The sequence below is a fragment of the Chelonia mydas genome, chromosome 6, assembly GCF_015237465.2.
Source record: "Chelonia mydas isolate rCheMyd1 chromosome 6, rCheMyd1.pri.v2, whole genome shotgun sequence".
Classification (NCBI taxonomy): Eukaryota; Metazoa; Chordata; order Testudines; family Cheloniidae; genus Chelonia; species Chelonia mydas.
Genome location: NC_051246.2, coordinates 23233237 through 24233795, shown reverse-complemented (window position 1 = coordinate 24233795; position 1000559 = coordinate 23233237). Strand labels below are relative to the sequence as shown.

The 1000559-nt window shown below is 46.0% G+C and overlaps 13 protein-coding genes, 4 long non-coding RNA genes and 1 other non-coding gene across 71 annotated transcripts; 10 read left to right on the top strand and 8 right to left on the bottom strand.

The window, feature by feature from the left end:
- Positions 1 to 9027: 9027 nt before the first annotated feature.
- On the bottom strand, positions 9028 to 38069 carry DRD4 (dopamine receptor D4). Of its 3 annotated transcripts, XM_043549727.1 has the most exons (6): positions 37954 to 38052; positions 37811 to 37911; positions 37427 to 37779; positions 16759 to 16871; positions 13603 to 14150; positions 9028 to 9359 (listed from the first exon to the last, which is right to left on the bottom strand). In XM_043549727.1, exons 3-6 carry the CDS (start codon positions 37736 to 37738, stop codon positions 9157 to 9159), a joined length of 1176 nt encoding a protein of 391 aa, XP_043405662.1. In that variant the 5' UTR covers positions 37739 to 37779; positions 37811 to 37911; positions 37954 to 38052; the 3' UTR covers positions 9028 to 9156. The 3 variants fall into 3 exon arrangements, with proteins under 3 accessions (XP_043405662.1, XP_037755498.1, XP_043405661.1); XM_043549726.1 differs by lacking the exon at positions 9028 to 9359 and adding an exon at positions 11878 to 12028 and having other exon boundaries at positions 37811 to 38069; XM_037899570.2 differs by having other exon boundaries at positions 37427 to 38057.
- Positions 38070 to 71086: 33017 nt separating this feature from the next.
- Positions 71087 to 98338, top strand: SCT (secretin). 2 transcript variants are annotated; one of them, XM_007060911.3, is made up of 7 exons: positions 71087 to 71206; positions 85753 to 85857; positions 88571 to 88667; positions 90242 to 90346; positions 92875 to 92979; positions 95370 to 95489; positions 97939 to 98338. In XM_007060911.3, exons 3-7 carry the CDS (start codon positions 88579 to 88581, stop codon positions 98048 to 98050), a joined length of 531 nt encoding a protein of 176 aa, XP_007060973.1. In that variant the 5' UTR covers positions 71087 to 71206; positions 85753 to 85857; positions 88571 to 88578; the 3' UTR covers positions 98051 to 98338. The 2 variants fall into 2 exon arrangements, with proteins under 2 accessions (XP_007060973.1, XP_043405004.1); XM_043549069.1 differs by having other exon boundaries at positions 92842 to 92979; positions 97939 to 98300.
- Positions 98339 to 106332: 7994 nt separating this feature from the next.
- CDHR5 (cadherin related family member 5) lies at positions 106333 to 132562 on the top strand. 3 transcript variants are annotated; one of them, XM_037899568.2, is made up of 15 exons: positions 106333 to 106469; positions 106720 to 106895; positions 109279 to 109329; positions 109710 to 109802; positions 111087 to 111185; positions 112421 to 112531; positions 112825 to 112998; positions 114436 to 114526; positions 115933 to 116030; positions 117003 to 117209; positions 118482 to 118598; positions 120740 to 120812; positions 122287 to 122505; positions 128360 to 128526; positions 130357 to 132562. In XM_037899568.2, the coding sequence occupies exons 1-15, from the start codon at positions 106388 to 106390 to the stop codon at positions 130906 to 130908; spliced, it is 2310 nt and encodes a 769-aa protein (XP_037755496.1). In that variant the 5' UTR covers positions 106333 to 106387; the 3' UTR covers positions 130909 to 132562. The 3 variants fall into 3 exon arrangements, with proteins under 3 accessions (XP_037755496.1, XP_027679114.2, XP_037755497.1); XM_027823313.3 differs by having other exon boundaries at positions 122287 to 122802; XM_037899569.2 differs by lacking the exon at positions 122287 to 122505.
- A 58348-nt stretch (positions 132563 to 190910) lies between these two features.
- On the bottom strand, positions 190911 to 195050 carry LOC119566393. Its single transcript, XR_005225416.2, has 2 exons — positions 194888 to 195050; positions 190911 to 194395 (listed from the first exon to the last, which is right to left on the bottom strand). It is a non-coding gene; the product is annotated as an uncharacterized LOC119566393 (long non-coding RNA).
- On the top strand, positions 191664 to 214705 carry IRF7 (interferon regulatory factor 7). 2 transcript variants are annotated; one of them, XM_027823311.3, is made up of 12 exons: positions 191664 to 192102; positions 193836 to 193972; positions 195873 to 196035; positions 198914 to 199121; positions 200075 to 200163; positions 201572 to 201620; positions 202603 to 202800; positions 204655 to 204909; positions 205900 to 206148; positions 206761 to 207144; positions 207522 to 207640; positions 208654 to 214705. In XM_027823311.3, exons 2-12 carry the CDS (start codon positions 193950 to 193952, stop codon positions 208801 to 208803), a joined length of 1887 nt encoding a protein of 628 aa, XP_027679112.2. In that variant the 5' UTR covers positions 191664 to 192102; positions 193836 to 193949; the 3' UTR covers positions 208804 to 214705. The 2 variants fall into 2 exon arrangements, with proteins under 2 accessions (XP_027679112.2, XP_037755495.1); XM_037899567.2 differs by lacking the exon at positions 207522 to 207640 and having other exon boundaries at positions 191908 to 192102.
- A 1-nt stretch (position 214706) lies between these two features.
- LOC102933335 (malignant fibrous histiocytoma-amplified sequence 1 homolog) lies at positions 214707 to 233017 on the bottom strand. Of its 2 annotated transcripts, none has more exons than XM_037899565.2 (12): positions 232891 to 233017; positions 232672 to 232807; positions 230095 to 230974; positions 229188 to 229479; positions 227997 to 228183; positions 226498 to 226688; positions 224683 to 225164; positions 221326 to 221483; positions 219386 to 219545; positions 218151 to 218221; positions 216949 to 217055; positions 214707 to 214896 (listed from the first exon to the last, which is right to left on the bottom strand). In XM_037899565.2, exons 2-12 carry the CDS (start codon positions 232688 to 232690, stop codon positions 214879 to 214881), a joined length of 2565 nt encoding a protein of 854 aa, XP_037755493.1. In that variant the 5' UTR covers positions 232691 to 232807; positions 232891 to 233017; the 3' UTR covers positions 214707 to 214878. The 2 variants fall into 2 exon arrangements, with proteins under 2 accessions (XP_037755493.1, XP_027679104.2); XM_027823303.3 differs by lacking the exon at positions 232891 to 233017 and having other exon boundaries at positions 224683 to 224780; positions 224898 to 225164; positions 232672 to 232834.
- PHRF1 (PHD and ring finger domains 1) lies at positions 232914 to 285852 on the bottom strand. 5 transcript variants are annotated; one of them, XM_037899562.2, is made up of 19 exons: positions 285595 to 285819; positions 276790 to 276898; positions 276269 to 276388; positions 273487 to 273731; positions 272233 to 272316; positions 270950 to 271074; positions 268398 to 268498; positions 267728 to 267900; positions 263690 to 263819; positions 263196 to 263320; positions 258511 to 258698; positions 257039 to 257158; positions 253834 to 253988; positions 249336 to 252146; positions 247921 to 247997; positions 247018 to 247278; positions 245153 to 245281; positions 240920 to 241058; positions 232914 to 233052 (listed from the first exon to the last, which is right to left on the bottom strand). In XM_037899562.2, exons 2-18 carry the CDS (start codon positions 276872 to 276874, stop codon positions 240921 to 240923), a joined length of 5067 nt encoding a protein of 1688 aa, XP_037755490.1. In that variant the 5' UTR covers positions 276875 to 276898; positions 285595 to 285819; the 3' UTR covers positions 232914 to 233052; position 240920. The 5 variants fall into 5 exon arrangements, with proteins under 5 accessions (XP_037755490.1, XP_037755491.1, XP_043404975.1 ...); XM_037899563.2 differs by lacking the exon at positions 232914 to 233052 and having other exon boundaries at positions 240077 to 241058; positions 285595 to 285852; XM_043549040.1 differs by lacking the exon at positions 232914 to 233052 and having other exon boundaries at positions 240077 to 241058; positions 273487 to 273722; positions 285595 to 285846.
- A 14314-nt stretch (positions 285853 to 300166) lies between these two features.
- On the top strand, positions 300167 to 305536 carry LOC119566392. Its single transcript, XR_005225415.2, has 2 exons — positions 300167 to 300373; positions 301623 to 305536. It is a non-coding gene; the product is annotated as an uncharacterized LOC119566392 (long non-coding RNA).
- Positions 305537 to 319086: 13550 nt separating this feature from the next.
- Positions 319087 to 442507, bottom strand: RASSF7 (Ras association domain family member 7). 8 transcript variants are annotated; one of them, XM_043549032.1, is made up of 7 exons: positions 442365 to 442507; positions 441996 to 442068; positions 339919 to 340073; positions 332572 to 333467; positions 326760 to 326928; positions 324106 to 324213; positions 319087 to 321908 (listed from the first exon to the last, which is right to left on the bottom strand). In XM_043549032.1, exons 3-7 carry the CDS (start codon positions 340019 to 340021, stop codon positions 321877 to 321879), a joined length of 1308 nt encoding a protein of 435 aa, XP_043404967.1. In that variant the 5' UTR covers positions 340022 to 340073; positions 441996 to 442068; positions 442365 to 442507; the 3' UTR covers positions 319087 to 321876. The 8 variants fall into 8 exon arrangements, with proteins under 8 accessions (XP_043404967.1, XP_043404965.1, XP_043404968.1 ...); XM_043549030.1 differs by lacking the exons at positions 441996 to 442068; positions 442365 to 442507 and adding exons at positions 367647 to 367761; positions 393158 to 393468; XM_043549033.1 differs by lacking the exons at positions 441996 to 442068; positions 442365 to 442507 and adding an exon at positions 401400 to 401541.
- LMNTD2 (lamin tail domain containing 2) lies at positions 400509 to 505005 on the top strand. Its single transcript, XM_043548491.1, has 16 exons — positions 400509 to 400564; positions 402122 to 402637; positions 457420 to 457671; positions 463600 to 463791; positions 468548 to 468641; positions 470217 to 470396; positions 481926 to 482024; positions 482450 to 482565; positions 486580 to 486797; positions 488910 to 489036; positions 490008 to 490203; positions 492643 to 492762; positions 498182 to 498390; positions 499303 to 499451; positions 501114 to 501220; positions 503641 to 505005. Exons 1-16 carry the CDS (start codon positions 400509 to 400511, stop codon positions 503785 to 503787), a joined length of 2778 nt encoding a protein of 925 aa, XP_043404426.1. The 3' UTR covers positions 503788 to 505005.
- A 66-nt stretch (positions 505006 to 505071) lies between these two features.
- LRRC56 (leucine rich repeat containing 56) lies at positions 505072 to 639231 on the bottom strand. Of its 17 annotated transcripts, none has more exons than XM_043549895.1 (17): positions 605672 to 605897; positions 603175 to 603333; positions 602457 to 602589; positions 599809 to 599881; positions 593379 to 593496; positions 587134 to 587300; positions 558357 to 558444; positions 554371 to 554431; positions 527327 to 527423; positions 526680 to 526877; positions 517533 to 517710; positions 515326 to 515541; positions 513619 to 513683; positions 511979 to 512109; positions 510546 to 510736; positions 507762 to 508149; positions 505072 to 506628 (listed from the first exon to the last, which is right to left on the bottom strand). In XM_043549895.1, the coding sequence occupies exons 5-17, from the start codon at positions 593440 to 593442 to the stop codon at positions 506436 to 506438; spliced, it is 2037 nt and encodes a 678-aa protein (XP_043405830.1). In that variant the 5' UTR covers positions 593443 to 593496; positions 599809 to 599881; positions 602457 to 602589; positions 603175 to 603333; positions 605672 to 605897; the 3' UTR covers positions 505072 to 506435. The 17 variants fall into 17 exon arrangements, with proteins under 17 accessions (XP_043405830.1, XP_043405832.1, XP_043405831.1 ...); XM_043549897.1 differs by having other exon boundaries at positions 602477 to 602589; XM_043549896.1 differs by lacking the exon at positions 602457 to 602589.
- Positions 639232 to 639325: 94 nt separating this feature from the next.
- On the top strand, positions 639326 to 713982 carry HRAS (HRas proto-oncogene, GTPase). Of its 8 annotated transcripts, none has more exons than XM_037899554.2 (8): positions 639326 to 639806; positions 676711 to 676780; positions 687287 to 687434; positions 696311 to 696467; positions 704083 to 704261; positions 707424 to 707583; positions 710599 to 710723; positions 713706 to 713982. In XM_037899554.2, the coding sequence occupies exons 4-7, from the start codon at positions 696357 to 696359 to the stop codon at positions 710716 to 710718; spliced, it is 570 nt and encodes a 189-aa protein (XP_037755482.1). In that variant the 5' UTR covers positions 639326 to 639806; positions 676711 to 676780; positions 687287 to 687434; positions 696311 to 696356; the 3' UTR covers positions 710719 to 710723; positions 713706 to 713982. The 8 variants fall into 8 exon arrangements, with proteins under 8 accessions (XP_037755482.1, XP_043405841.1, XP_043405842.1 ...); XM_043549906.1 differs by having other exon boundaries at positions 639364 to 639806; positions 711936 to 713982; XM_043549907.1 differs by lacking the exon at positions 713706 to 713982 and adding an exon at positions 711818 to 713699 and having other exon boundaries at positions 639364 to 639806.
- Positions 713983 to 726844: 12862 nt separating this feature from the next.
- Positions 726845 to 904580, bottom strand: LOC102946223 (USP6 N-terminal-like protein). Of its 5 annotated transcripts, XM_043549892.1 has the most exons (16): positions 813553 to 813660; positions 807737 to 808043; positions 793911 to 794050; positions 782067 to 782140; positions 781197 to 781282; positions 780157 to 780196; positions 778213 to 778293; positions 757767 to 757874; positions 750437 to 750546; positions 749167 to 749215; positions 746543 to 746663; positions 745124 to 745218; positions 742339 to 742404; positions 739006 to 739105; positions 736507 to 736659; positions 726845 to 733461 (listed from the first exon to the last, which is right to left on the bottom strand). In XM_043549892.1, the coding sequence occupies exons 4-16, from the start codon at positions 782130 to 782132 to the stop codon at positions 731957 to 731959; spliced, it is 2580 nt and encodes an 859-aa protein (XP_043405827.1). In that variant the 5' UTR covers positions 782133 to 782140; positions 793911 to 794050; positions 807737 to 808043; positions 813553 to 813660; the 3' UTR covers positions 726845 to 731956. The 5 variants fall into 5 exon arrangements, with proteins under 5 accessions (XP_043405827.1, XP_043405826.1, XP_043405825.1 ...); XM_043549891.1 differs by lacking the exons at positions 793911 to 794050; positions 813553 to 813660 and adding an exon at positions 827475 to 827574; XM_043549890.1 differs by lacking the exon at positions 793911 to 794050.
- LOC122466426 lies at positions 817596 to 819228 on the top strand. Its single transcript, XR_006291886.1, has 3 exons — positions 817596 to 817836; positions 817941 to 817946; positions 819219 to 819228. It is a non-coding gene; the product is annotated as an uncharacterized LOC122466426 (long non-coding RNA).
- Positions 904581 to 904809: 229 nt separating the features above from the next.
- TRNAA-AGC lies at positions 904810 to 904882 on the top strand. Its single transcript has one exon. It is a non-coding gene; the product is annotated as a tRNA-Ala (tRNA).
- Positions 904883 to 905540: 658 nt separating this feature from the next.
- On the top strand, positions 905541 to 944874 carry RNH1 (ribonuclease/angiogenin inhibitor 1). Of its 9 annotated transcripts, none has more exons than XM_037899536.2 (10): positions 905541 to 909506; positions 929699 to 929804; positions 931729 to 931899; positions 933892 to 934062; positions 935390 to 935560; positions 936508 to 936678; positions 937243 to 937413; positions 939325 to 939495; positions 941714 to 941884; positions 944055 to 944874. In XM_037899536.2, the coding sequence occupies exons 1-10, from the start codon at positions 909440 to 909442 to the stop codon at positions 944140 to 944142; spliced, it is 1458 nt and encodes a 485-aa protein (XP_037755464.1). In that variant the 5' UTR covers positions 905541 to 909439; the 3' UTR covers positions 944143 to 944874. The 9 variants fall into 9 exon arrangements, with proteins under 9 accessions (XP_037755464.1, XP_043404673.1, XP_043404677.1 ...); XM_043548738.1 differs by having other exon boundaries at positions 929666 to 929804; XM_043548742.1 differs by lacking the exon at positions 905541 to 909506 and adding an exon at positions 910083 to 910105.
- On the bottom strand, positions 913545 to 916134 carry LOC122466210. The gene is made up of 3 exons (XR_006291562.1): positions 916021 to 916134; positions 915175 to 915524; positions 913545 to 915047 (listed from the first exon to the last, which is right to left on the bottom strand). It is a non-coding gene; the product is annotated as an uncharacterized LOC122466210 (long non-coding RNA).
- A 13375-nt stretch (positions 944875 to 958249) lies between the features above and the next one.
- LOC102931824 (synaptotagmin-A-like) lies at positions 958250 to 983827 on the top strand. The gene is made up of 8 exons (XM_043548490.1): positions 958250 to 958328; positions 959143 to 959261; positions 961837 to 962014; positions 964234 to 964349; positions 967157 to 967549; positions 970541 to 970660; positions 976480 to 976591; positions 978383 to 983827. The coding sequence occupies exons 1-8, from the start codon at positions 958250 to 958252 to the stop codon at positions 978694 to 978696; spliced, it is 1431 nt and encodes a 476-aa protein (XP_043404425.1). The 3' UTR covers positions 978697 to 983827.
- The last annotated feature ends 16732 nt before the right edge of the window (positions 983828 to 1000559 follow it).

Genomic DNA, 1000559 nt, shown 5'->3' with positions numbered 1-1000559 from the left:
TTTGGCAGCCACCTGCTTTGTCCACTGCTGGCAGGCAGAGCAGCCCGTTGCAGCTAGTGGTGGGGGCTTGGAACCAGGGTGGGCTGGCAGCCCCCCTATCAGCTCCCCGCTCCCATAAGTTCCCTGTGCGGCAGCCACCCAGCAGGCCATCAATTGCCTGCAGTTTAGCTGTCCCTCCCCCCGCTGCCATGTGCTGCTCCTGCCTTCTCCCCCCACACAGCAAGCAGCTCCAAGGCAGAAGAGGGGGGCTAATGTCAGGGTGTCCCCCTCCCCCTGCTCCTGCCCCCTGCTTACCCCATCACCATAGAGTGGGGGGGACATGACAGGGCTCAGGACGGAGGGAGCTTGCTGGCAGCAGCTGCTGTCTCAACATGCTGATCTACTTAAAAAGGCAATGTACTTAGAGTGGGGCAGCGTACTTAAAGGGGCAATGCGCATCTCTCTCTCTCTCTCTCTCCCCCACACACAGGGTGTGCATCTCTGTCAGCCATGCTGTCTCCCCTCCCTCTATGTGGGCTGCCTTGTAGAGTGTGGGGCTACATTAACAACAACGTGTTAACCCTTGAGGGCTCAGGGGAGTGCTAGATCATCATCTAGCAGTAAGACATTCCCTGGGAAATATCCCACCCTCTTCCACCCTCTGACTCCACCACCTCAACCAAGCTTCACAATCATCATTGCTGTGTACAGTATTAAATTGTTTGTTTAAAACTTATACTGTGTGTGGGTGTGTATATATATGTCTTTTGTCTGGTGAAAAAAGTTTCCCTGGAACCTAACCACCTCTATTTACATTAATTCTTATGGGGAAATTGGATTCACTTAATATCGTTTCGCGTAAAGTTGCATTTTTCAGGAGCATAAGTACAATGTTAAGCGAGGAGTTACTGTAATACACTGACCTGAGGCTTGCCATCAACCTGTGAAAAATTCTTCCTCAGTGCTTTTTTTGATACAGGCCTGGAACCTTCTACTGATGTGCCTTAGCCATTGTTTCTGTTCATTGAACATGAACTAGTGTCACTCATCATAGAGCTGATGTCCTGGCTTAAAATTTAAGCACAGTCCCAGTCAGTAGACTGACACATGGGCAGAAGTGAGGGGACTGATGCAAGAACTGTTTGGTAAAACTCCATGACCTGTTATGCAGGAGGTCAGACGAGATGATCATAATGGTCCCTTCTGGTCTTATAATCTAGGGACCCTAAAGTTATTGTAATAGTAAACCAGTATTTATTTTAACAAGGTGGAAACTGGTTTGTAGTCTCTCATGTTGGGCTCCTGTACTTCTGGTATCACATATGGTCTCTCTTGAGTAAGATTGCTTCTACCAATAACAGTCTCTTGTCTGGAGCTCCAGCTGCTACCAAGAAGAACTGGATGGTTTGGAAGATAGTTGTGATGGAACATGAAGCCCTTTTCCATAGGAGGATGATTGAAATCCAACACAGGTTAGTGGTAATGATTATCAGTCGCTATCTGATGGCTGTCTGGCAGTCTGTGTGAATAGTCATTGATCTCAATCCAGAACATATTGGGGAAAAGGAAATATTCTGTGACTTCTCATAGGTAATTGGAGCATATTCAGGGTGGCTTGGCTTGTTCCTTTTCATGACCTAAACTATGCTTGGTTTCTTGGGTTGGTCCCCCATCTGCTTAATAAATGCTAGAAAGCAAAACTTTCTTGAGATACTTCTGAGTTCATCAGAAGCAAAGTTGTGGCTTCAAGTTCGTGTAAAGCTCTTGACAAAGACATTATCTTATTTTGGCAGAATAAACAAAGTGCAACTGTGCCTTGCCACAGCATCTCACACCAGAACACAGAAGAGAGGCCTTAGGTAATAGGAAGATTAGTTTGAAAATAGCACCTTTGAGTGTTAATATTGCAGACTTTACAGGCTCTTCGCTTTTAGACTTGAAATAACTATTTTCATGGCTTTTTTTTTTTTTTCTCCCCCCGGCCAACCCCCCCTTCCCCTCGTTTTTACCACTGTCAGGTTCATTATATTGTAAGGGACTTTATGCGCCACGAGAGAGAGAGAGAAAAATAGTTTCATATTGCTACTGTTGGAGGGCGAACCATTTCCCACAGCAAGCCTCTGAGTACAACCCCCCTAATAAATTAAAAACACTTTAATCTATTTATAAATGCTGGAGGCAAGCAGGGGTTGGGGTGGATGTTGACAGCTCACCACGTGCCCCTCTCCCCCCATGTAATAACCTTGTGACCCCCTGAGGGGTCCTGACCCCCAGTTTGAGAACCCCTGTCCTAGTTTATAGATGGGGAAACCGAGGCACAGAATGAGAGACTTGCCCAAGCTAACATTGTGTATTAGTGGTGAAGCCATAAATAGAATCCAGTGGTGAAATGGAGGCCCTGCTGCAGTCAATGACAAAACTCCCATTGACTTCAGTGGGGCCAGGATTTCACCCTTGCTGTTTTCACTCACCCCCATTCCCCTGCTCTAACCTCTTGACCCCACTGTCTCCTCTCTCTTTTTATTATTAAAATATTTTCATATCTCCTGATTCCAACCCCCAGTTTCCTGTTTTCCCCTGCCAGACTTCCCACAGCCCCGAGTTTCTTATTTGCAAAATCATTTGAATCAAAAGGCCGGAAACCCCAGTCAAACATCTCCTCTAAACTCAGCGGGAAATAACGCACAGGCGCTGCGAAGCATTTTCTGGAACACTTGTGTCACGGCATGAAGTCCCTCCTGCTGGGATGCTGTAGGGCTGCACTCTCGGATTATGTCAACTGCTGGAATTAGCTGCACATAAAGGCACCTGCCATGTTGGGGGAAACTGACAGGCCCACAATTGTATTGCTCAAATTGCAGAAGGAAAATCTTACTGCCACCCCCGGCATGCCCGGCTTCAGGCGGCGAGGGAATTAATTCTGAGGCCGGTAGCGGGAGAAGTTAATAGAATCAGAGAATAGCAGGGTTGGAAGGGACCTCAGGAGGTCATCTCGTCCAACCTCCTGCTCAAAGCAGGACCAATCCCCAATTTTTGCCCCAGATCCCTAAATGGCTCCCTCAAGGATTGAACTCACAACCCTGGGTTTAGCAGGCCAATGCTCAAACCACTGAGCTATCCCTCCCCCCCAGGGATGGATTTGGCCCACTGTGGCTCAGGAAGCAAGTGTTCTTGTGGTACAGTGAAAGTCTGCAGCCAAAGAGCTGACATGGCCCTTCAGGCCACAGTCGAAGGACTTCGGGGCCCTGCCTGGGGAGCCCTGTGTTGGGAATGTGGATCCATCTTCCTGTTCCCAGCACGAGGGCTAAGATGGGGAGCAGGGGGGAAGAATGTCCTGGGATTCTGTCAGCAGTGAGGGGCTTGGGGGACAAGGGAGGGAGTCCGGACAGACTCTGGGACACAGTGGGGGAGGTAGCAGAAAAACATGTCACAGCCCACTCAGAGCTGGCTCTGCTCAGTGAAGCATTCAGCTCTCCCAGTGCAAATGCAATAGCTGCTACAAAGGCCTCCAGCTGCTCAATGTGCATTTGGGGGTGCACCATGCTCTCCCCCTCTGCCGCCCCCCCCCCCCGCCTCCTCCGTTGGCCATGCTGGCTGCTTCAGCTGTGTGAAAGGAGAAGGAGAACTGAGGCCAAGCTGGTACAGGGAGAGGGCCTGGAGCTCTCTCCCCCCACCCAATGGCCAAAGGAGAGCTGCTTCCCTCTCCCAAGAGCTAGGTGAGAGCACCTCCGTTCCTTGTTCACGTTCCAGACCTGCCCCACAGGGGACCCACTCACAGGACAACCACCTGCCAGTGCTATGGTGAGGAAGAGGCGCTGTCTCAGGGAGGTGCAGGCATGGGGGAAGCACCTTTGTCAAGGGAAGGGATGGAAGAGTTGCGGGGTATGGGGGGAGAGGGAGGATTTGATGGATAGGGATGGAATTTTGGAGTGGAGAGGATCTTACCCAGGGAAGATCATGTGTATCCCTGGCTGAGGGGGCAAATTGTTAGTATCTAGCCATAACCTCACTACGGAAGGTGATGGCGGTAGTATCTTCAAACCCAGCAAAGACAAAGTCCCCATTCCCAGAGCTATTTTTCCATTAGCACCAGCCAGGGAAGCACAGGCCATGGGAGGGACAGGAAGGAGCTGATTTCCAGCTCTGTCTTACATTGCAAATTTGATGTTTTTCAGTCTGCCTCTCTGGATTGTTCACAGCTTGCGTCATTTTAAGCACTGTTCTGCTCACTTTTAAAAGTGAGTTGCAAAAATAAAACGGGGCCTTGTGCCCCTTTCTTGTGTGCTGCTTTCGGAGGGCTAAGCAAGCCTGAAAGAGTTCAATGAGGAAAAAGAAAAGTGCTTGCTTTGCACAGTAGAAAACGATTCCCCCGTGGCCGAGGGGACATCTCCAACTTTCCCACTAACGGGAATTTCATGCTACCGCTGCGTCAGCTGAACCAGTGCTAGCATTGGTGAAAGTGCGAGACCAGACAAGGCTTTCTGCCTAGTGAATTGCACTTGGGGAGCTCATGAATTCATGGCAGCTTGATGGGGTAGCCTTTGAGAGGGGCTGCTGCTTTTAGTGAGACTTAAAACTTTAATGTCCATTTAACTCCAATGCCTAATTAACACTAGTCTGCATTAAGTGTTCAGTGCTCCTAGCCCCTTCCCTTATGGTGTGAATGTTCCCAAAGACACTCCAGCAAAGGCAGAGGAGACCAGATGTGACAGTCCTGATACGTATATGGCGTAAAAACAAACTTTCCAGGGACTGACCATGTTGGGAGTAAGCCTAGGGTAATCTGTTATAAAAATGAGAGCATTGGTTTATTGCTGAGCCTGGCTCTCCTTGCAAAGCCGCTAGCTAATCAGAAAGGAGCTTCAGCTAGCCTGCAAATTGGCTTTCTTCCACTACTTACCACCCCTGTGTGTTTGTCAGGAAGCAGCAGGGTCCCTCTCATCAGAGTTTGCTTAGTATTTCAGGAGCTCATTAGAAAGAATGGAACAGTTGAAACTCCAGCTGTGAGAGTTCAGGGGGAAATGAACATCTGGATTCTAATGAAAGTCAAAGCATTTAACAGCTTCATATGCAACAGTCTGATGGCTGTGGTACTCTCAGAATGAAATCCTCTCTCTGTGGCAGGGCAATTCCCGTGTCTCACAGAAGCAGAGCACTTGTATTTTGTTTGTTTGCCCTTTTATGTCATTTTCAGTGCCCAGATCCTAACACTCAGCATTTATAATCTTCACGCGCGCACACTCTCTCCTCTCCCCCCGCCTCCAGTGAGGTAATAAGGATTCTCCCCCTTTCACAGCTAGGGAAGTCAAGGTATAGAGAGGTAACTGTGGTCCAATTTTCAGTGGTGTTGAACACCTGAAGCTCCCATCGAGTTCAAAGGAGAACTTGGGCTGCTCAACACCTCTGACAAATCAGGCCACCATAAGGGGTGTGTCAGTGTAAATCAGTGACAGAGCTGGGATTAGAATTGACCTGTTCCTGGCTCCTAACCTTGAATCAGTGACAGAGCTGGGATTAGAATTGACCTGTTCCTGGCTCCTAACCTTGAGCTCTGTTCGCTAGGTCACAGCTCCCTGCACTAAGTGGGCTGTGTTGAATCTGACCTTGCTCTTTTTCATATGTTTTAAATACATCCTTGTCTGAAACCTTGAGTGATGCTGGAAGACCAGGTGCCAGCTCTTGCCAAGGCTTTAGGCCTCAGCTGAGCATTGATGAATGCATTGCTGGAAACTTGTCTGTTTCACCTCTGTGTTGTATGGTTAAGATGGGGATTGGATTTGTGACAGTGTGTTTAGACTTTGATATTCTTGTAAATTGCTGCATACATTAATCTCACTCTTTATCACATGCTATAACGTAATATTTAAGTTTTTGCTTTGTAACCGTGAACCCAGTCAGGCACAATCGTCTCCTGCCCATCAAAACTAAATGGGCCATTTTGGGACATCACACTCATGAAGAGCGAGGTGCAAAAGGGCTCATCCCATCAGCTTGAATTCTGGAAGAAGGCAATACAAATAACTGACCAGAAAAATTTTCCTCTCTCTTTTTGCTGTTTGGACCCTCACAGAACTGGAGCTACAAAAGAGAAGCAGAGATCCCCACAGTCAACCTGGGTTAGCCCTAAAAGACATGCAAGGCTGACAGATGACAGAGTTGTAGTAACCTTTTGGAACCATAGACTAACTCATTTGTGTATATATTAGGGTTGTCGATTAATCACAGTTTTGATTGCACTGTTAAACAATAGAATACCAATTGAAATTTATTAAATATTTATGTATTTCTACATTTTCAAATATTGATTTCAATTACAGCACAATACAAAGTGTACAGTGCTCACTTAATATAATTTTTATTTCAAATATTTGAACTGTAAAAATAACAAAAGAAATAGTATTTTTCAATTCACCTCATACAAGTACTGTAGTGATATCTCTTTATCATGAAAGTGCAACTTACAAATGTAGATTTTTTTGTTGTTGTTACATAACTGCATTCAAAAATAAAATATAAAACTTTAGAGCCTACAAATCCACTCAGTCCTACTTCTTGTTCAGACAATCGATAAGAGAAACAAGTTTGTTTACATTTACAGGAGATAACGCTGCCTGTATCTTATTTACAATGTCACCTGAAAGCGAGAACAGGCATTCGCATGGCACTTTTGTAGCCGGCTTTACAAGGAAGGTATTTACGTGCCAGATACGCTAAACATTCATATGCCCCTTCATGCTTTGGCCACCATTCCAGAGGACGTATCCATGCTGATGATGCTTGTTTAAAAAAAAAAAAAAAAATGCATTCATTAATTTTGTGACTGAACTCCTTGGAGGAGAATTGTATGTCTCTTGCTCCATGGTTTTACCCGCTTTCTATTATATATTTTGTGTTACGGAAGTCTCGGATGATGACCCAATATATGTTGTTTAAAAACACTTCCACTACAGATTTGACAACACAAAGATGGTTCCAATAGCAGATTGCTAAAAATAGCTACAGCACTCAACCTGAGGTTTAAAAATCTGAAGGGGACAAGGTGTGGAGCATGCTTTCAAAGAGCAACATTCTGATGCAGAAATTACAGAACCTGAAACACCAAAAATAAAAAAAAAAAAATCAACCTTCTGTTGGTGGCATCTGACTCAAATATTGAAAATGAACATGCATCGGTCCGCACTGCTTTGGATCATTATGGAGCAGAATCCGTCATCAGCATAGACGCATGTCCGCTAGACTGGTGGTTGAAGCGACATATGAATCTTTAGCGCATCTGGCACATAAATAGCTTGCGATGCCGGCTACAACAGTGCCATGCGAACGCTTGTTCTCACTTTCAGGTGACATTGTAAACAAGAAGCAGGCAGCATTATCTCCTGCAAATGTAAAAATAACCTGTTCGGGCAATTGACTGAATAAGAGGTAGGACTGAGTGGACTTGTAGGCAGTAAAGTTTTACACTGTTTTATTTTTGAATGCAGTTATTTTTTGTACATAATTCTACATTTGTAAGTTCAACTTTCATGATAAAGAGATTGCACTACAGTACTTGTATGAGGTGAATTGAAAAATACTATTGCTTTTGTTTTTTACAATGCAAATATTTGTAATCAAAAATAAATGTGAGCACTGTACACTTGTATGTGTTGTAATTGAAATCAAAATACTTGAAAATGTATAAAACATCCAAAAATAGTTAAATAAATGGTATTCTATTATTTAATCATGATTAATTTTTGTAATTGCTTGACAGCCCTACTATATATGTTTGCCTGCTTTAACCTTGTAATAACTATCATTTATTTTGTTAGTTTATTTACAGGACTGGCTACAGGCATTGTCTTTGGTTGGAGTACAATTGAGCTGGGGTTAAGTGATTGGCACTGGGAATAACCTGACTATTTTGGTGTCTAGCAACCATCTATTACTAAGGCCAGCTTGCCTGGGTAGCAAAATAGACTGGAAAGCACAAGGGGACTGTCTGTGATGCCATAGTAGGACTGTTAAAGTGCTTTAGGAGTTCACACTTGTATCGGGGTTGGTGAAATGTAATTCTAGAACATACAACTAGTTTAGGGTCTTTGCCCTGCTTCTTGGCAGTCTGCCCTGAAATAGGCATGAGACTCTGTGATTGCATGGATAGATGCTGGCTGCAACAAAGCAGATAATGTGGCTAAGAATCTGCCTTGGAGGCCTGTCACAGTGGGGCTGGAGGGCCCCAATGTAGCAGCGAGCCAGAGGGGGCCAGGATTTCTCTAGGGGAGCAGTAGCTCCCTCTTGAGGGAGGGTAGCATGTGCCCTGCTCTGCACTTGGCCATCTTCATGCCTGGCACAGCAGGGGCACTAACTACACTCCCCAGGGAAAGCCTTGACTAGCCCAGGCCAGGGGAGCAAGGACTGCTCAGCCAGAATGGGTCCATCATCAGGGTTTAAAATATTTTCTCCTGTGCTCTTCACTTAACACATGAACCTGCGCTTTCAAATATTCTCTACTATTTCCCTGATCAGTACATATTAATCCCCACTGAGTCACACTGCAGCAGTGCCAATAGGGGGCACCCATCTGTTAGTAGTTAAACTCACACCTCCTTTCCTGTACAGTAGGTCATCTGGTCAGTTTACAGTGAGCGCCATGGGACCAGTGCCCTTTAACATCTATCCAACAGGATGCTGGAGTAGCCCTCAAAGTAAAGGGGGAGTAGGACTAAATTAGACTCCTCTCAATTGTCTTTCCACAAGGGTATGGAGAGGCACCATGTGACAGTCTCACACCTTCCTCTGAAGTATCGGGCATTGGCTAATGGAAGAACCAGAACAACAGACCATAGGTCACTTTGGCTGTTACAGTCTCTCTCTCTTTTGGCACCTTCCAGATCTTAACACTGCAAACTGATCAGAGGTCCAATTTTTATTCCTGCATATTAAGAAGTGCCTCAGGCCATGGGGTACTATACTCCATGGACAATTCCTCCCAGGATTGGGGCAGGCTGTTGTGCTTTCAACATGAGAACCTTTCCCCATGCATGGAAAAAGTGTAAAACACAGGAATGTAGCAAGAAATCAAACTTTAATGAGCTATACAAAAAAAAACAAACAAAAAAACCTAACACAGTGTCATCTTTACTGCTTGCTGTGCCTTGTGCTTTAGTTCCTCCCTGACTCCAGCAGGCACCAACCTTAGCAGAAGACGTGCAAAGCTTTGCGGAAGAATTTCCTGAACTCTGTGTTGAAGATGGTGTAGATGATGGGGTTAAGGGCACTGTTGATGTAGCCCAGCCACGTGACAATGCTAATGACCTGACTGGGGATCGTGCAGGATTTGCACAGGGCTCTTGTTATGTGTACTACAAAGAAGGGTGTCCAGCAGAAGAGGAAAGCGCCTGTGAAAGAGAACAGACAGCAAAGTCAAACACTGCACACAAGTACAATTGGGGGGGGGGGGGGAGAAATGCTACAGGTAGATTGTGGGTTGACAGGTGAGGCTGTGTAACCCAGTGGGGCAAGTCACTTCTTTTCTCTGTGAAATACCCTCCTGCTATTTGTGTCTTGAGAGGAACTGTCTCTTACAACATGTCTGTACAATGTGGTCTAGGCATTACTGTCCAATACATATTACAGACTGTACCCTCTAGTCTAGGTATATGCAAAAAGAAAAGGAGTACTTGTGGCACCTTAGAAACTAACCAATTTATTTGAGCATAAGCTTTCGTGAGTTACAGCTCACTTCATACCTTTTCTTTTTGCGAATACAGACTAACACGGCTGTTACTCTGAAGTCTAGGTATAGTATCAATACAGACAACAGAGCAGGTGAGCCAACAGCCAAAGAGCCTGAGACTGTATTGTGATATTAGAGAATTGCCATGCAACTGTCTGGCTTAGTGGGCTAAAGAAGGGGTTACAGCGATGGACAGAGATATATACACAGAGACACAAAGGGAGGAAGTGGGAACCAGGACAGGCATTAAGCAACCTCTCTAGCAGTCTCTTCCTGCATCATTACAGACACAGACCAAGTGTGGTGCGAGCATCAAACTGCACATCAAAAGGAGGGGATACCAATCAATCACCTAGAACAGGGGTTCTCAATCTTTTCCATTGCAGGATGGTCAAGACCCACTGACCTTTTCATGATCCCAAATTGAGAACCCATGGCCTAGAGAAAAACAAGTATCAGGGTATTAGGTTAAACCTTGTTGATATAGGGTGGGTATAACTGTTGCCTTTCATTCAGGATGTATGTGATTGAAATACTCTCCAAGCCCAAACCACAGGCAGATGCACCAGAGCAGAAGCCCCTTCTCCAGACACACACACCCCGCTTGTCCCATCTGTTCTCAGTCACTCTAGGCTCTCTGTGGTACCATCCATTGGAGGTAGGGTAGTTTAAATTCATAACCGTGTGGCAGATGGTCAGATCCTACAGAGGCCACAAAAGCACTTAGGTCGGTTGCCCCTAGCAAAGGTCATGTGAAGTGCCAGCTTCCAAGTTTCCTACACTAAAAATCCTCATCTGACCTGCTGACCCACTGGCTTGGTTTGGATTGCAGCCATCCATGCTCTACCCCTTCCTCAAGTTGTAGATTAAGACCCATTAGCCCATCCAGCTGGCCCTCCTTCAGCTCAGGTTTTGCATAGTTGAGAAACAAAAAACTACCCTGAGTCATGCTTTGCTAATCAAAGAGCCTGTAATGTCAGGTTCGTTACAGTTAACTGGAGTCTTAAGCTGGTTTCCTTATCACGGTAAAACATTTCAGGATCCGAGACACACAATCTGGCTCGGCTTGGGGCTCTGGCAGTTCTCAGGGGCCTGGCTTTGTTCCCTAGCTTTGCTGCTTGGAAGGCCTAAAAAGTCAACACTCTCTCCTAGTGCTCTTGGACCAGTGAGAGATTAACAACAGTGACTTCTTGAGCATGCAGAACAGAAGGGGGGTGGGGGCAACCCCACGGTCTGTGCGGCCCTTTGACACACCCATAATGAGGGTCTCAGTGCTGTTGTACATGGATCAATTATAAGAACAGCTGGCCTTCCTGGAAAACTACTTCAGGAACAAACTGACCCCCCACCCTCTAGACCAGGGGTGGGCAAACTGTGGGCCACATCCGGCCCATCAGCCCATTTAATCTGGCCCTCAGGTCCAGCCGGGGAGCGGGGTCAGAAGCTTGTCCCACTCCGTGCAGCTCCCAGGAAGCAGCCAGCATGACCCCCCTAGTACGTGGAGGTGTGGCCAGGTGGCTCTGTGCGCTGTCCCGTCCACAGGCACCGCCCCCGCAGCTCCCATTGGCCATGGTTCCTGGCCAATGGCAGCTGCAGAGGTGGAACCTGCAGACGGGGCAGTGTGCAGAGCCGCCTGGCCTCGCCTTGGAGCTGGACGGGGGACATCCTTCCAGGAGCTGCTTGCGGTAAGCGCCGCCCAAAGCCTGCACCCTGAGCCCCACCCCTTGCACCCCAATCCCCTGCCACAGCCCTGATCCTCCCTCCAGCCCTCCAAACCCCTTGATCCCAGCCCAGAGTCCCCTCTTGTACCCCAAGCCCCTCATCCCCAGCCCCCCCCAAAAACCACACCCCCAGCCAGAGCCCTCACCCCTCAGTGCCCCAGCAACCTGCCCCATCCCTGATCTCCCTCCCACCCTCTGAACCCATTGGTCCCAGCCTGGAGCCCCCTCATCCCCAGCCCCACCCCACATTCCTGCAGCCGATTTCACAACTATGGAGGTCAATCAGAGCGCAGTAATGGATGGACTGAACAGAGACACTGGTTTATGGCTTATTACAACAATCTGTAACCCACTAACCCCCTCTTTTTGTCCTCTGACTGCAAAGATGTTAATGGGCCACTCTACCCTGAATGGGCCCTTACAATATGTGCCAACTACTTATGCTAAACAATTTGTCCCACCTTGTGTTTTGCTGTGATGCTGGGAGTTCCCCTTTCTCAGACCTGAAGAAGAGCTCTGGGTAAGCTCAAAAACTTGTCTCTCTCACCAACAGAAGCTGGTCCAATAAAATATAGTGTTTCTCTATGCCTTCAGCTATCAGATTAAAGAGCTGTAAAGGTTTTAGGATAAGCATCATCATTAGCCATAACAAGAGAGGACAGCATGGATTGCCATATGGGAGCATGAGTATTTTCAGACAGGGGAGATGAGACAGGATTACCCCTGGTCAGAGCAGCTTTGCTTCCCTCACTTAGTGCATTGCAGGTCACAGCAGATGAGCCAGGATGGCTAGAGAATCATTTCTAGTTCTAGGTGCTCAATTAGTCATGATGATCCATCAAACCTGCGAAACTGCAGGGCTAAATCATAGCTCTTCCCTGCATCCCACACAGGGGGCAGCACAAGAAGCTGACTTGGCCTCTTTCACCCTCACTTTGGTGGGGGTGGGGGGAGGAGGAGTGCCCTGCACCTGGCAAAGCATACCTTCCCCTGGCATGTGCATGGGGGGGGTGGTGGTAATGGAGCCCTTGGCTCCACCTATTCCTCACCCAGCCCTGCCCACTCCCCCCACCCCCACCTGCACAGGAGAGGATGTAGCAGCTCCGTAGAGACTACCTCTGTCCTGCAGTGCAGGTAGCTGCGGTGGGAAAGCAAGGGGTCACCTTACACCCCTGGACCATCTGCCCACGCCAACCTAGGACCTGGTCCTCAGTTGCACTTCTAAGTGCAGATACTTAGCAAAACTAAATTATCCAAACCTCTAGGCCTTTTCCTGAGGCTTTCAGTACTGCTCACTTCCAGACAGGCTAGAAATACCTCACAGACAGTCCATCCTTCCAAGGCCAACGAGTCATCATGCATTAGAGCCTCACCAGCTGCTTCTGCCCATTGAAGCCTGCGTGCTTATTTAAATGCAAGCTCACTTTCTGGAGCCCAGTGCTGCAGCCAGGCTTGGGCATCGCAGGGACCCTGTCCTATCCGTAGCCAGCTGCCTGGGATGGACAATCACCTACCATGTGCTGATGATCATGGGATCCTTGCACTAAACAAAAGGATTCAAATACTCCCATCTTTGCTGCTTAGGGAAGCATTTCTGTCCATCACCCATGAGCAAACAGATCTCAGCCTAGCCCTTTGGGCATGAGATCAGAGAACTGGTGACATGTTTCTTCCTCCCAGTACAGCATCCAGGATTCTCACCAGGCTGGGAGTGCTGCATTAAGGGTATATGGGGACCATGTCTCCCTTGCCAGTCTTGCACCCGAGGAGAACACTGCAGAGCTGGAAGGGAAGAGTCTGGAGGCATCCCCACTGGTATGAATCACGCTGAAGTATTAAGCATGACGGCAAGACTGAAACACCAGGCGAGATCTTAGTCCAGGGGTTCCTGAGGCAGTCAAATGCTAATCCTGGCTAGGGGGTGGGTGGGAAGAAGGCTAGCGGTGCCCTGTTATAATACAAGAGCCCACCTGGGGCCAGATTTTCGACTGCACTCAGGACCAGATTTACAGGGGCTTAAAAAAGCCCACAGATTTTCAAGACAGCACCTGAATTAGAGGCCAATTTTTAAACACAGACAGTTCCCAATGGACCAAGCCTTTCCGAAAATCCCAGCCCCAGTGTAACCCCCCCACCCCGCACTCCACTGCTCTAGCATCCACATAATGAGGACCATCCACTCACCGACCACAACCGGGAGCACCTTCATAGCCTTCCTCTCCCGGCCATTGATCTTGGCCTGTTTGTGTCCCGGGTGGGAGTACTTGAGGTGAGGGTAGGAGACAGTCTGGATGCCACTGTTCATCATGTACCCCCTGGGGAAAGAGCACTCGGAGCGGTCACACAGACTGCGCTCCTGCAGCTTGATCTCAGCCTGCTTCCTCTCCATGACGGGAGGTGGGCCGCACAGCTTCCTGCCGCCCACATACACGCTGCTCTTCAGCTTGGCCCTCCTGGCCTCCTCCCAGCGCTTGAGTCCCTGGAACATGGCACAGTAGAGGACCAGCATGACCGGACAGGGGATGAAGAAGGAGCAGATGGAGGAGTAGACAATGTAGTTGTTGTCCTCCAGCTGACACACGGTGGGGTCCCTGCCTGGGACGTCGTTGAGGCCGAAGATGACCGGGGTTGCCACGGCGAAAGCAAAGATCCAAGTGGTGGAGATGAGGATCAGCTGCCGCAGGTCGACCTGCTGCCGGCTGTAGTTCAGCGGGATGGAAACGGCGATGAACCTGTGACACAGAGAAAACAGGGTCAAGGCTGGTAGCATGGAGCTGCCCTGATCTGGGAGCGTGGTGCCAGCAGAGCGTGTCCTCTTCTCTCACCGATCACTGAGTGAGTTACCTGGGCAATGACTCTGACAGTAAATGGAGCCGTCAGTGCTCTCTCACACCTAACCCTGGATCAGGCTGAGATCCTGCTGCTGGCTGGGACCCTTTCTTCCCCTGCAGGATTAGGAGAGCGCCATCGGACCATTAGGCCACATCTACCATGAGGCCATTCCCAGCAGTAACGCTACACTGATGTACCCAAATCCTCACCACCCACACGGCACCGGCACAAAGTGGAACAGCAGCGCAGAGCCAGCTGCACCAGCGTTAGCCCCCCCATGGCACCTGCGTTGTGTGGCACAATAGGGGTTTGTGCCACTGTCTCTATATCCATGGTGTAACACTGGTGTGAATTCCCTTAACATAAGCAGAACTTTAGCTTCTCTTCAGGACAGGACAAATCTCATCTCATCCCTGGGTGAGATTCTATGACTTGTGCCATGCAGGAGCTCAGGCTGGTTGGTCACCCAATGGTCCCTTCTGGCCTTAACATCTATTACTCCTGCCATGTTTGGGGGCCATGTTTGGTGGCCAAAGGATGGGAGGGAAGGCGAAGTCCAGCCATTTGTTTGGGTGACATTCACTGCTTTGTTCTAGGGTAGCTGCTCCCTTGGTTCTTCTCTGACCCCGCTTCGACACCCGTCTCCTTCACCACCCCCATTCTCCATCTAGGGATGCTCAGTTCCTTCCCAGGCTGTCACTCCCTCTAGCAGACTGGCCGCTGAAGCCCTATGTGGTGGCACTGCCTCTCCCCTCATCTTTCCCAAGAATATGGTGCATCATACCCACAAGTGCACTCAGTGCATGAGCTCCTGATCTCACTGCCACCTCCCACCCCCCACATGGTATTTATTTGCCACCCGGCATGGCAGAAGGAAGAGAACAGCACGGTTCCCTGACAATAGGAAAGAGGCACTTTCTCAGCTGCCTTCCCCCTCACCCTAATCATTACTAACAGTTCCCACACATTGCCGCTTACTCCCCTAGAGAGAGGGTGGCCATATCATTCCCAGGTTGGGTTTTCCATATAGCAGTGTACTACACGCCCACCCACACCATCGGCTTTCTACAGAACGTCTTGCCTGTGTGCCCCACCACCACCTGGGATTTTGGCATTCACCTCGCCAAGACTCACCTCCCTCAATATAAAGCCTCTGCAGCAGGGAGGGGATAGTGCATTTTACTGTAGGTCACCGAGCATGTGCCAGATGGCAGCGGCCGGGTTATTAATGTGGATCAGTCAGTTCTGAGCCAGCAAAGCTTCTCCTTTCCTCACCTCGGGTTCCAGACAGCTGCTGTCACTTGATTTCAGGAGGCAGGTGATGTATGTGCAATAACCCATGGTGTTTAAGACACTGACCATGGATTAATAGCCACAGCTTGCAATGGCGATGTAGCGAATGTACCATCTGACAGAGTTATTAATCCTCCGTAAATAGGTTCTCAACCCTTATTTTGCTGACATGCCATAGCCGGCCTATTGAAATGTAAATGAAATGAGCGCCTGGGGCTGTAATTAAATCTTTTAGGGAGCTATTCTTGTTACAGGAGCGCTCCCAGGAGGAGGTCAGGCTGGTGTTTGGCGCACTGGGACCACAGAGAAAAGAGGGAGCTGAGCTCTGCAAAGGGTGCCCTATGACCAAGCGATCACTTCCCAGCTGTTTCTTACTCATCCCTCCACTGGCCCAGCTAACGTATTTCTGTTCAGGAATCCACCGCCACCTCCGAATCCCCGGGAAGAACAGCCTCCCTGAACAATAAACAGCCTTTTGTGATGCCGTTGCCACCCAAATCATCCCGACCTGCTATGCTGGGTTCTGCTCTGCTTATTTCAAAGTGATAGGAAGACCACCACTATGGAGGCTTGCCACCAAGGAACAGGTGACCTCTGCACGTGGTGTGGGGCATAGCAGCTCTCCCAGCCTCAGAAACAAAGAAGACATTCAACAGCTGTGTGAAGCGTGTTTGGTCTGAATCCAGCTTCTGATTGGACTGGTGTCTACACCACACCCACTGGCCATTCAAGCAGAGAGGCCAGGACTGAATGGGTCCTGAGACTTAACGCTCCGCTTGCCTCAGCTTGGTCCTCTGAGCTGGGAATTAGGGCAGAACTCTGGAATCCAAGGGGCCAAAGGCTTATTCTAGACATAATTCACTCTCTCAAGTCAAACCCAACAAGGGACAGCTCTCAGCAGCCCAGTTTCTGCCTTTGGCATCACTATTAACTGCTCCCAGGCTGCTTGGAAAGATGAGGGAGCAAAACTCCACCAAAACTGGGGCTGGAGATGGAGGAAATCGATTCAGTCCAAGAGGGATTTCCCTAGGGGGAACAGGGCTAGGGATTCCCTGCATGGGAATGAGGAAAGCCCCAGCCCATCTGACCTCAGCACCGCTTCAATGAGGAAGGCAGGTGGGGAAACATCCCTTTAGTGATTTCCCAGGGGAAGGGCTGTAAAGCCCAGACAACAGACAAGCTCGGATGGGCTAAGTAGCCGGGGGGGGTGCTTACCGATCCACGCTGATAGCACAGAGGTTGAAGATAGAGGCGGTGCACAGCATCACATCCATGGTCATCAGTGCATCACACAGACCTGTGCTCAAGGCCCACACTCCTCCCTGGAACTGAAGGCAAAGAGAGAGGGGGAGTCAGTGCATGTCAGACCCTGACGCTGCACAGGGCTTTGCAGGTCATTACGGGTAGACAGACTCGCACTCCTCACTAAAAACAGCTGTGCAGATATTGCAACGCGGGCAGCAGCGTGAGCTGGCCACCCCAGCTCAGATTCAGGGGGCCGGATTGGCTCAGGCTTGTGTGATTAGTAGAGAATCTGTGCACCCTGGAACTGTAAGGATCACTTCAATGTGTTTTAATAGGGGATCCTAGACACATTCACAAGGTCTGGCATTGTCCTAGGGGGAAAGAAAAAAAAAAAAGGCTTAAAATCTGGTAATCCCTGCTCCAGCCTAGCTATAATCCCCCACTGAGATGAAGTCCATGCAGGTGTCTTATTCACACGTTGTCCATCACAGCTTTGTTATCCCTTAATTTTTAGCCTGGCTGGAGGTTCAGGCTCGGGTAAGGTTAATGTTTCCACCCAAAGCACCACCCAGCAGAACTGGGATACAACAGAACCACTGCTGACTGGAGTGGGGGGAAATCCACCCAAAAGTCATTTTTCCATCAGGGTCCATAACCACCACCCCTGAGCCCTCAGAACAAACAGGTAACTGATTAATCCGAGATGGGTTCCCTAGTTAATTCACAGATCCTGAACCCCCAAAAGTTATTCCTCTTTCACTTGGTCTAAGTATGAATGCCCCATTTGCAAATAACTATGCAGATAATTTACTGCTCGTTACTACACAATTATTTTACCCTGCCACACTAGGTAACAAGCAAACCCTCTGGGAGTATGCTAAAGCGGTTCCAGTTTTACATGATATCTCTTGGTGTGATCACAGCCACCAGGCCTAGAGCAGGGCAGGGGAAAAGTGCCAGCAGCAATTTTCGTTCCAGAACTTCACCACATTTGTTTAGCACAGACTGGCTGGAGTATAAACTTTGCAGACTATATACCCCACAATGGACCTTCCCCAGTAGTTGAATTGATCAGGTTGTGGAAAGCATTTATGGAAAATGAGCCCATTCTGAACCCTGCAGAAAGGGGAAAAAAACATTTTGAATTTCTTTATGAAATAATTTTCCTGGTTTTCAACCAGCTTTAAGGAGCCAGCTGACAATCACCTACATGGATGGGTGGGCTTGATAGAAAGGAGACATTCAAGGAACTTCGGCCCAGGCTTGAGCTAATAAAGATGCTTGTGTGGACATGAGCAGTGCAGAAGGGACTTGGCTCTGTAATGGACTGATGAAGGTGGAGTTTCAGGGTTACAATGGGTAACACATTACTAGGAATAATACCCTTCCTTTGCAATGCAAATTCTCTAGTCTCAGAGTTGGTCTACGCTAGCAACTTACAAGGGTATAACTATTTCATATCCATAACTATGTTATACCGACCTAACTCCCCACATAAACAGCGCTATGGTAATGGGAGGGCTTCTCCCATAACATAGCTACCACCTCTCGGGGGGTGGAGTACCTGCACGGATGGGAGCCCCATCGGTGTAGGCAGCATCTTCACTGAAGTGCTGTGCAGCTGTTTAAGTGTAGACAAGCCCTCAGCTTTTGGTAAAGTTAACAGTCAGCTAACAGAAGCAATGTCCCATCACATACAAAACACTAAGAAGGTTAGCAAACAACATTTGTGATGTCAAATAGTATGGATCATAATATGGTTTTAAATTGAGAGGTTCTGTCATTTACGAGGCTCTTTTGACCTTTCTGCAATAAAAGTATTGAGTGAGTTCTCTTTCTGTTTAAACAATAGCTTTAAATCTAATCTCAGCATCAGCGTCACTTGGCAATTCAGTCTTGTATTTCTTATCTTATCACAGGCTGTATGTTTTGCAGCGGGGAGTGGTTAAATCTTCTGAAGCCATATAAAACAGATGGCATTTTGGATGGATTTGGAAACCCCCCCACAAAGGTGACATGGCATGCTAGCATTGCGCCCTAGAATAAACCAGATGTTTGAGGCACACACACATCTTCACATTGCATCTGCTCCTCTCTCTCAGGGGGCCAGGTTATTTTGACCAGTGATCCCTCACTTAGTTTTGCCTGGAGATATGGGGCCTGATTCTGATCTCACTGACCAGTATAAGGGTCTGATCCAATGCCACTGAAATATATCGAAAAGACTCCCATTGTTTTCAAGGGGTTTTGGATGAAGCACTAAATCAGGAGTAACTCCACGAAGGTTGACGGCATTACACCCATCTAAGACCAGAATCAGGACTGCAATCTCCAGAAGTTCCCTGCTCTCCATGATTGTTATTTGCTTCCAGTAGTGCACCCATGTGTGCTAGGTGCTGTACAAACCTAAAGCAAAGCACAGTCCCTGCTCAATTTTCATCCTCACCTGGGGACATTTATGCTTTCAGATGCAGTCAAAATCTGCAAGCTAGTCCCCACAGGCACTGAGCCTGAGTGCCGACTGAAGTCTGGAAGTCCATATTGACTGCATGGCTAACATCAGTACAGAGGCTGAATATTTGGTCCCCAATTATCTCCCCATACAACACCTAATTACCCACTCAGTAACATTTGAGTGTCCTAGTTGCACTTCCCATTGCAGGTGAGCCAATAGCATTTTGAGACCCGAGTGCAGCTGAAGAAGTGGATGATGTGAGCTGAAAACAGCACAGAGCTACACAGATCTCACAGAGCGTTGTTAATTATGACATTTGCTAGGGCACTACTGCTCGTCCGCTTATTGTACTGCGGAAACATCCCATCACCGAGCTGAAGAGTCACAGTCACTCTCTTATACAGCCCTGGCGCAGTGGCTGCCCGAATATCTCATTCAGTTACTGCATTAGCAGGAAGATATTGATGGAACTAGAGGGAGTTGAGAAAATAGCAACAAAAATGATCGTGGGCGCTGAAGAGATAGAGATAGTGATAGTGTCTGGGGGAAGATAAAGAGAGCTAAATATTTTTAAGGAAAGAGCTAAACATTTAGAGTCTGGCTAAGAGGCAACACCGTTGAGACATGCTATGAATCTGTATGTGCCTGGGAGATGAAGAGGAGTTATTTAGCAGGATACACAAGGGTAGAACTAGGGGCAATGGAATGATGCTCAGAAAGGAAGTAATTTAAACTGAATATCAGGAACAGCTTCCTGGCACCGAGATATTTTAGCCTGCGGGACGGTTTCCCAAGGCAAGTGGCAGAACTCCATTGCTTGGGATAGGTGAACAAAATATGCAGCATCGGGAACTACGGCATAGCACCATCCTGGGGACAGTGCAGGTATCTCAAGGGAGGGAGGCTAGAGAGTGACTTGCATCAGGTTAGGCCAGGGGTGGGCAAAGTACGGCCTGTGGGCCGGATCTGGCCCATCGGGGCTTTGGATCTGGCCTGCGGGATTGCCACCCCTGCACTGCCCCGGGCCCGGCGCCGTTCCCAGAAGCGGCCGGCACCACATCCCTGTGGCCACTGGGGGAGGGGGAGCAGAGGGCCCCGCGCGCTGCCCTTGCCTGCAGGCACTGCCCCCGCAGCTCCCATTGGCCGGGAACGGCAAACTGCGGCCAATGGGAGCTTTGGGGGAGGTATCCACAGGCCGCAGGGATGTGGTGCTGGCCGCTTCTGGGGGCAGCGTGGGGTCAGGGCAGGCAGGGAGCCTGCCTGAGGTCCACTGCGCACTGCTGCCACCCTGGAGCCGCTCCAGGTAAGCGGCGCCAGGCCAGAGCCCGCACCCCAAACCCCTCCTGCATCCCAACCCCCTGCTCTGAGCCCCCTGCCGCACCCCAACCCCCTGCCCTGAGCCCCCTCCCACACTCCTCCCTGCACCCCTGCCCTGAGCCTGCTCCTGCACTCCGTACCCCCTCCTGCACCCCAACCCCCTGCTCTGAGCCCCCTGCTGCACCTCTCACCCCTCCTGCACCCCAACCCCCGCCGCACCCCAACCCCCTGCCCTGAGCCCCCTGCTGCACCCCACACCCCTCCTACACCCCAGCCCCCTGCCGCACCCCAACCGCCTGCCCTGAGCCCCCTCCCACACTCCTCCCTGCACCCCTGCCCTGAGCCCGCTCCTGCACTCCGTACCCCCTCCTGCACCCCAACCCCCTTCCCTGAGCCCCCTCGTATACCTCACACCGCTCCTCTGCTCCAACCCCTTGCCCTGAGCCCCTTCCTGCACACCGTACCCCCTCCCATGCCCCAGTCCTACATGTAATTTCTCCATCCAGATGTGGCCCTCAGGCCAAAAAGTTTGCCCACCCCTGGGTTAGATGCTCTCTCAGTAAGACCAGGCCTCATCCCTTATGTCGTTGGCGGGGTTGTTAAAGAAAACCATTTCACTGAAACCTGAGGCTCCCAGGTTCCTCGGGAATATCACAGGAACAATCTGGCAGAGAGACAGGTTGGGTGAGCCAATAGGCCTCTTTCAGCTCTAGCTTCAATTATTGTGACTGAGCTCTGCACGGCTGTGCAAGGAAGTAAGGGGGCATAAGGTTCCTCCTGCTGTGTGATTGTGCAGGGCTTCCCCAGATCAGGGGCCCTGGGGCAGGCAGGCGGAGCAGCTGCTTCATGTCCGACACACCTTTCAGGTGAGGATGTGGGGAGCGCGGGAGGTGGAGAAGACTGGATGCAAAGTGGCAAGCAGGCTGCGGCTGGGTTGGGCCAATGCACAAGCTGGACGGTCAAAAGGAACTGAGCCTTGGAATCGTTTTGGCTTTCTGGGGTGGCAGAACTTCATGCCTTCCCTTGCTCAGGGCTGAAAGTACACTCTGAGGGTATGTCTACACAACCCGCCAGATCAGTGGCCAGCGAACGATCCAGCGGGGATCTATTTATCGCATCTAGTCCAGGCATGATAAATCGACCCCCGAGCGCTCTCCTGTCGACTCCTATACTCCACCGGGGCGAGGGGCGTAGGCGGAGTCGATGGGGGAGTGGCAGCCGTCGACTCACCGCAGTGATGACACCATGGTAAGTTGATCTAAGTATATCGACTTCAGCTACGTTATTCACGTAGTTGAAGTTGCGTAACTTAGATCGATCCACCCCCCACCATCCCCGTGTAGACCAGGGCTCAGTCTTGCCCGTTGTTTGCTATAGAGGGGGACTTTCGCACCAGGGAATCCTTCCCAGCACAGTAATAGGGGGCTGTCTTGGAGCCAGACTGACACACATGCCAACTGCTGTACATACTCTGTATATCTGAACAAGACTCTGCTCCTTCCCAACCCCTCTTCCCCTCTCTGTGTCCATCCGTCAGTGAAATCTCAAGGTTGATTCTGCAACATTGCAGGTCATTTACAAGATGTGTGTCCCAGACCATGGACAGGGGCTAGAAGGAGATGTTTTCTGGTAAAGCACAAACATCTTCAGTCATGGAGGGGGCAGGCAAAGGGCCATCCAAGTAAATACTTTTTGTAAAAATGTCCTTTAAAAATATATATATATAAAATATAAATATAGATAAAATACATAATCTCTAATGAACCAATGCACATTGCACACTGGCCTCCACTGCACACGACAGAAGCTTGAGGGGAATTACAATTATATAATGAAAATCCTGCTCCAGAGTGAGCATCTCCCCCCTCCCCCCGCGAGTCAGATTTTGCCACTTTTACTGATGCTTAGACGTCCCTCTTTCTGGGCTCAAAGTGTGGTTTAACCACAAGCCCTTTATAACTGGCAGCACAACCAGAAACCAAATTATGATTTGAGACAGGAATGCTCTGGTTCCCCCATTCTCCAGACAGATGCCCCTGATCTTGGTGAGGGCTTCAGTGCCATTATAAATACACACAACAATGGGAACTAAACTTTGAATCCCTTCATCTCTGAGTGAGTAGAGCTTTGATGTGTGAAAGTCTAAACCCTATGCTCATGCATCATCCTTTTCAACAGAAGCAACAACATTAATACCATATCCCTTTGAGTCCCCAGAACAGGAAGGGACGAAGTTTAAAAGAGAGGCAGGGAAATCCCCAGTTGGAAGCTGCTCGCTGTCATTGGACAAGTCTCATTCAGGCAACCCCGTAAGTCTCAGACCAATTAAATATGATATTGTCATTTCTCAGGTCTTCCTGCAAAGTTAAAGAGATGCTGATGCCCCATGGAAACCATCAACAAACACCTGCTGTAGAATTTCTATTTTATTAACTCAGTTTAAGGAATTGTTTAATCCAAAATGCCTCCATCCCAAGTTCTGACAACTTTCCTTCCCTTGCTCCAGTTAGACGGATGGTCTATGAAGTTAGGTCTAAGATTTTGCACACGTAAGAACTCTGCTCTCTTTAGAAGTGATAGGTTTCAAAGTCTAGTTCCCATCAGAGCTTTGATTTTATTAACATTGTAGGTGTCCACTGAGTTCTTTGTGAACTCAAGGTTCTACTGTATTCAGAATCCTTCCCAAACACATACTTTACAAGGGAAGGGAGCTGCATGAGGATTAATAGCACCCAGTTGTGATGTCAGAGCAAGGTTGTGATTTCTCCTGAGGAGTAGGACCAGGTGGACTCCAGGGCAATGGTTATTTTTGGGCAAACACCCTGACCAGAACCTTGGAGCCAGATCAAGGTTCAGATCAGATTTAGTGTTTTGAACCTCTCTCTAGAATTGGCCAAATACAAACACCTTGAGCTTTGGGAAGGCGTTTTGATTCAGTTCTCAACATCAAACCCTCAAGTCTTGCCACATTCAGATCCTGGGGGGTGGGTCCGACCATTAGAAAGATAGTAAGTTTAGATCTGAGGGCCAAAATTTTCAAAAGTCCCTGTGAGTTTTGGGCACCGCATTTTTGGGATGCCCAGCTTTAAAGGGATCTGATTCTCAAAGGGCAGGTGCTCAGCACTTTCTGAAAATCAGGCCCCTTTAAAGTGCCTCAAGTTGGGGACCCAAAATCGATTGTCACTTCTGAAAGGTCTCAGCCTGGGGTTTTAGTTCCTCTCTAGTCTCCAACAGAGAAGGAGAGAGAAAATATAAAGGAGAATCACTTCTAAATAGAAAAAGTCTGTTTTCCATGTGGTATTAGCAGCATTTAACGATGACTTGTTGCCATGCACCTAACTCTCTTTGATACTTGACAGACTTGGAATTAATAGAGACAGAACTGGCTTCACTAGGTCATATAATGAATTGTTACCTAATTACAGTAGGTTGCAGGAGATTAGCCTGTCAAGGTACATAGTGTAAAGCTTTAAAGATTTTATATGGCTTAGGCTTCCTTAAATAGTGCTCAAAGGCAACTTAGTTTCCACCCACTCGTATTTTCTGCTTTTTAACGGGGAAAAGTGCTCTGTTTTTTCCCATGGGAAAGAAACATAGGCAGCATTTCTGCCAAAACTGGGTATCTATCTAGTGAACATTCTCTTCACACAGAGCAGATAATGGAACTCAATGTAGAAGTGGGTTCCCCCAGCTGCCACCCCTCCCACCCCCACAAAAAATCCCATATACTAGGTCTTACAAAATTCTCTAGGTGTGGTTTGCACAGCTCTTGCAAGAGTTGCATCAATAACCAGCCTGCTGAAGGCTCATGCAAGGCCAGGCTAATTAACTAGTCTATTAAACTAGTCCCTATTCAAAGAGCTTTAGTTGTCTTAACATCACTTCTTAGAAGATGGACAGCCATAGGTCTGTGTTTGGCAGAGGTGACGCACACTGCCTTTAGCGGGATTCACTTTGACACACAGTCTGGTGTATTGGAAGGCACATAAAGCTAGATGCTTCAGGGCATAAGTCAATCTCTAGTTGACTTGGGTTAGGAAGAAGCTTTCTTTATGGGCAGGGTCTTCCATAATTATCCAGTATGGGGTTTCTTGCCCCTTTTTTCAGAGTGGTTTTGAGGCCTGTGCTATAAAGGAGATCAGACTAGATGACCACAGTGGTCCCTTCTGGCCTTAGCTCATGGGGAGCGTTCATGGCTGTGAATCCAACATGGAGGGATATGATCCCCTTCAGCCTGGACTTAGGCACCTAACTCCCTTGGCGAGGAGGGGCATAGGCCACATGCCTCTCCATGGCATTTCCTCCTAGCTAGCTTAGGTGGCTCCCCGCTCAGCATGCGAGTTTTTGTGACTCCCATTCTTAGGCGCGTAACACGTAGGCAGCCTGGGTGCTTAGTTCAGGGCTATGGATTTGCCAGGTGGCAGGGCACCGAAATGTCAGGCATAGCAATGCTGAGTCTAAGTCCCCTTCATGGAGCTAACCCAAGATGTCCTGCACCACGTAAGAGTGGCCCTTCTGGAGGAATAAGGAGCAACACTGATGGATTCTGAAAGGAGCTGCCTCTAGTCCTCTTTGACTAGCACTATGGTGACTTCAGGAAGTGGTGCTGAGAGAGAGAGAGAGAGAGACTGACATTCTCACAGCCTAAAGGACCATTGCTAAAGTTACACCAGTAAAATGATTTTTACACGATTCTTGTGAAGGTGTAATTTACAGGATCTGAGATTCTAAGAATTTCCGGTTTACATGCCAGATGCACTGGGAGAAGCCACTGCTGGAGCTCTCTCGTTGACTAACCCAAACAAATTGTTCACTCTAGAAGACAGATATTTTGCACTGCACATCAGAAAACATCCTCTTTCCTCAGGAAAGTGTCAACCTCCTCTTACAGAACCAGCCTCTTACAGGACTGAAGGAAGAGCAAATTGGCTGGAAGAAACAAGGACCACCAGCAATTTGCCCAAAGTCCTTTCTCGTGTCTAATCTTTGCAGCCAAGGTTTTTTTTGTGGGTTTTTTTTTTTTTTTTAAGTGACTAGTAATTTTTGGCTGTCCAGCTTGAGACACCTTGAAGGGGTTTGACTTTCAGAAGGTCAGTGCTCAGCACTTTCTGAATAATCAGGCCCCTTTAAGTTGTCTCAGGTTAGGGACTCAAACTGAGGCACCCAAATATAGTCACTTTTCAAAATCTAGGCTTTGGACTGTAATCACAAGTCTTCACCACTACCTCAAAACCATTCTGGCACCAGATTATAAATATCCTTATAATTCTAGGGATGAATGAATTTGTGTGCCCTATTAAGACTGCATTATTCCAATAGAATCTTTGAGTGTTATCAGTGAAAGAATACAGGTCTCCAAAAAGCCATGGGAAATACTGGAGGGAAGTGTTCTCATTCTTCATCTAGGACTTCAGTAGAAAAGTTCTCTAAATAGGTGAACAAACTCACATGACACACATACCAAGCAAGATGCTCTTTTATACTATACAGAAACCCAGAGTATCTAACCCCAGTCTAAAGGAATAGGTAATAAATGGTTGAGAAGTACTTTGTCCCAAGTATCTGTTTGGGGCAAATAACCAGCCCAGAGACCCAGAAATGCCTTGGCTCCAACACTGATGACCTGTAATCGGAGCATGTTAAGTTTAGCAGATGCACTGAAAATCTTCTCCTTTCCTCCTTAATCAATTATAAAGAGCTAAGAAACAAAGTAGTTTACGTAACCAAGCCACACAAATCTGCTTGCCGGTAGAACTTCCTGGTTCAGTTCTGTCTCAAAGTGTGGTCACTCAGCGTGGATTAAGAAAAACGCTGATAGGGTGCACGATACTTTACACTGGTACAGCATGCATCCAGTCCTGCTCCTGCCCTAGGCGCTGGGTAAAACTCCCATTCCTTTCAGCTGAAGCATGGGCAGGCCCGAGATGTCGCATCCCCCTTTCCCTCAGAGGAAATGCAGAAGCCCTTCCACTTCTGCTTTGGGGAGTCAGGTTTTTAAGAGATCAAAGCCGGGCAGGGTGCAGATGGAGCAGGGATACAAGAGATTCTTTGCGGCCTCAACCAGACTTTATTGGGTAAGGCACTCTGAGCCTATCAATATTATGGGGAGCCCCTCATCCTTCCCCCAAAGCTTTGCGGGTCTGGGCTCTTAACTGCTACTCTGCCTCCAGAGGAACAGTGTCCCACACTGACTGTGCCACCAGCCCTCCAGAGGTGCACTCACACCTACACCTTGCCCCCACCACCATCAGCAGCGTGGCTCCATCTGAAGTATCTTTGGGATCTCTGGGGACACTCCACACTCTCCCCATGGCCTTCCTTCCAGTCAGCTGCTTGGAGGTTGTCACACCAGCAAGACAAGGTTCTTTCTCCAGGATCTCACCCCCAGCCTTTACTGAGGTGCAACTCCTGGTGAAGCCATGGGAAAATGGATCTGGGTGGGGACGGCAGGTTTTGGGCCCTAGGCACACTTGCAAGGAAAGTCATTTGAAAGGCAAAGCAACCTCTTCCATGTATAAAATGACAGGTTTCAGAGTAACAGCCGTGTTAGTCTGTATTCGTAAAAAGAAAAGGAGTACTTGTGGCACCTTAGACTGGTTAGTCTCTAAGGTGCCACAAGTACTCCTTTTCTTTTTATGTATAAAATGGTCCCTCATAGGTTGACCATAACCAGCTAACTTGCTTTTAAACATCTCTTCCTTTGCCTACACCAGGAGCTAAGTGGGGTTTAAAAATGTGTTCACTGAAGCGTGTTCGTGACCATATTTTGCCACAAAACCCCCAGAGCAGGTAAGTCCCGGGTGTGTGTACACATGTGCAAGATGTATGCATGTACAGTACACATATGTAACATACAGTTTCCATGTATTAGATAGTGATATACGTATGATCAACTACATTTGTCCTGCACACCTCTGACAGTTGTCCAGCACTCTGCCCGCTAATCCACCTCTGCCTGACAGAATTAACCTGACATAGAAATGAGTCCCTCCCACCCCTAAGTTTACTGGTCTGAGGTGTCAGACGGACAGGCAATAATCTAAGACCTGCTATCTCATGAGCCACTATGGTGAGAAATGGATGCTTTGTCCCACTGGGGAGCTGGCATTTCCCGCTCCTGTCCATCCAGATAAGGCTTCTAGCCCTGGTCAGTTGCAAGATATCAAACCTTATGTCACAACATTAGGATTGATAGAGAACTTATTCTAGAAGCTTCTCCACTCAGTTACAGAGTGCTGTTCTCTCTTGTAAAGCCCTCAAGAGTTGACTCATACTGCAAGGGCAGGTAAATCCAACAGGAAAAGTAGAGTATGTGGGGTGGGGATTGAAACAGCTTAAAAACAACCCCCCTCTACCCCCCTCCAATGTTTAAACTAATTCTTTTCTGAAACAATGTGAGACAGATACAAGCGGTGGAATGAGGGTTTTATTGGCAGAGCTTTACAACAACTTGCAGAACTCTTACAAGGAGGACGACGGTTGTGCGGTTAAGAGACTGGACTGAGCCTATGGGATCTGGGTCCAATTGGCCCCTCCGCCAGTGGGAGCTGCGGGGGCCAGTGCCTGCAGGCGAAGGCAGAGCGCGGAGACCTTCCCCTCCCAGGAGCCGCTGCTGGACATGCCAGCCACTTCCGGGAGCGGCGCAGGGCCAGGGCCTGCCTTAGTCCTGCTGCATCACCGGACTGTTAGTGGCCGATCTCCCGGTTTGGCTGCAGGAGGGTTGGCAACCCCATGATCGACTGGTCGACGGTGGAGCCTCTGACAGTGGACCTTAGTCTCAGTGATCTACCGGTTGGTGACCACTGCCTTACATGCTATGCTACTGTGGCTCACAGCCCTGACACCAACAGCCAGCTTTACAAGCATGCAGGTCACACCCTGGCTTCCACTGTCCAGTTACTTTTTACAGGGTGACCCCAATACCCTCCCAGTTCTCAGCCTCCCTCAAATCATCTGCCCTCTAGTGTGCAGCCCTCTCCTGGAACACTCACAGAAAGAACCTTCTTCATTGCTCCTTTAAAGAGACAATCCACTGCAGCTCATTACTTTAACTGGAGCTGGACCAAACACAACACTATATTGTTTTATAATAGAAGGAAAATAAGTTTATTAAACAAAAAGCCATAGGCTTAAGTGATACCAAGTATAAGACAGAACTACTCAAGATAGTTAAGTCCAAAGCAGACTACAAAGAGCTACAAAGAGATCTCACAAAACTGGCTGACTGGGCAACAAAATGGCAGATGAAATTCAATGTTGATAAATGCAAAGTAATGCACATTGGAAAACATAATCCCAACTACACATATAAAATGATGGGGTCTAAATTAGCTGTTATCACTCAAGAAAGATCTTGGAGTCATTGTGGATAGTTCTCTGAAAACATCCCCTCAATGTGCAGCGGCAATCAAAAAAGCTAACAGAATGTTGGGAACCATTAAGAAAGGGATAGATAATAAGACAGAAAAAATCATATTGCCTTTATATAAATCCATGGTACGCCCACATCTTGAATACTGCACATGTGGTTGCCCCATGTCAAAAAAGATGTACTGGAAAAGATTCAGAAAAGGACAACAAAAATGATTAGGGGTATGGAACAGCTTCCATGGTGAGGAGAGATTAATAAGAATGGGACTTTTCAACTTGGAAAAGAGATGACTAAGGGGGGAATAGGACAGCAGTCTATAAAATCATGACTGGTGTGGAGAAAGTAAATAAGGAAGTGTTATTTACTCCTTCTCATAACACAAGAACTAGGGGGTCACACCAAATGAAATTAATAGGCAGAACGTTTAAAAACAAACAAAAGGAAGTATTTCTTCACACAACACACAGTCAACCTGTGGAACTCCTCGCCAGAGGATGTTGAGAAAGCCAAGTCTATAATAGGGTTCAAAAAAGAACTAGATAAATTTGTGGAGGATAGGTCCATCAATGGCTATTAGCCAGGATGGGCAGGGATGGTGTCCCTAGCCTCTTTGCCAGAAGCTGGGAATGGGCTACAGGGAATGGATCACTTGATGATTACTTGTTCTGTTCGTTCCCTCTGGGGCACCTGGTATTGGCCACTGTTGGAAGACAGGATACTGGGCTAGATGGACCTTTGGTCTGACCCAGTATGGCTGTTCTTAAGGAATAAAGATAGAAAGGGTTACAAGAAACAAAAGTAAAGATATACCTTCTAAGACTAAAACTTAATTTCAGCAAGTTAAAATCTTTGCCTAAGCTGGTTTCTCACCTAAACTCAGTTCTTAGAGACGTCAACCCCCTTGGTTGAAGGACACAACATTCTGTGATTTCAAGAGCTCTGGCCACTTGAGTCCCCCAAGTGATGGGCAGCTATGAAGTTCTCATCCCTACCCCTTTTTTTAATAGTTCGGTAAATCTTTGAAATCATGTATCTTTTGTCTGGAGAAACCTATTTATCAACTCCCCCTGATGTGCACGGTTTTAAAGTCGTGTATTTCCAGCATACATCTATAAAGTCCTTTATGGCTTTACCATACATACATCATGCAAGAATATTAATAATCAGTGAGTTTGTAGTTTTCCAACGATATATTACATGCCACTTTTTGGGTAAATATCATGACAACAGTGTGATAGGTGTAGTGAGTATGTCAGGCCTCACAAGAGTTACTGACACAGAATAGTGAACCACCAATGGGCCTCTGTGTCACATGGTCTCTCAACATTACTCAAAAAACAACACATTTCACCAACCATGAATAATGCAGTCATCCCAAACTCCTGGCCATAAAACCCTTACAGCTCACCACTGTTACATCAATCTTTTCTTTTCTCAGTTATTATAAACAGCACAGGTATGAAAGCTAGACACTCTTAACATTATAAGATCCCATTTTTCAGTGTTTCTAACTCTGCTAGACAAAACTATTTGAGCTGATTTTATATATATATATATATATTTTATAGTTTCTGTTAAAATGGTTAAGCTATTTCTCAGAACAAGGTTATTTTCCCTAAACTTGTTCTGAGGAACAGCTTAACTGTAACTGTAGACCTAGGTATTGTTTTTGTTTTTTTTTTAAATTCAGCCTAAGGCAGAGGGCTGCACACTTCATTGCTTCTGTAGGCTGAGCTCTATGGGTTAGCCAACTTTAGGTGCAAATGGCTTTTCAGGTTTTCTGAAAAACAAAAACAGTCTATGCATAGAATCTATGTATAACCTCTAGCAATTTTAAAGAATGCTCAACTAAACCTCAATTTGATTGTGAAGTTGTCTAAGATAATCCTTTATTTTAGCATGATGCTTTTGGTCACCTCGCAGACTCCGAGTTCCAATATCGTGTAGTTTCCATAGCATGGGCAATTGCACGGCACTCACTGGCAGCTCACTAAGGAGGAGTTTCACATCAATGGCATTTGGATTGTCACTTAGTCTTAAAAGATATCAATTTTGTTTGTGGTATGATATAGGTAGCAAAGTGTAAAATTCAAGTAATGATGAAATACACCTATGTAGGGACTTACTTTAAACTCACAAAGTAGTATTTTCCATTCTTTTTACACACACACACACACACCCACCCACCCCGGGGTCATGGATCAGCATTCCCATCAGTACTCCGCCTGTGCCAAGGAAGCTAATGATCCAATCAGCAGATCAAACACAGTGATGAATCCTGGTCACATGCCACCTGAGGCACGCTGCGCATACGCTAAGTAGTATACACACCCTCACTTATGTCAGGGGCTCCATATGTCATCCCCCCCATTTTCTGCTCCCCCATACTAGGGTTCCCCATTCAACACCTACCCCATGCCAGATATGTCTCTCTCCTTTTTCTCCCCCTTCCAAAGTACCTTTCTACCCACCCCCAGATTAAAAGGGAAGACGGACAGCTGGTGCCCTCTCTCTTCCTGAGTTCGCTCAGTCACATAGCTGCAACTGGCCCAGCCACTCCCACAATCCCCTGGGCAGACTCTTACCCATGGAATGGTCTCCCCAAGCAGCACACACTGACGCTGCTCCCTCTGAGCAGCTGGGTCTCAACAAAATCCTCCACCTCACCAAGCCAACAGGCTAAGACTTGGGGATGCCCTGCCTTGTTTCTCCGGGGACTCTGCCCAAGGCCACACCCACGTGACCTCATCCCTGTGATTTCTACTAGAAATGCTTCATGATGTGGTTCCCATGGCAATGGCCGGTGTGGTCTGTGACGCAGTATGGAGAGGGGTGAATTGTCCGGGGAATGTCGTCTAGTTTTACTGGGACTGTCTGCATTGGGGATGGGATAGTAGGGGATGAGCCTGTAACCTGAGCCAGGAAGGGGGTGGGGCCAGGTGACATCTTTGCCGGGAAACTGGACAAAGGCTGGAGGAGAGAGCCTGCTGCACGGGCTTTTGGTTTCAGTTTTGTGCTGGGTGGTGGAATGTAGGGAACCCCAAGGCTGGTGTCTAAGATCCCTGCCCCCCAGAAGGACTTGACTGAGGGGTCCTGGTTGTACCTACAAGCTTTCTGTTTTAGACTGTGTTCCTATTGTCCAATAAACCTTCCATTTTACTGGCTGGCTGAGAGTCACGGTGAATCCCAGGAAGAGGGGTGCAGGGCACTGACTCCCCCACGCTCCGTGACAGGGTCATCAAAGCAACTGGTGCAATTATGCTGCCAAGCCTGGCCACACCCCAGTGCAGTCCTGCTAAAAAATAAGTGAAAATGGCTTTTCCAGTTCTCATCAAAATCAACAGGATTCTACGCAGGAATGCCTAGAGCATTCCCTGAAATTTTGGAATTGATCAGGTGTGGTTTTCAAAAGTTATTGTGTTAAAGACAAACAGAGAAAGGCCATCATATTGAGTATAGGGCCTAACTTTGCTCAGTCAATAATGTGCAACATCCTTAATCCTCTCTTGAGGACTAGAGTTTTAGCTGTAATAAAGAAAGTTGTGTTTGAGATACAGAAACACAGCCCACGTCAACAACCTCAACTAGCTCTTTTGATTTTTTATTATTATTATTATTATTATTGTTGTTGTTGTTGTTGTTGTTGTTACAGCCAGATGCCTCAGCTGAGTTCAGGGCTTCATTGTGCTAGGCACTAAACAGCCACATTGCACGACAACTCCTGCTTTGAATATATCACTGACAAAAAGGTGGGAGAAAGCAAGCATTACAGCAGTCACAGGTGAAACCCACTGAAGACAACGGCAAAACTCCCATTGACTTAATGGAACCATGATTTCACCCCCAATTGTGTCTAAATCTTTCAGTCAGCTCTGTAAACCTCAATCACATTATCCATAGAACCACTAATGCCTCTAAAAATCTGAAGTAAGAGATTCCTGCATTTCAACAAGAAATCGCAAGCTGCTCAGGCCTGTCCTGTTGAGGGGGGAATCCGCACTCACCTCTCTGACCTGCAGCAGTGTCTGCTCACCTTTCCTTCCCTAAGTGACAGGTGAGACAAAGAAAGACCATGAGGGAATTAGTTTCTACGGCAAGTGATGTATCTGAGCTGAAAGATTCAGATCCAATTTTTGATCTCCACTCCAAAGTTTGGGATTCTTAGATCCGATGTTCTCCTCACTACACAAAACCTACTCAGCCCAAACTTGAACTGTTACACTGGTGTAAATCCAGGAGTAACACCACTGATTTCAATGGGTTTCTGCCATGATTTACTCCAGCATATAACTAAGCATAACTTGGCCCACTTTAGTGGGGCAGTTTGAATTGACCTGGACTGAAACAGAGAAAAAAAAAATAAAAAAATCAAGCACTGAAAATGAAGCATCCCATATTCATTCTCACACTCTCCCCCATGTAAACTGTATCCCAGCAAGATATAATCAGAAACAAACCTCTAGATGCACTGATGTCTGGCTGTGATAATATAATATAGACTAGCCCTATTAAATTGACCCAGCTTAATGAAAGTTGTCTTTTTAAACTGGTGCAAACTTGCATGTAGACAAGGTCATATTCTGAATGAGAGACAGCATGATCACTAATTTATAGCAAGAGGACTTGTGGCACCTTAGAGACTAACCAGTTTATTTGAGCATAAGCTTTCGTGAGCTACAGCTCACTTCATCCGATGAGGTTCATCTCTAAGGTGCCACAAGTCCTCCTTTTCTTTTTGCGAATACAGACTAACACGGCTGTTACTCTGAAACCTGTAATTTAAAGCAGGGGAGGCAGAAGACTTGGGGTCACCTCTTGAACAAGTAGTAGTGGGGACTTTTCAAAAGCCCCTTTTGAGCACTCAGACAACAAAGTAAACTTTCAAAACAGAATGTGGGTGAAGTTTTTCTTGGAAAACCTGCTCCCACTTCTGTGTGCCCCAGCTGTCCAAGTACTTCCATCCTAGCCAAAGGGATTTTAAAAGCCTTGCTGTTCTATGATGCTATGCTCTTTCAGTACTGTTGCTGTTCTCCCTATATCTAGATGTTAAGTGACTTTTTGGGATGAGTGTGTAACATACTTCAGCAATGAGACACCTGTAGCAGGCTGGAACAGTCTGGTGTTTGCCCCAGCACCTGAATTGCTAGAAAAGCCTCTGAAATTAGACTGGACTTGTGGGATAGGAAAAGGGTGGTTACTGATTTTTAAAAGTAATATGAAAACAAACAGTTTTCCCATGCTGCTTTCAAATGCTGTAGGAATGTAGCACGAGGCAGATAGGGGACACTTCTGACAAACTCCAGCCTGATTTTCAATGGTGACACTGGTTTGTGGATGTTCAGCACCCCTGAAGCATCAACGTTTTCAAAAGCTTATGGAAACAGAAATAGTTACTGGGATCCCCATCGAGGGGCTAACATGGGAGTTGGGCAGCTTGGGGATTTTCAAAACTGGTATTTGGCTGCACTCAGGTTGTCTGAGTATCCAGCACTTATGGGATTTTCAAGTGCATCCAACCCAAGGAAATTCCCCAGGTACTCAGGACTGAATGGAAATGCCTTCTAGATTCACAGACATATGTAAACTAGCACATTGTACATGCTAATGAGGCCTAGATCTACAGTGTAAGAGCCAAGCTATTTTCAGACAACATTGGTGGGGGCTCAGTGCACTGCATTTGGAGCTGGCACAGGTGATCGGGAAGATGGCAGAGAGGACGAGGGAACAAGAGAAATCCCAGCTTCAGAAATTGAGACCATAATTACAGAAGTGACACACATGCCCCCTGAGAATGAGCTGGTAGGTGCTCACAGACCCTCTTCACCAACATGAAGCTCGGGGTTCAGGCTGTAAATTGAGTGAACAGAGGAGGCAATGGCAGAACATACAAGTAAAGGCATGATCCTGGGTATCCAGCCATCCAAGCTTTCAACACCTGGTTGGCATCACATACAGCCATGCTATTCAAGGAATAGGTGTATTTCCAGAGGCTGCATTGTGTCAGTTGTCCTTGTGCGCCCACCCTCCCACCCCAAACACACACATTGCACTTCACTGTGCCATCTACAATGCCCAGTACAGAGGAGAAGCTCTCTACGGCATACAATTCTCGCTGTATTTGGTGCTGGGCACTGCCAGTCCACAGAGGAACTTGTGCTCATGCAACCCTGTGGGTTATAGTCATTAGGAAGTCATCTATGCACTTGCACACACAAGCGGCAAACGTAGGTGCAAGCAGTATCTCTAACGGTCCTTTGCAAAGACCCTGGGACGAGATGGTGGAGTGCTACATGCCCAAATTTTCAGATGTATTTAGGAGCTGCTCCAATCAGCATTGCAAGATCTAACCTAGACAACCAAGTCCCATTTTCAAAAGTGACTTAAGCACTTAGGAACCTAAATCTCATTGAAAGTCAATGGAACTTAGGCGCCTAAATCAGTTTTGAAATGGCACTTAAAAGGCTAAGTCACTTAGACACAGATTTTTAAAGGTATTTAGTCATTGCTGTGCTCAGCATTACAACATATAACTGATTTAGGAGTCTAAATCCTATCAGCTGTCATCAGAATTTAGGCTCCTAAGTGCCTAAATTCCTTTTGAAGATTAGATGTAGGCTCCTAAATCAGTTAGGCATTGCAACAATGAGTGCAGCAATGCCTAGGTATCTTTAACAATCTGTCCTGTAGTGAGGCCGTCTGGGAAGCAGAGCATGGGGCTCTTCTAGGTGAGTGTCACGAGCGCTCACAGATGCTGGATGGCTTTACAGCTGAGCTTACGCTTCTGTACGACCCTTGCCTCAGGAAGATCACGGAAAGCGCTCAGCAGTCCATGGACGCTGCAAGGAAGGTAAGGGCACCCCAAACCTCGCCCTCCCTGGCCTGCTGCCTCCTTTCCCTGATTTTCCTCATGATATACAACAGATCCAACATGGTCAGGTGCTGGATGGCAGTCTCTCCTCAGAGCTGACCTCCTCGCCTACAATCTCCAGTTTCCCCAACACCCTCAATGTCTGCCCCAATCCTGTCCAGCTCTCCTAACCTGCACTTTCACCCTTCTCCTCCAGCCCCATGCTAATCCTATAATCCCTCAGTAAAGCCTCTGTGTCTCTCACTCATGTCTGTGTGCGCATGCGTGAGCACAAAAGTGTTCTCACTCCGTGTGCTGTGTCCTCAGGGATTTCAGACAATTAGGGGGAGGACACTGCTGCTTGATCACTTTAACCTGGGCTTCCTGGCTTTACTAATGTCTCCAAGCCCTGCTGGGCCTTAGAATCGTAGAATATCAGGGTTGGAAGGGACCTCAGGAGGTCATCTAGTCCAACCCCCTGCTCAGAACCAATCCCCAACTAAATTCCAGGAATTCTCTCTGGTCTGCCCTCCCCCACAATGTGCACCTTTGGAGCAAAAAACTGCTGCCTCTCAAACGATTTGGGCACATCCAAACACTAGCTTGAGTGCCCAAGCATTGTCTTTTATGGGCCGTGGGGGTCTTTCCATTCACTTTGCTTAGCTTTACTGCAGGATAACTATTTCTATTCACACCTGCAAGGCAAAAGCATCCCAGCTTTATAGCTTCTCCCTCTTGCATACGCTACAACTAAGCTTCGGAAAATAAGCGCTCTTTTTGATCATAACAGTTCTGCTGAGATAACGTAGTAGGATCAGGCATGTGCTGTATCAGAGTTTCTAATTAACACAGGCCTGACATTCAGTCTGTTCCACATTTGCTACCTCTCGCTCCCCAGCCCCACGCAGAGCAGAAAAGTTACTCTCACAAAGCATTTTTGCCTGGGTTACCACTAGGAGATTTCTCCTACAGACCCGGATGGCAGATGTTCCGCAAAACTGGCCACCACTCATGCAACCAACATAATAACTGTCCATCCAAATATCTACAGCCAGATCCTCACTCCAATTGCTGAGATGTTTCACATCCATGTGCCTGACCTTGCATTTCAGCTAGGCAGAGTGGACACATCTTGAAAGAAGCTTAGGAAACTGCCTTTTACTTTTAATTTGGAACCCGTTTGACAGGCCCCTAAAGAAAAAAACACAACCCTAGGAGTAAAACAATCCCTCGCCCCAGCCTGGTGGAACTAGCCCCAGAGGCTACGTCTACACGGCACACCAAGCCTGGGTTCGGACTCAGGTTTGAGACCAAACCCCTCCACCCCGTCCCCCCACGCAAATCAATCTGACAGGGGGCAGCAAGCACTCAGGCCCCAGCTTCTGGGGGGCTCAGAGCCGCATTCCCACCGTGACTAGAGTCCAAGCCCTGTCCTTTGGCCGTGTGGCTGCGGCTCAAGCCGCAGAGCTGAGTCAGAAGAGCTGCCAGGCGCCGTCTGGCCGCACTTGCAGGGCTGGCAGAGGGGGACGCAGCAGTGACAACCCAGGTACCCAGCGGGGCTCAAGGCGGCTGGGAAGCACCCAGGGGGCACCCGCCGGGGTGCCCGGGGCTCCGGGCCGCCTGCTGGAGGAGGCAGGGTCTGACTCACCTCGGAGTAGACGTAGAGGGGCAGCACGAGCAGGGCCAGCAGCAGGTCGGCCACGGCCAGGCTGACGATGAAGTAGTTGGTGGCGGTCTGGAGGGCGCGCTCGGAGCAGACGCTCAGGCAGACCAGCAGGTTCCCGCCCACGACGCAGAGGATGAGCGAGACGCCGAAGACCAAGGCGGCGAAGTTGTAGCCGGGCGCCGCTCCCCGGGGCGCGGTGGCGTTGCCCAGCTCCCCGCTGCCCGGCATGACGGCCCGCCCGTCCCGGGGCACCCCGCCGGGGCCGAGGGGCAGCTCCGGCCGGGGGCGGCTCATGGGCTTCCCCTCCAACCCGGCAGGTGCTGCGTGCGGGGCTCACGGCGCCCGGCTGCTGGCGGGGCGGGGCTCCGCGCCGGGGCTGCCCCCCCGGCCCATCCCGCTGGCGGTGGGAGCGAGCCGGCAAATGAGCCCGGCTCCTTCCGCCGACCCCCGGGCTAAGGAGGAGGCGGTAGCAGCAGCAGCAGCAGCCCGGCGGCGCGGCCCCGCTTCCCCGCGCCCGGAGAAGTCCCTGTCCCGCAGACGCAACTTTTCCCGCCCGCCCGCTCGCTCGCTGGCTGCAGGCAGCGGCCCCGGCTGCACCGGAGTGAGCCGCGAAGGCGGGTCCCGCCCCGGCCGCTGATCCCGGGGGTGGGGCGCGGCCGCCGGCTCCCAGCCGGGCGGGGCTGGGCCGGCTCCTGGCGCCCGTCCTCGCTTGGGCGCGGCACCCCGCGACCCCAGCCGGTGCCCCCCGGGAGCCGCGGAGGGACCCGCTCCAGGAGCCGCTGAGCGCTGCTGGCTTGTGGAAAGGGCTGGGGCGGCAGCTCCGGCGGGAGCAGCGGGGGGTGGCCCCCAGCCACGTGGGCGGATGGGCGGACGAGCCCTCGGGAGGAGAGGGGGCGTTGTAGAGCCTCATCCCACAGTAAATCCCGCTTCCCCTGCAGCCAACTCGCGGCGACCTCCCCGGTGTCAGTGCCAGGAGCCCCGCCCCCCCCCCCCCCGCCCTGTGCCACGACCCGGGGACTCGTCCCTTTCCCCATGCGGGAGCCAGAGGTGCCTCGGGGGGCAGCAGCTCCGCGGCGAGAGAGTCTCCCCCTCCCGACAAGTGTCCCCAACGGTGCCTGTGACAAAGCTCCAGCTCTTTCCGAGATCATAATCCCTGCTCTACGGCATCCTATCCCGACATCTCCTTAGGCAGTAACGGGGTTAGCGCGAGGAGACTTGGGGCCGGGGTTACCCACCACATTCACACACACGCAGCGAAACACTGATCACTCATTCGATTTAGTGAAAATCCATTTATATTTTCTCAATCCTACTCCGGGGCAATACTCCTCCTGCAGCCAAAGGGAGCCGTATGTAGAAAAGTGGCCTGAGAATTAACCTACTGCTAATTTCTACCTAAATTGCCTTTTTTCCTAGCCTTCCATCTGTCCTAAAAAAACAACAAGGAGTCCGGTGGCACCTTGAAGACTAATATTTATTTGGGCATAAGCTTTCATGGGTAAAAAACTCCTTGTTGTTTTTGTGGATACAGACTAACATGCCCACCCCCTGATACTTGACATCTATCCTAAGGTATTTATATAGCTCCAGTTCCCATAAAATCAGGACTCATTACACTTTTTAACCACGCAGACAAAATATCATGCCAGCGTTTTACTTCGACACTGCTGTTGTTTTTTATTGTTATTATGTTGTTACTTGGATTAGCTGTACTTTTCTGTGTATTGCTGGGGACTTGGGGTTTAGCGCCATTGAAATGAAGGGAGCTGAACCTATTTACACCAGCTGAGGATCAGGCCCTTTATAATCAGGGAATTCTCTACACTGTGGCGTGGTCTACAGGTTCTCTTGGCAGGAGTCTGAAAGAACCGCATTATGCAGGAGTGGCTAAACCTCAAGAGAAGCCACCCTGAACAAGACAACCTCAGCCGCCCACTGTGCCATCAAGCGTATTGCATATGCAGGTGGCCCTAGACGCTCCATGACATGAGGAACCCCCTGGCTCCATCCCTGTGTGCGCCCCGGCCCTTTGTAGTGGTGGGAGGGGGCCCTCCCCTCCCAGAGAGGCGGGGCAATGGAATGGGGCCTGGTTTCCCCTCAGCAGCAGTAGGGATCTCCTTTCTCTTAGAAAGTGGCACTGATGGTCACAGAGGCACTCCAGTACTCACCCCACCAGTTCTGCTTTAGTGAGTGGGCTAGGCCTGCTGCTCTCTCCTCCAGCATCCTCCTCTGTGAGACTGGTGTTTGCCAGGGCCCCAGATGCGCCACTGAGATGCATGGGACAGTTTGCGCTTTTCAGAGCTATTGGTTTGGGCTGTCAGCAGACTCAGGCAGATGTCACTGCACCAGTTACACCTGAGTCACTTTTCAAGCTTTTCTTCAGAGTCATGTCATAAATATAAAGGGAAGGGTAACCACCTTTCTCTATACAGTGCTATAAAATCCCTCCTGGTCAGAGGCAAAACCCTTCACCTGTAAAGGGTTAAGAAGCTAAGGTATCCTCACTGGTACCTGACCCAAAATGACCAATGAGGGGACAAGATACTTTCAAATCTGGAGGGGAGGGGGGACAAGGGGTTCTGTCTGTCTGTGTGATACTTTTGCCGGGAACAGATCAGAAATGCAAGCCTTCCAACTCCTCTTAAGTTAGTAAGTAATCTATCTAGAAAATGCATTAGATTTTCTTTTGTTTAATGGCTGGTAAAATAAGCTGTGCTGGAGGGAGGGAATGTATATTCCTGTTTTTGTGTCTTTTTGTAACTTAAGGTTTTGCCTAGAGGGACAATCTGATTACCCTGTAAGGGATTGACCATCCTGATTTTACAGAGGTGATTCTTTTACCTTTTCTTTAATTAAAATTCTTCTTTTAAGGACCTGATTGATTTTTCATTGTTCTTAAGATCCAAGGGTTTGGGTCTGTGTTCACCTGTACCAATTGGTGAGGATTATTATCAAGCCTTCCCCAGGAAAGGGGGTGTAAGGGCTTTCAGGCAGGTCCCCACATCTGTACCCTAGAGTTCAGAGTGGGGAAGGAACCTTGACAGTCATGTTTAAAAAAAAAAAGCAAGCTGAGATTCTGACATAATCCCATGACTCTGGGAGCCTAGAGGGCCATAGTGCCGCTGGCTGGCTGGCTGGCTGGCTGTATGTCCCTCAGATTTTACCCAAAAAAATCTGACACCTCCTGTGGAATGCAGCATTTTCAATTGGTACAAGTTTTTCATATTTTTCTGCTTCTGCAGCCAGGCAACATAGGACCATGAGGCCAACTAGGCAGGCGTTGGAGGGAGAGAGCAATGATCACCAAAAATATCGTTCGAACTTGATAGAGATTCTCTGTAAATCCGGATTTTAAAGCCTGGTATCTCACAGCTGCTATTTCTAGCCATGATGGTTCAGGAGATATTGGACTTGAAGGGCTCAATCCACAGTCCTTTGAAATCAGTGGGAGCCTTTTCCATTCACTTCCATGGACCTTGGCTCAGAACCTGAATCTGTCACTGGTCCAGGTCTGAATGATGGCCATCCCATAGTTCAGACAAGTGACATCTAGGGGAATGATGGCATGTGAGAATTCTACATGAGAGGGAGAAGAAAAACACATTAGTGGCAGTTTTTTGAGGCGGTGGCGGGATGTATGTGTGTTAAATAATGGCTTCTCAATGCTGCTCACAGATTCTGTATTAAATATTTATGTTGCTGGATGTGAGACTGGTGGAATAGAAATTCTTGTTAAAAGAAACACTGCAAAGTGCGTAGCATGAAAAAGCGAAATTATGCAGTTATCCTCCATATTAAATCCATCAACAGTCAGTGTTTTAAGGTGAGATATTCTGAAATTCTCTTTCATCAAGTTGTCCAGGCCTTGACACTTTCTGAACACGGGGGGTTTCAAAGATGGGGTTATTTCTGTTGAATGCTCGGCTACTGGCTGCTCAGATGTTCCAGTAATGAAACTTGACTTGTTTCGTAACCTTTCCGGCCAGAAGGGACTGTTAGATCTACTCTGACCTCTAGTCTGCCATAAGCTATTACTGTACCTTTAACCCAGCTACCCCTATTGTGAGCCCAATGACTTTAGTTAGATTAATGCATTTCAATCCTGAGGAGACTAAATGTATCATTTTTAAATCTTGTCTGAAGGTTTCTTTGATGATGATGATTGTTACTGTGTATTTAGGAGCTGCTGAATGAAAATCCACACCAAAGTTCTGTCATAATCTTGGTTGGTATTTTACTCTTTTTGAGTATAGGATGGATGGGGAAGCTATGTGAGTGTTCTTCATCCACCCATCCATCCTATTCTTTACCTACCCTTAGAAAGTGCTCCGTGGATGAAAGACACTGTGTAAATGCAAAGTAATTACCCTATTGCACTGGGTACACACTTCTTCCATCAACTGACTTTGAATAAGAACAGTCCTGTCTTCCCTAACATTTGAGCTGCACATGGCTAATGTAAGCCTTAAAATTTACCTCTTTTGTGATGTCTACAAAGCCATTTACAATGAATAGGTAGCTGATGTGCTCTGACCAGTTTATTACATTGATCAGTCAACACCTTGTTAATGTGTCCTCCCCCTTCCCTCCTGTCTGTTTGCTTTATGCACCTGTTGTCTCTTGACAAACACTTACGGCTTGCTTGTGCTTCCCATTGGCCAGACGTTACGTAAGTATTTCCATTGACTTTAATGGGACTGTTGTGTGAGTGACTGCTCACCAAGATGACTAATGGGTTCATAAGCTGGCCCTTCAATTGTAGGTACTGTGGGGCAGGAACCAGCTGTTCATTCTGTGTGCATACAGTACCTAGCCCCATGGGGCCTCTAGGCACTTCTACAATACAAGGACATAATAGCAACAACAGTGAAATGCATAACCTTGTCATGCTTCTGTGAGTTATATATAAAAAGATGACAACCATCTGACCCTCTTCAATATCTGGTGCTCAACATGCGTTAAGAGGCTCTCCAGAGGAAGAAGCATTTGTCTTCTTGTCTTAAAATATGAAAGAACTTTCTTCCGCTCAGTAACAGGCTGAATTCCTTTGACATTTACAGTGGCTGCCCTAAAATAATGACAAGCTATTAGTATTCCAATGTCCAAACTACTAGATGCTGACCTTTGTCCTAAGGACTGTCCCCCACAGGGACTCAGAATGGTCCCTATTTGAATGATGGAATCTGGGGCCCTGTCATCTGTTGTGTTTTTTTCTTCAAGGAAGCCGAGGAATGTTCTGTACTGGGACAGTTTGAGGGGATCAGGAAGTTTAAGTGATGATATTGCATGTTTACAAGCTCACAGGGGAAGTGTCCTGAAGCAGGCAGAGGTTTTGAACACACCTTTCTGCTTTGATACGCCTCTTGCAAAAGGATTTAAGTTTCCATTAGGCTGTGACCTGGCAGGATGGCTCAGGGCACATGTCACTGTTTCTCTTAACAGGAGCAATGTTCATACCTGATCTGCTATTGTTGATGGCGACATGTACTGTACAGCAGAGTCTCCCCAAGCCTGGAATCAGACCCTACCGCTACCTCAGTTTCCCCATTCTTGTGTAAGGAAGCAGGCCAACTCCCCAGCCAGCTGCATCAATGAAGCTTCCACCAGTAACGATATTTCCTCCCCATTTACCAGGGATATGTGTGTGGTTCAAAAAACAGACACATCATTATCAGCCAAAACAGGGAAACCAGGCCTGGTCCCTCCTAAGGTCTCTGGCGCTCCCTACACAGCAGATATCCTGAGCCAGGCGTTTCCATTAGCACGCATGGCAAGGCCCTTTCCCCAATCCAGGGTCTCCTGCAGGCTATTCCCTGCAACTCTCCTTTCACCTGAGCTGTTGCTTGGCCATTTTTCTCACCCACAGGAGGCTGGCTAGTCAAGGCCATGCCCTACTATCTTAAAGGGATTGCCCCCCTCCCCCTCCCCCTCCCCCCAACGATAGGCTCGGTCGGGGCCTATCTATACTCCCCTTTTCTCCATTATCACATTTCAGGAGGTCACAGTGTGTCCTAGGGACCCAGAGGCCAGGATGTCTGTGTGTGTGCCAGGGCAGGTCTCCCCTCGTTGAAACCATCCATTTTTCTTCCTTGTTCACGTGGCTGAGGTTAGAACTTCAAGCCAGTGGAAATCAGCACAGTTCTACTGAACGCAATAGAACTTTATTGAGTTCCACCAGCTGAGGATTTGACCCCAAGCCCATACAGACAGACGCAAACCCACCCAGAAAATCAATTTACCACGTAATGAAACCCTGAAGGCCCAAAAGACACAGGCGTCTTCCTGAGCAAGGAGAAGACTAGTTTAGGTTCAAGTGGGGAAGGAGACTAAAGATCCACAATGTATATGATTGTGATTAGTGTGATGTGGATGTCTGTCCACAAAAGCATAATTGAAATTATCACAATTCATTCCCTTAGGCCACCAAACAGCCAACAGATAACTTTCTGTCTCTTCCCACCTGTGCTCAATTCAAATCAGTAACCTCATTGTGAGAAGGCTCTATACGCCCATTAATATCACGTCCTATCTTTGACATCATTAATGATTAGAGCAGGAGCACAGAGACCTTACCTGGTAGATTCATCATTACAGACTCCTAAGGGCTAGGGTAGTCAATAGGCAGACTGTGGGCCAAATCCAGACAAACAGACTCTTTTGAACAGCCCTTGAAATCTTTTTATTGAATTATTATTATTGTTATTTTATTTTTATTATTTTCTCTGGAGTCTGGATCTTGACTATATCTTGACCAAGAAATTTGGACCTTGACAAAAAGTAATTGACTACCCCTGCCTAAGGGAAACAGCTGGGAGTGCAAAAAGTGTAACAGACTCTTAAAAGTCAACATTGTCAAATAGGATGAAATTTACTTCTGTGCACTGGGCCAGCACAAGACCTGTGCCTTCAACATAAATCTTAAGAAGGGCATAAGTGGTGCATATGTCTTCTGCTAGCCCTCTGCACAGGGATGAATTTCATCTAAGGCACTAGGGGACAAAAAATAAAGGGAGGTGGGTTCCAGGATGGATACATTTAAATCAAAGTGATTTAAATCACTGATTTTAATTAGCTTCAGTGTAAACACTACCTGCACCAATGAGAGAGGTTCTCTTGAGCTGTCAGTGCTGGGCGGGGCGGGGGGGGGGCTGTGAGCCCCATGTGGGGCTGAGGCTGTCAGCCCCAGGGCTGCCAGGCTTCAGCTCTCAGTGCTCCAAAATGCCCCGCTTCAGTCGGTGGAAGCACTCCTGGTGAGGACGTGCACCGCTGACAGAAGGAGCAAGTGTAGACGTGAACCACCACTTTCGTTACTGCGGTGGCTATTCATTGACTTAAATCAACAACTTTTAAGTGTAGACAATCCCTCAGGTGCAAACCCTCACTTGGAGTTAGGGACCTACACTGTTTTAGCAGGAAGCTCAGGGTGGGGAAACCTCTGTCATAATGCCCAGTGGTTAGGGTACTCATCTGGGATGTGGGAGACTGCTGGTTCAAGTCCCCGCTCCAGCTGAGGGGAGGGAGGATTTGAACAGGGGATCTCTCCCAGCTCTCAGGTAAGTGCTTTAACCACTGGGCTCTTTGGGATATTCTGACATGGAGCGCCCTCAGTCTCTCCTGTTGAAGTTGTTTCACTGTGAATAAATAATGAAAGAATCATTGGGGGGGGTGGGGGAAGCGAGAGAGAGAGAGAGAGAGCAATGCATGTATGAGAACAACTTTGTAGCCAGGTGGGTAGAGCACTTACTTTGGAGGTGGATGGAACCAGGATCCAGTCCCCCTGCTCCAATGACTTTTTAAAATTATTTGTCCACAAAAGTGGCAGTTAGGCCCCTAAATCCCTTTGTGACTCTATCCCATATGCTAGTTTTTAATCATAGACTGGAAGAGGAAAACAAGTTTTCCTACTTTTTCAACTCCCAATTGAGTTCTTAACTTTGAATGAATGAGTCATTGTACTGAACTGTCAAATAAACTGAAATGAAGAAAATATTCTCTCTGTACCTGCAGAAGGGGTTCCTGCTGTCAAAAGCTGGCGTAGCACTTCAACAATCGCTGGCTCCAGGTGCTTAGCCAGTGACTTCCACCAGTTCAGTGGGGTGACTTTCTTTAAAACTTGGCAGCAAATATGTACTGCTTAATATTATTTTTTCTTTAAATGATTTTAATAGATTGTTATCAATGTAGGCCTTAACGTAGGTTGTCAATTTCAAATTTAATTTTAAATAGGGTTTTCTAAAAAATCAACCTGTATATAATTTAAATAAAAAATCAGCTTTTTAAAAAAAAAAAAAAAAACCACCAACTTTTATCCCCCCCAATGGGTCCAGATTCTCTAATTTCAGATTCTCTAAATTAGACAATGTGGAAGTAGAGTGTGTTGAGAGAGTGTAGATATATAGAGGTCTAGCCTGCTACTTTTATAACCAGCAATGCAGGGTTCCATGATGTTGTGGCATGATTATTAATTATTAAGTATTATTATTAAATATTTGTATTGGATGAATGGATTCTCCCGTTGCTTCGACAGATGAATGTTCAACTAGTATTGGCTTGAGTTTTGGGTTTATTTGTTTTTATGGCTTCGCACATGAGATACGAATCCAATCCTTGATTTGCAAGTGCGGTTGCATGTCTTGTAAGTGTAGTTGCTGTTGGCAGGAGGGTTTGAGGTATTGACCTTACGACGTGCTCTTTTCTCTTGCTGAGACCTCACATACCACTCCACATGGCCTCATGGCACCGACCTCTCCATCTGAGTCTATGCAGTGCAACAAATTCCCGGGTTTTAATACCTATCTTGCATGCACTGAGGTTGGCCTTCAAGGTGTCTTTATATCTGAGGATGGGTCGACCCTTAGAGCGGGTTCCCATGCTCAGCTGGCTGCAGCGCAGTGCTTTCAGTATGCGGGACACCTCCATGTGGACCACATGTCTCCCAGCAAAGTTGAGCCTGATGAGCATGCTCTCTATGCTAGGGATTTGGCACCTCTCCAGGAGTTCCGTGTTGGGGATCCTGTCCTGCCACTTGATGTCGCAGATGGACCTTAGGCAGAGAAGGTGGAAGCTCTCCAGCTGTTTGATATGGCATTGGTAGAGCGTCCATGTCTCGCAGCTGTAGAGGAGTGAGGTGAGCGCAACAGGTAGATATGTATCTTGGTTCTGAGGCAGACTCCATGCTCCCTCCAGAGCTGCTGTGGGTGAGGCTGGCCTTTGCCAGGCACTGAATGATCTCATCCTCCTACATGGCGGCGCTGGAAAGTAGGCTACGCAGGTAGCAGAATTTCCTGATGGTGTTGAGGTGTGTGTTGCCAGCTGTGATGATGGGATCATGGTGCTCATGATTCTGGTGGCTTGGTGTTGGCTGGTGCACGACCTCTGTCTTTTTCAGGCTGATTGTGAAACCAAAGCATTTTGATCCCATAGGCAAAGCGGTCCAGGATAAGCCGAACTGTATGACAGTAACACAAAGGCTTCAAGCCAGGATTGGGGCCCCCATTATGCTAGACACTGTATAAACACAGAAGAGAAGACTGGTCTTGCTCCAAAGAGTTTACAAGACAGACAAATAACTATATACAATGAGCTATTGCTTTACTAGGCACATCCCATCATAAGGGGAGGACTGAGCTAACCCGCACTGCATTAGCACCTCACATCAGTGGATCTCAAAGCCAGTCAGTTACCACTGTCTGTTCCGCTAAGCTTCACAACACTCCTGTGAGGGACAAATTATTTCCTCTGTTTTACAGATGGACACACTGAGGCACAATACAGTTAACATGGATTGCTCAACCTCACACAGTAAGTCAGGACTGGATCCCACATCTCCTTACAGTAAGCATTGTGCTGTGACCACCATCTGATGCTTCCTCTCATGGACCCATGCGCTGGAGATTATGCAAACCCCTTCTCTCCCAGGGGGAGCATATGCTTGGATGGATATGGCACTCCTCCCATTAGGGGCTCTCTCCATTTCTATGGTGAAGATAAATAGGAAAGAATTAGGGCTAAAGATTCACAAACCCACATGGGAGCACTGAACTGGGAAGGGGCATTGGCTAAATCAAGTCAGTGGAGGAGCCGGGACTCAGAGGCCCATCAAATGCATGGAGAAGCCATTGATAATGTGCTCTCCACTCCCCACTACAGAGAAGCATTATGCAGGTGGTCTGGAATAGAGAAGGGGGCTGGTGCTTGCAGGGTGTGGATTCCCTGCCCGGCCCTCAGCTATCAGCATTGCAAATAGAGCTGGTCCAATTTTTTTCCCCCATTGAAATTTTCAATGAAAAAAAAATTTTTCATCAACATTCTCCCTGGGAAAATTTGAGTTTTCAGCAAAAACTCGAAACTAAAAGATTTTGGCCAAAAACAAAGTTTTCCATTGGAAATGGCAGTTATAGTTTGCTCCTTATGTCCCCATTCTCCTCTATGGGCTAGGGCCCCCAGCTAGACTGTATCTCATATAATGCACCCCAGTCTCCCCTTTCGGTGAGGGAAGCTGCGAGTCATGGAATCCCTGGGCATGGCTCATAGCAGGAGACATAGCCCAGCTGTGGATCCCACCTATAGAAGAGAATGGGTCCATGAGGCGCAAACTACAAGTCCAATGAGGCACTACAACTACCATTTTTGGCCAAAATGTTCCAGATTTTGGCCGAAAACTTTCAGGTTTTGGCAGAAAAATTTTTATGAGAAAAACAAAAAGGTTTTCATGGAAAGAGATACTTTATGAACAATTTCAGTTTATCATGAACCAAATATTTCCTTGATAAAGTTTTGATGGAAAATTTTCAACCAGCCCCAGTTGCATGGTTGCTTCTTCTGCCCTGGCAAGTCTAGGCAGAAGAACTGTTTTGTGATTGGGCAGGGCAACTTCAGCAGCAGAAGAGCCAGCTGATTCTTCTTCACCCACTAGGCTTCTGCTGGGTCCTAATGACAACAGGGCTTGGTAGTTCTCAACTAGTGGTGTGACATTGGTGGAGAAATGGTGCTGACATTTAACTTGACCACTGAAACAGATAGTCTTTTTCCAATGTGGGTGGGTTGTTTTTTTAGCGCCATTATGTCTTTGCATGGCTGAATGGTTTTCCTAACAAAAGGTTCAGTCGTGCTCATCAATACCATTCCCAGGCAAAACTCCAGTTTGCCTCGTGTACACTAGGAAAGGGGAAAGCCTAGGTTCTAGGAGAGATAGAAAGCAGAATCCTTACAATTAGCAATATGGGCATAAAACTCTTATGTAAGGCCAAAGGAGGTGTCAAGAACAGCAGGGCCAGTCAACAAACATCCATCGCAAGCAGACGGCATCCCAGGGACGGGGATCACAATGGAGATTGATGGCCCTGTGCTAGCACAATAGCGTGGGGAAGCTGCTGGAGAACAGGCAGCATGGAGAAGATGCTCATAAATCATGGGCACCTGGAGGAGTACGTTTGACTGGTTGACTCTGCCCCAACAAAGCCGTGGGTGATGTACTTTCTGACAGAAGCAGCTCAGGATCAAAGCATGGGGTTGGGAAGGGAGGGGTGGTCTCAGGAACACAGCTTCTGCTGGCACCAAAGCTTTTCAAAGACAATGATGCCAACAGAGCAGCAGTGGCAGCCAGCATATTGAAAAGCAGGCTCCCCGGGGCAGGAATGAAGGAGGAGGAAGTTAAACAGGGCTGTTGCCAGCCAAGTCCCCTCCTAATGGAAGAGTTCTCCTTGGAAAAGCTGCATTTTAAATGAACTCCCCATCTGCGGTGTGTTTTTAAATAGAACACGGCTGGGGGCCTCAGAGGCAGCCGTGGAGTGTGAAGCCAGCGATGCCGAAGGATGGGAGATGACTGATTGTGGGTTGAAAAATGAGCAGTGTGCATGGTTGTAATTTTCAGTAAATTGCAGGAATCAGACACCCGCTAAATGCTACACCCGCCCAGGTTCTTTAACGATGGGGGCTTGTTTTACTCATTCCACATTCAGGCTGGCGTCCTGGAAAAACTCCATTCACTTCCTTCCGTTTCTGTGTGTGTCCAAAATCTTTATTTTTTAAAATGGCTGGTGAAGGATGCCAGGCTATTTGACCTCAGCTGAAGATATCAAGGCACTTGACAGAAATCCTCTCCCTCTATCCTCCCCCAAAAAGACACCAATTGCCTATTCATCAGTCAGCTTGGAGGAGCCAAAAAAAGAAACCAAGGTTAACTGAGGGAGCATGCCCAGAGAAAATGGAATGGACAAAGCAGGGTGTGAGGGGAAGTGGCTTGACAGCCCTGAAGACTGAGTCTTCTACCACAACTCACTCCAGGTGTGTCCTGAGAACACAGATGTATATACAGCTCTGCAGCTCCAATACACCCTGAGAGACTTCTCCTGTCCTGCCTGAGAAATTAGACCTGCTGTTGGCTGCTCAGAGGAAGTCTGGTGACTTCCATGACACCAGAATGGCCAAGTCGCTGCCAAGAAGTTGGCATCTGACAACATGCCAAAGTGCTGAAAGAAGGCGTGTGCAGGGTAGTTGTAGCCCTGTCGTTCCCAGACCTGAAGAAGAGCTCTGTGTAAGCCTGTCAGCTTGTCTCTCTCACCAACATAAGTTCGTCCAATAAAAGAAAGTAGGCCTGGCAGGCTCACTTGAGACAAGTAATGGAGGATTTGATCACGAGCCAGTTTGAAGGAGCAGCAAGAATGCAAAGAGAGAGGTCTGTCAGGGCTTACAGGAAAACAGAGAACTCCTTATTTATCTCGTTATTTATTCATTGCATTTAAGGTATTGAATGTTGGGAGACAGAGAGAGGAAAGAAAAAAAGGGAGACCCTCCTTCCCCCTCCCAATTTTCAATAAAACTGTGCAAATGCCTTAAGTGGGATGGTGAATGGTATTCTTACATCTGGGCAAAAGGATTGTGCTAGCTTAATCATATAGAACAATGAAAAGAGGATGGTGCGCTCTTAAGGTCAAGCCTATGTCTTTTATCTGATACATTTAGCTAGAGAAATCCAACATCATCTCTTTGGGAAAATATCATCTGTAAAATTGCTCCTGTTTTGCAATCTGCCTACAGTTCCTTTCCATGCAAATCTACAATAAGCAGGACAGTGCATTTCAGGCTAGTCTTTGTTAGGGTTGCCAGCTCCTTGCTACCTCTTTGAAAATAAAATGCATGGACTCTTTGCTGTTTCAAGAACATCTGACTCATCCCGCAATGGAACTGCAGGGTTTTCAATGTACTCTGAACAGGTCTTTCAACTTTTACAACCCTGCTAAATCATGACAAATTTAAATTAGACAGAAGGCACAAAATTAACAGTGAGAGTGATTCACCACTGGAACAAACTACCCAAAGAAGTGGTGCATTCTCCATCTCTTGATTCCTTCAAACAAAGACCAGATGCCTTTCTGCAACATCTGCCTTAGTCAAACAGAAGTAACTTGGCTCTGTACAGGAGTAACTGCATGACATTCTATGGCATGTGCAATACAGGAGGTCAGACAAGATCTACTTGTTCCATCTGGCATTAAACCTTCAAAAGCTATGACTGTCCTGGGTTCACCCACTTACAAAATCTCCTGTGGCGAGAAGGAGCCAATCAAAATTTGCTAAATTTCAGGGAACATTTTTGAACTTAGATTAAAAATAATGGGGAATGACTTTTGATGAAATGTTCATAATTCCCCCTCCCCTCCCCCCTTGTTTTGTTGACATCGGTTGAGCTTGTCAAAATTTTCTGACTTTTGAAATTTAGGCAAAACTTTGAATTTGAACATAAAAACAGGACAAGATTTTTGAAAAAAATGTTGATGTTTCATTCCTTGTTTTTTGACCAGCCTTATGCACCAGAGATCCTAATGTCTTACCAACAGTCTTCAATCCAGTATGCAGGACCCACTGACTATATGCAATACACTGGCTTAGGAAGTGAGACTGTCTCCCTCTAGAGGCTGGTGTCAGTCACTACACAGTCTACTACTATCTCACAGCCAGAAGAGCTCTCCTTTAGCTGTTTTTTTTTTTAATGCCAAGCACTTGCCCTCTGAAAATCAGGCCCCTTTATGGTGTCACAAGTTAGGAAGCCAAAATCACTAGTCACTTAGGTAAATCCTGGCTATCAGGGTTTGCATATTGATTATTGGAACAGTTGCTTAGACTTTAAGGCCTTTGGGGCAGGGACTGTCTTTTTGTCTTGTGTTGATACAGAGTCTAGCACAATGGGGTCCTGGTCAACGACTGGGTCTGGTAGGCACTGCCACAATACAAATAAACAACAACAATTAGGCGTGGTCACTAAGGTGACTTTAAACTGAAAATTGCAAGCTTAAATATAGAGCCACTAGCAGACCTCAGCAACAATAGAGACCTGTACCCAGTAAGCACATAAAGGGAAGCAGCTGGAGACTGGAAATGCAGCTGAATTTAATGGGCTGCAGACTTTGCAAACACACAGATTGAGCATCTAACTATGCCTCTTTCTGCATGAAGCAATCATTTTTGCAAAGCCAATCCCTTCACTGCCAGATATTTATCTCTCTTGAGGTCACGAACGCACTTTAGACAGGGATGCAGTCATAATAAACCAATAGCAGATAGCAGCTATTTGTAGCCATTTTGGTTTTTGCTGGCGTGGCACACCTGGAACAGCTGGGGCAGGATTTCCCATCAGCCAGAAAGCAGAGCGTATCCTGTTTATAATGAGAATTAAGTCTCCAAAGTGATTTCTCCCATGCAGCAAACAGCTGGAGGATGATATTACAGATGCTTACACCCTCCTGCAGGGTTAGACCAGTGGGAAGCATTAATGCACAGCTCTGCCATGCAGAAACCAGAAGAGACATTACATATATGAGCTCCTATGTTATTTGTATCAGAGAGGTAGCTGTGTTAATCTGTAGCCACAAAAACAACGAGGAGTCCGGTGGCACCTTAAAGACTAACAGATTTATTTGGGCATTAGCTTTCGTAAGTAAAAAACCCACTTCTTCAGATGCATGGAGACCTCATTGCTCATGCCATGCATCTGAAGTAGTGGGTTTTTCACCCACAAAGGCTTATGCCCGAATAAATGTTAGTCTTTAAGGTGCCACCAGAGTCCTCATTGTTTTTATGTTATTTGTATTGCACCAGGAAGGTACTAGGCACCGTACAGATGTGTAAAGAGAGACAGTCCCTGCTGTCAAGTTCTTACAGCCTAGGAGTACATCCAAATGCAAGGACAGGAAGCAGCAAATAGGACCAACAGTGACATATGTACCGATTCTGGTTAGTGCTAAGATTTGTCCCCATGGGAATGGAAGATATCCCCTCCCTCCCATGCTCCTTATTCCAACCTCCACTGACTCTGCCCCAGGGTCTGACTGTTGTCCCCACTGCATTTGAGTCAGGCAGCTCTCTGCTCCACACTGCCTGGGTGTCAGCAAGAGGAACACTTAGAGCATAGGTTAGATAGTCTCCCTCTCTCAATACCTGTGCCTCTGGTGGACAGGAGAAGCCATTTCAGGGAAAGACTTGCTCAGCCCTGGCAGCCCCAGGCTAGAACATCCTCAGTGCAGACAGAACCTTCTGTACATTTAGCAGCCAAACTCTAACAAGTAGCTACTGAGCATGTGCAAACTGAAATTTTTATAGCTTGGCCATATTTGGGTAAATTTTCATGGAAACAGCAAAGGCATGACAGCAGGACGACCCCATTACCAAATTTCAAAACATGGAGATGCTAGAGCTTCTTAGCAAAACAACTGTATGAATTTTTTTGAACATGGGCAATGCATATTTTTCCCTCGCCCTATTTTTTAAAAAATGTCTGGACCATTTTTGCTGAAACTGTCTCAAAATATTCAGCTTGAGGCAAACACCAGCATGGAAAACTTCAACCTGAACAGTTAATGTTTGGGAAAGTTATGAGCAACTGAAAATAGGGTGTTAGACTGGGAAGTATCAGGACAACTTAACTCGAGGCAGCACAACCTGCCCTACCTATAATAAAAGCATTTCACCAAAAATCTAACACTCTGTTTCCTTGATACTACAGAGTGAATAGTTGTTCTTTCAAGAATCCAAACCTTTGCCCTTTCATTGCAGCGAAGAAGCACTTTTCCCTGTTATTCACCAGTTAACATTTTTTGTTGTTGATTTAAAAATAAATCAACCTGAATCCATGGACATAAAGAAGGCAAATGTACCAGTGGAGAATCAGGATTGTGCTACATACACATCAAATATGAGCTTCCCTTTAATACTTCCTGTCAAGGTTCCTCCCCCACTCTGAACTCTAGGGTACAGATGTGGGGACCTGCATGAAAAACCTCCTAAGCTTATCTTTACCAGCTTAGGTCAAAACTTCCCCAAGGTACAAAATATTCCACCCTTTGTCCTTGGATTGGCCGCTACCACCACCAAACAAATACTGGTTACTGGGGAAGAGCTGTTTGGACACATCTTTCCCCCCAAAATACTTCCCAAAACCTTGCACCCCACTTCCTGGACAAGGTTTGGTAAAAAGCCTCACCAATTTGCCTAGGTGACTACAGACCCAGACCCTTGGATCTTAAGAACAATGAACAATCCTCCCAACACTTGCACCCCCCCTTTCCAGGGAAATGTTGGATAAAAAGCCTCACCAATTTGCATAGGTGACCACAGACCCAAACCCTTGGATCTGAGAACAATGAAAAAAGCATTCAGTTTTCTTACAAAAAGACTTTTAATAGAAATAGAAGTAAATAGAAATAAAAAAAAAAAATCCCCCCTGTAAAATCAGGATGGTAGATACCTTACAGGGTAATTAGATTCAAAACATAGAGAACCCCTCTAGGCAAAAACCTTAAGTTACAAAAAAGATACACAGACAGAAATAGTTATTCTATTCAGCACAATTCTTTTCTCAGCCATTTAAAGAAATCATAATCTAACACGTACCTAGCTAGATTACTTACTAAAAGTTCTAAGGCTTCATTCCTGGTCTATCCCTGGCAAAGACAGAATATAGGCAAAAAGAAAAGGAGTACTTGTGGCACCTTAGAGACTAACCAGTTTATTTGAGCATGAGCTTTCATGAGCTACAGCTCACTTCATCGGATGCATACCATATCGTGGAAACTGCAGAAGACATTATATACACACAGAGACCATGAAACAAAACTTCCTCCCACCTCACTCCCCCGCTGGCAACAGCTTATCTAAAGTGATCCTCAAGTAGAGCCATTTCCAGCACAAATCCAGGTTTTCTCACCCTTTCCCCCCACCCCCCCCCCCCAACACACACATACAAATTCACTCTCCTGCTGGCAACAGCCCATCCCCCTTTGAAACCCCTCTTTATAATGCGCATGATAATCAAGGTGGGTCATTTCCAGCACTAATCCAGGTTTTCTCACCCCCCCCATACCCCTCCCTTTTCCAAAAACCACACACACAAACTCATTCTCCTGCTGGCAACAGCTCATCTTACAATGTGCACAGCAATAATCCAAGTTTAACCAGAGCGTCTTGGGGGGGGGTTTTGCAGGAAAAAAAACAAGGGGAGACAGGCTACCTTGCATAATGACTTAGCCACTCCCAGTCTCTATTCAAGCCCAAATTAATAGTATCCAATTTGCAAATGAATTCCAATTCAGCAGTTTCTCGCTGGAGTCTGGATTTGAAGTTTTTTTGCTTTAAGATAGCGACCCTCATGTCTGTGATTGCGTGACCAGAGAGATTGAAGTGTTCTCCGACTGGTTTATGAATGTTATAATTCTTGACATCTGATTTGTGTCCATTTATTCTTTTACGTAGAGACTGTCCAGTTTGACCAATGTACATGGCAGAGGGGCATTGCTGGCACATGATGGCATATATCACATTGGTGGATGTGCAGGTGAACGAGCCTCTGATAGTGTGGCTGATGTTGTTAGGCCCTGTGATGGTGTCCCCTGAATAGATATGTGGGCACAGTTGGCAACGGGCTTTGTTGCAAGGATAGGTTCCTGGGCTAGTGGTTCTGTTGTGTGGTATGTGGTTGTTGGTGAGTATTCGCTTCAGGTTGGGGGGCTGTCTGTAGGCAAGGACTGGCCTTTCTCCCAAGATTTGTGAGAGTGTTGGGTCATCCTTCAGGATAGGTTGTAGATCCTTAATAATGCGTTGGAGGGGTTTTAGTTGGGGGCTGAAGGTGACGGCTAGTGGCGTTCTGTTATTTTCTTTGTTAGGCCTGTCCTGTAGTAGCTGACTTCTGGGTACTCTTCTGGCTCTGTCAATCTGTTTCTTCACTTCAGCAGGTGGGTATTGTAGTTGTAAGAATGCTTGATAGAGATCTTGTAGGTGTTTGTCTCTGTCTGAGGGGTTGGAGCAAATGTGGTTGTATCGCAGAGCTTGGCTGTAGACGATGGATCGTGTGGTGTGGTCAGGGTGAAAGCTGGAGGCATGTAGGTAGGAATAGCGGTCAGTAGGTTTCCGGCATAGGGTGGTGTTGATGTGACCATCGTTTATTAGCACTGTAGTGTCCAGGAAGTGGATCTCTTGTGTGGACTGGACCAGGCTGAGGTTGATGGTGGGATGGAAATTGTTGAAATCATGGTGGAATTCCTCAAGGGCTTCTTTTCCATGGGTCCAGATGATGAAGATGTCATCAATATAGCGCAAGTAAAGTAGGGGCGTTAGGGGACAAGAGCTGAGGAAGCGTTGTTCTAAATCAGCCATAAAAATGTTGGCATACTGTGGGGCCATGCGGGTACCCATAGCAGTGCCGCTGATCTGAAGGTATACATTGTCCCCAAATGTAAAATAGTTATGGGTAAGGACAAAGTCACAAAGTTCAGCCACCAGGTTAGCCGTGACATTATCGGGGATAGTGTTCTTGATGGCTTGTAGTCCATCTTTGTGTGGAATGTTGGTGTAGAGGGCTTCTACATCCATAGTGGCCAGGATGGTGTTATCAGGAAGATCACCAATGGATTGTAGTTTCCTCAGGAAGTCAGTGGTGTCTCGAAGGTAGCTGGGAGTGCTGGTAGCGTAGGGCCTGAGGAGTGAGTCTACATAGCCGGACAATCCTGCTGTCAGGGTGCCAATGCCTGAGATGATGGGGCGCCCAGGATTTCCAGGTTTATGGATCTTGGGTAGTAGATAGAATATCCCAGGTCAGGGTTCCAGGGGTGTGTCTGTGCGGATTTGATCTTGTGCTTTTTCAGGAAGTTTCTTGAGCAAATGCTGTAGATGCTTTTGGTAACTCTCAGTGGGATCAGAGGGTTATGGCTTGTAGAAAGTGGTGTTGGAGAGCTGCCGAGCAGCCTCTTGTTCATATTCCGACCTATTCATGATGACAACAGCACCTCCTTTGTCAGCCTTTTTGATTATGATGTCAGAGTTGTTTCTGAGGCTGTGGATGGCATTGTGTTCTGCACGGCTGAGGTTATGGGGCAAGTGATGCTGCTTTTCCACAATTTCAGCCCGTGCACGTCGGCGGAAGCACTCTATGTAGAAGTCCAGTCTGCTGTTTCGACCTTCAGGAGGAGTCCACCTAGAATCCTTCTTTTTGTAATGTTGGTAGGCAGGCCTCTGTGGATCATTATGTTGTTCAGAGGTATTTTGGAAATATTCCTTGAGTCGGAGACGTTGAAAATAGGATTCTAGGTCACCACAGAACTGTATCATGTTCGAGGGGGTGGAGGGGCAGAAGGAGAGGCCCCGAGATAGCCCAGCAGAAGAATCTGTCCTAAGAGTATAGTTGGATAGATTAACAATATTGCTGGGTGGGTTGAGGGAACCATTGCTGTGGCCCCTTGTAGCCTGTTTAGAAAGTTTAGTGTCCTTTTTCTTTTGTAGAGAAGTAAAGTGTGCGTTGTAAATGGCTTGTCTAGTTTTAGTAAAACCCAGCCACGAGGAAGTTTGTGTGGAAGGTTGGTTTTTTATGAGAGTATCCATTTTTGAGAGCTCATTCTTAATCTTCCCCTGTTTGCTGTAGAGGATGTTGATCAGGTGATTCCGCAGTTTCTTTGAGAGCGTGTGGCACAAGCTGTCAGCATAGTCTGTGTGGTATGTAGATTGTAATGGATTTTTTACCTTCAGTCCTTTTGGTACGATGTCCATCTGTTTGCATTTGGAAAGGAAGATGATGTCTGTCTGTATCTGTACAAGTTTTTTCATGCAGTTGATAGATTTCCACTCCATGCGGCTAAATGCAGTGCCTTGCATAATGACAGGTTTCAGAGTAACAGCCGTGTTAGTCTGTATTCGTAAAAAGAAAAGGAGTACTTGTGGCACCTTAGAGACTAACCAGTTTATTTGAGCATGAGCTTTCGTGAGCTACAGCTCACTTCATCGGATGCATAGCATATCGTGGAAACTGCAGAAGACATTATATACACACAGAGACCATGAAACAAAACTTCCTCCCACCTCACTCCCCCGCTGGCAACAGCTTATCTAAAGTGATCCTCAAGTAGAGCCATTTCCAGCACAAATCCAGGTTTTCTCACCCTTCCCCCCCCCCCCCCCCCAACACACACATACAAATTCACTCTCCTGCTGGCAACAGCCCATCCCCCTTTGAAACCCCTCTTTATAATGCGCATGATAATCAAGGTGGGTCATTTCCAGCACTAATCCAGGTTTTCTCACCCCCCCCCATACCCCTCCCTTTTCCAAAAACCACACACACAAACTCATTCTCCTGCTGGCAACAGCTCATCTTACAATGTGCACAGCAATAATCCAAGTTTAACCAGAGCGTCTTGGGGGGGGTTTTGCAGGAAAAAAAACAAGGGGAGACAGGCTACCTTGCATAATGACTTAGCCACTCCCAGTCTCTATTCAAGCCCAAATTAATAGTATCCAATTTGCAAATGAATTCCAATTCAGCAGTTTCTCGCTGGAGTCAAATATAGGCAGACACGCATACCCCTTTTGTTTCTCTCCCTCCTCCCAGCTTTTGAAAGTATCTTGTCTCCTCATTGGTCATTTTGGTCAGGTGCCAGCGAGGTTACCTTTAGCTTCTTAACCCTTTACAGGTGAGAGGAGATTTCCTCTGGCCAGGAGGGATTTTAAAGGGGTTTACCCTTCCCTTTATATTTATGACACGCCCCCCAAATCTCAGCTAGGGTGAAACACTGGCTGGGATTTCTTCCTGGAGCTCTAGGAAAAACAGAGTTAATAAGACACATGCATCTCTAAATATACTACCAAGTACATAAAGATAACAATATTTTCTACATCTCAAGGACGATTTTAACCAGTTGATTCTCGGAAACTTTCACGGGAGAGTGCATCAGCCACTTTGTTAGAAGCTCCTGAGATGTGTTGGATGTCGAAATCAAAATCTTGGAGAGCTAAACTCCACCGAAGAAGTTTTTTGTTAGTTTCTTTGACGGTGTGAAGCCACTTCAGTGCAGCATGGTCGGTTTGCAGGTGGAAACGCCGTCCCCAAACATATGGGCGTAGCTTTTCCAGAGCGTAGACAATGGCGTAACATTCTTTTTCAGTGACTGACCAGTTGCTTTCCCGCTCAGACAGTTTTTTGCTGAGGAACACTACAGGGTGGAATTCTTGATCAGGTCCTTTCTGCATTAAAACTGCTCCCACACCACGCTCGGACGCATCTGTGGTTACTAGGAACGGTTTGTCAAAGTCTGGGGCCCTTAGTACAGGGTCAGACATGAGTGTCGCTTTAAGCTTGTTAAAGGCCTTCTGACACTTTTCGGTCCACTGAACAGCATTTGGCTGTTTCTTTTTGGTTAGGTCTGTCAGTGGGGCGGCGATTTGGCTGTAGTGCGGTACAAATCGTCTGTAATAACCGGCCAAGCCTAAGAAGGATTGAACCTGTTTCTTTGACTTTGGGACAGGCCACTTTTGGCTAGCATCCACTTTGGCCTGTAGGGGGCTGATAGTTCCTTGACCCACCTGGTGTCCAAGGTAAGTCACTCTGTCTAGGCCTATTTGACACTTCTTAGCCTTAACAGTTAGTCCTGCCTCCCTTATGCGCTCAAGGACTTTTTGTAGATGTTCCAGGTGGTCTGCCCAGGAATCCGAAAATATGGCCACATCGTCAAGGTAGGCGACTGCATATTCTCCTAATCCCGCTAGGAGACCATCTACAAGTCTTTGGAAGGTGGCGGGTGCATTTCGCAGCCCGAAAGGGAGTACATTAAATTCATACAGCCCGAGATGTGTGGTGAAGGCTGACCTTTCCTTGGCAGATTCATCTAGCGGTACCTGCCAGTACCCCTTGGTTAAGTCCAAGGTAGAGATGAACTGGGCCCGTCCCAGTTTCTCTAATAGTTCATCTGTGCGTGGCATTGGATAGTTGTCTGGGCGAGTTACAGCATTTAGCTTACGGTAGTCCACGCAAAAACGTATTTCCCCATCTGGTTTGGGAACTAGAACCACTGGAGATGCCCATGCACTTTCAGAGGGGCGGATTACACCCATCTGTAACATACCCCGGATCTCCCGTTCTATAGCAGTTTTAGCTTGAGGAGACACCCGGTAAGGTTGGACTCTAATTGGGCGAGCATTACCTGTGTCAATGGAGTGGTATGCCCGTTCAGTCAGTCCTGGGGTGGCTGAGAACGTTGGCGCGTAGCTAGTGCACAGCTCCTGGATCTGCTGTCGCTGCATACGCCCAAGGGTCATGGAGAGGTTCACCTCTTCCACACCACCAGCACATTTCCCTTCGTAGTAGACACCTTCAGGCCACTCAGCGTCGTCTCCTCCCTGGGCTGTAAACTGACAAATCTTTAATTCTCTGGAATAAAAGGGCTTTAGAGAATTAATATGGTACACCTTAGGCTTTCGGTTGGAGGTGGGGAATGCTATGAGATAATTAACAGCTCCCAGGCGCTCCTGGACCGTGAATGGCCCTTCCCACGATGCTTCCATTTTATGGGCCTGGAGCGCCTTTAAGACCATGACCTGGTCCCCTACTTTGAAGGAACGCTCTCTGGCATGTTTATCATACCAGGCTTTTTGCTCTTTTTGAGCATCCTGTAAGTTTTCTTTAGCAAGGGCTAAAGAGGTTCAGAGGGTGTTTTGTAGGTTGGTTACAAAGTCCAGAATGTTAGTTCCTGGAGAAGGTGTAAATCCCTCCCATTGCTGCTTCACCAACTGCAATGGCCCCTTAACCTCACGGCCATATACAAGTTCAAACGGGGAAAACCCTAAACTGGGGTGTGGTACAGCTCTGTAGGCAAAGAGCAACTGCTGCAACACTAGGTCCCAATCATTGGAGTGCTCATTTACGAATTTACGTATCATGGCCCCCAAAGTTCCATTAAACTTCTCCACCATGCCATTTGTTTGATGGTGGTAAGGAGTGGCAACCAAGTGATTTACCCCATGAGCTTCCCAAAGGTTTTTCATAGTTCCTGCCAGGAAATTAGTCCCTGCATCTGTGAGGATGTCAGAGGGCCAACCTACCCTGGCAAAAATGTCTGCTAGTGCCTGGCACACACTTTTAGCCCTGGTGTTGCTTAGAGCTACTGCTTCCGGCCATCGGGTGGCAAAATCCATGAAAGTCAGTATGTACTGCTTTCCTCTGGGTGTCTTTTTCGGAAAAGGACCCAGAATATCCACAGCTACTCGCTGAAATGGAACTTCAATGATGGGGAGTGGCTGGAGAGGGGCTTTGACCTGGTCTTGGGGCTTTCCCACTCTTTGGCACACCTCACAAGACTGGACATAGGTAGAAACATCCTTGCCCATTCCCTCCCAGTGGAATGACCCCCCCAAACGGTCTTTGGTCCTGTTCACCCCAGCATGGCCACTAGGGTGATTATGGGCTAAGCTCAAGAGCTTGGCCTGGTATTTAGTTGGAACTGCCAACTGTCTCTGAGGATGCCAGTCTTCCTGGTGTCCACCAGAAAGAATTTCCTTGTATAAACGTCCTCTTTCTACAACAAACCTGGATCGATTAGAAGAGCTGAGAGGCGGTGGGTTGCTCCGTGCCGCCGTCCAAGCTCTCTGGAGGCTTTCATCTGCTTCCTGTTCGGTCTGGAACTGTTCCCTTGATGCTGGAGACATCAGTTCCTCATTGGATTGTGGACCTAGGCTTGGTCCCTCTGGAAGCGATATAGAGGATGGAGCTGTTTCTGTTGACTGTGAACCGCTCTCCGCTGGTGCACTATGTTGGGATTCAGGCTCCGGCTGAGCCTCTTGTGTCGGGTTATCGGCTGCTGCCGGTTCAGGGTCGGTGGAGCCCTCTGGTGTTGAGGTTGCAAGTACTGGATTCAGGGCTGACAATGGGTCTGGTGTTGGTTGTTCGGCTGGTTCCGGTTCTGGGACTGGTTCCGTCTGGGTCTCTGGGACTGGATCCACTACTGCTGTTGCAGACATTGGCCTGGGGTCCGGGTCCATCACCTCTGACCGGGTCCTGATAGAAGTTTTCGGAACAGAGCTAGGCCTCACGGCTTGTTTAGCCTGGCTGCGGGTGACCGTTCTCACCCTCTTGGCCTGCTTCACATGATTGGCCAAGTTTTCCCCCAACAGCATGGGGATGGGATAATCATCATAGACTGCAAAAGTCCACAGTCCTGACCAGCCCTTGTACTGGACAGGCAACTTGGCTGTAGGCAAATCGAAAGAGTTGGACTTGAAGGGTTGAATCGTCACTTGGATCTCTGGGTTGATTAAATTGGGGTTCACTAAGGAAGCATGGATAGCTGACACTTGTGCTCCGGTGTCCCTCCACGCGGTGACCTTCTTCCCGCCCACACTCACAGTTTCCCTCCGCTCCAAGGGTATCTGGGAGGTATCTGGGCCTGTGGACCTCTGGTGCGATTCCGGTGCAATGAACTGTAATCTGTTGGGGTTCTTGGGGCAGTTGGCCTTTACATGCCCCAGCTCGTTACATTTAAAACATCGTCCAGCTGACTGGTCACTGGGGCGAGGAGGGTTGCTGGAGAACGGGGTGGTGGGACGATAAGGGGTCTGGAGGGTTCTTTGGGAGGTAGGTGGGGCTTTGGGCGGCCCCCGGTAATAGGGTGTGGTCTGGGGTTGTCCCTTCTGGTCTCCGCTCCAACTGCGACCAGTTTTCTTCTTCTCTGCCACCTCCACCCATCTGGCTCCAATCTCTCCTGCCTCGATTACAGTTTTGGGCTTCCCATCTAGGATGTATCTTTCTATTTCCTCAGGAATACCCTCTAAGAATTGTTCCATTTGCATTAGGAAGGGCAAATTTACTGGAGATTCAACACTTGCTCCGGATATCCAGGCATCCCAATGCTTCACAATGTGGTAGGCATGTCGGGTAAATGACACATCTGGTTTCCACCTTAGAGCTCTGAACCTCCGACGAGACTGCTCGGGTGTTATCCCCATTCTGACTCTTGCCTTGGATTTAAACAGTTCATACTTGTTCATGTGTTCTTTAGGCATTTCAGCTGCCACCTCAGCTAAGGGTCCACTGAGCTGCGGCCTCAGCTCTACCATGTATTGGTCAGTAGAGATGTTGTACCCAAGGCAGGCCCTTTCGAAGTTTTCTAAGAAGGCCTCAGTATCATCACCTGCCTTGTAGGTGGGGAACTTTCTGGGATGGGGAGTGGTACCTGGAGAAGGATTGCTAGGGTTTGTTGGTATATTCTGCTGAGCCTTTACCTTCTCCATCTCCAGTGCATGCTTCCTCTCTTTTTCCTTCTCCTCCTCCACATGCTTCCTCTCTTTTTCCTTCTCCTCCTCCTCCACATGCTTCCTTGCCTCCATTTCCCTCCTGTGGGCAGCCTCCTGTACCTCCTTCTCCAGCCGCATGAGTTCTATCTGTCTTTCATGTTCCTTTTGTTTTTCCTCAGCCTGAAATCTGGCTAATTCCATCTTTTGTTGTGCCGTGGATTCTGTCATCCTAACCTCTCTGTTTTTAACTAACTTTACACCCGAGGTTTAGAAATAAACAAACAAAACTTGGCTGTAAAATTTTGCTGTGCTGGAATAGAATACCTATTCTCTGATAGTGATTGTCAGCCTACAAAAAAAAAGACAATTCCCTTGTCTCTGCTCTGGGCCCAAATCAAAGCAAAAACTTCCAACTACTTTGAAACCTGTTTACCCAGCCCAAAGAAAAACCAAGTTTCCTTTTTAAACTTGTGCTCCTTGTAAAAAATCAAAATCCAAAAAAAAAAAAAAAAAAAAAACCCTGCCACTTTTGTCTCCAGGCAAATGGGTAGAACACCCCCCCTTCTATTTACTTTTAGGGAAACAAAAAACTCTGGGTTGGAAGACTGTGAATTTCCCTGCAGGAGTTAAGTACCCTGCCTCCAGGCAAAGAAAACCTGCAATTCACAAAGATAATCCCCTTTTGTCTCTGCTTGGGCACAAAGCAGAGAAAAACAAGCTGCTTTCTGGACTTCCTTTCCAAAGGAAAAAAAAATTTCTTTTTAAAATCTGTATTTCTAGTTCAAAAAAATCTCAACTGGATCTCAAAATGATTTCAGGTTAATCCCACCACGCTGCCACCATGTCAAGGTTCCTCCCCCACTCTGAACTCTAGGGTACAGATGTGGGGACCTGCATGAAAAACCTCCTAAGCTTATCTTTACCAGCTTAGGTCAAAACTTCCCCAAGGTACAAAATATTCCACCCTTTGTCCTTGGATTGGCCGCTACCACCACCAAACAAATACTGGTTACTGGGGAAGAGCTGTTTGGACACGTCTTTCCCCCCAAAATACTTCCCAAAACCTTGCACCCCACTTCCTGGACAAGGTTTGGTAAAAAGCCTCACCAATTTGCCTAGGTGACTACAGACCCAGATCCTTGGATCTTAAGAACAATGAACAATCCTCCCAACACTTGCACCCCCCCTTTCCAGGGAAATGTTGGATAAAGAGCCTCACCAATTTGCATAGGTGACCACAGACCCAAACCCTTGGATCTGAGAACAATGAAAAAAGCATTCAGTCTTCTTACAAAAAGACTTTTAATAGAAATAGAAGTAAATAGAAATAAAAAAAAAAATCCCCCCTGTAAAATCAGGATGGTAGATACCTTACAGGGTAATTAGATTCAAAACATAGAGAACCCCTCTAGGCAAAAACCTTAAGTTACAAAAAAGATACACAGACAGAAATAGTTATTCTATTCAGCACAATTCTTTTCTCAGCCATTTAAAGAAATCATAATCTAACACGTACCTAGCTAGATTACTTACTAAAAGTTCTAAGGCTTCATTCCTGGTCTATACCCGGCAAAGACAGAATATAGGCAGACACACATACCCCTTTTGTTTCTCTCCCTCCTCCCAGCTTTTGAAAGTATCTTGTCTCCTCATTGGTCATTTTGGTCAGGTGCCAGCGAGGTTACCTTTAGCTTCTTAACCCTTTACAGGTGAGAGGAGATTTCCTCTGGCCAGGAGGGATTTTAAAGGGGTTTACCCTTCCCTTTATATTTATGACACTTCCCGTGTCTAAAGACCTTGACCAAGGGGAAACCAAGGGGAAATACCACAGAGCTAAAGAGGCAGAAAAAGAAAGGAAGCTGAGCAAATCTAAGAACAGCTCAGAAGCCGAGCACAACCAAAAATCCCTAAACAAACCAGGAGTACAAAAGCCCACATTCAAACAGCCATGTTGCAACAAAGTATCACTTCCAAAAGGAAAAATAAAAGCATTATCCCGTTACGGCAACAGAAGTCAAAAGCACAACACTTCAATGGCAGAGGGAATCCAGCCTTATTGCTTCAAAATCAGGATCCATGGAGCTACCGAATCAATAATTCCCCTCTACATCTTCAGAAAAACACCCTTCTAATGTTCCCCACCTGGTGTCATCTTTTAAATGGAAATAAGACCAAAGCTGGTTAAGCCCATTTTTAAACAATTCAGGTCACATCTGCAGTGAAAAGGGGCTGGACAGGACATCTGGGGGTTCCTCTCTTTGTGCCTCCCATATTCAGAACCCTGCTGGGGGGGTCTGCTCTCCCCCCACAACAACTTAATGCTGTCTCCATGCTTGTAACTGCCCCTTAGAAGCTGTTGCACCAGCTGGGATTAGCTGGTGTGCAGTGTGGTCTGGCCATGCCCAAACCTTTCTATTCACTGGCACCCTGCCCTATACCGGGGGCTGCAAAAAGAGGTGGTATAAAGCAGACATAACAATTCCATGCCATCCCAGATGTGCTCCCCTGACCTTGCACTGGGGTAATCCTGGGGGGCAGGTTCCATTACCTTCACAGCCCCCCTAATGCCATGGGAGCAGCGCAAAGAGGCCGGAGCGGAAGACAGAATGGCCAGCAGGCAAAGACATGAAAGTGCTGACACCAACAGTAGCACTGATTTCATTAAAGAAGCGGTAAGAGAGGGATGAATGCTCCCCGCCTATGTGTTTCCTACGTGTCTGGTGAGACAGAGAGCCCATTCCTCCGGCTTTAATACACTCCATCCATGACGGAACAGACCAATTTGGGCAAAGCTGCCTTTCGCACAACGGTGCTTTTGACACCAGCTTTGGAGCAGTCACCAGAGTTCCACTCACCTCCTCGGAGTCAAAACACCACCCTTCCCTCCAGCCCTACTTCCACATGGCTGTTATTCTTCATAACAAAGCCCTTCTAACTCTGCCTGCTGCCTGCACATCCTGATTGCTTTCACCATCTGTCTTTTTAAGTACATGTCACTGAGTTATACATGTGCCATCACACAGTTAGCTCCGTTTGTTACAGTAGATTGCATTCACATCCTCGCCTTTCCTTAGCCATTCAGAATTGCCATGGAAAACAACACGGCACCATCTGTTGTAATTGCACTCTGGGCACCCGGATGGATTACCAAACCCCACTTAAGCAGTTTCGGCAGAGTAGCTCTCAGGTGATGACACTACCCCTAAATATCAAAGGCTAAATTCCCGAGCTGGTGCAAAGCAGCTTTTGTGTGAAGGACCCTGAAGCCTTCTGCAATTTGTGGTCTAGGCCTGGTCTATGCTAGAAAATTATGTTGGCTTAACTGTCGCTCAGGGGTGTGAAAAATCTGCACCACTGAGCAATGTAGTTAAGCCAACCTAACCTCCAGTGCTAGGCCAACAGAAGCATTCTTCCATCGACTGCCTTTCCGGTGGAATACCTATGCAAAGGGAGAACTCTGAAGTGCTCCCGTTGTGCAGCTGTGCCACGGTAGCATTTGAAATGTACACAAGCCCATAGCTGTGGCACTGCGAGCTACCAAGGGGGTCCATGATCTGCGCGTAAACTTGGCCATTTTCTCATGGGCTGGCAGTGACCCTGCTGGTCACGCTGGGAACAGCACCCATCCTTCTTCAGCCAGAGGGAGGGTCACTGAAGTAGGGGAAGGGCTTCCAAGGCTGAGGAGAAGAACAAGAGAAGGTCTGAGAGGCCCTGGGACAGTCATGTGGATGAAGTTCCTGTTGTGTGACTTGCAAGCGGGGGGTTGCAACCCACCACACTTCTGCACTGAGAGCCCTGTCCTCCAGCAGGGGTTGGTTCAAGTCACAGGCCCATACACTGACAGGACTCAGGAGTGCAGCGACCGGGGGATTGCAGGCCTGGCAGGAATTGCATTCACAGAGCTGTGTAGGGGCCCAGGATGGGAGCAGTAGGCGGGTGCTGCCAAATAGTAATGGGGCACAATGGCAGAGCTGTGAGGGGGCCACAAAAGGAAGGGCAAGAGGGATTAAGACTGAGGCGCATTGGCAGAGCTGTGCTGGGGCTCAGGACCGGGACTCAAGATTCAAGATCCAGAGTCGAGTGTGGGAACTTTGCACGGCTCCTACCCACAGCATGCCTGGCTCTAGCTAGCGGGATCAGGCTTCTCTGCACCAAAAGAAGCCCCAAAGGCTGCAAAAACATTACAGGGAGGAACTTGGTGCAAGAAACGAGGATTCAGTCTTCCTCCCCTCCTGACCCACAGTGCTAAACAGACACATTAGGGAGGTACCAGCAGGAGGGCCTAGCCTCCAGCGTGACGCCTGCAATTTTAAACTGCACAGGGTAGGAGGCAGTGCAGCCTCTTCAGCGCTAAGACAACCAAAAGACCCTAACGTGCATCTGATGCTACTGGTGATGGGGAGAAAGGGAGGGAAATGCCCCCTAACCTGCTGGAATTCAAATCCTTTGGAGGAAGAAGTTTCCAGCAGAGCTCACAGCTGGGACATGGCACATTGCAATAATCCCCCTGGAGACCCAGCAGCACGGAGGGAAGGAAGCCCTTCAAGACACTATTTCCCAGGGCATCCATCCCTAACTCAGTCCTTACGAACAGAAAAGCGGCCATACTGGCTCAGACCAGTGGTCCATCTAGCCCAGCATCCTGTCTTCTGACAGTGGTCAGTGCCAGCTGCTTCAGAGGGAATGACCGGAACAGGGCAATTATCAAGTGATCCATCCCCTGTTGTCCAGTCCCAGCTTCTGGCAGTTACAGGTTTAGGGACACCCAGAGCACTGGGTTGAATCCTGGACCGTCTTGGCTAGTAGCCATTAATGGACCTATCCTCCAGGAACTTATCTAGTTCTTTTTTGAACCCAGTTTTACTTTTAGCCTTCACAACATCCCCAGCAACGAGGTCTACAGGTTGACTGTGCGTTGTGTGAAGAAATTCTTCCTTATGTTAGTTTTAAACCTGCTGCCTATTAATTTCATTGGGGGACCCTTGGTTCTTGTGTTATGTGAAGGGGAAAATAATACTTCCCTATTGGCTTTCTTCACACCATTCACGATTTTATAGACCTCTATCATATCCCCCCTTGGTCATCCCTTTTTTAAGCTAAACGGTTCCAGTCTTTTTAATCTCTTCTTGTTTGGAAGCTGTTCCATACCCGTAATCATTTTTATTGCCCTTCTCTTTTTCACATCTTCTTCAGATCTAATATATCTTGTTTGGAGATGGGGTGACCTGACCAGACCTGCACACAGTATTCAAGGTGTGGGCATACCATGGATTTATATAGAGGCATTATGCTATTTTCTGTCGTCTTATCAATCCCTTTCCTAATGGTTCCTAACATTCTGTTCTCTTTTTTGACTGCCGCTGCACATTGAGCAGATGTTTTCAGAGAACTATCCATGGTGATTCCAAGATCTCTTTCTTGATTGGTAACAGCTAATTTAGACCCCATCATTTTATATGTATAGTTGGGATTGTTTTCCAATTAGCATTACTTTGAACTTAAAATTGAATTTCAGCTGCCATGTTGTTGCTCAGGCACCCAATTTAGTGAGATCCCTTCTCCCCTGGAGTCTGGTCTGCCCTGTATGTATCCTCCCTGCAGACCTTTGGTGTTACAAGAGGACAGACCAGTGGCAAGGGCTATTGGAAATTATCCTTCTACATCCCTGAAGTTTTCTCTGTTCACTCTCCCATCCCTCTTCCCGCCTCCCGCCCACTACTGCAGCTGAACCCAGAAATCAAGTGTTAAGGATTAATGCCACTCCTGAAACCATCCCGTGCAATACAGGCGCTTTTGAAAAGCTAAATCCTCCAATCCCCTTATTCCAATTAGGGTCCTTTCTTATGAGGCTGCTGGAGTTTTTCTGAAAATGAGTGCAATCTGCTCCCGGACAAGAGCACAGTCATGGGCAGGTTCCTGCAGGGCTTTTTGTAAAATAAAGTTCTTCTCCTCTCCCCACTTCTCTTAAGCTGATTAAAGGGTATTTTACTTTTACATAGAAAGGATTTAGCCAGGCAGTCCCTAGTACCATCTGACCTCAATAGGCTGGCCTGGCATTTGGTGGGCACAATGCTAGGCTGGGGGTCATGACCTTGTTATGGAGTATTTGCATTGCGGTAGTGCCGAGGTCCCAGTCGGGGATTGGGGCCCCATTGTGCTAGGAGATGTACACGCAGAGAATGAAAACAGAGTCCCTACCTCAAACAGCTGATCATCTAAGTAACAAGAGACACACCAGTTGGATTTGGCAAACAGATGGCAGGAGCACAAGGACCAGACCATATCTGTCTAGGATAAGGTACTTCTATGGTCCCCACAAGTGTCATATCAGAGCACCTCAGGCAGAGAAGAACTGTTCTTTCCGTTGTACAGATGGGGAACTGAGGCACTCACAGGGAGACTAAGTGACTTGCCTGAGGTCACGCAAGAAGACTGGGGCAGAGCAAGGAACTGAAAGCAGCTCTCTCAAGTCCCAGACTAGCATGCAAACCACCAGACCATCCATCCTCCCTTTTGGTTTCTGTTGAAAAACCAGTGAAACTTTCCCTAGAAATCATGACGAAGTACAACCCAAATGCTCCGATTAGGCAGACGCACACCCTTCAAGCCAAGCAGAGTAGTGCAGGGTGATGCCAAATGCTGGGATAGACTCCACAGCAAAGTATTATTGTGGCTCCTGGTTAGCAAGACACTTCCCCACACAGCTGCGCTGCTACCACAAAGACCAGCATGGTACCAATGGCCCCGACTTCCGCAGTAACATGACTGGAATGTGGAGGCTGTCGAACTGGTAGACATTTCAGCAGAATACTGTATTATAAGGGAATGGAGGGAGAGCATGAGGAACGATGATGGCTGGCAGTGACTGAGCACAAGTTAAAACTCAGAGCGCTACATCCAGATCTCAGTTACAAAAGTGTAAAGCCAGAGTAATTTTACTCCAGTGGAGTTACCCCAGATTTACAATGGCCCAGTGCCTTGGGTGTTACCTCTCAACCTGCCAAAGTCCAAACACAGGGCGCAATGTGGAACAAAGACCCAAAAGAAGGAACACAAACGTTATCCAGGTAGGAAGCTTAAAATACTGTGGGGGATCCCTTCCTTTAGTGCAGATAGCTCTACCTACCCCTAGTTGTGTGATGATTTCTGCGGCAAATATTTGTTCAGCAATAAAAGTGAGGGTTGTATGAAATTTGCCTGGTAACTTTGGGACTAAAATGAATGAGAGTCCTTGAAATAATGGATATTTGAGAGGCACAGTCTGGGGTCTGCAGTATTGCCAACCCCGAATGAGTCAGGCTCACCAAAAATCATGAGATTGGCATTAAAATCACGAGATTATGTAAAGATAACAGATGGGACGATCCTTTTCTTTGCCTTTGGCTTGTTGAGCCTTTCGGGGGCACTGGGGTCACATTTTGAAGCTTTCTCCACAGCCACAATGTCTAGAAACTTACTTTTTCCTTAAGAATGAAGGCTGAAATCATCACCTAGCCACTTGACTCCAGGAACTGGAGCTTTAAGGAAAACAATAGTTATCATGGGATGCATAACAAAATCATGAGAGCTGGCAACCCTGTAATCAGAATAATCACAGCAAAGATTTATAACCCAGGACTTGAAAAGGGGCTGCGCCGCCATTCTGAACTCAAACTGCAGCTTGTCCAATTGGTATGATCTCACAGCTGATAAGTCTAAGGATTGCCAGCTGGGCGAGTATTGCCAATAACTCACAGCTGATAAGTCTAAGCATTGCCAGCTGGGCGAGTATTGCCAATTCTTTGATGTTCTATTGAAGGGGATCGGTGTGAGACAACCTGATAGATGACAAACAATTACTATAAAAATACGTCAGCAGGACAAGAAAGCGGCTCGCTCATAGAGGAACAGGCCAACATTTTCAAAAGCAACGAATGGTTTTAGGTGTCCAGCATGAGATACTTTGAAGAGGCTGGATTTGCTCAGTGCTTTCTGGAAAAATGAAAGACAGCGGCACTGCAAGTCACCACCATGTGGCTGTGCATCACGCGGCTCCATTTTCCACTTGCATCTAATCACATTGATTAGGTCTCTGAAAGTTCATTTAACCTTGATAAAATCAGAGGCACAAACTAGCAGCATCAGGGCAGCCGCAACACAGGAACACCATGGGCTGAGGGCAGGTCTGCACGATCTGCTGTCCTGTGTTCCAGCTGGCTGGAATCGCCGGAGAACTTTAAGGTGATACATTTATGGCAGGGGGGCCAATCTGTGGCTCCGGAGCCACGTGCAGCTCTTCAGAAGTTAATATGCGACTCCTTGTATAGGCACCGACTCTGGGGCTGGAGCTACAGGTGCCAACTTTCCAATGTGCCGGGGGGGTGCTCGCTGCTTAACCCCTGGTTCTGCCACAGGCCCTGCCCCCCTCCACCCATTCCCACCCCCTCCCCTGAGCCTACCGTGCCCTTGCTCCTTCCCCCGCCCCCCGAGAGCCTCCTGCACCACGAAACAGCTGATCGGGAGGTGCAGTGAGGGAGGGGAAGGCGCTGACTGGTGGGGCTGCCGGTGGGTGGGAGGTGCTGGGAGTGAGGGGAGCTGATGGGGGGCTGCTGATGTATTACTGTGGCTCTTTGGCAATGTACATTGGTAAATTCCGGCTCCTTCTCAGGCTCAGGTTGACCACCCCTGCTTTGGAGAGACACTATAAAGGTTTTGAGTTCTGCACAGAGTCCATTCTGAAGCCCGGATTTGTGCCTTCGGTGTCCGTATAGATTCATGCACTGTGCCTGTCGGCCCAATTCTGATCTTGCATGCATCTGTCTTATGTGGCCATTGGGGCTGATTGATGTTTGCACTAAGGCCTCTTTATACCAGTTAACGCCCCCTTAACACTGCCAGAATAGTGCTGTGTCTATCGTCCATGTAGATTGCTTGGTTTTGGGGTGTGTGTGTTTAAAGCCATGTTTCTTAAGCATAGGTGCTGGAACTGTCATATATACAGGGTTTGCAGTTTGGTTCAATGGCTCTCAGCACACGCACGATACAAATTGTTCCAGCACCCCTGTTCTTAAGTGCTTTGCACAGCATTGTAGGAGTCTGTAACACCTTCAGCAGGTGCTGTCACTCAGGCAGTATTATTGGCAACTAACCTTTGTGGATATTACTAAAGGAGATAACTGCTTCGCATCCTGATCCACAGCTTCACACTAACACAAATTGTCTAACAGATGCTGTCACTTCCTCTATAAATAAACCAGCCTGGTGGCTGGGTTTTTTTAAACAGATAATTGAAAAGCAGTTTTTTAAAACAAGAAAATCTTGAACTCTAACTTTCTTTAGACTGTCAGCTCTTTGTGTTTGTACAGCACCTGGCACAGTGCGGTCGTGATCCACAACTAGGGTGCCTGGGGGCTACTAAATACAAATCATAAATAAATAATAGTTGGCAGTTGAGGGAGGAGGAAGACGTTGACATGTGGAGCGGGAAAGAGGGTCAGTTGGGGGACGTCTCCTAGAAGCTGCGTGCCAGAGAAAGCGCAGGTTGTACCTGCTCGTCTCTGGGGGTTGTGGGAGAGTTTGGCAGCTGGGATTGGTCCTGGCCGCCCAAGAGACGTCTCTCCCTCTGTGGCCAGGACCTCCTACAACTGCTACATGCAGATGGAATGATGTCTCTGTCGAGCAGTGGGGGAGGCGTGCGACTGTCGGAGACAGAGTCGTCACGGGAGCCGGACCAAGGATATGGAAGTCTCTGCCAGACGAAGTGAGGATGGCCACTGCCCTCACTGCATTCAGGGCAAATGCCAGATATGGAAGGGAGGGGGTCTCACATTTGGCTCTAAACAAGACCCCCTAAGCCTTCTTCCTGGTGGCAGGGAAGAAAGAGACAGAACTGTCATCTTTTAAGTAGCAGAAGGTGCTCAGGTGCTAAGGTAACGAGGGCCATATTTTTCTGTCTGTCTTGAGGATTTATGCTACCACCCATCACCATGGCATCTGGGCGCCTTGCATGTTAAATCTATTAGCAATAGCCAAGTCTCTAGCGGAATCTCCATGGAGTCTCTAGCTCTTCTCCCCTTTCACAGTAAAACCCTGCTTGGAGGAGGCTTTTTGTTTTACATTTTTTCCATTAATGCACTTTGAAGGCTGATTTGTTTCGGACGTGTTGGTTTGGGGTCGGTTGTGGTTTAGGGGTTAAACAGCCCCTTAGCCCGGGCCTGCCAGCTGCAGGTGTCTAATTCTGACATACCCTCAGCCTCTCTAAGCCAACAGCAGCCTGGAAGGAAATACTGATGAGGACTGTGCTTTCGCCACTCTGCTGGCAGCGGTGTGCTGTTGACTAGGTGGCCCGGTGGTCCATTTCACCAAGCAGCCCAGAGGTGAAGAAAAGCCTCTGTGCAGGGGCAGAGGCTGAGTCCACATCATGCTGCCGCCAGAAAACAAAAAGCTGCAGCATTAATTTGCCAGCTGGTTTGCTGCTCATGAAATAGACGGGGCATCCACAGTGCTGCCAGTTCCTGTGATTTTGTTACAAGTCTCATGACAGTCAGAGGTGAAAGCAAGCCGGTACGCCCCGGTACGGTGTACCGGCAAGAGCTGGTGCACCGTACTGGGGCAGCCCGGCTTCCCCAGGGGGCAATTTAAAGGGCCTGGCGCTCCCAGCAGTGTCTGGAGCCCCAGGCCCTTTAAATAGCCTCCAGACCCCCGCTGCTGGAGCCCTGGGGTAGCGGCTGCAGGGCTCCGGCAGCTATTTAAAGGGCCTGGGGCTCCCCTGCTTCCACCACCCTTTAAATAGCCGCTGGAGCCCCGCCGCCGCTACTCCAGGGCTCCAGCAGCTATTTAAAGGACCGGGGTGGTGGAAGCAGGGGAGCAGCGGGCCCTTTAAATAGCTCCCGGAGCCCTGGGGTAGTGGGGGCTCCAGAGACTATTTAAAGGGCCGGGGCTCCAGCTGCCTCTGCTGCCCTGGTCCTTTAAATAGCCGCTGGAGCCCCGCCGCTTCCCCAGGGCTCCGGCGGCTATTTAAAGGGCCAGGGCGGTAGAAGAGGGGAGCCCCGGGCCCTTTAAATAGCCCCCGGAGCCCCGGGCTGCTGCTGCTACCCCGGTGTAGGGAGCACTTGCCTTACAGGGTGGGCTGGGGCTGGCTCTGATCCCCTCAACCCTGCCCTTCCGCCCTAGGCCCCGCCCCTTCCGGGGGCCAAAGCTGGCCCCAGAGTACCGGTAAGTCACCGACTTACTTTCACCCCTGATGACAGTTGGTGTTTTTCTCATCACCCCACTCCAATGGTTGTGGAGAATCTCAGCTTTCATTTAAAAGCAAAGTTTCTAGCCTGAAAACATGACCCAAGTGCACCCTAAAGACTCAGAACCAGAAGGAAAAGAAAAAGAACCCAACACTCGTTATTTTGTAAAAGTCACATGATTGTTAAGCTAATTTCCTGAATTTTTTAGGTCAGACTCTTTAATTGTGAATGCTTGGGTCTGGCAACACTGCATCTCTCACTACATTCTGACCTTTAATTTGAAGTCAGAGGATGGTATCAGAGTAATTATCAAATACACCCTCTATTTGGGGACTGCATCCTAATCTTGCAGGAAGATGGACTCAATAATCTAATAGGTCTTTTCCATCTCTAGCTGTGATGATCTCTCTGTCATGAAAGAAGCACAGCTGTATGTAATAGGACAAGTGGCATGACAGCCAGTTTCAGTGGGATTGCACTGGGTGATGCTAGACAGTCACATTTGGGTAACCCTTGTTTATGACAGTGTGTACCCCATTCACAGCTGTCATGTTCATTATGATCTTAGAGGCTCGCACCAAGAGCGGGGCCTGCATTGCGCAAACGCATAGAGATAGTCCCTGCCCAGAAGACTATCGAATCTAAATAGACAAGACTGAGAAAGGAAGTATTGTTATCCCCATACTACAGACAGGGAACTGAGGCAAAGACACACGAAATGGCTAGGCCAAGGTCATCCAGAAGCCTGGGGCAGAGCCAGCTTTCCCCAGGTCCCAATCCAGTGCACTCAGCACAGAGCCACCCTTCCTTTTGGAATAGACTCATAGACTTTAAGGTCAGAAGGGACTATTATGATCCTCTAGTCTGACCTCCTGCACAACGCAGGCCAAGGAATCTCACCCACCCACTCCTGTAACAAATCCCTAACCTATGTCTGTGCTATTGAAGTCCTCAACTCGTGGTTTAAAGACTTCAAGGAGCAGAGAATCCTCCAGCGAGTGACCCGTGCCCCACGTTGCAGAGGAAGGTAAAAATGCACATTCTCTGCTCTGGGCTCGGCACTCCCAGCAGACACTATTCCAGTGTGAGACCAACTAACTGAGTCAATGTCAAGGTTTGCAAGGGGACTCCCCAGCATGGAATTTCCTCTCAGCCAGCAGCGTGCTGTGCCCAATACGCTATATAATTTGGTCATTGCATCCTACAAAAAAGCTTCTATTGCTCGAGTCAGGACTGGCAGCATGCCCGCTTTTGAGGCTGCAAACCCAGCCTGCTGCCGCACTTGTTCTTTAGTTTCCCTTTCAGAGCCCACTCCTGTTCCCTCCTGCCTCAAGAGAAGCTCAGTGGCAGCAGCGTCAAGGCCTTTGGGATGCTCCCGCAGGTTGTGAGGCACCTTGCTACCACCTGCCCTTAGCATGAGGAGGTCCTGTCTGAGCCTGCTGTGGGTCAGGTCCCTGAAACCCCCAGCCTCTGGCAACACAAGCAATAGCTTCCAGGCCTCAATAGGCCTTGCTCTCTCTGCACAGGTTAGCAAGGGGCACCCACCAACCCCCAAGTCCTCCAAACGTCCACCTGGAGTGCCCAGCCCCGGTTCCACTGAGCACTCACAGAGCTCTCAGGTTCGCTCCTCCCAAAGGAACAGCACACACCAGCTTACAGGTTTTAACTCGGGATGACCACTCCGCTTAACACACAGCGCTTAGCAATATTTATAGTGAAAATGAGAATAAGTTTATTATGAAAGAACAGAGAGATTCAAATGACAGTAAACAGGATCACTGGAAACAGACAGTTACATATACAACAAAATCATAACACGCTTTCTACAGCCTCAACTTAACTCCTGTCTCCTACAGGAGAGCTTACTCCAAGTCCTTTTCCCAGCATCACCCTTTCATAAGATCGAGACCACCGGCAGCTTGTTGTCACAGACTGAAGAATGCCAGAGTGTCTCTGTGCACCCACAGATACACCAGACTGGACCACTGACCTTCACTTCAAAACAGCCTCCCTCCCCACGACTTTTTAGCTCTTCCTGATCTTTTCCTTTTAAATTCACCCCAAGCTCTTCAGCAGCATTTGGCTCAGTATGCGGATAGATTTCTATTGTGAGACGCACAATACACTGTGGTCCAGCAGGGAGATAAGTGTTTCCCACCTCCCTTCCGGAGAAGTTTGTCACAGGGTTCATACCTTTGAGTGACCTCCCTTTAACTTACTACTAGGCCTAGAGCACCTAACTTTCCAACATATATCCATAACTCCTCACATATTCCCCATACAGTCATCTCGCAGTGAATGTGATGATCGGTGTGACACAGGCTTTTATAACGGACCTTACACAATATCCTTTTGGTGAACCCAGGGGATCCCTATACCCCTATGACTCCTGGGGTCTCTGCCAATTGGCATCAAGATTTCCCTGGGTCACACAGCCTTAAACATCTTGACTGATGGCTGTGCTGCCCCTCACGCCAAGGCCAGGAATGGTGCACACAAGCGAGGGCTGGCAGGACTGGCGCCGAGTCCTGAGGTGAGCAGCAGATGCAGCCTAACACATAAAGCTGCTCTCCTGGATGTACAGTCCTGCACGTGAATCAGGACGGGATATTACCCTCCATTCTGTGTCAGGGTGTGGGCTTTTCAGAGGGCAGGCTATCTTCAGGACTGAACATCCCATTGAAGCCACTGCTCCTCATTTGACAGCCTACCATGAGCATGATCCAGCGTCCACTGAAGCCAGTGGGGGTCTTTCCACAGACGTCCATGGAAGCTGAATCAGGCTCCTTGCCGGGGCTACCGTACCTTTTTTTATTAATTAGTTTTGACCCTCTTCTCTCTTTGGCTTCTTTGCTCCACGAATGACATTTCTCTCCCCCTCTTCTAACCCTCCTGGCGTAGCTGCCTAAATATTTAGCTCCTTCCTGCACTCAGTTTCTTCAGTCTTGTCTACACTAGGTTCTTGCAGCTGGATCCATTTTAACATATCAGGTTTCATTGACATAGTGATAAAAATCCTGGGAGCTACCAGAGCCATGTCCACACTAGGGCCCGCACTGGTGTTTGCTCAGTAAATTTCCCGAGTGTAGCCCTGGCCTGAATGCTTGATCCCCTTATAGCTGGGCTAATGACCTTAGCCTGCCCCCTGCACGCTGACACTGCAGGGCAGTGCTGGCCTGGGGGCGGTAGTGGGTAGTGAACTGTGGGCATGCCATTCTTCTGAGGGGACATTAAATAGTCTCTGGTGGAAGATGCTCCCTGTGGAACTTAAAATCCCAAGAAGACTAATCATTATCATCATCAACTCCATTTTTATAGATGGTAAAACTGAGGCACAGAGGCAAAGTGACTTGCCCAAGGTCACACAACGAGCCAGTGTCAGAGCTGCAAATAGAACCCAGCTCTCCAGACCCCCCAGCCCCATGTCTCTGATCACTAGACAGGCTCCTTCTCTGCTGAGAGCACCCTCTCTTTGCTGTTCATTACAGAAATACAGAGCAATGTTTTTCTCTCTGGTCAGCCTGACCCACCCTCCCATTCCACTCCACTGCCTCTTCCCCACGCAAACAAAGATGGTCCTTGGCTCAGCTGTAGGGCCCCATTTCTCTGGCTGAGTGGGAAGCCAGCTTCACACTCCAAACATTTGCAACCATATTAGCTCCCCACTCACGTTAATTGGATTTAAGTAATGAAGATTACGGCAGGTCTCTCCATGCTTTCGGCACATGTGCTCAAACTGTCAGCGATCCAAGCAAGGGCAGGATGCCGGAGGAGACTGTGCAAAGCTATCAGCTGCTCTACAGATGGTAACTTCCCTTGTAGCCAACACAGGACAACTCACCCTTCACTTAATGCCTGATGCAAAGCCCACTGAAATCAAGAGGGTTTTCCCATTGACTTCAAGGAGCTCTTTATTATTGGCCTGCTGCTGCACAGTGCCGCCCAGTGCCACAAAAGCCCATCATCAAGTTAATTTTCTTTCTGGGGATGGCACAATAATCATATTGTGTCACCTGCACCTTCACGTCCCCATGCTGCTGTGTGCAATGATTTCACTGCGTCATGATGCTTTGTCCCAACAGCCAGATTAAATACAGGGCTCTAATTATCTAACAAGACTGCAGGCTCCAGCCAGTCTGGTTGAGAGTCAGGGAGGGTAGCAATATGACATGTATGATAGTAGCACCTGGGGGCCCCAAATGGGATCAAAGCTTCATCGTGCTAGGTGTTGTACAGACCCACAGCAAGAGACCGTCCCTGACCCAAAGAGCTTGCAGTCCAAGTGGACAGGTATTATCATACTCCATTTACAGATGGGGAAGTGAGAAACAGACTGAGCCTGATTATTCTCTCAGTTATGCTGGTTTTACACGAGTATAACTCTGTTGACTGCAATGAAATCACTCCAGTGTAAATGAGAGGGGGTTTAGGCACCAAGGCTCACATTTTCAAAAGTGCCTAAGTGAGTTAGGCACTGCCTAAGGCTCACTGAAAGTAACAAACTGCTGACCTAAGGTCACCCAGGGCCAGGAATTTAACCCACGGTTGTAGTCACTCCAAGCCAAGGAGTCTGACAGAGCCGTGCTTCATTCAATGCAATAAAAGACCCACAGCACCACTGCAGCTGGCCGGGGTCAGGTGTCTCAGGCTCGCAGGTCTTGGGCTGTGGGGCTAAAATTGCAGTGTACACATTTGAGCTTGGGCTGGAGCCAGACTCTGGGATCCAGTGAGGTGGGAGGGTCTCAGAGCTCAGGCTGCAGTCTGAGCCCGAACATCTACACTGTAATTTTTAGACTCAGATCCCAAGCCCCACAAGCCTGAGTCAGATGCCCCGGTGCTGCAGTTTTTTCTCTCAGCCTAGACATATTGTGAGTTCTCACTGATCAGCACCATGTAACATGAGCCTCTGCATAACATCAAACTAAAGAGATCTTTTTTAGATGAGATTACAAATTTGGTTGATAAAGGTAACAGTGTCAATGTAATACACTGAGACTTCTGAGAGGCATATGACTTGGTACGGCATGACATTTTGATTAAAAAACTAGAACGACATAAAATTAACATGACACACATTAAATGGATTAAAAACTGGCTAACTAATAAGTCTCAAAATGTAAGTGTAAACAGGGAATCATCATCAAACTGGTAGGTTTCTAGTGGGATCCTGCAGGGATCAGTTCTTGGCCATACACTATTTAACATTTTTAATAATGACCTGGAAGAAAACATAAAATCATCACTGGTAAAGTTTGCAGATGACACAAAAATTGTGGGAGTGGTAAACTGAGTAAATAATGAAGTGAAGAGGACAGGTCACTGACACAGAGTATGATCTGGATCTCTTGGTAAACTGGATGCAAGCAAACAATATGGTTTTAATATTGCTAAATGGAAACAATTATATCTAGGAACAAAGAATGTAGGTCATACTTAGAAGATGGAGGACTCTATTCTGAGAAGCAATGACTCTAAAAATGATTTTGGGGTCATGGTGGATCATCAGCTGAACACAAGCTTCCAATGTGATGCTGTGGTCAAAATGGTCAATGCAGTCCTGGGATGCATAAACAGGGGAATCATGAGTGGGAGTAGAAAGGCTATTTCACCTTTGTATTTGGTACTGGTGTGACTGCTGCTGGAGTACTGTGTCCAGTTATGGTGTCCACAATTCAAGAAGGATGTTGATAAATTGGATAAAAGGCCGCAGCGAAGAGCCATGAGAATGATTAAAGGATTAGAAAACCTGCCTTTATAGTGATAAATTCAAGGAGCTCAATCCATGTAGCTTAACAAAGATAAGGTTATGTGGTGACTTGATTACAGTCTATAAGTATCTACATAGGGAATAAAAATTTAATAATGGGCTCTTCAGTCTAGCAGAGAAAGGTATCGCACAAACCAATGAGTGGAAGTTGAAGATAGAATTCTGGCAAAATTCAGACTGGAAATCAGGCATAAATTTTTAACAATGAAAGTAACTATTGGAACAACTTATCAAGGATCATGGTGGAGTCTCCTTATCTGCCCATTTTTAAATCTAGATTGAATGTTTGTCTAAAAGACATGCCCTAGGAATCATTTTGGGGAAGTTCTCTGGCCTGTGCTATGCAGGAGGTCACACTAGATGATCTCAATGGTCCCTTCTGGCCTGGGAATCTATAAATCTACTAATCGCAATGGGTTCCAAAGGGCTCTTGCCAGAACCTCTTAAAGGTACAGTTCCCCATATCTCCCTTCCCCAGACAAATGTAACAATCAACATTAACATAATACAGAATGTCAAATAGTTATAGCCTGCCTACTGACTAAACTAAGTAGCAATGCTCAATAGTCTCTGAGGTGCGCTGTGCCATTGCATAGACCTGTTGGGCTCCCCTGAGACGTCAGCCCCATTGCTGTCCGGCAGCAGTGAGTCCATGAATTCTGGTTGTGCCATTTCCTGGGGTTAGCCATCTCAACCTGCTGTGGTTGTCATCTGTCTGAGACTTTCTCAGGCAAGTTGGCCAACTCAGTGCCACTTATCTCCCTCCCTTTGGAGAAGATGTCATCTATTGTACTGCAGTAGGTACTCGTCTGGGGTGCCAACCTCATATGATCCTGGGGCTGCCTCATGTGATACCACTGGTGTCTGTAACCATTTCCTGCTATAGATATGCACAAGTGTCATTTTCACTAAGTGGTGGCAGCTCCCAGGACATAAAACCATATTGCTGTTGTTTAGCCGTATCCACGTATATGTCTTCAAGTCCCCAGTGCTCTGTCATCAGTTTCTAACAGTGCAGGCATTTTTGTTTTCAGTTTTCTGTTGAACACATCAGCAGGTGCCAACCCATCCTTCACTGGGTCCGTTCGGTCATTTAACAGGGCTAAATATGGGTCAGAATCTGACTCCACAGCCTTTTCCAGTAGGTGCTTTGTTATTATGGCACCATTTTCCACCAACCTGTTGATATGGAAATAATGGGGACTAGAGATTACACATTGAAACCCATACTTCACTTTAAACTCATGCCCACTAAACTGCGGGCCATTGTCAGCCATTACTACGTCAGGTATGCCATGTCTCGCAGAAACAGATTTGACACGTATAATCACCTGTTTAACTGTAGTATCGTCCAGTGAAGCTATCTCAGGGAAGTGAGAATAATACTCTAGGACAAGCACATATTTTTCTTTCCAGCCAATGTAAACAAATCTATGCCTACTTTGCTCCACGGTGGGCAATTTTTCCTGTGCCACTAATATGGGCTCTCTTGCTTGATTTGGCCTGTATTTTTGGCATATACGACAAGCCTTGACAGCTTCTTCAACGTTGCTGTTCATTTGAGGCCAGTATAAAATGTCTTTGGACCTTCTCTTCAATCCCTAAATTACCTTAATCGATCCCTTTAAACATTTTTTGTAACATCATCCTAGTGAGTTTAAAAAATAACCCATTTAGTACTGAGAGCTCCACCGTAAAGTGATAATAGGGACCGGGAATATACTTCCCTGGACACGCTGTAATAGCCTGAATTATTTTCTCCGGGGTCTCAGTGTGAGATGTAGGCCTAGCAATCACAGTCTACATTTCATCTGAGACCGGACGGGTTTTGTTGAATCAGATTAACATGTACTATACCTAGCTCCAGACTTCGCTCCACTGCCCTTCTGTCAAATTCTTTAGCATGTGTCTGCGACCACCAAATCTCCCCCATGTTTGTGTTCAATTTGCAAACCAGACATTTGTAGCTGAAAAAATAATCTCTATATTCTTGGGAGGGGGGGGGAGGCATGTTTGACAGGTCCTTTCTGGCAACAGCAATCAGTGGTTTATGGTCAGTTTCCACTAGCACCAGCCTCCCCTAAAAAAAGACATGAACCTTTTTGACCCTATTCTTTGTAAAAGATAAGAAAAGCCATCCCATGTGAAATCTCCAAGCAAAGCATTTTCATCCTTTTCCCAGACAGAAGCTTACTTGGGGCAGACATGAGGCTGGTTGGACCCTGATAAATGGACTGTAGATATGCATGACAGTCATCAAGAAAGTATAAATTCAGCCCTAGCCACAGATTGCAGATTTCATGCTTCTTAGTGTGCATGATGGGTATTTGAAGAGCAGGAATCAATCAGGGGCTATAATTTTCATTTCCTTGTCATTCTTTAAAGTAAATGAGTGGAAGCTTTTCACTGTAATGATGCCTATACAGTGATTTTGGGTTAGATTATGGTGATTACAGCCAAGAATTAATCAAACTCCATGTGCTTCACTGGGAATCTCCACCCCAAGTTCGAATGCTTACTCAAAAGAGGAGAGGAAGATATGGGGCCAGATCTGCAGCTGGGGTAAATCAGCAATGTCCCATTGACTACATCATTTTACATCGGCTAAGGATCTGGCCATGGCTTAGATTGGTACATTCTCCCATCTTTAAATCCCTGCTCTGTGGAAGTATAGTCCTGTTAGTGTTCCCTCTGAAGTCAGTGGGAGTTATATCATTGATTTCAGTGTGAGCAGGATTGGGCATTAATTTTGGAGTAGGAAGTCATTTCTTTTCTTGTCAGTAAGCATTTGATTTTGGGATCTGTTTTACTCATGTATCCATTTCACTTTGCACAAGTCCTTGTGTCTAATGGCATCCTACAGCCATTCAAATAGCCACATGTACTTTTTTTGCTGCATAAATCTTTGTACCACATACTCATGAGAGGAAGGAGGGTCTTTCGGTTACAGCACAGGACTGGTGTTCAGGAGATGTGGGTTTCAATTACCGCCTCTGCCACATTCCATGTGTCTCCTTGGGCAAGTCACTTAATCTCTCTGTGCCTCAGTTCCCCTCTGTAAAATGAGAATAATGATCCTCCCTTTGTCTTGTCTATTCCGATTGTAAACTCTTTGGACAGGGAGAGTGTCTTATTATATGTTCGTATAGCACCTTGCATAATGGGGCCCTGATCTAGTTTGGGGCCTCGAGGTGCTACAGAAATCCCACTAATTATTACAGTCTAATGGAGCCAGAGCTCTTACCTCAACTTGGAACGCTGCAAGTTGGGAGTGGCACTTCCATATTAAAAATGAGGGTGGTGGTCACAGGTGGCATTTCAGTTCTCCATGGGTTTGGCACATCTTCTAGGATGCCCTTTGGGGACTACTCTTACCCAGAGAGGAGGCCATTTCAGAAAAGCTAGGGGATTTTGTGCCATAAAGAGAGCTTACTACAACAGTGGGACTTTTAAAGGAGAGAAAACCCCTCTATTTAAAGACTTCCTTCGAATCCAGAGATGCTGAAAGAACGCTCTGCATTCTCCAGCTCTCCACAGCCCTTTCATTCTGTGCTGGTGAGAAGGGAAAATGTATTTTTAGTAGGAAGGTAGGTGAGTCCAGTTACTCCAGTTTTCAGAGACCGTCACTCTTCAAGCATCCAAAAGCTCTCTCCTATTACTCACCCTCTGCTGCCATCATGGGGCCATCTAATTAATCATCATGATGAATCTTTTCCTTGTGCCTTTCATCTGAGTGCTTCAAAGGGCTTTGCAAAACACTGATCGAACTCCATCAAAGGTGGCGTGAAATTCAGGACTATTAACAGATCCCTGGAAAAGGAGAAAATTGCTTGGGTCCTTTTTAGCTACCTATGATGTTAAAAGAAGCCTGAAAGCTTTTTTCTTCTTAGTTTGTACATCCATGATTCAGCTCCCATGCCTAAGAAGGGTGTCTGAGTCAAAATGCCTCTGGGGGCTCCTCCTAAGGTGGTGAAATTTACACACCATTCCTTGTTTAAGGCTGTCCCTTATAGTCACATTCTGGCCCTCCGTCACATTATTTATAACTCTGTTACCTGTTTGTTTTTGTTAACTCTCGTTTAACTCTAATGTATGCCAAACAGTCAGGATAAAAGATCTCTTTGTGAAAATTCAGGTCCCTTCCATCTCTTTAACTGAGAGCTGAGAAAGCTCCAATCCTCTACTCCTCCAAAGAATCCTCCAGAAAAAAACAGGGAAGACAAGACTTAATATTCCTCAAACTTCTATGGTAGAGGACAAGGAGATTCATTTTTTTAATGAAAAATACTTTCAAGCTACCTTATATGTCATGAAGATGCAAGGAAAGGGCATAATTCTATTTTCTCTCTTTCCAGCCCTTTAAGAACATTGACTGAACCTAGCCTGATCCAAAGTCCACAGAAGTCAACGGGAGTCTTTCCACTGCTGTCAGTGTATTTTGATTAGGCCCAGCCCATTCCCCACACAATTCTAAGTAGGCAGCCCACTGCTGAGCTGCAGCAAACTCTGCTGTTCCAGAAAATGACTCTTTCCTGGTCTGTCCAGGCAACTCCAGTCTCAGCAGCATCAGCCTTGTTTTTCCAAAGCCAGGGTTATTCCTACCTAAGACCAGTCAAGGTTTGCCCTAAAATGAGTCAGAGTTTAAGACCAGAAGAGACCACCAGATCATCTAGTCCGACCTCCCCTGTGTATCACAGGTTGTCGACACCAGCCAGCAGCTGCACACTAAACCCAGCAACTGAAATTAGACCAAAGTATTACAGGCCACCGGAGATTAGACTACAATGTGATAAAGGCAGAGAATAGGAAGGATCGAGGTGCACCAGTGCCCAAGGCCCCTACAATGGTAGGACAATGAGCAAATGAGATATACCCAGACAATGCTGACAAGTGAGCCACCCACGTGGTGCAGAGAAGGATGAAAAAAACCTCACCGTCACTGCCAAGCTGATCTGGAGGCTCCTTCCCAGCCCCACCTATGGCCATCAGTTAGATCCTGCACATGTGAGCAGGGACAAGCCAGCCCAGCGCCTCAGTGCCACCCCAGAGCTCCGGCTATCCCCATCCAATATACCACTTCCAGCTGTGGCCATCCCTGATGCTTCAGAGGAAGGACATAAAAATCCCTCACAGAAAACATTTGGGGGGTAAGGAAGGGGGAGAATCTCTTCCTGACCCCTGCTGGTAGCCGGTTGAAACTTTGAAGCATGAGCTTTAGGAGTCCCAGCCTGGCCCCCACTGTCACAAGCAACTCCATCAGACAACTGCACTCATAAATTTTTCAAGCTCTCAGTTAGGTTGTTTGCCTCCACAGCTCCTACTGGGAGGGTGTTCCAGAACCTCACCCACTGTGCAGATACTGAATCTCGACAATTACTGCTTGCAAATTATTGTAATATACATCCAAATATCAAGAGCGTTCCTTGTATGGATACACACACTCTCTCTCTCTCTCAGCTATTTGAAAACAAAACCCTAACAAAAATGGGGGAAATGTGTTAAAATCCCATCAAGCAGATAGTTAAAGCTAGGAGAGGTCATGCTGGTGACATTCAAAACCAATTAGTCATTACTGATATCATCAGTATCAGTCCAGGGATGTTTGTCTGACAAATTAGTTTTATTACATCCCCGAAACAGGAACCAACAAACATTGGCAAAATGGTCAGTCAAATGGCTGTACCTACCTGCTTGGGTTTACAGTGCAATTAAAAATACATTTCAGCCAGGATATCAGTGCCATTAATAAATGTTACTCTCATTTCCATCTTTACCTAATTTAGTGTACCTGATAAGGGATGAATATTTATAGGGGGTGCAGGCAAGGATGGATTAGCGGCACATCGCGGGTGTGAGAGAGTGAAGAAGCCCTGCGTGAACATAGCACAGTAAGTACTGAAAATCTATGCTGACATTTGTTAATGGTGCTGAATGGGAGGTGAATTAGACAGAGGGGCACATTTCTATTGAATCACTGTGTTTTCTCTTTCTTTGCAATGTAGAATATGGTTATCCAGTGGCCCTAGCTCGTGGCTTTTATTCCCCCTGGTTATAGTAAGAGAATAATGGGTCAGCTGTTAAAAATGAATGTTAGGTAAATGAAAATTCTTCACATGGTAGGGTCAGAGCAAGGCAGTGAGTCAAATGCCAAAAATCAGGGTTTTAGAGAGGGCTGAATAATTTTCTGACCAATAGCAAGATTTGTATGCATGGGAAGAGGCAAAGGGGCTAATGACATCTGATCCTTGTTTGTCAGCTTCTCACCAGTCACCTCTGTGCCTTCTTCCATGGGGCTCCCTGTGCAGAGTACAACCTCCCAGAACTCATCTGCAAGGACCCTCCCCTCCTGTTCCCTTTGCTTCTCTCTCCTTCTCTCTCCTTGGATAATAAACTCAGAATACGTAGTTCTGTCGAAATTGAAAACGAGGCTGATTTTGCTGGAATTTTGTTTCAGAAGAAAAATGGGGGGGAAAGTTCCAACAATGTCCCATTTCGAGATTTTCAGAACAATACATTTTGATTTTTTGTTCTGAAGGGACTTTTTGTTTTGAATTTTTAAAATTTTGTATTATCAGTTTCCTTCGGAAACTATTTCAAATATGTTTGGCTTTCATTCTGATTCAGAACAAAGTCAAATTTAAGAATCTCAAAATCCTTTGTGAAACAGAACTTCTGTCCCCCTCACAGCTCTCCTAACAAACTGGATGTTACCTTAAGTAATCTCTCTCCTACTGTCTGCTCAGATTCTCATTTGAGCATCCAAGCATGAGGACCCTGAATTCTGTAGAAGTATTCCGCTGTTAGCTCTCACATGCACAGATATGCACTGAGGGTTTTGAACCAAGACATTTGGGAGAAAATTGTGTCTGTTATTTTGAAATTTAGGATCTATTTCTTTGCAAGCAGAAAACCATGATATCTTTGATCTGGATAGTGGTTTAATTTATCTATCCAAAGGACTTATATGGCACCACAGTACCTGAGCACATCACAAGCTTTATTTTTTCTCAGCACACCTCTGTGAGGTAGAGAAGTACTGTTTGCATTTTACAGATGAGAACGGCGGCACAGAGAGGCGAAGTAATCTGCCCAGGTTCACAACAGGAAATCAGTGGTGGAGCAGGGACTTGACTCCAGGTTTCCCAAGCCCTAACCCCTTGACCACCCTTCCTTTCTAATCACCATTGATAAGCAATGTAAAGTCTAGATTAGTGCACATGTCTGCTTTCTTTTTTGTAACCTCTTATACCAAGCTGCAGAAAGAGACTGGGGAGCGTTTCATGGGTTCTATGCGAAAGACCCACATAATGGTGAGATATGTGTATAGTTAATAGAAAGGGTGCCATCTACCGGCACATAAGAACATGTGGCACCATTCATAAATGTGTAAGTTCAATGAGGTTGTGAAATCACCTGCAGTGCATAACAAGTACAGCTCAGGACGGGGACAGCCGGAGAAGCAGGCTACAGAAAATAAGCATGCACAAGGGGAATGGGCCACTGCTCATACATGAGAGTCACATTCCCATCCATGAGATGTGCAGTAGGCTAAAATAATTTGTGCTGATGGCATGGGCTTTGGAACGGAGCTGTTTGGGTGTCTGCTGGTTCAGGGGTGATCCTTCAAACTGGAATTTAGTGAAGTTTAGGTATTCTTTCTTTGGGATTTTGGGGAACAGGGAGGCCAGTACATATCTAGCCAGCCTAGACAGAGCTCACTGAAAGGAACCTCTCATGTAGCAAGCATTCTCTGCAGGCTGCCACTGTCCTCTTCCTCCTTCTCCATTCCATCAGCCTGGAGTAGAACATGCTTCTCTTCCCACTGCTTTCCTATGATCTTGCCCTATCTGGGGGATTTGTCCTTATTTATGCTATGGCTACACCCCAATGTCCATAAAACATCTCATGCTCCAACTGCAGGTGATAATCTTTCAGGGTTTTTTAAAAAAATACACATATAAACATCTGCCTGAAGATTTTCCTTGAAGGTGCAGATATTGAGACTGGCTACTCACCCCTTTCCAGTGTCAAATGGATGCTTGCACATGGCTATAAGCACTGGCAAGCCCGCAGCTTGTCCGGATGAAAAATAGTGTTGCATATACTTTTTTGCCTGACAGTTTGAAATATTAGACTTGGATTTCCTATAGGTATTTTGACAGCTGAATGTGTTCAGTGGTGGTGGTGAGGTTTTTTTAATCCTCCCAGTTCTAAATATATGGCCAAATTTATCCATGGAGTTTTGACTTATATTGAGTTGCAACAGAGTGGGATTTGCTCCATTGTGTTTTGCCCCAGATGTATTATCAGTCTATTCATTCTATATTGCGCTGAATACCAACATTAAAACATCAAAACCGTGGTTTCACTGGGGCATATAGAGTACAAACAGCTTGTAATTTACTGGCTGGGCAAATTATTTGGGTCTGCTCATCTTTTACGTTTCACAGAATGCTCTCTCTGTTGGCAAGAACTGCCTTATTTAATTACAATGGTGTTAGTAACATAGCAATATCTGGTGCTGTGCAACCGGTAAATTGTTCCAAACAAATTACAGCGTCATTCATTTTACTGCTCACAAAACCTAGTGCTTCATTTCAGGAGACATCATGGCCTCCCTGCTGACTGCACTCTGGCAGCTAGTTATTTCTGTGGTTGTCCTGTCTCAGCTCTCAGCAACGCTTCCTCCTCTAGAGAGGTAAGAGTCTTTTGGGGACTCCATCCCCCTTCTTCTTTCCATGACTTTCTGTTCTAAGGCTCCAGCAGCTAGAAAACTAAGGTCTAGTCTATATACAGAAGTTGCAACTGTTTGTTTGGTTTTTAAACTGATTTGGCTAAACCAATGCAAGTTTTTGTGTAGACACTCTTATTTTGGCAGTCAGAACAGAATAAGCTAAACTGAAATGACCCACTCACTCTTCAACCATTTTAAGTGTCTACACACAAGTTTGCAAGAGTGTAACTAAATTAGGGCTTGTCTACATAGCGAGTTCATGGGGAAATTAGTACAAAATAGCTAGGGTATTAATTTAAAGCACAATAGCTATTCTGCACTAGCTCCCTGTGTGCATATTCTTATTTCACACTAAGAGTTCCTTTGTATAGATTAGTTTAGTCCAACCAACCGGTGACAAAACATGGGTACTGCCAAGCCCTCAGCCAGGGTAAATCAGTGTTGACTCCACTGAAGTAGAGCCCCTGAGGGTCTGACCTTATGGGCTCTGAGGAGTGATATTATGTAGACCCTGGACATTTCTTTTCAGTGAAACATCCATTTAAGTGAGGTGTCTTTTTTGTTTTGAAGAAGTTCTTTGCTACACCAAGTATCATTACCTGATCTACACAATGCCAAAGCATGCTAGGTGCTTTATTAGACCTGTAGGCATAGAGATCCTTGCACCAAAGAGACACTCTAGTGGCCCAGTCTTGCTAATCCCATCTCTCTCAGGCATAGGTGCTGGAACTAGGCGTGCAGGGGGATGCTGCAGCACCCGCTGATTTGAAGAGGTTTCCATTATATACAGGGCTTACAGTTTGGTTCAATGGCTCTCAGCACCCCCACTATAAAAACTGTTCCAGCACCCCTGCTCTCAGGTACTTTTATGTCCCCTATTATTCTACCACCTCAGAGACTTTGTTGTATTTCTCCTCACAGCACCCCTGTGGAGATAGGACAGTACCTTCCGCATTTTACAGATGGGAAACTACAGCACAGAAGGGCGAAGTGGCTCGCCCAACATCACACAGGAAGCCTTGGGGTGTTTGTCCCTCCTTTTTATAATTTCAGGGGAATCTTATAACTTCACATACAATGTCGCCACACACGTTTTACCAGGACAATACTGACCCACAAATTATGGGTTTTCAAACAATATGTTACAAGGCATACTTTGTAAAAAGACTAGTACACTCGTGTGTAGGGTGTGAACACAGGGGTGTATTCCATCATATATGATCGGCAGGCTCTTCTAAATCTAGCAAGAAAGGAAAATAAGACATTTTTACTTTCTGGTTAGTTTAAAATATATTTAAACCTTTAAATATTTGCTCCTTCTATGCTTTGAACCTTTGCCTTTTTACCCTCTTCCCCCGCCCCTACTTGGAAAGCTCCCGTTTCCCATTTTGGGTCAAGGTCATTATGATTTCTATTAATGGCTAGCTATGATCCTGCCTCCCAGGTTCCCCCCCTCTCCCAAAGGGATGGTTTTAAACACCCACCCCATATAAAGCATGGCATTGCAGCCATTTTGGTTTTCTGTTCTAAACTCCCAGGGCTCGGAGACATGCCGACGGGGTATTTAACAGTGAACTCAGCAAGATGAATGAAAATGCCTATGTGCAGAAGTTAGTCAAATCTCTTGTGGGCCTCAATCAAAGGTAAAAAATACTGTTCTTCCCTGCTTGGTGCTGTTGTGACCTCTGAACTCCAAAGTATAAAAAGATCATGATGAGCCTCAAAAAAAAGAGACTATAGACTGGGTTTAGAGATCAAGCCAGTCATACTAGCAAGCAAACTGCCTGGCCTTCTCTGGAGCCTGATCCCAAATCTGGAGCCAGATCCTCAGGTGCACCTTGAGCTTCTGAACCGTCCATCCTGACAGTACCCAGAAGCCAGATCAGCTGCTGCAAAAGCTAAAGCCATCTCAGGGCTGCTCTAACTGGCACACACTGTAATGCCCCTCCTTCCCCCCCGGGGATGTTCCAATGGCTCATTACTTCCAACAAGAGGGGGGCTAGGAGTGAGTGGCATAAAGCCAGCTAAGCCACAGGTGATTACCTTCCACACAGGAATCCATAACTGCTGCTTCAAGACAGCTTCAAATTCTCTAGGTGAAATCTTTGGTAGCCAGAGCAGCCCAAAAGGGGAGCCAGCATGGGGCAGAATCCAGTCCTAGTGCTTCAGGAACATACCCTGCCTTGCATGCAACCAGGTCTGACTCTAGAGAGCTCATTCATCAGCCCTGCAGAGCTCACTCAGGCGTAGCTCCCTCTGAACGCACTGGAAGGGAGTTTTGCCTGAGGAAGGCTGGAATAAGGACTTCCCCTTTCCCCTGGGGTGTCCATGCCAATGGAGGTGTGGTGTGTCGCTGTACACTCACAATTCCAAGCCTGAGGTAACAAGTGAAAAAACAGAGAGTCTGCTGCCTTCTCCTCTTCTTTGCATGTCAGACTAAGAGGCTAAATCATCACTCACCCTACGTGCCTGCACACCTGGGGGGAAAAGGTTATCGCTTAGAAGGTTTTCTTACCCTGTATGTTCCTTGGGGCAGGGACCATTTTTTTTGTTGCTCTGTCTGGGCAGTGCCTCGCACAATGGAGTCTCGGTCCATGACTAGGGCTCCTAGCCACCACTGCAATACAAATAATACAGTACAGTGCTCCCTTACTCCCCTGCATGGGACACCCACATTTCAGGTCGCAGCACCGGTGGGAGAGCAGCTTCTGCAGGGCCAGTTCTCCCCTTCCTGAGCAGTGTAGGGTGGGAAGGAGCAGGGACTGGGTGCAGCCATGGGCTGAGCTGAGCTGGTGTGAAGTGGGAAGGGAACTGCTCTAATGGTGTAGTCTGGTAGCAGGTGGCTTCCCCCCTCGAGCAAGTCTGAGAGTCGCAATTCCCTCCCTGGTGTGCTCCTGGGCCAGCACAGCTGCGCAGGGCCACTTACCCAGGGCAGGTGGTAAAGTGACAATCTAGCCAGAGGTAGGCAAACTGTGGCCCACGGGCCACATCCGGCCCACAGGATCCTCCTGCCTGGCCCCTGAGCTCCTGGCCCAGGAGGCTAGCCCGCGGCCCCGCCCCTGCTGTTCCCCCTCCCCCGCAGCCTCAGCTCACTGTGCCGCCGGTGCAATGCTCTGGGCGGCGGGGCTGCGAGCTCCTGGGGCAGTGCAGCTACAGAGCCGTGGCCTGACCCGGTGCTCTGTGCTGCACGGTGCGTGGCTGTAGAGCTGCCAGCCACCGGTGGTCCAGGCAGCGCGGTAAGGGGGCAGGGAACAGGGGAGGTTGGATAGAGGGCAGGAGAGTTCGAGGGGGTAGTCAGGGGCCAGGGGTGTGGATAGGGGTCGGGGCGGTCAGAGGGTGGGAAACAGGGCGTTTGAATAGGGGCAGGGGTCCTGGGAGGGCAGTCAGGAAGGAAAGGGGGGGTTGGATGGGGTGGTGGGGGGCAGTCAGGAATGGAGGGTCCAGGGGTGGTCAGGGGACAGGGAGAAGGGGTGGTTGGATGGGGCAGGAGTCCGGGGGCGGCTGTCAGGGGACAGGGAACAGGGGGGACTGGATGGGGTAGGAGTCCTGGGGGGGCCATCAGGGAGCGAGAAGCAGGGAGGGGCGGGGGCCAGGCCACGCCTGGCTGTTTGGGGAGGCACAGCCTCCCCTAACCGGCCCTCCATACAATTTTGGAAACCCGATGTGGCCCTCAGGCCAAAAAGTTTGCCCGCCCCGATCTAGCCCAAGGTTTGTAACTTTATACAGATGCCAACATTTCAAAGCTATCGTTAAGGAACAGGGGGAAGCGACACACCATTTAACTCCCTTGAAATTCATGCAACTAGATGATGTTTTTGCCGGGAGGTGGGGGGAGAACAGCACGGTTATATAAAAAAAATTGATCATCCTTTCTAAATATGAACAGCTGGCTTGATCGTATGTTGTCTAGAGTAAGCCATATGCCCATCTAGAACTGTTCCTTTTCAGTTACCTACGCCAGGGCATAATTCATACACACAGGAGAGGCAGCTTGTCTCCCCTTTAAGTTCTGATCCTGTGGGACAATCCCATACACAGTGCTGGGAGCAGGAGCCTACCTGAGCAGGAAAGGCCCCGCTGTGCGGCAATTACAGGTTAATCGAAGTCCCTCAGAACAGAGAGAGCAGCCTCAGGGCAGGTCCATTCCTTTCCTCTCTTTCCCGAAGCGCAGGTACCAGAGGCACTCTGACGGCACGTTCACCAGCGAACTCAGCAAGATGAGAGGAAACGCTCAGGTTCAGAAACTAATCAAGTCTCTGGTGGGCTACAAGCGCAGGTAACAAATACATCCACTGGGAAAGGAAAGTGACTTATTGGCCATTCAACCTGTCACAGGTGTCAGCTTACAGCTAGAAAACAGGCACCCAGAATGCAGAGTGACAGGTCCCCATCCTCCAGGGAGAGAGAGCAGTGTGTACTTCCCGGACTTCTGAAAGCCTCAGACACCAGAGCTAGCTCTGTACTGTTCCCCGCCCACTCACTACGTCTGCTCAGCCTTCCTTGACTGCCTGTGTCTGATGTACAGTCGCAAGCATGTAAACACCCCTCTGCAACATGACCCCGCCCACTTGTGTAGCATCACCTATTAAGGTTTCCCCACACATCTCATAATATGACACGTGTGCATTCACAGATAGTAAGAGAGAGAGTTTGTCCTGAAGGGCTTACAATCTAAATAAACCAGGCAGACACAGGGTGGGTGGTGGGCAAACAGAGGTGAGATGACTTGCCCAAGGTCACATAGCAGGTCTGTAGCAGAGCTAGGAACAGAACAGAGGTCTCCCAAGTACCCGTCCAATGCCCTTTCTATTGCCCCACCTGTCAAGTCTTGCCTTTTATATCAATTGGCAGCGACAGGGGCAGGGACTGTCCTTTTCTATCAGCCAAGGTGTTGAGCTACCAAGCTCCCCCTGAAGTCAGTCAGGTCATGTGTGTCCATGCAATACCTAGTGCAATGGGCCCCAATCTAAGTCAGGCCTCTAGGCACTTAGTGCAATACATTCCACCCCCATCCCACCCCTGGGCTCTAGCAAATAACTAGAGCACAACGATCAATGGAAGCATTAAGGCCTAATTCAGTCCTGGCCCTTTCCTGGTCAAGAGACGGGAAAGGAAAGGAACTCCCACTGGCAGTGCTACTGAGGGGCATAGCAAGCCATCTCTTGGTGTTCTTTTCTCTGGGCATCACTATTTCCCCATCTTTTCTCCCCTTCTCATCCCAATTTGTGACCATTGACCCATATAGTAACTCTAGCCATGTAAGGATACTGTGCATCTTTCTCCAGAGCTAACATCTACAATGGACTAGAAGGTCAGTTTATAGAGAGATGTTGCAAGATTGAGGCCACTGTTTCCCTGCCTTATCATTCCTCTTGTGTCAGATGAGGTTATGATAATCCTGAATTTCACTTCCATGTCTCGAATTTCATATTTACATAAATGTTTCCTGTATATTAGGGGACAGATAAGTCACCCAAAACCAACTCTAACAGCCTCTCTCTGCTGCCACTTCTGTTCCCCAGCTGAGGTGTAGCTAGAGACACTGTCTGGTTCATTGACCCCTACAGTGCACCTATACGTACCCGAAGTAGACGTGATATTTTGTACATTACAATCATTAGCATAGCAGGATTCAGCTATATAACTATAGCCTGTCCTCTGCTAGTATGCAAGGGGAAGATGGTCATAGAAGGAAAAATCATTCCTCTTGCTTCAATACCACAAACGAGGCAGAATCCTTCCACACTACACAAGAATGCACTGGGAGGAATGCCGGCTTAATTGCTGAGCATATCCAGCCCCCTACTCCAGCTGGCTAGTACATATACTGCCATCAGCAGCCAGGAAGGAGATCAGAGCACAATTTGCCCCTATTCAGAGGATCAACAAAGTGGATTTCTGTTGGAGAGGAAGCATCTACCGGCATTTCTGTTTATCTTTGTTGTATTAGCTTCCTCTCCCTAGAACAGAAGTGAGCTCCCAGAATAGCAGCAGTGAATTAATTAAAGGCCCAAAATTTTTTGCCCCAGAAAATTAATATGATTTTCAATGGCACATGTGCCTTCACCTATGTCACAACCGCAATAAGCCTTCACACCCAGCTGTAGCACGTCCCATCAATAATCAGGCAGGGAAGTATGTGGGCGGTCAGTATGATATGTCATCAGAAGTCACTGCTTCTACATGTCACAACTGCAGCCTAGCAGGAGGTGGCAAGGCAACCTGTGTCAGTCTGTGAACATGATGGAGATAGGCCCTGTAACGCCATGCTTACTTGCAGTATATTATTCAGCCACTAAATGTCTCTGTGTGCTACATAGCGTTCCAGGCAGCATGCAGTCCTTGCTAAATAAGGGAGCCAAAACTGAGACTCAAGCTGTACGGGAACTTGTTTTGTTTGTATCAGTTGTTGTAGCTGTTTTCTTTACTAAACTTCTTTGGTTTAAGAAACACTAGAGTGCCTTTGGAAACACAGAAGGAAACAGGCTGTCACTGTATATTAAGATACAGGGGAATCAGTGTAACCTTCAGGAACGGGCTTTACTCAAGGTGTCAGATCACAACATCTTGTTCACAGTAGCTCAGCTTTTGCTTGGAAGAACATTCCCCAAAAGCAGGTGGCATGGGTGACATTAACCGTATTCTTCCCCCTCTCCTCCAAATCAGTGATGAGGTGGATGGCTCTGAAGGATTAATCCATACAGATATACCAAGGACACATCAGACCGGCAGCTCTTACGATGACTTTTGCTTCATGTGGTTATACCAGAGCTTTCTGAATGATAGGTATGTACAGTATGTTTCTACTCGATCAGCAAGAATAACCTGGACTGATTGTGGTACTTCTATGGCTTTCATTATCATAGCATCTGAGTGGCTAAAGTATTTACTTGAACAGGGACTTGAACCCTGCCAAAGGCTGATGTTCTGTCAATGGGCTAGCCAGGCTCACATGTCTAATTTTATTACACTTCTCTTTTCCTTCCATTGGCTTCAGTGGAACACTTCACATGAGCAAAGCTGTCCATGTGTTTAGCATGTGATTTAGGAGCACAAATCCTATTGACTACATGACACAGGACCACATTTACAAAGTTCTTTTGGGCATTTAAAGATGCAGATAGGTGCCCAGGCACCTCAGTCATTCTCAAAGCATCTTAGATGCCTAAGGCCTGTTGATTTCAGTTATGAGTTAGGCTTAGCCACTTTTCAAAATCCCACTGGGAGCCTCTCTGCATCTTTAGGCACCTAAATACCTTTGAAATCTGGCTCTAAGTCACTTTGGAAAATCCTACCCTTACGGGCTTTGCAGAACTAGGTCTTTAGCTCATAGCTTCAACACAAGGGGAAAAATGCACAGCTGAGATGACAAGTTCTATGCCAACGGACTCAAGGGATGGTAATTAAGGTTTGTAGTGTTTTGAAATAATGGGGGTTAATTATAATGCAACTGATGCCAATTCCTTAGGTCTAATGTTATAAATGTGATACTCCGATAGGATCTCTATTAAATTCTCATAAAGGTAATGGTTAGCCTCAAAAGACAATGTATGACAGAGGGAAATGAACTGGATTCTGTACATGCTAGATGGTGACATCTCATGACTGGGTACTATAGGTCACTCATTTTAGACTCAAAGTTGTGGCTTGATCCTGCAAATACTTATCAAGGGTTCTGCTCACATGAATCCCAATGGGACTATTCCCACAAGCAAGAATTCACAGGATCACAGCCTTAACTTTACATAGAACCTTGGTGTACCTCACTATTATCATCACAGACATTTAACACTAAAGCTACCGGGACAGAGTCTCAGCTGTGTGAATCAATATAGCTCAGTTGACCTCCGTGGACTTACAGCAGCTGATCCAGAGAAAGTTTTAAACACATTTTTAACTAAATCAAACCTGCATCATTCCTCATCCCTTCCTGAAGCGTTTTATTGTTGCTTATTTGTCTCTTATTTTAGGTCTGTCACAAATTTTTACATCCAGTGTCATCCTGCCAAGGCCTGCATGTATGAGAGGTTGTTTGCATAGGGATCAGGGACAATTCCATAGCTGAAACACAAGTTAGCATGTAGCTATCATCATAGAAATGCATTTAAATTCTATGCAATTCTTCAGGATAATTTTGATGTTATGCTTATGGAGATCTAAGCGCATACGACACTCAGTTTCACCTTCTGACACTTACCTGTCTTTGAGATCGATGGCTAAAAAACCCCTTGTATGAGGTAGTTATTAAAACTAAGTAACATGGGGGAAAATAAAATATTTCTCTGATTGTAGAGAGGCTGGATCTAACATTCTGGACCAAGCCATCTTCCACTTCTTGTCGAAAAGTCTAACTATTCTAACTCATTTTCTATACCATCTTTATTTAGTTTTTCTGAATTTGAAATATTCTGAGCCAGGTCATTAGTTAATTTTTAAAGTTACTGACAGTGCCACAAAGGTGGTCTCACTATTTTTTCTTATTGGCATTTAATCAACCATCCTGGTCCCCTTAGGAGAGGGATGGATGGTCTTGTGGATAAGGAACTGGACAGGGACTCAGGAGATCTGCACTCAGTTTCTGGCACTGCCACAGATTTCTTGTGTGATCCTGGACAAGTCATGTAGCCCAGTCTACACTCAAAACTCAGGTCGCCATGGTGATGGATCTCAGGGGTCTGAAAAATCCACAGCCACGGAGTGCCGAACCTATGCCAACCTAACCCCCAGTGTGGCCGAAGCTATGTTAATGGAAGAATGCTTCCAGTTGGTCCAGCTACTGTCATTCAGGGATGTGGTATTCCTACAGTAGTGGAAAAGCCTCTTGTGTCTCAGTAGGATGTGTCTATACTGCAGGGTTTTCACAGCATAGCTATGATGCTGTAGCTAGGCCGCTGTAGTCCCTGCAGTGTAGACATGGCCTTAATCTCTCTGTGCCTTAGCTCCTCCATCTGTAAGATGGGGATAATACTTGCCTTCTCCCTACTTGTCCCTGTAGGTTGTAAATATTTTGGGACAGCAACTGCCTCTTACTTTGTGTTTGTACTGTGCCTAGTACAACGAGACCTGCTCTGGCTGTAGTCTACCACCATCAGGTGGATGGTGATAATTTAGGGCAACTGGCAGGTGTTTCGTTTTACTTTTTTCCTTCACTTTGTAACTCAGTCTCATCGCTACCCTCTAGTCCACTTCCCCTGTGGAATCCTGGACTACTTCCCTGTTGTTTGTCCTACTACAGCCTGTCAGAGAGTGATGCAAGAGAAGCCACTCAGATGACCGGCCAATACATTTGCCCAGCCTCCAAACCACTGACTGAAGAGATGAAAGAAGACATGTCTGTTCTGGACTAGAAATGAAGGGGACAACAGCAGCCAAACCTCTCCATAAACTACAGCCTGGTGGGGTGGGTTCCGTGTGCAGCCTACAAATAAATAAGGAAGCTACTGAATCAGGTTCAAGTGTAAATGATGGGATCAGAAACTGCCAAAATAACAGTAAAGCATGTAATCAAGGGCACTGTGTATATTAGTGTAAAATAGAGGGTGGGGTTAGTAGATGGTGCATGAATGATGGAAGCAGCTTACACAATACTTTGTTCCAGGCCTGTCTGTTTCTAAACTTTAATAAAAGTTCTTCAGCAGTTATTGTGCTTTGGCTTGTGTTTTGGTTCCTCTGGTCAAGCACCAGAAAGCAGTTGAGGATACAGGAGCAAGGCTGCTATGCATAGCACTGTGGGGATTGCTAGGTCAGGGCAAGAAATGTCCTTCCCTCTCTCTCCCATATGTATGTATGTATGTGTGTACGTACGTACGTGCGCGCGCACACACCCGCACACCCCCTCAGCTGGCATCACACAGCATAGCTCTAGTGAAGTCAGTGGATTTAGCCCAGCTGAAGATCTGGTCCTCTTTGTTCAGCGAGAGTCTCACCACTACTCTGGTACCCCGATGTTAGAAAGACAGAGCAGGAGACATCACACAGACAAAGAGATCAGTGCTTTTGTTTAAGCAGAAAACGTCAGATGGGCGGTGGGTTTTGTGACAAAGATCTCCGTGAGAACTATACTACACTGATGGCAGCTACATATGGATCAATTTCCAATAGATTCTGCCCTTCTGTTTACAGGACTGGTTTTCTAGCAGTTAGAGACAGGCACTGTAGCCAACCAAAAAGCAGAAATTCATTCTTAATACTCAAGTTTGTACATGCTACTCACACTGCATGGTTTTGATTATCTTTCCTGAAAAGATCAGGGGGTCTACTTCTAATGCAGAAGTAATAGATTCAGCTATCATCTCTAAACATAAGGCAGCTAAAGAACAATGTAGAGATCATTCCATGTTGCCTGTAAGACTGTTTATGATGTAGCTCATCAGAAAACTACCATTCATTTTTCTTTCAGAGACATCTACAAAGCACTTAGTCTTACACAAACATATGTCTTTCCCCTAATGTAGCACTTAAAGAACCATTTCCACATCTCACAGGCCAGCTTCCATTTATTGCAGCATGTGGGAAACCATGCTGTTGTAACTTTCTATTACAAAAACATTAGAAAAATCTCAAAGGAGTATTTGGAAGAATTTTTATGTGATTAAACCACTAAAAGCAGCATGGCTAAAATTTTCAAACCTGGCTTTGACAGCACCTTGATTGGGATTTTCAGAGCAGTTTAAGTGAATTAGGTGCCCAAATCCCATTGAAATTCAGCCCTACATGTTTAATTAAGTGCCTAAAACATGGAATTGGACTCTTCAAATCTTGCCTATATTCAAACATAGCCTCAATTCAGCCAGAGTCCAGCAATTGTTCTAGTGTTAACCCCTAAGAATTTGTTTTCACTAGGAAATGTAATCATGTTTAAACATGCTTTAACAATTGAGTTAGCTGGCACAATGCTAACCTTGCCCTTGTCTGCAGTGATCAGTCAGTTAAGTCACATTCTGCTTTGTGCCAGCCAGACATGATGCTGAATGGGACTTGCACTGCCCTAAACTGGACACTCAGCACTGTGCCAGCTAACTCAACGGCTAAAAAGCAAAGTTAAGATATGATTACATGCCTGGTGAGGAAGGTGCCTCAGTGTAGCTGGGGTTTGGACCTGCTGCGCTTATTGGAGTTTACCCTGATTACAAGAATTATCCTGATTAGATCTACACTTAGGGGTCAGCACTAGTGCTAGCTACTGATGTACGAATCAGGGTTATCCCCAAGTGTAGACAAGGCCTAACTTTAGGTCCCCAGGTTTGAACATTTTTGGCCCAGCTGAACAGCAGTGAATACAAGGCATTGTTATTCTGCACCCATTTCAAAGGGAACAAAGTTACATTCCTCTTTATATGACTCTGTCTCCCACCAGAAGACAAGCTGAGTTTTGGATGATGCAGGCACCTAAGAGACGGAGGAAAAGAAAGAAAAATGATGTAAAAAATGGTATGCTGTTATATTGCCAAGCAGCAGAACAAGGACTAAGATGGTAGAAGCAAATAACAGCTTCAGAATTGTTGTTAGATTGGAAATCACTAGTAGCAGCATGTAAAGGAGCAGAGCACTCCATGCAAAACACAAAGCAAAAAAGCATGTGTTATTCAGCCTTGCCCCCTGAAAATAATCCTCAAAACAGAAGAATGCCTATAAGGTTTGCCAAGTGGGGTGAATATCGAGAGGAGCTTTTCAGATTAGATTTCTTACACTCCCTTCTGTATTTAAAACCCCATTATGAGAAATTGCTTTCCAACTCCACAGCAGAAATAAGAAGTGACACAATCATTGCTGGTAAAAGACATGGTAAAATGTAATCTCACAAAGCCAAGAGCAAAACCAAACCAAACCAAACCAAATCAAAAGGGGGGGCGGGGAGAGAAGTCTGCAGAGATCCTGGTCTTTTCAGCAAGAAGAAAGTCCACTGCTTGTGAAAGTGATTGGATTTTGTTCAGATTGGCTAAACTGATTGTGAGGTGAACCCAGGTTTGACTAAGGAGAGTATACACTGTACTAAAACAGACTACTTGTATGACCTTGGGGAGGTCACTTAAGGGTCTGTTTTTGCTACCCAGGCTTAAGCAGCCCCACTGCAAACCCCTACCCAAGCTACCGTGCCCGGACTGGTGCTGTACCCACCCACGTGTCACTATGGTTTCTGGGGACACATCCCATAGTTCTCTGCGCTGCAGTAAACTGATCCACTCTGATTCTTCCCAGTGAATTGTAGGAGAGAGTTCGTCCTTTGGGGACACGGTGGGGAGAAATTGTGGGAAGGCACCGGAGGACTATCAGCACTCAGGGATTTAGCCTGCGGATTATCCTCACTGCAGTGTGGGCAGTGTTACCAGCCAGAGGTAAAGCAGCACTCAGGTTTTAGCCTAAAGCCTTAGGCAAGTCAGCCAGTCTGGGCTGAAAGCACCACTAAACTCCAGTGTGCGCTGTGTGTGTGGAAGGGAGACAGGTTAAGGGTGACACCCAAGTAGGAGGCCTGGTTAACTCTCTGTGAAGACAGACCCTTAGAAGTCATCGGAAAATGAGTTCCCACCCCCTGGAAGACTGATGAAAACAAGAAGTTTTTGTTCAAATTTTAGCTGAAAGTTTCAAAATTTCCATAAAACCACAAAAGTGCTGAAAACATTTTTTTTTTTTTTGGCTTTTTATCAAAAAATCAAATTTGGAGACAGCAGCCACTTTCTAAAGGTTTTGTTTAATCAAAATCCCCGTTTTCCATGGAAAAAGTGTATTGAGACAAAGATTTTCAACCAGCCCCCAAACCTCATCTCTGCACCTTATTTCCCCAGGTTTAATAGGGGAAGATAACCCTCCCTTTCTCCCACTTTGTTTAGAACATGAACTCTTCAGGTCTGAGTATCCAGTACTGGGTTTACAATGGTGCCAGGCCCACACTCAGACAGGGCCCAGGCACCCAGATTGTGACCCCACCTCCTGCTCTGCCCCAGGGCCCTGCCCCTGCCTCTTCCCCCCAAGGCCACACCCACTGCTCACTCCTTTCCGCCCCCTCCCACCCTGCAAGTGCTGGGCGGGGCCTTAGGGGAAGAGGCCGAATGGGGATGGGGCCTCAGGGCAGAACGCAGGTGGAGTGTGGGGGCGGGGCCCCAGTCCAGGTGCCGGGGTCCACAAAAGGTTAATCTGGCCCTGAGAGTACGTCATTGTGTGTGTATGCACATTGCCCAGCACAATGGGACACTGATTGCAGAGAACGATTATTATGTCCCTAGTCACAGATATCATCCTAAAATACAAATTGCAAAGAGTCAGGAAAGTAACAAGCTTCAAATTATCCATCAATCATTTCACAGCCAGCTCTCAAGTTCCTTGCTTTGTAAGGTACTTAGTTACCTCACCATTCTGTTACGGAGATTAAACCTATTTTCACACTCATCTAGTCTCATTCTCAGTAAATTTTTTTCTATTAATGATTCTCATAAGTGAATCATACCCTACTAACAAAAGCCACCATATTCTCTGCAGCCCTCAAGACTTCTATCCTGAAAGTGGCAGCCTTGTCTCGTTAAGTAATGACCTTGCATCCCACAAAGAATCCAGTCTGCTTCGTGGCTGGCTCACTACAGCAATCAAACCTTTTAAACATCTGTAGCCAACGTGTGCCACGCAAAGAAACATCAAAATGAATTAAAGCTTGAGGACAATGGCTTGTCATGAGAGTGCAAGATACTGGGTATAATAAGAACATAAGAATGGCCATACGGGGTCAGACCAAAGGTCCATCAAACCCAGTATCCTGTCCTCTGATGGTGACCAATGGCAGGTGCCCCAAAGGGAATGAAAAGACAGGTTATCATCAAGTGATAATAAAAATCTTTGCTTATCTTCAAGGCCAAGCCACAAAACACTGCTGTAAAATTCCTCTTAGGAAAGCTTTGCCATGTGCAGTGTGACGGTCTGTAACCGCAATTACAAGACTATGGTGAATTTTGTACGAAGTATGCCTGGTGAGGTATCATTTGAAAACAGAGAAGTAACTGGTCATTATTGCCCTGGTAAAATAAGTGTGGCAACATTGTATGTAAAGTTATAAAAAATTCTACCGTATGACATTACTGAGACATATTCCAAATCTGGGGAAGCAGACACAAACCAGTTCCTCAGAGAAAAAGGCAAACTGATGCCTCAGCCAGGAATCAACAAAATCAAATGGACCATCACCTGGTTAAGTGGCCATTCTTTGGCAGGAAAAACGGTGTGAGTGAGAAATTTACACTTTGTCTCCTAAACCCCAGCTGGAGATGATTCTCAAAGAAGGGAATAAGAATGGGGAACAGGTGCCCCCAAAATATTCCTCCCTTTCTCTCCATCCTCAGCAACCACAACACCTAGGGAACAGAGTAACAGCTTTGGACTGAGGGAGGGATCCTGTCTGAAATGAATTCAGCCAGTAAGACAGCTGAAGCATGTGCTGAGAGACCTTTTGCTTTGAATTCACTTAGCTTGTTAAGTTAGGTATTACCTTTAATTTCTTTGTATTCTGACTTATATGTATTCTGTATACCAATTCTGACTTATATGCCTCATTACTTGTAACCACTTAAAATCTGCCTGTAGTAAATAAACTTGCTTTATTATTTTATCTAAACTAGTGTGTTTGGACTGAAGTGTTTGGGGAAATTCCATTTGAGAACAGAATTTGTGCATATCATTTTCTATTAATGAAATGATAGATTTATATGAGCGTGTGTTGTCCGGGAGAGGGCTGGGCTGTACAAAATGCACATTTCTGGGAGAACGTCTGGGGCTGGGAATTTTCTGGTGTTGCTTGAGTGTAATTCATGAATAGCTGGCCATAGCGCTCATACAGAATAGCTGGGCTTAATTTACATGCTGGAGGCTGTGTTTGAGCTGACCAGCAGTGTTTGCTCTCACAGCAAAGCACTGTAAAAGGCATCCCAGCCTGGAGAATTGAGTCCAGATTGTACCCTGGTAATGTCACAAGCAGTCAGATGAAAATCCAAAGGAAAGGCAGAGAAGGCAAGTTAGAAGTTGTTTTATTTGTATTATGGTAGTACTTCAAGATTTCACCTGAGGGCTTGTACTTGAAATGCTGCAGCTGGACTGCTGTAGCACTTCAATGTAGATACTACCTACGCTGACAGGAGAGCTTCTCTCATTGGCATAGGTAATCCGCCTCCGCGAGAAGTTGACAGAAGATTGTCTACACCCGGGGTTAGGTTGGCTTAACTACGTCACTCAGGAGTGTGGATTTTTCACACCTGAGTGATGTAGCTTGGTCAACCTAACTTTTTAGTGTAGACCAGGCCTGCAATGAGGGCCTCAATGTGCTAGGTGCTGTACATACACATAGTAAGAGACAGTCCCTACCCTCAGGAGCTTACAATTTAAATAGACATGACAAAGAAAGGTTTATTATCCCCATTTTATAGATGGAGAACTGAGGCACAGACAGTTTAAGTGACTCGCTCAGGATCATCCAGGGACTCTGATAGAGCCGGGAGTTAAACCCTGATTTCCTGAGTGCCAGTCCAGGGCCTTAAAACAGAGAGCCATCCTCTCTCATTTTCCCAGTTCAATGCTTTCGCCACAAGACCAGTCCTCCTCTTCAAGCGCAGTAAAATCAGTGGCTCTCAACCTTTCCAGACTAACGTACCCCTTTCAGGAGTCTGATTTGTCTTGTGAACCCCCAAGTTACATCTCACTTAAAAACTACTTGCTTACAAAATCAGACACAAAAATACAAAAGTGTCACAGCACACTATTACTGAAAAATTGCTGACTTTCTCATTTTTACAATATAATTATAAAATAAATTATTTAGAATATACATATTGTACGTACATTTCAGTGTATAGTACATAGAGCAGTATAAACAAGTCACTGTCAGTATGAAATTTTAGTTTGTACTGACATTGCTAGTGCTTTTTATGTAGCCTGTTGTAAAACTGGGCAAATATCTAGATGAGTTGATGTGCCCTCTGGAAAACCTCTGCATTCCGCCAGGGGTACATATACCCCTGGTTGAGAACCACTGCAGTAAATCAATAGTCCATGCATTCTTCTGTTACAGCCTCCAGTCATTCACCCTTTCACTTCAATGATCCTTTTAATAAGATTTTTTTGAAACCTATTTAGAAAGTTTTAGGTTTACAAATCTTTGCCAAGTAAATATAAGAGACAAAACAATAATGATTACAACAGTGAGTTTTTGTTCAGAGAAACATCATACAGTAATATCAGGTCTCTATTTAACAGGGTGTTACCATAATGCAGAGCGAGCCTCTTTACACAAATGACATTTTAAAGCACATATGCCTCTATTGTGCAATCTTCTCACTAACTAGCATCTTTGTTAGTAACTCCATCACTTGTTAGGCTCTGACATGGTGCATGATCATATGGGAATCGCCTGACCTCTTCATGCGCCAGTAGTTTAATAGAGAGACAAAGGGAAACGTTCTCTCATAGAATTCGAATACTCTGACTGCTCCAGTGCCTTTCAGCCCAGGATGGCAAAATACTTTGCAGATACGGCAGCCTGCAGCATTTGCAAAAGTGATCGGCAATTCTGGGCACCCAGCTTGAAACAGTTTAAAGAGCGTGGATTTTCAAAAAGTGCTAAGCACAGGCCCTCTGAAAATCAGCCTCCCTCAAAGGTGTCTCAGGTCGGGCAGCCAAAAAATACTTGTCACTTTTGAAAATTTAGGCCTTCTAACATCCCTCTGAGGTAGAGAAGTTTTAACAACATTTTACAAATGTGTGGGGGGGACAGAGGACCTGATTTGCTCCAGGCCACCAAAGAAAGAAGCAGTAAAGCTAGTAGGAGAACAGAGGCTTCCTTCTGGTCCAAACAAAGCAGGAGTTCTAGCTCCCAGTCCATTGCACTACCAAGATCTTTCACTGTAGTTAAACATCCCAGAGAGCTATACAACACATTGTAACAAGAAGCAGGAGGAGAGCATAGAGAATGTGTTGGAGAACACAGCTTGCTATGGAGCTGAGCATAGACCTGATGTGGGCTGCATAGGACAGCACTGGCCAGTAGCGAGTTGAGATCTGACACGGAAGGTTTGCTTAAGCCCATATTATTTCTACTATGAAACATCCCCATGAAGTAGGGTGACCAGATAGCAACTGGGAAAAAACAGGATGGGGGTGAGGGCTAATAGGCACCTATGTAAGAAAAAGTCCCCAAAAAAGGGACTGTCCCTTTAAAAAAACAGGTCATCTGGTGACCCTACCATGAAGTAGAGAGTCTCTATGGTACATCTGAAGTGCAGCCTTGCTCCAAATCATTGGCTCAGTAAAACACTCTAGCATGCACTCTGTGATTACAATCGCACCTGCCACTGAGGAGCACTGGAGGAGACAGACAACGTAACAGGTGCCAACGTCCACCCCCCCTCCACTATATTTATTTGGGGGTATTCAACACCAAATCCTAAAATCCAGAGATCCAAAGCCAAGAAGAATGAGGAATTCACAGCTTATCGCATTCTGAAAACAGGAACCAGTAAATGAGTCATAAATAAGTTAAACAATAAAGCGGGGAGGCAAAGGTTGAAGTGCCAAAGGTGGGAGTCTGCTCCAGACATGCAGTGTTCTTTTCTTCCTAGGACAGCGAATGGGTGAGCGCGCTTCAGTGACAATACGGAGAAAAAAAGTGGTGGATTAGATTTGTCCAAAGACGTGGGCTTCCTTCTGCTTCCTGCATGGCGGTTTCTAATCAGTTCCCTGCTGTTGCACTCCTTCTGCTGCTGCCCTTAACACAAGTTCTTGCACAGAGCACCACAGGTAAGTCCGCATCTGTTGAGTCCTACGAGCACAGAGGAAATTTTCCCCATGAGCAGATTATTCCATAACAGCCTATTGCAGGGTGTCTCGCACCTTCCTCTGAAGCAGCTGGTGCTAGCCACCGCCAGCAACAGGGTACTGACCTAGCTGGACCATGGGTCTGATTCAGTCTGACTGTTCCAATATCCAAAGAGAACTGGCTGACAATTTTGTGCCAACACTGATACAAATGATTGTGTGCTTTTTCCAGAATGTTCTGTAGAAAATGAGAACCCAACAATAGATGAGAATAATCAGCTGGGGGCTATTGTTACCACCATTACAATGCAGCCTGGTGTCACAGTAACAATTGAGAACTCACCCGACTCTGGATCGTTTACCATTATTGGCACAGAATTGAGTCTAACCAAGTCCTTGGATTATGAGGTAAGTTTTTATTTGGAAAAAAAGAGACAATTAGCAGATGAGTTAATACTGTAAAACACTCTTCATAGAGTACAGGTCACGTGAAAGGGACATGATCTAATACCTCTGACAGTCACAGCACAGCTGGCTTGTAAAATGGCGTCACCTTTTCCATTTTACTGACGTTCGGTATCCTGAACAGGGAACTTGTACGCGTAAATTCAACCTTTTCTGCCCCCACCAACTCTCTCTTTTTCAAGGGAACGCTGGGGGAAAGCCGACAGGTGCAGAGATAATAAGACAGAAAATATCATAATGCCACTGTATAAATCCATGGCACACCGACACCTTGAATACTGCATTCAGTTCTGTTCACCCACCCCATCTCAAAAAGATATATTAGAGTTGTAAAAAGTACAGAGAAGGGCAACAAAAGTGATTAGGGGGATGGAACAGCTTCAGTATGAGGAGCCATTAAATAGACTGGAACTGTTCAGTTTAGAAAAGAGACGACTAAGGGGGGATATGATAGAGGTCTATAAAATCGTGACTGGTGTGGAGAAAAAAAAGTGTTATTTACTCCTTCACATAACACAAGAACCAGGAGTCACCTAATGAAATTAATTGGCATCAGGTTTTAAACAAAGAAGTACTTCTTCATACAATGCACAATCAGCTTTTGGAACTCCTTGCCAGAGGATTTTGCGAAGGCCAAATGTACAAATGGGTTCAAAAAAGAATTAAATATGTTCATGGAGGATAGGTCCATCAATGTCCATTAGCCAAGATGGTCAAGGAAGCAACCTCATGCTCTGGGTGTCCCTAAACCTGTAACTTCCAGAAGCTGGGACTGAATAACTGCCCTTTCTGTTCATTCCCTCTGAAGCATATGACACCAGTCATTGTCAGAAGACAGGCTACTCATCTAGATGGACCACTGGTCTGGCCAGTATGCCTGTTCTTAAGTTCCCTACCCACGAAGTCTATTCCAGGGGTCCATAAGGTGTGTTGGAGAATATGGTGCAGGTTTTAAAGCAGAGACTTGTAACTGCATTTCAGTGGAGTTTGGATACTCCCCACGGCTGGTTTAATATCGTACGCATACATACACAAAATGACAACAGTCTAGAGCTGCAAGATGATTCTGTTCACCTTAGTGGAGTTCTAATTTGGAAATTGAATAGCAATTTAAATGGCAGAGTTGTTAACTATTTCACCGCCGATTATTTTAATAGCCAGCAAATGTGCCAATCCTAAACTGTCCCCAGCAACAAAAGCCTCCAGCTCCTTGCCACCCTCTCAATAGTTTCTGCAATGCAGTCCTGCTTTTCCCAATGTACAAATCTGCAGCATATCGAACAATGAAAGATTTCCTGTAAAAACAGACTCTGTGGGGGACATTGTACTCACTGTTCAATATTAACCTCTGTTTAATTTACCTGGATCTGCTGCAGATTTTCCAGCCAGACTCACTGTAATGCGGAAGCAATGAAGGGGCACTATAGCAGGGTGGATGTTAATTCTGCAGTCAGATAGACAGGGTTTTGGCTATGGAAACAGATGTAGCCATGAAGAAAGGAGCTGGACTGATTGGTATCTGTATAAACAGAAACCTCGCTGAGCATCAGCGTCAAAGAACTCTCTCTCACTGCCCCACTTTTGGCCTGATCTAAACTGGGAGGGGGAGGGGGAGGGGGAAAATCGATCTAAGTTATGCCACTTCAGCCTCATGAATAACGGAGCTGAAGCTGACATACTTAGATCTATTTACTGCGGTGTCTTCACTGCAGTGAGTCGACGGCTGACGCTCTTCCGTCAACTCCGCCTGCGCCTCTCACCCTGGTAGAGTACCAGAATTAACGGGAGAGCGCTCAGCGGTCGATTTATCGCATCTAGACTAGACCCAATAAATCGACCCCCGCTGGATCGATCACTGCCCGCCGATCCGGCGGGTAGTGTAGACAAGCCCTAGCATCATGCATGGGGGGGCAAGTGTCCAATCCTATCTGCAGCTATGTAAATCTAGAGTAACTTCACTGAAATCAATGGAATGATTTCACACTGACACCAGTGTAACGGAGATCAGAAGCTAATTGAAGGCCTGTAAAAGGAAGAAAGAAAAATATCTTAAAAAAAAAAAAGTATAAACACAGTTGAAGCAAAGCACTTATTCACTAGCTTTATTTTAAGCATATACTTAAATTCCATTGAATTCAAATGAGATTTGTCCCTAAATCCCAACTGAAGTAAAAGGGATTTAAGCTCGTGCTTAAAATGCACAAAAGCATGTGCTCAATTACTTTGTTGCATTAGGACCGGAGTGAGCCACACCTGAGAAGAATGTTGGTGCCACAATGGATGTTTTTAAAATGACAGACTTTTTGTTTCTGTTTTTAAAACACAGGCAGAAAATGTATTACTAGTAACCCTGCTTTGCTGGAAAGGGGGTGTCGAGGTGAGTATAATTTCTAATATGCTGCCATATTGCTAGATAGAAACTAGAAACAGGACACCATTCTTGGCTCGGATGTTAACTATTCACAACACATACCCCTTGTGAGAAACTGCTCATTCTCATGGTTAAATTGTTGTCTTCTCCTGGAAAGAGCAAAAAAAAAAAAAAAAAAAAAACCCCACTGTCCATGAGATTTCAGTGCCATCATATCCAAATTCAAACCCAGGCCTTCATTCAGCCTACAGCCCAAATGCACATGTAGTCCAGTTCCAATTCTGATTCTCACACGGTCTTCTCAGCTCATGCCTACCAGTCAGTGCCGCTCCGAACGGTCTGACTTTATTTGTGATTTTTCTCCCCCTTTCCTACCTCCCGACCAGGTCAATTCTGTGAATGTTGTAGTAGAAGTTGGCAATTTGAATGATAACAGCCCGACATTCAAGGAAACAAATATCACTGCAAAGATTCCTGAGGTAAGGGTTTTATTAAAGTGTTGTCATAATAAAGGGAAGATTACAGATCGGATAATTCCAATTCATATGGGACTCTAATTTGGCAAGAGGAAAATGATTTATAAGCATGTATGCAACCTGTTCTCGTCCATGAAAATTAGAAGACCATGCTTCCTTGACATTTCAGGTTAGAATTACTGCCCGTGCAGTCAAAGTCATTTAAAACCTGACTGTCAGAAGTGCTGAATCTTTGCTGCTTCTGTTGACTTCAGCTGTTTTGTTGTAGGGGCTCAGTACTTCTGAAATCAGTCCTTAACCTATTTAGCCAAAATCAAAGCACACAGAGGAAAGCAAACTGAAGTCAAGAGTGGCACCTCTTAATGTGCAGCTCTCCAGGGGCTTTGTCTATGGAACCCACTTCTCAGTACACGTTACAGGTCCCCCTCTGTGCTGACTGTCACATTTCCTAAGGTAACTGCACCTCTGACCTCTTATGGGCAGCCTTGAGGGATTCCACCCAAGTTTCGGGCCTCTGGTGGTCGACTTTCTTGGGGCAGGATCTCACTATCCTCTCCCTTCAGACTTCGGCTGCAGATTTCTGCAATTCACTGTGATCACCTCAGCAGAACTGACTTGAGTTCAGCACCTGCAGTCCTGCTCTCTCAGAGGCAAGGACAAGGTTCATCAGCGACCAGCCAGCTTTCATAAAGCAAAGTACTATTTAGTCAGAACAAAAGCTCTGCACAGAGAAGACGCATCTTAAAAAAACCAGGCAGTTTATATTCAGGCTTAGCTACCAGGTGTCACCCATCTTCCACACAGAGAGCCTGGCAGGTTTCAAAACACTTCAGGTCCTCTTGTGAGGCCTGCCCTTCTTGGTCACACTGATCAGAGGATAGGAACCTGTTGCAGCCACAGCTTGGGAAAACTTGGCTCTATAGCTCAAGCTACAGCAGCTCCTGCTTTTAGCTCTGGTTAAGTCCCTGGTGTGTCAGCCAAGATGGCAGCTGTCACATCTACACCAGGGAATTTTAGAATACACACTTCTGCTGGCACCATCTCAGTTCAGCAACAGCAGTTCCGATAAGGGCCCTAGTGTAGACAATTCTCTGGGGGCATCCAGCATTTTTACCACCATGTCAGTTAAACTTGGTCAGAGGTGGCAGTGGGAGGATTCTCTCTAATTCAAGAGCACTGACCCATATAGCACAAGGGGACTAGGAAGGATTTACCAGTGAGGACACTATATCCAGCATGTGACCATTTGCCAAAATGGAAAAAATAATCATGTATATTTGTTTTGAGGATACAAAAGTGAATACGATCATTATACCCGAGAAGAGCGTAACTGCTAGCGACCTTGATCTGGACAACATACAATATGAACTTACAGCAATCACCCCGGTGAGTACGTTCATTGCAAAAGCATAGAACTCTTTGTTAGTGATTTACACTGGCACCAACTTTGAGACAGGTGACAAGTGGGACATTCAACAAGAGTTGGTTATTTCACCTGCTGGAGTACATGTGAGATTTCCAGAAAGATAAAGCAAGGACAGAGCAAGGAGGGCGCTAGTGAAACAGAGAAATCCATGTTTTAGATAATGAATTCTTCAAAAATTCACACTTAAAAAATATATATTACCAGAGCACCTGTTCAACATTAACATTACAGTAGTGCCTAGAAGCCAACACAAGGTTGGGGAAGAACTGTACTAGGCTGTACTACAAACATAGTAAGAAAGAGACCCTGTCCTGAAGAGCTTAGACTCTCAATAGGTCAGCAGACAGAGTGGGAAAGGAAGTACGATTACCCCAGTTTTACAGACAGGAAATTGAGCCACAGAGAGATTAAGGGATTTTCCCCAGGTCACACAGGAAGTCTGGAGCAAAGCCAGAAACTGAATCCAGATCCCCTGAGCCCCAGTCCAGGGCCTTAGCCACAAGATCAGCCTTCATCTTTAAGGATTTTGTTGAAAGACCAATGGATAATTTACATTCAGTTAAACTGATGCCAATCTGCAGTATAAAGGATGGTGTTTTGTCATTTTGTTTGTTTTAAGTTTTAATTAACAAAGGAATGGATAAAAACTTTTTTTCAAACAAAAAAAGAAGAGAATCATGTCAAGGGCAGATGGGGGTCAAAGTTCTGCATCAATTACACTTGTGAAACCTCACTGATTTTAATGGAGTTGAACAGGTGTAAATGAGTTCAGAATTTTACCCATCAGGCCAGAATCTGGCCTCAAAATGGTATAAATCAGGAAGAATGCTATGAAAGGTGCTGGTGTAAGTGAGAGCGAAGCCAAGCCTGTTATTTCCGACTACAGTAGAAGGCGATGTGCCAAGTTTTGCTCTCTGTTCCACTAATTTAAATCTGAATTCAGCCCTATGATCATTTTGAGAGAAGAATGTTCAAAATTCCACTAATGATCCATACTGAAATGCCAGAGATGATTCCATTTTACTAGCAAGAGACCAAAAAGAGTTCAAAGCATCAACAGATGAACTATGCATGTATTTCTCCTATAAATACCCAGCCTTGGATGTTATATATGTTAAGCAGCTAACAGTATTTCAGAGTGTGTGTCTGTGATGGAGACAGCTATCATCCTTCCCCGCCCCCTCTTGTTTTTCAGGAAGCAACTGACTACTTTAACATACAAGGAATTAATAACCCAAGCATTTACTTGCACAAAACCCTGGACTATGAAAAATATAAATTTATGCAGTTAATCTTGTATGCAAGGGTGAGTTTTATATGTGAGCAAAACATCTCATTATTCACAGCTGCTGTGTCCTGGCGTGTATTCTATCCACCAACATAGCTGTAATTGTCATACTAACAATAGTTGCAGGGCTAGATTCTCAGCGTGTATAAGCTGGCATAGCTCCATTGGAAAAAAACAAATCAATGAAGATACACTGATTTACATCAGTTAAGGATCCAGCCCATTAGATTTTGCAGGGGCTTCAGGGAAGGGGGTTCTAAGGTTGGAAATATGCCTTGCATCTAACAGGAATGTTCTGATTTTCTGTATAGGACAGGGCACCTGGCAGCGCAGATGGTAATACAGCCACTGCAACAATAAACATAGACATCCAACAAGCCGACACCAAACCGCCCTGGTTCCAACCGTGCACTTTCCTTAATGCGGATAAGAAAGTTTGCATCAGCAGCGGCTACATTGGAAGGGTCAACATCTCAGAGAAAATGGTAGGCAGCCCACACAGGAGCTTATGCTTTCAGTCTGTATCCCAGGACAGGTCTTTAGCATCACAGATATGGTCCAGGCCCGATCGGAGCAGAGGCCTAAGGCCCTGGTTCCTGGATTCACGTGATGTTGGAACCTCAGCTTTAAATTACTATATTCCTAGCTCCCATCATGGTGCAGAAAAGCTTGAAAACATGAGGCAGGCATAAGTCAAGGCAGTGACTTCTCCCTGAGTCTGCAGCACAGTCATCAGGCAGGAAGCCAACTGGTCCTGCAACCACCATCAGCGAGCAGACCAGGCCCACTCCTTGGGGAAGGAGCTTGCCATATTGGGCAGGCATCCTGCCACCCTGCCTTTCATTGCTGGAAGCATGGAGGGGACCACCCCTCTAGTTCACCCCTCTACTGGGGTGTAGGCCATGGGAACAGCCCCAGTGTCGGGGTGTGCCTAGGGCTTCAATCCAGCCCTCAATACGGTGCCCTTTCTTTGAAAAAGTTGTTTGTCTGCTTAGGAGAGATGCCTTCTGCTGCACCCATGTGATGCAGCCCGTATCTATGCCATCACCATACTCCACCAGACGTGCTTGTTGCTTGAGTTTACAGCTCGGTATTACCATCCTAAGAGAGATGAGAGCATTGGCATAGAGTCAGTGTGGATGTGCTTAGCAAAACAGTTGCTCAAAAAGCCCTTTGGGAAATGAAGGCTTTGTAATGCGAGCTCCGGTAGCTCCCTCTCAATAGCGAGGGACGATAATAACGACGCTAGAACGTCAACTCTGAACCCCTGTCTAGAATTGATCAGCTCAGTTCATGAGGCGTTTAGAAAATCTGTTCTGAATCAGATACTGGTACACATTGGTCTCTCTCTTGCCCGAGGACGGGCTGCAGGACTGGACCCTTTGTGGGGTTTGCTCAGCTTTGTTCCATGAGACAGCTCTTTGCATGTCTTCACACCACACACGGAAGAAGGTTACAGTCAAACATGGTTTGTTTTCCCCAGCAACTATTTGAGACTATGGTCAGCAGAATAATGCATGTTGGGGAGGCTGGGACAAGACTGTTTACACTGAACAATAAATCACCCTCTCCCCCAAGGATCATGCCCAGTACCAGCTGTATCACTTAGTCATGAGCAGGCTTTTGACGCCAGTCATAAATGAGGACAAGTCAGTGCAGTGGCAAGTCTGAGTCAACCACTGAGACTGAAAATTCCCAACAGCAGGGGGTTCATTGCTTTTGATGCATACCCTAGAGCAAGGAAGGAGCTACACAACCCCAAATCCTATTCTCTGTCGTCTCTGTTCTGCAATAGTCAACCCCTGGCAATAAGCATTGTGTTTTCCAGTAACAGAGTGCACGTGAGCTAAGTATCACTTGGATTGGAAAGTTCTGCAGGCATCTAGTGTCTTGTTTTTAAGAGTCTCGCCTTGTTGTTGCAGACTGAACCACTGATCCTAAAACCTGGGCCCCTCTATGCCATCGACCCTGACTACACTTTGAATGAAAAAATAGTGTATAGCATTGTTGATGGTGAGTAAAGTTCCTGTCTTCCCAGACATTCATTTCCCATTGGTAATATTGTCAAGTTTCCCCCACCAGTGGGGGGAATCCTCAGAATTAATATTTAGTCACAGCAATATAGCTCTAGATCAGAAAAATAATTAGTACAATTAATTGCCTGTGTTCCTGTCGTGTCTAGAGGCCCCAACAGGATAGAATTAGGACCTCCATTGTGCTAGATGCTGTATAGACACATAATGGGAACCTCATAGGTTTCTTGTCTCTTTAGACTGTAGAGACGGGGAGAAAAGGAGCAGCACATCATTACAACCAGAGCTCAGCGCAGTGTGTTTGTTTGGGGGGGGAGGGAAGGGGGGGAAGCTCTTTTCTGTCAACTGAAACAGATCTTTATCCTAATGGCTGGGGCTGACTTTCTCCATTCCAGTCACACTGATTCCAGCTAGTCTTCAACCTGCCTGAACCAAAAATTCCTGAAACCTTCTGCGTTTTCATTTTTAGTTGAGAATTTTGTATTCGCACCACTGGACATTGCGAAAAGCTCTGACTGGGATTCCATGCGTTAGTCTTGATTTCAAAAGATAAAGGCTGGACTATAATCAGCTGATTTCTCCATGGTCAAATAGGACATTATTTCAGTCAACGTTTTTTTTGTTTTGTTTTGTTTTGTTTTAAAAAAAGAGGTCAGTTGATTGACAAATACAATTCATCCATATCAGACAGATCGTTAGTTCTCTGATCTTTTTAATTTGTTCTGTAAGGCGTGGCCTAGCTGCATACCCATACGGCAATGCAGAACTGAGTAGGGAACATGATGCTGACAGTGAGCAACATGTCCCACTGTGTTGTAAAAAAATCTCTTCATTCCTTCCCAAGGCTTGTGTTGTCACTAAGGCACTGGAGTGGGACCCAGGAGACCTAGATTCAATTCCTGGCTCAGCTCCACAAACTTCCTGGGTGACCCTAGCCATGTCACTTAGTCTCTCTGTGCTTCAGTTCCCCCGCATCGGTAAAATGAGGGGAGCACCTCCTTTGTCCTTTTAGATTGTAAGCTCTCTGAGGTAGGGACTGGCTCTTACTATGTATGTACTAGCACAGTCGGGCTCATACATCAGCTGGAGCCACTTAAGTGCAACTTAAATAAGAAGTGTTGCTCTCCTACCTCCTATCAGGCTTGCATGTGTCTTCCTGTTGTTCTCATCAGGCTGAATCCACGCTTTGAGGTAACACTGTGTCCATGTTACGTGTCCCCAGTCCTAAAGCCTGGCAAGGCTGATAAGGAGATGATGTCATGGGTTGCAATATCCGAGGTGCAAAACACATAAGCCACAGCGAAATCTCTTAAAGCTCTAGATACGTTTACTAAAGTATCTCTTATGGTCAACACTAGTCCTAATTAACCTTCCCATTGTCTTTAGGAAACAAGGACGATGTATTCTTATTGAATAGTGATACAGGGAATATAACTATGAACAAAGCAGGAAATACTACAGACACGTTCATTTTGCATGTCATGGTAAGTCTGTTGACATTCCAGAACCCCAGGTCTCAGCTCCAGAGCTTCTGGCCAGGAGGACAGTGACTTTACATGTGCTAGGAGTCAAGGAAACCACAGCGCTTCGGCTTGTGATGAAGAGTAATTAAACACAGGATTTCTTCTTGAAGCATCCAGTGTGCGACAGGTGTCTGGAAACGGGTGTTATCCTGCCTCGTTCCTACAAGCAAAATTCCTGCTGGGATTTCTTAGTGGGAATTTTGACCTGCGTAAAGATGACTGGATTGTGCCCTCAAATCAGGACGTAGGAAGCAACCTTAACTGAAGAGCCATCCATTTGGGTTAAAAGTATCATAACTTAACAGAAAGGACTAGTGCTGGGGACTTGGGCATGATCTGTGTGGGCACAAAAGCAGTTATTTAATCTGCCCATATGAATAAGCTCATTTTCCAACTAGAATATAATCAAAGGAAAGTTAAGAGTTTTAAACCATTTTTGGGAAAAAAATATGTGCCAAGCTCTAGATTATCAGGCTGTAAACACAGCTGCTGGTGGAACCTCTTGATGTTATGCAGCATAGCCGTGTCTGCTGGCTTGGATCATCCTATCCTAGTAATATTTTGCACTTCTGTAGCCCTTGGCATTGAAGAATTGAAGGCACTTTACATATATAAATTAAGCCTCAAGCACTTCCCATGTGATAGGTGGGAAAATTTTAGGCACAGGAAGGTTAAGAGACTTGTTCAAGGTCACAGAGAAAGCCAGTGGCAGAGACTGGGCTAGAACACAGCAGTTCTAACCATCAGTCCCCTGCTCTAAATGTTAACTTAGTCCTATCCCAGCCTCCCATCATAGGCCTCATCCAAAGCCCATTTGATCAACAGAAAAAAATCCCTTTGACTTTAATGGGCTTTGGATCTGGCCCCACCTCCTCTTGTGTCTCACCAACCACGGGAATAGTTGTGTGTCTGTATTGTCTCCTTTCTCTATAGGCCACCCAGGCCAACAATGCACTGAGATACTCCTTCACCACAGTAGAGATCAAGGTCATCGCTAAAAATAGCCACGCACCATACTTTGAAAACTCTAGGTACACAGGGACGGTGTCTGCCGGGCTGGCCACTCTCAGTCTGGTCATGGACTCTAAAGCACCTTCAATACCCCTGAAGATCTTTGCAGCTGATGACGACTTCCCTAATGTAAGGAACTGGAAGGGTCTGGTCTGTTACTCTACATACTTCATGCGTGGATCTGGATTGGGGGTGGGGGATAGGAGGGAAGGGTTTGCCACTGACTTGAGAGGCAACCAGATCAAGCCCATCGAAAGCTGCTGATGGCATCCACTGTGACAGGGAAGCCCAGAAATCCCAAGTCTGGATCTCATAGCCTTTCAGTCTCACTGCAAGGCCCATCATTTCCTCAGACATTGAAGGAGGGCTCAGCTTGATGGGGACATTACTGATAGGAGCAAGCGAGGATAGGTATTTATCTGTCTGCAACGGAGTGATTGATACTGGGTAAAGAGAGGAGACTGACAGTTTTAATTGGTGTAAGGGCAGCCAGGAACACAGTATGGGTACCTGTTACGGTGCACCCTCACCTCAGGGGCACTCCCTCAGGCTTGGATGCAGCATTGCACAGGGTGGGCTTTGTCTCTCTTGCACCCTTTGTTGACCATTTTTTCAGGCCTGTGATGGCCTGTCTCTCTCCAAGTCTTCCGTGGCCTGGCCCTCCAGTCAGGTCTCCTCTTAAGTTCAGCCCCCTTCCTCTGCAACTCCAAATAAATACCCACTCGGGTTCCACTGACGTTCACTGCTTCTTGGCCCTTTCCCTCAGCCCCTCCACAAAGTTTCTCCTATGCTGCTTCCTTCTAGCAGGTCCCCTGCTCAGGGATCTCCCTGCTCTTTGCAGGCCCCATCTTAGGCTCCCCCATAGGAACCTACCCTAATCCCTGTGGGCCTTCCAGCCTGACTCCTCCAGGCCCTTCCCAGAGAGGGAACTCCCCTTATTCTGGTCTCCTCTCCAGGCTGAGTTCACAGCTCCTTTTAAATCATCCTCATTCTGGGGTCTATCACTGTAATTAAGCTCCATCACACCCAGCTGGGATCACTAATTCACTGCATCACCAGTGAAGCTGAGGGATAGCTCAGCTGCTCGGCCTAGCTTGCTCTAAAGGGCCAGCCAGCCTGTGACAGGAACAGGACATATATAGATGGAACAACATATAGAGATACAGCAACAATTACCCCAGTCCAGAAGCCCAGCAAGAGGCTTATGCAACGTTTTTGTCCCATTTAAACCTTCCCAACAGGATTCACTTGTGCTCGTTCTTTGCATGGGAGTGAATTTCGCCCTGAGGGAACCATTTTTATAGGAGTAAGGATTCCGCTCATTGTTATGGGCAACAATTTCTGGGAAAACACAGACAGCCAATGCAGATGCTTAACTCACTTTCTTATCTAATTTTTCAGAAACTCAACCCTCAGATCACGTACAGCATTCAAAACAGCAGCGATTTCACTGTAACAAGAGACGGACTTGTCCTGACAAACATAATGCTGCAGTCAGCCGCAACTATAACAGTATTGGTATGTCATCTTTCCTGATAGGCAGAGGATAGTTATCTGTATTACAGTAGCTCCCAGAGTATCTGGGGTCCCTGATCAGAGCTAGACACATCATAAAAATGGCAGCCCCCACCCTAGAGACCTTACAATAGAAAGAGATGATGAGACAACAGCTGGGGCGATAGGGAGCTCAAGGTAATAGTGATCATAGAGCAGAGGTGGGCAAACTACGGCTCATGGGCCACAGCTGGCCCACAGGACCGTCCTGCCCGGCCCTTGAGCTCCCAGCCGGTGAGGCTAACCCCCGGCCCCTTCCCCGCTGTTCCCCCTCCCCCGCAGCCTCAGCTTGCCGTGTAGCCAGCGCTCTGTGCAGCGGGGCTGCAAGCTCCTGCCGGGCAGTGCAGCAACATGGCTGGCTCCAGCCGAGCGGCGCAGCTGCCAGACATGCTGCTCTGAGCAGCATGGTAAGGGGGCAGGGAGCGGGGGGGTTGGATAAGGGGCAGGGGGTCCCAGGGAGCAGTCAGGGGACAGGGAGTAGGGGGCGGTTGGATAGGCATAGGAGTCCCGAGGGGCCTGTCAGGGGACAGGGAGGGTTGGATAGGGGGTGAGGTCCTGGGGGGGCAGTCAGGGGACAAGGAGCAGGGAGGGTTGGATGGGTGGGGGGTTTTTAGGGGTGCAGTCAGGGGGCGGAAAGTACGAGGGGGCGGATAGGGGATGGGAGCCAGGCTGTTTGGAGAGGCACAGCTTTCCCTATCTGGCCCTCCATACAGTTTTGGAACCCCGATGTGGCCCTCAGGCCAAAAAATTTGCCCACCCCTGTCATAGAGCTAACATGCCTGAGAAGCCTGCAAAATACAGGACTGTCTGCCAGAGCCAGTCGAGAAATGGGTTTTCCCTCTCACCCATGGAAAATTTCAACGAACACACACACACACACACACACACACACACAAAAGTTTTCCAGAGTTTTCGGTAGAAAATTTCAACTTTTCATTTAAAACAAAACAAAATTTTCAGTTTTCCAATGAAAAGTTAACAAGTTTCAAAGAAATCAGACATTTTTCACAAAATTTTTTGTTTAGTCAAAAATCCAGTTTTCCACAGGAAAAAAACTGACAGAAAGATTTCAATGAGCTCCGCTGTCTACTAATCATTGCAAACCTGGTGTTACATATGCACAGAATTTAACGAAAAGAAAACAAAATTTGTCTTCTTGGAAGACTTTAGGACCCAGCTAAAAGGTTGACTGTGCAATTAACACCGTTCGTATCTACCAGGTTCCCATTTAGGATACAGACCAGCTCTTGTTGGGAAGATGAAATACTAAGGGACTCATCCTTGGCGGATGTAAATCAGCATCAGTGGAGCTGTGCCATGTTCCAACAGCTGAGGTTCTGGCACTTAATATTTTAAGTTATTTGCGATTGTCGTAACAATGTTAAGAGCTCTCTTTTGTGTAGGATTTTTCCTCTGAGCTGGCTTTTTCCGAACCATCATGCACACAGAAGGGTTTACACAAAGAGGGGCAATGTTTCTTAAAATTAAGAATCTGCCTTCCGTAGACACACAAAGTCACCAATGACTTTACTGGGAGCTATGTCCAAAAGGGACTGATGAGAGATAAAGACTTTTGGTGATTTGGTATATGCATCAGCTGTAGGGACTCTGAAATCCTCTGATAAAGCCTTTTGTTTTTTTTCCCCCTCTGAGCAAGAAAGGGGGCTTATGCCTTTGGGTTTTCTTGAAGGATAGATCTTTTTTGTCACATTGTGTATCCTTCTGCCAGTGCCAGATTGTTCCCTGCTGCATTTCTGGAGGAAATATGGTCTAGTGTTGAAAGCACAGGACTGGAACTCAGGAGATCTGAGTTCTGATTCCAGATCTGTCAGGCTTCCTGAGTGAATTTGGGCAAGTCAGTTTACCCCTTCATGCTTCAGAGTCCCCATCTGTAAAGCAGCAAAGAAAATGCTTCCCCATTTCATAGTTGCAAAGGATGCTGCAAGGATTATTATAGAACGTGTATAAAGCTCTGAGTGCCTCAAGCGGGAGGTGCTGTGGGAGTGTACACAGTACTATTACTTCAGGGGATGTTCGGAGAATGAATGAATGGATGAATGAATGAAGCAAGCAGCCAATGTCATCTCCTTCTCATGTCTGCATAGGCCACTGCTACCGATGAGGAGAGTCTGCAGGAGGCAAACACTGTGATCACGGTGGAGGTCACACCTTCCACAGGTACGCTGGGCATCCCATTGTTTTATGGTTCTCAAAGAGTTATTTTACATTGCCCCAGGCAATCTAGAGAACACAGATCACACATTAGAGACTATGGTCCCAATTCAAAGCCTATTCATATCCCATAGGAGGCTCTATTCTATGCTCCAGCTAGAGCACTCCAAGTGTATCCTTAAAACACTCACAACAGCCATTGTGCACTCTCAACCTCCCCCCACCCAAAGTGCCAGGGATTTAGCCTTTGACAGCTCACTTTCCTTTTCCCATGTTTTTTATACATGTGACTAGAGCTAGGATCATGTAATGCTTCATTTTATTGGTCAGAATGAAGAGGGGTGCTGAGTGTTGGCAAAAGTGAGCGTCACAAGGGTACCTTGCTAACGGGTTTTTCCTAGTTTGCTTAAAAAGGAGCAGATGGCAGCTGCTCTTATCTTTAAAAAAGAGAAGTGAAGCCAAGAGGTCCCAGCATACTGTGCTTCATTTTGATCCCAGCAGCCTCCTACTCAGGTCAAGATGGAACATTTAACTTCTGGGATCTTTAGCTCTTACTAATATGGAGCTGTGACTCATGCAGAATAGGGTAGCCACAGGGCAATGCATGGAACTCTTCACGTGGCCCCCTGGCCATCACGGAACCTCTTTGGAACAAGGTAGTTTGTGCCTTCCAGACTCATTAGCAATTGCTGTTGGATAGAATTTACACTCAATCAGATTTGAAAGCTTGGTGAGCACCTTGCAGTCTGCGTGAAGGCAGACCAATATTGCATTGCACATTAAATACAGGGAGTGGGTCAGAAACCCCAGGCCACCTTGCCAAATATCCTTCTTGGTTTATATCCTACTACACCTTACAGAATGTTGCAGTTGATATCCTGCATTACCTCACCACTATAACAATGTTTGGATAACACCAGCAAAATGGTGCTTAGACGTGCACAGAAAGATACAATAGGCCAAGTGGCAAAAAGTTTTCCTGAAACATGTCCATTATACTTGAGGACACACCCATTTGTGTGGGCAAACACCTGCAGCTTCACATGCAGACAAGAATTTGCATGTGCAAAAACAGGAGGAGTCCCCTTATGAATGCAGATTTGCCCGCACTCACAAATATTGCTGGTGCATTTTGGAGGCCCTTTTAAAATATGGCTCCACAAGTCTTCTGCTGATTGTTAAGATTCATGCCAGTCCTGGACTTGAGTAGGTTTTAAAATTCTGCCTGCCCATTAACATAATTCCACTTTTAAAGAGTTGCAAGGAGGGAGAAGTTTTAGCTCCTTCTCCTCCAGCCAGTAGAACACACACCTTTCTTGGTTATTTATATTGAAACTTTATGGCTTGTTGTATCAATCGTCACCTGCTTTACTTTTGCTCTGTTCTGATGAATAAAATGTTTTGCCATTGTCAAAAATAAAGTAACATGAAATTGTAGCTAAAAGTTAAACACCACCTCGGGTACCTGTTGGGTCTCCAGGGACAACAACTCTTCCTACCTCTACCACCACCACCACCTCCGCTGCTGCTGGGACAGGAACCACCACTCCAAAACCTTCTGGTTCATCATCAGCTTCACCACCGGGAGTAACTAACACGGCCTCTACATCCAATTCAGGACCCATAAAATCCACTTCTTCAGTGAACATGACAACCAACAATGCTGGCACATCTGGGCCCACTGGAAAGCCTGTGACAGGTACTCCCTCAGGCTCACTTATCCCTCCTCTTGTAACCACAACAAAGCCTGCTACCACAAAGTCTTCTACCAGCGCAGTATCCAGCATGCATCCAGTGGGGTCTTCAGAATCCGGAATCACCAAATTCCCCATAACAGGAACAAACCCAGGTGGAACTGTTCAATCCACTGCTCTGCCATCTTCCCCATCTGGTGGGCCCAGCCCTCATCTTACATCAACTCCAGTAGCAAGCAGATCTCCGAGGCCATCAGACCCTGTGTCTTCTCAAACATCCTTCACAAACAGTCATCAGACAGGTAGATAGATGTGTGTGCTACTCAGAATCAAGGCGTTCCCCCCCGCCCCCGCAATAGCTCTGCGCTCAGCAAATTCAGTTTAATTCTCGCTGTCTGTTTCTGATTTGTCCTCCTTACGAATGGGAGAGGTTTCCAAGGAAGTCTCAAGAACTGCTGCAGTATTGATGACTCAGTAGGATGTACTCACCCTTTGGGATCAATATTCCTCAGCATGGCAGTATGCTATTGGGGAACACTACACTACTGGAGATAGCCCTTTTTTGTGGTGCACAGCAAGGCTCTGACCACTTGGTGTCATCAAGGTCCCATGGCACCTTTTGCAAGAGGAGGGGGGGCTAAACCCCCATGTCCTGGGGAAAGCCCAATCTGGATAATTACTTTTTAGTGCCTAACTAAAATCCCAGTGCAGCTTTTACTGGATACAGCATTCTTCTTCACTTCCTGTTCTCAAATGTTGCATGGTATTGCCCTATGCTGTTAAACTGCTGTATTCCGAAGGCGGCTGCCTTTCAGTGCTGGGGAAAGGGACTCCTGTGCCTATTTAGTTTGTAAATTGCTTTGGAATTCTTTCAGATGAAACATGCTAAATAGATTGTGACTTTAGGAACAGCCCTTTGAAGGCGGTTAAGTGTAAGGTGCTCCACCCCAGATGCAGCCGTGAAGGGCACTGTGGCTCAGAGACCGCTCTCCAACTCAATTCTACCAGTACTCAGGAGGGTAGCACTTCATTGCTGCTGACCAGAGCTGGTCAGAGAAACTTTGATGGAACCATATTCTGTCAAAAATCAAAAAACACTGCAAAATCAGATACATTTTGCCAGTTTTCTGAAAAATTTCAGTTTCTCATTTTTTGGTTTTCCGTGTTTTAGAGTGAAGAACTAATAGGGATTTTAAATATATATATATATGTGTATGTATATATATATATGTATATGTATATTATATAGTGCCACAGTACAGAATCTGTCAGAATCCATTCTAAACATCACAAAGTGTGAAGACTTTTGCCCTGGATAAGTCAGGCAGCAGGTCCTCAACCGGATAATGACTTATTTTCAATGCTCTGTTAACTGGTTCTGGATCACTGCAAATCCTCAGTTTACCTGGAGATTCTCTCACCACTACTAGGCTGCTGATCCACTTTGAGCTAGTTTCAACTGGTGTAACGATGCCTCTGAGCAGTCTTGCTTCTTTTCAGACTTGCCAGTTGCTCTGTCAGTGGATTCATCAGGCTAAAACTCTGTCTAAGAGAAAAGGAGGACTTGTGGCACCTTAGAGACTAACCAATTTATTTGAGCATAAGCTTTTGTGAGCTACAGCTCACTTCATCGGATGCATACTGTGGAAAGTGTAGAAGATCTTTTATACACACAAAGCATGAAAAAATACCTCCCCTCACCCCACTCTCCTGCTGGTAATAGCTTATCTAAAGTGATCACTCTCCTTACAATGTGTATGATAATCAAGTTGGGCCATTTCCAGCACAAATCCAGGTTTTCTCACCCCCCCCCCCCCACACACAAACCTTTGTGCTGGAAATGGCCCAACTTGATTATCATACACATTGTAAGGAGAGTGATCACTTTAGATAAGCTATTACCAGCAGGAGAGTGGGGTGGGGGGAGGTATTTTTTCATGCTTTGTGTGTATAAAAGATCTTCTACACTGTCCACAGTATGCATCCGATGAAGTGAGCTGTAGCTCACGAAAGCTCATGCTCAAATAAATTGGTTAGTCTCTAAGGGGCCACAAGTACTCCTTTTCTTTTTGCGAATACAGACTAACACAGCTGTTACTCTGAAATCTGTTTAAGAGATCTCACAGGCAGCATGTGGGGATGGTTTTCTAACTTCAGCTTGCCCTTTAGGTGCCCATCTTCAAATATGGCCTTATATTCTGTTAAAATGCTGGGCAGGGCCCTTACTGACTGTTCTTCCTCCTCTCTCATGCGGAGGATATTCTAGCGTTACACTACAATCCAATCCACAGCTTGCACTGCCCTGCTACCTAGCAGCAGCTGGTGCTACTGTGTATCAACTAGTATAGACTCCAAGCGATAGCCACGAAACAGGAGACGTTTTCTTATCAACAGCCTGCTGTTCTCAGAATGACCAAGTCCTGGTGGTGTACAATGAAACCACATTTCTCCTGTCTCATATTGCTATGTCACTGTTGCTGGGATTACATTTGCTGCTGGCCCCACAATCCAGCCGGAATCAAATTGGTCATTGAGCTAATAGCTGAATGGCTGACCGCCTTCTTTGGCAGTGCACACAGATAGCCTTCGGATTTGCTGAAGTCACACTGCAGACATACTTTTCTTCATTGGAAGCCTCTACATCCACAAATCGTTGCATGTCCTGCTGCTTTTCTTTCTTTCCAGGGTCACTGCAGCTCGGGGACAAAGTGGTTGTGTTTCCCACTCTCCTTGCAACACTGCCCATTGGCTGGGCAATTTCTTTTTTCCTTGTTATGTTGCTTTGCGCAGTACATACGCTGGACAATGATGCCTACGTTCTCAATCTGTCTGTCTCTGTCCTGCTTCCTGAGTCTGTGTATTTGTTCTGCACTAATGGCTATCATGGTTTTGATCTTTTCCCTGCACAGTTCAGCTGTTCTTGCTATTTGGAAGCCTTTCTCTAAGGTTAGACTGTTTTCCCTTCACAATCTTTCCTGTAAGTTGGAATCAGGTGTGCCGCAAATGACTCTGTCTCTAAATCATGGCTACAAAGTTACATGTGGATGCCAGAGTTCTCAGCTCTGTAGTGTATGCGTCTATTCTCTTTTCGGCTTCGTGGTTTGGGGTAAAAAAACCGATCACCTATCTCTACAATCTCATTCTGCTTGAGACCCCAGCACAGAAACACTTTCATCGGCTGTTCCAGTGTCTCGCTCATGTCTCATCCCCAAAGAGGTAGTAAAAAAAGCTTTATCTTCTTTTTCTCATAGTTATTTTCCATGGTCAGCTGTGTATATGACTCAGTTCTTGCTTCCACTGCTTCCCTGCTCATGCAAAGATTTGTGTGTGGAAATCCAGCTTTCCCAGTCCCTCCATGCTACCTGATTGCTCGATTTCTAGGTGCTGCTTAGTTTGCGTGTTAATCATACTCTCTTCTTTGCTGTGGGTCTCACTAGACTGACTGCTGTCACCGTGGTTTCACGTACTGCATTCTGGGTAACAACATATGAGGAGTTCATGTTTCTAAAACTAAACTGGCTCTTTAGTAAGAGAACTATTTGCAGAGGTGCTGTAGCTAGCATTCTAGCCATGTGCACCCAAATGGGGTTCTTGGTGCCTTCTCCAAATTTTTCCCTCCTCCAGCCTGTGCTTTTCTCCAAGATCCAGGCTAGAATGGGTACCTCCATTTCTGGATGCCCAGGCTTAGACTGATGGGGCCTTATTTTCAGGAATGCTGAGCACCTCCAGCTCCCAATGACTTCAGAGGGAGCTGCAGGTGCTTCAGCCTCTCTGAGGGAAAAAGAAAAACACCACCCCACCCCCTCGCAAGTTATTAAGTGCCAAAATTAGGCCAACATTTTCAAGTCTTGGTACCTAAAGTATCTGAGACTGAAACCCCAGAAACTGAGGTACCCAAACATAGATGTGACTTTAAAAATTTGGCCCTTTGGGTCTATTTATCAAACAAACAACATACTGGTAACTAGGCAAGGAAATGGTTTCACTGCTGTACTAAAAATATGTTGGCTTGGGGTACTTAAAGTGACAGAACTATTGCCCTATTTTCCTGTATACACAGTATATTTCAGAGGGCCAAGTCAGCACTATCAAAGGCAAGGAGGAATGAGCCAAAAGGGCTGTTCTGGGTCTAAATGCTGACTCCTATCCTCAAGGCTGTTCTTTGGTGTCAAGGGATTTGTATGCCAAGGACTGGAGTGTACTTTAAGGGTGTGAGCCAAAGCGCATTGAAGAAGTCAGTGGGAAAGTTATAGTACATTTTAATAATACTCAACTTATGGGAGGTTGATGCTGAAGTACACTTTAATTTCTAGGACATGTGCACCAAAGGGATAACTTCACACACACTGACGTCAGAAAGAGTGAAGTCTTGCATCAGTTCTACAGACTGCATTTCCCATCACTAATCATGGTATCAAACACAATTAAGTAGTAAAATTTCATACAAGTGCCAGTCCTTCACTGTCACGTTAATAATAAACAGTTGGCACTATCACCGGCCCAGGTAATATTCAAAGTCCACAATTAAAACATGCCAGCAAAAGGGCAAAACACGCTATTAATTATTGTGAAACTTGAAAGAAATTGGTTTACTATTCAAAATGAGGATGGAATAAGAAACAAATATTCCTAGAGGTAAGCTAAATAGATGAATCCTCTGGAAGTATAGTACTGTATCTCAGTTTTGATGCTGATTCTGGTAAGGTCTTCTTGTACCTGCTAAGTGCTGAAAGTGTAACCCAAACTTACAGCCAGGAAAAGCTGGCAATTTGCCATAGGCATGGAATATAAGAATCAGAGTGAGATGCTGTCATCGACGAAGGATTAAAGACACTTTAAAATAGTGCAACTTAATGCAACTCCCAAGTCAGTCACTTTCCTCTGCACTTTACTGCAGCATAGCAACAAGCACAATGGCCAGTATCGTAGCTTTTATCAGCATGACAGCTGTAATATGGCACAATAAGTCCACCTGTTAATAGACAAGACGGTAGAAGGTGCTTCTCAAATCCCACTGACATCAGTGCAAATTGCAGCCATGTAACAGAGATCGGAATGCTATTCTGGTCAAGTTTTTATTCCCTGTTTTTACTTGGCCCCAAATCTCTGGGCTAGAACGCTGCACAAAGGATGCCTCATTTTTCCACTAGAAAACAAAAAAAAAATGTTTTCTTTTGCTGGTGGAAATTTGTGAAGCAAAAATTGTCACAAAGGTCTGCTCTAGGAAACACCACTGTTTATTTGCTCATTCAGTTACACAGTCTAGGCAGTAATAAGCAGGTACAGGGATGAGAATGGATCCTACTTGCCTTTTAATCATTTGAAACTTAAAGTAATAGAATCCAGCCACAATCTGCCTTCCCACAATGGGTGTAAACTTTTGTCTGGCACTGTACAGAATGTGCCACAGACATGTTTGCTAAGCCACAGGTACTGATCCCCACAGCACTGGGCACCTCAGCTCCCACCTCATTCAAGGTCCAGGATGAGGAGCTGTGATTAAGGAAAGGACGCTCTGGGGGTTAAATGTGGTAAGCCAAATGTCAACACAACACTCCTGTCCCAGTCCAGCAATTCTTTCTCAGGAAAAATTCCCCATTTGCTTAAATGGGAAATTCACCTTTGTAAGTCCCAGCCTCTCCATTCGGTGTCCTTCCAAAAGCCGACACCTCAAGCACGCCAGTGCAGTACACCCTGTCAGATTAAATGGGTCCATTTCCCCACTTGCACTCTACAGGAGAGTTTTCCCCTTGATCTTAGAAAAGCGATTTTGTCTTCTCCTCCTCCAATCAAGTCTTGCATTAAAGGCCACCTATAAGTGATTCTGAGAAGTGTAACATCCATTTGTTTTCCTCGTAGGTACAAAAGGCACAAGAGCTAACCTGCAATACACTGCACAGGACATGGCTGCTTTAGGCGCCACATTGGCGGTACTTCTGGTAATCGCCTTACTGTTGCTTGGATTGATTGTCAGCAAGCATTATGCAAACACAATTAAGCATCTGGTTGGAAAAGAGAGCGACAAAGTAAGTGGTTAATTTGTAACTATTTCGTTTCAGGGTTGCCTTAGAGCTCGGAAATGATGCCTTGGCATAAGGGCCAACTTTTCCTTTTCCCGGGGGATGCTCCACCCCCCATTCTGCCCCGTTCTTGCTCTGCCTCTTCCTGTCCCCTCCTCGAGGACCCCTGCCCGCCCACTGCTCTCCCCCCTCCTCCCCCATCTGCTGATTGGTGCCACCGTTGCCAACCTCCTTCCCCCCCCAACATCAGCTGTGGCTGGTGGGTGCTGAGCATCCACTATTCTCCTCCATGGATTCTCCACCCATGGAGTCAGCACCTATGTGTCTTGGGGTTAAAGAAAGAACCAGGGTGCTGGGATATCCACGTTCTATGTCCTGCTGTGTGACGGTGACAGGTCGCATGGACCAAAGTTTAAGCGTCGCACTGAGTATGCAGGCCTCCATTTTTTGGTGAGCCAAACGTCACACACTGTCACAGTCATTATGATTTGTATCGCCATAGCACGTCGAGGCTCCAGCCCCTGTGCTATGCACTGTACAGATATAACAGCAGGATGACCCAGGCCCCAGAGAATTCAAAGAATAAGAGGCCAGACAATAGGTGGATTCAAAGAGATAGGGGTAGGAACTCAGTGGGAGCTGCAGGTGTTCAGAACTTGAGAAGTCAGGCACCCAGAAATGGAGGACCCTAAAAATCAGTGGCCTCTTTTGAAAATGTTGGCTTTAACGTCTTTGGGCTTCCATTGTCTCCATCTGCAAAATGGCACTAATACTTCTGTTACAGGAGTGTCAGGAGGGGAGATTCACTAACGTTTGTAAAGCGAGACCCTTAGATGGAAGGTGCCTTAGAAGTGCAAAGTATTAGATACACTTCTTATGGGTGTCCTGCGACTGCAGCGGTGGTACTCAGAGATGCATCAAGTGCCTGCATCTCAGGCGATTGCTGCAAGCCTCTGAGATGAGACATGTTGACCCAAGTCAGGGCTTCCATAGGAACAAATGGGCCCCAGCAAATGCTAATAACACCTAAACGGAGTAATGGTGCTACTGGACAATCACTCTGCCAGGAATAAACGTCCCAATAATTCACCAGGCTACCTGGGGTTAGGAGCAGCTTAAAAAAAAAAAAAAAACACTCTCCCTCAAGTTCTGATGGAAGAGAGGAGGAGTCATGGAGGTGAGGCTGCTGTTGATTAGTTCACTGGACTGTCTTGCATCCCGCCCACCCATCCTTAAACAAATCGAGCTGTTCTGAACTTGTCCTTTCCCATATGTCCTTGTCCCAGGGATGGCCAAACTGTGGCTCACAAGCCACATGAGGCTCTTTTACTATTAAAGCGCAGCTCACAGAGCCCCCCACATCCCCCTCCCATTCTCCACCTACCAGACTGGGGTGGGGGAAGCTTGGGACTTCTGCCTTGCAGCGGGGTGGTGGAGGTCTCAGGGCTTCTGCCCAGTGGGATGCACCTGCCAGGGCTCTGGGCTTCAGCAGGAGCTGGGCTGAAGCCCTGAGCCCCTGCAGGCACCCCCTGGCTCTTGGGCTTTTGAAGATCGTCATATGCGGCTCGGAGGGTCAGTAGGTTTTGGCAGTCATGCCATAGACTGTTTGATTCAACTTTTCTGATGGTAGAAAGGAAGGGAGGGGAAATTACATCTCAAAAGTTACCACTAGGGTCTCGCATGCCTCCTGTCTGGGCCCCCTCGACAGCCTGATCCTCAGCTGGCAGCGGGGGTGCAATTCCACTGATGTCCACAGAGCGGTGCCCAAGCATTTCATTCCCCCCTCCCCCCCCGCGCCCCAATCATGAGACATTTCCTCTCTTGCCATTCCCCCAGGATCCCCCTGAGGATTTAAGTAACCAAAGCTACCAAGATGATGAAAATCCTGTTTGGAGCACGAAAGACAATGAATCGCTCAGAAGCGACACTTTGGAGAACGGTACCCCTGTCGGGCAGCAGCCGTCAGACGGCTTCCTTCCTCTGGAGCCCAGGGTGGAGAGCAGCATTGCAACAGCTTCCGCTGCCACGAAGGGTGGGGAGGAGGACAAAGAGGGAAAGGACACAGACAGCAATAAAGAAGTGAAATCTATCCTCACAAAGGACAGGAAGACAGTGGACGATGGATACAAAGCTGTGTGGTTTAAGGATGATATTGATCCAGACACAAAGGATGATGTTGTAGTGATTGAAGACCAGGTTGAAGAAGAAGATGATAGTGATGGGGACGGGGATAGGAATGAGGAGGATGAGGATGAGGATGATGAGCAGGGCAGTCAGCACGGTGACCCAGTGGTGTCCTTCATTCTAGAGAGAGCTCAGCTCCAAGCAACGAATGGGAACCTCAAACCTGACCAGGATGCAGACACAGAAGACGACATTTTGTTATAGGCTCAGCAAAGTGAGTTTTGCCAATCTGGAAACTGTGGGTAATTTGAAGCCACTTTTCTAAGGGTCCCAGTTTCTTTGTGCTGTGAGAGAGACAGGCCTGCTAGCAAACAGGTGGCTGGCAGATTTCACGAACATACTCTCCATGATCCCCTTCTGCCTTCTAGTGTAAACAGATTTTAAGGCCAGGTAGGACCATTGTGATTATTTAGTCTGACCTTCCTAGCACAGGCCATAAAACTTCACTCAATGATGCCTGCACTGGGCCCAATAACTTGGGGTTAAGCTAGACCATCTCCTTCAGAGCTGATATTGATTTAAATCAAGTATCCTCCTACTCCAGAGGAGAGTCCAATCCACAGTTCCTAGCTTCAAAGGCCAGTGCCTTAGCCATTAGGCCACCGGCACTATGCCCAGGTCTTACTTCAGCCAGGGGGCTCCAAAAATACTTCTGTCCCCTCTTTCCAGTTTTTCTGAGGGGCAATCAGGAGAACTCTTTGGCAGTAATCTAGATACCCTTAAGCCTCCCTTGAAATGGCTGAATAGATGTGAATTTCCTATGGCTTTCTCTACAGATGAACCCCTCCCAAGTTAATTAGCGGGGAAGTTCCCAGGGACAACTTCAGGTTTTGCTTTAAAATGCTGCAGAGAGTCCGTTTTAATTGGTTTTGACATGAAACAGGCAATTGCCACAGCGGTTTGCTTTGAGGCTCATTTAAATCCCAGTGCTAGTTACACCACCGAGGCACCACCATTTAGTGGCACAAAATTAAGGAAAGTACAGAGTTTCCCACTGAGACTGAATGAGCCTCATTCACCCCCCAGGTAAAATTAACAGCCTCCCGCTTCACTACAAGCTCATTCTGCCCACAGAAGCTAGAGAGCATAGAAACAAGCGTAGTGGGAAATACCATTACATTTCCTGTTATTAGCATAGCTTAGTCATCTCCTCCCTACGTCAGGAATGTTCATTTGCACAAACTGGTAACACTTTAATGGAGTATTTTATTCTTTATTGTTTTTAATTTAAGACTTGATTCTTCTTGCGGGGACACCGCTGTGATATCAAGGCCATTACTCCCGATTTCCACTGGTGTAATTTAGAATAGGAATGTGACCCACTGTGGCTTAGCGAGTCCAAACCAGGCCCCAGTCCTGCAGACGTTTAGGCACATGCTTACATTTATGCGTGGGAATAGTCCCAATGAAATCAACAGGGCAAAGCTGGGCCTCATCCAGCATTTTCCTAACCATGAAGACCACAACGAAGGATTAAACCTATTAATTTACCGAGGATTTCAGCATGCGCTGCCGCTGCCCGCAACTACTGTAAAGTAGCCCTCTGCTTTGGTAACCGTATTGTACTTGGTTTGTTCATTGATCTGATCTACTGGTGGGGCAGAAGAGGGTAAACTCTCCTTCACAGAGCCCTTTCCCAAATCCACAGGGACACTGGTATACAAATCTCTTCAGGGGGAGTCACACCTGGGGCCAATGCGAGGAGACCTGGGCCACGAGTTAGTAGAAGACTCCTTGTTTCATATTTAGATGATGATCAAGGTGGGTTTTTTTATGGCTCTCTGATCGCTGTCATGCTAAGCCGAATGGACCACACGTGTCTCTGGAATAAAGCTGTGGCATCCAGGAGTGCAGATAAGATTGTCATTTTTATTTCTTGGCTCATCACGAGGCATAGGTATTGGCCTTTTGTAACCCTATCCCATGGCAGGGGTTGGTCCCCACTGGCTCCAGCAGCTACATTTAAACCCACAATAAAGCAATAGTGATCTCTTGCCCCAGCAGGTTCTCTCTGCCCCTTAGAGGAGGAGAGCAGAATAATCTAACATCATTATCAGAACCAAACCGAACTGGCCTAGTACAGTAGCCAGCCTGAAAGCAGATCAGATCCTCCCAGAGGGGCAGGGAACCAGCTGCCATGGGATATGTTAAAAACCTGCAGACTTCCTGCTGTGTTCTATGATTTGGCTTCACAGAAGCTTGGTTTTTCCTTCTCCTTATTGTCCTCCTCTAGTACCCCCTTTATGCTGCCATGAACCTTTCTTCGCTGTGGAGGGGTGATGACACCATTGCTTCCTTTACGGCCCATCACTGCCTGTCCTTGTGTCAGCCATTGGCAATCCCTAACTAACAAGGTGCTTCCAGACTGTGGAAGCAGAGAGTCTTGAGTAAAGGGATCGACTCTTTGGGCCAGATTCTCAACTGGTGTAACCCCACTCCCAGGGCAGCACAGTGCTTCTTATGAGGACCGTAGAGGGGGCTTAATAGTCGACTCGGAGCAGGTCCGAGGGAGGCTTAGCAGTCGTCCCCCCTGGGCAGTCAAGGGGGGGAGGCTTAGTAGTCGTCCCCCGGGAGATCTGGAGGGAGGCTTAGCCGTCGTCTCCTGGGCAGTCCAGGGGGATGCCTAGTAGTCATCCCTCGGAGAGTCGGGGGTAGTGGCGGTCAGCGTCAGGCTTTATCATCAGCCTCCGGAGGGTGAGCGTCCTCGGACACGAGGCAGCCACCGCTGAGAGGCAGACTCCAAGGCTGGGAACGGAGCGCCAAGTCTGGGGGGAGGAGAAGGAGGAGCAGCTGTGGAGGGGAGGGGAGGGGGTCCCAGGTCACCACCTGTCAGAAGCTCGTATCCCAAGCTGAGAAGGGAGCGCCCAGGTCAGGCGGAGAGGATCAGCGGGACTGCCATCCCCCGGTTCTCGTGGGATCGAAAGGCTCCCTCCGGCGGCTCGGTCCGGGGCCCCCGCGGAGGAAGCCAGGGAGGGGTAGGGGAGCTGCAGCCCGACTCCCCAGCCCTGGGCGCCCGTGAGGCTCGGGCTAGGGGCAAGTGGCCGGGGCCCCGACGGTCGGCCTAAGTCAGGCCGAGAATCAGGTCGAGACCCCCGGGGAAAAAGGGCCGAAAAATTTTAAAAGTCCCCACTGGGACACCAGGTCGACCCCTGGGAAGTGGCCAGACGTTTTTGTAAGTCCCCTCTGGGACAGCAGGTCAACCCCAGGGTGACACCTGGCCCAGAAAGCAAACTGGCCAATACATGCAATGGGTTGACCTGGTGGCCAGAAAGTTATGCATCACGGGCAAGGCCTTAGCAGAGTAGGATTTCTGGTTTATTCCACTTGTTCAGCTTCCTATGGTATCAGGGTTTCATCAAGATAAGTCTGTTTTTCTAGAGTCCTGACAGCAATACACAACCACACCCATTCCTGAACTATAAACTTGGGGCAAATTCTACTTTCACTGACACTACGGGCTTCAGTGGGGCTACTCCAATTGACACCAGTGTAGCTGAAAGCACAACTCCGTTTTAAGATGCTCATCGTCATCAAAAGGCAGAACAGAATCTTACATGTATTGATAAGCTGGGGTGCAAATTTGGGGCAAAATCCAACTTATTTACATCCATGCAACCCCACTGAAGTCACGCAGACCAGTTGTCTTCTGGACTTTGTTTTCATCTATCTCCTCTGGTCTCTATTAATATCCCTTGATGCTACTGTACTTTGGCTGCTGAATCTTTGTGTTTGAATGACCACACCTGGGTTTCCATGGAGCAGCTGTCTTGCAGAGGGTGGGAGTTTTACAAGGAAGTCTCTGTGGCTTAGAATACATACACAGTTTATCAGATAATGGAGGAAGCCAAGCATTAGTTCCATCTGCATAGAAGGATCTCAGGCTGTAAAAGCATAAAGCTTCCATTGACATCACAAAAATTTCTCAATAGCAAATTGCTGAGCCTGTCACCTTGAATCAACATTATATATGAGGGTATGGAATGGGCAGCTCTCTCAACTGCAGTACCATCCCAGACGAGGACTGTTTACTGCTGAAGTTGCCCCAGTGTTCCCCTTCACCTCATCCTGGGCCTCTGCTCTGACTCACTCCTGGTCCTAGTCTTCTTGACCTTGTGCTGCTACTGGCCAGAATAACCCTGGGCCAGGGAAAAGTGGATGCAATAGTTACCATTCTGATTTAGCAGCATTTGAAACCCACCTTTGCACAGGGGGAGGGGGAGGACAATTGACAACACAAGGTGCAGGGTACGGGAGAATTTCTCTTCCATGTCCCCTAAAAAAACACCCCAACGAGGAATCCTTGTGGAACCTTAGAGACTAACAAATGTATTTGGGCATAAGCTTTTGTGGGCTAGAACCCACTTCATCAGATGCATGGAGTGGAATATACAGTAGGCAGGTATAAATACACAGCACATGAAAAGATACATCCCCTAGTGCACCAACCTCTCCACCATCACTGGACTTCTGGCTCTGCCACAGCCTCCTAGGAGCAGACCCTCAGCTAGTGTAAGTCAGCCTAGCTTCTGCGCAGAAGTCAGTGGAGCTAACCTGGTTTACAACTGTGCTTTGAGATGGAGAAGGCCCTGCTAGATCATCTAGTCCAGGGCCAGACTGGGCTCGGTCTAGTTCATATTCTTCAGCGCTTTGCCCAGACTAGCTTCACTCAAACAAGGGGACTTCTCCCACATCCCATGGGAAAATAGAGAGCGGATTACAATAAGCATACTCAGTGCTGATGCTATCTAGAGCATGTTCCCAGCACAGCCCTGATAGGCTGGTGGTGGCGACAGGGAAGACGAGGAGGAGTCATTAGCAGTGCCAGGCAAACAGTATTTTTTGTAAGTTGTGTGTATGGAGTGACAGGCAGGAAGGTGAGCGGGTGGTACAAGGGAGCATGGAAAGGAACAAGGAAAATACTTGCCCTGGGGAGGGAAAAGAAGAGAGGTGGGGGTAGGAAAGGCCCAGGACTTTCACCATACTGTTTTCTCTTTGTGGTGCTACTCAGCCTACATCAGAACCCTGCTAATTTTAGGCACAGATCAGTCATGCTGGCTGCAATGAGCTACTTCTCCCTTAGCTGATCTATAAAGAGCTTTGAGCTGCTTTCATGTGGCATAATGACTTGAAAAGTTTCTGACTGACAACAGGTGGCAAAGAACCCAACTGAAAGATTCCTGGTCCCTTTTATTAACCAGGAAATAACAGATCAGAGAGACAAGTTTATCAAGAAGGTAGAGTTCCAATACAGGCAGGAGTCCATCCCAGTGCATTCAAATGTTCACACTGATGATGCCAAGAATCACATGTTGCCCTTGCACGAAGGTACATTGACTTCAGTGGAAGCTCACAGAATTTGATCCCAAGTGTATTACACACACTTCAAACAACATTATATGAAAATGAATTATTAACAGTTTAATCCTCCAAACACTTATGCAGTTGAGAAACTCTACTTGCACAAATAATCCCCATTTAAATCAATGGGACTCCTCCCATGGGTGAATTTACTCACATGCATGTAGGATTTTCAGGATCAGGGCCTAAGTCAGCAGGTATCCTCCGTGAGCATTAAAAAAGCAATATTGTTTTAAATTCATCATGGCTGCTAGGACCGCATGCCTGAGCTTTAGCAGCAGATGAACGTGGAGCATCCATTCATTCTAAAATGTATCAGGTAAATCAGATCACACTGGAAGAGATTTCCCCCCTCAGATATGCTCAGTGGAACAATCCCCTTTTCAAATGTTGTTTTCTCTTTAAAATCTTTTCCTACCAAGATCCACATGCAGGCAGCTACTATTTCTCTCCCCATCTTCCCCCCAACACAGATACCATTTTTTTGCCTCTGGAATATTCAAATGGAGAGGCCCTTATGATCTCCAATTATAAAAGAGTGTTTCCCCATAGACTATTTCCATTCTCAAATCCCCTTCCTTGCTCCCTTGTTGTCCCCCATCTCTCACCCGCCAGTACGCTGGGGTGTGACATACACTGGGGTGCAATCCAGACCAGCAAGGGCCTGTGTCACTCCTGCCCTGCAACCTTGGGTGCCCTACAATGCCCTTGCTGAAGTAGCTCCCACCTGGGTCACTCACAAACAGCCTTCCGCAAGCCACACCCTGTGTGTGTGTGTGTGTGTGTGTAAGTGTGTGTAACTGCAACTGCCAGTCACACTTGGATTACACTCTGGCTTTTACCAACCTGGGTTACTTCTGTCTGGAGACCCCAACACACATGCAGTCTTGTATTTCTCCTCACCCACCCCCCAAATGTATGTTCTGTACTGTCCAGTCCTTTCCTGGACAGACCAGAGATATTAGGCATGTTGTCCCTTTAGGGGAACAATACACAACAACTTGCCGCCTTAAATGGAGTTATCCAGCCCAGACAATTTAACTTAAACATACTGGATTAGTTTCAATTAAAGATTAACACAAATTTAACCATAATGAGATAGATTTTAAGTGAGTACAAGTAATGATGCACAAAAGTTAGAAGTGGTTACAAGAAAAATAAATATAAGACTTCCTAGTGCCTAGCTTAACAAACTATACATGATTCAAAGTAAAGTTCTTACCATAACCTTCTAACAGCATTACTGACCAAACCTTCAGGTCAGGAGCCCACCCCCAAAGTCCAGCAGCTGTTTCTTTTGTCTTCTTGGGTACAAAGAGGCAGAGATACACCTTGAGGGTGTTTGCCCCCTCACAAAATTCTATTTACCTATTGAAGTCCTAAGAAGTTGAGCTGGCGCAAGCTAAAATTCTATTTAGCTGAGCAGAAGGAGACATGGAGTCTGGTGGGGAGGCGGGGGTTGCTAAGTGGTTTGCTAAGATGCAGATCTGTTTGTTCCTGCTCCCTTTCCTTGCCAAAGAATTTCCATTTAATAGGTGATGGCCCATCACCGCTGATGACACCTGGCCAGGCATCAGCTTGTCCTTAGTCTTTGAGAAACAGGGTTTTTTTACCCTCTTCCCAGACCCATCTGGAAAACACACTTCAGTCATGATTTCAGCTTATGTTCATAACTGTACATATAATATTGTCACATACACTATGATATCATTGACCAGTGAAAAGAAAAGGAGTACTTGAGGCACCTTAGAGACTAACCAATTTATCTGAGCATAAGCTTTCGTGAGCTACAGCTCACTTCATCGGATGCATTCAGTGGAAAATACAGTGGGGAGATTTATATACACAGAGAACATGAAACAATGGGTGTTACCATACACACTGTAACGAGAGTGATCACTTAAGGTGAGCTATGACCAGCAGCAGAGCGGTGCTGGGGGGGAGAGAACTTTTTGTAGTGATAATCAAGGTGGGCCATTTCCAGCAGTTGACAAGAACGTCTGAGGAACAGTGGGGGGGATGGGGGGTGGGGGGGGGGAATAAACTTGGGGAAATAGTTTCACTTTGTGTAATGACCCATCCACTCCCAGTCTTTATTCAAGCCTAAGTTAATTGTATCCAGTTTGCAAATTAATTCCAATTCAGCAGTCTCTCGTTGGAGTCTGTTTTTGAAGTTTTTTTTTTTTGAAGAATTGCCACTTTTAGGTCTGTAATCAAGTGACCAAAGAGATTGAAGTGTTCTCCGACTGGTTTTTGAATGTTATAATTCTTGACGTCTGATTTGTGTCCATTTATTCTTTACGTAGAGACTGTCCAGTTTGGCCAATGTGCCTGGCAGAGGGGCATTGCTGGCACATGATGGCATATATCACATTGGTAGATGTGCAGATGAACGAGCCTCTGATAGCGTGGCTGATGTGATTAGGCCCTATGATGGTGTCCCCTGAATAGATATGTGGACACAGTTGGCAACGGGCTTTGTTGCAAGGATAGGTTCCTGGGTTAGTGGTTCTGCTGTGTGGTGTGTGGTTGCTGGGGAGTATTTGCTTCAGGTTGGGGGGCTGTCTGTAAGCAAGGACTGGCCTGTCTCCCAAGATCTGTGAGAGTGATGGGTCGTCCTTCAGGATAGGTTGTAGATCCTTGATGATGCGTTGGAGAGGTTTTAGTTGGGGGCTGAAGGTGACGGCTAGTGGCGTTCTGTTATTTTCTTTGTTGGGCCTGTCCTGTAGTAGCTGACTTCTGGGTACTCTTCTGGCTCTGTCAATCTGTTTCTTCACTTCAGCAGGTGGGTATTGTAGTTGTAAGAATGCTTGATAGAGATCTTGTAGGTGTTTGTCTCTGTCTGAGGGGTTGAAGCAAATGCGGCTGTATCGTAGAGCTTGGCTGTAGACAATGGATCGTGTGGTGTGGTCTGGATGAAAGCTGGAGGCATGTAGGTAGGAATAGCAGTTAGTAGGTTTCTGGTATAGGGTGGTGTTTATGTGACCATCGCTTATTAGCACCGTAGTGTCCAGGAAGTGGATCTCTTGTGTGGACTGGTCCAGGCTGAGGTTGATGGTGGGATGGAAATTGTTGAAATCATGGTGGAATTCCTCAAGGGCTTCTTTTCCATGGGTCCGGATGATGAAGATGTCATCAATGTAGCGTAAGTAGAGTAGGGGCATTAGGGGACAAGAGCTGAGGAAGCATTGTTCTAAGTCAGCCATAAAAATGTTGGCATACTGTGGGGCCATGCGGGTACCCATAGCTGTGCCGCTGATTTGAAGGTATACATTGTCCCCAAATGTGAAATAGTTATGGGTGAGGACAAAGTCACAAAATTCAGCCACCAGGTTTGCCGTGACATTATCGGGGATACTGTTCCTGACGGCTTGTAGTCCATCTTTGTGTGGAATGTTGGTGTAGAGGGCTTCTACATCCATAGTGGCCAGGATGGTGTTTTCAGGAAGATCACCGATGGATTGTAGTTTCCTCAGGAAGTCAGTGGTGTCTCGAAGATAGCTGGGAGTGCTGGTAGTGTAGGGCCTGAGGAGGGAGTCTACATAGCCAGACAATCCTGCTGTCAGGGTGCCAATGCCTGAGATTATGGGGCATCCAGGATTTCCAGGTTTATGGATCTTGGGTAGCAAATAGAAAACCCCAGGTCAGGGTTCCCGGGGTGTGTCTGTGCGGATTTGTTCTCGTGCTTTTTCAGGGAGTTTCTTGAGCAAATGGTGTAGTTTCTTTTGGTAACCCTCAGTGGGATCAGAGGGTAATGGCTTGTAGAAAGTGGTGTTGGAGAGCTGCCTAGCAGCCTCTTCTTCATATTCCGACCTATTCATGATGACAGCACTCCATTGTCAGTCTTTTTGATTATGATGTCAGAGTTGTTTCTGAGGCTGTGGATGGCATTATGTTCTGCACGGCTGAGGTTTTGGGGCAAGTGATGCTGCTTTTCCACAATTTCAGCCCGTGCACGTCGGCGGAAGCACTCTATGTAGAAATCCAGTCTGTTGTTTCGACCTTCAGGAGGAGTCCACCCAGAATCCTCCTTTTTGTAGTCTTGGTAAGAAGGTCTCTGTGGGTTAGTATGTTGTTCAGAGGTGTATTGGAAATATTCCTTGAGTCGGAGACGTCGAAAATAGGATTCTAGGTCACCACAGAACTGTATCATGTTCGTGGGGGTGGAGGGGCAGAAGGAGAGGCCGCGAGATAGCCCAGCAGAAGAATCTGTCCTAAGAGTATAGTTGGATAGATTAACAATATTGCTGGGTGGGTTAAGGGAACCACTGGTGTGGCGCCTTGTGACATGTAGTAGTTTAGTGTCCTTTTTCTTTTGTAGAGAAGCAAAGTGTGTGTTGTAAATGGCTTGTCTAGTTTTTGTAAAGTCCAGCCACGAGGAAGTGTGTGTGTAAGGTTGGTTTTTTATGAGAGTATCCAGTTTTGAGAGCTCATTGTTGACCAGTGAGTTATTAGTTTGTAAATGATCTCACAAGGAATATTTTGTACAAAGATTATTACAGTAGTGTGTAAGGTGTGTATACAGAGGAATATTCTGTCACAGGGTGAAATTTCTCAATAGTATATTTGGGGAATTTTCTAGCCGTATTTAAATGGAAATACAGCTGGATTTCCCCACCACCACCACTCTAAGAATGCCATAAGTTCCTTAAAGCAATAGTTACAGTATTTTAGACAGAAGTAGCAAAGCAAAAAAGAGGAGGTTTACCACTATAGGAGGTTTTGGTGTTCAGTCCACAATGCCCATAACTAAAACCTAAATATTTGTGGAAAGGGTTGAGGTATTTGGAGGCTCAAATAAAGAAAAAGGAGAGTGGAATGGAAACTGAAAGAAGGAATTTGCTTCCTGTGTTCACTTTCAGGAAGTTCTCTTGCTGTTCCCATGATTACTTGTGTGCTAAAGAAGTTTCACTGAATATTTGGTATTTGTGTAAGTAAATACTGAATGCAAATGTGAGTTCTCACCAGAGACCTGATTTTAAGAGTTACACTCAGCCAGCCAGAGAACAGAAACAATACCATATGACTTATGTCCAATCAACACCAGCCCATGTGCTCAAATATCAAACACAGGCCAGGAATTTAAAAGATGCATGCCTAAAGTCAGGCTTCCAACACTGTTTATAGGCACCTAAATAAACTGATCAATATTCAAAAGCATTGAGCAGCCAGCAGCTCCCATTCTACTTAGGTGACTAAATATGGATTTAGGAGCCTAACTTTAGGCAGCTTTAAAAATACATATCGATGAACAATCTGTGAACTTACAAACTAAACATTTCCCTGCAACAGGTATTTGCATTTCAGAAAAATCATAGGGCTGCTCCTGGAGGATTTGTGAACAGAAAAGAGACCAGATAAATTTGCTATGAATTATTTGCCTATGTCTATCCAAAACAATTGTGCACACACCTACTGCCCCCTTATGGTTACAGGGATACTGGTCACTGCCATAACAGCATTGTGTTGCAGATGATCAGCTCATTCTTTCCAATGAAAGACACTTTGCTCACAACTATGAGGAGAGAAGCAGGAACTTCCCCAGGAAAGACAAAATCTGCACACAGGAAAAATGTGATTGATTAAAACCAATGATACACAATAGAAAATAGCCCATGATATTGTCTCGTAAATCACTTGGATCCACAGAGTGATCCTGAGCCACACTGTGACATTAAATGCCTATCTGATGGCTTTGAGAGCTATACGCATTGATTAGAAGCAGCATATACCCCCTGATATTCATACATGTGAACGCACAAACCTGATCACAATACTAAAGCATCTGGAAACACCCAAACAGAAAATTAAAACATGGTTAGAAAAAATGGTTTGACTGTTTGGTAAGAGGTAAAAAGAGCTGGAAAGCAAAACATGGAAAACACTAAGTCAGATTTGCAGTGCAAATGGTCACATACATTTTTGCCTGCATATGAGATTTGCATGTGCAATTAGCACAACTGTAAACCTCAAGTCAGCATGCATGGTCTTTAACTGAGCAGGTAAATTTGGCACGTGGTTCTGCACCTGCAGCTCTAAAAATGTGGCTCAGATCAGGAGTGTCACCTACTGGTTATAGCTGGGACTCACAGGAGTCAGGATGCCTGGATTTTTATTTGGGGGAGGTGGCTCTATACAGTTATTAGGGACTGTGAACCAGGAGTTCACATTTTATTCCCAAACTATCACTTGTCTTGCTGTGGACTCTGGATTATTTTATCCAGTAGGAAAAGTGAGTTAATACTTATCTACCTCCTACTTGTATTTGTGAAGTTAAGTTCACTCAGTGCTTTGAGATTCCTGGATGAAAGTGGCTACTGGTGTATGTAAAGTTTCAATACTTAACATGAGACAGCAAACCAAGAGACAGTTTTCATACCAAAAAGAAAAAAACAACTTCAAAATACAATGGTCAAAGCACAAAGACCCTCACCCACTATTCTATTAATGTGCTATAAAATGAATAAACTCTTTTCCAAGCCAATGTCTCTCACTCATTCACAAGAGCAGATATCTTCCATCCTCTCAGTGGTTTTTATACCCTATCCTACTCCAGTTGGAGAACTGGAATTCTTCAGCACCCGAATAGAATTTTCAATCCACTCCAACATGATAGTTACACGACAGTACATCCAACATCATGTTGCACCAATAATCTTATATATTAAAGCAATAATGCGCTGATTAGGCTAATGTACAGCCAATATCAGTAATTCAATTGTCACACATAGTCACTTTATATATTAGGGTCCCTAAGTATGCAGTAACATGGGATATTTACATGCTTTGGGTATGTTGTGGTAAGTTCAGCAAAACACACCTTCAGCTATCCTTCAAATCACACAAAAAACTCAGGTCTTAAACTCAGGTCATCAGAGCACACAGCACTATTAATAAGGGCAGGACTGCAGCATCCCAGCTAAATTCAAACCTCTGTGATTGTATTCTGCATCCCTGAATGCCACTAGACATTTCAGCTGGATACAGCATTCATCTCCTCCTGACCCAAACTGCATTCTGTACACTGTTAAACAGCCACCACATTCCACAACAGAGGAGGCTGCATCTTAGTGGTGAGCAATGCAATACCTATGTACCCCTTATGTGCCTTACTTAAGGTTAGCAGAACATGCTGAAACCCTGGGTAAAAGGCGGTGCTATATGTGGGTATTGTCATTTTGATGAGTATTCAGCCACCCTCTTCCCCCCACCCCAAAAAAAATATCATTTACATCTCCCAGCACAGCGACACGCTCTTCTTGCAAGTGAGTTATTGCTTTTATGAAGTGTTTTTGTAACATCCTCAAACTGGTAATGCACAGCAAATCCAATAGATGGTGCCGGTGAATCAGCTTCGTGCAGAGATTCTGAAAGGGATGAAGTACTATGATGATACCCAATTCCTGGACTCAGGACAAATTGAAGAAGGACTCATTCCAGTTACTGTAATCTCATCCATCTGAATGTTCAGCACCTCCCATCCTGAGATCTTCTCTGTTCCTTCCCCGCAGTTCTATGTCGTTGGGGTCATTTATTCCTCCTGTGCTGCCCAATTTACCCAAAACTCCCAATCACTCCCACTTTAGCCTAGGATCGACATTAAATCAGATGCATTAATCACATTGGTAGCACCTCACACCAAGAGGACTTCCCCTCTCTCTCTTCAGTGGGACTCTCTGCTGAGGAGTCAACATGAGGAAGGGTGTCATAATTTGGCCCTTATTTATGAGCATCTTTATGGCCCTCAGCTCTGTGGTCTGAGTGCCTCGCAAATCTTAATGAATGTAATGATCCTGCACCATGGAAATCAACGGGAGTTTTGCCGTTGGGTTCAGTGGGAGCAGGAGAAGGCCCTTACTGCTCCCACGCCCCTGTGAATTTGGGAAGGGGTGGGGAGATGGAGCCACCCCTACCTAACAGGGAAACCAAGTCACAGAAGTGAAATGACAGGTCACAGGAAACTTCTGGTAGAGCCAGCAATAGAGCCAGCTGCCTTCCTGTCCCATATTTTAAACCTGAAGGCTGTCGTCTCATCCCTTTCTAATTCCTGCCTCCACTGTCCACAGCATTCATCCCCAGTCCACACAACGTCCTCAGCCAACGCAGAGGGGAGCACACAGGCACTAGAGTGACCCAGCGATTACTCCAGCTTTCCATTGCACATTCCAGCTCTTTGCAGACATGAGCAAGCAACACTTCCCCGCACCCCTACAGGGGACAGGAAGTATTGTCCCCAGTTTACAGATGAGGAACTGAGAGAGAGAGAAAGTGATTTGCCTGGGCTCACACAGAAGTCAGAACCAGGAATTGAACCCATATCTCCTGACTCCTAATCTTGGGTCTCTGGACCATCATTGAGGGCAAGACCATGCAGGGGAAGGTCAGGCCAGTCTGACAGCAAAATCTTTGTTCTCCCTCCCATTGCAAAGTAGCATCATCTTCAACAGGTTCTCACTGAGACCCTTGCCAGCAAAGCACTTAAGCTTTGCTTAAGTTTAAGCATTCCTGAAAACTGATTGATGTCACTGGGACAACCCAGGCCCTTAAAATGAAACCTGAGCTTAAGTGCTTTGCTGGATCAGGGCTTGAAAGAGGTGGACATTTTCAAGAAAGTTGTCCAGACTACACACATCAGCTCCAAGAGTCTTGGGTATCCTTTATGGCAGGAATAAGGCTAGACAAAGGAGGCTGTAACCTGGATTTCTCTAGGGACACGAGGCCCTATCGTACATTAGGAAATTCCACAGATAAGCCTGGACCACCACACCACTGAACTTCGGATCCACATTGGGATTTTGCAACTCAGACCCATGTCTATTTGAACAACCAGACATTTCAGCTACTGGTGTATTCCTATTGGTTCGCATTACAGGAAGCGCGTACATCAGCATTAAAAGAAGTCCCTTCTCGCTGTGAAGAATTTATTAAGAGACCCATCTTTTTAATGAATGAACTGATACACAAAGTCATTTCATTGCCAGATCCAAGCAGGCAGCTTGCAAAAACAGAACTCCTTGCAAAAGCAGAACGCCCCCGCCCTAGCTTTTGGGTGTGTTTATACTGCAACTGGAAAAGAGTCTCCCAGTGCAGGTAGACAGACTCGTGCTAGCGGGGGCTCAATTCAGGGCTGGAGCACCCACGGAAAAAAATTAGTGGGTGCTTAGTACCCACCAGCACCCCCGCTCCCCTCCAGCGCCTCCCAAGCACCGGTGGCCCCGCCGATCAACACCTCCCCCTCCCTCCCAGCACCTCCCACCCACCACTATCAGCTGTTCCACAGCATGCAAGAGGCGCTGGGAGGGGGAGTAGCCGATATGGGGTGCGCTCAGGGAAGAGGGTAGAACTGGGTCGGAAGAGGTGGGGCAGGAAGAGCAGGGGTGAGGTCATAGCAGGGGCAGGAAGAGGAGGGGCGGGGGCATGGGTCTGAGCAGCCCCAGGGAAAGGAAGAAGTCAACGCCTGTGTGATTCAGTGTGCTAAAATTAACAGTGTGGACGTTCTAGCTCAGGCTCTCAAGGTCACTTGACCCCCCTCGGCTTCAGAGCCTGAGATGTCCACACTGCTACTTTTTAGCACAGTATTTCAAGCCCTGCTAGCGGGAGTCTGTCTACCCGGGCTGAGAAGCTCATGCTAGGCTGAAGTGTAGACATACTCTTCTTTGGAGGCCAGCCAGCCAGGTCGGATGAGTTTCACTTTCTCCGTTTATACGTAGTGAGAATTGTGTCTGGCCACAAGATCCTGCAGATGGCTTAGTTCAGCAATTCCTGAGACCCAAGTTCATGCTAGAAGCAAAAACGAAGAGCCTGTTATTTCAAATAAATACAGCAGAGGGTGCTGGTTTTGTTGTCCAGAGTGCTTGTTATCTATACAAGTAGGATACAGGGTAGTAAGAGCTAATGAAGGACCTGATGGCTGGGCTGTACATGAAAGACCCCTCTGTTGGGCAAAGTCAGTCATTTGGAAGCTCTAGGCTGAACGGTAATGCTGCAGAGCTGCTTAATTTTGCATTAGCCACATTTGCTTATTTTTGCACCCTGGGTGATTTGCTGCCAGAATGCAGACGCTCTGGAGGGAACAAAGCGCAGTTGAGAAGAGTCAGCAGAAGCTCCTACAGCAGGTCTTTAAGTCAGCCCCACTGAGTCTCTATAAAAGTGCTAACTGAAGAGGACTTTCGTGGCTCAAACACCTAGCATGGAAGTCATGCAGACAGTAGATGCCGTTCCTCGCCGCAGCATATCACAACACAGAGGGATATTGCAGCAAGCCTCGAAAGCAGAATGAGCCCTCGCTGTGGCCCAGGTGACAGCCAGACTTACGTTGGAGGGGAACTATGTACACGCTCGCAGGATAGGAAAGGAGGGTGGTATGTCAGAGGGGCACCAGTGGCAGTGGAAGAAAAAAGGCAGAAGTCTCCCAACACTGAAATGCAATGTCAGAGGGGGACCCCAAAACAGAAGCCTGGCATCAGCATGTAACCACCACCTCATAGCTTCTTTTACGTCTGCTGTACAGGCCTGTTTCCCCAGTATCTAAATTGGCCAGTTAATAAAACAAACACCTCAGGCTGTACAAGCCGAGGTTGCCGGAGTTTCAGTGTCCAGTTACAATAGCACAGACAGCAAACACCTGGGCCAAGAGACTATTCAGACACCTGGGACTGATTCAGGAGGTGCAAACCCCTGCAACTGCAAGGGATGCTGCAACTCAGGGTGGAGGATGGAAATGGGAAGGGGATATTTGCACTCATCTTGCTCACCTTTAGGAGCTGTCAGGGGTGGGAAGGGGGAGAGAGAAAGAGGGGAACTGGAAAACCTCGGTAAGTCATTTCCAGCTCCAAGGTCTTCTGAGTCAGATTCTAATTACCTTATTTACACTGAGCAGACCCTTACTCTAGGAGTACCCCAAATGAAGCCAGCTGGGCGTGAGTAAAATCAAGCACAATTTACTAAGACAAAATAATATGGCCCCATGATTCTACTCTGTGTTCAACCAGCAGTTACTCTCTCCCATAGCACCCCCTTTACCAGGTGTGGGCCTAATTCTCATTTACCAGAAGGCCTCCCTCACACTGCTCTGGCAGCATGAGTTCACAGCCACTTTATGATCCCTTTCCACTGCCAGAGCATTATGAAGGGGTCCTCCTAAGGCAGTGGCTCTCAAACTTTTTTATTGGTGACCCCTTTCACATAGCAAGCCTCTGAGTGCGATCCCCTTTATAAATTAAACAAACACACTTTTTTAATATTTTCAGCACCATTATAAATGCTGGAGGCAAAGCAGGGTTTGGGGTGGAGGTCGACAGCTCGTGATCCCCTATGTAATAACCTCGCGACCCCCAGTCTGAGAACCCCTGTCCTAGGGTATGTCCACACAGCAGCTGTGAGGTAGTTCCCAGCTCAGGTACACACACAACCTCTGCTTGAGCAAGCACCTAAAAACAGTAGAGTGGCTGCAGCCGCAGGGCCTAGCTGCCCAAGTACCAGGGCCATCCCTAGCCATTTTGGTGTCCTACGCAGCCGCCCCCCCCCCGGGGGGTGGGGTGGCCCCAGGCTTTTGCAGGCTGGACCCAGGCCTCTGGGGGGGGCAGGAGCAAGCTTGGGGGGGGAACGGCCCCCCCAGTACTCACTTCCTGCCGCCCCGTGAGTGCAGAGCAGGACCAACCCCGCACTCACGGGGCAGCAGGAAGTGAAGCGACCTGGCCCCAGCCCACTCCGCTCCCCTGGCTCCCAGCCTTGGGCAGCAGGGGGAACTGCCCCCCAGCACTCACCGGCGGCGCGGCTGGGAGCCGGCGGCATGGAGCGGGCTGGGGCCAGATCACTCCACTTACCGCCACCCGGTGCAGGGCGCCTGACCCCTGCTGCAGGAAATTTGGTGCCCTATGCAAGTGTGTACTTTGCGTAGGGGTAAGGACGGCCCTTCCAAGTACATACCCCAGGATTATATTCAGGCAGCCAGCCCATGCCACTGCAGCCACATTGCTATTCTCAGGCCCAAATTCAAGACGAGCTGGTACATTTAGCCAAGCTGTGACCTCACCCCACAGCTGCTGCATAGCTGTACGCTTAGTGTGAACGAGAATGCTCTCTGGTGGAGATGCGGTTTTGAGATATCTTCCTGGGAGGTTTGTACTGATGGAAGCCATGATACAGTGGAGAAAGTCGTTAGGTTGGGAGCTAAAAGTCCAATGAGAAACTGCCACCCTTTGCCTGGAGCAGGAGAACTCCGCACTTCTGCAAAGCTATGACAGAGTAACACAGGAATGAGCCCAGCCGCTGCCAAACAGGGTCACTCTGACCCACACACTAAGGGTATGTCTACACTACGAAATTAGGTCGAATTTATAGAAGTCGGTTTTGTAGAAAGCAGTTTTATACAGTTGATTGTGTGTCTCCCCACACAAGTGCTCTAAGTGCATGTAGTCGGCAGAGTGTGTCCACAGTACCGAGGCAACCGTCGACTTCCGGAGTGTCGCACTGTGGGTGGCTATCCCACAGTTCCCGCAGTCTCTGCCGCCCATTTGAATTCTGGGTAGAAATCCCAGTGCCTGATGGGGCTAAAACATTGTTGCGGGTGGTTCTGGGTACATATCGTCAGGCCCCCCTTCCCTCCGTGAAAGCAAAGGCAGACAATCGTTTCACATAGCCAGACACCAGGGCGGTTAGAAGAGGACAGGAGGGTGCAGTGCGCATCAGAGAAGCTTTGAAAACCAGTTCCATGACTGGCCAGGCTATGGTGTGAAAGTTTGTTTCTTCATGATGAAACCCACCACCCCTTGGTTCACTCTACTTCCCTGTAAGCTAACCACCCTCCCCTCCTCCCTTCGATCACCACTTGCAGAGGCAATAAAGTCATTGTTGCTTCACATTCATGCATTCTTTATTCATTCATCACACAAATAGGGGGATAACTACCAAAGTAGCCCAGGAGGGGTAGTGGAGGAGAGAAGCACCAGGACGGGTGGTGGAGGAGGGAAGGACAAGGCCACACAGCACTTTAAAAGTTTAAAACTTTAAAACTTATTGAATGCCAGCCTTCTGTTGCTTGGGCAATCCTCTGGGGTGGAGTGGCCGGGTAGCCAGAGGCCCCCCCCACCACGTTCTTGGGCGTCTGGGTGAGAAGACTATGGAACTTGGGGAGGTTGGTTACACAGGGGCTGTAGCGGCGGTCTGTGCTCCTGCTGCCTTTCCTGCAGCTCAACCATACGCTGGAGCATATCTGTTTGATCCTCCAGCAGCTCAGCATTGAATCCTGCCTCCTCTCATCAAGCTGCCGCCACATTTGAGCTTCAGCCCTCTCTTCAGCCCGCCACCTCTCCTCCCGGTCATATTGTGCTTTCCTGCACTCTGACATTGTCTGCCTCCACGCATTCGTCTGTGCTATGTCAGTGTGGGAGGACGACACCATGAGCTCAGAGAACATTTCATCACGAGTGCGTTTTTTTCACCTTCTAATCTTCACTAGCCTCTGGGAAGGAGAAGATCCTGTGATCATTGAAACACATGCAGCTGGTGGAGAAAAAAAAAAAAAAAAAAAAACAGAGGCAGTGGTATTTTAAAAGACATTTTCTAGAACAATGGCTACACTCTTTCACGGTAAACCTTGCTGTTAACATTACATACACAGCACATGTGCTTTCGTTCCAAGGTCGCATTTTGCCTCCCCCCACCACGTGGCTAGCCCCTCACCCCCCACCCCCACCCCCCAGCTAACAGCGGGGAACATTTCTGTTCAGCCACAGGCAAACAGCCCAGCAGGAACGGACACCACTGCATGTCCCCTTAAGAAAAGCATCCTATTTCAACCAGGTGACCATGAATGATATCACTCTCCTGAGGAGAGCACAGAAAGATAAAGAACGGATGTTGTTTGAATGCCAGCAAACATACACTGCAAAGCTTTGTTCTACAATGATTCCCGAGTATGTGCTACTGGCCTGGTGTGGTAAAGTGTCCTACCATGGTGGGTGGAATAAGGCTGCCCTCCCCAGAAACCTTTTGCAAAGGCTTTGGGAGTACATCCAGGAGAGCCGCAAATGCCAGGGCAAATCAATCATTAAACATGCTTGCTTTTAAAGCATGTATAGTATTTTAAAAAGTACACTCACCAGAGGTTCCTTCTCCACCTGGCGGGTCCGGGAGACAGCCTTGGGTGGGTCTGCGGGGGGGACTGCCTCCAGGTCCAGGGTGAGAAACAGTTCCTGGCTGTGGGGAAAACCGGTTTCTCCACTTGCTTGCTGTGAGCTATCATCTTCCTCGTCCCCAAAACCTGTTTCTGTGTTGCCTCCATCTCCATTGAAGGAGTCAAACAACACGGTTGGGGTAGTGGTCACTGAACCCCCTAAAATGGCATGCAGCTCATCATAGAAGCAGCATGTTTGGGGCTCTGACCCGGAGCGGCCGTTTCCCTCTCTGGTTTTCTGGTAGGCTTGCCTCAGCTCCTTAAGTTTCATGTGGCATTGCTTCGGGTACCTGTTATGGCCTCTGTCCTTCATGCCCTGGGAGATTTTGACAAATGTTTTGGCATTTCGAAAACTGGAACGGAGTTCTGATAGCACAGATTCCTCTCCCCATACAGCGATCAGATCCCGTACCTCCCATTCGGTCCATGCTGGAGCTCTTTTGCAATTCTGGGACTCCATCATGGTCACCTCTGCTGATGAGCTCTGGCCAGCGTGGCAAGCTGCAGGTGACCATGCAAACAGGAAATTGAAATTCAAAAGTTTGCGGGCCTTTTCCTGTCTACCTGGCCAGTGCATCTGAGTTGAGAGCGCTGTCCAGAGTGGTCACAACAGAGCACTCTGGGATAGCTCCCGGAGGCCAATATCGTCTAATTGCATCCACAGTACCCCAAATTCAACCCAGCAAGGCCGATTTAAGCGTTAATCCACTTGTCAGAGGTGGATTAAGGAAATCAATTTTAAGAGCCCTTTAAGTCGAAAAAAAAAAGGGCTTCATTGTGTGGACGGGTGCAGGTTTACATCGATTTAACGCTTCTAAATTCAACCTAAACTCCTAGTGTAGACCAGGGCTAAGTTTTAATGACAGGTTTCAGAGTAGCAGCCGTGTTAGTCTGTATTCGCAAAAAGAAAAAGGAAGACTTGTGGCACCTTAGAGACTAACCAATTTGTTTGAGCATAAGCTTTCGTGAGCTAAAGCTCACTCCATCGGATGCATTCAGTGGAAAATACAGTGGGGAGATTTATATACAGAGCGAACATGAAACAATGGGTGTTACCATAGACACTGTAACGAGAGTGATCACTTAAGTTGAGCTATGACCAGCAGGACAGCGGGGGTGGAGGGGAACCTTTTGTAGTGATAATCAAGGTGGGCCATTTCCAGCAGTTGACAAGAACATCTGAGAAACAGTGGGGGGTTCCTCATTGCTCTGCTATTTTTTTCCTGTAAATCTTTGCATCATTCATTTGGTTCCAGTGAAGCCATTCTATACCAGTCTGCCTCAGAGTAGCTGTGGAGCCCCACTCCTGCCAGGGGGTAAGCAGTTACTATCTCCCATAGCACCCCCTGGCATCAGGGCATGGCACTGCAGAGGTCTGCACCCCTAGAACCCCTGTTGATTTTCACTGGGACTTTGAGATGGCCTGAGTCTGTCCACAACTCAGCTCCTTGGCTAAGTCCCACCTGATCTAGGCCCCTTCCCAGGTGACAAAGGTACAAATGAAAGTCCCAAAACAAGAGGCTGGGGCTACTCCTCAGCTTCTCCTTCACATTCCATCCTCAGCCCCACCCTGAACACACAATAGCCCTTACATCAGACTTGCATGCCCCTTCCTCGGAGCTGGTAGGAGAATAGGCCCAATCTCAGCTCCAGGCCAGGGACCTTGTATTAAGCAGTTAGGCCTACTCATTCAGATACACAGCTGTTTCCCTGGGCCACTTTCTGCCCCTAAGCCCCTTTGTGCTGCTTCCTCAGAGCCTGAACTTAACAGAGCCTCTCCCCTAACTCCTCCCACCATCTCTGGAATATCAGCCCCCCTGGAGCACCCCCTCTCTGTCTTTCCAGCTCTCACCACAGGGTACAACTCCATCCTGGTGACCTTCTTCAGCCAGTAAAATCTCCCTACAACCTCACCACATTCTCCCTCTTCATGTAGTCTGTCCTGACCCTTTCACAGCTGGGATCACTAATTATAATTAAGCTGCCAAATCAGAACCAGCTGGGGGATAGCTGCTAGGCCACAGGCCAAGGTGAATCTGACTCCCTTTAAAGGGACAAGGTGGGTAAGGACATATCTTTGATTGGACCCACTTCTGTTGGTGAGAGAGACAAGCTTTCAAGCCACATAGAGCTCTTCTTGTTTCTCTCACGAGCAGAAGTGGGTCCAATCAAAGATATGACCTCACCTACTTTGTTGCTCTAATACCTGGGACTGACATGGCTACACCAACACTCCCCTTAAAAGAGTCAGCCAGCATGGTAAAAGAGGGCAGAAAGGACAGTTCTGGGGAACCCCTGTTCATTGTAGGCCCAATCCAAAGCCCACTGAAATCTATGGAAAGATTCCCATGGCAGTGTTGCCTGCTCTTATGATTTTATCACAAGTCTCATGATGTTTTTTGTTTTTCCTTAAAGCCCCAGCTTCTGGAGTCATATGATTATGGGAGAATGCCAGCTTTAATTTTTTTTTTAAAAAAAGGTAAATTTCTAGCCTTCATGGTTGCAGAGGAAAGCTTGGAAATCTGACCAAAGTGCACCCTAAACACGAAACAAACCCCCCCAATTTTTTTTTTAAAGTCAAGATTGGGCAGGGGATTGACTCATGGTTTTTTTAAGGCGAGGGGTTGGTAACACTGCACTGACTTCAACAGACTTCAGCTCCTTAAAATACTGGCTCCATCTGCCAAGGCATTTTAAGCAGTATCACAAAATGAAGCCCTCCTATGAAAAAAACAAGGGTGTCTCAGAAGACTGAGGCAGCTGTACAAAATTACTCTTCTGAGAGAGGCAAAGAAAACCTCATTCATTTCCCATCCTCATCTTGGTAAAGGAAAGGCAGATTGATTCTGTGCCTGGACTGGTAAATTCTGGACAATTATACAGGACTGGGCTAAGGGAATTCCAAATACGTGATACTCTCCTTTCACAAGAGTGTGTCAAAGCAGGAAGGGGGATAGAGCTCAGGGTTTATAGATTTTCAGGGCCATTGGGGACATTCTCGAAAGGTGCCTAGAGAGATGTAGGGGCACAAGTCAGATTGCCTTTCAGTGAGACTGGTGTTCCTAAATCTCTTAGGCACTTTGGAAAAGTCCACTCCATATCCGCCCCCTTTCCCCCCTGCCAGTGCACCTGAAGAGGCGTGGGGCAGAGGTGGCTTTCCACTGTCCTCTGGCACCATCCAAGGCCCTGATTCTAGGGGTAGCCAGGGGCCTGGTTCTCAGTGTTGCTCTAACTAAGGCCATCTGGAAGGGCTCTTTCCCCTGGTATTGCCATAGACCAATGTGCTTTAGCCACACCTGCTCCAGCCCCAGCAAACCCCCTCTGTTGCAGTGGGACTGGAGGGGGAGTCAGGATCAGATAGCACAGAACTAATTAATCTGGTCTCAGAGCATTCAGGGATTCCCCTAGGCACTGGGAATTCCGGTTGCCTGGTTAGGGCAGTTCCCAAAGTGCAAAAACATCAGATTTGAGGGCTTGGGATCTGGTCCTAAGCATTTTGCAGGGAGAATATCTCTGCCAAAACAATTTTCCAGGAGTTTGGTCCCTTCATCCTGTACCTCTCTTTGCAATGGTCATTTCTCTGGCTTAGGTTTTATTGCCAAATAAGATCTCCTCTGCCAGGAGAGTGCAAACAAGAAGACTCAGAAGGATTGGTTGAGGGTCCATGACATTAGGAGCATGGAGTATCGTAACAGGAAGCTAGCAGTGTCGTAGAGCCACAGGCAGAGTTTAAGGCCAGAAGGGCCCACCAGATCGCCCACTCTGACCTCCTGTATATCAGTCACCTAGCACCTGCACACTAAACCCAGCAACCGGAATTAGCCAATGTTACCAACACTCCCAATGGCCAGGAAGCAATTTTAGCTCCTGCTTGAACAAAGTGTGGCAAGACACTCTCCTACTGGTTGCCTTCCCCACTTCCCTGCCTCCTGGGGAAGAGCAGTCAGTCAGAATTGCTGCGGGGGGCAGGCAGTACTCCCCCCATATATCTCCTTCCCAAAAAACTCCATCCTCTGAAGTGATGAGGAGCAGCAGCCAGTACTACTTTCACATGATGTGGGGGACGGGGAGGGGTGGGGGAAGCAGACAGATCCCCACAGCTCAGAGTGGCTCTGCTCCCCCCTCCCCTCCTGTGAAGTGAGTCATCTCCTCTGCTCTTCCACCCTCCCCTCGCCATCCCTGCAACACCTGGGTGGTGGGGAAGTAAAGGACCTGGGTGGGGGGAAGTGAAGGACTCCTGAGGGGCTCTCCCAGGTCTGGGAATGGGGCAGGGGGAATGTAAGAGGAGCAGAGATGCTCTGCGGGTAGAACTGATGTGAGGGTTTGGGGGGCATAATTAATTGCTGGGATGGATAGATGTGGGGCACAGGCGTAATCAGAATTTGGGGGTTTGGGAAGAAGCTGGAAGCACCACAGTATTTCACACAGACGTGTATTTTGGTCTCAGCTGGGTCTCCCAGCAAGAGCTCCTGCAGTACGGCCAAAGTCCCGAATTCATAGAGTACAGTGAGCGTTGGCAACACTCAGACACACGGGTGGAAGGGAGTTCAAAACTCAGAAGACAGACTCCCCAAAAAACACAAAAATCTGATGGATTTTGGGGCTGACTTGTGATTTTTGAACTTTTGGAGTTGGCAATACCGAAACAGTCACATTGACTATGCAGAGATGGTCGTCTCTCCCCGATGAGGCAATTCAGAAGTGCAAGGGATTCCCCTTGTTATGGCCTTAACCTAAACACAGATAAAGAAACCGTGGAAGTGGTTTCTACCAGGGCCAGAGTCTGAACAGAGAGAAGCACTTCACAGGAGACTAAATTTTAAATATAAAAATACCTCACTCCATCCATTTCAGGAGTTCTGATGGTTTAACCAAAACAACAACCTGAGCAACGGTCTCTGTAAAGCAGGAGGAAAGAATGCAGTGGCCAGTCAGTAAACTTCCAAACCAGCCAACAAACTGCCAGTTGAATTGACCAAGAAGCAAAGTGCCAGCACCTTGTCCATGCTATTGCTCCCAGAAGGACTAGCACTGATACTGCTGAACTCCAGATAGCCCTGACGGGAATTTTCTTTCTAAAATTCCTTGGTGTAAACAAGGTGAGAGGTGTAGGCAGGGCTGTAGCAATGTTTGCTGAGCGGGGTTTGCACAGTGAAAAAAAATAACCATGTGTGAGCGGGGGAATTTGTGTGTGTGGTAAATGACTGCATGGAGTCCTGCCTCCCTGCTATGTCTGAATGACAGAGGATGCCTTCAGCATTTCAGAGACTCTCCATGCGCCCTGGATCTTGCATCATGAGGCAGTCCGGGCTGTGTGTGATGCAAACCCCCGGGCACAGAGAGAACAGCTGAACTGCTTCTGCTGCCATTCAGACAAGCTATTGGAGGGGATTGATTCTATTTATTTGCTGCCAGGGAACAGAGCTGCAGACAAAACAGGTCCACATTCTAACTGGGAGGTTTTCTGTGATCTGTTTTTGGAAGTCTACTTATAAGCTTCAGAGTAACAGCCGTGTTAGTCTGTATTCGTAAAAAGAAAAGGAGTACTTGTGGCACCTTAGAGACTAACCAGTTTATTTGAGCATGAGCTTTCGTGAGCTACAGCTCACTTCATCGGATGCATAGCATATCGTGGAAACTGCAGAAGACATTATATACACACAGAGACCATGAAACAAAACTTCCTCCCACCCCACTCTCCTGCTGGTAACAGCTTATCTAAAGTGATCATCAAGTAGAGCCATTTCCAGCACAAATCCAGGTTTTCTCACCCCCCCCCCCCCAACACACACACACATACAAACTCACTCTCCTGCTGGTAATAGCCCATCCCTCTTTGAAACCTCTCTTTATAATGCGCATGATAATCAAGGTGGGTCATTTCCAGCACTAATCCAGGTTTTCTCACCCCCCCCCCCCCACCACACACACCCCCCTCCAAATACCACACACACAAACTCACTCTCCTGCTGGCAATAGCTCATCTTACAATGTGCACAGCAACAATCCAAGTTTAACCAGAACGTCTTGGGGGGGATTTGTAGGAAAAAAACAAGGGGAGATTGGCTACCTTGCATAATGACTTAGCCACTCCCAGTCTCTATTAGTCTCTATCAAGCCTATCTCCCCTTGTTTTTTTCCTACAAATCCCCCCCAAGACGTTCTGGTTAAACTTGGATTGTTGCTGTGCACATTGTAAGATGAGCTATTACCAGCAGGAGAGTGAGTTTGTATGTGTGTGTGTGTTGGGGGGGGGGGGGGGGGGGAAGGGTGAGAAAACCTGGATTTGTGCTGGAAATGGCTCTACTTGATGATCACTTTAGATAAGCTGTTACCAGCAGGAGAGTGGGGTGGGAGGAAGTTTTGTTTCATGGTCTCTGTGTGTATATAATGTCTTCTGCAGTTTCCACGATATGCTATGCATCCGATGAAGTGAGCTGTAGCTCACGAAAGCTCATGCTCAAATAAACTGGTTAGTCTCTAAGGTGCCACAAGTACTCCTTTTCTTTTTACTTATAAGCTCACTTCACTGAAGCTGGGGCAAGGAGGTATAAGTTACACCAGCTGGGCCACCTAGGTTCCATGTGGAGGGTGGACACCATTTGTTGACAGGGGTGTCACTCCACCTGTCCCACACTGGCGTTTCCACTAGGTAGGGGCACCGTTAATATTGGCTCCATAGCAGCCACAGCTGATTGGGCTACACTGAATCAGTGCTTACCCTGGCTGCAGCCCTCCTCAGCGAGCACTGCTGCCTCTTTGGGCTACACAGGTCTCATAGGCTCCCCTGGTAGAGACGATACAGCCACTTACTACCACTGCAGTCTCCCTTCTGACAGACCTTCCATCTCAGGGACCCAGTTAATGCCAGCTTTCCGGAGAGCACACCGGCCCTTTAAAATACAGAGGGATGTATTGCTGCCAAGACATTCTCGGTCTCATTTGCTTGCACCTGTTGGAGTCAGGTGTACTTGGCACAGTCTCTCCTGAGTTTCAGGCAGCATTTCAGAGACAGTGAGCTAGCCAACACTTCAGTGCCCATCCGCAGCCAGGGGGAATGGAGTGTAGCTCAGAGGGTGACCCCCCCCCCCCCAAGCATGGCATTAGACTGGTAAGTACCCATGGAAACTGAAACACAATGCCGTAGTTATATCTGTGCCTCAGAGGAAGCTTGAAACTGAAAAGGGGGAAGCCCCAAAACAGGAGAGTGAGAACTCAGAGAGTTACTTTTAAAACTGAAGCATAGTGCAGAACAGCGGGTGCTCCCCGCCCCCGACGTACCAGTGCCATGTTGGTACGGGTTCCTGGGCAGAAAGAACTCTGCCACACTCTCATGATAAGAATAGCTACACAAGGTCACAGCCCTGATCATCTCTCCCAAAGGTTCTGGCTTTGCTCTAAGAGCTAATTCCTCACATGGCACAAGACAGCATAGCTCCTCTGGACCTAGCCCCCTGGGCAAGCAGAGATGGGCCCAAACCACAACATTCAGATTTGGATGCAAATCCTCCAGGCTGTGGGGCTGTTTGGATCTGAGACGGTGGGTTGTGTTGGCCCCGTTTCTAGTGCATATTTTGTTGTCATGACGAAGAAGTGGTGAGAGACACTCTCCTAAAGGAGAAGCTATTTCCTCCAACTATTGGAAGCTGTAAGAGAAACATCCCTATCCCTAGGGAGAAGAAGAGTACAGGTGGCAAAAGTGGTCTTGTTCCCCCATTGCAATACTATTGAAGTTGACGGGAATCGCTCATATCCTGCTGCAGAAGAATCAGGACCAGAGCTGGGCAGGCATTTTGACAATTTTTTTTTTTTTTTTTGGTGATGATGGGAGGGGTGTGTGGAAGATGACAATTTGTCAAAAACAAAACTTTTCATGGGAACATCTCCATTTTGGTGAAGCTTTCTCAGAACCAGGGTGGAATTTTAGGAGCGAGGAACTCCAGAATAACCAACAGCCTGCCAATTAGGGCACTCACCAGGGACGTGAGAGACCCAGCTTCAAGTCCCTGCTCCAAATCAGGCACAAAATGGAGTTCTTTTTTTCCACCCAGCCATAATTGGGACCCAGAAATGGAGAGCAATACAAAAGTCAACAGTGCATTTCACTTCATTACCACCACAAAACTGGGAAATAGCTACTTGGAGCCAGATCGTCATCAGGCATGAATGGGCGTAGCTCCAGTCACTTCACCGGAGCTGCATGTATTTACACAAGATGAGGATTGAGTGTCTCTTCAGAGTAGAGCAGTCAAGCAGGAGGGCAAGCTAGACTAGGACTCAGAAGACCTGGACTCTGTTCTTGGCTCTACCATGAGAGGTAGATGTTATCATCATCAGGCCCTCCAGGTACTGACTTTACTAGTACCTAAGCACCTTGCCATATCAATAAAGTGACTCAAGTTTAAACCTATGCACCTTATTACTGAGACGACACCCAGCACTCATTTAATTTCCTCTCCCCTTCCTGTCACTCCTTATGGTTTACTCTTGTGAGCAGCATTAACATGGAGGGGTAATTGAAACTAGCCTGGTCAGAGATAAAATGCAGAAGTAAATATTCTTAAGCAACAGCAGATAAAGAAGAATCAAGTCAGGATAAGAGGTTATTGCAGATCAGAAACACTAAAAAGCACAGAGAAGCGGAGTGTCAGCCTGAAGTCTCACACAGCAGATCAGCAGAAGAGTCAGGCATCAAGCCTAGTCCTCATGAGGCCTGGGCCAGCGCCCTGAACCACTGGGCTACATTACCGCTATAGCCCACCACAAAAGGACTCAAAACCCTCAATCTTCTGATCAAAAGCGTGGTGTATTGAAAACGGTACTAAAATTGTGATCAGTCACTTGAAATTTCAGGGGTTTTCCTGGTCCCGCTTGTAGCCTAGGGGGCTCTGTAGGGAAGCGTGCAATCTAGGCCCAACAGCAGGGAGTCTGCATACAGACAGCCTCGAGTCAGGTGGGGTGAGGTGTGCCTCTTTTAGGGAGCAGCCTGTTTTCTCTGTTTTAGGGTTCTTGTGTGTCATCATTCTGATTCTCAGAAAAAGTATGGTTACATTGCAACTTTCCAGCAAGATTATTTTTATCTAACTTCTTTTGTGTGCCATGAACATAACAAATCCAAGTGAGTTATGCAGTAGGTTATGTTGTCATTTCATGTATTTCTCTCTCCTCACAAGCCCCATCCTCTTCCAAAGTCCCTGCTGCTACAACTTTGGCCATGCAGCCCCAAAGGAAGAAGCCTAGCAAACATCTGTTCTCCAAATCAGGAAAAACTTGCCCTAGAAGAGCTGTGTCTGAAGGCTTGCCTATCTTGTGACCACATCAACTGGACCTGCTGAAACGTCTACCATTTTGCAACACGTTAAAGATTTTAAATAAATAGCAAGTCAAAAGCGGTCAACGTTTTCATTTCCAGTTTATTTTGGGAGTTTCATATGCTCCCTTGTACAGTTTTGGGGATGGAAGAAGGGGTCTAGAGGCATTTCCTGAAGGTAGAACAGCATTTAAAGTGCTTTTGCCTTATCACAAGCCATACCACCTTGGAATGAGCTCTCACTGCCAGATCCCATGATATCTGCTGATCCTCCAGCCCTCACGAGTAGTTTAATGGGAAACCTCTAAGGAAAATCCAGTGTGCTGCAGCAAGTGGCCTTAGCGGAGTCAGCAGTGAGCAGGTGCTGGGCTGCTGGAGCTGCCATCTTTCAGATGAGATATATTGACCCTTCGCTCAGATGGAGCCAGCAGCAACCAGGGCTGGGTTCAGTATCTCAGGGTTCCTTTTTAACAATGCAACACAGAACCGGCTTGAGCCCCCACCCAATAACCTGGGAAAATTACACATCGCCCCTGGGCGCCTCTGAGAGGCAATACTTCCCCACTCGCAAGCACAGAGTCTGAGTGTAGAAAAGAAACTTTTAATGAAAGGAGGGAAGTCGATTAATTAGGAAAAATGCCACAAGCAGGATTCCTAATCATAAAACTGAATAGGACACCCACCCCAGAGCGCGTGGGGCAGTGCCTTCTGCCTCATGTTCTTGAGTTCTACAACCAAAATTTCCTTTTTTGTGCCCCTCTCTGCTCACTCACCATACGCCATTCGGAGGGGTTGCCCTTGGTCGGCGAGGACCCAGGGTTCAGAGGTGGACCTGTGGGAGTTCACCTCCCACCTGGGGAAGAAGACACCTTGCTTGCTCTGCCATCTGAACACTTCCTCCGCTGGCCGCCCTGCCAGCTGCTCATTCTGCTCCTCTGGTCACTTTCTGCCACCTGCCTTTCTGCTGTGACCTCTGCAGCTCAGTCTCTTGAGGGTCCACCCACCCAGCTCTTAGTGATTTTCAGCTCTGAGGCTGGGCAGAGAAGCTGTCCCATCACAAGTGTCTGTCAGCTCTTTTAAGCATTTAAAATAACAAAAGGCTCCTAATGGAGCAGATTTAGCTCTATCTTTGAACAGTGGGGAGAATCCTGGCTGGGACACCTGTCCCCATCCCTCTCTGCTTTCACAGGGGTCTGGCATGAAGTCCTTTCAGCTGAGGGTGACCCCCTCATTTGGGCAGGGAAGCACAGTTCTGCTCCCCTTTACTCAGACAAAGACAACAACAACGAGAACAACATTTCACTACACCTGCATTCAGATATTAAGATGATGTTTAAAAAAAGTGAACGGTACAGAGTTTAAGTGTAGAAGTTTCTGGTTATCAGGGAGTAACGTACAGATTATCAAGGGGTGCGAAGTTTGGTTTAAGATCAGATGGCATAAGGAATACATAATCTGCAATATCCCCGATGGGGGGTAAAAGGTTAACAGGTCAAAGTACAGACATTGAGATATGAGGGTATGTTGTTCATATGATGGCTATGTTCAAGTGTGGAGTATAATGAGTGGATATGATGAGGAGGATGGATTGACCCTCATTTGGGGAGATTTAACATTCAGTGAGTTTATGATTCCAGTTCATGTGGTCCAATGTAAAAAGTCTCTCAGTCCCTTTCTCAGAGTCGATGCACGATGTCGCTCCGGCTCACTCCTCCTCAACACAAAAAGCAAATACAGTACAGTGCTGTGTTAAATGTAAACTACTAAATATAGATAGATAGATAGATAGATAAGATCAAGGGAAAGCAGCATTTTTCTTCTGCACAGTCAAGTTTCAAAGCTGTATTAAGTCAATGTTCAGTTATAAGATTTTGAAAGAACCATCATCATGTTTTGTTCAGAGTTACGAACATTTCAGAGTTCTAAACAACCTCTATTCCCGAGATGTGCGTAACTCTTCAGGTTCTATTGTACATACAAACTGAATAGGAAACAGTGGGGACTGCCTGGTCCAGTAGGGGCCTCGGCCTCATGAATTGCTGCAGATGCCAGGATAGTTGGTGGACATGACTAACAAATCCTATGGAAGGGGTATCAGCAATGCAGGAAGTTTGTAAATCCTCACACCAGATGGAAGTTAACCCACTCCACCTGGAAGGTCATTGTTTGAAATGGTTCTCATAGGAATTAATCAGATTCAGGTTACAGGAGAATGAGGCAATTCTTTCATGGCCAATTAAACTTTGCTTTGGCATTTTGTCAGCCTGCCTTCATGTACATTCCATACAATAGGCCCTAGCTAAGAAGCAAGTGTACACAACCTCCCTGCCTCAAAGGTGCCAGTGGGGATGTTGTCATGGCAATATGCCCTCAAATCTAGTGCTTTAGAAATAGCAATGAGCAACCCTACAAAAGGCGTTCAAACTTCAGATCATAAAAATAAATGGCACTTATTTAGCCTTTGTATTACAGCAGCATCTAGAAACCACAAAACAGATCAGGGCCCTGTTGCCCTAGGTGCTCTAAATGTGCAATAAGGAGACAATCTCTTCTCTGAAGAGTTTACATTCTACATAGACCAGACAAAGGCAGTATTATCCCCATTTTATGGGCAGGGAACGTCAACATCTTTCAACCACAAAGCACTTTACAAACACTAATAATTTAACCTCAAAACATCTATTTGAGGTAACTAAGTATTTATGATCCACATTTTACAGGAGAAACCAGCGTACAGAGACCTTAAGTGACTTGCCCATGGTCTCAAATAGTCTGTAGCAGAACAAAGAAAATCACCCAGATCTCTTAACTCCCAGGTCTGCGGTATTAACTTCTAGACTGTTCTTTCTTTCAGGCTAACTTCTTTGCTCTAGTAATATCAGACTGCAAAGCTCAGCGGACGAGGCTTTCTAATGAGATATCCAGTGCTTTCTAGTTCTGGCCAAAATATCACAAGGACAGAGTCTTACTTCCGCTGCCCACTGTAAACCAGAAAGTGTAGGGAAGAGCTGAAGTAAAAAAAAAAAAAAAACCACAGGTTCTAAGACTCCAAAAGTGTTTGGTTTTGATTTGCGTTTTAGGCGATGGCTGAGGGTCAGTTCTTATTTATACGATGATTCCTCCAGCCCTCATTCTGACGTTCTAGGCAACACAAACAACATTCAGCACAACCTAATGCTCTGGTTCCAATCCAGAGTCCCCTCTACCATGATTCTCAGTGTGTTGAGCCTTAGTGTAAGAGACTTCATTTCTACACGGACAAGTTGCTTAGGAGTTAGGTTACAGGGATAGGTCTAAGGTTTGAAAGGCCATATGTGACGGAGCCCATGCACAGGTCAACACAGCTACACAGCTCCCTCCTTGCCTGTGACCCATTTTCCCCCCACCAGCAGGTACTCCTGATCAATAAACACAGTCACCGCCTTCCCGCACCCATCAGGCAGCTACATCTTGCTCCCCACCCTGTTTGGGTGGCACGGTCAGCTCGGGTGAGCTTTCATCCTCTCTGGCAGTAGTTGGAGCTGAGGTAGTATTTGCCAAACTGGAATGTGCAGTTTGGGTATTCAGTCTATACCACTACTGGCCCTCAGGAGGAGGCGCTGGGATGTTAGAACTAGGTATTGGGTGTTAGGAGGGAAATGAGGGGAGCTGAGCCCATCTACCCCACACTCCCCCACTACAGTGGCCAGCACAGAGGGTGGCACTATTACTGCCAGCATTTTCCTAAGGAATGCAGGAGAGTGAAAGAATGTGGTGATTTAATAGTTTATAATGCAGGCAAGACTGAATGGAATTTCATGGGACAAAGAAGAGGCACCTCTCTAGCCTCAGGGTGTGTGTCCTGAGGAGTTTCAATTGCTGTGTAGCGGGGCGGTTACTCCGCTCCTGAATTACTAAGTTTTATATCTTTTCCAAAACACTATTTTAGTCATCATGATTACTGTACAAAAGCATCCAAACCCTTTTTTGAATATGCTAAACTCTTGGACTCACTGATGTCTTGTGGCAATGAGTTCTGCAAGCTAATTCCGTTTCCCAAGCAGTTGTTTCTTTTCAACAAATTAATTTTTTGGCTTTGAAAACATTCTTTATTGCATTAAATAAAAGATACTGTAGTCCAGAAAAGCAACAGGCACTGCAAGTCAGTGCATCATACGTAGCAAACACAGATGCCTACTAACATTGGAACAACTGTACTTCACTCCCATGCAGGGCACCAAACATTACTGGTGGCTTTCAGCATCTAATTGCTCCCTCAAGGCATCCCTAATCCTTATAGCCCCATGCTGGGCCCCTCTAATAGCCCTGCTCTCTGGCTGTTCAAATTCAGCCTCCAGGTGTTGGACCTCCATGATCCATGCCTGAGTAAAGCTTTCACCCTTCCCCTCCCAAATGTTATGGAGGGTACAGCACGCGGCTATAACCAGGTCCAGCTTCCCATACAGACAGCGCCACCGGCCCTTTAAATGGCCAAAAGCACACTCAGTCATTCTGCACCAACTCAGCCTGTTGTTGAACCACTCCTTGCTGCTGTCAAGGCTCCCTGTGTAGGGTTTCATGAGCCACGGCATTAAAGGGTAAGCGGGGTCTCCATGGATCACAATGGGCATTTCAACTTCCCCTACGGTGATCTTCTGGTCTGGGAAGAAAGTCCCGGCTTGCAGCTTCCTGAACAGGCCTGTGTTCTGAAAGATGCATGCATCATGCACCTTTCCGGACCAGCCTGCATTAATGTCCATGAAATGCCCACAGTGATCCACAAGTGGCTGGAGAACCATAGAGAAATACCCCTTCCAATTTATGTACTAGGTGGTCTGGTGCCAGAATTAGAACATGCGTCCCATCTATTGCCCCTCCGCAGTTAGGGAAACCCATTTGTGCAAAGCCAGCCACAATGTCATGCACGTTGCCCAGAGTCATGGTTCTTCTGAGCAGGATGCGATTAATGGCCCTGTAAATTTGCATCAACACAATTCCAGCGGTCGACTTTCCCACTCCAAACTGATTAGCGACCAATCAGTAGCTGTCTGGAGTAGCCAGGTTCCAGACTGCAATAGCCACCCACTTCTCCACCGGCAGGGCAGCTCTCAATCTCGTGTCATTGCGCCGCAGGGTGGGGGCGAGCTCCTCACACAGTCCCATGAAAGTGGCTTTCCTCATCCGAAAGTTCTGCAGCCACTGCTCGTCATCCCAGACTAGCATGACGATGTGATCGCACCACTCAGTGCTGGTTTCCCGAGCCCAAAAGCGGCGTTCCATGGTGGTGAGCATGTCTGTGAATGCCACAAGCAATCTCGTGTCGTATGCGTTACGTGAGTTGACATCATCGTCAGACTCGTCACTGTCACTTTGTAGCTTAAGGAGTAACTCGACTGCCATTCATGACGTGCTGGCGCGACCCATCAGAATATTCCTCACAAGTTCAGGATCCATTCCCGCAGACCAAAAGAGAAGACAGTAATTAACAGTACCAAAACCGTTGAAAGATGGCGCCAAATGTGGACAGAAGCACAGGGGTTGCTGGGAGGCGAAGTGATGCATCACGGGGCATTGGGACAGGACCCAGAATGCCCTGCACCCCACCCCACCCCCTTCCCACAAGCCACAGCACCAGAATGGGAAGAGGTGCTCTGTGGGATAGCTGCCCATAATGCACCGCTCCCAATGCCGCTGCAAGTGCTGCAAATGTGGCCACGCCACGGCGCTTGCAGCTGACAGTGTGAACACACTGCAGCGCTTTCCCTGCTGCGGTCTCCGGGGGCTGGTTTAACTCACAGCGCTCTACATCTGCAAGTGTAGCCAGCTTTAGATTCAAAAAGTGATCTTGGGCATAAAAAGGTTGGAGACCACTGTCTTATGTTATCCAGAGTCCATTGTCTCAAGAGTCAGGAAGACTTCCTGAGGGTGCAGACTCGGCCCCCCGCTATGCTCACTAAGCTGTTTCCTCCGCCACTTGTTAGCTTGATTGCTTTGTTTACTTTAGATGTAACTGTACTTCCAATGTCTCTGGCCTCATCTTGCTCAATTTACTGGAGACACGGGCAAACAGCTGAAACAACTTTCCTTTGTCTACGACAAGCTTGTTTATCCGCTCTCCTCAGATCGCTTGGTCTGAATGTATTTTAGGAATATATTTTCGGCAAACATACATCATTCTTTCCACACTAACCACACATACATCGCACAATAATATTAATAACTAGGGCCGGTGTTTTCTGGAAGTTGCTGCTATTGTCGCGGGTTTTTTTTCCTGAAATCACCTTTCATTTCTGGAATCGCCAATCAGAGGCAATGCATGGTGGGGGCACACAGGGTCAAGAGACAGCCACCCCCCAGATTTCTGCCAGGAAACATCCGCCTCCTCCCAACAGTGCAGGGCAGAGGCTTGGGGCTGACTGGTGCTGAGACTCGCCGCCAACTTCCCTTCTCACACAGGCCTGGGCTCAACAAAACTGCCACAGAACTTCCCCTGGGCGAGCAGGGCACTTGGCAGGGGGGCGCTGGACTCCCTTGGCCACGCTGCCGAGCAGACGGTGCTTGCACCTGCTCTTGGCAACATCCACAGCACCTCTGACCCGCTCACCTACCCTGCACACAGCTGGCTCCTGTCCCCTCCCCCAGCACACAGCTGGCCTGGCTCTAGCCCTTAGTGACCAGAATCTGTCCCCTGCACAGCTGGCTCCTGCCCGCTCCCCCAGCACACAGCTGGCTCTAGCCCTCAGTGCCCAGCATCTGTCCCCTGCTCACAGCAGGCTCCTGCCCCCTCCCCCAGCACACAGCTGGACCTTGTGTGTAGGCACCCTGCTCACATCTCGCTCCTGCACACAGCTGGACCTTGCCCCAGCTGCCTGCAGGCTCAGTATTGTTCCCGCACAGCTAGAGCTCCTCCCTGACCCTCCTGCAGGCCGATTCCTTCTGATTTTCCACCTTGTGCTTTGGCCTGTCAAAGCTGTTTACTACCAATGCCTAAAACGGTTAAGGCTTAGGCTAGAGTTAAAGAATTCGGCGAACATGTGCTCCATGTGGGTGGAGGGAAGTTATATGGTACAATCTGCAGCAAAGTTCTTGGCCGTGTTCAAAAGGACTGTGTAGTCGGCGACATGGAAGGCCCACGTCATTTTGCAGCAATGGAAAAAAGAAAACAAAGGGCAGAGAGCAGCGATGTGACAGCAGCAAAGCAACGGCTCACAATTACTGGTGTGCTTGCACAACAACATGAAAATCGGAAATACAGGGGAAAAACAGTACATGTATATATTGTATTAATATAATGCCTATCTGACATAGACAGCTTTAAAATCTGAAATTACTCTGTTTTCATTGCCAGAAAAGACTGTCCCTATTAATGACCAGTATGTCAACAGTTTTTATATGATACCTTACAAGACACCTTCTGGATACATTTTAGGACAACAGTGTGTTAGGGGTGGCGAGTGTGTCAGGCCTCACATGAGAGAGGTATAGTGGGCCCCCTGCCAGTTGGCACTGAGGGGCTCTGCGGGTTGCAGTGAGCAAGAGAGACTCAGAGCACTTAGTCGCAGGGAAATCTAAACAGATCGCAGCCTGAGGCTGTTTACCTGCAAATCACTGACCATTGAGAACTACAGAATGTAGCCGACTTCCACCTGCACCTGTAGCTGCTGTGATCACATCTGATGTCATAAGCTAAACAGGGACACGTCTATCCAATATTTGACTATGAAAGTGCAAAGAAAAGCCCAAGATGCTGCAAGTGGTGCACTGGTGCTGTATTGGGTGAGTTACACCTTGTGAGTCTACGCACTGACTCAGACATTTTCCTGGAGCATTTGGCATTTCCATATTTTAAAATAAATAAAAACCATAAACATTCCTTATGCAGGCTTTCCCCTCAACTCATTCAACAAAAAGTTATTTTTGTAAACAGCTACCAGCCAGGACAGCTATTACACCTCTTTAGAGGAATGCCACAAAAAACGCACCAAGCTGATCATGGTATATAGGAATGTACCATATATATCAATCAAGTTGAGCCTTTTTGCACTTTCTTACATCTAACAATGAGGTTGTCACTAGATCACGAAAGATCCAACACTTTTCATAGCAGCCCTGGCAGTTTCCCCAAATTCCAGTTGCCTAGACGAGATTCCCCACTAGTTTCAATTGGATACAGTATTTACTTCCTATCTTGAATTGTTGTGCGGTTTAGCTAGGAGCTGTGGAAAGTATGAACCCACTTTAGGTCTAGCCAGCCTCTGCAAAGTCTCATCCTTGATGACTCTTGGAATGGACACTGGCCTCTTTTATTGTTGTGCTCCAGTCTCTTTACACTAGCTAGGGTGATTCAAAGGGGATGCACACTATGAAGGTCCCTCAGGGAGCTGCAGAACCAGGGTTCTCTAGAGTGGGCCCAGGGCAGGGGCCACAGGAGGAGGAAAGAGCCAGTGCTGCACCCTGGCTATTCTGCACCCCCGGGAAGCCCACAGGGGCCACTGAAGCAGGGTTGCGCCGGTGCTGGGGGGGGTGCTCGACCCCTGGCTCTGCCCCTAGATTTAAGTGTAGACCAGTCTAAGCCAGACCAGCCAGAGGCACGCTGGAGAACCAAGAGAGAATTACCGTAAACCAGCTGCAGTCTGTAGGGCTTGTAGAGCTTCCTCTTTCTAGTACACTCATTCCCTCTGCCTATCATGGGGGAAATTACCAATATCTCTGCACATTTTGATTGGTCTTTGAATGGAAGGAAACCCTGGTCAGCAAGTTGTTTTATTTTTTGCCATACCCTTGACTGAACATATTGTCATTTGTGGTCAGCACCACAGGCCAGATTTCCCTTCCTGGCTTCGAAAGAGCTTCCTGTCCTTGTGCCTCATCACGGCTATCAGATCCACGCTCGCTGGGGGTGGGACACCTGCTTGAATCATCTCTGCCAAGTATCAGCCAAAACCCTCAGGCAAGAAACTTGGGTCCGCAGAGCTTTCAGGCACAATGTAGCTGCACCATACACGTTGCTTTCACAAAATTAGGCAGCAGTTTCCTTCTGAATGAGATTCCACCCTCTTCCCCTACTCAGAATTTCCAACGATTAAAAAAAAAAAAAAAAAAAAGCACCTCTCTCATGGAAGGAAAACCCCACTTCCTTACCTCTCAATATAGAGAGAGGACATAAATTGACTGACCAAGTACATTAGGCCATAACATCTCCTCCATCCTCTACTGAGGACAGCATCTAGCACAGTGACCGTCTTCTGTGGCTGGCAGCATGTCACACATTGACAGTTCTACGGGCCGATCCAACTCATCTATAAATGAGAGTCTAAGATTTTCGCGGGAGTTGGATCCAGTCCTACATGCATAGCACGTATAATCTTTCCAGGTCTGTTTTCATTATTTTGGAGAGGTGGGAGATCAGTTAAGTCTCAGCATAAGAAAAGCCCAAAGACAGGATCCCATTACACAGGTTCCCCCATCTCTCTTTCCATTGCCCCAGTAAAGACGCATACCATGTCTGGGGCTCAGTCAATGTGATCGGTAGGAATAAAGTGGGGGCTGCGTTTTAGTGCAATCATTCCTGCTGGCTGCCTGCTTTATCAGCACTGTCCCCTTAATCTTTGTTCACTAGCTACCTGCCCAGAGAGAAAGGCCTAACCAAAGCGGTGTTCCAGGGCTGTATCTAGACATCATTAGCTCTGGGGTGTCTGTTGCCAGGGTTTTGTTCAGTCCTTAGAGATGTGGGCCATCTGGGGCACGCAGAACCAGATGTCATTAGAGTTCAGAATATTTGGGTCAAGGATTTTGATTTAGACCAACCTCTAGATTGGATAGTCATTTCCCTCCCCCATCCTTCAAGAGTTAGGTCAGAATTCAATTTGCAGAGGGCAGTGCAGAGAAATGCCCAGCTCTAAGCTCAGCTGTTGGCCATTCACATAGGGCTAGTTGCCAAATCTACGGAAAAACTAGCTGTAGCACTTAAAACCCTGGAAAGTTCAGTAGCAAGAGTTGGCCTGAAAGTTAATTGGGAGAAAAACCAAAAATCTTCTGGTTGTCCATTTTGAACACGCTGCAGGCTGTGTCATCTTAGTGACAGTCACCCAGTCGAGAGTGTCTGTGATTTCACCTACCTTGGCCCTTCTGTTGAAAAGATGGCCAAGTTTAAGAAAGAACTTGAAGTTGGACACCATTCCAATGAAGCATCTCCGAATGATCAAAAACAAATGGTATGAATTCAAGTTGAACAGAGAGATCCATTTTCAAACTACACAGGTCCACCCCTCTAAGGTAATATTGGTATCTGCTCCAAATGCCTACCAGCACTCCTGAGAAAATCATCTTCGACTTTGACCTTATGAATGCAGCATGGAAGAGACCCTCCCGGAAAACCTAAAACACGATGACTGGATGGCATCAGACTTCTTTCCCGTACAGGCCTCATACCCTGTAACACGTTCGATTGGGCACAGGACAGGACATCATGGAGGTCCACAACACATTCAGTGATCCCTATGCTGTCCAAGTGACAGCATGAAAACTAACCTAACCTAACCAGCGAATAGCTCATTTACAATCACACTGCAGCCAGTTACCCACAGTTCCATCACAGGGCCATTTCAGACAATGCTGCTATGTCTGTAGCCACAGGGCCACACCACCTTCTTCTCCCAGGTCATCTCTACTTTACCACAGACCTGGATGGGGTACGAAGAGCTCCTCCCTCAGCCCACTCGTGTTTAAGAGGCAGCCTCCATACAGTGTTCCCTCGCCTCCCTCCACAAACACCATTTGGAACATATTTCCTCCTGCCTCATGGGACTAACCCCACCTAACAGGCTTGGCAGAGGGGTTTGGGAGAAGAGTGTGGTTTTTGGGGGGTGGAAGGCAGAATTTACATAGTGTATCTAGTGCCCATGAGGGAAAGGCTTTTAAGGCAGTAGCCTGTGGTGGGAAGGGGCAGGGTTTCAGATTTACCTGAACCCATTCTGATCACTCAAGCCTGCTTGCATGACACATCACTAGGCTCTGAAGCAAACACTGGCCATGATGGTCTGTGGAGTGTGCTCCGCAAACATGGACAGACAGTCCTGAGACAGGAGACCTTTGCTCCCCAGTCATGCAAATAGGCCTTCCATTGAGAAGTCCTGTGGAGGACATTTGTTCTGAAGTCTAGGGAAGAGGGAAGTCGTTGGGTTCATGCTAAGCGAAAAGCATCCTATGCTGCAGGTGCTCTAGGACTGGATCGTCAAAGGTGCCCAGCCTTGGCCTATTCCGGCTCCAGTTAAAGTCAAAGTCAATAGCAGCAGATGTAGGCCAAGAGGAGCGTTTGAATAGATACTGTTTTGGATGCAGAGGTACTGGCAGTGAGTGTCTGGAGCATCCCTGGATAGGTACAGAGTACCAGGGGCACTAGTGCCACTTGAAGCATGGAAAGTTAGTTGTCAGCAGCATGGTGCATGTATACTCCTAACAGTCTGAAAGAGAGCCTGGCCTGAAGCTGATGCTTTGTAACACCATAGCAGTCTGAGGTGATGGTGAGTTGCTCCCTCAGCCTGAGGCTCAGTATCTCTTCTTCTTGGAAGGTTATCAGGCGTGGGAATTTTCTGTTCCTTGGAGCACACACTGAAACAAAGTTACAGATGTGGGGTTTGATCCAAAAGTCACTCAACAGGAATTTTTCAATCGGTTATGGATCACGTCCTTCGCATAGCCTTTACACGTGATCTGATTTCCCCCTAGAATTTTTCCATGAAGCTCAGTTTACCACAAGACCAGCGAATTGCGCTTTGATGCAGATGTCTAAGCAATTTGTTGCTGTCTATGCTGGATCAGCAGAAATAGAGAATTTAACTTCAGCAATTTCAGGATCAGTTTGCTTTTGATATCAAAAGTCCTTTATGACCCTAACAGAAGGCATTTATAATAAGGCACTCAGTAAGCCTCAGCCTGAGCTACTGCTTTAAGTTAGGATACCTGCCTACCTAATACAAAGCAGAGACACATAGGGTTGCCAACCCTCCAGGATTGGCCTGGAGTCTCCAGGAATTAAGATTAATCTTTAATTAAAGATCATATCACGTGATGAAATCTCCAAGAATACATCCAACAAATATTGGCAACTCTCGAGACACATGCACAAATATATATAAAAAGATGAGATTTTCAAAACCACTTTGGGAAGTAGTCCCCAAACGTTTTTGGTCTTGCTGCCCCAGGGAGCTGGAAGCCTTGGCCAGGGGTGGGGGGCCAGGGGCTGGAGCTGGGTTGTGCTCCCTCCCTGCCCCCTTTGGGGGCAGGCCCAGGCTGCGCTCCCCCCACCCCGTATTGTTCCACTGTGTCCCCCTATGGGGGCACACCCCACAGTTTGGGGACCACCGACGTAGTGGATTCAGCCATGAAATTCCTATTTTAAGGGGAGTTGTATGGTTAAATCTCCTGGCAGTTGGCTTTGAAAATCTCAAGCAACACATACAAAATGCAGCAGAACAATTTTACTGGCGCTCGTTCAGGAAGTTCATTCATGGCTTTGCCACTCATGACTAATCCAGGCATCCCACACTAAAGTTGCAAGAACCTTGGCACACAATGAAGACTGAGAAAGCTAGAAAAGCACCTTGACAAAATGGCCAGTGTTTTCCAGGTGGGAGAAGCAGTGATGTGAAATAACAGAAAACTGGTGCGCTTCAGTTTAGACTAGGGAATATAATCCAAGTATTTTAAATCCTTGAAATTCAAGGGTTGCAGCATCAGATCCAGAGACAGCCAGCTCTCAAGAATGCATACATCTCTGTCCAGGTGATTTAGGGGACATGGACTCCTGTCCGCTAGATGCTGAAATGAGACCATTCAACTCACTTCATATAAAATAGTTATCACCCTGTAGCCATCTGGTCACAACAGCTCTCAGCCTTACCAGCCTGTACTAGATGGGAGTCAAATTTCAATAGTGTAGCAGTAGCCTATCTTCCTGACTTTCAGATCACCAGCACTGTCGCATTTAATCCTTCAGGACTGTGTCGCATTTATCCATAGATTACATGGAGGACAGGTGTGAGAAGGTAAATTTAAACCCGCAATGGGAGACAGTATGAAAGTAAGAAGTCTAATGATTGGAGAATGGGATTCAAGAGATGTAGGTTCTATTTCAAAATGCCACTGATTTCCTGTGCGGTACTCAAGTCACACAGCCTCTATGTGCCTCAGTTTCCTCATCTATAGCACACAACGAATATCTCCAACTTTTGTGAAGTGCCTTAAGATCCTCTGATGATGACTCCTCCGTCGGCGCAGAGTGCTATAAGAAGCATGGACTATATAAATAACTGATCATTAAAATAGACTGCTGTCCCCAAATTCCTCTAACCCCATTTCAGCACATCAGATGATGTGACCACTGACCACAAAAAATAGCAGAGGAAGCAGACTTAAAAACTGGTAACCCCCTGTAGGAAATAGCTGCAAGTCATTTCAAACAGTATGAAAGCCAGCCATGCCCTAAGGGAATTGGGTAACTTCACTACAGTTTCACTGTATTCTTACTCATGTCTGAAGCAGTGGAAGGGGAAAGTGGCTGAAGGGCAAACTGAGTGAATGCGGCAACCAAGGTCCCATAGACCGGCTACTGAATGAGAAGCAGGAGCAGAGACAGGATGCTAAGCTGGCTACATGCACCATAACAAATGCACAAGAGCCGTGGTCCCCTCACTTAAAGGGGGAGATCATCACTGATGCTCAGAGGGACAGATTCACGCCTGGGCTAGAACTATTCAGGGAGAGAGACAAGGGCCGTATGCCTCCCCTACCCAGGATCTCTTGGGGCTGGCTCAGCCCCTGGCACAGGGTAGGGCAGGTGTAAGTTGTACTCCTCTTGCCCCTGTTGCCATGACAGGGGAGAAGAATCTCCAAGGCATAGGAACAGCCCAGCCAGGCTGCTCTCCTGTTCTGGTCCACCCTCCTCAGAGTTGCGGGCAGACGCAGCTTAGATTCCTTTGTGCCAGCTAAGATGGTGCTAAGGAACCATATGGCAACAATCAATCAAGCCCAGAAACACGTTACTCCACAACAGCAAAAAGAAGATAAATAAATAAAAATAAAGTTTCAGAACTTAGCAGAGGAAGATTGACATATAAAGCAGATTTTAAAAGTGGTATCGACACAATCAGAAAGATGTAGCTAGAAGCTGGCAGGTTTGGGGATTTTTTTAGCTATGTAAACATAGAAATTAGAGAAAGGACTGATCTAGTAGATCAATTAGTCCATTCCTCAGGGCCAGGGCAGATTACTCCCTATGGTATGTTCTAAAGAGCTTTGTCCTGTAAGGGCCATTCCTTGAGGTCTCTATACAACACTTTCCTTGGGAGACCAGTCACCAGCCTGGACCAGGGGGACGATGGTGCTGAGGCACCAGGGAGACTCCATGCTGTACTAGATTAATTCAAAATAAATCATAAGAGGGGTTCTGAGCTTATCATACCTGGGACTGATGCCCATGTGTTTTTAGAAGTGGAAAAATAAGATCCCAGCAAGCCATCTGGCAAACAGATACAGCCATGCCAGAAATCCAGGAGTTCAGGAAAACGCCCTTAAGTGTATACACAAACAAGTGTATACACATGTTCAAATCCCCATCTCTTAAGGGCAACTGGCGAGGGGGTTTTGCTTTTAATTGGGTTTATGCTCCATTTTTCTTTATGAAGTAAAGAAATCACCTGTAAGCTTTAAGTAGCAGAAAGAACAGGTGGGTTCCAGCTTTCATTTTACATTAGAAATATCAAGAATGTCAAGTCTCATCTTGTTTTGCCAGAGGATTTCTTGGGGTGGGGGTCTCAGGTGATGTTTGCTGTGAGCTGTTACACCTCAACTAAAAGCAAGGGGGAAATGAATCTTTAGGAAAAGGCTACCTTTCCCTCAAGCGATCATTATGTGTTGCTCTTAAACAGGTGCTAATAAAAAACACAGTTTCAAACAGTCCAATTAAACATTACTTCTCATTAGTTTAGCTTTCGCTCTCATCTCTTGTGATGTCACAGCTACACTGTCTCCCTGGCAGAAAAGACCAGATTTCCACTTTATCAAACAAGCAGAAACTTCCCCAACTTTCTCCCCTCCCCCACCCACCCTTTTAGACGGAAGGTATTAAAATCTTTATAAGAAAAAAACCCAAAACAAGTGAATTCCTACCATACACCTTGGAGGTCACCTTTAGTTTAAAAAAGGTGATTATTCATGGGCATGCAGTTATAAAACACAACTGTATATACAAAGAAGCGTACAGGCCAGCAACCCTGAAGAAGTCTGCAGAACTAATGGCTCTGCTTTGTCCAACTCAGTTCATCATCCAGACGTGCTGGAGAAGAAATGGCAGTACCCAGAGACTAAAGTATTTCTTGGGATCCTTTAGAGCTGGGACTGCACATCTGCATTATTTGAGTCTCTTCTCTGTTCCTAGAAACTAGCCCAAGAAATCAGTCGTTATTAACACTGATTAACAAGGTCCACATTTTGTGATTCCCCCTCCACCGGAGCGGTTCTCTGCCACCTAAGCCTCCTGTTGACAGCTACTTCCCATTAAAATCTTCTAGATCAGCGGCTCTCAAACTTCATTGCATCGTGACCCCTTTCTGACAACAAAAATTACTACACAACCCCAGGAGGGGGGACTGATGACCAAGCCCGCCTGAGCCCCACTGCCCTGGGGGGTGGGGGGGCAAAGCTGAAGACCAAGGGCTTCTGCCCTGGGGGGTGGGGGGGCATGTAACCTTAGCCCTGGGCGGTAAGGCTTGGGCTTCAGACTTGCTGGGGCCTAGGGCCAACACCAGCCTTGGCAACCCCATTAAAATGGGGTCCCGACCCACTTTGGGGTCCCAACCCACAGTGTGAGAACCCCTGTTCTAGATCTTTTGCCAATGTGTGTGATGAATAGACTAACCTCAGATGCAGGCTTCCACCTGAATTAATCTGCAAGGGAAATCATGCGTGTCTTTTTGAAAAGGAGACCATACCCTGCACTGTTCTCCCCGCTAGGCTCTTCATTTAGTAGCCCCTTACTATGAAGAAATCTTGGAAATATCCCCTGGTCAAAAACCCTACAATGGGTGGGATTTTCAAGAATGCCTAAGCAACTTAAAAGCACAAATCCATTGAAACTCAACAGGACTTGTGCCAAGTCACTTGGGTGTCTGAAAATCTCAGCCAGTCATTTTGCTGCATCTCCTGCATCAAATCATATGTGAGTACTTGACATGATGTCAGAGGACCACGACATCGGTTCAGAAACTCTGAACAATGCTGTTTTCCCATTGTGTGTGAGGGGTGGGGGGAGTATGGTTAAATGTCAATCATGAGAGTAAATCACGAGCATCACCCACCTGTTTCCTTCTGTCACAGCAGTGCCAGGCATTTGGTTGACTATGTTCCTACATGACAAGAGAGCCTTTTGCATTGGCACATGGATTCCAGAAGCCTAGAGGGATAGGAGACCAGCCAGAGCCCGTTCAGAGGGAAGAGATTGATCTACAGTAAGGGCTCCAGCAAAGCATATGCTTACCTTATGCACATGAGTAATCGCATTCAAATCAATTGGACTACTCCCATGTTTAAAGTTAAGCATGTGCTTGAGTGCTTTGCTGACCAGGGCCAGAGTCCTCAGCACCTTGCAGGATTGAGCCAGACATGAGAAATCCTGCTGTCTACTAAAGTTCAGCACCACGCTGATCTAAACAACCAGGTCCAAATTCTGATCTCTTAACAGGGATTATTTGCAGTCTGTCTGGGCCAAATTAAATTGATGTCTTTAGCTATAGTGTGGAAAGTACGTCTCGCCCATTCGCCTCCTTCCCCAGGCATAGCTATTGTAATCTCCTCCATAGGAGGCACAACTGGTTAGTAGAACATTATCCCCAGATTGTTTTCAGTGTCTCCCCTTCTAAACACAGACTCCAGAAACTAGACTCTTGATAGCAGAATCCTTGAATCCCAGGAATAACTTCTCTGGTGAATTCCCCTCCTCCCGCATACAGCTGCAACAGTCTTCAAGGCCTATCCCTGTCTTGTTCAGAGAGTCTGCTCATCTCTTTCATTGGCGCTACTTTTAACCCTTCCATCTTAATTGCTACAGAACTAAATGGGCCCCTCAGGGAAGTGTCCTTTTCTAACGGAGCAACCAGAAGCGTGGTTCCAAAGGCCACCAGCTGCTCTGGAGACAAGCACAGCAAGCCAGGCTGACTTAGGTTCTTCTAACCACCCACATCACAGTTGTAACCGAGCACCTCAGATTAGCTGTGAAGGGATTCAGTTGGTCAGGAATTAAGGGATTTGTCGTCTTCATAGTAACATTGGTGCACTGAGGAAGGGGCAGTCCTTTACTGGACTCCCAGAATTGTCACCTATTTGCAGGTACCAAGCACTTGCCCCAGCTTGCTGGGGTATCGGCAAGATTTCTTTTGCTTGGAACCCTGTATAATGAGGTGTGACCACACCACTTCCCAATCAACCCACAGCGTTTAGTTACAGCGGTGGAGAGGTGAAGTCAGAGCAAGGCTTGGTATATACAGAAGAATGAAGCACCTAAAGCATTGTCTGCACAGAGGCTTGCTGTGGAATTAGGGGAAACACATTCCTGCCATTGGTACAACAGAGTATGTGGCTAACATGAATCCTCCCAGAGCAAGAGGCAACAATCCAGCACTGAGAAATAAGAGTTAATGGACTCGAATTTAACAGGTGGTGCCCGATTCTCTGCTGGTGTAGACCATTTCAGCTCCATTAACCTCACAGGAGCTGCATCAATCTATATCAGCAGGGTATTTAGCCACAGTGGGTTTCAACTGAATGCATCGTCAAAACTACCGGCATTTACAAGTCTCCCCAGCAACACAACTCTCACTACAAATGTGATCAAGGAAGTCACTTCTAAGGCAGCTTGGCCTAGAAAGCGAAAGCCATAGAAATATATCCATAAGTCACCAATTAGAGTTCTGTGTACTACCCTGGCTACAAATAAGGGGCAATCCGCTTACCCCTTGAGGTACTGAGGCACATCAGAATAAGAGTCTAAGGACAAAAAAGAGCTGATGAAATCCAGGAGGATCCCATTTATATCCATTCCATGATCTACCACATAATCCTAAACCATGGACTCAGTGGGCAGCAAAACCCCATCTACAACCTTCAAAATAAGATGTTGCCATTTTAAGTGTCTGGCCCCATCTTCACTGCGAGACCTCTCCAGTCCCCTTCTTTACTCACCAGAGCAAAGCAAAAAAAGGGAACTCTTTGCACAAAGATCCTGTTATCAACAGCCTAGCAATTCATTGCAGCACTCAACCCTGCCACATTGAGGGGAATGTGTATGTGTGTCTGAACTGAAGCCTCAACTCCACGCCTGTAAATACTCAAAAAGAAAAGGAGTACTTGTGGCACCTTAGAGACTAACCAATTTATTTGAGCATGAGCTTTCGTGAGCTACAGCTCACTTCATCGGATGCATACTGTGGATGAAGTGAGCTGTAGCTCACGAAAGCTTATGCTCAAATAAATTGGTTAGTCTCTAAGGTGCCACAAGTCCTCCTTTTCTTTTTGCGAATACAGACTAACACGGCTGTTACTCTGAAACCTGTAAATACTCAGAGCTCCTGGGGAGAGCAGCAGCCTATCCTCACCGGTCACTGCGGGCAGCAGCAGAACAGAAGGGCACCTGAGGGAGGAGGTCCTGCTCTCCTAGGCCATAGGACCCCTTATAAACATACATCAACCATTTAGAAAGAGATTGCTGCTTATCAGGCTGCAGATGGCTCTTGCCATTCTCAATTTGGGTGTTATTTTATTTACTCATCATCACCTTCAGCTCCTCCTCCAGCCAGGTTACTCACACAATTGCACACTGATCAGGTGAGCAGATCTTGTCTGCTCACACCCTGCTGCACCCACTCAGGCATGGCAGTGGATAAGCCATTACACATCATGGGTAGTCAAAGCCCCTCTAACCCTCTGGTCTGCAGTGCTAGTGTTGGGTGGGAAAGGGAGTGGTTTAAAGTCATCTTTCTCGGGGCGGAGATGTAAGCAAGAGAGTCTCTAATTAGCACCTCTTTCACAAGCTCTTTATTATATTTCCCTGATGGTTGGTCAAAGCTACAGCACCCTGGTTCTTAGAGTACTTGCAGAAGCTACATAGTTTTCCCATTATCATGCAAGGGCATGTCATTACGTGGTACGTGGTAGCTGTCAAATTAACCAAGAGCGGTTGCCAGGGAAGGAGAGAGCTCTTACCTAACATCTGAGCTCTGGAACATTCTACGGTAACACAGGTTTCAGAGTAGCAGCCATGTTAGTCTGTATTCGCAAAAAGAAAAGGAGGACTTGTGGCACCTTAGAGACTAACCAATTTATTTGAGCATAAGCTTTCGTGAGCTACAGCTTGCTTGCAGGTATCTGATGCAGACAATGACCCCATGGCCATAAGGTTTGGAGGGGGTTTCATCCTCACTTCCCAATGAACAGTCACGGCGTCTTACGAAGCGGTACAGGACTGCCGCCTCCCTACGTGCAGCCAGCCTGTCTGCCAGCCCAAGGATCAGCCCCCGCTTCCCTGCCTGGAGCAAGGATTGCACCTGTCCTTCTTGCGCTCTTTGCTCAGCATTGCACTCACATAGCAAGGGAGGACACAGCAGGCCAAATGAGAGGGTGGGTAAAGAACCATGGGGGGGAGGGAAGAGAAAAGGTGAGTGTGGACTCGCATGTCTTTCTTTGCCTAGGGCACTGAGAAGCCCAGGCTGGCCCTGCTCTTAAGGGCTCTAGTGAGAATTCCTCTTGTATGTCTGAGCAGCAAATGGGTAACTACCTTCACTTAGCAGAACAACTGACCAGTAATGCTACCAACTAACAGACAAAACCAGGGGTTCATGCTTTATGGGACAGGCAACACAAGCCTGCTCTTATCCCCTCCCTCATGTCTGAAAGGAAATACCAGTGCTAGGAACATAGCATGGCATGGTAACTGGTACCCATTGCGCCTCACAACACTTACCACTCTAGGAGATTCCCCTGGTGAAGTTCTCAGCCACATGCTGGCAGCCGTTTTGAGTGGCCTGGAGCATCCTACTATGGGGGTGGGGCCTGTTTTAAAGGGGAAGGGTGAGACGAGTGAACTCCCCCCCCCACTAGCAAGGATTGGGGGTCTGAGAGCTTGGTACTCCTCCCTGATAATTACGTATATGGGGTGACATCAGGCTGACTGAAAGATTGACCTCTGGCTTCTTGACCAACGCTATGGGCAAATGGGCCAATTAGCACCAGTTGCGAAGGCTGGTCCACTAGGAGTTAGAAGGAGACAACTGAACAACCGTCCAATGGAAACTGCTGGCCTGCCCGGGACAAGACTGGAGCTTGTGGCAATGAAAGACTGAGTCCCATTACCAGTCTCCCAAGTCCTGCAGATCCTCCCATGTTGACGTTATTGCGAGAAGTGTATTTGAATACTGAGCATTTCTTACGCTGCTTGTCAACTGCCAATAGGCTTGACAGTGTTCACTGCCCTGTGCTTCATTGGCACGGACAAATTATGCTTTCAAGAAAATGAAAGCACGCCAAACACTTGGGTTAGCTGCACCCCCCCACACACACACACACACAGCAGAAGAGAAGCACTGTATTACAGCAGTGTCACGCTGTGCTTTAGTACACATGTAACATATTAATTGGACTAGGACTGGCGTCTCTCTAACTAGTGATCTATACTGTGCCCATCACGGATGTACTTGAATACATTTTACCTGGAGTCGCACTAGGCTATGAGGGAGATCCATGGACTAGTGTTCTGAGCACAGGACTGGGAGCTAGGAATGTCTATGCCCCGCTCTGACACTCACTTCCGCTGGGGCCCTGACCAAATCATTTCAACTTTCCTTCTCAGTTTACCCATCTGTAAAACAGAAATAATACCGCCAACCCGGCTCACAAAGCTGCTGTGTGGAGTGATGTGTGTTTTCAAGGGTTTTAAGGATTGTAAATGTACAGACTTACCGTTTTGGCTTGCACCAAAATAACACTTGGGTAGTACTGACTATCAGGATACATGGGAGACCTTTACTGTGTCCGTATTCCAGGCTACAGTTTTGTTGTGGCTCATGCCCTTGGAAAGTGCAACTTCCCTGTCCATCCACTTACCCAATGTCACACAAAACCCTCTTCCTGTAAACCACCTCTGAGCACCATTGGTAGCTGTGTGTGGTGCAGCGCTGAATGGGTTAATGTCATGCGTGTATCTGCTTGCATAAGTGCAGGCCAGGATCCAGGGGCATTTGTGTCACAGCGAAGCCAGGGATCACTTCCCTCTCATTATGTCTGGGCTACCATTGTTCCCCTTTCATCAGGTTGTCTCTTGCCTCCAAGTTTATAGTTTCGATTTCTTTGTACTGGGTCACAGGGAACTAGTGCCAATTTCCCCAGCTGTACCTCCTGCAGTGGAGAGTGGGAGAGCTTAGCACTGTCTGTGTGGGTGGCAGCATTCTTCTAATATAAACGCTATTGTTGAACAACAGGAAGGGGAAGCCCTGACAAACCTCTCTTGGGCTGTTCTCTTCTTCAGCCTACCTGCCACGCTTTCCCGTGGCATAGAGGACACTCAGTTTTTCCCTCTCCCCTGCTTGGGGACTTCAGCGTCTCAGCCTCTCTTACGCCAAGAGAGGTAGTATGCATGGGTAAGTGTAAGAGGCCAAGGCAGGCTAAGCCTCTCTAAACAGCCAGCCTGCTGCTGAAAGGGTGCCCGGGCCATGGCCCCGCCCGCACTCCGCCCCAAGGCCCCGCTCCCGCTTGTTCTCCCCCCCCAGAGCCCTGCCCTTTCCCGTCCCTGCTCTGCCCTCATGGGGGCCTCAGGGGCAGGGGTGAAGAGGCACATGCAGGTGAGGGGCTGGCCGGCCAGTCAGCAGGCAGGTAGGGCGGGGGCCTCAGGGGAAGAGGCGGGTGGAGGGGGGAGACCTCAGGGGAAGGGGCAGGCAAGGGGGAGCCAGGCGGGGCCACAGCCTCCCCAAATGGAGGAGTCCTGTGCCACCCATGGTAGTATGGTTAGAGAAAGGGGCAGGGAGACAGCTGCTGGGTTCCATTCCCAACTCCACCACTGACTTGCGATGTGACCATGGGCAAGTCATTTAGGGACCAGTTTCCCCAGCCCCTGCACAGAATGGGCAGGAGAGTGCAAGGAGGCTTCTCCCGTGGAACCCACCATGCAGGGCCATGGCCCTGTCCCCCTTCGCACCAGTCCATGGAGTGGGGCAGGCTGCATTCTTAAGGGATGGTGCAGTGCACGTGTCCTCCCTGCATGCCAGGGAGCTCAGGAATGGATTGTACCTCCCTGAGCTCTCCCTGGGGACTGGTGGTTCAGCACCGCCTCCAGCACAGGGCAGTGGATAAATGGCACCATCTGGCCCTTTCCTTTGCTGTAAAATGGGGATGATAGTAGTGACCTGCCCTACGGGGTGCTGTGAGGCTCACTCACTGTTTGTTTGGTGCTCTGAGAGCCCCAGGTGATATGTGGTGCAGGGGAGTTGTTATTACTGCTCTCACTTTCCCGCAGTGCTAACACTTGCCGTGACCCTTCCTGCCGCATTATGTGAGTGCCCCCCCCCCCGCGCACAGACACAGTGAGGTTGGTGCTGGTAACAGACCTTTTGTGGAGAGATTAGATCTAGAACTCAAAACCCCAGTGTGGAGGCTTTTGGAGCAAAGTCCAAGCCACAAGCATCCATGGAATGCCAAGGTGGTACAGGAAATAGCACCTGTACAGAATCTGTGATGTGTTTTTGTGCCCCTGTCTGCACCTTATCCCTGGATCACACCTGCCATTTCTACAGTGGTCTGATTTTAATGAAGCAGAGGCTCAAATACCTTATTTCGGAACGAGGGATCAAATGAGGGGAGTCACCACAGTGACTAAATTTAACATTTTTTCCTGGTAGGACAAAATAATTCTACTGAGGTCCATAGGCAATGCTCAACAGCATGCTGAGCACCTCAAATTTTGACCACCCTAGCAGGTCTGGAATCCATGAATTTTGGCATCATAAGACAACACTGGCAGCACCAAGCCATGAAGCTGCAGCATCCTTACGCCCCGAAACAACATCAGGGTGCAAACATCCAGGATCAAGTAATCTGGGGACCTGTCACCTGTCCTGCAAGCCATGTATGACTGCTGTGCGACAATCAGGTCCAGCAGCAATCCACAAGGGAAGCAAGGATTGTGTGTGTGTGTCGTTAGAGCAGAAGTTGAGGAGCCTGCTTTACCCCTGGAGCCACAGCTATGGGTCCTCGGCTGCAGAAAGTCCATAAGTAAGGATGCAGAGAAGCAAGGATGCACCCTTACTCTGCTGAGAGGTCTGAAGTCAGCCACATGTCTATAAGAGGCTAACCCCAGAGCTGGCCCCAGAGCAACTAAGGCCAGGCCAGATGGAGGGAACATGTACTGTTCCACTATCTCACCTGGGCTCCCATCGGGTGAATCCCACCTGTCACCCCCCCCCCCCCCACTGCAGCAGCTGCAAGGGAGTCACACTTGCTCCCCCAGGGTGAATCTGAATCTGGCCTCCGAGTTCTAGTCCCAGCTCTGCCACTGACTTGCCACGTAAGCTTGGGCAAGTGATAGTGATCTGTGCCTCAGTTTCCCCATCTGTAAATCAGGGGTAATGACCCTCACGTCCCTTTCAGGAGCCTTAGTTAGTTAATTGCCAGTGTAATGCAGCTGTCAGAGTGCTCTGCCATCCAGGGGTGAAAAGAGCTGTACAGAAGTGGGAAGGCAGACAGACGGGTTCCCCCCCAGCTCCCCATTATAAAGACATTTCATCTCCTGTGGCAGGATAAGTGGATGCAGATGAAATACTTGAGCCATGACAGGCAGGGGGAGGAGGAATGCACCAATAGCCTGCAAAGGAGTTAATGCTAGGGAAGAATTCTCCTTTTGGGTCACCACAAAGGGAAGCAGCAGCAGCCACAGCTGCAGCCCTGGGAAAGATTCTTGGTACGAGAGCAGGAGTTCTGGGGATGTGTTGAGAAGAGAGAATAGAAACCAGAGGGCCCTCGCTTCTCAGTTAACCTGAGGCCCTTTTAAGCTACTATGGCAGCATAAAGGGAGCTTAACGTATGTGGAAGCCAGCCCTTGAGAATACCCCCTGAACAGCTGGCTCCCCAGCCCATGTAGAACTCGTGTAAAGGCTCTGCATCAGCTCTGCTGCCAGGCCCCAGTGTGGAGGGTGAATCAGGCAGGCATATAGCCAGAGAGTACTGTCCCAGGGCTGGTCTCTGCTTCCCAGGGCCCCGAGACAGCAGAGCTTAAGTTTAGAGCAGCTTCATAAGAATAACTTACTTGATCTTATTATTAAGAATTATTAAGAATCCTGGGAAACTACATTAGATTCAAAAAAGGAAAATCTCATGGGAATTTTTAGCTACCAGAAAAATCCCTGCATGCCCCGCCTGGATTGAAAGAGTTTGCCGCCTCAAAGAGCGAATGGTGGCTGGGCGGGGTGAAAAGCTGCATAGCAATGGGAAATCCCCAACCTAAGGAAAATCCAAAACCATTGCTAGAGCAGGACAGGCTCTGAGATCAACTGCAGAAGCGTCCTGCAGCTCCAGCATTCTTTGTAATAAATGAGGGGGGGGTCTGCCCCTCCACTCACAGATGGTTAAACCAGCCCTGCAGCCCTCTGGGTTGTGCAGACTGGCAATGAACATACAACCCAGACACTTTTTTAAGTATTAACATTCTTTCCTGTTCCTGGATCCTGCGCCGGGGCAGAGGATGAGGGGGGCAGGGCGGGGGCAATGCGGACGGGAAGTGAGAGGGCGTGATGATGGGACAATGGGTTTGCCATGAGCCGGATGGCCACAGCGGGAGGCCGTTCCGCAGAGATGCCTGTGGGAGGAGCATGGAAGAGAGGGCAGCTAGTGTGAATGTGATGACACAGCTCCATTGACTGCAACTGGGGCTGTGACAACTGACAGCAGCTGAGGATTGGCCCCAGGGAGCGAAAGGCCTTCTAGTAGGAGGCGACAGTAGCACCAGCGTATGGTCAATTCCATTTACATCCCAAATAGGCCTGTTTTATGATTGACAAGCTGAGAGATTCTCTGGACAGGGTTCATCAAGGACTTCGCTAGTATCACAGAACTGCCTTCAGCAATGGGTGAAAGGATGCATTCATACACTGACGCTCTCATACCCTGTGGACACATAATATAAAGCAAACATGTCAAGTTTATTCACCTTTGCCCAGGGCAAATTTTTTTCCCCCTGACTGGCAGGTAAAACACCTTTCCCCTCCTATTACAGTCACCTGTGCTGCAAATGTGATTATTATGTGTATTGTCCAAGAAGAGCCCAGAGGCCTCAGCCAGAATCAGGCCTCCATGGTGCATAAACACAGCAAAGAGCGAGCTCCTGGCCTGAAGAGCTTACAGTTTAAATAGACAGGACAGACAAAAAGTGGGAGAAAGGAACCATCCCCATTAGTACACATCAGGGAAACTGAGGCGCAGCGCGATCAGGTGATTTACCCAAGCTCACACCGGAAATCTGTAGCAAAGCCAGGATTGAACCCAAATCTCAGGGCTTTTACACCAAGTCCAGCCTCTCAATTTTGGGCCTGGTCTGGTCCATTTTCATACCAATTTTGCAAAGCGGCTCTACAGCAGGGCCAGCACAGCGGCAGCTGAATGGGTTTTTAATGCACAACCTTCTGATGCAGTACAGGCCCCCAGAGACATGCCTGCCTTTGCTCCAGGAACTTAAATCAGCAGCGTACATCTAAAAACCACCACAGGGAGCGCGGGGATCTTCAGCGACATCATAAGGGCCAAAGCATCATATCACTGCCACAACTTGCCAGCTGGGTCCACCATTATCACGCAGCACGGAGGGCGGGGGGATTAAGGGATGCTGAGCTGTGAACGTGGCTACAGTGCGAGTTAACCTTCTATGTCGGGCAGAGCACTTACTTACCTCCCCCTGGGAAAGCTGGACAGGTATCCAGCCTCGCCGACTCCAGTCTGCCCATGAACACATTTCATTGCCTAGGTACTGAGGTGAGAGGTGGCGAAGCTGCCTCCTCTGGTGTCTGTGAGCACGGCAAGAAATCTCACCCAGGAAGAGGATTTTTGAAAGCTCTGCAAGGGGATGCAGCAATAAAGAGCAAAATACTATTGCCCAGTTAGGGGCCAGATTCCCACCTGTAGACATGAGGGGTGTGTCTGCAGGGGTAGTTGTGCTGGAGTGGGAAGATTTACCCCTGCAGGAAGGGCAGCTGTGAAATCCAGGCAGAGGCTACGTGTGAGAAGCACTGAATTATTATTATTACGACTATTTACAATATGGATGCAGCTCAGGACCCCTATTGTGCAAATTACTCTGCAAACAGACCAAGATGCAGCCCCTGCCCTGAACAGCTTACAGTTGAATCTGTAAAAAGAAAAGGAGTACTTGTGGCACCTTAGAGACTAACCAATTTATTTGAGCATAAGCTTTTGTGAGCTACAGCTCACTTCATCAGATGCTCACGAAAGCTTATGCTCAAATAAATTGGTTAGTTGAATCTGTGTCTCTCCTGTCTTGCCCCTGGTTGGCTCCATCCATTTTTAGGGCTGCTGCTCCAGCAGCTAGTTTTGATTACTTGGTGCAGGGGGGCCAAGGGGTTGCAACCCCTGCTCCATGTGAGCTTACTGTAACCAGGGGCTACGATCTGGGAGTGAAGCCGATCCCTAAATTAATGGAGCTTGCAGAGGGCCGAGTGAATGATTCGCATTATGGAATTCGCTAGGCTAATGTAACATCTTTTCTCTGCTCATGCTCAGATTGCGATTTATTCTGCTCTATTAATGAATCGTCTTCAAGTTCTTGCCTTAATCATGAGTACTCAGTGTTCACGCTTGTGCTGCTTGGTAGGGATTGGTCACAAAAGCCACACGGTATTCCGTGTCCTGAATGGGTGAGCAGCCGAGCACTTCCAGCATGAATTCTTGCGGCTGCAAATGAAACACTCCGTTTCCTTGAATCCTCATATGCACGACCCTAATAGTCGCTTTCCACAAATATTCATGCCAGCAAAACTCGATGGCATGAATATTTGCAGAAAGCTAATGTAACAGCCACCTGGTCTGTCACTGGGAGTTGACAACACCACTTCCAGCGCTAAAGAATGAGCCTCTGCAGCTGAGGCTAAAGGACAGCCCCCTTTGTTGGGAGCGGTAGCTGACTCATGGCTCCTGTGGATGCACAAAGCGGGGGGGGGGGGGGGGGGGGCACATAACACAGATGGAGCAGCAGGAGACACAAACCCCAAAAGGGCGTAAGTAAGGCTGAAGTGAATTGGTTAAGAAATTCAAACCCATATTTTTGGGGAGTGGTTTGCATCATTCACCCAGCTCTGCTCCTGCATGGTTGCCGTTGGCTGCACTGGGGTGCCTGGGATGTGCTGTGAAGCAAGGACATTTTCCAAACAGAGCTTCACTGACCCTTTTTCAGAATGCACACAGGCTGTATAACTGCGGCCGGCTGGGCTGGGCGGGCAGTCTAATGAACTATTGCCATCCCATGAGCAAATAGAGCGTGTCCTGAAATAGCAGGCTGTATGCTGCTCCTTAGCGACCCCTTCTGGTAGAGGCACGTCTGATGTAGGTAGGCTCTAGAAGCAATGGTCCTCACTTTCTGCTGCTAGAGGAAGGTGTGGCATGTGGTGAGGAGACTGCATATAAGAGGGGGAAGCCCTCCGCTCTAAGGACACCACCTGGGCAGGGGAAAGCCTTGACTGACTGACACAAAATTATATTTGAAAGCAAACCATCCTCAAAGTACACATGCATCTCTTGCCAGCTCTGCCAGCCTGCTCCAACTAATTCCTCCACCATTCAGTACAGCTACCTAGAAGGCCGTGAATGCAGCTGGAGCGTACGCAGATAAATGCTGGAATTCACATTTGGAATGCAACACAAACAATGGCACAGTCTCTTATGTGACAAAGCTCTGTCCTTGCCTCCGTGGGTCCCACGTTTCCTGGCGGATTTCACTAGCCTCAGAGGCTCATTGTGACCCTCCACGTAACCCTTCTCTCTCTAGAGACAAGGGTCACAGTCTACTGAGCCATTTTCATCATAAGCCAGCAAGGGAGGTGAGGAGAAGTTATCCTTCCTTGCACAGTCTCTGTTGTCTCCCAGTCTCAGTGATTAATCAGGGGGCAAAAGGGGGGGGGGCAGCCCAGGCCCACCCTCTACGCCGGGCTCCAGCCCAGGGACCCTAATAGTATCAGCTATGGTAGCTGACCTTTTAGAAACATGACATGTACAATTCCCTGGGCTCCTTCCCCCACAGCAGCCCTCACTTCCTCAAGCTCCACTTCACCCTTACCTCAGGGCTTCCTTCCTTGTGGCTGATATGGTGTGTACTACTCAGCCTCTCCAACAGCGCAACTTCCTTCCACAGCTCCTGACATCCACACCCACCTGACTGCCTGGGAGGCTTTTAACTAGTTTCAGCCAGCCCCTGACTGGCTTCAGGTGTCCCAATCAACCTAGCGTTCTCCCTGCCTTCTGGAAAGTTCTTAATTGGCCCCAGGTGTCTTAATTGACCTGGAGCAGCTGCCATTTCACTTATCCTGGTACCAGCAATTTGTTTAGCCTGGAGCTAATATATCTATCTCCCACTACTTTTCTATAGCCATCTGGCCTTGCCCCGTCACATATCCCCCCCCGCTCAACACCATAGAGTTGGGCAACATGGGACACCAGGCAGTATGCTCGTGACAGACCATCTGCGTTGCCATAGTGGCATCCAACCCTGTGCCATATGTGGAACTGGAATGGTTGGAGGGATAAGAACCACCTGGTGACCCTTGCATTCTTTTCCTTATTCCGCTGCATCCACTGGAGGGGTGCATGGTCTGTCACAAGAGTAAATCGCCGGCCTAAGAGGTAATAACGCAGTGTCTCCATAGTCCATTTGACAGCAAGGCATTCTCTCTCGACTACTGCATATTTCTGTTCTCTTGGGAGAAGCTTTCTGCTTAGGTAGAGGATCAGGTGTTCCTCTTCTCCCACCATTTGCGACAGAACTGCCCCCAACCCCACCTCGGAAGTGTCTGTTTGTAAAATAAATTCCCTGTCAAAGTCTGGGGCTGTGAGTACAGAGCGCCCTCCGAAGGTCTGTGAATGCCCCCTCTGCTGCGTCTGTCCACTTTACCGTGTCTGGACCTCGGGCCTTCACCAGGTCCGTTAGGGGACTTGCCCTAGTGGCGCAGTGGGGAATAAAATGTTGGTAGTAGCCTACCACGCCTAGGAACGCACGGACCTGCTTCTTTCGGGTTGGCCAGGGCCAGTTTTGAATTGCCTCTAGCTTATTCATTTGGGTCTTCACTATGCCCCTTCCCACAATATATCCCAGGTACCTAGCCTCTATTAGCCCTATGGTGCATTTAGCGGGATTAATACTGAGGCCAGCCCACCTTAAGGTGCGCAGTACTGCCTCAACTTTCTCCAAGTGGGTTCCCCAGTCTGGCGTATGGATGATGACATCATCTAGGTATGCAGCTACATAACTAGTATGGGGGCGCAGCAACTTATCCATGAGGCGCTGGAACGTGGCTGAGGCCCCATGTAGCCCAAAAGGGAGGACAGTGTACTGGAATAGCCCATCCGGGGTGGAAAATGCTGTCTTTTCTTTAGCTTCTTTGGTCAGAGGAATCTGCCAGTACCCTTTTGTCAGATCCAGCGTAGTCAAGAATCGGGCACTACCCAGTCGTCAACCAGTTCGTCGATGCGTGGTATGGGGTATGCATCAAACTGGGATATTTCATTCAGTCGGCGAAAGTCATTACAGAATCTCATGGTACTGTCAGGTTTAGGCACTAGAAGAATTAGACTGGACCACTGACTGTAAGATTCTTCAATAACCCCTAATTTTAACATTTTCTTTACTTCGGCCTCGATTTCTTCTCTTTTAGCTGCTGGGATTCGGTAGGGTCTCAATGTTACCTTGGCTCCTGGGATCCTGCGGATATGGTGATAGGTTTCAGTTGTCTGCCCTGGTTTTGTAGAGAACACATCTCCGTTGCAATTAATCATAGAATCTCAGGGTTGGAAGGGACCTCAGGAGGTCATCTAGTCCAACCCCCTGCTCAAAGCAGGACCAATCCCCAATTTTGACCCAGATCCCTAAATGGCCCCCTCAAGGATTGAACTCACAACCCTGGGTTTAGCAGGCCAGTGCTCAAACCACTGAACTATCCCTCCCCCATTTTAATCAACGGTAGATAAGCAGTAGATATACATGTTACATATGAATTCCTTCCAGTGAAACATATTCCTATTTAGGATTTTACATGCTGCTCCTACAGCTATAATTGTGGTTACAGAAACATTCTCCTTAATCAGAACGCTGATCTGGGTGCTGTTCCATCTCACCATCTTTCTTCATGACCACAAGCATAGGCATGAAAAAATATTTTGATTTCATGGGTATTAAAATAAATTTGTTGAGTTAAAGATGCTTAGCGCTGACATGCTTTAGCACTGACATGCTGATTTTTATCTCAGACCCTAAGGTTACCATGCTTAAGAACCAATCTCCAATTATTCTGGTCCCTTTTCCATTTTTAAAAGTTATTTTTACAAAATACACTAACTTTTGTAGCCCTCCTGCTAGGAGATAAGGACATGAGTTGTCTTTAAAGGGATTCAAGTATTTGAATCTTCAGAGTCACATAAATTTTGCCAATGTGTAAGGAAGAATATCCCAGGCTTAATGTCTGAACAACTGTTTAAAAACAGTGTATGAAGAGTGTAAACATCAAGGAGAAAAATTGATTATGGTGGTCTGAGGAGCTATTCCAAAATGTAGGTGATGCCTATAATAGATAGGAGTAATAAGGCAAAATTAAGAACTTCAGTTTAACAATAGGAAACATTCCTAATGGTAAGATCACCATTCCCAAGAGAAGTAATGGAAACCTACCAAACACAAGACAAAGTAAAAAGAAATAAAGCAAAAGGTAGCCTTGTAAATTGAAATAAAATTTACCAGCCAACCTAGAATATCATCTGTCCTTTCCCACAAGAATGAAAATAATAATGAACAAAAAAGTGACTCATATTTCTCTCACCTTCGTTGGACAAGTAGAATTTAGCAAGGCTGCTATAGGGAACAATCCTGAACCGCCAAGGTGGAAGGTGGACAAGATACAGTAATCTAATTTGGCTTTTCCATCTCTAATTTTTATAATTCTTTTAAAACTGATCTGAACAGATGAATGAATGTATTTGTCTTTGTCCACTTTGTTAATATTGAATTTAGCCTGAAGGGAAATCCTGTGAAGGACATTATATGTTACTCAAGTATCACCTGTTGGGATGTTAGAGACAATAGCAAAACTCATAACAGATTTTATTTGGACTGGAAAAATGCTAAACAAGGCAAGTGCTTGCTCATGGAAATAGACCAAGGTGATTTCCAACATGTGAACATAAAATTATATACAGTAGTAATTTAAGGCAAATAAATTGCATTGCAGGAAAATGCTTATCTATTACTCCATATTCAGATACTGTATTTACCCCAAATTTAATTTATATACAAAAGGTATATAAAAAGAATGAACTAGTAATTAAGTATTGACTTAATAGTTTCTTGAAAACAGATCTCATTTTGCAGCAGGGCACAAATGACTATGAGGAGTCAGAGGCTATCATTTACCTGGTAGACAGGTTTAATAATTGCTGTGTGAAGTTGAGGCTTTTACATAAAATGTATTGTGTTATTAGCCAATGGCTAGGTTTAGATTCCCGCTTTGAATGCTGTGGACAGACTTCTGCAATTATTACAGCAGAACAGGGTAAATAAAGCAAGAACCAATTACTTCAAAATCTCCATTCCTTCACATGTTTTCCAGGATTTCTGATTAAAGTTTCTGTTCTGGGATTGCAGAACAAGACACATGGACACGTTGTATAAATGATATATATAAAGCTTCCCATTTTCAGTTTTATTTAATCTTATATGAAGAAAGAAAGAAAATTTCAGTGCCCAGTAATGAAGTTGGGAGGAGCTGCTGTTGCTGCAGAAACAGCTTTGGAGAAGTCCCTGACACCCTGAGACTGCTGATTGTAACATTTGCATTTGCAAACATAGCCCAGCAGATTGGCTGGGCCCTTCCACCTCTGGAGAGCCTTGTTGCTTTTTGCGAATACAGACTCACAGGGCTGTTACTCTGAAACTTGTTGCTTAATAGAAATGAAACTTTTACTTTCAAGAAGATCATGTGATTTCCAGGAAAGGAAGTGCTATATTTGGGCAGGACCAATAGAAACCACTTGCATCATCACAGCTATACTAGAAATATGCTGTGAAGAAGTTTCATGTTGTTGTTTTATTAACCACCCTCTCGGTACAGGGTCCACTCCGATTGGCTACAGCCTGTGATCCCACGGACATTGTTGCCAATGCGCTGGGCTGACGACATAGTCCAGAAGAGTATAAAAGGGAGACTCGTTGCTGGAAATACTTTGATATTTCAACTATTCACAAAATCCCTGCTAACATCCTCTGGTAACAGCAAAGGTAACTGATCTGTTTTTTACTGGTGCTATTAACTGATTAGAGCTGGGGAGTAGTGGGAGGAGGGAATTGCAAATAAGAGATTTGGCAGCTTCTGTGGAAAAAGCAAGCAGAATTCATCACAATCCCATAAAGCTGCCTTCAGTAGCTTCTCTTGAAACAACAGTGCAGTTTTGAATGGGTGCCAGGAGATACAAACGTTGGCTGGATTTCTTGGTAATTGGTGCACCGGGGTGAGAGTGTGCATGCACTGGGGTGTGTGAGTGCAGTAGGGTGTGTGTGTGTGAGAGACAGAGATTTTATGCAAGTGCTGCAAATTGTGCTGGAGGATGGAAGCTAGAGAAATTCTTTTTCTACACTTTGATTCCTGACGGTGCATGAACTGTAGCTTTGCAGATCCCTCTCCTCCTCCTCCTCTCTGTTTTCTTGTGGTTTGCAGAGGTGCTCTGAGGCATGTTCGCCTATATCTGCAAAGGCCTTTGAGCGCCTCAGATGAAAGGCATGCAGAAGTATATCTCCAAATGCTAAATATATTCTAACTAGACGAGACTCATGCCTCAGCCTGCAGCTGTGGCTTCCCCCTTCCTCCGTCTATGAATGTCACCAATACATTACTCAGCTGATTTGCACCATGTTTGCAATTCAGGGGAAGAAGGAATAATACAGACTTCTGGTGTTTCAGTGCTTAGATTGAAATACCTATTATTTCCCATCTGCATAATGCCAAACAGCAGGCTAACTTTTACACTGGTTCCTCAGCAGTTATAGTTATCGCTTAGCACTTGCATTGCAATTTGCATTTGCAAAAGCACTTTAGAATATCCCCGCTGGATCTCTGCAGCATCCATGTGCCATAGGTTGGAATCATTATTCCCACTACACAGATGGGAAACTAAGGTATAGAAAGGTGGGGGCGGGAGAACTAAGGCATATGGAGGTATTTGTAGCTTGCACACGATCATGCTGCAAATCAGAGATCGGGTCAGGATTAGAATTTAGCATCTCCTGACCCAAATACCTTATAGCTTCACCTTGTGAATCACTTCAGCTCTCAGTAAGGGGAATTTGATATTGCATGGATGAGACAGGCTGCCATGGGATTGGGCTGACTCAAGAGCCAGACATTAGATGCTCCTGAGATAGCTTAGCCGTCTCCTCTATTGAAGATGGGTACCAGCTGAGTGAAGGGGGACTGATCTTGTGTAACATTGGAATACAGTGGAGAGTAAGGTGTTGCATGAATTGCAGAAGATTTTTCTTAAACTCAAGGAGGGCTGAGGGCTCAGCATGTCTGCGAATCCCCTTCCCTCCCTTGTGGTTTGTAGCAGGAAGCTCGAGAGGAGCATTATAAGAAACACCCCAGCAAGTCAGGTTAAGTATTGGTTCCTCAGCAGCAGTATTGTTCGTTAGTCTGTAAGCTCTTAGACGGAGGGACTGCGGGACTGCATCTGGGTTGCAGATGCAGTACAAAGAGGAATGGCTCCATCTGCCAGCAAAGCCTGCCAGCTGCATGTGTCCCTCCCTTTCCCTGAGACTGGCACCTCCTGGGGGTTTCTGCTGGGCAGCCGAGCTCCACGCCGTCCACCCTGCCCTGGCTCGGGGCTCAAAGCCACAAGTCGCGTTGCTCGAGTGGTTGTCGGCACACCCCAGAGAGGGCTCCGGTGCTGACACAGGAGTTGATTTGGGGTTCCGTCATGGCGGCGAATGTGAATGACTCTCCCTGCGTCTGCCTCCAGTTCATACAGGTCCTGCTTGGAGGTTTCCAATTCATCCGCAAGAATTCCGTTTGGTACCAAAGGAGCGAACTCCCCAACCCTTCCTCCTGCAATTAACCCGAGACTGGCTGCCTGATGGCTGCATCCGAGAGCGAGGGGTAAGTGGCTTTGGGGGAGCCGGACGCGGGTGCGGTCAGTGCAGCCTGGGTGACGTACACAAGCCGGTGGGAGTAGTGCAAGCTGCACTGTCTGGCTGTAACCACTGCCGGCAGGCCGGAAAGGACACACCCCTGAGCAACTGGATCCCACGGCAACAGCTTTTGTGCTTATCTCCCGCGGACAGCAAAGGCAGCCATGCCTGGCTGATGTCTGCCAAGGAACTGCTGGAGACTGTCCCTCCGGGCTGTAAGGGTCGCTGTCGTTCACCTAAGCGGCTGTCTACTGTGGCACATGGCTGCCCGGTGACTAGCTGCTCTGCTAAAGGGAAGGCGCAACTGCCAAATTGGACGTGAGACTGCCGTGCAAAAGTACTGTCATGATTACAGGTTTGCTGAAGTGTGAAATATGACCGCTTCTGTCTGCTGCAGGAAACAGGAATGGGAACATCTCAGTGAAGTATTTTAAGTTAAGGAGTGCCTACCCTTTCTTTATCATTTGTATTCCCTTAGTGCCCACGGCCCAGAGCTGCAAAAGTAACTAGGCTTCTAACTCTTATTGAAATCAACAGGAGCTAGGTGCCTAAATACCGTTGAGGATCTGAGCCTAGAGGGCCCAAGTGAGATGGGAACTCAGTGGTGCGAGGTGCTTTGCCAGGGCTCACCACACTGGCGCCTCCTGCTGGTCGTCTTGGGGATTAGCTCTGCGGGTCAGTACACCTACTCCCAGTGGTGCTTCACCCAGTGTCCCTTCTGCTCCCAGACCCTCATCACTCCAAGGACTGCGGCATTCTCGTCACGACCCAGCCCTCTGGATGTGTCATGATCTGCGTTTCCCCCTTCCAGGGGCAAATGTTGCAGTCTAACCATCCCACCACTTCCCCAGTGGCAACTACAGCCACTTGTCCGGCCACTTACCCGTGGTCCCAGCACCCTCTTCGCCCTTCCCTCAGGACTTCAGCCTGCAAATCCCAGCAGCCAGCCAGGAGCTTTTCTCTGGTCCCTGCTAGCCACACTGCTCAGTCCAGGCTGCAGGCTTCCTTCTGCCTGCCAGATACCCAGTCCTCCCTTCTTGCACTCTAGGGAGTAACTAACCCGGCTCTTCTTATAAGGGCCTGCTGGGCCTTGATTGGCTGTTCCTCACAGCCACTCTCCTATTGGCTGCTTCTTGAGCAGCCTTCCTTGGGCCCTGTTAACCCCTTGCATGCCAGTGTGGGGCAGACGCCCCATCACAGTGCTGTAGAAACACATCAATTCATAGATTCCAAGACCAGAAGAGACAATTGTGATCATCTGATCTGCCCATGTGCCACATAACACAGTCCATGTGACTTCCCCACAATAATTCCCGTTCGAATATGGAAAGAGATGTACTCAATAGACCAGGTACACAAAACAAAAATTGTGGGGAGGGAAAGGAACCATTGTCATCCCCATTTTATAGATGGGGAAACGGAGGCCCAGGGAGATAGAGAGAGAGAGATTTGCCCCAAGTCACCCAGGGAGTTTGCAACACTGAGGCACCTAATTTTCATATTAATTATTGACTAACAATCCATTTATAGCATTTCTGTGAAAGTGTTTCTTCAGAATAACTGCACACATCCACCTTGTGTGTGCGCTTTTATCTCTTCTGATAGATGCCTAGCAGCTGTTGCTTGTTTGCGCTCACCAGCAACAGAAACCTGCAGCTGATCAACTCTGTCCTCCCCATTCATTCCCAGGGAGAAGGCAGCATTTTCTTGGGCTGCATTTTCTCCTTCAGCAGCACACACTTAGCTGGAACAGCAGATCTCTTCCCTGGCGGCTCTGGTATTACTCGATTGCTGTTATTTGCAGGGGTTAGTCTTTGATCTGCCATTGGCCAATAGGCCTGGCATAACCTCTCTCTCTGTCTTTACAGGGGTTCTCAAAAATTACGGTTTGCCTGGTGGCTGATTAAGCAGATCAACAGTGAAAACTACGAGGGGCTCTGCTGGGTAGACAAGGACCGCACTCAGTTTCGCATCCCCTGGAAACACACTTCCAGGAAGGATATCAACCCTAATGACTACAAGATTTTCAAGGTAGGATCCCAAATGATTCTCTTTTTCCCCATCCCCACCAACCCCCATCTCCTGCAGAAGCCAGTCCCAGTCCAGGGTAACTAATTAAGAAGAACTGACAAAACAATCAGTGTTGAAGCTCTGACGTTGCTCTGTGACATTTGCCTTATAATGGTGTGTCACTGCGTGATGCTCTTGCATTGGGGGGAGGGATAGCTCAGTGGTTTGAGCATTGGCCTGTTAAACCCAGGGTTGTGAGTTCAGTCCTTCAGGGGGCCATTTAGGGATCTGGGGCAAAAATTGGGGATTGGCCCTGCTTTGAGCAGGGGGTTGGACTAGATGACCTCCCGAGGTCTCTTCCAACCCTGATATTCTATGATTCTGTGATTGTAAGGATGCATCATTGTCACAGTGTGGCACCAGGCAGTAATTGGCTAGTGCCCTTTCATTCCCTGGAGTATCCATGCACCAGGGTAACAGAGCACAGAAGGGTTCCTTGGCAGAATGCACACCAGGCCTCAGAATAATGACCAGCTTCAATTCCCATGGCTGTGGGAGGACCCCAATGACCCTGGTGGGGTTTGTAACATGTTCCCTTGCAGTACATCATCCAGTCACTTGCTGGCCCCATGTGCTGAATATATTTCTAAGTAGAGGGTGGTTTCCGGTAAACAAAAGGCAAAGCTGGAACTCAGGCAGTGTGGAAGCTTGTTTCTGTCTGTCATTTCAGTTATTTTCTTTAATAAATACCTCCTATTTAAAAGACTAAAGAAAAGGAGTACTTGTGGTACCTTAGAGACTAACCAGTTTATTTGGGCATAAGCTTTCATGAGCTACAGCTCACTTCATCGGCTGCATACTGTGGAAAGTGTAGAAGATCTTTTTATATACACACAAAGCATGAAAAAATACCTCCTCCCACCCCACTCTCCTGCTGGTAATAGCTTATCTAAAGTGATCACTCTCCTTACAATGTGTATGATAATCAAGTTGAGCCATTTCCAGCACAAATCCAGGGTTTAACAAGAACGTCTGCGGGGAAGGGGTAGGAAAAAACAAGGGGAAATAGGTTACCTTGCATAATGACTTAGCCACTCCCAGTCTCTCTTTTTTTCATACTTTGTGTGTATATAAAAAGATCTTCTACACTTTCCACAGTATGCATCCAATGAAGTGAGCTGTAGCTCACGAAAGCTTATGCTCAAATAAACTGGTTAGTCTCTAAGGTGCCACAAGTACTCCTTTTCTTTTTACGAATACAGACTAACACGGCTGTTACTCTGAAACCTATTTAAAAGACTGTTTCTATACATCATAATAGGGCTTCTGCCCCTTCTGGAATTTCCTGGACTTTCCACATTTTAATGGGATCTTCCCTGCAGACTGCAGCTTACAGGCAATTGAAAGGTTCCTAGATAAATTCTGAGCATTATGAGAGGACAATGTTGTGTTGAGATGTGACATGAAATGTCTCAGCTCAAGCAGGTTAGAAATTTTCAGGTGGAACATTTTTCTGTTAGAAAATGCTGATTTGTCAAAATGGAAACATTTTGCCGGAATGTGTCAACTTCAGTGAAATGTTGATGGAAATCAGGCAGGTTCCTAATCACACCCTGCCTGCCAGGGGGAGTTCCATAGAGCCCCCGCTTCCAGGTTCCCCAACCTGCCTTGCTCCCTGCCTGGTGGGTGGCTGGGATTCTGAGCAGCTCAGGGAGCTAGGGAAAGGTTTCCAAAAGATTGGAATGACGTTTTGGAATGTCACTTTTCTGAAACGAAATTTCAGAATTCTCCTTCCCTGGGAAATTTCAAACTTGCATTTTTTGTTCCGTTCCAGAATGATTCCCCCCCCCCCCCCCTGAAATTGCATAATTTCCTGCAGAATGGGAATTCCAGTTTCAGCCAGCACTAGGCACGGCTAAGAGTAGGATTAGACCCTCCCAAAGACTGAGCTGGCAACAGCCCTCAGAAATCCTGAAGCTGGGCTGTCTGACCACACTGAGAATTACAATAGTTGCAGTGTCACGGCTGGTAAAAGCCAAAACAATCTCCCAGTTGATTCTGCTTAACTTTTGTTTGTGATCTTTCCCGTGGCAGAAAATTAACAGGCATGTGCCTTGGAAAACAAAAATAGTCACCCAGGAGACAGATCTCACTTTCAGGCTTGTTACAAAGAGTTGGACAGAGCCGTGTTAACAGATCGTAGGCAATTCAGGGCAGGGCCTATCACTATAGTTGTATGGTGCATAGCACCATGGGGCCCCAGACGCTACCATTATATAATAAATAATAATATAGAGCAGTTGGGAAGTAGCCTGTTGTAATGAATGAACTCAGAACAACAGTAATCGAGGGGGTACCTTATAAGAAAAAGGGAAGGGGGAAAATGGGATCCACTGATGATTTTGCCTAGTATTTCTCCATTGTATGCTGCATGTCTGTATTTGGACCCATGGTATTGGGTCCAACATGCTCAGATGCTGTGATGATGGGAGACTGTATATGTACCTAGGCAGAGCACATGTCTGAAATCATGCCAAAATCAGCACCAGAATCCTCGGCATCCTAGGAGGAGGCTGGGTCAAGTTCTAAGCCCTTGGGTGTTTGAGTCCTGGACCACAATAGCAAAAAGGGAAAGATTACTCCACCACAGTGGTCTGAGTGGAGGCTGGGGAGGGAAAGGAGGTTTACACTTACAGCAAAGCGCTTGACGGGATCCTTTTTAAAAAAAACCAGCGGTGCTAATAGAGAGCTTGGAAGGAATTGTACAGAGATCTTCATGCCTTGCTGCCCGTGGGGCTAAGATCAACATGGCTTTCTGCTTGACGGCACTGACAGACTGCTCCTTCTCTAATGCCTTCCTGCCTGTCTTCTCTCCCCCAATCCCTCTCTTTATGGAAAGGCCTGGGCCATAACCAGCGGAAAGTACAACGAAAAGCTGAAAGATCCGGCCAAGTGGAAAGCCAACTTCCGCTGCGCCCTGAGAAGCACAAACATGTTCCTGATGATGCAGGACAACTCAAAAACCTCCGAGGACCCTCACAAAGTGTATAAAATCATCAGCTCAAGCCCCGATGTTGTGGCAGCCGCTAAAGCCGCGACTACTAAAAGTAAGGATGCTGGCAATACAGGTTGAAGACAGGCGCAGACAGACATGGTTCTGATTTGTGCAAGGAGCTAATTTCTTTTACTCTCTGCCTGGCACCACTCCAGATCCAGTCTGAATAGAATGCGACGTCATGTGGGAGAGATGGGATTTTAGGTAACTGCCTTTAAAAGTGACCAGGGCAGGGGAGGGCAATATTTCAAAAATACTTGTCCCCCAGCAGCTCCTAGCGTTCTCAGTGAATGGGAGCTGCTGAATACTCTTGAAAATTAGGGCCTGTGGCCTGAACTGTGGGTGACATAGTTGGCGTGAGATCATGGTGCTTAGGGCTGCTCCCTGCTGGTAGGGCAGAAGTGCTAACAGTACCGGATGTTTTCCGAGGGCAATCTCACTGCCCTTCTCCTGCAGATTTCTGCTTTGAGGAAACCCCGTGAGCCAAATTCTAACTTAGTTACACACGCGTTACCCTGTAAAGTCAATGGAGCTGTGAAGGCTATGGTGACGCAAGTATAACTGAGGGCAGCTTTCAAGGCTTCCCAACAAAGTGTGCAGAAGGTCATGAAGAACTGGATAAACTGGTGGCATTAAGGGCAACATTTTCAGAAGTGCCCACTAATTTTTTGGGTGCACAACTCGACACCATAAAGGGACCTGACATTGAGAAAGGGGTCTGCATCTGCCCTCCGAAAACTAGACCTCTTCAAAGTGTCTCAAGTTGGGCACCCAAATTCACCAGTCACCTTTGAGAAGTTAGGCCCTTGGTGTCTCCAGTTGGGCTCCTAAACTTGAGGGAACTCCAAATTAGTGAAGAGTTTTCAACATATGGGCCTTAAGCCCTGAGCAAATCCCACTTCTTGGAACTATGGATCATGCTTAACTTCCTGTGTCAGAAATTCCATTTGCTAAACCACTGGTTTTTTCCTCCCCATCCCTGTGTAATTTGCTGTTGTCTTTTAGACAATAACCTGCATGACACTAAAGAAGACATCATCCCCCCTTCTGAAGAAGCCCCTAATCTGCACCACCATATGCCACGGCAACTGCAGGTACCAGAACTGGGGATGGGAGAAGCTGGGGAAGTGCTAAGCTTGAAGGAGCCCTGGAATCATCAGAACCTGATAACGTTTCACTAAACTTACGTGGCTCATGGGAAATTAACACTGATAAACTCCCCACCCCCACCCCCACGCTGCAGAGTTCTGACTCAATCAGCGTCACTGCTAGAGCCCTCCATGTGAATGTGTCTCTAGACAATGTCCCTGGGGGTTGCTTATACCCTGCAGGGACAGAATCTGGCCCCAGGAAAACAGCTAGGCGAATGATCATGCATCTCTTTTTGCAAGAAGTCATGTTTGCAACACCAGATCTAAATACACACACAGCTAGCTGCTGAGCTGCAATCACAGAAGATGACCCAGCTCAGTCTTCTCACTGTGTGAAAAAAGTTTTCCACAACGGAATGAAAGAGTTTTTGCCTGAGGGAAAACTGCTTTCGTCTGCTACCATGTAACCTTTTCATCCACACAGTGGATTCAGGTGAGGAGGGAATAAAAATTACCTGTTCTGATTTGGCATGAAAACGTCCACACATTCAGGACACCCTCTCTCCCCTCCAGCTCTTCCAGGAACCGTGTGTCTGTCAAAGGCCTTGTCTACAGGAAAAAGTCTAAAATTTAACTAAGGGTGTGATTCAAAATCAGTTAAGCTAAACCAGGGCAAATTCTTGTGCAGACACTTCTGGTTTGGTTTAAATCAGTCTTGGTTTGGTTTAGCTTAAGTCAGTTGGGAATCAGTTTAAAGCTAAACTAGAATAAGCTCCTCTTAAACTGCAGTAAGTTCCATCCAGTTGTTAGTAGCGGTTTAGCTCAAATCAGTTTTAAGTTAACCTGGTGCAGCTTTCTCATGTAGGCCTAAGACCCTGGGAGGATTCTATTGACCGCTGTGGAACTCTCAGCTGGTGTGAATTAGAGTAATCTGGCCCCTGGATCACACTGGGGGGAATTGTCTCCATTCCAGCCACCAGTGGCCATATGTCAGCATAGCTGCAAACCCTCATGTCCATAAAGAAAGCCACCATTTGCATCAGGGGTGCTTATCCCTGTGTCAAGAAAGCTCCCAGGTTCTCAGCCCCTCCCTCTTGGATGCCTCTTCAAGTCAAGAACGCAAAGCGTATTTGGCTTGCCTGCATCGGAGTAGCCACCCTCCTTGGCTCAGGCTGGCCCTTAGCTGGGACTCGCATGTTTCTGCTGGGCCACTGGGAAGCAGCAAGACTAGCAACAGAGTGAGGCCATGGCTGAATCCACTTCGCTGGTCAAAGCCTCTCTGTGAATGGGTGCAGAAATGCCCAGCTAATTGTAGGGGTGTTGCTTCACTGATGCACTTTGTCTCTCACATATCTCTGTGATGAATCCAATAAAACAAAAAGAAAATGGTCTCGGGTGCTTTGTTTTGCAGCCGCAGATAGAATTAAATTTGGAGATGTCGCTGGAAAACCCTCCCCAAGGTAAGTTACTTGCTGATTTTTTTTTTTTTTTTTTTAAAGTGTAAATGATTGAATTCCGGAAGATAAAACCCAGAATAGAAACCGTGGTGCTGCATATGGCCCTGTGCTCCTCCATTGTTTGTTCATTGAATTGGATCTCTTTACTGAAGGCTTGGGCACTCGACTGAGAGTTGGGAGCCCGGGATTCTCTTTCCTGCTCTGCCACTGATCTATTCAGCACCTTGGTTGAGTCTTTCAGCATTTCCACATGCCCTGGGGCAGGAAGCAGGATGAACTAGCCAGGAAATTATCCTGAGGCATACAGACTTTGAATCAAAGTCGTTGCTTCCTAGTGCAATAGCCCTGCAGCTTTTCCACCTTGTCTGGAATTCTGGTGGAAGGTCGGTGTTGCATTTAATTCTAATCAAATAGAACAGGAATGAATAAACATAATACATGCTTGGGAACGCTAGAGGGAAGGAGATAAGAGAGAATAACAATATGGCGGAGCTGATAAACCTTTGCTTAAATAAGCAGTCAAGTTTAATCCTTGTTCAGTTCAGATTCAGTGCCCAGCAGTTGGACTGTGGTCTGATTGCCTTTAAAACCAGCCTATTCAAGATCAATTTCTAACCCAGCTATCAAAGACACTACCCCATAGTCGGTGGGTCTGTGGCAACAAGTCTGCCAAAGAACCCTTGCATGATGCCATCAGGGGCAACAGCCCCGGGCAGGTTCAACCGTGGTGCTAAGGTCATTGGGGAGACAGATTTGGCCAACAGTGTCACACCCCCAACAGCTCGCTTTGGCCCAGCATGGTGAGGCCCTAGCCAAACCCCATGGGCAGGAGCAGGGCTATTGCAGGCTTCCACCGTGCAAAGCGAACTCCTGAGGAAAACCAGCTTCTAGTGGGACAGGTGGAGAGGTGCATGAGAAAAAACTTGTGACAGGCATAGAGACGTGCGTGTGACTGAGACCGTCCTCGGCTCTTGTTGCTCCACAGAGATGAACAGCGTGCAGAACGAAAGGCCAGCCTACAACCCTGGCAGGAATCCGTCCCAGGGCTACACCACCAATAATTTGGCGCCAAACGGCTACCAGTGCAGCCCCGACACGCTCCAGTGGATTCTGCAACAGTGCAGCTTAACCCAGAGTGGCTGCAGCCCGCAGCAGCTGCCGTGGACTCTGGATGGAGGTTCAGGTAGGCTGAGACCCCAAAGAGCAGAGCTGTACCCAGAGGCACCTATGTTTCATAATACAGCTGGCTCTCACTGGACCTCCCAGTGACTTCCTAGGCCTGTGTTAGAAATGTTGGGTGTGGAGCGTCAGGACAGTCCCGTTGCATTCCAGGGGTGAGGGAATCCTGCCCTGCCTTCTGATGTGCTCGTCGAGCGCTGTGGTTCTTCACCGTCCCATGCCAGCAGAGCCTCCTCCCGCAGCGCGGGCAGTTCCAGACAGGAAGCCGATGGGCTGCAGGGAGGTGCCTAGGAGGTATCCCTCTCAACAGCTGCTCCAGGCCATGTACTCAGCTCAGAAACCAAGTGGCAGGTTATTGTACGGCATCCAAGCAAAAACAATGAAGAGGATCTAAAGCAGGGGTGTTGCCCGCCCCCACCCCGTGGCCCTTGAGGCTCTTAATTGTGCGCCAAGGGCGACTGCGTAGAAGAAAATGCATACTTGGTTCTCAACGAACGTGTGTCCCTGAGCGGCACCATGTGACTTTGCAATGCGGTGTTTGTGTCAGCCCGGTTGCTGCAGCAAGGTGCTGGGAATGCTGCTGCCCAGCCAACGCCCACTGCATCTCCCTCCGCAGTTCTGGTGTGAGCCAGAAGCACGGGGAGCGGCTACTCTCCCTTCCCTCCTGCAGCTGCTCCGCAGCACCCCTGCTGGCTGCCTGCTGCGTTACAGGCGAGAGAGGTTGCTCTCTTCCCTGTGGGGCTATGGGAGCTGTAGGGAAAGCAGGACAGGAGTTTGACTAGCACAGTGTGGGTCCTGGAGGAAAGCCTGGCAAAGGACTTACTCCCCTTCCCCACACAGTCATCCAGGGCAGCCCAAGAGAAAGGAAAGCCAAGAGCCATTCTGATTCTCTGCCCCATAGGCTAGAGCTCCAGCTGTGACCCCTTCCTCCTGCATGCCCGCTGCTGGCAGGACATCTAGGAGCCAGCTGTGCTCACTCTGGCTCCTGCTGGGGACTCCCCCACATAAGGGAACAGTGTTGCCCACTCTCAGGATTTTAAGCATTGAATCCTGGGCTATTTGATATCTTATTGTAGAGCCCCAGCTCCTGGAGTCATGTGATGACACAAAATTCCCACCTTTCATTTAAAAAATTAGAAATAAGTTTCTGGTTGCAGAGAAAAGCTTGAAACCGTGAACTTGAGAGGCTCAAACCCAGAAGGCAAATAAAAAGAGCCCCAAATTGGGGGCAGGAGGGTGGTTATGTTTGGGGACTTGCATGATGATTTGAGAGCAAGATGGGCTGGTGACACCATGGGAGTCCTGCTGGGTAGGTTCCATGCCTGCCTCAGCAGTGGAAAGCAAGCCAAATTTTGGATTGGGATCCCCCCTGCCCTTTCTGAGACGTCTGACCTTCAGGCTGGGAAGCTCTGGGACCATTTCTCTAAAACTAAAACAAACGGCAAGGGTCATTCACCCTGCCCACCCCGAGACCAGACCTGTGCTAGCTGCGGGCAGCAAGGGCCCTGCACTGAGCCACTCACCCACATCGGGTGTGTTGCATTTGGGTGGATCAACCCCCGAGGTCAGGGTCAGTCAATAGTAATGAAATCCATCTCCCTTCTCTGTTTGGATTCCCAAAAGTGAGGTTCGGGGTAGGGTTGGGAAGCATGGGGAGTGGTGGATACTGCAAAGGGCATTGCGATGGTAAAGCTTTATCCAATAGGAAGATCTTGCAGCATTTCCAAAAGGAGAGAGCGAGCACGCTCAGCAGCTATTGAATTGTCTAATGTAATGGCCAGCACGCTGCAGTGCCTTACCCAACTCTGGTAATTAACACTGGGTTTCTTTCCCCCTTCCCCCCCGCCCCCCCCATCAGGGGAAGTACCATATGAAGACAGCCAAGGCTATCCAAACCAACATATGGGCCAAAATGGCTACCCACCGCAGGGGAGCGGAGCGGCAAATGGACCAGTGGAGAACTATCACCAACCCGTTGGCCAGTGGGTGACCCAACCCATGGCAGAGACCCAACCCATGCAAAATGCTTATGACCCTTCTGCGGCCTCAATTCTACAGCAGCCCCTCCCATCCAGCACAGTTCCTGGCATAAGTCAGCTTCTTAATAGTGCAGGTCAGTATATCCCCATTATCTGAGAGCTGGCCGGTGTAAGCAGGCACTTGAGACAGAAAAGACTTGTTGGATCATTGGAAGGTTATGCTCCCCCAATAGCAAATGAAGCAGATACGGAACTAGGCTTCGGCGGGTTAGATTTTTATCGGTAAATGTCAGTAATCGTCGATTTCACTCTACACACAAACCGAGGAATAAATATTCCATCGATAAAAATAGAAATGTGCAGAGAAGCAGCAGTTTTCTTCCTCTGCTGAACAATTCACGAGAGTTTGGTTTAGGGCGATGGGCTGTGCACAGTTTGACCGGTGAGGTCGACAATTCGGGTTCTAACAGTTACAAAGCTTTAGCTTTTTGAAATCAAGGTCGGTCATTAAAGAATTACTGCCTGGCCTGCCCTGCTGTCTGACCCCCTCCCATCACTTCCCACAACTGTGAACATTTAAATGGGGGGTGGGAGGGGGGAAATGCTTAAAAATAAACAATCGCCATTATCCTCCAGTTCTCAGAAATAAACACCGAGCTCTGCCAAGCCTACTCAGAGCTGATCCCGCACGTGAAGCCAGTTTGCCAGAAGAGCTCAGCTCCCGTTCAGCACCAAAATGAAGCTGTTTGCTAGATCTGAAACTTCCCCCATTCCCTTGCAATTACTCATCCCGCACCAGTAGGACGTGAGGTGCATTCGGGAGACAAAGTCTCTATCCCAAAGAGCTTCCAGTCTAAATGCGGAGGATGGGAGGCAGCAAAAGCAAAACAAGCGAGCAGTGACGCTGTGCGTGCGTCTGGGCAGTACTGCCGTTTGTGCAGAATTATGATATTGTTTCCTTCTCTTTAAAAACTGCCTCTTTTGGACAGACAGTTTAGGGCTCAAAGCAGGGGGTTTTCAGGAGGGACTGTAGAAGAGAGTGGGTGAAAAGAACGGAGCTAAGCAGAAACTAACGGGTTCGTTACTGCCTACCAGTCTCACAAGCCTATTGTTCTCCATCCTAGCGGAAGTCCTGTTTGCAGGGAGACCTCACTACAATAACCACGCGGGCGTCCAGAGCACTTTCCCGAGCGAAGCGCCTGCAGGAAACGCAGTGATCTATCAAACGCTGAATGGCCCGGGAGAGAACGGTTATCACCAGCCAGCGAATCAGTGGGCAGCCCCAGAGCAGAACAGGTTGACCCTGCTGGCTGCCCCTCTCCCAGAGCAGCATCCTCCTCCGCCCAACACAGTGCCATCGCAGAACAATACAGGTCAGTGACGCCACCCCAGCTGCCTGCCCCAGGGAAGGAGACCTGCCCCAAGCACAGAGTACATCCGTCACCCACCCCTGCCTCTTCCCTCTGAAGGTGAACAAGGACTGGGGCAGACTTGTCAAAGCTTTAGGAAAACACAGCTATTGGAACTGAATGGCACCGACCTTTCCCTCCCCACCCCTAGATTAGAGGGCCCTCTTCACTTCTCTTGGAGGTTTAGACATCTCAGCTTCAGGTTTGAAATAGACACCCCGCCCCACCCAAATCTCAGCAGCCCCATCTCTGCTTGCAGAGGGGGATCCAGGAAGTTCCATGGGGTTCACAGACGTGGCTCTCGTGTGGAAAGCGGGGGACTAACTGCAGGGATGGACAGGTACCATAACGCTCAGGCAGTGCTCTGCTGGGACTCCCAACAAGGGTGCCAGTGGCAGCCGGGCGTGGGGACGATGGGCTCAGCATGTCAGGGGCTAATCCAGCATCCACTGAGGTCAGTGGAAGTGTCTTCACTGACTTCAGTGAGCATTACATCGGGCCCTTGGCGAGCGGAACCAGAGCGCACCTGTTCCTGCCAGGCCCTATATAGTCCAAGCGTTCCCTCGTCTCTTGCAGAAACCATTCCTCCCACTATGGACGTCACCATCTATTACCGAGGGAGGCCGCTCCACGAGGTGCAGGTGGCCACCAGCAGCTGCCTCTTCGCGTACAATAACGGGGACCCCACCTTTGCTCCGAGCTGCACGCAGGTGGTCCAGTTCCCAAGCCCAGATGAGCTGTCTGACCAGAAGCAGGCCCAGTTCACCAGGCAGCTGCTCGTGAACGCAGGGCTGCTGCTGGAGCAGAAGCACAAGAAGATCTATGCCAAGCGCCTGAATAAGTGCAAGGTTTTCTGGGCCCTCTCCAGGCACCTGGTGAACATGGCTCAGAGCCCTGAGCCCAAGCTGCTGCCACGCGACGCCGAGATGGAGATCTTCGACTATGAGGTGTTCTCAAAGGGTGAGTCTGCGTCCGGGTGTGGCTTACTCTGTGGGGCCAGATTTACGGGTAGCAGTTAGATTAGCCGAGAGAAACTCCAAGAGACGTTACTTACCATACGTTTGCCCCATGGGGCTCCAGTGTGGTCGAGGCGCGTAGGCTGACCAAGGGCCGGAGCCCAGCCTGCATAAGCACTGGCCTCCAGGTTTTGTCTGGGCTCTTCGGAGAGAAGAGAGAATGGCCAGGAGCAAGGGTGAGGGAGCCCCAGAATCTCCTAATCAGAAAGCTCCTCTCGTGGCCACCGTCCCCTGACCATCCCAGGGCAGTTTATTTAATCCAGCCACCCCAATGCCTGCCTTGTCCTTGTGCTACTAAAACCATCCTGGTTCCTTCTGCAGAGCTGAAGGATTTTAAGGAACATGAAAGGGCTGCATCTCCCGACTTCACCATCTACCTTGGCTTTGGGCAGTGCTTCTCCAAATCCAAGCCCAAGGAGGCCATGTTAATCCTAGTGAAGGTGAGCCAAGAAGCATCATTCTCCCTTAGCTATGGAGGGAAGTGCTGGCTAAATGCCAAGCGTCCTTTGTCTCTGGCGGGATGGTTCAGGGGTTAGTGTTTGTTCACTGATGGCCAGCTCCATTGACTTCAGTGTTGACGTGCAGCCGCTAAGAGGCTGCACCCCTCTTCTGCGTGGAGTGGCCGTGGGTCCATGTAGCTGGTGAGGAGCTAGTGCTTGAGTGGAGATCCCTGGATAACCAGCGGGGAGAGATTTACCCCCCCACCCACTTAACTTCACAGCCACATGGCAAGAAGTGGAGAATCCTCCTCTGCCTCTAAAGCTTTACAGTCCTGGGAGGGTAACTAAGCATCTCTTTCTAGCTTAATTATTAGTCTTCTTTGACTACCCAAATTCCCCTCCAGTGAGCCCTGCCAATGCACGGACCAGTCCTGGCTCGCCGCTGTTTGGGAGGGGTGGGAACGCATACCGTTCAGCGCTCTGACACTACCATGACGGGTACCAAGATAAGAACCTAGACCGATCTGATGGGGCTGCAGCGTAGGCATAAGGGTCTTCTAGGGAATAGCCCCAGTGCAGAAACCCCTTCGGTCCAGTCACAGAGCCAGCCCTAGGCTGCTTTCACGGCAGCCCTCGCTGCAGAGTGTAAGTTAAAGGAAGGAAGAGATGGATCAGGCACAGAAAACTGTGGCCAAGACCGACCTGTACCCTGGCTATTCTGCATGCCTGCAAAGCCCACAGCAGGCTGTTGCAGCCAGCACAGGGCTGAATCTGGGGTTGCCAGACATAGGTGAGAGATGCACTTGCCACACTTTTGAACCGCGAGCCCTCACTTCCTTGTCTCTGGGCGTTGCTGACAGAGCATGTCTCCCCCAGCAGTCACCCCCTGGGGCAGGGGAACAGATGGAGGCTCTGACGGGGCCATTCACGTGGCTCATTCAAAAGAGGCAATGCATAGCAATGTGGCGGCACAGGTGAACGCCTCCTGAGGGGTGTTTGTTTCTCTCTTGCAGCTGGTGCCTAAGTTCTGTGAGTATGTCCACGACTTGGCCCTGCGGGAGGGAGCCTCGTCCCTGAACAGCGGGAACGTGAGCCTCCAGGTGTCAAGCTGCTTCAACAGCTTGTATGACCTCATTGAGCAGTACAACATGCAGATTGACTGAACCTCCTCCCCTCCCTAGGATCTGATCTGCACGTGGGAGAGCAGCATTGGCCCGTCCTTGCCTAGGTCTCTGCCTGACTGGCCTGCCTTTGAAAACACTTCCGCCTTTCCCCTGCCCACTTGCATCAGTTTGCCCCCATCAGGAAATGTGTGCGTGAGATGATGGGTGGCCTTGTGGCTTAGCCACTTCACTGGACTCAGTAACGCTGGGTTCAGTCCCTGCTGTGCCACCTCCTTAGTGACCTTGGGCAAGTCACTGCAGCTGGGGGCCTCACTTCCCCAGCTGTAAAATGGGAACAATTCCTTACCTCATAGGGTTGTTGTGAGGATAAATGCATGTGAGGTGCTCAGATATTACAGCAATAGACAGATCAGCCTTCCCTACTCAGGGCCACCAATTGAAAATAGAGATTTTTTTCCCCCAGCTGAAATAAACAGGGTACCAGACACTGTGCTCTGAAGGTAGAAGCAAGAGAATCTTCCTCTCTGCTTCAGGAGGTCAGCAAGAAAGTCGGGGTGTGCGGGGGGAGGGGAACGACGGGGGGGCGGGGCATACTCATCTACAGCACTGCAATGTAATGATCTTGTGTCTCTGTCTGGGCTGAGCTGGCTGGATTTTAAGCTGAGTGAAGGGTGTTGACAGGGAAAAAATCCTTATCACCACCTCTTGCTGACGTAAGTGAAGCAGGAATCCTGGGGGTGGGTCGTACAATAGCCCTGGCCAGCTCTCCTGGGGTCACAGGGTTGGTACAAGGTGAACTAATCCGTCAGATGGTGACTTAGGCACAGCTCCTAACTTCCATTGATTTGAATGGAAGTTCGGAGCCTAAATACCTGAGGATCTGGGCTTTAATCAGCTGATAGACTATGAGATGGAAAAATCTCATAGAAGACACAGTCTCCACTTTCTCCTCATGCTATGTCCCTTTCAAGCGCTCGTCTGTCAGAGGTCTGTGAAATGGAAGCACCCATGGTCCAGTAGATCTGCTAGACACGTCAGCTGTGTGCAAGTAGCATACAGACGGCTGAAGTAAGCGAGCTCGAGGAGGGCTGCTTTAAACAGCTGGGCCGTGCCTCAGGCCGTCCCCTGACCCCAAGGAGATGAGAAGAGAACGAGTAACACCCTGAACAGTGTAGCGGAGGGGAGGCCCGGAAGCCACAACAGAGGCTGGTCCTGCTCCCAGTGGAATTTTGCCATTGACTTTCCTGGGAGCAGGATCAGTCCTATTCCAAAGTAGCTTGCTCCCCCAAATGTGCCCGGCTAATAAATTAAAGTTTAGCGCCGAACACTGTATTCTAACCTCTCCACACTCTGCCTGAGTTCAGTCTGCAGGCCCAGCCGCGCTCGGCCTTGCGCATGTTGTATGAGCCCATTCGCCCTACAACTCCTTGTCATCCTTGAGCAGGGGGCGGTCACTGCCTGAACCAAGTCACACCGACAACACTCCACTTCATTCTTTGCCAGCTTCTTGCCCCACAAAGCACATTCACACAAGAGGAAAAACATGCCATGTTCGTGTAGTCCACCATACCGCCGCCCTACCCCTTTGTCTGTCCCGCTTCCCTTGGACACGCACGGGCTGGCCTGCTGTCATCTGAGGAACACACAGCATACATAGGCACAGATCCATAAAGCTGGCACTTTCCTAACCATACATGCTCAAGGTAACCTGTTGTTTTAATGGGCATAGGCCAGCAGTTCTTAAACTATGGTTCACTGGCTGACTACACCATGCTCCTTATTTCCTGCTCCTTCTTTTTTTGGTAATTTATTTATTTAGTACAGTTTCAGAATGCTTGTCAAGGGCACCCAGAGTGTAGGCTGGGTGCTTTTTTTATTTTTTTTTAACTGCAGTGTAGCTAAAATCTCAACACCTTACTTGCCTTTCAAACAGCCGCCCGGGCCCCAAGTGCCACTGGTGCTCTTCCCGTGCGAACAGTTGCACTAGTGGCCACAGTGATGACGTGCAAGCAGAGCAACGCCGCTTGTGCGGCGGGATGGGTCATAGGACACGGGGTCGTGACCAACACTGGACCAGTATGGGAAGGCCGACTGCTGTGGACTACTGTCACGCAAGCAGGCTGGGCTCTGACAGGAGACCTGTATGAAACTGACATTGCACACTGGATGTTGTTTTCCTCCAGAAGCAACTACAGATGTTAGCTTTAGGCCCCTTCCCTGGCCTAGCTTAGGGGTGTGCTGTTGCTAAGACCCCTGAGTATCAGCGTGGTATCTGAGCACTGAGCATCTGTGGAAAGCAGCAAGAGGGAGATGACGAGTGTATCTTCCTCTTTTTGCCTGCCCACAATTCTGAGCTGTATATATTTATTGTGTTAATACGATTCTGGGTAGTTTCAATGATATGTCATTTGAAATTTCTTGCATTCCATGAGTTTAGTAACTGAGGGTGAGTGAGGCCGTAAACGAGTGGCAATCCACTTGGTCATCGCAATGTGTGCGTGTATCACACACACACACGGAGGTTGGCCTCCTCACCCGCAGCTCTAATTGCTTCCTCCTTTTCCTTTTAAGGCTGCTTGGATCTTTATACATGTCATCCTGACTGAGCTGTGAGTCTCAAAAATGCAAGTGTCTCAAGGACTGACAGCTGAAAGTTTGATTTAAATAGAAAAATTAATGGACTCCAGGAAGTCTCATCCTCTGCCCTTCCTTTGACCAGCCAAGGGCATTTTAAGAAAAAAAAGAAGGGGTGGAGGGGGGGTATAGAAATCCTAGAAATCAGGGAAGCAGGTCTTCCCAAACCTATGCACTGATGAAGCCCAACATACCTTACGAAGGGTGAGTGAAACCCTGGCCCTGCTGAATTCAATGGGCGTCCTGCCATTGACATCACAGGGGCCCGGATTTCACCTGGTGTGTCTGGCAGAATGTTAAGCACTAATATTAAAGTATAATTTATAGAACACCTGCCCCACTGTGGTACTTTCCCTAGGTTTTCTTTATTGTTTAGGTAAATTGGGCATATTTATGTTTTAGCTTCCTTTTATTAGCACAGGGCTCTGTGTTTCATCCAAATGGACTTTGGCCTAAGTTTTCAAAAGTGATTTTGGGGGCCCGCTGGGACACTTTTTAAAAGGGCCTGATTGTCAGAACGTGTAGAGCACCTGCTCTCTCAAAGTCGGGCCTTTTAAGGTGTCAAGCCAGCACCCACAAACTGAGCCCCTTTGCCCCCCGCAAATCACTAGTAAATGTAGGTGATTGCAGGTCTGTGCACAACTCCCTGCTCCTGGATGGAATGTCACCTGTGTGAGCGGTTCCAATCCGGGGCTGACCTAGAGGACCAGCACTTGAGCAGCTAGCGAGGCCTTTGGCTTTGCAGCTGAACTGTGACTTCCAAATAGAGGCAAATCCCTTTACATGGGCTAGGGTGTAATTCAGTTGGTGTGGCAGTCCAGCCCTCTCCCAGCCAGCCTGAGAGTGGAGAGGGGCTCTTCTCCTGACATCTTGTACTGGAGTTCAGTTTTACACCACAAGTGGGTTGGTCTTTGCTGCTGCTGGCCTCACAGAAGTCGTTCCAGCACTAGCAGAAAGGCTTTAGGAGTCTAATCTGGCTCCAGCTGAATTCAGTGGCCAAAGTAAATGATTCCAGGGGGAGGTGAATCAGCCTCATGGGGCTGCTTGCCTATAGCATGAGGAGGAGATAGACAAGGGCAAGAGGAGGGAGACATGAAAGCAGCAGGTCAAGGTGTGCAGGGTTGAAAACAGCCCCACACGCAACTGGCAAGATGTGCCAAGGCCCTTCTCCCTCTTCTCTATGGAGCAGCAGCAGGTCTGGTGCCTTCTAGCTCAGGTGTTGAAGGCTTTAAGTAGCATTTGACTTTAGTAATATGCCTTTTTCTAATGTCATGTCTCATGCAGCCAGAGGGTTTTTGCACTCTCTGTAGAGCAGGCATTGCATTCACTGGGAGAGGATTGCACAGCCCGAGAACACTCCGTGGTTAATGAGACTGCAGCCTGACAGGGCGTAACTTGTCTCGCAGTGTTAGTGCAGTGTGTGGGAGGGATGGATGAGTCACAAGCCAGTCCCTCAGAAGCAGGGTCATGGATTTTATGGAACATCTCTAGACCTTGCAAGGGAGTCAGAGGCTCGCTCATGTCAGCATGCGTGGCTCCAGCAAAGTCATTGCAGCTGCAGAGCCGGCCCATGGAATTTAATTTAGGCAGAGTGTGAAACATCTAGAGCAGGGGTTCTCAAACAGGGGGTCACAAGATTATTTTGGGGGGCGGGGGCAGTTGCGAGCTGTCAGCCCCGCACATGTCAGGGCTCCAGCTGTCAACCCCCAGGTGTACCAGGGCTCCGGCGGTCAGCCCAAGCCCTTCACAGCTGGGTGGATGGAGAGCAGGGGCTTCTGACCAGGCATCCAGCTCTGAAGGCAGCACCGCCCCCAGCAGCAGTGCAGAAGTAAGGGTGGCATAGTATGGGGGTGGGGGGTCATCACAGCCTGAAATATTTTCAAAGAGGGTCCCAGCAAGAAAAGTTTGAGAACCCCTGATCCTGAGAATGTCTCTTCAGGGAACTGAGCAAGAGACCCAGCCACCCCCCCCATCTACAGTGCAGCTCCTGTCCAAGCACAACTGTGTGTCGGTGTTAGTCTGTCAACACCTGCCATGCTGCACAGCCGTGTTTGTATCCGTACGTTATGGACAGCTATCCCACTCTGCCGCAGCTGCTGGGGGGACGGGGCAGGGCAGAAGATTGTGGGTGTTTAATAAGGCACAATGAGCTTTAGGGCAGGCTGTCCTCCCACACACATAGCGAGGAGGCAGGAGAACAGGCTGTCAATGCCCACACAGTTACATGGGTATCTGCTGTAACGAGGAAGGACCATTTAGAACCTAGTTACAGCCTGATAATGATGCTCATGAGAAAAATCAAAGCACAGTGTATCCAACATGATTACGTTACCAACAGCGTGTGTGGACACAAACTGGGTAGGGAGGCAGCCTCAGTACAAGCTGTACAGTAGAAGGGCCTCTCACTATTGCCATGAAATGCCAAGCTGATCTGAGTTGGGTGCTACGGACTATTTTGCCTTTTTAATAAAATGACCCTTGTGATTTGATTTAAAAATTGCCTAACTCACGTCACAGATACGGGGGGGATTGATTGTGTTCTCCCACACCTCAGTTGTGATCATGGGAGTTCCACACAAAGCAACACATTAAAGCCCTTCATTTTCCTTCTCTCTACAACTTGGACTGCAGAAGGAGGTAGGAAATAAAAGGACACTAATGACCAGCTGCTTCATACTAAGCCAGAAAATCAAATTTCATGGATCAGCCTCTGCACTGCACCTTTGGGAGGCAATCAGTGAGAGTGAGTTAATTAAATATGGATTTTTGTAGTGTACTTTTTGATACTTGGTTAATTACTGCTCCTTCCCATATGATGGAATAAATAGGCTGCTTCCCCAGAGGTTGTAAACTGGCATAGCTCCTGACACAAATCATGCTTTCAGCAAATCAGAAGACCCGGAAGTTCTGGTTCTTCATTAACAGGCATAAGGTGAATATTGTTTCTTAGTGAAGAAACGGGGCCTTGATCCAAAGCTTAACAGGAGCCTTTCCAAAGGGGTTCAGTGGGCTTTGGCTCCAGCTGCTAATGTTGAAGGGATCTCAAAATCTGAAAGCTTCTTTCTGTCTTCATTAAGAAATGTTTCTTAGAACTGTAATTGAGGCCAACTGTAATTCTGTTCTAACACCAGGTCAGTTTTCATACATTGTGCCCGTTTCTTGTGTGTATTCTAAGTAGTGCAAACCTTTCAGCTACTGATGTGAGCGAAGCTCTCTGTTCACATTGCTCATCTATGCATCAGCACGGGCAGGAAAAGTGCCCTTTTCCCCTCTTGTGTCTGTGTAAATAAACTGACATTCCACTGTCCTCCAGTGGGTAGAAATTGTTTATTGCACAAAACCGCCAGTACACACATTGCAAACAGTGAAATGGAGCTTGCTGTACAGAGCGCTTAAGAGATTGCTTAGCGTGGTGCTCAACACGCTAAGAGTCTTGGCTAAAAGGACGTCCTTCTCAATGGACCTCTTGGGCAGGCCGAGTCATTTGTCCAAGATACTCTGAAATAAGAAAGACAGTGAGTAACTGCAGAGTTGCAGCTTCTGTTGCAAGAAAGCAAAGAAACTTGAAGTTTAAGTAGCCCAAAGTTTGGGAGTATTTGGCTCTGGAGTTCCAGTTCAGAACCTCACTTAAATAGGAAAAAAAAACAAAAAACCCAACAATATCAAGTTGTCAGACCACCAACCCCAGAGCCGCCTAGGGCGTGCAAGAAGTACATAGTGCCTGTCCCTGGAGCACTGCCTCGTTCAGAAAGAAGGGAAAACAGAATTTGAGTAAAATCAAATAAACCAAACCTCAGCCTGGCTCTGTGGTGCTGTTCACAGCACAGCATTTCCATCTTCCAAGGGAAAAATCCAGGGGGGGTTGCTGCTTCCATGTGCCAGACTGTGCAGCACACATTGTACTGGGGGGTTTCCAAAGCCTGAAGCAAGACCTGAGCCTCTTCACTGACCAACTCAACAGCCACAGTGAGAAGATTTGGAAAAGTGCCTTTCGCGAGTGCATGTGCAGCTAAGGATGTGCCCAGGTGCATCCAGCTCCCAAGACAGCGGGGTTCCCCTTGGTTGGTAATGCAACCAGTGCAGTTCCACTGGGCAAGAGGGGAGAAGTACACAAGGGGTAGACACCCCACGTGAGATGGCCAAGCTCTGCAGGGGCTCCCTGCACTGGGCAGTGGTGGGATCGCTGCCATCTGGGCTGAAGTAGCCTCTAGACATGGGGTTCCAAATCATGCCAAGGGCTTGGGGATGAAAGGACGCTTCCTTCATTCTCCCCCTTGCCCACAACCAAGTTTCCCTAGTGCCCAGCCCAACTATGCAGGCTGGGAACTGGGAAAAATTATTGGCTGCCCTGGAACAATGACCAAGGGCTGCCACGCCACAATGCTTTTACCAAGGCCAGGGTGGGAGTTCGACCATCCACAAGGCCATTGGCAGAGTGACGCTGCAAGGGTTTAACTTTCATTTCTGTTTGCTCCTTACGTAACCCCCATTAACTGAGGCCCTTCACAGGGTCATTGGGTGACAATTCCATGGGAATCTCCATGGGGAGGTAATGCCTTGGAGAACCGAAGCCTTAGATTATAAACGCCTTGGGACATAATTTCCCTGTCACCCCATATACGCCAACAGCACTATGATCTAAATAGTGCTTAGTACCGCAAGGACGGTCTCAGATTACACACCAATTACACATTTAAAGGAATTGACTTCCATGGATTTAGAATCTAACATGCCATCGCCCAAGTGATTTTTATATACATCAAGGATGGGGCTTTCAAAGTCCACCTGGGGATTTAGATGCCCAAAATTCCCATCCATTTTAGAAAATCTCAGCCTAAACATACAGCGTCTCCAGTCATTTAGGAACAACACTGATAGACGCAGAAAGACTGATCAGGAAGAGGGGCAGACACAGAAAGGCATCCTTCAAGCTAGCTGTATTCCTTAATAAAGAAGGATTGCTACATCAGGACGAATGATTCCAGTGTCAGTCATCCTGTCTCGGCACAGGGTGAGGTTCTATGGACTGTGTTATGCAGCTGGTCTGACGAGACCACCACATCGCTCTATTCTGGGCTTGAAATAGACGGCTCTATGAAGTCTATCTGACCAGTGTTCCAGAGTGGGTATTTTCAGTTTGGCTCCCTCGTTGTTCTAGGGCCCGCTCTAATTCCCATTAAAATCAATGGGAAAATTCCATCTATCTATCCCTCCCTATGGCCTGATCATCACTGTATCTGAGTGTATCATAATAGATCACTTCCCCACCTAAGAAGTAGGGACGGGCTATTATTTCCATATTACAGATGGGAAACTGAGGCACAGAGAGGCTAAGTGACTTGTCCAAGGTCGCCAGGAATCCACAGCAGAGCAGGGAATTGAACTTGGGTCTTCCAAATACCAAGTCGGTGCTTTAAACCACTGGGCCGTTCTTCTCATTGACCACGATGGGAGCTGGCGTTAGCACAAGCCCAGCTCCCCACAACAGGGAAAGAACAGAAGCCAAAAGCCAAGAACAAAACATGAAGAGCAAAGCTACAGCCAAGTTACCTGGCGATTGACGTGGATGCTGCTGGGGCCGAAAGATGTAGTCCCATAGCTAGTGACATAATAGTGAGCAGGGGGCGGGGGCTGCGGCACCTCCAGGTCACTTGGAACTGAAAGGAAAGAGAAGGAGACGTCAGCCTGCCATGCCACAGCCATGGAGTGAATCCCCAAAACCCCGCACCCCACCAACAGTGTGAAGTGCTTGACACATGAACTCATCCCTCCTGGCAGTGGGGGCAGACCCTCAGCCGGTGCCAGCTGGCTTAGCTCCAGTGACTTCAGTGTAGCTAGGGCGATTTATACCAGCTACGCATCTGCGCCAGAACGTGAGAGGCAGATAAGCAGGGACACACAGAAGTCTGTTGTAAGGGAACAGCCAAGGGGCCAGCAGGAGCTGGCTGCCAAGTCACAGTGGTCTTTAAATGAAAGAGTGGGGAAAATGGCTCAGAGAAACTTGGGAGTTTATTAGAAGCAGTTCTTAATACCGGGGAGCTGCCTGTCAGAGATGGATTGTAGGACACTGCATTGTTGGGCCTTTTACAGATGGGGAAACCAAGGAAAAATGGTTATGCGGGTCAGGGCAGAGCTGGGATTAGAACCCAAGTGTCCCAATTCCCAGGCCTTGTGTTGCTGTAAGCCCTGGACCATGCTTATGGTCATGCTTATCTGATTACAGTCGTGTACTTAGAAGACTCAACTGAGATCAGGGTGCCATTGTGCTAGGTGCTGTGCAAACACGGCGAATGACAGGCCCTGCCCCAAACAATTTATGATCTACATAGACCAGAGACAGAGGAAGTATTAGCACCCCCAGTGTACAGATGGAGAAGCACAGCAAAGAAAGACGACGACTCAGGGTATGTCTACACAGGGATTAAAAAAAAAACAAAACAGCAGCCGACCCCAGGCTCCAGGGCTGAAAAATTGGTGTATAGACCTTCAGGCTCAGGCTGGAGCCCAAATGTTGGGACTCTGCGAGGGGGGAGGGTCCCAGAGTTCCAGCTCAAGCCCGAATGTCTACACAGCAATTTGTAGCCCTGCAGCCCGAGCCCAACAAGACTGAGCCAGCCGTGGGGCTTTTATCCCTGTGCAGACATAAACTCAGTGACTCCTTGTACAAAGACACACAGGAAATCCTTCTGCCTTCATCTTGTGGCAGAAACTGGCCCCTATGCTATAGCAGGATTCTAACCCCCTGCCCGTACCTTTGGGTAAAAGCAGCTCAGTTCGAAACCGATGGCCACATGTTCCACAAGTTTTAATTTCTTCCTTCGTCCTTAAAATAAAAAGAAAGGAAAAGAAAAAAAACTAAATTAAAGTGCCACTAAACACCTTTACAGCCATGGAAGACTCTTTGGGATTCAAAACAAGTCATTTCTAAACAACTGCTCTTTCTAAAATGTTATGGACAAAAAAGAGAGAGAAAATGTTGCCCGTGGTCTAAAGGGAGGATTTTGTAGTTGAGGTACTAGACTGGGAGCGTGGGGTTTATTCCCAGCTCTGCCATGGGCTTCCTAAGAGACCTTTGCCAAGCCACTTAAAATGAAGATTACATAGCAGCAAATGGAGTTCTTTGAGATGAACCCCTGCATATTCCTGCTTGTAGGACCAAGACACCCGGGCCACAAGCCGGTGGCAATAGGGGAGTGGGAATATGCAGAGGTCACTCAAAGAAGGACCACAATTTTCAAAGCTAGGTGTTTAAATACAGATGTAGGGTCCCATTTCCAAAAGGGCTCAGAGTTGTTCCCATTGAAGTCACTGCCAACTTCAAAAGGAGCAGAGTTAGACCAGGCTCAGTGCTTTTGAAAAATCCCACCCATAATCCCTATTTACACACCACAATCAAAGTGGATCAATTTTCAGAAGCACTCAACTCCCAGTGGAAACAATGGGACTTCAGAGGCACTCCGCCCCTTTGAAAGCCAGTCTGCTTTGGTTTGGATGCCTAAATACGGATTTAAGGCCTGATTCAGCAACGATTAGGTGCTGAATTACTTAGCTGTCTGGGTCAGGGACTGTCTGTTCTATGTTTGTACAGCACCTACCACAATGCGGCCCATGACCAGGGCTTCTAGGAGCTACTGCAATACAAATAACAAATAATAATAGAAGTCAAGCACACACTTTAGTGCTTTGCTGCATAGCTATTCAAGTGCCCAATGTTGGACACCCAAGTTTGAAAATTGTGTCCTTAACCTCTTGGCGCTTCTGTTTCCTGTTCCGTAGAATGGGGTTAGTAGTTATTTGCTTCACTGGCATGTAGTGAGGATTCAGACCGTTGTAATGTGACTTGCACTGCTCTGATGGAAGGTATTATAGACATGCAAAGAATGGGTCTGTTTTTAGAACTGATCACCATTTGTACTGTGGTAGCAGGTGCTCACACCCCCACTGCGGGTATTTCCTCTAGGAAAAACAGGTTACAGGACATACATACACTGTGTTCTTGTCATCCACATCTGGCCAGAAAAATTCTGCAGGACATTCTGCCGTTCGACAAGGTGCCTTAATGCACATGTGGAGACCAGGCCACTCCTCTGAGAGCTTCCGGATGATGAAGATGATCGCCATGAAAAAATCCCATGTGAACTGGAATTCTATAGATGAATAAGGGAAAGAACCGGCTGCTGTTAATCACAGTTACCTGGACTGAGTTAGCCCATTTAGAGCACAAATGGTAACGGGCAGGCAAGAGTTGCTTGTAGGCTGAGTTATAGGCGAACAGTTGCACCAGGTGGGTTCTTTCCAGTTCACCCAGACTAGACACCCTTGAGGAGCAATTTAAAGTGTGGGGGAAAGTATTGTTGGCCTGACCCCATCCCACTCTGTGACAAGATCTATGCACTATATGCAGCATAGGCAAGAGTGGTAACGCAAGAGGCCTACAGGCCGGCATCCTGTAAGACTTCGCTTAAGCTAAGAGCATTTGCATATGCTGGGCCGTGGTATTTTGACCCAGATAACCAACTAGGCCAACCTCTAGGCAAGCTCAGGTCCGTAGCTGCCCATTATATGCAACCCCCCCCCTCAAACCTGCAAAAGCCCCTAGACAAAACACTGCCACAAGCAAACTGCAGATCTTGATAACGACAAAGTGTGTCGGCACAGTGCTAATTATGATACTGTTTACTTTGGCTCCTTATAAGGCTTTATGAACAATGCTTGAGTGATAAAAATTAAGGAAATGTATCATTTGACTTGAATGATAAAAAACTATAGAAGACTGATATTCTAGGGGCAGGGCAGAGAGAGACCAGGGGGGCACCTGTTTGTGACCATCTCTGTCTTCCTCTCCCTGCGTGCTTGTATTCAAATAAAAAGGACCTTAGCCTGTTTGAACCAAACAGATGAGGTGACTCGTTTTCCACAACAGAAGGTAAACCAAAAAACAGTCCCCAAAAGCCACGTTGTGCCCTTCTTTGCTTATTATTTGTCTTGCCATAACACCGAGCAGCCCCAGGCATAGACCAGAACCCCAAGGCGCTAAGCACTGTATAAACCGAACAAAAACAGAGTTCTTGCCCAACAGAGTTTATGGCCTCAAACTTTTATTTAAAAGTATTTTTTCTGCTTTTATTCCCATTATGGTAGTGAGGCCCTTCTTTCTGCTAGAGCACCAGAAAACGGTGACACTAAGACACTGAGCAGTTGGAGGGGAGGGAATGTTTAAAACTCTTTTAGGAGGGGATGGTTGTGCTAATCAATGTCTGTGTAACTCAAACATCAAGAAGAAGAGTTCCCTTTGTGAAAGCTTCAGTCTCGCTCTCCCCTTTGAAGGCTGAGAAAATTCTGTCTCCAGCCCGCCAGCAAGAACAGGGAAGATGCGGTCTGAGGATATTGCTCCTCGTGCCAAGGTAAAACATAAAACTTAATGAAAGGGAGGAAAAAAAAGTTTACTTTGAAAAATCTCAACCTGATCTTAAATGTGGAATCGGTCTCCTGTCATCCCAGGCAGTTTATTTTGAGAGAGACACTGTGGGACCCCGATTTCATTAAGATCTTGGGAACAACCAAATCTTTAAGAAGTTGGAAGTTCTATTAATCGGGGTTTCCCCAGGTTAGAGAGAGATGCTCCAATGGGACAGGCCAGGGGAAGTCACATGGTTCTCTGTAGGCTAGGGAGCTTCAGAGAGTTCAACTCTTGGAGACACAACCCAGCTGTGGCTAACCAAGAGTCAGTAAGTGGGGAGCATGCTGTACATGCACTGGCCCAGCATGCAACACAAGTGCCAGTTTGTTTAGGGGAGTTTGGGTGCAGTACACGAAAGCAGATGCGAAAACTACCCTCCACTGTCCGAAAGCGGACAACTACCCTCCACTCCCAGGCCAGGGAAGCGAAAGAGAACATAGTAGAGAAATCAGTGCCTTCGCTCTCACCTGTCCTTTGCGCTGGCTTTCTGCTCCGGAGTTCAATATAACTATAGCCCTTCTGGTTGTTCTCTTTGATCAGCAAGGGTTTGCCACTGCATATGAGCAGGCAAGTGACCTTCGCAATCCAGTGGGCCGAGTAGAAGGAGCAAGCTTTTACCATGAGCCTGCAATGAGATTGGAGAGACATCAGCCAAAAGATTGAGACAGTTCTGCCCTCCAGCATCATGGAAACTATTTTCAGCCCCACCTGCTGCCAGAATATATGTAGCCAACCCCAGTTGGGACAACAATGGGGATTGAACCAGGGACCTCTCATACTGTATTAAAAACATGAGCATCTACCGCTGGAGCGAAAGGACTGAGACCCATTGCTAGCAGCTGGAGCAGACCCATTAAGAGAGCTGGTTGGGAATTTTTCTACTCAACACGCAGATTCATTGGAACCAAAACTTTTTGCGAAAATGTTCCAGATTCAAGAAAAAACTTTCATCAGCAAAGGTCTTCGGATCCAGGATGGAATTTCTGGTCAAAAAAATCAGACCGAGTGCCCAGAATAGTGCAGAACTCAGGGGCGAGGCAAGTCCCTGCTCTGACTGATTCAGAGTAGTGTCTTGAACCTGGGTCTCCATATCCCAGGTCTGTGCCTTAATCACCATTGGCTAGTCTGGGGTGGGAGGAGCCTCTGTCTCTCTTTGCATAACAAATTTAGAAAGGTGTCGGTTTCGTTCCACATCGGAACAAAAAACTCCAAAGCCTCTGCATTTTTTGCAACAATTGAAATGTTTTCTGGGCTGTCCTACTCGTTAACCCAGTGATACTCGGACTGAAGCTTGCAAGCCACAAGGACCTCCTGTGTCTCTCTGCAGCACAGGATATTAAAACACTGTGATTTAATTATTTACCAGTCTAAGTTATTAACCAATCAGGATGTTTTTACTATTTTATTAACCAATTGTAGTTGATAAAATGTTAATACTTGGTCAGTCATTTTGCTGAGAGAGAGAGAGAGAGAGAGAGAGAGAGAGAGAGAACACACACCTACAGTATGTATTATATAGTATATAATATTTAGTGTATAATATACACACTAGATATTTCCCCGTCATACTTTTAAATATGAAGATATTGTACTGTGGTAAATGAAACAATGAATTCATGCTCCTTTGGCTCTTTTGATCCCTTATTTGACTCCTGAATCACTGAGGTCTGAGTATCACTGCACTAACCTCTTCTGAGGCTCAGCCACTAGAGGCTAACAAAGACTCACATTCTCCTAGTGCATCTCTCACACACACACAAACTCACTCACTCATTTGTTTCTCTTTCTTGCTGGCTTTTCCTTCCCTTCTAGCCCTAGAAAGGCCAGCAGTCAAAAGCTTCTTCCTAAAGTAAATAGCTGCCCCATACATCAGACAGCCAGAGTGCTTGGTACATGTTGGGTAGCTAACAATTCCACAGGCAAACCACAATATTATTAGTATGGATGGATGGATTCATAGACGCATCTCGGAGAGTGCCTCTTCCTGCTTCTCTCACTCTTGATGCAGCAAGATGACACTGATTTGAACAAGCTACCTTGCCAACATGGATCCATTGGGTACAAATCACTTCTTTATGCAGAGATAAGAAACATTAGAATGGATTGTTGAGTCTGCCATTCATTTTCTGGAAGGGAAGAAATGCCCTGGGCTCTAGTGTGTCATTCAGCAAAGAGGCCCAGCTTCCCCACCAGCTGTTAACAAAACCCCTCAATGCTCTAAAAGCTGCATGAACTGAAGCTTGGTGGCCAATTGAAAAGAAAAAAATTACCACCAAAACAAGACGCTCCACTACACATACTTCTCCCTTAGGGGAGAGGATGAGAGAACAAGTGACAGATGCGTAGTCAGGTTGCTTAATGCACTACTGGAAGGCACTCAGATACTACAGTGATGAGTGCACCATAAAAACCTATACAGTGAGAACAGAATTAGATGTTCCTTTGAATATTGGGGAACCCCAGATCCTGACTGGATGGTATGATATGGCTGATAATTAACTCAAGAGGTGATGAATCCAGATCATGACACATTGTGTCCAAACTCATCCCCATGACTGGGTGAAGAGTGTTTGTGAAGGTTCAGAGACGGGCTATCCTACAGGGTATAAGATCAATTGAACTGCAGGAGGAGGGAAACCTCACAACTTCTTCGTGTTACAATGCCTCTGACTCTCAGCCTTGCCCTGGCTGTAAGCAGAGATCAGCCAGAAAGGTAAACTATCCTAGCTGGATTTGTTTTTTTGCTGTGCTAACTCAAAAGTCACAGACAGCCAGACTCACAGGGGAAGGCAATGACCCAGCAAGTCACCCAGGACTGTCTGAGCTCATGAGATGAAGTAAAAGATGCACTCCTTCACCATGGCATCCAGAGTCTGGTTTTTGCCCCACCAAAGGGATGATTCCAAGGAGCACAAGCTAGGTCTGTGGAAGTAGTTTGGGTGTGCTAGACCATATCTCCCTCTTCCCCATGAGTCCTTGCACAGTATATATGCCTCTTCTAGAGCAGGGCTCTCTAAGAGATGAAGCTCAGCCATTGCTGGCTCTTTGTGAAAGAGAATATGGCTCAGCAAATGGGATTATGAAAGTGTCCTCCCCGTTTTCCTGTTCTCCCCTCCATAATGCTCCCTGCAGTTACTTTGTTCAGCTCTTCTAGATACTAATAGATGGCTTAGCAGATCCATAAAGGCTGGAGACCAACGCTCCAGAGAACCCACCTCCCAGCACAAATCTCCACATGCATGTGGTTTGCCAACTCCTGGCCCTTCAGAATTACTGGCACACCCGCTTGGATAGAAATAAAGCCATAGAGAGGCATGTGACCAAAACAATATGCAATGACTTACACATGCAGCACCAATCAACACAAATGAGAACCATGCGTTATGAATTCCTGGGCAGTACACTGCTAACATGTCCTATTATTAATAATTTATATGACAGTAGCACCTGCAGGCTTCAGCTGAGTTCATAACTTCATTGGGCCAGGTGCAGTACCCACCCAAAGAGATTTCCACTCTAGGCAGACAGAGGGAGAATCATTCTTCCCATTTCACAGATGGAGAACCGAGGCTCTGAGAGAGGATGAAGTGACTTGCCCAAGGTCACGCAGAGTCTGTGGCAGAGCTAGGAATTGAACCCAGATCTCTTGAGGCACAGTCCAAGGCCTTAACCACTAGGCCAACCTTCCTTTTGAGCGCTATGTATTAATGTGTTTCTTTATACTCGTACCAACTACATGCTTCCCAGACAGACAAGAAGGAATGACCCCTGCGTTGACAGGCTCCCCAACTGCACTAACCAAGGCAAGTGGGCTGGCTTGTTACCTTTGGAAGAAGCCCTCTGGGATCTCAGGTGAGAAGTAGGCCCGGATGTGGAGATCCTCCAGATGATCTCCTCCCCACCTCTCAGAAACCTCCTCGCTCTGGTTGAGATACGTGGGAAACAAGTAATAGGCCTCGCGGCAGTTCTGCATTGTTTCCCACGGCTTCCCCGGCACAAACTCCCTGGCCCCGGGGTTGAGGTCCTTGGAATGCCTCACCTCCAGGCAGATCTCAAAGTGTTCCAGAAGGCTGAACAGCTTCCCCTTCTGGGCCTTGTGCCCCACCATCTCCTCAAAGACGTCCTTCATCCCTTCCGAGTAGAGCTGGTGCTTGACCAAGGCTCGCATGGCCCGCTGGCACAGCATGGCCTTCGACTTGAATGTCCACACCCAGTTGGACTGGTCTCTGATGGTAGCGTGTTCTCCCACCAGCAGGTCCACGGAGATGCTTTCCAGCTGCTGCACCAGGCGATATCTAACAAGGATCTGAACGGGAAGCAACAAAAGCTCAGCGAGCCAGGTTAGATTTCAGTAATGGATGCAGTTTGGCTTAGGTACTTACAACACCCACATCACCATTATATCTGAGTGCCTACCAGTCTTTATTGTATCTATCCTCACAACACCCATGAGGAGGGAGGGAAGTGTTCTAATCCCCATTTTATGCATGGGCAACTGAAGCACCGAGATTAAGCAGCTTGTCGAAGGTCACATAGAGAAAGTCTGTAGAGAAGCAGGGAATTGAACCTGGTTCTCCCAAGTCCTCGACTAGCACCCTATCCTTCCTCCTAGCCTCATCTCCCTGCAACACAGCAGGCACAAGGCTCCTCCAGCAATCACAGGGAATGGGACCAGGTTCCTTCTACACGGCGCACACCAGTACGAGGAAAACAGAGGCCATAGTTGCATCCGATGAAGTGAGCTGTAGCTCACGAAAGCTTATGCTCAAATAAATTGGTTAGTCTCTAAGGTGCCACAAGTCCTCCTTTTCTTTTTGCATAGCTGAACTGAGGCCGAAAAGGACTATTTTTAAAAAGGGGGCGGGGGGAGGAGAATCCGAATCAGAGGCATTCATTCGCTCTTCAGGATAAATTCAAATGCTATTGGATGGCTTCAAGAGACTGGGGAGAGGATCATCTAAGCCAGGTTGGTAAGAGCAGGGTCTAACTGTATTGTTAAATTTATTCACCAAAATCTGGATTACTGCAGATAATGCACTATAAGCATCTTATGACTTTTAAACCAAACTTTGTATTTGTGGATAAGCACTATACCGAGATGTGCACACACTCGTTCCTTAACCTGTGTATTATATAATTTTAACATTAGCTTTAATAAAATGTTTAAATCTGCTGGCTGTGAAGATGAATTAGAGGCCTCAGTCCAGTTCCTAGAAGACAGTGTCCACATCACAGTGGTTAGATCAGGAGACTGGAATTAGGGACTCGTCGGTTCTATTCCTGTCCATGATTTGCAGCATGACCTTAGGTATTTTGCTTCCATTTACCTATAATGCTGACTCTTTCACACAACTTTGTTAGGCGTCATTGATTGCTTGCAAAGTCCTTTGAGAAACGCAGCGGACAGGCCTTTGTAAGTGTAAGATCATCTCCGAGACTTGCCCCAGAAACTGAGGCATGGCTGGAGAGCAAAATGCCTTTCTTTAAGGCTTGTTCTTTCCAAACCACCCATCACTCTTGTGCCTGGACAACGGTGTGCAGGGTGGCATGAAACAGAACACGCAAGGAGGCAGGACACTGCTTCCCAGAGAAATAACCTGGTCATGGAGGGAGGGTTCTACAGGGGCCCATACGCTCACCTTGAACATGGTTATTAGAAAGGCTGGCCGGAGAAAGACTGTGCTTTCCAGCTGCTTGATTTCTTCATACCATATAATCAGCCCGATGCGGTGGAGGTATCTCAGGATGTCCCGGAAAAGCTCTGTGCCCAGATGGCTCAGGTGCTCTTGGCGGGTGATTTCACTAAGTAAGTGGTTGAGGTCCATTATGCCTAGAGAGAGAACAGGATCAGATGGAAACTACTAACACAGGGTTTCAAACAGCAGCTGAAATGCCAGTGTGTGGGGGCTTGCCCGAGGCTGAGTCCTAAAAGGGCCAACATACATCAGTGCTAACACCCAGGTCTTGGCAAATCCCACTCCAGGTCAAAGGCGACTTCTGGCAGAACTGGACTCAGGAATCCTGAAGCACCGGGGGGTGGGGGGTGGGGGGTGGGGAGAAGAGAAGCTGAGTGCCTTTGTTTGCATGACAGTACCCAGGGTGCTTGTCCAACTCTCAGCTATTTCACTGCAGGGCTGTGGTAGGAGTATTCAGAACAAGCCAGAGGTAATTAGATATGCACACGTATACAGATATGTACCAGGCTCTTTGAAAAGGTTACTGAAATACACAGCTCTCCCCGTTATGGACCTAGTCCAACAGTCCTTACTCAGATTAGTAGCTCCACTGAAGTCTAACCATTTACATGAGGAAGTGTTTGCAGGATCAGGTCTTTGGCTGTGCGCTGCCAATATGTTCCTCTAAGGAACTTAATGCAGCTCACTCTAGCCCAATTTAAACAAGAATGGACTTATTTACTCCCAATGAGCCCAGAGTGGAGACTGATCATTGGGGCTGCTACACTTCCCCTTACTCCGCACAGCACAGGAAGAGAAAATCCACACAAGAGGAACAGAGCCTGGAGCACCGAGACGACATTTCAGCCTAACTTCTGTGTCTGACATCCCCCTGGCTCTTGTAGGTTGAGCCAATAGACGCAGGCACAGGAAAGATCTACACTGCAGCCAGGAGATCCTGCTGCCTCCCCAGTCTCTGGTTCTCAGATACACTTTGCTCATTATCTCTAGAACCTCTCTAGGTCTAGGCTAATCCAAGGTGGGCTATTTTAGAACATAACTAGGCTGGCCATGTGCAGGGATAGTGCTGCTATGTCACTGGCTGGAAACAGCAGAGCTCCTTGGTTACTAGACATACAGTGAAATCGCAGCCCCCATCGTGCTGACGCGGGAATAAACGGAAGACAGAATTGACTAAAATATGGTTCAATGCTCTGCCCTGCAAGAGAACGGGGTTTGCTTCCCAATCTCTCACCCTCCTAGATTGGAGACGGTGTTGAATCTCTGAACTGCCACCGTGTCTCCAGTGGAATAGGGAGCAGTGAGTTTATTGGGCATCAAAGGGAGTCCTTGGCCAGCCCTCCTTAGCCAAAAAGACGGTGGCTGTGGCGTAGGTCCCCTAACGCGGTGAACTCTCAGTGGGAAAGGGTTGTGGGGAGAAGAGATGATCTATTGACACGTACCGTGTTCTGCTGTCCCCTCACTCTGCTCAATATCTACGATTGCCGCTTCCACTTCCTTATAGACAGGGGGCAGCACTCGGATAACATTAGGAAATATTTCTTCATTCCTGACGTGCTCCACAATAGTAGTCTCAAGTTTTTTAATATCCCAGTAATTAGTGCAATTGACGGGAACAAGGTTTAAAATCTGGAAGGAAAGCACTCAGTTACTATGGAACACTCAGGGCGCCATATGCCATATTCTGTCTAGCTCGAGCCCTGATGCTCAAGCAAGTACTAATACATAACGGGTACCAAGGTCCTCTTCAGTTGGTGACCAAAGCCAAATGCTGACAGTTTTTGGTGGGTTGTGGGGAGTTTTGTCTGTCATTTATAAAGGTGTTAAGCAGCTAGTAATCATGGGCTGAGAAGGAGGATTGCCCAATGGTTAGTGTGCTGGTCTAGAACTTGGAAGACATAGATTCAATTCCCAGCTCTTCCACAGACTTCCTCTGTGATCTTGGGCAAGTCATGTCATTCCTGTGTGTCTCAGTTCCCCATCTGTAAAATGGGGATAATAGTACTTCCCTACCGCCCAGGAGCGTTGCAAGGATTAAAATATTAGAGATTGCTCCTACTACTCGGGGCCCATATAGGTGCCTTAGATAGAGAGCAGTGTCCCAGAGGGGTCTAATTTCATGGGAAGAATAAGCAGCAGGCACAGAGACACAGGAGCGCTTCGAAATTCTGTTTTCATTAAGATGTCCCCAAGAACAAGAGATGGGGTGAGAGGGAAGAAAAGAGAAACACAGAAAGTATCAGGGGAAAAAACAAAATGAAACTGTTTTCTTAATACTAAGGCAGGTTGGACAGAATATTCTAAACTCTGAACTTGACAAAAAATTATGAATTTTGATGAAAAAGTGCGGGAGGAGTCAAAATTTGTTGCTAAATATTTCCCCCATCTTGTTTTTAAATAAAGCAGCTCTACTAATACAGATTTCCACAAAATTCACCATATAACCGTTCTTTATAGCCTGGAGGTACCCCAGTGATGGACTCATGATCCAGAGATTAAATTAAAAGCAGAGATTTAGTTAACCTCCCTGGGGCTGAGCACTAGAAGCTCCTTGGAAAAGAGACAGTCTCCCATTGGCCTGTACAGCATTGTGTACACCTATAGTCTGTGTAATAGTCAATCAATAGCCCTACAGTCAAGGTGCAGCTCTCCATCTCCTTCAGTCGGTCCCACTGGTCCACGTAGAACTCAGACTCCTCACTGCTTTCCAGGTTGTTGATGAAGTGGGTGAGGTTTGCCCTCCTTTCCTCCAGCATGGCCTGGATCTTGCTCATGATGTCCCGCTTCTTTTCTTCCACTTCCTCCTCAGTGCAGCAGTCTGTGTGGGTTCCCACGGGCAGGACCACGGAGTTTGGGACTCGCATGAAGAGGTTATTGATCCAGAAGCCAACCAGCTCCTGGAAGTTGTCATTATTGAGCTGGTACCTGAAAAAATCAATCAAACCAACACTCAGCCAGTTACTGTCAGTGCAGGGTGTGACAATGTGCTCTGGGTCATCCCGATGATTGAACACAGCGCTGCCACAGTAAAGAGCATGTGTCTCTACAGCTTGAGCTAAAGGACTGTGTCTCCTAACTGGGGTCTGTAGCAGACTCGTTTTCCTCTATGGATGAGGCAGAGAAGAGGACAACATACACTGAACAGTGGCTTATCTCAACACCTTCCTCTAAAATAGCAGGTGTTGGATACATGAGACTGGATGATCATTCTATAGGCACTGCCCAACTGGTGTAGACTTATACATTCCACGGTCAGCACTAGATACAGCAGCTGTTCAGTGGCTTCTTTAAAAGGAGTTTGATCTCCATCCAAGGGGCTAGCAGTCACATTGCAGAGAGGGCAGGCAGTATGCCTAGTGGACAGGGCACGGGACCGCACCTTGGGAGCCCTGGATTCTATCCCCAGCACTGCTGCGGGACCTTGGCCATGTCACTTCCCTGCTCGGTGCCTGTGTTTCCCACACACACGCACACACCCTGTGCCTGTCTGAGCTAGTTAGATTGCGAGCTCTTCAAACAAACCCATTGCATAACACTTACTTCTGGAAGTTAATGACCAGGATGACGAGGGCCTGTGGGGTGATGAACACATGGTGGGTCACGTAGTACTCCAGCTGCCCAGCAAAGTCCCAGAAGAGAAACGTGAAGTCCTGGATGTGGAATTCGCTGATCTCAATCCCCACTGTCCGCTCCTCCTCAGACACCAGAACCACTTGCCTCTGCTTCAGGCTCTTACAGATAGTGGATTTTCCTGCCAGTGAGGCCCCCAAGAACATGGTCTTCACCCTCCTGTCTTCCTCCACATGGCAGTTCTGCAGCTGGCTGAAGTAGCTCAGGATCTGCTGGATGCCCCCAGCACAGACTTCATTGGGAGGCTCCCGCAGCGGGTTCCCATTTGCCTTGAACATCTTCAGTGGCCTCCCTTCGAACAGCTCTCTGGGGAGCTGGCGCAATGTGTTATTCTGCACATAGAGCTCCTGTAAACTCACCAGCTCCAGGACAGCTTGGGGGATGGCTCGGAACAAGTTGTTGGACAGGTTGAGGTACTGGAGGCTGCTGCTGCAGGTGGCCAAGTCCTTGGGCAGAGCACTGAGGCGGTTGTTGCTCAGCCGCAAGTGTTTGAGCCTGGGAAGACAGGAGAAGATCCCCTCCGGGATCACCCGGATTTGGTTCTGATTCAGTTCCAACTTCTCCAGGTGGACCAGGCTCTGTATTTCCTCGGGGAAGTCCGCGATCTCATTCTTGGACAAGATCAGCTTTCTCAAGTTGCCGAGCTTTGAGATCCCAGCGACGTGTTTCAGCTTGTTCCGGTCCAGGTTCAGGCTCTCCACTCTGGGGTCCTGCAGGACCGTAGGAGGCAGGACTCTGAGCCTCATCGTGGAGAGAGTCACTTTACTCGCGCGGTCATCTGGCTCCTGACCTAACGGACGGAACAAATCATTACAGCGCGTGAGCCTGATTTCCACGAGCACTCCCACTGCTCTCGCCTGGAAATCTGGCTGCTCATTTAGGGGTCTGAAAGGAACATGTTGGTGGCTGAGCACCTTTAGCCCCACGTTAATGTAGCACTTTTCCTCCCTAAGGGGCTCAGAGCACATCACGAACTCTAAAGGGTCATTTACAGACCAACGACAAGCTGCGCCTGCTGCTGCAGTGAAGCATGAGAGCGGTTTCAGCAGCACCACAGACAGTACCTGCACTGCACCCCTTACACAGCCCAAGACAACAGGCTGGAAGAGGACAGGAATATTGTGTCTGGTTGAAGCTGCAGGGGGAAGCTGAGGAGACAGGACAACTGCAGGGATCACGAGAGGACATCTAGTCCAGCCCCGTGAGGCAGGGCCACATCAACCCAGACCATCCCTGACAGGTATTTGTCCAACCTGCTCTTACAAACCTCCAACGACGGAGATTCCACAACCTCCCTTGGAGGCTTATTCCAGAGCTTAACTACCCCGATCATTAGAACGTGTTTCCTAATAGCTACACTAAATCTCCCTTGCTGCAGATTAAGCCCATTGCTTCTTATCCAACCTTCAGTGGACATGGAGAACAATCGATCACCAACCTCATCACAGCAGCCCTTAAATTACCTGACTTGAAATTTGACTAGGAGACAAGTTTAAAGAAGCCGTACTCTCTCCCAAAGTGCCAAGGGATCTTTCATGCCAACGGCTCAGGGCCCCTGGGCAATCGGCTCAGGGCTGACTCAGCTAGAAATGCTACCTGCTGAATGCTCACTAATGGGTTTCCCCTCAGGAACCTACTGAGCCGACCCACGCTATTTGCTGGCAACAGTCAGGGTCACAGCGTGAGGCACACCACTGCAGCTGTAGCCAGCTACATGTATTCATGGCTCAGTGGTCAGGAGCTGAGTTCAGGACCTTCCCTCAGGCCCTCACCGCCCTTGAAGTCTAGGGACCCCCCAGGCAGATATATTGGGATGCCCGGGGCCGGGGGGGAAGGGGGTGGGTACTTTAGTTACAGACACAAGGAATAGCAGCTTGGGAACTGCTGGCAGCCAGGGCGTCAGAGGGACTGGTGTTGTAAGCAGAGGGGTCTGGGTGGGAGGAGCAGCTGGGTGAAGAACCACCCCTAGGGCCTCAGAGGGACTAAACCCCTCAAGCAGAAGCCTAGCTGGCCATCCCCAGCCCAAATAGGAAGGGTACCTACAGCAGAGGGGTAAATGCTGGGGGGGCGAGGTCTCTCCATGGGCAGAGGGGGCTGTTCTAAGCTAAAGTAAATGAGACCAACTTCTCCATTCTGCTTCCTGTCTGGGCCTACGGCTGTGGTGCATCCTCAAACACAGCTCGGAGCTCAGGAGCTGAACTCAAATGACTCTCCCCACAGTACAGATCCTTGCGAGGTCTCACCCCTCATTGAGAAAGAGTTAACACCCCTCCTCTCCCCCTCCCCCCACATCCTCCCCTCTCCATCCCCACATAGGGCAGAGAAAATACATCTGCCTCTCCCCATTCCCCCTCCCCTCCCCCGCTGGGGCAGTGAGTGAAACAGCAAAGGCAAATCTATCTCACTTCCTCCCTCCCTTCCCCCCCCACCACGAGGAGTTTGGGGCTGGGCAGAAGAAATAGGGAAAGGGGGTTGTTTGCTACTCACAGGCTCTGTGCTGGGCCATGCTGTCCTTTCCTGCCTGCAGCAGCTGCAACAGCTGGATCCTTTCTGAAGCTCAAACGTCCCTTCTGCAGTTCCCACCTCCTGTGGAAATGTTCTTTTGAGCCCTCCCTCCTCCACCCTAGAAGATGATTTCAAAATATCTGTATCACCCTTCTTACATAAGGCACAGTGAGAAGGAACTGGGTATTCATTAGTACACACAGTAAGAAGGAGAGATTCCCTTGGGATCCCAGCTGTCCACTTCCAGCAGCCTCCAGTTAGCAGGGACAGCAGGTAAAGGTGTTGGTAAGTTTGCTTCTCGCTCCTCAAAGGGGGTGCTGTCCTTTCCTAACGAACTGCCTTTTGAAAGGCAGGACAGGGTGGCTGCGTGATAGAAAAGCAGTAAACATATTAAGACAGATGGCTTGGTTATCCCCACACCCCAGCCAACTTCAGGGGCAATTGACATCAATGTATATCACATTCTCAGGGACAGATGACCATTCTTAGGAATCTTATCACAGTAGTGTCTAGGGACCAACCAGGAATGAAGATTGCGCTAAATACTGTACAAACCATAGCAGACAGACAGTTTCTACCCCAAAGAGCTCAGGGTCTACATGCCAGTTGTAAGATCATGCCCAAGCCATGCTGTCCAGACCAGCCACAAGCCTTCTCGACACTATGGTTAAAAGGATACATGGTTCAGCACATGTGGATGTCAGGCAGAGGTGCCAAGAATGCAACTGACATCCGACAAGCATTTCCAAGACCATGTAAAATAGACACAGATTTTCTTCCCGGAGGCCCCCTCAGCAGGGACAGCATTTTAAAGCCAAAGCACTGTCTGGACCTGCCCTCAACTTCACAATGGCCACCCACTCATCAGCCACGGTCAGCAGGGGCCGAAACATCTAAACAAGAGCCAGCAAGGCATCAAATGAGATTAAACTAGCTAGGGATAGAAAAGTGCAATAAGAAAACATTTACAAATACATTAGAAGCAAGAGGAAGACCAAGGACAGGACAGGCCTGTTACTCAATGGAGGAGGAGAAGACAACAGAAAATGAAGCAATAGGTGAAGTGTGAAATGCTTTTTTAAAACAACAAGGAGTCCGGTGGCACCTTAAAGACTAACATTTATTTGGGCACAAGCTTTCATGGGTAAAAAAATACTTCTTCAGATGTTTATGCCCAAATAAATCTGTTAAGTCTTTAAAGTGCCACCGGACTCCTCGTTGTTTTTGTGGATACAGACTAACATGGCTACCCATCTGATACTTGACAAAATGCATTTTTGTTTCAGTTTTTACCAACAAGGTTAACAGTGATTGGATGACTAACAAAATGGGGTAGGATCTGAGGCTAAAATAGAGAAAGAACAAGTTAAGTTAGCTATCCAAGTCAGCAGGGCCTGACAAAAATACATCCTAGAACACTTAAAGGAACTGGCTGAAAAGGTCTCAGCCATTAGCAATTATCTTTGAGAACCCATGGAGGATGGGAGAGATCCCAGAGGGCAAATATAGTACCTACTTATCTATAAAAACGGGAATGAGGACAACTCAGGGAATTCTAGATCAGGCAGCTTAATTTCAGTACTGGGAAAGATAATGGAGTAAAATAATCAATTTGTAAGCACCTAGAAGATAAGGTGATAAGTAACAGTCAACATGGATTTGCCAAGAACAAATAACATCAAACCAGCCTAATATCCTTCTCTGACAGGGTTGCAAGCCTTGTGTGTAGAGGGGGAGCAGTAGATGTGATATATCTTGACCTTAGTAAGGCTTGACAATGCTTATGAGAATATCATGTGAGACGAACTAGGGAAATACAGCCTTGAAGAACCTACTATAAGATAGGTGCACAGCTGGTTGGAAAATTGTACTCAGAGAGTAGTTATCAGTGGTTCAAGCCGTAAAGTCAACTGTAAAGGCATATCAAGAGGGATCTGTCCTGTGTCCAGTTCTGTTCAATATCTTCATAAATGATTTGCAAGATGACATAGAGAGTACATTTATAAAGTTTGCAGCTGATACCAAGATGGGAACGTATCACAATTCTGGGTGCAACCCAGACTAGTCAGGGGTTGTGTCACCACCTGCCCTGCAACCTTGGGTGTCTCACAATGCTTTACTATTTTAACTCCCAACTTGGGTCACTCACAATCAGCCTGACAGTGACACCCTGAGGTCTGTGTACAGCAACAGCCCTGGCCCAGCAAATCTGACCCCAGCAGCCTGTTAGCCACACTTTGGCTTCCAGCAGCCTTGGTTCCTACCTGCAGGTTGACCCCACCACACTCCTAGTTCTGAATTTTCCCTAAAAACATGTGCTCGGCACTGTCCAGCCCTCTCCTTGACAGTTCAAATATTATAGGTTCATTACCCCTGTAAGGGGTTAACATACAACTCACTATTTCAATTGGATTTACCAGACAATTCAGTTTAACACACAACACTGGATGAATTTGATTAAAGAATAAAACAAGTTTAACTCCAAAGAGATAGATTTCAAGTGAGTACAAGGCGTTAAAGTCACAAATGGTTACAAGAGAAAAAGATAAAATGCTCTCTGGTAACTAAAACTTAAACTAGACTTAGTTCAAGGTGAAATGCTTACCATGTGTTCCCAGCAACACGGTTGACCAGATTGTCAGGTCAGAATCCCTCCCAAAGGAGTGTGTATGTACGGGTGTTTTTGCCCCTCACTTTTAAAGTCCAGTTACCTTTTGAAATGCATTTTCCTGAAGGTCACCCCTAGATAAAGTTCCTTCCCACCATGAGGACGGAGACATGGAGTCTCATGGTGAAAGAGGTTCCATGTTGTTTGTTAAAATGCAGATCAACCTTTCCTGCTCCCCTCTGTTGCCATCTGGTTTCTAGAATTCCTTCTCCCAAAAAGCCTCTATACACGTGACGTGCTGAAGGCAGTCAAGAAGTTCCAGTACCAGGAAGGACAGTGGTGGCTCATTAAAAATAGCATTTGCCTTTAACAGCATTGTGTTATACACCTTCATTCACTTAGTGCAGTGGTTCTTAAAACTTTTTTTTTTTTGCGGACCACTTGAAAATTGCTGAGGGTCTCAGCGGACCACTTAATGATCTTTCCAAGCGTTGTTTGTACCGTTAGCTAACTATTCTACAGCGCTTTGGATAAAAGTGCTATATAAAAAAAAAAACCCTTAATAATAAAGTTTTTTTGTTCTACAAATAAAAGCACACAACTCATATTTTAATATCAGCAGTCTTACCTTTCTAAGGCAATAGATGTGCCTTGTCTCCCCTGCCACAGCACCCACAGAGCTGAGGCTGGGGAGGAGGGCCGTTTCTCCCTGGCAGCCGCAGCCCTGGAGCTGGGGAAAGTCGTCTCTTTCTCTGGCGGCCGCAGCCCTGCACATCCCAAATTCCCCCCACCCCCTCTTCTCACTCCACTGCTCCCTCCCACCTATCCCCTTTCCCCCAAGGCCACCACCTCACCTTACATGTGCATCTTCTCCACGGTCCAAGCACCTAATTAGTGGAGTCACGCCTGCACGGGGCCACTAATTAGGGAAAATGCATTTCAAAAGGTAACTGGACTTTAAAAGTGAGGGGCAAAAACACACGTACGTACACACCCCTTTGGGAGGGATTCTGACCTTCATTCTCATGGGCAGCCACCCAGGAGTGTACCTTAGAGGGAACTATCCATGGACCACTGGGTGGTCCATGGACCACAGTTTGAGAACCTCTGAGTTAGTGGTTCTTTAGACAGTGTTCCTTTTAAAACTGGACAGATGTAAGGGAAAGGGTTGTTCTAAGCCACATAATGAGATATCCAAGTACCATTGAACTAAATTACCCAATCTATGAAGTATTCAGTTGAGACAGTTCTGAGCTCATGTCAAAGAGCATGCAACAACGTAAACACAGATGTAGTTAAATAAATAAGATTTCCTGGTTTGTTAAATATAGCAAGAAGGACAAATTCACACACTTTATGTACTTTTATACATCTTTTTCATGCGGTTGATCTCAACAAGTGTTTATTCCAAACAATGGCAGAGCAGTTCTAGTCTATATCTGTGTACCTGTGATCTTGTAACCTGAGAGCATGGCAAATGCAGACTGCATGCCTTGATGTGTTTTCCTTCTACCCTGTAATCCTACCACAGGTGATATCACATATAAATTGGGCCCTACCAGATTCACGGTCCATTTTGATCAATTTCACTGTCATAGGAATTTAAAAGTAGTAAATTTCATGATTTCAGCTATTTAAATCTGAAATTTCACGGTGTTGTAACTGTAGGAGTCCTGACTCAAAAAGAAGTTGTGGGGGGGGCATCACAAGGTTATTGTAGGGGGGGTTGCGGTACTGCTACCCTTACTTCTGCGCTGCTGCCACCCGCGGCACTGCCTTCAGTGCTGAGCAGCTGGAGAGCGGCGGCTGCTGGCTGGGAGTCCAGCTCCGAAGGTAGAGCTGCTGCCAGGAGCAGCACAGAAGTAAGGATGGCCTGGCATGGTATTGACACCCTTACTTCTGCGCTGCTGCCTGCAGAGCGGGGCCCTCAGTCACCAGCCGCCACGCTCCGAAGGCAGCAGTGCAGGAGTAAGGGTGGCATGGCATGGGATTGCCAGCCTTACTTCTGCCCTGCTGCTGGCAGGGCGGTGCCTTCAGAGCTGGGCACCCGGCCAACAGCCGCTGCTCTCTGGCTGCTCAGCTCTGAAGGCAGCGCAGAAGTAAGGGTGGCAATACTACGAGCCTCTAAAATAACCTTGCAACCCCCCTGCAACTCCCTTTTGGGTCAGGATCCCCAATTTGAGAAATGCTGGTCTCCCCCATTAAATATGTATAGTACAGGAGCACACAAAATACCAGATTTCACAGTCCGTGATGCGTTTTTCATGGCCATGAATTTGGTACGGCCCTACATAAAGGGGTGATGAATTTCAAACCTATTATTGTAATAAATACATCTGGTAATATGTTTTCTTAACATATAGCACCACCACATTTGCCTCTGAACAATTCTTGACAAGTTCAAGACTGATGCTGCAAGAAAATACAAATTAGGAAACAGTCAAAAGTTGTTTTAAAAGTCCACATTTTTTTTATGAAAGTCTGGCAGCAATATTTACATCTCAGCACCCCCAGTGTTAACATTTTAGTGGTCAATTCATCAGAAAAGTAGTTATACAGAGTACACACGCACCCAACATAATGACTGACTCTACAAGCTCCAGTTCAGAACAAGAGCTCACTTCAACATCTTGTCCAGACGTTCTTTTGCTTCCATATGGCCCTGAACGATAGGACCAAAATAAAGGCTTTGCAGCAAGGGGAATAAAAATGTGCCCAACGAGCTGTGGGTTTGGGGATTTTTTTTTTTTTAAATAATGGGTCAATATCCGATTCAAATAAGTAGAATGTTCACTCTTTCATGTGGAGCTGAAACAAATAAAAGGGAGACCAGATCTGAGAGCTGTGCACGAGCCCTGCAGCTGTGCTGTAGGGATCATCTACAAGCTAGCGAATGCTGCTATTTTTTGGGCGGTGGGCAGGAGGACAGAAGACCACTTCTCCCGCTTTTCCCCCACCCTGGTGGCGGTGCCTGTGAACTTAAAAAACATGGGCTGAGATTTTTTCAGAGCCAACTAGGGTGTTCAGCCACACAATTTGCATTCAAATTATTGGAAGTAGTATGGCTAGATGCCTTGGGGAGCTTTGAAAATTACAACTATTTAATTGGTCTACTATTGCACTCAACCAAAATCAGCTTCCAGTTACATACACATACCAATTACCAAGGCTAATGAAGGCGTAAGAGGGTAGCGTACTGCACGGGCTCTCAACCTTTTCTTTCTGAGGCCCCCCCAACATGCCATAAAAGTTCCATGGCCCACCTTTGCCACAACGGTTTTGCTGCACATACAGTAGATTAAAAGCCAGGCCCAGCATTAGGGGGTAGCAAGCAGGGGAACGGCCTGGGGCCTGACACAACAGGCAGCCCTGTGAAGCTAAGTTGCTCAGGCTTCCGCTTCAGCCCTGGGTGGCAGGGATTGGGCTTCAGCTTTCTGCCCTGGGCCCCAACAAGTCCAACGCCTGCCCTGCTCTTTGGTTTATTTTGGTGGACCCCCTGAAACCTGCTCAGGGTCCCTTCAGGGGGCCCTGGACCCTTGGTTGAGAACCGCTGGCGTATTGTACTCCAAGCAATTATGCACACAAATCCAGGCTATTTACACACACTGTAAAGCCCTGTGTTACCTGGAGTGTCTCATTTTTTAAAATCAAATAGTAACGTAGCAACTCAGAATCATGACCCAACCACAGAGCTCAGAGGGAAAAGAAAGCCAAGGTAAATACTAGAAAGATAAGATAGTTGAAGATATTCAGAAAGGCAATATAAGAGCAGCTAAGGAAGTTCTGTCACATGTGAAGCTTTAGTTAAACCCCTTGGCCAAAAACAAAAACAAAACACGCACTCAGATTTATCTATTTATTTAATTAAAAATAATGAGATCACCTAGAGGGCACCTTGTTCTTGGCAGATGAACCCACCATCAGTAGGGCACAGTGTATCCAAATGTGCTCCAAGAGGTTAGGTAAGCATTCATCTTCTAAATTTTACTACACCTACCTTCCACAGCTTCCTACAGTCATGTATATTATATTCTAATTCTTATGAGAGAGCCCTTTTCTGATCTATAGCCTAATCGTTTCCGCCTTAATTTCCTTACATATAATTCCCTCCCCTTCCCAAACAATAACATGGACACTGATCAGTTCAGCATATTAAACCCACCAAAAAACAACCTAAACCATTCGTCAGCCATTACTTTCTAGGCATCTGTCTTGGAAAAGATTTGTGTCAGCCTGATTCTGCAGTACCTGGGGACAAACATTGCTATTATGAAGAAATCTGAGGTGTTCAGAACTCATTACATGTGCTGTACCTCAATAATGTGAGCACCAGAAATCCTAAAAACAGGTAACACGTTAATTCAAGAAATTACACACCCGACACTAGAGGTACGTTTACACTACAGCGGAACAGCTATAGCAGTGTAGCTGTGCTGCTGTAGCGTAGATCCTTCCTATATCGAAGGAAGGGATCTTCCCATCAATATAGGTATTCCACCTCTCCAAGAGGTGGTCGCTAGGTCAACAGAAGAATTCTTCCGTCAAACTATCCATAGCCACACAAAGGGTTAGGCAAACCTAACTACTTTGCAGATGGTATGAAATGTTTCACAGCCCTGAGTGATGTAGTTGGGTCAATCTAATATTTAGATGTAGGCCAGGCCTTAAAAGGATACCCCAGGCTCTATTTAAGACCCAAGAGTGGAGATTTATACAGAATAGCTACTGAAAGAGTAAGATGCAAGGATAAGGACAAATAAATGACACTTTCTGCATGGCTAAAACCATTCAAAATAACTTTATAAATTCTTTCACATTTCTGCTTTGTACATCGTTCCCTCTCACTCCTCAAGCTTGTTACTGAAAATTCACAACCTTTGCTCTTTGTTTTCTCTGAAAGGCAGCTCAGTAAAACGCAAAAACAACCATCGGCACGTTATTTACAAAATTGCAACATAATCTGCCCCCCCCCCTCAAAAAAAATTTAAGATTCTCATTAACAAGATACTCAACAAAATGTAAATAAATGCCACATCTTGAGCAGTGGTTTCTGAAGACAATTTATAAAGGTTAGCTCACTTTTGCAACTCCTGTACGACTGAGAGCGAGTCAAAGTTTCACTCACCATCGACCAGGCTAAAAATACCACATTTCAAGTATTAAATCAACGTATGAGAAGTTTTTAAAGACAATCCATAGTTTGATAAATAACACAATGGAAACAGTCTCTCTCTTTATGTTCTGAATATAAAAATGGTGTCCAGTTTTAAACTGTTAGCAAGACAGGTGCACAGACCAAAAATGTGATCAAAGTAAACCCTAAAAACTGTAGCAACTTGAGAGCCCCCAAAGTTTTAATATTTTCTAAGTCTCCACTGAACTATGCTGCTGGTTTGGGAGCATTTGATTTCTGTCATTTGGATCTACAACGGGAGTTCATTCAAGACAAGAAATTCTATTCCCACGTGGAAAACAATTCAAGCTTCTTTCGGCAGATAAATCCTATTATACCCAGCTTCTTTATGTCTTCTTTCCAATGAGATGCAACTGCAGACTATTTATTCCCTCCAGAATAATGTCCTTGGCCAGAATAACCCCAATTTGCCTCATGATGGGTCTTACTTCAATTCTCCATTTCATGCAGATCTTCTTCAGTGTCTGTCTTCTTGTGTTTCCTCATATGTTTGTATTTCTCAACATATGCCTTTACCAGATTGGCCACCTTCATGGGATTGATTTCTCCACTTTTGCTATGACAAATCTACAGGGCAAAAAACAGGTCATTCAGTTAATAAATATTGTTACAAGTGTCCAGAAGGGTGAGAAACAGATGTCAAACTACCATTTGTACCTCAGACCTGCTTTCCCAATTATGCATTCGTTGTGTAATATGAAAGACTAGCTGATAAAAAGCATAAAAAATTAACACGTGAGCAGACAGCATATAGCACTGTATGAACTCCAAGTCTATTCTTTAGTTCAGGGGTGGGCAAACTATGGCCCATGGGCCGGATCCGGCCCCTCAGGGCTTTGGATCCAGCCCGCGGGATTGCCCCCCGTAGCGCCGCAGGCCCAGTGCCGCTCTCAGAAGCGGCCTGCACCATGTCCCTGTGGCAGCGGCGGCAGCAGGGGGGGCTGAGGGCTCTGTGCATTGCCCTTGCCTCCAGGCACCGCCCCCCGCAGCTCCCATTGGCAGGGAACAGGGGACCGTGACCAATGGGAGCTTTGGGGGAGGTCCCTGGAGGCGTGGCAAGGGCAGCACATGGAGCCCTGTGGTCCCCCCCAGAGCCTGCCCTGGCCCTGGCACACACCGCTGCCGCCCCGGAGCTGCTTTAGATAAGCGGCACCAGGCTGGAGCCCGAACCCCTCCTGCACGCCCGCCCCCCAACTCCCTGCCCTAAGCCCCGCCTGCACCTTGCACCCCTCCTGCACCCCAACTCCCTGCCCTGAGCCCCCGTCGCACCCCACACACCCCCTGCACCCCAACTCCCTGCCCTGAGCCCCCGCCACACCCTGCACCCCTCCTGCACCTCAACCCCCTGCCCTGAGCTCTCTCCCGCACCCCTCCTGCACCCCTGCCCTGAGCCCTCTCCTGCACTCCGCACCGCAACCCCCTTCCCTGAGCCCCATCCTACACCCCGCACCCCTCCTCTGCCCCAATCCCTTACCCTGAGCCCGTTCCTGCATACCGCACCCCCCCCACACCCCGCACCCCAACCCCCTGCCCCAGCCCTGCATACAATTTCCCTACCCAGATGTGGCCCTCGGCCCAAAAAGCTTGCCCACCTCTGCTTTAGCTGGCTTTATTGGTAACTCAAACGTAACAGAACACAGATGTCAGTCTAAGCTTGCGCCACAGAAAGGGCTCCTCTGAGGTTTTCCCTGGAGGATTTCTGTTACTGGAGCATGATTCTCATCATTTCAGAAAGACTGACTCCTCTTATGTACCTACAATGAAGCTTATTGGACATAACGTCCAAGTGGCTTGGCAAAAATCTCTGCATGTCTATGCAGAATTCAAAATCCTGAGACAGAATGACCCAAAATAATAACACAAAAAGCTACATTTAAAAGAATGTTTTACAGTTGCAAAGTCAAACGCTCAAAAGTTAGGAAATGCCAGAATTCGGGTTGCCTGTGCAATCTTAATTCAGCCCCCTTGTGTTTATGCATTTGATATGGTCTTAAACACATGATCCACATATTATATGTTCCATAGGCCTCCTGCCTCATTCAGGGAACAGGATGGATCTGCTCTAGTGATGAATCAGGGTTGTGTAGTGAAGCAGCCTGTTGTCTATAGGACCCCAGCCTAAATTGTTGCAGAAGCTGGAATGTGTGCAATGGAGGAGTCAGGAGATTGCAGGAAGAGGAAGGGCAATCTCATGGTTAAGGCAGTTGAATGCTACCTTAGAGAATTGGATTCTATCCCTGCCTCTGCCACAGAGTTTCTATGTAATGCTGGGCAAGTCACCTAAACGAAACTTTTCACAGGTGGTCAATAATTACGTGTTCCTTAATTTCTGAGTGGCTGACTTGCAGAAGTGCTGAGCATGAAGTCACCAGGAGCTATGCTTTGAATGTATGAAGTGCTCTATAAGGCTAAGAACTCTGAAAAATCAGCTCTAGGTGTCTCAAATTGGGCACTCAAAATAGTGAATTTCTTTAGGCAACTGTGGCACGAGAGGCCAATTTGCAAAATGGGGATAATGCCACTCACCACCACCACAGAAGTATTATGAAGATAATATTTGTGAAGCACTTGGATACTATTGTGATGAATGCCATAGAAAAGCCCATGAGGAAAATAATAATTGTGTCTTTGAAGAATTTGATTAGCGAGCAACAAAAAAGGCCTAAAGCCCCACACAGAACAGTGAGCATAAAACAAAATATTAAAAGCTGCTCAAGAACTGAGCACTGTACTGCATGATCATGTAATTAAAGACTGCATCATAATGAATACACACAAGAGGGCTGAATTCAAGTTGCACAAACAACCTGAATTCTGGCATTTCCTAACTGAGTACTTGACTCTCCAACCTTAAATGTTTTTTTAAAATGTAGTCTGTGTAATTTCCTAGGTTTTTCAACAAAGCAAATTGAAAGTATAGAAATTCAATTACATGGCATCATGTACACACCCCTATGGGTCAGCAGCAGGATTAAAACCTTTACATCAACTGCACAGATCTAATAGACTACCTGACAGTAGTAAGTTGTCACCCTCTATAGGGACCAGCATTTAGAATAGGATGAGACACATGCTGTGCAAATAGGAGTCATGGATATTTGCTGACAGCAGAGGAATGGCGAGACTCAAGAATCTCTAATTCTATTCCAGAATCAGGAGGTGAGTATCATCTAGTAGGCACAGAATATTTCGCCCGTTTCCCAAGCTTGATCCCTTCTGCCCTGTCTCCATCCCTGTCCCAGTTCTGTTTCTTCCATACCCTTGGCTCCTTATCCCAGTACCATTCGCCTTGTTTCCCCAATTTCCAGTTCCACTCCTCAGTCCCCAGTCTGCTTGCCCCATTGGTTCTAATAACCCCCTCCAGGCTCCCTAAATCCCAACCTCTCCCAGTCTCTCCCTCTCCCAGTTCCTCGTCCACTCTCTCCCGCTTCCTCCTCACTGATTCCTACTCACAGTCATTCTCCTCGTTCAATTTCAGCCTCCCTTTGCCTACCCCATCCCTGGCTCCTTGCCCAGTCAGCCAGCCCAGTCTCCTCATCCAGTATCAATGTTCCACCCCCAGCTCTTGTTCGCCACCCCTCCATTTCCTTCATTAGCTCCTAATTCTAGTCTCTCCCCCTCTGGTTTTGAATCTGTCTCCTTGCCCAACCAGTCTCAGCCTATCCTCCCTTGCAGCTCCCAATCACAGTCTCTTCCCAGCCCGTGCCAGTTTTTCTCCCCTACCCATTCCCTCCCACTCTCAGACTCTAAGCCTGAATCCAACCTTGCTCTCCCCCAGTCCAGTTTTTATTCCCTTCTGCATTTGAATCAAATGCTTCCTCCAAGTTACATGGATGCCAGCAGGGAGAGGTCAGGGAGAGTGCAGGAGAGAGAGACTCCCTGCTCTCACTGCCAATGCCCAGCCCACCCCAGAGCAGTTGGGATCAACCATTTCAAGGAAAGTCTGGCTTTTCCCCTGGAGTTCTGAGCTGGAGGGAACATGCTCAGCTGATCTGTGGGGATGGTGCATGCGCAGCCTGGTCAGCACTAAGAGAAGCTCAAATGAGCTCAATGAAGTGAGAATCTTCTTCAATTTTAGAAGCTAAAACTAAAGAAGCCCAAGTATGCGTGAACCGTGATTTTTCAAAGTCTTACAACTTGGGCAGATTTTCAGGGGGATGGCAAAAGGCACATCCTTGACGAAAAGGCCACCTCCTGCCAAATGTCAAGTCCCTGCTCCAAAGCTTGGGGACATGAGCTGTTCCAACAAAAGGTCACAGAATTTAGCAGGAGAAAAAACAACATATACTTCCCTAGCTCAGTCTTGGAAATGAGACTGTTTTGGCTGAAATTTTCCAAAGAAAATTCAGCCTGAGGCAGACCCCCAACATGGAAAATATGAGCCCAACCAGTTAAAGCTTGGCAAAGTTTTTAGCAACCGAAAAACAGGGTATTAAAACGGGAAGTGTCAGAGAACTTTAATAATAGGTGATGCTATCAGCCCTGCCTAAAACACCTAGTTCTTATGTCAAAGCTCTAGAACTCTACATGGGATCTTGCAGAATCTGCCACTCTGTTACAGCATGTAACTACAAGAGCTTATAAATGTAATCCAAGCTTTGGCACCTAACTGTCCGTGCAGTTCCCCTTCTGTTTTAAAAGTAAACATTTCTTTTTTTTACCTTTTGTACTGCTTTTCGGAGAATATCTTTGTATTCCTCCTTGGTAATCTCTCTCTTCTGGTAAAAGGGCTTAATGGCAAGTTTCACTTCTTCCACAGCCCTCTCTTGCATGTGGAGTTTCTTCATATACTACAAAGCAAAAAGGAAGAATGAGTAACCCAAGATTATCTGTAAGCAGCCTCCCAAGTCCAGCCCTATTAAAAAAGTCAGCTGACAAAGTGAAGATTTATTTCAAGACTTAAAGAGTTACAAGTGCAGTGAAACCCACTTATAGTGAACTAGAATGAAAGTCACACATTGTGCAAACTACAATTCCTATTCCAGTGAAACCCTGCTCAGTGCCAAGTTACTCTGAAAAAAAATGAGGGTTCTACTATATTTTGACAGTCATTCCTCAATTCACTTGTTTATTAATTTTTTGAACTAACCTCCCTAATCCAGCAGCCTGGAATGCGAAGCATCCATCCATTGATAAAGAGAGTACCTAAAAGGCTCTGAGACTGTTTATGAAGGCAAATCACAGCTGGGAAGATAACACTTCAACTTCAAATAGCCCTAACATTACACAGAAAACATAGGTAGTAGAGAGGTCTCCAAGATAAAGTATTACAAATCACATCAAAAGCAGCTTACAATTCTTCTGTTGCAACTGAATTCACACTACATAAAAATTGCTGCTCAGTCATGGATTATCAGTGTTAGTAAGCGTTTTTTTATGGACCCAGCAGTAGATATAATAAACGTGATTTTTAGGACTTGCGCATAGGTGTTAACTATTACAGGCCCAAAAATAGTGAATCCAATCAAGAAACCCAGCTCAGCATCAAGGCACTGGCAGTGGATGTAATGCAGGTAGGACAAGAAGTAATGAACTTAATATGTAGCAAAAGAAACTAGGTTAGGTTAGATAGCAGGAAAAAATTTCTAATTATAAGGATAATTAAGTACTAGAATAAGTTACTAAGGGAGGCGGTGGAATTTCTATCACTGGAGATTTTTAAGAACAGGTCAGACAAAATACCTGTCAGGGATGGTCTAGGTATATTTTGTCCTGTCTCAGCAAAGGGGGATGGACTAGATAACCTCCTGAAGCCCACTCCAGCCCTACATTTCTATGATTCTCTAACTAAAGTATCTAGACTTCTGCTGTACCCAAATTATGTCCATTTCAAAACAGAAAAGAATTAATTCAGGTATTTATGCAAGTTTGAACATTTTGGCTTTCAGGAATTTACCATTTGGCATTTGACAGTAGGTCAAGCATCCCAAATGTTTTAAATTGCACTCAAACTCCCCTGCAGAGAAATTTCACACTTGTGGTGGTTTGATGCCAACAAATAGAAGCAAGAAACTGATGCAGTCCTAGTCAGTTTCATTGTGATGGGCAGGAGAGAGGGGTAGGTGGCTATGCAGAAAAGAGCCTCACCTCCTCTTTCTAAGAGCACTCAGCTACAGCAGAGGTCTGCTCCTGTGGTCTAGCAGAAGCTGCAGAGTGAAACTAACTAGGGTAGAGACCTAGGAAGGGGTGTGACACACAAAAGAGTTGTCACACAGAGAAAGACCCAGATAAACCAAAGACAAGGTTGGTCCAGTGTTCCACTGGCAGCACAGTGATCCAAAGCAAAGCAAAGTTAGTCACTCTGTGGCATTAGGGACAGTGAAGTCACACGGCAAGAAATAATATTTGTGACCCTAAAACAAGTTAAACAAAACAGAACATCTCATTCATCTCTCATTTCTGATTATAGTGACAAGCCACGGAAGTGTTGCTCATGATTTATGACAACACACAAATGCCTCAGTGGGATTGGCACAGCCTGAGCACATAACTCTAGACATATGTTAACATCAGGGCTTTCACTCACTTCTTCATTTTTTGTTTTATCCAGTGGAGGTTTAGGTGCTTTGATTTTCTCTTCCACATCTCCAACCGAAGCAGCCTGATTTCCTGGTTCAGAAGCCGTAGCCAGGCTGTCTGGCTCTGGAGTCAAACTCTGTCCTGCCACACAGCCAAGCAGAGGAAGACTCCCCTGCATTATGAACTGAACTGTGGGCTGACTGACTGGTGCATAGGGTGGCAGGCTTGAGGGCAGAGGTGGTGTCAAAGGTATGTTTTGACTGTATACCTGCAAAATAGAGACACTTTGGCAAATGCTTCTTGATATTACAGTGCAAAAAAGCAGAGTTTAGGGAATTTAAAAGCAGCTTTTACCCACTGAAACAGAGAAGTGACTTACTGCTAAACATTTCTTTAAGTCAAAGGGGCTGAGGTTTCCATGCCACAGCAAGACTTCTGTGCTCCAGCAGCCAGCACTACTCCTACTCAACTTCTCACTGGTGGGCAGCACAGATGGACAAGCATGTATAGTATGAACCACGGCCAAAAAGCTGGGTTTTACAGCAAGACAATTTGTTCCCCAAAAGCAAGATTTTGGGGGGCAAATAAATGCTGGAAAACGGAAGCTATAAGTATATTGTGAAGTAAAGTAATGAACTTTGATTTTTAATCTAAGTGTGAGCACGGTTTGAAGGAATAAGCAGTTAGCGGATTGCTGAAGTGCATGGGCTATATGGAATGTACTATACGCAGAGGAAGGAGCAGAATTCCGTAATGGAAGGGGCAGGGCACAACGAGGTTACGGATGAGGTGGAATGGCCTTCCATGACACTTCGCTTTTGGAGTCGGAACCAACCTGAGAGGAATCTAGATCAGGAAACATAGGCTCAGGAATCATATAATTGGTTGGAGGAGGCTCATTTAACTGCACCTGATTTAATGTTTGGCTCAAGTCCTCTGCTTTCCAGGCCCCTTCCTTTGCTCTCTGAAGTTTGTAAAACGGCACCCCTAAAATTCCCAAGAAAAAAAGCATTTAACAACAGTGATAAACCCAATGCATCACAAGTACAAAGCAAGCCGTAAGAAAAGCAAAAATCTAGCAATGTGACTGGCTAAGAAAGAATTCTGTGCAGTGACTAAGTTTATATTTCACAACTTCTGCTAAGTGAGGATTTTCAGCTGCAAAAAGAAAATCTGATTATACACACTAGCCCACATTTTCAAAACTAACTAGTGATTTTGGGTGACCAGCTTGAAACATCTGAATTTTAGAGGCTGCTCATCACTTTTTGAAAATCATGCCCCAGTAAGATGTTTGTGATGCAGTTCTACTCTGAAAGAGGTTTAACAGCCTTGCAGGGACAGACCTATGTTCATATTGTCTCAATGATTTCCATATCACATGTGCTAAGTAAAAAGATGATTTTTCTCCCAGTCTTGCAAACTCAACCTGGGATCTGAGTCCAGCTGGATTCTTTCCATTACAATCACACACAGCACTGAGGCTCCGCAGGACAAAGAAGGTCTGTGGCTACACCTGAACAATCTCACTGCCTTTCAATTACGAGCCAAGAGACACCTGTGTAAGCCTATTGTTTTTATTGGGTTTGCACAAGTATATCTGATTGGAACTTGTCAAACAATTCAGTTGATGCACAAGAAGGAACAAACTCCCTCTTAGCTGTGTTGGCTCTGCAGGGCTAACAAGAGTGAAGAGCAGTTATCTATGCCACTGGTCACTTTAGACAATGAGAGACCTGGTCAGCACCTAAAAATTAGATTGAGCCAGCTCCATCGCACAGGGCTGTGAAAAATTTCATACCCTCGGTGATGTAATTAAGCCAACCTAACCCTCCCTCCCCCCACAGATGCAGCCAGGCTGATGGAAGAATTCTTCCGACTACCTAGCTATTGCCTCTCAAGAGGGTGGATTTACTACAGGAATTGAAAAACCCCTTCCATAGCTGTAGCAACTATCTATGCAGTGTAGTTGCAGCTGTGCTGCTTGTAGGGTAGACATACACAGTTATGACAATGACTTTTCTTCAGAGTTTCGCTACACAAGTGTGAGACAGCTTTCTATTTCACCAACACGGTCCCTTACAGACAACATACTCAATGCATTATGATTATGGATATGATTTTGTCACAGTAAAATTAGGCAAAATTCACAGAGAAGTCATAGCAAAAATGTACAGAATCATGGCATGGTCATGGTGGGGCTGAAGCCCAAGCCAAAATAGTCAAGGAGATCTGTTAAAGTCATGGAAGCTGTGACCAAATCATATCCTTAGTTATGACTTTTTTTTTTTTGGCAAAACACACACACACACCCCACAAACTTACTTGGTGTTTTTTCAGCAGTCAATGCATCACTTTCTTCCTCCTGTAAATTCCATGTAACCCTTTTCACAAGTGCTTTAGCTTTCAACACAGGACCCTGAGATACTGCCTCCAGCTCAGGCTTATTTACATCATTGGCTTTTTTATCTAACACGGGGCACTCATCGTTAGCATCTTTCACACACTCCACAACTTTATTTTCAGATAAGCTTTGGGTTGGTGTTGCGTCACTTTCATCCTGCACAATAATGTCCTTCTCTCGAGGTGATTCTATTAGAGATGGACACACTTGAATATCTTCTATTTTAGTTGTAGTCTCCTCCAGGTTCACACTGTTGTGGCTACTAACCACAGCTGAATCAGTCCCATCTATTAATTCCCTCTCAAGGGAAGCATCTATATTGTCGTGTGAAGCAAGAAAATTTGTGTTCTCTGGCAGCGGGGGTGCAGCTTCATTTGTAAATTCCTCAGAGATTTGCTCCATCTCTGCACTCTCTTGGGCATTTTCCTGTCGTACAGCAGTGTCTCTTGGAGTCTCCTTTTCGGGTATGATGGCTGACTGGAGGTTTAAGGAAACATCTTCTGGTGTTGGCTCTTCCAGCTCTTGTTTCAAAGAATGACAATGTACAAAAACACTAGATACATTGTCATCTGAAGACCTCTGATCCTTCTCTGGAGTAGAAAGCGATGACACCTCTTTTGGCTTGTGCTTTCTTTCCTTGGAGCGTGATCTAGATCGTGGCCTTTTCCCCCTAGATTTAGTGCTTTTGTGCTCCCTTGACCTCGATACAGAGGGTGACCTAGATCTCCATTTTCTCCTCTCCCGTGACCTGGATCTTGATCTCTTTCTCTCCCTTGGCCTTGAGCTATCATCTTTTTTATCATATCTCTCATAGCTTTTGTCTCTCCTGTGCTTCCGCCTTTTAGTTCTCTCAATGCTATTTGATCGGGAACGCTCTCTTCCTCTTGATCGAGAGCCAGATTGCCTTTTCTTTTTTCGGCTTTCATAAAACTCAAAAGAGGAGCTGTCAGGACTCCCTGAGCGTGACCTGGATTTCTTTCTGTCCCTGGACCAGGAACCTTTTGCTTTTTTGTCTTTCGTTTTATCCTTTGCTTTCTTTTTTTTTGATCGTTCATGACTACTGGAACGATCACTAGAAGACCTCCTGTTCTTGGATTTCAATTTGTGCGTTTTACTGTAGTCCTCTTCAGCTGACCAAGAGGCGGACCTGGAGCTTCTTTCCTTCGAGCGTGTTCTTGACCTGGACCTTGATGGGATTCTCTTATGTTCTTTGAGGAGTGCCTTTTTTCTTTTCAATTTTTTCCGGCTTCGGGAGCTGGAGTTTGACCGGGATCGGGAACGTGACTCTCTCTCCACTTGTTCTCTTTTATGGATTTTTTGCTGCCCATCATTACTAGAGTGGCTATCTGGCTCCAGCTTCATATTAGCTCTAGCTAGGTCTTCTGCATCAAAGAACACACGAGGACTTTCTCTGCTTTCTTCTTTTAAATACTCCAGATTAGAAGTTCGTTTGACTGCAGAGGAAGTACAGGGACTGCTTTGAGATTCTTCCTCATCCATTTTTTCTTGTTCAGTATCGGAGATCTGTTCCACAATCCTACCCTCTATTGTCACATCATCATGAGACTCTGTGTTACTTGATGGAACATCAGATGATTCAGCACCCGACCCAAAGATATTTTCTACCGTGTAAGGGGTAAAACGACGTACAGTTTGAAATGTTTGAACTCTGGGACTTTCAATCGAAATGGTTCTGGTGATATTTGTTAGCGGCACCCCTGAGACAAGCCTTTCAGGACTGCTGTTTGTTGAACTTGAATCTGAGCCTGTTGGATCAAAGGGATCGTATAATATTTCACTTTTGATCTGCTTTGGTTTTTTAATTGAGAAGAGAGGGGAAGGATTCTCTTTCCGTTGCACTTTGTTGTCTACAGGGCGGAAGGTATTACAAAACCCAGGATTAGACAGTCTGCTGGAATGCCCTGCGTTTCCAGGGATATTAATCTTAAAGCTCTCAAAAGAAGAGCTTACACCTTTACTCCTGGATGACCCCAGCAGCGTTGTACTCCCATAGACACCTGTATTTGTGGAAAAAGAGCCTCCACTTGTGTGTGTCTGTTGTTGAGATTCCTTGGTATTTGACTTGTTGCTTTCCATCTTGCTACCTTTTCCTGACTGATTAGTGCTCCCTTTGCCAGTCAGCTGGGTTATACAGGAACTGGGGATGTCACAGTTTTGGTTCCCTGAAGGTTCTGATTCTGAATGCCTGCTGACGACTTCCTTTTTAATCTTTGGTATCCTGGGAAGCTCAGAGATATCAATCCTCTTGGGAGCTGCTGGTTTTAGCAGCTGTCTCACAGCTACACTTTTTGAACTCAAATTAGAGTTACTGTTGAAGGGTTTCGAAGATGTGGAGCAAGAGGGCACTGCATGTTTAGAATCCCCATTAAATCTAGGCATTTCATCTGATTTTAGACCAGGTCTGCTCGGATTTGCCACACTGAGAGTCTGAACAGATCTAGGAGTCATTGAATATTCTAATCTAACAGCTGCTCTTCCCGCTGTTGTCTGTGCCGGGTTCACTGCCTTCTTGAACCTGCTTAATGAGGATGATGTTGAAAATAAGCTTGATGAGGTGGGTCTGGTGTGAGGATTCAGCCCCAATGAAACTGAAGGTTCTGCACTGGAGCTGCTTGCTGTGGTCCCTGAGTGCAATGTACTTGGTTGAAGATTTTCTCCTGATCCACCTTCCACTCTTAAGTCACTAAGTGAGTTTCTCTGCAGTGACGGAACTAAAACATACAAAAGAAAAAGTTAATCTTTTCAACATTTACTTCTTTTATTCCAAAATGAAAGTAACATTAACTCTGAACAAGTCTTAATCTTCCACTTTTGCCTGTGGAAGCATTCTTGGCAACAGCAAGCCACCACACCCACTACCATTTTAGTCAAATGCTCAAGGCTTATGTTGGACAATGGTGTCTTTGTGGCAATCAAATATCACTAGTAGAGTAGCAAGTGCACCTGGAAACACCAAAGGCCATATAATGAGATGGTTTCTAATCTTTTAGCCATAGACCGATTAACATATGTGGACAGTGATATGTGGGGAACTAAAGAACAATTAGCTTTAAGAATTATGTTTAAGTTTTCAATATGAACAGATATTTTCCAAGATAAGAATGATTAAGTCAGGAGAGTGCATGTACCTGAATATATGAACACAGCACCTACTCTACCAAGTATTTAATTTTCTTGCCCAGCTCCTCATCGCTGTACTTTGAGCTATCTGTTCATACCATTTACAGTGTATTTCACAAATAAGAAGCCAGTAAACATGTGAAATTCCAGGAAAAATGAGTTTTAATTCCCTTTGCTTAATCCAGTTCACTGAGAGTTGTGATAAATGACAAAACAGCTACAGTGCAGTATTTATATATAGGGCCCTACCAAATTCGTGGCCATGAAAAACGTGTCACGGATCGTGAAACCTGGTCTCCCCCCATGAAATCTGGTCTTTTGTGTGCTTTTACCCCATACTATACAGATTTCACAGGGCGAGACCAGTGTTTCTCAAATTGGGAGTCCTGACCCAAAAGGGAGTTGTAGGAGGCAAGGGGGTTGCAAGGTTATTTTAGAGGAGTCACAGTATTGCCACTCTTACTTCTGCGCTGCCTTCAGAGCTGGGCGGCCAGAGAGCAGCAGCTATTGGACGTGGGCCCTGCTCTGAAGGCACCGCCCTGCCAGCAGCAGCGCAGAAGTAAAGGTGGCAATACCATGCCATGCCACCCGTAGTCCTGTGCTGCTGCCCTCAGACTGGACAGCCAGAGAGTGGCGGCTGCTGACTGAGGACCCAGCTCTGAAGGCAGCAGTGCAGAAGTAAGGGTGGCAATACCATACCATGCCATCCTTACTTCTGTGCTGCTGCTGGCAGCGGCTCTGCCTTCAGAGCTGGGCTCCCGGCCAGCAGCCACGGCTCTCCAGCTGCCCAGCTCTGAAAGTAGCACCGCCACCAACAGCAGCGCAGACGTATGGGTAGCAGTACCACAACACCCCCTACAACCTCCTTACGACCTCACCCACAATTCCTTTTCGGGTCAGGACCCCTACAATTACAACACCGTGAAATTTCAGATTTAAATAGCTGACATCATGACATTTACGCGTATTAAATTCCTATGACCGTGAAATCGAACAAAATGGACTGTGAATTTGGTAGGGCCCTACTTATACAGGTGACAACCACCACCTCCCATTAAACCAGTTCTTCCAATGACCTTGTCACTATGCAATTAAAACAGAAGCATGGGTGTACATGTCAAAAACTTACTATTTTGACTCTAGTTAGTACCTACCACCCTGATCCCATAAACATTTATGTATATGCTCAAAGTTAAGCACATATGTAGTGTTTATAGGATAGAGACCTATGTGACTAAATACGAAACAGTTAATTAAGAACTGAAGCCAAACCCTCACCTGCCCTCTTTGCTGTTAGTGAACCATCTCTGTTGATGACCACATCAGACCCACTCATCATGAGGAGGCTCTGTCCAGACAGGATGCTTCCCAACAGGTCAGGCGCAGGGGGAGCTTCTGTTTCTTGATCAGGAATCAAGACAGGCACACTTCTCCTGCATGTTACAGAAGGGTTACATTTTCCTTACTTTTACATTGCTCTCAGACTGTACAAATGGATTATATTACAATGAAACTAAGATCAGCTATTGGGGGCTTGCAAAAGAACTGTGTGCTCAGCCAGTACAGTTCCCTTTATAGGAGCTGGCTTCACAAAAGGCATTCAGCTTCTGCTGCCCTCTGCTGAGAGGTGGTCAAAATACCTACTCTCTGGACTGGTGCCATACAATGGCAAAGTGAGTGGTTATATCAGATACCTGCATGTCTTCGGTATGCTCTGCAGCATGAAATCAGAATTAAAGCCAAATGCCTTCAGCCACTACAGTGGCCATCTGAAATTAACACTACTTGGAAGTGTCACTCAATTGCTCGAAAAACAAATACTTTTTTATCAAGACCTTATTAATTTTTTTAATAACCATAATGTGTCATTCAGAAGTTTATCATAAGCATATCTCCCATCACAGCTGTCTGGTCTATCTCAACCTTTCCTCCCCATTCCCCAGTTTACTTTTCAGCAGACCTATATTACTATCTCATAGAATTTACTTAAGTTAACTTAGTGGTTTATGGGCACCTATTGTAAAAGAACCGGAGTGCATGACAAATTAAATCCAAGAGCTAGATTAATGGGCTCAACTATAGACAACACAAAGCCCTCTCCCTGTATTACCTAACCATTAGGGAAATGACTTACCTATACTTTGTCTCCTCTGGAGACATCATTTTACTGGATGCCTACTCTTGGATCTTTTTTCTAGAACTTCCATAACTCTCAAATATTATTGGCCCACTGAGGCACCAGTAGGCACAGCTGAAGGGCAGACTAAGTGCCAGTGCCTCAGTGCCGTTTGGGGCATTCCACTTCAGTTCATGATGAGCACAACGCAAATAGCAGTCCAACCTTTAAAGTATTATTTATGCCAGAAGTATATGCCTACATGACAGAACTACCACATAGTGTAAAAATGTTTGCCTTCTAGCTCTGATGGGAAGATGAGCAGTAATTCAGTCAAGTGATGTCTTCAGAGCTGCTGAATTACAGGTAAGTAATTCTGCCTTCTGAACAAGAAGCTACCCCCAAAGCCATCCCACAGGATCACTGAGACTTCCCAAAACCTCTTCCTCCAAATGAGAGGTGGGGAAGTGGAGAAAAATATCAAATAGCCAAGAGGCATGACCACATTATTCCTGAGATTATCTTGCTTGCAAACTAAAGACAGGCAGCCACTTTAACGCATCATACCATCGGGGCAGTGAGATGACAACCTGGAGCTCCCTTATTTTTCCAGTGGGTGGGTGTTTCCAGTCTTCTCTCCCGCACACTCACTTTCTCCTTGCTCTAGTGGTTTTTTTACTCTCCTTTTTCCTTTCACTCATACCCTAATCTGTCCCGCTGCCTCCCCTCATTCGCTCAGCTCTGTCCCATCTCCGCCAGCCACCAACACACTGGAATCCCAAAGCTCTCACTGCACTTCCTTCAGCCAACTCCTCCAGTCAACTGCAACTGAACGTCCCAGTTCCACCATTCCATTCCTGTTTATTAAAGGGATACTGTCCCAAATATTCTGCTGCTTATTTGAACAGAGGAAAGCTGAATCACTGACTGCCCAGTACATATAACCAGAGGTTAAAAGTGAACACTCTTTCCTCAGTCTCCTTCTAAACTCTATCAAATGGCAGAGGAAACAGATTAGTCACCCAAATCATCCGCTAGTTTACTGATCTCCTTCTCAGATTATATGCAGCTTCTTGCACCGCATTGTGTAGAACCAGTTATATGCCCACTCTTCTGAAGTGCAATATGAGGACCCTTTTTTGTGGTGCACACCACTTCTCAGACACAATTTTTAACAGAGAGACTGCAGGTTGCTCAGTGCTCCCAGACAAATGTTGCATTTTAAACATATAAGGTAACAAATGGACCGACCACGTCAGAACAAGAAGGGATAACTTCCAAATCTGAAATTTCAATATGTTAGTTAGATCTACTGAATGAGGAACAAGCAAGGAGGATGTAAAAATGGGATACAGTGAATCACGAGGAAAGACAGCCAAAGAAAGCATGACAGAGTTTAAAGCACAAGGCTAAGTGCTTTAAAAAAAAAATCTCCCAACTGCGGGTGTCTCAATGTGACTAATTGAACTGTTACTAGTGTAAAATGTATTATAGTTAAGGCTATGTTCTAGTCACAGGTATTTTTAGTAAAAGTCATGGGCAGGTCACGGGCAATAAACAAAAATTCTCAGCCTGTGACCTGTCCATGACTTTTATTATATACCTCTGACTAAAACTGGGGGTGGGGAGGGTGGCTCAGGAGGGCGGCCCTGGGGGCGTGGTGGGTGCTGGGGGGCATGCCAGGTACTCGGGGGGTTGTGGCATGGGGGGGGGGTGTGCCACGGTTGTTTGGGGAGTGGGGGGAATTGCAGTCCGAGGGGTGCCGCGGGTGCTGGGGGGGGGTGGTTCAGAAGGGTTGGTGGGGCTTGATCAGGCTCCCTGCCCAGCTCCTGGGAAGCAGCAACCCCAGCTCCTAGCTGCATGTGCTGCCTCTGCTCCACCCCAAGCCCCAGGTCTGCAGCTCCCATTGGCTGGGAACCGTGGCCAATGGGAGCTGCGGGGGCAGGGCCTACAGGCAGAGGCAGCATGTGGAGCTAGGAGCTCAGGGAGGGGAGTTCCTGTCACCCTTCCGGGGAGCCCCCCCACCCCGAGCTAAGCACTGCCTCGCACCCCAACCCCTAGCTCCCCGACACCCAAACTCCTGCTGCTGGGGGGCAGGGGAGGGCCCAAGATTGCCTCAGCAGTGGCCGGTGCACCTGGCTTGGGGGCTGCCCAAGCTGCTCAGGCAGCCCCCAGACCAGGCGCATCCATGACTTCCGTGACAAACACAAAGCCTTAGTTGTAGTTCCTTAGCAACTGCCCAAGAAGGGCCAAAATGTGCTCTGATTCTGGATACCTAGAGTCAAAAAGCTCATTCAGTCTTATGACCCAGATTCCTTCGGTCTGTTTTTATACAATTAAAAAATAATAATAATTTGGCTGCCTTACCCAGAAAGTCCCACAGAAACGGGTCTAGCCACAGGCCGATGAGATCTTAATGCTGACTGGGAAAGAATTCTCCTTTTGGCGCTCACAGGTGAAGCTGGGTTGGCTGGAATCTCTTCATTACTGCAGACACAAACACACGCAAAGGGAAACTGTCAACTTAAAAACCCTTGTTTAAACAATTATCTACTATTGACACCACAGCGAAGGCTACTAGACCTGAAAGAACATAGGAAAAAAGTTTCCTCCCTTTATTTTAGTTAACTTTTTGCGTACAATAGTTCTTTATAGTGGTTTGTATGGGTATCTCAAACTGCAGCAGGAAGGAAGTTTTTTTTGTTTCTTTTTTTTTAACATATGGGTAAACACAACTATAAAATCACAAAAGTTAGGGGGATATTCAAGGGAAGGTGTCTTATCAGAAACAATCTTTAAATCTTTTCTAAAATATATTAGACTTCAAATGGGCAGTATCCCTTTAATGACAATGGTCAAATATGCTTTTTCAATTTAAGATTAAGCTTTAAAAAGAGGTTTCAGACTTATTCATGAGATAAGTGACTCAGAAGTGGCATTTTGACATGATCTGGCAGGATTTCTTCTGATTCAAGATTCTAAAATTGAAGGGGAATGGGAGAGAAGAGACCCATATAACCCCACAGATTCATTGTACTTTTAGAGTTAAGGCACTGCATCATTATAACCCCCAAAATTTGCTAAACTACTTCTTAATAAAGAATATCACATTCAGTCACTAGTTAGTTAACAAGAATCAGATTCTAAAGACACTTAAGTAGCTTCACACACAGATGACAAAAGTGACTAATGATTTTTGTATGCCCAACATGAGACTTCTTAAAATGGCTTGATTTTCAGAGGGTGGATATACTCAGCAATTTCTGAACATCAGGCCCCTCTAAAAAGTCTGAAGTTGGGCACAACCACTAGTCATCTTTTGGTCTGTAGTTTTATATTACTGGTAAATATTATGACTAAGGCTAAGATTTTGTCATCGTTATTTTTAGTAAAAGTCAGGGACAGGTCACAGGCTTCCATGAATTTTTGTTAATCGTCCATGACCTGTCCCTGACTTTTACTAAAAATTACGGTGACAAAAATGGGACTGAAGGGGTGATGCAAGCCCAAGCCTGAGCCCTGCTGTGGCGGTGGGGGCGGTCCAACACCCACCCCCTGCAGCAGCTCAGAGGTGTGGGGGCCCCCTGCCACCTGAAAGCTCCAGCTCCGCTGCTCCGGGGCTGAAGCAGAAAATGTCACAGAGATCTCTGGAAGTCATGGAATCTGTGACCTCTGTGACATAATCTTAGTCTTAATTATGACCCCGCCTCCAAAAATACATATATATTTGAAATATTTAATTTTGAAGGCATCCAGGTATTTAGTATTAAAATATTTTAACAGCATTAAAACACATCTGAGATATTATCAGATCTGTGGTCTTAATCCCAAGACCTTACCTGTCATATGGGTCCAGTTCATAGGGATCTCCAAACACAGACAGTGAAGCTGCACCAATATCCGCTCTCATAAGGCCAAGTGAGGGTTCTATCGCTTTATACACAGAAGGGAATGAAGCTCCATGTACAGGTTTACCAAGGCCAAGAGTTCTTGCAATACGGGAGCGAGCAGTAACCTCATTTTTCACCTGGACAGGGTGAGGAAAAAAAAGTTGTTAACTACTATGCATTATAAGATCGGCTTCTATCAACATCCAAATTAGCTACAAGTGTAAGGAGGGAAGAGCGGGTGATACCTGGCACTAAAAGCATGTGGCAGTTTGCAAAAAATTGTTTTACTCTGATTTGGGTTGAAGTTTGCAGAGCAAGCAGGTTAAGAATGCGTGAGGCCTGCAGGTGTTGGGCACGAGTGTGCTCTGTGTTCGAGGCCCTAACTTCTCTCACTAGTGTCCAGCTGATATGGTGAGGACTGCAACGTTTACTATTTTTATTTAGTGTACTGTAGTCAGTATAATGGAACTTGCATAGGTTGATGAGGGTAATTTTACATTTCTGTGTAAAAACATTTTTACTGAACCTGTACGTCATGCTTCTAGTATATACACTCAATAAGTTGCACATATTACATTGAAATGACCACTCAAGTTAATTTCTGAAATACGATACCTTAACACAAGGCTCTGTCGTTCAAAAGGGATGCTATCAAACTCCACGTGATCTTAACTACTCTAAAGACTGTGGAAAGGGAAAATTGTAACTGTAGGGAATAACCACCACTTAAAGCAGAGTATGGCAAGCTGCAGCACTGCAGTTGTGCCACTGTACTGCTTGCAGTGTAGACATACCCTTAAGTTTGACATGGATGTAAAAATTCCATAGTTTATCAGTGGGCTTAGAAACAGAGGGTGATGGAGACTCACATTTCAAGTGAGCGTGGATTGCTGTCAAACAAAAGTGGCAGTTCATGTGCAAGAGCACAGTGTGAAATCTGCAGGGTTCAGTTTATACATTGAACCATATGTTTAATTCCAGGGTTTGGCAGCAAGCCATGCAAATATGCTTAGATGTTAGTTCAAGTAGACTAACTTCCCATTCTCCCATACTGCAGAAGGAGTGAAGAAACTCCTGTTTCCGAGGGATTTCAGTGGAAGAGTTAGGGGAAGAATGCTCAATCCCTAGCATTACTGGTCCAAATGAGAAACATGAAGAAGCTCTTTTCATACAGTGCTACAGTAGGAACACTGAGAGTTACCAAAAGAAACTACACCATTTGCTCAAGAAACTCCCTGAAAACGCACAAGAACAAATCCGCACAGACACACCCCTAGAACCCCAACCTGGGGTTTTCTATCTGCTACCCAAGATCCATAAACCTGGGAATCCTGGACGCCCCATCATCTCAGGCATTGGCACCCTGACAGCAGGATTGTCTAACTATGTAGACTCCCTCCTCAGACCCTACACTACCAGCACTCCCAGCTATCTTTGAGACACCACTGACTTCCTGAGGAAACTACAATCCATCAGTGATCTTTCTGAAAACACCATCCTGGCCACTATGGATGTAGAAGCCCTCTACACCAACATTCCACACAAAGATGGACTACAAGCCATCAGGAACAGTATCCCCGATAATGTCACGGCAAACCTGGTAGCTGAACTTTGTGACTTTGTCCTCACCCATAACTATTTCACATTTGGGGACAATGTATACCTTCAAATCAGCAGCACTGCTATGGGTACCCGCATGGCCCCACAGTATGCCAACATTTTTATGGCTTACTTAGAACAACGCTTCCTCAGCTCTCGTCCCCTAATGCCCCTACTCTACTTGCGCTACATTGATGACATCTTCATCATCTGGACCCATGGAAAAGAAGCCCTTGAGAAATTCCACCATGATTTCAACAATTTCCATCCCACTATCAACCTCAGCCTGGACCAGTCCACACAAGAGATCCACTTCCTGGACACTACGGTGCTAATAAGCAATGGTCACATAACCACCACCCTATATCGGAAACCTACTGACCGCTATTCCTACCTACATGCCTCCAGCTTTCACCCAGACCACACCACACGGTCCATTGTCTACAGCCAAGCTCTACGATACAACTGCATTTGCTCCAACCCCTCAGACAAACACCTACAAGATCTCTATCAAGCATTCTTACAACTACAATACCCACCTGCTGAAGAGAAGAAACAGATTGACAGAGCCAGAAGAGTACCCAGAAGTCAGCTACTACAGGACAGGCCTAACAAAGAAAATAACAGAACGCCACTAGCCATCACCTTCTGCACCAGCTCTCCAACGCATCATCAAGGATCTACAACCTATCCTGAAGAACGATCCATCACTCTCACAGATCTTGGGAGACAAGCCAGTCCTTGCTTACAGACAGTCCCCAAACCTGAAGCAAATACTCACCAGCAACCACACACCATACAACAAAAACACTAACCCAGGAACCTATCCTTGCAACAAAGCCCGTTGCCAACTGTGTCCACATATCAATTCAGGGGACACCATCATAAGGCCTAATCACATCAGCCACACTATCAGAGGCTCGTTCACCTGCACATCTACCAATGTGATATATGCCATCATGTGCCAGCAATGCCCCTCTGCCATGTACATTGGTCAAACTGGACAGTCTCTACGTAAAAGAATAAATGGACACAAATCAGACGTCAAGAATTATAACATTCAAAAACCAGTCGGAGAACACTTCAATTTCTCTGGTCACGCGATTACAGACCTAAAAGTCGTAACTCTTCAACAAAAAAACTTCAAAAACAGACTCCAGTGAGAGACTGCTGAATTGGAATTAATTTGCAAACTGGACACCATTACATTAGGCTTGAATAAAGACTGGGAGTGGATGCGTCATTACACAAAATAAAACTATTTTCCCGTGTTTATTTCCCCCCCGTACTGTTCCTCACGCATTCTTGCCAACTGCTGGAAATGGCCCACCTTGATCACCACTACAAAAGTTTATTTTTCTCTCCTGCTGACAATAGCGCACCCTACCCGATCACACTCGTTACTGTGTGTATGGTAACACCCATTGTTTCATGTTCTCTGTGTATATAAAATCTCTTCATTGTATTTTCCACTGAATGCATCCGATGAAGTGAGCTGTAGCTCACGAAAGCTTATGCCCAAATAAATTTGTTAGTCTCTAAGGTGCCACAAGTACTCCTTTTCTTTTAGTAGGAACACTAGCACTCTCAACATTAAGCAGTCATGGGATAAGATGAAAGGTGCTCTCATGGATTGGTAACTGGTTAAGAGATAGGAAACAAAGGGTAGGAATAAGTTTTCAGAATGGAGAGAGGTAAATAGTGGTGTCCCCAAGGGTCTGTACTAGGACCAGTCCTATTCGACATACTCATAAATGATCTGGAAAAAGGGGTAAACAGTGAGGTGGCAAAATTTGCAGATGACACAAAACTACTCAAGATAGTTAAGTCCCAGGCAGACTGTGAAGAGCTACAAAAGGATCTCTCAAAACTGGGTGACTGGGAGACAAAATGGCAGATGAAATTCAATGCTGATAAATGCAAAGTAATGCACATTGGAAAACATAATCCCAACTATACAGATAAAATGATGGGGTCTAAATTAGCTGTTACCACTCAAGAACGAGATCTTGGAGTCACTGTGGATAATTCTCTGAAAACATCCACTCAATGTGCAGCAGCGGTCAAAAAAGCGAACAGAATGTTGGGAATCATTAAGAAAGGGATAGATAAAGACGACAGAAAATATCGTATTTTCTCTATATAAATCCATGGTACGCCCACGTCTTGAATACTGCATGCAGGTCTGGTCACCCCCTCTCAAAAAAAGATATACTGGAATTGGAAAAGGTTCAGAAAAGGGCAACAAAAATTATAAGGGGCATGGAATGGCTTCCATATGAGGAGCAATTAATCAGACTGGGACTTTTCAGCTTGGAAAAGAGATGACTAAGGAGGGATATGATTGAACTCTATAAAATCATGACTGGTGTGGAGAAAAATAAATAAGGAAATGTTATTTACTCCTCCTCACAACACAAGAACTGGGGGTCACCAAATGAAATTAATAGGTAGCAGGCTTAAAACAAACAAAAGGAAGTATTTTTTCACACAACACACAGTCAACCTGTGGAATGCCTTGCCAGAGGATGTTGTGAAGGCCAAGACTATAACAGGGTTCAAAAAAGAAATAGATAAATTCATGGAGGATAGGTCCATCAATGGCTATTAGCCAGGATTGGCAGGGATGGTGTCCCCAGCCTCTGTTTGTTAGAAGCTGGGAATAGGCTACAGGGAATGGATCACTTGAGGATTACCTGTTCTGTTCATTCTCTCTGGGGCACCTGGCATTGGCCATTGTCGGAAGACAGGATACTGGGCTAGATGGACCTTTGGCCTGACCCAGTATGGCCGCTCTTACGCTCTAAATTTACTGAAGACAGTACTGATGAAAATAGATGAAAAAAGCTCCTCTGTTAAGTATCGTTCTCATAGGACTATATTATATACATTGTACATAATTCACCTGTATTCAAGTCATGCTTGCTGCCATTAAAACAATGTATTTAGTGTGTGATGGCTTAGTGTTACACCAGAGAAATTAAAATAATGGCAGAGACTTTTTTATACCAGCATAAACTGATATCTGAACTTACTCGTATCTTCTTCCCCTTTCTCCTCTTTACTCGACGCTTACGTCTCTTGATCCACGTCCCTGAACTCTTTTTTCCAACGGAAGACTTTGTCTGAGTTCTTTTTTTGCCTGCTTTCTTCTTTCTACCTGAAGAGACAAGCATAGCAAAGTATTTGACTGACGAGCAGAACTGCGTACACACACACACGTAAAGTTTCCCTACAGACCACAAACAAGTTTACAAAAGAAAAAGCTGTGATGTGCTGCAAAGGATCCCAAACTAGAATTAAATAGTACAGTTGGAAGGGTAGGGGTATAAAAGCTCGGTTTAAATGCGTCACTGGTTTTTAACTGAATACAAGTTCTCTTTAAAAGCATTGGAGTGATGTAATCATGCAGTACCATGGAGGTAAGCAGACATATCTGCTGTATTGTTTTCAGTTTGTCTCATGCTTTGTTCACTGAAACCTTTTACTTTGTAGACTAGGAATCCTGGAAGGGTTCTGATCCCCTTACCTGTTTTTCTTTTCTGCCTAGTTGGAGCCCGTGGTTGCAGAGGTCGCTGGTATACCGCTGTGCTTAGCCCTGCTGCAACTGCATCAATTGTTTCATCAAGAAGAGAAGACATCAGATACCTCGGCACATGCTGCATTTCAGAACAAGAAATCACATAAGTTATACATATTGTAAATGGGCAACAAAAGTTTGAGATTGCTTTTTAAACAAGTGCAACAAAACTATTTGTGATCCAGCACCAAAGTTCGCTTTTCCCCGACCATCATGAATCAGGCTGTCAACAAGAAATGGTTCACCTTTAAAATTAAGTCACTTGTATCACCAGCACATGCTGCATCTCAAGTGAAAACTGACATGGCTTTTTAAATCTGCCTCAATGTTTAAAGCCAGGGACATTTTTACTCCAATGCTTTATTCTGGTGGGAGAATATCATATCCACTGTCACTGTGAAACCTCCCCAACCCCACACAACTGTCCACTGGCTTCTCCCAAAGCAGGACTAATCCATACTGACCAAAAATGAAAGCAAAGTCGAGGTAGCGTGGGGCCCAAGATATTAGCTTCCTCACTTTTCAGGCTACATTTTCCCCTTAAAACCCCACAGACACACCAAAGGCGGCAAATCTCAACACCAACATCCTGGAGCTGAGCTTAAGGATAAGAGAGAGACTCCTCTTCAGTGTCACTTCCTCACAATAAGCAGGAACTACTATTTCATGGCTCAAGTCCCTTTTCCCTTGCACAAGAGGTGTCCACCCACCTCCAAGATCCAGCTCCTGAAGGTCCTGAGTTTGAAGTGCGAAACTCAGGACGTGAAGGGTATGTCTACACAGCATTTTGAAGCAGGCTGCCAACCTGGGTTGACAGGCGTAGGCTAGTGGGGCTTGCACTAGTGCTCTAAAAATAGCTGTACAGACAGCACTCTGAAGATGTGGCTCAGGCTGAAGCTCAGGCTCTGAAACCCAGGAAGGGGGGTGGGTTGTATAGACCTAACCAAACTCTGATCATCCCGAGGAGATTAGAGAGCTCCCTTGATTGTCCAGTGGTAGCACAGCTTTTAGTAAAAAGGTAAAAAAACAACGTACTCTAACCCAGTAGTTCTCATACAGGGCCATTGGGGGTACTCAGAGGTGTTCCAGGGGTATATCAACTTGTCTAGATCAGTGTTTCTCAACATGGGGGTGCACGGGATGCATTTAGGGGAGTTGCAAAGTGCAGGGCTGGTGTTAGGGGGTGGCAACCACACCACAGGGAGCTCCATGAAGCTAAGTTACATGCTTCAGCCCCAGGTGGCGGGGCTTTGGCTTCAGGGATACACTAGTTTGGAAAGGTTGAGAACTACTGCTCTAACCTAACCAGCTTGGTTAAGTGCTAAGGTTTTGTGAAAGCCACATCTACACCACATATTACATTGAGAGTTCAAGGGGAAAAGCAATTTCAAACCACCATAAATTCAGAGATATTATTGCACTACTTTAGAATAACTCATGCTGATACAATGCTTGCAGTATACCAGCCTATTACATTTGTATATGTTTACATAAAATATGTAAACAAACTTACAAAAAATGACTTTTACATATAAACTCCTATACATGGCATATACAGGACAGAAAAACTGCTCTAGAAGTGTTTTATGGTTGCAGGGTAAACAAAATGGGAAATTAATATAAACTATAGCTGACAGAAGAAATTTCATCTCAATGTGGTGTTAGCATTGAAGACTAATGAACATACTTTAAAATGTCAAACACACCCTACAAAACTTTTTCTTCAAAAGGTATTCATTAGGGCAGAACTGCATTTTAAGCTCTGTGGATGCCAACATGTGCCACACACGAACATTTTCTGTTAGGGGGTGGGAGGCGAGAGGAGTAGAGGGTACCTAAACACTGAAGATTTTAACTATACCAGGTACATCTGGAATAATGCATGAATTACACAATGAAGTTTCTCTTTCCCCAAATACTAGAGGTAATTGAGGATATGAAATCAACACCTTTCTGTATGTGCCATGGGGCACAGCAGAAGAGCTTCTCTTAGCTATTGGATTTTTACTTGAGCTCTCGGGTCAAATCTAAGTATCAGCTAGAGTAAGAGAGGTGTGCTTTTTTTAAAAATGAAGTGAGCAATAATACCTTTCTAGGGAAAGTTTGTAATCATCTCTGCAGATTGGAGAAGTGGAGCTCGGAATGATTTCTTGAACAGGAAGTACTTGGCACCCAGTCTCGCACTACTATGCAACGATTAAGTCCCCGTGCACCACCTCTCTCATCTGCAGGGAGACAGCTACACACTGTATTTATAAAACAACAGGTAGGGAGAGAGTAATAAAGCACTAGCAGTTACCCTGCAAAACCTTTGATTTCAAAACACTTTTCAGTGTGACTGTATTAAGCAGTTACCATCTAGGGTGAGAAAGGGAACATCATCGACCAACGACTTTCATTTATATTTTTCAAAAGTGCGTCCAACATTTTGTGGGATTTTTACTGTGTTATTGATCCTTTTTTAATTTGGGGGGCTGAATATTGGGAGTGAGGAGTTGTGTCAACATACCATCTGGCATGACCTACCTCCAGAAAAGAGACTAACAAATTTAAGGCCTATTAAGGCTCTTTGGGGAAAGTCCTAAGATCATTTAACCTAAACCATGTTAAGGAGGACCCAGTGCATGCTGGAACCTTGTTTGCACTTTGTTTTGATGACTGGACTTTTTGCTACATTTCAGATTGCTTTGAGTTTGTTCAAGATCTGTTTTTAAATAGCATTTTTTGAATTAGATGCACTACTAGAAAACTCTGAAAGGAAAGCAATTACTTCTCAGCCCATGGGAAACCGAGACAAGGTATCTTAGACTGAGTAACTTAGAAGGGAAAGTCCTGGTCTTTTGTTCTGCTTTTGTCATTTTTGTTGCTTCTTTATGTCTCTACTTTGTTTTTCTTTATTTTTTGTTCCTAGTTATAGGTATCAAGGCTATTGAGCATCAGGCCATGGTTTTTCTCAGGTTTCATCTAGATTTTGTTTTACTGTCTTGTCTGATTGCCAGCTTTAACACTAGGGGGATGGGAGGGAGGGAAGAGAAGCATCATCTCACCTCTGATCCAGCTTTCTTCCAAACCAGACCTCAGGATGATTAGACACTTTGCGCACCACCCACTCACCCTCCACTGGACTATGAAAAGAAACCTATTTTTTCTTCTTCTCCCTTCTACTGTCTTCTCTCTTATCTATGTTTGACTATCTCTGTAGAATTTGACTTGACAAAGCTTGCAGCTTTGCAAGTATGTAGAGAACGTTTTGGTTGCAACTTCGATATTTTCAACAACTGAAACACAGATGGTTTTGCAACTTGCCAGTTTTCCTGTACTTCCAGCAAACGAAAGGGAAGGGATAACCTCATATAGCGTTACTGAAAAATTAAAGTGTCTGAGACCATTAAAAAGAACCCCAAGATATACTGCCAGTCATGGGTACAGAAATAACCTCTAAACAGTCTATAAGCCATGACAGGTTGGGGCGTGAATTAAGAATTTTCAGGTTTATACAAGTGAAGCCCTAACGGCATTGGCTAAAGCCTATACAAGAGCTTCCTGAGTTTTCAATGCACTTCAGTAGTTCTCATCTGGAGGACCCTAGTTATTCCAATCATGACCATGGAAGAAAAAAAACCTAACTGTGGGAGGACTTTGCACTGTGGATTAATATTCTCTGGGGTTTCAGAAGGATAAATTCAATTCCACTTGTGACTCAAGTATTAAAATGCAGGTCTCCAGAGCGGTCTGCAAATTAGTGGACTTCTCAAATCAATTTTGCATCTATATGATTTGCTCACACACTGCACAACTGGTACTGCAATTAGTCTCAATTAACCAGAATGCAATTATTTAATCCTGGACAATCAGAATTCAATTGCTACCAAACCTGCTGAGCTAGTAATGAGCGGGCTTGTTTTAACTCTCTTAAGAGAGCCTTTCAGAGACTTGATTTTAAATTTTAAATTCATATTTCTAGGCTAACTGGATGCTTCCCAATACCTGAATTTGCTGTGCAGTTGTTATTCGGTTTCTGTTCACTGTTGCCCTAACTCGTTCGCTCTGCCGAGTCCTGGCTATTGCTCGAGTTCGGACGTTAAGACGTAGCCTACTGGTGGTAGGGGTGACATCAGCTATGAGGGCAGCAACCTCTTCTTCACTCACATGATCTGTATCTGAAAAGGAAAAGCCCTCTGGGTCACTTGTCAGTATACATTCCTTCAAGAGTTGAAAGTTTTACTATAGAATCTAAATCAAGATACTCATTCTGTTTTCTGCACACACACACACACACACACACCCCCATCACAGCAAACTGACCCTTTGGCAAGGAAGGCAGCACAAATATACCCAGAGCCAGATAACGTCACTCCTTCAGCCAGCTAGATGATTTGCTGGGCATTGAGAAGAGTTGCTTCTACCCTGTCATTCCCAGCCAGGCTAGGGCTGGTAACAGACCCACTTCCAAGTCACCACACTGTAGCTTACAATCTCTGAATCAAATCTTAATATACAACACTGCTTTCCCAGTCAATGAGCCCAAAAGCGGCTGCCCACCAAAACAAAGGTGTCAAATCTGGGACCTAAACAACTCGACAGCATCTCTTCAAAGAACAGCTGTTTTCCACGATCAGAATCAGAGTAAAAAGTGTGATTTGATCAAAATACTTACCAGCAGCAGCAACAGCAGCATTAGCTGGTGCACATGCTGGACAGAACCATTCATCTACAGGTATCTCACTCAGAGGTGGATTAAGGCATTCCATGTGGTATCTAATACAAGAGCAACACACAATGAGAGTCTTATCAACGCTGCAAGAAAAAAAGCTTTTTTTTTTTTTATTTCCATCCAAGGGCCATATAAGGTAGTCATCTGATATGCAAACAGACACCTAATAATTCTGAGAACCACTGCCCTAAACTGTGGTCTATGGAGCTGCTTCTATTAGTTTCGAAAGCAATAATGCTTCCTGATAGTTATACCAGTGTCACGGATTCTTGCAGGATTTCCAGAAGTTCCTTTAACCACTTAAAGCTCCAATCCTCAGAAAATTCTGCACCCCTGATGGTTGCTTCGTGTTTTGTTGGGTATTTGTTGTGACTGGGATCAAATTCACAGAAAGAGATAGCAAATACAGAGCAGGAAAAACACTTCAAGGTGCTTTGGAGAAATTAAAAGCAGTGGAAAGGGTAATACAGACATCAACTTGAAATAATGCTGGTTTCCAAGGATTAAAATAAGTGGTACTGTTGGAATCTTTACTTTGCCACACATCACAGACTGGATCTGCCTCTTAAATCATGTAGTTTTGAATACCCGCCCCATATCAAACATAATCCAGGCATTACTCAGAGACGACTAACGTCTGCTGAAGTTTTCCACAATATCACAACCTTGTATAACTGCACAGGCTAGGAGCTTCACACGCTCTCAAGGTTCACTCATATAGAGCTGTCTACACAACTGGGGTCCAAGTTTGCAGTCCTCCACATAACATTTTACAGAGGTGCATATGTCCAGTTCAATTTTTAAGACAAAAAATGGGATAATGCTCATTCCATAATAAATATTTTAAAATGTTATTTGCCTAGCGATTTGAATTACTAGATTAAATTGTCTCATCAACTGTAGTCAACAGAAGCTGTATCACTGAGCTTTTTAAGATTATGCAACTCTGTTCCTTTTATTGATTCTATTCCATTTTCACCACCGTTAATACAAGACAGCATAGCATTAGCTGAAGTCAGGATTGTCAGTGAAGCGTTTAAATCTTTTGATGCAGCTTCTACTCAAACTACATGGCTACAAGACAACCAGTTTTAAATGGATTTTCTCCAGTGAATTACTCAACCTAAAAAGCTAAATGCTTGGACTGAGTTACATGCCTGAGGTTATACATTGTATTAGTGGCTCTCTCCAGCACAGATTTAAGACAATATCAACTATCAGATTAGTATGTTTCTATAATTGATGCTTTTTGCCACAAAGGAAAGCCCTCATGCAATTCCTACACATACAGAAAATCTGGACCTGTTTTCCTGGAGCATGTGACACTTTCTCCATTAAAAGAGAAGGATGACCCTATATATGTGGTTACAAGCTATAAAGGGTGAACAGTGAACAAAAATGGGAAATATAATTATTGTTCCTGTTTCAGATCACTGAGACACAGGTAATCTTAGAAGTTAGGAGACTTAAAATTTGAAGAAAATAATTCTAGGTTTCTTTAGGACTTATCCTAGCCACAGCGTCCTACGAGAGAAAGCTAGAAGAGATGAAAAGCACTTTCTGAGAACAAAGCACTGAAAAAGTTGTAGTTCTGCAAAGAACAGATCTTTCTAAGAGTGAAACTTATTTTGAGAAAAACAAAATTAGCTGAGATACAAAGTCGATGAGGTATTATCTTCTATTGGACCAATTTCCATTAGTGAGTTGTCTCTCTAATACCCTAGGACCAACATGGCCACAACAACACTGCATGCTAAATTATCTGAGATGGTCACTTAAAAAAAAAATAAAATAAAATCAGAACACAAAAAGTGAGGACAGACTTACTTGCACAAGTAAGAACTTGAGTTAAGTTAAGAGTTCTACTTATCAAATCTTATTTTGTTAGGAGTTCTTTAGTTATAAATATTTACTATATTTGTTCTATTACTATAAATTGGTTAGTCTCTAAGGTGCCACAAGTACTCCTTTTATATTTGTTCAGTGTTTCAGCAATATGCCTGACTTTACAGTTTCTACCTCCCAATCCCAACCATGAATGAATGTTTAAGTTCCCTGGGGACTATAGACTGTGAAGGCACGAACAAAGCTATACTTACTGATATCCATTCAATTTATTAAATTTCAATGGACACTTTTGCAAGGTTGATACAAGTGGTGTAACAGCTTTAAATCCTTGCATGAGACTTTAGCCGCAAGCTGTATTTGAGTACCTTGATGCATCTGTATTCAAATATTTAAAATAAGAGTATTTTTTAAATTGCCTTAAAGATACTACCTTTTGCTTATTCTAAGTAAGGAAAAACAAGAAGAGAGCGAGGAGAAAGGTAAATAGACCCCTTTTCCTCTCCCACTATAATAATCTCCTTGTTATGAATGGTAGCCCACAAATATTCAGTACTGAAAAACAGCTGTGAATTATAACCACTTCACTCCCTCAGAGGGAGCTCTTTGTGACCTCAAAGGAACTAACTCAGGCCTTTAACTCTTCTTACCCTGCATCACAGCCATCACACAGCAGCAGGCGGTCTTCTCTGTCACTTCTGCCACACACCTCACAAAAGGTTGGATCATCCTCCCCGCTATCACCATCCTGAGCTTTTGTATTCTCAACAGGAATCTAAACAAGAGAGTTTCACATTTTAAAGTAGAAGCTTCTGTTCTTTTTATCCACCCTGTTACATCAGCAACAATAGTAGTTCACTGCTACAGTGACTGCCTATTCTACCCTAATAGAACCTCCATTTTATTCAAAGTATCTAGAACATGATCATTTATGAGGTAAGTGCTACAACTTCCACCATCCATCTTCCTTATTTATGGGAGGTTTGACTGGATATCATCAGCAATAGAAAACTGCCATTTAAATCAATACATTAGGTCACAATTCTGAATAAGACTGAGATGAGAAAAGGCCCAAGAGGTGTATAACTAAAAACTTCAGGTTTAGATGCTTCTGACTTCCTTGACATTAGTGGGATGCCACAAAGAAACACCCCTGGTGGTTATGAAAGTAGCACTATGAGTTGATTATTTTAAATGAACTTAACATAAACTGGTATGATTAAAATAAATGGGAAATATGGTAGTAACACAGTAGAAATACATAAACTATCTTATGATAAGATGCCACCAGATCCCTAGAATTCTGAGAGAGGTTCTGTCTTCAAGACAGACAGTATGATGACTGACATGTTAAAGAAAAATGGGCAATGCTAACTCATCAAGACCACAGATTATTAAAAGTTATCAATACATTGAACCTCTGGTGCCAGGAATTGAGACTCCATTATCTGATCTGTCATCTCCTCTTGCACATCTATTTACCAGTACAAAACAGTGCTAATGGGAAGAGTTCCATCGCCTTATCTCTCCAATACATTTAACCAGGGTTTATTCCTATTTGTATTGCAGCAGCATGCACACAGTTCTAGGCACTTTCTACTTAGTCAAAGATGGTCTCTGCCCAGAAGAGTTTACAATCTAATTCCTTTTTTGCAAAATAGGTAGTTATGAAAGTTAAACATACCATATTCCCATTCCTTGTGACTTAAATAAGGCACCACACTTTGTGATGTACCATAACTAGTATAGTTAGATAAAAGGTTTTAAAAAGCTAAAAAACAAACTTTCCCAAAGAAGTGATCAAATTAGTATGGAGGCAATCAGTATAACAACTGAATATTAAATAAATTGTATGAGAGAAACATAAAATCTCCGAATAACTATTTTCTGGTTACATGGACTTTAGTTTTTTGAAGGTTAGTAGATGGCCTACCTTTTTTAAGATTTCACCACCGAAGCGCACCCGAATGCAAATATATTTAAAGAGGATTCGATCCACTGGACAGGAATTGGCATTCTAGAAGGAAAAAAACCAAAATTTAGTACCTGTCCCATCAGCTAGGATCATATGCAGAGTTCTCAACTCAAATCAGTTTTAAAAGGGCTGTTTCCAATTACTTGTGTGGTATGTACCATCGTAGTTAAAGGACTAAACATCTACATTTTAAGTTTTCTTTCCTGGGTTTATTCCTTGACTGCTGCAACTTACACCAGACTTGCCAGACTAGAATCTTATTTTGCAGAAAAGAACATACTAAATTGTCTAAGTTAGCTCTAGGTCATTTAAATGTCTACACAAAATTGCCAAAGTGGTATAACCATTTTGTCAAACATTGCCTTGGAAAAAAAGAAAAAAAAAAAAAACCCTGCTTGTTTTAACACATGCAGACAAGCTTTTTTGAGGTTGGGGGTGGGGCAGAGTTAATGAGATGATGACAGCTGAAGCAGCCAATCAACAATTTTAAAATGTTGAAAAATGTTACTGAGTGCAAACACTATGTTTTTGTTTATTTGTTTAATTCTGGATTAAGACCAAGTAAGTTTCAGAGCAAACCATCTAGTCCGCCTTCTTGTTGCCCTTCCCTATGCTCAAATATGTAACAGATATTTAGCCTGATTCTGCAATAAGCATGCAGAAATTCCGCTGAAGTCAGTAAAAATTCCATACAGAGCAGCTATGAAACTAGGCTCGTAACATGCATGCCTGCTTTTTAAACATGCAAGAAGTCACCCACTCACTCAGTAGTGACCTGCTCTATTATGCAAGAGACCTAAGATCAAGACTCTGAGCCCAGTTTCTTACTTCCTAAAACAGAAGCCCAAGAGACAGTGGAGCAGAAGCACTTTGTCATCTTGCCATCATTGCTCTTGATTAAATCTCACCCCTCTTTGGCCTTAGCTGTGAGAAGGGAACAAAAAGGGATGCAGGGAGACTGAATGGCTAGGAAGGGAAATAGGTTAACCCTCCACAAAATGTGATTGCTGCCAAATAAAGCAGTATCCACGTTTTTGAAAATGTTTAATTAAGAAAGTGGATTTGAATATTCCAGCTACTTGCTGATATATCCTTACCGTAACTCAATAGATCTTTACCAAGATATTACTGCAGGCTGATCAGAAGACAGACAGGTGTGAAAGCTTAACATGCTATCTTGGATAAAAGAACAAGAAAAGAAAAAGGACTTACTTTAGACCACTCCACTATACAGTCCAAGCAGAAGTAATGGGCACAGCTCTCAGGAGTTCCAACAGCCTGATTCCTAAAGGTGTTGAGGCAGATGGGGCAGTTTTCAGCATCATCATCAGAAGAAATGTCCCCTCCATTTGCCTGTGGCGTTGTTTTCAGAGAAACGGTTGTTTCCCCAACAGCACTTTCCATTTCTTCCTCTTCAGCATAGTCATCTTCTTCCTCATCTTCAGAATCTTGAATATCTTTAAAAAAAAAAAAGCTTAAATGTACTGCAGGGTTCCAGCATAGGAAGACACTAGTCCAGAAAGAATCCTGAGTGAGGAGATGCTTTTGGTAGGGAAGGGTAAGTACAATCCTTTTATCACAAGCTAGATTGATTTTTCTCCCCTCCACTTTATTAAAACACTAGATATTCCTTAAAAAAAAAAAAAAAGATGCTATTAAAGTCTCTCAGTAATCAGAGTTGTGATTAGTCTTGCAGAAGATTAAAAGGAGAGACAGCAAAATAAGAAGTATATCGCTGGTGGTGGTGAAAGAGTATAAATCAGGTTGGTACCATTTCTCCATCACAATATTCAAAAAGAGTAGTCATTCACCTTTTCACAGGAACTCTAAAGGGGTATAGAGCACAGCCAGACATTCCCAATCATTCCAGAATAGAACAAGATTTTTTGGAAGCGACTAGCGATTTTGGGTGTCCCACCAGAAACATTAAAGTCTCGTTAAAGTGCAGAGCACTCACCCTCCAAAAAAATCAAGCCTATTAAGGTGTCTTCAGTGGTGCACCCAAAATTTGAGATCCAAAAATCACTAATCACTCACTAACTAGTATTAATTCTCATTCTAGGCAAATACCAGGGCATTTCTCCATCCACAATTTTTAGAGAAAGGTTAAGTGTCCAACAAACACATAATTCATCTTCAGAAAGGTTCCTAATGCAGTTATCAGATAACACCAAAATACTATGTAATACTTTCCTCATAAAACAGGAATAGCATATATTGTATCATATATTTCACAGTCAAGGCTCAGGAATGACTATTTTAGAGAACTGATAAATATCTTTTTGGCACGCAGTGCTCAAATCAAATCTGTGCTCAAACAATCTAAACAGAGTGACTTGGAAAACTCTGATCCATTCCCCACAACCTGCAAGATGTGCTGAAGAAATAATTAAAATCCTAAAATATTTGTTTCTCCTGGTTGAACTTCAGTTTCAGTAAAGTACTACTCTACATAAGCAGACAATAATCACATAATAATTGTGAAATTCTATTAATTTCTCTCTGCTTCAGTCTGTTTGGTTTTTTTAAGTGAACATTATTAAGGCCAAACACACCTTGAAAAACCTGAAGAGTCACAGCACTTTATTCCCAAGGGTTATGCTCAGAATTTTAGCTTTGTGACCTCATACTTATAAAAATCAAGTGTTTTTTGTAATAAGCTGTAGAATGCATTGCTGGCAATCTTACAGCATTTCCATATGCAACTTAGGGCACAAGTACGCCTCTAATACTTTGTTACAGTGCCACTTGGGCAAGCCGGTATTATTGCACTATACAAGATTCTGGTTCTTTAACGAACCCAGGCAATACTGCTTTTGTCAATTTTAACATATTACTTGGCAAGATTGGCCCAGCAGCAGCAGAGAACTGAGCACATTCCACAACAGCTGCAAGCTTTTTATTTTTTAAAACCACATGGCATTGTTCCTTTTAAGTTTTCTTAAATGCCTATTTAGATTGTGGTTGCACCGAAAACATGTTATGCACTTCCTAGACACAAAGGAAGACAATCCCTGCCCTAGAGAGAATACAAGCTATAAGGAGACAGACAGGTGGGGAAAAGGTATATAACATACAACCAAGGAGATTAGGACGATGCTGAAAGAAATTAAATATGTGCACTACAAGTGTAATAGTTGTTCACTGCATTTCTTTAACAAATTTCCCTAAAAAGCACTTAGCACAGATTCAGCACTTTCAGGACTTCAGTTAGAGTAGCTTGAGCACAGTCCATTTCACCAATACTTTCAGAATGACAGACAAAAATATAACCAGTCACTTAATACCTGCATGGATAGCTGAGTAATAAATGCAAAACCAACAGACATACACCCCATTTTACCACTGCCTGTAAAAGAAACTGAAGTTACAAAATCCTACTTTAGTTTGAGCGTACAACAATTTCCACTGCTAGACTCTGAGACACTCCTCTGCACCACTTATTACCTAAAATTGGTGGATTATTTTCCATGGTTAAGTTAGAGGTGTGTTTTGGTTCGTTTGTAGTTTATAAGCAGGGGGTCCCCTTCACCCTCCATAACATCATTTTGCCAACGAGGAAGTTACATTTGAATAGAAATTAAAAATGAATTGGGAAAAAACACAAGACTTTTGAATAATTAGCAGGTGCTAAGAGTACATTATTATTAACATACTATGGTGATAAGTGTCACAGAATATTTAAAAAAAAATCCATTTATATGGCATGTGTAAGAGTGGCTCAAGGCCATTTCTTACCAAGATGCAGTTGGAGAAAGGGAAACAGTCACTAAATTCTACTTTATTAGCTTAAATACTAGCATTTTAGCCAAACACAAGAGCCAAAAATGCTTAGACTCCTCTTTTAATGAATCATGAAAATGGTTATAAAAACATTGGATTTACATTTTGTTGCTACTTTTTGGAAGGAAAACCATAGCCCCAGTTTCTCTCTTCCAGCCATCAAAAGCATTTGAGGTAAACAAACATACAAAAGCATGTTTAACAGACTCACCCTCTAAATCTTCATCTTCACCTTCTTCCTCATCCTCCTCACCCCCATCTTCATCAGTGCCATCTTCTTCCTCACTTCCTGTATCGTCTTCTGAATCCCCACTATTTCCATCATTGCTTTCTTTTAAAATGACAAAAGGGAAAACACTAATTGCATCTACTTTGCACATGACCACTCAATAAGCATATACTGCAAATAAAAAGTACGGGGGATAGTCAAGTATGTATCAGAAATCCTGCTGTGGACAAATTCAAATAGAAACTGAAACGACAGCTGTCCAAGGTGCTTTTTGCAGCACATCATTTATTATCAAGCTGTGACGACACCATTCAGTGTTTAATTGGCTAGTAGTGTAAAAAAGCCAACAGCTGGAGGCACAGAACCTATGAGATGGCATAAAGATTTAAGTTTTTCTCCCCCGGAACAGATATTTATCTATAAATACTACTTATTTTGGATAGGCAAATACTATTTCTAACCAAAATGGAAAGTATACAAGTACAGAGAGTGGTTTGAGTTACCTGCTTCACTCAGGAGCACTAGATTTGGTTTTTTGCCTAGTGCAGCATTCTTGTTTATCAGTTCGTCCTGACTGTCATCATCCATTGCAGGGCATTGGGAATCAGCTCCCTGAAAAAAAGACGACTCAAGTAAAACACACGTTCTAAAAAGTTTGACAGCTCACTGTTTCAATAAGCATAATAATTTTCTGCTCAGCACACGATGAGAAACAGTGGCTCTGGAGAGGTATATACATTGTAGAGGATGTTTGTAAAATGCGTATCATGCTTTAAGTGAAAAAGCCAAAATGCAAATCCCTCAAATGTGTAACTTGTTCCAGTTTTCAGAGATACACATTATGGGTCAGAAGAATGTACAATTTGTTCCCAAATTTGTAGTTACGTTTTTCAGTCCTGCACCTACTGACATCCCTCTTGCTGAAAAGTGGCATTTCTGACAGCAGCATAAGATCCCAAGATAAGACTACTAATATTAAAGCAGAATGTTAAACACTTCAATTGTTACTCCTTAAAAACAATTTTTCTTTGATTACTTATCACTTATGTAAGCTGGAAAAAGAAAAGGGGTACTTGTGGCACCTTAGAGACTAACAAATTTATTGGAGCATAAGCTTTCGTGAGCTACAGCTCACTTCAGCTGGAAACTGGCTTTACACTGGGCTCCCGAACTAGTCACTTACTGAAAGTGGCCACGCCCACTACACTTAAGATACAAAATGTAACTAGAAACTTTGTTTTCCAATTCATTTCACCCACGATCCCCAGAGAACCATATTTTGTCAAGTAAAGTTTTAGAATGTTGTGATGAGCTAAATAGAGGCAGCTTTTTCTCAAGTTTGGTTTACACTTACAATTCAAAATTTCTTCGTTTGGGCCAGTGAGAACAAAAACAGGGAAAAGAGTATCCCATGTTATATCCAAGAGCCACAACTGTAAGGGGTTTTTTGCTTCCCTGCTTGTTAAAAGTTTAGAGTGGCAAGAAGTCAATTTGCAAATGTCAAGGGCACTGGGTGGACCATTTATAGAGGAAGTTACAGATATCAGAGTCTACAGCTCACTGTATCCTTTGAAGGGAACCCAATCCTTGTACATGAGTACATAAATTCCAGTTCTCAACAGAATTCAAGGACTAATTGAAAAGAATTTATTGAAGTACCAAAGCACAATCTCAGTATTTTTTCCAGGACAAAAAACCAGGCAAAAGAACACGGTGTTTCAGACAGTCTAAATAAGTCTTTTCCTTGCACAGCTCCATAATGAGGTGTAACAAAAAACCCCCACAGATCCCATGACCAATCTTTCAAAGAAACAAGGAGACATGGTTTAGTGCACACTAATGCAACTAAAATTAATTGTTGTGGGTCAGTACAGGCTGGTAATAAACTGACAAACACTGAGTGATGTGCCAGGATACAAATCCATAATTAATGACAATCAAGCCATTGCTTTTACTCCACATGCTACGAATACAAACTAAGAAACAAAGATTACTATACAATTAAATATATTAATCTCTGGCTTGCTTACAGAAATCTTGTTTAAAAATACATGTGTTATGTCAGGATTCCTAGAGGCTCTTCAGAAAAGGGATATAGAAATTCTCCTATGAATGTGATGAGGTTCTAATTAGTTGCCTTGTTCTCCCTCCCACTGCGAATAATAGATTCTAAAATAAGCTCTGAAACATCTCAGCGCTGTATGTTTCATTGAGATGCTCATGACGTGCCCTGAATTACACATCTTCACTCAGTCATTTCCTTTTGAAGCCATGTAGCATCACCCTGCACTAAATTAACAGCCTTAAAAATGCAGGTTTCACTAACCCATAAGACTAAACTATAAAAGCACTCTTTAATGTTAAGTGAAAAAAACAAAAAAAGTGTATCCTTAGTCAAAAGTTCCATTGACTTCAATGGGAATCTATCCTGAGTACAGGGTTAAGCTTCTAGCTGATTTAATAACAGGGGTGTTTAAAAAACATTTACATTTGATCAAGACTGAATCTCTTTCAGCCAAAGTCAATCAAAGTGATGTAACTGAAAGGATAAGAAGCACCTTAAAACTGCTAGTTTCCATTATCAGTTTTTCAAGTTTCAGCAGTGCATATTTATGTATTTAAAATGAGTCTCAAAGCCATCATATAAAATATAATTAAATACTACACTAGTTGCATTAACTATACAACCATAATATTGTGGTAAAGTTGGGAAATTCCAAAGCTAAGATTCCTAGAGCAACTTTAGTCAGGCTACATTGCTGAGGTGGTTAAGTTTCTAGAAATTCTTGTTAAATTTATAGAGTACAACTTGGAATTTAGTTAATATTTCTATTAATGTTACATGTATCATCACAAAATACACAGGACAAGCAATGTGGCCAAGTTCACATCACTGTAAGAACCTTAATATTTGTACTTCCTGACCTTTTATTTTAATTTTCCATCTTAATGTTACACCCAATCTAGGTTGATGCATTTCCTCTTTATCTTTTGACTATTATCCACACTCATCCTTTTACACAATTTCCAAACTATCAAAGGTCCAAAATTTTAAAGAAAATGTGAAAGTTACGGAATCCATAGCTAAAATTCAGCTTTACTATAAAGTTCACCTTCTCTCCTTTCCCCACTCTCTTTACAGCATGAACTTCCATCTTTTCTCTCTGTCCTATGGCTTACAAACGAACTTGAATATCCCTATGAAGCTTATTACAACAACAACAAAATCAGACAAGAAGTGAACTGGAAGAGTAAGAATCAGACTTTTAATGATAGTTCTAAGGAATGGTCAAGTACACGTCTTCATGATTTCAAATGTACACGTATTCATTCATTCTGTTGCTTTGGAATGACATAGCCACTAGTACTATCTTAATTTGTACAATATTTTCATTCTGCTTCTCCAATGAAAGGTATCCATGAAATACAGATGCAGCACAAATTAGCCACTGTTACTCCAAAAACCTACCCGATATAACTGATGACACAGTTATGACCAAGGCCCCATTCTGCATTTGCAATGTACTCAAAACACTCAGTTAAGTTAATGGGAATTTTGGATTAATAAAGAACACAGAATCAAGCCCCAAAAAAGAAAGTTTCACATAGGCATTTGCTCCATGAGAAATTTGGGATAGAGAAGGGGGAAGACACAGCCTATGCAAATAGAAGGTGACAAACTGAAGCTAAAACAGATTCTAGTTTCTAAAGAGAGCAAACAATGGAGTTCACAAAAACCAAAATCATACTCGACAGCTGCCCTTTAAAAGAAAAACTGACGACGACTCAATGCATTTAAGGAGCAGTATTTTCTCAATGGCTCAGGTCCATTGTTTCTGGAATTCAATCCCACTGAGCCTGAGCCTAGCCACTTTTAGAGCAAGAGGATCTTTTTTTAAGTCACCAGATCTGGAGTATATCATTTGTGCATTTACATACGTTAACCTTTCACAACTGGAGACGCGGGTGCAAATTTGGTTTGGGCCACAAGTGAAGATAATTTAAACCCTGTCCAGACCCTCACAATTAAACATGCTGTCAGAAATAACAGTCTATTCTGGAAAGCAGCAGTACTGGAATACCACACTCGCAGATCACAACGGAGACACACTAGCAGACTTTGTGGAGTAAGACGGAAGCTGGGGAAGCTTACACAGTGATAGTACTGTGTAAGTCAGAGCCCTCAGCATCCATCCACCACACCACTAAACCCAAAGAGACCTTCACAGCCTTCTGATGTTCACCTAACTCTGAAACTTGCACTCTGGATGTTTTCTGCTTGGATGTGTCTTGCCATTAAGTGTTGGTCCACTTGCATCCTGTCAACATCCCATTACTCAATCTCACGACACCTGTTCATTGTGCCTTATCATTCTCCCCCTATTAGTCCCCTCCCTCTTTACATATTCCCATCATACTCTCCCAACCCCTTCCCACCATTCTTCCCCCTTACCTTCAATCCCAACAAATGTCTCAAAAAAAATTAAAGCTAAGAGGGGGAAGGTTGTTACTATTTACTTCAAATTCATAAAAAATGCTGAAGTGCACCTCTGTGCATATAGTTTACGCACCCTTCACACAACTTGAATACACATCTTATGCACAGCAATTTAAAATAAGCCCTAGAAATAATCACTCCACACACACACACACACACCAACAAAAAAAATTCAAGTGGCTGTAAAAAAATTTAAAAGATGAGCTCTGCAACATCTTAATAAAACATCTATATATAAAACAATAAGTAAATGTCAGCTGCCCAGATCACTGCTTGTATGCTGATCCTTTCCCTCACTCTTCTTCTGTCTTCATCTTTATAGACTGTCTTCTGTGGGCGTGTGTGCACAGCACAGTGTGAGGTCTACCATAACATACATCATACCCCATACTTTCCTGTGAACGTTATTTATTAGTCTCAACATGGAAACAGAGTTTTAAATCATTTACATTTAATTATGAAATAGTTAAAAAGCAATTTTCAAACTTGTACTTGCAAGAGGTTCTCTGAAGGAACAAAAGATTAAATGCTGAATGAACTTGTTTTGGCGGGAAAGGGGTACAATAGGTCATTTAAAAGTTACCCAGGACCCTGACATTTTTATAAATCAACATTTTAATCCAACTGCACTGTCATCTTCTTATGTTGGGTTCTTCGAGCAGCCTTTAGGTCTACCATTCATTTTAAAAAAAAAAGAAAAATTTCTTTTAGTCTACTTGCAGAAGCATTCTGGATTACAGAGACTCACGAGCCAAGAAAGCAGAAGTCAGTTAGATTTTCTCATATCTTTGAGGTTTTCAATTCCATTATTTTGGTCAATTATTTTGTTTTGATGACAGTAATTGGGAAGATACACACCAGAGAATACCTACAAGTAAACTTAAATCTCATAAAGACTCGGCATGTAACTTTCAGACTGCACTAACCAGGAAATGTCTATTTTATTTGGGTTTCATAGTACTGAAATTGTGCAGTTCCCACTTAATGTCTGACATCAGAAAATCACTGGATGTGATTCCGGTTTCAGAAGCTGCAGTAACTAAAAACGCACATAAAAGTTATAAAGATCAAAACCTCATGAGGCTGAGAAAAAGGCTGGAGATACACAGGTTGACAACCACCATGATATGCTGAATGTAAAGCAACAAGAAGTTAAATTGACTCGAAAAAAAAACAATAGACTTAGACACATTAGATAAGTTTTGGGTTAGCAATAATTCCTCTACAGTTTACTGCTGTATATTTCAACTACATTATACATAATGTTGGAATTTGCAAGAAAACTTTAGAACTAGCACAATAAGTCTAAATCTTTATTCCAGGCAGATTACAATCAGACTTATGCCTACATATTAGGAACTAGAACCACACAACCAAAGCCCTTACTATATTTTAAATAACTGTAAGGAATGATGCAAAACAACATAATCAACTTCCTAGAGTCCCAGAACCCATAACTGCAAAAAATGTGACACCTCCTCCCCCAAAATGAGGAATCTGAGACTATTTCAGATCTCTCTGTAAGCATCCGATTTGGGTTTTAATATCTGGCCTAAAGAGGCTTCCAGTGACAGAAGCCATATGACAAGCTTTCAGCATGAGAAAAGGCAATCAGTGCATGTACAGTATTACAAGACTTGAATCTTGACTAAAGATTGCAGTCTCAGTATTAATGGTTTAGTGTGAGATCTTTAAGGGCTCCCATTCTTCTGATTATATACACACAAAAAGCATGAAAAAAAACTCCTCCCACCCCACTTTTACAAGTTTTTTCATGCAGTTGATAGATTTCCACTCCATACGGCTAAATGCAGTGCCTTGCACAACCTGTCCTTATGCAAGGCACTGCATTTAGCCGTATGGAGTGGAAATCTATCAACTGCATGAAAAAACTTGTAAAAGTGGGGTGGGAGGAGTTTTTTTTCATGCTTTTTGTGTGTCTATAATAAGATCTTCTACACTTTCCACAGTATGCATCCAATGAAGTGAGCTGTAGCTCACAAAAGCTTATGCTCAAATAAATTGGTTAGTCTCTAAGGTGCCACAAGTACTCCTTTTCTTTTTGCGAATACAGACTAACATGGCTGTTACTCTGAAACCTGTCATTCTTCTGATGAGTATTAGATGCTCTAATAAATAGGCCAAAGCAGCTAAATCAGAGTAGTCATAATAAACGGATCTCAAACTATTACAGGAACTCAGAGAACCAGAAAGCCGCAGTTAAACTTAACTTGCATGTGGTTAGATAGCATGGGAGGCAGGAGAGGAGGTTTGCAACTTCCTAATTATCCACTCCCTGGCCTACAGTGGCTTGCACCAGATAACCCACTGACACTTCTGAGGTGAAAGACCAGCATGTTATAGCACTGGCTGAGTGTCCCCTTGTGGGCCAACATCAGACTGCTGTACTGGACCCAATCTTTTGTTCCCATGTGCTTTTAGACACACTGGGTCCAAGCTGTGTCCAAACATTGTCTCTTAGTCTGACCCTTTCAGGCCCACTGTCAGGATAGACTCCACCCCTTCTTGGATGTGGGACCCCATAGTCCAGCTGCCCTGAGCCCCAGAACCAGTGCTAGCCCCTCAAATTTGCCCAGTATCTTATGCATGCATGGGTACTGTTTAGCCTTTCAGGGACCTCATGAGAATTGAAGTAAGTAACACATAGACTTTACAAAACATCTTTAAACCTTGCACACTTCACTCAAAAAAAGCAAAAAAGATATACACAGATATATGGAAAAATACCCCCCTGCAAGCAAGACTCTTCCCCAGTTTCCTCAACCTCCTGAGAGACCTGTGTCTTAGGGTCCTCCAGCATCCTTTTGTGTATACACACACTCCTCTTTTGGTTCTGATCTCTCTTTGCTACAGTCGCCTTTTACCAACAGCTTTTCCACTATCATTCCCCTGAGGCTTTTCCATTCTCCCATCCTCTATGGACAGGGACAAAAACAGATCAGTTGTGTCCCCCTTGGACGGGGGCACAACAAAACAATACAGGGGTCAAGACCTGGTAAGTATCACTGATTGGGTTATCCACAGCCATTGTCTGCCTTCCTGCAGATGTCTGAAAACACCCAGGACTACCTTAACGCTTTGCATCCATGTAGCAAACATCATGCTATAATACTCATAAAAATAATAGCTACGTAACACTATTTGATTCTCTCTCATATCAGATCAGAGATAACATTTAGCAACTTAAGTTGCAAGAATCATACTACAGTCAAAGAACTGAAGGCACTGAAAGCAAGGCACCAGTGCTATCTGCACAATGTTAAAATGAAATTAGATAACACAAGGTAATCTACATTTGGGGAAAATACACTCAAGTATTAGCACCACAGGGTCAAATTTTAAAAGTCTCCTTCCAAATCTACACACAATTTAAATGCTGTGAAAAGTTCATACATGTAGACATGTATACATGAAGGTTCCATGCAAGCCTCACCTATGCAGATAGCTGAGATGCCAACCAGCTGGACTAATTCTAAATATTACAAAATAGTTTAAAACATGCGAAAAACTAAAGCTTTTTCCCATTGGCTGTTGATATCACACACACACACACACAATCCAATAAATGATGTGTAATCATATCAAGAAAACTAGCTAGTTTTCTTATCTTTCTGTATGTGTCATATGACCAGTAAGAGGCACTGCAAACAGGGCAATTACTACACCCAACACCCCTGAGGCAAACTACATTCACCTCAAAGTGTCTTTCACATCCAGTTTTATTGCTAAATTGTACTTCAGAGGACATTCGAAACACTGAGATCAAGCCACACAGTGCCCATATCAATGAAGTAAGCAGTTTTGTGATGGTCCGTACTTTACTAATGTTAACATTCTCTGCCTAAAGGCTTGATACTGCATTTACTACAATAAAATAGCTTTTTAAATAATATTTTAACGGTTTAGTAAGAGACACCCAGAAGTTACAGCTCTGAGCTTTTAAAACCCTAGCCCATCTTGCTGGGTGGGTTTGACAGCAACCAGATCGCCAGCCTTTGATTTGACAGAACTGCAGTCCTGCCCCCTAAGTCACACGGAGAAAACGGCCCCTGCCACACATTCGTTTAGTAGAAAACCCACTTCAGAGGGATTAGCCGTGTTAGTCTGCATCAGCAAAAACAACGAGGAGTCCTTGTGGCACCTTAGAGACTAACACACTTATGTGCCACATGCACCCCTCGCTCTTGTTGTTTTGTTTTTGTTGTTGTTGTTTTTTAAAGAAAAACAGCGTTTCTGAAATGTAACCTCCAGCACCTCGGTCGTGTGCGCAAAGGCCAGTGGCTACCGGTTGTGTGAGCGGAGCTGGGGCTCCGCCACCCTGAACTAGAGCGACGGCGGCGGGGGAGCGGGGCGGGGGGACGCTGCGGAGCTGCCCGACGGTGGAGTCCCCTGCCCGCGCGGAGGCCGGCTGGCGGCTGCGGGGAAGCGATGTGGTCTGCGGCCAAGTACGACGAGCGGCCAGGACAAGCCCCCGCAGCCAGCGCGCGCCGGGCTCCCCCCCCCGCCCCGCAGCCTGCGCGCGCCGGGCTCCCCCCCCCGCCCCGCAGCCTGCGCGCGCCGGAGTCTCCCTCCCGAGCCCCGCGCGCGCTCCACCCTCCAGCAAGCCTCTCAGGGCGCGCTGCCCACCCGCGGGGCTCCCTGAAGGCGGGGCTCTGCCCGCGGGGAGGGGTGGGGGGAGGGGACGCTCCGAGCGCTAAGCCGGCGGGGCTCTGCCCGCGGAGGGGGGGGGACGGGGACGCAGCGAGCGCTAAGCCAGCGGGGCCCGCCGCTCCCAGGCTCCGTGACTCACCCCCGGAGAAGACCCAGCGCCGCCGTCGCGGCCTCGCTCAGCAAACGCGCCGCCGCCGCCGCTGCGCTGCCCGGCTGACAAGGAACCGGGGGGGAGCAGAGAGGGGGGCAGACTAGGCCAGGACACTGGGGGGGGGACGCAACGGCGCTGGGATCCCCACCCGGAACCAGGCTCGTAGCACTTCCGGGTCACGCCGCGAGCACCGCTTCCCCCACAGGGCGGGGACACAAGCTGCCGGGTTGAACCATCGAGTCTACGGCGGGGATGAGGGGTGGGAAGTAGCGGACCGAACCATTGGGGTGGAGGAGGGAGTGCAGGCTGTCGGGCTGAACCATTGGGAGGCTGTAAGGAGGGGGAGGGTGTATCTCCGCCCTGCCTGGGCTGTGCTCAGCGGGGTTAGGGTGTAGTTTGCCTGTACACATTTAGGGCAGCTCAGTAGCTGCTGAGGAGCATTCCCCCCTGCTAGGGGGAAGGGCTGGTTTCCCCGTCGCGCTGGCTGCCATGTGGGGGGCACACGCACCAATCACCGGGCCCTGGCACCAGCCCCAGCAAATACTAGTGGGCAGGGGAGCCTCTCACCCAGGTTTTGCTTGTCCCACTAGGAGCCAGACACCAACACCTCGAGGGCGCTGCCCCCATCCTCCGTACACCGCCCCTGGAGACCGCCCTGGGCATGCCGTGTGCCTTGCTGCCAGCATCGGGGTGGCGCATGCCAGGCAGGGATCTGCCATGGCCACAGGCCACATGAGCTGCAGCCTAGGGCATGCTGGGCCCATTGTCCACACCGTCATGGGTTCCAAGGCCAAATGGGACCAGTGTGACCTTGTCTACGCTACAAAATTAAGTCAACCTAAGTTAGGTCAATATACAACCACCACAACAATTATTGCAGTTTTTCGTGTCCACACTACCCTCCTCACCAGGAGAACTTGCACTGATTGGGGGCGGAGGGGGGCCCTCACAGCTGGATCCCCCCCACCCTGCCTGCACAGGGCTGACAACTTGGCCCACCAGCCTTGAGGCAGAGGGGCTCCACCTATGAGCCCACGCAGGGCTGACAGCCAACAGGTGAAGTAAGTAACATGTACATTGTGATCCTAACTACATCGACCCAAGCACTACGCTTCTCACGGAGGTGGAGCAGGTCGGTGCAGTGGGTGACTTACATCAGCGGTAGCAATGTTTTTGCTTAGATGCTTGCAGAGTTAGGTTGGTGTAAGCTGCCTTACGTCGACCTAACTCTGTCGTGTAGTAGACCAGGCCTGTGATCATCTCATCTGACCTCCTGTGTAACAGGCCATAGCACTTCCACAACATTATTCTGAGAGCATATCTTTTAGAAAAACATCCAATCTTGATTTTAAATTGGTCAGTGATGGAGAATCCACCACAACCTTTAGTAAATTGTTCCAATGGTTAATTACTCTCACCACTGAAAATTTACACCCTATGTCCAGTCTGAATTTGTCTCACTTCAACTTCCAGCCATTGGATCATGTTATACCTTTCTCTGCTAGATGGAAGAGCCCATTATTAAATATTTGTTCCCCATGTAGATACTTACAAATATTTTGCCCTCCCTTGCTCTAGGATGCTTCCTTCTAGTTGGATATTTCTCCCGTTTACCTTTTCTTTCTTTACTCAGGGATATATTTACAGGCTACAGGCCTGGGACACCAGCAATTAAAGGGCAACACCCACCAACCAAAAAGAATTTACCCATATTATTAAAAAAAATCACCTTAACTTGACTTCTGTATAACTATTGTTCATAGATTTTAAGACCAGAAGGGGCCATTAAATCTAGTCTGATCTCCCATATTACACAGGCCATAGAATTTCACCCAGTTACCCCAGTTTTGAGCCCGGTCACTTGTTTTTGATTAAAGCATATTTTCCAGAAGGGTATTCAGTCTTTATCCAGGGATGAAGAATCCATCCTTCCCTTGGTAGTTTGTTCCAATGCCTAATCACTCTCACTCAAGAAAAAATGTGCCTTATTTCTCATTTGAATTTCTTTGGCTTCCCCTGCCAGCCACTGGTTCTTGTTATGCTTTTTTATTATTTATTACTATTATTATTTTTGTTGCTAGATTAAAGAGTCCTTTTTTTTTTAATTCCCTATGAAGGTACTTATGCACTGTACACTCAACTCACCTGTCGATCTTCTTTTCAGTAAAAGACTGAGCTCTTTAAGACTCTTACTATGTCATTTTGTCCAGCCCTCAATCAGTTTTGTAGCTCTTTTCTGTATCCTCTCCAATTTTTCAACATCTTTTTTAAAATATGGACACCAAAACTTTATGCCACATTGCTATATTAGTCTCACCAATACTGTATACAGAGATAAAGTCACCTCTCTACTCTTACTCACCCTTTTATACATCCAAGGATCACATTCGCCCTTTTTGCCACAGCTTCAAGCTGGGAGCTCACATTAAGTTGCTTCAGAGTAGCAGCCGTGTTAGTCTGTATTCACAAAAAGAAAAGGAGGACTTGTGGCAATTTAGAGACTAACCAATTTATTTAAGCATAAGCTTTTGTGAGCTACAGCTCACTTCATCGGATGCATTAGCTCACGAAAGCTTATGCTCAAATAAATTGGTTAGTCTCTAAGGTTCCACTAGTACTCCTTTTCTTTTTATTAAGTTGCTTGTCCATTATGACCCATAAAACCTTTTCAGAGTTACTGCTTTCCAGGATACAGTCCCCCATTCTGAAGGTATGGCCTGCTTTCCTTGTTCCTAGACTATGACCTTTTATTTGGCTGTATTAAAACACATTTTGTTTGAATGGGCCCAGGTTATCCAGCGATCCAAATCACGCTGTATGACTGCTGTGTCCTCATCACTGTTTACCACTCTGCCAATCTCTGTGTCAACCACACATTTTTTCAGCAGTGATTTTATATTTATTTTCAGATTGTTGATAAAAATATTGAACAACATCAGGACTAGAACCAACCCCTGAAATCCCTAGTCAAGTTAAAGAGACTGAGGCAGCCTTCGGTTATCTTGACCTCCTACCTCAGTTGAAACCTACAAATTGCCCTATCACTAGGATTTTGCCTCCAGCGACATAAACTCAGGATAAGAACAAGCCTTTTTTCCTGGTAAAGACAAGGCCACAGAGGTTGGTGGAGTTCAGATACTTGAGTTATTGGAGATAAGAAAAAACGTACATATTTTAGCTATTTATCTATTTATTCACTGTCCTGTAATTCAGATAGGTCAAGAGATTTTTCCTCAACCTGTCAAAATCATCGTCGTCAGACTCTGGGCTACCCCAAGCATGGAAAGTTTGAACTCCAACCTTTTTCAGAATGTTATGAGCATGTGAAAATGGGAGGAAGGCTTTAAAATTAACATCGTGACATAACTACAGAGATTGCAAACTAGGAGGCATCTAAGATGAAATCCTGGCTCTGTTGGAGTCAATGGCAAAACATGCATTATCTTCTTATTGCCAGGATTTCAGCCCCTGGAATTTTTTTTACCGAAGGAAGAGGATTGTAGAGTTGCCTAATTTTGTGATTTTATCACAATTCTTGTGATACGTGGTATTTTTCTAAAAGCCCAGCTGCTGGAATCTATAGAGCCTGAGAAAATCTTAAGAGATTAATTGAATGCACTCTAAATGCTCAGAAACCAGAAGGCAAAAAAACCCCAAACCCCGCTCAAAATTAAAAAAAAAAAAAAAAAAAACTCTTGTGATTGTTTAGCCAATTTCATGATTTTTTGGGACATGACTAATGATTTTTGAATGCCTGGGATTGGCAGTACTGGGAATGACAGAGGGACTATGGTGAAAAAGCAAGTTAGGATGGTGAAAAAAACAAGAATGAGAAGCAGACTGCTGCTTATAAATGTTTAGGTCCTGGTTTTATAGGGGTACTACTGAGCACCCACAACTCCTACTGAAGTCAACTGAAGATGCAAGGACTCAGCACTTGTGAAGTTTTTCAAAGGGCTCAGCGGACAGCTGTTCCCGTAGTGACATTATGGCCAGATTTTCAAAACAGTGGCACATCCAACGTTCTGAGCTCATGCAAGTCTAGCCCTGATTATGGCGGGTGCTGAGATCGTTTGAAAACTCTGGCCTTAGCACGTTCTAAAAATTCACGGTTGAGGGTACGATAAAGGAAACAATAAACTAGCTCCACCACTAGAGGTTGCTCCTATACTCATTAAGAACAGCACACCCTCCTATCTGACTAGCCCGCTGACGATGTGTGTTATCTGCAGTGTAGCTGTAGCTCTGGCGGTCCCAGGATATTAGAGACAAGCGGGGCGAGGTAATATCTTTTATTGGACCAACTTCTGCCGGTGGGAGAGAGACACGCTTTCACGTCACACAGAGCTCTTCCTCAGGTCTGGGAAAGGTCTCCCAGCCTCACAGGACAGGGCATTTTGTTCCATGGGCGCTGGGTATAATAGACCAGGGAAGGCTTAGCGCTGCCGCTGCCATGGTGGTCCCTCCCCTTCCCCGAGGCCCCCACCACCTGCTGCTACTGCCTGCCATGTCTCCTCCAGTCCACACTCCACCCCGCTGCTTGCCGCGTCCCTCCTCCTCGGGGACAGGGGAGTGAGGAGGGACGCGGAAAGCCAGCGGCGGGCGGGGGGAGTGAGGCGGCTCGGCTGGGCGCTGGGGCCAGCGGCTGGGCCAGTGGCTTGGCTGGGGGGGGAGGGGCCTTCAGGGGCAACTGGGCCCAGTGCTCAGGGGGCTGGCCTGGTGCTCGGGGGGCCAGCGGCTCGGCCAGGGGAGGGCCTTCAGGGGCGGGGGAACTGCCGGTGCTGGGTCTGGCCCGGCACTCACAGGGGCGGCGGGGCGGCAGCTCTGCCCAGTGTGGCTGGGATAGGTGGGCCAGGGCTCCTCCGGTCCCGGGGAGGCCCCTCAGGGCTTCTCCTGTTACGGCTGGTGGTGGGAAAAGCAGGGCCGACGAGCTAGCCTTCCCAAAGCAGGGGTTGACCTGCCGCCCATGTTTTGTTCCACCTTGCCTTTTGCTGCGACACCAGGAGTACCTTTCCCAGACCCGAAGAAGAGCTCTGTGTGGCTCGAAAGCTTGTCTCTCTCACCCACCGAAGTTGGTCCAGTAAAAGATATTACCTCACCCACCTTGTCTCTCGTATCACAGTTAATAGAAGGGAGAAGCCTTGTGCTATTAATGCTCAGAGCCAGAGGAGAGAACGCAGCTGTTTCCATGCAGCCAGAGACTAGGAACTAGGCAGGATGAAAAGATTTGCTGATGACCACTCACCTGCTGGCTGCATGCACGTCTGAGAGAACCTAGGCAGTGCTCAGCTGACCTGTGCTTCGCTGCACTTACGCATCCCTGAGACCTTCAACTCCAGAGCAGCAATGAAGGACATAAAAGGATGCTGCAAAAATATGGTTTTAACAACACACTGGAAACCTGTGACCAATATACAGTGGGAGTTCATCCCCACCTGATGGGAGTTCACCTGAATAATAGAAAAGAGCAAAACTCAAAGGCTGGTAAGCAGTCTGTCTGCTGACACAGATACCTCAAGGTGCTTACTTTAATGGGGGTTGCCACACTAGTCCTGATTCTGCTTTATCAGGGTTTCCCCCGACCCTGCGAGCTGGGGAATGGGGGCACAGAAAAAGATAATACAACAAGGCAACCTTGCATTCCTCCAATCCCCCAGCTACCTCCCACCTGGTCGCTTCTTCATAGTACTCCAGCACCCACCTATCATGCCACTAATGGTACATTCTCCAGGGTCCCCACTGCATTAACTGGTGGAGGGAAGAACTCTACTGGGATTTATGGAGGGATAGCTTCCCTCCTGAACTGGGCTAGTTCAGCTACAAACAAGAGCAATCCTCTTCCCCCTCTAAAAACATGGGAGGGAATGCAAAGAAAATACAATGATAACACAGACTAAATAGTAATATCATAGGTGCTGACTCTGTGGGTGCTCCCAGTGCCTCCCACCTGCCGTCGGCCTCATTGGTCAGTGCCGCCCCCCAGCACCTCCCGCCCGCCACGGATCAGCTGTTTAGCAGCTTGCAGGAGGTGCTGGGGGGGAGGGGGAAGAGCGAGGGTGGGGTGCACTCAAGGGAGGGGGCAGAATGGGGCAGGAAGAGGCAGGGCAGGAGCTTGGGGGAAAGGGTGGAGTGGAGCAGGGGTTGAGCACTCTTTGGGAAAGGACAAAGTCAGCACCTGTGAGTAATATCACACTTCTTGCCTCCTCCAGGCCCAGATTCAATGCAGGCAGTGACTCAGGGAAAGGCTGGTAACCCTTTACCATGACATCTGCTTTGATGGTGTGAGTGTCTGGCCTCTGCCTCACATGATGCATAGTTCAGAGCCCCATGTAGGACAGAACATTTCAAAGCAGTTATTGGAGCAACTAAACAAATATATAGCAGATGCAAACATACATTTGATACTTATCATAAACATTAGGCATTGTGGGATAAGAGCTACAGTTGCAGTGTGATTCTCTAGTGTAGATGGGGCTTGCATGGGGCTGCAGACCCTTTGCCTAAGGTCGAGATTCACAAAGGTATTTAGGATCCTAACTTGCATTGAAATCAATGGAAGTTAAGAGCCTGCATACCTCTGTGGAGCTGGGCCTAAGATCCCAAGATGGCTGTTGCACTGTCAATGTACTAACAGTTGACCATAGAAGGGAGAAGAATTGGCAACAGGATATAGAGCTTCTGGGTCACCAGCTTAACTCCAGGCTGGAAGTTTTTACCATCTGATGGTTGATGCGCAGGATGTGAAAGGAGTTTGGTGGTGTCAATTCTTGCCCCAAGCCTTGATTCAAAGCCCACTGAAAAGACTCCACTGGCTTTGGAGAATTTTAGATCAGGCCCCCAGCTGGTTCATCAGGCCTGCAAGGTGTCAATACTGCAAAATCCTCTCTTGTGTAGAGCCAGCCTTTTCAGCAGTTGCACCAGGAAGGCCAAACAGAATTTCCCTCTGATTCCCTAGAAGTGATCCTCTCCCACCTCAACTAGGACTCTCATGGTTTGTTCAGTGGATAAACAGAGGACTTCATCTTTCTCTAACCCCATAAAGATATGTAACCTCCATCCTGCACACCAAAAAAACCTGACTATGGTTTGGTGAATCTCATTTTGAAAGGAAAATGCTGGTATTTCTATGTATAGATGAAAGACTTGGAAGGAACTCCTTGTGCCATCTAGTCAGACCCCTGGCAACAAGGAGTTCACCATCAGCCTATCAGATCTCACTCAGAACACCTCTGAATTTACTGTAACTCCCTTGTCAGACATCCTGTTTCTCTCTCTACTTGGGATTTGAGTTGATCTCCCACACCCCCGCTATTATCTCTCATTTACTAATGAAAGTGGCCAGTAGCAGCATTCCTATTTTCTAGCAGATGCACAGAGACACAAAACCAGCAGGGTAGCAGCTTTGCTTAATTTGTGTTTGTACTGTAGGCTGTGTTATCAGATGCCGTTTTAAACAGCAGGCTCTTTCTTTATTTACAGGATTGACGCCCACTATCTACAGAACTAAGTAAATGAAACAAGAGTGAATCACATCACAGGGGTGTGGATCTATATTGGTTTCTTTATAGTTTTATCACTTTATCTATACCCTACCCTCTTTCTCATTCTCCCTTGATTTTCCTGTCCCAGGAGCTGAGGTGTTTGAGTCAATTGCTAACCATGCTCCTTCCACCATCAGATTGTTTTGCTAGAGAGTTTTTTTAACCTAGTTAGCTAGAATGGGCAGGTGAGGATTATGCACTGTAACATGTCAGCCAAAAACATTTGCTGAGGTTATCCTGATAAAAATTGTACAAAAAGTCATAGGAGTTGGGGGTTCTGGCTTCATTGTAATGGGTCTCCGGAGACATGTTACAGAAGGGAAAGCTGAAATTAACATAAAATAACTCACTGGAAATAAAATTAATAAATACACAATATAATATATTAGAATATTTAAAGATTTTTATATATCTTTTTTAAGCAATCAGGTTAGTTCCTGGTTGAAAATTTGAGATTTCCCTCTCAAATCTGCTCAGCTGATCTCAACCTCAAATGTTTGGATCACCTGCTGGGGAAATCACACAAGTAGGGAGAAAATAATTTTTCCTGTATTATTTCATCCTCTACAGTCTTCTATAGGTCTTTAAATCTTGACAGTCCATTGGAAAGGGGAACTGAACCCACATTACTCATGAGTCAGTCAAGAAAACTGCCCTATCTATTTATGAAAAAAGGAAGCAAAATAAAGCATTGAATCTGTGAAATCTGTAGAGCAATTACATACAGGTGCACGCATACAACCAAGAAACAGGCATGTTCCAGGGCCAGCACCGGGCTGGCACCTTGTCAGAAGTTGAAGAAAGAGAGAAACAGAATTCCCTTCCCTCATGATACAAAGGTAGCTAAGTGAATGTGTCAGTGTATTCTGTTATTTTCTCACTGGTCTGAGAGAGAGATGAAGAGAGAGTGGGGTAGAGGGCTGCCTTAAAGCAACAGCCACTAACCACTGTACATTTTAAAGAAAAACAAGCCCTTCATTTTGAAAATATTAGTTAAACACTGTTAGGATACAATATGGAATTGCACAGTTTTGATACAATACAGCATTTGTGGCCCGCTGAGAGAATCATTCTTATTACAGGAAACAGGAAAAGTCCAATCCTGGTCTCTTTTCACTAACAGAGCAAACAAAATAATTTTGTTCCTCTTTGTTTATGCCAGTTCTGGTACCAGTTTCACCTCGGCAATGACCCTAGCAAGGAGAGAGGCCATGCTGATTCCTATCCTACAGTATACCAGAGGAGGACATCTTCCATCATCCCAAAATGTGATCATCTTTAAAAATAAATTTCATCTTTTGCAAATTCTTAGTTTCAATGTGTTTTGAAACTGAGCTGGAGACAAAGGGCCAAATTCTCCATTTGGGTTAGCAAGTACTACTCCATTGAAGTGCAGGGAGGTACTCCCATGAATGTCCCAGAGACTAAGAGCTAGATCCATCTCCTCTTGAAGTCAGTGGGGGTCTTTCAGTTTACCTCAGTGGATACAGAACTGGACCTTAAAAATCACACCTCTTCCATTTTCCAATATAGCAGATAGAGCTGTTTGCTCATTGAGACACTGCTTCTTTCCATATTGCTGTGTGGTGTCTTGGTTTCAGCCCCTGCTTTACACTGTATGTTTTCAATATGAGGCACAGAGATTTAGCTATGTGCAACACTTACTGTATTAACAGTGGGAATCATGCAGCTAAGCCACCCAGAGCTGCTTTGAAAACACACTCTAGATCTCCTTTGCTTTTCACCTAAGGCTTGCATCCAGATTTAATAGGATTTCATTAGCACAAGGGGGCCTCCATCCCTGATTTGGGCCCAGGGGCACTGCTGCAGTATAAAGCAATAAATAAATAAATAATAACAACAGTTTGTAAGGATAACGTTTTACATGAGAAAACTTTAGATCTCTCATAGCACAAAGGGAACGAAGTGTGTCTTGGAAGTTAAACTAACATCGGTGTCAGATTTCAGTGTAGCAGCCGTGTTAGTCTGTATCCGCAAAAAGAAAAGGAGGACTTGTGGCACCTTCGAGATTAACAAATTTATTTGAGCAAAAGCTTTCGTGAGCTACAGCTCACTTCATCGGATGCATCTACTAGTCCACCTTGACTCACAGGAAAGGTTGAAGCACTTGTGAAATGTAGCCGGTGGATGAAAAGTATTGCAGAAAGAGGGAAGGGTCTAGTAACTCCAACACCGAAGTTGTTAACCATAGTCAGAACTTAAGTCATGAGTAGGGAACACAGCAGAGGAATTGATCAAGTTGGCTTTCACATGATTCTCCTCAGTTCCTCTTCTACTGTGTTTACAAGATCACCCAGGCTAGACAAATCATTGCTTTTGCCTTCATTTCTGAATGCATATATGGATCAGGATTAGATTCTCCAGTCTGGTTCACAGCAGCACAAAGTGGCCTTAAAGCCACTTTGAGAAAGGGCCAATGGAGAATTGTCCCTGCCCAAGGGAGCTCTGCCCATGGAAAGCTGTAGGACTGTCCCAGGTTCAAGGTGTGGGGCACAGAGAGGGTAGGGAGAAGGGCTCTTACACTGGGGCTGCGCAGCTGTGGATCAGGAAACAGCAGCCAGCTTTCTAGGTTCCCTTTCCACTGTGCTCAAGCAGAACTCAGGCAGGATGGAGAATCAACAAACTCAATGTACAAAAACAGGGCCAAAGGTAACCCTGGTGCAAGCAAGTGGCACTCCCATTAACTTCTAAGGAGATTGCACCTGCTTATATAAGTTGAATTTATCCCCCTTTGTTAAGCATCCAAAAAGAATCTTAGGTCAACCAGTCACCATGGAATCATGTGATGCAACTTCCAAAATGATGCCAAAAGCAAATGGCCAGAAAGAGCCAAGTTTGTGTCCTGCAAAGTAACTGCGTAGGGCACCATATCAGTCCCTGCTTTGTGGGTCCACTCTATGGCCTCCCAAGTCAGAGCCTGCACACCAAAGGGCCACCAGTGAGCACATGTTCTTCAGCCATCTCTGTTCCTTTAAAGTGCTATTAATCCTGCAGATTCCCTTATAGTGTGCTGCACTCCGTGGCATTCATCCCCATGGTCAGGCATAGGCCAGGTTAATAGTATCAGCTGTGTTTTCAGCATAATGCTGCAGAGAGGAGGACAAATGGACAGGTGCCAGTCCCCCATAAGATGCTGCTAAATGAAGCTGAGGAGGGAAACTGAGTTCCCCAATCACCCCACAGTGTCTTGCTTTAGCTGTCAAAGCCCTCCTGATCCTCCTGATGACGAGTGCCTTCCTTGACCCCAGTATTCCATATTCCATTCTGACTAGATTGATGTATTTGTAAGATGGGCAGAGCCTCGGGCAGACGCCTCAGATCCATACAGCTGACTGCTCCCAAGGCCCAGAGATTGCCATTATCTGCATTGTCACACAGAAGTACACACCCCTCATCCTACCCCCCAAACTGCCCACACAGTGGAGAGTCATGGCATAGATGTCACTGCTGTTAATAAAATCACTAGAAATGACATAGGTGGTGTCATGATGCTTACGTACTCCGTAATATGGTAACACCCTGTCAAATCGAAAGCTCTGATGACAGTATTTCTGTATAATATCTCTGTAAACAAAAGCTAACTCTTGTACGGATTGTTTCAGTTCTGATGTTTGCATGGCAGGGATTTGTAAACTTGTTGAAGCCTCCAAAATAAATAAAGAGTTAAAAAAAAAGAAAATGTCTTTGCTGGTTGGAGTGCTGGGTGGGCACCACCTCTTTCAGAGGTACATGCAGTGGCTAGCACCAGTTCTCTGTATTACAGCACGTGATATCTTTAGTGTTACAGAGTGAGTAGCAGCCGTGTTAGTCTATAGCCGCAAAAAGAAAAGGAGGACTTGTGGCACCTTAGAGACTAACAAATTTATTTGAGCATAAGCTTTCGTGAGCTAAGCTCACTTCACCGGAGCTGTAGCTCACGAAAGCTTATGCTCAAATAAATTGGTTAGTCTCTAAGGTGCCACAAGTCCTCCTTTTCTTTTTGCAGAGTGAGAAAGTGGACTTTGGCTTCTGACTAAAAACCACCTATTGTCTTCACCCTGTGGATTTGAACCTACTCCAAGCTCTGCTCTCCACTGTGTGTCACGCACAGCTAGGCACTGTGATAATTAGAACGGCAGCTACGTTCTCCTCAGAAACCCCATCCTGGCGAGTTCACATCGTGGCTGTAACATTTATCTCTGGAGCAAAAATTAGCAAAGACAACCTAGTTGGGATGGTGTAGTGAGCTAAATGTCCAAGTTTGAAATCCTGAGAGTCCCTGGTTCACCTCTCAGCAGTGTTGTCTCAGCCCTTCATCTTTCCAATGAAAATAAACTTGGATCTGTGCAGATTCCTGTGTAAAAGCTTTTAACCTGCAACCTAACCACATGCCGGTCTATAAAGATCCATGGCATTCTTCGTAAGAAAAAGAGCTTGTCCGAGGACACTTAAACCACCTGTCTCTTCCCCTTACTGTTGTGTTGTGTGCTGATTAGTGGAGGATAGTTTGATCATAATCTGTGTATTGCTGTGAATGTTCTTGACACTCCCTGGCAACCTGTGTGAGCTGATCCCCTGTAGTGATTGATTTACTAGATGATACCTGCTTGCCAGCAGCTAATGGAGTTCCTCAAGAGGTAGAAGATGCTGAAGCTTTTGTTTTCAAATCTTGTTGATGACCTCTGCGGGGGGATCTTTACATTTTCCGCAAAATTCTCAGTGAAGTCAATGGACCTGATTCTGATCTCACAGTGCTTTTACACCCATATAACTTTGTTGACTTACATGGCATTACTCTGGATATACGCCAGTGTAAATGAGAGCTGAATCAGGGCCCAAGGGAATTTTGCTTGAGTAAGGAATGCTGAATAGGACACCACATATAAAATATAACCATGGAAATTTTAAAAAAAAATTAAAAAATGCTATAGCTGATTCTAAGCCAGGCAAGGGTGATAATATATATAGACATTTATGAGACTTAATCATGTTTTTATAATTCAAAAACTTCTCTGAAGTTTGGGTGGGTGGCCATTTTCCTACATTTAATTAATTTCTCACCAGCTTCGGCAGGGATTGCCCAAACTTTGCCCAGCTGAGGGCAGCACTGGCAACTTTACAAGACTCTAATGGTCAAACTGAATTTGCATAAAATGGAACAGAGCCTCCCTCATTAGTACTACAGAAAGGTGGTCTGCAGAGTGCAAGACCCAGCATGCCATGCTTCATCTTGATCCTGAAGACCACCACTTAGCTTTGCCAGCTATCCCAAAAACTCCAGGTTCAGGTTGGTTGTTGTGATTGCACCTCTGACAGAATGCTGAAGCTGCCTGCCAGAGTCTACCACTGACTCATTCTGTAACCTCAACTAAGGTACTATTTGGGGCTTAGTTCATCTATCCATAAAAATAACCCTGGTATAATATAATTTATTTCATAAGGGTGTTGTTAGGCTTACGTAACTCTTGTAAAGCACTCTTGAGATTCTCAAGTGAAAGATACTATGGAAGTGAAAAGTGCTACAATTGCTGAGAGAACAGCATCAAAACCCCATTACAGAGAATGTATCTGACCCTTCCAAACCTTCAAAGGATTGTCTTATAATTTGCCCATCCTATTTTGGGGGAAAATGCTAACTTCTTTGGCCACACTAAAACCTTGAAAATCACCCCAACCCCCTGCAATGTGTCATTTGTGCTCTTCAATAGAATCATACAGACACAATTATATGTACTGTACAATTTCCCCATCACGCTTTGTTGAGCATCACCAATATGCTTAGTGGTAGGAGCACAGATATTGTACTGCAAACACCAGCCATGCAGGCTCCAAGGATTTTTACAATCTCGTGGACAGTCCATATAGCATAGTCACAAAAATTTATCAGATGACCAGGGACTTGAAACTCCCCTCATCAAGTGTTGTTGTTATAGGATTACTTTGAAAGATTATTGTATTGCATATTATCAGTACTGTACAAATTCTTCATGCCCTCTTCATATATCATCTGCACCAGTTCTCCCCCCACCCCCATGTCTGCCCTAGTTCTGCAAAGCCCATTGTGTGCAATGGAGTATTGGTACAATGCATACAATGAGCTCGGGGGCGCAATGCAAATAATCTACACCGTACCGATTCTCCGTGCAGATTACTATGCATTGCACTTTAAATACGATTCCATACGATGTGCTTTGCGAAGGACTGGTACTGTGGAAATCGGATGCACTATCTTGCACTGTAAAAATCTCTCCCTTCCCCGCCTCCTCTCCAGAGGACAGGTGGCGGAGGTGATTGCACGTTACTTTTAATCATTAGCGCTCAACAGCCCCCAGGCACAGGCAGACACGCACTCTGCGCAGACAGGGGCAGAAGGCTACAGGCCGGCAATGGGATGTGCAGCTCAGGGCGAGCGCTTCGCCTAGCGACGCTGCAGCCAGCAAGGAAACTTGCACGCGCAGCGGCAGGAGTGACTCCTAGTGGCGCGCGGCGGGGCAGCCACAGCCAGCACCGCGCGCTACCGGGGTCTTGTCCTGCTGCTGCTTCTGCGCTTGCTACGTGCACATTGACACTGTCCTCATGGCAAAGCCCAAACGGACCGTACCACCGCGCATCCCCTGCGAAGGGGGGGTGTTGGGATGGGAGCAACCACCACATCAATGGGTGCCGTCCTTCTCCCCCTACTGGGCGCTTTCCTGGTAGCCAGCCCCTGGCTGGGGACGTCTATTACGGGCAGCTCGGGGTCGGATGCGGGCGGGGACGTGAGAGACGGTTCCACAGGTACAAATGGTTCCGCCCTAAAATAAGGACGTGCAGAACCGAACGCGCCCGCACCCCGCGCTGTAACTGGCAGGGGAGGGGAAAGGAGGACGGGCCGAGCCCGTTGTACAGCGGGGACGCCCGCTGATTGGAGGGCGCGGCGGGGGGCGGGGCCCCCGGGCTTCCGGGCGCACTCCCCATTGGCAGGCGGGGGCAGCGCGTCACAATGGGTGATTTGCATGAAGCGGGTTGAGCGGGGGAAAGAGGGAGAAGGCGGGTTGCACGGCAGCGGCATGGGCAGGGCGAGGGAGAGAAGTTGCAGGCGGCTCCTGCCGGGGCTGGCTGGGCAGGACGCGGGGTGCCCGAGGCCAGGGGGCGCCGAGCGGGGCAGCGTCCCGGGGCAGCGCCGCGGACGGGACGAGCCCCGGGGGGAGGCAGAGACAGGAGCTGCCAGCGCCTCCGAAGTTGAGGTGAGCGAGGGGCTGGGAAATGGGGGTACGGACAGGGCTGGGGTGCGGGGTTATTTGGGGGTGCACCCATTTCCCCCCTCCCCCAGAGGTGTAACCAGAGGCGGTAACTCCTGGCTTCCCTCCCAGCGGGAAACGTGCCCTGCCGGAGAAGGGAGCAAAGAGCTAGAAATCCGGGCTTCTCTGACAAACCCAGCCCCCTCCTCCTGCCCGGCTGTGCAGGACTCTTCCCCAGTGCCAGCTCTCCCCTTCCTCCACCCGGGCACCGGCCATGGGTCTCATCATGGCTTTGCAATCCCCTGTCCCAAACCATGGACCGTGTGTGCAAAGTCCCCCCTCCGCCCCCCCCCGTACTGTGTCTCTCTCCAAATTCCCCGGGCAGAGTCAGATGCGCTTTCAGTTTTGCAATGGGAATGTTAGGGGTGAGGCTCTTCGAAACCTAATGTCAAGCGTCGAAGTGCCAGTGTCATTGCGGCTCAAATAAGCGGCACCTTACACTCCCTTCTTCCCTCCCCCCCCCCCCCCCATCCATTCCAAAAGAAAATCATCAATTTAAACAAAATGCCAAACTTGGCTTTCAAAAAGAAAAAAGTTCATAATTTAGTGAGACCTGGCAAATAATCAGCAAAAGTGTATCTGAGCCGTTGGTGTTTTTAAAGGTTTTTTAAAAAAAAAAAATGCATAGGAAACCTTGGAGATTAAAGTGTTCAATTTAGACAAGGGGGTGCTTAAGGTGGATTTTGCTGTGATAACTGCTGACAGCATTGTGTCATCCTCTGAAGACTTGTACTGTCCCCTGTTGACAACAGGATACTACTCTGGGTGGACCTGATATAGTAGGGTATTTTACATCATTTAAATTTTTTTTATTGGCTTGTAAACTCTGGGGCAAGGACCACAGCTTGGTATGTGTCATACAGTGGGGGTCCTGATTGGCACTGGAGCTTCGAGCTGAAGTTACAAGATACGTGTTAAATAGCTAGAGAGAGAAAGGAACCAGTTCAGAGTTAACCTGACAGGGAACTGTGAGCTGTTACTGACACACTCAAAAGGAAATTAATCAAACCACCAGCCCTATTGCAAGTTGTGACTGACTCAAGCACTGCATGAAAGCTTTCTAAGGACTGACTAGATTGCATGTCTTATACCTAGGCTAGGGAAGGTCATAAATAAAGTACTCTCACGTCTCAATGCATAAGGGTAGCTTGTCTCTTCCTGGCTGTTGATCTGATTTGTTTCTTCTGTGTTTCAGGTCAGTGTGCTGGGGTGGGAGGTTGTTGCTGGCTTCTTGGAAGCATGCATCCGTCTGCATTGGGTTAATCCTCCAGAAGCTGGTGAGCCACTGACTAACGCACATTGTGCTGTTAAAGACTCCACTGTGCGTGTGACAGCGGCTAACCTGCTTTTCGGACATCACTGTATACACGCCATCATCCTGCCCCATGAAGAGGCATTACTTGATCCTGGGGACTGCACCTAGCTTCCATCAACATGGTAGGAGAGAGCTGTTCACATCCCAGCAGCAGCCCCTGACAAATTCACCGACCTGAACTATTGTGAAATCTTCAGAAAAGTTTGCTTGCAATTTGTTTCTTTCCTTTAAAACTCAAGCTGAGAGGGAGCACAGTACCTTTTCTTAAAATAAGTTCATTGATTGTACTATGTTTAATGAGTTCCCCTTGATACGTGTGCCTTTCAGACACTGTGTGTTTTTGTTAGTTTGTTTTTTTTAAATTAGCAACCTCTCAGTGGCAGAGCATTGAAAGACTTAATGCTTCTGGGCCATTCTGCTACAAGGACCCAGTGAAGTGTATACATTATGACGTGAGCTAGGGCTTCTGTGACAGGAAACAGCTATAAAGTCTTCCTGGGAAGACTGCAAATGCAATAGCACATCTTTGAAAATGAGACCCTGCTTCCCTCCACCTCACCCATTCCTTCCAAAAAGCTAGTGACTTGGGGTTTTGTTTAAATCATGTTAGTTGGAGAAACTCTTCAGCCAGCCAGTGACATCTTGGTACCCAGTCAATGACTAATTGAACTCCTGCTGCCAAGGGTGTGTTAACAGAATAAACTATGCTTGGTATTGCCCTGGTGAGTCATTTTAAAGACTCTCTTAAATCTGTTTAGAAGTAAAGCATAAACCAGTTTCACCTTCCAGTTTTTCTTAGCACCTTTGCAGTTTCTTGCAGCTGGCTGTGTTTTAAATGAAGGCTCTGCTCCTTTCCAAGCCAGTTTTCTCTCCTGATTTGATCCTGCAGTGAAGTCTTACTGATAAAAACTCAAGTGACTCCATTCATTTCTCTAGCAACAGAATGTGATGTCACAAATGCAGAATCAGCACTTCATTGCTTGCGTCATGCGGAAAGCAAAGGCAATGAGAGGGAAGTTTCAGATATTTGTGGTTGCATTAAACAGCAACAGTAAAGAGGACAGAGGAAGTGACCAAGCAAATTGTGTTTGGTATAAAGTTCTTTCAGTTTTGCTCCATTATGGAAACTCACTAGCTACAGAGTTTGCTCTTAGGGTGAGGTGTGGGGCTGTTTTACTTCTAGATGACTTCATGACTCCAAGCCAGGTTAGTAGCAACCAGATACTGTTTACCGATAGCTGTTTAGTGGCCTCTATGAAATGATTTGGTGCTCTCCATTTCATTCCAGCCATACCTTGGGGGAAACCTAGCATTTCATCCCATTGAAAAAAAAAAGAGATGTTCTTTTAGTGGCCAAAAAGGCTCAGGTTTGTTTGTACGTAATTAGTAACACAAGAAAGTTTGAAGTCAGGTCTTTCTCATACAGCTACAAATCAGATAAAGCAAGAAACTGCTTTAAAAGAGAAAGTGTAAGTCTGTACCTTCCTGAGCAGCATATTCTTGCTAAGCATTTTCCCCTCACATCCTGAAGTGGGCATGTTTGCTCTCCTGAGAGGAAGTCAACTCTTCTGTCCTCTGATCAGGGTAACTAAGTCCAGCTGGCTGGGTCAGAAACACAGCTGTGTCCTCTTAGCCCAAATAACCTGGAAGGGAGGAGAGCAGCTTTGGCAGCTGCTGGTGGCTGCATCTACACAATAGCTGCCTGGCTCTCTTGTGATGTTAAAAATAGGATCAGGGTGTTTGTGGTTTCCCCTACCCCCAAATACCCTATCAAGAATCTGCAAATGCTCATAACCTCCCTCCCAAAGCTGGCTTGCTCAATAGAGAGGCTGAGAACTGACTGGGCCACAGAGAATTAACTACCTTCTCCTAGGGCAGTTAAGAGGCTGGTCAGTGGAAGGATAGAGCAGGGGACTCTTGTATTGTAGATATCTGTGATGCAACAATTCTGCAGACAAACAGAGGATGTCAGTTTCTGAGGCCATCTACTCTGATCGCTATTTATATTACCACCAGTCAGTGGCTTAGCTACACAAGTGATTCTACTCTCAGAGCTGCACTGGTGGGACGCAGCAGTAGGGAAACTTGAAAACCACTAGTGTAGACCAGGCCTGGTGCTTTTGCACCTTTCTCAGTTCAAACTAGGACAAAACTTGGCTATGGTATGGAAGCCCCCAGGGCTGGCTCCAGGCACCAGCGTTCCAAGCAGGTGCTTGGGGAGTCAATCTGCAAGGGGCAGCCGTCCATGCGCCGTTAGGGCGTTTCCACGGCGGTGGCGGGAATTCGGCACGCTGCTCAGGACAGCAAAAAACAGTAGAGCCAGCCCTGGAAGCCTCCACTTAATAAGTCTGCACTGAAACTTACAGCTATACAATGGGACAGTTCCTTATTTCATGTGTGTACATAGTCTATAACATGCATTCTGCTGAAAAGGAGACCCTTGGACTGGCCATGAGGAGGCTTTATAATGTCAAAATGTGGACTCCCTAGGCTGATACTTGCTGGGTATGAGATCATCTTTGCAGACATGTTGATTTCAAATTCCTCTTAGGTGGTAGCTGCATTTCTACCTATGATACCGAAGTGTGACAATACCATACCTGAGAACCATATTTCCCCCCAAATTTACAATATTCTTGTACTGGTATCACATCCTGTGCAGCTCCAATAAGATAAGTGGGGAGTTTGAAGCAACAAACTCCTCCCCCCCCGCCCCCCCTTGTCTATTCACCATGGAGAATGGTGTGTTGCTGGTTTTTAAAAAAAAAAAAAAAAAAAAATGCTTCTATGGTAAGAGTCTAGTGCTGTGATCAGACTAGCCTGTTGTCACCTACAGTTCTCAATAAATACTACAATATCACTGTGTATACATTCATTATTACATTCATGACCCTGGGATGATGAAAGCTTAAGTAGATCCAGCTGTGAGACATGATAGGCTGGCCCAACAACTGAAAATGAAAATCCCTTCCTTTCAGTATCTCTGCTACATAATATTAAAGCCTCTGGGTTTTTTGCCTCTGCTTTCACTGCCCCGGCAGTAGTGGACTGTCCATTGGCTTGAGTAGGAAAGTGGAGTGGACTAGCTGTGCTGAAGAAGTATGGTGTTCGGAGGTGTCTGTCTGTACTAGAACAAGCTGAAATGTTCACCTTACTGTCCTCTTCCAATAGCTCTGAGAAGAACCTCTCAGCTTTGAAGCATAAAAACCTTTGATGTAGGTGGGTTATAGTCACTCTGAAAGACAATTCTGCTGAGAAAATACAGCCCCCAGTTAAATGGTGTGTGCTTGTGTGTCATTTGCCTGGGGCGGGCAGGGGTTTGTAGAATATAAAAACTTAGCAATTGTTAAGAAACAGATACTATAACCTGGAATTCACATTTACAACAGGAACGTTCAGGGCTAAATTAAAGCAAGGGCTTAAAAGCCGTTGGTGTACAGACGGAGAAGTGAGTGTCTTGTAGTAGTAGTGGAGGGTGCTGAAATGAAGCCTGTTTAGCAGAAAGATCCTTCAGATATTTTATATTTATTCTGCTTTGATTTCAAAGCCTTGCAAAGGAGGCTGGTAGACCAATAGAGTTTACCCATTAGTGCTAGGAAATGCAAGCACCCTTGTGTGTTTGTAATGCACACGCCACTTGCAAATCACATGGTGTGTATTAGGTGCGTTTAGACCTGAATATCAATGAAGAGAGAAGCTAGTGTGTTAGGAATAAAAGAATATCAAAAAGTTAAAAGAGGGTCTGTTACTTTTACATAAGTGCAAGTAGGAGCTTATATAATACTTTTTAAAAAGCGCTGCTGTAAGGGGATTCCATTGGGAGAGAAACTTGCTCATCCATAAACCACTAAGAAAATCTCCCAGAGCCCTCCAGGACAGAGCAAGAACCAGTGGGGAAAAAATCATAAAGCAAGGTAGAATCTGTTTTGTCTCTGTTTACCATGGTAGGCAATTATCTACTTTCATCATAAGGAGGAAAATTATGACTGTGCTTTCCTTATCTTCACTCTGATCTTCATTAATCAAGTGATCTTCACTCCATGGCTTAAACAAATCACCCCTTCTGTGGTTTGTACACCCAGGAGCAATAAATGGATCATTTGTAACTCACCTGGAGAGACCGTGGGGCCAGCAGGTGCATTTTCCGGTAGTCTCCTCCACCTTGCAGTATATAACATGCTGAATCCTGAAGAAATGCACTCTGTAGAAGCTACTTGCAAGAATTAGGAACCTAAAAATGGCCATAGTGGGTCAGACCAGGGGCTGGAAGCTAAACTGCAGCTTCATAACTGCAGTTTGCATGAAACGAACAGTCATAGAAAATGTGTGTGTTTTGTTGCTGTTCGTTTCACCTAATAGAAACCAGAAAGCCTAGAGTAAATTGCTTGTAAGAGCTCATTAACAATCTCAGTGAAGTGCTTTAGGGTAACAAGCAGAATGCTTGCCATAAGAACTGGGAATAAGATAGGCAGATGACTTTAGAAGTGTTTGATGCATGTATTTTTGGTACCTTGTGCCATGTTGAAGGTTGGGTGGGCATGTAAGACAAGATACTACAAATTTCTGATCTTTAATTTCATTGTGGGAAGAGTGGACAGATGCCCAAATATGACTGGCTATTATAGTAAAAAGACAGAACCCACTGTACGCTAGCCTAGTTTAGGGTGGGACGAGGAGTAAAGGGGTGTAACTACTACTCCCTGTAGCCTCTTTCTATGTTCTTTGCATCCTGTCTCTTACATCCATGTTCTCTCTTCCCAGTCACCTCTCTTCCTCCTTTATGATCTGCAATTTTAAACCTGTTTTTCCCCCTTTCTGGCTGCCACTAGTGCATGGAGAGTTGCCAAGTACAACTGTCTGCATCTAGTAAGGGTGGCACTTATTCCAGTGTAGTGCGTGGCATGCAGGCTCACTGACCTTTGAAGAAAAATCATGTACTTGATGCAAGATGACTAAAATTCTGCCCGTGGTTGTGATCATTTCCACCCAGGAGCTTTCCAGCTGGATGTAGTCCGTAGGTGCATTATGGGGATCTTACTCATCCACTTTAGAGAAGAGAGGCTGGATTAGGTGGACCATTGGCCAGTTAAAATAAGACCATATAAATCGATATATCCTAGCTGGTTAAAAATCAAATGCCTCCACTGTGGTGAGCAGAGTAAATCCAATACAGCACATTGCTCGTGGCCAGCTGGGCTTGGGGGAAAATCAGTGTAGTCCTGGACTGATGGGCAGGGCAAGGCCCTTTCTGACAGTCTGCTTGTCTGAATATGGTACTTGCTCTCTAAGGCTGTCCCTGGAAGTCTATGAATTTAGTTCTTTTGCAGTGGGAGCTGAAAGCATTTGTAATAGACTTTTTAGTATAGCTAGGAGTCAAAGTCAACAGACTGAAACAATTCATTGGCATAATGGCTGCTACTGGTACTATCTACATCAGCTGATGGGGGCATTTTGGCTTTTAGAGAATGACGTGACTGCTCTGCCTATATAGTATCTGCGTTTCAAATATAAATGTGTAGCGGTTAAGTTGTTTTTAAATACAAAGGCTGGGGGTGCATGGCAATGCCACAGGGAAGACCGCACAGACTCTTGGAGCCCCAGGCCAGCAGCCCGCTCCATCCCTAGCTGGGAAAGGGAAGGACTCAGCCAGAGGGTGGCACTGTTGAGTGATCAAGCAGCAGCTATGCCAGGAATTCCCATCCGTTTCTCTCTGGCCAGGAAGATTAATGGATACAACATGAGGTCTTGGGGCAGTGGTTAAATGGGCAGATGAGGAGGGGGGCCTTGGGGTTCTGTTGGGGATGCAGAGTTCTTCCTTCCACTGGGGCAATGGAAATGGCAAAGCCCTGAGTTGCACAAAAGGAAGAAGCAGCTGAGGGATCTGACTTTTAAGTGCAGATAGGAGTATGCAGTTGCGGGCTCCAGGGAGTTACCTCTATTAATGACATGGGAGGAAGTTGCAAAAGCAACCTAGATTATAAAACAACTAAAGCAAACAGGAGTCCTTGCTGGACTCATCATCGTTTTCTGCCCCCTCATAATGCAACTAAAGATGCCCGTTGCCTGTGTTTGTGGCCAGGGGCTAGGCCTCTTTAGTCAAACTGGCTCTGTAAGATGTATCAGGCAGCAGTTTTATATTCTGTGGGAGCTGGTGCAGGAGCAATCTTGGGGCTGTAGCTTGCCGATTGTCTAGAGTAAGCATGGGGATGCAGTGTACACCAGGTTCAGGCGTGGGCAAAAGTTGCTTGCTATTCAAATGCATCCAGCCAACCAGTTCCAAATCACTCTGGCATCCCCCATAAGGCCCCCGTGTTGTCCAGAGGAAACGCATGGTGAATGTTGCAGATGAACTGGCTTTGCAGGGAGGCGGGGCACAGCTGTTGAGGGACACCTTACAGGGTGAAGGGGACAAGAGGAAAACAGTTGACATGCAGCGTAGTTCCCCCTTTTTGGGATAATCCTCAGAACAAATCGGAGCTTGGTCCACATGTTTATTACAGTCCATTATTTTTTTGGCTTCCTGGAATAGCTTGATACCAGGGATATACTGTTTTTATAACTGGCATAGCCTGACTCCTGGGGCAGAGGGGAGAAAGAGCTGCTTTCAATATGAGGACATAGAGAGCCTACATCAATGGCAAGCTCACCTTGGATGAGGGCATCAAAGGTTGCAGGAGTTGTTACCTTTCCTTCCACTTGTGAGACAAGGAAACGGCTGGTGTTGTATTTGGGTGTCCATTTCTTCTTGTTTAATCCCCTTTTTCTCCTTTATGCAGCCCAGGGAACATCAGACTAATTTCAGTATTGTTGCCACTTCTAATTTAGCAGAGCGTGTTCACGGCCATTCTGAAGCCATCGGTGATGAGGCTTATAGCTGAGAATTGCACATGCCACGCTCATATATCCTGCACTACACCACGGGAAAGCATGAGCATTACCCCTTAGCACACAGCATTGAGAGACCTTGGCCCTCTGGCCTTCTTTGGACAGTTAAGATGTAACTGACCCTGTCGTTGGTAAACAACCTAGGGGGATCAACACTTCTATCCTCACAAACAGGATTCAAGACAGGGTTCGGCCTGCACAATAATACAGTATACCATCACATGAGACAGGCTTTTATCTGCATTTTAAATACAAGGGATTTCTCTCTCTCTCTCTCTCCCTTCGCTCCTTGCTACCTTTTAGACTCCCAGTTTCTAGTAAAGTCACCCACCAGCCACCCGGAAATAATTACTATGACACCTAATCACTCTGCAAGGAAAAAGACATCTTGTTTTTATTTGTCCATGTCAAGAGGGAATTTTTGTCTTTTAGCTGACATTTGTTCGTTCTTTTCCTGTTAAGTTTGAAGGAGAATTCAAGCCCTTCCTCATGTTGGGAAGAAGAGGGACTGCAGCTGCACATAGGGTTACAGTCAAGTGCTGCTCTGGGCCACCTGCCAACACAGCCCAGCTGTTCTAGAAGCCATACCCAGAGAGCTGTGCTCTTCCTTACTGTGCCAACCAGCTGCAGTAGCCCTGTAGCTGTCAGGAACTGGTGGGAAAACGGCCACGCTGCCATCAGCTTTCTAGAATTAATGAGGGAGGAGAGGGGTTGGATTTTGTCTAACCAAAGGACCAATAGCACTGACTTTACCTTGGCATACAGGGGGGAGGTATGCGGCAAGATTTACTCCTTCCACCCCACCCTGAAACAGCACTGGGCAGCTCCTGCTTGTCTTACCAATAACTAGCAAGAGCCTTCACGTGCAGAGACTGGCAAACTCGCTTCACTTGTAACTGGCAGACTTGATCATATGCAAGCAGCGATGACATGCTAGTGTCCTAACCCATGGGTGTCTGGTTCTTCAGGTTTTTTTAAAATCCTCTCTCCCACTGCTTTACAAATACATCTGCTGTCATCAGTTTATTTCCCTTACTATTTACATGTTACTAAAGAAGTGGTCCTGGGGGCTCATCCCTGACCTACTAGTAGACATCTTGCCTTTTGCTGAAGAGATTAATTCTAACACAAAAAATAGCAGGTGTGGGAGAAGCTGGTTTAGAGGCATGGACAGAGCAGCGTGGAAACTCCATCAGAAAGATTTTTAAAAATGGTATAGGTCACCAATTTCACTGACAGGCTTTTCAATGGAGCTTTAACAACACAGTACCTGAATGCCTCACAACTAGAAATCCGTTAATGCTTCCTACCACCCCAGTGGGAGGAAAGAGGTCATTTCCCCAGCTGGAGAAACGGAGGCACACCCATCTAGTTGCCCATGGTCATAGTACATCTGGCAGAGCGAGGAACAGATCCCCGCTTAGCACATACACCCAGTCCAGCATCTTAACTGCATGAGCAGCCCTCCTCCTCGATCCCCAGTACACACACTGCGCTTTATTTAAAATATATTTTTAAATATTGTAGCACAGGATAATTCCTTCCTGCTGCTCTGTCGTGGCCTAGAAAAGGACAGCATCATCTACACTGTAGCACAATGGGTTTTCCCAGGGCATAAAATTTTAATTAGGAACAATCAGGCTGCCTTGAAATGGGAATTGCAAGCAGCAAAAGTCAAATCATCAATAAAATATTCAATGGCGAAATGTATTATTGACACAGCCTTAGAGCACTGTAAGAGCTAAAAGGCAGAGAGCTTTGGCTAGTTAACCTAAGAGCTCTAGATGCTGTTCAGTCTTGTTAGGTTAAATGCAGAAGGCATTGACTGGAAGCAAACGCTCACTTCAGGGAACATTGGTGTGGAGCGGGGTTGTGCAGCAGTGCTCCTCCAGCTATTACAGCAGAGGGGACGTTGGGCAGGGAAGCCCAGCTACTGAGAACTCCATAGACAACACGCTTCAGGAGGGATTCTGGCACTTCAGCTCACTTATTGGAATGGTATGGGGTGGGGGTGGGGTGTGTGCGCACAGGATAGTGGAGAGACTGCCTGGATTACTCCTTCAGTCCAAGCCTCTATGCTCTACAGCACAAAGGCACCAGGGTTAAACGGGAGATATTCGGCCAGAGCCGAGACTAGAGAATTCCGTTTGATCAGAACAAAGCTCAGAAACCTTCGCCCGGAACTCGGCGTGCATGCCCTCCACACAAACAGGTGCCAGGCCTGGGTAATGTATCCCCAGGGGAGGATTTCAGCAGTGCTAGCTACAAAAGGGTCAGGCTGAACTGCTCTGCGTTCCCTCTTTCACACAGAGAACAGGCCAGTCGGAGCTGAGCGAGGAGGAGTGGATTGGCCGTTGGCTGCACAATTCTCCTGAACGGTGATGGTGTGAATTTGTGACCAGAGGCCTTCACCTGAGAACAGCTAATGAGACTAGATTCTGTCTACATCAAATCAGAGTGTTTGGCTCCCTGTTACACATTTCAGTAACAGCTGATGTTCAGATAGGGCTCGAGGAAGCCCGAACTGTGGTAGAGAAAATGCTATAAACAGCTTCCCTAAATCATAGAAGTGTCATGACATGATTGATATAGGTCATCACAGAGCCCTCTTGCACTGCAGGACCAGCCAGTCCATCCTAGTTGTACTACAGCCCTGGGTGGACTCCAGGGCTCCGCACTCGTATATGATTCAGTCCCTCACTTACATTCACTCCAGGTGCTAATTATGTCAGGGCCCTGCTTTCTGTACTGTAGCTGGTGAAGGTGTAACTCGCAGCCAGCAAAGCATTACTCCCAAGTGAACCCCGGTCAAAGTGCTTTGGGAGATGAATTTAATAGGCATGGTTGCAATCAACACAACCTTGGTAAAGGAAGGAGGGGGCACAAAGTAATCTAAAAATCTTTGATTCACAAAAGTGGCAGAGGAAAGCATGTCCATGTCTCTTTACTGTTGTCCAAACAGTGGGAACTGTGATACTGAAATCTGTATATAAGTTTGTCTAACGGTGGAGATGCTATTCAAGAATGAACTTGCAAACTACCACCATCAATAGAATCCTCCAAGGACATTAGCACAGTCTCACTCAGGGAGGGGAAGTTGGCGGGCATGTTTTCTATTCCACTTGGCCTTACTCCTCTCTTTGTAATGGCAGATGACATTGTAAGACACAAGGAGGGTCATTCACCAAAGGCATTTATTACCTTGTTAAACTCAACTGCCTTTGCAGCGGCTGGACCACGGTTTATACGAGGCCCAGAAAATCCCACTAGCAGCACCGCCGGAATCTAACACGATGTAGCTGGTAGCAGTGAAAATGTCACTTTAGCCTTCAAACTGCCTCTCTCCCCCTCTCCTCTCCACACCTACACTTACTCTGAGAGGACAATTCCAAGCATCTCACTTATGGGAGTAAGCAAAAGAGCACCTAATCAAGTGTTTCCATCATCCGAACTTGGACCCATCTTGCCCAGGAATGAAATAATCAGGCCTTTGACAGCCACATGCCCGCTGTAAGAGCGAAACACAGGAGCTGGGTAGTTCAACCAGCAATTAAATGGTTAATAATGTTTAAGAGATGACTCCACCGGCAGAGTTAGAAATGCTCTGATTCAGGGCAATGCAGCAGACTCTAGAGTCTTGGAGAATGCTGAGTTTCCATGCTGGTGGGGTTTTCTTAAAACCATCCCTATAAGTGACAGAGTTTTTTGCGAATACAGACTAACACGGCTGTTACTCTGAAAAGAGTTTCTTTTGCTAATCTGAATTGAAATACACTTGCCCCCTTTATGCAGTCCATGCACAGCCTGGCCAAGCAGGAGCCTTCGGACAGAGCACTACAAGTGAGCTGTTGAATGGAGGGTGAGAAAAAGAGGACTTGTTTTTGCATATTGCAAAAACATGACTATGCACCAGGGTCACTCACATTCAAGCAGGAGTCACAAGGGCTCTAACTTTCCTGAGGACAAAAGGCACATAACTGAGAAATAGCTCATTTATAAAAGAAGAAAGCTGAGTTGAGAAAACACTGGTTTGAAGCAGGGGTTGTGGGAAACCAGAGCGAAAGCAGCGCACTGCAGCCAGGCAGCTCATTTTTACTCTGGAAGAAAGCTAAATGTTAAGCCAAGCCCACCCCTTTTGGAGGGGATTCCCCCTCCCATACAGAATGGGTGTAGCCCATTGCTCAGATCAGCCTTGCGCGGGAGGCTCACTTATTCTCAAACACCCTCCTCTCCTTCATAAATGGGAAGAGTTCAGCTTCTGCCATGCAAAGCAGTGTGCTGGGCTGAGAACTTAAACCCATCTTGGATTTTATTTACGCTGCAGGCCCTGGGGCTTCTGTCTCTGTGTTTCATATCTCCCCGCTTGCCCCTCCTTTTCTGGCACATACTGCAGATCAGATGCCATGCTCCAGCAGTTTGCTTTCCAGCAGCATCTGTCTCCTTGGCTGATTACTCAATGGGTGGTGAGCTTCAGCTCTGTCCCACTCTTGGCCTGCTGCACCCTTTCAACAAATTGCAATCATTAAGTTCCTTGGCTTACACAGCCATCCTCCAGTCCCTGACCTATGCCACCCTACCTATTCATTCATAGGGATTTTGTGCAAGTGGCCTGGAGCAACTACTCAATCTGAAAATAGTACTGGCTCGAGAAGAACCTGGACACAAGCAGCACGTCACTAGGAGAGAGCCAGCCTGTTTGCCATAGTAATCTGCATTTGGAAGGAAAGGGCCAAATTCCACCCTTAGAGCTGGCATGCATGCAAAACCTTCCACAAAAGTCAATGGGAGTTATGTGTGCATAGCAGAGGGCATGCTCCGGCAGCCCACACGTGCAGAAACTCAGCATCTAAATACACAAACCCAGTAAGTCTCGGGTACTGTGAAATAAAAAGTTTCTTTCCAATGCAGCCTGAGTGCTTCGAACACTGAATCTGCCTTAGCAGTTTCAGAGCATGTTGAACCTAAACTGAGAGGGTGGTCAGAAGAGAGCATGGGTAAAAATGACAACTCTCTACTCAATAGATCTGCTCCCAGTGTGGATTCAGTCACATCTGCTCAATTGACTGACTAATGTGATTTTGCTTATCACCATCAGCCCTGCAGAGTCACTACAGCTTCGGAGAGCTCATGGGTCAAAGGGAGAGGTCCATTCATTCCAGCTGCTGGCCCCAAAATTTGCCCCCTTCTAGGTCTGTGCAGGGACATGGAAGAGGAGCATAGAAACACACGAAGACAAGATGAGCACAGTTTGGCCAACAGCATGCTTTTAGGGGGGTAAGGACAGACGAGACAGAGCCTACACCACCTTTCAGACCCCAACCTAGTTTCCCAACAGGCAACAGCAAGCATGTGGTAAAGCAACATAAAGAAGGGCAGGGGATCTGCTATAAGTTTAACAGTAGCTATGTAACTAATGGATGGGATACAGACAGAACCAGCGGGAGCACGAGGGTCTGATGCTTTGCAATAAGCTGCAAGTATTGTAATGAACATCCAGTAGAGTTGATGGGGTTTGGTAGTTGGAAATTGAGACTACCTGGGTTCTAACTCCACAGGCACATACATCCCTAAGCATCTGTGCCTCAGGATTCCCACCTACAACACTTATCTCCCTCTCAGGGGCAGTGGTAACTTCTAAATTAAGCACTTGCAGAGCCTTGAGAGGAGGACCAGCTAAAGGGCTAAACGTTCTCATCAATTTGTATGGGGCTGGGTTCAGCTAAAAGCAAGAAAGGGGCTGTTCCTGAACCAAAGAGCAATTTTCAAACGTGCCTTAGGGATTTAGGAGCACAAACCCCATTGACAGGCCCAGGGAATTGTGCTTTGGAAGATTCCCCTCCACTTTCCCAGGTTAGAGATCTGATCTCCACAGCTGTAAGGCAGCATACCAGAGGAATTCCCCTCCCACGTCAATTGCAATCATCAAGCTAAAGGGAGCTTGTTTACTACAGTACAGCAGAGGCCTGTTTAGAATGGCAGCTGGAGCCCAGGGTTTATTAGCTAACCCTGACCACAGTTAGTCAGCCTGCCTTGGAGGAGGAAGTGAAGAGTGGTTAAAAGCAGCAAATGGCTCAGGACCCAGCCTGAACCATGGCTCCTTTTCCCCTTGGGGGCTCCATATAATGCTGCTTTTGTACCTGCCTGGCTGTTTGGCCCCAGGTGTTCAGTCACTAACTGATCACATCTGGATTTGAGCCACCGCAGTCTGAAGACACCCTCTAATCGGAGCTGTCCTGTGCTGCTTCTTTGCCTGTGCTGCCTGGAAGGATGGTGGGTATTTTGACACTAGCAGGACTCCATCTCTTGGGAGCAGAGAGCATGGCAGGGTACTTAGCTGTCACCGATACCTGCTGCAAGAGGAAAGGGAGGCGGTAGGGAAAGAAAGCAGCATGACAGATATAATTTAATGTGTTCCAATTAGAAATTCCAGTGAGGGAAAGGGTGTGGTGTCCTTGCACATAAGCCAACATTAGTCCAAGTCATGACAACACTAGTAAGCCCTTCCCCCTCCGAAAACACCCAGTTCCTTATGTGACCTCTTCCGTCAGGATTTCTCCAGCAATGGTCTATCACCATTGCAGCTCTACCAGTGGGAGCACTGGTGTACACCAGGCACAGGTATTTCCATTGCATTGGCTAGACCCAATAACACAAACAGCCGCCCCTGGCCTATAGTAATACTCCTCCCCCGCACTACTCCACTGAGAGCTCAGCCATGGGAGATCTGAAAACGGTCAGTGCAGATGCAGCCATGGAGGAGTTGCTCCAGCTGGTGCTAGCCCACCACGCCACTCTTGGCTTAGGGAGTTAGGGTTGTTTTCACACTTGAGCTATTGGCAGCTTGGTTAAACCCGTGCTGGAGGAGGTCAGACTAGGTGAACACAATGGTCTCTGCTGGCCTCAAATTCTATCAGTCTATGAAAAGGGGTTTAAAAAGTCAGAGGAAAGACACCTACAGCAAGCAGCCAACCCTAATCTACAGAAGGCAACGCGGGAAGCTACAATGTTTTGTTGTTACTAGAAAGCTTTTCTGCCATTACTACTTCCAGAAATCGTCCCTGCTTAGCATGAGGTGAGGGGACGATTTCCTGTGAAACAGGATGTTTTCCAGGTGGCAGCAGCTTGCTCCCAACACAGCAGTGAAGAGGGCACAGCTCCTGAGGAAGGGAAACAAAAAGTTCAAGTGACCCCATACTAGGCAGGTGGCCCAAAAAATACATTATAAAAATATTTTTAAAAAATTTCCAGGAAAAACTGTGAAAAGTTACAGAAAGCAATGGCAAAAGTTTCTCCAACTTTTTCCCTTATTTTTTGACCTGCTTTAGAAGATGAATGACCTTGATTCATTTCTCTGCTTGTCTGTTTTGCAAAAAACATGGTAAGATAGCGCATTAAAAAAAACAAAACCAAATATTTTTAAAATCTCACAGTAATCAGTTCCAGACCATGTTAAAAGTGGCAATGAGACTTCACCCTAAAACTCTGAAAATATAAGGAATTTTTTTTTTGCCGGTGTGCGGGGGGGTGTGCGCACGCACGTTAAAGGTGGGATTTCAGTGTTTTTCTAGCAGCACCATGTCTGCAACCATGTGTACAAAGAGGTTTCCAGTCCCTATAACAAACTCCATCCACTTGCAGAGCCAAGGCCAGAATGGATTCCAGGGGCGATAGCTCAGTGGTTTGAGCATTGGCCTGCTAAACCCAGGGTTGTGAGTTCGATCCTTGAGGGGGCCATTTAGGGATCTGGGGCCAAAATTGGGGATTGGTCCTGCTTTGAGCAGCGGGTTAGACTAGATGACCTCCTGAGGTCCCTTCCAACCCTGAGATTCTATGAACTCCTACACCCATCCCCCTCCATAGGCCCCTCCCCCACATTCTCACTGAACTTGTGGCAGAAGACTCCCATTGAAATCACAGAGCCATGATTAAGCCCAAAGCTCTCACCAGAAGTTAACAACATTGCTTAATTACAACTTTTTGTTTTGTTGTTTTTATATAGCCAGTGGATGGATGAGTTGTTGGAGAGCTGCAGTTCAAAGGAATGTTTGAGGGGGTTAAATAACATGCAGGTGTTGAACTAAAGGAAGGAAAACATTACACTTAAGTCAAAATTTCAAATCCGTTACATTTTTTTTAAATAGCCTGCAACTCAAACAGGTTTGACGCTTCTTCAAATTTAGGGGAAATGTTCTCTCTCCTCTGCCTCAAGATAAAAGTTCCAGGGCAAACAGATTTTTAATCTCTGGTTCAGACAGTGCTAAAATAGGGCTTTATAATAGAAGTCTGTTTGCAATATACACCATAGTCTGTCTCTTCCTCTGCTTTTCTCCCTGCTGCTGCTTAAACTGGGATTTAATAGCAAATGGGAATCTAAATGGGCTTGGTTCCCTGGAAAAATCCACACTTTGACCTGCAGATACGCATTTCAGTAGTCCATTAAATAGCAGTCAGTAATATAGTAAGCAATCAAGGTGTCTGCTGTGTTTTCTTTTGCTATACACATGACAATGTTTATTCTTCTAGTATATTTTGTCTGCAAATTTACACTTCGGTTCCTTTAAAGTATAAACAAACCTATTTCTCTCCTACCTTGTGAAACAGGATGGCAGATGCATCTAACTGCCTCCAGCTTCAAACAAGCAGGATCTGATGGCAGGGCATCTGCAGTGAAAAGATCCTTTATTATAGACCTCACACTCCACTTTGGCCCAAGAGAGAGTTCAGATCTGCTGACTATTAATTCTTGCTCCAAGGCTTTGGTTCTCAGGCTTTCTGGATGGAGGATGAGCAGGCTCAGATCAGTATTAGCGGTCAGTTTGCAGGTCTGTGGATATTTAATGTGTGCATGAGTGTGTGATTTTTTTTATTTTTTTTTAAAGAATCAAACCTAGGGTAGCCAATTACATGTTTCCACTTTGCCTGATCACATTATGCCTAACCCACCCTGCATTTGTCATCTAATACAGTACTCTTCACTTCCTGTCCTAAAGTGTTATGCAGTATTAAAAAGCTGCCATGTTTCATCCCAGAGATGGCTGCTATTTCAGTGACGATTATCTTCGTCTCTTGTTTGTAAAGTACTTTAGGGGTTTTTAGAAAAGGCATCATGAGTGTAAAAATCATTTGCTCATAAAATACTTAAAGCTCTAATTCACTGCACATGTGAATGGCAAGAGGGGGATTATAAGGAAAAATGCTTACTTACCACGAAGATATCACTCCAATGTATATACATTGTCTTGGGGTTACAATTCTGGGCCTTGGCACTTCCAGTCAAATGGGGATTTGTCCCTTCATGGGTTCAGAGCAAGGGAAGATAAAGAACTCCCTGCCACTCTCAACACTTCTTCCTTCTACACAAGGCCTTACCTGCTACCCTGGTCAGCTCCATTATATTACATGCCCAGTGAGGCTGCCAGCTGCCTCACTAGGTCGGATGCATTGAGGCTGATGGGAAGAGTTAAGAGAGAACCACTGGGGTTGTGGAGGGGGAAGAACAAAACACTCCTCCAGGTTAGGGTAATCTCACTGGAGATGCAGAGCACACCGGAAACCAGAGCCTAAAGGGCAGGGCAGGTCCGCAGCTCAGCTTCCCTCAATAGCAGACAATTAGGGAGCTAGGTGCATGGAAAGGCCAGAGTTTCAGATGAGTAGAGCACCATAATAGAATTCAATAACGTTAATCAAACAAGGGGGGGTTGGTATACAGAGTAGCTGGTATTCTCCAGCTCAACAGGAGGAACAGTAAGGTCATACTGGAGTACATGTGCACTAATATCAAACACAGCTGCTTTAAATCTTTCTATGGCCCAATTCCTGGCAGCCAGCCATTGGGCGTTCAGGAGTTAGAGAAATGTTATAGTGGGTGTGTATTTATTCATACACAGAAGGATAAAGCATTGGACTGGGACTCAAGACATCTGAATTCAGTTCCCAGCTGTGCCACAGACTCTGGGACCTTTGGCAAGTCACTTAATCTCTGAGCCTCAGTTCCCCATCTGTAAAATGGGGGTATTTTTCCTGCCTCGTTTGTTCTGTGTGGGATTTTCAGAAGCTCCTGAGTTAGAAGCACAAGCCCCATTGGAAGTCAGTGGGATTTATGCGCCTGTCTCTGAAGTGCTTTTGAAAATCCTTCCCTTAGAATGTAAACTGTTCAGGGCAGGGCTGGTCTTTCACTAAGAGTATGTCCAACACCTAGCACTGTGGGGCCTAGATCTTGGCTGCAGACGCTAGGAACTTGTAACAAATAGTGTGTGTGTGCGCGCGCGCTTCAGAATTCTCCAGTACGCTTCTTCTGCGGGGAAGATGGAAAGCAAGTGGGATAATTTTGTGAAGGGGGATAGGTTTCTTGTTCAGAAACTTGTGAAGGAAACATACATTTGTGGGAGAGCAAGAGAGGCCCCCACTAAGTGTCTGAAGTCACACACACACATACATTATGGAAATCACTTGACACAAATCCTTTCTGTACGTTTATTTAAACCGGACAATGTTTGAGAACACAGGATACATTCATACATAGAAAGTGTTTTTACAAAGAACACAGCATCCAGGTCACATTTTTGTAGATAGGACTTTTGTAAAACAAAAATCAGGACTTTGGGGCCCTCTAGGTACGTCCAGTCCCATTCCCTAGACTTGTCCATTTCCAATTCACAATTAAAATACGGAAAAAACTGTTAGGACAGAGCGTTTCTTTTTAAAAAGAATTTTTTTTTACTGGCCATCAAGTAAAAACATTCATCATGAAATGTTGGACAGCGTGTCCACCATTCCCCATTTCACACAACCCAATAACGTGCACTTGTTAAAGAGCTTGTTCTGATGGAGGCTTTGAGAACACTTTAACAAACAGGATTATGGTGAGAAAAGTAACTCCCAAGATGTGCTCACCTGTTCCCAGTCTCTTGCAGTTCAAGCCTGTTTCGTGTAGACAAACGTCACGTTTTTGCCTGTCAGCCCTATCCAATTTGTACATTGAGTAAGATTTGAGAAAGCGGCTTGATTTTTAGAACTGGGAGGAACTGTCAATGAATCTCAGAGTGAATATTAATCCCAATGTCCTGTTTACAGTCTCTTTTCTGACCATCCCTGCTCCTCCTCCCCCCACATTGGAGAGTTTCAAGTTGAATGGTATCCATTCACACCTAGTAAAACAGGTCAGGGAAAGCTAAGCAGTTACTCAGCCCTGGAAAGCAGAGGTTTATAAAAACTGATGAATGAGCACTACAGAATGTTTGGAGTCAACTGCTCTCTCTACTCCTGAAAGTCTCTGGCCAGCAACACAGCCTGCTGCTCACCCTGAGAGGAGAAACATAACACAATGGTCATCTTTAGTTTGGGACGCATCTAGATCAAAAATGTTCCTAATGCAGTATGCATTAGAATGTATTTGTTTTTTTAAAAGGAGGAAGGACTATTTGGGTTCCATCCTTTGGAACTGTAAAGAGAACCCACAATGAAAGACCAGGCAGCAAGCTTCTAGGGGTAGGAACTGTGTCATCTTACACCTGGTGCAGCACCTAGGGACCCTGATCTCAATTGGGGCCTATAGATGCTACCATAATAAGTGCAGAATAGCAGCAAGAGGCTGTTTCCCATCTACTCCTCCCCTTTTAGCTCATGTCTATTGTATGACAGGAACAGCAGCCTGGTTCTGAACCAGAGCCTTTTCAAGGAGGAACATTTGGATTCTCTGCTGTGTATTTTAGGCCAATTAGGGCAGTGACAGCCACAGCGGAAAACCCATGGGATGCTCAAGTGAGAGTAAGCCACCATCTGAATAAACTTGTTTGCCAGTGTAAGCAGTGAGCAGGCACAAGACAGCTGTCTTGACAAATGAGAGCGGCAAATACCTGACTAATGAACTACTCTTTTCAGTACTTCCATTAGGAAAAGGGTGAATGGCTGGAAATACTGGTTAATGGCAATAATACACATCACATTTTAGTATTGGGGACAACGGCCAAGACACTCCCCACAGAGCAAGTGTTCAACTTTCCTTTTCCCAGACCACAGCTCTCTCTGGATACAATCCAATCCTGGCTCAGTTAGATGTACAACTGGGCTTCTGCAATATGGAACCAGGTGTAGACAGACCTTCTGCAGAGTTACAGGGCATGGTAGGTAGACATGCAACCTATTGAGCTGGCTATAAGAGAGAGGCAGACATCTCTGGAGGAGTTATATGGGCGGAGGTTGAAGGACAATGAATCCCAAGTCAGGGTGAAACTACCTGTAGCAAAGATAGCCCTACTGGAAGCTTCATGCATATGCCAGTTTGCCATTCAATCATCAACATTTTTACCTCCGTTTTTTCAATGACCTGAATGTGTTTTAGAAAGCAGGAGGGGTCCAGCATGTAAATACAAATATGAGAGTTGCGGTTCATTAGGAACTAGACGTCACTCCAGCTATTCCATCTCAACTCCTCTCTACTTTGCAAATGACGCTGTTGGAAGATGATGCACTTGGCACAAGACATCATCATCAGACCCTCAGTCCCATTATACCACATCTGGAAAGTCTTTGCTGACTCTGTTCAGCATCAGGCAGATGCTCCTAGTCATGCTTCTGCCTGGTCCAAAGAGCAACAGGTTGTACAATTTCTCCCCCAGATCGTACAAACCTGGCTTCCGCAGGACCACCAACCAAGTTCCCCATCTCCCAGGCAGCTGGATAGTTCCTTATGTTTCCCAATAAACATCCATTTTCCTCACATGTTGGGTATTAACACGAGCGACCACAGGAGCGTCACAGTGCCTTATATGGGACACAGTCCTGGCTTCCACGGCTCCTTCATTGTACAGCAGTAGCACATAATATCCCCTGGGAAGTGAACATCAGAGCATGGCACAGAAGACCCACTATATGCTTTGAGTTTGTTTAGCCCAGACAAGTCTTGTATCCCTCATCAAAGGCAGTCCTTTGCTTTATCGACGAGGGTCTTTCGTCGTTTGAGGCATCTTATGAGGGCTACATGGATTCCCAGAAATATTAGCATCTTCATTTTTTGTTTTTAAAATAGAGAAAGCATTTAAAAAAATACAACAGGTCTTTTTCATCCAAATGGGGTGGAATTGTTTTTGTTGTTATTTAAAACACATCAGTCTGTAAAAATACTTCGTATGGCCATCAACATCCATTCATGATACAAAGGAGTAAAAAAAATATATATATATGGAACATGGTTTTACTTATATACAGTTACACTTGCAAGGCAAATCACTCCTCCAGTGGCTGGGCCTTTCTACCTCCAGATGCTCTGCCTTGTTGATACGACTGCAAGACATACAAAAATAAACTAAGTGACCCCATTTTGGTGGGTTAGTGTTTTTAAGAAGAAAAGAAAAAAGGAAGATGTATGCTGCAACCATACATTTGCAATATAAAAGTATATCCTTCAATCTAAAGGGAGTGGAGATGAACCTACAGGCACCAAGATGATTCCCTCTAGTGAAATGAGCAGATACAATATTCCAGGTCTGGTGTTTATGCTCTTAAAATGCTACAAGGGAGAATTACAGGCGGATCTTTGCTGTACCACTGGAGACAGGACTACGTGGAGAAATGCTCGTGTTATGCAGCATCTGTAAGTACTCAAGACAGTGTACACTGCTGTGTGTTCTGATATTGACCCAATGTTATGGTCACTGTCTCTTAGGATGTTAAAAAGGGCAAATGTTTAGCAAAGAGGGGAAAGGGCCAAAGAAAAGATCAGCACAATTCACTTGCTTTTGCTAAAGAGAGCAGGCACCAAGAAGAAGGGTGCAGGTTAAATTAGCATAATTAACTGGACGGTTCCCAAGCTGGTTCTGGGGGAGGGGCAGAGATGCCATGGCCTGGTATAGAAAAGCGCTGTTATGAAGAAGATCTGTGCAAAGTCATTCCTCTCCAGTGCCATAGACTGGGTGGGAAGAAAGGGTCACCAGGTTTGGCATGCCCTGTGCAGCTCTTTGAAAGTGCTCCAGGGTTTCCTGGAGTTGACTGGGTAGGGTTAGATGCCAAGTTCCAAAGGGGGCTGCTGGGAAGAACATGAAGCTCTCCCTCGTCCAAGGTACAAATTTCTACCTCCCAATAACTAACTGGGCAATGCCTCTTCGTGCCCTCTCCCACCCCCTGCCGCTCCAGCATGAACCAGCTGGAACGAGGAAGAAACACCACCCAGTGAAAATTCAGGCAACAGACACATCCCTATAGGGTTTTGTTCAAAGCCCACTGAGGTCAATGGAAAGCCTCCCGTTGACTTCGATGAGCTTTGGTCCAGGACCTAAATCCTCTCCTTTGCAGGTCTCCATTCCCCTCCGCCAGGACCAGCAAGAGCAGCAGAAGGATGAAAAATCACAGCCAGTGGTGAAGAAAAGAGAGTGACTCAGAAGCAACCGCTTGGTCTGAGAAGGAAGGTGCTTTATTTGAAATGGATGGCATGGGGCGGTGGCACCTCTACCCCCTTGGCTAAGTGCCCTGAAAAGGTCTCAGATGGATGGGTGGAGTTTGTAGCAGTCCTTTGGCCTGCGAGAGGGGACAGCGCATTATGGGGAGGTGGGGGCAGCTGTGGCTCTTTCCCCGTTGGTCGGGGCAGGATGCTGCACCAGGCCAACTGATCCGGCACAGCAATAACTTGATTCTCTGCAGAGAATCCAAAAAAACCAAGAGACACTCTCCAGGTGGGAGCTGTAACTGCTCTATGTTGGGATCTCCCACGGGACGTCTCCTCCAACTACCAGCCCAGGGGCAGGGGATTTGCGAGTCCTTTTGGAAGTGCAATACATTATGGGAGTCTGGGTGCAGGCAAATGGGCTCCTGCATGTGCAGAGCAATGCCTGTCGCTTGCTGGTGAGGAAGCTCCTAGTACTCAGCACACAACGTCCCAACCCAGTGAGTTTTTAACAGGCTTGAACTAGCAGAGACGACCCTTTAGCTGAACAGCAAAGACACTGGCTTCGGGAGCAAAGTCAACTGCAGCGCTTGCTCTGGCAGCGAGCTTCTCCCTAGTGGTGGGACGCAGAGAAGGGGACGCTGCCAGGTATAAGCATCATGGTCACACTGGCACCTATTCGTAGCGCAGACATCACGCAGCAGGATGCTTTTAATGCATTATTTCACGCCACGCCACCATGGCCCCACAGCCCATCGTTTCAAGCAGTATGGCTGCCAGACCCCATCCCAGCCCTCACGCTCTGGTTGCCGCTTGCTAACTATTATTTAAGGGCCCTAACGCACAAGGATTTACGGTAGGCACTGCAGGACAACCAAGCCTTTGCTGTTTTAGAGCAGCTATTCGTTTTGCAATCAAATACCAGAGAAAGGAGGAGAGAGCAGGAGAGAAACACCGAGCGGTCTGAGAGTTGGGTCACAGCCTCCTCTGCGCAGGCGATAGCTGCCACCGTCGCAAGGAGACTAGACCTTTTGCAGGGCTGCTTGGCAAGATAGGGCATTAGGAGCACAACCGGGCTTAGGCCAGTTCAAACATACACACCCTCGGGGTTCAGGCTGGACACCAGTGGGTTCTGAAGGTTCCGTGGATGGCCGAGGAACTGCTTGGCGCTTGGTCGAGGAGGAGAGTCTGTGCTGGGATGGAGAAGGCCTAGGGAGGAGAAACAAGTTCACGGTTCAGTGTCAAGCTGGATTTGTTTTGCTAGCACCCTTGGAACAGGTCAGTCCAGAGCTCCCCAGCAGGGACGCTCATGCAAAACGTGTCCAGGGCCTGTGCCTGGACTCTTCCCAGTAATAAAGGGGGATCAGAAGGGGCTTCCCCTCTTCTAGATTACTGTGGAGAAAAGCCTACCCTGACTCCAGTCTTGGGGATCCTCTTTCTGAGCCACTCATACGGCTCAGAGCAGCCTTTAAAGGCTATGCTAAAGCAGCTTCTTTATGGCCTAGCAAGGAGGAGTGCTACTGGAAGAAGTGGCCAAACCTTTGGTTCCATGTCCTTCCTCCACCACCCTCAACTCAGATCCCTGTGAATAATCCCCGTCTCAAACACGTCTCTGTAGCCTTCCACACCCCACACACCAAGCGTTCTTTATAGCGCTGTGCCCGCTGCACAGGATCACGTCCGTCATACAGTGGGAGTTCTCAGCTTTGTGCTGCAGTCAAGGCAGGTTTTCCAGTCTAGATCTGGATCATCAGTACACACAAATCTCATCTACTCCAGCATCCACAGTGCCAGTGGTGAGCGAACGCCTCCTCGGCTAAGATCTGGCAAGTTGTAGTGGAAGTTGCACGAATATAACACTCACAATGGACAGACTTTACACCAGCTCTTCCTGAACTGAATAGCATCGAATCCCCATGGGGCTGTGCTTCTCGCTTTGTTACAAACCATGTGTAATACTTGGAAAACTAGCTAGCATTTACGCTTCCTTCCCATCAGCAAAAGGGCTTTTCACACTGTCGCACTCATGTCTCTGCACTCAGCCTAGGAATCAAGAGCTCTTCTGATGTCACCTTCCCGTGTAAAGAGGCTGAACTGCTTTTAGGGAGGAACGCAGCCACAACTCAGCCAAGATCACTGCAGGAAAGGACTCCCCATCCCCCTTCCAAAGTTGCACGTGGCTGTGTGAAGAACCCATCTTTGGCTTGCAGTCCCAGCTCGGCCAGACCAGAGACGAGTTCCGTCTCTGCGCAGTAGGAGACACCAGACTGGTCTCTGGAATCGCAGGATGTTGAAAAGATACAGGGCCAGACCCTCAACTGGTGCCAACAGGCACAACTCTACTGCTGTCAGTGGAGCTGTACGGATTGACACCAGGGGAGGACTGGCCCCGCAGGACATACAGAGCCGTAACTGACCGGAAGCAGATTCCCAGCTAACTGTCACTGCTTCGTGTTCCTCTCCCCCTCCTGCCAGCTACCACAGCATTTGGAATTATCGGTCGGTTCAGTTTCTCAGCCACCTGCTTCTCCACCCAGACACGTACATTTAGTGAGGTCACACAGTCGCCCAGAGGCTGGAATGCAGAGCGGCCAATTCAGACACGTGGGCTCCTGACCCAGAGCAGAGCTGCCAATGGCAACAGAGCCGTGTGAGGCCAGGGCCTCTCCCCACTTCAGCTCTTTCTTGCCTCCTGGCTGGGCAGAAACAGCCTCTGCAGCACCACAGCGAGGAGAGGGCTCAAGTGTACCGTGTGCCTCTCCAGGGCTGGTCACTTCTGCCCAAAGGGGGTGGGAAGCCCCGGGACAATCACCTCAGGAGATGGGAACACCCCTCCTCCCCAGACCCACGGGAAGGTGGAACAGTCTCCTCTAGTCTCTGCTGCTAGAAGCCAGGAATTGGGTCTCTCTCTCACTCACCCTGTCCACCACACACATAATGGTGGATGCAGTGTGGGAGGCCCAGCCGCGGTCCTATCACCCACATTTGCTGACAACTCCCACCGAGACACTACTGACAACATTTTCAATGCCCGTACCTACAGCACAGGCTCCTACAGCCCTACTTAGGCCCCTAAGTAGAAGCAACCTGTCTTTCAGGGGGCAGAATAATCCCAGCACCCACTGAAGCCACTTCTGTTTTAAAGCACCATGGTTTGAAAGTGTTGACCTATGGACTGTCCCACAATCGCTCCCTCTAGGAAAGGAGTAGAAGGGGCGGGTACACCGGTAGCAAGCCAAACCCCCAAATCCAGGTTCTAACACGGCTCAAGGTCGTGAGTTACAGCAGCGCAGATCTGTTAGATCACACCAGATCTCTCGTCCTCTAGCCCCGATATCCTGCCGCTAGCAGGGCCTCATGCCATATGCTCTAAAGGAAGATAAAAAACCCCACAATGCACTGAGCCATGGCGAGGACAATCTGTTCCCAGCCCACATGGCGGATGGACTGACACTGAAGCAGGAGTCCTGGTGACCCTAATCTCAACACATGTAACAACAGAAGTATTTTGGTCACGTCCATCCAGCTTTGATATTTTAACTACGTCCAAGCGGTGAAGGAACCAGACAGGAGGTAGTGGCGGGTAACAGAAGGAGAAAGCTATAGACACCTTGACAAGGAAATCTCAGGGAGATGACAACAGTTAGAATGGAGTTAGGAGGTTTTAAAAGCAGCATTTCAGCCCAGCATAGTGGCAGGTCTTAAAGCAAGCGCCCCTCTCCTTAAATAAATGAGTCTCCAAACTGCGTTCTGACCTCCGTTTCTCTGGCAGGCTGGCAGTTCGTGGTTAGTTTGATCCAGCTGGGGTTCATCCTCAGGTCTGGACTGCAAAACAGTCACTGTGGCTCCCGTCTGCTGAATAAACTGCTGCAAATTACATTGCCTCAGCTCCTTATTTAACTCCTCCAGCTCTTGATTCTGGGCCTGCAAAATACAGGGTGAACAGGATGAGCTCCACAGCCGTGCCTCATCTGCCGAGCAGAAAGGGTATCAATACAGTGGGACCTCCAGAGATGAAGCTGCCAGCAAGGCTCCTGATCCCCCTCCCCTTGCTCACCTTTCATCCTACTACCTCCTCCAAGTCCCTAAATTAAGAGACAGCAGGGCCACCAAGAGGGCAAACAACATCACTCCTCTCAATACCAAACACGCCAGCTTTGCTGAGTGGCCACCATGTCTGTGCACTTCACACGCCCTCTTTTGGGCTGCACTGACACAATACTTCCAAAGCCCACAACGGAACCTGCCATCCTCCACCTGGGAGGTCAGACCTGACAACGACACAGAGAACCAGCATGGCCCGAGCTGATTAAGCCAGTTCTCGGAAGGCAACATTGCCGACTTTGCCTGCTGTTCATTTTTAAATGTAAATTAAAACTCAGATAGGGCACCCATGCCAGAAAAAAACCAGCGAGTGCCACAGGGGCCGACGCACCAGCCGGCCACTTCTCCCATTGGGGCTCTTATCCAGCCGGGATAAAAGAGAGTCTATTCTGAGTCACCTCATCAGACTCACTGGAATGGGCCTTCTGCTACTTCCCCTACCTAGCAGGGCGTGTAATTCCAGCAACATCCTTCCCACAAACTCCTTTTAGCCTCTTGCCACACTACCTACCCCACGGCACTCAAACTCAACTAGGCACCCCGTCACACTCGCCCTCCTTTCTCTCGCAAAGGGCAGACCCAGATAAAGACAGAGCATGCTTCCCAGCTGGCCAAGCATAGGCAGGCAGGGTTATTGCTCAAGGCTTCCTAGCAGGGTTCTGGTGGAGACGCCTGTCTGCAAAGAGATACAAACGCACGCTTTGAATTCACTGGGTGCCACATATTTGGAGCTCTGACTACACCCACCTCTACTTCCTCCTCCTCCTTCCAAATCATCTTTGCGAAACCCAGGAAGTATAGCAAAGCAGGTGTCCTTGAGAGACCTCTCCTTTGGCTGCATCATAGTATCCAGATGACACCGAGGTACTATTCCTGAGAAGACGATGGAGCAGAGCTGGACCAAAAGAGACAGGATTTCCACCCCCGGGCAGAAGGAGCCACAGGAAACCAAGCTGGGTCCTGTCTACATTAGGGTTTGAAGAGCTTTGGTTACAAACCATGCTATGCACTACCAGAGCATAGTCTATAGCACTATCCTCATTAATACGCAGCTCTTACATAGCACTTTTCCTCAGTCGATCTCAAAGCGCTTTACAAAGGAGGTCGGTATCCTTGTGGCTACAGCTAGCACTCTGTGCACCAAGAACAGGGAAACCACACTACAGGAGCTTCAGCATGGAGTTGCAGCTGGCACAGTGTCAGCTGCAACGCGAACGAGGTTTCAAGAGGCATGAGAATGGAATACGGGTCATCTCAGGACAAGACTGGCACATTCAAACCTACTGACTCCATCTGCAGCCTGAATCAGTCACTCCACTTTCACACAGCCCGGCGGGAGAACAGAGTCGCCGGGAGGTAGTCTTAGGATTTCCTCTGAGATGAGGCAGCGCGGGGGGAAGGGGAAGGGGAAGGAGAATCAAACAGGATCCTCTCTCCGGTTACCCCACCGGCTGCTGGGCCCAAGTTAGAGAAACACCGGAGTGCAAAACTGCTTCAGTCACGGATGGTCAGTCACACACACATAATCACAAGTCAGTATTTAATCAGCGGGAATGCCAAGACAACATTCCCATAGGAGGATATGGACTGAGGCTATGTCTACACTCGGAGCACTTTACTGGTATCCCGCACTGGCAAAGTGCTCCGAAACGTGGACGGAGCTACACCAGCAAAGCGGCACTTTGCACTGGGATAATCAAACCAACCTTAAAGCAGGAATTTTAAGAATGGTCAGTTCTCCGTATGTCCACAAGGTGGCACCAGTGTCTACTAAACAGAAAAGGAAGGAAAACTAAAGCCATGTGCTTAGCGCTTCTATTTAAGTAAAGTATAAGCACAATTACAAAACAGGCTTTGCAGCTACCCGCTCGGAGCCACCCACGAACAAGCAAGATGCTCCGATGGCTGCAAACGTAAGCTTCCCTAGCGAGGGAATGCTGCTCTGTCCCGGGGGAGGCTGGGGAAGAAGTGTTTACGTTAAATCAGGCAGGGGTTAGGTGAACACAAGAGACTGGGAAATGGGGGCAACGTCACCTGTAACAGGCATCATACTAGAGCTGCCCTGCTTTTCTAGGGAGTTCAGGAGGGGCGAGAGCCTTTTTACACCAACAGGAACAAAGACATCACCCCCCAGCCCACCTATTCACTCAGACCCCAGAATCCACCCAGCCCAGCGCCCTTGCGCCACCAGCAAGCCAGAGGGGCTGCCGAGTTGTTCCAAGCCAAGCATACGGCCAGCTCCCATGCTGCTCTCCTAGCCCAGCATCACCGTTCACACCCTGCTCCCTCCCTCCCTGTTGCATGGAGTGACTGCTGTCCTGCTCCCGCTCCAGGCTTTGGGCCAGAAGGAGTCTGTTAGGGCACTGCGTTTCCAATGAGAAATGCGGGCTGGTTGCCATCCAGATCTCCCACTGGAGGTAGCATGGCCCAGGACGGCTGGGTTCTGCCACTGACCTTGGGTAAGTCACTTCCCCTCTCTGCGCCTGGTTCCTGTTCCATAGAGGGTGTCATCTTAGAGGTGGGGATTGTCCCTCTCTCTCTCTCTCCTAGTCCCCGCTCTGAGCTGGGGCCTCCAGGGGTGTCTACACTGCGGTAAGACTCCCAGGGCTGGCCCGTGTCAGCTGTCTTGGGCTTGAAGGGCTGTACAATTGTAGTGTAACATTTGGGCTCAGGCTGGAGCCCACACATCTACCCTGCAGTTTTCTAGCCCTGCAGCCTGAGCCCCACCAGCAGACCGGGGCCAGGCACACGTGTTTTATTGCAGTGTAGACACAGCCGAAGTGGTGCTGTCCTACAGCTAACAGCAACTTCCATTTTACTGGCAAACGAGTGGCAAGTGGCTGGGCAGGGGCTTGGGACGTTTCAGATGTAGCCTCCTCTGGTTAGTGTGCACAGGTCCTCGTCAATTCCACCCCCAGCACCTTATGCCACAAGCAGAGCGCAAGAGCAGCACCAGTCAGAGGAGAGTTCCTGGGGACGCTGGATGCCAGCAGCACCTGCTACCTTGGCTTATTCCTTCCTAAAGCCAGAAGAGCAGAAGCCTTTACACCACTGGGTGGCTGTGAGGAGAGGCTGGGTGCATTGCTGTTAGCGAGGCAGCACATTTGGCTTCTGGCTCTTTTCACAGGCAACGAAGACAAAAGAGGGCAAGATCTGGTCTACACAGGGTCTCATCTCCAATTTAAATAGCACGAGGAAGCCAGATCAAGAGCATGTCTACACTACAGTGCCACGGCCGTGCTGCTGTGGCACCAGACTGTGGACGCCTCCTACATCAGTGGAAGTGGTTTTTCCGTCAGTGTAGGCGATTCACCTCTGTGAGAGGTGGTATCTAGGTCAATGGGAGAATCCTTCCGCCAACCTCACTGCGCCTGCAATTGGGGGGAGGGGGGGGGTCGACCTAAACATCACGCTCTGTGAAACAGTTTTCACAGCCTGGAGCAACACAGCTAGGTCGCTCCATTTTTAGGTGCAGACCAGGCCTTCGTGCTAAGCGACTCCCTCTGGGTGTGAGAAACTGTCCACAAACACTAGGCCCAGGTGCACCCCCACGACAGCTGCCTGGGTAGCTTTCAGTCAGTCCCACAGGTTTTCCAGACACACGAGGAGAAAGATGCCATTTCTTGTACCTGCTATTTTAAAAGGGGCTGGTGGGCAAGGCAATTCTCTGATCTCTGCTCTTCTGCATTTTCTCCCTCCCACCCCACAGTCCTTGAAGAAGATTACACAATGAGCGAATTAACCTGAAGCTCTAGCTCACTGTAGCAACTGCTGTCCATACGGGACTCAGGTGTAGTGAGTTTTCCTTCACGACTTGTGATCCTCACTTGGGGTGGGGGCAGGGAGAGCAGGCTGAAGAGAAGGAAAAAGGGCCCCTTGCTTTGCCCTGAGCTTCATAAAATCTTCCTGGGTTTAAAGTTTTTAAGAGGAATGATGTTTCCCTCCCGTCTTCCCTGTTGCATTGCTGCAGCCGTTGAAAAGCCCGCAGCACCCTAGGACCGGCTGCATAAGTGCTCCCTGGAGGGATGTCCCGGGTACCACAGTCTGGGGAAGGACAAGTGCACCCCTCAAGCACCAAGATGTGTGGCTGGAAAGCACCATAGAGTGTTCCCTGCGCAGATCCCACTCCTAGCCTGAGCAGGCACGACCCAGCACCATGAAGCCAATGCTGCTCCAAAGAGCCACACTCGATGAGCGCTCTCCAGCGTGGACATAGATTCATAGATATTTAGGTCAGAAGGGACCATTATGATCATCTAGTCTGACCTCCTGCACAACGCAGGCCACAGAATTTCACCCACCCACTCCTGCAAAGAACCTCTCACCTATGTCTGTGCTATTGAAGTCCTCAAATCGTGGTTTAAAGACTTCAAGGTGCAGAGAATCCTCCAGCAAGTGACCCGTGCCCAATGCTACAGAGGAAGGCAAAAAACCTCCAGGGCCTCTTCTAATCTACCCTGGAGGAAAATGCCTTCCCCACCCCAAATATGGCGATCAGCTAAACCCTGAGCATATGGGCAAGATTCATCAGCCAGATACTACAGAAAATTCTTTCCTGGGTAACTCAGATCCCACCCCATCTAATATCCCATCATACCATCTCCTCCATAAACTTATCGAGTTTAATCTTAAAGCCAGATAGATCTTTTGCCCCCACTGCTTCCCTTGGAAGGCTGTTCCAAAACTTCACTCCTCTGATGGTTAGAAACCTTCGTCTAATTTCTAGTCTAAATTTGCTGGTGGCCAGTTTATATCCATTTGTTCTTGTGTCAACATTGGTACTGAGCTTAAATAATTCCTCTCTCTCTCCGGTATTTATCCCTCTGATATATTTATAGAGAGCAATCATATCTCCCCTCAGCCTTCTTTTAGTTAGGCTAAACAAGCCAAGCTCCTTGAGTCTTCATGTCCACAAGCGTTCCAGCTACATCAGGAGGAGCTGTGTTTCACGAGAGTCAGTCCCTCTCCCCACACCCTGCACTGTAAGGTTTGCTAAGCAGGAGCCCACATGGCACTGAGCAGCAAAGCAGGGACCCACAGGAGTGGTACCACTGAACTCAGTGGGATTACTTGGGCACGTAAGGGCTTTGATGAATCAGGGCGAGCGTGCTCAGCACCTTGCATGATCAAGCCTCGGTCTGTTAATTCTCCCAGCCATACTGCACTTCTAGTGGCTTTCTATCCACCCAAGCAGTATTGAATCCTAACTGTTGGGGTTGTAACATTGCCCAGACCACTCCCACTATCCATCGATGGCAACCCGACCAGAGCCGCAAAGAGCTCTCTATTGGTCTGAACAGTCAGGAGGGTTCTGGGGTTTCAGGCCAGGTTCAGCAGCTGGTCCCTGGGCAGCTCCCTTAACAGTTTTGTTTAGGCCCCGCTCGGGAGGAAGGCCCGAGTGTGAGCGGAACGCGGCTGCATTCCACTGCTGACCCCCAGGGGCACGCGTTACTAAGACTGTACCTGTAAATTCCTTTCGGCTTCTTCCAAGGCCTTCCCCACGCTCTCCAGGCTGCTCTCCAGCTGGGCGCTCTGTTTGGTCTTGGCTTCCAGATCCCTTTTCATTTTGGCAGCCATGTCCTCCAGATCTGCAGGAGCCTCCTTTGCCCGCCTGGCCCTCTCTGTGATCTCTAACTGGATCTCCTTCTCCAGGGCCTCCGTCTTGGTGGTCAGCTCGTGGATTTTCTGGGTGTACTCCTCCATGGTGGCCCGCAGGCTCCTCACCTTCTCCTGCCGCTCCCTCTCGCACTCCTTCTCCAGGTGGAGCTCACTCTGCCAGAACTCCTCTTCGCCCAGCTCCATCTCGTTCCGCCTGATCAGGTGCTCCAGATAAAGGATCTGGTCTTCCTGGCTGGAGCCCCTGTCCTGCTCCCAGTGCCTGAGGTCCGTTTCCAGGGAATCCCCATGCACCTCCAAGGAGTGCAGCTGCTCCTGCTGGTGCAGCACAGTCTTAAACAGCTCCTCCTTGGATGGATGGCTGCGACTGGTGCTGTCCTTCGAGTCTACACTGTCCCTCTTGTGCAGTCTCAGCTTGCTCTTGGCAAGCCGATCGCTGGAGCCCATAGGGCCCAAGTTAAAGGTCATAGACTTTTTAGGTTCCCGGGACCTAGGCACCTCTGTGCTGACCAGCCTGGGTTTGATGGGAAGGCTGGCCCGGATGAATGTCCTCTCGGGAGCCTGGGGGGCACTGTCAGAGGAAGGGCGCTCGGCCAGGCTAGGGCCCGTCCGCTGCAATATGAACTGCACGTCATTGGCATACTGTCCACACTTGGCCAGCGACTCCAGAGGGCATTCATGAGGTAGAAGCTGCCTCTCCTTCTCTCGCAGCTTCTGGATGAGAATGTACCTTCCTGTCTGGCCTGAGAAGAGAACAGATGAGTCACTAGGAGCTCAGAAAGAAATGGGGAATATCACACTTGGCAACATTTCATCACACTCAGCCGCTCCACTCCCCCGGCCTGTACCCGAGAGCCCATCTGCATTAGAAACACGTAGAGCCTCTGGCAGCACATCTCACAGCCGTTACCTGAATGCAGCTCTTCCCCACCACACTAGGAGACAACTTACCTGTAACTGGAGGTTCTTCAAGATGTGCGGCCCCTCCCTGTATTCCACTGATGCAGTGAACTACAATAGGGACCATCACTTGAAGAAGAACCAGGAACCTGGGGAGGATTGGGGGGGTGGGGGGGGAACACTTCCGCTTCCACCAAAGACCACCAATGTCAGTGGCTGCAGCCAGGCAGCATGTGTTCTTCCCAAACAATGCTGTGTCAATGCACCTCCATCCAGCCCTATGGCTCCCCCGGTCCTTTCTGGCCCTAGGTCACCTATCTGGCTTCACTCCAAGCAGGGGCATCAATCTTCCCCCCACCCTGACTTTTCATAGGCCTACGTACTCCACCCCCACCCCCCAACCAACTTTGCAGGCTATAATATAATCACATAACGTTCTATATACTGACAACTTTGCCCCCCATTTCCCTGAATTCTTCTGAAATGACACCGCTGGGTTCCAAGTCCTAGGCATTGAAGACTCCCCACTGAGTAGCAGTGTTTTCAGCACTAGGAGAATCAAGTCCTGTAATTACCCATTGCACACTGCTGGGGCTCCGGGGCTCACACCACCAGTTTGTCTGCTTTCAGGATTAGACAACACAGTGGTGACGATTCTCAAGCCCTAGCTATACTACTGTCTCCACCCTTGCAGCCACCAGTGGGGAATTACAAGTTTTAAAATGTTCCTAGTGTAGATGAGTCTAAAAGACCACATTTTATGTGTGACCTCAGGCAGGATTAGAACCTGGGTCTCCAGAGGGCCTGTCTAACATCTTATCTCACTGTACCACTGCAGCCTCCGCTTGCTGGATGGAAGGGATATTAGTCATTAAAAGATCATGAGCCAGCAGGTTTTCTGAGAGCACAAACATCATAACTCAGCTTCAAACACTTTCTGATGCTTCTGAGACGGAGTCAGGAGATTTCGAGCACACAAGGTTTTGGCCCTGAGCATGGGGGTGCTTCTCTACTTGCACGTCCAATTAATGATGCTGCAGGTGGAGATCCGATTTGCAGCATCAGATCGGAGGCATTTGTAACCTGGTGGAGGGCAGGAGCACATGTTGATGGAAACTTCAGCTGCAATTTTAGTGAATTTCCAAATCCCTAGACAGGATTGCCACTCACCATTACCCACAGGATATTCAGACAGCGCAATCAGCACTAACATGCACAGCTCAAGTTCAAGGAAACTGCAAGCACAGGCTGGGTGACTCATAGGGTATCTCACGCTCCCAGGCCATGGCCTGGCTTCTGCCTGCAGAAGAGCACATGGCCACTGACTGTTTGTGTCCGCGGAACACCGGAACCTGGGGCTTTCCTGCATTGCTCAGCGTGCTGACGGGAGGAACACATCTGCCCAGCCTCGCCTGCTGTGTGGCTCACTCTCCAGTACAGTGTTATGGAGTTCACAAGCCAGGAGGGCTTCTCCTCTCCCTCAGTGCAGGCTGGCAAGGCAGGCAGGACGCTTGTGGTTAAGGTACTGGCCTGGGACTCTGGAGATCCAAGTTCGGCTCCCACACCTGCCATGGCTTCTCACTTAGGAAGGCCCCTGGGGTACGTCTACACTGCAATTAAAAACCCCATGGTTGGCCCGTGCCAGGTGGCTGGAGATCGCAGGGCTCGGGCTAAGGGCTGTTTCATTGCTGTTTAGACACTGGGGCTCGGGCTGGAGCGTAGGCTCTGGGACCCTGCGAGGTACTCAGATACTAACATGATGACACTCATCCAAACACCCATCTAGATAGAGCTGCAGGGAGCTCCAGGGCCAGACTCAGCCGCCCAGCTACAAACATGACCAAGGAAAGGTGCCGTTCTCGACTGGAAACGCCATGAGAGAGGAGGTCTAAGAACCACAGTACAGTATTTAGTGCTATGGAAACCAGACTGGACCTAGCCATGTGTAATGGTGCCGCAGCCACCACTTCATGCTACAGACAGTTCAGCGAGCTGAGAGATTGAGCCCTGGCTCACATGGGACCCTTGTCCCTTTGAACCCAGATCTGTGCATGAAGAGTCCTCCAGTTCCCGCCCCAGGAGGATAAAAGATCTTTTATTCCATTCCGAGTCATGAGGGAAGATCCGCAAAGGAGAGATTCTGAAATGGAAACTGCGATCTGGAGATAGGAATCTTTTCAACATCACAACCACAGTGTATCTGTCAGGCAAGGAGCAGTCCATGGTAGGACGGCTGTCCCCTGCTGGGATTAGAAGCCAAACACCAATTTCAGCCCTTCTGGAGGAAGGAAGAAAAAAGAAAAACCTGAGCTGTGCATCTAATCAAAGCCAGGGCAGCGGGGTTGTTTATAAAGGTGGCGTTGTTAAAGATGGGGGGTTGTCACAGCTGGAAGCCCAAGGAACAGGTGTCAAATCAGAACATTAACAGAGCCTCTCTCTACTCCATGCTTAACTGCAGTTTTCAAAGACAGGGTTTTATTATCCTCCTTGCTGCCTAACCTGCTTCTTCCCTCTGGGAGCCCAATGGCTGTGGCATTACTGTAGCTCCCATGGCCAGATGGGTGGGTACCTACGCCCATCTGACCGGCTAAGGGTAGAAGGGATTTATGCAGAGAGATGCCAGACTCTTCTTCCTTCTCCTTTCTAGTAATTACTGCATTACCCATGCAATCCCTTACTTCAATTCAGGCCCCACCCCCAGTACACCTGTAACCCAGCACGGAACCTTCAGTGCAAACAAGGAGTTAGCCACAAACACGGGGGCAGAGATGGGTAACAACTGAGCAGAGATTTCACCACAATTCCAAAGACATCCTGCCAGGTGGGCTGTTATAGCTCACATTTAATGTGACATTAACGACTCTCTGATGCAATAGGTTATTTTATGACTACATCTGGAAAGACAATATACCGCAGTGGAATAGAGGGAAAGTTAGGAGTGTATCTGAATTCTACTGGGAGGGGACGGGGAGAAAAAAAGGAGTGAGTTAATTGGACAGTCCCCAGGGGAAGCGGAAGGGAGGTTATAAAGATAGTCCCAAGGCATTCTTGCCAACTTTTAAAACCTCACAACAAAGCAGACGCTAGTCTGTCTCCTCCACAGCTGCTATAACCTTGGGCAGACATTGCCCAGTCAGCTGCATTCTCTCCTGGTAAAGTTCACAGCCTTCATGGGAGAATAAACATGCTTAATTCAAACAGAGGAACCTGGCTCAAACCTGAAGCTGCCACCATCACCCGGAAGGTCCCAGCGAGTCGGCAGTTTGATGTGGTGTGATGCCTCCATCATACGGAGACAATGTTCTAAAGGTGGTACATTTATAACCACAGTGGAGGGCGTGCTACGGTACAGGCTCCAAGAGCCACCCCGAGTTTCTCCAGCAGGCACAGCCCTATGGCAGGCACCAGGCGACTTATTTAGCACCATAACAGCGTTTGCTGAGCTTCCATATGAATAGGGATTGAAATAAAAAGGTGATGTCCTAAAAGCAGAAGCCAGACAAGAGTCCCTGTGCCTGAGTGTATGTCTATCCTGCAATCACAGGGTGTGACTGCAGCTCCCAGAGACATACTCAAGCTAGCTTTCATCTCCCTAGCTTGGGTCCTGGAGCCGCGAAGCCACGGCAGCACATGCGTCAGTATGGGTTAGTACCGCGAGTCATTACCCAGGGCTCCAGGAGGACTTGCACAGCCCAGGCTGAAGTGGGCACTGCCTGCAGCTTCACTGCTCCAGGGCCTGAGCTAGCGAGATTAAAACAACCTCGGGAATACAGGATGCAGTCACACCCCATGACTGCAATACAGACATACCCTGAAGACCTTCACGAGCCAGAGGCAAACTCAGGCAAAACTACCCCAGTAAATTGATCTTAGCGACGCTACTTCAGTTACATGAATAATGTAACTGAAGTTGATGTAGCTAGATCCACTTACTGCAGCGTCTACACCGTGCAGTGTTGACGGGAGACGCTCTCCCACCGATTTAGTGCGTCTTCACCAGACCCGCTAAATTCTCGCTCGCAGCAGCGTCGAGTTAGCTCCTTAGCGAAGATGTGCCTTCAGAGAGCGTGTGTGTGGAGCTGGGTCTTTTCACAAGCCAACTCAGGCTGGGGCTCCTGGGGCAGGGCTCGGTATTTATGGACAGTGGGTTACTGGAGAGAGGCTGACATTGGCCCATGTTCTCTACTAGTGCAAAATGGAGCAGCTCGACCGACGCCGAGTCTGCACCAGCACCGCATTCGGGCCAGCACCTTGCAAATGTTACGCCAGGGAGTGCTGCTGGCTACTGCCCTAGGGAAGAAGAGGAGAGGCCCATAGCCTGAGCAGCAAAACAGCACCTGACACCTATTGGCTACGCTAACAAAGCTTTGATACTCTGCTCACCCACTGACTTTCCACCGCAGCCAGCTCTGCTTCCCCACCACCGCAGCCAGCTCCCCAATAGCTCCTGGAGCACAACCAGGCCAGAGTCCTGCCTCACTCACAGTGGTGCTGAGACTTCGTTAGTGCTTGTGAAGCGCTCCTGGATCCTCCGACGGGAGGGGACGGTGAAGGACGGGCTATTAGTACGATTAGAGGGATTTCTCTTAGAACATGGAGATTAAAGGGGATCTCAAAGCTTGCCTGTGCTTTAATTAGGCACGTGCTCCAAGGCCTTCTCCCAGTGTCTAAGGCCACATCGAGGTACAGCCCTGCAGGCCATGCCTCAATTTCCATTCTACTGCATAAAGTGAGTATGTAATAGCGGCAACTCCTTATTTCACAGATCCGCGGTGTGCAGTCTTAGATCCGCCAACTCCAGTGACAAAACAACATTTCTGTGGCTGGTTCCTGTGGTTAGCCCTGCAGAGCCAACATAGCTAAGTGGGAGGGAGACAGCTGGGTTCTAGTCTTTCTTGTGCCTCAGAACAGAACCGTTTACTACAGTAAATCACCCTCAGCCATGCCTAAGCAAATCCAGCAAAAACAACAGTGTGGCTGAAGGCCCAATTACTCCTGGTGGTTCTGTGCAAGATGGAAGAACCCAGCTGGAGCCTCAGAGCCCAGGCTGACTTTCCAGAGCTGGGAGATAATTTTCATTCTTATCTGTAAGAGTGTATGGAAAATCACAGAGATCCTGATTCATCGAAGCACTGAAGCCTGGGCTTCACTTCAAGAATGTGTTTAAGACCCACTGAAATCAATGGGATGTAAGCATGCATTTAAAGGCTGTTGTGAATCTAGGCCTGAGACAATTAAATAGAACCACATTTTGGAGCCCATGTCTGCATCATTTCCTGATGCCAATGACTGACCTCACTGCCTATTTCTAATGCACAGTCTGGGAGGAAAAGGAGAAATAGCTGCAGACACCCTGCCTGTATCCGTGCTCTTCTGGGTCCTGTGGGACAGTCTACTATAGTACATGGACAGGTACTGGCCCAAGGAGGTTTCTTCTCTCCTATGAAGGAAGGCAATTTCCCTAACAGAAACACTTAGCTGTGTAAGAAAACACATACACCTGTAGGTGCAGCCACCTCAGCCAAAGACCCTTGCACATCCACTGTTGAACTGAGGGTCAATTGTTTGACGTAGTTCTCTGTGGTACGCTCCCTTTCTCCAGCAATCCCACCCCATCCTGGCGTGAGCTGCTTAGATCCCAAGTGAGGCAGTGCTGAAAGACACAGCTGTACCAATGCAATTAAACACACTTGTGATCCCACAGACCATCGTTTGCATCATGCTGTTTATGTGGCAAAGATCTAGAGAGTTTAGCTGTGCCCTCCCTGTGGCAAAGACAGTCTCATGCTCCCTGGAGGTCTCCCGCTACCTCAACCGGAGATTGCTGTGCAGATGTGGACATGAATTTAATTATAAAGAGACTGGTGGGTTCTGAGGGAGGGGGAGGGGCAGAAGCAGGACTATTTTAATTATCTTAAATTTTTAAAAGGTTGAAAGTTAAAACCTGTCATCAAAGAAGAACTGGCCTGGGTCAAGCCTTTTGTGTTAGAAGTGTAAGAGTTCTAGAACTAATCCACCAGGAGGCAGCGTTGGCTGCTGGTGAGAACAGGGGACTGGAGTGAGGATTCTGGGTTCTAGTCCCATTTCTGCCACTCACTGGGAGACTCCCTTGGACAAGTTACTTCATCTGTATGTCTCAGTTTCATCCAGCTCCAAAGTGGATAATAATCCTTGACCACATCGCAGGAAAGACTTGAGAATGTATAGAAGCACTTTCTCAGGTATTGCAATTAAAATTGATGTAGGTCATTAACGAAACATCACCAGACCATGGTGATTCAACACCTTACTTACCAATGGCCCGTGCCAATGCTATGACAACCTCCTGGCATGTGGTCTGATCTGAGACGCCACACACAACCCGCTGGATACCATCGACCCAGACCTTCAGCTCCATCACCAAAGCTGCAGAGGAATTAGACTCTCTGGACCATCGCAAGGTGGCTTCCCTGTAGGGATAGAGAAACAAGTGCTTGATTTCATGTGTGCTGTCTGATCTACTGTGCCAGCCCCTAAACACTTCAGAACAATCAAATTAATAGGCATGCAAGATTCCCCTACAGAATACCCATTTGTCAAAATGGCCAAGAGGCAGTTTGTTAATGACAAGAATGGGAGTTAGCCAATGGAGCCATGTTTCGGGGGGCCTAAGACCAGCTACCATTTGATGCAGCCGATTTCAAAGAGCTTTAGAAGAATACAAGACATCTTAAAGGCAGAGGGAACATACCTATAATGCCAACATCTCTGTGCGATCATCCCACAGCAGCAAGCGGTATCCCACACTTGACTGGACCTAAAACCAGCTGCCTGAAACCACTCTCAGCTCAGCTCTTTGCCCCTTGCCCTGTTCCCTGGCTTCTTGTAAAGACCGCCAGAAATTAGTTTGTCTAAAAAGATGTCTCGAGTTCAGGACTGGGCCTAGAGGTCAAGAAGAATTTGTTCATCCCATTGTACACCCAGTAACATTGAGAGATCTCAGAGAACAGTTCTAGCATCTGACAGATATCACTAGCTTGCACTTTTCACCTGACAGTCTCAGGTTAATCCTGGCTGGAATCTCTTGCTCATAGCTGGTTGTGGCTGCCAGCACTGCCACACGCTACACTCAGGTTTTAAATTCTACTAGACAAAAGTCTTTCTCTTGCCGGTTTCACAGGCCGCCATCCACCCTGAACAAAAAATGGGGATAAGATGTGCAAGTCACAATGACTCCATAATCCTCCACGCACAGACAACTTCATGAGAAAGTACTTAATGTATCAGCTAACAGTTACCTTGCCTAGGGATTTTAAACTACATGAGGATTTTAAACCATGGGAGAACTACATTTCAACTTCTGTGCCCTATTTTAGAAAAACTCATGACCACTCAGACACCACAGGAATGAATAGGGTACAATTGCCAGATGTGGCCAGCCAGCGTGACAGAGCTGGACTGAGATCAGAAACCGTGTTGAACAGTTTATAATTCAACACTGACTAGGCTCTGGGTGTATCTAGCCACCACAAATAGTGCTGCAGATAAAACCTGCAGCTCTGTTTTAGTTGCTGTTTGCCAACAATCAAATGGGCAAGGCTTTGTTCACACCCACCCTGCAGGTTAAAGGAAACTTGTGATCGCAGAGTCATCCAATCAGAATGCAGAAACCATTTCATGCAACTTGGGTGACCAATCACAGAGTTTGAAAACACAGAATCATAGCAATGTAGGGCTGGAAGAGACCTTGAGAAGTTATCAAGTCCAGTCCCCTGAGCTGTGGCATGGTCAAGTTAACCTAGACCATCCCTGACAGGTGTTTGTCCAACTTGTTTTTAAAAGCTTCCGATGATGGGGACTCCCCGACCTCCTTTGGAAAACTATTCCAGAGCTTAACTACCCTTGTCGTGAGAAAGTTTTTCTAAATCTCCCTTGCTGCATTTTAAGTCCATTGCTTCTTGTCCTACCTTCAGTGGACATGGAGAATAATTGCTCACCATCCTCTTTATAACAGCCCTTGATATTGGAAAACTTATCAGGTCCCCCACCTCAGTCTTCTTTTCTCAAGACTACACCTGCCCAGGTTTTCCTAAGCTTTTCTCACAGGCCAGGTTTTCTAAGCCTTTTGTCATTTTTGTTGCTCTCCTCTGGACTTTTTCCAGTTTGTCCACATCCTTCCTAAATTATCACTACGTATTTTCAACAGCCCGCAGGCTAAAATTTGTTCCCATAAAGTGACTGAACAATTAACAGACTCACCAATAAAACTCACTGTTCACAGGAAATTTGGAAGCAGAATAAAGGGGTTAGAGTTGAATAAGTTGTTCACTGCAAACATTTTAGCTAGTGCAGGCATGATTTGGCTCTGTCTACATTGGCCAGACAAAATGCCTTTTGCCTCATTGTTTCCTTGTGCTCCCGTCTGTCTGTCTCCACCTGTTGTTGCTTGTCTTATATCTAGATTACAATCTCCTCAAGACAGTGACTGTTTTTCTTCTGTGTTTGTAGAGTGCCTGGTATACCAGGGCCTACTCTACACTTGGGCTCCCTCAGTGGTACAGCAAAACAAAGACATAATGGGTCTGCACCTTGTTTTGGTTTATTTATAGAGTATTTAAAAGATCTGAGGTGTTTTCCAGCTTGTGCTTTTAGCTTTAGAAATATGAAAAGTGTCAGGTTGCTTCTCCCTTGTCCTTGCTGGGTGAAGCAAGGCAGGAAGCACGCCAGATACCAGAAACCGATCGACAAAGATTACGTGAGCCACATCTCCAACAACAACAACATTCATATGGTGTGAATCAGCTTCCTATCAAAACTATGAAAAGAATCCCGAGTGAGGACACCTGGCGCTGCTACTCACACACCGGAATCCTAACTAGAAAGCCACTTTGCTGGCCACAATACCACACCTTGGTATGTTCCCTGCTGTCAGCCAAAGCAAGCAAACTCCAGAAATAGGACTTCACCCAGAAGAGAACACAACGCTCGGAGATGCCTAGAAAGTTGGGGGAGGAGGGTTCAACTCAACTAGCTAAATGCTTTGAATTCCTCTCTCTCTCCACCTAGGAACCCACTGCACTATCTGTATGTGACTAACTCTGACATCGTAACTATTCACCGCTGTTGCCAGAAGACTGGGAGAAGGTCGGTGTAACGAGAAGCACGAGTGTTTAAGAGAACGCACTGCATACGTATCTTCTAGCCATGGATGAACTCCAGATTGTCTGGAGACTTCGCCAAAGTCTATCTGAACCACAGGCACCAACTTTCCAATGTGCTCGGGCGTGCTCGACTCCCGGCTCTGCCCCAGGCCCTGCTCCCACTCCACCCCTTCCCCCAAGGTCCCACCCCGCATCGTCCTGCCCCTGCTCCACCCCGCATCTTCCTGCCCGTTCTGCCCCCTCCCCTGGAGCGCACCGCATCGTTGCTCCTCCCCACTCCCTCACAGCCTCCTGCACGCCGCAAAACAACTGATCGCAGCGGGCGGGAACTGTTCGGGGGGCGGGGGAGGGTGCTGATTGGTGGGGTCTGCTGATGGGCGGGGAAGCACTGGGGGGAGCTGCCGGTGGGTGCTCAGCACCCACCTTCCCCCGCCCCGCCCCGTGGGTGCTTCAGCCCCGGAGCACCCACGGAGTTGGCGCCTCTGATCTGAACTCTCAGCTCTACATAAGGGCGATTGCAGCCTGGCTGAACGAGGAAGATTCCACAGCCACCTGCTCTAGTAGGCTGGGCAGGACCACCCCAGGAACAGCTCTTCCCTACAGGATTTCAATACTTCCCCAAGCCAGCAAGGGCTGAAGTATATGATCATGGAATTTAAAAAAAACAAAACCCAACTTGAAAAATACTTGGTTTGAGTTTTGGGCAAGGATGGGATGACGGAAGGAAGGGACATTTTAAAGCTATTAATTTGTATTACAGTAACCCTTAGGAACCCAAAGAAGAATATAAGAATGGCCATAGAGGGTCAGAATGCCAGATGCCCTAGAGGTAATGAGCAGAACAGGTAATCATCAAGTGATCCATCCCCTGTCACCCATTCCCAGCTTCTGGCAAACAGAGGCTAGGGACACCATCCTGGCCCATCCTGGCTAATAGCCTTGATGGACCTATCGTCCATGAACTTATCTAGTTCATTCTTTAACCCTGTTATAGTCTTGGCCTTCACAACATCCTGTGGCAAAGAGTTTCACAGGATCAATACCCCATTGGGCTAAGAATCATACAGACATAACTATGTTAGCCAAAGCAACTAGAGAAACTAACTCATGGAGACAGTCACATTGTACACAACAGCGAAGTAGTTCTGTTCCAGGCCCCCTTGTCTCCCCAAAAATTTATACCTGACTGGGAACAGCTGGTTTAAAAACACTCCATGATGAATTCCAGCTGTTCTAACATGGTGTGAGTGACCAGCATGGATGGGGCTGGGTTAGAGATGGGCACAAGTGGCTGATTTCAGACCAAGATAGAACCTTTTGGCAAGACTGGACATGGGTTTCACAGTTTGGACTCATCTCTAGCCTAGAAGAGTCTCTGATCTCCATTTAACCCCCTTCCACAGCAGCCAGAGTACAGACCAAGTTACTACTGGAAACTGGTTCAGGCTATTTAAAAGGGGTTCAGGTTTCCCAGCCCAGCATATACAGAACCCAGAACAAGATGGCATCTCAGTGTCTGGCTGGGTAGTGGCTGCTGAATTTTTTCTGGCAATTAGATTTCCAGCCAGAAATGTTTTCTCCCATGAGGCTGGCTCAGTGCAGCGAAAGTGCCCAAGTATTTCTGCTGAGAGCATGGGTTCTTGTGGGTTAGCTGGATTTATTTCTTCTTTTTATTTCAATTACTCCAATGAGTTGGCAACAACTCACTGGGGATTTTCCAGGCAATAACTGAAGCAGAAAAAGCAGCTCTCAGTCATTCTCCCCGCCCCAGCTGTGGGGTATAAGGGTGATGGCGTAGGTATTTTCAAAAATGTTTTGTTTACTCCCAGTTATCTTTATCTGGGAGGAAATAAAAGACCTTTACAAAACAGCATAAGCCATTAAAAGGTTTCCAAGATGTACCAGAGGAGTGTGCTGAAGAAAACCTCAGAGCTCAGCTTGCCTTTGACAAACTCATCATTGTAGAGGGTCTTTGTCAGAGTCCCCCACCAAGTTTATCAGCGTCCGAGTGAAACTCGCTACTTAATGCTTTACAGTGAGACACTGGGAGGCCATTTCTATAGTTGGAAAAACGTATCAAGTTAGAACAACAACCTTTCCAGTACCCTGACCCCAGGTTAGAAGACAAGGGTACTGGAACTCCTGCGCCCATAAGTTGCAAGATCTCCCCATCCTTACCATCTAGCCACAAAGAACGGAGTACAGTCACAACCTCCTGAAAGCTGTTGCGAAGGCCAGGCTGAGAACCCGTGTGTTAATGCACATGTTCTACTTAGCACGAGGTTGCCCTTAAAGACAACTGTCCTTGTCCACTGTAAGGGCATATTAGTTGGTCCTGGTTAACACTAGAGTCTGATTTGACAGGATCCAATTAGCAATAGCAAGTTCGCATCTTTATGTATCTTTATGTATATCACAAGGAAGGGTTGGAAATGCACAGTTTAAATACTGGGGATCACCCAGCGACCATGAAGACCTGAACAGAACAGTTAGCCACAGACACGGCATACAGTCTGTTCCTCACTTTAAGTGAGGTCTCTCTTTCACACACTCATTTAGTCTGAGGTGGGAGGCGTCTCCATTTCAGTTTCACCTTAGACATGTTCTAGAGTTGGCCTACTTGGGTTTGAAGTCTCTCTCATGGACTCTAGTTTGTGTGAGATCATTGGTTCTTTATGCGGTAAGCTCGGTCTTGGTTTTGCACATTCTGCAGTAGTGCCATGGTCCGCTACCATGAAGACGACTGTGGGGACTGATAGCTACCTAGCTTGCTGTCGTTTTTCACCTTCTTTCTAGTAGGCAGAATACGTCACGCTCACTAATTTTTGATAAATTGGCTATTGTAGATCCCCGCAGCCAAGCGCCTGGAACCATCCTAAGACTTAAAATGACCTGCCAAGGATTTTAAATATTTGGGCTTGTGCCCTTTATTATGTACAAAGGCAGGCCTGAAAGCTGAGTCTTTTAAAGCTTCCTTCACCCGCTTTTGCTTTTTTAAAACCCTAGAAAGTCAGCTCTGGTCTTCCCTGGATTTGCTGAGAGGGCCTATAAGTTGCCTTTGAGAATGCCTGGGGTGAGCTCTCCTGCCTTAACCCAGCAGGCTCTCAGACTGGGGTCTATGGAGAACTGGCTGCTCATATGATGCTAGCGCCTTCTCCGTTCCAGCTCTACAAAAGGCAGCTAAAAATAGTTTCTTAACATGGCTTTTTCACGTGAGCCATCGCTTTAGTTGCCACAGGCCTATTATTCAATCAGCAGGAGGGCACGGTGTCCTGACGTGCTGCACACGACGAGCAAGTGCATGAGAGGAGGGCTGCATGAGGGAACTAGATGCGACAGACACTCAGCTTTGGTTAAAAATGCATTTCTAGCCCTTCTTCCATGCAAAAAGCCTTACAAACAATCCCGACACAAACAGACTATTAGGCCTCAACGGAACAAGCAGCTGAGCCCAATTTAAGCAGCATACCTGGGATGATAATTTGTTGCATTCCTGCAGTGCCTAGCAGCCCCAACTAAGATCAAGGTCCTACTGTGCCAGGTGCTGTATATACACTAGTAAGGGATAGTCCCTGCTCCAAAGAGCTTACAGTCTAAATAGACAAGGCATTGTCCGGTGCAAGGGGAAATAGAGGCACAGAGAGGGTAAGTGACTTGCCCAAGGTGATACAGCACGTCAGTGGCATAGCAGGGAATAGAATCCAGTCTCTCAAATCCCAGTACACTGTCCTATCCACTGGACCTCCACTGCTTCGGAGAGGATTCCTTCCACCCCACAGTTTTTGGGTCAAATGAGTTTCAAATGAGAATCATCATGCCAACCGTCCCCAAAGTCAGGTTTTTACAGTGATGCAATCAATGGCAAATAGGAAGTCAGAAAAAAATGGGTCTGCAGGCTGGCCCAGAAGGGTGGCTCTCTTGATGATGCTAAAGAAATGCAAGTATGTATGCGAGAGAACATTTTAAACAAGCAAGCCACAACATACATATTTCCATTAGCTAGCGAAAGCCATGTAGCCATGTTTATTGATCCATAATTCTCAGATCTATCAGAAGGTTCCTTATTTGCACTCCTCACAAGTATGCCTGCAGAGCACAACTCCTTATAGAAAGGAGCCCTTTGGAAACATGGCAGGGCTGGTCAAATTCTAAGGCTTTCGCCAGTTTTTCTCCACAGGTTTCTATGGGACCATGGTCCTAAATTAGGCAATGGATGCTCAACGCCAACAGTTTCATATGGAAATAAACACACCATGTCTAAGAGGAGGCAAGTTGCAGATAAATACGATGCTGTAGATGGCCAGGGGTATTGAAAATTGAAACGCTTACTGCTACGCAATACTTCTAAGACACCCAATAGTGACAAGCTATTTTCCCAACACTTAGGGCCTTAGTCAAAGTTCATTGCAATTGGTGGATGCTCTTTTCATTTATTTCAATGGCCTTTGGATCTGGCCTTTATTCAAGTGGACAGTTCATGTGCATCACTCTGGTTTCCTGCAAACTCAGCTGTGCCAATGCTGCTCTCCACGATGTGTTTTCTCCCATAAGGCCCAATCCTGAAGGTGCCAAGTACCTCCTGAAGGAGGCCAAGGACCTGTTGCTCGCCACTCTCAGCTCCCATTGGCTTCCTCTCTCCGGAGATGGTCCGTGTACAGCCACCACACTATTTTTGTGCTTAGTCTATGGCATCTGAGAGCAACCACTCTGACCCGATTGCAGCCTCCGTGCTGAGCCATTGCCCTCAATGCAGAGCACAGCATTCAGCCAGTCACCCCAAGGAAAGTCAGACTCATAACAACTAAGGACTTGTTTCAGTTTGTACCATTTCCCATCCTCGTTACCAAGAAACTAGGTTCTTGCTGGGCCATTCTCCCTAGTAACAATCCAGTGGCACAAGAACAAGAAATATGTATTTCCGCTGCTGGGAGAGTCTGCAAGAGAATAAGGTTTATGCTAGTTTTTATTCTTACCAATCCCCTATGTTGACTGGCCCTGGTTATGTCACCTCATTCTCACAGGTTTCCGAGACTGTAATAGTAGCTGGAGTCAATCTTTTGGGCCAGAAGCACTTTTCTCATTTCTTGCTTCCCCCTTCATGCTTTGTTAGAATAAAGGAGACATCCTGTTAGTCCGGATGCAGCGCTAAGCCTGCACTTGTATCCTCCTTGTTCGTCCCCTTTCTTTCGAGCCCAGCCTTGCAGGAACAAGGCTCTAAAAGAGTCACCTGCCCCAGCTGCAGTCCAGAGCGTCTTCCATAACTGCGCCCACATGCACAAGTGTAACCAGAGCACAGGAAGAGCCACGCTACGCCAATGGGTCCCATCTGCTTCCAAGCCCACCACAAAGCCCTTTTGACAGAGTGGGTTAGTCACATTGAGAGCAGAACCCAAGAATGTTTTTCAGGAGACACTGACTCATGGGTGACTCAGGACCCACCTGTACCAATCATCCCTGCAATGACGTCGCCACACACATAGCCTCAGAGTTGGCTCCCCACCTGGGCTCACTACCAAAGCCGCTACTTGTCAATACCGCCCAAGGCACCATCAGCCTGTGCCAGGCTTTCCACCCCCCCAGCCCCACTCTGCATGACTCAGGCAGAGGAGGAAGTGGAGTGGCAGGGATGCCAAATAAACAGACCTGGCAACATAGGAGTCAAATGATCAGGAGGGAGGAAGAGTACAGGTGAGAGAAGGGAAGCAGAGCAAGAGAGTAAGCCAATAGGGGACGGAAGGTGAGGGTAGACACGGAACGGGGTAAGAGAAGACACACCAGACAGAGAACCCCAAGCTAAATATTAAAGTTGTCAGCTCCATGGGAGGAACAGGACTTGGGAGGAAAGGAGGAGGAGAAGGATCAATATTTGCCCCACAGAAACCTCAGCGACTACCGATTTCCCTCACACATAAGGCAATATCATCAGCTAGACTGCAAATATGGTCTTCTGCTAGGACTTCTATCCCATCGTGTTATTTCTCGGATGGACGGTGGTGACAGGCTCCCTCCAAACCCACAACGTTGCTTGCACCGTGGCTACACGCCTCATAATCAGCCTACTGATATCACTTCAGAAGGTGACGGAGAGCAAGGTCCACAAAATTACAAGTTTATGTCATTACAGAGAGAACTGGCTTAGTCCCCCCCACCCCAAGGAGGTCTGCTGTCTTAAAGGGACAGCATTAATTTACGCCACATTGCTTTTTTTATCCTACTATTGATATAACACACAAAACTATAATGGAAAGATTAGAGGAAAAAATACTTCCTTGAATCTTCTGCACTTGGCAATACATCAAACAGCCCATTTCACAGTTTACTGTTGGTGCAAATCTGAGTCAGTGACAGAGGAGAGAAAAACATTTAAATAAATAGGACATTAACCCCTCCTTCCCCCAAAAAGGCACAGGGATTTGGGGCAGGTGTAGTACATCAAGCTACATTTCACTCATTTTTTAAATTGACTGTATTTCAAGTGGACAGTGTTCCTTTAATCCATTGGTAATCCTTCCCTTGCCTGCGTGTCACATTTTCTAAATGGACTGTTCTGTAGCAATGTCAGGTTCGAGGCATCAGAATTTCTTGGAAAGCATTTAACAACTGAATAGACCATCTGGTTGTTACACTCCCTCTCGCTGTCAGGTGGAGGAGGGCGATTAGCTCATACATTTGGTCTTCACGGCAAAAACTGGTTCCTTGTTACGTGGCAGTGCCTATCTGACTGGACAATCCAGGTTGAGTCAAGGCACCGGCAGTCTGTATCTTGATGTGGCTAGGTGAGGTCAGCCCTATACCCCTCATCTGCAGTTGACCTTGTCTAGCTACACTGCCTTACAAACTACCTGTGCCTCGTCTCCACTAGGATTTTATAGTCTGACAGGTATTGTTGGAAACACATACTCTGTTTCGCAAAGTAGACTTAGCTATCGAAAAAACACAAAAATCAGACTCACTTGCCGTTCTTCGATAGGCGACGAGGAAAAGCTGGACGGCACAGCGTTGTGTGTGTACCAATCTACTTCCAGACACACGCAGCTGTTTTCATGCCCTGGTAGCAAAGTTTACTTTGTGCACGTCAGAAAAAAACGTTTATCCCTACTGCCATTTGCTATAGTCCTAGCCAGCTGATTACTTCTGGCAATCATTAACCCACATTCCTCCAGCAGTCTCCCTCCCAGGGCACAAAGGTGGGCGGGGGAGGAACCAGCTGAACTGGAGCTAATCAAAAAGCAGGGTTGTTTTTTAAAGTCACTTAAAATACCTACAGTGACTAACAATTCTCTTCTGTTTATGGCTAACATAAGACTCCTTCCCTCACCTCAGGTAAGATATTCCTGCCCAGTGATTCTCTGCCCTGGCCTATTTCGGTGAGGAAGCAATACCAGCAGGCAGCATGGACAGCAAATAGAACAAACCGACCGCCCTGAGTCTCCCTAACAAGAGAGGCTTGTCTTCTAACTGGAAGTTAAACCTTTGGGGGTTGTGTTGTCTGTGTTGTCTGAAAAAACAAATACATCATCTCTTCTGCCTTCTACACCAGCCATGGACATCTCCTTGAAGCCCCTCTCTGTTCTCTTCCTGATTCTCTTCTCCACTGGTGCCCTCTACAATCGTCCTCAGGTGACCTCATCCACTGCCCTGGTTTTGTACTTGTGCACCAAAAGCTCAAACCTACCTGCCCACCCCTGCCCTCTGCCCAAGCTGAGGGCAGATCCTCATGGAGATCCTGCCACTTCCTTGTACAAAACATGGCAAAAACTAAACTCATGGTTCCTCCAACACCCTCTTCCCCATCCCTGTTGCCGTCTCCTCTAAAACAGCGTTTTTCAAAGTGCGGGTCGCAACCAAGTACTGGGTCGTGGCATGTCAGGCACTGGGTCGCTCTGGTCAGCACCGCCGACCAGGATGTTAAAAATCCCATTGGCAGTGCTGCCCAGCTACCTGTTCCAACACCTCATTGTGCCCCAGAAGTGGCCAGCAGCGGGTTCGGCTTCTAGACAGGGGGCCACAGGGCTCTGTGCGCTGCCCCTGCCCCGAGCACTGGCTCTGCACTCCCATTGGCCGGAGCTGGGGGGAGGCAGTGCCTGTGGGCGAGAGCCGCGCAGAGCCGCTTGAGTACCTCCGCATAGGAGCTGGACCTGCTGCTGGCCGCTTCAGGCGTAGCGCAGTCCGCGGTGCCGGGACAGGCGGGAAGTCTGCTTCTGCACCCCGCCTGCGCCACTGACTGGGAGCCGCCAGAGGTACGTCCGCGCCCCAACGCCGCACTCCAATCCCCTGCCCCAGCCCTGCGTGTCCCCCCCAACCCGGAACCCCTTCCTGCACCCCAAACCCCTCATCCCGGCTCCACCCCAGAGCCTGCACCCACAGCCCAGACCCCTTCCTGCACCCCAACCCCCTGCCCCAGCCCTGAGCCCCTCCTGCACCCCAAATCCCTCATCCCCAGCATCAACAATTTTCTTCAACTGGATCCCCAGAAAAAAAGTCTGCAAGCCACTGCTCTAAAACCTCTCATTGGTCAGCCTCCTAATGCTCGGGTTGCCTTTGCCTCCTCCTCATCTCACCCCCAAACGCTCACTGGTTCTTTTTGTTGCTTCTCCCTCTAAAGGCCTTTCTAAAATTCATCCCTTCATTCCTCACCTCCCAGTCCCAAGATGAGGCTCTCTCCTTCCTCTCCTGTTGCCTCCGTGACTCCCCTCTCCTCAACCTAGCCAACATCCAGCACCTAACACAAACACTTTCCCTCCCTCCTGCCCTGACCAAAGCACCTCTCTCCTCAAGGCCCTTCATGGGTGGCCTAGGTGTAAACTCCTCCTGGGCTACATTTTCTGAGGAAAAGGGGCTGTTATTTTTTAATATTAACTACAACCACTATGTAAAGGGGAAGTAGGTGCAAGTGTAATGTTCTTAACTTCTATCATGCACTTCAGAAGTAACATTTGATTTTAGTTCTGCCTCAATTGTAGATAAGCTTTTTTTTTTTTAAACTTGTGGCCTCCATCTGTCTATGATCCAATAGAAGTTCTTAAATGTTCCCCAGTAAGAGGGCTTGAAGAAAATCCAGCACTGAAGTCATATAGCAATCTCTCCCAAATAAGTACCGTCATCTTCAAATGTTAAACTCTCATTTTAACATACTATATTAAGTTTCTAGGCTTGTGAAGGTGACCTTCCAAATGCAGTTCCAGTACCTCTGCTGGTATTCATAGCTTTGCCAAGCTGTAAAACCCAGATCAGAACTCCCTCAATTTTCAGGGATGCTATTCAGAATTCTATAGGCAGCTCTGAAACTGACAAGAACTGGGTCAATTTCTCGTTGTTGCTTTAGAAAGCCACAAGCAGCAGCACTGGCAGGCAGTGGACCTACCCCCTATGGACTCCCCCAAATCAGAGATTAAGGGAAGGATAGAGTGCAAAAGACATTCCCACAGTACAGCAACAAACAAGAGACCAACCTGCTTGACACTGAAACATTAGATTTTCCTAGCTACATCGCTCAGAGCTGTGAAAAATTTCACGCCTTGAGTACCATCATGAGGTCAACCTAATCCCCGGTGTAGGTGCAGCTAGGTTGATGGAAGAATTCTTCTGTCAATCTAGCTACTGCCTCTTGGAGAAGTGGGCTTAATAATTTGATTAAGATGATGTTGAAGTAAAAAGAAAACGGTACAGAGTTTAAGCACAGACGTTTCTGGTTATCCGGGAATAAGGTACAGATTATCAAGGGGTGCGAAATTCGGTTTAGGAACGGGTGGCGTAAGGAATACATAATCTGCAATCTCCCCGATTGGGAGTAAAAGTTTAATGGGTCAAAGTACAGACGTTGAGATATGAGGGTATGTTGTTCATATGATGGCTATGTTCAGGTGTGGAGTATAATGAGTGGATACGATGAGGACGACGGATTGACCCTCATTTGGTGGGATTTAATGTTCAGTGAGTTTATGGTTCCCGTTCATATGGTCCAATGGAAAAGTCTCTCAGTCCCTTTCCCATAGTTGATGCACGACATCGTACACTGGAAACCCCCCTTCTGCCCACGTAGGAAGCGTCTACACAGCTGCATCACTGTGGCTGTACCACCCCAGCGACGGTAGTGTAGACATACCCCAGGTGGCAGAGCAGCAGAGACCGTTCTCAGCAGCAAGAGGTTTAGAACAGGAGACAGAGAAGCAAGGAGAAAAAAAGAATGTGAGGGAGGTTTTTTGCTTGTTTGTTTTTAAAAGCTTGAGACATTTATTGTTAATGGAAGTTTGTTTCAGTCACAGGTAGGGCCAGATGGTCATTCCACTCCCTCGGCTTCCACAGTAACACCCTGTGCAGAGGACGGAGCTCAAGGGATATCAGAAATACAAGCACTTGTCACTGGCCCAGCAATTCCTGAGGCCCTTGAATTTGTCTAACACTCACCAGCCAAAGGCTAAACACTACAGATGAAACTCCCAAGCGGCGTCTAAGGAGAGGACCCTGGAAGGAATCTCAGCAGCTCCGAGGGTATTTGTTTTGCATTAGGACACTGGGATCCCCGTCTTTCCCACCAGTCTGTGTGCTAACAGGTTTAGTCTGCTGTCAACGTTCATGCCCACTGGTGAGGATTTTTGGGGGGGGGACAGGGAAAGAAGTGGGAGAAAGATAAATAGGGACGGACACATGCTTTCTGCCTGAGTTAAGTTTATTCAATTCCTACAGCTGACGTCTTTCATGCAGTAATTGCGCAAACTTCTCCAAAGCTACTAAGCATGTGTGTTCACCTCCTACAAGTAGGAGGGGAAAGAGGGCAGGTGGGGCCACTTCATTCTGCTCCAATCTACTTTTGCCGATTTTCTTATAATCCACGATCTATTTCCATCAGACATGGGCATGCTCTCTTACCACGTACGGAACATTTAAATTCTTCAGACTGCTTCAAACATATCTACCAAAAATCCCAAGACACCCTTCCCCAGGCACAAAACCTGCTGACAGAACAGGACCTGCCCACCAAACTGCCTTTTCAGCATAGCCTCGGCTTTTAACAAGATGGGCCTCAATCCTTTTGTGTCTAGCCCTCCCTCTCCTTAATCCACCCCTGCCCAATTCTTCCCTGTGCAACCAACTGTGTGCAAGGCAAGCCCTTGTTTTAGGACTTAAGCAGGGGAGGTGGGGTTGGGAGGCTCAGCATACAAGAGGCCTGGTTTAAGGGGCAGGGGTTCCCCCCACCTGCACTCAGCCAACCTATCAAGAATGTCATTGGGACAGCTGCTGCCCACACAGCTCCTTCAGGTGAGCAGTTTACAGCGGTCAGGGGTACCCAAAAAATGGGACAAATACACTGGAAAGAGTGACCAGGGTGTCCCAGGGACACACGATCATCAAATTCACACTACTTCCTAAACACCCCCACCCTTCCGTTCCTATGGGCCAGGCATCTTCTCCCCATCTTTCAAATCCCTCCTCAAAACCCACTCCTTTGGCTTGGCTTTCCACTCCTCCCATCTCAACCTGCCTCAGCCTCAAGAGGCCAGATAGAACCGATGTGATTCACCCGCTGTTTAATAGGATTTAATCCTCCTCCCTCCATGGTCTCTCGTGTTCTGCCTTCGTCCAAATTGGGCCCCACTCCTGAAATTCATGCACATAGCCCCACTGACCTCAATGGGGATCCCTGCACCCGGACTGAGGCCCATTAAAATCACTGGGGGTCTGAGCTGATGCAGGAATCTGCTTGCAGAGAACTCACTGCAGGGCTGGGTCCTTAGACCAACGTCTTCAGGGTATGTCTCCCCTCTTCCTCAAATATCTGTGAAGCACCACAGTGCTTTACAGACCTACACAAATAGCTGGTGTTTGTCTTACTTGTTTTGGGGTGGGGGGGAGGCGGGGAGAAGCAACCACCGCTCCAGGCCTGCTGAGCCCTTAGCCCTGTTCAGAACACTGGCTGGAAGGCATGGGAAGAGACGCTGGTACTTCACTGGTATCACCTTTCAGGGAATTCCAATCTGATCTGTTTTGCAAGGTGCACTGGGAGAAGTTTGACAGAGGTTTTAGCGGAATTTATACCCCGGACTCTGCAGGAAATCAAATGCCAGCATCTCCCATCTGCAAAGCCCTCCCAGATCTTCGCAGCCCCCCAGTAACCCCTCTTTTATAATACAAAGCAGCTCAGAGCCTTAATGTGGCCTTTCAGGGAAACGCTTCTGGCTTTTGTTCCGTGGTGATGGAGGCACAAAGGGGGGGCTATTCTCAAGAGGTTAGACAGGCTATTTCCATGCAAACGTTTTGTTTTGTGAACAGAATGAGTTTCCCCCACATAATACCCAAGGCTCAGGCATTCATTGGGAGCCTCTTTCTCCCCCCCACCCCGCCCAGGGTAATTGGACATACCTCTTTATTGTGCATCCCAGGAGGGCTGGGAAGGAGGAACTGATGGGCTGATGCATAACAGGCATGCATCAGAAACCAAACTCACTCACCAAAGCACCTGGGCTTTGCTTGGATACAGCTATTTAGCCGGGCAGATGACTTGGGAAGAACTTTATTCAAGAACGCTCCTTCCCCAGTATTTTCAGGTCTCTGTGTGTGGGGTAATTTTAACTAACAGCTTTATCCCCCTCTCAGCCCAGTTTCTCCTTCTGCCTTGACCAATGAAGTCTTAACCATATTTTTATGACACTAGTTTGTTGTTTATCTAAAAGGTATTTATATGGCCCGGACCCCTTACCATAGTATCTGAATGCCTCACCCTCTTTACACAAACACCCCCGGCAGTGCTATTACCCCATTTTACAGATGGCGAACTGAGGAACAGAGAAGCTTAGTGACTTGCCCAAGACAACACAAGGCAGCTATAGCAGAGAAGAGAATTCACCCTAAGTGTCCAAGTTCCAGGCCAGCACCCAAAGCACTAAATCATTTGTTGCCTGAGGTGTCAAATTCAGAATCAGGTAAGAAAGGAGGCAACTCTCACTGGAAGACAGCGCTGGTGTCAGAAAGATGAATTTCAGTTCTTGCATGTTATTTGAAAGTGATTCAAAGTATGTAAATCCTTTTAAAGGGATACTTTTACAAGGGAACTCTTATTTTAGAAAAAAAACTCTCTATCCTTTAGGTCACCAACATGGTAATGTGGAGGACAACTTCAACTGTGAGCTCTTTGGGGCAGGACGGTCTTTTTGTCCTATGTTTGTACAGCACCTAGCACAATGGGGTCCTAATCCAGGAGGCGCCAAGGTGCTGTGGCAATGCAAACAATTTCTGTTCAAGAAGGAACCATGGAAGTTGCCACACTGATCTCTGGGACAATATTATCTCTGCTCTCCTGACTCCACAGTCCCCCCCTTTTAATTTCTCTGCCTCCATCTGCACTTTTCAAAACCCTGTTAATGCACTTTGAAAATACACCAATAAACGAAACCCCCTCATCCCACCACTCACCCACCTCCCACTCCTTTGGTAAAATTCAGAGAATATCGTGATATAGGAAGATGTGAAGAAACTGTGTCAAGTGAATGCAACTGTAAAACAAAGTTGTATCAAGACATATGTTTAAAAACATTAGCTTCCCCCCTCTTCCTATCATCCTCCCTGTAAAATGAGCCAGTAAAGAATCACAATGGACAACTTGCAGACACAGATTTTAAAGCCAGATGGAACCACTAGAATCATCTAGTCTGGGGGTTCCCAAACTTTTTATTAAGGTGGCTCACCAACTGCATTGTGTCCTTTTGTGCAAATCACCATTTCAGATTTGCACCCTCCACCCTGGCACCACAATCCTCATTGACAATCGGTGCAGAGGGGAGTGGTTGGAGCGTGAGCAAGCCCTACACTCACCCAGCAGGGCTGGGCCTGGCTCCCCTCTCTGGGCATTGCAACCTGGCACATGGGGTCGCAGTCCCCTGGGATTGGAGCCACCACTGAGTGGGAAGCATGGGGTGGGAGCTTGCTCTCCTGTGTGCATCAGGCTGGGTGAACTGTATGTTTTCTTAGGCCAGGGCTCAGTGATGGGTTAATCTGGCCCTGGACATGGTAACCCAGCTAGACCCTTGTTGACACCTAGCCTTTGGGAAACTCTGATCTAGTCTGACCTCCCGCAGAGCACAGGCCAGAGAACGCCCCGCCCCCATTCCCATTTCTCTCTCTTCCTCCCTAGTAACCCAACAGTGGAACAATTGGGCTACAAAGGTCCAGTAATCCTTTCACAAACATGTAAGGGGCTTATCTCAAATGTTTTATCACTGGGGTTTAATTGAAAGATTTCCAAAAGTTAGGAAGAGCTGTGCCAGGTTCCCCACGTGTATGTCGTGTGTGAGTGTGAGTGAGAGAAAAAACCAAAAAACAAGGTCTCACACAGATAAAAGCCCACAGCCTCTCCTCCTGCCCCCCCCAATCCCAAGTAACAGGTATTACCAGTTGCTGGGAAACATCAAACCAGTTCAAATAGACCTAGCTTTCTAAAGCCACCAGATCTCAGACAAAGCAAACCTCTTTATCTTGCCCAGCTATACTGCTTTCTTTGCAGTTAATCCTCCCAGACACTCACTCATTACACACATCCTTTTTCAAAAGATGCATCCCGGGAGAAATAATTGGGATTACTCAATTGCCTTCCCAGAAAGATACGTTCACCCTTCCCTTCCCCTCCCCCCAGCTTTGCTCTTCACTCCCAGTTAACAGCTACATGGGTCTTTAGAATTTACCCCCTGGGCCCAGGAAGACCAGAGCACTCAGATACTGCAGCACAAAAAACTACAGGACGTGCCTCCAGAAGTGCTCACAACACACAAGTGAGCATGGCATCTGTGACACCTGAGTGTGGTTTGGAGTGTGGCCGCTCACGCCTATACCAGGCTAACCTAGGTGCCACTCGCCTGAGTTAACTGCAGCGAAGACAAACCCTCAGAGCATACTGCTGTGGCCACTTTGGCCTCCTCTACAAGTTGGATGCAGAAACCACCCCTGGTGCAGCTTTACAGTGGCAGCAGCAACAGTGTTAGGCCATGTCTACACTAGTGCCGCTGTAAGCTTGCAACTGTATCGATGCAGCTGCGCTGCTGTAAGATCGCTCATGTAGCCACTCTGTGCCGACGGGAGAGAGCTCAGCTGCTGACAGAGCGCTGTGCACACGACTGCTATGCAGGCATAATTTATGTCTGGGGGGTGGTTTTTTCCCCACATCCCTGAGCAATATAAGTTTTGCCAACATAAGCAGTGGTGTAGACATGGCCTTAATGTAGACAGAGCTCCGCTGTTTTGTCATGGTGTCATCTAACTCTACTCAAAATGGGTCTAACTGGCATGAGTCTGAAAACACCAGGGGCCCACTCACACTAGGGCTCCCAGCTTTGCTAAAGTTGGTGGAGCCAAACTGGTGTCAACATCTGGAAATTTTTGTAAGCGCTTCCTTGTGTGGACCAGGCATCAGGATATAGTGCTGTTTGTGGGCAAGGCAGCGTTTCTATCACTAGCCAAAAGGGTGGATACAAATCCATCATTTTTATTTAATAAAAAGATTTTTTTAAATTAATTTTTATAATCTGAATCATACTGTGGTTCTTTCTTCCCATATTAGAGTCTTAGATTGCTTATGTGGCTGTTCTATACTAGCTTCTTTCATTCATTTCCTAATTGACAGCCAGGAAAAAAGCTCTATATAAAATCTGAAATTGTACTAAAGTTTCAAACTTCAAATGCTCCTCTTCATTGATCAAGAAAAGTCCAGGGCTCAATTAACACCACATGCTCAAATGCACAAATCAATAAGCAAACAGCCCATGTGCTATTTTCAGCCTCTATCACCTTTCTACAGATAATGAACTTCCACAAGTCAAAAAAGCAGAACTGCTCTGAAAAGGCTACAGCTCTCCATCAAGGTTTGCAGTTTGAAGTCAGTGTGCTCTTAAGTAACTTAACTGCCTTGGAAAATCCCACTCTGACCTATCTACGGATGAGGAGAGAAGCCTAATTTAAAGCTCTTAATTTCTGAAAATTTTGATCTGTTATGTATAAAGTGTTCTCAATATAACATACCAAAAGTCTAAATAGATTTTAATTATTAACACTGAAGCACTTTTTAAAACAATTTTTAAATTAAAAGATTTTATGCCACCAAAAGAAAAGAAAGAAAAATACAGTGTTAGCCCCAGATGCCGCAAACAATTATGCAACACGCTTAACTTAAGCATGGAGTAGTCCCACTCACTCCAATGGCACTGTTCATGTGACTAAGAGTTACGTACCTGCTCCAGGCGTTTGCAGAGTCAGAAGCTTACTTTTCAAGGCTTTTAGGGTAAAATTCAAAGATAAATTAGCAGCAGTGGCATTAAAAGTTTTAAAGTAGCAAAGGCACAAATTTGCATGTTAGTTTTTGGTTTGTTGTTTTTCTGTTTTTGTTTTTTTAAATAAAAGCCTCAACATGATAGAGATCTAGCTATTTGCTAGCCAAGGGATTTTACCTCATGATGGCGTTTCAGTTTCAACCACTCACATGGAAAAAAAGTTAAGCCTAAACTAGCATAAGATGCTGGAAGACTCCTGATGCAGGCTTCCATTAGATGTAAAGTTTTAAAACACTGCAAGAGAGATGCTTTAGTCAAGCCATAACTAGGCTTGACGTGGAAATTACTGGATGAAATTCTATGGCTGGTGTTCTAAAGGTGGTCAGACTATATGGTCATAATGGCCTTTTAAAAAAACAACTATGAAACTAAAACACGTATTTGTCCTTCACTTCGAAAAGGCGCTGTTTTCCAAAGTTAGAACAAGACACTATAAAAATGAACACGTGTTTATTCACTCTCCAGCAGTCTCCAACTGCCAGGGTCATTAGTTGCATACACAAGAAGTTGTGCTGGTGTCCTACATGATGGTGTGACCTGCAATAGAAGGCAACTAGACTAGATGACGTGGAGGAGGGTCCCTTCCAGTCCTCCGCTCCATGTCCTATTGTAACGAAGCATCCCTGACCAGGTTTCCCGCACAGACAAGAGCAGCATTTATAAATGAAACATCCAATTAGAGATGCCTTTGGGCATTAGCAATGGTTTGGTATCCTCATAGAATCTGAAATAATAGCTAGACCAGCCAAGGCAGGCAGCCTTGTACGCAAAACACAGAAAAGCTTGTGGATAATCAGGCTTTTATTGGGGTGCTCGTTAGGCAATGGAATTCATGCTCCAATCTACAGACAGGCCACTGGACTGCCAACATCCCCCTCTATGGCTGCTGCCTTGGTGCACTTCTTGCACAGGCTTGGTACACACACACACACACACACACACACGACTAGCTGACATAAATTGTTTTTAGATCAGAGTGACCAATAACATTTTAGTTCATACAATTATAAGGAGGCTGGACTTAGTTAAGTAACCAACTCAAATTGATGAGTCAGACAGTGAAATCTCTGCATTTAGACAAGCCCTGTGAACAGCAGCAACTCCTTGCGCTTGTATAATAAGCTCTTTCATCTGAGAACCGCAAAATGGGCACGATGGCCATGTTACAGAGGAATGCCTGGAGCACACAAGGCAGAAGTGACAGTGAGAAGCCCTGAGCATCACCTGTTTTTTGGTATATTCGCAGAAGCAATGCAGGCTGAGATTTTTAATAGGAATCGATCGTCTAAATTGCCAAGGCAGCTTTGAACATCACCGCTGTAGTTATGTGGGTATTTTATTCCCCAGAACTAACATACTTCCATGCTTCTTTATAAAGAGTCCATATTGATCAGCAGACCAGCACTGCAAGGCAGTCTTACAAAACGCAGCTTGTGTTCAGCACAGTGGAGGAAGGATAATGTTTGGTTAGGAAACATTACGATTTTACACTCGAGAGAAAGAGAGAGAAAAAGTTCTTCAGTGGATGGTTTCCTTTCAATAGAAATGTGCGCTCTGAGCAGGCAACATTTGGCCTTTGAAAATTTAGACTAGTATCAGGTCTAAACTGCAGAGTAGCAGCCGTGTTAGTCTGTATCCGCAAAAAGAAAAGGAGGACTTGTGGCACCTTAGAGACTAACCAATTTATTTGAGCAATCCGATGAAGTGAGCTGTAGCTCATGAAAGCTTATGTTCAGATAAATTGGTTAGTCTCTAAGGTGCCACAAGTCCTCCTTTTCTTTTTGAGCTCTAAACTTAACACTCTACATCGGTGCAGCTGCTACAATGCAGCTGGGCCTCTGTAGCACATTAATGAAGACGCTCTATGCCGACAGTAATCCACCTCCACGAGAGGTGGTAGCTATGTCGGCAGGAGAAGCTCTCCTGCCGACATAGTGCTGTCTTCTACACTGGCGCTTAGGTCAGTGTAACTACATCACTCAGGGGTGTGGGTTTTTCACACCCCTGAGCGACGTAGTTATACCAAAGTAATTGTGTTGTGCAGACCTGCCCTACATCTGCTCCTAGGGGAGAGTCATGGGGTTGTTTCTACTGTTTATATTGAAAGGTGCCAAACCTGCTTCCTTCCACCACAAACTTCTGCCTCCCCCCCTGAAAAAATTCCCCCAAACCAAGCCTCGGTATATCCTGGCTCAAAGACATCCCTTAAGTACCAGGGAGAAGGAAGAGGAGGCTACACTGTCAGTTTTGAACAAGACGCAAAGTGAAATTCAGAGACAGCTAGGATACGTCTACACTGCAATTAGACACCCATCGCGTCCTGTGCCAGCTGACTCGGGCTAGTGGGAGCTCAGTCTAAGGGGCTGTGGGACCGTCCTACCTCATGGGGTCTCAGAGCTCAGGCTGCAGCCAGAGCCCTAATGTCTACACCACAATTTAACAGCTCCTTAGTCCAAGTCAGGTGGCAAAGGCCAGCCCGGGGTGTCTAATTGCAGGGTAGACACCTCCACCTTTCCTAGGATGGAAAACAGTAAGATTAACACCCTTAATAACAACATGTTAACTGTGTCTACACTAGGTAAAGATAATGTCTGGAATGTGTTGGTTTTCAGACATGACTTTCTTTTGTTTACAAAGGGACTTTACCTTCCTATAAGCTTTCTTTATCCACCAGAAAACCTAGTAGCCATCTCCTCGCTTCTTGTTTTAAAAATGCAGAAAACAGTGTTTTTTCTTGGCTAGTTACAGTACCTGAGCCCTCTCTTGGCTAACTATGGTATCTGAACCTGACAGACTGTAAGCTCTTCAGGGTGAGGTCTCTACGTTCCAATGTGTCCATACAGCACCCAGGACCAAAGTGCCTCAGCCAGAGTCTTTGGGCGCCAGAGCAATATAAAAGAAGTCAATCATCCTCCACAGAATGGGCAGGTCACTCAAAATCCAGAGCACCGGGTGGAACGGGCTGAACTTTGGCTCAGCCTCCTACACGAGAAGCATTCCAAACTGCTTGATGCGGGAGAACGGCTGCTGACTCTTGTTCTGCCAGAGACCAGTGCCCGGCAGTAGTGGGGAAACTCAACAACGGCAACAGCTTTGCAGCAAGCAAATCTCATTAAACTTCAAAAGGGCCAAAGAAGAGAGTTTTCCTTTCACGCTGTTTATGTCTGGGGTTGGGTTGTGGAGGGGCCCAGGGGGTGACTGCTACTTAGAAAAGAGGGTTTGTTTTCGAAAGTAGGGTATTGATAGCCATGCCCCCACTCGGGCAGATAATGAGCCTTTATGTTGTTACACGCCCTTGCTTTCAGCTGGGGGTGCATGACTCACATCATGCTCCATTGTCCGCTGGCAGAGACCACGACGACAGGGACTATTGATTCAATATCGCAGCAGGTGCCGGTGCTCCAGCGACCCGGGCAAATATCATCTGATGAAACTGGATACGGGGGAGGGGCAGTTAACTAAAACTACCCTCTTCCCCCCCTTCCCCTTTGGGAGAGCCTCAACTTACTTTGATCTGACAGATCAGACAAAATAACAGGGCTGGCGGGGGGTGGGAGGAGAGGAAATCACATCCCTGTTTGACACAAGGTCTGTTGGTAAATTATTGCAGAGCAAGCCAGAAAACCAACCACGCCCTGGAATAAACTATTCCTCATTTGCACCTTCACTCACCAAACAACAAACTTCTGTGTATTGGAACTAAGCATGCAACTAGGTTTTAAGGCTGTCCTGTGCTGGCTGTCGTGTTTGTTACATGCAGATTAAATCCCTGGGTAGCAGTTTGCCACTTTTTCCGGTTGTAAAAGTTAACCTCTTCACTGCTGCGACAGACATGCCTTCCTGACGCAGTTAGGCTTTGTCCTCGCTACTCACCTTTTGGCGACCCAGCTGTGCGGCTACAGCCGTGTTGCTAACAGGTGCTCAGCGTAGCTGCTGTTTGCTGGCAGGAGACAGCTCTCCCGCCGAGAAAGCGCTGTTCACACTGGCGCTTTTTGTTGCTAAAACTTGTGTCATTCGGGGTGCATGTTTTTTTAACACCCTTGAACAACAAAAGTTTTGTCAACGAAGTTCCAGTGTAGACAAAGCCTCAGATACCTTGCCTCTCTACGCACAGGTGCTGACTCCGTAGGTGCTCCAGGGCTCGAGCACCTACCGGGGGGGGGGGGGGGGGAATGGTGGGTGCTGAGCACCCACTGGCAGCTCCTCTATCAGCTTCCCCCTATACCCTCCCAATGCCTCCCACCTGCCAGCGGGCCCCGCCAATCAGCACCTCCCGCCAGCCACCATCAGCTCTTTCAGTGTGCAGGAGGCTGGGGGGAGGGGGAGGACAAGGCACACTCAGGGGAGGGGGTGGAACTGGGCGGGAAGAGGCGGGGCAGGGGTGGAGAGGGGGCAGGAAGAGGCAGGGTGCGGGTGGGGCCTTCCCCCCAAAGGGTGGGCTGGGGGCAGGGCCTGGGGCAGAGCACTCCACACTTTGGAAAGTCGGCGCCTGTGTCTCTAAGTACTTTCATGCCCTTCCATCACCATAGCACTCAAGCTCCTTTTCCACTTTGCATCCAGGTATTTACCCATTAAGCCCTCTTTGCATAGAAAACAGTCACACTACAGTCTTCCAGAAGGCGTCGGATTCTATCCTGGGGCTAGATCAAATAAAGAGATCTAGCATAAGGAAATTGAAACACACACAGCACCCATCCATTCAAACCACACCCCACCCGCCATATAATTCACTGTACTGTAAGCACCATGGCTATCGCAAAATATTCTCCTACCCTATCCTTCCTAGCCTTCCCCTCTGCACACACCCAGACTTCCTACCCACCTTCCCCTCCAACACCATCTTCCCTCCCATCTAGCTCCTCTCCAACATGCCCCCAAGCAATTTGCTCCCCTCCACACACATACACAGCAAAGCAGCATTCAAAAGCAACACAGTCGTGTTTTTGAATGGTGGAAGAACCCATGTATATTCTGGGGGTCTGGCCACAGGGGCCTTGTCAACATTAAGGGTCAGTTTAGATAAAGGCAAGAGGTCAAGGTAGGTCAGGGTCAACTAACACATGCTACAGTGTTTGGAAATGGAAGGCAATGCTTCCAGGTCTACTCCGGCCATCTTTAATTTTGTTCCGCTGTCCAAATGGACCCACTGACAAAACCTCTCTAGCATGGAAATCGCTGGGCTCCCCAGAGCATTCTGTTCCATGCAGTGCATTTAAAAAACAGGTCACATCCCACCAGTGCACCCACGTAACTGACCTATTGAAAGCCTAGTACTTTAACTGAACCATGACACCTCACACGTGGCCTTCTTAACATAAATGGCAGCATCCCTGTGCTCAGGGCAAAAATAAAGCCCAGGAAGTATTTGGCAGTTTGGTTCAGCGTGGCCTTGTGGGGCGGGAGGGGGCATGGTTCCGGACCTTCTTCGAGGTGTGCCCCTATGTTGCCACAGGTCTAACCACAGAGCACAACTCCACTGAAATGTGCTTGCAACCCTTCTGATGGGGGGTCACGACCTCCAGGTTAAAAGAAAAGGAGGACTTGTGGCACCTTAGAGACTAACAAATTTATTTGAGCATAAGCTTTCGTGAGCTACAGCTCACTTCATGGGATCCACTGCACGCATCCGATGATCTAGCAGTGGTCTGGAAACGGGACCTCTGAAATTCTTTGTCTAGCTCTAAGACTAGCTGGATGCGCCTCACTTTCGCCACCTGTAAAGGAGGGGTTACGCCCAACCTCCCGCACAGGGCTGTCGTGAGGATTAGGGGTTGTCATTTCAAAGCACAAAGCAGAGAACAGGAGTGCCACGAAGTTCTCGCTAGGACTGGGGCCAGAGGCAGCAAGAGGGAGAGGTGGATGCGGTCACCTTGGGGAAAGGGGGGCAGCGGGGGAAGGAAAAGCGACACCCTGGCCACCAGATAATAGCAGGCAGGCAGTCTCTTAGCCATTTCGTCTTGGTTTTTAATCTGCACTTCCCACCACTTGCCCCGCCACGCAAGCCAGGCTCATTTGTGTTCAGCGCTGTCTGTCATGATACCTTGGAGCTAAAAAAGACTGTCTTTATTTTCTACCCTAATTAGACCTGACAATTCAAAATCAGCGGCTTCTGATTGACAGAGTCCAATACTTTTTTTACTTGAAGGCAATAATGCTTTCATCAGTGCACAGATCCCCCACCCCCGCCCCCACGTGGACTTGGGGGTGGAAAGGTACTTCCCCACTTACGGGTGGCTATAATCGCAGCTGCAGCACGGCCTTTCCATAGAGGTTTTGCATTTTATACTATTCTAAACAGCAGAGAACACGGGAGGGATCTGAAGAGCCGGTGGCAAGAGAATCCTTTCAGAAGTTTTTTTTAAAAAAAAAAAATCTAATGGGAAGAGACTCAAATCGTTTTGGGATAAGAAGTTAGACTGTTTCCAATGCACCCTTATGATGTCCTAGGCCTTGTCTATAATCAGGTATTTTACTAGATTGCAGGGGTAGCTACAACAGTGCAACACCTCTAGCAATAAACAAGGTAAAGTGCAACAGGCCGGCTGCAGCTCACCTCTACTTCAAGGGAGTGATTTCCACCAGTGTAAAGAGTGGCTTTGCCTGTCTGCACTAGGAGTTTGCAGCTGTGCATCTACGCTGATGGCAGATCCCCAGTGTAGATAGAATCTCCATTTTCTGACAAATGTCAGCCAGCAGTACCCGCACCTACTACACGAGAGCAGCTCGCTCAGCGCTGGCACAGGAGGGAACGCTGCACAACATCTGGATGTCAGCACATTCCTCTTCTAAGGCACAAAGCCCCCTGTCACCACACTGCACTTCCCCGGTAAATAGCTACTTAGGCTGGAGGTTTTTCTACCTGGCCCATCACCACCCCATACAATGGCTTCCTCTGTGAACACAAAGGGCCCTTCAGAAGCAAATCCTAGGCAAGTTCAAAGATGGGATCGTCTTGTTGCATCAATGGCTTCCACGGGGCTTTGACCGAAGGTACCTTTCATCTCCTCTCAGCTCATAAACACACAGTGGGTTTCTCCCTCTCCCTCCCCCACAAAGATAGCCAGCGGCTAGATATCTGCTCTGGTCGATAGGTGTGCTGCCATCCTGGGTATGGCTGAGCTGGTGGTAGCAACCCTGGGAAGCTTTATGTAACATCACCATAGTGTGGACCAGGCAGTTGAGGGCCCACGGTCCTGGCCATGACACTACTCCAGAAGATGTCAGTATGGATCTGCAATTCACCCTCTCGGTTAGTGGGTGATGAGGGAGGGTGCAGCAGGGACAAATCTCAACACTCTTCGGCAAGCTGAGGGCGCGCTGGCAGAGATGCCGGGTGCTGTTTTTGGTGGAGGAAGCCTGCGTAACAGCAGGAGGAATGGAGACGATTGGGATTTAATCCGCACTAATGACCAGATGCCACTAGAAGCGCCATGTATTCAGATGGCAGGAAAATTATAAATACCAGCCAAAGCCGAGTGCGGACAGATCTGAACACAAGAGGAGCCATGTGCCAATGTCACGTATGTACGCTGGCAGGCACTATGAGTCAGAGCTCAATCAGCTGCTTGCAATGACACATCATAAAGTTATTTAATGCTTCCACAGGCCCCTCCCTGTACGAAAGGTAGCATCCTGCATAGCCAGTACACTAGCAGGGAGACAGATTACTTGTAAATATAAGAAAATAAACTAGCACAATTGGCGATCAAACAATCCTGTGGCAGAACCACAAGACGCTCTGTAATTTAAAGGGTGCTGCACCCTGCCAAACTCCGTGCTGCACAGGACATAGAAGAAGGCCATCCCTGCCCCAAGAAATGTCCAATCCCTTGAGGGCAACCATTTTTAGAAAATGTACATCTGATTGTGGATTGAAAGGGGACTCCTTGTGCCATGCCCCACAACTTCTAAAACTGCAGCGGTTGAGCCAGCCCCATTGCTATGAGAGGAAACAGGGGCACTGCCGACCTCCCCACCTGCCCTGCAGCCCCCAGAACAGCTCGGGTTTGAGCTGGGAGAACTCTGCAGCAGCTCTCCCTGCCTCACAGGCAGCCTGCTGCCTTACAGAGGAGAGAGGAGTGGCTGGCTCTCAGGTTGCTCCCTTGCCAGCTTCCCTCCTGAGTTGTGGGAACTACAGGGAGAGCAGGACAAGCTCAGGCAGAGGCCAGGAAAATAGTTACAAGTATTGATTGTGTCCCTTTGACCTTCCTGAAATAGCGCTTCACCTCCAGGCTGCAAAGGTCACACACTGCTGCTTTAACGAGCAGTTTGAGCACGGCGCGCCCTGGGCGATGGGGAGGACGGCTCTTCACCCAGCCAGCCTCGTTCCTCGCTCAGCTTTGGAGCCAGATGTGAACGGAGAGAGGCTGGTTGTGTAACAGGCATGGGAAAGTGCTCCCGAAGTTAGGGGTGACGGGGGGTGGGGGGGTGGGAGGAGCATAAAGGTAAGCATAAACAGAAGGCACGTTTAAGGACTGTCCTCATGAGGGAAAACCCAGACCCCAAATCCACCTGCTCTCCCCACCAGCAGCCATCCTTCTGCCCAGGAGTTTGCTAGTGACAAACTCACCTAAGATCCCTACGTGGTCGTGCATTGTGCTGCCGTGAGCTCAGCCCGCATTTCCACATACATTTGGAGGCACGGGTGATGGGAAATAATCCCCTGGCAAGGTGCCAATTAATCCCTAAAAGGAAGTGAATTAAAAAAATTAAAAAAAAAAAGGTCAAGTAGTGTCTGGGAATGCAGGTGTATCCTTTTAACTCTTTTACAAGCCCTCTAGTGTCCCTCTCGGTCTTCCATGCTCCAGAAACCAGCAGAACCCTGCCCAGCAGCCTGTATATGAAGCTAATACTTGCATGGCGTCTGCAGCTATTAAACAGGGCTACCTGGACTCCACCAAACCCATCGGTTGCATAAAAGAGCAAGAGACAACAGTACCTTGGGGTCATTCACATTGGGTAGGTCATTGTCTTCAGCCAGTCAGAAAGCACCACTCAACTACAGAGGCTTCTCCCCACCCCTCTAATATTATTCCAAAGCATGACCCCATTATACACTGTATACAAGCATTCCCATGCTAGTTATTTCTAATGACAAGAGCCAGCGTTGAGCAACACCAACACCCAGGAGCCAGTCAGGAGCCTAGTTTGTTAAAAATGAGGGACTGAATGCTTGGTTTCCTTTTGACCCACTCTCCCCATATTTCCTGGCAGCAGTTTCCCAAGTCTCTCTCTTAGCTTAAGGGTTTTGTACCGCCACCCACCACCAGAGTATCTAAGCACCTTCCACATTCATTAGACTGACATTAGCAAGTTTAGGGAACTTCACAGAATCTGTCTCTTCCTCCTTTGCAAGTTCCAGAAAGCTTTCTTCAGTGTGGGGGGGAAATTGTGAATGTCAATCTGTCCCAAGCCACATGCCTTCCTTGCTCTTTTAAACTGAGGTAGCAATCAGCTTTCATTGGGATGGGGGGGGGGGGGGGGGAGGAGATCCAGAGATGTGTGTGTATTGCAATTACATCATTTGCATTCAGGTTTAAGAATTTGAATGTCTTCATATTTGCGTTTGTTTTTCCTTTTTGCTTCTGGGAGCCTTTGTGGGACCAACACCTCCACAGGAAGGTCACAACTTGTGGCATTTCCATTGTCCAGGAATTCAAATGCCATGAGAAAAAGAGATCGTTGTGGGACCTACCGCGCTATCTGAAGTATTAAAAAACAGGTGGTGGGGAGGAGGAATAAAATCAAATACCAGAACTGCAGCACACCCATAAGAATGATCTCCCTGCTTCCTGTGGGACTGAAAGGAATAGTACACAAAGGTCATTTCATCTGTCCCTCCCAGGAACAAAGGGTCAGATCCAAGCTGCTTGATCAAGCAAACTTTGGTTTACTTCACTGGGAGTTTGCCTGAACAAGAACAAAGTAAGGATCTCAGGATTTCCTTTGAGGGGCTGCACCATTCTTTCAGAGATCCTGTCGTATTCCTAGAGAGACAGGATTATGGGAAGGAGAGGCCCAACGCCTACTTATATAGGGAATTAATGGGAGGCTCAGAGTGAGCCTGGTTGGAAAACAATTCTGTCAGCTTGTGTTGTTACCATTTCTCTTCTCCTGCATGATAACAAGTCTCTCGATACAAATCTCAGATTGGACTATTCTGTTACATGAGACATTGCAAACCATTTGCATCATAGGCTGCAATTCCCACTGTCTCTCGCAGACAAAGGGATGCCAACAAAACTTGGTAACACAGCAAAGCATCAGTCAGGATGCTCACAGAGGAAGGATGGTTTTGTAATTAAGGCATTAGGCTGGGACTCAGGAGAAAGCGGTTCAATTCTCAGCTCTGTCAGACTTCCTTTGAGCAAATGACTCAGTCACTCTGGGCCTCAGCTCCCCATCTGCAAAATGGGGATGATACTTTTTTGTCTGCCTTATCTATTTAGACTAACACTGTGGGGCAGCGTCTGGATTACTATGTGTTTCTGTACAGCACCTTGCACAAGGGAGCCTTGATCTCAGTTGGAGCCTCTAAGGCAGTGGTTTTCAAGCTGTGGGCCGCGGACCCCTGGGGGGGGTCCACAGACTGAGTAAGATTTCCAAAGGGGTCCGCACCTCCATCCGCAAATGAAAAAAGGTTGAAAACCACTGCTCTAAGGGTATGTCTACACTGGAAAAAAAGACTCACAGCTGGCCCTCATCAGCTGACACAGGCTCGGGGAGGGCGAGGGGGGCGCTAAAAATTGCAGTGTAGATGTTTGAGCTCAGGCTGGAGCTCTGGTTCTGGATCCCTCCCACCTCGCAGGGTCCAGAGCTCGGGTTCCAGCCCAAGCATATACACAGCAACTTTATAGCCCTGTAGCCCAAGCCCCACGGGCCCAACTTAGCTGACCCGGGCCAGATGCAGGTGATTCACTGCTGTAGAGACATACCCATAGGCATTACTGTAATACATGAGAAGTTTCTTCACTAAAAGTGTTCTCTTTAGAGCAGAAATCTGGATGGTTCCTTCCTATTACCGCCCTGAAATAGCTCTAAATGGCCTTGTTTAAAAATTAGCAGGGAAAAAAAAAAAAAAAAATACACACACACAAAAATCAGCGAACAAAACAAAAAACCGTCCAGAATGCAGCCAGTGCCTCGGCAGAATTCAGACAAGACTCTGTAATTCAGTGCAATCTGCATGGTCTAAGAATTTCATCATAAGGCTGCAAACAGGCTTTAAGTTTGTAGGGCTTCTGTCACCTGTAGCATTAGTTTATAGAGGTAGCATGTGACTGCATCAACACTGTCGCGTTCAGGGAAGCAAAATGAAGCCAGACAGAATGAGTCTGTCCGTGTGCATCTCTATACATCTGTACAGGACTAATGAATGCAGCAGTTCTAGGGGTTACAACGACCTAGACAGAGAGAGCCAGGTAAATAATGGATTAGCTATTTCTTGCCTGGTTGAAGATGTTAAGAGCTGTGTTAGGATTTCAGTAATTAAGGATATCAACATTTGAGGCACCTGCATGCCTCACGTGGCGAGGAAATAATGCTGCTGCAGATAAACTGGGTCACCTTTGGAGAGAAAGTAGAAGGTAATTGCTGATTCGGACCTTCCAGAGTAGATAGAGGGGCATATTCCGCCATGGTTCAACAACCCACCCCCACTTACCCACCCACCTGGAAAAAAAAAGCCACACTACATCGCCAGCACTAACACAAGAATTTCCTTACCAGCACCCACAGCCACAGCTGTTCTATTAAAATGCAAGGTATTTTATTCACTGTAACTAAATTAAGTGTGATATACAAATTAAGAGTCCATAACTTTGATAGTTTTATTATTTCTAAGCTGGTAACTCCCATGAGATACAGCAGAAAATTCACACTGATGCTCTAGTGATTAATTAGGGAGGCCTGTTTTCCTTGCATCTGCACATCTCATAACTGCAGTTGCCAGTGACATCCCAATACGACAACCTGCTGGATCACTAGAAACTGATTTGAAAAATCCTGTTTCAATGATTGTCTTACTCAAGGACAGAAACTTGGGCTAGTGCAACTGTCCTACTACAAAAATAGAGAAAGTGATTTCAAACATTAAATATTTGAAGACAAATAGGCCAAGGATGATTAAAGGGTGGTCCATGGTTATTCTTTAATAAGGAGGCTACTTACCTAGGGCTCAGATACTAGAGTGATGAGGGCTACATAAGCATCTAGATAGGTAGTGCTTGAAAAATCGACTTGTCCTGGCTAAGTGACATGCTGTGTGAGGGGCCTACACTATCACCACCTGCAGAATCCAGGTTCTCTGTTTTTAAAGGCTTGTCTACACAGTAGGGTGTGGTGTGTGCTGTTTCGAAAACACACTTACTCGTTGTCTATTAATTGGTCGATGTAGGCCCTGCTGGTGCACTTTAAGTGTCATTTGAAACAGTACTATGTTAAAGCACACTAGGGAATGTTTAGTTGCGCCAGCAGTGTCTACGTGAACTAATTAATGTGCAACAAAGTAGTGTGCTTCAGAAATCACACCTCCCCTTAGAATGCATTACCTCACTGTGTAGACAAGCCCTAAGTTTCTAACCCTTTTGATTGCAAAGATAGACTTCCACATGATTCTCAGATGGGAGGTTATGAAGTACTGTCTTCCTGAGTGTGCAGACAGCCAGTGCCTCTGCTGCAATGCATAGCTTTTGCCAAGCAGCAATGTGAAATTAACAAGTCTCTGTTCAGTTTCACTGCTTCTGTTCAGAATCTTGTAGGCAGATGTGAAATTACATATGTCTAATCAGCTTTCTACTGCTATTGGGAAAACCTACCAAGGCAAGCACTGCAGTTCTTTGCTTTTTATTTGTATTATCATAGTGCTTAGGAGTCCTAGTCATGGGACTACACGCCCTAGTCCTAGGCTACATGCTGTACGTTTACAAAGTAAATATAAGACAAGAGACAACAGATGGATACAGACAGTGGAGTACAAGGACACATTGGTTTTCTGCCTGCCGCCCCCATTCACACTTTTCCATGCTCCCTAAGAAGGGCCAGATACCTCTTCTCCTGCCTCTCCATCTGCAGCAACCAGGAGGGAAGAATGATACCTGTAGCTCCTCTGCTCTTTTGGTCATGGGAGCAAAGCTACCAACTCACTAGACACCTATTAACCAGAGGGAGATATAAGAGATGACCCCCAAACAGGATCCTGGGACAGCACGATGGCGAACTCCTGACACTCTCCCTTTTCCCAGTAACACAGAATAGAGCATGGGGGATTTTCACCACCGCTTTGCTCCTGAACCCAACCTCTAGAGCTCCTCTGCCTTTCCTATGTATAGCTAGACAGAGAAGAAGGCGGCTGCAATCTGCTTCATGTTATGCACAAGAGGTACAACTCCACGAAACGACTTGCCATTCCATCCCTCAGCTAGACAATGTTAGAGCTGCTCCAACCTAGGACACTATAATTTTGAAAGCCAATGACCTTTTTAAAAAAAAAAAAGGTTGTGTTTTACACTGCTTAATGCTGGATAACTTTAAAAGGTTGCCCAACTGCATTTACAGCGAGTGAGAGCATGTCTACACACACACACACACACTCACTCAGCCTGAAAGGTGGGAAGAGGAGGAGGTCTATTTGCTGCTTTGTGTAAATCCCATTTAGCATTAATGGAAGCTATCCTGTGGGGAGAACAGATCACAGAAGTGACAATTATGAAATTGGCCATAAAGATCAAGATTTACGAGGGGATTTGCTGGCAGACCCTTAACTATTGCTGTAATCATTGTGATCAGCTCTAGCCAAATTGACTAAAATTTGACTTCAGGACACCATGGCAGTCCTGCCCACCCCCCCCACATGCAGCAGAGTTAGCAACATGACCAGAAAAAAGGAAGCCAGGGAAATGAATGAGGTATGGTTCTATGGCGTGAGTCAGACCCTTAACTCTACAGTTTAACTTCTGCACTGATTTCCTCTAGGGCAACTGCACCTTCCCAGATAGTTAAGCACTTGGTGATTACTTGCCTAGGTAGCAATTCTAGAAGAAATGGCAATGGTGTGTCTGCTATCCACCAGTATACGCGTATGCACACACGTTTCTGTCCGATGGTGCTCTTGCCAGCAGGGCTTCCGAGTTTAAAAAAAAAAGGGGGGGGGGGTATAAGTATTAGAGGGGTTTGGAAAAAGTCCAATTTTTCTAGAAATATTCCCCCAATACGTGCTCTCCCCACAGCTCTCCTGGCATTGCTACTCGCTCAGAAGGCGGCCCACCCAGGAGCTCCCAAAGCAGAAGTGGCGTGATGTGTGCAATCATATACAAAGGAGATAAAATAGGGGCAATCCCTTCCTCGCTAGAGATTTCCCAGTAAACATGGACTTTGAGGTCTAAATGCAGAGCGGAAGTGAGCAGCAATTTTAGATGCCTGTCACTAGCTGACTGGTCCCTTTAGGAGGGAACGAGGTCCAGTGCACTTGGGACTGCCCAATAGGACTTGGGGAAGGACACCCGAGCCTTATAAAGGGGGAGACAGCTGCAGATTGCAGGCAGATGCTTGCATACACTGTGGGAAGTAAGGCGGCTCCTGCGGGGCCCTGAGTCAGCAGGGGGAAGACACCAGCAGGAAAGGCCTGTGGAGAGAGGCAAAATACAGGCAAGAGGTGCTGGGAGAGCAGAAAGACAGACCCTTACAGAGGGGGCTTTGCCCAACCAGAACAGAAGAGTGTTGGAACTCTGAAGGGAAGAGACAGATCCTCAGGGCTCAGCTGAAACTGGGATGAAGACTTGGTAAGGCTGCGTTCTCTTTTGAGATACTTTGTGCAGGACTTAATAAACTGGACCCCAGAAGGGGGAAAGTTTTGAATCTCTGGCCTGTGTGGACTTAAGGGAGTCAGAGTTAAGAGGAAACTGAGGCAGGCCTCAGCAGAACCACAACTGACCAGAAGAGGTTGCTGTAAGGCAGGCACGCCCTGACAGTACCCAACCTGACAAACCTTGAAGAGGCTGGTTTTTCAGAAAGCGTTCAGCACCCACCTTTTCAACCATCAGGCCCCTTTAAGATGTGTCATAGTGGACTCCCCAAAATCGAGCCATCCAAACTAACTAGCTGCCTGAAAAATGTGTTACATACACCAGAAAGGTTAGTTCTACTCGCGTTCCCAACAGCAAACCGGAGAGACAAATGAAAACCGGACACGGCTCACCAACGTTCCCTTGTAATCATTACATAGGGACTGTTCTCTGTCAAGAGAGTAGCTTATCTCTGCCACCTTGCAGAATATAGAGAGACGGTCTCCAAACTTTTTTGATCGCGCACCCCCATCATTAAAAAATTTTTGAGCACGCACCCCCAGTATATGTATATTTATTTATGTATAAATTATATACATGTACTACTGTACTAATATATTATGTAAATTATAAAACATACACAAAAAATAGAAATTAAAAAGCGATGAGATAAAGATGAAACAATATTTTTTAAATAATTTTTTTTATTTTATTTATTAATGGTACAAAAAACCTTTTTGCTCTCACAAAAAATTAATATTTTTAGTTAGAGCAACGTGATTGAATATGCTTTATTATTTTTGAAAATCTTGATTTAACACTTTGTGATACAGCGGGCACTCAGGGTGGGGAGCGGGGTCTGGGAGGGAGTTAGGGTGCGGGAGGAGGCTCAGGGCTGGGGCAGGCAGGAGGTGCAGAGCACTTACCTGAGGCAGCTCCTGTTTGGTGCAGGAGGTGTGCAGGTGGCTCTGCGCAGCGCAGCACCACCCCCATGGCCACGATTCTGGGAGCTGTCCCCCCCTCCCCCCCCCGAAGGCAGGGCCACCCGGAACGCAGGGGCTTTAGGGCCCTGGGCTAAGGGGGCCCCGGCCTGAAGCTCTAAAGCCCCTTTTGGAATGTGGCCCTGCGAGCACTCAGGGCCAGAGGACTCAGGAGGAGCAGGGCAGCTGCGCAGCCAGCGGCTGGAGAAAACCGGCGCTTCTCCCTTCAAAGTGGTGCTTCTCTCCAGCCGGCTTTGAAGGGAAAAGTGCAGCTTCTTTCCGGCCGCTGGCTGTGCAGCTGCCTCGCTCCTCCACGGGCCGGAGGACTCAGGCCCCCCCCCCATTTCTTCCCCCCCTCCGGCAGTGCTCCTCCTGCTGTGCCCCCCAATCGATCGTCTTGCGCACCCCCTGGGGTGTGCACACCCCACTTTGGAGGCCACTGGTGTAGCGGACCAGACTCCCCAGCACACTCATCCCACCACTCTTGTCTATCTCAGCTGTACTGTGTGAACGGACTTCTCTCAGTACAGGAGCAGGACAGAATCAAATCGGACACTAGGGCAGGCCCAGTGCCCAAGGTGGCAGAAGTAGGGGTGAAAAACCACCTCTGGAACTCATAAGGCTTGTTGCTTAATGCTGACCAGCACGGAGTTTGTACCAGCAAGATGCTGCACACCCTCAATTCCCTTTTCCCCTCAGTGGAAGCTGAAGACATGCAGCAGCTCACCAGATCAGGCATGCTGGTGGTAGGGCTCCCCCTCCCCTGCCAACCACCAATGGGAAAACTAAGGGTGCTGATGATGCTGTGTCTTGAGGATGTTTATTTTAAACCCATCCCATTGAGGGCTATGGGAAAAGCTATTCAAACTGGTTATTTTGCAGGCCTGTCACCTACAGACCAGACATGCTCCCCTCCCCAGTCATTAAATCACATCTCTTAGCGTTGTTTGTGCATTAGGCAACCAAATTCTTCCAAGATCCTGCTCTGGAAACAAACTTGCACAAATTCCGAGTCCCTCTCTCCCGGAAAGATCTGTCCATTATTTGAGGCAGGCACTCGTGCCATGTGAAGGAGGAGAGAGTCTAGCAAGCACTGTGACAGCAGGTATTGTAGGTGAAACTCATTTCAGAGGCAGGCAACCCATGTGGGGAAACCTATTAGAAGAGACCAGCCATTTAGCCAGAGAGCAGACCAGGGGGTTTCAATGTCTTAGATGGACAAACATTCAAAGCACAGTAAGCAAGAGTTAAGCCTTGTACTGCCTCCAGTCTGGCAAGGCTTACTTAAACTAAGTTATATTAAGGATTGCTGGGGTAGAATCTAGCTACCCATCAAAGTTGTATACTTTGTCTAGTGAAAGTCCAATATGGCAGGTCACGAACAGTTGTACCTGATTTAACGGGAGCCCACAGTGTGCTTGGTGCTGTACAGATAATACCAACTAGCTCTTGGGGTAAGTAACTTCATTTTACAGATAAGGAAACAGCGGCATAGAGAAGTGAAGTGACTTGCCCAAAGGGGCTCAGAAGCAGAGTCAGAAACAGAACCAGGTCTCCCCAGTTGCAGCCAGTTCAGTGCCCTATCCAGAAACAGTCTTTGGGCAGTGATCATCTGTGCTGGTCAGCGAAAATATCCATTCTGTCCTATTCAGATTAGGTAGTGGGCTGTATTTTGTTTTTAAGTTGCCAGTCCTTCCCTTACAGCCAACTGGAGCCCTGTGAGCAGGCAGCGTGTGTGTGTGTGTGTGTGTGTGTGTGTGTGTGTGTTCAGTGCAAGCAACTCATGGCCCTCAGACACTAAGTAAGGGCTCTTGAGACCACAGAGTGGCTGAACTGGGGGAGCTAAAGGGAGATACAAAGATGAGACTTTCCGGGACACAGTAGAACAGTCCCACCTCCAGACCGACAGCCTCTGTGGTAATAAGGATGAAAGGAAGGAGAACATCAAGCTGGAACAGAGGGAAATGATCCCAGAACGGGGACCCTCCTTCCAGATGATGTCATGGTATCCTCTCACACTGTGGCTACCTCTCCAGGGCAGGGGACCCCTGTTATTAGGAAGAGACAGGTAACAGTAATAGGGGGAATTCTATTATTAGAAATGTACAGTTGGGTTTGCAATGACCAGGGAAACCGCATGGGGAATTGCCTGCTAGGTGCAAACATCTGAAGACATCTATGTAGACTTAAGTGCAGTTCCGAGAAGGAGATATTGGTTGTGGTATATATAGGTACAGGAAAGGTAGGAGACAGGTCCTGGAGACCAAATTTAGACTGCGAGGTAAGAGATTAAAGTCTAAGGCCTCCATGGTAGCATTCTCTGAAATGCTTCCATTTAGACAGGCAGAATTGCAGGGTCTCAATCCGTGGATGGCACAATGGAGAGGGAGGAGGGATTTAGATTTATTAGGCATTGAGGAACCTTTTTGGAAAGGAGGAGCCTATACAGGAAGGTTGGGCTCCACCTAAACCAAAGCAGAACCAAATTGCTGGCATGTAAAATTAAGACTTTGTAGGGGAGGTTTTTAAATTAAGGGCTGAGGAAAAGCCAACAGGTGCAGAGGAGCAAACAGGTCAGACAGAGGCATCCCTTAGGGCAGGAGTTCTCAAACTTTTTCTTTCTGAGACCCCCCTCAACAGGCTATAAAAACTCCAAGGCCCAAGGGGGGTGGGGGAGGGGACTCAGGGCTCCAGGCCAAGGGGTGGCCCCTTGGGCACAGGCATAGTTTGACTTCTATTTGGGGAGGGGCAGCTCCGCACAGCGGGGTCCAGGGAGGGAGCGCCACCTGCACCCCCGATTCACCTCAGCAGCCCACCCGGCCTGTATGGCTGTGGGGGGTATGCAACCAAAAAAATATAACTCAAAGGGGGGGGGACTCAGCTCAAAAAGTTTCAAAAAAACTGCTCAGGGTGCAGGCAGGGGGGTAGCTCAGGTTGCAGGGAGAAGGATAGTTAGGGGCTGTGTGCCAGGAGGGCTCCCCTCACAGTGGCTGCTCCCCGAGGGCTCTGCCGGCCCTGGAGCCGGGTCCCCCTGCCTGGGCGGCTCTTACCGACTGCGTGAGCAGTCAAAGAGGGCTGGGAGCCGAGGAGCAGCTGCAATCCCAGGCACCAGCAGCAGGTGGGGGAATGCCACAGCTGCCCACTCCATGGAACCACAGCTAGAGGAGCAGCTGCCCTGCACTGCCTGGCTCTGGCTTCTTAACCTACAACCTGGCCAGAGGCCTGGGCCTGAGGGAGAGCAGGAAGTGGGGGAGGATGGAGCTGTCCCCGGACTGCCCCACTCTGGGTAAGGCACTGCAATTTGGGGGGGAAATACCATTGTGCCCCCACAACTCTGCCCATGGGCTCGGGGCTTCTGCCCGCGCAGAGCGCTGGGGTTAGGGGATTCAGACCCATGCTGCTCCCAGATTCAGTGTGGGGGGGGGGGGGGGGGGGGGGGGCAGTGTTTGGGGCTCTTAGCTTTGGCAGAAGGGTGGCCACCAGCTTCAGCCCTGTGCTGCTCCTGGCTTCAGACGGGGCTGGGGGAGGGGGGAGGAGCTTCAGCCCTGCACCCGCTCCTGGCTTCAGACCCGGGGGAGTGGGGGGGGGGGGGGGCATATCGGCTTCAGCCCTGTGCCCACTCCTGGCTTCAGAACAAGGGGAGGGAGGGGGATGCTGGCTTCAGCCCTGCGGGGGTGTTTGGGGCTCAGAGCACTGGGTTTCAGACAGACCCCCGGTTGAGAACCGCTGCCTTAGGGGAAGATTTTATAAAAGGGATTCTTTATATCCTAGATAAGGAGAGGAGAGGATAGAAGTAGATAATGTAGAAACTGAAGAGAAATAGTCGAACAAAAATGAGCCCCATTCAGTTACATCACATGAAAGCAAACAAATTTTATAAGCGCTTGTATGCAAATGCTAGCAGTCTAAATACTAAGATGAGTGAATCTGAGTGCCTGGTATTAAGTGAGGGTATTGATATAGTAGGCATCCAGAAACTTGGTGGAGCTATGGTAATCAATGGGACAACAGGTACAAAATATATAAGGATAACAGAGTAGGTCATGCTGGTGGGGGAGTGGCACTATATGTGAAAGAAAGCAAAAAGTCAAATACAGTAAAAATCTTAAATGAATCAAATTATATCACAGAATCTCTACGGACAGAAATTCCATGCCTGAACAACAAGAGGAGCAGTAGGAATATACTACCGACCACCTGACTGGATGGTGACAGTGACTGTGAAATGATCAGCAAGATGAGAAAAGCTACAAAAACAGAAAACTCCAAGTATCCTTATAATGATTGGGTACAAATCACCTCTGAATGGGAAACAGAGATAAAATGTCTAGAGACCATTAATGACTCCTTCTTGGAGCAGCTAGTCCTGGAACCAACACAGGACATGGCAATCCTTGATTTAGTCCTAAGTGGTGCATAGGATCTGGTCCACGGAGATGAATATAGCTGAACCGCTCAGTAATAGTGACCATAAGGTAATACATTAACATCCTTGTAGGGGAGAAAATACCAAAGAAACCAACCACAGTAATATTTAACTTTAAAAAGAGGACTACACAACAATGAGGAAGCTATTTAAAATGGAAATTAAGAGGAACAGTCCCAAGAGCAAAATGCCTGGAAGCTGCATGGAAATTACATTTATACCACAAATAAAAAGCAAAATAGTAAGGGGACCAAAAAAATACCACCATGGCTAACCAAAGTAAAAGAGGCAATGAGAGACCAAAAGGCATCCTTTAAAAAACTGATGGTCAAATCCCACTCAGGAAAAGAGAAAGGAGGATAAACTGTGGCAAGTCAACTGTAAAAGTACATTTAGGCAGGCTAAAAAAGAATTTGAAGAAAAACTTGCAAAAGGCATAAAAACCTAACAGCAAAACAAAAATTTTAGTACACCAGCAGCAGGAAGCCTGCCACACAATCAATGGGGCCTCTGGACAATCTAGGTGCTAAAGGAGCACTCAAGGAAGACAGGGCCATTGTGGAGAAGCTAAACTAATTCTTTGCATTAGTCTTCACTGCAGAGGATGTGAGGGTGATTCCCACACCTGAGCCATTCTTTTTAGGTGACAAATTTGAGGAACTGTCCCAGATTGAGGTGTCAATAAAGGAGGTATTGGAAAAAATTGATATATTAAACAATAATAAGGCATCAGGACCATATAGTATTCACCAAAGAGTTCTGAAAGAATTCAAATATGAAATTGCAGAACTACTAACTGGTCTGTCACCTATCACTTAAATCAGTGTGTGTACCAGATGACTGGAGAATAGCTAATGTAAAAACCAGTGTGACTGGTACTACCAGAGAATTTGTTTACCCAATTTGTAGTTATTGTGTAATTTAATTTATTTACCAATTTGTTTTTTTCCTTGCCTTCATGTGGTTTGCTGTCGTTTGTTGATTTTTACCTGTGTGTTGGTTAAACAGTTTAGCAATGTTATGCACATTGTAAATGATGTTCAGCAATGATGCAGTAGCCAAGTTTAACTTAACAGTGGTTTCTAGCTCATTGCCAACTTAATTGTTCAAATAATTGGTAGATTGAGATTTATTTGAACAGTGGTTTTCTGTCATGTTAGATCGCAATTTCTACAGAGGACAGCTCGCTTACTTACCAGATCAGCGGTCATGGGTCACCAGTGTGGTTAGATGCTGATAGATGTTTGGCTGCGTGTGTTTTCCCTGTGTGCGCTGCCCCAGCACTGCGCAGACAGCTGGTCATGGCAGACCTCAAGCTAGCCACCCAATGACCACAAGATCCGTTAAGGGACGAAGGCACCCAGCCAGGTTTATTGTCAAGGAAGCACGGTATTAGTATCCCACAGACTTTACCAGACCACTAATACATGTATCCCTGTAACAATGGACCCCCTCAGTGAACTGCGGGACTTTCTGTTCCTCCTTAAACCAGACAAAGATACTCCCTCTGAAATACATCTTTATACCCTGATACAAACAAATTAGTACTGTCCCCCTGACATAGTTAGTTACTGTCCCCTGACGTGAGTATTATTACTCATTACCTTGAACATGGTTCAAACAGAACATCTTTATTACGTACTATTATCTTGACCTTATCTTTTAGGAGGGGTCAGTGTGTTCCTGTTATCCTTGAGGAATGTTTTTGTACCATCCTTGACACTGGGATGTTTTGGTACCACTTGGTATCAGGATGTGTTTGCGTGAGTACTTTGTGACTTGCACTTTTTAGGAATGTGTATTTCTGCAATATCAGCCCTGTTCTTGCCAGATTCTGTGAGCAGGTCCTGCCTCATATCAGGCCTCTGATACCAGGGCTTATGTCTTAGGGTCTCTTTCTACTACAGCATCTGGCACCAGCCATCATCTGAAGACAGGCTAGATGGACAATTGGTCTGACGCAGTATGGCCATTCTTATGAGTGAAGCATGTTATCCATTCTGCATGCTGATGCTACAGAAAGCCAAGAGGGACTTAATCAGCTGTTAGGGTACCCACACCTCTTGCCACCAAGGGAGCAGATCTCCTTGATGGAGTAAGGGCCCAAAGAACACCCTCCTACCCAGCAAGAATAGCTAGAAGGACTACAAGCTAAAGAATTTTTTTTTTAAAAAATTGATTTCCTTGTTCTCTCCCCCTCCCCCCACAAGCAGGGATTACATAAGTCACCGAGATGAGCAGGAATCTACAATCATATAAAATATTAACTGGATTGAAGGCAGCAGCAGAGAAATGAGTATTTTACCCAAGAATTGGTGCAATCTTGATTATTTTGTATTTCCAGAACAGTTCACAATTTTCTTTATAAAGCAGCTAGGTACTGAATAGTTATCTGTGTCTCATGAGAAACTCTGTTGAATTACTCAATAAATATGCAGACACACACCTTCATGAATATTTATTTACACCTTTCTGGATTAAAAAGGCCTTTAAAATGACTGTTTGCCAAGAGTTGCAATTACCCCTCTGCCATACACACAATCAAGTAAACAAGAGACCTAGGATTAATCCAGGTTGAAACCTTTGATAAAAGACACTTGGGTACTTTTGAAGTCTCTGCTTTCAGAGTATCTCACATGTGATTAATTAGCCAAAGGTAGCATAAATCTTAACCAGAACACACACGTACATAATGGGCTCTTTAAAACAGCTAAAACCCCACCACATCTGCAGTGAGGCAATTCAATCCCTTATCTTTCACAAAAATGCCTGGTGCTAACTCACCCTCCACAACAGCATTTGAGTTTCAGTTAACAGCCCTGTAAAAATAAACTGTTAAAAGGGGGCTGCAGTACAAAAGAAAGAGCTTCCAATCAGTGAATACAAATCACAGTCTCACAGTAAGGTGGTGTTTTGAAGTTGAATGGAAGCAACAAAGATTGTGTTTGTTGCAGCTTCATTGATTTATCTGCACTTTTTAACGTTGCATTTGTAATCTTAGAATCTGTTTTGCTAAAACAGAGAATCCTCACGTTTATGGCTGCAAGACTGACCCATCTGAATGCTAGCTTAGCTATACACAGACCTGTTTCTCCAGAACCGGACAAACCAGTCCTTCTCAGTATGTAGGTGTTGCATTTTAAGTTCTCAGGGCCAGAACCTCAGCTGGCACAAGTCGGCACTGAGCCATTAAAACACCTGTGGAACTAAATCAGATGCGAGCTTACAAAGTTTCCAGGTAATATGCACCATACTAGAACAGTTTAGAGCGTGGTACTTCACAGTTCCTCTCCATAGCATGAATTGGGGATATATAGAAATCTAGAGTAACATTTTCAGAGGCAAATGACTTAGGAACCCAAGTCTTGTTTTCAAAAGTGACAGGCATTTGGGACTTTAAGTCTCAGAAGCTTTTGAAAATATGTTATCCCCAATTTATTTATTTATTTTTAAACTGTTTCTCTCTCTAGGTTGATATTAAATACCCAATAAAGGGACGTCAACTTAAGTCATACATATTATATTTGTAAACTAAGATTGTGTTTAAACATCTAAAATTACTGTAATGGGAAGTGATGAGAGAAAAAATATTTCTCAGTTTACTTTGTGCATTTGACAGCACACTGTAGCCGGTCAATTTCACAGTTTCCCCTGTTCATTGCGGGTCTTTCACACAGTATGAAGGGAGAGAAAAGCCACTTTAAAATACAGGAAAATATGTTTGCAAATCCAAAAGACTGTCAGGATGCCTAAGGGGCAGGTGTTCTTCTTGAAACAGACTAGATTTCAAGTATAGTTAAAAGCAGTTTCATAATATAGTTTTGTCCCCCTTAGACCAAAACCAAACAGGTAATGGTAGAGTCAGTTCTGGGGAAAGATACGGGAGCCATGCTGCCACAGGAATTTTGGCCACAGTGTAGCTACCCTGGGGCAAACCATCAGTGCAGGTAGAATCTAGCACTGCGGCAGATATTCCTGATGAGGGACAGTACGGTAGCGCGTCTGCCAACCGGGAACACAGTGTCCCTGCCCAAGGAGTTACAACCTAACTACAAGACAAGAGACAAAGGGTGGATACAACAAACAGTCAAAGCAAGTGATCTGGCTTCAGGTCACAAGAGCAAGGCCTTGATCTAGATTTATACAAGTCCAAAGGAGGGGGACACAGGTACAAGAAAAAGAAACCTGGAACGAATAAAAAAAAAAAAAGTAAACATTAAGTTAATTACTGTAAGCAACAAACACTCAAAGGCACTCAAGAGCCCTATGACTATATAAAAAAGTCAAACATAAGTATTATAGCAACAATTATCACATAAATGAATACAGCTAAGAGTGGGGAAGGAGCTAAACCTTTCAGATAACTTTAGCTGTCCCTGTTGTAGAATCTGGATGAAATGCAACATGAACATGTACAGATGTATAGCACCATAGTCTGGTGGGTAAGAGACATGGGGCTGGAACTCTGGAGACTTGGGTTCTGGTCCCAGCTCTGCAACTAACCAGCTGTGTGACCTTGGGCAAGTCACTTTGCCTCTGTCCTGCACCCTTTGTCTTGTCTCTTTGGGGAAGGGACTCTTACCATGTGTTTGCTCAGTGCCAGCACAACGGATCCCGCATCTTAGCTGGGATTTCTAGGCCTGACTGTAATACAAACCAAAAAGTGATGGCAGACACCACGGAGCTAAACTAAACTGTGTATTCTTTGAGATGGCAGATGTATTTTATCCAGCTCCCCACTTGAAATAGTCAATGTGATACAAACAGCCACAAGCAAAGACAAAACACTTCCCATTGTGCCCCTTGCTACCCCCAGGGACCTGTTGGTGAAAACAATTCCCTATAGTAATAATTAGACTAACAAGAACACTGGAAGCATTCTTAGAAGACCTTCCTTGACATACTGATTCTGGGTAACTAGAAGTACAAGCTGGAGGCTTGTCTGGTTCTCCCACCTGTAGGCATTTGCTCTACCCAGACAGGCTAAAACAGAGTAAATATACATACTTTTCTCCTCCCACTACTATGCTGTAGCAGAACGGTCAGATAGATTCAAGTCAGGAAGTAGCCAGTGGAGCAGAGAGCAGACTGCGCTATGCAGAAGTCTCCATAGCTGAAGCAGATTCCCCACCAGCATTTCACTTCAATAGGTGGAGACAATACTCCCCTTAATAGCATGCAAATAGATTTTACTTCACCCCCACCTTCAACTCAAAACCAGAATGGTCAAAGACAGGTAAATACACTGGGCTTGATCAATGAAGTATTCCCATTAACGTCAATGGTTGCTTGAGCAGGCCCACTGAGTATCTAACTCCTTCAGCACCTGCCTACGGAGAACCACGTGGAGTGTTTCATAGAATATCAGGGTTGGAAGGGACCTCAGGCGGTCATCTAGTCCAACCCCTGCTCAAAGCAGAACCAATCCCCAATTTTTGCCCCAGATCCCTAAATGGCCCCCTCAAGGATTGAACTCACAATCCTGGGTTTAGCAGGCCAACGCTCAAACCACTGAGCTATCCCTCCCCCCCAGCCTGTCCCCAGCAGCTGGGCTCGCTTAGCCATCTTGCTGACTGGGGGCTCCCCCGCCAAACCCAGGATTCCCCTGCTCCACTTCCCCCAAACTTGGGGTTCCCCCATCCCACCCACCCCAATTCCCCTTACAACGTTGCTTTGTACAGCAAGTGTAAGAACATCAACTTGTCTTAGGAAGAAGGCAAGTCTGGTAAAATATAAGCCTACACTGCAAGGCCAGGACTTGGGAAAACTATTTTCCAGTCCATGGTCTAGGCTGGGATTAGGAAGCTTGGGAAAGAGACTCTTTCCATGCATATAACTCGTGGTGACACACTAACTTAACTTCCACTCAGCACAAGATAGAGAATATTTCTGGCTGGCTGTTGCTTTAACCATTACCACCTTGCACAGGTTACCCTGATCCAATCATGTTCTTCTGAACCTTTTTTTAAGTTAACCTAGCTGTAAGATACTGAATGAAGAAAATGGATCTTTTGTAAGATTACTGTCTCTAATTTCTCCCCTTTGCCCCGCAATTTCTCAGTGATCTAACAGTGACTAAATCAGAACGAACACTATAAAACAGACACACGCAAACACACACTCCCCAGCATATAAATGCATAGCTGCTCTCAGAAAGGCAAGACTCACAAGGCGTGCCTGTGTATTGTACATTGTGCATATCAAGCCCGATCTGTTCAATTGTTATTTCAAGGAAACTCAATCGCCCATCTATCTCCAGTTATTGTAGGCTGTGCCTACTTAAGTATCTGAAACGTGTCACCAGCTTGGAACTTGTACATCATTACCACGTGACTCAGGTGTTGTAGCATGAAGAAGCCAAGTTCAGAGCCACATACTAGGCAGTGGGGTGATTGTCATCATCCTAGCAAAGCTAACATTAAGTAATGTGAGAGGCTATTATGTCACCACGAGCAGGTGCCTTTCCCAGCTTGTTCTAAAGAGAAGTCTACACACTGCCTAGGGTCAAACACTCACCCCCCACCACCTTCTTGAGTGTTTGACCTCATGGTGTCAATTATTTTAAACAAAGCTCAGCTCCAGATTTCTCTCCAAGCTTGGTTGCACCTATTTTGGGTGCCTAGTCTGAGGTTCTTGAAAGGGACCTGATTTTCAGCACTTTCTGAAATCCAGGTCCTTTTAGTGGGGAACCTAAAATTTGAGGCACCCAAAAACCACTAGTCGTTTAAGAATCTTGAGTTAGTTTTTCCTCTCCCTCAAGAAGCCACTGCCACCTCCCTTCTATCAAGATGGGGGAGTGAGCCACCTACCTCAGTGACTCAGCAGAACCCAGCACAATCAATACCCGCTAAGAGGGTGGGGTGTTTCAAGCAAACACGGTCAGCCTGCTACAATCACCCATTGTGGAACTAACTACTCCCAAGAACATTTGGAACCAGGGCCAACAGGTTCCTGTAGGGCTAATCTTCACACACAAGTTTCAGGGAACCAGCAGAGACCCTTGTGTAGACACTGTTAAAAGGGTTTAGCTGCACCTGTAAGGTGATCCTGTCTACACACAAGCTTGCAGCGTATGGACACACTTGTATTGGCTTAGTTTGCCCTCATGATTTATAGAAGCAAGTTCAAGCAATATAAGCCAAGTTTAAACACAGATTGGAGGGTTCACAAAGTTGCATTCTTTTTAAAAAAAACCCAAAAAACCAAAAGATAATTATACAGGTACAGCCCCTAGCGTGCCCACAGTTCTACCAGTACATAATAGATGGTTTACATCATTAAAGCCTATTTTGTTTTCTGAACCAGCATAAGATATCCTTGTATAAATACTTTTATACTGGTAGAATTGCCTCTATGCTAGGGAAGGATTTCCACTAACTATGCTGCTATAGTTATGATGCAAAACTTCCTAGTGTAGACAAGCCCAGAGGCAATGGGGAAAATCAGAACAACAATGCAGAATAAAAATACCAAGAACAGCAGAAAAATGGAACTTAACGCTAAAAAGTGAACTCAGTCTGCTATCTGGTCATCTAAGGCCTTTGCATGTCACATCCGAGACTCTGAAGTTCATTGTGCTAAACCAAAAGGAGGCAGAACAGCATAATAACTGAAAGAGCACTGGGCACTGCATCCTCAGATCATTCAATCAAATACTGTGCTGGATCCATTGTGCCAGGTAGCCAGAGCCAATTGCCAGAAGATTTGGACACAACCAGCAAGTTCTGCAGTAGATTTTTCATATTGCAAGTTTTTTTACCCAAGCCATCTGCAGATATTTAGGAACATATACATTTCTTAGGACTTAGGAAGAGCTGTGGGTTGCTATTTGTCTGGAGATCTGGATTTAAATCTTCAGTCTGAACATACATGAACATTGTGTGTCCGTTCTGAACAACCACTCACTCCTCTTCCCCAGGCACAAGACATACAAGGGAAGCACAGGGCAGGACTGAAGTGTATTTACAGTTGGTAAGGAAGCCTCAATTCTCTCAGCCATGTTAAGCATGGGCTCAAGGCATCCAATTAGTAAGTAGGGCTAGTTTCACATAAATTTGTTAATAAGGGAGGAAAAAAGATTTTAGTAAAACCTACACTTACCCAAAAAAAAAAAAAAAAAAAAAAAAAAAAAAAAGGCAGCTGAAAGGTCAACAAGATATCATGCTCAGAGATAAGATAGGGGTTATTTTAAAGACATCCCAGAGGAGCCCATGATATCTGTGACAGAGAGAGCAGCACTGCAAAGCACAGTGAAGGATTCCTGGAATTCCAGCAGGCAAAAGGTCTTCAAATAAGTGAAATCTGAGGCCTCCCACCATGTCTTACAAAATTGCCCTGCACACTCCTGCCCTCTGGGAGTCATGCCTTTTCATTAATGGGATGAGAAACACTGCTACATAACCAGGGCAAGTGGGTTTGAGAGAGAACCTTCTACCCTCCATACCCTTCCAATAAAGCTTTCAAGATACACGCACACACAATTTCCATCCAGCCCCCATTTTCCTTGTACAAGTGACTGTGTGTAGCCTTCTTTAGGGACATCCCCAGTACCCCACTGAGGATTCCAAGTACAGTGACTTGAATTTTCCTGGAACAAGGAGGAAACATGAATGGAAGTGTGCACAACCCAGTGTTCCTCTGCTGACAGCTCAAGGTGTCAAGCCACTGCAAGTTATGACTGCACAAACAATTTTCTTCAGAGGTTACCACACTAGGACCACCAAAGTTCTCTTATCCCAGAGCTTACTGGCATCACAGAATCCTGTAGCATTCGTGCTAGGAGTCTGCTGTGTTATCAGAGGGAGTGGTGAAAGTTACATCTTGTCAGAGATGCCTCTTTGGATCATTTCCATGAACACATCAAAACCTTCAGTACATCCTTTCTCCCTCCCCAACTGTATCCATGCAGACTCATTTCTGATAAGTCCTTCCCACCCTTTTGGGACACGCTATCAATCACTCTCCTTCCCACCTCACTCCAAACAACACACTATAAGCTTGATTCTCGGAAGTGCCAGCACCCAAAATTCAAATGGCAGTTAAGGGAAGTGGAGTTCTCAGTGCCTTTGAGGATCAGATGCTCTAAGCAGGTCTACATTTCATCGACACCACTGTAGGGCTTTAATGAAGATGCTCTATGCCAACAGAAGAGAGCTCTCCGGTCAGTACAGTTAATCCACCTCCGCAAGAGGTGGTAGCTCTATCAGTGGGAGAAGCTCTTCTGGCGACAGAGTGCTGTCTACACCAGCGCTTAGATCAGTATAACTTTGTCACTTCGGAGAGTGGATCTTTTACCCCCCAAGCGACCTAGTTATACTGATTTAATTCTGTACTGTAGAACTGCCCTGTCTCTAACACTATTGTATGGACAATGAACCAGAGTTAAAACCAGCTACCCCTGCTCCCCAAACTGACCAGAGCAAGGATACTGGTGGTTACTTCTAGCAGGTGATAACTGAGCTTGTTTATACTGCTAAACACACTTACTTTGTTCCAATGAAGTGCTCAAGGCTAAGTGGCCTCCTCTATGTCCCTATAACAGTATCCTATCAAAGGGCAGCTCCTTCCCCCACCAGCCTACCGCTGTTTTTTGTAACTATAAGCAACAGTCACAAGGCAAGGGAAATTAAAAGGCAAGTTTATTCCTATTGAAACATGTTATGGACTAAGGATGAAAAAACATGATGAGCGTAATCATACTCTGCAGAAGGAAAGAATCGGAATGATGCAAACACGGACACTGGCCAATTTCTATTAAACTTCGCCCCCACTCAAGACTCTCTCTGGTCCCAAGAGCTCCTCCTAGGCAATGTGTACTTGAGAGATTTGGAGAAACCTCAATGCTTACACCTTTCCTTGAACCGGCAGTAACAGGAAAAGGATCATACAGAAGACACCAGCCTTTTTCTAGGGCTACTCCGGCCATGCCAGCTTCAGTTCATCCACCCACCCCGCCGAACATGCCTTCCACCAGCCAGCAAGCTCACCCTCTGCTCAACTCAGGGCGGCCCCCACAACAGCCCAGCCCGGCACCCAGCTCAAACAGGGAATTTTTCATCTGTTACTGTAGAGATGGAGATGCTGTACAGAGATCATTCCAGCACCCAGCTGGAACCCTCCTACATCAGAACTGACTCCACTCTGGTGCTCCAACTAAAGCCTCCAAGACAGACAAAAATACAGTGCTTCCACTTGAACTCATGTGCAATGTTTAAAGGATTTATCATTTATAATAGAATATCATCACTCAAGATGACACAGACAAACCTAAAATGATTTTTTATTCATCCCACATGCCTTTGCTGCTCCAATTCAAGTCCAGCTGCACCGGGGGCGGGGGGGTGGGGGGGGAGCCTAAGCTGGCTCATAACATTAAACAGCAGAAGGACAAGCACAAAGTAGCTTTTAGAGTAGCAGCCGTGTTGGTCTGTATCCGCAAAAAGAAAAGGAGGACTTGTGGCACCTTAGAGACTAACCAATTTATTTGAGCATAAGCTTTCGTGAGCTACAGTTCACTTCATCACTGCATTTTTGAGAGTAGCTTTTGCCACTGCTGTACAGATGGTAAATGGGCTTAGAACCTTGCCAATGCCAGGAGGGTCATGGCTAGGACAGTTTGCACAGCTCACCAAGTCGTTTTATCCTGAGCTGTCATTAAAAGATTTCAATTTTTATGGAAGCTGCATTACTGCGCCTGAAGCTGACAAACAAATCACGGGATCTCAGGATTTGGATCATTTCTTCCCTCTCCCCCCACCCCCCCCCTTTTTTTTTTTTTAAATAACACCAGTGAAGCTGGCCTCGCTAAGAGGTTATTTCACTTCAAAGGAAAAAAATAATGGCATTTGCGCATTTATACTCTGCCCACTTGAATTTTCAAATAAAATGAAAACTACCATTTCTCTGGAGGGACTGACTGCTCCCAGTTTATTTCTCAAGTGCCCAAGGCTAATCCCAGCAGGTGCCACCTATTTCTTATTTTCAGGGAAGTGCAATGCAGCGGGGACACAGAAACTAACTCACCTACTTCACATTCCTAAATTAAATTACAATGCAAGCTTTTTGGAGAGGACAGTGTTTTACTGCATGTTTGTACAGCACCTAGCACATCCTTATTGTTGCCACTGGGAACTACCACAGAATATTACACCTGCTTATCTACCAGTAAAGATTTATGATCAGTTTGAGTTTGTTTATTTATTTAAGACGAAAGACTGAAGGAAACATATAAAGATATTAATTTCATAAAGCAAAAGTATTTCTACTAGGATCTACACACATTAGTGACTATTATTAGGACCCTGCAGACTTACGTGCTTAGCTTTACAGAACGACTCAAGGTAGTACAGTTAAACACAGACGTAACCGTTTTCCAGGATCAGGGTTTTTGTGTTACGATAGTAATTAACCCCATTGTTCTACCTGCTGTACATAGTAAAAGACTGTCCCTGCCCCAAAGAATTTACAATCTAAATAGATCAGCCAGACAAAAAGAATGGAGAAAAGCAGCATTATTAGTCTGATTTTACATACGGTGGATCTGAGGCATAGACAGATTAAGCGTCTTGCTCAATGTCATACAGGGCATCTGTGGCAGAGCCAGCAATTAACCCAGATCTGCTGAGTCCCAATCTAGTACCATAACCACAAAGCTATTCTTCCTCCCCAAAAGCTTTTATAAGTGCCTAGCAGACCAACCACTTTAATACTCACTTTTGGACACCTGACATGTCAGGTCTTCATCTTAAGCATAAGGTATACCCATTAAATTGGCAATGGAAAGGCTTTAAAAAACACCCTCAATTATATCATAAACCACACCAAAATATGAACTTTTTCAAAACTGGGACAGATCTACTGAAACGTAGGTTATTTTTCAGACTAAGATCAGACAGTGTGATCATGGGTGTGGATAAAGGGTCTGGAGAGCCCATAGTCAGATGGATGATGAACAAAGCTTTTACATTTCTATAGCACCTTTCATCTGGGAAAATCAAGAGCACTTTACAAACGTTAATTAGAATCTAATTAGCAACCTGGGAAATAGCTCAGTATTATGCCCATTTGACAGACAAAGATTGAGGCAAAGAAGGTAGGACTATGGAAGTTCTTGTTCATATAAGTGACTTAAAAGTCTAAGCTCTTGTTATCAGGGATATCTTGTGGCACATTTACAGGGCAAGGAGTACCATTGGTTTCTATATTAAAATAATAATATTTGCAATTTTATTTTCTAGTCCATTTCTTCTGCAGTCTGACATTGTTTGATTTTTTTACTGCAACTGCATGCTAAACAGAAGTTCTCATTGAGTTGTCCACACTGACACCCTGGTTCTTCTCCTGAGGGGTTACAATTAATTTAGAATACAAGGTGCAGGAGTAATTCAGATTAGTCCTTCCACTGTGCTTTACTGTGTATTTGCCCACATACGTCAAAGGATTTGTCAACAGTCATAGAGCGAGTCAGCGTCAGAACTGGGAACAGAACCCAGGGGACTGCCTGGGACAATAAGGAGTAGAATAGAAGGGAATCAGGACAAGCCCCATAGCAGCAGCAAGGAAGACAGACTTGTAGAACAGGTACAATGGCATGCTGTAGTGTGGCTTAATGGAAAGAGCCATTAAAGAAGGTAAATGGATACAGCTTCAGGGGGCCATTTCACCTCTCACTGCAGATTTTACAGTACCTGTATTAGGCTGCACTGGTCTCACCTTCTCCCCAATATTTCTGCTATTACTGCTCTGTCTGGCATTGGAGTGAAATAGTAGTGGAAGGAAAAGAGATCTGTCGTTCACCAAAAACCACCAGAGGTCCACTTAAGGCACATAAGAAGTGTTTAAAGCCTCCATGCAGAAGTTATGTCATAAAACGGTATTGGTTTTAACTTAACAACTAGCTGTGAGACAACTGAAAATCCTGTTGCCCAAGAGAGGGTAAATACAATTACCTACACAACAAAAGCTAAACCTGCGGCAACCGGTGCCACTTGTACCCATTCCGGGGTGGCACAAAATCTCCTGAATGTCAGAGATAGTGACAATTGGCTGTCTTGGGGCACAGAGCCAGCTCATACAATGGAATTATTCATTTGTTAGGTCTGCCAATGGTACAATCTTCTATTCACGCATCAACCCTGAGTGATTGGCGGGAGGGGGGAGGGCGGGGGGAGCACACAGCTGGCTAGACAGCAAGTAAAAGGTTAAATATATGTGAGCCAAACACAAGGTGTAGCATGCATGTCTCTGAGCCGCAGCTGATTATGCCACATGCAAATCGCTTCAGACAGACAATCCACTGCATTAAATGTGGGTGGGTGGTTGTTGATGATGTCTTAATTCCCACCCTGGGCTTTAATTTCAACACTGATTGTATTTAAAAACTCTTCCTAGGCTAGGCTGAGAACTTTTTAGTACTTATAGAAGAATAAATGAATTTCCTCCTCCTCCACCCCACCCCCAAGCCGTGTCCCTCTCTCCTCTGCCTTAAGAAGAATAAACCAGAAACTCCAGATAATCTGATTTCACAGCAGGCTGCACTTCCATCTAAAAACAGCCCAGGAGATGAAAGGGGACTTAGACCTCAAAGACTGGCATGTGGGGAGCGGAATGAGCCGCACACAAGAAGGCAGGCCAGGTGAAAAGCCCACAGAGAAATTTTTTTTTTAAATACATAAAGTATTTTAAAGAAAGAGCTAAAGGAGGTTTCCTCCGGGGAGGAGAAAATAATGGAGCAGGTTGCCAGGGGGCCACAGGAGAAAGCAGAGGGGCAGTCATTGCACGAAGAGGCCGGGGGCAAAGGAGGGACGCTGGGTGGATGCGCCCTGGCGGGGGGGACAGGACAGGAAAGCAGGGAGGCGAGCGGGGGCACCGATCGCCGAGCAGCAGCTGCACCTACCTGGCTGAATTTCCTCTCCCAGAAGCCGGGACAGACGCAGCAAAGCAAATCCTCTTGGCAGAGCACCTCACCCAGCCCGCAGGAGCAGCGCCTCCTCCCCGCGCGCACACACACAGCTCAGGCGGCTGCGGCTGCTCCCGCTCCCCTTTGCAAACTTGTTTGCGGGGAGCTCGGGCCCGATCCTCTGCCGGCGCCTCCAAGCCGCGGTGGCGGGGGGCAGCGGCCCGACCCTCTCCCGACGCGCGTCAGCAGCGATCGCCGGAGCTCAGGCGGCGGCGGCGGCGGCGTCTCCAGCAACAACTCCCCACTGCCAAGGTCTGAGCAACCTGCAGCCTCCCTCTGCACGGCCCGGCCCCGCCCCCCGGCCCGGCCCGGCCCCGCCCCCTGCCCTGCCAGGGCTCGCAGGTGTGGGCAGGGATCTGTGTAAAGCCAGGGGCTTATGCTGCTGGCCCACGCTCCTCAGCCAGCCCCTCAGCTGAGCACCCCCCCCCCACACTCGCTGGGTCAAATTCCCACCCCACTCCAATTTTGGCCACATGCCCCTATCTTTAAAAGCCCCCTCCCACTCCCCAAAAAGCCACAGATCCAAGCCCTGGGGTGTTCCAAATCCAGATCCTGTTCCTTATCCTGTGGCTTAGTCCCCTCACTAAAAAAAGCCTGGGATTTTAAGGTCCCCTCCTGCACTTTTCAAATGTCTTACTTTTTTACACTCAAATCTGGGCGGGGGGGGCCTGATCTGCATTCCCCTCAAGTCAAGGGGTGCCTTCCATTGAGAAAGTCTCTTTCCCACCATTACCATTGTCACCCATGGCAAAATTTGCGGATGATACAAAATTACTCAAAATAGCTAAATCCAAAGCAAATTGCCAAGCGTTACAAAGGGATCTCACAAAACTGGGTGGCTGAGCAACAAAATGGCAGATGAAATTCAATGCTCGTAAGTGCATGTTGGAAAACATAATCCTAACTATACATACAAAATCATGGGGGTCTAAATCAACTGTTACCACTCAAGAAATAGATCTTGGAGGCACTGTGTGGACAGTTCTCTGCAAACATCTGCTACATGTGCCGTGACAGTCAAAAACCTCACAAGGTTAGGGACCATTAGAAAAATGATATATAATAAACAGTGTATCATGATGCCTCTATAATAATCCATGGGACAGCCACATATGAATCCTGAGTGCAGTTCTGGTTGTCCCATCTTGAATTGAATACAGAGAAGGGCAGCAAAAATTATTAGGGGGATGGAACATCTCCCATATGAGGAGAGATTTCCAAGTTGAAAATTCCCAATCTTTTAAAAGAGATGACTAAGGGGAGAGATGATAAAGGTCTTAAAAAATATGAATGGTGTAGAGAAAAAGTGTTATTTACTCCTTCTCATAACACAAGAACCATGGGTCACACAATAAAACGAATAAGCAGCAGGTTTAAAACAAAGATAAGGAAGTATTTCTTCACATAATATGCAGAGTCAACCTGTAAAACTCGTCGCCAGGGGATGTTGTGAAGGCCAAAAGTATAGCTGGGTTCAAAAAAGAACTAGATAAGTTCATGGAGGACTGGCCCAACAAAGGTTATTAGACAAAATGGTCAGGGACGCAACGCCATGCTCTGGGTGTCCCTAGCCTCTGACTGCTGAGCTAGATAGGTGGACCACTGGTCTGACCCACTGTGGCCATTTGTATGTTCTTATCAGAAATTCTGACCTGTCCCCTCCTCTCTGCCCACTTCCTTCTCTCCACATCTCGATCCCCCTCCTCTGAATTTTGCTTCTATTCTTTTGTTATCTTAATAATTTTTCTTTATAAACAAACTGTAAATTGTGTAATACAAATAACTGATTCATATCAAACTGGTCAAAATGATCTGGACAAACTGGAGAAACAGTGTGAAGTAAATAGGATGAAATTCAATAAGGACAAATACAAAGTCCTCCACTTAGGAAGGAACAATCCATTGCATACAGAAAAAATGGGAAATGACTACCTAGGAAAGAGTACTGTGGAAAGGGATCTGGGGGGCATAGTGGACCACAAGCTAAGTATGAGTCAATAGTGTGACTGTTGCTACAAAAAGCAAACATCCTTCTGGGATGTATGAGCAGGAGTGTTATAAGCAAGACATGAGAAGTAATTCTTCCACTCTACTCCACGCTGATTAGGCCTCAACAGTAGTAGTATGTCCAGTTCTGGGTGCCACATTTCAGGAAAGATGTGGGCAAATTGGAGAAAGTCCAGAGAAGAGCAACAGAAATGATTAAAGGTCTAGAAAACATGACCTCCAAGGGAAGATTGAAAAAATTGGGTTTGTTTAGTCTGGAGAAGAGAAGACTGAGAGGGGACATCATAAAAGTTTTCAAGTACATAAAAGCTTGTTACAAGGAGGATGGAGAAAAATTGTTCTCCTTAAACTCTGAAGATAGGACAAGAAGCAATGGGCTTAAATTGCAGCAAGAGCTGTCTAGGTTGGACATTAGGAAAAACTTCCTGTCCTGGAATAAATTTAGGGAGGTTGTGGAATCTCCATCATTGGAGATTTTTAAGAGCAGTCTAGACAAGGATGTCAAGGATGGTCTAAATCAGGGGTTGGTAACCTTTCAGAAGTGGTGTGCCAACTCTTCATTTATTCACTCTAATTTAAGGTTTCGTGTGCCAGTAATACATTTTAATGTTTTTAGAAGGTCTCTTTCTATAAGTCTATAATATATAACTAAACTATTTTTGTATGTAAAGTAAATAAGGTTTTTAAAATGTTTAAGAATGCAGAGCCCCCAGATTGGTGGCCAGGACCTGGGCAGTGTGAGTGCCACTGCAAATCAGCTTGCTTACCCCTGGTCTAAATAATACTTAGCCCTGCCGTGAGTGCAGGGGACTGGACTAGATGACCTCTCGAGGTCCCTTCAAGTCCTACACTAATATGATTTTAGCCATTCATATTATATATGTACTGAAATGTTTAATGTATAGCTAAGGTTAGCTAGCACATGGTTAATACATTATGAGAAGTTTATATACCATTTATAATGTTTGTTTTTCTGTGTATTTTAAAGTTTAATAAAAAGTTAATAGAAAAAATACTGACCTGTCATGGAAAGCGTTATTTATCCTACATATCTTCAATCACCTCCTGTTATTTGTTCATTGTAGGGCCTTTGTTCCACCTCATCTCCCACCTCAGGGGATGGGGGGGAGGGTTGAGAAGAGCTATGTGGAACCATAAAGAAATCCCAGACCAGCCCACATTCCCCTACTTCTGGGTTTCACTCCAAAACTGAAAATTCAGACTATGTTTGTGAACCACAGCAAACCTGGGCCACTTTACGGTTTCCAAGTACAAACTGACCATTCCAGTTTCCTGTCGCAGACAAAGCAGTTTGCCGTTGCACTACCAACTGCATCGTGAAGGCTTAAGAGAGCTCCATGTAAGCTCAAAAGCTTGTCTCTCTCACCAGAAGAAGTTGGTCCAATAAAAGATATTACCTCACCTACCTTGTCTCTCTAATATCTGGGACTGACAAGGCTACAACACTGCTTAAAACTTCCTCAGCTTCCAGGGCTGTAAAGCTAGCACCTTTTATGAGCACACCACATTTCAATTTAAAAAACAAATCCCTTTCTAGTCAAAGTTAACTGGCACACCAGCTCCTCCGTTAAAACAATACATAAAGAGCAATGTGAATACAATGCTGTTGTTCATTACAAAGTGCTGAAGGTTTATTTCACTTTTCAAAGTTAGTATTATAGACCAGTTGTTTTGGAACTAAAACCCAGCACCCACTTACAGCTAAGCATTATAGTTAAGTACAGAAATCAATTATGAGGCCACCTTCTTCTCCTCCAATGCTAAATCTATGCAGTGCTAGTATCAAGGGCCCAGTCCTGCAGTGTAACCATAAATCTCCTCGGTTAGCATTTCAAAGTCAAGAAATATTCTCTGATGTTTTACTCCTGGTGAATCTTCCTCTGCTTTCTATGTCACAGTATTGCTGGCCATCCACTTTCATTGACTAATAATAGTAACTTTTTAAAAGCCTAAAGAAATCCCACGGTTCAGATCCTTCAAGGCCATAAAAGGTTAATGGTTCTTTAAACAAAGCAGCTCTAGGACAATGGCAGAGATAATACACACACAGAGAACTCAAGCTCAGGGCCTCATTGGCAACCAGGTGACACAGTAATTGAAGCTGATATGACCACACAAGGGGGGAGTGCTCTGCTGTAATCCAAGCTGCACCTGTAAGAAAACAACCTGTTACACCATTTGAGCTGCTGCCAGCTAATCAGCTGGTACTTTCACCAAGTGCACCTGGAGTCCTTATGGGTCCAGTGCTGCTTACTTTTAAGTTAGTTGGAAGACTTCCAATATGAGCACAGGAATTGCCGTACAGGATTTGAATGACTCTATCTAGCCAAGTATTCTGTCTCTGCCAGTGGCCTGTACCAGCTGCTTCAGAGGAAAGTGTAAGAAACTCTCCAGTAGGTGGTTATAGCATAATCTGTCTTCAAACAAAGTTTTCTCCTAAACTCCATAGTTGAGGGGCTGGCTTGTGCCCATAAACTGACTGATTTATATCCCTCCCAAACTCTCTTTTTCAGCCTTGCTACTACAACTCTGGATGTTCTTTTTATCCATAAAAATATCCAATCCTTTTTGAAATCCTGTTACGCTCTTGGGAGCAATGAGATCTTATGACAATGAGTTCCACAGGCTATTTGCGTGGACAAAGCATTTCTTTGTCGATTTTAAAATTGCATTGACTTCAGTAGTGCAGAACCAGGCCATATATTTTTATTCAACTTCTTCCTTCATCCTCCCCTCCCTGTATCAAAGCAGTTTGTACTCAAAGATTGCAGGACTGGGCCCATGATCAGCTGAGAATTATCTCAATGTGAGAGTGAGCTAGTTTTAGATTGTTCAGACTCCACATGGCTCATGTAGACATATGGGAAAGTTTTCTATCAGCACTGTTCAGAGAAGCAGCTCAAATGTTCCATAAACCAGGGTTACAAAACGTCAGTCTGATCATATCACAGAGGCTTATAAGATTCCAGATTCCTTAATTACAGACTTTAGTCTGTGAATTTTAAGGGAAATCCCTACAGCATGTTGATTTGGATTATTACTGAGTAAAAAAGCCAACAGGGAGTTACTATCAAGCACAGCAAGATAAACTTGCTTCATAAAAATAATTAAAAGCCTGTGTTTTTCCAACGATAGGGCTGTGCCATAAAACTGTCACCTTTCTTCGCAGAGATCTACATGGGGTTTGAGAAAATAATCTCTGTTTAGAGAGGAACTGCCTGGAATGAAATGTGCCTACTTGATGTTTTCTAAACTCCAATCATCTGCCAAAGCCGTTAAGGATTAGAGCTTTAAAAGATCTGAGACCTGACTAAAGGACTGTGGGGCAGGCCCTTCATTTCAGGTATTTTGCAGTCTACCCACTACAAACTTAACAAACATGATACGAGGAGAAAAGGAGGTTTGGGAACATACAGGTGCCTCCCAGCATGGTGAAGGGCTATAGTAGTGTTTAGAAGGTCCCTGGTGCTGTGGGTGTTATAGTTTCTCCTCACCATTTTCTCACTCAGAAGACCCATTTCTTCCATGAGGCCCACAACATAAATATCAGTATCTACATAGAATATCTACCTACAATCTAAATATCTTCTCTGTGGGCCAGATTCTGAACTGCTTACTCCTGGGGATTCATACCTGATTCCACAAATCAATGGAGCTACTTGAGAGTAAGGTACTACTCAATGGGTGCAAGTGTATCAGACTCTGATCCTCTATGTATCTGTTAGGCCCTGATCCTGCCAAGGCTTATGTGCACATGCTTAGTATTAAGCATCTGAATCATCTCATCAAAGTCAGTGGTTTTGATGAGATTACTGTCACATGTTTAACATGAAGCATGACTAAGTCTTTGCAGCTTTGGGATCCAAGATTGTTAACTCTCCAGGAAAGGTACAGTGCCAAATTCATCATCTGATTTTAGCAAACAATAGATTACAAAAAATAATCCAAAACTCATCTCCCCCCACCCCGCGCCAAAGATACTTTGCATTTGATTCGCCACTAAATTACTTTATTTTGGTACAACTGCAATGGAATAACACCAGTATGACATTAGAGAAATGCAGGGATGGACCAGGCCCTTTGTTACTAAACAGCATGGGCTGGATTCTCTATTGTGGGCCAACAATTTGCTGCTGGGGAAGCGTCGGAGTTAATTGCCAGCACTCTGATTCTGTGCCACCATGCCAGCATTTGTTAGAGCAGCGAGCGGAGGACCAGCATAGCATTATGAAGCATCTCTGACACATCCTTCCCCTTCCCCATCCCTTGCTGGACAGTGGGGGGCAGCTACCTCAGGAGCTTTACAGCAGCAGGGGGAATTCCACAAGGGGAATTCTCCACTGGCTATTTACAACTGACAGAGGTTCCATCTGTGACACCTGAGAAGTGCAAAGGGCGTGGAGTTCAACAGAGAATCTGGGGTCGTGTGTCATTAACTGGAACATATACACTTTCTATGTGTTTTTCTATTCCCCAAAAGGTTTTTGTGGTGCGTTTCTATTTTGAGATTACTGGCGAAAGGATAGTATTCACGCTGAATCCTAGTTATTGTGGCGGTTGTTCTGTGACGGGTTACAGGACTGTTGGGCTGCATTACATTATTATACTTACATATGTATTACTTTATACTTGGCTAGAATAGATTGTATCCTGTTGGGTGAGCTGTGTCAGACTTACAGTGTCCCTTGGGGTTTGTAAGTGATGCAATAGGTTAGTATATTCCTGTCACCCAGCAGCTTTAATTGATTTTTTAAATTAATTTTGTTGTTGTTTTGGATTACTATTTATTATTATTCATTATTTGTTAAGAGCAGATAACGCATCTGTCACAGTATAAGACAGTCCACTGCCCTGGAGAGTTTACAATCTAGAAGAAACAGAAGTGTATCCGCCTCATCCGCCTCCCCCCGCACACAAAAAAGACTATTTTGATAAGATTTATATCTTGGTTTTTGTTTGGACTCACTTGGACGATTTTGATCAGAACTAAACTAAATGGTCTGAGGTATGGTAGACTTCTTCAATTAAAAAACAAAACAAAACAAACAAGAACCAAAAGAGATTTAAAATCTAAAGGAGGTCAGTGTGATACCTTATAGGATCCATAAAATAAAAACATACCAGTTTCAGGATCAAAATGGTCCTTTAGTCCCCAATCCTATGAACATTTATGCACATGAGTACCTCTACGCATATGAGCGATTCCACTGAACTTGGAAGCTGATGTGTTATTGAGACTATCCACTGAGATGGGTTTCAAATGTTAACTGTATTTACCACTGTCTTTATGTTCAACAAGTATTTTGGAGAGACAAGGTGGGTGAGGTCATATCTTTAATTGGACCAACTTCTGTTGGTGAGACAAGCTTTTGAGATAAGCAGAGCTCTTCCACAGGCCTGGGAAAGGTACTCAGGGCTTGTCCTCATGTACAGTGCTACAGTGGTGCAGCTGCACTGGTGCAACTGGTGAAACTCTCCCCTTGACATAGCGCTGTCTACCCAGGGGGCTAGGTTGGCATAACTACATCGCTCAGGGATGTGAATCTTTCACACCCCTGAGCTACGTAGTTATACCAACAGAGGTCTGTAGACATGGCCAGACTATATCTCCCATAATGCACCATGGCTAGGGACTCCCACGATGGACTGCCTCCCTTCTCCAACTGTGGAGACCACAGTGCATCATGGGAGATGTAGTCCAACAATGCGGGATCCCTGTCTATAAAGGAGAATGGGAGCTGGAGGCACCCGAACTACAGTCTCCATGAGTCACCACACCAGCATTTCCAAAGCAAATATTTTGGAATTTGAATTTCTGCCAAAATTGAAGTTTTCCATGGGGAAAAAAAACACTTCTCACCCAACTCTACAATTAAGCACTGTGGGTCCGATTTTCAGGATGTGCTAAGCAGCTTCAGCACCCTCTGATCGCAAGTGGTGCAGTGTATGCTCAGTACTTGTGAAAAATCAGGCTCTCTGCAGTGCCCGAAGTTTATCACTAAATGTGTCTATTGCCTCTTGACCAACCAACCAGTGCAGCCTGGTGAAGGAGCTGGAGCTTATATTTCAGTTTTGAGTAGGGTGCCCTGTTTATATAATGCACACTGCACTATACGTTCCTTGTTTCCTCTTATAGAGGATTTTTCCTTACCTTGGGAGTATACCTCTTGACCTGCTGATGCTCCTGGAGTTTCTGAGTCACAGTTCTTTCCTGACTCAGCAGCTATATTTCATGTACTGCAGAGAAATTACACAGCACACTGGCTTCCTGGCTCAGCACATGAAAGGGCATGTTCTCAAGAGGAGGTTTTCCCGCCCTAGAAAAGATAGGAAATACCAGAATCCAAGTGTTCCCAAAGAAGCATTTGCATCAACAGACAAAAAGAATCACTTTCTCAGCCTAAGAGGTCATGTGCTATGTTGGGGTGAAATTTTTCCATGAAGAGAAGCCCACCTAAGAGCTGTAACCTGACACCAGAAGTGAGGACGGGCGACCTTGGGTCTTGCAATAAATAAACCATACCATGTAAGTGTGTGACAGGCTGCCTTAAAGGCAGACAAGTGCAATCTGGGAAGTATAACCCAGGTAACCACAATGTTACACAGCTGCTCGGTACCCTCGAGGACGGATCCGTTTTGTTTCACTGTGGGCCATGCTGTGAATCCATGGTTAATGTCTTTATTTATAGGCTTTTCGGAGTCATTTGAGCATCACAGTATCTGAGGAATTGGCGCCTGACCTACTGAAGTCTCACCGTAAGCTCTGCCCAGTTTAAAAGTTTCAGTTCTGCTGACTTTGCTGGCGATCAGGGCCCTGATTGGCATCACTGGACAAGAAGTGGCAGGAATAACACACGCTGTTTTGTTTTTCAGAAAGTACTTTCTGATTGATAGACAACGCATCGTGCAGAATATTTCAGTAGTGCCATCATTCAATATCGGTAGCGCTCATCACCTACTGAGAGCCAGACTCACATTCACTGTGAAGGTGGAGAAAAAGGCGCTGTGTATGGTGAACAGAAGGCACCAACTGGTAGCTTTCAACGAGGCAATCCTGAAGGAAAACATTTCTAGGGAAGATTGGAGCCTCCTGGACGACTGCGATGACGATTATGAGAACTTCAGTAAGAGACTGAAACGTTGTGTGAAATCAGCTGAGCGTGAAAGACCAAGAAGAGCCAGCGGAAGAATCTTGGAGAATACAAAGACTTTATTGGAGAAGAGGAGGAAAATGAAAAGAAATGGCAGCGACAGGCTCGAGTACTCCCTTCTCTGCAAGCTCATACGAATGAAGTTGAAGGAAGACTTCGAGAAATTTCGAACCGAAAAGCTCCTAAAGGCTGCTGAAGATCGTAAAAGTCTCAAAAAATTCAAACAGGAACTCGCATTGTACAGGTCATCATTATCAGCTTTGGAGAACAGGGACGGAAAATCAATAACTGATCGAACAGAGATGGAGACAATCTGCAGGGATTTCTACACCCAGCTGTTTGCATCCCGTATAGATGTCCCAATGCCATCACTTCAACAAACCAATGAACACATACTCCCGGTTCTCATCAGCAAAGTCCGTCACGCAGTCCATCAAATGAAAGAGGGGAAGGCTCCAGGCCAGGACGGTCTGACAGCAGAAGTGCTTAAGGAGGGAGGTCAGAAAGTTTGGAAAGCTCTCGCCCAAAGGTTCAGCCAGAAGATACCGTCCAGTTGGAAAGAGTCCAATACCATCTTGCTGCATAAGAAAGGCGATCGAGAAAATCTAAAGAACTAGCGCCCGATCTGCCTGCTTTCGCATATCTATAAGTTGTTCACTAAAATAATAACAAATCAACTGTCGCGAAACCTGGATGAACAGCAACCTAGAGAGCAGGCCGGCTTTCGAAGGAATTACAGCAGAAGAGACCACATCTTCACTCTAAACCAACTACTAGAGCGTTCAAGGGAATACCAGTTCCCTTTGTGCATTGCCTTCGTGAATTATGAGAAGGCGTTCGACAGCGTAGAGGCTAACACTGTTCTTGAAGCTCTTTCAGAACAGGGCATCAGCGCAAAATATATCACATTACTAAAGGAAGCAAACTCTGGCTGCAGCACAGACATATTGCTGTTCGATACTCCCCTCCGAATCCCCATCGAGAAAGGTGTGAAACGAGGAGATACACTTTCACCAAAACTATTCACAGCCTGTCTTGAATTGGTTTTTCGACACGCAAACTTGAAAGGTGGGATTAATATCAACGGCGAGCAGCTAAACCATCTCAGGTTTGCAGATGATATTGTGCTGATAGCCAAAAATACAGCCCAGCTTGAGAGAATGCTTAAACAACTGAACGCGAAAAGTAGTCAAGTCGGATTAAAAATGAACCGGTCAAAAACAAAATACATGAGATCAGATGTTCTGCCAAGAACCCAAATAACTCTTGGAGGAGAGCAGATCCAAGAGGTTGATAAATACATTTATTTGGGCCAGGAAGTCAATATGCGCCACGATCAGAAAGGCAAATTGTCACGCAGAAAAAAAGCTGGATGGTGCGCATTCAATGACATCAAGGACATCCTCCAAGGAAAGATCAGCAAAACAACTTGTGCAAATCTTTTTAACTCGACCGTGCTTCCAGCAATGTTATATGGCAGCGAAACATGGTCGCTGACAAAGATTGAAGAACATCAACTGTTTGTCACACAGAGGGCGATGGAACGAATATTTTTGGGCATTTCGCTCCGCAATCACATCCCCAATGAAATAATTAGGCAGCAGTCTGGAGTGCGAGACGTTGTTGTTGAAAGCAGGCTCAGCAAAATGCGGTGGGTGGGACATGTGGCCCGACTCCGGGACAACAGATGGACCGCAGCTATATCCGAGTGGTATCTGCGAGAACAGAAACGGCCATGCCGTCGGCCTCCAAAAAGGTGGGATGACTTCCTAACAAGGAGATATGGACAAGCATGGTGAAGGATGGCCAGAGCGAGAGAAGATTGGAAGACGTGTTGTGATCGGCTCAGTCTCAACTGATGAAAGACCGACAGTCTAAGCAGTTTTGTTTTTCATTAGGACAGATGGGCTCTTACATTTTCCCAATTATTCCCCACACTGAAAGGCCATGCAGTGAGCTGACTCGTCTTTCTATATGAGGAGAACTGGATATGCCTTCTTCTGTAACACAACCCTGCTACCCCTGGGTTCTTTGTCAGCAGTGTCAGACACCTCCTACTGCTCTCAGTGGAGGCTGAGCATCCTGCCACCACACCGCGCACAGCCCGTGGCATGAAGGATTGACCACATGGCCCAAATTCTGATTCACGCACCACCCAGCTAGCGACCAGGTCAGAAACAGAGTGGCTTTTCTGTTTAAACCTGTACATTAATCAAACAAGCTCCTAGTCATCTGTAAAGTGCCGCTCTACTATAATTTTCCCCACATTGATCTGAATTACGTTATTTCCACAGAGAAGCTACACCAGTTAGGATGTTAATCGTGCAGTTTAAAAACCAGTGCTCTACAGATGTGCAATAAAGGTCTTGTAATTTTGATTGACTTAACTGAGGATCCAGTGACCACAAAAAAGTCATATTTCTGCACAAGACAAAACCTGGTGCCACTGACGTCATTCTCATTATTATTAGCATTGCAGTATCACCTAGAGAGGCTCCAACCAAGATCAGGGCCCCATTGTACGAGGTGCTATACTTTCATAAAGCAAGACAGTCCCTGCTCCAAAGAGTTTACAACCTAAATAGGCTAGACAGATATTATCATCCCCACTTTACATACGATGTACAGCGAGATTAAATGGCACGCTTAAGGTTATACAAGAAATCTGTGGCAGAGCCAGGAACTTAAACCTGAACTCCCAAGAACCACTCCAGTTCCTCAGCCATCCTTCCTAAGTCCTTAACAAAACTCCCATTGCCTTCAACGAAACAAGGATTTGGCTTCCTTTCCTCCTTCAAACCAATTTGTTTCACCTGCCTTCCAATACTAACCTCCTTCACCTTGCCCTATAATTGGATAGAGAGGACTCATTGAGGACTTAGGCTTCATGGAATTGTTAGAACTTTTGGAAAGTTTGAAGTCTGGTGACATTTTTCATGTTTCTCAAAACCAGCTCTCCCCCTAAATGAAAACTGTTCTCCCCTCCCCGAAGAGAAATTTAATTTAAAACCATTATGTTTTGTTTAACTAAGCAGCAGCGTGTGCTGTGAAAGATGCCACCTTGAAAGTAAGTGATCTTGTTTAAAAGTATTTCTTGCTCAGTTTCCAGGACAACCAGAGGAATGAAAAATAAAAAGTAATACAACATCAAAGCAGCTGGGAAGCTGTAATTTGTCAGAGCCAAACAGAGGTCAGGTCTCAGAGTCAAAGATTTTAAGACCAGAAGGGACCAGAATGATCAGCTAATCTGATCTCCTGAACAACACAGACCAGAGAATTTCACCCTGTGACCCTTGTATTGAGCCCAATAACTTGTGTTTGGCAGAAGCCCATCTTCCAGAGAATCATCCAGTCTTGATATGAAGACTTCAACAGATGGAGAATTCACCACATCTCCAGGTCATTTGTTCCAATGGTCAATCACCTTCCCTATTAAAAACTTTGTGCATTATTTCTAACTTGAATTTGCCTGGCCTTAACTCCCAGCCTTTGGTTCTAGTTTTGCCTTTCTCCACCAGGTTATGTTCTTGTCTAAGGACAGAATTTCAAGATTCTAAAGCTGTGTGAGTTCTCCCATCCCTCGGGGGTACTTCAGGGCAGCCTGAGCATTTCATGTGACTTGAATGTGAACTGAGGGAGCTCAGCAGCACCTTGTAGGATCAGATCTTTACAGTGTAAGAGGCCTCTGATATTGAGACCCTGATCTTCTTATGTGTTTGTACAGCATCTTGTACCTATGGAGCTGTATCAATAATAACAACAGCTGACATTGCCATATGTAGCTGTCTTCCCCCTCCACTCCTATCATGTTGTTAATATTTATTGCATTACACCACTACCTGGGGCCCCAGCCAAGGATCATTGGCTCAATTGCACCAAGTGCTTTACAAACAGTCCCTGACACACAGAGCTCAAAATCAAGACCCAGTAGATAAATGAAACAGAGTAAAGGGAACTGGAGAAGAGGGAACAGTATGACCCCATTTTTGTGTAATAAGTAGCACTCTGAGATTGCCACTGGTTTAATCATCTACTAATCCATTGCATCAACTATTTACCTGAAATACCAGTAAGGGGACGGACCTGAGCGGCCAAATCCTAAACATATTGTGAATAAACACCTCAGAAGTTTGGATCAGCTTTGGTTCATCCCATTACAAGGAAAGGAGACAGCAAATACTAATAATAATATTTAATAAAAAATTAGATCTAGGTTTCAGGACTTCCCACCTGCAAAGTTTGCAGGTGAGGCGGTTATTTGGATTTAGAGTTTTGATTCAGGCTCTTGTCTATCTTTATTAGAACTCCCCACTGATGTCCCAGTCCCACCACCAGCAGTGAACTGAGCTGTGCGACATAGGGCAGAGTAGAGGTAGAAGAGGGCAAAAGGAGAGATAGTGGAAAAGGAGGTGAGATGAAGAAGCGAAGGTGAAGGGAAAGAAAAAAAGGAAGGAGCAGAGAAGGGGATATCAGACGAAACTCCAAATACCACCAATGTTTATTTTTCACATGTATTGGCTACTATTTTATATATACAGTATATAATCGTCCCAGGAAGTAGCACCATTACTTATGTCGCTGGGTATGGGAATGCAAACAGTTATCGGTGTCTCTGCTTATAGGGAAGCCTGTGACCTGAGCCATCTGGATTTCTCAAGCATTTAGCAAATGCAGTCACGCTAATTTAGTTAAGGTTTTCAAAGGATTCCAGGAAAAAGTTCTCTCCTTCCCAGGGGCACTGAAGCAGTGACCTCCTGACCCATCCTTTACTGTTAGGTTTAAAAGCAGCACTGCAGCTGTTAAAGTTTTTCTTACCACCTCAGTGATTCTGTGATGGGGACTAAAGCTACTGGGACCACGTACTGTTTATCTAGACCTGACCTTTCTCCTTTGAACATGGAGAAGCCTCTTCACTGCAGCACCACACAAGCCCAACCTTAGATACAGTCACTGACTGGCGCTCACTCCTTCCAAGTGTGTAAATATACCAGTGGCGTTGCTAATCTGTCCCCCACTGGGGGTCGGGCTTCCCAAGGGTGATCTGGTTTGTCTATCTTTCTGCAGAAGTAAAGGCATTTAACCTGCCATGGCTTGTCTATGAAACCTAACCCTCTATTCTCCTACTTTGATCTGGGGCTTCACTCAGCCTCCAGAAACAAACCTTTCACTTTTGAAAATATAACAGGCTAACAGGTTATCATCATCAGTCCCCCAACACAGGGTCCTTATGCCATGTAAATGTCCCGTCCCCCAGCCTCCAGCTTTTTAGCAATTTTAACTTTAGAGGAGGTGGGCTGAGTGTGGTTAGTGCACATCATTGCCTGGCAATCGCTGGTGGAGGCAATTTGAGATACCTCTCCTCATGGACCGAGGCCCCAATCCAGCAAAAGCACCTAAGCTTGTGTGTAACTTTAAGACTTAACTCCCATGTTGTGCCATGGCGGGACGACTTACACTTACGTGCTTAAAGTTAGATATGTGCTTGAGGCCTGAGTGTGGGAACTAATATATTCCTTGATTCTCCAAGGATGTAATTTTTGTATTTATTTACAGTGCAAAGTGCTACCAGTCAGAATTCTCCATCACACTAGGGGTTGTTTCACACACACTTCACACAAGTATGAAGGACAACCCACAGTGGAGAGTGGGGCCTGGGTGCCCAGAAAGAACCCCCATGGAGTGGAAAGAAGGGAAAAGGTAGGATAGATGTGTCCAGGTGTGAACTCCCATTGCTAGGTGGTATGATTAGGATCAGCCACCAGTACTGACAAAGGAGAGTTTAATGAAACACAACTGCAGGTTGGGTCGTTAAAGTACTTTATAATAAAGGAAGAATTCAGGCCTGGAGAATGGCTGGTGCTCCACAGTGGTACCTGGGCTGGGAAACACCAGGTAGATTCCCAGCCCTTAGCTTCCCAACTGTGCTGGCATGGGGGAGTAGCATGCTCAGGTCTTGAGGGAGAGCCTTGCGCTCATTCAGGATAATTGAAGAGTGCCACTGACAGGCTCTGAAGATCATCCTTAAAGGGGATAGCTGTATCTGGCAGGGCAACCAACTGCAAGGCAAAGCTAACCCCTTAGGCCTGCACATAGTATCTGTCACATTTTGAATACCATAGCCAAGTATTCAGGGGTGGGGTGATAAACATGGAAAGGCTTTTGTGATGGGAATGTGTGGGACCCCAGGGTGTGGGAGGGGGAGAGAAACAGCAGGAATCTGAGTGGCCAATTAAATGTAGATCTGGGAGTAACTGTACACCTTGATGCATTGTTTCCCTATGATTAATTAGCTTTACCTATGTTTACACTTTATCATTGTTCAAGGTTACATTTCACACATTTCTATAGCACAATCTCATTGTGGAAGACTTGGAGCAACACGCCCCTGGCAGTATTTTATTGCACTGGCAAACTTCTCCAGTAATGCTTACCCTTTTCACAGTGCTTTTACACCTTCATGATCTCAAACAGCTTCTACAAAGGAAGGGCAGTCTTATCCCCATTTTTACTGAGGGGGAACTGAAGGCACATAAAGGTAACAGAGCAAGTCTCTGGCAGAATTGGGGATAGAACCCAGGCCTCCCAAGCCTGAAATCTAGCCACTGGACCACACTGCCCTCTCCTGCAAGACTCCATTCTATGCTTTAGGTCAAACACAGGTTTACTCCACACACTAGGAGAATGAGGAACCTACTACTGAAAAGAGACATTTCTTTTGTATTTTGCATGAACAACTCCAATTATCTATTTTAAAACATTACATTTTCCCCCTTATATGACATCAGTAGGCATGCCCCAGCGAGCCACATTAATGAGCCCCCTCCCCTGTTCTTTATACTTTAGAAGTGTGGGTACTCTAGAAGTTGGAGCAGGGATCTGGCTGTCAGAACTACTGTGTTCGCTTTCCCTACTCTGCCACCATCTGACATGGTGAGCTTCGTTTTCCCATCAGCAAGGGGTGGGTAGGGAGAATTAATTAACATTTGTAATGATGTTTAAGCTCCTTGAATGAAAGGGCAACGTAAGAATCAGGGATTTATGATTTAAGGGCAGAGGGTTACTATTAAAGAGCAAATGATTATTAACAACCTAGCAGGTAGAGTAGTCTGAGTCCGGAGCCATCTGATTGCTACATCTCTTGTTAGTTTTCCTTCCCTTCTTCCCCTCAAGTGGAAAGCTTTCCCACGCCAGCTGCTACACCCACTTGCCGGCAAAAGTCCAACTGGAATCTTTCAGCCGTGGGAGCTTGATGCCTTGTCCTTTACACAGACAACACTGGTTTGTCAACAGCATCAGCCAGCAAGGGAAGGAGCCAGGCAGGAAAACAATATAAAGGGAGTATCAGGGGGTAGCCATGTTAGTCTTTATCTGAAGAAGTGGGTTTTTTACTCACAAAAGCTCATGCCCAAATAAATCTGTTAGTCTTTAAGGTGCCACCAGACTCCTGTTGTTTTAATATAAAGGGGGGAGGACGCATATGGCCTTTCCACAACTTATGGGCAGGGATGAAGGAGAGGATTTTGTAGTCAGTGTCAGGCTTCAGACTTGCTCCATGAGAGGAAACAGATCTCTGAACACATCAGGGCAGATTCACCCCTCCCAAGCTCTGCAGGGAAAGCGGAGCAACAGATAGTTGCGGCTTCTTGATCTCGAACTGCCAGGCCCTGGTGTAAATTAAAGTTGCAGAGGAGAAGCTCTAACTTATGCCACCAACTTAAAGCCGTTGGTGGCTCATAGTCATCCTGTGATCAACCACTACACCAGGTCTTTCTCCTCCTCTGTCACTTCCCACTGATACGTCCCCAGTTTATAGCAAAAATTCTTGTTGTTTGTCCCTAAATGTATGACTGTGTATTTTGCACTATTTAATTTCATCCCATTTCTATTACTCCAGTTTACAAGGTTGCCCAGATCTTCTTGTAGGATATTCCTATCCTCCTCTGTACTGGTAATATCGCCCAACTTTGTGCCATCTGCAAATCTGATTAGCACACTCCCACTTTTTGTGCCAAGATCAGTAATAAAAATGTTAAATAAGGTTAGTCCCAAGATCGATCCAGGAATGCCACTAATAACCTCCCTCCAGCCTAACAATTCACCTTTCAGTATGACCCATTGTAGTCTCCTCTTTAACCAGTTCCTTAATTCTCTCATATTAATCCACATCTTCTCCATTTTAACTAACAATTTCCCATGTGGAACTGAATCAAATGCCTTACTGACATCCAGGTAGATTACATCTACTGCATGTCCTTTGTCTAAAAAATCAGTTATCTTCTCAAACAAGGAGATCAGGTTGGTCTGGCACAATCTACCTTTTTAGAACCATGTTTTTTTTATCCCGATTACCATTAATCTCTATGTCCTTAACTACTTTCTCTTTCAAAGTTTGTTCCAAAACCTGACATACAACTGAGGTTGAACTAACAGGCCTGTATTTCCCTGGATCACTTCCCCCCGCCCCCCACCTTTTTTTAAAAAACAAGAACTATATTAGCAATTCTCCAATCACAGGGTACAACCCCCAAGTTTACAGATTCATTAAAAATCCTTGCTACTGAGTTTGCAATTTCATGTGCTAATTCCTTTAACATTCTTGGATGGAGATTATCTGCTATGCCCCCTCCCACCCCATTTTTTGAGTCCCATTAAACTGTCTGAGTTTGACTTCCACCTCGGATGTGGTAATTTATACCTCCTCCTTCCTATTATCCACCCTGCCACTACTCCAAGCTCTTCCTTAGTCTCATTAACAACTGAGGCAAAGTATTTGTTTAGGTTTTGGGTCATGCCTAGATTACCTTTAAACTCCACCCCATTCTCAGTGTTTAGTGGTCTGTATCTCATACTGCAGGGTAATATTTGAGCAGTTGTATTGTTAGCCTCTATGTCTGGCTAAGTCACCAAGCAGGAGAGAGACAAATTAGTGTGAAGGGTTGATCTTCACCAGAAGGTGTTACACACCCATCCCAAAAAGAAAGATCCACCCATACCAGAGGGACAATTGTGGGAAATTGCAACTGGAATTTTCTTACTTACTATCAATAAGAGGACAAATGACTTTCCTTGTTATTCTTTCCCCCCCCCCGCCCCCCTCGAAAGATGAGTCATGCAGTGGGTTCCTTATCAACTGAGCTTTGCAGTCAAAAGCATGTGGGAAGAAAAGAATAAAATCCCTACCAAGAAGGAACGGATTATCTCTACGCTACTCGGCCTCTGGAGGGGCAAGATGTTTCTTGGCATAAGCAAGAGATCCTCAACTACTTAGCCTGGGCTAGCTTTGTAGGACACAAAGAGCTTGCTGATTATAGAAGTGTATCACCTTTTGAAATTTAAGATTGTAACTCATTTGTTTATCTACTTTAACCTTGTAAGTAACTCTAGTTTCCGTTGCCTAATAAATCTTTATATAGTTTGCTATAGGATTGGCTACACGCATTGTCTTTAGTGTGAGAGGTAAGGTGCAATTGACCTGAGATACCTTTGGGACTTGGAGTAACTTGGATGGTGCCACATATCAGGGGGTAGCCGTGTTAGTCTGTATCCACAAAAACAACGAGGAGTCCAGTGGCACCTTAAAGACTAACAGATTTATTTGGGCATATGCTTTTGTGGGTAAAAAACCCACTTCTTCAGATGTTGCCATGATTCTTGGTATAAGGGACCATCTATCAGAAAGATACACACACTTGAGACAGACAGTCCCCTTGGGCACTCTGCTCTATGACTCCATGTTTAGGTTGGTGTAGTGCCTGAGGAGTTTACACTTGATAATTGGTTGGTGAAATCTAAGTGTAGAACTCAAAACCCATTTGGGGTTGTGCCCTGGTTCTTAATCAAATGATAGATAGCTTCACTGGGCCTAAAATGACTACACAATCCAATGCGAAAACCAGTGGTGAGGAAAGGCTGCTGGGACTTTACTTCAGCATTGCTATGGCTGGTGTTGAAGTTTGTTCTCATGAAAGTTGAGCTGCAGCTGGAATTAGCAAACCGTGAGCAGGGGGTACTGAATGCCCCCTCTAGTCCGAGTCAGGTTAATAAGCAGCACTGACTACCTTAATGGCAATTCCCCTTTATTTGGGCTCTTGCCAGCCAACCCCCTGGCAGCCTCCTGCTCCAATGGGATGCTCTAGCACTCACTGTCTGTGATAACTCAGCTATCATGGATCCTCAGTAGAACATGCTTCAGGGTGAGGTAGGATGGGGCTTTTGGCTACGGCACTGGGATAGAACTCCTGAGAAGATCTGGGTACAATTTCCAGCTGTGCCACAGACTGCCTGTATGACCTCAGGCAAGTTGCTTACATCAGTCCCCCATCTATGCAGTGGGGATAATATTACTGCCTTTCTCCCAACCTTTGTCTATTTAGACAAAGTTTTACAGAGCCGAGTTTGTCTCTTGGTAGATATATTTACAGGGCCTAGAACAATGATACTACAGTTGGGGGCCCTCCATGCTACTGGAACAGAGAATAACTATTATAGACACGCTATAGAGGAGCAGGGATTTATTTTCTGTTTTGCAATTTCTTTTATTATAACAACATCACTGCCCTCAGGGGTTTTAAATCAACAGCAAATAGGTCAAAACATTAATGTGTCTTATTTACTTTCCCTGTCAGGAATGCAGTGCTAGGTTAGGCCACAGGACCATGTCTCAGGCAACTGGAACAGTTGGAAATGCAATGATATATTAAAAATGTGTTACCTAGAGAGAAAACAGTTTAGTCTAAGATCTACCCTGTAAGGTTGTATTCTTAATTAAGGGTTCTCTAGTGACTACAGAAATCATAAAACCCAAATATGGTTTCATTTGTACATGACACAAACACTGCGGAGATAGAAATACTGCCTCCATGCACACTCAGGCATGTACTTCATTTTTGGTTGTAATGCTTAGGCAAAAAATAAAAAATAAAAAAGCAGTTACCTCTAAATACATCAAGTACTTAAAGCCCTCATACACATAGTACCTGAGTGCCTCACAACCTTTAATGTATTCACCCTCACAACACCCCAGTGAGATACCATTTCCCTATTATCCCCATTTTACAGATGGGGAACGGAGCCAGACAGTCTAAGGCTACGTCTATACTAGAGCTGACCAGGGCGCCACTGTAAGATCTCAAGTCTACAGGAGACAGCTCTCCCATCGACATAATGAATCCACCCCAACGAGAGGCGGTAGCGCTGTCCACACTGGCACGTCTGTCAGTGTAACTGATGTCACTCAGGGGGTGTTTTATTCATACCCCTGAGCGACATTAGTTATACAGACATAAGTGGTGGGGTAGACATAGCCCAAGTGACTTGCCCACAGTGTCCAACAGAGCATAAAACTGAACCTGTGTAATTGACTAGTGATTCTTGAGACAACTTAGAGGGCCCTGATTTTCAAAGGGCAAGTGCTCAGAATTTAAGATGAGCCCAGAAAATGGAGGTACCCAAAAATCCCTAGGCACTTTTCAGAAGTTAGGCCATTTGTTTTTTAAGTAGCAAAATAAAGACTTTCAAGGACCAATGGGGAGAACCTTCCACTTTAGGACGGCAGCAGTTGGGAGCAGGTACTTAGAATTGATTAAAAGTTACCCTCAGGCCAACTTACAGCAGTGGGTAAAGATCATGTTTTATCTGCCTATCCTGAAGGTCTTCCATTGCTGCTCCCCCTCCCCTCCCCCGCAACCACAATTGTCTAAGTAATGTTGCCATACCCAAAACACACATTCCAACAACATGACTGGAAATTATCCCCATTCCCAGCTGATCAGGAGGAGGAGGAGAGGAATCCAAGGAAGGAGGTGTTTCTAGAGCAGGGGTGGGCAAAATACAGCCTGCAGGCCAGATCTGGCCCATCTAACATTTCTGTGCGACCCGCCAGGCTCATTGGCTGCCCCAGGCTGCTAAAAGTCCCATGTCACAGCAGAGTGCTCAGGCAGGCTGCCTGCCTGCTGCAGCCCCACGCTGCTCCTGGAAGCGGCCAGCTGCTGCTGGAATGTCTCTGCGCGCCTCTGGTGTGGGGGAGAGGCAGCTCCATGCACTGCCCCGACCCCCCGCACTGTCCTCACAGCTCCCATTGGCTGGCCGGGGTGGTGCTTGCGGGCGCAGGCAGCACACAGAGACCTGCTGCTCCCCTCCCCACAAGGGGCGCGCGGAGATGTGCCATGGTGCCAGGAGCTGGCCGATTCCAGGAGCGGCATGGGGCCACGGCATGCAGGCAGCCTGCCTGAGCGCCCCACTGCGCTGCCAGACAGGAGCCACCTGTGGTAAGTGCCTCCCGGGCAGAGCCTGCACCTCACACTCCCTCCCACATCCCAACCCTCTGCCCCAGGTCAGAACCCCCTCCTGAACCCAAACTCCCTCCCAGACCCTGCACCCCAATTCTCTGCCCCAGCCCAGAGCCTCCTCCTGTACCAAACTCCCTCCCAGACCCCACACCCGTCACTCTCTCCTGCACCCCAACACTGTGCACCAGGCCAGAGCTCCCTCCTGCACCCCAACTCCCTCCCAGACCCCGCACCCACTCCATTAAATATAGTAGAAATGTGGGGCCAGAGACAAATTACCAAAATTTGTGGAGTGGGCCCCTGTGAAAATTATCGCCCACCCCTCTTCTAGAGGATAGTCACCCTCACACTTTTAAAGCCCTTAAGGAATATAGCTGTGCCATGGTAGCATAGCAGGCACCAGTGGTGATTCCACAGTGACTGGCACAGCGCACTGCCCCAGGGAAAGCCCAGAGGAAACTGATTCCTGCACCTGCATCAGTGCAATCTCTTCTTTAGTAATACAAGGCCTGTTCCAAACCCCACTGAAGATTTCAGTGGGGTTTGGATCAGGCCCATAGAGGGAAGCAGAGAGATGGCAGTAAATAAACTCATTTCACTTACCTCTCTCCTTTACTCCCACTGTATATGGAGTATTGGTCCATCAGTACTATGGGCCACTGCTTAGGAGGAAGTAAATTCCTAGCTGTCTATGGACCTGCAAATAGCTGAACAAGAGATAAAACTGCAAGGAAAGTTGCTTGAAATCACATCAAAGCTAAAACAGAGGGGCCCAGCTGGGAATCCATTTTAAACAGCTTCTTAATCCAAAAGCTGATACATCAGTTGCTGATTTAAACATCTGCCTGACAGGCAGGGTGGGCAGGGCCAATGATCTTCCAGCCTGTTGCACATAGATCATGGGAGAAAGCATGTGGTAAACACACTAACTCATGAGGCTCCCCAGGGAAGAGCAGGCTCTTGTGCCTGTTCTGAACTGGTACCACTCACTCTGCTGAGTTAGAGGCAGGGGGAACCACCAGACGGCACAATTATTCCCCTTCTCCTGCCCCAATCAACTCACAATTTTTTTGGTGTTTTTCTTAAAGCCCTAGCTCCAGGTGGCATGTTATTACATAGGAATCTTACCTTTCACTGGAAAAAAAAAAAAGGCTTTTAACATGCATAGTAATGGAGAAAGGTCTTGTTGTCTTGACCTGAGTGTATTCCAAAGGCTCAAAAAAAAAAAAAAAACGCAACTAGAGGGCAAATAAGAAAAACCCATATTTTTAAAAACACAGCATGATTTTGGGAGGCTGGACTCATTATTTCTAAAGGTTTCAGAGTAACAGCCGTGTTAGTCTGTATTCGCAAAAAGAAAAGGAGGACTTGTGGCACCTTAGAGACTAACCAATTTATTTGAGCATAAGCTTTCGTGAGCTACAGCTCACTTCATCGGATGCATACGATGAAGTGAGCTGTAGCTCACGAAAGCTCATGCTCAAATAAATTGGTTAGTCTCTAAGGTGCCACAAGTACTCCTTTTCTTATTTCTAAAGGCTTGGGGGTTGGTGATCCTGCTTCCTTTTATTCTATATTATTTTGAGAGTAAATGTCTTGTGAATATCTACATAGCTGACAACCAGGTTGGGGACTTGTCCACATGACCTTCAGGAGACAGGCCTGGGAACGTAAATTCAAAACTCTGCTAGAAACTAAAAATCATGTTCTCACCTACTAACCCTCTTTTGTCCTCCGACTGCAGTGGTGTTAAGTGCCCACTTCATTTAAGTGGTTTTTTTTACAACATGTGTTAATCCTTTATGTTTAACAATCTGTCCCACCTTGTATTTAGATTGGACACCCAGGGCTTGGCTACACTTAGAGTTGCAGCAGTGCATGCAGATGCACTGCTGCACTATAGCTCTTCAGTGAAGATGCTCACTATTTATGCTGACCGGAGAGCTTCTCCCATGATGTAGGTACTCCACCCACCTCCCTAAGAGGCAATAAGTAGGTCGACAGGAGAATCCTCCCATTCACCTAATGCTGTCTACACCAGGTGTTAGGTTGGTTTAACTGGGTTGTTTGGGGGAGGAGGGAGTGGATTTTTCAAACCCCTGAATGACAGAGTTATACTGACTTAATTTCCTAGTGTAGAGCAGGCCTCAGAGGAGTAAGTTTCCCAGACCTGAAGAAGAGCTTCTTCCACCAACAGAAGCTGGTCCAAAATGAAAAATATTACCTCACCCACCTTGTCTCTCATATGCACACCGCACGTCTCTGTCAAGACTGTGAGAATGGGTGCCCCTGGGCTGGGCAGTAACAAATGACACTGGGTCAGAACTGAGGTGCATTATGCGTGCTATGGGCTCAGGACTAGAGTAGCAGGAGGTGATGTAGGTCCAGATGGAGATGCATTGGCAGAGCTGGTGGGGAACCCGGCACAAGAACAGCAAGGCATGCCACAGATCCGGATTGAGGTGCATTGGAAAAAGGACCCGACACTGCACCTTCCTGCATATACACGGTTCACCTCCTGTAAGCCTGCCTTCCAGGTCCTGCAATATTCAGGACAAGTAGCAACTTTTAGTCTGGGTCTCCCATTTGTCTATATGGCAATCTCACCCGAGAGCGTTTGTCCCTGGGGCCACCCGCTCAGGTCTGTTTTGATGCCAGCTGAGGGGGACGTACCAGGAAGAATCTCTGCATCTTGACAGCTTCATCACAGCAGGGAACTATTCATGCCAGACTGACCCACTTGCAACGCTGCCTGGGACCAGGGAAAGCTTCTGGGTTTGCCCTATGTGTTGAGGGGCATAAAGTTTAGGATACCGAGAGGACAGTTGAGTCTAAATTTATTTCAGGCCAGATCCAAGTGCAAGCACCCACTGGAGTCCTCTGAAAAGCTATTTCCTACTAAATATGTTGCTTCAGTTCATTTGGCTGACGAGCTTTTCTCCAGCTACCTCTGCCAGTTTGTTACAATGTCATTCACTACACATCCAGGAGGATACAGCGCACTGAAGGGATAATTGAGACAATCTCTTAATTAAGGGATAGATGCAACACCCCTGGTTAAAGCAGCCTCTTTGCTCCGTTAGTCATAGTCTGTGAGATACACAGACTAACACGGCTGTTACTCTGAAAACAGCTAAGTTTGTTTGTACCATATATGTTACTTACCATATGTCTACTGCTTTTCATCTTCAAAGCAGTCTGAAACATTTAACTAACTTATTTTCTACCCTCCTGTCATGCGGGAATTAGTATCCCCACATTACACCTGGGGGGGAAATGAGGAATAGAAAAGTTAAATGACTTGCCTGATGCCAGAGAGGGAGTCATAATAATGCCAGGAATTAAAAACAAAAAAACAAAAAACCACTCAGTAGTTCCTGGCTTCCAGTCTTGTGCTCAGACTAGTAGGCCATCCCACTTTATGGCAAGGTATAGAATAATAATACCTAGCTCTCAGATAGTGCTTTTCCTCTGTGGATCTCAAAGTGCTTTACAAAAGGCACAGAAGGGTGAAGTGACTTGCCCAAAGTCACTCAGCAGCAAAGCTGGGAATAGAACCCAGGTCAGAGCCCCAGTCCAGGAGTCTATCCATTAGGCTGCACTGCTGCTAGAATAATCTCCTTTATCTTGTGCACATGAGGAAGTCAGTTACGTACTCCAATAAGTGAGCTGCATATAACACAGGGAGCAAAAAGACCAGGCGGTAAGTAGCAGAGATGGGTGAATAGTATTTATGAACATGTGTTTGATTAAGAGCTGCAAATTCACTCCTGTGGTACTTGTGGCCCATCTAACCAGTTTCCACTAACATATATACGAGCTAAATTCCGTTTACAAGAAAGTTCACAAAAAGAGAAAGAGTTGCAAATACGCTGTGCATGGAACCTTAAACTCCTCTCAGCATCACTGCTTTTTTACACCGGGGTAATTCCACAGGCTTCAAGGGTACTGTTCTTGATTTACACTGGTGTAAGTGAGAGCAGATTCAGGTCCTGTGTGTCTACTGATTTATCTACATCAATTAAAAAAAAAAAATCTACATAGTTAAACTAGTCATCGATCATCATGTTCCTATTATGCCTCTGGCGTGTAGGGCAGTGAGGAAGCTCCTCCACGCCTGTCTGGTTCTGGCAAGTCTTTAAATGGCTCCCTGGCTGTGCCCCAGGTTTTTCAGTTTGGCTTCCACCACTCTTAACCAGGTTGTATTCGGGCAACCTCGTTTTCGTTTGCCTTTAGGTGTCCATCTTATGGCTACTCTGGTGATGGAATCAGTTTCCATCCGAAGCACATGACCGATCCAGCTCCAGCGCCTCCTGGCAATGATGGTGCTCAGAGCCTCCACTGTGTCAATAGATCTTGGTTTGAGATTGTTCTAGGCCAAAAGATACGGAGGATTTTTCTGAGGCAGGTGGTGTGGAATGAAGACAGTTTGGACATGTCATACTTTCTCATTCCCCAGCATTCTGCACTATAAAGTACTGTTGAAAGTACACAGCTCTGATAAATCTTGAGTTTGGTTTTGGTGTTGTATTTTGATGATTTCCAGACTGTGTTTAAGCTCCTGAAGGTATTCCTGGCTTTACTGATTTTGTTCCGGATGTCCTGGCTTGTTCCACCATCCTGGCTGATGGTGCTGCCCAAGTACGTGAATGTTTCTACATTGGTAAGAACATAATCCTCTATCCCAGGGGTGGGCAAACTTTTTGGGCCGAGGGCCCATTTTGGGTGGGGAAATTGTATGCAGGGCCGGGGCAGGGGGTTGGGGTGCGGAAGGGGGTGTGGGATGTTTGAGGCGGCTCAGGTGCAGGAGGGGTGCGGACTGCGGGAGGGAGCTCAGGGCAGGGGGTTGGGGAGCAGGTCGGTGTGGGGTGTGGCAGGGGGCTCAGGGCAGGGGGTTGGGGAGCAGGAGGAGTGCAGCTGAGGCTCAGGGCAGGGGGTTGGGGAGCAGGAGGGGTGCGAGGTGCAGGCAAGGGGCCCAGGGGAGCGAGGGAGTTAGGGTGTGAGGTGTAGGCAAGGAGTTGGGGGGCGGCGTGCAGAAGGGGTTTGGGCTCTGGGGTGACAGTGGTGCGCACCAGGGCCAGGGCAGGCTCCCCGCATGCCTGCCCTGGCCCCATGCCACACCGCTGCGGGAAGCGGCCGGAACCATGCCCCTGCGCAGCCCCACATCCCTGTGCTCCCCAACCCCCTGTACAGAGCTCCACACGCTGCCCTTGCCACACCTCCAGGTACCTCCCCTGAAGCTCCCATTGGCCACGGTTCCCCATTCCCGGCCAATGGGAGCTGCGGGGGGCGGTGCCTGGAGGCAAGGGCAACGCACGGAGCCCTCCGCCCCCCCGCCTCCCACCCCGGGGTCCCAGGGACGTGGTGCCGGCTGCTTCTGAGAGCGGCGCGGGGCCTGCGGCACCACGGCGGGAAATCCCGTGGGCTGGATCCAAAGCCCTGATGGCCCGGATCTGGCCCACGGGCTGTAGTTTGCCCACCCCTGCTCTATCCATACTGGTGATGGTGAGGCAATATTAAAGGTCATGATATCTGTCTTATTTCGATTGATTTGCAGTCCAATTTTCTGGCTGAATGCATTGAGTCGAGTTGTTTTTTCTTATATATGGTGTTGGGTATGTGATAGGGGAGCGACATCATCTGCGAAGTCCAGGTCTTCAAGGGATGAGAAGAGTGTCCATTTGATGCCTCTTGGCATGTCTTCTGTTGTACGCCGCACTACCCAGTCGATGACAATGTTGAAGAGGATTTCCTATGTGACACACCCCTGACATACTCCTGTTTTGACTTCAAAACTGAGCTCACTGTGATCAACACTGCATGTAAAGCTGAAACAGAAGCTTTTGATGACGTTGATTATACGGAAAGGAATTCCATGTGCCCGCAGAATGCGCCATAGGCTGGTCCTGTGAATGCTATCAAAACCCTTCTCAAAGTCTATGAAATGTATGTAGAGTTGCCGTTGCCATTCTAAGTACAGTTCTATTATATTTCGTAGAGTGAAGATCTGGCCTGTGCATCCACGCCCTTTCCGAAAACCAGCCTGCTCTTTTCTGAGAACGCTATCAACTGCCTCTGATATATGCGGGACTATGATCTTACACAATACTTTGGTTGGCACAGATAAAAGTGTGATACCACGCCAGTTATTACAATCACTGAGAGTTCCTTTCTTTCGTATCTTCACTATAACCCCATTGGTCCACTCATCTGGCACTTTTTCCCTTTCCCAGACTGATGTAAATAGAGGGGCCAGGGTAGATGCTGCTAATTTAGGATTTACCTTGAACAGTTCTGCATTCAAGTTATCCTTGCCAGGAGCTTTCCCATTTTTTAACGATCTGATGGCTTGAATGATCTCTTCCTTAGTTGGGGTGTCTGTGTTGATATCAAGATCTTCTTCTGCTTCCTGGATTTTCTTCCTCTTTAGGTGGCTCCCTGTTCAGCAATTCTTTGAAATGCTCTGTCCAGCGCATTTCTTGTTCTTTTTCGGTTGTTAGTAGGTGTCCTTGTTTGTTCCTGATGAGACTGTTTGTTGGTGTCTGCCGTTTACCACTGATAAACTGTGTCATTTTGTAGACGGTTCCTTGCTCACCATGAGCAGCTGCATCTTCTGCTTGTGTGCCAGATTATCAATATAATGCCGTTCGTCCGCTCTCACAAGGCGTTTGACCTCCCGGTGTGCCTTGCTATACGGCTTGTGCTTTAGCTTCTCGGATTTTGTGTCAAACTTTTTTCTTCAGGGCTCATCTGGTTTCTATGGCGTTCCATGTGCTGGGTGTAATTCACCCCTTCCTTCTCTTCTGCCTGTAGCCTAGACAGGCTTCTCTGCTCTATTTATAAATTGCTGGTTTCAGAGTAGTAGCCATGTTAGTCTGTATCTGCAAAAAGAACAGGAGTATTTGTGGCACCTTAGAGACTAACAAATTTATGCATCTGATGAAGTGGGCTGTAGCCCACGAAAGCTTATGCTCAAATAAATTTGTAGTCTCTAAGGTGCCACAAGTACTCCTGTTCTTTTTATAAATTGCTGTTACTTTGTCCCACTTCTTGTTGATCTCATCTGCATTCCCCTCCTCTTCATCAAGGTCTGCAAGTGCTTGCAACCTATTCTTTAACTGCAGAACAAAGGCTTTCTGTATTTCAAGGGACTTTAGCTTGTCAATATCATAACATCTATGTCCCTTGTCCGCTGGACCCACACTTCTCAGTTTTAGCTTGATGGAGGCTGTCACAAGGTGGTGGTAGCTGCCAACATCTGCACTGCTTTCCCTTCAGCTGGAGAGAATTTCAGAAGGAAAACCCGCCTAGAAGTACGGTATGCAGTCTTGTTGTAGCTGTGTTGGTCCCAGAATATTAGAGCGAAACTCATCCATTTCATCCTCACCCATAACAACGTTATTTTGTTCAACCTTGGAAACAGCCATGGGTACTAGGATGGTTCCCCAATATGCTAACAGATCTTTAAGGTGGCATTGCAAGACTTCAGCCCCCTTGCGGATTCCACCCTTAGTCACATGAATAGGACCAGGCTCTTTGCTTCAGGAAAAAATACGTACGGCCATAGGCATCAAAAAACCTAGGAAGACAATCTCCTAGTGTAGAGATGTATTTTGTGTGTAATTTTGTCCATGTGCCAGAGGAAGAGTTGTTAAAAAGGAGAGAGAAACACTCCTTTTCTTTGCCTTTTAATCAGGAAAATTGGAAAGGGCCCTGGCAGACAACTGTAAATAATGAGTCAATTTAACAGAGCAATCACAGAGTGTCAGATCCACCTGATTAGCTGCTGTACTGACAGAGTGGAGGTGGCAGTTGTAACAGCCCCTTGGCTATCTTCAGTTAACACTTTCCCTTCTTCACACCATCTCAAATGGCCCCAATCTTAGCCAGCCAGTTGCTCCTGTCTATAAAGTGTGCTTCAAGATTTGCCCATGTTGTAGGCTCCCCACTGCCACCCTCACCTCAGCTTCCATGTCTATAAAATGGGACTGATAATGACCACCACTGCAGAGCACTGAGATTTTGCTGATGAAAAGCACCACATAAGAGGTAGCCATGTGGAGGAGATGGTCCCAGCCTTAGAAGGTGGAATAGGGTGCAGCAGGCAATGGAGGGCTTGCTTCCCTCCTGGCACCTACTCAGACTGAAAACATACAAATAGTAGGAGAGAATGACTGCCTTGCTAGTGCAGTTGCTGCAATGAATACAAGCACCGGGGGTGTGGAGGCGGGGGAGAGAGAGAGACAGCCCTAAAACCCAAGGGCTGGGTGAAAACTCTGGGCTCTCCTGTACACTCAGGCTAGGTAGTATCTTGAGTGGCCATTCTGTATAGCTTGTATTAGCCTATTTAGATTGGGGAACCCCAAATTCTGGTATCTATCAGTGCTTGAAAGATTCATGCACCCAAGGCAAGCAGGAATCTTTCCTGAGGAATGTCAGGAACATATGCATTTCATTAAAAAAAAAAAAAAAAGAATTACTTGTGGCACCTTAGAGACTAACCAATTTATTTGAGCATAAGCTTTCGTATGAAGTGAGCTGTAGCTCACGAAAACTTATGCTCAAATAAATTGGTTAGTCGCTAAGGTGCCACAAGTACTCCTTTTCTTTTTGCAAATACAGACTAACACGGCTGCTACTCTGAAACCTGTCATTAAAAAAAAAAGTCTCTAGCCTTTCTGGTTGCCCAGCTCACCTTCCAAATGGCTATTGCCACAACATATCAGCAATATCAAACAAGGCAAAAAATCATTCCTGATACATGGTTACCGTTAGAATTACATTTCTAATGACTACACACCTCTTTAGATAATGTGCATTAACCAGGACTTCTCCAGTCCACTAGCTCCTCATTAGCACTTCATCATCTTGTGACAAATCATTCCACCTTAATTACCAATGCTACAAACTGACAAGTGTCAGCTCCTCCAATCAATAGCATACATCGGCATTAAACCTTCTTGGAGTGAATTTACTATTAGCCACAGTCTTGTTCCAGTAATTATTTGCTAGAGATATTTACCTCAGGCGCAAACAGCACAGGGAACATTATAAAACATAATCCCACCCTAATTAAATCAAACTTTCTTTGTGAGAGACAGTGCGTGTTTATTCCATTTAAAAAAAAAAAAACAGAAAAGACAAATTATTTAGTGATTCTCTGGGATGGCCTTTCTTCACTAATACTAGCTTCCCCTGTTAAAAAGAACAGAACAGCCAAATACAGAGCTGAAATTCCTGCTTACTGCCTGGAATGGATTTGTAGCTTGTTCTTAGATTACTTTACAACACTGTCCAGAGCTTGAAATCTGGCAGATTTTACCTGTTTGACCCACCAGGAAGACAAAGTAGATCATAATTGGATAAAGTGATCAGGGTCTGTCTTGGTTTGGACGTGAACAGTATTGCCAACCTCAAACATTAAACACACTAAATCAGGCCAACAATCATGGAATTTAAAACACACACACACACACGTTGGGCTCAGTTCATTAATCATCGGGTTTCTGAGTCTTCGAGGTCCACTTGAGTCACATTCTGAAGCTCTTCTCTTGAACCAGGAGGGCTATTAAGTTAATATCAGCTTTTATTTAAAAAACAAAAAACAAAAAAAAAGCCTCACATAATCACAAAACCCCAGCTCCTGGGTTCCTAAGAAATGTATCAAATATCATGAGACCTGTAATAAAAATATGTGCATTGGCAACACTGTGTAAAGCACTTTTCTTTTGCTAAAAATGCCTGGCAAATTCCCCTGAGGAGAAGAAGCTATTTAAAACAGGTGATAAATTATCCATTTAGAAGCAATGAAAAGGGATAAGAGGGCTTAAGGAATTGGTCATGGGCTTCTATTTCTTGATCATTAGTTCAAATCCAGGCCAATGGTAACCAAAAGTTGTTTTTCTAAAATGGCTGCTCAATGAGCTATTGTGAAGTACATTTGAGGACTCAATTCACTTGACAGATGTCCCCCCACAAAAAATCACCCCAAATGGCCTACTTCTCAACAATATCCTCACATAGTCTGTTCAATTCTTGGCCTATTCCACCACTGGTGTGGCAAGTTTTCTTATAGCTCTTTCCCAGACCTCCAAACTTTCCATGTCATCAGGACTCTTTGACGGCCTGTGAACAACAGAATTTGTGGGCTGGAACATGGGCTGCTGGAATCCCACGTATTCTGTGACAGCAGAATTTGTTGTAGAATCCAACCTTTGCTGCAGAACCTCAGCTCTCTTCCTTCCTTCCGTCGCTCTTATGCTTGCAAAAAACACCTTGAAAATGTGAACCAAGTATAAATGAATGCTGTGATGTCTCCTTGGATTGGAAGACAACCGGAACAAAATAGCACTAAATGGGGCTGAACTGGTCAATCAATCCCAGTGGATTGTTAATTCTGGGCCTAAAAATAATTTGTCAACATTGTTAACTATTTCACTGCTAACCAATTTATTTGAGCATAAGCTTTCGTGAGCTACAGCTCACTTCATCGGATGCATACTGTGGAAAAGTATGTATGGAAAAATACTTTTCCACAGTATGCATCCAATGAAGTGGTCTGTAGCTCACGAAAGCTTATGCTCAAATAAATTGGTTAGTCTCTAAGGTGCCACAAGTACTCCTTTTCTTTTTGCGAATACAGACTAACACGGCTGTTACTCTGAAATATTTCACTGCTGATTATATTATCAGAAACATCCAGCTAATGTGTCCTCCTACAATTCCCAACTGCCTACCTACATTTCCTAATGCCACAAATGTTCCCTGCTTGACTGCCACAACTTGACGCTTCCTCCTGACAATTTATTTGTAGAAATCATGTTACCCATGCTTACTTTCTGGTATATCAAAAGCTGGAGACCACATAAAACTGAATATACTATTAGAATAAATACAGGGCAACTGTACTGCTATTCAATTTCATTCATTATTTATTATTGCATTGCAGTAGTGCCTAGCAGACCCAATCATACACCACTGTGCTAATCACTGTACATACACTGAACAGAAAGACAGTCCCCACCCTGAAGAGACAACAGGTGGATACAGACAGATGGAATGAAAACAGGGAAACAATGAGACAATATCAGTCAGAATGATAGGCAGTAGTCTCAGTACACCAGCTGCCTAATCTTTAAAACCATTAAAGACCTATATTTTATATGTAAATTAAACTACCGCATATTTCCAGTCTGGTGCATGAGTGTGTCACAGAATGAAGGAATCCTTCCATAGTGTACATGAGAACGCGCTTATAGAGTACAAGTTTGCCTCCAAGCTTAGAGCTGCTTGGGGTGGATATTATCAGCTACAAGGAAACTGTGATCTTCTGTGATCCTTAACTGACCAAGGAAGGAAGCATGGTCTTGTGGTTAAGGCACCGAACTAGCACTCAGGAGACCACGGACTCCCTGTGTGACGCTGGGGAAATCTTGTGCCTGAGCTCCACATCTGTAAAATGTGGAATAATAATACTGCCTCTGTTTTGTCTATCTACAAGTTATTTGGGGGCAAGGACTATCTCTGACTAAGTGTATGTACAGCACCTAGCACAATGGGAGCTGGGTCTCAAGGTGCTACTGCAATATAAGTAATAAGCTGCAAACAGAAAGATCTTTGCATTGTGACAGTGTCATCACATAGTGACGCAACATGTTATGACACTGCATTACGATGTCACATCATACATTCAGGACTGTATCCGTCCTCTTTCACAAGCCAGGCCTGCAGAACACCCCCTCAGCACAAACTGGGGCTCTTCTGGGGTGGAAGGCAACCCTAAGAGAGGATTTATAACTCCAAGAGCCTTACATGATGACACTGTTAATTTGCTTGCTCATATTTTCACAAATGCTGCTCTATGATTTTTTGCCTTTGCACAACACCTTGCAATTCTTGCTGATAAGAGCCCTTCCCCCACAAAGGATGATTGGACTCACCCTCTGTTTCTGCACTCTGCATGCCAGATTTCTCAGACAGCCCCTTCTTTACAATGCACTCTTCACAATCCACAGCAGCTTCCCTAGATTTAACTGAGCCCTTCCTTTCTCACCCCTCCTCCAGGCTGCAGAGGAACAGAACATAAGACAGGTTTTTCTCTGTTTGTGCTAAAGCAAAGTGATCATTTTCAAGAGAAGCTCTCTCAGCAAGACAGCCCAAATCCACCTTCTCTGAAGCACAATATATCCAGTATAACTGCAAGTCCTGGAGGTCCTGATGGATTTTGATCAATCAGTGAAACCAAAACCAACCTGACATCACTTGCTAGTACTAATTTTTCACCTTACCAAAAAAAAAACACACAAAAAAAACCAAAAAAAACCCTGAAGCCCCTAAAATAATTTTGTATTTTTTTAAGCCTTTTTCAGTGGACACGTCTTGAGATATCCTTCTGTCCCACAGTCAAACCTGCAGTAAAGATCATTTCTAGTAAGCATACATTCTAGATCCTCAGCTGGTGTGGCTGCACTGAAATCAGTGAGGCTGTGCTGATTTAGACCAATTTATACCTGCTGAGGATCTGGCCCTGAGTCCTCTCTTACTCAACCATTGTAAAGTTTTGACTACAATTCTGTCTGACTTGTAGTTGCACACCAGTCTGAGGCGATGGATTTCTTTAATGGCCTCTTGCAACAGGTTCCCCTGTACATGTACCGATTTGGGGTGGCCTGAGCGCACTCTCCTGGGAATAGGAGACAGATGGGTGATGTGACAAGCGAGTTAACACAAATAGTGACCCCCGAATGCACACATGCACACCGCAATAGACACAAAGCTAACTGCAACTCAAACATGTGAGCAAAAAAGAAGAGGACGGCTGGGAATTAACACAAGCAGGTACCTGGAGAAGGCCTGGTGACCCACTTGATGCTTCTTGATGCGTGCCGCCTGCCTTTCTTCAGCGCCCGGGGCACTTCTCTGGGGGCCAGGAAAGCATGGCTGGCCTGCTTCTCGTTGCCACGGCCACCTAGGCTTTCAAACAGGAGCTGGTGACCAATCAGACCTCGGGCTGGAGCACACTCAGCCTTGGGTCATGTGATGCCAGCGTTTGTGTGAGTGAAAAGGATGACAGTGTCCAGAGAACCAGGGGGAGCTGCCTTTGAATGGGCAATTCCATCCCCCTCCCCTTCACCCCCTCATTACTGGAAAAGCCCATTCTATTGAGCTACAGCCCCTGAGGGAGGGAGAAAAGAAAGCCCCCTGCTAGAGAGAATAGAAAGGGCTGAGCCAGTGCACTAAAGCCTGCCCCATGCCTACCAAAATTGGATTCAAAAGCTTGGGCCTTTCTACTCATCCTCTTCACATCCCCATTTTATTCCACCCCAAGATCCACCAGCTGCTTCCCTGGAGAACGAATGACTCAGCCAGCCGGACTGCGAATGAAGAGAGTTTTCTCTCACCAGGCCCTGGTGGTGAGTTCTTTTGGAAACTGATGTGATCTGGACTTTTCTCACCATCCCCAGGACCATCCCTCTGCCTGCACTGCTCCTGCACAACCACCTGCAGCTCCTCTGGGTCCTGTATCTGCCCCACAGATACAAAGGCAGACACATGCACTCAGCAGTACTGCTTTCTGGGTCTGGTGCAGAGCTGTGCCTCTCCCCCTTGGGACACAGGAGCAGCGGCAGCATGTGTGTGTTCTGACATGATTCCTGTAACCACACCGTTGTCCTTCTGTTCAGTTCATACACCCCATAATATGCTTTCTGAACAATCCACAGCAGTGATACCAAATCCCTCCTCAGGCAGGTGATGTTGAGGAACACAATTCAGCTACAGACCCCTTCATACCATTCTGTTCCCATTCAAATGCATGGGGTGTTCACACTGAAAATTAAAGAAAGCACTCTCCCCTTCTGCTCGTGGGCTAGTGGCGGTGGGGCTTAGCTCACTGTTGTTCTATGCGGGAAGTTTGAACCTTCCATAGCTGGTGACTGTAATAGGCTGGCAGTGTTTACCTGAAATACGCCACCCAGTTAGCTGGTATTGATCCCAGGGTTAAATAGGTTCTGCTGGCTCACTAATGCACCGGACTTATTACCCGCCCTGAATAGAAGGGAGGTGAAGGTGGCTCTCTCGCAGGAAGAGAGGATCTAGGGTGTGGGCTCAGCAGTCTGGAGGGAAGATCCGTAGAAACAGCCTGGGGAGAAGATTTGAGATGAGTTATGTTATTTTATTGTTTTCTTCATGAATAAATCCAAACCTCGGGGAAGGGGTGAGTTTGGCTTCTATGTACAATGCAGAATGGTCTATGTGCCTGATTCTCCACTCCATTACCTTAGCTACTGTATCCTAGTGTAATTCCACTGATTTACTAGTGTATAGTGGAGAAGTGAGGCATACAAACACATACCTCAGCACAGTGTGTTATTGAGAATGATATGCTGCTCACTGGTTCCTCATTGTTAGTTCCAGAATGCAAGAAAACAAAGAGCTCTGTGTCTGCTATTAAAACAATTAACAAAACAATGAGGGTGAATCATCCAGTCCAGTCAGAGAAATGGACAAATGAGTTTTACTGGCTGTTCAGAAACAGGCCTTTTCCTGCTGGACTTGTTTTCCTACCTGTACAGTACCCAATGTCCATACCCCCATCCTGGCCTCTGGGCTCAGCAAAACCATGGACGTTAGGGTCTACTGAAACCAACAGGGATGGATATGTTCCGGGGGTAAGAATTCATGCTCCGATTCTTTTTAATCACGCTGTTTAACTTGAGTGGGTGTGAAGCTTTGGCACGGCAACAGCTCGAGCACCCTGCAATGTCAGGCCCAGCCTTTGTTTCCCTTGTTTGTCCGCCCATGAAAGGAACATTCTCTCACTGACCGATACAAAGCCCTTCTCTTGGCCTAGTGTGTTCATATACACCAGTGCATTAGTTCCCCAAAAGCCTTGTAATAAAAGTACTCTCTAATTCCCACAGTAAACATACGGGGGGGGTGGGGGGGTGTTTCCATTCCCATCTCCAGGGGCCTCACCTCCAAGTCACCCACCTGAGAGTCAACAGCCGCACTCTTCGTCCTCCTCCTCCCCCACCCCGTTCCTTTTACCCCTGATCCAGGGCTCCAATTTCCAGACTTCCCTGCCTGAGAGTGGCCAGTCTTCCCACAGCCCTTCACCCAGAGGGCTTCCCCCTTCCTACAGTGTTCCACTCTTCTGGGTATCCCTACCTGCAAGTCCTACCCCTGCTCAGCAGGGTCCATCCTCCCACACCAGCTGTCTTGCTTCCTAGCACAGCAACCCTGAGGAGCTGGATCTTTCCCTTTTTCATAGAGGTCACTGCCCAAACTCTCCTCTAATGCAGCAAGGGCTCCTCAGCTCTGGCCATGGCCAGTGCTCACCAACAATCTTCCTCTGAGCTCATCACCAGCAGCTCACATATATACTGTCCTCCTTCAGGTCTCCTGCAGCCCTTTCCCTCTGACAACTCTCTCTACTGCGCCTTCTGTCTCTCCTCTGGTCTCAGGCAGCTCACCTGCCCTACTTCTCTCAGGCTCTGACTCACCCAGTCTCCCATTTATACGGCCCAGGGGCCTTCTCTTGAGCTCAACTGGGAGGCAGCTGACTAGTAGTCACAGGTGTCCTGGACCCCGCTCCTTCTTAAAGGGGCCAGTCAACCTGTTACAGGAATAAAACCACTGTAGCACCTAAGGGGAATGGTAATAATGCCAGCAGCCCCATTAGTGACCCCACAGGTGGGATGATAGCAGACCAGAGTGATAAAACAAGGGCATGTCTGAGGAACTTCCTACGGGCAGCTGAGAAGGAAACAAGGGAACTGCCTTTCCATCAGAGTCAAGCCAGTCAGACATTAAAGAACAGCAGCAGTGTTATTAATACTATTATAGATATAGCTATATAAACACCGCCTCCCAGCTTATAATTATATGGTTACATAAAATGGCACAGCAGGCTGGGCATTATTGCATAGTAACCCCACACCACAATGAGTTGCATCATTAAGCATGAATGATGAAAGATAAATCACCACCGGCCATCAATGAGGAGTGTTGGTTATTAGACCGCAACTTACACCTGGGGATGTTTTATCATTCCAGCTACTAAATGGCCACACTAATGAAGAAAATAAAATGTCCAGTGTTTCAAACACGATAGGAATAGTGCCTGTATGCGCTAAGCCACTGTTCCACTATGCCGTTTTAACTGACACTGCTTGGGCCAACAGCAGGGCTGGAATCGGAAACCTCAGCGTGAAAGCATGAACCGTTACTGTTCCAGCTAAAGCAATAGTAGCGTGGCTCATAAACCTCTTTAAACCGGAAGTAATAGTCGTAGACTCATAAACCTCGTATGTGGAGCAGCCCCTAGAGGGAGACAAATATCCACATGCTCCTTGCAGGTTACACTGTCACCACAGGGGTCTCTAGAGCAGCCTGCTGAGCTCAGTTCCAATCTGTCAGTGCAGCAGGTTCCAGGGATGTGACTAATGTGACATATTTGACAACGGGGAGGGAGGGAGTATCCCACTCGACTTTGGAGCAGCTTCCTGGGGATGAGACGGGGTGGAGCTGATGTGCTCCAGAAGCAGTTCCATTCAGCCAGAAGGATGGGGCCATCAGATGAGACATGCCTTGTAGCAGAGGATTAAATAGATCAAATGGACGGGGATCCCAGACGACACCTCCTCGTTCCCAACAATTACAATATTACTATGCAAAAGGCCAAAGGATAATAACGAAACATTAGACAGGTTTAACGATGGGAAAATAACCCGTTTAATAATCCATGTCTGAAAGTAAGTAGTGTTTTCCAGGCTCTGTTGGTTTGTTTCGTGACTAGCATTGCTGCTCCTGTTCAATATCTCCTTGGGACTGGCACAGGAAAGCCAATGATTAATATGGTGTGCTAATGCCCCATCAACATGACGGTGCAGCTTCACAATGCTTTCATGCACTGACTCAGTGCTGCAACGTGAAGATTCAACATCAAGATGCAGCATCACAATGTGATTTTCGTTAAGGGGCCAACCCCTCTGGGAACCCCCCAAAATGCAATATGAAACCACTAGTAGGGCTTGTCAACACTAGTGAGCTTACAGTGGCACAGCTGTACCGCTGCAGCTATGCTGCTGTAAGATCACTCGTGTAGCTGCTCTATGCCGAAGGGAGACATAATAGATGGGAGCTTTCCCATCGACATAATAGAACCACCTCCACAAGGGGTGGGAGCTAGGTCAGTGGGAGAAACTCTCCTGCTGATGTAGTGCTGTCCATACCCGTGCTTTTGTCGGTGTAATTTATGTCGCTCAGGGAAGTGGTTTTTTCACAGCCCTGAGTGACATAAGTGATACCGACAAAAGTGGTAGTGTAGACAAGTCCTTAGAGATAGAGACAGGCTGACACAAATAAAACCCAACCCTAAGTAGAGTGCCTTCTCCACTTCCGGATCTGGAAGAAGGCCCAGAAAGTATTGATTTAATTCTTAATTGAATGCATGTTTATGTGAAGTAATTCAGAATTATTCCATCAATGCAAACTTGTCTAATAATATTATCCACACAACCCAAGAGCTTCGTCAGCCTTTCACAAAAGATCCATTATTCTAGGCCAATTTATTACAAACAATGATAGAATCATCAGATCCCAAACTGATACACCAGGAGGCTAGCACTGAGGTTGTTTTTCTGAACAACAGAACTAACTAACTACGTGGGAGCAGATAAAGGGACAAACTCACAGAGACTAAGTGACTTGCCCAAGAAAATCTGTAGTGGAGAAGGGAATTGAACTCAGATCCCCCCAAGCACCAGACTAGTAGCCTAACCACTAGACCATCTTTTCTCAAAAACACTGTGGTTTGAACCTCTACTGGTATAAATCATTATAGTCACTGGTCCTTGAACTAATCTCAGAGCCACCTACAAACTGGCTAAGGAAAGTTGAAGGAAGTTCCCCCTTGGTGTTTATCAGCATCAATCTTTGATTAGCCAGCAACACAATGTCGTGTCTCTCCCTCAGGGTCTGAGCATGCTGCTGTGGCAGCTTTACCTGCACCTGGTAACCTGGGGAGGCAGGACCAGGAATCTTACTTGGGAGTCCATGGTAATGCAGAGCACTGTTACCAGGCCAACCTTTTGGTGAGCTATATGCATGTCTTCTAAGTGGGTTGTAGTTGATTCCCTGGCACCTGCAGCTTTTCATTATTCCTTTGGTACATCCTTCTCTGCAGTACCTGAAGGAGGAACCAGGTGAGCATCAGAGAATTGGGGATCACTTTGAAGGAACAGGAACTGCAGGTTTTGGTGCATTTCTGAAGCTGAGCTGTGCATCACTGACCCTTTCATGCTAACAATTGTAGGAGGGTTTAGCAACGGCACGCGTAGAGTGAGTTCCCTGTCAGAGAGCATTGACAACCTCGTTCAATATTAATGGGAGATGGTTGTGCTTTCATGGGCTCTCCATCTTTAAAGGTCTCAGTCTCTGTCAGAGCTATATCAGATCCTATATCTGCTGATGTAAAATTAGCAGCAGAGTTTGAAATCTAAGAAGAAACATCCCTGTTTTATGGGAAGTGAGACCTGTCATTTAAGCACTGAGGGATCCAACTCATCTCCCATTCCCTTCTGTGGAGTTACTGCAGGGTTGAATTTGGTTTCCAGGGTGGAGTGAGCCAGAAGCTGAGTTTCCAAGACAGGTGTCACAATTTTTAAAACCCTATCTTTTTTGGGGTGTGTGCTAAGGACTGGCTTTCAGTCACGTAGTCCTGTGAGTAAGCCTAACCTCTAACTCTACTCCTCACTCAGGAACTTCAACCTGGATCTTTTCAGCCAGCCACAGCACTGCTTAGCAGCTCTACTGAGACCTTGCATTTCCAAGCAATGTTCAGAAGTTTCAATACAGCTTTGATCAACACATGCTGCAGGCAGAGCACAAATAGTAGTGTTATTAGGAATTTCGAGATCTGAGGCAAGGTTAATGTTGGGGAACAACACCCTCATCCCAAGATGATAATCATCAGTATATGCAAATTGCCATGGTGCCTCCGTCTTCATAGCCAAGACTCACAAGGTGATAATGGAACTTTGCAACTCATCTGTCCTTGCTGCTGTTGGGGGAAGAGGTCCAAAAAAAAAAAAAATGAAGTTACAAGTTGGGGTATATGGACACATGACATATAGGAGAAGGGGGAGGAGGCACCTAAAGAAGAGGCTACTGCCAGGCAGTGTGGCGGGGAAGCAAAGGGAAAGGTGGAAAAGAGGCTGGGCCACAAAGCAGAACAGCAGCCAACAATTGTAAGCCCTAGCAACGCCTGCTCCTTATCCCCTCACAAATCCGGATGGCACAAGGCAAGAGCATCAACATGCACAGCGTCTGTCCCTCTCCCAAGGAGCCAGTTTACACGTGGACCCCCAACGTGGGAAGAAACCAAATGTGCAGTGGGTTCATAACCATGTAGCCGCTCAAGAGACCCATTTCCTCTTAAGATGCTAGTTTTGTTACATGGCAACCAGCCAAAGCCTGGGATTCTCCCTGACTCCCAATTAAATCAGAGAAGGATGAGCCTAGTATTGAGATCTGAGACCTGGAGTAAGATGAGGAAAGCATCGACTGCTGCAAGGTACGTTGCTTTATTAGAGACAGACAGCCATGCTAAACACGGACTGCCTGATACAGAGAGCACTACCAGCTATACTTGTAGTCCAAGTACCACAGCCGATGCCTAGGGCTACACAGGACAGCAGGACCCTCTGTCAGCCCAGAATGCAGTATGCTTTCTCCTACCTATATGCCACATGTAGCATGTCTAGTGAAGAGAAAGATAGAGACACAAGGAGACAGGAGGCAGTAGGGGTTCGGTGGGCAGAGGATCCATCTATACTATAAAAGAGGGTCATTTGTAAAAGTACTTGCAGCTAACAATTTTTACCCCCAGTCTGGGTGAGGCAAGAGGTACTCTCTGTGGCCCTCTCTGCTCTGTCCTATCCAGGCTGACAGGACAATGGGAAGGGAGAGGCTAGGAGTGGAAATAAGTTGTTGGTGAGCAAAAAATAGAATGAAGAAAACCAGTCCATTGTCAGCTGGTGATGCACCCTGTACTTCCTGGAGTGTGAATCTGACCTTCCAAGCTGGGGTACAAGCACTGGGAACCAACTACTTAGTACCAAAGGATGAGGCTGTCATCATGGCAGCAGAGCGGGCACTCACGCAGTAAAACAACCGAGGTGGGACTGTGACTGACTGTCTCGTTTTTGGAAAACAATTGTGGTCCAGGCCAGCAGCAGCCTTGAGATGTGCAGCTTCCATTAAATGGAACTCAGATAACAAAAGGACTAAAGATGTCTGAGACGAATTCCTCCTTCCATCCTCCCCAGCCGTTCTTGGTAATACTCATCTCCTCAAGTTTCCTCTGTGGCAAATCATGACCCAAAAGAAGCTCCCTACAATCCACATTGATATCATATGCAAACGGACACCCAGGAAAGTATAGGGCTGAGAGCAAGGTTTTGCAGTCATTGCTAAATGTGATCTATGGAGGGATGATGTGCAGGTCAGAACATATGACCCCCACCTATACAGACACTCCATACACATCCTTCCCCCTCCCATGAAGCCAGTCTGGGTTTGAACATGTGCCCATCCCAGTTAAATCAAAACCAGCTCTCTCTCACACACCACCAACCAGCCACCCACACTCAAATTGACCCTTCCTCCATATATTTTTTTTGCTCATCACTCTCTTCTCCAGACTAGGCCTTCTGTGACAGCTCTTTCCCCCCCGCACCTGCCTCTGTAGTAGGGTCTCTTTCCCAGGGATTTTTTTCCCCAGTGTAAATAAAACTGAACAGTGGGAAAGTGCTCAGTGCAAACACACACATATATATCTCCAGTTACAGGTAAGATGTAAACACTGCTGTGAATCACAGCCTTAGCCATAGCAACACATATCAGTGCTATAGAGACAAAGGCTTTGAGATCACAAAGTAGCTGGAAAGGCACAAAAAGAAGGAGATGGGCCAATCAAGGCCTAGGGAGTGGCTGGCTGGTTGCAGGAGGCAATGGCGCAGAAAGATGAAAAGCCAGGGATAGTAAGAAATGGATCACGTGTCTCTGGATTTGAACACTGGTTATGTCTGACTCTTTCTCCCCATGTTTCACACTCACTCTGGCTGTTCAGTGAGACAAGGGCTTGTGTTCCGACTTAAACTGCTACCACCAGCACCCCTCTGAATATAAACATGCTGCCTTGGCCAACACACAGAATAAAGCATGCTTATCATTCCATGGTGCCCGAATAAAGACATGCCACAAACAAAGAACCAGATTGTCTAAAAATAATGGCGCTGCGTCAGTGTGGGGGCTGTGAAACAAAATGATATGAAGTGTTTGTCTCAGCTGCTTTATCCCTCTATTGTAAGGCAGGCTGGGTGATTAGAGCACCAGGAACCAATGGTCATTCATCCAATGGCTGGATTTCCACATTCCTTCCAAGTGAGACTGTATTCCATTAACAGGCACTCTGGGCCTGGGGGCGGGAAGACAGATACCACAGGTGCCACATCACCGCCAGTTCTGCAGCACACAGAGTGCAGACAACTTGGGCCATAACCTCAGCTGGTGTACGTCAGCCTGGCTCCACTGATTTCCACGGAGCGACACTGATTTACACCAACGGAGGATCTGGCCCATCATTTATCACTGTACAGTTAGCCCTGAGGTGGTGCTGAAGGGACAGCCCTGGGAACTGAACTCTTGCTTTATCCAGAGAAGAGATACTGCACGGTACAGCAGTGCCATGAGGCCCCGACTGAGATCAGGACCCCACCCCACCACGTGCTAAACAAACACACTGTCAGTCCCTGTCAGGACTCAGGGGAGCTGGGTTCTATCTAGTCTCAGCTTGGCCACTGGCCTACTGAGTGTCCTTGGGTAAGTCCCATCCCTGCTCCGTGCCTCAGTTTTCCTATCTGTAAAATGAGGATAAGGCTACTGATCTCCTTTGTAAAACGTTTTTAGATCTATGAATGACAAGTGCTATATAAGAGCTGGGTATTACTATCATACATACAGTATTATTATTTTACAGAGAGGGAACTAAGGCACAGTGAGACTTGCCTCAATGCAGAGGCAGGATTGGAACCCAGACCGCTCTGTAGTTTTTCATTTGACTAAAATCAATTATTTTTTTCTTGGCGTAAAGGTTCAGTTCCAGACTTTTAAGGATGACCTGGATGTCTAGCAATTAACAATCTGTAATGCACCCCAGGAAATTAGGGATTGGTTTCTGGTCTTGATCGTTTGCTCTCTCACGCAGCCTGGGGCATGGATCCCAACACAGGACAAAACAGAGGGATAGCCTTTAATTGCTCAAAGCCAAGATTTTCAAAAGCAACTAGTGATTTTGGGTGCCTCTGTTTTTAGGTGCTCAACTTAAGATACCTAAAAGGGGCCCAGTTTTCAGAAACTGCATCGCATTTGTCCTCTGAAAATCAGACCTCTTTAAGGTGCCTCCCACTGGACACCCAAAAATCAGTAGGCACCACTGGAAATCTTGGCCCAAACCTGACTCCTCTTGCAGATCACACTGTCTGGTGCAGAAGGGATTTCTGGCTAGTGCTCATAAGCTCAGAGTGGCTGCAAGATGGGGCATACAAGGGTGGAAAAACAGAGAGAGGCTGAGGAATTCTTAGGGTTCCTGTAAGAAATCAGATCACCCCAAGTCCTCTATAGGGAAAAAATAAAGAGTCTCAGCTTTCTTAACCTCTTCCCAAAATCTCTCCAGGAGCATTGTGACCCTTTTGGCTCTTGCAGAGAACTAAAATCTCTGGGCAATGTCCTCTTGAAAAATGTGGGGTTTTTTAAACCAATTTGATCTTTGTCATGCTGCACCATCCAAAAATAGAAAAAGAGATTACAATAAATCAGCCATCGTGTACAAAGAAAATGAGATTAGAGACGGTGATACAGGTTCAGAAGTCTTCTCTGGACAGCTTACAAAAAGGAGCCATGCAAAACAAGATCAAACCTAAGCATGATTATTTGGAGAGAAGGGAGGGAACTTGAAAGACACTGTTTGGAGAAATCCAAATTGGAGCTGTAGGCATGTGTTGAGGAGGGCACAGGAGGGTAACTAGGTTGGGAAGCAGAGATGAAAGGGTGTTGAAGGGTTAAAGGGCTATATTGAGCACACAGAGGAGACTAAATAGATTGGAGGGTAAAAATCCAATAAGGAGATCTAACAGTAGGAAGCCAGGCCCTGAAACAAGGAGGGTGATAATGTTAGCAGCCAAGGAAAGGATTAGAGTGGAGAGGTAAGAGCAGATTTACAGCTGGGCAAGAGGAAGATGCCAAGATTTTAATGAAAAATAAATAAAAGAGGAATTTTACCTGGAGAGGAGTTCAAACTAAAATGTTAGCTTTGGCAACGTTCAAAATCCAAATATCGCAGCTGGCCCCTAGCTCTTTAGTAGCCCAAATAGCTTCAAACTTCAGGGAAGTTTGAAACTAGATCCAAACTTTCCAGAATGGGTCCCCCCTCCTCTAGTATAATGAAAAGGAATAAACCAGGAAAGAATGTGTTATTATGTTGGGGTTTTCCCCCCTATCTTTTAAATATCCACCCACGGTAAAATAAAAACTGAAAAGGAAAGGACCTGTTATGTCATCTAGTCTATTCCCCTCAACTCCCAGTCAAGGCAGGATTGGGCTCTAGAGTCAGTTCTCTAGTGTTTGCAGTGGAATGTCTATAGAGAAAAACAAAATGGATTTAATGATGGGAAGAGTGTGTTACTGCAGTCAGGACATGGCAAAATACCTAGACAGCTCACAAAAACAGGCAACATCATTATCTCTTTAGAAGAGAAAGGGAGAACTGTATACAAATTATGAAGAGAAAAAAATAAGCCGATTACCCACGGTATGCAGTGCCAATTACTTAAGCAAACAGGATCAGGAAAGCTGGCACAGCTAGAGACTGTGAAACAGAGAGGCTGGGCAGAGGGGAAGGCTACAAGGCCGGTAATCTGACCGACTGACCACAGTTGTCAGTGCCCCGAATACAACCCTTCCCCATGGCATCAAAAGATAGTTAGTTGCATGTAGCTAATCGAAAACAACTTACCCAAAAGTAAAGATGGGCAAGAGAGGCAAAGTGTGGGTCTGAATCCAAACAGATTACAGGTTTTCATTCAGACCCATTAGAGAGACCTGGATTAGAACTTCCCCAAAGTTCTGCAGTGGAGGAGGGAGTATCTATACATGGGTTTCTGGTGCAGGCCCATTTCTCTATGTGATGATTGTTCTGACGCGAGAGTGTTAGAAAGCCGCATTCTAGTGTCTTTGATCCTGCATGACGCTGGGATCACAATGATCCAGGCACATGATCCTGTCATCACTAAACTGTTAGTGTGTGTCGAGGGGGCGTAACAGCCTCCTTAACTAGATGTTACGATACAATGCACATGGTTCATCCTCAGAGCCAGAATAGCATGGGAAACGGCAGAATAAGATTCTCCTCATACTGTCCCACCACACCTGGCAGACAGGGACCACCCCTACGGCCAAAGGAGTGTTCAGTCTTCATGCTCATTCAGTCTTCTTCTTCTGTGTTTACCAACAAGGAGGCCATGTAATGCTCCTTTGGGGAAGGTGGACACTTGTCCACTGGGAACCAAACCAACAGCGTCAAGCTCATTTCATGCCATTCAGTGGTCATCAGATCGAATCAACTTTTAGTCGCTACGAGTTCTTGAATCTCCAGCTGAGAGGTAAAATAGTCTATAACCAATTACCAAGCTCCTGGGGCATCCAGTCTCCCTGCCAAGAATTAAAGCTCACTAGCTCTAGTGGGGAAGGGTACAGTGATCACAAGGCGGAGTTATGTGGCCGCAGCTTTAACTCCACTATAAAGTGACTTATAAGAGCACTCCATTCCTAGGGCCAAGTTCACCCTCGGCTGATCCCATGTCACTAAGGCGTACATGTACCCAGCATAAATGAGAGCAGAATTTGCTTCCTAGACACCAAAAAGCTATAGAGAGGCCAGCGTCTTGTCTCCCTCTCCTCCCACTGTCTTCCCTTGTCTCCCTCTCCTCCCACTTCATTTCTACTGGCTGAGTGGTTAAAGCACTCAGCTACCATCCTGAAGGGCATGAGTTGGAGTCAATCTCAGGCTGAAAGGCCACCTTCAGTTCACCCAGCTGCAAAATAGGTACTTGCTCCATCAAGTTAGGGCAGTCAAAGGCAGTCAAATGTGATGCTGGCCACATCAGGCCTCTGTGGACCGCTGGCTGTGAAATTGACGTGCCTTAACCTGCATCAGCCCAATGAGCCATTGGCTTGGGGGAACTTTGACTAAATTTCCTTCCCTCCTTCTAGGTCAGCCTTTAGTGAGACCACCAATGGCCAGTCAGGTACTATGGCCTCATTTGTAAAGCTGCTCAGGATCCATAACTCCAACTGAAGTCAGTGGGAATTGCAGCTGTCCAGCACCTCTGGAAATCAGGCCCTATCAGTCCATCTCTCATCTACATCATCGTGGGGATCCTGTTTTGGCCAAAAGATGGAGCATACAGCCTCAAAGGTCTTTTCCAGCTTTCATTCCTATAAGATCTACCCTTCTCTCCCCCTACCTCATCCCTCCCCCCAATGACCAACACTTGGCTTTTATTTTGCTACTAAATAATCTGACAGATATACAGCTCAGTAGCATTACATTTTGTATGTGTTATTGGCTAGGAATTAGATATACTGGCTAGGACATAATGAAGGCCAGTGACAGCCCAGGCTAGAACACGAGCAAGCGAAAGCACCATTTAAATTTCAGTTGCTGCAAACACAAAGAAGGATAAAATCTTGCCCAAGCCTAATGTTAATTAGATGGCACAGTCTCTGGGTAGGCTTTGTACCTTCTCCCTTTGGGATTAAGGAGAGGGGTGTGAGGATCAGCAAACTGAATGGCTGACAGTTGAAGGTTAACATTGGGTCAACAAGCCCTTTTCTCTGCCTTTCAGTTCTGAGACCTGGCAGGGGGTATAACCAAGGGCTTGCAGGGACCACATTTAACAAAGGGAATTCTCCTTTCTTTTCAGCCTCTTCTCCTCCATCGGAGATGAACGGTCTTTCCCTCCTCATTTTTAGAGTTGGAAAAACTCCCCCAGTCTGCCAAATTGATTCTAATTTATAACGGCTCTGCTGATTTATCAGCCTGATGCATTTGCTTTCCAGACCCAGCTAACACCTGGGTCTGGCCTGGGAACCCAGCCCAGATCCCTTGGATGAAGGATGCAAGAGGAAAAAGCCAAGCGATTATTTTCCTCCCCTTCAAAGCTGACTAGTCTCTCTTATGGAATAGCACAGCCTCCCCTTTGCATCTCTGACTGGTGATGTAGCCAATCTGCTTGTATGTTGACATTATAATTTGCATGGACCCAAACTTCTGGAAGGGTTTATCACTGGATTAGGACTCAGAGCACTGGGTACAATTCCTGGCTGCAACACAGGCTTCCTATCCTATGTGACTTTAGGAAAGCCTGATTCTCAGTTACACTAATACCCCTTTACACTGCCAGAGTGGTGGAAAGAGGCCACTGTATAATTATACTGGATTCATAATGCCTGTAAATGTCCCTGTGTAGACAAGCCCTAAGACAGCCTCCAACCTTGGAAATAAATCCTTGAAAGTTTGGAAGAGATGTTTGGATCGGGGGTTTTGGTTTGTGCCCATGCCTATGATTTCCCATGTCTATTAATAACATGTAGACGGCTTCACCTAAACAAAGGAAGAGAGCTGCAAAAAATAAAAGGTTCTGAAAACCGTTGTCCTAAAATAAATGAAAATAAACTGAAGCCTGAGCACTTAAGATCCATCCATTAAATAGAAATTGTTTGTCCGGCTTTGGAGCCACTGATCTCAGAGCTGCACGCCCCAGTCGCTGTCGTAACCAACCATGAATTAGGAAGCATCACCCACCTCCCTCTGTATTTTTAAGTGAAAGGACCTTGCAAAGTCTCATTGCCAGAGTGTTACCTGGGTGAGACAGACGTGAATTCTGACTCCCAGAAAATAAATGCTTCCTGGATTTTGTCCAGTCCTGGGTAAATCTGCTCCTTTAACTGAAGACGGCCAGTAGTGCCAACATTTTCAAAGGTCCAAGGTGGACACGGTAGTTCTCTCACTATGGTCTACCAGAATAGACAGACTGCCCTGTGGAAGGTACCGGGGGGGCGGGGGGTTGTGAGAGGAAGTGACCCAGGATAGGAGCTTTCTGTTATGAGACGATCGGCATGAGATAAAAAATAAGAGAGAACCAGCAACACAAGTGTAACACTCTGCATGCAGCATTCAGTACTTACGGTCTTTCTCCTGCATCCCTTTTCTCCTGCCAGCTTATCTGAGTCTGCCAGTTCCAGGGCCTGCTGGATTTTTCTGGAAGATAGAGATTTTGTCTGTTTATGATGTTATTCCGAGGCCTATTAAGTTCTTTCCCTCCCCAGGTTTGTTTAGCCATCATCATGTTTAGCCTGTGATATCAGGAGCCAATGCAGCCATGTCACAATGTCCCACTGCAGTGTACTATGAGATGGCTGCGACTCCAGATATTATGGACATGGATGCCAGCTCCCTTGGCATGTGCTGCTACAAAGCTGGCATAACAGCAGCCACTGGGTTAACCCACCCCATCACCTTCAGCTGAAAGAGAAACCTGGGTCCAGTCCAGTCACCTTGCCACTCCCAGGACTAGTTCCTCCACTGATCTCTCTCCTGCACACAGTGAAAGCGGATCACCCACGCCTGCCCCATCTGACCTAGACTGACTTTGCTTTACACTCTCCAAACATGGCTCTTTCCTGCTACTCTGCCTGTCAGCAACAGGTCTCAGTGGTCTGCCCCTCCCTTTAGCACGGTTACTATGGTGACATCAACAGAGACCTAAGTAGGCCCCAGGGACAGAGACATGCAGCCAGTATGATTATGATCACAAAGCCCACAGAGGAGCAGGAGCTGGCAGCTGGTGAGTTATAGGGACATAACTGTGTGGGGCAGGCACCTGCGCAGTTCCATCTACTTGTATTGGGAACATTTACAATCCAGCCTGAGCTAGTCAAGCTGTATTCAGATGCAGCCCTTAGGGAAAAAAAATCTTACAGAATGTAATCACAATTACTAATTTTTCTATAGACTTTTGGGCCATCCGGTGCCATTTAATTGTATCCCCGCTATAGGATAATGTAAAAAACAAAAAACAAAACAAAACAAAAACCAAACCAACCCTACAGAAAAGTTACCATTTTCTCTTCACTGCTATAGTTTATTTTGGAATACAGTAATTGCTACAGAACTCCACTACATTTCCATACAACCCTGTTACATTCTATAATCTGTTTCCCTAAGGGAGTTTGCATTAGTAATGACTATGTTAATACTTAGCACTTACATAGTGCCTTCCATCCAAGGATCTCCAAGCACTTCACAGAGGTGATTAAGCATACTTATCACTGTTTTACAAATGGGGAAATTGAGGCACAGAGATTAAGGCCACTGATTTCGAATACCTCCGTTTTTGGATGTCCAACTTGAGACACTTTCATCCCAATTTTGCCAAGTGTTGAGAACCCACAACTCCAACTGCCACCAACAGGACCTGTGGGTGCAGAGCAGCTCTGTAACTTGGGCACAGAGTGCTTTGAGATGGACACCCAGAAATTAAGGCACCCAAAAATCAGTGGCTGAGCTTAAAAACATAGCTGACAATGATTTCTCCAAGACACTCAGCAAGTCTCCAGCACAGATGGAATTAGGAACCCGGTCTCCTGTCACCCACTCCTATGCCTCCCACAATCATGCTCATAAAACCTCAAGAAGCACAGTAAATGTGGAAAAACCTTTCAGCAGATCATTGTGGAGCAGACAGGTGGAGAAGAGGGCCTCCATGCAGAGCTCAGAAGAGAGACTGTGGTAGGGAAGTTGTTCAACAGGGGAGAAATCAGTGACTTCACAGAGATCTGTCTGTGACATGTGAACCAATCAAGAGCCGTTCTAAGCCAAATCTCTGCCACGCAACAAGCTAAAGTAACCTGCAAGCCATCCATATACCTACCGAGAGCTTCTCCCCCTTATTATTTTCTCTACACTCTGTTGCTTCTATTATGGTAACGCTGCTCTAGATCCATAGGTTATAAGGTCAGAAGGGACCACTACAATCTAGCACAGCGATACTCAATTAGATCTACCCGCGGGCCAATTTGAGAATGTTATGACAAGAGGCGGGCCATTTGCGCAGAAGGCTGACAAAATAATTATTAAAAAAAAACCCACTTCAGCTGCCAATAAATAAAGACCTTGATTACAACATAAGTATTAGTGTTTCTATCTTTTAACAAAGTTTATAAATCAACAATATGACCTCTGTTTGTGGCAATCTCTAATGGGAGAGGTGACATTGACGATCTCTGGCAAGCTTTGTGAAGAGTGATTTATAGGGGGTGAGGGCAAGGCACATGCACTGGTGAAGATTCTCATCTGTCAGGCAGTTGCAGACTGGTGTTGCTGTTTTATAATGTTCATGGTAGAAAACCCAGATTTGCAGAGCTACGTTGATCTGAACCTCGTTAAAAGATAGATGGCTAGATTCTGGCTATTCTGAAATTGGTCAGCGCACTGAGTCCAGAAATCACAAAGTCCCACTTCTCTGAAATTTGCCTTCAAGGCATCTGAGCTCTGGGGCCTTACAATTTCTAATTGAAAGGCACTTTCATCAATTGAGTCAAGACTGTTCTTTGCTTCAGAAGGGCACGGTCCATCAGCAGAAGAGACAACAAACGGATCATGAACAAATCAAAGCAAATCCTTTGGAATTTTAAAACTCTTAAATAGCATTTTTAAATTTTCGATCAGATTGTTTAGGAATTCTTGCATCGCTTTCATCAAGCTTTATCTGTATCAACAACACGCAATGTGGGAAAGTACAACATCTGTCCTGTTACATCTTTCTGAAAGATGTCAAGATTCCTCTGAAAGGCTCACACTTTTTCAAACAGATCCTCAGCACTGCTTGCATGGCCTTGAAGCTGCAGGTTGAGGGAATTCAAGTGACCAGTAATATCACACAGAAAAGCTACCTATGACATTGGGGGGTGACATCATTCATAAATTTCAGGAACTCACAAGCCTTGTTGGTCTTGTGGTCTGAAAGAAATTCTATTATTTCTTTTTGAAGCGCACAAAACCTCTCTAACACGTGCCCCCTACTTTACCAGCCATCCTTGTGCTGCAACAGGTCACTGTATTCCACTGACACATCTTATAAAAGAGCTTTAAAAAGACGATGCTGCAAGCTGGAAGTTGAGTGTATGCAGTTCACTAATCTCATCACAACACCTATTGTTTTTTTTCAAGTCCCCAGAGAACTTATTGCACAGGACAGTCTGGTGAATGATGCAATGAAGTGTATTTAATGAAGGATGTATCACTGCCAAACATGAAGCAAAGTCCTTCTCTTTCCCTGTCATGGAGGGACCTCTGTCTGTAACAAGCAAGCCTTTTACCATTTCAAAAATGATCTCTCCCATGGTGTAGGTTTCTAATGGAATTAAGCACAAAAATTCTTCCTTAAAAATTTCACCATCATAAACTAACAAACAGCGATAGCTGGGCAGAGTTATTTAAATTGCTTGATTTGTCCATTGCAAGAGACATGTGTTTGGCGTTTTTTAAATCGGAAAGCAGTGCTGACAAACAATCCTCATATATTACCTCGTCTTCGCACTGCCATGGACTCAGACAGGGAAGCTTGCTTCATTCACATGGTTCCCAATTCCTGTATAACCGCTGATGTTGTGAGAATGACATTTGAATATTATGTGAAGACGTACGATTTTCAATTTTGTCACATTGTGCAACACTGCCAGGAGGATAGGCTGCATTGAAGTTACTGTACTTTGATTCAAAGTTGTACCTCACACTGATGACCTTAAAGATGGATACAGTGGTCTGGCAGATGAAACACAATGGTTTTGTGTTTAAATGAAGTGGCATAATAAAAAGAAAATCCACTGTCCAGTTTGGTTTAAAAGCTCAGTTTTTACTGTCAACTTTGCAACATTTCCTCCGGTTCACATTCATTTTTTGGCTCCGTTTCCATCACTAATGAAAAAATGGGTGGGTTCATAGCTCCATTGTAACCGATGCTATCGCACAAACTTAAGATCCAGTAAGCAGGGCTTAATTTGTGCTGGGCTAGCTGGGGCTGAGCCCCAGCACCTCAAGGCTTGGCAGTTCATAACCCCAGTACCTCTGGGCTCCTTGCCAGCAGCCACCGCTTTCCAGGTGCCCAGCTCTGAAAGCAGCACCGCCGCCAGCAGCAGCGCAGAAGTAAGGGTGGCCATACCATTCAGCTTCTTTGCCTGTCTACACTAGGGGCTTACACTGGTGCAACTATACCAGTGGCTGCCCACTGATGGCTGTGATGACAAAGGCAAGATCTTAGGTCAGGTCTATGCTATAGACCTATATCAGCATAACTACGTTGCTTAGGGGTGTGAAAAATCCCCATCCCTGAGCAATGTAGTTATACCAACTTAGCACTGTCTATCTGGAGGGTTATGTCAAGGGGAGAACTTTTCCTGTTGACATAATCCACACCCCAAGAGACAGTAGCTAAGTCTGCCGACAGGAGAAGCTCTCCCATCGGTGTAGTAGCGTCTTCTCTAAAGTCAGAAAATACAGGGAATCATGAAATACACCCTTTCCTACTCCCACAAGTACAAGAGACAACGTTCCTTCATTAATTAAATGAGATGTCCTGGATCTGAAAAGGAAGTTTCATCACCTCTTCCCTCAAGAGTTACCCTGACAAACCTGCAGGCCACGAACAGGCCAAGTACATTATGGGGAGAAGAGTCATCTTTTCTGAAGTAACCGGAGCAGACAGACTAATTGCCTTCTCCAATAGGGCAACCCAGCTGTTCTCAATTATCACAGCTCAGTCACTTCATGCCCCAGCCCCCTTACTTCCCTGTAACTTACCAGAGTAAATTGCACCAGTTCAGCACATCTACCGTAGGCATTTGGACCAGGTTAGTAGCTACATCAGTGCAAACTTCTCGTGTAGACAGAGAATTTGCCTCCTCAAGGGTATGTCTACACAACAACTAGATACTTGTAGCTAGCCTGTGCCAGATGACTCAGGCTCACAGGACTTGGGCTGTGGGGCTGTTTCATTGCTATGTTGACTTCCCAGCTCAGGCTGGGACCCAGGTTGTAGGACCCTGTGAGGTGGGAGGGCAGCAGCCTGAGCCTAGAAGTCTACGCAGTAATGAAACAGCCCCACAACCCGAGCCCCGCAAGCTCAAATCCAGGGCAGCCACAGGTTTTTCTTTACTGTGTAGCCATACCCCAAGAGGCTTTCAATTGTAGGGTTTCACTTGGCGGGTCATTCCATGATCTAATTGACTTCACTGAGGTAATATGGTTCCTACCTGCTAACAAAGATTTCTTCTCTTCTTAATTCCAGATCAACCTATAGCATTAACTCTTTGGAGCTGGTGTGAAGAGCCAGATAAAGAATGGATGGGTAAGTACAGAGGCACAAAGTGATAACAATGGGGGGCGGAGGGTATGCAGGACAGGAAATTAACTCCTTTTCCTTGTCTCACCCCTGTAGGATACACCTGTCTGCAAGGTCACACATAGACAGCAGAGGTGTTCACAGGCCACTTCACCTTGAATGGTCCCTTGAACTATGTGCTAATTATTTATGTTGAACAATCTGTTCCATCTTGTAGTTAGCTGTGATACACTGAGTTCCTTTCCCAGACTGGAATAAGAGCTCTGTGTAGCTCAAAGCTTCTCCCTCTTCCACCAACAGAAGTTGGTCCAATAAAATTTTATTAAAGCTAATATTAAAAAAAGTATATAATACATAGGTTGGGAAAAGAGTGTCTGTACATCTGGGTATAGTGCTTAGATTATCTACAAATACAAAGTTAGGTTTTTAAAAGTCATACGATACATAGAGTATATAATCAGCAATAACCCAAATTTAGGTGGATAGATTTAACAATACAAATACTCAGGTACATCACTCATGAAAAGTTGTACAGAGATTTGGTTGTGGAAAGCAAAATATATCAATGAGTAGAGATTGTCCCTCAGTAATTGAGAATGAGGTTGCTTGTCCATTTAGAAAATACAATCCATGAGGAAAGCATTTGTTACTTTCCTGACTGCGCTTCACATCGGCACTCCAGCTCCTGGTATTACCTTGTATTGTATTGTCCTTGTAGTAGTTGGACAGGCCTAACAAAGAAAACAACAGAACGCCACTAGCCATCACCTTCAGCCCCCAACTGAAACCTGTCCAACACATCATCAGGGATCTACAACCTAACCTGAAGGATGACCCATCACTCTCACAGATCTTGGGAGACAGGCCAGTCCTTGCTTACAGACAGCCCCCCAGCCTGAAGCAAATACTCCCCAGCAACCACACAACAAAAACACTAACCCAGGAACTTGTCCTTGCAACAAAGCCCGTTGCCAACTGTGTCCACATATCTATTCAGGGGACACCATCATAGGGCCTAATCACATCAGCCACACAGTCAGAGACTCGTTCACCTGCACATCTACAGATGTGATATATGCCATCATGTGCCAGCAATGCCCCTCTGCCATGTACATTGGCCAAACCAGAGAGTCTCTACGTAAAAGAATAAATGGACACAAATCAGATGTCAGGAATTATAAACATTCAAAAACCAGTTGGAGAACACTTCACTCTCTCTGGTCACTCAATTACAGACCTAAAAGTCACAATTCTTCAACAAATAAACTTCAAAAACAGACTCCAATGAGAGACTGCTGAATTGGAATTAATTTGCAAACTGGACACCATTACATTAGGCTTGAATAAAGCCTGGGAGTGGATGTGTCATTACACAAAGTAAAACTATTTCCCATGTTTATTTCCCCCCACACACACTATTCCTCACACATTCTTGTCAACTGCTGGAAATGGCCAACCTTGATTATCACTACAAAAGGTTCTTTTTCTCTCCTGCTGGTAATAGCTCACCTTACCTGATCACTCTCATTACAGTGTGTATGGTAACACCCATTGTTTCATGTTCTCTGTGTATATAAAATCTCCCCACTGTATTTTCCACTGCATGCTTCCGATGAAGTGAGCTGTAGCTCACAAAAGCTTATGCTCAAATAAATTTGTTAGTCTCTAAGGTGCCACAAGTCCTCCTTTTCTTTTTATGGTAGGGGACAGTGGACTAATCCAATTAAAAATGCAATAGCTGATGTAATTCTGATGTTGATTTAGTGGAGCCCAGGAAAATTATCCCAAGGAAAGTGAAGAACAGGAACATCAGACTCTCAAAATAAGCCTTACTCCATAAGGGCCAGCAGTTAAAACTTCTCAAATTCCAAAATACAACAAAGCCACACGAAGGGGTCAAGCAACAGACACTTCTTCATCTATTTCTCTCCCATACCAAATGGCTCAAGTCTCAAGTGCTGACGTCAACAGAGCTACTCCTGATTTACACTAGTGTAAGTGAAAAGGAAATCGGACGCACAGAATTAGGAGACTTGGGGTCTTTTGCTGACTAACTTGCCGTGTTATTTTGCACAAGTCACCTGCCTCCAAATTTTCAGAAGTCATCAATAATTTGAGATACCTTCAGTTTTGGGGCAAAAATCAGCGGCCCTTTAGAAAATGTTGACCTTCATGGCTCCATGCCTCAGTTTCTCCAATTGTGAAATGGGAGTAAGAACCCTTGCAACTCTTTGTAAAGCATTTTTAAGATCCCAAGAATGATTATAAATCAGTGCTTCAGAGGGCATGCACAAATCTCAGAGCAATTAAGCCACTTAGCATACCCCACATCACAGTGATACAAAGAGTGGATTACACAGGGCTCTTTCAGACCTCCCTAGCTCAGTGCAACTAAATCCTTACCCTTTTCTTTAAACTAGACAATGAAATAACTATATGAGGCCAGTATCGGTACACAACAGAGGTGAGCAAACAGTGATAAAACATCAGAGAGTCCATTATGAGTTTATCTTAAGATCAGGGACTGCCTGATGGGTACATCTACACTGACAATTTTAGGGAGATCTCCTATCTTTCCCCTAACAATGGTATTTGGGAGGGTGAGAGTGCTAGCACATGGACCAGGGCACATTGGTGCTACCACAATACAAATAAAGAGATCAATAACAATAATAGTGTAGTCTTGATGCAGGGATTTTTATCTCCATGTTGTCTTGCACAGATCAGGTCTAGATAACATGATGGTAAAAAGGACAGTGGCTTGTCACTCTCCCACTCTTAATCCCAGTGGTAGGAGATTTCCCTAAAATTGCTGCTGTAGACAAGGCCATAAAATAATTCCCATCCTTTGATGCCAAAGGCACAGGGCAAAACATCTCATTCCTAGTTTCTACACATATCTGTCTTTTAAAGGTCAGGCTAATTGTGGTTTAGCCCCTTCACACGTGCTCCCAAGGGAAGAGATTGGAACAAAGAACCCCATTATCACCTAAGGCTTTGTCTTCACTGCTACAAAAAGGTGTGCTTTTATCACAGGTTAAGTCAGGCCTTGTCTACACTGCCACTTTACCGCAGTGCAACTTTCTTGCTCAGGGGTGTGAAAAAACACCCCCCTGCGCGCTGCAAGTTTCAGTGCTGTAAAGTGGCAGTGTAGACAGTGCACTAGCACTGGGAGCTGCACTCCCAGCCCTGGTAGCTACACCCCTCATGGGGGTGGTTTCTCCCAGCGCTGGTGCTGCGATTACACAGTACGTGCTTTAACGTTGCTAGTGAAGACATACCCTTAACAGGCAAAAACCCAGTGGGGATGAGGAACTGTAGTGTTACTATGAGGTAGATTAGGTGAGGTCAACCCAGGTAGGGGTGTAGTGCTGACCTCGCTTAGCTATCTTGTGGTAAACACGACAGGTGCCTGTCTCCACTAAGATTTTACAGCAAGGAAACTGTTTATCCCACTCCAAAAAACTCACCTTTTTGGCAGTGAAAGCATAACCTTAGTTGACCAAAGATGAGTGCAGGTGCAAAGGAATCTGCAATGTGACAAAAGCTCATGACAGCTCTGTGTGTACTTATGTATTTACGCACTAGCCCACAAAGCATGGCCCTGCCCTGGGTCTGGCTGTGGAGACCGTAAAGTATTCAGCAAAAGTGGCTGATTCCATTTTTATCTTTTTACCTTTTCAATTAAATGTTACTGACTTTAATGGGATGGCAAGGTACCCTATACCGTTTACTCTTGTATAAGCCATAAGCTAACCCTTCTACTTTGTAGGGGTAGGGCTCAGTTCCTCAAAATAGGGTCTCATGTTCTTTGTAAGGGGCTTTGTTGTCTTCCAGAGGGGGAAAAAGCTGCCCACCAGCCCCTACTTCTTCCCTCCCTACACCCACAATCCTACAGGTTCCAGCTGATTGGCCGGAGCCTTTCTCCAAAAACCTCCACTAAAGCAGAGCCTGGTGGAGTCTGCCAACTTGTGTGGACCCTGTTGTAATAATTACAGTCCAGCAGAGGCTCTTCACAGCTTTAATGCTAAGCAAGCAGAAGGTGCACTGCGCAGAGCATTTCGGATCCTAACCAAAGAGCAAAGGGACACAAGCCTCGAGGCTTCCCGCCCCCTCCCTGTGTCTTCTCACTGGGCAACAAACACCGTGCACATAGCATACCACGCAGCCAGGATCCTGAGCAGCGATGCTCGCTCTCACCCTCCCGCACTGGCTGTGCCAACAGAGCTCCACAGCAGAGCTTGTTTGATCTTCAGTCACAGGCAATGACCTGGCACGGCATTGCTTTGAACCGGTAATGAGTTCTTCCACGAACGCCCAGACTGGAAAGTGTAATGTCCCAGAAAGATCCGACCACCACCACCTGCCCACTCTGTATTCCTGACCGAGAGAGGCCGACTCTCCTTCCCCCTCAAGAAGAATCCATCCCAGGCTTTCCACAAGATCCAGTGCACACGGGGACAAAACTTTGGGAGTGTTAGTTACTGCCACCTACACATGGAGCTGGAGAGTGGGTGTGTTTCAATTAAAATGACAGGCCGAAGAGGAAAGGCATATTGAGGGTCACATGCTGCCTGGGAGATGATGACAGCTTGATGTCGGCTCTCCTCAAGTGAAATTTGATCTTATTATTCATCAGTGTTTTCATATCTCATTAACTACAATGAGACAAACTCACCATCCCAGAGCGCCCTCTCACAGTGAGGCCCAGCATGGCAACACTTCCACCTCCCCTGGACTCCTATGGCCTAGCGTGGTGATATGGCCCTCAGGCCAGGTCACGCTACCATCCAGCCCTTCCGGAGTATCAGTGCCCTGCACTGCACTAGTCACCAACACAGGTTCCATCCCCTCCAGGGCTCTTTCAGAACAGGGGATTCCCAGACCACTCCCTGGGGCTCACCTTCAGAAAAGCCCCAAACAGAACCACACATGACGTAAGCCACTCTGACCATCCTACGCTTCAGCTTTCAGTCTCTCTGGCTTCTCCCCAGCTCCGTGCTCCTCTTCCAGAGCACCAACCCACAGGGCTACCTGCCTGGGGTCTTGCTCCTTGGTCAAGACCCGCCACAGGGACTCAGGCCACTCCTGTTGCTTCTTAGTGTCTCTGTCGTCCCTGGCCCTTTGGCAGAGCTCCCTTCTCAGGAGAGGCTCCCAAGGCCTTCTTGCCCTCGCTGCTTTGAGTGCTTCCTTTTATGGGATGACCCAGCTCCTACCCAGCTGGGTCTGCTAAACAAACTGTACCTAATGCACCCTCCAGGTGCCACCAGTGAGCTAGCTGAGCCTTTGGGCTCCCAGTAACCTTTTTGCTGTCCACGTGAGGTGTATACACCCCATCAATCACAAAAATTCAAAAAGTTAAAAAAAAGCATACCAGAAAACACTGCCCAGATACTTCTTGGATTGCCACAGATGGATTCAGATGGCTAAATACATAAGAGGCCAAAGACTCACTTGCTTAAGCAATCTCCTCCTCCCTAGGACAGTGGGATGCAGAGCTTAGTACAGGAGATAGCAGCTGAGAGAAAAAAAACAGGCATTTTAATAGACACACATTCCCTCAGAGTTGAGGGCTCTCATGTTAAATCCCAAATGTCTTACTTAGAAAATGAGCTACAAAAAGTAGTCGGTGATACAAGTGGCATAAAGGGGGATTTGTCTTCCCTGATCTGAGGGGATGAGCAGCTCTGAGGAGAAATTGGATGACCTGGAAAACAGGCCAAGGGAAACAATCTCCATATTCTGGGCATTTCAGGTTTAGAAGGGAAAGATGCCATTACATACCTTCAGAAAAGCCTCCAGGCCTCCTCTGGTTAGACGCACAGCTCTCTCGTTCTGAAAAAGAGAGGGCGCACAGTGAAAAACAGGTGGGAAAACATGAAGCCCAGGGAAGGGAAAGTCATTTATAAGCTCCTAATGTGGGATGGGACTAGGAAATGGAGCGAGTTGAGCAAAAGTTGAGAGACAAGGAGCAGGAGCTTTATATCTTTGTTGAGCTTTTCAGCAGAGCTCAGCAAGAAAAGAGCAGCATTTAATGAATGGGTGCAGGTTCCCAGGTGAACTGGCCGTGAGATACGGTCTCACATACACTGTTATCTCCACCATCCATTTGGCGGCTTTGACCAAATTCTTTTAAGACTTCATTGAAGGGTATGGCTACACTACGAAGCTTTCAGTGACACCGGTGTCCTGCTACAGCCATGCCGCTAAAAGCCACGCAGCGTAGCTGCTGTTTGTCAGCGGGCGAGCGCTCCTGCCCACAAAGCGCTGTTCACACCGGCGCTTTTCGTCAGTAAAACTTTTGTCGTTCGGGGTGGGTGTGTTTTTTAAACACCCCTAAACGACAAAAGTTTTGCCGACAAAGTGCCAGTGTAGACAAAGCCTAAGGCAAGACAAAACCTCCAGACACACAGCTCTGAACTGACTGGAAAGAGGCCTATGTATCAACGGGGTCCGTTCCTCTACAAGGTCAGGATATAGATCCCCAATAAAGGAGCATCAGCACAACTCAAGTCTTAGGTCTTGTCTGTATTAGAAAGGGTTTGGCAGTACAGCTATACTGGTACAGCTATCCAGGCAAAAACTCCTAGTGGAGATGCAGCTTATTTTAGCAAGAGTTCTTTTGCCAGTATCGCTTATCCCAGTTCCCCGAACAAAATAAGCTACACCAGCAAAAGGACTGTTTTGCTGGTATAACTGTGTCCCGACTAGGACTATGTCTACACTTACAGAGTTTTTGCGGTGTGAATTTCACCGGTGATAGAGAACCGGCGAAAGTAAAGCGCTGGTTTGTGTACCCACTCAACTCCTCCGGAGTCAGAGTGTTTTCACCAGCAGCACTTCCATCGCTGATGAGAGCAGCGCTGTAGGGCAGCTATCCCACAGTGCAGCTCTCTCGATAAGTCTTGTGGGAAGGGGGGGGTGAGAGGAAGGCATTCTGGGTCCCTGCTCAGTGCCCCTTGCTGCCCTGCTTCATGTCCCAGCAGCCCTATTACTTCCTGGTTTCTTCCATGGCATTTTGTAAAAAACCGCCTGCTGTCTGGCTGCTTTCCCTGCCACATCTACAAGCAAACGGAAAGTAGGGTGACCAGATAGCAAGTGTTAAAAAATCGGGATAGGAGGTGGGGGAGTAATAGGTGCCTATATAAGAAAAAGCCCCCAAAATCGGGACTGTCCCTATAAAATCGGGACATCTGGTCACCCTAACGGAAAGGGAGTTTCAAACTTCTCGGGGCTTACAGGGGGAGGGGCGGACCTCCGTGCAGCAGAGCAGCAGAGATGCTGGCCAGAGTGGCCACTTTTGGAACTGTGGGATATCCTTCAGAGGCCAAAGGGGGTTTACGCTGGTAGAACGTGTCTTCACTTTCACAGCAGCACAAAAAGAACAGCGGTAAGAGCTATATGCCTCTTGTGAAGGTGGTTTTCTTTTTGCGATGAAACTTCTCAGTTTCACCGCAAAAAGTCATTAACAAGTGTAGACACTCCCGCAGTTTTAGTGTAAAAAAGGGACTTTTTGCGCTTTAAATGGTAAGCGTAGACATACCCTAAGGCTCTTGTGGACAGGGGTGTGAGTTTTTTCACATTCCTACCCGACATAGCTATGCCAGCAAAACTTTTAAGGGTAGACCAGGTCTTGGTGTCATTAATCCCAGACTCTTAGAGGTCTGATGTACAACAGAGAGGTAGAAAACCATAGGTTGCACCTGTTCCATCTGCTGCCATACATGCAGGGACTGACCTATTTTAGAACACAGACCTCTCTGGAGACATTATGAGCCTGATCTAAGAAGCAGCCTCTATTTTTATAGGCCCAATTTTTCACCCACTATTAATTACAGACACAAATCATAGCACTTAGACATCTAAGGCCTCACCTACATTCAGTTTATTCACTGATTAATTAAATCAGGGCAGCCCCCTAGCAGAAATGCAGTTATGTCGACAGAGAAGTGTTTACTCTGAAACCTAATCAAAACAAGTTATACTGAAATAACCATGTTTCTATTGATATAACTGAATGCACACTAGGGGACTGCATCAATTTAACTAAATTGTTTTTTCTATAGACCAGGTCCAAATGCTATGGATTGTGTCCACAAAATTGGAAGCGCTATCCACACAATAGGAGCTCTCTTCTTCCTTGTGTGTACTAGATCCACTTACCTATGTATTTTGTACTCATCAACCATCTTTCCCTCCCGTGTTTCTGACCCTCGTCTCAACCCAACCTTGCCCCTAGTTTGGGCAGTTTAATTTCTCTGTTGGGTGGCCCATATGTGAAATCAGTCTGATATTGTCAGTCCAATTCCTAGTGGACAGGTGTCCACATCACAAACGGAAGTCAGTTAGCACCCTGGCTGGCAGTCTCAGCAGGGAGGCTGGGGACTGAATGAGCCATGGACACTTACAAGAGGTTTCCCACATCAGAGCTGAGGCCTGTTAACAGAGCAGCGTGGGGAAGGTTTGCACTCTCATTGTCCATGCCTAGGGTGACCAGCTAGCAACTGTGAAAAAACGGGACAGGGGGTGGGGGTAATAGGTGCCTATATAAGAAAAAGTCCCAAAAAACGGGACTGTCCCTATAAAAACAGGACATCTGGTCACCCTATCCACACCGCATCTGTTCTGTGGACAGAGGACTTCAGTCTCCAATACCTTTCATAAGCACTTTATTTGCACACACAGCGTGTGATCCAATGTGGCATGACTTCAGCGTCACATCGCTTCTATTGGGGAAAATGCTAGTGTAAAACTGGAGTAATGCACTGTTGAATCACATGCACAATTATCGATGACATCAAACACCGCACATACAATAAGGCGGAAACTGTTAATCTTTTATTGGGCCTATACAACGTGTTTGTATATATAATTATCATTAATAGAATAAGAGAATGGGGAACGCTGGGTATTCTAGTTTCTTATACTCCTGATTTTTAGTAACAAGTACAATAGAGGCAAATAAGCACCCCCCTCAGCCTTTACACTGAGGGCTGGACTGTGACTTGGGCCTGGTCTTCATTAGGAAATGAGGTTGGTATAACTACTTTGCTCAGGGCTGTGAAAAATCCACACCCCTGGATGATGCAGTTAAACCAGCCTAACCCCCCCCCCTGTAGACAGCACTAGGGCAATGGATGAATTCTCTCATCAACCTAGCTCCTGCCTCTGCAGGAGCTGGAGTACCTACGCTGTGGGAAGAAGCCCTCCTGTGAGCATAGGCAGTGTCTTTACTGAAGCACTACAGTGGCGCCGCGGCAGCGTTTTAAGTGCAGGCAAGCCCTTGGACTACAGACCCATGCAGGGGAGTAAAAAGACTAAGGTGTCCCTCTGGGGCACCTGGCACTGGCCACTGTCGGAAGACAGAATACTGGGCTAGATGGACCTTTGGTCTGACCCAGTAGGGCCATTCTTATGTTCTTACCCCTCCCCACCCCCATAAATCCTTGTGTGGGCTACATGGGTGCCCGGGAGCAAACAGGCACGCAGCTCCCACTTTACTTCACATTAGAGCCCTGCCCAGGACAAGTGTAGAGCCCTGCAGTGGGACCAGGATCCCGTGGGGCCCGCAGGACCCGCTGCCATAATAGTGGGAGTGGGATGGGAGAAGAATTTAAAATAGTCCAGCACTGGGCTCTACTTCCCATCTAGAGCAGGGGAGCAGGGAGCATGCAGGAAGGGGCAAGGAATGGGAGTCCCCCCACCAAATGCACCAACTAGTGGAGCTGAGCCGGAAAGGGGGTGTTGAAGTTTGTGGCTGAAGCCCACTCCTCACCCCTCTTTCTCCTGGAGCAAGGAATTATGTCTCAGGAATGATGCCGCCTGGGGTTATTCTTGGTTGGGGTAGCTTATGCAGCGCTCCTTGTTTGGGGCTGTGCTTAAAGACACAATCTATCCCAGTGGAATTACTTATAAAGTCTTACTCCTCATGACTAAGGCCCTGTGGTAAGCAAGTGGTAACAGGTGGGGCTAATAATAATGTACATCAGTGGAGGTGAGAGCTGGAGGGTCAATTTCTGATGTCGGAGAGGTCCCTGATGAGAGGGAGAGAAGGAAGGGCATCATATTGGCTTGCTTGGGAGGAACAGACACTCTCTATATGCAAAAACAATGACGAGTCCTTGTGGCACCTTAGAGACTAACAAATTTATTTGGGCATAAGCTTTCGTGGGCTAAAACCCACTTCATTACAATTATTTCTCCTTTCCCAGGAGGGCTCCAGAGAATTTGCCTTTGCTGCCTGGAGATGATCCTAGAGCCACAGGAGAAACACAGAAAGAGGACAACCTGCACAGACATCACTCCAATAGGAGTGAGGGTCTGGGAGAAGACACCATCTGCAACCAGGCTCCTCCTGTAGACACTGACAGCAGCATGCAGCCTGCCAGAGAGGGTGTGGGCCAGGGAGAAGATGGCACCAGCTGCTATGGGATTCTTTCTGTAGCCCCCGAGCAACAGCCCAAGTACGTATCAATGCACTCACTTTGCGGCTAAGTTTTCAAGTGTGCCATCAGCATAACACCCCCTTTGTATAGCATCCTCTGAAGAGCTGAAAGCCCTTTACATCCATCGATTAATGCAGCTTCACAAATCTTGTGTGGGAAGTAAGTATTGTCCCTATTTTAGAGGGGCTAAATTGACACACTGAGAGGTGAAAGGACATACCAAAGACTGCTCAAAACTCTGAGGCAGAGAAAAGAATAGAATCCAGATTTTCTTGAGTCCCAATACCATGTCCTACCACAAAAACCTCTCTCTTCTCATGGCTCTCATTTCCTATCACTTGCCCATTCTATTTAACACATGGAATACAATTTTCAAAATTGGGGCGTTACTAGGACTGGCAATCCTGCATTCAGATATGCAGCATGCAGGTAAGTCCCCTTGTTACACAGCTGGTGGCAAGCACCAATTAGAATCCTCTAATCCATCCCATATCTAATGTGGGATGTAGGTGCTCTCTCAAGCCCCTGGTGTGAAAATTGGGCCCAGGGGATTGCTATTAAAATAAATTGCTGGTCACTGTTAGCAAACTCCACCTTGTTACCTTGTAGCAAGGCATGTAAATGAGAACCAATGTAGTGGATTTATATGCCTGAGTTTATTTCCACTATTAATTTGAAGGCGTGGTTTCTGGAGAGTTTTGAAAAGCGGGCAAGCTCGCTGGCATTTCCCTCCAGATGCAGAATGTTAGCAAGTCATTTGCATAAGAGTACCCATAATGTGCAGCACCTTCCGTAAGAGAGAACTCTACCTGGTCTGTGTGAAAGTAAGGAAACCTGGACATCACATGATTTCAGATGGCACCGCTACAAAGGCCCTTTATCACTTCCTGGGCCATACACCTAACACAGCTCTAGTCTAGCTGAGAGCAAGGGTGGAGTCTAAAGGGAACAATGATGCGGCCACTAATTAGCCAGCAGGAGCGTCATTGAACAATGGTTAACCCTCACAAGATATTTCTGATAGCTTTCCACTCTCAAATGGCTCAGAGAACATGTGACCCTGTCTAGCATCCATACCTGAATAGCACATGGTGCTAAAACTAAGAGAATAATTACTGCTAAAAATTTACATTGTATGTTACATTCCCAAAGCACTGTACACATATCAGCCAGCTCCTCCTCTCAATACATTTGCAAAGTATTATCTCCAGAGATGTTGCACAAATCACTTTAGACAGCATAATGACTCAATGGCAGAGGCAGGGCTGGAACTCCGAAGTGCTTGGTTCTTGGTCGATGCTCGAGCCACTCAACCTTGCTACCTCTTGGATCTAGTAGCACCAAGCTGGCCTTTCTAGTTTGTACATCTATAATGTTAACTCTCAAAGGAGATCCCTTTGCATAGAAAGTGCATCAGGGTATCTCCCACACAGGTGCAAACTGCTTCAAGCCACAACATAAGCCAAATGGAGCTCATCTCCATATCATTGCAAGTTTGTACAGAAATCCTTATGCAACAATGCCCCTGTCTCCCTCTCTTTTCTCGAGGAATAGCAAAGTAGGCAGGGATCTCATTCACATTTATGCCCCAATAGCTCCTGGAACTAGAACTGCTCACATGGTTTTCTCATACCCATCTTTGAATTAGGCAAATGGACTGCTGCAAGCTTCACTCTTAAATCTGATTTTCTGTTTCAGGGTCTCTAGTAGGGCAGTTTTGTAACCTTGTGCTGGCTTAGGCTGGGGTGAGGTGGACAGCAATACGCACAAAGGGAAGTCAGCTGATGACCATTAAATAATTGATTTGTAACCCAAAATGTCATCAATAATAGTGAATTTTGTAACCACTCAGGAAGGAAAAATCAAATGCACAAATAACTGGCTAGGTAGCAAATGCTGCCGAAAAGGATCTTGGGATTAGAGTGGATCACAGATTGCACATGAGTCAGCAATGAGATGCACTTGTGAAAAAGGCTAATATAATTCTGGGGTGTATTAACAGGAATGTTGTTAATACAGGATGTAATTATCCCACTCTACTTGGCACTGGTGAGACCTCAGCTGGAGCACTGTGTCCAGTTCTGGGCGGCACACTTTAGGAAAGATGTGGACAAGTTGGAGAGAGTCCAGAGGACAGCAACAAAAATATTAAGAGGTGTAGAAAACCTGACCCATGAGGAAAGGTTAAAAATACTGGATTCGTTTAGTTCTGAGAAAAGAAGACAGGGAGGACCTGCTAACAATTTTCAAATATTTTAAAGGCTGTTAGAAAGAAGACGGCAATCAATGGTTCTCCATGTCTAGGAAGGTAGGAGAAGAGGAAATCAGCTTAATCTGCAGCAAGGGAGATTTAGGTTAGATATTAGGAAAAACTACCCTTAGAGTTAAAAAGTTAAGCACTGGAATAGGCTTCCAAGGGAGGTTGTGGAAACCCCATCATTGGAGGTTTTTAAGAACAGGTTGGACACCTGTCAGGGATGATCTACATTTATTTGGTCCTGCTTCAGCACAGGGGGAAGGACTAGATGATCTCTCAAGGTCCCTTCCAGGCCTACATTTCTAAGGGCTTGTCTACACTACAGGTTATGTCAGTATAATTTATGTCACTCAGAGGTGTGAACAAGCCACCCCACTGAGCAACGTAAGTTACACCGACCTAAGCACCAGTGTGGACAGCGGGAGAGCTCCTCCCGCCGACCTAGCTACCGCCTCTTGCAGAGGTGGTTTTATTATGCTCTCCCGTCGGCATAGAGCATCGTCACCAGCTGCGGGGCAGCTGCGCCGCTGTAGCACTTCTCATGTAGACGAGCCCAAGATTCTGTGATGGCCTGGAGGGGAGTAAATGAGGGATTCTAGAAGATCCCCTCAAAAGAGAATATGTTTACCAGTGATTGTGCTCCTTTCTGTGCCGCAAACGACCAGCTCCCTGAATGTCCTTTGGGACAATGTTCCCAAGGTGGTGGATTCCTGAAATGACCCACCTACTGGTGGGAGAGTAGCTCCTGACACTTGATTCCTGGGATGGTCTTAGCATGAGTTTCTGAGAGTGGAGCAATAGCAGCTGCGTACTAGGCCAAGGTGGCTCAGGGGCTCCATGGGGGAAAGAGACTGGATAACAAAGGAATGTCATCATCTTGTCAGCAATTGTGTTTGGATTGGGTCAGTCTGGGGGTACTGATGGGGATTCCCCACTAGAATGCCAGGGGCACACGGCTTTAGACTGTTTTGACCTGCTTGTTTGAAATCTCTAACGACAGGTCAAGAAAGTGAGGTGCAAGGCCCAGGAGACAGCTCCCAATCAGAATCACTCCTGGTATCGTACACCTGTCATGGGATTATTGCTCGGCCCTCAGTTATCATCACTGATGCTGAAGGACACTGATGCCAACGGGGGAAAAAAATACCCTTCACTATCTCTTTTTGTGGCCTCCTAGCAAGGGGAGTCACATTCCTTTGCTATTTCAGTCTTTTCCATGGCAACAGATGGATGTCACAATCACAAAATCACCACTTTGCCGTATGGCGAGAGGGAGGGAGGGAGAGGGGAAGACAGATGGTGTTTGAGGAAAAGCTCCGATTCTTAGGGGTCTAAGAAATCACAGGAATCCCTGATTGCTGGAGCCAAAAAGCTGACCCAGAGCTGTGGGAGGGAGGGAAGGAAGAGGCGGGCGGCTCTGCTGAGCCCAGAATAGCCGACCAGCTGTTAACTTATCACTTGTAATTATTATAACATATGGGGAGTAAAGAATGGCTCTGAAGGGAAAAACAAGTAGATAAATAAATAAGCCAACAAGTAATCCAGGCTGCTGCAAAGCTGGTTCTGTGTGGACAAGAGAGACAACCGGTACCTGCAAGTAGGGAGGGGACCTTAGTGAGGTACCATGTATATAGGCAATTCCAGCCTATATACATGGAAAGTGGAAAGTGGTCTGTGGAACAGAGAGAGGCACATGAGAGCGAAATGTTACAGAGCCACTGGGTGAACGGGTACTGCCAGCCAAGGGGGTCAGGGTCTGGGCAGTAGGGAGGGGACATTGCAGAGGCACTAGGTTCATAGGCACTGCCATAGGAAAAGGGCCTGTGACCAGATACATGTGCGTGAGGAAGAGACGTTACAGAATCAGAGGGGTGAAGAGGCCTGTACAACAGGTACCTGTGTAGTAGTAGCCCCATCACCGGTTTCCAGCAGAGTTTAAACCCAGGACCTTCGGCTCAGGCCTCTACTCCTTGAACTAAAAGATGAATCCCCCTAGCCAGGAGCGGTGGCAGGTGATTAAACTCTGTGGATCAGACACAGAGAGAGGACACATGACACACCCAGAGTGGTGGGTTACACCTGAATGTAGGGAGGAAACCTTACAGAGGCGCCGGATGCCTGGACACCTCTAGGGGAAAGGGCCCTGTGCATCAGATACTGTCAGTGAGGTGGTGACATTAGAGATGCATGGGCACTGCATGCCGATGGGCAAGGGGGAAGAGTGTGGGAAGTCGGGTACCACAGGAGGACGTTTTCCTGTCGTTTTTGCAGAAAGTGAGGATCACCAGGAAAACAGAGTTTTATTGTATTGCCTGGTCAAGGTGATTCTAGGAAAATATTCCAAGAGGCAGGGAGTGAGGAGGAAAATCCACCCCACACATTACATTTTCCCCTTGCTGTTTATTACTGTTTATTTTCTGGGGCTGCCTTCGTGACCTTCAGCATCATATCCCCAGAGCTCCTGAGCCCCTTTATTTTCCAGCTGTTGCCTGTCCACCTAAAGCAGCACTAATGTGTCTCAAAAGGTTTGTCTCCTGGTAAACTGCAACAGTGAATAGTAAGAGGTAGTGATGGGCAAACTTCAGGAAGGTTCCAGGCAGCAGTGTCAGATAGACAGTCCCCACACTGTGTTTATATAGTTTGCAGGACACTCAGATAATCTAAAAAGTTTCTAGCCTTCATAGCTGCAAAGGTAATTGTGCAAGTGTATCCTGAGTGCAGGTGATGCCGGGATGGCCGCCTGAATCTGCAGATAGCCTGAAACAATGACTCAGCTGTGTGAATTCCCTAGTTACCTATTAATCTAATCGGAGTATCCGTGTAAAACCCAAATGTTGATGTTTCAGTTTCCACACAAACTATTGAATCACTGTTAATTTTAGTGCCCTGAAATGGGAGTTGGAGGGTGTGGCGGGAGGGAAGCCCACAGGAGGAAATGGGGAGTTGCTTCAAGGGAAGGAAATGCAGAGAAAAGAGCAGAGGAAGTTTAATAAGACCAGGAAGAGGGAGATAAACAGAAGGAGGAGGATGGGGAAGGAAGAGACACAAAGGACAGAAGTAGCAGTGGGAGCAGATCGTCTCATTCAGTGATGAATGGGATGATAAGGCACTAAACAAATGATAAATAAGCACTAACGGTTTAGTTACTACACAGAGGCCATATTCTCTGCTTGATCACTGTGAAAAGCTCCTACTGACACCCATGGGCATGCATTCCACTGTGCACTGTGGGAAGTATACCAGTCCTGAATTTACACCCTGGCCCAATGGACTATAATGAAACATAGAATCCAGCCCTCTCACCCTTCATCCAGAGATTTCACTCAGATGCTGATAGGGCACCAGACTGAAAGGAACTTGCATTCTATTTCCTGCTCTGCCACTGACTTACTGTGTGATCTTGGGCTTGTCACTTCACCTCTCTTTGCCCCTGTTTCATCCTCTATAAAACTGGGTGATAATGTTTACCCATCCCATCCTTTGTTCAATTCAATATGCATGAAAAGTACCATGGCCAAGCTTTTCAAAACCAGATGACTAAAGTTAGATTCCTAAATCCTTAATGAGCCACTTGAATAAGTGGCCCGTATTCTAGAGATGCACAGAATGTTTGAACCTCCCCATGATCTGAGCATGGGTTTGGATCGTTATCATTTTAATGGAATATATATCCTTTGGTTCCATTGCAGAGCCCCTCCTGTGCAGCCGAAGGTCCTGCAGAAGAAGGACGACACCCATGTCCTGCGCTTGTTGCTGCATCAGAGGGACCTGGAAATCCAGGGGCTGAGATGCTCCGCTCAGAAGGAGCCAACTTCCCGACTCTCCTTCATTTTGCAGGAGCTAGTGAGCACGAGGCAGAGAGTGAGTGCAACCCCGACGAGGTGAGCAGCAGAAAACAAGGGGTTGAGGTCAGACACTGGTGGGAAATGTGACAAAGTCCCACTGAGCGACAACACAAAGACTGGCAAAAGGAGGGGAATCTGCCTGTGTGAAAAGGCCCATCTCACCATTATATAGCTACATTGCCTCCATAAAAACGACAGTCAAACAACATTATTAAGGTTGCAAAGTCCGGCGCTCAAAAGTTAGGATACACCCCTCTTGTGTGTGTATGCGTTATACTACAATCTTCAATGCATGATCACAGACTACTTTTGCCACAGGACACCTGCCTCAAAATGTATTGGTATTATTTTACACTCATGATTTTGAAGTGAATCTCATGATTTTCTGGGCCCTGATTTACAATGGTCACAAGTGCGTTGAGGCTCACGCTCTAGGCCCGGTCTCTAGAATCAGGGCGCACACTGTAGGGTGGAGAGAGTATAAGGAAACATGAGTGATGGAGAGGGTTGCCATAGATTGCAGGGGGCTGCGGGAAAGCAGAAATGAGGGAAGAGGGTCAAAGAGAGCGGCACAGGGGAGAATTCAAGGGAGCAAATCTTTGGGGAAGGAGGGAGAACAGAGAATTTATGCAAATGATATCATGCATATTTGTCAAATTAGGACACTGCCTTATTTCCATGGCACCTCCAGATTTCAGGCCCTACCTCCTTAATTGGTGATGACACAGCTACTTGGACTAGCTACTTCAGTTTCTGCAGCCCAGGAAAAGAGTAAAGTCACTCTAACATAGATAGAGAGTCTCTTCCAGTGAGGATGAGAAAGCTTAGCCCAGCTTCTGTTGGCTCCCCAAGTACAGCAGCTGTCTTCGGATGATGAGCCATGGTAACATGCAGAATACGTACACCCAGGCACTGATTTTCAGAGGTGTTGAGCACCCACACCTCCTACTGAAGCCAAGTGGAGCCATAGATGCTCGGCAGCTCTGAAAATCAAACCCTTGAAGCAAATCCAGCTGCCAGATGGATGCAAGGCTCTGCAAACTGGTGCTAATGTGTGTCAAGGTCTCACACCTGATCTTGCTTCCGTTAAAGTCAATAGAAGCAGGAGCAGGCTGGTGGGGACAGATTTCCAGGATGTCAGCACCCACAATTAGGGTCCAATTTTCAAAAGAGCTCAGCACCCAGCATCTCCCATTGCTTGCCCTGCATGCTGAGCCCTTTTGACAATCTGGTCCTGATTTTGGGTGCTGAGCACTTTTGAAAGTCTGGCCTTTAATGCTGAAGAGTTTAGCCAAGAATCATCTCACTGGGATATAGACCAGAGTGAAAGAAAGTGATGTGACTGCGGAAAGGAACAGCACCAGCCCAAAACAAGACTAGAACAAAAGCAAAGGCTCTTTGCTCAAATAGACACAATCCCTAGGGGGAAAAAAGCCGGGCAGCTCTGAGATTTCTCTGCAAGATAAACACAAAATGGAACTTTGGTTTTGGTGCAGCCTGCAATGGGAAGATGAAAGATTTTTGGGAAACCCACTGAAAAGAGGATCCCACTCCTGTTGGTGCCACTGATTTGAAAGCCTGCTCTCTGGCGCAAAGTTCATGCCACCGGGAAATCTGATGAGCTCAGGGCACGGGAGGGAGTGTTCTACATCATGGCTCTGCCTATGAATCACAGTGCAAACAAGGCTGCGCTCCTTCTGAAAGGGAGGCAGTGGAAATATAAACAGCCATTCAAGCTTCATGATCCAGAACATGAATAAATTGTATGTGGCAGAGAACAGCCACCATGCCTATTAAAAAAAAAAGTCCTCCCTGTATCCTAGGAATCCGTAAGTATACATTATACGACACACCTATATGGGCCAGCTCCTCAGCCAGTGTGTATAGTCCTAGCTCCACTGAAATCAAGGAAGCTATGACAATTGACATCAGCTGAGGATCTGGCCTTATATATCCTAAATCACTTAGGGCTCCAGAGAAGGGCCTATGGGATCATTCTAGTTAGGCCAGGGGAGCAATGACCATACTGCAGCGAGCAAGGAGCAATGTTGGTGGTACAGTCACTGCTGTCCTTAGATCACTGCTCATCCCAGAAAAGTTCTTGCATGAATGTCCAGAATTCAACTTCATAGCATAGCTGCATGAGCTGTTCTGTGTTATAAAATGGCCTTTGACATAAGTCACATGTGTTCCTGCTTGCCTGAAGTAGTGCTGACAAGTGATGGTTGTGGGTATAGTTCTCACGCTCTGGGGCTGCTTTTTAACTGGAGCCGCATCACCAGGTGCTCAGATACTGCAGGGATGAACACGGTACAAACACCTCAACAGAACAAGGCACATTTAGGGTCAGATTCACCTTTGTAAAGCCCCTTAGTCCTAATTCTCCCCTGTCTTGCACCTTGTGTAGTCATTGACACCTGCTCCAAGTGGGTGTGTTGTGTTACCTTTCAGATTTGCTTGTGCTTTTATACCCACTTTGCACTCACTCTGAACATATGTAAATGACTGCATGGGGCAAGTTAAATCGAGTCTCTGGTGCCTGCAAAAGAAATTGAAGGGAGGGAGATTAGCACAGACTTTCTGCTGCTGTTTGCTGTGTTATTACAATGATCTCTAAGCCTGGCTGTGGGAGACAAGAGCCTGCAAAGAGCTTCCCTCTTTGAAGCAGATTTGGTGAACCTTTTGTGCATTCCAGTTCAGCTCCTGGAGTTGGCAAAGGCTGAGTCGGACCTGACTGGGGTCCTGTTGGCTGAACCTCAATCTGATGTACTTCCACTCACCTTGTCATTCTTGGATTACAGCTTGCACTTGGATGGTCTGTGTTGCCAGAGTATTTCCTCAGAGGGATGCCTGCAGCTTCAACAGGCGCGTGCGCACACGCACACACAAGGGAAGACTCACACACACACACACTCTTGTGGTTTTGGCTTTGCTTCCAAATGCTGACTTGACCCCTCAGATCCTTTTGGTTTCCTGTCTCTCCTCTGACAACTCTGGGTTTCCTGCATTTAAAGAACATACCACAGAAAAACCCGTGTTGAATCACATGCTCACTGCACTCAAAGCCAAGAACGAGCACATCCTGCCTGGGAGCAATGTTCCCATTGGAAAGGCAAGCTGTCTGACCAGTCGCGACATCAACACATCAGAGGTGATGTCAAGAAGACACAAGTCACAACCAGCAAGGGGCGGAAGCCCTGTGTGGCTCCCAGCCTTCCCAGAGGAGATAGTGCTCAGGCTTCATCTCCTGTTAACATGGCAAGCTTCCTGGTACCTGAGCAGAGAGTTCACAGGCAGCCCTTCCACCTCAGCTTCATGGGCCATCAGCGACAATGTCTATATACCCAGGCACATCACTCACAGTAAGAGCCTATCACTTAACTGCTAATCGGGAGCCCTGATCTGGCCCCATCTGACTGCATGTGTTGATGCTCCAGTTAACTGCATACTAGTTACTTGCATAACACGGATTGGAGGTCCAGATCCTGTGTGCTCAGAATGGGATGGGGGTGGTGGTGGCAAAAAGAGCCAGTCAGAGTGCATAGCCTCTCCACGATCACTCATCTTGCTTTGAGAGGGCATCTGGATTTGAAGCTGGATCTGCAGTTAAATGCTCTGCCACTGAGGTGGTTCTCAACCTTTCCAAACTACTGTGCCCCTTTCAGGAGTCTGATTTGTCTTGTGTACCCCAAGTTTTACCTCACTTAAAAACTACTAGTTTACAAAATCTGACATAAAAATACAAAAGTGTCCCAGCACACTAGAACTGAAAAACGGCATACTTTGTCTGTATGAAATTTTAGTTTGTACTGACTTCACTAGTGCTTTTTCTGTAGCCTCTTGTAAAACTAGGCAAATATCTAGATGAGTTGATGTACCCCCTGGAAGACCTCTGCGTACCCCAGGGGTACGCTCACCCCGGTTGAGAACCACTGTGCTATATCTCTCATCCTCCTGCTGCAATGTAACATTTTAAATGGGGAAAAGTTGAAAAGAAAATGGGTGTTCCTGTAAACGATAAACAGCAGCATAACTATAATAAAACTCCTCCCAAATCCACTATATTAATAATTAGAGACAGACTATCCGCCTCAGCCTCTGCACACAAGTTGCCTCAGGTACATAAGTTTTGAAGATTCTTGCTCCTCCCTTTCTGGGTGGCCTTTTTTATGCTGGGCCCTCCTGAGCTTCTGTTATTGCTCCAGAGTTTTCAAAATAAGGACACCAGGCATTTAAATTGGCTTGGCATAACTTGGTTAATGTGTCACAAAACTAGTTTGGAGGGACGGCGGTTTCAGTCCCCAGTGATTCCACCCCCATCAGGAAAAGTTCACATACAATTGGTACAAACTGCTTTACGGCTACGAGTGGAAGAGGATGGGGGAGCTGGAAGGGGTTCAGGAGTGTAATGAACATATTGATCATATTGCTGATGTAAAGATCATAGTACTAACCCACGAGCAATGCTGATGCATTCGAAAGGGAGTCCCTATCCAGTCTTGCCCAGGGGATGGAAAGGCAGTGTAGGTAGAAACTGAAAAGAAGACAGTGATGGTAATTCTTGTGACCTCATTTCATTCATCCTCTGGCAATAAGGCAAGCAGAAACACACACACACAAACACACACGGAAACACAGGAAATTAGGGTTAGCTGTCTGTCTAGGCATTTATAAGGCACCAAGCACTGTGGTTGTCTCTAAAATGTCTGAAACATGTCTATTGTATTGAGATATCTCTGAACATGGTTTGAAATTGGACAGAGAAGTGTAATGATCTTGTGGGTTTCTGTAGGTACCAAACCAAAAGAGACCAGCCAGAGCATCTCCAAAAGGAAATAGACAGACTGAGCTCTGAACTGCAGGCTGAAAAGGAGCTCCATATGAGGGTAAGTCACTGAAACCCAGCAAGGGGGGAGGATCTCGGACCCTGGACATCACCCAGAGCGGGAACTTCCACATTGCTATTTTTAGCCCGGCACTCCAAACCCTGCCAGACCAGTCAGTTGACCCAGGCAGGCTCTGAGGCTTGGTGCCACAGGCAATTTTTGCAGTGTAGACACACCCGGACAGACCAGGCTAGCCAGGGCTTGGGCACCCCACAAGCAATGGAGGTAGTGAAAGATCTGTGGAGCTGGATAACAGAACAAAATCGCCTGTGATTCTCAGGGCTAAGGCTATGTCTACACTAGAAACACCGCAGTGGCACAGCTGCAGCACAGCAACCGTGCTGCTGTAGTGTAGACGCTTACTCCAGCGAGGGAGGGCTTCTTCTGTCTGTAGTAAATCCACCTCGCCGTGAAGTTGATGGAAGAATTCTTCTGTTAGCCTAGCGCTGTCTACATTGGGGTTTAGGTCAGATTAACCATGTCTGAATTTTTCATACCCCCGAGCAACGTAAATAGGTGTTGACCTAAGTTTTAGGTGCAGACTAGACAGGCCTAAGTAGCATGCAGACGTACCCTGTACAAATGTTTTATAAGGGAGAACAGAGAGATCAGTTCTGAAAGAGGCAGGCGTGGGCATTTAATGGGCAAAATGAGGTCCAGTGACATCTGCAGGCTGCTGAGCGGCTGACAGGCCAATATTCACCGATAAGAACTACAAACAAACACAGAGTCAGTCCAGCAGAAACTGGCTCCGCCACACGAATACATTTAAACAACAACCACGTCAGTGCACCGACTGTCCAGTGTAAGTAGCTGTTGTCATGGTTAACAACAGGGCCCATGCAATGCTCTGCACTGAGGCCATTACAGCTATTATAGACTGAACGTAAGAAAATATGTAAGGAGCCGTGACAAGATGGACTGTGCCCTGGATGTTCAGTCTAATCCAAGACCCTCAGGTGAGTGGGATGCGGAGGTTCTTACCGGCAGCCTGGCTAGTGTGAACTGATGGATGGGTGTACTGATTACTGCTTAACCTCTCAGACTGCATTGGTTAAAGATTCAGTCTCCTGAGGGCTACAACATCAGGAATATTATTAGTATTAAGAGACCCTAGGAGCGCACTGCTGCAGTCTAAGAGATTAATCAGTAATCAATACACCCATCCACCACTAAGGCGACCCGTGGAACACAGACTATGTCTTTTGGGACTGACCTTTCATTGGCCAAACCACTTGTCCATCTCCTTTCTCCTTCTGAGTGAGCTGCAGGAGAGTGTGTGTGTGGTAGAGGCTCGGGCTTTGGAGGTAGTAAGTTCAACCCCTGCTGACAGCCCAGCCCGGGGGCGGGTGTCATTACAGGCCTGAGGCCAATTTGACCGCCACCATCCAGGCTCATTCCAACAGCTGGGAAACGGCGCAAATATCGACGGTGAGGGAGTGAAGTGTCCCAGGATAAAAATGAGAGTCACACAGCAGCATAGGTGCTGAAACTAGGGCTGCTGGGGGTGCTGCCAGCAGGGAATATGGCCCCAAGTGGTTGGCTTTGGCATTTACAGGTTTCCTTTTTTAAAAGGAGATGCAAGTCTTGAAGGAGAGACTCTGCAAATCAGAGCTGTTGGTGCAGCACCTGTACAAAGAGATCGTGAGGCTGAAGAAGTCACAGCCTGGGAGACCCGCCCAAGGCCGCAGAGAGCCACAGGAAACAGAGACCAGTGTGAAGGGGGGTGAAGAGCCAGAAACAGAGAGTTTCGAGGTAGGAACTAAAGCTTTAGAGAGCCGAGAGCAAGCGAGTGAGAGCAAAGAAACAGAGGGAGAAAGTGGGGGAGGGGGCTGGAAAGGCACTACGGGTCAGAGATGAAGGCTGCACAGTCTCCAGGCATCAGGACTAGAATGAGATTAAATTGCAAGCTCTACAGACAAATCCACTGGCCCATGATTTAACCGCCCAATCAGCAGGGAGAGAAGGATACTGGCACTGTCAAAGCATCCTCTCGAAATGAACACACACACCACCCCAGAGACAGAAACCCCACCCACTCTGTAAAGGGGTGGCCACTATCCTACAAGCTCTCCCCTCTTCCCCCCAAGCTGTCCCCATCCACACACCCCCGGGCCCCGATTCTAGTCACTCACCACCCTGATATCCAGCCTTGCTTCCCTGCAAACTCTTTGCCATCCCTCAGGGCATTGAGCACATGACCCTCGGCTGGGATGGGGGCTACTCATCCCTCCTCCTGGATGTAGCCTTAGAGACAGGGAGGGATGGCCTGGGAAGTGCAGAGGCTCCTTTCCCAGCCGCCTAATGGTGACCCCTGCCACTTCCATTCCCGGCAGGGTGGGGTCATGGTATATGAAGAGGAGTGACTGTGGTGCAGGGGTGGAAGCAAAGAAATAGCACATGCCGGGGAGGGGGCTGCGAGCCTCACTCTGCTCCTTGCTGTCAGTGTGAGCCACGCTCACTCTAGAGCTGCCCTGTTTCCAGGAGACAGCACCAGAAGGAGCCGGGCTCAGAGGCAGCCTTGCGTGCTGCCTCGCCTCTGTGGCACTCTCTGAACGCTCTTGTTCCTCAGATAATCGCTCTGCCCTTGGGGGGAGAGGCTTGCATGCAGACTGGCCGGCCAGAGATCTGAGTCCATGTCACTCCCATGGTGTAATTCATTAGCGGCTGGGTGTTCCATTACTCCATCTGGTGCTTGGTCACTTCCCTGCAGATTCCTCCACCCAAGAACCGTTCTCCCACAGATTCTCTTTCCAGCCACCTTTCTGTAGCATAAAAACAAGAATGCCCTGCTGCTTTTCTGTACCACAAACAGCTAGGTCACTCCCAGAACCGACATGTTTCACTGCGCTGCCCAGTACGCCGTGCCCAAGCTGTCTGCCATGCCGGTACCCCCGGTGCTTCCCACCCTCCTGACATGGGGCTCGCAAGACACTGAAGGAGGAGAGAGGTGGCTAAAACCGAAGTCACACCGAAAGGACAGTCATTGTTGGTTCTCCCAGTGCTTTCTGTCCTCTGCATGGCTTTCCTTCACATCGCAAGCTCTTGCGGGCAGGGACTGCAACTATTGGGTGCATTGCACCGTGCCGGCGCTAAACAAGTCATACTATGCAAGCAGCCTCAGCTGGCAACACTCCCTGCTCCCACATAACCTCTGGCTCCAAGCTGCCGCTCATCCCCCGATATTTCTGGATGTTGCTTCCTTTTCCTGTACCTGATGCTGGGGATTCGGGAGCCCTCTACTGGCTGGGCACTGAACAGATCCTTTCCCCCACAGCTCATTCGGGCCCTGATTCAATAAGGTATTTAAACACAGGCCTAACTTCAAGCTTTGATTTCAGTGGGATTCTCCCCATGTGCTTAAAGGTAGTCCCGTGCTTAAGTACGTTGCCAAGTTTGGGCAGGGGGAAGGTAAGCAGTAAAGATCCAGCAGATTCATCCATGGTATGCACTGTGCCTACTGCTCAGCGCTCAAGTGGCAGTGACATCTTCTCTTTGCAAGCCCCTAGGCAACAGAGGGCGAGACCTTTGCAAGGCGATACACACTGGGGCTGGCCTGACCGATCCCGTCCAGTAATGGGCAGTGGTACACACCACAGGGAGTCTGACCCTCTTTATTCCCTGCCCCAATGAGAATTAGGATGGGAACGAAGAGCTATCCGCCCCTCCTGTGAGCCAGCCAGGTCTAAATGAAGAAGGTGGCTGGGCCTGGAGTAGGGGGCAGATTTGAGAAGTCCTCTTTGTTTACCCTTCTAGTCCATGCCTGCCTCCCTGGGGACGCTGAGCAGCAATCAGCTGTGAAAGCCTCTCTGGGAAAAGGGAAATGCTCTAAGCTGAAGCAGCGTCCCTCAGACAGAGATGTCAGTCACTCGAGCCTCACGGGGAGGCCTGTGTGGCTGCACTCTGGGAGTTTAGCAGGAAAGGTTAGGAAAGGTGTATGGCTGAATCAGGGAAGAACAGCGCCTGTCACAAGCAATTACTTTATTATCATCAGTACATAAAGCCAGAGGAGCAGTGCAACCAAGTGGCTAATTCAAGGAAAGTGGAGAGGGAGAGGAGAAGGAAGCAGCGACATGTATCGTCATGTATATTCCTCTATTGCACCCTCTTTATACAAACATATTCAGGGCCCAAGCATTTTGCGTGGGACAGACAGAAAAGATGGGCCTGCGCCGAAAGCCCAGATTCAAACACCCACAGATTTTGGAGATTTCAAAATCCTGAGCCCAGAGTCAAGTTTTGCAGCTCTGGTTATAGCACAATTAGAATGGGGTGAATGTGGCTAGGAGCCAGTGTAAGTCAATCTTACAGGAGAAATGGATCTATCAAGAAAGAGCGAGTGGACAGGCCTTACATAAGTTTCTGTGCCATACATGCAGAGTCTGCCACAGGGCTGGAGGGAGTAGGTGCACTGCTTTAGGTTGCCCCTCGTGGCTCAGAGAGAACTCTTAAGAATGCAAGTCTCACTCCTTTAGCCCTTGATCCAAAGGCAAGGGGAGGCTGTTCATGGACGTTACTGCGCGTTTGATCAGGCCTCTTGAGAGAGACTCGCTCAGTTGGGCTAACAATTTTTAACATCTCTCACTCTTCAGCTGAAGGAATTTTGAAGTCAGTGTCTTTTTACAGGTCTGACGGATTCAATCTGGTAGTTTAGTCCCACAAATTTAGGTCTTTCTGGAGAAGAAGGATGGTCTTGTGGTTCAGGGGTTGACTGGCCTGGGATTCGGGAGCTGTGCATTCAACTTCTGGCCCTGCCACAGACATCTTATGCAACTATGGCTGTATCACTTAGTCTCTCTGTGCCTCAGTTCCTCATCTGTTGAATGGGGATAATAATGCTCCCTTTGTCTGTCTTGTCTAATGTAGAGTGTACACATTTCAGGGGCGGTCTCTTAGTATGTGTTCATACAGCACCCAGCACAATGGGGTCCTGCTCTCAGCTGGGGCCTTTCCGCACTACAATAACAAAGAGGTTTTGCGAGATCTAACAGGCAAAGAAATGTCCCTGCCCCCAAGTCTAATGAAAAGCATGTTTAAAAACACACTTTTCAATTTGTCATTAACATACTGAAAAACAATATCAAATTATGTAGATATTTATCCTGATTAACCTTACCTAACACATTCATCCTTCTGCACCAGTACAATCAATCTTAATCATAACCATTTCCATGTATCTCTCGTCTCCTAATTCCACTTTATTTAACCTTTAACAAAAATCCACACAAGAGGCACTTAGACCTCTAGACATTGACAAAACAAATAGAAGTCTAGTTATCCTCCCCTGCACATAGTGTCCAAATGTGAATAGTTGTTCTGCCTTCCATGGAGGAGACTTTCTGGAAGTGTTCCCTTCTTCTGCTGTTTTTTCCTTTGTAAATCACATATAAGTCATAATCAATTGCTATGTATATCCCTTCATATAGGATCATTTGACCTGTTCCTCATCTGCTTTCCCCCTCTATATCTGTCAAGTTTAAAAGTCCCATTTGCGTTTGGTGAGCCTCTTATTGTTGTCTCTATTTGTTTTGTTCAAAAGTAAAAACACAGTGACCATACACTAAGATCTGCTTGATCCCAGTATAAAGCAATCTGTCATTTTTTCCATGGCATTGGTTTCCCAAGCTTTATTTCTCCATGCCATTAATCTAATGAAAAGATTTGTGTTTACATTTAAAACTCCCTGGCATTGTTTGGGAGTATTGGGCTGGTGAATGAGAACTAAGAAGGGGAAGTGACTAGTCTATTTTCATTCTCCAGTCTGAGTAAAGAAAAGGAAATGGTGTAACAGGTAATAAGTCAGTTATTGAGCTTGATTTTTAATTTGTTTCCAAGTCTAATAACCTACATTAGTAACACAGGGAAAGAAATGTGCTTTCTTCCACCCCTAAAAATCTAAGATTTGTAACTCAACAGCATCCTTTTAAAATCTCATTTGTCACAGGTTGGCAGCATCACCGGGGGCACTATTAGATCAGAATTTGTTCTTTGCACGGTCGCCGTGTCAATCCACTCCTTGTGGACAATATTTTGAGTAGAGTTCTCCCACCTAACAGGAAGGCTCAGTAACTGCCCGAAGCCAGGTCCTTCTTGCGGGTCTAGGATGGGTTGGTGGATCAGTAACAATCCTACATATTATTCCTAATAGGCAAAACCTTTGTTGCAAGGCTCTGTCACATCATGCCTTTGCTCTTGGTCAGCATATCAGCAGCGAATATGCCAGGTTGACACGAGTCTTTCCTGCTTCCAGGATGTTGACAAGAACCTCGCGAAGGGTTATATATTAATTCTGGCCGTTTGGAGGCCACTTTCCCTTGTTCCGTCTCCGCCTCAGTTTTTGATGGTTTTGAGCTCTGGGTTTGTGGGATCCTCTATCGTAAACAATCCTTATTCACCAATTGAGGGCCTGATCCAAAGCCCTTGATGTCAATGGAAAGGCTCCCACTGACTTTGCCAGCTGTAGGTTCATAGTCGTGGAACAGTTGCAGCTCCCCCTCTAGTTCAAACCCAGACCCTGGCCTCTTGCTGTGGACTTAAAAAAAAATAATAGCAGCACCCCAATCTGCCTGCTTGGAGCTCAGCACCTCCAAGGCTCAGGCTGAAAGTGTCTTCCTACAACAGGATTCCGACCGAATTGCCTCATATAACGTGAGCAGCTAGACACCCCGAACTCAGTAAGGTTTGACAATGACCCCAGTATTGACCTGAAAGGATGTCAGGTATCACTGGGATGGGACAGGCTACAGAGATATTCAGTATGGTCCTAAGGGTACAAGGCTGGAAAGGGTGCCCAGTCTACTAGCGTCTGGTCAAGGGCGTCACTAAGCTGCCATGGTTAACATAGCAAGGTCTGGACATTGAGGACCAGAAGAGCAGTCAATGATCAAGAGGCCTCCTTGCTGTAGTGTTGCTCCTAAGAATAACTAGCACATATCTAGATGGTCTCATGGGAAGCACTAGCTCTAGGACCCATCAGGTAAGTGCTGAGTTCTGGGCTGTGCCTCAGACATACTGTGTGAACTTAGGCAAGTTGCTTAATCTATGTGCCTCAGTTTACTCATCTGTGAAATGGGGCTAATGATACTTCCCTACCTCACAGGGGAGAGGTGGGGATAAATTCATTCACATACATGCTCAGATACCTGAGAGAGGAGCAACTGGAGAGAGGGGAGGGAGCGATTTCTTATTAGCTGGAGTCATGCCTGTGCATAAAAATGTCTCTTTAGTGCAGAACTCCATTTCGTAACTTGCAGGGGAACTATGACACTCTTAATTTTATATTAAATTATTTAATGTATTAAAACACTGCCTGAAGCACTGATGGGGGATTTGCTTTTAAACTCCCCCACCTCCTCACACATACAAAACATACTTGGTTTTTAAAATAAGACTGGGTGTGCATAAATACCTGTCCCATAGGGAAACAGTTTGTTTTCCTTTGCATTTCTCTTCTTCTCTCCCTGTTGCTCCCTCTCTTCCCTCTGCCCCTGCCTCACACCCACCTTCTCATGTGTATATTTTAACAGACACAATCATGGGCAACACAAGAATGTTGACTGTTCAGAGTGGAATTTCTTAGAGGGTGTACATCATTACAGGGCTTTTAAAGCTGAATGGAAGTATGTGTGTACACTCACACATGTGCATGCATGGCCCTGTGCACACTGGGACAATAACTGCTCTAGCCAGTCACGTTTAAACAAGGTTATGGCTCGCAGTATTCAGTTTCCATGCCCAGTTTTAATAGGATCTCCTTTTGTTGAATGAGACTCATGCAAGCCAAACATAAACTATGCATAGGGCCATTTGTTTTTTTATTTTCATTTAATTTTTCCTGGGAGTTTATCAGTGTTTATTACCACAGCAACAAAAACAGGTGAAAATCAGTGGAAAAAATAAATAATTTTTCTGGGTAAATATCGGGGTTTATTTTGGTGGACAGGGAAAAAGGTATTCAGTAGATTCATGCTTTGATGAATGGAATTCAACGTGGTTTGCTGCAGAACTCAAAACCCAATGTCACCTCTGAGTTTAAGAAAACAATATATTTCTAATCCCCAAATAAAACTTTTCATTTGAATAAACAGTTTACTGTTGTAGACTTAGAACTATTAGCCTATAAATATTTACATATTTATAAATATATATGGGCCACACCATTTGCAGCGCATATACTCAACTTCATCCTTTTCTCCTGTTTTTTGAACACTTTTGAATATTCGGATACAGATTTTTGTTTTCTCCCCATTTGGGTGGGTCAGATTTTTAAACCATTATCTGTTAACAGCTTGAAATGTGTACGTGGTGGGCGTGAGATTCGTCAGTAGGTTCAGATGTGCATGCACTTCAGAGCTTGTGTGTGTGCCTGTTTATTGTGTGTATCTTTTGACTAATACATGGCCTTACTTCAGTAGGCAGCTTTGCATATACACACAGACTAATGTATTATCATAATACATACATCTCATGCAGCATATTGCATTTTCCTAATAAAACAGTTATTTTTTATATATTTGAATGATACAAAAGTAGGGTGAAAATCGGAAAAAACTAAACAACACTGAAGAACCCGTGATTTTTTCAGTAAAAAGCAGTTTAAACTGAAAAGAAAGGTGCTGAACTATGCAGCCTATAAAAAGAAAAGGAGGACTTGTGGCACCTTAGAGACGAACAAGTTTATTTGAGCATAAGCTTTCGTGAGCTCCAGCTGACTTCATCGGATGCACGCTGTGGAAAATGCACCCTATGTAATCCATAGCATGGTTTTACAACACAGATCTCAGACAAAACAACAACAACAACACTTGCAAGCACTGGTCAGGGAAAATGTGCTGGAGCCCTGCTAGTAATAACCTTGTTCAAACACTATTGTAGCTATCAGTTTCTATCTCAGTGTGAATAGGGGCCAAAAATACAAGGATCCTGCAGATAACTGTCTGCTAAAATGCACATAAGCCTTGGAGAGAGAGCAAGTCACAGGCAAAAGACAAGAGCAGAAAAGAATAAGAAAGGTGCAAAATCAGAGTTTGGGCTGGTTTCCACTGAAGCCAATAGCAAAATTCCCATTGACTTCATTGGTATTAGAATCCAGCCTTCAGCCCCCTCCTGGACAGGTGCCCTGTTATAAGGAATAAATCCTGCTTCATGTGTGAGAGAAATTCCAACGCCAATCTAGCTAAGCACAGTGTCTCCTGTTCAGGAATTAGAACCCTAATTTGGCACAGAAACCTTGGCAGAGGGACGAGAATGTTGGAACAGGTTTGAGCCTGCAGTGCTGGGGGATCTGCAAACTGCATTACAGCAATGGTATGTGGTATGCAGCTCCGCTCTAATCCAGAAGAGGATGGAAGCTATGCAGTGGGCAAGCGTGGCCCCAGGCCAGGGAAATTCACAGCGCTGCGTGCCCTGGATGGCTCAGTTTTGATGTAATGTGGTTACGGAGCAGGGCTTAGGCAGAAGGCATCCAGTGGGGGTGGGGATAGCGTGGGGGTGCGTGTCTGGGCAGGTCACAGCCAGGGCTGCCCTTATATCACGACAAAATACCTCCCCTGCAATTGGAACTAGATTTGTAAGGAGCAGCTAAGGCGTTCCCCCTTTGGGGCAGGTCAGCTCAGGGTGGCTCTGTCGGAAGTTACAGAGACATGAGGTGAGGACTGGAAGGCAGAGCTAGATTAGCTGGCCCACAGGCTGCTGGAGTGCCCATGACTTCAGGCAGCAAGGGCACATGGGGAGCTGGGCACATTTTGCTGTGACTCCCCCTATATCTGGTAGCGTGGTTTATGTGGAGGGGACTCGGAAATGCTATGGGAAGAGGAGTTAAAACCCATTAAGAGAGGAGGAGATACGTGCTGAGTCAACAAAACTCCTCTGTAGGGTTAGAGGCAGGTGCTGGGGCCTGCTCTGGTGGCACAGTTGCAGGAAAGCCCGTGGGTCTGGCCTAAGGACCGCCCTGCAGAGGGGACTGCTAGGGACCATTCACCCTCTTCGCCCCAGAACAGGATTAGAGGATCTTAGGAACTAACGGACTGGGTCGGACCAGCGCTCATCCGGCTAGTCTAGGCTCTGGGTATGGCTACAGTACAGCTGGCAGGGAGCCTCGCAGCCCAGGCAGACAGACTTGGGTGAGCGGGGCTCACGCTAGCATGTGGGTGTTGTGGTGCCAGCAGAGGCTCGAGCTAGCCATGTGACCTCAAGCCCACCCTAACCCTGGGTCCGAGCTCAGGTGGCTATCGCAAGCCTCTGCCGCAACATCGAGTCAGCTATTTTTAGTGCGCTAGTGCCAGCACCATTAACACACATCTGTATGTGCAGTAGACAGCACTGCACATACCCCTTCTGGGGCCTGTACCCGCTTCTTCAGAAGAAGATGCAAGAAAGCCTTCAGTAGGCAGTTATGGGATAACACACCTCCCAATTTCTTGTTTGTTTAACACCCTTAGTGTTGTAACTCAGGGTGTCCTTGCTAGCCATCTAGACCTCTTCTCCCTTTTTTGAGCCCTCAACAGTATCCTGTGACAGTGAGTTCCACAGCTTAACTTTGCAGTGTGTATGGAAAAAAATATTTTCTCTGAGCAGTTTCAGATTTGCCACCTTTCCATTTCATTGTCTGTACCTTTGCTACCTGTTTATTCGCCCTTCTTGTAACACTTTCCTGATCTACCTTTTCGGTACCGTTCATTTTGCGGTATCCTTTGAGGCTGGATGGCCAGAACTGAGCAAAGTATTCCAGATCAGGGCATCTCAGCAATTTAAACAATGCCAGTGACAAAAGCCAAAAAAGATAAAATTAGAAAAATAAACCCAGCATTGCCGAGCTGTCAGAATCCCCCACTGGCTGAAAGCAAGCCCATAATTGTCCTCGCTAAAGAGGGAGCTGATCCTGCAAAATTGAAGCTAATAAGAATTTGGCCATTGATTTCAATGGGAGCAGAATCAACCCATAGATTCATTGTACCATTTGGCCACTAGGGGGAGATAGCCAATAAGCCTTTGCTGCATATGGAATTCACATGTTATTGCTCCCCACATGGCTAAGCTTCCTTCTGTTTTTAAAATCAACCTTTGTGACTTTAGGCAAAACAAACAAAGTAGTGGAAAAGCAGATGGCCCTGTTTGATTATGGGCATCTTCATGCAGGCACACAAGAGAGGAGCGGGGGATCCTTTGGAATTTGAAGTCAAAATGTGACACACCCCAGTAAAATAAGCAGAACCAGAGCTAAACTAATGGGGGGAGATTATATTTCAAATCTTAAAATCAATCACGAATAAGGCAGATGGATCCCCAATATGTAAAGAGTGAAGCAACTGAGGATGACCTGCAGGACCAGCGAGGGGTATGCTTCAGCAGCTCTGAGGGGCTGCAAAGTGCACCCCATCCCATTAAGAGAAGGGAATAAACACGCCTGGACTCTTTACAATTCACTCCTTGAGATTCAAGAGGAAAACCAAACCTGGGGCTGGAGGGAGAGGCAGGAGAACGTTGTTAAGTAGGAATTTAAAAATAAGTTAAATGTGCAAGAGAAGCAGAGACCCAGCGGAATTCAGAACAAACACAACCAAAACAGCAAAGCCCTCTCTGTCAGCTAGTGGCTCTTAGGTGTTGCTTACACTCTCATAATTGCACCCATGGGTGCAGCTGAACAGGGTGTGGTCCATGACTCAGCTGTGAGAATAGCCAAGCACAAACCAGTTTCTGAAATGATGCTAGAACATGGTGTGTGCTTGGCTACTCTTGCAGTTAAACTGGGACAACTGCACTTATTGCTGACATCCATTGGCAGTAGGGGATATTTCCTGTCCCATAGACAAGGGTTTTCAGGACTGCAAACTTTTAAGCATTGTCCCCGACTCATTGCCATCTTCTCCTGTTATCTGATACTGTAGTAAGGGTTAGCTGGGGGAAGTGAGCCTGGCAAAAGCAACAGGTTTTTCTTCTGACACCAGCTAATAGTATTCATGACTCCACTTGCAGAGACACCTCATCACCTGTGAGTGAATTGATTCTGAGGCACCCTCCCCACTAGCTGGCAGTACAGTTGCACCAGTGGGCATGCTACAAAATCATCCCATTACTTGGCACAAATATGGCACCTTTCCTCCAATTTATCTCCAAGCTCTTCGGGGACAGTTAGCTTTGGCCCACTCTTGGTAGGCAGGAAAGCATTGCTGTACTTTAGGGAGAGGGAACTGGAGACTTAATGAAGGAAGGTGACTTGCCCTGTGTTCTTCTACATACAGTAGCAGAGTCAAGGAGCAAGTTCTGATTCTCCTTACCCTGCTGTAACCACTAGCCCGTGCACTGGTTACAGAGACTGCAAGTCTAGAACAAGACATGCATGGTGTTTTTCAGGACAGACCTTTGATTCTCAGAGATGGTATTTTCTTCTTTCACATCTGCTTCGGGTGACAACTTAAGCATGGTTAAAAAAACCTGAAAGGAAATATCCAGCTAGCACGGCGACAGAGAGTAAAGAGCAGTCTGACTCTGGTACAGTGGGGTTAGAAGTCCTGTTCAGGGTCTTCTCCAGGCTCTATGCCAAGTGAATAAACACACCCTCCACCCTACAGATCAGAGTGCAGATCTGATTGGCCCAAATAGTGGCCCTCAGCGAAACACTGCACTAAATTCTGGTTTTGCTTTTTATGATCTTCCCCCAGTGCTGTGGAGTCTTGGTGGTCCCTACTAGACAGATCTACAGCTGCAGGGGACATAGGGACCAGGAGACAGCACAGAGACTGCTCTGGGGGCAAAAAAAAAGCCACTTACAGAAATGTCCCAAAACCACAGAAATAAACATGCCAGCTCACAGTCACGTTAAGACCGTTACTGGAGTTTGGGGGTCGAGTGGGAGGTTATTTAAAGACAGAACTGAATGCTCACCCTTGAGTAAGTGAACATGGATTGTGCTTTAGCGTGTCCACAAAGAGGGTGTGATGTTGGCCGAGGATCACTGCTTTAGCTTGTTTAATATCAGGCCCCCTCCAACCTGGGACTCTTCCCACATCTAGCCAGGAACCTCCTCTCATCTACCAGTATAGGGAGGGTGGGTGGTCACACGCCCCTGGGGCCCCCGTTTTGATCCCCACATTGAGAATCCATGAGCTAGAGGATCAAAGCGCATGCCCTGCAGTGGGGCTGCAGCACCTGAGTCCAACTGATGCGGGGGGGGGAGAATGAGAAAGGACGACCGAAGTTAGGACTCGGAAAACACTCTTGCACACAGGACAAATCCCACGTGACAGAGTGGCTCTGTTAACGTGCTGCTTGCATCTCTCCATGTAGGTTTGGTCAGAGATGGGAAACAACATAGAGGCAGAGCCTAGTAACATGGTGCTGCGGAGGATCCCCAAGCACATGAGCTTCCTGGATTCATTCTTCAAGGTCAGTCCAGTGCACAGCTCCATGGAGGGCGGTAGAGTCAGGGTCAAGTGCAAGACCAGGGACTGGAAGCCCCTTCTGACAAAAGACTCCACTTCACTGCTTGATGTGCCATCGGTGTGCGATTGTATTAAACAGCTGGTGAGGGGCCAGGAGGGGAAGAGAAACGCTCCTGGGACTGGCATTGGTAGTGAGGCCCTTGTCCAACCCTTTCAGTGAACACGGCAGAGCTGGATCTTTGGGCTGTCCAAAAGCTCGTAGGGAACCCTGCAGCCTTGGGCTTAGAACAGACACAATAGTCACTCTGCCACCATTTTTGTCTCTAGAGGACACCAAAGGGGCTAGCAGTTGGCAGAGATCTGCCTGGCACACAGATCGCAGTCCTGGACAACGATTGGCAGGTTCACCAGTTTCTTCCGCTTTTTTAGGATAGAGATCCAGCAACACTTGAGAGGGAAAAGGACAACGGAAGAACCCAGACGGCAGAAGTAGTTCAAGCAGAATTCAACATCTACCCCAAGTCCTCTACAGACTCAGAGGCCAGGTACGGCAAAGCCAGTGACTGCTCCCCACCTGCTCTCCATTACCACAGGGCTATTAATTAATCCCCACAATACTGATGTTCGCAGCACCACTAGTGGCTTCATATTAGAGTCAGGGGTATCCCAATGAGGTCTGTGGGGCAAATTCACAGTGACACCAGTTCTAGCCCAGTGTAACTCCACTGACACTGTTGGAGTCACTCCTGATTTATACTGGTGTGCATGAGAGAGAAACAGGCCGAATGGATTTACAGCAGGGCTGTTTGGTCTGTAACTGTTACCGTGAGCTACATACAGAAGAAACAGGATTTCTACAGGGAGTGCAAGATTCACACCTGCCACTCCCATAGGGGGACCCTACCCTCTTCACCTCGCTCTTGTCATGCCCTTATCCGAGTGTGATGGCATGGAGGTCACCCCAGTCTACCCCTTTTGGCCAGACATGGTGCCACAGGTGAGCCCTGCCTCACTCCTCTTCACCCAAGCTATAAACCAGGCTAGACTTTTTTAATCAACGAGCACCCCCCCTTTCCAAGGTCCATGTACTGACTGCAATAGGCATAAATAGGTGCTTACCCCAATACACTGAGGGATATTTGTTGTGCCATGCTCAGTCCAACCAGCAATCAAGGACTGGATTTGGGGTGAAAGGCTTGGGGGACACCAGGCTTGGGTGCTGTTTTTGTTGTTAGTGACAAAAGGGAAAATAGAATGTTTGAAGTAAAATATTTCAGGTATTCCATAGGTGAATTAATTTTTCACTAACCTCCTAGAATATTCTGGACCTTTGTAGAATCTCATGGAACTTTAGAGACTTTCTGAGAACTATATTTTCCTCGAATCCCTTAGAATATTGTGGGCCATGCCCTGGAGGGTATATAAGGGGTGGGGTGTCGCCCGTCAATCAATGAGATTAAGAGGGAAGTGAAGTGAGAGCCTAGCTGTGATATTGTGAACTTCATTTTATTGTGTAATTGTGAAAGTGTATGTGTGGTTGGCACGGAAATGGAGGTGGGGTGCCGAAAACACTCCTCGACTGGGGCACCATTTGGTCTAGGGCCAGCCCTGCCAGCAATCTCTGGCTCCTTCCTTCAGGACACTCTGCTTCCCCACACCTGTGAGCAGTCTGTTTCTGGGACTCTCCCTGGTTCTGTCTCTGGGTTACTCCTTTTCAGCCCTTCCTTAAGCAGGAGTCCCCCATTCTCCCCTCTGAAGCAGAGTTGTGGATTAGCCAGCTGTAGGGTCTTTGCCAGCTTCCCCCTCAGCTGGCCCCTTTTCCCTCAAGGAGCCTTCCAGCTTCTCAGCTAGCCTTTCCGCATTGCTGGCTGCCCTGCTATCAGGGAAGAGGCAGCATATGCGCTGCTCCCCTTCTCCTAATTCATCCCCAGTTGGCTGGGGGCTTTGCCCCACCGTCTCTGTAAGGGTCCTGTCCCTTATTGGCATTTCCTCCCAAAACACTTCTTACTCCTAGAACCACTTCCGCTCTCCCAATAGCTCCAAGGCAGGGGCGGCAGGTTTGCATAATTTTTGGTGGTGCCCAGAACAGGTCCAAGTCCTGTCCCCCCCAGCCTTGTAAGCCAACATACAGTAACTCCTCACTTAAGGTTGTCCCAATTAACGTTGTTTAGGTAATACGTTGCTGATCTGTTAGAGAACATGCTCATTTAAAATTGCGCTATTCTCCCTTATAGTGTTGTTTGGCAGCCGCCTGCTTTGTCCACTGCTTGCAGGAAGAGCAGCCCGTTGGAGCTAGTGGTGGGGGCTTGGAACCAGGGTGGACCGGCAGCCCCCCTGTCAGCTCCCCTAAGTTCCCCATGCGGCTGCTGCCCAGCAGACTATCAATTGCTGGACAGTTCAGGTGTCTCTCCCCCCACTGCCATGTGCTGCTCCTGTCCTCTGCCTTGGAGCTGCTCCATGAACCTCCTGCTTGCTGTGCAGGGGCGGAGGGGGAAGAGGGGTGCTGATGTTAGGGTGTCCCCCTCCCCCGTTCCTGCCCCCCCATCTCCACAGAGCAGGGGCGGGATGCGACAGGGCTCAGAATGGAGGGAGCTTGCTGGCAGCAGCTGCTGTCTCAAAGTCTCTCTCTGCCATGCTGTTCTCCCCCCCACCCCCATTTGTGCTGCCTTATAGAGTGTGAGGCTGCATTAACAACGTGTTAACCCTTGAGGACTCAGGGGAGTGCTAGTTCATCATTTAGCAGTAAGGCATTCCCTGGGAAATATCCCACCCTCTGACTCCACCACCTCAACCAAGCTTCCATTGGCAAAAAAAGTTCCCTGGAACCTAACCTCCCTATTTACATTAATTCTTATGGGGAAACTCGATTCGCTTAACATCGTTTCACTTAAAGTAGCATTTTTCAGGAACATAACGACAATATTAAGCGAGGAGTTACTGTATATTTAAAATAATGTAAAACTGTGAGGGCTCTGGGGTGGGGCTGGTGATGAGGGGTTTGGGGTGTGAGAGGGCTCAGGCAGAGGGCTGGATTGAGGGGTTTGGGAGGGGCTCAGGCTGGGGAACAGGGTTGGGGTGCAGGGGGTGAGGGCTCTGGCTGGGGATGTGGGCTCTGGGGAGGGACAGGGCTGGAGATGAGGAATTTGGGGTGCAGACAGGCTGCCCCAGGGTAAGGGCCCGAGAGGAGGACTCCCCCCAGCCCTCTCCCTGCAGGCAGCAGCAAGCTCCAGGGGAGGGCCCCCCCACTTCCCCCCTGCACCACACTCACCTTGCACCACTGTCACTGCACATGCTCCTAGGGCCCCTCTCAGGTACAGGAAGCCCCCCTGCCTCCCCTGTGGTGGGTGCTATCCCCCTTCCTACTGGGGAGTCTCCCCACAGCATCCTCCAACCTCCAGGCATTGATCATAAACTCAGATTCCCTTGAGTCAAGGCAACACAGCACTGGGGCGTGTGTATTTTGTAGTGATTCATATTATGGAGAAACTAAACTAGAGAGGAGGAAAAATGGCCTTATATGAGTAACCCAGCAAGCAGTGGAGCAAGCCATTGGGTTTTCATGTCAGCTGATACAGCTGCAATAGACCTGCCTTTTTCTATAGTTGTCTGGTTATTAGCTGTCTAATGTGCTAAAAAGTGCTTTTGTAATCCATTTGATTAGGTACCAGTGTTTGACTCGTTATTTAAAGGGTTACTACAAACAATATTTTTGTAAGCCCAGATACATCAGTTTTATGTACTGTCTGAGGGGCACGGACCATAAAATGGGCTTAAAATTTGCCGATTTTCAAGTTCTCCTGTGTTAAGACTACCCCCCTCCAGCCCCAGCATGCACTCCGCTAATGCTATGTAAAGCACAGAACTCCACTGGAGAGGACAGCAGCTGCAATGCAGGTCTACCTGCATTATATTATTCAGCCACTAGATGTCTGTTTTCTGGATAGAGTTCCAGACAGAATGTGGTCCTTGGTAAACAATGAAGAGGAAGCTGGAACTCAAGCTGTGTAGAAACTAGTTTGGTGTTTTATATAATCACAGGTCTGTCTGTTATTCCATATAGCAAGACAGCAGCCACTTGCTCCAGCGTGGGGTTCTACACTATACTGTATTTTGCCATTTTTTTAAGAAAAACCCTTGTTTTACAAAATAACGATAAGCTGTAAGGGGTGGGTATGAGGTTACCAGCACAGTGCATGTTGGGGCATTATGAGGCAGGAAGTGGACTTTGTAGAAAGGCACATTTAAAGTCCAATCTGTATTGAATGCCTGTCATTGCTGAGCTATCTGAAGCATCCAGTAAAACATTCTAAAGTGGTTTGCTTTTAGTTTACAAGTCAACTCACCTTTAAATGTACTACCAATAGATGATATGCTACCCCCAGGGTCTGGCCAGAACATACACAAGATATTTTTTCTACTTATCAAACTGAATAAGGATTACTTTTCCATCACCCATAGTTCATTAGTTAATTCATTCTATTTCTGGGGTAGAGACTGCCAAACATTATAAACAGTACATCAATCCAGCCAGACCTTAAACATTTTATCTTTTCCTACAGACGGAAAATAAGTGATTTTAGCAGCTTCAGTTCAAGTCTAGAGCTGGTTAGTTCACCTGCAAGAAAGGAGAGGAAACTATACTCAGAAAGTTCTTGGTGGGATGTGATCTCTTCTCCAAAATCAGATCTTGTTTCTACACCAAGCAGGTCTGAAATTGCGGTATTGTTCCCCAGTCTCCCACCATCCTGGGAGAACATCCAGCCCCAACACTCTGCTTGTAAGTTTAAATTCTGCCACTTTATACGATCTGCCATTAGGGGAGTCATGCATGGGCAACACTTGCAGACACATGGCCTGAGCTCATGTAATCTAGATTAGTCTGTCCAAGAGGGTAAGAATTAGTTACAGTTGACGCTAAACGGCTCCTTTACAATGTGATAACTACTGTCCTGAGGGATCCGGTTACAATCCTGTGGTCCCCTGACAGTTAAAAAATGTTCTCAGTTATTCTACCAATTTCAGTACAGTCACTCTGGCATAACTGAAATCAGGGTCCAGCTGGCAAACTACAGGAACTAAGTATATTTTAACCACACTGGGGAGTTTATTGAATTATTAATTATTATTATTATTATTATGCTAGTGTCTGGATGCCCTATCCAATGTCAAGGCCCCGTTGTGTTAGGTGCCGAGCATGCATATAGTAAGAGACAGCCCCTATTCCAAAGGGTTTATAGACTAAATAGACAAAGGGAGCTTTATTATGCCCATTATGTAGAGAGATTAAGTGACTTCCCCAAGACCACACAGGAAGCCTGTGGCAGAGTTGAGAATTAATGATGTCCCCTGAGGCCCAGTCCAGTGCCTGAACCGCAAGATGATGTTTTCTGGCAGGATATAAATAGTTCCTGCAGCCACCTCCTGGGATCTACAGCAGCTGTAACTTGATGACAGCTTTAACTAACCTCCCAACTAACAAAGCTTAGTTCAGAAAACCCCACCCAGTCGCACCGTACTGTCACGGGAGAGAACCAACCATCCCAGGCACCGATTGCCCTCGGTTTTCTGCAGTACCGGTCACACACCAGGCATCACCAAACATTTGACCCTTACGCATATGCCTACACCTGGCACTGGGGGCATGAGTCCCAGCTCGAGGAGACAAACCTGTGCTAGCTCTCGTCGCCACAACAGCGCACGCGGCAGGAGGGGCTAGCCACCCTGAGCGCCTGCCCAGAGACACGAGGTATGTATTCGGAGCAGGTAGCCCTCTCCCACCACTCACATCACCCCGGCTATGCTATTTTTAGCCTGCTAGCTCACTGAGAGCGAGTGCAGCTACGTCTCCTCCAGCTGGGAATCACACCCCCAGCTCCAAGCAGAGACACCCCAAAACGGAATTGGTTAGCTAGCGCTGGGCCCTGCCAGTGCAGGATTGCGGCTTGCAGTGGAGCCTGGGGCACTCTGGCCAGTTAGAGATTATAGGGACTGCACAGGAAGACGGGGCAGCCCTGGGGCCCTGAGCCAGAGCTCACTCATCGCAGCTTTGGATGTTAAAGGCCCCAGGCTGGAACCACTGATGCACAGTAAAGTTGTGCCGGGGTTTCCATTGGTAGCAGGAGGACACTAGTGCGCAGGGAAATTTGTCAGAACACATGGTGTCACTCCTTACTCTTTTCCAAGAGCTTCTGGGATCTTGAATAGCTATCGGCATGGCCAGCAGGGATAGGGGTGTCACAGCCCCTGCAAAGGCACCGAGTAGAAGTCTCTCCTAGGAGAGACGATGCTGGCCAGGACATCAGCGTTAGGCCTTCTCCTTTGGCGAAGCACCGTCAGGGCCCTGGCGTCTAACACAGCCAGGCACGCATTTTGTGTTGAGGACAGCCCCTGCAACAGCACGGCATCAGGCACCGCGCTGCCAGGTCAGTGCCCAGAGCAGTGTTTGAACCTGCAGCCTGGCTGGGGCTGGGAACAAGGTGCACGTTTAACAGGGAGGGGGATTAACCATTGAGACACCTGGCCAGGAGACGTGGTCAATTTGCCATCACTTGGAGTCTTCAGATCAGGAGTGAACATCCTTCGGAAGAGGCACACTAGTTCAACCACGAGTTACTGTGAGAATCATGGAGTAGAGTCCTACGGCCTATGTTAGGCAATGGTCTAACTAACGGATCATAATGGTCCCTTCTAGCCTTAGAATCTGTGAACCCCCCCTAAAAAGCAGGAGTACATAGTAAATTGGATGTTATCTGAAACCAGTTCTACCTCTGAGGAGAACTGGGCAGACTGAGTTCCACCTCGGTTTCCCCTTTCAGAGGATTACATTAGCACATGTTAATATTCAGTAGCTGTCCCCCCACTTTGAGTTTGTGTCTCTTTCTTTTAAAAGTCCTGGATCTGAAGACAGAGCAGTCCCAGGATCTGTGCCGTCTCACTCATGCCAGTCTTGATGGGATAGGAGTTTGCAAGACATCTGTGATGCCCTCAGGTCGGAGCAAAGGCGAAGAATACGAAAGGTGAGTGCCATGACCTGGCACCCCTGAGAACATCAGACACAGATACAGGCAGCTGCTCTCATGTAGCTGGGACTCAGGAAGAATTACAGAAGTGTAGGACTGGAAGAGACCTTGAGAGTTCATCTAATCCAGTCCCCTGCACTCAAGGCAGAACTACATAATAACTAGACCATTCCTGACAGGTGTTTATTCAACGTGCTCTTAAAAATCTCCAATGATGGAGATTCCACAACCTCCCTAGGCAATTTATTCCAGTGCTTAAATTGCTGCAATTTAAGCCCATTACTTCTTGTCCTATCCTCAGAGGTTAACGAGAACAATTTTTCTCCCTCCTCTTTGTAACAACCTTTATGTACTTGAAAACTGTTATCATGTCCCACCTCAGTCTTCTCTTCTCCAGACTAAACAAACCCAATTTTTTCAATCTGCCCTCATAGGTCACGTTTTCTAGACATTTAATCATTTTTGTTGCTCTCCTCTGGACTCTCCAATTTGTCCACATCTTTCCTGAAGTGTGGCACCCAGAACTGGACACAGTACTACAGTTGAGGCCTAATCAGTGCAGAGTGGAGCGGAAGAATTACTTCTCGTGCCTTGCTCACAACACTCCTGCTAATCCATCCCAGAATGATGATTGTTTTTTTTTTTGCAACAGCATTACCCTGTTGACTCCTGTTTAGCTTGTGATCCACTATGACCCCCAGATCCTTTTCTGTAGTACTCCTTCCTAGGCAGTCATTTCCCATATGTATGTGATCAATTGATTGTTCTTTCCTAAGTGGAGTAGTTTGCATTTATCCTTATTGAATTTCATCCTATTTACTTCAGAAGAAGTTTAAGCTGCGACAGTGATAGGTCTCTCTCTCTCACACACTCGCTCCTTGTCTGCTAGCAGTAGAGGAGGAAGAGAAGCTCCTATCCTCTTTCTTCCTTTGGTGCATTATTCCTTCCATTTGTCTCCCTGTCCCCAGGGCTCCTGGGGACACAGGCTTCCTAAAGATCACCACCGTGAATCGCAAGGGCAAATTTGTTCGAATCCTCAACACCTCATTGGACCAAGACATGGACCTGAGTGGCTTCGTCATCCAGCAGTGGATGGGAGGGTACCCGGTGTCCATCTACCGCTTCCCCCCAGACACTACGCTGCCCGCACTGCATCACATCACGGTAAGCAGCAGGCCCATTTGTGGCGTGATGCACTGCCTGGTCAAGTGGCTGGAAAGGCGAGAACTGAGTGACCAAGAAAACCAGAGACTCTGGACCCCATTCTCCATTACGCTACAGCCGCTGCAGACACCTCGGGTGGCATAAAAGTGCCCTTAAAGGGGTGATAAATGGCCCCCTGAGGGTACCTCCTGTGCAGGGCTGGCGTGGAGGTGGCACAATGTCTTGTAACAGGGTACTCACTGCTGGAGCATCTCCTCTGCCTGGTCAGACACTCCCTTCCTTCACTCGCTCAAGGAGTCCCAGTGCCTCTCTTTGGTGGCTTGGTCTCCAGCCAGCCCCTATACCGTTTTCCCCTGCCAGGTTAAGAAAGTCTCACCAGACCAGCAGCCGGGGTACCTTTCTAGGCAGTGCCACTGTCCCAGTGGCTGGTAGGGAAACCCAGCCCCACCCACTACTCCGCTTTCCAGTCCAGGGGCCCTCAACCAGCAGCCCAGGTCTGCACCATCTCAACCCTTGCTGCTATTTCCCTGGGCCTCTTCCTACTCCACAGGCTTCCTCCACCACCCCTGTGGGTAAACCCTTCCCACCAACCCCAGGGCTCGGGCTCGGGCTCGGGCTCTGAGTTTCTTCCTCTTCCTCTTCCTCTTCCTCTTCTCACTAGGCCCAGAATGAGACTGCAGCCCCTTCAGCTCTCACTTCCTGGCTTTATACAAGCCCCACCTATTCCTGGCCAAATGGGCTCCATCTTCACTTTGGGCTTGTCAGTCAAGCTTATGTCTTCCCCCAGGTGCAGCCTGCCAGGTTAATTAGCCCCTTCTGAGCCACCTTAACCCCTTCAGGGGTGTGTGGGGAGAAGACCCCATCACACGGCTCTAGGCCAGCCCTGCTCCCGGCCCCCAGCATAAGGGGTATGTCAGGGCACGTCAGGGTTGTTGAAAGAGGGGGCCGTGGTGGGGAGGGGATGTAGGGTGACCAGACAGCAAGTGTGAAAAATCGGGCTGGGGGCAGGAGGTAATAGGTGCCTATATAAGAAAAAGGCCCAAATATCGGGACTGTCCCTATAAAATTGGGACATCTGGTCACTCTCAGGGGATGTGTCTAGAGTGCATTGAGCTATGGCTATTCTTGCTTCCCACAGGGGGGCATGAAAAGCAGAGTGTAAATTAGAGCAGCCCTGCAGCTGCTCTAACTTTAACCAAGCGCATGGAGGTAGGCCCCAGAGTATGAGAAAAGCAAAGGGGGCTTAAAGCCACCTTAACACTTCCCCCTCCCCACCCTACCCCACACACCTCTCTTCCTGCCCCAAGCAAAGGAGGGGAGGGAGGGAGGGAAAGGGGCCCTGCATGCTGCTGCAGGACAGACAAGAGGATGAGGGCAGGACAAAGGCTGCCTCACTCATTAGGGTTCAGCAAAGGACAGAAGGAGCCTCCTCCAGTTGAGTTCTTCATCTCACAATGTCCCGGGTGCTGGGCTGTCTCCGAGATGCCTGACTCAGTGGGAAGGGGAAGCTGGTGAGGGAAGAGCCACAAACAACACACAGAGCTGTATAGAAGAGTCAGTTGCCAGGCTAGGCAGCATCCCCCTTCAGGGGTTCCCCCAGCATTCCTGAGGTGGGTGGGGGAGGTGGCAGAGCCCGAGCTGTGTGGGCCCCAGCGCTGTGAAGCTCACTCCCCCCAACAGGGTTTCGCCCAGCCCAGCCTTCCCCACTTTTAAAACAACACTTGACACTGTGTGTCTGGCAGAGGCCTTTTCTGGGTTAACCACTCTCGGCCCCAGTGCAGCAGGCCCTGGCCTCTCATCAGTGATGGCACAGCAGCCTGGGAAGCCGCCTGGCCAAACTGTAAGGTGGATGGAAAGCTATCGCCAGCCAGAGCTACAGAGCATAGACATGGGCTACCAGAACAAGGAGTAAAGCAGGCAGTGCAGCCTACTGGCTAGAGCAGGGGCCTTGGGGGCAGGATTCCTGGGTTCCATTCCCAGCTCCACCACCGCACGCTGTGTGACCCTGGGCGAGTCATTTCTTGGGGTCTCTCTTTACCCATCTGTGAAATGGAAACAACCGTACCCACCACACAGGGGTGTTGTGCGCCTGGGGGCCCAATCCTGCCCCTGTGCTTATGCCGAGGAGAGCCTTGCTCTGCAAGCGGCCCTGCTGGCTAATGTCAGGAAAGTACTTGAAAGCCCTCAGATGACAGGCGATAGAGAGAGGGATGTGCTGGCGTAAGCGATACGGCGTGAGCTCCAGGAGCTGCACAGACACGCTTCCCTTTCCCAGGGGCAGGACATGTTCATCCGATTGTAAGCTCTTTGGGGCAGGGGCTGTCTTTTTTTCTGTGTTTGTACAACACTGAGTGCAATGGAGCCCTGGTCCACGACTAGAGCGCCTAGGCATGCCACTAAAACAAATAACCAGCAATAATAATCTGCCCTGGTTTTTAGGTCTGGGCTGCAGGAACTGATTGCACCCATAAAAAACCCACAGACATGACACTGAGGGCCCAGCAGTATTTCAGAATGGGCCCAGAATGCACCACAGTCCTCAGCAATGCAAAGGGCCAGGTGAGTTGCACTTGGGGGCATGCCGGGGTGGGAGGGGTGCTGTATTCGTTTGTACACCTCTCTGTGTCAGGCAGAGCGGCAGTGGGCGGCTGATAGCCCCAAGGTGGGCTCACATCATGGGAACCTTACCACGGGGCTGCAAGGCAGACAGTGCGGATCTACCAGGGCATGCCTGCAGGACGATCTCCCCTGCACACACGTAGCTGTGACCCTGTTACTGACCTGCTTGATACGTCAGGGCTGGGGTAATATGTAACGAGTGATTCTTCACAGGCAGCCTGAGCCGTAGGTTAAAACCCAGGCTCCTGGCGCTGCTTTCAGGACCTGTGTTCCCCCATGGCCAGCCCAGGCAGGAGGGATCTCCCCTCTCCTTCCCCTAGTGAGGGGCAAAACTAGCTCGGGGCTTGCTGAGAAGTGTAGTCCCCCCAGCAGCCAGGGTCATAGTCTGGGATCTTGACAAAGCCTTCTGGAAAATGGGACTGGGTTTATAACAGGCTCCTTTCAGAGCTGGTGCTCGGCATTGGCATAAGCAGACTAAGCAATTGCCTAGGGCCCCAAGCAGCTCAAGGGGGCCCCATTCACTTGTTTAGTATGTGTTGTTTGTGGGGGCTGCCCCCCCTAATTATTCCTGCTTAGGGCCCCCAATGGGCTAGCACCACCTCTGGCTCCTTTTGCCCCAGAACAAGGAGAGACTTGGAGGAAGCTTCTGGGACTTCTCCTAGAAGAAGGGGGAAAGTTCCCCTTTTGGGGGGCTGCTCTTTACTGTGGTGTAACTGGGGTGGCCCTTTCCATTGGTTCGCCCTGCCACAGTGACCCTTTCCGCTTCCAGTGCGGAAGGCAGTTCCTTGCTGGAGGCACAGCTGGATCACGCTCATCCCGCAGCGGTGGTTCCTGTCCCGCGGGGCTGGGGCTGGCTCCCGCTCCGGGCATTGTGACCTGGCACGTGGGGTCATGATGGAGAGGTGGCCCGGCCGAGCTCAAGGGGCATTCTGTGACCCCGTGCACCAGCTCCTAATGCCCGGAGCGGGGAGCCTCTGCCTCTGCAGGGTGGGCTCTCTCTCCACTCCCACCGCAGGGCCTGCCCTCTGCACTGGGCTGGGATTAGGGATGTGGTCCCATGGCGGAGGGTGGTGCTGGGGTATTGGAGCCCGCTCAGCAGCTTCATATAGTGCACCCAGTGAATCAGGAGCCCCCCCTGCACAGTCCTGACTGGGGATGCATTTCAGTCCAAGCAGTCTGTATAACCAGGACATACAGCAAACCGGAGATTGTAAACCAGCTGGGACCAGCTGGCGACTAGGGGGATCTCTCGGGTCTGGAGCACAGTGTGGCTGTTTCAGCCAGAGCTTTGTCTGCCTGCAACAGAGCTGACTCTGTGCCCTACAAGCCCCATCACGTCTTCTCCACCCAGGAGCAATTGCTTGGTGCTTCGGCAGAAGTGAGGGGAATGAGTGCTCCATAGGGCTGCCTCGATGACTCTCCCTCATCTGTCGGGTTCATTCGCCGTCCGATGGAATCAGTAATTACAGACCAAGGCCTCTGCAGTCTTGCACAGCAGCTTATTCGCCACTTCCCCTTGTATCCAATTAGTCAAGTAAGGCATTTTGCATGCGGTGATGCTACACATTAAAATTCCCAAGCACATGTGTAACTTACATTTAAAAAGGACAGTGATAGTGATTTTGATTTTGATTTAGCTGGGGCTTGGTCCTGCTTTGAGCAGGGGGTTGGACTAGATGAACCTCCTGAGGTCCCTTCCAACCCAGAGGTTCTAGGATTCTAGGATTTTTCTGTATGTTAAACAAATACCAATTATTCCAAACTGGCTGACTGAGCGTGCACATTAGCGTCTGAGATTATAGCCACTGCTGGTGTTGAGGTTGAGACGCATTGACTGGTTAACAGCTCCTTTTTGTAATGCACATGCTGACTCAGACGGTCTCTAGAATGGCTGGACCGCATGGGGAATCTGGAGTAGAGCCGGTCAGAAAAACATCAGCGGAATCGTTTTCGGTGGGAGAACACTGTTCTGTCACAGTCAAAACACTTTGGTTCAGAGAAAAACCGGGACCAAAGCTCCGACAATGTCCCATTCTGACATTTTCAGATCGCAGCATTCTGATCTTTTGTTTTGAAATTACTTTTCGTTTCAAATGGTTTTGGTTTTGTATTATATTGTAATATAAAATGTAAAAAGTCACTTGAAACATCATTTCAATAAACCCCAAACTTTTCTTTTTTTTTTGCCATTTTCTTTCATGGAGAATTTTGCAATGTGCGGATTTTGTTCTTAAGTGGGACAAAGGCAAATCTCGAAACCTTTTGCTCAACGGAATTTCTGTCTTCGGAACAGTTCTAATCAGTGGTCCAAATTTGAGAGCGTTTGAGTTAACAGTTCCTGAGATACAGCCTCCTCTCCTCCCCAAAAAAATCACTTGATAGCAACATTTTACAGTTCTTATAATGTTTTGTGCACACCTGGGGCTCAGACTATAAATCTAATCCTCCCCAAACTGAAGTCACCTGTTCAGAATTGATCTCCGCTAATGCCCAGCACCCTTTGCCCCTTCAGGGAAGCGATATTTAAAAGTTAGCCAGTGTAAAAGTTGGATCTACAATGTGGTTTGAGCCAAGCTGACAAATCAGTGAAAGTCGTTTGTGTAGGTGCAGCAAGTCTGGGGCTCTACGGCAAGCCAGAGGGCTTGCAGGCAGCCTGCTATGTAAGAGTAAGTGGATGGCTGAGGGCGTTATGTGGTGACCCTTGATCGGCCGCAGTAGTACTTGTGTGCTGTGAGATTAACTCCCAGCCCTTGGTGGCGCTCCAAGAATGTGTGCTCTGCGCAATTGGCAGATATGCCTTTGGAAAGTTTTGCTTCTGCTTCAAGAGCAGTTGTTTCAAAGTGTTCTAAAATCCACATGCACACTCAGCTGGGTTTGAAAATTGCTATGCCATATCAGGGCCAGGGATAGAGTTAGTGATCTAAGTGTGGGGTCATTGTCCTCTAGTTCCTCAGATAATCCCCCCCCCGCCCCCCCCAGGAGCTGCTTTTAATAGACACATTACTCTAAAACTCACATGCATAAGGCGATTGTTTTGAAAACTGGTATGCTGCAAAATGGTGTGGGGTAAAGTAAATGGTGAAAATTTGAGATCATTTGGTCAAGGGGTTGCTGAAATATAGCCCCAGCCCCCCCTAATATAACATTTTCAGCTTCTAATAGCGTTTTTTGGTGCAGATCTAAGGAAAAATCTAAGACTCTGCCCCTCATTAAATGCATAGCATGGACTGCCCTTGAGCTCACCTATTGAACAGTACAATATTTGTACTTCCCGGTTTTCATAGGTTTAAGTATAGGTGCACATTCTGGAAGGGGATTAGGCAGCGCTGGGCAACCTTCATTACGTATTAACAAAGTTTTTGAGCAGTTATCAAAGATCTATGGTACAGCACAACCTCAGAGAAGGAATGTTTTACACCTAGCACTGAGCCAGGCAGTCACTCTCCTTAGACTGCTTCCTCACTCCCAACATGGCAGATATGTCGGGCAAAGCATGTCTGCACTTCTGCCCCACGGCCCTCACCGCCGTCCATTGGGACTTCCACAGAGCATCAAAGGAGCCCACCAAGGCGCACCACTGCAGCTGGGCTGGGGGACCTGCGATGAAGCAAGTAGCTCGGTGTTAGGTGCAGTAGGTGGAGACGTTATCCTTCCACGTAGTGGGGGGGATGGAAGGGTAGCACAGAGGATGGCTCCTGCTCAGGGAAGCTCAGCAGCACACAAGCACCGTTCCCCGTTCCCTCCCGTGGATGTTTTCCCTCCACACACTCTCACCAGCTCTCTTGGAGTACGGGCGAGTGAAAGCCAAAAGAACTAGGTTCTATTCCCCGCCCTTCCACAGCCTCATTTTCCCATCAGTACAGTGGGGTCAGGAGAGCTGACTCACACCTTTGAAGATCCTTAGCTGAAAGGTGCTGTGTAAGCATTGCACAGGCTTCTGGGGAGCTTCCAGGCAGAGTTCAAGGTGCTGACTTTAATCTGTAACGACTTTGAAATGGTTTGGGTCCTGGTGAGCTGAGAACCCATCTCTCCCCACCTATGCTGCAGCGGCAGCCAACAGAGGCCTTGGAGCTGCAGTTCCTGGAATTAAATTAGAGGGATCTGTTAGCAGAGTGTCCCCCTGGAGGCCCCTCTAAAATCGACTCCCCTCCTTGCTATACCGCAGATGAGTTTGTGAAGCTTCTGGGGGAGGAGTGGGCTTACAAGTGGTCAGGCAGGTTTGCCTGTGTTGGTGTATTTCTGTAGGGGAGCTTGTTAATTAGAGGACTGTGCAAGTGAACATGGTTCTGTGGTTGAGATGCCTGGAGCCGTGGCCAGGTGTCCAAAAAATGGAGCTAGATACCGGCGATCTAGAATAGCAAAGCATTACGGAGGAGGAGGATGAAGATTGTGAGTACAGGGAGCAGCCTCCTCGGTGGGATTCTCTGGCCCGTTACACTGAGTTTTCAGGAGAAATGCACTCAGCTCTCTCTGTCACATGCTGGCGTGTCTCCGCGTTGCTTCCCCTTGGCTGCAGGGGGGAGCACCAGGTGTGTAGCACACAAGCAGGTATCCTTCCCACGAGCAAAAGGTTTTCATTTTCAACTTCCCAGCTTTCATCTCTCTGGTGAAGGCTTTCCTGCTGCCCCTGTGCTGCTCCACGTACACTGCCCAGCAGCTGCCAGTCGAATCATTTTCCCAACAAAGCTGCCTCCTTGTGTCCGAGTACAGGAAGCACAGGGATCTGAGCTGAGATGGATGCTGGAAGCAGGGCTAATTGCAGCCCTGAGCTTGGCAACAGCCTTTTTGCACTCATGTCACCTTGTGGCCTTGTTGCTGTCCCCTGACCCTGAGCCTCTCCTGGGCGCTATGTCTGGGTTAGACAGCATCCCTCTGATTCCAGGAGGGGGAAAGATAGACAGTGAAATCTGCAGGTGTTCTCAGTATTCTAAGGCTTTCCCCAACGTGTCCCGAACCCCAGCTTTCTCCTAGGGGCTGCTCCCACCCACAGGCTTTCCCATCACAGCAAAACATCAGCCACTTCCCTGTCGGTCACCACACCGCCCCAAGGCCACAGCTGCTGCGCTGGTCATTCCTCTGTCAGCAGTTGTCCTTTGCCTCCCAACAGAGCCAAGCCCAGCCTCAGAAGCAGCGTTTTCTTCCCTCCCCAGAGTCTGCTATGTGGTGGTCAGTTTATTGCTCCCACCCGGGTCAGAGTTTCAGTAACAGGCTGTGGGGGGGCCATGACAAGCACCGAGCAGGAATAAATCCAGCCGGTGGAGCAGTTGGAATGTGAGGAGGGAGAACCAAGGGATAGAGGGGCCTGGAGAATAATCCTCTCTCTTTCCTTTCCTTCCCTCACTCCCTTGGCCTGTCCGAGACTCTCTCCAGGTACACGGCCCCTCACAGATTCACAGCAGCCGCAGACGCCTACAGTGATAACACGGACCTTTCGGTGGACAAGTTCCCACTCGCTGGAGAAGGGGAGGAAGCAGAAGAACCTCTGCCCCAGAAGGATCAGCAATGGGTCCCTGCGGCGCCATGCAGAGGGAGGACAGGCAGGCCACCGGCTGTACTGCAGGAGGCCAGGTAAAAACCCTGGCTGGAGTGAAACGCTCAGCAAAGCTCCTCTCCTGGGCCTGGCACAAGGGGCCCGATGCCCAGTCACACAAAGGCTCCTTTGCCCCATCCCTGCAGGGGGCCTCGTTGCTGGCGTGGAGCTGCTGTGAGAGCTCTGCCCCAGCCCTGCTCCCAGGCCCCAGTGGAGAGGGCAGGTTGGAGATAGGCCGGGCGGAGGAATGGGAGACTCTCCCCTTCCTGCCACAAGTGGAGGGGCAGAAGAACTGAAAATCAGGGCCAAGGGGGGCAATGTCTGATCCTCTAGGGTTTTTCTGGCTCAACTAGGCCTTTAGCACTCATATAGCTGCTACATTATGAGTCAGGGGCAGGGAGAATCATACAGCAGCAGCAGATAGCGTGAAGGAAGTTGAAGTTGGGAAATCAGAGAAGAGGCAGAGGCTAAGCCAAGTTTGGCCAACACGTAGCAGGGAGTTTTTTGAGCCAAGAGTGTGAGGCACCCCCAAATGGCCAGGATATAAGAGCTGAGCTGTAACAGTGATCGTATTTGTGCTGAGAGCGGGTGTAACGGAAATTCATACTTCAGGGGCTCAGCTGGGTGCTGCTGCTGGGGTGAGGCAGGAATGTTCTCTCCCAGGGACAGCATTGCATAACTGGCCAGGTGTATTACGGGCTTTTCACGGGCGAGATGTAGGACGCCAAAGCAGACAGAATATTGATCGGAGCTGATATTGCACATTTCAGAAAGGCTGGTGGTTCCCTGCAAATGAGATTCCATACCAGTAGCTGATGGTTTGAAACATTCCCAGCAGTAAAATGAAGCCCCTGAATTGACTGAGACTGATGAAAAGTGTTGGTAACAGATTACTGACACTCAGCCAGATTACGTGGTGCATCGTGAATGGGTCCTGTTTCTCCTCACAGGGACAGGAAGCACTTTCCTGTTGGCTCTTCAAACAGGAACCATCTGGGAGACCCTTCAAACAGCGGTAAGAGGAAAATCCAGCCTGGACCCAGAGAGGCAGTTCACAAGACTGTCTCTTTCTCAGTCGAGAACTTACCTTCCATATCAGGTGCGTTGGTGCAGAGCAGCACAGTGCTACATACCCTACAAAATAGTTTGGTACTAAACCAGCTCAGTCAGTCCAGCACTGACTTGCACAGTGGCACTCACCCTCGGTGTCAGGCAACCTGCATTCAGATGATTTTGAACAAAACAATGTCATGTCGGTGGATACACTACGTGAACCAAGTAGCCATGAAAATGCTCCCCAACCCCCAGGACTGTCTGGAAAGCGCCTGTTCCCTGCTTTCAGACTGCCCAGAATGCCAGGCCCTCGCCCAGGTCTGGAATGTATAATCACTCCTTACCCACAACCCCACAGCAGGTTCCAGAAAGAAGGCACACCTCAGACTGGCAATTGTAACATTCTCTTTACTATCAACATCAAGAAGATCCTCCCGTGGCGTAAAGCGCCCTAGCGTCACTGACTTCCCCAGAACTCCGCCAGCTTACAGCAGCTGAGGGGCTGGCTCACATTGGCAACGTGAATGTACTCTCCTTAGAGCACCGAGCGTGTTCCACCGACCACCCAGCATAACCCTCCTGTGCCCTCCCACAGATCTCCAGCCCTCCACCCTGCTGCACCTCCCCTGCCAGCTTCGGGACTCTCCCACAGTCCCCGTGTGATGACATGGAGGTCACTCCTGTGCAGCCCCGATTGGCTGAGCATGGCCCAGCTGGTGAGCCCTGCCTCACTTCCCTTCGCCTGGGTTATAAACGAGTCCAGACAGACCTATTACATCAAAGCCCACCCCCTTTTCCAAGGGTCTCAGTTATTAACAAAAGCCAAAAGCACAAGCAGGAACTTACTCAGATACACCTGGGGACATTCGTTGTCTCGGGTTCAGTCCAACCAGCAATCTCTGGCTCCTTCCTTCAGAAGACTCTGCATCCCCACACCCCTGAGCAGTGTTTCTGGAACCCTTCCAGGTGTCTTCTCTGGGTGGCTCCTTTTCAGGCCATCCTTAGGCAGGAGTCTCCTCAGCTCTCCTCTTGGGAGCTGAGCGACTTCTGGGTTAGCATTGCCCTGCCCTGCCCCTTCGGCAAGGCCCTGATCTCTTAAAGCTACAGGGATGGGATTTCCTCCCAGACACCCCTCAATCCCAGCACTGCTTCCTCTCCATCCGTATCCCCCGTTAGGGCCTTCTGTAGATCTACTGGACTTCTCAGATCCTTAAGGGCTATGCCACCTGGTGGGGTGGGCTGACCACGAGGCATTATTGCCCTTAAGGGGAAGACTACCCTGTCACACGCCCCCCAAACAAACTCTTCAACCCAACTCCTCATTCTGGTACACAGAAGGAATGTCAGGGTTTTATTCACCCAGCAGTGAGATGCAGCCACCTCTGGGGCTATGTAGGGCACTCATTTTGGACCAGACTACGTTTCCAAACCTATGTATAGCCCTGGGGGAATAATGGGTGGAACTGTCAGGGGCCCCTGGCTCTTCTCACCTAGGACAGGCTGAAATGTTTGGCTGAGATTTACTGCTCCTGCTTCCTGGGTGTGCACTCCGTGCATAGCACACTGCGGCCCTGGCTTTGGTGGAGGCTTTTGGCACTACCTAATCCAAACAGCAAGTTAGGAAACTTCCCCAAGTCTCCTCACGATTCAAATGTGTTTTCATGAGAGAGTGCCTCTCCCACTGAAGTCTCTGGGGTTCTCTCTTCAGTGGCAGTCAAGGAGAAATGCTTTTCACCCAACAAGGAGAAGGAGGATGAAGAGGAGGATTTTGCTCCTCATGGAAGGCAGCCTCCAACTGCAGAGCCAAAACCCAGAGTAAGTAACTCTCTGGCAGTGCTGGACACGGAGGGAGGGGAGCTGTGTGGGAGGAGATGGGTTGTTTAAGGCGTACATTATGTCAGACAGAGCTGAAAAGGGGAGGCAGGGCCCTGCTAGCCATTTGATATCTACACCCTCAGCTGGCTAGTCTATTGTTCTCCCTTAACCAGCGTATCCGTCAGCTCCCTGTGGCAGGGTCGGGGCTGTAGAACTGGACAGACGCTTGGCAAAAGTCCCAGGATATTCATTGCTCCCTGGTGGCAAGCGTTGCCTGGGGCATTAAGAAAGATCCTGCAGCTGTTAATACATTGCAGCAAGGTGCGGAGGAAGGTGCAATATGTCTGTTATCTGGGACAGCGCCAGAGCATGACCTAGTCCCAGAATAGGCAGGCTTTGCCAGCAGCAGATAAGCAGCCAGCACAGAGCAGCCTGTAATGAAGGCATCACAGCGAGGCAAGAGGAAAGAGGTGGCAGGAGGGAAGGGGTTGCAGTTGCTGTGCTCAGGAGGAAGCGCTGTAGGGAAATGAACAGATTCACAATGAGCAGCTTGTGTCCTGAGGAGCCTCGGCCGTCTGGCAGAAAATTCCTCCCCTTGGTTCTGATTTATTAACAGCTGGGGGGAGGGAGGGTGGTTCTTTCCCCCTGTCTCCTGCTTAGACTGTAAATATCAATTTGGCAGCAAAGAGCAAATCCCATTAATTCTGAAAGATTCTTGAAGGCATCAGCAGTTCCTGTCCCGTTACAAGACTGAAGGGACCTGTCTGCGATTCCTAGCATCCTAAGCTGGGACGCTGCAGAGATTCAGATGAAAAGAATGGGATAGGCCCCTTAGATCCCTGGGGGCCAAGGCAGGATTCTAATCAGGGAAACATACACAGAGAAATCCACAGCTAATCTCATTTCCCATTTCATCCAAGTGAACCCCCCTCACAGGCATCCCATCACACTCGGCATTCCTTAGTAGATTGATAAAACAAGGCCCTAGATTTTTTTTTATTTTTTGTGTGTGGGGGGCAGTTATAAAGGTGGAGGGTGTATTACACTAGCTAAACCAGTGTCAGCTCCTGACCCCACAGCTCTGCCAGGACAGCTCAGCCCTGCTGTGCAACAGCCTGTTCCCTGTGCCAGCCCTGGAATCAGGGACTGATAATTGTGCAGTGGTTCTCTGCTGCTTTGATGTGGCATCCGCTAGCAATAGAGATGAGGCCACCAATCTTCTTCCTTTGTATGTCAGGCTGTGATGACAAGTTTCCTCTCTCTAACCAGCCTTCCTGCTGTTACATTCTCGCTGGCGTTATGCTGCTCTGCAGGTCTTATTACACATTAAACCCCATTGTACATACGCTTGCATGCAGTATTCAGGAGGTCCGGCCCCCAGGGAAGGATGTATTTAAGGCTGAGTGCGGAGTTCAGACCGGTAATAGAAAATTGTCCACTAAGCCCCAACAACCATTAATTGGATCTGCTCTCATCTGAGCTCCCCTTACCCCGTTCTAGAACTAATTAGCATTTTCCCAGAGAGTGAAAAGTTAACTATGCCACATATGGAAGGAGGCAGTGTGGGCCCCTGGGAGTCAGCAGCTCTGCCACTGGTTTGCTGTGAGACTTTGGGTAAGTCACGTCAACTACCTCAGTTTCCCCATCTGTAAAATGGGGATAACAATGCTCACCCTCCTTTGTAAAGTACTCTGAGATCTGCGACTGCAAAGCCATGTATGAGAGCTAGGTGTTATTTATGGAAAAGTGGGAGGATAGTTAATTTGTCTCCTGTGACACTGACTGGGAACGTAGCCATTCGTGGGTCCAGTCAGACAAAGTGTGTCAGCCCCGTGAAGCACAATCCCCCTCTCCTACACTTCAGAGTGTTTGCTGTGCCTGCCTCCACTTTTCTGTAAGGTGACTGTAGCAGCAGGCTGAGAAAAGGGAAGCACAGGTAAGATGGGCAACTACTTGTTTGTGTGTCCCCGAAGTTAAAATAATGACTCTGTGCCATCAGGATGCGGGATCATGGATGTTTGGAGAGCCTCCTGGTGTGTCCACGTGGGATAATCTGTCCTCGTGCCATGCTGCATCATGAGCCTCTATCACAGCATTATGTGTGCAGCTGCATCATCGTGATGCAGCAAGGTGACATAGTGAGACCCGTAGTAAATTCATACGCCTGTCATGTCCTCTAAGAGCAGCTTTCAAGCTGCAGGCAGACCCATCACAATGGACTAGGCTCTGAATGTCAGAGGAGAGGAGGCAACCCTAGGGCTCCTGGGAATAAAAAATCCCTCCCATTAGAGAACATTAGACATGGATGAACTCCACAGTGGTGTTCACTGGAGCTTGAAAGGCAAACACCAGCCAGGTACCCAGTGGCACTCCCCATCTGCTATCACATGCCTATTACTTATGATAACTTTGCTTTTCAGGTCTTCAAGACAGCTCTGGATACAACAATTCCTACGGTGGCGCTGACAGGACAGAAGAGTGCTCGATCTAAATACGGCTTCAAGCACATGGCTTACCTACCTACCACTACTGACATGCAGCTTAGGAGATACTGTCCTGCTAGATGATGCACGGATTAATAGGTGACACAGGAAGCTTGCACAGGTTCTTAAATACACGCCATGCTGCTCCAGTGAATGTGCTGCCATCTGGCTTACTTCAACCAGGGGAGAAGAGTCAGTCAGTAATAGGTAGGGTGGCTGTTTTGAAAGGATGTGCTGCCTGCAAGGCTGTTATTTATCACTTGAGAACTCCACCAAGAGCAAAGTCAGGACACTGTAGGCAAGATCATCATGGAGCGGCCGTTGGTGGCTCCAGTTCTCACCCTTCCAGTCAGGAGGCCCATGGTGGAGGCTTGGAGTAAGGTCTGCTGGTGATGTGTTCCTCATCCGATGACAGTAGAATTACTGGGGCAAGAGAGAAGGTCTCTATAACTGAGATGAATGATGACAAAGGTCAGAAATGGAAGGGATTGCTCCCACTGAGCCCACAAAGGCACTTCCCAAAAGTCTCTTACTCTGCTCCTGTACCATGGTCCCTGTTAACTTACCAGTCCATAGACAAAAACACTACTGATAATTTCTCCCTGTCCCCCACCACAGGAATACAGTGGAGAGGCCCCTTGCCTGATAATGGTACAGAGCCAAGCCTGTGTTTTCCTGGAAAGATCCCATAGCCGTTTCCAGAAGTAGCTTCTCCATCTGTGCCCAGTTTGTGTTCAGATCAGGCAGACAAACCCAACTGCCTGATTTGCAAGCCGAAACCCCATTTATGCATGAGAATGTAGGATTCTGCACATACAGTCACAAGCACAAATTGAGAGAGTAGCTAGGGGCCATTTGCAGCAGGTGGTCCTAAATACCACTCACTTTTACACTAGCTTTTATACGCAGGGCCTGCTTTTCACAAGCGTTGAGCATCTGCAACGCCTATTGACTTCACCCAGGAGTGTGGGCACTCAGCACTTCTGAAAATCAGGCCCTAACATTCTTCTCTCTTCTATCCTATTGAGCCAGACTGTCCCTTTATTTTGTTCATGATCAGTGACACTGGCATAGAATCAATTTGAGATGCCAGTTTAACTACACAAGCACTTTGTTGGGCGATGAGTGACTGGAAATCCCTCCAGCACTCATGATTTTGGGGAACTGCTTGCCACTCAATACTTAATGTATCTGATTGATGATTCTTTTTTATGCCCGCTGAGAGAATATGAACTTGACTTCTGCTCACAACTATTTTATAAGAGGAATGGGTAGCAGGGCAGTGGGACCAAACTGAAGGATTTGGGTCTATGGTACATCGTATTCCTTTAGTTTATATTAGCAGTGAGGTTCAGGCAACAAACTATACAAGGGATAATTGCATAATTTAATGTATTATCAACTGTTTCCCAGAAAATATCTGTAACGTATTAATTTGAAGGTAGAAAAAAAAAAGATTTTCTGATGCTTGGTTTGAGAACACCTGACATTGTTCAGATCATACACCGCAGTCACTCTTACCTATATCACAGTGTGCAATCATTTAGATCAGCCCATAGTGCTTTACATCTTACCTCAACATGGAATAAATACCCTGTGGAAAACAAGAACTGCTCCTTCCCTACCCACTTCATTGTTACTGATGAATCACTTAAAATAATGAAGTCACATTAATTTGGAAAATGTAACTGATCTGAAAGAATAAACATGGAATGTTTGATTCTGCATGTCTGTTTGCTTGTCACTCATTTGCTCTGAAATGTCAGGGTGACAAAGAGAGTTTTCTGGGGAGCCAGCTGGACCCAATGAAACTTATTTACAAAGGTCACTGGGTGAAATTCAGACGTGAGATGTCTAGCCATAGAACAGCAGTTCTGGGGAAGTGCTGAGAGTTCCTTCAGAGCAGAGACCCGGCAGGCTGACACACTGATGTTCCAATGAGTTGCATCTTCAGTATTCCTTCCCTTAGCCATATAGCTGAGAGGAACAATTAAAGATTACAAACAGATCAAAGTGGTAAATGTCAGTGGGAGAATGGAAATTAGTGCTAAAATCAGACAGACTTCCTGCATGCTGGACTTCAGCTATCCCAGGTGAGTAGGGAACACGCACACTCATCTGCAATACAATCATTTTAAACTGGTCTTTGCAGCAATCCCCCCTCCACTCAGAGTTGTTTCACTTGTGTGTTGAACATATAGGATCCAAGGAGCGTACGCAACGAGCCTGTTTAGATGACAGCAGGCTGACACATGCATGAGTATTTTGCAGGCTGAATGCAAGAGGGAAAACTGAGGGCCCTCAGATGCCAGCTGCCCAGCACTGAGTCTAGGGGACTGCAACTTTCCCTTTCCTGTGGGGCATCACTGCAGGCTCCCTAGTAACATAGCTGGGGATTAATGCAGAGAAGCCAAGTGTGCCAAGTCTTGTCCCTTTCAGCACACAAAGACTATACAAATAGCTGCTTTTTATTTAATAAGAGGTTGATCAACTGTTGAGTTGATTAGAAGGTGCTTTTTCAAGCAAGCATTTCTGACCAGCTGTAGCTTTAACTGAGACCAATCAAGCTGTTAGTTCTGCTTGTGCAGCTCCATCAATGTATTCAGCTCTCATAAGAAGTCAGAATACAGCATTCGTGCTGCTGGTGCTAAGTGTGGGGAACGCAGACTCCAACTGAGCACTGTGGGCTTGTCCGACTCGGCTCCAACATACATGGCTACTTGGGGTATTTTCTATGACTTTGGCATCTTGCTCTGAGTAGCTGTTGAGACACTGGGCCTGCTTGGCAACCTCTGCAGAGCAGCCTTGGCCGTCAGAGGACGGACCACATTCCTCAGCGCAAACCTCTCTGGGGTTTTTGTGGATGAGCGGACAACTGGCTGGTGATGGTTGATCACTCTGGGGGGACTCCTATCCACAGTGGCTCTGAAAGGAAGAAAAAATTGCTATTGTGAGATGGCGCAAGTTGTTATGGGGAACTGAGTGAGCCCCGTGGATTCACCCGAGAACTGCACCAAGCACTTCCAGCACTGGACACCACAGGAAGGTTGGCACAACAGGACTCTCTGAGGTGAAATTCAGACCTGGGATGTCTGAGTGGGATGGGAATTTCACTGCTACTTCAGTTAGTTTGGCAAACACTAGACTGCTCGCCAATCTCTGTAGATGTGCAGAGTCTCCATATGGATGGAGGACTGATAGAAAGGCTGATATTGGAGTTCTACCCTGAGAAGACAGATCGGGACACAATATGAAAATGTAATTCACTGGGTCTTTGGGTTTTTGGGTTATTTTTAACTCTTTCACTGCTGGCCCCCCTCATATCTGCTGTGTCATCATTGTCCACCAGCATTTCATAGGTAGGAATCCTACCTTGGCACACAGCAGATGTCTTTTACCTGGGTACAGCTGGAACACGGAGTAGCATGCAGGCAATTGAAGAGTTAGATTGTAAAGGGAAACTTTTCTCTGATTTAGAAAGTAGCTAACCCTCATTTGGAGTGACCCGAACAAACAGTACAAGGGACAGCTCCTGTGTTGAGCCCATACTATAACTATTATGTTACCTGGAAATCAAAATGTCCACATTCTGGGCAGCTCCAACTTTCAAAAGAGCAATAAGATGCTGATACTACAATAGAAGGGTCCAATCACAACCAGATTTGGTTTACATGACACCTATCTACTTTACATCCACTTTTATCTTTAGAAAGGCCTTTCCCCCTGAATTTCCTTTTCAAGTGAATTACTGTAAATTTCAAGGAAAAACTGCGTATCTGATGTGACTAATATCGAGACTGAATGTTAGAAGTAACCAAGGTATGAGTAATGTAAGATCGTACTAGTTTATTTTTGGAAGGACTAAATGATGCATAGGTCACCAAGATACCAAGCAGTGCTTTCTACAGAATATATGGTAGATACCATCTAGCTAAGAGTTTGGACTCTGTGGTGTAGTAAACATCAGAGTCAACAGGGCTTCACCTTTTCTCCCCCAGTGAAGTCCCTTCTATGCTTACCAGAATTGCATAGAAAAGTTGCCTAACTAGCGAGCATACCTGACACTTGTTGATCCAATAGCTGCTGGTCCTGAAATAGGCCTCCTGGTTTGCCTGCCAACACTCTCGCTGGTCCAAGTCCTCCGTGCAGCTCTCAATGGTGATGCTTCACATGCAGCAGGTGTGTTGTGCAGACTCAGACTAGCAATCTCTTCACCCACAAGATGGGCTGCCATTTCTGTGCTAACTCTTGATTGGGGATATTCCTTCAGTTGAGCTGCTTCTCTCTGGTTGGGCACTTTCAGACGTCTGACCCTGATGTCTCTCACTTTCGAAGGTCTAGCTGCAACACCCTGCATGGACGAGGGTGAGGGGCACTTTGGAGGAGAAGGTACTAGGGAACGATTCAGACTGGTGAGCACCACACTTTCTTGGGCATGTGATGAATCTGAAACACAACAAGAAAGCACACTGATTTCCTGGCATGGGTCGTTCACCTAACTTTTAATGGGCCAATCTAATGTTTACTGAAGTCATTGGAAAGGCTGCTTTTCACTTCAATTGGCATTGGATCAAGTGATGAGTCCCCTCAACTCCGGTTACTTCCAATAAGGGTGGAGGACTCAGAGCACTTCAGAGGAGTGCATCCCAACTCCCGGAAGTTTAAGGCACAAGAAAATTGCAGATCAAGGGATACTGAGTTTTATCAAATACAGAAGTGCAAACACGGCTCTCACATTAGCATTAGAATAAGGGAAAGCACCTAAATGTTAAAAATATTTTTGTATATTCTTTTTACTGTTTATAGTTCAGCTCATATGATCCCTAGCTGTAACACACACGGAAGGAGAAGAATCCTGATGATGATGTATGACTGAGCCCGTTGGTTTTCAGTTTAAACTGATTTTTACCAAAAAATTCCCGGGTTTTATAAAAAGTATTATTCTGTTTTTTGCAAAAAAAGAAAAGGAGTGCTTGTGGCACCTTAGAGACTAACCAATTTATTTGAGCATAAGCTTTTGAGAGCTACAGTTCACTTCATCGGATGCATCCGATGAAGTGAGCTGTAGCTCACGAAAGCTTATGCTCAAATAAATTGGTTAGTCTCTAAGGTGCCACAAGTACTCCTTTTCTTTTTGCGAATACAGACTAACACGGCTGTTACTCTGAAATCTGTTTTTTTCTGATTTCCACTCTACTTTTGTATCATTCAAATATATAAAAATAACTTGTTTTATTAGGAAAATACAATACATTGCATGAGATGTATGTATTACGATAATACATTAGTCTGTGTGTATATGCAAAGCTGCCTGTTGAAGTAAGGCTATGCATTAGTCTAGAAGATACACACTACAAACAAACAGGCACACACACAAGCTCTGAAGTAAGTGCGCATCTGAACGTACTGATGAATCTCATGCCCACCACGTACACCTTTCAAGCTGTTAGCAGATAATGGTTTAAAAGTCTGACACACTAAAATGGGAAGATACCGAAAATCTGTATCAAAATATGTTTCAGAACACAAGGAAGAATTCAAAAGTGTTCAAAAAACAAAAACAGGAGAAAAGGATGAAGTTGAGTGTATGTGCTGCAAATGGTGTGGCCCAGTTATTAAATGAAAATATTTATAGGCTAATAGTTCTAAGTCTACAACAGTAAACTGTTTATTCAAATAAAAAGTTTTATTTGGGGATTACAGATATATTGTTTTCTTAAACTCACAGGTGGCATTGGGTTCCGAGTTCTGTTTTAGTTCTACAGCAAACCACACTCATGAACGGAATTCAAAGTATTAATCTACTGAATACTTTTTTTCCCATCTTTCTGTCCACCAGAATGAACCCAAATATTTACCCAGAAAAATTATTAATAGTTTTTTGCACTGGTTTTCACCTATTTTTGTTGTTGTGGTAATAAACACTGATAAATTCCTGGGAAAAATTAAATAAAATAAAAACTGAAAACGAAGAGCCCTGTGTATGACCCGGCAATGTTGTGTATGTTTATCCTTAGCAAGATTCTATATATAGTAGAGATCCATTTGCTGCTGGCCATAAAAAGATTGAACTGTACCTAATTGACTGATGTACAGAATTTAGGCTAAGGACACAATCAAAAGAATGGCCTTTGAGTAGTTGTGTCACTAAACCTCTAGGAGAGAAATACAGCCTTATATGTCCTACCTGAATGCAATTTATTATACTGCTTGGGTGACAAGAAAACACATTCCAATGTACTGCATCTCCAGTATTTCTTCCCATAGCCATGTAGCTGAGAGGAACAATGAACGATTATATTCTTTCTTCAGCTATCCTTCGATGTGAGGATGATGTTTGCCAAGGGGGTCCATTGGTGGGTTTTAAAGTGGCTGTGGAGCCCAATTCATGCATAAGAACATAAGAATGGCCATACTGGGTCAGACCGAAGGTCCATCCAGCCCAGTATCCTGTCTACTGAGAGTGGCCAATGCCAGGTGCCCCAGAGGGAGTGAACCTAACAGGTAATGATCAGTGATCTCTCTCCTGCCATCCATCTCCACCCTCTGACAAACAGAGGCTAGGGACACCATTCCTTACCCATCCTGGCTAATAGCCATTAATGGACTTAGCCTCCATGAATTTATCCAGTTCTCTTTTAAACCCTGTTATAGTCCTATAGCTTTCACAGCCTCCTCAGGCAAGGAGTTCCACAGGTTCACTGTGCGCTGTGTGAAGAAGAACTTTGCACCCTCCAGATTTTCCTACAGAAGTGAGAGGTGTAGTCTTGGAGAAGAAACAGACAAAAGTAATACATGTCAACCCTTCCCTAGAAAGTGAGAAGGCTAACTGAGACCAGTACCTGAGGAGGCCTGGGAAAGACGGGACTGGCAGGAGGAATCTGGTGAAATCCTTTCAATTAGGTCCTCGTCGTAAGTCTCTGTCAGCTCATCCTCACAGCTGTCACTCAGGCTGCAATCTTCATCCTCCTCCTCATCACTATGTATCTTCAGCACCTGGGGGGCCTTCTCCATCTGAATGATTTGCAGACACCTGACAAATGTTAAGCTCTACAGTTTTAGCTGGCCCGCACGTGCTATCTTAGAGGAGTGTACACATGCATGTACAGTACTCAGAAGAGTTCAGGTGGGGTCGCGGCTGTTTAGAGACAAATACAGGTAACGTGGATTTACATTCACCTGACTTGGCTTACCTTTCACATGCAAAAATGGGCTATGAATTAGGTACCTAAACTGCCTGTGTTTTATTGTTTCAGATTCAGCCAACCTTTAATTAGCCAAGTGAAACATGACAGATTTCAAGGAAGGGCATCAGAGTTGAAAAAAAGGCATTTTTATCTCTAAGATAATAGTCACCTCTCAGATCCATGGAAGAAGCTCAGCTCAATATTATTTTCTCCTGTGGTGCATAGAATACCGGGGCAGAGATCTGCCAGACAGACCAGAGAAGAATTTTGCCCATAAAGTGGCCTGATCCAAAGCACACTGAAGGCGGTGAGAAAACTCCCATGTAGTTAGGCGAATGCCAAGTGCTTTTGAAAATCCTGCCCTTACTGTCTAATGGAGAACACTGCTAGGATCAGTAATAACCTACATACTGGTAAAAGAAAACACTTTAACTGCACCCTTTATTGCAGGTATCGCCCTTCCTGTGTAGAAGGAGAGCCCAGTTAACTACAGGGCAACAATTTCCCACTGATCCCACACACACTTCACAACTTGCCACCAGCCACACAGAGGGCACTCCAGAGGTCTGAGATCTGCAAGTGGTGAGGAGATGGGAAGTAGTTGCTGGCCTGGGGGAGGAGTAGGAGAGCTAGGCATGGGTAGTGGTTGTGGAAGGAGGAGTCCATCTTTCCCTTTCTGCTTTATGGAGTTTTGCCAGTCTGTATTAATTTTCCTCTGCCCACCCGTCCCTCTACAATAGGGATGTCCCTTTAAGGAGGCTGCCAGGAAGTGGGCTGAGGGAGGGCTCACAGACCCAGAACCAGCATGGACTTCTTGGCCTCCCCTTGGATCAACACGGACAATGCCCCAGAGATTTCCGCCCCCTTTGTCCCTCCCATGAGGTTTCCAGCGGAAGGGGCAACTAAGCCTGGAGTTTGCAAATAGATTCCACTGTGTTGTCTCTGCCTGCCTAGATATGAATTTACAAAATTAAAGGCAATTCCCCAAAACTGCCAACAGGTGGCTGAAGAGTTTGCCTTATTACAGAGGCGGAACACTGAGTCCCTGCTTTATTGTAAGATAATTTAGAATCATCCCAAACTCTTACTGATTATGCTGCTCTCTCCATGCCCTCAGTTCAGCAAAGACATCTTCCCGGCTTAGGTCTTCAGCTTCTTCAGAGTCATAGGTGTGCTCCATCTTGGGACCAGGCATTTGGAAAGGGTTCATTGCTACAGACTAAAAAATAAAACTAAAAAGAGTTACCACCGATAACTTGATATTTACTTTACCGCTCACCTCGCTTTGCCAACAACTCTCCTTCTAGCTCAATTTCCAAACTCTGGGCATCAGAATTTTGATGCAACTTTTGATGTAACGGTTGGGTTTTCAGTTTACCCATGACCGTGTTCTTTATTTTGATTTTTTTTTAAAATTGTACTGAATATGATAATCCCAGCTACAACCCCTGTTATGATACCATGTTTCTTATACATTCACTCCAGAGACCCAGCATTGTGATGACTGGAAGAGTAATGACACGTTTGATTCTGGCCCCATGGATATGTAGCTCTGGGTACACTGACCCGAACCTGTAATAGCTGCACTGACAGGCATTTCAGGCACATATAGTAAGATGTGACTGTGTCGCATATGATTATGGTCCCCTTATACTATTATTAATTCTCATTGTTTTAATTAATTTCAAAAAGCTTCATTGATTGGGCTGGGCAGGGCAGGGCAGAGAAAAGGGACACTTCAATTCCCCCCCCCCAATGATTTTTCTAATATTTGTTGTCAGGGATGACATGTAAAATTATATACATTGTAGTGATCTATATTTCATGTAAGTGACATGGCCCCAATGCAGCAAAGCACATCTAAAGTTACGCACATGCTTACATGACTTGCTGAATCAGGGCCCACAAAGGTACGTCTATACTGCAATTAAATACCCGTGGCTGGTCCATGCCAGCTCACTCAGGTTCATGGGGCTCAGGCTATGGGCCTGTTTCTTTGTGTTGTAGATGTTCATGCACAGGCTGGAAGCCAGGATCTGCGACCTTTCCCCCTCCCGGGGTCTCAGAGCCTGGGCTCCAGCGTAAGCCAGAACCAAATCCTATGGTCCTTACCTGTGCTTTGCTCAGGTCCCAGGGAAGTCGATGCAAGTTTTGTCAGTAAGGAATGCCAGATGTGGCATGTAATTTTCATGCGTTCTTTTACAGTCCATTGTTTTTAATGTCCTCTAGTGAAAGTAACGGTTCTCCCTACTGGTTGTTTCTCTCCTCTGTTTCTTATATATGATCACAGCTGATATCTGAATACATTCTTATTAAATGACACAATTGGTTTGTTTTGGGTTGACACTTCCCTCCCAGCTCTCTCCAATCTCTCCCAGAAGAGGAAGTCTGGAATTCTCAGATTCATGACCCCCTCACCATTCTCTATTTATCCATTGACCTTCCAGCTCTCCAAGTGTCCTCTCCTGCCCTTTTCCAGGCCTTATTTGGCCTTCCATATCTCCTGACACAGCAGGACACTTAAGCACATGCTTATGTGCTTTGCTGAATCAGGGCATTTAGACCCCTGCCTTCTCCAACACACATTGCTTTTGTATATAGATTTCTGGACTACAGACTGGAGTGGAAATCCATAAAATACATTAGGGGCCTCAGCTTATCTCAGCAGAACTCATCTGATTTGGGTGTGTCAGGCAGGAATGGAAAGCATATAGGAAAGAAAACGTACACCTAGCTTTTGTCTCCGTGCATGAAGGGCTTTGATAGGGTTCCCACATATAACTCGGCTGATTCCTAGCAAAAAGAAACAAAACAAAGCATTTCTCACCAGTTTTTAACACTTCTTACAGTTCTTAAATCAGTTTACAGTCCCAATGAGATTCTGTTCTCGAGGATATAACATATTTCATTCATCGACTGTCTGGAGCTGGTCTCCATTTCCTTTGCTAAATGTGGAGTATCCAGTTCTAGCAAGGTGCTGCTTCATGGCTCTGGATGGCTTCACTGGCTCAGCTGGTATTGCTGAGCATTTGAACTACCTGCCTCAGAGAGCTGAGAAGGAACTGGTGTTTACTGGAAAGACAGCCTGAAAATACTGGGGCAAATAAACACAACCTGACACACCTAATCAGCATCCAAAGAGCTGATTAGATTGCAGCGCTCTGGCCTTCTCAGTGACAACTGACCAAGAAATCCTAGGCGGCCTTCAAAACTGGATCAAAACAAGACTCTGCCAGACATTTCCCATTCAGCCACCCTTGGGCATCCTGCCAGTGGCCCTCAGGGGCTTATTTATCTTCCCCTTTAAGGTTTAAGATCTCATAGAATATCAGGGTTGGAAGGGACCTTGGTCATCTAGTCCAACCCCCTGCTCAAAGCAGGAGCTATCCCCAGTTTTTGCTCCAGATCCCTAAATGGGCCCCTCAAGGATTGAACTCACAACCCTGGGTTTAGGAGGCCAATGCTCAAACCACTCAGCTATCCCTCCCTCTCCTTGCTCTTCAGCTCTTTTGGCATATCTACACTGCTGTCTGCTCTGAGAGGGGGCTTGGATGTAGCTATATCCAAATCTCAGTCATCAGCAGTGAGCCTGAATTAGCCAGAAAAATTGCTGCAGAGTGACAGAAGGTCCTCCACTTCCTTCTGAGGGGCTGTGCTGACTCTGCAGTATTCTCAGGAGGGAAGAGCCAGCCACCAGGTTGCTGAGTACTGCGCTACAATTAGAACTCTGGGCTGGCCAGCAGGGCAGAAATTTTAAATCAGTGACATGGTCCCTCACACTGGGAGACGAAGCCCTGGAACTGATGATACAGTCACTTACAGCAATGATCCCTACAGGAATATAAGTATTGAGCTGGGATACCATGTACTCTGACCTTATGACCCATTTGTGAAAGGGGCATGCAACACAGCTTCTGAACTCCAGATGTTCTGTAGGGACAGTTTATCTTAGGACATTACTCCAGTGTTTTAACACAATTATATGTCCAAATAGTTCTGAATGTTTTCATATAAACTAGATCTAAGTGACCCCAGCAAATTTGGGGTCTATAGATAAGGGCTAATGAGAACAGGTTTGAATAAAAGTAGGGGGACAAACCCTACCTGAGAGCAGACTGCTTAACAAATAGCAGGCAGGGAGACATAGCCAGCCTTTCATTAGGGCACTTTGTAGCAATGTACAACTTATGAAGGGCGATTAAAGAGTAAAATGGGAGGGTGTCCCCAAAGGACTTTCACCTTCTGCCTCAGGAGAGAATGAAAAAGCACCCCAACCTCACTGTGCGGGCTTCACACTTGGAAACCTATGGACAAGCCAATGTGCCGTCAGTACCGGTGGGTGCCCTTGAGAGCACATGTATAAAGCAGGAAGAACTTTGAGAGGGGGTCAAAAGAGGGGTGGGTGGGGGAAGAACAGACAAAGAAAATTCATCACCATGTGTCAAGTCACTTGCATCATCTTCTAGGAATATCTCATCAGAGACAGTGGATTCTGGAAGGGTGCTACCACTGGATAGCAAATGGACATTGCTAGATATCCCTGCACTAGCAGGTCTCTGTGCAGTCCATGGTCTGGAAGCCGACATGAAGTGAGCTGCAGTAGGTCTCAGACCGGAGCCAGGTCTTCTTGTTGTTGCCTCTGGACGAGTATCTGAGAGATTTCAGTAAGATATAACTAAGAATGCAACATTAAAAATATCCTATCATTTGCACAGTCATGATAAATCAATGGCAACATGCTTGGTGCTAGAGAGAACAGAAGAAAATGCAGTTCCTGCTTCAAGAAACTTAAATGGAAACACTACACCCAGCACAGCCACACAGTGTCTGCCATTTCCTCATGTTGGGACACTTATCTGGCCACCCTCCAGCATGAACACCTGCACTTTTCACACAGTTTCTAAACCACTTAAATATTAAGCAATAGGCTGGCAAAGGAAGAACAGTCCAGCAGTATTGGGTGCTCAACACTTTTAATAATCAGGCCATTTATTTAGGAGCTTAATTTTAGGCACCTATTTATTAAAAATATCTTGGCCTTTGTTATTAATGCAAAACTGTAAAACATATAGCATGTGCAAAGCAGCTAAGTTAACATTGCTAAAGAAGAGAAAATGTTTGGAATTTCCTAACCTTTGTGCTTAATGTCAAAGGCAAAAATATAAACATGAATAGAATATAAAGTAATATGAATGCCCTATTCTGTGTTCCATTCTATGCTCTTTCTGCTTCCCAACTTTACTATTTTTCTGTAATTCAACCTTATGTAGCCAACGGAGGGATCACCAAAGGATAGATTTGTACAGACTTTTCCTACGATACCTATTACTACAACTAATGATTTGGACCCACTGGGATTAAAACAAATGACAACTATGTGCACTTATTCCAAAATAAACTATATTTTTAATGGCGCACAGTTGGCAAGCATACCACAATAGTGGGGGTCAGGAAGCCAACTGTATTGCCCACACTAATGGGAAGCAATAGAAGCAGTGATAGGAAATACTTTGTAATATTTAACTGACCATGGTAAAGCACATGTCATGCAGTATATAAAAGCATAACACATGAACCAGGGATGACCAAGGAAATTAACAGGCAGCAGGTTTAAAACAAAGATAAGGAAGTACTTCTTCACACAACACACAGTCAACCTGCGGAACTCATTGCCTGGGGATGTTATGAAGGCCAAAACTATAATTAGGTTCAAAAAAGAATTAGATAAAGTTCATGGAAGATAGGTCCATCAATGGCTGTTGGCCAAGATGACCAGGGTGTTCCTAAACCTCTGACTGCCAGAAGCTGGGACTGGATGACAGAAGATGGATCACTCCATAGTTGCCTTTTCTATTCATTCCCTCTGACGCATCTGGCACTCGCCATTGTCAGAAGACAGGATACTGGGATAGATGGACCATTGGTATGATGCAGTATGGTCATTCTTATGAACCAGTTTTGCCAAATAATGTACTGTTTTGTAGTTACATGGGTCACTATTTATGAGCCATCACACTGTTTACCACATTCATTTCCAAGATTTCACTTGAATTGCTCAGTTCAAAGCATACATACAAGAAGAATACTAAGGGCTAGAACCTCAGCTGCAGATGAGACATGCTGGGTGGTTTAAGCCACTTTTACATTTCTCTGATCCTGGGGCTAGCATCAGGGCTGCTCTAAATTACTCTAAATTACATTGTTTCATAGCCACATTTGGACAATCACTGGAGAGCAGAAGCATTCTAGCCATTCTCCATTTCTCCTAGCCATTCACCAGACTCAATGGCATAGCAGCCAATATGGCATCCTTAGAGTACCGGAAGATTCCCCAGTGCAGGAGGGAAGAATCCTTCACTGGCTGGTTAAGAGTAGCACAAAGCAGCCTCAAAGGGGTGGAGGTTCTGGCCATAAGTTTGAAATTGCAGTTACATTTCAAAGAATGACCATGAAAATGGCACGGGGAAGTTCCATCTTTATTGTCCCACAGTGAATTCCATAGCCAATCTGCTCAGTTTCCAAGTGAAGAGATTGAGTTTCCTTCCTCCCAGCCCTGAAAGCTCAGCTTGGGATCTTAGAGTCCAGCTGCACTCTTTCTTTCTTACACATCAGCACCAATAAATGGTGAGAAATTTGACATACCAAACTGAGAAATGTCTTTGGCTAAACTGCCCTCCTTAATGGACTCCTTGACAATTAGCCAGTCCTTGTTCATCTTCCTAGAGGGAGGGATGGTGATTTGATTTGCTAGTATTTCATCCAAATACTTTAAGTGAGGGATGTGTTTTTTCACTTCAGCTCTGTAGTTATAATCTGGCACCTGAAAGAATTGAGAATGTGGTCATTTTAACAGATTGTTCAAGAGAAACTGGACTACTACGAGCAATGCGGAGCTGTTCACTTTGTATGAATGCTGGATAGTTTGAAGAATGCTTTGAAGGGCCAAACCAACCCACCTCAAAGAATAAACAGAAATGTAACCATACTTTTCAAATCTCACTATGCTTCTCTCTGATGGAACTGCTGCTCAAGCTGCTGATGTATTGACAACACAAGCTGCACAAAATAAAAGGCGAATTTGCAATGTATTTAGTCAATTACCTCAGCACCTATTACCATAGCATCTGGGTGCTGTACAAAACTGCAAACAATACACTGCTCTCCATGGGAAGATTGGACACACTCAACCCATAGGCCCCCCCCCCCGCTACTTTTGGACGTCTTTGGTTGCAGCATCAACTTCAGGCCATAGCGTGACTAAAAAGATATGCCTGGGCCGGAAGGCTGCCAAACCCAGTGTCTCATGGACCAATAAGGAGCAAATCTCTCAGAGCTAGATTGGGACATTCGGCAGAACTGTAAGCCAGGTGCATATGCAGCCCGGGGAGGCACTGTGAGTGCTTCTGTATATGAGAGGAGATGACTCAATTTAAACCTAAGCCCTTTTTCTGCAAGAGGACACATGCCAAGGACAGATGCACAAAGGCTAAAATGAACAGTATCGAGTTTTCTTTTCTGAGACTTTGGAATGGCCCCTCCCATGCGCACATGCTGGTTATGACACATGTTGAGGGGCGCAGCTTCTTCTGGAGTAATACATTAGCATTTTGGATTATATCTGAAATGGTCCATGTGCACATCGCAATGATGGAGGAATTATGAATCGTAGGAGAGAGATTACATACGGTGGTTATTTCACTATGGTTCTGAATCTCCTGGTGAATATTGGGCATTTCTAATAGATTAGGACACCACAAAGACATCTGTACATGGCATCTCAGCTTTGGGAAAATGTAGTGACGTGTACAGGTGGGTTGGAACATGCATTTTGCAACACTGGTTAAAAAAAATTAGGTTCAAGAAGGCAGCAGACAATGTTTGACTGTTTCAAATACACTAGCAGTTTAAAGAGAGCACAAAGCAAGATTGTCCTGGTGATGGAGTGCGAGGGGATGGCTCACCTGAATGTTAACATCGACTTATAAGTGAGGCTGTGAGTTTGTCATGGAGGTCACGGAAGTCATGGATTCCGTGACTTTACATGACCTCTGTGACTTCTGCAGCAGCCGGTGTGCCTGGCCTGAGGGCAGCTCAGACAGCCCCTGCGCCAGTCACACCGGCTTCTGCTGGGGCAGTCTCGGGCCACGGGGAGCTGCGGGGGCGGTACCCTGGGCGGAGGCAGCGCACAGAGCTGCCTGGCCACACCTCCGACTAGCAGCTGATCGAGGAGGATGTCGCTGCTTCCAGGGAGCCCCCCGGTAAGCGCCGCCCAGAGCCCATCTCACCCTGTCCTGTGCCACCAACCCCCTGTACCCTCCCACACCCAAACTCTGCCGCTGCTACGGGGTGTGTGTGTGTGCGTGGCACGGAGCCAGGTAGGGAGCCTGCCGACCCCACCAACCCCTCCCCAGCACCAGCAGGGGTCGCAGCCTGCGTGCCGCCGCCCACTCTCCCTCCCCAGCTCCCGGGGCACCCCCAGGCAGCCCCCTCAAGTTTTAGTCAGGGGTATATAGTAAAAGTCATGGACAGGTCACAGGCCGTGAATTTTTGTTTAGTGCCCGTGACCTGTCCATGACTTTTACTAAAAATACCCGTGACTAAAACGTAGCCTTACCTGTAAGTCACTCATTTGGTCCTGATAGAGTTTTTGTCTTTCACAATGTTACATGTTATACCACCAATTCCCAGTCAGCCAAGTCCTTGCCCACCAGTAATGTTGTCACACAAAGAAATCTTTCTGTAGCAGCAGTATGTATAACAACTGTCCATTCCCTTCCCACAAAACACCACACCGACCGGCAGAGGGCACTTGTCAAATAAAGCATATATTTGCTGGCTGCTGCTAAGAAGAGGCAGACACTGACCTGACTAACTGACTCTTTAATCTTAATTTAGGAACAGCCTTAACCAATCATCATCCCTTCACGTAGCACATGAACTTTGTACAGGGCGCTGGCTATAGGTTTACAATTTATAGTGCTGTCCTGTTTGAGAGATGATGCATCATATTACACTCACACGGCAATACTGCGAACAGCAGCTGTAATAGGGGCTACAGTATGTATCATCAGGTTGTTGCTTTTGGTTTAGATGACAGAGGAAGATGAGGTCATCTGAAAATCAAATTACACAAAGCAAACAGGGAGCCTGAAGAAAGAGCAGTAAATCTAGTTAATCATTTTGTAAATAAAAAAAATACACATACTCTTACCGAGGTTGTACTATGGGTACAGCATGCATGCAGCTTGAAAGGTTAGACTTGCCCAACCAGGGAACATAAATGTAAGTCCACCTCTATTTTTTCTATTTCCCAGCTGAATTTTCTATATCTCAGTCAGTTGGCAAAAGCATTAATAGGAACAAAGCAACTGACAGAGCCCAGGGTGAAATTCTCAGGAACGGAGGTTAGAATGGGTTTTGTGATGGCCTCAGAGCTGTGGAACTCCCCACTGAGGGGTTAGAGTGAATTTGTGAGTTGCCTCTTTTAGAGTATGGTGGAAGACATGTCTCTCTGAGGAGGCCTCCCATCAGTAGAGGCAACAAATGGCTGATTAATCTGTCTTCTAGAATGACCCAAAGAAGTAAAATCCAACCAAGCGAGAGGCAGAGAAGATGGTCCATATGTGGACAGCAATGAATCTTCTTAAATTCTTATATTTTTCTTTAAATCTAGCTATCCCAGTAACTGATGCACTTCTTATGCCATGACTGACAGAAAGACATGCATGCAATAGGATCTCTGGATTGTAAAGTCTTAGCTAGCAATTACGCAAGAGATCCCATTTTGCAAAACTTGTTTGAGAATGTGTCTTGTGTGCTACATACTCTGTCTGCGTACTCTACTTCCAAAAACACATTGCACTTCAGCATATTATAATACTAATCAGTTCCTGGTTTCATCACCTAAACAGGTCAAGAGCAGTCATGGCATGACCCTATCACAAGTGGTTTTTAAGGACTGAAGACACCAAGTGATAATTATGTCTTCTGAATATGTTACTACATTTGGCAATGGGTGATATGAACTCCTTATAGCTCTAGTACCTATTGTGTAGGTTCTGATAGTACTACAACTATGGAGTGACAGAAACTGCACTGTCTTATCTCTATGGGAATAAAAACAAGCAAGAAGACATGATCTTTCCACTAGAAGCAGGCAGGGATTTCTTTTTGTAGAGACTTTTGATTCTAATCACGTCTTCTAATCACGTCTCCAGCAAGGAATGAAATGTCAATAACAAACATTTCAATTATAAATAGTTACAGTATCTGCCTCTGAAGTACACCTCTGAAAGTACAAAGAAGGAAAACAAATGTAGAGCAATTTGTTAAGGCACAGCCTACTGGATCTCTGAAAAGAAAAAACATGACAATTAAAACACTACACTGTGCTGGTGCCTTCAGTGACAGATGTGATCAAGCCAATAATTAAACGTAAGAAAGTGATACAAATCTTCACGATTATTATATGCATGGGTTGAAATACCAACACTTGCACTACATGACTGAGCTTTTAGGGATGCTCTCTAAGCTTTCAAGCTTAAATTCTTACACAAATTAATTCTGTGGACGTGAATGGTTTAGAGTAAACGGAGAAGTTATATGGCACGTGATACAGAGGAACAGGGCAGGCCTTAGTGAAAATGGTGCCCTGGGCGAACTTGTATTTTGGCGCTCCTCCTCCCCTCATCACACCTGGCTCCGAAGGGTTCCCTGGGCTTCCCCCCACAATCACCTCCAGGCCATTAGCTATACTTCATATGGAATGTCCACAGGAAAGTCCATTCAATGTAGATGGGCATCTCCCATGGTCCATTGTGAGTTACGTGTCCCCTGATGAGCCATTTACTTTGACTAGTTTCAGAGTGGTAGCTGTGTTAGTCTGTATCAGCAGAAAGAACGAGGAGTACTTGTGGTACCTTAGAGACTAACAAATTTATTTGCACATAAGCTTTCATGCTCAAATAAATTTGTTAGTCTCTAAAGTGCCACAAGTACTCCTCGTTCTTCTTACTTTGACTAGTCCCTTCAAGATGTGCTGGCTAACTACCTTGTGGGCATTACCCCAGAAGCAAACATTGAAATACAGGTATAGAGACAATGCTCATAATTTCAAATACAAAAATGATACATGCATACAAATAGCATAAACGTATTCAGCAAATCATAACCTTTTCATAGACATCTTAATGCCACATCTCGTACAAAATCTGTTGCAAATATATAACAGTGGTTGCAAGAATGATCTACATGGTCATGTTTTACTCAGATAACATCACAATGAGTAACTGCTACAACTAGCAAATTCCTAGGCCACTGTCAGCATAAGCGCAGAAGTAAGGGTGGCAAGGTATGTGGTGTATTGCCACATTTACTTCTGTGCTGCTGCGGTGGCTTGTAGTGCCTAGCGCTTGGCCTGCAGCTCACAGCAGGCTTCGCGCTGTCACATGGGGGCTGCATCTTGCCAGAGCCCCCGGTCCTCCTGCAGCCCCTAGCAACTCCTTGCTCATCATGAGCTTTTGACAGGAAGTACCAAGCAGTAATAACAACAACAGTAATACAAGTGTGTATGTGTGTGAGACAGCCAGTGTGTGAAAGAGAGACAGAGAGAGAGCCAGTGTGTGTGTGTGTGTGTGTGACTATGTGTTGGGGGATTGTGTGCCAGAGTGTGTGTTGGGGAGTGTGAGGCTCTGTGTGTGTGTGACAATCTGTGTTGGGGGACTGTAAGAGCCAGTCTGTGTGTGAGAGAGACCGTGTGTGTGTGACTGTGTGTTGGGGGATTATGTGAGAGATAGTGTGTGTGTTGGGGAGTGAGAGTCTGTGAGTGTGTGTTAGGGAAGTTTGAGAGACACTCAGCGCACTGTCACTTAAAGTCTCCCCTCCCCTCTCTCACATGGAAGTTTTGCTCCTCCTGGCCCCAGCCTGGCCAGCCCCCACCAGACCCCAAGCAGCACAGGGCCAAAGGCTGGGAGGGACTCGGCTCAGCTCCGGGCAGTGAGCGGTGGGCCGCGCTGCCAGTGACTGGCCCCGTCCGTGCCACTCTGGGCTCCCCGGGGCTGGGGCAGAACTGACCGGCTGAGGAGCGAGGGAGGGAGGGGCTGGGGGCCAGGGGCGGGGTCAGGGAGAAGCCCGCTGGCCCAGCGCGGGGAAGGGGCTGGAGAAGAGAGGAGTCCAGCCACAGCCAGCCAGGAGAGGCCCAAGCCCCTTGTGGTGCCCCCCGGTTATGGCTCCCTGGGTACAGCACCGTTTGCCCGGCCCTAAGGCAGGCCCTGCAGAGGAATCATAGTGCCATCCCTTTGTTTTCTGACTTCCTCATGCATTACCGGTCCTCTGTAACATCAATGTGGAATGCTCCAATTCCTAGAAAATACACTATCTCCCAAAACATCTTGATTACATACACTGTATCTTGGTTTTAGCCTACCACTAATAACTCGGGAGACTAGTGCTGCAATTAACATTCAATCTTATTTGTTTGTGTCATGTTTATCTCTTGAGAATTGAAGACCTGCAATTACAGCAATCTGAAGAAAATGATAGTGGATCATTTGTTTTAACCCAGAATAACTATTCTCCATGTACACAGAAAGTTTTCAAAGAAAATACATTTATTCAATTTATCAGATAAATGTTCTAGAACAGTGATTCCCAAATTGTCATCCACAAACCACCAGTGGTCTCCAGAGTGCTTGCTGATGCGCCTGAGATCTGGTTGATTGAATTATGCTGACTCCGCTGATTGTTTCAAGATGCTACAGTGCGAGGATTTAAAGTTTCCAGATTTGAAGAGTCCAGTTTTAGAGCTATTACCTGTTCCAAGGGTAGTCCCCATTTTAAGTAAAGGGCATATTGCTGGAATCAACATTTCTAAAACTGGAATTAACTTGTTAAATGCATGCACTGTACATCACATTCAGCACTTTTCTAATATCATTTTTGCATGTATACAATTACTGTAGTTGCCACTCGGATGTTATGCAATCCAAACACGAAGGGAGGAGAGATGGTTATTTTGACTGCAAAGAGGATGAGCATGTCCACAAGACAATCTCTCTATCAAGACCCTGATCTATGCTATGAAAAAGTTTGATAACTTCTTTTTGAAAGAGTCCCTCACTTTAACATGCCACTTTAAAGTTTTATTTTGGTGGTCTCCTTTCCTCTTGAAATTCCTTGAAGTCACAAAACAGATTATAAGAATGATCCAGAATCACTGTATTAACACATTAATTTGGTAGATATCCAGATTCAAAATCCTGAATCATATCAGGTTTTTAGTTTTTGCTGGTTATATTTCAACATGAGTATTGGGATTTTATGCAGTTTAAGAGACAGGACAAGGATCTAATATGGATGGACAGATAATCACGTGTGTGTGTTGCTAACTCTGGGTGCTTTCCCTTGCTCTTCTGCATTGGTGAGAATAGGCTTTTTACCACGGTTGCCAACTTTCACGCGGTAAATAAGCACTCGACTTTCACAATAAGCCAAAAATCAAGCTAATCCCGTTTCAAAACAAGGCCAAAACAAGCCAATCCCTAAGAACCCCAACACTCTATGTGACTAGATCCCCCTGGCGTGCAGTCTGGGACTGTGGTGAGCCCGCTGGGCACCCCTGACTCTCTCCCCCCTTTGCCCTGTTTGCCCCCCCTCCTCTGCTTGCCGGAGCCGTTAAGAAAAAAGAAGCAACAAGCTAAAACAAGCAACAAGCCAAAAACTAGCCAACAAGCAACTCACAAGCCAATTAAGCCAAAAACAAACCCAATTTCTGTGTTTTTTTCAGCGGGTTTGGTATGTCAGCTTTTTACTACTACACCCATATGAAAGTAATAATGAGAGAAAACAACCATGCAGTCTCAAACTTAAAATGGTTGTTTTGGGTTTCTCCCAAAAGCTATGAAAAGAGGGAGGTGAGGAAGGGGAGAAATGGACAGATTAATGCTGTTACATTGTATTGCTGACACCCTTCTGAAATCTCAGCACAAGAGGCTGCCGTTTTTACACACCGCAGCAGGGTTATCTGACACAGCCACATGATCTCTCATGTTTGAGAAGTTTAGTCCCCAAAGAGCAGAGATAATGTAACTGGTTTCCAGAGGCCTCTTGGGCACTGCAAGGATCGATAAGAAATGCTAAGGGTAACTGGCCCTTAATGTGAGGATACAGACCACTTGGGTGGGGCCATATTAAGCGATTAAAAAAAATATTATTCAACTAATTAGGGCAAAATGCAAACTGGTGTCTTGGTTGAAAGACTTTGACCTCATTTCCAATAAAAACTGGGAACCAATGGAGACAAATAACCCATTGGTACCAGAAAGGCTGCAAGAGCTGACACCTTTCCGAGCAGCTGAGAACTTGCAGGTCAATCTGTTTTACCTGCAAGGCCCAGCTGATACCAGTGGGATCATTTGTCTCCACTGGCTCTACTTCACACCTTAGGGAGACATGCAGGATCTGTGCTCTGCAGTGCAAGCTGTGGGAATAGGTGCCCTATGCCTAGCGGTAAAGCAGGGGACTTTGAAAATTTTCCCCCTCATTCCATGCCACTAATTCTGGCTTGGCTTCAGTAAAGGGATCTTCAACGTGGCCCGTTCAGCTGACTCTGTGTACCTTGCCCACATGTTCAGCCAGGCTTCCCTGTGGCCTGCTCATATCTCTCAGTGTGGATCTCGCCCACATGCCAACTGAAAGCTGGTTTAATTGTGGCCTGCCCAGCTCTCTCAGTGTGGGTCTGACCCATATGCCATCTGGGGGCCAGTTTCACTGCAGCCTGCTCATGCTTCTTGGTCTGGACCTTGCCCAGACGCTGTCTAGGAGCTGGGTTCCTGTGGCCTGCTCAATTTTCTTGGTGTGGACCTCGCTCATACGCCGACTGTGAGCTGGGTGCAGGCAGTCCGCTGTCCCTGCCATTTCTGAGTGGAGGAGAGGTGCTGTCCTTCAAACCCTCCTCAGAAAGCCACATGAATTTTTTTTTTTTCAGTTTAGCAGTTTTGAGAAGAAACCCTCAAAGCCATAAAGAAACCTGAGAGATGGTTAATTAAAAATCTTTCAAAAATCCTCTGAAAGCTCTGCTCCAAGGGGTACCCTAGAGTCTGCCTGGAGGCAGAGAATTCTGTGAAGTTCTTCTGGAGGGCTAGTCCTAAGCCCAGGCTCAGTGCAAAGATCTCGGCTGCCCCACTGGCCATGGAAATGAGGAACGCCGACTGTGAAGATTGACATGGGGACTGAGAAAATATTATTTTCTTGCTAAAAGGTAATGGGGGTTTAAAAAAAAAAAACTTAAAAGCCTGCTCCATGCTCCCTGGTGAGCAGTGAAAGGAGTTTGGGCTGGCTAGAAAGCAGGAAGAAATTAAACTCTAGCAACTCTTGGGCAGGTTCGCAGCAGATGGTAATAGATTTAATGTTGCACAAATATGTCCACTAGCATGTGGGAGAAGTGTTTATTCTTGTCAGAACAATTTGCTTGCTAGTTTATTTTACCCTATACCCACATGTATTAGGAGATGTGCTATGAAAGGGATTCCTACTAATATCAACACTCCCCTGAAGCCATTAGGGAAAAGGCCTTGTCAATTAATACTAATACTTCCTCTATTCTTCTTCTGTTCATGTTTAAAGAAAAAAAAAACTATAGAAAAAGAGGGATAGAAAAGAAAAGAGAGAAAGAAAAGATCTACTATAACACCACCACCACCACAACGGAAGTATTTCTGTGGATATCTGATTTACCAACTCCAGATAAATGTGCAAAATTTTTAACACAAGAAATCTGAACAAGGTTCTTACCTCTGAAGACTCTGGGTTTGGCTTAAGGCAAATAAGATTCCCCTCCACTGTGAGACTGTTCAGTTTGCCGCAGAGTCCCAGGTACTGAATCTGGTTGATGTCCTCAATATTGTTTCCTTCCAGGTCCAGAATCTCAAGATGATCCAGCAAGCTCACTTGGCTCAGGTCAGAAATATTGTTATAGGCTATATAGAGTTCCTCAACAGAAGTAAACGGAACATATAAACCACAGACTTGCCCAAATTACATTAAGCCACTTACTGACCTACTTCAAATCTTTAGGAAATTGCATACTACAAAGAGCTAGAAATATCAATTAGAATGCTCAGGTACTAGCTTGGGCAGAGTGTTTCCTATCATGGCTAATGTCATTTTAAGTGAATGAGACTATCATGGAAATAAGTAAGTGTGTTCAGGATCAGACCACAGTGTTGTAGTAAAAAATAATTGCTTTAGCATCTTCAAAGATTAATAAATACTAAATAATAAAATAATAAAATAATAAATAATAAATAATAAAACTCAAGGTGCCCAATCAAAATCCTTTAAGAACTTTAAAAAAAGTGACAGTACAATTACAGAAAGAGAAATATTAACTAAAGATATCGACCGTAGGAGCATATTTGAAATGACCCAGTTTTACCTACCTTCAAAGAGATGCAGGAAGAGATTCCATCTAAATCTGTGAGCCCACAACGAGCCATCCACAATACTTGGAGATGGGACAACGTGCTTCCAAGGTCCCTTGTAAGAGAAACAATTCAAGCACTGATTTAAATGGGAAAAGAAATTTAAAAGACATTTTGTTTCCCCCACATTGGAAAATCTGATTGTTTCCTCATAGCCTGTATCCTTAACAGGCAGAAAACATAGAGAAACAGTGCAACCCTCATAGATGAAGAAAGAGATTAAGGCTGTATAGTGAACATTTTATTCTAATCTTGTCTCCCAAATACACTTTTGATCTCCAGTGACAACATGGCTCATGGAACAGTATCTGCTCCCAATTCAAGAAATCCATTTAAAATTCTGCCAAAAGTTTATACTTTGGTGATTTTTCCATAATTCAAAGCAAATTAGATAAATGCTACAAATTCTGTAAGAATTTATTTCTGTTGTTTTCACTACATACTGTATAAGCATAATCCAAATAAATACATCTGATTTTAACCCCCTGCTCTTGCCTTTTATCAGTTTATGCGGCACCTTTCCTCTCCTTGCATTGGAAGCGATAAACAAATAATATTGCTTGGATCAGTAGAAAATGGTAATCCACCCCATTCCATCTGTCCACCTTGTAGGCCTAGCAACAGGTGAGTAAGGGATTGATTCTGCAAGGTTCTGAGCATTATGGCCCTAATCCAGAAAAGCACTTAAACACATTTAACTTTGTGCATGAGTTGTCCCATTGACTTTGCACAGACATAAATAGCTACATAAAGTACAAAAATAGTGGCAAATCAAGCCCAAGGTCTTTAGCACCATCAATCTTCTATATCATTGAGCTACAAGTGCATATCATTCAAATGTAAATGAGATACAATGGCTTGACAAACCCAGAAGAGACCACTGTATCCAACCCCAGACTTTCCCCACCATAGAAAAAACACTGCACCCTCTCAATATTAATGAAAAAAGTTTTCCCCACTTCCTAGTACATTGTATTTATTTTAGATTCTTCATAGAACAAAGCAAACAACAAAACCTAAGAACCACCACAGAGCACTCTCCAGTCCAAAGCCTGTGGCTTCCATGATAGCAGAGAAAAGTGATTCCTTTATGTCTCTATTGTTTACTGTGTCACTGCTGCTGTTAAAGGCAGATCCTCATGTATATTGGCATAGATGCCTTGACTTCACTGGAGTGGTTTCAGTTGACACCAGCTGAGAATCTGGGCCACAGCAACAACGATAAAGTAAACAATAGACACAGAAGAATCACTCTTCTCCACTATCAGTCCTTTCTGTGGACTCACTGACCAATCTCTGCTGATGTCAGCAGGTTATACAATTCCTTAACTGGCAGGATCATAAAGCTAACCTGATAAACAAACTCACTTGCTTAAATCCTGCTGGTACTGGATAAGACCCTGCAGAAGAGGCAGAATTGTTAGGTTTCTTTCCAGGAGCCAGCTTAGGTCTGTTCATCCAGAAGGGTTTGCCCCTGAACCCAAAGGGTCACAATGTGCCATCACAACCATCCAGCATTTGTAAATAGCCTCTCCAGTGAATATTTCCACTGTACGTACTTTTGAATAAAACAAACTGATTTCAAGGCATCCTTGAGGCAAGAATGCACCAGCTGCAATATTTACTGAAATTTATAATCATAAAAGCAAAGGGTGGAGGGGAGAAACAAAGTAAAAATGAAGCAGTTGTCACCAAGCATGGCAATGCTTACTGCCTGAGCAACACACCAATAAACTCAGACTTGTTAGTTATGACTAACATGAAGAAAATGCATTGCTCATTTCATGACCCATTTACACGCTGATCAGCCTTTGAGAAATGTGGGCGGTGTTATTTTGGTGTGAAAATCTCCTTTTCCCTATATCATCAGACCCAGGTAAATGTAAAATGGTTACCCAGAATATTCACATTTTCACACTATTAAAGTGGAAAGCAAATTATTTCTGTTAAATTCTCCGTATGTTGCAGTGAAAGACAAGATTGAAAACAATCATAACTTCATATTTTACCAAATTTTAACAAAAAAAAATATATTTGTTTGTGTCTTGTACTTTCTCTTTTAATGTGTATCTTTCAAATCACAACTTTTGGTATTATGTTTGCCTCCTAAGAGTTCCTCCGAATGCTGAGTCAAAACAATATATTAATTTACGTGCATTTTTTACACATGACTGTTTTAGAGCGACGGCCACCACTTCATAGTTACAGCCATGATCCTGCAGTGACCTCTACACAGGCAGACCTCGGCACCCTCACAAAGCTCCACTGACTCCAGCAGTGTTATCCGTGTTAATAATAATTTTGCCTGTAGTGTGTACAAGGACAAGTCATGTTTTAAAAGTGTGTTAGCTGGTCAAGTTTAATCTCAGTCCCTTCTGAAGAGTTAATTTTGACCCGCTCTCACATTTGTAAACATGAATTGCCCCTGTTTACAAATGTGAGATGCTACATTGTGTTAATTAAAATGTGTTAGTTAATCCATGAGTTCTCAGACTTTTTCTTGCTGAGGCCCCCCTCAACATGCTATAAAAACACCAGGGCCTGGGTGCAGGAGCGCGGGGTTCCGGGCCGGGGGGGATTGGGGGAAGATCCTTGGGCACAGGCACAGTTTTACTTCTATTTTGGGGGCGCAAGGGCTGGCGGGGCTTGAGCCAGCTCCGCACAGCAGGGTTCAGGGAGGGAGTGCCAGCTCCACCCCCTGACTCGCTCAGCAGGCCACCCAGCCTGTCTGGGCTGTGGGGGGACACAACCCAAAAATATAACTCAAAGTGGGGGACTCGGTTCAAAAAGTTTGAAAACCTCTCAAGGTGCAGGGAGGGGGTAGCTAGGGGCTGTGTATTTCCTAGTTTGGACACAGCCTTAAGGGGGCACTGTATAATAAAAATTACTTTTTAAAGTTCTTACCTATGAGCAAACTTACTTGTCAAAGTTCATGCTACATCATAAAAATACATATATCAGTTCTGCTTCTGTTTATAGTTTTTGGAACTGATTCTGATCCAGCTAGCCCTTGATGCGAGCAACTCCTTTAAAGCTAACATAGTTAGAACTGGCATGACAAAGGAATCAGAGCCTGCGTCTCAGGCTCACATGCACATGTGGAATGCTGCAATGTTTGGGATGTAAACACAAGCAAGACAATTTTTGTTACTGTTGCTGATTTCTTTGGCATTAAAAAACCCCGATTAAAACCTTTATCTTGGTTTTGCATTTTATAAAGACATATTTATACAATGCCGAAATATGGGGCTAAACTTGACTGAGAGTATCCAAAGCTGCAAAGCTGACCATTAACTCAAACCAAAGAATGCATAACAATAAAGTACGAGAAGCTTAGTTTTATTAGATGTACAACTTGATATCAGTGGGCCTGATTCTGTGCTCGGCTTTACGAAGGGGGCCACAAAGCAAAGCTAACTGGGCCCTGGGAAATACAGAAGGGCAGCATCGGATTAAAGTAAGTGACCCAATGCCACTCCTTCCATGCAGCATCCAGTGTAGAGGGATTCCAGCAAATCTTCTAGACCAGGAGGGTGACTGGCCAGAGCACTTTGTTCTTTGTCTATCCTGGGCTTCAGAGAAGCTACTGCAAGTCGAGACAGCAATGGGGCTCCTCTAACTTACGATGTGGGCTGTGCCAGCCATTGGAACAGCCCAGAATCCTGAGTGGTACAGCTCCAAATTTGTCCCAGGGTATTTTTATATTACTTCTATAAAAAAACAATGTCAAGTCAGATTGCCTATTACAGCAAGGCACATCTGCAAATATTTTATTTCTGAACTAACACAAGAAGCATTTGGAAAGCTTTGGATCACATTTGAAAAAAAAAACAAAAACAAAAAAAACAATAAAGTTCATGCTTGTAGCATCAAAAAAATTCCCAGATTAATTAACGCACAGTAATTCCCACTGAGAATGCTGTTGCTAAAAGGTTGCAAGGTAAAACAGCAGTTGAATTCAGAGTAAGCTGGCCCAGACAAGACAATTGCATGTACCTACATTTCTGAAAGTATTTCTACATTTTTGTTGGCCATTTGCAAGAAAAGTTAAGAAATTCCAAAAGATGGGCGTGCCTCATCTGGAACCAGCTCTGCTTCATTTGGAGTGTACAAGTTTGAGGGGGTTAGCAAGTCTTGGGAAATATTGCACATGTATTGATCACATTTTGTGTGTATGTTCATATATTTAAGTGCAACGCTCAACTGAACCTGAACTACAGAGCCACAACTGATGCCTCCCTAATAAAAATAAAAAAGAGGAGATTTACATTCTAACCACAATTTATGATGGAAATTAGGAGGAAAAATCCATTTCCATTATATTTTTTGTGTGAGGAGGCCCAGAAAAGATTACAATTTTTAGGGAAACAGTGTTTATGAAGATTGTTGAAGATACAAAATGATCCTTCATACCACTATGTGAGGTTAATTATTATTATTTATATTACAGTAGCATCAAAAGGCAGAAATCAGAGACCAGGGCTCCATTGTGCAGAGCTCTGGACAAACAGATAACAAGACAGTTCCTCTCCCAAAGAGCTTACCATTTAAATCAGCTCTGTGGGGCAGGGATTATCTAACTAATAAGTGATTTCTGGGTAGAGATGAAGTTCCACAAAAAGGCTGAGGCGTTTCTGGCCGCTAGGAGAGGTGGCAGGTAAGAAATGTAGGGCACAGCACTAATGAATGATGAAGGTAAGTTGGATAGAAGATCATGTGCAGTATAAAACAGATCCTGGGATGAACAGTACTCCACTCTAGAGGGCACCAATCACACAAACACATATAAGAAGAGACACTTCTGTTCCTAGTGGATAAGTGTCCCAATCACCACAAATGATATTAATTACCAGAAAGGCTAAGGAATGAAGGGGCATAGAGATTAAACTACCCTCTCATTCCCGCAAGTGTTTCTTCCAGGTCATCTTTGAGCCAGACTACCGAGGCTATGTGTGAGAAGCTGCCACTTCCCATGCTGTACATTCTCTTGATGAACAAAGGACTACAGTTTCTAGGGGTTTCCAAACCAGCAGCTTTCAGAAGCAATCATCATTTCACACACAGGCCTCACCTTGTGTATGTGAGGAGCGTGAACAGAGTTCCAAAACATGCTCTTTATTATCCAAAAATATAGAAAGAACATGTGCTAAGAAACCAATATGTACTCACACAGCCACTGCCTCTTATGTTGCCATGTTCACAGGCCATGAAGAATGCTGGAGAGTTCTATTCATGAGAGCTTAAAGCTGCACTTCACATTTATTTTGGCTTAAGAAAATGAACAAAGATAACAGTATGAAAACTATGCTCCAATTTTCTCCACATAAGTTTGTCCAGTGAGTTCCTACCACTGCAGTACTATATTCCTGTCAGGGTGTTGCAACATCCTTCCAACTTGCACAGAACCATTCATGATTTCTTTTGTGAAATCCAATTCTCCAGACAGCTCATCACTCTTTGAAATGAGGGGAAAAAACAAGTTTGGTTTACAACAACTAATGACATTTTGAAAAACAAAAACTTGTTCTTCTTTTAATCCAGCAGACTGGTTCTTTGGGGATTAGTTCACTTGAGCCAAAATCCTACTGGATGGAGACCAGACTTTAAAAGCAAAATTCTGCTCTTGGTTTTGCCAGCGTAAGTATGGATAAGCTCCACTGATGTTAACGGAGCTACTCCTCACTTACACAAATGCAGCCTTGAGCATAATCTCGTCCTAAATGTCTATCAGTGGGAACACTGTACTGTTTAATTTGGAAGGTATTCAGAATCATTCACTAAACCACAAAGCATCTAAGCCACCCAATTTGCAAACAATAACTATTTTCCAAACACGTATATCTTTGTTTAATGAATCCTAACATGCAATATTCTTCCAAATTCATTTTAGAGGCTATTCTTTTCATTTCTAAAGAAGGCCATCCTAAAGATGAATATGCTAGCTATCAGCCAACTTTCACCATTAAATACAGATTTTAAAATAATGACCAAGTTACTGGCTTCCTGCTTAGGAAAAAACAATCTCCTCACTGATCTATAGAGATCAAGACAGATTTATTAAGGAGTGTAACGATAACAGTGATCTGGTCCATATGTCAGTATACAATGGTTTGGTTGTACGGGTAATTCTAACATCAGAAGCAAAAATGCTTAGAGTTTGTATGTTACTTAAATCAATAACATATGCTTAAATGGGAAGTTTACATAATAGTATCATTGTTCTCTCAAATGGCTATAAAGTACTCAAAACTGTAAAATAGTGTACACTTCTCGTTTTATTAAGTCTGTGACACAGCCCCCAACTCAGCAAGCAGATAAGGGGATATCCTTATGTCCCTGTGGTGTCCCTTTGCAGCCAAAGGGGCTCCATGCAGGGGCAAAGACCTACCCAAGTGGATCTGATGGCAGAATTGGAGACTTACTTTGTATTTTGTATACTTGCTAATATAATTAGGGCATACTGATTCTCCTTTGTCTTGCACCTCGCACAGTCATCTACACCTGACTGCAGTGGGTGGAAAATGTTCCCATTCTGATATGTTAATATCTTGTACCCACTTTGCACTAGTGCAAATGACTGGCCCTGGTGCAAGGCAGTGGCGAATAAGGTCCAGACTTTTGTTGCCAAAAGCCTATTGTTACACTGAAATGCTACGTTGTTATAATGCCTAATATTTTATCCTCATTTCGCCTTCAGAACTGAGCAGTCTTTTCTTGACAAGTGTTCCTAACCTTGTTCTGCAACATCATCCTCAGACTCTGAAAACTAAGTGAGAATAAGGCTTTATCGAGCTATTTTTAAATTTACAGGTGGAAAACATGAGTGGAACGCAAGTGTGCTCAAGTCACATGCATTGAATAGGAAGCTTGCATCTGTACAAGGTTTGGATTTAATAACAGGTGTGTTATGTGAAATTCTATTTCCATTTCTTTTTTTACACGCAAATGCGGACTCGCATTTCACTGTGAATGAAAAAGGTGGTGTTGGTGGGTATCTTTGCAGGCCAGTGTCTGTTGCTGAATGTTTTTTATAGGGTTTTCAGGCAACCTTCATACTAACTAAAACCTTTATTTTCCAAGTGTTGATGACAGTCAGTTTTTCTCCTAATAGAAATATTTTATGAGTTTTTCTTGTTTAAACATTCAGATTTGGAGTAGGGGCAAAAGCACTGTATAGCGCTTTTCTTCTGTAGAGCTCAAAGTATCATTATCCTCCATTTTATTGATGCGGAAACTGAAGAACTGAGAAGGAAATGACTTGCCCAGACACACAGTAGTCAGTGGAAGAGTTGGGAACAGCACCCTGGTCTCCAGGCTCCCAGTCTAGCACCCTATTTACATCTCCAGTCTCAGAGTTGCTCTAATTTACAGCCAACAGCAACAGCTCCCAAAGAGTTGCTGCAGCAGCCTGTGATCACTGGAGAAGAGTGTACCCTGGCCATACCCCCTCTCCCCAACACGTCCCCTAACCTGGGGCCAGATAGGTGTATAGATGGCTACAGTACCAGGGATTCCAATTGCTGAAGCAGCCAGCCTATTCAAGTCTTAGGCTGAGGATCTGGCCCAGAAGCTGTAATGACTGTACATCTTCTCTTCAAACTGTTTTTCTCCTCTAAATCTCACTGCTGCTGGTAGTTACTTGTCTTGAGTGTTTGCTGTCCAGGGTTGGAGTCAAAGATGAGTGCGTGCAACCACATTGGTAGCTTTAATCTGGAAGAATGGTTGGGCTAATCCATAGACAAATTTGCTACGAACAAGGCAGCTAGAGACCCTCCATGGGTGAAATCCCAGCTTCATTGAAATCAATGGCAAAACTCCCATTAACTTCAACAGGGCCTATATTTCACCCCAGGAGTCTGTCTTTCATAGGGGTGAACTCTCCGAGTATCTTTTACTCGGCTAGGATTGCTCTGCTGAAGCAGAGAGGAGTGGAGGATGCCAGTAAGGATACAACGAACCCCTCCAAGTTGTGTTTCAGGGCTACGTCGATCTTCATTTTGGTGGTATATTCATGTATTATGGTTTCTTATGCCACCATTGCATCCACTGTAGCAATCACAACATAAGACTAGCAGCACCATCTGCAAATATTTTGTTTCCCAATTCAGAGCATATCAGAGTAGAATCCCATTTTATATGAAATCGGGCTCAACTGAATTAACTGAACCTACCAAGGTAGTTTCAAATGAAATCAGGAGAGCTGATCAATACACTGGTTTTGTAAGGGGTCATAATTGTGTTTTAATTAACTAAGAGTTTTTGTTCGATTTAATAAGTTATAATGTACTGTGAAGGGGAAGTCTCTGAAACATAGCTTTAATTTAAAATGTTCTCATTTTCAGTTGCTGTCAAAAAACCCAGAGCAGAATAATTAGCTTGATGAAAGCTGATGTACCTGGAATGAAGAATAAAAATTCTCTAACACATGAATATATGTATGCGTGGGTGGGGTACATGTAATTTTGTGTTAATTTCCTTCTGATCTTGAAAATTGCTTGTCATTTTATCTACTTGGTAGTCTTTTAACAGGTAACCGAGTATTAATGATGAAATATTAACAGCTTTAACTGAGTTTCCACAAATTTAAAAATAGCCAGATTTGCTCAAATGTGGCTCATAAACCAAATACAGCCCTGGGACTTCTTTCAACATTATGCTTCTACTCCTACCTTTGCCACGGAGTTGTGCCCACAAAGGCTGTAAACCCCAATATGCAACGCGCCATCTTGACATCAGCATTACATTTTCTGAATTGGCAACTGAACTTTCAAATGGAGGAAAATTTAGATACACTATAAATAAAACTGCATCTCAACTGTCTCCTCTTTTAGCCCCAAAGCTATCTATGCTGCACAGAAATTTGGCATTCCCTCATTTTAACTGTTGAAAATTATGTACAATGGAAAAAAAGACTAATAAAGCTAAGGTTACAGAATGAGTTATTTACACTAAAGGAATACATCCCAGCATTTTCAATTTACTGCATGGTTAATGTCTTTGTATTTTTCATTTTGGGTCTTTGTTTCACATTATCCCAGATTTGAGGTTTGGTAAAATAAGAGAGATGTGCTTCCACTTTGCTTTAATACAGTTTTGACACTTTAAAATCAAGACCCCAGAAACTTTCTATACTGGAGAGAGTAAGTAGGAAGAAAAGGAGGACTTGTGGCACCTTAGAGACTAACAAATTTATTTGAGCATAAGCTTTCATGAACTACAGCTGAATGCATCCTATGAAGTGAGCTGTAGCTCACGAAAGCTTATGCTCAAATAAATTTGTTAGTCTCCAAGGTGCCACAAGTACTCCTTTTCTTTTTGCAAATACAGACTAACACGGCTGCTACTCTGAAACCAGTAAGTAGGAAGAATATCTGGTAAAAGTGCTTTGATTGTGAGTAAGTAGGAAGAATATTTGGTAAAAGTGCCTTGATTGCATGATATCAATTGTAGAGACAGCTCACTGGTGTTTTAAAAAAAAAACCTTCATTTTGTTCCAACAACTTTAACACACACAAAAATCAGAAAAAATAAAATACCAGAACAACTGGACATATAAAAATTAGGAAGAAAGATGCCAGTCATTAGATTTCTATTCAACTTCTGTTCTGTTGGAAGTTGGAAATAAATGTTCTCTCAGAAAACCAAAATAAATTGCTCGAGACCAGATACCTAGATGCCACAGAGATGGGCGTGATATTAAAACCTAGACAGAAAATGTTGAGCCATTTAAAAATGACTGAACAGACTCTCATTTTCAAGACTGTTTAAATCTAGCAGTTTCATACTATGCTAAAATGTAAAGCCCTCCATGAATTTTTAATGTCTCCCTATAATTCTCCAATGCAGCAGCACAATGATTTCCAGACTGATGTTCCTGTCAATTTTTAAGTAAACCAACTGGATTAGTTTGCACCTATGGGTGCACCTACGCTACGGGGGCTATACCTTCATAGCTATGCCACTGTAACCATAATCTCGTAGTTTAGACACATTAGAAGGGACTTTTCTGTCAGGGTAGCCGGTACACCACCTTTCCAAATGACAATAAATCTAGGACAATGAAAGAATTCAACTGCATCTGACATATCTGCGTCTACATTGAGGGCTAGGTCGGCATAGACTTTTCACATCCCTGATTGACATAGCTATACTGACCTAAATATTAAGTGTAGACCAGACGTTAGGAAAAATTCCCATTGAAGCCATTGCTAGAGTACAGATGGTAGAAAATGAGATAATTTTCTTTAATAGATATGATTTTCTTTCAATGTATGTTAACTGCTTTAAAATGAACATTTTAAAAAATTCTCCAAGATGCAAAAATTTTGGAAACTAACAAACAAACAAAAAATCCTACATAAATAGGCCGTGACTGGCACTTGAGCTCTTCGGCTATAATGTAAAGAAAGAGATGGAAACCTTACGTCATCTAATTATTACACCTGTGTGTTTGCGAATTTCACAGTAAGGAGGATTTATTTCTATATCGCTGAACCCAGATTATTTATCAAATGGGAGATTTGATTGAGTAAGGACTGATGCTGAGTGAAACTTTTTGTGGGGCTAGTAACTGCATTTTTTAGTGCACTTAAACTATTCACAAATTCAGATCGAATTGCGCCAACAGTTTCAGCCACAGGAGAGAAAAAAAACGCAAAGCCATTTGTTTCATCCATTTTGAAACAAGTTGTCATGAATATAGGGGGAAGGGTAGCATAAAATCCCTCCTTGGCAGCTGTACTGGATTGCCTTCCAGGAAAGGGTTAAGCAGTTCAGATAACCTAGCTGGCACCTGACCAGAAGGACCAATGAAGAAAGAAGATACTTTCAAATCTGGGTGGGGGGGGGGGGGGGGGGGGGAGGATTTGTTTGCTGTTCTGTGTGTTGTTTCCCCTCTGGATGGAAGAAAAAGCCAAGCAGGTACAATATCTCCTGAAACATTTACCTGAAACAATCCATCTAAAAACACAGAAACTGTGAGTAGGGCAAGGAAATGTGTTAGGTTATCTCTTGTTTTGGCTTGTGAATTTCCCTATGCTACAGAGGTAGTTTCATTCCTGTTTTTGTAACTGTGAAGCTGAGCCCAGAGGGGAATCCTCTGTGTTTTAAATCTTTTTATTACCCTGTAAAGTTACCTTCCATCCTGATTTTGCAGGTGTGATTCTTTTACTTTTTTCTTTATAATAAAAGTTCTTCTTTTAAGAACCTGATTGAATTCAGTGTCCTAAGGACAAAGGGTCTGGTGGAGCTCATGTTGCTAAGGCAACTGGTTGGTATTTTAGTCTCAAGCTTCCCCAGGAAAGGGGGTGAAGGGGTTTGGGGGGATATATTGTTGGGGTTAGGGATTCCAAGTGACCCTTCCCTGAATTTTTGTGTAAATCACTTGGTGGTGGCAGCAATATACCATTCAAGGACAAGGAAAGGAATTTGTGCCTTGGAGAAGTTTTAACCTAAGCGAGTAGAATATAAGCTTAGGGGGTCTTCCATGCATCTGTACCCCAGAGTTCAGAGTAGGGTGAACAGATGTCCCGATTTTATAGGGACAGTCCCGATTTTTGGGTCTTTTTCTTATATAGGCTCTTATTGCCCCCCCACCCCCGTCCCGATTTTTCACATTTGCTGTCTGGTCACCTTAGTTCAGAGTGGGGGGATACCTTGTCACAAGCCTTTTTTACTTTCCATTTAGGAATGTTTAGTTTCAAAATGGTCAAAACGTTTTGTTTCAACACAGTGGTTCATTTAGAAATGTAGCTAAATATAAAAAAGGGGGGTGGGCGGAGAGTGAAAAACACGCCAAAACAAACTGAAATGAAAAAATGAAACAAAAAACGTGGGGGACGGGGTAAACAAATCATTTTGTTTGACCCCAAACTGAATTGTGTTGGTTTTTCTCACCAAAAAGTGGGGGTTTTTTCTGGATTTTTTTGATTTGGCCCCCAACGTGTCCTAGTTTGCACAAAGCAGCTGCAAAGCATTGGAGAATCAAGCCCTTGATGCACAATAGAAATTACACAATTTATACAGTACAAAATAGTGAGCACAGCATATAATTGCATGGGGCCAGATTTTCAAAGGTATTTAGGCACCTAAGCAGGTCAATAGGAGTTAGGGACCTAACTCATAAAGGCACTTTTAAAATCCCACTAGCTGCCTATTTGCATCTTTAGGTGCCTAAATACCTTTTGAAAATTTTATCCTGGCCCTCTCTACCACCAAGAAACCAGATTGCATGATCCCAGCACCTCAACGAAGCAAATAACTCTGCCATTACTTACATTTATTATTACGAGGTGGTAATTACCAGAGCTAAATCATGTTAGGAGCACTTCCAAGATTCAAACACTAAGTTCTTGCAATCTTCCAAAAAGAGGCTACCATTATTTTTAAAAAAGTATAAACACATTGATTACCCATAATTTGTTTAGTGTATTTTTAAGGTATAGTGTCAACTAATTACAGATACTACACTAAAAATTGTGAAGCTTTACAAAGAGTCAGGAGTATGGGAACAGCAAAATTAACACATGCAGATCTAAACAAAAAAAGGATCACTTCTTCCAGCAATTAAATCCAGCCATATTCAGGGTGGTTCTAACATTGTGCCATAGCACTACATAACATTTTAAGGCAGGAAGTGAAGAATTCCTTTTCCATATGAAACTCCAGTGTGAATTTAGGTGAAAAGAATGTAATTACCCAAACTGGAATGTGGCCTGAACACCAGTGTCACAAAGAGTGCTGTGGTATCTTTAATGGCCACATGTAGTGAGGAACCTTGTTTTATGTCTCATCTAAAATATACCACTTCCGTAGGCACCATAGCATCTGATACCACACAGAGAATACTGGTGACGAATCAGAGGGAACTGTGCCAGCTCCTGAATTACCAACACCGCTTCCTATTACATGGAGGCTTTGATTAATTTCTTTTATGCAAGTACTGACTCATCCCAACCATGCCTGACTTGTGCAGTCTGTTAAGATCACAACACATGGTGGCATGGCTATCACAAACAGTGAGTCCAACAGAAATAACAGACCTACAGGGAAAGAAATATATGTGCACGTGTGATTTTTTTTTTGGAATAGCAACAGGTTCTCTTTGCGCTGCAATGCGCTCATGTAAGATGACAATCACTAAATCAATTGCATTCTGAATATTTTACAGAAATCAAACTCTCAGAACTGATCACATATATTATCATCTGCATCTCTTCTTCACCTCTTCACCCTCTAGTCATGTTGCATGACATTTACCAATAAGTAAATAAATCTAAATTGCTTCCTTTCCCCCTTTTTGAAACCAGCAGCAACCTGGCATTCCAAGCTCGTAATTTTCGATTCAATGTTACTGCTTCAGAAAAAACAAAAGCTGCAGACAAGGGGCTCTTCTGAGGAAAGAATCAAAACAACCCACAACCCCTCATTACACTATTGTTATAGACTGTTTTCCGACCTATTTCTGTAAGGATATACCTTTCTGATGGCTGCTTAGACCACTGTTGTCATGGAGACGGTTAAGGTTGGGCAGCTCTACCAGCAGCAGTTGCATTACCATTACTCCCCAACTCTCAGGTCTTTGGGTTTCCTCTAGGGTGACCAGACAGTAAGTGTGAAAAATCAGGATGGGGGTGGGGGGTAATAGGAGCCTATATAAGAAAAAGCCCCAAATGTCAGGACTGTCTCTATAAAATAGGGACATCTGGTCACCCTAGTTTCCTCAGAGATTGACTGTAATCATTCTCTTTCATCACTGACTAAAAAGATCACTTAGGCCTAAGTTCACATAAGTGAACACTAATATGGTGGGTAGAAAAGTTGCAGATGCAAATGGTAATAGCTGGGCATCTAAATACTTGTCTGCAGATACAAAACCTTTAGTTATTACTATTATTATTTGTGCTACAATAGTGCAGAGAGGCCCCAGCTGAGGTCAGGGCCCCATTGTGGTGGATGCTGTACACAAATAGAGCAAGAGACAGTCCCTGACCCAAAGAGCTTATAATTTAAATAGACAAGACAGGCAAAGGGAGAATTATAACAATTTTTTTTTAACAGATGGGGAAGAAAGGTGCAGAGAGAGTAAGTGACATACTTAAGATCATTGTGACTGATCACGGTATTGAACTTGATCTTCTGAATCCCAGTCCAGTGTTTTAACCCCAAAGCACTCTCTTGCTCAAATGAGATACTACCATTTCTATCTGCTGGAGGTGCAAAACTGCACCTTGCAAAATTAGAGACTGGATTCAGGCCCAGCTGAGACTGGGCCCTTCAATTTACTCATTTATTACATAGCAATGTGGCTATTTGAACTAGTTACCTACTGTAAACTATCAATGTTTGTAAGAACAAACCAAACCAATGATGATTGGCTCATTTAAACCATTTTCTTTGGAAATGATGAAGTCATCATCTATACATTTTCATGGAAGAGGAAAGGAAGGGAGAAGGGGTACCCAGAGAGTGAGAACCAGAAGAGGTTCGGGTATACAGAGTTTTTGCTTCCTGACACTAACGCAGGAGTGGGGATAGTCTCTCCCCTCAGTGTGCAAAAGGGCAGGTCACGATCCCTCTATTCCCAGACCCTTCACATAGGAAGGGGCAGGCTGGGAAATTCACTTCATTGCCCTTAACTGATCCCACAGGAAACCAACTGTACAGCTGATACAGCCTAAGCACACTATGTATGCTTTTGATTGAGCCACTCTGCACTGTGGAATCCCATTTAAAGAAGGGCTCCAGAGACAGTGACACATGGAAGAGGCAGAGCGAGAGGACCTTGAATTAATACACAGGATCAGAATTTTATGCCAATGCCCCTGGCCTCCAGTAGGTCTCAGGAAATCCATTAGTTTTGGGAGGGGGCTGATTTCCCTGCTTTTTCCATGATGAAAACACTTTCCCCTCCCTTCCATGGAAGAATGATCAGGAAATGCTGAAAGGGGAATCCAGGACTTTTTCATTAGGAGAGCAGGCTCTAGTCCTACTGGGAGGTTCTCTACTAAGGGCTTGGCTACACTTGCAGATGTAGAGCGCCAGGAGTTGAACCAGCCCTCGGAGACAGCAGCAGGGAAAGCATTGCTGTTTGTTCACACTGTGCTCCTTGTGACCGTGGAGCATGTCCACATTAGCAGCTCTTGCAATGCCACAGGCAGCAGTGCATTGTGGTAGCTATCCCAGTGTGCAAGTGGCTGCAGCGTGCTTTGGAAAGTGTTTGCAATGCCTAATGGAGCAGGCACAGTGTCACATGATGCAGATTTCCCAATCCCATTGTTCTATGAGCATCCTACTAGATTGCCAGCTGCTTTTCAAATGAGGCGGTGGGGAGTGTGACAGGGAGTGTGTTGTGTGTATGTGGGGGGAGAGACAGTGTGTTTTGGGGGGCTGAGTGTGTCAGCATGCTACCTTGTAAGTTCAGACAGCGGCAGGGGCAAGGGGGAATCCCGACATCAGCCCCCACCCCCGCCTCTCTCTCACACACACACACACACGCCTGCCTCTGCCGCAGGAGCATTCCACAGTAATGGTTTGCTTTGTGTCCCGGAGCAGATAAGCATGCAGACTGTCAGAAACAAAGCTTTGAAAGGGGATATCCGCAGGCTTGCAGCTGAGTTCAAAACAATGACCAGAGTGGCCACTGGACTTCAGGGGATTATGGGATGTTTCCAGAGGCCAATCACAGTGCAGTAATGCAATACGTTGTCCACACTGACACCCTGGTGCTCCAGCTGGGGCGCAGCAAGCTCTATGCTTCTTGTGGAGGTGGATTACCAGGAGCGCTCCAGCTGCAGAGTCCAGGCACTCTAAGTGCCTTGCCAATGTGGACACTTCAGGAGTTATGGCGCCTGGGCCTGATTTAATGCACTCTAACCTGCAAGTGTAGACAAGGCCTAAAATAATTACCCAGAGTTCAGATAGTGAGATGGTGCCCTGACGTGGCAGGGATCTAGGGATACCAGAATCTAGTTCCCAGATGGTCCTGCCGCAGTAGAGATATCAGCCACCTGGAAAGAAATGATTCAATTAATCATTTTTTCAAAGTATCTAGGGCAAGATAGCCTACCTCCCATTCACACTGTGACCAGGGATGGCAAAATATTTGTGAAATTATGGACTTGCATGAGCGAAAGCAGTGGAGAAAATAAGAGTGTTCTGGGCGTGAGCATAAAAACAGAGAACCAAAACAGTGCAACGTTCAGGCATTATTTCTTCCTCAACATACATATATTCCTTTCACCTCAAACATTCCCTGAAATAAAGTTCTCAAAGGGTATTTCTACATTGCAACGTTAGCCCAGGATTCGAACTCAAGCTCAAGCCTAACCCCCTTTCCATCTACACACAAATCACACTAACCCAGGGCTTGGACCCAGGGTTCCAGGACTCCACGGGGGTGGAGGGTCTGAGCCGGAGTCAAGCCAGGACCCAGAAGTTCAAGCTCTATGGCTCTGCAGTGTAGATGCAGCCCCACTGGACTCGTGCTGGACAGTCAAGTTTGGTGGACAGTGAAGTTTCCCCACACTCAACCCCAAACAAAGGGCTAGAGCAACCACATTTTGGCAGGGCCCTAGAACGTCTAGGATATGGGTGGTTGGATTGGGCCCACATAAAGCAGTGTAGATGCTGGAATCTCAAGATGGGACCCAGGGCTGAACAATTTCTTACCTGGGGTTACAAATGAGTGTAGTTGACCAAGCCCATAATCATATGATGATGACCCTGTTGGGAAGCTGTTTAACACAAGGAGACAGGCAGATTTGGGGAAGGGCCTGGGAGAGGGCTGTGTCCGCTGCACCTGTCAGGCAGAGAGTCTGTGCTGGAGAGTTTCAGCAAGCAGGAGTTGGCTGCAGAGACGCCTCAGCTGGGGAGGGCTGTAAGGACTGAGAAGCCCTGGAGATGTGGACTAAGACAAGACCCAAAGGGGCAGTGACATTGTTCTGAGTTGCTCTGCATCTTTGCTGCTAAATTAATAAAATAAATAACTTCCATACTGCTATTGTAGCGCTCTCGTCCAAGGAAAGCTCATGAGTCTGTCTACCTGCAGTAGGACTCACACCTCTCAAAGACTACAACAACGTAAATAAATAGTAACAGTAAGATGTCAAGAATTATATTTATCTTTAATAAAAAGAGCAAACGAATGTGATTTTACCAAACAGTTTAGAATTTCATAGAATCATAGAATATTAGGGTTGGAAGAGACCTCAGGAGGTCATCTAGTCCAATCCCCTGCTCAAAGCAGGACCAACACCAACTAAATCATCCCAGCCAAGGCTTTGTCAAGCTGGGCCTTAAAAACCTCTAAGCATGGAGATTCCACCACCTCCCATTCCAGTGCTTCATCACCCTCCTAGTGAAATAGTGTTTCCTATTATCCAACCTAGACCTCCCCCACTGCAACTTGAGACCATTGCTTCTTGTTCTGTCATCTGCCACCACTGAGAACAGCCTAGCTCCATCCTCTTTGGAACCGCCCTTCAAGTAGTTGAAGGCTGCTATCAAATCCCCCCTCACTCTTCTCTTCTGCAGACTAAATAATCCCAGTTCCCTCAGCCTCTCCTCGTAAGTCATGTGCCCCAGCTCCCTAATCATTTTCGTTGCCCTCCGCTGGACTCTCTCCAGTTTGTCCACATCCCTTCTGTAGTCGGGGGACCAAAACTGGACGCAATACTCCAGGTGTGGCCTCACCACTGCCGAATAGAGGGGAATAAGCACTTCCATCAATCTGCTGGCAATGCTCCTACTAATACAGCCCAATACGCCATTGGCCTTCTTGGCAACAAGGGCACACTGCTGTCTCATATTTTGGAACTTTCATATTCTAAAAGAATCCAGACAGATTTATTTTGAAGCCATCACTGAGAACTGTTGCATAAGGATTACTGTATGTATGTACAGCATCTAAACTATACACCAAATGTAGTATCCCAGAACATGGAAAAGTTAAAGGTGAATGGGAAACCCAGAATAATGGAAATGAAAGATATGGGTGAAAGTTGACAGGCAGAAAACCAGACTGGGGAGAATGGAGCCCCGCATTTCAAAGGTACCTGTCCCAAATATCCCTTATTGGGTAGGATTTCTATCCCCCTATGCAGTACTGCACTATCCCACTTTCACAGTACTGATACTTCAAGCTTCTGTAACTGATATGCTAGCACTTGATCTTGCAATGTACTGAGTACTCTGGACTCTCTCCAACAATGCACTTAAGCACATGGTTACCTTTAAGTACGTGAGTAGTTCCACTGAAGTCAGCAGGCCTATTCACGCATTTAAAAGTAAGCATGTGCTTAAATTCTTTGCTGGATTGGGGCCAGAGAGGAATACTGTCTATTCCAAGCACTGAAAAATCATGAGTCAGGCTCCCCCACCCCCAAATCATCAGATTGGCTGACACACCATGAAATTAAAAAAAACAAAACCATACAAAACCAATAAAATTTGGCTTCTTTTTATGTGCCTTCTGGTTTCAGAGTGTGAAATCCTGGCTCAACTGAAACCAATGGCAAAATTCTCATTGACATCAACGGGACCAGATTTTCACCCCAAGTCTTTAGGGTGCATTCACATGACATTTTCTGGCTTTTCTACACAGCCATGAGGGCTAGGGACTTATTTAAAAAAAAAATGTGGAGATTCTCATGTAATCACTTGCCTCCAGCAGCTAAGCTTTAAGATAAACACCCAGTTTCACGAGACTCTTGATAAACGTGTAAGAGCAGGGAACAGTTGTAGTGCTCCGAACCTTGCAGGAATGAGCCTTTAGTTAAGGATTGCCTCCTCCTCGTCTCCCTGCAACTTTTACTTGACACTAGCGCTCCAGCACGACTTTCCTCTCATTCAGCTGTGCACGGACAGCTCCAAAACTGAATGTAACACAGACTGCAGCACAGCCACATTTTAAATGTGTCTGTATTTGGATTACAGAGTTCTGCATTATCTTTGCTCTGTTCCTACTTCCCTCCCACACCCTCTGAGCAATATGTTGATGTGCACCCACCTTTCCCGTCTCAATGAAACCACATACATGCAGCAACATTAATTTCAGCTCCTGAGCTGCAGATGGTACTTCTCTATTGTAAGGAATTGCAAGAGTGAAGTCTGGAGAAGCCCAGCTGTCTTGTGAGCTACAGTCCCTACAGCTGAATGGGAGGTAGTGGGCAGTAGCTGGTAGAGCAGAGGTTTCAGTCTGGTTAACTATTGCTTGTGCTATGAACTTATGGGGACAAGTTACCGAGAATTTACTTCAGTTTAAAAAAAAGCCTTCCAAGAAGGCAAATGTCTAACATTTTACACAAGTCTCTCTATTCATCCCTGAAATTAGAATGAAAGCTATTAGATAAAACATATAGGATGCTAGCCATACTAGAAGAGAGCTCATTAGTTTTGAAATATAGTTCTTTTTGCTGTAATCATTAGGAAGACAAGTAACGTGTCATCACAAAACAGTGAAAGAGAGTCTTTTAACTCACACTCTTCAGAATAGGTTCCATGTTTCTTCCTTAATTATCAGTTCATAAATCTAGAGTTTCTTGGCTGATATGAGAAGGATGGAGGTAATAAGTGAGAACCTCATAAAATCAGTGTAATGTAGCAAATTAACAAGGACCTGAAGTAATTCCTTTTCATCATATACTATATTCTCAAAAAGTATTTCCATTTTTGAAAGAGGTCTGTAGGAAAAACATTGAAACTGAAAAAATGCAGATATTTGACAAATAAACTGGGACTTATTGACCACCTATATGGTATATAATAATAGCTTGCAGTTATATAGTGCCTTCCATTCTGAGGTATCCCAAAGTAATGCAAACTTTATAAACTACCCCCACAAAAAAGACAACTCATTAACTTATGGCTAAGGCTGCTCAGTTACATTCCCTACCAATGGAATCATAAAAATTCCAGGAAATCACCTTTTAAGCCAACAATCAACCTCAACTCACGAGACATACCAATGAAATGTCAGCCTATTCAAATGATTCCTCAGCTCCACATCAAACTCCTTTTCAATTCCAACATACTACATAACCAACCTCTATTTCCTCACAATCACACACACAACTTTAACTCCAGTGTGAGGTAGGTGACCTAAATGCCAAGATTTTTATAAATGGGTACCTACAGGTAGGTTCCTAAATTCTCATTTAAGCACCTAAATATAAGTGGTTTCATTTCCAGAAGTGGCCTTTTCTTGTTTTCAGATTTTAAAAAATGCTTTTATTATTTTCCTTCTTAAAAAAATAGGAAATTCCAGACAAAACCTACATTAAGAGAAATTTAAGGTTGCCTGGATAAGCACACAAGTTGGAAAGTGACAATATGCATCATGCCTCCTCATGTGCATGCATTATGATACAGTCTTTAATTACATGACCACACACTATTTGTCATATCATACAATATAGAATCTGATATTCTTTCTATCACATTAGAGACATGTGCAACATCTGGGAAAAAAATTCCAGTCTTCAAAATGCTAAGGATTGTATTAAAGAGGACTGTGATCAATTGTTCTCCATGCCCACTGAAGGCAGGACAAGAAGGAATGAGCTTAATCTTCAGCAAGGGAGATTTAGTTAGGTATTCGGAAAAAAATTCTAATTGCAAGGATAGTTCAATTTCTAATTCCAAGGGGGGTTGTGGAATCCCCATCACTGGAGGTTTGTAAGAACAGGTGAGACAAAGTCCTGTCAGGGATGGTCTAGGTTTACTTGTCCTGCCTCAATGCTGGGGGCTGGACTGGATGATTTCTCAAGATCCCTTCCAGCCCTACACTTCTATGATATACTCACCATATTTTCATTGTTCTAACAGTGGTCCAGTCTATCTTTAACAGCTTGGAATTTATCTCTAAAAATGTCTCTGCCAGTTTTCAGCTTCCTATTCCCAACCATTCTGGCTTTATGGCTATTCAAAAAAGTTCATAGGAATTATTTTTATAATGAGAAAAGTGCATTTCTCCCCCACTGTCCTCAAACTCAAAAATATACAATCTCTTATTTGCTCTTTAAGAAAAAAAATCACCTTTTGGACAGAGACCAAGCATGGAAAATTTCAATCCCAAAAGTGAAATTTCTTTGACTATGAGTGACTAAAAACAGAGAGTTAGGATGGAAACCATTATGCAACATTAATTATCGCAGTCATAGTTGCTCCCATGATAGCATCTTATTTTAGGATGTTGTAATAACAGGTATTAAACTGACACAATACAGATGCCCCAAAATATAGTTCAAGTAGACACACTGTGCTTGTGTGGGCTTTGCCCCTAAGTACTCCCAGTTTATCCCAAGGTTGGAGACTGGAAGTAATGTCTGAAAGCCACTGCTGTGTTGGGCTACCAGAGCTGCTTTTTTTAACTGAGCTGGCAGAATTCTGCTCTGGGAACGCTGCCAGGTTCTAGTCCCTCCTTTGCCTACTCCCTGTAATTTCATTTAATTGACATGTAGAAGACATGCTTATTTAAAAGAGGTGTGGGCTAGCTTCTACTGGTACTTCCGAGCCTGGCAAGTGTCATAGGTAATATTAAAGCAGATATCCATGCCAAAACAGTTCTGAATTGTATTTGATCAAATTACTGCTAACTTTAAGACTAACTCTCACTAGTTTCCAAGACCATAAGAATGTCAGGTGTCAGGAATTATTTTGTTAAATCTTTTCATGCGTGGAGGTGGATTCCTCAAGTATAGAGACAAGAGCAAAATCTCCCTAAAGCTTCAATTCAAGTCAATGGGACTTAAGGACATACTTAAATCCTTTCTTGAACGGGGGCCTAAATGCAAAACCGATAGAGCTGGTCGAAATATTTTCATCAAAACTTTTGAGGAAAAGTTGCTTTTTGCCCAAAACAAAAAAATTCTTTTTGGGCAAATTTTTCATTTTTTTCCAATGATAAAATATTTCATGTTTGGGGACAAATTCAGTTTTTAAAATCTGAAACTTTTTATCAAAAATTATTTTTAAAAACTGAACATTTTTGTTTTTTTGGTTATAAACCAAATCTTTGAGGGAAAATTTAAAATAAATGCAAATATTTGCTTACATTTTACTAAAAAATGCTATGCTTTTTTGACCAGTTCTAAATACCAAACAATTGCAAAAGACAAAATAACAACAGGCAAAGGCCCAGCAGAGAGTTCACAGCAAATTTGTAAACGACCTACTAGAGTGTATCCTGCAAATACACAGTGTTCATTTCAATTACTTGTGTTTCTGCTAATAGCTCCAGAGTGACAATGCCCCTGATTCTCTACTGCCCTGCAGAGAGGTCATTAATACTTGTGCCAAATACTGCTATCCAGAAATGTCAATCTAGCACTTTTCATGAGCACAAAATCCAAAGTTTTCTATTGAGGTTTGTTTCTCTTAAATTAATTACATATTTTCACCCAGGTATTTTAAAGCAAGTACATCTGTGACACCTTGATGTAAACTACTAGCTTGGAAACACCTGTGCCCACAACTGTTCTCACAAATTGGGAGGCCAAACCTCTTCCAATTAATCCCCTTTAATACCTAATTTGTCCTCTCAACTCTCCAAAAGGAGCAAAAGGCACCATTCCCTGTGAAGGGCAATAGAGTAAAACACATTTTGAGTGCCTAGGCCATCCCGGTTTTGAAACATTACAGGCAAAAAACAGAACAAAACACCTGAATTGAAAAATGCCACATTTTTGGAACCCTAATATTACATTTATGCACTGTTCAATTTCCTTCAAACATTCCACAAAATCTCTACTATGAAATAATATCATGGAGAAGAAATTTTGGGAAGTCTGTTTTGTTTAAAAAGGGATTTTCTGACTGAGGCTAACTAGAACGCAAGTTTAATTCAAAAAGCAATGTACTTTGCCATATTCCCTTGGATATTGCAAAAATGGTTTCAACAAAATCATTCCTTTCACCATATATTTTTTCCTCCTATGCAATCCTGCAGCAAAATTGTAATCCTATGCTTATGACTTAACAGCAGGTTGCTACGAAAATGATTGAAGTGATGTAGTTTCAGCATTTCAAACAAATAGGTAAAGATGGGCCAGGATGAAAACAGGCTTTATTTAAACCACAAATACTGTATCTAATAATTAATAAGGGGACAAGGAATACTAAATACATAAAAATGAAACTCCTCACCTTTCATACTAAGTACTGCTTGTTTAACTGTTTTCCTATTGACTCATAGCCCCTATTTATAAGGACACTTGTGACTGAATGAGCATTTTGTGCCTGAAATTGACTCCAAACAAATGACATCATAGGGCTCCATGTCATCCATGTCTTAATAACTGTCTCATCAAATCTGCTCAGCTTATTAGTAAGATTTCTTTTCTTTAATGGGGAGAACCCCGTAGATGCCTGTGGTACTTCGCCGATGGGGAAAAGGCAGGGTGGGAAAAACCACTACTACTGACAGGGATCCAAGGTCATAAATTTCTTAAGCATCTTTTTCAGCATCTTACTGAAGCATTCCACCAGCTCATCTGTCTGAGGGTGATAGACTGATGTCTTTAAGGCCTTGATTTTCAAGAGGTCACACAATTCCCCCATTAGCTTTGAAGTAAAGTTGATCCCCTGGTCAGTCAACATCTCCTTCATTATCTACCTGTGCAAAAACCTTCATTGATTTGGTGGTGATAGTAGCCGCAGTGGTTGTGCAAAGGGAGATGGCCTCTGGGCACCATGTGATGTAATCCATTATCACCAGAATGCACTGGTACCTGGCCGCACTCTATTCAGTGGTCCCATCAGGTCCATACTGATCCTCTCAAAGGGTACTCCAACCACTGGGAGAGGGAGTAGTGGAGCTCATGGGTGACGGGTATCATAGGCTGGGGAAGGCTCTGCCTCCCCGAACAGCCAAGCATGGCCCCACCCAAGCTCTGCCCCAAGGCCCCTGCTTCCGCTCTGCGGCCCAACTCCAGGGGCTGGGGCCACGCCGCCTGCCCTCCCGATGCTCCGGGGTTGGGGGGGGGCTGAGGTGATGCCAACAGCCCTCCCTCCAGGCGCTCCGGGGCTGAGGGCACTAGCCTGGGGCAGGGGTCAGTGGCTGTGTTGCTGGGGCTCTGGGCTCCAGAGGCAGCGGGGCAGGGCCTCAGGTGGAAGGGGCGAGGCTGGGCACTAGCCTCCCCCAGCCGGCGGTTCATGCGCCCGCCCATGGTGGAACTTTTGGGGCCCTGTCCATTGGCATGCCGGGCACAATGAGCAATAGTGCGTTTTTGTTCCCCTGACAATAAAATTTGAGGGCCACCCTTTTAAGAGTCTTCTCTCGCCCCATTTGTCTCCCTCAAGGTATTGCATGTGCCAGTGTAGTACTTCGCAGCAGAGTTTCTTCAGGACAAGAAGTTGTACTCCTTACTTCTCTGGTTTGGGGGTCCTTCGCCACCTGATACAGTCTCCCCTCCCTGAGTTCAAATAAAAGCCAGTGCTTCATCCGTCATGTATTTATTATCTCACCAATTTATACTGGCAAGTTAGTCATACGCCCTGCTCAGGGTTGGGTTGTCTTTCTGACCGCTACAAAAATTACATCTGCCACCAGTAAGTTTAAGTCTAGGGAGTGTGAGATCCTCTGCTTCCCCTGAATACAGGGAGGGCACAGCTCCTGCCGGGAGCTCCCTTTGCTCGGATCTTCTGCCTCTCTGACTCCAGGGGGTTGTTATATCAGTTCTGGTACTTCTACCCCATTAGCCCACACAGGAACTAATATCTTGATCAGGCCTCTTTTCCTAGCCATGGTATCAGTTGTCCAAGCCTGTTCAGAGTTGCTAACCATGGCAGTCATGGCAGAAATGTCCTCACTGTCCACGTGAAAAACAACTTCTGATCGAGGGACTTGCCCTGTCCCTTGACTGCCCTAGGGGAAACTGGGTGTCTGAGGGGGGCCTTCCCTCAGGATTGGGTTTTTCCTCAGCACTTTGTTCCCAGGGAGACCAGGCTTCTGAGGTCTTGCCATAGCTGTGGATCATCCAGTGGACTAAGCTTTGTATTTGGTTCCTCGGAGCTTGCTCCCATTGCCAGGCCGAGAGATCCGTAGTCTACACAGTCTGTAGATCTTAATGAGCATCTTCAGGCCTGGGTGTTTCACTGGCTGGGCGTGCAGCTGCCATAGTTTTCTGACAGCTGTACTGTGAGGGCCAATGTCTCAAGCCTGTGCCGCAACACCCGCTCCCATCCCCCAGCCAGGAGAATTTCTGAAAATTGCTCCAGCATGACCTGCTCAGCCACCAGTGCCACCAATAACAATATTCTTTAAATCTCTGGGCTGCTGCACAAAGTCAGGCCCCCAGTGGAAATTTTTCCTGGTGAAAGCGCTGTCAGTGGGTCTCGGCATTGATATCAAAGATGTCTAAAATGGCCGCCTTGACCTGTGCATAGTCTTGTGTGTCCACAGAGCTGAGGCTCCAATACACAGCTTGAGCTGGCCCAGTAAGATAAGGTGCCAGCAAAATAGCCCAGTGTACAGATGGCCATCGAGCTGCTGTGGTGACCCTCTCAAAACTGAAGAGGAAAGCATCCAGGATGTCCCGAAGTTCTATCTTTGTGTGTTTTATGAGAAGCCTTGGGGCTGGGGTGTGGTTCAGCATCCTAGCTGCTAGCCCCTCATGGTTGTAAAAGGGTTGCCACCTGCTGGACCAGGCATTATTGCTGCTCTTGCTGTTTCACCTCAAGCTCCCAGATGAGCTGTTGTTGTTGCTGTTCATGTTGTGCGGCTTACTGTTGGGTGGCCATTTGTTGAAATAGCTGGTTCTGTTCCTGCTGTTGTTGGGAGGCCTGTAGTGGTTGGCTGTCTATCCGCCACTTCATCTATTTGTCTATATCCGTGCCCCCCCCCCACAAGGCCTTACAGAAGACCTGGGATGAGAGACCACATTCTCCATCAAGTTGTGATGGGCAGTGCTCACTGCTGGTGTCGCCTAATGTTTAGGATATTAGGTATCTACTCACCCCGCCTCCAGCGTCTCTCACTGGCCATTTTCATGCCCCTTGGGATCTGCCTTTTGTTGGGTGTTGACTTGACACTCTGGTCAGGTCACTAATTAGGCTCCAAGGAAGATATTGGGTCCCACGCCCTCACAACTGGGGGGAACATCAGTCTATCTGTTGACCCCCTGCAGGCATCCAGTCCCAGTTGCAGTGTTTTCAAAGTCTCTACCCCTGCCTTGCTTCCCCAAGGGTGAGTTTGGAAGTGAGGGTTTTCATGCTCTTCATAACAAGGGTGGTTGGTAGGGCAGCCCTGGCCCTGTCACTCCACTGGACCCCAGCGGAGGACCCAGCTCAGGACCCTGTAAGAGGCAGCATGTCCAGCACTCAGGAATGCCTTAAGGCTGCCTCCCTGGGCCACTTCCTACCGCCTACTCTCTCAACAAAGGCTTATAGTTTGACACAAGGTAGTGAAGAATGAGTAATGGAACGTTCCACCCCTCTGGGTTCAGAAGGCAGGCTCTTTTTCCCAGGGAAAGGCTTCTTTAGGAGCTCTCAGGTTAGGTCTATCTCCCTGCCCTGCCAGGCATTTGCTGAGCTGTCTGGCTCCCTTTTAAGCCCCACCTCCAGCTGTAGCATGCTCTGAAGGTGGGGTGGGTGAGGTCGCCTTGGGCCAGATTTGCTCCTTAACCTCTTCAGTCCCAGTGTGGGGCTTATATACCCCACCTCAATAACCCATCTGACTACAGACTGGGGTGAAATCCTGTCCCCATTGAAGTCCTTTCGACTTCAAAATTCCCTTTGACTTCAGTGAGGCCAGGATTTCACCCCAGACTCTCAGTTAGGGTATACCAGTGTAACACCATTGATATCACTGGAGCTATGCTGATTTATACCAGCTGAGGTTCTGGCCCTAAATCTGTAGGCTATTGGACATATATAGAATTTTCCTACACTGCTTTTAAGGGGTGGCAGGGAATAAAGGCAGCAGAAATGAACATTTTACCACCCAAACAGGGAAAGGAAAGGTGTCATATTCCTCATGTTTATTCCAATTATGGTTTCTTTCTTACCTCACAGATACAAGTAAACTGTTGTTCAATTTCAGTTGTCTTAGATTAGGGAGATAAGCACCTGCAGGATCAGAATAAAGAATCATTTTGTAGAACTGGTTACAGAACATAGGAAACATATGTCCGACCTCACAAGCTCAAGCAGCCCACAGATTTTTCAGATGCACTTCTTACCCATCTCGACCACCTCTAACACACTAGACAATGTCTGAAAAGTTAATTACATTATTTCAGTTGTGCAACATTCCAGCCTCTGCATTCTCTCATTATAAGCCTGCATGTTAGCTGCAGTGGTTTCACAGTTACAACCTTTGAAACTCCCCTCTGAAAAGCACCATGTGGCATCATTCCCGACAAGATCAAACATTAACACAAGGTTTGCTTGGAGGTGATCATGTGTTGCTCTGTCTGATTCTATATCCTTATTGACTAATAATGACTTATTCTGAAGAGTTAAGAAAGATTTACATTATCTCCATGTGTGCAACATATCCCCGTGTTTTTTATAGTTCGCTCTCGATTCTCTCTTCTACATCTCTCTCTACACTGTTGCCTATTGCATAATAACTGGTGACGGAATTGCAGTATATGTGTCTTACAGCAAAGTCATACTTCATTTGAGGAACTGAAATCCCCTTACTGTATATTCTTCTAACTGTGATTTTGAGCCAATCAGCAAAAGGTGCCATCTTATTTGTCACAAGCCAATCATGTTATAACTAAGGCTGCAGGTTGGTCACGAAGGTCACGGATTCTGTGACTTTCTGGGACCTCCAGGACTTCTGCAGCGGCCGGTGCGGCTGGCCCAGGGGCTGCCTGAGGAGCTCGGGCATCCCCTGGGCCAGCCTCACTGGCTGCTGCTGGGGAAGTCTTGGACTACTGCCCACCTCCTCCTCACATTTACTGCCCATGACCTGTCCATGACTTTTACTAAAAATGCTTGTGACTAAAACGTAGCCTTAGTTATCATTGCATTGACCAAGATCCCCAAAATCCTACCTTTGCTTTGTTATCTACTTTCATGTATTTTCTGCATATAATCTATTGTTTACTGCTTGGTTTTGTAAGTTTCATAATCATGAGCAACCTTTATTTAATTATTTTAAATTTTTCACTCTCATCCCATTGAACATTTTCCTTTTCACTTATTTCTAGAGGCAGTTCTGAACCAAAACCACAAAACCAAACTCCTCTAAACCTTGGAGCAATTTGGATACAGGTACAAATTCTGTATCTCAGCCACCATCTCTATTAATCTCTGAATAATTCTAGATCTTATAATTCAGTCCAATGTATTTTGTTTTAGTTACTATAGATGAAGGAAAGACTTTAAAATGGTGTCTATGGGCATCTTGGTTTCACTATATGGTGTAGTTGTATGACATATTTTATAAAACACAGTACGCTAGAGCCCCTTTTAATTGTCAGAAACAAATGTTCTATTTAAGTGACAGACACAGAAGCTGGCAGAGTTGAGCAACAGACCTGGCATGGTTCTACCTCCACCAGTTTTCTACCAGCGGAAATTCCCCTAGATAGGGAGAATTCCCCAATACAAACCTCCAGTCACTTTGCCCCTGCATGCCCCCGCAATGCATCATCTCCGTTAGGGAAATCTGAGTGCATTATGAACTGAAAAAGGAGATGGTTTAATTATGTACTAAATTATCATGTGCATGTCATAAAAAGATCTGGGCATCAAAATTATCCAAGAAAACGGTGCAAAATGGCTGGACAAATCAACACAACTCTCGTACCACCTTACTTCTCAACCCCTATCTAAAAGTCTCTGCCAAATTAAAAGGCTTCCTTCAAAAGATCATCCTTTGCATATTAAAGGTGGCCATCCACAGACTTTGGTGGACTGCAAGTGAGAACAACTTCCTTGAGTGAAAATACCCTGCCAGTGCCATCCACTTCCTCTCTGGGTACAGGGAGCGAGACCATCCCACTGTACCATAGTTTCTGTGTTGGAACATGGTGGAGGAGATGTTTTTGGTGATGATAAGAATCAGCATGTTGCTGAAAGAAAGGGCTAAACAAGAATTGGGGGGTGGGCGCTGACAAGCTCAATGTAAAACTTCCTATACAAGAAGTTTTCTCAAAGTACCTTAATTCCTTTTTCTCAAGCCCATTGACATTCACAGGGAGAAGACCAATAAGTGACAAGTATTGACAGCTTTCATCAAAATTGTGGAGCACATAGAATCTCTCTCAAGTCCATTCTCTAGCATAGTTAGATGTGCCGTTTTTAACAGGACTGGATGAGATAGTTAAGTACCGTAAGATGATACAGAATGACTCTATGCAAAAGAAACCAGGTCAGCATGAGCTGAGATCTTCCAATCTCTATAGCAGTGAGATAACAAATCTACCTTGGTCACTGGACTTGTCAATGATTACAGCTGGGCAAGAGAAAATTAGTTCTGTTGCATCTGGTACCACAGATCGATTGAAGAATAAAGGGACTGACCGCCTGATCTGGCTAAGATGAGCATTTTGCAGAACTATGAATGGGGAGGCAAAGGTGGCCAAAAAAGCTTGGAACTGTGCAACTCCTGATCTGATCAGCAGCCTCAGGATTGCACTATCTTTCACCCCATCTCATATTGCCCCAGGGGCTGTTCCACCGGCCAGGGAACACAGAGGCCTCTATCTGTACCCCCTTTCTTCCAGACATCTCTTATATCAGGGGCCAAAAGGATGGACCTATCGCCACTAGAAGATTTCCATTTACAAGTAAAATCTTCTACTGGGCAGTTAAGATGAGTTTAGGCTGTTTTGTCCACCTGGAATAGCATAAAGCAGCCTTAATGGACCAGAAAACGTTGCACACACTAGTTTAAAGACTACGGGTGTTGAATGCAGCTCTTCAAGATTACTGCAGTTTGTGATTTTGAAGTTGGCTCACAGGTCTCTGAACAATCATAGAATCATAGAATATCAGGGTTGGAAAGGACCTCAGGAGGTCATCTAGTCCAACCCCCTGCTCAAAGCAGGACCGATCCCCGACTAAATCATCCCAGCCAGGGCTTTGTCAAGCCTGACCTTAAAAACTTCTAGGGAAGGAGATTCCACCACCTCCCTAGGTAATGCATTCCAGTGTTTCACCACCCTCGTCGTGAAAAAGTTTTTCCTAATATCCAAACTAAATCTCCCCCACTGCAACTTGAGACCATTACTCCTTGTTCTGTCATCTGCTACCACTGAGAACAGTCTAGAGCCATCCTCTTTGGAACCCCCTTTCAGGTAGTTGAAAGCAGCTATCTAATCCCCCCATCATTCTTCTCTTCTGAAGACTAAACATCCCCAGTTCCCTCAGCCTCTCCTCATAAGTCATGTGTTCCAGTCCCCTAATCATTTTTGTTGCCCTCCGCTGGACTCTTTCCAATTTTTCCACATCCTTCTTGTAGTGTGGGGCCCAAAATTGGACACAGTACTCCAGATGAGGCCTCACCAATGTCAAATAGAGGGGAATGATCACGTCCCTCGATCTGCTGGCAATGCCCCTACTTATACATCCCAAAATGCCATTGGCCTTCTTGGCAACAAGGGCACACGGTTGACTCATCACATCCAGGAATAGTGGTAATTAATCTAGACTGGAATTTTCGTATTTGTTTTCCTTTGATTGCAGCATTATTCATCCTAGCAGCATAAAATCAGGCATGAGACACCAGAAAAACAAAATCAGCTAAATCTTATTGCCCAGCTACAAGCAGCACAAACTGAATGGAGCTGAAATTGAACTGGTATTGCTCATCACATTTACATATAATATTTATGGTTCTATTCAACTCTTCACAGTAAAAAGCTGATAAGATGCTGACTGATGCCTGTGTTTTAAGAAAATCTCTAACAAGACTGTATTTCACACATTCCACTGCTTTCTGAACCACCAGCCCCTCATGTTCAGCATGCTTCTCCTTCACGCCAAAATAAATAAAAGAGTAAGAGATTAAGTACAGGATGAAGTGTTTTCTCACCAAAGTTTCCCAAGCTGTTCTCTCTCGTGTCCACACGCATCTCTAGGGCCTTCACTTGCTGCAGATCATCTACCCCCGTCAGCGCTTTCTGTAAAGATAAGCAGAAATAGATGTGAACTCGCAGAAAGTAAGGCAGGTGACACGGTGTGGAAATGCTTCCAATCAGTACTTTGGCAGCATGTTCTCCACATCACAATGGCCCTCTTCCAATATATTCTAAATGAATTTCTTCCAGTAGCTTCAGATCACTCCGGATTGCATGTAACACTTGCATTGTTTACAGTGACAAAAAAAAAATCTGCACTCAGGGTGAAATTCACCCTTGCACTGAGACGCAGCCCAAGACCTACACACTACTTAAATCTAACTGAAGCATTATTTTGTGGTCTTTACTACTACATAAGCTTTGTGCTAGGACTCTGCACAGGGATGAACTTTGTTCTTGATGCACACTGCAATCAAGGACATGTATATAGTGAGATTAATGTAACATTTTTTTTTCATAGTCATGCCGTTTACACTCTTCGGAAAAAAACTGTAAACAGAAACTAGCGATTTTAAGTGCCCAATGTCAAATGTCTTAATGGGGCCTGATTTTCAGAAAGTGCTGAGCACACACCCTCTGAAAATCAGGCTCCTTTATAAAGTTGGGCACCCAAAATATTTAGTCACTCCTGAAGATCTTGGTCATAGGGCTAAATCCTGTGAAATGCTAAATAATACGAACTGAATGCATTCCATACTTTGCAAGAGGCAGTCAATACCTCACAGGATCAGGCTCAAAATAACCAAAAGCTCCAACAGTCAACATGCACATGCATACTGACATTCTGCTTTATATAATCTGGGTTGTCCTTTGCCCCTGTATTAAGAAGAGGATGGGGAAGAGAAAGCAATTAGTTGGTCCCCACGTATTGGAGAAATTTTAACATTAAAAAGTTACAGCATTCTTTGTTTATTTTGTTTTAATCTGGAGAATAACATTAATGGCAGGGAAATGATTTATGGGAAGACAATATGTGTGAGTCCACCTCTATTTATGTGTTTTAGGAAAAACACAAGCATGTAGTCCCTGATCTTCAAAGGTATTTGGCCACCTAATTCCCATTGATTTCAATGGGAGTTAAGTGTCGAAATATTTTTAGACACTTAACACAGAGATGTGGGAATTACAATATTCCCACTCACTGGATCAAATTCAGATGTGATGTAAGTGGGCACAACAGGGTTTAATGGGCCACGTCCACTTACAGAGAGGGGATCAAACTCAGCCTTAGCGCATCTAATCATTTTCTTCTTTAAAAGAGGACACTGTATTAATACAAAACTGAGTTTTAAGTATTTGTTAAACTGATTTTTAAACTACAGTTTTAAGTGCACTGGGTCCAATAAAATTTATAGAATGTATTTTGTTCCCACTAGATTTTATTAGGTGAGAGGTAAAAAGGCATGAAGTGCTAGCCTAAAGCTCCCCAAGCACATCCAGAACCTCAGTGAGTGTCCCTGCCACAACAACCACAAAGAAGCCCTCAAATTCGTCTCCCACAGAAACTGCCCTGCTTCCATGGAGGTAGTTTCCTCCAAATCTGAGTGACGTTATCCTCACAATAAATCAGAAATTCTTCACTGTTGCACTCACTGTTGCAGTAAGCTTTTCCAACAGATAACATGGTTTGTGCATCTACTGGTTTACTGCTAGATGCCATCCTCCCTCAAACAGTCCTGCAGAAGGGTAAAACTGGATGAGAAAGCTCAGCTGTTTTAGCATTTCTGATCCTTCTCTCAGTGAGGAGGAGATTGTGGCAACTCACAGAGGAAGCCCGTAAACTCAGCAGATTCAAAGATCTGCAGAAAAGGACTCCCTTCAGGCCTCTGGCATTCCCTCTGCACAGTTGCCCAGTCTCTACCTCCACCAGGACTCTCTTAGGAGTGGTGCTGCTGTTGACTCCCCTTTGTTGTGGCTATACAGTAGAATCCATTGACAGGCCTCTGCTGGAGCCGATGTTTTTAGCATCATTAACTCCTGCTCAGATTTCAGCTCAAAAAGCCCCTTGGATTTCTGCTCTGTGCAGGGCTCTGAGAGAAGCTTGCCACAGACAGCATCATCACACCTATGGCTCCAGGCCAAGAGTGTCCGGCCAGGAACATGCAGACTAAGCATCAGAGTGTGTCTGAGCAGGGTTTTATTTTTGGGCGGGGGGAGGGAGGGCGGAGGGGGGGTTGGAAGAGAGGAATCATGTTGTGCTCATGTGAGTCTCTATTTCTTTATTATTTAACATGCTCATGAGGCTCTTCCAAATACTTTAACTGTTTGGCTCCCGGGTCTTAACTCCATCAGCTCAGCTGAGCTTCTTTGATTTGCTGATGTTTTACTAAAATCACCATGGAACCAACCTCATGACATACCTGGTACAATAGGCAACAATGAGGAAGGAGTACCTGGCATAACAGACAGCAGCAGAGCAGGTACACCCCTTGCAAGTGACACTGCTACCACAGGACGAGTATGCACGTTTATTAAAGAGAGAATCTTCACCTGCGGGTGAAGCGATCACTTTATATCTGACCTATAAGTCCTCCTCCTCAAAGGAAACCTGCACAACACCTTCAAAAGATAAGGTTGGGAACTTAAATTCATAACTTCGCTAGTCACAAATCACGGACTGAATAAAGAAACTGGATTTATGGCGTATTACAACAATCTATAACCCACTAACAACTCCCCCCCCCCCCCCACAGCTGCCTTCCCCTCCCACTTCCTTTCCCTCCTGGAGGGGTGTTAACGGGTCACTTCACTTTCATCCAGACCACATTACACGATCGATCCATTGTCTACAGCCAAGCTCTAAGATACAACCGCATTTGCTCCAATCCCTCAGACAGAGACAAACACCTACAAGATCTCTATCAAGCGTTCTTAAAACTACAATACCCACCTGGTGAAGTGACGAAACAGGCTGACAGAGCCAGAAGAGTACCCAGAAGTCACCTACGACAGGACAGGCCCAACAAAGAAAGTAACAGAACGCCACTAGCCGTCACCTTCAGCCCCCAACTAAAACCTCTCCAGTGCATGATCAAGGATCTACAACCTATCCTGAAAGACGATCCCTCACTCTCACAGATCTTGGGAGACAAGCCAGTCCTTGGTTACAGACAGCCCCCCAACCTGAAGCAAATACTCACCAGCAACCACACACCACACGACAAAAACACTAACCCAGAAACCTATCCTTGCAACAAAGCCCATTGCCAACTCTGTCCACATATCTATTCAAGGGACACCATCATAGGACCTAATCACATCAGACACACCATCAGAGGCTCATTCACCTGCACATCTACCAATGTGATATATGCCACCATGTGCCAGCAATGCCTCTCTGCCACGTACATTGGCCAAACCGGACAATCTCTGCGCAAAAGAATAAATGGACACAAATCAGATGTCAAGAATTATAACATTCAAAAACCAAAAACAAAAAGTCGGAGAACACTTCAATCTCCCTGGTCACTCAATTTCAGACCTAAAAGTCGCAGTTCTCCAACAAAAAAACTTCAAAAACAGACTCCAACGAGAAACTGCAGAATTGGAATTAATTTGCAAACTGGACACCATTAAATTAGGCTTGAATAAAGACTGGGAGTGGATGGGTCATTATACACGAAGTAAAAACTATTTCCCCATGCTAATTTTTCTCTTACTGTTACTCACACCTTCTTGTCAACTGTTTGAAATGGGCCATCCTGATTATTACTACAAAAGTTTTTTTTTCTCCTGCTGATAATAGCTCACCTTAATTGATTAGTCTTGTTACAGTTGGTATGGCAACACCCATTTTTTCATGTTCTCTGTGTATATATATCTTCCTTCTGTATTTTCCACTGCATGCATCCGATGAAGTGGGTTTTAGCCCACGAAAGCTTATGCCCAAATAAATTTGTTAGTCTCTAAGGTGCCACAAGTACTCCTTGGTTTTTTTGCTGATACAGACTAACATGGCTACCACTCTGAAACCTTTCATCTTGAATGGTTCCCTGAAATCTTATGCTAAACAATTTGTTCCACCTTGTATTTAGCTGTGACACTAGTATGTTTCCCAGACATGAAGAAGAGCTCTGAGCTTGCCTCTCTCACCAACAGAAGTTGGTCCAATTAAAGATATTCCCTCACCCACCCTGTCTCTCTAATCTTTTAACCAACACGGCTACAACAACACTGCATATAAGCTCTTTGGCAAACAGAAGGCAGAGAGGGCAGTTAAAGAGGGTGTTGAGTTGTGAAGAAGAATAGTTGGAGAAATTCCTATTCCAAAGGCATTTTTCATGGAATATTAAAGTAGTTGGAAATATGAAGTATATTTCATATCAGAATGTCACAACTAGAATTATGGAGCCTGGAAAGGAGAAGAGTTGGGGAAGGGATTTCATGGTGACATTCAAAATTATGAAGTTCTTACTGAACACTCACCAGTCTCTCTCCTTTTTAGGCTGGTCCATACTATGAGAACATGGAGACACTCAACAAAATTAACAGGGAGCAAATTTAGAACAAATAAAACGAAATGCTAAGAGCCCCTCAATGCCCACTGGCAGAGGGCCCACTCACTATACTGTAATTCATATCAGGCCTGACACACACTGTTGTCATAATGTTTGTCCAAAAGGTATTTTCTACGGTATCATATATAAACTGGTGACACACTGGGCAAGAATATCAATGCATGATGTATGTACAGGTTGTGTATAAAGAATACAATATGCATGCTGGAAATATATTCTTAAAATGTGTTTAGGAGACAGTGCATAAATCGAGCCTGCCCTAGACAAAGGAAAGTTGTTTCAGCTGTTTGCCTGTGTCTCCAATGTAAATTGAGCAAGGTGAGGCCAGAGACACTGGAAGTACAATTACATCTAAAGTAAACAAAGTGATTACGCCAATTGAAAAAAAAGTTGACCACAGGATGAGGAAGACAGCATGGCCTCTACAACCCAGCGGGGGAGAGGAACTTTGTCTGGGTTTACTTTTTAAAGAATATTTTTCAAAATCTTACTGGACTATGAAAAGAAAGGAAGAGAACCCTTTAGTTATCTATCACTCAGCACTCTCTGAGCATGTGAATGGGTGATCTTCCTGGCCTGAAGGGCAGGAGCTGCTGCTAACTTGCTGTAAGTGAGAAACTGTTTAGAGAAAAATACAGTTTGCTAAAGTTAAGACTTAGACACTGGATAGAAAGCATGTGGGTTTTTTTTTGTTTTGTTTGTAACCATTTTCTGTTTCTCTTACATCTGCTTAGTATCACTTACATTTCTATTCTTTGTTAATAAACTTATTTTTAATTTTACTATAAACCCTCTTAGTGCTGTTATACTGAATTAAATGTGAGTCCTCAGTTAAACCAAATGACTGTACACACCATGACTTCCTGAGTAAACTACAATCCATTGGTGATCTTCCAGAAAGCACCATCCTAGCCACTGTGGATGTAGAAACAATGAGAAGTCCTTATCGCACCTTAGAGACTAACAAAACAACTCTCTACCCCAACATTCCACACAAAGATGGACTACAAGCCGTCAGGAACAGTATCCCCGATAATGTCATGGCAAACCTGGTAGCTGAACTTTGTGACTTTGTCCTCACCCACTATTTCAGATTTGGGGCAATTTATACCTTCCAGTCAGCAGCACTGCTATGGGTACCCGCATGGCCCCACAGTATGCCAACATTAGAACAACACTTCCTCAGCTCTTGTCCCCTAGCGCCCCTATTTTACTTGCGCTACACTGATGACATCTTCATCATCTGGACCCACGGGAAGGAGGCCCTTGAGGAATTCCAGCAGGATTTCAACAATTTCCACCCCACCATCAACCTCAGCCTGGATCGCCCACACAAGAGATCCACTTCCTGGGCACTACAGTGCAAATAAGTGATGGTCACATAAACACCACCCTATACCGGAAACCTACTGACCACTATACTTACCTACATGCCTCCAGCTTTCATCCAGACCACATCACACGATCCATTGGCTACAGCTAAACTCTAAGATGAAAACACATTTGCTCCAATCCCTCAGACAGAGACAAACACCTACAGGATCTCTATCAAGCATTCTTAAAACTACAATACCCGCCTGGTGAAGCGAAGAAACAGACTGACAGAGCCAGAAGGGTACCCAGAAGTCACCTACGACAGGACAGGCCTGTCACGGAGTCCCCGGGCGATGCTCTGGAACTGCTCCCCATGAAGCCAGTCAGGACTCTGGGGCAGTCGCCTTCCGGTGAGCAGCCGGTCTGCAGGGCACAAGGCTCACACAGCTTCCACCTTCCTGGGTCTGACCTCGGAGCATTCAGCATCCTCTGCCCCTCCGTGTGCTTCCCAGAGCGAGTCCGCTTAGGCGGGGCTCCTGGGGAAGCCAGAGGGTCCTGCACCCCAACTTCGCAGTCAGACGGGACTCTCAGCCAGCCAGTAAAACAGAGGTTTATTAGACGACAGGAACATGGTCTAAAACAGAGCTTGCAGGTGCAGAGAACAGGACCCCTCAGCTGGGTCCATTTTGGAGGGCAGTGAGCCAGACAACCACGTCTGCACTTCACTCCATGTCCTAGCCAGCCCCAAACTGAAACTCCCTCCAGCCCCTCCTCCTCTGGGCTTTGTCCCTTTCCCGGGCCAGGAGGTCACCGGATTCCTTTGTTCTCCAACCCTTTAGCTCTCACCTTGCAGGGGGGAAGGGCCCAGGCCATCAGTTGCCAGGAAACAGGGTGTCGGCCATCCTCTGTGTCCAGACCCCTGCACACACCTGCCCTCTAGGGCTCTGCAGTGATCATACACCCTTACCCCACCCCCTAGATACTTAAGAACTGCCTAGGGGAAACTGAGGCACCCCCACAATATTCGGAGGAAACATTAAGAACAGTCCCACTTCGTCACAAGGCCCAACAAAAGAAAGTAACAGAACGCCACTAGCCGTCACCGTCAGCCCCCAACTAAAACTTCCCCAGTGCATCATCAAGGATCTATAAACTATCCTGAAGGACAATCCCTCACTCTCACAGACTTTGGGAGACAGGCCATTCCTTGCTTACAGACAGCCCCGCAACCTGAAGCAAATACTCACCAGCAACCACACACCACACGACAAAAACACTAACTCAGGAACCAATCCCTGCAACAAACCCTGTTGCCAACTCTGTCCGCATATTTATTCAAGGGACACCATCATAGGACCTAACCACATCAGACACACCATCAAAGGCTCGTTCACCTGCACATCTACCAATGTGATACATGCCATCATGTGCCAGCAATGCTCCTCTGCCATGTACATTGGTCAAACTGGACAGTCTCTACGCAAAAGAATAAATGGACACAAATCAGACATCAAGAATTGTAACATTCAAAAACCAGTAGGAGACACTTCAATCTCCCTGGATACTCAATAACAGACTTAAAAGTGGCAATTCTTCAACAAAAAAAACTTCAAAAACAGACTCCATGGAGAGACTGCCGAATTGGAATTAATTTGCAAACTGGACACCATCAAATTAGGCCTGAATAAAGACTAGGAGTGGCTGGGTCACTACAAAAAGTAATTTTCCCTCTGTTGATACTCACACCTTCTTGTCAACTGTTGGGAATGGGCAACGTCCACTTTGATTGAATTGGCCTCGTTAGCACTGACCCCCCACTTGGTAAGGCAACTCCCATCTTTTCATGTGCTGCAATATATATACTGTTTACTGTATTTTTCACTCCATACATCTGATGAAGTGGGTTTTAGCCTATGAAAGCTTATGCCCAAATAAATTTGTTAGTCTCTAAGGTGCTACAAGGACTCCTCATTGTTTTGCTGATACAGACTAACATGGCTACCACTCTGAAACCTGACTATATACTGTTTCTCTGGAGGCAGTAAACTTAATAATTTATGTGAGTGCTCAGAGACAGGTACTGGAGAGTACAGAGAGACATCTCTGGGGAACTCAGGTTCACTGATTTCTACTTGCAAAGCAAGGTTTAGACTGGCAGAGTCTTGAGGAGTTTGCTGGTAAAACAGACAGACTAATATGGCAGGAAGCTGACACACAGTGTAATCTCTAGCAAAGCTCACTCTTGATAAGGCAGAGGGGTAACACAATGGCTTATAGTTCTGGGCTGCCCTGAGGAGAGCATCACAACACAGTACACAGACAACCTGTGGAATTTACTGCTATACATATAGTGTAAGTATAATAAGTAAAGCTCAAAAAAAAAAAAAGGAGTACTTGTGGCACCTTAGAGACTAACCAATTTATTTGAGCATAAGCTTTCGTGAGCTACAGCTCACTTCATCGGATGCATTCAGTGGAAAATACAGTGAGGAGATTTATATACTACAGAACATGAAAAATGGGTGTTTATCATGCACACTGTAAGGAGAGTGATCACTTAAGATGAGCTATTACCAGCTGGAGAGTGGCGGGGGGAGGGGAGGGAAGGTTTAAAGCTCAAGCACTGGGCAGAGCTTTATCTCAGCTGGGGCAGAGAAATGTTTGGTGCATATGGAAATGGAGAGTGGGGTAAAACAGGATCTCAGTCATTTTTGTACCTCTTTGCTCTTGGGGCCAGCCCTGGGGCCAAAACAGTTTTTGGCATAAATTAGAGATGCCTCAGGGTTGCTCAGAGTTATGCCTGGCTGTCCACAGGTCTAATGGACATTTTGGTAGCTAGGAATTGCTGGAGCACAGAGTCACTCTTGCCATATCTCTTTCCTCCAGTATTGCCTACTATGCCAGGAGCCAGGAAGGGGAAGGGCATAAAGCTAGATATGCAGGCTCTATGCCCCCTGAAGATCCCTTCACACCAGAGGAATCTTCAGTTGTTTTCAGCTGCTTTGTCCCAGCCAAAGCAGGCAGAAAAGGGTGACAACCTGGTCTAACAGCTGGTTTTGAAAGATGGCTGGATGAATTCATGATCACTCTGTGAGAGAAGATAAATTAAAGAAATCAAAACTTGCGTCTCAGGGGATAAAATGATCATCTGTTGGTATCAGGAAAGAATTCCCCATCCCACACCCACATAAAGCATTGCACAAAAAAGCTAGGTATTTTATGGGCAGAGGAGGTTACTTTCTGAAGAATCAGATATTAATTACTTTCTGATGTGGGATGCTTAATTAGATGACCCAAAAGTCTGATCCAGCCGAGCAAATCCTATGGGCTGCCCTAAGTTTTCTGTACATCAGAGGTTAAACAAATGAATTTCTGAGCGTGTACTATTTATTTATTTATACGGAGAGACTTCTGTGAAAAGCACTTTGCAATTCCTTGAGTACTGATGTATTGTCAGTATAACAGAGAGACACAAAGTTCACTTGACATCTCTGGGCCTCTTTCCTAAAGAACAAACTGCTCAAAGCATTTTCCCATGTGAAACTGTAGGGACAATTAGTAATCTACACTGCCAGTATTTTTAGCAAAATACTCCATGGTGTCTTATGCACTACTCATATCACCAGAAGGGGCTGGCAGGGATTTAATGGTAAAGTTTGCACTAGTTTAGAAAGCTATTCTTCCTAATGACAAGTAAAGGCAATAAATATTTTACATAGAGTTCTGAGTTAAAATAAAATAACAAAAAATAAAATAAAACTTTTCTGATCTGGCAGTGCTTCACATCTGCCAGAACAGTTACCTGGGAATGCTAGGAAATTAGATTCTAGACCCTCTTGCAACCTCTCTATATAAATTCCTTAACTGGCATGTAACATTTGTTTAATACTAGTGCATATAACTAATGTTTTCGCTATTCCTCAGTTTTTTCATGCACTCCTCTAAAAGCAGATACGCTGTACAAAGCCTTGAAGAGCATGTTGTGTACAGTTGTCACAGAAGCTTTTCCAGCTGTACATTTGTTCTGCCAGTCCTGCTTAATTTGACAAATTCAAGAATTCCTTAATGGTGAGCTTATTTTCTGACTAAATACTATATCTGTATGCAAACACTGGAGTCGTGTCCATTCATGTTTTATTTGCTTTTCACAGAGATTCTAAGCTCATGTTTCCCACTGTAGCTTAAACTCCCCCACAAAAAAATGTTAATGTTGCTATAAGGCTAATAATTTATTCCTTTTAAAATTAAATTTACTAGAACTTTATAATTGAGAATTTACACAATACAAAGTCATGAAATTCTCAGGTTTCAGAGTAGCATCCGATGAAGTGAGCTGTAGCTCACGAAAGCTTGTGCTCAAATAAATTTGTTAGTCTCTAAGGTGCCACAAATCCTCCTTTTCTTTTTGAGGAAATTCTCAGTTAAGGTTCCATTACAAACCTTTCCTCTGTCCCCCATATGCTCCCCACGTACAGGCTGGAAACACCCAGCATCGCTACACTAACTTTCATTCTGCCACCTTGTGCATATGCATTACCTACTCTCTCTTCCAGCGGATACTGAGAGGTTAAGCTAGGCCTCTAACAGATAATCAAGAGTGTGGATGGAAGGAAGATGGGTGGGAATGGAGCATTTCTTGGCCTTTATGCGGAGAGTAGGAAAGGGTACTGGTGGCAGAGTTTAGGACGGGGATGGAAACTTCGGAGCAATTTGCAGAATTAGGAGTACGTGTGGCACCTTAGAGACTAACCAATTTATTGTTAGTCTCTAAGGTGCCACAAGTACTCCTTTTCTTTTTGCGAATACAGACTAACACGGCTGTTACTCTGAAACCTGTCACTTGCAGGATTGGAGCTTCAATGCTTAACTACTGAACAACATATTTTCCATGCCAAGTTGCTGAGAACCCTCAATGACCACTGACTTCCAAAGAAATTTATGGCATTCAGGACATTTCAAGAGGTGCTGAGCATCTCCCAAGATCAGGTCTTACATTTTCTGTAATAAATTCTCAATTTTAATTGTATACAACATTCAAGGTTTTTGCTGGAGTGAGTAAGAGATATACATTTTTATATCAGTTTTTGTTTTTAATTTGTTTTAAAGATTCTCCCTCTCCCCATAGGTAGATACACGACAAGATATACCAAAAGATCTACTTATTATGCAATGATTCTTTACCTTGTTCACCTACCAAGTAGTTAAGGCTAGAGTGATACAACATTGAGGCAACAAACTCATGAAATGATAAGAATTTTTAATTTGTTGTTATGGTATATTAGCTAGGCAGACATGACCATGTAAAATCAAAATCTGATTTATGAAAAAAATGAACAAGGTTTTTGTCACAATGTTCTCAGTGTGCAACGTCAGATATTGTCTAAGCAGCAGGATAAACACTATTACAACAGATGCAAGCTTTCACTATACTTTCTAACAGTATTAAAAAAATAGGTAAAAATGCATAAAAGAAAAGACTTGGGACTAAATAGGGTCTTGATGCAGAGATTCCTTCCCCATAGTTTTAGTCATGTTAACATCCATAGTGAGCTACAATAGAGCAGAGCGTCATTAGATCCCTCTCTCTCCTTCGTTTGGACCTTTACTGCACTTGTAATTGTTCATCACGATTTTGCACTTGTTTGCTCCATCTGTGGCTTTCATGTCAAACTTATGTTGTTTACAACTCAGAGGCTAACTTGCAGCCCAGGAAAAAAAGGAAAGTATTTAGTCAGTTCAGTAAGAGTCCAATCTGTAGATGCAGGACCTTCCGATATTTTCTCTTCTCCCAAGAAAATGAGCACATAGCACATGAAATACACCCCAACCTCTTCAGCAAATGGAAGTAACAACCACTTCTGAATATGTGTATATCACTTTGCAGAGCAAAACGCTGCTGCAATTTATCAGGCAAGGTAGTGGGGCAAGATCAATAAAAAGCAAGACAAGTAAAACGCTTCCTTTTGGCTGCAAAGATCACACACACACACACCTTGACAGTATCAGAAATTCAGAAATGGAAATTGTGATGGGATCCCCCGGGGTGCAGCCTGGGACTGTGCCCCCTGAACTCTTCCCAGCCTGGGTTGTCTCTCACAATGCCTTGCTAGTGACCAGCAGCATCCCCTCCAGGACCTGTGATCACTCAGGGCAACTGCACGTGGAGCTCCACACCCAGCTAGATTGCATGAATGCTCCCAGAGCCACTCATGAATCACACAGAGAAAGGCACCAGCCAAATCCCCCCAGTGCCCAGCACTGGACCCCAGGAATATACCGTCTTGCACTGCTCAAGATGGGCAGTGCAGATTTATTAATTGGTTCACCACTTCAACAATGGAAAGTGGACATACTTTGCCAACCTGAGTAGATTTGCCCCACACTTCATACAAACTTACTGGTAAAGATAAACAATTAAACACATTTATTGACTATAAAAGGTAGATTTTAAGTGATATTAAGTGATAGGCAAAAAGTCAGAGTGGTTACCAAAATAAAATAAAATATAAGCACAGTCTAAACTCTCAACTCTATTAGACTGGGCAACGTCTAGAGTAAGCAGTTTTTCTCACCACACTGGATATTGCAGTCCTTAATATACAGGTTTGTTCCTTAAACCTGGGCCAGTCTCCTCTGTTGGACTCTTGTCTTCCTCTCAGTGTCTTAGGGCTCGTCTACACTGGCAACACTAAAGTGCTGCTGCAGCAGTGCTGTGACATGGCTTGTGTGGTTGCAGCATAGTGCTGGGAGAGCACTGGTGCACTGTTCACACTGGCGCTTTACAGCGCTGAAACTTGGTGTGCTTAGGGGGCTGTAAACTGGCAGTGCAGACAAGCCCTTAGTTGCTTGCAGCGAAGGTAGGGGCAGGAGAAGGGCCCAGTATGAATCCACTCTGTCTGTTTTATACCCTCAGTCCATGTGCTTGGGGAGCACAAGTTCAGGCATGTCCGGGGGGCATTGCTGAGTCTCTCCAAGGGCGTGGCTACACTTGCAGATGTAGAGCGCTGTGAGTTAAACCAGCCCTCGGAGACTGCAGCAGGGAAAGCGCTGCAGTGTGTTCACACTGTCAGCTGCAAGCACACTGGGGTAACATGCATGATATTGTGGCTGGCTTTGCACAAATGGGTTTCCCTAACTGTGGAGGGGCGATAGATGGGACGCATATTCCAATTCTGGCACCAGCCCACCTAGCCTCCGAGTACATTCATTAGAAGGGGTATTTCTCTATGGTTCTCCAGGCAATTGTGGATCACCGTGGGCGTTTCATTGACATTAACACAGGCTGGTCTGGAAAGGAGCATGACGCATGCATCTTTCGGAACACAGGCCTGTTCAGGAAGCTGCAAGCTGGGACTTCCTTCCCAGACTGAAGATCACCGTAGGGGAAGTCAAAATGCCCATTGTGATCCTTGGAGACCCTGCTTACCCTTTAATGCCGTGGCTCATGAAACCCTACACAGGGAGTCTTGACAGCAGCAAGGAGCGGTTCAACAACAGATTGAGACGGTGCAGAATGACTGTGGAGTGTGCTTTTGGCCATTTAAAGGGCCACTAGTGCTATCTGTATGGGAAGCTGGACCTGGCCGATGACAACATCCCCACGGTTAAATCCCCATGCTGTACCCTCCATAACATTTGTGAAGGGAAGGGTGAAAGATTCACTCAGGCACGGATCTCGGAGGTTCAACACCTGGAGGCTGAATTTGAACAGCCAGAGAGCAGGGCTATTAGAGGGGCCCAGCGCGGGGCTGCAAGGGTTAGGGATGTCTTGAGGGAGCAATTTGAGGCTGAAAGCCACCAGTAATGTTTAGTGCCCTGCATGGGAGCGAAGTGCAGTGGTTCCAATGTTAGCAGGAATCTGTGTTTGCTGCTTATAATGCACTGATTTTCAGTGCCTGTTGCTTTCATGGGCTACGGTATCTTTTACTTAATGCAAAAATAAAGAATGTTTTCAAAGCCAAAATTTTCATTTATTGAAAAGAAACACAACTGCTTGGGAAACAGAAAGGGCATGACACTTCTGTGTTGTGTGGGACGAGGGAAAGGGGTGGGGTGGGGTGGGGTGGGGAACGGGACAATTACAGATTTGCCTATGTCCTGTTATCATACTCAGCCTTCCTGTCTGGAGTGCCGTGCAATGAGTGCTGCACTTCAGGCTGGCGAAAATGCATGGTGCATGGGTTGAGTGCAGTGGGTATGGGTCATAGTTTGCAGGGTGCAGGGCTGGGTGGTGAAACTACAGGTGTTGGAGGCAGCTGGTGGCAATAAGAACCCGGATGTTGGGGAAAGGGGGTTGGAGGTGACATGGGGGCACAAGGGAAAGAGTTTTGGAATAAGGGCTGCAGAGGCGGGGGAGGCAGGTGGGACGCGGCACAGAAGTGCTCTGCCTGCTACGAGCACCTGTATCGAGTCCACTTGGCGTTCCATGATGCTTAGCAGCTGCTCTGTGCTTTAGTGCCGGCGATCCGCATTCTGCTGGAGGACCCTCCTTTCACTCTCCCGCCACTCCTGCACTTTTTGATTTTCATTAAGGGACTGCTGCATGACTTCATGCAGCATGTCCTCTTTGCTTCTACAAGGCCACTCCCTGATTCTTTGGAGTCTTTTGGCTGTTGATAACAGGACAGCTGGGATCTCAAGGTTGCATCTGTAAAGTCAAAATGCGACACTTAACAGAAGCAGCATTGTTCACACCAGACAGAGCAATGATTCGGCCGTACTTAAAGACAAGCACAGTGTACACAACAGCAGAAATTGCCCGTCCCAAAGCAAGTGCACATAACCCACAGGAGCCCTAAAATGGTGAGTAAGCACAGGGGCAAGGGAGACTGATTGTTTCACGGCCCTACTGTCTTCTGGGGTTCTGTGCCTTGGGGAGAGCTAACAGCTGCAGGGGGCCCCTGTACTGAACACTCTCCCCACAGTTTCCACAGGAGTTCATCCTTGAAGATATCTCACTGCTGAGGGTGACCTGGGAAGCAAGGGAGGGATTTTTACTACAATGCGTCTTCTGCCCTGGCCCATATGCAGCTTACCTGTGTGCAGCAATGGTCCCCCCACCCCTCACAGCACAGTGGCACAGACATGTTAGCCTTACTGGGACAAGGAGCACAGTAGCTCTGCCAAGGAACCTGTGCAAGCGGATTGCCCAGCTGCTGCATGAGACCTTTGAAGAGATCACTGAGGCCGATTACTGCGATGTGAGAGAGCACATCAACGCCCTATTCCGCATCTAGGCATGCATGCAGCCCTAACCCTCCTCGTCCCAAGAGCCTGCACCGAACAACTTCCTTCCCAAAATAAAAGCCGCTTACCGAGCACCTCCTCTGGTGTTTGTCCTTCCCCAAGCACCGTCCACTGCAACTGCCTACCTTCCTCCTGGCTTGAAAACAGCTCCTGGCTGCATGCATCTAGGGATGCCAGGCTGTCTCCCTCCTCCTCAGCACCCTCGCTCCCACTTTCCTCCTCCTCCTCCTGCCTTGTTGAACTGGGCTCTGAAGTGTCCATGGTGGTCTTTGGAGTGGAGGTGGAGTCACCCCCAAGTCTTGCGTCCAGCTCTTTATAAAAACGGCAGGTTGTGGGGGCAGCACCAGAGCTGCAGTTTGCTTTGCGGGCTTTGTGGTAGGCATTCCGCAGCTCCTTCACTTTAACCCTGCACTGCAGTGCGTCCCGGTCATGGCCCCTTTCCATCATGTCTCTTGATATCTGCCAGAAAGTATAGTAATTCCTACAGCTGGAGCGCAGCTGGGACTGGACAGCTTCCTCCCCCCAAACACTGATGGGTCCAGCACCTCGCCATTGCTCCATACTGAGGATCGCCTGGCACGTGGCGGCATGGTCATCTGGAAAGATTTGCTGAGAGGACTCCACGCCTTGCTGAGAAACAGGAAGGGGATTTTCAAAATTCTCAGAGAATTTAAAGGGCAGGTCTGACAATTGGTCACCTGAGGGCAGGGCAGTAGAGTTCAAAGTGATGACCAGAGTGGCTAGAACAGGCATTGTGGGACACTTCTGAAGGCCGATCGGAGCACACTGATAGACCAGGGCGTCCATACTGGCGCCACGGCGCTCTAGCCGTGGTGCAGCAAGCGTTATGCTTCTCGTGGAGATAGATTACCAGGAACGCTCCAGTCGCGGAGTCCGGGCGCTCTACATGCCTTGCCAGTGTGGATGCGTCATGAGTTAGGGCACCTGGGGCTTTAATGCGCTCTGACTCACAAGTGTAGCCATGCCCCAAGCAAGGTTGAGCAATTCCCCTGCTGTGGTCTCATGCAGGTGAGTCATTGCATTGTAGCTCCCTTGCTAGACAATGGCTGTTGATGGGCTGTAGAACACCCCGCCCAGGCGTTGATTACTTTCCTTGCTGTTGCTTCTGGGGAGCTACTTTCTGGCTGATTCCCCCAATTTACAGCATGTTTTAGTGACCACCATGCAAAACAATTCTTACAACTTCATATGCATTAATGATACACATCTATGGATAGAGAAATGACTTTCAGCAGATCATGACCTTTCCCCTGATACCTTACAAGGCATGCTTTATACGTAAGATCACAATTATATGAAAATGAGGAATATGGGGGTTACAGTAGGTATAGAATGTCACAGAAATGATTATTTTTAATAACATGAAATATCTGGAAGAGCATTTGACTTTCTAAAATGGGTTTAATCTGCAAAGGAAGAAGCGAGTCTTCCTGACACTCACATAAGGTTTGTCTCTCAAAATTGAAAGTCAAAGTAGTGATTCAAGCCAGGTGCAACCATTACTTTCAATACAGAACCAAACCTAATCGGAAGTCTGGGGCAAAGACCTGACAAACTAAGCATTACACCTTGAGTATTTCCTCACAGTTAATCAGTTTGGGCCAAATTCTTCCCTTCTGTGGAAAAAAAAACTTTTGAAGGGGCAAAGCAATAGAAATATTGCACCACTTTCAGTCCTTAGCAACAGAGCCTCTTCATCAGTCCTTAATCTGAAATCTTCATTGGGGGATTTCACAAAGTACCAGAGAACACTAATAAAAAGAATCAAAACTATACCATGAAGATTACATCAATATTTCCTTAAATCAACAGTGCTTCCATAAAACAAGAATCAGATGCAAGAGTGGAACACCCTGTAGAGCTATAAACCAAGAAGTAAGGCCCTGAGCCTGCAACATGTTCTGTGCAGCTGGATCTCTGTGCCTGCATAGAGCATCACAGATTTCAATGGGGGCTTACACAATGCTTCAAGGTGTGTGTGGGGGGGAATAAGGCTCCTGATCCAGCAACTTACTGAGTCTGTACAGAGACCCATTGGTGGACCTCACTGGAGCTCAGTGCAAGCGCAGAGGTCTGCCCACATGCAGCAGGCTGAAGGATCAGGTCCTAAGTGTGTTCTCACATGAATGAAAAATACAGCTCTGTGTGTGTGTGTATTTTATTTTAATTTCACTCTTGTATTCAATCTCTTTTTTGGAAGACTGCAGAGACTAGAACACAGCAATAACACCCAAACCCTTCACATCTAAAGAGACAATAAGAAAGATACTGTAAATGTGCTTTTAAAAATAAAACCAAGTCTTTCACACATCTTGATAATTAATGGCGTGTGGTTGTTTTAAAAACATCCCACATGAAGATTTGTTTCAGATTAAGTGTTTGAGCAGTGGCTCTATTTTTACATTTGAAAAAGCTGAGGAAGTGACTTTATGGAAGCAGCTGTTTCAACTTGATCAACATAAAGGTCAAAGAATAGATAAATTAGATATGTTATTAAAACAAGCTGTAAACATTGTTAATGTTTCCTTGACAATGTCATATAATTTTTCCTTTGAAGGGGAAGTGTGATCCAACAATGCCATCACAGAAGTCAGGTTCTAGGCCAAATAAGTGACCATACACAGTAGAAATCAGACAGACAAAACATGTTCATTTAATACTTGTTCTGATAAGTGGGTTTCCCTATCAATTTGAAAACATGCAACCTTGAAGTGCTTGGACTTGATCAAATCCACTAGGATGTGGACACAAAGTAAACTGCTTTAGCTTCACTGAAAAAAAGGAAGAGATTCATATTTGTAGGAGGATCTAACTGGTTGTTAATACAAGAAATAAAGGGTATAATGAAATTTCAGTTGCTAGGGATGATGGTAACATTAAAGCTTTTCTCATAATAGTTTATTATTTAATAAAAAGCAATAGGGCTTTGGAAAAAGAAGGGATATATGCTGACTGAAGTAATGTCTTAAAGCCTTATCCAAAGCCCACTGAAGTCCATAGGTATCTTTTCACTGACTTCAATGGCTTTGGATAAGGCTCCCTAAGAAAGCAAAAGGACACTTTAGAGAGAAAGGTGGGTGAGACAATATCTTTTATTGGACCAAATTCTGTAGGTGAGAGAGACAAGTTTTTGAACTACACAGCTCCTCCTCAGGTCTGGGAAAGGTACTTAAAGTGTCACAGCAAAATGCAAGGTGGAACAGATCATTTAGCATAAGTAGTTAGCCAGGGCCGTCCTTAGGATTTATGGTGCCCTAGGCGAGATTATTAAACTGGTGCGCCTATGCCTGACTTGCTCTTAGCAACACAAACATAAGCTTACAGTATTGGAAAATTTGCCACATGCACTTTATTAAAAACATTTATTTATTAACTGAATTAAGCACACTGTAATGCTGATGGACGAGCACGAAAGAAGTAGCGCTATAGAAAAAATTCTGATTTATTGACAGAATGATGCAAATAATATAATTTTTTAAATTTGTCAACATTTTATTGGAAATTTCTATGAAGAGGTATTGAAACAAGGATCTGTTTTTAATTAAAAGCGATCTTTCTGGCTTTTTTGGCTGCAAAATCAGTAATAATGTCATCGTATGACAAAGACAAAATGATGTCTTGTTCAATTGCAAGAATAGCAAGACCAGTCAATCATTCCTGACTCATTGTAGAACGGAGATAATTTTTAATGAGCTTTAGTTTTGAGAAACTCCGTTCTCCTGATGCTACTGTTACAGGAACTGTCAGTAGAATACGAGTGGCAATGTACACATTAGGATATAGGTCAACAAGTTTGCTGATATGAATAAACTGTACAATGTCCATCATCGATTTTGCATGTGGCAACATTGATGACAAGGTACTCAATTCTTCATACAGTTCAAGTCCATTTAAATCAAAACTATCACCGTGCTTCAGGAGGCTCTCTAGGTTCTTGCACTTCGTCATTTGCTGCTCTTGTTTTCCTACTTCGTTGAATTTAGTTATATCATACAAAAATCCAAACTGTTCATGGTGTGCTCGTAAGGTATTAAACCTTTCATCAACGGCAGATATTGCTTTATCCATCACAACATTAAAAAATTCAACCTCAAATTTCTTCTCTGGATCGTCTATGGGCTCATCTGCGCCTTCATAGTCTGCTTGGTGTTTTTTCCTTGAAACTCGTGTCATGTTCGGACATGGAAATTTTGGTTCTACACCAAGTGCCTGTGCAAGCTCTCTTGCTGGAACCTGTGCTTCTTTGAATCCATTTTCTCTGTATTTCACTAAAAAGTCTCGTGTGTTGTTTAATAAGGTAAGTGTTGAATCAAGCTGCCTCACTGGACTCTGCATTATTTTGCTTACACTTGAGATTTTAACAAGAATGTCATACCAGATTACGACAGATGTTAGAAACTTGAAGCTGGATATTTCAGAGGCCAATGACTGTGCTTCACTTTTAGCTTTTGGATCTCTGGCTTCTTCCGAAATAGCAACCAGTGCTTCGTAAACTTCCACAGATTGATATCTCAATGTTTTTGCACTTTTTACTCTGCTTTCCCAGTGTGTCTCAGATAGAGGCTTAACGGTAATACCATTGACATGTGCTTTGAATATTTGCCATTGTTGAGTGGAAGCTGAAAAGAGCACGTAAATGCAGCAAAACAAAAAAAGAAATAGCTTCTACAGAAGACCTGGCCATATCACACAAAATCAAATTAAGGCTGTGGCATGAACATGGAACAAAAAAGGCTTGTGGATTTTCTGCCAGCAAACTAGCTTGCACGCCAGAAATGCATCCTCTCATATTGGCACCATTATCATAGCCTTGTCCTCTACTGTTCATTACGGACAATCCCATTCATTTTACTTCATCAAGGAGAGCTTGAAGAAGTCCAAAACCTGTAGTGTCCTCTACTTCTAAAAACGTGATAAATAATTCCTTAACTGTAATCTGTGCTGAATCACTAATGTCAATAAATCTCACTACTAACGCATCTGTTCTTGATGACTTATGTCCGGAGTGCAATCTAGAATTAAGGCAAAATATTTTGCCAGAGTAACCAATGAAACAATTTTGTCTCTCACTTTATCACTCATTAGCATGATCAGTTCATTTTGAATTCTTGGTCCCAAATAGTGGTCATGTATTTCATTTTCAGTTACTCTTCGGAGATGTTCACTCATCACTGTGTCAAATTTTCCCAGCAGTTGTCGAAGGCCCAAAAAATTGCCATTTTTGGGCTGGAATAATTTCTCAACACTTCCTCTAAAAGCAAGATTGTTTGCTGATAGATATTCAACAATAGATAATAGACGTTCAAGAACATGACGCCAATGCTGCTTCTCTGACTCCAGCAATCTTTGATTTTGGGCATCAAGAGTTGTCTGATTTTTTAACCTTACACTCAGCACACACCATTTGTGCATACTTTCAATGTGGTGTTGTGCCTTTTCATGTTGCAGTAATATGTGACTAAGATTTTTCCAATCATTAATACTCATGGTTGCTATCTTAAAATTGCAACTGTTGAAAAGCTTGCACAGGAAACAAAATATAGCATCCTTGCATTTAGAGTACACAAGCCACCGTCTGTTGACAATTTCACCATTAGAAAGTCTTTTGTAGTAATAGTTTTCTGTGAATTTCCTACCTCTAACGTCTTTAGGATATTCAAGACCTTTTATTCTCCCAGGGCCTTTCTCAAGTATAATGGCACGGAATTCATTGTTTAAAGATTGCAGCCATGTGCCAATGTCACCTATATCCCATGCTAGTACAGTTTCAACTGTTGTAATTTCTTGTTTTGTGTCTGCGTCTATTTCAAATGATTGTTCTGTGTGTTGTTGAGTTTCTTGAGCTTCGTCGGCATAAAAATTTTCTTCGGCAGTTACCTGATGATCTCGATCAACTTCGTTGTTTTCATGACATACAAACTTAAGTATAGAACCTTTCTGTGCATGTACAGCTAATTCTATTTCATCTTTCCGTTTTCTTTTTTGTGACCCGGAAAGTTGTTTTTGATACAACATAACTTATAAGGGTGTTTTTTACAGAAATAAATGTTTAAATGATCAGATTATCAGAAATATTATCTAAAATAACTAATATAGGATGGTCGTGAGTCTGTGACCTTGAGCTAGTGTGAAGACACCTCACAAGGCGCTCCACCCTGGGATGGTGTTCCATGAAGGAGGAGTGCTGGGCAGAGACAGGCTCCATCTTACGAAGAGAGGGAAGAGCATCTTTGCCAGCAGGCTGGCTAACCTAGTGAGGAGGGCTTTAAACTAGGTTCACCGGGGGAAGGAGACCAAAGCCCTGAGGTAAGTGGGAAAGCGGGATACCGGGAGGAAGCACAGGCAGGAATGTCTGTGAGGGGAGGGCTCCTGCCTCATACTGGGAATGAGGGGCGATCAACAGGTTATCTCAAGTGCTTATATACAAATGCACAAAGCCTTGGAAACAAGCAGGGAGAACTGGAGGTCCTGGTTATGTCAAGGAACTATGACGTGATTGGAATAACAGAGACTTGGTGGGATAACTCACATGACTGGAGTACAGTCATGGATGGTTATAAACTGTTCAGGAAGGACAGGCAGGGCAGAAAAGGTGGGGGAGTAGCACTGTATGTAAGGGAGCAGTATGACTGCTCAGAGCTCCGGTACGAAACTGTGGAAAAACCTGAGTGTCTCTGGATTAAGTTTAGAAGTGTGAGCAACAAGAGTGATGTAGTGGTGGGAGTCTGCTATAGACCACCGGACCAGGGGGATGAGGTGGATGAGGCTTTCTTCCGGCAACTCGCAGAAGCTACTAGATCGCATGCCCTGATTCTCATGGGTGACTTTAATTTCCCTGATATCTGCTGGGAGAGCAATACAGCGGTGCATAGACAATCCAGGAAGTTTTTGGAAAGCGTAGGGGACAATTTCCTGGTGCAAGTGCTAGGGGAGCCAACTAGGGGGGGCGCTTTTCTTGACCTGCTGCTCACAAACCGGGTAGAATTAGTGGGGGAAGCAAAAGTGGATGGGAATCTGGGAGGCAGTGACCATGAGTTGGTTGAGTTCAGGATCCTGACGCAGGGAAGAAAGGTAAGCAGCAGGATACGGACCCTGGACTTCAGGAAAGCAGACTTCGACTCCCTCAGGGAACAGATGGCCAGGATCCCCTGGGGGACTAACATGAAGGGGAAGGGAGTCCAGGAGAGCTGGCTGTATTTCAAGGAATCCCTGTTGAGGTTACAGGGACAAACCATCCCGATGAGTCGAAAGAATAGTAAATATGGCAGGCGACCAGCTTGGCTTAATGGTGAAATCCTAGCGGATCTTAAACATAAAAAAGAAGCTTACAAGAAGTGGAAGGTTGGACATATGACCAGGGAAGAGTATAAAAACATTGCTCGGGCATGTAGGAAAGATATCAGGAGGGCCAAATCGCACCTGGAGCTGCAGCTAGCAAGAGATGTCAAGAGTAACAAGAAGGGTTTCTTCAGGTATGTTGGCAACAAGAAGAAAGCCAAGGAAAGTGTGGGCCCCTTACTGAATGAGGGAGGCAACCTAGTGACAGAGGATGTGGAAAAAGCTAATGTACTCAATGCTTTTTTTGCCTCTGTTTTCACTAACAAGGTCAGCTCCCAGACTGCTGCGCTGGGCATCACAAAATGGGGAAGAGATGGCCAGCCCTCTGTGGAGATAGAGGTGGTTAGGGACTATTTAGAAAAGCTGGACGTGCACAAGTCCATGGGGCCGGACGAGTTGCATCCGAGAGTGCTGAAGGAATTGGCGGCTGTGATTGCAGAGCCCTTGGCCATTATCTTTGAAAACTCGTGGCGAACGGGGGAAGTCCCGGATGACTGGAAAAAGACTAATGTAGTGCCAATCTTTAAAAAAGGGAAGAAGGAGGATCCTGGGAACTACAGGCCAGTCAGCCTCACCTCAGTCCCTGGAAAAATCATGGAGCAGGTCCTCAAAGAATCAATCCTGAAGCACTTACATGAGAGGAAAGTGATCAGGAACAGTCAGCATGGATTCACCAAGGGAAGGTCATGCCTGACTAATCTAATCGCCTTTTATGATGAGATTACTGGTTCTGTGGATGAAGGGAAAGCAGTGGATGTATTGTTTCTTGACTTTAGCAAAGCTTTTGACACAGTCTCCCACAGTATTCTTGTCAGCAAGTTAAGGAAGTATGGGCTGGATGAATGCACTATAAGGTGGGTAGAAAGCCGGCTAGATTGTCGGGCTCAACGGGTACTGATCAATGGCTCCATGTCTAGTTGGCAGCCGGTGTCAAGTGGAGTGCCCCAGGGGTCGGTCCTGGGGCCCGTTTTGTTCAATATCTTTATAAATGATCTGGAGGATGGTGTGGATTGCACTCTCAGCAAATTTGCGGATGATACTAAACTGGGAGGAGTGGTAGATACGCTGGAGGGGAGGGACAGGATACAGAAGGACCTAGACAAATTGGAGGATTGGGCCAAAAGAAATCTGATGAGGTTCAATAAGGATAAGTGCAGGGTCCTGCACTTAGGATGGAAGAATCCAATGCACCGCTACAGACTAGGGACCGAATGGCTAGGCAGCAGTTCTGCGGAAAAGGACCTAGGGGTGACAGTGGACGAGAAGCTGGATATGAGTCAGCAGTGTGCCCTTGTTGCCAAGAAGGCCAATGGCATTTTGGGATGTATAAGTAGGGGCATAGCGAGCAGATCGAGGGACGTGATCGTTCCCCTCTATTCGACACTGGTGAGGCCTCATCTGGCGTACTGTGTCCAGTTTTGGGCCCCACACTACAAGAAGGATGTGGATAAATTGGAGAGAGTCCAGCGAAGGGCAACAAAAATGATTAGGGGTCTAGAGCACATGACTTATGAGGAGAGGCTGAGGGAGCTGGGATTGTTTAGTCTGCGGAAGAGAAGAATGAGGGGGGATTTGATAGCTGCTTTCAACTACCTGAAAGGGGGTTCCAAAGAGGATGGCTCTAGACTGTTCTCAATGGTAGCAGATGACAGAACGAGGAGTAATGGTCTCAAGTTGCAATGGGGGAGGTTTAGATTGGATATTAGGAAAAACTTTTTCACTAAGAGGGTGGTGAAACACTGGAATGCGTTACCTAGGGAGGTGGTAGAATCTCCTTCCTTAGAGGTTTTTAAGGTCAGGCTTGACAAAGCCCTGGCTGGGATGATTTAACTGGGACTTGGTCCTGCTTCGAGCAGGGGGTTGGACTAGATGACCTTCTGGGGTCCCTTCCAACCCTGATATTCTATGATTCTATGACTGAGACACAGTCGAGCTGGAAACCCATGTCATTTTTACAAAGCCACTTTTTAGTTTTAAATGTATAGTGGGCATCAGCCTTAATGTTAGTTACAACTCTATATCAACCTTATATTGTAAATAGATCAATGGCATTATCCAGTTTAATAAGCTGGGTTTCCAAAAATATAACCCTAGTTTTACTCCTAGGTAAAGCACAAAGTGGCCAAAATGACGTCAGCACAGAATCATCTCCTCTCGATTAAGGCAGCACAGAAATGTGACAGGAGTCCTATTGTGCCCTATTTTTGTTTGGAAAGACGTTAGCAATAGCAGCACATTTTGGGCATGGCCAGAAAGACACGATAAATCACTGCCTCTAAAATTCCATCAAAACCTGACATTTTCACAGCTCCAGCGTGATCTGCTGCACAGATTCTTCACAAAGAAGTGTCCCTGGCCTTTTTAACTCATATGAACTGTGTATTTACTTTATGAAACTTGGACAAAACATTGTGAAAACGTAAGACATTGGCTGCCCAACCTCTGGGCTGGCAAAAGCTACACTGACTCACTGGAAAAAAAACCAAGAGACTCTTAGTACAACATGTGGTCACTCTATACACTAGTAAGGAGATAAGCATATTGCAGTTGTTGGAGGGCTCTATTTAGCAGTAACAGGGCTATAGGAAAGCCAGTCAACATTTATTGTTTCTCTGATGAAAACTGGCCCACTCCCTGCCCCAAACCAAACTTGTCACAAATAATTGTCAACAACTTAATTTTCGTTTTTGGCTAAGATATTGATTTTTTTAAAAAAAAGTATTGAAATTGGATTCAGGATTGTTAGCAAGCATTTTTGGCAAACCAGGTTGTTAAATGACAATCTAAATGGCAACACAGTACTGCTTTCCTGCTTGGCTCACTCAACCCCCAGCCTGCTGGTCCAACAGCTGCAGTAGAGGAGGAGATAGGTGGAAAACTGCAGTACCCCAAAATCCACCTCTTGGGGTGCAGAGTGTCAACAGCAGCAGCAAACCCTCAGGTCCGATCACACGCCAATGGGCACCACCACCAGCCCAACGGACCATGGTGAAGTTAGCACAGCATCTGATCTCAGGGACGGGGCACCCACGAAGCCACAGCAGCTCCTCCTACCCTGCGCAGCTCCCCCCGGATGAGATGGATCGCTGCCAGCCCAGGGGAGAGACGCGCTCCCCAGCTAGGGTGACCAGATGTCCTGATTTTATAGGGCCAGTCCTGATATTTGGGGCTTTGTCTTATATAGGCACCAATTACCCCCACCTAAGGTGACCACACAGCAAGTGTGAAAAATCAGGACAGGGGGTGGAGGGTAATGGAGCCTATATAAGAAAAAGACCCAAAAATTGGGACTGTCCCTATAAAAGTGGGACATCTGGTCACCCTACCTCAACCCCCATCCTAATTTTTCACTCATGCTATCTGGCCCAGCCAGCTGCGTGTGACCATTCCAATCCTGGCTGGCTGCCGACGAAGTGAGTTACTGTCACTCTCATTCCTCAGCACACAGGCAGTCAGCCCCCCCCCCCTTCCCCTCACCCAACCCAGTCCTGCCGGAGGGGAGAGGGAGGTGCTCCGTGGGGGCGGGGAGAAGAATGGGCGTTATGGGGGGCAACAAAGGATACTGCAGCCGCCGAGCCTGCCTCACCTCACACCGGGGGAGACAATCACACTCACAGGTGAGTTCCTCCTTCCCCCACCCCTACCCCCTCCCCTTCCCAGAGACCCCAGCAGCCAATCTCCTTCCTCAGACTGTGCTGCATTTGGCTCTCTCTAGGACCCAGCAGCCCTGCTCTTACATGCTCCACTGCTTCCTGTCTGTCCGGACTCCCAGCACAGTGTGCCCTAGGCAGAGTGATGCCCTACGGGGCTGCCTATTCTGCCTATGGCTAAGAACAGCCGTGTAGTTAGCACATATTCTAAGGGACCATTCAAGGTGAAGAACTCTGTGTAGCTTGAATGCTTCTCTTTCTCACCAACAGAAATTGGTCCAATAAAAGAAATTACCTCACCCACCTTGATTCTCTAATATCCCAGGACCAACATGGCTACAACAGCACTGCATAAAATCCTGGGCACTTTTTAGTCCACACACACATATTATATGTATACATATTACACTGGACATAATCTATTGTCAAAGACTAACTAAGAACAAGCAGACATGCACAGACACATCACAGTCATTGGCTGTAATCAAAAGAAACAGAACAAGGTATACAATAAAATATGGCAACTATTCAGAGGTTTATATTCTATATACTCACCAAGAAATGATTTTCACACCTAAACATTTCATGAACAGGAAGAGCACCAGATATGAAGGGGGCAGTTCTCAGTGTAACTAGTTATCTAATCAACACTGCACTGTCAAGTTCATGTCTTTCATTATCATTTGTATTACATAGCACCTAGGAGCCCTAGTCATGTACCAGCATCCCATGATGAGTCTTACATAGTAAAAAAAAAAAAAAAAAAAAAGTGTAAATTGGGAATTTGGAGAAAGAAATAAGAGAAATTAAACAGTATTTTAATTCTTTGAAAGATATAACCTCCACGGATCAGGTCTTGGGAACTGATATTTTCTCCTATGCATAGAGCCTTGTATGTGACATATTCTTCGGCACAGAGAGGAGAAACAAAACTTTTCAACCTTTCGCTTCTCTCAGCTTAGACTTAGTAACTCTTCAGAAATATGTTGCTCACACTACAGCCATTCACTTCCATAACCAATATCACCATCATCTAATCCTCTTTTGTTGCTGCTGTGCCAGTCCCCACTGCCTCTCTCAAGCCGAGTCACTAAAAGGAGCCAGCAACAGGATCAGGCAATCAATCAGGTGGCCTAGGCATGCCACGACAAGGAGGCTCCTCATGACCCCGCCCTCAAGCTATGGTGTGGCCCTGGCCCCACACAGCAGACGGAAGCCTGCCTCCCACCCTGCTCCTCCCTGCCCCTGAAAGCAATGGCAGGGGTAAAACTCGAGGCCTCTCCCACTCAGAAACAGCAGGGTTCACCTCTTACCCCAGAGAAGTGGTGGCAGCGGAGGTGCCCCCCACAACTTACCCCAGCAGATGGGTGTATCTGTATGGGTGGCCAGGCCCACTGCACTTCTTCACCTCTCAGGGCTATTGACACAGGCTGTCTGCAGACTCAAGCAAACATCACTTATTGATTACACTCAGGTCACGTGTTCAATCTTTTCTTCCCAACTGTGAGGGCTACAAAATTGCTTTTGTTTTCTTAAAATGAAAGCTCAGAACCTGAGGTAATCATGTGACTCCAAGAGCTGCTGTATACAGCCAGTAGCAGAGTACTTGTACTGTACTTTGTAGAGCAGAATGCAGAGGAGCACTTAACTTACCGGAGTTAGACTTCTGTTCTTCCTACAGCTATGACTGATTTCTCATTTGGCTTTTTAGTTGCCATCAACTTACCCTCCCACAAAACTGGAGTTGAGGCCCAGGGGATCTAGGCAGTTCACAGATGCAATGACCATATTCCCACCACTTCCCTGGCCTGTCCAAAACACAACCTCAGCCCCATCACTCTTGTACAAAGTTCTGCCATGAAGCTCAGCTGTGTGACATGCAGGGAGGTGCAGTCTTTATTGCAACTTCTCTGTTGCTTAGCTCTCTCCACCTCAGCATTCCCCAGCTTCTCAGGACCACAAAGGTTTCTGTTCTTCACTAGTACTCAGTAAATACCATATACTGTGAAATAAAGGGTTTCTTCACAATAGATTTCAATGCATCATTCTCTTACAAGAGGCTGCACCAAGATCATTTTCCCTTGTCAAAAAGCAGAATGGCTTTCAATCATGCTTTGACAGAAGTGGAAAACTATAGGCACTTTGATAAATATAGAACGTAATTAAAATACTTTCAGTACTTTACAATTGGCTCTCAAGACTAACATATAGGCAAGTGAGAGTGGCGTTTGGATGATTTTACTCTATTCAGGAATAAAAATTAAATGATTAATTATGCTTCCAATTTCCAGCACACAATCCATGTAGAAATCCCTCTTCTGATGTTCTGATAGAACTCAATGCACTTTAGAAAGAATTAATTAGATATGCTTTGAAATATGATTATGCTACATGCACTATTTTATGCCTACCTCACTAGGTCAATAACAAACATGGAAGGAACTACATTGGTCCTATCTGTATATGAAACAGACAAACGTATATGTTAAATGATCTTAAGATAGAGGCCACTTTACATGAAATTCTAATTGTCAGCTATTCCATATTTATGCTGTCTTGATTAGAGCTGCTAACAAGCAAGGATAATGTGACTATATGCTAGCGTGCTCCTCACAGCTGCATTAAAAAAATGAGAGGCCACTCACCAGTTTACTGGGGGAAAGGTATTCATCCATAACTAGCTCTCCATCATCTTTAACCAATGGGCTAGGATTCAGGAGACCTTGCCACCTCAAATCAGTCACCCGGACTGTGGCTGAGCCTGGACGGAGGACTCTGCCAAGGTTCCAGTTTAGTTCCATTTCGATATGCCCTAAGCAATAAAAACAAGAACAAGAACTAGTTTTCTTTTTCAGTATTTACTGCATACTCTTAGCAAAGGTTAATTTGACTTATCTTGGGAGCTGGCAGGATTTCCACAAAGCGCTATAAATCAGTGGTTCTCAAAGCCGGTCCGCCGCTTGTTCAGGGAAAGCCCCTGGCGGGCCAAACCGGTTCATTTACCTGCCGCGTCCGCAGGTTCAGCCGATCGTGGCTCTTACTGGCCGCGGTTCGCCACTCCAGGCCAATGGGGAATGCGGGAAGCGGCGCAGGCCAAGGGACGTGCTGGCCGCCCTTCCCGCAGCACCCACTGGCCTGGAGCGGCGAACCGCGGCCAGTGGGAGCCGTGATCGGCAGAACCTTAGGACGTGGCAGGTAAACAAACCGGTCCAGCCCGCTAGGCGCTTTCCCTGAACAAGCGGTGAACTGGCTTTGAGAACCACTGCTATAAATGATCAAAAACAAATAGAAACTAAACTGATACATAATATGATACCCAAGCAACTTCAACCTTATTCTGTATGTTCATTTTCTCTCTCCTCCTTTAGCCTCTTGTGATCTCCTCTCAAGTCCTGTCTTGCCATGATCAATTTAGACTGTAAGCTTTTGGGGGCAGGGACTTTGTCTTTTACTAGCTATATAAAACACAATGCTCTATATACAAACGTTCTTTAACAATAATAAACTTAGGATATTCACGTGAAAGGTTTTCCCTCCCACTCCTCTCATTACACTCATCTGCCTCTTCCAATAACACCATAGCCCACTTCCCCCTCTGCCACACTTGCACCTTACCCAACCCCTCTGAGGATTGTAAATGACACAGAAAAGAACTTACAGAAGCTCATACTGCCAGTGTAAGTACCAAAACATACAATTACTTTTCTCCAACTTCTTAAGCTTTAACCATGGACAAAATAGATTGCAGTATAGGATGTTCTGTACTATGTGAAAGAGATATGAATTGTTAATGTCAGTCAGAACATGTCGACTAGTTCCTATTGCTGGAAACTGTCTTTTTTTTTAATAAACAAAACAAATCACACCTGTTTCAAGGGAGGAATAAGGTAACGTTTAAGGGGATAGGATTGAAGTAGTTATCTAAATTAATTCATACTGAACCAGACCATTATTTGGTTCCCAGATCTACTACTCTGGACAAAACTTATAGCAATTGATTTTGAAATATCAAAGTCAACAGAGTGTGCATGTGTGTGCAGGCTTACAGAGAACTTTTGTTCCGGTCATTTATCATTTTTCTGTGTGAGTTCATTTGGGAGCATAGTGATTTTCTCATTTCCCCACAGTGTTGTTATTGAGGCATTTAGTGCACTGGAGGAGGTACACCACATATTGTGATAGGCATGCATAGGACCCATGGATCTTGAAAGGTGTAGTGTGGGTGGTATTGATCATTGTAGCAGTAGAAATATTGCTGCAGATTTTGTATCTGTTGTTATGGCAGGTCTGGTGCCACTCTGAATTAGTGTCTTACACTACATTCTCAGAAGCAAACTAAGGAAATGGGGTTTAGATGAATTCACTATAAGGTGGGTGCACCACTGGTTGAAAGACTGTTCTCAAACAATAGTTTATCAATGATTCACTGTCAGACTGGGAGGGAGTATCTAGTGCAGTCCTGAAGCGGCCAGTCCTGGGTCAAGTTTCATTAGTGACTTGAATAATGGAGTGGAGAGTATGCATATTAAATTTACAGATGACATCAGCCTGGGAGAGGTTGAAGTGCTTTGGAGACAGGATTCAAAAGGACCTTGACAAATTGGAGAACTGGTCTGAATTCAACAAGATTAAATTCAATAAAAATGGGGCAAAGGACTTCACTTAGGAAGAAAAATCAAACACAGAACTACAAAATGGGGAATGACTGGCTAGGTGGTAATACTTCTGAAAAGGATATGGGGTTTATAGTGGATCATAAAATGAATGAGAGTCAACAACATGGTGCAGTTGCAAAAAAAAAAAAAGGCTACTATCATTCTGGGGTTTATTAACAGGAGTGATGTATGTAAGACAAGGGAAAGTAATTGTCCCGCTGTACTCAGCACAGGTGAGACCTCAGCTGGAGTACTGTGCCCAGTTCTGAGCACCACACTTTAAGAAAGATGTGGACAAATTGGAGAGAGTCCAGAGGAGAGTAACAAAAATGACGTAAGCTTTAGAAAATCTGACCTATGAGGAAAGCTTAAAAAAAAATGGAGAAGTTTAGTCTTAAGAAAAGAAGACCAGACTGGGAGACCTAATAACAGTCTGTAAATATGTTAAGAGCTGTTATAAAGCGGATGGTGATCAGCTGTTCTCCATGGCCACTGAAGGTGGGACAAGAAGAAATAAGCTTAATCTGCAGCAAGGGAGATTTTGTTAGACATTAGGAAAACATTTCTAACTAGTGGGGTAGTTAAGCTCCGAAATAGGCTTCCAAGGAAGGTTGCGGAATCTCTGGCTTTGGAGGTTTTAAAGAGCAGGTTGGACAAACACCTGTCAGGGATGGTCTATGTCAGTGGTGGGCAACCTGTGGCCCGCGCCGCTTCCCACAGCTCCCATTGGCTGGGAATGGCGAACCGCAGCCCCTGGGAGCTGCGGGTGGCTATGCAAATGTAAACAAACGGTCTGGCGGCCCGCCAGCGGATTACGCTGATGGACCGTGTGCCGCCCGCAGGCCGCCCACCACTGGTCTAGGTTTACTTGGCTCTGCCTCAGAGCAGGGGGCTGGACTTGATGACTTCTCGAGGTCCCTTCCAGCTCTAAATTTCTATGATTCCATAGAAAAAAACTGCCTACTCTGTCATTTCAAATTCACTAGCTCTGAACCATAACATAACGTAATACCTAAAAATATTAAAGAGCTGATTCCTCTGCACCCACTTATTGCTTTTTATACTTTTAACCGCTTATACGTAAGCACCATAAAACTACACTTGAGTTGAACCATGAGGCTCGTAGCTTCTAAAACACCAGAGTTGCCCATTAAAATGAAGGAGTGGGTGGGGAAAGGATTTTGAAAATCCTGAGTTCCTAACCTGTATATTTTCATTACTTTGTTTTTTCCCCATAAGACCTACCATTTTATTTTTTCCATTGTAATTTCTTTCACTAACACATCATTTTTTTACAAAGTTCTGTTCAGAGGGGAGACCCTTCCCCACCCACCTCCATCCAGTGAGGGCTTGAATTTTTCAGCTAGGGCTTCAACGAATATACTTTCCTTCCTGTAAAGAAAGAGGGTTGGGTTTTTCAAAAGAGCCTGCATGACTCAAGAGTATAACCTCCAAGTCTTGGTTTTGTTATATGGTTGGCTCTTTCTTACATGTTCCTACAGAGGAGGAGAATACCAACGATCCTGAAAGGCAAGTTTTAACTTAAAACCTAGGGTCAAACTCCAGCTGGAACATAAAAACATACATAAACAGCTCCCAAATGAACATATGTCCTGTATTGCTGCAGAAGGCATTAAATTAAACCCATATTATTGCCATGACCAGGTTTGCAGACCCATTGAGAATTTATTCCTAATAAGTACGAGAATAATCTATGTGAGAGTGAGACCCCATATTAGACCTGAACAGGAAGATATTAATGGTCTGTCCTTGGCCAGGGAGTATGGACATATGAGTGTGAAGCATGATCTCTGATTTCCAGGCCATGTCGGGTAACACTCCCCTGTGTTTTCTGTCACCCAAGTTTTATGAAGTATCCTTATACCACTGTTTCAGATACACCAGAAATCAATTCAATCAGCTTTGATCCTTCTTGTCACTTGTTGAGCGTGGGTTTTCCAGCACACTCCTATGCAGATTGCTGGGAAGAATTTGGTCCAATTTGTCTAGACAATATTAGCTTTATTCAAAACTTTGGGTAATACTAGTCCCCTGTTGTTCAAAAAAGTCAGATCTTGCTGATATGAAGCAGAACAGAAGACTAAAATAAAAAGACAAAAGTAATCAAAGGAAGCCTAGTTTTGCTTGGAGAATTGATTGTCCAGTGTCTGACTGGGATTACAGTGTCCATTGCATGGCTGTATGACCACATGGATGACAGATAAATAAGTGTGGCTGTTTTGTTAGATTCTTTATAAAGGTTTATAGTTCCTTTTAATTCTAGCAAAGATATCACCATCAGGTGAGAGATTTGCCTGCTGTATACATTCAGTGTGTTTTTCTGGAGCTGTGTAGATTGAGAGTCTTGAATTATTGATGTGATCCATCAGTGCAAAATGCAACTGTGCTAATAGCAGGAGTGTGTAGACACTGGCACTAAAGAGTTAACCCACTTACATAAAAGAAATAATTTCTCTCACTGTTTCAGTCCATCGCTACAACATTTCAAAATGTCCTCCCATCTCTGGCACATGTGTTGATGCAGCACTTACTTAAGGTTTGACAAGCAGATCAATTTGTGGTTTAATATCTGAAGTGATGCTCCCAATTCTGTACTTCCTGCTATTGATCTGTTACTCCTAACTACTGGAGTAGTAAAGGGAACAATATTTTCATGATAAATTGTCTGTGTTGAAACCGAGTTGTTGTCTGTAAACAATATCAGTCTTCTAGGGTGCACTTTGACCATGTTAAAACTTCCTCAAGAGGAGACAGAACTTTGAGGAATAATATCCAAAATGAGAAATACAAGACAGTGATACAGGAATCCTAAAGGTAAAGTATACTGTTCAAACAAAAATCCAGTTAATCCCAGAAATACGTGCTGGGATAGCTGGCAAAACTACCGCACCCACAGGAGATATATGCAGTATATGGTAACAGAAATTCCTTTGTCCAGGTGAGAAGCAAGGGAAAAAAATTAGGCTAAAGAAAATGATGTAAAGTCATGGAATCTATGTCTTCTGTGAGCACATGCTCATGTGCTACTTTGTGTACAGGTCAATTGTGGGAAGACAGTAGCCACCAGCAACAGCAAAAGTCACTAAGCATAACCCTATTATCTGCACTAAGCATAACCCTATTGATATTCTAAAGCTTCCCTAGGGTTCTCCTCTACTCTCAGCACAGACTGGCTGCTGAACTCCTTACACATTGCAGGCTTTCCTTGGCTCTACCATATCCTACACAATAACATTAAATTCTGAAACAGGTAAGGTAGCTCAAGTATAACCATCCTCAGCCCAATCATTAAAAAAAACCCAGGAAATCCACGTTATGAGTAGTCCTACTGACCGCAGTGGGACTACTCACCTGAATACACGCCATATTAAGAATATGCATCAGTGATTGCAGGATTGGGGACACAGGCCTTTATTCAGCAAGGGACTTAAGCACATGACTAGCCCCACTGAAGTCAATGGTTAGGGCATGGAGTCAGGAGTTCTAATCTCCCAGACACTTACTGCGTAGCCTCAACAAATCACATCACATTTTAAAATGGGGGTGATAATATTGACCCTACCTACATTCGCTATAGGTGTGTTGTGAAGATGACTTGTACAAAATTTTGAACATGTAAGGTCCTACAGAATATAAATGATAAGGATTATTATCAAAATTGTCCTTGGACTATTGTGTTATTAGAACTCCCTGTAGAACAGACTAATTAACTCTTCTCTGCCAATTTCTTCCTAGTAAATTGATGTGATTAGGTCCTGGCAAGCTCGTGAAGCTCCAAGACTTTGCTGTCTTTCTAAAAAGATTTATATGAGAGTTAACGATGATGTAGTGCATTCTTCATTAAATATATATAAATATGCATTTCAACCATGCAGTTACTAGAAGCATATGCCTCTACATTAATTCCCACCTCCCCCCCCCACCCCCGCTTTTTTTCCTCTGAAACCTGGGAAAGACCCTTTGGACTGTGCCTAGCCCTTAGCACTTCTAAGCTCATACATCAAAGTATTAGCAAAAGCTCTTGTCTACATAATGTAAATAGGCTGTTGTTTTTAAAAACAATATCTACACAGACTGATCCGGCTTTATGCCAGGAAAATTTATAAATCCACATATTAAAGCTGTCCTAGCAAATATAAAAATAAATACAGCTGAATGCCCCAAATGTCCCAAGGGAAGAGGAGGACACAGCACACCGGGATTGGAAGTTTTACCATTTGCAAGTCCCTCAATGTCACTGTTGCTATCTTCTGTTGTAAGTAACTCCTCGGTATACATTGCGCTGGTGTCACCACATGAGCCACCAAACGCCACTGAAATACTGAGACAGCCCTGAGTGACAAACTGAAACCTTTGGTTAACTTTTAGTGCCTTCTGGACTAGTGATATAGTCCCTATGGTTCTTATCTAAAGAATGGGAGCCAAAAAAACTTGGTTTCCATCTCTCTGCTGTCAGTCACATCCCTCCTAGTACTTCCACCATTTCTTTCCCTCCCATCTCCTGATTAAGCCTCTCTTCTCACCTCTTCAGGCTCTTCCTTAGCTACCCCAGCAAGCAAAGAAATCAGTCAGCACCCCATAACAAGCACAGTCCTGATCTCTTAGCCAGGTGTTGAAGAAGCAGCCTTTTCTGCTTTTTGGCTGCTCATGCCTTCAAAAAGTTACTCTGCGCAGCAATGAGTCTAATTTCAGGTATGGCACTGGAGTTCCATAGTATCTTCTTTCTATGCTGCAGGTTTGAAAATTCTCTATACAAAACATACTGCTGTCTTCTCAATACATGGAACGTCCATTGGAGTATTTAATTTTTCCTGCAGTCCATGATTATGTAATTATTCATTTAACTGCAGAATCACAAGCCATGGCTGGGCTCCCAGCATTACCATCGTCACTAAATGAAAACAAAGAATTCTGTGTTTACCAAGGATTCAACTCTGAGTTACGTTTAAAAGTCCTAAGGGAACTGTAAGTGCCCTTTTAAGTGTAATTCTGTGTAAGTGCACTGCAGATAACCTCTTCTGGAAAATGACTGTTTGGGCAGCTGGAATCTGCTATGATGTCATCAGGAAACTACCGTTACTTTAATCAATCCCTAAAGGGGAAAAACAATTCCCTGCAACATTTATGTAATATGCAGCATCCTACACTACTCTATTTTAGCAGGTGTAATAAAAAAAGTTAAAAATATGTTTTTTATATATAGCAGTCACCCTCAACAGCTTTTTACCTTGGATAACTAGATGTTACTGCATTAATCTTTTGTTATTCTTAAGTACGGGGAAAGAAGTGAACACTGCAGTAATGCTATCTTGTTTTCAAAGACAAAATTGTAAAGGGCTAAGAGCAATCACTGTATAAAGCATTAATAATCATTCCATTCACATATTCCCTGACACGTCTCTTGTTTTCATAAAAAATTTGGACTATCAGGCCCTGATTCTCCTCTTGCCTACAGCATTGAAAACCCAGTGGCTTTAATGTAGTCATATCCAATTTACACAGGTGTAACTGGGATCGGAATCAAGCCCTCCTCACTCTACAACCATATGAAGGCTCGATTCAGCAAACCACTGAAGCACATACTTAACTTTAAGCACAGTCCAACTGACGTCAATGGGAATTAAGCCCATGCTTTAAATTAAGTATGTATCTAAGTGCTTTGCTGAATTAGAGTTTGAATTCGTTGGGCCAAATTCACTCATGGTAGAAAATCTGATTTGGCCCGTTGTTTACATTCTTCCTGCGTGAATTTACTGCTTGTGAAAGGTACCAAGTCCTCTATTTAGCCACAACAAAAGCTGCCTCACAGCTTTTAGCAGTGTGCATAAACTCTGACCTAGAGATGCCACTGGGGTGAAATTCACAAGGCCTATGCCCCACTTAAGTTCCACTTAAACTCTAAAAACAGGTAGTAAGTGGTGCATAGGCTTTATGCCAGCCCTCTGTGTAGGGGTGAATTTCACCCTGAGTGAGAGGCGTCTTCAGTCTTTATGCTTATTCAGAGTGAAATTCACTTCTGTGCAGCAGGCCCACGCTATAAACCCAGATTGGATTTGAAACAGCAACTTGGAGATGAAAGCTTCGTTTCATTTTCTTACAAAATGTAATATAGATAAATAAAAAAGCAGTGTATTTTAAAACCACAAGTTTATATTATATATAAGTATAAAACAGAAGTTTGTGGCTTTTAAGTGCCTATATAATGCAAAGCATGCACACACACACATATTGCATGTATAAAGAGCAAGATGTATAATACTTTGCCAGATCTCTGATGAAAGTGAGAAATTTTTATCATATGTGCTGGAAATGCCTCTAAGTTAAATAATTCTGTGATTAGTTGCCAAATGTTGTTCTTTCTCCATTATATGTGCTATTAGGAATCAGTGAAACAGTAAATCAAAGTTGAATCAATTGTTACAGTCTTTATTGTTAGCAGCCTTTATTGTTAGCAGTGGAGGTAGAATACTAGTTATGCACAGCTATGTATACCACAGAGGATGTCAGTGAATATAAATCCACAAATTAATCTGTGGCTACAAACCACCAAAGGATACAGAGCTAGATTCACTGGCTCCGGTGGCACGAAGTGGCCAGAGAGAATCATAGAATATCAGGGTTGGAAGGGACCTCAGGAGGTCATCTAGTCCAACCCCCTGCTCAAAGCAGGGCCAATCCCCAATTAAATCATCCCAGCCAGGGCTTTGTCAAGCCTGACCTTAAAAACTTCTAAGGAAGGAGATTCTACCACCTCCCTAGGTAACACATTCCAGTGTTTCACCACCCTCTTGGTGAAAAAGTTTTTCCTAATATCCAACCTAAACCTCCCCCACTGCAACTTGAGACCATTACTCCTTGTCCTGTCCTCTTCTACCACTGAGAATAGTCTAGAACCATCCTCTCTGGAACCACCTCTCAGGTAGTTGAAAGTAGCTATCAAATCCCCCCTCATTCTTCTCTTCTGCAGACTAAACAATCCCAGTTCCCTCAGCCTCTCCTCATAAGTCATGTGTTCCAGACCCCTAATCATTTTTGTTGCCCTTCGCTGGACTCTCTCCAATTTATCCACATCCTTCTTGAAGTGTGGGGCCCAAAACTGGACACAGTACTCCAGATGAGGCCTCACCAATGTCGAATAGAGGGGAACGATCACGTCCCTCGATCTGCTCGCTATGCCCCTACTTATACATCCCAAAATGCCATTGGCCTTCTTGGCAACAAGGGCACACTGCTGACTCATATCCAGCTTCTCGTCCACTGTCACCCCTAGGTCCTTTTCCGCAGAACTGCTGCCTAGCCATTCGGTCCCTAGTCTGTAGCGGTGCATTGGGTTCTTCCGTCCTAAGTGCAGGACCCTGCACTTATCCTTATTGAACCTCATCAGATTTCTTTTGGCCCAATCCTCCAATTTGTCTAGGTCCCTCTGTATCCTATCCCTGCCCTCCAGCGTATCTATCACTCCTCCTAGTTTAGTATCATCCGCAAATTTGCTGAGGGTGCAATCCACACCATCCTCCAGATCATTTATGAAGATATTGAACAAAACCGGCCCAAGGACCGACCCCTAGGGCACTCCACTTGACACCGGCTGCCAACTAGACATGGAGCCATTGATCACTACCCGTTGAGCCCGACAATCTAGCCAACTTTCTACCCACCTTATAGTGCATTCATCCAGCCCATACTTCTTTAACTTGCTGACAAGAATACTGTGGGAGACCGTGTCAAAAGCTTTGCTAAAGTCAAGAAACAATACATCCACTGCTTTCCCTTCATCCACAGAACCAGTAATCTCATCATAGAAGGCGATTAGATTAGTCAGGCATGACCTTCCCTTGGTGAATCCATGCTGACTGTTCCTGATCACTTTCCTCTCATGTAAGTGCTTCAGGATTGATTCTTTGAGGACCTGCTCCATGATTTTTCCGGGGACTGAGGTGAAGCTGACTGGCCTGTAGTTCCCAGGATCCTCCTTCTTCCCTTTTTCCAAGATTGGCACTACATTAGTCTTTTTCCAGTCATTCGGGACTTCCCCCGTTCGCCACGAGTTTTCAAAGATAATGGCCAATGGCTCTGCAATCACAGACGCCAATTCCTTTAGCACTCTCGGATGCAACTCGTCCGGCCCCATGGACTTGTGCACGTCCAGCTTTTCTAAATAGTCCCTAACCACCTCTTTCTCCACTGAGGGCCGGCCATCTACTCCCCATGCTGTGATGCCCAGCGCAGCAGTCTGGGAGCTGACCTTGTTCGTGAAGACAGAGGCAAAAAAAGCATTGAGTACATTAGCTTTTTCCACATCCTCTGTCACTAGGTTGCCTCCCTCATTCAGTAAGGGGCCCACACTTTCCTTGACTTTCTTCTTGTTGCCAACATACCTGAAGAAACCCTTCTTGTTACTCTTGACATCTCTTGCTAGCTGCAGCTCCAGGTGCGATTTGGCCCTCCTGATTTCATTCCTACATGCCAGAGCAATATTTTTATACTCATCCCTGGTCATATGTCCAACCTTCCACTTCTTGTAAGCTTCTTTTTTATGTTTAAGATCCGCTAGGATTTCACCGTTAAGCCAAGCTGGTCGCCTGCCATATTTACTATTCTTTCGACTCATCGGGATGGTTTGTCCCTGTAACCTCAACAGGGATTCCTTGAAATACAGCCAGCTCTCCTGGACTCCTTTCCCCTTCATGTTAGTCCCCCAGGGGATCCTACCCATCCGTTCCCTGAGGGAGTCGAAGTCTGCTTTCCTGAAGTCCAGGGTCCGTATCCTGCTGCTTACCTTTCTTCCCTGCGTCAGGATCCTGAACTCAACCAACTCATGGTCACTGCCCCCCAGATTCCCATCCACTTTTGCTTTCCCCACTAATTCTTCCCGGTTTGTGAGCAGCAGGTCAAGAAAAGCTCCCCCCCAGTTGGCTCCTCTAGCACTTGCACCAGGAAATTGTCCCCTATGCTTTCCAAAAACTTCCTGGATTGTCTATGCACCGCTGTATTGCTCTCCCAGCAGATATCAGGAAAATTAAAGTCACCCATGAGAACCAGGGTGTGCGATCTAGTAGCTTCTGCGAGTTGCCGGAAGAAAGCCTCATCCACCTCATCCCCCTGGTCCGGTGGTCTATAGCAGACTCCCACCACTACATCACTCTTGTTGCTCACACTTCTAAACTTTAGCAATGGATGGAGAGCGCTGGTAGAGAATTACTCTTGCATAGGGAGACCCTCTGGTGGCAGAAATCTGGCAGAGGTGGCTCTGCTTGCTTCTGCACCAGCCTCTTCCCACACCTAACATAAGGAAAGGAGAGAGGCTTACTGGGAGCATGATGTGGACAGCAGGGGTTGTGGTGAAGCAGAGCTCTTCTACTTCTGATCCTTCACTGGTGTAAGACCTTACACTAGTGGTGGAAGTCAGCACTGCCCACCCCTTCCTGTTCTAACTTCCACCAGGCAACCAAGGATCAGGGAGCTATAATTGGCTTCCCATGGCTGCTACTCTTCACTACATCTGAGCACAGCTTGGATGTAGTAGAGAATCAGGGCCACAGTGTTTAAATTCTCCCTATGATCATGGATGATGATGATACAGAAATTAAGATGGCAGCTAGTTGTGTTTATCAAAAACACATGGTAGCCTTACGTGGAGGATACCCCAGGGAGCACAATATTGGGGAAATAATTAAAGTTGCGGAGGAACCTTAATTTTATTTAAAAATTTTTTTTTTAAAGAAGTTAGTATATCTAAATTTCAACCGTACTCCTCCCACCCATCCCCAAGATATAGGTATTAATTTTAGCCTTAACTCCAATGTAATGAAGTCTTTTGCCTGGGAGTACTTAATATCCTTCTTTTTACACTCCAGCTCCAAAATCCTCTCCAATGGATGGAGTCTACAGATAATTGTATTCTCTTGAGCTGAGTAAAGATTTGATCTACAGTTCAGTATTCTGCAAGTTCTCTCAATATACATTGGATCTTCTGTGACATTTAAGGGACAATAACCAAGTACTAATTTCTCAGTTTACCTAATATTCTCAGGCTACCCTTATGTACTGAAGTATTATTAAAGGTGCGGTAGCACCCATCGTACTAAACACTTTCCAAATACAGAAGAAGACACAGCTCAACATTCGGTTTTAGGCCCTGATCCTACAAAAGCTTATTCACACGTTGAACTTTACTCACATGCTTAACTTTACTTACAGTGAATAGTCCCACTACTCACTATAAGTAAAGTTAAGCATGTGAGTAAAGTTTTGCCTAAATGTGGCCTTAATCATTTAGAATATAAAAAGCCATCCCTGTGAGTTACCAATGCTTTATATTCCTTCTTCACAGTAGCTCTATCAGAAAGAAGTCTGAAGGTCTCCCTTTTCCTAATCAGCCATGCCAAGTTAGCATAAAGTCTCATAGGTCTAACTGAAGTTGAAGTTAAAGTTGTCTCTGACCTCATTTCCATGTAGACTTAGACTTGGTTTTGCTTAGGAGACTTAAAACACAAAATCTAAGATCTGAGACTCTAATGCTAGGACTGGACTGCAGAACTGAGACAGGATAGTGCTGAATGCACCAGAACACCGTAGCACATCCCATTTCTATCCCTACTCCATGTTCAAATCTTTGTATACTGCTAAAAAGAAGTTAGTTACCTCCAGGGGTCTCTCCTCTTACACAGCAGATTTAACAACTGGGAACAAAAGGGTTGCTTCCTCAGCATGTAGTCTGAAAAATAATATACAAAAATTACGATTTGCCCATATTCTAGAAAAGAAAGTAACATTTAAGCAACTCACGGTGGGGCCTTGGGGAAGGGGGTGGAATTGGGGCAGGACGGAGCAAAGGCGGGGCCCCCGCACTTCCCTGACACATACCCCCCCTTGCCCCCTGCTGTGAGCTGCTCGGGGCAGGGGGCTGGGAGCACCCCCACGACCCCAGCCCACACCCTTAGCCCCCTGCCCTGACTCCTGTACCCCCCTCACACTCCCAGCCCTGACTCCTGCACCCCTCTCAACCCCCCCCCAGCCCCCTGCCCTCCCTGGCTCCTGCACCCCCCAACACCCCTTAGCCCCCTACCCACCCTGACTCCTGCACCCCCCACATCCCCACCTGCACCCCTCGCACCAAACGGGAGCTGCCCCAGGTAAGCGCTCCACATCCCAACCCCCTGCCCCAGCCCGCACCCTAATTCCTGGCCAGACCCTGCATCCCAACCCTCAGCCTGCTCTTGCACTCTAACTTCCTCCCAGTCCCGGTATCCCCAACCCCGAGCCCCCTCCTGCACCCTAAGTCCTGGCCAGACCCCAGATCCCAATGTTTTTTTATATTTCTTTAAATAAAGCTCTCTTATCCAAAGCGCTTTATAATAGTTATCTAATGGTACAAACAATATTTGCAAAGATCATTAAGTGGTCTGCCGAGACCCGCAGCAATTTTCAAGTGGTCTGTGGAAAAATAAGTTAGACTGTAAAAAACAATCAAGGTACCTCACTTTATTTTCATTTACTTCCTATTACTTATAGGAGGAGGATGAAGAAAAAAAAGAATGAAAAATGGGGGCAGAGGGAGATAAGAGAGAATGTTCTTTTTCTTGGCTGGGTCCCAAGGAGGGGCCCCAAAAATGAAGCTGAGCACAGGGCCCCACTAACTCTAAATCCACCACTGAAGAGAGGTCATATGAGTTGTGGCCATGGTCACAAAAGGAGTCACTTTCAGTGTTGAGATTAGAACATAAAATGTCCTCGCTTCCAGTGCTGTGCTCAGACCAAGTTTTCTGGTAAAGAAACCCAGGTCTAGCAGAAGTCAAAGGAAAATATCAGGGAACAGAAAACAGCTCAGGAGCACATTTGGGTACAAAATGCTCCCAAAAATTGGCAAAGAAAAACAGTTTAAATTTAAAGGAACACTGTCAAATCAATGTAGGTATTGTATACACAATAATCAAACAAAATGTTTCTCTTTTCGATCCAAACACTACAGTTTACTGGTATTGTTGGGGACACTGGGGCATGGCCACTAGGTAACTCGAGGGGATGGAAGACCACGAGTGTCGATGAAGCCCCCTCGCACTAGGCCCAGGCGTCCTTGCCCCCTCCCCGCCTGGAGGCACTTGCAGCAGCTATGCATACTACGCCCAAGTGTCCTTGACCCCCCCGCCTGGAGGCACTCACAGCAGTTATGCTGAGGATCTGCAACAATATGTTGCAGAGTCAAACTGCCTGAAACTAAACAAGGCCAAACAGGGCAAATATGGAAAAACAATGCTGAATAAAGCAGCTTTATGTATGGTTTAACAAATAATACAGAGAACAAGGGAACTAGCTGGTAACTGAATTGGCTGGCTATATGGATACTTAGGGCAGCTTGCTATTAAATAAATATGCTAAAAAAAAAAAAATATGTATAAAAGCCTGTGTAACTTCCTGCTCTGTGTGCAGGATTTGAGATTCTGTTCTCCCTGTACTTTGTTTGCAGCTGCAAATAAACTTTTCTGCTTCTCCACCCCGTTGTGATTATTGGGCGACGCACACCGGGTAACGAACCCCTGCTGTTGTTTTGCCTCTTGGCACTGGGTGCCGGCAACAGTATTGTATAAAAAGGAGGACATGAAATGGATTAGTAACCAACTATAAACAAAAGTGAAATGGTCTAAGATCAATGTAGTGCAAGAAGTAAACCAGATACACAGTGAAAAGTAAGTTACCCTTTTAATATTCCTCCAGTGTTAGTAACCTGAGATGTTAATAGTTATACAAGTAACGCCATCTGTTTTTTTAAAAATATCCAAATTTTAATCAGACAGTGCCCCTTTAAAAAAGCTTAGCTCCTGAGCCATGATTTTCCATTTTTAATGCAGTTCTGTTAGCCTTTACACAATACCTGCCATGGCAAATCAACTTTCAACTTGTATAATGGCAACTATTTGTAGCCCATGTAATATCATCAAATACTACTTGGTGGATTTGTTACCATGTTCTGTGAACACGTAATGGTAACAAAAACACTAACCGGACTCAGTTTTACTAGCAAATTCAAGTCAGCTGAATACTTCTAAATTCATTTTGGTGAGTTGCTCAAGGATGTTCTAACTCAAGAACATCATATCTATAATTCTCAGAAGTAAAAATCAAACCTTTCACACTAATATGAAATGTAGTAACTCCAAGATGAGGAATTTTATTCATATTATTTTGTGGCATTAACAATTTTATACTATTGCAGGTTGAAAAGATTGGATGCTGTATTCTAGTTCTGTCCCAAAATATGTTTCAGTTAGACAGTGGAACAAGTAGTTACCCACCCTGGAGAAGCCAAACTCACATCTGCTCAAAAGACAGCTCACATACTGAATCTGACCCACAGTGTCATGAAAGGCAGCTTGCTGACATCATAGACTTTTTTTTAATTCTTTCCACTGACACATGAACACTCCACTGTGGAAAGATACAGACCAAAAGATTTTGTTACAGATGAATTCAATAGGACACCAGATCCTTACACTGAAAACTGCTGTTCTTCCTTCCTGCTACAGAGGAACGTATGATCAGCAACTACTCCTCCAACATGTCAGTCTTCGGCAGCATGAATATATGCAATCCTATTGCGGAGGAATACACTTTACAGCCACCACACTTTATACCAGAGCCAGTCCTCAGGCTATTAGTTCTATGCATTATTTGCTCTTCCTCAGTGACTTGCTGGTAATAATGAATATTATCTAAAGCTCAAACACAGGAAGAGAGCAGCAAGCATCAGAAAAGCTTTTAGATTGCAACAATCCTGAACTCTGACATGACTGCACACTACTTTCTTATCCAGGTACTTGATTAGGCAAAGCCTTCAAGGGTTGGGGGGGTTTTTGAAGGAGGGGATGGAGGATGGGGGAGAGAGAGAGAGAGAGCGCATGTTATAGAAGAAAAGATTTTTAAAAATGAAGAAGCCTGAAACATTGTGGGTATTTTATAAAAATTTTTTAAAAACAAAGTAAAGTCGTTCACCCCCTAGCTGTTATCTTTCACCTTTTCTTTTCTATCCACCGTTGTTCTGCCTTCTTCTCATATCCATCTCCCTCTCCTCTTATGGGAATTTTCTTTTACTAGTCACATCTCCATTGGTCTTTAATAGAAAATGGGCTTCTAGTGCAGTGTCTCATGTGTCTCATGACTTTGCTCCATGTCCTATTAAAACAACATTAAGATGCTTGTCTTCAATAAAAAGAAAAGAAAAAGGAAAGTGGACTCTAAAGGCTGGAGTATTCTGTAATAAATGGGAGGAAAACTGTTGCTTCATCAGTCACAATAGCAGAGGACTGTGCTCAGTATGTCCTAAAAATGTGACAGTACCTAATGGAATATAACTTAGAACTGCGTAAAGAAATAAAGACTGAAGGCAGCTTCCAGGAGTAATCAGGACAAGGTAAAGGATTTAATAAAGTACAACTCATGTGCCCGGCAACAGTTATTTACTGAACACCAGAAACAATAGTTGTCTTTGTGGCCATAAGAAGCAAACTGACTCAACGTGGTAAGAAAAGTGTTTGTTTTAGCCTAGCATTGAATAAAAGGCTGAAGTCAACATTTACTGCATTTTCACTGCAGAAAGTATTGTCTGGAAAAAACAGTCAGAATGACAAATGCAATAGATGTTTACATTAGAACAGTCAGATTTGTTCTCATGAAGAAAACAACTAAAGTATTCAGGCGATTACTGCACAAAATAGGTACACAATATGGAGGCCTTCTGTATTACATAGAAGGTTCATGGCTGAGTGCTGGCCATGTTCCCTGGAGCATGCACTCTCTAGTGGGAAATCATGGGCATCACCTGCACAATGTACCATCTTGCCTTGAACAGGGGGCATCCCAAACACACTCCCAATAGTGCATTGAGAACATACTGCACCTGAATAAACTATGGCTCAATCTTGTAAGGTGAGAAGCACATCCTGCATGGCGCTGAACTCCCATGAAGGTCAATGGGAGTTGAGGATGCACAGCACCTATGCAGGATCAGGTCCCTAATGCGCTACAGGACCAGCACTTCAATTACTAAATAAATAAATAAATGTCTTTGTCCATTTCAGAACCAGCTAAAAACTATGAACAATAAATTATTCCCATCTCTTAAAATAATCAGGGATAATTCCCTACATTTTGGGATTAGCCTGGGTTATTTATATTTCAATATGCTTCCCCTCAAAGCTCCACACACTTGTACAATTTAAATGTGCAATTAAAAAAAAACCCAAACAGATTAATTGTCAGCCCTGAAACAAACAGAGAACAACAAACATTCTGTATAAAGGATTTTTCTCCCTCCAGTATGGTAGATGCTCTAGAACAGGAACACAAACTGTCTTTGGTCTTAAAACCTTAGAATTTATTAGACATATTCACTAAAAAAGATTTTTGCTTCTTCTGAAAGGCTTGTCTAAATCAGTGTTCCCAGGCTTTTCAGATAATTGTATGAGTTTAACTGTACCAGTCAGTGCCTGCTGCCTCCTGTTCACCTGGGCATAGATTACTAATAAATAATAATAATGAATCGTCCTTTACACTTTACAGCATTTTCTATTCTCCAAGAACTACACAAACATTAAATAATTTTCAGAACACCCCCATCAAGTAAGCAAGTGTTCTCATCTGCATATTACAGATCAGGAAAAAAGAGGCACAAAAAACAGAGGGACTCGCCTAGGGTCACACAATAAGCAGAGCCAGGATTAGAACCCAGGAATTTCCGGCTCCCTGTTTTGTGTTCAAACTACGATGTCTCAAAATCACAGGATTGGGATTTTCAGAAACACGAACTTCATAGCAAGTGGCTTGGAAAGCAGATAGCAGCCTGCACCATGTGCAGCACAGAGACATATCATTAAGATAGGGGTAGTGGAAAGCTAAGCGTACCAGCAGGGCTACCACGTCTAAGATATTTACGCAGTCCCATGGCTGGACACCACTTTGTTAGCACGTCACTAACTTTACACTGTAATGCCCTTGTGCCAGGATGCAGCACCCCAAAGGCAGAACCATGTTTGCTCAGACTGGGAAAGGACACGGAGGTCACCCCTCAAAAGTGAGGAGGATCCCACAAACACCAGGATGGGCTTCAGAGGGGTTAGCCGTGTTAGTCTGTGTCAGCAAAAACCAGGAGGAGTCCTCCTGGCACCTTAGAGACTAACACATTTATCTGGGCATAAGCTTTCGAGGGCTAAAGTGGGGGACAGCCCACGAAAGCTGAAGAAACGGGTTAGCCTCGAAGGTGCCACAAGGGCTCCTCGTGGTTTTTAAGCAGGATGGGCAGCTCCTCTTCATACCTAGGCACGAAGGGGCTGACGTGTGGCAGCCCCGATCCCAGTGCCTGCTTGGGCCGGGGGCGCGACGGGCACAGGGAAGGCCGCTCCTGCTGTTTCCCCTTTCTCACACTCCAGGGCAGCTGTGTCTCCCCCCATCCTCCGGTTCAAACATGCCCCTGCGGGCAGCCCGCCTCTGGGGGGGGGCGGGCAGCGACTCCTACCTGCTGCTTATCGCCTGCTGCCAGCACAGGTGGAAGGAGCTCCGCACACCTCCCTCCCCCCACCGGGGAAAAGACTCAGCCTCTGCCCCGGCAGAAGTGAAGGAGCTGGGGGCGCCCCACGCAGGCCGGCCCGCAGCCTTCCCCACTTCCCTCCAGCCTTCCAGGTCGGGGTGAGCCGCCAGTAGCGGCCAGGCCGCAGGTTGCCCCGGCAACTGGCCGATTTGAATATGCTCATTAAATATTCATGACCTCTAGTCACTTGACCCAGCCCCTCCCTCCAGGCAGCGCGGAGAGCAGGGCCCGCCGGCGCGCGCGTTTCCCTCGGCGGCGCCCGGGACGCGCTGGCCCCTGCCAGCGCCGTGGGATATGCCGCTAGCAGCCTTCCGCCTAGAGAGCATGCTCCCCGCGCTTGTCTCCTCCCCAGCCCCAGACTAGCGCTCCAAAGGGGAATAATGGACTAGCCCCCCCCCCTACCTTTGCCTACCCATCCCTGCCCATGTACCCACCTCTCCCTCTCCTCACTTTCCAGCCCCGTCTAGGGCCCCTCCCCCCACTTCTGCCTAGCCACCTCCACACAATTCCCCACCCTCCTCCTTGTGGGTCCAGCCAGCATCTACCTCTTCAACACACCTTGCCAGCCCCCTCAGTCCTCCCCTCTCTTCTGGTCTTCTCCATCTGCGCATGCCCACTGCCTCCATCTCTGCATTATTCCCCTATCCAGTCCTCTCAGACCCAGCCTCCCCATATCCATTCCCACCCCCAGCCTTGCTAAGGCCTCCTCCAGCTCCGTTCCCCACCAGACATACCCGCGCCCATACCCAAGCTCCAGCTCCCTCTTTACCACCCCACCCAGTCCCCTTCTGCCTCTCCCTGCATCAGTTTATGCAGGCCCTAGCCTTACTATGGTAACCTTTGGTTCCCAGCTCCCACGCACCCTTCTGCTTATTGCCTCATCCAGCCCCCTTGTTTCTGCCTTGACTAGCTTCCCCCTCCAATATACACCCCCCTGCTTTTGCATGCCCCGCTGTTTAGAGCCCTTTGTGTGAGGTCTCTCACAGATGTGAGAGGAGTGAGCCGGACTTTGCATGGGGCCACATTGTTTTTCCCCTCCCTCAATTCCCAGCTTCTTCCATTCCCCTCCCTGACCTGCCCACCAGTGCAGTGCTATAACAGCCCGTGCCAGCCACCATCTCTGCCAGCCAGCCGGGAGCAGCTAGACAGGAGGAGAAGCAGCTGGCCTAGCTGCTTTACAGGTACCACAGCAACTCTGAGACCAGGAAGAGACTCTGCATGGGGAATCCCTGCTGCTGCATTGCTGCCTGCTGTACTGGTGACTGACACCTCACCAGGGCTGCGGGCAGGCATGACACTTATGCATCTGGAGCCCTGTCACCCCTAATGCCTGACACTTGCAGCACTGCACATACCATACAGACCCCCAGCCTCCTCATTACAGCTGTGACTGGTCCCTACACCTACAAACATATACACACCCTCCTCACCATGGATCTAATTCCCTCACCTCTGTGTCCCCATCCTCACACCCACATGCCTCATTAGAAACCTGTCTGATCCTGTGCCTACATGCAAAGCTTCCTCATTGTGGCTCTGTTCACCCCCTCCCCCCTCTCTGTATCCCCATACCCACACCCAGTCGTCCTCTCTACAGCCCAGTACAGTACTCCCCACCGCCACATGCCCTCCCCATCACACATGCACATATACAACCTCCTCACTGTGGTTCCATCCAGTCCCCCCACTTCTGTGTACCCACTCCACACACTTTACGAAGGACCCATCTCCTGCCCACCACCTCTGTGTATATTCTCCACACATCCAGCCCCTTCATTACAGCCCCGTCTGATTCCCCCTACTTCAGCATACTCTCGCCTCACTCATACACACCCTCCTCTCACTACAGCTGCATCTAGTCCCCTCACCTCTGTGTACATATCCTGTACAATCAGCCATCTCATTTCTCTCCACTTCTATATGTACACCCCTCTAAGTACTCAGACCCAGTTGCTTCAGTATGGCTTCATCTGGCCTCCCCTGCCTCCATATACTCACTCAATTGCTTCAGTAGGATCTCACCCAGCCTCCCCTCCACTTCTTTGGACCTAACCCCACCGCTCTCCTACATGTTCCCAGCTTCAACAGGGCCCGGCACAGTTCTCCCCTCACATCTCCTTTTAAGTACACCCAGGCCTAAAATATATCACAAAAAAAGTTATGAAATATTTAAGGTTGCTATACACATAGTACGCCTGACACAAACCCACAAAAGCAAGGAAATGAAAAGTTAAGCCATATCACAGTATTTATCCTCTACTTCACCCAGAGGAAGGCACTTTACCACTGCATGCCACAGATCACTCATCACAGTCTTAACTCTGCCCCCATAGGGATGCCAGCCTTCCAGCACCCCCTTTACCAAAGCACCCCACAAACTATTCCTCAGCTTTCCCTTCTCCACCTTCCTTTATTATTATTTGTATTACAGGACCACATAAAGTCCCCAGCCTGTTCCATTGCGCCAGGCACTGTAAAAGCGCATAAGTAAGAGACAGTCCCCACTCTGGAAAGCTTGCAATCTAAACAGACAAAATAGAAAAGAGAAGGAGGGGAAACAGAAAGGCAAACTGACTCATGTTAATAATAAAGCTAGGAATAGACCCCAGGTCTCCTGAGTCCTAGTTCAGTACCCTCCCACTTGGACTACACTACTTCGGCCTGTCCCTTGCTATCAGTTGTGGAAGTCTGGCATGCTTAAAAGGTGAAGTTTAGCAAAGGGTGTACTGGAGAGTGGGTATCCATAGTGAGGGAGAGTTAAGGTTGTGGTGTGTGACTTTTGTGTTCAGTAGTTGTGGTAGTGGTATGCTTCATCAGAGAATTGTCCTTACCAGAGAGCAAGGGTGGGAACATAATCGAATCCAATCTTTTACTCAAGATCATAAAAAATCTGCTCCTCACAATAAAACAGCACTGTTGGTGTTGGAATTAACCCTCACACTTAATATAAACAAACAAACAAACATGCAATGCAGGTAGTGACACCTGTACTTAAGGTTGCTTGATGCTTCCCATTATAAAATCTTGTTTTCAGTTGCTTATAACTTTGCCAAATTTAAATTGCTTGAGCTGAAATTTTCCATGGCAGGTCTTTGCTTCAGACTGAGGTTTTGGGGAAAGTTTCAGCTAAACCAGTTCATCTGTTTCTCAGAACAAGGTTAGGGAAAAACAGATTATTTTGCTGATGGTAAAAAAGTGCATTAACCATTTCATTGGGAAGCTAGCACCTTCATACCTTGGAGCAAGGACTTGAAATTTGGCAGGAGGATTGCCTTTGTGTTATAGATGTGCTTATTGCTCTTCCCATGAAACTATGCCCAAATTTGGTCAAATTATAAGGTTCTGAAAAATCATAGTTCACACATGCTCAGTAGATACTTGCTACTGCTAAATTCTCCTGCCCGTCACAGCTCCTGTGTGTGACCGGACTGTGCATGCATCATCCCTACTGATCAAATGAGCGTGATCCCGCTCAGGGCTACAGAGACTGAGCAGAACTTTCCCTGCTATTGGTCCTCCAGTCTATAGAGGCCACTACGGCAACACGAACCAGAACCGGCAGCAGGATGACTAGCTCTCCTGTGCTCCCAATTCTTGCCATGCTGGTGCCCAAGCATCCAGGAGAAGGAAAAGGAAACAAAGTGCCTGACTCAGATGCAGAGAGTTGAAGACTGAGGGAAAATGGGGGAAGGGAGGATAGGAGCCTGGGGGTGGAGGGTTAGGAGATGGGAGTAGGCAGGGGGCAGGAGCAGAGGGAGACAGAAGAGGAGGTGCCATAGGAACAGGGTTGGAAGAAGGTTGTGGGGAGAACATTGGCAGAAGCAAGGGATAAGGGCTGGAGCAAAGGGAGGGAGACAGAGGAAGGAGACAAGGAAAGGGGGCACAAGACTGGAGCAGAGTGGGGACGGGCAGGATTAGGGTGGGGAGTAATGAACAGGAGCTGGCAGGGGGTAGGTGGATAGCAGCAGAAGAGGAGAGGTTACTGGGGGACAGGGGCAGAAGTGTCCAAATAACCACTACAGATCACTCCTTTGAAGAACGTAGAATGGAACCTATTATTCCTGAGTCCCACATTCCTTTGCTGTAAGCTGTGAAACTCACTGGCAAAGTTTGTGTTTCCATACCCTTCTAGTTTTAATTTCCTCATCACTGTAGCATCTGACTGCTTCACAAACATTAATACATTTATCTTCACACTGCCCCCGGGAGGGAAAGTGGCATTATTCTGATTGTAGAGATGGGGAACTAAGGAATAACGCCATTAATGTCAAAAGTGTCCACTAATTTGGGGTACCCAATTTGAGACGCTATGGCCTGATTTAAAAAAAAAAAACCCTTAGAATTTTATAGCACTTTATTTGTTAAGGGCAGAGCTCCCATTGACTTCAGTTGCTGCAGTGAGGGCTCAGCACTTCATCACCTCACGGTTTCAAATTGGGCATCCAGAAAATGAGAATCACACAGTAGTGGCCAACTGTTGAAAAGTCTGGCAGAGGTGACTTGCCCCAGCATCACAAAGGAACTCTGTGGGGGCAGAGTATCATCATTTATGTACACTCCAGTCTATTCCATGCAATGTTGCTCTGGAATACGCATATTCAGTTCTCCATCTGAAATATACACAGATGTGATCATTTTTGAATTTTTAAAATTAAATACACCCATTAAATTCTATTTAGAGCTACAAGAGCAGATTTAAAGGTGTGTTGATGCTGCTGAGCGTCAATAACTCCATTCACTGGTTTCTTTGCATGGAATGGAAGCTAAGGTTGGTGTCAGAACTCTTTGTATAACATAACTTGTGATTTCCGGTGGTTTAAAACGATGTATCTAAAGCAACTTTTTCTTTGGAATAACAGTTACCAAGCTTGATGCTCCATTCAGAGCAAGAGAAGTAGGAGGGCCAGTAACGGGCTAGTTACTTGCAGCTCCTTGATTTTTGTGCCAGCCTGAACCCAATGTCATTTAGCACTATGCCACATCCACCATACTGCTGCAAGTGTGTCAGAGCTTCACCACTGCTGATGGCTCTTGGATACAGTATTGCAAAGAAAACACCATAGTGCTCTTAAAAAAATAAACCTTAGACATTAGATCAGGAAATGAAGCATCTTCTGGGCCTGATGGTCAACCAGCATCAGAAAATATCACTCAGGGCCTGATCTTTCACAGTGTGGAGCACTCTCACTCCCACAGGTGTCAATGCAAGCTGTCAGTCCACTTTCACAGGAAGGAAGGCCGTGGGAGGTAGCATGCTTCAGGAAAGTAGTATGATTCAGTGGAAACAACACTGGATTGGGCGTCTGCAGATGGGAGTATTTTCCGCAACTCTGGCAGACCTGCTGTATGACCTAGGGCAAGTCACCTCTCAGTGCCTCAGTTTCCAAGATGTAAATTGGGGGAAATGATACTCTCCAATAGGGCTAAGTGTATGTATATGTATTTGGTAATATTAACCATTTCCCTCCTTCCGTTGGAATTAAGCTTGTTATGATTACTCCAGTCTGAACTACTTTTTTAAACCATTCAAGGAGAAAATGCATCTTTCCATAAGCAAGTAAGATGAAATCTGGCACAATCTCAGAGTAAATATAGGAGCTTTGTGCCTGAACTGCGCAGAGTTAATGTAATGGCTCTGGGGATGGAGCCAGAACAAAGCTAAGATCAGGAAGAAAACTGTAAATTAAAAATTACAGCACTGATGTGATCCCTCTCCAGGAACTATCTTATACATATAAAACCATAGAGAGGAGAAAAAGGTCTGACTTCATTCTTGAGCTACCAATTTTCTTATACTTGGAATATATAAAATAAACAGTTTATGAAATTATATGGAAATTCTAGTCCTGATTCCAATCTCACTTACACCAGTAGAACTCCAATGATTTAGAGAGAGTTACTGTGGATTCATACTGGTGGTAAATTAAGTTAACGAGAGCTGTGGGTGCTCACCAACTCTGCAAACCAAGCCTAGAATGCCTCAGATTGGACATGCTTAGCCCTTGGAGTCATGCCCTGTCTACTTATGTATTTAAATGAATATATGGCCTTCATCACCTTAGAATCTGAGCACCTCACAGTCATGAATGGATTTGATTTATTATTAATTGATTTTGTAATTTGTATTACAGTAGCTCTTAGAGCAGAGGTGGGCAAACTATGGCCTGCGGGCCACATCCAGCCCGCGGGACCGTCCTGCCTGGCCCCTGAGCTCCTGGCTGGGGAGGCTAGCCCCTGGCCCCTCCCCTGCTGTCCCCTCTACCCCATGGATGGCTCCATCTGGGTGGCGGGGCTGCGAGCTCCTGCTGTTCTGAGTGGCATGGTAAGGGGGCGGGGGGAGAGGGGTGTTGGATAAGGGACAGAGGGTCCCGGGGGGCAGTCAGGGGACAGGGATTGGTTGGATGGGGCAGAGGTTCTGGGGGACGTGGTCAGGGGATGGGTGGGGGGGGGTTGGATAGGGCGTGGGAGTCCCGGGGGGCCTGTCAGGAAGCGGGGGTGTGGATATGGGTTGGGGGGGCAGTTAGGGGACAGGGGGGGTTGGATAGGGGGTGGGGTCCTGGGGGGGGTGGTTTGGGGCAGGGGGTCCTGGGAAGGGGAGGTCAGGGGACAAGGAGCAGGGGGGGGTTGGATGGGTCGGTGGTTCTGAGGGGGGCAGTCGGGGGCAGGAAGTGGGAGGGGGTGGATAGGAGGCGGTGCCAGGCTGTTTGGGGAGGCACAGCCTTCCCTACCCAGCCCTCCATACAGTTTTGCACCCCGATGTGGCCACAAGTACTCCTTTTCTTTTTGCGGATACCAACTAACACGGCTGCTACTCTGAAAGGTAAAAGACAGTCTCTCTTCCCCACAGAGTTTATAATCTAGATCGGTGTTTTTCAAACTCTGGTTTGTGGACCCCTGGGTGTCCGTGAAAGGTTCTTGTTACCATAGAAAAGTGGTTTTCAACCAGTGGTCCGTGGACCCCTGCGGGTAGACTATGTCTAAGATTTCCAAAGGGGTCTGCACCTCCGTTCAAAATTTTTTAGGGGTCTGCAAATGAAAAAAGGTTGAAAACCACTGATCAAAGACAAGAAAGACAAAGAAATAACTGCAATCTTCATTTTACCGAGGGGTACTAAGGAAAGGGTAGATTGTCCAAAATCACAAAGGAAGTAAGGAATTGAACCCTAAAACCTCATTCCCAGCCCCTGAACCACTAGACCATCCTCTGTTCTTCAGCAGTGCTTTCTTTTTTGTGTCACATAAGTGGGGTATTCGATTTCTTTTGTAATTTCTGTAGCAATGATGATTTGATCACTGTCATGGCAGCTAATTTTGCACAGGCCCCTTTAAAGAGAAACTTGCAATTGGCCCAGGGAAAACTTTATTTCAAGTCTATGTAACTACCTCATAAACCTGTTATCTTTAATATGGTTGAAGTCATTGTGCCCAGTTGATGACATCACAATAATTTCCATAGAAACAGATGTTAAAAGCATAGGACTTCTTCACTGTCAGATAAAGTAGAAGGATAAACTGAAGATATGAGGGAGAAAGCACTTATTGAAAGAGCTAAAGAAAGATAGGAAAACATGGGGTCAATGAGTTTATTTTGTTGCAACTGTTCCTTGTTTTCAAGCTGGACCCAATGTGAGAATCCAATTTAAATCACTTTCCCTGATACACTGAATCAGGGCATTTGTTTTAGCTTTTGAGAAGAGCATATTTGAATTTGTAAATTGTAGTATGAATGGAAAATTTTGTCAGGAAACATACAGCGTATTGTACAAAGCCTTCGCCTTTCAGGCCGAGCTGGGCCTGGGAAAACTTGCAATAAGGGTTTCAAGGATATTTTTAATCCAATTTGGAGTGGTGGAAATATTCATCTCTTCCTGTCCCTGTTCCTTCAGACAAATAAACCAAGACATTAGTTTGTTGAAGCAACCCAGAAATACTGTTCAGAGTCAAGGAGCAAACAAGTACTTTCCAGAGGCTACATTGGGGCCAGGCCTACAGATTAGTTCCTGCCCTCTCACTGTTATGTAGTTTGACAAGGGAAACGTAAACCCATACTTGACTCTGTGGAAATGCAATCAGATTATCTGGGTACTAACAACAAAACAAAACAGTAAAAGATATCTACTCAAAGAGTAATGGTTCTAACAGCAAAGCTAATCTGTATGATCGGTTTAACACCTCAGGCACTGATCTGGGCAGATCTCCTTAGCTAAAGCAGGGCTGAGCCTTCTCACTACTTAGATAGGAGATCCCCAAGGAAAATCCACTCACTTCAGAAAATGGTGTTGGTGCTTCAGTAGGTGGCACTCTTCGCTCAGTCAGTTTCAACGAATGCACCAGCCTAGTGTTAGGGATGCTGTGAGCTAAAGGTCCCATCTTTCAGGGAAGATGTAAAACCAAGGGCCTGTAGTCAATAAAGAACCCCCTGGCTCTTTTTGGAGTTCGGGAGTTATAGCTCAGTTGCAGATTTCACCTTAGATAATAATTCTACCTCCCTCAACTGCTCTTTAATGGGTATGATTTTGTTTTTCACTTGTGTACTGTTGCTGTCTGCTGCTAAACAGCTGGTGTATTCCATCCCAGAAGTGACAGCATTTAATTGGTGGTTGAAGTGATTCTTTAGTGTGAAAGACATATTGTATAATAAAGGCAAGAAACTGTATTATGTTAAGTGTGACCCATTGATTTTGGAAAACCTTTTAATTTCTAAAGGCCTCCCTCCCATATCTGCCTTGAATTGAATTAATAGTTTCAATACCAAAATAACTTTTGCTGGGTCTTTTTCTCCCTTCCTATTTATACAGGAAGAGAGAAACAAATACATTCTATAGCTGGGAAGTTATTGAACATTGAGATCCAATGTCAGCTAGTTTAGAAGGGGAAATTTTCCTGGTTATATCTTCTCCATCTCCCAAGTAAATCACTGGAATCAGGGGAAATGTCAGTACACAAACTAAGGCTTTGGAGGAAAGTCAGATTCGGTGTGGTTCCTCAGAAACTCACAGTAGATGGGAGATATCCTCTTTACCCCCTGAAAATCATCAGCTTGTGTTATTTTTCATCAGTACACCTACATTTCCAGATTCCCATTAAACTAAACCATTTCCTGTGTGCAAAGCCCGAATATCCCAGGGGAATGGAATCCTCTCCCAAGCTCAGGAGCACCTCTAGAACTGCTCTGCAGCCATCATTATGATCACTGTGCCTCCCACCCCACACAGAGAGGTTTGCAAAGAGGAACTGCAGATCCTGAAACTATTTTTATTATTGTGGTAGTGCCTAGGGGTCTTAAGCAGGGCCCTACCGTGCTAGGTGCTGTACAAATGTATATCAAAAGATAGTCCCTGCCCTGAAGAATTTACAGTCTAAGTAGATTGTAAGAAAATGTAACTAGTGAAGATGCAGGCATTTTCTAAAAGAACTCTTTGGTATGAACTGTAGCATAAGTCCCTGTAGGACACAGAAGTCATCGTGGTGATGCTATTTATAATTTACACCTGGTTCATGCTCTAGGTGGTCCCTTGCCCCCTTCTGGGATAAATTCTATTGTTGATGATTGAATTACAACTTTGTTTTCAACATTAACCAAGAAAAAAAGTAAATTGCTTTTGAAAGGGAGTTAGGGTCACTGACCATACCTTGTTTTCCTGTCATTTTCAGGAGAATCACTTGTTCTCTGCAATGCAGAGGAACTTTATGACATCACAGCCTTTGTAGTTCTGGCATCACACTCTTTCCATAAGAACTTGTTTTGCCAAGCATGAATTAGCTGTGAAATTCACCCCCTGTCTATATGTAGGGCCTGATTCTCCAACGCTCTGACCCATGTGTCATCATTTACATCAGGGCAAAGTAAATGTAAAATGCTACCAGATCAGAAAGACAGCATTTTACATTCCCTTTTCACCAACGTAATTGACAACAGATGGAGAACAGAGCAATGGAGAATCAAGTCCTGATTTTTAGCCAACAGTGCAGACCCCTAGTGTATACCCAATTTACACCAGTGCAGCACAGTTTGCATGGATGTAGCTTACCCCACATTACACTGCACCCATATAAATCACGTTTACACTAAGGCTGTCAATTAATTGCAGTTAACTCACGTGATTAACTCAAAACAGATTAACTTGATTAAAAAAATTAATCGTGATTAATTGCAGTTTTAATCGCACTGTTAAATAATAATAGAATACCAATTTAAATTTATTACAAATATGTTTGGATCTTTTGTATATTTTCAAATATATTTCAATTACAACACAGAATACAAAGTGTACAGTGCTTACTTTATATTATTATTTTTGAATACAAATATTTGCACTGTAGAAGAGAAAAGAAATAGTATTTTTCAATTCACCTTATCCAAGTACTGTAGTGCAATCTCTTTAACATGAAAATGCAACTTACAAATGTAGATTTTTTTTTTTTACATAACTTCTCTCAAAAACGAAACAACGTAAAACTTTAGAGCCTACAAGTTCACTCAGTCCTACTTCTTGGTCAGCCAATCACTAGGAGAAACAAGTTTGTTTACATTTACGGGAGATTATGCTGCCCACTTCTTATTTACAAGCTCTCCTGAAAATGAGAACAGGCGTTCCCATGGCACTTTTGTAGCCAGCGTTCCAAGGTATTTACGTTTCAGACATGCTAAGCATTTGTATGCCCCTTCATGCTTCAACCATCATTCCAGATGACATGCTTCGATGCTGATGACACTTATTAAAAACAGAATGCATTAATTACATTTGTGACTGAACTCCTTGGGGGAGAATTCTATGTCTCCTGCTCCGTGGTTTTACCTGCATTCTGCCATGTATTTCATGTTATGGCAATCTTGGATGATGACCCAGCATATGTTGTTTGATTTAAGAACACTTTCATTGCAGATCTGACAAAACTCAAAGAAGGTACCAATATGAGATTTCTAGAGAAAGCTACAGCACTCGACCCAAGGTTTAAGACTCTGAAATGCCTTCCAAAATCTGAGAGGGATGAGGTGTGGCACATACTGTCCGAAGTCTTAAAAAAGCAACACTCCGATTCAGAAACTATAGAACCCGAACCACCAAAAAAGAAAATCAACCTTCTGTTGGTGGCATCTGACTCAGATGATGAAAAATGAACGTGTCAGTCCGTATTGCTTTGGGTCATTATCGAGCAGAAACCATCATTAGCATGGAAGCTTAGCGATTGGCTGAACAAGAAATACCATTGAGGGGACTTGTAGGCTCTATTTTTTTTTTTTTAACATAACTGCACTGAAAAATAAAACAAAATCTACATTTGTATGTTGCACTTTCACAATAAAGAGATTGCACTATAGTACTTGTATGAGGTGAATTGAAAAATACTATTTCTTTTGTTTATCTTTTTACAGTCAAATATTTGTAATAAAAATAATAAAGTGAGCACTGTACATTTTGTATTCTGTGTTGTAATTGAAATCAATATATTTGAAATGTAGAAAAATCCAAAATATTTAAATAAATAATATTCTATTATTGTTTAATAGTGCGATTAAAACTGTGATTAATCGCAATTTTTTTAATCGCTTGACAGACCTAGTTTACACTAATGCTTTGCACCAGGGCTATCGCTATTACACTGGTTGATAAAATCCCAGTATAGACAAGGGCTGAGAGTGGGAGTTAATTTCTCAGTTAGTGTCTGTCCTCAAGCAAAGGAAATGGGCTTTATGGAAGGAATTCTGTGGCAGTTTTGGGGGAAGAAATCTATCCTCCAGCTGATGGTGCATACAGTTCTGATGTTTTCTGTGAACTATCTTCCAGGACTTAGACTGGACCAGAGGCCGCATACCCTGTACACCTCTACTCAAGGGTTTGGTGGCAACTGGATCTGTGTTATCATGGTCCTAGTGACCACGTCCCAGGGACCTCAGCCTTCCCAGACTCTCTGTTCTGAGTTTTGCAGAGCTGAACAGAACCTAAATCCAACATGTGGAGTTCATAGCTCTCTGTGCGTCAGGACCATAGTGGTTCCTCTGCCTTGGAGGCTTTCCACAATTCCTATACCCGTGGGTGAATTTCACTCTACGTAAACTACTAGAAACTTCATCTGAGCTTGTTCTTTGTACCCTGGGCTGGCCTTACCATGAGGCGAACTGAGGTGGCCGCCTCAGGTGCCAGACTTTGGGGGGGCTCCACTAGGACCCAGAGTGTAGAAAATTGTGTCTGCTGCTCCTGCATATGTATTCTCTCTGCTCTAGATGCACAGAGATGGTGGAGTGCTGTGCTGGAAGAAGGAGGGCACAAGAGTCATAACAGGCAGGCAGGAGAAAAGGTAAGAGGGAATAACAGAAAGCAGCAGGAGCTACAGGGAGAGAGAGGAGAGGAGGAGCCTCTTCTGTACCTCTCTAGCACCCCCAGGAGCCTGGACTGATTAACACCTGCTTTTCAGGGAGCTTCTTGTTTCCTGCTGCTTCCACTTGAGGAGAACAGGCAGTCAACTGAAGTAGTAGGAGCCAGTTAGGCCCTTAAGAAGCTGATATCTTCCCTCACTCAGGCCCTGCTACCAGCCAGCTTATTTGTCCCCTTCAACTGAGTGTTGAGCCACTGTAGCTGGCACAGAACAGCAGTCATGAGTGAAAGAAGAAAATGCCCCTCTGGGGCAGCATTCAGAAAAAGCAAGCAAGCAAAGGAAGCATTTCTATCTAAGCAGGAAGGCGCTCTCCTGAGATACATAGACACAAATGTTCACGGTGAGTCTTCCGGCCCCAGTGAGGATGTGAGTGGTGAGGAAATGCCTGATCTTCCAGTTAGTCAAAGTGCAGGTGACCTGGCAGCTACTGCAGCATCCATATCTCCATCTCAAATGGACATAACCATGCATATTCCTGAAGAAAAGTGTAGATCAGAGAAGAGCGTGGTGGAGGCGCAAGAAACAGCTGCTGCTGAGTTTAGTTCCTTAAGTCTAGATGATCCAGGACTGTGGACCCACTTGAGCAGTAGCCTGAGGGACTTCCTTGTACTGCATGGGCCACAGCAAGTGAAAAACTTCATGTTCCCTAAAGACAATGAAAATAGAAGTTTCCATCCAACACATTACTGGCGTGAAATCCCCAATGGTGATAAAGTGGAGAGGCCACGGCTTATGTACTCAAAAACCTAGAATGCTGCATACTGTTTTTGTTGCAAACTCTTCCCGTCTAATGTTCCAGCCACATTGGGTTCTACAGGAACAAAGGACTGGAAAAATCTGGCTAGAAATCTGGCATGCCATGAGAAGGCAGCAAATCACCAGAGAGCATTCCATAGGTGGAAAGAGCTTGAGATGAGACTAAGGTTAAAGGCCACCATAGATGATCAGCATCAAGAGAAGATTGCATCAGAGTCTCTTTACTGATTAACTCCCATTAAGAACTCCTGGTAAATGACTGTGGAAAATATGCTTATTATTGTAGTATGCTTGGTGTAACAGGTTGCCTGGTACATGCAATGAAAATAGGATCATTAAATTTAGCAAGTGAAAAATCTCATTTGTGACTAATTCAATTCTCCTGCAAGGGCAGGAGTCTCCTAAGAGTGGACACATATCATACAAATACACCTTCATGTTTGTAATCTTATGCACAAATTACTTCCTCATCATTTACACTGTAACCATCAAGGGAATATGTTCAGTGAATATCTCTGAGTCCTTGCAAACATAGCTTTGTGATATAGCAGGTTTTTGCTCATGCAGGCATCTTAACCTGCTCAGAAAACAGAAGTGGCCTGCAAACACAGCACCCTGAGGGTTTCTGTGTTATGTTCTGAATCTTTGTTGCTGTGTGTAATATGCAGTGTGAAGTGAAATCCTAGGGATCAAAAAGTTATAAGAACATCTGCAGACACAGGAATTGTTAAACTGTGATGAAGTAGGCTGCCCCCTAGAGTAGGAAGAAAGAACAGACAGTGTTTCATGCTAGGAGTCTCAGATGGTTGAGCGAGATGGCCGGGAACTCAGGAGTTACGAAAGGCAATCTGATTGTCTGAAAAGGAGATAATGACTTGCACGAGGGATAGTGAAAGAGTTCTATATCTGGATGGCAGTAAAATGAGGGAAAGTAGATAAAAGCATGAATTAAACATAAGGAATGTTTCAACCACTGCCTCTGAAATGCCAGAGGTAAGGAAAGAGCTTAGAGTAGAAACAGACTCCGACTTGGACACGATGGAAGCCGAATACCTAAAACTCAAACTCCTTTCATCCAGGAAATGCTTAAGAGTGTTTATGCAGGAACTTTATATTATTATATTATATCCTGGAGTGTGGTATCTGCTTAAGCATGATATTTTAAAATACTTTTTGCATACTTGCAATATATAACTGAGTGCATACATGCAATATATAACTGAGTGCAAACATTTAGATCTCAATTCTGCCCTTTGATAGTTGCCTGCATATCAATGAACAGCTTGTGACATTAGCAGCTAGTAGATGCTTCTGCAAGCCTGTATATAAAGGTGTATTAAAGTGTAGTCCAGCTTCCGCAGTCATTACTTATGGCATTATGGATTATGCTGTTTGCTAGACTAAACAGTTTTCTGTCATGGCATGACTAAGAATAAAGTGGCTTTAGGATCTGGAAAAGTCAAGGATAAAATAGCTCAGAGGAACTGTAATCTTGAGATAGGGAGCTGGCTTTTCACTGCTAGATCAAGGCCAACTGAGAGTGAATGCAGTTTATTGACATGAGAGAAATTTGTATTTTCTGCTCTCAGAGCCTGATCCAGAACCCATTGTACTCAGCAGGAGCTATTCCAGGGTCAATGGATTTGGCTCAGGTCCTTACCTCTTTGTGGTGTTAAGGTACTAGATTGCATTAAATAACTGTTCTCTTAGCCTACAGCTGATCCCTCCTGCCCAAGATTGCACTGCATGGACAGTGTGGTGTGTGGAAAGCATGTACTGCTATTGTCCATGCTGTATCTGTTCTATGGAGAGGAGTCACCGGGCCATGCTTCTTCCCAGCCCCAGAACATGCACTGCCACACCCAGTCTTTGGCAAGGAGGTTCATTTTCTTAGCCAAGGTTGGCAAGCAAACAGGAAAACTGTCTTTTAACTTCTTTCTTAGCCTCAGGCCCATCCTTCCCTGGGGTCTCTGGCACTCCTGTTCCTGGCAGCCTCCCAGTTTCAGTTAGCTCCGCTCCCTTCCTGGAGCGGCAGCTCCTGGGCTGCTTCTCTGAGCCCCTGTGCCAGGGACCCACCACAGGAGCTAACTCCACTCCAGTGTGGTTTTCCCTCTCCAAGGCACAACCAGTCTCAGTCCATCCCCCACACTGCAGTGTTGCCCAGTGCTCTTTAATTGGCTGGATTGGACTCAACTGCTCTGGGCTGGGGCACTGGGCTTAGTCTATCCACAGGGACCAGCTACCCCGTGACAAGAGGACTTGTCTAGGTTTATCATTGTAACGCCTTCTACAAATCCTAAATTTGCTTAAAACATATTCATAAAGAGAAAAGGAGTACTTGTGGCACCTTAGAGACTAACCAATTTATTTGAGCATAAGCTTTCGTGATGCATCCGATGAAGTGAGCTGTAGCTCACGAAAGCTTATGCTCAAATAAATTGGTTAGTCTCTAAGGTGCCACAAGTCCTCCTTTTCTTTTTGCGAATACAGACTAACACGGCTGCTACTCTGAAACCTGTCATATTCATAAAGATTTGTCACAAGGAGTCTTGGTGGATGGTATGTGGGTGCTGGGTGCAAGGAGAAATCTGTCAGCTGACCTATTCAGTCAGTGACTTAAGGTAAATCCTTAATTTATATCTTTATCTCTGATATACTGTGTGTGCAGCTATAAACAGATACACAAACATGCCCTGATATCGCACGAGTGGGATATAAAATAAGAATCTATACAGAAGGGAAGTATAGATATATTGGTATTTATATAAACGTACATAATTCCATATAGTGGAATATGTGGTAATAATATCCATGTGATCAGTTCCTGTGTTTCTGCAACCATGTAATAAACTGCACCACCCTGGTGATAAACCCATGTGATGCTTCCCAAGGGTACCTAGGGCTGTAAGCCATCTTACCACCACCTGTCCTTAGCTTGCTTGTGCCTATTGTGGATCAGCTCCCTGAAACCACCAGCTTCTGGCAACACACGCCCTGCCTTCCAGGCCTCTGCAGGCTACCTCTCCAGTACCTCTCTGTACAGGTAGTGATAGGCACACACCACACACCAACAAATGTTCCCTGTTGTGTCCAGCCCCTTATCCACTGAACACTCACAGAATTACCAGGCTTGCTGGTCCCAAAGGAACAGTCTACTGCAGTGTATTAGATATACCGTAGAACACAGCTCTGCTGAACACACAGCACTTTGATATATTTATAATGAAAATGAGAATAGGAAAACAGGGATAAGTTTATTATCAAAGAACAGAGATTCAAGTGATAGCGAATAAGAATATTGGAAATAAATGGTTACATGTACAACAAAACCATGACGTGCGCTCTAAAACTTAAACTTAATTAACAGGATAACTTCTTTAGAAAGGAGCTTTTCTTCACCCAAAATACTTTCAGCATATTTCAGCCATGTTAGGCTGTGATCCTCCTTTAATGAAACAAGCCGCACTGCCGCTTGCTGCCTCCGTGAAAGATACAGCCTTAGGGCTGGTCTGCACTGCAAAGTTAGGTCAGGTTAACTACATTGCTCAGGGCTGCGAAAAAATTCATGCAAAGTAATTAAGATGACATAAGCCCCAGTGATGTAGACGCTGCTAGGTCAATGGAAGAATTCTTCCATTAACCGAGCTACTGCCGGTTGGAGAGATGGATTTACTATAGCAATGGGAGAACCCCTTCTTTCATGGTAGCATGCATCTACATTACAGTGGCGCAGGTGCAGCTGTGTTGTTGTAGTACTTCTGGTGCAGACGTATCCTTATGCCAGGTCTACATTATAATCTTACTTCGGTAAAACTACATCGCTCAGGGGTGTGAAAAATCCATACCCCTGCGCGCTGCAGTTTTCTTGACCTAACCCCCGGTGTAGACAGCACTGTGTTGATGGGAGGGCTTCTCCTGTCGTCATAATCCACCTCCTCAAGAGGCGGTAGCTAACTATGCCAATGGGAGAAGCTCTCCTGCCAGTGTAGCAATGTCTTCACAGAAGCACGACAGGGGCACAGCTGCACTGCAGTGTTTTAAGTGTAGGCCTTCCCCAAGTCTCTCTATCTACAGTTATAGCCTCAAAGTTGATTGTTTTCACTTGTAAATGGGGATCCCTCTGCTCATTCACTTCTTCCTGTAAATTTAGTCTCTTTGGGGATATTGCAATACTTGGTTAGCATTTGGCTCAGACTGCAAATGGTTCCCCATTCTGATCCAGACAATATGCAATTTACATGTAAACATATAGACAGATAAACATTTCTTGCCTGGAAAAAACCTGCTTTTCATCTTTCCTGGGGACCAACCCCCTAGTTGCATACCTTTAGAACATTATTTTCAGTATGTATTCATAACTCCTTACACAATATCTGTACACACATTGCACAATTATGATGATGATCAATGTGACACAGACTTTCATTAGACACCTCACGTCACCCTCTGGTGAACTATTATGTACACATCAAACTCTGGGGATCCCTGTCACCCCTATGCACCTCCCTCTGTGCCCTTTGCCAGTTGGTATTAAGAGGTTCCTGGGTCACAACCGTGTTTACCACACTCCTTTGACCTCCCCTGGGTTCTGCCCACTAATACTTCTCCACTGGGACTGCTTTAGGCATTCTGCATTGCTTAAAAACCACTGTGTTTCGTAAGTGTTTTGCAACAATCACTTTGATTGCCCTGGAAGTTTAAAGCATTCACATTTTCAAAGTGCAAGCCAAAACTTGAACTTCGATTTTCAGAAAAATGCATCATTCTTTCCCATGTCAGGGTTCAATTCAAAATGTGTTGGATCATTTCCCAGAGATAATTTTTAATAATGTACTCACTGCAGTGGTAAATGAAGCATCAGTCGTTTGTTATCTGGCAGGCAACATGCTACTAAGGCGCTAGGCAATAACATGCTAACGGTGATTCAGGAATAAGTGATGAGGGAGCTTTTATACTCCCACCTGCTTGATTACTCCACACAAATGGCCGAGAACTGCATTTAGATTTACTGTGTTTTGCACCTTTGTTCTGGTGACTGTTGGATTCATTGTCTTAGATTGGTTGTGTTCATTTAGTTTCTTCAGTTGCATGCGTGAACACATGCACACAAACTGCTGCAACATGGTTTAGCCAGTCTTCCCTCTGGCTGGGCACTGTCCTCACCCTTCTGCTCTGTCTATGAAGGTTAATTTCTGTCTTGGGCTGTGGTCAACACTTCTTGGTCCAGTGGGTGGTGCAGGAGAATGGCATTCAAGGCTCTGGGATTCTACAGCCAGCTTTGCCCCAAACTTGCCTTTTTCTCCTCTGAGCCTCAGTCTACCCATCTATAAGGCAGGTATAAAGATATTTACCTTTATCATAGGGATGTGAGGAGGATTAATTCATGTTTGAGATAGATGAAAGCTGTGATAAAAATAGAGATTATTGCATTATTATTATTTTAAAAAGTGACTTAAAAACATAGACCATGCTAGCCACTTCCATGGTAATCCAGAGTGAGCCGCTCCACTCTTGTTTCTTCAAAGGTGAGGTGGGACTCAGGGAAAATCTGTTGGTGCTAGTGGCTGAAGTGCTTCAGGATGTTGTGGGTTCAGTTTCCACTTGGGTTTCATTTTTGTTTGTATGGATAGAGACTTTCAAACAGGAGAAGAGCATTGCAACAAGGCCTGTGCTTCCAGGGCCTCATCCAAAGCCCATAGAAATCAATGAAAAAAATGCCATTTGTTGGATTAAGGTTCACTTACTCAGCAGATGGGTCTACCAAATATTTATTAAGGCAAAACACTCAGAGTAGTGATCAGTTACTCACAAGTAGGAAGCGCATCAGGACAATCTCATCACAGTCACCACCAGCACCAGACAATACAGCTTCAATCTCCCTTTATAACACCAACTTACGTGATGTCTACACTGCCACCTTACTGCAGCACAGTGCCGCTGTAAGGTACGCAATATAGCCACTCTTTGTTGGCAGGAGAGTGCTCTCATGCCGACAAAATAAAACCACCCCCAATGAGGGGCAGTAGCTTTGTCGGTGGGAGAGCATCTCCTGCAGACAAAGTGCTGTCCGCACTGGTGCTTTTCGTCAGTAAAACTTTTGTTGGTCAGGGGTGTGAAAAGTCAGTGGTGTGTTTTTTCACACCCTTGACCGACAAAAGTTTTAGCAATGAAAGTGCAGTGTACACACAGACTTAGTTATAACTTTTTGTTATCTTTTCTTATACATATGTATTAGTCTCTCATTTCTATATTAACTCTCTTCTCCCACCAGTATAGGTTTAGTGTTAGTTCAAATCAGTCCTTTCTAGCTTTTTAGTTATTATATCTTTTCTTGTTCTTGCAAACACGATTGCTCTGCAATTTGTTACTCGTGTTCAACACTATATATGATTATTCTGCAATTTATCACACATGCACGTCTTATTCTTCTACTTATGGTTACGCTGTTAAACGTTATCGGAATAGACTCTTAAAATCTACAGCAGGCTTCTGTCAGGCCTAAGTATCACTTCGCTCCCTCCCAACACCATTGACTTCAATAAGCTTTGGATCAAACCCCCAGTGAAGAGGTGGGAATGCTCCAGACAGACAGACTGGGGCAAGCTCACTGAGCATGCACATACTACTGTAGGAGAGCTGCTATCACATGTATGTTCCTCAAAGTGATAAAGTATAAGGTTAAGAGACTGGGGGGATTCACACAGCACCTTCCTAAGTTCCCCCAACCCAGAGACCAAGCATATCATACCTAAAATATCCCATGTCTATTAGCTTGGGGAACTGGACAGTCCTGAGGTCTATCATATAGCATGACAGACAGACAGTATTTCATGATGTTTAGTTCTCTTTGTGATCATATAAGTCCCCCAGATCCCTTTGCCAGGAAACTCTGATGATTAAACAGCATACTGCAAGGAAACTATATCTAACACCTTCTTCTTTCTTTATAAGATGGGTTACTAATGAAAACTGGGAAATCACTCAGCGTTAGTACAGCATCTGTAGATTAACATTAGCTTAGTCATATATTTTCATAAAGGGCCAAGGGCTGGAATTCAATCAATTACTTGAATTCATATGGCCCTCTTCATGCGGACGTCATGCTTTGCCAGTCAGAGCAAACAGAGGCAGCTCAAAAATTCATGGGCAAGGTTTACACAAGTGGTTAGTGGATTTTGGATGCCCCCAAGCTGAAGGGCCTGACTTTCAGAAAGCCATACCTCTTTAAAGTGTCTCAAATTGGGCATCCCAAAATAAATTAGTTACTTCTGAAAATGTGGCCCAAGCCTTTAAACTTACATTTAAATTAAGGTAATGGTGTTACAACCATGTAGACAAAAAGCGTCTTCCGGTCCCTTGTGCCCAGATCACAGTTCTGGAAGAGGGGGAAACTTTTCCTTACTGCAAGGATATGTTTTTCTATCTACAGTGAAGCTAGCTTTGGAATTAGCATCTCACTCTCCCAGGTGGGGGAGAAGAAGGAGAAAGAAGGGGGATAACTGAACTGGGAACAGAAAGGGGGGAAACAATTATCTTTATTATATGGGTGTGTGGCTCTCTAGACCCTTCCTGGAAAGATCTTTGGGGCAGAGAGGGGGATGTAAACCCATGGCTACATGTATATAGCTGTCATAATCATGAGCATAGAGGAGGGATCAGAGATAGAACTCAGGATCTCTGACTCCAAAAACACATGCCCCTACCACTTGAACTAAAGGAGAATCTCTGTTTCACATACCTAGTATTGGGGTTGATATCTCCTGTTGCCTGTAACAGCTTGAGAGCAACATGAGGAAGGTAAGAGAATTCTGGAGTTCACTGAAGGGGAGGTGGAAAAGCTTGAATTTCATGTCGCAGAAGCAGGAGCACAAGCACCATCACTAAGGCTCAAGAAAGCAGATATAGCAAGAAGGTTGCAATAGCCAAATATGGGAAATTACCAGAGCACATACTAAGGCCTGGGTAATAGGGATGGAAAAGCACAGAGGAAGGTTGGGCAGCATCCTTCATTGCCTTACATGTTGTGTAGCTATTTACACCTTTGCCATGTAGCTATTTAAATTGTGAGTTGGTACCATATTACACCAACTGGGTGTTGTGTGTAACCATTTCCACCCAGGCAAAGTGAGAGCAATGCAGTGGAGCATCAGGCTCCTTGTTGAGAAAGGAATGACAGGATTTTGTGAGGCACTGGCTGAGAGAAGATAAAAAAAAGATGATCCTAAGAGTATAAGCGTGGGTGATTGGAAGGAGGGTGGTGTGGTCAGAATTGGCAGAGAAAGGAGTGAGAGTTCAGCCACTACATTAAAAGGTGACCAAGAAAAAGAAACCAGGAGTTTAGCGGGATACATAGGAATGTCTTTAGAACTGTCTGTAGTTTTACTACCTGTACATGAATTGATCAGACAATAAAACAGAACTTTGCAATCTTCATGTGACACAAATTTCTCCAACAATTGTTTTCTTCAGTGTTAATTTGAGGGGTTTTGAGAAATTAGCAGAATAAAATTTTGTTGAATCAGAGGAAATGAGTGATTTAAAAAAAAAATAAAAATCTTGTATTGACTTCCAGGGGAAAAACTGTACTGGTCAAAGGTTTAAACGTGGACTCATCTGGTGCAAAGAGGCCTTCAAGTATACAAGGATGAATCTATTTGACCACCAGATGTGGACACTGCACAAAGAAGGTTGAAAACTCAATTAGCGACTGGACCTGTTTACAAGCCTGGAATCCAGACACCTAGCAGCTGACTGGACCTTGTAAGCAACCTTAACATTCTTTTGCATCAGTATTTTCTTTACTGAGAGGCATGAATTTAGAAGTATTATATTAAACTGCATTTGCACTGAGGGTTTGTCTACACAAAATGGTTCTCAACCTTTCCAGACTATTGTACCCCTTTCAGGAGTCTGATTGGTCTTGTGTACCCCCAAGTTTCATATCACTTAAAAAGTATTTGTTTACAAAATCAGACATAAAAATACAAGTGTCACAGCACACTCGTACTGAAAAATTGCTTACTTTCTCATGTTTACCATATAATAAAATTAATCGATTGGAATATAAATACTGTACTTACATTTCAGCATATAGTATATAGAGCAGTATAAACAAGTCATTGTCTGTATGAAATTTTAGTTTGTACTGACTTCACTAGTGCTTTTTATGTAGCCTGTTGTAAAACTAGGAAAATATCTAGATGAGTTTATGTACCTCCTGGAAGACCTCTGCATACCCCCAAAGGTATACATATCCCTGGTTGTGAACCACTGATCCAAACTACTGCTTAAGTCTATGTAACTTACATCATGCAAGGATGTAAAAAAGCCACCCCCCTGAGTGATGCAAGTTACATCGACCTAAGCGCTGTCCACACTAGTGCTACGTTGGCAGAGGCGCTCTCTCGCCAACATAGCTTCCGCCTCTTGCTGAGCTGGAGTAATCATCCCGACGGGAGAGCGCTCTTCACCAGATGCACTACAGTGGTAGCGTAGACTAACCCTGAGTTTAAAATGCAAAGTAAAGGGGACTGGATGATTCAGGGGATTGTTAATGGAATACAGAGACTTCCATCTCTGAGGGCCTGTTCTGTTGCCCATTAAAGTAAACAGAAAGTCTCCTACAGCTTTGAATCAGCCCTAAGTCAACACTTGAAATCTAGCTCAAGTTGACATTGGCTAAAAGTCCTTACCATTTGTTGGCCTATGTACTATGAACTGGTGGCATTACTGTAGTACCTAATGGACAAGTTTTCACCAAAATCCACCAATACAACTGATGTTTCTTGGCACCCTTACTGGTAGTCTCAGCAGAGAGGCCTGGGATTCAATGGACATGGAGCTGAGACAATTCTGTCAACTGCTGTGTTGGTCCCTCTTGGGGAATGTCTGCCCTTCAAGCTGGAGGTATAAGTTCCAGCTCAAGGAGACACACCTGCCCTAGCTCTGATGAAGCTAGTATGCTAAGGATAGAGGGTAGCTGCCCCGAGTACATGCCTAGCGTCTAAGATGGGTACATATGCAGGGAAGCTAGCCCTACTGCCACCACAGCTACACTCTTTAGTGCGCTAACTCAATTAGAGCTAGTGCGGGTACATCTCCTCAAGCTGGAATTTACATTTGCAGCTTGAAGTATAGATATGCCACTGCTGCCATCACATAAGTAATGAGAAACCTGTACAATAAGCCTAACATGCAGGGATTTGAACCAAAGTCCACGAAAGCAACTGGGACAGTAGTCTTTCCATTGAATCAATGGGCCTTGCATCTCTCTACCCAATGTGAGAGCTAGGTCATTGGGTAGAGAGAAGCAACTTCTAAATACAGTGTCACAAATAAAACAAACTTTCTTTCTATTTCCACATTCCATTGCCTATGGAGTTCCACCCCCCGCCCGATTTGGTTCAATTTAACATTAAATCCAATACATTCAGGCATCTGCCTGGGTTAGGTCTTCACACTAGAAATAGGTTTCTATACAAAATATGCCGTTGGTATGATTGTTCATTTCTAAAACAGTGGCAGGTTGGCCCATAACGAGAGGCAGTTCTGCCATCTCCTTCACTTCTCCCAAAGTTATGCTCAGTCCTTCTTCTTTGTTTTTTAAATGGGAGAGGGTTTTATTGATCAGCGTTCATTCATATTTTAAACATTGAAATAGAAAACGTTTCTCACTTTCAGTCTTTCCTCTGCTTTACTGATTATAAAGTCCTTGCTCTCTGTGTTTCCAGGGAATCTGGTCTCTCCCAGTTTCTATTTTCAGTTTATGATTGCTAAGGGTCTGATTCAAAGTCCATGGAAATCAATGGGAATCTTTCCATTAATCTCAGTGCAGTTTTGTTTCAAGCACTAACTCCCTATGTGGGCAAGGTCTGCCTGACTTTTGCGTCTTGCACTGTAGAATGATATTTTGTTAAAGGAATCAACAGTACGTCAACTTCTTGGTCCTGATCTGCCCTTCCAGGATGCTGTGCATTTTTATTTTTAAGGGTTTGATTTAAGGGAATTTTGAGCATTATTTGTTTTTCAGTAGGATTGTTTGTATCATGGATCTTAGTGTCAAATGTTTTTTGGGTCTTGGTGCAAAGCTGCATAGGAGTGAAGTGTATAACGAATTTCAGGTGTAGGTCTTTTAGTGCTATATGATGAAGGGAATGAGTGGTGCTGTAATTGAGATGGTAATAGAAACCATTTTTAATTGTTCATTAATTAGAACATGGAATCCTTCTAGTTCCGCTCAGCAACCTTTGCTGGTAGAGTCCCAAAATGACTTAGGAGCTCAAGTCCTTTTGGGTTTTCTCTTGTCTCTGTGCATTTTCCTAATGGCACTTTTGCTCCTAAGTCTCTTGGACACTTTTGAAAAAATCCCACTCCCTCTGAATGTGTAGTGCTTGTTTGCAGAAATTCACGCTGTTCCTCCTAGGGCTTTGTCCTTTTTGGTACAATCTGCAGCTGATCCTCAGACTTCTCTTGTGTAACAGAATGAGTTGAATTATACTATTGAATAATTTTAGTGGTGTTTTTATCAATGGATTGCATTTATCTCGTGGTTTCTTTATGGCGTAGAAGACTCACAGAGCTTTTCCTTATACAGTAATACTTCTACAGCCAATTACAATACAGTAATTCATTTTATGCAATCAGCTAGAGCTTGCATCTCAGTATAGATTTGCTCCACACATAAAGAACCTGCATAATAGCACCAGTTGGAAAGAAGCCTATCGTTACAGCTTGTTATCTCAGAGTTTTCTCTACAGCCTCAACAACAAATTAGGAAAGGATCTGTCATTAGCCACTATAGTTTTATCTGCAAATTCAACAAGAGTCCAAGTGACAGGAAAAGGTTGTCTGTCCTTTCTCAAGCTTTGTGAGCTTTTCCACTGCATAAACAGCCTGAACTTTAAGGGATCATTTTTCAGCAAGAGAGAGCGCTTCCACTTCATCCCGACATGCGGGAAAGGGGATCCTAATACCAGCTGGTATCAATAGCATAGGGATCATAAACCTTACCCGGTGTCTAAGAGAGATGAAAGTCTATCCACCAGTGAGAGTTTGGTTACTGCAAATTACTTCTTCCAGAGAGGTACTCAGTCTGGGTATCACTGGGAACAAAGGCTTCCACATCAAAGACACCTTTATGGCTGCATAAAAACAACAGCTGCCTAAGAGGATGTGATACTCACAGCTGCAAGTATCATGTGGGCTTATTGGTCTCCCATCTACTTCTTTCAGGTCAAGAGTGCCCCTGGCTACTGGTACTAACTATGCACTTATGTTTTTAAGCGCACACAGACGCAGACTCCTAGGCCACTGGCTCCTCCTATTTGCATGTCAGTCAATGATGCTGATAACCTTTCAGCCTACGAAATCAACCAGAAGAGAACATGCTTCTGTTGGCATCTTCATTTTTAATGGAAAAGAATCTTTGCATTCTGACTTCATACTGGGTCCTGTGAACAAGCAACGTCCTCACCCTATTCTAGCACAGAAGAAACACACACTGGGTTAGAACTTGATTCTGCGGACACTTCCACACATGCTTAACTTTAAGCATAAAGCAAGTGAGCTTGGTGTAGCTCAAAAGCTTGTCACTCACTAACAGATGTTGGTCCAATAAAAGATATTACCTTATCTACCTTGTCTCTTTCATATCCTTGGACCAACATGGCTACAACACTGCATATAACTTTAAGCATGTGAGCAGTGGGGCGACTTGTGCTTAACTTAGTGCCCAAATTCACCCTTTTCCTAGGCTGTTTTTGTTAACTGTTGAAATAACATAATAAGATTCAGCCTAAACCCACCCCCACAGTCCAAGTGAGGAAGTTTCTGGGGTTCCCCATCCTCTCTTTCTGTCCTGAACCAGTTTCCTCTGCCCACTCTCACTTCCCAGAGTGGACTTAATGAACTGAACTTTCCACAATGAGCCAGGAGCAATCAGTATTTTCAAACAGTCCCAATATGTGCTAAGAGGGTGAGTTAATAGAACAACTATGCCTGCCTAGTCTACCTTGAGGCAACAAGAACTCTATGGCTAGCCTCATCTCTCAGATCTATTGAGAGGAGTTTTCCCATTGGACAAACTTTGGAAAAGAAGATCCTAAACATGAAACTTGATGAAGATGGTAAGTCAAATTCAGTCCTGGTGTAAGCAGATGCAGCTTCCAATGACATCAGCAGGAGTTGCACTGCATTACACTTGGGCTGAATTGGCCCTGTATTTCTAAGAAACCAGTTCTGTCCCTGCCCTTGTACGCATTTCCTTAATTCCTACTGACGACTGTGTTTCAGTTTTGATCCATGTGCCAGACAATGCAATGCAAGCCCGCTACCTTACAAGCCTAACAAGGACTTTTATTGACTTGGACCCTCCTGCCTAGATGATGCATGGCCACCAATGAACAAAGAGGAAAAGGTCTCAGCTTCTCTCCTCACCATAGCAACCAAACACCTTATGCTCAACACTTTTCTGTTTCATAAGCTGGTTGCCATAGCAAATTACTTATGTCAGAGGGGAACAGGAAGCATTCTGTGTTCTCTAAAGAAAACAAAACAAATTCTTAAACTTTATTTCTTATTAGTTCACTTTTTGCCATGCTGCAAGTGACCCCTAAGCTCTGGGGAGAGCCAAGTCAGTGAAGTGGCCACAGTCTTCTAAATGTGTTAAAGGTACCCATGATTACTAAATCTGGTGCATCTGCAGAAGAGTTGGATTCAGGGAGCCTAAGTGGTATACACTGGGGCGGGGGGTGGGGGGGAACCAATCTAAGTTACGCAACTTCAGCTACGTGAATAATGTAGCTGAAGTCAACGTATTTAGATCTACTTACCGCGGTGTCTTCACTGTGGTAAGTTGATGACTGACGCTCTCCCGTCGACTCCGCCTGCACCTCTCGCCCTGGTGGAGTACCAGAGTCAACGGGAGAGTGCTCAGCAGTCGATTTATCGCGTCTAGACTAGACGCGATAAATCGACCCCCGCTGGATCTATCGCTGCCCGTCGATCACGCGGGTAATGTAGACAAGCCATAAGTTTTCTGGGAAGAATAGCAGCAAAATGATATTGGGGAGTCCGGCATTTTCACCAGGGAGACCAGTTTTCTCAGTATCCTCTGGAGGAGGAAGTTCTGAAACCATGTGAGGCAAGAATCTGCACAGACATTAAGAATATAACATAAGAATGGCCACACTGGGTCAGACCAAAGATCTATCTAGCCCAGTATCCTGTCTTCCAACAGTGGCCAATGCCAGGTGCCCCAGAGGGAATGAACAGGTAATAATCAAGTGATTCATTCCCTGTCACCCATTCCTAGCGACATTCTCCTCAGCCCCCACAGGGAATGCCCCAGGGAAGCCCTGATTTCAGTTACACAGAAGATGCTTATGCACACTATGAGAAGGGACCAAATGAACGTGTGGTAAGCAAAGGATGGAACCATGGAAATGAGCAGCAACGTTCTGCTACCTAAAACAACCAAAGCTAAGCAAAGTTAGCCAGGATGACCCACAGTGCACCTCAACCTTAAAATGTTCCAAGAAGACAGTAAAGGATTCAATCCAGCTACTTGCAATCAAGATACAACTGGGATTGATAATTCTCCTCAGTGTCCAGGACAGGGGGCCAGGTTTTGATCTCCTTTACAACAGTGTAAAGTCAGCCTAACTCTATTAACTTCACTGGAATTACTCTGGATTTACATTGGTGTAACCAAGGGCAAAATCTGGACACACTCACACTTACATCCCTTTGATTCTAGCACGCTCTGGTGTTTGCTATGTCAGTGAGAAAGTTATCATGGAGAAACAACTTCTGTGATTAGCTGGAGGGGTGGGGCAAGGGGGAAGGATAGTTCAGACTTCAACTTGGCTGATTCCTGGGTTTCTCTAGTGGAAATAGATAAATCAGAGTACACCCTGCAGAATTATTTCGGATGATCTTCATCTATGATGGTACTTAAAAGACCATTTTTTTAATTGTACCCTGTGTGAAGGTTTCTCTGACACAGGGTGGAAATCATGCCAAAGTACTTCAGGATACATACATGCCTGTTGGTAGAGAAGATCAGACCGGGGAGTTGTGGATCCTACAGCATAAATGGCACTACTGCCTGAGTTAGAAGACCCACTCCTTATGACAAGAGGCTGATATCTTCTATTTTTCCAGAGAACACATACACCATGGGCAGCAAAAATGTGAACGTCCCTACGCTGCCTGGCCAGAGTACCTCAATACCAGTGGGACCACTTGTAGGAAGGTGGTTGCATTCTCATTCTGTGCTTTTCCTCTTTCTGCCACTGGCATAACCAGCATCCATTTTGGCAATTATGGTGGTTGCTTTGTAAAGTGAACAGTTATTGACGAGGAACAGGATTGAGGTCATCAAGGCAAAAAATTAACCATGAGTTGGTAATGATTTTCACTGACTGTAGACCAGCTTCGGGTGCAAGCCAGTGACCTTGAGATAATGAAAGAACAGCTATCGCTGGTCTGCTGATACGGGCATTGTGCACTATGCTGTGCAGTGAGACAACAGATTTGAATCTACACTGGCAAAATTCAGGACCTGTAATTCACTACCAGGGCAGCTCCACTGTTGGCAGCAACTTTTGAAGCTGTACATCAGCCAGTGCACCTGTGTTTTTACTAGGGCTGTCAAGCAATTAAAAAAATTAATCGCAATTAATCGCATTGTTACACAATAGTAGAATACCATTTATTTAAATAGTTTTGGATGTTTTCTACATTTTCAAATATATTGATTTCAATTACAAACACAGACTATAAAGTGTACAGTGCTCACTTTGTTTATTTTTGATTACAAGTATTTGTACTGTTAAAAAAAAAGTATTTTTCAATTCACCTAATACAAGTAACATAGTGCAATCTCTTTATCATGAAAGTTCTACACTTGTAAGTTTAATTATGTACAAAGACCCCCCTGCATTAAAAAATAAAACAATGTAAAATTTTAGACCCTGCAAGTCCACTCAGTCCTACTTCTTGTTCAGTCAATCGCTCAGACAAATAAGTTTGTTTACATTTGCAGGAGATAATGCTGCCCGCTTCTTGTTTACAATGTCACCTGAAAGTGAGAACAGGCATTCACATGGCACTGTTGTAGCCGGTGTCGCAAGATATTTATGTGCCAGATGCTCTAAAGATTCATATGTCCCTTCATGCTTCAACCACCATTCCAGGGGACATGCATCCATGCCAATGACAGGTTCTGCTTGATAACAATCCAAAGCAGTGCAGACTGACGCATGTTCATTTTCATTATTTGAGTTAGATGCCACCAGCAAAAGGTTGATTTTCTTTTTTGGTGGTTCGGGTTCTGTACTTTCCGCATCGGACTGTTGCACTTTTAAGATTTCTGAAAGCATGCTCCACATCTCGTCCCTCTCAGATTTTGGAAGGCACTTCAGATTCTTAAACCTTGGGTTGAGTGCTGTAGCGATCTTTAGAAATCTTACATTGGTACCTTCTTTGCATTTTGTCAAATCTGGAGTGAAAGTGTTCTTAAAATGAACTACATGTGCTGGGTCATCATGCGAGACTGCTATAACATGAAATATATGGCAGAATGCAGGTAAAACAGAGCAGGGAACTTACAGTTCTCTCCCAAGGAGTTCAGTCACAAATTTAATTAACACATTTTTTTTAACGAGCATCATCAGCAATGGAAGCATGTCATCTGCAATGGTGGCTGAAGCATGAAGGGGCATAAGAATGTTTAGCATATCTGGCACGTAAATATCTTGCAATGCCAGTTACAAAAGTGCCATACAAATGCCTGTCCTCACTTTCTGGTGACATTGTAAATAAGAAAGAAGGCAGCATTATCTCTTGTAAATGTAAACAAACTATTTGACTTAGCAATTGGCTGAACAAGAAGTAGAACTGAGTGGACTTGTAGGCTTTGAAGTTTTACATTGTTTTGTTTTTCAGTGCAATTATGTAACAAAAAAAAAATCTACATTTGTAAGTTTCACTTTCACAACAAAGACTGCACTACAGTACTTGTATGAGGTGAATTGAAAAATACTATTTCTTTTATCATTTTTACAGTACGAATATTTGTAATAAAAAACACACTTTGATTTCAATTACAACACAGAATACAATATATATGAAAATGTAGAAAAACATCCAAACTATTTAATACATTTCAATTGGTATTCTATTGTTTAACAGTGCGATTAAAACTGTGATTAATCGCGATTAATTTTTTTGAGTAAATCGCATGAGTTAACTGATTAATTGACAGCCCTAGTTTTTACCTCTGTCTCATGCAGCCATAATCTGAGCAGGGACAGACAGGACAACACTAAAAATGCCTAAGCTTCCACCAGCAGAGCTGCACCACTAGTGAATTTTACATTCCATTTCCCCTAGAATAGGTGATGCCGTGCTATAGAGACTAGTGGAGCTGATATGTTACAAAGGAGACAGTCTTTCTTCTATGACTGGCAGAAGCAGTGACTACTTCCTCTTTAGACTCTTGCTCTGGCATATTAATAAAACCAAGTGAATGCCAGGATGATTGAAGCCCTTGAGTTATACCTCCCTACTGCATACATAATGGTGGTTAGGAAGGATAGGAGGTATCCAAATGAATGGGTAGACTTTGGTGTTCTCTATCCACAGTGCAAGTTCTCTTTTCTTTGTGCTCATGGGAGCATGCTGAAATGCCCCCCATTTCTCCCCCTTTATAAACTTTCATATCAGTAGGCCCCATGTCTGACCAGCCTATCCTTCCATTCCTAAGAAGGACAGCACTATACCTCATCTTCAGGTAGCCAGTGCCACTGCAGGTTTGGCTAGAAAGGTTTCTAGAGAGCTGCATACCCTGCCCTCTGCAGTCTAGGGCTCTTCCAGTGGGGTTGCTCATCAGCCAGAGCACCTCTTCTTGGCCAGACATGGTACAGCAGTCTCTTCAACTCTGGCCCCCTCTGTCAACTGTCTCTCCAAGCCTGTGGTGGTTTGCCCCTTCTCACAACTCAGCCTTCCATCCAGGTACTTATAGTCTCTGTCCCTTCCAGAGTAGTAAGGAGTCCAACAAAGAAGAAGTCTAATGACCTTACGCCAGGTTTTCAGCCCCACCCTGGACTCAATAGTTCTTGTCCCCTTGCATCAGGGGGGCTTTTACATCTCTTTTCCAGGTAGCTGGCAGGGAGAGCCTCCTGCTGTCCTCTGGGTTCCAGCCCAGGCACCCTGTTTGAAGCAGCTCAGCCTGTTTCTTCAGACTCATTGCTGCTTCCCTGGGCCACTTCCTACCTTCATCTGCCTCCCAGCCCCTTTCACAGAGAAACTCATTCTAGTGCTTTGTCCTTGGAGGGTCCAGCCGCTTCCTGCCGGCTTACACTTGATTCAAAGCCATCCCCTTCTGCCTGGTCCATAAGCTTTTATCCCAGCTCTTGATGGTCCACCAGTTAGCTGCAGCTGAGGAGGTATTTACTCTGTCTCTTAACCGCTTAGTGACTGTGGCAGGATAAGGTTTATATACCTCATTATAGTTCTACATAGAATGTGCAAACTGCATCTGATATCTGCTTGATGGCTGGTGAGGTTTCAGACCAGTTCATATTAGTGGACAGGCGTTCACATCATAGAAACCGCCATGAAGGCACCTTTGTTGGTAGTTTCACTGTGGCCAGGTCTACACTATTACTCCTGGGGGAATTTTGCGTCATTGCGCATGCGCAAAATTCATGGCCCCCGGAGATTTCTTTGCTTACCTGCAGAAAATGACTTCTAATGGGGAAGTAAAGAGAAGCCACAAAAGTGGTCATACGCCCACTTCCTGGTAGTGCAGACAGGTTGGCTTGGGCATCCAGAGCAGCTGGTAGAGACATAAATCATCACCTGGGATGGGGGGGGGGGGGGGGCCCCCACTGGGTAGTCATGTCCTCTGTCCCTCTTGCTAGCTATTGCAGCATGCTCGGCGTGGAGGGGCAAAGTTTGGGGGGTATTTCTGAAGGGGTAGGCATGGGGCAGGCTCTGTTGCCTCAGGCAGAGGAGAATGTAGCAGCCTGCCTACTTAGTGAATTGTTCCCATTGTTGTTAGTGAAGTCCCCCAGGAGTAGAAAATAGGTATAACATTTTAAAGGCTCCTTTACATTGCCAGAGTGGTGTAAAGGAGCCTTATTGTAAAGGACAGTGTGGCTGCATAAATGCTTATGGTGCTTTAGTGATTAAAATGGGTCTACATTTTTGGACTGAAAAAATTTCCTGTCAAAATATGCTCTATGAATGGTCTGCTACTGACCTTTTTGGAAATGGTCAGTAGCCAGTATAAAGGCGAGTTTGAGTCCCCAGCCCTCACTTGCTCTTTGGGTGCCTATGATGTAACACTGAGCATATGACTGCATGTATTTGTTGACTAATAACTAGAAGTAAAGGGTGAATACTAGCTACATTACTATTAGACAGAGAGGGTTTGGTGATTTCCTCCAATGCTCCCCACTCCCATTCTTCATCCTTTGTATTGTAGTTTAAACTTACATCTGTATAACCACGTTGTGAAAAATCCACACCCCTGAGCAACACTTATACTGACCCAACCCCTGGTGTAGAGAGTGCTATGGTTCTCCCATCAACAGAGCTACTGCCTCTCACAGAGGTGGATTAACTGTGCCAAGGGGAGAAGCTCTCCTGTTGGTTTAGGAGCATCTTCACTGAAGCACTGCGGCAGTGTTTTAAGCATCCCTTTCCCTGTGACTGGAGAAGCCCAGGAGCGTCCTAGCACAGAGACTGAACGACCCTAACTGGCACAGCAGTGTGGGAGTTGTCCAGGTCCTTTATGTTCTGTGGCTAAACAAAAGACTCCATCCTCCAGGGTCATCAAATAGGCCAGCACCTCTCACCAGCACTAAATCCAAGTTACAAGGAAGTGAGAGAGGCTGGCAAGGCAGGATGCCTTGTTACTGCGAATATAAAAGGCCAGATCCCCAGCTGGTGTAAATCAGCACAGCTCCACTGAAGTCCACGGAGCTAGGCTGCTTTCCGGCTCCTGAGGACATAGCCCCAAATGTCTGTTTTTATTTAAAAAAATAAAGAGAGAGAGAGAGAAGTGGGAGGAGACCAAGACTTATTAAACAACGTCTCGGGGTCTGTCTGGACCATTTGGGTTATCAGCCAGAAGCGCGGTTCTAACTCACCATTAGCGGCTCAAGTTCTTAGTGCACCAGCCTGCAACCAAACAACCCTCCCCACGTCTCGCTCCTCCACCGGCCGGCACCACGGCTTGAGCGAGGCGCTAAAAATAAGGGCTGAGCAGCAAGTCCCCTCCGGCGGCGGCGGCGGCGGCGGCGGCGGCGCCTCCCCCCGCCCAGCGCCCCGGCGGAGGGAAAGGGAGGCGCCTTTAGCGTCGGTGACTGACGCGGCCCGCAGCCCACCAGGAGGGCGGAGGAGCCGGGGCTGGGGGCCCGGGGGCCCGGGCGGGCGCCGAGCGCCTATCAGCGGCGGCGGGAGGCGGTGAGTGACTGGTGGGCGGGGAGCGGAGCCTGGGCGTGTGCCGCTCGCCGCTGCCGGGGCTCGCCGAGCCGCCGCTGGTGCACACACACACACACGTACATTGTCCGAGCGAGCCGCCGCCGCCGCAGCCAGAGAGCGCCCCAGGGCTCGGTGCCAATGCGGGCTGGGCGCTGCCAGCCGGGGGCTTCTCCACCACCCCGGTGGAAAGTTCACCTTCGCCTGGGCCCGGCGCACCATTGATCCAGAGCGGCCGCCGCCGGGCAGGGAGGCAGGATCTGCGGCTCTGGCCGGGAGGGGGGATTTTTTTTTTTTTTTTTGGCCTTTTCCCTCCAAACTTTGTGCGCGCGCCTCCCGCAGAAGCCCCCCTCTCCTCCCCCCACCGCACCCGCATCTCCGCTGAGGATTTGCCTCTCTGCCGCGCAAGGATAAGCCGCCCGGGCGGGGGTGAGCGCTGGTAAGTGCCCCCGTCTCCTGCGCCGTGCGGGGCTCGGAGGTGGCGGTGCAGCCCCGGGAGTTGTTTTTGCAGGTGGTTTCCAAAGTGCGGGCAGCGGCAGGAGGATGGGGCGGCGGGGGGGGTGGTTCTCTGCCTGTGGCCCCCCCCGCAACCCCCCGGGAATGCTCCGGGCGGCGGGCGTGCAGCAGGCACTGCAGTGGCACGGGCAGCGTGTCCCAGGGAGCATGTGTGCGCGGTAAGGACTGGTGGCGGCAACCGGGCATTGCAGAGCAGAGCTGGCTTTCCTGAGCGGGAGGCGGCGGCGGCTGCTGCTGCTCGGGGGGGGGTCGCTCGCGGGAGCTCCGTCGATCCTGCACCAGCTGGGATACTGGGCTCCAGAGTGAGCTGGGAAGGTCAACCCACCCCTCTTCGGAGTCGGAAAGCGGGTGCCTTTGAGAGAAAGAGTGTGTGTGTGTGTGTGGGGGTGTCCGTGTGTGCATTCCTGGATGCATCAGTTGGGAGGGAGCACTTGTATAGGGAGGAGGACGGGGGGCTATGCTTGTGAGAGGGCAGCAGCAATGGGAGGGGTTACATCTGTTAGGGGAGAAGGGAGACAACAGTGGGTGTGTCTGGGTTGGGGTGGAAGAGTAGCTTTGGTCTTGGATGTGTCCCCGGCTGCACCGTGGTGGAAGAAGGTAGTGAGGGGAGAGGGGGTAGCCACCTGTTGGTGTTTGTGGGGGGAGGCTGCAGTTTTTCTTCCCATGATTCTCTGAGCCTTTGCAAATTTGTTGCCCCTCCATCCTCCAAAAGCTTTCACTCTTCCTCTTGATTTTCAGACCCTCTTGTTTTGTGAAAATCAGGCCCCAGCAGCCTGCTCCGGAGGCCACTGGGGTGGTTCTCATACCTCCAGATTTAAAAGCCTCTGCGTTAGCAGAGGGAGATGGAGGCATTCATGTATGTGTCTAGGCTGTTTGGCAATGGTATAGATTTCTCCTTCTGTATGTCCCAGCCCAGCTGCCCTCTCTCAACTGTGGCACTCCACATCCCCCTGCTGCACCTTTCGCACCTGGGAGCCAGTGGCAATAGGATCTCAAGGCAGCTGCTGCTGACTTCTGCTCTTTCTTCCTCTCCACTTCTTTTCCCTCCCCAAAATATGACAGGGCTTCCAAACAGGAAAGGAAGGGAGAGGAGAGAATCACCTGCTGGCCTGCCCTCCCAGTCTTACAATGACTCTGCTTTCTGTAAACACTTCCTGCCAGTCCAGAAAACATGGGGAAATAAATGGGAGGGGCCCTGCATCCTTCAGGAGAATACCACAGCCTGCTGTCATGTTTCCCTTGCCTGTTTTTTTTCCTGCCTCTCTCGTTTTTCATCTTTCCTAGATCCCTTGGTATCGCTATACTGATGCCTACAGTGATATCACTGTCGACAGCAGCTTTAGGGAGTGGTCTATGTTGATAGCACAGCAAGACTTCTAATAGCTGAGCCTGGGTGGCCACTGTTCTTTCAGTCGTCATGTGCCATTGAATCGGTGCAGTAATAATAACGCCTCTGAGTGCCTTTCATTCCAGAGGGTCCCGCAACCCGTTACAAGGCAGGGGCTAAAACAGAAATACAGGGGGGTGGGGGGCTGAAGAGAGGAGTCTCTCTAGGATCCTTCCTCCTTCCAGGGTGTGTCTTGCTTTCTAGTCTCAAGCATTATACCACGGCCACACACAGGTAGAGGAGAGATGGACACAGCTCCCAGAGCAGCGTCACTTGAGAATAATGCCAGGGAAACTCTTTATCCCTTCTGTAGCTCCAGGGTGAGGCTTGCTGTCTCTGCAGTTGCAAAGCCAAATGGAAGTCTGAGCTGGGATTAACAGACTCTGTGTGGCTGATGGTCAGCTCGTGAAATGCCTTGTACAACATTGTACATCACAGTGGGGCGCACACTGGGGTACTGAGGCTGAGAGTTTCAAAGAAGCCTAAGGGAATTAGGTGCTGAACTCTTAGACCTGGCTTACACTCATAGTTATCCTAGTTTAACTACAGGTGTGCTTTTAAACTGACTTAAACAGGTGCAAACACTTGAGTGGATACACTCTTTGCATTGGGCTGAGCTTGTCTTATATCAATTGAGCTTGCATTGGTAAATTTTACAGGTGTGAGTAAAATCGATATAACCTGTTTTAAACAGATAGAAGCATGTCCACAAGGGGTCTGCCCTGGCATAACTAAAGAGTTATTAAAGGAGTCTGAGGCCCCTTTGAAAACCCCAGCCTAAATGCACAAAATAAGCAAGAAAATTACAGGTCCAAGGGGGGACTGGCTGGCTCCAGGGGTTAGTGTTGAGAGACGGATCCTTTATATGTTTAAGACCTTGTCTACACAGGGGTTTTAGCCAATGATGTTGCACTGCTTCAACATCCCCACCTGGCAGAGATGCATTGTACTTGTGTAAACAGTGACTTGCATTGGTGCAGCATATGAGGTCATAGAGTTTAAGGCCAGAAGGGAACATTAGATCATCTAGTCTGACCTGTATACCACAGGCCACCAGCAGCCACTGAAACTAGACCAAAGCATTACAGTCCAGAGGACACTAGACTATTATGCGCCACAGGCAGAGAATAGGAGGAACTGAGGTGGCCAGTGCCTGAGGCCTCTACAATGGCAGGGAATTGACTAAGAGAGAGAGACCCAGTTAATCCTGGCAAATGATCTGCACCCTATACTACAGGGGAAGTGGGGGGGAAAAGAACCCCTAAGGTCATTGCCAATCTGACCTGGGGGGACATTCCTTCCTGACTCCATATACGGCAATGAGTTAGACCCTGAGCATGTCAGCAAGAATCAGCCCATTAAGCAGGTGACCAAGGGAATACTCAGTACCACTCCAGAGCCCTGGCCCATCCAGTCGAATGTGCCGTCTCTTGATGAAGCCATCTCTGATGCCTCAGAGGAAGGAGACCAAACTGCTGCCTACTTCCAAGAATACGCGGGGCAGGGCAAACCCCTTCCTGACCAGGGTGGAAAGATTTAACTCACCAAGTAGAAAGTCTCGATTTAAATTATCAATTTTAATCAGCTTTTCCATTTGGACTTTATTTATGTTCTAAAGAAAAATTCATTCTCATTGGTGGATATCACTATTAAAACGTTGATTTACAACTAAATAGAGCCTTTACGCTAGATTTGGTACATCTTTTTGCTATCTAGAGAGGTACACTATAACTATGCTTATTTAAGCAAGTGTGTACCTTAATATTTTCAGATTCTTCATTGTACATTTTTAGTAAGTTAGAAAATGGTGAATATGTTGCTTATTTACTAGATCATTAACTTTTTGCTCGTGATTTGTGTAGAGCTGCATTAGGATGATCAGTGGAATTTAATTGCACACAAAACAGCATATAAAATTTATTTCTATTAAAACAACCTTAAATGTTTTGAATACATAAACTTCTGTTATGAAAATGTGTTTCACATTTACAGCTTTTTTATTAAACAGAGGGATTGACTGTTGTCAGTGGATTAAATTGATCATTCCAGGTCAGCCTGGGAAAATTTTCAAATATGCCTACGTGAAAGTGACTGAAGCTTAAATTTCTACTCCCCTACGTCTCTTGAAAATGAGTTTCCCAAGATACTTAGGCTGTCCTTCAAACTTTCAAACTAGTAGATCTCATCCGCTCCCTCCTTTGTCTTTAGTCATAGACTGGAAGAGAGAGACAAATTTTCCTTTTTCAACTGAATCAATTTCTCAACTTTGAATGAATTAGTCCAAATGAAGAAAATATTTTTTTCTGTGCCTGCAGAGGAAGCTACTGCTGTCAAAAGCTGGTTTAGCACTTCAAGAAACTCTGGTTCCAGGTGCTTAGCTAATAACTTCCACCAGTTCAGTGGTGTGACTTTCTTTAAAACGTCAGCAAGCATGACATGTACTGCTTGACTGTTTCCCCTCCAGCCCTGACATTTATTATGGTTGGCACGATTGGTTGGTGATTTGGTGCCCATGTCTTAGCAGCAGCATCTTCAGCAGTTAGACATCTACCCTGATACTTTGGGTTGAGAATATTGGCAAGAAAATGAAGTGCTGTAAAGTTCTCGATCCGTTTGCTGCTTGCTATTTAACTTTGTTGTTGGGTAGTTTTTTCTCCGGTACCTCTTGAACTTCTTTCCAGATTTAAAAGCATCAGCAATACAGCAGCAGTCTTTCTGCAGTTTGTCCAAGGCTATGGAAATATGCTGAAACCTATCTTCTACTTAATCCTGACCCTGGCAGGTGACTGGGTGAACCATCAATCAGGAGGGACTGTCAGGGTTGCCGAGCCCTGCTCCCACCATCACAAACAATCCCATAATACTAATCCACTCATAAATATGTCCAGCTCTCTTGAAACTCATTAAGTTGAGTCAGCAGGTCCAATCTAGTCTGGGTCAATGGTAAATAACCAGTGTGATGCCTTTTCATTGGTCTAGTTATCTTCGGTACTTATATAGTCCCCATTACTGCAGTGCCTCACTGTCTTTAATGTATTTATCCTCACAGCCTCTCTGTTATCCCTGTTTTACAAGTGGGGAACTGAGACAGAGTGGCTAAGGTCCAAATCCTCAAAGGTATTTTGGCTCCTAATTTCCACTGAAATACCTCAGCTCTCTAAATCTGAACCTAAGTGATATGCTCAAGGTCACACACTAAGTCTTTGGTGGATCAGGAACTTGAAGTGCAGTCTCTCCCAGGTCCAAGGGCTACTGCCTTTAACCACAAGACCGTCCTTCCCCTCTGTTCATCAAAGATCTTCTCCATCCTGTTCCTAAAAGACAAACTTTTCTATGGCAGAAGCACCAGAACAACTGCGGCTAATTGGTACCCTTGTTCACAGTTTCATTAGAGAGGCCAAGGATTGGCTGGGCCTGGATAATGAATTTCCTTTTCCTAGAGGAAGTCCCTCCATGTCAGGGCTGAGTCACGTTTGTGCGGCACCCGCCATTGTGGCACATTTCATCAGCAGGAAACGCACTTTGTTTTTTAAAAGTGAAAGATGAAGGATGGAAGGAAAAATCTCCTTTTTAAAAAAAAAAAAAAAAAAAAACCCTGCTTTTAAATTAGCGATAATTACCTAAGTGCAGGGCATCTCTGGAGTGCTAATGATCAGACAGGGCTTAGGACCCAAAGTGAACTCTTCTAGCTGGCATCCGGTCCCCAGAAATGTCCTGAGCTTGGTTCTTCAATCCTTAGCTAAGGTAAATTTTTGATTGTACATAGTAATAACATGAACAGCATTTGATAGCCTAACATGCTGGCAAATTGCAAAGTGCCAATTTCCCAGACTGGTGCCTTATCACTTTGAAAGGGATCTACTCTATTGTACTCTGTGATTGCGTATAAAGAGGGACGTCATCGGCTTATTATATTAGTTCTCCAAAGGAGGTCTGGAAAAAGCTAATAGTGTGTGCATCAATTTCCATATAATTTCATCTTTCTTCTAAAAAACAAATTACATTTCTGCCATTATAGTTGCACAGATAATCATACAAATATGAACTGGTGCAGTGCTGGCTTCCTAAGTCTGCAGGCAGACAACTCCAGTGCCTCTTCTGCTGCTTATGCAGACGGAAGACATTGCACTGGTTCATGCCCAGTTCTTCTTTGAATACTTGCAAGGACTAGAACCTTAATTGCATGTACCTAAGAAAGTTTCCAGCTTGTCTTATGCAGGTATATGTTTCAGATCCTGGAGATACTACGTTATCCTGACCACAGTAAGGTGGCATTGTAGGGTTGGTTCATTCTTTGCTGATGATGAAGATGGTGGCTATGGGCATGGCAAAATAACTTTTCTGTTCTTAGTATCACTGTAGTTAGTATCTTGAGATCTATGGTCATACATGTTATGCGTGTTCCTTGAGACAGATGGCAGCAGAAGGCACATGGTTTCTGTAGTGCATGGGATCCTGCATGCCATTCCCCATGGTGAAAAGGATAAATGCCTGATGTCTACGTGGCCCATTCTACTCTGGTGATGTCTTATGCACTTGACTGTAGAATTCCACACCTTTCCGAATTAAAGCTGAACATGGGGGAATGCCTTACTTGTAGCAACCAGTACAGTCACGCTAAACTGTTTGAAGAAACCAGTGCATGGTTCGTGTGTAGGTCTATGGGGGAAGGAAGGAGGGCCATCTAGGACTTATCCCTCTGCCATCCTAGAGGGGCCAGTGGTCAGGGCATGAAAAGAATGACCAGATACTTACTAGCCAGGGTAAAAAATAACTGCAACCTACAGTTTAAAGGAACAAGAGTTGTGTATTACACTGTATCTAACTGTGTCATGCGTCTTTCTACTTAATGTTTTAAAATGTGAACTTGCAACCATGTCTCATCAAATACCGACAAAAAAAAATCAGAATATATTTGAATTCCATCTGTATTATTTTAATCTGATAACTAATATACAGCTGGTCAGATTCCACAGAGTATTATTTGAATACATTATTTGACAAATACTGATAAACTTAATCAAATGAATTATTTGCTTAGTGCTGTTTAACCATCCTGCCTTGCTATATTTCTCTTGGTTGTTTTTTTAGACCTTCGTTCTCTTCCTGTCTTCACTCCACTTGTTTGTATAGTAAACTGCACTGTATCTTTTCCTGAGCTATCTTCAGTGTCTTTTTTTCTTCCTTTGTTCCCCTATCCCTCCATTGTTCTTAACATCTTCCCATATATCTTCCTTCCTTTTTTTCTTCTCCTAAAACCTTTCCCTGTCATACTTCTTTTTTCTAAGTTATCCCATTATTCCCACTTTTTCCCTATCCCCTCAGAGGAATTGCAAATAATATCAAATGCCTCACGGCCAGATTAACTAAATCTACTAATTGCATATGAATATGAAACCTGGGAATGACCACCGGGGCAATGCTACTCCATCTTTCTCTTGGTTTTCTGGCTGTTGCAAGGAGGGTGTTTCTGCAGTTCTATATCTCTTTCATCATTCATATTTGATTGGAGATAAATTATATTGGAATTGGATACTTGAAAAAGGTTCAGAAAAGGGCAACAAAAATGATTAGGGGTATGGAACAGCTTCCATGTGAGGAGAGATTAATAAGACTGGGACTTTTCAGCTTGGACTAAGGAGTGACATGATTGAGGTCTATAAAATCATGACTGGTGTGGAGAAGGTACATCAGGAAGTGTTATTTATTCCTTCTCCTAATACAAGAACTAGGGGTCACTCGATGAAATTAATACGCAGCAGGTTTAAAACAAAGAAAAGGAAGTATTTTTTCACATGCAGTCAGTCTGTGGAACTCTTTGCCAGAGGATGTTGTGAAGGCCAAGACTATAACAGGGTTCGAAACAGAACTAGATAAATTCATGGAGGATAGGTCCATCCGTGGCTGTTAGCCACTATGAGCAGGGATGGTGTCCCTAGCCTCTGTTTGCCAGAAGCTGGGAATGGGCGACAGGGGATGGATCACTTGATGATTACCAGTTCTATTCATTCCCTCTGGGGCACCTGGCATTGGCCACTGTTGGAAGACAGGATACTGAGCTAGATGGACTTTTTGGTCTGATCCAGTATGGTTGTTCTTATGTTCAGTGAATATCTCCAGTGCCTGCTTTTGCTATTGCTCAGAGATTTCCCTGTCAGCTGCAGAATGAAATTGACCAGATTCTTGTAATTTTCACTGCTGCCCAGAGAGCTTGAAAAGGAGTAGTGAAAACTGATAAATCTCATCAGTTTTCACTCTGCTGCAGCTTGTGGGAACTCTGAGCAGCAGTCATCGCATATGACTTGTCTGCAGGCTCAGAAAGGCAGGGCTTTTATCAATTTGTTTGGAAAGTTTTCTTCACAACCATTAGAGATATGTTACTTATCTTAAAAATTTAAAATCTTGATTCTGCAAATGGAGACTGCATTTGTACTGGAAAGATTCCATCTTATCCTGGACTAGTGGATTTTTTAAAAGACTTTACCAGTAGGTCCCAACCTCCTTCATAGGAGAGCAGGGATCCACTTCCCCCAAGAACTGGTCAACTCACAAATTGCTTTTTAAGTGTCGCTTTCATTTGTGTGCTTTCTTCATTGTTCTCGCTAGTATTTTTTTTAAAAGCTACGATCCTCTTTAGGAACAAAGGACTTGCCAGACTGGATCAGACCAGTGGTTAATCTGGTCCAGTATCCTGTCCCCGATGACTATCGATTGCTTCAAAGGAAAGTGCAAAAAATCCTTCTTTAAGCAGTTATGCCCTCAAGGAAAGAGTCCTCATGACTCCCATTAGTTAGAGGTTGGCTCAAGCCCTGAGATGCACAGGTACCACAATAATGGGCCACTGCATAAAAGCCTACATAGATAGAAGCATGAGGGCTTCTATTACTTCCAAAGCTATTTTTATTTTAATTCTTAGTATTGTAATTCTGGATGTTATTGTTACCCATGCAAATGTCCAATTACTGCTCTTGGCCACCATATATTGTGACAGTGAGTTCCACAGACTAATTCTGTTTTGTGTAGGGAAAGGAATCTTAAACTTTCTGACTTTAAATGTCATTGAATGGCCTTATATTACTACACAGAATGAATAGTAGCATATAATATACTTTCTTTGTCTTATTCATCTGCTGTCTAAACTAAATAGTCCCAGTCTCTCTTCATTTGGAAGTTCTTCTGGGCTGTGTAAAGGACTGGAAAGCTTTAATAGGCTCTTTCCCCACTCCCACTCCCTTCCCCGGTTTGTCCCCTGTGTATGGTATCAGAGCTCAGAAAGATTGCTCTTGGAAGGTATAGGGAATTGTTGCTGTTTGATCTCTTGTGGTGGTAGGACTTTGAGCATCTGTGGGCTTTCTGACCTGCTGTTTTGAGAGCGCAGGTGGGAACGGGGACAGGTTGTCATGCATGACGGAGGCAAAGACTTTGGAGGATAATAGCCCTCTTCCAAATGGTGGCCTGAATATGATGCTCTCCATCTCAGGTTAAGCTTGCCTCCTGCATTACTTCTTTGATGCTTCCTGTTCTCCCGTGTTGCAGTATACTGGAAATGTCCTTTTTGATAGAGGTAATTATAAAAAAAAAAAAAAAAAAAAAAAGCTTTGTGTTTTCAATGAGGATTGTGTCTTGTCTTGGATGCTTCGCTCAGCAGGCTGAGAAGAATGAACGCAGTTTACGTCACTTTATGCTTATACATCACCTTACATTATGCTTGGTTTACAGCAAAAGAACAGTGAGAGAGAAGTGTTCAGGTGATGTCTTGTGCGCCAGTGCCTCTCAGCTGTTAATCACAATGTTGTTAGCTAGCTGTGAGCAGGAGGCACTATATGTTGTAGCCTTCTGGTTTCAGTACTGGGAGTTGTACAATGATCTCCTCGTACCCTTAAGGAGATGTCTCTCTTTCACTTGAGGGGGGGGCCTTTATGAAGTGTTGGAACAATACTCCAGTGAATAGCCCCACTTAAAAAGTCAATAGCATATATTATATGCTAAGATTTGTCCTGGGAGGATATTCCCTGGCAGTTAATCACCCATGATGGGGACAGGATGAAGCTGGCAGTAGTGGTTATAAAAATCAAAAGAAGAAAAACCTGCTTTATCATCTAGAATAGTCAGAATATGACTTGTGTGTTGTGCCATGCACATGTTCGGTTTCTAATTCAGAAGTGTCTCTAGAAACTACAGACCAGTACAATAAGAAAGCAAAACTTCATTTTCATCCTCTGGTTGGAATGAAACTTTCAACTACTGCACGTGCAGCAGAACAGTTAAGAATCCGTGGTCGAGAGAATGGGGGTATGTACTGCGGTACTTTGGGTGGGCATCCTAATGAGACAGGACGTATGGGTGGCTCATCTGTCTAGGCCAGGAGGTGATGCATAGTTTCTGTGGGCAAGGACTGAGAATGCAGGTCTCGGGGCTCCATTTTCAGTTGTCACAGACCTGATGTGTGACCTCACTGTGTCTCATCTGTAAAATGGAAATAATACTGAACTGCTGATCAGGGATGCCGTGAGGATTAATTCATTAGCATTTGCAAAGCACTTAGGGGGCGGGGGGAGTTGGATGGAAGGTGCTATATGATTGCAAAGGGAAAAAACAGACTTGGTCCCTGGGTAATAAAGAATGGGCCTATCTAGGGGTGACTTTGGATTTTTATTTTTGCATAAGCAAAATCGGTGCAGTTCAGATGCTGGTCCCATTTTCATTTGAACCCTGGAAGTTGGGGGCATCTGGTTAAAAGACCCCAGTTTGGCCCATCCCTAGGGTAATAACTCCAGTTAGAACTCTCACATAGGGATGTCTTCACTGCTGCCTGTACGTCTCCCTATTGTTTAGCAGTGGTATGTCTGTAATTTAGTTTCCAACATGGGGAAGATGTTATGCCCTGTGGAACAAAGAGGACGTTTTACTGTAACTGGGAAGAGAAAAGAGCAAGAGCTGTGAGCAAGTAGCTAGGAGAGAAGGGTGAGGCTCGTGCGAAGGTGTCTGTGATGGTAACCAGTTCCAAACAGACACAGATTCTCACTCGCACCTGGGATGATCAGGAGGAACATGTCTGAGTCTGTTGCAGTAGCTCTCTGCAGGAAGTAAAGTGAAGAGCAGAGGGAAGGGACGCTCCATGGGAAATGCCATTAACCAGGCTGCTGTTGTGTAACAGGTACAGCCAGCCATCCTGCCAATCCAGATTGAATCAGTGTACAGACAGCTGAGAGTGGGAGCATTCAGTGAATGTCACCATGAGGGAAAGCAGAATCTAGTGAAAATATTCCAAGGAGATTCTTCCTGGTTAATGGTGGTGTCTGGGGTGGGGAAGGACCTTATTTTGAGGCTTGCAGAGGTATCTGGTTCAGTAACGCTTTGTTGGAATGACAGATTATACACATGCAAGAGAGACAGAGACCTTCTGTATTTGTCAAAGGTGGGTATATCCTGCTCAGGGGAGGATAACAGAGTGGTAGTTCGCTTTAGGAGTCAGGACTCCTTTGTCAGCCTGACCCAAACCAAAGAGGAAAGATCAGGACAAAGGGAAGGAGGTGGGGTCTGATCTGGGGTCCTGGGTAACTTTGCCCAGGCTTTTGTACGGTGGATGACCCACTTATACTGGAAGAAGTCGCCCTTGCCCCTGCTAGCACCAAAGGAGATGCTCCTTGGATGGTCCTAGCTCACTCCTTTTTCCAGACGCTGCAGAGATTGTGGCATGCGCACACTCTCTCGCTGTACAGTACGCCCAGTTTAGGCAAAAAATAGAGATGCTCGAGGTCTAGAGCCGTGTGGCATTGTTAGTCTTCATCTTCAAAAATGTGCTCTTGAAAAATCAAGGCATTCATTTCTCCCAAAACCTGTGAATTGGGTGCAAGGACAAAAATGTCTCCTCTCTCCCGATGAAATCACCTTGCCTGGGGGAAAGTCACAAGAGCTTGTGGCAAAACATGCTAAACCAGCAACTAATTTCACGTCGTGAGCCTTAGGCTGGGGCTATGATGCTGTGGCAGCTCATGCTACCCTGTATTACAGTGTTGGACTCCCTGTGTGTTTCTAAGTTCATTTGGCGCTCTCGCATCTTTAACCCTTTGAGTGCAGATGCTTTGCAGCATGCGAGTTGAGCAGATGCTGGAGGGAGTGTGTGATCTGCATGTGCGCACGCATGCACTGTGTACTGTTCGTGTAATGTCTCCAAAAGGCCAATAGCATATTTCTCCCCTAACCATTCTGTTTGAGTTGTGTGCAGAGAATGGAAGTGATTTGACTCTTTCAGTATTCGTCCCACACTCATTACCCTTGACTCTTCCTGATTTGCATGAGGAGATATGAGGCCAGCAAACAAGCTTTTTACTTGAGGGCCTGTCCCAGTTTCCAAGCAGCCAGCCCTAGGCAGTGGCCTACTTCCTGACCTGCTTGGATAGGCACTAGCTGGCTTGTTCCTCCATTGGTGTGGGAAGAGAGGTGCAGATATCCATGTGGGACTGTGTGGGAAGGGTTTAGCTTTCGCTGTTTGCATCAGGACCTCCCATGCATGTAGTGAGCGTGCATGCTTATTAACAAGGAGTCTGAGCAACTCCCCACTTCGGGGTTGTCTCCTTCCTTTCTGCTTCTGCTGGGGATTGTCCCAGAAGGGTGCAGTGACATTTATTTAAACACACTAGAGTGCCCACCTCCCGCTCTCCTAGTGCTCTTTACAATATGTAAAATGCTGCAGTTGCCACCACTTTCCCCTTGAAAACACCTGGTGTCCGACACAGAGGCATTGCCTGTTTCACCTAAAACGGACCCCCTGGCCTTACCAACCAAAAGGGACATGGGCCTCGTCATGCCCAGATGCCAGCGCTTCTTGAGTTTCGTTGAACATAGCTTGTTGCAACCCAGGCAGAGAGGAACATCCATTTATCCCTTGGAGACGTCGCTCCAGACCAACCAACGTGGCAAGCTCCGTCAGAATCTGAGCGACTTAATCTGTGGAGCAAATGGTTCATTCCTCATGGCAGCTCTACTTTCAGGTGAAGGCAGCGTGGATTAATCATGCTGAACAGGTCTGCAGTGTGCTGCATAGTAGTTGCCATCATTGCAGTGGCTTGTGACTTCCAGCTGCATTCCCCTCTTCTTTAAACCATCACTAGTCCCCTGTAAACCACACTGGCCAGTGAGGGTGGAGCCAGGGAAAAGGGTATTTAAGAGCAACTATTAATAGTGGTGGATACCAGGTTTTCATCATATGCTGCCAGACCAATGAGAGAGGTTATTTGGTGCCATGACACATACCTCCAAAGCTTCCTGGACCTTCTGCCGGACTATAATACTGGACCCTTGCCTCAAGTGGGATAGTGGTGACCCAACCTCAAACCAGAGGAGATTATGCTTGGTCCGTGACACAGGTCTATTTATAACCTCACCTCGCTGCCTCCAATCCGTAGATCCAGAGTGTGGCCGGTTATGTGGGTTGCGTAGGTAACCACTTGGGATAGCTCAGTTGAGGTCACAGTGGCCTCATAACGTTTAACTAAAACAACAACGTTATGTATTCTTATTTTTTTCTTCAACAGCAAACATATAATGTTATAACAAAACAAGCATATGAATTTTTGAATTTAGTTAGACATTTAGGTTTTTTAAAATCAGGTTTGTTTTTGTTAAAATTGTTTTTTACTAAAATAATTAAATGAAATATTTAAAAAAACCCACAAAAATTAAATCGACTATGTCAGCCAGGTCAACATGAGAAACTTAAAAATATTGGCTTCTGCAGCTAACCTCAGTCATCTTCACCTTCATTTTCCTGTTTGTTCATAATCTGGAAAAGAAAAACAAGCTTTCCTGCTTTTTCAGGTCCCAAACGATCTCTCAATTTGGAATGAATTAGTCCAAAGGAAGAAAATATTCTTTCTACACCGGCAGAAGAAAGCTACTGCTGTTAGAAGTGAGATTATCACTTCAACAGTCTCTGACTCCAAGTGTTCAAGTGACTTCCACCAGTTCACTGGTGTGACTTTCTTTAAAACATCATCAGCAAACATGCATTTCTTGAATGGTTCTTATTCCCAAATTGGGTCTCTTTTACAGCCTGCTGCCATTATAGGTTTTCCCTTCTTGTGAGAGAATGATATGGTAGATCTCAAATCAGTGAAGGCTGCACTCAGAAAGACCTCAAGACTTCTGGAATATGCTGCTCAAACAGTTTCACTTTTGTTTCTACTGCCTGTCCCTCCCTTCTCACATTTATCTCCAGACTTCTTCTCCTTGACAAGATCTATGCCGCCCCCAACAATCTTCTATTTATTGAACTTTTTGAAACTTTCCACTTTTAGAGAGAGGTAAGGGATTGACTCTGTGTACTCAAATTTGCAGAGGGACAATAGAGTTGAGATCTGTTATTTCTCACCTCTATATATTTATTTATTTAAAACATTTTTGCAGTTAACAAGCATGTTATTTCTGGACACACAAATCCACAGTTTGAGAACTGCAAAACTAAGCATCTTTGATGGTATCTTCTAGACTGAGCACTGAGTCCCACTGGGTAGATAGAAAGATTAACCTAAATAATATATACAGAAGCCCCTGGAACCCTATAAGATTGGGTCCCTAATCCATGAACTATTGGAATTCATTTACAAAACTTTTCATAAACATTACATGAATATATTGTCTCATACTATAGAATTAGAATTTATAATCCCTATTCCATGATGAGATATCTTTGAGCTATAATGTATCTTAATTAAAACTATCCTCAGATAGGTTTATTTCCTCAAAAAGCATTTTACCAAAAAATCTGATTTAAATAAAAAAAATTAAAAATTTGTTTTTATCCACCCTGAGCAGCAGGAAGTGAGTCACAGGGCTTGTGACTCCCTCCCTCCACCGCGCAACTCATGTGAGAAACTTTGAAGTCCTTCAGGCTAAGACATACGGACTTTATAAACTCCCCAGAGCATTCTTACACTTTTGAGATTAATATATCTGTAGAAAATAACTCCAAAATGAACCATGCTCCTGTCCCCCAGATACTCCAAGGCACTCTTTACAGAGAGACTAGTTAATTAAAACAAATGTGGGGTTAATGGACCAAGCCTTTTATAAGAAATGGCTTTCCAAGGAAAAGTTAGATCTTTCTTCTAGAAGCTAAGTCTTTCATTTATTCAAACTCCTCTCCCAGTCACTTTGGTTCATTAAACTGGCACTTTCCAAAATAACTGTGACAGGGTCAGGCCAGATGGCTACAGGAGAGTGATAGAAGGCAGATATATTAGCCCCAGGTTAAGTAGGTCCCTTTTCCCTGGGTAAGGTAACAGGGGAGGTTCCAGAACAATCAGGAACTTTTTGGAAACAATTAAGGCAGACAGGCTGAGTAGAACACCTGCAAGAAGCTGCTAGAATCAATTAAGGCAGGCTAATCAGGGCACCTGGGTTTTAAAAAGGAGCTCACTTCAGTTTGTGGTGCGTGCGACGAGCTGGGAGCAAGAAGCTGAGAGTGGGAAGGCATACTATTGGAAGACTGAGAAATACAAGCATTATCAGACATCAGGAGGAAGGTCCTGTGGTGAGAATAAAGAAGGTGTTGGGAGGAGGCCATGGGGAAGTAGCCCAGGGAGTTGTAGCTGTCATGCAGCTGTTACAGGAGCCACTGTAGACAACTGCAATCCACAGGGCCCTGGGCTGGAGCCCAGAATAGAGGGCGGGCCTGGGTTCCCCCCATCCCTCCATCTCCCTACTTGATACCGGAGGAGTTGACCTGGACTGTGGGTTCCACCAGAGGGGAAGGTCTCTGGCCTTTTCCCCGATCCACTAGGTGGATCAGCAGAGACTGCGGGGATTGTTGTTCTTCCTTTTCCCCATGCTGGCCAGTGATGAGGCTAACTGAGTGAACGGCAGATTTGAGCCACAAAAGTGGCCAAACTGAGGGCTGCCGTGAACCTCTGAGGTGAACAAACCTGCCAATAAGCGCAGGACCCACCAAGGCAGAGGAGGAACTTTGTCACACAACACTCCTCCTAAGTGAAATTTTTCACACGTGAAAGCAATTTTTTGTGCAAGGTAGAGTGTATGTGACAACTTGGCTTAGAATAGAAAGCTATATATAAACTTAACTATTGAACTGCTACCATGCTTCCACAAGTAAGCCTCACAGCACCTTTTTCGGTAGATAAGGGATATATAGTGATTCTTAACAGCACACAACACAGCAGTTTAGGGGAGACAGTGAATAAAGGTAGCTCATCTAGATGAAACCACAGAGTGATGTTGGGCTGCACAAAAATGTAATTACCCGAGAGGGAATTTGGCTAGAATTTTGGGGTTGACATTTTTATTTCCTTTGAAAGTGTCTAGGGCAGGGGTTCCCAAACTGGGGGTCCGCAAGTCATCTTGGAGGGGTATTTGGGAGTAATTGTGTAATGGTGGATTTTATTATTTTATTTCATTTTCATAATAGGCTACTCAGGTGAAACTTTAAAACTCTGTGGGAAATTGTTATATAAAAAACAGTAGTTAATTTACTTCAAGATGTACCAGTGAGAACACAGACATGCTGACTTACAGAGCCCTCACCTCCAATCACCGTACAGCGCAGGTTCAATTGCCCAACAACTGTCCAGTGTAACAGAGCTCAGAATTTAGTCTGTGTGTGGGGGGGTTTTGGTTGTATACGTTGCACTATACATCTGTACATAACAGTGAAATATGGGCAGATGGCTAATGATAGTTGGTGTTTAAGAAGAACACAAAGTATCAGTGATGAGAAGGGTAGGGAGATGTGGGCAGCTGGGAGATCTGGAAGGGGGTACGCAATAAGAAAAGTTTGGAAACCGTTGGTGTAGGGGGGTCTTTAATGACCACAAGTAGTGATGGCATTGGTATTCCATACATCCTAAAAGATAGCACCTCTCGCTGTATGGTGCTTCCTTGTACCTGGCTGAGTCAGTGGTAGTTGTTCTCTGGAGGTCTCCAACCTGAGTACTGATCAGCCCCATACTGTCCAGCTTATAATATGTGATAGGTTTATAGAATAAGGTGGATGGCTATAGGCCCTTAATAAAGGCAGACTTTTGTGTTCTTACAGACTTGTACTTTGGTTACAGTATGTCTGGATTTGTACAGAAAATGGGCCTCTCACTGATTTGTTTTACTGGTGCCGGCAAATAAGAAATGAGGAGAAAAGACTCTCGCCTTCCCCTACTTTCGCCTCTAGTACATGCAGGTACAGTTCTGTATAATGCGGACCTGTCCCTCCAGCTCTGTCCTCTTGGGATAATGTGATTCAGATGCCAGACTCTTTAAAGAGCGTAGTTGTGCTGTCGGTCCCCTTCTCACAGACTCTGCCATGCTCCAAACTGCATTGTTACGGCAGGTAAAGGGCGGTGCAGTCTTGGGAAAGCTAAACTGTTCTGCATTATCAGACTTGCATCAATGGACTTTCACTCAGGGCAGCAAGGCTGGAAAAAGAAGAGGGTGTTCAGGACTTGGAGGGTTTCCTGGAGGCAACAGAGTTGCATTACTTAGATGAAGTTGGCTGATGTGCCGTGCTGTACAAAACTGCCACCTGTATGGGCGACTGATTCTCAGTGGCAAGTAGTGGCACAAAATCTTCACAGTCTTAAGCAGAAGGCCAGCAGTACCTGGTGGACAGTACTGGGACACGGAGAGGAAGTATGCTGAGACTTAGAGGAATTGAGGTGATTTAAAGAGAAGGAAGCTTGTGGCTGTTCCTATAGCCCAGTTTAAAGTACCAGAAAAACTGAAGAGGAAGGTTGCACACAACAAATCAGTGGGAAGCATGGTACGAAGTGCATCTGGACCATTCTACAGGTGCACGGTCGTTGGTGAGACTTGGTAGTGTTGCACTGAGGTCTGATCCCCACAGTTGGGTCAGGCCGGTAGTCAGCACAGTGTCTCACTTAAGAAGTCATCCGAGGTGTCCATCTCTCGTTTCCCATTGGGATGCCAAGATCAGGTTTATTCATTGCACAATCTAAAACAACACTACTGCAACCCCAGCATGGATCTCTGAAAGTCAAATTTTCCTTCTCACTATCAGTGGATGCGGTGGGAATCAGTATTTGATTGGCAATTGTGTTGATGTGCTGGGCTAAATGGGTCCAACTCTCTCTTCTGCAGCTGTGTTGGCTCTGCTGGGATGATGGGAGTAAGTACTTGTTTTTTTCAGCATGTTGAAGAGACTCAGTTTAGAGTCTGAAGAGACACAAGGGAGCCAATGAGGGCAGGAAGAGGTGGGATTGGGGGGACTTTACTTGCAATAATTCACTCTTTCTAGGAGTTCATTTGAACCTGGCCCTTCCCTTTTGTTTTCCTCTGAAGTCTTCAATCTAGTTTCTCTCCAGGCAAATGTCATGCAGTCCCTAAGTTCATTTTTCCTGTTTGTAGTTGATGGCCTCTCTTAATGGTCTATTCCACATGTTTATCCCACTGTCAGAGGAAAAATTACTCTGCCTGCCCTCCCCATTTGCTCTTAATTTCCTTATTTTCTATAACATCAGGGCTGATGGCACAAGAATCGTTTACAATAACTCCTAAATCGCTCTCCTGGCCAGTCCAATGGCATGACATTTCTTTTTAATATGTATTCTCTGCTTTGGCTTCATGCCCCTAGACTCATTATTTTACATTTGTCTGCATCAAAACTACAGTGTTGCCAATCCCAAAGGATCATATATCAGAAGAAGTAATGAAAGGAGAAAAAGAGAGAGAGAGACCCTGAGAGCAGTCTAAAAATCCTAGGCCTCCCCTGGAGAGTCTTTTTTTTTTTTTTTTTTTTTAATTGGTATTGTCTCATCCACCCAGTATACATGTTAATTGTATCTTCCCCTTCTCCCAGCCCTATTCTTCTATGTCTGTCTCTCCTGCTCCAGTCTAGGAATTAACATCTGCAAAGTGAACATACCAGACTCTCCAGACACCACAGTTCTTGTTACACATAGTGGCTGGAGGCCTGTAAATTTCACTTTTCCTACTGTGGGCTCAGAGGGGAGGTTACACTTGCAACACGGTCTTCCACTTACCGTCTTAAGTGTCCCCCGTCTTCTCCCCCCACCCCCCAAATTGACCTAGATCCCCTCTGAATCTTGTTGGGGGGGAATATTGCTGAATATTCTCTACAGAAAATAGGACTGTTTCCAGGCATGATCCTGTCTTTTATTGTTTGTTTGAATTACAATCGCACCTAGAGGCCCCGCTTGGGGATCAAGACTTTTGTGTTAGGCACTGTACACGCACAATGAAAAGATAGTCCCAACCCCAAGGAGAGCTTACAGTTCAAGATGAAAGACAGTGGGTGGATTCAGCAAATAGATTCAAACAATAAATGATCAGGTCTTGTATTGTTTGAATTACAGTCGCACCTAGAGGCCCAAATAGATGCAAGGTAACAGTGAGACAGTTAGGGACCTACTTAGGGACTACCTCCTCTTGTCCTTTCTGAGCGCGCTCTCTCTCTCTCTCCACCTACTCTTCTTGCCTTCCCTCCCCCCAAAGGCAGCTCCTCACCTGGTGACTTGCTAGCCCTGAGCCAGTGGAATGTTGCTCCTGGAACAGCTAGAGGACTTCACTAAATATCTCCTGGGAGTTGCTGCTCTCCTCCCTGTGTATAGTGCAGTGGGGAGCTCTCCCAGTATCGGAGCACGTGATTATTTTTTAAAATCTGTTTTAAACTCATAAATGGCAATAAATGTAGCCTGATGAGAAACCCAAGGGCTCAGCTTCCTATTCTGGCTAAGCTATGTTCCGTGTTGTTCTGCTCCCCTTATCGCTCCTTGTATTCTGGGGTTGCCCAGCCCCTGGCATAAGTTAGGGTAGCGTCCGGGCTGCTGTAATTTACATGTTGCTGCAGTGACACCTTGAGGGCCGGTGTGGCAGGTGGGAGTAGCAGGAGCGCAGTGATGCTCTCACCATGCTCCTGGCACTGTGGGTGAGGTGGTGTGGTGGCACAGAGCCAGATATACCAGTTGTACCCCTCTCTCTTTACACAATGCAGCCATGAAGACGGTGGATCTGCTTTCTGAGCAACATTCCTACCTTAGGGGCTTCCTTGGAGGGTGTAAAGCATCCTTAGAGCAATGGAGACTTGGGGCTGCTGATACTGTTTATGGTGGTTTTACAACCTGTTAGATCCAAGCCATCACTTATTGCTCTGAAACCCCTGTGCTGCTTGTGCAGAGCAGCTGGTGATAGAGCAAGAAGCCTCAGGTATCAGCCCTCTGACTTCGGTGGATTTAAGTGAGTCCCTCGTTGTAGCCTCTGTCCTTGCAGTGAAAGGTTGCATAGTGCTCCCATCAGAGCGCTCTCATTCTTGCTTCTCACCTGAGACCAAGCCTGCTGCCTCACGGCACTTCCAGCACCCTCTGGTTTGGGTAGCAAGATGCCAGGAATGGAAGACTGGGATGTGGGTGTGAGATGCTGGGAAGATGCACTTGCTGTATATAGAGTTGCAAGGCATTTCCTGCGAACAGTCCTGTTGTGCGAGGCACTGTACGGGCACACAGTGAGAGACAGTCTTTGTTCCCGGGGTGTTAAGTCTTGATGATAAATTACAGAAGGATGTGTGTGCTGGCAATGTAAAATTTTTTGCTAGAGCTGGATGGTGGGGCAAGACCTGATAAAATGAGTGGAATTCTCCTGGCTGGCTGAGTTTTCCCTTTGATCAAAAGCACTTGTTCCATCATGCCTGATTTCGCACAGGTTAGCCCAATGGGCATGGCGGCAGGAATGTGGCGTACCGAGCATTTTGGAAGGAGTGTTGCTAAGGAATCTGTCAGGGGAGGGAACCTGTGGAGTTCAGTAGCTAACCTCTGAAGACTTTTTCTCTACAGTGGATAATACAGCTGGCATCATCAAATTGCATCTCACGCTAGGGGGTGGTGCCAGGTTGGTCATTTCACCCCGAGTGTCCTGGGTGCATCACTAGCACTGGATATCAGAGTTGCAATAGAAACACGTCTCTTGGCATCCAGCCTCTCTTTGTGGTGTTAGGTGGACTTGTGCCAACCCAGGGGTGCTGGAGAGATTTCATTGTATCACGTCTTCCTCCAGCAATCTCAGTAATATTTCCAGAAGGGGCCTTTCCAAACCTTCCTCTCTCTCCACCCCATCCACATGTGCCTACTTGCTGTCAGGGCACAGGCAAGCAGGCTCCCCTCTGCTTCCAGAATCTACTGCCATGGGACAGAGAGACCTTGTGCAAGGAACAGTGAAAACATAAGACAGTCCAGGATAAGGAGCAATTCAGGGTGGTGGCTGTGTTTGTGTCATTGTCCAGTAGTTAAAAAAGACTGTGTGTGTTTCTGCTTTGATATTTTCACTGTTGTCCTTCCCCCACTGAACTATGGTACAATATATGGTTTGTCTTTTGATAATTCTCACAGCGAAGTGGTATCTGGCAAAGCATCAAGTACTCTGAGACTCGCACACAGTCGCTCAAGGATGGAGAGAATCTTTGCTTTGCTTAGTCTGTCCTCTTGCCGCTTGCGATTCCTGCTTCTTAACAGGTGGATCTGTGGGCAATGTGTATAAGCCCAACTCTTCTAGCAGTTTGTCTGTAATATCTGCTGCCGTTATTTCTCCCAGTTAAATTGGGAAAACAAATAGCCAAAGCCACAATGATACATTAATTCAGGCCTTTTGGTTTACAAGACCAGTGCTATAACCCCTGAGCTCTCAACCTGTTGTGTATGATTGCAGTCAGACACAGTGCTTTGCTCTGCTCTTTTATGACGCCATGCTGATAGGCACTGTGCAAAAACTTAAGCTAGATCTGTGTAGGCAATGAGAGGAACACAGTTTCTGTAATTCTTAATGTTGGTCACGGCTGCATAGAACTCATTTTTGTTTGTAAGGAAAATCATCGTTGTTGGGTTTTAGCCCTTTGGCCTGATCATTGATTTCAATTTGCTTCTGTTTGGATATGCCCTCCAGAATGTGCTTGTTGAGTTATTCATTCCTATGCCTCCAATAAAAAAAGAGAACTATATGGGAAGACACTAGAAACTGGTGACAGGACAATTTGTAGGACAGTGGGAGATGCTTAGTGACATGCTTGGGATTTTAGCTCTCTTAGCTTACCGGTCAGATGCACTGACATTTGATAAATGGTTGGAATCAGCATGACCTGAACATAATTTGGATAAGAAGGTAGGTGGGGGGGGGGGGGGGGAGGGAAGTGGGGAGAAATTTGGTTGCTACCTGAATCTTTTCCTGTGCTTGTTGAACCCCTGGTATAATTCTGGTACTACAAATAAGAGGGCAGTGCCGAATCTAGCCAGAAAAACTCCTAAGATTTCCTCTTTAGAGGTGCTGAACGCCAGCAATTCCTACGGTAGGCAGTAAAAGTTGCACTTTCTGTACAAGGGCAGAACTCAACCCGTAGGAATTATATAGCACTTCGTAACTTTAAAAGAGAGGAAGGATGGTCCAGTAGTTAGTCTAGGACTCCAGAGACCTGGGTTCAGTTCTCAACTCCACCACAGACTTCCTGTGTGACCTTGAGCAGGTCACTTGGGCTCTGTCTCTCAGTTCCCCCATCTGTCACAAGGGGATAATAGCATAAGTGTGCTGTGAGGATAAATGAGTTAAAGATTGTGATGTGCTCAGATACTATGGTAATGGGAGACACATGAGTACCTAAGATAGAAAGCGGTTTGCAACCATTAGCTGATGCTCCCCAAAACCATATGAGGTAGGTCAGTATAATCCCCTTTAAAATAAATAAATAAAGGACTGGAAGTGGATGGAAAGGTTAAGTGACTTGTCCAAGGTGATAGACTGAATCAGTGTCAGAGTCTGAACCGAATCTCTGTAGATCCTAGGGAGAGGTTCTTGCTTTAGGAGGCTTTTGGTTGATATTTTTGTCTCGCACAACCCTCTTGTCCCTGAGGTGTAGGTGGATTTTAACTTTAATTGTTTAAAGGCAGGTGTTTGTTCTCTCTCTCATGTTTACTTAACAAATGGTCTACTTTTGTTACCATTGTGCCATTGGTGTTCCTCATCATTTTGCTATTTTGAACCAGGCATGCTCTGGTTGGGAGCAACTTGTTGGTACAAGTTAACCCTCTCAGTGAGATTCTGGGAGCTTTTTTCCTCTAGTGGTTGTGGATGGGAAGCCATTTAATATACATAGCACTTACAACTGCTCTTTCTATAAGTTTTGCCAGGTGGAGTCTATGCCGGCCAATCACACTAGCATGTTCATTTACTGGGGTGTCGCTAGCAGACCAAGAGGTACCTAAACCACTCAAAGAGCAACAGGTCTAGTAGTAAAGGGGTGAGCGTCTCACTCCCTTACACCAAACATAATTGGGAAGATAGTGTAACACAGTGGTTCTCAACCTTTCCAGAGTACTGTACCCCTTTCAGGAGTCTGAATTGTCTTGCATACCCCAAGTTTCACCTGATTTAAAAACTACTTGCTTACAAACTGAGACATAAAAATACAAAAGTGTCACGGCACACTGTAATTGAAAAATTGCTGACTTTCTCATTTTTACCATAGAATTATAATATAAATCAATTGAAATATAAATATTGTACTTACATTTCAGTGTATAGTCTATAGAGCAGTATAAACAAGTCATTGTCTGTTTGAAAGTTTACTTTGTATTGGCATGCTAGTGCTTTTTTTGTAGCCTGTTGTAAAACTAGGCAAATATGTAGATGAGTTGATGTACCCCCTGGAAGATCCCTGTGTACCCCTGGTTGAGAATCACTGGTGTAACAGAAGTCAAGTTATTCTAACAGGATGTTATAGCAGGATCAGTGTCTGCTGATTTGGAAATAAAAATGAAGGTCTGTGCTATCTCAGCCTTGTTCACCCTGGACATAGCATAGAGCTTTATTTTTAAAGCACCCTAACCCATCTTATCTCACTTTACAATTTTGTACAGTCCTCCACCATCGTGTCTCTCAGTGCCTTTCATGTTAACTAGATTGGCAGTTAACTAAGTCCCAAGTGCACTTCATGGAATCTCTCTCTTTCCAGGTTATCGAAAGCTCTGCTTGAAATAGTATTGCCATTTTTATTTTATTTAAAGAGTGGGGTGTGAGGAGGCAATGAAGAGCTGGTTGATGTTGCTGTGAATATTATTCTTGTTACGGTAAAAAAACAATCTCATGAGGCAGCTTCTTTGCAGCAGCAGGAGGCCATTACTCTTTGACGCATCCTATTCTCTGTCGCAGGCTACTCCCTTTTCTGAAATGAAGCGGTCTCAGCAGAGCAGAGCTCACGGATGCTGTCTGTGTACAGTTATCTGCCTCCCCAGAAGCTGTAGGTAGCCTTGTCTCATTTAACAAATACTAAATGAATTCATTCTAATATCTGATCATGGAATATTTCAGTAGATTAACTTGCGGGTGCTCCCCGATAAACCGGGCTGGGCAAAGTTTTTGGCCCAAGGGCCACATCAGGGAATAGAAATTGTATGGTGGACCATGAATGCTCCCAAAATTTGGGTTGGGGTGTGGGAGGGGGTGAGGGCTCTGGTTGCGGGTGCGGGCTCTGGGGTGGGGCTGGGGGTGAGGAGTTTGGGGTGTAGGATGGTGCTCTGAGCTGGGACTGAGGGGTTCGGAGGGTGGGAGGGGGATCAGGGCTGGGAAAGGGGTGCAGGTTCCAGCTGGGGGTGCGGCTCTGGGGTGGGGCTGGGGATCAGAGATTTGGGGTGCAGGAGAGTGTGCTGTGCTGGGATCAAGGGGTTTGAGCGGGAGAGGGATTAGGGCTGGGGCAGGGGATTGGGGCATGGGGAGAGGCTCAGGGGTGCAGGCTTTGAGCGGCGCTTACCTCAAGCGGTTCCCAGAAGCAGTGGCATGTCCCTTCTCCGGATCTTAGGCGTGGAGCGGCCTATGACCCTCGGAGCGGGGCCGTTCTGCAACTTCTGGGAGCCGCGTGGTGCGGCCCCTGACCCGGTGCCTTGGCTGGAGCACCGGAGTGGGGCCGAGTCACGTGGTGCGGCTTCCCCACCCCGGCGCCCCAGCTGGAGCTCGCTGGCCAGCTTAAAATGGCTCGCCAGCCGTAGTTTGCCCACCTCGGTGATAAACGGTTATTGCAGCAATTTAAGTTTGGTCAAGACTTTTATTGGTGGTGGGGAATATTATATACAGAGTAAGATCCATAAAAACGTTTCCACAATTAAAAAAATCCAGTGAAAACAGTTGCTTCCAAAGAAATGCACTTTTCCTTGCAGTGTTTGAAATCCAGACATCGTAGCACTGAGAATTTGTGGGAGAGAGACTGGCCTCATTGTTTATTTGTTTGGGGTTTTTTTGCCCCTTCCTTCTCCAAGTGGGGTGTGATGTTGATAGTAATTAGAGTGACAAGCAAACTGGATTTCAAAAATTACTGCCATCTCAATAATCGAAGGTGTGACTAGTAACACAGATTTTCCACTGAATGCATCCAATGCAGTGAGCTGTAGCTCACGAAAGCTCAAATAAATTGGTTAGGCTCTAAGGTGCCACAAGTCCTCCTTTTCTTTTTTGCAGATACAGACTAATGCGGCTGCTACTCTGAAGCAGATGAAGATGCTTGTTTTATGATTTTGAGTCGACTGTCCCTTTTAACATGGTAACAATCATAATTGTAGGCTAAAAAGTACCCAGGTTTGTCCTCAGAGGGTACATCTACACTGCAGTAAAACAGCCATGTCTGGCCCCTGTCAGCTGACTCGGGCTCATGGGGTGTGGGGCTATAGAATCGCAGTGTAGTCATTCAGGCTTGAGCTGTGGCCCAGTACTGCAATGTTTGGGGATGCACGCACTGCTTATGTGGAAACAAAGCTGTGTTCACTGAATTTATTCCTGTACTTTTTAAGATCCATAAAAACGTTTCTATTAATAATATTTGGTTTCATAAAAACATTAACCACAAAACCAAACCTAGAATTTTAGGCTTGCGCTACCTGACAGTCTTAAACTCTTCTGCATGTTTATTATGAAGAAGGCAGAAGGTTTTAAATTTCCCAAAGGAAGGGAGAGGCTGCAGACCGACCTGTGAGTTTAAAAGTCAGAAGTAATCTTGCAAGTGTCAGGTTAGATTTGTCAATGTAAAACCTGCCAAAGGAAGATGATTTGAGTTAAAGGGATACATCCTCAACTAATTTACACCATCTGAGAATCTGGCCTAGCATATTTTAATTCAGAGCGTTGGTCAACCTGGAGCCTTCATGCTACAGGAGGTTTTAAGAGACATTCTTACAGGTTTTTTTTTGTTGTTGTCTATTATTTGTATTACTGTAGCATCTAGGGGCCTCATCCTAAAATAAGGCTTCATTGTGCAGGGCACTGTACAAACAGATTGAGACATCCCTGCCTTGAAAATTTTACAGTCTAAATAGCCAAGACAGCAAAAAGATGGAAGGGAAAACTGAGGCCCAGAGGGTGCCCAAGTTCCCACAGCAGGTCAGTAGCAGAGCTGCGATAAGGACCCAGGTCTTCCAGACTCCAGTCCAGGGTCCTATCTGCTAGACTAGGCCGCCTCTCTATTTTAGGTTCATCTTCTCATCTTTAGTAAATAACAGCAGATGCTGGGATTTTTCAAAAGACACCAAAGACATTTTTCTAGCTTCCCATATCATGATGATATGAAGCCAGAAGGTGAGATTGAGATGCAGAGACATTGAAAGAAACCCAAAGGTAGCAAATATAAAACCAGAAAAAGGAAATAGTTTTCTGCACACTGTACAATTAAACTGTGGAACTCATTGCCACAAGATGTCATTGAGACCAAAGAGCTTAGCAGGACTGTGGAAAAAGATTTGAAGATTTTATGGACATAAGAACATCTGTAGTAAGAACGTAATTTGTGAACTCTTTGGGACAGGGACAATGTCTTTATTCTGCATTTGTACAGTGCCTGGCGCAGTGGGGTCCTGGTCCATGACTGGGGTTGCTAGGCACTACTACTAAATAATAACAACCCTGGGTTTGGAAGGGGTAGAGACTCTCCTGCTTCAGGGCACAAGTAAACTTCTAACTAATGGGGGTTCAGGAAAAGCTTCCCCAGTAGGCCAGTTATACTGCAGGTTTGTTGCTCCTTCCTCAGAGCACCTAGTACTGGCACAGGATATTGAGGTAAGTGGTCCAAAGGACTGATCCAGTATGAGACTGCCTGTGCTCTTAACCAGTTACCCTAGAGAAAGTGTTTGAGTTGGGAGCTGAGTGAACTGCCATTACTCCCACCCCCCAAACAAACAAACACACTGTAGTAGTGAAAAGTATATCAGAGTTTGAAAATTCCTTCTGTATTTTTAATATCTGATGATCTAAGATGGTGGAATATCAGTACAAGGAGTGTGTATGTATGTGTGTAAAATTTGATCGCGTTCCTACACATCACTACCTTAGTCCTCTGGCATTGCATCTTGCCTGTACTAACACAATTAAGAGGAACATTCTGCCAAATATTTTATGGTCTCTATTAATTTCTCTCTCATTTTGCTTAATACTCGAACAATCTCTCTCTGGTTAGCCAACCGCTCCATTCCATTTTCTTGCTTCCAGGTTGGCTGGGATATTTAAGTCCTTTCCTGGAAAAGTGGGTATTGGCTCGACTCACGCTGGAGATGCATGCAGCATTGGGGCTGGCTGGATCCCATAGGGCTGATGGTTGAAATGGGATAGAGTTAGAGTGGGATTGCTCTTCATTTCTCTGGGTGACTGGCCTGTGCACGGCTATGGTGGGGCAGGCTCCTGGGTCAAGCATCGCTGCTGAAGGGGAAACCGTTCACAAACCAGACATTCCACAGGAAGCCTGCAACCCTGGAGCTCTATATTCTGGTACTCTGTAATTGGGACCATATGCAGTGTGCGTGAATGTATTGTACTGTGGCGCATAAAGTTTCCAGCGGGGATGGGTGTGAGGAGGATGGGGGCAAGGAGTCTGTTTATAGGTTGTCTGCGGAATTTAGTTATCTGGGAGACATGTTTTGACTTGGCACCAGTAGGCTTTAGGAAGAGCACTTACCGGCGCTTCAGGTCTTCTCTGTGCTGTGGCTTCCCCCAAATAGTTGCACGGGACTTTCCTCCTCTCCAAGGAGTTCATCGTTTAGAGGCTGAAATTCAGGCTTCTCTCAGAATGATGCCTTTGGTCTGTTCAGGTCAAAAGGGAACCGGATGAAATCAGCTGTTGTAAGTGAACTGGACTCTGAAGGTCGCCCCAGAAGCCTTATCTTGAGTGCAACTCTGACCCTGTTTCCTCTTCCTGTTCCTTTTGGCAGTGCCTGCATCCTTCTACTGGAATGGCTGATAAAATAGCTGTAGCCTGGGGGACTGAATTGCTTCAGGCAGTGCTGACCATTCGGAAAGGCCATTGCTAATTCCTGTTTGTTTGCTAGGGATTGTATTCTCCCTTGAGCTGCCGTGTCACTGCAAGGAAGGTGCTGCCATGCAGGAAATGGGGAAGTTTGTTTCCATAGGTAACTTTTGCTCTTCCCAGTAGTGGAGCAGGTGGTGGAAAAGGGGAGACTGAACGTGAGAAAGAAGCCTGTGTGGGGAAAAGAAGAGGAGTGAGAGATGTAGTAGGATTTCAAAAATTGGACCAGAAGCTGAAAGAAGTGGATCAGTAAAATGTCCCCAATGATGATCCTTTTCTAAAGCAAACTCTGAGCAAAGCTGAAATAAAAGCACTGCTTTGGGCTGCTAGGTACTTAGACATAGTGGATGAGTCTGAGTCAACTCTTACCAAGTCAAGTAAGCTTTGTTGAGGCAGTGGTGGTGCAGGACTAGGAGTCAGGGAAGTGCGGGTTCTATCTGTGGCTCTGCCACTGAGCTACTGTATGACCTTGAGCAAGTCACTTAGCTTCTCTGCCTCTGTTTTTTCCCTTTGTCTGTCTTGTCTATTTGGGTTGTAAGCTCTTCAGGGTAGAGACTGTGTGTTTTATAATGGGTTTGTACAGCACCTGGCACAACAAGGCCCTGATTTCAAGTGGAGTCTCTAGGTGCTACTGTAATACAAATACTAATAATCACAGATTAAGCATCTGTGAGCAAAGTCCTCTTTAATTTTAAAAATATTCTACAGTAACCATCCCCAAACACTGTACTAACAGTCTGTTAAACTGGTAGGTGGGTGTTTAAAAATACATATTGCTTGCACATTCTGTATATATGTCTGCTAGCACATCAGTGGCTTTTTGGGGAGGAGAGCCAGGAGCTAAGATGAAAGATGTTTTGTCTTAGGATAAGAGGGTGCTTTTAGATTGGCTTTGAGGCTCACTTTCCTGTTTTGCCTGGAACTTTGTTGCATGTAAGCACATGTACCACGTATGAATCTTGCATATACTGGTCAGAGAGTGCTTTCATGGAATGTGTTCTTTTAAATTACACCATTGCCTCATGACCTGGATCATGTGAAGTGTCTGCTGTGTCCTATGGTTTATCTAGTAGTGTGTATTACATTCGCTTTTATAAATGTGCCTACAGATGAGCACTAAGGGTTTAATTTCAGTCCTGCTGCCAGTGGACTTGAGCCCCCTTTCCTTTTTGTGTCTTCCCTTGTGCACCTCCACAGATTTCATATTGGGAACGATGGTGGGGATAGAATAGGTGGGCTTATACTTAAGGGGTGAGCATAGTTGCCTAAAGTGCACTAGACTAGCAGTACAGGTCTCCCAAGAATCATGCAGCAGGTTCACTGCTTTGTTTGAACTATCCAGCTATTTTACTCTAGAAAAGACTTGACTTACATAGGCCACGCCACCTACTTCTTCATTTTCCCTTTGCTTCCCTTTCCAGTTTTTTTAATTAAAACTTAAAACGTTGGCTAATTTTTTCTGAGGTAGAGCCTTGTTCTCTGCAGGTCTGGGGCCTTGCTTTCTGTGTGTTCTGTTCAGCTTTGATCCATCTCTGCGTGTGCTGGCTGGTGAGCCTGGCCAAACCCTGCATGTCATCGTTGCAGCATGTTCCTAAGGAGGCTGTGAGTGGGGGGGGAACCCATTTTTGCTGACCATGCAGATTTATAGGCAGATGCTGGAGGCTGGCTGGGATAATGGAATGACCCTCTTTCTCACAATGCTCTTGTCTCCTGCATAACTGACCAGCGCAATTGACCAGGAGGATGGTCTTGTGGTTAAAACCGGGGCTTGCATAATCAGAAATCCCCAGTTCTGCCATAGGCTTCGTTTGTGAACTTGGACAAGTCACTTAATTTCTCTGTACCTCAGTTGCCAATCTGTAAAATGGGGATAATATCTTTGTCCATTTATAAGCTCTTTGGGGTGGAGATAGGGATAGGAGAAATTGGACCACTTAAATTGGAATCCTCACGAAGTGTTCCCATGCCTGTCACTCCAAAACCAAGCGACGCATCCGTCCTGTTTCAGTGCCAGCAGATTTCTGTAAGTCTAGGAGCAGGCAGCCACGCTGACAGTGGTTCAGGTCTGTGCAGAGAATGCTGAAGGTGAACTAAACGGAAGAGGGCAAGCTGGCCTTGTAGCGAGAGATGGATTCTTTGCTCTGTCCAAGCACCATTTGAATCCCAGAACAAACTCCACGGTAGTAGAAGTAAGACTACTTTATGCTTCTGTAGCACCTTATATTAGAATATCTTGAACTCAGCAGATGTTAACTGAGTCTCACAAGACCCTTGTGGTTGGCTATTTTTACAGATGGGGAAACAAAGAGGTTATGGGGTGAGATTTTCAAAAGCATTCCGCGTTGGCCTAACTCTGCTCTCCCCTAAATCTATGGTAAAACTCTCATTGACTACAGTGCAGGGTGGATAGATTTTAAATCGGAGGTTTAAATCACCAATTTTAATTACGATTTATATCAAGCTGGAAACCTTGATTTAAATAATTGATTTTAATCTTGTAATTTGTACTTTTACTTTTTAGTTATTTTACAAAGAGAGGTTGATTCTCAAAGGTAGGTGTAATTTGGTGGTACTTTTTGTTAAGCAGGAGGGAATACACTATATCAGTGGTTCTCAAACTTTTTTTTTCGCGGACCACTTGAAAATTGCTGAGGGTCTCGGTGAACCACTTAATGCTCTTTCCAAATGTTGTTTGCACCGTTAGCTAACTATTGTAAAGTGCTTTGGATAAAAGCACTGTATAAAAAACAAACTTAATAATAATTTTTTGTTCTACACAAAAAAGCACACAACTCATATTTTAATATCTTATAGTCTTACCTTTCTTATGCAATGGATGTGCCCTCTCTCTCCTGCCGCAGCACCCACATTGCTGGGGCTGGGAAGGAGGGGGATCTCTCCCCGGCAGCCGCAGCCCTGGAGCTGGGGAAAGTCACCTCTTTCTCTGACTGCTGCAGCCCTGCATGTCCCAAATTCCCCCTACTCCCTATTCCCCCCAAGGCCACCATCTCACCTTACACGTGCGTCTTCTCCAGGGTCCAGGCACCTAATTAGTGGAGCTGCGCCTGGACTAATTAGGTGGGTGGCCCTTCATTCTCTTGTGTGTGGCTGCCCAGGTGTGCACCTTAGAGGGAACTGTCTGTGGACCACCTGAATTGAGCTCGCAGACCACTGGTGGTCCATTGACCACAGTTTGAGAACCTCTGCACTATATCTATACACAGTTATTTAAGCAATTATATAGCTTAAGATAATTTTATTCAGATTCTTTTTAATTTTTATTATGTTAGAAAATGGTGAATGATGCATTTTGTGTTTAATAAGTTTATCTTTTTATTTGTGATTTTGTGTCCAAGCTGCATTTGGGGATAATTATACTGATTTCCTTTATAAAGTGTTTTGAGATCTATGGCTGAAAGTGCAATATAAGAGCAAGGTGGCATTATTATGTCATATTTGGATGGATATTGGAATTCAGTTTAAAAATGCAAAAATCAGCATTTTAAAATTGTTTTTTAGTAGTTAAAGAAATCTACCTTAAATGTGCTGGATATATAAGGGAAAAAAATATCCAAACATGTTTTGTATTTAAAACTGACTTATTAAACAAAAGTATTCCCTGTATTTAGTGAACTGTGTGCAACCAGAAAGGAGCAATGCTGGTATCAAAGCGAGGAAAAAGGGACAATGTTCTTCAGAGGGCAGTCTCTAGTGTTGATTTCAACACTTGGGAACTGGAGCGGGGGAAAAACCTGCTATGACTGCAGGTCATAAAAAAGACCCTATTAAGTTAATTATCTAGTCAATAAGCAATATATCCCTCACCATTTTCTGACTCACTAAAAATGTACAATTAATAAGAATCAAAACATTAAGCTGTATAATTGCTTCAATAAATGTATATAGTTATCATATCCCCTCCGAGGTGGCAAAAAGATGTACCAAATTTAGCATAAAGGCTCTATTTAGTTGTAAATCAACATGATTTACTGGTTATATCTGCTATTGAGAGTGTACCTTTTTTAAAGAAAATAACTAAGTACAAATGGAAAATTTGATTTAAAATCAATGATTTAAATTGAGGCTTTCCATTTGATTTAAATTATGATTTAAATCAATGACTAGTTCACAGAATGAACTGAGCTAGTTGATCAACTGAAATGAAGAAAATATTCTCTGTACCTGCGGAAGAGGCTACTGCTGTCAAAAGCTGGTGTAGCACTTAGAATCATAGAACATCAGGGTTGGAAGGGACCTCAGGAGGTCATCTAGTCCAACCCCCTGCACAAAACAGGACCAATCCCCAATCAAATAATCCCAGCCAAGGCTTTGTCAAGCCTGACCTTAAAAACTTCCAAGGAAGGAGATTCTACCACCTCCCTAGGTAACGCATTCCAGTGTTTCACCACCGTCTTAGTGAAAAAGTTTTTCCTAATATCCAACCTAAACCTCCCCCACTGCAACTTGAGACCATTACTCCTTGTCCTGTCCTCTTCTACCACTGAGAATAGTCTAGAACCATCCTCTCTGGAACCACCTCTCAGGTAGTTGAAAGCAGCTATCAAATCCCCCCTCATTCTTCTCTTCCGCAGACTAAACAATCCCAGTTCCCTCAGCCTCTCCTCATAAGTCATGTGTTCCAGACCCCTAATCATTTTTGTTGCCCTTCGCTGGACTCTCTCCAATTTATCCACGTCCTTCTTGTAGTGTGGGGCCCAAAACTGGACACAGTACTCCAGATGAGGCCTCACCAATGTCGAATAGAGGGGAACGATCACGTCCCTCGATCTGCTCGCTATGCCCCTACTTATACATCCCAAAATGCCATTGGCCTTCTTGGCAACAAGGGCACACTGCTGACTCATATCCAGCTTCTCGTCCACTGTAACCCCTAGGTCCTTTTCTGCAGAACTGCTGCCTAGCCATTCGGTCCCCAGTCTGTAGCTGTGCATTGGGTTCTTCCGTCCTAAGTGCAGGACCCTCCACTTATCCTTATTGAACCGCATCAGGTTTCTCTTGGCCCAGTCCTCCAATTTGTCTAGGTCCCTCTGTATCCTATCCCTCCCCTCCAGCGTATCTACCACTCCTCCCAGTTTAGTATCATCCGCAAATTTGCTGAGAGTGCAATCCACACCATCCTCCAGATCATTTATGAAGATATTAAACAAAACCGGCCCCAGGACCGACCCCTGGGGCACTCCACTTGACACCGGCTGCCAACTAGACATGGAGCCATTGATCACTACCCGTTGAGCCCGACAATCTAGCCAACTTTCTACCCACCTTTATAGTGCATTCATCCAGCCCATACTTCTTTAACTTGCTGACAAGAATACTGTGGGAGACCGTGTCAAAAGCTTTGCTAAAGTCAAGAAACAATACATCCACTGCTTTCCCTTCATCCACAGAATCAGTAATCTCATCATAGAAGGCTATTAGATTAGTCAGGCATGACCTACCCTTGGTGAATCCATGCTGACTGTTCCTGATCACTTTCCTCTCGTGTAAGTGCTTCAGGATTGATTCCTTGAGGACCTGCTCCATGATTTTTCCGGGGACTGAGGTGAGGCTGACTGGCCTGTAGTTCCCAGGATCCTCCTTCTTCCCTTTTTTAAAGATTGGCACTACATTAGCCTTTTTCCAGTCATCTGGGACTTCCCCCGTTCGCCATGAGTTTTCAAAGATAATGGCCAATGGCTCTGCAATCACATCCGCCAATTCCTTTAGCACTCTCGGATGCAACTCGTCCGGCCCCATAGACTTGTGCACGTCCAGCTTTTCTAAATAGTCCCTAACCACCTCTTTCTCCACAGAGGGCTGGCCATCTACTCCCCATGTTGCGATGCCCAGCGCAGCAGTCTGGGAGCTGTCCTTGTTAGTGAAGACAGAGGCTTCTACAGTCTCAGGTTCCCGGTGCTTAGCCAGTGACTTCCACCAGTCTGGTATTTTGAATTTCTTTAAAACTTTAGTAGAAAACATATACTGCTTGAATATTTTTCTTTAATTTACTTGAAATTATTTGAATAGATGATAGTAAATTTAGGCCTTAACATAGGTTGCCATAATTTCAAATTTAAATAATATTTAAATAATAAAAAATTAAATAGGTTAATTTATAAAAAGACTGATATAAATGAAAACAGATTTTTTTATTTATTAATTGATTTTTATCCACCCTGCTTCGGTGAGCACGTCTTTAGACCAACACTGAGGGCCTCCAAAAATCCAGTTGTTTGATTTACCCAGGGCTACAAAGTGAGGCTGTGGTATATCTGGGAACGGCACTTGGGAGTCTCCTGACTCCCAGTCTTGTGCCTTAACCCTAAACCCAGCCTTCCTTCCCCTTTTGATAAAACGCTTGCTGGGGGTGGCCTCTCACTAGTGCACACACACTGAGTCAGTGGTCTCCGTCCAGGACCAGTTAGCATTAATTGGCTTCCTGGGCAGTGCTCTGAGCTGTATGAGTATGGAGATTTAATTGCCTCCTGACCTCTAGAAATGGTCCCCCCAGTTGCTGCTGGCTGGCGTGGCAGTGGGGTGGAGCTTACGCTGCTGCTGTGCCTGTTTTGGAAGAGCCAGACAGAAGACTCAGGGATGTCAGTCTGGCACCTTTCGCCAACACTAGCACTGCAGAGGTGACTGGAGCCTGTGGACTCTGATGTCCCTTCCAGGCACTCTTCCCCCGTATCTTCTACTCTGTACTCAGGAAGGAGACCCTTCAGTGCATCCCTGGGCTGTTCCAGACAGCTCCTCACCCATCTTTCCCTGCTTTGCACTTAGTGATGGAGTAGCTGTCTTCTCTTCCCGTCCCAATCCCTGCATTCCACGTTAATTCACAGCACCTGTCAGTGCAGGGCAAAGAGGCCAGCGTGAGCATGTGGGGGGTGAAAAAGGGATTTGTTTAGCAATCCCACTTGGCCTGTAAATCAGCAGTGTGCATGGGATCAGCTGCTACATAATAACTGATGCATATTCATGCTTGCTAGCTGCAGCAGAGTCATTCAGCTAGGGGATCCTTGTGTCTCTGTGTTGTTAATGTACCCCAATGGGAAGGAGGGAGGGAAAGGGGGGATCCCAGTGGCAGGTGCCTGACTGCTTGTCTTTATCTCCTCTCCCAGCTGCCCATCCTTCCTCAGCGTCCTGAGATGGGGGCACTATGGTTCGCTTGCTTTTCATCTGCATTTTCCCCAGCCTTTGAGCGCACTGAGGCTGATTTAGGGCTCCGCAAGGGAGATTTTGTTGCTTGCGGCTCTAAATCACTCCTGTCATACTTCCATCCTTCCTTGCATCCCTGTTGAGCTCATAACCGAGGTGGTGTACCAGCGACTAAATAAAAATAGACCGATCCACCTAGTTGGCTTAGAGTTGCTAAATGAGCATGGTGGTGTTAGTGTGGAAGGGATTTGATCGTGTCAGTTAGGTGACTTATTTTATTTATTTATTTATTTATTTATTTATTTATTTATTTATTTATTTTAAAAAAGAGGAGTCTATGAACGTATCTAGAATTTGACACAGAATATGAGAGCTGCCCCCTCGCATCTCTGCCAGTGCACTTGTTCCTGGTTTCCCCTATTGCCCCTCTGCCTACACATAAATCTGCATCATAATCCTGACCTGTAGCGCTCCCTGATATGCCATGCCTCTCCCACCATCAGCTCTGACAGCGCATCTCCAACCTCGGTTGTGTCAGTCCTGGGCCTCTCCTGAATGGAGAGGCTGCTGTGATTTTGTTCCCTAGATGGCCCATTAGAGATTGAGATGAAACACCCCCCCCCTCCCCCACACACACACATACACTCATTTCTGCTTGTTGCCCGGCCCCGGAACTTGAACTGTGGTCTCCAGAGAGAAAAGCCTAGTGTACCTAAGGATATTTCCAGGTCTCCCGAATCCTACTCCAGTGCCCTATCCACTAGGCCACTTTGGTGTAAAAGAATGTGTAAGACCCTGTATTGTTGAGAGGGACACAATTTACTTCCCAGTAATTCCTCCCACAGACTGCCACAGCCAGCAATCCCAGTTGCACTTCTTCAACTTTAGTCCCACTTCCTCACCCAGTGGTACTCCATTATCTCTCTAGGTATTTGTATGGCCCTCATCACTGTAGTATCTGAGCTTCTATAACACCCTTGTAGCAGGGGTTGCAAATAATCAGATGCGGGTACAGAGTGTTATCCAATTTTGAGAGGCTGTGTGGCCCAGTGGATATGGGACTTAGAACACTAGTCCCAGCTCTGGCAACTGACCTGCTGTATGCATTGGTTGGCAAGTCACTTCACCTCCTTGTCTTTCCCTTCCCATCCTTTCTCTAGTCTGTTTAGCCTGTAAGCTCTTCAAAGCAGGGACTGCGTGTGGTGCCTTGCACAGATGGGTCTTCTTCTCAGTTGGGGCTTCTAGGAGCAGCTATAACACAAATAATAATACTAAGGCTTGGAAGTATTAGTTTTTTATTGGTATATGTCGGTAAACATCAATATCCAACCAAACCAAATAAAAAAATATTTCCACTGATAAGCAAAGTAAGGAAAATGCTGTTGGAGAACTTATTAGTTAAAATCCACTGATTTAGACTTTTGAATGAGGCTGGTTACAAACGGACTAGCGAATGGATAGTAAAAACAGGTATGGGTTGTTGCCTTAAGGGTAGTTCTTTTGTGTATTTTTGACATGTGATGTTGACAATTTGTGTTGTAATGATTTAGAATGTTTTAACTTTTTGAATCTCTGTGTCGGTCACTAAATAATTGTATGACCCCCGCCCCTGTATTTCCCATAGCTGTGAAAATTTAAAATGGATAAAAATATAAAAAAATTCTTAAAAACAAACATTGAAATTATCCATGAAAATTATTTTAAAAAGTAAAAATTGAATGCTGCCAAGCCTAATTATAAACTGTGTTAAGAGAATGTTTGCCAGAAGCTGGGAATGAGCAACAGGGGATGGATCACTTGATGGTGACCTGTTCTGTTCATTCCCTCTGAAGCACCTGGCATTGGCGACTGTCAGAAGACAGGATACTGGGCTAGATGGGCTTTTGGTCTGAGCCAGTATGGCCGCTCTTCTGTTCTTAGTGGTACCCTCTCCACAAAACCAGACCTCATTGTTTTCTCTCACTCCTTCTCTGTGTTCTTTCTCAGGGGGAATTGAGCCATCCCCGACAACGAGGGGACCACCACTTTCTACAGGGCCAGAGTGGCCATCAACAGGGTGAGTGGTGCATTGGGGGATGGGGGATGAAACCATCTTCACACTGGGGGAAAGCGGTGTGCTGAGACACTCACCTGAAATGCTTTTGCTTTGTTCCTGACCAGCCATCCCCTTCTTCCTCCCTCCTCAAGCTTCATCCCTATAGTTAGTTGTTTGGACCTTTCTGTCATGCTGGGAACAGAGGGATGTGGTACATGCTACTTGAGTTGGTTTTTTCCTTAGGGGTAGAGCTGGTCAAAATGTATGGAAGAAAAACTTTTCCATCAAAAAGTGGCCTCTTGATCCATTTTTTAATCTAACATTTTCATGGAAAAACAACATTTTTATGATGATTCACAAAAAATGTCATTTTAAAAAAAAAAGCGCTACTAAAATGGCTACCCAGACTGTTTGGTTGCAGAAACCCAGTTTCAGTAACATTTTGGATAATGTTTTTCAACACAAATTTCAAAAATGTCGTAAAAATTAAAAAAAGGTTCCATTTAAAATCTCTCTCAATCAGAATGGCTGAGATGTTTTCCATGAAACTAATTTTTCATTTTCCGACCCGCTCTCATTTACAAGTTCGAATGAAGAGAACGCAGATGGAAGTCTTTTCTGTCGAGACTGGATGCCTGTCTGGGAGATATGCTGTAGTCAAGTACAAGTTAATGTGCTCAATACAGGGGTAACTGGAGGAAATTTGTGGCCAGTGCTCATGTTCCCTCTAATTTTTGACGTCCATGTGCAGAATTAATTTTATGTGCACCAATATGGAGGTGATGTGATGTGGAGGGGTGGGGCTGAAGGGTTCGGCGTGTGGGAGGGGGCTCAGGGCTGGGACAGAGGGTTGGGGTGTGAGGGCTCTGGCTGGGGGTGCAGGCTCTGGGGTGGGGCCGGAGATGAGGGATTTGGGGCGTGGGGGGGGGCGAAGGCAGAGGGTTGGGATGTGTGTGGGTGAGGGCTCTGGCTGGGGTGCAGCCTCTGGGGTGGGGCCCGGGATGAGGGGTTTGGGATGCAGGCTGCCCTGGGGTTGCGGCGAGGAGAGAGGGACACCCCCACCCCCCCCCCAGCCCTCTCTCGCCACAGCAGCCTGGGGCCAGGGGAGAAGCACCTCTCCCTGCCTGCGTGACCTTTGATAGCCACTGCATGACCACGCAGCTTAGAGGGAATTTAGGCCAGTGCTATACAGGGGTCAGATTAGCTGATTATAATGGTCCCTTCTGGCCTTTTAAATCTGTTTGTCACAGTTTTTATTGAAAACCCTATCCCAACCGTTATTGAAACTTGAGTTTTCACACCTGAAAAGGTTTTCAATAATGCTTTTAATCCCCCCAGCACTCCGTGTTCAGTTGTGAACCGAGCAGTCATAGGGGTTCCCTGGCTGAAGAAGCCAGAAAGCAACCTCTCCACCCCTGGTTTAGCCATTTAACAAATCTGTGCTGTAATACCTAATGGCACGTTTCCTGGTGATGCATTTCGTGGCATGTAGAATGGACGGCTGGCTGCTGAGTATGGAGCTCAGATTTTATTCTCTGATCCTACAGGAACACTCTACAGTCATCCCGGAACAATCTGCAATCTTTCCGTGCAGATGCTTGTTCTTTGCCCCTAGGTTGGCTGTGTAATGCTGCTCTGTTTGATGCCTATTAGCTCAGGTTAGAAGATGACCTAAATCCTTCTGCAGTAAAAGCCTGCATGAATGGGAGCTCACTGTTTATGTTAACCCCCCCCCCAGCCTGAAAATCAGTTTGCTTATTGAAATATCTTCATCTTCTCTGCAGTCTGCCACGTGTCAGCTGGTGGCTCTTTGTGGAATCACTTGAGAGCTGCAGGGACTGTGCCCTGGCTTGTCACTCAGGTGGGATATGCCCCAGTGTGTGGTTTCAGGGTAGATTGTGAGTGCAGATGCCTGAAGTGTGAGTATTAATGCAATTGTTCTGGAACCTCTTCCTTCAACACATGCACGGTGAGGATATCTCCGATGTGCTGTCTGTGACCTACACAAAGCAGGTGAAATACTGTCTGTTTTGGTTAAGTCCTGTTAGTTGCTTCAGCTTCTGTGTACAGGTCAGTTCAGTTCCCTCTTCAGTTCTTGTTGCCACAACATACTGGTGTGTTAGTGTGCCCATGCCCTGCCTGCTTGTAACATCCACCCTCGTTCCCCTTATGACGCTGCTATGATTTGATTGGAATAATTGGAGAGCAGGGCCCCTTCTGGGAGCCAGCCTTACGTTCCCGCTCCGTGATTTGCTTTCCCATTAGAAGTGTCTCGGGGCGGGGGGGGGGGGGAGCCCCTTCGCTACAGGGAGGCTGTCAGCTCCGATGAGAGGAACACAAAGACCCAGTATAAAACAAACGGTCGTTCCAGCCAGAACCTATAAATGGGGCCTTTCACCAAGCAGTTGTTGGGGCAAACTGTTCGCAGCAGGGCCTAGTGGTTAGGACACAGAGTCGGGAGACCTGGATTACATTCGAAGCTCTGCCGCTGACTTGCTGTACGATGTTAAGGGAGACGGTTGGCTGCTCTGCCTCGATTTGCCCGTCTTTACGGGGTGAGGGAAGGATGGAATTGCCATACTGACAGTGGCCAGCACCAGAGGAAGATGCAAGAAACACAACAGGGGACAGTTTTGGAATAACCTCCTTCAAGGAGGATGTTTCTTCTCAACCTCCATCAGTTAGTGTTTGGCTTCTGCCTTGAAGCAGGAGAATTTATGTCCCTGTTAACACTGATACCTGCTGTAACTGCAGATGTTCTGGTGAGCCAGATAAATGTCTGCTCACATTTTATATTCTGTTCTGTTCAGAAAGGGCTAAAAAGTGATTAATCGGTATTTAATAAACAGGCACTCACTTGTTATAGATTGTTACCAAGTCCAAGAGGTTAATAGCCTGCTTATAACCATAGCTTACAATAATCTACAATATCTTATAGCAGTGTGCTTATAATCTTCTGTGACATGCCACTCATGTCTGTAACATGCTTAGAGCATCTACAAACCACTTGCTACATAAGAGCTAAATGTTATTATTTATTATTAACCAATTTATAAATGGAACCTTAATAGTAAGTATAACTAAAAGTCTAATCCTCTCTTGAATTTTCCTAAACTCTTGGCCTCAGTGGCTATGTGAAATGAGTAATTCATAGTAGGTTTTTCACTCCATGCATCTGAAGAAGTGGGTTTTCTACCCACGAAAGCTTATGCCCAAATAAATCTGTTAGTCTTTAAGGTGCCACCGGACTCCTCTTTGTTTTTGTGGATACAGACTAACATGGCCACCCCCTAATACTTAATTCATTAGTGTTCTCAAAGCGCTTTGAGATCCTCAGACAGAAGTAGCTACTCTTTGGGCATGTAAAGTATTGTTAAGCGTTGTAGTTGGGAGAAGGAGCTATTGTTCTGAGTCATCTGCTTGGCCCTGATGGGCAGAAAGGGCAGGCAAAAACTGAGAGGGTGTTGAAGCTCCTTCCTGTAGCCTGGATCTGAGCAGTGAGAACTTCCTCTCCTCTTCCTCATATGATGCAGCAACAGAACCCTTAAGACTTATCTACACAAGAAAGTTGCCGCCCCATTCAATTTAAGAGGTGAATTTAAACCTCATTTAGAGTTATGCTGTGACTTAAAGCAGTGCGAAAGGGGAGATTCTTATTTTGTTTTAAACAAGGTTTTTCAGTTTATTTTAAATTTTTTTAAACTGGTTTAAAATAAACTGCTATAAGAGTGTCCACAAAGGGGATTGCATTGGTTTAACTTAATTGGTTTTAAAACAGATTGAATTTAAACTGGTGCAACTTTCTTGTAAAGACAGGGCCTTAGAGAGGAAGGGCTGTAGTCCGAGTGATACCCCCATTTTAGATGGACTGCAGCCCCTACTGCTGCCTTAGCCTTTCAGAACCTTGCAAGCCACCCCTTGCTGACAACCTGCCCAACCCTCAGTACCTTAGAGACACCCATTCCTTCTCTGCATCCCATCGCTTCCTTCATTCCCTTCCACAAATACCCAGCATGTTATTACTGCTAATTCCACTCCGTCTTAGTTCTTTACGTCTGTAAGTCTCAAGGCACTTTACAAAAGAGGGTATGTAGCATTGCCTCCATTTTAGAGATGGCGGAAACTGAGACACAGGGAGCTGAAGGGCCTTGCCTAAGGTCAGATGGCAGGTCATGAGCAGAGCTAGGTCTCCTGAGTTCTAGACCAGTGCCCTATCCACTGGACCATGCTGCCTCCTATTTCCCCAGCTTGTTTCATGGCTCCTATGCCTAAGCCGCCAGGCACCTCAATACCATAATCGAGGCACCCATGAACACATCATTCTTTCTTGTGGGCAGAGCCAAGTAATAATGAACAGGACACCATTGTAAAGAAGGTGCATCTCTTCCCTGGAGGAGCAGTTTCTGCCACAAATCATAACTGACGGTGCTCGTTGGAAGGTTGAAATACACGTGTGTCCTGCAGGGAGGAAACTGCCACATTCTGAGTCTTTGGTTATTTTAAATGGCTAGTCCTGCCTCTGCGCCAGTGTTCCTAGAGAATGATGTTGGCTGTCTCCCACGTGGTTGGGATGTTAAGCCATCGTGTTTGCTTTCAGGAAAGGGGAGCGTTTGTCAGCTGTGGGGCTTCTCCCTAGCAATTCAGCAAACTGATGAATACCCTTTCCCCACTCTGTGCCCAGCCCTTCCCCCCCACTTTGGTTTTGGCTCTTCAAACCCTTCCCCGCTTTGCTGGCAGCTAGACCTTCAGGGAGGGAGTTCTATTTTGGCTCTAGATGTTACTTAACGACCAGCTGTTTGCCTGGCTTATTGGTGAGACCAACCCTCTGCGGAAAACACAGTGGGCCAACCTTCTTTGATTCAGGACATGGGGATGGAGGGACTTGGACACAGGTCCCTCTGTGACTTTGGTGCATTCCTCACTGACCCCATCAGAGTCACAAGTGGGGCCCTGAGACATGGATGTCTCGATTTGTGGGAGGAAAACATTGATTACCTAGACGAATCTTGCATTTCTTTAAAAGTCATGTATAGGTGTTGCTGGACAGGATTTGACCATTGGGCCAATTAGTACAGTATCCCACTGAGGAGAACAAACCCTGCATTGCACCTGGCCTATTGAACAATGCTGCAGGTGCAGAGGGGAAAAGGCTTTCTGCCCTGCTACAGGAATATTTCATAGACAGTGACTTGATCCATGCACCTTTCTGTCCCACTCATAGGTATGAATATGCTGAAGGAAATAAAGAACAGACCACGTGTAACTTTGTGGAGGATGCAAAAGAAAGATAGGAAGAATAAGAGGCCAGTGTTGCTCCATTAGGAGCTGTTTAAGGAGCTGAAAATCAAACAAGAATCCTACAAAAAAGTAGTAACCTGGACAAATTGCTGAGGAGGAGTCTAAAAGAATAGCACAGGCACGTAGGGATGAAATCAGAAAGGCTAAGGCACAAAATGAGTTATATCTAGCAAGGGACTGAAAAGGCAATAAGCAGAGATTCTATAAATATATTAGGAGCAAGAGAAAGATGACAAGGTATAGGTCCCCTACTTAGTGGAAAATGAGATCTAATAACTGATGACATCAAGAAGGCTGAGGTGTTTAATGCCTATTTTGCTTAAGTCTTCACTAAAAAGTTAGTGGTGACCAGATACTTAACACAATTAATATTAACAAGGGGGAAGGAATGCTAGGCAAAATAGGGGAAGAACAGGTTGAAGAATATTTAGAAAAGTTAGATGTATTTAAGTCATGAGTGCCTGATGAAGTTCACCCTGGGGTACTGAAGGAAATAGCTGAAGCAATCTTGGAATTGTTAGCATTTATCTTTGAGAACTCATGGAGGATACGTGAGATCTCAGTGGACTGGAGAAGGGCAAACATAGTTCCTATCTTTAAAAAGGGGAACAAAGAGGACCCACGGGAACTGTAGACCAGTCAGCTTAACTTCAATACCTGGAAAGATACAGGAACAAATTATTAAACAATCATTTTGTAGGCACCTAGAGGATAATAGGGTAATAGGTGATAGCCAGTATGGATTTATCAAGAACAAATCTTGCCAAATCAACCCAATTTCCTGCTTTGACAGGGTTACTGGCTAGTGGATGGGGGAAGCAGTAGATGTAATACATCTTGACTTTTAATAAGGTTTTTGACACAGTCTCACATGACATTCTCATAAATAAACTAAGGAAATGTGGTCGAGGTCAGTGGCTCTCAACCTTTCCAGACTACTGTACCCCTTTCAGGAGTTCGATTTGTCTTGCGTACCCCCAAGTTTCACCTCACTTAAAAACTACTAAGTTACAAAATCAGACACAAAAATACAAAAGTGTCATGGCACACTGTTACTGAAACACTGCTGGCTCTCATTTTTACCACAGAATTATAAAATAAATCAATTGGAATATAAATATTGTACTTGCATTTCAGTGTTTAGCATGTAGAGCCGTATAAACAAGTCATTGATGAAATTTTAGTTTGTACTGACTTCGCTAGTGCTTTATACGTAGCCTGTTGTAAAACTAGGCAAATATCTAGATGAGTTGATGTACCCCCAGGAAGACCTCTCTGTACCCTCATGGGTATGCGTACCCTTGTTGAAAACCACTGGTCTAGGTGAAATTATAATCTAGAATGAGTGCCCAACTGGTTGAAAGGCTGTACTCAAAAGAGTAGTCTTGGTCCTCTGTCAAATAAGGAGGACATAGCTAGTGGGGTCTGTCCTGGACCTGGTACTAGTTGATATTTTCATTAATACCTTGGCTAATGGAGTGAAAAGAATGTTTATAAAATGGGTGGATGACACCAAGTTAGCAGGGGTTGCTAGCACTTTGGAGGCTAGGATTAGAATTCAAAACAAGCTTGATAAATTGGAGAATTGGTATGAAATCAACAAGATGAAATTCAATAAAGAAAAGTGCAGAGTACTACACCTAGGAAGGAAAAATCGAATGCACAACTACAAAATGGGGAATAGATGGCTAGGCAATAGTACTTCTGAAAAAGGATCTGGATCACAAATGCAGTGAGTCAACAATGTGATGCAGCTGTGAAATAGGTTAATATTCTGAGGTGTATTAACAGGAGTGTTGTATGTAAGACACGGGGTAATTGTTCCACTCTACTCAGCACTGGTGAGGCTTCAGCTGGAGTAGTGTCTGGTTCTGGGCACCACACTTTCAGGGAGAGGTGGACAAATTGGAGAGAATCCAAAGGAGATCAACAAAAGTGATTAAAGGTTTAGAAAACCTGACCTATGAGGAAAGGTTTAAAAAAACAAACAACTGGGCCTGTATTGTCCTAAGAAAAGAAGAGTGAGGTGAGGACCTGGTATGTTGTCTTTATAACCACCCTTAACATAACAGAAGATGATCAATTTTTTCTCCATGTCCGCTGAAGGTAGGACACGAAGCAATGGGCTTAATCTGGAGCAAGGGAGACTTAGGTTAGATATTAGGAAAAACTTTCTAACTATCAGGGTAGTTAAGCTCTGGAATAGGCTTCCAGGGGAGGTTGTGGAATCCCCATCATTGGAGGTTTGTGAGAGCAGGTTGGACAAACACCTGTCAGGGATGGTCTAGGTTTACTTGGTCCTGCATCAGCACGAAGGGATGGACTAGATGACCCCGCCAGTCCCTTCCAGCCCTTCAGGTCTATGATTCTGTGCTCTCCTGAGTATATTTAGAATCTAGCAAAACAATAATTGGTATTGGTATTGCTGTCTTGCCTAGAGGCCCCAACGGAGATTGGTGCTGTACATATGTGTAAGTCAGAGACAGTCCCTGGAGAGCTCAGGTTTGAACAGACAAGACAAAGGGACAGGGAAGGGGAAAGTGACTTGCCCAAGGTCACCCAGCAGCTCGGTGGCAGAGCTGGAAATAGTACCCAGGTCTGCTGATTGCTTTATGTTCTGTGACTGGCACTGTGTCTTGTAGTGAGGCCTTGTGAAGTTGTGGCTCTGGCTGACCCAGTCTGCGTGGGATGGCTGGGCTAGCTGGATATCTCCCCATTGGAGTCTTCCCTATGCTCTGGCTACTGATTCAGTGATTCCCAGCCACTGGTAGTTTGGCCTGGGTTTGTGACTCCCTCCCTTAATGATCAGCCCCTTGGCTGGGCCTTGGTGCATGGTCGCTGCCCACCCCCTGTTCAGCTGTGCACTTTCTATTCCACACTGGAGCCTGGTCTGGAGCAGGCCAAGTCCCATAGGTGGGGGGAGGGGGTACATGCATTTGAATGGGGGTGGAGGGCACAGCCAGGGTCTGATAAACTGGAATGGTTGCCTGTGTGATAGGCAGATGAAGGGTTAAAGGGGAAAGCTCTCTGCACGCCTTCCCCAACATAATCCTCTGATTTGGAAGAAGAGCGCAGGCTGGGTAAGCCTACCCCAGGTCTGGGGCAGAGAGCTCCATTCTCATGGCCCCTGTGCGTGGCTGGCAGATGTTTCTTGTTTCCTGAAGCCGTGCTGCTCCTACTGCCTGGGAAACCCACAGAGCGGGGGAGGATCTGCAGGCTACTGGACTGGGAGCGGCTGCTGCCAGGCGGAAGCGCTTAGTTAGGTTTTCCTAGACAGCTTTGAATGGGAGCCAGCAGCCCTCACGCTACGGGAGAAAATCCACGAGGTCAGGAAATCCAGCAGCAGCTCCAGATCCGTGCTAGGGCGGTCTGCTTGGCATTGCTGATCCCAGCCGTTCTTTCCACCTCTCCCCCCAAACAATAACCTCCAATGGCTTTTGACTCGGTATCTTGCTTGGCTTCTGATGTACATCATTTGGCATCATTCTGAGGTATCTGCATGCAGGGTGTTAGTTCGGTGACGAGGGCAGAGGGGGTGACTGTTCAGCGAGACTGACTCGAACTACAAGCACCTGGGCTCTGGCTTTTCCGACTCCGCCATGTGTGTGCCACAGCATCCAACATGGAACAGAGAAGTGGAGATGTTAGTGTTTTTTTTTCCTATTTCTCTTTGCTTTAAAGTCACCCCTGTTTGAGAGCTACAAACTCCTCCTCTCTTCCGCTTCCAGAGATTATTTGTTTTAGGCCAGAAGGGACCCCTGTGACCAACTAGTCTGAGCTCCTGCAGAACAGGCCCTAGAATTTTCCATCCCGTGAGTCCTGCACAGTAACTGTTACCACTCGAGCAAGTGACCGCTTTCCTTCCCTGCCCCCCCCCCCCTTTTTTTTTTTTTGACAGCCAAGAAGCCTTCTCCAGAAAGACACGTCTTTGCAGGCAGGCCTCATCTGGTGCTGGGGTCTCGGTGGGCGCCCAGGGGCGGCCTAGCTAGCTAGCAGTCTGTAAGCTGTGCACACACCGGCTAGTCTGCCCACGGTATAGCTGCAGTCTCTGTGGGTAGATCTGCTGTTACATACAGCATGAGCACTGCAGCACCATGTGCGCTTACTAGACATAGGGCAAGAGGGGGATAAATAGAAACTGCCCGTCCCTAAAGAAATGTGGCTGCCAGCAGCACTCCATAAAACCCAGCCTGCTGTGGCCTATAGGCCTGCTGTAACCTCTGGCAGCTGCAGGACGGTGCCTTCTGCTGCTTAATAATTAATGGGAAAGTCCCCCATCTGCTTTGTGAACAGAACAACTTGGGTACTATGATAGCAAAACTATTTTATTCCTCCTTGCTCCACTCCAACCCCCCAGAGAGTTCCCCTCCCAGAGGGTTGTGGGCTATCAGGAAGCACTCAGCACCCCAGCTTGTATTGGTACAGTTACCCTGCTAAACATGACCTGCGGAAGGGGAAAATACCGTGGGCTTCTGTCTTTTTCCTTATGGTGATTGAGGCCCTCTGAAAGGTTTTGTTAAAAAGGAGCCTACTTGTTTCATCCCTTGAGAAACCCAGGTCGTGTGGACCCTGGAAGACTCCATGGCAGTTGGAAGGCTAATTAGATGATGACCTCACTGGAGAAGAGACTGAAAGCTGAGCAGAGAAGGGATTTTTATGCCTTGTCTGTATCAGGCTCTTGCTCTGATTGCAGTGATGAGTGGCCTGAAAATGATGTAGCTGCACTGGGGAAAACCCCATGTGTCAGACTCCATCTGCATCTCGTGCTTTCCTTGTGTAAAGCTTAGGGTTTGCACTACTGCACCTACGTCAGTGACTGCCAGAGCACTCGTGATTGGAACTGGGGCAAATTCCCAATGTCAACAAGGCCTCAGTCACTGATTAAAAAATTATTTGGTTTTTAACACCTTTATTTCCAATTTAGTATAAACTATTTGGAGAAAAGATGTCTCTGTTTAAGAGTCAATTAAGGTGAGAGAGCTCACAACACACAATCTCTGAGAGGCCCAGAAATTCCTCCAATGCTACCAGCCTCAACACACCTGATGATATTTTTAAAGTAAAAATCAAGCAGAAATCTTGGTTTTGTGTTTTAAATTACTTTTCAGGCTTTCTCCAGGTGAGCTGTAGCTCACGAAAGCTTATGCTCTAATAAATTTGTTAGTCTCTAAGGTGCCACAAGTACTCCTTTTCTTGTTAACAGCTCACTGTTTGACATATGCGTTGCAGGTGGTTTTTAATGGACCAGTAAGGAAAGGTGTCTGTCCAACTGGTTTCTGAAATTTGGAAGGTGCCTAGGAGGAGACTGCAAGTGAGAGCAGCAGAGGTGCTGGCACCTGGTGAACACAGAAGTTGGCACAGAGCACACCAGTGCCTGGTATGTATATGTACTGTTAGCAGTCTGAATAAATATGATTGGATCAGTGTGTAAACCGATGGTGTGCCACATAAGGGAAGATCACAGTTGATCTGAAGGGGTATTCTAGAAGATGTCTACACACATTTGCAAACAACTCAACTCCATGTGTGGACACTCGTTTTTTATTTGAGTGGCTAGATTAAACTGAAATAAGCGTGTCCACACAGCTTTTTGCACGAGTTCAGCTAAACTGGTTTAAAGTAATGCCTTTAGATAAGCACATGCCACTCTGTGTGTAGATAAGCCCTTGGAGCACATTTTATATTACAACTGATTAATACTGGGGGAGGGTCCTCAAAATCCAGTCACCTCTTTATTGGGGGATTATTGAAAAGAGCTAGATCGTAATTTTAGTATTAGAATTTGGTATGTAGCTACCTGCCACCCAGCAATATGTAATATGCATGGCTGGCACCATGGAAATCTCTCCTCCCCTCTTGTGCCATTCCTATGGCTGTTAGTAGTGTTCGTATTCCCTTGTAAATAATCCATCATGACAGCCTCATGTTTGGTTCTGCAGTGTTTGTAAGTACTTCTCCCCTCCTGATGCCACTGGGAAGCCATTTTCCAAGGCTGTGGTGGCAGATGGCTCTTTTCCGTTGCAAATGGCCCCAAAATTGGAAATGATCTACTCAGTACACCTCAGACTTTTTACCCCACCCTTTCTGCATGCACAGCAGGGATCATGTCAAAAGTAGGAACCTGTTCTAGACTGACTCCCTGTGCCACTAACCTACAGCACGTATAGCTCGTTAGCATGCAAATGTCCAAGCCAAAGTGTCAATCCTCTTGCTCCCGTCACATATGTGATAGGCTGTTGTCTGCCTAGGAGACAAGCGGGCATTTGTTTGACTTCCCATTGCATACTGACATGGGGCCACGTTGTGCCCTCACCAGGTCAATCTGGAATGAGCGTGCACTGGCTTCAGTCGAGTTACTAGTGTGAATCTGGAGTGCAACAGAGAGCAGGATTTGACCATGGAATATTCATCTTCTGCCCACAATTTTCCCATACCACTTGTGCTGTGTTCTTCCCAACTTCCTGCAAAAGGGGTGCATTTAGGATGAAGACTGTTGGATGACTTGGGGAGAGGGAGGCTTCCTTGAATGTTGATTTAATATTCCTTGAATAGTCTGTAAGCTTGCATCAGAAGCTGGGCACCTAGCCTGCAACACCATCCCCTTTCCAGCTTCTCCAAACTCTCTTGTAACCCTTTATAAACATCAGGTTGCACCCTAAGGAAAATCCTAAGGGGAACTTAACTGCAGTGTCACAGAAATGCTGCTGTAACAAGCAACCTGTTTGCACCCCAGGCAGTCTATGCTGGCATGTCTAGAACCAAGAATAAAGCCTGGAGCAGTCAGAAATGGACTTTTTCACCGACATCCACCAGATCAAATTGTGTGTTACTGGCTGACAGAAAGGCCAGCCTCTTAAACTTAAATTGTAAGCTCTTTTGCGCAGGGACCATTTTGTGGTGTGTGTGTGTACACAGCATCTAGCACAATGGGGCTCTGTCCCTGACTGAAGACATTGCAGATTAATAATAATGGGACATTGCCACGTTCCTCCTGCTTTGAAGTTAAAAAATTTAGCATTTAGTTCTCCGTGGCAATGATCTCTTCTGCTCACCTGATTTCTTAAATCAAATGCCTCACTGTGAAGTGGGCTGTAATTATTGGGCTGTTTGTCAAGTGGGAAGCTGATCTTCAGGAGACTGTATGGACTGTGTAAGTGACCTAGTCATTCAGCAGAACCAACTGAGAATTGCCACCCAAAAGTGGGAGAGGGGAAGGAAGGGAGGGAATCTCTAGCTGAAACCTTCTTTAACTTCTGGAGTAGAGCTGTCTTCAGTCTTTTCTGCACTTACCTCATGATTCTGCTGCAAAGTGGGGGCCGCTGCACCTCTGATCTAGCAGACGTGCAGTTAGGCAGGGGTGTGCACACCTTTAAATTTTCCTTTGTTTGCATTGAGCGCCAGCTTCAGAGTGGCAATTACATCCCTGCCCCTGCTGTAGTCAGCTGCATTGGGATAACCAGCGTGGTTTGTAGTGGTTTGGTCTGAGCATGCAACAGGGTGTTCTTAATCCTAGCTTTGTCACTGAACCTCCTCTATAATCACCTAGAGCAACTGGTCTAGCTGCACTCTAAAGGAGTATTAAGTATTATGCCCACTGTGCCAGCACCATCAACAAACAAGCAAGTAGTGTGGCTGCTGTGACGGCTAGTCAGCGAGGAGGATAGCGAGGGGACTACTTTGGGCACTAACGAGGAGGCAACCTTTCCTTCTCCTCCAGTCACTGAGACAGCATCTGATGAAAGGGCTTGTATTAGAGAGGTTTGTGTCTTGCTGTTCAAAGCTTTAGTGTTTGAAGTGTTAAGTCTGAGTGTTTGGTCTAGTTTATACTGGAAAATGTTTACTGCTATGGCTATACCAATATAGCTATAATGGCAAACCCTCCTAGTGGAGGCGTGGCTTATATTGGCAAAAAATGGCTGTTTCTGGTATAGGTTTTACCAGTACCCTGAATGAAATGAACTACACAGTCAAAAGCATTTTTTGCCATCATAACCGTGTCTACAATAGGGTTTTTGCCAGTATAAAAATGTTGTTTAAAAAAAATTGCATCTCTAACCAACATTACTATACTTCCAAAAGTTTTTAAATGTAGACATGACCTTCCTCTTAGCGTTTGTTCACTGCCTAAAAGCCCACAGCCTTTCCAAGGGACGTTCTTTTGCAACATATAGTGCTGGTTACAGTCTTCACTTGGCATCATTGCTAACCCTGACTGTTCAAAAACTCAAGTCTAAGCCCCCAGAAATCATGAGATTCACTTAAAAATTTATTTAAAATGTATGTTAATTTGCCTTTTGGATTTTGAGCCCCTAGAGTTCCTGTTTTTCAAACCTTTCTCTGCAACCATGAGTGCGAGACACTTGCTTTTCTTCTTTCTTTTTAAATGAAAGCTGAGATTCTTAATTAATCACGACTCCAGGAGCTGGGATTTTAAGAAAAGCACCAAATATTTAGATTTGCAATAAAATTGCCAGAGTTGGGAACACTGCTGTGAAGCTATTGACTTGGCACCATAATACAAGGTATAATTTTTGTGGGTGAATCTTCCTCTGCTAGGTCCCTGATTTCTGCAACAGATGGGAAATTCCTCAGCTATTTCACTTAAATTTTCAAAAACAGTTTCCACTGACTTAAATATGAAAATAAGTATCGGTGCAGTAACCCCCAAGTTATTTAATTTGATCCTAAATTCAATTTATTGTACATTGTCCCTATATTTTAAGTTTTCGGTAGACCAGTGGTTCTCAGACTTCATTGTACTGCGACCTACTTCTGACAACAAAAATTACTACATGACCCCAGTGCCCTATGTCACTCTAGATTTTAGAGTCCAGAATTAGGGCTGGCATTAGGGGGAGATAAGCAGGGCAATTGCCTGAGGCCCCACACCACAGGGGCCCCATGCAAAGCTAAGTTATTCAGGCTTTGGATTCAGCCCTGGGCAGCGGGGAGTCTAATGCTGGCCCTGGTGACCCCATTAAAACAAACTTGTGACCCACAGTTCGAGAACCACAGCTCTAGATTTTTATATTGGGAGAGCCTGGGGGTGGGGAGTGGGAGTGGAATAGCAAAAGGTGTTACAAGGACCAAAGGTTACAAGTGTTACAAGGACCAAGGTGTTACAAGGACCAAAAGGTGTTAAAAGGACCAAGGAGCTTTGGCAAAGCTGCAGGGGAGCTTTTCTTTTGTCTTCTCTACATGTGCTTTGAAGGAAAGTATTCGGTCCAAGGTCACCGCCTGGTAACCAGGGCTTGGGTGATTGTCAGTGGGATTCCATCCCGGGTGTTGATTAGTTTCTTCTTGGCTTCTCAATGGTGTAGGTGAAAGACGGTCACCTGTGTCTTGGTTGGGTTGGCACAAGCCTGGTTCTTATTCTAATAGGTTTAAAGCAGTGGTCACCATCCGGTCGATCGCGATCTCTGGCGTAGCTGCTGCTAAGGCTTGCTCCCTGCCTGCCCCGGCCCCACGCCACTCCTAGAAGCCGCCAGCACGCCCCAGGGGTCTCCCTCTGTGCGCTGCCCCTGTCTGCAAGCACTGCCCCTGCAGCTCCCATTGGCTGGGAATGGGGATCTGTGGCCAATAGGAGCTGCAGGGACAGTGCTTGCAGAGAGGGGCAGTGTGCGGGGCCATGTGCTACCTGCCGCCCCGCAAGGGTGCGTTGGCCCGTTCTCGGAGCAGTTTGGGGCCGGGGTAGCCAGGGAATCTACCTTAGTGGCAGCCACGCTGCACCACCGACCGGGAGCCGCTGCAGGTAATTGCTGCCCAGCAGGAGGCCGCACTCCAGCCCTGAGCCCCCTCATGGAGCCAGCACCCTGTACCCCCTCCTGTGCCCCAGCCCTGACTCCCTCTCAGAGCCAGCACCTTGTATCCCCTCCTACACCCCTGCCCCAACCCAGAGCCGCCTCCTGCACCCAGACTCCCTCCCAGAGCCCACACCCTCTCCTTCACCCTAACACTCTGCCCCAGCCTGGAGCCCCCTCCTGCACCCAAACTCCCTCCCAGAGCTTGCACCCTTCACCCACTTGCACCTCAAACCCTTGCCCCAGGCTCAGCCCAGAGCCTGCACCCCTTTCTGAAACCCAACCCCCTATCCCAGCCTGGGATGACAGGGATGTGTGTGGAGTGAGTGGGGTGGGGCTTTGGGGAAGGGGAGGGGCTTCAGGGAAGCGGCGGGATAGATCCTGGGTTGCCCTTAAATTCAAAAAGTGATCTTGGGCGTAAAAAGGTTGGGGACCACTGGTGTAAAGTTTGCTCGATGCACATGTCAGTCTGTTCAACAGTGGCAAAGTCCTCCTCCTGTGATGTTATGCATAGATCACTGGTTCTTATGTAAAATGCCTATATTGCTCTGTATGGGCTGGTCATTGGTATCTATGTTGAAGAGGATTGGTTCTGACACACTGCCCTGTGGGAGGCCATTTTGTCATCTCCTGTGGCTCTGTTTCTGGCACAGTTCTATGTGTAGCGCTGAGGGGCCTGGGCAGAGCAATGGAAAGGGCGGGACTGGAGGAGCAGGAAGTGCCATGGCTCAGCGCTGAGGTGCACAGGCAGGGCTGAGGGGGGCAGGGCTGGAGGAGCGGGAGGGGCAATTGCTCAGCGCTGAGGGACATGGACAGGGCTGCGGGGATGGGTCTGGAGGAGGCAGCGTTCCAATGGCTGAGTGCTGAGGGGCAGGGCTGGAGAAGGAGGAGCAATAGCTCAGTGCTGAGGGGCATGGGCAGGCCTGGGGGGGCAGGAGGTGCAATGGCTCAGCATTGAGGGGCACAGGCAGGGCTGGGGGCGGGGGGGTCAATGCTGGAGGAGCAGGAGGTGTGATGGCTCAGTGCTGAGGGGCATGGGGTGGCTGTGGAGGGAGCATCAGCTCTAGAAAGAGGCTTTCTTTTAAATTTCTAAAACCCTCTCATCCAACAGACTCCAAGCGCGCGCGCACACACTGTGCAAAGTATTACTGACTATGACAAACTATAAATGGGCTGTAACTTAGCTGTCCCTCCCCACACCACTACACACAAACACATGCAAAAGCCTGAGCGAATACACAGCCTTGAAGCTTAGCAGATTGGCTGTGGGCCAGCATGGGAAGTGAATACTAGAAGCCAGGGCCTGAGCGAGCACAAGGCCTCCAATGCCTGGATCTGTAAACCCAGGGACTCATCCCAGTAGATCACAACTGTCCTGACTGCTCACAGGATCTCGGGAGTTGCAGTCCAAGATTGAGGAGCACCCAGGTCGAGCGTTGCAGGGGGTTACAGTGCGCTGCGTGGGAAGGCCTGCTTGGTAGCAGTGTCCGTGCCGCCTGGCTCCTCTCCAGGAACACTAGGTTCGATGGCAGAGCTTTAAAAACAAACAAGGAAGCTTGAGTGGCTGGTTCCGTTTGTGTGGGAGCCAGCGAGTGCCTCACTGTTCCAAAAAGAGATGCTGGGACAGTGAGCCAGGGGGGAAATGGGCTTGGGGATTGGTTGGCGTTACGGCTGATATCGACATGCTGATCCCTGACCCTCGGCTGACTTCTGGCAGGCAGTAGCCGTAGTCTGATGGGGGTGGATTTCCATTTAAACCGTCAGGGTTTTGTAATCTTCCTCTTGTACGCGCTGAGTCAGAGTTCCTCTTTCACAGTGGAATTGGGACAAAAATAAAGGGTGTGTATGTGGGGGGAAATAAAGGGCGCACGTCCCTGCCCACTGCTGGTAATGGCAGTGCAGGTTTCTGCCGAAGCCGGACTTCCCAGCAATACCAATAACAAATGCCCTCTGCCCGCACCTTTCACGTTGATAATAAGTCAGACTGGCTGCAGCTGGGGAGACGAATGCCTAATGTACGCTCAGTTCCTTGGGAAAATTAATGAGCCTTTTTGAAAGATCGTCCCCATCTCAGGAGCACAGAGGAGATGGGAGGGCTGAGGGGGTTGGGCCCTGCTTCCTTGCTGTTGCTCCTCAAACAAGGCTTCAAGTAGCCAGTATAGTAATAGGGGCTTATTAGCTTAGGTGACTAGCAGGTAATGTAGGTGCCCTGCCCTCTGACGTGTGAACCTGTTGCAGAAGGCTGTAAGCGTTTAACTCAGTTCTGAAGATGGTGGCATAATTTGTTAGTGCTGCCTAGTGATTAGTGCAGAGGCTGGGAGCCAGGACTCCTGAGTTCTACTCCCAGCTGTGCTGTTAACATTAACAACATAGTCTCTGATCTTAACCAAGTCATTGAGGCCAAGATTTTCAAACCCGACTAGTGATTTTGGGCACCCAACTTAAGACTTCTCTAAAAGGGCCTGATTTTCATAGGGCGGGTACTCGGCACTATCTGAGAAATCAGGTCCCTTTAAATTGGGCAAGTTAGGTGCCAGTTTTGTCTTTAATCTCTCTATCCCTCAGCTTCCCCATCTGTAAAATAATGCCCTACCTGAGAGCTCAACCCATGAATGTATGCAGTCACATTGAGAGCATCAGATGGTGCATGCTGTCGAAGTGCATGGTGTTCTGTTTAGGATAGAATTTGTGAATGGGTTTTAATTCAGACTGATTTTTCTTTAATTATTTGAAGTGACTTCGGTTACTAATGATGGATGCTAGATAATGGGTCTTACCAGTAAAGTTGTCTATTTTAGATGACTTCTCCCCCCTGCCCCTCCAGTTTTAGGCGAAGTTCACATATTTTTAAACAAGATGAATTCAGATTTAAATTCGAATGAATTTGCATTCAAATAGCAATCTGATCATTAATGCAGAATAAAGCCAGTTGACCTCCAAAGGCAGAGCGTGTGTGACAGAAGGAAAAAGGTATGAATTCAGATAGTGTGAACCAGTGGATTCTAACCAGCCTCAGGGATTTTGGCAGGCAGTCACGAAGGTGAGCTGGCCCTCCAGCAAAGCCCCAAATCCCACAGCCCCAAAAGGTACTCAGCCATGGCCAGGGATGATCTGACTACCACAGACATGCTGGGGGGAGAAAAGGAGGCCAGAGGGACTGCAGTAGTACTTAGCAAAGGGGTGTATCTATATTCAGATTATCACAGTCTACGCCCTATCTTTAGTTCCACTTCCCCATATGTTCTCTTACATCTCAGGTAAGTCCGGAGTTTCCCAGGGAGGCGTTTCCCAGCCTGTGCCCAACTCTCCCCAAACTCTACCTTGTTTCCAATGTGTCTGCCTCTTCTCCTGCCGCTCTCTGGAGCTGTTTTTTCCCTTGGTACTCCTTCAGCCTCCAATTGTCTTGGGTGTTACCCTCTCTCTGCCATCAGCTGGGTCTGGGTTATATAAACTCCATGTCCCACCTATTCCCAGCAGCCTCTGAGAGGAGTGATTGATTGGAGTCAGCTGCTTGGGTGGGTTTTTTTTTTCTCTCCCAGTGTGATAGTTCACTGTGTTACTTATGGATACATTTCCAGGGAGTTCAGTGGCACAGGAAAGCATAAAAGAGGTTATAGGTCCTTTGGGTGGTTTTTGCTTTTCTAATTTGATAGTCTTACAAGAGAATATCTGGAGGGTGGGATGGTTTGTATGTGTGTGGGGAAAGAGAGGATAGTGCAGTCTGTGGGTAGAATTCATCCCTGCTGTAATTCCATTGACTTGGGCCAAGTTACACCAGAGATGAATGTAGGCCTGGGTCCCCCTGGTGATTAGATTTCTTCCAAAGGAAGGTCACATTGCTGTTGCTGTTATCATCATCATCATCATCATCTGAAACTCATTTTCAGAGGGGAATGGGTTGGACAACAGCATCATACATTCACCTGCCTGCCTAAGTGTAGTGTCCATGCAATGGGAAGTCTTTTAAAACACTTTAGAATGGGAGGCAGCATGGGCTTGTAAGGCCCTGGACAGGAGCCAGGAGATTTGGGTTCTGTTCCCAGCTCTGTCACTCACCTGCTGTGTGACCTTGGGCCGGGCACCTCGCCCCTCGTGTTTCCCTCATACGCTTTGGCTGTCTTGCCAAATTCTCAGATTCTCTGACTCTGTTTGTACAGCCCCAGTTTCTGCTGGGGCCCGTAGGTGCTACTGGAATACAAATAATAAAAGTCAGCCGTAACTGGCTGGGTTTTGTGGGAATGGGAGACCCTTGATACTCATGCAATGAGGTTATCGTTTCACTCCCTTCTAACTGCAGCTGTCCCCACTTTGTACCAGTGCCTCTTGCTGTGTCATGCTGCATAGCCACCGCTGGCTATCTCCTGCGTGGCTCTGGTGCAGCAGTGGCAAATCTAGGTGACAAGAAAGAAGCACTAACCTAATGCTGATGGTGTCTGTATCTCTGTCCTTGCAGGTGGTGGTGGTGCTGCTGGAGACCCTGAGCTGGGGTCAGCGGGAAGATGACCGAGTATAAGCTGGTGGTGGTTGGAGCAGGTGGCGTTGGGAAGAGCGCTTTGACAATACAGCTCATTCAGAACCATTTTGTTGATGAATATGACCCCACGATAGAGGTGAGCACCCTGCAGACTCTGAGATGGGAGTGAGTCTGAGAGTTTCTTATATGATCTTCAACTTTTTAACTTTGCGGTGGATTCCAGGGGCTGTTTGTTTAACCAGAGAATTCAGAGTTAAAACATGGAGAGATCAAATCTGAGAAGCCAACCCAAAGACCTGAGTTACAACTCCAGGGTTGGCTGTAGCCCTGTGGTTCTGAACCTTTTGTTTACCAGGCCTTCCCAACCAGCTGGGACACCTCTCCTAGTAGAAAGATGGGAAAGTCAGGGTATTTGCAACCTGTGCCCCCCTGCAACTCCCCTTTTAAGAACTCGAGATTCAGCCATAGGAGGTGAGGTTCAGCTTTCCTAACATTTGATTGCTTGTGCTTCCAGTACACGCATTCTCTTCTTGAAAGCACAGTTGAGCTTGAATGGATAACGGCCAGATCTGGTGGAAAAACTACCAGTTGGAAGTGTTATTTGAGAAGAATCCTCAATGAGAAGAGAGTGAAAATACAGGATCTTGTACCCCCCCAAGGCTTCTGCAGCTGGTGGCGGGATCAGCTTCCTTAGTGTGGCTGGGGCTCCCTTAAAATCAAGAGCTCCCTTTTCTAGGGCTGGGCAGCTAATTCTCTGACCTTCCATCCTTGGGGAGCTGGGTTCAAATCTCGCTTCAGTCCCAAATGAAAATGCCTTGAGTCTGGTCTCAGCCTGAGCCCCCGGGGGATGTTCCTCCTCTTTACAAAGCTACCACATGTTGCCACAGCACCCCTAAGTGTGTCAGGGGATTGCAGTGACCTAACTTGCAGTGGGTGGCTGTGTCTGCTGAGGAAAGGCCCCGGGCTGGAATAGCGGTAGGTGCTGCAGGTCAGGATGTTGCATGGGCATAGCTGTGGACGGACTGAATGGCAGAGGGGGTTGGGAGCTAGGATTGAGGTGTGTTTGGTGGAACTTCTGGGGGGGTCTTAAGGGGTTGGGTTTGTATGAGCTGCTTCAGATCAGGACTGAGATGCAATTGAAGATCTGGGGGCAGAAGGAAGTTTGCGTAAGGTCTTTAATGTCTATTTGTGTCTGTCTTTATTCCGGATGGTGACTTTCTCTCTTTCCTTTTGGGAGGCTGATGTGACTGAGTGGACAGAGCACTGAGCTGGGACTCGATCTGGTTTCTATTCCCAGTTCTGCCATTGGCCTCCTGGGTGACCAAAAAAGGCTCAGAGAGGCAAAGAGACTTAGTTTCCCCTTCTGTAAAATGGGAACAATGATACTGACTTCCTCTGTAAAGCGCTGTGAGATCTGCTGATGCAAAGTGCTGTATGAGTGGTGGTGGTGTTGTATTGTCGAAAGAAAGGATTAACCCTTCTGAAGTGCTCAGAGTGTGGTGAGGGATGTGGCATAATCTCCTGAACAAAACAGAACTTTGCTTCCCTTCAAATAGTAGGGAGCTACTCTGCTGTCTTTAAAATTCAGCCCCCTGCCCTTGCTGCTACCACCAGTCCAGCCCACCAGAGGCAGCAGTGGCGAGAGCACTGGTGTGGACACAGGGCTGGTGGACAGCAGCACTTCAACCACTCTGTCACCTAACCATGCTTGGAGTAAGTCCGTGCAACGTTGTGCTTTGAACCCTGGTGGATGCTGGGCCTGTCCACTCTGTAGCTGAAAGGGTGCTAGCAATTAGCCCTGGAAATTCATAGCCCAGAAACGTGTCGTGTTTCTCAGACACGAACTCCCTGTCCGCGCTGCTTGAGGACGTTTTGTACTGGCACCCTGCTAGCAACAGATGGATCTAAACACAGCTTTTTGCTAGTATCACCGTTATAGTGATACCTTGAGGGCCCCACTTAGGATCAGAGCCCTGCTGTGTCAGGCGCTGTATATACACAGCCGTTGTCTTAAAGAGCTTGCAACCTATATAGACAAGTTGGAAATGTTATCTCTGTTTTACAGTTAGGGAGATGAGGCAGAGAGAAATTAAGTGACTTGTCCAAGGTCGCACAGGGAGTCCGTGGCAGGGATTGAAACCAGGTCTCCCGAGTCCCAGGCCTACACCTTAACCACAAAGCCCTCCTCCCTCCCTGGGACTTCAGCCACCTTGTGGGCAGGATCTAGAACAACTATGTGTGGCAGAGTGAAATTGCAGCCCATCTCATGAGGTCCTGGAGCCTGGGCTACAGTCTGAGCCTAAACATGTACGCTGCAGTTAAACAGCCCCTTAGCCTGAGCCCGAATCAGTGGGGATGGGCCAGCCGTGGTTTTTAATGGCAGTGTAGACATCCCTTAGGCTTTTCTGCCCCAGCCCCTCTTCTGGGCTGTTGCTGCAGAAGCTCCCACACTTTCTTAGAAATCTACTCTCGGTCGTTTTGCAGGAAAGCACCGTGACAGCCCCACATGACAGGAGATGCCTGTGCTGGGAAGCAGAGGTTTCCACTGCTCTGTGAGGAGCACAGCCCTGCTCTTCCATTGGACCGGGAGAGGTGGAAACGGCCCCTCCCCTCCCCTGATAATGGACAGGAGAGAGTGCCCCGAACTTTCGAGTGGCTGGTTTTCAGCCTCTCTTGTCCTCTCCAGCCTCACAGCCTTGTCTCTGGTGTGCCTGCCGTACCGTTTCCATGTGCTGTAGAGATTCATTCCACATAAACATGGTGCTGGGAAGGTAAACCCTGAGCATCGTTTAACTGAATGTCTCCTGCAACCGGCACACTGCTACCATCCCCTCTCTAACATATGTCTGCACCTCCTGTGCCTCTGAAACACTTTTCCCCTCGTCTGCTTTGTGCAGACCAGGCAGTCCCCTCCCATAGGTATCTACGGTTCGCCCTGCACCATGCCCTCTGCCACTTCATACCCTCACAGGAACCTCTAACCACTGAGGCTTTCGCTGCTCTGATAAATAGAGTTTTCCTCCTTTCACTTAAATATATTTGCCTGCTGCTCCCCCCCCCCCCCCGCCCCACCCCAGAGTTACACTAGCATGCTGTGCTGTGGATGGGAGGAAGGAATCTCCTTTCAGTAGCAGCCCCATCTTCCTAAAAATACACCATAATACCTTCAGCTAGGGGCTTTATGGGAGCTTTATCAACCTGTCTCTGAAGAACTGTGTAGAAGCAACAACTGGAGGCAGGATACTGGACAGGATGGTCCTGCAGTCTAAGGGGCATAGTTCAGGGGTTAGGTACCTGGCTCCCATTATTGGAACTAACTCACTTAATGTCTCCCATGAGTACGGAGAATTCTTCTCGCTGCACTTTACATTCATCCTGTATCTAGGATGTTACTATGATAACAGTAGCTCCCTCGCTGAGGAGTCCTCCGCTCCATTCTCGTGCATCAAAATGAGCCTTCCAGCTTCCTCTCTGCCATAAATCTCCTGTTATAAATGAAACTTGCTCAGGCAGATACAGCAAATCCCTCTCCTGCAGATTTGGTGCTGAGCTGAGGCTGGGGGAGAAGTGCTGTGAAATTGTGCTAGAGGGCGTGGCCCCTTCAGCTATGGGAGAACATGAGCCTAGGCGCCCTCCTTCCTCAGGGAAACCATGCCTGGCATGTCTGGGGCTGATGCCCTTTTCTGGCGGTTGCATTCTTTCTGCACTTAAGAGGACTTGTACTGGGCGAGAGATGTTTGAAAAGCATGTAAGTCAGAGTCTCCCAGTGTGTTGGAATAGGTCCTACATGTCTCCGCCCGACCCTTCGCACTCTCCCAGTGGGTCTCCTGCTTAGTCTTTCTGGCTGCGGCTTCAGGAAAGCTCAGCGCTCTGAGCTGCCTGGGCCACTATCGATGCGCATCTGGGGTGCGACAAGCCACTAAGCCGCTGTTTCTGTAGCAATGGGGTGTAGCAGTCTGCTCTGTCTTGTTGAGCTCCGCGCATATGAAGTGGCAGGAGGGTTTCAGTCACCGTTCCTCTGAGCTCAGCTCAACCTTAGATGAGCCCCTTTCTGTAGTGTATGGAGTATATGTAGCGAGCGTTGTCAGGTTTAAAGGGCTCTTAGAACTGGAAAGTTTCGACATGGTGGAAACTGCAGGTGGCCGGGCCTCTGGCTCCAGTGGTCTGATATGTGCACTCACACCTTGGAGGTGCTGCCAAGTATAATGCCAGCCCCTGTTATGACAGTGTCTTCATAACTTGGCAGCCAGCAAAAGGAGGGGCACAAGTGATGGTGCCTGGTTTAGGGAGGGGATGAAGCAGAAAGTAACATGAGCAATGAAAGAAAACTCTGTGGCATTTTTGGTTCAAGCTGGGCAGAAAACCAGGAAATTCTTCCCTTGAAATGATTTCCTGATAATATCTCCTGGGAACCTTAGATCCCATCTTACCCTGTCAGACCTGCAAAAATGCAAAACATTCTCAACAAAACCTCAAGGAACTCACCTGTTTCCTGGTTCTGTTATGAACTTGAAACCGAACCCCAGCTTTGTTAACGGAGTTAGGAAACTTTCCACATGACCCTGGGTTCACTTTACCCTCAGGCCAAACTCAGAAGTTTAGCTGGAGTTTCACTTTGAGTTTTTGACTCCCTGCAGCCATCCTTCCCTGGGTAGTGAATGGAACATGGATACTTGCAGCCAGAGGTTTGTCCTCCAGACACATGCCAGGGACCACTGTCTTGTCAGTTAATGAAGGATCTGGACGACAGTAACCTGATATACACAGACTGATCGCCGCATGCTTCCTCCCTTGCTGCCAGCACCAAGAGGAGGCTTGGAATGTTTGTGAAGATGTTGTTTAATTGTAGAAGAGCTGGTGATGGTTGAATGCTGATACACTGGCCCCAAGATCCATCACCTTCATGGGACACCTTAGTACGGAGGAGGAGATTAACGTGGCTGGGGAAAGCATGTCCCACATCCAACCAGTAATATTGCCATAGTCTGAGGGTAAAAGGGTTTCTTCTCATCCATCATTGGGTCCCCCCAAATCTAGGCATGTAAGACTGTTTTGTCTATGTGGTGAACACCCTGGTGGATCTGGATTCTTTCCACTCAGGGACAGATCCAAGCATTTCTGACTGCAGATTCCCCATATCTTTCCTGGATAAGACCAGCTTTGGTAGGAGTTGGTTAAGCTACTTCCATGGACAAGCGAGCTGTGTTTACAGGTGGAGTTCCCCCTGTTTACACCCCCGGGGCCAGTGAAGCTGTGGGCTCTGATCTCAGAGACCAGACCCGTGCTTCTCTTGGCTAGTGAAAGGCATCAGGCAGGTTTCAGATATGTTAATGGGGAATGTGAATGCCTCCCTGGAGGGCAGGATGCCATTCGCCTTTACAGTGGCTTGTATCTTGCCAAGCAGTCACTCAACATTGGTGCTCTCTTCTATTACTGCTCTGTCTCTAGCCTTCCCTTTATGGGGAGGGGTATCGAGAAGGTCACAGCTCTGGATTCTTTTGACTTCTTGGATCCCTGTGGGTCTGGTTTCAGGCCTCATTGTATGGTATGGAGTGTTTATAAGGCGTGCTTGTGCTTGATCTCCTAGCCATGAACAAAGGGAATAGGTCCATGTCAACTTCATTAGGTCAGTCTACAGCCTTTGATATTGTTGCTGACCTCTGCTTCTGCTACTCTTTGGCCGGAGAACAGTTTTTCTTGTGGCAGGGGTGAAGGGGCTATAGCCCATCTGTTTACATTATGGTGGCCGAACCTTAGCAACTGAAAGAGCCAAACATTTAATTTTGGTTTTAAAATGAAGGCTTAGAATTTGCAAAATATCACAGAATGCAGCCAGAGCTGCAGAACGATCCTTAAATCGCAAGATCTGGAACGATGATTTTTTTCACACCTGTGATTTCCCTCCCACCCTTTTTCTTGCTATGAAGGCATTTGGTTGTGTGTCTTACGCTTTTGAGGTTGGACTCGTGGGAAGAAAGAGACTAAGCTGTTTCTGTGATTTGCATGAAACATGACAGTCCCCTTTCCATGCAGATTGTCCCAGCAACATCCCCTGTGGTTAGACTAGGCAGGGAGGAAGTGTGATGATGTCACTAAGGGGCAGGGCTTTATGAGGCCCTGCTTTTAAAACTCTTAACAGATTCCCACTGAGAATCTCCGAAAGTGACTTTTTTAAACAGTTTTAACTTTTTCACACCCAAACCTACTTTCTAAACTGGAACACTCCAGAATGAGCCCCGTTTACATTACGCATCAGATTTCAAGGTTCAGCCATTTTTGTCTTCTCCATGTGAAAAATGGGTAGCAGCAATCCGTTCTACAATGGGGACAAGTATTTGGGGCTTTTGCATAACTGAACGGCTTTTCCTCCAGCTGTCCAAACTGGAACTTTGAACATAGACCAGTTGTGGGAAATGCCTGCCGCACAAGAGAATTTTTTGAGACGTCTGAGTGAAAACAAGGGGTTATAATTAAAACCAGTTGGCAACCTTAACTATAGAGATTGCTACCAACCTAGTACTACAACAAACGTTCAGACAAAAGGGAGAGAGATTAGTGAACTTGGATGCCCACCTTGAGGTGCTTTATATGTGCCAGATTTGCTGAGGGTTGAGCATATTAGGGCATCTAAAGCCATTAGTGAAGTCTGGAAATCTTGGCAGCTCTGAACTGGCTAATGGCTGGAAGAAGTGGGCTGGATTTCGAAAAGGGAATACGAGGACAGTCTTTGCAAGGGAGGTGTCCTAGGCCTGGGAATTCCCAGGGGAATTGCTGGGAGGCCTGGCAGCTGGGCCAGTCAAGGCTAGGATGGATGAGATGTGGTAGAACACCTCCCATAGGGAGTAGCACTGTGTTTGCAAAGGCTGGACTGGATAATTTAGCAGGTCTTCTCTGTCTCTGATTTCCAGGACTGATTAGCTACAGGCGGCACTAGAAGTGGTTGGAGGTGTCAGTGACTCACATGAACTCCAGCCCCCACTCGCTCACACGCTGTTTGCATGTCCCTAGGTGTGGCCGCAGGAGGTGACTGAACCACCACTGTGCCTGGCAGCTCCCTAAGAAAAGCTGCATCAGGAAGGGAGGCATGAGGAGGGTTTAGCCTGTACTAAATAAAGTTAGAAAAATAGTTGTCTGGGGCTGGGTGGCCCTAGTGTGAAAGGCGCACCTTGTCTGCCGGGAGACAGCGTCGTAAATAGGAGGAACAGAGGTTGTGTTAGCTGCTGCTCTGGCACAGAGGGGAAATCTGTTCTGCCGCTCCCCCCACCTCATTCCATTTTTAAAAGGGGTTGAGTCAATTTAAGGCTGGCTAGAGCCAGGCGTAATGTGGGCAGAGATTGTGTAAGTCCCCTCTGCACAGCATAGCCAGTGTGCCATAGTCCTGGCTGGCAGCACCCTCTTCTAGTCCAGACCTGGGCCCCCACCTGTCATGCTGCCCATGCACCACAATCCTGACCTGCAGCACCCCCTGCTACGCTGGTCCTAGGTCCCTACACACGCCTGCCAGTGTATTTCTCTCTGCCATTCCAGTCCCTGTAGAACTGAGGCTCCTAATCCTGGCAAACAGGGTGGTGGTATTTGTGGGCTGTCTGCAAACATCCACTGGGGGTGACTAGGGTGAGACGAAATTCCCTTCTGTTTGTTAGCTGCAGCACGTCAGGATTGGAACCCCAAGGCTCAAGCAGCGGAAGACCCCTGTGGTAACTCCCTGCTCATTCTCTCCTAGTGACTGTCCCTTTCTGTTGGCCCTGCAGGATTCCTACAGAAAGCAGGTAGTCATTGACGGAGAGACCTGTCTGTTAGACATCTTGGACACGGCGGGTCAAGAGGAGTACAGCGCCATGCGAGACCAGTACATGCGGACGGGGGAGGGCTTCCTGTGCGTCTTTGCCATTAACAATACAAAATCCTTTGAAGATATTCACCAGTACAGGTCAGTATCCCCTCCGAACTCTTCCCCTATGGCCAGGGCTGCTGTGCTGCCTCCTATTTTAAAGGGCAGGCCTGGCTGGCGTAATGTGCCGCCTGCCAAGACCAGGCTTGTCCGCTGTGGGAGCGCTGGCTGCCAGCAAAGACAATTACCTCAAGCAGCCATTCCCCAGGGAAGAGAAGGAGCAGGCGGCTAATGTCAGTGGCTCTGATAAAATCCATCCGAGGGGGATTGCTGGTGGCCTTGGGGGACATGGTAATGTAACGTTTAAGTGTTTACAATGACTAAAGAGAGAACTGATCCCTTCCATCTCTAATTAATGGCGTTACACTGTGAGTGAAGCTGATCTCAGCAGCTCCTGCTGTGCAGGAAGGCTGAGAGAGGAGGGGAGAACCAGGCTCAAGGGTAAGGAGAGGCAGGGTGCCTGATAGGCAGGGCTGCTTCAGCCTTAGCTACTTATTAGAATTGCAGAGCACACAGCTAGGGAGAGGCCCTGAAGAGTATATAATGTGAACAAACAAGACAGATAAAGGTGGGGAAGGAGGGCGAGGTGACTTGCCTGCGATCACCCAGAAGATCAGTGGCAGAGCTGGGAGTAGAACCCAGGTCTCCTGGCTCCCAGACTAGTGCCCTATCCACTGCACCAGGCTGCCTCTCAGACACCACACATAATTTGGCGGTGGGAGGGACTAATGCACCCAAGGCAGTAGCTGCTCTCTGGTTGCCACCCAAGGAGCAAGTGGCTGGCCCAGGTTGGAGGGAGTGTGGTTTTGTGGTGTGACCCTGGCCCAGGTGTCTCACTGTAACCTAGCTGCCTTACACCTTCTCCCGAGGACTTGTCTTTGGGAGCAGGAGGGCTTTATGGATGTAGTCTGTTCGTTTGCAGTAGGAAATGCGGGAGGGGCTCTTTGTAAGCACATGTTTCACAGGCCTGGGAGCAGCTATTCCTTAGGCAGGCAGGCAAAGGAATGGGAAGCCCTGCCAGCACTGTCTGTCGCTGCTAAATAAGTGTTCTTCAGGGAGGGGTTCTGTGCTGTCTGGAGCACGAGGCAAAGAGCATGTTCAGCAAACATTCGGGGCAGTGAAAAGGTTCGTGGCTTCTTGGGCTCCCAAGGATCAGGCCCTCCGAGCAGGAAGTGCTGAGTGACCATGCTCCAGCCCTGGGTGCCTAGAACAATACTATCTTTGACTGCTGGGAGGAGGTTTGCTCTGTAGGGTGGTGCCCAGCAGTCATTCATGCTGGCTGAGTAGGAGCTGGAGTCTGAAAGCCAATGTGATAGAGTGGAACTGTTCAGACAGTGGCTGACACACATGCACAAAGGGCTGCAGTTTGGTGCTCATGAAGTTGGGGAAGAGGGCTAATGGTTACGTATTGGTTTATCTAAGTAAAGGGTAGGTTGACATGGTGCAGGGCCCTTAACAGCTCTGCCAATGCACCTCAGTCCTGACCTGCAGCCCCTCTGCAATCCCAGCTCTGCCAGTGCACCTCAATCCTGAACTGCAGCAGCCCCTGCTGTCCCAATCCTGAGCCCCAGCCCACAGCACTGCCAGTGCAGTCCAGATCTTATTTGTAACACCCTTTACTATTCCACTCCAGCCAATGCACCTCAGTCCTGATTTGCTACCAAGGCCAGCCCTAGATTTTTGCCAGGGTCCTATAAGAAGTGACACTTCGCAGGCCTCCTTCAGCCCCTACCCCCCACTTTCGACCAGGTTCCCCATTTCTGAGTACCCATCACTCCCTCCAGTGGTGTTTTTTGTGTATCTGGAAGCCTTCCCCTCCCAGCCTTTGGTGACCATCATTATTCTTTGTACACATCTCTTCTTCTTCATATTCCGTGGGTTCTAGCAATCTCCTTCCATCCATGTGGTCCGGGGTCGGGGGAGCTGAGGTGGCTCTTGGTCTCTGCCACAGCTTCCAGGCGATGGGATCAGTCAGGAGTGTGAAAGGGGAATCTGGAGGAATGGGGTGTGTATGTGTGCAGGAAGATCAGGATCCTGTGCACCTATATTGGCCGAAGGCAGCAACTGCCTGCAACACCCCTTGTTATTCCAGCCCAAGGTGTGTCTCTTTGAGTAGACGAGGCTGGTTATAGAGGCCCTGATTTAGCACAGCACTTAAGCATGTGCTTAATTTCCATTGAAGCTGAGGAAAGTTAAGCACATACGTACATGCCTTGCTGAATTAGGTCGATAGTGCAGTCCATGGTTTTGCAATATGGACAAATGGGAACGGAGATGATGAGCCCGTTCACTTGTGAACGTCAGGATTTGAAACCAGGGCTCCAGGATTGAAAGGCCAAGAGGCCAGCATGCTAATTCGCTGCTTCTCACCTCCAGGGGATTTTGAACTTGTTGAATGAGTGGAATGGGGTTGGAATAATGAGAGGCATTAACGACACCTTGTTTGGTGGGGGGGAGTGAAATGCATGTGGCTTCTTATTTAGATCATACGTCTGTTCTCCCAGCGGGGCGAATAACCAAAGGGAACAGTTGTTGCCTTGGAAAAACACCGCAGAATCCATCAGCTCATGGTCCTGAGCATTCTCTTTCTCCTTGCTCGGTTCAAATTGGCAAGCAGATCCTAGCCAATGGCTGCTGCACTTGGGCTCCATGTTCATTGCTTTGCCTTTCCATATGAGCAAGTGAGACTTTGTTCCTGCCCCGGGATACGGGATGTTTCTGTGCCCCTGGACAGCTGCCTGGTGACTCTGGGATTACAGTACTGAGCCCGGCTGTAGTTTTGTTGCTGACAGAGGGAAGCTGTTCCCAGATAACCCTCAAGACCTTGTGACAGGTCAAAGCTAGGCACAGCCCATGTTTATCCTGGAGCCAAAGGGGCCACTTTGGGCTTTGGCTCTGTGTCCCCAGCCTTCCAATAACAAATATGCCCCACGTAATCATTTTTAAAATGTATGAGCTTGTCTTGGCTCCACAAAACAAATGGACAAAGAGTGGGATTTTCATAAGGCACCTAAATGACATAGAAGCACAAATTCTGTTGACTTTCACTGGGGCTTGTATTATTGGAGCAGAATTTTGTTCCTATCCATTACAAGTGGCACGTGCTCTGCTCCCACGAGGATCTTTCTGAAACTAGCTGCTGTTGTTGTGATAATGAAATGGCTTTTCCCCTCCTCACTTCAGCATCTCTTATCTCTGCAGAGAGCAGATCAAGAGAGTGAAGGATTCAGATGATGTCCCCATGGTGCTGGTGGGAAACAAGTGTGACCTTCCGGCCCGGACAGTGGAAACCCGGCAAGCGCAGGACCTGGCCAGGAATTACGGAATCCCCTACATAGAGACATCAGCGAAAACCAGACAGGTAGGAGGAGAGATGGTTTTAAAATGTGAACCAATAGCAGTTCTCAAAGGCCCCCTTTTTATATACCTACAAACCCCTATCTCCTTGTGACCCATCTAAACATTCCACACTCAGCACTTAGTGTAGGTCCTACTCGATTTCTCTGTGGTGACAGTCACGTTGGGTTGGATAGGTTGGGGCTGGTGGGATTTCTGTAGTAAGTTTTTTGCCCCTGAATCCAGGTAGGGATATCTCTGGTAATGCCAGAGATGGGTGTGTGGATACAGCATACCCTGAAAGCCCAGGGCTCTGGGATTGGTGCCCGGAGAGCTGCCCCAGCACCAAACGGCTAGACTTGTAAGGCTACACCAGCCTGTCTAGTTACCTCCTCTTCTCAATGCTTCATTCCATTGTTGTGGCTGTAAGAAATTGCCTAGTCAACTCGGCCAGAAGGAACCTCCTTCCCTGCCCCTCCCACAGCTGCCATCTGCCCCCTCCCTGTGTTGGGCGAGGAAACAATCCCTGAGCCGGCCTCCTGCTTCCCGCAGCAGTTCTGCGCGCCCTGTGACTGACAGCAGCAGGGCTGACGCACAGCCCTGTTGACAGAGCAACATGCATTTGCTGTCAGGCAAGCAATGCTCCAACTGCTAATTACACAGTGTGCTGAGCCTCCTCTGACAGCTCTGAAGTGCCAGTGAGCAGGGGAGTGAGCATGAATTAGAGCAGGCCAGCGCTGGCAGTGATTTACCGCAGTCGGGATGCTGGGATAAAGCTGCCAGGAAACTCATCTTGGGGGAAGGCTGCCACCTGGGTGAGCTCGGAGTGATGGTGCAGGAGTGATAAATCCACAGCCGGATCTCTCCCACGCCCCTAACCCTTCAGCCCTTCCCAAGGCTGCTACTTCTGTCCTGGCCAGCCACGCTGGTTTGCTTTGTGAGGATCCGATGCTGTGTCGCAGCATGAAGGCCCATGTTGTGCCAGTGCACCGGGACAGTGTATTTGTGCTGCACTCATCGCTGTGTTACACGAGTGCCTTGCAGGATTAAATGGGCCCCCCAGGAATCTGAGTAATGCTACCCGTGCCCTATCCACAGCAATTCCTGATGGAGCCGAGTGTCCCAGGTGCTAGGCCTGGGAGAACACATGAGGTTCAGGGTTAGTGGCTACCTCTTCTCTGCCTCCCCTCTCTAAAAAGAAGCGTCTTTTGTCTTGCCTGCTCTCCCCCTAACTTCTTGGAGCCAGTGCCTAGAGATGGCAGAAACGACCAGTGAACTATTGTGGCAGTCGCGTGCTGTGTAGATCAACGGGGAGAAATGCCAATGGTTGGAGGAGTCAGTTGCCACCTCAAGGCTGGATGTTCCAGGAGAGAATTCCTCTCCCTATCCCAGTGAGCCGGTCCACTTCCCTGCACAGTGGGGGCTTGCCCTGTGTGTGAGCTCTGGAGGGGGTGGAATTGAATGCACAGGCCAGAAAGGCGTGGTCCCAGGGTAGCCTGTGTGGAATGAGTCCGCACCTCCAGAGCACTTCCATGATTGGCACCAATAGGAGCTCTTCTTGGTAGTCTCAGCAGAGAAGCCTGGGGCTGAATAGGCCGCCTTGCTGCTAGAGGGGGTCCCCGCAGGTCAGGGCCGAGACATGCCGGCAGAGGGTTGTGGGGACGCTGCTTGCCCTTTGGACAGAGGGAGGACTTCGTTCTTCAGGGCCCTTGATCTGGGACATTTGACCAGCACCCAACTCATCGGAGGGATTATAAAAAAGGGTTAAAAAGCCACCCACATGCTGCAGTTGGGTGTGTCCTAGGCTGGCATTGGCAGCAGATTGTTTCCAATGCACCTTTGTGCAGCTTCCCTGTGTTTATCTCCTAACTCTTCATCCTTAAGTGTTTTCTCTGGTCACTAACCCCTCTCTCTCTCTCTCTCTCACCCTAGGGAAGCGGTGTGTCCCCTTGCTGTAGGGAGGGCTACATCACAGGCTTGCACAGCTCCAAGTGGGTCGTAGGGAGGGCTATGTGGCACATAACGTCCATAGAGTTAATGAATACCTGCAGCCCCATATGATTTAAAATTGCACCTTGATCTTCACTCCCCATGGTCCTGTAGCCTCTGCTGGTGGTCTCTCTTGGGGCCATGCTGCATTGCCCCATAACGCCTGTCAGGGCAGTCTGCCTGGTTGTGAGGAAAACACCCACAAGAAGTGGCTGCGGAAGGGCGAGAGGGCACCTATGACAAACGGCTCTTGATTGCAAGCCCTCATGGGCTAGCGCAGCACAAGAAGAGGATCCTCTCGGGTTTGTGGTGCAAACGAGCGCGTGCTCAGCCCCACGTTGAAACATGAGAGAATGCGTGAACCAAACCCAGTCCAAGGCTGAGTCCTGGCTTCTGGTTCAATCCAGAGGGAGGGACAGGGGTTTTGCTCCTTGGGCCAACATGGTTTGCTCCTCAGTTTCCCGATGTGTGCACCTCGGGGGACGAGAGGTGTGTTAAGGGGCTGAATGTTCAACAGAAGGTCTTTGACGTCTGCTGTATTGAAATGAAGCTTTCTGCAGGGCTGGGGGCTAGTCCTTATGTTCACTGCATAGCTGTCTGATCCTGAGTTGTTTTGCTAACCGCCTTGTCCTGCTGTCCATGCAGACATGCACACATTACGTATGGGTGCAGTTTCTGCGGGGAGTGCCCCTGGTTTGGAGGGTTAGAGATGGGAAAGAGGCAGTCGGCTCAGGGCTGTTAGTTCAAGTACAATTTCTAGTGGGATGTCCAGTCTCGTTTTAGGTGGCCCTAGAGATGGAGCTTCCGTGTCCTTTGGTAGCCTGGTAGTTATGTGCCACATTTTGCCAGTAGGAACCATTTCCTGGGATTCCTCTCTGATTTCTTTGCACAGTTTCATCCCTTTAACTCGAGTCAAAACCCACTTGAACTACACTATGCAGTTCTCTGCAGGGGACTTCTAGTGATCACCTAGATCCATCTGCCCCCACTTCCACCCTTTTTCCGAGCGGCTTTGGCGCTCTTTGAGCAGAATGTTGTGCCTCTCTTCCAGGGTGTTGAAGATGCCTTCTATACCTTAGTGCGGGAGATCCGGCAGCACAAACTACGCAAGCTGAATCCGCCGGATGAAAGTGGCCCAGGCTGCATGAACTGTAAATGTGTGATATCATGACCAAGGTGAGCCCAGTGGGAGGGAGAGGGGTGTGCCAGAGATAGGTGCAGGCTGCAGCCAGGCGTGTGCCGGAGGCAGGGATTCATTGACCGTGTATCAGGCTGCAAAAAGAGTAGGTTGAAATGATTTCATTGAACCCTTTGTTTCCCCAACAAAAAAACCAGCTTATTGGCCAAAACAAACATTTCCTCAGAAAGCCCTTGCTTTGGTCAGCATTTTCTGGTGGTGTGTTTTTTTTCGTTTGTTTGTTTTTAATGAAAACCGAACAATTTTCATTTAAAAAAGCTGGATTTTTTGGTAAAGGTGGTCAGTTTTAAATAAAAAAAACTGACAAATTTTTACTAAAAACGTATTTTTTCCTCTATTTTTTATTTTTTCATTAAAAGGAAAAAAAAAACCCAGCTCTAGCTGCAAATGAAGTCAGGTTCCATTACACCCCACCACTACCCCCCTGTGGCAACAGCAGGACAGTGAAGGAAGTGGGCAGCTCAGTGATTCCCTTGTACTCGCTCTCCCTACAGGAGTCTGAATAAGCGGGGCTGGGGCTGCATTTCTGATTCGAAGTTGTTTGCAGTGCTGTTGTACCCGTGTTGAGGGAGACAAGGTGGGCGAGAGGCAATCTCTCTCTCTTATTGGACTGGCTTCTTTTGGAGAAAGAGACAAGGGCTGTGAAGCTCAAGAGCTTGTCTCTGTCACCAGCGGAGGTTGGTCCAATAAAAGGAATTCCCTCACCATCGCAGCTAGGGCGGGTATGTCTCTTCGAGCTGGAATTTACCTCCCCAGCGCCACTGTAGACATGCTGCCAACAGAGTCAAGGGTGTCGTGAAAGGGCTGTTTGCCTTTATAAATCATATTAGTCAAAGCCAGAGCTGCATGTCTGGCTTTCCTTTTTTTAAAAACTTTTGATTAAGTAAAAGGGTCCTGGGGAATCCGGCCCCGGATGGCAGTGAGCAAAGGCTGCTATCAGCTCTCTGGCGGCCAGCATGGAATGAGCATGGTGGCTTTAGTTCACGTCACCCAAACTACCCTGCAGCAGTGTCAGCAGAGAGAGCAAGGGCTGAATGAGTCAGGGAAATTGAAGTAGCCTCTTTCCCCGAAGGGCTGGGGTTGAAGTGTGCTAGTCAGGGAAGCTTGCACTGCTGCTGCCCCGATGAGCCTTTTCCCTGGATAATAGAGGACGCCAGACGCCAGAGCTGTTCTTCCATCTCCTTTAACAGGTACTGAATTCCCAGGGGAAAAGCTGGGGTTATCCAGTTCCAGGAACTCTGCTAAAGGGGGCTAGTTGAATGGGCGGCAGCTGTCTTCCTCCATTGCATCTTGACACACAGCGTCTGGCAAGGCTGTGAGCTCCGCAGAGCTCTTCCCCAAGCCCCCCCTCCTCCCCCCCACATTCTTTCTCTGTAAACAAAAACAGCGGAGCGCCCCGCCCCATGGCTCTCTGCTGAGGGGAGAGTGGATCCTGGATGGGATCTCCCAGTGGGACTGATCCTCGTGCTGGGCCGAGTGCAGCTATTGTTACAGGAGGTTTCCAGATGTTCAGATAATCCAGATGTTCAGAAGCATTTCCTCCGGATGGGGATACGAGTATTGGGGCTCGTTTCCTGCTCTGGCGATGATCGCTTTCAGCTGAAAGCGCGCACACAGCTCCAAACATCTCCTTAAACTACTGTTCCCTTCTCCCTCACCAGGAGGGATTGTGCTGCCGAAGCAGGAGAGGGGCTGGCGTCTATCACTGACATGGACAATCTTTCCAAAGGGGCCTTGAAAATGTTTTGATCTATCTATTCTGTGAGTTACCCACATCCCAGTGGCAATGAAGAGCCTTTACCATTTCCCTGCAGTGACAGAAAACTGACACTTAAATGCCGAGTGGACATCAGAAATCCACACAGTGCTGCAGGGTGTCCGTCCAGCTGTTTCTCTACGCGGAGGAAAGCGGAGCCTCTTTAGCCTTCTTTATTTGCAGTGCAAACCACAATACAGCTTTTAACTGGGAGATCATCTTTCTGACACACTATCCCAAAATGCTCCAGGGAATTGCGTAATCCAGGGCAGCCTCCATGACCAACAGCGGGGGAGTAAAATCAGAGCCGTATTAACAGTGAGCCTTGCAGTCCCCCGTGACGTAGATTGGGGCAGTGCACCTATTTTTATGATGAGTAAACTGAGGTACAGAGAGGTGAAGCGACTTATTCATGGGGCCATGAGTCAATGGCCAAGGAAGGAATTAGAACCTGGGCGCTCAGCTCCCTTTTAGATGCGGTATCTGGTAAAGGGCAAGAGTAGAGGGGGAGTAAAACCAGAAGTGTGGGGAAAAGGGAGGCCAAGGTGTATTGGTGGCTGGGGCCTGGGAGTCGAGATGCCTGGGTTTGATTCCTGACTCTGCTCTTGCCTCACTACGGGACCTGATTTGTCAGAGGTGCTGAGCGCTCAGAATGCCCCCTGAAGCCCAGAGGAGCTGCATGTGCTCAGCGTCTCTTTGGCACCCAGTTGTGAATGTTTTAGCCAGCAACATAAAATGTTTGCCTTCCCAGCGTTGCCTATGTCCCATCAGGGAGAGGGAGATGCTGATATTTTCCCACCTTCATCCAATATGTGGAGATTTGTGGGTGGAACATGCCCTGTCAGGGTGCAACACCAGCATGCTCATCATCGATGTTAAAATGCCCCTTATCCATAAAGGCTGGGGTTTTGAAAGGCACCTAAGGGAGTTAGGTACTCAAATCCCAGCATAAAGCCCCATTCAGCAAAGCGCCTGCTTGCTCTCTTAAGCGCATCTTTAAAGTCAAGCATGCACTTTGCCGAGTGGGGGCCTGAACTCTCAAAAATTAACATGTTCTCTCAACCCCCCACTCCCCAGGCCCCGTGTAACGTTTTGAGTCCCCTCGGCAGGAGGCAGTGGGAGCAGGAGGGCTGGGTAGCGGCTAGCAGAGGGTAGGATAAGAACAGCTGCTGATTCTCGTTCCTCCTCCCCCTTTTCATTTCAGTTGACCAGACCGTGACTTGGAGGGGTTTCCACGGTGCGGCGCAGGCGGACGGCGGTGACACAAAAGAAGCAGCAAATGGATTCGGGGGGGAGTGTGGGGGAGGAGGGAGACGCAGAGGGTATCTTGAGCCCCACACGGACTGTCTCAAACTTCATCAAGGCCTGTGACAAGCAACTTTTTCCCCCCCTCCCCGTCTCCTTTTGCCTCCTCCTCCTCTCCCAGCAACTGTACAAAGCCACAGATTGAATCGCAGTAAATTATTATTTGATGGTCTCAACAAATGGTCTCTGTAGCTCTGTCCTACTTCAGAGGTGGCTGCTGCTGCTGGTTTTTGTGGGTGGAAGGTGTGGGGGTGGGGTGAACTGTTCACTTGATGGGTTGAGGTCCTATTTGCAGACAGCCAGGTTTGAAGATTGGGCAGCCAGCCGATTTGAAGGTGGCTCAGCTGAGCATAGCCCATCTGTTATGGAACCAGTCAGTGGTGGTCCTGGAGATATGGGGTACCTCGATTTTAGAAAAGGACATGTGGTGTGGGGGCCAGTATGACTATCCCTTGGTCTCCAGAGAGAGAAAACCTCTTCAAAGCACCCCACCAGAAAGATCCTACCCAGGGTTACTGCCAGCCTATAGCGGGGAGAGAATAAGGATGGTCATTCTGTGCCCAAATGGGCATGGGTGATTTTCTGGAAAGATGGTTGGGATTTGAAGATTAAAATGTGGAGGTGCTCTGTTTATAGTAGGTCCTGCACTAACTGAAAGTCCCCAATTTCCATGGGTTGGTTTGCTCTGATCATGTTTTGTGAGGTGTATGCTGCTCCGGAGATGGGAAGTTGTCTTTGTAACCACCATCGCTGCTATAATGCTTCTCTCTGTTGCCCAGTAGGAAAAGTCCTGTGAATGTCTTCGCAGGGAGCTGAGATTTGGTCTGGCAGGAGTTCACTGCATGCCTGGGTCTGCCCTCAGAGCGATGGGGGAATGATGCCTGTCAACGTGTGCCATGTGGTATTTCTGTGGGGCTGAGAAAGCTTATATATAAATTGCTGCTCTGCACCTGGTGGGTAGGGAGTGGGGTCGCATTTGATGTGAATTCTAAGCCTGGTGTTTTACTGAGCCAGCACCAGGATTTACTGTGTGTTGCTTTCTGCTGCTGCAATTTGATTTCTCCTCAGTGGGCACTTTCAAACAGTGGGAGCTGTTTCCATTCCCCAAAGTGTCATGTGGGGGGCGGGGGGGGGAAGAGTCATGGGAGAGTAATTGTATATACTGTCAGCTCATCGATTTGGCCACTTTAAACTGCTCTTGCCTGGGATGGGGCTGATTTTGTCCATGTGACTGTTTTGAGATGTTTGTACGTTCTGGAGGCAGGAGGGGGCCCCTCTGCCATAGATGTGTCTGTGTCTGTTCCCTGGTAGCCTCTTCCTTGGCAGCAGCTGGCTAAGTGTGACCCCGCTGGGCATGTATAGCTTGGATCTTGTGGCAGTCACATATATTGCATGTGTATGTAAATCTGTGACTATAGCTAGTGTGGCTAATTGCAGGTGAACCAAGAGCAAAAGGAATCTACTTACTGAACTAAAGCTCCTCGTAGGACCCAAACCAGATGCTCAGCAACCACTGACAAGGTTAAAGGTCAGGGGTCCCCAGGCACTTAATGTGGCTTTATGCTGCAGAGGGTGTTGTAGCTGCTCCAGTGTTGGACAAACCCAAGTGACGCACTGAGAAGTTATTAAATTTTCTCTTTCTCAAAGTGCTTTTATTTAGTTTTCCTGTTCAGCTGCTTGTGTCCCATCCTCCTGGTGCGCCTGCTGGAGCTGCATCTCCTCTGTGATAAAACTGGGTGCGTGCTTTGGGCAGCTGCTGTGTGCGCCCTTTGGGACAGGACCCAGGCAGGGGTGTCTGCCTGCAGTTTGTCAGTGGCCGTGCATCGCTGAGCCAGTCCTCCCAAAGGGGGATTCAGCTGGTGCTACTGATGCACTCAGCAGTGGAGTCAGATGATGATTTCTTAAATTCCATGAGTGCATAAAGACCCCTCTGGGCATTGTGGGGAGGGGGTGAAGTGCTGGTGCTCTTCATGCTCTGCCCACAAAATAAGCTTCACCCATGTGAGTTGCCAGAAGGAGCCATCACGCACTGTGAATTGTGCAGAGCTGTGACCCTCCCCTCACGTGAGGAGTGAAAGGAAACAAGGCTGACATTGGCAGATATGTCTATAGTGCGAAGATAAACCTGCGGCTCTGAGCCTGGGTCAATAGCAGTGTAGACGCTCCAGCCCGAGTCCAAATCTGTATGCTGCTGTTTTCAACTCCACAGCCCAAGCCCAGTGAGCCCGAGCTAACTCACCAGGGCTCTGAGACTCGGTGCCTCAGGCTTTTCTTTGCTGTGTAGACACCCAGTGGTGATCATTTAGGGTATCTGAGATAACTCCTTGCTGAGATGATTGGGGCGGTTGACACCTCTGAGGCCTAAGCACACTCACAGACCTCTCTGCATCTGTTATGCTTGCGTCATGACTTTGAGGTGTTCTTTAAATCTCTAGATTTTTAGGGTTGCAATGTTTTCAAATGAAAGCTGAGATTCGATATTACACTGCAGCAGCTTCAGCGAGGGACCAGTACACCCGACTGATTGACTGAATCTGCGCCCCGTGGGCCCCAGAGTGCTGGGTGCCTTACAAACACAGGCTGTATCCACAAGCATTCAAGACATGTGCTTGCAAAACATGGAGGCATGCACCAGCAAGCTTTAATCTAGCTAGTGCAGCTAAAAATAGCAGTGATGCCATAGCTGCACGGGCTAGCCAATGTACCCCGGAGCCCAGGCAGTATTGTGCTCGGGTAACTAGCCCATGCCATAGCCACTGCCAAAACGTCACTGCTATTTTTAGCTTTGCCTGCTAGCTTTAAGTTAGCACAGTGTCTCTGTCCATTGTATCTGATGATGTCATGGCATCACTTGTGTTCTCATGTGGCTGAGTAGCCCCCTGGGTGAGCAGGAAGGTGGCAGACAGATATCATGTAGGAATACGCAGGCTGCCATTGAAGACTTTGCATGAGATTGGCCTTTTTTGATCCATTTTTCACATCAGCCTTCCTCAAAGTGTTTAAAGCCTTTATTGATAGTTGCTCTCCATTCAGATCTGTCTGGGGCTGTCTTCGAAGTAATCAGTATTTAGGGCGCATGAGGTGAGAATCTGCTTATGGGTGTCTTTGAAGCGTTTTTGTTGTCCCGCTGTTCTTTCCAAGTTTCAGCTCACCAGGGAAAACTTTTTTCAGGGGTCTGTTGTTGCCCAGTCTGACTGTGATCTGTCCATCTAAGCAGAGCTTTGCTGAACATTGCCTCGATGCTGGTTGGTTTTGCCTTTTTTCAGGATGTTAATATTGGAGATTTTGTCCTGCCAGTGGACCTTCCGACTAGAATGAAGACAGGACATGGGAAATATTTCAAGTTGCTTAATGTGTGTTGGTCAACTCTCCATGTTTCACGTCCATATCAAAGGGATGCTAGCACTGCTGCATTGTATATCCTCCATTTTGTTGCCTGTTGGATGGTGTGCCCACATGTGCGGCAATCACCTCCTACCTGCTGTGCAGACACAGCAGCTATGTCCAAGGCCACCTACTGTGAAATGCTTGTAGACTAACCAGACAAGACAGACAAAGGGTGGGAGTGAAAACAGATGTGGAGTGATTCACCCAGGGACACCCAGCAGGTGAGTGGCAGAGCTGGGACTAGAACCCAGGTCTTCCGCGGCCCCAGTGAGTGCCTTAACAACCAGATCATGGTTTGTCTCAAAAGATTGTTCATTCCTCTCTATAAAAGGAAGCCAGTTGCCAGGATTCGGACCAGACTTTGATAAGAAAAGGGAGAGGAAGTGGCGTGTGGTTTCTTAAAATTATTCCCAACCTCTGTATCAAAGGTTTAACCCACCTTCGAAAGAGACGTCCGCTGTCATCAGTGACCAGCCCATGTCAAAGCCCAGGCTGGTGCATGTGCGATGCTCTCTGGCATTTGTGCCAGCTGATGATGTAGGAATCCTGCCCATCAGAGTGAAATCTTACCTGATTTTAAACAAGCACCCCCACCCCCCCCATCCCTCCCTACATGGACAGGACGAGATAAAGCGCCATGTTTCAAAATCAGCTCGAATGGCAAGTGGCTCTGGGAAGTCCCAAATGCAGCTGTCATGGAGTCCTGCAGCTTTGATGCTGGTCACAGGAGCACTCCTCACTCTGGGCTTCCTCCAAAGCCATTTGAAGTCAGTGAGAGTCTTTCTGCCAACGGCTGTGGGCTTTGGATCAGGCCCTGTGCTAGGCACAGACAGTGCAGCATCAGGGAGACAGACTGGAGGCACCACGATCCATCGTTGTCCTACCGAGCAGCCGGTTGGAAGACTTTGTGCTCCTGGAGATGGTGCCCAGCGCGCCAGCCGCTCGTCACATCCCAGCTTGGAGTAAACTGGGGTTCCAGGGAGCGTTGATGGGTGGCTGTCTCCTTATAAAGAGGATGAGTTGGGTCTTACTTCACCTTCTGCCTGTGGGGAATATCATCTGGCTCCGTCTCTCAGCTACAATCCTTCTGGAAATGGAATTGTGCCGAGCTGTGTTGTTTCTGGGTTGGCTTCGCATTTCACGAGGACGCTGGCAATGGCGCCTTTAATTCCCTGCAGGGGAGGGATGGATGGTGGCAGCAGCGCTGGGACTGGGCAGGGGCTGTATGGGATTAAAAAGCAGTGGTGTGTTTCTAGAGCAGAGGAGGGCAAACTACAGCTCGCGGGCCACGTCCTGCCTGGCCCTTGAGCTCGACTCCAGCTCCTCCCCTGCTGTCCCCCATCCCCCACAGTCTCAGCTCGCTGCGCTGCCAGCGCCCTGGCCCAGCGCCACTGCCGGGCAGCGCAGGTGGCATGGCTGGCTCCTGCTGCTCTGAGCGGCATGGTAAGGGGGCGGGGGGGGGCGGGGTTGGATAAAGGGCAGGAGGTCCGGGGGGGCAGTCAAGGGACAGGGAGCAGGGGGCGGTTGGATGGGGCAGAGGTTCTGGGGGCGGGGGGGGGGAATCAGGACGGGGAGCGAGGGGGTTGAATGGGGGGGGACAAGGAGTGGGGGGCGTTGGATGGGGCAGAGGTTCGGGGGGGGGAAATCGGAGCGGGGGGGTTGGATGGGGGCGGGGACAAGGAGTGGGGGGGGTTGGATGGGTCGGAGGTTCTGAGGGGGTGGGAAGTGGGAGGGGGCCAGGCTGTTCGGGGAGGCACAGCCTTCCCTACCTGGCCCTCCATGCAGTTTCGCACCCCTGATGTGGCCCTTGGGCCAAAAAGTTTGCCCATCCCTGTTCTAGAGTGTGTTTTTTTTGTGGTGTCCCAGGTTTGTGAAGCTGGGAGGGAGGCGGGTAAAGAGGGTTTTCTGATCAACTAGGAATTATTCCCCACCACCCCCATGTGCAAAGGGGGAATGATGCACACGCTAGCCCATAATATTGTCTCCACCAAGGCAGCAGGGAATGAGATTGTGGGGCCTTTCCAGGTGCATGAGATGCCTGCATTGTACCCGGTGTTACTGGAAACCCTTAGGTTGCTACAGGCCAAATCAGAGCCTTGCTTCTGTCTCCTCTCTGGAGTGTGAGCAGAGAGACAATCCCAGGGAAATGTGCTCTGGTTTGTTTGGTTCCTGTTTCCCCAACACTGGGGGGCAAGGAGTTGTGGTGCCATTTGCTTTACCCTGCTGATCCTAGGGAGTGGAGGGCAGTGGGGGGTGGGTTCAGAGGGGGGCAAATGCTGCTGCAGAGGGAGGGGTTACCCAAGGAGAGTGAGTTCAAGTTGGAACTCTTGACTTCCTGGATTAGCTTGAGCCCTCAGAAGCCTGACAGACTTGGGTCCCACCTTACAACTCGGTATAGTGTGCAGACCCCTTGGAGAGCAGCTGCAAGGACTTGGGATGGGACGTAGCAAAGTCCACGAAGTCTCCACCCTGCGTGATGGTGCAAGGCATGTATATACTGAAGCAGCTCTGTGCATCAGCCAGAGGCACCTGGGAACCTGCCTCTCTGCTGGACTGGGTAGCCTCGACTCATCCTCCTCTTCTTGCCTGTGGAAGCCTAGCTCATGGCTGTATCCCAGGAATTGCTAGGTGCAGGGAATCCTGTGGCCATGTGACACAGAGATTGTTGCTGTATCTGAACCACAGATTAAACTGGCCCGGTGTGCGACGTCCTGGTCGTATTGGCAGGCAGGTGGCCCTTGGGATTGCTTACTCCAGGGCTGTGTTGCTCAGGCTGGTGTGCAGCAAGGCTCGCTGTTAGAACAAGACTGGCCACAACAGGAAGGCTTAGACCGCAGTCCAAGGTGGGCCCAGCCTGAGCTGTGGTGCTCACAGGCTGTATATCTTACAGCCCTGCAGTGAGAATGCCCTGCCCTGGCCCCTCTGGCTTTGGACCTGGCTTCTGTGAGCTGTGGTGTTCCTGTGGAGTGTAGCTGCGGTTGTGAGATAGGGGCATAGACGGACAGTTGCTCAGCCTGGTGATCTGTATCAGGGTGTGTGCTGGAGGAAGGGTGGTCGCATCATACAGAGGGGAGACAGGTGACGAGCTGCACTTTGGTGAATTACAGGCTGCTGTGACTCAGAGGAAAGCTCTCACAGAGCTTATATCATCTGAGTCTGCAGCTGGTTACTGGCAGGAGACGTGGGGAGCCTGTGGGTTTGGGACCCTTTCTTCTTGCAACCAGTGAACTACAGTGGCTTCACTTACACCTCGGGGAGGTATCTCCGTCACCTTAGTGTGCGCAGGCCTGACACGCACGGACAGAACAGATTGTGGAAAAGCACTTTGACTCCAGATTTCATCTCTAGCTGTGGGAGAGTCTGATTGATCTTTTGAGCTGGGATGGTTATTGAACTGGGACAAAGTCCCCTCTCCAGTGCAGTCCTGAGGCAAGAGGAAGGGCAGCGACAGGAAACGCACGCGCACTCGCTTCTGGTGCAGCTTGCTGCTCTGTGGAACGATCTGATCTAATGTCAGAGCCCCTCTGTAGCTACAAGCTGCTTTGCGCTCAGCACCTGCTCAGACGCTAACTGATGGCACCTTAGCAGGTAAATCCATCCAGCACAAAAGACAAGGCCGAAGAACAGTGCATTTCCCAGTGTTTGTGTGCCATGCCCAGTGGCCCCAGGCAAGCCAGCCCCAGGCAGGAGCATGCACCCTGGGCCTGTTTGGCTGAGACTTGCTTTCAGCAGGGTTGCCTGCCAGGTTGGTTGTTGGCATGATGACAGCGTCTAGAGGCTGCAACTGAGATCAGATCTCCATTGTCCATGCCCAGTGTGAGAGACGAGCCCTGTCCCAAAGAGCTCACAAGAGCAGGGAAGGAGGGGGATGCCCAGGCCAAGCCCAAATGCTCAGTGCTTCGTCTGTGGCAGCAGGGAGCATCCCATCCTGCTCTGGCAAAGAGCTGGTGGCTAGGAGGTCCCAGCCTGAGAAGCAGAGACCAATACTGAGTCCGAACTGAGGTGCTCCCTCCATGCAGCCTTTAAAAGGCTTCTTTACCAGCATCCCTCTCCCAGACCTCTGTGTGCCTCTGCAGTGCCCCCTTCTGCCTATTGACTGACTCCTGCTGTGCCACGTGTCCTCCTGCCCTTCGCAGGGTTCGAGCAGGCTGCGGAAGCCAATGACACTGCGACCTATTCTGGCCACGTGGACCGGGACACAGAACTGCCCTTCCTTTCCCTGCCGCAGCCCAGCCTCTGGAGCCTGACATAGCCCAAAGCTTTGCTTTCTATCTTGGCTCCACTCCAGACTCCACTTAGCATCAATTATTGAGTGCTGACTCATTGAGCTGTGAGGGTGGACGGCAGCAGTCAATAAGCTCATAGCAACCGTGGGCTGGGCAGGCCGAGGTGGCGAGGGCTGATGGGGATCAGCCGCATTTGGTTCTGCTACTGCCATGTCCCAGACTGCAGGGAGCCTATGAGAGACGCACTGAGACTCATCGTCAAGGTAAGACCCGACCTCTCATGTCTGTTCTGTTTCTCCTCATTGCTGAGGCCTCTGGTGGGAACCACGCCAGGAACCCTGGAGTGCTCCGGCCAGTATAGGGGATGGCTCTTTCCCAGAGCTGGAGCAGGGAACTGAGGCACCAATTGCAATAGCATGGAACGTGCCTCTGTTGGCCAACTGCAGTTGAACACTGGGCTCTAGCAGAGTTTGACCCCTAGCACGGGCAGGGCCTGTGTGCCTGGGAGCTTTCTCCCTGCAGCAGCTTACTTAGGAGGGGGAGACTTTACAATCTAAACCTAGGGTGGCTGAGGCTATTTCCTGCAGCCTTTCCCAGGGTGGCTAACACCTGGGACAGCAGGACCTGGGCCTAGGCTTTCATGAGAGCTCTGCACCGAGCAGCTCCCATTGAGAGGATGGAGGATCCCAACCAAAGTTGAGAACCATGGGAGCTCTGCTTCTTTGATAGTCTGGCTCCTACAAAACATAGGGCACCAATGTTTTTACAGTGTGGATCTGCTCTGTGCTGACAGCTGCTCTCCTGAGCTGGACTTGGCTCAGAGCTCCAGGAGCTTACCCCTGCTCTTACAGCTCCCACAAGCTTTTTAATAGGCACAGCGGGTCTGGATCTCTTCAGAAGAGCGAGCTAAGGCACTAAGGAATAGGACTGGACAAGCCAGTTGTGTTTTGAGAGTGGCTGGGGCTTGTTCCATGAGGCCTTCATTGGTGGTTGTGTCCTCCCCTCTTAAAGGGCAGGACTCAGACCTAAAGCTCACTCATGCATCAACACTACAGGGGTCACCAGTCCTCTAGTACAAGGGCTCCCATTGTGTGTATGTGTGGGGGGTGCCATAGAGGGACCTCTTCCCCTGCCATTCCCATATTGCTAAAAGGGAGGGGGTGGAGAACTAGTGCACTAAATGGCCAGCACCTGACTGGAAGGAGGAGCATGGTAATGGGGAACAGGACAGGGGTTTTGTGCAGGGGTCAGTGGTGCCATGTGAAAGGGCATGGAATAGTGCTGGGAGCTAGTGCATCAGAGAGGGCTTAGTGTGGATGTGGTGCCATCTGTTGGCTATAGTCTTGCACAGCATTCTGCAGTTTACCCTAGAGCAGTGGCTCTCAACCTTTCCAGATTACTGTACCACTTCCAGGAGTCTGATTTGTCTTATGTGCCCCCACGTTTTACCTGACTTGAGAAGTACTTGGTTTTTTGCAAGCAAACGTCACAACAAAGTGTTACTGAAAATGGCTTACTTTCTCATCTTTGCCATGGAGTATAAAGTCATTGTATGAAGTTTTAGTTTGTACTGACTTCACTAGTGCTTTTTATGTAGCCTGTTATAAAACTAGACAAATATCTAGATGAGCTGATGTACCTCTGGTTGAGAACCACAGCCCTAGAGCATGGGTTTTCAATCCGTGCCTACATGTGTGACATTATCTGTTTGTCAGGGAGGGGCTGCTGGCTGTGTGATATTTGCCTCCTTCCTGCCCCTGGCTGACTGCAGGCCTTGGGGGTACAACGTGAGCAGTTCTGGGCCTGAAGCAGCCATGTCACACTCAGAGGGGAGGAGAAACAAAAGGGAGCTGTGAGTGTCTATTGCACATCACAGCTTCAATGGCTCAGCTGTAGGGAGGTATAACCTGAGAATGCCAGTAGGCTTGGTGGGGGCCTAAGGAGGAGAAAACCCTTCATTACTAGGGTCTAATATACATCTCAGCCTTTTTTAGGTGTCTGGCTACAGCTGCTTGGTGGTTTCTTTGAAAAGTGGGGCATTGTGGTTGTGCCTCTAAGGCTGGTCCACAGCGGTTGCAATGAATGGCTCCCACCCAGCATCCTGTTCTATTGATTTGTTTCCTCTTCCTTGCCAGGGCCTGGGCCATGACCAAACCTGCTGGCAATTTCTGTTTAGAGCCACATTGACCTTCCAGAGGGGCAGCTCTAGGCCTGCACTTCTGTGCTTTTCTCCCACTGTGCCACATGGATGGCAAGGTTAATTTTTTTAGTCATTTGAAACCTGTAATGAGAGTGGTGGCTCAGGTGTGAAATGGTTGATTTAATGGGTCTAGCTGCAGTCAAAGGGGGGGGTTAGAGACCTTAGTAATAGCACTCGTCTGAGATAATTATGCTCTAAGCAGTATCGGATGCCTTTGGCAGCAGCATTCATTCCCTGCTCTTACCATCTGGGGAATATGCAGCTACTAGGATTTGAGGCTACTGCCTGAGCGGGAACAAACAGACTTAAGGTAGGTCGACACTACATGTGGAGAGTGCAGATTCCAGCTCGAGGAGACTTAGCCACACACCACTCTGCTTGAGCTAGCAGAAATGGAGCTGCAGCAGGCGGGGGCTCAGCACCCTGAACGTGGTACATAGTCCAGGGCTGGAATATACACCTTCCCCTGCCCTGGCAGTCATACCCTTAAAGGAAGAAGGTGGGATTGGCAGAAGCCCTATACTAAGTTAGGCAGACCAGTTCCATTGGGGTTTGCACCACTTTGGAAAAGCCCACCTCCTTCGTTACATACTCTGGGGAGCTGCTCCACTGGGGATGAGAGTTAAGGAAGGTGGCAGTGGTAGGCTAGCCCTGCAGTGCCTCGTGTCACGCTAGTGTGTCTCTAACCCTTGATCGCTGCATTGTGGGGAGAGGCAGGGCAGCCATGCCCTAACCCTCTGTCATGATACTAGACTCCATAAGCCAGGCTGAGCAGTAAGCGCCGTTCCCCCTCTAGCTGACCTCTGCATTTAAACAGACTCCTGTTTCAGCTCCTCCTTGCTCCAAAGAATCTCTAGTGGCAGCCAGTGATGTGACCTTGTCTAGGCCAAGCCCTGTTAGAGAAGAGTGGAAGGGGCTAGGCCCCCATACTGCAAAGGGCACAGGCCTGAGTTCAGCTTTGCCTCCTGGTGAGGGGTTTTTTTTTTCCCCCCTTGTTCCCTTCCCCCTGTCCCTGGGAGCCTGATAGAGAGCAGCAGTGCTTCCCAAGGTGCTGGACAGCTCTTTCAGAGCAAGGCCTTGCCCTTTTTCTGATCAGGAGACTTCTACAGCTCCTGGGGGGAAGATAGCAAACTTCAATATTTTATTCTACAGCTCTTTTATTTTAAGTGCTGCTTTGAGCTCCCTTTGACTTGGTTTTGTCTACTCACTTTCTGCTGTTGACAGCCTTCATGTGAAGACTCCCCCAGGGCCTTGCGGCTAGTGTACCCACCCATTAACAGGTCTGATAGTCACTGCTGCAATAACCTACAGTGGAGGATGCCAGATGACTGGCACAAGCCCCTTCCCCCTTATGTTTAATAGAACTGTGCTCACATGATTCTGTTCCTTCTGCAGATGTTGCACAGAGCTGCTATGTTAACTGCCTTGGAGCTAGGCCTGTGCTTTGAGGGCTAGTGCTGCAACCTAGAGAGGAAAGCCAGTATTAACACTAGGCAAAAATCCCAAATAACCTCTCTATATTAACCTGACCCATGGCTGAGGATCCAGCAGGGGAAGGGAAGCTGCAGTCGGAACCAAAGGCAGGGGAGGAAATCCACCTAGCAGAGAAGGGTATGTTCCATCAGGAAGGGGAAGCTGGGCTAGGTCAGTAGGCGAGCAGCAGGGAAAAACATGGTAGATAAATTCTCTCTCCTCACGTGGGCTGATCAGACTGAAAGTGTTTTTTAAAAAAGAATTTTTCCCCTAGGGGAGGTTAAGGTGCTTCCAGGATCTGCCTTTGCTTCTGAAGTACAACAGGAAGTTAATACAGCACTGTAATGCACTGCCCAGCTGAATGGGGCCTCTCTGCATCATTTCCCATTGATGTCACAATCAAGTCTGTTATAATCCAGCAGTGAAAAGGGTTTAAGTACTTCATTTTAAAGGTAGCACTGGTGCAGGAAGATGAATGCTGCCCACAGTTTGCTTAAAAACTGACAGTACAAGCCCCCTCGTCTCCTTTAATACAGAGATGTGGCATGGGGAAGTTGCAGGGCCTGCAATTCATAACATCGCAAACTGGGCTACAGCTGGTTTGAGACAGTCTAACAGCTCCAGCCTCCTAGTTTCTACAGCTTCATGCTCTAGGGCTGTATTGTTTAATTTACAGCAGAAGTATGTGTAATCTGAAGTTACCAGGCCCCTGTACTAGAACTTCAGGCTTTGTGCACAGCTCTAACGGGATCATTCCTTTTAGCTAAGCCTAGCCCTTGACTTCTGCTACATTTCAAATCCACAGTGCTGGAGTAGTGTTATCTTAAATAAAAGGCCTAGAATCTACAGTACCCTGAAGTGCAGCCAGCTCTAGTGTGAAACAACAATGCTGCTGCACATGTTTAAATGCACAAAGGGGGAATATTTGGAGTCCACCCTCCACTCCTTCCCCTGGTGCTTTGACTACCATCTACTCTTACAGAAAGTGGGAAAGGCCCCATATGCTCCCTATGTCTCCTCTAGTAGCAAGCTCAATGGTGTCAGTACTGACTCACTGGGCAGAGCTGTCCCCCATCCAAGCACAGGAGAGGGGGCCTTTGTCCTGTGAAATCAGACAAGATCATGTGAATGGACTGACTGTAGTGATGCAGAGGGGAAGTGTGACTTACTAGAAGGCTTCATGAGACCATGAACTTAGTGAGCAGCTGGCTTGATGCAGTTTCAAGTACCCTCTTACATTTGAGAAGGGGCAGGGTTTCAATGAGCCATGCAAGAGCAGAATTAAAAACCAAGCCAGGAAGATTTTAAAAAAGGGGCAACCCACTTTCCTCTTTACACTATAGTACTAAGCAAAACCCTGCCTCTGAGCTGGCTCACCCGTGAGGCTGAACTTAGTCCACCTCCACTACAGGTAGTAACCTGGATGGCTCGCTGTTAGAAGTCGAATGTCAGCAGGGATGGAAGTGCAGTTCTGTAATCCTGGTTGGGGTTAGTGCTTTTGCATAAGGCTCAAGGACTTTTTGATCCACACTGCTGGTAACATCCTCTTAGATCTCTTCTCCCTTCCCCCAGCCCTTTTCTTGTGTGGACAGACCAGGGACAGGACTGAGGCAGCGTGGGAGGATTTTGCATAGTTTTGCTGTTCTTGCTCTGTAGAGACGAGACATCAAGCACCAGGCTGTCCTTAAGGCCCCCTCTCACCAGCACTGAATGCAGACAGAAAGAGTAGCCAGTTCCCAGCACGAATGGCATTTTGAGAGCAGTGCCCTTAAAGCTCCAGCTCTACACAAACTGTATCCAGAACCTAGGACCCTTGAGCAGCTAGCACTGCATCAGGGGGCAAGCAGGCAATAGACAGTTTTAATTACACTATAAAATCAGGGACGTTGAAGTCCAAGGAGACAACCCAAATCTTAATCTCCCCACCCCAATGGAATAAGCAGCCAATGCAGTGAATTGAAGGAAACAGGAGCAGGGGGATGTAGTGCATTGCCCTAGAAGAAAAACACTCTGCAGCTGTTTATGCTAAACTTCTTAAACTGTCATTACAACCATGTAAAACACAGCATTGAACACTATGTACAGTCTGTTTGGATCAGCGTAAAAAGGAATGAGCATTTTGCTTTTCAAACTCCCTTACCAAAAAAAAAAGCACATAACAATGGTTTAAAGTAATAACAATACATTAGAAAGAATCACAAAGGAAGATCTCCACGTTGTAAACAAAAGTAGCAACTGAAAATAAAAGCCAATGGTAGCAGATCTCTCAAAGTGCACCAAAGAGACACACCAGCCTCTAGTCCACTGAAATGGAAAGGTTACAGTTTCAAGGACAGGAGTTTCCTGAACTCTGGTGCTGCATTCCTGCCACAGGGCTGCACAGTCTCTGCTCAAAGTGCTAGTTCACCAACAAAAAAGCCTAAACACCAAAAAAAACTACTCTTTTAAAACTACATATATTTCAGCTAAGTAAAGGATACGTTGGGGGAGGAAGCTGTTTTCCTGAGTTAGCATGAAATAATGCTGGCTTTGCCATCTGATTGGGGGCATCCTAGGAGCCATGCATTATTTGTAGAAGTGTCTTGCAATTTGTTCCCTCCTTCCTCCCGCATGAGTCCTCCTTGTCTCTTGGAGCCCTTGTCTCTACTCCCCCCACATATGTGAAGCTGGGCGTAATCGTTCCTATCTCTGCTACCACACAGCTCCTTATCAAGCCCAGATACCACAATGGGGGGGTGCAGTATAAGAACCTGAACAGAACTGACTGGAGTCAGAAGGGTTACTTGCAAGCCCAGGGAATGCCTGAACCTGACATGCTTAAATGGTCATTTGCAACAATAGATTGAAATGGAAAGATTTAAGTTGGTTTGTATGTAAAATGTTAATTTCACAAACAAAAAAAGTAATATGCCTGTTTATAAATGAGGCATTGCTCCAATGATACCCACCCGTAGCAGCTGGCTCTGGCAGTTTGGGCCAGTAAAACCTTTGTGCAAAGACACAGATGAAGGAAGAAGGCAAGAGTCTCATGGCTGTAGCAGCAGCTCCTCGCTCCCCCTCAGAAACACACTCCGTCCCAGACGACACAAATGGCTTTGCCTTCTCCTCACAGTTTGGAATAAGTCCAAAAGGCAGCAAATGAACCAGTTTGGAGCAGGGTGGGGGTTGCCTGGTGAAGAGAAGACACTATAGGGACTGATGGCACCTACCCCCTCACCTTTAATGAGGACTAGAGGTCCTAGCTGCTCAGACTATGGTGGAGCATGGTGTGCTGTGGCCTTCAACGATGGCACTTTTCTTACTGAAGAGGAAGGTGATCCTAAACCACGAGCTGTACAATGCTGCAGGGATCATTAGCAGTCTGAATCTAAGTCCACTGGAGTCATTCCACTGAGTTCAATAGACTTTGGAACGGGTGCTAAGCTTCCAATTGGAATCCTATTTTAGGAGAACACTGTATATATATTTCAGCTACTACCTCAGACAGAAGATCAGGAAAACCCAAATGCTTCTTGGAAAATACACACTTGGAATTAGCTTGGCTGGCCTCTCCCCAGTGAGATTTCATGAGAAAAAAGGAGATATGCATCCTGAATTCAGCGTACGTGAGATGTTGGCCTGCATGGCAAGTATTGTGCGTTAGGCAGCTATTCAGTGTTCTAAAGTCAATCGCCATTAAAAGTGTGTTTTACAAGAGGTCCTAGATACGCTCCATCTCTGACCTCACACTGCCTACATACACCAGAACGGCAACAGACGCAGTGGGAGGAAGGCCAAGCAAGCAGAAAAGTGAAAGTAAAGGGGTCTAATCTCCTATCTCATGTGTGAGCTCAACTCCCACTCAGGTTAGTGGAAGTTACATGTGTGCTTGGAGGAGAAAACAGACCCCAGCACACAGAAACCAAGCCTAGCAGGAGATCGCAGCTACTTTAACAATTTCCATTGCCTACTGGCTTCTAGAGCTCAAGGGGACACACACAGTTCCTAACTAAAGGATACTGCTCGTCCTGCAGAAATACTGCCCGGGGATTACACACTCAGACATGTTACTCTCCAAACTACTGCACAGCTATTGGGAAAGGACCACTAAAATAAAAGCTCAAGCACCTTTTCGCTACAACTGAAAATGAGCTGTGGTGGCCGAGAATCATAAGACTTAGCATTTATAGAGCGCCTCTCCTCCTCCAAACGCTTTAGAAACATTACAACTAATCCTCACCGCACCCCTGTGAGGTCGGACAGTCAGGATGCTTACCCCATTTCATAGATGGGGAAAGCAGGCAGAGAGGTTACGCAACTTGCCCAAGGCCAAAGAGGAAGCTGGTGGGAGAACAGGAATTAGAACAGGAGCTGCTGGCTGCCAGTGCTGTGCTCAGGCCACCTCTTGAGAGAGAGAAATGGGGAGCTCCCTTTGCGAGCTGTCATCTACATCCACATAGAACCACCACACCCAGCTGGTCACCTGCAGGGGGCCAGGAAGGAACCCCCCACACACAATGTATTCTGGGTGTTGTTTTAGGTCTCCTTCCTCCAAGACATCGGCCATGGCTGGAGGTGAGACACTGGACAGGGTGGGCCAGGGCTCTGAGGTGGCACCAAGCATTCTCTCTCTTTCATCTGCTTGGCTGGCTGGTTCTTGCTCACATGCTCATGGGCGAAATGATCGCTATAGGTCAGACTAGATGATCTAGATGTCCTTTATGGCTTTAATCTCTAGGACACGTTTAGGAGCTGGTCCGAAGCCCATGAAAGTCAATGGGAGTCTTTCCATTGACTTCATTGAACATTGGTTCAGGCTTTTAGTATATTTCTACTCCCTAAGGGAGCCTTTAACCAGTGTTCAGGGGACACGTGTGTATATCTATCTATATGCAGACCTCAAGTATGCTCTCAAAGCATCCTCAGCTGTTGAAGGAGGCATCACCTGTAGTTAATTCTGTGGAATCAGGTTCCCTGTTACAAAGTACGGATGTCATAACCATGCCTAGAGCTCTGTATGCTGTACTACAGTAATTCAGGCTCCTGAACCAGAAAGCAGGACTGGCATTTTCCCATAATTACAGAATATTTAAAAGCAAGCTTACAGCTCATGGGGAAAGAAATCTGCCCCAACTTTCTTCATTCTCAAAGACAAGACATTTGCATTTCTGGACCACAGGCTTTAAGCTTTACAGGAAAGGCCTCCTCCTCTGAATCTTTGAGCCAAGATTCTCTCTTGGCAGCTTCTTATTCTGTTGATTTACAGCCAGACTGTTTCAAGGAGGAGCTCAGCCAAGGCTTTCAGAACTTTGCCACCTTCCTTTCTAACTCCAGTGTGGTTCCACACTGACACTTCAATTGCTCAAAGCAGGGACCAGTGTAGGTTTTGGAATTTTGATGAGAAGTGATCAAACCCTATCACACTCTTGTGGCTTGCTAGCTAACGCAAAAGACCAGCCAGGGCACTGCCTCCATTGCTGAAATAAGAATACATCCTGTGTTTATTAGCATAGCTACGCACTGATTGGTCATTTACCGAGGCAGTGGCCTCCTTTTCCTTTCAGTCAGTCCTACAGCAGCGAGCCCGCTCACTGTCCTGGCTTCACAGAGAAAAGGACAAGACAGGCAGGCTGGAAAACTGATTGTAGCTCTACTTCGACCTTCTGTCCCTATCACACGAGGAACTCAAGGAATCTGAACAAACATTTAGTGGATCAGCACAAACCTTCTTCAGGCTGGTGGAGGAGCATGGCAAACGCATCTTTCCCACCTTGCCTTCTGCCTGCATCAGAAGTTAACTTTGCTTTCTGACAAATCCTAGCTACAGCGCAGCCCGGAACAAACCCACCGAGAACAGAAGGGCACTTCAGCACACAACATTCAGCTTCCCTTCAGGAAACCTCCCACTGCAAATGGAAAAGAGCTAGAGAACTAAGAACGGGCCTACTACACCGCCCCATTGCACTCGAGGTGAAAAGATGCACTGTCTTTCCCCTGGGACGTGAGCAGTGCTCACCGGGATTTCTGGAATAGAGCTGGATGTTGCACAGACTTTACAGAAGGCTGGCTTCCCTGGTGAGAATACTCAGTAGCCTTGTTCGAAGGACTGCTGGCTGTTAGGATTTCGGAAAAATCTATTGGTGCAAAGGCCATTGGGAAAATGCGACTGGCCACATGGACCAAGTGCTCGTTTGTAAAGAAAGGCCCCTGTCTCGCTTTCTCTCCCAAAGCTGCTCTGTCTGTAAGAGCAGCTCAAACCCCTCTGCATCGTATTCCCATGTTAACAGAAACTAAACTCTGGTTTATGAGATCAAGCTCCTGTGTTTATAAAAATGATGGGAAAAAACAGTCAAAATATTTAGCACATTAACCAGCTTTGCCTCTCTGCACACAAGCAGGGGTGAAAGCACTTTGTGATTTGTCCACAGAAAAAAACCCCGCAGACTTTTTCCACCACCCCCGGCACCAATACATTGTGTATTGGCCACGGTACCAACTCCTGCATGCCACACGTTGCCCCCAAACATTCGTACCAAACACAGCTCAGCACAGGATCATCTCCTGTCATCTCTACCCTGGGCTGTGTTGCCTTTTAGTTGCAAACCTTTATAAGGATGTCTCATGAATAGACAGAATGTAATTATATTGTTTGTTCCCCCTCTTCGCCCCTACCCCTGCTAAAATGTCACTGATTTGGACATCTGCATTGCAGAAGTGCAGCCTGGATAGAAACTGTTCTCTGAATGGGCTTTGGCAACCTTGGGTGGTATTTCTGGCTTTGGGTGTAGACAGGGACGCGGCTCTCTCAATGCATTTAATGACTTCTGCGCACAGTGACTGGCAGCCACCGCCTCAAGTTCTGCAGCTGTAGGAAATGCCCCTCCATCAGCTGCCGTCAAGGCTGCACCTATGTGATGACTGCCCTCTTGCAAAGGCAGTGCCATTTTTTTTTCGGTTCAACAAGTCCTGCTCCGTAGCATGAGCCACGTGAAGTGGGGTGGTGGTCTTAACTATTTTATAGGGGCTGGACTGCCCCTGTAAAGCCGGGGATGACAGGTGTCGATCGTGGAGACCCTCTGCCAGCTGAACTGCCCCAGAGTCAAGCATAGATAGGATTGGCACACTGCCGCTGCCACCAGACAGTCTCTGATGAGGAAGCAAGTTGAAGGCTGGGTGGCCCAGTCCTACTGTCTGCTGTGCTGAGTCTGTGCTCCCTCCTGAGTGCATCCCCAGATCTGCAATCTCACCCACAGATGCAGATTTGGGTACCGAGGATTTTAAATCTGGTTTGTTCTGTGGCACTGCTCCGCTAAGATTCTCGGTCCTGGGCACCTGCCCAGAAGAGTTATCCTCACTGTATTCCAACTCAGATATGTTGTCATACTGAGATACGTTAGAAGGCCGTCGTCTACCATCCTGCAGAGGGAGAGAGAGAGTAACAAGGGCCTTCTCCATACACAAGACAGGCACTTGTCCTTTCTCTGACAAACCGCAAGGAGAAGCAAGGTTTTGTTCTGGTGCTGAGAGCGAGTCTGTACTGGGAGGCCGGTGCTGCTGCTCTAGAGGCGGCCCTGTCAGTAAACCCACCGGGAAGATGGTAGCGCTTGTGTCTTCAGGCCTCTCCGAGACGTTTTGCACAGAAGCATCTGAGGGTCTTTGTTCAGCAAGGGATGGAAGAGACAGCGTTTGGTTTGGCAACTCCTGACTTGCTAATGTTTTATTGTGATTGACAGACAGGTCTACTTGGGGGTTGTGGCTCTGGGTGGCAATGTCCCCTGCAGAGTTGTCCTCGGCTGTCCCTTCGGGTTGTGCTTGCTGAGGTGCCAACGGCTGAGCTGCCTGGAGAATGGCCTGGTTTGTGTTGCCTACAACAGGGGAGGGGCTACGTTCCTGCAGTTCCCCTTCACCCATTCCTGCACGGAGAGTCTGAGGACTCTCTTGTGAGACAGCCTCCCTGCTCCCTGGCAGTGCATCCTGGCTCTCCGGGAGGGCCCCATTCTCCTCAGGAGGAGACCGCTCCTGTGATGGGGTTTCACCAGCAACTGTCTTTGGCGACTCCACTTGAGTTTCTTCTCCATGCTGGTTTTCCTCTTGGCGTCGCTGGTGGCCCTTTAATGGCTGCTGATGCACATCTGGCGCTGCTGCCAGCGAGGGAGGCCCATCCTGCTGCAGAGGTGGGAGCCTCTCGTTTATTGCCACGCTCGCATTACCAATAGTATCATTCAGATGAGCGGGGCTGTTGTTTGGAGGGGACAGCTTTGTATCTCTGTCAGGGTCGAAGTCAGTGGCAGCCTTATTCTGCCCATTCGCTGCAATGCTGGGTTTCAGTGCCACAAGATTTAGAGAAAGCTCCAGCCCCAATGGTTTCTTAGGGAATTCTTCAGGTTTTGCTGTAAGGGAAAAAAACAACACACACATATTAAGCTCTTTTTCAAGGAGTGCTTTAACAAGTCCAGCAAGACAGGCCATTGGGAGGGATCTGAACCGTGTCCATCAAACATCTGCCCTTCAAAAGGGGGGACGCTTTAGTCACTCAGAGCAAACGGTGTTTGAAAAACAAAGATGGAGATCACACGTTAGCCTTTGGGAGCTTCCTGCCGGTGATCAGCCTACCTACAAGAGGTGCCATTAGCCGCACCGGCAACCTGGGAAGCTCCAGCATGATCCCCAAGCTCACTGGCCTCCTGTTCTAGCAGGTTCGCCATCTAAGGCAGGACTTTCATTTATAAACTTTTAAATGTTTCGTTTTACTAACGGCTGATGCTGGGATTGCTGTCAAAGGTAGGTAGGCGCCAAAATTTCAATGGCATTTGAGTGCCGGAATCCCAGGCTGAATCTGTATTTAAGGAGATAAGAAATGGTCAACCAGTTTGTAGCTCATCCTAGCCCTGCTGCTGCCTTCCTTGCTCATGTGCAATAGTGCCTCACTCAGAGGGTAGTCCCATTGTGTTCCCTCATCTTCACACACAAGCATTTTTTCATCTTAATGAAATTATTAGTAGCACAAATGCAGCCATAAATGAGGACAATGATTTAACTGGGGCTACTTGCTGAATGAGAGATAACCTGGCCAGCAGAGTCAGTACTAGATCGTTAAAATGTTACTATTCCATGTTGTAATTATATAGCTGGATTTCTATGCTTAACAGTAACTGGCAAAGGAGAAAAATTAGGTGTATGTCCTGATTTTGCTTCTTTATGAAGTATAAAGGTGGCCTAAAAGGGCTTAACAAAAACTATTTTATTCTCCTTGTTTTAACATTACACAGTCAGGTTCTGTCTAGCTGGAAGATTTGATGGTGACTGGAGAACTAGTGAAATGGTGGCATCACAATATAATTATTAAAAATGTGCATTACAGTTGTGCTGGGGCTGTGCAAACATAGCAAGAGGCTGTCCCTGCTTTGGGCATCTTACAAACTAAACAGACACAGGGAGGGAGGGGAATTGACTGGCCCAAGGTCACAGTGGCATAGCGGTAACAGAACACAGGTCTCCAGTGCCCCATCAGTCTGACCACCACAGTGCTTCCCCAGGAGTGAAAAGCCTGAGCAGTTGAGAGAAGAGATCGGAGCCAGAGGATTTCCACACCGCCAGCCTGTTTGGGGTTTATTTTATTGTGTTATTGGTAGCACCTATTTTAACTTCAGTGAGGAACCAGTTGGATAAAGGATGCCTTTGTTAAAGATTCACATTGCCTGCCCCTTCACCTACAGGGTAGAGCTCACAAAAGACACCCCCTGAGGCCTCCCAGAGGTCAGCCCCCAAAAGCAGGATGCACCAGACTTGACATTTCTGATCCTGTTACAGTATAAACAAGCAAAGCGACAGCAGAGGTGGGCACTGGGAGTCAGGACTCCTGGGTTTCATTCATTGTGTAGCTCTGGGTAAGTCACTTAACCTCTTTGTCTCTGTTTAGCTGTAAACTTTTGTGAGACTTCAGACAAGACTGAATCTTTACACAGGGGAAGATGCATGGGTCAGCGTGCACCTGCACCTCCAGAGGCAGCCAGGCAAAGGAATTGTGACCCATCACTCTGCCACAGGGGGAAACTCATGTGTGCCAGTTTCTTGTCAGGTGCTACTCCCTCCTCCCCCGGCTCAGCTCATACCCTGCCTATGGGGGGGGGGGGGGGGGGAGATGCTCACCCCCTCCTCTATGCACACACCATCAACCTGGGTAGCCTGTAAAGCAGAGCAGAGAGGAAGCTATCATATTCTCTTATTCCCCCTGCACGAGCATGTATGGCAAGTGACAATGTCAACCTTAAGTTTTGCAATCTTTTCTCAGAGGAGCTCAAAAGTTCTTTACTGACATCAAAGATCATGTTCAATAATTAATTCCCTCTTACCATATAAGAAAAGCTCCATGTGTGTGTTTTGTTGTCAACTGATGAGGGTTTATTAGTCTGATTATACAACACCGTCCCAAACCTTGGGAGTTCAGATAAAAATTAAACTGGCTCCAAACCACCCTGATTTGAGGTTGCAGAACCTGGTTCCCCTTAGCCAGTCTCTGGTTACAGCCTGACACAAGAGTCCCTCAAAACAGACCGAGAGAGAACTGCAGACTAACAGTTCAGTGTATTCATGTACTTAACCAGGTGGGGTTTTGTAGGTTTCTAATGAGTGTTTCATTTATTTTTCAATAAGTATTTCTACAGCAGGGGCCATAGGGGCCAACTGAAGTTCCTCCTCGTGCACCATGAAGGATTTATGCTGAGGGGGCTCTGTCTAACCACTCACCTGGAATACAATGCTACAACATAAAGAGGCCAATTACCATGGCAACCCCTGCACTGTGTGAAACACAACATTGCCCCTGCCTGCTCTGTGAAGTGCCAGAGGCTGGGAAGTTCACACACCCAGAAAATCTGTGTAAGCAAAACAACGCATGCAGGCCACAGCTGAAACATCTGGCTCAATTCAAACATGCAAAGACGCTGCAAATCAGAACAAAATACCCAAGAGGAGCAGAGTGATGCAACTTGGGGTTAAAAATCACTTATGACAAACAGGACAAAGGGCCAGATTTTCAAAAGAGCTCATGCTCCAATTTAAGTACTAAAAAGAGCAGCCAGATTTTCAAAAGAGCTCAGCATGCCTGGTGCTGAGCTTTGCCAAAAAATCCACATATCTCCCTAGGAGCTGTCATGTCCCAGAATACAACAGTGACACAAAGCCACCATTGCTCAACGCACTCTATCTTTGCACCCAAGAGATCTCGAACAGAACAGAGAACCAGGGTCACACAATTGCCTCTGCAATTCAGAAGGCCACAGCAGTTAGCCTTTTCCTGCTGTTTAGAGAGAAAAGAACCCTGAAAAAATTGCATTGCTCTGGCCCTGAAAGATAGGGTTAGTGCTGGCACCAAGAAGTTAAAATTAACTGTAGGGGAAAAATTGGAATTAATGCTGCTTTCATGCTCTGCCTACCTGGGGGTGGAAGGTCAAATTTCATTTTGCGCAATTCAGTCATGGACGTTTGCAATTGTTCAATAATATCATCATCTTCATAATGCAAAGAAGCAGAAATTTTCTCCTGCAGGAATTCCCGTAAGTCTTCCAGGGACATCTTCAGTAAGCGTTCTGGAGGACAGCAGAAAACACAGCAAAATGTGAGAACAAATCAATTAGATTTGGGGTGGGGTGGGAGTGGGGTGGTAATCCAGACAGTGTTTCTACTGGATCAGCAGTTTTAACTCTATCAGTACAGGAGATCTGGTTTACATTTAAGTTAAAATGTGGGGCAGAACGAACAATGCATTGCTTCCTTTTTCCATGTGTTTTTCGGTCAGGTATTTATGGTTCTCTCAAGTCGATCTCTAGTCCCCATCCTGCAAACATTTATGTTTGCATGTAACTTTACTCAGGTGAGTAGTTCTCATGGACTTGGATGGGCTCATTGAATGAGTAAAATTATGAAGGTGCATAAATGTTTACACGTTCAGGGCCTTGGTTCAGTGACAGAATGCGTCTGACTGTTTCTGAGTGTTTCTTTTACACCTCTAGGGGGAGTAAAGCTGCGTGTTACAGACGCCACAGATTAATGGTGGATAGTGCAGCCTGAGGTGGCTCAGCACAGACTTTCAGAATTGGTGCTTCACACTCTTCCCATATCTAATATAGGATTTCGCAGCCATCCGAGATGCAGAGCAGCCACTGCCATTAGCCACCCGTCCCACTGCAAGGTTCATCAAGGCTTAATTTGTCCAGTCTTCCTCTCTTTTTCTTTACATACAATACTTCACATGCACAAACCAGTTACTTTTAATTAAGGGCTTGTCCACATGGAGACTTAGCGCACAGCAAGCGGAGGTGTAAATCTACCCTGCCGTGCACTAACTGGCTGAGCGGACCCTGCTACCGCACACTTAAAAGTTCCACAGTGCACTTTGATCAACTAAGATCTCTTCCTTGGTAAGATTTTTAAACAATTATAGGAAGTTTAGGATGGATGAAGATAAATAGCACTCACCCACTTATAAATGCACCTACCCCGCTAATGTACTAATGGTATCCATGTGATGGATGCATGGTTACCATGCACCTTTGACCATTACACCTGCACTCCGTCCACTAATCCATCTCTTCAGGATTTATTCAAACATTCCAAACCTCAGAGCCGCTTCAAACCCCTGCATTTCTCCTCTTCCCTCTAAAAAAAAGTTACGCTGGCCAAAGCCCTCAGTGAGCAATATTCACTACTGCCCAGTGACAGGTTTAGGAGCTGACCCTGTGACCCAGTGTGGCTACAAACGAGGGCCTTGTACCACTGGCAAGAGGAGATGCTGAGCTTTCCAGTGAGACCAAGGCAGGCCCTGCTGAAGTCCTGAAGGTCCTGAGATGTCTAACTTTAAGGCAGTGACATTTTTATGTATATAAAAGCAATTTCAGGTCATTTTTAGAAGTATTTTTATAAATACATTATTGTATTGCTCTGTCCTCTGAGCCTTGTTTAGTTGGACTAAGGAACATGACTTCGCAGAAGAAGAGATACAAATAAACAAAACAAAATAGTCCCACTAACATTTTTAAATGCTCTCTAAAACACTCTTAAAATAGTTTTTCTGTAAAGTGTGTTACACATGTGCAGAAAGGTGTCAGAAAGTCCATTTTGTAATGTTTACAGTTCTGTAGACTGGCCCAAGATTGCACCATGGTGGGGGATTTTTTTTTTTTTTTAATTTTTTTTTTTTTTTTTTTTTTTTTAAAAGACTGGATGTTTCAGTGCAGGAACTGTGCCTTCTTTGGTGTATGTACAGCACCTAGCGCTAAGAGAACCAAGCAATCAACCACAAAGCATTCATCTCCACCACCAATGTGCGCTGAGCAAGGCAGGGCTTCTATAGGACATACTGCCCTGGTCCACGGAGAGGAATTTCCCAGTGGCTGATGGAAGTCCTGCAGCAGAGGACGCACTCCTCTCTCCCTCAGTCTACGGAGCAGGTGGGATTTGGTCCTTGCAGAGTAGATGTGAAAAGGCCAATGTGCCTTTTTTGCTGGCAAAAGCACAGTTTTCCTCTGGTGTTAAGAGTGACAAACATGGGACTGTGTGTAGTAATTTGCTTTCTCTGAACTCTGGGTGAGGCCTGAAACTGCACCAGTCTGTAATGCCCAGTAGGGGCTGCACGGTATCATACATGTGTAAATCCAGTGACACCGAGAAAAAAGCCAAACAGCCAACTGTGGAGCACCATCAGGCTAACTTCAGACATGGTGTAAATGGGGACGGCTTCAGGAGATGCACCTATTTTGGTCAGATCTGTATCTTGGTCCAATTAAAGTAGAAGGAAAACTTTCAAACCAACGCTGGGCTTCTCTCTCTCTCTAAGCCCTTCCCTGACTAAGGAGGTTAAATCTAAACCCCAGACTCTAATGATAGGATCATCCCTACTGAATGGGAAAGTCAAGCAAGTCTGCTGAGCCGCTTACTTTTGTGCAGCTTCAGGATGGTGTACGCCATGGCTGTCAGAACCCGTTCTCCTTCCAGGATGTAGACATCCCACAGCCGCAAGGTGAGCGTGAAGGGAGTCTGTTTACAAAAAGAAGCAGGTTAGATGATGTGATGATCTGGGGAATCTGCCTGTAAAATGTATAGATTCTGGGTGAGATTATGAACCCTTTCCCTGTAAGTATCTTTACCAATCTGCCAATTCCATCGGAGGCTCCTCTTTGTGCTTTTGCCTTTATGCTGGGTCGAAATTCCAAACGTGGGTGACAAAGGGCTAACAAAAGAGGGTCACTGACTTAACATGGACTTAACATAGAACAGCACTAAACAGACTGGCTCCCCACCAGGAGAAGGGATTTATTAGGGGAGAGCTCACCGAGCAAGAAAGTTACCCATAACACACTGTGGTCCCCTGTTGAGGCTGACCAGGGAGTCCACCTAATGTAGAAGACAGGAAGGTGATAAAGGGCACAAGCTGATCTACTTGCTCTCTCTTTGGCCATTTTTCACCAGCTTAAGATGAGTGAAGCTGCTGCGAGAGCTGGGTGAGGCAAAGCAGGGGAGATCCCGCCTACACGACCACACACTGTGAGCTAGAGCGAGAGGAAATGCACGTAGGATGTATTATTGCACTGTGGAACTCTGTGCCGAGTGTGTGTTATATGCTACAACTACCACGTGACCTGTGAGTTAAATTGCATCTCTGAAGGCTCACCCCTTTGGTGGGATTCTGGGAGAGGTTGCGTTTAAATGGCAGGGGCAGTCTGAGGAGTCAGCACTGGTTCCAAGGGTTAGGCAGTGGGGATGCATGGTTGCAACTCTCAGGGGTGTGTGGTGCTAGACAGAGGGTCTGCACTCAAAGAGCATCAAGGGACCCCAAGACTGGGGCAGTGCTTGGAATCTGTTCAGACTTGAGGCTTAAAACCCCAGGGGATCCAGATGCTGGATTCCTGTCTCAGCACTGTGGTGGTCTGCCAGCAAGGGGAATCAGACATGATCTGTAACAGATGGCATAGTATTTTGCTCCAATGCTATTCTAACTGTATTGATCTGCCCAGGAATGACAGTGCATAGAATGTGCCATAAACCTTCCCATTAGCACCCCAATGTAGCACAGAGAGATTCTTTGTTTTCATGACAGATTTAGGGTTGTGTGTATATTATGAGCTACAATTCTGGTTTTAAAACAAGTGTTCACCCGCTTGGATGGCCAGAGAGTTGCAGTTAAGATAGACACAACGTTCCTTCTTTGGGACGGTAAGGTGAAAAAAATTCAATCTAAGACAACTTGCAAAAGGATTCCCTACCTTGAAAAGTTGTTACTATATTTAGTTTTGCAAGTATGTGAAAGCTTTGCTATTTTCAAGGCTAGACACACGAATCACCAGAACAGACAATGGCCTGTTTAATTGGATGATCCTGGGCCTGTCTAGTATATCATGGCAGCTTTGCACTGCTCTGGTGACACAAAGCTGCCCTCAGCCCAACAGTGTGGGACTTCCACCAGTGTAGGGGAATCTTTCGTGGCACACAGCCACTGAAGTGGCTCCTTTGCCACTCCCTGCGGCTATCACCATAGAAGTGTGGCTGGGGAAAAGAAGTGGAGCAGGCTTCCTTTCGCTCATTTGATTCCTTCCTGCTGGAATATACTGTAGGGGCCATTGGCAGCTGCTCTATGCCAGTGACCAGACCAATTTAAACAGAAGTGGCTTGACTGTCAAAGGTGTTTGAGCAACCTCATTTCCCAGTGAAGTCAGTGAGAACTGCAGGTGGCTTAAACACCTTTGACAATTGGGCCATTTCTGTTGTGATATCTAATTATGGACTTAGGAGCCTACATCTGTTTGCTGAAGTTTGAAAATTCTGGCCACAGCAGTTAATTTAATTCAGAGACACGACTATACTATAGGTTTCAGAATAGACAGAACGCCACTAGCCGTCACCTTCAGCACCCAACTAAAACCTCTCCAGCGCATCATCAAGGATCTACAACCTATCCTGAAGGATGACCCATCACTCTCACAGATCTTGGGAGACAGGCCAGTCCTTGCTTACAGACAGCCCCCCAACCTGAAGCAAATACTCACCAGCAACCGCACACCACACAACAGAACCACTAACCCAGGAACCTATCCTTGCAACAAAGCCCGTTGCCAACTGTGTTCACATATTTATTCAAGTGACACCATCATAGGACCTAATCACATTAGCCATGCCATCAGGGGCTCATTCACCTGCACATCTACCAATGTGATATATGCCATCATGTGCCAGCAATGCCCCTCTGCCATGTACATTGGCCAAACCAGACAGTCTCTATGCAAAAGAATAAATGGACACAAATCTGACATCAGAAATCATAACATTCAAAAACCGGTAGAACACTTCAACCTCTCTGGCCACTCAGTAACAGACTTAAAGGTGGCAATTTTGCAACAGAAAAGCTTCAAAACCAGACTCCAACAAGAAACTGCTGAGCTTGAATTAATATGCAAACTAGATACCATTAACTTGGGTTTGAATAGAGACTGGGAGTGGCTGGGTCACTACACATATTGAATCTATTTCCCCGTGTTAAGCATCCTCACACCTTCTTGTCAACTGTCTAAATGGGCCATCTTGATTATCACTACAAAAGTTTTTTTTTCTCCTGCTGATAATAGCTCATCTTAACTAATTAGCCTCTCACTGTTTGTACGGTAACTTCCAATTTATCAGTATATGTGTATATATATATGTATGGAACATATAGTAAGATAGATATAGATATATATCTTACTATATGTTCCATTCTACGCATCCGATGAAGTGGGCTGTAGCTCACGAAAGCTTCTGCTCTAATAAATTTGTTAGTCCCTAAGGTGTCACAAGTACTCCTGTTCTTTTTGACTATACTATACTGCCTTTCATCCAAAGATCTCAAAGTCCTTTACAAGCGTGATGAACTTACCCTACTGAGGTACGTATTATCCTCTTTATAAAGTTGGTGAAACAGATGCTCAGTGAGGGTAAGTGATTTAGTAGATTTGTGGTAGAGCCAAGAAAAATAAAAATCTGACTCCCATGCCTATACTTTTGCCCTAAAACCATCTTTCCATCTATTATTCATGGTGTGACCATCTGAGTGGCACGTAGTTATTTTAAGCCCATCTCCTGCCAGGTATATGCTTTATGAAAATATGCAAAATATCTTGGCCTATAAAATATTCATGGAATCTTATTAGAAAAATATGTAAAAATTCCCAGATACACTAAAGAAAATCCACTCTGGATCCAGGTTGCCAAGTAGACACTCTCCCAGGAAGAGCCCTCACCCGGTCAATGAAGCACTGCAGGAACCACTTGGTTGTGTAAATCCCCGTTGTCATCTGCTCCTTGTCCTAGAATGAGACAACAAGCAAAGAGATGTTTACTTCACTGGACCAGCTGCTGGAAGCTTGTGTAAAACTCATGTTTTTTTAATACTTTTTTCTGGGCAAGGTCCTGGAAATGGTTTGTCAGGCTCTGAATGGGTCTATGAAGCATCATCTCATCTGAAACGTGTCTCCCACCCCTACTCAAATGACAGTAAGACCAACCCAAACCCTTGCCTGAACCTGAGCCTTACTGTAGTTACATTTGTACCCCTGGTTTCAGCTGCTCCAGATACACTTAGCCCCACACAAGTGCCAACATGCCACAGAAAAGGCATTTGTGCTAGAGGGTTTTCTGGCCCAATTTCCAGACCACAGAGGTCTGCAAAACAGTTCAGGCAATAGAAACACAAATTAATCTAATTAATAACATTGTTTTTACACCTCTTCCATTCAAGAATCTCAAAGTGCTATGAGCAAAGGATGAAGGAACTGGGTGTGTTTAGTTTGGAAAAGAGATGAGGGGGAACAGGATAGTGGTCTTCCGATACCTGAAAGGCTGCCATAAAAAAAAAAAAAAAAAAAAGATGGAGAAAAGTTGTTCTCTCTTGCCGCAGAGGGCAGGACAAGAGGCAGTGGGTTCAAACTACAGCATGGCAGATTTAGATTAAATCTCAGGAAAGACTTCCTAACTGTAAGAACAGTAGGGCAAGATGCCTCGGGAGGTTGTGGAAGCTCCTTCACTGGTGGTTTTCAAAAGGAGGCTGGAGAGCCATCTGTCTTGGGTGGTTTAGACAACAAATCCTGCCGCTTGGCAGGGGGTTAGACTAGAGGCCCCTTCTAACCCCGATTCAAACAATCAAACCTCACAATGCTCACCTGACATAGGCAAGAAGAGAAGCATCCTATAATAATTCTAGACATGCTTACAGACAAAATTGTTTGCTACACCACATTCATATAACAAGCTCCAAACAAGCCCTTACTTGCTGAGCTAAAGGAGACACTTAACTAGTTGTACTGGTTCATTGCCTGTGTGGTCTGCAGGCACCAGAAGACAAGTTCCCACATGCCTGAGCAGCTTGGACACTCTATATCCAATAGAGGGCAACGGCACACAGACAGGTGGGTTCATGGCTATGTGAATTTTTGGATCCTTATCTAAATGGGCCTTTTGGACATTTGCTATCACTAGTTTCAAGCCTGCTCTCCTTCTGCTTCCCCCTCACTCTGGTGCTAGGTGAAAAATTGCAGGGTATGCCTCACTGGAGGGATGATGTACAACACATGCACCTGCATGAAAACAACGGGAGCACTGCTGTGGTATCAGAAAAGAGAAACTGAGGGAGGAGCACCAGAAACAAGAGGGAACACCTCCAGAACCACCCCTCCTGTCAGCTGCACTCACCACCAGTCCAGCTGGGATTCTAGGGGTGCCAGCTACCTGCTCTTTTCCAGCAAACTCCTTTTTTTTTTGCCAAGCAAGAAACTCCCTGTATCCCTCCAGAGTCTCTTCAGCTTCCACCTCCGCTCTGTTACCTTCACTTTCCAAACAGTCAGACTTTATTTAACTGGACAGATCAGCCAGAAACAAGGATATAAATCTTACTACTAAGTGTTCAAACATGAATTAGCTCAAGGAAGTTTAACAATGATAGCACCTGGTATGATCACATTAAGCAGGGGGGTGTATTGTCAAAGCACAGATATGGGCTTCTCTTCTGTACTTTCCCATACCCTGTTTTGCAGAGGTATAGCATGCTCTCCATTCAGGGAAATATGGTTACTAGCTCGTGGAGTCTCTCACATGCAGGTACTTTTGTTCCTGTTGGCTGGAATTCAGTGTTTCTTCCCCCGCCACCATCTCTCTCAGAACAGTGGTAATTTAGTGAAAAACTAGCCTGGTTGTGTTACATTTCTACAGCAGGGGTGGGCTCATCTGCAGCACCAAGCAAGAGCTATTTCAGATGATGGCAATATACACAGCTTTTCCTGGAGACACGCCACGAAGACCCTCTAGGAATGCAGAAAACCTTTAGGGGTCTGAATACCCAAAATATGAAACACATGCAGAAAAGGAGGAGCGAGTGTCGCAAAATAGCTGGCTAGTTGCTAGGTCCCAGTCCCATACTGCGGATGCTATTCCAGCTAACCAATGGGGTTGTACCATCCTCTGGAGACAAAAACCATTGGAGATGCTGAGCCAGCAAAATGAATGACACAGCATCAATTCTAATGTTTCCTGTGTCCCTCTGCTGGAAGGGAGGAAATGTCCCCACACAGCAGGATTGGCATAGGAGAATATTAAATGAAAACAAATGTGCAGCATGGAGCCAAACTATAAGGGAAAAGCTCTGGGCTTTCCAGCATCTGCAACGCAAGAAGATGATAATATCGTCCAGGTTTTATAGCCAGCATAACATAGCAATGCCCGGTTAACGCATGAAATAACTCCGTTCACACATGCCCTAGATACATTTTCCTGTTCCTGCCTTTTCTAGGAAAGTCTCCAGATTTTACAATGTCTTGCACAAATGCTGGTGGCCAGCCACAAAACCTGAACTGTTCACTTCAGAAATATTTAGGAGACAAATGAGTTAGCTAAATACTTGCCTCTTCAGTGGCGGAAGCAGTTGTATGATTAGCTGTACATTAGGGTAGGAGTGTATTTAACAGAACAAGTTAACATTAAAGCATTTAACGTAAGCATGACATGAGTATGGGAAGCTGGGTGACAAAAAGATACCATGTGCTTCTTCAGCTTCGGAAATAGTTTGCTTAAAATCTGCTCATGATGGGCCTGAAATCTCTGCAGCTTTGGGAACCCAGGAATGAAAAACCCTTTAAAAGAAAAATACACAGAAGCAATTAGAGACAAACTTAAAAGTTAACGACAGATGTAGACTGGGGGGCTGATTTTCCAAGATGCTGAAAATCCACATCTCCCATTAACTTCAAGCAAAGCTGAGGATGCTCTGCAAAACAGACCTTACTGGCCTTTTGTCTTTCATGGCCTAGGTTCTACCCCTTTTATTTGGGCTGTGTCTAAAACTCTGCAACATACCCTACTCTGGCATCCAATGCTGGTTCTTCTGAAACTGCTCCTCCACAGCAGACCAGTCAAACCTTAAACACTCCATTACAATCTGGGCCTGATCCAGAGCCCACAGAAGCCAATGTAAAGGCTGCCATGGACTTTGGATCAGGTCCTTTATTTGCATGACAAGGTATGCTAGGCAGTACATCACCTCTCTGGGTCTAGAACAGACAAACAGTGGTAAACAGGTTTTATACAATGGGAGCACAACACGAGCTTCCCCATCACTATAATTTAGTGGCAGACACATTTTAACCCAGATGTTGAAGGAAACTATAATAAAGTCAGAGGGTAGTTTTGTCTTCCGTGCATGCCCTCTGCTTCTTATATGCCAAGAGCCTCTCTTTTCTTTTCTTTTTTCCTTTTTTTTTTTTAAGCAAAATATGTGATGGTTTTATGACAGGATAAATAAAAGCAAGAAGCATTTGAGCAACGTCTTTCAATGCTCCCTCACTATGATCTTCTGTAGCTATTAAATTACACAAACCACCCCTCTTATTAAAAAAATATCTCTGCACAAAGACTTTAAAAAACAACACTCTTCAGTTTAAAAATCACAATAAAATGAAAGGAACGTTAATGTGGTTGGTGTAAAATAGTACACCACATTTCCCAGTACACATCTGGACAAATGCATTAGGGAATGTATTCTATAGTGTGTTTAAAGCAGCGCACTATGTATGGTTCCTAATGGTAAGTCTACACTGGACATTATTTTTAAACCTAGAGTTAACTGATTGTCATGAAATGTTTGTACCCTGGAACACAGTAGCTTTTACAAATTACCTTGAGTCAAGAAAGTCCAGTGTAGATAAACCTTAAGTTTTTCAATTATAAACTAGTCAGCATGCAAAGGCCAAATCTGGCTCCATACTTCTGTCACTTTACACACAATAAAGCCTTTACACATGTTTCAGATAATCAGGGGACAAGAGCAGGAAGTGGGTGGAGTACACATCTGACTGCTGATTTCCTCTTGCTGACCAAAGAAGCAGCAGCAAAGACTCATCAACCATCATGTGAAGTCTAGAGGAACGGCTGCAGTTCTGCTTTTCTGCTAAGGCTTACCATGCATTGCATGTCTCTGATTGGTCAGTAGTTGTGCCAGTGCCCAAAAGGCATCCTCTTCATTCAAATACATCAGCAGGATGGCAGCAATCTGACTCATCCCTTGGCAGTAGCTCACTTCCTGGAAGGGACAAGCAGCACATACATGTTTACATGACACTAAGCCGGGCACAGGCACACATGCGACTTCCACCCTTTTCATTAGGCGAGTGCACAGCTTTGTTTAAAAACACCTAGACGTCAGTACTTTCAACAGGTAAGGATACCGGTCTCTCTAAAGAGCCACTGCCCCAGAGTGTTTTTCAGTCTTTTCTCACTTGCAGACCCCTCAACGTTTTCAAAGGGAGGTGAGAACCCCTATGGAAATTCAACCTGTGATCTGCAAACCCCTGCCACAGAAGTCAGACTGAAAACTAAGTGAACAGAATTCAACTATAAACGGTGCACATGCTTGGCACAGAATTTGACGCAGTGTGAGAAAGGGCGCTAAACTGTGGGCTTCTATGGTAAAGACAACACTTCTGGGTTTTGACCAGCAGGTGGGAGTATTCACATATGTTTGTTTGACCAGACAAACGGAATGCCTTTTCTGGGATCTGAAACTGTATTTTCACTAAGTCACCTTTCACAGACCCCTTTAAACACCATGTGCAGACCCCCAGGACCACAGGTTGAAAGGCGCTGCTCTAGGGATAGGATTGTCAAAAGCAACCTGAGTGATCCAGGAGAACAAATCCCTCTGACTTTCAGTGGGGCTTGTGCACCTCAGTCACTTAGCTGCTTCTGAAAATCCCACCTGTGCATTCCCTTCCCACTGTTCAAGGGCCGTTCTTACTCTGTTTATTCTCAGATTCACAGGTACTACACTATGCTTCTACTGTTCAACTAACTCAGCTCCATGGACTTGAACATCAACTGCTATTCAATCTCTGGCTCTGCCCATGCTGTGGTTAAACTCCTGATTGCAGCAACTATATCTAAGAATGACTGGGAAAGATTTTCAGAGGCCCAGGTCTCTAACACCCAGTGACTTTCAATAGGACTTTGGCACCTAACTGCTATTTGGGCCTTTGAAAAATCTCTCCCTCAAGTCTATCATGTCATTGCTAGATAGCTCCTTGAGAACTTCTACACCAGATCTCCATTAGATCAAACAGTCAACCATTTGGGACACCACTTGATATCAGTGGATTCTGCACCAAGTTCTTAGTGTCAATTTAACATCTATGGAGACTGAAGTCCCCTATTCATCCGTAGCACGGGTCCCACAGCAAGCAGAGCAGCAGCAGAAGTTTCCCCACGCTTCCTCTAGCTTTGCCCTGGAAAGTCTACCTTGAGAGGGTAGATCAGGCTCCATGGTATCTTTGCTGAGAAAACTAGCCAGGTTGCCAATCACGTGTGGGAGAGATATGGACACTTGCCTTTGGGAACTGAACTGAGCGTGTGCTAAGTTCATTTCACATAGGCCTCTGCACATCAAATGTTACAACTTCCAGTCACTAGCTGCCTGAATTGGCACCCGTGACCTACAGATGAAAGAAAGTTTAGTTGGGATGAATTTGACGCATTTTAGTGTCCAAGGACAATCCATGTTGTCACTACAGAAATTCTCATCACATAAGTAGGCTTATACTTGGTTTACAAAACTCTGCTTTGCTATCCCAGGGCTGGTCCCAAGACATCCAGAAAATAAAAACCCTACTGTACTCTACCCTATCTTCATGAGCAGAGAGTGCTCTTTGTGCCAAATTGCCTGATGGCTCTGTGACATGGAGATATACCCACTAGTTCAAGGCCATGAGTCTCATTTTGTTATGCTGTGTGAGCTAGGGAAGCATGAACCTGAACTACAAAAATTCAGTCACAAGTAATGTTACAGCTATTTCAGGAAATACTGTATAGGATGATAAACAGCGTATTGCTCAGATGCTATTTGGGGTTTCCTTAAACATGCTAGTCCTAAAAATAAAGGGAAATTCAGCAGTCCCCCTAAGTATGCTTGGGCTGGGGGAACAACATATTGTTTTTTGTCTAAAAGTCCACTGTGCCAATCTAGACCTTCTGGGTTAACTGTCCTCCACTGGCAGATGGAGACAGTAAATTCCTGTAGTTCATTTATTCCTACTGTCCTCTAAACCCTTCAGCTGAAAATGATTAACACACTGTAAGAAGTTACTGTCTTCAACCATGAGGATACCACTAAACACAGGGCTAGAAATCACAAGAAAAAACAGATAGATACTCTCTTTGGACAGTAGGCTAGACTCCTGGGATAATCGTTCGGGGAGGCGAGGGGGAAGGGTTATGATAAAGGGCAGTTTATCTTCCTGTGTTGAGCTCCATCCTAATCAAACCTTCAGGATATCACAGGCAGTTGGAATTATGCATGGGAAATAAAACTGCTGTTCGAAGAACCCACTACCTACTGTAGTTGTTGCTTCTGAAGATAACTAACTTGGGTTTCTTCCATGTTTACTTTCTGTAAAGATGCACCACTGGGGAGCGCTGTATACAGTCATCTGGCCTTCCAATTAAACACTGGGGGCCTCCCAATGGAAGACGAACTGTGCAAGTCAAGAAAGAGGTCAACTCAGGAGTGCTCACTTCTAGCTGGATCTACTTACCGTGTTGTAAACAGAGTATGCTGAAAGGACATGGAACAACGCTTGCTGCCTAGGTAGAAAGAGAGGACATTAAGATTTGATAGTCTGAGGAGCTAATCTTGAACTTCAGCAAGTATTTCACAAAAAGCAAAAGGTGATTTTACCATAGCTTCTGCAAGTTCCTCTGCTGAAACAATGCAAAACTCAGAATCACACCAGGTACGCATTACACCTCTTATGGCAACAGGGCTTGCCTCTCTTTCCCCAGTGGAGGAATACCATCAGAACAACGAAACAGTGCTAAACTATCCCATCAAACCAACAGATCTATTAAGACGACATGCACAAATATATAGTCTTCAGCACCCTCCCATCCAGTTTTTTAAGCACTCCAGCTGCACTATAAAACTCAGAAAAACACCACCATCTTGGTTTATTATAAGATATTTCCTCTCACACCTTCAGTGTTTGCTAAAGAAGAGCTAGGATATAAATATACAGTGCAACGAGTAGAGGCTTAGCAATATGACTCCCCTCAACATTAGTGGGTGCCTTATAGCTAAAATCCCTTCACTCCCAGCCTCACCCAAATGTGTGGAAAATGTCACCCCTTAATGATGTCAGTATTCCTGCATCACTGCCTCAGAAACCACACAACTATTGTTCTATGCAACCAGGCAGGAATGCGTGTGAGTGTCAATAAGTAGATTATGCAGTGTTGTAGCCGTGTCGGTCCCAGGATATTAGAGAGACAAGGTGGGTGAGGTAACTCACCCAGCTTAAGCTTAATAAGTAGCAGACAGATATGTAAAACTCCAGTGCATCAGTTGCTGTGTAGCAACCCCAGCGACTGCACCTACTAAAGGTTTATATTTTCCTTCCATGAATGCAGCTATTTCCTTTCCCCTTTGGGAGGCAGGGGAGCCTCGTATCCTTGCTGGAGCCCTGAAGATGTATCCATTTCCGCCCCTACTTTAACTCCCTGGTTTCTTTAGGTTCTGCATTGCAGCCTGGAGCCTCCTAGCTAAGGACTAGCAGACACAGAAGAAGAGGCACTGACTGGGCATGGAAACCAAGCAGCCCTCTCACCACTAGACATGGTCCGTCCAAGTCAGAGGGGTGATGACAGAGGGACAGTGCTGCTGAATGCGTGGTACCTGTTTGGAAGCCTGCACTTCAGCCCCTGGGTCTATCAAACTGATACCTTTGTGATGGTCAGTCAAGGGATCAGACAGAGAATAAAATAGATTCCCAGTTATGGACAGTTTGGAACCGTGTATCCAATACTCACTTGACTCCATAGCGATCCCGGAACATGATGTGGTTTCGAAAGGTGCGGTTGACATCTAAGTCTATCTGCTTGATTTCTGATGAGAAGCTCCTGGCTTGTTCTTTCATTTTCTGGATGGAAATGAGGGACAGAGAAAGGAAACCCATTAGACAGCCACATATATCATCTCTAGAAATAGAACATTTCAAGAGAAGAGACCTCTTCATTCTAGAGAGGGAGCTCAGAACCACCAGCCAGCCTATAACTCTTCGGTATTTAACGATAACAAAGCAACAACAGAATGAGGGAAACACATGCAGACTTGGAGAGGGAGCACAAAATGCAGCCTGTCTATGGATTACTAGTCTCACTTCCTCCCCAGCATTTTTATGAGGCCGGGAGAAAGGAAGAACACCCTTAGGAACATTTCCATATGTCTTTCTCAGTGATACTGCACTCGTAACAAGCAGCATTTCAGACAAAGTGAAATCAAGAAGCTGAGATTTTAAACAAGGTCTGGTCCCTCCATTTCTGACTCCGTTACTATGGAAAAAGTGCGGAAGTGGGAACATGGACCAGTCTAGCAGACATGGACTAGACACATCTTCTGCCTGTTAGTTTGCCATTGAGAACAATGAGTCTGAAGCCACTTAACCCTCTCAGTGCCGTCGTATACGCCAGGTACATGCAGACACTATTCTCATTTCTGTTCAGGAGCACACCAGAAACATATAGAAAATGTGCTAATCTGTGCAGAGGGACACAATCAGGTACTTCCTGAAGTTCTGTTCATAGGAATTTCTATTAAATAAATCCCACCACCGAGACCTAACATGCACCAGCAGCGCAGCAAGGCTTGTGCCCTACTTTCCTTCAAAGGTTTCTTTATTATTGAATTATCCTTGAGAAAAGATTAAGCTGCACACTCACCACTGAAATCTGGAATAAATCCCCCACCACTACCACCAGTGCCAAATCTGAGCTCCCGAACATTAAAGATTTCTATCAAGGGACCACTTCAGCAGGTTTTTAGAATGGACTGTTTCTACTCCGATCTCTGAGGCGTACACCATGATCCAGTGGATCGATGGTTGCCTCTGAAGCTCTTCAGAACAGAGACCGTGTTATATTTGGTCTTGTAAAGCACCAAGGTGGCTCTTGGTGCTTAGAAAAATAATACATATTAATACATAGCTCACAAACCAATAGCAGAGACCCCTAGGTATTCTTGGCCTAGATGCTGTGCAGTGCAAATTCTTATGGTCTAAGCAGCTCCATGATTTGATTGCTAATTACAATTTCCCTCCTCCCCAGAGAAACAAAACTATCTTAAGCCTACTAACCCCTCCTGGGGCTTTTTTTGAGTAGAGATTACACTGAGTCTTGAAGAGGGGTTCTGGCTTGTCCACTAGGGATGGGACCAAGACTAGTAAACTGGTACAGTTAAGAATAAAAGTTAAATACATAGCAAGACTCCCTCTTTGCAAAGAGATTTGTTGGTTTATTCTCGAAGCCGCATTCACTGAAAACAAAGATGGCATTGACTAAAAGGACTGATGCCTGCTAATGCTCGGGGCCCATCGTATTTGAAGGAAATCAAACCACTACTATATGCTCACCTCACCCTAATACAGGATCCTTGCTCAAAGCTCCAGAGGAAGGCAAAAACCCTTCCAGCTCTTAACAAACATGCCCCATGGAAGAATTACTTACCAGCCCCAAAGGTGGCACTCAGCTTAAGCGTGTGCATGCAAGTAAGAATCACCATGCTGTAGCTAAGCATCTGAACTCATTTATATCCCTTAGATACCACTGGCAACCACATAATTGTCCGTTTGTTCTTTAAGCCCCTAAGGCTATTTAGTGAATGAAATGTTCTGCCACCGAGTTTTGGAGCAGCCTGAGATGTAACTGCAGGTTAGAGTGCACACGACTGAACAATGATGCCACACTGGAGACCAGCACGAGGCTCCTCGTTAACCTACAGGCGGGAAGCCTTGCATATCAGTCATAGATACACAGATGGATGGTAGGGAGCCTCTGCTTTAAAGATGTTAGTGGATCCAATTTACAGTATCCGCAGGTTGCCATTTCCCCTAAAGCTGCCACATCAATTTGGAGTTTTGGATAGAAGAGCCCATCACACCCAGAGCCGGCTTCAGACTCATAACTGACTAGCAGCCCTGATCTGCCTAACAGCAACACAGGCACTGGCTGAACACCATGTGGGGTTTCCATCCTCCGCAGAAAATGCTCAGAGGCGATTGTGACCTTTACATATTGTAGCCTGTAGCAGTAGCATTAACTCTGAACTTGTACCAGGGTTTGTGAAGGAGACATTGAAACTAGGGCCCAGGCAGAATTATTGCCTGTATAAACTAAGGGAGAACGAAGGGAAGGGAGCAGTAAAATGTGATGCTTAGGAGTGGTTTAGTTTTCTAGCATTAATACTACAGGTATCCTTTCTTGCACCCTATGGCGTCTTACATGTTACAAGGAAGCAGGCTACATGAAGCACCCTTACTACACACACTAGGGCACTTTGGTTCAAGTTCATTAACCAACCCAGGCTCCTGCTGGTAGCTCACTCACTAAAGGAACAAAGTAACTCCAATGTAATCAATGTTTCCTATTAATACAAAAAACATTTCAGTCTCCACTGATCGGGGAGTCCCTTAAGAGGCCACAAAGGGAACTAGAGCTGACTCCAGAGCGACCCTCAGCTGTGATTCTGACCTGCTAAAACAAACCCCCTTTCACACCCACTCATGAATAATTACGAACCGAATGCACTTGCCCAGAGACTGCACCTGTTCTAAGGAGCATCCTGTGCTCAGTGAACAGAGCTGCTCATGGTACAGTATTTAGTATGCGAAGCAATCCTAAAGCCAAGAAGAACAAAGTCACTAGAATGTAAAAGAACAAAGTCACAACATCTTGGGATCTGAATGGCAGATAGTAGCTCAGGGCCTCATGCAAGATGTTTCAATCATGAAGGTTCCTTAGCTCTACAGACTACAAGCAATGAGAGTACGTTTTCATTTTCAAGTAATTTGTGGACTTCTGAATCTGGCTTGTTCTGCTCAGTTGCACTCTGTTGTTGAGCCCTGCAGATGTTTAAACAGACAGAAGAATAGATGCCACTAGCTAGAAGCACCGACTGTAAAACCAACTTCACCAGTCCCATTTCATAAAACTTTTGAAAACAACAACTGGCAAAAGCTGACAGGTCTGCACTTCCTTTCTCTGGCAAACTCCCACTCCCCGCCCCCCCCCCCTTCAGCTTTAAAGCCATCCTGTTGGGGGATAGAAACTTCATGGCAAAAGATGCATAGGAGGCGGGTATAATAGGCATGGGGCGGCTCTGCCTCCCCCGGCACCGCCGCTGCCTCCAGACACCTGGTTGTGAGTTTGGTGGGAGACGTTTTTGCTTTATTATGCCCCACGCAGGTTCCAGGGCAACTAAGGAGGCAGTTTGTCCTATTCAGCTTCCTGGGTTCATCAGTAATCTCCCTGGACTCCAGGGAGATCACTGATGAACTCAGGAAGCTGAGTAGCAAATACTGTCTCCTCAGCCATCCCAAAACCTGCATGGGGCATATAAAAAGCTCAGGTTCTTCTTTGGGAAGAGACACTGTCATGCTGCAGCTTTTCGCAGGCATCTTGGGGTTGGGAGGGAGAGAAAGGGACAGCACAGCTGGCCTGGAGCTCTTCCGGGCAAGTTGGGAGGGGCTTGGCCGGGTCTCCTCCAGACAGGTGCTGGGGGAGGGGGGGCTCGACACCCAAAGCTTCGGCCAGCCCGGGGCTTCTCCAGCTGCGTGGGACGGGACACTCGGGGCTCCTCCAGGTGGGCAGAGGGCTCATTGTTCCAGCCTCAGGGATGGGGGGGGGAGTTTGGGGGCCAGGCAGAAGAGGCGGAGCTGGGAGCTAGCCTCCCCAAAGGAAGGCTTCACCCACCACCCATGTATGAGAGATCAAGTTCCACCTATGAGTCATTCTCCTCCCATGCTCAAACTCCCTCACAAGTGGCTCACTTGTAACAAACATCCACGTTGGTGCAGTAGCTTCAAAGGCACTACACCCAAATCCGAGGCCATTGTTACAGACTGCATTCAGCCCTGCGCCTCACGATCGCAGCAGGTAGTCCTGGTGCCACTTTGGGAAGTGCTGAAGTGGCAACACAGGACCATGGAAAATTGGCAAGAGATATTGATGTCTCCAACAATAACCAACGAGTGCTAATCTGCACGGAGGAAGATAGGGAAGGCATATCTAAAGGCGACTCAACAAGATCTTAGTAAAAATTAAGCAACACAAGAGTAACAAAAATCAGGGCTACTCCCTGGACCACTTGGGGGCCAAAGTGAACAAGGACAGTGAAGTATCAAAACTTACCAAGAAAGAGTATCTTGAAAGATAACATCTTGACTGAAAGGAGGCTAGAGAGACTTAGGAACCAGGTGAAGCCATAAAACCTGCCATTGTTGGGGATCCCAGACAAAAAACAACTGACTTGCTGAGCTCCATAGAGGAGTGTTGGTTTAATCCTGCAGGATGCTGAATGCCCGCTGAAAGGTGCAGGGAACCCACAGCTCCCACTGACATGAGGGTACTCAACACCTCTCAACAAGAGCTCAGCACCTTGTACGTCCTGGCCCTGTATCCAGAAGCTCCTCCAGCTGGATATGCAAGGAGATACTTGTTACATAGAGATCCCTATGGGTAAACGTGGGAAGAACGAGGACACTAGTAGCCTTATTATGATGGCCCTGCCTGATGTTAGGGACAGGGAGAGTCCTGAAAACATCATGAGCAGCTCTGTGTAAAGGAATTTCAAGACAGCTCAGTATTGGCCTTGTTCCACACCCAGGACTCCACGTTGGCCTCAGTGGGAGCAGCGAGAGGCCAATGCTGAGCACTTATGAAAATCCCACACAAAATATTTTTTCCTCCTGATTTAAACTCCCTGGCAGAGGCAAGGAGGAGAGAGAGAGACAGACTTTGGGCCCCCTTAGAGCAAGCATTATAGAGGAAAGAGTCAAGGCAGCTATTTTGTTCCCGACACACAAATCCATGGTTTCTGAGAACTGGACTCTAAACCTCTTCTGGATGAAATTAGAAAGAGAACTAATTGCTGGCCTCAGGTGGCACCAAGGCTGAGGAAGATTAAGAAGAGCTGCTTTCAGGGATTTGTGTCATGCACAGGCTCTTATGCTGTGTGGTTCCTGTTTATTGCAGACCCCTCAGGAGTTTATCGTTAAACTACTTGTGACTTTCATTTATTCAGATTGTTTTACTTACTGTGCGGCGTGGCATGCTGGGGCTCTTCTGTACCCTCTCCCATTATGGTTGGAGAGAAAAAATGCCAGAGAAACCTCACTAACCCTGCTTTTTGGGATGATCTCGGTTCCATGTTCTTGTATGTCTTACGAGATTATGTATACCAGCAAGATTTTGCTATTAATATCTATGTTTGACTAACTGTAATAGGCAGGAAATTATTAGAAATACTTGGATCTACTGGATGAGACACTTGACTCTCTTACCCTCTGCCTCTGAAGTGTAACCACGGGGCTATGCTGCGTTTGCTTTACTGTATTGTTCTTATTGCCAGAAATAATACAAAGTTCAAAAGACCCCTGTGTTGTGAATACCTTTTCTCTGGCATGCAGCTCCCTCCTGTGCCTGTTAGCAGCACTCAGCTGGCCAGAGGAAGCTCCAGACAGCCATGGGAGGTGCTCTTCCCCCCCCGCCCACTCCTCCACAGGCCCTGCATGCTGCTTCTATAATACTCCTGTCCTCCAAACTCCTGTTGGGTTTGGGGAGCAAAAGACCAAGTGATCTTTGCCGCATGCTCTACGGAAATGCTACTCGCCTGATGTCTGAAACCCAGCCACATTTAGGACGATGGCAAACAACCGATCAGGAAAGAGTGGAAACCACTAATGGGTGAGGGTAGTGGGACAATCATGGAAGTGCCATGAGGGTGGCTGCGGGGGCGATTAGGAAGCAAGAACAATTAGTGACCTAGTGCTCCCATGAACTGCATGCAGAAAAGGATGCTGGAAAGTAGCCACTATGTTTCTTGTTAAAATGTTTTTATTACAATCAAACTCAATAAGCCCTCTTGTTCAATTTCTTGTTTAACGTACACAGATATTGTTTAGTTCATGCCAAAAAATCCTCAAAAGATCTAGCTTTGTAAAAAGATTTAATGGGAGGCAACGGAATCAAGACTTTTCTCCTATTTATAAAGGAAATCCTGTAAACGGAATAATTTTTAATAGACTATTTCAATAGGATATTTCTATATAAAAGGGCCGAGGGTCTGAAAATAAAAGACACCGGTCATTTCAACCTGAGCTGCAATGACGCTGCCAGCAAAACCAAATTTCAGTGAAATGAGGGAGTGGGGGAAGGGGGGGGATGTTTCATAACCCAGAACTCTTAAATACACAAATCCTTAAATGAATTCTCAGCTATGTGATTTTCCCTGGACTTTAATTGGGTCATGCTGCTAAAATCCTTTTCCATATTGGTTTGAAAATTCATCCATCAAACTCAGCTGTGCAATGAAAATATAACAGCAAAAACTGTAGTGAAGAGAGATTTTGGCTGTCTCAGTTTTTGGCAGACTTGGGACACTTTAAAAAGGAGCCAGAAAATGCTGAGCACCTACTCTTTAAGCTACCTCAAGTTCGACGTCCCACTCCCCCAAACAAACCCAACACACCCAAAAACTTGTGGTCACTTTTGAAAACATTGGCCACTATCTTCAGTGACCAGTTTCAATCAGATACAGCAACATCTAAAATGTCTGTTGGTAGAGTCCCAGTTGTACAGTTTGAAGCAACCAATATGCCAGAAAGAGCTTCTGGATTTAGGGTCCTATTGACACAGTGGGGTGGAGGGTACAAATGGATAAAAAGAGTCAATCCTCTTTTTATTTTCAGTCTGTACTCTTACTTGTAGCACCTCTGAATGTAGAGGAAGAAAGGCTTATGGGACTGTCTCCCAGATCAGTGGTGATAAAGAGACAGAACACAGTGAAAGGAGCAGTGATTCACTCCTTCACCTATTTCACTAATGGGAATCAAAAGTTAACATCCGCTGAATGGTATTCACTACACCACTGCCTACTGGGGAAGGGACACAGGTGGTATTCTGTCTCCCTCTCCAAAACCCCTCCATCAAGAGATCACACATCCATCCATCATCTCCCACCTTCTGATGGCTCAGGCTGCAAGAGTGCGGGTCTAACTTACCATGATGTACCGGAATCCCAGCAGACTGGCCACAGGTTTATCCACACACACATCCCCTTGTGACCACTGCTATGAAGGCGCCATACCTCATACTTTCCTTCATTCTCAGTCTTCATCTTCTCGATGTCCAGCAGGAGTGACCAGACCTGGCCTCGCACCTGCAGGGGGATCCCTTTGTAAACCCTGCGGAACATCTGCAGATTAAATGGAAAACAGGATAACGTTAATGCGACAAGCCTCCAAGACAGATGTATTTCAAGCACAGAAGCCTCCTAAGTGAAGCATCTCGAGGAGACCATCGACATGGCAGTGAATGATTTGGTAATTAAATGACCCCCTCTTACAGTCTCAGCCATTGTTAATTCCCTCTATGAGGTCAATTCAATCCAAGACAGAGCAGGAGCACTCACATGCTGTAAGAGTGTGGGGATCTTCACTGGGACTCTCCTCTGCAGACAGAGATACTGTCCTTCCAGAGGCAGCATGGGACATCATGGGCCAGACCCCAACATCCACACATGCATCTTCCCCGTTCTGCATGGAAGAGAGCTTGGGGACTTTGGCAGCAGTACCCCACCCCTCCCCGTCAACGCTGCAGGGAGCAGTCTGCACAGGGCAGACTGGGCCCAATGAATACTGGGCTCCCGCTGGGGAGCTTCATGGAGTGCATCTGCATTGGAGCTATGCTGTCAGGGAGGAGATGGTGCTGCAGGGGAAGGAAGAAGGTTGAGAGGCTCAGCACAAATGGCCCAGAGTATGTGTGATACTCCCCAGGGATTCCCAGCATTGTGAAGCACCTCACAACACCTGCCCCTAGTGTGAAGCAGTCTGCTCTGTGCCTGCCGGGGCTGAAACCCAGCAGCCAGTGGCCACATAATCCCTGCCTCCCAGGTCTGCACAGATGTTGCCTTCTCTTGTGCAAGCTAGCGATAGGCACATGCCAAGCCCCGAGCCCTCGGAGCACTCCCTGCAGTATCCAGCTCCTGTCGCTGGACTCTCAGGGTAGATCTACACTGGAATAAAAGAGCGGCTCGCCTGGGTCAGCTGACTCAGTCTTCGGGGCTAAAAACTGCTGTGGAGACGTTTGGGCTCAGGCAACCTCCTCCCCCCACAGGATCCCAGAGCTCAGGCTCCAGCCCGAGCCCGAGCTTTTACACAGACATTTTACTGCCTTGCAGCCCACGCACCACGAGCCCCAGTCAGCTGACCCGGGCCAACCTCGGGTGTTTAAGTTTTGTGTAAACGTACCCTCATAGTAATCACCAAATTCACTGTACCCAAGGGAACAGCATACACACAGCTTGACTGGCACAACTCAGGATCCGGTCCTTTATAACATCACAACACAGATATACACTTATAACTGTTTCACTATAAATGTATGATCGAAGATTAAGATTCAAGAGATACGGAGTAAGGATAATGGAAACAGAAATGGTTAGATATCAAATTCAAAATGTAGCACACTTCCTAGAGTCTGAACTTAACTTTAACAGGCTAAAATCTTTGTCTTAAGCAGTTTCCAAACTAAAGCAATCTTCCAGCATCAGCAACCTACGTGGCTGGGATCCACCATTCACGGATGCAAAAAGGGCTGTCCTTTTTGCCCCGGGATGACAGTGCACCTCTAGATGAAAGCTGTTTCCCGTAGCGTTTTTTCTCTTCCTGTTGACTCCCCATCCCCCGCGTTGACTCATGTCAACAGCACTTCCATTCTTTTGGCTTACAATGCTTAATTTACATATGAACCTAGGCAGACAGGTGAGTATACAGGCCTTTGTCTGACCCAAAACCTGTTTGTCAGTTCTGTCTTGGACAGAGGTTTTAAAACATGTATTTAGCACACACAACTTCTGAAATATCACCGGTACACACAACACACAATGATGATGAGGATCAGCATGCTTCTGGCTTTCATTTAAGATCTCACACAACATGCTTTATAGAGAAGTACTATGATAGCAATGTGTTGGGTGTAGCGAGTTTGTCAGGACTGTTAGGCATTGCTGACAGAGTAGTGAACCCTTTGCCAGCTGACATCAATGGGCCTCTGTGTCCCATCGTCATCCAGGTTTGGGGGAAAGATTTTTCTATGGGAGAAAGGGGGACACCACCGCACTCCCTAATTGGACAATCCTGGGCTGTCAGGGAATCTCCATGGACACAAACGATCTGTTCCTGTGGCTTAGGGTGACCGTACACCCCGTTTTGGCTGGGACAGTCTGTTTTTTAAGCCCTGTCCCGGCCATCCCGACTTTTTGGCAAAAGTGAACATTTGTCCCAAATGGGACCCAGCCCTGTGCAGGGGAGGGAGAGGACTCAGGCAAGCAGCTCGGGACAGCCCCGTGCACAGGGTAAGGGGGGCCAATAGGCCATAAAATTTCCCTTTTCACCCTAACATTTCCCAGAGTGGAAGAAAATTAGCCTGCTCGAAAATAACAGCCCAAGATTAAACCTGGAGCTGGACAGAGTAATGACATCTTGCTTAAAATCAGGGCCTCCTACTACATCTCAAATGGGATGGAGATCTGACTGCACCTGTGCAGCTCCTACTGTTTTAATTCTTGTTCAGTATTCACATGCCAAAGATATGATCTTGCAAATGCTTGTTGCCAGGTGTGGTGCTTGCGTACTGCAAGTGGGCCCATTGAAACCAAAGGGACTCTTTGCAGTAGTAAGCTTTCTGCCCAGTTGTAAGCATTTGTAGCCCGCACCTCGGGCTAGCCTACACGTTTTCCCTTTGGGAAATATGGTCACCTTACTGTGGCTTTAAAACATGGGAGAAGAATGGTCTGGACTAATGTTCTGATTACTACTACTGGGAAGGAAGTAAAATACTCCATATGATACTCCTAATATTAGAAAAACAAAAGTGCATGCTTGGTTGTTTTTTTGCAATGTGTTTGTGCATTTAACAGCACTTTGTGTCTAGTCTCTTCCATTTTTCCCCTCGTCAGGTCAGTTTCTTTCTTGATGAAAAGCTCTTTAATCATCAATGGCAAAAAAAAATTTTTTTTAAAGTTTCATCCCTTCTATCAAACATGAATGTTTTAAAAAAATTTCAAGATGTTTTTGTGACACTAGCAGGCCGGATGCCAGCTCTTGCCTAGGCTGCTGGCATTAGCTAAGAACTGACAAATTTGTAGCTGGACACCAGTCCAGTTCACTTGTATGTTAGTTTTGCTCAAAATAGCTATTAGTCTGATAAGAACGTCAGTGTTTAGACTCTATGAAATGCTTGTAAGTTGCTGCATGCATTAATCTCACTTGTAACGTCTACATTCCATGCTGTAAGGAAATATGTAAGTTTTTCTTTACAACTTTGAAAATGTTTGCTCTGAACTTGTGAACCCATGCACGGGAATCCTCCCCACTGCCCATCCAGGAGGGCTATCAAGAAACATCATCATAGAAAGGATTGGTTAATGGCTCTCTTGCAACCATGGAGCAGTACATGCAGAAGGCTTCATCCCATCACTCTGAATGCTGGACAATGGAAATTAAAATAGCATATGTGAAAATTTTTCATCTCTTTGCTGTTTGAACTCTCACAGAGCCAGAGAAATCAAACTGGCGCCAGAAATCCCCAAGGGTTACCTGGTTTCTGCCCTGACACACTCTTTCAACTGACAGATCACTACAACTCTGTCACTCCTAGGATTTAGATGGTAACTCATTTGTGTGTATATGTTTGCTTGCTTTAATCTGTAAACAACACTCCTATTCCTTTTTCCTGTTAATAAATCTTTAAATAGTTGATTACAGGATTGGCTACTGGCATTGTCTTTGGTGGAAGATCCAGACTACCAATTGATCTGGGTAAATGACTGGTCTCTTTGGACTGAAAGCAACCTGAATGTTGTGTGATTTTTGATGCAAGTGACCATTTATCATTTAGTCCAGTCTGCCTGCATGGCAAGATAGACTGGAGAGTCTAATGGGACTGTGTCTCCACGGTGCAACTGTTGTAGAAATACAGGCGTTCACATTTGTTACTGCTTTGGTGAAATCTAATTATAGAACATACCACCACTTTGGGGTGCCTGCCCTATTTCTGACAATCTGCCCTGGAGTAGGCATTGACGGTCATGAGCCACTCCAGACAGTACAACAGTTTTCTTCTTGTGAGTTCAACCCATCTTCCCCACAACCTTGAATGGTCTTTCAGCTGCAACATTAAAAAAACCAACAAATAATCCCACCACCTGTGACTAACGAGGCAATGATTTTGGCATAGAAATTTTTAATAAATTTCACAGTAGAGATGCGGGGACAAATGACAAGGCATGGAAAAGAGGGTCGGGTTTGGAGAGTGAGCCCACCCCACACTTACTCCAGTGTGAGCTCCTCTTCCACAGGGCTGGGCCTAGCTCCCTGCTCCAAGTGTCGTGACCTGGCCATGTGGTCACGACGCACTCAGGTCTGGCATGCCCAACCCTCCGTCAGGTCACAACACTCAGAACAGGGAGCTGAGCCCAGCCCTGCAGGACAGGAGCCGTCACTGCAGGGTGAGCTCGTCATGGACTACATTCAAATTCATGATTATCATGAACACTGCGACATCTGTCCCAAAATCGTAGCCTTAGTTATTAAGGACCCCGTGGCGCTTTAAATTGGCCTGGGTGCTGCCCAAACGCTAACCCTGCCATTTACATTCTGCCTACTTAAATTTCACTGGCCGTTTCCATGGGGTGTTTTCTTCACTGTTATATAGCGTTAGTGCATGATGGCTGCTACATTGCAGTGGTGGCCTGAGCATTTAGACTCTAAGTGGCTTCAGAAAAAAGCCTGCTCTACTGTATACACCACTGAGTCACTGACATGCTCCTAAACACAGCTCCATTCAGTTTCCTACACTGGGTACAAAGGTTTCTATTTTCAGCTTCCTATTCCAACTTATCTTACAATCAGTTTTACAGAATTATTTCCGTGCTTTGTATATTGAACGGAATCAAGTTCATGCATTTGTACATAGGCGAATAAAGCTAATATGAACATGGTACCTATTTTATATCATCTTGCAGTTTACATGTATCAAAACACTCAAGTGACTCTGTAGGTGGCATTGTAAGGTAACGGTATAACTGTTGGTGTCCTGGGCTAGGAGGCAATGAATTCACTTTTCCATGCTGCCTTATTTCTTTACACAACTGTCGTACACAGGAGCATTAGTCATGGACCAGGACCCATTGTACTAGGTGCTGTACAAACAGAACAAAAAACAGTCTCTGCCACCCAAAAAGATTAGCCTATATATAAGACAAAAGACAAAGGGTGGATTCAGACAGACAGGAGCACAAGGAGAATCACAGCAGCATGTGGGCTAATAATAAATGTTGAGATTACACTGCCATTCTGCTGCACATTGATATTTCCCCATTTAGTTGGGACATGATTAGAACACTGTTCCTTTCAATTAATTTCATGTGGAAGTTAGATGAGCCCATGATTCTTAACATTCATACCATGACAGAATACAATCAAGGGTGCAAATAATATCACCATGCAATATTCTTGTCTACAGTAAGCACTTCCCAAAGGCTGTCCCACTTTTGACCCTGATCCTACAAATGCTTACAACTGGGCAGAAAGCTTACTACTGCAAATAGTCCCTTTGGGTTCAATGGGCCCACTCGCAGTACGCAAGCACCACACCTGGCAACAAGCATTTGCAAGATCATATCTTTGCTATGTGAATACTGAACAAGAATTAAAACAACAGCAGGAGCTGCACAGGTGTAGTCAGATCTCCATCCCATTTGAGATGTAGTAGGAGGCCCTGATTTTAAGCAAGATGTCATTACTCCATCCAGCTCCAGGTTTAATCGTGGGCTGTTATTTTCGAGCAGGCTAATTTTCTTCCACTCTGGGAAATGTTAGGGTGAAAAGGGACATTTTATGGCCTGTTGGGTGGCTAGAGTAGCATGCTGATCTCTTTTGGAGAGTGTTCCAGAGTCTCAGTCCAACTGAAGGCTCTGTTACCTGGTCTCTGGAGCAGCTGGCTGCAGAACACTGAGACCCAAACCTATTTCATGTTTGGATCTAGTTCAGGGGTGGGCAAACTTTTTGGCCCGAGGGCCACATCGGGGTTACGAACTGGTATGGAGGGCCGGGTATGGAAGGCTGTGCCCCCAAACAGCCTGGCCCCCGCCCCCTGACTGTCCCCCTTGGAGCCCCCAACCCATCCAACCCTCCCACCCCCGCTCCTTGTCCCCTGACCGCCCTCTTCCATGACCCCCGCAACTGCCTGCCCAGGACCCCACCCCCATCCAACCCCCCACTCCCTGTCTCCTGGCCGCCCTCCCCCAAACTTCCGCTCCATCCAACCGCCCCCTGTCCCCTGACTGCCCCCCAGGATCTCCTGCCCTCCCCCTGCTTCCCACCCCCTTACCATGCCGCTCACAGAGGCAGGACGGGCTTATTGGAAAGCCTGGGAGGTGGGTGGGTGCAAGCCGTGCAGCGACGTAGCTGCGGGGGAGGGGCCGGGAGCTAGCCTCCCTGGCCAGGAGCTCAGGGGCCAGGCCGGATGTGGCCCGCGGGCCCTACTTTGCCCACCCCTGATCTAGTTGCACTGGAATGTAACTGACTTAAAACAATGTGAAAGAGAAAGGGTGGGGGGGGGAAACCAGTGTGTGAGACAGGAACAGGAAGAGAAATCTTAAGCCATAGAGATGTTGATGAAGAACCAATGAAAGCCTTGCTCCAGGCAGGAGTCTGGATGACTTTAGCACAAAGGAGGGGATGAAAGCCAGGAACCCCATATTGAATCAGTTAAAATTCCCTCCTGATCAATTTATTTCCAAAGGATTAGAGAGTTCGAGGCTAGCAGTGACATTTTCCTGAGGTATAATAAGCAGCTCAACTCTGCAGGGAGGAAACATTTGGCTTTGAATCTGAACATTCAGCAAATGTTATTGCTGAACTTTAATGAATTCACCAGGATTCAGTAAACAGCTTTCAACACCCCATTGCGAGTGTAGCAGGTAGAAAGGGCATAACAAACCAAGCTAAGGGCATGGCCACACTGGAAACTTAAAAGCACTGTCGCAGGAGCACTCCCATGGCAGTATTTTGACGTGCGAATGTGGTTGCGCGGGAGCGCTGGGAGACAGCTCTCCCTCAGAGCTCCTGGTAATCCACCTCCACCAGGGGATTAGCTCCCAGCGCTCAGAGCCTGTCTACACGAGCACTTTGAAGTGCTCAGACTTGCTGCGCTCAGGGGGGTGATTTTGCACACCCCTGAGCCAGCAAGTCAGAGCACTATAAAATGTAAGTGTAGAAAAGCCCTAAGATTGTATTTAACAAACTGCCTTTGGGTTATTTACCTGATGGCTTCTTTCCTCCCACCACCCACAAAAATGAAAGTGGTAAAACCTCAAAGCCCTGGGAAAAAAGAGCAATTTCCCTTCACAATGAAACCAAAAAGAAAATGAAGACATTGTAGGAGACAATGACAATCTACACCAGGGGATGAGATGACTGGGCATAATGGGTGCAGTTGGTTCTTCATAACCTCTTCTAGCTGCTTCCTGTTTCAGAGGGGAAAGGATTTTTTTGTTTAAACATCGCTATTTTGCTGTATATCTTTGCAAAAGGTTAGAAGTCCAGGCCTTTGGGAAACAATAGGGAAGCAGAGGAGCAGCTGCCTCCCATACCTAATGTTAAAAGTAGAGTGACCAGATGTCCCAATTTTATAGCGACAGTCCTGATATTCAGGGATTTTTTTTTCATATAGGCACCTATTACCGCCGCCCACCCCCATCCCAATTTTTCACACTTGCTACCTGGTCACCCTAGTTAAAGGAGACCTAAAGAGGAAAGAATAAAAGGGCTTATACCTTCTTTTTAGTATCTCTAGGACACTAACACCTAATGATCCCTACTAAAATCGGGCCCCACTGCCATAGGTACTATACAGACAGACAATCCCTCCCCTGAAGAGCTTACAAGATACAAGACAAAGGGTAGGAGAAAGAAATGTCAGCTGGTAATTAAAGTATGGCGACATTAAGGGTTTGTCTACATGGAGCAGCAATGCATCCTAGAGGGAGTGACACTTCTAAAACACAGTAATACGTTATGCTTTAATTGGTTCAAGTAGACCCTGGTGGTGTGCACAGAAGGTTCCCTAGTGCACAATACTACATTAATGCACACTTGGGAACCTTTAGTCCACACCAGCAGCATCTACACATACTAATTAATGCATGATATGTTAGTGCACTTTAGAAATCACACACCCATAGGGTGCATTACCCCATCATGTAGACAAGCCCTAAGTGACATGCTCAAGGTCAAACAGGAAGACTGTAGCAAAGCCAGGAACTGAACCCAAGTTTCCTGAAGTCCAGTCCAGCATTTTAACTACAAGATCATCCTTCCTTTCTAGGCTTCATGATGGATAAAGCTCTGCAACTGCTTATCACAAGTTTTTTTTTCCCCAATCACAGAAATATCAGATCAAGCCTAAGTTCCCCATCCTTCTGCCCTCGTTTTGTTTATGGTCTCCCTTGAAAAGCACCCAGCATTATGACGGAAGAGTGCTATCAGCCTTTATAAAAGGGTGGGGTGCTGAATCTCTAACCAAAAGGCTTTTCTTCCAGCTGTTAAGCGCTTTTGTTAATCAGGTGTCAACAAAAACAAACTAAAAATCTCTTGCCCACTCGACCCACTTTCATTTTGTCACTATCCATCATAAACCTATTAATTTGCCAGGCAAAGACAGGGTGAATAAGATGTGGATTTCTAACAGCTTCAAATATAAATATAAATATTTTTTCTTTTTAAAATGCCTTCATTTATCATAAGGTAGCAACCACCTTTAATGCATGAGCCAGTGCCAGGACAACTCCTCTTCCCGTAAAATTAATGACCCATCTATAAAGGAAACATGCTCCCTCTCTCCCTCTCCTTTGTGATTATTTACTAACCTCGGCTCTGACAGCAGGAGCTGAGCTCTGAAGATCTTTGGGATCAGGGACAAAAAAAGCTTCCCGTTACGAACCCCAGGAAAGAAAACTTGTTCAATTCCTTTTCACACCATAAAGCTGTTTGTTTGATGATCCGTCAGTCATTTAAAACCTGAACTTTCATGTGCAGTATATTTTGATGGATACCAGTTGTTTCTGAGTTGGTCTGACAGCAAGCAGCCTAAGGGCTTGACTATACTTTTAGCACTGCAGCAGCGCAAGCTGCATAGGTGTAGATGTGCCGCTGTAGGTCTTAGCGAAGATGCTACCTGCCCCGATGGGAGACCTCCTCCTGTCGGCATAGATGTTCAACCTCCCGAAGAGGCAGTAGCCACGTGGATGGGAGAAGTCCTCCCGTTAACATAGCGCTGTCTCCACCGTGGATTTTCCACACCCCTGAGCGACGCAGTTCTACTGCTACCAGGCTGTAGCGTAAACCCAGCCTAACTACTCCCAAGGAGCAATCGACGGAGGGAGTTTAAGAGCTGGAACCTGAAGAACAGTTACAATCCCAGAGGCTACAGCCTCAGATCCAGTCCAGCTGCCACTGTTCTAAGACGTCCAGGGTTAGTTGGAATGAGTTGCGTGAGCTCTGTTAGAGTAAGCTTTCAGAGCACAGTGCAAGTTAGCCACTGACGTGAGCCCCACAGATAAAGCCCCACGTGTAGCATTAACAATTTCTCTTCATTTGCTGCAGAGAGAAAAAGCAGTAAAGAAAGGGAGTCACTTTCTTTTTTAAATGATGTTCAGAGGAGGGCAGAAAGGTTCCCCCTCCACCCACAAAAAAATAAAATAAAGAAGGGGTCTCTGCCGTTCTCTCTCTCTCTTTCTCTCTCACACACATAGAGATCATATAAGTCTTCACTTCTCTGTATTGCTGGAGAACGCTGTGGACAGCTGGAGAACTAGGGGGATTATGACATCCATCACTAGAAACAAACCTGAGCAACTGAGAGGGGAAGGGATTATGAGCCCAATTCTCAGTTGTTTTTGCTAATACTTCCTCCCTCAAACACACACGTGGGAGGAAAAGCTCTGTTAAGAGATTCAAATTCTCCTGCCTCATCAATTAAGAGCTGAGAAAGGTTCCAAGCCAGTTCTCCAGTCCTGGAAAAAAACCCTGATTTTGCTGGAGGGCTATGATGAAACTTAACAGTCCTGCTATTTCAAAATAAAAGGGAAAAAAAATGAAATAGCTTTCAGGCCTCCATGGTATCGCACAAAGAAGAACAAACATGGTGCGATGTTTTTCTTCTGTAAGTCTTATTTAAGAACTTTGCCAGGTTTACTATAAAAAACACCCCCCTGAGCACTGCAAGTTTCAGCGCTGTAAAGCACCAGTGTAGACGGTGCACCTGCCCTGGGAGCTGTGCCCCTCGTGGTAGCTGCGCCCCTCCCAGCGCTCTGCCGTGACTACATAAGCCACACTGAACGTTGCCTGTGTAGACTAGCCCTAAGACAGTGGTACTCAGCCTAGCTGTCCACACGGATATGGACAGCCAGGGGTTCACTTTTTTTTTTTAATTCAAGTTGTTGGTGTTGCTGCAGGAATCAGGGGGCCTGATTTCACCAACTGTTGGCAGAACAATACTGCAACAGTCGTCTCTCTGCCAGCCCTTCCCTCCCTCTGCTGCCACCAGGATTGACAGATTATTCACTCTTGGGGGTCTCGGTCAGACACTAAAGAGCATTTGAGCATACTGGCTGGTTCATCCTGAGCAGCTTTGTCAGCCTTCGTTTTATTAAGCAGCAGTCACTGCACAGACACATCACCAGGATCAGAGAAAAAGGGAGGTGAGGCTTTTCTTTTCTGTAATGCTGATACAGACTCTGCCTCAAAACAGACCATCTGTTGGCTGAGAATCTTCCAAGGGAGTCCCCTCCCAGATAATCTGGGCCACACCCACAGCAGCTCGAGGGAGTTATGGAACAACCACACCATGTGTTCCTCTTTCCCTGCTCCCCCAGGGCCAAATCACAGTGGGTCAAAATTTATTCCTGGCATAACTCCATTTATTTTAATGGCCAGAAACTAATTATTCCACTAACTCTGTAGCACACGCAGGCTTTGGGCTCAGCCTTGCCTACACTAGAAAGTTGTACTGCTTTAACTTTATTGGTATACTTAAAGCACTACAAGCCCCCTAGTGTGGACATGGTTATATTGGTCAAAAGGTGTACAGCAGTATAGCTATATAGCAGTGACCTTTTTAAGCCACCAGCTGCATGTTTGCCATCACGTCACCTATTATGGTCTCATCCGCCACACCAGGATGTTAGGGAGGAAACATTCTGGCGAGAGGAATGGATCTCTGTTATAATCCCCAACTAGTCCCTCGTTGCCGACCCCACAACCTACCTGCTTGGTTTTGACCTGCCCAGTCTTCAACGGTCCCTGCTGAACAGGTTCTGGACCAGGCACGGTCTCCGTGCACCCTACCACTATCGCTGGGGCCTTCGTGACAGCCCTCTGTGCAGCTGTGGTGCGACACAGACGATGACACACATTGTCGATGAATGCCTCTGACTAGGTTCAGTGGTGGCCTAGAAGAACTGCATCCCACCACTGAAGATGCCATCGCTTGGCTAGACGACTATGCACACGCAAAATAAATAATAAATAGTATGGTGAGGGGAATAAGCTATATTAGTATAAGTCACCTTTATACCAATCTAAGAGTGTCCACACCACAGGTTATACCTCTGTAGTTATTTTAGTAAAATAAAATCATACCATGACGTTACACTCCATATCTTTATGGAAATATGATTATGCTATGGATATGGCATAACAGATATACTTTATGAAAGATGGCTCATGTAAGGTATCATTGGAAAGGTTATGATTTACTGCATGTGATTATCTGAATGTGATTATCCAATTTGTATGCCTGTATCATTTCTGTATCTGAAGCTAGGAATCTTGACCATGTATCTGTATTTCAAATGTACTACTTTGGATGACACCCACAACTAGCCCTTCAGGTATAACAATGAAAAAGCCAGACTGGGCTGATGCCCCATCAGCAAAGACAGTGTACTGTGAAAGAGCTTAGTCTTCCTGTGGATGCTCCAGACAGCCTGCAAGTAATGGCTGCTACAACCCTGCAGAGACATGTGACTGAGCCACCTGGTACTAGACCCCGCCCTTGGAATGTCATTGTTTTTCCACTAGAAGACAAAGGGTTCCTGCCATACAGAAAAGCTATATAAGGCAGGGGAGTGACATCCTCAGGGTTCTCCTCTACCTCCCTGCCCAAAGAAACACTAGGAAACACCTGAAAAGAAGAACTGAACTGAGGGGAGAAGAGTTGAGCCCAGACTGAAAGGGTATCTAGCCTGTGAGTAATAATACCTGAAGTTTCAAGCTGCAGGCCAGTGCACCTGGCTTTCAAGAATCTCTAATCTGCCTGAAACAACATTTAGGGTGAGAAATTACTATTTGTAGACAATTTCTTTAGTGAATCAAGCTTAGTTTGCATGTTTTGTTTTATTTGCTTAGTTTAATCTGCTTTGTTCCATTTGCTATCCCTTTAACCACTTAAAATCTGCCTTTTATAGTTAATAAATTTGTTTTGTTTATTATTAAACCCAGTTTGTGCAATTTCTAACTGGGGAGGGAGGGGAGAGAGGCCAAGAAGCTGTGCTTATCTCTCTTCACATTGAGAAAGAGGGCGAATTTTTTTGAGCTTGTGCTGTGCAAATTTTTCTATACAGCACAAGACAATATATCTTTGGGTCTGCACTGCAAGGGAGGTGCGCATCTGAGTGCTGGGGCAAGTCCCTTAAGCTGAGTTTTCCCAGAGCTGATCTCAGTGTCTGTGTCTTTCTGCAGCTGGGTGTGGCCCTGCCTGTGCGTGTGCTAGAGGAAGCTTAAGAGCCTGGTTCAGCAAGACAGGTTAAAGGGGGTCCATGCTGGCAGAACAGGCAAGCTCACTGGCATCTCAACACATCAGGTGGTACCTTGAAGGGGGGCAACCTGTCACACATACCCTTACCTGTAACAGTTACAGGTACAAAATTTGCGCTATGAGTAAGCCTGGTACTAGGTCTCCTGTATTAGTGACAGCATGGAACCCCAAGGTCCTGCACTGAGCCTTTAACCTGAATGTGGCTTGCGGTTCTGTTTTGCTTTTAGTTTAGGAGGATACCATACTTGTTGCCCATGAAGAGATGACTAAATACATTTGAATACTTTGCCTTCAAGTTCTTACAGATCAGCGTTAAACTAGGGAATGTAAGCAAATACTCTGTTTCCTGGCCCTGCCTTGACACCACTGGAACTCTCAGATATCAAATAAAACCTTTCCCAAGTTGTCCTCTCTGCTAAGTGAGATAGGGTTCTTGAGAGGCCATTATTCAGTACTAGCTAGTGCTGCCACATGATATTTCACATCACCACATTACTGAAGAAACTCATACAAAAGGTGAGAATGTTGTAGGTTCCCGGTCGGTGGTTGTTTGAAAGGGTAGTGCTCAAGACATCGAGATGTTTAGAAGCTTCAGTAAAGCATGCTGGCATGAGAGGAAACTTGGTAATGGGAAACCTTCTACTGAGAACTTCTGGTGTTTCAGAGGAATCTACTGCTAGCTGAAGGATCCTAACCTGTGCTATACTTTAAAAAGGCTTCTTTGTTTTGGTCCAGTATTAGCTTGAAAGGGCCCCATCAGAGTCTAGCAATAGATTGTTTTTAGTAATGAAGCTTTGCCTGTTTCCAGTTTAGGATGGGGCAATTATCTAGCCCTTGCAATGAACCTTAATTTCCTCCCCCCTCCATTTTCACTCTTAAATTACTTCTTCTCTACAGGTTATTGCTTGAGTACCCCTTCCCTTCTTTAGGCTGCGGAGTAGACAGATTCTTGACTGAGTTTTGTCTGTTTCAGTAAGACAGTCTTCCCTATTCTCTGGACTGAGGACTCTGTGGATAGTAGCAGCTGTCTGTTATCTAAGGCAAAGATGAAACAAAAAAATCACCGCACACTGAAGGGAGTCTTATTTGCACACGGGCAGCTAGAAAGCCCAACAGACTATCCAGCAAAGGAATTAAATTAAAGGGTAAATACATCCAATCCATATTTATTAACGTACATCCACAACTCAACTGACTACGAAAGCACTAGATTATGCATAATCTATCCTCGTGAAATGATGTGTCCCTTAGTATTTTTAAGGTGTCACAGTACCTAGGCATCCAGTGTTTTGGGATACACCTAAAGAATGGACAGCACTGTCAAAAACACTGCATTGTAGATCCATCTTGACATTTCCATACAGATAGGTATTTACCATACAGTGATCCATGCCTTTGTCACCTCTAGAATGAACTGCAGTGCACTCTACATGGGGCAACACCTTAAAATACATTCCGAAGCTGAAGCCGGTGCCGATTTCAACAACTGGCTTGTTAAACTGAGAATCTGGCTGTTCGAATATGAGAGCAGTACTCAGTGAACTGCATGTTGGCTGTCTAATGGCTTCCAAATCGGAATTTAAGGTGTTGGGTCTGACATATAGGCCTTGCAACAGCCTGAGACCCTCCTGCCTGAGAAAGGCTGCACCTCTTTCTGTGCCATTCTGAGATCAGCACTGGCACTTGTGCTGGAGCCACTTTGCTATACAAGAGAGGGAGCTGCTAGCAGGATGTTTTCTGTGTCTCTGGAATTCACTCTCCTCTGTCTGAAATAGCCTGAATCTACTGACCTTCCAGATTCACCACAGAGCTCACCTGTTTGAGCAGGCATCGTGGGAGAGAGCAGAGGAGGAACGTGAAGGGTGGGAGATGCTTTAGGATATGTGATGACTGGTGGTGGGTGGGTGTTTTTCTGGAGTGGTATGGAACGCAGTGGAGTGGCTGAAATGTTCCTGGGGCCTCAGTTTCGGTGATGTGATTTTGGTACTATAATTTTTAGTTAGTTGATAAGATGCATCTGGAGTCCGTATCCAAATAAATAACCATATTCCATAATTCAAGTGGAACTTTTTGCTTCTTGTCAGATTCTGATATCAAGATTGTTCAGACCTGCAGAGGCCTCCACTGTTTGCTTGTGGGGGTGTTAGGCTGCCCAAGTTCAGGTTCTTCTCCCAGAGCACCTGGCTCAGGCTCACCGGGCTCAGGGTTAAAAATTCCAGTGTAGATGGGGGTCTCAGAGCCCAGGTTGCAGCCCAAGACCGAACTTCTACAATGCAATTTTTAGCCCTCTCGCCTGAGTCAGCTGACCTGGCTGAGACTCTGTGCCATGGGTTTTATATGGCAGGGCAGACATACCCTTAGACTGCTTGGTTAGGCTTGAAGTGAGCAGAAGTTAATTATACAATTATCAGACTGATGGATATCTCCAGCACTCAGCCGTTTATTCCCAAGGAAACTTGAATTACCCTATACGACCCTGTCCAGCCCTAGAAATAGTTCAAGGAAATTTTATTTTGCTGCAGAAAGTTAAAAGCAGCCTGGCATTGAGCTAGGTAAACAACTAACTTATTATCCCTGATTGTGATAGCAAGAGCCCACTTCCTCCTGCCAGCCACAAACTGTTCCATGCAGTGGGATCAGTCAGATTGTGTGTAAAAAGCCAGTAGACACCTCACGACCAGAAAGGGCAACAGGGAATGGAAGCCGGTGGGTAGGGGGACTGTCAACAGCTGGCCACATAAGCTGACAATGAAATCTCACAGCCACGGTATTTACAACATGTTAACAAGTTCACAAGTCTCAAGCAGCTTAGTTGGATACCAACTCAAAGGTGAGTTTTGCCCTGTTAAAAATAAATTCCAAGGTATATTAGGCAAGGGATGAGAGCCTTCATAGGAAGGTGATGAACATAAAGAAAGGTAGAAAAATAATGTATACAGTAGGAGAGATTTAGAGGTGAAGTTACTTGTGGAGGATAGAGAAGTCTTCCAAAGCTACTTAAAATCAAACGGCTTATGCTACAAGGTTTTTTATTAGTTATTATAAAAGCAGTCAGTCAGCATGACTGACTGATTTAGTTTAGCATTACTAATCTTATTGCAAAGAGAAGGTTGGCCTTTCCACTGGCAGTTTCCCTAACAAACTGTTCTATTCGCTATACTACAGAGATCACTCAAGACAACAGGCTGCAGGGTGTCAGTGAAGTGATGAGAACAAGAGAGCATTAAAAAAGTGCATACTCTGTAATAACTGCCATGGGACTGGAGCAAAAATGATAGACTGCTTTTTACAATCAGCTTAAGCAAGTGGATTTTACTTTTGTTTTTTATTTATTTAGAAAAACTTTAGAGTTGATTTCATTCCAAGGCATCACATTCCCACACTGGAATAGCATTATTCAGTTTCATGGCTTTCTGAAGCCAGCATCTGAACTGCTCTCAGATATCCACTGACATCCACTGAGTCCAGCAGAAGGAATCTGTGCAACTTCTAAACTCACGATATAAATTCATGAGACCATTCAGCCCTCTGGGCCAGGCGATCTCAGCAACTTTAATCTAAAAAGCAATGCAAATGTTGTACTATCAGTGAAAGGAAATTACTGTGGATGAGGGAACAACCAGTTCAAAGCTCTGCTTCAGAAAACAGAGCTGAGCTTTGGGTTGTATTTCCCTGCAATTTTATATTTAATATCATGCTGCATGACAGTGTCACTGGTCCAACATGCATATACGGGCAATACTGGCTGTACAGGTTTCCCCATGTATAGCATAAGGGATCTTTCCAAATCTCTGCCAATGGAAGCTTCTATTGGAATTGTTAGGGTGGAATGGGAGTGAAGTCAAAGATTCTTTATGTTCCTGTACGTCATCTGGCTTATCGTTTCCGCACCCCCTCACTGTTTAGCACTTAATGTGGCTCCTTCTCAAGTCAATGGGAGCAAAATGTCAGCTCTTTGGCACTGGGATAATGTCTTATCTGTCTGGAAGAATCATGAACCCTTGTGGTTCATTATAAATAATTCCATTTATTCTATTACAAGAGCTCTAAGCTTTTCAGTCACTGAAATAAAGGAATGAGAGCTCAATCTCTCATTAGGAGAGGGCCAGTTTGGACCCACATTTGCTCTAATTGCTGTTAACCCAAGAAGTTATTGTAAATTGTTGACATCAGAAGTCATTAAACTGAAGTCACAGTTTGTGTTAAGAACACATTTGTGTTTGTGTCAAGAACCTAATCGGCACTCATGTTAAGTTTCATGTTCTATTATCATTTTGCCCTGTTGAAACATTTGGGGCCCATCCAGTTGTGAGGTACAAAAAGATACAATACCATCTTTGCTTATGATAGAGATGCAGTAATAATTACTTAGGACAAAATACAGCATGAGCTAATGGTACAGTGGAGCAGCTGGCTACTGCGTCTCCATGAAGAAGCTGGAGTCAGATTCAGACTTGCTGGCACAGATGTGAAGGGTCTACCCACACAATCCAGTGTGACCAACAGATTGAAGCTGGATCCTATTCAGGTTTTTATAGGGCCTCATTACTGTTGTTTAATTTTATTTAATTTAAGTTAACCAAGTGACCCCCCCCCTTGTATTATGCCCCAAGTTTCCTTTAACTTGACCATTTAATTTGCTAACCCTTTTCTAGCCAAACTGTTATTTTAAAATATACCCTTTTTTCTCATCTGGATTTTTATTTACATGTAAAGGCCTATATTTTCATACTTATAATTGTGAGTGCCCACCTTTAACCCCAGAAAGAGCCCGGATTATCCAATGGTGCTGAGCACCTACCCTTTGAAAATCAGGCCCCATTAAGGTGTCTCAAATTGGGCATCAAAATAACTAGTCACTTTTGTACATGTAGGCAGAAGTATATTGCATCAGCTCTTTCCCCCTTCAACTTTAGATTCATGACAAGAGTTCATTTAAAACTGTATCGATGGGTTAATTAATTTCAATTTACAAGTACAGATGTGAACTCTAATCCAGGGGTACTCAACCTTTCCTTTCTGAGGCCCCACCAACAGGCTATAAAAACTCCAGGGCCCCACAGGGTGCCAGGGCTGGGGCCTTTGGGATTCTGCCCCAGACCCCAGCCAATCTACTGCTGGCCCTGCTTCGTGGATCCCCTGAAATCATCTCACGGACCCCTGGTTGAAAGCCGCTCTTCTAAACCAAACACTGCAGTCCTTACACAGGCAAAACTTCCATTTAGGTCAGTAAGTTTTGCATTAATAAGCACTAAGAGCTGAAGGACCTGGTTCAATCCTTCTAGAATACAGGACACTTTATCCAATATGCTACCAACCACTTAGGACTGATTTTTTAAGTTAGAGGGATTATTATGGCCACTGGAGGGCTCCCATATTTTTCCCTACTAAGGTTACCAAGTGATAGAGAATGACTAAAAGAACATTGAATTGAACACAGAAGGGCCATAAAATCTAAACAAAGTGTGTCCCTGTCCCTTTCATACTCAGATTGGCATCAATGTCAAGTTTGAAAAATCTGTTTTGTTTCTTCAATAAAATTGAGTATTTGTATGCATCTTCACTACTGATTGCTCTATAACTGCAGCTCCTCTTAAAAATCATGTTGAATGTGGGATCATGTGACTCTGTTCTGATGCTTGGTAATGTCAAGGTCATCATTGTCCCACAGTCCCCCATCTATTTAGATCCTGCACAGATGGTCACAATAATGTTTGCTCTTTACCAGGATTCAAGTCCCTACTATGAGTCTCTAGGAAGACTATAAAAATATACATTCTGCACGTTTCTATTGAATGAGATCACTCGAGTGAACAGTTGTGTAATTTTTTGTTTCTTCCACTGCAGAAGTAGAAAAATATATCATTTTTAGACTACCAAGTCTAGACAAGTAGGAAGCAAGACTGGTGCTGGGAATCAACTATGTTCACAAATTAACTATAAAAATACTTTATCTTGGCATTCACTGTTAGCCAGCCATTCCCTGATAGGTCATAAGCAAAGGTGTTGCCTGACCTCTGCTAATTAAAGTTGAGATCTGTGGACTACATGCCTGCCACCTCTTCACAGGCACTGTGCCATCTCATCCTACCAGTGCCTGGGAAATGCTGGAAAATTAAAACGTAAATGCTGTTATATTTTACATTTTTTTTTTAAATATAGCTTTGTCTATTTCTAAACACTTTTCATCTGAAGATCTCAAAGCACTTTAGAAACATTAATGAAGCTTTCCAGGAGATCACAGAATCATAGAAATGTAGGGCGGGAAGGGACCTCAAGAGGTCGTCTAGGTCGACTTGGTCCTGCCTCAGCACAGGAGGCTGGACTAGACTATAGATGTACAAATACTGACAGACTGGGAAACGGAAGCACAGAGGGGTTAAATGACTTGTCCAAGTTCTCAATAATTCAGAAGCATAGCTAAACTATAGAAGCCAGGAGTCCTGGCTGCCAGTCTTGTCCCCAAACTATTAGACTCTCTGCCCTGTGTTAAGTAATGTTATGTTGATACCAACTAGAATTACACACAAGCAGGAAGAATAGAACAGACATGTCAACAGTCTCTACTTCCCGCTCGGAAGCAGCTCCAAAATGACAGCTGCCAGTGAGAACACCCACCACCATTCACACAGACAGAGATAGTGATGTGGTAACAGGTTTTTCCTTTTTTCATTTGAAAATTTAGTTAGAATACATACATTTCTTTTAGTAAATATTTGGATAAAGTATAACAGTAATGACACAAAGAATCCAAATGTGCTTTACACACCACATACACATACCACCAATGAAATGCAACCATTTTTGAGTTAGAGAACAGGAAAACAGAAGCGGGAGTGAAAAGGAGCAGCAGAAGGTATTTTTGCAAAGACACCTGGGAAAATTCCTACTTGTATGAGAAAAGTTATAGGATGCTTAAGGTCCCCAACAGAGCACACAGGACCTTGGGTTTTTGAATTCTTACCCAAGGTACGCCCACATCCTCACAGAGTATGATCATCAATGCAGTTTTGGTTTCATGCTTCCCTCCTACTCCATCTACAGTCTAGAAGCTAAGTAAATGTGTTTTGATTCACGCTGTGATTTTTAGATGACCTCTTAAAATAACTAGGTTTTTCCATTGCTGTTCTGCACAGAGTTTATTTTAAGTCCCGTATTTTGGCATATTGGTGATGTTCACAAAATAGCCCCAGTTAGCAGCCAAATGGGTTCAGACAATCAAATCAGTATCAGGATAAACAGTATGCAGGTAAATCCTAGGCAAATAAAAATATCCCCCACATTTATCTGTCAAGGAAACTGGCCTAGAAATCAAGGGGCTTCCTAAGTTGTGCATGGACAGGCTCACAAGCATGGGTGGCTTTTTTTTTTTTTTTTTTTGGTGCTTGCACAAATGGGGACAAGTGCCAAATTTGCAGGCAGAATTTAGGAGGCCCGCAAAGTTTGGCCCCATATGTCACAACAGTCAGCACTTTTACTGAGCCAACACATTATTAAACTTTAAAAGGAAGAATAAAATAAAGCATTTTTCAGGGGTTTCCGGTTTCTTTATAAACCTTTGGAAAAAATGACTAGCACAAAGGGAAGGACATCACAATCTCTCCCCCTATAGTACTACAAGTGGGTTTTGTTTTGTTTTGTTATATCCTCACCTTGTCACTGTTTCTGTATTTGCCCCATTTCTTCAGCATCTTCAGCCATTTGTCCACTCGTTCAATCTCCTGCAGCTTTTGCTAAAAGAGTCAGTTCATATCAAAAACATTACAGAAATGCTCCTTGTGAAAGCACAAAACAACTCCTCATCCTCATTCAGTTTAACCTTACGATAATGACATTTCACATTCAGCCCTCCCACCCTACCCTTTTGTATCTGTGATAGAGGGTATAACAGAGGGAAAAGTACTTACAGGGATAGACAATTTCTACAAGCAGTATTGGGGGGGGGGGGGGAGCCACCACGATACACAGACAATTCTTTCAACAGGAGAACTTCCTTGACAGGTAACAGATACTTAGGAATTCATCCGGCCACAAATTACCCTGTGTTGTGTCTATCTGGTAGTATACAGATACTACAGGGGATTTAAGCCCAGATCTCAAAACTAGACATTCATGTTACCACAACCCAGAGCCAAATCAGCTCCCTTGAGGTCAAATGGCCGCAACTTTACCAGCTGAGCTCAGTCACCCGTTATTATTCACAACCCAAGCAAGCATGTTACAGGGATTTTTGTTTTGAGGTGAACTCTAGTTTATTTCCAGTGGCAGTGTAGTTGAGAAGAGGACACCACTTAGAACCTTTAAGCTCTGTGATCTCAAAATAAAAAGTGTATTTTATTATAGTTTTAATGTAATTTTTTTTTATTTGGGGCTTTTGAACTTGTAGAGAAATATCCTCTAACTACATAGGTTTCCTGCAGTGAGCTGGAGCAATCTAGCCCCTCCTAAAGTGACTGAATGGGATCTAGCATCTAATCTCAGCTGAATCAGATGTTTAGAAATATTGCATGAGTCGAGCTCTCCTAAGTTTCATTAATGTTCCTAAATGTGGGTTCCCAATACTTCCTGGTAGAAGCTGATCCTGACCCTCCCCCACTGCAGCACTCATTTCATCTACACAGAGTAACTAGCCATGCCTAGAGATATGCAACTAACACAATTAGCTAGGTGGTTTAGCACTCATCACAGGAGGAACAGAAACACAGAAAAACTTAAAGGAGACATGAATGGGGAGCAGGATACCCAAAGACACTTCCATTTTTCATCCAGTGAGGATCAAGCATTTAGGCTGAGATTTTCAGAGTCACTAAGGCATCTGGATGCCCATCTGACTTTAAGCTGCAGCCTGTTGATCTCTGCCACCATGCTCAGAGAGAACAGGAGGCACAAGAGATGAGACCACTCTCCCAGCAGGGGCTGACTATCAACCTCTTTCCTGCCTATAAGTCTTAAATAAAGTTTTATGATTTCACTGGAGCAAGAAAAATAAATTATCCGAAGTCTGGAACAATGAAATAAAAAGCACTAATAATAATGAAACTGAAAGGGATAGGAAACAAGATTTGAAAGAAAAAAATGGAACCATTAACTGGAAGGTCTGATCAGGCCTGTTGTGAATAGATCACTTCCATTTTATGCTCTCACACTCTGCTTCTCATGAAGATCTGTGCTGCAACTTCATGGCATTTTCCTACCTTCCACTCCTCTCCACATCAGAACCGCTGCACAGGACTAAAGAAACTCCCCAGCTTCCCCCTCTCCCTACTCCACGCTCAGCTGCAGTACTGAGAGTTCTGCGGCTTTCTCAGGTGCCTTCTGGTCTCTCCAACCGAGCTCACATCTTTACCACAGCATTATGAAACGACTCCTCACTGAGCACTGACTTCCTGTAACTTTGTGCTAAGGTGTCGCTCCATCAACTCCAGAGCGTCAGTTTAGGAGATGCTGGTTTTTATATTTTTGGAGAAAATCTGATTAGTTGGCCATGCTGCAAAGTCTGCATTTGCTGTTTAAAAAGCAGATCTAAGCACCTTCCCATTTAGCACCATGTTTTGCAAGGTGTGAGCCACATAGGTAGTAAAGCTGACAGCTCTTACCTTCTCTTCCACTGCACTGCGGATTGGCAGCTCATGCTCACTGAAAGATTAAGGATTTGATTGAATCAACAAGCAACAGGGGTATGGAACACAATATACTGTACAATGCAAACAAGCAGTCTTCAATTGATCACACCTGAGGGACCAAATTAAAATTAGTTGCCTTATAGAGATGGTCTAAATCAGAGGACAATCAGTCACTCAAAGCTTAGAGCTGTTCTAAAGAGACTGCTTAGTACAGCTGATCAGCAATTTTCTGTCAAAGGTTTTTCAACAGAAAAATACAGTTTCCACAGGAAACATTTGATTTTGTAAAAATTTTGATTTTCTGTTGGGAAAATTGAAACAAAGTATTTAGTTTCAGGTCAGGTCGACAATTCAAAGGTTTTGGTTGTCAAGCCAAATTGAAACTTTTCATTTCAAGCCAGTTTGACATTGCACTACATCTGCCTGAGCTGTCATGGTGCCTCACAGGAGCTGTAGTTCAGGTGCCTCGTGCTCCCATTCTCTTCTACGAGGCGGGATCCCTGGTTGGACTACGTCTCTCATGATGCTCTGCTCTCTCCTCTGGTGGAACTGCTGCAGTGCATCATGGGCATCCCATGACCACATCCTGGGAGATTCAGTCCAACTGGGGATTCCGGCCCATAAAGAACTGGGACATGAGGCTTCTGAACTACAGCTCCCATGATGCACTGCACCAGCTTAGACAGATGCAGTACTATGTTGAAATAGCCTGAATGTTTCGACTTGGTTTAATAAGCCAAAATGTTTCAAGCTGGGAATGTTGAAAAGTTTACTATTGATCAAAAATGTCTAAATAAGACATTTCAACATCAGAAGGTTTCCACACGCTTGGATGCAGAAGGAGAAGATACACTGCCATTCCTTTCTAGACATTTGGGATTGATCAAATAAGGCCATACAGCAGCCTGCACTGAGGTTGCTGGAGCTGTTACAGGACATCCTCCTGCATGGAGTATGACTGTACAATGTCCATTTCATTGAAGGGTGACTGGGAGGAGAAATGAGTAACTTACTGCAGAAATCCAAATCTGTCTGTGACTTTATACAGGGTGAAGTCAGCATCTTCCCATGGGTCAATATGAGCTCCTTCCTGCCTTCCCTGCAAAGCAAAAGGAGACACAAGAGTCATGACTGTAGGGAACACAAGTGTGAGGCCATCAGCATGTGCGCATGTTTGTCTTGCGCACTCGGAAGCTGGTACTGGACTGACAGCCCTAGTGATTAAAATCCACTCAGTCTACAGATTTGATGAGACACAGGCCTCACACATGCAGACTTCCCTCCATACTGTCCCGCTGCTGTGTGTCAACCCTGAACTGGGAGGACCATCTTTGGGGCGGTATGGGGCTTATTCCATTCCTGTCTGTAAGGTGATACAGAAGGCCAGAGTAATATATTAGTTTTAATTCCGTCTTCAAGCCCATTCACTCTCTGTTCTGAGACTGTCACTTTCCTGATCACAGGATTTGTGGTGTGTGCCAAATGATGAGGTCTGAATGAGAAAACCCTGGGAGTCCAGAGTGAAAAAAAAATGGGCTGGTGATGAAAGCTCTCCACTTTGCTTCCATATCCTGAGTAATTGCCATAGGCCAACTCTTTTGACCTTGTTCAGGTAGAATAGGCAGAACCTGCATTTGTATACCTGACGGAGGCTCCTGAGCCTATCTGCCGAACACCCATCATGGATGACTAAATACACACGGTCACGTCACCTGTACCCTTAAAAAGGTCTGCAGGCAGAAAAAAAGTTTGTTTGTGTAGTCTGTTACTGGCAGGAAGACATCACGTTCTGTATGACACGTTCCTGCTTTCCCCAGACAGCTTAACTATCAGGAGTCCCATGCCTAGTGAGCAGATTAATGGAGGAAAAATGAGATCGGTACCTTTTCATACTTGGCGAGGATCTCTGCTCTTTCCTGTGCTATTAAGGTCTCTAGATCTTTCTTCATGTCAGAAGCTGTAAGGTAAAAGGGGAAAAGAGAAAAGGAGCTAATAAGCAAATATGTATGCAGCCCGGGGAATATTTTGGGAAAGCGCTAATAGAAAAAGCTGCGCTGACAACTTCAACTTCCAGCTTTATCCCAGGGCTAAAATTAGATTGAGAATGAAAAGCTGAAAGTACAAAGTGTGAATGTGGTACTCACACATACAGAGTATATCTGCCAATTCTACAGTCTTTGCCTGCGCAAACAGTTTTATTTAAGTAAGTGAAAGTTTTGTCTACATGAAGGACTGCAGGAGCAGATACTGTATATTTGTTCAGTATGTGCACATGCCTGTACTAAAAATCAAGTTTTTAGTGGGGATACTTTAAAATTATTAAGCAGTCCTGCTACAGTACAGCTCTTACATTATACCAAACTGCATGCCAGCTGGATCGCTAAATGGCTGAGCATTTATTCTGATAAAAACGAAATGCCAAATTCTTCCCTCAGATATGTACACAGAACTCATGGAAAGCGCCACATATATATCTGAAGGCAGACTGTAGGTCAAAGAAAAATCAGAAAAAACTTTACTTATTAAAGTACACATATGTAATAAAAATGGGTCAACATATGCAACAGATCTGTAAACAAATCAGGATGCAACAAGTCAGTAACTGTACCATGAACTACTGTATTGGACACCCATCTTTCCATACAAAACGATTAAATAGTTCAGCCGGAGTAACAGAACGTGGTCATGCTTTGCCACACATGTATGTACATACTAGCAAGACAACTTCCAATTTCACATACATCATTTCAATTTTTAACCCCCTCCCCCATACAAACCCTCGCTGATGGCAATGGCCTTCCAATCAAACCACAGCATATTCCCAAACTAGCACTGGCAGTCTCCTAGATACCTGTACTCTACAGTACATGCTGGATCAGTGTCAACATTTGGTGCAGCCTGAAGAAACCTGATCATCAAGGATAGGCATTGACAATATGATCTACTGTGGAAAAGACGACTGGGGAAGAAAATGTCAGAGAAAAATTGGGGGTCTTTATGGTCTATTGCAGAGAATAGAATTGAGAGAGGACCCATTAACTCATCTTCCTCCCTCCTCATCCTAATACAAGACTGTTCCCTTCAGTATACTCTCCAGTGATTTGTCTAGTCTAGTATAAATGACACATGCTTTACACTCTAGCTGATGTAATATTTCCCTAACACCTAAGATAGGAAAGTTGGAAAACTAACACCTTTGTGCAATTTTACCGGAGCGATTCATTGCGAAAAAGCAACACCTCTGTGGGTTTCCACAGGCCACAAACTGTTCCAATTCTCAGCTACAGGGCTGCAAAGCGTAGATGTAGTCGCTGCAGGGGATATGTTCCCTCAGAACTTCCCCAGCTGCAATGAGGGGGCACAAGTCTACTGCATTCTCACTCTAGGCCCCTCCAAGCTTTTTTCATGTCATTTCACCTCTGCTGCAAAGTCCATAAGAGAGTGAACCATTGTTAACCAGGCTACCAAACTATAAAGGGCATCTTTAGGATAAGTTACAAATATGAGGCCGGATCCCGTAGCCACTAGTCAATAGGTAAAATTATTCAATAGGCTTCAGTTACCTACTAGAAGCCTAAGTTCCATTGTAAAGCAATGGGACTTAGTCACTTTGGAAAATTTTACTCAGTGGGACTACTCATGGGAAGAAGGATGGCAGCATTAGGCCCTAAACTGAAGAGACCAATGGTTGCAACGAAGCAATTTACGAGGAGGTACCTCATCTGTTGAGGCCATCTATGTGCACAATTACTGGGTTAAATGCAGCTGACCATTCCACAGTGATTTGTACGGAGATAAAATCTTCAGCACACTCCAGAGTTAAGCATCCTTTTTTACTTATGATCCTACTTAGCTTGGTCCACACTACAAAGTTAGGTTGATGTCAGGCAGCTTACGTCGATCTGTCAGCGTCTATACTACAACGTTGCTCCCGCCGACATAAGTTGCCCACTACGCTGACCTAATAACTAAGGCTAAGATTTTTTTCATGGATATTTTTCGTAAAAGTTACGTGCAATAAAGAAAAATTCACGGACAAGCAGATTTCTCCAGACCAATATTCACAGCTAAACCTGGAAAGAAAGGTGGTATTTCAAGAGCAGAAATGCACTGTGGTCTGAGTGTAATTATTTCACAAGTGGCTTAATGCGAGAACATTTAAAAAAATATGAAGTATCACAAAACTTTTCAGTAGTTTGTTTAACGGGGGGGGGGGAGGGGGGCTGGAATCTGTTCTCTAAATGGATTCAGCAGAGTCAGGAAAAATATAAAAGCTACTGAAGTCAAACAACAATTCTCTCCCATTGCACACATTGAATTGTGACCTATCACTTGAAGCTCTAACTAGTATATCCATAAACTAAAACAACTCTGATAGTCCCTATTAATGCAGAAGCTTTAAAAGGAAACTGCTCTCAGTTCTTTCTTGTAGGATTTTAAAAGCGATTCTCTGGAGCATGTGAAAAGCCCTAATGGAATTGACAAGGAAAAGCCTCCTGGAAGAGTAGTTGTTCCAAAGTAACAACTTAGTAACAAACATCTGTTCCTCCATGAAGAAAGCTAAAATGTGACCTCCTCCATTTAACAGATACACCACAGACATGCTCTACCCTTCTCCATCTGCATATGGAACTATTATTAAAGTTAATGGGACTCTCACTCACGGATTAAGGAGACTAGGCCCTTAAGAGCAATTTCCCAAAGCACATATACTAACTTGAATAGGAATTGACAGACAATCACTGGCATTACTAACATGCTAAGGAATGGGGAAAGCTGCTAAATAAAACTGGTACTTGCAAAAATGAGATGGAGTAGTGCAGTTTTATTCCTCTGTTCAGTAGCTGGGAAAGCTCCTTATGGAACCCTCCTGTGAACTGCAGACATGGGGTTAATATGGGATGTCTCCATTTTACATCCGAGCCCCTCCAAAGCGCAACACTGGACACCGTTCTATTCTCTCCTTAAAGAAAGCGGCTAAAGCAGATGGTTCTATTCTCCCACTGAAAGAAAATGAAACAGCGACCCGAAGAGCACCTTTCAATCCACTCTTTCCAATGAAATCAGTCACTCTTCATAGGTTTCCACTGGAAAGATTGCATATCCCCCTCTCCTAGTCTCCCTGCAGGGAGCTTTTCCCTCCCCTGATGCTGCAGGAGGTACTGAGTTATGGCCCCTGCTATGCAAACACCATAAACAGCCTCAGCACAGCTTGCTACTGAAGTTATCAGAACCCCGTGGTGCCTGCTCAGCCAAGAGTTGTTGCACTGGAATAATCTGAAGAACCTGAATTTCCTTGCATAACCTCTCACAGCAGGAGGAGATGTGGTGAGCAGAGCCTTAACCACAGTCTGATATTCAGCCTGTTTACTCTCCTTTGGGCCTTCAAGAATCATCAGGAGATAATGTCTCACGTTACTGAACCATACTTAATTACAAACTGCTCATTGCCAATACATTGTCAGCTCCAGACCAAGGCCTTAAAAAGGTCCATCCTTCACATCAGACTCCTCATTTTGAAAGCGGCTCGCAAACACAAATGATTTCAAGGGGCACTAAGTGCATGAACATTAACCACCCATTAGCCCAGCATTTGCCTTTTAAAAGACTTTACAAAGTTTATTCAGTAGATCGGCTTAATTTATGAGGAAAATAAAATCTTAAAATGTTTGAGGCAGCAACAAAAGATTGATTGGAAACATCTGAATACGGAGGGACTTGACTTTTATATTACAGTTGCTTAGCAAAATTGCAATGTGTTCAGGTTTTTTTTTCTTTTTGTTTTGATGAGCTACAATTAAAGTAAATATACAAACATATTAAACAATCCTCCTGGTGTGCTTAAAATCCATGTACACAGACTCCTAAAAAGGTAAATATAAAGGCCAGTGGAAGAATCTTGTTAATTCACACTAATGGGGGGGGGGGAGGAGGGAAAGAGATCCATTACTGAATTGGCAAACAGACACAATAAAGCAAGAATTCTCCACTAGAAAATGTATTTTGTTCATATATTTTCCCAGTTACAGCAGATACTGTAGGAAGAGTAGCCTTGGAAGAATTAGATTTTTATCTGTAAATGTTAACAAACATCAATATCAGTGTACACACAAACCAATAAAAAAGCATTTCCAGCAACAACAGAAATTTACAGATAGGTAAAGTAAGAAAAATGCTGCATGAGAACTTACTAGAGTCAAAATCCAGTGATTTAGACCTTTGAATTAGACTTGTTACAAACTGACTGGCAAATGAGTAGTAAAAACATGTATGATTTGTGGATTTAAGGATATTTATTTTGTATATTTTAATGTATGTTGATAACGTGTTTTAACAATGTATAAAGCTTTTCTCATTGTCTACTGTCATTAAATAATTATGTCTCCCCCATAATTTCCCAAAACTGTGAAAATCTAAAATCAATAAAAACTGAAAAAATGCTTAAAAATAAACACTGATATTATCCATCAAAGTTACAAAAAACATAAATTAAGTTCTGCCAAGCCAAAGTATAAGCAAAATCTGAGCAATAAACCTTACTACATCACCTGTTATTAAATCTTTACTAGAGGTGTTCACTGTCATCTTCTCCTCCCTACAGCCCCAGTTTTCTGTTCCAACTGTTCTATCTTCTCATAAGTTTAGCTTTTTGAGGCAGGGACTATCTTTTTATTATATAGGTACACTGGACCACACTGGGATCCTGGTCCCAGACTGGGACCTCTAGTTGTCTACTACAGTAGAATTATATCTTCTATGCTATTTTAAATGCGCAGTTTAGCAACACAGATAAGAGGCAGAAACTGTTCTGAATGCCTCTGACCACACATTAACAGAGAGCAAGAGGAAGATCTACTGAGTAAATTAAAGTTATTTACCTGTAACTGGAGGATCTTCGAGATGTGAGGTCCCTGTGTATTCCACACATGCGTGCACCTGAGTCTGGAGATTTTTAGTAAGCAGTGTGCTTTGTCTGCTCACAGACAGGTCTCCTCGTGCTCTGATCTGAGGATACAAAGGGCAGTGCAGACCAATGCCACTCCAGTTCCTTTTCTTACTGCAAATCTAGTCATGATCTGCAACAGACGGGACAGAGGGCAGGTAGTGGAATACAGACAGGGACCACACATCTCAAAGTAACTCCAGTTGCAGATAAGTAACCTCCATTTCTTCTTCAAGTGATGGTCTTTATGTGCATTCAACACATGGAAGAGTTGTAAATAGTAGTCAAACACGATATGGGTGTGACCAAAGCGTAATTTTTTATAAAAATATGTATGGCGCTCCAGGTAGCCATCCTACATCTATCTAGTAAGGGTACATCTCACAGAGATGCTTCAGGGGTTGCTTGCTCTCTGACGGAATGGGATCTCACCCCTTCTGGGATGGGGTGAGGGCGGGAATTTGAGCTAGTTGGTAACAAAGGATGATGCACCCTGAGATCCACTTAAAATCTCTGTGCAGATCGATCAAGAGGTCAAGCTCTCTCTGCTAGAGTGATAAAAAGTTTAGGTATTTTCCTAGTTGCTTTTATACTCTGTACGTAAAACGTCAGAGCCCATCAGACATCTGGAGAGTGAACCCTTCTCTCCTGATCAAAGGCATGAGGCTTCAGAAAAAATACCGAGAAAAGGATGGTTTGATTCATGTGAAACTCAGAAATCACTATAGGGATGAATTTTGAGTCAAGGCAAAGAGAAACCTTCTCTTTATGAGAAATGGTATGGGGCAGATCTGCCATGAATGGCCCTGGCTGATGTGATGGCGATTAGGAAGGAGACTTTCATTGAGAAATAAGACATTGAATAGGTGGCTAATGGTTAGAAGGGAGGTTTGGTGAGAACATAAAGGATGAGACTGAGATCCCTTTGTGGTGTGGATTTCACCACTGTTGGGAAAGTTCTAAGTAGTCCCTTCAAGAATCTAGTCACCGTAGGATGAGTAAAGATAGTCTGGTCATTAACTGGAAGATGAAAGGCGCTGACTGATGCAAGATGGTCCCAGAGAAGCCTAATGTCTTAAGGGCTAGTAGATATTAATAACAGGATTCCCAGCAGATTCTGGGGATAACCAGCATTGTCGTGACCAAGAGGAGAAATGCTTCCATTTGGCCACATAGCATCTCCTAGTAGACTCCTTCCTGCTTTGGCTGAGAATAGATTGAACTGCCATTGAACATGTGCACCCAATGTCTGGGCAGCCATATCCCAAAGGAGGTGGACAGTTCCAATACTTTCCACGCGTTCTGGGTTTGTTTCCCTTCGGCGGGGGAAGAGTGATACACATCTGAAGCATCATATTCGCTCAATGAAATAGGCTCCCACATTATTGGTGGTACAATCAATACCGGTGGGACGATGCTCCAAGTTGCAGATGCAATACGTGAGGATCCCCTTCTCCTCAAGGTGGTTTCTTCAGGAATCATAGAATCATAGAATATCAGGGTTGGAAGGGACCCCAGAAGGTCATCTAGTCCAACCCCCTGCTCGAAGCAGGACCAATTCCCAGTTAAATCATCCCAGCCAGGGCTTTGTCAAGCCTGACCTTAAAAACCTCTAAGGAAGGAGATTCTACCACCTCCCTAGGTAACGCATTCCAGTGTTTCACCACCCTCTTAGTGAAAAAGCTTTCCTAATATCCAATCTAAACCTCCCCCATTGCAACTTGAGACTATTACTCCTCGTTCTGTCATCTGCTACCACTGAGAACAGTCTAGAGCCATCCTCTTTGGAACCCCCTTTCAGGTAGCTGAAAGCAGCTATCAAATCCCCCCTCATTCTTCTCTTCTGCAGACTAAACAATCCCAGCTCCCTCAGCCTCTCCTCATAAGTCATGTGCTCTAGACCCCTAATCATTTTTGTTGCCCTTCACTGGACTCTCTCCAATTTATCCACATCCTTCTTGTAGTGTGGGGCCCAAAACTGGACACAGTACTCCAGATGAGGCCTCACCAGTGTCGAATAGAGGGGAACGATCACGTCCCTCGATCTGCTCGCTATGCCCCTACTTATACATCCCAAAATGCCATTGGCCTTCTTGGCAACAAGGGCACACTGCTGACTCATATCCAGCTTCTCGTCCACTGTCACCCCTAGGTCCTTTTCCGCAGAACTGCTGCCTAGCCATTCGGTCCCTAGTCTGTAGCCGTGCATTGGGTTCTTCCATCCTAAGTGCAGGACCCTGCACTTATCCTTATTGAACCTCATCAGATTTCTTTTGGCCCAATCCTCCAATTTGTCTAGGTCCTTCTGTATCCTATCCCTCCCCTCCAGCGTATCTACCACTCCTCCCAGTTTAGTATCATCTGCAAATTTGCTGAGAGTGCAATCCACACCATCCTCCAGATCATTTATGAAGATATTGAACAAAACCGGCCCCAGGACCGACCCCTGGGGCACTCCACTTGACACCGGCTGCCAACTAGACATGGAGCCATTGATCACTACCCGCTGAGCCCGACAATCTAGCCAGCTTTCTACCCACCTTATAGTGCATTCATCCAGCTCATACTTCCTTAACTTGCTGACAAGAATACTGTGGGAGACCGTGTCAAAAGCTTTGCTAAAGTCAAGAAACAATACATCCACTGCTTTCCCTTCATCCACAGAACCAGTAATCTCATCATAAAAGGCGATTAGATTAGTCAGGCATGACCTTCCCTTGGTGAATCCATGCTGACTGTTCCTAATCACTTTCCTCTCATGTAAGTGCTTCAGGATTGATTCTTTGAGGAGTAGTGATGTCTCCAAGGAGGACCAGGCCCAAGAGGAGACTGTGGGATGGAGAAAGCCAAAATATCCTCTGATGAGGTAAAGTTTTTGGTCCTTCCTGATGATCCCCTTGAGGAGGGGACAGCAGATCTGGGCTGTCAAATGGTCTAGTATTTGGAGGATCCCACAAGGAGTGTGTCCAGAACTGTCAAAGGGGGTCCAGTTTGGAACTCCCAGATGGGATCGGTGAGTACCGATCTTTTGGTTCCTTCTTCCTTCGTGCCTTACCCTCTTGAAAAGGAAGTGTATGCAAACCTAACTCCTTAGGGCCCATGTGCGAGAACTCAGTCCAAGTTGGATGAGATGGGGAAGGATCCTTTGTCTTAGAGGCAGTTCTGGATGGGGATCTGTCCTTATGCCTATGGTCATATCCTCTGCTCTCATGAACGGGTTTCTTAGGACTAAGTGTTTTGGCCTTTACTCCAGAGGGGTGCTTGGAGGGGTGCTGATTGTGGTCTGAGGACATGGTACAGGGGGGTTGCCCCAGACTGGATCCAAATGGGGCCTCATAGCCTGCTCCATGAGGTGCTTCTGCAAGTGGAGTTCTCGTCCTTCATGAGTTCAGGGAGGGAAAGACTGGCAGACGCTGCAATTGGTAACAATAAAGGCAGCCCTGGTGTTTGTCACTGAGAGAAGGAACAGGGCAGGAGACAGTCCCTCGCACAGTCCCTCTTGCAATAGTCTCTATCCACAGGGAGATATTCCCTGCGGCAGAGAAAACTAAGCTAACGATAAACCACTAAAAACACGACGTCTAAACTACTAAAAGCTATTTACAATTGGTGGTTTACAGGTACTAACATAGAGGAAGACCAAAGCGGGCACAGACAATTCTGACTCAGGCCATGCAGCAGCAAAAAAGAACTGGAGAGGCGTCGGTCCGCACTGCCCTTTCTGCGCTCAGTGTAGAGCGCAAGGAGGTGAACTGCATCTGAGCGGATCAGCAGACACGGTTTACTAAAAGTCTGCAGACTCAGGCATATGGTACATAGGCAAACCTACGCATGGAATACACAGAGGCTTGGGCGGCCGGTATAATCGGCCAGGGGAGGCTCTGCCTCTCCTAGCGCAGCTGTTGCCGCAGGACCCTGGTTGCAGGTTTGGCAGGGGAAATTATTGCTTTTTATTATGTCCCATGCAGGTTCCGGGTGGCTGAGGAGGCAGTATGTGCTATTCGGCTTCCTGGGTTCATTAGTAATCTCTCTGTGCTCCAGGGAGATTACTGAGGAACCTGGGATGCTGAGCAGCACATACTGTCTCCTCAGCCACCCGGGGAACCTGGATGGGGCATAAGCAAAAGTGGAGGTTCTTCCTCCGACAGAGAGAAGAAGAGAGCTTTCAAATTTTCACAGGGCGGCTTGAGGCCTGCGGCGGGAAGGCGCGGCTGCGGGGGCTCCGACCAGCTCTGGGGTCCTCCGAGCAGGTTGGTCGGGGGGTGCTCATGGCTTTGGCTGGCCTGGGGCTCCTTGGCTGTGGGTGGGGACAGGGGATCTCGGAGCTCCGGCCGCAGAGGGAGGCCAGGGGGTCTCGGCGGGGCTCCGGTGAGAGGAAAGGGGTCTCGGGACTCTGGCACTGAGGGGGTGTGGGGGGGGGCTGGGGCTAGCCTCCCCAAAGTGTGGCTCCACCCACCGCCCATGCACATAGGGACCATCACTCAATGAACAAGTGGCTATAAAGGCAGCGGTGGAAAGTGGACGGGGCTAATACAAAACATATCTGATCATCTGCGAAAGCAATCTAGTTCTGTCTGCAGCCATGCCATTGACTGTGTCAAATCACAAACTCCTCAGTGGTGGCGATGGTGGCAAGACAGACTACCTCCTTGTCACCCAGGCCTGGAACATGCTAACAGTTTATTCCTTCAATTAGCCACAGTTCTTAGCTCAAATAGGTGCCATAAACTCCTAATACAGGCTACAAGTGAAGCCACAGAAGCACATTACAAGCCTCAAATGAGGAGCATTTGAGTAGGATCAAATACAGAGAAAGAAATTTAAATGCAGTTAATAAAACCAGGGACACAAACAGGTTTATTTGCAAGAAGGTGGTACTGCTGGTACACTATGAAAAGCCTTGTAACTTGTTACTTTTCTGATCCATCAGCATCAAGAACATAAGAGATGTCATACTGGGTCATACCAGAGGTCCATCTAGCTCAGTATCCTGTCTTCTGATAGTGGCCAATGCCAGGTGCCCCAGAGGGAATGAACAGAACAGGTAATCTCATCAAGTGATCCATCATCCCTTGTTGCCCATTCCCAGCTTCTGGCAAACAGAGGGTAGGGACACCATCCTTGCCCATCTTGGCTAATAGCCATTGATAGACCTATCCTCCATGAACTTATCTAGTTCTGTTTTGAACTCTGTTATAGTCTTGGCTTTCACAACATCCTCTGGCAGAGTTCCACAGACTGACTGTGCGTTGTGTGAAAAAAGACTTCCTTTTGTTTGTTTTAAACCTGCTGCCTATTAATTTCATTGGGTGACCCCTAGTTCTTGTGTTATGAGAAGGAATAAATAACACTTCCTTATTTACTTTCTCCACACCAGTCATGATTTTATAGATCTCAATCATGTCATCCCTTAGTTGTCTCTTTTCCAAGCTGAAAAGTCCCAGTCTTACTAATCTCTCCTCATACGGAAGCTGTTCTATACCCCTAATAATTTTGTTGCCCTTTTCTGAACCTTTTCAAATTCCAATATATATACTTCCAATATACTGCATGCAGTATTCAAGATGTGGGCGTACCATGGATTTACATAGGGGTAACATGATATTTTCTGTATTATCCATCCCTTTCTTAATGATTCTCAACATTCTGTTCGCTTTTTTGACTGCTGCTGCACGTTGAGTGGATGTTTTCAGAGAACTATCCACAATGACTCCAAGATCTTTCTTGAGTGGTAACAGCTAATTTAGACCCCCATCATTTTACATGTATAGTTTGGATTATGTTTTCCAATGTGCTTTACTTTGCAGTTATCAGCACTGATCCCTCAACAATCTAAAGAATTCATTTTGCTAAAAACATTGACTAAAACACAACAGCCTGCTAGGGAAATCCTGATTTATTGCTCAACACCTTAGTTTTCTCTTAGCAAAATACTCAAGAGAGGGACACAGTACAACCTGGCGACTGGGCGCCATCATCATCTCACAAATTCTACCCTTTGCTCTGATGAGGACTCATCCTAAAACATTGAGCAGGTACCTAATCTCTCCACCTCAGTTTCTCCATATGTACAATGGGAACAATACTACTTGCTTACCATGAAGGAGTGTTGTGAGGCTTAGATGGTTAATAACTAAAGCACTTTGTAGATGGAAAGTGCTTCCATACTTTATTATAGCATTCCTATTAGTGGACTATTATTGCTCGATCCTGAGCAATATCAGGCTGCAAAACAGTTTGAGATATAAACACACAAAAATGACATGCTTAATGGTCAAAATATTCACTTTTGAGATTGAAACTTTCCATATTTCATTTGGATGTTCAATTTTTATTTGGAAAGTCTGAGGAAAAATTCCTTCCCTAGTCTGAGTAATGACAGAAAAAAAATTACACTTTTTCCATTGTAAAAAATGAAAAAATTCTAACCTCACTTTTTTTGGGGGGGGTGGGGGGGAAGTTGATACTTTTTTTAATTGGAAACAAACTGGCTTTGGATTTGATTTAAGCAGTCATTTGAAAATTGAATACTGAACATGTGCAGTGGAAAATGTCTTCAAATATACAAGCATGCCTTCAAACGAGTGGCTCTGTGCCACCACCTAGGTATGTGTTCACTGGCTTGCTCAAAGAGCTTGTAAGTTCTGTTGGTGATGTGGGGAGCTTGTAAACTATGCAAACTAAATAGCACCATTCAGTTTGCACTCCACCTCTGAAAAAGTCTAGAAAATAAAAAGCAAAACAAATACCTATGTGAATTTTAAGTCCCAATATTTTTGCTTACCTCAAAGGTTGGTTCCCAGATCTCCTCTCTCATTTTCTTATTTTTCCTCAGGGGTGGGAATTTCCTTATTTAAAAAGAGTGCAATGTATTGTAGGTCCCAAAGCAGCTATGAATGTGCTCAGTGAAAGAAGAGAATGCATCTGAGATAATGAAAGAAAGATTGCCAAAATAGCAGGTAAAGCTGTGCACATGACTTTGGTTAGGAAATAAGCAAGTTATGTACTAGTTTCTTTTTAAAATTTCTCATGAGTTGAGGAGGAGATAAAAAAGGACCCAATAGGACTATAGAGGCTAAACTTCCAGCTCCCAATATCAAGAATTAAGGAATTAAAGGATTAAGCTGTAACTGACCCCAACAGAAGATCAATAGAGACTTGAATAGAAAGTATGTTACTGCTTATCTGTACTGAACACTGTCCAGCAATCAATATGTAGCCTGAACTCTTCACACTTCTACAAACAACTTTCCTAGATGACCTGGAAAATTTCCAGGCTGCTAATTCAGCTGAGCTGGGATTTCAAATAATGTTGCCCACAACTCTGTTGCCCTGAAAGAATATCCAAGGCAATTTCACATAAAAGCATATAGATTAGGCAGGGCAAGAGTGTTGTTTTGTTAGCCTGCAAGTTACAACTTGCTATTATGATCCCAGAATAACTGCCGGTATTTTATATTTTAAGAGAATTCCCCCTTGTATGGTTTTTATTGCTAACTACATGTACTCACCTAGGTAACAATGATTGTTTAAACAGAATCTGTGTTCCATGTACCTACCTTTTCACTTTATTTTCCCCAAAGATCAAATTGCCCTTTTCTGGTTATTTTTCATTTATGTACAGTTGGATCACTAAAAATATGTTTAACAAGAAAACCGAAGCTCCTGAGGGAATATCAACTACTTCTCTCCTTTTATCTGGTGTAGCAAGCTTAAAAAAACTGTTACTCACCTTCTCATAACTGTTGTTCTTCAGGATGTGTTGTTCATGTCCATTCCAAAACAGGTGTGCTTGCGCCACTTGCATGACAGATGGAAGATTTTTCCCCTAGCAGTATCTGTAGGGTTGGCCTGGAGGCCCCCTGGACTTGCGCCTTCATAGTACCCAACAGAAGGCCCTTCTGACCCAACCCAACCCTCCCCAGTTCCTTCTTGCTGGGGACTCCGACAGAGGGGTAGGGAGGGAGGGAATTGGAATGGACATGAACACCACATCTCGAAGAATAGTTACGAGAAGATGAGTAACCATTTTTTCTTCAAGTGCTTGTTCATGTCAATTCCAACCAGGTGACTCTCAAGCCCAACTTCAGGAGGCGCGGTCAGAGTTGTCCACCCATTGTAGTACTGCCCTACCAAAGGCCGCATCGTCTCTGGCCTGCTGGGTGACTGCGTAATGTGTGGTGAAACTGCGTATGGAGGACCATGTCACTGCCCTGCATATTTCCTGGGTAGACACCTGAGCCAGGAAAGTGGCTGAAGAGGCCTGCGCCCTGGTGGAGTGCACAGTGATCAGAGGGGCAGGCACCCCTGCCGGGTTGTAGCACTCTCAGTAGAAGGACTTGATCCACGATGAAATTCATTGGGGGGGACTGGAAGACCTTTCATGTTGTCTGCCACGGCCACCAACCGTTGAATGGATTTCTGGAACGGTTTCAATCTTTCAATGTAAAAGGCTAGTGCTCGGTGGACGTCCAATGAGGGAAGTCTTTGCCCCTCGCCGCTAGAGTGCGGCTTAGGATAGAACATGGGAAGGAAGATGTTCTGGTTGATATGAAACTGCGACACAATCTTCGGGAGGAAAGCAGGATGTGGCCTGAGCTGAACCTTGCTCTTATAGAACACCGTGTAAGGGGGCTCTGATGTTAAGGCCTTGAGCTCAGACACCCTCCTGCCTGAGGTTATTGCTACCAGAAGCGCCATCTGGTACGACAGGTAAAGCAGGGAACAAGTCACCAGTGGTTTGAAGGGCCACCCCATCAATTTGGAAAGGACCAGATTGAGGTCCCAGGCCAGGACTGGCTGCTTGACTTGTGTGTATAGCCTGTCAAGACCTTTCAGGAAACGGCTGACCATAGGGTTAGCAAAGCCCGAGCAGCCCTATGCACCTGGGTGGAAGGCAGATATGGTAGCCAAGTGACCCCTTATTGACGACATGGACAGCCCCTGCTGCTTGAGATGGAGAAGATAGTCTCTGTGCCACTTATATTAGACTAGCGTCAGGGACAAACGGTGCTGTGCCTACCAGATTGAAAATCTCTTCCACTTGGCCAGGTAGGTAGCCCTGGGGGAAGGCTTCCTACTGCAAAGGAAGACTTGTCTAACCTGGTCTGAGCAAGAGAGCTCCATCGAGTTCAGCCATGGAGCTTCCATGCCGCGAGGTGCAGTGGCTCGAGGTTCAGGTGTTGGAAGCGGCCGTGGTCCTGAGTTAGTAAGTCCGGGAAGAGCGGCAAAGTGACTCGAGCTTCCACAGACATTTCCAAGAGCGATGTGTACCAGTGCTGGGGGGGCCAGGCTGGAGCTATCAATATCACCGAAGCTCATTCCCTCTGACTCTTGAGGAGTACCTTGTGAACGAGGGAATGAGCAGAAACGTGTAAAGGAGATCCTGCTCCCAGGGGGAGACGGAACGCGTCCGTGATGGAACCTGGACGGTGATTCAGTAAGGAGCAAAACTGCTGGCACTTCCTGTTGCATCACCTGGTGAATAGGTCTATTTGGGGAAAGCCCCACTGATGAAAGACTGAGTTCGCAACATCCGGGCAAAGAGACCCACTCGTGGCCATGGAACGACTTGCTGAGATGGTCCACCAACTTGTTCTGTACTCCGGGGAAGTACAATGCTTGCAGATGTATCGAGTGCTCTACACAGAAGTCCCACAGCATGAGGGCTTCCTGGAACAAGGGAGAGGAGCGTGCACCCCTCTGTTTGTTGATATAAAACATCGCCGTGGTGTTGTCTGTCATAACTGATACACACCTCCCTGTTAAGTGGGCTCGGAAATTCTGGCATGCCAGGCGCACTGCTCTCAGCTCGCTGACATTTAATGTGGAGAGCGAGTTTCACCTGAGACCAGAGGCCTTGGGTCCTGAGGTCTCCCAAATGTGCTCCCTAGCCCAAAGCTGATGCATCCATCACTAGGGAGAGACACAGATGAGGGCTGGTGAAGGGGACCCTTGCACATACTACCTGTGGGTCAAGCCACCACTGGAGGATGTTGAGGACCAGGCAAGGCAGAGTCACAACCCTGTCCAAACTGTCCCGAGCTGGCTGATACACTGAGGCTAGCCACAACTGGAGAGGCCAGAGTCTGAGCCTGGCATGTTGCACCACACAGGTACAAGCAGCCATGTGTCCTAGAAGTTTCAGGCAATTTCTTGCTGTGGTGGTGGGAAACTGCCTGAGACCTCGTATGATGTTGCTGAGGGACCAAAACCTTGCTCCCGGGAGGTATGCCCTGGCTTGTGTTGAGTCCAGTACTGTCCCTATAAACTCTATCCTCTGAACCAGGGACAGCGTTGATTTCCCCTCATTCAGAAGGAGGCCCAGTTCATCGAATGTCGTTCTTATGAAGTCGACTTGTGCCTCCATTTGAAATCTGGAGCAGCCCTTGATCAGCCAGCCATCAAGGTATGGGAATACCCGTATCTGCTGCCTGTGCAAGAACACAGCCACGACTGCCATGCACTTGGTGAACATTCGAGGTTCCGCCGACAGGCTGAACTGGAGGACTGTGAACTAGTAATGGGTGCTGTTCACCACAAACTTGAGGTATTTTCTGTGGGACGGAATTATTGCTATGTGAAAGTACGTGTCCTTCAAGTCGAGGGCGGCATACCAGTCTCCTGGATCCAATGACGGGATGATGGAGATCAAAGAGACCATGGGGAACTTGAGCTTCTTCACCAACTTGTTGAGTTCTGGCAGGTCTAGGATGGGCCTGAGCCAAGACTAGAAACCCTTGCCCTTCTGCTCCTGAGGAACCTTTTCCACTGCTCCTAGTGAAAGGAGCGAGTGCACCTCCTGTATAAGGAGTCGCTCATGAGAGCGGTCCCTGAAGAGGGACACAGAAGGGGGATGGAAGGGCACAGAACTGGATGGAGTATACCCTCTACCGTGCGGAGCACCCAGCGGTCTGAAGTGATATGGGACCGTGCACGGTAGAAAGGGGACAGTCAGGATAGCTCCAGTTCTTGTCCTGGTGTGCAGTCCTTGACCACACCTTCAAAAGGCCAGTTTGGGGCCCGAAACTGGCTTGGGTTGGCCAGACCCTGGCCTGAGGATGGGTGCCTTTTCCTTCTGCCCCTATTCCTCCTCCGGGAACCGTCCTGTCAGTTTTGTTGGTAAAACCGTTGAGGAGGCTGTGGCCTGAAGTGCCTGTGCTGTGTAGCTGTGGTGTGTATGCCCATGGACTTGAGGGTGGCCCTCGAGTCTTTTAAACTGTACAGTCTCCTGTCTGTCTTTTCAGAGAAAAGGGCCTGACCTTCAAAGGGTAGGTCTTGGATGGTCTGTTGGACTTCATAAGGAAGCCCAGAGACCTGGAGCCAAGAGAACTTTCTCACGGCCACCCCTGTAGCCACGGTTTGGGCAGCCGCATCAGCACCATCAAGAGCCGCCTGCAAGGAGGCCCTAGAAATGAGTTTGCCTTCCTCCACCAAGGCATTAAATTCGGAGAAGGATTCTGGTGGTAATAGCTCAGCAAAATTGGCCATTAAAGGCGTACCTACTAATGACAGCCTGCTGGTTTGAAATGCGGAGCTGCAAACCACCAGTGGAGTAGACATTTCTCCCGAACAAGTCCACCTTTTTCGCCTCCCAATTTTTGGGGGAGGGTCCCTGAAACCCCTGACGCTCCCTTTGGTTTGCAGCATCCACTACCAAAGAGTCGGGTGGAGGGTGAGAATAGAGATGCTCATATCCCCTTGAGGGGACGAAACAGAGTCTCTCATTTCTCTTCGCTGTAGGGGGCAAAGAGGCCAGCATCTGCCGCAAAATTTTTGTGGTCTCAGTTATAGTTTTGATGAGTGGCAGCGCAATGCCCGAGGGCCCAGAGGGGGCGAGGATGTTCACCATGGGATCAGCATCCTCTACCAGCTCCTCTACCTGGATCCCCAGGTTCTGGGCCACCCTGTGTAACAACTGTTGCAGGACCCTGCTATCCTACAAGACGGGGTCTGTTGAAGTGCCTGCAATGGCCTCATCTGGGGAGGAAGATGATGAGTGCACCGGCACATGGCCTTGATCACTGCCCTCGTCCCCAAGAGGGTCACGTTGTTTGCTGGGCTGCTGTAACCCCGGTGCCGCAGTCACAGGGGTAGGTGCCAGCACAGAGGCCTGAGCAGTAGAGGAAGGTATCGGCGTAGTCTCCAGTGCCAGCTGCTGCACGGGTGGGAAGGATGCCGACACTACCAACGCTAACCTGGATCTCAGCGCCTGGCTCTGACCCTGGGCTTGATGATAGGCCCAGGGAGTCCAAAAGGGCCACTGAGCTGGTGGTTGCCATTGAGGTGGCCACGACGCCGGAAGAGGCTGCCAGTGTCACTGAGATCTAGACCAATCTAGGGGATTGGTGTGGTCCCCCCACGCTGGTGGCCCCACAGAGATGGGGAGCAGTGCGACATCATTGGCGGCTTGCCCCTAGATGGGATAGGTGGCCAGGTTATCACCAGTGCCTTGTCCCTCCTTGGAGAAGGTGGTGCCATCAGGCAAATAAGGTCCTGTGCCGCGTCAAAAGTCTCCGGAGTGAAGGGGAGTTGAATATCCTGACCATGACAGTCTGGAGAACAGTAGTGGGTCCAACTTGACTGAACCCCTTGCAGGACAGGAGTCGGTGAGCCTCTGGGAGGTGCCGGGCCCAACGTATGCTGGATGGGCTGAGGCCTCCCTGTCACTAGCTCCTTAGGCTTAGGAGGGGGAGAGCGCCCTCTCTCCTTCCTCTTTTTCTTCTGGGGCACCGAGGAGGAAGACCGATGCGTACCAGAAGTCTTATGCTCGGCGCCATGTCAGTGCCAGGAGTCCTTAGCCTCCTTCCTTGGTGCCGGACGAGGCACTCGGCACGAGCTCCGCTGACCTGGGGTTGGACTGCGGGTGGAGGGCTGTCTCCATGAGAAGAATTCTGAGTCTCTGCTCACGATCCTTAAGGGTCCTCAGCCAAAACCCTTTGCAAATGCGGCACTTGTCCTTTTGGTGACTCTTGCCAAGGCACTTCAAACAAGAGGCGGGCGGGTTGCTCTCTGGCATCAATTTACAGCAGTCTTCACAGGATTTGAACCCTGGCGACCGAGGCATGCCCCAGTGTTGGGGACGAAATGGGGGAAACCCCTGCAACGGAAACTTAGAGAAACTACTAACATTGCTAATACTACTAAGAATCTAACTATATACAAATGACAGTGGGACACTGCTAGAGGCGCTTGCAGAAGCAAGAGTGAGGGAAGTTCAAACTAGCTGTCACCAGCGGTAAGAAGGAACTGAGTAGGGGTCGGGTCGGCAGGGCCCTATATTGGGCGCCATGAAGGCGCAACTCCAGGGGGCGCCCAGGCCAATCCTACTGATACTGTTAGGGGAAAAAATCTTCCAGCTGTCATGCACACGGCACACGCACACCTAATTGGAATTGGAAGAAACAAGCACTCGAAGAACAATACCATGCTGTTTCCTATGTATGCTCTTGCTGACATGTAGATCAAATGTGATCAGTTTACAACTCAAAAGCTGATTTTTCTACTTGCCAGCCCTAAAAACTCCACTTGGGATCTGAACATCTGAACTGGGATCATCCTGCCTTACGTACGCTGCACACTAGTGACTCAGATTCTGCAAATAGCATTTATCTAGCAGTATTTTTTTGTGAGGCAAAGTAGAACCCAGCTCACTCTTCCATCAGTGGATTGGTTCTGCAGAATTAATGGGGGGGGATTTCATCAGCAAGGTAAGCAGATGTCGCTCAAGCCACGAACAGGAAAGTTGAGCAAGTGGCCTCTTTACTGTTCGTGTTCTGGCTAGCACTGAAATGATGATTTATTTGTGTTAAAGGGAGATGCAGGAGTTCATAAAAATGCCTGGGATATAGCAGCTGGCACAGCCAAGTTCAGCTGCTAATTGACAGGTGTTTGGAACATTGGAAGTCCATGACACAGTTACACTTTGACAGTAATTTCTGCTGCACAGAGATTCAGGGCATTCATTCCAGAAATACCTTCTGTACAAGCATCTGTCAAATCTGTGAAGCAGCAAGCGAGTCCTCTGGCTTCCAACAACAGGTGTTGGGGGTTAGAAGGGTGCTTTTATCACAGCTCAGTATATCCACCTATGGACATAGCAATGAGTTTCTCGCTCTGTTTTCACTCCATCAGCTGCTTTGGGACAACCTTGCTAGTTATGTGCAACCACAGCTGTAAGCAATCTCTGTCTGCTTCAGCAATGTTTAGTTATTTCCCCATGGCCCTTTATCAGTTTAGACATTCTTTGCCCCCAGATTAGACTACAAGTGAACTGAAAATGGGAACTATTTATTGGGGACCGAATCAGATTGGAGTACCATTGTGCTATGCGCTGTACAGATATAACAGCAAAAGACATTCTGTCCCAAAAGGATATACTACCTTAAGTTCAAGATAAAATGCACCAGGTGGGAGAGCAAACAAGGGATGTGGAGGAAGAAGGCTGAGAAATCAAAAGAAATTTCTTTGCATATGCTAGCTGTATGAAAAATTTGTAGAAAGAGACCATTGTGGAGTAAAGGGGGTAGTTAATAGGATAATGCAGGGCTTAACTGTGGATGGCCTTAAAGGTAAGGATAAGAGTAGGCAGTGGAGAGACTTGAAGTGGATGACGTGTCAGAAAGACTGGCCAGAAGATGGGGGACACTGGCAGACCAGGTGCCAAGCTCATACAAAAGCCCCCATGTCTCAATTGGACACTGACAAATACATAGCTGGAATCAGTCTGGCTCACCTGTGTGTTAATATTGTTAAAATAGGTATTAGAATTATAGGAATGTCATTAAGTGTTTAGACTTTATTGAATGCCTGTGAGTTGCTGCAGGCATTAGTCTCACTTATACCGTCTGCTTACCATATTGTAAGACTGTATTGTGAGCCTCTGTGACTAAGTCACCAGATGGGACAGACATTAACTAGTGTGAAATGCTGATCTCCAACAGAAGGTGTTACATCTGGCCCAACAGGAAAGGTCCATCAGAGAGACTATTCTGGGATGTTAAAGAGGACGAAAGATGTTTGTTCTGCCCTCCTCCACATGAAGATGACTCATGCAAGTGAATTCCTCCCATCAGCTGAGTTTGCAGCTCAAAGCACATGGCAGGCATGGGATAAAAGTCCCAAACAGAAGGAACTGATTACCTCTATGATGCCTGGACTCCAAGCACAAGCAAGAGATCCCCAGCTGCTTAGCCTGGGTTAGCCCCAAAGGACATATAAAGGACATATACAGAGGTTTCCTAACAACTTTGGAAATTTAAGATTATAACATTTGTGTATATACGTTTACTGCCTTGACTTTGTAAATAACTCTTATTTCCTTTTCCTACATGATAAATTGTATATAGTTTAATATACATATATATAGGGTATATATAGAGTTGGCTAGAAGCGTTGTCTTTGGTGTAAGATCTAAGGTGCAACTGACCCGGAGTAAGTGGCTGTTCTTTGGGTCTGGAAGTAACCTAAAAACTTGGTATAAAAGATCATCTATCACAAAGGTATTCTCACCTGGGTGGCAAGATGGATCAGAATGCCCAAGGGGACTGTCTGTGGCTCCATGGTTAGGCTGTTAGTGCCTGAGGAATCTACACTTGATTATTGGTTGGTGAAATCTGAGGCTGGTACTCACACTCGAGTCACTGAAGACAGCTTTACAAGAAGATCTTAGAAGTGTTTTAAAAGGAGGCTAAGGTTACAGCACTCAAGGCTGGAAAGGCAGAGGTTTCAACCATCACAATGCAAGATAAAGAACTGGATTAGTATTAGAATGGTGGATAAAGAGGAAGGGCCAAATCTGTGAAATGCAATATAGGAAGAAGTAGCAGGATTTAGATACAGCCTAACATTTAGCTCAAAATGCTGCTTGCCTGCTCCTCACTGCCAGATTTCTCCTGCACACTGTCAGATTTTTCTTGCATGTGGCACATGCGTTGCCATTGACATTAGTGGGACTTCAGGGTAAAGAACAAGAACGTACAGCAGCTGCCTGCCACATGGATTGGAGAGGAACATTTTGCTCTTAGTTTCACTTCTATTATCATAGAAATTAGAAATAAGGGAGTGATGGGAAGGGTGGGACAAATACCATTAGATCATCATTTGTTCACCCTCTGGGAGCCAAGACAGGACCGTTCTCTACATTCTATCTTCTAGTGCTTTTGTCTAAACTAGTGTTACGATAAAATCCAGTCAATGGAGCCTCTACAGGTTTGAGTACTACAACTTCTAGATTGTTTTAGAAATCTTTCCCTTTCCCCGACCCACTGTAGGCTGTTAAAAATAGGGAAATTGGTTGCTTTCAGTAGGTTCAGAATGAAATGCAAAATGGATAGGAGAGGGTGTGATGACTGCATCTGTGTCAGATGAATTACTCAAACTCTGCTTTTCACCTCTGACAGTTCTACATCATGCAAGGCTGATAACTTTAAAACAATTTTTTGAAGTGACTGATAATTGGGAGAGTAACTAGATTCACTCTCCTTGTGCTCACAAGAATGTTGAGTCATACTCCCTTAATCCTTTCATACATCACCCCTCTCTGGAAGCACGGGTGGCTAATCGACTCAACTCAAGCTGTACAAGCTGGATGATATTTTAGAATTAAGATGGGGCCATTATGTTTCTACAGGCAACATGGACCTCTTGTTCTCTTCCTTTACTATTTCTTTTGTGAGAGAGGGTCCTGTTTTCTACCTCATTTAGCCATTACCATATTATACTCTCCTTGCACTCTTATGGTAGACTTCTATGAAAGGTCTCTGATTTTATACTGACCCTGTTCACTTTTAATGGGGACAGAAATGGCTATATTCTATCCCTTCAGCGGGAAGGAACCTGGCAACCCTCAGTGAGTCTAATCCTGGCAGGGTATCTACATTTGGATATAGGCCATCACTGCACCTTAAGTCAACAGGTGACAAGCTTTGCTGTGACTACCCCATGGTTTTTAAACTCACTTCCTATAGAGCATTCATTTCAGGCCTTTCCACCCCACTTAAAAGAAAATGCAGCAATACTGTATATTCCACACACATTTTCTGGTTTAAATGCTGTCAGGAATCTCATAACCTTTATTGTTATGAAATAATGCTCATTTGTCTGAATTTTTACTATTTATTTTGTTTTCAGATTACCTGTTTGTGTTTTTTTTAAATGTATTATGTTTTAACCGTTTGTACAAAGTCCCAAACACTTGGGCAGGTGAGGGGCGTTATTAATGAAAGTATTACCTGATATAGCATTGCCTTAATTACACTATAGTGTCTACCTCTGAAGGAGACTTGATTTTGGACCAACAATTAGCACATACCAATCATTTAATTTTTTAATAATTTTACACACAATCTGATACCATGGGCAATTTTAGTGTCATCAGTAGAAAAGCCACATTCACCAATTACAGCAAATGAAATTGATCAAATGTTTGTAATTTCTTAAGCAAACTGCAATATACAGCATTATAGAAGATATTCTAATTACATCTATTTACAAAGAACAAGTTACTGAAAGAATTTGTGTCGCATATAAGAAAACAATCGTGACTTCATAGTACTAAAAATATTAAATTAAAAATAGTGTTACAAACTCTTATCAACCAAAAATCAATAAGTAACTTCTTACAAGAACTTTGACAAATCCGGCTTTTAATTGACATCCTGGTTTATATCAGAGAAACTCCTGGTAGGAAGCAAGAATAAAAATTTAATTTATTCAGACAGCATCCACCATCATGAGATACTGAAACAGGAACAGGGATTTCTAGAAACTATTTTAAAAACACCATCCAACATATAATTTGTAAACGTTTAACTGTCTAAAGTATAAATTAATCCCTGCAATTTTCTTTTGAAGAACATGCCTAATAAAGCTGGCCTCTACCATTTAATAAGTGGAAGGTCTTACAGATCATTTATTTTTGCAGAGAAAAGAAAGAGATCCATAGCGAAGGCAGATCTGTATTCTTCAGCAGTCTCACACAATTGCTACCCTTCTCCGGTAAAACAATAACTGTCACTTGTAAAGCTGTTATTAGCTATAACCGAGTGATTAACACATTTGCGTGCCATGGAATAAACACAGCCATGTAAAGCAACAGTACAATGCACGATATGCTAACTACTGCAATTAAAAAACAGCTAACTGAGCATAAGGCTAATAGAGGCTAAAATGCCCAGTTGTGGTTTTATCGAAGTACAGAAAACAGACCTTCATACGCTTCTGGTCACCGTAGACATTAATTCACAACAAGAGCAAATAATACAAGTTGGTGAGATTCTCTCTGAGGGATGTACTCTCTTTAAGGCAAGCTTACTACCAAACCGGTGTTCCTACAGGAGCTCTAGACTTGTGACGGAATAACCTCAGATTCAGAAAATCCTTCAAACCAGTAGTGGAACAGTTGAACTATTATATATAAAAGGATCAAAGCGCAAAATATGTTTAGACTCCAAATGCAACCATGTGTTGGGTACCTAGTGATACTCAGACCTCAGTGGTTCAGCAGTCAAATTAGTGATCAACATTACCTAAAAGAGCCACAGAAGTGTGAATTCATTGTTTCGTTTACTATAATACTATTCATATTTAAATAATATAATGGGAAATATTTAATTTTCATATATATATAAAATTCTCTCAGCAAATAAGTTAATAACTTAGTGCAAGTTGACAACTTAATTGGTTAACAGCATAAAAGCATCCTGATTGGTTAATAATTAAATCATAGTGTTTTAATATGTGCTGAAAAGAGCCACAGAAGACATTAAAGAGCCACTTGCAGCTCACAAGCTGCAGTCTGAGTATCACTGTTTTAGTGTATAGCCTAGAATAGATCTTATCTGTGTTTCAGAATGAGATTAAAGCCTTGGCAACCTCTCAGTGCATTTGAGGGGATGGACAAGCCAGTGCCCTAGGTGCACCACTGATCTGATCCAGGATGGCAATTCCTGCGACTAAGGATCTAGCCATGTCTCACCAGAAAGGCACTCCACACCTGGTGTGTTGCTAGCATAGTCTGGGAAAGGTTATGAACAGAGCAGAAGGAAATAAGGGTTGTGGCTGCCTGTGAGAAACATGGAACTATTCAACTACATGGCGAGCTTCTGCTTCTCCTGAGACCACTACCTTTACAGCAAGCATCAGAAACATTTCCTCTACACAGATTTGTAAGACACGCTTTCTCTTCAATTTTGTTAAGGGCCTACCTGTTAGCATTGCTCTAATTGTAAAGGTTGTCTCGGTATTTTTATTAGAAAACCTGGATGAGATTTTCAAAAGCTAACGAGGGGATTTAACCACAGAATTCTCAGGGTAGGTCTACACAAGCAGATGACATCAGCGAGGCTTTACCGATGCAGCTGTGCCTCTGTAACACGTCTGGTGAAGAAGCTGTATGCCGATAGGAGGACGCTCTCCCATCAGCACAATTACTCCACCGCCGTGAGAGGCAGAAGCTATGTTGGTGGAAGAGCATCTCCCACCAAAATAGTGCCGGTATGGACAGTGCTTAGGTCTGTAACTTGCGTTGCTCGAAGAGGGTCTTTTTCACATCCCTGAGCAATGTAAATTAGATGGACTTAAGCGGCGGTGTAAACCTGCCTTTATTGTGGTTAAATCCCCTAGGTAAATCTGAAAGTCTCAACCCCTACTTTTAAGACATTTCCACATCTGCACACTAAAGTTTTGGTTGGAGCTGAAACTTCAACATCCCCACATGGTACCAGGACTTTTGGGTCACATGCCCCAGCAGCTCCCCAACCCCATCCATCACAACTGGGCATGGAGCTATAATATTGAGTGTGTGGGTGCTTCAGCCACATAAATCATCCACACCACAACAGCATGCCACACCTGAGAAACCTGTTTTAACCAAATTCTGGCCATTGTTAAGTTACAGGGGAGCAAAAAAAGGAAGATTCTGGTTTCAAATACTCTCTTAAGGATGGTTATCACTTTAGGGAAGGAAGTAGCATCTAGAGGGATGAACTCCTAAGAAACAGAAGATCCTGTTTTCAGGCAAATGTGGCTGACCACCACCATCATCACACAAATGCAAGGAGAAAGACAAGTAAGAATTTCAAAAAGCACTTATGGGGCTAAGGAGCACAAGTCCAACTGACTTTTCTTGACACTTGTGCTCCTAAGTTCTCTCAGGCACTTTTGAAACTCTCACCCACAGACTATGAAAAATACCTTTATAGACACACACACCCAATCTACATCTATATGTGGCTCATAAAAGCACCTGTTCCAATAATGTTACTAACAATGTAAGTTAAGTGGTGTAGGGAATTAGTGGTTTCTGGAGATGAGTTTAAATCCTGTCTAGGGTTACAGGTAAAAGTTAGCATAGTGGTCTCATTTAGTACCCATTTATACACATCACAAGGCTACACAGCTAGCACACCTAGCAGTGTTTTACAAGGCCCAAAACCAGAATAGCAAGGAAAAGACTAAGATGTTCAGATATCTGAGAAGAATCATGCACTACGAGTGATTTCAGCTAATTCATTTAGTTCTTTCAGAAGCACCAGTTTCACACTCGATTTTAAAATTTAGAAAAAAGGTGGCACAGAAATGCAATACAAACTTAAGCCAAGTTGGCCTTACCTGAGCTGGATATTAGGTTCTGTGCTACATCAGTTCAGGCTAAGTTGCCCTCTCCCCATCGGGCCCATCTGGTAGAAAATATTTCCCGTTCCAAAATGTTCACCTTCATGACCCTTAGAATTTTCTGTCCTAAGCAGAAACCTCCAGACTATCCAAGCTCTGCTCGCTTTCAGTATCACTCTGACACTCTCAAATCAATGCAGCGTCATCTATCTCCGGTGTGCCCCCACACAAGCGGTCACTGCAGCAGGGAAATGCAACGTCAGAAGCTGTCACTATACAGACTCTCTTCCCTCTACCAGGCTCACTGCAAAGAAAACAAGAAGAGGTCCATCAGCTTTCTATTTCTTGCACCACGCATATATTTTTGTCACAAAATCAGTATCTGTTTGCAAACAAAAAAAAGTGTTAAAATTCTGTTTACGTGAACACCCAAGTAAATACACTCAAGGCTTGGCTGTACCATGGGGGTTACAATGGATGTAACCCTGTAGTGCAAATGCTATGGGGAAGTTACTACAGCAACAGAAGGAGTTCTTCTATCCTGGTAGTAACTCCACCTCCCAGAGGTGTGTCTACATTGCAATTAAACACCCACAGCTAGCCCATGTCAGCTGACTCAGGCTCATGGAGCTGTAAAATTGCAGTGCACACACTTGGGCGGGAGCCCAAGCTCTGGGATCCTCCCCGCCTTGCGGTGTCCGAGAGCTCAGGCTCCAGCCTGAGCCCGAACGTCCACATGGCAATTTGATAGCCCAGCAGCTCGAGTCAGCTGACAAGGGTCAGCTAAAGATGTTTTATTGCAGTGCAGAAATAGCGATGGTAGCTAGATCAACAAAAAACGCTTCTGTTGACCCAGCTACGTCTACACTGGAAGGTAGAAGCTGTGCCACTCTGCATCATAGCTATGTCTCCCAGGCCTCATGATCACTATACCGTGACCACTTTGTACAACATTTCAAGGGCGTAAACCACCAAAGAGGAAAGGAAGCACTTAGGGTGGTACAAGGGACCATAAAAACAGTGGTGCTGAAACTGAGTGAATGAGGATTAAGGCTGAGTTGTCATGAACATTTCCTAAGCCACACAGTCTGAGACACTGTGGAGTAGTCTCCCAAAGGAAACTTAGGGAGCTACATGGCTCAGGTTATTGAAGAGCGTGGGCTGGACTAAGCAATGGCAAAAATACCAAAGGGAGAATCCTGAACTGGCCAAGGGGGATGGATTACATGCCTCACTAGGTCCATTTCCAGTGTTTGCTTCTTTGTGGATGCACAGGACCTAGATATGTTTGTGCATCCAAACAGCTGTTAAAGCCAGTGGGCAGTGATGCAGTCGCTCAGCCAGAAATTTCACAAAGCAGTGGGCACACAATTGACCATACGTTTAGATCTTAATGGCAACACACACAACGAAATTATTTAAAACAGTTATGACCTCATTTTGCTCAGTTTGGTTTCATTTTATTCATAACATATTCTGTGGTCATTTTTGAAAACTGAGCAGCTCAAATTTAGCTATTCTCCCTTCCAGTTTGAGATTCCAGTCATGTCCTGATTTCAGTGCTGCTGCATAGAAAAAAATGCCCAACACTGCTTTATGTTAATGGAGAGATCTCGCCTTGTTGAATTGCATTTTGTTTAGGATTAGGATGGAATTTTGTCATCTGACCAGACATTCTGGGTGAAGTAAAATGCAGTCAATGGGCCTACAGCCACATGATGTCATTTGTCTGTAATTTATTTATGCAGAGAAGCTCAGTTCAAACAGACCTCATTTTCAGTGGGGTCCTGTGTTTTACCCCATTTTCTAGCTTGGTTGACAGATTTATGAGGGCAAGTGGATTTACCTGGAGATCTCAAAGCAAGTTAACCCATGGAGATGGTAGGCAGACATATACTATACAACGTCACCCTCAGTTTTCCTACAGGAGAACACAAGACCCTCCAAAGCCCTTTGCTGCTCTAATTCATTATCCCACACTGTTAACGAGCGAACAGTGCTAATGGAAAAACCATACTGATGTCCCAGCACTAGCAGCTGCTATCAGTTATATTTTAGATGGAATAATCTTGGCCATTTGCTGACAGCTAAACACAATGAAGCCCAATGGTACACAGGGATTATCCGTCATCCAAACGTTACAGGAAATTGTTGTTAGTCCTTTATCCTGCAATATTCTCTCAAGACATCAAAAAAAGTTATGAAAGCTGTTAGATTGCAACCTGTGATATGCACAGCACACAGAACTTTAAAGGCTGATTAGAATTTTCCAGCTGAGAATCTCTAAACTATTTTCCAATCACTAACTAGGCTTTGAAAGTGGTTTTCAAACAAACAAACAAATAAATAAATAAATACAGAGAGAGAGAGAGAGAATTAAACCATGTATTCCAGCGCAGTAGAATGCAGTACCTTCACTTGACTTGGATTTTGTAAAATGGCTACCGCAGAAAATTGTTTATCAGGGCAGCTCAAGACATTTCTTCCATTAGGGGAAAAAAAAAAAAAAAATACTCTCAGCATTGGCAGCAACAGCAGCAGTAGGAGGGGGCTTGGAAAGGGGAATAATTTGAATAATTCTGAGAAAATTTACAGGTTTGTAGTTCTTATCTCAAATAATTCAGAAAAAGCTGTTTTTGCAGGCATAAAACTGCCCATTTGTCACAGGGTGTGACGTTTCTACATGAAATTGACAAGCCACCTCAAGGGGAAAATTTATGATTCCGGCCAGGAGGGGATGTAAAGTCCACTTTCAGTATGAAAAGGCTGAATTAATGGTGTGACTCCACTTTTGAGCTCATTCACAAATACTTGTGAACACACTTCAAAGCATTTAAAACCCCAACATTCACAAGTCCCTTTGTGATACTTCCCTTTCATGTCTCTCCAACCATGCTACAGCCCAAGATATAATGACCAAAAACAAACAAACAATCTAGAACAGTTTATACATTCCTCCTCAGAGTTGGTTGCATTTATTTGTGAGTAGTCCTTTGTATGGTGAGTGTAGACAGGTATAAAAAACATAGTCAGCACAGAAAGCACTTTGGAAAATTTTAATCACACTAATAATCTTTTTCTGTAAGATGGCAATCATAATGGTAGGTGAGAACCTACAACCAGTAAGCTACCAGGCAACAAATTTCAAATCTGCCTCCCTCTCAAACATTTCCTATGCTTATAATTCACTCCCATTTTCCATTGCAGTGGGGAAGGAGGAGGAGGACGATGACGAACTTTGGAATGTGCACTGAAGATCATCAGATTCAGGCCATCTCAGAACAAGGATTGCAGGAGAGGGAAGAAAGAAAAATACAATTAAAAATGGCGAGGTTCATGCAGAGAACACCCAGTAGCAGCAACCTCTTGTTTATATCATCGAGGCTCCGGCTTGAGTGCCTCTGCTGATCTTAACTGTGGTAGCATGGCACGGGGAAAGAGATGGCTTTAAATCAGGGGTGGCCAACCTGTGGCTTCAGAGCCGCATGCGGCTCTTCAGAAGTTAATATGCAGTTCTTTGTATAGGCACCGACTTTGGGGCTGGAGCTCCTGGCGCCAACTTTCCAATGTGCCAGGGGGTGCTCACTGCTCAACCCCTGGTTCTGCCACAGGCCCTGCCCCCACTCCACCCCTTCCCGCACCCTCCCCGAGCCTGCCATGCCCTCACTCCTCCCCTCTACCCCGCAGAGCCTCCTGCATGCCACAAAACAGCTGATCAGGATCAGGAGGTGCAGGGAGGTGCTGATCGGCGGGGCTGCTGGTGGGCTGGGAGCGACGGGAGCTGATGGGGGGCTGCTGACGTATTACTGTGGTTCTTAGGCAACGTACATGGGGAAATTCTAGCTTCTTTTCAGGCTCAGATTGGCCACCCCTGCTTTAAATGAAAGCTAGACTCTTCAAGTAGAACTGCTAGGTTCTTGCTGAGAGACTCCTACAACAATTCTTCGCAGCTTCTGTTTTTAGACCTCGTAGAAAACAAACAAATACCCAAAAAACATTGTTTTGTTTTTTTGCCCAGAACTTGTCTTTCAGTTGATGAGAGTTTTAGATATGGATTTTTTGTAGCCTCATTATATAAAATGATTTCTATTTGACCCCACTAAAACATAATAATCAGACTGGAAAAAGCAGAAGATTACAAGTTTTTGGGAAACACTCAAGAGACTTTTTTTTCCTCTAACGTCTGCCAAAAAAAAAAAAAAGACAGTGAAACCGAAAAGAATTCCCCTCTCCCCACGCACACCCTTTTTCGGAATGAAAAATGCATATTGTACTGGGAAGGAACTGTATAAATATGACCTTTAGAAGTCAGATTCTTCTTGCTTAAGACAGGATGAGAAGTAAATCAAAATTTCTGTAATTGCAAACTTAAGCCAGTTGTAATATTATCCATTCTTCATTAGGTACTAGACCATGTGCCCGAGGAATGCAAACACGTCAGACAAATACAAAGTGAGACTGGCGATTTATTTACTAGAACATCCACCAAGCATTTTAAGCGTTCGTTATATAAACGAGCAACGTGAATTAGACATAGCTGCTTCACATCTTCAGTGCCAACTGCAAATTTGTAAGCATCAAGTCATAACTTACACTGGCCTTTTGTCTGCCAGCTCAGACACACCCAACTATTTAATCTCATCTAACACAGGGGAATAATGAGAGGCAAGTAAATTGGCAGAGAGTCTTCCAAAACCACGCACACTTCCCAGAATGCATTCCTCCCCTAGATCTACTTCTCCACTCTCATCAGTCCACACCAAATGGGTCATATTACTTCCCCCAAAATCCCAACTCATGTCATTTGCATGTGACTGCACAGAGCAGCATCTAGTAACATAGAAACTTTCACTGTAATAGTTCCTTTTCCTACACAGTCTACCTGCTTTTTCCTTCCATAACTCAACACACAATTACATGTGCCTGGCTTCAGCCACTTACAGGCTGCTCAACCACAATGAATCATTAAGTGATGTGACAGCCATGAACTGGCTAACACCTATGATTAAAATTGGGCCCTCCAGAACTAAATGTGTGAATCTACACAGCTTGCGCTAAAGAGCCAGGCTCTCTGATTGAGCGCTGTAACAGACTCTCATCCTGTGTGGATCAGGCTACTGAGGGGGACATTTACACACTGAAGAGGGTGGTACTGGCATTCCCAAGATACCCAACTCCTTTCTTCTCAGATACACTGGTCTCTTGTGGTTAAGTAGGGGACTATCATACAGCAGCTAGGAAGAAGAGCCCAACAGAAAAAAAAATGCATTCGTACCCAAAACATGCCATCTCCTATACTCAAGGCAGGACTTTCACTGCAGAAAGCAAAAATAAATTAATGTCGCCAGAATCTTGAGCCCCTTTTACGACTAGTGGGTCTGTTTACCTTTAGAAAGGAGGCCATTAAGAGGGACATGATACAGGTATATAAAATACTTAGTGGTACACAGGAAGTAGATTGGGGGCATCGCTTTCCCGGTATCAGAATACAAGAAACTGGCTAACAGTCAATGGGAAATTCAAAAACTGGTAAGAGGAAATAGTTTAATCATACCTAGTGTGAAAAAGTGTCAAACGTGTTGGCATGGGATATTATGGAGGCCAAGAATTTAGCAAGGTTCAAAAAGGGATTAGATTTTTAGATGGATATCAAGAATTTAGAGTTATAGTTATAATATAGAGTTATAAGAGTTCATGACAATAGAAGTTTTGGGAGGGCTATTAAACTTTGTGTTTCAGAGTTTAAGCCACTCTGCTTAACAGAGATCAGAAAGAGATCAATGAGGGGTGCAGATCAGTCCACAGGTACTTACTGCTGGGTTTACACACCATCTTACGCGGCATGCGGTTTTGCCCACAGTCAGCAACAGGGCACTGGACTACATGGACCACTGCTCTGATCCAGTCTGGCAATTATATTCCTATGAAAATATATATTTTAAATTAGCTTTTCCCCTAAAAGCCATCCTCATTCTTCAAACAAGACCTTAAAGGGTTTAATAATCAATGATGTATGCCAAGAATGGATCCCACATACTCAAAATATCATACTCATTTTCTAGTCCAAAAAGTATATTTTCATGTTTGGCTGCCTCTTCTGAAGACAATTTTTTTTTTCTGGCAATACCTTGGATTTCCACTGCCTTTATATTACTACTCTGGCTACCAATATGCTGATTCTGATTAACGCTCTTCTTTTTAAACCCCAACTAATCATATCAAGTAACAGAAAATTTCAGAGAAACCTGAAGTGTTAAATCCAAGATTTGACTCGTGCTGAGAAATGAGCTTCCAAAATTCTGCAATCTTAGTATATCCCTGAAATATATAGCATCAGCATATGAGAATCTTCAGAATTCTTAACAGGGGCATCAACTTAAAACTACTATTTCAACAATTTTTGGCTTGCTATAAATGCTAAAATTGCTAGAATTGAAAAATCAGAAAAAATTATTTCTTTTTTGGTGTATTTTGAGCAAATGAAGCCCTTTTGGACTACTCAGGGGAAACAGTTTAATTAATTAAATACAATAAATCAATTTCTCTTGTTTTTTGTGTGGCTCTTCCATATAGCAAAAGGAGAGAAATGACTGTCTAAAAATATAGGAAAATGTGGCTGTAAAATGACAAAATCTGGCAGAGGAACTGAAGGACAGATATAGCAGTTACCTAATTTATTTTTTAAACTGACAAAATGTCAGTAGTGTATTTGCCAAGCAGAGAATTCTGTTAAGCACAACTCAAACCTAAACCCTACATTATTTTGGGTTTGTTTTTTTTTTAAACTTAAAACAACCTTGGCCAAGAGTACCTTACAACTAATGCCTGGTATTGACCAGCATTTTAAAGCAATGGCAGCTAAAGCTGTTAACAATCCCCAGCTAGGGCAGGCAGATCTGGTGATTTAATTGTTTCTGAAAAATATGAAGACTACATCTACCTTTCCCAGAGAAGAAAGAGGGCTTAACATAAACTTTTAGATTCTGCTGAACAGAACATATTGAAGTTTTGAGGCATGGGATGATATCACAATACTGAACATATCTTTTAAACAAATATGCAATGGTACTGCATGGCTCAGATGGGTGGAACTACAAAGGCTTCAAGACTGATGTGTTAAGATCCAAGGAACTGAAAGTCACCACCATCAGATGGCAGCTGAGGTGACCTTTGTGAAATGAGTAAGCATCTCAACCCCATATCACAAATTGGTACCCTAAGTGGGATTGAGTTTCTGAAGATGGAATTCTCCCTCTCACCCCTAATATCAGAAAGCAGATACATTAGTGTGGCAGACAGGGTTAGGGGTTAAGGCAATTTGAACTCAAGCTACCTGCGCTGTATCTGTTCAGGATATAAAGACAACTTGTAGCGAGTTTGATGAAAACACGGTAAGTCGATGGGCGAGCGCTCACCCATCAACTTAATTAATCCACCTCAATGAGAGGCGGAAGCTATGTCAATGGGAGAGCGTCTCCCATCAACATAGAGCAGTGTAGACACCACTTTAAGTCGATGCAACTTACAATGAATCAAGTTATGCAGCTTACGTAACTTAACTAGTGTAACTTGCATCAGCTTTCAGCGTTTGTGCAGACAAGGCCTAAGGCAGTAAATTCAGCACCATTTGCCAGCAGCAAACACTTATTTTTTAAAATATTAAAAACATGTATTTGGCATTTTGTGCATTTCTTAATTAAACACCATCTCTGAGGCTCCAGGCAAGGTTTATTCATATCATATGCTGCTGTCTCCCCACCTCCCACAAACTTCATAAGGATCTCGCCACTGCTGTGTTAGCACTTTATTTCTGTTGGCAACTGCCAGTTTGTGCATTTACAAATGCACAGTGAAGTCAGAGGTTGAGAGTTGAAGGAGAAGGTGCCCTTTCCTTTCACAACACCTTGAGAGAGGGAGTGCAACAGGGACATTGAAGCAGGGTTTACAGATCATAGGATCCCCTATCATCCTGCTAACAGATGGTTCTCTTTACATATACTAGAGAACTGTCAGCCCGGGAAACTTCCCAGCTCCTCAAGGCAAACGGCCCTTTGGCTGTCTTAATAAAACATCTCTGTTGCTAGGTCTGCAGGAATAGAAATAGATTACAGAACACAACACAAAAACAGATCTGTACTGTTACTGCCTGCGGCTGTTAACCCTCCTCTGAAGCACTGTGTGCAGGCCTAGTCTCTGTGCCCCAGGAAAGCTATTATTGCCTGGGAGAGTGGGTAACATGGGGCTGGTACTAGTTTTAACCACTGGGAGAGAGGAGACAACTATGAAGTGACCTGATGTAGCGTTTTAAAACATTAACGGATTAACAAAGATGACAAATTACTTGACCACTTTAGAGATGTTTGTATCTGTGAGAGGTTCACACACGTAAGAAACTAGGAGTAAAATAGAGAACTCTAGCAAAACCACCTCACATAAACAGTAATAAAACAGAGTAATTTAGCAGGGAAGGCCACTGAAGCAAAGCGTATGAGTTTAATCATGATATTGGGGGGGGGGGAGGGAGAGAGAGGAAGAGGCTACTGAGGAGTCTTGGAGAGAAAGAAAAACAATGGCTAAATATTTATTTGTAATCCAGTACTAAAAGATCCTATGCCCCAATGTCCCTACCTCTCTTCACAGGCCATTCAAAACTAATATGAACCAGAAACTTACGTTTGCTAGGTCAGATATTCCCCACCCCTTGTTTTGAAGAATGTATTATGATCACAGACTTGTAGACTGGACAAAGAAAAAAAAAATCCATCTTCACATGTGGCCTAAAACAGGATTTGAACTCAGTACACTAGCCCCCTAAACTCCTCATTATACAGAATGAAAAAGGCCCATATCTCTTGGCAAGTATCTGTGCTGCTCACTTTGCCTGAATTCCTGCTAGGAGCTGGATGACTGCAATGAATTCTGCTTATAACTGCAGCTCTCGGGAGGCAGGCAGCCGTGCCACTTGAGCAGAGAACAGCTCTAAAAGCTCCATGACAAGATTCTTGCTACTTACTGCCAATGGACCATTAAAAAATATTTCCCAATATTCCCAGCTGGTCACTGCTCCCCAAAGACCTCCTACCCAACTCCCACTGTAAGAAAAGAAGGGAATTATCAGACACGTAGACAGTAGTGAGCTGGAGCCGGTTCGCGCAAACCGGTTGTTAAATTTTGAAGCAGTTTTAGAGCCGGTTGTTAACCTGCTTCCCTGCAGGGTCGCTGAGGCTTTGATGGGCTCCGGCCGAGAAGTGATTTAATTCCTCCTCTAGCCGCCAGGGGTGCTGTGCTGCGGGAGCCATGTGGGCTGCCGCCTGGCCGTGAACACAAGCCCTGTTACTGCTGCTGCTCCCCCAACCCCTGGCCCTGGGGTTCCCGCTCCTGCCCGGTGGGTCCCCTGCCGCAACCCCCTGCAGCCCTGCCTGCAGCCAGCCAACCCCTGCTGCACCCCCCTGCAGCCCTGCCTGCAGCCAGCCCCTACCTCCAGTCAGTCCCTGCCCTGTCTCCAGCCAGCCCCACACCCCCTTGCCTCCAGCTAGCCCTGCCCCATGCCCCTGTCTGCAGCTGGCCCCACGTCCACTGGTGCCCTGCAGTTCCCAGGGCAGTAACCCTGCACAGCTGCTTCAATGAGGGGGGCAGAGAGCAGCTGGGACCCACACATGTGCACACCCTAGGGTGACCAGACAGCAAGTGTGAAAAATCAGGACGGGGGTGGGGGTAATAGGAGCCTATATAAGAAAAAGACCCCAAAATCGGGACTGTCCCTATAAAATCGGGACATCTGGTCACCCTGGCACACCCCCAGGGAGTGGCGGGGACCCACACATGTGAAACGGAGCTCATTTCTAGTTCAGGCCCATCTTTTTAAAAAAGAACTTTAGGTAGGGTTAACATACACCCGTATTTTCCCGGACACGTCAGGCTCTTTGGTTCTTAAATCGCTGCCCGGGAGGAATTTTTGAATTTTAAAAATTCCTCCCGGGAAAATACGGACGTATGATACCCCTGTTGGTACAAAAGTACATCCTGTGGCACATCCCTTAAATCAGAACTTTTTATAGGGAACCGGTTGTTATGATTTTGGCAGCTCATCACTGCACGTAGATGAACACAATACATGACAAAGAATCAACATGGCTTTTGAAGGGGAAATCATGCACCACCAATCTGTTAGAATTCTCTGAGGGTGTCAACAAACATGTAGACAAGGGTGATCCACTGGATATAGTGTACTTGGACTTTCAGACAGCCTTTGACAAAGTCCCTCACCACAGGCTCTTAAGCAAAATAAGGAGTCATGGGATAAGAGGGAAGGTCCTCTCACAGGTCAGTAATTGGTTAAAAGATCAGAGACAAAAGGTAGAATAAACTGTCGGTTTTCCCAGTGCTGCTAGAAGCTGAAAGATAGGGGGTGGATCACTGGATAATTGCTCTGTTCTTTTCACTCCCTCTGAAGCATCTGGCACCGGCCACTGTCAGAGACATGGTACGGGGCTAGACGGACCATTGGTCTGACCCAGCCATCTGACCTGTCTGCTAGTTACTTTGGGGGGGTGGGGTGGGGAGGCTGTCTAGCCTGTGACTTGTTTAGTCTGGAAAGTGCTAGGTAAAGCTATCAGGACTAGCTGAGCACCTCAACACTTACAGAGGTATAAAGGAATGAGGTCTGCTCTTCTCAAAGAAAAAATAATAATAAAAAAAAACTTTTCCCAAAGGATCCCTGTGGTATGTAAAGCTAAGAGAAGGCAACTTCACTTATTTCCACAGGGAAACCAAAGAACACAGGAGCTGCAGGGAACTAGTGAGCCTATAGACTCTCTCGGTATCTCATAATGTCTTTTTCCCCTCAGAATAAACCTGAAGTTCTCTGGAGAGTTGGGATGGACAAATTGGAGAAAGTCCAGACGACAGTAACAAAAGTGATAAAAGGTATAGAAAACCTGACCTATGAGGAAGGGTTAAAAAAAGTGGTCATGTTTAGTCTCAAGAGCAGACTGAAGGGCGGGACCTGATAAGTCTTCAATTATATTAAGGGCTGCTCTAAAGAGGACTGTGATGAATTGTTCTCCATGTCCAGTGAAGGTAGGACAAGAAGCAATGGGCTTAATCTGCAGCAAGCCTGGTCTACACTAGGAAATTAGTTTGGTTTAACTACATCACCCAGAGGACGTGAAAAATCCACACACCTGAACAAGACAATTAAACCGATCTATTACCTCTGTTGTACAGTGTTAGGTTGACTGGAGAATTCTCCCATCAGCCTAGCCATCACCTCTCAGAGTGGTGGATTACCTACACCGACAGGAGAATCCCTCCCATCAGCATAGGTAGCGTCTTCACTGGAGCACTATAGCAGCACCAGTTCAGCATTTGAAGCGTAGACGAGCCCTTAGGTTAGATATTAGAAAACACTTCAACAATAAAGGTAGTTAAGCTCTCCAACAGACTTTCCAAGGGAGTTGTGGAATCCCCATCATTGGAGGTTTTTAAAAAACAGGTTACCTAGCACCTGTCAGGGATGGTCCAGGTTTACTTGGTCCTTCCACAGCACAGGAGGCTGGACTTGAGGACTTTTCAAGGTCCCTTCCAGCCCCTCCTAAGTCATCTGTCATGGCAACTATGTCTCCAGCAGTCTAGGTCTCTCCTTTTTCTTCCTCTAAAGAATGATATGTTAAAATATACAAAGTAAATATCCTTAAACTATAATAAGTTGTCAAGCAGGTTTTTTTTGTTACTTTGCTGATTTGTAAAGTTCAATCATTATCTGTGGAAATATTTTTGGGGCAGTTTTTGGGTGTACAGTGAAATTGATATTTACCAATAAAAATCTAATCCTTCCAAGCCTCCCTATAAACTGTTGATTTGTTGCTGTGTGAGGTGTTGGACACAATTCAGCTGTGCTAGCCAGGTGGTAAGAGACAGGTGAGTAGTGTGGGAACAGAGCTGGGCAGGAAAAGCCACAAGAAAGTGGCAGGCAGAGAGGAGACTGGATTGGAAGTGCAGTCTAGTCTCTAGAGGTAGTTTCTACCAGCTGTTGAGTACAGAAGGTTCAATCCAGGGACACAAGAGGTTTGTGAGGAAGTTGAGAAGGCCTCCAAGACCTGTAGAGCTAAGGGAGAGCTCAGAGAAGCAGGATCAACAGAGCAGTAGCAATGGCCAGGACTTGACATGTAGGGCAAGTGACACAGGAGAGTAAAGTGGATCTGGGAGAAGAGATCACAGAATCACAGTTGCATGCTGGAACCAACATGTTACAAAAATTATAGAAGATCATACCGTAAAAGCAATCTACTTTCTAAATCTTATTTTTCAGAAGTCCCTCCAAGCATCATCATCAGAAAAAACATGCTTGAAGACCCAAAACGGGGAACATAGAAGAGTAGGGTTGCCAGTCTGATTTTAGACTGGAATGCCTGGTCGAAAAGGGATCCTCTCAGCTCCTTTTGGCATCGCCGACCAGGCCGTTAAAAATCCAGTCAGTGGTGCAGCGGGGGCCTGGGGCTAAGGCAGGCTCCCTACCTGCCCTGGCTCCGCGCTGCTCCCGGAACTGGCCGCCAGGTCCCTGTGGCTCCTAGGCACTAGGGTGGCAAGGGATTGGGAGGCTCCACGTGCTGCCCCCACCCTAAATGCCGGCTCCAGAGCTCCCATTGGCTGGGAACCATGACCAATGGGAGCTTGGGAGGTGGTGCCTGCAGGCGCGAAGGCAGCATGCACGGCACACAGCCACCTGGCCACCCCTGCACCTAGAGGCTGCACGGACTTGGTGGCCACTTCCTCAGAGCCGCGGTAAGCACTGCCGGGACCCCACACCCCCCAAGCTCCTGGCCCACCCTGGAGTCCCCTCCCACACCCCAAACCCTTCATCCCCAACCCCAGCCAGAGCCCTCACCCCTTCCTTCTCCCCAAACCCCTCATCTCCAGCCCCACCCCAGAGACCATACCCCCTCCCCCAGCCCCGTGAAAGTGAGCGAGGGTGAGGAAGAGTGAGCGAGCGGGAGGATGGAGTGAGCGGGGGTAGGGCCTCAGAGAAGGGACGGGGCAGGGGTGTTCAGTTTTGTGTGATTAGAAAAAGTTAGCAACCCTACAGAAGAGAGCTTGAGACTGCAGAGGATCCATTTCTCTCACATAATTATAGTTTTCCATATCCTCAGCATTTCTGATGACTGTATAGTAATAAATGTGGGATAAAGCAATTCAGCGGGGACCAGATGTGCACTCCCTACAGTAGGGTTGTTTTCCACTTAAATTTTCAACTTAAATAAAGCTGTCTGGGGGTGGGTGGAAATGTGTAAGGAAGGACTAGATGGAGATGAGGAACTGTTCTCAGATGACTAAAAATTTCTCCCTTAGCTTTTACAGTAGATGAGTCACTGTGTAGTACATACAAGGCACAGGTTTCAGAGTAACAGCCGTTTTAGTCTGTATTCGCAAAAAGAAAAGGAGTACTTGTGGCACCTTAGAGACTAACCAATTTATTTGAGCATGAGCTTTCGTGAGCTACAGCTCACTACAAAGACAGGCACTTGGTAAGTAAAATGACAAAGATAGGCACCCTGAGTGACGCTTCACCTATGGCTAGAGATCTATATCTATATATCCGGAAGATGAATCTTTTGTTCCTTTAGCCCAACATAAACAGAGTCTACCAAACTCTTCCCCTGCTTGACTAATGGAACACTGCCTGTAAGAATAAGTGGCAGTGTTTTACATACACCACTTTCTTCAACAGGGTAAAGAAAAGTTAGTCCAGGTACCAACTGTGCTGTCTAAAGGTGAAGAGGGTGACTGAGGTGCTCTGGATTACATACAGGGCTCAGATACAGGATAAGCTCAACTAAAATATATTGATGGTTTATCCCAAAAGCTGCCCATTTACCTACTGAAACAGAAATCAGGTTTGGAAGAGGTCAAGTTTGGTCTAAGGAGATATTTCTGGGGCCGATAATCTTGTATGTTTACAAGCCTTATTTGATAGCTCTGTGTTGCTATGTAAATGCATACACTATTGCCTCCAATTGCTCCCAGCTTCCATGCATTCCAAATTCTAAAATCAGAGGCCAATCCTGAAAGGTGCTGAGCACTCATCCTGTGATATGTTGCTCTCCCTCAACTGCCATGGACTTAGCTCTTTGCAGAAGGAGCTCAGTACTTTGCTGGATTATGTCCTAAATGATCAACAGTAAATGAGCAAAAAGCTGATTGACAACAGTGGGTGGAATTTTGGTTGGAAATGTGCACAGAAAAGGGTTTGATTTTGTTTTTTAAAGAAAGCACAGGCTAACAGACGGGGGAAAAGCTCCACAGTCTTCTGTTGGAACTAGCACTGCAGGCTTTCAACTGAGACTTTGAAATATTTAAAAAAGAAGGGGGGGGGGTATTTTAGAGAGCTGGTTTGTTCTTAATAATCAGATTGCAGAATCACTATGAGCAGTCTCTTTCTAAATGGAATTACGTAAGCAAGTCCCATAGTTAAGGTTCCCCTCTATTTAAAAAAAAAAATTATTTCCCAGCACTGAATTTTTTAGGCCTTGGTCTGGTTGTTTATACACACACACAACAGGAGTCAGATTTTGAATCCATAATATGCCGCCTAACAATGCAGATCATTTTCAAGGGGCAGAGCGAGCTCAGACAAAGGTCCCATTCGGAGAGCTGCTGATCAGAGATCAACCTTTTTTTTCCCCTCAAACCTAATGTTGGCTTGCTCATAACTCCTGAGACACCTGTGAAGTTCCCAGTGAGATTTAATGGTAGAATACGCTGCAATATAGCTAAGAATCATGTACTATCCTTCCCTAGATAATTTAACCTTGGAAGATCACCTCATAGGCATCAGTTCCACTAGTGGAGTAGGTGACTAAACTGGCTACCAGATTGTTTTACACTGGTACATTTTTATTTATTGTTTTTATATAATGGGTTGTTTGTTCACACCGACATCTGTTGTGTTGGCCCAAAGTAAGCAGGAACCCTAGCGTCATTATCATTTCCTAGCTCATTTTACACAGGCCCTCAAACTACTCAGTCGCATGAACTGGGAAAGCTTAGTCTCATGGCCTAGAAGGAGGATCTCAAACCCATTGCCACCATGTTGGCAATCTCAGAAGAGAGTCTGAGAACTGAGGCCTTGTCTACATTACCGCCTGGATCAACAGGCAGCGATTGATCCAGCGGGGGCCGATTTATCGTGTCAAGTCTAGACACGATAAATCGACCACCGAGCGCTATCCCGTCGACACAGGTACTCCACCAGGGCGAGAGGCGCAGGCGGAGTCGACGGGAAAGTGTCAGCCATCGACTTACCACAGTGAAGACACCGCAGTAAGTAGATCTAAGTATGTCTACTTCAGCTAGATTATTCACATAGCTGAAGTTGCGTAACTTAGATCGATCCCCCCCACCCCAGTGTAGACCAGGCCTTAATAAGAATGGAGACATCTTCCTAGAAGCAATTCAATCATAGTGGGAGGGCAACACCTTACATGTAGGTGTATGAGTGTATGGCTTAACAATGCTATTTGGTTCTGCAACACATGAAAGGCAATATGCTTATATGGCATACTGGGCTGCTACCATCACACTGGTCAGCAGCATTAAGATCTACAAAGATGTCAGTCTATTTCAAGTAGATCAACCAAAAGGTTGTAGTTTCAGTTCAGATTATTTATTTCTCTTTCCCACTTCCTAAGCACCACAGGACCACAAACATCAAATTGTGGACTCTTATCCAAGAACAGTGCTCACTTTCCCAAGACAGGAATACCAGGATCATGACTGGTAGAAGCAGGAATTGTGGAAATTGACTCTTTGCCTTTGCATTTTAGAGTATTCCCCCCTACTAAATCCTCCTTTAGACTCCCACTGCACATGTAATAATGGGTTACTGGTCTCCGGATTTGCAGCTAAAATAGTCTACTGCTCCAAGACTGCAAAAGGACTAATGCAGCAGGTGGGCTGAGGGATGAACCATGCAGCATTCTACAGAGGCTAAGAAAGAGGTGTCCAGTGAGGATAGTAATCAGTCTCCTCTGCAGCACCACAGCATATAATGCACAATCAACCACTGAGGTCATTCCCACTTCTTTCCATTAAAAAACGAAGCATTGTGCTGCTGCTCACTGTTACCACAAAACACTTGGCCTTTCAGGGTGTGTCTCACCTTCCTCCTTATAAAGTGTTTTTGGGGGGAGATACCAATTGCAGTAAAATCGTGTGTTACACCTTCAAACTGGCAGCATACAACTCAGTTCAAGCATTTTACCATTACAGTAACTGACAAAATATCCCCTGGCAACAAGCAATCCAAGCCAAGGCAGAACAGTGCGCCAGATTCAAAATTATCTTCCTGCCTACTTTCCTGGTAAGGAATTTCACTGCAATCTTACATGAACTGCAGAGGAAGAGTTCTTTTCAGAACCCACACTGTCTTATGAAGAAAAGGAGTACTTGTGGCACCTTACAGACTAACCAATTTATCTGAGCATAAGCTTTCGTGAGCTACAGCTCAAAGTGAGCTGTAGCCCACGAAAGCTTATGGTCAAATAAATTGGTTAGTCTCTAAGGTGCCACAAGTACTCCTTTTCTTTTTGCGAATACAGACTAACACGGCTGTTACTCTGAAAACTGTCTTATGAGCAACTCTACACTGAACAAGGCCACAGATGTGCCTGGGGTCCTTGTTTTGTAGAGCACACAGTCTCGGGTATGATAATCTCCCTAACCTTGCTTTGTTCTGTAGTTCTCAACATAATACTTACCCTGAGCACTTCCTTCCTCCCAGCCCCACACCACGACATTTCTTTACTTACATCATCTGAAACCCATCAGCTTTGCTCCTGTCTCAGTATAGGGGCATGTGCTCTCATACCAAAAGGGCTGAGTACACTAGACCTGCATTGCTCCAGCCTGAGCAGCCATACAAAGGTCAGGCCCTAGAAATTAAACCCAAGTCTCAAGTCGATAAAGTCACTACAGGTCCATGGAAAGTTGCAGCAGGTGCATTTTCATCTGAGCCAGAGATTTTGCTTGGGCTCAGACTTCTGGAAAACTTGTCATTTTTCTTTACTTAAGAAAAACTCTCCACAAGATGACATGCCAAAATACACAGCTAAGCTGAGTCTAGGAAGTATTTCATATGATGATTAAAATAGAATGGGCAGCGTGCACAAGTGACAACTTGCTAACAGTGTCAGGAATGGGAAAAGTGTTCCCTATTAACCCCCACTCCCCAACACAAAAACATATGGATTTTTTGCTCTGTACTAGGTTAAATGCCCACCACCACACAGGGACTGGTTCCGAGTCTGGTTCTGTTCAATATCTTCTCTATGCCATTATCTAAATCACTGATGGAGTACACTCATAAAGTTTGCAGATGATACCAAGCTGGGAGGGGTTGCAAGTGCTTTGGAGGATAGGATTAAAATTCAAAACTATCTGGACAAAGTGGAAAAATGGTCTAAGTAAATAGGATGAAATTAGGAAGGAACAATCAGTTGCACACATACAAAATGGGAAATGACTGCCTAGGAAGGAGTACTGCAGAAAGGGATCTGGGGGTCATACTGGACCACAAGCTAAACATGAGTCAACAGTGTAACACGGTTGCAAAAAAGCAAACATCATTCCAGAATGTATTAGCAGGAGTGTTGTAAGCAAGACAAGAAGAAATTCTTCCTCTCTACCCTGCGCTGATTCGGCCTCAACTGGAGTATTGTGTCCAGTTCTAGGCGCCACATTTCAGGAAAGATGGGGACATACTGGAGAAAGTCCAGAGAAGAGCAACAAAAATGATTAAAGGTCTAGAAAACACGACGTATGAAGGAAGATTGAAAAAATTGGGTTTGTTTAGTCTGGAGAAGAGAAGACTGAGAGGGGACATGATAAGTGTTCAAGTACATAAATGGTTGTTACAAGGAGGGGGGAGAAAAATTGCTCTCATTAACCTCTGAGGTAGGACAAGAAGCAATAGGCTTACATTGCAGCAAAGGGAAGTTTAGTTTGGACATTAGGAAAAGCTTCCTGTCAGGGTGGTTAAGCACTGGAATAAATTGCCTAGAGAGGTTGTGGAATCTCCATCATTGGGGATTTTTAAGAGCAGGTTAGACAGACACCTGTCAGGGATGGTCTAGATAATACTTAGCCCTGCCTTAAGTACAGGGGACTGGACTGGAAGACCTCGAGGTCCCTACACTTCTATGATACTATGATTATTGTAAGGCTTCTTTAGGTTTCCTGCAACCATGCCACCTTGTGCTGCAATTATGCTAAACCTCAAACTGTGACAGGACAGCAGTTACATACAAAACACCTAAAGAGTTGCAGGAAGTGGTGTTGATGATTCAGTAGGAGATATTCTTCTGACTGACTCAGAACTGGACCTGTGACCAAGTGTGGTATTAGAAGGGTGTACTGTTGACAGTGTCCTATTTTTTAACAGAAGCAAAATCAAGAACCTGAGCACTTGTGGTCACTAAAGATACCATGACACCTTTTTAAGTGTTGGGATGTAACCCTCAGCCTCCTGGTCAAATTTTAACTGCAAGAATTACATTATACCTCCCTGAATGCCTCTTATTTCAGCTGGTTTTCATATTCACTTGCTGCCTTAAACGGTCATAATAAATTATGCTAAATATCTGACACTTTCACCTGAGTGCAGTAGTGGACAAAGCGATCTGATTGGAATGTGTATGAGTGTTTGCTCAGATTCTTCAAAATGAAAGGCACAATTATAAACTTAAGTTCACCATCAATGGACCTGAAGTATTTGACTCTCGTGGGTAGCAGCCTAATAGAAGTGGCAAGAATACAGGATATGGTTATGCTAAAAGAACCCTAAATGTCTTTCTTTGATTAAAAAGGGCATGAGTTTCACATTTGTCTGGAAGACAGCGTCAGACTTTGAATAAAAATACTCCAATTAGGAAAACCATGCTTGCAAAGAACTCTTTGCATTCAGTGCACACTCAAATCACTAAAGAGTTATCCAGAAGTCTGCCCATTGTCACCAAACTTATTTATATTTCACAGTAAATATATGGGGCTCTTCATAGAAGACCTGGGAGGCAAGAGACCACCCTACACAGGAACTGGATCATGATCTATACATTCCCACTTCCCACAACCTCTTACCTTAAGAGTTACATTTAAAATGTTTTTTAGAGGAAAGGTTTTTTTTATTTTATTTTCTACAATTCCAGTAAGCAGCAGAAGTGACATTAACCAGAGACTTTAAGGTAGATCGAATAAGGAACCTATAATCATTCTAGACCTAATTTTTATTTTGAAAGGGAACTGAAAGCTCTCTGAAATAACAACTTCTCATAGACAATTACTTTATCCCAGACTGGGGAAAGAATGTTAAGACAATCCCTAATAGCCAACTAATCCACTTCTATTTTATGACATTGTCTGACGGAGATCTCTTAGCTGAACTATGGTTTTACTGTATTCAGTGAAATGGAAACATGTAATGCCCTTCTATTTTTTACATTCACTTTAGTAGGACTTATCACACAGTACTCATCAAATGCAAGCAAAATGAAGCTTCTCAACGTACTAAATTTGCAGTTTACTTTTAAAAGCACAACTATTTCCGGTTAGATAACCACAAAGATAGTATCAGCAGCCTAAACTCCAAGAGCACTTTTCTCACTCGTCAAGTGAAGTCTTTTTAAAAAGCCTTTCTAATGCCACCTCCATATTCCCTAAGAAAGGAAATTTTCAGTGCTCTCACCTGCTCCCAATGATCTATGCTTGCAATTCAAGTTGCAGATGTAAGGAGAGAAACATAGCAGCCTTAGGACTGATGGAGAAGGCCTTGAGGTTTTATACAGGAACTTGACTACTATCTGTATCATCTCAGCAAAACATTTGCATGAAAACTCTGTCTCTCTACACACAGCTGGTTACAGACAAAGCCAGCACACAGAGACTGAAGAAATTTAAATGGGTCTTTCTCTGTGCTAGTTCTAGCTACAGGAGATGCAATTTAAAGAAGCTAAGCCAAACTATCATTGTTATTATTCAGTATTAGAAATGAGAGGTCACAGCACAGCAAAGACAAGAGGGCAGATACTGCCTGAAATGTCTGAAACGGACACCCACACTTCAGGGATGAAGTTAATCAGCCACTCACTTTTCACTATTAATAGAAGCTTTATTCAAAATGTTATTAGATCATGTTATTTTCTTTTCAGGTTTGCAGATGCTAGGTTCAGGCTGCTCTTTATTACCAGTGTCTGAAAATTGAACCCTTCCTTTCAATCAACAGACACTAAATGAGAGGTTTCAGGAAACAGCAGTAGAAGCAGTTATGAAGAGACCTGTTGGCTGGCTGCTGCCTAGAAGATCCAGTTTTTAAGACTGTCTGAATCGAGCATCTGCAAACCATAAAAGAAAATTATTTAAATGATCTAAACTTTGCAAGCTACAGCTTCTTGGGATACCAGGATATTTTGTCTGCATATAGTACACACAAGTCACTACTAAGTTGCAGAGGTGGTCTTTGTAAAGGGGATTTTTCAAAGCAGAGCATACCAGAGCAGAGAAAGTAGGGACAATGCCATGACTGGGTTAGTAAGAGTGGAGTAGGCAACATGAACAAGTAAACAAATAGTGGCGAAGGAAACTGGTGAACGACTGTACTGGAAACCTCAACTTGTCTTATTTAAAACCTAGGCTAGACAAAGCACCGAAAGACATTGCATTGTGGATGGGCTAGATAACTCATTCGATCTTCCCACTTCTAATTTTATAATTCAGAGAGTGGTAGAGAGGGCTTCCTACCCTCTTATATAAAGATGATACTTCAGAATGGTACGTCCTATGGATTAGAGAACACCCTGAGAAAACATCACTGTACTGTCCCACAGGGACTCCACAGGACACCAGTACTAGCAGGTCATAGGGCCTATTGCTCAATATTCTTTTTTTCAGCTGCATCCTGGAAATGGCGTGGGTTTTATAAATACTGGCACAGGCATGGAAACATGATGAGCTGCAGCCTGTCATTAGGTGTGAAATTGCACAGCAAATCTATTCATTTAACAGATTTACTCTTTAGCAAGCATTTGTTTTCAAAGGAATGCATTTGGCCTAACTTTATAAATTAATACCTAACGAGCCTTGTTCATTTCCTAGGATTCTCTGCCTTAACAAGTCCTGTAACAGTTCTGCATGATTAACTAACTTACATTTGTTTGACAGTTAAAGTGTCTGCTTTACCCCCTCCCTCTAGGAACTCAAGTATTCAGTGTTAATATCTGCACTGTAATAGCGCCTCTAAGCCCCAGCAGGACTCTACTCCCCATTGTGCAAGGCACTGTACACACGCATAATGAAAAGCTAGTCCCTGCCCATGAAAAAGTACAATGTTGGTTGTAAGCTTATTCTTACCATTAAACAACTGTATGCCAAGGCCAGCAGTGCAGTTCTCGTCAATGGCACAATAGGAGAGTGGTTTTGCACCACTGTTGGAGTCCGACAACGCTGCCTTCTTTTGCCCACACTATTCAACATCTACTTGGAGCGCATAATGACTGATGCCCTAGATTATCACATATGCACAGTCAGAATTGGGGGGCAAACAATCTCAAATCTTCGGTTCGCTAATGACATTATGGCCTGGCAGGCAGCAAAGATGATCTTGCCAACCTTGTGAAACGATTGGATGAAACCTCCGCAAAATATGGCATGGAAATCAGTGCAGAGAAAACCAAACTGATGACAGACAAATGTGATGGGATAAGCTCACATATCAGTGTCAGTGGACAAGAGCTGGAGACAGTGAAACAGGTCAAGTATTTGGGGGCAATCGTCACTGATGAAGGATCCAAGGCAGAAATTCGGTCAAGAACTGCGCAAACAGCAGCAGCAATGGCAAAGCTAAAGCCAATTTGGAGGAATAAGAACATCTCCCTGGAATCCAAACTGAAACTGCTGCACGTACTGATCATCTCCATTTTTCTGTATGCGTGCGAAACATGGACCCTTACAGTAGAACTTGAATGGAAAATACAGGTAGTAGAGATGAGATGCTTCCATAAAATCCTGGGCATCTCCTACTTCGACCACATCACTAACAAAGAGGTCCGCAACATCACCCAGTGTGCTGGGTCATATGAAAACCTCCTGACAACCATGAAGAAGCGCAAGCTGAAGTGGTACGGCCATGTAACAAGATCATCTGGCCTATCCAAGATCATCCTCCAAGGGACAGTACAGGGGAAGTGAAGAAGAGGTAGACAGAAGAAGAGATGGACTGACAACATAAAAGAGTGGACAGAAATGGACTTCGCAGAGACTCAAGCACTTAGACACAATTGTCAGGGGTGGAGACAATTGGCTGATTGCTCATCAGTGATGGTGCCCCAACGACCAATGCAGTTATAGGAGTAGTGTGGTGGTGGTGATGGTGATATGAGTGCTAATGCCAAAACCCCATCCTTAACTTTCCTCAGTTACTCCAAGAAGGCAGCAGTTACAGAAATCCATTGCCTGTAATAGTAGGGCAGTTCAACTATGGGCTGAGCAAGTGCAGAATGGTGGTAGAACGTGCCTTTGGATGTTTTGCTGACTAGGCCAGACCTCAGCGCAACCAGCATTCCCATTGTTATTGCTGCTTGCTGTGTTCTCCATAATATCTGAGAGAGTCGGGGGAGACGTTTATGGTGGGGTGGGAGGTTGAGGCATCCCGTTTTGAGGCATCCCATTTTGAGCAGCCAGACACCAGGGTGATTAGAAGAGCACAGCAAGGCGTGCTGCGCATCAGGGAGGCTTTGAAAACCAGTTTCATGACTGGCCAGGCTTCAGCGTGACAATTGTGTGTGTTTCTCCTTGACGCAAACCCGCCCCCTTTGTTGATTTTAATTCCCTGTAAGCCAACCACCCTCCCCCCTTCGAAATAAAGTAACTAGTGTTTTGGAACCATGCATTCTTTCTTTATTAATTAAAAAAAAGAGATAACGGACAAGGTAGCCTGGGTGGGGTGGGGTGAGGTGCGGAGGAGGGAAGGACAAGGCCACATTGCTTATTGTAGCCACACTAAAAATCAAACTGTTTGAATGACAGCCTTCTGTTGCTTGGGCTATCCTCTGGAGTGGAGTGGCTAGTGCCCGGAGCCGCCTCCCCTCCGCATTCTTGGGCGTCTGGGTGAGGAGGCTATGGAACACGGGGAGGAGGGTAGGCGGTTATACAGTGGATGCATTGGGGGTCTGTGCTCTTGTTGGCTTTCCTGCAGCTCCAACAGATGCTTCCTCATATCCGTTTGCTCCCCCATTAGCCTCAGCATTGCGTCCTGCCTCCGCTCTTTGCGCTCACTTAATTCTTTCCTGGCCTCTGCCACTGAATGCCTCCATGCCTTAAGCTGTGCCCTATCAGTGCCCGAGGACTGCATGAGCTCGGAAAACATGTCATCGAGAGTGCATTTTTTTCGCCTTCTAATCTCAGGGGCGGAGATGGTCGGGGGAGCGTAGAAACATTCTATGCTCTACGATTCTGGGGGGACTGCATGGTCACCTGTGCTGCTGAGTTCGCCACACTGACCAAACAGGAAATGAAATTCAAAAGTTCCCGGGGTTCAAACGTTCACGGGGCTTTTCCTGTGTACCTGGCTAGTGCATCAGAGTTCAAAGTGCTGTCCAGAGCGGTCACAATGGAGCACTCTGGGATAGCTTCCGGAGGCCAATACCATCGATTTGCATCCGCACTACCCCAAATTCGACCCAGCAAGGTCAATTTTAGCACTACTCCCCTCGTCGGGGAGGAGTACAGAAGTCGATTTTAAGAGCCCTTTAGGTCGACGGAACGGGGTTGGTTGTGTGGACGCAGTCATTTTTAAATCTAACGCGGCTAAATTAGACCTAACCCCATAATGTAGACCAGGGCTTAGTGAACTTATTGTAGACAGGTCAATCAAAACCTCTGTTCAACTCATAGCGGCAGTCAAACAAACAACAGCATTTTTATATATAAAGTGTAAGTCAGAAAATGTACTACAAATATTAAAGGTGACATTATACAAATTAATGGTATTTCATCAGTTCTGAGCATATTACTGCCAAATAAAAGGGGTACAAAGAAGGGTGATGAAAATTATTAGAGTGTCATGGAAAGATTTCCTTATGGGGAAGAGATTAAAAAGGTTAGGACTGTTTACTTTACTAAATAAGGGGGGACATAATAGAGGATACGAAGAAAAGAACGAAACGTAGAAGACAGGTTGTCTTCAACTTCTTTGACCTTAACAACTGTAATCTTGTCCCACTTATGTCCATTCAAAACAATGCTGGAAAGATCATTTTCTTGCTCTTCACTTTGACCTTATCAGCTCTGTCTGAATCCCTCCAACTGGCTTCTCCTTCTCCACTGCAACACACACAAAAGGCTGTCTTCACTTTCTGGGTTTTTCATGGCCCATCACCACACTGCCTACCAGTTCATACTATCAAAATGTCAACTTCTGCCTCTGCTCCACCAGTGATACCAGTCTTCATTGCCGATTTGTTAAATTTTCAAAACAAGCACCTTTGTGTTTTCTCCCTCAGGCATTGGAAAAGCTCCCATAAACATCCATCAAGCCACCTCATTTTCCTCTGTCAAATCTCTCCCTAAAACTCTCCTTTGACATGATCCCTGCAAAAAAATCTTAATGGTTAGGTCCCCAATGTCCCAAGACCACTATCCAACCAGTAATGTTGTTTCATTGTCATCTTTGTGTCCGCGTTCACCTATTGTCACTCGTCTTAAACTGTAAGCTCTCTTGGCTTACCTCATCTTGTTTTAGGTTTGTACAGCACCTAGCACAATGGGGTCCTGGTCCATGACCAGGGCTCCTATGGCCTATTTTTGCTACCACAATCATAAATAATGATGAATAGATTGGGCGTTCCTATACCCTGTCACAAAACACAAGAACAAATGGGCAATTAAACTGGGAGGGCAATGAATTTAGAACCGATAAAAGGAAATTATGCTTAATTTAAAAAAAACATAACCCATGGAAGTAACTGGAGCTCAGAACAAGGTAGGATGAAGAAAAGGATTAGACATTTACATGGATAAGAACATCCAGTTACCTAGGATAGAATTTAGAAATTTAAGAAAGGTCTCTGCACCCTCAGGTTTCTGGGCATGCAACCACCTGACAGCATAAGAACGGTTGCTCAATAGGCATAGTATTCCATACTTGTCCACTACGAGGTTTCTTGCACCTTTGTTTGATGCATCTGGTACTGCTTACACTTGAAGACCAGATACTGAACTGGGCCGCTGATGCGATCCAGAATGGACAGTCCTATGTTCCTGTATACATGCATACAAGATTACCAACTTTATGTGCACTAATTCCTCTTTGTGGAATCAGTTTGGACAATAACCTTTGAAATTTGGCCCACGTCAACCCATTTTACAATTAGTTGGCTTTTTAAATAAAGGAAGTTTCCCACAGAATTTCCCTTTTAAAAGTTTAAACACTCAACTCATGATGACCAGGAATTTGTTGAGGGGAAAGGAAAAAAAAATAAGCACATCATTGTTGAGGGTAGGCCCCCCAACCTGAAGCAAATACTCACCAGCAACCACACAACAAAAACACTAACCCAGGAATCTATCCTTGCAACAAAGCCTGTTGCCAACTCTGTCCACATATCTATTCAAGGGACACCATCATGGGACCTAATCACATCAGCCACATCATCAGAGGCTCGTTCACCTGCACATCTACCAATGTGATATATGCCATCATGTGCCAGCAATGCCCCTCTGCCATGTACATTGGCCAAACTGGACAGTCTCTACGTAAAAGAATAAATGGACACAAATCAGATATCAAGAATTAAAGCATTCAAAAACCAGTCGGAGAACATTTCAACCTCCGTGCTCACTCAATTTCAGACCTAAAAGTCGCAATTCTCCAACAAAAAAAACTTCAAACACAGACTCCAACGAGAAACTGCAGAATTGGAATTAATTTGCAAACTGGACACCATTAAATTAGGCTTGAATAAAGACTGGGAGTAGATGGGTCATTACACAAAGTAAAAACTATTTCCCCGTGCTAATTTTTCCCCTACTGTTACTCACACCTTCTCGTCAACTGTTTGAAATGGCCATTCTGATTATCACTACAAAAAATTTTTTTTTCCTCCTGCTGAGAAAAGACAGTTACCTTCTCTGTAACTGGTGTTCTTTGAGATGTGTTGCTCATGTCTATTCCACAATAGGTGTGCATGCCGGAAGTTTTTCCCCTAGCAGTACCCATGGGGGGAGCGCTCCCACAACCCCTGGAGTGGCACCTGCCTGGCGCGGTATAAGGGGAGCTGTGCGCTCCCCCCACCTTCGGTTCCTTCTTGCCAGACAACTCCGACAGAGGGGAAGGAAGGGGGGATGTGGAATAGACATGAGCAACACATCTCTAAGAACACCAGTTATGGAAAAGGTAACTGTCTTTTCATCTTCGAGTGATTGCTCACGTGTATTCCACAATAGGTGATTCCAAGCTATATCTGTTGGAGGTGAGTAGGAGTTCACAAGTTCCCAGGACAGAGGACAGCCCTGCCGAACCTGGCATCATCCCTGGTTGGGGGGACGATCGCGTAGTGCAAGGAGAACCTGTGAACCGAAGACCATGTGGTGGCCCTACAAATGTCCTGGATGGGGACGTGGGCCACGAAGGCAGCCAAAGAGGCCTGTGCCCGAGTCTAGCGTGCCCTCACAATAGGTGGCGGGGGAACACCGCCAGCTCATAACAGGAACGGATGCACAAAGTGATCCGATCGGAAAGCCGCTGAGTGGAAATCGGCTGGCCCCTCGCGCACTCAGCCGAGGCGACGAACAGTTGCGAGGACTTTCTGAACAACTTGGTCTGCTCGAGGTAGAAAGCCAGAGCCCACCACACATAGAGCGTGGGGAGACAGTTTTCCTCACTGCACACGTGAGGCTTGGGGCAGAGGACCAGTAGAAAAGTGTCCTGACCCCTTTGGTAGGTGGAGACCACCTTTGGGAGGAACGTGGGGTGTGGACGGAGCTGGACCTTGTCTTTATGGAAGACTGTGTATGGCGGCTTGTAGGTCAGGGCCCTGAGCTCCGAGACTCACCTGGCCGACATGATTGCAACCAGGAAGGCCACCTTCCACAAGAGGTTAGACCAGGAGCACGTGGCCAGTGGTTTAAACAGGAGCCCCGTGAGATGAGCCAACACCAGGTTTAGGTCCCACTGCGGGACCGGGGCTCTAGAATACGGAAAAAGACGGTCCAAACCCTGAAGGAACCAGTTAGTTATAGCATGAGAAAATACCTTGTGCCCTTGCACCGGCGGATGGAAGGCTGATATGGCTGCCAGGTGAACCTTGACTGTCAAGGGCGCCAGGCCCTGGGCCCTCAGGTGGAGGAGGTAATCAAGGATAAGCTGGATCAGGGCGGTCACCAGGGAGACACCCTGGTCCGCCGTCCACCTAGAAAACTGGGACCACTTCACCAAATAAGCGCGGCAAGTGGAGGGCCATCTACTTTCAAGGAGGACGCGCTGAACCTGCTCTGAGCACATCCTTTCTTCTCCACCTAACCACTGAGAAGCCACACCGCGAGGTGAAGAGCCGCCAGGTTGGGGTGGAGGAGGCGGCCCTGGTCCTGAGAGAGCAGGTCCGGGCGGAGCGGCAACAGCCACGGCGGAGCTACCGCCAGGCCTGTGATGGTCCCATACCAATGCTATCTGGGCCACACCGGGGCAGTCAGGAGGACCCAGGCCTTGTCCATCTTTATCTTCTCCAGGACCCTGCCGACTAGAGGGAACGGGGGAAAGGCATAGAGAAGCCCGGATTGACAAGGACAGGAGAAAGGCATCAGAGATAGCGCCCTGCCCCAGCCCCCCCCCCAGAGCAGAACCGGAGGCATCGCCGGTTCTGCCGAGTCGCGAACAAGTCCACCTGGGGAGTTCCCCACTTTCGGAAGAGCCGGTGGGCCACTTCCGGGGGTAGGGACCACTTGTGTTGCAAGGAAAAGTCCCTGCTCAAGCAATCCGCCCTCTCGTTCCGGGCACCAAGTAGGTGGAAGGCCTTCAGGTGGATGTCATGGACTATACAGAAGTCCCACAGCCTGAGGGCTTCGCAGCAGAAGGCAGAGGATCGGGCCCCGCCTTGCCTGTTAATATAGAACATTGAGGCCGTGTTGTCCTTGAGGACCCCACTACCTTGTCCTCCAGGTGCAAGCAGAAGGCCACACATGCCAGCCGCACTGCCCTGACCTCCTTGATGTTTATATCCTTGAGCCAACCACAGACCTTGGGTCTGAAAGTTCCCCACATGGGCCCCCCAACCCAGGTCCGATACACCGGACACCAGCTCCAACGACGGGGCCCTGTCCCTGAACGGGACCCCTTGGAACATGTTGTTTGGGACGGACCACCACCGTAGAGAGGTGATCACAGAGTCCAGCATGGTGAGGACCTTGTCCATCCTGTCTGTGGCCTGGGAGAACTTCGAGGCCAACCAGAGCTGGAGGGGGCCTCATCCTGAGTCTGGCATAATGGACCACGTATGTGCATGCCGACATGTGACCCAAGAGTTGTAGGCAAACCCTGGCTGTTGTAACCAGGAACCTTGTGACTGAGTCGATGAGACCTTTCAGGATCTTAAATCTGTCTGGTGGGAGAGAGGTCCTGATGGACACTGCGTCCAGGAGTGCCCCGATAAACTCAACACATTGGACCAGGACTAACATGGACTTGGTGTTGTTTACCAACAGGCCCAAGATGGTGCACATGGACAGGAGGAGCGCCACGTGATCCCCCACCTGCGACTGGGAGGTGCCCTTGACAAGCCAATCGTCCAGATAGGGAAATATCTGGACTCCCCGCCATCTGAGGTAGGCCATAAACACCCTGGGGGCAGTGGACAGACCAAACGGGAGGACCATGAATTGGTAATGATTCTGTCCCACCAAGAAACGGAGGAAGCGCCTGTGCCCCTCGAATATGTGGATGTGGAAGTACGCGTCCTGTAGATCGTGGGCAGAGTACCAGTCCCCGAGATCCAGGTAGGGGATGATGGAGACCAGGGAGACCGTGCGGAACTTGAGCTTCACCATGTACTGGTTCAGACCTTGGAGGCCCAGGATGGGCCTGAGCCCCCCTTTGGCCTTCAGGATAAGGAAACAACAGGAGTAATACCCCTTGCCCATGAACTCCTTGGGCACCGCCTCTATCACTCCTAGACCTAGGAGCTGCCCTGCCTCCTGCTCGAGCAGAGCTTCGTGCGAGGGTTCCCCCAAGGTGGTGGGGGGTGGAACCCCAGGAGATGGTGTTGAGGACACATCGGTCTGAGGTTAGCTGCAACCATTCCGGGGGGAAAGCACATAACGGGTTGGAGAAGGGAAGCTTTATTGGGGGGTGGATCCCTGATGAGGACCAGTGGGGTGCCCCCGAGTGCCCCGTCAAAAACGTCTTTTCCCCGCCTGCTTGCCCTTGGAGGACCCAGGCTGGGGGGCAGGCCGAGACTGCCTCTGAGGGCATCTCATAGTCCTGATGCTTCTTATGGGCGGCCTCATACTTCGGGAGGGTGGCCGGGGCGGGAGTCTGCTGCGGCTTGAGCTTAGGTTTTGCCGGAGCCGGGACATAGAGGCACAGAGTCTGGAGGGTCATGCGGGAGTCTTTCATACCATCCAGCCTTGTATCTGTTTCCTCCGCAAACAGAGCTTTCCTGTCCAACGGTAGATCCTGCATGGAAGACTGCACCTCGCTGGACAGTCCAGAGAGCAAGAACCATGACCCCCGTCTCATGGACACCGCAGAGGCAGTGTCCGCAGCATCCGAGGCTGTCTGCAGGGATGCCCTAGCGGCCACTGCCCCTTCCTCCACTAGCACCTTGAATTCCTTCCTATCGTGCTGATGGCTTGCCACTCGTAACTGGAAGCTCAAAGATGAATAAACTTTCCTTCCGAAAGAGTCCAGTCTCCGAGAGTCTTTGTTCTTTGGGGGCGGGGCTGGCTGACCCTGCTGTTCCCTGTGGTTGACCGACTCAACCACCAGGGAGTTAGGCAGATATACAAGTACTCTTGCACCTTAGCGGGTACTAAGTACTTGCGTTCCACCTTTTTAGTGATGGGGGAAAACAAGGCCGGTGTTTGCTACAGGGCATTTGAAATCTTAGCCACCCCTTCATGCAGAGAAAAGGCCACCCTACCCGGTGCCGATGGGGACAACATGTTGAACATCTCCTCTGCCTGGAGGTGGAGGCTTGCTGCCACCCTCTTTAAGAGTTCTTGGTGGGCCCTGAAGTCCTTCTGCAGGACAGAGGGGGGGCGGGGCCGCAATTGCCTCCTCTGGGCGGGGCGAAGAGGCCGGTGTGGGGCTCTGGGTGTCGGCCAGCACTGGAGGGTCAACCACCTGGTTGGACTCCCGGCATGGTTCAGAGGACGCATGTTCCACCGCCTCCTTTCTCGGGGGTCTGGAGAGGGAGGCCAACGGTGCCTCCGAAGCTCCAGCCATCGAGCGAGCTCCCACCGAGGGCTGTGCCGGAGGCCACGGTGCCCACTGGTACCATTGGGCCGGCCATGACGCTCGGTGCCACTGGACCTGCTGTGGCACCGGCAGGGCCAGCTGTTCAGGTTGGCTGGCCTGGCCCATTGAAGGACGGCTACGAATGGAGACCAGGCTGGCGTAAGATCTGCTGCTGTTGCCGTGGACGGCATCTGGACATCCAGAGAGGCCTGTTCCGAAGGGGCCGGGCTACTCCGCTCAATGTGAGTCAGAGACCTGGGGCCGGGTGGGGATCGAGGACTGCCCGACACGGGTCTAGCCTCTGTCCCAGACTTCCCTTGGTGCCGCTGCGAAGAGGGAGTCTTCCTGGCCCTCGTGGCATGCCCCGTGGATGGGGAGCGATGCCGACTGGTCGATGGCACCGGAAGGTCGCCGCATACCGATGCTGTGGTGCCAGGTACCGGTACGGAGCAGCATGCCGGGATTGGGGTCAGCACAGACTCTATCAGGATGGCCCGGAGCCTAATATCCCTTTCTCTTTTGGTCCGAGGCTTAAACAACTTGCAAATCTTGTCCCTTTCGCTGATATGGGTTTCTCCCAAGCAGCGCAAACAGTCTGTGTGCAGGTCACTTCTTGGCGTAGACTGCCTACAAGAGCTGCACAATTTAAACCCCAGGGCACGGGGCATGCCCTGGCTCGGGGTCACTGACTATCTAAACAGCTAACTAACTACAGGTACTAACACTGAATGAAAGAACAGTTCTGGGGACGAGTTACAGCAAAGCTGGAACAGAGTAGTTCTGACGCACCTTCACTGGCAGCAAGAAGGACCTGGGGGTGGGGGTAGCGCGCAGCTCCCCTTATACTGCACCAGGCAGGCACCACTCCAGGGGCCGCGTGGGGCGCTCCCCCCAATGGGAATTGCTAGGGGAAAAACTTCCGGCACCGGTGCACATGGTGAGCACGCACACATATTGTGGAATACACATGAGCAATCACTCGAAGAATAGCCCACCTTAATTGATTAGTCTCATTACAGTTGGTAAGGCAACACCCATTTTTTCATGTTCTCTGTGTATATATATCTTCCTACTGTATTTTCCACTGCATGCATCCGATGGGTTTGGCCCACGAAAGCTTATGCCCAAATAAATTTGTTAGTCTCTAAGGTGCCACAAGTCCTCCTTGCTTTCTTTAAAAAAAAAAAAAAAATCTTTTTTTAAAAACCCTGAGTTCAGAGTGTACCTTTCAGTGCCTGCATTTTGGATGCAAGATTAAGTTAAGGGCAACCCTAACCAGAAGAGATTTCTATTTTTAACTGCCTTGTCAAAAGAGGCCCTGCCTATTTCTACACTGTGAAAAAACTTGGGACTCAGATATTTGAATTACTGTTGAAAGCAACAACCACACAGTAGTTTCGCCTCAGAGAGGATTTCATAGTCAAGTGGCAATTACTGTGTTTTCTAAAACAAACTGGGATACGTTTTATATTCAGAGAGCAAAGAAGAAGATTCAATGTAAATTCTTGCATTGTGATGATTAGTGCATATTGTCACTGGGCGCTTTTAGGAAACGTAAGTAAGAGTTCTGCAAAGAGAACAAAACCCTTCAGCAGTTTAGTCAGGTTTTGTGGGCTTCATCCTCTACATTATGGACGGGTCTACACTTAAAACGCTGCAGCAGTGCAGCTGCGCGGCTGTAGCGCTTAAGTGAAGATGCTCCTACACTGACGGGAGACCTTCTCCCATCGGCATAGTTAATCTGCCTTCCCCAAGAGGCAGAACTTATGTACGTGGGAGAAGCTCTCCCACCGACATAGTGCTGTCTACACCAGGGGTTAAGTCGGTATAAATACATTGCTAAGGGGGGTGGATTTTTCACGCCCCTGACTGATGCAGTTATACCAGTATAAGTCTGTAGTGTAGACCTGTCCTATATCACTCATTTCTTCAGCACTACAGAGTAGTTCCCTGTCTCCCCTCCTCAGCTAGTGCTCAGACTGTTTCTTATGGAACTGGTCAGTCAAGCATCCACATGTAGAGGAACAGCTGCAGTAGCCAAGTGACTCATGTTGCAGTAATGTGGGTGGGAAATACTCCAATGCTCGTCTTCTAAGGACAGACTCCTTTTATGGTATTTTGAGAGTGGAAGCTGATAAAGTAGCTTGTAGCATTTTGTCTTTTTCCTACATGGGCTTTAAAGACAGCAGAACATGTTTTTCAGGATACAGTGCTTCACTGGAGAGTCTGCATAGGCCATGAGAAAGCAAACAGCATATTCCAGTTCCACCACTGCAGGAGCCTGATGGATTGTAAATATTATTGTAAGATCATGATGGAACAGTAGTGCAAAGGCAGCCCATGACACAAGCACCTTGAGAAGTCACCACTTGACACTACCAAGGCTAGCTAAGTTTTTGGCTTGTTTAAAGTCACCAAGATCAAATATTTATATCTTCATAAGCTTCCATCCTTCCACAGACTCCTAGCTCCATGCCTGATGGGGGAGAAAATAAGCACATGAAAAATATTTAACAGAAAAGAGGAAACTATTTCTCACAGCTCTCCAGTGACTGAAAGAGCCGGCAGTGACAAGAAGCTCTGGGAATTACCTGGATCCAGCGCTCCTCACAGGAGGAAAGGGAGCCCAAACACGAAGGTGGAGGAGGAAGACAGGATACTGGGCTAGATGGACCACTGGTCTGACCCAATATGGCCGCTCGTATGTTAGTGAAATGAAAGAAAGCAGTGGATCACATGAGAGCCCTTACTCCTCAAGGTTTATGGCCAAGTGAATCCATCGCCCTCAAACCATTTCCTGGTAAGTTGCCACTTTCTGACATGGCAAAGCCACCATTTTGAACTACTCAACAGGGTCAGGTTACACACAAAGTGAAGTGCACATGTGTGTGATTTAAAAGGCATCTCAAAACTTTACTGCATGTAGACACCAGATGAAAAAACAAACACTGCTCACACTGCAGTGCACAGAGCTAGTGTGCAACACGTAGTGCTTTCTGGGGAGACCATCACCTCCTTCCACCATGGGCGCAATATGCCTCTGTTGGACGGGATATGAGCACTTCTTGATTTCTCATGACTCCTCAGTCATAACTCCAAGTAATAGCTGAATTTGGTACTTTTTAAAGCTACACAAAGTATAGAGAAATACTGCAGAGGACACACAGCAGGTGCACAACATTTCCAGAAGCCTACCTCAGGGAAGTACTTTGTTTACAGCCGCCTTCTTTACTTAAAAGTAACCAAGAGGGATCAAGGGAAGAAAGAGTTCTCTACAATTTTTAACTGTTGTGGTGTGACGCACAGAGACGTCACAGACTTCTAAAGATCAAAGCATTACCATTAATTTTAAAGAGCGCTTTTTCTTTTAAATTCCCCAGAGCATAGCCCAAGGAGTCAACTTCTCTCTGGGAACACCCGAGTGGTGGCCTAGGCTTTAGGTAAGCCACTCCACATGTAAGCCACTCATTGCCTACAAGTCCTGCTGCAAAGGACACAAGACAGAGCTGCCCAACCTGTGGAACTCCTTGCCAGAGGATGTTGTGAAGGCCAAGAATATAATAGGGTTCAAAAAAGAACTAGATAAATTCATGGAGGATAGGTCCATCAATGTCTATTAGCCAGGATGGGCACGGATGGTGTCTCTAGCCTCTGTTTGCCAGAAGCTGGGAATGGGTGACAGAGGATGAATCACTTGATAATTACCGGTTCTGTTCATTCCTTCTAGGGAACCTGGCATTGGCCACTGTCAGAAGACAGGATACTGGGCTAGATGGACCTTTGGTCTGACTCAGTATGGCCATTCTTATGCCCAGGAGTCTCAGTTCATGTCCCAGTGTGGGTGAAAATCAAGCAGAGTTTTGTAGGAGTTACGTTTTAGCTAGCACTACACAACTAACTGAACACCTCGGAGGCTTGCCAGAGAGACAAAGCTTCTGAACAAAAGCAGACCTTGCAAAAAAGTGTAAAGCTAATGAAAGTTAAAAAAATCCTTGATGGTAATCCAACACATTACTCTTGGCACAGGAATCTATAACATCTGCTAAACACAGTAATCCCCAAAAGATGCCCCGTGGAGGGTTTCCAAAGGCACTGTACAGCATGGCTTTGTATGTAGAGTCTATGGTTTCCCTCAAAGGTTCCAAATGAAAATTTCTTCCTCTGATGCTCAAGTCCAAGACAGCTTTTAAACCAGCACGTGGCTGGCACATGTTAAAATTCCTAATGCTTCATGCAATGGATGATTTTTCTCTGTGTAATCTCAAGCAAGCCATCTGACAGCTGCTGCTTTTAACGCCCTCGAGGTGATAGGCAGAACTTTCCTATTTCCAATACAACTACTAAGATGGGACGACTTTCTCTCTCCAGGGTGCTACAGGAAAGCTCATGTCCCTCTTTAGTGTTCAAGTTCCCAGCCATGTCCAAAGGCTACTTATCATTCCCCCCTTGGACTTTTGTGTTACGCTTGTCTTAGGTTGGCAGCAACGTCCTTAGACTGCAAGACTCCTTGGGCAAGGACCTTCTCTCCTTGCTGTCTAGAGAGGTGAACAAACTTCAGGGTGTTATAAAAATTAATACCACCTCACTGGTCTAGAATGAAGTAGAGAAAGACTGAATTTCAAACTTAGATATCAACATCCTCTCAGGTGAGATGACTGATTGAATTTACAGTGTTATAGTCAGGAAAAATGACTGTAAAAAAGATACCTTCTTACTCAACGTATACAGCGTGCATTCTGCAGGCCAAATTCTCCCCTTTGCATTCAATGGGAGCCATGCAGACATGTGAAGGCAAAATCTAGCCATATGCGCCACTGGTTCATATCCAATTACTAATTTACGGTTAATCCTGAAGAACCAAGCCGGTCCTAGAAGCGCAAGGTGGATTCTATTCAGCCTCTTGCATAGTAAAGAACACTGGTCAATTAAATGCCAGTTACAGAATCTCTCTAACTGGTAATGGTCTAAGACATAGAACAAACTGATCTTCTTAAAACCCTGCTTGAGCAGGACTAGCAAATTTGATCTAGAAGTCATTCAGAGACGATATGCAAAACTCAAGGTGTCTTTTTTACCACGAGTTTTATAACCAACTATATCCAGTAAAATACAGTTGAAAGCTCCTGCACAATATAGGCCCCTCACAGAGCACCCCAAGTCTCAGGGTACAGAATTGTACAACAAAGAATCGCCTGTATTCCATCTTTATCCTCAGGAATGCGTCATTGGTTTTCTTCAGTCTTTCCTTGAGGACAACATGAAATTAGGAAGTGGTTGACTTGTCCAGATACCCATAAAATAATAATGCAGTTTGGTTGCTATGACCATACAATACTAGAATTCTGGTTTGCTATGAAGCCATAAGAATGCTGCCTTATGAAACAAGGCTACATGATCTAACGTTATAGAATTATTCTCTAACACTTGAGTTGTGCGGCTATGACAGTCAAATAACGTGAACATTTGATGTTAAAATATGATACAAGTGGGAAGCTTTTTCAATCCTGGGCAACAGTAAGTGGATTTCTCGGCAAGTTCAGGAGCTTCAGCGACCAATTTCTGTACAATACAAGCTCTTAATTGTTTTAAAAATAGTAAATTTCTAGCCTTTGTGACTGCAAAGAAAGCCTTCAAATGCATAATAATACACTGCAGCCACAGATCCAGCCTCTCCACTGCGGCTCTGAGTGAAGTTAGCAAGAGGCTGTCTACACTAGCACTTGTGTCAGTACAACTTTTGTCGGTCAGGGGTCTGGGGGGAAAAAACACACCTGACTCACATAAATTACACCAACAGAAGTGCCAGTCTCCTGCCAACATAGCTACTGCTGCTCATTGGGGGTAGTTTAATTATGTCGACGAGAGAGCTCTCTCCCATCGGCATAGAGCTATTTAGAACGCTTTGGGCACCAGTAAAAATTAATTTCACGCTACTCTTTGGAAACTGCAAAAAGCAGTAACAGACATGGTAATGGAATTAATGACGGGGAAAGGCCTCCCCAGAAAAAGTAACTGGGAGAGGCAAAGGAGACCTGCCCCCACACAACAGCCATGAGGCTCTGAGTATAAACTTCAATCCATCGGGTATTTACTAGCCAACTGACAACAAAGACAGAGGATGAAATCCTAGTTCCACTGAAATGAAAGAGAGCTTTGCCATAGACTTCAGTGGAGCCAGGATGTCACGCAGAGCTTTCAAAGAGGACCCAGAAACAGCACTTCAGTAGAAATCACAGGAGAGCTAGGTAAGGGCATCTGTGTGTTTGTCTGGAAAAGGAGCCGAGCATCTCACCAGGGTGTTGCTCCTGGACCTTCCTGCCCACCTTTTCAACATTTCTCCTCCTCCATATTTACTACCTCTGATTTATAGCTTTAGATTTGTAGCTAGTTTCTGGTAACGTTCTTGAAGACCTATTTACACCATTAGGGGTTCGATGATGGAAAATACTGATCCTCTAGCCACTAAGCAGCTAGGGATTAGACCTAGTGTCTATGAAAAATATAATCCAATAAACTGTATTTCAAACCATCTGTAGACAATGTATTACTCATCATGAAACAACACTGGTTTAAAAAAGAGACAAGGGCCTGCAAGCAAGACACACACACAACATACGGAGACAGTGGGCCATTTACATCATCTCACAAAATCCTTAATGATAACAAGAATGTTAATCTATCATTTGGGCTATGGGAAATGAAGGAAGGGGCAGAAAAACATGACACAGGGAGGTGGTTAAACAAACTGCCTGTCATCTTATGAAAAAAAAACCTAGGAGAAATGCCCTGCTGTGGTCAGAGTTAACGAGCTGTTACCTTCGTCATTCCTCCACAAGACTGCAGCTTTAGACTAATGAAGCAGCTTGCTCTTGGCATGATGGCAGACCCCTCACACTGGCATCTAAGGAGAGCAGCTCTGGCCCCGGAAGTAATGTATTCCTATAATTAATTACTAAACTGTGTTTTTGTACAGTAGATTGCCAATAGACAGATTATGGCAGTCACCGAATGCAGACTGCTCATTTGAGACATTAGTGCATTGTTGGTATTCCACAGGAAAAATTTATTTTGCTTGTCACTGACTGCGCCTGACATGATCTAACCTAATTTAAGTGTCTTTAGAGTCAGATCTGCTTAAAATGAATCAGTCTGCAAATTATATTTTATTTAGAGATTTAAAAAAACGTTCCAGTTAACAAGTCAGTGGGGTAGGTTCCCTCTCAGTCAATTAACATTTTTCATATAACGCAGCCAGCTATACAGCTCAAAGAAACGAAACATGAATTGACTAGATCTTCTACAGCTGAAGACTGCAACTGTCACTGCACTGATACACTCTGAAACCCATTCTGAAAGAGGCCCTATAGCCAGCAGCAGACAACATAAATCAATGCATCCCTAGATTTTAAGGACATCGAGCCATAAAAAAGTTTTGGGTCAGAAGATCATCAGAAAAGGTCTCCTGTCACAGTGCTACTGGTTTGCTTTTCCGTTTCATTTTGCTCCTCTGATACAAGCATTGACCTAATCCATGTTCTTTAACTTTCTGTGTATTATGAGTGCTAAAGATGCTTTTGCACCATCCTCTGAAATAGTCTATAAAAACCCTGGTAACTAGGACACTGGACTCCGTTGCACTTGAAAGACACTATTCCCATTTCTCTCAACAGGCTCTCTCTCAAGACCCAAGAAAATAATTCTTTGGAAATATAAATAGAAAAATCACCCACTTCAATTCCATGTCTGCCACAAGAGCTGTAATTGGGCAACTCATTTACAAGCGTTGGGGTAAGACTATACAGAGTGAAGAGCTGGCACAGGTCAGAGGCAGACACTAAGATGAGAACAAAGCCTAATCACCTGCTGAGGAGTCTAACTTTCTATTCTGAATAATGCAAGCAATTTTAGGGGATATGAAAAATGCTACCATAGGCCCTAGATTGATCCTACAATTCAGGAATACGCAAAACTCCTGTTAAAATAAGCGATAGCTGAGTGCATAACAATTGCAGCACTGTGTCCAGAGAATTTACACTACATTTTATATCCTCTAACATGATTTGAAACTCAGCCCTGGCTCCTATTATGAATCACCTAGTTATTTTATTACTACTCAGTGTCCAGATGTAGAGAGGAGTGAGTGTTTAAAGGCAATTCCTGATACCCTTAAAGTCACAATACAGGTTTGCTTAGGGGTTAATGGGTGGTGGTTGGTTGTTTGGATTTGTTTTTTGGGGTTTGGTTTTGTTAAGTCTTAAAGATCTTTGGCATCATTTCTTCACATCAGGATTTGGGAAGTGTGTCTACTGCACCTGGACACCCTTTCCTTGTGACTGCAAAGATTCAGATGTGTATGCACAGAAGCTGGATAGGAATAGTCTTGTTCATACAAATGCCATTTATTTGAAAGAAAATGCGTGGAAAGACCTACTTAAAAGGGACACTGTCCAGGATGGAAGGCCCATAACTTGTTCTTTAAAAAGAGAAGTTGGGAGTTCAGTATTTATTAAAAGTTCAAAAGCAATCAATTGTGCAACCACAGAAAAACACTAAGTACTTAAACATTACCTAACGCATATACCACCCCTATTATAGTCTATCCAAAGTCCAGTGTTTTCCACTATACCACCACCACCACAAAAATCAACCAGTGCTGCAGAACTGCAATTGAGAATCCCAATTTTGATTTTTTTAAAATTAACTTTTTAGCCTTGTTGAATGCAAAGAAAACCTGTAAAATGTACAAATGTAAAAAAACTTTTAAACCAAGCCCTATCTTTAAAGGGTTTTCCTACACTGCAATTTTTTGCACCTGTGTAGCTACACCAATGTTGTACTAGTGCAAACACATTACACTCGTGTAAAAAGTGACTGGAACCAGTGGTGTGCATCGACAGTAGTGGCCGGCACCAGTACAGCTACGCTGGTACAAAAAACAAGGGAGGAAACACACAACCACAAAAAAAAAAAAATAACCACATCGGCTTAGACAAGTCCTAGATCTGCAACAAGACAGCCTGAAGTGATAGCTCTGATGTGTGAACTGTCCCAACTCATTTCTTGCACCATCTTCTGAAGCATCTACAGTGGGGCACTTTTAGTGTATGTCTCTACTGCAAAGTGAAGGTGTGTTTGTAGGACAGGTGGGCATACCCAGGCTTGCTTTTAATTTAGCTAGCAGAGGTAACAGCAGCAGTGAAGATGTGGCAGCACATATCCTTCCACACAAGACAGATGAATCACTAGTCTCATCTAACACGACAATTCCTATGCTCCTGCGAACACCTAAGACAACTTAAAATGGTGGTTATGCTGTAGAAGCTTCAGGATCAAAATCTCCATTCCAATGCACTGGCCACAAAGACAACTTCATTTCAGGCGTGTTTATACAAAGCTGCATCAGTTTAAATTAGGGTGTGATGTGTAACTGGTGCAAACAGCTGTGTGGGTACATTTCCATTTAAACAAGGCTTATTTTGGTTTGTCTTACATAGATTAGGAACTGGTTTAAGCTAAACCAAAATAAGCCTTGTTCAAAATGGGAATGTACCCACACAGCCTTATGCACCAATTTCACATCACACACACACTCTTAAATTGCAGGAAGTGTCCACACAGGAGTTCGTGCCAGTTTAACTAACGTCAGTGCAAGTCTGTGAGTGCATAAGGTAATAGTGATAGCTACTGCCCTCTCAATATTACTGGGAGAAAGTAAGGCACAGAAAGATTAACTGATGTACCCAAGGGGTGTCACAATCTGTCAGTCAAAGATGGAAGGATTCTAGCAGTCGGACTCCAAACCTCCATTCCCACCATTAGAAAACACTACTTTCCCACAAAAATGAAGCATTAGACAACAGATAAGCTATACAGATTGTATTAACGAATGCTGTTACAACATGAGTAACAAACAAAAAATGCCAAAATTCGTGTCCTTTTGGTCTAACATCCACAATCATAACTGATGACTAGTATGCGAGTCATAGATGTCTCTCGAATTCTTGTGGGAACACTCAGGATGTGGGTAACAGTTGGATTAGGATTTCCATTATGTCACTACTTTGTCCTACTACTGAGATAATGAAAACTAAACGCAGCTGAGACAGTACAGGGAAGAACTCAGCATTTGAATTCTTCCTTTTACTGATCAACAAGCTACTCCTGCATTTTGTTTTTCTGTTTTAAAAAAAAAAGGGGAGGGGAGGGGAGGGGAGTTTCTGCAAGGCTGACACAAAGTCATCTTCCTTAAGTCAGACTGCTGTGGAAAAGAATCCAAAAATGGGGTGAGTTAAGGACAGGATGTCATCACTGAACTTTGAATTTCCTGGCTTCTCTTATCTTGTATCATCTGCAGGGTTATTTTAATGCAGAAGGAGGAGAGGAGGGTTTTTTATTTTCTTTACAATTAAAAAAGGTCTTTTGGGAAAGTTCTTATAACTCTTATAACTCAGCAATGTGCCAGCCGGTAAGGACAATATTTAATGACTTTTCTTATTAAAAAAGGCAAAGGCAAAATTTATTGTATAAACTGGAACTGGAAGAGCAGGCATAACATTACCTACGATAGTACAAATAGCTTCGCTGTACTAAACAGGCTTAAACAGAGGTTGCACTCCTGCTGATGGAGACACCTTCGAAGAATACGAGGACATTTAAAAAATTATGCTTAGCAAGAAGGCATCAAATTGTTTAACGATCTACTTTTATTATAATAATTGCAATACTTTGCACTTTGGAACAAAGCTACTTCCATTTTGCAGAATTATACAAACCACATTTAGTGGCCTATGTGGTGGTGGTGGTGGTAGCCCTGTTCCCAATGGACAGGAGCAAGTACATCACAAAAACCACAACCAGAATCCTTACTAACAGTCTCAACAGAAAGACGAAGGCATTTGGAGGCTGACCTGCCCTACTTGCCCTAGAGGTAGGCCCTTCAGGGTCCGGGCAGAAGAATATTGGCAAGGCAACTGTGTAGGAATTTCACACTGCTACTGTTGGACATGTTCTGTGAGTAAATAAAGGACTTCAGTGTCCAGTACTTTTCACCACCATTTTAGTTTCATGAAAGAGTGTAGGGTTTGGTTCCCCCCACCTCAACCCCGCAGTACTATACAAATGAAGGAAAAGAAAATGCCACTAAGGGTGAAGTCAGTCAATATTACTGATCTCTGCTACTGTACTATTTTGGAGGAAGAAATTGGAATTTCCAGGGTTCTATGCCTCAATGGTAGTGACTCCGTTCCTAAAGCAGCAAGGAGACATGGAGAATGAATAGGTACAATCATGTCCAGAACAGCAGACACCCTAAGCACTCTGATCCTTATGAGAATGAGTAAGACTACTTACCCCCATCTCCCTGATGCACGTGAAAACTATTCTTAGTTTAATCACAGGCAACTTCATGAACATTTCAGCAGTTGCCTCCCCTGAGAGCAAGCTGCCCAAGAGCTTACCAAAGCTGGGACCCTTGCCACATTATCTGGCTGCCCTAACTAACAAAATGTTCTGTTTGTAAACACGCTTTGACAGACACTCTAGGAAGCAGAAATATAACAGTAATTATAACAGCAGACATTACAATCTCACAACATGCAAGGGGGCTGCTAACTGGAGCATTCTGCTATGCCACTGATTGATACAGACTCCAACAGACAGGCCGGGAACACAAACTTCTGTGCAGGTCTAGTTCTGAAGTCTGTTCACTTTTTACTTAGGCAAAACTCCCACTGATTTTAATGGATCAGGCCATTGTACAACTCTGAGAATAGCCTTCCCCAAGAACGTCAAGGAAGTCCACACCTCAGGATGCCCCTCTATCCATGGGACTGCACTGCTACCAAAGTCACTGGCACTAAACACTGCGTACAATTTTATTATAAGAGGAAAGGTGTGGAAGATGGTAGATCAGCAAAGAAAGCCCTGTCTGACAATATTTGGACCACTTTACATAATCAAACACTTGTTTAAAAAGATGTTAAAGCTCACATATACAAAACACTCTTTGTCAATGGAAAAAGCAGCTCGGGCCACCCCACCTACAAGAGAAAATACAGCCCGATTTGGCTCCATAGAAAGGAATCTTATAGTGATGTCGGAGCTTGCATCTATTCTTTTCTATGGCGGTTCTTATATCGCCCTCACCACTATAGAAGTGCCTTTCATTAGTGCATTAAGCAATGTGTCCAACATCCGTCGTATGTGGTTTATTCCCTCTCTTATCCTCTCCCCAGGGAGTGTGTTGTGTGTGCAGTGAAGTGTTTTGTTTAGGGAGAGGGTTTTATTTTGGTTTTTTAATGTAAATAATGCTATGTATGTGTTGAAGAAGCTCACCTTGCACTTGGGATGGAAGGTGGTAAAGTTTGTCATGTTCCTTAGCTCCTGTGGAAGTCCATTTCACAGTCTTGGACCAGTGCCTGAGAAAGTTCCATCTCCTGAACAGATGGCAGAAAATTCCATTTTGCCTGAAGAGAAGAGTTATCAACCAGAGTTTTCATCCCGGAGCTCTAGGCCACCATTTAGATATCCTGCATGCAGACCACAGAGCACCCTGAAGATCAGGACTGAGACTCTGAACTTGACTCAATATTTATGGGAAGCAAGTATAGAGAGATGAGGATGGGTTTGATGTGCTCGCGATAACCCACATTGATGAGATATGTTGCAGCCTTCTATACTAGTTGGAGTTTAAGGGCTGATGGCTTCATGCCCTAATATGCTGCATATATTGTAGTTCATATAGGGGAGGTGACACTGGCACATGTAACTGAAGGCAGGTTGTTGTCTGCCAGGATGAGAAGGAATCTCCTAGCCAACCAGGCAGGACAGAAAGGAGTTACTCTTGAATGAAGCTATACAAGAGTGAGGAATCCAGCAAATACTCTTAAATTACAAACTGAATTGATCAGTTGTGGGTTTGTATCTTCAAACAAAGAAAACTACCATGGCTACAAGGCCATCGGGCCTCACCTCACACAAGAGAAAAAAACCAGGGGCATTTTCAAGAGAGATAATAGGTATAAGAGAAGGGGTAATGTATTGCTACAAAATAAGAAATGCATACCTGTCACTGGGTGTAATTCCTTGCAAATTCAGCTCCTTAACCACAGCTTATCATAGTACTCAAAGTAGCACCTTTAGGTGACACTAAACTTAGCTCTCCTGCTGCTATTAACACAATTTCTGTCAAATTTTTGGTCCTCAGAGACAGATCTAAGTATGTAGTTTGCATTTTCCAACTACGGAAAGTCCTTCATTCTAGTTGTATATTCAGTCCTGTTGCCCTGTTTGTGACACTTTCAAGGAAAATACAACAGGGCTTTTTCTGAAGGCAACAGGTACCCCACAAATGTCTAATAAATTATAAAAATGATCTCGCAAAGGTAGGCTTTGAACTCTTAAAATATGGGCTTCCAAACATGTAGACCTACATCTTTGTACTCCGCCCCCAAAATGCCAGTATACACCACCAGAAACATACCAAAACATCCCCACACAAATACAGAGCTCACCAGCCCCACACTCACAGCCATCATTACTCATCATGGCTCAAAGTCATTTGTTTTCCTTTTTAAAAAAGGGTCAGCTTTGTTTGCCAATTCCTTTTGCAAAAACCAGATCGGCGTCTGCAGTCAGGTGTCCTGTGAAGTTAACTATAGAACCGTCCCCTATTGAAGGAGGGAAGGGAAGGTACTGAGAAGAGGTTCCAGACATACCAAACACAAGTTAGCCAAGCAGACAGTTGTTTTCTTTGGTTAGGCCCAATGCAGCTGACCAACAAACTTGCACAATGCCTCAGACTGATGCTTATAAGCTCTTAATTATACTTTGCTGGTATCGTGAATATAGTTTAAGCCTCTTAGGTATAATGATATAGCTAAGATTATTTTACTTCTACATAATAGCCAATTACAACAGAGGTTGTTTACAATGTTTATCATATCTGGCATGTAAATACCTTGCAATGCCAGCTACAAAAGTGCCATGCAAATGCCTGTTCTCACTTTCAGGTGACATTGTAAATAAGAAGCAGACAGCATTATCGCCTGTAAATGTAAACAAACTTATTTCTCTTAGCAATTGGCTGAACAAGAAGTAGGATTGAGTGGACTTGTAGGCTCTGAAGTTTTACATTGTTTTGTTTTGGAATCCAGTTCTGTAAACAAAAAAAAAAAATCTACATTTGTAAATTGCACTTTCACGATAAAGAGATTGCACTACAGTACTCATGTGAGGTGAACTGAAAAATACCATTTCTTTTACAATTTTTACAGTGCAAATATCTGTACTCAAAAATAATTATATAAAGTAAGCACTGTACACTTTGTATTCTGTGCTGTAACAGAAATACATATATTTGAAAATGTAGAAAAACATCCAAAATATTTAATACATTTCAATTGGTATTCTATTGTTTAACAGTGCGAATAAAACTACGATTAATTTTTTTAATTGCGATTAATTTGTTTGAGTTAATCACGTGAGTTAACTACGATTAATGAAAATGAATATATAATGCTGGCAGAGAGAAAAAAGAAGGAAGATTTTAAAAGCCTCCATGTGTACGCCAAAAGAGGAGAGCGCGAATGAGATTCAGCTGCTTGAGATTACCTGCTGACTAGTGTTTTTGTAAATCACAGGGATGAGCCAGAGGAGACTGCCTGTGTCATCTACTGAAATTCTCACTGGTAACACTTCTCTGCAAATGTAAATAAATATCCCTTACACTACCTTCACCAGCAGTGCACTGGGCGGGGGGGAGGGGATGGGGGAGGGCAGTACTTTTTCTTCTCTCCAATAGTGGAAGAAGACTTGTCATAGAACTTTCCTAAATGCGGGCATTGTCCTGTTTTCACTAACAGAACCTTGCCTCAAAGTGAAAACTTTGCTTCTACTTTTTTTTCCCCCCCTCACTCCTCCATCATCATACTTGGACAGCAGCCTCCACCACAGTGTCTTGCCTTCAAGCATCAGACAGATTCCAGTGCAGTAGTACGACCCTTGCAATCACTCCCCAGGCCTCCAGAGCACTAACTCTGCTCATAAGTAGGCATGGAAGGATTAGATTTTTATCAGTCAGCAAACATCCATTTCACTACACACAAACCCACAAAAAAAATATTTCCAGTGATAACTGAAATTTACGGACAGGCAAAGTAAGCAAATGCTGCTTGAGACCTTAGAGTCCCACCTTCATGTATATAAAACAAGCTATAATTAATGCTGCACAAAGCACATATTTACAGCTCTGCTAAAACAAGACAGCCTATAAAGCTTTAACTTTTTGAATCTTAATGACTACTGTCAAATAATTCTCTGATCCCTCTCCCCATAGTTTCCCGCAACTGTGAAAAATTAAATAGATAAAAACAGAAAAATGCTTAAAAATAATATTTGCTAAAATTATTAGAAAAAAAATAAAAATTCTGCCAAGCCTTCTCAAACTACTGCTCCTAGTGACTTAGAGCAGAAGTCTGAGGGAATCTTTGAAGACAAGTAACAGAAAGCAGCTGCAATAGCAGTGAACTAGCTAACCAAGCCATTTTAACATGTTTTTGAATGCACTTTTCCTCCATCACAAGAGGTTATCCTTACATTCTTCAAAAGCGTCTATTTAGTTCTCACCAGAGAGTATCTCCCAAAGGGAAGCTGAAGGGCAGAGCCTACTGACCAGCTTCAATTCAAAGATGAATTTAGCCAGATGGTGCTTATATTCAGAGAGGCGTGGGTACCTGGTTATTGGCTCTTATGCACCGCACCACATGACACCCCCTACTACTCTAATGACCTCGGAAGGAGAGGTAATTAAACTGATAAACAGTTCAGAGATCAAATGGAGTTAGTTCCTTTTATGTAAAAAAAGTTAACATCCCCCAAACAAAATACATTTGAAGCCATTTGGATTTAACGGAATAAGGAAGCCTTCTTGTTTAAACTTCATTCTATGTTAAAGGCTTCTGTCTACCTCCACCTGGGGAGACAGCCCACAGCGTACACAATCGGATCTGTCTTCTGATCCTTTGTGAGGCAGCAGTTGCCTTGTCAGCCTTCTGACTCTCACTGTGGAGGACGGCTGCAGAAAAACATACAATTAGGTAACCTGGCCAAGCCTTCCCATTTAACTATGTATACAGTATGCAGCTCTCTTGTTAATGACCTCAGTAGCCACACAGACTGTAAAAGCAGACAGACCTTCAGACATGACATTACTCACTTCAGTGCCTCAGGACATGAGGGTTAAACCTCCCAAAGAGAATACCAAGTTATACAAGCTCCCAGCCACACACAGCTCAAAGTGCATCAGCAAGAGATTGCTAGTTCTTGGGAGGAAAACAGCCTAGATGGTTACATCTTAGGAAGAAATAGTGCTCCAAGGGAGACAGGTGGGACAGAGCTCCTTTACTTTGGGGGCTGGATGGCAAGCAGATGGATATCGAGTCTTTCACCTCTGAGTCACTGGTTAAATGGGACCCACGTTGGTAGTGACTAAAAGCGGTGATCATCCTTGTTTGTGCGTGTCACACACACACACACACACACACACACACACACACACACACAAACAGTTTTAGATAGAAAGAACTGCATTGCATTTTGGCACTAAGGTTCAGTGCCAGGGCACAGAAGGGGGAAGCCCCTCCAAATCAATGAAAAGCCCCTGAACAACAGTAACTTCTCAGCCCCACTGCAAAGGCCCATGCAAAATGTGTTGTGCTACAGGGCAGACAAATCCCCCCTCTGAAACTGTTAAAACCAGGACATCCTGTTGATGGGGTCTGTTTATTCATGGTCTCTGAGCTGTCTGGAAATGAGAACTGACAGCAGAGTCAATACAAGCAGTCTGTCCTCTCCACTCTGCACTAGACTCCATGTGCTGGCAATGTACCACATTGGCAGATCAAACCTACTCCCCTACATTTGGCACCCAGTCTTTTGGCATACATTTAATGTCAGTGTTTCCCTTCATTTCTTCTCTTCCCCTTTTCCAAAGTGACTTCTATCAATAAAGAAAACAACTGGAACAAATGGCCTGCCTCGCTCTATTGCACCGTATACCACAGAGAAGTATTCAGAATTATGGGACACATGCATTAAAACAAAAGTGACCTCCAGCACAGGCCCTTTCCTCATAGCTAATGATTGGCTAGAGGAGTTAAGGGCCTGAGCAATTTGACATCAAACCCATCTACACTGCTGCAGCGAGAAGTACCCAACTCAGAGGTCCATGTGGCGGTTTCTCACCCAACCTATTTACCATATTCTATAGCACCCTGAGCTGTGTGTGATGCAGGTGCATATTGGTATACTCAGCCAGACTTTCTAGCAGAGCATAATCAGTAACCAGTGGGAACGGTTTAATAATGAGCAATAATAATCAGCGCCACAGTGTTTGTTCAACCGACTATAGAACTTAATAGCTCAAAGCAGACACTAGATCACCTACTGTACCATGACTGAATAACGGTCACAGCAGTAACACCATTATAAGCTCTTTTCCAATCTGTAGTGTCACGTATGATGTTCTGTTTTGCCTCCATTATCAACTCACATCATGGAACTGAGTCAAATACCGGGGCCAACTTCATCTCTGTTGTAATTCCAATTATTTCACTTAAATTGCATTGGGGTTACCAGCTCCTGAAGTTTAAATTGTGCAGCACTGGAGGAAGCTTAGGTGTGTTTTAATTAATCCAGAACAAGGCTGACAAAGACATAATGTTTCTATTATTAGCCTTCATTTCAGTCAGCACGTGCCCCATTCAACATCTCCCTCCCACCAGCCCTTTATGTATCCGCTTTTCCCTGCGTGAAGTTACGTTCCCTGCTATAGCTTAGATGCGAGGCCACTGAGTGCTTGCAGTTGGGGGGAAAGTCCTAAACATGACTGATCGATCCCTCTGTCACTCAGTGACCCAGGCTGATTTGTGCCTGGGATTATAGTAAAAGGGGACGCTGAGGCTCCAGGTGGGATCTTCTCCATCTCCCACCCCTGACTGTTGTTCAGGTAACACTATAGAATTCACAAAAAAGGGGCGGGGCTCTAGTATAAAAGCAGGGGGCTAACATTTTCAGCCCTTGGATTGGTTTGGTTTTTCCTCCCCAATGTATAGCAGATGATCTGTATAGCAGATGCTTCCTTTGTTAGTTTTAGTTTTGTTAAAAAAAATATTATAATATATATGAGTTCTTAACAATAAAACTTCACCCTGGAGCTAGGCTCTTAATTGTACATTAATTTGGCTGGCAGACTGCCCTTTTTCATTTGTTAACACCAGTAGGCTTTTCTCTTCAGTTCTGGGGAATGCAAGCAGTTCGGTCTCTTGGGAAATACAACTCTAAATTTACGTTGATTGTAACATTACAGATCTTATCAAATGTGCACTCCTGATTCATATAGGACTAATATATACTCATGGTCATTTCTTTAGCCTGAGCCAAGGAGCAGCTTGGGGACACGAATCTCAAACTAAAAACAGGACTAGCAATTCTTTCCTTTGTCCACCAAAGAGGATGGGGTCCCCAGGAGGGTTCTAACTGCATTATCATAAGGGACCTGTATATAAAATGAGCAGCCTCATACTACTCTTCCATGTCTGATGTACATATAGTAATCAATCTAAAGCTATATGACGAAGCATGACACAGACACTGTGTAGATTTAAATGTCTGTTATAGACCTTACATCAAGTATACTTGGGGTGGTTATACTAAAACCGAACAGTTGGGTGAATAAGTCGAGAAACTAATTATGGGAACTGATTGTTATTGTCTTAAATCTGTTTTAGCCACCATTATTTTTGGAACATGTTCATCTTATGTGAATTGGATATGATTGGGTTTCTTACGAAGATGTATGCATTGCCCATACTGGGAAAACTACTGTTTTTTTGGCACTATTCATGCTGATAGGAGAGAGATTCTTAATCACAACATGCTGCATGGGTGACTGCCTGATTTTATTGTTTCTCATCTCAAATTTAAAGAAACCATGTAGAGTATGCTGCTTTTCCATGGGTCCAGATGATGAAGATGTCATCAATGTAGCGCAAACAAAGTAGGGGCATTAGGGGACGAGAGCTGAGGAAGCATTGTTCTAAGTCAGCCATAAAAATGTTGGCATACTGTGGGGCCATGCAGGTACTCACAGCAGTGCCGCTGATTTGAAGGTATACATTGTCCCCAAATGTGAACCCATGGAAAAGAAGCCCTTGAGGAATTCCACCATGATTCCAACAATTTCAGTCCTACCATCAACCTCAGCCTGGACCAGTCCACACAAGAGATCCACTTCCTGGACACTACAGTGCTAATAAGCGATGGTCACATAAACACCACCCTATACCGGAAACCTACTGACGGCTATTCCTACCTACATGCCTCCAGCTTTCATCCAGACCACACCACACGATCCATTGTCTACAGCCTAGCTCTACGATACAACTGCCTTTGCTCCAACCCCTCAGACAGAGACAAACACCTACAAGATCTCTATCAAGCATTCTTACAACTACAATACCCACCTGCTGAAATGAAGAAACAGATTGACAGAGCCAGAAGAGTACCCAGAAGTCACCTACTACAGGACAGGCCCAACGAAGAAAACAACAGAATGCCACTAGCCATCGCCTTCAGCCCCCAACTAAAACCTCTCCAACGCATCATCAAGGATCTACAACCTATCCTGAAGGACGACCCATCGCTCTCACAGATCTTGGGAGACAGACCAGTCCTTGCTTACAGACAGCCCCCCAACCTGAAGCAAATACTCACCAGCAACCGCACACCACACAACAGAACCACTAACCCAGGAACCTATCCTTGCAACAAAGCCCGTTGCCAACTGTGTCCACATATCTATTCAGGGGACACCATCATAGAGCCTAATCACATCAGCCACACTATCAGAGGCTCGTTCACCTGCACATCTATCAATGTGATATGTGCCAGCAATGCCCTTTTGCCATGTACATTGGCCAAACTGGACAGTCTCTACATAAAAGAATAAATGGACACAGAACAGATGTCAAGAATTATAACATTCAAAAACCAGTTGGAGAACACTTCAATCTCTTAGGTCTGTAATCGAGTGACCAAAAAGTTGCAATTCTTCAACAAAAAAAACTTCAAAAACAGACTCCAACGAGAGACTGCTGAATTGGAATTAATTTGCAAACTGGATACAATTAACTCAGGCTTGAATAGAGACTGGGAGTGGATGGGTCATTACACAAAGTAAAACTATTTCCCCATGTTTATTCTCTTCCCACCCCCCACTGTTCCTCAGACGTTTTTGTCAACTGCTGGAAATGGCCCACCTTGATTATCATGCTACGAAAGGTTCTCCCCCTCCACCCCCCGCTGCTCTCCTGCTGGTAATAGCTCACCTTAAGTGATCACTCTCCTTACAGTGTGTATGGTAACACCCATTGTTTCATGTTCTCTATGTATATAAATCTCCCCACTGTATTTTCTACTGAATGCATCCGATGAAGTGAGCTGTAGCTCACGAAAGCTTATGCTCAAATAAATTTGTTAGTCTCTAAGGTGCCACAGGTACTCCTTTTCATATTAGTTTTAGAAGTCTAACATTTTACTCACAGATAGAGTCTTGATATATACATCATACAATATATTTGATATATCAACAGTATCATGCATAATAAAAATATGTAACGTATAGGTCATCTGAGCCTGAAAGGTCACAAAACATATTACAGTTACATACACAACCACTGAAAAGATGTCACTTGTAAGGTGGAGACCAGCAGCTAACCACTTACAGCACCCTTCAACAACAGTGGGGAAAGGAAATATTTTGGCCAAGAACACAAAAGCAAATCCCCTAATTCTTACAAAAAGAGTACCCTGTGATCGCTGATGTTCACACAACCCCATCAGATCTCCTGTTTCTTCCACCATCAGTTCTAGTTTTGAGTTCTTCACAGTTCATAGACTGAGTGGGGCAAAGAATCAATCTGAAGTCTGTGTTGGAGCCAGGAAAAGGAGGACGGAAGCAAATATGCTGATATACAGAAATACTGTGATGGGTAGTACACAGTTCCACCACAGCTAACATTAAATTCATTATTATAAAGTTTATCCAAGGCAACCACTACAAACCACCACCAAAAGTCAGTGATGACAACATTCTAAAGTTGGTTTTAAACCGGAAAATAAGTGTTACCAAAAACAGTTATTACAAATCAGTGAAGAGGGATTTCATGGCAGCATTGAGAATGTGCTGGTTCCCCCTCAAACTCCAGCTGCTCCCTAGAATGAGATGCAAGATCAAGGGAAGTAAACACTACTTATACCATAGTTCACAACCGTTGTAACCATGCAATTCTGATTTTGTTCTTAGCATTTCTGCTTTTTTGCAGCCTTATCACCTGTGGGTAGCTCTAGATATGCTTAATAAAAAACCTGCATGGAGACCCTTAAATAAGGATGCACAGCTCTCAATTTGCTCTAAGTTTTGCATACTACAGTACTTCTGTTCATCTACCTAGGTATCCACAAGATCACCACCATAGCTTCTAATCACCTCGAAATCTCTATTGGATATTATCCTCACAACACCTCTGTGAGACAGGGAAGTGTTAACTCCATTATACAGACGGGAACAGAGGCACAGAGAAATTAAGTGACTTGCTCAACATCACACAGGCTGAGGCTGAGCCAGGAACTGAACTGACATCTTCAATATCACACTACACTGTCCCTCCTAGCCAGCTGCACACTGACTCAGCCACCCACATATTTTTCTGCTGTCCACTTCCTCTACTATATACCCATTTAGTTCTCACACATGGACTAGTTTCCCTCTATTGCGGGAAAGATCAAACCTTGTAATTAGCAACACCATAAGTCTTATTCGCAAAAAGAAAAGGAGGACTTGTGGCACCTTAGAGACTAACCAATTTATTTGAGCATGAGCTTTCGTGAGCTACAGCTCACTTCTTCGGATGCATACTGTGGAAATTGCAGAAGACATTATATACACAGACACCATGAAACAATACCTCCTCCCACCCTACTCTCCTGCTGGTAATAGCTTATCTAAAGTGATCATCAAGTTGGGCCATTTCCAGCACAAATCTGAGGCCTGATATAGGCACAGTTTTTGTATCCGAATAGCTGTCAGTTCGGGATGTGATTTTTTTTTTAAACCACTATATATTTATACTGATGCAACCCCCTAGCGTGGGCACAATTATACCAGTACAAAAGTGTCTCGTACCAGTGTAAGTTATTTCTCTTGCAATATAGGAATAAACTATACAGGAGGGGTAATCAATTGTCAAGGTCCAACCAAGGTCCAGACTCCAGAGAAAATAATACAAAAACCAACAACGATAATGAGTAAATAAAAAGATTTTGCGATCCGTTCAAAAGTAAGTGTCTGGTGGTCCGGATTTGGCCACAGACCGCCTAGTGACTATCCCTGCTATACTGGTATTACTGTATTGCTTTAACAAATACCAGTATATCACTTTAGTAATACCAGTCGTACAACTTGTATGTTTAGAAAAAGCCTTAGCAAGAGTATGTTCTCAACAGGTGTATTTGGCTGCTGACCGTGGTTGCTCTACTATTTCAGCTGAATGTCCCCATAAAGTCTCTGGACACGCAGAGGATTTATAAAGGATGTAAGTGTTCCAGTGTTGGTGCTGTACACAAGTATTGGAAGAACAAGCCTTTAAGTAGGTCCTCTGAAGTCACCATTCATGAATAGCAGGTGACCAACAGAAGCTTCCTCTACAGAAGTCAGGGGACACTTACAAGCCTTCATATACCACATGCAACTAACGTCGAACATAAAACAATCCTAAACAGATCATTTCTACTGGGGAAGCAGGGTTCTCTTTCACAACACAATTCTCTGCCCTGCCAAGTCTCTACACTTTTAAAGCTCAGGTCACTTCTAGGATGACCACCACCTAACGAGGTGGGATCCCTTTCTCTGCAACTAACCTGCTTGTATCCTTCCCATCCGACGACTTGCAAACCACACTTAGCGTTTAAACTAGCCTTAAGTTTAGAGACTATTCCCACGTAAACATTTAAAAAGATCCAAAATACTTCCAGGGTTACTTACAATAACCCTGGACACCCAACAGAACAGTCAAAAAGACAGCAGGGTTCACATCATGGAGACTTCTGCGGCTAGAGTTCTCTTTCATCTGGAAAGCGTCACCAATTTTGGTCAGGGAAGCGGCTGTGGAGATGCCTAACCCATTCTGAACTAGTCTTAAATGATTATATATTTAAGAGCTGTCAGCCACTGGTGGAACCCTATTAAAAGTTAGGGGTCATTTTCACATAAGCCTCTAATACTGTGCAAGTTTCGTATGGGAAGGGCAAATTTAGAGACCCATTTTAAAATTTTGGACCTGTAAAAGACCAAAGGAATAAACTTAGTTGAGAAGGGGATTGGTCTATCACCCTATATCATGGCACTTTGGCAGTAACTCATTCCTTCTGGGAGCTGTTTCATTGGGAGAGCTGTCTAAACGGAGGAACATTTTAATGAAGTAAAGTGAAGGACTTCCCATTTTTGAAGGCTGTGCATGAACATCGTTGGCTGGTATTTAAAAAATGGTTGTAGGAGATGCTTATGGCTATCTTAGTGAGGAAGGAGTGTGCAAAAAACTGCACCCTTTTCTGATAAAATAATCTTTACCATGCTTGTGTATAATATTAACGCAGATTCTTCAGCATCTTTTGGGTAAGCACCACCACAATTTTGAAGCAGACTATGAATTTAGTGATCTCTTCCATGCTCTTCACAAAACCACTACAGAGGTCTGGCAGGACTGCAGACACTAGTTGAGAGAGGCCCAGAACTGGAACAACAGAATATGGCTGAAGAGCATTGGCAGAGCTCTATGGGAGAAGCTTGCCCGGCCCCAGCCTCAGCCCTCTTACCCATTGGCACCCCCGCCCCCAGAGCCACAGCTCCCCTCCTGGCCACAGCTCTGGGAAGGCAGGAGGCGCGAACAGGGGTAAAGCGGGGTGCAACCCTCAAATGTTTGGGGACTACTGCTCTGGACAATTATATTTCTCTTTCCACTTCACAAGCACAAGATTAAGAGGCTGAAAGATAACCAAGACACAAATTGATAAAATAAATAGAACAGATAGTTGGATGCTACTTTAAGAGACTGTACCATCAAACGTGAGGGGGTGGTGCTATGGTAGGGGTAAGATAAAGAATGAAATATTTAATCCCTTACTATCATTACAGCAGCATATCAACAGCTCCTAAAGTCAAGGATGCATTATAGCAATGGTTCTGCCCTACATAATGCAGGTAACATTGTATGAGCTGTTACCCGCCAATGCATTCTGTAGTCTATCTGTCCTGGGTATTTAAATGCGCTCACCACACGCTCCCACACTATTACCCTAGCTTCGGAGTGCCTCACAATCTTTAATGTATTCATGGGTGGTGGGTATCACAGAACAGGGAGGCTTAAGTTTCCCCAGACCTCCTCCTCTTCCCCCATGGCGGAGGCCCTGGGCTGGAGCTAGTGGGGGCTGGCCTGTTGCCAGGGACTCTGGGCAGCTGGAGCTGGTGCTTGCACCGCCCACCAGCCTGATGCTGGGGCAGGTCTGCACCACCTGCCCAGTGCTCTAGGACCTGGGGATCTACACTGCCTGCCCACCTCGCGCTCCGGGGCTGGAGGTGCTCGGGTGGCGCGTGGCTGGGGGAGAGGGGGCTGCCGGCTGTGGGGGAGGGAGGGAGCCTCTGGGCTCCAGTGGGTGAAGGGGGACTGGAGGGGCAAGGCCTCGGGCAGAAGGGGTGAGCCCGACCAGAGGCTTGCCTTCCCGAGCTGGCAGCTCACTTGGTCACCCATGAATGTATTTATCTTCACAATAGGACTTCCTTACCTCAGAGGGTTATTACCCTCATTTGCACAGAACTGAGGCACAGAAGACTCTAAGGATACATCCACACTGCAATTAAAAACCCAGGGCTGGCCCCTGCCAGTTGACTCAGGCTTGTGCCTGAGGCAGCTGGCATGAGCCACCCCTGGGTTTTTAATTACTGTGTAGACATACCCTAAGGGCCACGCCAGAGGCCACACAGAAATCCTATTCAGAGCAGCATATCAAACTCACTTCTCCTGTGTCCCAGGCTAGAACCCTAACCACTAAAACAATATTTCCCACCACATTGGATAAGGGAAGCCAGACTCCAGGCACGAAAGCATAAATGCTGGGTAAAGCAGTTAACTAAGCTCCAGGAGCCTAGATGCCTGTTAACATTACTAGACATGTGTGTCAGCTAATGCTGGGGTTGTATTCCCTAAAATAACATTTCAATCTGCATGAAGACTGAACAATACTGTTCATTAGAGATGTTTCATGAGTGACTGGTCTGCACATTTCAAAGAGACTTTTGGAATTTTAAGTGGCCTCTCATGTATGGGCATTTAAAGAGAGGGTCACAAAAATCAACCCAAATCCGACACATGAATACCGCCAACCTTCCACAGAATCTGACAGAGATAATGTCTCAGGCAAGGGTTTTTCATTTTGATGAAAAAGTACTTGAGTTTGCAGTTTTAAAGGCATGAGCTCAGAAGAGGTACTTTGTGTAATGCTTCCCTCTTATGTGGTTTCTTTAATGGAGCCTTCATTAAGCCATGAAAGGGAAAAAATTCTTAATTCATTCAACATGTGTTCAGCCTCTAGGGGTTTAATCAAAATCTTTTTCCCCTGTTACCATTTAATGTTTAGAAGACCACTTTCAATCTGGTTTGACTAGGAGAAGCACCACCAATTTTTCACATGTGGACTTTATTGCAAAGTTCTCTGCTATATATATAATCTCCCAAAGAGCACATATGCAGGCAATAATTTGGGGAAAGACTTTCTAACAAAGGCTAAAAAGCTCCACAAGTAGGGATTTATTTATTTATTTTGAGAGACTGCTATATATAGCAACACTATACAGCACTGCTAATCCTCAGCAGCATGTGCTAAGTAAGAGTATTCTCTAAGAGATATTCAGGACTAATTTGAGGGTGCGGGGGGGGGGGGGGGGGGGGACGGGGAGCAGAATTCCCTTCCTCCAATAAAAGCTGTATTTCTGGCCCTCTATTCCCTATGGCACAATGCAACAGAAACATTTAAGCATATGCATCATCCCAGTTACGTATTTTGGCACATTATGCACATGAATGAAATATTAGAGTTCCAGAACAATTCCAGATACTCTGCCAATGACCATGGACAATACTCTACAGTTCACTACCGCCTCTTCCTGGCTACAGTGAAGGAAAGGGTTTGGCCTGGTGCCGAGTAGCAGGTCTGTTTCATTACGACTAGTTCAAACACAAACTGTTTGTTTGCAGTAGCTATGGTTGCATGTAATTTATTAGCGTGTATCTGATTTTCATTGTATTGCACAGGACAAATATACAAGAGGCAATTGGGAGTGGATGGTTCACATGATTGGAAATAAGATCTACAGGAGTGCCTTTCATGTCTACGGTGCAGTAGGTCACTAGTTCTAACCCAGTGCAAGGTCTCACTTCTTATCAAATGTTTAAGTGGCTTGCGTGTGTTGAGTTGGTGGCTTTCATCTTTTCCTAGCAGTCAGAAGTCCCTGTGACAATCCATAACCAAAATCCACACCTTTCTTTATGGTTTCAGGCAGACTTCAAGTACTGAACAAGTATGGAGACAAATCTCTTCCCCTAAGAGGTGTCATTTGAGTCAGCGTGGATGCACATTGGCAAAGACAGCAGGGGGAAAGTCAGCTATGCTGTCTCACAGGCCATACCCATTCAAGGATAAAGAACACGAAATCTGGCAACAGATATAATCCAATACTTTTCACCAGCACTAGATTCTCTCAAAAAACAGGAGAGAAAATCCTAGCAAAGCCAACTTCCTGTGCATAAAGGATATTTAACTTAAGAAAACAGATTTTTGTTCAATTTGGAAATTTATAATTGTTTTCTAAGAGTAGTACGCATTTTGATTTTAAATTAGGAAGTGGCCCTACTTCTTCACACAAAGCAGAACAGTGCGCTTGTCTGGCACATAAGTAACACCCTTGATTAGTGTTCTGTTTAGGAAACTCCATTTCAGAATGACAAAAATATAGTAGATACAGGGCATTCAGACCAATCACTGCTACTGGAGTGAGTAAAAAGAAAAGGAGGACTTGTGGCACCTTAGAGACTAACCAATTTATTTAAGCATGAGCTTTCGTGAGCTACAGCTCACTTCATCGGATGCATGCTGTGGAAATCGCACAAGACATTTTATACACAGACACCATGAAACAATGCCTCCTCCCACCCCACTCTCCTGCTGGTAATAGCTTATCTAAAGTGATCATCAAGTTGGGCCATTTCCAGCACAAATCCAGGTTTTCTCACCCTCCGCCCTCCCACAAACAAACTCACTCTCTTGCTGGTAATAGCCCATCCAAAGTGACCACTGTCTTCACAATGCATATGATAATCAATGTGGGCCATTTCCTGCAGAAATCCAGGTTCTCTCACCCCCCTTCAAAAACCACACACACAAACTCACTCTCCTGCTGGTAATAGCCTATCCAAAGTGACCACTCTCCCTACAACCTGCACGAAAATCAAAGTGGGCCATTTCCAGCACAAATCCAGGTTTTCTCACTCCCCCACCCCCATACTCACACAAACTCACTCTCCTGCTGGTAATAGCTCATCCGAAGTGACCACTCCCCCTACAATGTGCATGATAATCAAGGTGGGCCATTTCCAGCACAAATCCAGGTTTTCTCACCCCCCCCCCCCCCCACTTGTGCGATTTCCACAGCATGCATCCGATGAAGTGAGCTGTAGCTCACGAAAGCTCATGCTTAAATAAATTGGTTAGTCTCTAAGGTGCCACAAGTCCTCCTTTTCTTTTTGCGAATACAGACTAACACGGCTGTTACTCTGAAACCTGGAGTGAGTAAAGTCATTGATTCCTCATGGCATCTGAAAAGAGGCTGTAACCTCCTCCATCTGATTAGCCAAGACAATACTCCAAACTTCTTGTTTTCGAAGCTGGGAATTAGATTGAACACTGTCATCCCTGCCACATCGTCTCCATCAAGCAACTACATGGATAAAAATTTATCATTCCAATAGTGCTTATATGAAGCCCAATTTTCATGCTTGTGAAGTAGATCAGGAGTTTAAGAAAAGCCTTCTAAATGCCAGCTTATTCCAAGCTTGGTGCTCAAACCCACAAAAAAGTCTAACACCAGCCTGTTATTTCTGACACCGGGAGATGAAAACGATAAGCTAGGCATATACCATGATATTCATTAACTCTGAATAGTGGACTTCATCACACTCGAGGAAAGTTCAATTAGCTTTCAACAAACAAGTCAACTCCCTGATTTATAAGAAATCATATTTCAAACTCTGAATGCTTAGCAGAATTCTAATTGTCATTTTTGGCCATATTTTAATCTTGCCTCACTGAGGCTCCCAGTTTAACCAAATACAATACCTCGAAGGCAAATCCTTCTTGTTTGCTTCCAGTCCTCAATGCTATGAAATCTATAAAAATGAATTTATTTTTTCACTTCTACAACCTGATTCTGAGGATTCCAGGAAACAGCTGCAATTTGGGATTTAAAAAAAAATTCTATATTCAAAAGAAGAAGTTTATAGCGAAAACAATATAAGAAATGTTGAGCTATTCATTCAGACTAAAACTGATGCTGTGAGAATAAGGGGCCCTTGCTCATTCCCAGAGCTTTTGGAAAACACAAGCCAAATCCTCTCAGAAAAAGCAAACACATCAGATTCCTCAACCAGTACAAGCCATTAAATGTGTAGTTTTCAGGCAGTTAAAAGTGTTCCAACATAGGATCAGTCAGTCATGTACTAGAAATTCATGATGGAAAAGACCTTTAGGTCGTCTGATCCAGCCTCCACAGATCCAATTCCCTTATTTAAATTTTCATTGGCTGATTTTATCTTCCTCTTACGGTCCAGTGTGGAACATAGACAAAAGTTCCAAATCTTGCCTCAGCTCTCGCCAAGTATACCCCAAGATGTAGGCCTTACACCAAAAGCTTCCAATTGCTGCAGTACCTGGCACTCTCCACCCCAATGCCTATTTGCATACTGAAAAGAACCACCTTCCACACTGTTTCCACCACTCCCTCCCACACATGCAGAATGAGAGAAAAGTAGCCATGACTGGCACTATGTATCGATGCTCTCTCTGCTTAGTACCAAGCCAGTGGGAAAACAAGGAATGAATGACTGTTTGTCAAGGGGAGGAGGAGATTCCTACTTGGCTGTGCAGCTTGTGGCTCAATCCTCAGCGATTCCTCTTTGCACAGACACATATTAATTAATATGATGCCTAAGGCAGGGGCCAAAAACAGAACATGCAAGACGATAAGGCAAGCTGCACAGCATATGGTACGTAAGAGCCAAGGAATTCCACAGGAAAACCCCTCTTAAGAAAAGGCTTTCAGGACATCCAGAAAAGAAGCTTTAAAAAAAAAAAAAAAAAGATTATGAGTCTCAAGACTGATCGTATGCTAGTTCTTGTCTATTAAGCTACTTTGTTCTTCCATTACCCATTTCTCTGGACAGAAGAGAAGGGGTTTATTTACAGCCCCTTTTATACTCCAAGTATCTCAAAAAAAATAAGTTAGATTGATTCCACACTCACTTAAGTGCTCTCACAGGGTATGTATGTATAGTATTACATATTGGGGGGGGGGGATTCAGGATTTGGCCTATTCTATAATACAATATTTTGGATGACTACAGCACCAGTCACCCTTTCATTTTACAAATAGGAGATAGGTGAGGAATATCTCCAGCCACCACTGAAATGCAGCAGCTGATTAACTGAACAGCAACGCAACTTAATATCTTGCCATATGAAGTGAATGCTGCTATGTCTTGCTGAGCCATTAGAAGACATTTTAGAAAGCAAGAGTGCCTGCTCCCTACTGTGTGGTACAGAGGGAAGGCAAGGGGCCATACAGACAAGGAACTGTGGCTTTGAAAGATGATCTCTGCCCCATACCAGGCACAGAACCACCTCTGTCCCTTCAAAACCATATCTAGATAGCCAAGCAACAGAAATAGTGAGCATAACCAGGGAGAGGCTCTATGCAAACTTGAAAAACTAGTATTAGTTAATACCCCTTCATGCAGTAGTCACTTCTTCATGCTGGGATTCCCACTGGTGTAAGCAGAGTGCAGCCCAACAGCCTGCTGTTTTGACTTTACAGTGCGGCAAAGCAGGGTAAGGAAAGCAGAAGACCCAAGAAGTGTGTGGAAGATGATCCACAAGTCCAGCCAGGACTCTACAAAAAACTTTAGCTTTACAGTTCCTTAATTTCCCGTGGTTTCCATGACCCTCGGTCTGCACAATTCTCTGGCCTCTACTTGTTTTCATGACTGAAACACCACATTTCTGCTGGTCCAGCAGCACCAGGGAGAAGGCAGACCAATATACATGTTTCAAGAACTGATGGCTTTTAGATTTTGTCCCCCTCCATGTTTTTATGCCAGAGGAGACACATGGACCAATATTATCCAAGTTTAAAATCAGCCAGAAGAACAGAGTTAAACACGCTAGTCTTATAAAAATATGCCATAGGATCTTAACAAGGAGGTCAGAGACTAGATTTTTCATTTCATCCAAAAAATCCAAGTCGCCAAGCAACACCTAAACTTTCCTTGGCAATCCCCCATATAAATAATGACCCAGCACGTGTCTGCATAGCTTGCAAGAAATCAATTCACAGCACAAGGTGTTACAGCTTCAGGTGGAGGCTTCCTCTCACATAAGAGTGCTGCTTTAGCAGATCATGGCAGAATCTCAGGTCCTCCTTCACTCCCCACATGCCAAAATAAATAGGAAACTAAGTGCGAGTTCCATCCTGAACTGCACTGAATCCTTTACTGACCTTCAGGACTGGTTTTGTTATGGTCGCTTCCAACTGTGGTCTACTACATTTCCAACGGATTTATAGACAGAAAATTTGCAAGCTCCATAGCGAGCGGATAGTGAGGTATTGCTCTAACAATTCCTTGTCATGGCGCATACACTCACATTCACTTACCCTACTAGTTTTCAGTTAGCTTAAGTAGTTCTTTGTGGCCCAAAGACCTAAAATTGCCTATTTAATAGATGCCAAGGAATTCCTCTGAGACTGGATTATCAAATTGCTGAAGGAAAAAAAAACCTAGAAGCTTAATCCTGGTACGACTCCAATGCACAGCACTCAGCCTCGGTCTCCACCGCTCAGATGGTATTAAACCAGGGGCCAAATACAGCTTGGAAGTTTTTGGATTAGGAATAGGTGCTCTGTTCTGCTTTGAGTATCAAATATTAGCTGAAAGGGCACTGCCAAAATGGGATCTATGCATTCCCCCTTCTCATGGACAAATCATTTGTTGTACTGGCACAGACAGACTGCTACACTTCTATTGTGTAAAGGGAAAAACAGATCCTAGGCAGGTGAGAATTTCCCTGCTTGTATTTTCTATTGCAGGAAACGCTTCTGGGAGTCAGTTTTTCACCTTGGGGGAGGCAGAGCAGAAGGGAGATTTAAAAAAAAAAAAAACCCCAATGCTTTTGGCATTAAGCAGCAGCAATCTATATAAGTGTTTCCCTTTCCAAACCTAAACACACAGTAAGCTGGGCTTTTCACAGAGGGAGCCAAAACGAGAGTTTCTTTCTAAAGAAGAAAAGGAGTACTTGTGGCACCTTAGAGACCAACAAATTTTACTCCTTTTCTTTTTGCGGATACAGACTAATACAGCTGCTACTCTGAAACCTTTCTGAAGAAGGTTTCAGTAGGATTAGATTTGAGAGTAAATTTTGCCCAGATATCCTCGTTCAAAAGTTTTTTTTTAAAAGTCTCTTCAGATTTTACTACCCTTGTTTGGTACAACAATAAGGGAGGATAGGTCAATCAACGGCTATTAGCCAGGATGGGAAGGGATGGTGTCCCTAGCCTGTGTTTGCTAGAAGCTGGGAGTGGAAGACAGGGGATAGATCACTTGATGATTACCTGTTCTGTTCATTCCCCCTGGTATTGGCCACTGTCTAAAGACATGACACTGGGCTAGATGGACCTTTGGTCTGACCCAGCATGGCTGTTATGATAGGTTGCTGCCCAAAGAGGCTTCAAAAGACAGCAGAGTCTAAGGGAATGAGATTCTTGGCAACATATCCAGTATATGTTAAATGTTAAAATCTAAATCATAAATTCATAGACAATGAGCTGATCTTACCAGACTATGGTCAAACAGGAAGATATGGACCTCGAATCAAATGCTTTCAGAATGCACAAAATTACATATTTTACTTTTTAAAAAAACTGAATGCAAGTAATCAGTGTAAATTCCCTTTTATTCCACAAAGTCAAGTGTTTTGCCTTACTTTGGATAGGTACTTAGAACACACAGGTAGGAGCAGAAGGGGGCCAGAGAGTCTAAAACTGTATTAACTTTAAGTGCCATTGTGTAGCCAATTAGTTCATTTTATCATCTATTTATCATTGTGTTACTTAGTGGTATGATCAACTCATATGCTATGTCATATATAATCAATGTATACTAAATAGATTTAAGTTGTAGGATTAGAGAAGTAGAAGACTGATATGTATTTAACAGTGATGAGCGTGTATTAGGTATATAAGTAAAGCCTGGCTGTAATGCAAGGTCTATAGGCAGAGGCATGTAAGATTTTAGCTTAGCCATACCAGGCCATAAAATTTAGAACACTTGACATGAGTGAGTGACCTAGGAATAACCCTATGCCAGTAAGGTTACAAGATTACTGGAAAGATTGTGCCAATGGGTAACGTTCCAGAAAAACAGATTGCCATGTGCTGTCCAAGACCACAAAACACCTGACTGTAACCTCATAGGATATCCTAATTTAACCGCAGGTTACCATGGGCACATGTTATGCATAGATGCTAATGAAAATAAGGGGAACTAAGTAACAACCTATGAAAAACGGGGCACCCCAATACTCATAGGGTGCAGAAGTACAAATAAGGAAAAGAGGGTTCAAACTCTCATGCATATGCATAAGGTGTTAGGTGTGGTCAGAATATAAGAGAGGTTCCCTAGTCAGGTGAAAGTGGGAAAATGCCGTGGGAAAACCCCAGCAGAAACCACCCTTCTATCAATGTTTATCTGTTGAGAGATCCATCAAACTCTAGAATATCTTTGGGGATGTGAGTATGACTACAGTATTAGTCACTGCATGGGTTTTTGAAGGATTTATATGTGCAAGGGTAATTGTAACTTTACTTATTGCTTTAATATAACTTGTAGTACAGATAAGACTTTGTCCTTGATTGTGTCTGTGGTCACTGCCCTTGGTTTTCGTGCGTTCCTGGAGTCTCCAAATTTGAGAAAAGCACCAGAGGGGATTTTCACTCTGGTGAGCTTGAAACTGTAGCAACAGGGGTTGAACCCACTGTGGTTTAAACAGTTCAATTAAAATAAAAGGCTGCAATTGGAAGAGCCTTTATGATCAAAACAACTGAAGACATCAGGGATCTATTGTTCTTTAGACTTTTCTACATAAGCCATGTTAAAACTGCAATAAAGATGCTGTAGAATATATATACTTGTAACCCAAGCGAACAGAATGGCTTTTCCTTGTATCCACAAGCATATGAAGCCTGAACATCTGTCAAGCCTTAAGTAATTCACATACTGTACGTATGATGACTTCATCATCACTTTAATGCAAAAAAAAAAAAAAAAAAAATGAAGGGAAAGCATTTTCATCACATCACAGGTCTTACCACTGCTGCCAAGCGATGTCCTGACTGATGATTATATTGCAAGCAAATCATGGAGGAGAGGGGAATCCCTTAAGATGTGCTCAGTTCACAAGTGGGGGGTTAGACAAGCAGTAGCAACTGCACTTCAGTGAAGAATAAATACAGATTTTACACATTAAAACACATTCATTCAAATGCCTTTACAGAGTTCCTCTAGACCAAGTAACTAATTTGCCAATATGCCTTAATGGATCAATACATACACCCATCATTGCTCTTCTTGTTTAGGGAAAAGCCTGTTCCAGTTTGTTTGTTTTTAAATTACATGTTTGGGTACAGGAGCCAAAAGAGCCATGGATACATCTTCACTGCAGAAGTAACTCAGGCTGTCGCTCGGGTGTAGTCCTAAACCCTCATCCACACATACAAACAACCCTCACCCAAGCTGAGTGATGGTTCAGTTCAGGCTAGTTGGTTTGTCTGCGGCTGTAGGATAAAACCTGAGTGAGGCTTTCACTTGGGCTGGTAACCCACTCAATTTGCAATGAGGACAAAGGCTAAATCATTCAAGTGCTGACAGTCCTCCAATGCCTTTCAACAATTCCTCCCATGTGCCCAGGACAGACAAGTTCTCCCACAATTCACAGAGCAAGAATCAGAGCTTCTCAACTTACTGCAGCACAAAGGACCATGGGATATACTCCCAGAAACCCTGGCAACACACTGGAGAAAGTGCAGCACCAATGAGGACACGCTAACTCAGGCAGAGCTTGCCAGTGTGGCTGCTGCTCACCAGTCACCCAAGTTAACTCTCAAGACATACTCTCAGATGCCAATCACCCAAGTTAACGCTGAAGACATACTCCAAGTGTGATGCTTGTTGACTCCATTCATATATTCAACGTCCAGAACACTTTTACCTCTTGGTTTTGCAACCGTCCAAGCTCTGGACACAAGTCAAAAGGCTTAGAGGTACACCTCTACCCCAACATAACGTGACCCAATCTAATGAGGGTTCGCATACAACGCGGTAAAGCTCCGACACGCTGCTCTGAGCAGTGTGTTAAGGGTGCCGGGCCGGGCCGGGGAAGAGGGGTTGGATAAGGGGCAGAGGGGCCCCCCCCAGGGTTTGGGAGGCAGAAGCTGGGGGGGGGGCACTTTTGGGGGCCCCACAGTCCCAGAGTGGCCCGAGGGATTAGCGGGGGCCCGGGAGCAGCCCACTCCGCTTCCCTCACCCCGGCCCCAGCCGTGTCGCTCGCGGGAGGGGACTTGGGGGAAAGGATCCCCCCTGCACTCACTGGCAGTGGTGGAAGTGGAGCAGCCCAGCCCTAGCCCATTCCAGTCCGCCAGCTCCCAGCCACGGTGCTCCACTTCCCGCTGCAGGTGAGTGCAGGACCTTTCCCCACCCCCAGTGACATGGCTGGGGCTGGGGCCGCATCACTCCACTTCCCACCGCCGGTGAGTGCGGAGGGCGTCCTTTCCCCAACCTCCCCGCACTCACCGGCGGCGAGAAGCAGAGCAGCCCGGCCCCAGCCCGCTCCGCTCTGCCAGCTCCCAGCCATGGCGCTCCGCTTCCCGCCGCTGGTGAGTACGGGGGGGTGGGAGGGGGAACGTGTCCTTTCCCCAACCTCCCCACACTCACCGGTGGCAGGAAGCGGAGCGCCGCGGCTGGGAGGTGGCAGAGTGGAGCGGCCTGGGACCACGTTGCTCTGCTTCCCGCCGCTGCCAGTGAGTGCCTGTGAAGGGGCGGTGGGTGTGGATAGGGGTCGGCGCAGTCAGGGGACAGTGAGCAGGGGGGTTGAGTGGTCTCTGGAGGGGGCAGTCAGGGAACAAGGAACCGGGGGGGCCAAAGCAACTTCGATAGAACGCGGTCTCACCTATAACGCCTTGAGATTTTTTTTGGTCTCCCAAGGACCGCGTTATATCAGGATAGAGGTGAAAATAGTTGTGTGTGTGCACCCACTTCTTTTCTGCAGATCTTGCAAAACTGGGGGATGAAAGGAGGAATTGTCACTTCCCCCTACTTAAGCTATAAAATGCAGACATCAGAGCTTCCAGAACAGAGTCCTCCTACAGATTAGTAGTCTGGTTGACCCAGAGGACTTTACATTGTTGTTTGCAGAGTTGTTGCCGTCTTTGTCCCAGGGTACGAAAGAGACAAGGTGGGTGAGGAAATATCTTTTATTGGACCAACTTCTGTTGGTGAGAGAGACAAGCTTTTGAACTACACTCCATAATTAATCGCTGTAAAAGGAAATCAAACTAAACTACTCCTGTAAAGATTGTTTTAAACAGAGATTTGTTTCCCCACTGCAAAACAATCTTCCAGCATTTTGAGGAGGTGGGGTGGAGGGTTCAGAGAGAACTGCCTTTCAAGCAGAAGTTAGCGATAAGACAGTCAGGAGTTCCCTTTAGATAGCCAGTAGCACAGCAAAACAAATGCAAGTTGACACAAACTTTTCCTAAAGAATTCTTCCAAAACTGGGATCCTTATTTGTCTAGCAATGGTTTTTCAACCTATCACATTACCTTGAGGCTGATGCTGTATAAAATCCCTTTATTTACTGCTCTCACAATATTTCCAGAGTTTAGCAATATGCAAAAAAATTTTAAAAGACAGATATTTCCCTAAATTTGTATATTTTGTTCAGAGTTTTTGTTAACCTCATGAACAAGGAAATTCAATCCCCATTAGCATTGATGTGGTTTGTATAGTCATCACTTCTATAAGATACTTTCTTCAGACTTTAGGGCAGGGGTGGGCAAACTTTTTGGCTCAGGGGTCACTTCTGGGTGGGGAAATTGCAGGCAGGGCCATGAATGTAGGGCTGGGGCAAAGGGTTGGGGTGCGGGACAGGGTGTGGTGTGCAGGAAGGGGCTCAGGGCAAGGGGGGGGCGGCGCAGAAGACTCCATGCTGCCCTCGCCTGCAGGCACCTCCCCCAAAACTCCCATTGGCCGCGGCTCCCCATTCCCAGCCAATGGGAGCTGCGGGGAGCGGTGTCTGCAGGTGAGGGCAGCACACGGAGCTGGCAATCCCACAGGCCGGATCTGGCCCACAGGCCGTAGTTTGCCCACCCCTGCTTTAGGGAGACATCACAATCAGTGCATGGCAAGGTGAGTGGCTCTGCTGATTACTTTGGGGCTCCATAATAAGGGGTGAAACTCTGGCCTTTAAAACATGGAAGCAGATTTTTAAAAGGGAGGCCAGTCCCTAATTTCCTGTTTACATTTAAATTATTTAAGATATTAACATTGTTGGAAAAAATCAGAGGCTTTTGCCTGCACTCAATTTTTCCCCACCTTCCCACAAACCTGCCACTGTGTTGGGTTAAGTTAGCGCTACAGTAAATGATGGTGCAGCTGTAGAGGAGTGTTCTATCACTGGAGAAATTCTGCTTTTGGAGTAAGCCCTGGCTATTAGTCTGATTTAGACTGCGTACATGAGGAAAAGTTTACCTGGTCAATCTTGAACATTAAAAGCTGCCATTTGCCTGGCTCACACTAGCATCTCTGTAATGGCTGACTGAAAATGGTGCTTAAAAAAAAAGGGGGAGGAGGCATCATGCTGACTTCTCAGAAAATATATAATTTGCTGGAAAAAAAAACAGCCTCCAGATGCTGGGGAGAAATGTGTCCTTCCGAGTGAACGAATGGAGAAACTCTACATGACTTCCCTCTTTCTCTCTTCTCCCATCACCAAACACCACAGAAGAAAGTTACTCAGACTGGACTTGAGCTGAAAACTTCTCCATGAAATTACCATGCAATTCTGTCTAAAAGAAATGCAGCAAGTGCAACATAAGCAGCAATGGTACAAGTGTTCCTTGCAACAGGAGCAGCTGAAGGCAAGACCTTTACACATACGACACAGACAACAACTCAAGCAGCTGGAGTGTTTCCAGCAGTGCTGCCTCCAGAGGATTCTCAGGATCAGCTGGGAAGACCAACGCACTATCAGCAGCAGTATAGAAGTGCAGATCATGAAATACCAATTCCGCTGGGCTGGCCACTGTATACATATGCCAGACCCTCGCCTCCCGAAGCAAGTTCTCTTCTCTCAGTTAAGTCAGGGAAGAAGAGCTTGCAGAGGGAAACGGAAACATTTCAAAGACATACTGAAAGTACACCTTAAAAAGGGAGGCATCAACCCAACAAACTGGGAGGACTTGGCATGGAACAGAACACAGTGGCGCCACACCATACACCAAGCCACAGCTCACTTTGAGGAGAACTGATGTGCTCATAAGACAGAGAAGCAACAAAGGAGGAAAGAAAGGGCACAACGCTCCAACCAACAACTATGTCTCCTCCAAGATTACACCTGTCACTTCTGTGGGAAAAGCGCAAGAATTGGGCTCTTCAGCCACTTAAAAAGTCACCAATGAACCCGCTGGGCAGACATCATCCTCGAATCGAGGGACAGCCAAAGAAGGCGGCACATACGGAGCCAAGTCCTTTGCTGCACCAGAGGAGTAACGGTCACACATGCATTCCTCCACCTTTTAATGCCATCCTTAGGACCTAGGCATTTAGAGCATTACAATTAAGCAAGTTAACTGGAACAAAGGAGTTTCCACGAGCAAGTGGGAGTTATGCCAGGGAAGGTATAGGAACAAAGTTTGCATGAAAAAACAAGTAATCATTTCTTACACAAGGAATTAGTCTTTCAGAGGGGCAGACAGCTCTCAAGAGCCTCGCTGGTTAAAAGCCTGTGACAACAATGACGCGTGTCATGAAGGCACCTTGTTCCTTCAGCAGCTGCAGCTGCGGCAGGTAGAAGAAGACACAGCTGCAGCAACAGCCTGTATAATTCAACACCACTCTATTTCTTGATGGATGATTAGGGCACTCAAATACTAAGGTGATGGGGCCCATAAGTACCTAGATGAATGCAAATGGTAAACAAGGTTTTGTTTTAGTTTATTAAAGCAAACCCAAGGCATATGCTCACATGTTATTAGAAATGAATCACGCTATTCCATTTTGGCCTGAACTGACTGAATATAGTCGGCGTTGGTCCCTCAAGCTACTACTGGCTTTATATACACGGGACCTTTGAAGACAGGAGATATCCAAATTCTGAGGATAAAATACAGGGAAGAGGAGACTCCAGTGACAGATATACCATTAAAAAACACATTCCGATACATATTGAAAGTGGCACAAACTGGTGTCAGACATCAGGAACAGCTACACGCCGCAGAGAGCTGCACACTTCACTTTGTAACTTCTATTATGCAGACACAAATTCATTTGTGCCCTCAACTGCTATGGGAGAGCCATGCTGGCAAAATGCATTTTTTCCACTAGTAGACATTTATGGTAGCTTGCTTCTGACAGGACTGAAGTCTTTCATAAGCAGAACCATCACGCATTTAAAATGCTTCAATAGAACAAAGCATGCTTCATTCTCTTAGCAGTCATGTAAAGCTCCTCTGTTAAATCCTATTGCAGCTGACTGTAAAAGGCAACAGTAATCAAACCCCAGCTAATCACTTAGTTTTTGATAACATGTGGTCTTGTCAAGACACACAGTATCCATTACCTGACTGACTCCCAATCATTTTAATTGCCTATTGACAGCAACATGGCATACATCTTGATATAGACTGATGGTCACTTGTGCTCTTAAAATGATATAACCCAATTATTTTTCAAGACAATATTTCCATTTGCTAATAGCGCGCACACACACACACACACACACGTATTAGTAGCAATCCAAGTGGTGTTACTATGTCTTTGAAGGCAAAATTCATTGACACTGAAAAGTGAAGAATGATTTACACACTGCAGTTCTGCAAATAAAGAAAGTGGAGTCTTGATTATAAATAAAGTATATTCCACAGAATAAGCTCTTTTGCACTACAGAGAAATAGTGAATAGTGTATGTGTTAGGTTTATTATAGAGAAAGAAAATTCAGTCAGCATTCAGAAATACATAAGCTTCTTATCCACTCTCCCTACAGTCTCTACAGATAGCCGTCTAGCAAACTGAGAACTTGCACCACTGGGAATGGACAAAGAAAAAATTTTCCACCTTTTTCAAGAAAACACCACTTTGGAATCTCACCTCTTTCCTCCCCCACCCCAGCCCACCCATACCTAAAAAAACCCAAGACTGTGATTTCCTTGTGGCATACATGTGAATACCCATTAAATGGCAAAACTTCCCCTTTGACCAGTTCATGGATCTTCCCTAAAAACTGCAGCTTTCACATGCAGAAACAAAGATACTAGCAAAGCTCTACCCACTATCATTCCTCCGCCACGCTAGATACTGTGCACGAGGTAAAACCCCTCTGTGCAGCTCAAAAGCTTGCCTCTTTCACAAACCAAAGTTGGTCCAATAAAAGGTACTAGCTCACCCGCCCTGTCTATCTCATATTGTGGGACCAACAAGTCTACAACAACATTGCAAACAAAAAAGCTGGACACTAGTATTCAGTGCGCTAGGAGGCTAACAAGCAATTTAAATTCACCAAAGAGAACGGAGCAAGCAGTTGATGACAGCACATGACCCTAACAGCTGGCCTAATTGTGCCGCATCCCTTATGAACAAAAGTTGTTCATTATCCAAATGAGAAGAACTGAATCAAGAAGAGGCCTCTTGTACTATAATTTCTATTGTTTTGGGAGGTAACATTGTAATACAGGAAACTTCACTGCGACATTGCAGATAAACGGTATAATGGCTCACGTTATACAACGTAACCCATTAGAAGTTTAATGAATTAATTAAACAGGTGCTCTCTGGTTCAGAAGCACGTTTGAGCTAGGATTGTTGGGAGAGGGAAGCAACTCTTACCCTCCTTTTTATTTCCTTTCCATTATTGCTCCGCTCTTACATTAAATCCTTTGAATCTGGAACTCCATAATATAAGCAATTATTTCTTGGCCCCACAAGACTAGAAATGCTGGTGTCCATCTCTAGCTGGCTCTGCTCTAAAACACAAGCAAAATCTAATTCACATCTGGTTGCGCCAGGCTGACAGAGAACACTGAACAGCAGTTCCTCCACCGAGGCTGGGTGGAAACAGCCCAACCTCTACTCCTATTCCTCATATGCATTTGCAACATCAGACCCAACGTCTCCTAGATAAACCAGGTTTACAAAAAAGATTGGCTCACTTAGCTCTCTTGTATCCTTTAATGAATACTGAAATTATAAAAATACTGCAAGTGCACAGAATTCTTTGCTATACAGCATTAAGACAGCCAAGGCCACAGGTCTCAGGATGAGAAAAATACTCACTGCTTAATTTAACATCCACCCATTAGCCATTGTAACCCAAGCCTCCAACACAAAGGCAAAAGGATGGAACAAGGCCAGATGCTTTTTCAAGAGAACTCAGCGGTTCTTGCGGAGATGTCTATTACCTGCTATATAGCTTCTCAACCTTTCCATTCAGACAGTCACTGCTATGGCACACAGCTCATTAAGAAACAAGCTATACTGGGTTTGTAAAGGATTAAGTACTTCTACAGTGAAAAGAGCCACTGTCAACAAGCTAAAATTGAATTAAATTTAATTTTAGAAGCAAACATCAGGAGAAGACAGACTCAAAGGACCAATCTGGTTTAAAATTGTGTTATGGAAAAGATAAAGGCTCAAGTTTAATTTACGAGGCAGATCTCTTCACTGTTCATGAATCCTCCCACCAGAGCACTCATCTACCCAACTTTCTGACCTGACTTAGGCGACCACAAATAACAAAATACCCTCAGTTCAGATGGCCAAACAGACACTCTGTGTGGGTTGGGAATGTAGCAACCACTGTCCCCCAGTCCCAAAATAAAAAGGTTTGAATTGGACATGTTAGGGTAGCAACTGATTATCGAAAGTACATTCAGCATCTTGGATCTCAGATACGCTGATCTCCAAAGGCTCAGGAAATCTACTTTTGCTGCCAGCTTCAAGACTATACAGAGGAGATTTTCAAATGAATACAGGCCCTTCTAAACATTAAATACTTTGGGTAAATCACACAAGACCATGCATCAGGTAGCACGTTGGAGGCATTATTGCAATGGTTTGGATAGCATTCAGAAGCAAAGAAGCATGATAATTTGCCTAGATAGGAGTTAATTCACTACAGGCAGTGCCTATTATGAATTGGGAAACCTTAAAAACCAAGGGCTAGTCTACGCTGGCAGCGCTTTAACATGGCTTGTGTGGTCACGGCAGAGTGCTGGGAGAGCTCTAAAAAAAACCAGCGCTGGGATGATAAGCTGATGATAATGAAGATAAGCTGAACACCATGATAAAGCACTACCACTACAGCACAACAGGGTGTGCAGATTACAGGAGCAGGGTGCGTCAGTGTAAACGCTCCCTTCAATAGGCTTTGAATCAGACACTTGTGGTGTATTCGGGGGCTCATCAAGGAGTGTATAGATGCACATTTTAGGTACACTGTAAGGTACAAGGTGCCAGCTGTACATGAACATGATATTACAAAGTTCCACTCAGGCCATCAGAACTATACAGCATCCCTAGAATTCTAGACACATTCCAAAATTGAGCTTTATAGTTGGGATACCTTTCCCATATTTTAAACTTAAAGTATGGATATGGATAGCAATATATCTAAAGCCATACTCTGTTGAGATCCCTCAACACATTTGGGGACAAAGTTATAGCTCAGCAAAAAGATCTTTGCTAGAAAAAAAAGTAAGTCAGATGCTATGGATGACTTGCAATTTCTTCTGTTAGTATCTGTTACCAATGTCCACTTAGCTGCAAAATACTAGCTCTGGTGAACAAGAAAGCCTGTTCAGCACAGAGCCACACCGTTATGATAAGCAATACCCTAACGTAGTTCAGTATTGTGCTTTTAAACCCATTAATCAAAGCAGCATGAACTCAGCAATCTTAACATACAGAGTCTATGGCTTCTCCCAATGACCATTCAACAATTAAGTAGTCTGAACAGTGAATTTGTATGGCTACATTTACCCCTAACACACCCCAGCAGCACAGGTGCAGCCCTTGAGCTGCACTGCTGTAGCGCTTTGTCTCGACGCTCACTACGGTGATGGGAGGGGGTTCTCCCATCCCTGTAGGCAATCCACCTCCCCGAAACGTAGCTAGCTCGACAGAAACCATTTTCTGTTGACCTAGCATGGCGGGGTTACTACACCAGGGGTTAGGTCTGCTGAACGGTCGCTCAGGGGTGCGGATTTTCCACACCTGTGAGCAACACAGCTGGGTTGACCTAACTTTTCTGCACAGGCTTGGCCTCTGAGGCCTGTCAGTTACTTCCTGAACTACTATTCTTCATGGCCTAAAATTAGGCCCTGTGACAAAGCCAGTATCTCATTTACACATTTTTTGTAGATCTAATGTTAACGTTTGCAACATATGAGCTGCTCTTGGGTGCTGCTACAGCTCCTCCGAAGCTGAATCGCTTCTGCTGTTACTTCCTGCTCAAGAATATGAGAAACCACAGAAACTCCACTGAAGGAGTAACTCAGAACACAAAGACAGGACTAAAGAAGATCCTTTATAATGCATGCTGGGTAACATCCAACCATATGAATACAAAACACTTCATCTGTCACCCAGCACTACAATGGAAGTTCAAGCAGCTCCCAGAGAGAAAGCTGTGACAACCATGGAACTCAGAGAAGGAAAGAGTGATGGATGATTAGGACATGCAGCGGGGAATCGGCAACCCTGCACTGGGAGAAGTTGAATATTCCCCTCCCAGCCCTCAATGCTCTTGAAACCTTTCATCAGCCAACCAAGCAGTTTTGATTTTTTTTCACATATCTCCACTGGCACCAGTAGGATTAAATGCAGACTTTACATCGGGGAAATACAGTGGAGAACAGATATTCTCTTGGCATTTCCATATTACTCTTGCATGATTCTCACTGGGGAGAAAAAACAGCAGTTGTTAAGCACGAGGGAAATGCCACAGTAATAGTCTCTCCCACATATCCGGCAACTGACCATAATAAGCCAAGCAAGGTGGGAGACAATAAGAAGGCTGTAGACCCTTCTACCTCCTCCACCATTTCACCTTTAGTGAGAGAGACATCCTACATTAAAAGGTGGCTTGCAAGGATTTCCTATCAGTCAGCAACAAATTTGACTCTTAGGTAAGGTGGAAGGGGAAAAAAGGCTAAGGGCTTGTCTACACTTAAAATACTACAGCAGCACAGCTGCTTCACTGCAGCACTTCAATGTAGACACTACCTACGCAAAGGGAGGAAACCTCCTGTCCATGTAGGTAATCCACTGCCTCGAGAGGCAGTAGAATTCTTCCGTCAACCTACTGCTGTCTACACATGGACTTAGGTCAGCTTAACTATGCAGCTCAGGGCTGTGGATTTTTTACACCTCTGAGCAACACAGTTATGCCAATCTGACATTCTAGTGTAAACCAGCCCTAAGTCTGACCAGTGGCTAAGGAACTGTATATTACAACTGGACTGCAGGCAGCCTGCTCAGAGGCTAATCCACTTATGGAGTAATATGTGCTGTGAAATATAGTGCTCACATGGATTTTACAGCAATTCATTTGTTCTACTTGCTCTCTCTTCTTTACCTTCCTACATTAGTGGTCAAAGTTTGGGACAATTCAGCAGAGAAGTGAGCAAAAAATAAAATTATTTAAATAAAATAAATAAATAATCTGAACAGATAAATCAACATAATAGGTTCAGATCCCATTAACTATAAATATTTGGTAATACTACTGGGCTTCTTTTTCTGAAGGTCAATGATTAATTTTGTAATATATCACCACAAGTGAAAAAGCAACAAAAAAAGCTTAAAGAGCTCTAAGCGCACCAGTTTAGACAGCAGACTTCTTTTAAGAAGGCAACACTGAGTCAGGACGTGATCCCCATCAGCATTTAAAAACTTTTGAATCCTGTAAGTGTTATAGAATCTAATAATTACAATGATGCTGATGAAAACGAGGTGGGAGTTAAGCCTTGCCAACTTCATGAGGAACAGACGCAAGGTAATACTTAGAGTTTAACATTAATGAAAAGTCTGTATTTTCCCCATTTTACAGATAGATACTGAACGGAAGGGGTTAAATGATTTCCCTAAAGTCAGAAAAGGAGCCAGCATAAGAACCTGGATTAAACAACCATAAAACACATGGTCCGTTGTCCAGTGCTCCATCAGCGAGACAATACTTCCTCAATAGTAAAGATCATAAACCCCCCAAAATCTAAACATTTAAGAAACATTATACTGACACCACACACAGATATCCCCCCAGTTTCCCTGCTCCCTCTGTATAATGCTGATCAAGAACCAAAGCCTGTCTATGCTTTAATGGGGTGTAGTTTATAATAGATTTTAAAGCAATTGCTTTCCTTTTTATACTAGCCGTGTGCCTGTTTTATTAGACACAGTACATTAAATGTTAAGAGCAAAATAGCTTTATTTCCACCGCTTTACTGAATTCCTTGCACAGTGGTTATACAAGAGACGTCTAGCAGCTCCAAGCAGAAGCTGCAATGGTGCAGCCTGCTTTCCTGACTAGAGAAACACCAAGTAATAGTGTTTGAAGTGCCAGATACATGCCATAGAAGAGAGACATATTAGAACAAGATGTTTTATTGGATACATTTAAAAACAGTCGCAAACTAGATTTTTCTTCTGGCAGCCCAGCCCTATAGCAAAGATTCAATTGAAAGGTATAAAAATGAAATATGGAGTTTTACTCTTCAGTTATGAAGATTTTCCAGTTTTGTTCATACCACAATTTTGGTGCAGTAGTAAATGTATTTCAGTGGTAAGATTTTGTGGTGGATGGACAAACAACTATTTTCAATTTCAATCTTTTGCACTAAAGACTTTGGATGGGAAAGTTTTTAGCAGAGCATATTACACTACTAAAAATTGTAAACACCTCTTCTTGTAAAGCTTCAGTCACAATATCTCAAAATGATCAGGGGAAGTGATTGTTCAGTTTTTAACTACCATGATGTCAACCCAAGAACTTGGGATACATTTCCTGTTTATTAAGCCTCCATATAAACTGCAGGAAGATTTACTCATCGAATGCATCTATTCATCAAGGACTATGAATAAATATTCTCTTAATTCCCAGTCTTTGCCTTTGTATCTGAATCATGGACTTTAGCCATCAGTGACTAGTGTTTTAAAGACCAAAAAGCTCAATCCAAACCCCCTTCCCCACTGAGGAGACTGCAAATATTTCAGAAGCACTAAAAAAAACTATTCTCTCAAGGAGTAAAAATGGTGCTGAAAGCCACAAGACCGTAGCGCAGCCTGAGCGTCCAAGCCTCATGTACAAACTTTCCATTACCATTCATACTAACTCCTCTTTCTGCTTTAAATTACTGCTCTAACCAGAGCAGGAAAATTAGACTTACAGAAATCTGCTCAAGCTGTATACCCATGGGAGGGGTTTTTTGGGGTTTTTTTTAAATCACCACTAGCAAGTTCTGAACTGAGCACAGTCTCTCTATGGTGAAACACACACAGCAAAAATGAAACGACATAAAGGACATACATCTAACCCGGTCACCCATCCACTGCAGTGGCAGATTATTTGTAGCCTACGGAAAGGCAATTTTCCCAAGTGACAGTGAAACTTTTATCTCCGTTCACTTTACAGGGCTCAAATTTGAAGAAAGCTGCATTCGCTCTGCAAGGCGAACTTCAGACCAGAGTATCAGCAACACATTAGGATTAACACCTTCTAATTAAAAAGCACATCTACCACCCTATCCTTCTCCTACACACTGAACAGGAAGAGTGCAGTCTCTCAATTACGCTGTAGAAAAGCAGTGAGAATGCTATTGCTTGGGAAGAGGACTGTGTTCCTGATAACAGAGCCATCTCCTCTACCTCCCGCTTACGGCTGTCTTTCTGCAGCAAGTATTTTTAATGTGGTTACCCTTACTACTCGATCTTGGCAAGATTGAGACTGATCTACTGACACTCCTGCAACAGGAACAACTGAATTGCTCATGGCTTTCCATAGGCATTGCTGGCTGGTGAGACTAGTATGTGGTTTGCCAGGCCTTCCTTCCCAATACAGCCACAAATGAGAAACACAGCAATTTCTCCTGCAACAGCTACTCCTGGGGGAATTCTGCGCCACTGCGCAATGCAGAATTTTGCAGAAATTAGCATTGTGCATGCAGAATTTCCTTTCCCTCAGAGAAACGGGCTGCAGAGCTGCTAGCCACCACTAGGGGCCACTGGACCCAGCAGAGCCCAGCTCACACAGACACTGCTGGGAGGAAGGAGAGGGAGCTAGAGGGTTCCTGGCAGCTACAGTTCCCAGCATGCCTTGAGGGAAGGAGAAACTTCATACAAGCCTGGGACCGAGCATCAGGCTGTTTCTCCCTCTGGATCCCTGGGCGGGAGGGGGTGTGGGCATCTGGGCAAGGGGGGGCCTCCGCGGCTGGGCTCTGGGGGAGAGGGAGGCAGGTGTCTGGGCCAAGGGGATCCCACAGCTGACCTGTGGAGGGAGCGGGTACATGTATCTGCGCAAGGGGGGCCTCACGTCTGGGCTCCTGGGTGGGAGGGGTTGTGGGTGTCTGGTGTCCCAGCTGGGCTTGCGGGCAAAAGGGGGCAGAGAAACAGGAACTGGGTTGTCACAGGGGTTTCTTTAACTCTCTACTCCTGGGGAATTTTTGGTGTCTATTTTGTTACAGACATACTTGCTGACAGATATTTTGAAATAAATTACCAAAATAATTGAAACTGGTGTGATTATGTAGCATTATTGTGACAAACAGAATTTGCAGAATTTTAAAATATTGTGCGCAGAATGCCCCCAGGAGTAAACAGCCAGCTATAAATGATGCCAGTGCCAGAGATCTTCATCCATGCACAGACTTCCTAGAACTCCACTCCATTGGAGCAGCACACATCTCCAAGCAATTCCTGTGAATGCCTCACTAGGAATTGCTGTATTCCAGAAGCATGGTAGTACTTCATGATCTGAAGTACAAAATGTTGCTTTTAAACAGCATTGGATTGACACAAACACATTCGCAAAGCTCCTCTGCTGTGCATTTGCACTAGTCCATCTGCTCCAGTCTCAACAAAAGCTTTGCCACTACGGTGACCTCATCAGGTCCTTTATATTGATGCTCGAGTGGGCCCCTGTTGGTACTGACCACACCACCGTAATTCCCAGTGGGCACACCACCATTTTATTTTACCTAAAGCTGCTCAGAGATTCAAACAGAATTAAATAAAAAAATATGGAGCAGAGAGAAAGAAATTAAGTGGCCTACAAAGGGAGGGGGAAAAACCCAGTGTTTTCAGATAAGATTTGAGACGTGCTAGAAAAATGATGATGTAGAGATAGAACAAGGCTACACCACATGGCAGAAGCTGCAGGGAAGACACACAATAAATGCGAATGAACAAAATGGAGGCCTGGCCTAAGACAAAGGAGAAGGCAAGTGGAGATGAAGGAACTCAGCAGCTGCCAGCCATCCTCAAATCCAAAAGCCTGACCGCACAGACATGCTAATTCTATACTGATCAAAGCTGCCACAGCCATGCCTCATCACAGGGGAAATTTTGCCATGGAGGCCTAGGCCTGGGGGGAGGGGAGAGGAGCGAAGGCACAGGGTGCTCTACTTTTAAAATCATATATGCTTTTCCTTAAGAGATTTAATGCTAATTCAGTTTGTGAATTGTGCCCATTCCGGGACCTTATCTTGGCCTTCCTACAACACCGGCATCATCAAGCACACTCAAAGCTCTGGCCCCTGCATAACTATCAGCTAGGTTTTGACATTTTTAGAAATGATAAAAATCCCTTAGCTATGAGCATGAACTCCTGTAATCCTTCAGGCATACCCAGTGTGTGTACACAGCCTTATTAAAATTATCCAGGCTCTCTTAGCAGCACGCAGGCATCTTGAAGAGGTCATTTTCACGGCAACAAGGTATTAGCAATAAGCATCTAACAGGTTTTTTAGCTCTGAGCTAAACCTAATAAATACTAATAAAGAGGCAGGCAAAAATTCCTTCCCAGCCCCACTGCCAGAGGTGGGTGAGCATGACAGCAGGATCTGTTTCACTTCCCTCTGAAACAACATGGACACATTTCAGGCCACGTCTCGCCATTCCTTTAAGCAGAGGAAAATTCTCTTTGGTATTCTGAGGGAATGTTTTATTTAAAACTCTGCTCAAAATTCTCCCTGAAGGAAACCTTCCCAGGTCAACTAGGAAATGAAATGTTTTCAGCTATTAATTGACATGTCTATAAAGCTCTCTGAACAATGTATCTCAAAGGACTTAACCAACATTAAAGCCTCCCAACAGCCCTGTGACAACTATTATTATCCTCATTTTACAGATGAGGAAACTGAGGCAAAGCAGTAAAGTAACACAAAGTCAATTGGAATGAAATCAATTTCCAGTCACCGGCTCTAACCACTAGCCCCATTACTGTATATCCCTGATGCGCTACCTCTCACCTTATCACTCTTCAGTTGTTATCCCTGCATGGTCTTCTCCCCTTTGCTAGCCCATACAGAGAATGAAGTTTTGCAATGCTTCCAATAGGTATTTCCTGTCTTTCATTACCATAGGGTCAGAAGTTGCTCAAAGGTACTACAGATGCATGCCATACAGGAACCAGCAAGGAATGACCAAGGGCAACACAGGCCTGCCAGGATAGCACTTCCTTACATGTTGATGGTTTAGTGACAGCATGTTCTTCAGCCCTCACGGAGAATGAGTTCCCTTTAAAGAGTTGGCCTTTTTAAAACGATGATGGGACATTTGGCCTATTCTTTGGCATGGGGAAGAGCTGTTCTTCTGTAGCCTTTTCTCTGCAGTTGTGGAATCACTTAGAACAGTCAATCATGCCAGCAGTAGTGTCTGCTGCTGAATATACCTGAAGTCATAATGCCGTGTGGTTTTCATGGGAACGCCTATTCAAAACAGCCCTGTAGCGTGCTTCTCACTATAGGGAGAGAGATCCCCCCTCTCCAAACTGGCTAGTAAAAGATGGATGGGCGGGCAAGCAGGGAATGTTGTTTTTGGTTGTTTTGTTTGGGTTTGTTTTATTTTTTCATGAGCCAGTGAAAGTTTCAAATGATTTTGCACGACTAGTTTAAAAGGGCAGAAAGGGGAATAAGCAGAGGGTCTAACAGTAAAAGCTCCAGGCAACTTTTAAGGGCTTTAGAACTCAGAAACAAAGTAACATCCAGCTGAAAAGCTCAGCCAAGAGAAAAGTTTAAATCTATTTGGCCATTTCTAAAACAATTACAGGAGCACCTAAGAGAGATTTTTCTAGGTTCAGAGTTTTTACATTCAAAGTTTTTGTACTCCGGTTTAGTGCTGCAGACAAACGCAAAGAGCAAGGCAATTTAGAGTCAAAGCTGAAAATCTAGGATGACATGCAGGGCTATATGCTGCCCTGTGACACCCCCCACCCCCAACAGGAAGTCTCACACAGACTGAAATCAGCATATAATCTTAAACCCAAATTTCATACTCATTGGGACAGAAGACAGGCATAACCCACCCACCCACACAGAATCACATCAGCACAGGGAATTTCTATGCCAGGCATAGATCTGGCTCACCACCATCTTCAAAGAACCCTCCAGTGCAAGGGGAATTCAAGAATGAACTGAGGCAGTGCAGCAGTATCCTGACAATTCCCCATTGCTGCAAGCAACATAGAAGCTATGGCAATGGAGAAGTGCAAATTAGGGTCAAACCCCATCATTTCCTGAATTGTGGAACCACAAGCTGTTTCCCTTCAGGCCCTGTGCTGGTCCTAACGCCAGAGCAAGGCTGGGTGTGTCTAACTGTGCTTCAGAAGTATGGAACCCAAAATATCACTGCCATTGCAGATGCTTCAATAAACACACCAACAGGGTGAGATAAGAGAGTCCTGGCCTGAAATCTGAATTTCAGAGTTTGAGGGAATTTCAGTCTGCCCTGGCATACTACTTTCACATGAGATGCTGTAAAATAATCCTCTCGACCTCTCCTCCAAAAGCAGCAGCAAGAGCCTCTCAAGGAAAGGAGCAATGTGTATGCATTCAAAAACAAAAAGATGGAGTTGTTTTAAATGTATGGAACTAAATTTAATCTGCAGATTTAGAAGTAAAATAATAAAAATCACCCAGAGATGTAATTTAAATATGTACAATGACTTTAGCAACAATTTTCAGAGCCCTTTGTGATAATAATCAAGATGGGCCATTTCCAGCAGTTGATAAGAACGTGTGAGGAACAGTGGGGGGGCGGGGAGGGGAGAGAGAAATAAACATGGGGAACTAGTTTTACTTTGTGTAATGACACATCCACTCCCAGTCTTTATTCAAGCCTAATTTAATAGTGTCCAGTTTGCAAATTAATTCCAATTCAGCAGTCTCTCCTTGGAGTCTGTTTCTGAAGTGACCCATCATTCTCACAGATCTTGGGATACAGGCCAGTCCTCGCTTACAGACAGCCCCCCAACCTGAAGCAAATACTCCCCAGCAACCCACACCACACAACAGAACCACTAACCCAGGAACCTATCCTTGCAACAAAGTCTGTTGCCAACTGTGTCCACATATCTATTCAGGGGACACCATCATAGGACCTAATCACATCAGCCACACTATCAGAGGTTCGTTCACCTGCACATCTACCAATGTGATATATGCCATCATGTGCCAGCAATGCCCCTTTGCCATGTACATTGGCCAAACCGGACAGTCTCTACGTAAAGGAATAAATGGACACAAATCAGACGTCAAGAATTATAACATTCAAAAGCCAGTCAGAGAACTCTTCAATCTCCCTGGTCACTCAATTACAGACCTAAAAGTCATAATATTACAACACATAAACTTCAAAAACAGACTCCAAAGAGAGACTGCTGAATTGGAATTAATTTGCAAACTGGACACCATTAAATTAGGCTTGAATAAAGACTGTGTAATGACCCATTCACTCCCAAAGTAAAACTATTTCCCCATGTTTATTTTTCCCCCCTACTGTTCCTCACACGTTCTTGTCAATTGCTGGAAATGGCCCACCTTGATTATCATTACAAAAGGTTTTTTTTTCTCTCCTGCTGGTAATAGCTCACCTTAACTGATCACTCTCATTATAGTGTGTATGATAACACCCATTGTTTCATGTTCTCTGCGTGTGTGTGTGTGTGTGTGTGTGTGTATATCTCTCTTCCTACTGTATTTTCCACTGCATGCATCAGATGAAGTGGGTTTTAGCCCACGAAAGCTTAGGCTCAAATAAATTTGTTAGTCTCTAAGGTGCCACAAGTACTCCTGTTCTTTTTGAAGGAGGTAGAGTTACTCTTCTCTTGTGAAGTTTACATAGTGACTAATCACATGGTCGGTTGACAAAACTCCTTTTGCTTTCTTCAGTCCGGCCTCATTTCTGAAATATCAAGTATCTTATATTGGACACAACTGAAGATCAAAGTCACCTCCAACATCAAAACTTGGAGATCCTTACAACCAATTCAAGATCTCCACATTAGGAGACTACTTTAAAAAGAGGTCTAGTCAGAGAGTAAACCCTACTCCCTTGCTTAATATGTAATTTTTTTTTTTTTTTAAAGCCACACAGCACTACCTCAAACCAAACTGATATTGCCCTGGAACAGTGGCGGGCAACCTGCGGCCCGCACGCAGCCCATCAGAGTAATCCGCTGAAGAGCTGCAAGACAGTTTGTTTACATTGACCATCCGCAGACACGGCCCCCCACAGCTCCCAGGGGCCAGGAATGGTGAACTGTGGCCACTGGGAGCTGCGGGCGGCCAAGCCTGTGGATGGTCAATGTAAACAAACTCTTGTGGCCCACCAGTGGATTACCCTGACGGGCCACGTGCGGCCCGTAGGTTGCCCACCACTGCCCTAGAAGCTATTACACTGCTTATCCATCTAAATCTCTTTAACAACTGCATAGTTGTGATACTTCTAATAACTACTTCCATTTATAGAGAGCGAAGCACTTTGAAAGCATAAATTTGTGTACCGAGATCACGCTTCCCTCCACAGAAATTCAGCTTCCTCTGGGATGAATGAGCAGCTGACTAACACCACAGATCAAGACTACTCAATAGTTTAGGACCAGAAGTCAAGGAAAATTCTACATCCAGTTGAAACCACACAAGGAAAGTTAGCCAGGACATGAAAGTAACAATCAATCATTAAAATTACACTGGGATCTCTAATTACCTTGATTATAAGCCTCCTGGGGAAAAAAAGAGACTGTACAGCACCAAGTACACTGCAGTGATCAATTAACAGTTACTGATCGATGCCCGTTTTGCATTCATAAACAAAACCACATCCAGCAGCACAAATCATCACTAATACCGTGCTAAAGCAATGGTTCAGTACTCTCTGAGGCAAGAGTCACCACTGAATCATCAACAAAGCCCCTGAAGTGTTCTTCTGTAGAAGAAAAGGAGGACTTGGGGCACCTTAGAGACTAACCAATTTATTTGAGCATAAGCTTTCGTGAGCTACAGCTCACTTCATCGGATGCATACTGTGGAAAATACAGAAGATGTTTTTATACACACAAACCATGAAAAAATGGGTGTTTATCACTACAAAAGGTTTTCTCTCCCCCCACCCCACTAATCAAGGTGGGCCATTTCCAGCACAAATCCAGGGTTTAACAAGAACGTCTGAGGAACGGCGGGCGGGGGCTAAGAAAAAACAAGGGGAAATAGGTTACCTTGCATAATGACTTAGCCACTCCCAGTCTCTATTCAAGCCTAAGTTAATTGTATCCAATTCGCAAATGAATTCCAATTCAGCAGTCTCTCGCTGGAGTCTGGTTTTGAAGTTTTTCTGTTGTAATATCGCAACTTTCATGTCTGTAATCGCGTGACCAGAGAGATTGAAGTGTTCTCCGACTGGTTTATGAATGTTATAATTTTTGACATCTGATTTGTGTCCATTTATTCTTTTACGTAGAGACTGTCCAGTTTGACCAATGTACATGGCAGAGGGGCGTTGCTGGCACATGATGGCATATATCACATTGGTAGATGTGCAGGTGAACGAGCCTCTGACAGTGTGGCTGATGTTATTCGGCCCTGTGATGGTGTCCCCTTTCTAAACTTCTTTAGAAGATTTCCATCCACATAATGACTTGGCATGACCCTGCTTACCTCGCAAGATCAGACAGATTCATTGTGCAATCACAGCTGGCTTCTACTCTGCTACTGCCGAAGGGGATACAAAACTTTTGGTACATTTTCTTTCTGCTAATTTTATGGAACTTTAAGTAACTTCAGTTTATTCTGCTTGTTCAGAGGGAAGTACTGTAAAGCTATGTAGAAGGAAGAAAGCTTAACTGATGAACCATAGACTAACATTTAGAACAGCATTTTCACCTTTTAAATTACAGGCTGCAGACAGAAGACAGACTGTATAACAAGATTATGTCTGATCTAGAATCACAACAAATTACTCCCAAGAGAGTGGAGTTCAGTTCATTCGATCTCAGCTCATCCGATCTCAGCTCATTCACTGTATTTTCAAAGTTTTACAGAAGACCCATGTACAAAATAATTTGCTCTCACAGATTGAGCCTGCTAAACCAAGAATACCGCACACAGGAGCGATGTAGGACTGAATGGTAAACTAACTGCTCTGTATTGCTGTCTGCACTCTACACTTGCTAACATAGCTCAGCAATCCATAGTTCATGACCTGCAGAGTCTGCTTTGGGATTTACACTCTGAGCTTAGACAGTCAAAAGAACAACATTATTAGCTTCCATTCACTTAAGGCTCTACATCAAATAAGAATTGCTGAGAGAACAGTGTTTTTCGTTATAGTATCTCCAAGATTCATAGCAACAATTCCACACAAGTCAGCCCTTCACATTTAAGGAATTATCTCGCCTTCTGATTTGAATCCACTTATGAAGCTCATAAGGCAAGTCAAGAACCAAAGATGCAAACAGTTAAGTTTCAACTACAGTATTTCAACTCTTTTCTCCAAGTAGCATTGTCATCTTCACTGTTAACAGCTTTAGCCCAATTTTAATTATGGTATAGAGAGCTTTTATCACCCAGAGGATTAAACTTGTTTTTATATCCTCTCTCATTAATCAGCCCAAAATCAAGCTTGAAAGTCCACTGGACTGGATTCCACTTATGAAAATGATGATGAGAAAGAAAAACCACTGTGTCCTTTTGGAAATAAAATTCTTCAAGAAACTGAATAACTTCTGTCATAAAACTCCTAAATATGCACAGACTAGGGCTTGTCAAGCTATTAAAAAAAATTAATCACGATTAATCATGCTGTTAACCAATAACAAAATTCAAAAATATTTAAATAAATTGTATGTTTTCTACATTTTCAAATATATTGATTTCAATTACAACAGAGAATACGAAGTCTGTAGTGTTCAGTTTATATTTATTTTTGATTACAAATATTTGCACTGTAAAAAATAAAGTATTTTTCAATTCACCGAATACAAGTACTGTAGTGCAACCTCTGTCATGAAAGTTGAATTTACAAGTGTGGAATTATATAAAAAAACCTGCATTCAAAAATAAAACAATGTAAAACCTACAAGTCCACTCAGTCGGACTTCTTGTTCAGCCAATCACTCAGACAAACAAGTTTGTTTACATTTGCAAGGGATAATGCTGCCCACTTCTTGTTTACAATGTCTCCTGAAAGCGAGAACAGGCATTCCCATGGCACTGTTGTAGCCAGCATCACAAGACATTTACATGTCAACTTCCCTAAAGATTCATATGTCCCTTCATGCTTCAACCACCATTCCAGAGGACATGCGTCCATGCTGATGATAGGTTCTGCTCGATAACGATCCAAAGCAGTGCGGACCAATGCATATTAAATTTTCCATCATCTGAGTCAGATGCCACCAGCAGAAGGTTGATTTTCTTTTTTGGTGGTTCAGGTTCTGTAGTTTCCGCATTGGAGTGTAGCTCTTAAGACTTCTGAAAGCATTCTCCACACCTCATCCCTCTCAGATTTTGAAAGGTAGTTCAGATTCTTAAACCTTGGGTTGAATGCCGTAGCTATCTTTAGAAATCTCACATTGGTACTTCCTTTGCATTTTCTCAAGAAACAATGTGTGCTGGGTCATCATCTGAGACTGCTATAACATGAAAAATATGGCAGAATGTGGGTAAAACAGAACAGGAGACATACAATTACCCCACAACGAGTTCAGCCACGAATTTAATTAACGCTTTTTTTTTTTTTATTATTTTAAATGAGCGTCATCAGCATGGAAGAATGTTCTCTGGAACGATGGCCGAAGCATGAAAGGGTATACGGATGTTTAGCGTACCTGGCACATAAATACCTTGTAATGCCAGCTATAAAAGTGCCATACAAATGCCTGTTCTCACTTTCAGGTGACATTGGAAATAAGAAGCAGGCAGCATTATGTCCCATAAATGTAAACAAACTTGTTTGTCTTCACGACTGGCTGAACAAGTAGTAGGACTGAGTGGACTTGCAGGCTCCAAAGTTTGACTTTGTTTTGTTTTTGAGTGCAGTCATGTATGTGACATTGCACCTCATAATGCTTTATAGAAATATGCTTATGAGTATAAATGACACAACTGGAATATGTTTTATGCTAGATATGCCATGTAACATATCTTTGCAAAGGTTACATTCTTCTGCATGTATTCATCCTATTCATATGCATGTATTATTTTTATATCTGAAGTTATGAGCACTGGCTCTATGCTTGTATTTAAAGCGTTTGCTATAGAAAGCATCTAAGGCAGATGTGGTCAACATAGTGTGAAGGGGCTATTCAAGTAACTGGGAGTATTTGGTTAACCATGGACCTTGATAGACACCAATCCACATCTGAGCTTTCCTGGGAAGTCCTGCGGAAAACTGAGTCATTCATGGACATGCGACTTGCCCATGTGACTCCAAAACTCCATTTTGTAGCTGGATTCTACACAGTGGGAGAGAGGGGTTTCCACCCACAAGAAAGCCCCTGCAAAAACCCCTCCATTTTGTCTTCAGCTGGCTCAAGAGGTAGCCTCTCCACCCCCAAGGAGACGCCTGAAAGAAACTGGAACAAATGACAGTAACTACAGGGGTGGGAGTGATTGTTGACCCAGACTAGAAGGAGGCTAGTCTGCCAAAGAAGCTTACTGGAACATCTCTGAGGGTGAGATTTCCTCTGTAATCACTTTCTTACTGTATTAGGCTTAGACTTGTGTGTTTTATTTTATTTTGCTTGGTAATTCACTTTGTTCTATCTGTTATTACTTTGAACCACTTAAATCCTACTTTTTGTATTTAATAAAATCACTTTTTACTTATTAATTAACCCAGACTGTGTATTAATAATGGGGGGGGGGGGCAAACAGCTGTGCATCTCTGTGCATCTGTGCATCCGTATAAGCTTTATACAGGGTAAAACAGATTCATTTGGGGTTTGGACCCCATTGGGAGTTGGGTATCTGAGTGTTGGAGACAGGAACACTTCTTAGCTGTTTTCAGTTAAGCCTGCAGCTTCTGGGGGACATGGTTCAGACCTGGGTCTGTGTTTGCTGCAGGCTAGTGTGTCTGGCTCAAACCAGGCAGGGCACTGAAGTCCCAAGCTGGCAGGGAAAATGCCTTTAGAGGTAGTCTCCGCATATCAGGTGGCAGTCCCAGAGGGGGTTTCTGTGATTCAACCCGTCACAATGTAACGAAATAAATAAATAAATAAATAAATCTACATTTGTAAATTGCACTATAGTACTTCTCTGAAGTGAACTGAAAGATACTATTTCTTTGCTAATATTTGCACTCTAAAAATGATAAATCAAAAATATAAAGTGTGCACTGTACACTTTGTAGTCTGTGTTGTAATTGAAATCAATATATTTGAAAATGTAGAAAAATATCCAAAAATACACCGGACCCTAACTAGAATGCGCGTCTATATAACGCGAATTCGGCTGTAACATGGTCGTGGCCATGGATCCCAAATTTAAGTACAGTACAATTTTTCTGAGCATAGACGCGATAAATTGACTGCTGAGTGCTCTCCTGTTGACTCTAGTATGCCATGAGAACAAGGAGCGCAAGCGCAGTCGACGGGAGAGCATCGGCTAGTCACGTAGCTGAAGTTGCATATCTTAGATCAACCCCGCGCGGTAGTGTAGACAAGCCCTAAGACAATTGCTGTAGGCCTAGAATGCCATACAAATGTAATGTAATAAAAATTTACAGGTACGGTACTGTATTTATCTTTAGAAAGATGTCAAAAATGTCGGGCAAAAGGAAGGCTTACTCGGTGCAGGAGAAATTGGACGCTATCCAATTGTGCATTGGAAAGTCTCGCATGCCTCGGTGCTTTCATCATGTAAATGTGAATTGCCTGCCGTTTTCGTACAAGAACTCCAAAAATTCCTGGAGGACAAGAGAGATTTTTGAACAATGGTTCTTCACCGAATTTGTCCCTTCTGTACGAAAGCATCTGCGGGCAAATCACTTAGAAGAAAAGGCCATTCTTTTGCTAGACAACTGTCCAGCACATCCTCCGGCCAAAAGACTCAGAACCCCTGACAGTAAAATATGGATTGAATACTTACCCAAAAACACGACTTCCAAAATTCAACCGCTTGATCAAGGTGTTATCGCCATTTTTAAGCAGCACTATCAACGGAACTTGGTATAACAAATGATAGAAAGCGAGTTGTCTGTCACCGATTTTCTGAAGAAGTTGACTATAAAAGACTGCTTTTACATTGGCGGCGATTCCTGGAATTTATTACGTGCTGAAACTATAAACCGCTGTTGGATGGTGGGACTGAGACAGTAGTTTGGCCACCCACTCCTGGAAGAAAATGAAGAAAGCAGATGACAGTCCGAGGAAGAATTCAACTTCAAGGGATTTACAGAGGAGGAAGTTGGAAGAACAGACATGGAGTGGATGCAGGAGCTGTGCCAGCAACTATCCGGGCTCAGGGTAACTGTTCTGCCACAAAATATCAAGTCCTGGATAAGAGGCGACAATGAAGCAGAAGAATTTTGTCCCGTTGCTGAAAGTCTAACAGATGACCAAATTCTTCAGGCAGTACGACCAAACAACATTCCAGAAGCTGAAGAATTGGCCTTCGCCGTGGAAGAAGAAGAGGAAGAGGAAGTGGACGTCGTTCCAACATCAACTGCGACCGTAGCGAGCTTAGCGACTGCTTTGAGACGAAAGACGTTGAGCCTATAAAAATTATGCAGCTCCGTAGTCTTTTGCAGTTTGCTAAGCGGAAGCAGCACAGCAGCAAGAAGCAAAAGCAACTCACCGACTTTAAGAAAAACTAGACTAGTTTATTGTAATGTCTACTTTAAATCTCTAATAAAGCAACACTTTTTTTCTCATTTATTGTTCCCTTCAAGTAGGAGTTTATTTTCTAAGGTTTTCTATACTTTATGGATGTGACATTTACTGTATACAGTAATTTCATTTTAACGCGGTCCCCGCTATAACACGGTACTTGGCATGGATCCCAAATCCCACATTCTAGTGAGGGTCCGATGTATTTAAATAAGTTTTACCTGGTAGTCTATTGCTTAACAGTGCGATTAAAACTGTGATTAATCACTATTAGTTTTTTTGAGTTAATCACGTGAGTTCACTGCAATTAACTGACTGCCCTAGCACAGACCATTTCACTACTTCCCCTACCTCTCCCCTCTGTAGTAAACCCCTGGAGAAAACCAGAAGTGCAATACACAAATAACTAGCACTAACTTTGTTCCACAAATGAGCCTATAGTAGACATTAACTAGTAAGATCACTATTGATCAGAGGGAAAAGGTTGCAGCTGGATATTATTTGAAAATATATAGTGTAAACCTAAGGCTGATTAGTTAAATGTCATTTCGCCTGCTTACAATGAATGGGAACCATGATCCCACTAAACAACACTTCCTAGCTAGAAGACTAGCGAACTACCATGCAGTGGAAAGAGAAAGGAGAATCCCCCTTTTCAGGGCTCAGAGTGGAATGAGAAGATCAGCATTGGCAGGAAGCTTGCAGGGCAGAGACTGCCATTTGGCCCCAAAGAGGAATTAAACATGCCAGCTGGGAATGGGAATGTAAAAGAACAATGCAAGCCTGCTGGCCAGTCCCAAACAAAAGCTATTAAGAGATGAGCCAGCTGGGTGAGAAAAGAAGCCAGCAGGAAAGGGGCTGGAACGCTGAGGGAGCTTTGATGGTCATTTCAGCTATTACAAGCTCACTGGTTAACGCAAACACTCCACATTACTGACCAAATGAATCCCATCCCCACCTCTCAGAGTGGAAGAGGGTCAACTAACTGTTGAAGGTGTTAATAAATGAGTGTTTTTATGCATGCTGCCATTAGTTCTTCTGTCAGAAAGCCAGCAGGGCCTAAAGCAGTGAAGAGTGTGTTTGTACTAACAGATTTCAGAGTAGCCGCCGTGTTAGTCTGTATTCGCAAAAAGAAAAGGAGGACTTGTGGCACCTTAGAGACTAACAAATTTATTTGAGCATAAGCTTTCGTGAGCTACAGTTCACTGACGATGAAGTGAGCTCTAGCTCAACAAAGCTTATGCTCAAATAAATTTGTTAGTCTCTAAGGTGCCACAAGTCCTCCTTTTCTTTGTACTAACAGACTCACTCTTAGGCATAGTGGCATGAACCAGGCAGAGATGAGCTACGCATGCCTAAGAACACTGTCAAAAATACATCCAGTGTGTGTTTCTGTTCCATTTGAGTGTACAGAAGAGGAACCTTAGAGACTGGGATTTACATATTCTCAAGAGTTCTTAGTACGGCTATATTTGAGGTCATTTTCCCTGGCTTGGAGCCAAGTAGCTTACAGAAAACTATACTGAACTAAAAGAGGCTGGGGCAAGTGCTTCATTTGTTTAAGTTTGCAGGGTCTTGGTGCATACACTGAATTCTTATCTAGCCTGAAGTCCTCACTCCTGACAATCCATGTCTACAGCCTCAAGGGCTAGAGCAGAGATTCTCAAACTGTGGTCCACGCACAGGTGGCTAGTTACCTAGTGCTGGCTTCTGTACCCTATTTCCAGTTGCTAAACTGCATGAGGAAACAGCTAAAAATGTAGTAAGAACTATTAATATTTCCTCTTCTACTTAAGCATTTGCTGATGTTAACACAGGGATATTATGCAATGGCAAATTGGAGGGGATGGTCTTCATGATTTGGAACAGGAGGGGAGTTGGCCCACCAGATAGCATCTCTGTATTTAGGCGTGGTCCATGCTATGAAAGAGTTCACGAACCCCTGTACTAGAGGCAACTAGAGTTCTGGAGGTGAGATTTGTTATGTGTTTCTGAATATCAGCTCCAGTTTGTTAATGCTGTGTTTGCGCTGCTTGTTTAGCATTGATCATATTTTGGGAGTTTGTTATAGACACCATAGTTTGAGCTAAAATCTGCTTCATTAGCTGGATACTTAATTCTGTGTTCTTTGGAACAGTATGGAAAAAACAGAAATTTTAATCTGTATTGCTAAAAAGTGTTACAGAATGACTGGTAAATTCTGAACTGGGTACTGCCCTCCCAATAAGGATGTATTTACATGTGGGTTTAGCAGCAGGCTTTTCTTGTGTCTAACTTTGATGTGGATATCTATATATTTTTTAAAAATCAATTGTAGCCAATGGAAAACTCCATTACCCACCACAGCACCAGACCGAGACCAGGCAAATCCTCCAAGTTTGATTCTACTGAGTGTTAACTTTATCTTGGAATTATTTTTACATTGCTTGAACTAGGCTCCCATTAATGGAGCTACCAGGTACGGTGCTTCAGATGTAGCACTTCACGCAATGTTTCTGGAACAGCATCAGTCCAGCCACAGCACACAGGTTCTCAATATCTCTGATCTTCTAGAAAGCCTTTACCCAATGCGCCTGGCTGTATGACAAGGGCAGAAAAAACAGGAAAAAGAAAACAGGGACTGTCCAAGACATCAGCGTCTTTCTAGGAATACCCAAGACTTCTTGCCAATTATCTTCCAATCCATTTAGCAGATAAATGAATGTGTTCAACCTTCTGACTGAGAACTGCAAAGCTGTGGTACATTAACAGCAGGCACTTAGTCTGGCACATATACTAGCCTTATCTAAATAATAATGTTTGTGAACATTTATTTTTACTTTTTAAAATATAAACAATAGGAGTTGTCCTTTCCAATACTGAACTAAAGGGAACCACTGAAATCCACTGACATCATTAGAAACACCAGTTGTCTTACTTTATGAATGTAGATCTATTTGCTGAGATTGTTCTCCGATGTTCAGCTGCCATGTTTACTAGTTCCAAACCCATGAGAAACACTCACACAGTGAACACAGAGCTGTGAGAGCTGAATCACTATAGCACATGTAATTAACTGCAGAAAAAGAAAGCACAGCAGCTATAGAAGTATAAAGTTCAAATGCAACCACAGTGGGCTTTCAGTTTCAATTTTTAACCTTCCTAGCATCCCTTTTTCATGATTATTTGACCTTATAAAGATACGGTTATACACTCTAGTATAGTCTCTTTCTGGAGAAAAAGGAAGCAGGATTTTGGCTGCAAGGAGAGTTCCCCCAAAGCAACCAGCCATCAGACATTATTAAAATACATAATCAGTGTATGAGAGAAACAGTTGCTTGTGCTGATAAGAACAAGCTAATCCCTTTAAAGCCCCCTACCACTTTTACATTTCATCTGCTGAAGTCACTGATGCAACCAATTTTGGCAGTCAGGACTCAGTCACAGGAAACACAAACACAGCAACTGGCCTGCGGCACCTAATCTAGTAGCGTCTAAGAAAAATGCTGCATACGTGCTTGTGACTGCTTTAAGTAACTCTTTCACCGATTTAGCTATAAGACTAATTTCCAAAAACTTCAGTCAGTGACCACCACCACTCATGTGGAAGGCATGTGTGGTAAACTAGTAAGGGGGTACATACAAACTCTGTGATGCTTCAGAATATTGAAAGAAAGAACGAACGAAAGAAAGAAAGAAAGCTGCAGGCAAATCCCTGGGGTCTTCTAAACCAGCAGGGTGTAAAAAAGACAAAGAGGATAAGAAGACTGTGGCGAAGCTAAAGAGTGTGCATGCACATCATTTCTCACAGGTAACTAGGGCTGAACACCTCAGCTAAGGTAACGCTTTATGAGTGATGCAGGTGAAACACTAGCAGAGATAGAAGTGATGGAGCAAGATGACAAATTAATTGCTGAAGACCCAACATGTCTCTTGAAAATATTAATGGTGGTCTTGGGACTGTGTTTATACATCAGCTTTTCCTTCACTACTGAGAAAAATAACAATAGTACTAAAGAATGTAATACCTCACAAAAATGGAGATACTGTAATTATGATAAGAATAAGCCAGCACAGCTTCTGTGGAGTTAAAGTCATGCCTTCTCACGTATCAGAATTCTCTCAGATGTGACAACAGTGGATAAAGGGAGAAGAAAAAAAAAGGGGAGATAAGTTCTTGAAAGATTAACTTTTGATAAAGGTCCTTCAAGCAGCTATTAAGAAAATCTGTTAAGCAGAGGGAAAAGACAGAATCCTTTTATGGATTGGAAACTGTTTGAGAAAGGAAAGAGAACAAGAACATACAATTCTCAATTGAGAAAGATGTTAATATAGCAGGCTGCCTCAGATATCAGTACTGTAGTAGGTTTCAGAGTAGCAGCCGTGTTAGTCTGTATCCGCAAAAAGAAAAGGAGTACTTGTGGCACCTTAGAGACTAACAAATTTATCTGAGCATAAGTTTTTGTGAGCTACAGCTCACTTCATCAGATGCATTCAGTTAATCTGGACAAGGGGTGAAAAGTGAGGAGGCAAAATATAGTGAGCACAAAGTCATTCAAACTTTTAAAACTAGGGAGAATTAAAATTGGGTAAAGGGACAACAAAGTAACAGATTAAATTTAATCCAGATAAATGCAAAATACTATACAATGCAAGGACCAACATAAACCACTCACATATACTGATGAGTTTGATGGACTGGATAATCTACCAGATCTTTTCCACTTTATACTTCTGTGATTCAGAATTAGTTGTGATTGCTCAGATAAATGACCTAGACATCATCATGTTCAGTTCAATAAAGACATCTCAGCATGCAGCCATGGTCCACAAAGCATCTAAAATGTTAGGCAGCTATCAAGGGTGGTTAGAAAGTATTATGGAAAAACCTTTATTCAGATATTTAATCATATGTATTTGCCTTGAAGACTGTGCTCAGTTTTGGTTATCTAGTACCAAACATTACAGAAACAAGAATACAGAAGCAGAAAAAAGTTTCACACTACAAGGAGAAAAAAAAAGAGAAATTAAATGGGAGCAAAATAAAATCTAAAAAGGTAGCATTTTAAATATAACTATACATCATATATGGAACTTGATGTTGCTGGATATTATTTAGACAGATTTTTAAAATTCTAAACACACCAGATACATGCATTTGTAATTGCAGTTGTAGTTACACTAAACTAAGATAAAAACTACAAAAGCTCTCAGTCATTTTCTTCAGGACATAATCTGATCATCAGCTGGGGTCAGGAAGAAATTCCTAACTCAGACAGCATTCCCCCAATTGGTCAGATGCATTACACTTCTTTGTTGCTTTTTTATTTTTGTTTTGGATTTATTGTGATTTACTCAAAAGTAATTTGTATAAGCCCTCTAGCAGAAAAGATACTGGATGGATCACTGTTCTTGTCTAACAAGACAGTTTCTGTATTTGTATGAATAACTTCATACAAAAAGACTGTCTCATATCTCTGCCTTAAGAAAGCTTTACTAACCTGTTTTATTATATATCATTATTTTAATATTAGCATAACTGATGCAACAGTTTCTTAAGCAAGATTACCTCATTACTAACAAAGCATAGGTGCCAGAATTCAGGTTATATTTTTCTGTACAGTTATTTCAAGCATGGGGGAAATATAACAATAAGAGAGGTAATACAAGTTCAGGTACTCTACCTCTGAATATTGGTATACCAACCTGATGTCAACAAAAATCAAGATGTATAAGTCAGAGAAAGAAATGACACTGAGCAGGGACTGTGAATAGACTGTGAACACTTTAGAGATCCCTCTGTGTGAATGCATTCATTCATTCATTCCAGTTCAGACTTTTCTGGCATTGAGTTGAACACCCACACCAAACCTTTTTGTATACCAGGAAGGTTATGCTACCCAGTTACCAATGCTATTTTGTAAAACCCTTAAGCATGCAGACTGTTCAGATTAGCTGTGAGAAGATCATTTTCCAGTGGGGAAAATGAAAACCCCACACCAATTCCACTTCTACCCCTCCCTTCCAATATTTGAAGAGAATCTGTTTCTACATTTTTAAAGTTTACAGGACTAGATGAATGAATTCTGTTCATAAAAATTCCAAATCCTCCCCTAACAAAAAAAGCAAAGACATAAAAGAATTATTTTTTCTTTCAGTTTTTAGATTGAATATAGGAACTTTTTCATCTTAGTCCTGTCTCTGTTCTTGATACGTACTTCACGCCTGCCTATCCGCAACTGCCCATAAAAGCCACAACATGTCCCGAACTACAGTGGTTTCTACCAGACTCGTGCGCTGTAATATACATACACCCTCTACAACTCCCTATACATACACGCACCATATAGACAGAGTACAGAAAATACACTACACTCAAACCCCCCAGAGCTACACACCCAGAGCCTCCCCATAGATACAAAAAAGAAAAGGAGTACCTGTGGCACCTTAGAGACTAACCAATTTATTTGAGCATAAGCTTAGTCTCTAAGGTGCCACAAGTACTCCTTTTCTTTTTGCAAATACAGACTTACACGGCTGCTACTCTGAAACCCATAGATACAGACACCTTGTAGCCCCACTCAACAGACAAGCCTTTCACATAGATTATCTATGCCTAGACGTCCCTCACATCCCATGTCCCCAGGCAGACCTCCCTGCCATATTACCCTGCTATAGAAATGCTCCCATGTTCCCATACAGAACCATATGGACACTCCCCAAACACCTCGTACCCTGCATACAGCGCACCCCCCATATACCACCCCCACTGCATATACCACGGTGCAGACCCCTGCACATCACCCCACATACCCAACCCCTTGCATGCCACCCCCATGCAGACCCCTGCACATCAGCCCCAGGCACCCCGCCCCCACACGTCCTGCCCAGCCCACTCCCCCCACATACCACCTCCTGCCCACACACCCCCGGTCTCTTTACACGCCGCCCCGCGGACACCCAGCAGCAGATCCGGGCGGCGGGGGGAGGCATCTTCCCCCCAGTCCTTGGGGAAGCCGAGCCCCGACACGCTCATCACACCCCCAGCCCCGCCCGTGGGGGGGTCCTGCGGCCGCTGCCCCACGGGGAGCCGGCTCCTTACCGCTGGGCAGGGGGCGGCGTCCGCGCGCGCGGTCCCGGCGGGAGCCCCAGTCCCGGGTGCGCATCCTCCCGAGGGCGCGAGCAGCCGCCGGCTCCAGCCCCGCCAGCGGCGCCTCTCACAATGAGACTCCGCGAGCGAGCGGGCAGCCGCTCCACCTCCCCCTCCCATCCCGGGGGCTGTTGTGGCGCGCAGGCGCACGATCCGCCCGCTGCATCTCGGGAAATGTAGTCCTTCCTCCTCCTGCGGTCTCCGGCCGGCGCTGTCCCCCACCACAGCCCCGGCACCTGAGGCCGGTGGGTTATTCCCGTAGGACAGTCAGTGACTGTGGGGCGGCACCCCTCCCCTACTCGGGGACGTTGAAGGTTTGCGGGCTAGGAGGAAGACTATAAAGGGCTATGGAGATAAAGGTTGTGCAACGTGGGGAATTAGCTCAAATGGTAGAGCGCTCGCTTAGCATGCGAGAGGTAGCGGGATCGATGCCCGCATTCTCCAAGAGGGTGTTTTTTGTGTTTTCTTAACTTCATTAAATGAGAGCAAGTCCCACAGAAAAAAAAAAAAAAACTGGGGCTCAATACAGCTAAATAATTTAAACCAAGCGAGTCACCAATCATTTCAGTTGTAAACATACAAACAAACAAAAAAGGGGGGGAGGCGGGGCTACAGCTGGCACTTTATTATTGCATTTAGTTATAATTATCTATGTCATTTATTATTTATACAAGGGGGGGGGATGACTCTTCCTTTGCCACAAACAAATAAAACGAGATCTCTGCTCTCTGAACTCCCCTTTATACAAATCCGTCCCAGGTTGTCTGCACTGTAGCTCTGTCTGACTACTTGGTTTGCAGTGTTACAAAGTCTGCAATGCACTAAAAATGATCATTAAGTGCGTGATTTGGGGAATTCAGACAATAGCTGGATGCCAGGCACTCCCTGCCTCCTGTCCTGGGTGTTTTCTTTCAATCCAGTAACATCCCTTCTTATCTTTGGCACTGTTTGCCGAAAGTGAGGAGTTATTAAAAGAGCCCGAAGCGATCATTAACAAATGCAAATGCCATTTAGTGTTGAAATTTGTAAGATTAACAATATCTGCTTCACCCAGAAGGTCCAGCCCAGAAATAATGAAAAATAAAGACAAGATATTCATAGGGGGAAATTGGGAGACTAGTTTTATTAGAATGGGCATACCAAAAATACTCAAGTATTACAACTAAGAAGAAATAGGGCTGTGAAAATCATTACCCACATTTAACAAGTATAATTATTTAAAAGAAAGAAATTAAGTTTTTTTTAATCCAATAACTAGAATCTGAAATTAAGGTAAAAAATCAAATAAAGAGTTCACATGTCCAAAAGGAGACATTATTGAATAATTACCCTTCCAGTATCCTTCAACTCCTAATAGTCTCTAGGAGTTTAACTTTCAACCATTCAAAAATCCAGAATTAACAAATTATAAGGATTTGTTCAAGGACTCAATTAACAGTTTTCAGATTAATTTTAGATGGTGATCTATGAAGGATGGTTTTGAGAGGAAATCTGAGCTCTAATATTTGACTGTGTTAGAAATTTTACTGTTTAACTTTTAGTCAAATCATTTCATCACTCTGTCCTTGCCCTGTAAAATGGGGGTACTACTACTTCCTTTGTTTGTATTGGTTATTTAGACTGTAAGTGCTTTGGGGCAGGGACTGTCTCTTACTACATGTATGTACAGTGCTTAGCACAATAGGTATAACACAAACAACAGTAATAAATAAATGGCATCACTTAATTGTTTTAACACTTTGGGGTGGGTTGTTCCAAGGTGTCTTTATGTTCCCCTTCCTTATACCTCTTCTACCATCAAAGTCTTCATACCTCCATGACCCTTCTCGTAGTAAGGGGAGCCGGATGTAGCACCCTGTGAAACTCATCTCTGCCACTCTGTGCATTGAGGGGAAACTACTTTGAAGGTGACAAAAGCCTGGCTTCCTTGCCAGAGCTAAAAGAGGTGCCTGTGAGATAGCCCCATGGCTGGTGAATGAGGGCCCTAGTTTGGGACATACACGCTGACAGGACCACATTACACTTTACGAGATTGCCAAACTGCTCCCTAGAGTTACAAAAATCAACAGTGGACTGTGAATTATTGCACTACATTTTTTAATCTGTTTCATCAAAGAGAGCGATATAGCCACAACTCACTTTCAAAAAGAGTAGGTAGGCACTGGCATCTATCTTCTGTTTGTTTGCATCAGTGCCATGTGTAGATATTTTGTATACACCATATGAAGTATGAGTTGTGCTTTCCTGCAGGATCTTGCTAGCTGCTGCTTCACTTTTGCACTTCTCTCCATTGAAAATGTATTGTTTACAAGCTACAATCTGGAGAAGGGCTACAAACACCTACACATGTATAACAATGCAAAACACTCAGCTTCTTTCATAACATTTAATTTACAACATGACAACTGGAGGTCTCCACAGAAATCTTTGAACGTACTAGTACAGTATCTTTGCCACTCAGGACAGTGACATTAATGGGAAGTGTCCTATGAAACCGAGGAAGGAAGAGTTCAAATGGGAGAGCATTACTAGAAATTCCACTTGAAAGGGGACTCTTGGCCATTGCAAAGTGATTAAGTGGTGCTTTTTATAGTAACACCCACATAATCTTAGGTAGCCATGGATTTGCTACAATACTTTTAATGTACAGAGAATATTGACTAACACTTTTGCAAAGCAGAGCTCAAAAAGTATATAAAGTGTGTGATTTTTATCTAGCCTGGGATTTTGCAGTGGTCTTATAAAATCTTCAGGTTTTCTGATTCCATAAACATATGAATTAACCAGATGTTAGCAAAACTGTCTTGTAAAGATATATAAATTTACACTGGTATTTGCATGCAGCAGGCATTTAATGGGAAAGCAAAATCCATTTCATTCCCCTCTTTCATCAGCAGCTATGCAAACCACATGCAGAACATTTCTTCAGTAAACTTGTTCTTAGGGGCCAGCTGCTCTCACTCTCCACGATAGATTTTCATGATGCAGTTTCAGTGAGTAAAACATGTTAACCCCAAAATCCTAGCAAAACTTGGATGATATTGAAGCACGTAAACCACACGGAAAATAAAAGCATAATGCAGAGTTCAGTCACAGGACAAAAGCAAACTGAGCCTGCAATGCCCTCTGCAGGCTGCCAGAGAACTGTTCTAGAAGCTCCTACAAAGTTTCATGCCATTTGAAACATCAAGTGGAAAAAAAAAAGTCCTAGAAACATCATTGATGGATTAGATGACCCAGTAGAGAAGACCTTTCTAAGACACATAAACTGGCTATTTAATCTATTTCCCAGCCCTGTGACAAGACTGGTTTCTTTATCTCGGACACATCCCTGATAAAATTTCCAGTAACTTTAATCAGCTCCAATGTCAGCAATTCCACAGCCTCCCTTGGCAACTTGTTCCATAGCTGAAATGGAAAATTCTTCTGAATATTAACCTACATTCTTAAACCCATTGCAAGTGGTTTTGTTCGTATTGACTAACACAGCTACAGTAGCCATTATAGTCTTTGACCAAATTACATCATCAGTGCTCTTCAGGGTGTACTGCACACACATCTTCTAACTAAAACATAAACATTCCAATGATGTAGTTATTTAATTCTATGCTTATTACCCAAAGCACACTCTTTTCTATTTAATACTAATCTGAAACTAAGACACATCTTCCGAAATTATCTTTTCTGCTATGGAACAACATGAGATTTGAATTATTAATAGTTATTCTCTCACTTATTTCTCACACTATATACCATTGTGAGCTAGCATATTGTTAAGCAACTGTCTTGCATAATAGCAGGGAAAAGGGTCAGAGTGGAAAGTGTTATTTGAGTGTCTAAAGTTAATTTTTGCATGTAGATTTTTGGTAGGGAATGTATGAACTGTTAATACTATTCAAATATTTGGGCTAGATTTTCTGGGGCAGCACTGATGAATGGGCCTAAAGGAACTACGTATAACTCCTTGGTTTGCTACCCTGCCATAGGTTAGAGCAGCCTCCCAGTGTTCTACTCTATACCAGCTGGCAGTGGTCCCCAAGCCACACCTCTTCTTCCCCACTCTCAACATGCCCCTACACAGGGGCTGCAGGAGATTTAGTTTAGATGGTCGGTATATTATTATTATTATTATTATTACTATTTGTATAACGGTAGCACCAGGGAGTCATGGATCAGGACCCCATTATGCTATCAGGGTTCCCATGCCCCAGGGGACTCCACAGCTGAGGACGTGCAGTTGGCTTCTGTTTCCTTTGGCTTAGGCAGGGTGGACCAGTGATCCTGGCAGGTTCCATACATGTCCTTATTACCATTTCCAGACATGGACCAGGTTTTCTTTTTTAACTGTAATAGTCTTGGTATTATTTTTGTTACCTTTGGTAGCAACCTTTAACGTCAAGTTAACCAGTTTTCTACCTGGAAATGTTGGAGTAGCTCCCCTGCACTATCAATCCAGATGTGGGGCAGCCCTGGGAACTGGAGTGGGCTTGCGGGGGGCATGCATTTCCCCACCCCCTATTTTCAATAGCCACAGTCTGGTAGTGTACGCCTGTCGCCTTCCCCTTCGCTACTTTGTTGTCTTCAGAACCTCCAGTTCCCTGTTCCAGGAACATTTCTCCCTCCACTCTCCAGGGGTCAAGTAGTTACAGCAGCAGTGTTTCCAATGTAGTCGTTTTCCAACTCCCCCTCTCACGTCAGTTCCCGGGGAAAACGCTGCCCGTTCCTCTTCTCGTCTCTTCTCTTCTCCCGCAGGGCAGAGACGGTCCCCGCCGCAGGGCGCTTTTCCCAGTCTGACACCGACTGGCGAGAGACAGACGCTTTTAGATTTTTCCCCACGCACAAGCCCCGTTGCAATAGCCACGTGCCTTCGAGCAGCAAGTAGATTTGGAGCAGGACAAGGCTAATGCACACCCCGGAGGAAGTGATCACGCGGCTGATTGTCAACATACGCTACATCGAGCTCCAGTACAGCCGGTGCCTTCGTACCACCGCAAGCACTGTATGGGAGCCAGACTTTTACTTTCCTTTGGCCTTCGGAGATTACCGTGTTTCTGGATCAGAGGAAGAGGTAAAACCGAATTCTAATGGCAAGAAGTGGATTTAGGCACATTATTAACTCTAATGCAAGCCCACCCACCCCGCTGAATCCACGCTCCCGTGGCCAGCCTGAGACTCTGGCAGTGCCACGGTGTTCACACACAGCTCCAGCTGGTGTGCTAGTGTAAGCCCTGCTTGCACGACGCTGTCTGCCCAGGCTGGGAGGCTCCCTCTTAGCTGCAGTGTCGATGTACCCTGGATCTCCACCCGCACAGGCTGGGTGTTCCTCACCCATTCCTACCAGGCAGGATATTGCTGTACCCGGAGTCCCTCCCTGCCAATCTTTACCAGTTATTTCCTCTGAGCGTGGGGAATCCCTGCTCACTGTGGGTAGGTTTTCCCAGACCCTTCTTAATAAAGAGCGAGCTGAAGTCCACCCATCCACCTCACTTTATCAGTGGAGCCATGGCCCCTCTTGGCTGGGGGACAGGGCAGTGTGTTGTGCCCTGAAGAGGCTCCCTTTGGTGGTCCCCCTGCTGAATTAAAATGGAAGCCAGCCAGCTCCAGAAGATAAAGGGAAGAGGAGGTAGTAAAAGGCTGACAGTCCCGTGGCCACCAAGGCTCTCAAAGGTAATGGAGGAGATGGAACCAGGAGGATTGGGGTGCAGCCAGGGGCTGGGGGAAGGGGGGAAATGGTGCCTCAGTTGTTGGACAGCACCCTGTATAATGTGGGTATATTGGTGAGCAGTGGCACTGCCAGGGAAGCTGAGATGGGGCAGGGGGAGGTGGGAAAGGGTGTCAGAGGAGCCACAAATGAGGACAGCCGCCTTTTTGGGTGGTATGGGGTTTGGATGGCTGGAGGAACTAAGGAAGATAGCACTACGGAGAGGTTGGGGTAGGTAAGAGGGGGTAGGGGCCCAGTTGGAGAAACTGGGGGAAAGGGAAGTTGGGCAACTGGGAAGTAGGGGTCTGATGGCAGAAGGAGGTTGGCCTAAAAAGGTTGTTTTGGCAGTGGGAGTTAGTCCTGACATAACACTGCCATAGACTTGCCATTTGTTCTAGTCCCTGGAGTCACACTGAATCAGAGTCTGAGCAATAAGCAATTCGGCTTGCTCTATGGTTATCATTTGTCATCATCCCTGGCCATGCTTTGTAGGGGGGTAGATCACAGCCATTCAACTTTAATTTCCTTGACGGAATTTATTTTAGTGTGGGTGGGAAGGGGTTTCGCTTCAGCAGGCCTTTCATTAACCCTTGGCCAGATCGCCACATCCAGCTGTCTCCCTTGGGTTAGTCAGCACTTGTGTGTAATAGAAATGAATACCTTGGAAGTAGGGCTGTCAATTAATTGCAGTTAACTCACAAAATTAACTACAAAAAATTAATCGCGATTAATCACATTGTTAAACAATAGAATACCAATTGAAATTTATTACATATTTTTGGATGTTTTTCTACATTTTCAAGTATATTGATTTCTATTACAACACAGAACACAAAGTGTACACTGCTCATTTATATTATTTTTATTACAAATATTTGCACTGTAAAAATGAGAAACAAAAGAAATTGTATTTTTCAAGAAACGTCATACAAGTACTGTAGTGCAGTAGTTTTCAAACTTTTTTTCTGGCAACCCAGTTGAAGAAAATTGTTGATGCTTGCGACCCAATGGAGCTGGGGATGAGGGTTTGAGGTGCAGGAGGCGGCTCCAGGTTTTTGGGGGGCTCAGGGCTGGGGCAGGGGTTGAGATGTGGGGTTGGGGCATAGGCTTACCTCCGGTGACTCTCGGTCCGCAGCGCAGCTGGGGTGCAGAGGCAGGCTTCCTGCCTGCCCTCCCGCTGTGGACTGCACTGCAACCCGGAAGCAGCCAGAAGAAGGTCCGGCTCCTAGGCAGAGGCGCGCAAGCAGCTCCGCGCAGCTCTCACCTGCAAGTACCGCACCCCCTCCCCCAGCTCCCATTGGCCGGCCAATGGGAGTGAGGAGCTAGTGCTTGGGATGCGGGCAGCATGCAGAGCCCCATGGCCCCCCTTGCCTAGGAGACGGACCGATACTGGCCGCTTCTGGGGTGCAGCATGGTGTCAGAACAGGTAGGGACTACTAGTTTTACTGGCCGGCTGCCAGGGTCCCTGGGTACTGAGCAAGTTGACCCAGTGCCTTGCATTCTGCGACCTAGACTGGGTCGTGACCCAAAGTTTGAAAACCACTGTAGTGCAATCTCTTCATCCTGAAAGTGTAACTTACAAATGTAGACTTTTTTTGTAATATAACTGCACTCAAAAACAAAACAACGTAAAACTTTAGAGCCTACAAGTCCAGTCAGTCCCGCTTCTTGTTCAGCCAATCACAAAGACAAAAAAGTTTGTTTACATTTATGGGAGATACTGCTGCCTGCTTCTTATTTCCAATGTCACCTGAAAGTGAGAAAAGGCATTCTCATGGCACTTTTGTAGCTGGCTTTACAAGGTATTTACATGCCAGATATGCTAAACATTCATATGCTCCTTCATGCTTCAGCCATCATTCCAGAGGGCACGCTTCTATGCTCATGATGCTCATTAAAAAATGTGTTAATTAAATTTGTGACTAAACTCCTTGGAGGAGTCTCCTGTTCTGTTTTACCCGCATTCTGCCATATATTTCGTGTCCTAGCAGTCTCGGATGATGACCCAGCACATGTTCGTTTTAAGAACACCTTCACAGCAGATTGGACAAAATGCAAAGAAGGTACTAACATGAGATTTCTGAAAATAGCTACTGCACTCGACCCAAGGTTTAAGAATCTGCAGTGCTGTCCAAAATCTGAGAAGGACAAGGTGTGGAGCACGCTTTCAGAAGTCTTAAAAGAGCAACACTCCGATGCAGAAACTACAGAACCCAAACCACCTAAAAAGAAAATCAACCTTCTGCTGGAGGCATCTGACTCAGATGATGAAAATGAACATGCATCAGTCCACACGGCTTTGGATCGTTATCGAGCAGAACCTGTCATCAGCATGGAAGCATGTCCTCTGGAATGATGGTTGAAGCATGAAGGGACATATGAATCTTCAGCGCACTTGGCATGTAAATATCATGACACTAGCTACAACAGTGCCGTGCAAATGTCTGTACTTTCAGGTGACATTGTAAACAAGAAGCGGGCAGCATTATCTCCTGCAAATTGTAACCAAACTTGTTAGTCCTACTTCAGACAATTGCTCAGACAGAGTGGACCTAAATTCCCTGTAAGCTGCAGAACCCACCCAGCAGGGACCTACTGCGGCCAGGGGAGGGGTGACCCTCGCCTGGCCACAATCCAGGCCCAGACCTGCCACAGCCCTCCCCCTTGCCCAAACCTAGTCATGGCCGGGGAAGGGGTGCCTATCCACGACCCCAGCCCAGGTGCTGCTGCAGGGAGAGAGAGCTAGGGGGAGTCCTCTCTCCCCGTTGTATCCCCAGAGCGCCCTCCTGCGCAGCCCAACCCCTCATCCCCAGCCCCATCCCAGAGCCTGCACCCCCAGCCAGAGTCCTCATCCCCTGCACCAGCCCTGAGCCCCTCATGGCTGGCCCCAACGCCAAGCGCACACCTCCAGCCAGAGCCCTCATCCCCCCCACCCCCCTCCAAACCCTCTGCCCCAGCCCTGAGTCCCCCACCCCCATCACCTCCATATTGGTGCACATAAAATTCATTCCACACCCATGTAGGGAAAAATTAGAGGGAACACAGGAGTTGACTTGTAGACTCTAAAGTTTTACATTGTTTTATTTTTGAATGCAGGGGTTTTTTTTTGTACATACACATGTAGAGTTAAGTTCAACTTTCATGATAAAGAGTGCACTACGCTATTTGTATGAGGTGAATTGAAAAATACGATTTTTTTTTTTTACAGGGCAAATATTTGTAATAAAAATATAAAGTGAGCACTGTGCACTTTGTAATTGAAATCAATATATTTGAAAATGTAGAAAAAACATCAAAAATATTTAAATAAATGATATTCTATTATTAACAGCATGATTAATCACACAGTTAATTTTTTTTAATTGTTTGACAGCCCTACTTGGAAGATAATGGGTGAAGGGTTGCAGATGGGCCAGTGTATCTATACATCTCATATGAGTGGCTATTTGTTTTCTGGCAGTTTATATAGCTAGCTGGCTATAGTTTAATTATATACAGTGCCCCTCAGGCTGGAGAGTTTTCTGGACTTTTCCAGCTTGTTCTCTCTCCCCTCTCTGGTTTTCTATAGAGCCCATCATTATAGCATCAAAATGTTTCATGAGGATTTAGCAGCATGACTCATTACAATCTGTGGGTAGGCTTGGCAGGATTCAATTTAAATCATTAGTCATTGGTACACGTCAGTTTCACCTGACACTGAAATCAACAACAAAAAAATATTGATGTTAGCAAGCACAGCTTCCCCCAGCCTAGTGCCTGCAGGGATCCGGTGTCATCCGCCCTGCAGGGAGCCTTCTGTAGCCCTGCTGTCACAGCAACACTCACTCACTGGCCAGGAGTGCTGGGGCTATCCCTGGCAAGAGCCCTTCAACAGCAAGGTGGCTTCCCCCAAGACCAGGGTCTTGTCCTCCTGCCTGGTTGGTATTCACTGCTCCACGGGGCCAGGATTGCAACCTCCCCTGCACCTGACTCCCAGGTATCTCAGGCCCCTTGGCAGCACTAGGAGCCCCCTATAACTCTTCTATCAGTGCTGCCCTAAGCCTCTCCCCCCCACACCCCTTATTTTCCTGCAACTGTGAAAATTCAAATAGATAAATATTGGGAACTTTAAAATATCTGTTGAAATTAGAAAAAATAAAAACTGGATTCTGCCAAGCCTATCTCTGGCCCAGGTGCATGCAAGCTGTGCTCAGCAGCCCTCCCAGGGGCTGGGTTTTAGGAAGCTTTCTGCAGTCTCTCCATACTGACCGTAATTGTCCTCCAGGGACCATCATGCTGGCCAAGGATTGCCAGAGATGGCACACTTCAGCCAGGCTCCCTGCTTGTCCCTGCCCTGGAATACTTACTACACTGGGCTGGGCAGCAGCAGGTGGCACAGAGCCAGCTAGGCCATTGTTAAACCATTGGGGCTCCTCTATGCAGAGGGTATCCCCAGCTGGACGTTTAAGCCGATTGCCTGTCCGGGTGGAACCAGAGCATCAACTTCAGTGGGATTTGGATCAGGCCAATAGGCAGGGATGAAGGGTACAGGAGCATGCTTCACCAGCCACTTCTTGGGAATGTGCAAAACTGAGGCGGAAACCTCTCTCCAATCCCTAGACACACAAAGAGGACATCTCTTCCCCTTTGATATAGGCAGCAACTGTCATCAGCTGCACTGGTAAAATCTCCGGTCACCACAGACTGAGCTTTCCAGGGGACTGATACACATTTGCCTGAAAACTGTTGCCTGGTGGGGCATGGCTACCACTATTGCAGAGGTCCTTTAAGCTGTCCCCTGATGGCTGGTTTCCATGCTCTGAAGCGGCAGCGTGGAGGAGACGATCATCGGTGCATTGCAAAGCATAGAGTAGACCATCCAAGTCCTCTTTCACAGAAGGACTCGCTAGGGAGGCAGGCAGTGGTCAGCTGTTTATTTAAAAGATAAACAGGTATCACTTTCAAATTACAAAATAATAACCTAATGACAAGCTAAATAAACCTCAAGGCCAAAAGCTGAGGAGTTTGTTAGCCTAGGACACAGGTACTGTATTACCAGGCTAATAGAGAACGCCACCATTGTATTGTTATACTGAAACGTAGCTGCCTCCCCATCCTTGATGTTCTTCAGTCCACCTGCTCTTCCCTGCCCCTAGAGGAAGTCAATAAACCCAGACTAGCAGGGGGGAAAAGGCCAACCAGGTGTGAAATGTTGCTCAGGGACACAGATAGTGGGAACTAATTGCCTCTTCTCAGAGCCCTTATCTGTACTTCTTCCCTGTGTTTCTGAGCAACTTTGCTTCCGGCTTGCTTCACCTCCTTCTCCAGGTTCATTAACTGCAGCACTGAAGGGTTGAGTCTCACATATGCCTCCATGTCCCTTACATGTAATTAGTCTTCTTACAGCTGGGAAATGGGGGGGAAAAGGGCTAAAAATAGACAGATTAAAATGCAATTCTTAATAGGGGTGAGGGGCTAAAACTGCCTCAGGGTCAAGGACAACCAGGTGGGGTGTATCACAGTCCTGGTAAAGTTTCCCCTACTGGACTCTCATCACACTGGGCCAGCTATGCTTTAAGCTTTCTCCTTAGTCTAGGTAGGCTCCAGAACTCTCTCTCTTGCTTTATCCTCCTCTCTGAGCACAGGCAGCCTGTTACTCCGTCACAGAAATGGGGCCTCATGATCCAGCTGTCCTAAGCTCCCAGGACCAGTGCTAAATTCCCCCCATCCCAAAGGGCAATCCAGTTGCTGAAGCACACCCTTTCCCAGAGCTCCAACCATTTAACATGTGATGGGCAAAGCACATAACACGCAGGCACTGCACAAATGGATTCTAAAACAGTTACTCTTTATTTTAGCCAATGCAAGAAATATACAGCTCTAGATAAAATGATACAATTACCTAGACATTTCCATACCCCAGGTTCCTAACTGCTTTTGAGGATTGTTGGGCTTAGGTCACAATCTTTTAAGGGGTCTAGGAGCCGGAGCCGGAGCCGGAGCCGGAGCCGGAGCCATCGCCATCCCCATCCCCATCCCCATCCCCATCCCCATCCCCATCCCCATCCCCATCCCCATCCCCATCCCGCTGAGTCTCCTCTCACCTTCCTCACCACTACCTCTCAAATAAGTGACTAGAGATTCTTTATTTTATACCCTTCAATCCCCTTTCTCAGGTGACCCCCTGATTAGGATTATCTGGTGATTTAAGTCCACCACCAAGAGATCAATTGCTCAGTTACCACCTCCTGGAGTTCAGAGTTGAAAAACTGGTTTGCCCAGAGCAGTAGCCATCACTTTGTCCAAGGGTGCTCCATTTCAATGGACAATTGTCAATGTTTAATGACCCTCTAGTGTTTGCCCTTTGCCAGGTGCAATAATTTCTCCTGTCACCGCCTGTGGGTTTTAGCTCAATATGGAGGGAAAAGACATCAGAGAAGGGAAGCGCCACACATTCAAAATGAAGTTTGCTGACTGACCCAGATATAGAGTCCCCACTATCAAACAGAATTCATAAACTGTACATAGATTCTCCAGATTGTCACAGGGAGATATTAGTTCAGGGGAGAAAAAGGATAGGGTTATGAAATAGAGGTGGCCATGTTTGCTGCAGGGAATATGGGATGAGGAAGGTCAGAGGGCAGTAACAAATCAGAATGGTGGCATTTATAGTAGACAGTTCATTTATAGTAGAATTGCTATACATTTAGAGAAAATACAGTAATTACACAGATCAATATAACCTGATTGGTTGAGGACTATTAGCCAACAAGTACAGGAATTGCATAAAAAATACAGCTAATATTTTCAAACGTGAGCCCATGAATTCAGATACCTAACTGCAGGCTTTAGTCCCTAACTAAATGGCATGATATTCAGAAGTGCCTTTAATAGGACTACTCCTGTGCTCAAAGTTAAGCATGTGTAGGTGTCTGCAGGCTCAGGCAGTAAGGAAGTCATCAAAATAAAGACTTACTCCATCTGTTTTTTTTTTTTCCCCAGGAAGCACTTTGTACCAGAGCTAACCAAGATCTGCTCATGTTAGGCTTCATTTGTTACAGTCACAATCGGTCTGATAAAGTTGCACACCATAAATTAAAAGAAAAACCAAACACCTTAGAACAACATTGTTCTGCTGTCCTCTCCGGAGCCTAACAGAATTCAGATACAATGCAAAAGAGGGGAATCACCAATAAAATACACAGGAAGAGGGAAAATGACCAAAAATGTGTGTGTCTCTTTCTCTATCAGGCATTGTGTGTATAACAGCAAATTTTGTCGCCAAACAGCAGTGGTTGCATAGAAACCAAGGCAGGAAATAGCTAGCTGCTGTTTCTCACTGATTCCCTTTTCAGAGATCTGTACACAGCCAAACAAGTATTGCAGGATTGGCAAAACCTGATTCTAGTTTAACTTTTCCTTTTGGGGGATGGGAGCTGCAGAGGCTAATCTGTGGAGGAATGGCTGGTTGTAATTAATCAGAGAATCATCATTTGAGTTACGAAGAGGGAATCTTATATTTTAAAAATAAAAAAAAACTGGAGGAGGGATTCACTTCTGAATTCACTGTTCATTGGGTCTAGCCTAGTAAGCTATTTATACCCACACTTTAAAGCCATGGGCTATTCCATGCTCCATCCCTGGAAAGTTGGGGGTGGGCTGGGATTACCCAAGGGATTTAAGTGCTTGGATATAGACATAAGGACAAATGAGAAAGGGAGTGGCTAGCAGGCTAGAGTGAGGAAGCAGTTTAGAGAGATGACACATAGAATCCAGTAACTCATATGAATGTAGTTCATGCAATAATAGGATGGATGTGTCATGGAAGCCTCCCCGTTTCTCCTGCCTGTGTTCTGGGTTTGTATTTAGCCTCTGGGAAAGCCCTGTGATGGCCGCACCTTCTTCCAAAATAATCACCATAGCAGCAAACAGGGCAAACTTTCACCAGCCTATCCTGAAGCTTTCCATTCCTTTTACATGTGAAATGGCTGAGAACAGAGGCTTCTCAGCCTTAGGACATACAGCTCAACTATGCTCAGTATCTTTCAAAGTGTTTCACTAACAGAAGGAGAGATTCAGAGGTACAGGGCCAGGGAGAAAGGCTGTTGCCTCGTAGGGTTTGTAAAAGAGATGGAGGTAGACACACTTATAGGACATAAACCCCCTTAGCAATTTCCCTGAGAGCTGAACATTTTTAAGCCTCTGAAAATTGTTTTTTTAGACTCTTCAACCAAAACAAACATGTTCTCCGCAATGGTAGCTGGGATTCCCCTTCACACTGCTGTCTTAGTTCCCTGGTAACTCTGTGTCCTTTCCCATTATATTCCTCTCTACTAGCATCTAGGCTGCCTCCCTGAGGGGAACACTCCCTACTGTCCCTGGGGAGCATTTGGGCACTGATATTGGGTGAGGAGGAGGATTTATTTTTCTTCAAGGTGGAAAACCTAAGAATGCCAGTCCAGCCCCTCACAGGTATTTAGGCCCCTAACTCCCAGGATCTGGGTCAGCATGTCCAGTATTTTGTCTAGCACCGCCAGCACAAGTTTCTTTAGCGCCAACTCTTTCCAGCCCCACCCGCAATCTCCCATCCGTGCACTCAGCAAAATGTGCCTTTTTGGCCTTTACCCCAGAGCTTGAACGGAAGTCATTTCACAGGGATGTATGGGAGACAATTACTTTTTCCTTTCTAGCCTCTCCATACAGATATTAAATTTAGCAAGAGAAATTGTGTTGTCTCTCGGTTGATCTACCTGTTAGCCACCCCCATATGCCTTCTTCTTTTAATCTTCCTCTATCCTCACTCAGTCAGCTCTGTTCCCCTGCTTTCTGGCCAAGGAGAGGGCTCCTCTTTTATTTATGTATTTATTTGGCAGCTGATGTCTGAAGAGGAAGGAGTGAAAGTGTTTATATTGCACTGAGTTACTTTATAACTCATTAGTACAACGTAGAGAGTGGGAGGGCTATACACCAGGGTGATAATTATTGTTAGTATAGTGTTGCAAGGCTCTTTAAGACTATAGGAGACAGTCCCCATCCCCACCCCAAAGAACTTACAGTCTGAGAGCCTGGTCTTGCAATGAGCTCTGCATAGGACTTAGAATGGGTGCAGTACAGGGGTCCACCTGCCTAGCATTCATTGCAGGATCAGAGCCCGTGTTTAGACTTAACATGACAAGTGATAAGAGGGAAGGTAGAACAAAGGCTATATTTAAGACTGTGACAGATATTGCAACCCTGGGCAGTATTTTAATTTTATGAATGGTTTGTGTATCATTGTGTTTGACTCCTTGGGGGAGGGTTACCATAGCTCCTACAGAAATTAAAACAATAGGGGGTGGTTATCCCTGAGATTGTAAACAACTCCGGAGAGGCACCACCCCTTGGGGTGGTTTGCACATACTAGCTCCAGCTGTGTTTTCCAGAGACTAGGAAATAAAGAAAGGGCTTTTGGTATAAAAGGATAAGCTTGAATTGATGCATGACCTTCATTTTGATTCACCAAATGTATATGACTCTCTATCCAAGGGGAGGTGCTAACCTTTGCTGAAGCGTTGAAAGGGCTGTTAGCCAGGTATGTTTAATGTGGGTTTAAATCTGTTTATTGTCTTTATGTTTTGTCTATAATGTTTTCACCTAAAGAATAAAGGTGCTTGTTTAGAAAGAGCTGTGTGGTAACTTGTAACTGTGGGCAATATGCTGGTCATAGCCCTTGGAAAGAGAGCAAAGCACGGGTGGTGGCTTTGGGCAGACTGGGGTGCTGGGGATATCAGAGAGCTGTGCAGCCTTAAAACCCCAGTCAAGGAGGGAGAGCGATCCAGATGTCTGCTCAAGAGAGGTGGGAGCTGGAAACCTTAAGTTGGTGCCCTTGAGGGGTGCCGGAGGGAGAACATAGGTGCACTTCTCACTGAAACTGTGAGACAGCCTAAAGGTGACTTGCTCATCTCTGTATGAGTTCTTTAGTAAGCCAGGTTTCAGAGTAGCAGCCGTGTTAGTCTGTATTCGCAAAAAGAAAAGAAGTACTTGTGGCACCGTAGAGACTAAGGTGCCACAAGTACTCCTTTTCTTTTTTCAGTAAGTCAGGTGCTAGAAGCTGGGTAGCAGAAGCTGAGGAAGGATTAGGAGAGCAAAGGGGGCAGCAGGGACAGACCAGCACGCAGCTAATCTGAAATACACTGCAGGAATCCTGCACGGCAATGGCTATATCAGCCTGTGCCTTTAAGAGTGTGTCATAGATGCCTCCCTCCCAGCTACAGTCCTGCTTCAGTCGAGCCTCCTGACAGTAAGCAGGCGAGGGACGCAGTTAGGAGGAAGCCCCCATTGCTCATGTGAGACAGTGGGCAAGCCTGAGCCAGGCCCCAGCTTGAGCTGCCAAGAGAGCTCTCTAGCCAGAGCCAGCTGCGCCTCACTTCCCTCGCCCACCCTCCCCGCCTGGGGGAGCGGCTCTGCTGGGCACTTGACTGCTCTCCACCAGTAGACACAGCTATTGCAGGCAGGAGGAGGGGACTGTGGTAGCCAGGGCAGGGCTGTCTCCAGCAGGAGCAGGAATTCCGCTTCTCTCTTCAGGCCGAGACAGGGGATCTGGTAGGAACAGGATCTTTTCCTCTTTCTCTGCTAAATGCTCTGATCAAACTGTAGCTTCATGCCTGTTAATCACAGCGCAGGCCTCTGGCTGGCGTGTTCTAGCTGCAGGGTTAGACATGCTTTAGCTGAGCCTGGATTTTGCAAATCCTGCGAGGGGATTGTTGGGGGAAATCGGTCTCTTGAATTTATGCATAGTTGGCAGTGTGATTTCAGGACTGAAATGCAAAAGAGGGGTGGGGATGCTTCGTTTCTTGTCCAGATTGGTTAGGAAAAATACACTGAATTGACTTAAATCCAAGCCACTTATGGGTGTGCTTTGTCTGCAATGCTGGTATCTAATCAGGGCTTAATTTTTGCCCCTGCACCTCCAGGCTTGGCAGTTCGTTGCCCTGGCGCTTCCGGGCTTGCTGTGTCAGTTATGAAAGTAAAAAAAATTGCGTGAGCCCCAGCTCCTCTTCCATTACCAATTAAGCACTGTATCTCGTTATTCCACTGTATTTTTAACGCACCCATCTTTGACTCAGTTTGCTGTTGGGGTGGGTTACCACGCTGTCAGGCCTGAAACGTGGTGACTCCCTGATGGTCAGGGACACTAAATGGAAGTGTTTCAATAAAATCCCTGAACCACCTCCTGCTTTTCATCCTCGGAGCACAGGGACTTCTTTTTAGCCTCTTCTGTATAGGTGTTTCTCCCGTGCTCATTCTTGAGGAGAGTTTGGTTTTTAAGGCCTGAATCACTGTTTGATTCCACACTAACCTGCTAGCATTTGGTCCCGAGAAGGATCTGTTGAGGACCCTGGTAAAAGTGAATAAAAACCTGCAATGCCTTCCTCAGACACCTTAGTGTTGAGAAACTTGTTTGCCACCAGGGACTTGTAGATCACAACAGCAATAATTGGCACTTTGCTGTGGTGGTCTATGCTGGATATGCAGATGTGGTATACTCCCGGTACTGTTCCAGTTCATTTGAATACCCTGACATGGCTGCAAAATCAGCTGCTCATAGTTAGGCTTATTTTTTAAATATTAGATTAAAGTTTTTTCAGCGTTCTCATAGATATTAAGCTCAGAAGGGAACATTATGATCATCTAGTCTGACCTCCTGCACAATGCAGGCCACAGAATCTCACCCCCTTTTCCCAAAATACTTTTTAGCCCCAGCTCCCCCATTCTAGTTGATCTGTGTAGACTGTGGCTTTTTAGCCTTTAAGTTAGGTATGCATATGCAATAAAAGCCCCTTTGTTATATTGAATTATTGGCAGTATTGAGGCAGTGACTGCAGGTTGTTTTACACCCTTTGTAACTGAGCTTTCTGTTCTCTTTTTGTGGGTCCTGCAGTACTTTTCTTTTCAGAAAGTTTGTATTGTGCATTTTCATTGTACATTGTCCGCTTAGTCATGTGCTCTCTGCATGTGCATCATCCTCTCAAAACTGCTTTGACTAGTATTTTACAGTGTTTGCCTACTTGGATGTAGGTATTTATTTAAGCTGCATAACCCTAGATATGAGGCAGCAATCTATATGATTTTATTAAGGTAGTATTTATACAGCATCCTACAGTAACTTATAGAACAATTAAATTACAGTGTCCCAGACCTAAACCAGAACTTAATCGTAAGGTCTTTAACATGACAAGTGATCACAAAGGAATGTTGGCTTTGACTAGTGGTTACTTTTGTTTGCTTTGGGTTTAATAGGATGCTGTGTAAGTTACCTTTTTTGTAAATATTCATGGCTATTAACAAAGCCAGATTTTCTGCTGTGTAAAGGGTAAAACACAATTTCATAATCAAGGTGGGCCATTAAGTAAATGGTGTAGCTTTTTTTGGGAACCCTCAGTGGGATCAGAGGGTAATGGCTCACCAGCAACCATACAACAGAACCACTAACCCAGGAACCTATCCTTGCAACAAAGCCCGTTGCCAACTGTGCCCACATATCTATTCAGGGACACCATCATAGGGCCTAATCACATCAGCCACACTATCAGAGGCTCATTCACCTGCACATCTACCAATGTGATATATGCCATCATGTGCCAGCAATGCCCCTCTGCCATGTACATTGGTCAAACTGGACAGTCTCTACGTAAAAGAATAAATGGATACAAATCAGACGTCAAGAATTATAACATTCAAAAACCAGTTGGAGAACACTTAATCTCTTTGGTCACTCGATTACAGACCTAAAAGTTGCACTTCTTGGAGTCTGGTTTTGAAGCTTTTTTTGTTGAAGGAGAGACTGCTGAATTAGAATTAATTTGCAAACTGGATACAATTAACTTAGGCTTGAATAGAGACTGGGAGTGGATGGGTCATTACACAAAGTAAAAGTATTTCCCCATGTTTATTCCACCCCCCACTGTTCCTCAGACATTCTTGTCAACTACTGGAAATGGCCCACCTTGATTATCACTAAAAAAAAGTTCTCTTCCCCCCCCCCCCCCCCCCCCCCCGGTAATATCTCACCTTAAGTGATCACTCTCGTTACAGTGTGTATGGTAACACCCATTGTTTCATGTTCTCTGTGTATATAAATCTCCCCACTGTATCTTCCATTGAATGCATCCGATGAAGTGAGCTGTAGCTTACAAAAGCTTATGCTCAAATTTGTTAGTCTCTAAGGTGCCACACGTCCTCCTTTCCTATTTAGGCAATGGAGCATAGGAGAGGAAGAGAAATGGGGTGATGGGGAAGGGCCCTGGAGAGGGAAGAGTGTGAAGGAGGACAAGAACAGGTGGCATGATTACATTTGGCTTGGCAGGAGCAGTAACAAAGGGAATAAGTGAATGGCAATCACTACAGTAGCTCGCTCCAAGAGCGAGCGGCCAAAACATTAGAGCAGTAAGAACTCTGAAGCAAAGATCAGGAGGTGGTACCAGGTGGGTGGACCAGGGCGAAGGATAGGTCTCCTGAGTTCTGGAGACTGAGGTCTTCTCCCTGCTGATTCTGTTCATGTGGAGGCATCTTTGGGGAAGCTGGGCATAACAGGCCACCCTCAGAAGGGTGCTGGGATACACAGTGTGGGGAAGCTGCTGTTCCTGGATAGCTCAGTGGCAGGACATTGAGGACAAGAAAGGGAGTTGGGCTGGCTTGATGCTCAGATAAGGTGACCAGATGTCCCGATTTTTATAGGGACAGTCTGGATTTTTGGGTCTTTCTTATCAGTTCCTATTTTACGCCCCCCCCATCCCAATTTTTCACATTTGCTGTCTGGTCACCCTATGCTCAGAGCTATTGCTGCCTGTATAGAGGGCCTGGGTAACAGGTGGGAAGCAAAAGAATTGCGCAGCTCGAGAAAGCATAGATCCCTGCTTGTGCAGGGGAAGCTGAAGCTTGCTGCTGTGCCTTGGATCTTTCCTCCCACCCCTCCACTTCCTGTGTTAGGTGGCCACACTTATTTGTAGAGAATAAAAATAATTGACTCCCCACTCTTAGAGTGAAAAGGAGCCAACTCCTGATGTACACACATCGAGGGGAAAAGGAGCAGAGGATGGAGAGCAAAGGGGAAACACTGCAACAAATTGTGTGGTGAGAGAGGAGCCAGGGAAAGGAGTAATGAGACAGTAAAAAAGGGAATAAGACAGAAGAGTTGTTTTTAAAAAAAAAAAAAAATGTCCTGGTTAGTCCAGCCTAGGTCACAATTGCTACACCTACAATTGCTCCACCTGTCCTATGGGAGCTCCCGCTCTGAGTTCCCAAGTTGCGGGATGATCCTCCACTCTGCTTGGAGACCAGGGAGTCTGGAGAATTGATAGGGGCCTGTTCCCGTCTATCAGGCAGTGCCCCATCATCAGGATCTCGGAGCGCAGGAAGAGCTAGTGTAGGAATATTCCCGATTGTGCAGAAATCCCAGGAGTGGAGCTCTCATGCTGAAGGCAGGAGACTAGAACCATATAGGGAGGAACGGGGTGGTGGTACTTACCAAGAGGAACCAAGCCAGATGGAGGGAAAAGGAATAGAAAGGGAAAAGGGGGAGGAGAGAAAAGGTTGGTGACTTAAGCCTGGGCTACACTTGGGGGGGTGGGTGTTTTCGAACTAAGATACGCAACTTCAGCTACACTATTCGCGTAGCTGAAGTCTAAGTATCTTAGTTCGAATTACCTGGCCATCCTCACAGCAGCGAGTCGACCGTGGCAGCTACCCTGTTGACTTCGCTTACTCCTCTTGCCAAGGTGGAGTACAGGCGTCTATTCAGGGTCGATTTATTGCGTCTAGATGAGACTTGTTAAATCTATCCCTGATAGATTGATCACTACCCACCGATCTGGCGGGTAGTGAAGACGTACCCTTAGCATGACTAGTGCCCTGTAGTCATATACACAGGAGATTGCTTAAGCGTTTCCACCACACCCCCTGGAGCTTTCACAAGGGACACTAGGATCGCCCCTTTCTCTCATGGAAAAGTGCTTGGGTTTTTCCGTGCTTGTAGATAGCAGGCAGAGCCTCGCTTTGAGAGACAGTGTGCATGGAGTTCAGTTGCTCAACCTCTGAAGATGGAGAGGCTGAGTCATCCCTGCTGATCAGGGAGCCTAGGCATTTCAAGCATGAGGCGTAGGCCCCTAAATCATCCCCCTCTAGCTAAGATAAGAGACAGGATAAAAGAGGAAAAAACAAGTAATAGGTGCAAGGCACTATCCATTAATAGCAGAGAACCACCTTTTAAGCTGCTCCTGGCCAGAGCACTTTGGCACATGCTCACAAAGGTATTTAGGAGCCTAACTTTCCTATTGGGGGAAGCAGGAGCAACAGGATTCAACCAGCTAGGGCCTAGCTTTAGCAAATGCTGAGCACCCTTCTCTCCAGCTGAAGCCAGTCAGAGCTACAGATGTTCAACACCTCTGGAAGTCAGGCCCAAAGACTACTTCACTATCATGTCACGCCTGACCTTTCTTCTGTCTCTGGGTAAGCAGAGAAGGGAGAACAGTCCTGGGAGGAGAAAGAGAATAGTCATTGAACAAAACAAGTGCAGGCAGATCAGAGCAGTGGCAGAGGATGTTATTGTGAGAGAATTCATCAGGTAGATATGTGGAGGAAGAAAGAGAAGGAGGAACTATTTCCTCTCATTTTCCCCATAGATGAGAAGGAAGATCAAAAAGAGGGAGGAATAAAGGCCAAAAATAATGTGGGTTTGGGGAGCAAGTGGGAAAAGAAATCTAAAGGGACAGGAGGAGGTAAGGGAAGAGCATATTAGAGAAAGATGAAAACAAGGAGTTACTTAACATGGGGGGGAAGAGATGGTATGTGCGATTTTTAGCTCCCCACGTAAGCCCTGCTTGCACAATGAGCTCCCTAGGGATCTCACAGAGCACTCATTGCAGGGCCATAAATATCACTGATAATTAGCTGGAGAGATGAACTCCAACACCTTTCCCCAACACATCAGAATCCTTCATCCCCTTACCAAAGGAAGGAACAAAAGACTAATTCCCCCCCCCCGAAAGAAACTAAAACAAGACCTGTATGGTGTCAGCTGTACTCTAGCATTAAGAGCTTATTGTAAAGGAAGACCGCTAATTGCCCACATCTTCAGCTATAACGTGGCACACAGGGGAAAAGAATACCTTAATCACATCTCCTTTATAATGGAGACCAAGAAGGATGAGCATGCTAAGTAGGGTGGGTTCTTTGAAAAAGCCAGTCTGGGGCTATAGACCAATAAATTCAGCTGCTCTGACCTAGGCCTCTTTGGCTCTGTTTGGATTCAAAAGCGGCTGAGTGAATCTCTGAGCTCAGAGAGAAGGTGGATGGGGAATCAGGGGAGGTTTTGCTCTATTATGATGATTCTGTTTTTATATATTGTATATTTGTTTCTCCACTTACTTTTTTGAATGTTTTGGGATTGCAGATAATTTTTTGGTTCGTACACAGAAACTTAATCCCTTTGGCTAACTAGGTTTCAATATTATGGCAGTGAGATGGGTTACAGACTTCCAAGCTTCTGCTTTTGCCTATTTGTTTTGGAAGAGTTGGTGAATACTATGCAGTGTGTGTGGTAAATATGGCTGTTAATGTTAGTCAGTACAAGTCATAGTCTCAGTTGGTATTGATTATTATACTTCAACTGAGAATAGTGGCGCTCTACCGTTCTGTGTCAGCTGTGGGGCTAGCAGTGTCTGTTCCTTCTGACCAGTTTCAGAGTAGCAGCCGTGTTAGTCTGTATCCGCAAAAAGAAAAGGAGTACTTGTGGCACCTTAGACACTAACAAATTTATTTGAGCATAAGCTTTTGTGAGCTACAGCTCACTTCATCGGATGCTTATGCTCAAATAAATGTGTTGTGGCACCTTAGAGACTAACATTTATTTGAGCATAAGCATCCGATGAAGTGAGCTGTAGCTCACAAAAGCTTATGCTCAAATAAATTTGTTAGTGTCTAAGGTGCCACAAGTACTCCTTTTCTTTTTGTTCCTTCTGAGTGAGCTTTAAAAACATGAATCTATGTAGTAGTATTTACCTGTAACACAGATGCTGGGAACTGTATGCTAGACTTAGAACAATAGTGTACTCCCATTCCCTCATTAGAGGGATTAATTATGCTTTCTAGTAGGACTTCACTGTTGTAGACCATACTTCATGTGCTAAGAGTCTGTCTCTGGGGGAGTGCATTGTTACCAGACTCTCCTTTATGCGAAAACTCCCCTTTTTTTGGGATCCCCAACTTCCTCTCTCCATCTTTCATTATGTTAGGAAAAAATGATGTGGAGAGAATAGAATTCACTATAGTCCATAGTGCTTGCTCCTAACTATTCCACTCTGGTTTGGGCTAGTGTAGGAGGAAAATGCTAATGAACTTGACCTAGGAAACATGACTTGGCACCTAGAGTAGATCCAGTTTAAAACCTTCAAAACCATGTTAGTTGCTCACTGTCTATGCTCCCCTTCAGGTAGACCACAGCTAGCTAACACTATTTGAAAAGTGATCATGCCTGGTGTGGACACAGCTGAAGTGGTGTTTCAAATAAAACTCTAAAAAACACCCTTCTTTGCTAGTGTAAATTAGACTTCTATGGGTCTAATTCATCACTGCATCGTGTATAGCAGGGTTGGGCAAACTACAGCCTGCAGGCCACATCCGGCCCGTGGGAGTGTCCTGCCCAGCCCCTGAAGCTCCCAGCCGGGGAGGCTCACCCCCGGCCCCTCCCCCACAGCCACGCCACTGTGTGGGCTGCATGGCTTGCACCCGCCCACCTCCCAGGCTTTCAAATAAGCCTGTTCCACCGCTCTGAGCGGTCTGGTAATGGTAAGGGGGTGGGAGGAGTTGGATAAGGGGCAGGAGGTCCCCAGAGGCAGTCAGGGGACAGGGTGTGGTTGGATGGGGCAGAGGTTCAGGGGGAGGGGCGGTCAGGAGACAGTGAGCAGGGGGGTTGGATAGGGGGTGGGGTCCTGGGGGGCAGTTAGGGACAGGGGTCCAAGGGGCGGGGGGGGAGGTGTTGAATAGGGCATGGGAGTCCCAGGGGGCCTGTCAGGGGGCAGGGGTGTGATAGGGGTGGGGGCAGTCAGGGGATAGGGTGTGGGGTCCCAGGGGGGTGGTTAGGGGTGGGGGGTCCTAGGAGCAGGTGGTCAAGGGACAAGGAGCAGAGGGGGTTGGACGGGTTGGGGGTTCTGGGGGGGGGGGCAGTCAGGAGATGGGAAGTGGGAGGGGGCAGAGGCCAGGCTGTTTGGGGAGGTACAGCCTTCCCTACCTGGCCCTCCGTACCATTTCGCAACCTGAATGTGGCCCTTGGGCCAAAAAGTTTGTCCACCCCTGGTGTATAGTCACCTCCACTAACCAATCGGAATGAGGGCACTGTCACCCACTCTGCACTGCAGTCAAATTGTGTAGTTACTTACACAAGGTGTAGGGTAACAAGCTAGCCAAATGTAGACCCAGATAGTCCAATGGGACTTTCCCGGGTAGTAAGTTTGTTTGTAGGATCAGCCTGTTAAACCCCAAGATTTATGGGCTTAGGCTTAGCTATTTCTTTTGGCATATTTTTACCTATTGTAAAGTATTGTGTATAAGGACTATGGAACGTCTCTGACCTGTAATACAGATTTACTGTATGCTTGTAACTCAGAATTGCTCTTTTGGGGCTGACACCAACAGCTGAACATAAAAATATAGAAACGACAAAAAATGTGCCCGTCCACTTAATGGTGTGTATTACCGTTTCAACACTACAGTGTTGCCGTATCCTGGTTCATGCAAACAATTCAAACACTGCCTTTGCTTTGTGTGGTACCCGCTTTTGTTAAGTGTACAGGCAGGGGGTTGGTAAGTTAAAAGTGACAAAATGCCCCCTGGAGAATGCCATCTGAATGTCTCCCACTGCCCGTAGCTCTGCAGTCTGCACCAGGTAAACTGGTGGGAGTCTGGTTCATGACTGAATAGTGCTGGATCCTTCCAGCCCCATGAACTTTGCGTTCCAGTAATTTGGTTTTTGACTGAGATTTTTTGTTATCATGGAACCTGTCAGTTCCCATGACTCTCCTCCTCTCCATATGTAATCTTAGGAGAGATCACTAGGTCCTAGACTCACATCAGACTTCCCATGTTCTCCCTGAAGTACACACATGTACTGTGCCCGTCAGCCACCAGTCCAATATTTACAAGAATAGTACCCGTTGCTTTTGGAAAGTGCACACTGTCACATAGTCAAAAAGAGCCTCCCTCTCTTCTCACTGGGTCCAACAGTTGCTTAAAAACCACAAGGGTCTTGGCTGACTGTCTGTTTCAGTAACTCTGAAAGATGCACATACCTTCCAGCCACCAGATAGGGGCCTCCCCTGGGTTAGTCTGGCCACTATCTGATATATCTCAACATTGCAGATGTGGAATTGGTGTCTGTAACCTTTCAACATAGGTCATGTGTAAAGAGGGCAAGTTGCACAACTGTAACATGTGGCTAAGAAGGTTATAAATCCAGCTGCCCAAGCATAACTGGTTGGGTTTGAAGAGGGAATGCTGGGTTTGTTCTGTTTCAGAAATTACTCAGGGTAGTCTTGTTAAATCTTCAGATCTTGCATCAGCATTTAAAATGGACCTTGACATCCAGTGTGAAGAGATGAGTGCGTCGAGATGGACCGAGCTTAAATCTTCCATGAACACGAGCAAAACTGTCAGGTAGTACCAGTTTGTTTTGTTTTTTGTTTTGTTCTCTAGAAGAGACCATATAGCAACTAAGCTGAATGGTTTCCTAAAGCAGTGGCTCTCAACCAGAGGTCTGGGGGCCGCGAGCAGGTTTCAGGGGGGCCGCCAAGCAGGGCCAGCATTAGACTTGCTGGGGCCCAGAGTAGAAAGCCAAGCCCCACCACCTGGGGCTGAAGCCCAGGGCCCCAAGACCTGCCACCCAAGGCTGAAGCCTGAGCAACTTAACTTTGTGGGCCCCTGTGGCATGGGGCCCCAGGTAGCTGCCCTGCTTGCTACCCCCTAATGCTTGACCTGGCTTTTACATGCAGAAAAACAGGTGTCACAGACGGGCTGGGAAGTTTTTATAGCATGTTGGGGTGGTCTCAGAAAGAAGAAGGTTGAGAACCTCTGCCCTAACGGGTGGAGGGAGGAGTATACATGACTATTTTTGGGTGGGGGGGAAGAGGGGAAGGGGACAGAATGTTTTCTGCATTTCAGGGACAATATTAACTACAGTAGTGTTGCTATGTGATACTGCAAACTTGCTCATGATGGAAGGATTCTGCTCATTCTATGTAGGAAGCTCATGAGGACATGCTTATCTAAAGAAACCTACTCCTTGGTATGAACTCTGTCTGGGTTCAGATTCAGCGTAGATCAAAAACACCAAAGCAGTGATGTCTTCAATGACTATTTAAATATGTTGCCGGTGTTCCTGTCTTCCTTGGCAGAATGTTTATTTGCAGGGGGTTGGTGTCTCTATCTTCTTTCCTTCCAGAAAGGCGGGTTTTAGGCTAAAAAAGCGTCCCTTGATGGGAGTGCTGGTCAAACGCCTCCCCTATGGCATTTCATGACCAGTCTTACCAAATGCTGTAAATTGACCAGCATTTTATCAAGTGGAAAGTCTCTATCCCTTTCACTTTTAATCCTACATGTTCTGGCAGCCACAGAGAGTATATAACTTCCATTTTAGCCGGGCCAGCTAGTGAGTGCTCTGCTGGGAGTTAGAGAATGCTAGAAAGGGTTGGTTCCACACTGGTCCACCTCCTCTTGCTGGGAATCTGCACTCCTGGGCTGACCTCTTGCTCCTCTGGGTGGGCAAGATGATCATTAAGCTAGTGGGGAGGGAGCAGCAGATTGAGGGTGACTTGGTTTGGGAAGAATTGCATGGGCCTTTTATATGTGAGTTATGTGGAACTAACTCTGACTGCCTGAGTCCTCCCCTGGGTATGGGATGCCCTGAGGGAACCTCGGCTGTGTGCCAGTGATTAGAGCTGCATTCTGAGCAGAGACTTGGCTGCCCAAGGTATAGAGGCTGAGAAGGTGACAGCAGCTGATAATTGCCAGGAAGGAAACAAGGATGTGGGCAGAGTCTCTGAGCTATGCATGCCAGAGCAGATTCCTTGGAAGGCTCTCTGACTGGAAAGCCTGGCAAAGGACCAGTCATTTGGTGTCCCTACAGAGTCTGCCTGAAAGCTTATACATTGCCCTCTGGACCTTTGGATTCAGGTGCACTCCTGCTGCCTGATGAACTGGCTACCTTGTTGGTGAAGAAACTAAGCTTAACTGCAGCCCTGTGGGCTGCAGGGGGTTGGGGCACACGCCATCTTCTAAGCGGCACAGATGGAGGAGTTCCATTCAGTCTGTCTCTGGCAGAATCTCACTTCCACTTCTACAGTAGTAGAGCCCCAGTAGTGCAGGAGAATCCTGCCTCCTGCCAAGCCTGGATAGTGGAGTGGGCTTTGTCTGCACAACAAGCTGCTGCATGTGGATTTTCAGTGATACACTCCAGGGACTGACATAAGGTCTAAATAAACCATTATCTTGTTTAATAAATACATCTCTGATGCGGAAATCTTCAGTCACTGAGGTGAGCAGAATGAATTGTTAGGACTAATGCCATCTATCTTCCCTGCAGGCTGGATGATTGCAATCTCTCTGCTAGTCACTGTAAGGATATTGGCTCTGTCCTCAGTACAAACCAGTCCCTGATGGAGCTAACACTGAATAACAATGAATTGGGAGACTCCGGCGTGGAACTGATGTGTAAAGGGTTGATGGCGCCAAGCTGCAACTTACAGAAACTCTGGTAAGTCTCGACTAGTGCAACACAACCACCAGAACTCTCACTGGTCTTTATCAACGCACTGTGAGTAACTCAACCCTTGGGGCCAGATCATCAGCTGAGGTAAATAATGCATCTCCACTGACTTCAACGGAGTTAGGCCCATTTATTCCAGCTGAGGATCTGGCCCTACATTTACTGTAGTCTGTAAACTCCTCAGAAAACCCTGAATTCTTATCAAATTGCTTCTTTATTGGTAGGGAAAAGAAATTGATGGAACTTCAAACACTTCCTGAGTAATGACTGGGAGAATCTGATCCCTAACTGGACTAGAAATTGGCTGACTTTTCCCAGCTCTGATCATTTGGCCAGGGCAGCTCAAGACAGAGCAATAACCACTTGTCTATAGCAGCTTTTAACACCTCCCAAATCCCAGCCCCTCCAGTCTTCAAAGAAGAAAAGGAGGACTTGTGGCACCTTAGAGACTAACAAATTTATTTGAGCATAAGCTTTCGTGAGCTACAGCTCACTTCATCGGCTGCATTCAGTGGAAAATACAGTGGGGAGATGTGCATCTGATGAAGTGAGCTGTAGCTCACGAAAGCTTATGCTCAAATTTGTTAGTCTCTAAGATGCCACAAGTACTCCTTTTCTTTTTGCGGATACAGACTAACACGGCTGCTACTCTGAAACCAGTCTTCAAAGAGAACTCTTCCAATAGCTACATATATTTTGGTTTTTAGCTGCTTTAATCTGTTCTGCTCACTTGTTTACCACCAAGACTATCATACATAAATGGATCTTGGCACTTCAAAGATCAAGATAAGGTCTAGACAGCTGGCAGCCTCCCCAGAGATTACCTTGTGGGCAGGAAAAAATTGTTACAAGGCTGACTTTTGGTCCCTCAACAGTTCTGTGGGCTTCAAACTTCACATGTCCTCTAGTGAGAAGAGCAATTAAAAAAATTGCATGTGTGGGGAGCCAAAATAAGTAAATCAGACACTTTTTTTTTTTAAGATAGGCCTTGGAATAAATGGATCTAATACTTTCCCCAAGAGAATGGAAAACTAGTTATTGAGTCACATTTCAAATAGTCTTTTTAAACCTCAAGTTCTCAAGAGTGCCAATCACAAATCATTAGCTTCTCTCCTAAGCTAGGTTGCTGTGTTTGTGTTTTGTGGGCAGTTCAGTGCATGTTAAACGTCCACTGTTTACCTAGGGCGATGTGTTAAAGATGAAATCAGAAACCTCAAACTTTTTCTAAAAAGCAAACTTCCCGACAGAACTCCATTAAGATATTGTACAGGTTATTGGCTCCTCTGAGTGATTTTAAATTCACCCCCTTTTTGGTAATGTTGCAGCTGTCCTGCAACCACTCATACCAGAAACAGCACTGGAGAGAGACCTTTCTCAGCCCTTTGCTGCCACTGAGAGCAGGTATATCCTGCAGGATACAGTGGCTACACTATGGAGGAGAGCATATCTAACACCTACGCAGCAATGGGGGATTTAAGCCAATATTTGGCTTAGATTTTATTTTTGACTACTGTGCCCTCGCTCTAGGGAGTCAATGGAAGGTAAGAGTCCCTTATTTTCTATCTGGGAATAGCCTCTTGTTGGCTTAGACTTGTTCTATGTAGAACAACATTGCTGCATAGATATATTGGAATTTTGTCATTATTTAATGGGAAAAATTCTCTTCTCTGCTATGGCTGCTGTATAAGAAGTTTATTAAAAAACAAAACATGGAAGCCCCTTGTTACTGCAACTCTAAAACTACTTGATTAAAATTTTTAACTGGGGCAGAGATTATTGGGTCTGGCCCTACCATAGTATTTATCTTGGCATGTAAAAATTTTGGTAGAACTGCAGATGCTTTCTTTGTAAAGGCACTGAAGCATAATCCATTGTAGTGCTGCAGTGTATTATGAAGCCAAATACTGGAGGATACACCAGCTGAACATGGTGAATTCTGAGGAACTCTATTCCTCATATGCTGGTTTCTTTCTCCCTCAGGCTGCAGAACTGCAATCTTACAGATGCCTGTTGTAAGTATCTCTCTTCTGTTCTGAGCACAAAACCAACTCTGATCGAGCTGCATCTGGGTGATAACAAACTAGGAACTTCAGGTGTAAAAGTGCTGTGTGAAGGATTGATGGATCCCAACTGTAAGCTACAGAAGCTACAGTAAGTAAGCACTGGCCTCCTTGGTTCTTCCATGCGTGTTTGACATTGCAAGGTGCTAGACAAAACTCGGATGGATGGGTAGGTCGGGAAGTGGATTTCTGTCATCTCTTGTAACCAGCAGTAAATTTGCCTCCAGCTGCAAAAAAGTGAATATCTGCAGGGAGGAAATATCTGGTAAACCAATTTAGTGGGGATTGGATGGTCCCAAGGCCTTGTAATGATGTGGACTGGTCTCTAGTCTGACCACCTCGATATAGCCCAGATTGGTAGTGACCAAAAGCTATTCTCATTGCTAGGTTCAGTGGTTTCAGCAGTGCTCCAAATCTTTGTTGACCACTTTATTTCCCAACCACCTGCTGTCTGGTTCTCAGTTGCATTCATTGGATCATCGGGATATGTTCCATGGAGCATAGTTTGTGACTATTCAGACAAATTAGTGATTTTAATCCAATTACCAATGGATAGGTCTCCATATTGAAACCACCTTTGACTGAGACCCTTGTTTAGCAGAGGCCAGGAATTGGCCAGCAGAGGGCATGAAGAATTTGCTGCTTCCTTCCTCAAAAGGACAAACTACCACCTTTTTGTCCTCCAGTTTACCCATCTACTTCTCAGAGTTATGGGAAGAGCCAGACTATCCATCCATAACCATATTATAGGGAAGGTGAAGTGGGTAGAGATTAGGTGCATGCCATTTACACAGTATTTCAGGCTCTTGTCCACTGCAAACAACCCTCTGACATTACTTAATAAATAGTGGTGGGTGCCTATCAATGCAGAATGACCTGGAAGTTCTATGATCAAACCCCAGTCAAGAACAGGGAGCAGAAACTTGTTCCACAACCAGCGGGAGTGCTGCTGATCAGTTTATTGCTCTTGATTCTGGGCTGGTTTCTGATCTGATTATACTAAAGGTTACCAGTTGGAGAAACTAACTCGTCTCCTCCTTTAGAAAGACATAGCAGTGGTGGTTGTATGCTCTCTTACAATTCAAGAATTAAACCGTGGTTGTCAACAAACCTGCATGTAATCTTATGAAAGGCTTACTATTGAAACTGAGCAGATACCCCATCTGGTGATGCTTTCAAATCAAACTGACTGAAGCCCCCTGGCAATAGCATGGAAATGCTATTAATTTAGCTGCTGAGGTTTGAGGACTCCTCCTGTGAAAAGTCATGAGCAATCTATATATTTAACAGGCTGACTGGTAAACTCTCTGCTCAATCTTCGTGTCTGGGCTGTGGACAAGATTTCCATGTTGCTGACATAACTGAGCTGAGTGGCAGGATGAAGACTCCTATTTTGCTCTGTTTTTTTCTTTTTGCAGGTTAGAGTATTGTGAACTCTCGCCTGACAACTGTGAGATGCTCTGCTCTGCTCTGCGCACAAAGTCCTCCCTGAAGGGGCTCAACATAAGTAACAACAAACTGGGAGATGCAGCAATAAAAGTGCTATGTCAGGGAATGATGGATCCCAACTGTAAGCTACAGTCGCTACAGTAAGTAACAGCTGGTTCCCTCCAGTTCTAACTCTGCTCTTACAGAGACACGCCATTCTCTTGCTGCCAGGAATACTTAAGAAATTCTGTGGCTTATCCAGGTGCATCTGTGTTGCCATGAAAATTGCAAAAACTGTGCTGGCTTAAATTCTGCTTAGCGCTTGATTCAGGGAGCTGGCTTTCACTCTTCACTGTATGGTAATGGCAGTGGGGTCACCGTGGACCAGACTTGCAAAGAAAATGTCCTTGGCCCCTATTTGGGAGGGGAAGCTACTATCCCCCAGCTCTAGCTAGTCTCCCACCAGTTACTATTCAACTAGGTCTGAATGCTTCTTCAGAATAACAAAGTGTACGTCTCTTCAAAGTGGTATACTGCGATATACTCCTTGTCTGGGGTAAAGTCCACGGAGGCAATTTGGTGCAAGATCTCAGTCTCCTGCCGCATCTAGATCTGCAGAGCACTCCTGCCCTAAGAGCAGTATAGGCTGCAGAATCTGCTTATTGCATCAGCTGGAAGCCATGTGGAGACCCATTGTGTCTGCAGCAGCCATGAGCTCACCATCCCAGCATGGGTCTGATGGAGTTATGGTCTCAGGGACTCCCCTGGCTTTGTCTGTGCCCAGGACTTCCTTAAAGAGGGATCCTCAACATAAAGAGCGGCCCATGCAAATCACCTATCGGTTACGTACATGGTGTATGGGTTTTAGGGCACTATGGTGCTCATTAAGGAAGGATGATGCAAACGGTTTCTTCTGGGGGAATAATGGGCCAAATCCTCAGCTGGCATACCTCCACTGAATTCAGTGGAGCTTCACCAATTCATACTGGCTGAGGACCTGGCCTGCAGTCTCTTCCCGATCGTATTCAGGATGGTGGATGTCCTCTAATACGCTGACTTATGGAGAAGCAACTGCTGAACTTTGATCTGATTCTTCTATTCCCCACAGTCTGGAGAACTGTCATATCACAGCTGCTAGCTGTGGGGATCTCAGCACTGTTCTTGCCATGAAGCCATCCCTGACAGAACTGTCTGTGGGAGAGAACAAGATTGGAGATCCAGGTGTAGCACTGCTGTGCCAGGGACTGCTGAATCCCAACTGTAAAATAGAGAAGTTATGGTAAGGGAAACCAATGGCTGCTTAAAATCTGCACAAGTTGGTAGCCTCCAAATCATCTGTTTATTATGCTGGCATGATCTTGCCTGATATGTAGAGTTTCCTAGTCAACAAATCCCTTATGAAGCAGGGGTGCACCTCAGACCCCTTCTCTCGGGGAGGGTTGGATGAAGAACACTACTGAATAGGCAGGAAAGCACAGTGAGGTCAGTAAATGATCAAATTCTCTGAAGGAGGACACGACTGAATATTCATTACAGCAGCATTCTGTTCTGTTCAGTTTTCTGTACAACACTAGGTACCCAACTTACCTTCTGTCTTTTTAAAAAAGGAGATTTTTATCTCTAATGCAGGAAAGGGGAAGATGTAAGCAGGAGAAGGCTGCTCACACCAAAGGAACTTGTAAAGTAAATGTGTGTGCCTATAACAAGCCTCTTAGAGTTCAAAAGACAGACTCTACTGGTCTGCATTTCTACCACCCTGGGTAAAAATAGGATTCACCCCAGATCAGCATATAAAGTCCTAAGGAAATCTTGACGAATCCAATATTCCTATTGTGTTCCTCAGGTTATGGGAGTGTGGTGTCTCACCAGCTGGCTGTAAGGATCTCTCCCATGTCCTCAGTGCAAAAGAGTCCCTAACAGAGCTGAGCCTGATTGGTAACGAGTTGGGAGACCCAGGAATGGAGCTACTGTGTCAAGGACTGACGGATCCAAAAACTAAACTCCAAGCACTATGGTAAGCTGCTGCTGGCTTCCTTTACAATGTTCACTGTCCTAATTTTTTATTTTTATTAACAAATAAGTCTTCTACACTAAGCAGTCCCCACACAAACATCCTAACTCTTTCAGGTCCTCTAAGGGTGGTGTGGTTCTTCTGTTTAGCAAGGCCCCAAAGGGATTCTGGTGCACAGAGCCCATTGAAAGTCAACGGGACTAGTGCTCCTAAAAACCCTTAAGTAACTTTTTTGAAAGGTCATGGGGGAGATTTTCAAGGTCTAGGAAACTGAGCATCGTCAAGTTTGAGCCCACCCATTAAGTATAATTAATTCACTTGAGAGAAGGATTCAGTGACTTGGAAAAAGACATTTGAAAGGGCAGCTTTAACAGCAAATTGGATGTTGGGTCTATTAGTTTCTTGTTTTGTATTGGATTCCTAGCTTTCCCATGGCTTTCTATTGCTCAAAAGCCTGAAGGCTTGAGCTTTAAATCCTACCAAGTGTTTCAGGATTTCTTCAGTGGTAGAGGAGAGGGAGTGAATGTGTTCACCAAGGAAAGCTATAGCCTTTAGCAATGAAGGAAATCTGTCTGCTAGCTGCAATATAAATATACATGGCTCCCCCTTGAAAGGGTTTAAAGAAGTCAGTAGTCTGACTGATGGTGGCAATTTTAGTCAAAGTGTAACAGAAGGTTCTACCTACATGAACTTCTCTTTCTCCACCTCTATACTTACCTGGTGTAGCCTTCCAGACCCAGGTCCTCTGGCATCACGTGATCTGGGGTAGGAAGAGAACTGTCCCTTTGTGTGAAGGTTTAACAAGTGAAATAACCCTTTCCTACTATCTAAGCCAAAAGAATAGCATAGTTATCTGTTTACACAGATAGGTGAATGTGAGGGTGACAAAAACCTAGGAATAGGTGAGATACCTCCTGTGTTGAAGGTGAACGGTGGTATGTCTCTAAGTGATCCCTTTCAGAGTGAACTAATCTCTCATGCAGCTATGTGCCTCAAAAGAGCAAAGATCTTGCATTCTTTGAGGTGGGGATGTAATTTTTAGTGTGATGCAATGGGACAATTGAGCCTTAGACCTGGGGGAGTAGATAAGCACATCTAATCACTGATGGCAAAGGACAGAAGGTCCAGACTTCACTAGGAATGTAGTCCCACCCTGTCTAAATAGCTCTACTCACCAACATGAGAGGGAGGACCTGAGGCATTCAGGAGAGGTCAGCAGCCATAGAGGTTAAAGATGGGAGAGGAAGACCTATTAGATCGGGGGGGACGCAAACTTTTTGGGCCAAGGGCCATATCAGGGTGGGGAAATTGTGTGCAGGAATGGGCTCAGGGCAAGGGATTGGGGCAGAGGAGGGGTGCGGCATGTGAGGGGGCTCAGGGAAGGGGGTTGGGGTGCAGGGGGCTCAGGGCAGAGAGTTGGGGTGCAGGGTGCAGCAGGGGGCAAGGTGCAGGGAGTTGAGGGGCAGGGTGCAGGAAAAGTTCGGGCTCCGGCCCGGCACTGCTCACCTAAAGTGGCTCCGGGGTGGCAACAGCACACCCGGGGCCAGGGCAGGCTCCCTGCTGGCCTGCCCTGACCCCCTGCTGCACCGCTCTGGGAAGCGGTCAGAACCATGTCCCTGCCAGCCCCTGGAGGGGGGCACAGGGCTCCGCTCGCTGCCCTTGCCACACCTCCAGGTATCTCCCCTGAAGCTCCCATTGGCTGCAGTTCCCCATTCCCGTCCCTGGGGCCCTGGTGGTGCCTGGAGGCAAGGGCAACGCACTGAGCCCTCTGCCCTCCGGGGCCCCAGGGACATGGTGCTGGCTGCTTCTAAGAGTGGCGCGGGGCTTGCGGCCCACAGTTTGCCTACTCCCTGTATTAGATCATCCAATCAGTCTTTCAGCTCCTGAAGATCTGGTTTCTTTTTTGCATTGCAGGATAAGGGAATGTGGTCTCACAACTGCCTGCTGTAAGAGCATTAGCTCTGTTCTTGGCACAAACCAGACCTTGAGAGATCTGCATATGGGTGGAAACAAGATAGGAGATGCAGGGGTTGAAATTATCCGTGAAGGACTGATGAACCCCAACTGTAACTTACGGTCTCTATGGTAAGTAACTTATTTCTCTTTCAGTTGCAGATATTGGTTGCCCAATAAAGAATGGGGGTGGATGGAGATAAGGCACAGAGGCTATGAAGAAACCGTTACAAAATACCAAATAGTGAGAACTGATGCTCAGTTATGGCTGGGAACAGAATGCTGTTGGCATTCATGGGAAGACAGTCTCCCTTGAAGTCCTCATTTCCCACAGATTCTTCCTTGTACTTAAAACTGGCCCTTTGATAAGAACTAGCAAATGTTAACTCCAATGTTGTCTTTGGGGCATAAGACACACTAAGTAAAGGGGAGCTGGAGGAATCTCCCTGGGGACAGGTTATCCCAAACCTGCCAATCGCAGGATTTGTTGCACCTTCCTCTGAAGCAGCAGGTACTAACCACTGTCAATGGCATACCTGGCTAGATGGATCACTGGCCTGACCCGTATCGGGCAGTTCCTGTGCTCTACTGCTAGAGTACAAATCCTAACTTAGGTAACATGTCTGTGTTGCTTTCTTTGCGTATTTGTGCAAATTCTACACTGTTTCAGCCCTCCCAGAACAAGCAGCTGTTCAGTTTCCATGTGGAACTGTTAGCAGAACTGTTCACATCTGACTATTAGTAGCCAGTGACGCTTTTTTCGCCCCTCAGGTCTGAGTACTAAAGTTGTGTAAATAACTGGCTTAGTACTCCCGACACATAATGCTGCAGCCACCTCCCCACCCCCGATGCCACAACACTGGAATGGTGCTCTACAGCTCTAGTTGCACCCAGTGAAGCCAAATGGGCAGGAGCCATGGAATCACATGGGGCTGCCATGGATGCTTTAGTCATGGCTTCTAGAACCTGTAGGTTAGACTAGACTAGAAAGCCTCTGTCTCTCAAGATCCTTTGGCTTCAGTTCTCAGCAAATCAGCTTCTGAATGGGAAGGACTGAGTGCCAAGAGGTCATTTGTCCTGTCACAGAGATGGACCAGCAGATTGAGCTATGGGCTTGACTGGGTGACCTCTGAATCTCAAGGCCAATAGATGTGTCAAGTAACCCAAGGGGTGGGCTCTTAATTAAGGTTCTAGCACTATAAACTTAGTTTGAGCTACTCCTGTGTTTACTGAAGTACTGGTCCTTTGGTGAATCTTGCCCATATGCTCAGGGTTTAGCTGATTGCCATATTTGGGGTTGGGAAGGAATTTTCCTCTCAGGGCAGATTGGAAGAGGCCCTGGAAGTTTTTCGCCTTTCTCTGTAGCATGGGGCACAGGTCACTTGCTGGAGGATTCTCTGCTCCTTGAAGTCTTTAAACCATGATTTGAGGACTTCAATAGCACAGACATAGGTGAGGTTTTTCGCAGGAGTGGGTGGGTGAGATTCTGTGACCTGCATTGTGCAGGAGGTCAGACTAGATGATCATAATGGTCCCTTCTGACCTTAGTATCTACGAATAGTCTTGGCTTCTTGAAGGAACTCTTTCAATTTGCCTCTGTTCTTAATCTGTAAATAACCCAGTAATAATCTGTAAATGTTGTTTAGTCTGGTCTTTGTTAGCTTGGTCACCACCTGTAGCAGTGTAATAAGGAGAGAGAATAGCCTAATGGCTCAGTCTGGCTGCAAATACTCAAATTTTTCCCTACAACAGAGATTCACCAGACTGTTTTGGTCTACAAGTTGGATATGTCTTGGGTTCCCTAACACGCTATCTACTGACGATCACACGAGTGCACACGAGTGGAAATAAGGTGTGGGAACGCTAATCTTGTGCAATAGAGATCTCCATTTGTGCAACATCAAAACTCGCCAAGCCTAATATAGGCTGGCTTTATGCCCATTCATTAGCTGGGAAGGGCCAGATTCTGTCCTCTGTTACACCTGGCATTTCCATGTAGAGGAGGTCAGAATTTAATCACGAATGTCTAATACTGCCCCAAAACTTGTAGGGCGCATCCTGCAAACCGATGGCAATGTGCTCTCACTCTTTCTATGGCTGGAGCCAGAAGAAAGGGATTGCCTGCAACAAGTAGTCACAAAGGGGCCTGAGCACTGGTGTCTTTAGGGGGGAGCACATGCTTCATGTAAAACACACAAGCTATCCTATGTGCCAGCCTCTGAAATGGCAGAAAGACAAATGGTGTTGCTGCCTGCTGCAGTCCTGGTTGGGATGTCTACTCCTAACAGCCCAGAGTTCAAAGGGACTCTAAATCAGTACTCCTCTTATTTTGGCTCCTCTTTCCCTGCAGGTTGGGTAACTGCAGTCTCTCAGCTGCTTGTTGTGGGAGTCTGGCCACTATCCTCTCTTCCAAACCGTGCCTAACCGAGCTAGACCTGAGTAACAATTCACTGGAGGACGAAGGTGTGAAGAAGCTGTGTGAATCCTTGAAACATCCAAACTGCAAACTACAGCAACTAGTGTAAGTGGTGCTCGCTTTATATTCCCTCGGCACTGTGCTGGTGTCTTAGAATTAAAAAGGAGAATGGGGGCTTCTAAGAGGAGACAGGGCAGTGAGCAAAGCCTGCTCTAAGGAAGTTAGTGTCTAATGGGAATCCCTGACTTCCTGCAGGAGGCAGACTTCTATCAGCTGTTTCACAAGCTGCCTGCCCTTTTGAGGCTGTTTGCCCATGTTCCTGATACAATGGCTTACTGCCCTTGACCCTAGAGACCAGACTAAACTCTGACAGGTCAACAGAAAACACTTGAGCCTGGTCCTTTAAGGCCCTGTCCACATTGCAGCTTTCAATTGCATGGGTGGGGTCCCATGCCACATAACCAGTAACTGTGGTGGCCAATCACATGGCCCCAGTCAGAAGCCTGCTCTTCCACATGGTCTCCCAGTAACTGGATTCACCTGGCTTGCCTGCCCCTCATGACTTGCATGAGCTCCTCATTGACACAGGTGACTGGGCTCTGGAAGGGAGTCTTCGTGGCAAGGCTTTTATTTTTATCCTTGGAAATGGGTTAGGGCTGGAAGGGACAAGCAGGTGGACACCACTGCTGCAGTAGGAGAGGGTGAGGGGAAGAAAGAGACCTTGGCTTTTATGTGAAGTGAGCTCATTATGTTTGGAGCATATCCCAAAAAATCTCTTTTGCTGACTTTCCCTTAAATCCTCTGACATGACTCAGCCTGGGACTAATCTGACCAGATGAGTAACACCCTCTCTTGTACCTGTAGCATGGACAGGCCCTTAGTCAATCTGTGGCTGAGACAGCTGCCCCGTGTGACTGCATGGGGATGCCCCAGAATTGAAATAGCAGAATGTAAAGGTCTTGGCAGTGGGACATTACATGTCCCTAACTCCTCCATGCTGTGAAGCTATTTTTAATCCCATCTCCTGCTCTTTGACCAGACCATCCCCCCTCCTAGGAACAGAGGAACTGCCATAATGGATGAGACCCATGGTCTATCTAGTCCAATATCCTGTCTGACAGTGACCATTGTGAAAATAAAAGATAAAAGGAATTACTTGTCTCAATGCATAAAAAGACAGGACTTCTCTGCCACAAGTAGTCATTGAGGCCAAGCCCTTGTCAGGACTCAAGGGATTGGATGTTTTATACAGATGACAAGAATATCCAGAGTTCTGATAAATGTTGGAAGAAGCATTAAACATACTGCTTAAGCCTGAAGCCCATTTCTAACTATGAGACTAGGATGAGGTCTGTGTGGGGGGCAGACTCTCACACCATTCTACTTATAACTTCCTTTGATTCTTGCTCCTGTCAGAGGGGATATTGGATTAGGTTAGGGGTGGGCAAACTATAAGCCATTTTGCCCCAGACCCCCTCCCTGGCGCTCCAGCTGGGGAGCAGGGTTGGGGGCCACTCCACATAGCTCCCGGGATCAGCAGCGTGGTCCCCCTCCAGCTCCTATGCGTTGGGGCAGCCAGGGGGCTCTGCTCTCTAAACTGCCTCCATAACTCCCATTGGCTGGGAACCGCAGCCAATGAGCCACTTGAGGTCAGCACCACCTAGAGCCTGCACCCCTGAGCCTCTCCCCAAGCCCCTGCCCCAGCCCTGATCCCCCTCCTGCCCTCCAAACCCCTTGATCCCAGTCCAGAGCAGCCTCCTGCACCCATAACTCCTCATTTCTGGCCCCACCCCAGAGCCTGCACCCCTAACCAGAGCCCTTACCCCCTCCCATACCCCAACCCCAATTTTGTGAGCATTCATGGCCTGCCATACAATTTCTATTCCCAGATGTGGCCCTTGGGCCAGAAAGTTTGCCCACCCCTGGATTAGATGGACCACGGGCTGATTGTCTGGCAGTTCCTAGTGACAGATGCTTCAGTGGACTGTGAAGCTACACCATGCTAGGCAGAAACAAATCCAGTTGTATGACTCTCCTTTAGTAGCCTTGCTCGCAACTTAATACAGCTGAAGGCTACCCTTGGTTTAACAGCTCTGCCTGAGGACTTTGGTCTTGAACCAGGACCAGCAGAATAGCAAAGGCCAATAAGGCAGTTTTGGCTCAAACATAATTGGCTCCTTTTTGCCACTTCTCCCCAGAGGTGACTGCCTTTGCTCTCCAGCACTCTTTGGTTTGATAGCATGCCTGCTGAGACTGCTGTGTTTTTTCTTTTCAGACTGTACGACATCTACTTGAGCTCTGAAGTGGATGATGAACTGAAAGTCCTGGAAGAGTCCAAACCTGGACTGAAGATTATTTTGTGAGTGATGCAGTTTCAGATGTGACCATCTGCTGAGCACTGTCCTCTCCCTGTTTCTGCCTCTTTATCTGAACTCTTCATATATGCAGTTAACCAATAAGTTCAATGTAGAATGTTTTTACCAAAAAAAATTCATGGAATCTCTGCAGAACAATGTCCCTCAAGGGAATTGGCAGCCTGCTGTGTATTCATGAATGTATCCAATCTGAGGCTCATCAGAGCTTCAGAGTTTCATCAGAGCATCTCTATCCCTGAGGTAAAGAATACTAGACATTTACAAGAACTGGCCTATAGGGGCAGCTCTAAAATGCCTATTTAATGGGTCGATCAAGATTTCTAGAAGTTTCCCTTCCAAAGAGCTGGCAAAAGCAGAACCACCTGGTGAATGTCTAGTATTCCATAGACGGTGCTTTTGCTGAGTCTCTGGGGGAAAGTATCCAGGAACAAAGCAAAAATATTGACACTAAAATAACTGAAATAATGTACTCTTCCTGGAAGAAGTCAGTTTTTCCCCTGGGAAAGTAACCTTGGCAGAAACCCCTAGACAAGGCTGATAAGAGTAGGTGCTCACTTAATACTGGGACTTCTTTCTCTTGAAAGAAATCCATAAAGCTTCTTTATTACAAGTAAAAATGATACTCTCTCTGCTAAACTGAAAGGGAGTAAATTCTCTGACTTGTTCTGGCAAAAGTAGCTCTGTAGAAATATCATTGTAATAAAGTTTCATTGCAAAGAATGAGATTCTTATTTCTCTACTTTGTTCAGAATGTTATGTTTGATGCAAGTGATGAAGGGACACTAAAGTTTGTTTGACCTGCAACTTCAACCTACCTTTTAACTGCTTTAAGGCCAATCTGCCTTCAGAACTGGTACACTGCTAATGGCTTTCCTTGATTTTTCAATAGAAATATATCAACTTAGGCACACAATAAACCAGTGGCAGCAGAGAACATCCATGAAGAGCAAAGTGTGAAGCAAAGACTTAAGGCTTACAATGAGTCCTGTGGAAAATAACTTGTTAGTACCCATTTGATAGCCTAGGTTTCACTTTTTGATATTTTTTTCATAGAATCGTGGGACTGGAAGGGACCTCAAGAGATCATCTAGTCTAATCCCCTGCACTCATGGCAGGACAAAGTATTATTCTAGACCATCCCTGACAGGTGTTTGTCTAACCTATTCTTACTTGCCAATGATGGAGATTCTACAACCTCCCTAGGCAATTAATTTTTTCACTTTTGGATTAAAAATAAATTGCCTGAGTGGGGAGTGCAACTTCCTGCGCTGTTGAACCCTCGCTCAAAAGAGTGCACTCAAAACCCTGCTGGTACAAACAGCAAGGGCTGGAGTGGGGGAAAGGAAGATATTTTAAAAAATAAACACAAGAGACAACCAAAGGAGCTTCAGACCATGCAGCCCAAATGCAGAGTGGCCTTTACACAGAGAAGGAGGCCCAGATAAATCTATTTTTCCCCCCTTAATGTTTTCCTGACTAAACACCTTGGCTCCACACTAATGCTCATGAACATAACTGTTCAATGGTGGCTTCCAGAGATTGTTGAACGGCAGGAAGCGTTTGTGACCTATGGTGCTTACAATCTCCCTTCACAAGGAGAAGCCACAGCTGGCCAGAAGGCTCACAACCAGGGAAGGGACTAACTAAGCTCAGCACCATGAAGACTTGTTACAAAACCCTGTCTGTAACTTTGCAACCGAAACATGCTTTCTGCCACCCCCATTCCTCAGGGAGGGTGGCAGTGGCAGCATGAGGCCACACAGTGGTGCAAACTGCACCCCCTGTGACAGCAAAGGGGAATCCAGTGCCACTTCAGTGGAAGTTTAGTCTACTCAAGCAAGGGCTGAATCTGGGGCAAGGATGTTCCAGGACAGGCTGCATGTGGGGTGACTAAGCTTCAGGGTGTCTTCCTTAAGACTAGTCAGTTCTTGGTTTTAATAGGGGCCAAATGCTCTAAAATGGAGGCAATCTCATGCTCACACTCTGGGTCCCTACCCTTTGCATGTGCATGGCCTGCTTTGGAAGGGGCAAAGTAGACATGAGCTGTGGGGCTGCATGCAGCACAAACTCTAGTCACGGGAGGGTGCTTGAGACAGGTCTGGTTGGAGACGCATTCAGTTTAAGCGAAGGAGAAGTGTTGAGAGCCTAGAGCAGGGTTTTGAGTGCATGGTTTGGACAGAGGAAAGGTCCCAGACTCAGTTTAGATAGTGGGAGGAGATAGCCAGACACCACTTCCACAGTGCCCCATATGGTAACTATAGGGGCCAGTAGTTTTGAGGGTGCAGGTTGTGCAGTTGCTTGGGTGAATTTAAAGCAGACCTTAGCTTGACCTCTAGAGCTTGCTTTTGTAATTGTGCCACAAACAAATTGTGGATGCAAATAGTCATCCACGTTGCATCTTATTTTCAGATGCAAATAGTCAATCCAGTAAACTCACATTAGGACGTCCTGGTCTATAGTCAAAGTAACTGGACTTATTTGCAAATTAGTTCGGAGATTTTAGTTTTTTTTTTGTTTTTTTTTTTTAACTCTAAGCAGACACACACCCTCAGGTGGCTTAAACCCATTCTGTATGACTCCTATGAGTTAACCACTAGGTGTCACTATTTCACCTTGCCCCTGCCTGTCTTGTTACAATGGTAACTTGACTCCCAAAGCGCTATTACTGACATGCTTGAGGGTATGTCTACTCTATGAAATTAGGTCGAATTTATAGAAGTCGGTTTTTTAGAAATCTGTTTTATATATTCGAGTGTGTGTCCCCACACAGAAAATGCTCTAAGTGCATTAACTCGGCGGAGTGCTTCCACAGTACCGAGGCTAGAGTCGACTTCCGGAGCGTTGCACTGTGGGTAGCTATCCCACAGTTCCCGCAGTCTCTGCTGCCCATTGGAATTCTGGGTTGAGATCCCAATGCCTGATGGGGCTAAAACATTGTCACGGGTGGTTCTGGGTACATATCGTCAGGCCCCCGTTCCCTCCGTGAAAGCAAGGGCAGACAATCGTTTCGTGCCTTTTTTCCTGAGTTACCTGTGCAGATGCCATACCATGGCAAGCATGGAGCCCGCTCAGGTAACCGTCACCGTATGTCTCCTGGGTGCTGGCAGACGCGGTACAGCATTGCTACACGGTAGCAGCAACCCATTGCCTTCTGGCAGCAGACGGTGCAATAGGACTGGTAGCCGTCATTGTCATGTCCAAGGTGCTCCTGGTCGCCTGTGTGAGGTCGATCAGGAGCACCTGGGCAGACATGGGGGCAGGGACTAAATTTGGAGTAACTTGATCAAGTCATTCTCTTTAGTCCTGCAGTCAGTCCTATTGAACCATCTTATGGTGAGCAGGCAGGTGATATGGATTGCTAGCAGTCCTATTGCATCATCTTCTGCCAGGCAGGCAAGAGATGTGGTTGGCATGCAGTCCTTCTGCACCGTCTGCTGCCAGCCAAAGATGTAAAAGATAGAGTGTATCAAAACAAGAAATAGACCAGATTTGTTTTGTACTCATTTGCAAACCCCCCCCTCCCCTCCCCGGTCTAGGGGACTCATTCCTCTAGCTCACACTGCAGTCACTCCCAGAGAAGGTGCAGCAAGGTAAATCTAGCTATGTATCAATCAGAGGCCAGACTAACCTTGTTCCAATAAGAACAATAACTTAGGTGCACCATTTCTTATTGGAACCCTCCGTGAAGTCCTGCCTGAAAACTCCTTGATGTAAAGCCACCCCCTTTGTTGATTTTAACTCCCTGTAAGCCAACCCTGTAAGCTGTGTCATCAGTCACCCCTCCCTGCGTCAGAGCAACGGCAAACAATCATGCATCTGAGTTGAGAGTGCTGTCCAGAGCAGTCATAATGGAGCACTCTAGGATAGCTCCCGGAGGCCAATACCGTCAAATTGTGTCCACAGTACCCCAAATTCGACCCGGCAAGGCCGATTTAAGTGCTAATCCACTTGTCAGGGGTGGAGTAAGGAACTGGATTTTAAGAGTCCTTTAAGTCGAAATAAAGGGCTTCATCATGTGGACAGGTGCAGGTTTACATCGATTTAACGCTGCGAAATTCAACCTAAAGTCCTAGTGTAGACCAGGGCTGAGTGAATGTAATTCACTTCATTAGGGACCACGTAATGCTGCTGATTTTTTTGTATCACAGCTCTGAGAGCACTAAGCCAGTCCTATTTCTGTAACATATACTCCTACCCTTTATTTATTTTCTTAGTTCACAACATGGGGGCAGGGGGACTTGACCAAAATTCTCTTTGCTTAGGAAGTATCTCCCTCCCCCAGTCTCAATTGCAGTGGGCAATGGGGTGGTGGGAGGCAGTTTCTCAGCAGCAAAATCAGGTGGAAGGGGATATTTTACAGTAGAGTCTCAGTCAACCACCCACCTCATTTGGAACTGTAAGTACACAGGCGGCAGCAGGGACCAAAAAAAGAGGTAAATACAGTACTGTGTTGAACATAAACTATGAAAAAAGATAAAGGAAAGCCGCATTCTTCTTCTGCATAATATTTCAAAGCTGTATTAAGTCAATGTTCAGTTGTAAGCTTTTGAAAGAACAACCATCATGTTTTGTTCAGGTTTCAGAGTAGCAGCCGCGTTAATCTGTATCCGCAAAAAGAAAAGGAGGACTTGTGGCACCTTAGAGACTAACCAATTTATTTGAGCACAAGCTTTCGTGAGCTACAGCTAATGCTTATGCTCAAATAAATCTGTTAGTCTCTAAGGTGCCACAAGTCCTCCCTATGTTTTTGTTCAGTTATGAACATATCAGAGTTATGAACAACCTCTGTTCCCAAGGTGTTCATAACTCTGAGGTTCTATTATAATAGGCCCCTCAACTCCCAGCAGAGCCCTTTCCTGAGTTAAGGGTACCAATGCTGGTGCTCGTTCAGGTGGGGCTTGCAGCTGCTGGGTACTTGCGTGTTGGGAGAGCAGCAGCTGAAGCAATGTTCCCTGTCCACCTCCCACCTTGAAGCTGAACCTTTCTCCACCTCTGTTTCTTTTCTGCCGTCACAGCTGTATCGTCGCCCTTGCTCCCAACAAAGCCCAGCGGGCGCTGTATGGTCTGTGAGCAGCCCAGCCTCTGGGAGCATGTGAGTTTGTGCTCAGTGGTGCAGAGTAACCTAACTGCACAGACACCTCTTTCCTCTGCTGCAGCCAATAATGATGGATATGAGTTGCTCCAGGCCGGGCTCAGGGCTGCAGCAACCTCACTGCTGCTCCATAGGTTCATCTTAAAGGGCAACTAAAATGCTCTAAGGGCTAAACTGTGGTTCAGAGTGTGCACTCAGGTAGGGCAATAAGAAAGCCCCTTATACCTCTGCACAGGCTCCCCTGACCTGGAGTCTAGGACCTGGAATCTAGAGGTTTAAGGGGTGCTGTGTGCTCATTTATGCCCTTCCAGGGCAGGTGGGAATTGAGTGGCATTTTAACTTTACAGCCCCAAAGCACCAGGTAGGAGGAGTGGGAGGGGGTAACTTTTTGGCTTCTTTTGGCCAGAAATAAAACTAGCCAGGGGTGGGAGTTGTCTTCCTTGAGCCACTGTTCCTTCCCTGGTATGTTCCTAGGTCAGTAGAGCTTGACACACATTTGTGGAGGCACAAATCTAGCCCTATACATAACCATTTCAGATGTCAAATAATTAACAGGTCATGTGAGTAAAAAAAGGGAATAATCAGCTCTTCCTCTGTTTCTGTGCCAACACCTGAACGCAGAGTTCTGCATTTCTTGTGCAAGAGCTGATGACATGGCTAGTGCAACAAGCAGAGGAGAGGTTACATGTATCAATGATTCACTTCCTCACTATCTCTTTCCTCTTCCACCAGAAAAACCTAGGAACCAAAGACAAGTCACTGCTGAAGCAGTCAGCTGGAGAGCAGATATATAATGTAGCAACTATAAATTGAATGTAACAAGCTGCTGTAGGGATCATTCAACAGGGAATGAACTAGAGACACCCCCCATCTTGATCTAAACAGCATGTGGCTCAACTGTTTGAGCTAAAGGCCCAGATTGTCAAAAGTATTTAGGCTCAGCACTAATGGAAGTTAAGAGCCTAAATGCTTTTGAGGATCTGGGCCTAAGTCCATTAGGCAGGTAGCAATCACTGAATTAAACCTCTTATGCAGACAAGTTACTAGAGGGGGAACAAAGCCCCTCCCTCTTTTCTTTTCTTTACACAATGCACAGTCAACCTGTGGAACTCTTTGCCAGAGGATGTTGTGAAGACCAAGACTATAACAGGGTTCAAAAAAAGAACTAGATAAACTCATGGAGAATAGGATCATGGCTATTAGCCAGGAGGGGGAAGGATGGTGTCCCTAGCCTCTGTTTGGCAGAAGCTGGGAATTGGCAACAGGGAATGGATCACTTTATGGTTCCTGTTCTGTTCATTCCCTCTGAAGCACCTGGCACTGGCCACTGTCAGAAGACAGGATACTGGGCTAGACGGACCATTGGTCTGACCCAATATGGCGTTTTTACGTGTTTGTTTCACGCAATGTGGGTTACCAGTATTTACCACATACTAGTATCAGAGACTTCACAGCTATTTCCTATTAACAGTACAGAGAAAACAGCTGAATCATAGATACCACTGTTTTGTAACTTGACAAATGTTGACTTTTTACTGGCAGCCACTGTATTTCACATAACATGGGTCCACTGGATCAAAATTACACAGATAAAAGCCACTAGAATTTTAGTTAAAGATGGACAATTTAAAATAGATCCAAATTTTGCATGGCACCTGGCAGATCAAGTCAAACACAGATGAAGTCTCATGTATTTGCTTTTCACATGTCACATTATGCAAAAACCTGAAAGCACCAACTACTGAGAAGGCACACACAACATCTAATGCTTCCAAATCAGTAGGCTCTTGGCATCTTTCTATTGGACCAATCCAACAGCTTAGAGATTGGCAGAGTGGTTTATTATCACTCGAGCGTTAGAGCGCTAGCCTTTTGCAGGTTTATGTTTTAGAATTCAGTAACAGCAATGTATTTTAAAGGGTGTGTTAAGTCTGTGTTTTTCTGGTAATACCATAGGATCTTCTTTTTGTAACAAACTTCATTTTTCAACCATCTCAGCTAATAAACTCAACCACAGAGGTCATAATGTTGCAACAAGATCTCCAGAAGCAGTTAAGGGAACACTGTAGAGATCACAAGTAGGTTTATGCCCCACGAGACAGTCGGTGTGCCCTGAGACTCTCACTTATTATGCCAGTCACTACAGTTACCTGCCCTTGTTTCTATTTGTCTGGCTTGTCTGCTTAATCTCATCACATGCTTAGATTATGAGCTTTTGGGGCAGAGCCCATCTTTTTATGCCATGTACCGTGCCTAGCACAATAAGGCCCTGACTGCGACAGATATGGCAATTTCCAGCAGTATCTTTGGGAGAGCTGACTGTGTTACATTGAAGTATCATTGTGGGCCAGGGATTGTATGTAATTCCAGGGGGGAGGGTGACCACAGCTCCTGCAGGAACTAAGAACAGCTGGGGAGCGATTAGGCAGTTTCACTCAAATTGTAACACCTCCAGAGAGATGCTGCCATCCGCAGAGGTTCACACCTACTGTTTCAGACTGGATTCTCCAGGGACCAACAGATGAAGAAAATACTTTTGGATAAATAGCCTGAGTTTAAACTGACTCAGGACTTTTTTCTGATCCAGCAAATGGACAGGCCTTCTGTCCAAGGGAGGACTACAATCCATAAGGAAGAGTTGAAAAGACTGACACCGACCACAGCACTAGGCTGGGATTTAGGTGATCTCTGGTAAGCTCTTTTAGCATTTGTTTAGGGGTTTTTTAATATATATGTTTTCTCTGTAATGCTTTCACCTTAAGAATAAATGTGCTTGCGTAGAAAGGACTGTGTGGTAACTTACAACAGCTGGCAAATATGCTGTTCAAAAGCAAGCCTCTGAAGAGAAAGCAGAGTGCAGACACGGGCCTGTTTAGGCAGTCTGGCTTGCTGGGTATATCACAGTGTAGGCAGGGAATTGTGCAGCCTAGAAAAAACCCTGGTCAGGAGGGAGATAGATGCAGGTCTCTGCTCAAGAGAGGTGAGGGCCGAGGAGCTGGGAGCCTAAAGTGGGTACACTCGAGGGACCACAAAGGGGGAAATAGAGGTGCAGCTGCCCTGAACGATGATAAGTTCTACACAATACAAGCAACAATAACAACATTCCATAAGCTTAACTACAGCACACGCCTTTGTGTTTGCTCCCTAGCCTTTGGGATTGCAAATCCAGATTCTAACCCTGTTGCTGGCCCCTATCGCTACCCTGGGCTGAGAAAAAAACATCAGATTTTAACATTCCAGAACCATGAGAAACTCTGGATGGCAACTGGGGGCCAATGGCTACTTTTAAAGACTAGATTTCACTGTAGCTCTGTGCTTCTCCTGTCCGCCTGTCCTCCTGTTGGGTACTTCAATACTTTGTACTGAGAGCTGGTCACCCTTTTCCCATCAAAAATATTTTGAAGGGAAAGGACATTTTTCCAGAATGAAAACTTTCATGGAATTTTTTGATTTTTTTGCTTGTTTTGTTTTTTCATTTAAAAAAAAAAAATTCAGTCCCCCAGTCACCACTTTCTCTCCATTCTCCCTTCATCCCCACCTCCATTTTTCTTCTTCACTCCCTGGTGAAACAGGAAAAGGGCAAAACAACAACAACAACAACCCAATGCTTTTGGAGGGGTGTGGGAAGAGGATTTGTATGAGAAATTACCTGCAAAACCCCAAAACCATTGACGTATCTTGAGCTACTGTATTTACGCCTCTTTTTGGTCATGCTTGTGAGTGGTGTGATGTAAATGCTTAGCACTTTGTCTCAGTCTCACCACCTCATTGTTCTACCCCCTTGCTGCGTCTACTCATTTGGCATCGGTCTGCCTCTGTCCTGTCACACACAGTCATCACTTTGCAGCAGCTCCTGCCAACAGGAACAACCTCCCTCCTCGGCTGTGCTGCCTTATCAACTCCCCACCTATTGTTCCAGTCTTATCTAAAGAGATCTCTTTGCTCCCTTGCCTACCCCTCTCTCTCTGCTGCTGTTCTTCTCTGGAGCTGTAGTATTTAATTCTGTAGAGCAGAGCACAATAGAGTTTGTAGGAGAGATGCAGTACTAAAGGACATTGAGATGCACGCTGGGATGGGGGCAGGGCCGGTGCAAGGATATTTTGCGCCGTAGGCGAAACTTCCACCTTGCACCCTCTCACCTCCCCCCGGAGCATTGCTTATTATAAACTTTCAGAAATGAATACTGCATAATGATTAAGAGATCAAGATGACTTTTCCTTAAATTTAAGCAATGTTGATTGTAATCAGAAATACACCCTTTTTAGTTACGTATACTTCCGTCTTTCATATCAAAATCTACTACATTTTATTCTACCTGTCCCACTCAACCCCCGTTACCCTGTCTCCCTTCCAGCAATAGTGTAAAAAAAAATTGGTGGGCACCGCTTTTTGGCACCCTCCCCCAAATCTTGGCGCCCTAGGCGGCCTCCTAGTTTGCCTAGTGGTTACACCCTGGATGGGGGTGACTTACAAGGTTGCGCCTCTCAAAGTTCCAGACCCTCGAGCCCTGTAGGGGAGCTGTGCCACTCCACTGCCCTAAATCCTGCTTCGTCCGCCAGAGGAGAATCCCCCCAGCTGGAAGAAGGCGAAGGGAGAAATCTATCAGGCAGCATAGACCCCACAGTAGCAGTGGATCAGCCCCCTTCTGTGTAGGTGGCACAGAGCTCATGGCTGGAGGAAAGGGAGGACAGCTGATCCTGCACCTCAGCAGCCCATAGCTAGCATAGTCACAGGCAACTGAGACAAGTTAGACTTCAGGGATCAGGGAAAAGGTGGCTCATGCCTTCCCATAACACTGCAAGAAAGGGTTCATCAACATTAGTTTATTCTTTCCTTATTTGTTCATCTCTCAGTTAACACCTGGTCACCACAGCTGGTAACTATAAAACACTCCTACCTATTTTTTCCCCTAAGATCCCAGCCAAGCTATTCAGAGCTGAGCACACAGTGTAAACAGCCTCCCAGGATTCCTTCAGTCCCTTGTTACAGGGCCAGTCCTTCACGTGCACAGGGAAGAGGATGGGTTTGTCTGGAGGTATTGCAGGTGTTTGGGACTCAGCTGCCGATCCCCGCTCTTTGCTGCTTTAGCTTGTAACTTTCCCATCGTTCTAACAATGATCTGGCAGAATGCGTGGCTATTGTGTGTATGGAACCTAATGAGCCAAAGAGGGGGTTTATCTGATGTGATACAGCAGAAATTAACATGCCCAGAGATTAAAGGTGGAATAATTTGGGTGGGGGAGGGGAATATCCTCGAGGAGAAAGCTGTGCCGACTTTTAGAGTTGCCAACAATCTGGTATTGGAACAGCAGTGTTTGGATCTGGTATACTCTCCGGCCCTCATGTTCTTCCATTCTTAATTTTAATGGACAGGATTCTCCCTGCCCTAGAGTCAATGGGTGCATCAGCTTCCACTACAAACATATCAGCCTTGTAGTCAGTATATAGCCATGCAGTAATGATAGTTACATAGTAAGTAAAGAATAAAGGAACAAGGAACTGACAGCACAAAAGCAAGAGACCCATAGGCCTAGACTTATCAGAATAACTGAAGCAGATAGCATAAGGCCTATTATCTGAGTAGGAGTAATTGCTCAATAAATTAGCATAAGTAAGTAAACTAACAATGACCTTAAGTCACAAGATGGCACAAGGCTTTATTTATTGTGCTGTAATAATCACAAGTGTTGCAAATGGCTGATAGGTAACCACAAGATGCTAGTTTATAGCAACTTGGGATATTTTAGTTCGGACATCAGCAGACATCTGACCACAAGGATGCCATGGTAAATAACTGATGTGTATGCTAATGAGCTTGAGGTAAAAGGATTAATAACTTGTGGGGGAAGGGCACCTCACCATTATTAGGGTGAGGAACTACAAATAAGGAAAAGGGGCTGAAACCTCCCCTGAATATGCATTAGGCATAGCAGTGTCAGTGTAACACATTACAGAAGTTGTATCCCAGCCTGTGTGCCTTGAGAGACATAGCTCTTGGGAGCTGTCAGGCTGGTGACTGATGGTGATGCTGGGGAGGGGGCAGATGATAGCTAACACTTGACCTTGTTTTGGAAGGGATGGTGTAAGTATATGGATGCTCAGCTGATTCTGTATCGTCTCTACATGCCTTGTGGAGTTAGAGCGTTTGTGACTTTGCTAACTGTATTAATAAAACGATTAGAAACGGAGTGTGAGTGTGGACAAGAACCGACCAAATTATAGTGTGTTAATCAGGGAAACCAAATTTATAACCTGATCAATAACTAATCAATAGATCAGGCAATAGCCTGCAGGATAAAGTGAGGGTTGGAAGTGCGCTGGTAGAGCACTTTGGCAGTTTTTCCAAATCTTTGCTCCCCACGTGTGAACAGAGGAGAAAAGTGGAATGGAGCAGGTCCCTGCAGTGCCCAGCCACCACTGCACAGATTATTATCAGTTTCACTTCTCTGTGCTGCTCATACATGGAGCTTAGTCTATGGCCTTGTCCAGACTAGAAAGTTAACTTTCCCAGCATAGTTAAAGTGGTACAACTCCTCCTTTTCCCCTCCTGGGTGGATGCAGTTATACTGATGTAAATGGTCTTATACCAGTAGAGCTCATTCCCCTGACCTCCATGGGAATAGCTGTACAGTTTTCTAGTGGAGACAAGGCCTTAAGCTCAGCTCCACATAGGAGTTTATTTAACTATTTAAATATATATCACATCCCTAACTGAAATAGTTATACCAGTACGACAACTGTGTACAGAGCAGGCCTCGCTGGAGTCCGGGAAGGGGATCATGACAGCAGGAAGGAGGGCAGAATGTCAAATTTAGGAGTGAGGGGGAATTCTGGGGTGGCTGGGGTGTCACCACTTCTTTTTCCCCTGGCTACATCTGCCAGTTGATTTTGTGGAGATTCAAGGTGGGTGGGAGGAACAAGACTGATGCTTGGCCTTGGTCTACACTTAAAACTGGGGTTGATACAGCTACATCAGGCAGGGATTTGAAAAACAACAACCCATATGTGACAAAGCTATGCCAGCCGAACCCCCGGGTCCGACAAAGCTAGGTCGAGTGAAGAATGCTTCCATTCGGGGAGGTGGTGGTCCTACACTGATGGAAAAATCCCTTCCCTTGGTGTAGGCAGTGTCTACACTGTGGTATTATGCAGACATAACTATACCAGTATAGTTTCCATAGTGTAGACACAGCCTTAGCGAGAAAATCTCAGTTACTTCAGGAAGTTCCAACATGTACACAAGCAGGCATGCATGTATGTACACGATGGAAAGAGTTTTCACTACTTATGGGCAGAACTGAAAGGGGAGGCCAAATTATGGATCTCATGGTGACATGTACTTGCCTCTGGCACTTTCCATCAAAAGCATTGGCCCCTTCCAGACAAGGACTATTATATGAATGAATCCAGTGGTCCTGGCACAAGTCTTGGCTGCAGTAACATGCAGGATACACATGATCAGTCCAGCTATTCGATAAGTGGGAGATGGGGGACTCTTACAGCTCCTCTAATGTCTGATGCCAACTGGCAGATGTTGGACCAGGCACTGGGGCTGCTTCAAGACGGGGAGGAAAATGTAATCTCTGCAGAGAAGGACTTCCAGCTGAAACAGGCTCAACACAGCCTCTTCTGGCCAAGGAAGAGGCTCCCTTTTGGCTCACCTAAGAGAGCAGCTGCCTACAGCCCACGAGGATCCCAAGGCATGGCCAGGGTTCTGCGCAGAACACAAACAGCAAGTCCAACGAGCGCTTGGGGGACTCCACAAACTGTGCCAACTAGACAAGCCAACTCAGCCAAACTGACTCATTATAAATAGCCTGTGTAATAGAGAACCAAATGGCTGCAGGTTGTGCATCCACTATCCCACATGACTGATGCAAATGATCTAGAAATATCCCTTTATAGCAGCCATTTTCCTAAATCACTGGTAAATGTCACATCCAAACTGCATGACATACTGGGACTCAGAAAATGGCTTTAGAACTCCGCACAGAACTGGGGCATTCTGATCATCTCTCAGGAGTGTCAGACCCATAGCGACACTGCTCTGATTGTTTCATTAAATCTTACGTATTCATTTTCCCGTGTTCCACAGCTGCAATAAGACACTCAGTTCAGTGCCCTGATTACACTTCACAGGTGATCAAAGCCCCCCTCTGCCTTTGAGCTCAGAACCATTCCCTGTGACATGCTGTCACTGTCTAGAAAGAAACGCTGCCTGCCGTGACTTAGAAGTGTTGCTTAATTAATTAAGCTCCCCATTTCGAAGTAAGGGCAAGTCCACGAAATTAAGTTGACCTAAGTTACATTGAGGTACAGCCACCGCAGTAATTAAATAGTTTTTGCATGTTCACACTATGCTCCCTGTGCTGGGGGCGCATGTCCTCACCAGGAGCGCTTGCACTGATTTAGCTGCCAGTGCGGGGCACTGTGGGATGGTTTCTGAAAGGCAACAACCGTCAGTGTAAGCAACGCAGCGTCTACGCTGACAGAAGTCGACGTAGTTAGGTCAACGCAAATTGCTATGCCTCTCGCAGGGGTGGAGTTATTAAGTTGGTGGAGGGGGTGTTACATCAGTGGGAGCTACATTTTAGTGTAGACGCTTACGGAGCTAGGTCGACATAAGCTGTCTGACATTGACCTAACTTTGTAGTGTAGTCCAGGGCTAAGAAACAGCAATTTTCTTATTAAGGGTGTTAACTGCAAATTCTGGCTGCACTTGGGGGTAATTAGAATATAAAGCACTGAAGATTTTTCTTCTGAGCACTCCCCACAAAGAAAGAGGAGGCAGTCCTAGTCATGCATTATTCAGTCATGGAACTGCTATGTACGGCAAGGCAGACTCCCCTGGAACCTATTCTTACATCCACGCTGTGCTCTACAAAACTAAAGCCAAGTTAGACATGCCACAAGCAAGCTTGTTTTGGGGCTGCAGCTTCTAAATACGGTGTCATAAGCAAACCCCCACATGAAGCATGGCAGCAAGCTGGATCACAGGTAGATATGCTCTCAAATAATGGCTACATGATCTACAACAACAATACAATCAGCAATACGGGGATCAATTCAGCTTACAAATGCAGTAGGGGCTACAATAGGCCCTGAGGTTAGAAAGCTTGGCAACATAGAGGGGTCATGATTTCCTCTTGGCCAGGAGTTTAGCAGAGCCCTGAGCCATGTTGATTGGAGAGGGGTTCTCTCAGAGAAATGGACCGACATTTTAGGAGCTCAGCAGGGACCAGGAGTACAAATGCATGAGGGAAGGGGGAAAAATTAGAGGGAAACTTCCCCCGATCCACCACCAGGGTTCTGCCCACGTAAGCTTGCAGTAACTTAACACTGCACACTTCTAGAAAGGAAAACCTGAAGGAGAGTAGTTCCCACAATTCCCATTTGGCATTACGGCCCCTTGGGGTTGGTAGCTTACAGCAGCCCTGAGGCCACTCCAGCTTCTGCCAGGGGCCTGAAGTGGCCATCGGCAACCGCTTCACCATTTATTTCCCCCGGAGTTCAAATGAGCAGCAGGTGCTCCTTTGACGCCCACCATCAGTCTGAAAGGCAATCCCTCTTTCCTTGCACCCTGGCAAATGCTGCGCATTTCCCTTGGCCAATTTGCAGAGGTGCTAGCACCACTAGATGGATTCTTAGTGTCCACCAGCTCCCGCCTTGACACTTAATGCCAGATTTTCAGAAGAGTTTAGCACATGCAGAGCCCTGGAAAAGTCTGGCCACCTCTTCAAACATTTAAGTAGGAGCTATGCTCTTCCAAACCTCCAGCCTTATGTGTTTTGTCTGAGCTAATTAAAAGGAGATCTGTCTATATTTTCATTTGTACAACCCGTTCTGAATTGGCTGCATCAGTATTAGATGTTTTCTTTTCTTGCTGAACGAGGCAGGAACTTGTTTTTCTAGTACAGGATGCCAATCCCTCATTGTACTGGAAGTTCTGCAGACAGCGTGCACACGGGCTCACAGAGGGACCCTGAGAAGCTGTTTTCCTGCAGCCTGTGTGAAGGTAGGATTTTTGTTTTAAGCGAGCCACCAATAAGGTTAGGGGAGGGGGAAATTTAGGAATAGAAATGCTTCTTTTTGAGAAACAAGTAACATCTGCAGCTTGTGGGTGCCTACACCCACTATATACCATTTATACCGCTATAAACGTGCTGTTTCTTGCAGGCTGTCCATCCCCTCTTAGTGTTACCTGCCACAAGACTGCACTCTTCTGGATGTAACCTTATTTTAGGATGGGTAGAGGAATGGGAAGAAAAGAAAGAGGCTGAGATTAGTGTTTTTCTTTCCGCTGACAGCACGTGCATGTGGGATCTTTTTGGTGTTGTACAATTTGCTATTATTCAAGAGATCATCTGCCAATGTACATAAGCAAAAGAGAGGCAGCGTGATCTAGTGGTGAGGGACTGGGTGGAGACTCATGAGACCTGGGTTCTAGTCGCAGCTCTGTCACCGAGCTGCTGTGTAACCTTGAGCAAGTCACCTCACTTCCCTCACCTATGCTTTTTCCTGACTGTTTAGATTATTAAGCTCTTTGGGACAAGGAGTCTCTCTCATTATGTGTCTGTACAGTGCCTAGGCACAAGGGTGGGGTGGGGCATAATCACAACTGAGACCTCTAATATAATGTAAAGAACAGGAGCAACAATGAGAAAGGGACACAATTTTATTTTTTTTAAATGGATCTGGTTTCCTGAGGGGCCTGCTATTGAAGACAGATTCTTGAACACAATTCCCCAAGATAACTACAGCCAGTTAAGAGATTTTTTTTTTTTTAAGACATAAACTCTATGTTAAGAGCTAAGTTGCGTCTGACATCAAGTTAGTGGACAGGTTTTCTAAAACAACACACTCCTCCTTCGCCCCCGCGCACGCACCTGCAATGTAGACAAGTCTTCAGTAGCTACAGTGTGCAGCACACCACTACCCCCCTCCCTGCTGGGCTCTGTGGAAACAGGCTCTGGAGGGGGACAATCCCAGTTTAATCTTAGTAAGGATTGCTTGCAAGTGATTTTCAGACCAAATGTTCTGCCTCTGCTGAATGATCATTGACAACAATGAAGCTGTAGGGGATCACTGGAAGCAGAATTTGGTCTGTAGTTTGTAACTGCTGCACTAGGTGGCTGGCTGTGTACCATGACCTGGCAGGTATAGCCACCCCCACCCAGTTAGCCCTTAATTTTTCAGGATTATTTCTCCTCTGAATGAATAACCCAAATACATGAGTAATCTTAGAGCCTTTGTCCATGGAGCAGGCTCTGAAACTATAGAGGAGACTTGGGATCTGATCCAAAGCTCACTGAAGTCAGTAGAGTTTGGTGTTTCAAATGCCCTTTTAGATAAATGTCTTTCCACTAAGTCAGTCTTTCCAGTCAGTGGAAATCAGAGCTGAGCACTAGCAGCAGCAGTGCCAACTCTGGCTGGTACAGGGTAACTTAGGAAGGTGCTAGCCCATCTCCCTCTCCTCCATCTTCTCCTCTGATCTCCAGTGTCCTCACTGCTCACCCCGACTGGTGAGTGAATGCGTTCTGGTCTAGGATTTGTAAGAGAGCAGGCATAGGTAATTTATCCTGTCAGAGTATTTCCAACCGAGAATAGCATGGTTCAGCTGGGAGGAAAACATTAGGGCATCCCCAGCTCATGGCATTTCATAAGAAGTCACCTGAGCGCCAATGTTGGATTCAAGTGGCAAAGTCTTAGCCAGAATTGTTTCTCTCCTCTTGTAGGTTTCAACAAATCTTTCATTGCAGCTGCCTCCCCCTTTTCTAAAGGCATTCAGGTGCCATAAGCCCTGATATTTCAGGCTGCCTGTTAGCTGGTGAGCTTTACAAGGCTGCTTTGCACCTACACCAATTCCATCAGAATCACTATGGCCACTTGTGAGTTAGGCGGAAGGTTGGTTAGGTTCCTTGGCTGAACAGAAGTTTGAGGTTGGGCTGATGAGCTGACGAAGAGAGTTTGGTGGGCAGATGGTGTTACACCGAAAGCCCCAAACCAACAAGAAGCTTCATGCACTGTCACTGCTGGCTGACTGGAGCCCTGTCTACACCACGTATCAAGAGTGGAGCTGAAATGGTGGTAGCAGTGGTGGGAAACCATAGGAAAAATACCCTAGTGTAGACAACAGCACATTTCTAGATGTAGGAATTACGTGCATTGAGGAGGCTTTTGTACAGAAAGAGGAGAGAACATTTGGCTGAAGTTTCTTTTGGGCTTTGTTTACACTGTGGAACAAGGCAGCAGGTTCCTGGAACAGCTGTTATCCAAAGCTGGGGACTGTTTCTTGGCTGCTGCTGGAGGTTGATATGCTGATAACGATGGGGTAAATTGTACTCTTCCTTTGAAGGGCTAGTGATTTAACCCCATCTTAAGCAGCCAAACCAGAAACCAACTATAACCCCTTGCCAACCGTGGTGCTACTCTGGAAAGCGTGCGGCTATAAACCAGCTCCTTGTCTCCTGCTCTTCACAATTCCCCTGTACTGGACCCCGTCCACCCCTGGGAAAGCTGATCTAGCGCCCCAATGGAAGGCCTGTGGACAGCTCCAATCGTAGCACTGATTCCTTCCTCCTCTTTTACAGACAGGGGAGATGACTCAAGAGGACTCCATTCTGCTTCACTTGCAGAGTTTACAGCTGCCCTTTCCCGACACCTGGAAATATGGGATTTTGGCACTAGCCATCCTCCTGGTTTTGGTGGCTCTAACCATTTTAGCCTGCCAAATGCGCTACTGCCAGAAACTGAGAAAACTTGGGAGAAGTAAGTACCAGGCAACAGTACACACCAGCCACAAAAAGTCTCTGTCTCTAGGATACTTCACCCTTAACAAAGGCCCTTCACACGGGAGCAAACGGAAGGACCGAGCACAAATGTGCCAAGACAGAGGTTCTTATCCTTCAGACTGCAAGATCTTCAGGGCAGGGACTATCTCTGGCTACGAGTCCTCACTATGGAAGCCTTCGGGTGCTACCCCAATGTGCACATACAAGGGCTTCCTGCCTCCTAGCCCGTTTCCTCTTCTGGATTCCACAGTGAGGCTGTAGGGCAGAATTCACAAAACATATTCCTCGCCAAAGGAAGACAGGAAAAGGGCTATATTCCAGCTTACCTGGAGCTCTTTAAATTGAGGCATAGATATGCCAAAGGAAGGAACAAAGTAGGAGTTTTATCAATCATGTCTGCACTTACTGAGCTCCCAAAGTCTCATCTCAGGATCAGTGTCGTGCCAGGGATGGATTCAACAGTGGCACAAAGACAGCTGCACAAAGCAACAGGGAATCAGCTCTCTGCTCGGCTCTACCTTCCCTGCAGGCTGAAAATAAGCACAAGGGGTGGGATTAATGCCCTCCTGGAGGACTCTCCCTCCTTTATGGGCACGAAGATAACGAAATCTGTGAGCCCTGTTGGCCTTTGATGTATATTTAAAATGTAATTGACACCACATGATGGGAGCCAGGGCATTTCTCTACTGGAGCCAGATTTGGGATTTTAATCTCTGGCCTGAGCATTTGTCATTTAGAAGGTGGGGAGTGGATAAGAAATGCCACTTAATATGTTTCCTAGGGCAGTTTGAACAACTTCCTGCTTTAGAACAATTTCCTGCTTTAGAACAACTCCGTAGGGGGAGACAGGGCAGGGTTAAGTGGGAGTGAGGAGCAGTGCTGCCCCCCTCCTCTACTACAAGCAGAGGGAGAGCTCTCAATGTATCTCCCCTTGGCTTGGGGGAGCACCTGCCCCATAACTCCTCCTCCCCCAGTGCAGAGAGCGTTCCTCCTCACTACCCCCATTTCAATCTGGGACAAGGTTACATGCTAGAGCTGGGTTTTCCATAAGACTCCCAAATTGCAGCAGCTTATTCTGAGTGTCCCTCTGCGATCCCGATCCTGTTGTCCCCAGGCTGCACAAAAGTGATCACCCTCTTGCAGCAGCAAAGCTCTGTGTTTATTAACTTGCCTAATCCCACTCCGAGATGGGCAGAGGAACCTGATTCCTCCTGTCAATACAAAGTAACCTCTGTGTGTGAGAAGAGAATGGAGGGGAAGGCAACTTCTCCTTATTGAAAATGTGTTGCTTACTGGTTCTTCCTCTTTCAATGGCCCATTGCACCCAGAAACTCCAGAGCACACAGGATGTAACATGACTCCAGCCAGCAGCTGCTTAGATTTCACCAGCCCAGAGACGTTAGCAAAACTTCCTCCCACGTCCCATCTGTCACAGCTTGAATCAGCCCATCTGTCATCTCACCCCCAGAAGGACACTGGTCTTAGGGCTACTTCCTCATTGCCAAGCCTGACACTCCTAGATTCCTATTCACCCCAGTCTCATCAATCCTAGTGTGCATGGATCATTTTTTTCAAGCAAAGAAACTATATTCTCTCTTTCACATATCCCCTTTCTTCCCTACCCATGATAAGTTCAGACACTGACCTGAAAGGTTAAGATAATCATCGAGTTTGATTTCCTCTGTATGGGATTATCAAATCTTGAGCTTTATGCGAATATATCTTCCTAGAATTCTCTGATTTTCACTTTTGTCCTAAATGGGTAGCAAGCCACCCCATGAAGTTGGGATATAGGATGTTCTGTATCAACTGAGACCTCTGGCCAATATCTTGACTATGGCAGTGATCCATACTGGATCCTTCAGAGGAAAGGAATCTCCCCAATAATGGGCCTTGCTAACTGCAGTGTTGTACTTGGAGGGGAAGAGAAGGTGATGGTGAACTCCTGTCCCATTCCTGCAACAACTCTCAAAATCCTGGCCAGGCTCTTAAAGCAACTAGTGATTTTGGGTGGCTTGATTTTTAGGTGTCCAGTTTGAAGGGTCTGATTTTCAGAGGGCACTTCTGAAACTCCAGCTCTTTGAAAGGCATCTCAGATTGGGCACCCAAAAATCACCTTTGAAAACCTTGGCCCCTGGCTTTATATTTACAGATGTCATCTCCAGGCTGCTGCACTAATTTTTGCTGTTCTCACAGAGAAGAAATACCTCAGTGAAGCCTGTAAGGACACAAAGGCAGAGAATGGCATCCTGGGGAATGAACTGCGACCAGCTCTGCTTGACATTGTTAAGCAGAGCCTTCCTGATGTCAAGGCAAGTGTGCTAACCCCAGGGCACCTGCAGAGGGTCAAAGGTGGTTTTTTGATTACAAAACAAAAGGGTCAGAACTGAGAAGTGGTTGACCAATTTCCAAGGGGAAAAATACTCTACTTCAGGGGTCTCAAACACGCGGCCCACCAAGCTCCCTGCGGCCCCGCCCGTCCCCTCCCCAGGGCGCCGTGTCCCCAGACTATCTCCAGGCCAGGTGTGGGCAAACTACGGCCCCGGGCCTGATCCGGCCCCTCAGGGCTATGGATCCGGCCCGCGGATTTGCCAACCCTGTGGTGCTGAGGGCCCCGCACCGCTTCCCTGCGGCCCCACGAGGAGGGGGAGCAGAGAACTCTGTGAGCTGTTCTTACCTGTGGGTACCTCCCCTGAAGCTCCCATTGGCCAGCAATGGGGACGCGCGGCCAATGGGAGCTTCGGGGGAGGTACCCACAGGCAAGAACAGCTCACAGAGTTTTCTGCTCCCCATCCCCCCGGTGCGCGCCCCTGCCACCCCAGAGCCACTCAAGGTAAGCGGCACCGGGCCAGAACCTGAACCCCTCCTGTACCCCGCACTCCAACTCCCTGCCCTGAGCCCCCTGCCTGCACCCCAACCCCCTTCCACACCTCGCACTCCCTCCTGCACCCCAGCTCCCTGCTCTGAACCCCCTGCCACACCTCCAACCTCCTGCCACACCCTGCACTCCCTCCTGCACCCCAATTCCCTGCCCTGAGCCCCCTGCTGCACCCTGCAGGCAGGGGCAGGGGTGGAGTGGGAGGTGGGGGTAGCGGGGAGGGGGGTGATGCGGCCCTCGGGCCAACGTACGAGTCCTCATGTGGCCCTCCTGGTGATGCAAGTTTGAGACCCCTGTTCTACATCGTAAGGGGGTTTCTCTTCTACTAAGATAAATGGGAAAGAAGCAGATGCTGAAGGAAATCCCATGTTTCCCAGGCCTGGCTAATCAACAGCACAATTACAGAAGTGACTGGGACACAGTAAAGGGATATTTCTAATCCCAGCTAGAGTTGAGCATGGTGTGGGCAGTGCTGTGGAAAGATTCTTCACCATCTTCCAAGGTACTTTCATCTTCCTGACCTCCAGCATCCCCTGTTAATCAAGCCCTGGGCCTCTCTCAAGGGCAAAAACAAACTGAGTTCAATTACAGTAGGCCTGTGGTGATGGGGGAAAAAAGTCCAATAGGTAGGTGGGGCAGACACCTCAAAAGTAATTTCCCTTAAGATCTAATCCAGATCTGAACCTATTTTGAACCGAGGAATAAGAAGCCAAGGCATCAAATCACTGAGACACCAAGTTTCTCTTTTCACTGGCCCCATTCAATCGCATTATTCTCTTGGGTATTGCAATCCCCACTGATTTCACAATGATACTGTACTTGGGTAATCACTCCTCACCATACCTCAGCCTCCAAGACAGAGGAGTATTGCTGGAGAGTCTACATACCTCTGGGAGCCAAATTCAGCTTTGATCTCTCTTCTGTGAAGCTGTCTGGGCATGTCAGCAGCTCCAACTGGAAATGGCATGATACCAACTTTTAGCAATGAGTCCTGGAGAAGAACCCTTTCCTCCGTTTCGTAGAGCTTTCAGAACTGCAGGTGGGCATGAGAGAGTCAGGGGCTCGGAGAGATGTAAGATACAGAAGGAGCAATATCTGGGGAGCATAAAGGAAAACTTCCTCCTGTTGGATTACAATCTTGATTTCTAGTTCCTGTTTATCTCTCCACCTCTTATTCCCTCCTCCGAGAGGTTTTTGTTCTTACTTGAACACTTTCTAATCTCCCCCTTCTCATTTCTTCCTGATTCCCTATCCACTCATGTAGTACCTTCTCTGCTTAACACAGCAGATGCTGTTTCTGCCAGGGACCAAAGTGAACCTGAATCACTCTGGTTCATGGTGAGGTTGTGGAGATTCCCTGCCAGCTAGGCCTCTCTGGGATGGACTGGGAGAGGAGTAACAGCAAAGCTCTCAGGCACACAAGCAGGCCAAATCTTCAGCTGGCATAAATGGGCATAGCTCCACTGCAGTCAATATGGGAATGCGCCCAGCAGTAAGAAAGGGAAACCAGAAGAGCTACAGTAGTTACCTGCTAGATGAGAGTGAGGTGCTGCCAGCAAACAAAATGCCCTCTTTAGGACAGTAACTGCTTTCCCAGGCAAATTTAAAGAGCCAGCCCCAGACAGAAAGGCATACTAGGAAAAAATGCCTATAAGAGGGCAGCAAGAGTTGGTAGTGATTAGGAAATTAGTAAGAGGCACTGTTTTGGTAGTGATGTTTGCACTACTGTATCACAGGGCTCATGCTCTAGTCTGTATTGTGTTCCCCTCTATGTCCTCTGTAATGATTTTCAGAGGCAACAAAGACTTCTGAACAGAAGTCAGTGGAGCTATCCTGATTTCTAACCACTGAGGATTTGGCCCAAAGAGATATAAACCACTTTCCTCACATCTTGCTTGCCTAACCATATCCAACACATACTCACAGAGACCATATAAGGCCCCTCAACACACAAAAATGGGCTTGTCTACACTTAAAAATTAATTAGCATTAAGGTAGGGTATGAATTTAAAATGCAATAACTATTCCTGAATCACTTCATCTCTTAATCCAGAATAACAGTGTCCACACATGAAGTGATTCAGGAATAGCCATTCCAGAATCACTCCATGTACAGACAAGCCCAAAAGGGCAGATCACCATTAGGTATAAACAGACCTTCAGTTTCAGTGACTGGAGGAGGAAAATAGATGTCTGTCTTGCCTGCTTACATTGTTAAAAAGCCAGTCTCTCTTGCTCCAGATCCAGAAGCTCCAAGAGGAACTGAACAAGCTGGGTACATGCCTTTTCCCCTCCTGCACCTGCAGCAAGAACCTGGAGAGTGTGGGCAGCAACCCAGAATTCCTGGAGAGCTCCCGGGGCAGGCTGAGATTCTCCCTCTTCTACCACAGGGAGCAACTTGAGCTGCTCTTGACGGTCATTGCAGTGACAGGCCTGCCCAGTCGAGGGAGTGCTGACTCTGCTGTTCGGGTCCGGCTGCTGAGGCAGGTCCCGTCTCACATCTCTGGCCTCCAGTGCATGGTCCACGAGTGGCAAACGCAGGTGGTGAAGAACTGCAGGAAACCTGCCTTTGGCGACCAGTTTGTCTGCTCCCTGCAGGAGGCCGAGCTGGAGAAGAGCACTGTGAAGCTGGAGGTGGGGCTGGCTCATTCTGTGTTACCTTTGTCAGGTGCTTGTTAAAGAGGCTCAGCTAAGGCCCTGGAAAATGGGGCCTTTTCTATACCTACAGAACAGGTGCATCATGGGAAAATTCCCCAATGCTGTCTCCTCCAGGTGTCTTGCTCTCTCCACCTGTGAAGGGGGAAGAGGTGATGCATGCTCTAGGCCCGTTCACGCCACGGCCTCTCTGAGACTAACAGGGTCTCACTGTGTGGCCAATTAGGATGCAGGGCTCATTGTGACATGAATAGTTTGTGGCCACAAACTCCCTTCACACTGGCCGGGTGGTAAGGGCTGGTGTCCCCTAGACATATCAGCATCTGAAATGCCCAAACAGCAGTTCCTGGGCATTTTACGTCTGGGGCCTGAGGAGAGTGGTAGTATCTAAGTCAGTGAGATTTGATGGCTCTGATGCAGAACTGGCTGTGATCACTAGATAGCATCACTAGCTTTGCCTCTCTCTCTCCCCTTGGACACAAGGGTTCTCTGGGGAAATCTATTTGCACTCTTGGTCCATCAACAGCTTATGGAACCATGGTTCCTCCCTCTGGATAATTGGGGTAAACACTTGGTCCTGTAGGGGATCAGTTGCCTACCTGGGAGGTGCTGAGGAATAATAGCTAGGGTAAAGTGGAGCGTAGTGGCTCTGAGTGGGTGAGAGAAAGGGAAGACGAAAGCACCACATTCCTTCAAGGGAAATCAGACATGGTTTATGATCTCCCAGGACACCTTCAAATGTAGGGCAAGCAGGCAGCTGCCTGGGGCACTACATCTGAGGGTAATGAGGGGACAGCTGTGGTCACTCACCCGCAGGCCAGCTCTTCGCTGCTCTTCTCCATCCGCAGCATTTCTGCTCATCCACGGCTCACTCCAAAGGAGTGTCCAGGGGTGGCGAGTTGTATGGGCCCGTGGTGCCCGGGCTCCAGCAAATTCAGGGCCTGGCCCACCAATGTTCGGGGCCGGGTCTCTCCTCTGGCCCCACCTGCTGCCCCTGCACTCCTCCCCCTGAGCATCCCAGCCTGCCCTGGGCAGTGGGCTACTGCCCTTTGCCGCTCCGTGCTGCGCTCCCTTGCTGGCCACTGCCGGCTACAAGGTAGCTGCACCAGGGGCCGGCTGAGGCAGCTGCTGCACCTGCGGAGGGAGGAGGCGCATGGCAGCCCCCCCACCCCTGCAGGTGACTCTGTGTGGGGGGAGTGGGCGGGGGGTGGGCTCAGACATCCTGGACCTCCTGAGCAGCATCCTGGGGGGGCTTTGGTGATTGTCGTGCCGGGGGGTGGGAGAGGCCCCCTCTCCCACAGAGCTCGCTGCTGCGGGTGGGGAGAGGGCTTGGGGGAGTCCTCCTCTCTGGCCCCCCACCCCAGCCCTGGGGCAGCCTGCCTGCTGCACCCCCGACTCCTTACTACTCCTCACTGCGCACAGCTCTTCCTCCCCGTAACCTGAGACACCACAGAGAAAGGGCTCCAAATCTAAGCCTTTATGTATATTAATAGGGATTTTTTTTTTGTTTTTCTCCTCTGCTACAAGAGCTTACAGAGACAGGGAGCTTATGCCAAGGAACTGAACAAAAGCACTATCTGTTCCAATACAGTTCAGCTCCCAAGACAGGAGCTGATGAGGAAGTCCCCTAGATGTAAGTGTTAGTAGCTGTATCAGGTGCTTTCTGGTTTCTGACTTAGCTGGTCAGTTTTTCAAGGCATTGAGGAAGCAGCCCCGGAATGTGTTTCATATTTATGCATATTTTTATGTGATTATGGTTTTATTTTATTTTTTCCTCTATTGGAATGTAGGCTGGTTCCTTTGTTTCCATTTTCTTACTGATGTTATGTTGTTAAATCAGCATATTTCTACTCTTCCCGCCCCCCAGAATATAGTTATATTGTGGCAATGAGTTCCACAGACTATCATTGAGACCAAGAGCTTAGAAGGATTCACAAGTTTCTGGAAACCTATATAGATCACAAGAAAATCCAGAGTTGCAGTAATACTGATTGAAAACCTATCATCGCCACCAGGAATTACAGAAAAGATGCAAACCCTCCGGGTTCAGGGCAGAAGTCAATCTCTGATAAGGGTTCAGAAGAAATTTTCCCTGGTAGCAGGTTATCCCATAACTGCCTCCTGCAGCATTTCTTGCACCTTGCCTCTAGCAGTCAGTACTGGCCACTACCAAAGACAAGGTACTGAACTGGATGGTCTGCAGGTCTGATCCAATACAGCAACTCCCATGTGTCACTACACACCTGCTATGCCTTGGCAATGCTCCAGGTGGCTCAATACTACAATGCTTCTCGACTATTTAGCCCTCAATTTTCCCATCTAATTACATTTACTCCTTATTCACTTACATATAGCACCTACAATGACAAAGTACCTAGCAGGTGTATGAAAGGAAATGCAGCAAGCAACTAACCAAATAACCATGACCAGAATGACTCGATCAGCCATTTACAGGCCCAGTGCTAGGGCAACAGTGAGCTACAAATTAGAGAGGAAGAGGCCGTGCAGCGAGAGTGAAAGATGGAAGGAGACAAAACTGGAGCAGAGAGAGAAAAAAAACCGGCCTTTGCACAGCCCATCTTGAGCTGTGCAGAGTGCTCCTGAGTGCTATTTACACTGCAAATGAATTAACTGTGAAGGAGAAGCCAATGGAAGGAAGTGACAGAGCGGTGAGGAGAGAGGAGAGCTTGAAGGAGCCTGTTCAGATGATAGGGAAAGGGAAGGGTCCAAGTTTTTTTTGCTGGGGATGTGCCTCCCTTGCTCTCATTTCAGCCCAATAATGACCCCTTCAAAACTGGTGCCTGGCAGGTAGGATTTAGATAGCTGCCCTGAGAATGTGATGCCTGGACATGGAGCATAGGCCAAGTTTGAGAGCCGGCCTACGCAGACGTGGCTTCAGGGGATGTGGCACTGCATAGCCCTACTCCTGTGTCCCCTGTGGGGGGGATGCTGATTCTTTCTGTCCCATAGGTTAAACACTTCAACAAGTATTCCAGACACACCGTGCTGGGGGAAGTGAGGCTCACCCTCAGCAAACTAAAGGCCTCCCAACCTATGGAGTTCTGCGAGGTGCTACAGAAGACTACAAAGGTAATGGCTCCCGTGTGACCTCACATGCTGTAACTACAACATGATTGCACTGAATGGATGGCTCCAGGGAGAGGGATAAAGAGCCTTTGACTTTTTTCAGGCAGTAACTGGCAGTCCCTGCCTTTCGTCAGCATGGGACATACCATGGAAAATGAGCAAGTGGCCTCGTTACAGGCCTACTTTGTGCTCCACATGCTTCCCTGTAGGCTCTGCAGAGAGGCAGTGGCTTTTGGGAGCATGGAGTCGGGACTGTTCTCTCAGGGAATGTCTACAGTGCAATAAACACCCGTGGTGGCCCCTGTCAGCTGACTCAGGGTCCCAGGGCTGTTTATTGCAGTGTAGACGTTTGGGCTTGGGCTGAACCCTCCCTCCTCTTGGGCTTACAGAGCCAGGGCTTCAGCCCAAATCCCTACACTGCAATTAAACAGCCCCATAACATGAGCCCCACAAGCCCGAGGCAGCTGACCTAGGCCGGCCGCAGGTGTTTAATTACAGTGTAGCTGTACCCCATAGATGAATTACTCGGGTCAGGCTTGAGGCCTGTTGGTGGGGCAGCATGAAGAGGCTTATACTGCTGCTGCCAGTGGTATACCCGCTCCTGGATTAACGCAGGACTTCAGTCCATCAGGGAGCTTTTACCTGCAATAAAATAGCACGTGCGTGTTTGTGTAGCGGGAAGGTGCAAAATGAGAACATGTTTTATATTCTAGATTCCATTTATAAAGGTTAATAAATGCTAATGGTTATAAACAGGTTACAGTCTAGCTGGTTATAAGCAACCCGGAGTCCAACAACTCAAATAATTAACCATTTATTAAAATATCAATCCTTTATAAACGGAGCTTTAATATAAAGTGTGACTCAAAATGCCCCTTTTATTAAAGTCAGGCCCCTTTAACTGCCCTTGTTCTCAGGTATTCCAGCATGGGTGTATCAATGGCAAAGGCCATAGTTTGGTACTAGAGGAACATAATGCGGTATCAGCCTCCCTCTGCATAAGCAACAATAACTACAGACACACTTTGTTGTAATAGGAACCACACTGTGTTGGCTTGCACTGCTCCCAAGAACAAGGAATGGATGAAAGTGCCTTTCTTAGACAGTTTATTGCCACAAGAACTGTTCATTTAACTGTTACATATGATTTGATACTGTTAAGTTATAGCCAAAATTACGTGAAATCAATAGGAATTTGACAGGGTTCAAAACCACTATAGAGCCAGACTCCCAGATTAATGCAACACAGAGTTGTTTAGGAGATCTCAGGATTATGAGAATGGGCCATCTCCTTGTCACTAAGCAAGGAAAACCATTACACCTACCAGTTAGAAGAGAGAAAGAGGCAGGGCCGGTGCAACCACTAGGCAAACTAGGCGGCCGCCTAGGGCGCCAAGTGGTTGGGGGTGGCCAAAAGCGCGCTCCAGGGAGGTGAGCTGGGGTAGGGGGGCAGGGGGACGCGGGGAGGGCCACCTGCAGCAAGTAACGTGGGGCGGAGGGGGGGCGCTGATTGGCAGCGCAAGCCTGGGAGGCGGGAGAAGCAGAACGGCAGTGGTGTGCTCAGGGAGGAGGTGGAGCAGAGGTGAGCTGGGGTGGAGAGCTGCCGCACGGCTCCCTGGGCCGAGGTGGGGGGGCGGGGAGCTGCCACACTGCTCCCTGGGCCGAGGTGGGAGGGGTGGGGAGCTGCCACACTGCTGCCTGGGCCGAGGGGAGTGGGGGGGGGCGGGGAGCTGCCGCATGGCTCCCCGGGCTGAGGGGAGGGAGGGGTGGAGGCGGGGAGCTGCCATGTGGGGGCCCCTCAGGGCGGAGGGGGGGCGGAAAGCTGCCACCGGGCTCCCAGGGGAAGGGGGCGGGCGCAAGGTGGAAGTTTCGCCTAGGGCGCAAAACATCCTTGCACTGGCCCTGGAAAGAGGCCACCAGCTGCACTGAAAAGAGAGATCCTGACAGCTGCATAAAGCCCCTTTTAGGGCTGCAGCTGCTTGCCTCTGGCAAATTTAAAGAGCCAGCCCCCTGAAGGGCATGCTGGGGAAAAAAATCTTATACAAGGACAAACCTGTACTGAGGAAAATGGGTAGGGACCAGGAAGTTCCCAAGGGAGCTGCTGCTCTTTTCAGCACCATAACTCAGAGGTCATCTCCATATTCTGTCCCCCTCCACATTACTGATTTTCAGAGAAGACAAAGGCCTCGTATACTCGTTTTTGTGGAGCACTGTTGCGTTAACACCTTGACACCTTGTGACGGAGTGCTGAGGGCTGGCACTTGAGCCAGCACTCTGGTCATTATTTGTTCTAAATAGGTTCCCCTAGAGAAGGCCTAACTGGACAGAGGACCTCCTGGATTACCAGGCCAGAGTGGGGCTGGTGAGCCAATTAGCTCATAAACAGGGAAGCTATAAAAAAAGGCACAGGAAGGTATGCTGGGGGAGGAGAGGAAGACAAAGTTGAACAGGAAAGACCAGAAGAGCCTGGTTAAAAGGAGTCTGCTGAGTAGAGACACCCTCTCCTCTCCTTTTTGGAGAAGGGGTTAGAAAGTTGAGATAAGTAGGAGGGTGTAGAGACACAGATAGCTGTTGATGGAGGGAGTAAAACACTGTAAATAAGTTACATGGTGGTGTTTACAAGCCAGGAGGTCTCAGAGTAGGTCTGTGTTCATGGAAGAGGATGGGATATGCCACGCTGCTCCACCATACATCTCCAGCTCCAGTGCTACAGCTCCAGTGCTAGCTCATTTTAAAATCAATGCAGCTCATTTTAAATGGATTGAAAACTAGTTAACTGACAGGCAACAGAAAGTAATTGTCAATGAAGAACTGTCCTCCAGTAGGGGGGCTTCTAGTCCTTCAGGGATCTATTTTTGGCTCAATGCTATCCAATCTCTTTATCTATGAGCTTGAAGAAAATATAAAATCATTATGGGTAAAATTTGCAGAAGGCACCCAAATTTGGGTAGTGGTAAATAATGAAGACAGGTCAGTTATACAGACTAAGCTGGATCGCTTGGTAAAGTGAACTTGTTTCAGCAACATGCATTCTAACACAGCCATACATTGAGGAACAATGAATGCAGGTCACTCTTATAAGTTGGAAGACTTTGTCACTGGAATGCAAAGAATTTAGGGGCTTTGGTAGATAACTAGTTGAACAGGAGCCCTAGGGCAATGTTCTAGCTAAGAGCAAGAACAAGACCTTTGGATGTATAAGAAGGGAATATCACGGAGGAGCAGAAAGGCTGCATTACCTCTGTATATGGCATTAGCAAGCTCATTACTGGAATACTGTGTCCTGTTCCGGATTCACACTTCAAAGAGATGTTGAAAACTGGAAACGATTCAGAAAAGAGCTGCAAAGATGATTTGAGGTCTGGAAAGCATGCCTTACGAGAGCCTAAAGAAGCTTGGTTTATATAGTTTATCCAAGCAAAGGTTAAGAGGTGACTTTGGTTACAGTCTACAAGTATCTACATGGGAAAGAGATTTCTCACACGAGGCTCTTTAATCTAGCAAAAACGCAAAATGAGATCCAGTGCTTGGAAACTGAAGCCAGACAAATTCAAACTAGAAATAAAGGGGAATTTTTAAACAGTGCGGATAGTTTCTTTGAAACAACCTAGGAATGTTGTGGATTCTCCAGCACTTAAAGTCTTTAAATCAAGCCAGAATGCTTGTGGAAAAGACAGGTTATAGCCATGGGTGGTGGGTATCAAAGGCTAGAGGAGGCTGAGCCTCCTCAAACAGCCCTGTGTGGCCCCGCCAACTCTCTGCCCCCTCCTGATTCCTGGTGCTGTGCTGCGGGTGGCTCTTCCCCTGTGGCCAGGGCCCTGGGCTGTGGGTAATGGGGGCTGGCCTGCGGGGAATGGGGGCTGCCCTCCCAGTGCTCTGGAGCTGGGGGCAGAGGGGCCTGGCGGCTGCGGGGTGTGTGTATACACTCTGGGCTCTGGTGGGAGGGATGGGGCCTAGGGCAGAAGGGGCGGGGGGGCTGGGCCGGGCGCTAGCCTCCCTGAGCCCAGGGTTCACCTGCCGCTGATGGTTATAGCTCAGACAAGTTCTTGGCTTGATGCAGAAATTACTGAGTGAGGTTCTTTGGCCTGTGTTATGCAGGAGGTCAGACTAGATGATTAAAATGGTACCTTGTGGACTTAAAACCTACGACTCTAGGGCCTTGGGGGGTGGGTCTCACCCTGAAATGTGTCACAAGAGAAAGTTTGGATTTCTCTCCCCATTCATCCACATCACAGAACCATCACCTGATGTGGTATCTTTGCACCAGGCTGGTAAAGGCCTCCAAGGGAAAAAAAAAAAAGAGACCATGGCCCCATGATCATGGGGGTAGAGCTCAGGGGCCAACTGGCTCTCAGGAAATCTCCAGGCAAAGACAGACTCTCCTATTATAAGTGTCGAGTCCTGTGGAGCTAATTCTCTGCACTGCTCCTAGCACCCTCACAGCTTTGTGAGGTGAGTGTGAAACACATCCCTGTCAGAACAAACATGCAGCTCTTTGAGGCCATGTGGCAGGACTCCCTGTTACTCAGCTCCCCTCCTCAGGGCATGGGGGACAGCTACTGGCTGTTCACATTGCAGCCCAGTTATGAGAATACTGCTGGGGCATGTTCACTTCAGTCCTCTTCCATGCCTCAGGGGGTGGGGGCTGCCGGGCGGCTCTTCATACCCACTCCCCATGTCTCAGGTGGACTGGGGAAGGGAGGATCTGCTGTTCCCTTTGCTGGCGCCTGCATTGCATGGTGGAGCATGCCTCAGCAGAGCCAGCTGCAGGGACCCTCCGGGGACCAGAGAGGAGCTGAGAGGCCTGTCTCTGTGTAAGCTTTAGAGATGGGTCTCTCATTAAACAGGCTGAGGGGACTGTTAACACAAATTGGCTGGCTGGGGAGATTTCCTGATAGCCCTGTGAGTGAGTCTGACCCTGTGATGTCTGGAAGCAGGCCTGCCGACAGCAATTCTGGGCCCCAGGGCCAGGACCGTCCCTAGGGCCTGGGGCAGAAGTGACGAATCAGTCACTTCCGGGACTGACCCGTCACTTCCGGGACTGACCACGCTTGCTAATCGTGCTGGTGGCCCGTGGGGCCCCTTCAAAGTGCGGGGCCCGGAGCAGTCACCCCGATTTGCCATAACCTAGAGACGGCACTGCCCAGGGCAGAACGGTCAATGGGTCCCCTGGAAAGGTCCGCCTGACAGTTGGGTGGTGCTGCGCCTGCACTGACTGGTGCCCAGTGAGCTGCCGGCTGCACTGTTGGACGTGCTCTTCTGGCACGGCCAGGGCTTCCACGTGCCCGTCTGGCTGCCTTTGCCACTGCTGGTACCACCCCGCATGCGGCCAGGAGATTTAAAAGGGGCGCAGGGCTTTTAAATCACCCGGGCCGCTGGGCAATTGCCCCTGTTTGTGCCCCCCCATTGGCAGGCCTGACTGGACGTGTAGGGGGAGCATTCAGGTCAGGATTGGGTAGGGGTTGGCAGTGCTGGGAGAGAGGGACACATTTTGTACAACCCCTGCTCATGCTCTGCCTGGCTTCAGTGCTATTAGTCCCTGGGTCAGGTTCTGATCCTAATTACCCCACTGTAAAGAGGAGTCATTTGCTGCTTAAAGGGTCACTCCAGATTTACATGGGTTTAACTTGGACCGTAAATAGCCTCCCTGGCTTTTCAGAGCAACTAAATACCTCCCCAAGTTTAGCTTTTCCTCCCTCAGAAAGTAGCCAGAGGGTGGCAGGCCGAGATGCTGTTCTCAGCAGGGGCAGCTGAGTCGTGTGTGTACTGGAGGATAGAGTCAGGGATGGCTATTCACAGCACTGCCCGCTATCCTTTCACAGGACCTTGTTGGAGAAGTCCTTGTGTCGCTGAAGTGTCTCCCCATCTCTCAGAAGATAGAAATTGGGCTGCTCAAGGTCAAAACTGCCTCCGTATGCAGCAGTCCAGAGAAGAGTAAAGGCATTTATTTCACCTACTGTCTGTGGTTGCCTGAGGTTCTGTATCTCTCCAGCTTGCTCTGTCTGTGGCCTCTCTTCTCTCCCAGGGGAAGGATAGGGTATGAGAGAGAGCACTCAAGCTCCTCTTCTGCTGTCCAGTGATAGGGGAGTATTTGCCAAAACCCCACTGAACACTGCTGCGCTGGCTCAGAGCACTGCTGAAGCCCTGACCCCCAGCAGCTGGTGGGCAGAATGCCATTGAGAATCAAAGCACATGAGTGATAATGGAAGAACACAAACACAAAGACCCAGCACAGTGACTTCCACTACTGGTACTTGAGTGACTATTCCCTAGGTGGGCAGTCCCGTCCCCCTGCCCACACACACACACACACACACACTCTCTCTCTCTTTCTGTGTTAGTCCATTTCTGAGACAACACAGAGATGCAAAGGGGCAGAGCAGAGAACCTGGACCTTGTACCTGCCATAAAGCCAGATTAGTCAGGCTCCTGAGGATTCCCTCGGTATGGAGAAATCCCCAGGTAGCATACAAGAGACATAACCCCGTGGGGGGAGGAGAGATGTGGCCACAGTGTTGCTGTGCTCCTGTAGTGCTGTGCTCCTGTAGAAGGGCCAGGGACACACTTCAGAGAAGCCATGAGACTGCTCTAAGTTGCACAAAGGCTGAAATGGCCCTGTGTTGTCTCCAGAATCAGGGAAACACAAAAGGTGACATATAAAGCCACCTTTTCCTTCCCGTGACCTCTGGGATCCTGTACCAAGCATCACCCAGCCAGATGGCACATCTGGGCCCGTTGTCGTCAGTGACATCCTCCTCCTTTGCCTGAACAGCTAGTTGAGGGGTGGGGGGTTGGGGATGGAAATATGGGGCTGTTTTCTTCTTGCATTGTACGGTGTGTAAACTGACAGGTAGCATTAGGGGATAAGTGAGTTGGATCTCTTGACCACCCCATCCCACTAATTTGGCAAACCCCCTAGCAGCAATGGCAGCCCTTCCTGTGGTTTTTTTCTTGCCTACTCCCGCAGACATATTTCCACCTTCAGATCTCTCTTTTCCGGAAGAACAAGGGCAGCAGAGAGTCCCACTGCTTTTGAGATCTCCTTGCCCCAAGACCAATTGTTTCTCTACCCTCAAGCGGGTTCCTCCAACTAGGAGCAGAGCTGGCTTTTTGCCAGCCAGGGTGGAAAATGTTTGATGCACGTGCACACACCCCAAGAGGCTGTGCAAAAAACCCCACCACCAGAGTGGCACAATGGTATGGTATACCACAGGAAGTTGTGCCCAGGGCACTATCCTGCTTGCCCACCCATAGAACCAGCCCTGCCACCAACACCCTCAGACTTTCTACTTGGAAGGGGCCTGACTCTCCAGTGCCTTCGCTCCCTTGTTTCCAGACAGGTGTAGTAGGAACTGGTGTAGTAGGAACTGGGTTTAGTGTAACCATCCCCTTACCAGTAAGGGTAAAATTCTCTTTTTGATACCAATACACCATTCTCATGGACTTCAGCAGGAGTCTCACACACATTCAAGGGCAGAATCTGGCGCTAAGCATATACCTTGTGAAAACGTCGTGGTTCACCAACACATAAGTGCATGGATCACAGGATCCAAATCTGATCTATGGGTAACATTACAGCCCTCCTTCTTCACCACTGAAGTCTGTGGGAGCTTTTCCCACGAAAAGGGTGCAGGATCGAGTCCACAGAGCAGTAATGTCAGGTCTGATGGATGCTCACAATGTCCTGTATCCTCATTTTTCCCTCTTGCTCTCTCCCTGCCCCAGATGTATATGCGAGAATCGACATCTCCTGCAATCTCCACAAACAGAAGCACCAGAAATCCAGCCCCAGGGCCCGAACCTCAGTCATCATCTTCAACGAGACTTTCCTCTTCCATCTTGCTGAGCCTGTTGCTGGGGCCTACACAGTCCTGGTCTCCATTTATGAAATGAGCTCCAGAGCCAGAGGCCGCAGCAGGCAGCTCATTGGACAGGCTGTCCTGGGGAAGAGGAGCCCCAGCGAAGCCAATGACCACTGGGCCCTCATGATGCAGTCTGTCCAGCAGCCTGTGGCTAAGTGGCATCCTCTGCTACTTTAGAAGGAGGATTTTGCACCACTTCCATGATGTAGAAACTGGCCAGATTTTCTCCATGGCATCGGGCCCAACAGCGGTCGAAGTGGGTACCTTCCAGAGATGGGTAATAGCCTGAAATTCTGGTTAGAACAGCACTAACTGAAGTAACTGTGCTACTTGTAACAAAAGTTGCTGATACATTCACTTCCCTCCCTCGCTGCTGCTGGGAGAGAGAGTGACTTTCCATCCCTGCCAAATCCCACTGTGATTTGATTAACAATACCGTTGCCACAGCACCGAGAGGCTGCAACTGAGACCAGGGCCCCACTGCGCTAGGTGCTGTACACACACACACACACACACACACACACACACACGCCCTGAGGAGTTTACAATCTGAACAGACAAGGGAAGCAATGGGTGGGAGGAAAGGAGTATTATCCCCATTTGACAGATGGGGAATTGAGGCACACAGAGATTAAGTGACATGTCCAAGTGTACACAGGGACTCTGTGACAGAGCGGGGATTTGAACCCAACATCTCCTGAGACCCAGTCCAGTGCCTCAATCATCCTTCCTCTCCTTCCCCTTTCTTTGCCTTGGATGTGGCACTTTCCCAGCTTTGGGATCTCCCACATGGGAAGCACCTGGGCTTATTTGAGAGAAGGCACCCAGGCCTTGCCACCAGCGCCTCCCTTCACTTACACGCACGTAGATTGCCTGTGGGATGGATGAATACAAGACCTTGGCATCCCAGGCTGTCAGTCGGACACTTTCCTTCAGTGATACCGGCGTGTTAAAAACAAACACCCTGTGTAAATTCAGCCCCCTCTCACCTGCTGAAGATAAATGAAACAGACCTTGTAAACAAGAGCAGAGCCTGCTGAAGTAGGAGCAACCTGCACACTTTGTCCCTGCTGCCATTTCAGGAAAGGTCTGGTCCCTGGGGCCACCACCACAGCTGGAGAGCTGCCAGCTGCTAAATTTGGATGAATGGTTGAGGTCCATTTCCAGCAAATGTGTGTGTGTTCAGGGCTCTCCTGAAGTGGCTAGGAGGCATGGTGTTGCATCTAAAGCTCATTAATGCTTGTAAACTGTTTCCTTCTCAGGATATCACCACTTCCCTGCACCGCATGTGGTGGTGGACAGTGGCCACTGCTCTGGGACTTCAGGCTTCTGCTTTGTTTAGTCTCCCAGCAAACAGCACCCCCTGGTGGAGACATGGCAGCACAACCTCACCTTGTATGGCTTTTGAAATGGATCAGACCCAACATCCATCCATTTAGTCCTGTATCTGGTCTCTGACAGTGGCCAGCACCAGCTATTTCAGTGGAAGCTCTAAGACCCCTGCAGTGAACAGATGTGGGAGAATCTGACCCCCACATTAGGTCTCACCTGGATCTCTATCAGTTAGAGAATTTTTAGTTAGAGAATGGTTTAAGCCCTGATGCATGAGGCTCCATAGCCTTTCCAAAATTTGTCGTCATTAATTATAAGAATTCTGGATATTCTTGATCGTGATATTGTTAAACGTGTCTTATCCCGTTTTGAATCTTGGTATGTTCTTGGCCTCAGTGATGTCCCGTGGCAGTGAGTTCCACAGTTATAAAAAAGTATTTCCTTTTATTGAATTTCCCACCTTTCAATTTCATTGCATGTCCTCTGGTTCTTGTATGATGAGACGGAGAACAGAAGCTCCAAATCTGTTTTCTCTGTCTCATTAATTATTTTATATACTTTTATCATGTCCCCTCTTACTCATCTCCTTCCTAAAGTGAACAATCCCACTCTTCAGTCTCTCTCCATAGGACAGTCTCTCCAGGCTCTTCATTGAACCTAGTTCTGCGCCATCCTTTTTGAGATGGTGTGACCAATACTCCACACAGTATCCAGATAAGGTCACACCATCGCTTTATATGAGGGCATTAGAATATTCTCTGTATTATTCACCATCCCATTCCTTATACAGCTTAACATTGTGTTAGCTTTTGGGACTGTGGCTTCACATTGAGCAGAGGTTTTCATTGAGTTCTCTATATGGACACCAAGGTCCCTTTTCGAGCTGACCCAGTTAATTTAGAATCCTGCAAGGTCCACAAGCAGTTGAAACTTTCCCCTCCAAGGTGCATTACTTTGCATTGATCAACACTGAATTTCATTTGCCCTCATGCTGCTCATTCTCTTAGCTTGGTTAGGTCTCTCTGAAGTTCCTCTCAATCCTCTCTGGTTCTGACTAGCAAATGTTGCTACCCCACTACTTGCCTGCCTACCCCCGCCTTTCCAGATCATTAAATGCACTAAACACAGGACCTAGTATGGAAATTTATAGCCCCCACTTTTGAAATGATGAACATTGATCATTTAATCCTACTCTTTGCTTTCCATCTCCTAGCCAGTTTTTGATCCATGACAATACAGTTTGCTTCTCACCTCCATGACTACTTAACTTCGTTAGTAGCCTCTTGCACGGGATCTTGTCAAAGGCCTTTTGAAAGTTACCGCATGTATACCATGCCTCCCGTGGAGATAAGAGCCAGCAGAACGGCTCAGTCCTCTGTCCTCTACCATCTAATCTAGGGGGCAGTATTCTGCCACCAGCTCCCAGCCCACTCACTGCTTGCTCTCCGCTCAGATGCCAGCTGCGATGCTGGTGGATATGGGCACTGATCTGCTAGGGACTCTCTCCCAAAAGGCAAGGGAAGGGTGAGTAGATTGGCATATGGAGCAAACATATCAGCATGTCACTGACTGAGCTTGCTCCATAGACACTACCCGGTTCCGACAAGTACTGTAACCTCCAGGCCACTCACCCTGATGAGATGGTGACACAGGCCCATCAGCCTGGAAGCTATTTCAGGAGCACTTCAGCACCCTCCAAGCCCTGCTACAAGATGCCTGAAGCTCCAGCATAATCAGGACTTGTCCATGGACATCAGCTCCAGTGCTGAACCTAGTTATTTGAGCATCGGGAAAACAAGAGTGACTACATTAAACTAACCACCACCTGGCACCGTATAGCCACAACCTAGAAAAACCTTAAGCCCACAGTTCCCCCCCATGAGAAGTTCTAGCCTGGGAACCCTGGCACCAAAGACCTCAGCGCAGCCTGTGGTACTGTCACAGTGGGTCAGCTACTCAGTACTATCCCAGGGGGAGAACGGTCAGTTACAGGGAAAGCTCTCAATGTTCTGGGCTCCTTTCAAATGGAAATGCTGGGCTGCTCTGGGACGGGAAAAAGGTAAAATCCATTAGCAGCTCTGACTCATGGATTTGCTACAGCTGGCAGCTGTCACCTAAGCCACAATGTTTGTTTAATTGTATCTTCCGGAGTCTGCAGTTCAGGCAGCACAATGGCATCAGATGGCATAGGTGGGTAGGATTGCTCCCGCAGCATTCCCATCTGGTGTTTCTCCACCCTGCCAGGAGCTGGAGTAGTAGAACACCCAGCGCAGCCGTAGTCCCTGCTGTGGAGCACAATACTTGAGTAGGGGACACTTCCCAGCTTAACAGTCACTGGCAGTGAAGGATGAAAGAACGAGCCTCAGCCGTAGCATGTTTCACTTCAGACTGCAGCTCGAGGTGACATCCCTGCGCTAGCTCTGATCAAGCTGCTGCACTAAAAATAGAGCGTCGCTGTGGCAGTGCGAGTGCTGGGACGGGCAAGCCACCAGAGTACATGCCTAGCATCTTTGATGGGACTGGATTTGGGGCAGCTAATCCCTTCCACTGCTCATGCTGAAGTTAGATTTACACGAGGTGGCTGTGACCTTGGCCAATAATAATAATCGAAGGCCTGGACTCCGAAGGTCACGTGACTGAGTGAGGTATAGATGTTATTCAGAGGGAAGGGTGGAGTCTCAATGAAAGAAACGACTCACTGGGTTTTAGATCCAAATCAAGTAATTAAAAATATCTGAAGGCTATCACAGGAGAACACAGCTGAGTAGAATTTAGTCCTGCTATGGATCCCAAGTGCTCAGTTTACAAGTGGAAAAGAGATATGGGAGAGGAGGGGGAACCTCCCAACTCCCAGTCCTACACACGCCCCCTAGGCTCTGAGGGTCATGTCACAGCAGGTGTTACCCCAGTGGGATTTGCAGCAGAAATTGAGTTGACCTTGAGATGGAAAGAACCTAGCTTGATTCTCAAAAATCACCTCCAATAAAAAAATCCACACACTTTTGTTGCCCAAAAGAGGCTCCTGTCCATCACCATTGTCTTCAGTGGGTGTAACTGATGGGAACTTAGTAAAAAGTCTGTGTGTTGTACTAGCTGGGAGGCAGCATTGCCTAGTGGATAATGCACTAGAGTAGGATTCAGTAGACCTGGATTCTAGTCCCAGTTTTATCATTATTATGGTTTGACAGGCAAGTTGCTTCACCTACCTGTGCTTCAGTTTCTCCATCTGTAAAAATGGGAATAATGATACTGACCTTTGTGAGCTAATGGCAACCCTAGTGCTTAGAGATCTACAGGTGAAAAGAGCTATGCAACAAACAAAAAACCCTAACAACCAGACTCTGCAGCTCATTCAGTCTTAGCTGTGATGTTTCGACAGGACTAAGGAGTAAAATACTAGAGAAAAAAACAGCAACTTGATTTTGTCACTGAAGCCACTAGATCTGACTGAGTCCACACAGGGAACTGGGATCTGATGAGTAAGAAGGTGCCATTTTTATGTAGTTACGTTCCAGAGCAGATGCACATTTGGACATGGGTAAAGAGCTTTGAGAGCCCTAGCAGAAAGAAACACCAACGAATTAAGGTATTATCAGACAGTAGGGCCAACTCCGTCATTCCACCAGTCATATAAGATTCCCTTTCATTTTACAGTAAATGTAGGGTCAGGAATGTCTGCTTTGGTCCATAGGGTGACCATGCTATTTAGGACATCATTAGCTCTATTGGCAGTGTAATAAATTCATAAGTTTAGAGTTATTAACTATTAAGATAGTTTTACTCTATAGCCTCCTGAGGCTTCTACAATTATCCTCTGGAAGGTTTAGTTTTGGGGCTATTAAAATTAAGGCTGTAAAGTGATTTCAAAAATTAATCGTGATTAATCGTGTTAAACAATAATAGAATACTATTTAGTTAAATATTTTTGGATGTTTTCTACATTTTCAAATATATTGATTTCAATTACAATACAGAATACAAAGTATAAATGCTCACTTTATATTTATTTTGATTACAAGTATTTGCACTGTAATAAAATAAAAGAAATAGTATTTTTCAATTCACCCTAATTCAAGTACTGTAGTGCTTTCTTTATCATGAAAGTTGAACTTACAAATGTAGAATTATGTACAAAAAATAACTGCATTCAAAAATAAAACAGCGTAAAACTTTAGAGCCTACAAGTCCAGTCAGTCCTACTACTTGTTCAGCCAATCACTCAGACAAACAAGTTTGTTTACATTTGCAGGAGATAATGCTACCTGCTTCTTGTTTACAGTGTCACCTGAAAGTGAGAACAGGCGTTCACATGGCACTGTTGTAGCCGGCATCGCAATATATTTACGTGCCAGATGCGCTAAAGATTCATATGTCCCTTCATGCTTCAACCACCATTCCAGAGGACATGCATCCATGATGATGACGGGTTCTGCTCAATAACAATCCAAAGCAGTGTGGACTGATGCATGTTCATTTTCATTATCTGAGTCAGATGCCACCAACAGAAGATTGATTTTCTTTTTTGGTGGTTCAGGTTCTGTAGTTTCCACATCGAAGAGTTGCTTTTTTAAGACTTCTGAAAACATGCTCCACATCTTGTCCCTCTCAGATTTTGGAAGGCACTTCAGATTCTTAAAGCTTGGGTCGAGTGCTGTAGTTATCTTTAGAAATCTCACATTGGTACCTTCTTTGCGTTTTGTCAAATCTGCAGTGAAAGTGTTTTAAAAATGAACTACGTGTGGTGGGTCATCATCCGAGACTGCTATAACATGAAATATATGGCAGAATGTAGGTAAAACAGAGCAGGGGACATGCAATTCTCCCGCAAGGAGTTCAGTCACAAATTTAATTAATGCATTTTTTTTAACAAGCGCCATTAGCATGGAAGCATGTCCTCTGGAATGGTGGCCAAAGCATGAAGGGGCATACAAATGTTTAGCATATTTGGCACGTAAATACCTTTTAATACCAGCTACAAAAGTGTCATGCAAATGCCTGTTCATTTTATGGTGACATTGTAAATAAGAAAAGGGCAACAAATGTAAACAAATTTGTTTGTCTTAGCGACTGGCTGAACAAGAAGTAGGACTGAGTGGACTTGTAAATGCTAAAGTTTTACATTGTTTTGTTTTTGAATGCAGTTATGCAACAAAAAAAATCTACATTTGTAAATTGCACTTTCATGACAAAGAGATTGCACTACAGTACTTGTATGAGGTGAATTGAAAAATACTATTTCTTTTGTTTATCATTTTTACAGTGTAAATATTTGTAATAAAAATAATATACACTTTGATTTCAATTGCAACACAGAATACAATATACATGAAAATGTAGAAAAACATCCAAAACATTAAATAAATTTCACTTGGTATTCTATTGTTTAATAGTCTGATTAAAACTCTGATTAATTAATTTTTTAAATTGTGATGAGTTAACTGCGATTAATCTACAGCCCTAATTAAAATCACTTGGAGCTCCATCTCAGAACATTTGCTTGTTTTGGGTATGGAGTTTGAATGAATTGGTGCATATCCTTGGGGAAAAAGCAGTATTAGAGAGTAAACTATGTGCTTGAATCCTTTAACAAAATCTGTTCTTAGCCTGTAACAATGTATATTGTAACTTTGATTCTAAAGCAGAACTCCCTCATGAATAAAAATTTTTTGGGTAAGATTTTGATATGGCCGCATGCACTATGGGCACAAAGACTTGTAGTTACCGTGAGCAGCCACAGGGTGGCATGATAAATATGAAAGTACTGCACAAATACACAGTCCCTTTACTGGGGTGAACATATGCCTCAGAGCCAGGAACAATCCTTTTCAGAGCCTAGCCCTGTCAATGTGTTTTTCCCATAAGTAAACCCCCAAAGGAGCCACTAGGCAACAAAGTCAGTGAAACTGAGGATATATCTAGTGGGTTCCCACAGGGGTCTGCCCTAGATCCACTACTATTCAGTATTTTCATTAATGACTTGGATAGTGGAGTGGAGAGTATGCTTATAAAATCTGCAGATGACACCAACCTGGGAGAGTTTGCAAGCACTTTGGTGGCCAGGATTAGAATTCAAAATGACCTTGACAAATTGGAAAATTGGTCTGTTTAAGAAGGATGAATTCAAACTGGAACAGGTACAGAGAAGGGCTACCAGGATGATCTGAGGAATGGAAAATTTGTCTTATGAAAGGAGACTCAAGGAGTTTGGCTTGTTTAGCCTAACCAAAAGAAGGTTGAGGGGAGGTATGATTGCTCTCTATAAATATATCAGAGGGATAAATACCGGAGAGGGAGAGGAATTATTTAAGCTCAGTACCAGTGTGGCCACAAGAACAAATGGATATAAACTGGCATTGAGAAGTTTAGACTTGAAATTAGACGAAGGTTTCTAACCATCAGAGGAGTGAAGTTCTGGAATAGCCTTCCAAGGGAAGCAGTGGGAGCAAAAGACCTATCTGGCTTCAAGATTAAACTCGATAAATTTATGGAGGAGATGGTATGATGGGATAACATGATTTTGGTAATTAATTGATCTTTAACTGTTTATGGTAAATAGGCCCCATTGGCCTGTGATGGGATGTTAGATGGGGTGGGATCTGAGTTACTACAGAGAATTCTTTCCTGGGTATCTGGCTGGTGAGTCTTGCCCATATGCTCAGGGTTCACCTGATCACCATATTTGGGGTTAGGAAGGAATTTTCCTCCAGGGCAGATTGGAAGAGGCCCTAGGGGTTTTTCACCTTCCTCTGTAGCATGGGGCACGGGTCACTTGCTGGAGGATTCGCGGCACCTTGAAGTCTTTAAACCATGATTTGAGGACTTCAATAGCTCAGACATAGGTGAGAGGTTTATTGCAGGAGTGGGTGGGTGAGATTCGGTGGCCTGCATTGTGCAGGAGGTCAGACTAGATGATCACGATGGTCCCTTCTGACCTTAATATCTATGAATCTATGAATCAAAATTGATGAAATTCGATAAAGACAAGTGCAAAATACTACACTTAGGAATGAAAAAAAAATCAAATGCACAACTACAAAATGGGGAATAACTGGCTAGGCAGTGTGCTGCTGAAAAATATTTGAGGGCTTATAGTGGATCGCAAATAGAATATGAGCCAACAGTGTGATTCAGTTGCAAAAACAACTAATATCATTCTGGGCTATAAAAACAGGAGTGTCGTATGAAAACCGAGGAGGTAATTGTCCTGGTCTATTCAGCACATGTGAAGCGTCAGCTGGAGCACTGTGTCCAGTTTTGGGTGCCACATTTTAGAAAAGATGTGGCTAAACTGAAGTGTCCATAGAAGAACGACAACAATTATAAACTGTTTAGGAAACCTGGCCTATGAGAAAAGACTAAAATAACTGGACATGTTCAGTCCTGAGAAAATAAATTGACGTGGGGGGAGGAGGGGGGAGGAATCTGATAATCTTCAAATATGTTAAGGGCTGTGATCAATTGTTTTCCATGTCCACTGAAGGCAGAACAAGTAGTAATGGGCTTAAGCTATAGCAAGGGAAATTTAGAAAGTTTTTCCTAATATCTAAATTATAAGGGTAGTTAAGTACTATAATTGGCTTCCAGGGAAGGCTGTGGAATCCCCATCATTGGAAGTTTTTAAGAACAGGTTAGACAAGCACCTGTCAGGGATGATCTAGGTTTACTTGGTCTTGCCTCAGCACAGGGGCTGGACTACATGACTTAGAGGATCTATGGATGGCAGACTGGCTGGACACATAGGCAAGGGCTATCCCAAACTGTCTTCCAGGTGTTTCGGAAACCATCACTGAGACCTGACCAGCCACCTACAAACATATGCCATAGGTGTCCTGGTGTCTTACTTGGAGAGTCTGGGTCACCTTGGCTTGCAGTGCTGGGTCCAGATGTGCTACAATGGGCTATTATATTAGTTCAACAAGGCTGCTGCAGATTTCATGCTAGCTTTTAAACTTGACTTAATCAAAGGATTTCACTGCTTGGGCCTGCTCTCTGTGTGTGTCTGTGATTTGTGCTTTCCCTGGCAAGTAATTTGCTCTGGCCCTGAAGTGATCACCACTGTTTAGAGGGGGTCTGGATTTTGTTTTGTTTTTTTAAAAAGCTCCACTAACTGATCTTTGTTGAAGAGTGACTGTACATACAACACCTCTGGAAGAGGGCACAAGTGACCGATCTGGGAAAGCAACAGTATAGAGCAAACCTACGTCTAGAAAGTGAGTGGGAGTGTTTGTGCCAGATTAGAGATCAGGGAAGGAGGCCAGAACACTGGGTGAACAGTATGAAAGAGCCACCTGCCTGAAGAACATAAACACAGGAACAGAAGCAAGGCGTTCTCATCTCTCTCCCGCCTTTTCTGGGTTGATTTCAAGGCATTTTTAGTCTTTTCCTAGTGCTGATGGATATGGACACTTTTTTTTAAAAAACATCATTCGTACTTCAGTGACATCTCCTTGCTGTGAGAGTCACAGCTAGACAGCCCTACGTGCTTCTATTTTGGTTTAAGAAAAGGACAGGAACTTTGTTTAAAGCAACACCTAATCCAGTGGGGCCTAGGCCGCATTAAATTCAGTCAGTGCAGTGCGGTATTACACACAGCTCTTTGGCTGAAGCTGATAAGATTGGCATCTGGTGAATGCAGGCCGTACAATTGCTTTCCCAAGCCCTTGTACAGCACACGCCCTGATGCAGGCAGTAGTCTCGTGGCTGGGAGCCCATGTTTATTTCTGACACACACTTGGCACATGCTGCCTTGGAGGTGGAACATGGCGAGCTGCAGATGTTTGAACTGTGTGTCCTGGACTGTACTGCATCACATCCCACTGAGAGCCAATATGACTCAAGCGCCTCCTCAGCCAGGGCTGCTAATGAGGGCACGTGGGGATGACGTAGGCCCAGTTGAGGTGCTGACAAATGGGTCAGCAATGGCATCAGAGTCTGCTTTGCTGAACCAAGCCAGAGGTTCAGGGTAAATCCATAGGAAGGGCTTTATCCAAAACAGCAACATTGCCTCTAGCCCCTGCTATCTCCCTACTGCGGGCTCAGCCTCACCTCCTCTTCCCTCCCAGGATAAGAGCTGCTGATGCAGATGCTGAGGTAAAGTCCCACCCATGGGGAGGAGGGATTCATTTCCAGGGTTGCAAAGAATACTCCTGTCACTATGGGAACAGACAGCGCTGTGATGCCGCAACAGCCCCAATTGCCTCTGTCACCAGGCAATTAAACAGAGAATGTCACCATTTGCGTGGGGGAGCGGGTCTATTCCTGCCTGAAGCATCTCTTGGCCCATTTCATGCTGCCACAAAGGCAGTCAAGGATGATGCTCAAGCCAGACCAGCCCCTTGGCTTTGGAATTTGCCTGATAAAGGCTCAGATCTATTGGCCGTCAGGGTATGCTGTGGGCAGGTGCTTTGGAGAGGCTGAGCTGTAGCATGTAGGTTTTGGGGTGGCTGTAGTGGCATGCCATGTGTGTGTTGCATGCTCCAGGACAGGCTGTGCCTGTGGGACTATTTCGCCCCGTTCCCGAATACACATGGAGGACGCCATTTTGTTTTACAAAATGGCGTCCTCCACACAGCGTGACCTCACATGCACCCTATGTGTGACATCATGCCGCGTGGAGGACACCATTTTGGATGCAAGTTTAGTACTGCACGCCTGGCTAAAACTATCACGGCACGCCACTGGGTGTCCGTGAGTGAGGGATGTTTGAGGTTGGCTGCTGCTGCTGCTTTTGTCTTTTTGCATTGGCTGGCTTGAGTGCTTTGTCAAGGTGCCTAGAGCCCAGAAGCAGTGCTGTTTAGGCTTAAGTAAAAGTGAATAAATACAGATTCATCACAGGACCACTGCCAGTTTATACCAGATGAGGATCTGGCCCAAGCGTTCTGTTTCCTGCTCTAGGCCCAGCCCAGAACAAGAGAAAGAGACAGAGTTGATCTAAAATTGGAGGGAACATTCCCTCAGCAGCACTCGGCGCCCCCTCCCCAGCAGCCCTGGAACAACAGACAGTGAGAACCAAAACCACTGGCAACCAACCACAGAGAGCGAGCCAGGAGCTGGGATAATTAACTCCCTGCCCCTCACACTGCCACAGGACCTGCCTGGCTTTGCTTGGCATTGCCACTGGCCCCTCCCACCCACATCTCAACCCCAATCTCTCTCCTTTCCTTCCCCCCTCCAAGCCAATTTCTCCTGTTTGTCTTCCCAGCACAAAGGCGTCCGAGTGCATCTCCAGAGAGGACTCGGGAGTGAGAGGAGCAAAGCTTTGGAGGGTGCATTAGAGCCAGCGCAGGTGGGTAGGTATGGGCTTCAGGAGCGCTGGAGATATGAACAATGCTGCAAACATCAACACGGGAGGAAATAAACAGCACAACAGCAGGTGACAGGGATTTACATTGTGCCAACAGGAGCTCAGAGCAGCATGACAGGCTGCAGGGGGCCTCTGCATACATTGATTGCAAAGACGGAGACTGGCTATCACAGACAGGCGGCTGCTTCCACAGATCTTGAGCTTGTTAACTCTGTAGTCAGGGACGAGAGGGCCGGGGAGATACAGACAGGAGTCTGAGATATGATCCTCACCAGCGCCTGCTTCGGTTGCTGCTGTCGGATTTTCATGTGCCCTGCTTTCCATTACAAAGCGAAATGGCGGCTCCTTTAATCAGCAAGGCTTAAACAGGACTGGCATAATGCCAGCTAGAGAGACACAAGCCAGCTCCCCCCATTCAGACATCCCCAGGCTAGGAGAAAATCTGGGGTCAGACTCAAACCCTGCCACAGCCCCCATCATTACAATGGGTCAGCTTAGCACCTCCGCCCAGCCTGAGCAGTGGCTGCACTCAGATCCGTCTCCGGTTACCAGTGCTGGCCTCAGAGGAGAGCCCCAAGCCAGTACAACATGAGTGATAGCAATTTTAAGTTTCTGTCTGGCCTGCAGCCTGCCTGGTGAGGCGGGCTCTGGGTCTGCTGTGCCACAAAGGGATGATTATGGCAGAGCAATGGAGCCCTGGCCCGTGGCGTGTCTGGGGCTCAGACTTTGTAGCCCTAACAAAGATGATCTGGTGCAATGCAGCATTCAGATGATGGTTGTGAAAAAAAAAATCCAGGTGGCCAGGAACCTACCTATCCCCTCTCAATGGCAGCCCCACTCCTTAGACACGAGCTAGAGTAGCGAGAACGCAGCCAGAGAGAAGTCAAGTGAGAGATGCTGGCAGCCAGACCTGCATGTATTTGTAGGACTGACTCACCCATTACCGGATCTCATTAATCTGCCCAGCAAACAAGAATGGCCAACTGCTTCAGAGCCCAGGCAAACCTCCCCTCAGAGCACCTGCTGGCCCTCCTTCCACACACAGGCAGGCGATCAGCTATGCTGAGCAAGTCCAGCTCCCCAGACAGGGCTCCCCAACTGGAAGCAGGAGACAAAAGGGAGCTGCACCGTGTGTGTGTTGCACATCGAGATTCAGCCCCCTCCCCTGTATTCCCACGCTCCCTGCGCTGCTCCCATTACTGATGGGCTTTGGCAGCAAAAGGGAGAGCAGGTTGCCATTGTGAACAGCAGGGCTGGTGAACTGCAGGGGCAGGCAGTAGCTCCGCTGAGCCTGTACACAGCACAGAGTCCCTCCGGAGAGCTGCCTTAGAGACAGGCATGGAGCCTCTCTCTCAGAAAGGAGTCAAGATCACTCCTCCCCTCATACACACAGCCACAGGCCCCCCACGCCCCTTCAGAGTACACATAGCACCACCCCTGTCCAGTGTCCACACACCCTGCATTGTCTCATGCTCAGAGCATAGACCTAGGAGTTAGGCAGTGTTGTTGGAAGTACTGATAAAACAAGACTTCAGTATAAGTGCCCAGTGCACCATTGCAGAATTACTTATAAGTACAAGTGTGCTGTGGAAACAGTACTTGTGTTTGTAAGTAGAAGTATAAGCACAAGTACTTTCAACTCCCGTATTCCTGCAATTGTCTGGTCAATATATGGACAGCTACCTAAATAACAAAAGCGTATCAGAATTATTGATATGTAGGGCTGGAAGGGACCTCGAGACGTCATCAAGTCTAACCCCCCTGAGCTGTGACTGGGCCAAGTTAACCTAGACCATCCCTGACAGGTGTTTGTCCAACTTGTTTTTAAAAGCTTCCCATGATGGGGACTCCCCGACCTCCCTTGGAAATCTATTCCAGAGCTTAATTACCCTTGTCGTTAGAAAGCTTTTCCTAATATCTAACCTAAGTCTCCCTTGCTGCAGATTAAGCCCATTGCTTCTTGTCCTACCTTCAGTGGACATGGAGAACCATTGATCACCGTCCTCTTTATAACAGCCCTTAACCTATTTCACGTCTGTTGGCAGGTTCCTCCTTCCCTGCTCAGTCCTCTTTTTTTTTAACCTTTCCTCATAGGTCAAGTTTTCTAAACCTTTTATAATTTTTGTTCGCACGCTCATTAAGTCCAAGTGTACACAAATACTTGGGAGCACTGGAGCTGGGATCTGAATCTCAGTTTCACCATCTCCGCATCTGGGACAGAAATGGCTGGGGAGGGATTATGCAAATGGGACTTTAAAACAGCTATGCGCTCCCTGTATTCCACAGACAACAAATTGTGTGCTTGCTTAATTCCCCAGCAGCAGCCTCTAATTTGTATTGTGCGTCCCATGGCTCCTGGGAGACAGAAAATAACCACAGTGCAATTGCACTTATATCCCATGCTGGTCCCACCTGCCCTCTATGCCAATTTTTGGGAGCAGGGCTGGCATAAGGCCTTTATGCCAGCTCTGCAAAAGCCAGGGAGGGGGCATTCTCAGTGGGCCTTGTCCAGCCCCTTCATGATGCCAGAGCAGGGCTTGAATGTCCCAGAAAAATCAGATCCTTGGGTTCCATTCCTGACTGAGTCTTGAAGACCACTGGATGGAAAGTGCCAAATATTCCACCCAATTCCCCTTGCAGACACATGCCTTTCTCCAGTCACATACCCCCACCTACAAGACACCCTGGCGAGTATCACTGCCAGCCCCATGGTGGGCAGGATTTCTCTCATCATCTGCAGGCAGCACTGCTACCCACCCTACATTTTGCAGGATCTCCCCTCCCTTATGCTGCAAGCAGAGCACGAAAAGCCAATGGAACTGCCCTAATGGTTGTGTTTAACATCAGCATGTGAAACCTGAGTGGCACCAGGTAAGGCCCTTCCCACTTGGGCCTCCCCACATCTGAGCAGCTGTTACATGCTCACCGTTCCAGGCTTCTTCCAGGGGAACATTCTGATCCCAGCTGTGATAATGCCACGTGTGCACCTGCCCATGGGAATTAGTCCTGGGTGGCAAGCGAGCCCGCGAAAGAGTTTCATGACAGTTCCAGCGGCTGGGAGAGTTTTGCCAGGGCACCATTAGTGACAGGCTTCTTATGGAAGTGGTGGGAAGTAGCCACATGGCTTCATGCTGCCCTCCAATCCTTTCGCAGAAGCTACAGCACCACGGTCACTGCTTCCGAAAATTGTCCTAGTTCAGCAGAGCAACACTGACTCACATCAGCTGAGGACCTGGCCCAACCTCTCTGCCCTTGGTGTGTTGGGTACAGGCATCTGAGATGTTGCTAAGATACCACCTTGATGAACCCAATTTGAATACAGTGACCAGGGGCAGGATGGGCAGACATAGGCCACTACATTGAGGTGTTTGTTAGAAATGCACGTTTTAAGCATCTGGAATGCGGGTGCTTATTGGAAATTAACCTGACCCCTCAGAGGTTTGCCTGTCAGAGGGGTGTTTGTGCGTGTTCTTCTTCCAGTGGCAGAAGCAAGTGCAGGACCTTATTAGGCAGGCTGCTGTCTGTGTGAAACCACAGGAGGCTTCAGGAAAGCTTAATACAATAATGTGGGTCTCCTCCTAGCTCCTCCTCTCACCCCATCTCAAAAAAGATCTATTAGAATTGGAAAGGGTACAGAGAAGGGCAACAACAATGATTCGGGGGATGGAACAGCTTAAGGAGAGATTAAAAAAAACTGGAACTGTTCATCTTAGAAAAGAGACGACTCAGGGGAAATAGGATAGAGGTCTATAACGTCATGACTGGTGGGGAGAAAGTGAATAAGGAAGTGTTATTTACTCCTTCACATAGCACAAGAACTAGGGGTCACTTGATGAAATTAATAGGCAGCAGATTTAAAACTAACATAAGGAAGTACTTCTTCACACAACGCAGTCAATGGCCACAGGATGTTGTGAAAGCCAAAAATATAAATGGGTTCAAAAAAGAATTAGACAAGTTCATGGAGGACAGGTCCATCAATGGCTATTAGATAAGATGGTCAGGGATGCAACCCCATGCTCTGTGTGTCCCTAAACCTGGGACAGAAGCATCTGCACTGGCCACTGTCAGAGACAGGACATTGGGCTAGATGGACCATCGGTCTGACCCAGTATGGCCGCTCTTACATTCTTATCTCTCTGCTGTCTAATGGATGCAGCAGTAGCACTGTACAGATTATCATCTGTTTTGTAATTTGCTCCCTATGTAAAACACTGTCAATCACTACACTTTGCAAGGAATTTCCATATCTTAAACAAATGCACAATTCCTGGTCAGTTTCCTGATTCCGGTGACATGTTGAATCTTCCATGGTTAAAAGACCCATTTGCATTTTCTCTGAAGCCCTCTTTCTCTGTACAAGGGAAAATGAAAAGCAGTTTGTAAACTGAAAAAAAAAAAGGCCTTTTTGCAATAGGTGCAGCCCTGTGAGTAAGTCTGGAACTCTGCTGCCTGGTGGCCTGCCTGACGTGGGACAGGAAATGGAGCTAAGATGGGATGAGGACACTGCTATGGAACTTGCTCAGGCATGTGGCCTTAATGCTTCTTTCGACATAAATAGCGAGTCCTGTTGTTTTGTGAGCTCCATGAGAAACCAGTATAAGGAATGTTACTAGTAATGAGCCACAGTCTGAGAAAAATTGGGGGGGACACACTTTCTTTTCCCCCCTGAGAGTTCAGCAAGGACAAGCATTAAAACAGCATTGTCCCTACTCCCAAATGTTCAACAGGGTGTTGTGTGTGTGTGTTGAGACTGAATGCTTACAGTGTGCGTGTCTGACTTCCTCAGCATGCAGCGCACATGTGTACTGACCGTCAGTTGGGGAAGCGAGTCTATTACCTTCTCCCACCCCTGGCCACATACATCAGCAAGATTGGGGAGCACTGAGGGAGCAGGCCGGGGTGTGCAGTGTCTCCATACTGCTGGCCGGCAATCCCAGGGCGGAAGGAGCTGACAGAGTTCACTCACCAGAGCAGCACCTCCTGCTGGCCTCCTGGGGGAGTAGCTCTCTCAGCCAGCACACTGCCTCCCCTCCCATGGTGGTGCCTCTCCCGCCACATTCTCCACCTGCAGACCTGTCTCAGCCCAGGAACCACAGCATCCTTTTCGTGACTTAGCCCTCCAGCCATGTCACCATCTGTGTTTCCCCTGCAGGGAGGGAAGTCTCTCCCAGTTCTATAGTTTAGCCACTTCCACAGTGATGAGTGGCAGGGGTGGGGGAAGAACTCGAGCCCAGCCACTACTCTGGGTTCCGGCCCAGGGATCTTGTAGATAGCAGCCTTTTGCTGCCTCTCCTTAACTTCTCCGTCAGAGATGCTTCAATCCCCTGGACTACTTCCCTTCGGTCACAGCACCTTCTTCACCCTCTTTTCAGGGCCTCCAGCCAGCATGTCCCAGTAGCCAGCCAGGGGCTCCCTCTTGCTCCCCTGGTCCCTGCCAGCAACTTCTCCATCCAACATGCTATCTTCCTGCAGCCCACTAGAAACCCAGTCCTCTCTCCTTGCACTCCCTGCAGCAACAGACCCTGTTCTGCCCTGCAGCTCCCTTTTATGTGAACCCGCTGGGCCCTGATTGGCTGCTCCGTGCAACCCCTCTCCGATTGGCTGCTCCCTGTACAGCCTCTCTAGGCTGCTTTTAGCCCCTTCCTTTCCAGTGTGGGGTGAACACCCCGTCACACTGCTAGAAACTGGGACTGGACAACAGGGGATGGATCACTCCATAATTGTCCTATTCTATTCACTCCCTCTGAAGCATCTGGCACCAGCCACTGTTAGAAGACAGGATACCATTGGTCTGATCTAGTATGGCCATTCTTACGCTCTTGTGAGGGCAAACAGGGGCATCGGGATTTACAGCACAGGGGGTGGAATTCCTGCAGTTAATGAAACACTCAGATATGGCCAACTGGTTAGAGCAGTAACTTTGACTATGAACATGGGGTAGGCGGGGAAGTGAGTCAGTTGAAAGGGAAGGAATGACATGGTGGGGAGGAGTGGAAGTGGGATAGGAGAGACTGTACTTGTGTGTTTTAAATTTGAGGTCAGCAGCCATGCATTCTGTCCCTGTTAGGACAGCACACGACCATATGGTTGAGTAGTTTCCTGCACCACAGAGACAGGCAAATAAACTCGTTTTGATCACACACACAAGTGATCCAACCCGTTGCCCAATCTTAACCCTGCACCTGTTTAAGTTCATCCTTCTATTGCCCTAGCACTAAGTTAATTTCACCAGTCTGTCCACTGAGAGCGTCATTGAGACGATCCAACCACAGAGGAGTTAAAACCAGAGTCCAAGATTTTCAGATGTGCTGAGTGGTTTTTGGGTATCCAGCCTGGCACATCTTAAAGGGGCCTGATTTTCAGAGCGTGCTGAGCACCCACCCTTTGAAAATCAGTCTGAAGGGCTAAGTTGAGATGCTGAAACTCAATATTTTCACTTTTAAAGGTTTGGCCCAGAGACAATGGACTTAGATGCCCTAGGAAGCCCTCCTTGTCAAGTCATAAGTCACATTGTTCTAACAGGAAGGCCAACAGAGAGGGACTGTAAGATTGGTGCCTCACCTGTATCCCGGGGGGTAAATATCCTGGGAAAGCATAGGGTTCTATGTAAACCATGGCAGAGGCATAGGGCCAAGTTCATACATAAAAATGCTTCAGTAGCCATACAATTACATCTCACAGAATTAAAAATAGCAAAGTTATCCTCACTATAGCAACAGCATAGACAAAGCACAGGCAGGGAAGAACCACTGAATTTACTGAAGGATTGAATGAACCAAAGGATCCTCTCACCCCTTGTGCCATCCATGCAGGTTAGTAGCAGGGCTCCGCAGGGAAGCTTGTGCTGCCATTGCCCATGCTGTATATGGATGAGCACAGGATTTACGTGCAGCAGGGCTGTCATAGGATGGCTTTGTTCATTAGCTCTAGAGCTGGATGAAAAATCCTAAATTTCAAAACATTTTCAACCAAAAAAAGTTACAAATTATTCCATGAGAATTTTTCCCAAACCAGCTCTGATTAGCATTCAATAAATTAATCTTTTTTTTTTTAATTAAAGGAAAAGTGTGATTGAGTAGCAGGAAAAATACATTTAAATGAGCATTAAAATGGACTGATAAAGAGGACCCTCCTTGAACCCAGGGTTAATCTGATCACTGCAAAAAGCAGCTTTCCTTGTGCACACTTGGGATTTGCACTAGTGCAGCTACATCACTGGCTGGCCCTGGGTTACTGGAAGTGAGGGAAATTCCCATCATAGAATCCCCAGCAGGTAGTGTCTTGGAACAAGAACCTCTCTAGCACGGGAGGGCAGAATATCAGAACAATGGACGTCTGTGTCACTCAGACACCGAGCAGCCAGGAGAAAGTTTCATAGGGTGTTGGCTTTAAAAACACCACACACTTGACAGAGAAGAGAATGAGTCCTTGTTTGGAAATTACAAAAAATTACTACTCATAATCTGGGGAGAGCTGCGGAAGGGGCAGGTTCATGTCCTGGGGAGAGGGAGGATCCAGAGGGCCTCACATTTGTAAAGAGTTAGTGTTCCATGATAGCTGCCTTCTGCAGCATTAGTGGTATGTGCTGCTCTGCTTTGGCAATCAGTACTGTAGGACTTTGTTTGAGGGTGTGAGAATGGTGGACGGATTGGCAGCCCTAAAGACAGACATCCTCTCTCTGTCACAGGAACAGAGCAGCAAGCTTCCCCACGCTGTCTTGCCAATGTAACTCCCCCAGACCTGGAGCGAGTGACATTCCCTTTGGGAACGGGGGAGCTTGGTGTCCAACCCCATTGTATCCTGGGCACATTCAGAAAGGCTCCTTTTCAATGAGCTCTACTCTGGGAATTGGGCCAAGAACATGAACTAATTTCATATCAGCCCTTGAAGGACCGTCAGATGACAAGCTTTGTTCACTATTGATCTGGGCTGCACTCCAAACTGCAAATGACTAAGAAGTGACAGACTATTGGTCCTGACACCTGCAACACACATGAAATCAGGGAGAGCTGCAAATGCTCAGCACCTCTTAAAAAAAAAAATCACATCATATCTCCTGTTACTGCACAGCAGTAAGGGCAGGTTGCTCTGTAGTGCCCCCCTCTGACCATCATCCAGTCCTCCCTAGAGAAACTCCTGGTGGCTGAACATACTGCAAGTAGACATCATTACAGCAGGGTTCTGACATGATTTCTTTAACCCTTGAAGGCCTTAGGGGAATTTTCAAAAGAACCCTAATGACCTAGGCTCCTTAGTCATTTGGGCACTTATAAAAAAATGTATCAGATGTCAAAGTCATGTGTAAACAACTTAACAGTCTACCCTAAACATTTTATTTTATAACACTTTCCCTTACCTGCTAGGACTGTGCCCAGTCTAGCACTGTGGATACAGTAGCACAACTGAAACTGTCTGCTCAAGAGATTAAAATTCAAGATGGGCTCAAGGTGAACATTTTAAAACAGCCCAAGATTCAGCTCTTTGATTTTGGTTTAACCCACTGTAAAGACAGAGGCCATTTGTAACATTCAGATGCAGCTTGCAAACTCTCACAGTGATGTTTGGGGCATTTGGGGATGTGGGATTTTGGATGGAGTCTTTCTCCAGTTAAAATTCCTGCTACGCATACAGCTCACTCAACATGGCCACTGTGACACTGGCAGACCAGGTGCCAGCTCTTGCTAAGGCTTTAGGCCTTAGCTAAGCATTGACAAGTTCATTGATGGAAACCAGTCCGTTTCACATGTGTGTTAGTATGGTTAAGATGGGTATTGGACTTATGACAGTGTGTTTAGACTTTATGTAATGCTTTATGTAAATTGCTGCATGCATTAATCTCACTTATAATTTTTTTACCACATCATATTTAAGTTTTTGCTTTGTGACTTGTAAAAAATGTTTGCTCTGAAACTGTGAACCCAATCAGGAGGGACTGAAGGCCTATGAAAACTAAATGGGCTATCATGGGAGATCATAATACAAAGACTTTGTTAATTGCCTCTTCACATCCATGAAGAGCGAGGTGCAAAAGGATTTGTCCCATCAGCTTGAATTCTGGAAGAAGGCAATACAAATAGCTGACAAGAAAAATTTTCCTCTCTGTTTTTGCTGTTTGGACTCTCACAGAGCTGGAGCTAGAAAACTGAAGCAGAGATCCCCACCATCAACCTGGGTTAGTCCTAAAAGACATTCAGAGCTGACAGATTACTACAACTCTGTCACCTTTTAAAAGCACAGACTGTAACTTATTTGTGTATATATGCTTGGCTGTTTTAACCTCGTAATAACTCTCTAATTTCTTTTTTCTAGTTAATAAATCTTTAGTGAGTTTATTACTGGACTGGCTACAGACGTCATCTTTGGTGAGAGATCTAAAGTACAAATTGACCTGGCGTAAATTACTGGTCTCTTGGACTGGGAGCAACCTGAATATTTTGTGATATTTGGTGTATAGCACCCCAAGTCCAGCTTGCCTGGGTGGCAAGATAGGATGCCCTAGGGGACTGTCTGTGACTCCATGATAAGACTGTTAAAGTGCTTTAGGAGTTCACACTTGTTATGGGGTTGGTGAAATCTAATGATAGAACATACAGCCAGTTTGGGGTCCCTGCCCTGGTTCTTGACAGTCTGCCCTGAGGCTGGCCCTCACAGTCATGAGCCACTCCAGACAGAGTGACAGACACTACTGTTTATGAAAAAGTTTTTCAGTGCTGGGAGGATGGGGGGGAGGTGGGAGGAACTTCCCTCTACAGATTTATTTGTTTTCAGGGAGATTAGATATTTTTACTGTCTGTTTACTTCCCAAGATTAGGCTCCTTTGTGTATGAGCTGCCAGATTGGTTAAAGAGGACTGCTGCATGGCTTGAACTAGGGAATATTTTCCAAAGGGTGAGATACACATGGATGCTGTGGTTCTCAATACCTGTATTCTGGTACTAGACACAAGAATTGGGGGCAAGAAAAATTGGCTTCAAGCCCCTTTCGTGTCTCCTAGCATTTGGAGCCTGGCCAGAAACCTGCTGAGCCCTTCGGTGGATGTTAAAATAGCCTCTGAGCCACAAGTCACCAAGAATAGCCAAGAGCACATCATACTCTGGCCACAACTCCTCTTCCTGTGGAGAATCCAGCCCGATATTTGTGCATCTCCACAATTTGTAAGCCATATTAACAGTGTAACTCTGTCTCCCTCTAGTGGAGAGTCCACACAAAAGTTTCAGCTTGCGAGCTGGGGCACCTGGTTCTGTGGCTCAGCCAATAGAAGCCCAGACTTTTAGATTCGGGAAGTCAAGGTACAATCCTCACTAATGGTGACCCATGCAGCGGCATTGCATTGCGTAATCTTGTTCTTGATGTGGGAGTGTCAAATTAATGCCTCCATTTTCCTTTTGAAGGCCCATGAAGA

Coding starts and splice junctions, on each gene's coding strand:
- LMNTD2 (XM_043548491.1), top strand. CDS start 400,509: ATGTTAACTGTATTTACCACTGTCTTTATGTTCAACAAGTATTTTGGA. Junction 482,025..482,449: donor TCCTGGATTCATTCTTCAAG/GTCAGTCCAGTG, acceptor CCGCTTTTTTAG/GATAGAGATCCAGCAACACT. Junction 482,566..486,579: donor TCTACAGACTCAGAGGCCAG/GTACGGCAAAGC, acceptor CTTTTCCTACAG/ACGGAAAATAAGTGATTTTA.
- PHRF1 (XM_037899563.2), bottom strand. CDS start 276,874: ATGGATGATGACAGTCAGGACGAACTGATAAACAAGAATGCTGCACTA. Junction 272,317..273,486: donor GTATAGTGGAGTGGTCTAAA/GTAAGTCCTTTT, acceptor TTTTCCTTCTAG/AATGCCAATTCCTGTCCAGT. Junction 253,989..257,038: donor GTTTCTGTGGGACTTTCTGG/GTAAGGCAGCCA, acceptor TGTAACATGCAG/GAGAAGTGTGCCTGTCTTGA.
- RNH1 (XM_043548737.1), top strand. CDS start 925,726: ATGTGGAGGAAGAAAGAGAAGGAGGAACTATTTCCTCTCATTTTCCCC. Junction 929,805..931,728: donor AACACGAGCAAAACTGTCAG/GTAGTACCAGTT, acceptor TCTTCCCTGCAG/GCTGGATGATTGCAATCTCT. Junction 936,679..937,242: donor TGTAAAATAGAGAAGTTATG/GTAAGGGAAACC, acceptor TGTGTTCCTCAG/GTTATGGGAGTGTGGTGTCT.
- DRD4 (XM_037899570.2), bottom strand. CDS start 37,738: ATGAGCCGCCCCCGGCCGGAGCTGCCCCTCGGCCCCGGCGGGGTGCCC. Junction 16,872..37,426: donor CCCTCTACGTCTACTCCGAG/GTGAGTCAGACC, acceptor CTTTGCCTTCAG/TTCCAGGGAGGAGTGTGGGC. Junction 9,360..13,602: donor GGTGCTCCCGGTTGTGGTCG/GTGAGTGGATGG, acceptor TCTCTTTCACAG/GCGCTTTCCTCTTCTGCTGG.
- LOC102946223 (XM_037899539.2), bottom strand. CDS start 904,454: ATGCGCACCCGGGACTGGGGCTCCCGCCGGGACCGCGCGCGCGGACGC. Junction 781,283..782,066: donor TCCTCGCCAAGTATGAAAAG/GTACCGATCTCA, acceptor TTTGCTTTGCAG/GGAAGGCAGGAAGGAGCTCA. Junction 736,660..739,005: donor CATCCTGAAGCTGCACAAAA/GTAAGCGGCTCA, acceptor GCTGTCCTCCAG/AACGCTTACTGAAGATGTCC.
- SCT (XM_043549069.1), top strand. CDS start 88,579: ATGGCCTCCCTGCTGACTGCACTCTGGCAGCTAGTTATTTCTGTGGTT. Junction 90,347..92,841: donor CTTGTGGGCCTCAATCAAAG/GTAAAAAATACT, acceptor GCCTCAGGGCAG/GTCCATTCCTTTCCTCTCTT. Junction 92,980..95,369: donor CTGGTGGGCTACAAGCGCAG/GTAACAAATACA, acceptor CCTCCAAATCAG/TGATGAGGTGGATGGCTCTG.
- LOC102933335 (XM_037899565.2), bottom strand. Junction 228,184..229,187: donor TGGAGAGCTGCACCTTGACT/GTAGGGCTATTG, acceptor CTTTCCTTCCAG/ATTTTAAACCTTGTTCCCGT. Junction 221,484..224,682: donor CCAGAGGGCTTCTTCCAAAG/GTAACAAGCCAG, acceptor ATCTCATTGCAG/GCTCATGGTAAAAGCTTGCT.
- LOC102931824 (XM_043548490.1), top strand. CDS start 958,250: ATGCTCTCAAATAATGGCTACATGATCTACAACAACAATACAATCAGC. Junction 962,015..964,233: donor ACTGAGAAAACTTGGGAGAA/GTAAGTACCAGG, acceptor CTGTTCTCACAG/AGAAGAAATACCTCAGTGAA. Junction 967,550..970,540: donor AGAGCACTGTGAAGCTGGAG/GTGGGGCTGGCT, acceptor TCTGTCCCATAG/GTTAAACACTTCAACAAGTA.
- RASSF7 (XM_043549030.1), bottom strand. CDS start 367,705: ATGTGGAAATGCGGGCTGAGCTCACGGCAGCACAATGCACGACCACGT. Junction 340,074..367,646: donor CGACCACGTAGGGATCTTAG/GTGAGTTTGTCA, acceptor CTATCCCTACAG/GGAAGCCACCTTGCGATGGT. Junction 324,214..326,759: donor AGCCTGCCAGAGAAACGGAG/GTCAGAACGCAG, acceptor TCTCCTCCCTAG/GCCTTCTCCATCCCAGCACA.
- CDHR5 (XM_027823313.3), top strand. CDS start 106,388: ATGGCGGTTTCTAATCAGTTCCCTGCTGTTGCACTCCTTCTGCTGCTG. Junction 116,031..117,002: donor CGTTCATTTTGCATGTCATG/GTAAGTCTGTTG, acceptor CTTTCTCTATAG/GCCACCCAGGCCAACAATGC. Junction 128,527..130,356: donor TTGGAAAAGAGAGCGACAAA/GTAAGTGGTTAA, acceptor CCATTCCCCCAG/GATCCCCCTGAGGATTTAAG.
- LRRC56 (XM_043549894.1), bottom strand. CDS start 590,576: ATGCAGGCTCTTTTGAAAAACCCAACCCTCTTTCTTTACAGGAAGGAA. Junction 558,445..587,133: donor ACCTTTCCCCCAGTAAACTG/GTGAGTGGCCTC, acceptor TTATCTTTACAG/AAAGCGCTGACGGGGGTAGA. Junction 513,684..515,325: donor TGCAAGTGACTTGACACATG/GTGATGAATTTT, acceptor TCTTTTTGCTAG/GAATCAGCCGAGTTATATGT.
- IRF7 (XM_027823311.3), top strand. CDS start 193,950: ATGGCTGCATCCGAGAGCGAGGG. Junction 196,036..198,913: donor ATGACTACAAGATTTTCAAG/GTAGGATCCCAA, acceptor CTTTATGGAAAG/GCCTGGGCCATAACCAGCGG. Junction 201,621..202,602: donor GCTGGAAAACCCTCCCCAAG/GTAAGTTACTTG, acceptor GTTGCTCCACAG/AGATGAACAGCGTGCAGAAC.
- HRAS (XM_037899554.2), top strand. CDS start 696,357: ATGACCGAGTATAAGCTGGTGGTGGTTGGAGCAGGTGGCGTTGGGAAG. Junction 696,468..704,082: donor AATATGACCCCACGATAGAG/GTGAGCACCCTG, acceptor TTGGCCCTGCAG/GATTCCTACAGAAAGCAGGT. Junction 707,584..710,598: donor CATCAGCGAAAACCAGACAG/GTAGGAGGAGAG, acceptor CCTCTCTTCCAG/GGTGTTGAAGATGCCTTCTA.